General features: G+C 37.6%; 5 protein-coding genes, 4 long non-coding RNA genes, 1 other non-coding gene and 2 pseudogenes across 32 annotated transcripts; 7 read left to right on the top strand and 5 right to left on the bottom strand.

Moving 5' to 3' along the window:
• Nucleotides 1-22,825: 22,825 nt before the first annotated feature.
• On the bottom strand, nucleotides 22,826-50,751 carry CRYZ (crystallin zeta). Its single transcript, XM_054492140.2, has 9 exons — nucleotides 50,316-50,751; nucleotides 42,065-42,188; nucleotides 40,475-40,627; nucleotides 36,512-36,675; nucleotides 31,934-31,985; nucleotides 27,452-27,601; nucleotides 24,447-24,548; nucleotides 24,248-24,343; nucleotides 22,826-23,807 (listed from the first exon to the last, which is right to left on the bottom strand). Exons 2-9 carry the CDS (start codon nucleotides 42,173-42,175, stop codon nucleotides 23,646-23,648), a joined length of 990 nt encoding a protein of 329 aa, XP_054348115.1. The 5' UTR covers nucleotides 42,176-42,188; nucleotides 50,316-50,751; the 3' UTR covers nucleotides 22,826-23,645.
• On the top strand, nucleotides 50,498-84,160 carry TYW3 (tRNA-yW synthesizing protein 3 homolog). 9 transcript variants are annotated; one of them, XR_008503229.2, is made up of 8 exons: nucleotides 50,508-50,754; nucleotides 53,794-53,874; nucleotides 55,949-56,047; nucleotides 65,570-65,641; nucleotides 69,112-69,245; nucleotides 80,509-80,762; nucleotides 82,891-83,038; nucleotides 83,866-84,160. XR_008503229.2 is itself a non-coding variant. In XM_054492146.2 (8 exons), the coding sequence occupies exons 1-7, from the start codon at nucleotides 50,581-50,583 to the stop codon at nucleotides 76,583-76,585; spliced, it is 783 nt and encodes a 260-aa protein (XP_054348121.1). In that variant the 3' UTR covers nucleotides 76,586-76,606; nucleotides 80,509-80,634. The 9 variants fall into 9 exon arrangements, 7 of the variants coding, with proteins under 7 accessions (XP_063510187.1, XP_063510191.1, XP_054348121.1 ...); XM_054492146.2 differs by lacking the exons at nucleotides 82,891-83,038; nucleotides 83,866-84,160 and adding exons at nucleotides 72,831-72,930; nucleotides 76,463-76,606 and having other exon boundaries at nucleotides 50,581-50,754; nucleotides 80,509-80,634; XR_008503225.2 differs by having other exon boundaries at nucleotides 50,505-50,754; nucleotides 80,509-83,038.
• Nucleotides 84,161-390,292: 306,132 nt separating this feature from the next.
• On the bottom strand, nucleotides 390,293-391,234 carry LOC134738514 (uncharacterized). Its single transcript, XR_010124244.1, has 3 exons — nucleotides 391,055-391,234; nucleotides 390,728-390,867; nucleotides 390,293-390,597 (listed from the first exon to the last, which is right to left on the bottom strand). It is a non-coding gene; the product is annotated as an uncharacterized LOC134738514 (long non-coding RNA).
• Nucleotides 391,235-424,440: 33,206 nt separating this feature from the next.
• LOC134738513 (uncharacterized) lies at nucleotides 424,441-430,512 on the bottom strand. Of its 2 annotated transcripts, none has more exons than XR_010124242.1 (3): nucleotides 430,017-430,512; nucleotides 428,549-429,131; nucleotides 424,441-428,141 (listed from the first exon to the last, which is right to left on the bottom strand). It is a non-coding gene; the product is annotated as an uncharacterized LOC134738513 (long non-coding RNA). The 2 variants fall into 2 exon arrangements; XR_010124243.1 differs by lacking the exon at nucleotides 430,017-430,512 and having other exon boundaries at nucleotides 428,549-428,706; nucleotides 429,020-429,719.
• A 17-nt stretch (nucleotides 430,513-430,529) lies between these two features.
• On the top strand, nucleotides 430,530-457,354 carry LHX8 (LIM homeobox 8). 6 transcript variants are annotated; one of them, XM_063654085.1, is made up of 9 exons: nucleotides 430,533-430,857; nucleotides 432,759-432,845; nucleotides 433,255-433,416; nucleotides 437,116-437,237; nucleotides 439,254-439,474; nucleotides 439,981-440,084; nucleotides 444,746-444,841; nucleotides 452,702-452,885; nucleotides 456,640-457,354. In XM_063654085.1, exons 1-9 carry the CDS (start codon nucleotides 430,777-430,779, stop codon nucleotides 456,714-456,716), a joined length of 1,134 nt encoding a protein of 377 aa, XP_063510155.1. In that variant the 5' UTR covers nucleotides 430,533-430,776; the 3' UTR covers nucleotides 456,717-457,354. The 6 variants fall into 6 exon arrangements, with proteins under 6 accessions (XP_063510169.1, XP_063510155.1, XP_063510168.1 ...); XM_063654098.1 differs by having other exon boundaries at nucleotides 430,718-431,111; XM_063654090.1 differs by lacking the exon at nucleotides 430,533-430,857 and adding an exon at nucleotides 431,478-431,678.
• A 10,115-nt stretch (nucleotides 457,355-467,469) lies between these two features.
• Nucleotides 467,470-520,774, top strand: LOC134738511 (uncharacterized). Its single transcript, XR_010124239.1, has 4 exons — nucleotides 467,470-467,681; nucleotides 507,304-507,493; nucleotides 516,328-516,431; nucleotides 517,959-520,774. It is a non-coding gene; the product is annotated as an uncharacterized LOC134738511 (long non-coding RNA).
• Nucleotides 478,848-478,954, top strand: LOC129023092 (U6 spliceosomal RNA). The gene has a single exon (XR_008496665.1). It is a non-coding gene; the product is annotated as a U6 spliceosomal RNA (small nuclear RNA).
• On the bottom strand, nucleotides 498,034-935,507 carry SLC44A5 (solute carrier family 44 member 5). 4 transcript variants are annotated; one of them, XM_054438277.1, is made up of 24 exons: nucleotides 930,392-930,466; nucleotides 848,047-848,128; nucleotides 702,652-702,690; nucleotides 645,130-645,178; nucleotides 607,098-607,171; nucleotides 582,608-582,692; nucleotides 558,924-559,008; nucleotides 544,892-545,017; nucleotides 544,006-544,066; nucleotides 540,510-540,633; nucleotides 539,007-539,090; nucleotides 536,000-536,112; nucleotides 523,701-523,832; nucleotides 518,343-518,442; nucleotides 515,754-515,846; nucleotides 515,210-515,297; nucleotides 514,445-514,707; nucleotides 513,820-513,914; nucleotides 511,699-511,802; nucleotides 510,556-510,629; nucleotides 509,868-509,938; nucleotides 509,655-509,743; nucleotides 507,430-507,514; nucleotides 498,034-499,731 (listed from the first exon to the last, which is right to left on the bottom strand). In XM_054438277.1, exons 2-24 carry the CDS (start codon nucleotides 848,057-848,059, stop codon nucleotides 499,625-499,627), a joined length of 2,154 nt encoding a protein of 717 aa, XP_054294252.1. In that variant the 5' UTR covers nucleotides 848,060-848,128; nucleotides 930,392-930,466; the 3' UTR covers nucleotides 498,034-499,624. The 4 variants fall into 4 exon arrangements, with proteins under 4 accessions (XP_054294252.1, XP_063510143.1, XP_054294241.1 ...); XM_054438266.2 differs by lacking the exon at nucleotides 498,034-499,731 and adding an exon at nucleotides 502,409-502,614; XM_063654073.1 differs by lacking the exons at nucleotides 702,652-702,690; nucleotides 848,047-848,128; nucleotides 930,392-930,466 and adding an exon at nucleotides 935,196-935,486 and having other exon boundaries at nucleotides 498,047-499,731.
• LOC129007413 (large ribosomal subunit protein eL29-like) lies at nucleotides 895,320-895,787 on the top strand (annotated as a pseudogene).
• Nucleotides 935,508-971,469: 35,962 nt separating the features above from the next.
• On the top strand, nucleotides 971,470-988,055 carry LOC129040272 (uncharacterized). Its single transcript, XR_008503584.1, has 3 exons — nucleotides 971,470-971,553; nucleotides 986,802-986,955; nucleotides 987,569-988,055. It is a non-coding gene; the product is annotated as an uncharacterized LOC129040272 (long non-coding RNA).
• A 22,900-nt stretch (nucleotides 988,056-1,010,955) lies between these two features.
• ACADM (acyl-CoA dehydrogenase medium chain) lies at nucleotides 1,010,956-1,053,423 on the top strand. 6 transcript variants are annotated; one of them, XM_054494536.2, is made up of 12 exons: nucleotides 1,010,956-1,012,826; nucleotides 1,016,395-1,016,482; nucleotides 1,020,669-1,020,766; nucleotides 1,020,883-1,020,952; nucleotides 1,021,562-1,021,662; nucleotides 1,022,830-1,022,910; nucleotides 1,028,073-1,028,203; nucleotides 1,035,534-1,035,642; nucleotides 1,039,157-1,039,297; nucleotides 1,040,189-1,040,284; nucleotides 1,051,038-1,051,286; nucleotides 1,052,618-1,053,423. In XM_054494536.2, exons 1-12 carry the CDS (start codon nucleotides 1,012,797-1,012,799, stop codon nucleotides 1,052,687-1,052,689), a joined length of 1,266 nt encoding a protein of 421 aa, XP_054350511.1. In that variant the 5' UTR covers nucleotides 1,010,956-1,012,796; the 3' UTR covers nucleotides 1,052,690-1,053,423. The 6 variants fall into 6 exon arrangements, with proteins under 6 accessions (XP_054350511.1, XP_054350501.1, XP_054350531.1 ...); XM_054494526.2 differs by having other exon boundaries at nucleotides 1,039,157-1,039,306; XM_063654028.1 differs by having other exon boundaries at nucleotides 1,012,699-1,012,826; nucleotides 1,016,383-1,016,482; nucleotides 1,039,157-1,039,306.
• On the bottom strand, nucleotides 1,031,417-1,034,309 carry LOC129040267 (dihydrolipoyllysine-residue succinyltransferase component of 2-oxoglutarate dehydrogenase complex, mitochondrial-like; annotated as a pseudogene).
• Nucleotides 1,053,424-1,053,683: the final 260 nt, after the last annotated feature.

The following is a 1,053,683-nucleotide window of genomic DNA, read 5'->3' as shown; positions in this document are numbered from 1 at the left end:
AGATTTCTGGAGGACAGTTTTGGGCCCTGCCATCAAAGCAAATAAACCCCACTATAGTCATGGTTGCTGGGGGAGGGGTAATGACAATTTAAAAAGTACTGAACATATGATGTGTTCCAGGCTCTGTGCCCAAATGCTTCAAGTGCTATGTCTCATCTTATGCTTAAATGCTATTGTTTCCCCCTTTTTACAAACAAAGGTTCTGAGAAGCAGGGAATTGAAACTTGCCTGAAGTCACATGCTTGTAAGTAGTTCCTCCTCCTTAGCAACCGTTCTCAGTCCCTGTGTCACATTGTCCCATGGAGGGTGGTTGGAGATGAGCAAAATCACAAATTGTGGGTGTCATCAAAGAAGGCAGAAGGGAACTTGTACTTATCTAGTGCTTCCAATGTGCTAACAACCTACACAAATCATCTCATTTAACTTCCACAATTCCTTGGGGGAGGCATTATTCTCATGGTACAGATGAGGATATTGAGGCTCAGAGAGATCAATGATTGGCCAACAAAGTAAACAAGGTAAGATGCAAACCAAGGCATTGTAAATCCTCACATTCAGGGATGCTGCTTCTGTAGCAAGTTGCTTCAGATTTATTTTCAAAAAATTATTTGCCCATATAAAGTATCAGTATATGTGACCAAATTTCAGTTCATCTGGAAATACCTGTATGTTTTAGTTGCTTGGAAACTCAATATAAGGCAATTTTGTGACATGGTAACTAAAACCATCAATGTGATACTGGTTTATGCTCTCAGATATACAAGTTCCTTTGTGTTTTGCATCAGACCGATCATGTTTGGAATGCTGTGCTTATATGACAGACTTATATCTCAAAGTACATATTTTTCACTGCATTCTCCAAATTCAGAGGCAAGGACCATTTTCTCTGAGTTATGCTCTGAAAACCCTCTTCATTTGGTTTAAGGCGAGGGGGAAGCATTCCCTCCCATGCATGGCAGGTAGGTGTAGGAACAGGGAGAACTCAAAACATTTATAGCTCACCCCAGTGAAATCCATACCACCAACTTCTTCCTTCTTGCAATGAACTGCTTGCCTTCTTTCTTACACCCTGGAAATTGGTAATATGCTAATGTTTATTCTGCATATGTGTCTGGTACTTCTCTCTGGGATGTGTTAGGGACTTCCATGTAGGGTCGCTCAGGCTGCACACTGCATGCACAGCTACAGAGTATACTGTTTACATGGACCATGATGGGAATGCCCCATCATGCCCCCCATGGTTGATTGTGCAATTCAGCAGCCCTACTGGCACATATTACTTTCTCTGTCTGTGCAAGCTCTCCTGAAATTAAATAGAAAAAAGCATGTTTAGTTTACTGCTGGGTATGACATTCAACATTCCAAAACAAAAGAACTTCCTTTTAAAACACAATATAAAATATAAATTTATTAAAATGATGATCACTCTAGAAACTATTTCATAGAAGAAAGCATTGAAATAACTGGTTATGTCTAAAGTAAACATGATTGGGACCATAGAAAGTACCAATGTCATAAAATATTAGAAAGGATTTTATGCAGAGGAGGGAAGAGACTGAGAAGATCTATGGGAGATAATCAGGAGAAGGTATGAGATAAGTTTTGGCTCAGCAAAAGAAACAACTTTCCAGAACCAAACAACAAATAGAAATCTTGTCACAAAAACCCTATGAGAAAGGGCATAGTTTAATACTTTAGACCCATTTCATAGGGGACAAGTCCAAAAATGGATAATATTTATGTTAGAGAAACACTTTATCTCTAGAAGTGATCAAGAAGAGGAATCAAATACTCTATAGGATATCCTTGCATAGAGTTATATTGAACTTAATGAATTATAAGGCATCTTCTAGGAAACTAACTCTGTGTTTATATGATGGTATTAAAACCTACTAACCTTGACCACTCCTGGAAGAAGGAACTCCCATTACCTTCCTCCTGGAAGGAGGTTGAGGCTTTATAGAAAGTGCTTGATCCAGCCCTTATATGTGTGCATTTCAAAGTTTCTGTCAGGTCTCATGTAGCTAAGCAAGCACAGCCACAGAAATTCTATGTTTTATTAAAGGGCTGGTTTTATTTTTTATTCCTGGAAGACCTAAGAATCACAATTTGAGAGAGGAGTGACAGTAGAAATAAAGAACCTAATACTGCTCTGTATATTAATAAGTTCTGCCAAATCCACTGTGAGAGAGGTGTCTGATCTGAAAAGTTTTTCTTCTTCCTTATGGTCTTAAACCGGGAATTGAAAACCCAAAGGAAGAAGAAAAACATTAAGACACTGGGGAGTGGCAGGCAGTTCTAGAGCATGGTCCGTCTAAAAGTTGGCTGCTTCTGAGATCAGAAGCTATGTCGCCTCCTAGAAATGCCTTCTAGGGTTGCCACAGATTCCGATTTTTCCAAAGAAGCTGAAAAGCTAGATAGATTGAGTGAATTTAAAAAAAATTTTTAGAACATTATGGAAGTTAAATAAATAATATCTATGGTTAGAATTCTGCCCACTGGCTTCCAGTTTATGACAACAGAGTAGGAATATAGGCTTCCTACTCAGGAAAGGAAGGCCTGACCTTCAGAAAACAGAGAGTGGGAAGCCCATGCACACATATGTGTCTCCATATGAGCCAGCAGGTATCTATCAGGCAAATGAAGACAAAGAAAAGTAGGAACAACTACACTGGTGGGAAGATCTGAAGAAGGCTCAATTAGAGTGACTCCTCCCACATGAGATTGCTTTGCAGGACTTGAAGGGCCAGAGGCCCCTCTTCACTGTCCTGCTGAAGCTCCTGGGTATTTCTCTCTGGAAGAAATAGCTCAGACTTGGGAAGGCCACTGGATCCTCTGGCAACATCAGCCCCTGTAGGTGGGGAGTGGATTTTTCCCAAAGGGTAAATGACCCCCAAGGCCTAGTTTGAAGAGAAAGTTATTCTTAGGAAAGAGCAGGGACCTAAGGAAGTATAGCAAAATTAGAAAGTGGGGATGACCACCAGAAGACACCCGTGAAAGCTTTAACTCTTTGTGTGAATTTTTTTTTTACTCAGACTGGGGAAAAAGTCATGTTTACTACATCATTTCAAGTGTCTTTCCCTGACAAAGATAACCCTCAGTATATAGTGCATTTGCCATCAGCCCTGTTTTTAGATGTAATCTTCAACAGCTTGTTCATATGGATTTTAATTTTAATATGTTTGGTTACACAACCAAGCACTAGAAGCACCAAAAAAAGTGACAGGCACAGGATAATCCTCTTTCATTGTGTGGGGAATGTGTTTAAAAAGAACAAAGGGGAAAAGAATAGAGTTTGAGATATGTTTAGATTTTAAAGGTGATGGATATAATCTCTATATAACTTCCTTTCTCCTTGTTATCATGTGCATTTTTTAAATTATAGACAAGTCTCAGAGACGCAGTCTTTAGGATTTTCTAGAGTGAGAAAAAATTGTGGTAAGGAACATCAGGTTTATACATTGTGTTTTTATGGACTTAGTTAATGCTCGACTCACTCAGCTATTCAAAGAAATCCATCAACACAAAGAGACAGCTACATGACAATATGGCCAGCAAGTCAGGACAGATGGCATCTAGCCTGAGCTGCCTCTGCACACAAATGGGTGTCAAACAAGGTCATCAACAGGCCCTACACCATCCGGCTTCTCCTATGCAAGATGGTCAATAATGCGACAAATATTGTGAACGCCTGGGTGGGAATGTGCTGCTTCTCCTCCCCAGAGCTCTTTGGACTCAGCAGATCACTGGCCTCTACTAATGTCTTTGGGTCAGAGCGGCCCTGTAATGGAGTGCTAATGACTATGAACTGGAGGGCCATACATCGGAGGATATATATCTAGTTGGCAATCATTTCTCAAATTTGGCACCACTGCACAGGCTGACAATTAGTCTGAATAAAACTAAGGTGATGTTTTTAGTTGCCCCAGGCAAATCAGGCAAGCAACCAAAAATTACCATCAATGGCATGGAGTTACAAGCCATATCAATTCCTGCTGCCTATGTAGTCTGCTATCTAATGACAGGTCCTCTGCTTTGCTTTTCTGTGGTTCTTTGAGCAACCACCAGTAGTGGAGCTCATTATTGGAACAAAGAGTAACAACTCGTATTAATAAATCCAGCTTATTTGGGGGAGCTTGACAGACAGGATTTGTGGTGATAAGGCATCTGATTTCAGATAAAGACCAAAGTGCAAGACTGCCCTGCTGTCCAGGCTTCTTTGTAGATATGAAATTTAGTTCATTATCATTACCTCCCTGAATAACATTAATTCCACTCGGTGCAAAATATCAAATGGCAGCACTGGTAACATTGTCAAGAAATAGAACTACTAATCAGCAATTGACATAATATTCGACCTGCCTTTTTAGTAACTGGAAATAGTTCCAGTTCAACAGTCATGGAAATAATGAAGCTTTGCAGAACTGCACAAGAAAATCTATGGAAGTTATAATCTATTGCATAGATTGCTAATGTCCTAACAGTGTTTGTGTGATAATGATTCAAACCTCTGCAAATATTTTAGGATGAACAGTTTAATTTCTGGCACTAGTTGGCTTCTTTTAACAGCAAATATCTGAAGCATAATTTATCTAAATTCAAAGGTGAATAAAAGGAGAGAAAGTTAGCATGGAATTAAGCACATTCACTGCTGTAAGATTCACTTTCTGTACCTTAAACTGAACGAAATCTTAGAGTTTCCTTTCTCTCTTTCACTCTTTTTTTGCTTTTTTTTTTTTACCCAGCCCATGTGATGTTCATTAGAATAACACTATTGACTCTAACGCACCCAAAAGTATATATGTATAAGATGATATGCTTTGCCTCTCCAAGTCTGATTATTTCTGGAATGGAAATTACAAATCACTAAACAACTTACATTTGTGTGCATATAATGAAATTAATAACCTTAGAAATATAGACTGCTGTATTGCTTGGTATATGGCCTAATCTTAATTTATTAAGAAAAATTCATTGAGAGCTCATCTGGGGTAAGGCTATTCCTATTGTCTCCAAGTGTCATCTTCCAAAACTAGTTTTAACCTGCAATAGAAGAAATCTTCGAATTTTTTTTAAAAAGTCTCTTCTATCCACATAAAAAGGTCTAAAAAGGTATATGTGATCTTGGTCTGATGATAAATTCCTTTACATCTTCAAAAGAAAGTTTCCACTCAGAATTTGTTGGCAAATATATCCAGAGCTTCTTTAGAAGCACTAATTCTAACTCACCCCTACCACAAGGCCTCTGGAAGCTGAAAATTACTAGTTCTAGTAAAGCTCACCCCTCACTGAGTTCCTTCAGTGTTTAGGCTGGCAGTAATATCTATCATTTACATATTTCAGAGGTATTCGTTGGAATATGGTGACAGGGCCATGACAGAAAGGAGATGTGAGGAGGAGGGAGCAGTGATTGCAGCTTGTGGACTAGGAAACTTTGGAGAGAATCTTCTCTACTGGAAAATAATTGCATGTGATTTTATGTAAAGTATCCAGCACTCCACATCACAGATGTTCAATAAGTGTTGCCTTCATCCTTCTCTAATACTGCTTTATGCAAATATAGCATTTTAAAGAACATGAAGCATGTTTACATGACTTATCTTATTTGACTCTCACAATACCGTTTGTAAATGGGCTTTATTTTATGTTTGGAATTACAGATGATTTGAGATGCCAGGGTCTATATAGTCCTAGGTTACACGACTAGTAATTTTAGAATCCATCACCTGGATCGTCTGATTCCAAGACTTTCTTGTCCCTTTACTACCCTCAGCTGCAAGTATTCAGTAATGTGTGCCTGATCACTGCATATCTTATTTAAATAATTTTCTTCACTATATGTTTTCATACTTTTAGAGATGACTTATCATCTCCTGGTGTTTCTTTTTCTGTTTGTTTCTTCATTTTCCCTGGTTCTCAGCTTGTAAAAGTGTTACATTTCTAATGTTCATGGGTCCATGATTTAAAGTTTTTTGTCAGGATCTTGAGCTCTTCAAAGCTAAAGAACCCTAAAAACAAGGCACATTTCACTCTGGGCCATGTTTTTCCTTTGAGCTCTCCTGCTAAAATACCAAACACAATTTGCTTTTCGCTTGTGAGATGGAAAGAAACAGTTGTGTGGCTACATTACCATTCTGAGGTGTTGATTTTGTGCTTCACATTTTTCCTGTGTTTTTAACTTGATGCCCTAGCCTGAATTTTTATTTCACTCTAATCGTTTTTTAAATTTGAAGTCTTCCTTTTACTTTGGCAATTTCAGTTGGAACACTACGTTTGGAAAAAAAATGTTCACAGAGAAACTGAAGGTTAAATCAGCTTTATTCTGTAAACAGTGCCTAAATTATCATCTCCTTCCCATAACAGCCCAATTAATATGTTACAGCAAAGCTGAAAAGCCAAAAATCATGCTGAAAACATGGAGCTATTGCGACACCTGCTGGTAAGAAATAAAGTGCATTGTGTCAACAACAGCAAAAACAAATGGAAACAATGGATCGCTTGGATAGATTTTATTCCTACAAACCTATCTTTTGTGAATACCTGGTATGTTTCAGGTGCTGTGACAGGCCCTGGAACTGATAGGGGGAGGTCTGATCCTTACACTCAAGAATCTCACAGACTTCTGGGGAAGAAATATCTCTATCTACACACCTAAATATAGAGAGATTATTTTTTATAGTCAAGGTTGTCAGGTTGGGTTGGGTACACATAAGATAACACAGGGCCCACAGAGATGACCTTTCACGAATCAGGGACAGTGTCACAGAGAAGAGAATGCTGAAATATTGAAGGAGGAGGCTCCAGGGACCCACTGGAAAATGTAAGCATAACAGTGAAGGGATCGGATTTTCACCTTAGAAATATGAAAGAAGGGAGAGAGACTAGTTAGGGTCAGGAAGGTAAACAGGAAGCTGCTGAGAAAGCTCGGGAGAGTCCCCAGAGTGTGATGTTCCCCTTCCTGTGTCCATGTGTTCTCATTGTTCACTTCCCACTTATGAGTGAGAATATGCGGTGTTTGGTTTTTTGTTCTTGCGATAGTTTACTGAGAATGATGATTTCCAATTTCATCCATGTCCCTACAAAGGACATGAACTCATCATTTTTTATGGCTGCATAGTATTCCATGGTGTATATGTGCCACATTTTCTTTTTTTTTTTTTTTTTATCTTTTTATTATTATTATTATTATTATTATTATACTTTAGGTTTTATGGTACATGTGCGCAATGTGCAGGTAAGTTACATATGTATACATGTGCCATGCTAGTGCGCTGCACCCACCAACTCGTCATCTAGCATTAGGTATATCTCTCAATGCTATCCCTCCCCCCTCCCCCCACCCCACAACAGTCCCCGAAGTGTGATGTTCCCCTTCCTGTGTCCATGTGTTCTCATTGTTCAATTCCCACCTATGAGTGAGAATATGCGGTGTTTGGTTTTTTGTTCTTGCGATAGTTTACTGAGAATGATGATTTCCAATTTCATCCATGTCCCTACAAAGGACATGAACTCATCCTTTTTTATGGCTGCATAGTATTCCATGGTGTATATGTGCCACATTTTCTTAATCCAGTCTATCATTGTTGGACATTTGGGTTGGTTCCAAGTCTTTGCTATTGGAGGGATAGCATTGGGAGATATACCTAAAGTATAATAATAATAAATAAAAATAAAATAAAAAAAGAATAAAAATAATTTATTCTTAAAAAATATTTTAAGAATAAAAGTAATTTTATAATTATTATAAAAATAAATTAAATAATAATTTAAATAAAAATAATTTAAGAATAAAAATAAAAAAAAAAAAAAAGAAAGCTCGGGAGAGGTCAGAGCCTCAATTAGGGCGGGGAATGTGGAGATGTAGCAAGTAGAAAATTTTCTTAGGAAAGAACATCAGCCAATATTAAAGCATGTTTTGGGTGTGGACTCTGAGAAAGAAGAAGGATTTTGAAAAGATCCTTTATGTCTATATGGTTACAAACAAAAGGAGCATTTATTTTTCTTAAAAATAAAAAAAAAGAAAGTCTGGCCTTTTAGTGTAGATAGCTTTCTTTGTGTGTGGTCTTAGGAAAGAGTTAAAATGTTTCACATCTTATGAGAGCATAATTGCTCAGCAAATCCAAGCACATAATTACATAAAGTAAATTTGGAGACTTTCAAAAAATATTGATCTCACCTGAAGACAGTGCTTAATAAGTGCAATTTGGAGACAAGGATGCAGAGACACCAATTTGTGTCAACAGTGCTTAAGTGCTCCAATGAAAAACACACTCGAGGTCCTTGAGAAATTTGGATGACCGTAATAAATGTTTTTTCAAAGGAAGATTTAAAATATTTATTTATTTATTTACTTACTTACTTAGAGACAGAGTCTTGCTCTGTCGCCCAGACTAGAGTACAGGGGTGCTATCGTGGCTCTTGGCAGCCTTGAACACCTGAGCTCAAGTGATCCTTCTGCTTCAGCCTCCCAAAGTGCTATGATTACAGGCATGAGCCACTGTACCTATCCTACAATTCTTAAACCAATAGCTATAGTTATAAATTGAGAAATTAAATATAGTGAAAAATAGGCCATGATTTCCCTCTCTGTCAAAGTAACTCAAAAGAATACATTGTCCCATTGAGAATCAGACAAGGGCATGCACTTATATTCATTTATTTAACAAATATTTACTGAGTGTTTGTAATTTACTGAGTGTATGAACTAAGATAAAAGTATTAAAAATAATATAAATCCCTCAGCTTCCAGGAACAGATAGTCCCATTCATTAAAGTGTATATATTTAAAGTATATATATATCACATATATATACACAATATATACATACGCCTGTGTGTATGTATGTGTGTGCACATGTGTATGAGTGTGTGTATACATCTGTTTTAACCCATGAAGTTCGAGGAAGTATTCTAGAAATAAACAATGAAAATTTTCTTATGTATTAGACATATTTTACCTGTGACAGCTGAGTAGTGAGAACAGAGTATTTAATTATAATACCACTTATTTAGTCAAGTATGTTAAAATATAATTTACAGAAATTTAAAGAAAAAAATAAAAATAAAGAAAGAAGAAACTTGAATTAACCAAAGTTATAATAATTATAAATATTACATATATATTTACTTGTATGGGTACTATGTACAAAGACATATATTTTAAAATCATTTCACTCAATACATTACATGGTTCCACAGGAATAATTATTACAGTGTTCTTTTAAAAAACAAAGTATGTGTTGAATATATTAAAAAGAGGTACAAAGGAATAAAAATTCAAACATAGAGTGAATTAATGTTGCCAGCTAATGTAATTAAAACTATCACCTGGGAAAACATATCCTACAATAAGCAAGGAAGCTGAATTATTTTTACCTACAAAAATATTTGATCAGAAAATAAAAATTATGTTTATTATGAAGTCTATTTTTTAATCATCTGCTTAAAATCTGCAACATGTATTTCAGAGGCTAATTTAAATGCCGTCTGGTGGCATTTATTCATATTTTGGAATTTTATGTCAATCTGAATAAATTTTAAGAATTGAAAAAATAAAATGATAAAAATAAAATTTGTTATAAGAACCAGATTTGGCTACGTAATATTGATTTCTTCATTGGAATGATTACCACATCCTGATCTACAAAATAATGAGCTTCCATGAGGGTCATGTAAAAAGCAATATTGCCAAATATACAACTGTCCTATATCAAACCTGCAAGGGGTAATTGTCTATAATTCAGCCTCCTACAAGTTTGGACATGCTTTACATGTAGCCAAGTGGATGAAAATATGAGATAAACTAGTTTATCTTGTGATGTTAAAAAATGAAAGAAAACTATTTTAAGTGTATTTGAACTTTTCAATGTAGGTAATCATCATTGGAAAGACGGTTTAAAATTAAACTTTATTTCATATAGCCATACAAATTTCACTATTGGTTTTACAGAAATGTTTACTCCATTTTGAATAAGACCACGCAGGTATATCTCCTTCAGAATTACAGATACACTGTGTTGTATTACAAGATACATAAACTGTTGAATGAATGAATGAATGTCATCAGCTTAACGACTGAGTTGGGCTAGATTATAACATTTCTTTCAAACACAAGATTACACCAAAGCCCCATCGTCTTTCACTGGATTATTGCAGTGGCCTCTAAGTGGTCTTCCATCATCTGTTTCCTACACAGCAGCCGGAGTGGTCTTGTTAAAACCCAGCTTAGATTGTGTATTTCCTGAATACCCTCCTATGACTGCCAGTGATGAATAGTGAGTGGTTTGAGTGGATTGCCACTTATTGGGTCTCAGCATCTACTGGAGCATCTTAGCCTGCCACCCTGTATAGCGAATGCTAGAATGCCAAAGTTTCTTTAAATATTTTTAAAAATTGCTATATATTTAAGAGACACAAGTGCAGATTTCTTTTTTTTCTTTTTCTCTTTTTTTTTTTTTTTTGAGATGGAGTCTCACTCTGTCGCCTAGGCTTGAGTGCAGTAGCCAGATCTCGGCTCACTGCAAGCTCCGCCTCCTGGGTTCACGCCATTCTCCCGCCTCAGCCTCCCGAGTAGCTGGGACTACAGGTGCCTGCCACCACGCCTGGCTAATTTTTTGTATTTTTAGTAGAGACGGAGTTTCACCGTCTTAGCCAGGATGGTCTCGATCTCCTGACCTTGTGATCTGCCGGCCTCGGCCTCCCAAAGCAGATTTCTTATACTTGCTATTCCTTCTGCCTGGAAAGCTCTGTATCCGGATATCTCTCCACAGGACTGACTTCCTCATTTCCTTTAGGTCTCCTGTTCAAATATCATCTTTCCTGACTATGCTGCATAAAAATAGCAACTGCTCCTGATATTCTCTTGACCCCTTGCTCTATTTCATGTTTCTTTGTAGCTCTTCTCGTCGCTGGACAGTGTACTTGCCTGTCTATCTGCTTATTGTCAGTCTTTCTCCATTGAAATGCAAATTCCATGAAACCAGAGTCTTTGTCACTGAAGTATAATCTGCCTGCAGAACAATGTCTGGCTCAGAGTAAGGGTTTAACAAATACTTGTTAAATGAGTAATATTTACTTGAAATATTTATGGAAGATTTAGTCAGATGGAAAAGCAAAAGGTTTTTACAACTTGTTAACCACTTACTATGAGGAAAGTATTATTTTCTATCTTATGTGAGGCAAAAGATCACAGACCCATTCCTGAATAAATGAACAGAACAGTCGGAGTCAAATGTCAATAAATAATTGTAATCCATTCATTCATTCAACCTTTATTTATTGAACATTAAGTAGAAGAAGGCTAGATTTTTCAAAGCTTTTCTATGTGCCAGGCATCAGGCAAAAACATAATAAGGTTTGTTTAATATATCTTTCATAACAATCAAATAAGTAACTATTATCCCTGATTTACAACCAAAAAACCTGAGGCTTTCCAAGGATATACTGCTAGAGTCCAAGGTTGCCACACTACTGAAAAATAAAGACTATACCCTAGTCCTGTCTCATTCTATATTGTTACGGTACTGAAAGGAACACAGAGAAAAGCCACCTGATCATTAGTGAGGTCAGAAAAGCCTTCTAAGTAAAAGTAACACCTATGGTAAACCTTCAAAAGTAATATACTGAAATTAGGCAAAGAAAGGAGAGGGAGTAAGGCATCCTGGCCTGAACAAATAACATGTGTGAATTATTGTGATATTGTAATTTCCATGAAGAGAGAAACACAGGTCTTAGTGCCTTTATCTTTAATAATAAAGTAGATTGAAATTTAACTGTCTGAATTTGTTACTAAAATATAAATATACACCCCTCTAGAAACAATGACAGAATGAGTTAATATGTGATATAACTCAATCAGGCAATGCAAATAATCAGCGTGAAGGAATTACATATAAGTACAAGACTGAGGAACATCTAGTATTCCAGATTTTAACAAAAGAGATATGATTGCCTATAAACAACTTTTCCCATTTGTAGTATATAATTAAATAACTTATGTGGCAATTAAATTACATGCCAATTAAATAGAATTGCAAGCGCTAATATAACAAGTTAAAACAAGTGGAAGTTATTACTGAAGCACATCAATTGCTTTTTTCTACTAAGTTGAATTGACATTTAAAAAATTAATACTGACCTATGTTGTGCACTTTCAGTATTTAGAATGTGAGTTAGGCTGTTTAAAGTTTTAAAGGTAAAAAATTGAATAAGATTAAAAGAAGTAGATTCTTGTTTCACCTAAATAAAATAATAAACAAAAATAATTTTTAATAGATTGGTTTTACTTATTTTTTAATTCCTTTTTTTCTCTGAATAATCAAAAATAAGCTTTACTTTGAAGCAAGACGGCAGGTGCCCAGAGCTAAGCTTTGATTGCACATAAAGCCAGCTTTTTCATACTTGATCCAAATATCAAATGTCAAATTTCAACTTTACAGTTAATGTACAAACATGTATATATATACACCTCTGTGTGTTCTTCTGTGATACAATTTAAATTTCAAATTAAATGTGTATACATACATATGTATGTATATATGTACACACACATACACACACAAATATATTAACTTTTATTTTAAGTTCAGGGGTATATGTGCAGGTTTGTTACATAGGTAAACTTATGTCCTACAGGTTTGTTGTACAGATGATTTCATTGCCCAGGTATTAAGCCTAGTTCCCATTAATTATTTTCCTGATCCTCTCCCTCCTCCCACCCTCCATACTCTGATAGGCCCCAGTGTGTGTTGTTCCCCTCTATGTGTCCATGTGTTCTCATTATTTAGCTCCCACTTATCAGGGAGAACATGTGGTATTTGGTTTTCTGATCTTATGTTAGTTTGCTAAGGATAATGGCCTCCAGCTCCATCCATGTCCCTGCAGAGGACACCATCTCATTCTTTTTTATAGATGCACAGTATTCTGTGGTGTATATGTACCACATTTTCTTTATCCATTCTATCATTGATGAGCATTTAGGTTGATTCCATATCTTTGCTTATTGTGAATAGTGCTGCAGTGAACATATGTGTGCATGTGTCTATAATGGAATGATTTATATTCCTTTAGGTATATACCCAGTAATGGGATTGCTGGGTCAAATGATATTTCTATCTTTAGGTCTTTGAGGAATCACCATACTGTCTTCCACAAAGGTTGAACTGATCTACATACCCACCAACACTGTATAAGCATTCCCTTTCTCCACAACCTCACCAGCTCACCAGCATCTGTTATCTTTTGACTTTTTTTTTTTTTTTTTTTTTTTGCGTGGGAAGGAGTCTTGCTCTGTCGCCAGGCTAGAGTGCAGTGGCGTGATCTTGACTCACTGCAACATCCACCTCTCATGTTCATGCAATTCTCCTGCCTCAGCCTCCCGAGTAGCTGGGATTACAGGCACCCGCCACCATGCCCAGCTAATTTTTTGTATTTTTAGTAGAGACGGGGTTTCACCATGTTGACCAGGCTGGTCTTGAACTCCTGATCTCAGGTGATCCACCCGCGTCAGCCTCTGACTGGTGTGAGATGGTATCTTATTGTGGTTTTGCTTTGGATTTCTCTAATGATCAGTGACATATTAATCCTGAGAGAGAAAATTGTACAGGTAGGAAAACCTGGCCTGTTATAATCTTCACTCATCAAACATTTGAGTGCCTGGGGTATGCTAGGTCTTATCCATCATCTCAAGTTGCTTAAATTCTAGGGCAAAAAAAGTTAAAATTAAGATGAAAATATTCATTCCTCCTGATTAGCAACTGAATGAGTTTTACCCAGTCCATCTTTTTGTCTATTGTGAGGTTTACAGCAATTCCCTTTCCATCATGACTGGAGTGACATCTGATGAATAGCTGCTCCCACATTTCACTCACCTCCCAAGGGGAAAGATGCCTATCTCATCTTCTAAATACTGCACACAAAGACATACACAGATCATCCTAAAACTAATCAAATGATTAATTTTCAAATTTACTCAGAGAAAAGGTAGTAAATGGAAATAAACAGCATGAGCAGAACTAGAGGCAGGAGAGTGCTGGGTTTGAAGGGCAAACTGGAGGGGGAGGCAGAACAGCACCTGCTCCTTATGATTGGCTACATCTACAATATATGAAGTGGTGAAAAAGCTGGAAGTTGAAGGTAGATTACAAGTTCCATCCAGGGCTAGGTTTCAATGAGTGACTTTTGAAGAAGGATGGTGATTCAAGATAATTGAGGGTAATTTAGTGACCAACTTAAGCTTGGTGGGATGTGAGAGCTGCTTAGGGCCATTGGACTGAGATTGGCAATGAGAGATCAAATGAAGAGAGGGACTGAATGAGGTCAAAGAGCAGGGAAAATTGAAATAAGGGAAAATGATTGATATAGTCTGAATGCATGCCCCCCAAATTTACAGGTATAAGCACCTAGCGCCAAGGTGATGGTACTAGGAGGTGGGGTCTTTGGGAGGTGATTAGGTCATGAGTACCCAGAGAGCTAGCTCTGCCCTTCCACCATGTGACGACACAATGAGAAGGCACCATCCATGAACCAGAAAGCATGTCCTTGCCAGACACTGAATCTGTCAGACCCTTGATCTTGTATTTCCCAGCTTCCAGAACTGTTAGGAATAGATCTGTTGTTTAGAAGCCACCCAGTCTAAGGTACTTTGTTATAACAGCCCAAATGGACTAAGAACATGATTTTCATATCCACAACATGTACTTTTTTTTTTTTTTTTTTTGAGATGGAGTCTCGCTCTGTCACCCAGACTGGAGTGCAGTGGCGTGATCTCAGCTCACTGCAACCTCCTCCTCCCGGGTTCAAGTGATTCTCCTGCCTCAGCCTCCCGAGTAGCTGGGACTACAGGCACGTGCCACCATGCCTGGCTTTTTTTTTTTTTTTTTTTTTTTTGTATTTTTAGTAGAGATGGGGTTTCACCGTATTAGCCAGGATGGTCTCGATCTCATGACCCCATGATCCGCTCGCCTCAGCCTCCTAAAGTGCTGGGATTACAGGTGTGAGCCACTGAGCCTGGCCCACAACATGTATTTCAGAGGCTAATTTAAACACCATCTGGAAGCTCTGGAAGCTCTGTCCTAGAACCTGATTTCCTCCGTCTCTAATGAGTTTAGAAAGGTGTGCAACGTAATTTCTAGTCCTCACCACCTGGGGGTTAAAGGGTAGGGCAAATGCGGCCACAGAAATAGTCATAATGCAAATTCTATTATTCAGTGACCCCAGTGCCTGGTTCAGGGTATACAGTTCCCTGAAAAAATCTTCCCCAAGTATTTCTGGGGGTTCAGGGCTCTCTAGACCCAGTTTACTTTTCCTGGTCTTGCAGCTGGTAAGTCTTGCTCCTCTGCTTCTCCAAGTAGCAGCACCTAAGTGCTGCTACTTTTCCACTGTGCACTCAGTCTGGAAGGGGTTCTTGGCAGATGGATGAATTAAGAATGACTGCCAGGCTTGGCTAACTAGGTACACAGTGTCTTTATACACTGAGATACGAAATACAGGAAGTAGAACAGGTTTGTTATTGGGGATAATTTGATTGGAACATGTCGATTTTGAGAAGTTTTTAAAACATCTGAGTGATAACCAGTTGTCAGTCTAATATATGGACCTTAGGGCCTAGAACAGGCTAGAGATAAAGGCTTGAGGGTCACCAGTACCCAGTGATACTGAGGCCTGGTTCAGATGCCAGTCAGAGGGAATGCATAGAGGAAAAATAAAAAACAGAAAGTAAAGCACAGCAACATTTAAAAAGCGAGTGGAAGAAGTGATGCTTGCAAATAAAGCTGAGAAGGTCCAGAAGTACCAGGAGAATGATATTTTGGAAGTCAGGATGGGAAAGACATTGAGATGTTTATATTTTTAGGAAGAAGATGAAGATACAAGATTCAGGGGCTGATTAAGCAAAGTTCATGGAGAGGCCAGAGCAATGAGATTTAGAGAAATTGTGCTTAGTAAGAAGGAGGGCCATCACTTTCAGTGGAGCAGGAGAATGGGACAAAAGAATGCAAATAAATTTTTAAGTGTGAATAGGATTATTTCCTTCATTGTTAAAAAAAAAAAATCCAGATAAATTGCCTACCATTGGGTAGAACAAAACTCTAGAAAGTAGTGTTCCTCATTTGGTTAGCTAGTAGGCTGACAATAAAGAAGCAAAGAATTCTAGCAATTGAAGAGTTTTCATTTATGTGGAAACACAGTTTGATAAACATAAAAGGGAACATAATCTGAGAAGCAGTTAGAAGCTATAGTGATAGGCCTATAAACAAGACTAAGTGAAACCAGCTAATAAACTCAAAAGCTACTCTAGGATGAATGAAACTGCAAGACATGTAAAAACTCAAATTACATGGATAAACTGTGAAACAGAATTACAGTGTTAATTCCTAAGCAAAATAATATTTCACCAAATAAAACATGGGTACAATTTTGTTAAAATGCATTTGTCACACATACTAAAAGAGCTTTGATTAGAGGTGATGCTTACAATTAGATTTCAAATGTGATGCTACAATCAAAATAAACAACCAAAGCAAATCAATAAGCCCAAGTTCATTTTGGGTTTTGTATTAACTATGAGTTAGGTCTGAGAGTTCATTTCTAGAAATGCAAACACAAAGTTTTCCCCCAAGAATAGTTCTCATCACCTGAAGGATACTTTATCTTTTGAAAATAAAATGGAATATTTTCAAAGGACAATTTATTATTTCAAAAAAAATAAAAATAAGTAAATCATTATGATCCACTTAGTTCAAATTCAGTACAAACACACTATAATTTTTTACTAAGAAGTTTTAAGAATACATCATAAGTTATTAGCACAAGTAAGAAATACAGTTGACTACTGAACAACTGTGTGGGTCCACTTATATGCAGATTTTGTTCAACCAAAGGCAGGTGTATTTGCAGGATGTGAAACCCACAAATATGGAGAACTGGATTTTTATGTACGTAAGTTCCCCAGGGATGACTGGGGGACTTGAGTATGTGAGGATTTTGGTGTACTCAGAGGGTTCTGGATTCAATCCCTCATGTATACTGAGGGACAACTGTTAATCTGAATGCACAGACATACAATTACAGAAGATTCAAGATAATATAAATATATACATATTTGGAAATTCAAAGTAGGTTATTTTTATTTTTGATATTAAGTTTTTAGATTTTATTAATATTTATTATGTAATAAATTATCCTTCCTAAATAGACTTTAGCTACTGATTTGTCAGAAATAACTTTTTATTAAAAATAATAAATTTGAAAATGTTTGAAAAGTGTTGGGGAAAATATTTATAATCCCAGCACTAAGACAAATCATTTTGATAACTATCTACTAGGCATCTCTTGAAATGTATACACAAAAAGAATTACATAGAATTATACTACATACATCCCATATCTGCTATTTAAACTTATTAATAATCCTCTTAATACTATGCCTTAAACATTTTCACATGTCTAGAACTATGGGTCTACTTTGTCATTATAATAGTTACATTGTATTGCACTGTATGGATGTATTGGCATTTTAAGCATTCAATTGATGGAAATTTAAGTCGTTTCCAATATTGTACTACAATAAGCAATGCTGCAATGAAAACAATTTTGGCACATCTTTCCAGATATATCTATCTCTTTAGGATAAATTTCTGTAGTGAATTAATGGATCAAAGGAAATCCACATTTTAAAATTTAAAGACATTACCTACCTGCTCTCCAGAACAGAAACAATTTTATACTCCTACCAATAGTACATGAGTGCCATTTCCTCTATTACTAGTGAGGTTGAACAACTCCTTCCGTAAGTTCACTGGTTATATGTATTCAGTCTTGTATCCATTCATGCCATTTCTCTTGTGGAATGTTTTGCATTTACTAATTGGTTTGGAGAATTTTTTAAGGTTAATATTTTTATTTGTTATTGGAGATCTTTTTCTACTTTTCCTATTTTGCTTATTCTTTCATAGTTTGGGATTTTGAGTAATGGTGTAAGGCTTTTCATCCCTCATGATTATAAAAATATTCTACCATGTCTTGGGTCTGTCACCCAGACTGGAGTGCAGTGGCACAATCTTGGCTCACCGAAACCTCTGCCTCCGGGGGTCAAGCAATTCTTGTGCCTCAGCCTCCCGAGTAGCTGGGATCATAGGCGTGTACCACCAAGCCCAGCTAATTTTTTTGTATTTTTAGTAGAGATGGGGTTTCGCCATGTTGGTCAGGCTGGTCTCGAACTCCTGACCTCAGGTGATCCGCCCGCCTCAGCCTCACAAAGTGCTGCAATTACAGATGTGAGCCACTTGCACCCGGCTCAGCTGAAAGTTTTTGATGCTAGAAGTCAAGTCAAATATTAGCTTTTTTTTTCCAAATGGGGAGCCAGTTCTCTTATCGAATAACCTCTCACCCCACTGAAAAGCCATTTTTATCATCCGCAAAGGGAAGCAGCATACCTGGACTCCATTTTATTCCACTAATCTAGTTATCATTGAGCTAATATGAATCCACCTTAGTAACTCTAACTTGGGAAAAAATGTTCACATCTGCTGGGACTGGTTCCAGCTCATTTTCTTTTCTTAATTTTTCTGGCTGCCTTTTTCTCCCCCTCCCTCCCCGTCTCCCACCAAAAACAAACAAAAAAAACCTTTGGAAATATGTTGTCAAGTTTCTAAAAATTCCTATTGAGATTTTGACATAAATAACTTTGAATTTCTAGCCTATGATGAAGGGAGAATCTTTACATGAATCTGACCAAGAATCATTTCTTTGAGTAATCCTTTATGTCCTCCATGAGAGTTTTGTAGTTTTCTTTTTAAAGGTCCTGTGTGTTCTTGTAAATTTGGTAGCTTGTATTTTACTACTTAAAAATTGTTTTTTCTTAAATTTTTGTGGGCACATAGCAGATGTACATATTTATGGGGTACATGAGATGTCTCGATACAGGCATGCAATGTGAAATAAGCACATCATGGAGAATGGGGTATCCATCCCCTGAAGCATTTATCCTTTAAATTACAAAAAATCCAATTACACACATAAGTTATTTCTCACCGCTTTTAAAATTAGTGATAGTAGTGGCATTGCAATTGTGAAAGAGATCTTTTTTCATTATTTTCTAATTTTCTCATATGAATCATTACTGATTCATATTAATTTCTATATATTTATTATATAATTAACCAGTTTTCTTAACTCATCAATAGTTTTTCTATTTGTTCTCCGGCGTTTTCTAGGTTTTGAATAACATAATTGTAAATAATGATCCTTCAGCATGCTCCCTTCCAAATCTATGTGAAATTTAAACATTTAAAGGATATATCTTATTACCAGGTCTTCATTAATTTTACACAGACATAATTAATATTACCAGTGAATAAACTTAGCTCTTTGGTTTAGGCCAGGAATTTTCTTTAATTATTACTTCTTTCATTATTCTGTGAAATTTAGGGGGCATGCCTAAAATTTAAAGGTTGTTTTTGCTTTTTGTTTGTTCTATCATTTTATTCATCTTTTTCTCTATACTTTTGGAGAGTTATGAAGTTTGTTCATGTGACCAAGTTTTCTGTAATGTCAGTCATGCTCATTTGCACCTCCTCTGGGGATTTGCATTTGGGATTCCTTTTTGCATATTTCAGGATGCTCTCTCTTCATTCCTCCTCTGTCTCAATTTACTCTTTTTTGGCTAATGAAAATAAAAGATTATTAATTATTTAAACACGTGTTTGTGCAAGACAGAGTGCTAAGTACTACATGACCATTATCTCATTTAATTCTTACAACTCTGAGCTCCCTAAGCTCCAAGTAATTAATTTGCCTAGGATTCCATAGCTCGTCAATAATAGTGCTAGGCTTTAAATCCAGTTTCTTTGCCTTCAGAACCCATGTTCTTGACAACTATACCAGAGATGTACTTGTGGCCTTCCTCCCTGCCCATAAGAGAGCTCAGTTTCTTCCAGATCAATATCTGGAGTGAGATAGCCTCTTCAATATTTTGTGTCAATTCCAGTGCCTGCTGGACTAAGGCACAGGCATCTTCTGCTCCAATTTTTACATTATCTGGCTTTGCTAGAGTCAGACAAATGTTGTTTGCACAAGTCTTGTATTTCTCCAGCAATTCCACTCTCAATCCATGTGCAAGATTTTCTCTGTGGTGACATCTGAGGGTGCAAAGTCCCACTTCCTCCTTAATCTATAGCTGTACTGAAAACTGAAACCTGTAGTCTCTAAAATGCATGTGAAAGCAAGGAGCTGAAGGATACTGTGGGGTGGACCTAGACCTCAACTCTAGCTAGTGCAGATGATTTCTGGTTAAAAAAAAAAAAGAGTGTGGGTGGGTGGGGGGGCTTGGTTTTCCAGGCAGTGTACCTCCTGTGTCCCAAGTTAGAGGCAGTGATTGCGTTGTGGCTTTTTCCTGCCTACTCTGTAGATAATTTGGTTCAACGAATCAAATGATTGACACTGATGTTAGAAATTCCCAGTGGATTTTGTCACATGGTTTTCTCTTCACTGTCTTCTACTACTGGAGTTTTGTGGGTATTTTTACATGAAGTTGGGAATGAATAAATCAGGGGCTGCGATCTGTAGTTATATTTAGCACATTTAATGAACATCCATATCACATAATTTTGGGATCAGTATTAGACTCACTTTTAACGACACACATGGAGTGTCTCCATGTATGACTTAGGGGTCGACACAGACCAAAGTGAACTTATGTTTCTTTCTATAACATTTCCTAGGCCTTGTCCTTGGATGTAGGAAGTTCCCACAGTATAAGCCCTATGGATTAGCAAAATTGTCATATGACAATTTTTAAATGACTTTTTAAAGCACTGTACTAAAAAAATGAAAGCATTAGAAATGATTGAGCATTGAGCTGAGGTGTTTTTCTGTTTGCGAGATACGGTCAAGGAGGCGGAAAGAGGTAGGTCAAAGTGACCTGACAGGTTTTGCTGTTCTTGGAAATCATGCAGAAAAAGAAAGCTCTTTATACTACAAATCGGGGAAGCCCCTTGGCACACATACAATTTCTTGTCTCAACAGGCGAGTTAAAGACATTAAAAAAATGCTAGTTTTTTTCCCCCCTTTCAGAAGCATCCTATTTTTTACCTCTATGGTTAAAGCTACTATGGATGGAGACAGCTAACAAATGCATCAAATGTATTAAATGTGTGACTGCAAATCCCAAGCTACACTAAGTGCCCTTCCTCTGTGTCTGTCACCCTTGTGATGGTTAGTTTTGTGTCAACATAGTCATCATGTGCTACTTATATGTTTATACAAAATTATCAGTTGACTTTAAGGAGATGTCCCTCAATAATGCAGGCGGGCCTCATCCAATCAGTTGAAAGCCTTAAGAACAAAAACTAAGGTTTCCCAGAGAAAGAATTCTGCAAGACTGCAATAGACACTAGTTGTATTTCTAGCCTGCTGGCCTGCCCTACAGATTTTAACTTGCCAGTCCCCATAATTGCATGAGCAAATTCTTTCAAATGCATCTTTTCATATATTTTATTGATTGTTGTCTGGAGAACCCTGTATGACACTCCCTTATATTCTAAAATGTTTTATTTGGGTCTCATCCTTACTCGACTATAAGCTCAAGGACGTGGACTCTGTCTTACATATCTCTGTATTTTCAAAATCCAACAGGGTGCTTTCTCAGACTCTAGGTACTCAATAAATACTTGTTGAACTAATGGATGCATAGAATAATCTATTAGAGAAGCCAGAGGTACAGTGAGCAAGGAAAGCCAGAGGCCTGGAAATTTAAATTTATGGTTTTATATCGACAGCCCACAAAAAAGTCAGCTGAATTTGAATCTCCTAGTCATGTGACCTTTGGTATGTTGATTGACCTTTTTGGGCTCAGGGTGCTGACCAATTTGGTCTCTAATACATTATATGACTAGGTCACAGAAGTCAAAGCAACCAGGAACAGAAATCCAAAAGACTGAGTTAAACAATGTTTGTTTATTATACAGGTTATTCTCTACTTTTCATCAAGAACGGGCACTGATGACTATGTAGTAGCCCTAAGGCCACAGGCACCAACCAAGTAGTGAATGCAGTTGGCTGAAAGTTGGGACAATACTAAAACCATAGAGATTTATGCAGAGAACATACCCAGTGCTACATCATAAATATGGTAGTTAATGCACACAGTGGCTAGTTTTGGCTTCAAAATTAATTAAACTGTATCAATGTATTTTGAAGTGTTAAGTTATCTGTATGTTTTAGCTCTTTCTATAGATAAGGCAAATATACAAACAGATTAAACTGACTTTTACAGAATAATTATTCTTTTACCTTGTTACATGGAAAGGAATCCTCCATTTTAGGATGCACATAAAATGCTAGCCTATATTGATGACATTGCCTTAACACTTTTTTTTTTAAGTAATTTTACAGGGTAGTTAACCTGTAAAAGAAACAGCAGATAAACTTGGAAAATGCTAATAGCAAAAAACACTTCAGCCATGGCACATACAGCCAGAAGCCAATGATATCCTTCAACTATAGAAATTAGCAGTGTTTTCTGTTTATTACTGAAGCAGGATTCCATGTTCAAGCCAGAAATTGTGATTCAACAGAAAAAATCAGGTCAAAACAATCAACCACATAATGTAGCAAGACAAAAGTATGTGCTCATGTGAAGAAAAACAAAAACAATAAATAACCAAACTTTTATTTCCTTGAATATAATATTGATGGCAAGACTGTTAAGAGGTCATCCCTGTATTTAGTTTAGATAAAGGGTTCCAGCATAGAACACTGTTAAGAAGTAACTGTCAGGAGCTATGCAGAAGTGATGAGAGGCAAACACTATAAAAACTAGAAAAGCAGGTTTTAATTTTCTATAGACTTTATTACACATTATTATGTTATGAGACAAATGCAGATAATTCTTAATTTATCAAATTTGTGAGCTTAATTATTTCAACAAAAATATTTGACCCTCACCAGAAAAACAGATAACTCTAAATCTACTCTGAAAATCTAATCAATTGTGAAGTATTACCTATTTGGAGACTATGTATTATATCAAAGATAAAGCTCCTATTCTCACAGAACATATGGGGTCATTGGCAGCCAACCAATAATGAAGTAAATATTCTAATATTTGGGAAAATACTGAGAAAACTAATTAATTGTCCTGGACATTATTCTTGCCTTTACAAAAGACTTACACATCCAAATAAGATTAGTTTAGAATAGAGGTTAGAATAGAGGTTTTTAGTTGAGAAAATGTTCAAAGTCCAATACAGTCATGGCTAATCAGAGACTAGAGAACCTTTATAAAGGTAAGTAGGCTTGAAAACCCTTGGAAACTAAGCAGTCTTATTTTGAACTAGCATGTTTTAATCAAAGGTATGGAATTAATGAAATATCAATTAACAATTACTGGAATGCATCCTCATGCCAAATGATGACTAACATGCTATTTCCTACTATGATGACTCCTTGATTTGAGACAGATGGCATAAAAAAATATTGCTAGCTATACAATGAATTTTACTCTTCTGCCTCTGCTCTCTAAAGAAAAATCTTATTTTTTCACATAAGAAGCTCATGGAATTGAATGTTAATTAAAGAAAAGATAGGGTAAGTACAACTGGGGGAAAAACAGTACCTCTAATTACATAGGAAATCCATGAAAGAATTAATCATAAGAGAAGAATCATTTTTCCAGTAGCCCCACTGCCATGAATGATATTTTCATGAGCCTCGGCCACCTTCTCCAATGGATATTGAGAACCTATTACAGGTTTCAACCAGCCAATTTCCATTCCAGCTTGAAGGGCTGCTGCATATTGCTGAAATTCCTCCTAAGAAAAGGAAAAACAAATTTCTTTTTGTAGTGAACCATATGATTTAATTTTCAGAAGCATTAAAAACATTTCAGAATCTAAGTGTTATACCATGAAGAGTCTCTTACAAATGTGTGACTTTTGTCAACTTGTCCAGAACTATAGAAAAAGTAGTTATCTACAGCGTAACCATAAATCCTATCTGCCTGAGACAGTGTTAGTGTACAAAATACCTATTGTCCTGAAATTATTACTAGTATCACATTTCTATCTCAAAAGGTATGCTTACTTGGATATAAATTATATTGTCACCCTAGTTGTCCTTCTGGTGACTAATCCTTACAACTCCCACTAGTCATATAACTAAGTTTAACATCTATTCAAACTTTCAGTTTGCCTGAGTAGGCAAACTGTACCAATGTTTAAGTTACCAAAATCAGAAGTACTTCTTTTCCTACCTTGGTTGAGGAAAAGACAGTAACTCCAATTATACTCGACTCCTTTGCCATGGTGTCCCGTGGGTTTATTTCAATAGTACCTCTGCTGCCAACAACCTAATATGAAAAACAGCAATTCTACAGTTAAAGATTACTGTAAAATAGTGTTAAATTGTGGTAAAACATTAAAGTGGTAAAAAAAAAGAAAAGGAATACTTACTATCACTTGTCCTCCATGTGACAGAAGACTCAAGTCTTTATTAAGATTTACATTAGCTAACATTTCAATAATTACATCAATTCCTTTCTCACCAACATATTTCTATATAATAAAAGAGAAATGTAGAGTAAGATAGCAAATGAAAAACTGTAAAATAGCTACTATCTGTACAAGATATTATAGAAATATGTTTCAAATGATATATAAATGCTACATCTTTGAGACTAATAATGAAAAATTTTAAATAATCTAATTATATAATCATGATGTAATTCCAAGGTACCAGCCAGAACATCTAAACTGATAAAGATTTGTACTAAATACATTGCTGTAGTGAAATAAAATTTGTCTGGAATTTTCAGGTGCTAGACTCAACTTGAGTATAAAATACTTAGCTGAAAATTTTCTATCTGTAAAATAAACTTTCATAAAGAGACAACAAATCAAAAGCCCCAAACCCCCAGGGGACTCCCATTTTTATTAATAAACAAAAAGCAAAAGAAGATATCATTAGCTGTTTGGTTTTGCATGATTTTTGTTGTTTTAGTGCATTTGGTTTTGTTCTAAATGGTTTATAATCTGTTTGACGCACTAATTCTTTTGGGTTCTTGGATATTGGATGCTGCCTCTTACAAAAAAGCTACACACATCTACATTATATTCATTTTATTTTAACACACACACACAAATGAATCCCTGTGCTCGGGATTGCACTAGGTACCAGGAATACAAAGACAAACATAGGGAGCTCAAAACAAAACTAGTGAGAAAGACGGGAAATACTACAGTCATGGCTATAATGTAATGGGCTAAGTAACACATTAGCAGAAATAAATCATAGAATACAGAGAAAAAAGGTTAAGGTTTGATTGCCTGCCATGGTCAGATAAAGTTCCACAGAGATGATGAACTATTCATCCTGAGAGATGAATAGGAGTTTCCCAAGCCAAAAGAAAGGAAGATGAGTAAAGGGAAGCTAGACCTAAGGCTGAGTCAGTCCGGACCAAAGAAACAGAAAAGCAAAGATGGAGGGGACTGAGAACACAAGGACTGAAATACAAGCAGAACTGAAGTACATAATCAGGTAAGGGGGAGTGGCAGGGAGAGGAGAGGTAGGAGAGAGGAGACTGTAAGTTGGGACAGATAGTGAAAATACAGTGAATGCCATATTAAAGGATTTGGATTGTGTGGGGTTTTTTTTTTGTTGTTGTTGTTGTTGTTTTTTCTTATGGGGGTTTATTACTGCATGTGCAAGTGCAGTAGGGAACAGAGAGACAAAACTCCTCTCCTCATAAAGTTTCCATTTTAGTTATTTCTGGAGATCTTTTTTAAGAGGGAGATGACAGCATAGCTAAAAGGGGATATTAGCTCAGTTATGAACAACAGTCAAGGCTGGAGAAACCGAGGCCTAAACTAAGTTATGGTGGTGAGTGGAATAGAGATAAGGAAATACATTTGAAAGGCATGTCAGAGATGAAACTGATAAAATGAGGTAACCAACTTGCTGGGTGGGAGGGAGAACGATAATTAAAAGACAGGAAAAACAAACAAAATGAGGGTTTCTGTCTTGGGCGACCAGATGAGTAGCAATGTCTAGCGGGTTGATGGCATGAAGGAAGTGAACTCAGGCCAAAGACAGTTTTGGAAATCAACAGCATATGGGTAGTAAGGGAGCCACGAGAGGATATGAGACTGATCAGGATGAAAGTCTAGCACCAGGGAAGATGAGAGACCAAGTGAAAACAACCTAAGGAATATTAATATTAAATAATATGAAGAGGAGGGAGATTGAAAGTGAAAAGTCAGGAAAGTAAGAAGAGAACCTGTTTCAAAGAAATGCGGTCAGGGTCATATGCTCCTGAGAAATCAAACAAGATGAAGACTGAAAGAGGACCAGCAGACTGTTAATTAGGAGCTTCTCAGTGACCTCTGGGAAGCAGTATAAATACGTGGGCTATAAGCAAAACTGCAGTGAGAAGTGGTGGAAGGTAAGGAAGTAAAAGCAATAAATATTACTTTTTCAAGAATTTTTGTGGGAAAGAGGAGGAGAGAAAGGGGGATGAGATAAAGGTTAAGAGAATGTTTTTGAGAATGGGAGAGACTTAAGCAGAAGGAGTCAGTGGAAGCTCCCAAGACCTCATGGTCTTAAAATTAGATTATTGCTGAACAAAAACCATACTCTTAAAATAATGGGCCATTTTTCATCTTTGTGAATATTCTTGGATAATGGTATCAGCAGTGCTAGATCTTAGGTTCCCCAGACGTATAACCAAGGAGTGCTTTTGTTTGGCTTTTTGGCAAGATGATTGCAAAAAAGGTAATAAACTCTCACTCTTATTTTTTCCTTCATTTGTAATGATCTAGTTTACACAGTACTCAATATTTGGGAAATTCTAATCTCCCTAACATGAGGAAGTGGTTGAGGATTAGCAAAGTAATAAGTGTTTAGCAAATTGCTAATATAGTACAAGTGAAGAACTTCAGAATCTGCTTGAATTCTGTTAAATGCAGCAGCTAACTAAATGCCACCTCACCATTTTGGATGCAGTAGTGATTATTCCTCCAAAGCATCCAGCTAACAAATGAACTTTATTCCCTGGGCCACACAGATCCAGTTTGTAATTTACAGATATCTCACCTTCCATGGAGAATTCACATCAGTAGAAATTATATTAAGAATACCTCACAGCTGCAAATACAAAGCTGCAGCTTTACTTAAAATGTTATTTGCATTAAAAAATCAATTTTTATAGCTATAAGATTCTAGAGAAGCTATATTCTATTTAATACACATAAACAATACAAAAATGATAGTAAAGGTTTAAAACTTAGACATCTCTGTTTTTTTAAATAAATTAAAGTTTTAAAACACGCATAAAAATTCATCGCACTGAAAAAAGGAAGCAAACAGCTTTAAAGGAGTAGTTGGTTAAAAACGTATTAAAAAACCACGCAAGTCTCCAAGGAACAAAGTTTGACTTTTGTAAAACAGTGGAAAATTTTACCTTAATTTTATCAATATAATTCACTTCTCTGTGATTGAACACTTCATGGGCTCCATTTTGCAAAACAATCTTTTGTCCTTCCTCAGTACCAGCAGTGCCCAAAACCTTTAAGCCATAAGCTCTAGCAATTTGGCATGCTGCTAATCCAACCTGAAAAACAAATATAACCCAAGAGTTATATATTCTCTACATTTCTATAAACACTTAAATACATACAATGAACTTAAGATTCCTATAGGACCCACCCTAACTTTAAGGAACTTAAGAGTGTAAATGAAGAAATAAGAAAAACAGCTAACTTTAATTGAGCATTTAAAATATTCCAGGAACCATACTAAATAATTTCTACATATTGTTTTATTTTATCCTCACAATGAACCTATAAAGTAGATACTATTATTGTCCCTATTCTACAAATAAGAAAGTTGAAGCTTCAAATTATAAGCAATTTGGCCAAGTCATATGCAGAGATGGAAACAGGAGCTAGACCTGTCTGACTGCAGAACTTGAGTTTTTAACCACTGCATCAAGATGTTTGCAGGGTTTAAAGATGATCAGAACATGCTGACTTGTTTGTACATACAAAATTCTAAATAACAAATGTAAGGCCTCTACCATTTAAGCAGAAGAGACAGGTATATGGGCAAATTAACTAATTCATCCATATGGTGAATGTTTATAGAGTGTTTACGATGTGCTAGACATGGTACTTAATGTAAGAAAGAAACTTACATTCTAAGGGTGGAGGAAGATAATAGTCATATGAATGAATAAAATAAATTCAGGAAATAAAAGTGCTAAGAAAAAATAAGACTGGCTGTTGAGTTAAACAGATAGGAATAGGGGCTATTTAGGTCATCAGGAAGAGCCACTCTGAAAAAATGAGACCTGAAAAAAGTGAGGAACAAGCCACAAGAACATCCGGTCAGCCACGTGGAGGATGCTGTGGGCATAGTGAATGGCCATGGCTAACCTGGCGAGGTGGGAATGCAGTTGGGGTCAAAGAACAGAAAGAGGGGCAGTGTGGCTCAGGGAGGGGCATGTATGAAAGGGTCGAAGATGAGGCCAGAAAGGCCAAGTCACACAGGACCTGAGGGGTAAGGGTAGAGGCTTCTGAGTATATTAAAACCTATGCAGAACCACTGGAGAGCTTAAGCCAGGAAATGATCTGGTTGCCTCAGGCTTTAAAAAGGTCACTCCAATTACATGTGAGCCACAAAGAAGGAGGCGAGGAAAATGGGAGGAGGGAGATCAGTTTGTAGCTGTTAGAACAGTCTAGATAAGAGATGAAGCTGGCTTGAACAAAGGTGGTTGCACTGGAAAAAATAAACAAATTCAGATATAGTTTAGAGGTAAGCTAATGGGACTTCCTCACAGATTGAATGTGGGAGATGAGGAAAAGAGAAAAATATAGGATGTCTCCTATGTCTTTGGCCAGATTAACTGGGTAGAGTAACTGAGAAGAAGACTGGAGAACACTAAGTTTGTGAAAATCTCCAGATTTCAGTTTGCCAAGTGTGGTGGTGCACGCCTGTAATCCCAGCTATGTGGAAGGCTGAGGCGGGAGGATCGCTTGGGCCCAGGAATTTGAGGAGTTTGGGATTGCAGTGATCATGCCACCACACTCCAGTCTGGGCAACAGAGCAAGACCCTGCCTCTAAAAAATAAAAATAAAAGAATCACTTGGAACATGCTGAGCTGCACAGTGCTCATCTACTTACAGGCGAAGATGTTCAGCAATCGGTTGAATATGAGTATGAAAAGAGTTCAACTGGAGATATATATTAGAGATTCACTATCTTACAGATGGTATTTAAAGCCAAAGGATTAGGTGGAACGTGGTGGCTCATGCCTGTAATCCCAGCACTTTGGGAGGCTGAGGTGGGTGGATCACCTGGGGTCAGGAATTTGAGACCAGCCTGGGCAACCTGGCAAAATCCCAGCCTCCCAAATTGCTGGGATTGTAAGAAATCACTAAAATACCAGATAAATGTGCTTAGTATAAAAGAGAAATCAAAGTAATTTAAGAATATAGACAAAAGAGCAATTACTTACATAACAATACTAGGAAATATATCTGATTAGATGACAAATGATGGTACAAATAAGTGTCACACACATTTAGAGCAGTTTCCCAAACTTGGCACTATTGACATTTTGGGCCAGATAATTATTTGCTGTGGGAGACTATCCCATGTATTGAAGGATATCTACTCTCTAGATGCCAGAACCCCTTCCCCAAGTTGTGACAACCAAATATGTCTTCAGACATTGCCAAATGTCCCAGAGCGGAAGGAGAAATGATGCAAAATCACCCGCTACTCATAAGCAGTGATTTACAGGGAGGACCGGGTTCGGCAAGAAAAGAATTAAGATGAAAAATAATGATAGAAACAGATTAAAGTTGTAACAGACTTCCAGGCCTGAAATGGACCTTAAAGATTGTATGGCACATGGGAATAACGAGGCTGGACTCAGCCAGGTTATGGCAGGAATTTGTTTGATTTAACTGAAACAAACAAATACATGAAACTCACTGTCTGACGGAGGAGAGAGACATCCAATTAGATAAAACACAATCCACTATGGGGTGGGCATAATTGATTTTCTATTTTAATTTTCAAATTTAAATAAAAGACCTCTAATAAAACCACACTTTAAAAAGCTAACGTAACTACATCTCCTTGTGTTCTAACTGCTTTAAAAGGGCACTCAATAGCTCTTTTAAAAAGGCACTGTTTAGTCCATTCTTGTCAACAATTATACCAGCAATACTCCTTCAACAGATTATGCACCATTATGTGTCAACTATTTTTCTTCTACTTATTTTTCTAACACTAAAATAGGGCACTCCCCACCAACATATCTGGATAATAGCTGTGTTCATAAATTCCACACCATTTTAAACACACAACATAATCCCAAAGGAATTTGAATTAAATGAGGACAGAAAGTACAAACAGAAGCAAGGCAAAACCCAGTACTGTTTCCCTCTGATAGGACAGGGAGGATCAGAAGCACTTCACACACCAGGTCGCCAGCCTATCCCTGCCAGCTGAGGATTTAACAAATTCAGCCAGCTCAGATAACAGTGTGGATTTTACCTTAAAAAAAAAATCATGGTGAAGCAACTGGGCTTTTTACAAGAGGGTAAAGGGAATATAAAGAGATTTTCTTTAAACTCTTCTCTCCCCTTCCTACTGAAATCTTTCCCTTCTGCACAGAGCACTAAGTTAGCTCTCTGAAAGCCAGGGCAATTTAAATAAATGTATGAGTTTGACAGACCCTTTAGTTATTTAGGGTTAAATTTAATCTAACCCAAAAATAGCCACTTCAGTGAAGTTAAACAATGGGAGTTTTGGACAAGGTATATCTGTCATATTGTCTCAAGCCCCATAAAGACAATCCTGGTGTTTTTTAATAAATTGTTTGATCTGTGAAATCCTCTAGAATTGATCTATTTGAAGTGTAGGAAGCAAGGTGTGAAACCTCGTGATTCATCTACCTAAAGAAACAGAGAGACAAAAAGGACTGAAATTACCTGGGCACTTTTAAAGGTAAATTCACATTTTCTGGATACCACTCATTATTCAGGGGACAATGTGCCATTTAATAGGTTACTTCTTTCAATCCACTCTCCAGAATACACAGTGCTCTGAAAGGGTGAACAGCCTCCTCAAAGTAAGCATCTAGCCCCAGGCCTTTTATTTTTAAAATGCAAAATCTTATCTCCAAAATTTCCAAATCATCCACTGATAGAGTTCATGTGGATTTCTTGTTAAATTCTAACTGCAGAGCTCTAACTTTTCCCTCTAAGCTCCTGAGAGGCAGATTGGCAGCTAGTTTCTCGAAGAGGTTTCTGACAGCCCTGCGTTGGGTGATTTCACTGAAGGGCTTATTTTAAGTTCTGAGTCCTCCTCCTCCATTCCCCCACATTAGCATTTTCAGCCATGGGTTGTGGTGTTAAGGACAGGGCTGTATACGCGCACTCCATGGATGTCATCAAAGCGCAGCAGGCAAGCAGCGGAAGGGAGATAGAAAGGACTAAGAATTCACAGTGTGGCTTTACCGTGCTGTCTGGGGCAACATAGGTAAGCTTTAATGAGCCTTAGTTTCCTTACCTAAGGGAATATGGAATTAATATCAACCTTAAAGAACTGTTTAAAATTCTAAATAAATATTCTTATAACATATGCTACTTGAAGGCAAAAACAAGGCCAGTTTATCTTAGTCTACACCCAATACAGGTGGAAAATCTAATATATTTTTGAAGGGGTGCTGTTGAGTTTATTAACCAAGAAATGCTAAACTAATGACAAAACATCACCTTCAGAAGACCAAAATCAAAAGTTTTACTACATAAAGAAAAAAAGCACCTTTAACTATATTTATAAATCTGACTTTTAAAAATGACCAAAGGAACTATCATGTGAAACCCATAAACCCAAGCTTGTTTCAAAATACATTAAAAAAAATACTTACTCCTCCACTCGCCCCATGAACCAGAACACTTTCTCCAGCTTTCACATGGGCACTGCAAAGGAAAGCATAAGTTACATCACCTTATTTTTTGAAGCTAATTAATCTCGGGTGTTTTCGTCATCTTAAGGAATTTCTACCCCTAGTCTGGCTAACACTTACACAAAGAGCAAATGCAACCTGACATACAGCCCCAAATATTCCCAAAGCTCCACAGAATAAACAAAGCCTTCAATTCATTTAGTCCTTGAACAAATATTTATTGGGAGTCTTTATGTTCCAGGCACTATGCTGCTGGACACTGGGATCACTATGTGGTGCTACTTCTGAGTGGCTACAGTCCTTGTGGGTCGTGAAGTGAAATTGCTGAGCCTGGAGGATCTGGAATCTCTCATTCCCATATGTTCCCACAGAAAGGGCCTCAAAGCAGGTTTATTATATAGCTCAGTCTTATTCTGTGGTCTAGAGTAATGTCCAAATAAACCCAGTAGCTATTTTTTTTGCCCAAGGAAAGAAAGTAATTTTTCTTCTCCATGTCTCTGAACATCAGGTTGCACCAGCCTTGTACTCTCATTTCAGGGAGCAATGCTGAGTCAGCAAAGGTCAGAGAGTAGGAAATGCAATAAATTCTATCACAAAGATTCCCATGTCATCCCCCTAAAATGCCCAGATTCTCTGGTGAAATGGCATTTTCTTTTTACTTCCAGTTCACATGACTACTTTTCTAGTATGTACTGAAAAGAAGGGACATGCAGCAAGGCATGAGGGGATGCCTCACTATTCCAGATGGACAGTGCCAATGTCAAAAGCCAGCAGATGCTGTGAGATCCAGATCTGACTCTCAGGAAGGATCTCTTACTTCCTCGAACAATGTGGGGTGGCCACACTGCAGAGACATTATGGAACATTATGCTCCACCTGGGAAAGAGAACAGTAACCGGAGTCTTCCAACAGCTGAGAAGTGGAAACAATGAGCAATAAGTGAAGCTTTCTCCCACACTCTTGCTTGGAGCTAAAGGGACTGAGGACAATATGTTAAAGTAAAACATAAACATAAGGGGATAGGATGACTAGTGTTAAACTATGGGATATGAAACACCTCCCAAAGAAATTTTTCAAAAATTCTTATAAGATGCCCCTCAAACCCTAAAGACACATTCTCATAAATCCCTGGGGCCTGGGGTGAGGGGAGAAAAAGCAGGCAAATCCCCTCCTGAATCCTTGCACAGAGTCGCTGTGACAGTTAATTTTATGTGTCAACTTGACTGGGCCAAGGAACCCAATATTTGTTCCAACACTACTCTGTTACAGAAACAGTGTTTTTTTTTTTTTTGAATGAGATTAACAATAGAATAGCTGGATTTTGAGTAAAGCAGATGACCCTCTAGAATGTGGGTGGGCCTCATCCAATCAGTTGAAGGCTTTTGTTCTCAAAGACTGACCTCCGATGAGCAAGAGTGAATTCAGCCAGCAAACTTTCTATGGACTTAAACTGCACCTCTTCCTGTGTCTCCCATCTGCTGGCCCACCGCAACAGATTTTAGACTCACCAGTCCTCCACAATTTCATGTGTCAGCTCTTTAAAATCAATCAATCTGTGTGTGTGTGTGTGTGTGTGTGTATCTACACAGTGACTGATTCTTAAGGAATTTATATAGAGATAAATGATAGATTAGATCACATAGATAGATGATTGACTGATAGACAAACAGACACACATCCTGTTGTTCGTTTCTCTGGAGAACCCTGACTAATAGTCATCTTCCCTGGCGCTCATAGCACTCAGCCTGGCCTTCCATGCTGCTGTCTCTTACCATCTTCTAGTCACTTAAGACTAAGACCTGGCACATAGGCTTTCTCTCCCACCCCAAATCCAGCTCCAATCAAGGAGATTCTGCATTCCCCAGAAAGAAAATCAAGCATCACAGTTCCTGAATTTTCCTCCACTTATAGCCACTCTCTCCCAGGGCTTAACTACCAGCAACCATTCTCCCTGAGAAATATCAGATGCCAATAACCAATATTATGACAGTAATCTATCCTAATTCTGAAAACCCATATTCTCTCAAAATCTTTCTTCAACTATGCAGAGATTACTGACTCTCAATAGCTCCATTTCTGCCCACTTGCTACTCCAGGCCTTCCTTCCATCCCTACTCAGCCTGGACTCCACAGATTGCCCAGCCTCCTCTCCCCGCAGCCCCTGTGCTCTCATTTCTTTTGCACCATTCAATTTTGCCACCAACATTGCAGCCCTGGATTAATGTTCAAATCTAGCTTCCGTGATACTCTATCTAAATGGCTAAGAATTACAGAAAAAAATCACATGACCATGCATTTTGGTGCCACTTCAGCTCTGATTCTTAAAATATCACTTTTTGCCTCCTACTTAATTGTGAAAAGTGAGGCAATCACACATAAGTACCTTCAACACTCCACCTCCCTACCCATAAATGTTTCCATAATTATATCATCTTTATCCCTTCTAGGTTTTATGGATGAGCTGTCCTTTCCATATTGGAAGCCAATCTCTCTACCTATGTCCTAAGCCCTTTCCATCTTGCCTTATGCAGATCTTGTTCCATCTGTAAATATGTTCAAGTCTTGTCTATCCTTAAACAAAAAAAAATCCCTTTTTTCCACATACTCTCCTCAAGTAACCTTCTACTCTCTCTTTCTTGTCTCCCCCATTTTTAAAAGAATAGTTTCCATTCAAGGAATTGACTTCCTCTTCCTTCCTCAGTCCACTCAATCAAGCTCTTCCCACCATTCTATTGAAAAGGAACTGACTAATGTCACCAATGACCTCTTAATTGCTGGGCCCAACTGTCATTTTTTTCTGAACAGACCTCTGTTGCATTTGACAGCTGGCCTCCCTCCTTAGTAGCAATATCAATTGCCACTCCTAAGGCTGCCAGCAGTGATTGTGCACTTATCCTGTGCCAGCCCTGTACTAAGAACTTTATACACATTACCTCCAAGTAATTCTTACCACACCCTGGCAGGCAGGTGCTGTCATTATCTATGTTTCTCAAATCAGTAAACTGCCCTTGAGATGTTTAAGTAACTTAACCAAGGTCACACAACTAGTACTATGTGAAGACATTGACCCAGCCGTTCTGTCTTCAAAGCCCATGCATTCACTGGATGCTTAAGGAATACCATGACCTCTAGATTCTGCTGGTCATGGAATCCTTTCGGTCTCTTACGACTCTATCCTTTTTCTCTGACTACATTCTTAAATGGTGATGTTCATGAGGGCTCTATTCTCACTCCAGTGTTCTCACTCCCTGAGGAATTTCAAACACTTTTCACCTTCTCAATTCTTACCTACAGCTGGTATCCCCACATTTGTATCTCCAGTCTTCGAGCTTCTGACTTTTTTATCCAATAGGCTACTGAACTTCTCCATTAGGATGTGTCTCTCACAATTTCAAATCCAAAACTGAATACAGCTTCCCTTTGAAACTTTTTCCTTCTTTTCTTTGTCACAGTTAAACATGACCCAAGCTAGAAAGCTGGACTACTCTTAAGTTCTTCCTCATTCTCTACCTGAAAATACCCCTGATTTTACCCCCACTAAATAGTTATTCTTTCCTCTCTACTTACTTCTTCTACCAGAACCCTTGCTCTGGCCCATAAGGATTTTGTCTGGTGGAGACTCCTATAAGATGCTCTTATCTCTCTCTCCATTCCTATCTTCAAATCCATCCTACACACAGCAGATAAGTGATCTCAATAAAACATAAATATGACAATAGCAGTCTCCTGAATAAAGCATTTCATTACTTCCAATCCTTTACAGAGCAATGGATGAGCTCTATTATCTGTCTTTTACAACCTGAATTCTATCTATTTGATGACAGCTAACATTTATTGAGAGATTACTCTGTTCCAACTTTATTCTTCGCTACTCTTTCTCTTGAAATCTCCTAACAAAATCAAGTTTCTATAGCTATTCCCACACACCATACTGTTTTTCCCCATACTATTCCCATTGTCTAGAATGTCTTCTCTCCTTCTAGTTACCCTTCCTGAGGTGAATTCCCTCTGATGCTTTTCAAATACTTAGTAGATGGGATTAAACTATAGATTCTCAGGCACCAGCTATGGAAACTGACCAGAGGGTCTGGGGTAGGTCCCAATAGTGTACTATTAAATTGCTGCCTAGATGATTCTAATGGATAACAAGATTTTTGAACCATGGTTTTAAAATAATCTAAGTCTTACACCTTGCCAGGAAGCCATATCTCATCACCACAGTCACATGCCTTCTGAGTCTATATATCCCTATGCACATCTCTACCACTGTACTTTCCACATTATATATAAATATGATCACTCTTATGTCATTTCCCTTACTAGACTATGAGCATCTTGAAGACAGTGTTTGCTCTTCTTTGTATCCCCAGTGATTAGCACAATTCCCCAAATTCACAGTTTCCGTTATATAAATGTTTAATGGTAAGTAACTGGTAACCAAATATGATGAACAGATGAATGGACAGACAGCTAGAAGGCAGGCAGTTAACACTGTCCTCTTTTGGCATTGGCCATAAAATTGACAGAGTGTGTTATTACCTGTGGATCAGAGCTCGATAAGCAGTAAAATATGGGATACCGATGGCAGCTCCTTGTTTAAAATCCAGTTTTTCAGGTAGTTTGTAAACAGTGTGGTCTGCTGCAAGAGCGTACTCTGCATAGCCCCCAGAGATCGTGCTGCTAGTGAAAACTCTGTCACCTTTCTACGGGAAGAAACAAATGAATAAATATGGGAGGACTAAACATATTACGTCAAAATAGGTATAATCCTTTATAACAAGAAATAAGTGAGTACTTATATATTGTCCTCTATAGGGTCTCATATAAATTTTTTTTTTTTTTTTTTTTTTTTGAGACAGAGTCTTGCTGGGTCACCCAGGCTGGAATGCAATGTCATGACCTCGGCTCATTGCAACCTCCGCCTCCTGGGTTTAAGCAATTCTCCTGCCTCAGCCTCCTGAGTAGCTAGGATTACAGGCACGCACCACCATGCCCGGCTAATTTTTGTATTTTTAGTAGAGACGGGGTTTCACCATGTTGGTCAGGCTGGTCTTGAACTCCTGACCTTGTGATCTGCCCACCTTGGCCTCCCAAAGTGCTGGGATTACAGGTGTGAGCTACCGTGCCCAGCCATAAATCATTTTAAAATACTGAACATTTAAAAATATTAATGGGAACCAATGGGAAGAAAATCTAAGGAAAACAGAAAAAACATAAGACAAGGAAGGATAAACTTCCTTGAATGGCATCATGATGATGTTGATGGCTCAGTCCATGAAGAGCTTGCTATGCCAGGCACTGCATTAAGTGTCTCTGGAGTGTTATCTAATTTCATCTTCACAACAGCCAGTGAGGTGGGCATGTATTATCTCTACTTTAGAGCAATCCCCACTACACAGATGAGGAAACTGAGGAACAAAGAAGTTCAATAATTTCCTCAGAACAAGCAGCTAGTAAATAGCAGTCAATATAAACTGTTATTTTTGCCCAAAATGCTAGGGAGAAGAAACAAATAAAATATGAAGTTTCTTCTGCACACCAAACACCTACTCTAAATCCCGTCCATGAGTTTCCTCACTCCTGCATTGCCATTATTTCTCATGCAAACACCCAAAGGCAGAAAACCGTACTAGAAAACCATACATCTATGCTAAAGATGTAACATGTGATAATGGCAACAAAAAGAGTGTATCCTGACAGCAGGATGACCCAGGAAAGCCTTCTTCTTGTCACGGCACCAGAAACACAGTAAAGTCTCAACAAATGTCTGTTGGACCTCACTATTAAAAAGTAGATGCAGAACTCAGGGTGAAGTAATACCCTAGCCAGGCATTATTGGTCCAGTATGTACTTTTCACACTAGGGAAAATTAGACTGCCCACCGTAACCACCTACCTTAACTCCTCCTTCTTAGAAAAAAGTAAATATTCCTTAGAATAGGCAAATTATTAAGGTAATGATTGCTCAGTATACTTTAATTGAAATCTGAAAATGTAGAAATGCTATCTGATAGGATAAAAACAAAAAAGATTCAAAAGCCATCCAAGAGTCAAAGACAAGTACCACCACTTAATATGGTTGCCTAGAAATGTCAAATATGATGAAGATTAATCCTGTTTTTACAGCTAAAAGACCTGTTGAATTGATTTCAATATAATTCAAACATTTACTGTGAATATACTACGTAGAAAGCATTATTTCAAGTTATGTGAGGGACATCAATACCACTGTCCCTAACCTCAAGCATCCTAGACTCTAGGAGGAGAGAAAGGCAAAGGATAGAAATAATTATAAAAAGCAAGGCAAACATGATGAGCCACTGAAGATAGGTACAAGAAAAAGAAAGAAATTACTTCTAAGTAGAGGAAATTAGGAATAGCTTCATTGAGAAGCTAACAATTGAGGTAAGTCTTGAAGAACAGGAAAAGATTTTGAAAACAGAATGGGGAAGAGTCATTACAGGTGAAGGAAACAAACTTGGCCAAATGATAGGGACAGGAATAAATGCCAAGAAATTAGCAGCATTTATTACCAATGAGTAAGCAGATTAATGTGTGGTATGTAACTGTTTCAGGAGATAAAATGAAAAGAAATTGAAGCTAAAGTGTAAAATCCTTTGAATCCATGTTTATAAGTTTCAATTTAATTCTGTCAATTAGAAGAACCAATATGAACAAAAACACAGAGATGAGAGAGCATGGGATGTGCAGGAAGGACAAACAATTCATTACTGAAGAATAAACTACACTGTGAGGAGTGGGAAGTAAGACTGGAAAGATAGATGGGAGAGAGCATGAAACAGTCTTATTTCATAACAATAAGGAATTTTAAGAGTCTCCCTGAAGTCTACAAGACATGGATGCAAGAATGAAAACAGAGGTGTAAAACAATCAGAATTAAATTCTATAAGATGATTCATTCTAGAGTAAGGATGAATTCCAGGGAAAAGAGAAAGTTAAGTGTCTATTACAGAAATCCAAGTCAGGGGTATAGTTAAGCAGGTAAGATAGTCTGAACTAAACTACTGGCAGTGGAAATGGAAAGGAGAGAGAAAACAGTTCTAGTAAGGGAAAGCGAGGAGTAATCCTCAAATTCCAGAAGTCACCAAGACAGTCACACAAGAGAGGTGCTATCTGCAGTGAGAAAAGATAAGCTTGTTTTAGACACATTTTGTAAGAGATTTCTGGAGGCTGACCATGTGAGTCTAGTGTCTCCAACAGAACTCTCTGTAATGATGGAAATGTTCACATCTGCACTGTCCAGCAGGGTAGCTACTGGACATGGGAGGCTATTAAGCATTTGAAATGTTGCTAGAGTGACTCAGGAACTGAATTTTCAATATGAATTTAGGTTGAATTTTAAATTGCCACATGTGGCTAGTGGCTACTGTTTTGGATAGCACAGATCCAGAGCTTAGCAGAAAATTCTATGCTAAAGATGTAACATGTGATAATGGCAACAAAAAGAGTGTATAAGATTATGAAAAAGGTAAAGAATACAGAAAGCAGAGGTCTAAATAGAGATTGAGAGGCCCAGGCAACACCAAGATTTAAGGAATATCCAGAGAAAAAGAGAGGCCTGAAAACGGAGGCCCAGAAAGGAGGGGGAGAGGAGAACAGAAGAAAATGATGTCACAGAAGCTGCAGAAAAAGTTTTTTTTTAAGAAAAAGTTAAGTGGCTAAGAGTGTCAAATGTCACAGAGAAGTCAAGAAAGATAACGACATAAAAGGGCCCATTAACTCCAGCAATACAGAGGCCATTAGTGACATTAGCAAGAATCCTTTCAGTGGAGCGATGGGGGCAGAAGCAGGTTGCCACAGGCTGAGGAGTGGAAAGCTGTATGAATTTGCCAGTCTTCCTGTACAGGGGCACAGTAATCTTCTCTGTCTCAACCTAATTTTGGTAAGGTGCTGCCAAAGTTGAGCAGGTCAAGGAATTATGAGGAAAGATGCTAGGACATGAGCTTACTATGAATATGTCTTTTGGCATAGATATATATATGTGTGTGTGTATATATATATATCCTGAGCATAACATTTTCACTGAGTCAGAGCTCCAAAACTGTATAGTGACCTTGCATTTTTTCATGTTTTACTTATTTTTCAAAAGAATTAAATTTATCTTATAAAGCAAAATTTATAAAAGAAATTAAAAGTTATGTTAGCTTGTGTATCATCAAGAGTTAGGAAATAATCTAACTTCCCTTGTGTGTTTTCTTTCCTTACATATTTCTATCAAATCAAAAAAATCACAGTTCATTCTTTGGGGACATGAAGATACAGAAATTACCCAGCACCTATTCACTACAATGTAGTAAACAAATAAGGCCTCTGGATAAAATCTAATTTCTTAATTTCTTTTTTGACTAGAGGAGTCCCCCAAGTGGCAGAAATTGTGTAATGGGGCCTTTTAAAGCCTTAAATAAGATGCAGTTGAAAGCTATGTTCAAATATTTTCATGAAATACATTAAGCCAAAATAGAAATAATTAAAAACGCAATACCTTGAAAGCAGATGCATTACCTCCAACAGCTTCTATCACCCCAGCCACATCTGAGCCAGGAGTATAGGGTAAGAGGGGTTTTCTACTGTAAGTACCAGAGCGAATGTATGTCTCCACAGGGTTGACACCACATGCATGGACCTTGATTAGAACCTGTAATGACAATGTATTTTAGTTCACAGAAAGAATTTAGGCATTCATTTAACTTTATGATAGGACTGTGCTGATTATGGGAGCTACCAAAATGGGAGAAAAAAGCAAAACAAATAAGTGCTTGTCTTCAACAAGCTCACATTCCAGTTTTACAAGCTAACATAAATAAGTATGACAGAATGGCTTATGTACTGTATTAAAAACATTTTGGGGAAAACAGTGAAAGAAATATTTAAAGGGATATGTGGCAGAGACCTCTGTGTGTTCATCAAACCCGTTTTCTCCTTTTCCTGGGTACACAGAAAGAGTGGTGCTTCTTCGCCTCCCTCATGTTTATGAGTGGCCAAGTAACTGAGTTCTAGCCAATGGAATGTTAGCAAAAGTGACAGTAGACACTTGCAGACCTGACCCATTAAAACTAGCCAAGCCACATCGTGCTTTTCTTCTTCCACGGAGACCCTGGAAGACAGGGGTTGGGTGGCAGAGCCACATGAAAGAAGAAGCTGAGTCCCTAAGTCACTGTTGGAGAACAGCTACCCATCCACATTTGAGAACTTTTAAATTCAGTGTATAAGAAATAATTATCCGTGGCTGGACTATTGCAATTTTTAGGTTACAGCAATTGTAGGAGCTAATTTTACCTTAATTAACACAGAATGATTACCTCTGGTATAAAAGTAAGGGAAGGCTTTATAAAGGAAGTGGTATTTAGTTAGGGTTTAAAAGATAAGTAGAAATTCTTTAGGAATGAGAGAAAGGGTAGGTCGGGTAAAAAAAATAGCATGTGCAAAGACAGAGGAATGAAAGGAAGTCTTAAGGAAATTGGACAAAATCTGATGTTGTTACAGCACTGTATCTCTAAATGGAGAGGAAGTGATGAGAAATCAATTTGTAAAGATAGGTTATAGCCAAACTGTAAAAACTCTCATAGGCTTGCTAAGAAAATTAGACTTGGGAGCCATGGAGGGTGCAGTAATAAAAATACATAATTTAAAATCAAAAGTGTATTGTTAAAGTCATTGGAGATGATTAAGCTATACACTTAAATTCTCATGAATCACACATGAAAAAGCATGAATGTAAAAGAAAATTGTTTTCCCAGCATGCAAAAAATAAAAATCATGAATGTTTGTAATAGAATAACTTATTCAAAACTCCTTATGTGTCCATTCAGAAAAATCCAATTATTGCACTACATAGATCATTCCCTACATCAAAAATTTTCTTATAACCAGAGGTTATTCTTTTTCATACATCTACTTCACTAATTATCAGGTTTATATTAACTTTATCAATGTCCATATGTATACATAGGGTAAATTGCATCCTAATTCAATGTCTTTAAAAGTAATTGTGAATCTGCTTCTTTTGAATACTATGTGCAAGAGACTCACACTCAGTATAATTATAGCCTCAATAAAGTAATTTTATTTCTACCTGATGGTCTTTTGGAATCGGTACTGCAATATCTGATTGCAATTTCAGGACTTCTGGTCCACCAAATTCAAAAACTCTAACAGCTCTCATCAACTTCTGTCCGGTTGCCATGGTGATCTAGATACTAAGGAAGAAAAAAATTAATGTATTGTCACATTGTATCTAGGATATCACCATGTTTTTCCCCCCTGGAGGGAGCAGATCAAACAATTTTTTCAAATAACAATTTAAATCATGAGCTTACCACTGATCTCATTTCATGTTTAAGGACCTTTCATCTTACAAATCCCTCAGCTATAAAGCAGAATACTTCATGCTACTTCCTGTAGGGATTCAGTGCCTTCAACAAAGGAATCAAACATGCAAACAAAAACATCTGGATAGACATAGCATGATACCATATTTAGGTTTTCTTGCTTGAGTTGCAATACCTTAGAAATTTCACGAGTTGAGTTTTATTAACATTAGGTAAACTGACCTCCTTTTGTTAGATTATGAAACATTCCAAACATTTACCTGACACCCAGTGTATTGGTTCATTTTCATACTGCTATGAAGAAATACTGGTGACTGGATAATTTATAAAGGAAACAGGTTTAATGGACTTGCAGTTCTACACGGCTAGGGAGGTCTCACAATCATGGTGGAAGGCAAAGGAGAAGCAATGGCATGTCTTACATGGTGGCAAACAGGAGAGCTTTGCAGGGAAATTCTCTTTTATAAAACCATCAGATCTTGTGAGACTTATTCACTATCACTAGAACAGCACGGGAACTCCCTTCCCCCATGACTCAATTACCTCCCACCAGGTCCCTCCCATGACACATGGGAATTATGGGAGCTACAATTCAAGATGAGATTTGGGTGGGGACATAGCCAAATCATATCATTCCAACCCAGGACCCTCACAAATCTCATGTCCTCACATTTCAAAACCAATCATGCCTTCCCAACAGTCTCCCAAAATCTTAACTAATTTCAGCATAAACTCAAAAGTTCACAGTCATTGGAGACAAGGCAACTCTCTTCTGCCTATCAGCCTGTAAAATCAAAAGCAAGTTAGTTATTTCCTAGATACAATGGAGGTACAGGAAATGGGTAAATACAGCCATTCCAAATGGGAGAAATTGGCCAAAACAAAGGGGCTACAGGTCCCATGCAAGTCCGAAATCCAGTGGGGCAGTCAAATCTTAAAGCTCAAAATGAACTATTTTGACTCCATGTCTCACATCCAGGTCACTCTGATAAAAGAGGTGGGTTCCCATGGTCTTGGGCAGCTCTGCCCCTGTGGCTTTGCAGGGTAAGCCTCCCTGCTGGCTGCTTTTATGGGCTGGCATTGAGTGTCTGCAGCCTTTCCAGGCACACAGTGTAAGCTATCAGTGGATCTACCATTCTGGGGTCTGGAGGACAGTGGCCCTCTTCTCACAGCTCCACCAGGCAGTGCCCCAGTAGGGACTCTATGTGGGGGCTCCCAGCCCACATTTCCCTTCTGTACTGCCCTAGCAGAGGTAGGCTGTCCATGAGGGCTCCGTCCCTGCAGCATACCTCTGCCTGGACATTCAGGAATTTCCATACAACCTCTGAAATCTAGGTGGAAGTTCCTAAACCTCAATTCTTGACTCTTGCGCACTGGCAGGCCCAACACAACATGAATGCCTCAGAGGCTTGGGGCTTGCACCTCTGAAGAAATGGCCTGATCTGTATGTTGGCACCTTTAAGCCATGGCTGGGATGCAGAGCACCAAGTCCCTAGGCTGCACACAGCATGGAGGCCCTGGGTCCAGCCCAGGAAAGCATTTTTTAACTCCTAGGCCTCTGGGCCTGTGATGAGAGAGACTGCTGCAAAGGTCTCTGACCTGCCCTGGAGACATTTTCCCCATTCCATTATCTTGATGATTAACATTTGGCTCCTCCTTACTTAGGCAAGTTTCTGCAGCTGTCTTGAATTTCTCCTCAGAAAATGGGTTTTTCTTTTCTATTGCATCTTCAGGTGGCGAATTTTCTGAAATTTTATGCCCTGCTTTCTTTTTAAACATAAGTTCCAATTCCAAACCATATCTTTGTGAATACATAAAACTGAATGATTTTAATAATGCACAAGTCACCTCTTGAATGCTTTACTGCTTAGAAATTTCTTCTGCCAGATACCCTAAATCATCTTAGGTTCAATGCTCCACAGATGTCTAGTGCAGGGGCAAAATGCCACCAGTCTCTTTGCTAAAACACAACAAAAGTCACCTTTGCTCCAGTTCCCAACAGGTTCCTCATTTCCATCTGAGACCACCTCAGCCTGGACTTTATTGTCCATATCACTATCAGCATTTTGGTCAAAGCCAATCAACAAATCTCTAGGAAGTTCCAAACTTTTCCAAATCTTCTTGTCTTCTGAGCCCTCCAAACTGTTCCCCAGTTCCAAAGTTGCTTCCACATTTTCAGGTATCTTTACAGCAGTACCCCACTCTAATGGTACCTATTTACTGTATTAGTTCATTTTCATACCGCTATGAAGAAACACCTGAGACTAGGTACAATTTATAAAGGAAAGAGGTTTAATGGATCACAGTTTCATGTGGCTGGGGAGACCTCCCAATCATGGCAGAAGGCAAAGGAGAAGCAAAGGCACAACTTACATGGTGGCAGACAAGACAGCATGTGCAGAGGAACTCCCCTTTATAAAACCATCAGATCTCCGAGACCATCCTGGCTAACACAGTGAAACCCCATCTCTACTAAAAATACAAAAAAAAAAAAAAAAAAGAAAAAAAGCTGGGCGTGGTGGCAGGAGCCTGTAGTTCCAGCTACTAGGGAGGCTGAGGCAGGAGAACGGCATCAACCCAGGAGGCGGAGCTTGCAGTGAGCCCAGATCTCGCCACTACACTCCAGCCACTACACGCTAGCCTGGGCAACAGAGCGAGACTGTCTCCAAAAAAAAAAAAAAAAAAAACCCATCAGATCTCATGAGACTTACTCACTATCATGGGAACAGCATGCAAAAGCAAAGACCTGCCCCATGATTGAATTCCACCCCCAGGTCCCTCCCATGACACGTGGGAATTATGGGAGCTACAATTGAAGATGAGATTTGGGTGGGGACAGAGTCAAACGATATTACCCAGCTTTAACAAATCTTAACATATAAAAAACCTAAACCATTATAGATATAATTGAAGCCAAACCTGCTTCTGGCCCACCCTTTCAAGAGGTGACTATAACCATAAATTCAGCACTCATCATTCTCAAGCATTTAATACCACTTCTACGTGAGTATGTAATATTAAACAATATGTGTTATTGTTTTGCATGTTTTCAAACTTTATTTATACAGCTTAGGGAATATAAAAATCTCAAAAACTTAATTGCTGAAAGGAAAAAGCAAATTCTGATTTGAAAAAGAATTCTACAATTTGCTATTTCCTTTCAGCATTAAGTTTTTGAGATTCATCAATGTCAAAACACTTGGCTTTATGTAGTTCATTCATTTTAACAAAAGGGGAAAAACATCAAAAACTAAAAATGGTGCACCATCTTTTATAAATTACAAGGGCACAGCTAACCTTTCTGTCCTATCACTGTTAATATCAAATGAAATGAAAACTCAAGAGTTCAAATAACCTATAAAAAGGCAAAGAACATTTGTACAGAAAATTATATAATCTTAGAAAAATGTTTGTACCTGTAAAGATGTAATGAAAGGTTTTGACTATATCCCCATAATTTTATCTATGGGTTATGATAATTTCTTGAAATCAACCAAATAGTGTTAGATTCTGCCATCACCTAAAATATCTGCCTCAACCACAAGAAGTTTAAACATTAAGAAGAGCTGCAGAAACCATGACCTGATACGAAAGAATTCAGACTTTTACTGTATCAGAACTCCACACAGGACTACTCAGAACAGAGCCCATACTGGCTATAAAACGTCATTCCACATTTCCACATACAGCAGTTGGGGCAAGGGGTGAATCAGAAGTATTTTGGTAGTGTTATTGATGGAAAATTCTTGATATAATTAATCAAAAGTTTGTGCCATTTTAAAACCCCTAAAAGGATTTAACACAATGTCTAGCACAAAGGAGAAAGTGACATTTCCAAAGGTTGTTTAGCAATGACATATCCTGAAGGGTGGTCCTCGGGGAAAAAAAGAGGCAGAAGCAGGCAAACGGCATAAAGACTGCACTTTAGAACAGCTTGGCAGTCTCTGATGGGGAGATGATCTGTCAGAGGGCAGGGCTGGGAAAAAACAGCCCAGTCCTACTCAGCAATCTCACCACTCTACTTCCATTCAGGAATTCACTCTAGCTGAGAATTCCTTAGACAAGAAAGTGAAAGTATCAAGAAAATAAAAAAGAAAAAGGTAGCCCAGATAATAATTTTCCATGGTGGATATAAGAACATAGAGGTTGTTTTTGTTTTGTTTTTTCAACATGATGTTATGGAAAGAGCAGGTTTTGGAATATGCAGCTCAAGGTGTGAGTCCCAGCTCTATCATGTAGGAGCCACATGGCCTTGGGCAAGGCAGTCAACCTCTTGATGCTGTTTCCTCATTTGAAATCTGGGATCCCACTCAGAGTTACGTGCTACAGACATGGCAAGCACCAAGCACAGAACTTAGCAAACACATGATCTTGTATATAGTAGACATCATTATTGTTTTCCCCTCTGTTCTTCAGTTTCTGAATCGTAAGGATAAGGATTGCCTGAGCCCAGGAGATCAAGGCCAGCCTGGGCAACATGGTGAAATGCCATCTCTACAAAAAAAAATTAGCCAGGTGTGGTGGCAAGCACCGGTGGTCCCAGCTACTCAGGAGGCTGAGGTGGGAGGATCGCTTGAGCCCAGGAGATCAAGGCTGCAGTGAGCCATGATCGTGCCACTGCACCACTCCAGCCTGGGTGACAGAGTGAGACCCTGTCTTTAAAAAAAAAAAAAAAAAAAAAAAAAAAGACTAGAGAAGTCATTAAAATGTTATGAAAAAAATATACTCTATAGTTCTATAATCATCTTTAATTTAATATAACAATATTTACAGGACTCTGGTTATCAAAACAAGCCCTTATTCTCAAAGAATTCGGTCTAGAAGATGACTTAAACAAAACATTAATACCAAACATTGGTTGTTACGCAATGTGTATTTTCCTGAACCTTAACTGTACATGAAGTGGTGTGTTAAACTCAAGAGAACACAAAGAGCAAGAAGAAAATGCCCCACCCTTCCCCTAGCTTCTGTAAGCTGGGTGCTCTCTCTCTCACACTAGACACATAGCCTATGAGATGCTTGCTCTTTTTCCATTTTCGACATCTACCTACTTCCTACATATTTCTTTCACTCACATCTCACGATTACCATAAAAAAACTGTTGTAATAATAAAAGTAAAATTACTCTGAAATAGGATCTGTATCTTTCCCCCCACACATTTTGCCATTGGCTAAGTTGGGAGAAAGGAATAAAGGAAGATGACTCATCCTACTGGATTTGGAAGACTCATCTGCTTTGCCTAGTACTATCTGACCATATTATCCTATCGGGCTTGAAAGTGATGGGGCATGGCCTGACCACACTATCTCCTACTTTGCTTCTGCTGATCTTATTTCCCACTGAGCCTTTAGCATTCTGATTGATCAGGCTCCAACCTGCACTCATTGCCTTTGAACTCACCTATCCACAGATCATCATATGCTTCATAATGATGAAGCCTGTCAAAGGAGATTATACAAAGAATAAAATAACGTGGCATACTGATAGCAAATAGGATAATACTTAAAATCCTGTAATACTGGATTTCTTCTAAAAAGCATAAGTCTTTCACCTCCATCGACATAACTGTTTTCACAACAGGTAGAGAAGTTATTTAAACTATTATTTTATGCAGAAGTAAAAATAAAATCTCCATCCATTTTATGGATGAGAAAACATCACAAGAGGTTAAGAGACTTGGTCAGGGTCACACAGAAGCAAAGCTAGAACCCAAGTCCTATAATTAAATGGTGTTAGCTGATTCTTTTCTTTACCATCCTTTTCATCTCACCCTTTGAGATGCTGGCATATAAGACCCTTTACTTCGTAGAAATAAACTTTACAATAGTGATAGTGAGACAGATTGAGCTAGAAAATGTGAAATCAAAGTAACCTGCAGGAAGAATCACATATTTTATGACTAAGGCATCTGCTTAGAGTTTGAAATTTCTCAAATGCCCACTAAGTCAGGGAATGCAGCAGAAACACAAAGGACATGATTCTATTTTTAAAAATGTATAAAAAAAATTACTCCCTAGCATTGGATCCTTGTGGACAGGACAGGCCTTTCCATTGCTTGTGCTTTTTAATTAAACTACGCTTCAAACAGGCCTTCCTGTTTATCAAATGTAAACTTTAAAAAATTAGAGTCCCTTGGTTTAATTTTTGGTTTTATTTTACCTCTGAAAGGTTGCCAATATGCCTCACAAATGTAGGAAATAGGAAATCTAAAGTCTTCCAACAGTAATCTTTTTCCTGGCTATGCTTGTATCCATTTGATTTAAATGAAAATTAAATGAATTGGGAAAATGTTAGGAGTATATTTTAACATACGACAAACAGATCAATTCACAAAGCCAGAGCAAAGGAACATTATGAGACAAGAGCAAAAGTAAAATTAAATAAGAATTCTGGCAAGAATTTTAAAAACTGAAAACTTAGAAAAAAAATCAATCATTACAAAATGTTCTGCTGCTAATAAACAATCACTCATGTAAGCATATGGTTTATTATTAACCCAGAAATGTAAAAAAGGCAAGAATTACAAGTGGTCAGAGAAAGTCTCTTCCTGGCTGTGTGATCTTATCAGGTCACTTCTGTTCACTTGAGACAGGACGGGGTATGAAGAGGGGAGGAGTTTAATAATTCCAGACTCCTCCAGGTTCCATGATCATATGGAACAGGGCAGTCTGTTCCCTAATGCTGGGGGAGTAGAGCTTGGGGAGATTTGCTGCTGAACTCGCTGCGCTAACCAGACACGTAATCACAGTGGCTTCAGTGGGACTCGCACAGCAATTTCCATTAGCTACGGACAAGCATTCTAAACTTTAGCCTTTAGGTTTAATCATTGACACACCTTCCCTGGTCACTGAGTCTCCTCTGGAAACTCAGTATAAACATCCAACGATGTGTTAACAGGGTGTTTCGTAATTTTCTTTTGAAGATTATTCTAGGTGGTGGGCGTCACAGGGTCAATAAAACTATACATTTCTCTCAAAGTAAGACTGCAATCCTGATGGCAAAGCTGGAGGAAGCTCCGAGAAACCTGTAATTGTGGGAATCCAGGACAAAAAATCCCCCACAGCTGGGCTGTGGGAAGGGGCCCTACCTAGGAGAAGAAATCAAATCCCCTACAGCTGGGCCGTGCGAAGGGGCCCTACCTAGGAGAAGAAATCCCCTCCAGCTGGGCTGTGGGAAGGGGCCCTACCTAGGAGAAATCCCCTACAGCTGACAGCTGGGCTGTGGGAAGGGGCCCTACCTAGGAGAAGAAATCAAATCCCCTACAGCTGGGCCGTGCGAAGGGGCCCTACCTAGGAGACGAAATCCCCTACAGCTGGGCTGTGGGAAGGGGACCTACCTAGGAGAAATCCTCTACAGCTGACAGCTGGGCTGTGGGAAGGGGCCCTACCTAGGAGAAGAAATCAAATCCCCTACAGCTGGGCTGTGCGAAGGGGCCCTACCTAGGAGAAGAAATCCCCTACAGCTGGGCTGTGCGAAGGGGCCCTACCTAGGAGAAGAGATCTCCTACAGCTGGGCTGTGGGAAGGGGCCCTACCTAGGAGAAATCCCCTACAGTTGACAGCTGGACTGTGGGAAGGGGCCCTGGACAGACCGCTGCGCGCTGCTGCAGGAATCCCCAAACCCAGGCACTGGCTGCCGGGAAAAATCAAGCGGGTGACTGGCGGGGGGTGCAGCGTGGGGCTGGGGGACAGGGAGTGCGGGGAGCGGAGGCTGGGCAGGGGTAGTGCCAACGGACACCTCATGGTGTGGTAGCCTAAACGCAGGACCAGGGCTAGGAGCCCAGGACCAGAAGGCAAAACTCCCTACGTGATTTACGGATGGGAACTTGCAGCCCCTGGAGGGGAATGGCTTCGGTCTGCAGCTCTACGCGCTAGTTCTCTGGGAGGACAGAGGACAGGAAAGGGGTGCAGCCAAAATCAAACTCGGTTCCATTTGGACGAGCAGTGGGGAGATTCGCTGTCTGAACAACTCAGGAGAGTTTTTAAAACCACTTACCAGAATCTAGAGTGGGAATTAAAATCTGCGTGGGCTTCTTCAGATTCCACAGAATGAGGACTGCCACACCTTCTCCAACTTTTGCAGGCTCCACCCAGGCTGTGCGCCTCTCTCCACCCCTAGGCGAAGGCACTAGAATTTCCCAAATTAAGAACGAAGAGGAAGTTTGGACCTTTTCGGCCACCGCTCGCTTCAATATGGCTGCCCCCAGGGAGAGACGAGGCTACTGTGAAGGAGCCGAGCGCAGACCCTGAGTTCCTCACCCATGGATCGCAGCGCGGAGTTCAGGAAATGGAAGGCGCAATGTTTGAGCAAAGCGGACCTCAGCCGGAAAGGCAGTGTGGACGAGGACGTGGTAGAGCTTGTGCAGTTTCTGAACATGCGAGATCAGTTTTTCACCACCAGCTCCTGCGCTGGCCGCATCCTACTCCTTGACGGGGTGAGGCCCCTTTGCGCTTGTCCAGCGCCTGCCTTCTAGTGCGAAACTTTAGGATCCCTGTTCCCATCCGGTGACGACCCGATCCAGCATGTCTGTTGTGTTTGCTCCTCTGCGGGGTGGTCTCTGTTTCTTTATATGTGAAATTTAGGGGATTAGATGAGTGCTTCTAAAAGTTTAACGTGGCTATTAATCAGCTGAGGATCTTTTAAAATGCAGATCCCGATTCTTTAAGTTTAGGGTAGGGCCTGATACTGTGCATTTCTAACAAGTGCCCAAATGATGTTGAAATTGCTGACCTGGGAACTATCTTGTGTGGCAAAGTTTAGAACATTTGATTTTATTATATGAATACTAAGGGAATTTAAAGACTTTGTAGCTTGCTAAGGTATTGAATGCCGGAATCCGCTCATCAACAGCTCTGACAAATCATTGTTACTGCGTGCTTGAACATCACCAGTGTTAAGGAGTTCACTGCCTCCTAGTGAGCCCCTCCATTATTACAACTCTAGTAGTTTTACGCAGAGAAAAGTACGATCGTATATAATTTAGGATGGTTAGACTTTTTTTTTTAACTTTATGATGGGCTTACAGGGGTAGTAAATGCATTTGGACTTACATTTTCCACTTAGGACGGATTTATTGGGATGTAACCCCATCATAAATCAAGAAGCAGCTGTACAAGCCATACCTCCTTATTTGCAGGTTCAGTTACCCCAGTCAACAGCAGTCTGAAAATATTAAATGAAAATTCCAGAAATAAACAGTTAGTAAGTTTTAAATTGCATGTTGTTCTGAGTAGCGTGATAAAATCTTGAGCCAACCAGCTCCTTCCAGAATGGAAGGTGAATCATCCCTTTGTCCAGAATATTCCACTATATGCTCTTGCTGCCCTTTAGCTACTTGGTAGCCCTCTGGGTTATCAGATCGACTGTGGTGGTATCACAGTGCTTGTGTTCAAGTAACTCTTATTTTACTTAATAATGGCCCCAAAGTACGGGAGTAATGATGCTGGCGATTTGGATCTGCCAACAGTAAGTCATAAAGTGCTTCTTTGAAGTGAAAAGGTGAACGTTCTTAAGGAAAGACTTAAGGAAAGAAAAAACAGCATACGCTGAGGTTGCTGAGATCTACGGAAAGAATGAATCTTGTGTCAGTGAAATTGTGAAGAAGGAAAAAGAAACTCATTCATCTGAGGTTTCAGGCATCCACTGGGGGGTCTTGGGACATATCCCCTGAGGATAAGGCTGCTTGGGAGTGATACTGCTTAGATTAAAAACCACTGGCTATGTGACCTTAGGAAAGTTATCTCAACTGCCCCTTCCTGTTCGATGAACTGAGGATAATAAAAAGTATATGCTTTATAGGGGTTTTGTGTGGAGAAAATAGGATAATTTATTTGAAATATTTGGCATTGTGCCTGGCCCATGCACTGTAAAAGTTGGCTGTGTACTGATTTTATTCGTAGAATTGGGTTAAGAGCATGGAAGACAGCACATTGTTAGGCTCATTCGTTAGGTCCATTATTGACTGATCATTTATTTGCTGATCTCTCAAGTTAGCAGGGCCTGTTCATTTTTAAATCACTTCCATTACCTCCAGAGCAATGGCATTCTTGCCCACACACTCTCTCTTGCCCCATTTCCGTAATTGTATCTCGCCTTGATTTTTGCAATGGTTCTCTAACAAGCCACTTAACTACTCTTCTCCAAACCATGTTTGACAAATTGCAACTCTGCTTATCTCTCACCTATGCTATGTTTTATTACACATTTTTCTACATCAGCAAATCCAAATGCTTACTCTAGTATACCTTTCAACATTTTTTTTCATTGCTTTTCTTCATCTTTAGCTAGTTACTGAGACTGAACTGTTCTTTTCATCTTGTATTTACTTGCTTTTGCTCACGTTTTTTGGTGGTTTTTTCCTGAAATGTTTTCCTATCTGTGCATATCTGAGACATGATTCCCAAAACTCCCCTCTCCCACCTGAACACACGAAGTGTGAAATCTGCCTTATTTCAGTAAGGATTTGGGGCAACTTACAAACAGGCAACACAAGAAAAAATAAAAAGTGAGAAAATCTGGATAAAGAAAATATAGATAAGATGAAGCCAGTGATGGCATTAGTTTCCAATCCTACCATTAGATCCTGTAAAGTTGCTAGAAGTGGACCATACATTTGGCTCTAAGATTCAGAGTAGCCAGCACAACGTCAGATACGTAAGTCACCATCACTGAAGTGATACAGTGAAGTCAAAATATTTATTTAGGACATGCTTAGCAATTCCCGGTTCCAAGGCCAGACAGCAGAGTCTCTTGTGGATCTATTGTATAAATTATACTTACTTTGAGTATAGTGATTTCTGTTCATGTGGTTTCCTGCATCCTCTTTCCAGTGTCCTTTGAGGGATAGGTTCTGTGTATACCCAAAGTACCTAATAGAAGTTTGCAAATAAACATTTGTTCAATTTAAGTTAATATTTAAATGTTTGCCTTCATGAAACTTTGACCTTTCAGTCTTAGCTCCATCCTTCAGGACTACATCTAAAGTCTAATTCAGAGGTCACAAATTTATGCCTCTAGAGACCAAGAAAGTATTACAAATGTGTAAACAGCATAGGTGGCAATAAAGGGTAGTAGATCTTGTGTGGAATTGGGACAGTGCTGTCCTACAAAAGGAATTAAAATTCTTTTTTTTTTTCATTTTTTAAATACTGTGCTAGCCAAATAGCTAGAGTACAACTCAGGTGCTGCTAGTATTATCCCTTATACTACTCCCTTTTCTTCTTGCAAAATCATGACCATATTTCAGAAGATGTTTATCAAGTAGTTTTACCTTTCACATAATTTTCTACCTCAAGTTATTTGGGCTCATTCTTATTCTGGGTTAACATTACCCAAAAACATACCAAATTGTTTTTATTAATACTTAAAATCCTGACTTGGGATTATTAGTTTAAGAAAGCCTACAATATGCTATGCATTATGCTTATTATTTTTGTAAAATATTGTATGATTAACTTGTTATTTTTTATTTTAGGGTATAAATGGTTTTGAGGTTCAGAAACAAAACTGTTGCTGGCTACTGGTTACACACAAACTTTGTGTAAAAGATGATGTGGTAAGTTTTAAAAAATAAATTTGGAAATAAACTTTTAAATTCAGTTACTTTAAATACATATGACAAGAATAAAAAATTCAAGGTAATTTATATGTAGAATTATAATGGCTGAAGATTATAAAACCTAGAGAGCTTTCATTACAATGGCTCTTTTTGGGTTGTAGGAGATAAAAAGTATGGAAGCATTACTTACTGCTACTTAACAAAACATGTCCTCTTGGACACAGCAGAAAGTTCATGGATATTGGACACCTATTGGATCCAAATTTTGAATTTTAATTCTGCTATTTGAAAACCCTGTAACCTAGAACAAATTATAGAAAGAGAAGGGGAGTAGCACTATCTCTGTGTTACCAGCTTTACTGATATAAATAAATAATACATTACTTACCTGCATTGCTTTTTGAAAATCTTCATATCTCTGCTGGGTTATTTAGTTTCCTAAAGTAAAGAGTTTAGATGAATTCATAAGTTTTCATTGGTCAGGCACTTTTCATTCCCAGTGAATTTACAAATCCAATTCTGTTTTAAGCAAAAAAGATAATTTATTTAACTGGAAAGGGCAAATGGAGCTAGAATCAAGTATTGCTGGTTCAGATGTTCAAATCTTGTCTTCAGAGTACCCACTTCGTCTTCATCTTTAGGCACTGGTTCTCTTTGCAGTGTGCCTTTATTCTCTTCTGCTGCAGATAATCTTTGTTGCAGAAATGGTAGCTGTCAGCAACACCAGTAGAAAAAGAATTCCTTTTCCTGCAATTCATGTGTCCATCTTAGAGAAGGACTCGGAATTGTCCTACTTAGATTAGGTGTTCTCCCTCTTAGGTCAATTACTTTTGCTAGTGGAATGTGATGATATCCTTGATCAGACATAAGCAAGCACTTGGCACCTCTGATATTGATAAGGAGAGTAATGTGTGACAGGGTAATGATTGACAGCCCCACCAGAAATCAAATGGTGTGAAGGCAGGACGATGTTGCCCAGGGATGCTGGGCAGACAGAAATAATAACTGTCTTGTATAAATTCTAGCTCAGACACAATATTACATGTTTCACTAGGTGGTCAGACTATGCCGCAGGATACACTATAACATGGGTGCAGCCAAGGTTAAAAGGCAGGCAAGTGCTACCTAGGGAAGAGACTAGTACCTGACTCAAGGTCACTAACAACAAAAAACACGCATACTAGGCTCAAGTGTTGTAACATTTGCTTATAGCAGGAGGGAAGAGACTACACAAGATCTAGCCCTTTGCAAAGTATCAGTCCCCATGGCTAGCAGATTGGTTCCACAGCTGATGAGGACAGAGTGATGGCATGTACCCCACTTTGTGCTGCGGTAGCTCCCAGACCCTGAACACTGCCCCATAGGCTCTGAAATACAGAAAGCTAGGAACATGCTCAGGGGCCATTGGTTCTCATGTAGCTGAGCAGTTCCAAGGTTCCTCTCCCAAAGTTAGGAGATAGCAAAAACAAACAAACAAGTGAACAGGCAAAAAAACAAAAAAACAAAAAAACTGCAAGTTGCAATTGTTACAACAACTGTGCCTGTTACAGAGGGAACAGGAACTTACTGGCTGTGCTCTGAGCTCTTTGCATGCACTGCTATTTGTGAGCTTACTAGTGCTGCTGGTAAGCACTGGTGCTTGGTACAGGATGCTTCTTGGGAACATGGGTGGCAGTTAGGCTTTGTTTGGACCCTTCTCTCACATAACATTTGTCTCTATCTCAATCTAACAAAAAATTTAAACAATCCTAATACAGTTTTTGTATACTACATTCCCTAATGAAAAATCTGTTATGGAATTAAATAAAGTAGTAGTTTACTTCTTCAAAGTACACTAATAGGTAGAAAAAATGGTATAGAAGATTTATGGGAGAACTAGAAATTTTAAGAAAATAAGCAAATAAATTTTTGGTGAAAAAGGATCAAGAAAGCAGAGGGAAAAGTTATTGCAGAAAAAATATGCTGAGTTATTCTGAAAATTTCTAAGAGAAATTGAAGTTATGTATGGGGTAAAGGGTCACCAAAGGACAGGCCATATACTTGCGTCTGATACCACTGTTCATTTATTTAGATTGTAGCTCTGAAGAAAGCAAATGGTGATGCCACTTTGAAATTTGAACCATTTGTTCTTCATGTGCAGTGTCGACAATTGCAGGATGCACAGATTCTGGTAAAATTTTGTTGTAATTGTGCTTGAATTTATAGATATGTGGGTAGATGTAATTTTAAGCTTTTAACCTGCTATAAATATCAATGAGATATTACCTTATTCAACTAGTTATATATTTATTATTTATTGGTCTGCTCAATCTATTAATTTTTAAAATTAGAAAAAAAGAGTAGCTAATCATTACTAGGAATATATAAGTCCCAGGTTATGCTTCCTGTTTTCTTTCTTAACGTTTATATTTATAAATTTTACTTCAGCATTCTATAGTTTGTTTTTGTTTGCCAAGCTTTAAGAAAAAATACTGTGGAACTCCATGTAAAATTAAGAGTTTTAAAGAATATTTCATTTTTCCCATTTAAATGAGCATGAGGTAAACATCTGTTTAGTCTTGATTCTCCTTTTTATACCTTCTATATATTTATATATAAAACTAAATTGGATTTTAAGCAACAATAATGTATTGAGTCTCAGTGTGTCAAGTACTAGGGGCACAGTAATGAACAAGATTAGAGACTGTCTTGGTTCCTCTCCCAAAGTTAGGAGACAGCAAAAACAAACAAGTGAACAGGCAAAAAACAAACAAACAAAAAACAAACTGCAAGTTGCAAAGTGTTCTACCAAAGGAAAAAACAACCTGGTAATAGAGAACAGTGCAAAAAGCAGCTCACTTGAAGACAGGCTTCTCTGAAAAGCTTTCTTTAAGCAAAGACTTAAAGGAACAGAAAGAGCTAGGCATGTAGCTGGGAAATGAACATTCCATGAAGATGGAAAAGTATATACAAAGTTTCAGTGGGTCTAGAGAGTGGAAAGAAGGTGCGAGAAGGAGGCTGGGGCCAGGTCAGTTAAGGCTTTGTAGACCAGATTAAAGAGTTTGAATTGCTTTCTGAGTTCAGGGAAAAGTTATTGAAGGGACAGTTTTAAGCAAAGAGTAGCTTTCTAGGTTTTTGTTCTGAAAAACTCAGTTCTGCTGCAGCATAGAGAAAGGAGTGCAGTAAGTGGAAAGAGATGAGTTAGGAGTAGTTTGTGATGATTTAAGTGGGAAGTGGTGGTAGGTTGGCATAAGGTGATAGCACCAAAGCAGGTGAGAAAGGAATAGATTCAAAATATATTTCAGCATTTGAATCAACAGACTTGTAAGGTTGCCTGGGGAAGGACAGCCAGAGGGCGGAGGAGAAAGAGGAATCAAGGATAACTACTTAAGTCTGGCTGGAGCCCCTAGCTGTATGGTAGTAGCCTTTGTCCAGATGGGGTGTGCTGAAGTTGAAGTGTGTCCAGAATTGGTTCCTTCCTTCCAGAATTGGTTCCATTCTCGCTGACTTCAAGAATGAAGCCGCGGACCCTCGCAGTGAGTGTTACAGTTCTTAAAGATGGTGTGTCCGGAGTTTGTTCCTTCAGATGTTCAGATGTGTCCGCAGTTTCTTCCTTCCAGTGGGTTCATGGTCTTGCTGACTTCAGGAATGAAGCTGCAGACCTTTGCAGTGAGTGTTACAGCTCTTAAAGGTGGCATGTCCAGAGTTGTTTGTTCCTCACAGTGGGTTCATGGTCTTGTTGATTTCAGAAATGAAGCTGCAGACCTCCACAGTGAGTGTTACAGCTCATAATGGTAGTGCGGACCCAAAGACTGAGCAGCAGCAAGATTTATTGTGAAGAGCAAAAGAATAAAGCTTCCATAGCTTGGAAGGGGACTCAAGTGGATTGCTGCTGCTGGCTCGGGTGGACAGCTTTTAGTCCCTTATTTGGCCCCACCCACATCCTGCTGATTGGTCCATTTTACAGAGAGCTGATTGGTCCATTTTACAGAGTGCTGATTGGTGCATTTACAATCCTTTAGCTAGACAGAGTGCTGATTGGTGCGTTTTTTACAGAGTGCTGATTGGTGCATTTACAATCCTTTAGCTAGACACAGAGCACTGATTGGTGCATTTTTACAGAGTGCTGATTGGTGCATTTACAATCCTTTCGCTACACACAGAGCGCTAATTGGTGCGTTTTTACAGAGTGCTGATTGGTTTATTTGCAGTCCTCTAGCTAGACAGAAAAGTTCTCCAAGTCCCCACTCGACCCAGAAAGTCCAGCTGGCTTCACCTCTCAATCTCCCCTCTAAACAGGACACCTCAATTGCTGCTGGGAATTGGGTGATGACGGCTCTAGCTAATTCCTGCTGGATAGGGGTGAAGAAGGGTCCCTGCAGTTGTAGTGTCCTCCAGAGGGGAACTCTTTAGACCAGTGAAAGGGCCAGTGGGTTGGTCCAGGGGTCCTCGGTAGAAGTTGTTAGTTGAGCTCGTTTGGCTACAGTATATAGTCCTATCGCAAAGAGTATGGTTAGTATGCTGCTAAATAATATGATGAAATAGTAAAAGGATTCCATTAAAGGGGTAAGGAGAGGTGTTAAAGATTATGTAGGTTTTCACTTACCTTTCTTAAGGAGGAAGGGGTTTTTCCTCAGGATCAGAGGTAGGAGCCTTTTTAGTCTGGGATGTTTCCTTCCAAAATAGGAGATGCAAGTCCTCCAACGGTTCGCAGGTGTATCGAGGCTGGTCTGGCTGATCTTGGGACTCCTGAGCTGATGGTCCCCTAGGTTCCTCAGGGGGTGTCCAAAATTTAACTGGGGTGTGGTGAATCTAAGATTCCACTCCTGCCACCTTAACTGCAGTGGGGGTAGAGAGGATTACTGAGTGTGGTCCTTCCCACAAAGAATCTGTAGATGGGGAGGTAGAGGGGAGAGATTTGACCAAAGCTAGATCTCCTGGTTGAAACAACTCTGTTCCCTTTTCTCTGTGACATCCTTCAGGTAGGTTTTTAAGGTTTCATTGATATTTTGCCAAAGAAGTTATATTTTTGACCAAGTTGGCCGTTTCCTGATCAAGTAGGAGTTCATTTGTGAGAGAAGTTCTTCCATACAGCATTTCATATGGACTGAGCCCCATTTTGTGAGGACAATTTTGGATTCTCAACAAGGCCTTGGGCAAAAGAGTAGGCCATGGGAGATGAGTTTCTTGTATTAGTTTCCTTAAGTGCCTCTTGAGTGTTTCATTTGCCTTCTCGACCTTCCCTGAGGATTGTGGCCTCCAGGCGCAGTGAAGGTGATATTGTATCCCTAGCGCCCTGGAAATTCCCTGAGTTATCATGGCTTTAAAAGCCGGACCACTGTTGCTCTGTAAGCTTTGGGGAAGCCCAAATCTAGGAATTATTTCATGACTTAACACTTTAATCACTTCCTGAGCCTTCTCTGTCTTGCAGGGGAAAGCTTCTATCCAATTTGTAAAGGTATCAACACAGACCAACAAGTACTGAAATCCCTTTGACTTAGGCATATGAGTGAAGTCTAACTGCCAGTCCTCTCTGGGATAGTGACCTATTCTTTGTTCCCCAAAAGGGGCCTTAGGGTGAACCAAGGGATTATTCCTTTGGCACACCCCTCACAGGCTTTGACTGCCTGTTGGATGGTCTGGAGGAGATTTGGCCCTGTAAATAGGGATTTGGCCATTTGATGCGTGTTTTCAATACCCATATGAACAGTTTGGTGGAGGGGTTTAAGTATTTTCCACTGGCTGGCTTTGGGTATAAGTACCTTTCCTTCTTCTGTCATTAACCACCCTGAGGGGAGAAAACTATGCCCCTGTGAAAGTCCCCATTCTGTTTTGGTTGGGGAATACTGGAGCTAAACCTCTTGGAGGGGTTTGTTCCATACCAAGGGTCTTTCTGTAGGTATTTCTAATGGGATGTTCCGCCTGGCAGCAATTTTGGCCTCCGCATCTGCCCGACGGTTTCCTTCTGCCTTTTCTCCTTCACCTTTCTGATGGCTTTGGCAGTGTAAGACTGCCACCTCCTTGAGTTTTTACACTGTGTGCAGTAACTCCATAATTTCCTTGTGGTATTTAATGGGAGTTCCCCCAGAGGTTAGGAACTCCCTTTCTTTCCATATTGCAGCATGGGCATGTAGGATTAGATAAGCATACTTACTATCTGTAACAAAGTATCGCAATCACAACTGAGGAGGTGGGAGAAATACCTGGTTACAGGCTGTCCCACGATTCCTCGAATGGTAATGGACCTTGAGGACAGCTCCCTGAGACAGGAGATTAACACTGAGAAAGCCTCACCAGTGTCCAGGAGGAAGTCAATTTCCTGGCCCTCAATGGTTAAACATACCCGGGGCTCAGTGAGGGTGATGACATGAGCTGGCGCTTGCCCCAGGCACCCTCAGTCCTGTTTTTGGTTCAGCTGGTTGGGGGCTCCTGGCCCAGAGAACCTTTGTTCTCTGGGGCAGTGCACCTTCCAGTGATTGCCTCGGCATAGCAGACGTGGACGAGCAGGCAACTTGTTTCTTGTTGGACAATCTTTTTTAAGGTGTCCTTGCAAACCACACTGGTAACAAGCCCCACTGGTGATTGGCCTGCTCCATTTTATGTCCTCTCTGAACCATCAAGGTTTGTTTGTCTGAGGGCCGTGACTAAGGCTGCAGCCTTTCTCTGATCTCGCTTTTCCTTTTGGGTCTGTTCCTCTTGGTCCCTATTATAGAACACCAACGTTGCCAGGTTTAATAATGCCTCCAGATTTTGTTCAGAGCCCAGGGCTTGCTTTTGGAGCTTTCTTCTGATACCTGCGGCTGATTGGATAATAAACTCATCTTTAAGGATCAGTTGACTCTCGAGTGAGTCGGGTGACAGGGGAGTATATTTTCTTCAGGCCTCCCGTAGCCGCTCGAGGAAGGCAAAAGGATTTTCTTCCTTTCCCTGAGTTACGGTGGACATCGTTGAATAATTCGTGGGCTTTTTCCTAATTCTCCTTAGTCCTTCTAGAACACAGGTCAACAGATGTTTATGACTCCAGTCCCTATGATCTGAGTCGAGGTCCCAGTGGGGATCCATACTGGGGATGGCTTGCTGACTGGTAGGGAATTTGCCACTTTCTTTGGCTGTCATTCTGTCGCTTACTTGACTGAGATATCAGGTATCTCCAAACTCTCAAGGCTGCAGCTAAAGCCACATTCTTTTCATTAAAGACCAGGGTTTGATCTAACAATGCATGACATCTCTCTAAGAGAGATCAAAGGTTTGCCGTAGAGCCTGTAGGACATCTGTATACCTATCAGGATCATCTGAAAACTTCCCCAGATCTACCTTGATCTGCTTTAAATCAGAGAGGGAGAAGGAGACATGTACCCAAGTTGGGCCAAATTCCCCTCTCCCTACTGCTTGAAGGGGAGATAACTGATAGCCCAGGGGTTTTTGTAGTCCTTTGGAGATTTCTTTGCTTGTTTCCTTCTGGGCGGGGGAGATTAGAGGAGGCTTATCATTAATAGGAAGGGGAGCTATAGGGAGGCTAGGATATGGGGGTAAGCTGAGAGGTCCTCTTGTAGGATGTAAATTGCAAGTTTGCATAGTTGTGTATTCTCCTTCAATGAAAGGAAAGCTTGGACATAAGGTATTTCACTCCATTTACTTTCCCTGTTACAGAAAAGGTCAAGCTGCAGGATAGTATTGTAATTTGTACTTCCCTCAGGTGGCCATGTTTCCCCATCAGAGAGAGAATATTGGGGCCAAGCTGTAATGCATAAAAAAATATGAGCCGCCTCTTTTTAAGGGTTTGCGGGTCAAATTGGTCCCAATGGCTTAGGATGCATTTCAAGCGTGAGCCTATTGATGCCTGAGTGTTTGGCCGACAGGTGCCTGGTATTTAGCCCCCGAATTCTAAGGAAAAATAGAACAGAATAGCAAACAAAAGGGGTCCAGTGGTACTCACCACTTGGCAATAGGTGATTGTCCCATCTGGGTTGCCAAAATGTGTCCCATCTGGGTCGCCAAAATGTGTCTGGAATTGGTTCCTTCTGGTGAGTTCTTGGTCTCACTGACTTCAAGAATGAAGCCGCAGACACTCATGGTGAGTGTTACAGTTCTTAAAGATGGCATGTCCGGAGTTTTTTCCTTCAGATGTTCAGATGTGTCTGGAGTTTCCTCCTTCTGGTGGGTTTGTGGTCTTACTGACTTCAGGAGTGAAGCCACAGACCTTCACAGTGAGTGTTATAGCTCTTAAAAGTGGCATGTCCAGAGTTGTTTGTTCATCCCGGTGGGTTCATGGTCTCACTGACTTCAGGAGTGAAGCCGCAGACATTCGCAGTGAGTGTTACAGCTCTTAAAGGTGGTGTGTCCAAAGTTGTTTTTTCCTCCTCGTGGGTTCGTGGTCTCACTGACCTTAGGAGTGAAGCCACAGACCTTCGCAGTGTGTTACAGCTCTTAAAGGTGGCCCATCTGGAGTTGTTTGTTCCTCCCAGTGGGTGAGTGGTCTTGCTGACTACAGGAATGAAGCCGCAGACCTCCGCAGTGAGTGTTACAGCTCATAAAGGTAGTGTGGGCCCAAAGAGTGAGCAGCAGCAAGATTTACTGTGAAGAGCAAAAGAACAAAGCTTCCACAGCTTGGAAGGGGACCCAAGCGGGTTGCCACTGCTGGCTCGAGTGGCCAGCTTTTATTCCCTTATTTGGCCCCACTCACGTCTTGCTGATTGGTCCATTTTACAGACTGCTGATTCGTCCATTTTACAGAGTGCTGATTGGTGCGTTTACAATCCTTTAGCTAGACACAGAGCGCTGATTGGTGCTTTTTTACAGAGTGCTGATTGGGGCGTTTATAATCCTTTAGCTAGACACAGAGCACTGATTGGTGCATTTTTACAGAGTGCTGATTGGTGCATTTACAATCCTTTAGCTAGACACAGAGCGCTGATTGGTGCATTTTTACAGAATGCTGATTGGTGCATTTACAATCCTCTAACTAGGCAGAAAAGTTATCCAAATCCCCACTTGACTCAGGAAGTCCAGCTGGCCTCACCTCTCAGAAGGAATGGGAATCAAGAATGTGATTCATATGTTAAGTGTGAAATGTCTGTTAAGACGCCTGTTTTTGTCTGCTAGCATTGCCATAACAATATAACACAGACTGGGTAGTATAAACAACAGAAATTTATTTTTCTCACAGTTAGGAGGCTGAAAGTCCAGGATGAAGGTACTGGCAGGGGTAGTTCCTTCTGAGGCCCTTGTCCTTGGCTTGCAGGCAGCTGCCTTCTCCCTGTGTCCTCTCATGGCCCTTTCTCTATGTATGCATGTCACTTGTTTCTTCTACTTATTGTAAGGACACCAGTCCTGTTGGATCAGGGCTCCATCCTTATGATTTCATTAAACCTAATTACCACCTTAAAGGCCTCATCTCCAAATATAGTCACATTGGAGGTTAGGGCATCAACATAGGAATTTTGAAGCCCTGTAGACACAATTCAGTCCATAACAACACCACCTAAGTGAAAATTTCAAATAGACGTTTGGGTAGAAGTCTGGAACTCAGGGGAGCCATGTGGACTGAGGACAGACATTGAGAAGACGCCAATACACAATTATTTTAAGCCATGAGCCTAGATGAAATCCTCTGTGGAGAAAGTACAGAAGAAAAAGAAGAGGGCCTGAGGAACACGAGCATTTAGAGATAGTCTCCAAAACATAGTGTTTAATCATTTAGTGGCTCATGGCTTCAGTCTCTGCTCTAACCCTGAACTTTTATCTAACCTTATTTTAGTCTCATTATACCACATCACATCACTGATGTGTCTCCAGACTTTAACTCTCCTGTTTCTATATCCATGTTCTGTTCTCTGTGCTAATCCTGATTGAGCCCAGCCTTGCTCTTCTCTGGGCCTAAGCCTCATTGGAAGGCTAACATTTCAGGGAGCTAATTGAAGTGGACTTAGAGGAACTGAGAAATTCACTCATTCACAGCCTCTTTTTGAGGGGGATCCTTACCTAAGGAGCTTATGTTTGTATTCTAGGGGACAGAGGCAGGCAATAAGTATGTAAAGTATGTAATAAAACAATTTCTCACTGTGAAACGTGCTATGAAGGAGATAAGAAGGGCACTCCACTAGAGAGTCAGGGGAGAGCTGCATTTAAAGAGGTGGTTAACAAAGGCCTTTATTTGAAGGTTGCAGTGAGCTGAGATTGCACCATTGCACTCCAGCCTGGGTGACAAGAGTGGAATTCCTTCTCAAAAAAGAAGAGGACCTTTTTAGGTAGTAGCATTGAATGGAAACAGGATGAATGACAAGAAACCAGCCAGGAAAAGAGTAGTCCTGATAGAGGAACAGCAAAAATAAAGAAGTTGATGCAGGAAAGGGTTTGGAGTATTCAAACAACAGAAGGGAAGCCACTCAAGGTTAGAGAAAATAGCAAGGGCTGGAGCAAATAGAACATCATTAGTCATGGTTTAGAGTTTGGATTCTGTCACTAGCTAGTCTGTAAGAATGGTTTGAAGGGGGCAAGAGTGAAAGGAGATTAACTGGGAGACTCCTCCAGAAGTTAAGGAGAGAGGTGATGGAGACTTGAAAAAGAGTGGGCAGTGGATGTGGCAAGAACTAGATTAATTTGAGGTAATCGTAGAGGCAGAATCAATGGGAATTGGGTATAGGGGATGAAGAAGTAGAAAGCATCAGGGCTGACTAGGTTTGGAGCTTGAGCGGCTAGATAGATGATGGTGTCATTTATTTATCCAGTCTAGAAATTAGACTGGATGTGAGTATGTATACATATATGTGTATACACATATGTATATATGTGTGTATACACATATATGTATGCGTGTGTATATATACATATATGTGTATACATACACTATATATGTACATATATACACACACACACATTTACACACACACACATATATATATGGTATTTAAACCAGGGAATCTCAAAAGGAGAGCATGTACTTAGAGCAAGGTTTCTCAACCATGGCGCAGCTGGCATTTCTGGTCAAATAATTATTTGTGTGGGGGCTGTCCTGTACAATGGAGAATGTTTAAGCTGCATCCCTGGCCTCTACCCACTATTTGCTAGAGATCTCCCTTCCTCTTCCCTTGAGTTGTGGCAACTTAACAACCAAAAATGGCTTCAGACATTGCCAGATGGCCCCTGGGGTTCAAAATTATTCTTGCTTAAGAACTACTGAGCTGGAGAAAATAAGGGACCCATGTCTGCTCCCCAGGGCTCTCTGACATTTAGAGACTGACAAAATAACTTACAAAGCCACCCCAGTCAGACCAGAATTTGTATGCTTTCTATGCTTTCTTATATCATTTCAACAAAGTTTTTTAAGCAATAGAAGGGATATTGAGAAACATTGTACTCATTTTAAAAGATTTTGTTTTGTTTATTTTTACACAACACAATTAGAAGAATGATTGTTTTTTGGTTACATTCTGCTTTCTGGAAGCAATCACTAGCCAAATGTCACTGTTTGTGATTGAATTCTACTTTTACTCTTTCTCAATGACACATCCATAGTTCCTATTTCAATATTTTTCCTGATGTTAGGAGTTTGATCAAAGTCATTTTTAACCATAGTCCGTATTGGCTAGCCAAAAAAAAATTTTAAAAACCTTAATAGCTTTTAGGGTTATATATGTTTCTGTAGTTTGTGGAGCCAAACAGATGATCTGATTACCCACAATATCAAAATTTAACAAGTTTTATTTTCTTACAGCATTCCGTGGCAATAGATGCTGGTTTCAGGAACTCTGGCATAACGGTGGGAAAGAGAGGAAAAACTATGTTGGTAAGATATTTTGTCAAAGAGCAATTTTTTTAGTGTAAAGTGATCCAGAGATTGAATAACCTAATTAGACTCCTGCCTTTCATGTCTCCTTTCTCAAATCTTCTTGCCATTCTCTTACTCATAAACCCTCAGTGACTTTCTCCTTCCTACAGGGCAAAGTCCAGAGTTTGGATTTACAGTTGAGGTCTCATTTAATAATATTCTTCTCCACTTACTTTTAACCTGATTCTTAACTCTGCCCTCCTCATCCTAAGTAGGCAAGGCCCAAAAGCACTATGACATCATGGAAAGAGTCACAGAGAGAGTCCAAAGTCCCCTTTACTGATACCTGCTGGATCACAGCTGTGTGAATTTGGGCAAGCTCCTCAATCCCTCAGGGTTTGAATTTTCTCAGCAGTATCGGTGGTCCAGCAAACTACTGTCGTAGGGCCACATTCAGCCCACATGGGGCCGGATCCCACTATACTCATTTGATTACTTATTGTCTGAGGTTGCTTTTGTGAGACAATGGCAAACTTTAGTAGTTGTGACAGATACTATATGGCTTGCAAAATCAAAAAATGTTTACTATCTGTCCTTTTAGAGAAAAGATTTGCCGACCTTTTGACTAGATGATCTTTTAAGACTTGCATTCTTTTTGAGTCCTTCTCTAGCCAAGCTAGCCCTTAGATATTTTGCCCTATTCTGATCTCCTGTGATATTTACTGTTTGGCATGGCACGTTTTTGAACTATTTGAGATTACCCTCCTTCTACCTTCCTATACTCTCCTATTTTCTATCTATTTTTAACAATAACCTATTTCCCAAATAGGGGTGGACGACAAAGAGGATACCCTTAAAGCATGGCTAAATAGAAAATCAAAGCCTGGCCAGGTGTGGTGGCTCATGCCGGTAATCCCAGCACCTTGGGAGGCCAAGGCAGGCGAATCATGAGGTCAAGAGATTGAGACAATCCTGGTGAAACCCCATCTCTACTAAAAATACAAAAATTAGCTGGGCGTGGTGGTGCGTACCTGTGGTCCCAGCTACTCAGGAGGCTGAGGCAGGAGAATCACTTGAACTCAGGAGGCGGAAGTTGCAGTGAGCCGAGATCACACCACTGCGCTCCAGCTGGACAGAGCGAGACTCTGTCTCAAAAAAACAAAGAAAAGAATATTAAAGCCCGTGGTACTGGTTTGTGTCCCCATCTCTTTACTCCATCTGGTAGCCCAGGTGAAAACAGAGCCATTCTTTCACCTTCTTTGTTTCCATATTCAATTCCTTATAGGTCCTATCCATGCTGCCCCTCGTTTCTAATACTTGACCTCACCCTAGGTCTTCTGGCACTGCCCAGCCCTCAAGATCCCTAACCTCACTCAGTCTTTACCATTGTCTCCTGACTAGTCTTCTTACTTTAGGTCTTCTCCTTGAGTCCCTCCAACCAGCGCTCTCAGAATCCCCCTTTTAAAAACTCAGGGCCTTGGCTGGGCGCCGGTGGCTCATGCCTGTAATCCCAGCACTTTGGGAGGCCAAGGTGGGTGGATCACCTGAGGTCAGGAGTTCGAGACCAGCCTGACCAACATAGTGAAACCCCATCTCTACTAAAAATACCAAAATTAGCCAGGCATGGTGGCATGTGCCTGTAATTACAGCTACTTGAGAGGCTGAGGCAGGAGAATTGCTTGAACCTGGGAGGCGGAGGTTGCAGTGAGCCCAGATCATGCCACTGCACTCCAGCCTGGGCGACAGAGCAAGACTCTGTCTCAAAAAATAAAAAGCCTCAGGGCCTCCAAACATTTTCTTGGTATTCAAGGTCTTACCCAGACTATTTTGCATCTACCTGTTTATCTTCCAATTTCATACTTATGCTCCAGCCATATAGAACTATTGATTGTTTTCCAAGGGTATCATGTTCTTTCATGTCTCTATGCCCACAGATAAGTGGCCCCTCTGGCTGGAGTTCTTCCTCCCCCTCCCCGTCTCCTTTTTTTTTTTTTTTTTTTTTGAGATAGGGTTTCACTCTTATTGCCCAGACTATAGTGCAATGGCTCAATCTGCACTGCAGATTGCAGTGCTCACTGCAACCTTCGCCTCCCAGGTTCAAGTGATTTTCCTGCCTCAGCCTCCCAAGTAGCTGGAATTACAGGCCCCTGCCACCATGCCTGGTTAATTTTTGTATTTTTAGTAGAGACGGGGTTTCACCATGTTGGCCAGGCTGGTCTCGAACTCCTGACCTCAGGTGATCCGCCTTCCTTGGCCTCCCAAAGTGTTGGGATTACAGGTGTGAGCCACCATGCCCGGCCCCTTCTTAGTTTTTATGTCTGGTGAAATTGTACTCATCCTTTAAAATCCCAACTCAATTGCTGCCTTTCGCATAAAGCTGAGTTCTTAGACTCAGTTAGTTGCTTTTCTTCAACATTTTCTTGCCAGTGTGTGTGTGTGTGTGTGTGTGTATATACATGCACATGCATGCATGTGTGTTTCTTCTGTCATAACTCTTAAAGCCAGAGGTCATGTTATAGTCACCCTGTATCTTCATGCCTTATAGGGAGCCTAGAACATTGCAGATGCTCAGTAAAAGTTTGTGGAGTGGCCAGGCGTGGTGGCTCATGCCTGTAATCCCAGCACTTTGGGAGGCCGAGGTGGGTGGATCACCTGAGACTGGGAGTTCAAGACCAGCCTGACCAACATGGAGAAACCCCATCTCTACTAAAAATACAAAATTAGCCAGGTGTGGCACATGCCTGTAATCCCAGCTACTCGGAGGCTAAGGCAGGAGAATCGCTTGAATCTGGGAGGCAGAGGTTGCGGTGAGCTGAGATTGCACCATTGCACTCCAGCCGGGGCAACAAGAGCGAAACTCTGTCTGGAAAAAAAAAAAAAAAAGTTTATGGAGTGAATTTTTATTCTCATAATAATTTTTATAGAGCTTGTATGGTTGTTCTTAACCTCTGTCTAGTGTTTGCCTCTACTTGGAACATGTTGACTGTTTCATCAACAGGGCTATTAAGATTGTGAACCCTAAAGCATTGAGAAGCAGCTCCTGTGTATGATAGAGGAGGCATGGTTTACTCTTGTAACTGTGCTCTGCTCCAAGAGCATTGAGACCCTTTGGCATCCAGTTCTTTTTGATTTTCCCTTGAGATTTCTGTTGAGGTTTTATTTCTTTCTTTAAGTTGTGTATTATGGCTTTCTAAGCTATAGTGAGATTGAAATTGTTAAAAGTTATTTGATTCTTTGATACCATCTGTTTCTCTGAAAGATAATGTATAGAATGTCTTTCTTTAGAAATGACTGTAGATGATGGAAAAAATTTTATTTAATCTCCTTTGATTTAACTGTGCTCAGCTAAATTCTATCAAAGCACTAACTTAACTGTTGTAATGGAACTAAATTATGTTCAAACACAGCCCTGACTGGGACTTTTCTTGAGTTATTTTCAGTTTCTGTGGTATCTAAGTCTTCATATCTAAATTGTTTTTTCCTTGTAGGCTGTCCGGAGTACACATGGCTTAGAAGTTCCATTAAGCCATAAGGGAAAACTGATGGTGACAGAGGAATATATTGACTTCCTGTTAAATGTGGCAAATCAAAAAATGGAGGAAAACAAGAAAAGAATTGAGAGGTATATTAATTGGGTATTTCCATGTTATTCATATATGCCTAGGTCATCCTTGAAAACATTAATACTTACCATCTTCAGTTTATAATGCCAACTGTTTATCTATTTGTAGATAATTTAAAAATACTTTTATTATCAATAATAAAAAGATGATCAAAGTAATAGATGAGAGTAGGTCAGGCTGCCATGGGCACTAAATGGAGCATATTCAGGAGAGGCTTTCTGGGGGATGGTAGGGCACGTGACCACCAGAAGCCGGCATAAAGGGGAGAAACATAATCATTCCGGAAAGACAGCCCAGCAGCCACAGGAACCGTAACTGATCAATTTGAAGGCAGCCAGGGAAGAGGTGCACACTGCCCCTAGATGTGACCTCTCAGAGATTACCTAGTCTTTCCTGTTGAGGGGAACAGCCTGGTTGACTTTTTTTGTCTGATAAATATTTCACTTCTCTGGCTTAGGCTAGTTTAATACCAAACTCTTGTCATGGATTAGATCTAGAATTGCCATAACTTTCTCAATGGAAGGTATGGCTTTCATTTCACATCTCCATACTTCTTTTGTTCTTCATCGTTACCTCCTGGCAAAGGAAACTTTTATATTATTTTCTTTTACAACTTTTTCCCAAGAATAAAGTTTATACACAAAGTAGTAAATATTATGCTGTCTTTCATATATGAAAGTAATGCCACTGACCTACCATCAGCTAGATGCACAGTTTTGAGTTATCCAAGGAGTAATAGCCAATTTGATGTCATTTATAATTTTCTTTTTTCTTCTCCCCACTCTTTTGGCTACTTCCATTCAGTCAATCGCTGCTTGAATATCTCTTCAGTCATTCTGTCTCCATCCATACTGCTTCTTTCCTCATTCACGACCATCGCAATAGCCTCATTCAGGATGCTTCTAGTATGTCTCTCTGCTAAGCCATTCTTTATCAAATCATGTTTGTAAAGTGCAAAGGATTCCTATTGCTTAACTTGCCTGCTTAAGATCTTTAATACTTAGAACTTTTTTTGAAGCATTGAAGGCCAACAAGTGCTAGTGGTGGCAGTGTAAAAGGGTGAAATGAGGTAGAAGTACGCCACCAAGGCAGAACTGGGTTCAAATCCTGGTTCTGAGTTACTCAGTCTGGTTTCACCAAATTGCTCAACTTTCCGGACTTCAATTTTCTTATCTCTAACTTCTGAGAAATACCTATCTTAAAGAATAATTATTATATTCATTAGATAGTGTATTTATAACGACTGCCCTGACTCTGTTATGTTTTGGACTCTCAGGACAGGATAGCCCTTCTCCTTCATTGATTCATGGAGAATAAACCTACAATCATAAAAATATCACCATCCAGGCTTTCTCAACTAGGGTTCCTCATTTGAACCACACAATTCACAAAGTTATTTGAGTGACTATTTTCTGAATTCTCTCAAGGATTTTATGTAACATGTACTATTTTAGATACATTGGAGAGAAGTTAATTCATTACTTACAATGGATGTCTTAGGGTACTAGAGCTTAATTTTCCAGCCACACCCTGGTTGAGAAAAACTGACCACAAACACCTGGCCACAAAATGCTTTGAGCAAGTATTCTAACTAAAGTAATACTTTTAAATAAGCAACAACCCACTCCACCAGACTACAGACTACTATACGTAAGTATTTACTGGTACCATTCCATAAGTTTACCACTTATTAAATTGTAATCCAGTGAGACTGTTTGCTAAAACATAGGAGGTGGCAAATCAGTTTTCTCTATTTCCTTTCTTGAATTTTAACAAGCTTATAAATAGAGCCCAAGATCAACTAACTATACACCTGGTGAAGTTAATTGAGCCACGTTCACCAACTGTAAAATCAAATTATGCTTAAATCCATTGACTCAAAAATATGTTTTGAGATTATAATGTGCATGCTGCCATTAAGAGCCACACTTATCATATAAAATCAGGGAAAAATTAAAGAAGGGTAAAAATGTCTTAAGATACTGATTAGAAGATTACATGTGAATTTAGAAAGTGAGAACAAATTAAGGAGCTCCTTTGGGAACAGCTGTATGTTCAACCAAATGCAGAGACAGAGTTACTCCTCTGATGTTGAAAAGAGAAAAAAATCCTGGAGGTGATGAGTTATGCAATCAGACATTCATTAAGTACTAAGATTGGTTTGCCATAGGACCAAAGTTTCACAATTCAGAGGACTTCAAAAACTCAAAAAATCCTGAAAAACATTTCAGCAATAAGAAATATTCTATAAATGTGAAAATTAAAGAGGTAAAATATTTTTAATAAAAAAAAAGGCCTTGTTCATGAGAAACAATTCCTAAGCCCACTTCTTAGTGGGAAGAGACTTATCCATTGGGTTCCTGTTGTTTCTGGAGCTGGGCAAGACAAGACCTTCAAGCAGCAGCCTGCTTTATAAACAGCTAAGTTGGAGACTGGAAGGGACAGGGACTGACACCAGATGTAGGAAGACAGTCCATACATAACTATCTAGAGAAATTTGGATAGCTATTGACTAACTACAAGAGGAAGGCTGTCTTTGAATCTATTAATAAGCAGTCAGCACATGGGTCAGATGAAACCACCATCTGGCTATGAGTAGCATAAAATGAGCCATGTGCTTTTCACCAACTGTGTAACGAGAAAATATTACATAAAATGTACAATAAAGGGGCAGAATATATTGTCATCTAATATTGTTGATAAAGCAAATCTGGAAGAAAAGTAATTGAATCCACTTTCAATGGTTGATTTTTTTTTAACTGTATTTTGTGATAAAATGTATGTAATAGGAAATTTACCATTTTAACCAGTGGCATTAAGTGCATTCACATTGTTATGCAACTGTCACCACTGTCCATCTCCAGAACATTTTCATCATCACAAACTAAACCTCTATACCCATTAAACACTAACTCTTGATTCCTCATACTCCATTCCCCTGGTAATCACTATTCTATTTTCTCTATGAATTTCACTATTATAGGTAATTCATCTAAGTGGGATCATACAATAGGCATCCTCTAGTGTCTGGCCTATTTTACTTAGTTAATGCAGGATTCATCCATGCTGTAACGTGTATCAGAATTTCAGTTTTCCTTAAGACTGAATAATATTCCATTGTATTTATAGACTGCATTTTGTTTATTCATTGATGTGTCAATGGACATTTAAGGTGTCTTTCCCTTTTGGCTATTATAAATCATGCTGCTCTGAACATCATTGTACAAGTATCTGAGTCACTGCTTTCAGTTCTGTTGGATATATACCCAGAAGTGGTATAGTGTAATCAAAGAAAGCTTCATGGAAGAAGTCACTGAGCAGGGCCTAAAATGCAGACAGGGTTTTTATATGAAGAGTTCTGTGGAAAGGGGAAATAGCATGATAGACAAAAAAGAAGAGCATGAACAAAGGAAAAAGAGATAGTGATATGGTTTGGCTTTGTCCTCACCCAAATCTCATCTTGAATTCCCATGTGTTGTGAGAAGGAGCTGGAGGGAGGTAATTGAATCATGGGGGCAGGTCTTTCCTGGGCTGTTCTTGTGATGGTGCATAAGTCTCACAAGATCTGATGGTTTTAAAAACAGTAGTCACTCTGCACAAGCTCTCTTCACTTGCCTGCCGCCATGTGAGACGTGCCTTTCACCTTCCACCATGACTGTGAGGCCTTCCCAGCCACATGGAACTGTAAGTTCATTAAATATCTTTCTTTTGTAAATTGCCCAGTCTTGGGCATGTCTTTATGAGCAGCGTGAAAACGGACTAATACAGTAAATTGGTACCAGTATAGTGGGGCACTGCTGAAAAGATACCCAAAAATGTGGAAGCGACTTTGGAACTGGGTAACAGGTAGAGGTTGGAACAGTTTGGAGGGTTCAGAAGAAGACAGGAAATATGTGGGAAAGTTTGGAACTTCCTAGAGACTTGTCTAATGGCTTTGACCAAAATGCTGATAATGATATGGACAAGGAAATCCAGGCTGATGTAGTCTCAGATGGAGATGAGGAACTTGTTGGGAACTGGAGCAAAGGTGACTCTTGTTATGTTTTAGCAAAGAGACTGGCAGCATTTTATCCCTGCCCTCAAGATTTGTGGAACTTTGAAGTTGAGAGACATGATTTAGGGTATCTGGCAGAAGAAATTTCTAAGCAGCAAAGCATTCAAGAGGTGACTTGGGTGCTGTTAGATACATTCAGTTTTATAAGGGAAGCAGAGCATAAAAGTTTGGAAAACTTGCAGCCTGACAATGCAGTAGAAAAGAAAATCCCATTTTCTGAGGAGAAATTCAAGTTGACCATAGAAGTTTGCATAAGTAATGAGGAGCTGAATGTTAATCCCCAAGGCAATGGGGAAAATGTCTCTAGGGCATGTCAGAGGTCTTCATAGCAGTCCCTCCCATCACAGGCACAGCATTCCCTCCCATCACAGGCCCAGAGGCCTAGGAGGAAAAAGTGGTTTTGTGGGCCGGGCCCAAGGTCCCCGTGCTGTGTGCAGCCTAGGAGCTTGGTGCCCTGTGTCCCAGCCACTCAAGCCATGGCTGAAAGGGACCAACGTAGAGCTTGGGGCTGTGGCTTCAGAGGGTGCAAGCCCCAAACCTTGGTAGCTTCCATGTGATGTTGAGCCTATGAATGGATAAAAGTCAAGAACTGGCATCTGGGGACCTCCACCTAGATTTCAGAAGATGCATGGCAATACCTGGATGCCCAGATGGAAGTTTAGTGCAGAGGCAGGGCCCTCATGGAGAACCTCTGCTAGGGCAGTGCCAAAGTGAAATGTGGGGTCAGAGGCCCCACACAGAGTCTCTACTCGGGCACTGCCTAGTGGAGCTGTGAGAAGAGGGCTACCATCCTTCAGACCCCAGAATGATAGATCCACTGACAGCTTGTACTGTGTACCTGGAAAAGCCACAGACACTCAGTGCCAGCTTGTGAAGGCAGCCAGAAGGGAAGCTGTACCCTGCAAAGCCACAGAGGCAGAGCTGCCCAAGACTATGGGAACCCACCTCTTGCATCAGCATGATCTGGATGTGAGACATGGAGTCAAAGGAGATCATTTTGGAGCTTTAATATTTGACTGCCCTGCTGGATTTTAGACTTCCATGGGGCCTGTAGCCCCTTTGTTTTGGCCAATTTATCCTATTTGGAATGGCTGTATTTACCCAATGCCTGTACCACCATTGTATCTAGGAAATAACTAACTTGCTTTTGATTTTACAGGCTGATAGGCAGAAGAGACTTGCCTTGTCTCAGATGAGACTTTGGACTGTGGACTTTTGAGTTCATGCTGAAATGAGTTAAGACTTTGGGGGACTGTTGGAAAGGGATGATTAGTTTTGAAATGTGAGAACATGAGATTTGGGAGGGGCCAGTGGGGGAATGATATGCTTTGGCTCTGTCCCTATCCAAATCTAATCTTGAATTCCCACGTGTTGTGGGACGACCCAGTGGGAGGTAATTGAATCCTGGGGACAAGGTCTTTCCTGTGCTGTTCTCATGATCGTAAGTCTCATGAGATCTGATGGTTTTAGAAACGGGAGTCTTCCTGCACAAGCTCACATGTCTGCTGCCATGTGAGACCTTCCACCATAACTGTGAGGCCTCCCCAGCCACATGGAACCGTAAGTCCATTAACTCTCTTTCTTTTGTAAATGGCCCAGTCTCAGGTATGTCTTTATCAGCAGCGTGAAGATGGACTAATACAGATGGCAATATGTAAGCCCTAAATAGGGATCAGTGAATGGTTCGGTTTACCTGGAAGATGAGAGAGTAAGAATTTCTGTTGTATCACTTTGCTGCTTTTCTTCCTGCTTGTGATGTTTCTTCTTAGTTTCATTGTAGGTTTCTCTTCTTCCTCTTCATTAAATGCTGTTCTCCAAGCTTCTCTCCTTAGCCCATGACTTCAACTAGTTCTGCTACTTTTCCATGTACTGGCAGGTCTTCCAAATCTTTCTAGAGTCTTGGGCCAACATATCCAATAACCATTTGAACATATCTAATTAAAATATCTCACCAGCTTTTCCTTAATATGTTTCTTATCTTATTCTAAATCCCCCAGCCATTTTCTTGGTTCCAATTCTTATCATCATTTACCAGCCATTTTCTTGGTTCTGATTCTTACCATCATTTACCAGTGCAAAACAGGTATTTCTATTACATTGAATTACAATTACTTAATTGCACATCTTTTTTTTCCACTTCAACATGGTCACATTGAAGATAGGACTCCCCCCACCAGCCCCCAACCTTACACACATACACAAACACACTTGAGATATCTTATCCTACAATGTAACATATATCTGGCTCATAGTAGAAGCCCAAGAAATGTTTATTGAATTAATCATAAAAGATAAAGGAGCTTGAAAGTGAACACATTATATTGAGTTCTCCAAAGGCAAAAACAGTTTCTTGTTCATTATATTCTGAGTGTCTGAAATGAGAATAGTGGATAATAAATGTTCACAAATTTAGTTGACTAGACTTTTTCATAAATAGTGCTACTTTTTTTAAGGCTTCAAAGCATTAGGATGATTATTCTGGAAGACCTGTCAGATGGTTTAGAGATGGGGTGAGTACAAGTAGGCTCTTTCTATAGTCTAGGGAAGAAGTAATAGGTCCCTGAGTAACAAGATGAATGAGAATGAGACTGCAGAATATCCATCAGACATGGCAGCAGATTGGAAAAAGGGGTAACACAGAGAAGGAGGACTAAAGAATAACAGCTGTCTTAGATTTCTCATAGTTGCTAGTCTTATCATTTTTCTTTTTTTTTTTTTTTTTGGTAGAGATGAGGTCTTTCTATGTTGTCCAGGTTGGTCTCGAACTCCTGGCCTGGCCAGAAGTGATTGTCATGCCTTAGCCTCCCAAAGTTTTGGGATTATAAGCATGAACCACTGCACATGGTCAAGTCTTACCATTTCTAAAAATGGGTCTAAAACAGCTAAATAAATAACACACATTTCCCTGTATAGTTGACCCTTGAACAACATGGGGTTAGGGTCACCACCCCCCTATGTAGTTGAAAATCCACATGGCTTTCATTGTTGTTGTTTTTGAGACAGGGTCTCACTGTCACCCAGGCTGGAGTACAGAGGCGTGATCTTGGCTCACTGCAACCTTTGCCTTCCAGGCTCAAGTGATCCTCCACCTCAGCTTCCCGAGTAGCTGGTACTACAGGCATGTACCACCAAGCCCAGATAATTTTTTGTATTTTTTTGTAGAGATGGAGTTTCGCCATGTTGCCTAGGCTGGTCTCAAACTCCTGGACTCAGGTGATCACCCACCTTGGCCTCCCAAAGTGTTGGGATTACATGCATAAGCCACCGCACCTGGCTGACATATGACTTGACTCCCAAGAAACTTAGGTACTGATATCCTACGTTTGACTGGAAGCATTATTCATAACATAAGCAGTTGATTGGCACATGTATTGTATGTTATATATATTGTGTACTGTATTCTTACAATAAAGTAAGCTAGAGAAAAAAGTTATTAAGAAAATCATAAGGAAGAGAAAATATATTTATTATTCATTAAGTGGAAGTGGATCATCACAAAAGCCTTTGTCTTCATCGTCTTCACCTTGAATAGGCTGAGGAAGAGGAGTGGTTGGTCCTGCTATCTCAGGGGTGGCAGAGGCAGAAGAGGTAGAGAAGGTAGAAGGAGAAGCAGGAATATTTGGTGTAGCTTTTATTCAAAAAAAATCTGCATGTAAATGGACCTGCATAGTTCAAAACCATATTGTTCAAGGGTCAACTGTATACTTAAGACCAAATAAGTAAATAATATAAAGCGAAAACATATATTTTATTTTCTAATAGTTTTTCCTGGGACATCCCCCATGCCCCCATTTTTTTTCCTCCTAATTCCTCTCTTAGCACATTGTCAGCTTCCATTCATCCTCGCAGTTCAGCCCAGGCATTGGATCTTATGACCGAGAGCACTTTGTGATTGCAGTTGGAGCACTGTGTCCCATCTTTTTCATGGTGTGTTAAATGTGGCTTTACAGTTCTGTAGCTCCTGTTAAACCATGAGCTCCTTGAGGGCACAGACCACAGACCACTTCTCTGTGCTTCTAGTACTGGGCACTCGGCCTGTCACATACATGTTGTTTTTTAAAGAAAATGCTAGTTAAAATCTAAATACATATTAGAATAGCCTTCTTTGATATTTGTGAATGATGGAAGCCTAAAGGAAATAAAATTGTGCCTCAGTTTCCTCAATTCTGTGTTTTTGTTTGAGAAGTTAGAGAAATTCGAGCTTTCTGTTGCAATTGGTTTTCTAACTGACGTTGAAAAACAAGAATTAATTTTCTCAGGCTTGGCCTGAAAACTTATGAAGAGAACTAAGTACAAGTTGTCCTATGCTATGATAATCCTGACTGCAGAGGCAGAAAAACTGAAGACTATTTGCTTTTCTTTCAAGGAGAGAAAAAACACAGTTGCCTGAACATACTTTTTTTTTTTTTTCCTTAAATCTCAGAGCTCATTTTGTTGCCTGTGAGAGTTGAGAAAATTGCACTTTTAAGAATCAGACTTAAGTGTTACTGTATAAGGGGAGAACATAACTTTTGACTTATTGAGTACTATTTCTCAAAGGACTTTTAAAGTTCTCTTAGAAAAGGGAAAGGAAAACTAGTATTTGAAGTTTTTATACAGGAAAGGATCTTTGTTCCATTTTACCAGTTGTTTTGGTACCCTAAGGACATAGCTTTGAATTCTTAGGTTCTTTAATGGTTGATTAAAGTAAGGCATACATTCCTTTTTAATTACTTTTTTTTAATGTGATGGATGAGGCATTTTTCACAAGCTGTTAATTCTCGGTGATCATAAAGGAGCAATTTAATCTTATCTTTCATTTTCTAGGAAGAAAGTATAATCCAGAAAAAACCACTCAGTTACCTAAGCCTAAAGTGCAGGGCTGATAAAGAATGGTAGAAGATGAGGTTGTATAACATGGATGGTGTCTTATGATCAGGATGAGCCACACCATCTTGTAGCATGCTCAGATTTATGTTTTAGATAACGTTAATGTAAGTCATTCTGAACAGGCTGTGTGGAACATGAGAAGGACACCAGTCATTGACATCACCTAAGATGGTGACAAGACCTAGAAAGAAAGATCAAGCCAAGCATAGAAGTTTTCATCAATGTAAGGACCCAAACAGATTATTGGTAGATGACATGAGGGGCAGATGGAGGAATTTGGGAAAATGTTGATGAGCCGGTTTTATTCTGACCTCATCTCTCAGCTCTGTGGTAGCAGGATATGGAAAGGATAAGCAGTCTCCGCGTGGGAGGAACGATGGAAGATGGTGTCTACAGGGGAGCCAGGTTTCAGTAACGGAAGGATATAAAGGGTGCATTAAATGAAAGGATGTTACCATGGAACAAGGCCCAAAAAGTTATGTATGTCACATATCTCAGTCTTTTTAAATTTAACTCTGTGTCCGTTTTTGAGATTCATTCATTGATAAAATATTTATTGAGCATCTGTTGTTTGCCAAGCACAGCACTAGATATCAAGGTGTACAGTGATGAGTGCATAAGTTCTTGAAAATGGACAGGATATGTACTCATCATGTATATGTATTAGAGTTAGGTAACATATTTAGGAATAGGTGGATATTTGGAGTTTTCGAGTTTTATAGGCTTCGTAAGTAGACCTTAGCCTGTTTATTGAATCAAACAAAGATGAAAATTGGTCCAAATAGAGATCTATTCTATAGATATCAAAAATTTCCTGCCTTAGTCTCCCATTATAATAGGACATCAAAGTAAGATGAGATCTCTGCAGTGGCAGGGGGGTTTCCTAACTTTCAGATCATTCTGATTTGGGACCTAGGATAATACATTTATAGTTACATTTTTATTCTGGGGTTATTCATTCATTTATTCAATATAGTCTTACTGAGTATGCCAGCACTCTACTAAATGCTAAGAATATAACAGAAGACAGGTAGATAGGATCCTTGGCCTCATGAAGTCTATATTCTATAAAAGTAGTCATTTTTGATAACTAACTCTCTGGGTACTTAAACATATATCATCTGTAATCCTTTGACAACCCTGATAGCTACAGGATAATAATATCCAGCTTTATAAATGTGAAAAATCAAGACTGTGGGAAATTAATTGGAATTAGCTGACATCACCTTTCCCAAAAGAATGTTGGTGTCAAATGCATGCAACACACCATGCTGCCTGCTGCAGGCTACTGTGTCAAGCGGAGTTTTGTGTTAGGTGTTAACATGAGGGTAGAAAAGAAACGAGGCCTGGTTTTCAGGGAGCCTACAGTTTACTGTATCACAAAACTAACACTAAAACTCCAATAGAAAAATGAATAAAGGGAAAGAATAATTTACACTAAAAAATTCAAATAGCTAATATATGAGAAACATTCTATTTTACTTACAAAGAAATGAAAGTTAAAATAATGCGATATCATTTTCACCCATCCAGGTAGAATGTGTTTTTTGATGGGAATATTCAGTGTATGGGTGTAGTGATCTCTCTCAAGTGCAGCTATTGGAAGCATATTTCTTTGAACATCTATTGTGGAAAACAAGCAGTATTTATCAAGAGCATTGTAATGTTTATGCCCTTTAACCATGTAATCATATTTCTAGGTGTCTATAGTAAAGAAATGGCTAAAAACTCACATCACATCATTTTCAAAAATGCTTACCACATTTTTGTTTTTATCAGGGAAAATTTGAATATAAATAAAGGCCAATCTAGATGACATAATGTTATACTGCCATTCTCAATAAATGTTAAATTTGAAAAAACAATGTAAAAATTTATATGTAATATTCTAATTGTGAAAAAATAGGTATATGGATTAATTAATAAAGACTACATTAATAAACTGAAAAGAAAAATATTGAGAGAAGTTATTTCTAATTATGTAGAGGTGATCTGTATTTGTAACCTCATACATTATACAAATTACCTAAAATGAGCCATTATATTTATGTAATAATAATTGCATTCTTTCTTACCCTCATCTTTGACCCCTACATTTGGGTTGGAAAGTGAGGTAGAACAGAGATTGTCAAAAGGTGATTCCAATCCAGTTTTCAGGGCTGTTCTTAAAGAACTGAAATGCGTTTATTTCCCTAATAAAACATATTATTTATTTGATTTATATTTATAAAGCTAATATAGGACATAGTCAAATTTACGTAACTTACAAGCTCTTGGTGTATTTCAATCATTTCGTTTCAGTACACACAGATATAACAGTAGTACTTTTTTCTTTACAGGTTTTACAACTGCCTACAGCATGCTTTGGAAAGGGAAACCATGACTAACTTACATCCCAAGATCAAAGAGAAAAATAACTCATCATATACTCATAAGAAAAAAAACCCAGAAAAAGCATGTGCCCAGTGTATTACTAAAGAAAATGATAAAGAACTTGAAAATGATGATGATGATGATCTAGGAATCAATGTTACCATCTTCCCTGAAGATTACTAAGTTTTGGTTCTGATGTGTCTTGGCCGTAATGTTTCTAGTAGGTTTTATAAAGCTGCTCTTTATAAGAGTATTTTAGTTTGTTGAGTGTATCAGCCATTCATAAGCCAGTAATGACAAGTGCAGAGCTTCAAACTATAACTTTGTTGCCCAAAGGATGTGCAATCGTCATCTAAGCTCTCAGCAGTACCCGGCTTATCCTGTGACTTCACCTGAAATGCTATAGTTATCCCTACTTTTTTACCAGTTTCTCCCATTAATAAATCAAAGATGTTTGAATGCTGTCTTATTCTGAAAGAACCTGACCTAAGACAAGTATTTAGATTATTTTGGATACATTTTGAAAAGTGATAGCATAAATATTTTAAGTAAAAAAACCTTTATTTTAAATAATAGTGGATATTTTAATGCTGGAAATAAGCATTATAGTTGATATGCAAGAAATTATATCTTTGGTTGTGATTTAAACTTATGCTATAAACTAAATTAATGATGTAATTACATAGTTTTAAAAATCATTTTAGGGACATGTAACAATTTTTAAGTATCACTTCTATAATACGTATTGTTATAGGAACAAAGATTTAGGAATAATTGATTACAGGTGAGGAAGTACTGGAAGTCCAATTCAAGGAGATACCATTTCATTTAGATCTAAAAGAACAAGATACAAGTTCATATGATGGGAAAAATCAGAAAACCTCTCGCAGACAAAGGGTGTATAATGGATATGAGGCATCAAAAAGCATGGTATAGTCAGTGATGGGGAATAGTCCAGAAAGGCTGAAACACAGCATGTGATGCGAGTCAAGGTAGTTGATGCCCAACTGTGAAGGGCCGTTATAATCTAGCATGGAGGTAGACAGTGTTTCCTTAATATGGCTGCATATCAGAATTACCTAGGTCAGGATGAGGCATGGAGATGCTGCTTTAATAGGCCCTGCCGCAGATCTTCCAAACCAGAATCTTAATCCTGGAGTCTAGGAATCTTTATTTTTCACACAACTCATCCAAGTGGTTCTGATAAAATCAGCCCAGCACTTTTAGAACCCACTGATAACAGACTTATTCCTGGAGACAACATTTGAGGAGGAATTGAAGATTTTCTAATGAAAAGAAAAAGGGTCACGTGAACAGATGTTGCAGTGTACCTGTGCCATAGATTTCATGTGTACACTTTATAGGAGAATAAGCAAGAGCTTAGGTAAGTTATAGTCCTTACCATTGGGTCTAAGGCAGTTTCCAGGAAAGCATGGCTTGTTCAGCTATGTAAGTTGAACTCTGTACCACTTGGGAGGAAACATTCCCCTAGATGACAATGTCAATGGCACTCGTTGAAGTTGTGCAGTGCACATTCTTATCTACCAACATATACAGCAGCCCTTCTGGGAAGGGAATTTTGGCAGGAAAGGAAACTCACAGTTTCAGAATGCCTGGAGCATTTCTTCTAGTCTAGTGGACAGAATATGGAAGTATCTGCCTGGCAGTGCAGTAAATGAAAAGACAAGAGAAATGAATAAAAAAAAAAGTTATAAATAAGAACAGTAGGAAAGAGAGAGTGCAGGTGGAACAAGCCTATCCTGTGGTGAAATGACAACACATTCTGCACTTTTAAAATCTCTCTAAGAGGCTCATTGACTTTTCTTCATTCATTTAAATTGATCTCCAAGAGAACTATGTATTTTAAAGATTCCATAAACTGAATATATGAATGAGAATTAAGAGAGGGGCTGCTTCCTAATCTGTTTATATAAGGTATAGTATAGTATAATCTGTTTATATAAGGTTAGTAGAGAGGAGACACCAGGTGCTGGCCATAAACCTAAGAAGACATTGAATCCCATTTACTCCTTAACATTCCTTAATATACAGTCGTGAGCTACATAACATTTTAATCAATGATGGACCATATACCATATGCGATATGGTGGCCCCATAAGATTATAATAGACCTGAAAAATTCCTATTGCTAGTGATGTGGTCATTGTAAAGCTGTAGCACAACACATTACTCACGTTTGTGGTGACAGTCATATAAAAGTATGGTACATAGAATTATGTACAGTGCATAATACTTGATAATAAATATGTTACTGGTTTATGTCTTTGCTATGCTTTTTATCATTATTTTAGGGTATACTCCTACTTAAAATGTTAACTGTAAAACAGCTTCTGACAGGTCCTTCAGGAAGTACTCCAGAAGAAGGCATTGTTATCATAGAAGGTGATAGCTTCATGTGTGTTATTGCCCCTGAAGACCTTCCAGTGGTACAAGATGTGGAGGAGGAAGACAGTGATATGAGGATTCTGACCCTGTGTAGGTTTAGGCTAATGTGTGTGTTTATATCTTAGTTTTTCACAAAAATGTTTTTCCAATGTTAAAAAAATATAAAAAAGCTTATAGAATAAGGATATAAAGAAATATTTTGTACAGCTGTACAACGTGTTTGTTTTAAGCTAAGCATTATTATCAGAGTCAAAAAGTTTTAAGAAATTAAAGTTTATAAACCAAATGTTCATTGTGAGCTAAGGTTAATTTATTACTGAAGAAATAAAACATTTTTAATGAAATTTTGTGTAGCCTAAGTGTCCAGTGTTTATAAAGTTTATACAGTAATACGTTTATACAGAACATCCTAGGCCTTCACATTCACTCACCACTCAGAGACTCACCCAGAGCAACTTCCAGTACTGCAAGTTCCATTCATGGTATGTGCCCTGTACAGGTGTGCTATTTTCCACCTGTTATACCATATCTTAATTTTACCTTTTCTATGTTTAGATATGTTTAAATACATAAATACTTATCATTGTGTTACAATTGCCTACGGTAGTCAGCACACTAACATGCTGTACGGGTTTGTACCCTAGAAGCAATAGGCTCCACCATGTAGCCCAGTAGTGATGTTTGCATGACTAAATCACCTTACAACCCATTTCTCAGAACATGTTTCTATTGTTAAACAACACACAACTATTTTATTTATGTGTTTTATTTATGTCTGATCACCAATATCAGTAACTGAAACAGCAGTTTAGTAATAATTTAATACACACCATAACCTGCCTATTGAGAATGGCTTTATATTTGTTTTCATTGTAGTGGCTCCATCCAAAATAAAATGATTTTTTTCCTTCCTCCAGGATGAAGGCAAGCATTTATTCCTACGGTCTGGATTCTCCATATCACTTACAAGTTAACTGCTTTTGTGTTCTAAAAGAGAGGAAAAATGAAGGTGTCAACCTTATTGAAAAACAAGGATGGAAACTAAGGAACATGCTTTTGCTTTTGAGGTTCTAGGCCAGAAGTCATAAGCTGTAACTTCTCCAAGTTATGGCCAAGCAGATATGTTTTGTTTGGCCCACACGGAGTATATTTTTTCTAATTGAATCAACATTTTAAAATATGATGATTTAATATTTAAAAATATAAAGTGCATCTTGTTTTGTGTGTGTTTTTTTAATTGGAAGATCTGGCTACAGCCATCTCACATTCCCACAGGACAACACTTAGCCGTTCAAGTACTAGCTCCTCCTTTTGGATAAGACTTGTTTTCCTATTCACCCCAGACCCAGCACCCCCTACTGGTTCCCTGACAAAACTGCTTCAATCATTTACACATTGGTCCCTGTGGGCACCAGCATTGGCAAACTTTGGTTAGATCTTTGGGGAGAATTAAACTCTATTATTATGTTAGTATATTATATAATAAATAAGAGATGAGAGCGGGACCAGCTATATAATTTTCAAAGGACAGTGCAAAATGAAAATGTGGGACCCCTTAAAAAAGATTTAAGAATTACAAGGCAACAGCAGAGCACTAAATCACGTACAGGTACATCTAAGCACGGGGCCCTATGCAAGCTGCACAGGTTGCACATACGTGAGGCTTGGTGCTTCAAGCGGGATGGGTGCCTTCCCACTCAACTGGATGTTTAACCCTCCTACCCACATTGAGAAAGAGGCAGAGTGCTGCAGGTTCTGTGGTGTGCCAGGACTTGACACCTGCTCACATGTGGCGCCCTTGGGTTCCAGGACAATGGGTAGCTGTTTGGAAGCCTGCAAGGGTGGATGTTTTGGAAGCTAGGGCAAAGGTCTCAGTGGCTACCCTTAGATGGAGTAAACCATAGTCCTTTTCAGAGCCACTTGATTTCAAATGTGAGCAAAGGCAGTGATGAGCACCACGTTTTGAAAACAAGGGCTTTCTCCATTTTGAGAGGAGTTATATGATTTGCTGGGTTAAGTGTTGAAGAGCCATGAAAAATGATCACCATCATTATTCTTATAGATGGGCCCTTGAGCAGGCTTTAATTTGATTGGAGTTGCGGGGAGTAAATATTACACTCCCATATAAGGTGTATAATAGTGACTATTTTTTGGTTACAATTTTTGGCTTTTAAAAATGGGCTTTGACTTTCAAGCCTCTTCTTTCCGTACTCTACTGGGCTTCTGTCAACATTCACGCTTCTCTAATGCAATAGGATTTTAATATTGACAAATGCTAATGTTTTTAAACTTAACAGTCCTTTAATGTCCTGGGTTTTTATGCATTCTATTCTTGCTAAGCAAGAATTTATGAGCCCTTTTTGGTTTTGCCTTTAATGTGGTTGAATTTAAACTATAACTGTAACTCATTACACATTTTATTTATTTATTCATTTATTTTAATAACATTTTTTGGAACAGCTTTAGGTTTACAGAAAAATTGAGAGAAAAAATTCAGATTGTTCCCATGTACCCACTTCATCTGCCCACACACAATTTCCTTTATTATCTTATATATCCTACGTCTTACATTAGTGTGGGACTTTTGTTACAATTGATAAGCCAAGATTGATATTTCTTGACTAAAGTCCATATTTCATGCCTCTCTTCATCTCTCTTCAATTCTGTTCTCTCCTGTAACTATTAGTCTATTAGTCCTATATTATACCTACTTACGGGCCTATTCTCCATATTGTCTAATCTTTTCATCCCCCTTCACCAGCTTCTCTTCATCTCTATGTGTGTCATTCTGTGTCATTCATTCAGGTTATTGTTTAATTAACTCACACCCTCTTCAACTGTATCTAATCTACTGCCTAGACAGTCCATTGAGTTTTACATTTCAAAGATTATATTTTATTATTTCTAGTTCTTTTTGGTTCATTTTCAAATCAGAGGCAGATTATTTAAAGGTTCTAATAATTATTTCTTTCTATATACCCTTTCCCAGATATTCCAGTAAATTATATTTATACAAACCTTTCATACACTTGTATATTATAGAAATGATCTACATTCTTTAGCTATTCCAAGGATAATTGAAAAGAATGTCCTCACCACTACCAAATCTAAGCCATGCAAGAAGAAAGTGAACTATTTCTCAATAACCAGATTGTTTACATGCCATTTTTATTATTTATTCATTTACATAACAAATATTTTTTGAGCACCTACTATGTGTCAGTCACATGCAACAGGACAAGGACTCCGCCTTCATAGAGTTTTCCTTCCAGTAACATTATTAAAGACTTTGTTTGTATTGGCACTTGCCTAGGATCTTTAGTGCTCTTTAAATTTAACTCATCAATCAGGGCTCAGCTCAAATGTTGCCTCTTTTGAGAAGCTTTCCTAAAAGCTCATTTCATAATTAACTTCTTACATTCCTGTTTTTCCATAGCACTTTCCCAGTACTATATATACATAGCATTTTGTTTATACTTACATAACCACACAAACCAAGAAGTCTCTTGGTAGCTATTAATTGCATACATATATATATATATCCATCACCACCATCATATTAAACTTTGACTAACTGAGGGACAAAGCTGTTTTTCCAATATTTTTATATCCCCAGCGTCTTGAACATTGTTGTTTTTTTAACAACTACTTTCTATTCTGGTTTATAAATGCATTATAGATGGGAGAGTTCATGAGTATTATGTAATCTATTATTTTATAAGCAAATGACAAAATCCCTAACCAAATTATATTACTATTCACTTCTTGAAGGAATCTTGAAATTGATAAAGTTAAATGGCTGAAGTTAAAAAAAAGATGCTTAGAAGTCACTAAACATGTGCATAATACTATTCTTTATATCTCATAAAATATCCAAATTTCCAGATGTTAGTATTCCAAGATATACCTTGTGACTAAACATGATAGGTCTTGTCTTTTTTCACACCAAGCCTTTTGAAAGCCTTTTTATTTTGAAATAATTTCAGATCTACAAATAAGTTATAATAGCACTAAGAATTCCTGAATATACTTTACCCAGAGTGACCATTCTCTCTCTTTCTCTCTCATATATAGACATATAGTACATATGAATAATCTCATATAAATATACAAACTTTTGAGAGTAAGTTAAATACATTTTACTCTTCACTCTTAAATATTTCAATGTATATTTCTTTAGAACAAGGAAAGTCTCATATAATCTCAGCAAAATTATAAAATCAGGAAATTTAACAGTTATACAACATAATTATATAATCTACAAAACTTATCCAAATGTCATCATTTGTCCCAATGATATTCTTTGTAGGATAAACTGAATTGCATTTTGTTTCATATTTCTTTAATCTTGTTTAATAGTACATAATTGGTTATAAGTGTCTGTCTTTGATAACATTGATAGGCTTGAAGAATACAGGAAAATTTAATAGCCATTGATTTATATTTTTAATATCCATTTTTAACTAGATTCAAATTATGCATTTGGAGCAAGAATATTATATAAGTGATGTGTTCTTGTCAAAGCATGACTTCAGTAGGTACAGGATTTCAGTTTGTCCCATTATTGGTTATGTTAACTTTGATCTCTTGGCTAATGTGGTGTCTGCTGGGTTTAATGGTAATTTTCCCTTTTGTAATTAATAAGAAATTTGAAGGATGCTCTACCTTGAGAATATGTAGATAACCTATTTTTATCCAACTTTTACCCACTAATTTCAGCATCTGTTGATTATTCCTCTCCAAATAAGTTATTACTATGATTGCAAAATAATGATTTGTTACCTCCATTATTCCTTCTACATTTATTAATTGGCATTCAACTTTAAAAGACAGCTTTGCTTTCACACCCTCTCCCCACATATGAACTCATGGATTCTTATTTGATTCAAAAGGTTATAATCCATTGCTATCATTATTTGTTTCAATGTTCATATTATTCCAGATTTGACCAGTGGGAGTCCCTTCGAGTTGACCCCTGTCTACTTTTAACATATCTCTTTCAGTGTTTGGGCATTTCCTCATTATCTTGCACAAGGAAGCCTTCCAGGCTCATCTTGTACATTCATCGCCCCCAGTCGTAGAATCAGCCAAAGAACCCCAATTCGTTTCAGTGGGGACTGGCATTTAGAAACAAAGTTCCTAAGCAATAAGTGTGTTCATGACAGCATTTTCTCTTTTTAAATTACAGAATTATTCATCAGTCTATAATAATCAGTAAATAATCATTATTCAAAGGTTAGATCTTATAGTTTACATCATCCGTGAGATGTGTTGACAGAAATGACATATAAAACTGTCTACCAAGTTCATTTCTCTGTGATATAGCAGCGGGAATGTTCATATTAATATACTGAAATACTGTCTCATTATATTCATTTAATGAATTTTTTTATTCCTCAGCTTTTCATATCAACTCCTACCTATTTTCTGTGACATCATAAGACCTAAATAAACTGTCCTTAACTCTTTGGAGAAAATAACTTTGCAGAGATCAAGAAATATTGGCTAATTTCATTATACTTAACAATTGCCAATAAATTATTCAAACCTGTTTATCTTTGTGGCTAATTTTTAATGATGCTTTGAAATGAGGCAAAAGCAAATGTATAAGTCACGTAGACTAACCAGTCTCTCCTACAGCCACTGTCTCCCACAACAATAAGCATATTGTCAAATTGAAGTTTAATTCATAGGTTCTATGAAACGGCAGGTAAAGAAGGAAAAAGGAGAAACCAAATGCTCACATTGTCTGATTTTTCACAATTATCCACCAGGTGGCAGAGTACTACACGCAGTGGACACAGTAGTTTGAGCTTCATTTAAGACAGAGTAGGTTTTTTTTTATAAAATCAATTCTACAATATTTTGATAGTTTTGTTTTTAAGAAAGAATAACATTAGGACAACATAATTTCTGCTTATCCATCTAATAAATTAAATTATCTAATATCAAAGGATAATTTGGTCATACGGTATTTTAATAGCAAAAGCTATCCAGAAGTTTTCACCTTTGTTATTAAAGTATGCCATTAAAATTATGTTATTTCTAAAGAGTAAAATGAAAGAAATATTGGGAACAAGATTTACTTCAAATCTTTAGGCTGTTTCAGTCTAAAACCTGCATTTAGTTAAAATTGTGAAATCATTAAAAAAATCTTCGTATCTTTAATTATATTATTCACACATCATGTATATATGTAAGGAATTCATAATCAACAACATTTTGTACAAATTCAAGGGATAAATTCTATTTATCCTATTCTATCCAATTTCCTTAGAGGCCTATACACACTAGACAGGACTTATTTATCTGTGTATAGGTCTCTAAGGAAATTGTTCTCTCAGTGTATCTGTATGAAATCTACCCATGGTCTGAAAAAAGTAAACAATTACAGTTAAATTTATTAGGATTATAGATTTTTGTGTCAAACTGTTTGCATTTATTTTTAATATTTCCATTCCTCATGCAGTCCCGTTTATTCTTTATGATAACTGTAATGTTCAATACTTGAACAACAAATAGTTACAATATTTAACTACCTACATTTAGCCACCAAGTCTCTAAATAATCCATTGCTTCCAGTTTAAAACGATCATTCTAAGATTGATAGTAATTAATTCCTAATGACAACTTATTCTGGATTTTGTACAACTATTAATAAATTATTTTTGATCCCTTAATTTTAAAGGATTTTGTGACACTGATTTCTCTTTGTGATTGTGTAAGTAAAACGGAATATACACTTTCAGTTTAGAGGACACTGCTGAGGATTTTGAAATACAGCACAGCTGAGTTCTTAGGACTACAATTGTGGTTGGTGGCAGAAAAGTAGAAATAAATTAAGAGACTCTGGAAGTAAAGTCTGATAAGAAATATTGTCCTTCATGCAAAGATAAAAATAACCAAATGCTGAGAAACCTTTAGTGATTTGTTGCCTTGCTACTGCTAGTGTGTGTTAGATTTAGTCCCAGTAACATCTGGTTTATCCTTGTAATCTCTAGTTTGCACTTTTTATTTGAAAAACAAAGCAGAATTTTTCTTAAATATCACATTTGTATTTTCACTTACAAACTTTTAGAGGTATTTGGCATGTGTTCCTCCATGAACTTAGCGTTTTTGCTTTCTTGCCTGGATCTCCGTTTTGGATGCTAAACTTAACTGCTTCCCCAGACTTCTATATTGCACTCTTAGTAAATCAATCTCCTAAATGGGAAAATATTATTTGTGGGGACATTCTTTCACTCAAGGGATGAAGAATGGTTATTTAAAAGGTTACATTTCATCAGCCATTTCTATAGTCACTTTCTTTTTCTGACTTTCCATATTTTGTAAATGGAAAAGCTACATATGATCCCTTAACTTGGTTGGTTGGTCAGTGGGCTGCTGCCCTGTTGATGTTGAGCATCTAAATATAGAAATGAGCATATAGCTTGCATCAGTTCCAGTATCATGCCTTCTTTCTATGGAAAATACGCGATTCAATTTAATTACATAATCTGTCATTCTCTAAGACAGGGCTTCCAACAGGGCTAAACAATTCTGAAGCGGGTTTGTCTCTTTTTTTAAGAGGGCTAATCAGAAGGGATTTGTGATATTGAAATCACGAAGAGGTAATTATGAATGATTTTGTGCAATTCAGAAATGAAAAATTCTTCCCCAAAGCCCCAAATCTTTGAGTCTATTTTGTTTTAAAATAATGGAAATTTGTTTCTTCACTTATATATCATGCTAGCATTGTTAGGTGAATTTCTTAAATGCCAAAAATGAAAATATACTTCCACAAGAAAAGATGAATGACTTTTAAGTGACAATAAGAAATGACATGTAATATAATCCTGGAAGCAGAAATTTCCACAATGATAAAAAACAAGGGAATTTATTTCATGAAAATAATATTAATAATGGTTTTTGACACGGAGATTTTTCATTGTTTCTTTACAATCAGAGAAAAAAAGACATTTTTCAGAAAACTTTCTTTAATCTGTTGACACGAACACCAATTTTTGCTATTAAAGTAGAAACCAGTAATTACATTTTTAAAAAAATGACACTGGTAATTATATATTTAAAATATGAATCCTAATGTTTAATTAGGTCATATGACTGTAATATCAGCTTGCATTAGCAGGAGATTATAAAACCCCAGCAATTCATTCCATAGAGCAATACAAGTTAGAAAAGACAGCTATAATTGTGAGATTTAAATAGAATAAACCATAATGCAGTACGGTATTCTTTAAATATTTTAATGTTTACTAATGTTATTGAGTAATGAAGTTCATCATCATGGCATATTCTTCTTAGATAATTACTCTGGTAGCAATAAGCACATAAGAAGGTTGGTATTTTTTTTCTTCCAGGAAAGCTTTAAAATTAATCTCAGAGCAGAGTTCAAAACATGTATTTGAAAGTGGCTTTCTATATTTCTAATATGCATATGTATGTAGTATTATTTATTTTCTGAATGTAATTACATTGTGCTTGGATGTTAGGTAAATAATTTTTATTTTTTAACCTGTATCATAAATCTATAAATTATTAGTTCTTACTCTCATTTCTATTTTTCATTTATAAATAATGCAGTGCAAATAAAACCTCTTATTTTTAACATAAGTATCTATCTCATTTACGATTGATACTTTCTAAAAAGCTGAAGTACATGCCTGTATTTTGTATTTTAATGTTTCATTTTGCATTAATTATAATCAGTGAAGGTTTTTTGTTAATTTTTGTTTTAATCCCTCCTTTCTCCTATAAACCACACTAATTGGTATTTACTAGCTTTGGTTATTTGACACAAATACAAAAAGAATCATAGTAGAGCTTATTTATTAATTATTGAATTGTAATGCAATCCTCTTTCAGCAATATTTTTCTTAGTAAAGAGATCTGTATACAATGTATATGTACTTCTTTGATACCCTGTGGGAATTGTATTCCTTAATATTATATTTCTATCCCAAAGTTTGCTCTTTAAGGTATAAAAATTAAGTGGCTACCATAGAATTCATTTGTGTAGGTTTAATGAGACAGTACTTTTAAATACTTAAGTTTTAGAGTCTCCTTATAATGTATCTAATGATTTGCACAGCTAAAACAGCTTGAGTACTTTTCCATTTAACCATAAAAGCTAGGATTTCCCATATATAAGTAACTTTATTACTCAAGAAACTTGTTTTGAAATTCTTCCACACATTATCCTTGACTATGCTACTAGAATTTTTATTAAAAAATCTTTCCTTTTTCCTTCTTGTAGCTACATCTGCTATAACTCATGGCTATAAATATATATTGTATAATGAAGACAAAGTCCTTTCTGGATGACAAGAATCTCAAATTTCTTGAGTGGCTCTGAGGATTAGATATTCTTTTATTTAATGGGCAAAAGAACAGTGATTTCCTTTATCATACGCTTTGATTATGTCTTTTTGTATTGACTAAAGCAGCCTATTATATTACAGGCACAGACAAAATGTGTGCTAACATTATTGTATCTATCAATGATATTTGGTGCCTGTGATTCACTGTAAGGAATCTATTTCCTAACACTAGGGGTCATTTCAGCTTGTGGCAACAGTGTATGATATTTAGTTTTAATAAAAGAAGAGAGTGGGAATATGACATTTCCGAGAAAAATACTATCCTGGAGAAACATTTTCCTGGGCTAGGATTCCTAATTTTTCCCCTAGTTGAAGTGTGAACAGATTCTGTTACAGTGTCTACTTTTCAAAAGTAAAACCAAAAAGTGCTTTGGGTTTCTTTTCTCGAGCTCATTTTTGTTAATTCTACTAAAATGTTCAGATTCCACTCCTGAAGGCATCATGTTTCATCTCACATTTTGCCTCTGGTTGCTACTTACTATTTTGTCATCTTTTGGGGTTTGCTTGGCCCTTTTCTTCAAGCCTTTACATTCTGATCGTCTTGAGTTACAATGGAAGTCTTACTTATTTTTCTCTAATTTTCAAACTGCTGTGAAGTATAGCACACGCATCTGTTAGAGTAGAACTTTGTTCTTTCCATAACAAAATAAACACATTCTATTATAGCTCAGATTTTCTACCCTTAAACGTTTTTAAAATTTCAAGCAGTTTCTTAAAAGTTCTTTGATTTTCCTCTCTGGGACTTAATAATATAAATTACTTATACTTATTTCTTTTTAAAAAATCACTTTAAGGGCATGGTGCTAGACATGCAAGATGACATAAGAAACTATTTTTTTCAGAATAGCATATTATGTATTTTCAAATGAGCTCTAGATTATGTAATATGAATTATGATCCTGTTTATATTGAATGGAGTGGGTAATTGCAAGCTATAAATCATTTCTGCATATCTGAAAAATTTAGCCTTCTTATTCAAGTTACACACATAAATAAAGAGAGTTTTATTTGTTTCTTTAAATCTATTTTTTTAGATCTGCTTAAAATCGGCTGTGCTTCAGAAAGCGTGGTATATTATGTTTAACCTTTTCAATCTAAAATCACAATATTTCCTTTGATTCAAAAACTAGATATGTTTTCCATATCTAGCATATCCTAACATATGGAAAATACCAAAGAAAGTTATCTTTTCTACTAAAAATGAATAAGTGATAAAAATGTTTATTAAGCTTACATTGATGCAAATGATAGAGAATTGCCCTTTTTCTAACTTAGAATCAGAATTACAGCCTGATTTTGCAGATATGACAATTGGCCCATGTATAGCTACAGCTGCAGCAGAGGCCTGCATTCTGCTTACCAAATTCTGTCATTGGTTACCTACCTATAAAAGGGGAATGAAAGAACAATACTGTGTTTTGGTTCTGCTAATTGTCTATTCAGTTTTAATTAGCTTGTTTTAATTTTGGAAATAAAAGAGAATGAGGCATATTTTCAATAGGTGACATTTAACATTCTCAGATCTGAGGACAAAACGGTTCTAAATTACAGATAGGTTTTATTATAAAGATAATGGAAAGTGGCAAAACACGAGGAAACAATATTACTGCTCACACTTCAGGCTTAAAGTTGCATGTTGATGTCAAGCATATTCTATTACCAAAACTCACTGATGTCTTTACTACATGAGGCTAATGTGCCACATTCCTAAAAATGCATAATTTAAAGCCATTTGAAAGAATGATTTTGAAAAAGTAACATATAATACAAAAGGTATGGTAGTCAGATAAGGTCAACCAAGTTCTATTTTAATCTCTGTCATTGGCTAGCTGTGTGACCTTTAGGAAATTACTACCTTACTGTAGCCTCTGTTTTCTCATTTGTACAATAATAAAGAGGCTGAATCTCCAAAATAGTATCTATGTAAAAGGAGTCTCATTTTAAAATATTAATGAAATGCTTGGCTATATATATCTTTCAAATATATGTACATATGCACATACACATTCTAAATTAGAAGCTAAAAATGAGGTTGTAGATAATGACTGTATATTACAATATTTTCAGTAACAAAAACCTTATCTGAGCCAAATTCATCAGCACTGAAAGAAAAACAAACTCAGTGAAGCATTTAAAGGTATTATTTTTTGTGAAGTCAAGTTCTCTGAAAGGTCAAAATCCTTTCCAAACAGTGGTACTCAGAGAGAATCACCCAAACTTATTTGGGTGTATTATAGGTAAATTGTGCAAAAGAATTCACAGCTCCTCTTCCTCCTTTCTTCTTTGGAGACCCTTAATTTTGACCACATTGAAACATGTGACACGGCATACAATATCATCTTTCTCTCTTTCTTCTTTTTTTTTTAAAAGCATATTTTCAATATATATTAGTTGCTATTCTAGCATAGTGGCAATGGGATTTGATGTCATGAAAATGGTAGCCCACAAGAGAAACACATTACAAAAGCAACTCCTTTCCACCCTTCCCTCCCCCTGAAATAATAACAATTTGCTAAATTGTTGGGAAGTTGTTATAATTCCTTTTCCAAATTATTACTCGCCCTTTAGATTAGAAATGAGGCTCGGGTTAGCAATCAGCTCTAAATGGTAGGATTTTTCAAGTAAGAAGCACTTGTCTGATTGTGAAGTGGAGGCCATTACTGCCTTGATTGGGCCTTTTTTTTTTTCTTCAGCTTGCTTGATTTGTGGTTGAGAGCGCATATTCACTCCTGTACTGTGAGCAATCAGAGCCTCCCTCTCTCTTTTTTGCCCAGCGATTTAGGGTCCACTACTTTGGCACAGCTGCCACCTTTTAGCCTCCATCATGCAGAACATATCCCTTTAAAAAAAGGGGGTGGGGGATGGGAGCAGGTAACCAATGTACATTTGGCTCATTAGTGTGCCTATTTTATACTTGCAGAGAGAAGTTTTTCACTCTAAATAACAGTCATGTTGGAACTTGAACTTCTACACTCAATAAATAAGTTTGGAAAGTGACTTGAAGCTTGTTAGAGCATATTTCCCATTTCTCTAACCCTTCAAAAAAAAATAAACAGGTATAGTGGTACAAAGCTGGGGCTGAGACATCAGAGGGCACATTCAACTTTGACACTAGCATACTCTTTGTTCTCTAGAAAATAATACAGAAACAAGAGCTTTCTTGTTTGCTTTATTTTGGAGGGCATTTTATAAGTTTTCCACCATATTTAAAGCCTATAGAAAGAAGGCATTTAAAAACTCTTGAAAATAGAAACTTACGTTATCGGGTTCAAAAATTACTTAATACTTCCTCTAATTTAAAAAGATCTGTTCTTGTCAACAGTAAAGGATATTTTTATTAGGAGTTAAACTCAGCACACTTTACACCTTGAAACTTATTAGAAAATCACCAAAGAAACTGGAGTTTCAACGTTGGAATGAGCTGATCATCTTCAAATAACTATACACATGTAAGAATCTGTGCCCTACACCCCTCTTCTGCTCCTGCTCCCCCAAATTAAAATGCCCTAATAATTTCCATGAAATGAATTTTCTTAAAAACACCCTCGAGTCTGGGTCATAATAAACCTGTGTAATAAAAGGAAGTTCACAAAGATTAATACCATTCTTGTAGGTAGTAATTCCCTCAAAATCTGAGTCAAAACTCATAATGAATTTTTCCCCAGTTTTCTTGAGTTATAATTTGCCAACCATAAAATTCATTCATTTAATGTATGATTTAATAAACTTTTGTATAGTTCTAGAATTGCACAACTATCATCACAACCTAATTCTAGATTATTTCTATCATACTAAAAAGAAATCTTACACCCATTTACAATCACTCTCCATTCTCACCCCCAGCCCTGTGCAACCATGATTCTACTTTCTATTTCTATATGTTTGTCTTTCTTGGACATTTCATATAAATGGAATAATATGATATGTGTTCTTTTATGTCAGGCCCTTTCATTGAAATATTTTTAAGGTTTGGAGTTTCCTCCATACTGTAGCATGTACAGTCCTTTTTTTCCTTTTTAGTGATGAATAGTATTCCATTGTATGAATGCATCACATTTTATCTATTCATACAGTGACAGACATTTGGATGTGAATTGTTTCTGCTTTTGGGATGTTTGTATTATTACTGTTACAGACATTCCTGTACAGATCTGTGTGTAGACATACGTTTTCATGGGTAGATACATAGGAACAGAACTGCTGAGTCATAAGATAAACCTATGTTTAACTTTTTAAAAACTGCTAGCCTGTTTTGCAGATGTTTACATTATTATACATTCCCCCCACAATGTATAAAGTTCCTATTTTACCACAACCTTACCAACACTTGTTATTGTCTGTCTTATTAGTTATAGCCATTTTAGTGTGTGAAAATTTGATCTAGTGATTTTGATTTGTATTTCCCTAATGACTAATGATGACAACCTTTTCATGTGCTTATTAGCCATTTGTATATTTCTTTGGAAAAATGTCTATTCAAGTCCTCGGCCCATTTTTTAGTATTTTAAAATTATTATTAATGAGTTTTAAGGATTCTTTATATATTCTGGACATAAGTCCCTTATTGGATATATGATTTGCAAATATTTTGTCACAGTCTGTGGGTTGACTCTTCACTTTCTTGATGGTGTCTCTAAAGCACAAAAGTTTTTAACTTTGAGCAAATCTCTTTTGAACTCTTAATGCAGAACAATATCCCATCAGTTCCTAACATAATTGTTTAAAGGAAATCAGAGCAAGATAGAAAAGTAAAAGGTTAAAAACAAAATCAACAGTCATATTTGAGTCAGTTTGAGAAGAAAGAAATTGTTTTGCATTACATTTCCTTTAAAGTAACATGAAAATTTTCACTAAAACAAGTTTGTTGTTATTGTTTTTTAAAATCTTCACTTCTAATTTCATGTTCATCATTAAATCTTTTCCTTGCTAGGTCAGCAGAATCTCAAAATTGAGCCTTGCGCAGGTCCAAGTGGTTTTGAACAATGCATATGTAAATGAACCTGAAGCCACAAAACCCCACTCTCTGTGCTTCTCCCTCTGAGTAACAGTAAATGACAGGAAAAATCAGGATGTAAAAAAGCTTATTCTCAGTCAAGAGACCCTGAGCTTTGCCCTCCCAGACCTACTGCAGGATGTTATTTGTAAAATACTTTCTTCTCAGCCATACTCACAAAAGTGATTACCAGCAGCAGCACCTTTACAGCCATTGCTGAATATCAAGCTCACCAGGCAAAGCTGGTAGAAATGTGGACAAAACTATTGGTAATTAATGCATCTGTTTCTGAAGTTCGTTGGTGGGGGTCAGAGGGCAGATGGGGGGAGCCTACCTGTAAGGAAAACCCAGAACTTTTTTTGTAATCTCCACAGCTCAGCTCTAAAGTAGCAGAGGTACATGTACCTTGCTTTTAGCAATAAAATTGATAAGCATTTCATTATTTTCTAGAGACCACAATTTAAAACCCCTTGCAGTGAATCCTTTTAGAAATCAAATTATCAACTTTTAATGAATTTACTTTGCAGGTCCAGATTTCCATCTGGTATCTGTTGTATATCACAAGCAAGATATAACTATAACACAGTTTGATTGCTCTAGAGGCCTCTCATTTCTCTTCTACCCTTTTACCAACAAGAATTTAGCCACCAATACCCAATAAACACAACATACAATTACACAAAACATTAAGGACTCTTATTTGACTTAGTGAACTTAAAAGTTTCTTTTTTTTATAAAAACTGTGGATATAACTAAGAATTCAGTAATTATCATTATTATATTTTATCTTGTAGCTGCAAATGTTGTTGCAAATATAATGTTAAAAATGGCAAGTGCTGCATGGCCTGAATATTTCCATCAAATTTCATTGTACACAGTAGAAAGAAGTCATTATTTCTATTATTTTTATACTTGACTTGGTACTATGAGCCACCTGGATTACTTTTTTTAAAAGTGACTCTCAATGGAGACTCTGCTAAGAATATAATTCAATTTTAAGGACAGAGTTAATCCGTTTTTGACAGAGTTGCATAATTTGTTCAAATCCATACACTGAAACCTAAACTGAAGGATGCTGCAGTTAAAGCTCTTGATTGTAATCAACCTAGTGATGTTGAAAAGCAGTGCTAATATGCAAGGAATTAAAATAGAAAGGCCTATTAAGGATAGTCAAGTTTCACCAGAAATAAAACTAGGTTAGTTGAAAATAAGAAATTGTCTCAATAAATGTAAAGTAACTAAAGCAGTGCCTAGTAGTTTTTATAAATGAAAATGGAAAAGGCATAGCCCCCACACAATAAGCTATGCTCTGGAAAGAAAAGAATGCCAAATAGAAAGGGGAAAAGACTGTTGATGTCTTTCAAGAACAAATGAAACCATTAACAGAATAACACCTGTGGTTTGGATCAACAAGACTTATTCTAAAACAAGGTGAATATTCTTTGATTTTTTAAGTGACTGTTATGTCAACTGAGCAACTTTATACACAGGAAGGAAATAAGCCACTTTTCCCTCATCATGAAAGTTCTGAAACAAGGGAAATAGATCTAATTTATCAAAATCTGAGTAGAAGCAGGGCTTATCAGCCCATTTTATAGCCAGAATATTAACAGTATATTATTAACAGAATATTAACAGAATATTAATCCAGGTGTCATCTTTTTTTTGGCCCCCACATACCATGCAAGACATCAGGGCCCTGAAAAGTCCTCAATACATTTTCTGGGAGTCTCCAGAAGATACCATGTATAAACTAAGTAAACTGTTTTGAGATATATGCTTACTACTGTTTCCCCTGGGATGCTAACACATTTACTAACCTTCGCTTGTGCTTCTGTTAGATACTGAAGTGTATACCAGACACCACTGTTCCTGTCAGAAACTAACACTGCCTCCTTTCAGGAACCTGATGTTCCCTCCATGCCCTATCACTGCTCTGCCAGGTGCTGGCTACCTCCAATGTACTGAATTCCTCAACGCACCAAATAAGCATGGTAAAGGGACATACGTCTCCGACTGTTTGCATTGCATTCTATTTGATGCATCTGCAGATCTGCCCTTGCCCTAATGTGTTACAGAACTTTTAATAAAACAGTGCTTTCTTTCTTCACCTCCTCCATTCCCTCTCCCCCTCCGCTTCCCTATCTCCTTGTCCTTTCATTTATCCTTCCCCTTCTCCTCCCGCTTCTTCTTCTCCTCCTTCAATTTATAGCACTCTCTCCATGGCGATTATCTGGATGTTGATCTAAGTGTCAAGCACCATACAGTACTCAGACTTGCTCCTCTATCCCAGGTTAGCTCTATTTTATAGTTTCCACATCTTTGCTTAAATTTCTCATGTCTTCATAAATGTTTTCCACCTTTTCCATTACAAACTTCCGTGTCATGAGCTGCCTATGGAAAGGGTGATACGACAAAGAACTGCAGGTGCCCTCTCGGTCCTGAGAGTAGACACTAGCCAACAGCTAGCAAAAAGCAGATTCCTCAGTAATACAGTTGCAAGAAATATAATCTTTCCAGCAATCTGAAAGAGGTTGGAAGTAAATTCTTCCCCATTCAAGCCTCCAAACCAATACCTTTATTGCTACCTGCTTAAATCCTGAGGCAGAGAATCAGACACTTGATCCACAGAAACGGTGAGATAACAAATGAGTGTTGTTTGTAGTAACTAAGTTTGAGTAATTTGTTATACAATAGAAAACTAATGAAGCTTTCTAAAACTGCCTTAGAGGTTAAGATGCTGGAATCTGGGAACAACTGCCTGGGTTCACAATTCAGTTCCACCACTTACTTGAAAAGTTACTTAATCACCTTGTTCCTCAGCTTTGTCACATATAAAATGAGATAATAATGGCATTTCTATCAATAATCGTGAACATTAAATTAGTTAATATAGGTAAAGCATTAGAATAGTGCCTAGCACATAGTAAGAACAAAGTGTTTGCTATTATAATAATGATAAACTAGCAAGTAATATAACCTATCAATAAAACAATACTAAGCTTTTTATAAATGATAAAATAATAGTAAATAAACATAAAATACTTATGATAAATAATATAAATAACAATATATTATTATATCACCATTATTATACGTATCAGAGTAGATTAGGTGATACTGCAGTAACAAAAATTGCAAAATCTCAGTGACTTTTGGCATCAATATTTATTCTTGCTCATATTAAATGTCCACCGCTGACAGGAGCAGTCTCTGTTCATTGTATTCCCATAGACCCAGGCTGATACTGTCTTGAATGTTGCCAGCCACTGCACCAGAGTAAAAAAAAAGTACTGGAGAGTCTCACATTAGTAATTAAATGCTCCAGCCTGGGAGTGACACACCTCATACCCCATTTCTACCTACAACACATTGGCTCTACACAAATATAAGGGAACTAAAAACATACAATTCTACCATGTATTCAGAAGTAAAAAGAGAGGCAGAAATTTTGGCAAAAAGCGCTAAAAACTACCACACTTCCTACTATCAGTGTTAGTGTTCTACTCTTTAACCTATGAACAAATTTTGATAAAAATAAAAACTAAATTTGAGAAAGAAAACAAGGTGCCAGCCACACTCAAAAGGGTTAATCTTAGTTATTCTTGTCTTAAATTGTTTCAGGCTAAACTTGGACTATCCTAAACCTCATTTGGATGTAAATTATTACAAAACAAATCACTGGTGTTTCAATATATGTCAGTTACACCAAGACATGTTTGCCTCTTAATACTACAGATATTTTATTGAATAGTTGTATTATTTTTAGAATGTAACTTATTACAATTCTATTTGTTTTGATATACCATAAAAGCAGATTTTTATTTTATCAAGATAGAAACCACAAACAACATTAAAAACTACAAAGATGATCATGTGGAAAGCTCCATTGCATCAGATTGGGCTCCCCAAATTGTAGAGTCATACTCTGTTTCTGGAGGTGGACAATTGCTCCTCCTGCTCGAAGAAGCCAAGCCTATAAGCAAGGATTATTCTGGGACTGGAGAAAGTCTCAGAGTCCAGGAGCAGACCTAACTGAGCAGAGTATATGGTTTGTAGTGTGGTCTTTTGTGACTCACAATGGATCTTCACTTGCTACTTCTGGGAAAAACTTAAATCACTTTTAAAAAGTAATATACATAAATAAATATTTATCTGATCTTCAGGTGGTAATTGCTTTTCTAAACCTCACTCTAAAGAAAATAAATATATTTGGCAATACAAAAAAATTAAGACAATGACAATTGAGAAGTTTTTTGTTTCCTAAAAATAATGAAAATAGAAACAATGTCAATATAAGTGTAAAAGAAGATACCTACTATATATGTGTGCAGAAAAAAGGAGTTAAAGTCATTCTATATAAAGAGAATGTGTAAATGAATAAAAAGGGATATCGTTGCAGAAAATTAGCAAAAAAGAGAAAAGTAATTTACAGAGGAAGAAGCACAAATGGCCAATAATATATCTAAAAGATACAATCTATTTAATAATCAAAAATTAAAATTAAAATGACATTTTGTTTTGACACTTTGCTAAAAATAAAATGATTTATAATAGCCATTCTTGGTGAATTTTGAAAAATGAGGACTAATTTTTGATTACTTAATATTTAATACATTGAGAAAATACTATCTTCAATAAAAAAAGAAAACAATGAAATATTAAAAGTGGTATGATCAAATTTACTAAAATTAGAAATAATAAATAATATTTTAGAATACATACACAGAAACAAAAGCTGGAAAGCTATAAATCAAAGTTAATAAAAAATGGTTACCTATCTTTGGATAGAAAACTGACAAGTGACTTTTGTTCTCTTAATTTAAAAGAAATATTTTTTTTTATTTTGAAACAGTCTCAAATTAACAGAAATGTTGTAAGTATAATACAAATAAATTTAATTTGCAACTCTTAAATGGTCATAACACAAGCCATTTGAGAGTCAGTTGCCAACATATTACCTCCAATATCTCTGAATACTTTAGTGTGTATTTCCTAAAAACAAAGACATTCATATGGATACCCAACCACATGAAAAATATCAAAATCATGAAAATAACATTGATACATTACTACTATCTGTCTTCAATCCCATTTAATTTCCATTAAATGTCCCCCCAAATGTGCACTGTAGCAAAATAAAACCAGTTCCGGATTACATATTGTATTTAGTTCTCATGTCTCATGGTATATTAAAGGGACATGAGAACTAGGAATAGTTCCTAGAGTTCCTCAATCTTTCTTTGACTTTCACAACTTTGATATTTTTGAAGTTTACAAGCAAGTAATTTTAGAGTGTCTCTCAATTGGTGTTTGTCTGGAATTCCCTCATGATTAGATTCTGGTTATGCATCTGTGGCACGAATATCACAGGAAGCAATGATGTATTCTCATTGTATCCTATCATGTAGTTCACAATTTTGATTTATCAGCATTATAAATCATGTTCACTTTGATCATTTTATTAAAGTTGTGTCCTCTAGGCTTCTCCATGTAAAGTTACTCTTCTTACTTGTAATTAAGAAGTGTTTTTGTAGAGAGATGCTTTGGCATTATGCTAATATCCTTTCTCATCCAACTTCAATTTATTAACTGGTTTCTTATTTTGTTTTATTGTAATCTATTAATAACACTATTTTGATGCTTAGTTTTTCCTCTGAGCAGTGGAAGCTTACATGCCTCGTCATTTGTTGAGTACTTTTTTGCTTTCTGTCACAGCAAGGTATTCTGAGCTCATCTTGTATTTTCCTTGTTCCAGTCCTGGACCAAGTCATTTCTCTAAGGAGTCTTGATTTCTCTTAGTGCAGAATGGCATTTAAAAGATAACATTTTAGAGCCAAATGTACTAATTATTTGCTTGTCACTGTTCTTGGGCCCTCAGTATACAGAGCTGTAAAACATATGCATTTACACCCATGTTTACATCTATATTTATTTTTATATATTCCTATAGTTATTGAAATCTATAAATTAATACCAATGCCTTCAATTCCAAGCAAATCTCACAGTATCCTTTCCCATTTTCATCCTTTTCATATTCGCAAATCCCTTCCTTGACAATGAGAAACCTAGCTCTCGTGATTCTTAGTATTTCTTATTTGACTAATGCCTGTGTATGTAGCAATCTCCTATCCTACTCAGGATCTGACTCCCCACAGCGACCCCCTCCCTCCAATCCCTTCTTATCCCATTGGAGCTCTGTAAGACATGTTGGGTTGTCCACACACACAAATGCCCTCCTTACCTTGCTTGGGCTCTAACTCCCCACGCAGGGCAGTCTTCCTATGAATATGCCCTCCTATTTTCTCTTAATCACTAAGGGGAATGGGTAAGGTGTACCCTTGTTCTGGGCCATTGCAACTCCTAAACCGTTACCCCACTGCCAGGCTCAGCTCCACCTACGGGCTCTGAGATCTAATTGTTTAGGGAGGGAAAACGAAGGACAAATAGGATGAATATTGGAACTTTTTGATATTTTGCAAAGTTCTTATAATAAACATGTATTAGTTTTATAATTTTAAAGAGTTTTTTGTTAATTTTAAAGATCAGATTTTGATACATTAGACCAAGGGTTAGCAATCTTTCTGTAATGGGCCAAATAGTAAATATTTTTGGCTTTGCACTCTATACAATGATGGTCACAACTGCTCAACTCTGCCATTAGGAAAAGCAGATGGTCTTAGTTATATTTCAATAAAAGTTTATTTACAAAAATGGGCAGCAGATCATATTTGGCCCTCAAGTCATAGTTTGCCAATCCCTGTCCCTAGGGTTTGGGTGCAATAAGCCAAAGTTCAAGCCTAAGCATGCTCTTTCAACACCTGTGAGATGTTAGACAAGTAGTTTATTATCTCCAAGCTTCATCTAAGATTTTTGGGAGTCTCTCATGGACTATCATTTGTGTAGCTACATCGTAAATGGTAAAGTGTTACATAATATACTTACTAAAGATGCTAACCCAGAAATGAGTTATGAGAGGGTGAGATGATTAAAAAGAACACATAAATGATCAAAAAATTCCAAAGGAGTTTGGATTTTATATTAGCTAGTGGTTATTTACTAACATGAAAATGGAATATGAGGAAGATTAACTTAGCAGTGAGTGACGGGGTGAAAAAAATGGCCTTAAAGTGAAGAGCTAAGAAATGTTTGCTAGGGCCTAGATACGATACCTGTTGAAACAATTTGATCCAATATAGACTAAGAAGGTAGAGACAGTGAGTCTTTATAACCAATATATCAAGAAAAGCAAATGGTAGGGAGGGGAAAGGAGAAAGGAGAGGGAGACAAGGAAGGCGAAGAGAGAGAAATGGGTTAAAGAATTTTTTAAAGATTCATTTGCATAACAAATTACCAAAACACATTATTCTGATTCCGCCAACAGACTATAGCCATTCATACTGAAATTTTAAAAATACTTAGACTTAAAATGCACGTCACATTTTTTGTATCAAGGAAACGAAACAGAAGAAAATTGCCTGAGACTTAAGTACATTAATTCAAAAGCCTTAAAAGCCAAAGAAGGGAACATCTACAGACTTCATTAAGGAGTCTATTTAATATGGTATTAATACAAAAATAAGAAAGCTTGTCTCCATCTCCTGCTAAATTACTTGCTAGAGATCTGGGAGGACTGGTCAATCTTAAGAATGTCCTACTGATACCTTCCCCATTGTTTGTTCAACTTTACATATTTATGCTCTTGAACATCATTGACCTATGACAGTAGCTCATGGGTGACAGATTGCTCAGGATGAAAGGTTCACCATTAACATTTTTAGCCGTTTTGAAGATTACTACAAATTTCCCAATGAGTCTAAAATTGGTCTAGGAGATTTTATCCTATCAAAAAGAACTCTGTTCTGCCAATGATATGATTTGGTTTATCAGTAAAGACATTAGTTTGGGAACTTAGGAAAAAAGAAGTATCATAATGTGAGGGGTTAATAATTTGAGAAAATAAATTGCGTGCTCTTTCTTCTCCTCTATAGCCATTGCCTATCCTCCCTGGAGAAGTGTGGCCACCATTTGTTTCATGAGGTTAATTGTCAAATAAAACCAAATCACAACAGAAAATTATTTTTATGCTTAAAAACAATGGGTCCAGATGTCAGGGGAAAAAGTGGGAAATAGAAGCAGAAGCAGTTTGACCCTAAGTTTCTAGTATTGGCTCTGCTTCTTTCCTAGGACAGAAGATTGTTATTTTATTCCTGCTCTATGATAAACATAAAGTACGGTGCTCAGCAAACTAGATGTTCAATCAATGAATAAACAAATCTAAGACCTTGGGTAAGTCGTTTACCCTATCTGGAACCATTTTAAAATTTTGAAATAATAGTCTCATTTTAATTTGATATGAAGATTTAAAATGTGCTCTATCAATGGTAAGTGAAGAGTAGCTGTGATGATGATGGTGATAAATAAAAAATAGAGTTGCTATGGCCCCAGATTCCCCTGCACATTTTTTTTTCTTTTACTCAAGACATTTTGGATCCTTTCAATATCCAGTGGAAACATAACTGAAATGTATAAAAACATGGAAGCAAATGTTTTTCTCTAATTTAGAGAAAGAATGATATTCAGGTCTCATGATAATCCCAGAGTCAACATACTTCTAGATAGAGGAAAAATGAAGGGTACATAGACAGGAGGGTTGAAACCCATTCTTATGTGAAAGAAGAGGCCACTACATTTGTTCAGAAAAGGTAAGAACAAAATGCCAATGCACTGAACCAATGGACTGGCTGAGGTGCCTGCTTTGATGCTTGGACATAACAATGAAGACAGCCCCAGTTACCTGATTCCCAACCCAATGCTCCAGCCCTTTGTCACTTATTAGATACATTTCCTCTTTAATAAAGTTCTAATTCAAGGGTCCATGTCAGATGGGGGTGATTTGGAAACATTTTAGGGACTGAAGGTTTATCAAAGTACTGTAATGGCCATGGAATGATTAAAAGGAATGTGTGTGTTCAAATACAAATGAAGAATGATCTGAAGGTAGGGCACAAGGAATAGCAGATGGTAACTATTAATTATTAGCCTATTACCAAGGCTTCAGTCCAGTAAGAAAGAAGGTATTCTATGTCTGATCCATCATCATCTAACAATTTCAGTGCTTTGATTTCTCATAAGAACACAAAAAGAAGACATTTCCTCCTTCTGTTGGTATGTTTGAGAGAGAAAAATTGTGTGGCAATGTATGGACTAGTACCACATTAAATTCCTGAACATATATGTCAGGAGTACAACAGACAAAAAAAAAAAACCCACCAAAAGCATGAATAATGAACAGCTCTGGAGACATTATTCTGTATATATCTTGTTCTTAATTAATGCACTTCTATAAGACTGCACTGGCACAAGGAGATTGGGACACCCCTCTCAGCCTTATCTGTGTTGAGGTAGCATATAATAAGCGTGTAGTCAGTTTGTTCCCTAGTCAAATGGTTTTAATAAAACCCTACAAGCACTTCAAATGTGAAGCTGGGGGTGTGTGGGAGGTAATGCTAGGCATGAGCTGAGCCCAACTTTATGAATGAAGTGGCTACATGTCATTAATGTTTCAATAGGTCCCCTAACAAGGGTAATTGGATCTCCAGGGAACTTCACCAAGCTTCCAAGTTAAATTTGCCAGTGGTGAGGATGCTCAGGTCTTGAAGGTAAGCGGAACCATTCCTGTTTTACCTTGAACCCACGGGTCAAGCAGGCCTAAGGGAAATAGTTTGAAGCTGTCGTTTAACATTATTACGGACATGTACTGTATTTCCAAGCAGCCTGCAAAAGGAGCCAGAGACATGCATGCATGGCCCCAAGCTGCAGGGTGGTAGCGTGTCACATGTCTGGTAACAGAAGGGGATAACCATCCCAGTACAAACTTGACATATATAAATTGATTACATAAGTGGGCAGTGGTGGTCCTTTCAAGTATTCTCCTTTTGTTTGAGCTTTACAGTAAAATTACCAGCAGCAGTTTACAATTAAGGGGAATAATAATAACTGAATATGCTTTCATCTGCACATACAATTATAATGAACTGCATGCCTTAATAGGATTGTGAAAAATCTGCGTTTGACCCATAGAAAAAAGTAAACATTCTTGTTCTGGATACTATATCATTATCACAACAAAGAGAAACTCCTGAAATCTGATGATTTAAACATCTGGAGAATGTTAATCACTTCAAAATGACGGATGTTTTTTATTTCAGCTTTTGACAGACACACTCCTTTCATAGATAGATGATTATTTACATAAATTACATCATCAATGTGAAAAAAAATCAGAATAACTTCAAAGGATAAAATGCTTAATTAAAAAGAGACTTGTGTTTCTATTTTTTCTCTCTTTCTCTGTTTTTCCTCTAAAGGAGGAGTAAAAAGGCAAATCTACCAATTCCATTGTAGGTGAATATGTAATGAGGAAGTTGTGTTTTTAAATTTCTTCATGTAGAATACATTTAACTTTAAGAATAAATTACTCAATTTTTAGTATCCTGAAGCTTATTAATTGCCTTAAGTCCACTTCTAATTTCTAAAGTTTCCCTTTTTAAAATGGCAATTTGGGGTTCACTTAGTCATTCCAATAGATGAAACAGAACAGATTCAAGCTCAAGTTGAGTCTGAAATTCACCCTCTCTTTTCGTTCAACTTTCAAATTAGCCTTGGTAGATGGAGGGAAATAAACTTTTAAAGCAACTCGGCACTGAACGAAGAGTTTAATAGATCTTATTTCATTGTTAATGCAGAAGTCTTTTTGTTTTGGGTTTTTTGTTGTTTTTTGTTTTTGTTTGTTTGTTTGTTTGTTTTTGTTTTTTGGTGGAGCCTGAGAAAATAAAAATCAAGAGCAGCCCAAAAAGAAAGAATTGAAAACTCTGCTCTTTCAAGGAGCTCTGGCTGCAGTCCCTCAGGGTCTGCCTCTGACTGGCGGCATGCTGCCTAATGCTGGTTGGTAGAACTGGTGCAATTTTGTTGATCCACTACAATTTCCTCCTACACTCAGAACTGATCTGCAGACTGACCTTAGACAATTTGTCTTCTTTCAGGGAGAAATGTCACCCAAAAGGAAGCTATTAAGTCAAGAAGGTAATTCTCTTAGAACAGTCCACTGTATAAACACAACTTGACCTCAAGTAATTTATTGCTGGTCCCTAACAAAGAGACTTAAGATTTAGGTCTGATATAGTTGAGATCTGAATCTGTCAATACAAAGGGCAAGCCAGAACCTTGCTAGATTTCGAGTGGCCATGTTTAGAATACAAGCCAGATCAATATAGTGTTCACACAGGAAACTGGCATTTGGTCTTTTAGAACGAAAAGTTCATTTTATTAACAAATCAGAAATTTGTACTTGCACAGTTCAGCCACTTCTTTAATGACTCCTAGAAGATTTTTGATAGGCTAATACCTAAATATGATATAAAGACTATATTTCCTTGAAAACACTGGGTTAGTTTCAGTGCTCAAGATACAGGTATGTCCCACATTGCTAAGAGGTTTATTTTCTTTTTAACAGAGTGGAAAGTGAAAAGTTAAATTTCTTAATTGAGTGGAATGAATCATGTTACTTGGGGGCACAGAATCCAATCAGTGAGTATCTCGTGGTTCAGGATCTGAAAGGGTCAAACTGCTAAGCTGTCTCTTGACAATATCTCATGGACCACCTTTGACGGATGGATATTAGAGAGACTTCTAGAAAAAAAAAAAGAGGAGAAGAAAGCAAAGGAAGGGTAAGAAGTATATTAGGAAAACCCTTTAACTCACTTTAAACTCCTTGTTTATGGTTACTATGGTGAAATTTCCCATTTCCTATTTACAAATGAGAGTTTTTCTGCCTTTTCTATTACAACTCTAAATCCCAGCTCCCTTGATAAATGAATAGCTTGTTCAATGATTCCCTTGTAGGGTCCAGGTATTCTGCTGTGTCTGCTTTCATTGGTAAAAGCCTCCCCTACCTCCAGCTCACCATTTCTAGGCCCTCTCTTTTCCAAGTACCTCTCTCCTCCTCAAGTCCCATCCAATTCACCAACCAGCTCTACCAGGGCTGGTCCTGGAGACCACCCACATCCTACAAGTGGAAAAGTGCTGAAAACCTGTCAGCCACAGCTGACAGAGAGTCCGTCAGGGCAGATTTTAATGCTGTGAACATTTTGCTGATATTTTTCCGCAGAGCACTGCCTGGTGTTGACATTTTAGGTTTCAAAGTAGCAACTAATACTTTGCTTCTTGACTGGCACTACCTTTCAAAACAGTAGCTAGAAAGCCTTGAGACTTTTAGAAATCTCCGTTTGTTCAGTCTATAAAATGGGGCTAACACCACAACTGAATCCCCTGGAAAAACTGCAATGCCTCCCTCACGTGGATGAAGAGCTTTGAGATACTCACAGGAAAATTCTAAAGAAGGAAGTGGAGAGTATAGTGATGTTTTTCTAAATTAAAAGTGACAACCAGCATTTAGTAGGGGAATCAGAAGACAGAATTGAGAGCAGGAAGCCTTATATTCATTACAACAGATGGTTTAGTTTTCACTGAAGAGGAAGCAGCTGAGTGAATGAACAGGGGTATGTCCTTAAAAGATTCAGCAGCCATCAAAATACACAGGAACAATCTAGTGGAAACTAAGGACTTGGACTAGTCTGAATTATACAAAATAAAGCATCCCTACTGAGTTTGACTTCAGCTGGCTGAAGTCATAAGGCATAGTGTTCTACTGTTAAATAACACCAATATAATTACTACTGGCACAGCTTGAAAAAAACAGGACTTTGTTCAAATTCTTAACACAAAGTCACATAGCAAATCTGTAATCAATGCCTGTTGAAAAAAATATTGAATGATTTTCAGTTCAAGGAAAATGTTTTCACTGCTTGGCTTTCCTCTCATCTCTTGCCCATCTCTGCTTTTCTTTTTTTATTTAAAAAACAATAAAACATTTCATTTGAAATACAAAACATGCAGCAAAGCACAGGATGTAATATAACAGACCTCTGTTTTCCACCACCAAGATTAGTGTTTTTTAAATATATGCTTGATATCTCCCTCTTTTATAGACATAAGTGTCATATAGCTATAGCCTCACTCCATCATCCTTTTCCCCTCAGTTCTCCTCAAAGGTGAAAACTTATCTGCAGTTTTTTAAAATCATTTTTGTACATATGTTTGTACTTTTCACTACATTAGTATGTGTTCCATACACTATCATTTCATTTCACACTTTTCATACGTGGTATTATGCTTTATATATCCGTTTGCAACTTTCTAACACATAAGATTTATTCATATTTATGTATGTGATTTAACAGCAGGATAACATTTGTATATCCCTTTACGTGCATAACCTATTCCCTTCCTGAGGGGCCAGTCCAAGTTCTCAGTAACTGCTAGATTGATCCCAATTAATAGGATGGTGGGATTTTTTGTTTTGTTTTTTACTATTACAAACAAGGTTGAAAACAACATTTTTGTATATATATTCTCGAATGCATGTAAGACAGTTTTTCTAGGAGTCAAGTTGCTAGAAGCTATGGAATGATCATCTTCATTCTCATGCATTGCCAAATTCCTCTCTAAAATAGTAACAATTTATACTACCATCAGCAGTAAATAAGAATTGCTGTTTCCTCACATCACCACTAACACTTGATGTAAACCCACTGATTACTTTTTGTCAGTTTAATGGTTGTGAAGTTATATCTCATTGATATTTTAATTTTGTATGACTCCTAATACTATTGAGCATATATTTTTATATTTTCTTGACTATTTACACTCCTATGAATTGCTTGTTCAGATTCTTTGCTATTTTCCCTTCTGACTTTATGACTTTATGTCTTCTTATTCTTGTTGGTTTTTAAGACAAAGTTTGCAAAATATCTTTCTATGTCAGTCTTTTCATCTTACAATGTCTTTTTCATCAAACTGCTTTTATTTTAATGGGCTTAAATTTATTGATATTTTCCTTTATGATTTTTGCATTTTGTATTCTGTTAAAGAAATGCTTTTTCACATAATGCCATAAAAGTTTTCTCTAATATTTTCTTTTAAAAGATTTACAACTTTTATTTTTATATCATTATTATTATTACGTAGAGATGGAGTCTCACTCTGTCACTCAGGCTGGAGTGAAGTGGCACGATCTCGGCTCACTGCAACCTCAGCCTCCCAGGTTCAAGCAATTCTCCTCCCTCAGCCTACCGAGTAGCTGAGACTACAGGCACGTGCCTCCACACCCAGCTAATTTCTTTTGTATTTTAGTAGAGATGGGGTTTCATCGTGTTGCCCAGGCTGGTCTCAAACTCCTGAGCTCAGGCAATCTGCCCGCCTCGGCCTCCCAAAGTGCTAGGATTACAGGAGTGAGCCACTGTTTTTTAAATTTACTTTTGCATAAAATATAGGGGTCTGTTTTAATCTTGTCCCTGTGTCAAGAATTGAATAATTTATCCCTCATCCTATTATTCACAACTCTCTTTTTTCGTAGACTAAACTTCCCAATATATATGATTTTCCTAGGTCTCTATTTTTATAGTCTTATACCAATATCACACTTTGGCTCCCCAAAGATGTCCACGTCCTAATCTCTGGACTCTGTGAATATGTTACCATGCATGGCAGAAGGAACTTTGCATATTTGATTCAATTAAGGACCTTGAGATGGGGATAGCCTGGATTATTCAGGTGGGCCCAACCTCGTCAAGGAGTCCATAAAAGGATAGAACTTTTCCAAGCTGAGGTCAGAGTTAGAGGGATATATAACTACAGCAGAATGGTGAAAACCATGCAAGGTGGTTGGCTTTGAAAATGGAGGAAGGAAGCATGAGCCAGGACTGCTGGCTGCTTCTAGAAGCTGGAAAAGGAAAGGAAATAGCTCCCCAAGAGACTCTAGAAATGAATATAGCCCTTCTGACACCTTGATTTTAGCCCAGTAAGAATTATATTGAAATTATAATCTACAAAATGCTAACATAATGTATTTGCATTGTTGTAAGCCGTTAATTTTGTAGCAATTTGTTATAGCATCCATAGAAAATGAATACAAATAATAAGAAGAATTACCTCCTACTGTTTTTCTTTTCTAACCTTCCTGGTTATTTCTGGACCTTTATTCTTTTATTTGAACTTTAGAATGAATTTATCAAATCATATAAAAAATGGAATTTTGATTAGAATTGTGTTAAATTCCAATCAATTTGGTAGAAGTGGCTGTTTTTATTGTAGCAACTATTCCTTTCCATAAAGTTGGTGTGATGGTGAATTTTTTTAATAATTCATTCAAATTTATTTATTTATTTATATTTTAAGTTCTGGGATACATGTGCAGAATGTGCAGGTTTGTTACATAGGTAAACGTGTGCCATGGTGGTTTGCTGCACCTGTCAACCCATCACCTAGGTTTTAAGCCCTGCATGCATCACCTATTTGTCCTGATGCTCTCCCTTCCCTTCCCTCCACCTTCCACAGGCCCTGGTGTGTGTTGTTCCTCTCCCTGTGTCCATGTGTTCACATTGTTCAACTCCCACTTATGAGTGAGAACATGCAGTGTTTGGTTTTCTGTTCCTGTGTTAGTTTGCTGAGGATGGTGGCTTCCAGCTTGTGATGGCGAATTTTACATGTCAAGTTGACTTGGCCATAGAGTGCTTAGATATTTAGCTAAATATTATTCTGGATGTTTCTCTGAGAGTGTTTTTGGATGAGATTGACATTTAAGGTGGTAGACTGAGTAAAACAGATTGTCCTCCCTAACGTGGGTGGGCCTCAGCCAATCAGCTGAAGGCCTGAATAGAACAAAAAGGCTGACCCCTCCCTCCAATAAGACATAATTCTTTCCTTACTGACTGCCTTTGAACTGGGACATTGGCTTTTTTCCTGCCTTCAGACACTAACTTAAATACTGGCTCTTCCTGGGTCTCAAACCTTCTAGCCTTTAGTCTGGAACTAAACCATTGGCTCTCCTACATCCCCAGTCAGCTGATTCACCCTGCAGATCATACGACTTGCCCACCTTAATAATCACATGAACTGATTCCTTATGATAAATGTCTTTATATATTACATTTTCAGGTCATCTTTTCTAATTTTTCTCCATATAAGTTTTTCACATATTTTAATAGATTTATAGGTTTTATTGGTATTATAAACAGTACCTATTTTATAATTTTAATTTATAGTTTGATGCTTGAGTATAGATTCCACATAAATAAATTTTGAATATTTATTTTATTTTCAGAAATGTAACTGAACTCTGCTATTGTTTCTAATGCTTTATGTTCCCTTGGACAGTCTATCTAGATGAACATATTAGCCAATATTAACCATTTTGTTTCTACTTTCTAATCTTTATGTACTCCCTTCTCAATCTACTAAAGTGTTATAACATGTATATTGTGTTATAGCATGTGTATTTGTGAAAGTAAGCTAAATGCTATAAAAAATAGATGAAAGCTTTCAGTGGCTTAGTAAAACTGAATTATCAATTATGTAGTTCAACATATATTGGCAGGAGAACTCTGCTGCATGCAGTTAGTCCCTGTATTAGGCTGTTCTTACATTGCCATAAAGAAATGCCTGAGAGTGGGTAATTTATAAAGACAAGAGGTATAATTGGCTCATGGTTCTGCAGCTGTACAAGGATGGCACCAGCATCTACTCAAAAGCTCCCTGAAGTCTCTGGGGAGGCCTCAGGGAGCTTTTACTCATGGCAACAGCAAAATAGAAGCTTCATGTCGCATGGCAAAAGCTGGAGCAAGAGACAGGGGGAGGTGCCACACACTTTTTTAAATAATCAGATATCATATGAACTCAAAGCAAGAGCTCACTTATCACCAAGGAGATGGCACCAAGCCATTCATGAGGGCTCTGCCTCCATGATCTGAGTACCTCACACCAGGCCCCATCTCCAACACTGAAGACCACATTTCACCATGAGATGTGGAGGGGACACAAATTCACACCATATCATTCCACCCTTGGCTCCCAGAATCTCATGTTCTTCACACATTGCAAAACACAATCATCCCCTGCCAATGGTCCCTCAAAAGTCTCAAGTGATTTCAGCATCACTCAAAAGTCAAAAGTCTCATCTGAGACAAAGCAAGTCCCTTCTACCTATGAGCCTATAAAATCAAAAACAAGTTATTTACTTCCAAGATACAATGGAGGTACAGGAATTGGGTAAACTTTTCTGTTACCAAAGGGAGAAGTGAAACAAAAGAAAGAGGCTGCAGGCCGCATGCAAGTTCTAAGCATATCACGACAATCACTAAATCTTAAAGTTCCAAAATAATCTCCTTTGACTCCGTGTCCCACATCCAGGGGGCACAATGAAGGGGTGGGCTCCGAAGGCCTTGGGCAGCTGCATCTCCATGGCTTTGCAGGGTACAGCCCTTGGGGCTGCTCTCACAGGTTGTTGAGTTCCTGTGGCTTTTCCAGGTGCAGGGTGAAAGCTACCAGTGGTCTACCATTCTGGGGTTTGGAGGACAATGGCGCCCTTAGAGCTCTACTAGGGAGTGCACCAGTAGGGACTCTGTGTGGGGTCTCCAACCCCACATTTCCTCTTGGCACTGCCCTAGTAGAGGTTCTGTGTGAGGGCTCCACACTTGCAGTAGGCTTCTGCCTGGACACTCAGGCTTTTTCATACATCCTCTGAAATCAAGGCAGAGGCTGCCACATCTCTTTCACTCTTGCACTCTGTGCACTTGCAGGCTTAATACCACATGAAAGCCACCAAGGCTTATGGCTTGCACTTTCTGAAGTGGTGGCTTGAGCTGTATCTGGGCCTCTGAGCTGAGGCTGGAGCCAAAGTGGGCCTGTGTGTGTGGAGGGCTGTTCTGAAGCTATGCAGGGCAGCAGGGCCCTAGGCCAGGCCCAGGAAACCATTATTTCCTCCTAGGTCTAAGGTCCTGTGATGGGAGGGGCTGCCTTACAGATCTCTGAAACGCTTTGGAGGTCTTTTTCCTATTGTCTTGACTGTCTACACCTGGCTCTTTTTAGTTATGCAAATCTCTCTAGCAACTGGTTGTTTCACAGATTGCTTGAATTTCTCTCATCAAAAAGCTTTTCCTTTCTCTGCCACATGGCCAGGCTGCAAATTTTTCCAACTTTCACTCTCTGCTTCTCTTTTAAATGTAAGTTCCAACTTTAAGTCATTTCTTTGCTCCTGCATCTGAACACAGGCTGTTAGATGCAGCCAGGCAATTTCTTGAATGCTCTGCTGCTTAGAAATTTCTTCTCCCAGATACCCTAAATCATCACTCTGAAGTTAAAACTTCCACAGATCCCTAGGGCATGAATACAACGCAACCAAGCTCCTTGCTAAGGCATAACATGGGTGACTGTTGCTCTAGTTCTCAATAAGTTCCTCATTTCCATCTGAGACCTCAGCAGCCTGGACTTTACTGTCAATATCACTATCAGTATTTCGGTCACAAGTATTTAACGAGTATCTAAGATATTCCAAACTTTCCCTCATTGTCCTGTCTTCTTCTGAGCCCTCCAAACAATTCCAGCCTCTGCCTGTTACCTGGTTCCAAAGTTACTTCCACATTTTCAGGTATGTTTATAGCAGTACTCCACTCCTCAGTACCAATTTTCTGTATTAGGCAATTCTTGTATTGCTATAAAGAAATTCCTGAGACTGAGTAATTTGTAAAGAAAAGAGGTTTAATTGGCTCACGGTTCTGCGGGTTGTACAAGCATGGTGTCATCATCTGCTTGGCTTCTGGGGAGGCCTCTGTGAGCTTTTACTCTTGGCAGAAGGTGAAGCAGGAGATTTCATGTTGTGTAGCAAAAGCAGGAAGAAGAGAAGGGGGGAGTGTCATACACTTTTCGACAACTAGATCTCATGTGAACTCAAAGCAAGAGCTCATTTATCACCAAGAGGATGGTGCTAAGCCATTCATGAGGGATCTGCCCCTATGATTTAAGCACCTCCCACCAGGCCCCACCTCCAACACTGGAGACAACATTTCAGCATGAGATGTGGAGAGGACACATTCAAACCATATCAGTCCCAGACTTAAGCATCTTCCTTTATGTGACTTGGCCACCTTCTAGGACTTTCTCCTCCTCAGCATAAAGTCACATGGATAGAGAAAGAGAGAGCCTGGAGAGTTGTATGGAAGATTTCGTTATGGCCCAGGTGTTGAAGTGATGTAAATCACTTTTCCCTCATTTTATTAACTAGATCTCAGAGTCACCTGATTCTACCAAACTGCAAAGGAGACTGAGAGATATAGGCTAGGTACCCAGGAAGAAAGAGAAGTAGGATCGGTAAATACATAGCAGTCATTTGTGGTATCCCAGTTTTCTTAGACAGCTTTTTGGAATCAGAATTTCTGAGCCAAAGCGTATGCAATTTTAGAGATTCCATGTTATTTTTATACTTTATTTTTGCAAACAATGTCATATGGGAATATTGGTACAATTTCCAATTGTCATCAACAATAGTAACAATAAGCAATTAAGACTTATTTAAAAAATGAATCAAGCTCTGTCCAAGGCTGCTATCCTCTATGAAGTTATAGTAACAGTCTAGAATTTCTTCTATCTAAAAACTGATTCCCAACAGACTACATCATCCCAGGGCTGTTCAGCAGGTCATCTCTGGGGGGAAAAAAACAACTACAGATGCACCCCATTCCACAGGAAATATCTTTATCTTCATTAAATCAGGTTAACAAAAAGAATGACAGGAAGAAAATTCATGAAAGAACACCCAAAGCCATGAGGGAGGGAAGAGAGGAAGTGGGGGTGACTTGCTGATCATGAAGATGGTAAAAGTGAGAATGTGGTGAGGCTATGAAGTATGCAAAGGCCACAGGTCTGCTCTACCTCTTGCTGAAAGAAATTTCTCTTTCTCCTTCAACAGGTGCCTCTTCGAATCTTTGTAATGCCTCTCAACTTAATCAAAGGTCATTTTGTAAATACACAGTTTAATTTATACAAATTTTACTACCTGGAAGAAAATTTTCCCACATTGCCTTCATTTCTGCACTTCAAACCTTTGCTTAGGAATTTCCAGGAAATTTAGAGAGATTGGTTAGTTGATTGGTTACTTAGGTAACAAGTGATTTCCAAAAGGAAAAGTAATGACCTAATGGTGTGTATGTGACCAAAGGTCAGGTTTTCAACCATAACTGTCTGCAGCCTACATCTCAGATTTTCCAGTTTTCCCTGATGTTTGAGCCCTAGGGGTTAGTTATACTAGGAAGTCCCCAGAAGAATGAGCTCTGGGTGTAATTTTGTCATCCTGTGGCAAAAAGCGCCGTAGAAGAAATACTACATCTTCCTTCCCAGGACCGCTGTGGTTAGCCAAAACATTGCTGGCTGAAATTCCTAACCGTTAAAGAGAGTAGCAAATTAGCTAATCAGAATTGCAAATAAGGTGAAAACAATGTGATAATTTATTATGAAGCCTAAATTAAATAGCAGGCTATGCTAATACTAACCCCAAAATCTACTTAGCCCGTTTTCACGTTTTATTAAATCCCTTAATATCTTTCCCTGTGTAACTGTATCTCTTTTCCCTTTCTGCTTCTAATATTTTCCTTCATGTGCCTTCCTCCTTTCTCCAATATTTCCATCTTGTCCACTTTTTTTCTCCTCCCACTCCATCTTTAACTTCTTTATCTTCTTATCCCCCAACTGTTTTGTCCCCTTCCCAGAAGTCATTAACTGGCCTTTATCACGATACCAAACATATTTTTAGTATTGATCATTAGTGTTAAAGACAGTCTTTAAGAATTCCTCAGTCTTCATATAAAAGTTAAAATTAATTGAATGTTTCATATACAAATTTAAGTAACCTAACCTCATCTGAACACTTGGTGTGCTTCAGAATTCCTTCGATTCTTTTTTTTTTTTAATGTGAACATAAAAATCTCCTAAAGAAGACATTAAAATGCACTTCTCTGCCCTCTCCTTTCTGATTATGTAGGTTTAGAGTGGAACTGGGGACTTCTCATTTTTACCAAATATCCATAGGTGATTCAGATATGGGTGCTCTGCAAGATCACACTTAGTGAAACCTTGCATTTTCTTATCTTTAATTGTTCTCTACACTCTCTCCCATATTACCAATTTTAAAATCTCTTCTTCTTCTTTTTTTTTTTTTTTCTCTTTTTTGAGATGAAGTCTTGCTCTGTGGCTAGGCTGGAGTGCAGAATCCATTGTGCAGGATCTTGGCTCACTGCAGACTTCACCTCCCGGGTCCAAGCAATTCTCTTGTCTCAGCCTCCCAAGTAGCTGGGATTACAGGAATATACCACCACACACGTTTCACTATGTTGACCAGGCTGGTCTTGAACTCCTGCCTGCCTCAGCCTCCCAAAGTGCTAGGATTACAGACCTGAACCACCACGCCGGGTCTCTTCTTTTCCTTAACTAGTGTTCCATTATTGGAATGCTAAGCATGTGGGAGTTATTTATATCCTACTGCTCAAGGTCATCACCAACGTCTGATTGCAAAAATTCAAAAAATTGCAACCTCAGGCATAAATGGGTTAAACCCCAGTATTCACTATCTACAGATGACCTTACCTGTTACTTAACAGATAACAAGGTAAGTAAGGTTCATTTCTTCAGTTTCCATTCTTTGAGTGTCTCTCTCTTGTTTTCTGAATCCATCCTTGCAACTCTTCTCTTTATGACAGAGGGAAGAGAACTTCCTATTGAAGGATGACATTTTGCCCGGTATCTTAAGACTATCTGCAAACCCATTATTCAGAAGACAACTCTCTCTCCTCTAACTGCCATCATTCTTCCTCCTTCCTTCTCTCCTTCCCTCTCCCACCTTCCCCACCTTAATAATCCTTTACCTTTCTTGTTATTGTCATTCTTATTATTAATGACACAAAGATTTATTTCTCCTATGAACTGATAACCTTCTTGAGGACAGGGCCTACATATTCCTTTTTGTATACCTACCTACAAAGCATCTATTTCAAACCTGTATTCACAATGAGCCTTCAATAAATATTTGTTGAATAAATGATTAATATTCTTCTCCCTAAAACAAAACAAAACTGAATGGCTTGCTTTGTCCTTAGGTGTGTTTCTCAAAGGAATCTTTTTTTGAATCATGGAGATGATGATTCCTATGTTGGATTAAGGAATTACACTAGTAGCTGGAGAGCTGGTCAGAGGCAGGAACAATCAGTGAACTTTCCCATCCAGAATGGCAATTAAAACTAAAATATTTAGGAACAACTTTCTCAAGAAACATGCAATATTTATATGTAGGAAACCACACTGATTGGGATATGCAAGGAACCTTGAATAAATGGAAAGGCATATTTATCCTTCTGGAAGCCGAAAGCTAAAAACTATAAAAATGTCAATTCTTTGTAAAGAATTCTTCCAACATTACTTTATACTTTTTCAAGCCACTAAGAAACTCAAGGTGTGTATATTCAGGGCAACTTGAATCTATGCTCCAGAGAAAAAAAATAAAATAAAAATAAAAGAAACCCAACCCAGAATATGATAATACTTTTGATTTTCTATCATGACCAATGGAGAAGGCAGTTTCAGAGGCTTCTGTGTGGTGTTTGCCTCTGTGCTAGTCCTTATCCCACAGATCCAGGAACCCATGGGAGGGCTCTGCCAATTAGTAAGCGTGGACATTTCAGTTATACACTTGAGGCCTGGGAAAATGGCCACTGGGTTTGTGAACACAACTGCCTACTGAGGGAGATCAAGGTTAGGACTCCATTTACTACCTGGATCCCACTGACTGCTGCTCTAATAGAAGAATCCATTGTGACACTTCCTTCAATGTCAACTTGTACAATTGTTTTCAGTAGTCCTTGAAATGTCTGAGTATTCTTACTCCAATGTATGGTCACCTAAGTGAAAGGCCATATGTCCCTTTGGAGAAAGATACAGAGAATCATTATGACAAAACTTGCCATGCTATTCTAAGATTCTTCCTCATGGAGACATAGCCTCTCTTTTTAGGCACTGGGTTTAGGTCTGAAAATTGCCTGGTTCAGATCTGAATCATGACTTTGTAACTAGGGCAGGAACTCTCAGCTTTCTGATCATCCATGCTCAATTTCTTTTGGTTAAATAAGTTAAGCATATGCTTGTTGACTGCCCATCCATCTTGCCCATAGGAATGCTGAGTTCCATGGACAAACTCTATAGTTCTATGTAGGTCAGACCTTTTGGATGCCACTCTGAACTTGGTACTCATTAAAATAATTCTGCCTATTTTGCTTCTGGTGGTTACATGTTGTCACTTTGTCTCTATTATTTGAGAAATCTTTTTATCCCTTTGCTACTAGAAAGCCTAGTTCTGCCACAGTCTTGGATTACAGAGAACAGCCATTGATCTTAATGATGCTAATGCCGCCTTCTCCAGCACATTCTTTATTGTTTTGACAGTGTTCCCCAGCTGAACATAGCTGATTGGCAATCTAGTATGCTCACCACTTGGGTCTTTTAATCCCTTCTACTACCATCTCCCATGGCAAATCTGCATTTCTATTTCATTTAGTGTGGGCTATCAGTTTTTCCAAGCTTTCAACAGCCATTCTAGAACATACTAGTGTTGTCTCCTAGGGTCCTTGTCAGGGCATTAAATCCTGTGTCCTGGGAAAACACTCTCATATTGATAAACTCTCTTTTCTCCAATTTTATATTCTATCCCTTTGATTCAGCGCCATCAGAATCCAGTCCCACATAAACTCTCCTGGCTTGTGGATTGGTGCTATCACCTAGCAGAGGATAGCTTTGGGCAAGCCAGCTCCCTTCATGAAAGGACAATTTTCACATCCACTGATTATTCTTATCTCAAATAATTATTATTATTGTGGCTGCTCAATAGCAATTCTCTACTTCCTTTATTACTTTAGTTTATGTATCTCTAAGACCCCAAAATAACAAAACAGAGAAAATGTAGTGACAGGTAATATTTGAAAAAAAATATAAATTATCCTCAAATGAAAAACATTACCTCTCCAGGAATCAAATTGACACAAATTAAGACAATACATAGTTCATTGGAAAAAAATTACTATTTTTGAAAATAACATACTCAGTTTTGGCAAGGATGTAGTGAAAACGTGAATTTTTATTTCCTTGTGAAGACAGAGTAAGTTTGCATAAAAAAATTAACTCTTTGTTTTCCAAGAAACAAACAATTCCTCCTCTAGGAATCTTCAGTAATTCCTTTTTGTCTCATTTTACTTTCTCTTTTTCTCCTTAAAGATAGAATTAAATTATACTTTGAATTAAAAGTTTTCTTAGTATCATCTCATCTGCCTTAGCTTGCACTGCCATACCAAATACCATAGACTAGATGCTTAAACAAAAGAAATTTATTTTCTCACAGTTCTGGAGTCTGGCAAGTTCAATATTAAGGAGCCAGTGTGGATGAGTTCTGGTGAGGTCTCTTCCTTTCTGGCTTCCAGATGGCCACCATCTCTTTGTGTTCTCACATGACACAGAGAGAGAGAGAAAGAAAGCAAGATCTTCCTCTTCTTATAAGGCCACAATCCTATCTGATTAAGGCACCTGCTGAAGACCCTATGTCCAGATACATTAGGGATTGAACTTCAACATATGAATTTTGGGGAGATACAGTTCAGTCCATAGCCTCATCTTAAAATAATTGGCTTTAAATATTTATCCTACCATTTGTATACTTACAAAGGGATTTGTGAGAAATGATATTTGTAGAATGTTAACTTTGGTGATTTTTGAGTGGTGAGAATTTTTTGCTTTTCGCACTTTTCTACCTTGAATGTTTTTATAAAATTACTTTTAAAAATTATAAATGAAAAAGCAGTGTCTTTTCAAAAGCACCTTGTTTTCTACCATGTTGAGTTGAAAGTGAGGGAAGAGTTTTTCATCACCTTAAAGACTGATCAGTGCATCTCAAACGTCCCCACTAAACATTCCTATGAAGACTACAAGAGATAAGGGAAAAAGTATGCTATGGGAGGAATTTCTGGGGGTATAATCAGATGATTTCCTTGAAGTCTTATATAATAGCCTTTAAGTTGACTTGATTTTTCCATTTTATCCATAATATATCTGTTTCCATATAAAAAGAATATTTAAAATTACTTACTCTTGAGTAAAATTCATGTTGAAAGAAAATGTGTCATTATTTATCTCAGGGCTTTAAGTGCCCCTTGATTCAATCAGCTTACATCTGGGGGCACTCAAATCCCTATTTGAGAAGCATGGGCTTAATTTAATTATTAAAATTATCATTTGGCTGAACTTCTACAAATTGTAAAATACCTTCCACATAAATTATCTTACTGGGACTCTCAGCATCCTCTTTTACAAGCTCAACATACTTCACCCAGTCCTTCAGCACTGGAATCCCTCCAGACTCAGTCCTATGCTTCTTTATCATATAACTCTATATTCACTGCCTAGATGATTACTTTTCTTGACCATGATTCAATTACCTGATACATTCCAGTGATATTCAAATCTATATCTCCAGAGACACATATAAAACTGTCAGCTTGACAGCACATTATGGCTGTCTAAAAATCATTTTAAACTTTAAATATCCAGTATGAAATTCATGATCTTCCTCCAAATCTTGTCCATTTCCATTCAAAAGTGCCACCACCCATCTAGCTCTGCAAGCCAGAAGAAACTGGTGTAATCTCTGACACCTGAATATTTCTTACACTCCCATCTATCACAAGGTTTGAGAACATCTAAAAACACCTTCAGTTAGTTTATGTCTCACAAGTTCACTACTGCCATCACCACATCATCCCAGTCCAAGCAGAAGAAACTGGTGTAATCTCTTATACCTGAATATTTCTTACACTCCCATCTAATATATCACAAGGTTTGAGAACATCTAAAAACACCTCCAGTTAGTTTATGTCTCACAAGTTCACTACTGCCATCACCACACCATCCCAGTCCAAGCTACCATAATCTTCCTGACTACTGAAATATAAATATTTAAATTTCTACTTGGAAGTCTAGCAAGCATATTAAAAAGAGGCTGTCCACCTCAACCAATTCTTTTCCCCGTCTTCCTCATGGGAAAAAGTACCATCATAAACCTAGTTCGTTAGATGAAAAATGAAGACATACTTCTGGATTCCCCACTTTATCTCATACAATATAGGTCAACACGCAGTTATAGAACATGTTTATTATCACATAAAATTATCTTTAACAGTGCTGTAGCAAGTCTTGAGATTAGATAGAAATTTGTTCTATTTTTAAGAATTGCTTTGGTTATCCTAGGTTCTTTGTAGTTTTGTATGAATTTTGGAATAAGATAGCCAATGTCTTAATCCATTTGTTTGCTATAAAGGATCATCTGAGACTGAATGAGTTATACAGAAAAGAGGTTTATTTGGCTCATGTTTCTGCAGGCTGTACAAAAAGCATGGCACCAGCATCTGCATCCAGTGATGGCTTCAGGCTTCTTCCACTCATGGCAGAAGGGGAAGGGGAGCTGGTGATATGTACATAGAGATCACATGAAGAGAGAGGAGGCAAGAGAGAAAGGAGAGAGGAGGCAAGAGAGATAGGAGAGAGGTGCCAGGCTCTTTTTTAACAATCAGCTTGTGTAGGAACTAATAGAGTGAGAACTCACTGCCAGTCTCCACCACCAGGGAGGGCATTATTCTGTTCATCAAGGATCCATCTCCATGATCCAAACACCTCCAATTAAGCCCTATCTCCAACACTGAGCATCAAATTTCAACATGAGATTTGGAGGGGTCAAATAGCCAAACTATAGCAGCCAATTTTAACAACAAAGTTACTAGAATTTTGACTGGGATTGCACTGACTTATAGATCAATGTAGGGAGAAGTGACAATAATGTAGAATTCATATTCATAAAATACATGGCATATTTTAAAAATTCATAAAATACATGGCATATTTTTTCATTAGTTTAGGTTTTCATCAATTGCATCAGTATTTTAATTTCTGATTCTTTTCTGCTTATATTAATATATGGGACTACAACTGATTTCTGACTTTGAATCCCGTGACCTTGTAAATCTCACACGTTCTAGTAGCTTTCCTTTAGGTTTCTTGGGATTTTCAATGTACTCAATCACGGTGTCCACTAATAAAGACAGTTTCATTTCCTTCTTTTAAACTGCATGCTTATCTTTTCTTTTACTTGCCTATTGTACTGACTAAGAACTCTAGTACTATGTTAAATAGAATCTTGAGGAAAGCATTCAGTCTTTCAACCTTCAGTATAATATTACCTGTAGGTACTTTATCAAGTTGTGGAAGTTCCTTTCTGTTCCTAGTTTGATGAGAGCAATTTTTAAATCAGTCACAGAAATTAGATTTGTTCAAATGCTTTTTCTATATCTACTAGAATAATAATATGTTTTTTCTTTTTAAATTCAGTTACTATGATGAATTACATGGATAAAATTTCAAATGTTAAATTTTGCTAATTGAGGTATATCCCACTTGACCATGATATAGTATATTTTTATGTATTGCTATATTTAATTTGCTAATTTTCTTACAGACTTTTGAGTCTCTATTGATAAGGGATATTGCTTTATACAGTAGTACCCCCTTATCCACAAGGAATATATTCCAATACACCCAGTGTATGCCTGAAACTGCAGATGGTACTGAATCCTATATATACTATTTTTTTCTACACATACATACCTATTACAAAGTTTGTTATAAATTAGGCACAGTAGGAGATTATCAGCAATAATAAATAGCATAATTATAACAATATATTAAAAGTTACGTGTATGTGTGCACTCTCCCTCTGTCTCAAAATATGAAATATTTTATTGTACTACACTCACCTATTTTCAGACCACGGTTGACGATGTTTGATTATGAGTGACTGAAACCATGAAAGTAAAACTGTGGATAAGGGGGGGAACTACTGTACTTTTATTTTTATTCCTGCATTTGGAATAAGGGGAATGAGGACCTCAGATCAGTTCCCTCCTTTTTATTTTCTGAAAGCATTTGTGTGGGACTGGTATTATTTACTCCTGAAGTATTTGATAGTGTGGTATTGTTTTTACTAGATAAACACTAGTATAATGAAACATATCCTATATAAACATATGAATGGAAAATACTGTTCCAACCATAAAACACTGCATTTTTATATCTTCCAATATAGTAAAATAATTTATATTTTCATCAGTCATGTTCTTAGACCAGCATGCAACTTAATTGTTTCTTTAGATTTGAGTGGAGGCCAGTCAGCTAATAGACACCCTTGGAGAATTATTGAGAGAGGAAGACAAGTAACAGATTTTACATTTATTATTTCATGACCCTATATACATAAATGATCATTTTTATGTGCTATTTACACCACATTCAGATCTAAGGGGAAAGACACTTCAGTGAAATTTTCCTTAATCTACCTCCTCATCATGCCTCCCATTTTAAACGCATCAAAACTACATAAATGGAAAAATAATTTACTGTTAACATTAATAATGGAGTCAGAACCACAGATGCAAAAAATAATGAACATATGATCAATATTTCTTATATGTGATTCCTTAATATTATATACAGAAAATAAAAGAATATAAAGAATTTAAGAAGGTTATATATTTTGGGTCATTATTCAAAGACAGAAATATTTATAATTATACTGTAATACTTTCTATGCTATGAAATTATATAATAATTATATACTTATTTAATAATTTTATATTAAAGATAATTTAACATAATCATATATTGTTATACATAATAATTAGTAATTGTATGTTAAATATAATTATATATTGTTACATAATAATATATTTAATATAATCACATATAACAAATATATAGTTATATATTTTTATATAATACATTTTATATAATTATAAAATAGTATAATTATATAATAGTTGTATTTGTTTTACTTACATTAGTATTATATTATAAATTATATATTATTTCATATATAATTATTATAATATAATAATTATATGTAATTATATTAAATATAAAAATTATATTATTATATAAAATTATATTAAATATAATTTAGTATAATTATATTTATATAATTGTATTAACATTGTGTAATAATGATACATTGTTATATAGTTATATCTATTACATATCATATGTAATGATTATTATTATAAAATTGATAACTAATATGATACATTAATTATTGATATATAATAATTAATATATGAATAGTTAATATTATAATTAACATTGCATAAGATAATTAATTAATATTATATAATAGGTATCTATATTATATTATCTGTATAATATAATATAATTAATGTAATTGTGTTTATATTTAATTACATATTTAATAAATAGTATTAAATATAATTTATATTTACATTTTTATTCATTTTTAAGTTATCCATTGAATCCCTATTTATGTTCAAGAAATACAGGCTACCATTAATGAAGAATTATAATGTGTTCTCAAAGAATATTTTAAAATTTCAAACATAAAGAACTCTGGCTAATATTATCAGTTTTACATTCTTCCTTCTCAAATATTAAAGTAAATTGAAATTTCCTCAAAGTTTTCTTTTTTGTAAAAATGAGGCAGAAAGGTAACTTTTATTATAAAGGAGACGGGAACAATAAATCCAACTTCAAAGCCTCCTGTCAATATTGTTTTCTATTCTACTTCAGAAAGGTTGCTTGAAGGGAGCTGAAGTACTGGTTTTCAGAGCTTTAGAGTGAGCACTGCTCAGATGGCAAATTTCCTGTAGGAAACACATCCAATTTAAGCCTGGTATCCTACCCCTCATAACACACTGAAGCCATACTACATTAAAACCCAAATGTCATGCAAATAGTTGGGCCAATGGCTCTGGAAAGCAACTCCTGTATTATAGTACACCACATATGCTTTGATTGCCATTCATTAGCATGGTTTCCAGTAACAGTGACGTTTCCAAGTGATGCAGAACTGAAAGCAGATTCTGCATGAAATCCCCTTCCTGTACTGCACCTGGTTCCCACTCCCCCTTCCTTGCCCTCCACAGTGATGCTCCAGGCCTGGTTCCTGTCACTAGCCAGGCTATGGTTTCAAATCCCAACTCTGTGTTCTGGTTTTTTTCTGAGTCTTACTAGAGGTTTATCGACAAAATGCAGGCTCCCCATAATCTGTTTGAAAAGCCCACAGCGTTCAGCAGGAAGATACAATTATCCTTTAGTGGTGAACACTGTGCTGTGGGTTGTCATTGTGGCGAACATATCCTACAAGTATGTGTATGAAGGGAATCAGACTGGGAATTGGGGGGCGGGGGAGTGTGGTTTGTTTCCAGTCTACTGGTGAAACAACCTCTTCTCTGCCAAAAAACCTCAGATCCAGTGTCCCTTGGGAACTCTCTCCCTAGGTTTTACTTTGAAAACCATCTGCTCTTTCGGTGAGTATTGGCTCACCAGGGAAATCCTGACATCTCGGTCTCAGCCTCATGTCCGGGGAAACTCCATACCCAAGTCAGCCAAGACTTGGGTGTCCTTGGAGATAACATTTTATGGATCCAGAACTTCACACGTGTTTATCTTTTGGGCCAAAAATTATCCAGAGATGAAACTAAGCTTTCTAATTATGCAAATAAGTACCAAATATTCTCCTTTTTAAAGAAAGCCATTATCATATAGTGTAAACAGTCTCTGAATTTCAATTTCAGTTCTGCCAGTTAACCACCACACGACCTTGCACAAGTTGCAGATGAAACCTGGACACTGAATCATCTGAACTGAAACAAATACAAGCAGAAAAACCAAAACCAAAAACTATTCTTTTTCACTATGTCTCTTCAAATGTACCCTTGACCTATTTCTTCCTCACTGTTACAATGAAATCTTGGCAGGCTTCAAAATCTTTTTATTATGCTCAGGTAATAGAAGTGCTCCAGTCACTTTTACGTGTACCCATAGTCTCATTACAGGGCTAAGAATGTAATAATCCCTGATCCTTATTCTTACCACTGCCACCACCTCTCACCTTGATATTGCTTTAAGCCTGGAAATACAGAATGAGGGAAAAGCACATTTCACTTCTCTCTTTTCTCCGTCTGTTTTTCCTTATCCTCCTCTTCCTGTTTTTAGGACTTATCTGAGTTCTATCAGGCTTGGAGATGGAGAGTGAGGAAGAGAGGTATGCAACACTTGAGTGTTAGTTGAGTGGCATGGATATAATCTATGCTGGAAGCCCCTGAGTATGGCAGTGTTCCAAAGATGATTCTTCCTCTCGTGGGATGCTTTGGTGAGTTTCTTAATGATATCCCAACTGGATTCCTCTAATCACAACTCCCTTGATGCTTACTTGTTGCTTGCTAGCTGCTTTCAATTCTTCGCTCAGCCTCTGATCATGTGGCAGTTAACTCCCTAAATGGAGTCACACCTCATATTCAGGCTGTTTCTTGAAGTGGTGGTGGGGGGTAGAATTTAAAGTAGTTCCAATCACCTCTCTCTCACATGGCTCTTATCTAGCCTATGAAAAAAACTACTGCATCCTTGTCTCACCATGCTGTTGATGGATAAGGTTTTCATTCCTAAGTTAACCGTCTTTCTCTTGCTCTATTGTCTTGGGACAATCTGTCTCTAGTTTCTTTTGCCTTCCCTTGCTTCAGGGATCCAGGATTACAGGACAAGTCCTGCAAATAATTCCTTTGAAGCTTTCTTTCTTAGCTCAAGGGGGGAAAAACACCCCTTTTATCTCGCAGGAGTAGAAACGCCTTCCCCATAGTAATCCTCTCTCCCAGCTATTTCAGCTTCAGCATTTTATACCTTCAAGGTGGATGATGGCTCAAGATCTCAAAATCAAGTCTATATAACTCTAAATCCTGTGCTCTGAATCAGTAGGTGTCTTGGTCTGTTTTGTGTTGCTCTAAGGAAATACCTATGGCTGGGTAATTTATAAAGAAAATAAGTTTATTTGGCTTGCGGTTTTGCAGACTATGCAAGAAGCATAGCACCCACTCTTGTATCTGGTAGGGGCCTCAAGCTGCTTTCACTTACAATAAAAGGCAAAGAGGAGCTGATATGTGCAGAGATCGCATGGTGAGAGAGAAAGCAAGGGATGAGTGAGGTCCAGGTTCTTTTTTAAAATAATCAGCTCTTTTGGGAACTTAATAGAGTGAGCCCTCACTTACCCATGAGGGAGGGCATTAATCTATTCATGAAGGGTCTGCTCCCATGATCCAAACACCTCTCACTAAGCCCCACCTCCCAATACCACCACACTAGGAATTTAATTTCTTTTTTTGTTGTTGTTTTTATTATTATACTTTAAGTTCTAGGGTACATGTGCACAACGTGCAGGTTTGTTACATATGTATACATGTGCCATGCTGGTGTGCTGCACCCATAACTCGTCATTTACATTAGATATTTCTCCTAATGCTATCCCTCCCCCATGCCCCCAACCCACAACAGGCCCTGGTGTGTGATGTTCCCTTTCCTGTGTCCAAGTGTTCTCATTGTTCAATTCCCACCTATGAGTGAGAACATGCGGTGTTTGTTTTTCTGTCCTTGTGATAGTTTGCTCAGAATGATGGTTTCCAGCTTCATCCATGTCCCTGCAAAGGACGTGAACTCATCCTTTTTTTATGGCTACATAGTGTTCCATGATGTATATGTGCCACATTTTCTTAATCCAGTCTATCACTGATGGACATGTGGGTTGGTTCCAAGTCTTTGCTATTGTGAATCGTGCCACAATAAACATACATGTGCATGTGTCTTTATCGTAGCATGATTTATAATCCTTTGGGTATATACCCAGTAATGGGATTGCTGGGTCAAATGGTATTTCTAGTTCTAGATCCTTGAGGAATTGCCACACTGTCTTCCACAATGGTTGAACTAATTTACACTCCCACCAACCATGTAAAAGCTGTCGTATTTCTCCACATCTTCTCCAGCACCTGTTGTTTCCCAACTTTTTAATGATTCTAACTGGTTTAGAATCATTTAACCATTCTAACTGGTTTAGAATCATTTAACCATTCTAACTGTTGTGAGATGGTATCTCATTGTGGTTTTGATTTGCATTTCTCTGAATGCCAGTGACGATGAGCTTTTTTTCATGTGTCTGTTGGCTGCATAAATGTCTTCTTTTGAGAAGTGTCTGTTCATATAGGAATTTAATTTCAGTATGAGTCTTGGTGACGACAAACATCCAAACCATAGCAGTAGGTAATATATATTACATTATGATTGATTGATAGCACTTGGCCCTCAAAAGTGAAATAGCAATTGATAGTGAACAAAGCCTTAAATGAAAAGGAATAAATACCTTAGATTAGCATGTGCTATTCAATCTCTACAAAATTCTTCAAATAGTACCTCTCACCATTCTTTTTATTATGTCCTTCTGGAAGTTCTATAGGCATACATTGGCCTTTCTTATTCTCTCCTCCAAATCTCTTAACTGCTTACACATATTTTTTATCTCTTTATGTGTTAGCTTCAGTTCTGGAAATATGGAAAATTGTTACCTAAAAGTTATTCTGGAAATGCCAAGAACTGTTTGATTAAAATATAATAAATAAATGTATAGCTGAGTTCTCGAGAAAGTAAGCTAAATCCTCAAGCATCAGATGTGAGATGGTAACTAAAAGATAGAGTAGTAAGAACATAAACCCAATCTGTGATAACTCTCACTGGGATGAGGTTAGGAGGGAGGAGCCAGCATATTGACAATTTCAGAAAGTGTTTTTGACATTCACACACAAATTTGAGATATTAGGCCTACATGTGGGAGGGAGCGGGAAATGTAATACAAGTCAAAGAGCTACAGCATCAGTGAATGACAGGGTGAAAAAAAAAAGAAAGAAAGAAAATCTGCTCGCTGGCAAGAAGATAACAGAGAACTTGTCTATAGGTGGACAAAGTCCCCCTTAAGACTTTATAACCACAGAACTGAAAATCATGTGCACTTTGGTCTCAAATTTTTACCACCTTTGTATTGTGGGAAACCCTAAGCTGAAACAAATGACTCCAAATTTGTTCTCAGGCCAATATTAACCCTAGATTTCCTGGAAGAAACCAACACAAAATGCTGTCAATTCAGGTGTACTGAGTCTCATAGTTAAAACTCCACTAAAGATCAATTCACAGCTCCAAATGCTAAAATCAAAGAGTACACAATTCATTATGAGTGCTACAGACAGCTGATTAGATAATATAATATGATAGAACCTATAAAACTGATTATTTTTAATGTTTCAAAAATTTTTCACACTTACAGAAAAGTTGCAAAAATAATGAAAAGAAGTCCTATATACCTTTAATCTGGATTTTCCCAATGTTTAACATAAGCATTCTATTTTATATATACAGATATTTTTCTGAACCTTTTGAGAGTAAGTTACAGATGTAATGCCTATTAACTACTAAATACTTCAGTATGTATTTCATAAAATAAGGCTATTCTTATATAATCTCTGTATATAATTATGATATCAGAAAATAAACAATGATATAGTTCTATTATCCAATCCACAGATCTTATTTAAATTTTGTCAATTGTCCATTGAACATACTTTAAAGTAAAAGAAAAAAATGTTTGTCTAGTTTAAGGTCCAATTCAGGACCATACATTGCTTTTAGTTGCTATGTCTCTTTTGTCTCCTTCAATCTAAAATCCTTCTTCAGTCTTTGTCATTTATGACCTTGATATTTTTGAAGATTAGAGGCAAGTTATTTTGTACTATATCTCCTAATTCGGTTTTCCCAAATTTCCTCATGAGTAGATTCAAGTTAGGTATTTTTGGCAGGAAAAATATTGTGTTCTTCTTAGTGCATCATATCAAAGGCAAATGATGTCTATTTTCCCTTTTACTGTGGGAGATTAACTTTGAACACTTGGTTAAGAAATGCATGTCAGGTTTCTTCAGCACAAACTTACTATTTCTCCTTTGTAATTAATAGATTTCATGTGGAGAGATACTTTGAGAGTATGTAAATATTCTATTTCCTATGAAATTTCTAACCATTAGTTTTAGGACCTCTTGATTATTCTTACCTGAAACAATTATTACTATGTTAGTTGCCAAATTATGTTAAATTAGTATTTTAAATAAATTAAAATACAAAATAAAGAAATGACAACATAAAAAGAAAAAAACAACAACAAAACTAGGCAGATTTGTAAAAGAACTAAAGAGAACATCCAGAAATGATAGACAATGTCATTGAAATTCAGAAGTTAATGGATGAATTAAAAATACATTAAATGCAGCCGAACAGAGAATTAATATACTAGAAAATGTGTCTGGAAAATTATTCAGAATCTAACCTAGCAATATAAAGAAATGGAAATTTTTAAAGCAAAATTAAAAGTCATGAAAGATCTAATGAGAAGGTACAACATAGGTTTAACAGATGTTTCCAAAAAAAAGAAAAACAGAAAAGAAGTAATTTTCAAATAGATAGTGGCTGAGAATTTTGCAAAATTATTAAGACACAAATCCTTGGATTCAGGATGTATAACAAGCAGAATAAATAAAACTAAATCCACACTAGATATACCTTAGTGAAATTGCAGGACATGAAAAATAAAGAAAAATTAAAGAACAAAAACAAAGTAAAAAGAACAGATTTGCTACATATGAAGAATGAGAGTCCAACATACAGCAGATTTATGGACAAGAGAAGCCAGAAGACAATGGAGTATTTTAAAGCTGAGAGTTTACTGTAGCTCCCCCTTATCTGTGGTTTTGCTTTCCACATTTTTTACCTGCAGTCAACTGCAGTTCAAACACACTAAATGGAAAATTTTAGAAAAAAAATGTTAAATTTCAAATTGGGCACCTTTCTGAGTAGCCTTGCCCAGGTGAGATGTGAATCTTCCCTTTGTTCAGCATATCCACACTACATACACAATCCACCTGTTAGTCACTGATTAGCCATATTGGTTACGAGATTGACTGTTGCAGCATCTCAGTGCTTGTGTGCAAGTAACCCTTATTTCACTTATGGCTCCAAATCACAAGAGTAGTGATGCTGGCATATTGTTATAATTGTTCTATTTTATTATTGGTTATTGTTGTTAATCCCTTGGTGTGCCTAATTTATAAATGAAAGTTTACCACAGGTATGTACGTATAGGAAAAAACATGGAATATACAGGATTTGGTACTATCTATAGTTTCAAGCATCCACTAGAGGACCTGGAATGTTTCCCCCACAAATAAGGGGGGACTACTGTATTGTCAATATAAAATCCTCAGTCAAGCTTAACAACCATTTAAAAGAGTGTAGCCATACAACAATTTTAAGACAAGAAAATGCTGAGAGAGTTTACTCTCAGCATTAAATAGAGAAACTATAAGTTTCTCTATTTAAAAAAATTTTAACATTTTATGTGGTAGGCAGAATCCTAAAATGGCACCCATGATGCTCACCTGTAGCTATTGTAAACATACCTTCTACTAGTTATTCCATCAAACATTAATCGGGGTGCTGTTGTGAAGAGATTTGGCTGATGTATTGATGTCCCCAAATCAACAGGTCTTAAGGAGATTATCATATGAGACCTTTAGATCTGGGCTTAGGAATCAGAGACAGGGGAAGTCAGAGAGACTCAAAGTGTGAGGGTAGTTGAAGGAGGCTACATGGCAAGAAACTGGGCAGCTTCTAGGAGCTGAGAGTGTAGACCCAAGCCAACAGTCACCAACAGAATGGGATCCTAAATCCTATAACTACAAAGAATGGAAGTCACCAACATACTGAATAATCTTGGAAGCATATTATTTCCCAGAGCCTTCAGGAAGCAATGCAGGCTGGCTGACAACCTGATTTCAACCTTTTGAAAAGCTGAGCAGAGGTCCAAGTTTCCATCTGTGTCTGGACTCTTGATCCACAGAAACTGAGAGAGAACTGAAAGGATGTACAGGCATACCTTGGAGATATTGCAGCTTCCATTCTAGTGCACCAAAATAAAGCAAATATTGCAATAAAGCGAGTCACACAACTTTTTCTATTTTATAGTACGTATAAAAGTTATGTTTATACTACACTATAGTCTATTAAGTGTGCAATGTCATTATATATAAAAACAATGTACATATCTTAATTTAAAAATACTTTATTGATAAAAATGCAAATAATCATCTGAGTCATCAGTGAGTTACAATCCTTTTGCTGGCAGAGGGTCTTGTCTTAATGTTGATGGCTGCTAACTGATCAGGGTGATGGCTACTGAAGGTTAGTGTGGCTGTGCCGATTTCTTAAAATAACACAACATTGAAGTTTATTGCATTGGTTGACCCTTTCATGAAAGATTTCTCTGTAGCACGAGATATTGTTTGATGGCATTTTAGACACAATAGAACTTTCATAATTGGAGTCAAACTCTGCCACCACTTTATCAACCAATTTTATGTAAACATTCTAATTTTTTTGTTGTTGTCATTTCAGCAATGTTTACAGCATCATCGCCAGGAACAGACTGCCTGCATACACTACATCCATTCTGCAGCCCATAGATCAAGGAATAATTTTGAGCTTCAAATCTTATTACTTAAAAACTACGTTTCATAAAACCATAGCAGCCATAAATAGTGATTCCTATGATGGGTTTGGGCAAAGTAAATTGAAAATCTTCTGGAAAGATTCATCATTCTAGATGCCATTAAGAACATTCATGGTTCATGAAAGGAAGTCAAAATATAAACATTAACAGGAATTTGGAAGAATTTGATTCCAACCTTCATGGATGACTCAAAAAACCACTTTTTTTGCTCATCTATAAGAAGCAACTCATTTTCAGTTCAAGTTTTATGAGACTGCAGTAATTCAGTCACATCTTCAGGTTCCACTTGTAATTCTAGTTCTCTTGCTATTTCTACCACATCTGCAGTTACTTCCGCCACTGAAGTCTTGAATACCTCAAAGTCATCCTTTTCCAGAAGGTTTTCAAATTACTCCTTGATCCATAGGCTGCAGAATGGATGTTATATTAGCAGGTAGGAAAACAAGATTCATCTCCTTGTACATCTCCATCACAACTTTTGGGTGACTAGCTGAATGTCAATGTGCAATAATATTTTAAAACAAATCTTTTTCTCTGAGCAGTAGGTCTCAGCACTGAGCTCCGCATATTCAACAAACCAGGAAAAATGCACTGTCATCCAGACTTAATTGTTCTATTTATAGAGCAAAGGCAGAATAGCTTTTTTAAGGGCCCTAGAATTCTTAAGGGCCCTAGAATTTTTAGAATGGTAAATAAGCATTGGCATCAGCTTAAAGTCACCAGTTGCATTAGCCACTAACAAGAGAGTTGACCTATCCTTTGAAACTTTGGGTTCAGGCATCGAGGGCATCTTTTTCCAGTATAAGGCTGTTTCATATATGAAAATCTATTGCTTAGTGGAGCCACCTTCAACAGTTTTCTTAGCTAGATCTTCCAGATAACTTGCTGCAGCTTCTACATCAGCACTTGCTGCTTCACCTTGCACTTTTATAACTTCTCTGTTTTTTCTTTAAACCTCATGAGCAGCCTCTGCTAGCTTCAAACTTTTCTTTGGCAGCTTCCTCACCTCTCTCAGCCTTTATAAAATTGAAGAGAGTTAGGGCCTTGCTGTAGATTCAGTTTTGGTTTAGGTGAATGTAGTGGCTAATTTGATCTTCCATCCACTAAAATATTCTCCCTATCAGCAATAAGGCTGTTGCGCTTTCTTATCATTTGTGTGTTTGGTGGAGTAGGACTTTTACTTTCCTTCAAGAACTTTTCCTTTGCATTCACAACTTGGTTAACTGTTTGGCACAAGAGGCCATACAATTTGGCCTCTCTCAGCTTTTGACATGCTTTCTTCACTAAGCTTAATTAGCTTTTGATTTAAAGTGGGAGACTAGCAACTCTTTCTTTCACTTGAACACTTAGAGGCTATTGTGGGATTATTAAATGGCTTAATTTTAATATTGTTGTTTCTAAAGGAATAGGGAGACCTGAGGAGAGGGAGAGAGGCAGGGGAATTGCTGGTCGGTGGAGCAGTCAGAACACACACATTTATCAATTAAGTTCTTCATTTTATAGGCACAGTGTGTGGTATCCCCAAACAATTACAATAGTAACTAGTAACACCATAAATCACTCATCACTGATCACCATAGCAGATATAATAATAATAAAAAAGTTTGAAGTATTGTGAGAATTACCAAAATGTGATGCAGATACACAGTTAGCACGTGATAGTGGAAAAATGGTACCAATGGACTTGATCAACACAGGGATGCCACAACCTTTAATTTGTGAAAAACACAATTATCTGCAAAGCACGATAAAGTGAGGTACAATAAAAGAAGGTGGCCTGGATCAGTGGCTCATGCCTGTAATCCCAGCACTTTGGGAGGCCAAGGCAGGCAGATCACTTGAGGTCAGGAGTTCAAGACCAGCCTGGCCAACATGGTGAAACTCTGTCTCTACTAAAAAATATATAAAAATTAGCTGGGCGTGGTGGTACATGCCTGTAGTCCCAGCTACTCAGGAGGCTGAGGCAGGAGAATTGCTTAAACCCAGGAGGCAGAGGTTGCAGTGAGCTGAGATTGTGCCACTGCACTCCCACCTGGGCGACAGAGTGAGACTCCCTCTCAAAACAAAACAAAAAACAAAACAAAACAAAAAAACGCTTGCCTGTATGTTGTTGTAAACCCCCAAGTTTGTGATAATTTCTTACACTGCTATGGAATACTATTACACTGTATTTTTAAAAGATGGAAACTGGAGATATAAAAAGCAATGGATAGCTCTAAACAAACATTGACTATATAGGACAATGTAAATAATAATAAAGATGGGGGAACACACAGAAGTTAGAAATAAAATACTAGCAAAAATTATATTTCAAACAGATGTTCAGAGTTAAAAATTGGAATATCATTGTGTTGCTTGGGAAGAGCCTAAAGATACTGAGTAACTAGATTATGTAAAACCAGGTATGTATGTTTAAAATATGAGAGCAACCACTAGAAATTGAATGTATAAGATTTCTTTTCACTGTATTATAGGTAATTTCTCAGATCTATTTTTCATATCACACATTCTATCTTCAGCAGAATCCAAACTGCCTTTTATCCTCTTTATTGTGGCTGGTTTTGTTTTGCTTTTTTGTCTTTGCTTCATCCAATTATTCAGCAAAGGAATTCATAAGGTGTGATTATTTATTTTTATATTATTATGTTTTAAGTAAAGTGTTTTAGCTTCGGCTGCTGTAACAAAATATTATAAGGTGTGCGCTTAAGCAAACATTTGTTTCCCACAGTTCTAGGGGCTTGAAATCCAAGATCAAGTTGCCAGCATGGTTGTGTTCTTGGTGAAGGCTTTCTTCTGGTTTACAGATGGCTGTCTTCTCGTATCGTCACATAGAGGAGAGGGTAATTTCATAACCTTATAATGATACTAATTCCATTCATGAGGGTCCCATCTTCATGTTTTACTTATCTCCAAAATGTCTCACTTCCAAATACCATCATATTGGAGATTAGGTTTCAACATATGGATCTGGGCAGAGCGGGGACAAACATTCAGTCCATAGCATAAAAAATTCTGGATACAGAAAAGATTACAAGTAAATCAACTCTCATAATTCACCACTATTAACATTACTATATCTCTGTGTTTGCTTATATAGATATTTATATTGGTAACCTATAAAGATATATGTGTGTGTCTACCTTTATTATGGTTATGAGATTCATACTTTCATTAATAATTATAGTATAATAGTTAAAAGTACAAACTTTGGAGTCAGAGACATGGGTTCAAGTCCAGCTCCAGGATTTACAAGCTTTGTGAACTTGGGCAAATTATTTAATCTTCTGAACCTCAGTTTCTTTATCTGTTAAGTGGAGGGGATGATTACAGTACTTGCCATATAGGATGGTCATGGAACTAAATTTCAGTTACCATTTTTTATTTCTAAAATGTACTTTTTCAAATAACCATTACTCTTTTCTTATAAGGTCTTATTATTTCATTAAAAAAATTTTATTTCCTTATTTTATGTCTCTAATTACTTTAAATATATTTGCTTTATACGATCTTTTGGGTAGTTCTGTCTTTTCAGGTTTTTGAGGGAACACATTCTCTTTTTGATTGTGTTATTTCTCTAGTTTTTCATGGATTGTTTCTTGATGTGATTTACTTTTTTAAATTTTTTTTTCATTAGAAGATTTTAGGTCTTCTGTTTAGGTGCTATGTCCTCCTGATCCATGGTTTCAAGGATGAAAGGCTGGTTCAATATACGCAAATCAATAAATGTAATCCAGCATATAAACAGAACCAAAGACAAAAGCCACATGATTATCTCAATAGATGCAGAAAAGGCCTTTGACAAAATTCAACAACCCTTCAGGCTAAAAACTCTCAATAAATTAGGTATTGATGGGACGTATCTCAAAATAATAAGAGCTATCTATGACAAACCCACAGCCAATATCATACTGAATGGGCAAAAACTGGAAGCATTCCCTTTGAAAACTGGCACAAGACAGGGATGCCCTCTCTCACCACTCCTATTCAACATAGTGTTGGAAGTTCTAGCCAGGGCAATTAGGCAGGAGAAGGAAATAAAGGGTATTCAATTAGGAAAAAAGGAAGTCAAATTGTCTCTGTTTGCAGATGACATGATTGTATATCTAGAAAACCCCATCGTCTTAGCCCAAAATCTCCTTAAGCTGATAAGCAACTTCAGCAAAGTCTCAGGATACAAAATCAACGTACAAAAATCACAAGCATTCTTATACACCAATAACAGACAAACAGAGAGCCAAATCCTGAGTTAACTCCCATTCACAATTGCTTCAAAGAGAATAAAATACCTAGGAATCCAACTTACAAGGGATGTGAAGGACCTCTTCAAGGAGAACTACAAACCACTGCTCAGTGAAATAAAAGAGGATACAAACAAATGGAAGAACATTCCATGCTCATGGGTAGGAAGAATCAATATCATGAAAATGGCCATACTGCCCAAGGTAATTTATAGATTCAATGCCATCCCCACCAAGCTACCAATGACTTTCTTCACAGAATTGGAAAAAACTACTTTAAAGTTCATATGGAAACAAAAAAGAGCCCGCATCGCCAAGTCAATCATAAGCCAAAAGAACAAAGCTGGAGGCATCATGCTACCTGACTTTAAACTACACTACAAGGCTACAGCAACCAAAACAGCATGGTACTGGTACCAAAACAGAGATATAGATCAATGGAACAGAACAGAGCCCTCAGAAATAACGCCACATATCTACAACTATCTGATCTTTGACAAAGCTGAGAAAAACAAGCAATGGAGAAAGGATGCCCTATTTAAGAAATGGTGCTGGGAAAACTGGCTAGCCATATGGAGAAAGCTGAAACTGGATCCCTTCCTTACACCTTATACAAAAATTAATTCAAGATGGATTAAAGACTTAAATGTTAGGCCTAAAACCATAAAAACCCTAGAAGAAAACCTAGGCATTACGATTCAGGACATAGGCATGGGCAAGGACTTCATGTCTAAAACACCAAAAGCAATGGTAACAAAAGCCAAAATTGACAAATGGGATCTAATTAAACTAAAGAGCTTCTGCACAGCAAAAGAAACTACCATCAGAGTGAACAGGCAACCTACAAAATGGGAGAAAATTTTTGCAACCTACTTGTCTGACAAAGGGCTAATATCCAGAATCTACAATGGACTCAAACAAATTTACAAGAAAAAAACAACCCCATCAAAAAGTGGGCAAAGGATATGAACAGACACTTCTCAAAAGAAGACATTTATGCAGCCAAAAGACACATGAAAAAATGCTCATCATCACTGGCCATCAGAGAAATGCAAATCAAAACCACAATGAGATACCATCTCACACCAGTTAGAATGGCAATCATTAAAAAGTCAGGAAACAACAGGTGCTGGAGAGGATATGGAGAAACAGGAACACTTTTACACTGTTGGTGGGACTGTAAACTAGTTCAACCATTGTGGAAGTCAGTGTGGCGATTCCTCAGGGATCTAGAACTAGAAATACCATTTGACCCAGCCATCCCTTTGCTGGGTATATACCCAAAGGATTATAAATCATGCTGCTATAAAGACACATGCACACATATGTTTATTGCGGCACTATTCACAATAGCAAAGATTTGGAACCAACCCAAATGTCCAATAATGATAGACTGGATTAAGAAAATGTGGCACATATACACCATGGAATACTATGCAGCCATAAAAAATGATGAGTTCATGTCCTTTGTAGGGACATGGATGAAATTGGAAATCATCATTCTCAGTAAACTATTGCAAGGACAAAAATCCAAACACCGCATGTTCTCACTCATAGATGGGAATTGAACAATGAGAACACATGAACACAGGAAGGGGAACATCACACTCTGGGGACTGTTGTGGGGTGAGGGGAGGGGGGAGGGATAGCATTAAGAGATATACCTAATGCTAAATGACGAGTTAATGGGTGCAGCACACCAGCATGGCACATGTATACATATGTAACTAACCTGCACATTGTGCACATGTACCCTAAAACTTAAAGTATAATAATAAAAAAAAGAGCTCACATTACTATCATTATGGCTACTGTTCATTTTTAATTCCAGCACATCTATGTTCCTTTTCTTGTTTGCTTAACTGTGTATTTTATCCAGCATTTCTTTGGGTTTGTGTTATTATAACTGTAAGAAATCATCTCCATCGGTAAAATTCTAGACATATCAAAATTGGGAAAAATTTTAGAGTGGACACTTAGCTTCCCAGCATCCTCCAATAATATGTAAGCACAAACTGTTTCTAGTAAAGTGCAAGTCTGGTCTTGATTCATAAACATGCTAAACTGTCAGCCTCCCTCTCCTGAATTAAAAGCATATGCATCACTCTGTTAAGCAAGACATTCTCATTTGACTATGTAAGTTGCAGGGAATGAGAAGGAAGGGCTTGAAGAAGTTTATGGAGGACAGGAAAGAAAGTAGAGAACATTAGCTCTTCAGACTTTTTGTAACAGTCTGAGTTCTAAGGAAATGAAGACTGGCAGTTACAATGTGCCTTTGAGCTTTAACATCTGAGGTATTTCCCCAGACTCTTCCCCAGTGAGCAATCCTAAATGGGTTGCCAAGAGAAATGATCAGGGCTATTAGAATAGCTTTGTGACAACATGGAAATTTACAAGATACTTTCACACTAGAAAATTATAATAATGTAATAAGTGTATTACATTTTTAAAGAATAAGGGGATTATTGGCCAATGGCAAGGATTTCTATAATGTAAAAGCCCCAAGAATTTTTTTAATAAGTAATGTGATCCACATGTACAGATAGCTGTAACATTACAATAAAGACAATTTACTTCAAAACTCTTGAATCATGAATCTAAAAATTACAGTGCAATGCAAATAAACATTCATTTCAGGTTCACTCTGAGCCTGAAATCGTTCTTAATGGTGGTGTCTCATGCTTCAGTTTGCAAATACACTTCATAGCTTCATTTAGAGTATACGCATTTCAGGTTAGGAGCCCTTATCTGGAACATGAAAATTACACTGAAGACCCTAGACAATAAATCCCTGACATTCCAGTAAAACCTTCTCTTAAGCAACATTAATGTTACATACAATTACATAGAATTTGATTCACTTTCCAGAATGATTGGGTCATCATCTGGCTTGGTGGAAGATTTGGCTGTTATCAGGCATGTTACACTTGGTTTTATTCCCTATAGGGCCTGAAGGGGAGGTCAAACAGTAACAGAATATCTTTTTTTACCACTGTACTAAAGGACAATTTTTCTCCCCTCCTGGTCTGCCAAGATTCAAATCCCAACTAATACTGGCACATTACTTAACCATTCCTCCATGACTGTTTCCTCATCTAAAAAAAAGTGAAAAACATTAACTATTCCATGTGCTGTGAGGATCAAATAAGCTAAATCATAGTTGCTAGTATTATTATACTATAACATTAACACTTTTATCATTTTAGGCCCTCGGGAAACAAATAAAAATAATAACGATGGTATTAAAATGTTACTTTACAAGAGACTTTCTAAAGATACATCTGTTGAGGACTTATATTTTGCCAGGCAATTTAGAGTCCTTATGTCTTGTTTTCCTAACACGACTCCAAAGTTAGCACTTTTATCCATGTTTTACAGATGATAGAAATGTGGTTCAGAGGGTTTAAATAATTTAACTGTGACCAGCCAGCAAATTGATTTGAAAAGACCAATGCTCTTTCCACTCTTTCTACTGATGCAAGGACAATTTGACCCAAATATGAAAATGATCCTAGCCACTTCCACTTATTTTAATGAAAAGTGAGTGTCATCATAATGGAGCAGGGGACATACATATAGTTAATTACTGAAAAGAGGGTTGGAAAAAGGCTCAGCTTTTCCACTGACAGGCTTTATGGCTTTTGCAAGTCACCTTACCTCTCTGGTCCTCATTTTCCACACTGGTAAAAAGAGGAACTTGGACTAGTCTAGTGCACCTAGTTAATTTTTCTGTTTCAGTTTCCTTATTTGTGAAACAAGAATATAAGTTTGCCCTCTCAGGGAAATTTTGGGGATGAAATGATTTTCAAAGTGTCTTCTAGTTATCTATTTCATAACAACTTACCAAAATTAATGACTTAAAACAATAACTATTATTTCTGTTCACAGTGAATTGGGTTTTGATAAGACCCAGCTAGGCAGGTTTCGTTCAGGGTGTCCCACAGAGTTTAAGCTGGACAGTGGCTAGGGCTAGGGTCACCTTTAAAGCTTCCTTAGTTACCCGTCTGGTGTCTGAGCTGAAAAGGCTCAAACATCCAGGGGCTGGAGGAGCTGGGGCTGTTTGTCTTTCTCCACATGTCATCGCTCCATGTAGGATCTCTACAAGGCAATCTTGGGATAGCCAGATTGCACACATGGTGGTTTAAACACAAGCTGTTATTATCCCAAGAAAACTTGCGGACGATACATATCCTTTCCTAACTGAACTTCTGAAATCACACAGCATCACCTCTGTTTCATTGTATTCATTAAGGAAGTCAGTAAGTACTAAGTCCTACTCATGTTGAATAGGAGAAGGCATAGACTCCACCTCTAGACAAGAGGAGTATCCAAGAATTGCACACATCCTTTAAAAACATCCTTTAGACCACCAAAACTTGCTGAAAGTGTAGGTATTGTTATTAATTTTATGCAGATGCAGATTATTCTCTCTGGGAATTATTAACAGCAAATAGAAAACATTTCATACCAAGTGGATTCTAAGACTGCCTTCTCCAAATGTGAAATTGGTGTGTTCTTAGGAAATATCTATCAATTTTTACATTAGTCAGAGTAAAATATAACATGGAGAAAAAAATTCTTGTAAAAATATTACTAAACATGATGCTATCTCAAGCCAAATACATTTTTAAAGCTCATCTGCTTAAAAAAGATTGTTTTCCTTTTTTTTTTCTTTCCTGTCTGTTAAAATGGATAATAAAAAAGTGACTATACTAAGTATATTGGGGCATTTGGTCACTTTTGAAAATGCGACTGGGATTTTGAACCATGCTTTATAATCTCGGCCTGTTAACTATGAAGCCATTCTTAGGAACAAGGAAGGTGAGAGGTATGATTTCTTCTGTAAGGGCTACTAGGGTCTTACAAGTGCCTCGCTCTCATTACTAATTAAAGATGAAGTTCTGCTGAGAAAGCTTCAGTGATGAATTCAGGGATTTTCAGGGAGTTATCTGTTTAGCTAAAACTGGAAGCCAGGTCAGCTGACTCTTATTTCAGTGCTCATTTAATTATTGTACACAGTTTCTCAAGATCACTGCAAAACTTGCATGATTTTTTACTTGAGAATAAAATGCATTGAGAAGTTTAATATCTCTGTATAGTTTTGACATAATAAATGTCCTATTGTTTAAGCCCTATTAAATTCCTATTTAAATTTGCAATGGAACCAATGTATATTTTCCATAATGGCAAGTTATTTTATCTCAGAAGTAAATAAACCAATAAATATCCCCAATTTTCTTTATTCACTGCTATAGATCCATGATCCATAAGTTTATCTAAACCCTTCTTGATTCTATTTATTTTCTTAAGCTTGTAGAAATTCTGAGAACCATCACTAACTCTAGAACTCCATAGTGTTTAATTTAAAATGAACTCTTTAAAACTACAAAGGAACCTATAAAGTTTTTAATAGCTAATCAACTCACTCAGCTTTTGTCTCTCTATAACAAAAAGGTGTTAAATTTTAAATTAGAGATTCCATATCCAGTTTGAACAATTTAAGAGTGTGGTCCTATTTTTATAAGATAACATTTTTTATTCTATCTATATATTTTTCCATCCGTCCATTCAAACATCCCTCTTGTATCTCCATATATGTATCAGACAGTATTAACCAAATACATATCTATTTCCAGAGTTAACAGAGGTGTCATTTGGAATTATTGAGAGTGATGGGTAGGCTTTTACTTTTTATTTTGTGCTTTTCTATGCTGCTTGAATTTTCTATCCTTATGTAAGTATCACTTAAAATAACTCAGTTAGAATTGTGTATTACTTAACATTTTAAACATACACTGAGGCCTGTCAGGGGAGCAGGGGGAGGAAGAACTTCAGGATAAATAACTAATGCACGTGGGGCTTAATACCTAGGTGATGGGTTTATAGGTGCAGCAAACCACCATGGCACATGTTTACATATGTAACAAACCTTCACATCCTGCACATGTATTCCAGAACTTAAAACAAAATACATATTAAAAAAACAAAAATGCAATATCTGTGAAGCATAATAAAGTGAAACACACACACACACAAACACTTTGATATACATGCTTCATATAATTTAATGCTCACTGGGACCTTATAATTATTATTATCCTTATTGTATGAAAAATGAAACAGGCACTGAGAAGTAAGGTAATTTTTCCCAAATGACACACCAAGAGTGGTTCCTCTCTAACCATGGGGCTTGTATTCCAAGATCCCCAGCAGATGCCTGAAACTGCAGATAGTACAGAATTCTATATATACTGTGATTTTTGCCTATATGTACATATCCATTATAAAGTTCAATTTATAAGTTAAGCACAGTAAATGATTAACAATAAGTAATAATAACAAAATAATTATAACAAAAGTCATGTGAAGGCGGTCTTTCTCTGCCCCAAAAATATCTTATTGTACTATACTCACCCTTCTCCTTGTGATGATGTGAGATGATAAAATGCCTCCCTGGTTAGATGAAATGAGGTGAATGACACAGGTGTTGTGACATAGCATTAGGTTACTACTGGCCTTCTGATGATATGTCAAAAAGGAGGATCATCTGCTTTGGGTGATCCTGGATCATTGGGCCATGACAATGTTGATGGCTGGATGTCAGAAGCAGACAATGTCAATGACTAATGTATACATATAATAATCAGTGTCATGTATACAGCATGTATATGCTGGACAAAGTGATGATTCATGGTTATCTTCATTGCTACATATTAATAGGTGATTAATACCTTTTACAAAAAAATTATATTAAAGATTCATTCAGCACCTACATATGTCAAGCACTGTGCAAGGCATTACAGAAACATCTTATTTAATCTTCGTAACAATTTTCCAATGTAATTATTTGAATTCATGGCTTTTGTTTTGATTCTATGCAATACTAAGTATTAGCAGTTGAGTACAGCAAAATAATAATGTATGCTTGTACTTATTTCTTGTTCGCATTACTAATTGTTGGCTATTTTTTTCAGTATGTGCTGTGTTAATGATCCCTATTTTAGGAGAATTAAATTCTTAGATAAAGAAAATAAATGTCAAAGTTAGGACAATCCACTTTTTTATTGATTGTTGTTGGACATTAGAATACATTTGAACTTTAGCCAACACACCTGTAAGATTAAGCATATGGAAGACTTCAATGCTTAAACCTCTGGCCCTCGTACATAATGAGTTTTCCTTCTCATGGCAATACATAGTCTAATTAGATTATGGTCAATATTTTAAGAGCATATTGATGTCATGGCACACTTTTCCTAAATTTAAAATGCTTATTTACATAGAAGAAAGTAAGAGATACTTGAAGTTCCTTTCTCAAAGCCCTTCGCCTATAAATTTTGTTTGCTTGGCTTTTTCAGTTACATCTCATTTCAAGCTACTAAATCAGAATACCATAGACTGCATGGCTTAAATAAAAAAAAAAAAAAAAACATTTGTTTCTCATAGTTCTGGAGGCTGTAAGTCTGAGATCACGGTGACAGCATTGTCGGATTCTGGTGAGGACCCTCTTTTGGGTGGCAGGCAGTGATTTACCTTTGTATCTTCAGATGGTGCAAAGAAAGAGGAAGACAGCACTCTGGGATCCCTTTTATAAGGGCACTAATCCCATTCATGAGGGCTCCACCTTCATGAAATAATTACCTTCCAAAGACCCCACCTACTAAGACATCACCTTTCAGGTGATGAATTCAACATATGAATTTTGCAGGGACACAAACGTTTATTCAAACCATAACGTGTTCTTAAATATGAATAGAGGAGGAATAAATCTCTCGTTTGTCTAAATAAGGCAAAAGAGGTTATAATCAACTTTCTCCACAGACTCACATTTTTCTTTAGGAAACGTAATAGAGTGATCAGAACATCCCACTCCTTCTTGGACAGGTCACTTGACAATCTCTACAGGAGTATGGCTATCCTACAAGTGCAAATCCATTTTGTCCTCATCTTCAGCTTCAGTGAATGTGACCAGCTCTGGAGCTTCAGATCATTTTGATGATTGAGGATTTCCACATTTTTGCAGAGAACTAGGAGAAACATGGATTGCATCTGGATATTGCAGGGCATTAAATTTAATAACAAATTAAAGGCAATAAAATCCTTTGGCCAGTCTCTCTTTTGAGATCCTGTCCTGAAATTTCTATCCGATTATGATAAAGAAAAAAAGTCAAAATAGAATCTGTCCAGATAAGGTAGATCCCTACAACACACAAGGAAGTAGAAAAATGAAAAGTAAAAAAATATCCATAAAACCAAGCACAACCCACCAAACAGCTTTTATGGAGCAAAGGGGGTTTGTACTACATTGATCCAGAATATCTTGCCACGCTTATTAAACTACCCAGGTTATTTTTCATTTCTCAATTTTGCATATGTAATATATAGCAAATAATAAGTTAATCTGAGTAGCAAAAGCAGAATTGTAACTTTTCAAAACTCTGATACTTTTTGTGAAAAGAACTAAGCAAATCATGCTGTCTTCTGCTCAATGGGGCATAGGGAATAGTGGCCCTCATCTCTCTTCATGTGCTGAAGGCTGAAATTATTCAGTTTTTAGATCTACAAAGCTTGTCCAGCACTCAGACAGCCTGGCCCTGAAGATATATGCACTTAATAAATATTTTTGGATGGTGCTTAAAGCTGTTAAATTGCTAAATAGCAATAATCATAGACTTTGGCAGTGTGCCCTATTAGCACATCTTCAACTGTTATATAAGCAGCCCTAAGCGAAAATTAGCCCATGGGACTCCTCTAAACACTCTGCTAAAAATAAACTTCATCATCTCTCATTTCAATGTTCATGAGGTCATAAGCATTTCGTACATTGCATGCGCTTATCATGTCAGTACCTTTGAGCTCAGGAAGTTGGCACCTAGAAAAATCAAATATTTAGATCCTAATGGATTCCAGAAAATAGTTTTCCCTCTTCAGGCCTGAAAAACCCATAAAACTTGAAGACTACTGATTATGCAAAATCCAGGTATAAAGCAATATAGTATAAAGCATTTAGCAAAAATGTTCTCTTGCTATTTTTTAAATTACCTGCCTGACACATGCTCAAAGACAGGATGGAGACTTGTGTCCTGCAAAGGCTTCATATATATTTTTTATTATTACTATAAATGCAAGATAGAGTTCACAGCCAAAAATTAAAAAGAACCTAAGACATGCCTATCTCATAATATAGTCTTGAAATGTAAATGAAGTAAAAATAGTACAAAAGATGGTACATTATAAAGCTGAAAATGTTAGTTGCCAGTACTGTTGTTCCCTATCTGCCTGGATTATTTCTTAATGGTTCTTTTGTAATATTTTGATTTTTCAAAATATGTGGAGTTCTTTTTTTCTCAAAAGTGAGTTGTGCAACCTTCTCCAAGTAGAACATTTTAGCTTTTCTCTAATGTATAACTAACTATTCCTGAATTAAATTTCCTTTCCTTTTTACTTAGAACATGCCCCTAGTGTTGGAACAGCTTGCAACATTAGCCTTCTCCTCTGGTCCTTAGCAACCTCTGCCAAATGCTAACCTGATCCTTTACATGACAAATAGATATTATTGGCAAATCAGAATTCATATATTGCTCCAGGTCAGGATCAAATTCAGTGTCAATACCAAAGGCTTCCCCAATAAGGAGTGAAAGTACCTTACTCATTCCAAACATGTCATCTTCTTTTACTAAAATGTCCTAAGTATTAAGCACCCTCTTTTCCTTTATTAATAACCCATGATTCATCAGCTTCCAAGATTCCTTACTAAATTAATCTGAATTAAGTAAATTAGATGCCTTCATTTAACAGATCCCACAAGTCCAGAGCTAGTTGGAGAAAAAGTAAAATTTCAATTTCACATTCTTATAAATATTCAGGCTCACATATTTTTATCCACTGTTCATCTTGTTAATGTCAGCCTCCATAATTTATTGACCATGTAAAAATATTTTAGCATGGAAAGTGGAGAAAATGAGCGAGAATAAATCATTCAGTGCTCTTCCGCAATGTGGTCCAGAAGACCTTCATTTTAAATTCTGTATTCAAGCAACGGTTGAGACAAATTGGTTAGCAGTTCATTATGGGAACAATTTCAGAGCTCATTCATTTAGACTGTAAGGACTTTTCTGTGTTACTGAAGGCAGCCAACTCATATTTGGTGGTTTCAAGAACACAATACTTGGTGATTTCTAAAAACTACAGTATATGCTTCAGTTCTTAAAATTCATCATCTAATTTCCTCTATCTCCCTTCCACTGGGTAAGACACATCTGTCAACATATGTGCCATTGGCCTATTATTCTTCCTCCAGTGGTTATTGAGCTTGACTCTCTATGCTGTATCAGAGAAAAGTTATTCTGACACAAATGCAGGCACCATGGGGTAACGTAAACTATGCAAGGGTTAAAATTGGTCACCCCTCATCCTCACCCCTGTGAATCTACCTAGAGGGAAAACTAAACATTGTTTTAAACAACATGACTCCCATAATCCTATATATTAGGAATTTACATTGTAAAAGTTAACTTTATTCATTTATTTTCCTAACAGAACAACATATGTTATGCTTACATTTGAAAGCAATCTCAGAAAAAGGGCCTGCATGTGAATGCAATTGGCTGGGAGTAACATTTCCCTTAGACAAAATTGTGAGCAAAACACATGTTTTTCCATCTAAGTTAGAAGATGGAAAATCATGCATTATTTTTCAGGCTTTTGTGGCATGCGATTTAAAATCAATGCATATTTCTTCATGCACATTTTCACAAATGTCAATGTTGATACATCCATCAGATCTGTTGTGTTCAATCCCTTCAGTACCTGGAGAACTTGTACTCTTGAAAATATTTTCCCCCTAACTTTTCAATTTGCTCCTGAGAATTGTAATTCTTTTTGACTAGTGATAAGTGAAAAACAGAACTCTCTATCTTTGTTTCCTGCTGAAGGAATAGAAATGTTTCTATATGCTTGCTTTTAATTTCATGTAGGCCAAAGAATGGCTGTTCCACTAACTGCTATACTACAATAATCTCTCCAGCTCATCTCAAAACTCACAAAGAAAAGAGAAGCCAAGCAGCCACTAACATGTTACAGGTGACATAAGATAATCTAGTACAAGCAGAAAATTCTAAATATAGGAACTCCTGGAAGACAAATAAATTGCAAATAAAACAGAAGATATCATTATTTTGCCAGGAGAGTACTCATTTTTTTCTTACTGTTTAGGAAAAAGGTAAGCTTTTTCTAAATTCTAGTTTTTTTAAATAAAACTTGGCTAGAAGAAGGAAATTGTAGGTCTTCATTTTAGCTATACACATTCAGGAATAAGGTTACCGGGAAGCCAATCAGACATTGATTGGAAAGGAGAGAGAAAAGGACATGCCCCATGAGTAAAGTAATCTATTCAATATTAGAAAGGGCAGGATGCCAGCAGTAGATATGTATAGAGAGTGACTTCCTTCAATTTATGAAGAAGAGGTAAAGGTAAGCAGAAAATATACTGTTTGCTACAAGTACTTAGAGAGATGTATAGAGTTTATCTTTATTTCTTTCAAATACATGATTAATTTTGAAATGAGATGGGCAGAAAAACTATCCACTAAACAGAAAATAAAGTAAGTTGGAACATTTTATGTACTTAACTTGACATCTGAGTAATCTAAGAAGAAGTGGCTTTTAAAATCAAGAGCAAAATTTTGCTTTGTAAGATGCTGTCAGAATCAACGTGCCTTTATTCAGCTTCTACTGCCTATCGCTTCACCCACCTTTGGCCAAGACCAAATGTAGTATTTTTAAGTTGAATGACTTTACACATATAATATAGCAAATGACTTACTTTTTAGAGAGGTAAGTATAATCTCAAGGCTAGTATTGGGAGTAAAGTCTCTTGACGTGTGAAATATGTCAAAACTTATTTTTTTATATACTTCAGATTAGAAGATGAATGCATTTTCTTTTAACCACAAAATACTATGATGCATGTAAAATAGGTAAATAAGTGAAACTTTATTTTCAAATCTGTTACAACTAAAAGGAGCACCAAAAGAACTATATTTCCATAGTGAATAGAAATAAGTAGGTTGCATAAACATAAATACTTACTCCAATGAGCTACTCAGTCATCAGCATTTATTCCAGAGTTCTCAGAGCACAATTAAATAAAATTGGTGGTGAACTAGCATTTCAAATTATAAAATCAAATTAATCTTTCTTTGGGCATGAAGATGGGAACTACAATTTTCAAGAAGGAGCAAGTATCTCTTCATAACAATTCTGAAAATGGTTCTTTTAATTTGAAAATTGTGCAACAACAACAAAGAAATTAATTCAAATGACTTGAATCCTTCCTAAGGAATGTGTAATACATAGTTCAACAAGAGTTAACTTACATGTAAACAATCACAATGAATTATTAGTCATGCACAGGCACACATTCAATGTGTCTATCTATAGATATTCACTAGCATTGGCAAGGCTGTAAGCCTAGGGTGACCATATGTTCTAATTTATTGCCTGGGAAAGTTTCACTGTAATATTATCCTTTTTCATTCTCAAGAGTCTCCTGGTTTGGATGATAAATTTTACAGCAATATTATGTAAGTCCCAAGTGGCTGATATGATGTCTTAGTATGAATTCTCCTATTTTCTTGTTTTCTACATGTTGTATCTCTGGTTTGCCCATGCTAGCCTGGCTTTCTGGAGTAACAACATCAATATACTCAATAAACAGAATAAAGAGCTTTATAAGTTTTTCTGTATATAATTACTCAAAGTTCAATCCTTCATAAGTCTTTACTTCTTTTCTATAAAGAGATCAACAGTGCATGTCTAGTGTTACTATTTCTGTTACTAATCGCTATCACTTAAACGTGTGTAACTCAAATTCTTCCCGATATGAAACTACATGCAAAGCACTCTAAGCATCCATGATTTGGGGCTGCATTCACCTGCCTGGAGACTTTCCATCGTCCTTCAAGACAACTTTTAATCTATTTTTCCCTTCATTCATAATTGTCCCTCAACCCAGGGCATCAATAGTTTTATAAACAAATAAAATTGAAATCCAAGGGTAGAGTTCAAAGTTCCCCACTGAGGACAAGTTGCTGCATGGATGAGGACTTTGCTATTTACCTCTTCATGACCATGACAGATTAGTCATACCTGGGAGTCAAAGAAGATATTTAGAGACTGAATTGATCCCTGAACTGACACTAGGATAATGATGTTTTAGCAAAAGGAAGCTGAATTTGACATTCTCAGACCCAATTCTTGGATGCTGACTGGTTCAGGGACACTGTGTATGCTCATGGTACAATCCTGGGTGGTGTCTCTCATACAATATCAGTCAAACTTCTGTAAACCTGTGCGTTTCAAGTTCCTCAGCAGAGTCCAAAAACCTACAGGTTGGTTAGGCCTATAATCACCATAAGGAGAGAGGGCTCCTGAGAAGATTCCAGGGGTAGAAGTGCCAGGAATCATGGTGATAAAGACAGCAGCAGGAAGTGAGAGAGAGTGATAACAAATGCCATCAGCAAAGCTGAGAGCCACAGCAGTGGTTCTCAGCTGGTCATTTCTAACAGGCTCAGATGATCAGTGCTAGTCATTTCTGACAGGCTCTGAGAGCACCAACAGCTGCTATAGAACATGATAGCCAAAATTGAATAGATTGCAAAATATATCAGCAATAGCAGCCAGAAATTATCAACTTTCACTAATGATGGGAAGATGGTAGGTGATGGGAGTTAAGAAGGATGGAATTTGGAGTTAAAAATTTCTATGTAAAATCCGTATACTCTGTTGTCAACAAGGTTGGTGGGACCTATAGAAATAAAGATAACTTGGAAAATGATCAGTTGCCTATTTCACTTAATCATCCCCTAGACGGACACAAGCTTTCTGACACTTCTAGTCGCAAGTAAACCATGTTCAGGGTAGCCAAGAGAGTTGCATGTGTCTATTTCATAATAGTTGAGTAACAATTGAAGGGCAACAGAACATCTGTTGGATGCCTTTCAGTAATTATGTAATTTAATCCTCATGCCAACATTGCAAGTTTTGAATTCATAAAACCCATTTTATAGATCACTAAAATGGACCTCAGAAAGACTTCAGTAATTTCCTCAAGTACACATCAACAAGTGACATAGCTAGGATGTGAACGCAGATCTGACTAATTCCAAAGCCAGTGCTCTTCCCATCAGACTCTGCTGCCTCCCTGGGAGCCCAAGATAAACAATGGAAGCAGTCACCACAAACACCAAGACCTCTCCCTGTCTACCTCCTGCCCCCTGCAGAGGGAAGCAGATGTTCGGCAAAGTATCTATACTTCTGGGCTCTGAAACCATCCATTTCTGAAACTGAAATCCAACAACTGAGAAGTTGCTGACATGGCTGTTGAGTCCTGCCAAGTCCCCTGGGTTTGAGGGCATTTTGGTGTAAAAAATGTTGATAATCACTGTAAATGGAGGAGTATGACTCTCAGCCCAGAAAATGAGGCTAGTACTTAGGTAGTTCTGGCAGCAGCATCGATATTGTGGTACTGGGAGGTACATGCTTTTCGCATAGACAGTAAAAAATAAAAATAAACAGATTGTCTGGAACTCTTCCAACCACTGCCCCTCCTCTACCCCACTTTTGCCATCCCCCAGTGCTTATAACCCAGTTCTCTCAGTCCCAAGTGTGGTTTCCCTGTTAAATGCTTGCAGAAAGCAGGTGAAGTATGTGTTGCACGGGTAGATAATGATTGTATCTCCAGAGTACTAGTGTACCAGGCAGTGATGTTATTGTGGTTCCCACAGGTCCAAAATGAGGTTGTTTCTGAGGCAAACAGCATGAGCAGTTTCATACAGAAGATGGCTTGTCCCAAAGAAAGCTAGACTTCCTTAGAAAGGGAGATAAAGTGGAAGGTCTCTGTAAGCTCCTCATAGAAATTGAAGCATGAGGAGAATTTAGAAGAATCACAAGCATGGCAGGGTGTGCCAGTTTTATTAATTAGTTGGTAAATAATTCCTTAGATGTTTAAAATGACATCTGAGAGATTTTCTCTAATGTCAACATATATGAAGACTGAGTTGGTCTTAAAATGCCATTATAATAAAGCTACAAGGAATATTACTAAGTGGAATACATTTCTAATATTTAAATTTCATATGTTTTCATTCTAGTTGAGTCTGTGGAAAAAGAAAATATTTCCATGTTGACACCAGCATTTACTAAGCATTGTTACTGTTCTGCTCTCCATGTTGGGCTTTAAAATGTATTATTTTAATTACTCTTCACAAACTACTTGCAAAGTATTTTGCAGATAACAATTGACATTTGTTGAGCATCTGCTCTGCACCATTTTAGGTGGTTTACATATATTACTTAACTTAATCCTCTATAAAGTTGATACCATTTTTTTTCCATTTTATAGACAGCAATAGGAATTATAAGGAAATGGTGATTATTTAATATAATTATATCTAGCATATATTGAAAAATTATTCTGTAACAGGCACTGATCTAAATACATTTCATATATTACACAACTCTATAAAACAAGTACTGTGGTTACACCCATTCACACACAAAGCAGTTGGCTAAGAGAGTTTAAGTAATTTACCTAAAGCTACACAGTTAATGTGTATCAAAACCCAATTCGTTAGATTTCAATGTCTACTAATTTTAACCACTGCATATTTGCTCACAACTTAGTAAAGACAGAGAAGTTTAATAACGCTTCTAAGATCACACAGTTATAAAGAATAGACTTAATAAGACACTGAGTCCCAGAATTTTTTGTTTTGTTTTGTTTTTTATTTTGTTTTTTACTTCAAAGTCTATGTCTTTTCCACTTCATCAACAGGTTGCCTTTCTAAGAAGTATTTCTTTGGCAATGAGATTCTACCATAAAGCCTACAATACAAACCCTTAATTATTAACACCCATTGAGTTCTCCTTATGTATATAAACAAAAAACAGACTCGATGTGGACCAGAAGACTTTGGCTTTTAGGTACAGTGAAAAGTTGAAGATGGTGTTTCAAAGTTAAACAACAAAATTTGAAAGGCACTGTGGACAGTGAAAATGAAATTAACGCTTTTGGCTTAAGTAAAAATATAGCTTGAAATATTTCCATTTTAAATCTAAATTTTACTGATAAGACATGAAAACAAAATCCTGTCTTCTCTAAGAAATACCATTTCCTAAGTCAGCTAAACAATTGAGTGTCCATCAAATTTGACCCATCCTGCAGTGAATTTTCAAGTAATTTATTCTAGGTATGTAAGCATAAATTCATAAATGATAGCAAAACAAGTGGTATGTTCTTGCTCATTTAGTATACTCATATTTATCAGTTTCTAGACCTGAAATAGATCTAGAAAAATACATCCATTTGTATTTCTTTAAAGACATTCTTAAATGGAAATTTTAAACCTAAGTAGGCAACATACAACATGGCTTACACGTTTTGTTTTGCAATGAATCCATAAATCATCTTTCATTAGTGGAAGCTTATTCTGAAATTGTATTGATTATTTACATCCCTTAACATTGTGATGAATATGTGTTCAATGAATCGATGTCCTTTCAATCATTTCGTGTTCTTATCTATGATTAGTTATAAGGAGTAATTTCATATTGAATACATAAGCCATGCTCCCACCCAATCATGAAGTAGAAACAACACCACACCTTCAAATGCTAAATTAAGTTGATTTAAATGCATGCAGTCCTAATTCAATGTAGGCTACAGTTAAATGTGAAATATAATTCTATAGTTGTATGTTATCAGAATGCTATCTTCCTGTCATGATATCTGTAATTTATATTGACATGATCTAGGAGAAAAAATGTGTGTGTGTCTGTGTGTGTGTGTGTGTGTGTGTGTGTATGAGAGAGAATAAATCTCATAGGTAAGCAGTTCAAGTCTGGTGTATCGGCTCAACGATGTCTTGCTTCCTCTGTCTTTCTGTCGTGTCATATTCAGTGCATTGCCTCAAGGTCCTAAGTGGTTGCCTGAACTCTAGTCGTCATATTTCTATTTCAGGAAGCAGAAAGAAAGAAAGGAGAAAAAAATATATGATGGCTGCTCCTTTTAAGGAGGCTTTCAAAGAGGCCCACACCACACTTTTACTTAGATTTTACTGAACAGAACTTTGTCACACTGCCACACCTAACTATAAGAGAAGCTGATAAATGTAGTCTTACAGATACGTGTGTTGGCATTGCAAATAAAATTTAATTGATAAATTAATAAAAATACTAAAAGAAATATTAGGGAAGGCATATTGCAATCTGTCACAGTACCCATTAAAGATTAACAAAACTATTTCTAATAGGATATTGGGAATATATTTCAAATTTTAACATTAATTTTAGCTTCCAGTATTTTCAGTTTATTGTATTTCAGCACCAACTTATTAACCACATGCTGTATGTCAGGCACTATTATAATTATAAATTCCTTTGATGCGTTTATAAATTATATAAAATATAATTTTTGTATTATTTTATTATATTTATGATGTAAATTTATAATTATAAAATAATTTTCTATTTTAATATAAATATAAATTTATATTTAATTTAACATTAAATAAATGTAGATTATAATTTATAAATTCCTTTGAGGAATTTATAGTTATTCATTTGAGGTTAATATTGAGGTTAATTCCTTTGAGGAATTTGTTATTCATTTGAGGGATTTTATAATAATCAGGACGTTTTCCATTGACAGTGACAGAAATCCTATTCAAACTAATGTTTGATGTTTATGATAAATGTGCTTTAACTGACACAGAAATTGGTATCAGTTTCCCTTCTTTGCTTTAGGAATAGATAGATGATAGATAGATGGATACATAGACAGATAATAGATAGATGGATAGATTTTTTTTAAGTAGCATGATTATCATGTAGGCATGGTTCTAAGTGATTGATATGTATTGACTCATTTAAGTTCACAAAAACTCTATGAAATAGGTACTACTGTTGTCATTTTAAAACTGAGGAAATAGGCACAGAGAGATTAGTCAATGATGAATTTGGAATCAAATTCAGATAGTCTGGCTCTAGAATTCACCTTTATAGCCATTATACTATTGTGTTTTTTGGAATGAATGCTTTCTAAGCAGCATATAACTCTGTAAAGTTATGAGTCTTTGATTTTTACATACATAATAGCTATAAATATTAAAATAAAATTTAAACATTAATATTAAAGTCACTTTTATATTTACCTTTTACACAATTTTTATTTACTTGGTTCTTTTCAGTATTGTTATAAATGCTTACCTAATTTTAAATTCTACTTATTCTGATTAATAATAATTATCATTGTCTTTTTGATGTTCACGTTGACCAGTGGAAGCCCCCGACACTGACTCCGTCATATTTTTAATATGGCCTCTGATGTCATGGGATACATACTTGCTTTTTGACAACAAGAGGACATTCCAGACCCATCCTGAGTTTTCCAACCACAAGTATCTAGGAAATCCTATTTCATTTTGGTGTTGAAATAGTATAAGACATAAAAATACAGGTATTATGAGTACTTATGAGAGTTGGTGATAGGAAAAAGCATGGCTGCTGCTATTGGGACATTTTTAGTAGTGATGGAGTGGTAAAATACGTCCTTTTTAAAGACATGAGCTCATGCAGATTTTCCAATTGAATTGGCTGTATTTTTGTACTCTACTCTTCTTATAGTATGAGAGTTCATCAAGTCGAAAGACCTTCTATCATAATGGCAATAGGGAGAGAAATTCAAATATAAAATAAAACACCAACAAAATAGCATTGATACCCCATCATATCCCTAAAGATTAAAAAAACAAAACAAAACAAACAAAAAAAAAGATTGACAATGCACTATATGAGTAAGGATGAGAGGAAACAGTCACAAATGTTACTAGTCTAAATTAGTACAACACTTGGAAAAGGCAGTTGCCAATCTCTAATAAAAGCCTAAAATCATACACATCCTTTGAGCCAGCAATTTCACATCTAGGAATTTATTCTACAGATATTGTCATATATATGCAAATGATTTATGTACACAGTTATTCATGCCAGTGTTGTTTGTAAAAGCAAAAAATGTGGAATCAATCTAAATGGAGAAGTAAATTATATTAACACAATGGGATACTACTCAGATATTAAAATAAATAATGACAAAAGTTCTTAGCAATAACATAGAGTAATATTCATTATATATTGTCAAGTGAAAACAGCAAGTGCTATAGGGCATATTAAATGAATCATTTGTACTTTAAAAAAACACTTTAAGGCGTATATATCTATGTCCTGTATGTGTGAAGTACCCCTGTACCTACATGTGTGTATATATATAACATATACTTGTATATAAATGAAGCATTTGTAAAAGGATAAATAAAACACTGGTATTAGCGGTTACCTTCAGAGTAGGAGTTGGGAGAGTTGACTCTACATCTGTCCTTTTTTGTTCCATTTGAACACATTAACTATTCTGTGACTCCTCCAAATTAATTAAATAAAAAAAGGTGGAAAGGATATATTGCATTCCATTTACTACACAAAATGTAACCTTTAGAAAGTTCATACTATTGAACTTTCAGTTCATGGGATTAAGAATTTCATAAAACAGATCAAAATGAAGATAAATCAACAGACTGAAATAAAAAGGAAGCTGGCTGAAATACAGGCAGGATTATTTTTTTAAGGATTGCAAGAAATTAGGAAATATACATTTTAAAACTACAATTACAATCATTAAATTAAAATTAAAAGTAGATTCAATAAAAAGCACAACTGAAGACAAAGCAGAAAACCAAACCAGTAATGTAAAAGACAAACTGGGGAAGTGTTAAATGCACAGGAAAAGGACAGATTGATGAAAAAGATGAACAGTGATCTGATATATGGTGCATGGTATTACCTAGGAAGAAACAAACAACGGAATTGGAATCAATTGTTATGACACCATAAGAGAAAATTTTTTCAAGTTGACAAATCATCCAGGTCTGTGATGTAAGGTCCTAAAATGAATGAAGAGATATATATTCTTGGTCATCTCTTTGTACAACTTAAAACAGTCTGGCCCCAGGCTTCTCCTCCAAATTACTATACAACAAAGATAATAAAACAAATGAGCAAATTTGGAGTGGGTAATAACTTTTATTACCAAGAAATTTGTCACTCAAACATACAAGCATGAGCTTAAAACTCTGATATTTAAAAACTGGTGGTTTTTAGAAGTTAATAAAAGTAGCAGCAAATCAATAAAAACAACAGGAAAGAAAAACAAAATATTCAAGTAAATGAGAAATGTGCAGAATTCCAATAAAAAAAAATCCTAATCCAAACTGGTCAATATAGGGAGGCCACATCTCTACATTAAATTTAAAAATTAGCCAGGCCTGGCAGCACGTACCTATAGTCCCAGCTACTTGGGAGGCTGGGGTAGGTGGATTGTTTGAACTCAGGAGGTCAAAGCTGTAGTGAGCTGTGATTGTGCCACTGCACTCCAGCCTGGGCGACAGAGAGAGACCTTGCTGCAGGAAAAAAAAAAAAAGTCTAAGATTTTATATTCCAAGTTTTTACTGCTATCAACAAATAAGCAGTCACAAAACATCGATCAAGTGGAAAAAATCTAAATTAACCAATACATTTAATGAGCCCCCAAATAAAATTTTTGTGGCACTTTCTGAACTTTGTGAAGCTGATTCTAAAGGTAATAAACATGGATGAAGAACCAGAAGGGAAAAAAGACAATGAGAACCCTATCCTTGTCAGATATAAAAAAGTTAGAATATTTGAAATAGTATAAAATGACATCAGGATAGGCTGACTAATAAAACAGAATAAAAGTACAAGAATAGACCCAAGTACAGATGAGAATTTATTATAACATAAAGGTAACATTTCAAATCAGTGTGCAAATGATTGATTACTTAATAAGTAGAATAATTTCCTAAATATTTAGAAACTTAAATTCTTATAAGTTTTCCATGCATTAAAGACTTAGGGGCAGGAAATACATTTTTAAAAGTTCTAGAAGGGATATACCAGTAAATATATCTTACTAAGACGGACGTGACATTTCTCAGTACAAAGAAAAATATCGACTAATTTGATTTCTGTAAAGCTACGTCCTGTAAAAATTGCCATAAAGCTAAATGATGAACAACAAACTAAAGGAAATATTTCAGATATGGGTGAACTACATGCCACTGTTATCCTTATATATAAGAAACTATTATAAAACTAATAAGAAAAAAATGAAAATATGGCAAGAACATAAATCAACAGGCACATGAAAAAAGAAGTGCATATGGCTAATACAACAAAAAGATGTTCCATGTAACTTTTATTTAACAAATGAATAATTAAATAAGACTTTTTAGTCTTCATTAAGTGAACAGTTCAGTTTATAAAACGATGTACAAACTAACCGTGTGTGTGTGTGTGTGTGTGTGTGTGTGTGACAGAGAAAGAATATATACCAAATGTAGTCTGAGTCACTACTGAGGTAATTATTCTGATGTATACTGTTCTATATTTATTCATTATTTATAATAAACATGTATTAATTTTAAAATCATAATATAGCACATAAATATTTTCGAAGAAAATGTACTGGACATAGATATTTTTCAACTTTAAAAAATACTATTTTCATGCTCCATAGCATGTTACAAAACAGAAAAAGAGAGAAATTTTAGAATGCATTTTACCAACAGAACACAATCTCAACCTCCCACAAATGATATAAAGAAAACAGAGGTACATAAAAGAATATGGGAATAATTAAAAAGACATATCACATAGGTGGGTAGAAGAATGAATATTGTAACAATGTCAATTCTTTCAAAAATAATTTGTAGACCTAATGTAGTCTAATCAAAATCTCAATGAATTATTTGCAGGGTAAGATGAAAGGAGTTTAAATGTCCCTGGAAGAAGAATCAAACCACAGAAGCAAAAATGAAGAGGGCAGGAAAAGAAAAGTGCTGACGGTGGATTAATTGATCAGACAATTAAAACGTTATAATGCCTTGAGAGCTGAAACAGTGAAGAATTGGTATAAAAATAGAGCAATGCACCATTTAAACAGAATAGAAAGTTCTAATACAGATCATAATATGTGTTAGATTTTAATATATAAGAAGAGAAAAATATTTAACAAACGAAGTTGTAAAAATTAGTTAACTTTTCTGATAAAACAAAATAAAATCCTAAGTTTACACCAAAAAGGAGGTGTTCCTTTTCCTCTCTTCTCCTTTCTGCTAACTGAAATGTAAGCTTGGTGGCTACAGCTTAGGCAGCCATCTTAAATCATGAAGTAAAAGTCTATTTCAAGGATGGGGAAATAACAAACTTGAAGTCTTTGTCCTTGACAGCAGCTGCCCAGCGACTCCTAGTCTGCTTACCAAAAGACTTAATTTATGTGAGAGTGACATCAACCTTTTTATGCCACTGTTATTCAGCTTTTCAACAACTCACAGCTAAATTTAATTCTAATTGATACACCTGGGTCAGAACAGTTGCAACCAATAGTACAAACGTGGTTGCTAAGACTGGCCCTTCTGCAGGACTGATGGTTAGAGATAAGCAGCAAAGAAGGGGTTTTGAATTATTCAGTCACTTCTAAAGATCTACAATATAACATGATGTATTATGAAAAGGTTTCTGATCAAGTATCAATTAGGTTATTATCCAGGATTTAGTATGTATCAAAAGAGATACAGAGCAATATTTAGAAACTACTCTGATTGTTGCTCCCCATGTTCTTATTCCGGGTTAATTGTATATATGCCTTGCCATAGCCAATGAAACCAGAGTTGGCTAGCTTTTACTACTATTGATATTCATTTATCAATAGTGCACTTAGTCACTACCATGTACTAAGCATCATTCTGGCGATGCAGCAGTAACTGCCAAAAAAACAAAAAACAAAAAAAAAAACGCTGCCCTCATGATCTTGTATTACAGTGAAGGGAGGCAGAAAACACCCAATCAAATAGCTAAAATATATACTATGTAAGAAGTTGATTAAATGCAAAGAGAAAAATAATAAAGAATGGAAGGAGGATAGGGAGTGTCAGAGGGTAGCAATTTTAGATGGAGCTTGTAGAGAGAGCATTTGTAGGAAGGAGATGAAGTAGCAAGCCATCTGATATTTGTATTAAAACACTTTAGGTAGACAGAAGGGCAAGTGCTTGAGGTGTGCAATGCCTGGCAAATTTGAGGAATAGTAATGTGGACAGTGTGGCTGGAACAGAGTGAACAAAAGGGAGACTTGTAGGGGATGGGATAAGAAAGGTAGCGGGGAACCAGCTTGTGTTGAGCTTTGGAATCTCTAGCTTTTACTCTGAGTGAGATGAAAAGCCATTAACAAGTTTTGAGCAAAGGAGTGACTTCATCTGATTTAATTTTAAACTAATCCTTCTGGATGCTGTACTGTAAATAGACTAGGCATACATACAGAGACTGATTCATCCAGGAGAGATGATGGTGGCTTTGACCAGTGTGGCAACATTGGGGGTGCTGAAGAGGAGTCTGGATACCTTTTGGAGATAGTGATGACAGGTTTGCTCTGAGGAATTGGATGTGATGTATGAGAAAAAGAGAGAAATAAAGAATGGCTTCAAGGGTTTTGGCCTGAGTAACTGTTAAAAAGGTGATGTCATTTACTCAGATGGCAATTACTATACTAGAAAAGTCTGGACCTCTCTGTTGATATTCTAATTCTCTCTGAAGTCAACAGTCTAGTTGACTGCTTAGGACACCTGCACTTCACCCCATACTTTAAAGGGCCTGGACTTGGCCCTCCCAAGACCATGCCCTTCTTCACAGGGTGAGGCTTCCATGGAACCAAGAAGATGTGTCATTCAGCCTCCACTTCTAGATAATGCTCCAGGTGGGACCCTGGAAATCCCTGTCAAATTCACTAAACCCACTTCCAGGATCTATGTAGGTGCCTGTCAATCCAAGTGCAGGCCAGATCATCAATATATGTACCCCCAGTCCAAATGCATAGTAGGGGATGGCTGAATGTGAGATAGTAGGGGTTATGGATGAAGTTCAGAGTGAGGTGCCCACACACATCTGTGCTAGACCTTTTGTCAAGTGAGACAGAGCCAGGGGTAAGAAGAAAAAGGGGGCAAGCTATGGGTGAGGTCCTAACCTTCACTTTGCCACATTTTGGCATGGAACTCTGGGAAGCCTGAGAATTCTAAATTCAATTCCAACTTGAAAGTTTATTATAAAGTATATTTATCAAGCTAGGAATATAGTACATATTTTATTCAACAGGTTGAGAGCCTGACATAAATATTTAGGTGTGTGGTATGTGGGCTCTTGGCCCTGAAAATTATAGGTCTTGACCTGCATTGTAAACATATTGCCATTGATATCAGGCACATATTTACTTTTCTAGATGGGACCATGAGAAGTAAAGACTGGCCTATTACTGAACATATTATCGTAACATTCTTCTGTGGTAACAGACATGGATTTATTTTTCAGATGGGGCCCTAAAAGGAGTCCCCTCTTTATGTACTCTCACAGTTCTTAGCTCAGTATTGAGCACCTGTGCAAGTGTTGGAAAACTACTGATCCTTTCTATTCTTAATTTTCACACATTCAAAATGGTGCAACAGCTTAAAGATTCTTGTGAGAATAAATAAGTAACATATAAAGTAAATAAGCAAAATGCTAAGCATGCTGCCTCACACATAAAAAACACCCACATGATTGTTGTTCTATTCTCGGTAAACATTATCTTACATTTTATGCATTCTTAAATTTTAGAAAAACATAAATAACTACAGAATCAATGAAACAATTTATGTAAGTGTTTTTCTAATGCCCACTGAATTCTCTCTCACATCAAAACCTGGGAGAACATTTGCATGCCGATAAGTAATTCTTGTGTTCTGTTTTAGAAACTAGTACCATGTTTGCTTCTTGAGTTAAATACAGAATTCCCATTAGTGTTGATGGTGATTAGCCCTGCAGAACAAAGCATGATGAATGGATCCCCTGCTGAGGAATTACTTTAATGACTTTGAACTTTAAGAAATAAACTCAAGAAAGCTACACATGATGATGACCTCAGGGCCTGCACTCCTGCTGCCATCCTAACTACTATTTTCAGTAGGTAGTCATAAACAAGTCACTTCTCAGCCATATTGTTCTTTATGATCAAATATATGAATAGAATATTCTAGAGAATGTGCCTTAAATTGAGAACATTTGACAGTCCTTAGTGGTACAGACTCCCTGTTTACTGTAAAATGCCCCAGCTATCAACTCAAAGGCCAATCTATCTTATAGTAAAGTTGCAGTAGTAGGAATAGTAGTTGTAATTGTAATAACAGCATCCACCTTGATTGCTTTCATTTCTGATCACCCACCTAAACTGAAGGTTCAACTCTATCCAGCATTTTTAATATGTTCTTGTTACATTCCTGTATTAGTCAGTTCTCACATTGCCATAAAGAAATACCTGAGACTGGGTAATTTATAAAGAAAAGAGGTTTAATTGGCTCACAGTTCTGCAGACTACATAAGAAGCATGATGCTGGCATCTGTTTGGCTTCTGGGGAGGCCTCAGAAAACTTACAATCATGGCAAAGGCAAAGGGAGAGCTTTAACTCATGGCAGAAGGCCAAGCCAGAGAAGGCATCTTCACACGGCCAGAGTGGGAGGAAGAGAGAGAGTAGGAGAGGTGTCATACACTTTTTAAACAACCAGATTCATGAGAACTATTCACTATACAGTACCAAGGGCAGGATGGTGCTAAACCATTCATGAGAACTTTTTCCCTATGACCCAGTCACTTCCCAGGCCCTCCAACATTGGGGACTACAATTTGACATAAGATTTGGGCAGGGACACAGATCCAAACCATATCAGTTCCTACTGTGTTTTTCTTATTCACCATAAAACTTTATATCTTCTCTACTCTTTATAGCCTTCATTGAGCCATACTGGGAAAGAGACCATACAATCAGGGAAACAAATTCTCATTATATTAAGTTAAATTATACCAAATAAATGTTTTTGCTAAAATTAAGAATAAAACTGTCATATGATCCAGCAATTCCACTTGTGGATATATATCCAAAAGAATTGAGAGCAGGGATTTAGAGAGATTCTTTGTATGCCCATGTTCATAGTGGAGTGATTAGCTATAGCCAAAAGCTAGAAGCAACCCATGTATTCATGAAATATTGATTGAATAAACAAAATGTGGTACATACATGCAATGGAGTTTCATTCAGTGTTTACAAAGGAGAAAATTCTGATACATACTGCAAAATGGATGAACCACGAAGACATTATGCCAAATGAAATAAGCCAGTCACAAAAAGGCATATACTGTATGATTCCACTTATATGAGTTATCTAAAGTAATCAGATTCATATAAACAGAAAGAAGACTGGTGGTCACTATGGGCTGGGGGGAGGAGGAAAAGGGGAGTTGTCGTTTAGTGGGATACAGTTTCAGATCTGCAAAATTAAAAAGTTCTGGAGATCTGTTTCCTAACAATGTGAATACAATTAACACTACTATACACTTAAAAATGGTGAAGATTATAAAATTTCTGTAGTGTGTTTTTAACCACAATAAAACAAAAATAAAAAACAGAAAACTTTTTGTTTTGAGTTACAGTTTTTCAACAAACATGCTTACGTGCTTACCACATACCATATCCCGTGTAGGCTCAATATTTTGCTAATGATGACATTAGGGAGCTGAGAGTGTAGCAATATAATAAAAGTTTGAAAATAGAGATGATTGAATAAAATTTTGCAATATAATTCTGTGTGTTTATCCTCTTAAATAATTATGTCTATAAAGGAATGCTCTCTATTGCTGGGGAAATCTTGTGTTGATTTATTTCCTGTTCCTTTACACACACCCTTACGTTAAACACATTTCTTTACTCTACTGGGCCAAAGCATCTACAAGAAGCATGCACTATAGCAAGATGAATTGTAAATGGCCTGACAGGCATTACTCAGCCTGAGATCACCAGTTTGGTGTTTATCTATGTACAAGAGCCAAAGTATTCCTAAAAAACTGCTTTAACTGCAAATTTCTGAGTAGCAAAGCTATTTTCTCACTTATATTAAAAAATTAGAGAATTGTTTTCATGGAAAATACTTTGATCCAGAGACATAAGTGGTGTTCTAATTACACCTACACAGGCAGTTTTTCTTCTTTTTAAAAATTATTTTTAAATAATTTCACCTTTTATTTTACACTCAGGGGATACATGGGCAGGTTTGTTACATGGGTATATTGCTCAATGCTGAGGTTTGGAGTGTGATTGAACCTGTTACCCAGGAATTGAGCATCATATTCAACAGTTACTTTTTCAATCTTTAGCCCTTCTACTCTCACCCCTTTATTAGTTCCAGTGCCTATTGTTGCCATCTTTATGTCCATAAATACCCAATAGTTAGCTGCCACTTATAAGTGAGAATATGCAGCATTTGGTTTTCTGTTCCTGCACTGATTCACTTAGGATAATGGCCTCTAGCTGCTTCCACGTCACGTTGCTGCAAAGGATGTAATTTCATTCTTTTTTATGGCTGCAGAGTATTCCATAGTATATGTGTACCACATTTCTTTATTCCCTCTCTTAAAGACTTCCTGAAATAATATATTATGAAAAAAATTATTATAGATGATCACTTATTAAGAGTGATGCCCTTAAAACTGAACAATAAGATCTTTCAGTAAATATCTATTGTTTCATACCAGCCAATTTTTAGGCACTGCCCTAGAATCATAAATCATTGTTAAATAAATATACTCATGCTGCTACTCCCCCTGAAGTCCCTACATAGACTTTTCCATGTGACAAATAGGATGCAAATCAATGTTTACAGTTGCTGTGGTATCAATACAAAGACACTTTATTTCTGTCTCAGATTCCTGGCATAAAGGTCCTAAAAGTCTTGTAATTCCCTAAGTGATTAGGGATAGGAGCTTCTTCTGTTTAAATGAGGTAAATCTTTTTTAAAAATTTCATTTTTAGTGTTTGTGGGTACACAGTAGGTGTATATATTTATGGGGTACATGTGATATTTTGATATTGGCATGCAATGTGAAATAAGCACTTCATGAGGAATGGAGTATCTATCCCTCAGGCACTTATCCGTTGAGTTGCAAACAATCTAATTATACTCTTTATTATATATTGTACAGATAAGTCATTATTAACTATAGTCAACCTGTTGTGCTGTCAAATACTATGTCTTATTCATTTTTTCCAACTATTTTTTGTACTTATTAACCATCCCCACCTCCCCCCATCAGCCCTCCACTACCCTTCTCACCCTCTAGTAACCATCCTTCTACTCCCTATGTTCATGAGTTCAATAGTTTTAATTTTTAGATCCCACAAATAAGTGAGAACATGAAATGTTTGTCTTTCCGTGCCTGGCTTATTTCACCTACATAATGATCTCCAGTTCCATTCAGGTTGTTGCAAATGAGAGGATCTCATTTTTTTTATGGCTGAAAAGTCCTCCATATATGTATCACATTTTCTTTATCCATTCATCTGTTGATGGATACTTAGATTGCTTCCAAATATTGGCTATTGTGAGCAGTGCTGCAACAAACATGAGAGTGCAGGTATCTCTTTGATGTACTGATTTCTTTTATTTTGGGTATATACCCAGCAGTGGTATTGCTGGATCAATGATAGCTCAATTTTTAGTTTTTTGAGGAAACTTTAAACTTTTTCCCACAGTGGTTTTACTAGTTTCCATTCCCATCAAAGTGTACAAGGGTTCCCTTTTCTCCAAGTCCTCGCCAGCATTTGTTATTGCCTGTCTTTTGGGTAAAAGCCTTTTTAACTGGGGTTAGATGATATCTCATTGTAGTTTTGATTTGCATTTATCTGATGATCAATGATGTTGGGCACCTTTTCACATGCCTGTTTCCATTTGTATTTCTTCTTTTGAGAAATGTCTATTCAAATCTTTTGCCCATTTTTCGATCAGATTTTTAGAGCTTTTTTAGAGAGTTGTTTAACTTCTTATATATTCTGGTTATTAATCTCTTGTCAGAGGAGTAGTTTGCAAATATTTTCTAAAATTCTGTGGGTTGTTTCTTCACTTTGTTGATTGTATTGTTTGCTATGCAGAAGCTTTTTAACTTGATGTGATCCCAGTTGTCCAGTTTTGCTTTGGTTGCCTGTGCTTGTGGGGTATTGTACGATAAATTTTTGCCCAGACCAATGTCCTAGAGACTTTCCCCAATGTTTTCTTGCAGTAGTTTCATGGTTTGAGGTCTTGTATTTAATTCTTTAATCCATTTTGATTTTATTTTTGTATGTGATGAGAGATAGGGGTCTAGTTTTATTCTTCTGCATATGGATATTCAGTTTTCCCAGCATCATTTATTGAAGGGACTGTTTTACCCCAACGTATGTTCTTAGCACCTTTGTTGAAAATGAGTTCACTGTAGGTGTGTGGATTTGTTTCTGGGTTCTCTATTCTGTTCCATTGGTCTATGTGCCTGTTTTTATGCCAGTAGCATGCTGTTTTTTATCACTACAGCTTTGTAGTATAATTTGAAGTCAGGTAATGTGCTTCCAAATGAGGTAAATCTTGGTAGTCCTCTAGTTAGTTTCAGGATGGGGGCTGGGAACCAAAAAGACCAATGTTTGATTAGAAACGTGAAACTTTCTGCCCCAATTCCCAACCTCCAGGGAAGTGAGATGGGGTAGTGATTGAGTTAATCACCATGATCCAATAACTCAATTGATCATCTCTATCTAATGAAACCTCAATAAAAAAAAAAAAAAAAAAAAAAAACCCTAAATGATGGGTTTGGAGAGCCTCCAGGTTGATAAACACATTTACCTGCCTGGAAGATTGTGTGCCTCCACAATCTTCATAGTCTATAATCTCCCACACTTGGGACCCTTCCAGACCTAGACATGTGTGCTATTCATTTCTATCCTTTATAATAAACTGGTAAGTGTAAAATCAGTTGTCCTATCATGTATGTGTGGCTTTATTTTTGTACTTATTATTCTGTTTCATTGATCTACTTTTCTAATTTTATCCCAGTGAAATGCTGCCTTAGTTATTATAGCTTTGTAATATATCTTGAAATCAGATAACATTAGCCTCCACCTTTGTTCGTTTTCCAAATTTGCGTTGTCTATCCTAGGTCCTTTGTATTTCCAAATGAATTTTTAAATCAGCTTGTCAGATTCCAAAACAATCAAACAAACAAACAAACAAACTTGCTGGAATTTTAATTGGGATCTTTCTTAATAATTTCTAATTTCATTCCATTGTAGTAAAATAACATACTTTGTATGAATTAAATCCACTTAAGTTTAAAATTGGTTTTATGTCCCAGAATATGGTGTATCTTCGTAAATATTCTGGGTATGCTTGAAAAGAATGTGCATTCTGCTATTATTGAAGGATCTTTGATCAATCTATGTCAAGTCAGTTGATAGTTTTGTTCAAATCTATAATAACCTTGTAGATTTTCCTATGTAATTATCAACTATATTAACTATAATTAGGATTATAGTTATTAACTCAATTATTTACTATAATTGAGGATTTGCCTATTTATCCTTGCAGTTCTATCAGTTTGCCTCCCGTATTTTGAAAGTCTCTATTAGGTATATAACTTATTATGTCCCCTTGATTAATTGGCCTCTATACCATTTTATTAATCTGTATCCATGTTGATATTCTTTACTCTGAAGTCTACTTTGATATTAACATAGCCACTACTGCTTCCTTTTGACTAGTGTTTGGATGATATATCTTTGTCATCCTTTTACTCTTAGCCTATTTGTGTTTTTATATTTAAAGTGTGTTCTTTTAGACCACATGCTGCTCTATAGAACGAGCTGAAAAATGTTCCATTTTTTTCTATTTATTGGAGGAGTTTGTAAAAAATTGGTATTAATTCTTTCTTGATGTTCAATAAAATTTACCAGTGAAGCTATCTTAGCCTGAGATTTTCTTTGTGGGTTGTGTTTTTATTATGAATTCATTCTTTTTATTTGTTACAGGTCTGCTCAGGCTTTCTGTTTGTTCTTGAGTGCATTTCATTAATTTGTGTCTAGGAAGTTGTCCATGTCATGTAGGTTATCTAATTTGTTAGTATAAATTTGTTTATGGTATTCCCTTATAACCTATTTTATTTCTATAAATTCAGTGGTAATATCTTCTCACTTATTCCTTATTTTAGTAAAGTCAGTCTTCTATTCTTTTTTATTGATCAGCCTAAAGACTTATAATTTTGTTGACCTTTTCAAAGAACTACTTTTTGTTTCATAATTTTTTATTTTTCCTTTCTCTATTTTATTATATTTCTGTTTTAATCATATGATTTCCTTCCTTTTGTTTGTTTTATATTTAATTTGCTCTTATTTATCCTGTATCTTCAGTGGACCTTTGGGTTATTGATTTGAGATATTTCTTATTTTTTAACATAAGTATTTATAAGTATAAATCCTCCTCTAAACACTGCCTTAGTTGCATCCTATAAGTTTTGGTAAGTTGTGTCTTCATTTTCATTCATCTCAAAGTATTTTTATAATGTTCCTTATGATTTCTTCTTTTAATCCATTGGTTATTTAGGATGATTTAATTGCCACAGATTTGTGAATTTCCCAAGTTCTTTCTGCTATTGATTTCTACTTTTATTCCATTGTGCTTAAATAAACACTTTGTATGACTTCCATCCTTTTAAATTTATTGAGACTTGTTTTCAGGTTTAACATATGATTTATCCTAGAGAGTGTTTCATATACCCTTAAGAAAACTGTATATTCTACTACTGTACATGGAATATTTTATATACATCTTTTTTGTCTAGTGGGTTTCAGTGTTATTCAAGTCTTCTGTTTTATATTGACCTTCCGTCTAGTGGTTCTATCCATTTTTAAAAGTGTGATGTTGAAGTCTCAAATTATTATTGTTGAATTATGTATATCTCCTTCCAATTCTGTCAATATTTTGTTTTATCTATTTTGGGGCAAGCAACAGACCCTTACCTCCATCTCCTGAAATCAGGGAGCTTTCTGAGCTTTGCCTGTGGTATCTTTCATCTAGCATGGCCTCGAAATTCACTCAAGACAGTAATATGGAACAATCATAGGGCTCACCTAATTTGTTTCCTGTCTCAGCCATTGTTTCATATATTTTGTCCAGTTTTCTTTGGTTATTTCAGTTGGAAGAATAAATCTTGCCTCTGTCATTCTAAGAAACAGAAGCTAGTTATGTTTTAAGTCAAATTATTGCAAGATAATATCTTAAAACAAATTAACAAGCTTTTTTAAAAAGGTCCGGATAGCAGATACTATTCATATACTATTACTATAATGTTACTATTTTAGGCATTGCCAGCCATCTAGTCTCTGTCATATATACAGTACTTAACTCTGCCATTGTAGCGCAAGAGTAGCCATAGACAATACATAAGCAAGTGTGGCTAGTCCCAATAAAATTGTATTTACAAAAACAAGAGGTGGTGTCCTGGATGTAATTTGCCAACCTAACTTAAAATATTAATTTTTATTATGTGTCTTTTACAGACTTCCTTTTCTGTGACCTTTCCTTCTGTTAGTCAGATATTGCCTAAAAGAGAATTAAAATTGTTATAAATGGATGCAAAGGAAAAAGAAACTGACAAATTCTTAAACTGCCAAAATGGTCTCTTGAAGATTAAAACAGAAGTTTCAAGGCATGAAAAACAACCAATATATGCCATAACACCAGAAGTAGAATTTAAGAAGAGCCAGACAACTTCATACATACTCTTTTCATCCTCCCCTCCCCTCCCTACTCTCACCTTTAGTCTTTACAGAAATAGACAAAATCACTGGAGCTGATGAGATTAGGAAAAGAGAAATGTGGTGTTGCCTTGGTCAGGGAGCCTGATATGACAAAAGATGACAAAAATAAAACACAAGGAGAGGATAGGGTAAGTATTAGGAGGCTCTGACTACAGCCAAGGACCAGTGCCAAGGAGATTCACAACATCTGGGTCGGTATCTACAAACCCTGAGTCATTATTTATGTGAGCTCTATTACCCATTCTTTTCATTTCTGTAGGTTAAGGGACTTGCTTTGACAGTCTCTGATATATTACCTGTTATATTATTATTCAACAGGACATTTGCCCATTCCCAGCTGAGCCTCATTCAGTCTAGTAACTAGTGAAGATGGATACTACCATCTTTAAGAGACAAACACTTTTAAATTAAATTTTCACTTCCCTCCCCTGACCCTCCCCAAAACAGACAGTGGGATGCTTGTCACTTGGAAAGGGATGAGGGTATGGAAAGAAAAGTTCCAATAGGAGTTTTGGGAGAGAATTAAAACTGGTAAGCCTCATCTTTATTATGTCCAACTATCCTAAATATATCCTCCAAATTTAGTGAAAATATCTACCTTTTTTGAGTGAAGCATTAGCTGAGAATTATATCTCATAGATTGGACAGCATTTCAAGTTGGAATAAAAAAATACTCTCAACCAGTTTTGTGATCCATAGTTACTGATTTAGGGATTCCGTTCTTTTAATCCTTAAATGTATTTTATTTTCTGATTGTTTAAAAATCTTTTCTGTTTGTCCAACTCTAATTCTACTAGTTAGCATTTACAATCATACAATTGATTATTATTGTTTAGGCAGCCTACAAAAATGTAAAGGTCTATGTCAATCACCTGTAATGGCATCTAATAATTGTACTCTTAGAAGAATAACGAGATCATGAGAGCTTCAAAGGACATTGGAAATCATAATTTCATCTTCATCATCCTACAGATGAGGAGACTGAGGCCCTGATAAGTGAAGTTGCATATCCAACACCACAAACGTGGAACAAAGACTAAGATTAAAGGTTTTTTGACACTTGTCCATGCTCTTTTAATGATTCTGTGCCAACAGATACATCATTTAGTTCAAAAATTGCCTGTGGAGCTTGAAATACATCTAATAATTATTTGAGATTTCTTACACAAGAGAATCCCCATTTCAGCACAAAATAATTTTGCAAAATAAATGTAATCTATGAGAAAATGAAAATCTGACCAACTATGATATTTCACTAGCCCATTCATACGTCACCAAAGACAGTACAACTAACTAATGAGAACATTCATCAGTAGTGTTAAGTATCAATTCCAAAGCACTGTGTCCTAACTCTTGCAACAACAGCCCCTGATATCATTAATCTGTTTCTGGTTTCTATTCTTTTTCACCAACACACTTTCTCTTCACAGTCAGGTCCCTTGGAGTTGATTCGAAAATACTGAGCTTAACCTGGCCTTAGTAAAGAGAGATTTATTGTAAAGAATTGAAGATATTTCCCAGAACTTCACGGCAAATAATTCAGCAAATGCTTTATTAGGAACTCTTGGGAACCCATGGTTTCTCATCTCTTCCACTTATCACATCTGCCCCCACTCTTCTCATCTGCATTTTTTTAAGTAGGTGGATTAGGTCAGAGTCAACAATACACAAAAGTCTAAAAAGTGCTGCTGAGAAACAGCCCCAGTCTCCAAGTCCACATTGCCTTACAGGTAAATTACCTCTTCTAAAAACTGTGTGACAGCATAAAGGAAGTTACTGAAATTTCTAATGTAACTGAGTATAGAAATAAGGCTTACCACAGAAATTCTTCACATAGATATAAAGCTGTAGAATTTTCAAAATGCCTCCACATTCTCTTCTTTTCACCTCACCTTAATCCCATGGAGGAGGTGACCAGGTGTCATTCATCCCATTTTGCAGCTGCAGAAACAAACTCAGAGACTTTAAATGATTCATCCAAGCAATCAAATCAGATCTTGAATCCAGGTTTCCTGGCTTCTAGTTCATTTGCTCTTTCAATAACCATATCCATGGCCGCTGGCCTGTGAAAGACAGAAATCGTGGTGATGTGCAGGTGAAGACGGCCAAGATAGGTGAACTCAGTAGTAACCTATTTTAAAACTTGGTTCAGAATCCTACCAGTCTACAAACTGATTATTATTCTTGGATCTCAACTGTACCCATCTTCCATTTTTCCTGCTCTTTCTTGTGGACACACCAAATTGTTTTAATCTGTGTTTTCTAATTTTACTTAACTTTTAACTTCCTATAGTCTGATTCCTCTTCTGATTGTGAACCAGGAGTGACCTGAAAAACTGACAGAAAATAACATGAATGGTGATCACAATGATAATAACAACCTAAGGTCAGGCTTCTACAGCATTAGTTTCTTTTGGAACTGAGGAACAGCATAAAAAAATTTAAAGGCAAATGTTAAATATCTGCCACTAGATGAAAGAATTTCTTATTTAGTGATTGATATGAGCCTGAGGAACTAACTCCATGTGTTGAAGCAGAGCAGAAAACTTGAGTACAAAGGTATTATGCAAACAAAGAACAGTATTTCCATATGTATAAGTTTGGGTCTGGCTGAAGTGAGCTCTGGGGCACCTTCTCTAACACAGACATGCGAATCTGGGATTTGTATCTAAAACATTCTTCATGGTTAGATCATTGTTTATATAAATGTAAGGTGGTAGTTTCTGGTAGGATAGCCTGAGTGAGAATTTGCTAGTGAAGAAAACCTGAGGACAGATTTTACATGTTTCCAAGGAACATATAAACACAGTGTTAACACAGCATCAGCCTATGTCAAGTAAAGCAGATAACATCTTGACATAAGGTTTCTCCCACCAAGAAGTTTGCCTTCATGAATACCAGGAATCAAATCTCGAAGAAATGAATGTAACTTATAAACTTAAAACAGAAATCATATGGCTCATAGGCCTATCCTCAAAGAAAACTGACTGGAGAATTTTAATTCAAAATGATGCTAAAACTGAATCTGCTCACTAAAATGTTCATTTTACACATCTTTAATTGACTAATAGAAGGATATGTTTTGTGCTTTTAATAAAATGACTACTACCTTGAATATCAATTATTACACTAATAATTAACAAAAAAAATCCAAAGTAATGTCTCCTCCTATCCCAGGAATAAACATTATTACAGCAACTGCTTGCCTTCCTTTCATTCAAAACTTCCTCTTTAACTGAGTACACACAACTCTCTCCTTCCTGGTCACCATCACATTTCTGTTCTTCCATGTTCACCTCTCCCTAGGCTGACATTCTGGACTGGAAGAATGATAGGAAACAATGAAAGAAACCACCAAACCAAGACTGATGGATAACTTAAAAAGAGAATCAAGTAAAAATGCTCACCGACAGAAACCCAGTTGCAGAAAGTTGAAACCTCAAGGTTTAAATTTGGAACGAAACTACAAAAAGCAAGCAGTGAATCCTATGGAAGAAAGATGCAAATTTGGCAGATGAGTGGCAATGAAAATGCATGCCTCTTCCCCTCATTTCCCATAAGGATTTATTTCATTCCTCCTACATCTCTACATTCTCTCTTGGCTTACTACAGCCTCGATATCCTGGCCTCAAGCGATCCTCCCACCTCAGCCTCCCAAGTAGCTGGGACTACAGGCGCAGGCCACTACGCTTGGCTAATTTTTGTATTTTTTGTAGAGATGGGGCTTTTGCATGTTGCCCAGGCTGGTCTCAAACTCCTGAACTCAAGTAATCCACCTGAATCAGCCTCCCAAAGTTTTGGGATTACAGGTGTGAGCCATGGCACCAGGCTGGACTTTTCTGTTTTACTGCTTTTTTAATGGCTGCTTTTCTAATCCTCAACTCTTCCATTTTTTTCTAACTTCTCATCAACCCCTTTTCCTTTTTCTTTGGTCTGCATTTAAGTTTAAAATATGAGGGGCTTTTATTGTAATTGACATATAGTTGAAAATCCTTTCGACTGCCAGGCAGTACTTCAGCTCAGGGGAGCTGGGATTCTGTAGCAAGCCCAGTCAGTGTCAGATCTCTGCACCAGGGGCAGGCTAAGCCTGTCTTTCACTATGTCTGGCCTGTGTGGCCAGTTAAGGGTGGATGGAGGCTTAAAGCCTCTTTTCTTCTGGGTTTTGTTGATACTTGAAACCAACTAAAAATCCCCTGCTACTACATAAGGTACAGTTAAATCTGGAAAAAAATGGAAATAATTATGGTTTTGTGGAGTCACTTTAAAAATACAAGCATCTTTTCTATTATTTTTCTTTTCTTGCAAATGACACACAAGTAATATGACTTCCCAGAGATTAACTTGCTCATCTGACCAAATTTGGCTCAACATCTTGACAATGTCTGGTTAAAAGATGTGACTACCACAATCATAGCTTCTTATCCCCTACACCATGTTTTACTCATTACCTGGCAAAGGTACAAGCCAACATTCTCGTAAACCTTCTGATTTCCCGTTCATAATTTGAGGAAGTAAACCATGGCCGAGAAACCACATGAAACTCCATTAAATGAATCTAAATAAATGATAACTCTCCAAATGAATCAACGTTTACCCAAATTCCATGCACTGCAGAGAGACAGGAATGGTCAATAAATACCAGACTCTCAATAACCACAATGCACAGACTTGATCTCAGGGACAACTCCATCTCAGCTGAATGTAAAGAGAAAGGAATATGTACAATCCTGGTCACAGCTAGAAATGTGCTGGTTAAACAACAGACCTCATGTGTCTTTGTAACAACTGACACACAAGGCAGAATAAATTAGGAAAACTGAGTCAGGCCATTAAAATGGATGCTTAAACAGGAAAAGAAAAAGATTTTAAGGACTAAGGATTGCTTTGAAAGATTGCACAGAAGGTAACTTTTAAATTACTCAAGATTTTTTATGATCATAACGAGGTCATTTTCTTGGCAAGGCTGTGCCTGAATGGTTTTGTTTGTTTGTTTGTTTGTTTTGAGACAGAGTTTTGCTCTGTCACCCAGGCTGGAGTGCAGTGGCACGATCTCGACTCACCACAACCTTCGCTTCCTGGGTTCAAGCGATTCTCCTGCCTCAGCCTCCTGAGTAGCTGGGACTACAGGCACACGCAACCACGCCTGTCTAATTTTTGTATGTTTAGTAGAGACAGGGTTTCACCATATTGGCCAGGCTGGTCTCAAACTCCTGACCTCATAATCCAACCGCTTTGGCCTCCCAAAGTGTTGGGATTACAGGCATGAGCCACCGCACCCAGCCCCACCTGAATGTCTTTTATCCCTTAAACAAATGTTTGTGGAATTCTTATTTTGTTTCAGGGAATGTGCTAGGTGCTGGGGATATAGCAAACAAGAAGAATATACTTCTTATCCTTATAGGCCAAGTCCAGTTCATTGCTTGTTTTTTGTAAATAAAGTTTCATTGAAACACAATCATTTGGTTATGTATTTTATCTTCAGCCGCTTTCATACTATAATGACAGAGCTGAGTAGTTGTGACAGAGATTGTATGACCCGCAAAGCCTAAAATGTTTACTGTCTGGCCCATTAGAAAGAAGGTTCATTTCTAGAGGGGAAAATGAACACGTATATGGAAAATTATAAAACTGTTTAATAAGAGCTAAGATGTGGGAATTGTGCAGTGTTATGGGTTGACAGAGAAGAGTACCTAGTCCTAATTTGAAAGATCAAGGAAGATTTACATTTAAGCTGAGACCTAAACATTAACAAGTAGGTAACCAGTTGTTGGGTACAGAAAGTATCACATGCAAAGACCTAGGGGCATTCACTGAACTGGAAGTATAGGATGCCACTTGGCTAGAATAAGGCAAGTGAGGACAGTAGAGAAGAGAGATGATGGCAGAGGGAAAATCAGGACCTAGATCACAAATATTCCTCAATACTATCCTAATAAGCTTTGAAATTATTCTGAGGGTTTAAGGTGTAGGGTGAAATAATCAAGCTATATGAATCTATAATTTGGTGTTTATATAGGACTTATAAAAAGGCTCATTTCTGACAACAGTCACCGGGAAAACAAAAGCAATGAACTTTGAAATTGAGATTCATCAGGAAATGCTAATATTCAAATTAATCCATCCCCCCAAACCTTATCAACCCATGGCTATGGGAATTAAGTGGCTGGGACAGCATGATAAGACAATTTCCTAGAACTCTTAAGCCAAAGCATCAATTCCAGTTTGTGCTCCCAGCACAATCAAAGCACAACTGAAAAGATAGTCAGTGATGGATGCTATATTAGTCCATTCTCACATTGCTATAGGGAACTACCTGAGACTGGGTAATTTATGAAGAAAAGAGGTTTAATTGACTCACAATTCCACAGGCTGTGCAGTAAGCATGGCTGGGGGCCTCAGGAAACTTACAATCATGGCTGAAGGTGAAGGAGAAACAGGCACATCTTCACATGGGTGGGAGGACACTTTCAAACAACCAGATCTCATGAGAATGGTATCACAAGACAGCACTAGGGGCATGGTGCTAAACCATTAGAAGCCACACACATGATCCAATTACCTCCTATCAGGCCCCAGCACCAACACTGGGGATCACAATTCAACATGAGACCTGGATGGGGATACAAAGCCAAACAATATCATTCTGCTCCTGGCCCCTTCTAAATCTCATGTCCTTCTCACATTTCAAAACACAATAATGCCTTCCCAACAGTCTCCCAAAGTCTTCACTTATTCCAGCATTAACTCAAAAATCCAAAGCATAAAGTCAAGGGACAGGGTTGAAGTCATAGCAAAAGTGTGGATACAGGAAGGGATAAAAAATTGAGGTCAATAATTGAATTTACTACAGTAGATTAAGTAATAGACCATGCGATTTTCTGGGGAGGGGGGTCAGGGAGAAAGAATACCAGGAAGAGTAAATAGCTAGTGCAAAAATCCTAAGGCAGGAGGATCCCTGATATATTTAAGAAACAACAAGGAGCTCAGTAGGTCTAGAATGCAGTGAGTGAGGAGGAGTGTAGTAGGAGGTGAGATTGAAGAAGAAATGGCGGCCAGATGTGGGGAGAGAATAGCCATTTGAGTGAATGAAAAATCAACACAGGGTTTTGTGCAAAGGGCTAGCACAGTTTGACTTATACTTTAAATGACTCGCTCTAACCCATATGTTGAGAATAAACTTGATGAAACAAGGGTGGAATCAGGGAGAACAATTAGAAAGCTATCTCAGTAGTTCAGGTTGAAGATAGTGGTACTCAGTGGCCCAATGGAGATGATGAGAAAAGGTTAAATTTGTATATATTCTGATGTCAGAACCAAGAGGATTTCCTGACAAACTGGATGAGGTGTGTGAGAAAAAGAGAGCAGTCAACGATGACTTCAACGTGTTTGGCCTGAATAGCAGAAATGATGGAGTTGCCTTCAAATAAGATGAAAAAAACTGCATATGAAATAGTGTGAGATGCACTTTGGTGAGGAACGTATTGAGATTGTGATGTTTACTAGAAATCCAAGTGGAGATGTCAAATAGGCAAGAAGACACTAAAGTTAAGGAGAAAAGCCTGAGTTAAAGGTATATATTTGGGAATCATTGGTTTGTGAATGGAATTGAAAGCAAAAATACTGGTTATGTTCACGAAGGGAGTTAGTGTAGAGAGGGTAGGTTTAAAGACTGAGTGTTGCGGAGCTCCAACATTAAGAGATCTGGAAGAGGAGAAACAGAAAATAAGACTAAAATGGAACAGCCAATGAGTATAAAAAAAGGCATAAGCAAGTATATAGACATTGTACTACAATGGAAGAAGTCAAACCTAAACTGTCCCAGTTGCCTCAGTTTTCAGGCAGGGCAGGATGGCTTTTTCTTCAGCACCTGATATGGTTTTGGCTCTGTGGCTCTGCAAGGAACAGCCCCCCATAGCACAATGCCCCCTGTGGCTCTGTAGGGTAAAGTGCTCACAGCTGCTTTCATGAGCTGGTGTTGAATGCTTGCAGTTTTTCAGGTGCACAGTGCAAGCTCTCAGAGGATTTATTTTGCTGGCATTGGGAGGATGGTGGCCCTCTTCTCTCAGCTCCACTAGGTAGTGCCCCAGTGGGGACTTTGTGTGGCTTCTCCAACCCCACATTTCCCTTCTCACTGCCCTAGTAGAGGTTCTGCATAAGGGCTCCACCCCTGCAGCAGACTACTGCCAGAACATCCAAGCATTTCCATACATCCTTTGAAATCTGAACAAAGGCTCCCATGCCTAAACTCTTGCTGTCTGTGCACTCGCAAGCTTAACACCACGTGTAAGGCTTGGCAGCTTCTGGGTTGCATCCTCTGAGGCAGTGGCCTGAGCTGTATCCTGGCCCCTTTTAGCCATGGCTGGAGCTACAGTGGCTGGGATACAAAGTACTATGTGCCAAGGCTTCACAAAGCAGTGGGGCCCTGGGCCTGGCCCACAAAACCATTTTTCCCTGCCAGGCTTCCAGGCCTATGATGGGAGGGGCTGCCACAAAGGTCTCTGAAATGCCTTGGAGGCATTTTCCCCATTGACTGGGCTATTAACATTCAGCTCCTCTTTATTTATGCAAATTTCTGTATCCAACTTGAATTCCTCCCCAGAAAAATGGGTTTTCCTTTTCTACCACATGGTCAGGCTAAATATTTTCCAAACTTTTATGCTCTGCTTCCTTTTTAAATATAAGTTCCAACTTCAGATAATCTCTTTGCACACACATATGAATATACACTTTTGTTGTGATTACTTGTGGTGCCTTTGTCATGAAATCTTTGTCCATTCCTATAGCCAGGATGGTATTGCCTAGGTTGTCTTTCAGGATTTTTATAATTTGGGTTTTACGTTTAAGTCTTTAATCCATCTTCAGTTGATTTTTGTGTATGGTGTAAAGAAGAGGTCCAGCTTCAATCTTCTGCATGTGGCCAGCCAGTTATCCCAGCACCATTTATTGAACAGGGAGTCTTTTTCCCATTGCTTGTTGTTTTCAAAGGTCAGATGGTCATAGGTATGCAGCCTTATTTCTAGGCTTTCTATTCTGTTTCATTGGTCTATGTGCCTGTTTTTGTACCACTACCATGCTGTTTTGGTTTCTGTAGGCCTGTAGTATAGTTTTAAGTTGGGTAACATGATGCCTCCACCTTTGTCCTTTTTGCTTAGGATTGCCTTGGCTATTTGGGTTCTTTTTTGGTTCCATATGAACTTTAAAGTTCCATATAAATTTTAGTTCTGTGAAGAATGTCAATGGTATTTTGATAGAAATAGCATTGAATCTGTAAATTGCTTTGGGCAGCATGGCCATTTTAATGATATTGATTCTTCCAATCCATGAGCATGGGACTTTTTCCTTTTGTTTATGTCTTCCCTGATTTCTTTGAGCAGTGTTTTACAATTCTCCTTGCAGAGATCTTTCACCTCCCTGGTTAGCTGTATTCCTAGTTATTTTATTCTTTTTGTGGCAATTGTGAGTGGGATTGCCTTTCTGATTTGTCTCTCAGCTTCACTGTTGTTGGTTTATAGGAATGCTGGTGATTTTTGTGCATTGATTTTTATATCCTGAGACTTTGCTGAAGTTGTTTATCAACTGAAAGAGCATTTGGGCTGAAACTATGGGGTTTTTTAGATATAGGATCATGTTGTCTGCAAACAGGGATAGTCTGACTTCCTCTCTTTCTCTTTGGATGCCTTTATTTCTTGCTTTAGCTTGATTGCTCTGACAAGGACTTCTAATACTCTGTTGAATGGGAGGGGTGAGAGAGGACATCCTTGTCTTGTGCTGGTTTGTACGCAAAATGCTTCCATCTTTTGCCCTTTCAGTACGAGGTTGTTGGTGGGTTTGTCATTGATGGCTCTTATTATTTTGAGGTATGTTCCTTCAATTCCTAGTTTATTGAGAGTATTTTAAAGGAAGGAGTGTTGAATTTTATCAAAAGCCTTTTCTGCGTCTATTATGACAATCGTGGTTTTGTCTTGAATTCTGTTTATGCAATGAATCACATTTATTGATTTTTATACGTTGTAACAAGCTTTCATCCCGAGGACAAAGCCTACTTGATCATGGTGTCTTAGCTTTTTGATGTGCTGCTGGATTTGGTTTGGAATTATTTTGTTGAGGACTTTTGCATTAATATTCATTAAGGATAGTGGCCTAAAAGTTTCTTTTTTTGTTGTATTTCTTCCAGGTTTTCAGTTTTAGGTTGATGCTGACCTCACAGAATGAGTTGAGGAAGGGTCTTGCCTTCTCAATTTTTTGGAATAGTTTCAGTAGAAATGTTACCAGCTCTTCTTTGTACATCTGTTTGAATTTGGCTGTGAATCCATCAGGTCTGGGGTTTGGGGTGTTGGTATGCTATTTACGACTGATTCAATTTCAAAGCTCACTATAGTCTGTTCAGGGAATCAATTTCTTCCTAGTTCAGTCTTGGGAGGGTGTCTGTGTTCAATAATTTATCCATCTCTTCTAGGTTTTCTAGTTTTTGTGCATAGAGGTGTTCATAATAGTTTCTGATGATTATTTTTATTTCTGTGGGGTCAGTGGTAATATTCCCTTCATCATTTCTATTTGTGTTTACATGGATCTTCCTCTTTTCTTTCTTATTAGTCTAGCTAGTGGCCCAAATTATTAAATTTTTCAAAACACTAACTCATGAATTTGTTAATCTTTTGAATGGTTTTTCATGTCAAGATTTCATTCAGTTCAGCTCTGATTTTGGTTATTTCTTGTCTTTGCAAGCTTTGGGGTTGATTCATTCCTGCTTGTATCATTTTTTCTGTTGTAATGTTAGGTTCTTAATTTGAGATCTTTTTAACTTTCTGTTGTGGGCATTTAGTGCTATAAATTTCCCCTTTAACACTTCCTTAGCTTCTTCCCAGAGATTCTGGTATGTTGTATGTTATAGGCAGAAGGGATTTGCCTTGTCTCAGATGAGAATTTGGACTCTGGACTTTTAAGTTAGTGCTGGAGAAAGTTAAGACTTTTGGGGACTGTTGGGAAGACATGATTGTATTTTGCAATGTGAGAAGCACATGAGACTTGGGAGGGTCCAGGGGCAGAATAATACAGTTTGAATCTGTGTTCCTGTCCAAATCTCATGTTTAATTGTAATCCCCAATGTTGGAGGGGTGGGGGGCTGGTGGGGTGATTGGATGATAGGGGCAGATTTCCCCTTTGGTGTTATTCTTGTGATAGAGTTTTCATGAGATCTGGTTGTTTAAAAAGTGCATAGCAGCTCTCCCCTCTCTCCTCTTTCTCCTGCTTCTGCCATGTAAGATGTATCTGCTTCCCCTTCACCTTTCATCATGATTGAAAGCTTCCTGAGACCTCCCCAGAAGCTGTCATGCTTCCTGTACAGCCTGCAGAACTATGAGCCAGTTAAACCTCTTTTCTTTATAAATTACCCAGTCTCAGGTATTTTTAATATATATAGCAGTGTGAGAATGGACTTATACACTGTCCACTGTACCACTATACTATCATTTGATCCTATTAAGACCATGTTTCTGGGGAACCTCATATGTTGTGGAAAAAATCAAGGCATTAATAATCCATAAATATTGTTAACAAAATGCACATTTAGCCAGTTCAACTTTTATTTCATCATTTTTTTTTGCCTGACAATTAAATAAATACCACTAGGTAATTCAACTACTTGTTACTTTACATCTTGGTTTAGTATTGCTAATTTTGCAAAAATTTTCTCAAGGCTTTTCTGACCTGCTTTTCACACATGTTCCTACCTTAGTCTATGCTGGTCTTGAAGCTACTAGACCAAGCGTCCTACAGTTAACCCAACATCGTCTAAGTCTTAGTTGGTATTTGGATGGTCTTCGTCTGCCACTCCACTTTCCATTTGAATCACCACAATATCTATGAACTCATTAAGAGTACTCAAGAGCTCCATTTCTAACTAGACCCCGTTCTTTTCCTCTGTCCAGCCTCAGACTATGTATACAATGAGCCATCAACATTTTATGTGTGTTCACTTCCACAAGTTAGGATTAGTAACATTGCCAATATCCATACCCTTCCCCTTTTCAGTAAACTAGTAACTTTAATCTTCAACTTCCACAGGACATAATTCTGGAGTCACATTTCTTTCCTTGTTGGCATTCAGATTAATGCTATAGAGGCCTTATTTATGTAATTCATGACCAGAAACTATCAATGTCTTTCAATGAAAGCCCATAACTTGAAGTATGGGAATGGACACCTTTCTTTAGATGCTGGTTTCACTGCTAAATAGTTATGTACATTTGGACAAGTAACTTTATTTCCTCAGTTTCTTTATCTCTAAAATGTTTTAATGATACTCATTTCATAGGGTTTGTTTTCAAGATTAAATGACATAATTAATGGGTGCCTAGATAACATTTTTTAGAGACAAATTTATGCATGTAAATGTTTTTCTTCCTGAGTTTTCCACTTTAATTTACTTTCAGGAAAATTGATAACTACCTCTATTCCTATTATTATTATTATACTTTAAGTTCTAGGGTACATGTGCACAACGTGCATGTTTGTTACATATGTATACATGTGCCATGTTGGTGTGCTGCACCCATTAACTCATCATTTACATTAGGTATATCTCCTAATGCTATCCTTCCCCCCTCCCTCAACCCCATGACAGGCCCCGGTGGGTGATGTTCCCCTTCCTGTGTCCAAGTGTTCTCATTGTTCAATTCCCAGCTATGAGTGAGAACATGCGGTGTTTGGTTTTCTGTCCTTGTGATAGATTGCTGAGAATGATGGTTTCCAGCCTCATCCACGTCACTACAAAGGACATGAACTCATCATTTTTTATGGCTGCATAGTATTCCATGGTGTATATGTGCCACATTTTCTTAATCCATTCTATCATTGATGGACATTTAGGTTGGTTCCAAGTCTTTGCTATTGTGAATAGTGCCACAATAAACATATGTGTGCATGTGTCTTTATAGCAGCCTGATTTATAATCCTTTGGGTATATACCCAGTAATGGGATGGTTGGGTCAAATGGTAATTCTAGTTCTAGATCCTTGAGGAATCACCACACTGTCTTCCAAAATGATTGAACCAGTTTACAGTCCCACCAACAGTGTAAAAGTGTTCCTATTTCTCCACATCCTCTCTAGCACCTGTTGTTTCCTGACTTTTTAGTGATCACCATTCTAACAGGTGTGAGATAGTATCTCATTGTGGTTTTGATTTGCATTTCTCTGATGGCCAGTGATGATGAGCATTTTTTCATGTGTCTGTCGGCTGCATAAATGTCTTGTTTTGAGAAATGTCTGTTCATATCCTTCACCCACTTTTTGATGGGGTTGTTTGTTTTTTTCTTGCAAATTTGTTTGAGTTCTTTGTAGATTCTGGATATTAGCCCTTTGTCAGATGATTAGATTGCAAAAATGTTCTCCCATTCTGTAGGTTGCCTGTTCACTCTGATGATAGTTTCTTTTGCTGTGCAGAAGCTCTTTAGTTTAAGTAGATCCCATTTGTCAATTTTGGCTTTTGTGCCATTGCTTTTGGTGTTTTAGACAGGAAGTCCTTGCCCATGCTTATGTCCTGAATGGTATTGCCTAGGTTTTCTTCTAGAGTTTTTATGGTTTTAGGTCTAACATTTAAGTCTTTAATCCATCTTGAATTAATTTTTGTATAACGTGTAAGGAAGGGATCCAGTTTCAGGTTTCCATATATGGCTAGCCAGTTTTTCCAGCACCATTTATTAAATAGGGAATTCTTTCCCCATTTCTTGTTTTTGTCAGGTTTGTCAAAGATCAGATGGTTGTAGATGCATGGTATTATTTCTGAGGCCTCTGTTCTGTTCCATTGGTGGTCTATATCTCTGTTTTGGTACCATTACCATGCTGTTTGGGTTACTGTAGCCTTGTAGTATAGTTTGAAGCCAGGTAGCATGATGCCTCCAGCTTTGTTCTTTTGGCTTAGGATTGTCTTGGCAATGCAGGCTCTTTTTTGGTTCCATTTGAACTTCAAAGTCGTTTTTCCAATTCTATGAAGGTAGCTTGATAGGGACGGCATTAAACGTATAAATTACTTTGGGTAGTATGGCCATTTCACGATATTGATTCTTCCTATCCCTCTATTCCTATTATTATAGGGAAGGTATGTGTTTGGGGAGAAAATAGAAACATTTTTATAAGGATCACCTGCTTGTGCTTTAAAAATAAAAAGTTCAGAGGAAGCAATTCATGAGCATAACAGGATAGGTTAAAATATCTTGAGGATATATGAAATCAAAATGTTTTTCAGCATAAAATTAAAAGGATTCCCATGTGCTAGGGAAAGTGCTAAAGAAAAGTCTTTGAAACTCAAAACCAAAGTGGGGCTATCCCCTGTTTCTGGCAATGACACTGAGATTCGGCAAGATCCCCCAAAATTACATTTGGTTAGTATGTCAGGATCATGGAAGAATATAATGAGGGAAAAATCTAGGCAGGTAGCTTGGAGTGAGATTTTGCAACTTTATAGAGTTTTATTTTGTTAAACAGAAAGTAAAGAGTTTTAAAACAAGGTAAGATTTTACTCAAGAGCTATTTCAGGAAAATTAATCTGAAGGCAGTCAAAATTGGAGAGAAAAACTGCTGGAAGAGAGAGATTAGATGGAAAGATAGGGATTACAATTTATTGCAATAGCCAGAGACTGAAGTGATAAAAATCTTAAAATTGTATGATTTGAACCTCCCAGTTACTGAACTTGAAAAGCTAGGTGAAGGAAGCACTTTGGCCAGGATTTCAAGATGCTCTTGGCTTTGCCTGAGAGAATTACAGCCATCTGTGAACTAAACCAGAGTTTGAAACACAAAGGTGTTAGGAATCTCATTTAACCTGGCCTCAGCATGCCAGGCATATTATGGGATGTACCCTTTGTCTTCTCTTCAGCAATCCACTTTCAATAACCTCAGGACTAAGAGGTAGAAAATTGGATGCTATGGAAAAGGGAAGGCTGAGAGAGTCTTGAGTGGCTCACTGATTGTAATGGCTCCAAAATCAAGCTAGCTGCACTCTTGCAGGCAAGGGTGTGTGTGTGTGTGTGTGTTTTCTTTTACACAGTACTCCAAAATATTTTTACCTAGTTTAAAAATCATTATTGCTATTGAAATACAAACTAGACTTTCATTAAACAACACATACTGCAAAGGTTTGAGGGTTGCCATTTAAGCTTAGGGAAACTTTTTGACTGCTCTTAGAGCTGTTACTCTCACAATTGAGAAAGAAATCCCCCGGTTACCATAAAGCATTAGCAAGATACTGACTCTACCTAAAAACTTAGTAACTATTGAATCCAGAAATAAATACCACATAACAAGTTATCTGGATAATTCTAGCCAAAAGATTATTTACTAACCTCCATTTTTCCTTGGAATAAAATATAGAGAAATGATAATATTTCACTAATTTTATTTAAGGAATAAAGGAAAAGAGAATAATATATTTTGAGATTCTACTATGTTACAGGTACTTTGCTAGGATTTTGGTATACATTATTTCCTTCAAATTTTACAACAACCCTAGAGCTGAATATTTTCACAAAAGAAAAAATAGAACCTCAGAGTAGTAAGGTCACATGACCCAAATTAAAATATGTAAAAATTTATTTAAGCTGGATTCTAGTCCAGGTTTGTCTCTCAAATTTTAGAAGAGATAGTTTAGGGAAGTTTATGATTAATTTCTAAATGAATAGACAAGAACTACTGATTAAAAGGAAAGAGAAAAAAGATACTTCTAACATATGCCACCTGACTGATATTAGTCCCATTTTATAAACATGGAAATTAAAAAGCTGGAATTTCACCCATTCTGACTGCAAAACTCCTGCTGTCTTTTATTGCACAGATTCAAAGCATGCTAGAATTTTATGCAACATATTTATTTAGTAGACAGGTAAGTAGAGGGTAAATAAATTTTCCAGAGGTAAACAAGTTATCAATAATCAAGAGGTTTTTTTATCAGCTCATGGAACATTTTCCATGGTAGACCATGTGTTAGACTATAAAACAAGTCACAATACATTTTTAAAAACCAAAATCGTATCGAGTATTTTCGTGGCCTACAGTAGATTAAAACTAGAAATCAATTCCAAGAAACTGTTAAAACAATATAGGTATATGACAAATTTAAAACCTACTCCTGAATGATTTTTGGGTCAATGATGAAATTAAGATGAAAATTAAAAATTTTTTTGAAATGAATGAACATAGAGACACAATATACCAAAAAATCTGAGCTATATACAAAGCAGTGCTAAGAGAGAAGTTTATAGCACTGAATGACTACACCAAAAAGATAAAAATATCACAAATTAATAATGTAATATTGTACCTCAAGGGAGTAGAAAAACAAGAACAAACCAAAGCCAAAGCTAGCAGTAGAAAAGAAATAAAAAAATCATAGCAGAACTAAATTAAGATGAGACCAAAAAAAACAATCCAAAGAATCAGCAAAATTAAAAATTGTTTTTTTTTTAATCTTTGGATACTTATTTTTTTTTCTTTTATTTATTTATTGTTATTGTACTTTAGGTTTTAGGGTACATGTGTGCAATGTGCAGGTTAGTTACATATGTATACATGTGCCATGCTGGTGCACTGCACCCACTAACTCGTCATCTAGCACTAGGTATATCTCCCAATGCTATCCCTCCCCCCTCCCCCCACCCCACAACAGTCCCCAGAGTGTGATGATACCCTTCCTGTGTCCACGTGTTCTCATTGTTCAATTCCCACCTATGAGTGAGAATATGTGGCATTTGGTTTTTTGCTCTTGTGATAGTTTACTGAGAATGATGATTTCCAATTTCATCCATGTCCCTACAAAAGACATGAACTCATCATTTTTTATGGCTGCATAGTATTCCATGGTGCATATGTACCACATTTTCTTAATCCAGTCTATCATTGTTGGACATTTGGGTTGGTTCCAAGTCTTTGCTATTGCGAATAATGCTGCAATAAACATACGTGTGCATGTGTCTTTATAGCAGCATCATTTATAGTCCTTTGGGTATATACTTAGTAACAGGATGGCTGGGTCAAATGGAATTTCTAGTTCTAGATCCCTGAGGAATCACCACACTGACTTCCACAAGGGTTGAACTAGTTTACAGTCCCACCAACAGTGTAAAAGTGTTCCTGTTTCTCCACATCCTCTCCAGCACCTGTTGTTTCCTGACTTTTTAATGATTGCCATTCTAACTGGTGTGAGATGGTATCTCATTGTGGTTTTGATTTGCATTTCTCTGATGGCCAGTGATGGTGAGCATTTTTTCATGTGTTTTTTGGCTGCATAAATGTCTTCTTTTGAGAAGTGTCTGTTCATGTCCTTCGCCCACTTTTTGATGGGGTTGTTTGTTTTTTTCTTGTAAATTTGTTTGAGTTCATTGTAGATTCTGGATATTAGCCCTTTGTCAGATGAGTAGGTTGCAAAAATTTTCTCCCATTTTGTAGGTTGCCTGTTCACTCTGATGGTAGTTTCTTTTGCTGTGCAGAAGCTCTTTAGTTTAATTAGATCCCATTTGTCAATTTTGGCTTTTGTTGCCATTGCTTTTGGTGTTTTAGACATGAAGTCCTTGCTCATGCCAATGTCCTGAATGGTAATGCCCAGATTTTCTTCTAGGGTTTTTATGGTTTTAGGTCTAACGTTTAAGTCTTTAATCCATCTTGAATTGATTTTTGTATAAGGTGTAAGGAAGGGATCCAGTTTCAGCTTTCTACATATGGCTAGCCAGTTTTCCCAGCACCATTTCTTAAATAGGGCATCCTTTCCCCATTGCTTGTTTTTCTCAGGTTTGTCAAAGATCAGATAGTTGTAGATACACGGCGTTATTTTTGAGGGCTCTGTTCTGTTCCATTGATCTATATCTCTGTTTTGGTACCAGTACCATGCTGTTTTGGTTACTGTAGCCTTGTAGTATAGTTTGAAGTCAGGTAGCGTGATGTCTCCAGCTTTGTTCTTTTGGCTTAGGATTGACTTGGCGATGCGGGCTCTTTTTTGGTTCCATGTGAACTCTGAAGTAGTTTTTTCCAATTCTGTGAAGAAAGTCATTGGTAGCTTGATGGAGATGACATTGAATCTATAAATTACCTTGGGCAGTATGGCCATTTTCACGATATTGATTCTTCCTACCCATGAGCATGGAATGTTCTTCTATTTGTTTGTATCCTCTTTTATTTCCTTGAGCAGTGGTTTGTAGTTCTCCCTGAAGAGGTCCTTCACATCCCTTGTAAGTTGGATTCCTAGGTATTTTATTCTCTTTGAAGCAATTGTGAATGGGAGTTCACTCAGGATTTGGCTCTCTTTTTGTCTGTTATTGGTGTATAAGAATGCTTGTGATTTTTGCACATTGATTTTGTATCCAGAGACATTGCTGAAGTTGCTTATCAACTTGAGGAGATTTTGGGCTGAGACAATGGGGTTTTCTAGATATACAATCATGTCATCTGCAAACACGGACAATTTGACTTCTTATTTTCCTAATTGAATACCCTTTATGTCCTTCTCCTGCCTGATTGCCCTGGCCAGAACTTCCAACACTGTGTTGAATAGCAGTGGTGAGAGAAGGCATCCCTGTCTTGTGCCAGTTTTCAAAGGAAATGCTTCCAGTTTTTGCCCATTCAGTATGATATTGGCTGTGGGTTTGTCACAGATAGCTCTTATTATTTTGAGATACATCCCATCAATACCTAATTTTTTGAGAGTTTTTAGCATGAAGGGTTGTTGAATTTTGTCAAAGGCCTTTTCTGCATCTATTGAGATAATCATGTGGTTTTTGTCTTTGGTTCTGTTTATATGCTGGATTACATTTATTGATTTGTGTATATTGAACCAGGCTTGCATCCCAGGGATGAAGCCCAATTAATCATGGTGGATAAGCTTTTTGATGTGCTGCTGGATTTGGTTTGCAGTATTTTATTGAGGATTTTTGCATCAATGTTCATCAAGGATATTGGTCTAAAATTCTCTTTTTTGGTTGTGTCTCTGCCAGGCTTTTGTATCAAGATGATGCTGGCCTCATAAAATGATTTAGGGAGGATTCCCTCTTTCTCTATTGATTGGAATAGTTTCAGAAGGAATGGTACCAGCTCCTACTTGTACCTCTGCTACAATTCAGCTGTGAATCCATCTGGTCCTGGACTTTTTTTGGTTGGTAAGCTATCGATTATTGCCTCAATTTCAGATCCTGTTATTGGTCTATTCAGAGATTCAACTTCTTCCTGGTTTAGTCGTGGGAGGATGCATGTGTCGATGAATTTATCAATTTCTTCCAGATTTTCTAGTTTATTTGCATAGAGGTGTTTATAGTATTATCTGATGGTAGTTTGTATTTCTGTGGGATCGGTGGTGATATCCCCTTTATCATTTTTTATTGCATCTATTTGATTCTTCTCTCTTTTCTTCTTTATTAGTCTTGCTAGTGGTCTATCAACTTTGTTGATCTTTTCAAAAATCAGTTCCTGTATTCATTAATTTTTTGAAGGGTTTTTTGTGTCTCTATTTCCTTCAGTTCTGCTCTGATTTTAGTTATTTCTTGCCTTCTGCTAGCTTTTGAATGTCTTTGCTTTTGCTTTTCTAGTTCTTTTAATTGTGATGTTAGGGTGTCAATTTTGGATCTCTCCTGCTTTCTCTTGCGGGCATTTAGTGCTATAAATTTCCCTCTACACACTGCTTTGAATGTGTCCCAGAGATTCTGGTATGTTGTGTCTTTGTTCTTGTTGGTTTCAAAGAACATCTTTATTTCTGCCTTCATTTCATTATTTACCCAGTAGTCATTCAGGAGCACGTTGTTCAGTTTCCATGTAGTTGAGCGGTTTTGAGTGAGTTTCTTAATCCTGAGTTCCAGTTTGATTGCACTGTGGTCTGAGAGGCAGTTTGTTATAAAGACTTAAATGTTAGAACTAAAACCATAAAAACTCTAGAAGAAAACCTAGGTAATACCATTCAGCACAGTCATGGGCAAGGACTTCATATCTAAAACACCAAAAGCAATGGCAACAAAAGCCAAAATTGACAAATGGCATCTAATTAAACTAAAGAGCTTCTGCAAAGCAAAAGAAACTACCATCAGAGTGAACAGGCAACCTACAGAATGGGAGAAAATTTTTGCAACCTACTCATCTGACAAAGGGCTAATATCTGGAATCTACAATGAACTCAAACAAATTTACAAGAAAAAAGCAACCAATCCCATCAAAAAGTGGACAAAGGATATGAACAGACACTTCTCAAAAGAAGACATTTATGCAGCCAAAAGACACATGAAAAGATGCTCATCATCACTGGCCATCAGAGAAATGCAAATCAAAACCGCAATGAGATACCATCTCACACCAGTTAGAATGGCGATCATTAAAAAGTCAGGAAACAACAGGTGCTGGAGAGGATGTGGAGAAATAGGAACACTTTTACACTGTTGGTGGGACTGTAAACTAGTTCAACCATTGTGGAAGTCAGTGTGGCGATTCCTCAGGGATCTAGAACTAGAAATACCATTTGACCCAGCCATCCCATTACTGGGTATATACCCAAAGGACTATAAATGATGCTGCTATAAAGACACATGCACACATATGTTTATAGTGGCACTATTCACAATAGCAAAGACTTGGAACCAACCTAAATGTCCAACAACAATAGACTGAATTAAGAAAATATGGCACATATACACCATGGAATACTATGCAGCCACAAAAAATGATGAGTTCATGTCCTTTTAGGGACATGGATGAAGCTGGAAAGCATCATTCTCAGCAAACTATCGCAAGGACAAAAAAACCAAACACCGCATGTTCTCACTCATAGCTGGGAATTGAACAATGAGAACACATGGACACAGGAAGGGGAACATCACACTTCGGGGACTGTTGTGGGGTGGGGGAGGGGGGAGGGATAGCATTAGGAGATATACCTAATGTAAATGACGAGTTAATGGGTGAGGCACACCAACATGGCACATGTATACATATGTAACCAACCTGCACGTTGTGCACATGTACCCTAAAACTTAAAGTATAATAATAATAAAATTTAAAAAAAGAAAGAAAAAAAGACAGAAAATATTTGCAAATCACATACTTGATTAAGAACTTGTATTCAGAATATATAAAGAATTTTCAAAATTTAATTGTAAGAAACTAACACAATCTAATTTTTTTTAATGGACAAAGATTTGAAATATACTTCACCAAACAAGATACATGGATTACAAATAAGCACATTAAAAAAAATCAACATCATTAGTTATTAGGGAATTGCAAATCAAAATCACAATGTGATACCACTACATGGCCATTTGAATGGATAAAATAAAAAAGTCTGATTATACTAAGTGTTGATAAGAATGTGGAACAACTGGTACTCTCAAATGCTACTGATGGGAATGTAAAATTGTACAATGAATTTGACAGTCTGTGAGTACTATAGAGTTAAATACAACTACAATGTGGTCCAATCATTCCACTTTTAGGTATCTATTTCCCCAAAATGAAAGCATATGTCCATAAAAAAGCTTGTACATGAATGTTAATAGCAGCTTTATTTGTAGTTGGCAAAACTGGAAGCAATACAAATGCATTGATGTGTGAATTGATAAGCAAATTGTGGAACATTGCTGCAATGAGAAACTACTCAGTAATGAAAGAGACAAACTACTAATACATACAACAACATAATGATGCTTAATGAAAGAACACAAAACATCTTCCTCTCCAAAACAAAGAGTACATGTTGTATGATTCCATTTATATAAAACTCAGAAATGCAGACTAATATATAATGGCAGAAATTAGACCCATGGTTTTCTGGAAGAGGATACATGAAGAGATAGAAGGGAAAGTTACCAAGTGACAGGAGAAAATTTTGGATGTGATTTTCTTGATTGTGGTAATTTTTCACAGTTGGACAAACATGTCAGAACTTACCAAGTCATACAATTGAAATATTGATTGTTTTCTTTTTTCCAGTTTTAGTGAAATAGGTAGTTTTCTTTTATGTCAATTATACTTCCAAAAATCTAGCTGTAGGAAAGTAAAAACACATAAGTAAACACATACACATATACACACACATTAATGCATTATGAAATCTCTGATTTCTTACAAGCTACCAGAGAGAAAAGACAATTTTTCTAAAAAGAAAATTACAAGATTAACTGAAAATGTTTCATGAGCAACAGTAGGTGCAGGAAGACAGTAAAGTACTATCTCCAAACTAATTAGGAAAAATAACCATCAGCCTAGAATTCTATACCTGAACTATCATATAAGAGTGAGGGAAAAATACTGACTAGATATTAATAAGATATAAAGACAAAGAGTGTTTAATACCTACAAACTCTCACTGAAAATTACCAAAACATACACTTCACAAACGAAAAATGGAAACCTAAAAAAAGAAGTAGGATTGAAAAAGCACTGGTGACCAAATAAGACTAGTCCTTGTCTTGCTGAGGAGATGGTAAGAGAAATTGGTAAAATTAATCACTTAGGAAATATACGATATTAAAACTGTTAAAATATTAACCAATTATAGAAAAGAAATAGAATATGTAACCATCAAACTAGAAAAGAAAAAAGTGGTAATCAGAAGAAATGCTACTAATAAAACAGAAAGCAGGAAAAAAAAAGAAAAAGGGCTATAAGTAGAGAACATTAAAAAGATGGTGATACTAAAAAGATAAGTAGAAAACTTCAGTAATCACAATAGACGTAAATTAAATACACTGACTCAGTATAAGGCACATTCTCTTTTGCAAACAACATGCCTAAAACAAATGAGAAAATTCTTTAAAAATATGAAAATAAAGGAACAGAGAAGTATATATAGATTCAGAATAGAATTTTTAGAGTGTGCAATGCTAATAAAACAAAATACAGATCATGTTTTAAAAAATTTTGTCCTAAGTTAGAATGAACAAAATTGATAAGATTTAAATAAAAAATATAACTCTATGAATAAAGTGAGTAAAACAAGATATAGTCTAAAACAAATTAAGATCTATACTTCTAAATAATGCATTAGTAAAAAGATATTTATTAACATTTGAAAATAGTTTGAATCGAGCAGAAACAAAAGAACTGGATACCAACATCGGTGAACTACAGCTAAAATTACATGTGGAAGGAAATTTACAGCCTTAAATGCATATATTAAATTAAATTACTGAAAATTAATGAGTTAATAAATATATATTGCAAGAAGAAACGTTCATCTGAATTTGGGGGCTCTATTAGTAATTTATTTTGATGGCCATATGGTAGTACGCTATTTGAATATACTAAAATATATTTATTCTCTTTCAGAGAGCATTTGGGTTTTTTCAAATTTCTGTTATTGTAATGTTGCAATAGACTATTATATTAATACATAACTCCTGTACTAAAAGTTTGAGAGTTTCTCTTAGGCAGATATCTAAGAATAGAATTGTTGAAGTGTAGGGTTTGTGAACATTCAATATTACAAGATAATGCCAAACTACTTTCTAAAATGGTTATACTAATTTATGTTCCAGCAGTAATTTAGATACTCCAATTCTTCCTAATATTTGCCAATCAAAAGAATGTAAAATTAAAATGTGAAATGGCCTCTCAATGTGGTTTTGAGTTGTATTTCCCAACTTGAAGAGGTTTAACATCTCTTTAGGTCTTGATTAGTCACAATTTTTTCTAGTTCATGGGTTATTCTTATCTTTCTATTGAGTTGTTTACATTTTTTGTAGTTCTTTTTATAGTCTTGATTCTAATCCTTTGAAAATTTTATTTGCTATAAATACTATCTCCCAGTTTGTAATGTATATTGTTTTTAATTTTTTTATATTTTGGTAAAATATACATTACATAAAATTTATCATTTTAACCATTTTTAAGCATTCAATTCACTGGTATTAAGTATATTCACCTGTTGTGTAACCATCACCACTATCACCAGAACTTTTTCATTACTCCAAAGTGAAAGTTTATACCCACTAAACAATACCTTCCCATTCCCCTTCTTCCTAACCCCTGGTAACCACTGCTCTCCTTTCTGTCTTTATAATTTTGACTATTCTAGGTAACTCATATGAGTGGAAAAACATAATATTTGCCCTTTTGTCTCTGGTTTATTTCACTTAGCATAATGTTTTCAAGGTTCATCCACTTGCACAATAAAGTTCCATTATATGCATATGTTACATTTTATTTATCCATTTATCTGTCGATGAATATTTGGGTTATTTCCAGCTTTTGGCAATTGCTAATAATGCTGCTCTGAACATTGGTATATAAACATCTGAGTCTCCGCTTTCTGTAACATGTATTTTGTACTTTATTTAAAGTTTCTTTGATAGAGATATTAATTTTATAGAGCCTTGTTAGCAGATCATTCTCTACCCCAAGATCAAAATGGTATTTAGCTATATTTTCTTTATGCAGCTATATGTAGTAATACAATGATGGTTATAATGCTCAGATTAGTGGTATCTTTTTGATAAAGTTAAAAGCAATCAAAATGTTATTTTAAAGGAATACATACATATGAAAAAACAACATTTTTAAACATTAAAGAAGTGATGAAAGACAAGATTCAGGATAGTGGTAGTGGGGGATGGGTAATGGGACAGATGTGTTGGGGTAGGAGGAAACAAAGCAGAAAGATGAATGTTAAAAGAATTGGAAAAGAAGAAAAAAAATCATTATTCACAGATAGTATAATCTTGTATGTCTATAATCAAAACAATATTAAAAATTGTTAGAGTCTTTAAGGTTTGTGGATATAAAAATCTATAAACAGAACCATTTAGGTCTCCATATACTAGCAACAAAGTTAGAAAATGACATTTTTCAAAAATATGTCATTTAAAACAGTAAAAAAATATGGCCTACATAGGAAGATGTGCAAGACCCTTATAGAAAAATTATAAACTTTACTGAAAGACAACAAATGGAAAGATACATTGTGTGCATAGGTTGGAAAAAAAATCATTATTTTAAAGATGTCAATTTTCTCCTGATGGATCTATAGACTTAAAGCAATCCCAGACAAAATCTTAAACAGATGCTGTGAGTGTATGTATGTGCATGTGTGTGTGCATATGCAGGACTTCCACAGCATAATCAATAGTACTTGAAAATTCACAAGACCAAGAACAGCCAAGATCTCCCAGAGAAGAAAATGCATCCAGGGATGAAAATGTACTATAAAGCTACAGTAATTAAGACTGTGTGGGATTACTGCTTAAGGAGTTAATTATATATTAAGAAATGGCAGCAAAAAATACAAACTATTCAAATTCTGTCTTATTTCTATATGTTCCTTAATATTTGTTTATTTTTAATAGGGTATTGGGCCATGTTTCTGTTAATTAATAATGACTAAACAAAAATGTGTTGATGGATGTCAACTTGAAAGGGAGTTATGCTGTAAAACTCTGTTCTTATGCTTTTTATATTTAATATTCTTAAACAGCATGGAAGGATAAAATATTATTTTGACAAAATTATCTTGACAGTTATATTCTTCAGTTATGTTCTCTCACAATTTTGACAATTATTTTCTTTAACTTTGCATATACTATGCACTTTACAAAGCACAATTTTATAGACATTATCATATGTAATCTTTACAACAAACCTATGAAATAAGGAAAGGATGTAATTTTGGGTAGAATAAGTTTGAATCTATTATTGCCACGAAGCCAAGAGCATATAATGGCCTGAATTAGGTTTAAAAATGAATTATACAAATACAGAAGGAACAGATCTAGTTTAATGGCAATTTTTAGATGGAGTTGAAAAGGAGCCTTAACATGAGAAGAGATAATAATAAACAGAATTAATGAAAGTGTTTTAGACTGTTCAATAGCAGCAAAATATCCAATTTAAGGGAAGTTATGGCAAGCTGTACTCTGCATTGGTCAGATAATACTAGAATGCTACGTTCAGTTCTAGGCACCATGTTTCAAGGCACATTAATATACTAAAGAACATCTGCAGGAGGAAGATTAAAATGGTTAAAAAATTTAAACTATTATCAGAGGAATGGATGAAATTAACCTGGAACATGAAATCTCTCATCAAATATTTTAAAAAGGATCATGTTAATAGAGAAATAGAATTATTTAATGTTGGCTCAAATAACAGATATATGGACAACAGATGAAAATTATAGAAATACAGATTTTTGCCTCAGTAAAGAGAAACTTTTTTATTTTTTTATTTTATTTTATTTTATTTTATTTATTTTTTTTTTGGCTTTTGGGAATTATTTATTAGCAAAACCTTATATAGGCAATGTGAAGATGTTCAACTTTTTCTTTTTTTTTTTTTTTTTTTTTGCTATACCACCCCCCTCCCTCCACCCCACAACAGTCCCCGAAGTGTGATGTTCCCCTTCCTGTGTCCATGTGTTCTCATTGTTCAATTCCCACCTATGAGTGAGAATATGCGGTGTTTGGTTTTTTGTTCTTGCGATAGTTTACTGAGAATGATGATTTCCAATTTCAGCCATGTCCCTACAAAGGACATGAACTCATCATTTTTTATGGCTGCATAGTATTCCACGGTGTATATGTGCCACATTTTCTTAATCCAGTCTATCATTGTTGGACATTTGGGTTGGTTCCAAGTCTTTGCTATTGTGAATAATGCCGCAATAAACATACGTGTGCATGTGTCTTTATAGCAGCATGATTTATAGTCCTTTGGGTATATACCCAGTAATGGGATGGCTGGGTCAAATGGAATTTCTAGTTCTAGATCCCTGAGGAATCGCCACACTGACTTCCACAAGGGTTGAACTAGTTTACAGTCCCACCAACAGTGTAAAAGTGTTCCTATTTCTCCACATCCTCTCCAGCACCTGTTGTTTCCTGACTTATTAATGATTGCCATTCTAACTGGTGTGAGATGGTATCTCATTGTGGTTTTGATTTGCATTTCTCTGATGGCCAGTGATGGTGAGCATTTTTTCATGTGTTTTTTGGCTGCATAAATGTCTTCTTTTGAGAAGTGTCTGTTCATGTCCTTCGCCCACTTTTTGATGGGGTTGTTTGTTTTTTTCTTGTAAATTTGTTGGAGTTCATTGTAGATTCTGGATATTAGCCCTTTGTCAGATGAGTAGGTTGCGAAAATTTTCTCCCATTTTGTAGGTTGCCTGTTCACTCTGATGGTAGTTTCCTTTGCTGTGCAGAAGCTCTTGAGTTTAATGAGATCCCATTTGTCAATTTTGGCTTTTGTTGCCATTGCTTTTTGTGTTTTAGACATGAAGTCCTTGCCCATGCCTATGTCCTGAATGGTATTGCCTAGGTTTTCTTCTAGGGTTTTTATGGTTTTAGGTCTAACGTTTAAGGCTTTAATCCATCTTGAATTGATTTTTGTATAAGATGTAAGGAAGGGATCCAGTTTCAGCTTTCTACATATGGCTAGCCAGTTTTCCCAGCACCATTTATTAAATAGGGAATCCTTTCCCCATTTCTTGTTTTTGTCAGGTTTGTCAAAGATCAGATAGTTGTAGATATGTGGCATTATTTCTGACGGCTCTGTTCTGTTCCATTGATCTATATCTCTGTTTTGATACCAGTACCATGCTGTTTTGGTTACTGTAGCCTTGTAGTATAGTTTGAAGTCAGGTAGCGTGATGCCTCCAGCTTTGTTCTTTTGGCTTAGGATTGACTTGGCGATGCGGGCTCTTTTTTGGTTCCATATGAACTTGAAAGTAGTTTTTTCCAATTCTGTGAAGAAAGTCATTGGTAACTTGACGGGGATGGCATTGAATCTGTAAATTACCTTGGGAAGGATGGCCATTTTCACGATATTGATTCTTCCTACCCATGAGCATGGAATGTTCTTCCATTTGTTTGTATCCTCTTTTATTTCCTTGAGCAGTGGTTTGTAGTTCTCCTTGAAGAGGTCCTTCAAGTCCCTTGTAAGTTGGATTCCTAGGTATTTTATTCTCTTTGAAGCAATTGTGAATGGGAGTTCACTCATGATTTGGCTCTCTGTTTGTCTGTTATTGGTGTATAAGAATGCTTGTGATTTTTGTACATTGATTTTGTATCCTGAGACTTTGCTGAAGTTGCTTATCAGCTTAAGGAGATTTTGGGCTGAGACAATGGGGTTTTCTAGATATACTATCATGTCATCTGCAAACAGGGACAATTTGACTTCCTCTTTTCCTAATTGAATACCCTTGATTTCCTTCTCTTGCCTGATTGCCCTGGCCAGAACTTCCAACACTATGTTGAATAGAAGTGGTGACAGAGGGCATCCCTGTCTTGTGCCAGTTTTCAAAGGGAATGCTTCCAGTTTTTGCCCATTCAGTATGATATTGGCTGTGGGTTTGTCATAAATAGCTCTTATTATTTTGAGATACGACCCATCAATACCTAATTTATTGAGAGTTTCTAGCATGAAGGGTTGTTGAATTTTGTCAAAGGCCTTTTCTGCATCTATTGAGATAATCATGTGGTTTTTCACTTTGGTTCTGTTTATATGCTGGATTACATTTATTGATTTGTGTATATTGAACCAGCCTTGCATCCCAGGGATGAAGCCCACTTGATCATGGTGGATAAGCTTTTTGATATGCTGCTGGATTCGGTTTGCCAGTATTTTATTGAGGATTTTTGCATCAATGTTCATCAAGGATATTGGTCTAAAATTCTCTTTTTTTGTTTTGTCTCTGCTAGGCTTTGGTATCAGGATGATGCTGGCCTCATAAAATGAGTTAGGGAGGATTCCCTCTTTTTCTATTGGTTGGAATAGTTTCAGAAGTAATGGTACCAGCTCCTCCTTGTACCTCTGGTAGAATTCGGCTGTGAACCCATCTGGTCCTGGACTTTTTTTGGTTGGTAAGCTATTGATTATTGCCACAATTTCAGCTCCTGTTATTGGTCTATTCAGAGATTCAACTTCTTCCTGGTTTAGTCTTGGGAGGGTGTATATGTTGAGGAATTTATCCATTTCTTCTAGATTTTCTAGTTTATTTACGTAGAGGTGTTTGTAATATTCTCTGATGGTAGTTTGTATTTCTGTGGGATCGGTGGTGATATCCCCTTTATCATTTTTTATTGCATCTATTTGATTCTTCTCTCTTTTTTTCTTTATTAATCTTGCTAGCGGTCTATCAATTTTGTTGATCCTTTCAAAAAACCAGCTCCTGGATTCATTGATTTTTTGAAGGGTTTTTTGTGTCTCTATTTCCTTCAGTTCTGCTCTGATTTTAGTTATTTCTTGCCTTCTGCTAGCTTTTGAATGTGTTTGCTCTTGCTTTTCTAGTTCTTTTAATTGTGATGTTAGGGTGTCAATTTTGGATCTTTCCTGCTTTCTCTTTTGGGCATTTAGTGCTATAAATTTCCCTCTACACAGTGCTTTGAATGCATCCCAGAGATTCTGGTATGTTGTGTCTTGGTTCTCGTTGGTTTCAAAGAACATCTTTATTTCTGCCTTCATTTCGTTATGTACCCAGTAGTCATTCAGGAGCAGGTTGCTCAGTTTCCATGTAGTTGAGCGGTTTTGAGTGAGATTCTTAATCCTGAGTTCTAGCTTGATTGCACTGTGATCTGAGAGATAGTTTGTTATAATTTCTCTTCTTTTACATTTATTGAGGAGAGCTTTACTTCCAAGGATATGGTCAATTTTGGAATAGGTGTGGTGTGGTGCTGAAAAAAATGTATATTCTGTTGATTTGGGGTGGAGAGTTCTGTAGATGTCTATTAGGTCTGCTTGGTGCAGAGCTGAGTTCAATTCCTGCGTATCCTTGTTGATTTTCTGTTTCGTTGATCTGTCTAATGTTGACAGTGGGGTGTTAACGTCTCCCATTATTAATGTGTGGGAGTCTAAGTCTCTTTGTAGGTCACTCAGGACTTGCTTTATGAATCTGGGTGCTCCTATATTGGGTGCATATATATTTAGGATAGTTAGCTCTTCTTGTTGAATTAATCCCTTTACCATTATGTAATGGCTTTCTTTGTCTCTTTTGATCTTTGTTGGTTTAAAGTCTGTTTTATCAGAGACTAGGATTGCAACCCCTGCCTTTTTTTGTTTTCCATTTGCTTGATAGATCTTCCTCCATCCTTTTATTCTGAGCCTATGTGTGTCTCTGCACGTGAGATGGGTTTCCTGAATACAGCGCACTGATACGTCTTGAGTCTTTATCCAATTTGCCAGTCTGTGTCTTTTAATTGGAGCATTTAGTCCATTTACATTTAAAGTTAATATTGTTATGTGAGAAACTTTTTTAATTCAAAGTGTTCATTCAACTTAAACTTCAGTTTTGGTATTGTGCAGATTAAATATCCAGATGAGTGTCTGACTGTTTTTTCTTATTTATTGAGTCATGACGTGCGTAAAATAAAAGTGCACTTATCTTAGATTTACAGTTCAATGAATTTTTACATTTGTAAACTACCATACAAATCAGGATGGAGTACATTTTCTACCACCCCAGAGATAAGTACTGTACTGTCATGGGGTTCATAATCTAGAGAAGAAGATAAGCTATAGGGAGATTCTGAAGCTCTTTGAGAGCATCTAACAAGGAACTTAATTTCATCAACGAGTCAATTATCCCAAGGATGAGACATTTAAATAGAGACTTGAGAGATTAGATGTTAACCTGGCAAAGGATCATTTTGTTTGGGACTTTTTTGCAAGGTTGGTATAGCATGTGCAAGTCCCACCATTCAAAAGGTAAGAGAGAGCATGTAATGTTTAAGAAACAGAAACAACTATGAAGGAAAACATGGAATAAGAATTCAGGTAAGTAAGTACCATACAAGTTTAGTGTTCCCTTTAGCTGATCCTGAATAGCTTCTGACACCTCCACATAATATTGATGAGAAATTAACTACTTGATTAGAACAAACCAAAGAATATAGTAATTTTTCTCCTTATATCTGAGTTTTCCAGAACCTTCTCTCTAGGCCAAAGCCTCTCTTTCCTAACTCTGCTCTTACAACTCCTTCCCAGTATCTTCATATTTTATTTTCTACATCTCATGTTTCTTATTCTTTCCAGTTGCTTGTCATATAAATATTTCTCTTGGGATTCTCTATGTTTTAAAGCAAAAGATTTCTTCAAGAACAAAAAAAAAAGGTGAAAAAAAGAACGGATATTTTGTTAGGAAACATATTTATGGACTAAACTTTACTAAATTAGATCATTCATCACAGTCTAGAAAAGCAGTCTTATCAAACTTCTATTAATTATTAGCCACAAAAGTCCAATGTTCTTACTAAGAAAATAAGAGCCACTGTAAATTAGAACTTCAAAATCTTTTTCATATTCTCTTCCATTGTATTCCACTTTTTGAGGAATGTTCTAATTATACATTTCTAAAAATTGTAATAAGAGCTAAAATTCATCAAAAGCTTAGCCTGAATGAGGCCTTTTTCTAAGATCTTTTTTTTTATTATACTTTAAGTTTTAGGGTACATGTGCTCAATGTGCAGGTTAGTTACATATGTATACATGTGCCATGCTGGTGTGCTGCACCCATTAACTTGCCATTTAGCATTAGGTATATCTCCTAATGCTATCCCTCCCCCCCCACCCCACAACAGTCCCCAGAGTGTGATGTTCCCCTTCCTGTGTCCATGTGTTCTCATTGTTCAATTCCCATCTATGAGGGAGAACATGCAGTGTTTGGTTTTCTGTCCTTGCGATAGTTTACTGAGAATGATGATTTCCAGTCTCATCCATGTCCCTACAAAGGACATGAACTCATCATTTTTTATGGCTGCATAGTATTCCATGGTGTATATGTACCACATTTTCTTAATCCAGTCTATCATTGTTGGACATTTGGGTTGGTTCCAAGTCTTTGCTATTGTGAAGAGTGCCACTATAAACATACGCATGCATGTGTCTTTATAGCAGCATGATTTATAGTCCTTTGGGTATGTACCCAGTAATGGGATGGCTGGGTCAAATGGTATTTCTAGTTCTAGATCCCTGAAGAATCGCCACACTGACTTCCACAATGGTTGAACTAGTTTACAGTCCCACCAACAGTGTAAAAGTGTTCCTATTTCTCCACATCCTCTCCAGCACCTGTGGTTTCCTGGCTTTTTAATGATTGCCATTCTAACTGGTGTGAGATGGTATCTCATTGTGGTTTTGATTTGCATTTCTCTGATGGCCAGTGATGATGAGCATTTTTTCATGTGTCTTTTGGCTGCATAAATGTCTTCTTCTGAGAAGTGTCTGTTCATATCCTTTGCCCACTTTTTGATGGGGTTGTTTGTTTTTTTCTCTTGTAAATTTGTTTGAGTTCATTGTAGATTCTGGATATTAGCCCTTTGTCAGATGAGTAGGTTGTGAAAATTTTCTCCCATTCTGTAGGTTGCCTGTTCACTCTGATGGTAGTTCCTTTTGCTGTGCAGAAGCTCTTTAGTTTAATTAGATCCCATTTATCTATTCTGGCTTTTGTTGCCACTGCTTTTGGTGTTTTAGACATGAAGTCCTTGCCCATGCCTATGTCCTGAATGGTAATGCCTAGGTTTTCTTCTAGGATTTTTATGGTTTTAGTTCTAATGTTTAAGTCTTTAATCCATCTTGAATTAATTTTTGTATAAGGTGTAAGGAAGGGATCCAGTTTCAGCTTTCTACATATGGCTAGCCAGTTTTCCCAGCACCATTTCTTAAATAGGGCATCCTTTCTCCATTGCTTGTTTTTCTCAGGTTTGTCAAAGATCAGATAGTTGTAGATACACGGCGTTATTTCTGAGGGCTCTGTTCTGTTCCATTGATCTATATCTCTGTTTTGGTACCAGTACCATGCTGTTTTGGTTACTGTAGCCTTGTAGTATAGTTTGAAGTCAGGTAGAGTGATGCCTCCAGCTTTGTTCTTTTGGCTTAGGATTGACTTGGTGATGCGGGCTCTTTTTTGGTGCCATATGAACTTTGAAGTAGTTTTTTCCAATTCTGTGAAGAAAGTCATTGGTAGCTTGATGGGGATGGCATTGAATCTATAAATTACCTTGGGCAGTATGGCCATTTTCACGATATTGATTCTTCCTACCCATGAGCATGGAATGTTCTTCCATTTGTTTGTATCCTCTTTTATTTCATTGAGCAGTGGTTTCTAGTTCTCATTGAAGAGGTCCTTCACATCCCTTGTAAGTTGGATTCCTAGGTATTTTATTCTCTTTGAAGCAATTGTGAATGGGAGTTCACTCATGATTTGGCTCTCTGTTTGTCTGTTATTGGTGTATAAGAATGCTTGTGATTTTTGTACATTGACTTTGTATCCTGAGACTTTGCTGAAGTTGCTTATCAGCTTAAGGAGATTTTGGGCTGAGACAATGGGGTTTTCTAGATATACAATCATGTTTTCTGCAAACAGGGACATCACAATTAAAAGAACTAGAAAAGCAAGAGCAAACACATTCAAAAGCTAGCAGAAGGCAAGAAATAAGTAAAATCAGAGCAGAACTGAAGGAAATAGAGACACAAAAAACCCTTCAAAAAATTAATGAATACAGGAGCTGGTTTTTTGAAAGGATCAACAAAATTGATAGACCGCTAGCAAGATTAATAAAGAAAAAAAGAGAGAAGAATCAAATAGACGCAATAAAAAATGATAAAGGGGATATCACCACCGATCCCACAGAAATACAAACTACCATCAGAGAATACTACAAACACCTCTACACAAATAAACTAGAAAATCTAGAAGAAATGGATAAATTCATCGACACATACACTGTCCCAAGACTAAACCAGGAAGAAGTTGAATCTCTGAATAGACCAATAACAGGAGCTGAAATTGTGGCAATAATCAATAGCTTACCAACCAAAAAGAGTCCAGAACCAGATGGATTCACAGCCAAATTCTACCAGACGTACAAGGAGGAACTGGTACCATTCCATCTGAAACTATTCCAATCAATAGAAAAAGAGGGAATCCTCCCTAACTCATTTTATGAGGCCAGCATCATCCTGATACCAAAGCCTGGCAGAGACACAACCAAAAAAGAGAATTTTAGACCAATATCCTTGATGAACATTGATGCAAAAATCCTCAATAAAATACTGGCAAACTGAATCCAGCAGCATATCAAAAAGCTTATCCACCATGTTCAAGTGGGCTTAATCCCTGGGATGCAAGGCTGGTTCAATATGTGCAAATCAATAAATGTGATCCACCATATAAACAGAACCAAAGACAAAAACCACATGATTATCTCAATAGATGCAGAAAAGGCCTTTGACAAAATTCAACAACCCTTCATGCTAAAAACTTTCAATAAATTAGGTATTGATGGGACATATCTCAAAATAATAAGAGCTATCTGTGACAAACCCACAGCCAATATCATACTGAATGGGCAAAAACTGGAAGCATTCCCTTTGAAAACAGGCACAAGACAGGGATGCCTTCTCTCACCACTCCTATTCAACATAGTGTTGGAAGTTCTGGCCAGGGCAATTAGGCAGGAGAAGGAAATAAAGGGTATTCAATTAGGAAGAGAGGAAATCAAATTGTCCCTGTTTGCCTTTTTCTAAGATCTTTATGTGTATTTAATTATGTAATTCTTAAAACAATCCATGAGGTAGATAACTATTATTATGACTATTTAACAGATGACTATTTAACAGATGAGAATACCGAAGCACAAAAAGGATGAGTAATTTGTTCAGGATCATATAGCTGGTAAGAAACAGAGTCTAACCAAGGCAATTTGGCTTCAGATCCTCAAATACTAAAAGAGTATTTGTTAATTACTATGATGAAAAATTGCAACTGTAGAAATATCTGGTTTGCAGAGTTTCTTCTATATATCATTGAGGCCATTCATGGAGTTCCTGTGAATTGTCATATGTATTTTCTTGCCTAAATAATCCTCATAAAGAATTTCTGAAAAGGGCAAAAATCTAACTTCCCTTTTTCAGTAAACTCTATTTCCCAACATAGAAGAAGGGTGATTAGAAGATATCATGGAGTCTCTTAGGCTGTGGCTCTCAGGAACTGTGGCAAGAGGAGAAAGACTTACTGTTCTTATAGCCAAGAGCAATCTTAAAGAGGGAGTTGGTCATAGGATTTCTACCTCTGTCTTTGTCATCTTGATTCCTTTGGATCAGCCCTACCTCCCACCTTTAGCCCACTTCTCATACTCCACCCAACCCCAGGTTCCCAGTGTCCTAGACTGCTGCCTTTTTCACTGTGACCTAAAGCACATTTCCAATACCGTCCCAACTCTGACCCTCTTCTTCAAGAATATGCCAACTAATCTGCCAAACTACCCTGTGTATTAACTAATGATGCAATAGTCTCTTATATCCTTGCTGTAATATAATAATAAAAGCCTTAGAATTGGAGTCAGACGCTTCCATTTGACACTAACTATATGACCTGGGCAGGCTATATAACTTCTCTGAACCTCAGTTCCTCATTGCTAATAAAATAACAATGGCCTATAGAATTTTCATAAAGAATTTTGCACCTTATAAATTACTGGAAAAATACATGACTTTATTGACATGTCAGTCAAAAACTCTTTAAGAGAGTCTTGTATCTGGAGATAATGTCTTAACCCATAGGATAAATATTTATGATAGGAATGTTAGGTGATGTAGGTAGCTGACACAGGAGTTAATTAGGGGACTGAGATGATCTTTCTGCATTCTTCAAAACACATATCAAAACCAGATGTCTCTTATTCCCATATAACTCCATATGGTAATCAGGTGCACAATTGATATTATATGTATGTATCTACCATAGTGAACATTTATTCCCCAGTCTGTTAGCAAATACAGTCTGAATTGGGGTGGGAGGACTGGGGGCAAGGCGACTGCTTTGGTTTTGTACTGTCCTAATCAGCCCTCATAACAGTAAATTGTTCTACATACATATCCTAATAAACATTAAGCCTCAAAGAAGTTTCATAGACGTTTTGGCAAGATGTCTTCATGTAGTACAAACCTCAGATCACTACTGGAAGGCTGTTTTGTGTTTTTGAATAGCTGAAAATATACTGCCTATTTTTAAATTGGAATTAACTATTGTTTTCTTAGGCATGAGTCATTGAATTTGGTCATATGCCACCTCTGAATTTGTTGATATAAATTTGTATTTGCAAATATTAATAGCAGAATATAATCCACAACATTTATCCACACAAATTGCAGTAAATTACAGTTCACTAAATTGCTCTAAGAGGAAAATAGAAATGGTCATGGATTTCATAAAGTGAATACATTATTACTAAAATAATTACAGATTTGTCACCTCAAAAATATCCAGTAGCAACTTTTCCTCAAAACTAATTGGGATTAAGTAAAGATACTTTCATCCCATATTATATATCATCAACTTTATAGCTATCAAATCCCTTTTTTTGAGGGGGTATTTACTTTAGAAAAGTTGGTCCTTTTTCTTTCTTCTGAAGAAAAAATAACGTATAAAAAGGAATATTAAAACATGTTTATAAATGCATTAATTTCATTTGTAGAAAATTATATGCCACTAATGTTATATAACTATTATTTAATGTCATGTTATAGAATTGTGGTTTATCATTAACAAGAAATATAATCCATTTACTATAGAGAATTTGATGTATTTTAAAACTGTAGCAAAAAAAGTCAGTTTTTTGTTTATTTTGCTTTTGAAGTAGTACCCTCCTGAACAAGCTAAAGTTTCAGAAGAAAAACTTTTTGAGCAAGCTTCCACTATCCTGTGCTAACTTTCATGTTAAATAAATTATATATACACACAGCATATGTAAATGCTCACACAATATACAAGTTTGTTATATATTAAGTTTAAATCAGAAACAACCGAATACATTCCTATCTCAGCATAAGACTTAAAAAAGGACATTAAAATCTATGCTTAGTGTTGAGTAACTGAACAAATGGTGACCGATAAGATTTTTCCTGGAGGCCAAGAACAATAGACACTGGATGGAAACACAAGGATGGAAACTAAGAATTATTCCGTAAAACAAAATAGTAATCAAAATATTTGTCAACAAAAGTCTGTAGATCTCTGTTTTAATGACTTTCCGTGCCAGCTAGAAGTGATCCGAGTTTGCTTCCAGACCTTTTACTTTCTGCCGTTATACAGCCAAAAGTTCAACAAAAGCTGATGGGTCCTATAGTGCATTCTATTGTTTTATGTAAGCCCAGTTCATAGGGGGAAAGTCACAAGGTGTTGATTTTTCATGCTAATTTTGATTTCTAATGCTTACAATAAATTAAGTCAACCACTTTGTAAGTTCTGTACTGCCATACATCATCTAAACTGCTCAGTGAGGATAAAACATTTTAGAAGCTTATAATTCATACAGTATGTTTTGATTATTTTATACAAACTAAATTCAAACAGCAAAAGGGAAATTGTTGTGTGGTTTAAGGCCACATAATCCGGTTTCAACTCTTGTCTTTGCCTTGAGTTAAAGGCATACTCATTAACTTGAAACAATAAACTCAAATTTTATGTCTCTGGAGAAAATTTAATTCAGGACTTTCACAGTATCAATGGTAAATATTACATGCAGGCTCAATATGATTTTATACAGATATACAGGACATATAGGTAAAGTAGGCAGTGCCAAAATTTTAAATGAGCAACAGATATATTCATATCATTATCTTATATATGTGTACCAGCACCTTACATGCACACAAACTTTTCTAGCTTTTATAGTTTCCTAGCTTTCTCAGTGCTGAATTATAAGCTGTGGTTGTAACTTGAACATTTATTTAGACTAGAAATGTGGAGTAAGATTGAAATAATATTAATTAAATACCACATTTAGAAAAACTGCACCATGCAAAAGTCGCTAAAAAAACATAACTATCCGTCTGAGGTTTATAATAAAAAAGAAATGGCAAAGGCTAATAAACAACCTCCTAACACCTTAGCCAGATGTGATGGAATTAGATAAGGCATTAACACAGAGAAAAGATAAAAAGGTGGAATTTTTTGTGAGTATTTCTTTCTATTTACAAAACTAAAGTGAGTTAAATTTAATGAAAGAAATAGTAGGATGCAGCATATTGAAAAGAGAAGGATGCATTGTAGAAAAGAGTAGAAAATAAAAGAAAATATCCAGAAGCCAATGAGGCTGAGGGAGAAATAAATGATTTTCACATATAAGATCAGACCACAGTTCAGCATATATTGCACTCATATATTTGACTCTTAAACCTAGTCAAATTGTTTAACTCGTGAACACATAAAATAAGACTATAAACCGTCAAGAGAATAATGAAACTTAGTGATTTAAAGCAAAATTATACTTTTTCCATACTAGTTGCACTATTATTCTTTGGAATGGAAAGGTTGGAAATATGTAATTCATACTGGACAAGCCATTGCGTATTTTTTTGGAAAAAAATTCATATATTCAGTCTGTTTTTTTTTTTAACTTTTATATTAGGCTCAGGGGTACATGAGCAAGTTTGTTACACAGGTAAATTCATGTCATGGGGGTTTGGTGTACAGATTTTTGTCACCCAGGTACTAAGCCTGGTACCCAATGGTTATTTTTTTCCAATCCTCTCTTTCCTCCCACCCTCCACCCTCAAGTATGCACCAGTGTCTATTGTTCTTCTCTTTGTGTCCACATGTTCTCAATGTTTAGCTCCCACCTATAGGTGAGAATATGTGGTATTTAGTTTTCTGTTCCTCTGTTAGTTTCCTGAAGATGATGGCCTTCAGCTCCATCCATGTTCCTGCAAAGGACAGGGTCTCATTTTTATGGCTTGCATAGTATTCTATGGTGTATATGTACCATATTGTCTTTATTCAGTCTACTGTTGATGAGCATTTAGGTTAATTCTATGTCTTTGCTATTGTGAATAGTGCTACAATGAACATATGTGTGCATGTGTCTTTATGGTAGAATAATTTATATTCCTTTGGGTATATACCCAGTAATGAGTTGCTGGGTGTATTAGTCCATTTTCATTATCTGATAAAGACCTACCCAAGACTGAGAAGAAAAGGAGATTTAATGGACTTACACTTCCACATAGCTGGGGAGGCCTCACAATCATGGCAGAAGGCAAGGAGGAGGAAGTCACATCTTACATGGATGGTGGCAGGCAAAGAGTGAGCTTGTGCAGGGAAACTCCGGTTTTTAAAACCATCAAATCTCATGAGATTCATTAACTATCACAAGAACAGCCCAGGAAAGGCCTGCCCCCATAATTCAGTCATCTCCCACTGGGTTCCTCCAATGACATGTGGGAACTGTGGGACTTACAAGTCAAGATGAGATTTGGGTAGGGACACTGCCAAACCATATCATTCCACCCCTGCCTCCTCCCAAATCTCATGTCCTTATATTTCCAAACCAATTATGCCTTCCCAACAGTCCCCCAAAATCTTAACTCATTTCAGCATTAACTCAAATGTTCACAGTATAGTCTCATCCGAGACAAGCAAGTCCCTTCTGCCTATGAGCCTGTAAAATCAAAAGTAAGTTAGTTACTTCCTAGATACAATGAGGGTATAGGCATTGGGTAAATACAGCCATTTTGAATGGGAGAAATTGGCCGAAACAAAAGGGCTACAGGCCCCATGCAAGTTCAAAATCCAGCAGGGGAGTCAAATCTTAAAGCCCCAAAATGATCTCCTTTGACTCCATGTCTCATATCTGGGTTACACTGATGCAAGAGACAGGTTCCCACGGTCTTGGGCAGCACCGCACCTGTGGCTTTGCAGGGTATAGCCTCCCTCCTGGCTGCTTTCACAGGCTGGTGTTGAGTGTCTGTGGCTTTTCCAGGAACATGGTGCAAATTGTCAGTGGATGGATCTACCATTCTGGGGTCTGGAGGACAGTGGCCTTCTTCTCACAGCTCCACTGGGTGTTGCCCCAGTAGGGACTCTGTGTGGGGGCTCTGACCCCACATTTTCCTTTTACACTGCCCCAGCAGAAGTTCTCCATGAGAGCTCTGCTCCTGCATCAAAATTCTGCCTAGACATCCAGGTGTTTCCATACATCCTCTGAAATCTAGGCAGAGGTTCTCAAACTCAATCCTTGTCTTCTGTGCATCTGCAGGCTAAACACCACGTGGAAGCCTCCAAGGTTTGGTGCTTTCACCTTCTGAAGCCACAGCCCAAGCTGTACCTTGGCCTTTTTAGTCATAATTGGAGCAGCTGGGATGTGGGGCACCAAGGTCCTAGATTGCACCCAGCATGGGGACCTGGGCCCAGCCCATGAAACCACTTTTTCCTCCTAGACCTCCAGGCCTGTGATTGGAGGGGCTGCTGTGAAGACCTCTGGCATGTCCTGGAGACATTTTCTGCATTGTCTTGGGGATTAACATTTGGCTCCTCATTACTTATGCAAATTTCTGCAGCCAGCTTGAATTTTTCCTCAGAAATTTCCCCTCAGAATTCTTCAGAATTTTTCTTCAAAAATTTTTCTTTTCTATCACATTGTCAGGCTACAAATTTTCTGAACTTTTGTGCTCTGTATACCTTTTAAAACTGAATGCCTTTAACAGCATCCAAGTCATCTCTTGAATGCTTTGCTGCTTAGAAATTTCTTCCACCAGATACCCCAAATCATCTCTCTCAAGTTCAATGTTCCACAGATCCCTAGGGCAGGGGCAAAATGCCATCAGTATCTTTGCTAAAACATAACAAGAGTCACTTTTGCTACAGTTCCTAACAAGTTCCTCATCTCCATCTGAGACCGCCTTAGCCTGGATTTCATAGTCTGTATCATTATCAGCATTTTGGTCAATGCCATTCAACAAGTCTCTAGAAAGTTCCAAACTTTCCCACATTTTCCTGTCTGCTTCTGAGCCCTCCAAATTATTTGAACCTCTGTCTGTTACCCAGTTCCAAAGTTGCTTCCACATTTTCAGGTATCTTTTCAGCCATGCCCTACTCTACGGGTACCAATTTACTGTATTAGTCTGTTTTCACACTGCTGATAAAGACATACCTGAGACTGGGAAGAAAAAGAGGTTTAATGGACTTACAGTTCCACATGGCTGGGGAGGCCTCACAATCATGGCGGAAGGCAAGGAGGAGCAAGTCGTGTCTTACATGGATGGCAGCAGGCAAACAGAGAGCTTGTATGGAGAAACTCCCATGTTTAAAATCATCAGATCTTGTGAGACGCATTCACCATCATGAGAACAGCACAGGAAAGACCTACCTCCATGATTCAATCATCTCTGCCAGGTTAATCCCACAATGCATAGGAATTGTGGGAGTTACAATTCAAAATAAAGTCTGGGTGGGGACATAGCCAAACCATATCACTGGGTCAAATGCTAGTTCTGCTTTTTAGGTCTTGGAGGAATTGTCACACTGCTTTCCACAATGGTTCAACTAATTTCCACTCCACCCAACAGTGTACAAGTGTTCCCTTTTCTCTGCAACCTCGCCAGCATCTGTTATTTTTAGACTTTTTAACAACAGCCATTCTGACTGGTGTGAGATGGTATCTCATTTTGGTTTTGATTTGCACTTCTCTAATGATTGGTGATACTGGTTTTTTATTCATGTTTGTTGGCTGCATGTACGCCTTCTTTTGAGATATGTCTGTTGATGTTCTTTGCCCACTTTTTAATGGGGTTGTTGGCTTTTTTCTTGTAAATTTGTTTAAGTTTCTTATAGACGCTGGATATCAGTCCTTTGTCAGATGTATAGTTTGCAAATATTTTCTCCCATTCTGTAAGATGCTTCCTTATTCTCCTTTTATTATTATTTTTATTATAATTTAAGTTCTAGGGTATATGTGCACAACATGCAGGTTTGATACATAGGTATACATGTGCCATGTTGGTTTGCTGCACCCATCAATTCGTTATTTACATTCGGTATTTCTCCTAATGCTATCCCTCCCTCAGCCCTGCAAGCCCTGACAGGCCCCAGTGTGTGATGTTCCCCTTCCTGTGTCCAAGTGATCTCATTGTTCAATTCCCACCTATGAGTGAGAACATGCGGTCTTGGGTTTTCTGTCCTTCAGATAGTTTGCTGAGAATGATGGTTTCCAGCTTAATCCATGTCCCTGCAAAGGACACGAATTCATCCTTTTTTATGGCTTCATAGTATTCCATGGTGTATATGTGCCACATTTTTTTAATCCAGTCTATCATTGATGGACACTTGGGTTGGTTCCAAGTCTTTGCTATTGTGAATAGTGACACAATAAAGATACATGTGCATGTGTATTTATAGTAGCATGATTTATAATCTTTTGGGTATATACCCAGTAATGGAGTTGCTGAGTCAAATGGTAATTCTAGTTCTAGATCCTTGAGGAATCACCACACTGCTTTCCACAATGGTTGAACTAATTTACACTCCCACCAATGTAAAAGTGTTCCCACCAGTGTAAAAGTGTTCCTATTTCTCCACATCCTCTCCAGCACCTGTTGTTTCCTCACTTTTTAATGACTGCCATTCTAACTGACATGAGATGGTATGTCATTGTGGTTTTGATTTGCATTTCTCTGACGATCAGTGATGACGAGCATTTTTTCATGTGTCTGTTGGCTGCATAAATGTCTTTTCTGAGAAGTGTCTGTTCATATCCTATGTCCACTTTTTGATGGGGTTTTTTTTTCTTGTAAATTTGTGTAAGTTCTTTTTAGATTCTGGATAATAGCCCTTTGTCAGATGGGTAGATTGCAAAAATTTTCTCCCATTCTATAGGTTGCCTGTTCACTCTGATGGTAGTTTCTTTTGCTGTGCAGAAGCTCTTTAGTTTAATCAGAACCCATTTATCTATTTTGGCTTTTGTTGCCATTACCTTTGGGTGTTTTAGTCATAAAGTCTTTGCCCATGCCTATGTCCTGAATGGTATTGCCTAGGTTTTCTTCTAGGGTTTTTATGGTTTTAGATCTAACATTTAAATCTTTAATTGATCTTGAATTAATTTTTTAATAATGTGTAAGAAGGGATCCAGTTTCAGCTTTCTACATATGGCTAGCCAGTTTTCCCAGCACCATTTCTTAAATAGAGAATTCTTTCTCCATTTCTTGTTTTTGTCAGGTTTGTCAAAGATCCGATGGTTGTAGATGTGTGGTCTTATTTCTGAGGCCTCTGTTCTGTTCCATTGGTCTATATCTCTGTTTTGGTACCATTACCATGCTGTTTGGGTTACTGTAGCCTTGTAGTATAGTTTGAAGTCAGGTAGTGTGATGCATCCAGCTTTGTTCTTTTGGCTTAGGATTGTCTTGGCAATGTGGGATCTTTTTTGGTTCCATGTGAACTTTGAAGTAGTTTTTTTCAATTCTGTGAAGAAAGTCATTGGTAGCTTGATGGGGATGTCATTGAATCTATAAATTACTTTGGGCAGTATGGCCATTTTCAAGATATTGACTCTTCCTATCCATGAGCATGGAATACTCTTCCATTTGTGTCCTCTTTTATTTCGTTGAGCAGTGGTTTGTAGTTCTCCTTGAAGAGGTCCTTCACATCCCTTGTAAGTTGGATTCCTAGGTATTTTATTCTCTTTGAAGCAATTTTGAATGGGAGTTCACTCATGATTTGACTCCCTGTTTGTCTGTTAATGGTGTATAGGAATGCTTGTGATTTTTGCACATTGATTTTGTATCCTTAGACTTTGCTGAAGTTGTTTATCAGCTTAAGGAGATTTGGGGCTGAGATAGTGGGGTTTTCTAAATATATAATCATGTCATCTGCAAATGGGGACAATTTGACTTCTTTACCTAATTGAATATCCTTTATTTCCTTCTCCTGCCTGATTGCCCCAGCCAGAAATTCCAATACCGTGTTTAATAGGAGTGGTGAGAGAGGGCATCCCTGTCTTGTGCCGATTTTCAAAGGGAATGCTTCCATTTTTTGCCCATTCAGTATGACATGGGCTGTGGGTTTGTCATAAATAGATATTATTATTTTGAGATACATTCCATCAATACCTAGTTTATTTAGAGGTTTTAGCATGAAGGGCTGTTGAATTTTGTTGAAGGTCTTTTCTGCATCTATTGAGATAATCATGTAGTTTTTGTCATTGGTTCTGTTTATGTGATGGATTATGTTTATTGATTTGTGTATGTTGAACCAAACTTGCATCCCAGGGATGAAGCTGACTTGATTTTGGTGGATAAACTTTTTGATGTGCTGTTGGATTCGGTTTGCCAGTATTTTATTGAGGATTTTCTCATCAATGTTCATCAGGGATATTGATCTAAAATTCTCTTTTTTTCTTGTGTCTCTGCCAGGCTTTGGTATCAACATGATGTTGGCTTCATAAAATGAGTTAGGGAGGATTCCATCTTTTTCTATTGATTGGAATAGTTTCAGAAGGAATGGTACCAGCTCCTCTTTGTACCTCTGGTAGAGTTCGGCTGTGAATCCGTCTGGTCCTTGACCTTTTTTGGTTGGTAGGCTATTAATTATTGCCTTAATTTCAGAGCTTGTTATTGATCTATTCAGAGATTCAACTTCTTCCTGGTTTAGTCTTGGGAGAGTGTATGTGTCCAGGAATTTATCCATTTCTTCTAGATTTTCTAGTTTATTTGGGTAGAAGTATTTCTAGTATTCTCTGACGGTAGTTTGTATTTCTGTGTGATCGGTGGTGATATCCCCTTTATCATTTTTTACTGCGCCTATTTGATTCTTCTCTCTTTTGTCCTTTATTAGTTCTGCTAGCAGTCTATCAATTTTGTTGAGGTTTTCAAAAAACCGGCTCCTGGATTCATTGATTTTTTGAAGGGTTTTTTGTGTCTCTATCTCCTTCAGTTCTGCTCTAATCTTAGTTATTTCTTGCCTTCTGCTAGCTTTTGAATGTGTTTGCTCTTGCTTCTCTAGTTCATTTAATTGTGATGTTAGGATGTTGATTTTAGATCTTTCCTGCTTTCTCTTGGGGCATTTAGTGCTATAAATTTCTCCGTACACACTGCTTTAAATGTGTCCCAGAGATTCTGGTATGTTGTGTGTTTGTTCTCATTGGTTTCAAAGAACATCTTTATTTCTGCCTTCATTTTCTTATTTATGAGCAAGTTGTTCAGGAGCAGGTTGTTCAGTTTCCATGTAGTTGTGTGGTTTTGAGTGAGTTTCTTAATGCTGAGCTCCAGTTTCATTGCACTGTGGTCTGAGAAACAGTTTGTTGTGATTTCTATTCTTTTACATTTGCTAAGGAGTGCTTTACTTCCAATTCTGTGGTCAATTTTAGAATAAGTGTGATGTGGTGCTGAGAAGAATGTATATTCCATTGATTTGGGGTGGAAAGTTCTGTAGATGTCTATTAGGTTTGCTTGTTGCAGAGCTGAGTTCAGGTCCTGGATATCCTTGTTAACCTTCTGTCTCGTTGATCTGTCTAATATTGACAGTGGGGTGTTAAAGTCTCCCATTATTATTGTGTGGGAGTCTAAGCCTCTTTGTAGGTCTCTAAGGACTTGCTTTATGAATCTAGGTGCTCCTGTATTGGGTGCATATATATTTAGGATAGTTAGCTCTTCTTGTGAATTGATCCCTTTGCCATTATGTAATGGCCTTCTTTGTCTCTTTTGGTCTTTGTTGGTTTAAAGTCTGTTTTATCAGAGATTATAATTTCAACCCCTGCTTTTTTTGCTTTCCATTTTCTTGGTACATCTCCCTCTGTTCCTTTATTTTGAGCCCATGTGCATCTTTGCACGTGAGATGGGTCTCCTGAATACAGCACACTGACGGATCTTGACTCTATCCAATTTGCCAGTCTGTGTCTTTTAATTGGGGCATTTAGCCCATTTACATTTAAGGTTAATATTGTTATGTGTGAATTTGATCCTGTCATTATGATGTTCGCTGGTTATTTTGCCCATTAATTGATGCAGTTTCTTCATAGCATCAATGGTCTTTACAATTTGGCATGTTTTTGCAGAGGCTGGTACCAGTTGTTTCTTTCCATGTTTAGTGCTTCCTTCAGGAGCTCTTGTAAGGCAGGCCTGGTGGTGACAAAATCTCTCAACATTTGCTTGTCTGGAGAGGATTTTATTTCTCCTTCACTTATGAAGCTTAGTTTGGCTGGATATGAAAGTGTGGGTTGAAAATTCTTTTCTTTAAGAATGTTGAATATTGGCCCCTACTCTCCTCTGGCTTGTAGTGTTTCTGCTGAGAAATCCACTGTTAGTCTGATGGGTTTCTCTTTGTGGGTAACCCAACCTTTCCCTCTGGCTGCTCTTAACATTTTTTCCTTCATTTCAACTTTGGTGAATCTGACAATTATGTGTCTTGGGGTTGCTCTTCTCAAGGAGTATCTTTGTAGTGTTCTCCATATTTCCTGAATTTGAATGTTGGTCTGCCTTGCTATGTTGGGGGAGTTCTCCTGGATAATATCCTGAAGAGTGTTTTCCAACTTGGTTCCATTCTCCTCATCACTTTCAGGTACACCAATCAAATGTAGATTTGGTCTTTTCACATAGTCCCATATTTCTTGGAGGCTTTGTTCATTTCTTTTTACTCCTTTTTCTCTAACCTTGTTTTCTTGCTTTAGTTCATTAATTTGATCTTCAATCACTGATACCCTTTCTTCCACCTGACTGAATCAGCTATTGAAGCTTGTGCATGCATCATGTAGTTCTCGTGTCATGGTTTTCAGCTCCATTAGGTCATTTAAGGTCTTCTCTACACTGTTTATTCTAGTTAGCCATTTGTCTAATATTTTTTCAAGGTTTTTAGCTTCCTTGCAATGGGTTCGAACATCCTCCTTTAGCTCGGAGAAGTTGTTATTACTGACCTTCTGAAGCCTACTTCTGTCAACTCATCAAAGTCATTCTCCATCCAGCTTTGCTCAGTTGCTGGCGAGGAGCTGTGATCCTTTGGAGGAGAAGAGGCACTCTGAATTTTAGAATTTCCAGCTTTTCTGCTCTGGTTTCTCCCCATCTTTGTGGTTTTCTCTACCTTTGGTCTTTGATGACGGTGACCTACAGATGGGGTTTGGTGTAGATGATATTTTTGTTGAGTGATGTTGCTGCTATTCCTTTCTGTTTGTTAGTTTTCCTTCTAACAGTCAGGTCCCTCAGCTGTGGGTCTGTTGGAGTTTGCTGGAGTTCCACTCCAGACCCTGTTTGCCTGGGTATCACCAGCGGATGCTCAGTTGGAAATGCAGAAATCACCCGTCTTCTGGGTCAATCACGCTGGGAGTTGCCTCCGCTGTGAGACAAACCCTAGGCACATCTCCAGCACACAAGAACTTCAAAATGTCTGAACCGCAGCAGCCAGGCCTTCCTCCAGGACCTCTTCCCCCAGGATCTTGCTTCAAGTGCCAGAAATCTGGCCACTGGGCCAAGGAATGCCCACAGCCTGGGATTCCTTCTAAACTGTGTCCCATCTCTTGTTTATTCTCTTTATAGTTTCTTTTGCTGTGCAGAAGCTCTTAAGTTTAATTAGATCTCACTTATCAATGTTTGCTTTTGTTGCAATTGCTTTTGTCATCTTCATCATGAAGTCTTTGCCAGTTCTTATGCCTGAATGTTATTGCCTAGATTTTCTTCGAGGATTTTTACAGTTTTGGGTTTTACATTTAAGTATTAAAACCATATTGAGTTGATTTTGTATATGGTGTAAGGAAAGGGTTCAGTTTTAATTTTCTACATACGACTAGCCAGTCATCCCAGCATCATTTATTGAAAAGGATATCTATCTATAACAAGCTCACAGCCAGCATCACACTGAATGGGCAAAAGCTTGATGAATTCCCCTTGAAAACTGGCACAAGCCTGGTACTGGTACCAAAACAGAAATATAGACCAATGGAACAGAACAGAGGCCTCAGAAATAACACCACACATCTACAACCATCGGATCTTTGACAAACCTGACAAAAACAAGAAATGGGGAAAGGATTCCCTATTTAATAAATGGTGCTAGGAAAACTGGCTGGCCATATGTAGAAAGCTGAAACTGGATCCCTTCTTACATATTATTAAAAAATTAATTCAAGATCAATTAAAGATTTAAACGTTAGACCTAAAACCATAAAAACCCTAGAAGAAAACCTAGGCAATACCATTCAGGACATAGGCATGGGCAAAGACTTTATGACTAAAACAACAAAGGCAATGGCAACAAAAGCCAAAATAGATAAATGAGTTCTAATTAAATTAAAGAGTTTCTGCACGGCAAAAGAAACTACCATCAGAGTGAACAGGCAACCTACAGAATGGGAGAAAATTTTTGCAATCTACCCATCTGACAAAGGGCTAATATCCAGAATCTACAAAGAACTTACAGAAATTTACAAGAAAAAAACAAACAACCCCATCAAAAAGTGGACATAGGATATGAACAGACACTTCTCAAAAAAAGACATTTATGCAGCCAACAGACACATGAAAAAATGCTCATCATCATTGGTCATCAGAGAAATGCAAATCAAAAACACAATGATGTACCATCTCACACCAGTTAGAATGGTGATCATTAAAAAGTCAGGAAACAACAGGTACTGGAGAGGATGTGGAGAAATAGGAACGTTTTTACACTGTTGGTGGGAGTGTAAACTAGTTCAATCATTGTGGAAGACAGTATGGTGATTCCTCAAGGATCTAGAACTAGAATTACCATTTGACCCAGCAACCCCATTACTGGGTATATACCCAAAGGATTATAAATCATGCTACTACAAACACACATGCACACGTATCTTTATTGTGGCACTATTCACAATAGCAAAGACTTGGAACCAACCCAAATGTCCATCAATGATAGACTGGATTAAGAAAATGTGGCACATATACACCATGGAATACTATGCAGCCATAAAAAAGGATGAGTTCATGTCCTTTGCCGGGACATGGATTAAGCTGGAAACCATCATTCTCAGCAAACTATCTGAAGGACAGAAAACCAAACATTGCATGTTCTCACTCATAGGTGGGAGTTGAACAATGAGAACACTTGGATGCTCCGGTGCCTATTGGGGGATGGGGGGCTGAGGGAGGGATAGCATTAGGAGAAATACCTAATGTAAATGACGAGTTGATGGGTGCAGCAAACCGAAATGGCAAATGTATACCTATATAAGAAACCTGCATGTTGTGCACATATACCCTAGAACTTAAAGTATAATTAATTAATTATTTAATTTTAAAAAAGAAATATCTTGCATAATTGAGTTCAGGGATTTTCAAACTCTCTTCAAGAAATTCCCTCTGTATCTACATGTACATAATTTACTGGTTCATTGTGCAAAGTCCTAAAGGTATGATATTCTCAATTTTGTTTTTCTGTCTTCATCTTGTATCTCACCATGAAAAATATGGCATCAGGCTTGGTGCAGTGGCTCACAACTGTAATCCCAGCACTTTGAGAGGCCAAGGCAGGAAGAAAAAGAAAAGAAAAGAAAACTGGCACAAGACAAGGATGGCCTCACTCACCACTCCTTTTCTACATAGTATTAGATGTCCTGGCCACAGCAATCAGGCAAGAGAGATAAATAAAGGGCATCCAAATAGGAAGAGAGAAAGTCAAACTATCTGTTTACAGGTGACATGATTCTATATCTAGAAAACCCCATAATCTTGGCCCAAAATCTTCTTCAGATGGTAACTTCAGCAAATTTTCAGAATAAAAAAATCAACATACAAAAATACCTAGCATTCACTTTCTTAAGATGACCAACTAGAAGCAGCTGTGGTCCACGGTACTCACAGAGATGAATGAAAGAGGTGAGTGAGTACACACCTTTAACTGAAATATTCAGGTTCTTGCACTGGGAGTGATTAGGCATAGAAGTCAACCCATGTAGAATGAAGAAAAGCAGGGTGGGGCAACAGTTCACCTGAGAGTGGCACATAGCCAAGGGAAGCCCCACCCCAAGCCAAGGGAGGTGGTGAGTGATTGTGAGACCCTGCTTGGGAAACCATCCTTCTCCCATGGATCTTTGCAACATTTGCATCAGGAGATCCCCTCGTGAGCCATGCCAACAGGGCCTTGGCTCTGACACACAGAGCTGTGTGGATCTTGGCACAGCAGCTGCTCAGGCATACAAAGAATCCCAGGAGCTTTACATACTCTCAGCACAGGGATCCCCAGCAAGCCTAGAGGTTCATACATATCCTTAAGCAAGGGACTGAATCCAGGGAGCCAAGCAATATTATTCTGTGGGCCTCACTTACAGGGTACCTCACAAAATAAGATCCACTGGCTCGAAATTCCAGCCAGCCAGCAACAACAGAGTGGAAACTGCCTGAGACAGTGTTCCTGTTGGGAGGGGCCTCTGCCATCTCTGTGGTTTGGTCAGCTCAGCCATTCCAACCCACTGGTTTGGAGAGTCCAAAGAGCACAGACAAGAAAGGGTCCCCTCAGTGCAGCACAACCATTTTGCCAGATCATGGCCAGACGGCTTCTTTAAGCAGGACCCCAATTCACTCTTCCTCAAGGGGCAGGTCCTCCCAGCTGGGGCATTGAGCCACTCTCAGCCATGTTCTATGATGGACAAAGCCCTAATTTCCCCCTGGGGAGGAGTGCCTGGGGAGTGGGGCAAGTCGCCACCTTGGCTGTTTGTGCTTCTCAGTCCAGCCTGTGGGCCTTGAAGAGCCCATACCAATCAAGGGCTGAAGGAATCCCCAACAAAGCACACCCGCTCTACCAAAAAGCAGCCAGACTTCTTTAAGCGGGTCTCCGATCCCATTCCTCCTGATTGAGACCTCCCAACAGGGGTCTCCAGCCACCTCCTGCAGGTGCATTCAGGATGGCAACAGGTCAGTAACCCCCCCTGGAACGGAGGTTCCAGAGGAAAGAGCAGGCTGTCATCTTCACTGCTTCACAGGCTTCACTGATGATACCTCCAGATATGGGAAAAACCGAAGCAACTAGGGTCTGCAGTGGACCCCAGTAAACCACAGCAGCCCTAAGGAAGAGTAGCCTGAATGTTAAAAGAAAAAACAAGCAAACAAAAAACAACAACAATGACATCAACAAAAAGATCCCACAAAAAGCCCATTCAAAGGTAAGCAATCTCAAATCAAAGGTAGATAAGATGAGATGATGAGAAAGAATCAACACAAAAATGCTGAAAACTTAAAAAGCCAGAATGCTCCTTCTCTTCCAAAAGACTGCAACACCTCTTTAGCAAGGGCTCGAACTGGGCTGAGGCTGATTGCTGAAATGACAAAAGTAGGCTTCAGAAGGTGGGTAATAACAAATTTCACTGAGCTAAAGTAGTATGTTGTAACTAAATGCAAAGAAGCTAAGAATCATGATAAAGCAATACAGGAGTTGACAGCCAAAATAGTCAGTTTAGAGAGGAACATAACCAACCTATTACAGCTGAAAAACAAACTACAAGAACTTCACAATGCAATCACAATTTACTAAATAGACAAAGTGGAGGAAAGAATCTCAGAACTTGAAGACCATCTTTCTGAAATAAGACGGGCAGACAAGAATAGAGAAAAAAGAATGAAAAGGAAAGAACAAAATCTCTGAGAAATATGGGATTATGTAAAAAGACCAAACCTACAACTGATTGGGGTACCTGAAAGAGACGGGGAGAATGGAACCAAGTTGGAAAGCACACTTCAGGATGTCATCCAGGAGAACTTCCCCAACCTAGCAAGACAGGCCAACATTCAAATTCAGGGAATGCAGAGAACTCCAGTAAGATACTCCATGAGAAGATCAACCCAAAGACACATAATCAAAAAATTCTCCAAGGTCAAAATGAAAGGAAAAACGTTAAGTGCAGCCAGAAAGAAAGGCCAGGTCACCTACAAATGGAAGCTCATCGGACTAGCAATGGATCTCTCAGTGGAAACACTACAAGTCAGAAGAGACTGGAGACCAATATTCAAGATTCTTAAAGAAAATCATTTTCAAACTAGAATTTCATATCTGGCCAGACTAAGTTTCATAAGCAAAGGAGAAATAAGATCCTTTTCAGACAAGTCAATGCTGAGAGAATTTGTCACTACCAAACCTGCCTTGCAAGAGTTCCTGAAGGAAGCACTAAATATGGAAATAAAAAACTATTACTAACCACTACAGAACAAAACTGTTACTAGCCACTACAAAAACGCATTGAAGTAAAAATGGACCAGTAATATTATGAAGCAACCACATAAAGTCTGCAAAATAACCTGTTAGCATTATGATGACAGAATCAAATCCACACATAACAATACTAATAACAATACTAACCTCAAATGTAAATGGGCTAAATGTCCCAATTAAAAGATGCAGAATGGTTAAATGAATAAAGAGTCAAGACTCATTGGTATACTGTCTTGAAGAGATCCATCTTACATACAAGGCTCAAAATAAAGGGAAGAAGGGAAAGTTACCAAGCAAATGGAAAACAGAAAGAAGCATGGGTTGCAATCCCAGTTTCCTGACAAAACAGACTTTAAACAAACAAAGATCAAAAAAGACTGAGAAGATCATTATATAATGGGGAAGGGGTCAATTCAACAAAAAGATCTAACTATTCTAATGTATGTGCATCCAATACAGGAGCACCCATATTCATACAGTGAGTTCTTAGAGAACTTCACAGAGACTTACATTTCCACAAAATAATAATGGGAGACTTTAATACCCCATGGACAATATTAGACAAATCACCAAGACAGAAAATTAACAAAGATATTCAGGACCTGAACTCAGTACTGGATCAATTTGACCTGATAGATATCTACAGAACTCTCCACCCAAAACCAACAGAATATACATTCTTCTCGTTGCCACATAGTACTTACTTTAACATTGATCACATTATTGGAAGTAAAACACTCCTCAGCAAATGCAAAAAACTGAAATCATGACAAAAAAATCTCTCACACCACAGCACAATCATATTAGAACTCAAGATTAAGAAATTCACCCAAAACCAGAAAACCACATGAAAATGGAACAATCTGCTCCTGAATTACTCTTAAGTAAATAATGAAATTAAGACAGAAATCAAGAAGTTCTTTGAAACTAATGATAACAAAAATACAATGTACCAGAATCTCTGGAGCACAGTTAAAGCAGTTGTAAGAGGAAAACTTATAGCACAAAATGCCTATAACAAAAAGCTAGAAAGACCTCAAGTTGACAACCTAACATCACAGTTGGAAAAACTAGAGAACCAAGAGCAAACAAACCTCAAAGCTAGCAGAAGACAATAAATAACCAAGATAAGAGCTGAACTGAAGGAGATAGAGACATGAAAAACCCTTCAAAAATCAACAAACCCAGGAGCTGTTTTCTTGAAAAAATTAATAAAATAGATATACCACTAGCTAGACTAATAAAAAAAAAAGAGAGAATATTCAAATAAACACAATCGGAAATGATTTGGGGGATACCACCACTGACTCCATAGAAATACAAAAAACCATCAGAGAATACCATAAACACCTCTACATACGTAAACTAGAAAATCTGGAAGAAATAGATAAATTCTTGAAAACATACACCCTCCCAAGACTCAACCAGGAAGAAATTGAATCCCTGAATAGATCCAATAATGAGTTCTGAAATTTATGCAGTAATAAATGGCTTACCAATAAAAAAAGCCCAGGACCAGATGGAGTCACAGGTGAATTCTACCAGGGGTACAAAGAAAAACTGGTATTATTTCTACTGAAGCCAAAAGGAAGAACTTCTCCCTAACTCATTCTATGAAGCCAGCATCATCCTAACACCAAAACCTGGCAGAGACAACAAAAACTGAAAATTTCAGGCCAATATCCTTGAGGAACATTGATGCAAAAATTCTCAATAAAAAACTGGCAAACTGAATCTAGCAGCACATCAAAAAGCTTATCCACCATGATCAAGTAGGCTTGATCCCAAGATGCAAGTTTTGTTCAACATACACAAATCAATAAATGTGATTCATCACATAAACATAGCTAAAGATAAAACCACATGATTATCTCAATAGATGCAGAAAAGGCCTTTATAAAATTCCTCATCTCTTCATGTTAAAAAACACTCGATAAACTAGGTATTGATGGAACACACTCAAAATGTTAAGAGCCATATATGACAAACCCCTAGCCAATATCACACCAAATGGGCAAATGCTGGAAGCACTCCCCTTGAAAACCAGCACAAGACAAGGATGCTCTCTCTCATCACTTCTATTCAACATTGTATTGGAAGTTCTGGCCAGGGCAATCAGGCAAGAGAAATAAATAAAGGGTATTCAAATAGGAAGAGACAAAGTCAAACTGTCTCAGTTTGCAGATGACTTATAATCCTATATCTAAAGATCCCATCATCTCAGCCCAAAAGCTTCATAAACTGTGAAGCAACTTCAGCAAAGTCCCAGGCTACAAAATCAGTGTGCAAAAATCACTAGCATTCTTATACATCAACAACAGGCAAGCCAAGAGCCAAATCATGAAAGACCTCCCATTCATAATTGCCACAAAAAAGAATAAAATACCTAGGAATACAGCTAACAAGGCAAGTGAAGGACATCTTCAAGGGGAACTACAAACCACTGTTCAAAGAAATCAGAGATGAAAAGAACAAATGGAAAAACATTCCATGCTCATGGATAAGAAGAATCAATATCTTGAAAATGGCCATACTGCCCAAAGAAATTTATAGATTCAGTGCTATTTCCGTTAAACTACTATTGACACTCTTTAGAGAATTAGAAAAACTATTTTAAAATTTATATGGAACCAAAAAAGAGCTGAAGAGCAAAGACAACCCTAAGCAAAAAGAACAAAGCTGGAAGTATCATGCTACCTGACTTCAAACTATACCACAAAGATACAGTAACCAAAGCAGCACAGTACTGTTACAAGAACACACACATAGACCAATGGAACAGAATAGAGAACCCAGAAACAAGACTTCACACCTACAACCATCTGATCTTTGACAAACCTGACAAAAACAAGCAATATAGAAAGGATTCCTTATTTAATAAATGGTGCTGGGAGAACTGGCTGGCCATATGAAGAAAATTGAAACTGGACATCTTCCTTACACCATATTAAAAAAATCAACACAAGATGGCTTAAATACTTAAATGTAAAACCCCAAACCATAAAAACCCTAGAAGAAAGTCTGGGCAATACCACTCAGGACATAGGCATGGGCAAACATTTCATGACGAAAACACCAAAAGCAATTGCAACAAAAGCAAACATTGACAAATGAAATCTATTTAAACTAAAGAGCTTCTGGACAGCAAAAGAAATGATCAACAGAGACAACCTACAGAATGGGAGAAATATTTGCAGTCTATCCACCTGACAAAGGTCTAATATCCAGCATATATGACAAACTTAAACAAATTTATTTATTAAAAAAATTGAAAAGTCGGCAAAGGACATCAACAGAAACTTTTCAAAAGAAGACACACATATGGCTCAGAAACATGAAAAAAAACCTCAATATCAACAATAATTAGAGAAATGCAAATGAAAACCACAATGAGATAAGATCTCACACCAGTCAGAATGGCTATCATTAAAAAGTCTAAAAATAACAGATGCTGGTGAGGTTGCAGAGAAAGGGAACACTTATACACTGTTGGTAGGAGTGCAAATTAGTTGAATCATTGTGTAAAGCAGTGTGGTGACTCCTCAAAGAGCTAAAAACAGAACTAACATTTGACCCAGCAATCCCATTATAATCCCATTATATTCCCGAAGGAACATAAATTGTTCTACCATAAAGACACACATGCACACGTATGTTCACTGTAGCACTATTCAAAATAGCAAAGAATTGAAATCAATCTAAATGTCCATCAATGATAGACTGGATAAAGAAAATGTGGTACATATACATACCACGGAATATTATGAAGGAATGAGATCATGTCCTTTGCAGAAACATGGATGGAGTTGGAAGTCATTATCCTCAGCAAACTATCACAGGAATAGAAAAGCAAACACTGCATGTTCTCACTTATCAATCAATAGAAACAGAATGATGAGAACACATGGACACATTGCGGGAAACAACACACTCTGGGGCCTGTTGGAGTGTAAGGGATAGAAGGAGGAGGGAGAGCATCAGGAAGAATAGCTAATAGATGCTGAGCTTAATACCCATTATGCTGATGGGAATGATCTTGTGCAGCAAAACTTCATGGCACACATTTACCTATGTAACAAATCTGCACATCCTGCACATGTACCCCAGAAATTAAAATAAAAGTTTTTTAAAAACACACAAAAATAACCTATGTCTGTGTTCTTTTCACAAATGAGAAGGCTGAGTCTTAGAGAGGTTCTGTAATTTATTCAAGGTAATATAGCTGGTAAGTTGTAGAATCAGAGCTTGTATCGTGTTTTATTTGAATCTTAAACCTGATTATTGGCCACCACACTTTACTGACTTCTTCCCTTTTGCCCCTTCAAAGCCCAGATTAATCCCAACTCTACCATGTATTCTTTTTTGCAGGAGTCAGATAAGTGCCACAAGGCATAAGAATTAACACTTTTTCTCAACAAAAAGTAGAGTGAAAAAGTCAGCCTTATACTAGCATTGCCCAATTATCAAAACCAAAGATATTACAAGAAAAGAAAGCTACAGACACAGACCAGGCTAAAGAAGATAATTACATGATCATATTAATAGATGCAGAAAAAGAATATGACAAAATCTAACACCCATTCATAATAAAAAATATCTCAGCAAACTAGGAATAAAGAACTTTCTCAATTTGATAAACAACATCAACAAAAAAATCTATAGCAAACCTCTTACTCAATGGTGAGAAACTTGAAGCTTTACCACTAAGATCAGGTAATGTAAGGATGTCCTCTTTCACCACTGCCTTTCAACATCATACTATAAGTCCAGATAATGCAGTAAGAAAAGAAAAAATGAAAAGCATACAGATTGAGAAGGAAAAAATAAAACTGCTTTTGTTCACAAAGGACATGATTGTCTTTGTAGAAAATGACAAAGAATCAACAAAAACAGAAAGAAAAAGGAATTCAAATGAATAAGCAATTATAGCAAGGTGGCAGGATACAAGATTAATATACAAAAGTAACTCACTTTCCTATATACCAGAAATAAAAAACTTGAATTTGAAATTAAAAACACAATGCCATTTACATCAGCAATCCAAAATATCAAACACTTAAATATAAATCTAACAAAATGAGTACAAGCTCTATATAAGAAAAACTGCAAAACTCAGATGAAAGAAATCAAAGCACTAAATATATGAAGAGATAGTCCATGTTCATGGACAGAAATACTCAACACTATCAAGGCGTTCATTCTCCTTAAGTAGATTTATAAATTAAATCAAATTCCAATCAAAATCCTAGGAAGTTATTTTGTGAATATTGCCAAAGTTATTCTAAAGTTTAGATGGAGAGGCAAAAGACCCAGAAGAGCCAACCCAATATGGAAGAAGAACAAAGTCACAGGCAGATACTACCCAACTTCAAGGCTTACTGTAAAGCTTTCATAATCAAGATAGTGTGGTATTGGTGAAAGTATAGACAAATGGATCATGAAAACAGAATAGAGAGTCCAGATTAGACCCACATAAATATGCACAACTGATCTTTGATAAGGGAGCAAAGGCAATACAATGAAGCAAAGAGAGTTTTTTCAGCAAATGTTGCTGGAAGAACTGCACATCCCTATCCAAAAAAAAAAAAAAAAAAAAAAAATCTAGACACAGATAGACCTTACACCTTTCATAAAAACTAACTCACAGACCTAAATGTAAAATGCAAAACTATTAAACTACTAGAAGATAACCTAGGAGAGAACCTAGATGACCTTGGGTTTGGTAAAAACTTTTAAAACACAATACCAAAGGTATAATCCGTAAAAGAAATAGTTGATATACTAAACATCATCAAATTAAAAACTTCCCCTCTGTGAAGACACCCTGAATGAGAATACTAGCAACAGACAGGAAGAAAATATATGGAAAACACATATCTGATAAAGGACTGGTATCCAAACTACACAAATAATTCATTAAATTCAGCAATAAGAAAACAAACAACTCAGTTTAAAAATGACTAGAGATCTGAACAGACATTTCACCAAAGAAGATATAAAGATGGCAAATAAGTATATGAGAGATGCTGAACATCACATGTCATTACAGAATTGCAAATTAAAACAATGACAAACCACTATAAACCTATTAGAATGGCCTATCCGTCCTGGCGCGGTGGCTCTTGCCTGTAATCCCAGCACTTTGGGAGGCCAAGGCAGGAAGATCATAAGGTCAAGAGATCAAGACCATCCTGGCCAACATGGTGAAACCCCGTCTCTACTAAAAACACAAAAATTAGCTAGGTGTGATGGCAGGCACCTGTAGTCCCAGCTAATTGGGAGATCGAGGCAGGAGAATTGCTTGATCCCGGGAGGCAGAGGTTGCAGTCAGCTAAGATATTGCCACTGCACTCCAGCCTAGCAAGAAAGCAAGACTCCGTTTCAAAAAAAAAAAAAAAAATAGAATGGCCTACCCAAAACCTTAACAATAACAAATGCTGTCAAGGATACAGAGCAACAGAAATGCTCCTTCACTGCTGATAGGACTGTAAAATGGTACAACCAATTTGAAAGACAGTTTAACAGTTGTATTTTGTTTTCTGGGATTTAAACATTTTGTTTGTTTGTTTTGTTTTTTCACAAAGCTTAACATACTACTTTACCATACAATCCAATCATTGTACTTCTTGGTATTTACTCAAATGAGTTGAAAATTTATGTCCACCCGAAGCCTGCACACAGATGGTTATCGCAGTTTTATTCATAAATGCCAAAACTTGGAAGCAAACAAAATGTCCTTCAATAGGTGAATGTGTAACAAACTATGTAAACAAACATGCATACAATAGAATATTGTACAGTGATAAAAATAAATGAGTTACCAGGCCATGAAAAGATATGGATGACACTTAATGCATATTACTAAGTGAAAAAAAGCCAATCTGAAAAGGTCATACACACAGTATGATTCTAACTCTATGACATTCTGGAAAAGGCAAAACAATGAATATAATAAAAAGATCAGTGGTTTCCAGGAGCTATGAGGAGTGGGGGCAGGAAGGATGAATGAGGCAGAACACAGGGGATTTTTATGGCAATAAAAGTACTTTTTTTGATACTACAATGGTGGATACACATCATTATGCATTTGTCCAAGCTCATAGAATGTACAATGCCAAAAGTGCCCTGATGTAAACTACGGACTCTGTATAATAATGATTTATCAATTGTAACAAATACATTACTCTGGTATAGGATGTTGTTTGTTGGGGGGTCTGTGCTTGTGTGGAGGCAGAGGATCTATACGAACTTTGCGCTTTCTGCTCAATTATGCTGTGAATCTAAAACTGCTCTAAAAAATAAAGGCTGTATTTTAAAAGGTACAAACCCCCAGGGCAAATAGAACAGAAAAAGAGACAAAATTTTGAAAGATGGGGGGAAAAAAAGGTGAAATGAATGGAAACTGACTCATCAAGGCAGAGGTAGTTGAAACCCAACTGCTTAGAGAGAGAAACATCAATGAAAAACAACAAATTTGTTCTGCTATACTGTAGAAAGTTTCAGGAATTTAAGGTAGTTGAAACCCAACTGCCTAGAGAGAGAGAAACCAATGAAAAACAACAAATTTCTTCTGCTATACTCTAGGAAGGTTCAGGAATTTAAGGTACCAGGCATCTCTGAAGGCCGGGGGGAAGGGAAGGTGAGTACAAGACGAATGATTTTTTAGTCTAAAAAGGAAACATTTAGAGTTTGGATGCCCTCCCACAGCCTACACTGCCAGTAAATTACACTCTTCCCTGCCAAGAGAAAACATGACATTGCTGTAGATAGTGACTGACTCAGAGAGGTTCTAGTCTTGAGGACACAAGAAAGACATGCAATCCAGGATACAGAAAATCTAAAACAAAAGTGAAAGAGAACATCCAGGATAATGATAAAGAAAGATATCAAGACAACTACTATATATAGTAGATTTAGAAAGCAATCTGTCATGTTGGATCATAAAAAAGGAGAATTGATGAAGGAAGTTTCTAAGGGGGAAAAGTAGAACTTATCAATTACCTATGAGGATTGACAGTAATAAAAGGAGCTTTAGAATTTAAATAGAAAGCTTGGGGCTGAATAAAAAGAAAACAAGCACATAGAAAACTAAGCAAAAATCAACACACAAGATAGTTAATTCTAGAAAAAACAGTAAGTAGATTAAAAATAATGTAACAGATTGTTACAGGATCAATGAAAGTCAAACTGTGTGATCCTAATAATATGAATAATATGAACACTAAATTATTTAACCAAAACAAAACAAAAACATAGGAGAATGAAGGTAGAAAAAGTTTGAACAGAAAGAATAAGAAAGCTAAAGCCTTGTGTTCCATAGTAAAAATCAATACATAATTTCTAAAAATGAAAAATCAAGAATTCACAGTGTAGCATGTCATTTGGATAGTTTTTAATACCATTCCTGAAAAAGAAACTCCCCAAATATAAAATACAAAAGAAAAATCAGCAAAAAGAGTTTAAAATAGTTGCCTCTGAGGAGCAGGAAATTGGGGAGCAAAAGATGCTGTAGACAGAGGCTGCCATTTTTTCATCATAAGCCAGCTAGACTTATATCCCACTTTTCTCAGGAATGTTAGTTTTATGCTTGTTTTTCTACTGTCCTATCCAGTTAGCAACCACCTTTTATTCTCAGAAATGCATGACAAATTAAATGTTCAACCCAATTATAGGATTAGTATTTTACTTCTAAATTATGCAAATGTATTACTGTGTTAAAATATTTTTTAAATTAAAGTGGGGGTCTGAAGTCAAAATAAAGTATTTATTTATGCCTTTTAATACTTTACGATTTGGGGCTTTGTGCCTCCTTTTTTTTTAATCTACAAAATAAGGATTAAAACAGTTCTCATCCCACAGTTTTGTTATGATTAAATAGACCATTTTGCACAATGTTGTACACATAATAGGTACTTAATAAATATAAATTATTATTGTATTAAATGCACAAGGCTATGACTCAAACGTTTTCTCCAAAACTCATGTTGTAATTTAATTGCCAATGTAATGGTATTGGGAGGTGTGAGCTCTAAGAGATGATTAGGTCATGAGGACTCTGCCCTCATGAATGAATTAATGTCATTACTGTAGGAGATAACTCCTAATGAAAGGATACATTTTGGCCCCATTAGCTCTCCATCTATCACACTCATTTGCCCTTCTGCTTCTGCCATGGGATGATCCTAGCTAGATACCAGAACCATATTCCTGGACTTCACAGCCTCAAAACTGTGAGCCAAATAAATCTCTTTTTCCTTTGTAAATTACCCAACCTGTGGTTTTCTGTTACAGCAGGAGAAAATGGACTAAGACATCCACTAAATTTAAATTTATTCAGAATGAAACAATCTTCTCATATTCACAATAATCTCATAATCTTTAATATTATTGGAAATAAGTGACAAGCTTAAAGATACATTTCTTTTCTCTTAAATCTATAAAGCATATTGAATAGGCTGTCTGCATGATGGCTTGAAGAAGGAAAGGCCAAATTTGGAACTTTTGATTACAAGGCAAAGACCCAGTAAAACTAAAGTCATTTAGTCCGTTCAGATTTTTTCAGTCTTCGGATCCTAGAAAAATAAATGTCTCATGTTTTCATATCTGATTTTCCCTATGTATTTGTCTATTAATCTTTACTTTCTGGACAAATGACCATGTATAATCACAGATTGCTAGCTATCATGGAAGCCTGCCTCCTAGCTGTGATGGCAAGAGTTTCTTAGTCGCTACACTCTATGGGATTCTGGTAATACAGCATTGTAAGGGATCTATAGTCTATGGGTTAGTCAGATATGTGGGCAGCCTAAACAAGCTGAATCTAAATGTACTAGATCAACATTATTTCAAAAGACTCCTATCAAGAGTAAGCACTATTTTACAGGTCAAATACACAATAAGTAGGTAATTTTTGTAGCATCCAGTAGAGAACTTTTAAAACAATATAACATCCTTATGGTTGTTATTTCAATAAATTGATTAAACTAGATATGATAATTAATTAGTCAGCTCCTGTGTTTTAAACTTTATGTTCTAATTTTTTATGCTCCAGCTTTCCAAATTTTATTCATTTGAAGTCTCACTTTCTTCATGGTCTTTTGCAAGAACTCTAGTCTATACAATCTCCCTTCCTTGATCTTAACTACTATTTTGACAATTTTTAAAAATTTGGCCTTCAATTATTATTATTATTAACATTATTTTGAGACAGAATTTCACTCTGTCACCCAGGCTGGAATGCAGTGGCATGATCTCAGCTCACTGCAACCTCTGCCTCCGGGTTCAAGTGATTCTCCTGCCTCAGCCTCCTGAGTAGCTAGGATTACAGGCACGCGCCACTATGCCTAGCTAATTTTTGTATTTTCAGCAGAGACAGGGTTTCATCATGTTGGTCAGGCTGGTCTCGAACTCCAGACCTCATGATCCACCCCCTCCTTGGCCACCCAAAGGGCTGGGATTACAGGCATGAGCTGCCGTGCCCAGTACCTTCCATTATTTTTTAAAAGACTTATGTATATAGGTCTCACAAAATTATAATCTGTGGCAGGAACCTTGCATTCACAGCATAACCATAAAATCAACTTTATTTTTACTTTCAAATGAATGTTATTCTCTTCCAAGTAGTCACTTGGTATTCAGGCACCATTCAAAACTACTACCATTCTTTTAATACTATGATGCGTATAGTACATTCTCTTTTATAACCTGTTATAATGAATTTTCTTTCTTTGAAGATGAAATTTATTTTGCAAAACAATCAGTAATTATTTCTCACCAAATCTAGTACCAAGGTAAATGAGTAAGCAAGGGTAGTATTCGTGCTGTTTTGTAGTTTAAATAGTTCTGAATATAATTCCTGAAAGAGAAGCTCCCCAAATTTTTAAATGTAGTAACTTTCAGCCTCCTACTATTTTGTCATTGTTATAGATTGTACTTATTTTTATATATAATTTTAGAAATGTTTGTTTTTTAGTATCATATCTCCCTCCTACATTTCTCCTTTGTACTAAGTAAAATGAAGACACATGATGGGCACTTAACCAATGTCTATAATACTGAAACCTCTCTGCCTTTCTTTCTGTAGGAGGCAACCAGTAATCAGAAAGAAACGTAATAAAAACCACCTGGGCAATTCCAACCAACTCAGCATCTCTGGATTGAAATTAGTGGTTCGATTTCCATCAAAAATTGCTTTGTTTTGTTTGTTTGTTTCTCTTCTTCCATTTTTAGAACCAAAGACACCAATTCTGATACCTAGTTTTAAAAAAAATTCTAGACAGGCCTGGGTTTCAAGTTCTAGAAGAATAAGATAGAGCTGCTGGAATATTATGCCCAGATTCTCTTGGCCTTCCCTCTTACAATAAATACATCCACTGCTGTGCTTGGCAAAGTGACAAAAATAGCTGTCTCACTGACGGACTGCAGGGGAGGTAAAACCTATCCTGGCACAGGCTCTCAGGCTGACTCCTTCTGCCAAGGACTCTCATCATTTTGACATATTGGTCTTGCTAGACTGACAGGAAAAGGCAAGAAAGCGGGTGAAAGGAGAGGAGAGTTCAACTCACTGACCCTTGGGTGGAGCTTTGCTTCCAGCTGTCCCCAACTTTTGCAATTTTGTAACCTTTTTCACTCTTGCCCTGGAGATTCCTATGGGAATGGTGGAGTTCCAGAACCACAGCCCTACAAATGGGAGGGACATTACCAGTTCAAATAACCCAGGAGGGAGGAAGAGAAGAAAAACAAGTAGAAAAATACGAAACACATTTAAAAAGAAGAAAGATGAGGAAAGACAGAAAATGAGAATACATTAAATACAGAAAACAGAAAGAAAATTTTAAAAAAGGAACGCAAAAAGAAAAAAAAGCAGAAATAAAAAAGAAATTGAAAAGGAAAAACAGGAAGATGTAACAAGAACCTTTTCTGTGTGGTATATTGACAGAGGAAATGGAGAATCAGGGGTCCTAACGCCTGTAAAGTACATAATATTAGGAAAAATGCTTTAAAAAATGCCTACTTTTTTCTTAGCTGTAAAACATGCAAAATAAACTTGCTTATAATATTGAAAACTTTACCTGCTGAGTAAGCGTGCTACATTAAATCCATTAACAGATTGATTTGGCTGGAAATCTTGCCTGAGTAAACCCTATGTCATCAAGATATATAATTAACTTACATTATTCCCAAGTTTTGCTGATATGCTCTAACCCTATTTCCACCACTTTAAATTATGTTTAAATTCTCATTATATAGTATTCTTGCCACTTTATATCTGACCTCCCTGTCTGCTGTTTACTTGAACCCAATTCATTCCACTTAATGACAGATTGATCTTGCTGAAACATTCCCTAAACATACGAAGGCTTTCTTCAAAATCCCTAAGTGTGGCTCCAGATAAAGCTCAACATTTCATCCTGCCATTCAAGAAATTCCAGGATTGAATCTCAACATACTTAATAGTCACAGCCACCAACCCCTACTTTCACATCTGTCCTAAGCAGCCTTGCTGGTTGAGCCTCTACAAATCTTTTCTATCTCTGTCCAAATGTCAGGGCTATATAAATTTTTTACTTGTCAACTAAAAGTGTTACTTGCTCTCCAAATAATTAAATTCATTTTAAAAAGGACAGCTTTGAAAATGGAAGAGAGTAAAAATGTCCCTGTAAACATAATGATAAATGTGTAAATACTGATTTAAAAAAAAAAACAGTACATGCAGGACAGAAACAACAGCAGCCACCACCAAAGCTGCAGGAACAAGAGATTCAGAGAGGTACTGGTTCTGTGGGAAGAAAAGCTTTTATTCATGCATTCAGTCATTCAACAAATATGTATTGAGCACCAACCAGGTGTTAGACAGATGAGGCTAAAAAGATGAAAAGACAATCTTTGCTTACAAAAGTATACTAATCAATGTTTGGGTAAATTAAAGTGGTACATAATGGCTGGAATATGATATCCAAGGGAAGTAGTAGATAATAAACCCATACAAAAACACGTGCTGCAATTTGAAGGCCTTTAATATCATGCAAAGAAGTTTAGATTTTATTCTCTAGGTGTTAAGGAAAAACTAAAATTTTAAGCAGAAAAGTAATACGATTCAAGTAATTAGAAGTGGAAAATAAAAAAGTAAAACTTCCAAAGTTCAGAATTACTGGTGTGTGGGACCTTTCACCAAGGTATGAAATTTTGGAGAAAGACCAAGTTTCAGGAAAGACAATGAGTAAGTTTAATTTTCAACACACTATGTTTACATGCTTTTGTGACAACCAAATGGAAAGGGCTTATAATGAAGTCGATGGTGTAGGAATCTATAAATGCTTATGTGATATAGAAGAAGATGGGAGTTAAAGGGAATCAGAAAATTAAGATACTGAGGATTAAAACTAGGATAGAGGCTGGGCACTGTGGCTCACGCCTGTAATCCTATCACTTTGGGAGGCTGAGGTGGATCACTTGGAGTCAGGAGTTTGAGACCAGCCTGGCCAACATAGTGAAACCCTGTCTCTACCAAAAAAAATACAGAAATTAGCTGGGTGTGGTGGTGCCTGCCTGTAGTCCCAGCTACTCGGAAAGCCAAGGTGGGAGGATTGCTTGAACCTGGGAGGCAGAGGTTGCAGTGAGCCAAGTTTGCACTACTTCACTCCAGCCTGGGCGACAGAGTGAGACATTGTCTCAAACAAAACAAACAAACAAAAAAGGATAGAAACTTAGAAACTGACCTGTGCAGCAGAGTCACAGTTCTTATTAAAATGAAACCAAACAAGGACCAGAATTCAATAGAATACGTTGAATAGATAGAGCTGAATGGGAAAATTAATATAGGATATTAGGTGAAGAACTCTCAGTGATAAGGAACAAACACCCTCAATTTCCCCACCAAACTGTACTAACACCAGGAATTCTACTTGACAACAACCACTAATACCAACATTACCAGTGCTATCAGTGTCTCAGAAAAACAACCTTGCAAGTATAGGAAAATCATTGCCACTGCTGCCCTTCCCACCTGCATCAGCAAAAAATGGAAGCTCATTTATAGCACCCCACTCAAGATCCTAAGTTCAAAAGAAATTTGGAATTTGAGTTTTGACACATCCTTTGAAGAACAGAGACAAGAAGAAGACCAAAGTAAACAACAGAATAAATAGATCAAAGAGGAAAAGAGATTGGAACTCTGACTTATTCGTTAATGACTAGAGAGATTTTTAACTCTATGGAGAGAAATTGACAAGTATAATAATAATAAAAACATAATAAAATCTATTGTTAGTTTAGCGGTTCTTATATGCCAAGCACTGTATACACTACCTCTAAACTTCATAATAACCCTGTATGGCAGATATTACTATCATCATATTATGCATGATAAAACTGGAGTCAGAGATGTGAAATGAGCAATGTCACACAGCTAGCAAGTTGCTAAGCCATTAATTTGTGTTTAAATTTACATATAATAATTGTACATATTCATGGGTTATATAGTGATGTTTTGATACATGTAATTGTGGTGATCAGCTCATGTTAATTAGCATAACCATTATTTCTTTGTTTTAGAAATATTCAATACCTCACTCTAGCGATTTGAAACTATATATTATTTTTAACTACAATCATCCTACTGCAGAACACTAGAACTTATTCCTCTTATCTAGTTGTTGTTTTGTATCCTTTAACAAATCTCTCCCTATGCCACCCCTTCCTCCTCTCCCTCCTGGACTCTAGTAATCTTTTGTTCTACTTTTTACTCCTGATATCAGATTGTGATAGCTTCCACACATGAGTAAGAGTAAGTGGCATTTAACTTTCTGTTCCTGGTTTATTTCATTAACATAATGTCCTCCAGTTCCATGTTGCCACAAATGATGAGATTCCATTCCGTTTGATGGCTGAATAGTCATTTCATTGTGTAAATATGCCACATTTTCTTTATCCATTCATCTGTTGTAGACACCTAGGTTGGTTCCGTATCTTGGCTATCATGAATAGTGCTGTGATAAACATGGGGGTAAAGATTTCTCTTCAATCTCTTCAATATACTGATTTCCTTTCCTTTTGATAAATGCCAAGCAGTGAGATCATTTGGATCATATAGTAGCTGTATGTGTAGTTTTTTGAGGATCTTCCATACTGTTCTCCATAGTGGCTGTGCTAGTTTACATTCCCACCAACAGTGTATAAACCTTCCCTTTTCTCCACATCCCCACCAGCATTTGTTGTTGTTGTTGTTGCTGTTGTTGTTTTCCATTTGGATAACAGACATCCTAACTGGGGTGAGATAATACCTTATTGTGGTTTCAATTGTCATTTCCCTGATTAGTGATGTTGAGCAGTTTTCAAATATTTGTTGGCCATTTGTATGTCTTCTTTTGAGAAATGTCTATTTAGATCATTTTCCCATTTTTAATCAAATTGTTTGGTTTTTTGCTGTTGAGATGTTTGATTTCCTTGTATATTCTGGATATTAATTCCCTGTCAGATGAGTAGTTTGCAAATATTTTCTCCTATTCCATAGGTTATCTTTTCACGCTATTGATTGTTTCTTTTGCTGTGCAGAAGATTTTTAGTTTGATACAATCCCATTTGGTAATTTTACTTTTGTTGCCTGTGCTTTCAGGTTTTATTCATAAAATCTTTTGTCGGCCTGGCGTGGTGGCTCACGCCTGTAATCCCAGCACTTTGGGAGGCTGAGGTGGGTGGATCACCTGAGGTCAGAAGTTTGGAACCGGCCTGACCAACATGGAGAAACCTCGTCTCTACTATAAATTCAGAATTAGCCAGGCATGGTGGTGCATGCCTGTAATCCCAGCTATTCGGGAGGCTGAGGCAGGAGAATCATTTGAACCCAGGAGGCAGATGTTGTGGGGAGCCGAGATCGCACCACTGCACTCCAGCCTGGGTGACAGAGCGAGACTCAGTCTCAAAAAAAAATCTTTTTTCAGACCAAAGTCCTAAAGCATTTCTCCTTTGTTTTCTTGTAGTGGTTTTATACTTTCAGGTTTTATTTTAGGTGTTTAATCTATTTTGAGTTGACTTTGTGTAGGGTGAAAGGTACGGATCTTGTTTCATTCTTCTACATGTGGATAACCAGTTTTCTCAGCACTATTAAAGAGTCTGTCCTTTCCTCAGTGAGTGCTCTTGGGGCCTTTGTCAAAAATCAGTTGGCTGTAGATATGTGGATTGATTTCTAGGTTCTCTGTTCTGTTGCATTGATCTATGTGTCTGCTTTTATGCAAGTATCATGCTGTTTTGGTCACAACAGTTTTGTAGTGTATTTTGAAGTCAGTTAGTGTGATGCCTTCAGCTTTGTTTTATTTACTCAGGATTGCTCCAGCTTTTTAGGGTATTTTGTGGTTCCATACAAATTTAAAATTTTTTTTTCTATTTCTGTGAAGAATGTCATTGATATTTTTATAGAGATTGCATTGAATGCGTAGATTGCTTTGGGTACTATGGTCTAACTCTTTATTTTCTCCATGCTCTTCTGTCAAAATGCCACCAACATGGAATATATGTAATTAGGTAAACATTTCTATATGAATAATGTAGTAACATTTATTTATGCTTTAACTATATATTTTAAGTTTTTCTTGAATAATTGCTTTGATTCTAAAATTTTCATCAATGACATCTGTTCCAGGTTATAGAAATGTCCAACCTGAGATGAATGTTAATGAACAAGAGGTCAAGAAATGTTTCCACTTACAGCTGGCCACAGAGTAGGGAATGTTACACAGATCAAGAGATTCCATTTGGCCTCAGAAAGACCATGGAGGTTCATCCTTCTGAGAATGGGAAGATTAGATCAGGCCGATCCATGGTTATATTATTCTACAACAAAGGTGACTTTTTCCTGACCAAAGAAGGCCTTGCTGATGAAACATAATAAAAATGGTGCTGCCATTTTTAAAACTTCCAACAAGTTTATCATCAGGGCATATTCTTACCTCATGAATTTCCATTAGTTTTTCTGACAGAGTTAAAACATATACTTCTGTGTTCTGGCTGAAATATTCTTTCAAAAAGGTTATAAAAGCTCCTGATAGTAAACCCACATGTCAGAGAATATGCTGCAGGTGGTAAGTAAATAATTTCTTTGTTTTCACTGCACTTAAATTTCTCTTTCTAATCATCCTTGAAGATATCCATAATGTTAACTTATTTCTGTATAATGTGTGTGGTATAAATGATTCTGTTCTCATAAACAATGCTTTCTTTATTATCAAAATGAAAGTATACTAGAGTAATACTTTAAAATGTAAGTTGGATCATGTGACTCCCTCCCCTGATGAAATCCCTTCAAAGGCTTTCCATTGTTTTTATAGGAAACCCTAAAGTCCTTGCCATGTTGAAAAAGGCCCTGAATGATCTGGTTCCTGCTTACCTCCCTAACCTCTCTGGTATCACTCTCCTTCTGGAATGCTATGTTTCAGCTATCTAGGTCTCTCTCTCTCTCTCTCTTGCTCGCTCGCTCTCTCTCTGTCTCTCTCTCTCTTTTTGCTCTATCTTGCTCTATTACCCACGCTGGAGTTCTATGGTGGGATTATCATGCTCATTGCAGCCTTGAACTCCTGGGTTCAAGTGATCCTGCACCCTTTGTCTTTCACATATCTGGTATTATAGGTACATGCCACCATGTCTGGCTAATTTTTTAATGTTTCATGGAGACAGTGTCTGCCATGTAGCCCAGGCTTGTTTTGAATTTCTGGCCTCAAGCCATCCTCTTGCCTCAGCCTTCTGAAGGGCCAGGATTACAGGTGTGAGCCACTGCACCCAACCCTTAGGTCTCCTTTTGATTTCTCAAATGCAGCAGATCCTTACCCACTCAAAGCCTTTATACATATTGTACCTCTGCTTAGAGTGCTCTTTTCCAGTTCTCTGCAGAGCTGCCTGTTTCTTGGCCTTGGGTCTCATCTCAAATGTTCTTTTTTCAAAAAGGCCTTCCCTCATTACTATCCCTAAAGGCCTACTTCCTACCTTATCACAAAGGCATTTCTATAACAATACCTGGGATATTTCTCTTTCAGCACCTATCACAATAGATTTGTGTGTTTGCTTGTTTATCATCTGCCTCATTCACTATAATATTGATCCATGAGCAGTGGCTAATGCCTGTAATCCCAGAGCTTTTGGGGGTTGGGGTAGGAGGATCACTTTAGGCCACGAGTTCCAGACCAGCCTGGGCAACACAGAAAGATTCTGTCTCTACAAAATTTTTAAAAATTAGCTGGGTGTGGTTACACATGCCTGTAGTCTTAGCTGTTCGGGAAGCTGAAGTGGGACGATTACTTGAGCCCAGGAGACTGAGTCTACAGTGAGTTATGATGGTGTCACTGCACTCCAGCCTGGGCAACAGAGACAGACTCTGTCTCTAAAATATATTAAGAGAGAGATCCATGAAGGCAGTGATATTGTCTGTCTGTACTGTTGTGTACTGTTTCGTTTGGTTTGTTCATTGTTTTTGTTGAGACAGAGTCTCCTTATGTCGCCCAGGCTGCAGTGCAGTGGCGCAATCTTAGCTCACTGCAACCTCTGCCTCCCAGGTTTAAACGATTCTCCTGCCTCAGCCTACTGAGTAGCTGGGATTACAGGTGCACATCACTATGCCTGGCTAATTTTTGTATTTTTAGTAGAAACAGGGTTTCACCATTTAGGCCAGGCTGGTCTTGAACTCCTGACCTCAGGTGATCCACCCACCTCGACCTCTCAAAGTGCTAGGATTACAGGTATGAGCCACCGTGCCCAGCCTGCTGTGTACTTATTAATAGCACAATAGCTGGCAGATAGTAGTCACTCAATAAACCTTTACCAATAGAATGAATGGAGCAGTGGAAGAATGGAGTCAGCATGGCCTGTGCCCTCCACCCTACCTCAGTTTTCTAGGTTTTTATTCCATGTCACATCTTGTGTTCCTGGGTCACATATAATAAATATTCCTGTAGTTCTTGATTAGTTTTTCAGGCTCCGCTTCTCTAATAAACAAGAAAATCTTGTTTTACTAGTTTGATTCCTTTTTCCTTAAAGCTTTTACCTCAAGAGCTACTAACTCTGAAGAGCTACTGAATCACTTTGCCACCGTCCGTTGTCTAGAGAATGTGAAGTTTAATCTATGGTCTACCCTTTACACAAGCTAGCATCTAATACACTCTATGATGCAACTATTTGTTACTGCTATGTAGCTACTATTCGCCATTGGCAGGGCCATCAGATTTCCCCAACTCCCAGTTTCACTTGTAGCCCTGGTGCCAGAAAGATGTCTCAGGAGTGCTGTGAAATAATTTTAGAGGTCTGGGAAAGCAAAAGATTTAGAAGTACCTTGTTCATTTATTCTGAATAAATTTGTTCGTTAGTATAAGAAACTATCAAACAATGATGCAAAATGGGGTTTTATTCATATTGATGAGGATTTTTTCAAATAGCTGGGCAAGAAACACCTTTTCCATATGTCTCACTCCCTTAAAAATTAACTGCTGAGCACATAATACCAACTGTGAACATCCCCATCAAGTAATTATAGCTTTAAAAATAAAAATAGCTCAAATGTAATAAAGAACCCAAACTAAACCCTATGGAGCAGAGACATTGGCTAGTGTTTGAGCATTAATTCTTGTCCATATATTTAGAGATACATGGTGTCGTTGCTTTTGATGTAGTATAAACCTCATTTTCTAAATAATATATTTAATTTTACTTCAACTTGGAGGAATAAATTGCGTTTGGTAAATAACAGTTTTGTGCAAAAGCTCACACAGGACAGGTATTCAATATCTTTTACAATTCATTCTTTACAAGGTAGACTATGACAGAATTTGAAACACTTCCTCATAATGGCTAAGAATGATTTTTAAATGACTATTATACAACTAAAACTTCTATTTTTCAAACAAACTTACTGTTTTCTGCATTAATATATAAGATAAACACAAAAAATAGGAAAATAATAGGACACATGACACATGTTCTTTAAGTACATAAATCTTAAATCTTGAATTTTGTTTAAGTGTGTTTGTAATGGATTACAAGTGGTTTTTGTTGTTGTTGTTGTTTTTTTTTTTTTTTTTTTTTTTTGAGACGGAGTCTCGCCCTGTCACCCAGGCTGGAGTGCAATGGCGTGATCTCGGCTCACTGCAACCTCCGCCTCCTAGATTCAAGAGATTCTCCTACCTCAGCCTCCTGAGTAGCTGGGATTACAGTTGCGCACCACCACGCCTGGCTAGTTTTCTGTATCTTTAAGAGAGATGGAGTTTCACCATGTTGGCCAGGCTGATCTTGAACTCCTGACTTCGTGATCCACCTGCCTCAGCCTCCCAAAGTGCTGGGATTACAGGCGTGAGCCACTGCACCCGGCCACAAGTGTTTAATTTTATTCTGTTTCCCTTACGATGATTTCCAATTCTGTCACACCAAAACGTACTTGTCCTGGGTGTAGTTACTATAAAAACACATTAACACATATGTAGTATAAAAACGAAACATTCTTTAAGACTTTTTGTTCCTAATCTCCACACATACCTAATCATCTATTGATCCCTCAATCTTTCTTTCAAACGCAGTTACAATTCACAGCAATGTGTGAATGTGTGTGTTTGTGTGTGCATGTGTGAATGGGCATATGTGTGGTGTCTTGCTAGATAATGATGAGCTAAGCTTAATTACTTCATTAGGCAGCAGGCCGTAGATCTCCTGCTGTCATCAGGGGCTGATTAGAATTTTAAAATATTATTTTCACTTAGTGGAATCCCAATTAAATAAATAAATTCCATTTAAAAGCAGCTACAGTACATTTGCTGTTGGTTTTGCCTGTTTACAATTGTTCTTGACCCGGAGTTGCCCAAAGTGGTATATAGTTAAATTCTGGCAAATCTAATTTTACCATTTAAAATATGACAAGACTTTTCTGCTGTGCCAAAATATGCTTATTTTTGAAAGCATGTTCCCTTTTTTGCATCTCTAACATATTTCTCTAACAACATTCTGTCCCTCCTAAATTGTTGGTTAATATAAATTATTGTTGTATGATGAATAGGCTATATTTTTGTTTACTGTTTTTTTGAGACAGAGTCTTGCTCTGTCACCCAGGCTGGAGTGCAGTGGCATGATATCAGCTCACTGCAACCTCCACCACCTGGGTTCAAGTGATTTTCCTGTCTCAGCCTCCCAAGTAGCTGGGATTACAGGCGCCTGCCACAAAGCCCAGCTAATTTTTTGTATTTTTAGTAGAGACGGGGTTTCACCATGTTGGCCAGGCGGGTCTCGAATTCCTGACCTCAGGAGATCTGCCCACCTAGGCTTCCCAAAGTGCTGGGATTACAGGCGTGAGCCACTGCACCTGAATGTTTACATTTTTATATATTTATTTCAGGGTGACATTTGCAGCTCTACCCAGACAATCATCACAATCTAAGGAAGGCAGAGAGCTGACTTATTCTGCTTTTAGTTACCCCTAACAGAGCTCTGAGAAGAAAGAAAAGAGAGAACTTAGAAATCTGGTTTTGGGTCCTGAAAAGCCAAAGTCATTAGATAAGTACCCTTTGGTATTCCTGCACAGAGCCAGACAACTTCTGGTTTATGTAAGCAAAGTTATAAAATTGTCCCTATCCTTCCTAATTAAAGACCTGAGCATGAATTTTAGGTTTCTTAGAGAATCATTGTTGGGTTTGAGGCACCACAGGCCACCCAGGGAAAATCCAGCTGCATCACATTTGGAGCTGTCCTATCATAGTCTGGAAAAAATGTTCCAATCTTCAAAATATGTCTAGACCACTTTATTTCACTCCTATGTGATTCTTACGAGGGGAAGGGGTAAAGAGAGATGAGAAAGATAGTAGTAAATGAGCATTCTACATGAAAAGTCCTTTCAAAAAAGAACTTATCAATCTGTAAAGAAACTGACATACAGTTAACTGGCATAGATCAGGTATACTCCTGTCATCAGTTTGTAGCAGGGCATTTTATGCCCTGCCTACAAATAGAGAGCATGCAGAAAGTCCCCTTCCCTCCCAGGGACTCAGGGATGGCCCCAGGCGTGATTTTAACGTGGCAGAGTGGCTTTACAATGGCCTCACTTTCCTAAAATCATCTCCTCCCTTTTGATCCCTAGCATCTCCATGATCCCCAGGTGACCAAGTTCTAGTATGTAGCAGCTTGCCCGGCTCTGTTCTCCCTAGCAGGACTACCCACAATTTGGGATATGTCCATTCTCCATGATTACCATCTAGTACTTTTTCACACTGCTGATAAAGACATACCCAAGACTGGGTAATTTATAAAGAAAGAGAGGTTTAATGGACTCACAGTTCCATGGAGCTGGAGAGGCCTCACAATCATGGCAGAAGGTGAAAGACATGTCTTACATGGTGGCAGACAAGAGAGAATGAGAGCCAACCAAAAAGGGAAAACTCTTGTAAAACCATCAGATCAAATGAGACTTATTTACTACCACAAGAACAGTATGGGGGAAACTGCCCCCATGATTCAATTACTTCCCACTGGTTCCCTCTCATAACATGTGGAAATTATGGGAGCTACAATTCAAGATGAGATTTTGGTGGGGACAGAGCCAAACCATATCAGTTACTTACCAGACATAACCTATGTTTTCTTATGATCTTACAAGAAAAATTGTTAATCATTCTGTTTGGGAACAAAAATGGTCTTGACTAAAAATACCATAGGGTATTATAAACATAGAATCTTGGATTTTTGAGGGATAATACTTTAAAGATTATTTTACAAATGAGGAAGCTGATTTCCCAGTGAAATTGTCTAATTTCCTTAAGGTTACACAGGTACTTAATAATTTAGCCAGAACTGATGTCTGTTTCTCAGTTCCTAATCCATTGTTTTTATCCATGACATGTTGCTGCTTAATATTTCTGCCTTATAAAGAAATAACATTTAGGCATAGGCTCTCTAATCTGAACAACAAGATAGGGAGTTTAGGATCTGATACGCAATCTTAAAATGCAGTATAGCCACTTCTCTGGGACTTCTTCCTAAAAAACACGCTTAAATCTCACAATTTACTTAGTTGAATTGGATTACACGCCTGTTCATTTGTTCCTGGCAATATCATCCCTTAATCTCAGTAGAAGAGGGACTGCAGTAGTTTCTTCTAGAAATACTGGTAAGATCCATTCCCCTGAAAAGTGGTAAAGAAATATTGGTTCACTTAATGAGGGAAGTAGCGATAGCCCAAATATCACTTTATGTCATTGATATGGTTTGGCTGTATCCCCACCCAAATCTCATCTTGAATTGTAGCTCCCATAATTCCCATGTCATAGGAGGGACCCAGCGAGAGGTAATTGAATCATGGGGGTGAGTCTTTCCTGTGCTATTCTCATAATAGTGAATAAGTCTCACAAAATCTAATGGTTTTATAAAGGGAAGTTCCCCTGCAAAAGTTACCTTTTGCCTGCCACCATGTGAGACATGGCTTTGCTTCTCCTTGCCTTCTGCCATGATTGTGAGGCCACCCCAGCCATGTGGAACTGTGAATCCATTAAACTTCTTTTCTTTATAAGTTACCCAGTCTCAGGTATGTCTTTATTAGCAATGCAAGAACACACTAATACAGTAAATTGGTACCAGAAGGGGGTGCTGTTGTAAAGATACCCGAAAATGTGGAAGCAACTTTGGAACTGGGTAATAGTCAGAGGTTGGAACAGTCTGGAGGGCTCAGAAGAAGATAGGAAGATGTGGGAAACTTTCGAACTTCCTAGAGACTTGTCGAATGGCTTTGACCAAAATGCTGATAGTGATATGGACAATAAAGTCTAGGCTAAGATGGTTTCAAATGGAGAGAAGGAACTTGTTGGGAACTGGAGCAAAGGTGACTCTTGCTGTTTTAGCAGAGACTGGCAGCATTTTGCCCCTGCCCTAGAGATTTGTGGAACTTTGAACCTGAGAGAGATGATTTAGGACCTCTGACGGGAGAAATTTCTAAGCAGCAAAGCAATCAAGGTATGACATGAGCATTGTTAAAAGCATTCAGTTTTGTGTATTCACAAAGATATGGTTTGGAATTGGAACTTATGTTTAAAAGGGAAGTAGAGCATAAAAGTTTAGAAAATTTGCAACCAGATGATGTGATAGAAAAAAAAAAACATTTTCTTAGGAGTAACTTAAGAAGTAATTTAATGCAGAAATTTGCATAAGTAATGAGGAGCCAACTGTTAATCACCAAGACAATGGGGAAAATGTCTCTGGGCCATGTCAGAGGTCTTCATAGCAGCCCCTCCCATCACAAGCTGGGAGGTGTAGGAGGAAAAAATTGTTCACGGACTGGCCTAGGGCCTTGCTGCTTTGTGCAGTCAAGGGACTTGGTGCCCTACATCACAGCCATAGGTAAATGGTACAAACATAGCACTCAGGCCATTGCTTCAGAGGGTGCAAGCCCCAAGCCTTGGTGGCTTCCAGATGGTGTTGGTCCTATGGGTGCACAAAAGTCAAGAACTGAGGTTTGGGAACCTCTGCTTACATTTCAGAGGATGTATGAAAAAGCTTGGATGTCCAGGCAGAGATGTGCTTCAGGGGCAGTGACCTCATGGAGAACCTCTGCTAGGGCAGTGCAAAAGGGAAATGTTGGGTGGGAGCACCTACACAGTCCCCAGTGGGGCACTGCCTAGTGGAGCTGTGAGAAGAAGGTCACCATCCTCCAGATCCCAGAATGGTAGATCCAACAACAGCTTACACTGTGTGCTTGAAAAAGCCTCAGACACTCAATCCCAGCCCATGAAAGCAGCCAGGAAGGGGACTATACCCTGCAAATCCACAGGGGCAGAGCTTCCCAAAGCCATGGGAGCCTACCTTGTGCATCAGCATGACCTGGATGTGAGACATGGAGTCAAAGGCCCCATTTTCATTTCAGAGCTTTAAGATTTGACCACCCCATTGGATTTCAGACTTGCATGGTGCCTATAGTCCCTTTGTTTTGGCCAATTTCTCCCATTCAGAATGGCTGTGTTTAGCCAATACCTGTACCCCCATTGTATCTAGGAAGTAACCAACTTTCTTTTGATTTTACAGTCTCATAGGCAGAAGGGACTTGTCTTTTCTCGGATGAGACCGTGGACATTTGAGTTAATGCTGAAATGAGTTAAGACTTTGGGGGACTGTTAGGAAGGCATGATTGGTTTTAAAATATGAGGACATGAGATTTGGCACAGGCCAGGGGAGGGATGATATGGTTTGACCATGTCCTTACCCAAATCTCATCTAGAATTGTAGCTCCCATAATTCCCACATGTCATGGGAGGGACCCAGTGGGAGGTAATTGAATCATGGGGCCAGGTCTTTCACGTGCTGTTCAGTGATAATGAATAAGTTTCACAGGATCTGATGGCTTTATAAAGGGGAGTTCTCCTACGCAAGCTCCCTCTTGCCTGCCGCAATTTAAGACATGCCTTTGCTTTTCCGTTGCCTTCCACCGTGATTGTGAGGTCACCCCCAGCCAGGTGAAATTGTGAATGCATTAAACCTCTTTTCTTTATAAATTACTCAGTATCCAGTATGTCTTTATTAGCAGAGTGAGAACAGACTAATACAATCCTCCCGTTTAACACATGTGAACGCATGAGTGCAGGCAGATGTTATTAGAGTAACTGGACAGGGTTGGAGGATTAATGCTGTTAACACTGCTGCCTGCTGATAGTAAGAGAAGGTAATCTCATCCTGTTAAACGGCCCACCACCTAAGAAGCTTAACTTCCCACAGTCAGCAGAGCCTGGCATGATATCAAGGATGAGTTTCAAAACAATAATAATACTGAGTGCAAGGATATCATTTTAAAAACAGGATGAGGAGAAATTCGGAGAAAGAAAAGATGGGAAAACTAACCAAATTAACATGTCAAGCTACTTTTCAAGTCTTAGGAGTGCTATAGTATGATTCATTTGGTCCTGAGGAAAGTGTTGGGTATCAGTATAAAGCATTTTGGCTTTTCTAATATTCCTATTACATGATTTGCCAAGGTCACTTTGTTTGGGGTTTTAGAGTAGTTTTTTTTTCATTTTATTTATTATTTATTTATTTTATTATACTTTAAATTCTGGGATACATGTGCAGAACGTACAGGTTTGTTATATAGGTTATACACATACCATGGTGGTTTGCTGCACCCATTAACCTGTCATCTACATTAGGTATTTTTCCTAATGCTATCCCTCCCCTAGCTCCCCACCCCCGACAGGCCCCGGTATATAATGTTCCCCTCCCTGTGTCCATGTGTTCTCATTGTTCAACTCCCACTTATGAGTGAGAACATGTGGTATTTGGTTTTCTGTTCCTGTGTTAGTTTGCTGAGAATGATGGTTTTTAATGGGTAATTTTTTTCAAAATATCTCTGTACAACCACCCTTATAAATATATTTATAAAATTTACCTGTGGCTTCAAAACAAGATAGTATACCAGCACAGAATGTGGTTTCCCTTCCCCTAAATCAACCCTAGAGAAACCGCAGACTTCAGAGGGAAACGTCAGTCTGAACCAACCAATATAAAAGCAGTAACAAAACGCCTAGGGAGAAAGCTTATGAAAGCCATTGTATAGGAGAGCGGCAACCTGGGTCACAGCATTAAGCACTAGTTTAGAGAGAGCTTTAAAATTCTGTTCTTAACCTTTCTCACAGATCACTTTGGGATAATCATAGTCTGCCTCATCACCAATAAATCCACAGCAACCTTCCAGGTCACTGCCATGGGGTAATACAAAGGAGAATAAAAGTCCTGCTGGAGTGAAAATACATTTCCACCACCCAGTCTCATGCCATGTATCATTCCTTTACTTCTTCCCTATCTAAACCCCCTGAGCTGATGGGTTACAGCCCAAGGGGATTGCCTCTGTCCAGCAATACAAAGGAGATGGCTGATGCACTGCAGTTAAACAGAACATTGTATAAAAATATACCATAACAGTAATACACAACTTTAAAGACAGAGATCCCATGTTAGATATTAATTTTTTAAAAAAGATTAAATAACATGCTGTTTAAAAGGTGTATCATTCAAACAATAGGATACAGAAAAGAGAAAAAAGTAACCTGCCAATTATTCCAAATTCCAGTGAAAACTGGAATTGCACTGTTAACCTCTGACAAAATAAAAATCCATGGAAAAAATCATGAAGGACAAAGCGAAAGGACTAAGAGGAAAATCAAGAGTTCCCTTAATAAAGGAAACAATAGTGCAAGAATATTTAGGCACTGTGAACATAAATGCACCTATCAATATGGATAGGTAGCAGTGTGAACAAAAATAGACAAAAATTGTAGCTTAAGACTTTAAAACACACCCTCAGAAACTGTTAGATCAAGAAAACAAAATTAATTTCTAACTTGGTAATTATGTTGCAACAAAAGTAAAAGTTAATAAAATTTTAAATCCCGTATATCTGAAAGCCAAAATATATGTATTAAATAACCTTTGGAAATCATAACAGAAATAACTAAGTATTCATAACTGAACAATGAAATTCATACTATATGTCAAAATTGGTGAGTCACACCTGAACAATATTTATGGAGAAGTTTATAACTTTGAACACATTTATTAGGAAAGAGAAAGATTAAAGAAAAACATAGCTAAGCATTCAATTCAAGAAGGTGAAAAAGGTAAGAGAAAATATCTTTAAAAAACAAGGAAATAATAAATTGAGAGCGGAAATCAACTAAATAAAAAATTTAAATAGAAATAGAGAATCATAACACCAAAAACTCATTATTTGAAAAGGTCAATAGGTTAAATTAATCTCATGCAGGATCAAATGCAAAAATAAATAAATAAAATAAGGACACACAGATAAGAAAAATACAATATAAAAATAACTATAGTGCTGGGATTACAGGCCTGAGCCACTATAATGTGGGAGGCCGAGGCAGGCGGATCATCTGAGGTCAGGAATTCGAGACCAGCCTGGCCAAAATGGTGAAACCCCGTCTCTACTAAAAATACAAAAAAATTAGCTGGGCATGGTGGCACACACCTATAATCTCAGCGGCTTGGGAGGCTGAGGCAGGAGAATTGCTTGAACCTGGGAGGTGGAGGTTGCAGTGAGCTGAGATTGTGCCACTACACTCCAGCCTGTGCAACAGAGCAAGACTCCATATCAAAAAAAAAATTAAATAAATAAAAATAACTATAAGCACATGTATTTTTAATAATAATAAATAGTATTATGAAAAATTATATTGAAGTAAATTTGAAAACCCCAATGAAATGCATAAATATCTGGAAAAATATAAAATTCAAAAGTATATATAAGAAGAAATAGAAAAGTTGAATGAACAAATTGGCATTGAAGAAATTTAATTTCTAAAGATGTCTCAGGCCCATATGGTTTTACAGTTGAGTTCTACCAAATTTTCAAAGATTAGTTAATCCTGTAAAGAGAAAGGAAAAGAAGACTGACCAGTTCATTTTATGAGGCAAGTGTAATCTTTATTCAAAAACTGAGTAAAGATAATACTTTAAAAGGAAATTGTATAGTTCACCTATAAGCATAGATGCAAAAATTCAAAATAAAGTTTTAGCTACATGTTTCTAACTTTTTTTAAGTTTTAAGGATAGCATTATCATATATGGTTTATCCCAGGAATGCAATGACATTTCAACATGAGAAAAAACTATTGGTGATATGTACCACATTGACAGACTACAGAACAAAATCATATATTTTTTGAAAAATACAGAAAATGATAAAGTTCAACTAGTAACTTATAATAAAACCTTTTATAAAACTAGGAATTAACAGAAACACCTTTAACTAGATAAAGGTTATATATCCAAGCCGTTCAATTTTTAACACATTCCCTTCAATTTTGGAAACAAGAACAGAATACCCATTTTCTCTGCTATTAATATTGTAGAATGAAGTATTAAAAGAAAACATCTTCTACATAGGAAAAACAACAGAATCAACATATAAACTATATGAATTCTTAAAAGAGTTCAGCAAAGTTGACAGATTCAAGATCAACCTATACAAAATAAATAGCATTTCTCTATATTAGCAATAATCAACTAGAAAATATATAAAATTAAGATGATATTCTTAAAGGAAACAGAAACTATAAAATTTCTAGGAATTAAAGAGTACTCAAGGATTTATAGAGGAAAAACTCAAAATTTTATTAAAAGCCTATAAGAGAATAGAAAGATATTCTATCATCTTAGAAAAGATTATAATAGCTTAAAGATCTAGTTTTTCATATTAATATATAAATTCAATGCAATTCAGATCAAAATTCCAAGTAGATTTTTTAAGGTAAAACATATTCTAAAATTGTTTCAAGAAATTAAAATCTATGATTAGTTTAAGTCAACTTTGAAAAAGAGCAAATAATAACAAGAAATTAAGGAGCAAAAAATAATAAGTAAGAAGAAACATTATGGTACAGTATGAGACAAATAGATAAGCAGTATACAGTAGGGAGTTCCAAAAAGACTTTCAAGCATAAGAACATTATATATGATGAAGTTGGCACTAGAAATTGTGGTGGTCATGAAAATGTGCAGCTCAGAGTTCCTGCTGAAGACATGGAGTTGACAGCCCCAGATGCTGCCCCTCTGCATTCACTACCACATTCACGCCAAGCCCACCCTTCTTAGAGAATGCTCACAGCCAGGCCCTGAGCACAATGGAGGCACCAGTTCAGGCCCATTCCCATAAGACATGGTATTCCTCTGACAGACAGCTTTGGTGTATAATAACTCTACTGGCCTGTCCAAAACTTTCTTAAAACTGTACTATAATTTGAGACTTTTCCTACCCAATCCTCCTTCACAGGTGTTAGAAGCTCATATCAGCAGCCTTTTTGGCCCTCTCCCCTTTATCCTTCACTCGTGTTTCCTCCCATTAATCTTTTGCACATCTAAATCCATTTTGGCCTCTGCTTCTAGGAGAACTTGAAGTAACATTTTAAAAATGATGAATAGACAGATTACTGAATAGATGTAATTGGGGAAATTGCCTCCCATATAAAGAAAAATATAATTGTATCCCTAATATCATAATTGCAAGTGAATCCCAGATGCATTAATATTTAAATAAGAAAGGTATAAATGAAAACCTCAAAGAAGATAATGTCATCTAGGGCTAGTGAAAGACTTTTTAAATAAAACTATAAAAGCAGCTGGGTGTGGTGGCTCACACCTGTAATCCCAGCACTTTGAGAGGCCGAGGCGGGCTGATCATGAGGTCAAGAGATTGAGACCATCCTGGCTAACACGGTGAAATCCCGTCTATACTAAAAACACAAAAAATTAACTGGGCGTGGTGGTGGGCGCCTGTAATCCCAGCTACTCGGGAGGCTGAGGCAGGAGAATGGCGGGAACCCGGGAGGCGGAGCTTGCAGTGAGCTGAGATCACCCCACTGCACTCCAGCCTGGGCCACAAAGTGAGACTCTGTCTCAAACAACAACAACAACAACAACAAAAACTACAAAAGCACACATAAGGCAAAGGTATTAATTTGAGAACCTCAAAATTAAGGACTTCTGTTCAGTGAGGAACACTGTGGCATAGATTACCTCAAATATATTCTCTTCTGTCTCTTACCCTGACAGATTTTCTTAATTTTAGGTGGGAACACGGCCTCCTGAATAAATGACTATATTCATCAGCCTCCCTTGTAGCTAGAAATGACCCTACGACTATTTTCTAACCGATGAAATGTAAGCAGATTTCCAACAACGGTGTGTACCTTCTACCTTGTGCCCTTTAAATAAAGGAGCATGCTCTCTTCTCCCTCTTTTCCCCTTTCTCACGGCTGATGAGAGCCACCTTGCACCATGTTGAGAAACCAGTACTCTAGAAATGGTGGAATAACAACACAAAAGGATCACTTCCTTCTAAATTGTCACTTGGAGGAAAAACTTTCTTGTTGAGCCACTGTTAATATGGAGTTCTACTACAAATAACAGAGTTACCTCCTAAATAAGATAAACACCATGGATAATGTTAACGGACAGGTCACAGATTGGGAGTTTATTGGCAATGTCTAAAATCAAGAAGATAAAAATCTAAAAGATGCAAAAAGAATCTAGTGCAAGCAAATAAACAAGAAAAACAAAAAACAGGCAAAGGCTATTAACATGCAATTCACATAAGAGGAAATCCAAAAGACTAAAAAGCATATAAGGAGATGACAAATTTTATTAGTAATTAGAGAAATCAAAATTAAAATAATATATCACACTCATTAAATTGGCCAATATTGAGTAATGCTAGGAATTGATAGTGATGTAACGTTATAGGAATATTCTTATACTTTTGGTAGGAAGGTATACACAACCATTTTTGAAAGCAACTTGGCAGAGCCTAATTAAATTAGGTATACATATTTCCTTTGGCCTAGCAATCCTACTCCTGGATAGATATCCCAGAAAAATTCTTACAAAGATCCCAAAGCAGATACATAAAAGACTGAATTACAGGGATGTTTCTGGTAGTAGGGAAATGGAGATACTGTAGGTCTCTATCATTGATGGAACAGGTAAATAAAATACAACCATTAGAAGCAAAATATATCTAATGTATATGATATATAGATACTAAAAATAGTGCTGAGTAAAACAAGAAATACAACGAGTTTTAAAGCACTAGATAATTATGTAAATTAAAAATGCATGTCTATCAAAATAACATAAATCAAACATTTTATAAATAAAGAAATATTTATTCCACAAAAATAGACACAAAAGACCCTACATTAGAATGGTTGAAGAATAAGGATAAAATGAAAAATAAATAAATAAAATGACAAAGAGGCCAGGCATGGTGGCTTACCTGTAATCCCAGCATTTTGGGAGGCTGAGGCACTAGGATCATTGAGCCCAGGAAGTCGAGACCAGCCTGGGCAACACAGGGATACCTGTCTTCTACAAAAAACGAAATAAATTAGCTGGTTGTGGTGGCCCATGCCTGTGGTCCCACCTACTCAGGAAGTTGAGGTGGAAGGATCACTTGAGCTCAGGAAGTCTAGGCTACTGTGAGCCATCATTGCACCAGTGCACTCCAGCCTGGGCAACAAAGCAAGACCCTGTCTCAGAAAATAATAATGAAATAAAAAGTAATAATAAAATAAAACAAAAAGGGTCATTGCATACACTAGCGATGACAGTGTGCTATATACTAAGTATAACTAATTCAATCTTCTGCACTCCAAGTCTAAGAAAAATAATCATAAAACAAAATGAAATTTATACAAATAAATTGCTACAAAATTAACTCTGCCCTTCTTTAGTGTATGCATTATTGTTTTCTTTGTATACTCTTTGAGGTATTTTTCTTATATAACAATCAATCCTGTGAATCCTATAAGAATTAATTTCACATTAATTTTCAAATTAATTTTCACAGGTCTGTAATCTAGGGAGTTAACCGGAGAGTAGAGGTGGTAGGAATATGAAGGATGTGAAGGAAGAACTTTAAATGTTATTTTATCTTCTGGAAACTATATCTACATCTTCTCTGAATATGTGATTTATTTTAATACTAGATCCTAGGATTATCTTCCTTTTCCACTCTAGGCTCAGAAGTACTAATCTATGTTCCTAATGAACCTTTCTCTGTTTATAATTAGCAAGCCTAAAAAAGAAATGGAAAGGAGGTGGGGAAGTGATATGGTTTGGATCTGTGTCTCCACCCAAATCTCATGTTGAATTGTAATCCTCAATGTTGGAGGTAGTGGATGAGCTCTCACAAGATCTGGTTGTTTAAAAGGTATGGCACCTCCTCCCTCTTTCTTTTGCTTCTGCTCTGTCCAGGTGACATGCTTGCTTCTCCTTCACCTTCTGCCATGATGTAAGTTTCTTGAGGTCTCCCCAGAAGCCAACTAGATGCCATCATGCTTCCTGTACAGCCTGAAAAACTGTAAGCCAATAAAAACCTCTTTTCTTTATAAATTACCCAGTGAAATATTTCTTTATAGCAAGTAAGAACAGACTAATACAGGGGGATAACCAGAAAAAAAAAATGAAAAAGAAAGATAGGTAGTAAAATAAGTGCCTTGCTTTTTTATTCCATGAAGACTCTATGTCTTTAGGGTTAAGAGAATAAAAAGTACTGAGTGTGGAGCTCAGCTTTGAATCACTGAAACTCCAACCATTTACCAGAATCCTTTCATGATCTGTCTCTTTCTTGGTCAGCCAACTCTTCCGCTCTCTAAAAGGTTCTTAATGCTGTAAGCCAAAATTGCTTGACTTCTTCCAAGTCCAATAGCCCTATGAATGCCTGTACTTATTTCCTATTGGGAATTAATTATAAATTTAGTTTCAAAAGTGGATTTAGCCTTGTTATTTGCATCTCACTTTGGCAATTCCTTACTATAAAAAACTGTGCTTTGATTTGCTAACAGGACACCTTCTAGACCCTGTGGAATAGAGAAGCTCCACAGGATCTGTCTTCCCCGCAGTGAAAATGGCCAAGTGTTCATCACTTGTCTTGAAAAAAGGAAATCTAAAACTAATCCTCACTTCAGGCGAATAAGCACTAATGTATTCACTCTACTAGAGCAAATAGATAAAAAAAAGCAATCAACTATAGTAACAAAAAAAATGTCTAGGGCAAAGAGGATCATGGCCACAGCAGGGAAAAAAGGATCATGGCTACAGTGTGGCTATAAATGCCCAACGTCTTTTTTAATGAAATATATTCTATAACCACAACCAGCTTCATGGATGTGCAACCAGTAGAGTCTCACAGGGTTCCATATTCAGAAGGACCCCACCCGGGGTTTAATGCTCTGGGATGGACATCTTGAAACTCTCCCAGCTGTGACTTGCCACTGCTCCCACCCTCTTCCTGAGGTAGCTACCAGTTCAAATTGGCTGGAAGAAGTCATAGTTCCCTCCTCCAACCTTTCTCCCTGCCTCTGCACAGGGATCTGGGTACAGGAAAGGTCCAGGTTAGGTGTTCATCTCACCGTGCCTCTGGATGTCAAAGCAGCAGTGCATTCAGTGTGTGACTCCATGGGGTCTCTCACCCAATCCCACTCAAGTATCAAGTAAGGCCTGGCGCTGGACGCCTATCTGCAGTAAATTAGGCAACATGCCTATGGGTAGGGGAAACTAACTTCTCTGCCCCTGGCTGTGGCTCCAAAGTTTCATTTTGCCCTGGGCCTGCAAATTACATAGTCAACTTGACCTAAATCCTTCCAGGATCAGAATCTGTACTGAAAGGACATTTTTGAGGTGTTGGGGAGAAGCTTATCAAGTATTGTGACTCTACGATTGTTTCTCTATGTTTGATCTTCTTGAAGTTCTTACTCTGGGTCCCAGTGCCCACATCACACTGGCCCCTGGGGTGCACTCCTCCCTCCTACCATGTGGATTTAAGAAATCCTCTTTATCATCTTTCGTGCAATTGAACCAAGCCAGAAACTTCAGAAGTGTTTGTTATATGTTGAAGAGAACAAAATAATAATAAACACAGAATGCACAGGGTATAGAAATGTTCCATCTAACAAAGTAAAAGTTGTGGTCCTAGGATAGCAGCTTGTTCTTAGAAGGCCTATGACTCAACCATTCCATGTAATAGCCCATTCTACTCCCCTTAACTCTCCACAAACTTTCCCTTTACATATTTTTTAATTCTTTCCAGCAGTTCTAGTTTCCTCTCAGAGTAACCTATTACCAGGGTGACTTATATTAGGAATTAAGTTATATTTCAAAGGAAAACCTGCCTTCTAAAAAAAAAAAAAGTAGTTTTAGCTTTATAGACCTACCATATAGCATAGCCATATTATAATGAAGTATAAAACTATTTCATTCATATATAAGGAAATATGTGATACAGCAACAAGGATATATCATTCCCCAGTAGTGGAATGCTAGAATATTTTTGTTTGTTTTCATCTCAAATTCTCTACAGTTAAACAATAATGTAGTCACAGGATCCACTGAAAAAGTAACATAGATTTTAGTGGCCATGGAAAGAAAGTAACATGTTCAAGCTTCTCTTTAAATACCTGACATTGAACTGTGTTCCTAAAAGTTTTATTGTATTGCTTTAATACTTGATTGAGTTTTCTAATAAGTATGACCTAATCCTAACAGTATTTGATGGTTTTATTTTTCTTTTGGGTGTCATAGCTTGCTAATTTGTTTTCATATTTCTTCCTCATACAATTGGTTGGTGTTAGCTATGATAGACTTTTTGTGCCAGCTTATATAATAAAAGGCAAAGCCCTGCCAACTAATAAATAAATTATCTTAGGCTAGTACATCCATGACTTTTGGATTTCATGGGATAGTAATTTTTTTTTTTTTTCCGAGACAGAGTCTCGCTCTATCATCCAGGCTGGAGTGCAGTGGTGCTATCACAGTTCACTGCAGCCTCGACCTCCCAGGCTCAAGTGATCCTCTTACCTCAGCCTCCCAAGTACTTGGGAATACAAGTGCACATCACCATGTCTGGCTAATTTTTAAATGTTATGTAATGACAAGATCTCCCTATATTGTCCAGGCTGATCTTAAACTCCTGGGCTCAAGCGATCATTCTACCTCAGCCTCCCAAAGTACTGGGATTACAGATGTGAGCCACCATTCCCAGGCACTGGCAAATAATTTTAAAGTGAAGGTGAAACCGATAAGTGATTGTCAATGTGTTATTTTATCAAGTAAAAAACAGTGGAAAGTAAAACACGATAATATTATTTCATAAAAGAAAGGATATTTTAACACTACAGGAAGTCCTTTAACTGAAGAAATGAAGCTATGAACTCACTCCATTCTCGTTTCGTTGGGGAACACTGAAGATGAACATCAAAGATCATCACTGTTATTAAAAGAAAAAGGACTTTAGACAAACTACATTTAACAGAGTTTAATTCAGCAAAGAATAATTTGTGAATCAGGCAGCCCCCCTAAGCAGAATAGGTTCAGAGCAACTAGACAGAAAAAGAAAAGTGACATTAAAGAAAACTATGGTAAGTGAGGGACAGAAACAGCTGAACTGGTTACAGTTCATTTGAACAGTTGGCGGCCTGTGAGTGGTTGAAGTACAGCAGCTGTGATTGGCTGAGACTCGGCTACTTGTTACAAGAGCACTTCCAATCTCTGTACAGACCCAGGTAGGTTACAATTCACTATGTACAAAGAAACCTTTAGGCTGAACTTAAACTATGTAAGGAGGCAGCTTTTGGCTAAACTTAACACTGGGCAACCTCCTGAATTAGAGGTTGGCAAAACTGTTGAATTCTTAATAAATATTTCCATCCAAACTTTTCAACTACTTTAAATATTTCTGTAATTTTTATGAACTCTTAGATATGACAATACATGAGATTCAACAATATGGACTCTGTTGTTTTTCAAAGCCATTCTAAATTTAAAAACCTTTGAAGTAAACATTTCATTATACTTTTTTTGTTATTATTAAGAACAGTAAACAGAAAGCACTGTAAAGTGCCATTGTCTTCTCTTGAATTCACCCAGAAGTTTTTTTTCTGTCTTGTGCTTTGTATCCAAAACTTTTATTATAAAAAAATAGAATGCCATATATTACAAGTTTGAGACATACTATGCATTATTTTTAATACCTATGACATTACTTTCTAACTAATGGCCTAATTTGACAAAGTAAGCCTCTAGTCTCATCACTCGATATCAATATGAATGTCTTCTCTTTACAAGGCTATCTTACAGATAAAATTTATCTTGGAAAGTATTCTTTACATACATACATACATACACACACACACACACCACACACACAGACACACACACATATACACACAGATAAAAAGCATTGGGAATTTTAAAAATTCTGACGAGGCTCTTTGCTTAATATATGTGGTGTTCCTATATGTATTTTAAGCATATCTATCTAGAAATTTGTTGTTTCCTATGCAGAAAATAAAACACTATATAGAATTAATGAGAAACTCAAACTTGACCCTCACCCTTTGTTGCATAATAATCAACGTAAGATATTATAAGGAAGTATTTATTATATCAAAACAAAGGACATTATTCTGATAGCTGTTGGATCTAAAATATAACATTTGACTTTCAAAGCAAGTAAATCAGCAGAGTTCCATATAGGGACTCGACCAACAAAGGATCATGAAGTTAAAAAGTCTCTGTTAATCAATGACAAATTTAGTACTTGTTGCTACAATTACAAAGATAATAGTTCCTTTATGTCAGTGCCTTTGGTTTTGCAGCTGTAAAATAGCTTTGAAATTCAGCATTTCAAGGAATAGAAATTAATAGGAGGTCATTTCTACCAGAGAAATTTTAGGGGCCCATCCTCTCTAATCATCATTAAAAACTAAATCCGTAGGAGAAGAGGCACTTTACTGATTGTCAAGTGGAAGCTATTATTCATTTGATGAAGCTCTTGGCACCGTGCCATTGATTCTGCACTACAGCCTGCTGCTTGTTCTCCTTCATCTTGTGCAATCAGGGTTGTTTCTGCCTGCCAGGAGCTATTTATAGAGCAAGGGGGTAGAAAAGCTCATATGTTCTCTTTCTTGAAAAACAACTTTCAAACTTTGTAAGTACAAATCTGTTTTCCTTGTCACCAGACTGTGTCTGCTTTTTCTGTCAAGGTAGAAGATAAGGATGCTGACTTCAAGACTACTGCCCTTCCTAATAATGATGATGGGATTTGGTTGAGTCACAGGCTACACTCATAGTGCCTCTAACTCCCCCAGGATTTATATTCCTCGAAACTACATACACCATCATATGCTCATAGTGTAATTTTGTCATTTCTATACTTTGTGTCAGTTCCTGTTCTATATCTTAATAATTTCTGGAAGACACTCTCTACTTTCTTATTAAAAGCAAATATATTTGGCCCAAAAAAACCCTCAAAATATGAATGTAAGAAAATGGTTGGGGGCTTGATTTTTTTTTTTTTTTGAGAGCTGGTTTAAACTGAATTAACAGATTTTGGTGAAATTGTTCTTTCTACACGTATAAAAAATGAATTTTCATAAATTTACTCAAAATACTGGTAATCTTAAGGTGATATAAACCTTATTCCCAATTTACCCACATGATATGGACACAGTACTCTCAAAGTTATCTGCAAGCATTTTCACTGTCTTGCATTGCAGTTGTGAACATATTTCCTAATCTAAACTATTCAGAATCTTTATTTTTGAAAAAGTTTCAGACCTTAATCTCAGCACTTGCAAAAACCATGTAAAATTTTTTGCCCTCTAAAATAATATATACAGAAAATAAAAACAAATAGTAGTCTGCATTCAATATGCTCCTCATTAAGAATAGCAATAGCAACACTTCTGATTGCTAAAATTTAATGAAAAGGAATTGAATTTGTTTAGAATTTAAAAAAACTGAACTTTAAAAATACATGAAAATGTCAAAATTATATGGCCATGGATTGTTTTATGCAGATTCTTTTGAGAAATTTTGTTGGTGACTCTATCAAATGTTGTTTTAACAAGAGAATTTTTTTTAAGTAGCTATAGAGCGTCTCTAGTAAATGTTTGCTTACAAACAGAACATTGAAGACTCCCTTAGATTGTATTTAAAAAAATACAATAGAGGATTAGTCAGAGGAGTGACGTTATTCTTAGGAGAATAACTTGAACTAGCAGGGTGGGATACAGATCAAGGATTTTATTTGCTTTGTTTTACATTCTTAGAAGACCTACATTTCAACATCCCTTTTAGACTGTGGTATTTTCAGCATCCAGGCTTGCAGCAGTGACCAGAATAGTATGTTTATCTGTGAGGCTATAATACCTTTTCTTCTAAAACCTACATGCCTACCACTAAGACATTTACCTAGAAAAGGCCAACATTAAATTAAACAGCTTTTGAACAAAAGCTATAGAATAGAAAGTGAAATTATTTATCATGGATCCATGATAAATAGACAGTCAATTGAGATAAGAAGAAAATAAAAAGTTCATTTGACTCTGAATTTTTGAAAATAATTCTGCATGGCCTGAACTTCTAGATAATTTCTGCCCTCTTCCTCCTTAACTTTCAGTTCTCAAAACCTTTCTCTGTATTCTTACATTCCACACAATGAAGCAACTGAGGCACTTTTAGGATGGGATTATTAAATCTCTGCCACTAATTTGACTGCTTACTACTGGGGATCTGAAGGCTAGGCTACTGGAGCTAATCATCATCTTAAACATTTAATGATTCACTCAACAAGCATTTATTCAGACCTATTATATGCCTACCATCATTCTAGTTGTTGAGATACATCAGGGAAGAAAAAAACACAAAACATTTTGTATGCTCGTTAAATTTATATTCCAAAACAAAGATCATCAAAAAATTGTCCTTATAAATACAGTCCTATGTTTCTCACAAATGAACAACATTAACTGAAGGGAGACAAGTTCTTAACAGTTACAGTTCTTGAGCATTGCCCATATATGCCAAGTACTGTGTCAAATAGTTTTCTATGCATTATTTCATTTAATTAATCCCATTTAATCTTATTCTTCAAAAAATCTCCATTATACCGATAAAGAAATGGGTATTTCAAAATAATATTAAAATATTTGCTAAGGTTAGAGAGGTAAAGGGAAGATTTAACACAGGTCTCTCTCATTTATAAGAATAGTCATTGCAGGCCGGACGCGGTGGCTCACGCCTGTAATCCCAGCACTTTGGGAGGCCGAGGCGGGTGGATCACAAGGTCAGGAGATCGAGACCATCCTGGCTAACACGGTGAAACCCCGTCTCTACTAAAAATACAAAAAAATTAGCCAGGCGTGGTGGCGGGCACCTGTATTCCTGGCTACTCTGGAGGCTGAGGCAGGAGAATGGCGTGAACCCGGGAGGCGGAGCTTACAGTGAGCCGAGATGGTGCCACTGCACTCCAGCATGGGCAATAGAGCGAGACTCCATCTCAAAAAAAAAAAAAAAAAAGAAGAGTCATTCCAGGCAAATCTTCTACTGAGGAATTGGTACTGTTTATTCAGCAAATATTAAAAGTGGCTAATGTGTGTCAGGCACTGTTTTAAACACTATATTCATGAATCAAAGACGACAAGGTCCTGCCTTGTGCCTCATAAACCCTAGTTGTAGCAGACAAACAGTAAAAATAAACATAACAGGTAAGCAAATATGTATTATGTTAGAAGGATAACATTAATGCATTGGGAAAAATAAGTCCAACTTTTTTGGTAATAACTGGAGTTCTTAAGTTAGAGAGAAAGAAAACTTTACTTCAACTTTTATAATTAAAAAAAAAAAGAGCCCAGGGACCTGTGACTTAACAAAACACCCCAAAGGATAACTGTTGGAGAAGAACACACACTGTAAGGAAGAGGTGACTTCATACTAAGATAAACAGACACCTGTTTTCCACCACCGTGGAGAGCTGGACTTGTCATTTTGACCAAGAGAAGCTTGCGAATAAAGGACAAAGCAGGGCATCAGTAATTGCCCATCTGGACTACAACAAACATACGTAAATCACTGGAAAATCACGTGCGGTTTGATGACATTTATCTACTTAGGCTTCCACTGACTGGCATGCCAAACCTCAGACACCAAAATGACTAAAGTTGGGAAATAAATACCCATCATTAAATTTCCAGTAGTTTAATAATTATCCCTCTTCCTGAGGACATGATTAAACCTCATACAACAGCAAAACTCCAACAACCTAAGTGGCTTGGCATCAGAAGTGAAGGGAAAGTAAATGGGAAAAAGAAAAAAAGGATGAACGTAACAAAGAAAATGAAAGAAAAGAGAGGGAAGGAAAGGTATTGACAACATATAGAGGAAAATCTCTTTGGTAGTTATTCTCAACCACCTTTTGGCTTAAGACAATCACCCACAGGCACTAAACAAAGTGATTTAGCAGCAATTTGGATTGTACCTCATTCCCACCATTCCAGGAGGTGGAACAAGCTCACCCTAGTGGCACCAAAAAGTGCAGAAATAGAGAAAATATAATTCTACCCTCCTGCCAAGCCTTTTCCTAGGGACAAGGATAAGGTAGATCTTTTTAGCACACAAATGGTGAACTTTGTCTCTCCCTGTAGCACTAACTATATTTCATCAATATTGCTTCCTCAAGAGAGGAAAAAATGGAATCTATCTTTTAATATTATGTTAAGTGGTCCCAGAGTTAGAATTGGCTCAAACCTCAGTCACAGTTCCTTATGATGGTTGAAAACTCAAAATAGTTTTATATCACTGGAACTTCCGGGTACAGCTGAAGGGAAAAAAAATCTTATTACTGACTGGAACTAAGAGAAAAAAATTGACTACAAGATGATGATAAATCTCATTTGTGATATAATGTAGGAATTACATATTAACTGAGGTCAAAATCAATGCTCCTTAAGTGGGCTCCTTCTCCATCTTTCCTATTTATAAACTGAAAATATCCTAGCAGGTCAACTCCAGAAACTATGTCTATATTCCTCACTGCTATAACTCTACATCCTAGAATAGTGCCTAACAAATAATAGCACTTAATAAATATTTGACCAGAAAAGTTCAAATTAATAAATTTATTAATATTATTTTTCTACCTCACGAGTACAGTATCATTTAGATATAATTACACATTTCCTTGAGTTCATTAGGTACTCTACAAAAGCAAAATGACTCTTAAATTCATTGTATTGTATGCCTCATTATTGACTTTTATATAGAACTTTTTCTTTTTAAGCGAAAATATTGTGTTACTCTCTGGTCAACATATAAGTGAATGAAAGTAACTAATATTTATTGACTCACTAGGACTGGCATGTGCCACGTGCCTGCATATGCACTATCTCACTTATTTTTCAGGGCACTCTGATAAAGTAAGCATTATTAATCCCCTTTTTACAAAGAAAGAGACATAAGTTTACAGAGATTTAGTTTGCCTAAGGTTACGTAACCAGTAAGTGGCAGAGTTCAAATTTAAACCCAGACCCTTCTGATTGCAGTGTTCATACTCTTTACTTCTATTATATCAAATTGGCAGAGGAAAACATATTCAAGCTACAAAACCAAGCACTCATCTGTCAGATTGAAAAATTTCTTCTCAAGCTTGGGATACGTCTGAGCTCGCATGTTTGTGTTTTCATTATGATAATTCCAGCAAAGGAGAAAAATGTCAATTGAGTCCAAACACCAAAATATCTCTTATTTAAAGATTTTATTTTATAATCATATGCTAAGAAATTGCTCTTCTTTCGAAGGGGTCATTTTATTATAAATGTTTATTTCCTTGTGTTTTAGCTTGACTTACCTTTAGTCAGATCAATCAGAAGGAAAAACACAATTTAAAGAAAATCAGAGAAGGAATAAAAAAAATACAAAGAAGAGAATTGGAGAGATCCTGAGCAGCATCCTGGTAAATCCACTGATGTCCACCAAGGAAGACATAAAAAACAAACCTTTCTTGATGAATACCAGTTTCCTGGAAGTGGACAATTATGTTCTTTTCGTCCAGAAAGTTACTTAGAAAAGCCAGCATGACCTTCACTTAAATCTCCTGCGAATAAGCTCTGGAAGATGTCCATGAAAGTGTAATCCTATATGAAATTGAGCAATCCTGTAGTAATTAGATTGATTATGAATTTAAGTCTTAGGGGAAAAGGTCGTATGCTGGTAAGTGAAGCAAAGATTATCAGTATTTTCACCACTGGTATCACCTGCACATAGATATTGCACGCACCCCTGAATTAATTACCAGCATTGAAAACTAAAGACAGAAGCCTTTAGTGTGACACAGGAGTGCTAGTATGTCTGTGTGTTTCTTTCTTGGAAAGAAAAAAAAATCCGCCCCAAAAAAATGGCTCATTTTTAACTGGTCTATGTAAAACTCCCTATAATAAACACATGTTAAGTTAAAGAAGAAATTATTCAGTAAAATTTATAAAGAAAAATCATTTTGATAAACTTTCGGCAGCCTCAAACTACTTTAATGATCTGATCAAAGTTCAAGCATTGGTATTGGAAATCTCTGTAAGTAAAACTCTGCCAAAAGCAGATATTAGGCCATGAGCATAAATAATCAGAATTACAACCTACCAAAAAGTGGTCTATGTTACCAATCTGTACTGTGCCTCAGTCTTTCTCACCCTAAGATAGAGTTTGTAAGCAATTCCTTTCTAAAAGAAAATATTTTAAATCATATTTGTTCTATAAATAGGTAATTACCTATGTGGTTTCTTTTGAGGGAGTCTATGTGTCCCAAATATCACCCTTTCTTACACACATACTGCTCTAAAACTAAGAAACTCACCAGTAATAGTACTTCTTTGGTCTAAGAAGTAATGTATGTTAACTGTCCATATAAATATATATCCTTTCCTTTAAGAGAGTAATTTGAGGGAAATTGAGTCTATTTCAATATGGGAAAGAGAAAAATTTTTAATATCCATAGAAAAAATCAGATGGCTAAATACCAGTTAAATAAGTAAAGATTCCAGAGTGCATGACAATAGAAAGTTAGAGTAAAGGTAAATTTTTCTAAAATAATAACATAATTCATCTAGCTCACCTTACTTAAGAAGATTAATGTATGCAAAGCTCTCTGAAGTCCTTGGAAAAAAAGCCACAGAAATAGAGTTCGTAATTATAGCTACATCTCCTAGTGCCTAAACAAATCCTGGTTAAAAGTCGCATGAATTTTTACTAAAATTTACTAAAATGGTTCACCAGACAACCATTTTAGTAAACCAAAAGTAAAAACTCTCGCATGCTAGTCAAGGAGCCAAAGAGTTAAATGCAACCTGCAAGGGATCTCATTCCAACCAGGTTTCAACTTGGGTAGTATAAGAATCTGATTCACATATTTTTAATGGGCATCTTTCAGACATTTAAAGGAGAAAAAGATTAATGAATTATCTCCAATCCCTACTCCTAACATGCAAGGAATGAAAAGACTGCCACCTGTCTAGGATTTGAGTTTCATAGGCATGTTTACTACAACAAAGCATCAAGGGACAGGCTTTGAGAGAAGACAGACAAGATCAAGAGACTTGCACATTTTAAATAAGATGTGAAAATTACAACATAAAAAAGGATCAGAACCTCTCTTTATTCACTCACAATTTTGAGGGCCCTTAAGTGAGGGCCCTTAAGTTAGGCTTAAATTTACTGTATGTCTAGGAAAAGGTTTACTGTGTAAAAGGAAATTTAAGAGGTAACAAATATATTTCATAGAGCTTTATAAATTAATAAAAGTATTCTGCAAGGTGCTTTGAGATTCAAAGATTAAAGGCAACTGTGGAGCCACATAAAGCATTCACATTCCCTAATGCTGTGAGAATATGAGAAACTTTCTCAGCTGTTGTCAAACAATTTTTTCCATATTTCTTCTTTTCTGGTGCTATCTCTACCAACAAAAGCAATAACACCTTACATTTAATTTAAGCTTTAAAGATTACAAAAGGAGATACATGTTACCTTTTTTGATCCTTATATATATTCTGAAGGTAGTTATTTTTGTCTTAATGTAGATGAGGCAATTAAGATAAAAAGAAATTTAGTGATTTGCTCAAGGTTACATATAGGTAAGCAGCAGAATTAAGTGTCAAAGCCATGTCTTTGGACTCCACATCCATGACACTGTCCCCGACCAACCTAGATTTATCTACCAGATAATGATATGGACAACCTGCTGATTTCACAAGGAAGACATTCTAGTCAGAACTTTTAAAATACTTGATTTTTAGTATTAAGGCAAATTATAGTAATTTTCATCACTGATAGCACAGTGAAGGTGCAAACTACAACTCTTTTACATGATGCACACTAAGCAAATTGATTAGAGAGTTCAGGTTGTTTCTGGATCTGCCTAAGTGTGGCCATCTTGCTGATGCAAGTTTTTTGGTTTTTTTTTTTTTTAATTTCTGGACCTGAACTTGTGAAACTGAGTTTCAGCAAATTTCAGGACGTGTTGATGCAATCCACATGTAGTGTGCATGAAACTCCTAGGCCATAGCCCTGGGGCAGGTGGCTCCTTTGATCTTTATAGTTGTAAAGGAAACATTTGGTAATTAGACTTAAGAAGTACCCTGGAGGAAAATAGGAAGGCATTTGTACAATGAAGTGAAATTCTTCTTTTTCTGCCTGAATCTCATTCTTTCAGGAGTAAGAGAGTCTGAAGGAGAATTCTGAGGATAGAAGGAACTTCAGAGGTAATTGTTAGATTGGTTCTTGCAATAACAATAAAAATAGACGTAAAAAAATCAAAAATAGCTGTTTATATCAAAGCTTATAACAAAAAGCTTCTATAGTAGTATATTTCAGTCAGACTTCACTGGGTAACAAACCATCCCCAAACCTAATGGCTTTAAGAAAAAAACAAAACAAAACAAACAACAAAAAAACCACTTTATTGCTTTTCACTGTTCTGAGGGTTTGGCTGGGTGGCTCCTCTGCTGACATCACCTGCACTTTGCACTTACAAGCAGCGTTCACCTGGAGGGTCAGCTATGGGGTTTATATTCAAGGTGGGAAAATAGACTTCACCTGTTGATAGCAGACGTCACATTGCATAAGTTTGTGGACACAAGAAGCATAATTCTTGAGAGGCCATGTTTTAACAGTCTACCACACTAGGGTTTTTACCACCATCAGTACACAGAATCATCTATTTTGAAACAAAATACTAATAACGGTCTCACTCCTGGAGACTGATTTAAGTTGTCTGGGGTGAAGCTCAGTCATCAACACATTTTAAAAGCTCTCCAGGTGATGAAAATTAAGCCAGAATTAAGAACCCAGGTTTATATTTCAGTAACTGAATTTTTGCAGTTGCAGAATGAGTGAAAGTACTTCGCAGTAAGAATTTCATACAAATGTAAATTATAAAGGGTAAGATGAAATAGAAAACAGAAATAGAAGACAGAAAAGTACTGAAACAATGTGGATAAAAAAACAGGACAGAGACACTGTCTCCATCAAAACTAGCTATGAATTTCTACCAGTAATATCCTACTCAAGAGATATTGGTGATTGATGATTATACATTATATTTGCAGCTTGTTGTATTCATATGTATAAATATGCTTAAATATTTTATTATAAAATCCAGTAGACAGTTCACTCATTTTGCTGTTTTAGTGTTTCTCAATTGATCCTTTGTTTTTTCCTTCTAGTACATGGGTTCTCAACATGGGCTGAACCGAGGAAGTTTTTTAAAGAATGCTGACTGATGCATAAGCCCCAAACTCAAGAATTCTGATTTAAGTGTCCTGAAATGGGGCCCCAGCATCAATTCTTCAGGTGTTTCTATTGTGAAACCAAGCTTCAGAACTGTTGCTCTAAGATGTCATGTTAAACAAAACTTTTCAAGTATTCTTAAGGAGTGTTCAGCAATGACTCTGATAAATCAATACTATGTTCTCTCTTAGGGTTCTAAAATAGCTCTACGAGGGCAGAACCCATATCTTGTTCAACTCCGTATGTCCACATCCTGGCACAATGAGTGGCATAAGACATAAACCAGTAATTGATTTATTGAATTAGCACCCCAACCTATTGTTATGTGAATTTGAGTGGTAACTGAATATGCAACAGTTTCCAAAAATACCTTGAATTCATCAAAAACTTACCGAGAAATCTACTGTTGGCAAAGAACTGTTCCAGTTGCCTCATATATATATTTTTTCATTGTATAAATGCCAGGCCATTGGAAAAAAAATGCAATTGGCAGCTACATCCAGGGTAAACTAGTAACTGCAAAATCTTGTATTGCTTGATTACCCAAGTATTAACTGAAATAGTCATCCCCATCAGACACAGGCAGAGTTTATATAGTGAAACTACTTAAAACAGAGTTTATTAACAGCCAGTATTCCTACACTCCACAGCACAGGAGTGACCTACCTAAGGACATGAGTCTCAGGCACCCCAGCCCAATGCCAAACAACTGTCTTTTTTACTCTTAGTTACATTCATCTTCCACATTTGCCCTTACTTCTTTCTGTGTTCCAGCATCCGTTGAACTCCTAAATCTTGTCTTAAACTTCTGTTCCCAACAATGTTTAGCCTTTGGAATTTGACTTCTCTAGTTTTAACCCTCCATCCTCTCTAGAATACAGCTTAGACTGATTCCCTGACTTTTTTTACTCTCAGTCAATATCCAGAAAATGATGCCAGTGGATATCTAGACATGGGGCACTATCCATGATGTCCCACTAGACTGTAACCCGTATAAGCTTTTCCCTCATCCCCAACCCACACAGCTTCAGGTCAGGAAAAAAATAGACTAAGTACTCAAGCTCAAAATCTTCATCATTTTCATGATTTATTTCCAAGCCCTCTAGTCTGCCTACTCTAGAAGGACTGGAGAAGGAAATCGGGAACCCCTCACCTTGACTAAACAAGTTTATAGACCAGTGGTCCAAAAGTCCCAGTGTTAAGATCAAACTAGCAATATTTTGATGTACCCCTCAACAAGTAGAAGCCTAACATCCTGGTGTAGTTCAAGGATCAATATATTTTATATATCTAGTCTTCTATACCACACACTGGAGCTGCCCCTTCCTGTATCAAGAGAGTATATGGACTCATGAGATTTCATAAATCAAGTTTTCCAAACTAATATTTGGCATTCGCCTAAATAAGAGAATTAATAAATATGGGAAATGATGAATTTAGCAAAATCAAGCTGATTTATTTAGTGGAGGTCTTCATAGAGCTTTTATACACACTGTGACTTTCCAGCACCAGGTGGCTCCTAATCCTGCAAAATCAGTACTGATGATTTGAAGAATTCTGTGATTTCTCACTAACCATCCCAAATCTGAAGATGCGTAAAGTGAATTTATATCATTTTATCTCTTTTTATATCTCATGATTGGCTGGGAAGAGAGGGTAGGAGGAACAGGTGGAGAGGGATGGATTAGAGAGTGGGAAAAGTAGAGAAATGTTTAGGGCTACTAAATGGAAACAAAGGCTGTGGGGATTCTTACTAAATTGGGGGAGTTACCAAAACCCTAGGTTATCTCCTCACCATATGAATAGGATATATTTTTGATAAGGTAAAGTGAATTTTGATACAGTATATTTTACAAAATCTCAGGAGAGCAAAGCTTCATACAACATTGGCTGAACTCTAATCAATTCCAGAAATCTTCCGATGCACTCTAACCACAGAAAAGTGGATGGAATACAAACTACCCAGCTCAAAAATTGAGCTCAGAAGGGAAAATGAACTAAAATCAAGAAAAATTCATTAATAGCATATAAAAGCAAATAGAATGTCTAGAAAAAATGATAGCTTTGTTCAGCATAAGCAATATTTTATGCAGGTAAATGATATAACAATTATAGATATTGTACTATAGAAGTAAAACAGTAAAAACAATAAGGGTAAAGAAGTAATAATAACAAAATGGAGGTCAATAGCCTTTTCAGGAACAAATGTAACTCAGAGGGTAGGAAAAAATTCATTGAGTGCTATAGAAGAACATAATAAAATAAGAATAAAATAAGTTCTTCATCAACTTAAAAGATGAGATAAAATGGTAGATTGCAGAATAAGAAAAAAACAGCCTTTTTAGAGAACTATGAAATAAATTGGAGACTGCAAGAAAAAATAGAATTACTAAAACAGAGGGAAAGCTTGAGGTAATCAAGCAAATGCAAAGGACAAAGCCAAAACATTAAAACAATTAAAGAAAAGATTATAGATATGAAGGACAGGCGAAGACAACAATGAAGATATAATAAATCATTCTGAACTATATAATCTCCAAAATAAAAACCAAAATATATCCAAAGATATAATACAAGACAACATATGAGAAATAAAGGAAAACTTAAATCTGTGTATCTAAAAGACACTATTTCAGGTGAAAATACAATGATCAACAAAAAATATACTTTAGTTGTTGTTGAATTTCAAAAATAAGAAAAACTCTTCAGAAATTCCCAGCAGGAAAAAAAAAAGTCATATTAGCTTCAGACATCTCCATAGCATTGGTTGCCAAAAAATTTTAGAGCAATATGTACAAAGTTTTGAGAGACAGAAAGTATTACCTAAGAATACTATATCCAGGTAAGATATCTTTCAAGAATTAAAATAGATGCATATTTTTAAAAATAAAAAGCAGAGGCAATGTAGCAGCTATGAGCTACTGTAAAAGACCCAGTCAGTATCTAAATTATTAGTAGGCAATTCAATCAAGAATTCAGGAAAGAAGAAGCCACGGTAAAAGACAGAAGGCTCATTTAATGGCTATTAAACTTGACAATGAACAAACAGTAATATATCATGCAAAAATTGAGAGAGAAAGTATGAGCAGCTAATACAGAATATGAAAACATTTCATTTAAAACATTTTCCATAATCTTTATTTGTAATGCTGGAGGAATTTTTTGTGAAATAATGCTTCTCATCAAGCAGAAATATGTATTTGAAGTTGAAGGGACTGCAACACATGGTTGAAATTTGAAATATGCAACTTTTTCATGGCCCAACTCCAGAAGCACCATGCATATTATAATCTCAACAACTAAATGTGGTGGCCCTGTAGTTTCACTTCAGTTTTTCTTGTATTAAATTCAAATAAGACCATATTGAATGATTTATTTATAAAAGCATGACATTTACTATCAATATATTTATCAAACTATTTCTATATGCATATAATATCCCTTTATCAATAAATATGCAAAGAAGATATCTTAATGTTTTCCTCCTCTTAAATATTATTTAATTATGTTTGGATTTAACTGTTTAATAACTATTTAATTATATGGAGATATGTAGCAATTTATAAGTGATGTTGAGTAGTCAGGAGAAACTATGGTACTGTTCTTGTCCTTTACTTTGGTGAATCTGGTTATTTATCTGTCATTCATTTTATCCTTTTTAACATTCCACTCTGTCCATATATGTCTGAATCCTAAAAAAAAGTTCAGCCTAGATGTGCTGAACATAATTTGTCCCACATACCTAATTCCTTTTCCTGGATTTAATTTCTCTCTCAGAGAGCCTGAAGAAAGCATTCCTATGTGCCATATGACCCACATCATGGCCACAGCTTATTAAACAAGGATGGACACCAGGTCCAAGACCAATTCTTTGGTTAGCCATGAATGAATGAATGAATAATTTGAATCAAAAAGAAATAGAGAATGTAGTAATTGGTGATAGCACTTGAATTAGATCAGAGTGAGGACAGCCATGTTGCGCCATGTGAAAGATGAGTAAGAGAAAAACCTAGTTGCTAAAGAAAGGAAAGAATTAGGCACTGTTAGAGAAGAAAAAAAAATTGGCCAGGCATGGTGGCACTTGCCTGTAGTCCCAATTACCCTGGAGGCTGAAGTGGGAGGATTGCTTCAGGAGGTCGAGGCTGCAGTAAGCCATGATGGCGCCACTGTATTCCAGCCTGGGTGACAGAGCAAGACCCTGACTTATGGCCGGGCGCGGTGGCTCATGGCTGTAATCTCAGCACTTTGGGAGGCTGAGACGGGCGGATAACGAGGTCAGGAGATCGAGACCATCCCGGCTAACATGGTGAAATCCCGTCTCTACTAAAAATACAAAAAAAATTAGTCGGGTGTGGTGGCGGGCGCCTGTAGTCCCATCTACTCGGGAGGCTGAGGCAGGAGAATGCCGTGAACCCGGGAGGTAGAGCTTGCAGTGAGCGGAGATCGCGCCACTGCACTCCAGCCTGGACAACAGAGCGAGGCTCCGTCTCAAGGAAAAAAACAAAAAAACAAAAAAACCCTGACTTATTTACTTACATAAATAAATAAATATGAATTAGATAGTATTAGAGACCAAGGCAGTGAGAATTTGTGAGGCCAAAATTAAGAGGGAGATGCCAAGAAAAGGGATCCTAGAATTTGAAGCCACTTTTGCCTTGAGGTAAATACTAGTACCAAATGAGAATACAGCATCTGAGAGGCTAAGAGTTTGAGAAGCTAATCAAAGCTTTCAACAGTCATAATTCAGAGGCACAAAATATAAGAGTTCAAGGAGTTCCAAGGAAGTGGGGCCATTAAAAACTTCTAGCATTTAATCAGGAATCTGAAGGGTTACTTGCTAAAGTATAAGAAATAGAAGAACCCTCAAAAGAACTGAAGACCAGCTTTGAATCATCTCAGTCTTTACTGGAATAAGGTGATCTCCTAATTTGATTGCTTGCCAAAAGTAAAAGTAAATCCTTTCTCGAGGAAGAAAACATCATTTAAACTTAAAGCACAAATGCTCAGCACTTAAATAAAAATAACCAAGCATACAAAAAAATAAAACTAAAACAAACAAGATTTGACTACAATGAGAAGAACGAATTAACAAAAAATAGAAACACACTTATAGGGTGTCTAAATACTACAGTTTTAGACACAAGTTGTAAATTGTTGATTAATACAGTCAAGCAATTCACTAACAAGCATTATGTCTCTTCTAAGCATTACATAGTGCTGCGATTACAGGCATGAGCCACCTGGCCTGGGCAAGAAAAAATCTTAAAGGCAGACAGGAGAAAACTTCATTATTTTAAAACAGAGCAACAATAAGTCACACAATGTAACTTTTGATAGAAATAATGGAAGCTAGAAGGGTATGGAATAATATCTTCAAAGTGTTGAGGGGGAAACACCACTAAAAAAAAAAAGAAAGAAATATGATAACATATTATATAACAAAAGTGGAAAATGAAATAATAAAAATGAATCAATCCAATTAATCCAAAGAAGGCAAGAGAAGAGAGGAAAATGAACATAGGAGAGGTTAAATAATAAGATTATAGACACTTTTTAATCCAAATATATAATTAATTACATTAAATATAAATGAATACCCCTATCAGAAAAACAAAGATTATTGAACATGAAAAAAAATCTAACAACTATGTAATGCTTAAAAGAGATATAATGCTGCTTACAAAAAACATAATTTAAATATATGCATATGGAAAGATTGAAAGTAAAAATGGGAGAAATATACCATCAAACACTAATCAAAATAAAGCTGGTTTACCTATACTAAAACTAGAAAGATCAGATATTACAGCAAAACAAACTGAGAAAAAAATGATATTTCACAATGATAAAAGGGTTAGTCTACCCTTTAGAATGTTAAAATTCTAAATTTTTATGCACCCAATAACATAGCCTCAAAATATATATAGCAAGATGGACCAAAAAAACACACAGAAATAGAGAAATTCATACATGAGAGAGAACGTAGACATGCACAGAAGGTTTTATGGGCCAGGCCCGGAAGTAGTGTACATTACTTCTACCCACATTCAATTAATGTTAAGAGTTCTAAGCAGTAGTGGTTCTCATACCCAGTAGGTGATTAAGATTTAAATTTGGGTATTGAATAATTTAAGGAGAAATCAAACTCAGTTCTAGAGAAAGTGGCTAGCTGAGACCCAATGAGGAGATTAGGATCTCTAGCCTCCTGTCTAGGATTCAAGTTTAGACTTCATCTTCCACAGAAGCAGCAAGGGGAAAGTGGATAGACTATCCCAGTACTAGAGCCATAACAAGGGTCAATTCAGCAAACTGGCCACATCTGGTGGAGGTTAAGTAGGGAACTGAAGCAAAAAGAGTTGCCCCTAACACAGTAATCACTCTCCTGGCCTTTAGACAACTTTAGAAAGGCTGAAATAGTCTCTCTTCAAGTCTTACTCATAAGGAAGGAGAGAGAGAGAGACTCTAAATAGTACAAGAGTATGATGGACTCTGATGAGCCTGCAAATAATTATAGATCATGAATGCGAATAGGGAAGGCAGGTCGTGATAAAAGAAGCATTTCTTTTTAGCTAAGTTCAATGTGGAGGACTCTCTCCCACAACTCAAAATTATTTTCTTCTAAGGTGGCTTTATGTCCCTTGTTTTTGAAAGTTTTTTTAACCATATCATCCCCAACTTTTCCATTGGTAGCTGAAGTCTTTTCTCTTTCCACATTATTTAACCACACCATTCCCACTCCACATAGGTTACAGAATTTGTATTAAAGCTGAGAAAGGAAGAAAAAGTCCTGGCCAGATTCTAAGCAGAAGAATAGAGAGGCTAGAGTAAAACATAGGGATCAGCCATCAGAATAGGATAGAAAGGGAAATAGCAAGTGACCACAGCATGATTAGATCATGAAATCCTGTACTACAAAAAGGTGACAGACACCTGAGATATAAGCACACGTCATAAGCTCTAAGAATTTAGCAACTGATGGTTTATTTTGGAAGAATTAGCAGGAAGAGAAAATAATGTAAATGTGGCTGGACTTACTTCAGTAAGCCTAAGAATCAAGAACTTTCACATACTATTTAGAAATCCATGGTTATGTGGTCAGACAATCTCAAAATGCTACATGTCAGTCATGTGAAATCTTGGATAGACTTTTATTGTGGGTAGGAAATTTAAGTTCAAGATGAACTTTCAAGAGAAAAATATGGCTGGAATTCTTTACCCTGGAGCCAAGAAAGGAACTTCGGATTCACTAGTCACTGAGGTATTTGTCAAAAATATGAATCCATGGAATTTTAGCCCATTCTTCATATGCTAAAGGCATAGACAGAGCTTAGCTTAAGCAAAAAGGTAAGTTGAAGAGTTTGTACTTTATAACTTACCAAATTTCCTTGTATATCTATATCCTGGTTCCCTTTCTTCTCTATCCTGGAGACACTCATGCTTCACTCCAAAGCTGAAAGCTGTAAAGGCCTGTATTTCTTCAGAGTGTCCTATATACTTAACTTCTTATCTCTGCTTTACAGGTGAAAAAGGATGCTCAAGGTGTTTAAGTTTGGATTAGCTCAACATAATACAGAGTAAAAGTTGTAGAGCTCATTTGATTGCTTTTCTTCCTTTAAACATCCACTAATTCATTTATTCATTTTCTTAACATGCTTACAAAGAGCATGTTATGCATAAAACATCTAACTTTCACATGGAACCTCATGACTTTTTCAATTAGACTTTTCTTTTAATCCCCGTAATAACTCTCTAAGACAGATAGGTTTCTAACATCATTTCACAGACATAGACTTTAAGTTTCAAAGAGGTTAAGTAATTAGTCTTAAGTCACTAGGTTTATTAATTGTCAGGGCTAGGACTTGAATCTGGGTCCTCTCGTGATAAATTTGGAAGAACTGCCCATTAAATAGTGCTAAAGCTGCAAAAAAGATAACATATTGTTCCCACCTTCAAAAATATCATCTAAAAACCAAAGACAGATTAAATATTAATAACTATCTAAAGCAATATAGATACTATTAAAACACAGTGCCAATTGGTAGACAATAAGTGTCAAGGATTCAGAGTGGAAAAGGATCACTGGTAACTGAAGAATCATGGCAAGTTGCATGAAAGGATCAGACATTGAGATGGTCATTAGAAATTAAGAAGATTGTGGCTAGGTGTAGTGGCTCATGCCTGTAATCCCAGCACTTTGGGAGGCTGAGGTGGGTGGATCACCTGAGGTCAGGAGTTCAAGACCAACATGGTGAAACACTGTCTCTTCTAAAAATACAAAAAAAAAAAAAAAAAAAAAAAAAATAGCCAGGCATGGTGGTGCATGCCTGTAATCCTAGCTACTCAGGAGGCTGATGCAGGAGAATCACTTGAAGCCAAGAGGTGGAGGTTTCAGTGAGCCAAGATTGCATCATTGCATTCCTCCAGTCTGGGTGAGAGAGCAAGACTGTCTCAAAAAAAAAAAAAAAAAGAAAGAAAGAAAGAAAAGAAAGAAATTAAGAAGATTTAGGTAGAAAGGGAGGAAGGGGTCTTTAGTGCTTTGATGGCATAGTGGATGATATGAATAGTAACAGAGGTAGAAATAAACACACATGACATGTTAAGGGACAGTAAGTAGAGTAATAATAATAATAATAATAGTTGCTGTTTATTGAAAGGAAACAGCTTAGTGATTAAAAGCATTGCCTCTGAAAACAGACTCCTTGGGTTTAAAACATGTTTCTGGCCCTTACTAGCTTTTAAGATAGTAAACTAATTAACTTTCCTATTTCTCAGTTTTCTCATCTGTAAAGTTGGGATAATATTACCTATTTCAGGGGGTTGTTATAAGGATTAAATGAGCTTACAAAATATGTAGAACAGTGTGCAAACACTATGTAAATTGAGTTATGATATTATTTGGCTCTGTGTCCCCACTCAAATCTCATCTCAAGGGAGGAACCTGGTGGGAGGTGATTGGATCATGGGGTCAGTTTCCCCTGCTGTTCTCATGATAGTGAAGGAGTTCTCACAAGAGCTGATGGTTTTAAAGTGTGGCATTTCCTCGCTGTCTCTCTCCTGCAGCCATGTAAGACATGCCTTACTTCTACTTTTGCTATGATTGTAAGTTCCCTGAGGCCTCTCCAGCCATGCAGAACTGAGTGAATTAAATCTCCTTTCTTTATAAATTACCTGGTCTCAGGTAGCATCTTTATAGCAATGTGAAAATAAACTAATGCAAGTTAATTAAAAGTTCTGAAAATATTGTAAATATTCTCTACGCCAGGCATTGTACTAAGCACAATTTATTATTTCATTTAATCTTCATAATCCTATCCGGTATGTACTATTTCCCCTATGTTACTAATAAGAAAATTAGAACTATAAGAGATAAATTCCTTAAGATCACACAGCTGGTAATTTGGAAAGATGGGTTCAAATAAAAATGCAGACTGTGCTTCTAACCACTAACCTATACTTTCTGGGTATAGGAAGCATTGGCAAAACAAAGAAAAGTAGGTTGAGGCCGAATTATGGAGAGCCTTGAAATCATCAGGCTAAGATGTTTAGATCTTATACTACAGGCAATGGAAAGCCACTAAAGGTTTCTGGACGGTGATGTGTTTTAGAGAGATTTATCTAGTCACAGAATTCTGAATGAATTAGAAAGCTCTGGGCCATAGGACTATCAGGGACACACAAGCATATCCAAAATCAGGTTGAAGAATGTAGGACTTTGTTGTTGTTGCTATTGTTGTTCTTTGAACTTACTCTTAAAGAGTCATCCGTCTCTGTGACCCCATTTAGTCCCTAAGCCATAATGTATAATAGCCTCAATACCAAATAACCATAATTAATAATAGCTTCAACACCAAATAACCAAAGGAGATGTTAAAACATCTATTGGCTGATTCCTAAACCCACCCAAACCAAACCATCGTGTACTATTTAGCTGCATAAATACAGGTACAGAAATTTATGTATATCTTTATTTCCTTTGTGGTCTACAACTGAAAGGTATTTAGCAACCTGAACAAGAATATGAATCAATGTGTGTAATTTCTCTGCATTTAATAGCCCTACTCTTCTACCAGATGTCATCCCCAACTGTAAAGCATTGCTGGAGAAAGCCATTCAACCAGTTGCTACTTCTACAAGCTTATGATCTTCAGCCTCAGCTGGGATTCAAATGCTGCCAGGCAGTGTTTCTTGGTAGCTCTGATTAGATATCTCTCCTTCTCTTTCAGCAGCTATTTCAAATTTTCACCACTCTTAAGCCTTCTATATCTCTTCCTCATCCCACCATCACTGATACCTCCTACTCCACACACATGTGCTCAACAGATGATCTTTTCTGTGTTTTACTAGGAAAATAAATTTAAATGCAATGAAGTAGGAGTTTCTAAGCTCCTCACTTGCCACCATCATAAATTTATATGTAAACCCACTTATTTTTATGTCTTTTCCTCTTGGAGCAGTAAAAAGACGTCCTTCCCTATGTGCAAAGCTAATCTTTTCATCTATACTCTGGATTCCCTCCCAACTCCGTGATATCACTCAACCAACTAATTCCTCTCAATTTAAAATTTTCCATCTTCCCTCTCCACTACCTCTTTCCTTTTAGCAAATTTTCTTAGAGTTCTACTAGTTAAAAGCCTCTTTTAATCCATCTCCCTTGACGTCCTTCTCCATCTCCCTCGTTCTTTCCTTTCAAAGTCTAGTTGCTTGAAAGAAGATCCTTATATTCCTTGGGCTCCTTCATCTCTTCATCTAGTCTTTTGATTTTTCATGTTCACAGAATTGGATTGCTCATAACCCTTGGTTCATGGCACACTCATTGGTTCATCTATGGCCCACTTTTAAATATTTAGTTAGTTGGTCAGAGACTGCTTGCTCTCTTCCCCCACTCTCTCCTGCCTTACACTTTCCCTTATATGTTTTTCCTGAAGAACACTCTCTTAATGAATTTCATAACCTAAATTCCTATCTTGTAGTCTGCTTCTAGAAAAACTAACCAAAGATACTAAAGCTGACAGAGCAGAAAGATTAAAAAAAGAGCCTGAAACACTGGTGAAATCTTGAAACCACCATACAAATCCTGGACTGTCTAACTCTGGGCTTCTTGTTATGTAAGAAAAATACCTTCCTATTTGGTTAAGAACCTGTAGCTAGGTTTCCTGGACTTACATGAGAGCATATCCCCAAAATCCCAAGGCTATCTTCTCAAGCCCAGATCATTCTTCTAAATTCCAGATACACAAATCTAAGTACTTTAGTAACATCTCCATTTAGTACTTCAAACCCATCTTGCCCAAAACTGAACTTATTTTCTCTCTAAATATGCACTTTCTGTATCTCAAACAACAGGGAATGCCACCCCTAACTGTTCAATTGTCCCAAACAAAATTCCAAATTACAAACAAAACCCTATATCTCTTCTTAGCAATTCCTTCCACACTTCTCCATATCACATTCCTCTCTATCATTGCCCCAGTTGTATTTAGGCACTAGGTCCAGTCCCATGGATTGAATCTCATAAATATATACCTCAAATATATTCTTTCCTCACCATTCCTACTGCCACTGCCTCTGCCTTACTCCAAGCCCTCAGTATTTTGCTGTTTGATAACAGCCTTCTACCTGGTCTGCTTGCCTGTTATATTTATCTTCTCCAATTCATTCCTTACCCCACTTCCATCAGATGGATTTTAGTTTGGCAGGAGACAAAAAGTATTCTTTTCTCTTCCAACAAGTATTCTTCATGGTAAAATAGGATAAATTTGAAGTGGTTATTTCCTGAAAGAGAAAGAAAAGAACTAAATTCAACATCTTGTTTCACAGATACAGTTTAAGGATATGTACAAGAAAAGATGGGGTTCCATGAACTGCATTAATACAGTAGAAGCAGAAACTTTGAGCCAGAAAGACCTAGGAAATCCAACAACCCTTCTCTTCCCTACTTTTCTGCCAAATTCAGAAAAGATAGGAGAGATAGGAAAGGACACAGGACTACAATTACTGTGGTTTGAAACTCAAGCAAATTTCATTCAAATTTCAGATGTCCTCCTACCTCTCTGATTGCTGAACTACAACCCAAATCTGGTTTCATTTGTCTACTTAGAATTTTTCAATGATTTTCCATCACCATCAGGAAAGATGTCTTAGATTAACCCTATGACTCAGCTGCAGCAAACCACCCTGCAAACCTAGACCACTGCTATGATCTGAATGTTTGTGTCCCCCCAGAATTCATATGTTGAAACTTAATCCCAACGTCATGGTATTTGGAGGTAGGATCTTTGGGAGGTGATTAGGTCATGAGAACAGAGCATTCATGAATGAGATTTGTGCCCTCATAAAATAGATCCCAGAGAGCTAGTTGTCCCCTTCTACCATGAGAGGACACAGTGAGAAGTCACCATTCTCTGAACCAGGAAGTGGGCCCTCACTAGACACCAAATCTGCTGGTACTTTGGACTTGAACTTCCTAGCCTCCAGAACTGTGAGAAATAAAGTTCCATTATTTATAAGCCACCCGGTCTATGACATTTTGTTATAGCAGCCAGAAAAGACTAAAACAACTACACTACCCCAGTCACACTACCTCATGCTTCCATGCCTTTTTATGTGCTGCTGCCCCCTGGCTGGCATACCATTTTGTTCTACCTTTTCTTCCCTACTGATAAGTTCTATTTTTCCTAGGGATGCAGTTCAAAGCTTCTCTTGGTCTATAAAGTCTAAATGCCCTTCAACTGGATTGCAATATTACTCTAGGTAAACTTCTGTCAAAGCATTTCTAAAGCTATGCAATATTCCAATGGACTGGGCAGAGGGAAAAAAGCTATATAGTAATATCTGTGAAGCTGTGAACACCTTGGAGGAAGAAAGTACAATTCTGTTTTCCTCTGTGCCTCACATACAGTATGTATTCCTTCTCCAAAGCTTATTTAATGAATTTTTTTCACCATTTACTAAGGACTTACCATTATCCAGGTTCTGTACTAAGGGTTTTATATATTTTTTTCAATACTCACAAAAACTCTTTGAATTAGGTACTATTATTAATCTCTATTTTATAAATGATGAAAGTGATTGGAGGGAGCCAAGATGGTCGAATAGGAACAGCTCTGGTCTACAGCTCCCAGTGTGAGCGACACAGAAGATAGGTGATTTCTGCATTTCAATCTGAGGTACTGGTTCATCTCACTAGGGAGTGCCAGACAGTGGGTGCAGGACAGTGGGTGCAGCACACTGTGTGCGAGCCGAAGCAGGGTGAGGCATTGCCTCACTAAGGAAGTGCAAGCGGTCAGGGAGTTCCCTTTCCTAGTCAAAGAAAGGGGTGACAGACGGCACTTGGAAAATCGGGTCACTCCCACCCTAATACTGCGCTTTTCCAACGGGCTTAAAAAACGGCACACCAGGAGATTATATCCCGCAACTGGCTCAGAGGGTCCTAGGCCCACAGAGTCCACTGATTGCTAGCACAGCAGTCTGAGATCAAACTGCAAGGCGGCAGCGAGGCTGGGGAAGGGGCGCCTGCCATTGCCCAGGCTTGCTTACATAAACAAAGCAGCCAGGAAGCTCGAACTGGGTGGAGCCCACCACAGCTCAAGGAGGCCTGCCTGCTTTGTAGGCTCTACCTCTGGGGGCAGAGCACAGACAAACAAAAGACAGCAGTAACCTCTGCAGACTTAAATGTCCCTGTCTGACAGCTTTGAGGAGAGCAGTGGTTCTCCCTGCATGCAGCTGGAGATCTGAGAACGGGCAGACTGCCTCCTCAAGTGGGTCCCTGACCCCTGAGCAGCCTAACTGGAAGGCACCCCCCAGTAGGGGCAGACTGACACCTCACATGGCCGGGTACTCCTCTGAGACAAAACTTCCAGAGGACCGATCAGGCAGCAGCATTTGCGGTTCACAAAAATCCACTGTTCTACAGCCACCGCTGTTCTGCAGCCACCGCAGCTGATACCCAGGCAAACAGGGTCTTGAGGGGACCTTTAGCAAACTCCAACAGACCTGCAGCTGAGGGTCCTGTCTGTTAGAAGGAAAACTAACAAACAGAAAGGACATCCACACCAAAAACCCATCAGTACGTCACCATTATCAAAGACCAAAAGTAGATAAAACCACAAAGATGGTGAAAAAACAGAGCAGAAAAACTGGAAACTCTAAAAAGCAGAGCGCCTCTCCTCCTCCAAAGGAACACAGTTCCTCACCAGCAACGGAACAAAGCTGGACGGAGAATGACTTTGATGAGTTGAGAGAAGAAGGCTTCAGACAATCAAACTACTCCGAGCTACAGGAGGAAACTCAAACCAATTGCAAAGAAGTTAAAAACGTTGAAAAAAAATTAGACGAATGTATAACTAGAATATCCAGTGCAGAGAAGTGCTTAAAGGAGCTGATGGAGCTGAAAGCCAAGGCTCAAGAAATACATGAAGAATGCAGAAGCCTCAGGAGCCGATGCGATTAACTGGAAGAAAGGGAATCAGTGATGGAAGATGAAATGAATGAAATGAAGCGAGAAGGGAAGTTTAGAGAAAAAAGAATAAAAAGAAACAAACAAAGTCTCCAAGAAATATGGGACCATGTGAAAAGACCAAATCTACGTCTGATTGGTGTACCTGAAAGTGACGGGGAGAATGGAACCAAGTTGGAAAACACTCTGCAGGATATTATCCAGGAGAGCTTCCCCAATCTAGCAAGGCAGGCCAACATTCAGATTCAGGAAATACAGAGAACGCCACAAAGATACTCCTCAAGAAGAGCAACTCCAAGACACATAATTGTCAGATTCACCAAAGTTGAAATGCAGGAAAAAATGTTAAGGGCAGCCAGAGAGAAAGGTCGGGTTACCCACAAAGGGAAGCCCATCAGACTAACAGCAGATCTCTCGACAGAAACTCTACAAGCCAGAAGAGAGTGGGGGCCAATATTCAACATTCTTAAAGAAAAGAATTTTCAACCCAGAATTTCATATCCAGCCAAAAGGTTCGTAAGTGAAGGAGAAATAAAATACTTTACAGACAAGCAAATGTTGAGAGATTTTGTCACCACCAGGCCTGCCCTAAAAGAGCTCCTGAAGGAAGCACTAAACATAGAAAGGAACAACCGGTACCAGCCACTGCAAAAACATGCCAAATTGTAAAGACCATCAAAGCTAGGAAGAAACTGCATCAACTAACGAGCAAAATAACCAGCTAACATCATAATGACAGGATCAAATTCACACATAACAATATTAACTTTAAACGTAAATGGGCTAAATGCTCCAATTAAAAAACACAGACTGGCAAATTGGATAAAGAGTCAAGACCCATCAGTGTGCTGTATTCAGGAAATCCATCTCATGTGCAGAGACACACAGGCTCAAAATAAAGGGATGGAGGAAGATCTACCAAGCAAATGGAAAACAAAAAAAGGCAGGGGTTGCAATCCCTGTCTCTGATAAAACAGACTTTCAACCAACAAAGATCAAAAGAGACAAAGAAGGCCATTACATAATGGTAAAGGGATCAATTCAACAAGAAGAGCTAACTATCCTAAATATATATGCACCCAATACAGGAGCAACCAGATTCATAAAGCAAGTCCTGAGTGTCCTACAAAGAGACTTAGACTCCCACACAATAATAATGGGAGACTTTAACACCCCACTGTCAACATTAGACAGATCAATGAGACAGAAAGTTAACAAAGATACCCAGGAATTGAACTCAGCTCTGCACCAAGTGGACCTAATAGACATCTACAGAACTCTCCACCCCAAATCAACAGAATATACATTTTTTTCAGCACCACACCACACCTATTCCAAAATTGACCACATAGTTGGAAGTAAAGCACTCCTCAGCAAATGTAAAAGAACAAAAATTATAACAAACTGTCTCTCAGACCACAGTGCAAACTAGAACTCAGGATTAAGAAACCCACTCAAAACCGCTCAACTACATGGAAACTGAACAACCTGCTCCTGAATGACTACTGGGTACATAACAAAATGAAGGCAGAAATAAAGATGTTCTTTGAAACCACCGAGAACCAAGACACAACATACCAGAATCTCTGGGATGCATTCAAAGCACTGTGTAGAGGGAAATTTATAGCACTAAATGCCCACAAGAGAAAGCAGGAAAGATCTAAAATTGACACCGTAACATCACAATTAAAAGAACTAGAAAAGCAAGAGCAAACACATTCAAAAGCTAGCAGAAGGCAAGAAATAACTAAAATCAGAGCAGAACTGAAGGAATTAGAGACACAAAAATCCCTTCAAAAATGAATGAATCCAGGAGCTGGTTTTTTTTAAAAGATCAACAAAATTGATAGACCGCTAGGAAGACTAATAAAGAAGAAAAGACAGAAGAATCAAATAGACGCAATAAAAAATGATAAAGGGGATATCACCACCGATCCCACAGAAATACAAACTACCATCAGAGAATACTACAAACACCTCTATGCAAATAAACTAGAAAATCCAGAAGAAATGGATAAATTCCTCAACACACACACCCTCCCAAGACTAAACCAGAAAGAAGTTGAATCTCTGAATAGACCAATAACAGGCTCTGCAATTGTGGCAATAATCAATAGCTTACCAAACAAAAAGAGTCCGGGACCAGATGGATTCACAGCCGAATTCTACCAGAGGTACAAGGAGGAGCTGGTACCATTCCTTCTGAAATATTCCCATCAATAGAAAAAGAGGGAATCCTCCCTAACTCATTTTATGAGGCCAGCATCATCCTGATACCAAAGCCTAGCAGAGACCACCAAAAAAGAGAATTTTAGACCAATATCCTTGATAACAGTGATGCAAAAATCCTCAATAAAATATTGGCAAACCAAATCCAGCAGCACATCAAAAAGCTTATCCACCATGATCAAGTGGGCTTCATCCCTGGGATGCAAGGCTGGTTCAACATATGCAAATCAATAAATGTAATCCAGCATATAAACAGAACCAAAGACAAAAACCACATGATTATCTCAATAGATACAGAAAAGGCCTTTGAGAAAATTCAACAACCCTTCATGCTAAAAACTCTCAATAAATTAGGTATTGATGGGACGTATCTCAAAATAATAAGAGCTATCTATGAAAAACCCACAGCCAATATCATACTGAATGGGCAACAACTGGAAGCATTCCTTTTGAAAACTGGCACAAGACAGGGATGGCCTCTCTCACCACTCCTATTCAACATACTGTTGGAAGTTCTGGCCAGGGCAATTAGGCAGGAGAAGGAAATAAAGAGTATTCAATTAGGAAAAGAGGAAGTCAAATTGTCCCTGTTTGCAGATGACGTGATTGTATATCTAGAAAACTCCATTGTCTCAGCCCAAAATCTCCTTAAGCTGATAATCAACTTCAGCAAAGTCTCAGGATACAAAATCAATGTACAAAAATCACAAGCATTCTTATACACAATAACAGACAGAGAGCCAAATAATGAGTGAACTCCCATTCACAATTGCTTCAAAGAGAATAAAATACCTAGGAATCCAACTTACAAGGGACGTCAAGGACCTCTTCAAGGAGAACTATGAACCACTGCTCAATGAAATAAAAGAGGATACAAACAAATGGAAGAATATTCCATGCTCATGGGTTGGAAGAATCAATATTGTGAAAATGGCCATACTGCCCAAGGTAATTTATAGATTCAATGCCATCCCTGTCAAGCTACCAATGACTTTCTTCACAGAATTGGAAAAAACTACTTTAAAGTTCATATGGAACCAAAAAAGAGCCTGCATTGCCAAGTCAATCCTAAGCCGAAAGAACAAAGCCAGAGGCATCATGCTACCTGACTTCAAACTATACTACAAGGCTACAATAACCAAAACAGCATGGTACTGGTACCAAAACAGATATAGATCAATGGAACAGAACAGAGCCCTCAGAAATAATGCCGCATATCTACAACTATCTGATCTTTGATAAACCTGAGAAAAACAAGCAATGGGGTAAAGAATCCCTATTTAATAAATGGTGCTGGGAAAAATGGCTAGCCATATGTAGAAAGCTGAAACTGGATCCCTTCCTTACACTGTATACAAGAATTAATTCAAGATGGATTAAAGACTTACATGTTAGACCTAAAACCATAAAATCCCTAAAAGAAAACCTAGGCAATACCATTCAGGACATAGGCATGGGCAAGGACTTCATGTCTAAAACACCAAAAGCAATGGCAACAAAAGCCAAAATTGACAAATGAGATCTAACTAAACTAAAGAGCTTCTGCACAGCAAAAGAAACTACCATCAGAGTGAACAGGCAACCTACAAAATGAGAGAAAATTTTCGCAACCTACTCATCTGACAAAGAGCTAATATCCAGAATCTACAATGAACTCAAACAAATTTACAAGAAAAAACAAACAACCCCATCAAAAAGTGGGCGAAGGATATGAACAGACACTTCTCAAAAGAAGACATTTATGCAGCCAAAAAACCCATGAAAAAATGCTCGTCATCATTGGCCATCAGAGAAATGCAAATCAAAACAACAGTGAGATACCATCTCACACTAGTTAGAATGGCGATCATTAAAAAGTCAGTAAACAACAGGTGCTGGAGAGGATGTGGAGAAATAGGAACACTTTTACACTGTTGGTGGGACTGTAAACTAGTTCAACCATTGTGGAAGTCAGTGTGGTGATTCCTCAGGGATCTAGAACTAGAAATACCAGTTGGCCCAGACATCGCATTACTGGGTATACACCCAAAGTACTATAAATCATGCTGCTATAAAGACACATGCACACATATGTTTATTGCAGCACTATTCACAATAGCAAAGAGTTGGAACCAACCCAAATGTCCAACAATGATAGACTGGATTAAGAAAATGTGGCACATATACACCATGGAATACTATACAGCCATAAAAAAGGATGAGTTCATGTCCTTTGTAGGGACATGGATGAAATTGGAAATCATCATTCTCAGGAAACTATTGCAAGGACAAAAACCGAACACCGCATGTTCTCACTCATAGGTGGGAATTGAACAACGAGAACACATGGACACAGGAAGGGGAACATCACACTCTGGGGACTGTTGTGGGGTGGGGGGAAGGGGGAGGGATAGCATTAGGAGATATACCTAATACTAAATGACAAGTTAATGGGTGCAGTACACCAACATGGCACATGTATACATATGTAACAAACCTGCACATTGTGCACATGTACCCTAAAACTTAAAGTATAATAATAATAAAATAAAAATAAATAAATAAATAAATAAAATGATGAAAGTAAGGCACATAGAGGTATAGTGGTATATCCAAGTTCTCACAGCTAGTAAGTGACTAAGCATATGTCAATAATCAATATCAAGTTCAATAATAATAAACATTTATAAATGTTTTGAAGTAGAAATGGCCATATGAGAATATATACAAGTAAGCCAAAAACTATACTTATTCATTTATTCAAAAATATTTACTGAGGATATATTAAGTGTTAGATACTTTTCTAGGTGCTTAGAATACAACAATTAGCTAAAACAGTACCTGCTCTCATAAAGATTACATTCCAGTTTGTGGAGACAGACAATAAACAGGTATATAGAAATGACAGAGAGAGAGAGAGAGAGAGAGATTCACTAAGTGCTATGAAGAAAAATAAAGTAGGGTAAGGAATATAAAGAACTGGAGATGGATAAGTGAAGGAGGTCTGTTTCTTACAGGGCGGTAAGGGAAGGCCTTTCTGATAAAGTATCTTTTGAGCACAGAGATGAATGAAATGAAGAGTCTTGCAGATACCTGGAAGAAGAATATTACAGGCAGAAGACACAACATATTAAAGGCTCTGAGCAGGAAGCAAGCTGGATGTGTTTGGGGGAACAACATAGCTGCAATGGTGTAAGCAAAGAGGAGAAAGGCATCATTCAACTGTACTCTGAAGTTTCTCTAAGCAAATGTCTCTGCCCTTTAAAGCAAATCTCTAAGTAAAACTAATTAAACCCCTTTTTTTGCTGTAATTCTCAATTTTTTTAAGAAAACAAAACCTATTGCTTAATTTTCTTTAGGTCTACTATGATTTTGCTCATTCTCTGGGTATGTAGGAGAGAGCTAGTGTTCACATCTCAATTGAAGTGTTGCATAGTTTTACTGGAGATCTGTTACTTTTCATTTATTTAAAGAAAATATATGATCATTGATGGAGAAAAGAGAATACCCACAGAAAGTTCATTGTGGATGAAATATATGGAAAAATAAGTACAGTCACATTAGTCTATCAATTAGGAGAGTTGGTTAAATTAAAAATAAAAATAATTATACTAAAAGTTAAAACCAGGTAAATCTAAAACTTCAGGACCCCAAAGCTACCACTCAAAACAGCCCAATGTCAACTGAAATGGATGTCCAGTCCAAAGATACATCAAAAAGTAGATGCATTCAAATAGCATTTAAGTCTAAAACTGAGTGCTCATTTGCCAAGCAGACAGGCCATTAAAAACCTGTGGTTTTGGGTGTTTTCAACTGAACTTGAATTTTCAGATGTATAAATTAGTTTACCTCCTTGGAAAGACATGATTTCCTGTTTTGGAGAGAAATGTAGGCTTCTAAAAGCTTACTTAAAAGGTTCAAAAGGCTACTTGGGCATCAAATAACTATTAAAAACAATATTTTGACTATTTAAGTGTAAACGAATCAGAAACATATGGATTAAATTTCCCTTAAATTGCACATGCACCAAACTTAAGAGTAAAAGCATGGGTGAAACCTGTTTTGGATTTCAGTGAGCCCAAAACATTTGAAAAATCGTCTGAGATGATCAGTGAACTCAAAAGTACAGCAGGATTCATCCTTCCTTAATTCATCCCTGTCCTATGCTTCTGGTCTTAACATAAGGAAGAGTGTAAGTATACAAATAGCTTAAAGGTAAAATGACTAGACCTAAATTTAAATGAGATTTTAAAAGAAAGAGAGAAGAAGAAATTGTTAAAATCTTTTTGAAACCTGTATTTAAAGAGAAAGTCTTTATGGTAAAGAAAATCTGAAATATTATTTAGACTCCTTGTACAATTTATTTTTGAGTCTCTAATTAAAGATTGAATTCACATGATTCTAGGATGACTAATAAACCAACTTTTTAAACATATATTATGTTCTAGTCACTGTGCTTAGCACTGTCACATTCATTACGTCTTCATTTAATCTCACCAAAAAATAGCTTTAGGTCCCTGTTACACACAGAGGGGACAAGATATTTGTTCTTTACTCAATCTTACTCTTTTCACCTTGAGCTGTTTACAATTAACAACCTGAATCAACTAACAAAAATATTATAATTTCCTCATCAAAGTAAACTAACATTAAGAATTGAAGTCCTTAGCTACTACTAGTAGAACTACACAGTATTGGGAGACTGCATAGAAAGTAGTTAAGAGCACATGTTTTTGGGTAGCAAGTTGTTTAGTCTTTTTGTACCTAACTCCTTTGTGTAATTGGAAAATACTTGTCCCATAAAATCGCTGTGAATATAAAATGGTAAGTTGTATGTAATATGCTGAAAGTAACTGCTTAATGAAAGAAAACTATTGCTTAAGAAATATGTGTATATTCATGTGCTCAATAATTGTTTCTTCCAACAACGTCTCAGAGCCAGACTGTGTCACTTCCTGTAACTCTTCCTAGTATGGGCACCTCACTTCTCTCTCTAGACTCCCTAGGCCTAACTCTTCACCATGCACTGAGTAGATAATTAATGATTTCCACACCTGTTGAAAAGATTGCTTGGAACTACTTCCATCACAAGTTACAATCATCCACCTTATGGACTGTATCCTGCAGGATACCATGCTGGCTACTTGAAGATGGAGGCTACTTCAGCACGTGTCAGATGAGAAACTACCTGTGTCAACCAGTGGGGCTTGTCATGACCCATCTCCTACTAAGTGACATACAGAGGGAGCCTCCTTTTTCCCATTAAAATCTAGCTTGTTTCCTCTACCACCAGTTTAGGGAGTTTACTGCATTCTAAGAAGTGATCTTTTCCTGGATACCTCTTAGCTTCTTCATTCTGCTCATCCACTCTGCATAGCTGAGAACTGGGTAGCTCCAAAGTTCAGATTCATTATCTCTGAAAAAATACAATAAAACATTGACATCACCCTCCCTACCGACTACTCATGCTTTCTTATCTGGGGGCCATTCCTCTATCTCCCTGTGGCCTCCAACTATTGCTCAGCAGGGAGATGGAAATAGAGTGCCTGGGAATAGTTCCCAGAACCATACTGTTACCTACAGAAAAAATACCACAGGACATTTTTCCTTGACTACTCCCTTCTCTGGCAAACACTTCCCTGTATGTCCTTTTTCTTGGGAAAAGTCTGATTTCCCAGAATGACAGGCAGACCATGAGTCTCATAGTTCCTGTGAAGTTTTTAAACTTTTGAGTTATATCTAACCTTGTCAAACTTGCTGGTTAATCAACTTTCCATTGCCTGTTGGCAGTGAAAACCTGACCAGAAAAGATGTTCTAGCCAGCAGGGAACTGTGAGTTACTTATCTCCATGAGGTTTTAATGAGGCACATCAACTCAACCACTCTAATAAATCTGTACCTAAGGTAATTGGTTATAAATGCCTAGTGAGAGGCTGCATGTGGAGTGAAGGTGTTGAATGTTGTGTACTCACCACAGGTAAGAATTTTAAGAGGCAACTTAATGGTTTGAGAGCCATCTAATTATCATCAGGTTGTTCCTTGGTTGGTTTGCTCTTTGTTTTAAGTTTGCAGGACTAGAAACTAGCTTTAAATCAAAGCTTAAGAAGGTGAAAGTGACTGGTACTTAACAGAGAGCCCACCCTTCAACCACGTGCTCTCTTGGAGAGGGAGGAAGAGAAATAATGAGACATTATGCCCTTCCTGCAGCTCCGGTAATATTCAATTTTGGTTCATCCGTCAAAGGCAGGGTTAAAGCTGGCAAAGTGGAAGAATTCTGAGTGCTGCTTAAACTTTCATACCCCATTACCCACAGTCTTATTATTCAGGCCAGTCTGGAACAAGGCTGCAGGACTGTTGGGTCACCATAGAAGAGAAAAATCATTATTGGAGCTGCTGGGCTAATAATAGAAGGTGACTGAGTGAAGACATAGCTCAAAGTGGTGCCAAAAATCCGAGAGACCTCAAAGCATAATACAATTGTCAAAACCCAGGGTATGTTTGTCAGACTGAGCATTGCAGAGCAGGATCTAGGTAGGAATTTATACGCAATGTCCTAGTGTGTTATAACTGTGACCAAAGAATTATGTCCATATCTAAAATATCTCCAGCCAATGGAGGTGGTGACAGTGGATTTGTTTCTAGGGTAGAGTTCTAGCCCACAAAGAGACAGATGAGATATCAGAAACTTGCAGTAGGCTGACTTCAGGAGGTAAGTTATTCATCTGAGATACCTGACTAGGGTACTAGGAAGAGTAACTAGGCAGGCTACCAGGTGGGAAGTAAAGACTTCCCAAGACTCCTCTTTTTCAAACATTTCTCCCTCTTGTCTATAGCCACAACATCCCACTCAATTGCCAAAGTCAGAAACATAGGCACTATACATATTGTTTCCTTCTCCTATACCCTTCATACCCAAATCAAACACTAATCTTTTCTTCTGTACCCTTTAATGTCTTTGAAATTTCTCATTTCTTTGCATCCTCACTGTTATTACCTTAGTTCAAGCCACCATCATCTATCAGTTGGATTACTACAGTGGCCTACTAACTGTTCTTTCTTCTCCATTTTTTACCACTACACTCCTTACAATCTATGCTCTAGACCTACCTAATTCCTTGTAGTTCCCTAAACGTGCTATGCTCCCTCTTGCTTCTGGGGTTTGCATATCTTTAGTTGGCTAAGTCTCACTCCTCCACTTCCTCAAAGAGCACTTTCCAAATTTCCAAAACTAGGCCTGGGGCTCCACCCCTGTGCTACCAAGTACTCTATAATAAGGGCTATAAATATCATATTGTGCCTCTCTCTTCTCTTGCCTTGATCTTTTTTAATCAACATTTTACTTCCAGGTCTTAGCGTACTGCCTGGACCACAATAGGTTCAATGATATTTAATTAATATTTGTGACTTGGAAGATATACTCTTGAAATATCAGATTTTGAATCTAAATAATATTTTTTTTTTAAAAAAAAGAGTTAGGGAACATACTGGATCCCAGGAGTTGTGACCGTGCCTCCAGATTCTGAGTCTGAAGAATGTGACTATACTCAATGCTATGGTCTGAACATTTGTATCTACCCCAAATTTTTTTGTTAAAATTCTAATCCCCAATGTGATGGTATTAGAAGGTAGAGCCTTCATCAGTCACCAAACCTGCCAACAGCTTGATCTTGGATTTCCCAGCCTCTAGATGTGTGAGAAATAGATATCTGTTGTTTATAAGATATCCAGTTTATGGTATTTTGCTACAGCAGCCTGAAGATACCCAAAGAAGAAACTAAGCTTCTAGCAAGTTTGGCTTAAGCAGTGGTAGAGGACCAAGATTGGTATTTCAGTGATCAAGCAGTGAATAACTGAACAAGGCATAAGAAAAAAAAAACAAAATAAAACAATACAAAAATAAAACAAAACACCAGGCAGAATTAACAAAACATGTATACCTATGTTACAAACCTGCACATTGTGCGCATGTACCCTAGGACTTAAAGTATACAAATAAAAAGCAAAAAGACCCCCCCCAAAAAAAAACAAAAACAATACGTCCTCATCAAAATGGAGCTCTTTTAATGGTAGGGGTGGCAGAAGACATTAACAATATTTGAAACTCTTATTCTATGTTATAATCTATTCAGACACTTCCTTTGGAGATTCCCGTTTTCAGAAAAATCATCCAGTCACCCATTCCAACACTGAGTCTATACCAATATTTGTACCAAGCTGATCATAAATTCTCCTGCCTTCCCACCACTACACATAAACTCTACCCACTGTAAATCAAGGTTATCAGGCACAAGTAAAACCAAGACCTAACCTTGATAACCAGTAGTAAAATGTTACTTTGCTAGAATGTAAGTAAACCTTTTTTGCACACTCCTTTTAATATAGAGAGCTGAACAAGTTGAAATAAAACAAGTTAAAATCAGTGATTTTACATGATAATGTGAGAAAAAAATAAGGATCCTAGTACATAGTAATGTTGCATTTAGGATTAGTCAGACAGTAAAGCTTCTTAATTCTATTTGCATTAATTAGTCAAACAAACACTTTCTGTAGATGTATTTGACACTCTCATGTGTTGAGATTTGCCAAAATATGCTAATCATGGTCAATCCTCATGTACCATGTGAAGGCTGGGCTGCTATTCTGTATGATTGTTCAGGTGGCTCACTACATAAAGTTGCCTAGCCAGAATGATGACTGGAGGCTACAGCTATCCTGCAGTATGTTCAGTAAGCTTCAGGCCCTGTCATGGGGCTTGCATCACCCAGTGGACAGGGCATCTTTTTCTAATCTACACAAAGGTACCATATGAGTAGTATAGGTCCTGTTTGAAAGGGTTAAGACTCAGACACTGTCATAGCTCTCAAGTAACCCTAGAAGATCCAACTTCTGAATTATATATTTCAGAAATCCCACAGGCTCTCATCAATCTGAGAATATACCATTCTGCCCTCTAATCATCATGATTTTGAGTCTGAACTATTAAATGAATCTACTCAGCCACTGACAATGAGAATTTGCGCTTACAGTGGAGACTGACAGACCTCTACACTATACATGAAAAAACAAAAGCTACAGAAGTCTGTTACAGGATAGAGACTAAGCAAAATTCAGCTTTTTATTTATACCTCTGACCTGCTTGATTCCAAGTTCTTTGAGGATGCTTATGTCTTTGGTTGTTAGTACTAGATATCAACTCTTTGGGAACACATCTTTTCTGGGACTCAGTTGTCTTACTGACTTATGAGATCTAGTTTCAGTCTCAAGCCTGAGTCTTTCTACCCACACCCCTCCAAAGCTGACTAACCTTTCCACTAGTGGTAAATCTCATCCAAGGCCCAACATATAGGCCCGTATAGAAGAAGGTCTGATATGGGCCAAGTGATGAGGCTGAGGCTGACAATATGGTATATTTTATGGACTCCAAAATGCTAAACTTCACAAAAGTGTTTTTCTGTTTAAGTATTATTTCATTGATTCCCTTAAATGCCTGTCATAAATGCCTAGTGAGCTCAAGAGTCTGTCATATCATTATCTTTATTAATAAGAACAATAACAACAAATATCTAATCTGGTAAAGACCATCAAGCTAATTTCTAGAGATCAAACATTTATGAAACTCAGGTCCCACCCATGAAAGTTGCCCCCAAAATACTGTATTATTTCTCAAAACAGCTATCATTGAGGGAAGCCTTGGCCATAACCAGGATTCCAGAGGCACTTCAGGAAGGCAACAAGACAAAGCAGACCTAGGCTTCAAGATACTTGAGAGCAGGATAGTAAACTAATCCTTTAGCCCTCAGTTTTTCCTAAGGCTGGCCCTGTTGCAGAGTATTCTCCCTCCCTTAGATGACTCCTTAGAAAACCCAATCTCCTCTTTACTGTCTGCAGGTCTTACCTTACCCCCAGTATCTCTCCATATTCTCCCCTAAATGCCAAATTTGGTTTCTGTGCCTGCCTTTTTAACTGAGATCATGACATTCTTCCTTAAGACCCAGAATCATTTCTTACTTTGTCTAGGATCAGCCTCTATAATCTCTTCAAGTTTTTCCAGAACTTTTTAGTAAATTAACTAAGAATTTTTTTTAGAGATGATGACTGAATATTCATATTATCACTACAGTCTTGCACTCTTTGGTGAGGCCCAGGAAGGCCTAAGTTTTCCTTCCACTTCAGCCCTGCTATCCTGACAGGTGGTCCTAGGCTGATGGTAATGTGTTTCTGGAGATCAAAATCCACATTGATATCACTTACTTTTCTTAACATCACTACTTTGGGCTGCATGATTACTGTTATCTACCTGTTGATATTATTCATCTTGCCCTTCTATGGTTCTAGTGGTCTCATAACTCAGTTACAGTTTTTGTTATTGCCTGAAAGAGGAGAATGAGAAATGAACTAGCCTTAGGGTGGACAAAGTTGATGCAATAGATAGCAAAGAGAAAAGAAGGAAAGAACCTGAGTCCTTGATGATTTTTTTATTGTGGTAAAAAAATAATAACACAAAATTTGCCATTTTAATCATTTTTAAGTGTTCAGTTCAGTGGCATTAATTAAATTCACAATGTTATGCAATCATCACCACTATGTATTTCCAAAACTTTCATTGCTCCAAAGAGAAACTTTGTGTCCACTAAGTAACAGCTCCCATTCCTCCTTCTCCTCAGCTTCCAGTAACCTCGAATTTACTGTCTTTATAAATCTGCCCATTCTAAATATTTCATACACATGGAATCATACAATATTTGCTCTTTTGTGTCTGGCTATTTTACCTACATTTAGTATGTTTTCAAGGTTCATCCATGTTTAAGCACATATAAAAATTCCTTTCTTTTTAAGGCTGAAAAATATTCCACTGTACATATATACAGCATTTGTTTATCCATTCATCTGTTGATAAACATGTGAGTTATTTGTACCTTTTGGCTATTGTGAATAATACTGGAATGAACACTGGCATACAAATATCTGTTTGAGTCTTTGCTTTCCCTTTTTTTTTTTTTTTTTTTTGTTTATATACCTAGGAGTGAAATTACTGGCTTATCTATGTCTATCCTTTTAAAGAATGCCCAAACTGTTTTCCACAGCAGCTGTACCATTTACATTTCCATTAGCAATGAATGAGGATTCCAATTTCTCCACATCCTTGCCAACACTTATTTTCCTTTTATAAATATATATATATATATATATATATATAATATAAAACCATCCTAGCAAGTATGAAATTTGGTATCTCATGGTTTTAATAGGCCTTTTCTTAATGACTAATGATGTTCTCCATATTTTAATGTACTTATTGGCTATTAGCATATCCTGTTTGAAGAAATATTTATTCACATCCTCACCTCTATTTTAATTGGGTTGTTCATCTTTTTGTTGTTGAGTTGTAGGAATTCTTTATATAGTCTGGATAGAAACTTCTATTAGAGATGTGGTTTACAAATATTTCCTCTCATTCTGTAGGTTGTCTTTTCATTTTCTTGACAATGTTGTTTTATGCACAAAAGTTTTTTTTATTTTTTGATGAGGTCCAGTTTATCTATTTTTGTTGTTCTTGCTCTTGGTTTCAGTGTCATATGTAAGAACCCACTGCCAAGTTCAATGTCATAAAGAGGACTTCTATATTTTCTATATTTTCTTCTAAGAGTTTTATGGTTTTAGTTCATATTTAGGTCTGGGCCTGTTTGTCATGCCTATAATCCCAGCACTTTGGGAGGCCAACATGGGTGGTTTGCTTGAACTCAGGAGCTTGAGACCAGCCTGGACAATATGGTGAAATCCCATCTCTACAAAAAATACAAAAATTCCCTGGGCTTGGTAGCACATGCCGGTAGTCCCAGCTACTAGAGAGGTCAAGGTGGTAAGATCTCTGCTTGAACCCAGGAAGTGGAGGTTGCAGTGAGCCAAGATTGTGCCACTGTACTCCAGCCTAGGCAACAGAGTGAGACTCTGTCTCAAAAAAGCAAAAAACAAGCAAACAACAACACAAAAATTAATTGGCCATAGATCTATGGGTTTAATTTTGGAATCTCAATTTCATTCCTTTAGTCTACATGTCATTTTTTTTACACTCTTGATGACTTTTGAGTTGCTGAATTAACAAACCCTGAAGTCCACTATATTCATTTTCTATTGCTATGACTTCTGGGCCCTTTGGCTAAGATCAATTGCATTTTTTATGGCTGCTACCTATAAATTACAAATGGTGGCTTTAAACAAACAAAAACAATTACTATCTTACAGTTCTGGAGGTCAGAGTTTCAAAACCGGTTTCACTGAGTTAAAAATCAAGGTGTCAGCAGGGCTGCATTTCTTTCTGGAAAATCTAGGTTATCTCCCTATGTTAAGGTCAGCTGGTTAGCCACCCTAATTTCATCTGCAGCCTTAATTCCCCTTTGCCATGCAACATAACATGTTCATAGGTTTCTGGAAGTAGAACATGAACATCTCTGGAGAGCCATTATATTGCCTACCATGGTCACTCTAGCTCTGGACTCACAGTCATTCAATACAACAAATTTCTCTATGTTTAAAGCCTACATAATTTAAAGCTGGGCCTTACTTATCCACCATAGTGTCCTAACACCACTCAGCATAATGTCTGGAATATAATCTATGCTTGATAAATATTGTTGAAAGATTCATTTATTGATACCCTCAGTGCCTAGGTAGTTTAGGCAAGTATTTTTAAAACTAGATCCCACAGAGGCCTAAGCTTCTCTTGTTATGCCTTATGGACCACTTGAGGTGAGGAGGGGGAACTGCTGAGGAGGAGGTTAAGTTGGGACCCACTCCTAGCCTAGCTTCAAGCAAAGCAGTTTGCCTATACTAAGTTTTTCATATTTTGATATTCTATGTTAAATTTTATTCATAAAAAGGGACTCTGCTTCTAAAGAAAATTTGAAAACCACTGGGAATAGGTCATTGACAACACAACACAATTTCAAAATGTCTGCCTCATGAAGATGTTGATTTTATAAGATAAACTGAACCAGCTGTCAAGGTGAGTTACCCTTGTAATAGGAAGGACGTGCTTCACGTGGTGCCCAGCTGAAATTGGGTTGAGTAGACCCAGAGCATGAAATAGTCTCTTTACAATGCAGCATTCTAAATGTAGTTTCTCATTCAATTCCCAAATATTTCTTTCCAATTAAGCAATCCCTGTGGCCCTGTAAGTGTCACAAAGCTCATTGGAATTCAGTTGGAAATGAAGAACTGCCTTTTCTAAGCTACTGAGAAAAGAAAAACAACAATGACCACCGTTAAGTGCTTACTCTGTGGCAGGCACTGTACTCAGCAATTTACGCACATTATCTTTCATGTGTATGCCGTCCTTGCCAAAGTCCTGCAAAGTACACAGTGTCTCCGCTTTGCTAATAAGAAAACTGGACTAATACACATTAAATAGCCTGACTGAGGCCACAAACCTCTTTAAGAAATCTTTCAATATTTCCCACGATATAGTTTAAATATTTGTCTCCTCCAAATCTCATGTTGAAATTTGATCCCCAACGTTGAAGGTGGGGCTTACTGGGAGGTGTTTGGGTCATGGAGGTAGAACTCTCACAAATTTCTTGGTGCCATTCTCATGGGAGTAAGATCTCACTCTTAATTCCTATTATAACACACCTGGCTGTTAATAAGATCCTAGCACCTTCCTCTCTCACTCTCCTCCTTCCCCTCCCTCTTTTCCCCTCCCTCACTCACTCCCTCTTGCCATGTGAAACATCTGCTTCCCCTTTCCCTTCCACAGTGATTGGAAGCCTCCTGAGTTCCTTACCATAAGCCGATGCCAGTGCCATGCTTCGTGTACAGCCTGCAGAACTGTGAGCCAAATAAATTTCTTCCCTTTATAAATTACCCAGCCTCAGGTATTCCTTTATAGTAATGCAAAATGGACTAAGACACTCCCATACAGTGGTCTTGTCACTGGTAGGCTGAATTCTTACCCTGTTTTGTATTGGTTGCAAAAAAAGAACACCCAATTAGAACAAAAAGCAAGCAGACTTTATTTCTGGCCAGAAATGAAGAAGGAGTGAGCTTACACTCTAAAGGCCACTTACCCCTGAACAATAGAAGGCATGAAGTTTTTTTGGACTGCGTATGGGGAGGGAAAGGAATGTTAGCATGTGCAGGGTGGGACCCCAGACATGCAGGCTCAATTCATAAACATACATCTTCATGCAGCCAGTGTACATAGAATGGCAGAGATTTTCTTTTTGGAGAGGGAATTCTAGCATTATAATAAAATGTTAATAATCTAAAGACAACTAGGGGTCATCTGTTCCAGTTAGGGCCTGTTTAGGGGTCTTATCTCCCTCTTATATCTCATCAAGGGTCAGGAAGCTCTGGGGCCATCCTTGGCTATCTGGTTTCTTTAAACAGCTGTGTCTACAAATAAATGACTAAAAAATAATAGTAAGAAAAAGAATGTTCACAGCTATTTCATCAGGCTGCTCTGGTAACAGTCTCAAAGATACCCATAAGACTAGGTGAACCATCTGTCTTGCTATCCTAAAATGATCCTTTCATTTATATCATGTCCAGTGGCACTCACAGATATTCCAGATTTATAGTCATGTTTATGTGACAGTAAGTGATATGGAATGAGGCATCTGAGTAAAGACCACACCTTCACTAAGGCGTAAAATATTTGGTTGATTTTGGAATAACTGGGAAAATATTTGTTGAAATCCCCACAAAAAGTCTAATACTGTGCGTAACTGAAATATAGTGAGCAGTTTACTAGAGGCAACTTAGCAGACGTTAACAGTTTATGCTAAGGCAGCCAAACTTGGGTTTTGGTTTGAATCCTGGCTGTGTGACCTTGGCAATTCTTAATTCTGCTAAGTTTATATGGTCTCATATATAAAATTGGGGTGATAATAAACACTAAGAGAATAAAGCAATACTATGACAGTTGGAGGTGTTTGAAATAGTCCCAGTCACATAATAAATGCTCAATAAATATTGGCTATTAGTATAGTTGATTGATTTTAAGACTTTTGGATATGAATCTTAAATATCAATTCTCACTGCACATTAGCAATTACAATTAGTAGCAATAATAATAAATTAATAAAATAACAAAAGTTGCTCCTCTCTCTCCTGATCATCTTGTTCTCTCTACTGGAATGCTCTCTTCAGCATCAAGTCAGCTATAATATGCTTCATCTTAAAAAGCAACCCTCTTGTGCATGTTTTCCCCTAGCTATCATCCAATATTTATCCTTTGCATTAAAACAAAAATCTTCAAAATTCTGTTTATCTTGTTTATACTTACCATTTCCACTTCCTGTCCTCCATTCTTTCTTGAAACACACTGATGAGGTTTTCCTTCCAATACCTCTTTGAAAACTGCTTTTGCCAAGATCACCAATGACTCCCTCATTGCCAAATCCAGTCCTCATCTTACTTGTCCCATCAGCAACGTTTGATACAGTTGATCACCCCTTTCCTTTTTTCAGGCTGGCCTCTAACTCTTGTGCTCAAGCAATCTTCCTGTCTCAGCCTCCCAAGTGGCTGGGAGTATAGTCACACACCACCTCTCCCAGCCTTTTCCCTTTACTGTGCCATAATAAGAAATAAATGTTTGTTCTTTGTCCCTTGTTCCTGAGACAAAGTTCCTAAAACCCTTTTGATATCCTAGTGACAGGGTAATAGGAGTTTCTTTTATAATATTTGGTCTTTGTTCCAGTTCCTGACACAAAGCTCCTATATCCCTTGGAATTTTCTGAGTGATAGGAGCAACTTTTGTTGTAATCTGGTGACTCTTAATAGGCTCTTAGGTAGTTTTGGAATGAGTGCTAGCCACCAGAAAGACCAAGACATGATTAGAGGGTTGGACCTTTCTGCTTCCTCCCCTCCAACCTCAGGGGAGGAAAGAAGGGCTGAAGATTGAGTCAGTCACTTATAGTCAATGATTAAATCACTCATGGCTATGTAATGAAGCCTCCATAGAACTCTTAAATGCTGGGAGTCACAAAGCTTCTGGGTCCGTAAACACATGAAGGTGCTGGGAGGATGATGAGCCAGGAGAGAGTATGGAAGTCCCAGGCAACTTCCGCATTCATCCATCTCCCCTGCTTTGCTGTCCCTGAGCTGTACCTTTATAATACCAGTAAGCATACGTAAAGAGTGTTCTTGAGTTCCGTGAGCCATTCTAGCAAATTACTGAACTTGAGGAGAGGGTCTTTGACCTCCCAGTTTGTAGCTGGTTGGTCAGAAGTACAGGAAGCCTGGGATTTGTGACTAGCATCTGAAGTGGGGGAGGTTGTCTTGTGGCACTGAGTATTTAACCTCTGGGGTGGCAGAATTGAACTGAATCGTTGAACACCCTGCTGGCATTAGAGAGCTGGTTAGTGAGAGAAAACACCCACATATTTGGTGTCAGAAATGCTGTGAGTGAAAACAATTCCCTGTGAATATGACAGCAGTCTCTTAGTCCTTTTCAGTCTTCTCTATTGGTTCCTACTCATCTTCCGGAGCTCTTTTACTTGAATGCCCCAAGTCCAGATCCGTTTGTCCTTTAGCTGAACTCACTCTCTAGGTGATCTCATCCAGTTCCATACTTTACATACCATATACAGACTAACAGATCTTTATACATCTCTAATCCCAACTTTTCCCTTAAATCCCAGATTTGTTTATCCAACTAGATGTCTCCTTTTGGATGTCTACTAAGCATCGCAAATACAACATGGCTATAACAACCTGAACATCCGTTTTTCTGTTTCTACTTCCACCCCCACCCCCACCTCCACTGTTCCTTAACTCTATAAATGGCAACTCCATTTTCAGTTGCTCAGGTCAAAAATTTCTTTGACGCTCTTCCCCCACCAATTCCCACCACATCCAGTCCATAAGCAAGTCCTATTAATTCTACTTCAATCTGGCTTCAGTCTAGTAATTTATCCTACAATCTAGTAAGCAGCCAGAGTACCCTTTATTTTAAAATTTACATCAGATAGTGTCATGCCTCTGCTTAAAAATCCTATAATAGCTTCCCATCTGATTCAGAATAAAATCCTAGTACTTCCCACTAGGTCACTCCACTCTAACCAGACAGATATCCTTCATGTTCCTTGAATACTCCAGGGCTTTGCACTTATTTGCCCTCTCTGCTTGGAGCATTCTTTCTACTTATTTCTATGTAACTTTCTTCCTTACTTTATTCAGGTGTTTGTTCAAATGTCACTTTGTCAGGGAAACCTTGAAATAGTCATCTCATCTTCATCAATATCTATTCTCTATGCTGCCTCATTTTTCTTCAGTCATCGCTACCTAGAATATTGATTTTTTTAAGTTATTTGTGTTCCTCATTATACTATAAATGTCATGAGTATGTGGATTTTGTCATTTTTTTAAATTATCCATTGCTGTAGCCTAAATGCATAGAAGAGTACATGGCACACAGCATAAGCATCTAAAGTATTTATTGAATTAATAAATCATTTCTTAAGCTCCTACTATACACTCATTATCTTAGTCAATCCTTACAACCACCGGAGTTAACTGCTTGGACATTAGTGTCAGAATAACATGAGTCTGATGCTAACACTTTTTACTGGTTGTAAGTTAGGCAAGTCACTTACATTCTCTAAACCTGTTTCCTCACCTGTATAGCAGGAAATAATATATATTTTATGGCATTATTTTAAAGATTAAAAGGGCTAATGCATGAAAAGCTTTGAATAATACCTAAAAGTATCTGAGTATGAATATAGATAAGAACATTAAGAATCAGAAAGGTTAAACAACCCAAAGTCAGACAGGGGTTATAAAAACAGGAGATTAAGCTAGATAACAAATATAGAGTTCTAAAGCTGGAAAACTTGTGTTTGATTATTCTCAAAGCTACATCAAGACAAGCAGCTCTTTTCCATCATTTGTTTCTATACCTAAAAAGCAGAGTGCATCCTTTGTTTTCAAGTTTTATGAGTGCCTGTGTAGGTGTCCTATTTTCTGGAATGGGTACTATTACTTTTCTATTTTCATTTATGCACACAACAAATATATGACTAGGAACTTATAGTTTACTTAGGAACATAAGCCATGAGCTTTGGTGGCAAGAAAGAAGAAGAACTGAGAGAGTGCTAAAGAAATTCAGATAAGAGTGTCATATTTTTATTTCTGTGTAGGTGAGAACATTCTCCTATTCCTTTCCTCAATCCTACCTTATATGGCAGTTTCTTTGTAAAGCCCTTGCTATGGAAACACAAATACGTGAGAATGACCCACATACATTAACTTTTCTCCTATGTGTTAAGCATTCCTGCTTACATTTCTACCTTCAATTTTTCAAAACAAAAATGCATAGATAATCTATGGGGGAGTAAACCATAGTAGTTACTATTCATCTCATGTGGTTTGCACACTCTTAAGTGGTGCCTCTGGGTACACCATGAAAAGAGCTTTAATTAAAAGCAAACATACTTGGGTTTTACTTATCTTGGGTCCAATAATCAGACTAGAGTTCATGAAGCGGGGAAAAAGCATACACTTTTCCAAAGCTTTTGTCTACTTCTGCAGTTATAAAAAACAAAGCCACATACATTGTGTAAGACTATTTACAACCTCTGGAGAGAACTAATATGCAACATTAGTGTGCATGGATATTGTCATGTGTTAAAAGAAACACATTTGCGGTGGGCTTATAACTACAGAATTTTGGGGTTGAATTTCAGGATTTATTGGGAAAGGGAGTGATTTATAGGGATGTTGATATTTTAGCATTCTCTGTTCAACATGGGAATTTGGGGATTATCCTATCCCAGGAAAAATGAAGGCAAAAGCTATATATCCCAACTTTAATTTTTAATAAGGATAAATTTGCAGGGATGTCAAGAATTGGATGGTCCATTGCCAAATCTCTGTTTTACATATGTACTTTTTTTTTTTACCATATTATTCCTTTCAAAACGATGTGTTGCCAAGAGTCATTCCTGTCATGGTGTTTAGTGCCAGCACTGACCAAATAAGAAGCTGTTCATTGTTAGAAAGAACTAGTTTCAGAAGCACAGATGCTACATTAGTGTTGGAAACATTCCTGTTTGGAAGCCTTTGTGTTTCACACTGAATAAAATTGTATTATATTTACCACTACTTCACCCAGAAACCCCTCCTCTTTCTATTTATGGTAACTTCAATGTGTTTTTTTTAAAATACATCTGGACTGCAAATATAAAAAATACATTAGTTATAAGGAGAGTTGTGACAATGAGACAAAATCCTTGCCTTGACTGCTTTCACTCAAAGGCCTGGAACTCTTGTTTATGATTCTATCTCATAAAGTTAAGCCCCTGGGCAAACGTCTCTAAGCCTCAGCATCCACACTGGAAAATTAGGAATTATATCTACCACCAAAAAATGTTGTCAGGATTTAAAGCTATAACCCTCATATGCCATTTAGCACATACAGCAAAGGCAAAATAAACACCCTGTAAATGCTAGGTGGAATGGGAGTAGAGTGCTAGTTTCTATGCTAGTCTTCCCTTTATAAACTGTGCTACTTTGGCCACTTAATTTTTCAGTTTCCTTCTCTTTAAATTGAAATGATATATTACTGATATGGTTTGGAGCTGTGTCCCCACCCAAATTTCATGTTCAATTGTAATCCCCAATGTTGGAAGTGGGGCCTGGTGGGAAGTGATTAGATCATGGGAGCAGTTTCTCCTGAATGGTTTAGCCTCATCCACTCAGTGCTGTTCTCCTGATAGTGAGTGAATGGGTTATCGTGAGATCTGGGTGTTTAAAACTGTATAGCACCTCCTACTTCTCTCTCTTTCTCCCGTCCTGGCCATGTAAAGGCACTGTTTCCCCTTCAACTCCACCATGATAGTAAGTTTCCTGAGGCCTGGAGAACTGTGAGGCAATGAAACCTCCTTTCTTTATAAATTACCCAATCTCAGGTATTTCTTTATGGCAATTCAAGGATGGGCTAATACAATTACCAACATAGATGTGTGATAATCAAATGTGATAAGCATCTAAAGTGCTTACCATGGTGCCTGACACATTGTAAATGTTCTATACATTTGGCCATTATTTCTAATTTATTACTTCTTGAATGCTTTAAAAATAACATATTTCAGCATATTTCAGCAAATCATCTATGAAATAAATTTATTTTCCATAAAAATGTAGATTGGCATTGGACCTGCTATAAATAAGAATTTATTATAGGCAATTATAAGTCCTAAAGTAGATAAGGTGTATCCCTGAACTGATTAGATTATTTAAAAATCTTTCAGTCTGGATACCTCAATCCTAGCATGGATATACTCAGGCACTGCTGATTCAGATCCTGTTGAGAAACCTGTAGGTTCTCTGAGTTATATATGTCCCTGGAACAGGCTAGACATGCAAAGTATAAGGAGCTCTTGTCTTGCCCTCTTTGGGCTCTGCCCCATCTAGTCCAACCTCCCGAACCAGTTTCTCTGACTCCTTGATCAACACCTCTCTGGATCCCAGCTTTCATGTCTCCTTCTGTTAGAGCTAGGCTTTGGGCTTTTAGTTCCTCTGGAATCCAGTTATCCTATCTTGTAGTCATTGTTGGTGTTCCTATATCCAGTTAACTCTGAATAAAAAATTAAAGATATGCACATACAAAAACCATCATTAACGCAAGTATACAGAAGATACACCCACCCAAAAGATCTGATGCATGCAGTCAATGCAGTTAGAGAGAAGCCACTATGAAGATGAAGTCAGGATCACAAAACTTTCAGCACCAAAAGGGTTTCTGGTTGTTCACATGTTCACTAAAGAATATGGCATTCTGAAAGCCAAAAAAAATCTACTTTGTGATAGATTGGTGTATGAGAGCAATGCAGAAATATTTAAGTCCTAAAAATAAAGGCACATGATTCACTAATTCATTATTTCTGTAAACATGTGGAGAAGTAAGAAGAATGGCTGGCCGGGCATGGTGGCTCACATCTGTATTCCCAGCACTTTCGGAGGCCGAGGCAAGCAGATCACGAGGTCAGGAGATCGAGACCATCCTGGCTAATATGGTGAAACCCTGTCTCTACTAAAAAATACAAAAAATTAGCCAGGCGTGCTAATTTTTTAGCACCTGTAAAAAATGGTGCTAAAAATTAGTGGTGGGCACCTGTAGTCCCAGCTACTGGGGAGGCTGAGGCAGCAGAATGATGTGAACCTGGGAGGTGGAGCTTGCAGTGAGCTGAGATTGCGCCACTGCACTCCAGTCTGGGTGACAGAGCAAGACCCCATCAAAAAAAAAAAAAAAAAAAAAAAAAAGACTGGCTAATGTTTATTGAATATTTTCTATGTGTCAGACATAATTCTAAGCACTAAGAAATAACTATCATAGGAAAATAATGCTCTTAATGTCTCTAGTTCACTAAGTAAACTGAGATGCAGACAGGTTAAATAATTTACCCAAAATCACATGCCTAGTACATGAAAAAAACAGGTACTTTCCATGTACAAGGCACTTGGCCAGAGGGTGAGGATATAAAAATAACAAGATCTAGTCTTCGCCTTCAGGAAGATTAAACTCAAGTGAAAAGTCAGGCAAAAAGAGTAAACTAATAAAGTAATTTCAAATAAGTACTATAAAAGGCATATAAAATGAGATGAATTCTGAAGAAACTACTTTCAGTAAGGTGGTTGTTATGAGCTAAATTGTGTCCCCCAAAATCCTTACATTGGACCCCCAGTACCTCAGAATATGACTGTATTGCCAAAAGGGCCTTTAAAGAGTTATCTAAACTGAGGTCATATTAGTAGGGCCCTAATCTAATAACTGATGTCCTTATAAGAAGAGGAGAATAGAACACAGACATAGGAAGAACCATATTAAGTATCTGAAGAAGATGACTATCTACAGGCCAAGAAGAGAGGACTTCAAAAGAAACCAAGCCTACCAACACCTTGATCTCAGACTTCTAGGTTCTACAACTGTGAGAAAATAAATCACTGTTGTTTAAGCCACCCAGTTTGAGGTACTTTGTCATAGCAGCCCTAGCAAACTAACACAACAGTCAAGGGAGGCTTCTCTCTAAAGTGAGGACATTTAAAGGTAGGACTTGCAGAATAAAAAGAGTAGAAGAGAGATCCAGGCAGAGAGAAAAGCAAGAGCAGAGCCCTTGAGGTGAGAATTAAAGGATTTATGCATTCTTCTGGTTTCAGGAGTCATCATAGCCCCTTCACTGAGTGATTACTGACAAAGCACTCTACAATTCGGAAAGTATTTTACAGGTTTATTCTCAATTATCATAACAGCCACATGAAGGGGTATTAATAGCTTCATTTTACAGATGGGAATAAAGGCATCAGAGATATTAAGTGACTAGTCTAAGATCACACAGTAACACAAGAGCCAGAACTTGCATCTAGTTCCCCTGATATCAAAGCCAACATTCCTTTAATTATATCAAACTTTCCTCCTAACTAAGAACATTCCAATGTTTCATAAAGGGCTGTAGGAATCTTATGTTATCATAAGAATTTTATAAGGAAAATATTATGTCATTAGATTAAACCTTATATCATAAGGAATCTTATGGCCATATCTATGTAGGGAAAGTCAGATTAAGAGTTGAGAAATTATAATCAGGGTAGAGAGGTCTTCTGGACAGCTCAGCTTTTCATTTCTTCATATGCTTCATCTCCCTACTCCTATACTCTCCTCTTTTAGTCTGTTGTAATGATGGTGTTATGGATTATACTGGGTATTTTTAAAATTTGTTTTCATGAATAAGATATTTTAATTGCTTTAATTCCCCCTCCATTTTAACTGGATAGGCCCATCCATAACCTAGAAACCCAAGAATTCTCTTCAAAATGGCTTTGAGTTAACTATAGCCTTTGCAAAATGGAACCTCAACAACTACCTACAGTGCTTGCCAGCAGGGCATGAGGAAGTAATGCAGGCAAGGGAGATTTCCATATAACACATGTGTTCTAAGTACAAAATTACAATAATTAGAGATGGCAAAGACTGAGCAGTTTATCTCCAGGAAGGTCAATGAAAGATTATAAAATGTTTAGTCTAGGCCTGTTCCCATTCTTCTGAGGCCACATAAAGTGAACAAACCATATATGCCTTCTCTAGCAGACAATTATATTATCTAATCAAATGTAGTTTTAACATATTTGTACAATGTCATGACCCATAACCCTATCATATTTCACAATCAGTTTTTCCCTCTGAAGTATATGAAGATCTGAATGTATAAAAAGTCACTGATTATCTATTAAGTTATTCAACATATATTTTAAGAGTCTGTTATGGAGAAGCACATTATTAGCATTGTGACATTTATAAAAATAATTAAGAATAAGGCTAGCCCTCAAAAATGAATGTAAAGATCTAACAGACAGATGTCATCTATATCTATACCTGTAATTCAAGGCAGAATTTGGTAAATTGTGGAGAAAGCATTGAGAAGTGAAAGGGAGAATTCTCATCTAATTGTGACCTTTAGGGAGCCTTTTACAGAAGAGAAAGTGCTTAAACTGGGCTATGAAAGGTAGTTAGGATTTCAACTGGTAGGATTGCAACTGGTGGAAATGATAAAGGGCTGACTTTGAGATAAAGAGAAAAAGAAATGAGCAAAAGTAAGAAAAAGTGAAGCATTTCTAGGGGACAATTTGATGAAAACTAGCATGTCAGGCTGGGAAGCAACTAACTCTTATTTTATAAACAATACAGAGCCACTGGAAGTGCTTAAATAGGCAATAGTCTAATGAATGCCTACCATATACAAGGCACCAAGACTGTCGTGCTACATATGAGTTTATATTTTAATTCCCACAATCCAAATACCTACAACACTCAAAAATGAGGAAACTGAGGCTTAGGAAGATTAAATACAGAATCAGTAAGGGTATAACATCATTAGAATTATGGTCCAGGAGACATGTCTAGTAACCATGTAGCAAGAACTCTCATTTATTATCAGAAACAAGGAAAAGAAGAAAAGATGATTTAGGATCAGGATAATGACATGCTACATTTTAAGTGAGTAAAATGCAGCGAAGTGGAGTTTTTCAAATACTAATTTTAAAAGTAAGAATGGAATTGGTAAAAGAAGTCACAGCTAGATGTGAATTTGAAAGTCATAACTACAGAGGTGATATATTAAGTCATGGGAAATACAAGATTGCAGAAAGCAAATCAAGAGACGATATACACAAATTGAAGAGGAAGATGAAGAGAATGAAGGAAGATGAGAGTAGGACGAACACCTTGAGAAAAGCAAAAAACTATTTGGGGAATGCTGCTCCAAAGCAGTAATGAAGTCCAGCTAACATTAAAGCAAGGATTAGTGTTGAAGTGAGAGAGAGGAATAGTGAATTTCTACAGGAATACTGATAGCCTATGAACATAGAAAAACAGGAAGTGAAAACAACTAGTCAAGGGGAAAAGAAAATAGACAGTTGTTGAACCTGTCATGGATTCCAGACTGAGAAGAAGGGCAAGTGGATTCTGCTTTTCCCATTGTCTCTGGCAATCCTTAGTGTGGCTGAACTGATGGTTTTTAAAAAGCAAAGATATAGACATAGGATTATGTCATCGGCAAACAAAGATAGTTTGACTTTCTCTATTCCTATGTGAATACACTTTATTTCTTTCTCTTGCCTGATTTCCCTGGCCAGAACTTCCAATACTATGTTGAATAGAAGTGGGCAGAGAGGGCATTCTTGTCTTGCACCAGTTTTCAAGGGGAATGCCTTCAGATTTTGCCCACTCAGTATATTGGCTATGAGTCTGTCATATATGGCTTTTATTATTTTTAAATATGTTCCTTCAATAAGTAGTTTATTGAGAGTTTTTAACAGGAAGCAATGTTGAGTTTTATCAAAAGCCTTTTCTGCATCTGTAGAGATAATCATTTGGTTTTTATCTTTAGTTCTGTTTATTCTGATGAATCACATTTTGTCTTTAGTTCTGTTTATTCTGATGAAACATATTTGTTGCTTTTCATCTGTTGAACTAAACTTGCATCCCCAGGATGAAGCCTACTTGATCGTGGTAGATAAGCTTTTTGATGTGTTGCTGAATTCTGTTTGTCAGTAGTTTATTGAGGATTTTTGCATCAATGTTTATCAAGGATATTGGCTTGAAGTTTTCTTCTCTTCTTGTATCTCTGCTAGGTTTTGGTATGAGGATGATGCTGGTCTCATAGAATGAGTTAGGGAGGAGTCCCTCCTTTTCAATTTTCTGGAATAGTTTCAGAAGGAATGGTACCAGCTCCTCTTTGTACCTCTGGTAGAATTCAGCTGCAAATCTCTCTGGTCCTGGGCTTTCTTTGATAGGTAGGTAGGTTATTTATTACTGCCCCAATTTCAGAACTCATTATTGGTCTCTTCAGGAATTCAATTTCTTCCTGATTCAGTTTTGGGAGGGTGTACGTGTCCAGCAATTTATCCATCTCTTCTAGATTTTCTAGTTTCTATGCATAGAGGTGTTTACATAGTATTCTCTGATTTTTTTTTATTATTATTTCTGTCTGGTCAGTAGTGATATCACCCTTATCATTTCTGATTGTGTTTATTTGATTCTTCTCTTTCTTTATTAGTTTAGCTAGTGGTCTATTTTATTAATTTTTCCAGCCCTCCCCCCCAAAAAAAACTCCTGGATTCGTTGATTTTTTTAAGGGATTTTGTGTCTCTGTCTCCTTCAGTTCATCTCTGATGTTGGCTATTTCTTGTCTTCTGCTAGGTTTGAAGTTTGTTTGCATTTAGTTCTCTAGTTCTTTTAGTTGTGATGTTATGTTGTTAACATGAGGTCTTTCTAGCTTTTTAATATGGACATTTAGTGCTATAAATTTACCTCTTTTAGTGCAATAAATTTCCCTCTCAACACTGTGTTAACTGTGTCCCAGAGACTCTGTTACATTGCATCTTTATTCTCTTTAGTTTCAAAGAACTTCTTGGTCTCTGCCTTAATTTCCTTATTTACTCAAGAATAATTCAAGAGCAGGTTTTTCAATTTCCTTGTATTAATAGTTGTGTGATTCTGAGATTTCTTGTTCTTGAGTCCTAATTTGATTGTGCTGTGGTCTGAGAGGCCATGTGTTATGATTTCAGTTCTTTTGCATTGGCTGAGAAAGCTTCTGAAGCTAATAAGCAACTTCAGCAAAGTCTTAGGATACAAATCAATGTGCAAAAATCACAAACTTTCCTATACGCCAAAAACAGGCAAGCCAAGAGCCAAATCATGAATGAACTCCCATTTGTAATTGCCACAAAAAGAATAAACTACCTAGGAATACAGCTAACAAAGGGAGTGAAGGATCTCTTCAAGGAGAGCTACCAACCACTGATCAAAGAAATCAGAGATAACACAAACAAATAGAAAAACATTCCATGTTCATGGATATGAAGAATCAATATCATAAAAATGGCCATACTACTCAAATCAGTTTATAGAGTCAATGCTATTCTCATTAAGCTATCATTTACATTCTTCATAGAATTAGAAAAAAAGTATTTTTAAATTCATATGGAACCAAAAAAGACAATCCTAAGAAAAAAGAACAAAGCTGGAGGCATCATGCTACCTGACTTCAAACTATACTACAAGGATACAGTAAGCAAAACAGCATGGTACTGGCACAAAAACAGACACATAAAACAATGGAACAGAATAGAGAACAAGAAGTAAGACCACACATCTGCAACCATCTCATCTTTGACAAACCTGACAAAAACAAGCAATGAGGAATGGATTCCCTATTAAATAAATGATGTGGGGGGAAACGGGCTAGCCATATACAGAGAATTGAAACTGGACCCCTTCCTTACACCATATACAAAAATCAACTCAAGATGGATTAAAAACTTAAATGTAAAACCGAAAACTATTAAACCCTAGAAGAAAATCTAGGCAATACTATTCAGGACATAGGCACAGGAAAAGATTACATGACGAAGATGCTAAAAGCAATTGCAACAAAAGAAAAAATTGACAAATGGGATCTAATTAAACTAAAGAACTTCTGCACAGCAAAAGAAACTATCGTAAGAGTGAACAGACAACCTAGAGAATGGGAGAAAATATTTGCAATCTATCCATCTGACAAAAGTCTAACATCTAGCATCTACAAGGAACTTAAAAAACAAATTTACAAGAAGAAAAAATGGACAACTCCATTAAAAAGTGGGCAAAGGACATGAAAAGACACCTGTCGAAAGAAGACATTTATGTGGCCAACAAACATATGAAAAAAGCTCAGCATCACTGATCATTAGAGAAATGCAAATCAAAACCACAATGAGATACCATCTCATACCAGTCAGAATGGCTATTATTAAAAATCAAAAAACAACAGATGCTGGAGAGGCTGCAGAGAAAAAGGAACACTTTTACACTGTTAGTGAGAGTGTAAAGTAGTTCAACCATTGTGGAAGACAGTGTGGTGAATACTCAAAGACCTACAGGCAGAAATACCATTTGACCCAGCAATTTCATTACTGCATGTATACCCAAAGGGACATAAATCACTCTATTATAAAGATACATGCACACGCATGTTCACTGCAGTACTATTCACAATAGCAAAGATATGGGACCAAAGTAAATGTCCATCAATGATAGACTGGATAAAGAAAATGTGATACATATACACCATGGAATATTATGCAGCCATAAAAAGGAATGAGATAATGTTCTTTGCTGGGACATAGAAAGAGTTGGAAGCCATATCCTCAGGAAACTAACACAGGAACAGAAAACTAAACATCACATGTTCTCACTTATAAGTGGGAGCTGAATGATGAAAACACATGGACACGTGAGGGGGAACAACACACAATGGGGCCTGTCCTCCGACAGGTCTGGGGTGGGAGGAGGGAGAATATCAGGAAGACTAGCTAATGGATGCTGGGCTTAATACCTAGGTGATGAGATGATCTGTGCAGCAAACCACCATGGCACATGTTTACCCATGTAACAAATCTGCACATCCTGCACATATAACCCTAAAACTAAAATAAAAGTTGGGAAAAGAAACTAAAAGTTGAGAAAAGAAAGAGCAAATATCAATAGTAATCAAACATTAAAAATTCAAAATAAACATCCAAACCTCTTTGTTTTCCTAAGGAAAATAGGTCTATCAGCCATGACTACAGAAATAAAATATGTACATTGTTCAATATCATTCAATTTGGCCAAATTTTCCTCCATAATTACCAGCCAAGAACCAAATTCTGACTTTATATAAGTACTACTGACCTTCCCATAAATAACTATTTTAAGAGGTATGCAGGAGATAGGCGACAAGGGACAACTTATTGGAGAAAGTGACATTTAACGTAAGTGCTTAATAGATGTTCCTCCTCCTCCCACACATATGTATAGATAGGACCTTGAAAGCCTAAAGAACATTATTTCCAAAAGGTTATTCCAGGAACAGGTGGAGGGGTTGGGGGGATGTTGCTAAAAATTTGATTATGATCCTAAGTACTTTCCCACTGTTTATTCTCTTCTAGAATCCTAGAATTTTAAAGCTGGAAAGGGCCACAGAGATCTCAATCTAAATTTTACAAGTGAGAAAAATCAAATCCAGAGAGTGTCAGTAATATGTTTATCTATGATCACACAGCTGGAAAAGCTGGGCCAAAACTGAAACCTGTCTTATTCTTTTTCCATAAACCCAGAACCAAGCACCAAAAAAGATCTCTAGAACTGCTTTAGGTCCAGAATGATAATTATCTTTAGAGATAACACTACTCCTCTCTATCAAGGGTAGGCTAGGCCCTTCTTTGACTATAACAGTTCATTCACAGTGACATTATCATCTACTCTGAACTCTTTCCTTCCTCTGTCACTTGTCCCTAAGTTTCCTGGAAAATTAGGTTGGATAACAATGATAGGAAATAATAAATTATCAATCTTTATTAATACTGATGACTATGGTCTTCAAATTATTTTACATTTTTATATACCCTAAACGTGTTCCAGGCAGTTCAGCAAATGGCATAAGTAATGCCTTGCCCTGTAACTAACATACAGACAATGGACAATGAAAGTATTTTCCATGTAATGTTCACACATCTTTAAACTACAGAAAAGTGCAGGATCCACTTGGATTTTGAAGCCTGACACGTTATGAAAGGAGACATTTCTGTCAATCGTTTGATCTCCAGGATACCTATCTCATTAAAATCCAGGATTCTTTGATGATCATATTGGCTGAATGAAAACTTACCCATGGCACTGTTAGGGAATTATTATGAGCCAAGAATGTTATTTTTTATTTTGTCTTTAAACTTTCCTTTTTGAATACGCAAAATATGTTCCTTAAAATCTTACTACTTTCATCATCTTCCTTAAGCACACATTTTAATGAGACTAGGAAAATGCTTATTTTGTTTTTGCAAAGAGAACTGAACAAATCAGGTAAAAGAACTCCAGAATTTTAACTTAATTAAAGCTAAATTAAGTGTGTGCCTTTTTGCTTATTTAAATGGCTGAATGTTTTTGCTTGTGTTATTGTTCTTGGCCTACACTGATTTTCACTGCCTGTAAAGCCCAAATTTCCTAGATATTTACTAACTCTACAATTCATTCTAAGTCAGAAATACTTAGCTAAAAATATACACACAAGTCTTCTGATTTTGCATGATACATTTATTTATGGACAGTGTAGGTTCATGACTAGGAAAAAAAGAAAGAAAAAAACTTGTGTTCAAATTGGTTAATAGTTCTCCTTCCGTCTTTATATAAGGGAGGCCTGAAAACTTGTTCTACTTTTTACTTCTCTCAAGAGTTATTTTAGAATAACTATTTACGAATTCCCTAGAAGAAGGAAAATACAAATTTGTCTATATTCAAAGGGGATTTAAAAGATAAGAAAATATTTTTGTTCATCTCTTACATGTATGCAAAATGTTCTTTCACAATTGCATAGGCTAAATAGTATTCAATAGTTATGAAAAGGTGCTCTTCACCAACCACTCCACCAGTTCCCTATTTAATTATTTATAGAAGAAATTAATTGAGTAAAAAATAATCTGCTGTTCATTTGCCTAAAATAGAAGCTACATTATCAAGAATGATGAACTATAGCTAAGAGAAAGTAAGAAATGCAAATATCCTTTATTAGTACAAAGAAAAAAGAATGCATATTTCCTCAAAACAAAGTAGACTGTCAGCTACACCCGATACTGTGTAATTCAGGGCTGTTTGAACTTTTTGGTTCTTTTTCCTACTCTCATCCCACTTCTGGAAAGGGAACTATTCATAGTGGAGGATAAAGGTTACCTAATAAGACTATTATAGAAGGTATATAATTTACAGTCATTATATCCTACATCTATATAATTTCTATAACTGTTTAGTATAAATAGTAGAAAACACTTCAGTATGTTGGCTCTGTGTGTTTCCCCATTATACCATTTGTAAGTTACAATCATACGTTTTTAGCCTAAACTTTTCTTTGTATATGGTATTAAAATCCACAGTCAAGTCAGATCAAGTTGGGATATACTTTATGCAAAGGTCATCTAGAAGCTTAAATATACAAATCAACCAACCCTAAGAAGCTAACTCATATAATTATCTCTTTTGAAGCTTCCATAACTTGTTACTAGCATGCTATTTCTTATCTTAAAATTCTTGCTAAACATCACTTGTTTAGGGACAAAAAAAATCTAACACATGTTTTGTTCTGTCAGTGTATTTTTCACAGTCCCATATCTCAAAAACAAATCTACAGCAGATGAAGCTTACGTACACTATAAAAAGTCTAGCTGTGTGAAATGTGATTTGCCATCATTACATTACACATGGAAGACAAGTTGACTCCACTGTGAATTTTTCATCAGCCAAGCAAAAGACTAATTGAAAGAATAGTTCAAGTTTTAAAAGTTTACTACTAATGTATGTGTTTATTAGGCATATTCTGAATAGAACTTAACTAACAGAGCATGACCTAGCTATCAGACTTTACTGGATTGGATTATATAATGCAAAGAGAATTGCACCTGCAGTTAAAATAATTAGGTTTGAGTCCTTCTTCATTGATGTGCTGTGTGGCCTAAAGCAAGTCTCAACCTCTCTGTACCCCCATTTTCCATGTATTTTTTCATTATCAAATAAAACTAATTTGCAAATAAGTTAAGGAGGTGGAAGGCATTTGGAAAATTTGGAAGTTCCATATAAACACAGATAATTACTATTGTTGCTATCCAGGCATTCTAAGAAAAGGATTCTTAGCTTGTGTTGTAGCTATTGATTGTATACACATTTATAGGCAATTTATTAATATGCTTAAATTGGGGTTAGAGGATGGAATCATGTGAATAATTGAGGATTTTGCCTTTCCTGAGACCAGTCTACACAGCACAAAACAGGGTGGAGCATTTCTACATGGAAATCTCCACACAGCCAAACTCAAGCTAGGCTAGAAAATCTCACTATCAATTAAAAACTTCTTTAAAATCTTAAGTGTCTTTATCATTGCTTCAAGTTTCTCACTGGTTTAGGAAACCCAGCCATCATTGATCTAGTAGTTCTCATTCATTCATTCATTACTGAAAAGTTTGGCTATCATCTTCCAGCTAAACTGTAGTCATAAAACAATAACAAAAAAAGCCTAAAAATCAAAGTTTATAAAAATTGAGTAATTTCTCAGAACAAGAGAAACATCTAGAGACACCGTGTCCTCTTCTTCCTGCTCCTAACATTGTACACTTGCCAAATGTTTAAAAACTGCATCTGGTCATACTCCAATATCCAATCTATCCAGCAGAGAAAACACCTGTTGTGGCTTCAGAAATACAATAGGAAGGAAAATTAAGAGATTGCCACTAGCCAGAATGTTTTAGTAGAAACAGAAAATACATTGATATACCTCTCAGAAGATACTCTACTGCTTTTCACTCCAAAATAAACCACAGTGATATCCCCATAGAGTTAGGTAGGTAATTAGGTCAGTGCAAAAGTAATTGTGGTTCTTGCCATACATAAGATTATCAGTAGAAGTTCAGTGGGACCTCTATATATTATTAAAATCCCAGAGAAGTATGCTGCCTCAAGCTCAGTGTAATATCAAGTATTGTTCCAAATTCCAAGACCAAAAGAATGCCAGAAGTAAGCTAACTAGCTTTTCATACAAAACTAAAAAGATATTAATTAAACTGCTTTTAGGACAGAAGCAAAGCTTTCTGCTTCTTTTGTGTGCCAGCTAACATCTAATCTGAAGATACAGAAATTTAATACATGGCTGTTGTTTGACTAAAGGTACATAAGATTTCAAAAACTCTGACTTATAATTAGATTAATGTAGTCTGAAATAAACTATTCTGATTAATCAGTGACTCAGATAATAAGTGATGTGTATCCCATACAGTTAAGAGCATTTATCAAATCATTAGAACATATTAGAATTTTCTGGAAGTAAATTGAACTTTTTTTCAGTGTTTCAGTAAGCCCACCAAAATATCATGGGTCTTAGAAATAAAGAAAATTTTACTGTTTGCCAAATACTATGTTAAACCATTTATATGTATTAACTAGCTTTAACCATTTTACTACTTGTGAGGAAGGCAGTATTTTCCCCATTTCACAGATGAGAAAACTAGTCACACAGCTTGTAGATGTTGAAAACAAAACCCAATTCCAGATTGGCCTACCTCCAAAGCTGGTACACTAATCTTAACCATTACACTATACTACCACACTCTCCTCTTTGGAGGCTCACAGCTCTGCATAACAAATATTATGGCTTAAAATGCACAGCAGAAAAACCCCTGCAATTGACAGAATTCTTCCAAGGTCCATGCCACCAGAGTTCAAAGACTAGCAGAACACCAAAGGGAAAAAATCTCTGGTTAAATCTGGCTAAAGGAGACAAAGCCTGAAGAAGATTGCAGGGCTGCAAGTCAGAAAATGTTGATCCAATAACCTGCCTAACTGTCTATAGCTGCCAATCCTCCAGCAGGATTAGTTGACTGCAACTCTGATGGGAGGCAGTTGTTTAAGATTGCTTCTGGGTAGCCAGATTTCTATTATCGCCCTTTTATGGAGGGACACCATGAACTGCACCATGCTCTAAGGTCAGAAGCAGTTCTTATAGGCTTTTCTAGCTGCTTCCTCCAGGGCAACTGGCTGAGGACACATGACTAAGGGAGTAACCTAAGTAACTTGAGCACTGGTTTAAGAGCTGGAGTTTGTTGCTTGCAAGAGTGTGTGCCCAACAGACTTCCAAAACAGATGTGCCAGCACACAGCCAGACTACCCAAATTGCTTTTCTCTGCTGTGTGGTGGTCAGGCAGAAAAGGATGGTTGCCAGCAATATACCAGTGACCACAGGTGGAATGCCCAGCAACCCTAATCTGAAGAAATATTTCAGAACTTTTATTTCACAGTTTTGTCCCTTTCTACTAGTTATGTAGGAGCCTCTTAGCTAAACCCTAACAGATATCTCTTTAAAATGTTATTAATGCCAAACTGAAAGTGACTTTAATCTCTATAGAATTAATGTTATTTTTCCTGCAAGTGAAAGGAAAATAAAAAACATAGAAGAAATTCAATTCAGAATGCTACTGCTTAAAATATTAAATACCACTACATAACATCAATGCCCTCATTAATGAAGAAAATGTTTGTTTTTATGTTTAAACCATACGAATATATGCATATTACATAATTAGAAATAAAATGTGTGTGCATATCTTTTACTTTCTTGAGCTTGGCAAATAAGAAGAAGATGGCTTCTCTATATAAATGTTTTATTTCTTTGCGATTACTGAAAAGAATATATGTACACAAATATTTTATATGGCTACTAGACTGCAGCATTTTTACCCCAAAAAAATTAAATATGGTTGCATTTAACACTACAATTCCAAGTTAAGAAATCCATAATTATAATGTCACTAAGAAAATCATAATTTTTGGGGGGGAAGATAAACTACTTTTTTATATCCACTATATGACAAAATTAGGAAAAATATACTTATCTCACTTTTTAATTGCCTATAAATATTCCCTATAACTACCCTTCAAAACATTTTTCACTCATTTATCTAGCATATTAGCTATTATGTAAAAGGCATAAAATTGGCATTTTAATTCTATTTATCCAAAAATTATTATAATTAATTCTCCCTAGCAGAAATACAGTTGACCCTTGAACAACATGAGGGTTTGGGGTACTGACACTCCATGCATTCAGAAATCCACATCTAACTTTTGACCCCCCAAAACTTAACTACTAATAGCCTACTATTGACCAAAAGCCTTACCATAACATAAACAGTCAACCTATATTTTGTATGTTATATGTACTATATACAATATTCTTAAATTAAGCTAGAGAAAAGACAATGTTATTTTAAAAATTATAAGTTAGAAAAAATATATTTACTATTCATTAAAGGGAGTAGATAATCATAAAGGACTTCATCTTCATGGTCTTCACATTGAGTAGGCTGAAGAGGGTGACAAAAAATAGGGAATGGTCTTGCTGTCTTAAGGGTGGAAGAGGCCGAAAAAGTAGAGAAGGTGGAAGAGGAGGCAGGAGAGGCAGGCACAATTTGGTGTAACTTTTATTTTTTTAAAAATCTGCTTATAATTGGGCCCACACAGTTCAAACCTGTGTTGTACAAAGTTACAATATCCCTACTTCTATTTTCACATCTAGAATAATTTAGTTATTTTATTTTAGATATGATTCTGTAGTGTCTATGATTTCTCTAAATAAGAAAGTAGCCCCAAATATTTCTCACAGCAGCACTAAGGGAAATATCTGCAGAGGTAAAGAAGAACATATATTTCTCCTGCCAAGAATGTCTCTACCAGGAGAGCCCTTTGATCGTAATTTAGTCTGCATCCACATACTAGACCCCACTCTTTCTCCACATCTCTGTAAGGTAGAGATCAGCAGAATGCAATATTGCCCATGTTGTCTCTCCAGTGAGACTTCCTAGGTGTGAATATTAGCTTTGCTCTTTACTAGCCAGGTAACCCTGGACAAGTTACTTGACCTTTCAAACTTCAATTTCCTTTGCTGTAAAATTTGGCTAATAAAAGTACCTACCAAATGTCAAATAATGTATGCGAGGCACTTAGTAAAATTATTGACAAGTAGTGAATAGTCACTACATTCAGATTTTAGTATCATATCTATGAGATCATCCAGGAGAGTTGAGGAAGGTATATTTACATCAGTGAGCAGTAGAACAGATGGCAGAAACAAGTTCTGTCATCAAGTCTAATGCTGTTTCTACTGATATACATTCAATGTCCCTGAATAATGCTATACAAAAATGAATTTAAAAAAATTATCTTCTCACAAGAAGAGAATCTGAAGTTGAACACCAGACTTCAATAGCATTGCTAAAAAAAAAAAATTTGAAGAGGATAGGAATTGGGATCCTTAGGAGGAATATATTTTTTTCATTAGTGTCAGCCAAAGTAAACAGAGAATAATGCAAGAAAATACACTTTTGGGATGGCAAAATAAGAACTTCATATAATGATAAAGTAAAGACCTCAGAAAATCCACTCCTCCTAAAAAGCAACGTAAACACTAGAAAAAATTGCCAAAATCAACCATTTTCAGAACTTTGGAAATTAACTTAAGGCTCGCAACAATCCAAGAAGTGTTTATTTTAAAAAGAAAAAAGACTGACTCTCACTGACCACTAAGCCAACTAAACAGAGATTTAAATGGCCACATACAATCATAAAACAGACTTTACAGAATTAATACTGGAAAGTCACTTGACAAAAAGAAACAACAGCAAAAAACCCCTGAGAAGGAGGAATGTGATTTCAAAAATTGTCCCATTATATTGTCTTAAATGTCTAGTTTTGAGAAAAATATTATGAGACCTGCAAAGAAAAAAGAAAGTATGGCCCATACACAGCAGGGGAAAGCAATCAATAGAAACTATGACTGAAGATATCCAGATGTTGGACGTACTGGACAAAGACTTTGAACATAAATTTGTTCAAAGAACCAAAGGAATACTGTCTAAAGAAGTAAAAAGAAATATGAGAATAATGCTTCACCAAAAAAAAATACCAGTAAAAAGACAGAAATTATTTAAAAGTTGCTAATAGAAATTCTAGAGCTATAAAGTATAACTAAATTTTGCTAACCTGCCAGAAGGTTTCAACAGAAGAATGAGCAGATTAGCAAAAGAATTAATCAGCAAACTTGAAAACAGGCCACCATCAATTGCTATCATTTAGTCTGAATATCAGAACGAAAATAAAAGAAAAATGAACAGAGCCTCAGAGACCTAGAGGACAACATCAAGCATACCAAGATATGCATAATGAGAGGAGAGAGATAAAGGGATTAGAAGAATATTTGAAGGAAAATAGCCAAAACTTCCCAATTTGGTGAAAAACATTAATCTATACAATAAGAAGCTCACGAAACTCCATGCAAGATACACTCAAAAGAATTAACACTTAGACACATCATAGTCAATATGTTGAAAACCAAAGACAGAGAGAGACTATTCAAAGCAACAAGAGGCAACAATTTATCACATATAAGGGATCCTCAATAAAATTAGCAGCTAATTTCTCATCAGAAACCATGGAACCAAGTAGCTAATAGGAGAATATATTCAAGGTGCTGGAAAAAAAAATGTCAACCAAGAATTCCAAAATTATCAAAATATATCATCAACAAAATATCATTAAAACACTCATATTTTTAAAAAAAACAGAAAAATGAAAACAAAAAACATAATTTGTCACCAATAAACCTTCCGTATAAGAAATACTAAGTCATTTTAGCTAAAATAAATGGTCACTACACAATAATTCAGATCCACACCAAGAAATAAAGAGCACCAGCAAAGGTAACTGTATGCATAAAAAAATATAAAAGACCATAAAAATGTTTGTAACTCTTTTCTTCTTTTATCTGATTTAACAGACAACTGCATAAAACAATAATTATGTGTTGATGAGCTTAATTATATGAAATGTAATTTACATAACAGGAAATAATACAATATTACAGCAAAGTTTTTACATACTATTGAAATTAAATTGGCATTAATCCAAACTAGATTGTGTTAAGGTAAGATGGGAATTGTAATCCTTAGGGCAACAAGTAAGAAAATCACTCAAAAAAAATACAATAAAAGAAGCAATGAGAAAATTAGACTGGCATGCTATAAAATATCTATTTGACATAAAACAAGGCAAAAAAATAAAAAGGGCTGGGTGCGGTGGCTCACACCTGTAATCCCAGCACTTTGGGAGGCCGAGGCAGGTGGATCACAAGGTCAGGAGATCGAGACCATCCTGGCTAACATGGTGAAACCCTGTCTCTACTAAAAATACAAAAAATAGCCGGGTGTGGTGGCAGGCACCTGTAGTCCCAGCTACTCGGGAGGCTGAGGCAGGAGAATGGCATGAACCCGGGAGGCAGAGCTTGCAGTAAACTGAGATTGCACCACTGCACTCCAGCCTGGGCAACAGAGCAAGACTCCATCTCAAAAAAAAAAATAAATAAATAAAAAGAACATAAGATGCATAAAACACAAATAGTAAACTGTCAGGTATAAATCTTAATCATATATTACATTAAATATAAATTGATTAAACATCCTAATCAAAAGGCAGAAACAGGTGTAATGGTTATTTCAAAAGGATCCTAATAAATGCTGCCTAGAATTGACACACTTTAAATTCACAGACACAAATAAGTTGTATGTAAAAGAACTAAAATGTTATACCATGCAAACAATGAACACAAGAGAGCTGGAGTGACTAAACTAACAGCAGACAAAATACACTTTAAGATAAAAATGTGTGTTAGATACAAGGAAGAAAATTTTATAATAATAAAATTATCAATCCACCAGGAAGACATAACAATTATAAACACATATGTACCTAACAATAGAATCTCAAATACACAAAAGAAAAAGTCACAGAATTGATGGGAGAGATAGGTACATCAACAACAATAGTTGAGCTTCAATATACTACTTGCAAAGTAAGTATAGAACAACTAGACAAAAGGTCAGCAAGGAAATAAAAGACTTGAAGATTATTAGACCTGTAAGACATCTATAGAACATGTCACTAATCAACAACAGAATGCACATTACATTCTTGTCAAGTGCACATGGGACGACAGTCTCCAGAAGAAACCATATGTTAGGCAATGAAACAAGTTTTAATAAATTTCAAATAATTAAATTCATACAAAGTATGTTTTCTACCACAGTACAATGAAATTAGAAAGCAGTAACCAAAGGAAATTTGGGAAAATCACAAATACATGAAATTTAAACACACATCCTAAATATCTAATGGGTAAAAGAAGATATCAAAGGAGAAATTAGAAAATATTTTGAGATGAATAAAAACAAAAATCCAATATACCAAAACTAATGGGATGATGCAGCTAAAGCAGTGAATAAAGGGAGATTCAAAACCGCAAATACCTATAAACAAATGAAAAACTGCCCCAATGTGGTGGCTCGCACCTGTAATCCCAGCACTTTGGGAGGCCAAGGCGGATGGATCACTTGATGTCAGGAGTTCAAGACCAGCCTGGCCAAAATGGTGATACCCCATCTCTACCAAAAATACAAAAATTAGCCCAGGCGTGGTGGCACACACCTGGAATCTCAGCTACTTGGGAGGCTAAGGCAGAAGAATCACCTGAAGCCAGGAGGCGGAGGTTGCCATGAGCCAAGACCATGCCACTGCACTCCAGCCTGGGTGACAGAATGAGTGAGACTCTGCCTCAAAAAAAAAAAGCGAAAAACTATAAATACCTGAAAAAATGAAATAGTGACTAAAAAGGCCAGAAAATCAACAAAACCAAAAATGTATTCTTTGAAAAATCAAAAATATTGATAAGCTTTTAAAACTGATCAAGGAAAGAGAAAAATTATGAAAAATCAGGCATGAAAAAGGAGACATAACTACCAATCATACAAGAATAGAAAGGATTAAAAGGGAATACTAGAAACAACTGTATAACAACAAATTAGATAAGCTAGATAAATTGGAAAAAATCCTAGAAAGACAAACTAGTAAAACTGACTCAAAAAGAAAAAGAAAGTCTGAATAAACCTATACTAAGTAAAGAGGCTAAATTCATAATTTTAAAAGTTCCTATAAAATAAAGCTCAGGCCTAGATAGCTTCACTGGCAAATTCTACTAAAGTTTTCAAGACAATTTAATGCTACTTCTTTAAAAATTCTTTAAAGGCCAGGCGCAGTGGCTTATGCCTGTAATCCAGCACTTTGGGGGCCAAGGTGGGTGGGTCACCTGAGGTCAGGAGTTCAAGATCAGCCTGGCCGACATGCTGAAACCCCGTCTCTACTAAAAATACAGAAAGTAGCCAGGCGTGGTGGCAGGCACCTGTAATCCCAGCTACTCAGGTGGCTGAGGCAGGAGAATTGCTTGAACCCAGGAGGCAGAGGTTGCAGTGAACTGAGATCATGCCATTGCACTCCAGCCTGGGGAACAAGAGTGAGACTTCATCTCAAAAAAAAAAAAAATTATTTAAATAAGTAAGAGCAGAAACACTTTTCAAGTTATTTTATAAGGTTAGTATTAACCTAATACCAAAATCAAAGACATCATTAGAAAAAAAAAAAACTACAAGCCAATATACTTTATGAATAAAGAGGCAGACTATCTTAACAAAATACTAGCAAAGAAAATCCAGCAACATGTAGAAAGGATTACATACCACAATCAAGTGGGATTTGTTTCAGGAATGCATGTTGGTTTAACATCTGAAAATCAATCAAGGTAATGCACCATAATAATAGAATAAAGGAACAAAATTATAATCTCAATATGCACAGAAAAATGTACTTTTTGTAGGAAGAAAACACTCACAAACTAAGAATACATGGAAACGTTCACAATGTAATAAAGGCTATCTACTTTTTTAAAATCCACAGCTAACATAAGACTTAATCATGAAAGACAGAGTAGTTCCCACTTAAGATCAGAAATAAGTTATAGGCTTGTGTCTATAATCCTACCTATTCTGGAGACTGAGGTGGAAGGACTGCTTGAGCCCAGAGTTTGAGGCTACAGTGAGCTATGACTGTGCCGCTGCACTCTAGCCTCAGTGACAGAGTGAGACCTTGTCTCTTAAAAAGATAATAAAAAGGCTGGGCACAGTGGCTCACGCCTGTAATCCCAGCACTTTGGGAGGCCGAGGCAGGCAAATCACAAGGTCAGGAGATTGAGACCATCCTGGCTAACACAGTGAAACCCCATCTCTACTAAAAATACAAAAAATTAGCTGGGCATGGTGGTGGGCGCCTGTAGTCCCAGCTACTCGGGAGGCTGAGGCAGGAGAATGGCATGAACCTAGGAGGCGGAGCTTGCAGTGAGCCAAGATCTCGCCATTGCACTCCAGGCTGGGCGACAGAGCAAGACTCCGTCTCAAAAATAATAATAAATTAATAATAATCATAATAAAAACAAGACAAGGATGTCTGCTGTTGCTGCCTCTATTCAACATTGCACAGGAGGTTTAAGGCAAGGCAAATAGACAAGAAAAATAAGTAAAAGGCATGCAGGTACAAAAGGAAGAATCTATCTCTATGTGCAGATTTTTGTTACACAGAAAATTCTCAAGAATACACAACAATAACTTTTAGAATGAATAAAATATTTCATTAAGATAGTATGATACAAGATCGATATAGGAAAGCTATTGTATTTCTATACACTAGCAATGAAGAATTCAAAACTGAAATTAAGAAAATTAAGAAAGTAATTCTATAAATAATAGCATCAAAAAGAATAAAATAATAATAGATTTTACTAAAGTATTGCAAGATGAACACTGAAAACCACAAAACATAACTGAAAGAAAATCTAAATAAATGGACAGCTATTCTATGTTCCTGGATCTGTATAGTTAACATTTTTTGAGATGGTGGTGATGCTAACTACAATGATCTACAGATCTAAAACAATTCCTATCAAAATCTCAGCTGCTTTTTTGAAAAAATTAACAAACTTACCTTAAAGTTTATTCAAAAATGCAAGGGACCCAAAGTAAACAAAACAACTTGGAAAAAAAACCAAGTTGTAGAATTTATACATCTTAATTACAAAACATACCAAAAAGCTACAGAAATCAAGACAGAATGGCACTGGCATAAGAATCGACAATAGATTAATAGAATAGAATTTAGAGTCCAGAAATAAGTCCAAACTGTATTGTCAATTAATTTTCAACCAGAAATAGTCTTCAATAAATAGTGCTGAGGCAACTGGTTATCCACATGCTAAAGAATGAATTTGACATTCTACCACACATCATATACAAAAATTAACTCAAGATGGATGACAGAACTAAATGTAAGACCTAAATGTAAGAGCTAAAACTATAAAACTGTGAGGAGAAAACACAAAACTATATCCTCAGGACTTTGCATTAGGCATTAGTTTCCTAGACAAGAAATAATAGATAAATTAGATGAATTGAAATTTTTAAACTTTCTTCAAAGGACACTACCAAAAAAAATAAAAAGACAGTCCACAGACTGAGAGAAAATATTTGTGAATTGTAAATTAGGTAAGGGACTTGTATCAAGAATATACAAAGAACCCTTACAAATCAACAACATAAAGACAAACAACCCAAGTAAAAAATAGACAAAGAATTTAAGTAGACATTTCTCCAAAGAAGACAAAACAATAATCAAAAGTACATGAAAAAATGTACAACACCATTAGTCATTAGAAAAACAAAAGTCAAAATCACAATGAGATAGTACTTCACAGCAACTAGAATGGCTACAATAAAAAAGACATACAGTAACAAGTACTTAAAATAATTGTGGAAATATTAGAACCCTTGTGCATTGCTGATGGAATTGTAAAATTCTTCAGCTTCTTTGGAAAAGCTTGACAATTCTTTAAAACTTTAAACATAGAGTTACTATATGACCCAGGAATTCTATTCCTAGGTAATATATCCAAAGAAATGAAAATACATGTCCACACAAAACCCTGTACATAAATGTTCATAGCCAAAAAATGGAAACAACCTAAATGCCCATCAACTAATGAATGGATAGACAATGTGGTATAGCCAAACAATGGAATATTATTCAGCAACAAAAGGAGTACATGCTATAAAATACATGTTATAACATGATACAGCATGCAACACACATGCTACAACATGGATGAAATTTAGAAACATGTAAAGTGGAGCCAGTCACAAAATAAAAAAACTCTGTACACTTCCATTGATATCAAATAATCAGAATAGGTTAATCCATAGAAACAACTAGATTAGTACTTGCCAATGGTTGGGGGAGGAACATAGAAAGTGACTACTAATACCCATGTGTCTTCATTCCTCTGGGTTTCTTTTTGCAGTGATAAAAATTTTCCAAATTCAATAGGGGTAATGGTTGCACAATACCATTTTAGTGAATATACTAAAAGCTACTGAATTGTACATATTAAGAGAGTGAATGTTGTACTATGTAAATTATATCTTAACAAAGCTATTAAAAAAATAATAAAACAAAGAAAGCAGCTGTCATAGTGATTTATTTAAAAAATCCAATAGGCACAAATAAATGAAAAGATATTCCATGTTTATGAATTGTAAGAAATAATATTGTTAAAATGTCCATACCACCCAAAGTAATCTATAGATTCAGTGCAATTCCAATCAAAAATCCATTGGCCTTTTTCACATGAATAGAAAAAAAATCCTAAAATTTATTTTTGACCGCAATAAGCGAACAAAAGCTAGAGGGATCACTTTATCTGATTTCAAAATATACTACATAGCTATAGTAATCAAAACAGCATGGTACTGGCATAAAAACAGACATGAGCAAAATAGAATCCAGAAATAAATTCACACATTTATAATCAATTGATCTTTGGTAAAGTCAAAAACACACAATAAGAAAAGGACAATCTCTTCAATAAATGATGTTTAGAAAACAAGATATCCACATGCAGAAGAATAACATTGTACTCTTATCTCATACCATATATGAAAATAAATTCAAAATACATTAGAATTAAAGTAAGACCTGGGACTGTAAAACTACTGGAAGAAAACATAGGAGAAATGCTTCTTGACATTTGTCTGAGCAATGATTTTTTTGATGTCACCCCAAAAACACAGGCAACAAAAGCAAAAATAAACAAATGGTATTATATCAAACTAAAGAGGTTTTGCAAAGCAAAGAAGCAAGCAACAAAACAAAAAGGCAACCTATAGAATGGGAGAAATACTTGCAAAGCATACATGTGATAATATCCAAAAGATATAAAGAACTCAAACAATAAAATAGAAAGAAAACAAATAACCCAATCAAATCATAGGCAAAGGAATTAAGTAAACATTTCTCAAATGAATACATAGAAATGGCCAGAAGTTATATGAAAAGATGCTCAAGATCACTAATCATCAAACACATGCAAATCAAAACCACAATGAGATACCACACTTCACGCCTATCAGAATTATTACTATTAAAAATCAAACGAGGAGAGAGGGAGACCAAGATGGCAGAATAGAAAGTTCCACAGATCATCCCGCCTTCAAGGACACTAAGTTAACAACTATCTACATGGAAGAAGAAGAAGAAAAAACAACCACCATAAGAAGTAAAAATCAGGTGAGCACTCATAGTATCTGGTTTTAACTTCTTATCGCTGAAAGAGGCATTGAAGAGATAGAAAAAGCAGTACTGAATCACCAATGTGACCTTGCCCCCAGGCCTGGCCACAGCAGCAGGGTGCTGAGAGCATCTCTGAGCTATGTGCAGAGAGAGAGAACACAGCAATTGTGAGGCACTGAACTTAGTGCTGCTCTGTTAGAGCAGAAAGGAAAACCAAACTAAACTCAGCTGATGCTTTGTATTAGTCCATTTTCACACATTATAAAGAACTACCTGAGACTGGGTAATTTATAAAGGAAAGGAGTTTAATTGACTCACAGTTCCACATGGCTGGGAGGCTGCAAAAATCTTAAAATAATGGTGGAAGGTGAAGGGAAAGCAAGACACATCTAACATGGTGCCAGGAGAGAGAGAGAGAGCAAGGGGGAAAGTGCCACATTTTTAAATCATCAGATCTCATGAGAACTCAGTCACTTTCACAAGAACACCAAGGGGGAAATTCACATCCATGATCTAATCACCTCCCACCAGATCCCTCCCCTGACACATGGGGATTAAAATTCCACATGAGTTTTGGGTGGGGACACAAAGTCAAACCATATCACACCCACCCACAGAGAGAGTATTTATTTATTTATTTATTTATTTATTTTTTTTTTTTTTTTTTTTTAAAGTGGTTCTTTTTTTTTTTTTTTTTTTTTTTCTTTTTTTTTTCTTTTATTATTATTATTATTATTATTATTATTATTATACTTTAGGTTTTATGGTACATGTGCGCAATGTGCAGGTAAGTTACATATGTATATCTCCCAATGCTATCCCTCCCCCCTCCCCCCACCCCACAACAGTCCCCAGAGTGTGATGTTCCCCTTCCTGTGTCCATGTGTTCTCATTGTTCAATTCCCACCTATGAGTGAGAATATGCAGTGTTTGGTTTTTTGTTCTTGCGATAGTTTACTGAGAATGATGATTTCCAATTTCATCCATGTCCCTACAAAGGACGTGAACTCATCATTTTTTATGGCTGCATAGTATTCCATGGTGTATATGTGCCACATTTTCTTAATCCAGTCTATCATTGTTGGACATTTGGGTTGGTTCCAAGTCTTTGCTATTGTGAATAATGCCGCAATAAACATACGTGTGCATGTGTCTTTATAGCAGCATGATTTATAGTCCTTTGGGTATATACTCAGTAATGGGATGGCTGGGTCGAATGGAATCAATAACAGACAAACAGAGAGCCAAATCATGAGTGAACTCCCATTCACAATTGCTTCAAAGAGAATAAAATACCTAGGAATCCAACTTACAAGGGATGTGAAAGACCTCTTCAAGGAGAACTACAAACCACTGCTCAAGGAAATAAAAGAGGATACAAACAAATGGAAGAACATTCCATGCTCATGGGTAGGAAGAATCAATATCATGAAAATGGCCATCCTTCCCAAGGTAATTTACAGATTCAATGCCATCCCCATCAAGCTACCAATGACTTTCTTCACAGAATTGGAAAAAACTACTTTAAAGTTCATATGGAACCAAAAAAGAGCCCGCATCGCCAAGTCAATCCTAAGCCAAAAGAACAAAGCTGGAGGCATCACACTACCTGACTTCAAACTATACTACAAGGCTACAGTAACCAAAACAGCATGGTACTGGTACCAAAACAGAGATATAGATCAATGGAACAGAACAGAGCCGTCAGAAATAATGCCGCATATCTACAAGTATCTGATCTTTGACAAACCTGACAAAAACAAGCAATGGGGAAAGGATTCCCTATTTAATAAATGGTGCTGGGAAAACTGGCTAGCCATATGTAGAAAGCTGAAACTGGATCCCTTCCTTACACCTTATACAAAAATCAATTCAAGATGGATTAAAGATTTAAATGTTAGACCTAAAACCATAAAAACCCTAGAAGAAAACCTAGGCATTACCATTCAGGACATAGGCATGGGCAAGGACTTCATGTCTAAAACACCAAAAGCAATGGCAACAAAAGCCAAAATTGACAAATGGGATCTAATTAAACTCAAGAGCTTCTGCACAGCAAAAGAAACTACCATCAGAGTGAACAGGCAACCTACAAAATGGGAGAAAATTTTCGCAACCTACTCATCTGACAAAGGGCTAATATCCAGAATCTACAATGAACTCCAACAAATTTACAAGAAAAAAACAAACAACCCCATCAAAAAGTGGGCGAAGGACATGAACAGACACTTCTCAAAAGAAGACATTTATGCAGCCAAAAAACACATGAAAAAATGCTCACCATCACTGGCCATCAGAGAAATGCAAATCAAAACCACAATGAGATACCATCTCACACCAGTTAGAATGGCAATCATTAAAAAGTCAGGAAACAACAGGTGCTGGAGAGGATGTGGAGAAATAGGAACACTTTTACACTGTTGGTGGGACTGTAAACTAGTTCACCCCTTGTGGAAGTCAGTGTGGCGATTCCTCAGGGATCTAGAACTAGAGAGAGTATTTAAACCAGCCTGAGCAATGGAGGAGTCACCAATTCCAGTGGTTCGAACTTGAGTGCCTGCAACCCTTTTGATCTCTAGGTAAACTTGAAAGGCAGTATAAGCCATAAAGACTGCAACTCTTAGGTGAGTCATAAGGATGAACTAGGCCCAGGGAGAATGGACTGGGGCTGGTGGGGGTTGGGGGGAAAAGCATGTTACATACTGAGACACCAGCTGGGGCAGCCAAGGGAGTGCTGACATCATCCCTCTCCTAATACCAGGCTGCACAGCTTATGGCTCCAAAAGAAACACCTTCCTTCTGTTTGAACAGAGGAGAAGAGTGGGGAAGACTTGTCTTGCAACCTGGATACCAGTGCAGCCACAGCAGGATAGGGCACCAGTCAGAGTCATGAGGCCCCCGTTCCAGGCCCTAGCTCCCAAATGACATTTCTAGACATATGCTGGGCTAGAAGGAAACCTGCTGCCTTGAAGGAAAGAACCATTCCTGCCAGTATTCATCACCTGCTAACTGAAGAGTCCTTGGGCCCTGAATAAGCAGCAATCATACCCAGGTACTATATCAAGGGCCTTGGGCAAGCCTTTGAGACTTGCTGGCTTCAGGTGAGATTCAGAACATTACCAGCTGTGCTGGCTATGGGGCACTCCTGCTTGAGAAAAGCAGAGGGGAAAGTAAAGGGGACTTTGTCTTGCACCTTAGGTACCAGCATGGCTGCAGGGGTGTAGAGCATTAAGCAGGCTCTTGAGGTCCCTGATGCCAGGACTTGATGGTTGGATGACATTTCTGGACCTGCCCCGGGCCAGAAGGGAGCCCACTGTTTTGAAGGGTGTGACTCAGACCAGGCAGCATTTATCAGAAACTGACTTAAGAGACCATGAGCCCTAAGGGGACATTGGTGGGTCTGACAGTACTCCTCATGGCCAGGGGTAGTGGTGGCCACAGGGTGAAGCTCCTCTGCCTTTGGAAAAGGGAGAGAAGAGTGGGAGGGACTACGTCTTGTGGTTTGCGTGCCAGCTCAGCTGCAATACAATAGGATACCAGGTAGACTTCTAATATTTTTTACTCTAGTCCCTGACTCCCAGACAGACAGCACATCTGGACCCACCTTGGGCTTAGGGGGACTTGTCACCCTGAAGAGAATGACCCAGGCCTAGCTGGCTTTGCCACTTGCTGATTGTAGAGCCCCAGGACTTTGAAATAACATAGGTGGTAGCCAGGGAGTGGTTACAGCAGGCATTGGGTGAGACCCAGCACTGTGCTGGCTTCATGTGTGACCCACTGCAGTCATAGTGGTAGTGGCCACAGGCTGTGCCTGAGTCAGTCCACCCTCACTTTAGGTGACTCAGAACAGAGAGAGAGAGAGACAGTATGTTTTGGAGAAAGTAAGGGAAGATAACAAGAATCTATGCCTGGTAATCCAGAGAATTCTCCCACATCTTATCCAAGACAATCAAGGCGGTACCTCTATAAGTCTGCAAGAACTGCAGTGTTACTGGGCTTGCCGTGCCCCCTAAATCAGAAACAGCTTAGATCACAACACCCAAGTCCTTTCAAAATATTTGAAAATTCTTCCCAAGAAGGATGGCTACAAATAAGCCTAGACACTGGAGACAACAATAAATACCTAACTCTTCAATGCACACCACCAAAGAACATTTACTAGCATCAATACCATCAAGGGAAACATGCCCTCACCAAGTGAACTAAATAAGGCACCAGAGACCAATCCTGGAGAAACAGAGATATGTGACCTTTCAGACAGGGCATTCAAAATAGCCATGTTGAGGAAACTCAAAGAAATTCAAGATAACACAGAGAAGGAATTTCAAATTATATCAGATAAATTTAACAAAAAGAAATAAAGAAAATCAATCAGAAATTCAGGAGCTGAAAATTGCAATTGGTATACTAAAGAATGCATCAGGCTGGAAGATGGCCGAATAAGAACAGCTCCGGTCTGCAGCTCCCAGGGAGACCAACATAGAAGGAGGGTGATTTCTGCATTTCCAACTGAGGTACTCAGTTCATCTCACTGGGACTGGTTAGACAGTGGGTGCAGCCCACAGAGGGTGAGCAGAAGCAGGGTGGGGCATCGCCTCACCTGGGAAGAGCAAGGGGCCAAGGAACTCCCTCCCCTAGCCAAGGGAAGCCATGAGGAACTATGCCATGAGGGACTGTGCTATCCAGCCCAGATACTACGCTTTTCCCAAGGATTTTGCAACCTGCTGACCAGGAGATTCCCTCCTGTGCCTACACCACCAAGGCCCTGGGTTTCAAGCACAAAACTGGGCAACTGTTTGGGCAGCCATCAAGCTAGCTGCAGGAGTTTTTGTTTGTTTGTTTGTTTTTGTACCCCAGTGGTGCCTGGAGACAGACCCATTCATCCCTCTGTAAAGGGGGCTGAAGCCAGGGAGCCAAGTGGTCTCACTCAGCAGGTCCCATGCCCACAGAGCCCAGAAAGATAAGATTCACTGGCTTGAAATTCCCGCTGCCATCATAGCAGTCTGAAGTCCACCTGGGATGACTGAGTTGGTAGGGGGAGGTGTGTCCACCATTAGTGAGGCTTGAGTAGGCAGTTTTCCACTTATGGTGCTAAGGAGGCCTGGAAGTTCAGACTGGACTGAACTCAACACAGCGTGGCAAAGCAGCTGTGACCAAACTGCCTCTCTAGATTCCTCTTCACTGAGCAGGGCATCTCTGAAAGAAAAGCAGCAGCCCCAGTCAAGGGCTTATAGATAAAACTCCCATCTCCCTGGGACAGAGCACCTGGGGGAAGAGGTGACTGTGGGCACAGCTTCAGTGGACTTAAATGTTCCTGCCTGCTGGCTCTGAAAAGAGAAGCAAATCCTGACAAGGTGGATTCTCACAGCACAGCACTCAAGCTCTGCCAAGGGACAGACTGCCTCATCAAGTGGGTCACTGACATCCATGCCTCCTGACAGGGAGAGATCTCCCAACAGGTGTTGACAGACACTTCATACAGGAGAGCTCCAGCTGACATCAGGCTGGTGCCCTTCTGGGACGAAGCTTCCAGAGGAAGGAGCAGGCAGCAATCTTTCCTGTTCTGCAGCCTCAACTGGTAATACCCAGGCAAACAGGGTCTGGAGTGGACCTCCAGGAAACTGCAGCAGACCTGAAGAAGAGGGTCCTGACTGTAAGAAGAAAGACTAACAAACAGAAAGCAATAACATCAACATCAACAGAAAAGACCACCACACAAAAACCCTATCCAAAGTAAATCCACAAAGATGAGGAAAATCCAGCACAAAAAATGCTGAATATTTCAAAAACCAGAATGCGTCTCCTCCTCCAAATGATCGCAACTCCTCTTCAGCAAGGGCACAAAACTGGACGGAGAACGATTTTGATGAATTGACAGAAGTAGGCTTCAGAACGTCGGTAAAAAGAAACTCCTCTAAGCTAAAGGAGCATGTTCTAACCCAATGTAAGGAAGCTAAGAACCTTGACAAAAGGTTACAGGAACTGATAACTAGAATAATCAGTTTAGAGAAGAACATAAATGACCTGATGGAGCTGAAAAACACAGAATGAGAATTTCATGAAGCATGCACAAGTATCAATAGCTGAATTGATCAAGTGGAAGAAAAGATATCAGAGATTGAGGATCAGCTTACTGAAATAAGGTGTGAAGACAAGATTAGAGAAAAAAAAAATGAAAAGGAATGAACAAAGCCTCCAAGAAATATGAGACTATGTGAAAAGATCAAACCTATGTTTTATTGGTGTACCTGAAAGTAATGGGGAGAATGGAACCAAGTTGAAAAACACTCTGCAGGATATTATCCAGGAGAACTTCCCCAACCTAGCAAGACAGGTAAACATTAAAATTGAGGAAATAAGGAGAACACCACTAAGATACTCCTTGAGAAGATCAACCCCAAGACACATAATCATCAGATTCACCAAGGTTGAAATGAAGGAAAAAATGTTAAGGGCAGCCAGAGAGAAAGATCAGGTTACCTACAAAGGGAAGCCCATCAGGCTAACAGCAAATATCTCTGCAGAAATACTATAAGCCAGAAGAGAGTAGGGGCCAACATTCAACATTCTTAAATAATTTTCAACCCAGAATTTCATATCCAGCCAAACTAAGCTTCATAAGTGAAGGAGAAATAAAATCCTTTAAAGACAAGCAAATGCTGAGGGATTTTGTCACCACCAGGCCTGCCTTACAAGAGCTCCTGAAGGAAGCAGTAAATATGGAAAAGAAAAATCAGTACCAGCCACTGCAAAAACACACCGAAATATAAAAACCAATGACACTGTGAAGAAACTGCATTAACCAATGTGCAAAATAACCAGCTAGCATCATGATGACAGAATCAAATTTATACATAACAATATTAACCTTAAGTATAAATGGGCTAAATGCTCCAATTAAAAGACACAGACTGGCAAGTTGGATAAAGAGTCAAGACCCATCAGTGTGCTGTATTCAGGAGACCCATCTCAAATGCAAAGACACACATAGGCTCAAAACAAAGGGATGGAATAATATTTACCAAGCAAATGGAAAGGAAAAAAAAGGAGGCATTGCAATCCTAGTCTCCGATAAAACAGACTTTAAACCAACAAAGATCAAAAAAGACAAAGGAGGGCATTACCTAATGGTAAAAGGATCAATGCAACAAGAAGAGCTAACTATCCTAAATATATATGCACCCAATAGTAGCACCCACATTAATAAAACAAGTTCTTAGAGACATAAAAAGAGACTTAGACTCCCACACAATAATGGTGGGAAACTTTAACACCCCACTGTCAATATTACATCAAAAGACTGAAAATTAAGGATATTTGAACTCAGCTCTGGACTAAGCAGACCTAATAGACATCTATAGAACTCTCCACTCCAAATCAACAGACTATACATTCTTCTCACATACCACATAGCACTTATTCTAAAATCAACCACATAATTGAAAGTAAAACACTCATCAGCAAATGCAAAAGAATGGAAATGATAACAAACAGTCTCTCAGACCACAGTGCAATCAAATTAGAACTCTAAGAAACTCACTCAAAACTTCACAACTACATGGAAACTGAACAACCTGCTCCTGAATGACTACTGGGTAAATAACAAATTTGAGACAGAAATAAAGAAGTTCTTTGAAACCAATGAGAACAAAGACACAATATTTCAGAATCTCTGGGACACAGCTAAAGCAGGGTTAAGAGGGAAATTTATAACTCTAAATGTCCACATCAGAAAGCAGAAAAGATCTGAAACCGACACCATAACATCACAATTAAAAGAACTAGAGAAGCAAGAGCAAACAAATTCAAAAGCTAGCAGAAGACAAGTAATAACTGAGATCAGAGCAGAACTGAAGGAGATAGAGACACAAAAAAAACCCTTCAAAAAAATCAATGAATCCAGGATCTGGTATTTTTGATAAGATTAACAAAATAGATAGGGGCGGTTCCAAGATGGCTGAATAGGAACAGCTCCAGTCTACAGCTCCCAGCATGAGCGATGCAGAAGACGGGTGATTTCTGTATTTCCAACTGAGGTATCGGGTTCATCTCACTGGGGCTTGATGAACAATGGGTGCAGGACAGTGGGTGCAGCCCACCGAGCATGAGCCAAAGCAGGGTGAGGCATCAACTCACCCAGGAAGTGCAAGGGGTCAGGGAATTCCCTTTCCTAGCCAAGGGAAGCTGTGACATACAGCACCTGGAAAATCAGGTCACCCCCTCCCTAATACTGTGCTTTTCCAATGGTCTTAGCAAACGGCACACCAGGAGATTATATCCAGAGCCTGGCTCGGAGGGTCCCACGCCCACAGAGCCTCACTCATTGCTAGCACAGCAGTCTGAGATTGAGCTGCAAGGCTGCAGCGAGTCTGGGGGAGGGGAGCTCACCATTGTTGAGGCTTGAGTAGGTAAACAAAGTGGCCAGGAAGCTCAAACTGGGTGGAGCCCACCACAGCTCAAGGAGGCCTGCCTGCCTCTGTAGGCTCCACCTCTGGGGGCAGGGCATAGCCGAACAAAAGGCAGCAGAAACCTCTGGAGACTTAAATGTCCCTGTCTGACAGCTTTGAAGAGAGTAGTGGTTCTCCCAGCATGGAGTTTGAGATCTGAGAACGGACAGACTGCCTCCTCAAGTGGGTCTCTGACCCCTGAGTAGCCTAACTGGGAGGCACCTCCCCCGTAGGGGCAGACTGAAACCTCACACAGCCAGGCACCCCTCTGAGACGAAGCTTCCAGAGGAACAATCAGGCAGCAACATTTGCTGTTCAGCAATATTCCCTGTTCTGCAGCCTCTGCCACTGATACTCAGGCAAACAGGGTCCGGAGTGGACCTCCAGCAAACTCCAACAGACCTGCAGCTGAGGGTCCTGACTGTTAGAAGGAAAACTAACTAACAGAAAGGACATCCACACCAAAACCCCACCTGTACGTCACCATCATCAAAGACCAAAGGTACAGAAAACCACAAAGATGGAGAAAAAACAGAGCAGAAAAGCTGAAAATTCTAAAAATCAGAGCGCCCCTCCACCTCCAAAGGAACGCATCTCTTCACAAGCAAGGGAACAAAGCTGGATAGAGAATGACTTTGACAAGTTGAGAGAAGTAGGCTTCAGATGATCAAACTTCTCTGAGCTAAAGGAGGAAATTCAAACCCATTGCAAAGAAGATGAAAACCTTGAAAAAAGATAAGACGAATGGCTAACTAGAATAACTAGTGTAGAGAAGTCCTTAAACTTCCTGATGGAACTGAAAACCATGGCATGAGAACTACGTGATGAATGCACAAGCTTCAGTAGCTGATTTGATCAACTGGAAGAAAGGGTATCAGTGATTGAAGATCAGATGAATGAAATGAACTAAGAAGAGAAGTTTAGAGAAAAAAGAGTAAAAAGAAACTAACAAAGCCTGCAAGAAATATGGGACTATGTGAAAAGACCAAATCTACATCTGATTGGTGTACCTGAAAGTGACGAGGAGAATGGGACCAAGTTGGAAAACACTCTGCAGGTATTATCCAGGAGAACTTCCCCAAACTAGCAAGGCAGGCCAACATTCAAATTCAGGAAATACAGAGAATGCCACAAAGATACTCCTCGAGAAGAGCAACTCCAAGACACATAATTGTCAGATTCACCAAAGTTGAAATGAAGGAAAAAATGTTAAGGGCAGCCTGAGAGAAAGGTCAGGTTACCCACAAAGGGAAGCCCATCAGACTAACAGCGGATCTCTCGGCAGAAACTCTACAAGCCAGAAGACAGTGGGGGCCAATATTCAACATTCTTAAAGAAAAGAATTTTCAACCCAGAATTTCATATCCAGCCAAACTAAGCTTCATAAGCGAAGGAGAAATAAAATCTTTATGATAAGCAAATGCTGAGAGATTTTGTCACCACCAGGCCTGCCCTATAAGAGCTCCTGAAGGAAGCACTAAACATGGAAAGGAACAACCACTACCAGCCACTGCAAAAACAGGCCAAATTATAAAGACCATCGATGCTAGGAAGAAAATGCATCAACTAACGAGCAAAATAACCGACTAACATCATAATGACAGGATCAAATTCACATATAACAATGTTAACCTTAAATGTAAATGGGCTAAATGCTCCAGTTAAAAGACACAGACTGGCAAATTGGATAAAGAGTCAAGACCCATCAGTGTGCTGTATTCAGGAGACACATCTCATGTGCAGAGACACGCATAGGCTCAAAATAAAAGGATGGAGGAAGATCTACCAAGCAAATGGAAAACAAAGGCAGGGGTTGGAATCCTAGTCTCAGATAAAATAGACTTTAAGCCAACAAAGATCATAAGAGACAAAGAAGGCTATTACATAATGGTAAAGGGATCAATTCAACAAGAAGAGCTAACTATCCTAAATATATATGCCCCCAAAACAGGAGCACCCAGACTCATCAAGCAAGTCCTTAGACACCTACAAAGAGACTTAGACTCCCATGCAATAATAATGGGAGACTTTAATACCCCACTGTCAACATTAGACAGATCAACGAGACAGAAAGTTAACAAGGATATCCAGGAATTGAACTCAGCTCTGTACCAAGTGGACCTAATAGACATCTACAGAACTCTCCATCCCAAATCAACAGAATATACATTCTTCTCAGCCCCACTCACACTTATTCCAAAATTGACCACATAGTTGGAAGTAAAGCACTCCTTATACAAAAATTAACTCAAGATGAATTAAAGACTTAAACGTAAAACCTAAAACCATAAAAACTCTAGAAGAAAACCTAGGCAATACCATTCAGGACATAGGCAGGGGCAAAGACCTCATGACTAAAACACCAAAAACAATGGCAACAAAAGCCAAATTGACAAATGGAATCTAATTAAACTAATGAGCTTCTGCACAGTAAAAGAAATTATCATTAGAGTGAACTGGCAGGCTACAGAATGGGAGAAAAATTTTGCAATCTATCGATCTGACAAAGGTCTAATATCCAGAATCTACAAGGAACTTAAACAAAATTTACAAAAATAAAACTAACAACCCCATCAAAAATTGGATGAAGAATATGAACAGACACGTCTCAAAAGAAGACATTTATGTAGTCAACAAACATGAAAAAACCTCATCACCACTGATCATTAGAGAAATGCATATCAAAACCACAATGAGATACCATCTCACGCCAGTTAGAATGGCGATCATTAAGAAGTCAAGAAACAACAGATGCTGCAGGGGAAGTGGAGAAACAGGAACGTTTTTACACTGTTGGTGGGAATGTAAATTAGTTCAACCATTGTGGAAGACAGTGTTGTGATTCCTCCAGGATCTAGAACCAGAAATACCATTTGACCCAGTGATCCCATTACTGGGTATATACCCAAAGGATTATAAATCATTCTACTATAAAGACACAAGCACACATATGTTTATTGCAGCACTATTCACAATAGCAAAGACTTGGAACCAACCCAAATGTTCATCAATGATAGACTGCATAAAGAAAATGTGGCACATATACACCATGGAATACTATGCAGCCATAAAAAAGAATGAGTTTATGTCCTTTGCAGGGACACAGATGAATCTGGAAACCATCACTCTCAGCAAACTAACACAAGAACAGAAAACCAAACAATGCATGTTCTCACTCATAGGTGGGAGTTGAACAATGAGAACACATAGACATAGGGAGGGGAACATCACATACAGGGGCCTGTCAGGGGGTGGGGGACAAAGGAAGGGAGAGCATTAAGACAAATACCTAATGCATGTGGGGCTTAAAACCTAGATGATGGGTTGACAGGTGCAGCAAACCACCATGACACATGTAAACCTATGTAACAAACCTACATGTTCTGCACATGTATCCCAGAACTTAAAGTATAATAAAAAAAAATGCATCAGAGTGCTTTAATAGCAGAATAGATGAAGCAGAAGAAAGAATTTGTGAGCCTGATTTAAAAACACAGAGTAAGAGCAGACAAAAGAAAAAAAGAATAAAAAACAATGGAGCATGTCTACAGATCTAGAAAACATCCTCAAAAAGGTAAATCTAAGGGTTATTGGCCTTAAAAGGAGGTAGAGAAAGAGAAAGGATTAGAAAGTTTATTCAAAGGGATAATAACAGAGAACTTCCCAATCCTAAAGAAAGACATCAATATCCAAGTATGAGAAGGTTGTAGAACACCAAGCAGATTTAACCAAAGGAAAATTACCTCAAAGCATTTAATAATCAAACTCCCAAAGGTCAAGGATAAAGAAAGGATCCTAAAAGCAGCAAAATAAAATAAACCAATAACATACAATGGAGCTCCAATACATCCGGCAGCCAACTTTTCAGTGGAAACCTTACAGGCCAGGTGAGAGTGACATGACATACTTAAGTGCTGAAGGAAAAAACATTTACCCTGGAATAGTATATTAGGCAAGAATATCCTTCAAACATGAAGAAGAAATAAATACTTCCCCAGACAAACAAAAGCTGAGGAATTTAATCAATTTGATTTAATCATTTTTGTACCTGTCTTACAAGAAATTCTAAAGGAAGTATTTCAATCAGAAAGAAAAGAACATTAAGGAGCAATAAACAATCAACTGAAGGTACAAAATTCACTGGTAATAGTAAGTACATAGCAAAACACAGCATTTTATAGCACTGTAACTGCGGTGTATAAACTACTCTTATCCTAAGTAGAAAGATTAAATGAATAACCAATCAAAAATAATTACAATGAGATATAGTACAGTAAGATATAAATAAAAACAAAAAGTTAAAAAATGAAGGGACAAAGTTAAAGTAACTTCTTATTAGTTTTTTGTTTGTTTGTCTGTCTATGCAAATAGTGTTAAGTTGATAGAAGATTAAAATAATGGGTTATAAGGCAGTCTTGGTAAGCTCAAACCAAAAAACATGAAACGGATACATAAAAATAAAAAGCAAGAAACTAAATCATATCTCCAGAGAAAATTACGTTCACTAAAAGAAAAACAAGAAGGAAATAAACAAGGAAGAAAAAACAAAAACAACCAGAAAACAAATAACAAAATGGCAGGAGTAAGTCCTTACTTATCAATAATAATATGGAATGTAAATGGACTAAACTCTCCAGTCAAAGTACACAGACTGGCTGAATGGATGGGGGGAAAAAAAAGAAGCAATAATCTGTTGTCTTGAAGAAACACATTTCACCTCTAAAGACATACAGACTGAAAATAAAGGAATGGGATAAGATAATCCATGCCAATGGAACCAATAAAAGAGCAGGAGTCACTATACTTATATCAGACAAAATAGATTTCAAGAAAAAAAACTATAAGAAAAGACAAAGAAGGTCACTACATAATGATGAATAGGTCAATTCAGCAAGAGGATATAACAATTTTAAATATATATGTGCCCAACACTGGAGCACCCAGATACATAAAAGAAATATTAGAGCTAAAGACAGAGATAAGCCTGATACAACTGGAAACTTCAACACCCCACTTTCAGCATCGGAGAGATCTTCCAGGCCAAAAATCAACAAGGAAATATCAGAGTTAATCTGCCCTATAGACCAAATGGATCTAATAGATATTTACACAACATTTTATCCAAAATCTACAGAATACACATATTTTTTCCTCAGCACATGGATCATTCTCAAGGATACACCATATTTTAGGTCACAAAGTAAGTCTGAAAACAGTCAAAAATATGAAATAATGTCAAGAATCTTCTCTGACCAAAATGGAATAAAACTAGAAATTAATAAAAAGAGGAATTTTGAAACAATACAAATACATGGAAATGAAACAAAATGCTTCTAAATTACCAGTGTGTCAATGAAGAAATTAAGAAGAAAATTGAAAAATTTCTTGAAACAAATGATAATGAAAATACAATATACCAAAACTGTGGAATACAGCAAAAGCAGTACTAAGAGGGGAGTTTATAATTATAAGCACCTACATGAAGAAAAAGAAGAAAAACTCCAAATAAACAATCTATGATGCATCTTAAGGAACTATGAAAGCAAGAGCAAACCAAACCCAAAATTAGAAGAAGAAAAACAAATAATAAAGATCAGAACAGAGGCTGGGCGCAGTGGCACACACCTATAATCCAAACACTTTGGGAAGCCTAAGCGGTTAGATCGCTTGAACTCAGGAGTTCAAGATCAGTCTGGGAAACATGGTGAAACTCCATCTCTACTAAAAATATCAAAAATTACCAGGACATGGTGGCACATGCCTATAGTCTCAGCTGCTCAAAAGGCTAAGGTGGGAGGATCACCTAAGCCCAGGAGGTTGAGGCTACAATGAGTCATGATCACGCTACTGCACTCCAGCCTGGATGACAGAAGTGAGACTCCATCTTACAAAAAAAAAAAAAAAAAAAAAAAAAAAAAAAAAAAAAAAAAAACTCAGAGCAGAAAAATAAATGAATTTGAAATTCAAAAAATACAAAAGATAAATGAACAAAAAGTTGGTTTGTTGAAAGGCTAAACAAAACTGACAAACCTTTAGCCAGACTAAGAAAAAAAGAACATCCCTAGACGAAATTGACAAATTCCCAGATACATACAACTCACTAAGGAAGAAATCCAAACCAAGAAGAAATCCAAAACCTGAACAGACTAATAACGAGTAATGAGATCAAAGCCATAATAAAAATCTCCCAGTAAAGAAAAGCCCAGGACCTGATGGTTCTGCTGTTGATTCTACCAAACATTTAAAGAAGAACTAATACCAATCCTACTCAAACTATTCCAAAAAATAGAGGAGTAGGGAATACTTCTAAACTCATTCTAGGAGGCCAGTACCCTCATACGAAAACCAAAGACACATCAAAAAAAGAAAACTACAGGTCAAGATCTTTAATGAATATTGATGCAAAAAAATCCTCAACAAAATACTAGAAAACCAAATTCAACAATACATTAGAAAGATCATTCATCATGACAAAGTGGAATTTATCTCTGGGATGTAAGGATGGGTCAACATACACAAATCAGTCAAGATACATCATTTCAACAGAATGAGAGACAAAAACCATTTGATCACTTCAATTGATGATGAAAAAGCACTAAGCATCCCTTAACGAAAACAACCCTCAAAAAACTGGGGATAGAAGGGACATACCTCAAAATAATAAAAGCCATATACAACAGACAAACAGCTAGTATACTGAATGGTGAAAAACTAAAAGCCTTTCCTCTGAGATCTGGAACGACACAAGGATGCCCATTGTCATCACTGTTATTCAACATAGTACTGGAAGTCCTATTTAGAGCAATCAGACAAAAGAAAGATATAAAAAGCATCCAAATTGGAAAGGAAGAAGTCAAATTATCCTTGTTTGCAAATGATATGATCTTATATTTGGAAAAGCCTAAAGACTTCACAAGAAAATGATTAGAACTGATAAACAAATTCAGTAAAGTTGCAGGGTACAAAATCAACCTAGAAAAATCGGTAGCATTTTTTTTTTAATTTTTCTTTTAAGTTCTAGGGTATGTATACAGGATGTGCAGGTTTGTTACATAGGTAAACATGCGCCATGGTGGCTTGCCACACCTATCAACCCATCACCTAGGTATTAAGCCCAACATGCATTAGCAATTTTTCCTAATGCTCTCCCTCGCCTCACTCCATCCCCCCACAGGCCCCAGTGCATGTTCTCCTCCCCGTGTCCATGTGTTCTCATTGTTCAGCTACCATTTATAAGTGAGAACATGTGGTGTTTGGTTTTCTATTTCTGCATTAGTTTGCTGAGGATAATGGCTTCCAGCTCCATCCATGTTCCTGCAAAGGATATGATCTAGTTCCTTTTTATGGCTGCATAGTATTCCATGGTGTATAAGTACCAAATTTTCCTGATCCAGTCTATCATTTTTATATGTCAATAGTGAACAATGTGGAAAAGAAATTTTAAAAGTAAACCCATTTATAATAGTCACACACAAAAGTAAATCTCTAGGAATTAACCAAAGAAGTGAGATATCTCTATACTGAAAACTATAAAACACTGATAAAAGAAATTGATGAGGATATTTTTTCCAAAAAATGGAAAAATATTCCATATTCATAGATTGGAAGAACTGATACTGTTAAAATGTCCATACTACCCAAAGCAATCTACAGATTCAGTGCAATTCCTGTCAAAATACTAATGACATTCTTCACAGAAACTGAAAAACAATTCTAAAATTTATATGGAACCACCAAAAGATCCAGAATAGTCAAGTCATTCTGAGCAAAATGAAGAAAATTGAAAGAATCATATTACCTGATTTCAAATTATGCTATAGAGCTACAGTAACCAAAACGGCATGGTGCTGGCAAAAAAACTGACACATAGACTAATGGAACAGAGTAGAGAACCCAGAAACAATTCCATACACCTACAGTGAACTCATTTTCAGCAAAGGTGCCAAAAACATACAATAGAGAAAAGACAATCTCTTCAATAAGTGGTGCTGAAACATTGGATATCCATATGCAGAAGAATGAAACAAGACCCCTATCTATCACCATATACAAAAATCAAATCAAAATGGATTGAAGACTCAAATCTAAGACCTCAAACAGTGAAACTACTACAAGAAAACATTGGAGAAACTCTCCAGGACATTGGTGTGGGCAAAAATGTGTTGAGTAATACCCCACAAACAGAGGCAACCACAGTAAAAATTGAAAAATTGGATCACATTAAGTTAAAAAGCTTCTGCAAAGCAAAAGATACAATCAACAAAGTGAAGATAAAGCCCACAGAATGGGAGAAAATATTTGTTAACTACCCATCTGACAAGGGATTAATAACCAGAATATACAAGGAGCTCAAACAACTCTATAGGAAACAAATCTAACAATCCAATCAAAAGATGGGCAAAATATTTGAATAGATTTTTCTTAAAAAAAAACAGAAAATGGCAAACAGGTATATTAAAAAGTGCCCAAAATCATCGATTATCAGAGAAATGAGAATCAAAATTACAATGAGATATCATTTGACCCCAGTTAAAATGGCTTACATCCAAAAGACAGGCAATAACAAATACAGGCAAAGATGTGTAGAAAAAGGGAACCCTTGTACACTGTTGGTGGGAATGTAAATTAGTACAACCACTATAGAGGACAGTTTGGACTTTCCTCAAAAAACAAAAAATTGAGCTACTATGTGATTCCACAATCCCACTGCTGTATATATAACTAAAAGAAAGAAAATCAGTATATTAAGGAGATATCTACACTCCTGTTTGTTGCAGCACTGTTTACAATAGCTAAGATTTGGAAGCAACCTAAGTATCCATCAATAGATGAATGGATAAAAAAAGAAAGGTATTACATATACACAATGGTGTGCTAGTCAGCCATAAAAAAGAATGAGACCCAGTGATTTACAACAACGTGAATGGAACTGGAGATCATTATGTAAGTGAAACAAGTCAGGCTCAGAAAGACACACATAGCATGTTCTCACTTATTTGTGGGATTTAAAAATCAAAACAATGGAACTCATGGGCTTAGATAGTAGAAGGATATTACTAGAGGCCAGGAGGGGTAGTGGGGAGCTATGGAGGTAGGTATTGATGGCTAATGGATACCGAAAAAATAGAAAGAATGAGTAAGACCTACTATTTGATAGCACAACAGGGTGACTATAGTCAATAATAACTTTACATTTTTAAATAACTGAAAGAGTAATTGGATTATTTGCAAATCAATGGATAAATGCTTGAAAAGATGGGTACCCCATTCTTCATGATGTGCTTATTTCACATTGCAAGCCTACATGAGAAAATCTCATGTACCTCATAAATATATAACCTACCATGTACCCATAACAATCTTAAATTAAAAAATAAAATAATAAAAAAGCAGAAGATAAGTGTTAGCCAAGATGTGGAGAAAAGAGAACCCTTATATACTATTGGTGGGCATATAAATTAGTACGGCCATTATCGAAAACAGCATGGATGTTCCTAAACAAATTAAAAATAGAACTACTATATGGTCCACTAATCCTACTTCTGGATATATATCGAAATGAAATAAAATTAATATCTCTAAGAGATATGTGCCCTCTCATGTTCATTGCAGCATTATTCACAATAGCCAAGATATAGAATCAACCTAAGTGTCCAACAAATGAATGGATTAAAAAAATGCAGTGTATATATACAATGGTATATTATTCTGCCTTAAAAAAGAAGGAAATCCTGTCATCTGTAACAACATGGATGAATCTAGAGAATAATATACTAAGGGATGTAAGCCAGGCACAGAAAGACAAATACTGCATTATCTCACTTTTATGTGTAATCTTAAAAAGTCAAATTCATAGATACAGAGAATAGAATGGTGCTTGCCAGAGGCTGGGAGATGAAAGGGCTGGGGAGACGCTGAAATGATACAAAGTTTCAGTTAATCAAGATAAATAAGTTCTGGAGATCTAATATACAGTATGGTGACTCTAGTTAATAATACTGTTTTGTATACTTGAAATTTGCTAAAAGAGTGCATCTTAAATGTTTTCACCACATACACAAAAAAGGCAAGAACTATGTGAAGGGGTGAATATGTTAATTAGCTTCATTATGATAATCTATTCACAATACATACACATATCAAAACATCATGTTGTATACTATGAATATACACAATTTTTATTTGTCAATCATGCCTCAATAAAGCTGGGTGGGGAAAGGTAAAAGGTGGATAGGGTGTGGTTTGCCTCTAACAGTGTGAAGAAATGCCATGTTTTGTTTCCATTCTTGGCCCACTTTAACAAACAGTCATATCTATGTAAGCTAGTGTCCGACTTGTCACAAGCAGGCAGAGGAAAGGGAACAGAGGGTTTCACTTGAGTGAACTGTCAAAAGCACTTTCAGCCAAAATCTCAATCACTGGGTGCACTTGATGGATTCAGAAAACAATTACTGGATCTATCCAAAAACCTGGAACTGTTGTAAGAACAATTCATCCCCTTTATTTGTCCTAAGATAAGTTCTGAACACAAGTAAAGAAAACCAGATTGCTCTATATCAGAATAAGTAAACAGACTGCACTAAAAAGCAAGATTGAAGGTAGCTTAAAAATACATCCAAGTTGTCCTGAAAGCTTTCAGTGCTTCTGACACTACAACAATCACATTAGCATCTATTTGCCAGTTTATACCTATTGGAATCTCTTCTTTCAACTCTGTTGAATTTTCAACCTTTTTCTACTAGTGAGAGGCAGAAAAGCTGATGGGTTTAAAACCTGGATCTACCACATAAAGGAAATCATTCCTCTACCACTAGATGAAATCTTTCAACCTCTCTGGACTTTAATTTCTTCATTCCTAAAATAAGAATTAATACGGTCTGGTCTGTCTACCAAATGGGGTGGCATGCAAATCAATAAATGTATGTAAAATTACTCTAAATTGTAAAATTCTACATAAAACTCTTAGCATAATTAATATGAGCAGTATAATTAGGTCATAGCTAAGGTGCCTTGAAAATCCCTGCACTTAATAAACACAAGGAAGAAGAATAAGGAATTTTTGCTAATCTTGGAAGAAACAGTAGTGGAAGGGAGAGAAAAAAGCAAAGATAATCTCCTTTGGAGTTCTTTTTTACAACTGGGCCCTGGTGTGAAAATTTTCCCCACATTCAAAAATCATATTCTTCAATTCCAAGAGTTAGAATGTTCAATTTTACATCTCTGAACTCCTTTTCAGCATCAGGCAGGACTAAATCCAAATTATTAATACAGTACTTGTTTTATTTAGAATTTCTAAATGGATGTTTTCATTTACCTGTCCAGCTAAAGTAGACTATAGGCAGTCTTAAATATATCAGTCATGCAACTTTGATTGTCTTATGTCTCACTTCACAGTAAGACATTCTGTGAAGCAGAAAATACTACGGTTGAAGGAGCATTGCATGAGCTATCTAAAAGGAGACCTGGAGCTCTAATCATAACTTGCTGTCTTGACCTTGAGCAAATCACAACCTCTTTTTGTTTGAGCTTCATTATCTATAAAACAGTGGTAATTATATCTGTCTTATCTCCCTCACAGAGTAAGGGTGAAAGTCATGTGAGATTATCTGTGAAAGCAAGATATTTAAAAGATAAAAACTGTTAGGTAAATGCAAAGGAACTAGTAACGTAGGGTTTTAAATATATACATATATATACACACACATATAGATATAAAATATCATTTTATATGAATTCTACCAATGCATTTTATTTCTCCTTCCAGAGCAATACAAAATAAGACATCTTCCACATGCCAGCCTTTCATTTATTTACCATTCAGACATTTATTAAACATTATATACAAGACAGGTTCCTTTGTAGAAAATTGAAAAAATAAGCTCTGTATGAAGGTATCTGGATTGAAAGTGCAAATGTGCCACTACGTGACTTTGAGCAAATTGTGGACTCTCACAGTCAGTTACTTTGATAGCAAAATGGAAGTGATACTAGCCATTTTGCAAAGTTGTTGTGGCATTTCAAAGGAGATATTATATATAAAATTACCTAGCAGAGCACTAGCATATAGAACTGCTCAATAAATTAAGCTCCTGTTATTACTATTTCAGGTATATTTTCTCATGTCATTCAACCCAAGAACTCCTAATCTAGATTCCATAACCCCCTTGCAACTGCATACAAAATTTACATATATATGCACAAGTGCATCTTTCTGGGAGAAGGTACATAACTTTCATCAAATTCTAAAAACAGTAAAAACAGTCACTTCAATATAATCCATAAAGGTGATATCCAGCATAGAACACAATATTCCAGGAGTTGACTTAACCAGTGGACAAGGTTGAAGCCATTAGCCCCCATAAAGCAGCTCCCTTCCACACTCATAGGAGACATCACAAATCAATCACTAAACTATGTTCCACTGAGACCTGAAGGAAACTAATAATGCCCCTCAAAAGATAGTTCTAGACAGACACTACCATTTTGCTAGAGGAACCTCTGAAGGTTAAACTCACTTGACCTCTTGACCTAGAACCAGCTTTTTTTCCCTTTCTCTCACTTAGTTGATTTTAAGCTGATAGTCACCTGAAACCCTTCTGTCTTTTCAAAGAATTGATATGCCATATAAACCTCCTACATCCCTCCCTCCATCTTATTACTTATTCAAATGTCAAAAGTTGGCCTCAGTCTTTTGAGATCATGTTAAATAATAATATAGTTATCCATTCACTTAATCATTTATCTAGAAAATGTTTATTGTAATATCCTCTGTGTGCTTATCATCCACTGTGGGACTGTTAGCCAGCTCTCCAAGCTTTCAGTCATACATATATTTGATTGATATGTTTCTGGGTCATTAACAAAAATCATATTAAAATGATATTTATTGCAATTAATATGTAGATGTAAAACAAGATACCCACAAAATTTCTAACTTAGGCTACTTCCTGAATACAGAATTAGTAGAAATAAATATGTAATAGTTGATACTCCAATTATTAATTTATTGCCTCTAAGCTCCAAATCCATTCTTCATCACCTGCTCTGCAATAATGAAGCTGACACCTGTAAATATTTCTTTTGCCAGCTGGCATAGTGCTAAACTTTGTCAGCAGAGGTCACTGGAGGGATACTGAAGAAGGAAAGAGTTTATGAATCTAGTTCCGGTATACTCCTCTTGGAAGGATTCTGCACTATGAGCAACTTCTGTAGCATCCAAAGGCCAGTAGCATACATCACATCCTTGTGAATGGCTTCCCTCATTGCCTTCTAAGGTAACTTCTTCAGTGCCCAGCTCCTTAAGCAATTGAGGGTCAGCAGTGCCTGGTGGACAGCAATGTTTGGCTTTGCAATGAAGTATGGCACCTCCCATTGGAAGCCTTCCTATAGCATCCTTTGGGAAGCTTTGCAGCAGGTTCTGAGTCACACCACTGCTCCATGGACAGCTTTCTCAAGCACCCAGAAACTATATTATCAGCAAGTCCTGCTAGCACAACACCTCAGCAAATTCCTCCACCATTCGGTAAACTGCACCCTGTCCAACAAGATCTGGATCTCAGCCGAGAGGCATAGAGGGGCTTTTCCTTGGATGCTCTTTCTCAGCCATAGGGGTAGTGGCTGCTCTCTATGCCTGCTATTCCAGTACTGTTTAGAGATCTCTTTGTCCCATTTCCTCATTACTCCAATCCCCAGTTATAGCTAATAACTCTTTATATTAAAATTGTCCTGTTCAAATTATCATGTGATTTCAGTCTCCTGATTGGACTTTGCCTGATATAAAATTAAAATCACAACTGATCCAGGAGATAAACTGACAAAGTTGGGATTTTAGAATTGGTTTGGTCATGCGCTTGGGCTTCAGCATAGTGCTGAGCTCCTTGCCAAAAGGAAATAGGATGCTATTAATCCTGACATGCAGTGGCATCAAAATTAATCAAGCTATCACTTGTTGCTTATTGTAATGAAAAACCAACTGAAGCAAATGCTTTGAAATCCAAGTAGCTCCTGCACTTGAACATTATAGCAATAATGATAATATTAAGGACTGTGATGTGGGATAGAAGCTTTTAAGTATGACTTGAGTGCCTATTTTTTAATACTGGCAAGCTCAAATCCTTTAACTCTCAGCTCAAGTTACGGCCTGAGAGCCATAAAGCTTTCATGATAGCCCTAAAAGAATCTCTAATTTCTGTAGCCATGTGGCGGATATTGTAGAAAATAAAACACAAAATATAATTGTGTGAGTTTCTGAGTTATAATTGTTGAACTGACAGTCTTGCCAAGTTTCTTACATGACAGTACTGATTAAGAAAGAATGGAATTCAGAAACTTGGGATAAGATACCCAGTTGGACCCAGATGAAACTGACAGTCTTGAAAACTCCAACATTAATACACACAACTCTGATCCTCCCTTACCAGTAGAAGTAGCTTGCCCTCTAGTATCTAAAAATATAGCCTTCCTTTGCTTCAAAATCCTGTGATAATGTCACCTGGTGAACATATCTTGAAAGAGAACGTTTATTTTCCCTGAGACCCACCACAACCAGTTCCCATTGCCACTATATCCATAAATAGAGTTAAATGTCAGTATGCCCCAGGGATCAAGAACATACCAGGACCTAGGAAGAAATTATTAACATACACAAAACCTGCAACACTTTGCTAAAATATATGCAGAAACCAAAGGAACATGTGTGGGTCTCAACACATAGGCACCTGGGAGAAGCAAATACTAAACCAATCTGGAGGTACACCCAAAACAAAAACATTATGGGATACCCTAAAAAAATTTTTTAAAGCCACTAAAGACTAGCTCATGATTAAATAAATATAAAATCACAAGGAAACAGTCCATAATAGGCAAGAATCAAGAGATACCAAAAAGGTATAATTAAAGCCATAAGAATAGAACAAGATTCTGAAACAGATGACAAAACAAACATCTTTAAGTAACATGAAAGAAGGGACGAAAATCCTAAAACTAAAAAACTCTGAAAATAGATGTTAGAAAAAGAGGCAAACAAAACTTTAAGACATAAAAAATGTCAATTAAATTTTTCAAACTTAATTAGCTATAGCTAAAGAGAGAATTCATGAAATTGAAGATAGATCTGAGAAAATTATCTATAATACATCAGAGATTTTTAAAAATTGAAAAACATCAAAGAGTGTTTAAAAGATATGAAGGATGGAGTGAGAAGGTTCAAAGTAATCCTAATCAAAATTCCAGAAGAGGAAAATAGTAGGGAGAAGGTAACATTAAAAGATATGATAGTGGAGAATTTTCTGGTATTAATGAAATACATATATCCTCAGATTCATGAAATTCAAGATGTCTTGAGTATGATATAATTAAATAAAAAAGACACCTACACATACTGTAATAAATCAAAAGAACATCAAATAGAAACATAATATCTTAAAAAGTAGAAAAACATTATATACAGGGGAAATATTTACTGTTGATAGCCCTCTCAACAGCAGCAATATGTCAGGAGACAACGAAATAGTAACAGCAAAGTGCAGAATAAAGATAACTTTCAATCTAGAATTCATCACCTAGATTTTTTTTAATCACTTTAGTAGAATAAAATGAAGATATTTTAGAAAAAAATATTAAGAGATTTAACAGAGCCTCACTGAAAGAATCACTTGAGGATGTATGTTAGGAGAAAGACTATAAGCTTAGAGGGACTGAATTAACAAAAACCATAATGTTAAAGTACTAGTAAACATGTGGGCAAATCTAAAGAAGTTTTAACCATATAAAAACAAAGACAATAACCAAAAAAGGAAAAAAAAAGGAACATTCATTTTGGAGGTCAAAATTAAGAAGGAACTCAACTATTAGGCAACAACATGTAAGGAAAGTAAGAGGGATGCATGTTAAAAATAGCTAAGAAGAGGATAAAAATATTATCTTAAGACTTTTTAAGCAAGGGTGTTAAAAACATTTAAGTAATCACTGCAAGAATAGATATAAATGTATAATTTTCAAATTAACAGAAAAAATAAGGGGAAGAAGGAAAATGGAAAAATAAAACAAGCAAGGAAAAATTATGGTGAAGTGACAATTACAAAATAAGATAGCAGAAATTAAATGAAATGTATCAATAATCACAGCAAGTATAAACATATTCAACTTGTTAGTTGAATAAATGAAACTTTTTAAGGTTCTGTATGACATGTAGAAAATGCTGTGTTGGCGATTAGAAATCCAAATCAAATCTCTGCAATAAATATTTGTGGCCATTTACCCAATTCCAAGACACCAGTTCACAGACCTGGAATCCCTATTTTATGGGGTAGGACATTGAGAAAGAACCCTGCAACATGGCCATAGGTATTTACTATAAATCTCTTATGAGACTTCCCCAGAGAGATTTGTGACCATATACTAAAATGATTATGCATTAGGTAAAAAGAATTATTCTGGCTTTATGAGGGTTTTATAGTTGCTCTAAATTGATAACCTCTGAAGACTCAATGTCAAGGTGGTGTATTGTCAGAGCAGAGACTTAAATTAGATGGTAAATAGAGTCTTGCCCCAAGTATGTCCGGCAGTGAATTCAGTAGGCCCACAAATATGTCTTGTGACTATTTCCTTGGTTCACAAAACGTGTAATTATAATAGATACACCAAGCAACTCAAAGAATCTCTATTTTAGATCCCTGACCCTGGAGGAAAGATTAATGTGATAGGGCAAGCCTATTGGAAGCCCCTGGAACTGTTCCTATCCCACTTCCCAAAATAGCAAATTGAAAGCAACATTGTATCCCCATGGAGATGAATTGCAGAGATTAATGCCACCAGTGAAGTTTTGAAAGATGTAGAAGTGATGTTTTTATTATATGTCCATTTGACTCACCTTTCGCCTGGTGCCTTTGAATTACTGAAAACTTAAATAGGTGGTGAAACCCGTTGTAATCGCTATTCCAATAGCATTACATTAACTAGGTATAGCCCTCCACCCTTATTGTGCAGCTACCTATCTCACAAATGCATTTTCTCAATTCCAATTGCTAAAAACAACTGGAATCAGTTTACCTTCAATTGGAGGTCATAACACTACCCCTTAACTGTACACTTCTGGGATGCCAACTCACCTGCTACCTACTATAATATAGTCAAAAGAGAACCAAATCACCGATCTATAGACCATCCCAGTGGTCCATTACATTTAAGACATAATGTCATTTGGACCCAGTCAGCAAGAAGTAGAAAGTACTACAGACACCTTAAGAAGACACATGAGTGCCAGTGTAAAATAAACCCTATGAAAATTCAGAGACTTGCCACATTAGTGAAGTTTCTGTAGCATCTAGGAATATTCTTTCTAATGTGTAAGACAAGTTTTTGAACTTTACACTTTCACACTGAAACTCTTGGGCATGTCCTTGGATTTGGAGGTAATATGTATCACACTTGGTTGTGATTACCTTTACAGATCCAGGATGGGTACATGCTTCCCGGTCATGTGAAATTTATGATTCACCAGATCCATGGTATTTAATGTATCTGTGGAAGATAGGTATACATATATTTTATTATTCCTCATGATTCTGAGTGAAGAATTTGGATAGGGTACAACTGGAATGGCTAATTTCTGCTCTACTTTATGTCTGCTGGGGCTGGAATGTCCAAGATGTCTTTTTCACTCATATATCTGTTGCCTCAGCTGAAATGGTCCACACAGTTATGGTAGAATGATCCAAGTGGGATCATATGCCTGGCATCTTTGTTCTTAAAATAATCTATGTTCCTTAATTTTCTTCCATATAGTATTAAGGCCTCTCCCTCTTCATGTGACCTCTCCAACAGGGCAGCTAGAGTTCTTATGTAGCAGCTTGTTGCTCCAAAAGTACAAAAATGAAGACTCCCAAACTTTCTTATTGCTTGAACTCAGAAGCCCTACAACTTCAGCCCACATTCTAGTGGTCAAAGCAGACGCAGAGCTAGTTAATAGTCAAGGGAAAGAACTACACAAGAGTGTAAATATCAGATGGCATGGCCCATTAGGGATCAACAATACAGCAGGCTAATAATTCACCTTAAGTCCCCTAATTATTCATGTTCCTCCTACAAGTAAAATATTCTCATTCACTCCTAATACCTCCAAAATCTCATCTCATTTTAGAATTAGGCCTTGGTTTGAAGTCTAGGATCTCATCATCTAAATCAGGTCCAGGTGTGGATAAGGATCTTCTACACAATTCTTTGTATCTGAAAACAGAAGAACTAAAGAGACAAGTTATCTTCCCCCACACATCCACATACAATGTAGAGGGAGAGATAAGGTAACAGCAATAGATAGTGCTAACCAAAGAGGGAGATAAAAATGAGAGGTACAAAGCAATTACTGGTCCACAGCAATTGAGAAATCAAGTCAGAAACATGTTGCCAACTCTCCCTGCTCCACAGGCAGAGAATGTTCACTGATAAGAACCCAGATCAAATCCTTAGAAATAGTTCTCCTAAATTCTGGCACTTTGGGGTCTGGCATCCTGGTTGCATCCCTGATTCATGTCCTATTTTATGGGTCAGCAGCCATCTAAGCCTGCTTTCTGCTCACAGGAAGTTGAGGGGCAACAGACTTCTTTTCATTTTGATTGTCTCTGTCTCTTTAGTGCAAGTTGATGTAATTTTAAAAATTTTTGTGGACTTCTTGTGTATCAAATTATATATCCATACTATTTGACAAAAAGCATGCCCCAAGAATCATTAAGACAGTCCCTCTCCAATATGGGCTAAGCATCAGGATGCTGTGGGAGAGTATCTTTAAGCTCTAGAGCTCACAGATCTATAGTAAACAAAACAGCATGCTACTGGCATAAAAACAGACACATAGACCAATGGAACAGAATAGGGAATGGAGAAATTAATTCACATACCTCAGCCAGGCGCAATGGCTCACATCTTTAATCCCGGCACTTTGGGAGGCCAAGGTGGGCAAATCACTTCAGCCCAGGAGTTTGAGGTGAGCCTGGGTAACATGGTGAAACCCCATATCTACAAAAAAACACAAAAATTAGCCTGGCATGGTTGTGCACACCTGTAGTCCCAGCTACTTGGGAGGCTGAGGTGGGAAGATCTCTTGAGCCTGGGAGAGCAAGTTTTCAGTATGCTGTGATCATGCCTCTGTATTCCAGCCTGGGTGACAGAGTGAGATCCTGGCTTAAAAAAAAATCCACACACCAATTATGAACTCATTTTTGACAAAGGTGCCAAAAACATACACTGGGGAAAAGACAGTCTCTTCAATAAATGGTGCTGGGAAAACTGGATATCCATATGCAGAAGAATAAAACAAGACCCTGATCTCTAGCCATATACAAAAATCAAATCAAAACGGATTAAAGACTTAAACTGAAGACCTCAAACCATGAAACTACTACAAGAAAACATTGGGGAAACTCTCCAAGATATTGGTCTGGGCAAAAATTTCTTATGTAATATCCCACAAGCACAGGCAACCACAATAAAAATGGGCAAATGGGATGACATCAAGTCAATGTTCTGGACACCTAAGGAAACAATCAACACAGTGAATAGACAACCCAGAGAATCAGAGAAAATAGTTGTGAACTACCCATCTGAGAAGGAATTAATAACCAGAATATATAAGGAGCTCAAACTCTATAGAAAAAATATAATAATCTGATTAAAAAATGAGCAAAAGTTGAAACAGACATCTCTCAAAAGAAGACATAGGGCAAACATGTATATGAAAAGGTACTCAACATCACTGATCATCAGAGAAATGCAAATCAAAACTACGATGAGATATCATCTGACCTCAGTTAAAATGGCTTATATCCAAAAGTCAGGCAATAACAAATGGTGGTGAGGATATGGATAAAAGGGAACACTCATAAACTGTTGGTAGGGATGCAAACTATTACAATGACTATGGAGAACACTTTGGAACTTCCTCAGAAAACTAAAACTAGAGCTACTATATGATCTAGCAATGCCACCACTGGGTATATACCCAAAAGAAAGAAAATCAGTGTATAGAAGAGATATCTGCACTCCCATGTTTGTTGCAGCACTGCTCGCAATAGCAAGGATTTGGAAGCCACTTAAGTAATCATCAAGATGAATCGATAAGGAAAATGTAGTACATATAAGCAATGGAGTACTATTCAGCCATAAAGAAGAATGAGATCCTTTCATTTGCAACAACCTGAATGGAACTGGAGACTATTATGTTAAGTGAAATAAGCCAGGCACAGAAAGACAAACTTTGTATGTTCTCACTTATTTGTGAGATCTAAAAATCAAAACAATTGAACTCATGGACATAGAGAGTAGAAGGATGATTACCAGAGGCTGGTAAAAATAACAATTGGTACAATAATAAATTAATTGTGCATTTAAAAATAACTAAAAGAGTATAACTGGAATGTTTGTAACCCAAAAATGATAAATGCTTGAGATGATGGATACCCCATTCTCTATGATATCATTATTTCATATGGTATGCCTGTATCAAAACATGTCATGTATTTTTTTCAATTTTTCATTGTTATGGGTACATAGTAGGTCTAAATATTGATGGGACTCATGAGATATTTTGATATAGGCATGCAAGTGTAACAGTCACATAAGAGTAAATGAGGTTTCCATCATCTCAAGCATTTATCATTTTTTGTGTGTGTTACAAACATTCCAATTATACCCTTTTAGTTATTTTTAAATGTGCAATAGATTATTGTTAACTGTAATCTCCCTGTTGTGCTATCAAATAGTAGCTCTTATTTATTCTCTCTAATTGTATTTTTATACCCATTAAGCATCCTCACTTCCCTCCCACCCTCACACTACCCTTCCTAGTCTCGAGTAATTATCATTCTGCTAGCTCCATGAGTTCAATTATTTTAATTTTTAGCTCCCAGAAATCAGTGAGAACATGCGAAGTCTGTCTTTCTGCGCCTTGCTTACTTTAACATAATTTCCTCCAGTTCCATCCATGTTGTTGCAGATGACAGGATCTTATTATTTTATCTTATGGCTGAATAGTACTCCATTGTGTATATGTGACATATTTTCTTTATCCATTTGACTGTTGATGGACACTTAGGTTGCTTCCAAATCCTGGCTATTGTTTGTTTGTTTGTTTTTGGGATGGAGTCTCGCTCTGTCACCCTGGCTGGATTGCAGTGGTGCAATCTTGGCTCACTACAACATCCGCCTCCTGGATTCAAGCCATTATCCTGCCTCAGCCTCCCAAGGAGCTGGGATTACGGGCAGGCGCAACAACGCACAACTAATTTTTGCATTTTTAGTAGAGACAGGGTTTTGCATGTTGGCCAGGCTGCTCTTGAACTCCTGACCTCAAGTGATCCACCCGCCTTGGCCTCCCAAAGTACTGTGATTACAGGTATGAACCACACATCTAGCCTTGGCTATTGTTAATAGTGCTATGATAAACATAGGCATGCAGATATATCTTTAATATATTGATTTATTTTCTTTGTAGTATATACCTGGCAGTGAGATTGCTGGATCATAAGGTAGGTCTATATGTAGTTTTTCTGAGGAACATCCATACTGTTCTCCATAGTGTCTGTACTAATGTATATTCCCACCAACAGCATATGAGAATTTGCTTTTCTCCATGTCTTTGCCACAATTTGTTATTGTCTGCCTTTTGTATAAAAGCCATTTTATCTGAGGTGAGATGATAACTCATTTTAGTTTTGATCTGCATTTCTCCGATGATCAATGATGTTGAGTACCTTTTCATATACCTGTTTGCCATTTCTGCATCTTCTTTTAAGAAATGTTTATTCAGATCTTTTGCCCATTTTTTATTTGGATTATTAGATTTTTTCCTATAGAGCTTCTTACAAATTCTTGTTATTAATTCCTTGTCAGATGTGTAGTTTGCATATTTATTCTCCCATTCTGTGGTTTGTCTCTTCACTTTGTTTATTGTTTCCTTTGCTGTGTGCAAAAGCTTTTTAACTTGACATGATCTTATTTGTTCATTTTTACTGTGGTTGCCTGTGCTTGTGGTGTATTACTCAAGAATTCTTACCATAAACCAATGTCTGGATAGTTTCCCTGATGTTTTCTTGTAGGTGTGTCATAGTTTGAGGTTTTCAATTTAACCCTTTAATCCATTTTAATTTTATTTTTGTCTATGGTGAAATATAGGGGTCTTGTTTCATTCTTCTACATATGGATATCCAGTTTTCCCAGCACCATTTATTGAAGAGGCTGTCCTTTGCCCAATGTATGTTCTCGGTACCTTTTCAAAAATGAGTTCATTTTAGATGTCTGGCTTTATTTCTGGGTTGTCTGTTTTGTCCCATTGGTCTATATGTCTGTTTTTATGCCAGTACCATGCTGTTTAGCTGACTATAGCTCTGCAGCATAATTTCAAGTCAAGTAATGTGATTTCTCCAATTTTCTTCATTGTGATTCCTCCAATTTTCTTCATTTTGCTCAGAATGACTTTGCCTATTCGGAGTCTTCAGTGTTTCCATATAAATTTTAAGATTTGCTTTTTTCTCTTTCTTTTTTCTATTTCTGTGAAGAATGTCATTAGTATTTTGATAGGAATTACATTGAACCTGTAGAATGCTTTGCGTAGTATGGACATTTTAACAATATTGATCATTCTAATCCGTAAACATGAAATATCTTTCCTTTTTTTGGTCCTCTTCGATTTCTTACATCAATGTTTTATAGTTCTTATTATAGAGATCTTTCACTTCTTTGGTATGCCCTTGAAGTATGCTCCTAGGTATTTTATTTCTAGCTACTATAAATGGGATTATCTTTTTTTATTTCTTTACTTTTTAAATTATTGTGGGTACATAGTAGGCATATATATTTGTGGGGTACATCAGATGTTTTGATACAGGCATACAATTTTAAATAATCACATCATGGAGAATGGGGTATCCATCCCCTCGAGCATTTATATTTTGTGTTACACACAATCCAATTATACTCTTATGGTTATTTTTAAATGTACAATTAGGTTATTATTGACTGTAGTCACCCTGTTGTGCTATCAAACAGTATGTCTTATTCATTTTTTCTAACTATTACTTTCTGTACCCATTAACCATCCCTACATCTACTCCAGCCCCCTACTAGTCTTCCCAGCCTCTGGTAAACATCCTTCTACTCTCTATGCCCATGAATCCAATTGTTTTGATTTGTAGATCCCACAAATAAGTGAGAACGTTTGGTCTTTGTCTTTCTGTGCCTGGCTTATTTCACTTAATATAATGATCTCTAGTTCCATCCCTGTTGCAAATAACAGAATCTCTTTCATTTTTTGTGGCTGAACAGTACTCCATTGTGTATATGTACCCTTTTTCTTTATCCATTCATCTACTGATGGATACTTAGGTGGCTTCCAAATCTTGGCTACTGTGAACAGTGCGGCAACAAACATGGGAGTGCAGATATCTCTTCTGTACTCTGATTTTATTTCTTTTGGGTATATACCCAATGGTGGCATTGCTGGATCATATGGTAGTCCTATTTCTAGTTTTTGAGGAAGCTCCAACATGTTCTTCATAGTGGTTATACTAATGTACATTCCCACCAACAGTGTACGAGGGTTCCCTTTTTTCTCATCATCACAATCATTTGTTATTGCCTATCTTTCTATTACATTCTTGATTTCTTTTTCAGATTGTTTGCTGTTGGCATACAGAAATGCTACTGATTTTTGTATGTTGATTTTGTATCCTGCCACTTAACTGAATTTATCTGTTCTAATCGTCTTTTGGTGGAGTCTTCAGGTTTTTTCAAATATAAGATCATATTATCTGCAAACGAGGATAATTTGACTTCTTTCTTTCCAACTTAGATGTCTTTTATTTCTTTCTCTTGCCTGACTGCTCTAGCTAGGACTTCAAGTACTATGTTGAATAATTGTACTGAAAATGGGCATCCTTGTCTTGTTCCAGATCTTAGAAGAAAGATTTTCAGTTTTCCCCTATTCAGTATGATACTAGCTGTAGGTCTGTCATATAAAGTTTTTATTGTGTTGATATATGTTCCTTGTATACCAAGTTTGTTGAGGGTTTTACCATGAATGGATTTTATAAAACATTTTTTCAGCATCAGTTGAAATGATCTTGTGGTTTTTGTTCTTCATTCTGTTGATATTATGTATCATATTGATTTATTTGTGTATGTTGAACCATCCTTGCATCCTAGGAATAAATCCCAGTTGGTCATGATGAATAATCTTTTAAATGTGTTGTTGAATTTATTTTGTTAGTATTTTGTTGAGGATTTTTGCATCAATGTTCATGAGGGATATTGGCCTGTAGCATTCTTTTTTTAATGTGTCTTTTCCTGGTTTTAATAACAGGGTGATACTGGCCTTGTAGGATGAATACGGAAGTATTTACTTCTCTTGTACTTTTTAAAGCAATTTTAGTAGAATTGGTATTAGTTGTTTAATTGTTTGGTAAAATTCAGCAGTGAAGCCTTTGGATTCCAGGCGTTTCGCTGCTGAGAGACATTTTATTAGGCTTCGATCTCATTACTTGCTATTGGTCTATTCAGGTTTTGGATTTCTTCATGGCTCAATCTTAATAGGTTGTATGTGTCTAGGAATTTATCTGTTTATTCTAGATTTTTCAATTTATTGGCATATAGTTGCTCATAGTAGCCTGTAACGATCCTTCGAATTTCTGTGGTATCAGTTTTATGTCTCCCTTTCCATCTCTGATTTTATATGGACTTTTACTTTTTTCCTACTCTGAGTAAAGGTTTGTCAATTTTGTTTATCTGTTTTTTACAAAAATCCACTTTCAATTCATTGATCTTTTGTATTTTTTTGTTTCAATTTCATTTATTTCTGCTCTCATCTCTATTATTTATTTTCTTCCACTAATTTTGGGTTTGGTTTGCTTTTGCTTTTCTAATTATTTGAGATGCAACATTAGGTTGTTTATGTGATGTCTTTTTACTTTTTTGATGTAGGCACTTATAACTATTGACTTTCTTCTGAGTACTGCTTTTGCTGTATCCCATAGGTTTTTGTATGATGTGTTTCTATTTTCATTTGTTTCAAGAAACTTTTTAATTTCTTGATTAATTTAATCATGGACCCACTCATCATTCAGGAGCATATTGTTTGCTATGCCAATTGCCATTTATTTGTACAGTTTCCAATCTTCCTCTCTATTTTTTTGTGTCAGAGAACATACTGTATTTGACTTCAATGTTTTTTGTTTTTTTAATTCTAAGACTTGTTTTGTGGAGCCAGGCACAGTGGCTCACACCTGTTATCCCAGAACTTTGGGAGGCTGAAGTGGGTAGATCACCTGAGGTCAGGAGTTTGAGACCAGCCTGGCCAACATAGCAAAACCCCGAATCTACTAAAAATACAAAAATTAGCCAGGCGTGGTGGTACGTGCCTGTAATCCCAGCTACTCGGGAGGGTAAGGCATAAGAATTGCTTGAACCTGGGAAGCAGAGGCTGCAGTGAGCTGAGATCATACCACTGCACTCCTGCCTGGGAGACAGAGCGAGACTCTGTCTCAAACAAAAAAAAAATACTTCTTTTGTGGCCTAAAATATGGTCTATCCTTGAGAATAATCCATGTGCTGAGAATATATATTCTGCAGCCACTGGATGAAATGTTCTGTAAACCTCTATTAGGTCCGTTTTGTCTATAGTGGAGATAAAGTATGATGTTTCTTAGTTGATTTTCTGTCTAGATGATCTGGCCAATTCTGAAAGTGGGGTGACAATGTCTCCAGCTAGCATTGTATTGGGGTCAATCTCTCTCTTTAGCTCATAATAATTGCTTTATATACCTGGATTATCCAATGTTGGGTGCATATATACTTATAATTGTTAATTCTTCTCACGACCCCTCATCATTATATAATGACCTTCTTTGTCTCTTTCTACATTTTTGTCTCAAAATCTATCTTGTCTGATATAACTATAGCTACTGCTTTTTTTTTGGCTTCTGTTTGCATGAAATATATTTTTCCATCCCTTGATTTTCAGTTTATATGTTTCTTCATAGGTGAAGTGTATTTCTTGTAGGCAACGGATCACTGGGTCTTGGGTTTTTGTTGTTGTTGTTTAATACCCATTTAGCTTCCTCATATCTTTCAATTGGAGAGTTTAGTCCATTTATAGCCAATGCTATTACTGATAAGTAAGGACTTACTCCTACCATTTTGTTATTGTTTTCTGGTTGTTTTGTAGTCTTCTTTCTTTCCTTCCTTCCTTCCTTCCTTTCATCCATCCTTCCTTTCTTCTCATCTACCATTTTGAAAAGGTGATTTTCTCTGGTGATCTGTTTTAATTTCTTGATTTTTACTTTTGTGTATCTGTTGTAGGTTTTTAAATTTAAGGTTACAATGAGGCTTTCAAATAACATCTCTTACTCATTATTTTAAACTGATGACAACTTAACACTGATTACAAAAACAAACAAATGAACTAACAAACAAGCAGAGAGAAAATGAATAAAACCTCTACACTTTAACTTCATCCCCCCAGCTTTTTAACATTTTGTTGTTTCTAATTACATCTTATTATACTGTTTATGTCTTGAAAAGTTGTTTAGTTATTATTTTTGATCAGCTCATCATTTAGTCTTTCTACTCAAGATATGAGTAGTTTACATATCACAATTACAGTATTAGAATATTCTGTTAGTCTATGTACTTACTATTACCAGTGAATTGTGTACCTTCAGATGATTTCCTATTCCTTAACATCCTTTTCTTTCAGATTGAAGAATTCCATTTAATATTTCTTGTATGACAGGTTTGGTGCTGATGATATCCCTCAGGTTTTTTGTTTGTTTGTTTGTTCGTTTGTTTGTTGTTTTTTGCTTTGGTTTGGTTTTGGTGTTGTTTGTTTTTTTTTGTTTGTTTGTTTGTTTTTTTGGTCTGGGGAAGTCTTTATTTCTCCTTTGCGTTTGGAGGATATTTTTGCTGGATATACCATTCCAGGGTTAAAAGTTTTTTGCCTTCAGCACTTTAAAGATGCCATGGCACTCTCACCCAGCCTGTAATGTTTCCACTGAAAAGTCTGCTGCCAGACATATTAGATGGAGCTCCATTGTATGTTACTTGTTTCTTTTATCCTGTTGTTTTTTTAATCCTTTCTTTATCCTTGGCTGGTAGGTGACACTTACAGGTATGCACCAGCTATGGCAGAAGCTACTGGGTACGTGCTTTATGTTTGTTTACTGGAGAGTCTCTCTGTTGTCTCAGAAGTTGGGCTAGTCTGTGGAATGCCTGGTGTCCTGAGTTCCCTGCTCATCCCCAGAGGCTGGGGGACAAAGATGAGCAGAGATATACTGCCAAGCTCTCCCTCAGATACCTCAGTGATGAGCACCAGTACCAGCACTGATGGGGTGGCAAGGAGAGCTTATGGTGAAATTCAACAAGTTCTCCAGTGGGTGAGGGAGGAGAGGGTTGCACCAGCTCCACATTCTGGACAGGCAGGAATGCGATCTGCCTCCCTATCACCCCTCTGTCCCAAGTCTTGTGACTTTCAGTTCAGACAGACACTGTCATTTATTTCCATGCTATAGTGTAACTGAGGGCCATGAAAAACACCTGTCCCACGGATTTCTGCTAGAATGGCCTCAGGACGGAACCTTTTTCCTCAAGCCAAAACAGACAGCTTTGCAGCTCACCTGACTTCTACTGCAGGAACACTGCCCTTCAGTGTAGAAAGTGGGAGGGAACCACCCTTCATGAAAGCCCAGGCTTTGTGGGCATACCACTAGTAGGGATGCAACAGCCCCTAATAGCATTGGAAAGGCCATCCGCAAGTGTACCTAAGCAAACCCCCTGTGGGCAGGGGTGAGGAGGAGAGGGTCCCATCTTCATGTCTCTTCCTGAGCACCAGAGCTGCCTGTTAGTGGGCTAGAACCACACTCTTCCCCTACAGACCTCAGTGCTGTGTCCACATGTCTGCTGGAAGGAGCACAGTCGCCTTCAGCTCACAAGCAGGAAACTCTCAGGCACAGGAGTGTGTGCACTCTGGTTTCCTATGTTCCAAAGGACATAGGAACATTGTCCTTTGTCCCTTCCCCTAGGAGCAGTCTGCCCTGAGAGTTAGACCTATGGGAATCCTGCATTCTTCTGAATCCCACTGGCCCTCTGTGGTTGCCAGAGTCCAAGTGTGTGGTGGGGAAGGTTTGCAGGGGATCCGGTGATGCACAGACAAAAGTGCTGAGACTACATGGGCAGGATAGAATCCCAAAATGGGTGCTCACCCAGTATAATACCTGCTACTCCAGCTCGGGTCTCAGAGAAGGGCAAGTGACCCTATGCTAGCTGGAAGCCTGCTGCTCTGCCTTCAAAAAATTCCAAAATCGCTGCCCACACCAGTGCTTGGACTCACAAGGGTAAAGGGCAGGACTCTCCAACAGTTCAGAAACTAGCAGTCTGCTGCATGGCTGAGGGGAGCAAAAATACCGCCAGCTACCCTTTCTATGGGACTCCATGTTCCTCAGGGATCAATCTCTCCCAAACTCTTGTTTCCTTCTTTTTCTGTGCCCTAGCTTTTTCCCATGGGCTCTCTGATTGGCTCTAGACATCTCCCCTCAGTATTCCACTCTGGCCATAATTATTCACCTATAACTTTGGTTCTTCTGAGGAGAACTGGTGACTGATGTGTCTAGTTAGACATGTTGAAAAAAAACCCTAAAATTTTAAAGAATAAAAACAAAGAAAAGTCAAATCCTTTCTTAAATACCAGCAATGAACAATACAAATTTGAAATTAAAAACACAATACTATTTACATTAACACCAAACAATTAAATACTTAGGTATAAATCTAAGAAAAATTTACAAGATCTATAGGAGGAAAACTCCAAATTACTGATGAAAAAAATAAAAGATCTAAGTGAAGAGCCATTCCATGTACATGGATGGAAAGACTCAATACTGTCAAGATTTCAGTTCTTCTCAACTTGATATATAGATTCAACACAATCCCAATCAAAATCTTGGCAAGTTATTTTATGAATATTAACAAATGAATTCTAGAGTTTATATGGAAAGGCAAAAGATCCAAAATAGCCAACACAATATTGAAAGGGGTAGAACATGGTCAGAGGGCTAATACTACCCAACTTCAAGACTTACTGTTAAGCTACAATAATTAAGACAATGGTATACGGTGAAAGAACAGAAAAGTAGATCAATGAAACAGAATACAGAGTCCAGAAATAGACCCAAAGAAATACAGCCAATTACATACCTATGGGAATGGATAAAATCCAAAACACTGACAACACCAAGTGCTAAGAATGTAGAACAACATGAACTCTCATCCATTACTTGTAGGAATGCACAATGGTACAGTCACTTTGGAAGGCAGTTTGTCAATTCCTTACAAAACTGAACACATTTTTATCATATAATCCAGTAATTGTTCTCCTTAGTATTTACCCAATTGAGTTAAAAACTTATGTCTACACTAAAACCTAGATACCACCATAAAAGATAAATGGATTTTTCAAATTTAGTGTGCAAACACAACAGAATACTATTCAGCCATTTTTAAAAATTAAATCCTATCATGTGAGACAATATGCATGAACCTACAGGACATTATATTAAGTGAAATAAGCTAGGCGCATAAGGACAAGTACTGCATTATCTCAGTCATATGTAGAATCTATAAAAGTTGGTCTTACAGAAGTAGAAAGTAGAATAGGGATTACCAGAGGCTGTGTAAGATAAGGAGAGGGAAGGATAGGGAGAAGTTGGTCAATAGGTACTATTTTACAGTTACATAGAAGGAAAAAGTTCAGATGTGCTATTACACAGTAGGGCAATATAGTTAACAATAATGTATTACAGGTTTCAAAATAGCTAGAAAAGATGATTTTGAATGTTCTTACCACAAAGAATGGATAAATGTTTGAGATGATGCATATACCAGTTACTCTGATTTGAATGTATACATGTATCAAAACATCATGCTTTACATCATAAATATGTACAATATATTGTATATATAATTGTGTACCAATTAAAAATAAAATTCAAAACTCTATACACCCATGTTTATAGAAGCTTTATTCATAGTTGCCAAAACTTGTAAGCAATCAAGATGTTCTTTGATAGTGAATGGATAAACTGTGGTATATCCATGAAACAGAATATTATTCAGTGATAAAAATGAATAAGTCATAAAAAGACATGGAGGAAACTGAAATGTATATTGCTAAGTGAAAGATATCAATCTGAAAAGATTACATACTTCATGAGTTCAAATATATGACATTCTAGAAAAGGAAAAGCTATGGAGAAAGTAAAAGGATTACTAGTTGCAAGACTTCCTAGACAAGGGAGTGAGGGATGACTAGGTATAGCACAAGGGATCTTTAATGCAGTGAAACTATTTTGTATGATACTATACTGGTGAATACATGTCATTATACATTTGTGAAACTCCATAGAATACACAGTACAGAGCGAACCCTAATGTAAACCATGGCCTTTAGATAAAAATAATATGTTCATCTATCTGTGTAGACAGATAGATATCAATAAATTACTACAAATACAAATTTACCACAATAATGCAAGATGCTAATAATAGGTGAAATGAGGTGGGCAGGGTGGCACGAGGTATGAGAAGTACATGGGAACTCTTTGTACTTTCTGCTCAATTTTTCTATAAACCTAAAACTGCTCTAAAAAGTAAATTCTATTAATTAAAAAGGGGATTAGAAAGAGAGCAATATATCATGTCCTTCAGTGGGAGGTCTTAAACAGAGCAATTCTCCCTAATTTGATCTATACATTAAATTCATTACAATCAAAATTCAATTTTTTTCATGGAACTTGACAAGTTTACACTAAAATTCCTATAGAAGTGTAGAGAGCCAAAAACAACCAAAAAAACCGAAGATGGTTTTAAAGACACGGCATAAACTGATACTTATTGACCTTGTTTCACGACTTACTAAGACGACAATAATTCTGACAATGTAGGACTTACAGGTAAGCAGACTAATAAAATAGAATGAATTAAAGGATCCATGTGTATATTAATTTCATAAAAGATCAAAGTGACATTATAAATCAGTGGGAAAAGGGTGGACAAATAACTATCTCTATGCCACTGTCTTTCCATGTGATGGAGATATTCAAGTCTACAGGACTGAATGTTGGGAAGGAAAGATGAATGTGAAGTGGGGAACAGCAAAAACAGCCTGGATCTCATAAGCATGAGCTGAAGCCAGTGAGGACAGACTAAAATTCCTGACAGTTCTTGTTACCTCCAATCTTGATGTATAGGCATTCTATAGAAGCTGGGGCCCTTCTTCATGGAGCTAAAACACACATACCAGACCCAGGTGCTAGAGAAGCTAAAGGAGGATCCAGGGGAAAGTAAAACAGTCCCAGCCTTACTGCTGCTTCATGCCAATGAGGTGATCCAGCAAATATAGGATAAAAGTATATGGGCTACAAAATGCCTGTTGATTCACTTCAGCCCCCCAAATCTCACACAAGAATCTCTCTTATGGCCTACCCTAACTGGAAACATACACAAAAGTAAATCCTGGGAAATTTAGTTTAGCCTAACCAAACAGACATACTATAAAGCTACCACAATTAGGAAAAAATGTATTAATACCGTCCCCGAGAAAGTACACAGACCATAGAAGAAGAGATAGATAAACGTTAAAATTATAAACTCCTGTATGTCAAAAGAGACTATGAACAAAGTTAAAAGACAAGCCACATACGCCTTAAAGATAATTGCAATCTTTATAGAAATCACAAAAAGATTCATATCCAGAACATTTTAAAAGTTCTCACAAATCAGTAAGAAAATTTTATGCAAATCAATAGATAAATAGACAATTCAGGGAATAAAAATCTATAATGGACAATGAGCAGGTGATCAATCAGAAAATAAAAATTAAAATAATATCCCTGAGATTGGCAAAAATGTAGTAAATTTGAAAACACCAAGTATTACTGAGGACCCAGGAAAAGGATAGTTCTTATACATTGTTATTAAAGTATATACTGGTACAGCCATGTTGAAGAGATAATTTCATAAGTTGTGTGTGTGTACATGCACATAGTAGAGAACACAGAAATTTCACTTCTAGGTGTCTTAAAAAGAAATTTGCACATGTATATAAGAAGACATTAAAGAAATGTTTACTGGAATACTGTTGACCACAAAAAAGTGACATCAACCTAACTATTCTTCACTTGGGGATAAAAAACTGTGTTTATTTACACACTGAAATATATAGCAATTAAAATAAATTAACTGCTTTTAGTGTATCAGTATGGATAAATTTCAAAAAATGTTAATAAAAACCTATACATATGTAGTAAAAAATATGTGCATAGAAAAATGCCCCAAACTCAAAATTCTACTGTAGTTTCTCATGATGTGAGACAGAAAAGGAAGTGCCAGGAGAGTGGAACTTTAGCTACCTCCATAACATTCATTCATTCATTCATTTATAAGAGGGATCTGCTAAAATTTAAAAATCTATAATCTGTGATGGCTACCTGGATGTCTGCTTTATTTTCTGAATTCCATATACTTATAACATTCCATAACGTAAGACAAAACACTTTAAGAAAAAAATTAAAGGCACACATGAGAAATTTATTTCACGGTACACATGAGAAATTTATTTCACAGTCTCATGTGTAGGGACTCCATTTAACAGTTGAAGACCTAAAAACAACTATGAGATAGATCACTTTAATTACTTACAATTAAATTCACAGAAAAAATGATCAAGCAGACCATGTAGATGAGTTTAAATCTATGCAAAGACTGGATAGGACCAAACAAATAGTTTCTAGTAACATGCAATGGACTTTGTGTCCAATCTTTGGATGTAATATCTCTTGAAGGTTACATAAGAAACCAGTAATCAGTAGTCATAATTATTAAGAGAAACAGAGGAACCTAACCAGTAGTTACATCATTAAGAGAAACAGGAATGAGTAAGCAGCAGTGGGAGACTTAAGTTTTCACTGTGTACCATTTTGTAATGCTTAAAGTTTTTTGTCATTTGAACCTTTCCAGAGTATGCAATATCATATATGTAAATTTTTAAAAGGCAATCAAATATTTTCTTCCAATTGTCTTTCTCCTTTTTCAATGTAAATGGTCCTGGAAGCAGTAACACAATGATATCTTAGGGTAAGTTAGTTTACAGATGACGTTCTGTAAACCAACTTATATAGAGGACTATAATAACAGAGTGGCAAATATTTGCTACAAATGCCACTACTCACTACTCTATTGCCCATGACAGATATTGCAAATCTATGTGGCACTTTTTCTTGCCAAGCCAAAGGCTCCAGGCAGCCATTGTCAATTGATCAAAGATAGCACTCCAGATAATGCTTACTTGTCATACTTACTTCATAAGTATATACAGTAAGTATACTTGCTCTATGCCGTGAATAAACAGTACATAGGAAAAAATGAAAGAAAAAATGCAGAAGAAATTTTGATCTTCAATGGAAAACTATGCATTGTCTGGAAGACACTAGTCCGGGTTGTCCGATTTTAGTCTTTCATTGTCTTTGAGCCATTTTACAACTTTAAAATGCAGGTAATTGATAAAGATATAAATTATGTCCTTTCGGGTAGAGATTTAATAGACTTCCCTTCCCATCCTGTGGGAAAAAACTATTTCACCCTCATTTGCATGTTTATTTCAGTATTCCTGATCTATAAATCTGCCTGTTTTACAGATTCTCTTTTAGCCAGTTATGATATCTCTCTGGCCCCTCACTGAATGAGTTAAATAAAATCTTTAACACGTGTTCGTTTTTATATTCATATGAAAGTCATTTTACTTTTTAAAAAATTTTAGAATGTTGTAGGGTAAGACAACAAAAGGAGACACATCAAAAAAGTAGGAGCGGTATCTCCTTTAGGGCACACTTTGCTTACTGTAGTATTTTACTTTACAGAAAGATTTCCTGCACTAGTATCAAAGGAATATTCTAGCAGTGCAGAAAGCTCAGGTGAACAGATTCAGGGTTTTTCTTCTTAAAATACATCAACATCTGAGCAGCCATATGGAGAATAATCAAAATAATATTCAAAATCTTTATTTTACTTTGCTCTTTTCTACAAGGTCACTGGCCCAAGTTATCCAAATACTAGTCATATTATATTCACAGACACAACCTAAAAGTAATTTCCCCCAAAGAATTTGTATTCTTTTAAGATTTCTGAAAAGTTGACTTATTTCTAGCAGGTTCCTTCCAGCTCAGTTTTCACTATGCAGCTTTGTTAAATTCATTCACAGGATTCTGGAGGCAGACTGAGAACACAGGACTTTCCAACTGGGAAAGTTTATGTATGCCCTCAAATGTTGCACCCCACCCCCAGCTCCCCGCTCAAGTCACCCCACGTCCAATTCAAGAGCCTTGTTACTATACCAAGAGAATAACAAAAGCCTGGTTTTGTTTGGTTTTATACCAGTATGGCAGTATGACAAAGAACTCCAGTTTCTATAAACAACAGTAACTAAGCCACAGTTTTACTGAACACTGACCTAGCTACTTAAGGTAAGAGAGCAAAAGATAGCTCAGTTTTTAAATTAAAACCGCAAACAATGTGAGTTCCTTGTTTTCACAAAGTAGGTATCTAATTAAAGTTTTTCAAGACTATTCTACTCCCCCACCCCAAACCTGCTTCCTAGAGTTACTTTTAACTGCAGTTTTCACAGAAAATAGAAAAAAGAGGAAATGATGTTTAAATACACAAAGGACTGAGCTCATCCTCAGTGACTCCCGTGTGGGCGTACTCCTGGAGAAGGGCTGAGCAATTAAGGTGATTGTGGAGGTCATAATCACTGTAGCTTGCTGTGAAGTTCATGTGAATATTTGAATATCAATGCATGTAATATATGCAGAATTAATTTTCAGAAGCCAGGCTACATTGTTTACATGGAATTGAAAATCTCACTGCCTAGCTTGTGTGTATGCAGTTCTGAATAGAGTAACAAAAGAAATGGTTAAAACCATGCTTAATGGGGTCCTGAAAACACATTTCCAAAAAGGATCAGACATGATTTTTAAGAGGTAGCAATTTCATTTCTGGGAAAAATGACTTTTTTGCCCTCTAGATCTTCTTCTTATCTCCTTTTTCTGCTACCCGTTGATGATGATTTGGTAGTTGCTGAAATTGTTGACTGTTCTTTTAAAAAACTAAACAAAATTTACGTGGTAGCAGGTGCTTTCACATTTTATTAGCTTCCTTTTTTAGATGATAAAATCAACCCCAGAAAAGTAAAATGACTGGTTGGCCCAAGGTCATAAATGACGGGGTAAAGATTTGAACTCACATATCCTAACTTCATTTTGTCAGACAGAACCTTAAAGTAATTTTGTTGAAACATCTCTGATATTTTCCTTTTAAATATATTTGTATTTAAAGAATCTTATCCATTGAAATTTGGCATCACTCCAAATATGCAGGCAGCTGTGTACAATGCCAAAATTCATCTCAAGTTTACATACTAATCTTCATTTCCATTACTGTCACCCTCAAGACATTATCTCTCATCTAAACTACTGCAAAAGATTGCTAACTAGTCTCCCTTTTTCCACTCTTACCTTTCCTACTTCTTTCTTCTCTCCTTAACATAAGTCAGATCATGTAATGCTACTGCTAAATTCTTTCAATGATTTCCTATGGCACTGAAATAAAATTCAAATTCCTGACCATGACCTAGATTACCTGATTCTTGGCCCATTTCTCCAGTGTCATCCTACTTTGTACTACTCTCCCTACAACTAACTACACTGCAGCAACACTGGCCTTCTTTCTACTCAGCAAACACATCAAACCAATTCAGTGTCAGGGCCTTTGCACTTGCTATTTCAGTTTCTTGCCAATTTTTAGCTCAAACGTCACCTCTTCAGGGAGGCCTTCTTCTCTATCAGAGTCTTTTATTTTAGTTTTTTAATAATGCTTACTACTATGAAGTTTACTCATTTATTTGTTATTTATTTCTTGTCTTCCTCTTCTAGGAGTCTGTTTTCTCTCTTTCACCACTGTATCTCTTGTTTATGAAAAATTCCATAACTGGGTTGAACATATGAATGTGTGAATGAATAAGGTTGTCAAAGTCCAGTTCATGGCATTGCACAGATAGTTACATGTGTTGGTTGGGGACAAACATCAAGGAGGGGATTTTTGTTCTTAACAACGAGAGTGGCTTGTCATGACACTTTCAGAATTTGTTTATGCAAAAAATTTTCACAAGCAATTCCCTGAATCTCATTCATGACTCCGTACAAGGCCATGGAACACAAATTAGGAACCTCTGTTTTAGTTCTAGTATATGGTCCAAGTACATTATCTTGACTTACATGATGCTGAATAATTTAACTTTTGTTTAGTTTTCTTTACTCCTCCTGCTCCATTTCTGCAATCTAAGCTCAAGCCATACTGGATTACTTTCAATTCTAGACTCTTACTACAAATTCACCTGCCTCTAGACTTTTCTATTCCCCTACCCAGAATCTACTTTTAACTCCCACCCCTGACTTTCACCTAACTCTAATTTTTCAAATCACTACATAGACCTCATTTTCTCTAGGAAGTCCTTCCTAATTAAGTATGAGTTTAGAGTCCTAAAAAAGGATCTCACAGTCTATTCTGTACTTGTCATACTAAAACACTTACACAAAGTATTGTGACTGTCAGCTTACATTATTCACACGCACAGATTCAGGGACTATGTCTGTTTTATTCACCCTGGTATCAATAGTGCCTAGTATAATGCCTCACACAGAGAAGCGCCCTTATTAATATTGGGGAATTAAAACAAACTCATCTTCCTGGCCTCCCCTTTATTTTTATAAATGTTGGTATTTCATATCAGGAAATATATATGAATGTCAATCATATTATACAGGATCTTCAAATTAGAGTTTCCAAATTTAGTCACAAATTTTGTTTCTGATATTAAGGAGAAATTTTTCAAAGACTAATACAGGTTGTATCAAGGTTTAAATTGTGTCTTTCAAATGTTTTCAAATGGTAAACTAAAGGGTAGTAAAACAAGCAATATTTGTAGTTACAATAAAAACATAAATTTCTCCAATGTCATATTCATATTAATACTGAATTTGCCTGTCTGTGGAATGCTTATTGCTATTTAACAAAAACTTGAGAGGCCATGTAAATCACTCAATCTGCTTCTAAATTAAGCCAGTTTAAAGATCTTTCATGGGTAAGTTAAAATAAAACAATAATATAGCATGAATGTATACTGTGGGAAACTAATGAGCCTGATGAATTAACAGTGTGATCAGGAGGCAGAACTAGCAAGGAATCTGGGTAATAATAAATGTTGGTGCTAATCTCTTCAACTTTGCTTACTCGGTATTTTCATAGTAGAAAGAACACATAAACACAAAGACTTTTGATAGTCTACCAAGAAAAGTTCCTAATAATACTTTACTCTTCTAGCACCATTCATCTCCAAAGGGCCTTAAATATATTCCCCTTTTCTCATTTCAGATATACAGGGGGACCCCAACCAAGGAGTGACTCTGTATTCAGAATTCCCAATGAGACCATTCAAGTCCTATGCAAGAGAATCATCATTTTGGAAAAACATGTGTGCCTTCTAAGACAACTCATTTTTTAGTTTATATGAGAACCAGAGATGAAATATGAATATGAGCAAAATAAGCAGAATCACAATTCAGAGAGATATGACTTGGAAAAACAAAATAAAAGGATGTGTTTACATAAATTATAAGCATTCCAGGGCTAGGATATTATTCTTTCTCCAGCTCTGTCAACCATTTATGTAGTATTGTGTACACTTGTGGCAATACAGAATGAATAATAATAATTAATACAGTATGTTTGTTCTGAATGTCACAGACTTCTTCTCATTGGGTTCCTGCAGTGCACTTTTTTTTAGTTAATTTATAATTGACCATATGTATTTCCCAATCTTTGCCTGTTAGGCACGTTTCTCTACAAACCCACTAGTGATTATTTTGGACAAATATCTGCTATATCATTATTAGCAAGGCATGGACTTCAAAGAATTCAACTTGGATAGTGTTGAAATGATTGGAATGCTGGCCAGGAGCTTTAACCTCAAAAGGGTGTGATTTCGGTGATTTCTGGTTTCAGATGGCTCTGAAATGGAGAACAGAAACTGGGGAATCGGTAGGGGAGTAAGAATAAAGAAGGGATAGCAAAATCAAGCATGAAGCCATACCAGTACCATTTAAAATACCAAAACATCAAAATTCAAAGCCATCTTTTTTTTCATCATTCTAAGGTATTTATTTGTTGAAGGAATCAACAAATCAATGTGGAGAGTCGCTATTGAAACAGCTTTCTATCTGGCTTCCTCACAATTCTTCCTTCTCCAATCTATTTTACAGACTTCTGCCAGGACAATCTATAAGTATAGTTCCAGCAATAATTTTTCTTTAATTAAAAAAAAAATCAAACTAACCACTGCCGGTACAATAACTCTTTGGCATGGATCTTAGGGTCCCTTGCAATTCAGCTGTGCTGGACTTTCTTGCCCAATCTCCTTCCACTCACCTCCACACATTCTAAGTGTCCACAATATTAATCCTCCCTACATTCTCTCAAACATCCTCTGTTGAGTTCCCTGGAACACCCCTGACTCTTCTATACTGCAGTGCCTTTGTTTTTGTTACTTACTCTGTAACACTCATCCTCACTTTGTAAACCAAAAAAAAAAAACTTTCTCATCACTCAAGGCACAGATCAAATATCATCTCCTCCATGCTAACTTTCCTTACTCTCCTCTTATTAGATGAGCTAATTCCTCCTTATCACTTCTTAGTTTATGTGACAAGCCACTAACCAGTCTCCTTCAATAGACCAAATTCATGGGCAGAGACATCTCTTTCAGCCTTAGGTCGAGCATAGCAGGTGCTCAGTAAACATTTGCTTAATAAAGGTATGAATTACTACAGCTTTAAAACACTAAAATAAAATGAGAAAAGTACATTTTCTTAGCAGGCAATACAATGAAATCCCTAGCAATGCATATCACACCACTGTCCTTAGTATTTGCCTCCAAATAGAATAAAAACAATTATTGATAGAAACAGCTTATAAAGCAGATGCTGGCTCAATCCCTCAACACGTTCTATATAGAGGTTACATTCTGGGTTTCATTTAGTTTGTGAAGCCCAGAAAGGGCACCCCCACCCCACCCTAGCAGTAAGCATTAATCACACTGAAAGTGCTAAATCCAGCAACCTCTAAGTGCACTTAAGTCCCACTCAAAGTTAAGGGAAATTATGTATATACGAGAAGTAGAAGGGGAGGAGAAATAAGAAAGATGCCTTGCTATTTCATGAAAAAATCAGGAAAAAGACCACAAAGGTTCAATTCCTGAGAAAACTGTCACCCATTTGCTGTCACTTTTTCATCTTCATAGGAATTTATTGGATTAGGAAAGACCTTTGCTACTCCACATTATCCCAAGCTCCCAGTTGCCTTTGCATTAGTTAATGTCTGCACTTCCTGGTTAATTGTGGCAGACTAGCAGCAGGCTGCACAGATGTCAGATGTCATGCTCTATCAGATGAAGAGGTTCCTGCCTCAGGCTGTTTATATATTACCTACCAGGATTTCCTGCTGCATGATGAAATAATTAGGGGGCCCTGGTATGCAAGGAATAATGTTGCAAGTAAGTTGTAGCAGCGTTATATTTGAAAACAAAATTGAAACATTTGGCTTATCTGTATCAGAATCTTCCTTAGGTTTATTGTGAACATTCTATTCCTTATTTTTACAAAATTCACATTGGTATTAATTTTAATGTTCACTGGAGAATACAATGAGTTTAGCAAGGCTTTCTTTAATGCTTGTGCTGTGATTTGAGTCAAGAGTAAACAGGGTAGGGAGAGGTCATTTTTGTTTAATTTTCTAAATAAAGTTTGTCTTTTGCCTTTTATAATAAACCAATTCTACAGACTCAACAAAGTCTGTAGAAATACAGACTTTGTAATTGGTAAAAAAATTAGTAATATTTTCTAAATCAATTAATCCCTAAGTCTTACTGAACTCTAACTTCTTTCTCATGCAGAAAATAAGTATGCATCCTGTTTATAATAAATGTTTTTATCCATAAGGGTATATTCAAAGACTATAAGCTCTTAGCCACATATGATTCCCAAGGTACCAGGGAATCATCCTATATACAAATGTGATTCAATATTAATAATAAAAAATCCAATAATTTCATAAATTCTATCAATACAGCTAAATCAGCTGGACAATTCAGATCAAGTTATATTAGTAGGTTTTCCACTACCATGTTATGTATCCCTCTGCCTTAGTTCTTAATACCTGTTCACATTCTTTATTAAACCACTCACCTTCCATAATAAGACTGTAAACTTCCTGAAGGCTGTCATGCATTTTTTGTATCTCCTATTCCTAGTACAGTACTTAGCACATGTAACTACTCAATAAATTTTTGTTAAACTGAATTATATAATATGAAGTGAGGAAGGGAGAACAAGTGCTTAAGAAAAAAGTAATGATCAAGTTGAATTCCTTAATTCTCCTTATCTTTTTCTGTGTTTATATAATGCAATCTTTCCGTGTAGGTACAGTGTAATCTTTCTCCCCCTTAATCTTTCTACCCGCTAATTCCTCACTGCTGCAATTCTTCTAAAAAAAGCTAATGATTCTCAAACCCCTCACCTGAATCATGGGCTTAGTATTATTTGTTTATATATCATTCCTATCATAAATTATTAAAAAAAATTAAAATCCATCCATGTTTTGTTGCTTGAGAATCATACATACAAGAAAGAGACGAGGTACATTCCTGGAAAGCCAAGGAAACACAGTTTCAGAGCAGAAGGGAAGTTTCCTATTATAGTTGTAGGAAAGTTTTAAGAAAAGCAAGATACAAGATATTTAAGAACAGCAAATGTTTTTTTCCCAAGCATCAACCCTGATCCATTAATAATAGCTACCATGTAAAGAGACAGCTTCCAGGTTCTGTGAGAAAGTACAATAATTCATTGGTGGTGTCTGTCTTGGCCTTGGAAGAAGTAACCACGTAAGTACCAACTACCTGCATCCCAGTAGTTCTTGCTAATGACCCAGAAGGCTGCAGTTATTTTAGAGGAAAACTGGAGAACAAAGAGACACTCAAGCAAACAAGGATCTCTGAAACACAGAGAAAGTTCCTTTAGGCACTATAACCAGGTTTTGGCCTCCCACTACCTTAAGCTGCTTAATAAACATGTATTGATCACCTATAGGAGGAATACAAATAAATATAAAATTTTAATATTATGTGATTAATAACATTAAAGCCTACAAAGAATGTTAAAGGAATTCAAAGTGAAGTGACTAACCTTGGTGGTGATAAGAGTAAGGGATGCCAGGAAAGGTTTCCCAGAGAAAGAGATGGTCTGAACAAGGCTTTAAGTATAGTAGAAATTATCCGGACCAAAAAAATAAAAATAAAAATAAAATAAATAAATAAAAGAAAGGCATTTTGGGCAGCATATACAACAGCATTCAAGGAAATATCCTTAGTTCAGTTGTGCTGTTTAATTGAAGTGCATGTGTGGGATAGTTAAAGTTAGAGAAGTGGAGAACAGCTGGACCTCAAAAAACTGTGTGTCAACAGAGTTGAGAATTTTCAGCAGGTCAGTGGTTTTTATCTCTTTCTCACCCTGCATTGACTATACCTTCTCTATCCCTTTTCCCTCAGTGTATAAACACGTTGTGGTCTCTCCTTTATGACAAAAATTTTCCTTTGATCCTAAAATCTCACTGACTGTATCTTTCCTTCTCTCCCAACCAAATAGACAAGCTTCTGAAAATAATCATCTAATTTCAGTCTCTACTTCATATTTACCACTAAGCCTACTATAATATGTTTTCTGTCCCATTGCTCCATCCGACTCCATGAGAAAGCACCCTCAGCAAAGACTCCAATTAACTCTGTTGTCTGTTCTAACAGGGCTGGGTCTTAAGTGGACCGTTAGTGATATCTGATGTGACTGATAAGCACTTCTTTGATGCCTTCTTCCTTGGCTTCCAGGACATAGTCTGTTTTGCTTTTCCTCTTACCTCTCTAGCATCCCTAAGTCTTCACTACAAGCTCTGCTTCCTCTACAAAAATTTTAGATGCTAATATACCCTTCTTTATACATGCTACTTGTTAGTGAATTCCTTTCCATTCTTCAAGATCCAACCAAAATGCCACCGCCAAGGTAAAGCTTGCTCCTGAAGTACTTCATTTACAATTATCCCACCATATTGCACTTATGTGCATGTCAGCCTCTTCCTGTAAATGGTGAGCTCTTCAAAGGCAAAGGCCATGTATCATACAGTATCATTGTATCTACAGTCATGTGCTGACACTTGGTAAATATACTATCTTTCCTTATTGCAGAAAGGAAAGGAGGGTTAGTCAGTGGTACCCTTTGCATGAAATGTTCGGGTCTTAGAGCCCTAAAGGGTAGTAATCCCTCATGTTACAAAAAGAAACTGAGGCTCAGAATGGCAAGGTGATTGACCCAAAACCACAGAGCATACAAAGGGCAAGATTTTGAAATTCCAATTTCCTGCTATTTCATAGCTTGCCTGCTCCATTTTAAGTAAAAGATCCATACAAACTATCAAAATCAGGAAAGAATTTTAACTCAGCGGTTCTGAATTTACAAGTAACTGTATAATAGAGGAAACAAAAACAATTAGTTTGTGCAAATTTAGGTATCTTCTGTTTCTTAGGAGTGTGAAAGAGAAGAAGGATGCTAAAGATGAGAAATTTCTAGAAGAAACATTCCTGTGAGTTGCAGAAGCCTTGGTAAAATGTATTTAATCCAGTCGGGAGATCCTCAGAAATGCAAATTACCCACTTGAAATAAGAAGGCACCTATTGTTCAGCCTTGATTGCCTCTGCAGGCCTACAGGCAAGGAAAAAAATATATATTTGAAGGAGAAAGGAGTCTAAGTAAACTGCACACATAGAAGAAAAACTAAAAATGAAGCCAAACTCCAACAGGGCTTCCATTTACCATCGAAGTGAGAAGAGATTATAGAGCAAAAACCATTTGTGATTCTCAATCCTTTTAACTTTGTGTTGATTTTTGTTGTCTCCTATTTTCTTATAGATGTTGATAAATCTAAATATATATTACAGTAGTTCCCCTTATCCCAGGGAGATATGTTCCAAGACCCGTAGTGCATGTGTGGGGTGATTAGAGTGCATGTGTGGGGTAATTAGAGTGTATGTGTGGGGTAATTCAAGTAATTACCTCAGTGGACGCCTGAAACCACAGATAGTAAAAAACCCAATTGCTGTAAATCAGAACATGTTTCTGTTCATGTCTTCCACAAATTTAATGTTTTTTCCATCCTAAGCAGTTACCATGCGCTACAGCCATACATTTTGCAGTTTCATGTGCAACAGCAAAACTAGCATAAATTTATTTTTTCTTCTCCACAATTTCACAGATAAAAGATTCATTCTTATCACAGATCTTAGCAACCTCAGCACATAATTTTTGTCTTTACTTTTTTTTTCTTTTCGTACTAAGTCAAGAACTTTACATTTTCACCTAAAGGAATCAAGTTACTGTTTCTCTTTGACATAATTGAATTGCCACCCACCACTACTCTTGTGCTTTGGGACCATTATTAAGTAAAATAGGGGTTACTTGAACACAAGCACTGTGATACTACAGCAGTTGATCTGATAACCAAGGAGGTTACTAAGTGACTAATAGGTGGGTAATGTCAGACAGCATGGAGACACTGGGCAAAGGGATGGCACAGGGCCTGGGCCGGATGGAGCAATTTGGCAGAAGATTTTATCGTGCTACTCAGAATGTCACACAATTTAAAACTTGTGAATTATTTCTGGAATTTTCCATGTAATATTTTTAGACTGTGGTTGACCTTGGGAAACCAGATGTGGAAAGGGAATCTATGGATAAACGGAGACTACTGCATTATATTTGTCCTGTAGAGCCCTACCTCCCCATCCATAAATGTATACAGGGAGAAAAATTAGAGATGTCTCATTAATATAAAATACTTTATGCCAAGAGAATAGACTTATAACAATAGGAAAAATGACAGTTTTCACTCATTTAGACAGGTTCTTCATTCAGATTTTTGTTTCTATCTTACTTCTGCAAGTTCTATTATTTTGCCTTGGAAGAAAATATGCTGATTTTTTTTACTTTATTCCTAACTCAATTTATCTTTGCAAGAAAAGGCTTAGTGACAAAAACATAAGAAAACTTTCAAAGTCTGAGTTTAAAACATAATGAATCCTTCAGAAGAAAATAAACAAGGTGCCTTTTTTTTCCTAAAATAATTCTCATCTAACCTGTTTACCAGCTGAGAAATAAAGGCCTTATTTAAACTTGAAATTTTTTTCGTCTCTTTACCCTATCTCCTTTTCATCTTTATAAACAGAAGAAAATCTAGAATTACTATACTAACAAAGTATATAGCTGAACTCCACACAGGTTAAAACATTCTAAATAAAGTAGAGAATAATAAATAATAGAATAGTCAAGGGAGTTAGCATAATAAACACATGAAGAGTAACATGACATCCTACAATGTAAGATGCCTCCCATTTCTAAGTATTTTAAACTTCCTGAATGGAAAGACAGCTTTAAAGGCATAAGCTAACATTCTATTTGCATCAAAACTAGAGAAATCTTATAGTCCACTTCTTAACTAATTCTAAAATCCTCATTAAAAATAATAGTGATAGCAGTAGTAGTGGAGGCAGTCATGATAGTGGTAGTATCAACAATTACCATTCATCATTCACTGCACATATTTGCAATGTGTCAATCACTATGCTAACTGCCATACACGCATTATCTCATTTAAACCTAATAACAACCCGGTTGGTTAATTATCTCCACTCTACAGATGAATATGCAGGTATATTTCTGGCTACTGGTGAGCTAGCTTCTGTCAGAACATTTTTAATGTTAAAAAAATTTATTACCTCCTAAGGCAGTCCTTTCTATTTTAAAATGATTGTGTTCAAAAACTTTTATTCATATGGACCCCAAATTACCTTCATGAAACCCCCACTCATTCACCTGAGTTCTATTTTTTAGAAGCAAAACATGTCCAATATTTTTTCCAAGCGACAACCCTTCAGATCTTTGAAGATTGCTATCATGATATCATTTGCTATAACTAACCTTGCTCAGTAACACTGCAGCTAGATCTATCACCAAAGCCAGGCCAACCAATTTACTCCTCATCTGAAAACTCAGTTTTGAGCCAAATTCTGAGAAAAAATTAGCTTCTAGACAGGAGAACTATAGAGAATACTTTGTCTCACATCCTTTATCACAGCAAGTTACCCTAATGCTGGCCTTTTTCTAGTTTGTGGTTTTTCCCAGTTTATGGTTAACCAGTTATCTGTTTCCTATGACAAATCCCCTGCCTTAATTTTCTTCTACTCTGAATCCTTCAGTGATTTCTAATAGGAAAATAAGTCATTAGCAAACTCTACAGGGCAAATAATTTCAGGTTTCACTCTTACACTCTTTAAATAGTATCTTGTTGGTAATGCACATTGTATTTTAAAAGAATTAGAACTGAAAATGCAAATAACCCACACGTATTAGTGATTGCTACAAGCCAGGCACTATTCTAAGCACTTTACTTATATTAACTCTTTTAATCCTGACAATCCTATTAAGATTGGTACTGTTATTATCACCATTTTAATAATGAAGAAACTGAGGCATAGAAAGAAGCTGACTAACTTGTCCAAAGCAAGTCCTATGGAACCTGGAATAGAAATCCAGGAAATATGACTTAACTCTTCATCACAACATTATGCTTCCTTCCAGTAAATATTAAAGTCTTCTGGAATCTGAAAATTGTTTCCTATAGTTTGGCATGTTTCGGCAATTTCCAAAGAGCTTTCTAGATCAGCAATGTTTTTCTGGGTCATTCCACTCCTCTTTTGTGAATTAACACATCTTTCTTCTTATAAGAGTGGCCGCAATATGGGCTGGGAGCAAGGATACTTTGACTCAGGAATGAGGAATCAGAAATGTAGGTTAACCAACAAGACTCAGTAAGATCCAGATTTTTGTGGGAAGTGGAGGAAGAGGGATGCGACTACATTGAAGATACAGTTTCTAATATATACTAATGTGGCCACCACTGCCACATTCAGCTATGTTCTGAAATGAAGACTCATTGGTCAATTATGTCAATATTTGGTTCAACCTGTGTATCTTTTCAGGACTATGTACTCTCAGTTATAGTCAAAAGACTGGGTCTATTTTTCAAACTCATTGTCCTGAATATGAAAACAGAAAAAGCCAGAGTTTTGTTTGGAATGGAGCTCACATGAGTTCTATAGTCATCTTCCAAGCCAACAGTTAGAGACAGTACAGTTGTTTAACTAAAGACACTTAACCTTCTGGCCTTTTAAAATCTAAACTGCGAGGATACTAGATAAGAAAAAATCTGCCTTTCATAGTCAGCAGTTATGGAAATTAAAGAAAAGAAAAATGACTTTTTACAGGGACTTTTTGTTCATTGTAGGTTAAAAAAGGTAAAAAATAAGGCTCATTTTTAAGATATCTCACTTTCTGCTCAAGTGCTATTTTGTGTCAAACTCAATTGTCCACACAGTGTACATACATAATCTATCTGTTAGAACTCAAAAAAGAATTTTATCTGTTTTGACCAACCTAATTATGACTGAATGAATGGTTCCATCATTTCAGGAGAAAATTATAGCGAGCTATCCCACATATAGGCAGTTTTAACATAAACCATTCTCTCAACCTAACTAAGCAGTGGAGATACTTATTTTAGGATGGAATGAATCTTCCAGATCTTGGCTCTGTCTTTTTTTCTTGGCTGCCTTCTATTTGTAGCCTCTTGTTGGTTACTTTATCTCCCTTTACATCTTTTCCTACACTCCCACCCAATCCCAGCCTCTAAAATGCAAATCTTTTTTATATGTCACCCTCCATTTGGCAAGCTGGATTACTGATTCAGGCATTTTTCTGCTGATTAAAAAAAATCGCTTATCAGTTATTTTTCTGTCCCTAAATCCCTATGCTATAATAAGGTAATATGAGGAAATGTTCATCTTTTACTATCTTTTTTAAAGTAAAACATGCCTATTTATTGCACAAGTATATACACACAGCCCAAGTCCCACAATCTTCTCAACTTTACAATGAGTAATAATTTCTTTTTTCAAACAATACAAATATATCTTCACTTTGGGAAGACAGATGAAGAATTTATCCACATATATTTCTGATGCAGGTGAAAATACAACAAAATATACTATGAATTTAAGAACTGTCTCCATCCTTGTCATGTTGAGAGGTGACAGTGTGCTGGCAGTCCTCAGAGCCCTTGCTCGCTCTCGGCGCCTCCTCTGCCTGGGCTACCACTTTGGCGGCACTTGAGGAGCCTTTCAGCCCACGGCTGCACTGTGGGAGCCCCTTTCTGGGCTGGCCAAGGCCGGAGCCCACTCCCTCAGCTTGCAGAGAGGTGTGGAGGGAGAGGCGTGAGCGGGAACCTGGGTTGCGTGCAGAGCTTGCGGGCCAGCTGGAGTTCCGGGTGGGCGTGAGATTGGTGGGCCCCGCACTCGGAGCAGCCGGCCGGCCCTGCCAGCCCGGGCAATGAGGGACTTAGCACCTGGGCCAGCGGCTGCGGAGGGTGTACTGGGTCCCCCAGCAGTGCCAGCCCACCGGCGCTGAACTCAATTTCTCGCCGGGCCTTAGCTGCCTTCCCGCAGGGCAGGCCTCGGGATTGCAGCCTGCCATGCCTGAGCCTTCCCCCGCCTCCGTGGGTTCCTGTGCAGCCGGAGCCTCCCGGACGAGCGCTGCCCCCTGCTCCATGGCGCCCGGTCCCATCGACCACCCAAGGGCTGAGGAGTGTGAGCACACGGCACGGGACTGGCAAGCAGCTCCACCTGCAGCCCCGGTGCGGGATCCACTAGGTGAAGCCAGCTGGGCTCCGGAGTCTGGTGAGGACGTGGAGAGTCTTTATATCTAGCTCAGGGATTGTAAACACACGAATCGGCACTCTGTATCTAGCTCAAGGTTTGTGAACACACCAATCAGCACCCTGTGTCTAGCTCAGGGTTTGTGAATGCACCAATCGACACTGTATCTAGCTGCTCTGGTGGGGCCTTGGAGAACCTGTGTGGAAACTCTGTATCTAACTAATCTGATGGGGACATGGAGAACCTTAGTATCTAGCTCAGGGATTATAAACGCACCAATCAGCGCCCTGTCAAAACAGGCCACTGGGCTCTACCAATCAGCAGGATGTGGGTGGGGCCAGATAAGAGAATAAAAGCAGGCTGCCTGAGCCAGCATTGGCAACCCTCTGGGGTCCCCTTCCACACTGTGGAAGCTTTGTTCTTTCGCTCTTTGCAATAAATCTTGCTACTGCTCACTTTTTGGGTCCACACTGTTTTCATGAGCTGTAACACCCACCGCGAAGGTCTGCAGCTTCACTCCTGAAGCCAACGAGACCAGGAGACCACCAGGAGGAACTAACAACTCCAGATGCGCCGCCTTAAGAGCTGTAACACTCACTACGAAGGACTGCAGCTTCACTCCCGAGCCAGCGAGACTAAGAACCCACCAGAAGGAAGAAACTCTGAACACATCTGAACATCAGAAGGAACAAACTCCAGACGCGCCACCTTTTTTTTTTTTTCTTTTTACATCAAATATTTTTTTTCTTTTTATTATTATTATTATTATTATTGTACTTTAAGCTCTATGGTACATGTGTGCAACGTGCAGGTAAGTTACATATGTAAACATGTGCCATGCTGGTGTACTGCACCCACCAACTCGTCATCTAGCATTAGGTATATCTCCCAATGCTATCCCTCCCCCCTCCCCCCACCCCACAACAGTCCCCGAAGTGTGATGTTCCCCTTCCTGTGTCCATGTGTTCTCATTGTTCAATTCCCACCTATGAGTGAGAATATGCGGTGTTTGGTTTTTTGTTCTTGCGATAGTTTACTGAGAATGATGATTTCCAATTTCATCCATGTCCCTACAAAGGACGTGAACTCATCATGTTTTATGGCTGCATAGTATTCCATGGTGTATATGTGCCACATTTTCTTAATCCACTCTATCATTGTTGGACATTTGGGTTGGTTCCAAGTCTTTGCTATTGTGAATAATGCCGCAATAAACATACGTGTGCATGTGTCTTTATAGCAGCATGATTTATACTCCTTTGGGTATATACCCAATAATGGGATGGCTGGGTCAAATGGTATTTCTAGTTCTAGATCCCTGAGGAATCACCACACTGACTTCCACAAGGGTTGAACTAGTTTACAGTCCCACCAACAGTGTAAAAGTGTTCCTATTTCTCCACATCCTCTCCAGCACCTGTTGTTTCCTGACTTTTTAATGATTGCCATTCTAACTGGTGTGAGATGGTGTCTCATTGTGGTTTTGATTTGCATTTCTCTGATGGCCAGTGATGGTGAGCATTTTTTCATGTGTTTTTTGGCTGCATAAATGTCTTCTTTTGAGAAGTGTCTGTTCATGTCCTTTGCCCACTTTTTGATGGGGTTGTTTGTTTTTTTCTTGTAAATTTGTTGGAGTTCATTGTAGATTCTGGATATTAGCCCTTTGTCAGATGAGTAGGTTGCAAAAATTTTCTCCCATTTTGTAGGTTGCCTGTTCACTCTGATGGTAGTTTCCTTTGCTGTGCAGAAGCTCTTTAGTTTAATGAGATCCCATTTGTCAATTTTGGCTTTTGTTGCCATTGCTTTTGGTGTTTTAGACATGAAGTCCTTGCCCATGCCTATGTCCTGAATGGTATTGCCTAGGTTTTCTTCTAGGATTTTTATGGTTTTAGGTCTAACATTTAAGTCTTTAATCCATCTTGAATTGATTTTTGTATAAGGTGTAAGGAAGGGATCCAGTTTCAGCTTTCTACATATGGCTAGCCAGTTTTCCCAGCACCATTTATTAAATAGGGAATCCTTTCCCCATTTCTTGTTTTTGTCAGGTTTGTCAAAGATCAGATAGTTGTAGATATGTGGCATTATTTCTGATGGCTCTGTTCTCTTCCATTGATCTATATCTCTGTTTTGGTACCAGTACCATGCTGTTTTGGTTACTGTAGGCTTGTAGTATAGTTTGAAGTCAGGTAGCGTGATGCCTCCAGCTTTGTTCTTTTGGCTTAGGATTGACTTGGTGATGAGCTGGTTTTTTGAAAGGATCAACAAAATTGATAGACTGCTAGCAAGATTAATAAAGAAAAAAAGAGAGAAGAATCAAATAAATGCAATAAAAAATGATAAAGGGGATATCACCACCGATCCCACAGAAATACAAACTACCATCAGAGAATATTACAAACACCTCTACGCAAATAAACTAGAAAATCTAGAAGAAATGGATAAATTCCTCAACACATACACCCTCCCAAGACTAAACCAGGAAGAAGTTGAATCTCTGAATAGACCAATAACAGGAGCTGAAATTGTGGCAATAATCAATAACCAAAAAAAGTCCAGGACCAGATGGGTTCACAGCCGAATTCTACCAGAGGTACAAGGAGGAGCTGGTACCATTCCTTCTGAAACTATTCCAATCAATAGAAAAAGAGGGAATCCTCCCTAACTCATTTTATGAGGCCAGCATCATCCTGATACCAAAGCCTGGCAGAGACACAACAAAAAAAGAGAATTTTAGACCAATATCCTTGATGAACATTGATGCAAAAATCCTCAATAAAATACTGGCAAACAGAATCCAGCAGCACATCAAAAAGCTTATCCACCATGATCAAGTGGGCTTCATCCCTGGGATGCAAGGCTGGTTCAATATACGCAAATCAATAAATGTAATCCAGCATATAAACAGAACCAAAGTCAAAAACCACATGATTATCTCAATAGATGCACAAAAGGCCTTTGACAAAATTCAACAACCCTTCATGCTAAAAACTCTCAATAAATTAGGTATTGATGGGTCGTATCTCAAAATAATAAGAGCTATTTATGACAAACCCACAGCCAATATCATACTGAATGGGCAAAAACTGGAAGCATTCCCTTTGAAAACTGGCACAAGACAGGGATGCCCTCTCTCACCACTTCTGTTCAACATAGTGTTGGAAGTTCTGGCCAGGGCAATTAGGCAAGAGAAGGAAATCAAGGGTATTCAATTAGGAAAAGAGGAAGTCAAATTGTCCCTGTTTGCAGATGACATGATAGTATATCTAGAAAACCCCATTGTCTCAGCCCAAAATCTCCTTAAGCTGATAAGCAACTTCAGCAAAGTCTCAGGATACAAAATCAATGTACAAAAATCACAAGCATTCTTATACATCAATAACAGACAAACAGAGAGCCAAATCATGAGTGAACTCCCATTCACAATTGCTTCAAAGAGAATAAAATACCTAGGAATCCAACTTACAAGGGATGTGAAGGACCTCTTTAAGGAGAACTACAAACCACTGCTCAAGGAAATAAAAGAGAATACAAACAAATGGAAGAACATTCCATGCTCATGGGTAGGAAGAATCAATATCATGAAAATGGCCATCCTTCCCAAGGTAATTTACAGATTCAATGCCATCCCCATCAAGTTACCAATGACTTTCTTCACAGAATTGGAAAAAACTACTTTAAAGTTCATATGGAACGCGCCACCTTAAGAGCTGTGACACTCACCGTGAGGGTCCGCAGCTTCATTCTTGAAGTCAGTGAGACCAAGAACCCACCAATTCCGGACACAATGTGATCATTCTGAATAGTCCCAGAAAAAATGGTATTTTCACTAAACACATGTGTGTTTCAGCTCTGGATAAATGTATTCTTATAATATTTTTCATTTGCTATATTATCTTTCCAAATAGTTTCTCACAGTCCATTAGCACCTCTCTACAAATCTTAGCAGCCCACAGCCCACAAAATATTCCCTCCTATCACAGTAGTTGGTTTCATATCCAACGTATACAAGGCTTGTTCTTCAGCATGCCATCTCCTGAAAAACACAGAATAGTATAAATTCTCTGGCCTGTGGGGCAAGAATGAGGTTCACAAAAATTTGTCAAGATAAATTCACCAACTTCTATGGCAGAAAGCACACAACAGTGGAAAGTTTCAATATTCACCTTCTCAGCTTCTCTATTCCCTGGTGTACACAATCTTCTTCGGAAATGGAGCCTGGTCTATTCAGAAGAGAAGTTCTCTCTTATCTATCAATTAACTTTCTGTGGTTTCAGTTACCTGCAGTCAACTGCCATCCAAAAATCTTACAGTATTTTGAGAGAGAGAGAGATAGAAAAAAGGAGATCTCATTCACATAACTTTTGTTACAGCATATTATTATAATTGTTCTATTTTATTATTAGGTATTGTTGTTAATCTCTTACTGTGCCTAATTTCCAAATGAAAACTCATCAGCAGTATGTGCCAGAAAAAAATCATAGTATACATACAGTTCAGTGTTATTGATGGTTTCAGGCATCCACTGGGAGTCTTGGAACATATCCGGAGCAGATAAGGGGAGACTAATCTAACCCGGAAACAATTTTTGTCTCTTTTTCAAAGAAAAAGGTGCTAGAGATACTAACTGAAAAAGCATCTGCCTTGGCTGCATAATAAGCTTCTTGAGACAATGCAGGGCTTCTGCCTATAGCTGTGCAGGTTGCTTTCTGCACAAAAGTACTAAGCCAAGGGAGCAAGTGTGGCTAAAATCTGGGCTTTACATAGTTGGACAAAACCCATACCCTTAGGATGTAACTGCTGAATGGAGGTACCTTTACTAATTTGTGCAAAGGCACTAATGGGCTAGTGGTGACCCTGTAGATAAGGACCATATCAGCTTTATGATATGTTCCCAGCATTTTGAACAACTCATGACACATAAGAGCCACAAAGTAAGCATTTGAGAGGTGAGGGGAGAGAAAGGAAATAAATAATTCTCCACAAGTAGTATCAATAAATGCAAAACTCAAGCATAGAATCTGAGAGAAGTGCTCCTTTCTTTGGCTGTAGAATGTGCACTGTTAAACCTGCAAAGTCAGAGAAAAAAGAAAAATGAGGATTATATGTTATTACTGTTTTTATTCATTTATTTTTAAAAATCATGACAAACATAAATTAAACTACAACCTAACTTTTAATCATCCTGACCCCCTAACAATCTAGCCAAATATTTTTGATGCCAGGAGTATATCAGAATTTTACTAAAAATAAAGAACATTTTGATGGGCAAAATATTATGTAAACTTGCAATGCATTTCATCAAGGTACAACTGTGTACTTTCTACCTGTAACCCAATATTAAAAGAAGTAGCATGATTTTTAAGTTAGGAGGGTAACAAAACTTCTGTAAGCCTATATACTCAACTGTATTAGTTACCTGTGGCTGCTATAACAAATTATCACAAACTTGATGGCTTAAAACAACAGAAATTTATTCTTAGAGTTCTGGAGGTCAGAAGTCCAACATCAAGGTGTCAGAGGACCACACTGTCTCCAGAAGCTCTTGAAAGGATCCATTCCTTGCCTCCTCCAGCTTCTGGTGGCTGTTGGCCTTCCTCAACTTGTGGCCATATCTCTATCTGCTCTGCCTTTACATTGTCTTGTCTTCAGTGTATCTTCTCTTCCACATGTCTAATTTCCCTCTGTCTCACCCTTATAATAATATGTGATTACATTTAGGGCCCACCAAACAATTCTGGATAAATTCCTTCTCTCAAGATCTTGAATGTAATTGCATCTTTGGCTCTATTATGTAATATTCCCAGGCTCTTGGGATTAGGAAGTAAATATATCTTTTGAGGTGCCCTTTTTTCCTGCTACACCCACATATTGTATTTTACTGTTATTATATTATCTGAATAAATATTTATATTGTTCTCAGTTTTCATGGTTCTGTAAACAGATTACAGTACTTTTAGGAACTCTCTTGAAACAGGAAAGATTCCTTACTTAAGACACCAGAATTTTTTATTCTAAATCTGAGTCCAAATTCAATGACAACTCTTAAGGAACATGTTTCACCTTTATATGGTGAACTCCTATAAACATTCTGAACTATTTTGTGTAATTCTGAAATATTTTCTTTAGATACCATAAACTGCTTTGTTACATAGTTGTAGTTGAACCGAGAGTGCCAAATTACTAGACAAATAAAATATTTGACAAGTCGGCCCTTTCTCCTTTGTCAAATTCAGCTTGTATCTCAGAGAAATATAATAAGCTGAAGCAAATGGTACTTTGCAAATTGCCAAAATTATGTGCCTAAATTAGAATTTTATCAAATAATGGTGATGTTAACATCAGCTTACTATATTGACAACTATAGTGTAATGCTTTTAAATGTTTAGAATAAATTTCAATGAGAGATTATGGATAAAAAGAAGTGCTAGCTGTCCACACAGATTTAAAGAGGGCTAATAATATCATAGCTATATCTTTATGCCCAGGGAAGTTATTGTTTTTTGTTGTTTTCAGTGTACCCAGAATTGAATAAGCTCCTGAGGACTGATTTAGGCTAGCTAAACTCATCAGAGTTCTGACTCATGAAGCAACATGTTCATTTACAATGAGGAATATGGTTTTCTTCAGTGATCATGGGAATGGGTCTGTCTATTATTCAGGGAATCCCTTTCTTCAGATCAAAATGCTCAGAGGGCTAATTTATTTATCAGAAAGTAGCATTGTTAGCAAGGAATCTAAGCAAATTGAGTTTGAAATAGTAATTTATATGAGCCATGCACAACCTCACACACATTAAGTTTCCACACATGGTTAATATCAGCTAAAACCTGATGATTCTTACTTGCCTTACGTTTAGAAAGTAGTCTTACTTCTAAGTTTTAGGGACTCCTCACTTTGCTCCAATGTATGGTCTATAACATGGTTAATTGGATTGCAATCAAATAATTGAATTGGGGTTTTCTAATGCCAGTATTTTGGCAGCTTTAATAATGTATCTTGAGTGACTGGAGCAAGTGAGTAGATACTACTTAGAATTGACATGATAGCTAAGATCACCCCAGCTAATTACAATAAATAGCTTTAATGTAAAGTAAATCCTTTACCTTTGACAATGATTCTGTCAATTACTGCAAGCTTAACAATTTTTTTTAAAAAGGCTGAATCTATACTTCAAACAAACAGGTTTACAGGTTTAGTCAATCTCAGAAAGTATATCAATGATGCAGTAAGGAGTCCTCATCCTGAACCAGATCTAAATACAATGATTACCAAATGAAAAAAAAAAAAAAAAAAAGAAGGATTTTGGTTTCTTTACTCTGTTTATTAAAAAAACTTACAAAATCCTATTGTTGACTATTATAAGAATAAGCAGGCTATCCTTATCTTGTGGTCTTTTCTCAATTCACACAATTATTTTTGCTTCTTTTCCCAGGATGTAATATGCTTTTCCTTTACATGGTTTTAAAAATGCCTTTAGGGCATTAGGGTGGTGCTAGTTCAATAAAAGGCAGTCATTGTCTAATGATATAGGACTGGTTCACTAATTGTTTGCAAAATATTTTGAAATATTGGCATTAACTTTAAAAAATACAAAGTATTATTTTCCAGTAGTAATCATAACTTTGAAACGCTAAGAAAGGAACAAATCCAGTGTCTAGCAAAAAGACATGCATGCTGAGTTGAACCATACTCATTCACATTCACTCATTCATTCAACGAATATTTATAGGGTGCTGGGCATTTTGCCAGGTACTAAGAATACAATGCTGAGAAAAAAAAAAAAACATAGCCCCTGTCTTCATGGAGTTTACAGTCTAGTAGTAACTTCAAATTCCATCAGATCAATGTATATTTCCTAATCATGTTCTGAGAATGCTTTTGATTCAGGATTTTTGCTCTTTAGTTCAGCTAAGTCCAGGTTTTTTTCATACGACCAGGAAAAAATTAGGCACGCAGACACATGGAAGGATGAGGAGGGCAGAATTTATTAAGCAAAAGGAAAGCTCTCAGCAAACAGAGGGGTCCTGCATGCAGACTTCCACCTCACACATTGAATACCAGGTCCACCACACCTGAGCTGAAGAGGCCAGGCTCCTCCCTTGCATAAGGCAAGAAATCCTGCTGGCTCCACCCCATTCTCCCAGTGTGTAAGTGGGCATGCCCAGGCAAGCCATAGGTAGTATCAGAAAAGGCAACATTCTATTGGTTAAAAGGCATTATTCAGAAAGAATCAATCAGGAAAGGCTGGGCAAACAGGGGCAGAAGTTCTCCCTCTGGGTTTCAGGTTTCATCCTGGACCAGCAATCCGGTCTTTCAGCCTTCAGGCTGTTTTAGGCTTGAAGATGAGGTTTCACTGGGGGGCAGGGAAGGAGGGGGTGGGGGCATTCCCTCTCTGCCTAGGCCTTTGTCTGTCTCCTGCCTATATCATTTTTATGTTAGGACAATGAGGCAAATTGAAGTCGTAGACGGTAACAGTGACAGTACTGTCTACTTCTTGTAGACAGTAACAGTGAATACTGTGAATAGCCTAGATCTTGGTATACATGATATAAAGAAGACAAAATGAAGGTAGATATTTGAAGGACTGTTAGGTAGAAGCAGGAGTAGATTATTTGTTACTCTAAAGGCAGAAAGACATGGATTACAAAATGTTACATTTTGACTTAAAATTTTTTAAAACTGTAAAAAACTAGAATCACTCAGCATCAGAGATATCCAAGAACAAAATAAGTATCAATCACAAATACTACAGAACAAATTACTGTATTGCATGGAAGACTGTCTTGCTGATTGCCAATGTGTCTTCTGTTTATAATTTTAATATGCTAGGATCCCATGAATCTGTTTAGTTTATTTTTTTTTAAATAAATCAGCAAAAGAAAACAGTTACTAAGAAAAATAACCTTTTTGGTAATATCTGTGGTTTCCAGATATATTATTTAGGTTATAAACCTACTCTCATTTATCAGCAAGTATCTTAACTCTACTTCACTTTGTGTAGGTTCATACAACGTGCATTAACTTAGTCTTAACATTTTTAATAGTTTCAAATTGCTTTTGAGGTTGTGTTTTCTGCATAAATTAACCTTGAACACAAAATTTTCACTCAAGGGTAGATAACTTTTCTTAGCATACCATTACATGAACAAACTAAAGTCCAATTTAATCTATTTTCTTCATGTATAATTGACCTATTCTTCACCATCTATGATTTTTTAGTAACAAATATATTTCTGAAAATTCTGAAAAGAATGTATAAGCCTCATTTTCCACAGCTACATCATGCTTATGTCTCAAATCCTAAGGTTATATTTCAGCGACACTACTTTCATGCTATGGAATTTTTGGTTCAGTATCTTGTCAGATTCCATTATTTTCAATATATTTCTCATAGCCATTTCTGTTGTTCTATATTTTCAACAAAGGAGACATATCACTAAATAGGGCTGACCTAGGTGATCAACATGAAGTTTCAGTAGTGACAATATGTAACTTTTAAGTCTAGGTAATAAAAGGCATTGCAGTTTCTACCTTGAGTTATTGGATCACTTGCTCTGGGGAAAGCCAGACAAGCATGTCATAAGAACATTCATTCATCTCTTTGGAGAGCCCTAGGATGTGAGGAACAAGGCCTCCCACCAATAACATGACTAGCACAGACTAACTTGCCAGTCTCTTGTGAGAAGTGAATATGCCAGCTACAGTTAAGCCTTCAAATGACTACAGCCCAACCAACATCTTGACTACAAACTCATGATAGAGCCTGAGGCAGAACCACCAAATTAAGCCACTCCTGAATTCTTGTCTGAGAGAAACTCTGAAAGATAATAAATGTTTATTGTTATTTTAAGCAAATAAGTTTTGGTGGGATCTGTTTCACATCAAAAGATAACTAATATACAGCATATTCCTAACCTCACATATATTTATGCTATCATTACTTATAGAGGGAAACATATATTGCTCACTTTTTAAAGTCTATTGTCTAGTGTTTTTGTTTTGGTTGTTGATTTTATTTTTGTCTTTTTATTAATAAAATCTAAATATTTTTGAAGATCAATTACATGAGAAAATGTTCATGTTAGCATTTAATGAAAAAAGCAACTTACAAACTCTCTACAAAATATGAATCATTCCAAAAGGTTAATTTACATCCATGCATAATGAAACAGTTAATTACTCCCACATAATAAACTATGCCCAAATTCAGTGCTTAAAACAACACAACCATTTATTTGCTAACAGTTATGCAATATGGACTGCATCGAGTTGGGCAGCTTATCGCAAGCTGACTTCAAATTCACAAGTGAGCCCCATTAATACCACATGGTAAGCTGCCCATGTGGTATTAATGGGGCTCACTTGTGAATTTGAAGTCAGCTTGTGGCTTGACTGGAACTGAAGAATCCAAGATGGTTTCATCCTGTGTCAAGTTCCTAGGCTGGTACATCTGGAATGGATGGGATTTAGCAGTCTCTCTCTCTCTCCTTGTAGTCTTTCTGCAACAAGGCCTATCTTTCCACAAGATGTCATTCTCAAATAAATTACCACAGGCTTCTTTATATCATAACACAGGGCAAAGAAAAGGCTGCAGGCTGCCTAAAGACTAGATATAGAACTTGTACAATTCTACTTTCACCACATTTCATTAGAAAGCAAATCAGATTCACTGTGAGAGAGGCCTACTCAAGGACATGAATTCTGATAGGTATGGTTCATTGAGAACCATTCTATAACAAATTAACACGCACAATGTCTGTATTTTCCAAACATTCTAAAATAAAAATGCATTGCTTGTGATTTCAATAAAACAATAATTTTAAAAATTTGATGACCATAAAGTCAATATTTTGGAAGACAGTCATTGTCACTGCTGAGCCTAGTTTTGAGGAAAATAAATCTCTGATTGCTACGGCCTCATCTGGGAACAGAGGGTTCTTTGGGTCGATGCATACTGCTTAGTTAGAGCTCTTATACCAAATTCACGTTTAATAAGTGTGTGTGATGCCAATTTTAATAATTTCTAGGGATGGAAAGCTTCGGTCCAATCACTATTCTCTGTACCTTGTTTTGTATGCAATATTTCTGGATAGATAAAAGCACAGGGGTTAGGGTAGAAAAGCTTGGGGATAATTCATATTGCTATATTTCTCAAAAGAATCATGAATAGGTCATCAGAGACAATAAGAATGTTTAAATCAATTAACTTTTATTTTAAAATGTATTACATTCAAAACCTGATCTTGGGTACCATGTGGAATGCAAAGCAATGAAAGACAAATCTTTGACTCTATTGAACATTTAAAAAGTCAATAATCAGAAAGATCTAAAATGAATCTTAAAAGATTGTCCCAAAATAGCTTTGTAAAATATTTTGTTGTTATAAAAATTACAAATGTAACAACCAAACTTAGCAACTGCTTTTCTTTCTCAAGTGATGGAACTAATTGGACCTATGACAAAAGACCTTGCCAACAGGAAAGATGCTGGCCCCACAGTTTGTAGTGGTTACAATAATGGTACCAACTCTTGGAATAGTGGATGGAATCTTGAGCTGCCTCTGATGGTTAGTATTAAGTGTCAACTCGATTGGATTAAGAATGCAAAGTATTGTTTCTGGGTGTGTCTGTGAAGGTGTTGCAAGAGAAGATTAACATTTGAGTCAGTGGACTGGGAGAGGAAGATCCACCCTCAATGTGGGTGGGCAAAATGCAATCAGCTGCCAGTGCAGCTAGAAAAAGCAGTCAAAAGAAGGTGGAATAAGCAGGCTTGCTGAGTTTTCCGGCTTTCATCTTTCTTCTGTGCTGGTTGCTTCCTGCCCTTGAACTTCAGATTCTGGGTTCTTCAGTCTTTGGATTCTTGGACTTAACAATAGTGTTAGCCAGGGACTCTCACCTTCAGCCACAGACTGAAGGCTGCACTGTTGGCTTCCCTACTTTTGAGGCTTTGGGACTTGGACTGAGCCACTACTGGCGTCTTGCTCCTCAACTTGCAGAAGGCCTATTGTAGGACTTCACCTTGTGATCATGTGAGTCAATTCTCCTTAATAAACTCCCTTTCATATATGCATACATTCTATTAGTTCTGTCCCTTTGGAGAACCCTAACTAATACGCTGCCCTTTCTTCTTTTCCTTTTCTAGCAGATTTTGCCTGTCCTGCGGCCCAGAAACAGCAGTTCTGAGCTACAAATCTGGTTTCAGTAGGATAGTAGCCCAGAAAGCCAGTATGGTAAGCTTGAGTACACCAACCTCCAGCTTCAAGTCTGTTCGTTTACCCCAAGCCATGCACCAACCTATCTCAAGATGACTGAAGTCAACATAGCATGATCAAGAAACAAGCCTAGAACTACATGTGAGAAGTAAAGCATAAGGAGCTGATACTTTTTAATTATGAAATATCAAAAATTAAAATGCTTAATTATTAGAAATGATGTTATAAGACCATTAGAAATGACGTTATAGTAACAATAGTGGCCACCATTCATTGAATTCCTACATCTGTTTTTTATCATTCTAGCCACTATAACTACATTATCAATAATAATTCTATGAGGAAGATATTATTACAAACCCTCTCCCCTTTATACCTAAAGAAACTATTTAAGTAACTCACCCAAGGTCATAGAGTTTGGATTCCAGCCCAGGTCTCTCTAATGCCAAATCAGTATTCTTTTTACTTACAATCTATGGTACTCTCTTACTCAAATTTAAATAAATGATTCTCTCAGAAAGTAACAAATTTGATGCAAACTACCATTGATTTTAGACATATAAATAAATCTGATGTTCAAAACTATTTTATTGGTTTCTTGGGCATATATAAGTTGTTTCATCATCCTTAGAAGTTTTCTACATTTCAGAAACTAACAACATAAACAAGTTATTGAAGTGTGCTATTTCTTGGTCATCGTCAATATTGTATGTTTTATAATACCAGCTCCCATAAGACAAAAGCATTCAATAGAAATTTATGAAATGAATGCACAAATTCTATCTTTAGCTTTTTAGTAAGCAGTGTCAACTTAGAGTGCTCCACAAATATTAGTGATTATTATAATTACCTCAATTAAAAAGTACCAAAAGAACTAATGAGGTTTGGTGAACTCCTAATGGATTTTCTACATGTCTAAAATTTTTGAGCTTTAATTTCAAGTCTCTTATACATATTTTTGAGTTGATATTGCAGAGATTTATCTATAGACTTTTTATCTTTATTCAGAATCTATTAAAATTATAGAACTCAAATATATTTGACTTCCGAGGACACTTGAAATTCTTAGCCCACAATAGTTTTATTTTGGATTGAAATGATGTCTTTCAAAAATATATATTTATATTACAGATTTACATATTTTATTGACTAAGTGAGGAATACTGAATTCATGAGAGAAACCTGGTAGAAATTATATTTAAAACTACTAAAATTGCGATGAAGGAGTAACTACATGAGTGGATTTCCAGGTCATAGAATCAGTTCGACTAAAATGTTACAGGAAATCTATTTCTAGCTGTCCAATTAATTAAATAGATTTAAAGACTAATACTTGATATGCCAAGGGCAGAACAAAAGCCTAGCCTAGAGGGATTGGATCCTCTTCTTTTTCTAGCCCCCTTTATTTCTAGGAGTCCATTACACCCTAGATTTTGTTTGCATTTGTCTCAGTTTGCTTCATTCTGTACATTTCCAAGTCTTTTCTTGATAATAATTTTATTCCCCTGTCTGCCTTCTCTTGGCAACAGCTGACCTGGCTGCAAGCCCAAAACCTGGTAAATGACAAATCACTACCAGATGAAGCTGCAAGTTTTACGTAGAGTATTTCCTTCAGGCTCAGAAACTTTGAGGCCCAATAAAATTACTGGAGTGATTCAGAATCACGGGGAGATCTATTTTTTTGTGAAAATTTGTTAGGTTCTGCTAAATGATACAGCAGTAATAAAGAGTCTCATTAAAAATTTTCAAAATCAGAAAATAGAAAATAAGTTGCCAAGGGCCAGGAAAAATTATAATGGTGACTGAGAAAAAAGTTGTTAAGCAAATGATTTCACAACAAATTCTCTGCTTTTAAATTATTTTCCTAAGTTTTTTTAATTTAAAAATGTATTATAAAAAAGTATGCATAATTTTTTATTGAAACATTAGAAACCAGACTCTTCAAAGAATAAAATCACACACTCTCACCGTTAAAATATTTGACTATATCTTTTTTTAAAAAGTTTTGTTACTTTTTTATTTAAATATTAAATATAGTATATAACATTCTAACCAACAAATAATAAAACTTTACTTTTAAAAACTTTATTATTACTTGGGTTTACAGATGGGTTTTTAAGAGTATATGTACAATAATTTTTCTAGGATCTAATGCAAGCTTATCCAACCCACAGCCTGTGGGCCTCATGCAGCCCAGGACGACTTTGAATGCGGCCCAACACAAATTTGTAAATTTTCTTAAAACACTTTTTATGAAATATTTTTGAAATTTTTTCTTTTTAGCATATCAGCTATCATTAGTGTTAGTGTATTTTGTGCGGCCCAAGACAATTCCCTTTCCAATGTGGCCCAAGGAAGCCAAAAGACTGGACACCCCTGAATGAATAAAAAAACAGAAATAAAAAATTTAGTTCTATAACTAACAATAAAAACAAAACTACTTATGGGAATCACAGATAAAATTCTCTTAATAGGCCTTTCTAATATTTTTAGAAATATTATAAAGAGGTGGCATTTTTCACCTCTTAGAGTCTTAAGAATCTACCTTCCTTAGTCCTCAGCGATAAATATCAGATTTTAAAAAATCTTACTTTATCCCACATGCCATATAACTTGTTCTGAAAAACAGTTGGAAAACTACCTCCTAAATATATGTGGTATTATTTGAGGGCAATGCTGATGACATTTAGAATGGTTATATACACAAGTAGAAAATGTACAGGGTCTATGAAATTAAAACTGAACATCTGTAAAATGCTTTGTAAAAGAATGTAAAAAGGTTATAAATCAATTTGTGGGTGTTTAAAGCAATGCATATTTGCCCTGCACTTTGCAGATTTGATTTATTCTCAGCTTAATGATGTTTACATAGGTTAAGCCTTCAGCAAAGTTCAAGGAGCCAAATTTCTCCATAATTCCCTCCCACCAAGGTATCCTCATTAAATTTTGGTATAATGGCAAGATCTTGCAATCAGAAGACCTAGGTGTTTATTCTTTGCCCCTTACTGACCATACAAAGTTAAGAATCTTGCTAAACATAATCCTCCATTTCCATACCTTGAAGAATGAAAATTTGGTAATGGCTATTTGATGGTCACTCTTTAAGCATTACTTTTAGAATCAAAATCAAAGAGAGATTATATATAGGTAAAATTCCTTTTTAAACAGTAGTGCACTCCATAAGACAAGAAAATGTTATTCTTAAAACTGTCTTCTCTGGTCTGGCAATATTTATGCTGCACCTTCTCTTTCATCTTTACTCCCCCTTTGAAATGAACTAATACAAAAATTAGCCTCCTAAATCTTAGAGCTAATTCAATTATGTGATTATAAGAGACCTACAGCACTACCTAAGAAATATTACTGCATTTCTTGGGGCAAAGATCCCAGTTCCCACAATGTTAGCTAACTTATTAGTAAATTTCCCCATGGGAATTAAGACCTTGGCAGACAAACAGTAAACTTCTGCTTACAAAAGGTTTTTGCAAACTGACCACTTTCACATTTTTCCTGAAACATCAATTCAGACAAAGCAGATGTGAATTTGAAGTGAACAAACCTTTTTACTACAGCAAGAAGAATGGGAGTTATTGACATTCAAAGGGAGGCAGAGATACGTAAAATCAAACTCGAAAGTTTATCCTTTTATTCGTAAAAGAAAAAAATATAGAATTACTATAAAATAACTCCCACCCCCTACTCCTTCCCTTCCTCCCTAGAAGAGTACTCTTTGGCTGTGGGACTGACTTCTGGATGTTGTAGTGTTTTTTGTTTCTTTGTTTGTGTCGTACGTAAAAGTCTGAAGGAATTTCAGAGTCTATTAAAGTTATCACTTCTTTAACATTACACTTAAGACGAATAAGCCAAGGGCTATCTTAAAGACAGAAATATCAAACCCTTATCCCCAATCTATTCTATCCATTAGAAAAAATAGGGTACATTGAGGGGGATGAATATTTTTCTTAAAGGGACAAATACTCATTCTTTTGAAACTCTGCCCAACGTAGTGTCAAAAAAAAATTAACTACATTGCTTTATGATGGTAACGTAAAAAGAATAAAATTAAAACAATGCAAGCTTTTAAAATTAGTTAAGAAAATGGCTGGGACACCATTTTTTTCTGTCACTATTGATTATTACCCATTTTAAACTGCAAATTTGCAGTGTAATGTTCTGTTCCTCAGAAAAACAAACAAAAAATTTCTATCCTGACTGAGATAAACTCCCTTCATGTGGACTTTTCCGATTTGCAAAGTCTTCTTCCCAGCTTCCCTAGGTCTTTCTCCCTGGCCTGGAGCCACTGCCTGGGTAAGGGCCACGCAAGGCTGACACTGAATGAATTCCAGGCAAATTCCATAGCCAGTCGGACTTTTTTCCTCTTGTACAGAGTAGTACAGTAAATGGTTATAATAATTAAAGCAGCATCATTGAGCTCTGAGTGCTTAAGGTTGATGACCCCCAAAAATGAAATTTCAGTGAGCTGAAGATGGAAGTAAAAGAAACTTCAAAGGATCGTGTCTAGACGACACCTTCCTGTCTCAGAGAATTGCTTGCAACCTCCACTTAGATGCAGACAAGCGAGAAGGAAAGCCTGTCAAAGTTCATTGACCATAGGTAATGATACAGGGTAATTTCTTCTGATAATGTCACCCAAAAAGGAAATTCTACAGACTAAACCGATTAAGACCTCAAGGGAAATATATGAACAAAATTGTTTTTTGTTTTTTGCTTTTGTTGGGGGGTTGTGGGGAGGAGAGTATAGTTCTGGATGGGATTTTTAAATTGATTCGGACCTTTTTTTGTAGAGGGAGAGAAAATGAAACTAAATTTTTAAAAAATATTGTGATATGTAAAAGATATGTCTTTTACAAGTTTCCATTATATATTTATGAACTCTTATATCCTTGGTTCCTTACAATCAAAAACCATGTGCCTTATCGAGAGGAACATAGCCATTTCTTTGAAAAGAAAAAAGTTGATTTGGCAACTCTAATAGTTTATGTCTTACTATATGTTTCTGAGATGAGACAGAAATATATGGTTTGTGATTAGCTCAATTGATTTTATGTGAATATATATTTAGTATGAATACGTTTATAGCATACATTTATTCATGTATAAACAGTGTGACTAAAGAATAGAAATTTAATTTTAGTAATTTCAAGCTGTCTTATGTGAGATATCTAGTGTTTATTATCATATTATGTTTATATTTTTATCTAAAATGGATTTTTTAATGAAGACATTAACTTCATTTTGTGTTTTAAATTATTTTATTTTCTCCATTTGTCCAAATTGCCTTTAAATTGCCTCTTAAAAAGTGTGAGTGTTTTAACTCTTTATAATGACCACCGAGTCAGTGGGCTGATTTATCTTGAAGTACATGTGTATATTAACGAAGTGTACTTCACATTCCAAGATAATACCTCTGGTGATTTATAGCCATATGAATGTGCACAGGCTGTGAACAGGCTGTGAAAGGCTGATCTTGCCAGCCATCCTGGCAGGCTATATGGATGAAAATAACTCTTTGATCCTATAGCTAGCTACAAACTAGGGTAGCTAGTCAGATGGGTCTATCTCCCTGTTTATCAGGGTGGGTCCTATATTATCCTGCATTATTTGAAAATAGGCTTTGCTGTACCCCTTTCTCACTTAGTTTGACAGCTCAGTAGGCACCCTCACTGATACTTCCATATGTCACTCTGGGATAGTGAAACACTCACTCTCTACAACTTCTAAGAGATTGCAACCTTCTTCCAATGTAGTTTTCTGTAAAATAAGACTCATATGTGATAGTCATGACTATTTTTAAAAGTTGTCCATGATATTCTGGAACTTTGATTTGGTGAGAAGCATAAAGCCATATCAACAGCCACATTTACCAACCCTAATTTGGTTTCCTGTTTTTCTTTAAATATGCAATTGAACAGTGTGACTCAGGTATCAAAATTCTAATAACCATTAGTTATTTATTACTAATGAAATTACATGCTTCTACAGTAAAATTGCTGTATTTAGGCTAAGAGAAAAGAGTAATTACGGACTAGGAAAAGTCTCATTTGAAACTTAAAAGCTGTTATCATTGTTATTACTTTTCAGATTATTACTTAAATTACAAGTAATATATATTCTATACCTATTATTTAAGTCATACTTTTAGACTAATACATTTTGCCTGGGAGACATCTTTAGAAAACTTGCTTATTTAAAATTTCAACACTTATGTTTTTCTGATTATGAAAGTAATTAGAGATGCATTACAAAAAAATGTGAAATGCAAAAACATTTAAAGAAGAAAATAAAAATCACTGATCACCAACATTTTGACACATTTCATTCTATTCTTGTTTTCCATATATTATTTTGCATATAGTTGAGATCATACTTTACATGACATGTTTTTTTTTTAATTATACATTTTTAGGGTACATGTGCACAACATACAGGTTTGTTACATATGTATACATGTGCCATGTTGGTGTGCTGCACCCATTAACTCGTCATTTAACATTAGGCATATCTCCTAATGCTATCCCTCCCCACTCCCGACATGTTTTTAATTATATCATAATTATCTCACTCTTCAGAAAAATTATTTTAATAACTATATAATACTCTATCCTAGAAATATATCTTAATCATGTACCTAATATGAATATCTTGCTTGCTACAAATAACTTGCTATTAATGACAACAAAAAAAGTTGTACATACTCCTTTTGCACAAAATTAGAGGCAACCAGCACAAAGTTTTTTAAAGCTCCCTCCTTTCACATTTAAAAATAAACTAATGCTCTGCAGTTAGTAGTAGTGAACAAAAAGCAGCAGAGAAGAAAATACCCATGACTTTCTTCTTGCGCAACTATATTCTGTCGCATTTCCTTCCAGTCTTTTTTCTTTCATTTTAACACATTTGAAATTATTTTGCATATAGAATTTGGTATCCAGCTTTTCTTGCCTAACATATCTGAAGCACTTTCATGACTCATGACATTAAAATTATTTATAGTATTTATTGTTGTTTTAGTGACTTATTAATAACTACATTAGGTTTCATCACTTGAGTAAAGTATAATTTACCCAAGCACATCTCTAGGCATTTAGACAGTTTACAATTTTTTCTTATTATAAATAGGGCTGTGCCAAATCTCTTTGAGTGTAAATCTTTATGAGCATTTTATATTATTTTCTTTGCATGTATTTCTTAAAAAGGGAATACAGCATTATAAACCTCTTAAAGGTTTTTTTGCTATATTGTTTTAAGCTATATCAGTTTTTACTCCCAGCAAGAATGTAAATTACTTTCACCGACACCAGCATTATCTTTTAGGCTTTGCTAATCTGATTTGTGAAAAAGATAATTTAATTACTCTACTATTTGCATTTTGCCAGATACAATGAGGTTAATTTTTTAATATATATTTCGTAGCCATTTGTAATTCCTCTTTTATAGAATGGTCATACCTTTTGTCCATTTATCTATGGGACTTATTGCTTAATGACTTGTATGAACACTTTATACAACAAGGTTATCAATTCTTGGTCACATTTGTTGCAAATGTATTACACCTTAGAACATTTATTGTTTAAATAATACACAAGACCATATTTTGTAAAATATACAAGATACGTTATTTAACATAATCATAGTTTATACAGAAATGCTATCTCAAAAAAGTCCCTGAGTCTGGGCATGGTAACTCACATCTGTAATAATCCCAAAACTTTGGGAGGCTGGGGTGGGCAGATGACTTGAGCCTAGGTGTTTGAGATCAGCCTGCACTACATGGCAAAACACTGTCTCCACAGACAATACAAAAAAATTAGCCAGGCATGATGGCATGCACCTGTAGTCTGAGCTACTCGAAGGCTGAGGTGAGAGGATTGCTTGAGCCTGGGAGGTTGAGGCTGCAGTGAACCCTGATTGTGCCACTGCACTCCAGGCTGGGAAACAGAGTGAGATCCTGTCTTGAAAATAAATAAATAAATAAAAGATAAAAGATAAAAAGTCCCTGAAATATTCTGAATGTTAATAAAATAATATTGCATAAATTATTCATGAGTATTCTCTCTAAAGAAAGGAAGACTCCATTTATATGATCACCAACTCTAAATTAGCAGAGTTTGAATTAATAAAGATTCTCTGAAGGTAGATTAGACACATTACCTCTCTTTTGTCACTTTAAAGACTAGAGATGATTATAAAATGATAATGACAATTCTTTTTTTGTTTTGTTTTCACATAGGAAAGCATGTGCACATGCAGAGATCCTCCAGATTCAGACACTCCTGTAGGAATTTCTAGTTTTGCAGCCTATTGAGTACAAAAACACTTCCAGAAGATAAGAAACAATCAACTTCAGGTCCCCTACGACATCATTAATTATGAACAAGTACAATAAGCAAACTAGTGGTAATATAATGAACGTATTTTTTAAAGTGGAAAAAATTAAACCAATATGGCAAAAACTCTTCCTTTCATTACATTAATAATAGAAAATAGATTTCATAAAAAATACTATTTCATTTTAATTCACTCAAAATGATAAAAGGGGCCTGGTGCGTGGCTCACGCCTGTAATCCCAGCACTTTGGACGCCTGAGGCAGGCAGATAGCTTGAGCCCAGGAGTTGGAGACCAGCACGGGCAACAAAGTGAGACCCCCATCTCTTTTAAAAATTAGCCCAGCATAGCAGCATGCACCTGTAGTCGCAGCTACTGGAAGGATGGGGGCGTGGCTGAGGCTGAGTTGGTAGGATCATTTGAGCCCCAGAATCAGAAGTTGCAGTGAGCCGAGATTGCATCACCGCACTCCATCCTGGGCAACAGAGCGAGACTCTGTCTCGAGATATATATATGTATGTATATATGTATTTATCATGATTAAAGAAAACTCAAATGACATATTGTCTTTCTAACTCCACAAAATCTTTTAAATACTTAATTATATTATATAGCTTTAAATTATTTTGTAAGTTATAAAAAGCTAATACAATTATCATTCATGCCTTTATATTTTGATGCTTTGAGGGGTTAACAAATTCTGAGTAAAAACATTCATTTAAGGAATCCAGGCTGGTTATGGTGGCTCACGCCTGTAATCCTAGCACTTTGGGAGGCCAAGGCTGGAGGATCACTTGAGTCCAGGAGTTGGAGATGAGCCTGGGCAACAGAGTAAGACCTCATCTCCACAAAAAAATAAACAAAATTGGTTGTTTTCTTCATTTTAAAAATCTACGTTTTTTTTTCTACAGCATCCAACAAAGTGAAGAAACAATCTTTTATCATTTAAAAATGTAACCCATCCTGCATGTGAGATTTTGGGTGGTTTTTGTTTCTATGTTTAATATTTTAACTTTTAGTAAGTATATATACCATATTTATAGTTACAACAAATGACACAGAATGATTTTTAATTGGCCCCAAAACATTTTTCTAGTTTGTCTTCATGGTAAAAAAAAAAAAAAAAATGTTAGTAGTCCAAAAAATTAAGCCTTGAAGTCATCATATCTACTATTATAATTAATCAAATCAAACAGTTCACATATAACAACTGTTTCTGGCTCAAAATTATACTTTTTTAAACAATTGTAATAACTAACAATCCATGTATGGCTTTCTTTTCAAGCATTTCTGCACCATCTAAGTAGCTCATGATCACTTTTGGTTTTTTCTCCATTCAAAGTAAGTCAAACATAAAACAAATCTACCTTGATTCACATACAAGGGCTTTGTGCCTAATGATATGGACATCATGAAACAGCTGGCACCATGTCTTTGATGAACCAAATGGAATGCAGCTAAGAAAATAAAAGTCAAGCTTCCAACTCTAAATGCACTTTTACTTTGTATAAACATAGCTCATTATTTCACATTATAAAATGTGAAAATATATCTAGTGTTGGCATAGCTTATAAAGTGCAAAAAACAAACAAACCAACAAAAAACCTGAAATAGCCTATGCTCTTCATTGTAGTGTCTTTTTAGTTTCACTGAACACATCAACTATTTCAAAATGGCTTTCTCAAGATTTTTAGGTTTTTTTTTTTTTTTTGGGGGGGGCCTTGACATTGGCTTTAAACATTTTGGAACATGTTCATTTTCTTATTTGTGTTCACACAGAGGAATTCATATCAAATTAATGCCTAGACTCTAATTCTAAATTTTAATGCCCAGGTGTTTATAATAACATAATCTTAATAAATGCTCTATTTACTAATTATAATATTATAGTATTATATCCTATTAGACAGACATAAGTATGATTAGCAAACAATTATAAATGCTAACTACATTTATAATTATCTCGTGTTAAACGTTATAAAATATTATATACAATATTATATAATATGTTACCGCATAACATTATCAAACTTAATTATGATTATTTATACATATTTGGTTATGAGGAATAAAACTATAATCTAATGCCTTTTAAAACATAAACTAGCATTTCCATTTTTATTACTTTTTAAAAAGCCTAAATTTAAAGACATGATTTCCTTAATACAAGACTGTTTTATATGTAATTATCACAAAATAAATAAACTCATAATATTGACAAAGTCTCTATGTCTTTAATCATTTTTTAAATTTCATTTTCACAATAAAAATATCACCCCCAAAATCACAACTTTTAGAAAGTGGTTATTTTGTTGTCCCCAGAAAATATGTACTTTGTTATCTCAGTAACAGAGGTAAATCTTCACTACCTAAATACTGTATTTTCCTCTATCATAATAGTTTGACACGGAGAATTAAGATGTTGGCAAAAAACAAAACCACTGACTCCCCTTGCTATTTTACCCTGCATAAAGACTCACTTTAAAAATCTTTTGTCAAAAATAAAAAATTAAAATGTACTGGGAACAAACTATTAAAATATGTCTTCTTTATGGTCTAATCCTCATCAATTACTTTTATCAACTCATAAATTCAGGATACATTGCTAACCAATTTTCTCAAAACACTGTAATAACATTTTCCACAACAGTTTTTTTTCTTTTTTAAATCCATATGGAATGACTGTCAACCTTTCATTCATGTAATATAAATGAAATTTTGGTTATTTTCACTGTAATTTTAGACATTCATAAATCTCTACTTAGCATTTCTCTTTGGTAATTTAAGATATTTTATCAACAATATTATTTAAACATTTTTTTCCAAGGAAAAGAGGAGGGAAAAAAAGTCCTAAAATTAGAGATGTTTTACTTGTAATTTAAATCTTGCTGAGACTTTTGGCTTGGTGTCCTCAAAAGAAAAAAAAAAGCCCCTTTAACAACGGATACGATAGCAAAGCGGCCAAAAAAGTTAGACTTGAATATTAAGGGTGTGGTGTTTTACTTTATTTCCCCTTACCCTGAGATCTCTAGAAATAATTTCCAAAGATAAAATTCTGATGAAACTATAATATCTCAGGCAGATCTAACAGAAGATCTAATACAAATAATAATTGCACTTATTGCACTTCACCCATGACATTTTACTTAAACTTTAAAGATATGATAATCCCAGCATTTTGGGAGGCCGAGGCGGGCGGATCATGAGGTCAGGAGATCTAGACCACCCTGGCCAACATAGTGAAACCACATCTCTACTAAAATACAAAAAATTAGCCGGGCGTCGTGGCACATGCCTGTAGTCCCGGCTACTCGGGAGGCTGAGGCGGGGCAATCGCTTGAACCCGGCAGGCGGAGATTGCAGAGAGCCGGGAGTGCGCCATTGCACTCCAGCCTGGCGACAGAGCGAGACTCCGTCTCAAAAAATATATATATATATATATTTAATTAGCTACCTGTGCATATTTTAAATACATCAAATACAATATTTACTTGTAAATTGCTTGATTTAAAATAAGCATTTTCCCATGCTTAAATTTTAAACTTACTTAGAGGGAAAAAAAGATACTAGAGCTCTATCCTCAAAGGATCAGCAGTGAACATGTTTAAAACTGCATGTACTGGCCTGTAACAATTTACTTTAAAAACCACTAAAGCCAGTGCGGTAACACATGCACCTGTAGTCATAGCTACTCAGGAGGATCATTTGGGCCCAGGAGCTCAAGTCCAACCTGAGCAACACAGTGAGATTCCATTTCTAAAAGTCTGGAAAGTGTCTAGAATCACTAGTATGTATGCCTTTGGTCAATTATCTATTGCCACAACAACTGACCATCAGAGAGCCTAATTAGAAGAGGATACCAACTGGTAAGCTTTATATGAGCAAACTGTGAAAAGAAACTGAGCCCCAGATAAAAGGTACCATGTAAGTCCAGGAAAGATCTCTACCCTAACTGTGTGCCCTAGAGAGCTCATTCTTCATTTTAAGGGAAAATAGACTTTCCCACCTAACCTCTCCATTGAAGGCTTTTCAAAACCAGAGTCTAAGCCAAAGAGAAGCAAACACCTGAAGATATAAGACATTTATTGTATAGTTTCTTAAATGCACCTCCTACCAGCAATTAAAATAGTGAACAACATCTTGATGAATGGAATACATAAGACTTAGAAAGTCTCAATCAGCAAGGCTGAAACATGACTAGTTCTGAATTTCTGGCTGGCAAATAGCCGCAGTATATAGTTATCCCCTGAATTTCATGATTTTCAAAAGCTTTCCAGTTGGAGTTTTAAGTTTCCTGTTGGTTATCTTTAGGGTAGATGAACATTTAAGAAACTTCACAGAAATAAGAGATAACTATGCTTTACTTTAAAACCCAAATTTCTATAATTTTTTTTCTCTTTACAGTATCAAAATTTATCAATATGTCAACATTACTTTTAAGTACTTTATTTCTTAAGAGCCATGGGAAAGTAATCGATGAGGAGTATTTGTCCCATGTAAATCCACAAACTGGAAACTATTATAAGCAAAACAAGTGAATAGTAACTCAATATAGAGAAAAATAGGCAATAACCTTTTTGAGAAAGCAAATTCTCAAAAATATTTAGAAGACACTTTAAAGTTTAGCAAAAAAGAACACCTAAGCCCTTTATCAGACACTCTGAATTAAAGACTCAATTGCCCAAAAATATTTTGAAAGAATATGAAATGGTAGAACTAGTGATTTGATAGTTACTTAGTAATACAAAATACTTTCCTATATATGAAAGCTTCAAGTATATCATGACAAGCAAGTAAGTTTATTTATTTTTCTCTGATCTAAACTACCAGATTAGCTAGTAGCTGGAAATAATTGACAGATGTGAAAACTTCTCTGTAAAACAGTTTTCTAAATAACATATCTGTGCTGAAACTGAAATAGATAATAAATACTTAAGATTAAGCATTCTGAGATGCACAACGGACTCTGAAGCTAGCAACTTTTAAATAGTGTTTATTTGCCTTTGAGATGTTTTGGTTTTAAATTCTTTCTGTCCTGTAAACTATCAGGTTTTTTATTTTTTTATTTTTTTATTTTTTTTCAATTAAAACTACAGTCACCAGTTCCATCGGGTCATAGCCTATAGGAGGAAAGTATAATCTCTCTGTTCCATCACTATATTTTTACCTTCAGGATGTGACCATGAATTTATTTAATTATGAACAAATATTTATTGAGCACCTACAACAAATGAGATAAGAAAAACAAGAGATAAGTAAGAAGAAATATGTTTTAACAGGGTTTCACCTAATAAGAAATCACTAAAATGTATCTCAATTAAAAGATTTAAAAAGATATATGGTTAAAATATTTATCATATCTTTTGTTCTCGTTTCTTTTGCTTTTTAATTATTTTTTTACTTTGATCTCAAAGTAAATAAATATTCAAGAATTTACCTATCCCTATTTTCAGGGTTGAATTAAATTCTATAATACATTCTTAAATAATCAGCTGTAGCGGTAACCTTGAAAAATAGAAATAAAGAAGCATTTTAAAATTATTTTAAAGAGTACATAAAATTAAGTCGGAGAGAAAAGATGAAAAATGATATTATTCTACATCAGATAATTGGTTCATAAATATTTTTATATTGTCATCTGTTCCCATCTGTGGGAAAAACCAGTTGTAGAGTAAGTTGTTTAATGTCTGTCTCAGCCAGCCATCTGCCTGTAAGCATCAAGGGATGAGGAAGGACAGGACTGGTCTGTTCTGTTTATCAGAGTGTTTCCCAAGCGCTTGCCACAGTGCTTGGCCCATGGCAGGTGCTCAATAAATATGCATTGAATGAATATCCATAGGCCATCTTTTCCTTTCTCTTGCTATCAGAAGAAAGGGTCTACTGCTGCTCTGCTAATCACTCAGGTTGTCTGTCTCTTTCTGTGTAAAGAAACAAACAACAACAACAACAAAAACAAAAACAGTTCTGTCTATGTACTCTCCCTCCTTGGGGAAAAAGAGCTTTAGTGCCATAGCTCTAAAAATCTTTCCCCACAGAAGGGTTTTAAACTTCCTTTTCATAAAGACTTGGCTGTGAAGGGAAGACCAAGAATCAGCACAAATTCATTGGGAGATACATAGTTAACCTCTGCAGGTGCATAACCTTCTAGGTTAGGCAGTCTCTGACCCACTTGTTATTCTACCAGGAATTTCCAATGTGTTTTCTCTATGTAGGAAGTCTTTTGGGACCTTATAAAGTCTTTAGAAAGTCCTAAACAGTTCTAATCCCTGGGTTCCACACTATCTACCAAAATCAAATCCCCTGAATTTAGATAGGAATTACAATAGAAACCACTACCAGACTTCCTCATTATGGTCCCTAAGCGCCAATGAGCCCTTATCACTGTGACTTTCTGTTTATTTGCATTTAGAATGTCCTTCACAATTCATTCTCTAACTTATTGCTCTACATTTTTAAAAAATCTTGATACAGTATCTCTTTTGATCATCACAATGACCTCAGTACTTAGTCAAAAAAGATATTTTCCCAATTTTCCAAATAAAAAGTAGGCATAGAAAGGTCACAAGTCTAGTAAGTATCAGAGCTGAGTCTTTTATCTCTAAGTTAAGATGTTTTAAAAAAGATGACTTAATGTACGAATCACAAACTAGTAACCTTCTTAAGTGTCTCAACACAGTTCTTTTATAAACCAAAATTAATTTAAATGTGCGTAAGCAAGCTATGTCTTAGGCCCCCATGCTGTATGGTATTTTACTGAACCCTTCCCACGTTCATATTACTATCTGATCATTAAAATTGTTTGCACTGCGATCCCATCAAATGGAACAGTCATTCATTCATTCATCCATCCATTTGTTCACGAAACACTGTTGTAGTCACTATCTGAGGTACTAGGAATCAATCTTAAGTTCCATAAAACATACTCACTGACCTCAAAAAGTTTTTAGGCTAGTAAAGGAATCACATAAGCCCATCTGGACAAAAAGGGTAACAAATAGAGGAACACACAAAATGCCAGCCAAGCATAAAGGTCAAATATTTAAATCAGTATGTGAGGATCAGATCATGGAAGGTAATCTATGTGGCTAGTATGTCTCCATTACCTCTCTCACTTTGGTTTTCAAATGGCATTCCAGAGTGCAGCTTTCAAAATTTAAATTACATGTCCTTATTAACATTCCATCATATGGAATGATAAGTTTAGATTTCACTTCAGATTAATCTCAATTCATTACAGATTCATGTTAAACACTGGTAACTACGTTTTGGAGGAAAGCTTAAGGCTATAATTCTACCATAAATTTTAAATTTTTTAAACAGAATTCAATATACAACAAAAAAGGTAGATAAGAGAGATGCCTTATTTCTGATCAACAAAGAAAATTATATTCTATTTTATAGCTAGATTATAGCCACTTCAAATGTTTTAACACCGCATGGACCACTGTTTCTAAGTACATATAGTCTTATTGTATCAAACTCAGTGAATGTGAAAAGCCACATAACCAAAATGTACCCAAAGGGAACACATCAAGTTTTCTATATATTGCCTAATACTCACTAAGCCTCTGAATATAAAAAAACTGAATTATATTTTTTAACTATTTGTTGATTTGTGAAAGGGGCTCTGGCTCAACCACAACATAAAAAAAAGTTTGGATTTGACATCTTGGAGTTTCTACCAAAAACCCTAATCCAGTCCAAGACTGTCAAAACTGTCAAAAACAAAACTGTACTAGTTTTGTATTCGTCTTTAAACTCCTAGCCTCACGAATCAGCATGTATAGGAAAACAACACGTAATGAAGGTGCTAATTGTTCTGTTATACACCTTGAGCTGTTCTCAGTATATCAGTTAAGATACTTTTGGCTGAATCAAAAAAAAATCTAATTCAAGATAGTTTAAATCATAGAAGTAATGTTGAGATATAGTTTTAACACAGAGGCTCTGATTCTTATTCATTTTCTCAGCTTCGCCCTCTCCTTTCCCCCATGTGTCAGTTTTATCCTTGGGCCTATCCTTCCTGGACACAAGATGGCTACATTTGCTACATTCTCCCTAGTTTATGTCTAGGGAAAATAGGGACTATCCAACATCCTGAAGATCAAACAAAACTCCTAAGGATTATTTTGACTAGACAATCTTGCTTCATTCATTCTTTCAACAAGTATTATTGATCACCTACTCTGTGTCAAGTACATTTTTGGCGCTGGGAATACAGACATGAACAAAACAGAGTCTCTATCCTTATGGAGCTTGAGTTCTTTTAACCATTCGTTAATCAATCAGTGAGACAGGATTGATTTACCTCCATTGATTTACCTCCTGGGCCTAGGATTAGGGTCAATCCCAGTCAAACCACATGGCTACTACACAATACTGCGAAGAATAGAATGAATGTTGGTATGGCAACAGCAATGTTTACTACTCTTATCTACAAATATTTTGGTGATGGGTATTGATAATCAGTTAGATTAATTCATACACAGTTCTATATGAGTTGAGAAAAGATATGCATACAGAAGTGTTTTATATGGAGATAAACTATACTTTGGGGAGAGTGGAAGTAATGCCTTGCAATTGTAAAGTGGGCCACAGATCCCAGCCACATTCAGCATGATGAGACTTCTGTGCTACCCAGATGCTACTGAAATGCCAACCACCTAACAAAAATTAGCCATGCCAATGTTTTTGCCACCAAAATTAGTACCAGGAAATATGTTTTAAAAACTTTTTTATAACAATATGTTTTTGGAAAGTAAAATATCATCACACTCCATACCAAGACTACAGAATGTCCTAGTTCCCATTAGTCTCTTCCATGGACACTGCCTTCATCTGTGAATTTAGTCCTGCAGATATCCACTAAGGAGACCTGAATGGGGATGGCCATTTCAATCTAAGTCCATTAAAACAACCAGAAAAAAAAAAATGCATGTCATATTTACAGTGAGAAGTCTCTGAAATAAAAGATAGAGTATATTATGTTTACAAATGACCTATCACATTACTTGTTTTTAGCTCTGCCTCACCAGAATCAGTAGTGGGGTTTACTTAACACCAAACTGTAAGGCTAAATCACTAAAAATAAGATCCCAGAGATAGGGTATTAGAAGAATCACACTCAGTGTGTCTTGCAGTGGGCATGAACTAAATAACCAAGTAACTGCCCGATTCAGTACCTATGAGTTCTCAAGGAAATCACCTCCAGCTTAAGTGAAAATGCTCATGTGGAAGGCAGCACTGATAGGCTTTAAAGGTTGAAGGAAGATAAGTAGAAGAATTAAGGAGACAGGTTTGGGAATTTGCAAATATTTTTATTGGTTGGAGTAAGCAGATTATCAACAGTAGCAATTAGCCAACTGTTAACAAATGTTTGAAAAATTCAGAATTGGAAGATTTGAAATAGTAACACTTGATCTTTGTAATTTCAACAATTTTGTGGAGTAGTTTTCCTTTAGGAGATGAGTGTCATTGTTTTGCTCTTATTTTCCAAGCTTTGAAAAATAACATTAAATATATGTCTTATTTTGTTAGACTTAGATTCATACTCTGAGCTGGAGTCAGTTAACTTCTCATAAGACAATATTGATTAGCTTTGAAAAAGGAACTCCTGCTAGTCTAGAGACCAGATTTCAGCTACAGCTTCATTTTCACAAACAAACTATGACATGGTGGTACCCCAACAGGAATATAACCTGAAGAAAAACTTCTCTGGAAGACTGTCAGAACTAAGATTTCAAAGCTGGCTTGAGAAAAACTCTTGAAAATATGTCAACAGAGGTTTACTCCTAAAAGCCAGAAAGATTTTCAAAGGGTGATGATATCTTAATTTATGACCCTTATCTCCCCAAAAGATGGGGAAACTGAGGCTCAGAAAGTTATGTGATTTCCCCACGGTCACAGAGCCAAAAACCAAAGGGGCTGAAATGAAAACACAGGTCGGTAGATTCCAACTCTAAGACCTTTCACTTCAGCATTCTGCCTTTCTAAGAAACAAGAAGTTGAGAAAAATTGAGGAAATGAGAACTAAAATATGTGACAAATGCCAGTAGAAATCAATAGATCATATAAACAGGTCTGTGATTATGGTGAGGCAAAATGAGGAGCAATCTTCTCTACAAGAAAAGCACAACACAGACTTAGTCCAAAATCCAAGATTAAACAGAAAACAATTAAAACGGCAATGTTTCCTCAGGGGTAAAAAGCATTAAATTAATTCAATCAAATAATTTATCCTTTCTCTCCTGATATTTTCCAGCAATGCATAAAGGAAGAAAATTATACTTTTCTCCTTTAGAGATACTTTGATCTCTAAAATTATTAGAGATAGTAACTAAATTTAACTTTATGGTAATTCTTGTAAGTGCTAAAACATCTTAACATCTAAATTTTTTACTCTAAATTCCCAAAACTTTCCATAGACAAAAACTTCCAACTTTTTAACAAGAAAGTCTGCTAAACAGTTTATCCCCAATTTATCTGTATAAAAAACAAACTCAGCTTTGCAGTTTGGGGATAATTAATCCCCAAAGCTAGCAAATATATGGTGGAAAACAGCAAATGCTGACTTCAGTAATATATTGCCTTGAAAGATAGTATCTGTAGAATCCTCCTTCCTCCCCTAATCATCTAAAATTTTTCCATAATAAAAATATAAAATTATTATGTAGGAAAGTGAGAGGGAAAGGTTAGAGGAAAAGAGCTGTTCAGGTTTTAAAATCCAACAAACTAAAAAACTAGCCCCAATACTGTATCCAATCACCACTCTTTCAACAGATTCTACAACAGACCAAAGGAATAATTATGATGCAAGACTCAAAACAATCCAGCAGATGTTTTAGAAACACCAAGTTAAACCCATCCCCTCCTCATACCTGAAAAAGTACAGAAGGTATAGGTTATCTCAAAAGCCATAAATTAATTCCCAATAGCCTTGTGGGGATAATTTGCTTTCATTCCACACAAATGACTTTAAGATTTAACTTTAAGATTTTTATAACATACACAAGGTATTGTGATCATCTGATACTTTACTAATTCACATACAAAGTATTGTGGTCATCTGATACTTTACTATTTTAATGCCTTTAAGATTTTTAAAACATATACAAAGTATTGGGATCATCTGATGCTTTACTAATTCAAAGTCCAGGGGTTAGATAAAAATCATTAAAGAATTACAGGGAGGAGCTAGTTATATTTTTGTCAGTCTCCTTAAAAGATTGACAATTTTCTGAGAACAAGGACCACCCATGTCTTATTCTTTGTATCCCCAGTTCCTGGTACATAGTAGGTGCTCAATACATACTTGATTAATTAAATTCACAAAGATGTATATAGTTTTCTTTTGATAATCTTTGACACTCATTTGAAGATGCCTTTTTGTACTGATGTAACTGCAAAATTTTTTAAGAAAATGCATCAAATTAATTATTCTTCCAATCCCAGGTTTTATAAGAGTATAACTAAGAACTAAATATGTGTAGGAGAAGGCATTAGACCTTAAAGAGGCGCATAGAAAACTCGTATAGAAGTCCAGATTGACTAAATCAAGTTTATTATTTTATCCATTAGTCTAAGCAGATTAATTGGAACCAGACATGTGAAGATCCATAAGGTTTTTTTGTAACAATTATTTAAAAGGAAATTTATAGGCTACATTTCAACACATCCAAATTTAAAAATGTAGAACCTGATAAATATTTAAAAGTGTATATAGGCAAAAATATTATGATACTCATTCTCTTTTTATAACCATACTTACTACACAGTTAACAAGGTACTCAATTCCAAATGATTTGTATAAATAATGTCAATTATCCACATTACCATGAATATATTTTATTTAGAAATTACACCAAAACAAAAATTTGTTTTCTTAAATAAACAAACAGAATGATGATACATCCCTAAGTAGTTATTTAATAGGCACACCTTAACCACAGCATCTGATTAATGAGCAATAAAAGCAGTCTGTCCAGGTAACAACGAAAAGAATGTGACAGCCTGGTTTTGGTAGATCACAAAGAAAACTTATTTGTCAATTGAAAAATACTGGTCTAGGAATAAGTGGCAGAAGCTTATTAAACCGAATGTCAAGGTTGATATTTCTAGACTTATAACTAAAATATCACGAGAAATTGCCATTTTTAAAGCTTTATACTGGGGTACACATATTGGATGTAAACAAAATAGGTCAATCTATCAACCAAAGTGTTCCATTCTAGAAAAGATACTTGAAATACACAGCCAGTATTTGCTTTTTCAAGCCAATTCCTGCCTTTCAGTTATTCCACTGTTAGATATAAGCTTAGCCATCAAGCATAGATGCTTGAACATTTTTTGAATTGTCACAAATGACCTTATGTTTGTTAGCTTTTGATAACATAATGCAAAACCCTTATAAGTAGCCACAAAATTAAAAAAAATACCACTTTAGGTAGACTCAATGCTTATCTGTGTTACATTTAATGTATACTTAATATGATCCCATTACAATGTTATTCTATTTTATTATTTTAAAAGTCAATTATTACACCTTTGGAATAATGTCAAAAATGTAAATTCCAAGTTTAATATAATGAAGAAATACACAAATTATCAGAATTATATATTAACTCCCAATAGCCACATCCAAGTTCTGTGTGTGTGTGTGTGCGCGTGAGACAGAATTGTTTATTTGGGTTATTTTATTTTAAAGTTTTGTTTTGTTTCCAAATATTTTTCCTGTACTATTTTAATAGTTCCTCCCATCCAACACTTAGCTCAACTGCTTTTGACCTATGTGAATGGGTTTCTGATGTCTGTCAGTCAATACAGAAGTGTAATTTCATTAAAATATATATGCTCAGGACTGAGAGACCATTATAAAATGAAGTTTGGCTAAAGTTCAACAGGGCATCAAATAGCACTGGCAAGAATTTTCTTAAACAGATGGTGTAAAATCTTGCTAACACAATAGTGTGTGCTTAACACAGGAACAATATCAGAAACAGATGTGCTCCAAATGACCAAAGTACCAAACAGAAACAATAATCACGGAATATACATTTAAAAACAATACCCTTGCCAACTGGGAAAAAAAATTTTTAAATGCATGTCTTCGTCAAGTAAGAAATGCTACTGATATTTTTCCAGACTAAACTTGGCATACAAATACTTTCCCTTTTGCATTCTCTTATATATTGGCATTAAACTTCTATAAGGGTGGCCAAAATTAATGATATAATTATTAATACATGTTAAAAGAAACTAATCATAGGAAAAGGAAATAAGTCCTTGATTTAACCTAATAAATTCAGAGGATCTAAGGCCTTCTATCCATCATTTGGAAGGGAAAACATTCTCAGCCCAGAAGAATCTCACAAGCGCGCCTAGGTAGACACACACACACACATACACACACACACACACACACACACCCCTTTTACCTTTTAAAAGGGCTGTATACTCGTGCGTGGTCAGTTACATGTATTTGCCCAAGCATTACACCATAGTATTAAAAGTTCTAAGGACCAAGGGCTATGGCTGGCACAGGAACTAAAGCCAAGTAGAAGAAACTCGAATCCCCGAGGAAGCCCTCCCAGAGGCTGAAATCGCGGGCCTCTGGGGTGATGGTCAGGCCCAAGGCCCCTAGCGCCTGGCCCTCCAGGGCTACTGCCTGCCCGCCTAGACGCCGCGCCCGAGGAAGGCAAGCGGCGAAGCCACTCCGAAACCACAGCGGCCTCCTCCGGCCGTATCGCTCCCTCCAGCCTTTCTTCCCGACTCGGGCATCCGGAGCCTGTCCGCCTCACGGGACAGCTCAGGCACATGTCTGTTCTGGCCTAGTTAGGCCTTGCCCCGTGGCCTTGTTGTTTGTTGCTGGCTTCTGTTGTGGTTTTTCCTCTTATTTTCACAGCGTTCTGTGGGGTGCTCGAATGTGCGCAGCGGGGCTTTTGAAGTGTTGGGCAAGAATTACCTACCTATTTACCAGTAGATACGGCTGAGAGGAAGGTGGGCTTGGGCCTTGAGTCTCCTTCAGGCTCTCCTTCTCAGGAAAGAAAGGTCTTATCCTCTGGAAGACCGATCTGATTCCAGGAGAAGAATGTTACCCATGTGAAACCCAAGCCTCTGCCCTGGGGTTTCCCACGGAAAAGGATGCGAGGAGGGCGGCAGTCAAACCCACCAGGGCGACGCGAGGAGCCTGTCTCAGGGCCTGGCTTTGGGTAGGCGTCCAGGCTCTCGGAGCCGCGGCCACCTACACCGACTTTGGATTAGTGATGAGGAAGGGCGGGGGAGAGAATCACACAGGTCCTCCACCTGCTTTCTGAACAGAGCTTGTTTCCGGGGCACCCGCTGCGCCGGGGCCCAGCCCTGCGCCCAAATGCCTCAGCCCTGCGCCGGGGCCAAGCCCTGCGCCCAAATGCCTTAGTGCCTCCCGGAGTGCACCGCGCGGTGGGGATGCTCCCAACCTGCACTGGGGCTGGAGAACTGGGGCCTGAAAGCCGTGGGGACGTGCCTGACTCCAGGGCGTTTCTCTCGAGGTCGCTTTCGAAGGCAGGCGCCAGCCCAGGCCTCCGGGAGAGAGAAAGGGCCTCAACTCCCAATGGACGCGCCCTGCGGGCTTCCGCCTCGCCTCGGGCGTTGGGGTGTTACCAAGGAAAAGCAACAATATTTATGACCAGCAGGCGACGAGAAAGTGTTCGCCCATCACGCGATCCATCTCCCTCCCCTGGCTGATTGCCATCCTGGAGCCCATCCAACCACCCCCCGGCCCCCCCGCCCCCATCCCAGGCCCAGGCTCCACACGTGCCTAACTCCGTTTCCGCCTAACTCCATTTCCACCTAACTGACCGGGCGCAGCGCTCAGGTCCCTCAAGACTCGCCGCTCCTACCCCACCTGCAGTCCCGCCATCTCAAAGTCTTCTGAGAGAATTCTCACTTCTATTATAATACTTCAGGAGACTGGGAGGAGCCACACAGCCAACTTGTAAGGGCACAAAATATTCTTTACATGCTGCACAATGGTTAAGACCTTGTAATGAGTTTAGGTTCAGCCTCTGTCTCTAGTTTGTCCTGAGAATGTGGGACACCTCTCTGAGCTTCAGGTTCTCCACCTGTGTGAGTCAGGCATAATAATACCTACTTCACAGAAGATTGTGAGGAATACATATGACAACATATGTAAAAGCCGGGCAAAGCTAAACAATACATGTTACTTCTTACAAAAGGATGCAAATTCATCTCTAAAAATACAAAGTCTTTTTAGGAAAAAAGTTACCTCAGCCTGGGGGAAAGGGTGGTTTAAAGAAGCAGGAATTCTGGCTTAGTTTACTGCCTGCTTTTTTTCTGCATCCTGACCTTTAAAAGACAGATTTACATGGATTAATCCAGGTTATTTTTTTAAATGCAAGAGGTTCCTCCCCACACACAATACCCCGAAACTACCGAAGCAGGGCAAAAGTATTCTGAAGGAAAGGAGGGGAAAGAAACCTTAAAAAGTATTAAAAGCTTCAAAAGAAACTGCTGCCTATTTATTTCTTCCCAAAACTTTGAGATGCAAAAACAATAATGTGCAAACTGTAAAGAGCTTAGCCAGATCAGGGTGTTATTACTGAAAGCTGGAACAACCTAAAGACTCCATTTAAAATTAATAGTAATAATAATAAACACCTGTCGGAGGCCCTTCTGAGGAAGGGGGGTGGTATTTGAGGGAAATAAATGGGATTAACCATTTTTGAAACAATTTTTGCCGTATTTCTAAGCCTACAGCAGCTATAGCTGAGTTCGCAAATCTCCTTGGTGTGTCTGCTAAGAAGACACACCAAGTCTTAAGAAACCTAGTGGTTTCTCCCTTAGCGCTGAGTAATTTCAATATCGCAAGCGCTGGTAAAATCATTCCAGGTTGCATGGTCTCTTCCAGCCCTTTTTCAGGACTTTGGAATCCCAGCCAATTCCTAGACAAGGGCCTGTTTCTGCTTGGATGGACTGTGACTGGGGAGAGACTAGGCCCAGCCACCAAGGCACCCAGGGCACACTACTGTGATCCGCTGTAGAGTGGGACCTGTCGTACTCAAGAATGAAGACTCTATCTACTGCCCTCGCGTCTCCTCCGTGTTCTTCCTCCTCTTTGTGGACTGTAAACGAAGGTGTATCTCCTTTCCAGGCCAGAGAGGACGGCGTGCAGCAGCGCCTGGCTCCAAATGACCTCAGCTCCCATTCTGACTGTCCACCTTGGGTCCTCTTTTTACCCTGAAGCAAGCCAAAACCTACATCAATGTCTGGCCATCACACACAGCATTTCCAAGTGCGCGTCCAGAGTCTGTCTATGGGGGCTTGCCCCAGGCTTGGCTTCTCCTATCCAACACGTTCCTACTGGCCGCCCCCTCCCCGCCCCCAGAGCCTCCTGTGTAAACAGAGGCTCTGACTCAGTTGGTCTCTTAGGCACTCAGAGTAGGTTTCCCAATTTAATTGCAAACGCTGAGGTCTGAAGGACTCGCAGGAGGGAAGAACTCAAATGAACCATAATGCCTGAGGATCCCTTGGAGGTTATAAGCTGATAAGCCTCTGTTATAAGACAAAATGGCAAAGTAATTAAAAGTCAGGCCTCCGTGTCGGATGTCTGGGTTTGAATTCTGACCTGGCTTGGTAAAATATGACTTTGGGCAAATTAAAGAAGTGAGGTTGTATATGCCACAACATCAGTGGGGCGTTTGACAAATAACAAGCCACTTGCTAATTATTATGTCAGAATTTTCATGCCCTTTCTTACCTAGCTCTTCAAGGAATTGAAAGATGCAGGAACTGGGCAAGAAGGTACCTATGCAAAGAGGTAGGAAGCGCTAGAATTAAGAAGGCAGAGAAAGACATGAAACCCCCTGCGCCTGCCAGCATATACTTTCATTCAGAAAGCAATTTTTTATTGTCTAGTGCCAGGCACTGAACTAGGTTTCGGAGCGCCGTCGGAACAGCACATGGTTCCTGCATCCAGGAAGCTTGTAGAGCCTCAGGAAGAACCGCAGGGGTCGACTTTATTCACGTTTGTGTCGGGAAAAACTATTGCTAAAGACTTCTCCCGAGTGATCAGTGAATGAGAAACAATGAATAGCCTTTGCACAAACTGAATCAGGCAGCGCAGCCTCTGCTACTGCACATAATAACAGGAGTTTCGGTCAAGGCCCAAAAGGAAAGTTCCAGAAGTGAGCGCAGACCTTTGGACCTCAGTCTCTACGGAGATCGAGTCACCGTCTATTCAATCCAAGTTTTGATCCACTTGCTGATGATTAGACATCAAATTATGCAATCTGCAAGGAAAAGGAGAGAGAACGATTTTACCGCCGATTTAAGCGTTCTCCTTTTTCCCCTTCGTGGCCGTTTTATTCGGCACTGAAATGCTGTTTAACCTCAGCAAGAGTAGGCGTGAGAAGGTGGCGCTCCTCCCCACAGGACACCAGACGCCCCCCAGCTGCTCAGCGGAAGTGGGCAGAGGCAAGAGGCTAGCGGCTGGACCACTTGTGCTGGAGTGGTAAAAAACTATCATGAATCCATTTACCGAAAGTGTCCATTTCTGAACTCACCCTAAAGAGGACAAACACCGCAAAGTAGTTAAAAGTCAGGCATTCGCGTCGGACGTCTGGGTTTGAATTCTGCCCTGGCTTGGTAAAATATGGCTTTGGACAAATTAAAGTAGGGTTGTGTGCCATAACGTCAGTGGGGGCAAATAATAATCAACAGCTATGATTACTGCCATTTTCACAATATTCAGAAGGTTGTGCAAACTGACAGAAGGGTGCCAGGCATTTTTAAATGTGCTAGATTAACTCAAATAAACCAGCAACAAAGGAGATGAAAAAGGTGTTCATTGTGCATCCTTGGGCCTAGTTGCCACGACAGAGGTGGCTGCAGGCAGCTGCACTCATCTCGGGAGCCTCTGCAGCCCAGGGAGGTGCGTCTAACCACATGACCGTCTGAACCCCTAGAAATGGTCAACTCGCTGAAGAACATTGACCTACTCTTCACTGGGGAAATTGGGCCTTTGGTGGCTCCTCTACATCCAGACCTCTCTAGAGAGGTGAAGGAGGATGTGGTAGGAGAAACGTTATATTCACTGAGAACCTCCTGTGTGGATGAGCACTTAATTCAACATTGTGATTTTTTATGATAATTTTCAAGTGATGCCATCTTCATTTTACAAATGAGAAAGCTCAAGTGTTAAAAATGTAAATTGCTCAAAATTCCATTACATATTTGACTAACTTCAAACCTGTGCTCTTACTATAATAACACATTGCCTACCTCTTAAACCCTGAACTCCCATGAAGGAAGGAAGGCAAGCAGGGAAGGAGGAAGGGAGAGGAGGAGGATAGGAAGGAAAGGAAGAAAACCTTGCCACAGTTACAAGAACCAGTCTCTTGTAGCAGAAATGCATATAGAAGTTATTTAAGTTTTTAAAATTCATGGCTCAAGATTCTTGGGCCAACTTTTTTTTTTTTGTAAAAGCATAGCTTTATGAGTTACACCGGAGGTGGAAGTGTTGCTGGGGAGAACCTTAGACACCAAAGTTGTGGGCGGACGGCGCAGGCTTGTGTGGGGCTCATTCACCCTGGCTAACAACTTGAGCTGAGGGTTCCCTTATCAAAATCTCATCCAAGCCTGCGAATAGGAGGCTCACACAGTCCCACTTCTGCCTCTCACCCATCCCCAGAAACCGAGAAAAACGTCTGGTTTTTGCACTTAGATAAAGTTTAGCTTTCCTGCCACACTGGCCGAGTTGGACTTTCAGACATCCCTGGGCAAGTGGGAAAACGGGGATGTGGAAGGGGAGGAGAAGCCTAAAGGGTCTCGGTTCCATCCTCTTTCTTGATCAGCGAACTCCAGGCTATATCTGCCCTGTTTGCCTAGGACTTGTAGGGAAACGCGGTAAAGGGAGGCGGTTAGAGAGTTGGATCCTCTCTCTCTCTCCCTCTCTCTCTCTCTCTCTCTCTCTCTCTCTCTCTCTCTCTCTCGCCACCTTGGATTTCGGCTTTTACAGAATTATGCAGGCAGAGTTCTGTAGAAAGAGGTTAGAATCAGGTTTCCATTGGTCCTGATTTGTTTATCATTCTAAACAATAAAATGCATATAAAACCGGCACCTCCAAACCACAAGCGTGCTTAAGGCGCGATTGTCGGCTTGGAAATGTCACAATGAATAAATGGTGTAATGGACTTTAGCGTTTCGCGCCATAGCTTTTAGCCGGGAAGCTTCCAGGCTGCCCTGCTTAATTTCGGGCTCCGCGTGGTTCCTAATTTTCTTTCTCCCATCCTCTCTCTTAGACTGGAAATGCTTCCCCTGTTTCTTCCGTAGAGGACCGGGAGAGCTTACTGGCGCTCTGCGAACTGGCTGAAAAGAAACACCGAGTCACTGGTACAGACTCTTGGTCGCAGAACTTGGCTTTCCGCTATTGGTCCTCCAGAACGGCTTGAGACAACTGGCCCCAGCTGGCGCATCAGACCGCAGTGAGGAATGCCGCGGGACGGGTGGCGAAGGCCGGGTCTGCCCGCCAGTGGATTCCCGGGTGTCCCGCGTGGAGCAGGCTTGCCCAGCTGGGAAGCCCATCAAACCTCAGTCTTGGCCCACAGTGTGAGAGACACCAGTGGATCCCAGACGGAGGCCCTCGCCCGCTTTTGGCGACCTCCGCTGGCGTGAATAAAAGCACCCCTCTCTTACCCTCAGAAACTGTGGGTAGCAAGGTCTAAAACGGAGTCTGGGACCGGTAACTCCCAAGGTGAGCCCGTATACAGCTCTGCCATCTCTGAGGAGTTATGCAGATTCTGAGCAGGGCAAGTTTGTAGAAAGAACCTCTAGAAGCAATCTCCTAAAGTCTTTTTCCAGACTAATATTTATAATGGTTACACGGGATGGGCAAAAATCCAAAGACACGGTCTCCTAACCCTGAACCAAGTGTGACATCCACAGTTTCAGAGTGGTTTTAGCTGAGATTCCACCTTCAGGGATCGAAGGAGTCGCCACCAGAATTCTGCCAGAATCTGCACCTTCTTATGATCGCGAAAGTCTCTCCATTCTCCACCGCCTCCTACAGTCCTATGGCCCACTGTACCCTTGGCGCTGGTGCCCTGGAGGTGGGCAGTGAGGGCCGCGGGCCGGGGAAAGCTCGGGTCCGCAAGAGCAGGGCTCTGTTACTGCGCCTGCAGGCTGCCCGGGAGTCCTGGATGCGCCTCCTTTGACCGCGTTTTCTCCCAGGCTCCAGCTGTGCCTCGCCCCGGTCTCCACAGGTCTGACCCAGGCGAGTCCCTAGAAGGCGGGCGGGAGGAGCCGTAGCAGGCGCAGTTTCGGGAATCCGAGTTTCCGGAGATGGCCTGACACCACAGAACCTCCAGGTTAAGTTCTCTCAAATGTGTGGTTACTCACCCCGAGGAGCTCAGAGGCAAAGGGTTCAATAGTCAAGTTGGTGGGGACTTTCCCTACTTAAATTTATAATTTGCTAATTCGGATCTATTGCTTTTAAATATTGAGTTCCAGAGACCTCTGTCAATGCAGGCTTAATTTCATCCCACTGATGAAGGATGTTTATAAACGGCGCCTGCAGTGCGAGCTGAGTGTGAAAATATCAGTTTTATGCCTTTTGATAAGAATTACCGAGGCGGAAGCCTTATTAGACGATTACAAATTTCGCAGCTGCTCGCAGCCCAATTAGGCAGCTCTTCGGGTGAGTGGAAGCTGTGGGGGTCAGGGCGGGTTGGTGTTCCCTCTCTCCAGCCCCGGACCTCCAATCAAGGCCTGGCTCCACGGGATCTAGACCCCTTCCCTGCCCCCATCGGTTTTTAGGGAGATACACTCAAGTCTTCCCTTGAGCAGGAGAGGCACAGCCTGGGACAGGACGCACTCCGAAGTCTCTCAGGCTGTCTTTTCCATGGGCTTGCAAAAAGCCCTGTGGTCCGCGGACGTTGGTAGACACTTTGGGTGGGCCTGCGGTCTCTGATTTTCAAATTTTCAATTTAGTAGGTAGGAACTGTCACGACGCAAGCGATTGCTTTTCCACCTGTGGACACACAAGATGATTTTTTTTTTTTTATCAGAGTCTTCGTTCAAAATTGGAATCAACTGGAGGTTGGGCTAAAAACCCTCTTTACTAAGACCAAACAAACAAACAAAAAACTCTTTTGATTGTTAGCCCAAGCACCCCTGTAAAGTAGCAAGATAACTTTTCCATTGCCACAGCCGAGGACGAGCGTGGGTAAGAGGCGTGACGCGAGCTCCAGGGAACCGGGCCACCATGAAGAAGCTATACCTTCCTACGCCCACCCTTGACAAAAGGTCAGAAGGTCGTTGGACCCAGACCGACAGGACGATCAGCCCTGGGATTCATAGCAAACACATTCCCCTCTTCTTGCACACTCGACCCCCAGCCAAAGGCTTATACCGCCCAGGACATAGAAATTGACTCACCGCCCAGAGGCTTATAGCTCAAGGAGGGGTGCGCGCAGCTGCATCCTGGGACAGGTCAGCATCCCACAGGGCGCCTGGAGTAAAGCGAGGCCAGACCAATCTTTCAGGTCTTCTGCTCCTGTCTGACGACCATTCTTCTTCCCCAAGCCCAGAAACCTCTAACAATGAATCATTTTCTCCACTTATGCAGAGATAGACGCTCTTAGATCAAGGTTAGTATTTTGAAAACCTGATTGAGAGCCGCCTGATTAGGCGAGGGTGGGTGGAAAGACCGCATAAATGCCCGCACCCCCGCCCTGATTCCCTAACACAGCTCTAGCTCTCTCTGGATCTCCAAATGACCCGCGCGATAAATTCTCCTCGATAGTAGCCAGACAGTACTCCAGATTCACTTTAAACCCTAACACACACACACACACACACACACACACACACACACACACAAACTGTAATTAAATATCCAAACTGGACCTTTATGTTTAATTCCACTTTCAACGAAATGCTGCTCTATACATGACCTGATGGCGCCAATGTTCTGCACGACTCTGACTTTCCATCCGGAAGAGCGGTCTCCAGAACGATGCTATTTCATGGAAAATGCATTATGTGAATTTCTCCACCACCCCCAATACCGATTTCTGCATTTGATGAAAAACACAAGTCTTTCTGATTCCCACGCACAAGTTAGCTTTTTGAAAAGTCAGTCCACCCCAATCTTTCAATTTTCTAAGAGGGCACAGATCAATTATAGCGTCCTCCTCCCTTCGCTCAGTAAATTTAAACGAGATCTCCCAGAGAGGACCGGCAGGGGGATGGCTAATATTAACTTGTGTGCAGTTGCGCGAAAAGAAAAACAATGGCGATAGGAAAATGCTCTGAAGACTGTAGTGTTTATGGGAGAAAAATGCAATGGAGGAAAAACTAAACTTGTAGTGGTAACTCGGTCCCAGACTCTTACACAGGCTCACTTCATCACAGGAAAGGCTATCTATCTCCTCCGCTAGCCGGCTGGAGCCGGGGTCTGGGCAAGATCATTTCGATCTTTTTCTTCTATACAAATAAGGCAAGGAGATAAGATATGTGTGTGTGCGTGTGTGTGTTTTACATATATATTTCCATCTAATTAAAGCAAAATCCTATGATTCTGTTAAAGGCCTTTAAAAAATAGACTCCTAGATCTTCTTAGTTTCAGAAGTTTGTTTAGTTTTTTTAAATGGAAACAAAAATCATTAAAAAATAATCTTTTAACTAAATTTGTCTTTATACACTAAATAATGAAATAAAGTTTATACCACAAAGAGTCTGTTTAAACAAACACACCTTCCAATCTTAATCAAAATTACGGTACCCTGAGTACCTCCCTCCGCCGCTCCCCCGCCCCGCAGTCAGAACTTGAGGCAGCAGACAAGGCTGCTCCGGCTTATATTTTGTCTAGGAGATGAAAGAGCAATGCTCATTAGCAACATACTTTTGTCTTTCTTGTAGCCTTGATTTCAAATCTAGTCGCAAATCATAAGCTTTTGTGTTGCTCAGATGTTCCTTCTTTATCTTAATGAGAAAACTTTTCGGAAAGGGAACGCGAACTGCTAGATAAGTCAGCCCCCAGGCTGACAGGAGCGGTGGCGTTCCTCGGCTACACCGGAGAGCTGCGAGTTTCAAGAGAATGACTAAAACTTTCAAGTCACCCAGACCTCCGCTTCCCCTTCTGCTTGCTGCAGAAAGAGATGTAACCTGAATCTTTGTTTAGGTTTGGGTTGGGGAGCGAGAATTTAAAAGTTATGGCAAATGCAGACGTAGATTTTTTAAAGTCAAGTTAACAGGACATCCCCCATTTTTTTTTCTTTAGTACTAAACCTGAAGTCAGTTGGCGTGTTCTGATAAAGATTTTAACATGTAGAGAAGGCGGGTTTTCCTGAAAGAGGTGAAGCAATTTCTCCAGGAAAAGACGCCCCCTTCCTTTATATTAGGTTCCACCCTCTGGAAAACAAAACGTTTTTTCTTTTCCTGGAGGGACAGCTCAGTGAAGCTGGGAAAGGAATTTTAAGAACGGTTCATCAGAAAGTGGTCAGGCCACAGCGGCCTTTTTGGACGAAGACACACTTGTAGCATTATCCTTCTCGGCATCAGCTTTTATTAGTGGATCGGGGCGGGGGAGGGGGGAGATCGGCAGACACGGACAGCCTCTGACCCTCTGGAGTTGGTATGTGATAAGCAGCCCTAGCAGTGCCATGTATTGGAAGAACGATCAGATGTTTGTATGTAAACTAGTAGCAAAGGACGTGCCCAAGCTGGCAGTTCCCCCTGAGAAGGTGAGCGAGCCGACGCCTGGCGAGACCAGCTGAATCGCAGTGTCCTTGAAACTCGAGTTGTTTGGGCTCCTAAACAAGGTTCAGAAACTACCTGTAAAGGCCTCATCTTCAGACCTGGCAATTTTTTTTTTTAATTACGTAGTAGCGTTAGTCAGTAATCATTGCGCTCCCTCCCCAAAAGCTCACTTAACCTGAGACATGGAGACTGTAATTTGGGAGATGAAGCCTCGAGCCTAAGGCGCTCTCAGGTCCATGTGAGTCGTGCTTTTGTTCTATTTGCTGTGGTGATCGTGGCGGTCCGGGAGAGTGGGTCGGGAGGACTGGGCGGCTGTCGGGTGGAACCGGAGACCCAGCTCGTTTCGCTCGGCTGCCCGCGGACACTTGCCTGCCCTGAGGCACACCTCCCTCTGCGGGGCTCCAGAAAGGCCTCCGGGATCCCTGGGCTTGCCGGGAGAGCCATTTTACCTAAAATGCCAAAAGAAAACCGCAGGGCACAAAACGAGTCACGCGGTTTGTCTGAGTAGACTGGGGAAGCTGACAAGCTCTCACCTCACTCGGGAGGCAGGACCTGTGGGTATTCGGTGTTTTAAGTTTGAAATCATCTGCAGCCCGTCTGAGGGCCTCAGCAGGACGCGCGCAGGGCGCCCCTGACTATTTCTTTGCTCCGAAGCCGGTTGGGGACACCAGGCGAACGCGGAGCTGTTCTGCTTAAACGTCCTTTGTGTGTGAGGACGCGGCCTCAGTGCAGCTACGCTGGGTCCCGCGTAGGGAGAGCACCCCAGAAAGGGAGGGTCTTGGCCGAGGGTCCGGGAGGCCCCCAGGTTGGTATCTTGCCTGGTGCTTCCAGAGGGAGGGAGAAGGGGAGGCGGACAGTCAGAAATGCAGAAGTGCGAGCCGCTTGAGTTCGGGGGACCCACCCGACCCCGAGCTAGAGTTTTTGGAAACGAAAGCGGTCTAAGCCCAGAGACGCTGCGTTTTCGTTTAAGAACAAAACTCCAGCAAATACTTGGAAACACTTGAGTAACGCGCGTTGTTTCTTTAAAACATTTTGTCAGAGGTTGGGTGAGTTCTTTTAATGGCACAAATTAAATTCAGCTGGATATCTTCCATTATTCTTCCCGCTTTTTGCGCTGGTTAAAAATAATCCTTTAGTAGCTCAAATGTTGACTTACTGAGCAATAAGTGGCAATTTACACCTTAAAGAAACGAGTGTAAATCACTCGCGACTCTAATTGCTGTAAGTTTACGAAAGAGCTGCTGGCTCGGTTTAATCTGAAGCATTTTCATTCAAATTGTCATCAGAACAAACACCAGGCTTCTTAAATCCCGCTGTAATTAGCTTTCAAGTATCCTATTAAACCTCTTCACCTTTCGGCTATCCTATTCAAAAAGCCCCCTTTTAAAAATATATATGTGTCTTGCTCTTTTAATTGAGGTTATTAAAGAAATCAAGTTTCTTCTCCCACCCCCTCCTCAATCCTCTTTTCTTCTCTCGCACTCCGCCTCCCACTGCCCCGCACCCCCTTTAGCCCGGTGTTCCCCGCTCCGCTATGATTGACGTCTGGAAAGAAAGCGCTTTGTGAGGGGATGATTGTTATTAACTTGTTATCCCCGGCGGGGGGGCGGGGAACCGACGTGCCCGGGTGAGCGCCGGGGACCCGGAGCCCGGGGAGCGCGGGACGAGCTACCGGCGCTTGGGTGGCGGCCGCCAGCGGCCAGCGAAGGAGGCTGCGCGCCAGCCAGCCCGCGGCGCCCGGGCTCAGGCGCCGTTACGGCTGCACGCGCTGCCCCGCACTCTGAGGGCCTTCATTAGCTCGCTCCCCGCGCGGAGGCTGGGGCGCGCAGCACGCTCGGAACTTCTGATCTGTTTCTCCATACTTTCTCCCCCTCCTACTCCGCAGTGCCAGGGGCTCATGTCAGAGGAGTGCGGGCGGACTACAGCCCTGGCGGCCGGGAGGACTCGGAAAGGCGCCGGGGAAGAGGGACTGGTGAGTGCGGAGGGACTCGCGTGCTGGCAAGACTGGCCGTGGGGAGGCAGCGCAGGACGAAGGGCCGCTGTCCCCGCGCTCCTTCCAGGGCCCATCTGGCCCCTCCTGCAGCAGACAGAGGACGGGGCGGGGAGGGTCAGGGTGGGGTGGGAAGCTTAGCTGGCCCGCGAGGAGGGCAGGGCCGCAAGACTCCTGGGGTCCGAATAGGTCAGGGGTCGGCAGCCCCGGCGGGTGCGTGGCCAGAGCTTGGACTCGGGGAAGAGGGCAAGAATCGTGACCTCAAGAAGCTGGGGGTGGGGTGGGGTGGCAGGGGGAAGGGAGGGGAGGCGGTGGGGGCGCCCTTGTGGGTAGGTGGAATGCGAAGGGGAGGAGGGGTCTAGAACCGCCTGCGCCTCGCGGTTTCCTGCAGGTGAGCCCCGAGGGCGCGGGGGACGAGGACTCGTGCTCCTCCTCGGCCCCGCTGTCCCCGTCGTCCTCGCCCCGGTCCATGGCATCGGGCTCCGGCTGCCCTCCTGGCAAGTGTGTGTGCAACAGTTGCGGCCTGGAGATCGTGGACAAATACCTTCTCAAGGTAGGATAGGGCCTCGGGTGCGAGGCCCAAGGGGAGCGGGCGTAGCGTGGGAGCTCTGGGAAAAGAGTAATGCTCCTCCCACCAACCTTTCCGTTCAAGTTCTGGGTGGAGGTTATAGGCTTTCGCAGAAAATCAGCCCAGTTTAGGGAAACTCATGCGGTGGGATAAAGTGAGAAGAAATCCCAGACTCTTCTACGTGGTTGCAAAACAGCTAATGTGTGACACATCCTGATCTGGACGCGCCGGATGTGTGTGGATGCGCTGGAGTCAGCCACCGGCTTGTAGTGGAAGGGAAGTGGAAAAACCCTTATCCATTCTGAGACAGAAACCTGCTTAGTTATTTTTTACCCAGCCCCGGATTATTCCTTTCTTAAACATCTTTGTTCCCTCTAAATGGACTGTGGTCTCTCCACCCCAGTGACGCCCACGCCCATGACTGCTTAGAAGAATTTTAAGTTGGTATGTATTAACTGATTCCCTTTTGCAGTGTCTCTTTTGGTGAAAGCCACTGTAAAGTAGCTTAAAGGATCTTTTCTGGACAAATTTTAAAAATACAGTCCTATGTTTTTTACAGTTACCTGAGGCTTTTCCAAAGTGAAAGTTTATAGATGCATTTAAATGAAAACCATTTCAATATCTTCCTGCTTTTACTAAGGTTTAATACTTCTAGGCCACTCAATGCTGTTCTTACGTCATCTCGAGTGCTTGGGGAGAAAATGGAAATTGATATAAAGTTAGACACACACAGCCTGGGAAGAAGTGTTTCAAGTGTGGTTTGAGAGTTGATTGTCTTAATTTGTTTTACTTTTCTCTTAAAATATTGTGGGGGAATCTTGGAGTAGAAATTTTAGCAGGCCACAGTTATCCACCTCAGTGCAGATCATGGTCCCATGTGTCTTAATCAGAATATCATGGGGTTTCAACTTAAATAGCTTTTTAAAACCACTATTTAAAATAATGGTCTCTCCTACACTGAATTAGTAGCAAACCAGTTCACTTTCTATTCTCTTCCCCACCCTGCTTAGGTTTTCAAAAGGATTAATTATGGAGAGTATGTGTTCAAAATTCATGTTAGTGGGTTTCTTTAAGTTTCTACCTCAACATACAAAGCTTCTTCATCTGTAAAATGGGAATGCTACCCTATAGATAAAACCTAGAGAAAATACCAAAAGAAGTTTGGTAAAAAGATTTAAAAATGACTAATCTTACTTGGTGGTTGATTCTTAAAGCTGGCAATTTAACATTGGCTTTCTCTTTAAATCTGCATTCTTAAGATTCCACTTTCAATGTTTCTAAAACTGAACCTTTTGGATATTGCAAAATCATCTTTTGGGTTAAAACTAGCATCCTATTTTTAATGAGCCCTCTCAATAATTACCGTAATCTTTAAGAATGTTTCTGAGTAGACCTATGAAGGCTCTAACACTTCACAGCAGAGAAGATATAGAAGGGTTATGATGAAGTGACATTTAACACACCCTCTGAAATCTAGATAAGAGTTTCTAGTGTTAATCTTGTATGCATTTATATATTATATATCTTTATATTGTATAAAAATCTAAGTTGGGTTACATAAAGCTTTCCTTTGTAATAGGGCAGGAGTCCTCCCAATGAAGCCTTCCATGTACAGTATTATTGTACCACTTCTTGTATTCTTTAGTGTGTAAGTTCTAACTAAAGTTTGGTACTATATGATTGACAAAAACTGAATTATTAACCTTTATTTTCCATTTTGAGTACTTCCTGTGGATAAGTTTGAGTTTAACTTGAGTCACTGATTTTAAAAAAAAAGTTAGACCTAGTATAGAAATATTATTTTAGGGTGTAACTAATATAGAAAAACACTATCTTGTGAGGCAAATAAAATGGAGTCAGAACAGAAAACTGACAGTAGTTAGATGCATTGATTACCTTTTCCAATAACTTCAGTGCTCTGTCCTTTGCGTAGTTTTTCTGGCTTGGTCCAAGTTATACGTTTAGACATACACAGATTAGATCAATAGTAGGTTTATAGTCTCCAGAATCTCCTCTCTTCACCTTACTTTACTCCCTGGCAAAGAAATAGAAGATAAAGAGACATTTTAGGAGGGAAGTGAACTTTGAAAAAAGGTGACAACCAGGTCTGGCTTTAGGAGGGAGTAAGAGAGAGGCCATGGCTCTTCCCCTAAAGCCTGGCTTTAAAAACAAAACAAAAAATCCTGGGTAAGATTGAAATACAGAAGGCCCTAAACAGTGGAATTTTAAAGGAAGCCTGTTTTTCTAAACTTTATACTGGTTGGTCCCATTTTAGGAAAACAATATAAGGAAAATGCTTTTTTATTTCCAAGACAGTATTCAACATTGTTAATATTATTTATTCTGGTTTCCTCAGATTTCTTTCTGTTTTCATTGTTATTTTAAATATTGTCTATAGTGAGCATGTAAGTTCTAAGTTCTTGTAAAGACCAAAACTTTTTGAATGTCATCAAAATGAGACTCTTCATTAATGCTTTGGAAAGAGACACATAACTGTAATTAGAAGTCAGTAAAACTTTCAGCTTCGAAGTACCTTTTATATATCACAGAAAAACATGTTGGACAGTAGTTCTAATTTGGTAGACACATAGTCTTTATTATGTAATAGTTGAGCAAAAGCCATATCTCATAGTCATTTACTTTCCTATTTTAGTCACTGGATCCATTTTTAGGGTGTAATTGGTGTTTTTGTATGTTACTGTTCTTTTACATGAAATTCAGTTAAGCATAAATCAGGTTCTTGTGTCCACTTAACAAGAGCAAACTTTGGGAGCCTGCATTGCATGCAAGCCAGTTCTATCTAATACACATCTTCATACTCCAGGGCTAAAGTTGTAGCACTTATAATATAATGGCAACAGTTAAAGTGAGAGTAATTATGAGTTGTTCCCTGGATTGACAATATTTCATGTTCCTATTTAGAAAGTATAAAATACTGGCCTTATTAAACACCATCTTATGTTTTACTACTTGAAGTGTTAAGTGGAAAACAATGCTTGGGTGCTTTTTTAGAACCACTTATGATTAGATTTATTTTTTTCTCCTATAGCCAAATCAGTAAGCAGTTTTACCAATGTACTTTACTACTTACTTCTATTGTTTCTGTTCAGCTGTTTAATATTAGAAGAGAGCCCGGGCTTCTGCTACATCAGCATTTAAATTTATCTGAGCAATTTCTGTCCTGTATAGGTAACTATCTTACAAACCTGCGTTTTCACTTTCTTTATTGCTCTGTTTAGGGGGTATACAGTTTATAATTGTTTAGCCAAAAAATAGGTTGAAAGAGTATGGGTTTTGTCTTCTTTAACCACAAGGTTTCATGCTGGGAAGAACTTGGTAAAATATAACAAAAAAGCCTGTATGTAGGACTTTAAAGTAACCAAACTATTCCCTGTGTTCATAAAGGTTCCATTTAAGAAAGAAAGAAAAAGCAACCTGAATTCTTCAAAGGAATAGAAAATATTATAAACACAAAATATGGCATATATTAGTATAAATTTTTGGTTGAGGTCTAAAAGATAATATATCCAGATACATGTTTACAAAAATGACACCTTTTGGATGAAAATGTTCAGAGCATGTGTTAATATACTAAGGGGCCAGTTTTTTAAATTGCCCAATACACAAAACCAGTGAATGCTTTTCTTAAATATGGTATTACAATGGCTTCTCTTCCCTTCACAGGTGAATGACCTATGCTGGCATGTCCGGTGTCTCTCCTGCAGTGTTTGCAGAACCTCCTTAGGAAGGCACACCAGCTGTTATATTAAAGACAAAGACATTTTCTGCAAACTTGATTATTTCAGGTATGCTATGAAGCTTTTTCTTAGTAGATACTTGAAGAAATTATTATGCAAAGAGACTTTTTTAATAGGCTTTTTCTTGTTCAGTTTTATTTAATGAAGCCCAGTTTTTCTTATTTAAGAGATTTCAAAATGAGGGTGCTTTCCTGTTTGAGATATAATGTGTATAAATAAGCATGTTTATCCTTTTTGGGAATTCAGTAGACAAAAGTTAATTTTAAGTAATACTTTCACTTTGGGGAGTGAAAGTTTGAGGCATTACAAACAGGGAATCTGTTTTGCTGTACATAGGTATAAAGTATGAAAAACAAGATGACTTATGACAACGCCCCTGTTTGGTGGGAATGGTTAGATGAACTAAAATCATTATGGGGGAGAAAAATCAAGATTTTGTTATGCTTCTACCAGTTTACCACAGAATGATCCCTACTTATAAACCTATAAAATTCTAAGGGTTTGGACACCATGATAAACCATAGTATTCAGAAGAATTGACCATTCTGGTATAAATACACCAAATCTAATTCTGCCTCAAACTGTTTCTTTTGTCCGATCTTCAGTTTCTGAAATTAGATGAGATATCACATTTTCTGTGTGTGATCTCTGTGTAGTTTAAATTTAAGGTTTCTTCCAAGGTATAATTCTGTATGAACAGTTGTGTAGATATTAAAATAATTATCAAGAATGACTTTTAAAAATTACAACATATTTTATTTACTTTTCTAAAAGAAGAAAAATGTTCATTGTAAAATGGGGAAATTAATACTATATGATAAAGGCTGTAATACTAACTATGTTTATACTCCATTTCAAAAAATGATTTCAAAGTGTTTAGTGATTAATTTGAATAAAAACTGCTAGGTAATTTAAAGTAACTTATGAGACCCGGAGTCTTTTATAAAATCACAGAATTTTATAATTACCAAAAAGGCATATTTCTCAGCAGGTTTACTTTTTATTACTTCAATATTGGTAATAATTTGCTTCCTCATTCACTTGGGATAGGCTAATCTTAATTTTTTGTAGCAACTTAAAGCTCTTTGAAAGGTTTGATTTGAAAGATTCGACAAGTGAAAGTCTAGTTCTTTAGGATTTTTTAACTCCTTGCTCCATGTTATATTATATTCTGAAATTTATCTTTAGGATTCTATTTTTCAGAGTAACTAAAAAAACGAAGTGGTAATAGCTTTAAAGATCTATGTATCAATAAATAGACACTGACTAATCTAGTGTGATTTGGGCATACAGGGCCACGACTGTGATTGTGATAGGAGACATGACAAAGAGTTCCAGTCACTCAGGCTGTAAGAAGTAAAGAACTATTTACATATAGCTTTGATATTTTAAGATTGACCTGCATTTAATGTCCAGTTAGGACTCTGAAAATTTAGAAAATATTTCCTTCCTCCTATGGATAGCAATACAATAGCTTTTTCACCAAAAGAGAGATTCTGACTTTTCCTTTCTCACTCACCAGGGTGAAGAATTTCTGTTATATACATTTTTGGATAATTTCAACATTAAATATTTACATATTTTAACATCCTAAAATGACATTTAAATCATTTTCTAATTTTCTTAACTTGGTTTTAAGAGTCATTATTTATATCTTCAGTTTTTCAGTATAAGTATCTTCAGCATACTTTTGCACTTTTAGATTTTCAGTCTGGAGGGTGTGTGTGTTTATCTTGATTCTTCAAGTAAATTTATAAATGCACTGATATTTGATACAACCAAAGGGATTTTAAAACTCGTTTTAAAAGAAAACTTCAATCTTCTTTTAGAGGAACAGAGAAAAGGTCTTATTTTTATAAACAGGTTTGAGTTGTGACCCTGTCTCATCTTGATTGCTTATTATATTGACTTTTAGAAAAATAATTGATTCTTGTTTCATTCTCACAATATTTAAATACTTAGGTTATTTCAATGGGGTAACATAATGTGCTGGTTTAATATTCAACAGATGAATATCTCACCAGGCATTAAAATATTTACCTTCCACACCTCTATTTAATGTAGAAGGTATGGAACTCGCTGCTCTCGATGTGGGAGACACATCCATTCTACTGACTGGGTCCGGAGAGCCAAGGGGAATGTCTATCACTTGGCGTGCTTTGCCTGCTTTTCCTGCAAAAGGCAACTTTCCACAGGAGAGGAGTTTGCTTTGGTGGAAGAGAAAGTCCTCTGCAGAGTGCATTATGACTGCATGCTGGATAATTTAAAAAGAGAAGTAGAAAATGGTAAATATGTACTTAAATACTTTTGAGTCTTTTGAAACAGTGAATACAGGAATAAAAATAACTTTTCCTAAGGTCATCTTAATGCATTATTTTGTACAATGTATAAGTGTGGTAAAACTCATTAAGTACTCTACTGTTTGTGATGGTCTCTATTTGTTAATTTACAAGGAAAGCCATGATATACGTATTAGTTTTGTGCCATATTCTCAGGCAGCAGCTTTGAGTTAGGGTTTTGCTTTTCTTTTTGTAGATAGTTGTTTTCCTGTATTTGCTGGGCCTTAGATATGTACTTCTAACTTTTTGAACTTTTCACTAAATATACAAGTCTGTAAATGGAATATTTTTTGTACAGTATATCTGTAGTATGTTTTAAAATTTAAGGGGTTTTGCCGTCTAGAAAACATATGCAGTTACACAGAAAGCCAAGAGATATAAGAAACCTGTTATTGCAAGATGGGTGTACCTATTTGAATTACCAACATATATAGTATGTTTTTTAAATGCAGGTAATGGGATTAGTGTGGAAGGTGCCCTCCTCACAGAGCAAGATGTTAACCATCCAAAACCAGCAAAAAGAGCTCGGACCAGCTTTACAGCAGATCAGCTTCAGGTAAGCATAACAATGAATTTTTGATTTTTGAAGCCCCTCCCAACCAAAAAAACAAAAAGCAATCTCCATGCTGCCCAAAAACATTTTTATGTTTTCTAAAAAATTAGCCTATGTGTTTTATGAAAACTAATTTGGTGAATATATGAAAACATACTTATTGCCCTAAAGTGTTTGTATTTCTAGCATCATAATATGATATGAAATAGTCATTCAAGTTTTGTTTCCCTGGGGTCTATTGGTATCAACATCAAAGTGGAAACAAAATATTTTGTCCTGACTTCCTGATTACATCATTCTGAACCAGGCATTTATATTACTACACATAATTGCAATGGAAGACAAAATATTTTGAAACTCTGGAAAGAGACATACATGTCCCATGTGAGTCTATGGGACACTAATGTGTTAGTCTTTTTAACAAACTGCAATGAGTCATTTAACGAACACAATTGTATGGTTTTTGAGTAGGAAATAATTGAAAGTGCCTTAAAGTAAAGAGGAAACTACTGATTGACTACAATTGAGCAGATTCCTTTATGTTTTTAAAGGTGGTAAAAGTAATACTTCTATAATTTGATGTTAAAGGTTTATTATGTCCCCTGAAAAGGGAGGGATTTTTTTTTAGCTTAGTTGCCCTAAACATGATTGTTATAAATTTGATTTATACAAATTATCAAAATAATTAAATTACTGCTTGCTTTATACACCTATATAATGATTCCTTCTGGCATTTTTGCAGATAATGAAATCATATATTCTAAAAGATTAATGTGGCTATTTGTTTCATGTTAAGGAAAAGTATCATTTGTTGAACACCTACCACACTGCTGGGTGCCTTATACACAGTATCCATCTTAGCTCAGACTTTAAAGGACATTTATGCAGTGTTAACAAATGAATAAAAGTAACTTTTTCAAAAATCACATTTAGTATTCTAAGACCTGCCAGTATTTAAGATGGATACAAGTGTTTCAAGAGATAATTTGTATTTTGAGAATGATTTAGGAAAGAAACCTTGATGTGACACACATATTCCGAGGGAACGTGGCAGTGGGAAGTACTCTAGCATTAAAATCTAGATCCATTCAGAAGAATTTTCCAAATGGATGATTGTTTTAGATTTCTTAATTTAGGCATAAATTAGATTTCTTAACTTAGGCATAATGTACATAATAAAAATGAAAGATAAGGCAATTGAAAGAAATATCTCTGTTTGAGCCTTGCTTTCTGGGTTCTTCACTGGATTATAATGAAGATCACATAATGCCCTAAGTCAGAAGATGTGAGTACTTGTGAGAGACCTGGAAAAATAGTCACTAAAGGTGTCTAGTTAAAATAGAATCTCTAATATAAATCTGTTTTTACAATGGTCTGTTCCCATGAAGGACTGGCTATAATTTTAATAATTACAAGGTTGATAACTTCTATTTGATATAATAATTATTAAAATTATAATTGTGAAAATTTGAAACCACTGTAGGTAGACACTTGTCTATGGGAAAATAATTATAAATACTAATTAAATAAAACAGGAATAATATTTGTGGAGGTCTTTTTATGCCAAGTCCTATACCAGGCATCTATCTACATTATCTCCTTTAACTTTTACAACAAACCTCATTCAAGAGTGCAGGAACTCCTCAAAGCAAACCACCAAGGGAATGGCTGAGAAGAGATTTGGAACTTTCTCCTCAAACCTCTGGTCTCTTCATTTTGCTTGATCTTCCAGGAGACCATGAGTAGAAGTCTGTCTTTTCAAAACTCCACTTAATAGCCGAAGCAGCTAAAACAAAAGAGTGAGATTTTGAATCTTGTAGATAGCCTTATGGTTAAACATGCATAAAATATTTAAGCTATGCATTATGGTATGTAAATGTGATCTGAATCATAGGTTTTAAAAATTGTATATCAGAATTATAGGTTTTAAAAAATGAAAGCATATTACCATTTTCAGATTACTGATGAAAGCATAGGTAATATGCTTTCAAAGTATATTCTCATTCAATATTTATTAGCATTTATCTTATGGAAGGGGTGGCTGAAACAAATGAGATACAGTCTTTGTCCTAAAATGGTTCTTTATAATTTAGGAAACTGAAATAGATATTTTAAAAAAACTTGAATCATAGATATTTTAAATGAAGAGATGTTTTAAAAAACCTTGAATCATTTATTTTAGCCAGACCCTCTAATAAATCAGTATCCTTATTGTCAAACTGTCCTACCTTTAGGAATGCGGAATATTTTCAAGTAGAGCTTGAATTTGGCAAGATAATAAAATATTACATGTGACCAGTGAGTTAAGTCAAGACTATCTAGTCAGTACCTGCTTTGGACAGAGGAGAGTTAAAATGGAAGGGATAAATAAGAAAATTTTCCAAAATTATTCTATAGAAATTTATGGGGAGAAAAAATAGTTTGAGACTCAGAGGATGTATTGGCAAATGTATTTCAAATACTGTCCCATTTGTAGAAATGATATTTAAGAATTTCCTGCTAATATTATGGCTTGCTTATTCTAGGTAGAAGCACTCACTTAGTGATTATTAATATTAAACATGCCAAAGTTAGCTCCTGCTTTAGTCTGTTTTCAGATCGAGTTACTGCTATGAAACCTCCTGACTTTTCTGGTAGATCTCCTGGCCTAAAAATGATGAGTGTCTACAGAGGCTCACTCCTTGTCCACGTTAGAAGAACTTGGAAAAGGAGTGAAGTAGGCTTCAGCAGCATCAGTGCCTAGAGAATAGTGAAACTAAGTAGAAATTAAAAGTACCTCTTTTTTCTTTTTGTGTGTGTGAGACTAATCATTGATACTATTGAAAGGAAGAACAATCAAGTCATCTTACTTTTCCTTTAGAATATTTCAGTTCTAAATGATCAGAGTTGTTTTGCTTTACTCTTTAATGAGAAATTACTTAATTAAATATAATTTGGTTGCATTGTTAAATTTGTGAATTTAAAAATGCATTTATGAAAAGCATGAAGTTTCTGTTTTGTAAATTATTAATAATGACCTTACAAAAAAAATCCCCAAATCTGTTCAACATTTTTCTATTTGAAAAATTAAAAAAGACATAATTTGCTCGTTCTTTTTCTCTTTGGGGTTATTACATGTCCAACTGCATAGAAACACAATTCTATTTTCACAGGAAGATATCAAAGTAACACATTTGGAGTAGGAAAGAAAGAATAAGCGAACCGAGCAAGAATGAACTTTTAAGCCAATTCTGCCCTTTTTTAGAAGCAAAAATCCATGTTCTGTTTACAGTGAGTCTGTAGCTATAATATAGTTAGATGGGAAGCCAAGAACACTTAATTCTAGAAGGGTAAATTTGTAAACCTCAAAATTTGTAAACCTCAGAAGGTTTCCCAGAACAATATTGGCCTTTTTTTTCTACACTATCTTCAGATTTTCCTTACATTGCCAAGTTTTACTCTGTCACAAACTCTTAACATACTCTCTGACAGAAAGGGAGTTTAACTCCTAGGGATATGAAGAATAAGACATTCCCCTTGATCTCAAGGAACTCACTTTCCACTGTGGAGATAAACTTGAAAACAAATTATTTAGCTACCCTGTGACAAGTGCAGTGGCAGAAGATAGCATTATATGAGGAGCATAGTGGAGAATGCAATTTTGCCTGCTGGAAAGAGTAAAGGCCAGCAGTGCTTGAGGTCTTAATGGATTGGTTGCCCACATCCTATGCCTGTAGACAAGCACAAACACATTGGGTGCCGAACTCCTCTCTCTCATTCTTCATAATACATTTTTTACATTTTGTAATGCTTCCCTCAGGTGACTTTTAGTAATAAAATTCAAGTATCTCACTTAATTCTCATAATGATTCTCTTTTCTGAAAGAATTCAAAGTTTTTGGCTTGTGCTTATATTCTGGTACTCTCTCCCACACTACTCTTCTCCCTTTATCTTTTATTATAGGTAGTCATTGGCATGTCAGCATCTTTCTGCCAGGAAATTAAATCCAAAGAGTTTTGTTTCATGTTTCACTATCTCTTAGCACTTGGCATAGTGGTTTCAATCCAAAGGCTTACATCAGAATCACATGTAAGCTTTTAAAATATATACATGTTTAGACTCTGGTAAATTATTATTCATTGGACTGGTGAGTGTCTCTTTTTAGACACCTTTTTTTTTGCATAGAGCTAGTGCTCAAAACTATGACGGGGTTGTTACAATTAAGTGGAATCCTTCTGTTGATCTGTATACTATTAGGTATTAGGGGCTTTGAACATCTTTAGCTCAGGAAAGGTTGGAGACAAATGTGATATGATTTTTGTATTAAGTTTTCAAATGTTGGCAATTTTTAACAAAATGGAAAAAACAATAAATGAAACTCTTGCTATTTGATTTGTGGGTTACAAGATTGAAAGAAAAGGTGAGCTTATTTTTAATAGCATAGTTGAGAGAGTTATACGTTGAAATGGATTTTTTTTAGAGTTCTCAGCATAGCAACTTGTGTATAAATTTACAAAATATGCATTCATTTTCACTTACACATATTTCCGCATACCGATTTTCAAGTAACAAAATAAAAGTATCCCATGTTCTTGTGCATGTCTTATCTCTTATGATAAAAATGCAGGAAGAAGACTGAGCTGCTTGTTTTTAGCTATTTACTACATACGTGTTTTAAACAACAGGTTATGCAAGCACAGTTTGCTCAGGACAACAACCCAGATGCACAGACACTCCAGAAATTGGCAGAAAGGACAGGCTTGAGCAGACGTGTGATACAGGTGATTACTTTTTTTTTTTAAGGTTTTTAAAAATAGATATCGGGTCTCCCTATGTTGCCCAGACTGATCTTGAACTCTTGAGCTTGAGTGATTCTCCCACCTCAGCCTCCCAAAGTAATGGGATTACAGGATGAGCCACTGTACCTGGCCACAGGTGATTAACATAAAGGTCAATCAAGAGAAATCAAAAGTTCGAATTCTGGGTATTTATAATTATGCATTGGGTTTTTTTGTGTGTGTGAAGAAATGTGAAAACATTACTTTCTTATTTTAAGTCTCTTCACATTCTAAATCAAATTTTTAAAATGTAATGATTATCCTGCTTGGGCTAGGCTACCATTTGTCAAATGAGTCTTTGCTCATCTTACTTCATTCAGTGCTCACAGCAACCCTAAGATCCTCAGGCTAAAAAAGTTCCAAGATAAATCTTGCTCTAAAGTCAGTGTTTTTTCCTACTTTTTCTATGATTGTGTGTGTGATGGCTGCTGATGGCCTTTGCCAAAGATCCAGGGAGAGGAACTGGTGTGAACAAAGCTGAAAAGTGATGAATTAGTGCAAGTTTTTTCGAATGTAGAATTTATGTTTGGAAATAGTGGGAAATGAAATTGTTGGAGTTAAAGTTGGAGAGGCCTGTGAATGCAGAGTTCTCTTATGAGCAGGTAAAAGCCATGATATGAGATTTTAGGAAGAAAGGGCTAGTCACAGCACATGGGAAGAACTGGAGTTGGGAGAGACTAGATAGAGGTAGGCAGCTTAGTTGGAAGGCTGGAATGCCCAGCAAAGTAGTGTGGTTTTGTTGTTGTTGTTATTTGTTTTTTGTTTGTTTGTTTCTGAAGAGACACTTAACTGGGGTAGAATTCATTTGGGAAACTTTTTGAAACAGGGTCATGTGTGGCCTAGGCTGGAGTGCAGTGGCGCAATCACAGCTCACTGCAGCGACCTCCTGGGCTCAGGTGATCCTCCCACCTCAGCCTCCCAAATAACTGGGACCACAGTTGCACACCACCACGCCTGGTTAATTTTTAAATTTTTGTAGAAACATAGTCTCACCATGTTGCCCAGGCTGGTCTCAAATTCCTAGACTCAAGTACTCCTCCCTTGGCCTCCCAAAGTGCTGGAATTATTGGCAATGAGCCACCATGCCCAGCTGAGAAATATTTTATTGACTGAACACTGATGACAGTTGATGGATGCTAGAAAGACAGGAAAGATTTGGTAACTGCAATGGGGAAGCAGAGAGGAGTCAAAGAGTAAATGACTCTGCCAGGCTCGGTTGCCCACACCTGTAATCCCAGCATTTTGGGAGGTCAAGGCAAATATGTCACTTGAGTACAGGAGTTTGATACCAGTCTGGGCAAGATGGTGAAACCCCATCTCTACAGGAAAAAAAACAGCCAGGCATGCTAGTATGTACCTGCAGTCCCAGCTACATGGGAGGCTGAGGTGGGAGGGTCACCTACGTCCAGGAGGTTGAAGCTGCTGTCAGCCGTGGTGGTACCACTGCACTCCAGCCTGGGTGATGGAGTAAGATCTTCTCTCAAAAAAGTCAGTGATTTATAAATTTCGAGTCAAAGTAATCTTGGGAATGGTGCCATTGACAGGAATGTGAAAGTCAAAAGAAAGCTGGATTGGAAGTTGGACCCTTTTAGCTGTGCTAATTATGCAGTGATGGTGGCAGTTAACTATGTAAACAGGTATTTGAAAGAATGAACAGGACTCAAGCAAAGAGATCTAATGCCATGAAATTGGATAAGATCCTTTAGAAAGAGATCATGGGGTATAAAAGGTGAAGAATGGGTTTCAGAGAGAGAGCAGAGTAAGAGGTGCTATTTAAATGGGACGTAGTAACAGCCAGAGTTGAGGAAGGAGTCGGCTGGAGAAGCAGCATGGAGGCTGAAGAAGTGGGGTGAATTCAAGAATGAGATGGCCAGCTGTGTCGAGATTATCAGAGAGACGAGGGAAATGGAAAATAATTTTATTTCATTTTATTTTATTTTTTTCCAAGACAGAGTCTCTGTCACCCAGGCTGGAGTGCAGTGGTGCGATCTCAGCTCACTGCAACCTCCGCCTCCCGGGTTCAAGCAATTCTCCTGCCTCAGCCTTCTGAGTAGCTGGGATTACAGGTGCATGCCACCATGCCTGGCTAATTTTTGTATTTTTAGTAGAGACTGGGTTTCACCGTGTTGGTCAGGCTGTTCTCAAACTCCTGACCTTGTGATCCGCCCGCCTCAGCCTTCCAAAGTGACAGGATTACAGGGGTGAGCCACCGTGCCTAGCCGGAAAATAATTTTAAATAACACTGGAAGTTCAAAAAATTTAAGGAGTGGAAGCAAGTAACTATAAAAGGCAAGAGGAAACTCAGGGAGGGGAAAGGTGAATGTCTTCATTGCACATATTATATTTTGTTTCTTAATTTGGGTGGTTGATACATGGGTACTTATTCTTCCTTAAGCCTAAAATGTTTCATAATTAACAAATCACCTGTACGAAGAAGCAGATGGAAAAGACCTGATGAACTGCAGCTTCTCTAAAGACCTAGAGTTCCCAGTGTTTTAATTGACTTCAAGTAATGAAGCTGTCTTAGGAGACAAGTTCTACCACTTCAGCACTTTTCAGATATCCAGATTATTGTGCATATTTCAGAGTGCCAAATTTTAAGAAGGGACTAATAAGTAATCTGAAAAACATACTACCTTAAAGGCTACCAGGGTTGTGAAAGATTTAGATCATGCCATAACATTAAAGGCAGCAGGGATATTTATCTGGAGATAAGGCCAGGAGATGGTAAGGGAAAGAGTAATATCCAGAGTAGGTGTCTTTAAATATTTGTGAAAGGCTTCCCTGCAACGGAATGTAGAAAAAGGCACTGGTGTTCACTCATAATGAACTTTCTCATTATTGAAAGGCTACAAAAATGGCATGGACTACCAAGGAAGGTAGTGAGTTTCCTGTGCCTGGGAGAACAGTTTTCTTTGGCAGGTAGTTCAGACTCCATGGGCTAAACGTTCCTTCTAATTTAAGACTCTGTATATTCATAACAATGATAGCTTCAGGTAAGTCAGATGCATGACATATAATTTTGAAGTTGGAAGCAAAGAAGAAGGAGAGTTTTCTTAGAGCTTTTCATATTCGAAGGACTAAGGAACACAGGCAGACATCTGTCGTGTAATTTCCAGGTATTTAGGTTACTAGTACTATGAGCAAGTTAACTTTGTCCTAAGCCCTGCCATTTGGAGAATATATTTGGAATGTTGGCTTTCAATATGTTAAGGTTGAACATTAAATATTTTTGATATGATTCCAAAGGAAAGAGTACTAGCATGCTTATGTGTTTATTATTTGTATCTGTACATAGGCTCACTATATGTTGTAGCCCTTCAGAGTATTTTATAAGAATTACTGTGATCTCAAATAGTTAATCATACTTTCCCTCAGCCTCCTTCCTAGCACTGGGCACAATATTTTAGAAAGGTAAGAAAAAAGAGTTTTTATTACTAGATTTCTTCTAATATGCAAACTAGGTCACCCAAAGATTAGGGGGAAACTGGTCTGATACATGGAGAGTTTCACATTTCCTAGTTACAAATATGCTTAGTAAGACATTTGTAATAAAGCAGAGTGTCCTTATACTGAAGTCAAAGAATAAAGATGAGTGATTTTTTCCCCCACACACTGCATCCAGATACAATAACTGTTCACATACTCTTTCAGATAAGTGAATTATGACTTTTATGTTGTGCAGAGACAGAGTAAACTATTGCTATTTCTTCCAATCAGTGTACTAGGAATACCCTTCCATATTAAGATTAACATCATATTTATTGCCACATGTATTGAGCATAGCACAATTTATTTAGTTTCCAATTTTTCACTATTATAAAATGCTGCCATGAGCAACATTGTATATCTACCTTGTGTGCTTGTTCAATAGTTTCCTTAGGATAAATTTCTGGAAGTGAGATTGTTGAGTCCAAAGATAAAACATGCATAGGCCTTTATACAAACATGAAATTTCTTTGCCTTTGAGAATGTTCATACAACTTTATTCTGCCAGGAGCTACATACAAGAGTTCCTTTTCCCCAACTCAGAAGAATCCTGAATACTATTATTCTTTTACATCCTTTACAATTTAATAGAAAAGAAAATCTCATTGATTTTATTTCTGTTTCTTATATTATCAATGAGCTTGAACACATTAATTTATTTTTTCATTTTTAAGACCGTATGTTTTTAGCTCACTTTTCTGTTGGGTTATTTTCTCTGTATCTTACTGATAGTTATTAATCCTATCTGTCATGTTAACCTTTCACGGTTCATCGATTTCCTTTTTATTTTTTCCATACAGAACATTTATATTTCCATGTGTTTAAATCTCCCAGTCTTTTGATAGTTTTGGCCTTTCTTTTTTTTTTTTTTTTTTTTTGAGATGGAGTCTCACTCTGTCACCCAGGCTGGAGTGCAGTGGTGCGATCTCAGCTCACTGCAACCTCCGCCTTCCAGGCTCAAGCAATTCTTCTGCCTCAGCCTTCTGAGTGGCTGGGACTACAGGTGCGTGTTACCACACCCAGCTAATTTTTGTATTTTTTGGTAGAGACGGGATTTCACCATATTGGCCAGGCTGGTCTTGACTCCTGACCTCGTGGTCCACCCGCCTCAGCCTCCCAAAGTGCTGGGATTACAGGCGAGAGCCATCGCGCCTGGCCTTTTTGTTTTGTTTTGTTTTGTTTTTTGAGACGGAGTCTTGCTCTGTTGCCCAGGCTGGAGTGCAATGGTGCAGTCTCGGCTCACTGCAACCTCCGCCTCCTGGGCTCAAGCAATTCTCCTGCCTCAGCCTCTCAAGCATCTGGGACTACAGGCGCCTGACACCATGACTGGCTAATTTTTGTATTTTTAGTAGAGATGGGGTTTCACCATGTTAGCCAGGCTGGTCTTGAGCTCCTGAACTCGTGATCTACCACCTCGGCCTCCCAAAGTGCTGGGACTACAGGTGTGAGCCACCGCACCCAGTCTAGTTTTGGCCTTTCTTATGCTTCCCTATCTAGAGAGTATTTCAATGTTGCCTTTTGCTTTCTTAAACTTTTATTGTTTCAATTATTTATGCCTAAACTTTAATTTATCTGGCTTGGTTCATGGGAGATAGGGTTTTATCTGTTTTTTTTCTCTCTTTCAATTGATAAACTATCAGTTTTCCCTAAATCAGTGAAACATGATTTCCCAATAAAATAAAATCCCATCTTTGTCATATACAAAATTATTATATTTGGCTTTTTGTCTGGGCTTTCTAAAGGTTTCATTCTATGTATTAGTATTTTGCTTTTCCATTATATCTACATGGCCTGATTATAGCTTAGTTTATGATTTAGAACTCAAAAAATTTAAAGTAGTTACTCAGAAAATGTTAACTCTTGTTGGAGGTTTGCAGACAAGAAGGAGGAAATTTTGTCAGTGAGGAGAGTCAAAAGGACTTATATTTGATTCTGAAGCTGGGTAGCATTCATGCCAGAAGGAATTTTCTGATGTCTAGAATCTTAAACTATATTTTGCTCTACCAGTTACATGATACTTTGTGTTTGCAAACCTCCCTCTGCTTGATTACCTGTGGATGATCTTTCCAAGAAGCTGCTTAACAAGATAGTTATTCTGCTGTTTATATTATACCTTCTTCATGTTTATTTACAAAGTTTGAGGTTTTTTTTTTTTTCAATCAAAAGATGGTGTTTCTTTTGTTTTACAACTGCATAGGTTCCATTCAATATATAATTTATTGGAGACAAAAAGATACTTTGAAGAAACTCTGGGAATCATAATGCAACATGTTTTAGGTTATATGTAGTCCTCTGGTGTATGTGTCTTCTGGGTCCCATAAGGGAAAAAGGCCGGTGGCAGCGGTTCCCCCTTACACATTGGAGAATGTTTGAGTAATGTCATCCTATTTGGGTGAGACTAGTGTTAGTAGTGACATCTAATGTTCCGGAGCCTGTGGACAGAACTGTGGAGATTTGGGGTGTGGTCTATAGGTATCTCTGAGTCTCACTAACACTCCAGAGAACAGGGATGTGGAGGAGGCTGTGACTTCCCACTTGTCTTCCTGCCGGATGCCTAAGTCTTGTCCCAGAAACATTCCTTAGCTGCTACTTTTCAGCCTCCTACTCAAGGCTATATAACCCACTAGATTATTTATTTTTTACTCTTTTAGTTTTAATCACTCTTGAGAGTATACTTTGCCAACCTTCTATTTTTGAATGCCAGGGGCAGGGTGTAGTTCGGAAGTAAGGCCAGATTTTTCTTATAAATTCTTTGCAGCTTCCTTTTATTCCACATTAATCAGCCCTGATTGCCTTGTGCCATCAAGGCCCTACCACCAGCCTTGAACAGACTTATGCCCCTGATGTTTTCCTGGCCTCATATCCCTGATCCCAAAATGTTCTCATGCTAAGTTTTTATCCCTTCACCTCTCTTTCCTCTCATGACAGAATTGTTTGGAGTGATGGAAAAAAAAGTGATACAGTATTTTAATGAAGAAACACTCTCTATGGTCAAGTTTTATCACCTGTCAGGGAATTCAAACACAGGCATATTAGCTACTGGAAGCATTCTGGGCAGTCTAGACTTACTTGCCCTGACCTGGATGTAAAGCTTCACTTGCCCTGAATTTGCTGCTTTTATTTCTGCAGTAGAGTGGACAGCAGGGTGGTTAGCATACATTTTGTGAACTCTCATCAGTGGATGTGTTTGTATTTAATTCTACTTAAATATTATGAGTTTTTTCTTATTATAGACCTGACTTTAACATGCTTCTTAGGGAATAGCCTATGTATTCACCAAGAGAAATTGAACTCAGCAGGTTAAAATCTGACTGAAATAACTGAATCAAGAGGTTTGTAGAAAGCTTTAAGTTCTCAGTAGGGATTTTAGTCATTTGAACAAGGATTTGAAATAAGTCCAGCAGGTGCCTAAGAATACATTTAATAGTCTTTTTTTTTTTTAAGTTCTGATTAAAAGAGCTTTTTCTGCTTTTCTTTTTGTCCTAAATGCCAGTAGTAAAACCAAGGAGATTTCTCTGGAATTCTTGAGGGCCCTTCCCCACCTTTTCTGGGGAAGATGCTGTTTTAGTATAGAATTGGCTTTTATTTTTATTTTTTTAAAATAAACCTAATAGAGTTTTTGGGGGTATTTTTGTTTTGGCTTTTTTGTTGGTTGTTGTTGTTGTTGTTGTTGTTGTTTTGAGACAGAGTCTCGCTGTGTCGCCCAGGCTGGAGTGCAGTGGCACGATCTCAGCTCACTGCAACCTCTGCCTCCTGGGCTCAAGTAGATTCTCCTGCCTCAGCCTTCCGAGTAGCCAGAATTACAGGTACCAACCACCATGGCCAACTAGTTTTTGTATTTTTAGTAGAGACGGGGTTTTACCATGTTGGCCAGGCTGGTATTGAACCCCTCACCTCAGGTAATCTGCCTGCCTCAGCCTCCCAAAGTGCTGGAATTACAGACATGAGCCACAGCACCTAGTCAAATCCAATAGAGTTTAATAATTGCATTCAAGGGGTAACCTTAACGTTTGACCAACTCAAATTCAACAAACCAAAATCCCTTAAGCAATTGGTCCCCTTTCCTACTTAAATAGAACTGGCTTTTAGGTAAATCACCAGAGAGCTATCAACTGAGCAAGAAAAATGACTACTGTTATTTGGACTAAAATGTTTCTTTTCTGTTTATAGAACTTTTATAAAAGCTGAGTTACATTTATGCTGTGCTTGTGTGGTAGTGTGATTGAGGTTGCATTCATTTTTTAACTGAGTTGATAATGTGCTCAGAAGCTGGTGTGTAACCTACCTACTTCTGTTGCTTTTCTCCCTGGTCAGGTGTGGTTTCAGAATTGTAGAGCACGCCACAAGAAACACGTCAGTCCTAATCACTCGTCCTCCACCCCAGTCACAGCAGTCCCACCCTCCAGGCTGTCTCCACCCATGTTAGAAGAAATGGCTTATTCTGCCTACGTGCCCCAAGATGGAACGATGTTAACTGCGCTGCATAGTTATATGGATGGTAGGTATCCCAACATTTAACAGCTGTCTCCCAGGCAATCAGCAACTGGTAACTTCTAATATTAGATTATTGATACAATTCACATTTTGAAATATTACCTCAGTAGTAGCTGAAAAATATTGTGGGGGTTGCAGTAGAGAGCAAAATTATCCAAACATTTTTATTTCTGTGATTACATTTTAAGGAAGAAGTTTAATACTCACTTTGCAGCTAAGATGCAAATATTAATAATGACTCAATGCTTGATCTTTACTTAGAAATTTTTTTGTTTGTTTTTACCGGTAAATGTTTAAATACTTTATTTCCTGTGATCAGAGCAAGTGTTCACTCAGATCTTTAGATGGGAGTTTAATAAGTTTTGTTAAAGTATTGTTTTTTATAGAAGCAAATCATACATTTAGAAGAGTGCATACGTAATAACTATTCAGCTTGATGAATTAATAAAATGAATGTATCCATATAGATACTGCCCAAAGTAGCAGATATAATTAGCATTTCAGAAGCCTCTCTTATGTCTTCTTCCAATTATTATCCTTTTCTCCCAAAGTAACATGGCACTGATTTCTAAAACCACCCTTTAGTTTTGCCCTTTTTGAACAATACAGAATGTATTTTGTCTCTCACTTCTTTCAATTACATTGTGAGATTCACCTATATTATTGTGAGAATCAGTTATTTGTTTTCATTGTTATATAGAAATCCACTGTAGGAATATACCACAATTTATCCATTTCCTGGTTAATAGATATTTGTGTTTTTTCCAGTTTGTGCTTTTATGAATATGCTGCTATGGACTTTATTGTACATGCTTTTGTAAACATTGATTCACATTTCTACTAGATATGTACCTGGGAGTGGGACATAAGGTCATGGGCTACACATATGCTCAACTTCAGTCATTCTGACAAATAGTTTTTCACAGTGGTTGAACCAGTTTACACCTTGACCAGCAGCAAGGTTCAAGGTGCTTCACATCCTCACCAACACTTAGTATGGTGTAACTTCCTGATGTTAGCAAATTTGATGATTGTGTAGTGCAATCTTATTTTAATTTGCCTTTCCCTGATGACTGAGCATTTTTTCATCAGGCATTTGTATATTCTCTTTTGTGAAGAGCTGTACAAGTCTTTTTGTCTTTTGGCCTACTGGCTTGTCTTTATTATTTATTTAAATGGATTTGCTTAAGTTCTTGGTGTAATCTGCATATAAAGCTTTTTGATAATTATATGTGCTTAGAATATTTTCTCCTACTCAGTAGCTTGGCTTTTTCTACTCTCTTAATGGAATGTTTCATTGAACACAAGTTCCTAATTTTATTGTAGTTTATTTCATCATTTTTCCTTCATGAGCCTTGCTTTTTTTGGTGACGTGTGCAAGAAATTGTTTATACTCAAAGATAATGAAGATATATCTTCTATGATATCATCTAGAAACTTTCTGTTACCTTTGATGTGTAGATTTACAATTCATTTGGAACTGAATTTTGTGTGTGGTACAAGGTAGAAAGTGAAGCTTTTTTGTTATGTTGATCAAAATAGAAAATGTCCAGCTTCTCTGTAGAGACATATTTGCCATAAATCAAATGTCAATATGTTGTGTCAATTTCTGTACCTTCTGTTTTATTGGTCTATTTATTTTTGTGTTGCTACTTAATCATTCTAATCATGGTAGGTCTATAATTTTTAATATCTGATAATGCGTTTCTTTCTATTTTGTTGTTATTCAAGTTTGTATTGCCCATTCCTGGCCCTTTATGTTTTCATAAAATTTACCTACTTGTCTATTTCTACCCCAAAAGGGAAAACAATTAAGATTTTGATACAATCCATTACAGCAAATATATTGATCAATTTTAGGAAACTGCCATCTTAACAGTATTTTCTTCCATACCATGAACTTTAGTATGTCTTTCCATTTGTTTAGATCATCTTTAAATCATCTCTTATGATTTAGAGTTTTCTGTTTAGTAATCTTGCACATCTTCTGTTAAGTTTATCTCTAAGTATTTCTTTTGATTCAGTTGTAAGTGGTATTTTCTCTGTAAGTAGAAATCTGGGTTGGTAGTTATTTTCTCTCAGCACTTTGAAGATATGATTACCTTGTCTTCTGATTTTCATTGTTTGTTTTGCATATGGATAGCTAATTAACCTGGCCCCATTTATTGGTAAAGTCAGCTATTGACCTTCTTGCTCCTTTGAAAATAAATGTCTTTTTTCCTCAACTTTTTTCTTTGTGTTTGTCTTGAAAAAGTTTTATCATACTGTGCCTGGGTGTGCTTCTTGAATATGTAGTTTGATGTCTTTCATTATGGAAAATTCTCAGCTTTTGCCTCCTCAAATATTGTTTTTGCTCCTATGAAAAAATTTTCATGTTTTCTTCTGAACTATTTTTCTAGTTCACTAATGCTCTCTATATCTAATATCCTGTAAAAAAAAATCATCCACCGACTTCTTAATTTCATTTATTATGCTTTTCAGTTTTAAGATTTCCAGTTATATGCTGAAATCATCCATTTTGTCACTTTATCCTTATTTAAATTGTTATACTAAAGTTCATGTGTGATAACTCCAATATCTGGATCTTTGGTGGGTCTATTCTGTTTTCTTAATTTTCCTCTTTATTTTCTTTCAAGTCATGTCTTGTTATTTGTCTTCTTATTTGCTATTGCATTTCAGATGTTGGGTATGAGTAACTAAAAATAATTTGAGGCTTTGGATGATATCTTCCACTAGAGAAGATTAGTTTTACCACCCAGGTAGTCAGAATAGGGTGAAACCAACTTAATCCAATCAGGCACAAATCCTTATAAGGGCTGGTATATTTTTATTTTACTACTCCTTGGAGTTAGCCCTTTGGAATCACAAATGAATCCCTGTTTTGTTTTGTTTTGTTTTGTTTTCTGTTGTTTTTAACTAGGGCTTCTCCTCTTCAGCGGGCCCTGCTCTTTAATTTTTGTTTCTCACCACTCTGCCAAAGTCTAACTTCTGAATGCTCTGCTAAACTTCTCGGTCTATCAGACATTTGTTTTGTTTTAAATTGTCACTATCCTTGTGGGAGGAAAAGCATCTTCATTTTCTTTCCCTCCACTCTGGGACTTTGTAAGTCCTCACTATTTAAGTGTCTTTCAGATACCTTCAAACAGATTTTAAAAATTTTGTCCAGATTTCCTAGTTGGTCTCAGAGAAAGGTTTTGTTTGAAGCAACATAGCCCTTGCTGAAAGCAGAAACTTCATTTTAAGTTTTTGTTAGATAAAAAATCAGAGCCTGTACCATTGTTGCCATTTACTTATACTAGCATTAAAATTGTGTGTGTTCACATGAAAGACAGTAGTGTTGCCTGAGTCCAGTGTGTTTTGATGTATGCTTAGGGAGGAGGTAATTAAACATTAATGAAAGAAACTTGGGGAAGATCATCCTATACAAACACCTTCATGAGAAAGCTAGCAGCATCTCTGAAGAGGAACCCATGTCTTTCTAGCTTCAGGGTGAAGTGCAGTGAATGGGGTATGGATGGAGTACATTAAAATGGCAAAATCTTGTGGCCCCAAATAAAGATTTGGGGGTAAAACTGTTCCTGGACTCTCACTATGCCGAATAGGTTAATGCTTCTGCTGAGGTCAGTGGAATGAGTGTAGCTTGGTGCCCTCAGCTATAATGAGTGATGAAAACATTGCCTTGGATTGTTTTTGTTTGTTTATAAATCAGTTTTATGCACCCTACAAAACTGATCCACAAATTTCTTTCTATTTTGTAGCTCATTCACCAACAACTCTTGGACTCCAGCCTTTGTTACCCCATTCAATGACACAACTGCCAATAAGTCATACCTAATTCTTTTTTCAGGGATAGACTTGATTAAGGATATAAATTTGTCATTTATTATGTATAAAATACCATTGAAAAGATATTACTGTTAATTTTTTATTTAAGACCTAAAGCATTTCCAACATCACTTTGCTGCCCAGGTATGTATCTATAGTTGGCCTGCAAGACACTTTTATTGATTCTTCATTTTTTGTAAAACTTATGTTTATAAGAAGAAAACAAATCAAAACATTTTTTGTATTGTCTGGAAATAGTTTGCTCTAGTGTGTATCTGTTAATTTATTTGTCATCAAAAGAGCACTTTGCCTAAAAGAAAGGACTGACAAGTGTGCAAAATGTTTACAATCTTTTGTGAAATTGTAGTTTATCATTAGTTTGTATCTGTAAGTTATTGTTATAAATATTACCTGTATTTTTTGTTATATACAACTTTATACTTTGAAGCTTGTATCTGTGAATTTGCAACTGAAATTTATTTTGCCAATGTTTTCTGAATGAACTGAATAAAGCTTCTGTTGTAGCATGCAATGCAAACACGTTATTGTGTTTGTGGTTGATGAATTATGGCTGTAAATAACACCATAGTTAAATAAGCCCACCATTCTGAGTTTATTAAACATTTTCCATTCTTGTGAAAATTTCAACCAGTTTGTCCTTTTTGTGTGTTTTCAGCAGTAAGTTGACTTTAGTCTCTTTAAAATCTAACAACTAATAAGTTTAAAAAGTATTGTGTTTTGAGCTGCATTATATGAATACATTTGAGTAGGAAACATATTATTCAAAAAAAGAACACAGTAAAACATTTAATTTGGCAAAAATTGTCTTTTAGGCCAGCTAATAAAATCAATGTGAAAGAGAAGGCAGAACACTTTTCAGAATGGACTTCGGAGGTTATTACAAGCCAGAAATGAAATATGGGCCATAATATATTTCTTCAGGAGTGAAAAAAGAGAACTAAAATTTTCTAGAGCAAGAACTCTTTGCATTTTCTTCTTGCTGAATACCCTTTAGGGATGGTGATTCTGAGAGCTGAAATCTAAACCTCAGGACTTTATCTTATGTGGCAGTGGACTTACAAATTTTTGAATTTAAAGAATTTAGTACTCACTTTTTGTCTTTTTATATGCCAGTTGGGGAAGAAAAAAGGTAATGAGAAAAAATTTTTAGAACTTAGGTTTAAGTCTTTAACTGAGCAGATTTACATCAGGCTGAGGACTGGAAATAATAGTACAGTATTTGTAATTTTATTCTAGTAATCATAAATACAACCAGAAAGTAATCATATGGATATAAGTAACTTATCTGCCTGAAACCAGAAGCAACAAACCTGCTTCATTATGGGAGAAAGGAGAGGGATTTTTTTTTTTTTTAACCGGCTACTCTATTTTCAATCCCTTTGTAGCCAAAAGTCAATCCATCTGATCTTGAGATTGATACTAATCTCTGTGGGTTTTTGTCTACCTGTCCCAGGCATGAAGTGATTGAGGTCAGCTTTACCTTTACCTGATGTCAAAGAAAGCTTTTGTAGTATAGCCAAGCTCTGCACTGTTAGCAGTTTACAGCATTTCCCAGCTGACTATAATTGGCATCCCTTAGCTTGGGAGGTGGCTGATTGTGAGTATTCATTTTTATTTGCTGTCTTTTTCCTGTGCTCATCATCCTCTGACTCTGTACAGAAAGTTTTTACAAAATATATCACCACCCTTTTTAGTTCCAAAGATGAATGCCCAAAGTTGAAGTAAAACTTCATAACAAAGAGATTCAAAGCTATCAAAATAGATCAGATTTATATATCCTGCATATAAAACTGTTAATCATGAAAAGAGATAGATATGAAAGTACTAAAAATATGATATGTGATAGAAGCATTTGAGTTTGCTATCTCTAGCCAGAGATCTTATTTTTAAAACCTAAAATTAGGAAAGAATTGAAGTATTTCCATGCTAGTAATATTCAGTGTTTATGTGAGCACAATACTTACTTGAAATTGAGTATGGTCAGCTTTTGTGAAGATTAGAGAAAGAAAACTCTATATTGTTGGAGTAGCAAAGATGTGGGTAACAAGTAGTTATCTCTTAGGTGTGAAGACATTCATGAGCTGTGAGAAGGTAGGATACCTTTTTTTTTTTTTTTTTTGCAATTCAAATCAAGAATCTTATTCAAACATTGAAATGGAAGTCACACTAAGTCAATACTCTTTAAGTGATTCTTTTTAGTTGGACAAGGTAGTATTTAGTAGTAGTTTTACATTTGACAAATGTCATTTTTAAAATTCCACATCACTCATTGTAAATTATAAGTACATCTGTTTTGAATATCCCATAATAAACATTGTTAGATAGAATCACAGCTCATGCTTTTAAAATTTGTTACAGTCATCTGAAAGCTGATAGCTGTAGTATTTCTTGATGTGGTAAATTATGTGTATAATTACTCTAGTAGCATTATTAAACTAGGTGGCATCTTGGGACTTTTGTTATGGCATGGATGACTTTACCAGTTAGCAAAAGTAATGTTTCTATTTTATTATTTAGAACAGAAGTAATTTAGGTTGCAATACACTAAGTACCAAAAGTATATTAGTGTAGGAAAAATTCTCAATGGCTCCTACCGGAGGAGGTAAAGAAACTGATATTAGCATTATATGATTTTTACTCTTTTGAAATGCAACTAAATATTTAGATGGATCTGAGTCCAAAACAAGTTCAGGTACACTGGATGACATCTCATAAACATCTACTTGGATTCAATCAGATAGTAAGTACTATTTTGTAGCCTACATTTTCCCTTTAGTAAATATCTTTCCAAGTCAAATATTACCTATAGTATCATTTTAATTGATATATAGTACTATGTCCCCCCAAATTTCTTGTATTAAAACATAGTCTGCAATGTGGTGGTATTAAGAGGTAGGGCTTTTGAGAGATAACCAGGTCATGAGGGAAGAACCCTTGCAAATGGGATTAGTGCCCTTATAAAAGAGACCAAAGGGGCTTGTTTGCCCCTTTGCCCTTCAGCCATGTGAAGACACACAGGTGCCATCTATGAGGAACAGGTCCTCACCAGACAGAATCTGCTGGTGCCTTGATCTTGTTCACTGCCTCCAGAACTGTGACCAATACAGTTCTGTTGTTCATAAATTACCCAGTCTGATATTTTGTTATAGCAACCCAAATGGACTAAAACATATAGTATTACATTGCTTGAATAAAACAATTTTATTAGATAAATAGGTTGTATCTAACTTTTTATTATTATGAATAGAGCCTAACATTGTGAGCACTTTCAGGATGTCCTGTTTGAGTGCCTTGGGGGTATTTTGATATGTATTCACATCAACTTCATGAAATGGATTCTATTATCACCCTTATTTTACAAATGTAGAAATTAAAAAATTGATACGTCCACTATCTTGGTGGCAAGTAATAAAGCCAGTATTTGGATTTAGTAGCTCAGTGATTCCAGATGCCATAATCTTAACCACTATGCTATACTATTACCATTTTAAATGACACTGTGATGGCATCTTTGTGGCTACCTGCTACCTTTTAATGTATATTCTTATTTCCTCAGTGTGAATTCTTGGAAGTGGAATGGATGTGCATGCATAGGTTTAAAAGGCTCTTGAAATGCATTGATTGCCCACCAAATGTTGCACTAAATGACATCTCTACCAGCGGTGTTTGAAGTGTTTTTGGAACACTTGTCTGTCCTGCCTAAATTGGAGTTGATAAATATTTTTTAATCTTATACTCAAAAATACAATTTTAAAAAACTTTATTACTTGATATAAAATTGTAGTTTGCATTTCGGAGAACTAGTATCCTTTTTTTATTTTTTTATTTTTATTTTTTTTTTTCAGGCAGAGCCTCGCTGTGTTCTAACTACTGGGCTCAAGTGATCTTCCCAAGTAGCCAGAACTACAGGTGCATGCCACCACACACCACACAAATTTTTTTTTTATAGAGACTAGGTCTTGCTATATAATATGATGCACAGGCTGGTCTCGAATTCCTGGGTTCAAGCAATCCTCCACCTGTCCTCTCAAAGTGCTGAGATTATAGGCATGAGCCACCATGTCCAGCCAAAAACTAGTATCTTATACAGGGGCTAAATTTAAGCACAAGCTGCCACTTTTGTGACTTTTTTTTCCCTTTAGTTATTCTGCATATATGACTAAAGTGAGCATTCATTAGGATTTTTTCAGCTGAGGTTTCATTCACTTGATATCAAATGTTTTACTTTAGTACCTGGCACTTTATCATATTCTATTTTCTTTGTTGCTGATTATGGTGATAACTTTATTACATGGTCCTTCATACTTTTTAAATGCTTTTCTGTATATCATCATGTTTTCATTCAACAGATGAGGGAATTGAAATTTAGGAAGCTTCAATTAACATAATTAGGCCTTTGGTTTTAATATGCAGGAATTCTCCAGGGCACCAGATTATTTTTATAAATGTACAGAGATCTTAGGAGGATAAATTAACAAATTTCCCCCAGGTCCTTGAGTTTCATAAGAAATAGACTGCCATAGGCTTAGAGGATGTGAAAACCACTGCAAGGAACTGCTTCTTCTTTTCTAAATTGTCATCAGGTACAGCACTTACCACAAAGATCTGAACTTGCTAGGGGGCTGAGAGTGGAGTTTAGGGATGGACTGTGTATGGGCACTTGTATGGGGGTATCAATGGAAGAAAAAAAGATGTTAAGAAATAAAGAATAGAAGGGGTCCTTGGGAGGTAGAAACAACATCTGTCTTGCTTTCCATTACATTCCACAGTTCCTGCCACCAAGTAAGCACTCAGGGATTGAATGGGGGTGGTAGAAAAACAATCAGAATAAGACTCTATGTTTGAGCGTCCTAGGATAACTTCAAATTCCAAAACAGATCTTCTCAAATCCTTAAGGAAAATATTCTACCCTTCCTTTAGCAAATATCTTATATACCTGTGGCAATTTATATTCTTTTTACACCATTTAGCATGGAATGTGAGATAGCTGGATTTTGACATCTTTCTCTGACACCAATTAACTGTATCCCAAGGACACTTAGCCTCCCTGCATGCTGATTTCCTCAACAGTAAAAGGAAAGTTTTTATGAAGCAAAAGTGAGATGAATGGAAAAAAGACATGGTAAAAACATGATCCATTAATTTTGAAGGGCGGGGTTAGTGGCAGGAAATCAGGCACTCTGAGGCCGGGCAGTTGGAGCTGATGGAGCACCAGAAGTTTGGCAAGCACTGCCCTATCCCAGGCAACCCCAGGAACAAAGCACTTTGTGCATTTCTTTAAATAAAGTCAGAGGTGGAGCATCTATGCTGCTAATGAGTTACACATTCTCCAGCAAAGTGTTTTTACTCCAACCTCCCTACAAATGGAAAACATCTATTTCCTGTCTACATTAACTCCCTTCTTGATCTTAAAGAATTATTCAGTCAAGTAGAGGTGTGACCTTCTGTGATTTGGATGTAGAGAGTCGCTGTAAAATTTAGTTTGCAGAAATGATTTGAATGTTTTCCAAAAAAATTTTCTTAAACCCAAAGGAATTATGATGCCATATTTGAAAATGGAAACCATTGTTACAAATTCAATTTCAAAATATTTACTTCCCGGAACCAGGGTGATGTCTCTAGAGAACCACTACTAGTTATTAGCTCATTTCTTTCAGATGTATTGGAATGAGTCTGTTATTTTGCCAGCATGGTTCTGAACCACAAATTTCATCTTTGGTTGAAACTCCTCCAAGCGAGACCATATGCAATTTTCCTAGTTCATCATTTGTCTTTCAGAAGACAGCATGGTGCATTTATGACAACAGTAAAAACATGTCTCAGGAGTCCTGGTGAACAAAACTAGCTTGACGGGCTCCACAGTAGAGCCTAGCACTTGCAAAGGGTCAGCAATGGAACCAAGGAGGGAGAAGGATCAGGAAACTTCTAACAAAGACTTGGATCCAATCCTATAATGGGCTTCCTCTCCTGTTAGGATAGGATGAGGGAGATGAGACAGTCTACAGGGAATTCATGGGCTCAGAGGAGCACGCAGTGCTCATGTAGGGCAGGGGACGAGGTGTCGAAGTGGAGCTGAGCTGGCACAGGAGCAGGCAGGGCAAAGGCAGAGTTGCAGTCTCTATGTGTCACTTGCCTGCTTGGTTCTAATCTGAGAGCGGACTTCTGGCCCTTGTGAAGCATTAGTTTGTTCTGCTCTGTCATGGACATCTGCAGGAATGGCATGGCAGTAGGGCTGAAGCTACATTACAGACAACATGGAGAAGTATCACAAAAACTTTCACATCATGCTGTCTGGAGTCCTCGTTTTGCCACATCCCACCATGGTGACTGTGGGCAAGTTGTTAAACTTCACTGTGCCAGAGTTTTCTCATACGTAAAATGGACTAATAATAGCACTTTTCCCAAATGGTTATTGTGACCCTGTGATAAGACAGTACATATAAAGTGCTTAGAAAAGTATCTGGTGCACAATAAACCCTGAAAGTTATCTGTATTTATTCCTTGGTAAACTTAACTCCTAACACCAGAGGAAAAACAATGCCACCATCTTTCACTAGCTTTTCCTCTCCTTTCTCCATTTCTCTTTTCCTGGCTACACACAATTCCTCATCATCCGGGACCAAGCTCAAATATCATCCCCTCCAGGAAGCCTGCCCTGATTGTTCCCCACACCCCACCCCAATGTGGGTAAGTTCTTTGTGTTCCCATCATTTCCTCAAAGGATATCTCTACACTTTAATACGTTTTATTATAATTTTCCTTCCTCAATTTTGTCTCAAGACTAGACTAGAGACCCTAGACTATTCATCTTAGGGTTTCTAGGATCTAGCACAGGGCATTGACAGAGCAGTCTCTTGCCATGGTTAATTTACTCCATGCCAGGCTCCCAGGGACAGGCTTTCCCCAGCAGCTCCTCAGCCTGGGCTACACTATGGCCCATGGAAGTTCTCTGCCTCAGATGGACCTGTTTCTTGTTCTCTTCAACTAAGCAAAACAGACAGGTTGGGTCATTATCGAGTAATTCAGGCAAGAGAAGCAGCCAAACACATGTTTTTATCTGAGTTACCCAAATTGGCTGACTCCCCAGCCTGCAGTTACTGGGTAATTGCTCAATCTTCCATTTGGCTTTTACTGTGTAAATGTGGCTGCAGAGTCTTTTCATTTCTCTCGAATGGCTCCTCCCATTTTCTATCTAATATAGGTTAAAATGTAAAGTTTTCTTTTTCTTCTGCCCGCAGTAGCTGTCTAGGCCATCAGCACACCTTGCTTCATTAGCCTTCAAAGTGGGCCAGAATGGTCGGATAGGGGTCTAGTCATAGTTTTCTGTTCGTTTGTTTGTTTGTTTTAGACAGAGTTTCACTCTTGTTGCCCAGGCTGGAGTGCAATGGTGTGGTCTTGGCTCACTGCAACCTCTGCCTCCCGGGTTCAAACTATTCTCCTGCCTCAGCCTCCCAAGTAGCTGGAATTACAGGCACCCACCTCCACACTTGGCTAATTTTTACATTGTTTTTTAGTAGAGATGGGGTTTCACCATGTTTGCCAGGTTGGTCTTGAGCTCCTGATCGTAGATGATCCACCTGCCTCGGCCTCCCAAGGTGCTGGGATTACAGGCGTGAGCCACTGCACCTGGCCTGGTCATTGTTTTCTATTTGTCCTGGATAATCTGCTGTCAACCCCTCTATTTTTTAGAGAGAGAGGACACACAGGAAACACATAACTCAGTCATATGTTTCACACACTGGGAGCTTTTCCTGTTTTGGCCTCAGGTGCAGGAATTCTGAAATCCCTTTCTCAGAAGCTATGACCACAGCTCACTGTAGTTTGTGGAAAGCTCACAGGGTCTGCTTTCAAGTAGTTAGAGCCTGGTTCCAATTCCAGTCCAGCCTCTTACTACCTATGTAACCGTGGGCATATCACTTACTAATTCATCATATGCTGTTTGTTTTACCCTTGAAATGTCTCTAGAATTTACCCACTTTCCCACATCTTTGCCACTCCTACCTACTGCAAAACATCATCTCCTACCTGGACTATTAAAATAGCTACACAACTTTTTTCCTGGCTTCCACCCCTTTCCCCCTAAAATGTGCTCAAAAAGATGTGTTTAAAACCTAAATTAGAACTTTTCTGTTGAAACCCCCCCCCCCCGTGGCTTCCCTTCATATTAAGAAGAAAATGCAACATCCTTTGTGGCCTTGAAGGGCCCTTTTCATGGGGTGGCCACTTCACCCCCATGCACCCCATTACTCTCTGCCTTCATCTCCTACCCTCTGCCCTACTCATTCACTTGCTCTCTTGCTTCCAGTCACACTGGCCTCCCAAGCTATATGCAAGTGGGCAGGATAAAGTAGTGTTTATGAGATTTGGAATGAGACAGCTTGACTCTGCCATTTTTCTGGCTGCATGGCCTTGTTGCTTAATCTCACGGAACCTGTTTCTCTTCTGTAAATGAGTACACCACTACCCACTTTGCAGGGTTGCCCTGAGGATTAAATGAGATATTAAATATAATGCAGTGAGCACCGTATTTGGCATATTGTCAACCCTGCGTCAAGAAGTGGTGGCTACTGAAGTGAGGAATGAGTGAGGAGTGTGGGCGGTGGAGGTGGGTGGGTGCTCTGAAGTGGAAAAGGGGCTCTAGAGCTTTCCCTAGAACAGGATAACCCTTTCCCTCACAATCCGTACTCCAATTTCAAGCCCAATTTCTGCTGAAGTTCAGCTCAAGCCCTTTCCTTTGATGTTCCTAGTAGAAATATTTAAACTATCACTGAGCCATCTCAATGAACTGTTGATTTCCCCTGCATACTCACTCTGCCAGCCCACAGTTCCATTGCTCTGGTCTAGAGAAGGCCAAGTCCTTGAAGAATTTATTTCCTGGAAGCCTGATTGATCTTGATTGCCTTTCATGGCCCCGCTCCAAGTTCTCCATATCGCTACTCAGCTGTGGGTCCCATTTAATAAAGGTGCCACAAATGTGGAGGGGGAGCTCCTGGTCTTTGCCAGTGAAACTGGCTCACTTTTCAGGCTTCATGGTGCTACCCTGGTTCCACTGCTGGATGAACACTCTAGGAGCCCGCCAGCTATGCCAGCTCTGCCAGCTCTGTTTTTGCCTTTTCAGCAGATACCCCAGGTCTATGTTGCCAGAGAAACGGCCACTATGTGCTGTTTGGATTCTTACCTCTATGCTAACATGAATCCACACTGTCATGCCTGCTGAATCATTTTTCTCTGCTCAGCTGAAAACTCAAGACTTCAGTGCTTCTGGGCTACGAGTTCTTTTGGACTATCAAGTACAAGAACCTGTGGATTTTAGACCAGTCACCTTGTATGGTAATTGAAATTTTAACAAGCTAAATGAGTAAGTGATATAAAATTCTGTTTAATATTAACTTCTTTAACCCAGGGAGTTAGGTAAGTGCTACCCATTGGGCCTAAATCATAGCACAAAATCACTCAGTTGCTCAGTTGGCCAGCAAGTGAAGCAAAACAGACAAAAACAAAAGCAAAAACAAACACAAAGCCAGCTTCCCTATAAACTACTTTGATCAGCTTTTTAAGCTTTCCCAAACTGACCATATTATTTAATTGTTAAGAGAACCTGTGGACCTTGGGACACAGGAACTGCAGAGTGCTTAAAAATCACTGAAACACATGAGCTATCTATTTCTTTACAAACCAATGACTAAAAAGGGTAATAAGTTTTAAATCAGGCTGTAATTCAGTGGTTCTCAAATTTTAAGATACTCAAGAGTCATCTGGAGACTCGGGAGGTATTAGAAATGGTCAGTCTCAGAGATTCTGATTTGTCACATCTGGGGTAAGGATCTGAAGTCTCTGTCTTTCCTAAGCTTCCTGGAAGAATTCTGCAGCAGATGGTCAGAGCTCACACTTTGAGAAGCCCTGAGACTGTAGGAGGGAGTTGCTAATTCATACCATATTTGTCCTCATTAATCTACTGTTTATTTTTCTAGGGTCTGCTCTGAGCTGGGGGCTTAAAGTACACTATATTTACTCTTTACAACATTGCCAAATGGTATATTATTATCATTCCCACTTTACAGATGATATAATTGAGACTCAGCATGCCAAATAACTGACCTGGTGGGCTGGGATTTGAACTCAGGTCTTTAATTTGTTTCTTCACCACATATGATACAGTGAAAGTTGAGAATGAGGGAGGCAGGTGGCCTGGGAACAAGCCAACTTAAGGCACACTCAGAGCTTAACCAGCCCTGGCAGGTCAAAAAGTTAGAATAATTAGATCTATTTTGTTTACACCGAAATTCCTTTTGTTGACTTTTTTTTAATTCCATGAAATCTTTTACCAAAATGTTATTTGGCATTATGCAGTTGCCAAAATGTGAGTTAATCATTTGAGTGAGTACACTTGGTAGCCAACATCTACATATTTTTCAAATATGCAGACACTTTGGCTAGTCACAGAGATACTGACTTAAGCCTAGTTTTAAAGTAGGAAATCTGAGTCACTGAGTGACCAAGAGATGGGGCCAACTTTTTATTATTATTATTATTCAGTATATTTTATCTACCTGGTTGCTAACCTGCACGGATGCAAATGCTTCTTCCAAAATGGGAAGGGCCCAATATACTCGGTGTTGCAGGAGGTTTTTCTCACATGAGAATCACTTATCCAAAGAAGCTGACAACTGAGGATAAAGTGAATCAGTGCTAATAGGAATGTTCTCTGTGCCTCGAGAGAAGATTGCCTAAGCTGCAACCATAACAAGAATGCTACTGAATTGTTCCATGCTGTTAAGATGGTGAAGGCTGGGGTGAGCAGGAAGGTAGCACCAGAGGAGGGCTGCTGTTCCAGATTTCAGACGATGACTTATAAAGTTTCTCTTGCCTTCCCTTCTTTCCACCAAAGAAGGAATGATAAACAGGGTAACAGCGGCCATCTTAAAGACTGAATGGCAGAGGGAGAAGGAGCATGGTAAGTCTGTGGCTTTGCTAATGGACAGAATAGAGTGGCACAGCTCCTAGACTGAATGCTTAGCCAACATCTTGGCAGAATGATTCGTGTTTCTGTAGGGCGAGAAATACTGGCCTGGAAACTTCAGGGATGTGCTGGTAGAATAATAGCAAAGAGATTTGCACAGCAGCTGCTTGTCTCATCCCTGGTTCTTGCCAAAGCTTCCCCCATCTTTCATCTCTTGAAGCACAAAAATTCCTCTCTTGCAACAATACTTCAATTCCATTTTAATATTCTTATTCATCAAATAGCATTTTACAGCCTAATTTAATGACCTTATAACACACACACTCTACTCATATCACAACTATTTGGACTGCTTCTTAGAGATATATGAGACCACTATACTAGTCCTGAGATCTTTAAACAGTCACATTTAAATACAATTTAGGAATTATTTTGCCCTTGTAAGTCTAGGCCTAATAACTATTGCCCAAATAGGAGATTTCAAAAGAGAATAGGGAAGATTTGATTGTAGCCACTGTTGAATTTGTCCATCAAAAGTCTTTTGAAGCTTCCTTTTGGCACAACATAACCTCTAGCCATGGTGAAATGAGGAAAGACTGACTGAATAAGAAGCTTATATCTCTGCCAGTGTAAGATTTTTCCCCAACCTTATGTGTTTCATTTTATTTTCCATAACTCTGGGTATGAAATTCACATCATTTCCCTTACCAGGATATTCTGAGGTTCAGCAGGAATTTGGTTGGGACATATTTTCCTGAGCATCTGCCTGAATTCTCCTGCCTTGAATATTTTTAAATCTTCATTCTTTTAGTCATGCTCACAGACTCAGTGCCTTGCAGAATGCTGGAACAGTCTTTGGAGATCATCTTATCCAATCCCCTTATATTACTTTCTCAATCCAAATTCCTCTCCCTTCCAGCTTTTCCTTAGAAATGGAAACAAAAATAATCGCATTTGGGCCCCCTGCCTGAATCTCCTAGGAACACCCTGGGCTCTGCTAAATGATTTGCTTGCCAGTGGAGTCTCTCTGTGGGAATACTGAGCTGCTCCCAAGTCTTCATGACACTACCTGCTTGTACCTTAAAATAACTCTCAGCTGGAAACCCTAATGTCAAACTCTGAATTCTGGTATTCTGTTTCTTTTCAGCTCAGTCTCTTTCTTTTGAAGAAAGGGCTCTGTCATTAAGTGCTGATTGTGAGTATGCTCAACCTGTTCTGGGAGTCTTTTGGGAGATTCCATTTCCACTGGAGTAGGCAAGATATCTAGGAAAAAGAAACAAGAGAATATTAATATGAATACCTGACATTTAGTGAACACTTGGTATGTGCCAGGCACTGTGCCAAGAGCTTACACATGTAACTTTCTTTAATCCTCCCTATATCCCACAAGTTAGTTATTACCATCCCTATTTCATGTTTGAGGAGACTTGAGCACAGGTCACAAAGCTTGTAAATGGCAGAGCCAGGATTTAAATCCAGGCGGTTTAGCTTCAGGATATACACTCTTTTTTTTTTTTTTTTTTTTTTTTTTTTTGAGACGGAATCTCATTCTGTCGCCCAGGCTGGAGTGCAGTGGCACGATCTTGGCTCACTGTAAGCTCTACCTCCCGGGTTCACACCATTTTCCTGCCTCAGCCTCCCGAGTAGCTGGGACTTCAGGCGCCTGCCATCACGACCGGCTAATTTTTTGTATTTTTAGTAGACGCAGGGTTTCATCGTGTTAGCCAGGATGGTCTCGATCTCGTGACCTCGTGATCTGCCCACCTCGGCCTCCCAAAATGCTGGGATTACAGGTGTGAGCCACCGTGCCCAGCCCAGGATATATACTCTTAATCATTATGCTATCCTATCTCCAAATATCTAAGGTGTAAGCAAGAAACCATCTTAATTTACATGAGTTAGGGAATTAAAAAAGAAACCGATCTTTTTGATAGTCTGATGAAATAACTCGGAGACCTCATCCTAACTGCAAGTGTGTACTTCTTTCTACACATGGTAGCCTCTGGGATCCCAGCTATACAGTTTGAGTATCTCAAATCTGAAAATTCAAAATCCAAAATGCTCCAAAATCTGAAACTTTTTTAGCACCAAAGGAAACGCTCATTGGAGCATTTTGGATTTTGGATTTGGCAATGCAAATATTCCAAAATCCAAAAAAAAAAAAGTCAGAAATCTGAAACACTGCTGGTCCCAAGCATTTTGGATAAGGGATATTCAACCTGTACTTCCTTAGTCCAAGGAGTTGGTCTTTATTACTCTGGTGCTAAAGAGAAATTACTTTCAGTTCTGTTGGAGACACTCATGATTCATTTGGCTCTTGTGCCAAAAGAATGGTGTTACTGAAACATTGGCAGCCTAGCAATTTGGTCTTCTACCCCGCCCCCTATCCTGGCCATCCTGGAGTCTGGTACAACCCCTTTTTGCTGAAGAAGGGCTCTGGTGATATTAGGCCCCTGTTCCTGCCAGCTGGAAGCTCTTCAGATACAGAGAAGAGGATGCCTCTCTTCTGATACCCTCACCCTGGATATACTCAGCTATAGTCCCTCCCTACACCTGTAATTCCAGCTCTCAATAATTTTTTATGCTTGGGTCCATAGCTTCTCTATTTTACAAGTGACTACATGTGAGTGTGTGTGGACACACATGCATACACACACACACACACACACGCCACAGCCATTGCCCCAAGACAGGTGTGCAAGGCCTGGAGGCTAGAACGAACTCCTTCCCCTAATTCTGCCCTTTAGCCCTGAAATTTCAGCCTCAAAAGCCATCCTATTTCCTGTTTCAGAATAAATGACATTTCCTCTAGAGAAACGCTCCGCCAGCCACCCCGGCAACATATTATACAAGGTAGAACATAATAAAGTGCTACAGTGCATGGTAGCAGATAGAATATATCTTCACAATTCCTGGTTTTCTTTTTTTTTTTCATTTTATTTTTATTTTTTATTTCTTAAATTTTTATTTAGATAGTTTTGGGGAAACAGGTGGTGTTTGGTTGTATGAAAAAGTGGTGATTTCTGAGATTTTGGTGCATCCATGACTCGAGCAGTGTACACTGTACCCAATGTGTGGTTTTTTAATCCCTCACCCCCTCCCACCCTTCCCTGGAGTCCCCAAATTCTATTATATCATTCTTATGCTTTTGCGTCCTCATAGCTTAGCTCCTGCTTATAAGTGAGAATATAAGATGTTTGGTTTTGCATTCCTGAGTTACTGCACTTAGAATAATGGTCTCCAAGTCCATCCAGGTTGCAGCAAATGCCATTATTTTATTCCTTTTTAGTGCTAAGTTGTATTCCATGGTATAGATCACATTTTCTTTATCCACTCACTGTTCGATGGGCATTAAGGCTGGTTTCATATTCTTGCAATTCAAAATTGTGCTGCTATAAACATGTGTGTGCAAGTGTCTTTTTCATGTAATGAATTCTTTTCCACTGGGAAGATGCCCAGTAATGGAATTGCTGGATCAAATGGTAGGTATACTCTTAGTTCTTGAAGGAATCTCCATACTGTTTTCCATAGTGGTTGTACTAGTTTATGTTCCCACCATCCAGGTGAAAGTGTTCCCTTTTCACCATATCCATGACAACATGTGTTCATTTTTTTATTTTTTAATTATGACCATTTTTGCAGGAGTAAGGGGTTATTGCATTGTGGAATTTGATTTGCATTTCCCTGATAATTAGTGATATTGAACATTTTTTCCTAAGTTTGGCCATTTGTATTTCTGCTTTTGGGAATTGTATATTCATATCCTTAGCCCACTTTTTGATGGGATTATTTTATTTTATTTTGTTTATTTATTTTTTATTATACTTTAAGTTCTAGGGTACATGTACACAATGTGCAGGTTTGGTACATATGTATACATGTTCTGTGTTGGTTTGCTGCACCCAATAACTCTTCATTTACATTAGGTATTTCTCCTAATGCTATCCCTCCCCCATTTCATCATACCCCGACAGGCTTGGTGTGTGATGTTCCCCACCCTGTGTCCAAGTGTTCTCATTGTCCAATTCCCACCAATGAGTGAGAACATGCAGTGTTTGGCTTTCTGTCCTTGTGATAGTTTGCTGAGAATGATGGTTTCCAGCTTCATCCATGTCACTACAAAGGACATGAACTCATCCTTTTTTATGGCTGCATAGTATTCCATGGTGTATATGTGCCACATTTTCTTAATCCAGTCTAACATTGCTGGACATTTGGGTGGGTTCCAAGTCTTTGCTATTGTGAATAGTGCCACAATAAACATATATGTGCATGTGTCTTTATAGTAGCATGATTTCTAATCCTTTGGGTATATACCCAGTAATGGGATCACTGGGTCAAATGGTATTTCAAGTTCTAGACCCTTGAGGAATCGCCACACTGTCTTCCACAATGGTTTAACTAGTTTACACTCCCACCAACAGGGTAAACAGATTCCTATATCTCCACATCCTCTCCAGCACCTGTTGTTTCCTGACTTTTTAATGAACACTATTCTAACTGGTGTGAGATAGTATCTCATTGTGGTTTTCATTTGCATTTCTCTGATGACCAGTGACGATGAGCATTTTTTCATGTGTCTGTTGGCTGCATAAATGTCTTCTTTTGAGAAATGTCTGTTCACAACCTTTGCCCACTTTTTGATGGGGTTCTTTGATTTTTTCTTGTAAATTTGTTTAAGTTCTTTGTAGATTCTGGATATTAGCCCTTTGTCAGATGAGTAGATTGCAAAAATTTTCTCCCATTCTGTAGGCTGCCTGTTCACTCCAATGGTAGTTTCTTTTGCTGTGCAGAAGCTCTTTTGTTTAATTAGATCCCACTTGTCAACTTTGGCTTTTGTTGGCATTGCTTTTGGTGTTTTAGTCATGAAGTCCTTGCCCATGCCTATGTCCTGAATGGTATTGCCTAGGTTTTCTTCTAGGGTTTTTATGGTTTTTAGGTCTAAAATGTAAGTCTTTAATCCATCTTGAATTAATTTTTGTATAAGGTGGAAGGCAGGGATCCAGTTTCAGCTTTCTACATATGGCTAGCCAGTTTTCCCAGCACCACTTATTAAATAGGGAATCCTTTCCCCATTGCTTGTTTTTGTCAGGTTTGTCAAAGATCAGATGGTTGTAGATGTGTGGTGTTATTTCTGAGGGCTCTGTTCTGTTCCATTGATCTATATCTCTGTTTTGGTACTAGTACCATGCTGTTTTGGTTACTGTAGCCTTGTATAGTTTGAAGTCAGGTAGCGTGATGCCTCCGGCTTTGTTCTTTTGGCTTAGGATTGACTTGGCAATGCGGGCTCTTTTTTGGTTCCATATGAACTTTAAAGTAGTTTTTTCCAATTCTGTGAAGAAAGTCATTGGTAGCTTGATGGGGATGGCATTGAATCCATAAATTACCTTTGGCAGTATGGCCATTTTCACGATATTCATTCTTCCTATCCATGGGCATGGAATGTTCTTCCATTTGTTTGTGTCATCTTTTATTTTGTTGAGCAGTGGTTTGTAGTTCTCCTTGAAGAGGTCCTTCACATCCCTTGTAAGTTGGATTCCTAGGTATTTTGTTCTCTTTGCAGCAATTGTGAATGGGAGTTCACTCATGAATTGCCTCTCTGTTTGTCTGTTATTGATGTATAAGAATGCTTGTGATTTTTGCACATTGATTTTGTATCCTGAGACTTTGCTGAAGTTGCTTATCAGCTTAAGGAGATTTTGGGCTGAGACGATGGGGTTTTCTAAATATACAATCATGTCATCGGCAAACAGGGACAATTTGACTTCCTCTTTTCCTAATTGAATGCCCTTTATTGCTTTCTCTTGCCTGATTGCCTTGGCCAGAACTTCTAACACTATGTTGAATAGGAGTGGTGAGAGAGGGCATCCCTGTCTTGTGCCAGTTTTCAAAGGGAATGTTTCCAGTTTTTGCCCATTCAGTATGATACTGGCTGAGGGTTTGTCATAAATAGCTCTTATTATTTTGAGATACGTTCCATCAATATCTAGTTTATTGAGAGTTTTTAGGATGAAGGGCTGTTGAATTTTGTTGAAGGCCTTTTCTGCATCTATTGAGATAATCATGTGGTTTTTGTCTTTGGTCCTGTTTATGTGATGGATTACATTTATTGATTTGCATGTGTTGAACCAGCCTTGCATCCCAGGGATGAAGCCCACTTGATCATGGTGGATAAGCTTTTTGATGTGTTGCTGGATTCAGTCTGTCAGTATTTTATTGAGGATTTTCGCACTGATGTTCATCAGGGATATTGGTCTAAAATTCTCTTTTTTTGATGTGTCTCTGCCAGGCTTTGTTATCAGAATTATACCGGCTTCATAAAATGAGTTAGGGAGGATTCCCTCTTTTTCTATTGATTGGAGTAGTTTAGAAGGAATGGTACCAGCTCCTTTTTGTACCTCTGGTAGAATTTGGCTGTGAATCTGTCTGGTCGTGGACTTTTTTTTGGTTGGTAGGCTATTAATTATTGCTTCAATTTCAGAACCTGTTATTGGTCTATTCAACAATTCAGCTTCTTCCTGGTTTAGTCTTGGGAGGGTGTATGTGTCCAGGAATTTATCCATTTCTTGTAGATTTTCTAGTTTATTTGCTTAAAGGTGTTTATAGTATTCTCTGACGGTAGTTTGTATTTCTGTGTGATCAGTGGTGATATCCCCTTTATCATTTTTTATTGCATCTATTTGATTCTTCTCTCTTTTCTTCTTTATTAGTCTTGCTAGAGGTCTATCAATTTTGTTGATCTTTTCAAAAAATTCAGCTCCTGGATTCATTGATTTTTTGAAGGGTTTTCTGTGTCTCTATCTCCTTCAGTTCTGCTCTGATCTTAGTTATTTCTTGCCTTCTCCTAGCTTTTGAATGTGTTTGCTCTTGCTTCTCTAGTTCTTTTAATTGTGATGTTAAGGTGTCCATTTTAGATCTTTCCTGCTTTCTCTTGTGGGCAGTTAGTGCTATAAATTTCCCTGTACACACTGCTTTAAATTTGTCCCAGAGATTCTGGTACATTGTGTCTTTGTTCTCATTGGTTTCAAATAACATCTTTATTTCTGCCTTCATTTCATTATTTACCCAGTAGTCATTCAAGAGCAGGTTGTTCAGTTTCCATGTAGTTGTGTGGTTTTGAGTGAGTTTCTTAATCCTGAGTTCTAATTTGATGGCACTGTGGTCTGAGAGGCAGTTTGTTGTGATTTCTATTCTTTTACAGTTGCTGAGGAGTGCCTTACTTCCAACTATGTGGTCAATTTTGGAATAAGTGCTATGTAGTGCTAAGAAGAATGTATATTCTGTTGATTTGGGGTGGAGAGTTCTGTAGATGTCTGTTAGGTCTCCTTGGTTCAAAGCCAAGTTAAAGTCCTGGATATCCTTGTTAACCTTCTGTCTCTTTGATCTGTGTACTATTGACAGTGGGGTGTTAAAGTCTTCCATTTTTATTGTGTGGGAGTCTAAGTCTCTTTTTAGGTCTCTAAGGACTTGCTTTATGAATCTGGGTGCTCCTGTATTGGGTGCATATATATTTAGGATAGTTAGCTCCTCTTGTTGAATTGATCCCTTTACCATTATGGAATGGCCTTCCTTGTCTCTTTTGATCTTTTTTGGTTTAAAGTCTGTTTTAAAAGAGACTAGGATTGCAACCCCTGCTTTTTTTTTTTCTTTCCATTTTCTTGGTAGATCTTCCTCCATCCCTTTATTTTGAGCGTATGTGTGTCTCTGCACATGAGATGGGTCTCCTGAATACAGCACACTTGATGAGTCTTGACTCTTTATCCAATTTGCCAGTCTGTATCTTTTAATTGGGGTATTTAGCCCATTTACATTTAAGGTTAATATTGTTATGTGTGAATTTGATCCTGTCATTATGACGTTAGTTGGTTATTTTCCCCGTTAGTTGATGCAGTTTCTTCCTAGCATCGATGGTCTTTACAATTTGGCCTGTTTTTGCAGTGGCTGGTAGTGGTTGTTCCTTTCCATGTTTAGTGCTTCCTTCAGGAGCTCTTGTAAGGCAGGCCTGGTGGTGACAAAATCTCTCAGCATTTGCTTGTCTGTAAAGGATTTTATTTCTCCTTCACTTATGAAGCTTAGTTTGTTTGGATATGAAATTCTGGGTTGAAAATTCTTTTCTTTAAGAATGTTGAATATTGGCTCCCACTCTCTTCTGGCTTGTAGGGTTTCCGCCGAGAGATCCGCTGTTAGTCTGATGCGCTTTCCTTTGTGGGTAACCCGACCTTTTCCTCTGGCTGCCCTTAACATTTTTTCCTTCATTTCAACCTTGGTGAATATGACAATTATGTGTCTTGGGGTTGCTCTTCTCGAGGAGTATCTTTGTGGTGTTCCCTGTATTTCCTGAATTTGAATATTGGCCTGCATTGCTAGGTTGGGGACGTTCTCCTGGATAATATCCTGCAGAGTGTTTTCCAACTTGGTTCCATTCTCCCCGTCACTTTCAGGTACACCAATCAAACATAGATTTGGTGTTTTCACATAGTCCCATATTTCTTGGAGGCTTTGTTCATTTCTTTTTACTCTTTTTTCTCTAAACTTCTCTTCTGACTTCATTTCATTAATTTGATCTTCAATCACTGATACCCTTTCTTCCACTTGATTGAATCAGGTACTGATGCCTTTGCATGCGTCATGTAGTTCTCATGCCATGGTTTTCAGCTCCATTAGGTCATTTAGGGTCTTCTCTACACTGTCTATTTTAGTTAGCCGTTCATCTAATCTTTTTCAAGTTTTTAGCTTCCTTGCGATGGGTTCGAACATCCTCCTTTAGCTCAGAGAAGTTTGTTATTACTGACTTTCTGAAGTCTACTTCTGTCAACTCATCAAAGTCATTCTCCGTCATGCTTTGTTCTCTTGCTGGCAAGGAGCTGCGATCCTTTGGAGTAGAAGGGGCACTCTGGTTTTTAGAATTTTCAGCTTTTCTGCTCTGGTTTCTCCCCATCTTTGTGGTTTTATCTACCTTTGGTCTTTGATGATGGTGACCTACAGATGGGGTTTTGGTGTGGATGTCCTTTTTGTTGATGTTGATGCTATTCCTTTCTGTTTGCTAGTTTTCCTTCTATCAGTCAGGTCCCTCAACTGCAAGTTTGTTGAAGTTTGCTGGAGGTCCACTCCAGACCCTGTTTGCCTGGGTATCACCAGCAGAGGTGAAAAACAGCAAATATTGCTGCCGATCCTTCCTCTGGAAGCTTTGTCTCAGAGGGGCACCTGGCTGTATGAGGTGTCAGTCAGCCCCTACTGGGAGGTTTCTCCAAGTTAGGCTACACGGGTATCAGGGACCCACTTAAGGAAGTGGTCTGTCCATTCTCAGAGCTCAAACACCATGCTGGGAGAACCACTGCTCTCTTCAGAGCCATCAGACAGAGATATTTAAGTCTGTAGAAGTTTCTGCTGCTTTTTGTTCAGCTATGCCCTGCCCCCAGAGGTGGAGTCTACAGAGACAGATGGGACTCATTGAACTGCAGTGGGCTCCACCCAATTTGAGCTTCCTGGCTGCTTTGTTTACCTACTAAAGCCTCAGCAATGACCGACACCCCTCTCCCAGCCAGGGTTACCAGTTCCATCTCAGACTAGCAGTGAACAAGGCTCCATGGGCATGGGACCCTCTGAGCCAGGCACGGGATATAATCTCCTGGTGTGCCATTTGCTAAGACCATTGGAAAAGCGCAGTGTTTAGGTGGCAGTGTCCTGATTTTCCCAGTACAGTCTGTTATAACTTCCCTTGGCTAGGAAAGGGAAATCCCCAAACCCCTTGCACTTCTCAAGTGAGGCGATGCCTTGCCCTGCTTTGGCTCACTCTCCGTGGGCTGCACCCACTTTCTGACCAGTCCCAATGAGATGAACCAAGTACCTCAGTTGGAAATGCAGAAATCATCTGTCTTCTGCATCGATCATACTGAGAGCTGCAGACCGGAGCTGTTCCTGTTCGACCATCTTGGAAGGGACCCCCATTTTGTTTTTTTCTTGCTTTATTTTTTGAGTTTCTTGTAGATTCTGGATATTAGTCCTTCGTTGGGTGCATAGGTTACAAAAATTTTCTCCCATTCTGTGTGTTGTCTGTTTGCTGATTATTTCTTTTGCTGTGCAGAAGCTTTTTAGTTTAATTAGGTCCCATCCATTTATCTTTGTTTTTGTTGCATTTGTGTTTGGGTTCTTGGTCATGAATTCTTTGCCTAAGCTAACGTTGAGAAGAGTTTTTCAAATGTTATCTTCTTGAATTTTTATGGTGTCAGGTCTTAGATTTAAGTCTTTGGTCCATCTTCAGTTGATTTTTGTGTAATGTGAGAGATGAGGATCTAGCTTCATTCTTCTACCTGTGGCTTGCCAATTATCCCAGCACCATTTGTTGAATAGGATGTCCTTTCCCCACTTTATGTTTTTGTTTGCTTTGTCAAAGATCAGTTGGCTGTAAATATTTAGCTTTATTTCTAGGTTCTGTATTCTGTTTCATTAGTCTACATGCCTATTTCTTTTTTTTTTTTTTTTTTTTTTTTTTTTTTTTTTTTTTTTGAGACCGAGTTTCACTCTTGTTGCTCAAGCTGGAGTGCAATGGTGCGATCTCAGCTCACCACAGCCTCCACCTCCTGGGTTCAAGCAATTCTCCTGCCTCAGCCTCCAGAGTAGTTGGGATTACAGGCATGTGCCACCATGCCCAGTTAACTTTGTATTTTTAGTAGAGACAGGATTTCTCCATGTTTGTCAGGCTGGTCTCAAACTCCCAACCTCAGGTAATCTGCCCACCTCGGCCTCCCAAAGTGCTGGTATTACAGGCATGAGCCACTGCGCCCCGCCTTACATGCCTATTTTTATACCAGTACCATGCCGCTTTTGTAACTATAGCCTTGTAGTATAGTTTGAAGTCCAGTAATGTTATGCCTCTAGGTTTGTTCTTTTTGCTTAGTCTTGCCTTGGCTATGTGAGACCCTTTTTGGTTCTTTTTTGGTTCCATATGAATTTTAGGATTGTTTTCATAACAAGAAATTTCCTTTAAACACATTGGCTGATTGTCCCACTCTTTTTTCCTTCCTACAGAAATAGAAATATTAGATGAGTGAGGTTAGGAGTACTACTGAGAATGGTTAGCTGTTCACTCCTCTTTCTCAGGAGCCAGCTGCCCTTGGGGAACAGATATCTGCCTTGCTGTTATTAGAAAACTTGGTTTATGTGCTCACTTTAACAGCATCTGTACTAAAATTGGAATGATACAGAGAAGATTAGTGTGGTCCCTACACAAGGATGATATGCAAATGTGTGGAGTGTTCCATATTTTTAATCATTGGCATCCCTGAAAAGAGATGGGGAGGGCACAAACAACTTGAAAACTGTTCCAGGTTATCATTTATGAAAACTTCGCCAACCTCTCTAGAGAAGTCAATGGTCAAATTCAGGAAATACAGAGAACCTCTGCAAGATTCTACAGAAGAAGTTCACCCCCAAGACACATAATCATCAGATTTTCTAAGGTCAAAATAAAGGAAAGGAATGTTAAAGGCAGCTAGAGAGAAAGGGCAGGTCACCTACAAAGGGAACCTCATCAGGCTAACAGCAAGCTGCTCAGCAGAAACCTTACAAGCCAGAAGAGATTGAGAGCCTATATAATGTTCTTAAAGAAAAAAATCTTCAACCAAGAATTACATATCCAGCCAAACTAAGCTTTCTTAGCAAAAGAGAAATAAAATCCTTTCCCTAAAAGCAAATGTTGAGGGAGTTTGTTACCACTAGACCTGCCTGACAAGAGAACTTGAAAGGAGCACTAAATATGGAAAGGAAAGACCATTACCAGCCAATACAAAAGCACACTTAAGTGAACAGACCAGTGACACTATAAAGCAACCACACAAACAAGCCAGCATAATAACCACCTAACAACAGAATGACAGGATCAAATGTACACATATCCATATTAACTTTGAATATAAATGGGCTAAATGCCCCCACTTAAAAAGCATGGAGTGGTAAGGTAGATAGAAAACCAAGACCCAGCAGTATGCTGTTTTCAAAACACCCATCTCACATGCAATTACATCCATACGCTCAGAGTAAAGGCATGGAGGAAAATCTACCAAGCAAATGGAAATCAGATAAAAGCCAGAGTTGCAATCCTAATTTCAGACAAAACAGATTTTAAACCACAAAGATCAAAAAAGACAAAAGAGGGCATGACAATAATGGTAAAGAGTGCAATTCAACAAGAAGACCTAACTATCCTAAATATATATGCACCCAAAACAGAAGCACCCAGATTCATAAACCAAGTTCTTAGAGACTCACAAAGATACTTAGACTCCCACACAATAATGGTGGAGACATCAACAATCCACTGACAGTATTAGGCAGAGACAGAAAATTAGCAATGATACTCAGGAGCTGAACTCAACATTAGACAAAATGGATCTGATAGATCTCTACAGAATTCTCCATCCCAAAACAACAGAATATACATTCTTCTCATCACCACATGACACATACTGTAAAATAGAACAAACAATCAGACATAAAAGAATCCTTAGCAAATAGGAGAATACTGAAATCATACCAAACACACTTTCAAACCATAATGCAATAAAATTAGAAATCAAGACTAAAATAATTTATCAAAACCACACAATTACATGAAAATTAAACAACATGCTTCTGATTAACTTTGAGGTAAATAATGAAATTAAGGCAGAAATCAAGAAGTTCTTTGAAACTAAGGAGAACAAAGATACAACATACCAGAACCTCTGGGACACAGCTAAGGTAGTGGTAAGAGGGAAATTTATAGCATTAAATGTCCACACCAAAAAGTTAGAAAGATCTCAAATTCACAACTTAACATCGCAGCTAAAAGAAATAGAGATGCAAGAGCAAACCAACCCCAAAGCTAGCAGAAAAGAAATAACACAAATCAGAGCTGAACTGAAGGAGACCAAGACACAAAAGACCATTCAAAAAATCAATAAATCCAGCAGCTGTTTTATTTTTTTTGAAAAATTAATAAGATAAGCCACTAGCTAAACTAATAAGAAGAGAAAGAAGATGCAAATAAAAACAATTAGAAATGGCAAAGGGGATGTTACCACTGACCCCACAGAAATAAAAATAACCATCAGAAAGTACTATAAACACCTCTATGCACACAAACTAGAAAACCTAGAAGAGATGGTTAAATTCTTGGACACATACGCCCTCCCAAGACTGAACCAGGAAGAAATTGATTCCCTGAACAGACCAATAACAAGCTTTAAAATTGAATCAGTAATAAATAGCCTACCAACCAAAAAAAAAGCTCAGGACCAGACAGATTCAAAGCCAAATTCTACCATATGTACAAAGAAGAGCTGGTATTATTCCCACTGAAACTATTCCAAAAATTGAGGAGGAGGGACTCCTCCTCATCTCATATGAGGCCAACATCACCCTGATACCAAAATCTGGCAGAGACACAACAGAAAAAGAAGACTTCAGGTTAATATTCTTGATGAAAATTGATGCAAAAATCCTCAACAAAATACTGACAAATGGAATCTAGCAGCACAGAAAAAAGCTAATCCACCAAGATCAAGTAGGCTTTATTCCTGGGATGCAAAATTGGCCCAAGATATGCAAATCAGTAAATGTGATTCATCACATAAGCAGAACTGAAGGCAAAACACGTATGATTACCTCAATAAACTAGGTATTGAGGGAACATACCTCAAAATAATAAGCGCCATCTATGGCAAACCCACAGCCAACATCATACTGAATGGGTAAAAGCTGGAAGCATTCCTCTTGAAAACCAGTGCAAGACAAGGATGCCCTCTCTCACCACTCCTATTCAACATAGTATTGGAAGTCCTGACCAGGAAAATCAAGCAAGAGAAAAAAACAAAGGACATTCAAATAGGAAGAGAGTAAGTCAAATTTTTCCTGTTTGCAAATGACATAATCTTATATCTAGAAAACCCAAGAGTCTCAACCCAAAAACTCCGTTAGCCTGTAAACAACTCCAGCAAAGTTTCAGGATAGAAAATTAATGCACAAAAATTACTAGCATTCCTATACACCAATAATAGCCAAGCCAAGAGCCAAATGAAGACTGCAATCCTATTCACAATTGCCACAAAAAGAATAAAATACCTAGGAATTCAGCTAACCAGGGAGGTAAAAGATCTCTACATTAAGAATTACAAAACAATGCTCAAAGAAATCAGAGATGACACAAACACATGGAAAAACATTTAATGCTCATAGATTGGAAGAATCAATACCATTAAAATGGCTGTACTGCCCAAAGCAATTTATAGATCCAATGCTACTGCTATCAGACTACCAATGACATTCTTCATAGAACTAGAAAAAAACTATTTTAACATTCATATGGAACCCAAAAAGAGCCCAAATAACCAAAGCAATCCTAAGTAAGAAGAACAAAGCTGGAGGTATCACATTACCCAACTTTGAAATATATTGCAGGGCCACTGTAACCAAAATAGCATAGTACTGGTACAACAACAGACACATAGACCAATGGAACAATAGAGACACCAGAAATAAGGCTGCACACCTACAACCATCTGATCTTTGACAAAGCTGACAACAAGTAATGGGGAAAGGACTCCCTATTCAGTAAATGGTGCTTCTGATTTCTTGCTCCTGGTCTGCATTCCAGTTGGGGAGACATTTCCTTTATGCCCTGTATCCATGATAAAAGGCTGCAAGGAAACTCTGTTTTAATCTCTTACTTAGGGTATAGGAGAAGGAAATGGTTTGAGAGGACATGGTGTACCCTTGTCACAGGTGTCACCAGAGCAAGGTCCTTCAAATTAATGACACAGGAGAGGATGGTTTCTAAGAACTTTGCTTGTTGGCTTCCAAGGCAGCTTTGAAAGGCCATGTAGCTGTGATTTCCTGAGTGCCAACATACATGCACTCAGGAAATACCATGAAGGGCACTTGACACACACAATTCAAAACAATACTACCAGACAGGTATTTAACAGATGAGAAAACTGAAGCATAGAAAGTTTCAGTAACTCCTTTAAGCTTGTCCAGTGAAAAAGTGGCTGACCTATGCAGAGCTGTTTTAACTTATAATTGGAAGCCCTGCTGATTAGCTGCAGTAGCAGTTCTGAATTCCCAGGATCAGAGTGAAACTGCCTAGACTGGTATCTTGCTCAGAATAGACAGATGAGTGAATTAATCAATAGTTAAGATGAGTCCACCCGGTAAGCAGCCTCTTTTTGCCAGCATAACATTCTCCTAGTGAAATCTTAATGTTAAAACTCAACATACAAAAATCAAAAGCTGAGCAATTTCAGTTGACATGAAGGTGGCAGAACCAGAGCACCACTTGAGGCTTCCTTCTTATTCCCACCTAAAGTCCCCAAAGCACTGCCATAAAATTGCAAAACTTGGCCCCAGTAAAGTTTGAAAACTACCTAATGAGTCCAGCTCCCAACTCAGCATGATAGACAGTATGCTATTTATCAGAAAAAGTCCTGCATTGGGTTATAGGGTGTTAACATGGAACTCTTTCTATTTTGGTTGCTGTTGACAACAGATGCCACATTCCAAAATGACAGACCATCTTGGCTGAGAAATTATTACAAGACTCATCTGCAGCATAGAGGGTATAGAAGGTTCAAGTTGTTGGCTATTGGAAAGGGTCTTGTGAGGAAAGTATTGGGGGGTCCCCTTCCTTCTCATCATCTCAGTTCAAGGGAAAGAGGCTCCGGTGGGTTCATTTGGAGAATTTGAGTCTTGCTGCTTCTGGTTGGCAGGCATAGTGGAGCAAGGGAGGATGAGGAGAGAAAGACTTGGCCAGTTACTTTACCAGTGGAGTGGAGAAGAAATGCTGTTGTAATAGTAAGGGCCTGCACTTACAGATTGTCACTGTGTGAGAACAAGACAGCATGGGAGTTTTCTTAGATCTTGTTCAGTGGGGTCACCTGAAGGATACTAAAGCCCTAGCAGAAAAGAAGCTGAAGGAAGATTACAAGGGACAGAGGGGAAAGGAGAAACAGTCAGACTAGGCTGCATTCACCCAGGTCAAGGAAACTGCAGACAGGCGATAACCAGGAATAAGAAAGATCCCTGAGGAGCACAAAAAAGAGTCAGCTTAAACACCTGCCAGCCCCAGGGAAGGTGAGCCATTGTAGCAGCACAGTCACAGTGGCTTTCATGCCCCTTTATCTGTCCTTCCTTCTCTTCCTTCTACATGGAAGGGTCAGAAATCATGGTGAGCCAAGCTATGGGAGGAGAAAAAGCATGAGGCAAAGAAATAGAGAAATGTCATACTCCCATAACATCCCTTTCATTTTAAATTACTGTTTGTTTTTGTTGTTGTTGTTGTTTTGTTTTTGCTTCGTTTTGTTTTGCTTTTTTTTTTCATGTTAAGTGGCTGTAAAACTTTCGTTTACCTAAAGGGCTTTTTATCCAGGGCAGGGAAAGACCACACTCAATGAGAAGATTTAAAGAGAGAGTGGGAGTCAAATGTCAACTTTAGTTTGTATTTATACCCATACATGTTGCTCATCCAACAAATGAATTTTACTTATGTTCAGATGAAATATACACCTTGTAAATTATTTCTATAGAGTCTAGTCCAGCCTTCAGGAACTTACAGGCCAAGACTTTCTACAACAGCTCTGGGAACTTTTGAGCAAAGCTTGCTCTGTTTCTCCTGAACTACTTTTCTCCAGACTCTTTTCTCATGGGACACAGCTTCACAATTCTCTCTCTTGGGCTCCCTCCCTTGGAACTGCCTGTCCTCCATATGTCTTCTTTTGTCCTTATGGAGCCCATTCCTGGGCCCAGTGCTCCCTAGGTAGAGGCACTATTCCTCTTTGGTGACTGTGAGGAGAATTCCTTAATGTTCTCCATTGGAAAATTAACCTACATTGAAATGACAAAGCTCCGAACATGTGAGGTCTTCTGAGCTTTGTTTTCCCTTCCCTCCATCATCACATTCAGATCCTGAGAACTTCCATTATGAAAACATCTATGAAAAGATCTGGGCACCAATGACTGTGTTCACAGCTTTGAGCTTTCAGCCCCACTATCAGACTTTTTTTAATCAATTCCATCTTAACACCCTCTATGGACACTGCCTGTTCTGAACTGTCTTCTGAACGTTTCCTTCTTCTCTCAAATAGAATTTTATTTTCCTCTTTACATATTTTGCATTGACTTTGGCATGCATCAGCAGTAACCAAATAACCATTCTTGACATCTTGGCCTGCTGTTTAGAAAACCCTCCCACAAAATTTCAACAAGAACTACCCCCTAGAGATGGTATCAGATAGCCTTTGCCATTATAGACAGTCATATTGCTATTTCCCAAGATATCTTTATAGGAAACAGCTGGCTTCTGCCTGCACCATCTGACAGACAAACAGCATTATCAAAACATAAGCAGGCTGCTTCTTTCTTGGGATAAAGGAAAATAAGATAACAGTGAGTAAACAGAAAATTATGATCCTTACTTTCCCCTTGTTTTCTTGTATTTAATCAAGTCATTTTCTAAAGGGAAAGTTTGCCATCAAAATTTGGATGCAGGTTACTAGACCAGCCAAACAAACTATTAATTTATAAAAATATCATGATAAATATAATTCAAGCCTGTAAGTGAAGAGAAAGGAACTAGCAGCCCATTCTATTGATTTTAGCACACATAGCACATGCAGCTTGTGTGTACAATTTAATTTCTGGATAGGGTGTCTAAAGATGATTTTCAGCATCATCTATTAGTAACTGAAACAAAAAGTCAAGAAATAAAAACAGTTAAATATTTTCTAATTAGGTTGAAATTAGAAAATACCTAATAGCCCTTTGCTGAAACTAAAATCTCAACACAGTAATATCAAATGTTAGTGATGTCATAAAAACAATAATATAAAACATACTAACTGACTTGATTTAAAATGTAGTCTATCAATCAGGAAAAAGACATCCTTTCTAAGATTGATATCTATCATTGTGTTCTCCCTCATCATGTTGTAATCTCTGTGAAGGTAAAGACCAGGACAGCTTTGTTAATTCTAACACTAATACTGAATATCGCCTAACACTAATACTGAATGAATATCGGCCATTTGATCAACTGTTCAATGCTATTTACTCATTCATTTTTTATTCGTTAACAATTGGATTCTTTGCAAAGACCTCGTCAAAATAAGGATAAATAAGATATGGCTCCTGCCTCCAGTTGCTCACAGCCAAAGAAGAAAGACAGACTTACAAGTATATTATTGTGACACAAAATGTTCAATGCTCCAGGAAATATTTGAGCTGAACACAGATGAGATAATGGCTAACTCTGCCCTGGGGAAAAAGCAAATCTTTTCAGGGAAGGATTCCTTTTAGCTGGGTCTTAACGAATGAGAGGCCAAGGAAACAACAGAGTGTAGAAGGACTCTTTAATAAATAAATCTGAAAAAACTTTTTTCTTTATAACCTAAACGTCAAGATTATTTAAATAGACTTTTTTGGGGCTTTTTATTGCCATTCAGAATCATGCAGAGTATTCTTTAATAATCAAAATTTTTGCCCTATATTTTTGTTTTTGAAGAAAAAGCAACAGATAGACCATTCCACTTGGCTACATGTTCATATGTTGATTACTCCTCCCAAATTTGGAAATTGATTTGAAGTGATAGTCAAGCTTGACATTTGTGTCCCTCTGCTTATTTTGTTTTCACAAGATTGTTTTCTATGAGATGTAAATACCATTTCTCAACCAGATATCATTTATCTTGTCCCAAATAAATAACTGCTCAAAGTAATAAAATCAAGATTCTTCAAAACAAACCATGAAAACATCATTCATACCAGACCAAAAGAGAAAAAGAAATTTAAAGGTACGTGTAGTAGAATTAATTGTATTAAACCATGAAAATGTTGATCTTGTCTACATATATCTGTATATTCTGGAGCTGGAACTTTTTCTTAGAGATAAACAAAATGTTACAATGTTTAAAAATGTCTTAATAAATAAAATAATCCTCTTTGGGGAAGATAATAACCACATCTCGTGCTAATAATAATTCTATGTAATGTAAGATATTAGCGTATTTACTTAATATTTTGTTCAAAGAGTTTGAGTTTAAAAAAAGAAAAGATTATGGTGATAGTTACATGACTCTATGTTGGTTAAAATTCATGGAATATACACTTAAAAGGTTGATTTTATTGTATGTCAACCTAAAATATAAAATTTTCAAAAATTTAAAAGAAATGAAAAGAGATGAGAGAGAGGAGGGGAAGAAAAGAGAATTTTGGTTTTATCATTTGGAAAACATTAAACTTTGAGCCCTTCCCCTGACACTGCTCTGGACTCCTTTCCAAAAGGCAAACACTTGGTATATTTTAAGCAGAAAAATTAAAATCGATCACCCACACAGCCAGGCCAAGTATGAAGAGCAAAAAACTTGGAATTTGACAAGGAAAGGGATCCAAGACAGGAAATTGACTTGGTCAGACGTGTGGAAAATCAAGGCAACCCACAATGCCATTAATGAAGGTCCCCATAATATGGCCTTGCCTCTGCACCCCACCCGCAGCCCCCACTCTCTCCAGCTGAGCAGATTTATTTCAGAGGAGCAGTGCCAGCGCCTTCCAAGGGAAACACGGTTGGAGCACGTTTTACCATGCAATGCTACAAAGGAGGCACAGGTGGCATGCTGGACGCTCTTCCTCAGGATGGAGGGAGGGAGCCAACTGCAGCCAGTGTCCTTGATCCTGGTCTAAGGAAACTAAACCCCACTGAACAGAAATCTTAGCTCCAAAGCCAAAAAAGGGAAAACACAGTTAAGAGGTCTTTATTCTTCAAAACAGCAGAAGCTGTGTGTCTTTTCCTGTCTCCTGTTACTAAAACATGTTAGAGGCAAAGTTTACTAAGAAGATGGTCATTAGAAATGACCTAAAGATAATGCGACTAAAGAATATTAAAAAGGATATGAAATTGGATTGCCATCTTTGGCCAGAAGCCAGTGTTAGATCAAAATTGCACAAGGATTAGCCAAAGAGGATATAGACTAAAGCATAACCATAAACTGCCCAAAGCCAAGCATGTCTGTTAGCTCAACAGTCTGTGCACAGTTAGAATTGATTCTTGCAGAAAGTTTTATAGTTTTACATGAAAAGGAGGAAAAATATGTATAGCCAGTCTTCTAAGAAGAAAATAAAAAAATTGTTACATATTTGAATCCTATCTCCACCACTGATGAGCCCTGTGACATTTGGTTATTTATTTGTGCCTTAATTTCTCCATCTATAAAATGGAGACTATCAGTACCTATTTCATATAGTTGTTTTAAGTGATTAAATACAGGTAAGACATCTGGAACAGTGAGTGGCACATACTAAGTGGTATGTAAATATTAATTAATATAGTTGTCATATAATAAGCATTTCAGATTAGAGTTGGTTTTGGTATGCCGCTACCAAGTATATTCTGAAATAGCCCTGAAACCTGACCAACGTCCGTACACCATGCAAAGGCTTGTTATAAAATTCCTCAAGTTTTCCTACTGAGCCATTTGCTAAGACTTCCATTGATTCTTTCTGGATTTCTAGCCATATCTCCTTGAATCCAACTCCAGTATTCCTAATTCCCAAGGCCTATTTTATCAGAATAACAGTGAAGTGCAATAAACCCTGAGTTTGCATTCAGGTGACTTAATGTTGTTATTTCTCTACTGAGTCACCTGTCAAAATCAGTGCCCCTTCCTGGACCCGTGATTCCTCCCATCACAGAAAGGGATTGGACTGGATGATGTCTATGCTTCCTTTTAGTTGTGATATTTTGTTGTTCTTTTATAACATTTTAAGTAATTTTTTTTTATTTTTTACTTTTTTCATACATTGTATCCAGGCGCTATGCTTTTTTGTTTGTTTGTTTTTGAGACAGAGTCTTGCTCTGTTGCCCAGGCTGGAGTGCAGTGGTGTGATCTTGGCTCACTGCAGCCTCCACCTCCCTGGCTCAAGTGATTCTCCTGACTTAGCCTCCTGAGTAGCTGGGGTTACAGACTTGTGCCATCACATCAGGCTAATTTTTGTATTTTTAGTAGAGATGGGGGTTTTGCCATGTTGGCCAGGCTGGCCTTGAACTCCTGACCTCAGATGATCTGCCTGCCTTGACCTCCCAAAATGCTGGGATTACAGGCATGAGCCACCATGCCCAGCTAGGTGATTTATTACATTTTTCATTTGAATGTCTGTTGCAGAGATACAGTGCAAGAGGACTTTATTTATGAGCTAATATGCTTTTCCAGCTGCCTTTTGGACATCTATATCTGGATACTCCCTGCAGGCTCCTTCATCTCTCTATGTGAAGTCAAATTATCACCTTTCTATCATCCCATGAGCCCTACCTGTTTCCCTCTTGAGATTCCCAAGAATAACCCCACTGTACTTTTGGTCCCTAGCTTAAAGTGTCAGCTGCCTCAGATGACCCCAGCGCATTGCCTTTCCACATCTCTCTCCTGTCTCCTCTCTGCCATCTTTGAGCAGCCACTTAGGTTCAGGCTCTTCCCAGTTCTCCTTTGACCTTGCTTCTTAAATCTTAATGTGCACCAGAATCACCTGTGGATTCCATTCAAATGTAGATTCTGATTCTGTAGGTCTGGGACAGCCAGAGGTTCCACATTTCTAATATGCTCCCAGATAATGTAAAACTGCTGGTTCCCTATCACACTTTGAAGAGCAAGGCACATAGACTTCTAATGAGAGCCCCAGAATCCAGAAGGTTTCCTTTTTAATCTGATTTTTGGATTTGTATTCTAAACTATGCTTCTGTTCTTTCCTGCTAAAATATGGCTTGCATAATTCAGTAGTAAATAAAATCTCTTCACAGTATAATTCCAACCTGTGTTTTGCCTTAACTTCCAGAATCCCTAGCCTACATTTATCTAACTAGTTACTTTGAGGATGCATTTTTCGCTTTCTGCCTTCGTGCCTTGTTGGGCTCAATTCTTTGCTTGAAGTGCCATCTTCCCCCTTTTATTTGTGTTACTGAAAATTTAAAACTCCTGAAGACCTGACACAAATACCACTTAGTCCACAAAACATGTCTATTTCCCTGAAATTCATCCTTTCCTTTAAATACTCATGGTCCTTTGCTGACTTTCTGATGATTCACATTCTGCTTTAAATTTTATATTTATACATCTGCCCCCTCTCCCATCAGAACAAGGGCTGCTTAAGGGGTTGCTTCAAAGCAGGAAGAACTGTTTAGAACAATTGAACAGAAGCACTTCTTCGCTAATCATTCAAATTCATATAGGCTGAAAATATGAAACAAATAAAAAACAGTTTAGACAGCTTCACACAGCATGAAACTATTAGCCACTATTGAGGGTAACTCCAACTTTTGGGGGTAACCTCCTACTTTTTTATTCATTTAGCCTATATTTACTGAGTGCCACCTCTGTGTAAGACCCCATGATGAGGGCAGTGGCAGGACCCAAATAATAAGGCTGGCATCCTGGAGGTCCCTGCCATCTGGTTAGGGAGATAGTGAGGGGGCCACTGAGGGTGTCCACTGCAGTCTCCTGGGCTCCTGCTTGAGGCAGGGTCCTGGACCAGAGGAGCCATGAGCCTTGTCTGCAACATAATTGTTATGTTCTGAAAGCTTATGGCTCTGGGGATAACACACTTATTAGACAAACACAGTGAGGATTTATCTAGAAATATGCTTTCACTGTAATTCCCTGCATTTGATAGCCTCCCTTTCCAGCATTTATAGCCACCACCTGTGCTTTCATTATTCACTCTAATGTCTCTGTTTGAGGCTGATGTGCTTAATTTTCTAGCGTCTCAAAGGAAAACAGGAAGTTTCTTTCATGAACTTAAGCTTCCCATTTACTCATGAGTTACTCTCTTAAGAATTAAGGATCTTGGACACATTCGTTGCCTATGTGAGGAGGAAGATCCTCAGCCACTAGGATCAGAAAGTGTTGACATGGCATCCTTAATGCTTGTTGATGAGGTTAGATAAAGATTAGTTTATCTGCCTCTCCTAAGAAATTTCTCCTGAGAAATTACATTGTTAGAAAGTCTAAATATGTGATTCCCAAACATTCCTCTTTATAATCTGAGAATTAGGGAATCTTACAACTTGAAGGTAGTTGAGAGATTGCCTGGTTCATTCTCTCATGTTTTGCTCGGTGAGGAAACAGAGACCCATGATCATTTGCTTAGTGGAAGAGCAAGGCCTCAAACATAAGTCTTTAGAGTCTAAGGCTAAGAGGCTAAGTGGGAGAAAGAAAACTACATATCTCTATCTATATAATTTGTATCTCTCTACTTCTTTCCATATCTATCTGTCTCTCCTCTGCAATGTGTCAGGTACTGTGTTTTTGGTACTTTAGAAGTCTTGTCACATTAAATTTTCACATTACCCAAATTCCCAGAGGCAGGTGTTGTCCCAGTTTTATAGATGAGAAATCTGAGTCTGAAAGGTGAAGTAACTTGCCCGAGAGTAGGTAGCAAGTGTATAGATTATACAACATGCCCATGCACCCTTCCTCAAGGAAAGACTTCACCTGGTGGCCAACAGCAAAGGGTCTTGCTATTTGCTGGTATAAAAGGGAGAAAAGGAAACAGTCTTTATCCTTAGGTGAATGGATGAGGATATCTTTATTCTACCTTTTGTGTTACTGACTTTTTTTCTATTCCCACCTCTGAGTCTTATTTCTCAGTCATTGTGTACTCCACACCAAGAAGCTTCCCAGCCCTCAAGCCTCTTGGCTCACAACCTCTCTCTAGTATGGTATTCATTCCTGGGGCTCCCATTGTCCTCCTGCTTCAAACAGTTGTTATTCTATACTTTGAGACCTAATCTATCTCCCCAGCTTCAGTCACTCATCAACAATTGCATGCTGTGCCCATCCCAATGGTGCACAGACTCAAGGGTCAAAACATGAGACTCATCTCTCTCTCCTCTCTCTCTGGGTCCCTCTTTCCCTCCCTTTCTCTCTCCCTCCATCATTTTGGAAGTCTCATTTTCTTCCTGATGCCTTTAATATCTTTCTTTCTTCAATTCCCTATACCTACTTTCAATATTCTTCTAAAGACGACTCAAATCCTACACTCCCCATGAAGTATTCTCTCACCTCATTTACTTATTAAAGAAGCATTTAATAAGCACCTGTTGTATGATAGAGAGCAAGGCAGATACAGTCTGTGCCTTCATGGGACTTATAGTCTGGCGGAAGCTATAAATAACTGAGCAGTTGTAATGACTGCTCTGAAGAGAAAGCAACGGACAGTGACAATATACTTTTAAATCTTCCACACTGCCTTCCATTCAGAAGGATTTTAATAACGATCAAGTTGGATTTTTTTTTCCCTCAAATCTGAGGGACGATCCAGTGGTGGCATCTGTTAGCATGCATTTGCATCTGGTTCCTGTGAGCACTATTGTCAATATTCTGCGGTCTTTGCTGCCTGGGACACTTCAGAGGTGACTGATAATCAAGTGATCAGTTCCAGGTGAGAAAATTTCATGGAGCTGTGATGCATGGATATTAAGTATAGTCTGAATCAAGCATCAAGCAGCTGCTTCTTTGGGGGCCAACTGGGTGGTACTGGCAGGAATTCCAATTCCCTGGAGCTTGAAAGAAATACACATGACACTCTTTAATGTGAATCCAGCTAAAAGCTGGCTGGGGAACAAATGACAGCCAGATAGCTTGCCCTGCCATAGTTGTGAATCTTCCCTTTGAAGATTGCATTATTAGAGTTCTTTCCTCCCAAAACACTGTATTATAAACCTAATGCGTGGCTCAGTGGTTTAGGGATATATAAGAAAGCATAATAGGAAACATTCTAGATCAGCTCCTATTTCTGTTCTCAGTATTAAGATAATTTTGGTATCTGTATCTGCCTAAGCTTCACATTAAGAGATGGAAAGAGATTGTTTTTTGTATTTCTTGACAGCAGCAATAGATGAGAGTTACTCATGTGCTCTGCTGTATGCTGCTCACACACATCAAATTACCCTCCTAACACATATACTTGCATGTCTTGCACATGTACAGGCACACGCTGCAGCCATAGTCCTCTAAGGCAATCAAGGCACATCAACGGTCCTGCCTACGTGTGCTTTTAAGTTCCATTAAGGACTCTTCGAGAGTGACTATTTCATAATGGCTCACACTTGATAAAACCAGTTCAAGAGCAATTTATATGCCCAAGACTAACATATGAAAAAACAACAATGCAGAACAAAAAATTGTGTGAGCAACAAACCAAAATTATTTTTAAAAGTTTCTAATAGCAGGAAAAATTAAACAATTTTATAAAAAGGGTAAATTTAACAATTTATGAAATAATTTAATTTTAAGGTATTAATTAGGAAAACACATAAACAATTTTTGTTAAGATTTGGCATGTTTCATATCAGAAATTTTTTGCTCCATTAACTTAACATTTACTTTTTTATATGAACTGGGAAATATATTTGTTGCTTAGATATTCTCTACTTCTCTCTATCACTTAAAGTGCTAAAATTAGCATTCTAAATATATCCTGATGCTCCAAGAAACTATATTAAAAAACATAGTTGTATAGTTCCAAAAATCTCTACTTTGCTCTTTTGATTTGATTTGATTAAAATCAAAAATTTAAATTTGATTTCTCTTGACCTCACCTCCCTAAATCACAGTGATAGTTCAAGTTACACGTTATAGATGGCAAAATGATTTGCCTATCTATAGTTGTTTAAATAACATGATATAAAATGACTTCTAGCCACTTCTTTTTTCTCTCTATTGCGGTTCACCAAAAGCTAATTTAGGATCCACTAAAAGAAAAGGAATATTGCTTTTAAACATGGTTTTTTCTTTGCCGATTTTATTTAAGACTGGTAAGCCATCTTGTTCTGTCTCAGAAAAACAGGAGCCTCACCTATAAGGCTGGAAATAGTCCTCTAGACAGATTTGAAGCCTGCAGTTTTCAGGGGTTTCCTGTCTACAACCCAATGTAGAGAAGCAGAATGAAAAAAGTCTTTCCACTGACCTACACAAACTCATGGAACAGGGGCTGCAGAGATAAACCTCTATCAGATTAATCAAATGCAGATCTATGGCCCTAATTTTGAAGCCTATGATCATCCAGTTATGAAACATTACATTTAACTGTTATTCAGTTTCTAGAATTATTTAGAGAACAAGTAAAGATTAAGGGACTCTAGAAACGCCATTCAATTTGCCAACTTCACAAACCTGGCTTAATATCAGGATTTAAGAGAAAGGTAATGGTGAGGAAGCATGAGACAGGAGAGCTGAAATCTCAGTGAAGTTCCTCTTGGGTACTCCCAAAGAGTCTGTCATCAGTGACCCAAGAATTCAAGCTATGTTAGAAAAGTCTCATATGGGATTTGGAATGAAGCTCCAGAGAAGGAGGGAAAGTCACCTATATCTTCTCATTTACTCTGGCCTGGGTGCAGGGATGGTAGTGGGAAGAGTCTTCCAGTACTGTGATACCCTTCACTAGCTTCTCAGAGAGGCCCAAATAAACTGTCCACTTGGGTAGGAAGGGAGTGGTAAAGTCCAGGTGCTGAAAGTCCTCAGTCAAGAGAATATCACTGTTAATGACTAACAGGCATTGCCCAACTCTAGGTACCAGTCCTCAATAATGGGTATGATGCTCACTCTCATGTTATCTTTTCAGCAGCACTGTGAGGAGGGGGCTTGCTTCAGTTGTCAGTTGAGGAAGCCTTTGAGCAGTTTAACACCTTGCCTGTGGTCGCAGAGTAACAGGGTGACTTTGGAAATCTCCCCTGGCCTGTTTCTCAAGCCTGCATTAACAGCCTCCATGCTATATCACAGGGCTCTGTCATTTGCCTTTCCTTATGCCCTAGCATGGTTCAGAACTCATACTATTGATCTGCCAGTCCATAGCACAAACCAACCTGCTGGTTCAAGTCTTCATTTTCATAATTTTTTTCCTCTTCCACCTCCATTTCTTCCCAAATACCTTATTAGAAATTCAGACTTTTGTAAGCCAGGGAAAATGAGAAAAGAGATTGAGTTGGAGGAAAGGAAATGACAGGGAAGATCTGAAAAAGAATCCATCTTGGTATTGAGAGGAAAGAGAAAAACACAAGCTCATCATGACAGCAAAGCTTTGGCTAACATGCAAAAACACTGTGAAAAAGAGGCAGATGTTTTTGAATACCTTAGTCATAAATCATATTGGGACATGATTCTTTTTTTTTGTTTAGGCTAAATGCAAATAAGCATGTGATTAGTTTCATTGTAACACAGTTGGCTTCAACACTATTTATCAGAGGATAGAAAAATAATTTTAGTTGCTTAATTATTAGCTTATGATTTGCTATTGAGTTTCTTTTTCAATAGATTTATGAATTATGTTCAGAAGGCACCCCACTTCCTGTAACCTTGCCCTCTTGGATCCCACTAGAGATTTTTGTGTTTTAGGTTCTCCAGTCTCTCCTTGGATACCAATGCTTTTCACAACATCCTACCTTCATTTTCTCCTTTCTGTGCAGACACACATGCAGCAGTGCACATTCATCTGCCTGGAAGAATGTGGAGATTCCAAGGTTATTCTAACAATGGATCAAGTTCAGGCTCCACATTAATTTATACATAGAATGAAAACATCTTTCTCTTTTGATAAACTTTTCCCACCCTTGTTAACGTACTGTGCTCTTTAATTACAAAGGGACAGAAGATGAAGATGTATCATGTTTTTGAGCCAGTGGTAGAAGGGTGTTTTACTTGCATTCACAATTTCCCCACTTGCTTAAATTATTCTGATTCATAGAGTAAATACAAAAGAAAAAAAAAAAGCCAAGGAGTTAAATTTAAAGAAAATAAAGCTAGTGACTTCAAATAGTAAAATTGAATTGCTTGCTTTTAAATTTGTCACATAACAGCCCCCATTCCCCCAGTGCAGAAACCATGACAAAAGATGTCGCCAGATTCTACACATTTTGGCTGCCTTTCATTTCAAGCAATTGCGAAGTTGTAAATGGGGGAAAGGGAAGTTCAGTTCGACCTGATACATTTAATAGGGTCCATGATAGTAACATCATTCTGTTGTCTAAGCCTTGAATAAATGATACTCTATGTCCATGAATGAATGCACTTTTTTTTTTTTTTTTTTTGAGACAGAGTCTCGCTCTGTCACCCAGGCTGGAGTGTAGTGGCACCATCTCAGCTCACTGCAACCTCCACCTCCCGGGTTCAAGCAATTCTCCTGCTTCAGCCTCCCAAGAAGCTGGGACTACAGGCGCCCGCTACCATGCCTGGCTAATTTTTTGCATTTTTAGTAGAGACGGGATTTCACCATGTTAGCCAGGATGGTTTCGATCTCCTGACCTCATGATCTGCCCACCTCAGTCTCCCAAAATGTTGGAATTACAGGCGTGAGCCACCGTGCCTGGCCTCACATTTGTTTTAATGGGGGTTGTCTTTGTTTTCTTGATGATGATTGATTCACTAATAACCGGAAGTAACTCAGCTAGGTCCTGAGAGAAATGTCTTTAATGCCCATTTTAGCCCTAATATGGGAAGTAACTTCTAAGAAGTAATGCTTTTTCTGCGCTCTCTCTCTATCTCTCTCTCTCTGTGTATATATATATATATATATATATATATATATATATATATATATATTTGGTTTTTTACTTACTTTATTTATTAGACCTAGATAATGAGAATTAGATTATAAGACACAAAGTTGTTAATATCAATGGAATGTGCATCTGCTATATTGATTTTTTCATTAATGATTTGTTGAATTGTATTCTTATAATCATATATCTATATTTTATTATAAAACATTTACACACATCTAAGGTTAACATTTGCAAGAAACTGGAAAAAACGTTAAGATGCCATTTCATACACTATGGTCTGCAATAATGATTTTAGTTCAAATTTGTCCCCATATCTTTTGCCAACAAAAACTGATTTATAAAGCATGTTCCCCAATCCAGAACCAGATAATACGGGAGATAGTTACTATGCCTGGTTAGAGTTTAAGAACAATTTCCTGAGGCACCACTAGTAAAAGTGAAAGAACATACATTGGAATGAGTGCTAGTCAGCTGTATACTAAAAGAGAGAAATTGTTACACAGAGCCTGTTTTCCAATAGCAGTTTAAATAAGAACTACATTGTCCCTGACAATCCCATAGAACCTTTCATAGTGTGATTTTACTATACAGACACACTAACTCTTTTTGAGCTCTTTAGGCACATAGAAAAACCAAATTAATCATTGCACAATTGTATATCATTTATTTACCAACATAAGTGCTTTATCATTGAAAAGTAGGCGTTATTAAGATGTAAAGCAGAATTTGACTTTCTTGTGGAAACTACGTTACATTTTATTTCAAATAAAAAAGAACCATTAGCTATGTTAATACCATGTCTTATTTTATTATCTTGTTAATGTGTTCTTATTTTAAAAGAATACTGAAAACTGCAAGATCATTGTTTAATGTTTTCACTGAAAGAAACCCATTAAATTTTAGGGCTGGGCGCAATGGCTCACGCCTGTAATCCCAGCACTTTGGGAGGCCAAGTCGGGCGGATCACCTGAGGTCAGGAGTTCAAGACCAGCCTCGCCAATATGGTAAAACCCCATCTCTACTAAATACAAAAATTAGCCCAGCATGGTGGCAGGTGCCTGTAGTCCCAGATACATGGGAGGCTGAGGCAGGAGAATCGCTTGAACCCGGGAGGCGGAGGTTGCAGTGAGAGGAGATGGTGCCACTGCACTCCAGTCTGGGAGACAGAGCAAGACTCTATCTCAAAAAAAAAAAAAAAAAAAAAAAAAAGAAAGAAAGAAAGAAAAGAAACCCATTAAACTTTAAAGAATAATTAATTTTGAAGATTTAATATATAATTCAAACTAAGAAAAGACACCAATATATTTGTTTTAAAATTTAGCTTAAGATAAATCAGTGATAGGTATGTTTAATCTTGCTTTAGGAAACTGTTAATTGGTGTTCATATTTTTTAGGGCCTCTAAATTTATACCTGCCTTGAAAATAATAACGTTTTCCTCCTATAAATTTTGACAAAATGAAATGAAGGACTGAGCAAAACTTTGACAAATAAAAACAAAGAACAACTGACTAATTTAGGCTGTTTTATTTTTTTTTTAAGTATCTCATCCATTTAGCTTTGACTTATTTCCTTTGTATAAATTATCAGTTTCACTTATTTGATTTGTCAATGCACAGCTGGAGAAAAGTGGAAATTTTAAAAATATAAATCTAGATTAAAATTAAAAACCCACCTAGATATTTGGTATAGAGAAGATACTGTCATAGTATAGTGGGTTTTGAAAACAAAAGCTTTTCTCTTTTTCTAGCTTAAAGAAATCAAATGACAGGCAGTTATTTCTTATTTAAATCTTTATTAAAAGAAAAAAGATTTAAAACAAGTAACAACAAATTTCATTAAATATTAAACATTTTAATTGTCAAAGATATTTAGACAATACGTTTCTAACATTTCTGCACAGCAGAAGCACACTGATTATAGAGCTCAGACTGTCATGTGCTCATGTGAGTTTATTTTTGGCATAAAATTATCTAAAGTCACATTTAAACAAATGCGATAATATTTTATAAACTGATAGTAACTTACTGATGATTGATTCTCAAAGATTTCACAAATTATCATTATATGATTGACATTCTCTTAGGGTGAATACTTTTCTGGACTCTTTCTGTAACACTGAGTAACCAACTGAATTAATTTCCTTAAAAGTTAGTAGTACTGGTAAAATTATTTAAAACTGAATTGGAAATTATGTTCCCCTTTATAGTAGTACAATACAATTAACATATTGTAAGTAAACTGATTTTTTCATACCAAAAGTTAGAAAATGAAGTGGCATATATAGAACAGGCTTTGATGAAAATAAATGATCATTTAAAAGGGAGCTATTCAGTACATGACATCTGTGAGCACCCTTTCGAGGAGTAAAGTTTCCCTTTGTAATTCCTAGAAGTTTCTCTTTCTGATTTTTGTAAAACACTGAAAAATGCAGTATTATACCTATTGTATTTTCAAAGATCTACTATAGAAAACATTTCATTTTAAAACTTCTCTTTTAGTAAAAAAAAAAACAAAGAAATCCAACAAGTGTTCTTTCGGGGTTTGTTTCTTCTTGCGTGTAGTACACATTCATGAATGTCCACTAGGCGCAAGGGGAATTGCTTAGCTGCACAATGTATTCCATAATAGTGAGGATATCAAACAGAACAAAATGACAAATGTTTTCCAATCAGTGAGCTAAGAGTGAAACAAATGCAATAAGACTTGTTTTAATCACGAAACGTTGCAGGTTTTAATTTTTTAAAAAACAATGTTTGTAAACTTGCCCATAAAAGCTGGGTAATATTAAATAGCCAGTAAGGCACTTTGTCAGAGGGCGAAGTAGTAAAGGCTGGATGATTGGCAATTTGTTTAAGAGGAAACATTCTATACTTAAAGAGAGCACACTCTGAACTGGGGCAGTCCTTTCACTGATTTACTGTCCAACAAGAGTGGGAAAAACTTTAAAATTTTTAATTTCACTTTGCTGACCAATTTTCCCTGCAGAAGAAGTCTTTTAGTTGTAATTTTAAAAATATATTAGGAGCTATCAATTTAAGTAATGTATCATTTTTCAATCTAAGATTTAAAAGAATATTAACATATTCAGTAGTATTTTCAAAACATCCAAGCCACTCTTTAAAAATGAATTACAAAACAAATGATCTTAGTATAAAAATGTTTTATGTTATTAACAATTCCCTTGCGACTTCTGATGGCTTCACATATTACAGTATAAGCTTTGGTATAAAACATGCAAATTCAAGCCAACAAGGTCGTGAATACAGTGTTGCTAAACACAAAGCACTTATGAAACAAATGTTGCACAGACACAGCAGATGGAGAAAAGGTAACACACAGCTGTAGGACGACCAGTTTGCTCTTCTACTGCTTCCTAGTTTGTGGATTTTCCTCCTGGAAAATCTTCAGCAAAGGTTGACTCACGTAATAAGGTCTTGCAGCAGAACCATCATTTCTTTCTAAATCTTCCACTAGGAGGAAGAATGGTACACAGTAAATATCAAAGCAGAACTGTAAGAGAAGTAACACCGCCATCTGCTGTATACTCGCTTTACAGCAGTTCAAAATCCTTTTTTTGTTGTTTTTTGTTTTTTTGTTTTTTAAACAGCATAGTTTGGCATCAACATTATTGTAAACATAGTTACGAGAAAACAATCAGCCCTTGTGATTATGTCAGCAAGATATTATTTCATTCTGTGTAACAGGTCAGATTCTGCCAATATTGCGTGTCTCTCAGTTGCATGATTGAGAAAATAACTTTCACCTTCTTTTTTTCAATTTACTTTCTAAATTACTATATTTGTTTAAAATTGATTTTGTTTTGCCATCAATAATTTAGATAGTATAGCCTTGAAAAATAAAAATTGTGAAATTTTAGATTTCAAACACATCAACTGCAAATTTTGAGGAACATTGCCCTGGTTTTTCACAGTTTTTAGTTTAATTGCTTTGTAAGAAAATGGCTTCTAAATATCTTCTCAAAAACAATGCTCATTTTTATTCTACATATTTCAATTACACAAATAAGTAGTAAATGGAGAATATTTTTCTGACTAGACGTTAGCTCATAATAGAAATTGGCAACTAGTTTATGTGTTGATTTTTTTTTTTCAAGTGATTTTTCAACTTTTTTTTTTTAAACAGGGTTTTGCTCTGTCACCCAGGCTGGAGTGCAGTGGTATGATCATGGCTCACTGCAGCCTTGATCTCTTGGGCTCAAGTGACCCTCACATTTCAGCCTCCCAAGTAGCTGAGACTACAGGTGTGCACCACCACACTTGGCTAATTTTTATATTTTTTATAAAGATGGAGTTTCACCATGTTGCCTAGACTGGTCTGGAACTCCTAGGCTCAAGTGATCTGTCCATCTTGGACTCCCAAAGTGCTGGGATTACAGGCGTGAGACACCACACCTGGCCAATTTTTCAACTTTTATGTATATCAGAATCAACTAGAGAATTTTATAATAATTCACATCGTGGCTCACATCAAATCACAGTATATCAGAATCTCTTGGGCAGAGCACAAACATCTATAGTTTTATAACACATTCTCAGGTAGAGGTCACTATTCTACTAGTCATTTGTTGTGGCCCTTGTCTTGTTGAATAATAAAAGAATAATAATCTAGAAAGACAAGTTGTCATTATCTGCGTTATGCTTCAAGGAGAATAAGAATGCAGAAGGCTCTTTGCCAAAATGTGAAGCCAACCAACACTTTTGAATACAATAATCTCAAGAATGTAAGCCAAGAACAAGCTGGTAGTCATTATATATTAAAAATCTTCCCTATTCATTGGCTTATTGCTATTAATTAATCTGCCACAGAGTCATTTTAAATCTAGGTGTCTACACTTGAAGATAATTAATACGTATTTAGATCAATCTACAACACAACAATACATTTCTGACTCTTTTCTTGGATATATGAGTGATATTCAGATCAACATGTTCGTTTCTGTCAATACATAAATAATCCTTATACACAAGTTTCAGGTAAAAGCCAAGAAAATACAAATTGATTCAATGCTCCTTTTGGGGTGAATTTTTACATGGTTAACCACATCATACACATTTGCACACAGGGGATGGCTAGGCAAGATGTGTATCTAATTCATGCTTTGTTCTGCCATTCAAAACTTACACGACTATCAGAAACCTCAGGCAGCCAGGGGTGGCATGTGGCAACAACTTTCCTCCTAAGCTCTGCAGGGAGAGAGTTCCTAACCCGTAGTATGCCCCTCATAAAGGTATTAGATGATGGAGGGCCAACAGTATATTTCCTTAGGGTAGAATCTGAAGTGTCTTACTTTTCTCTTTCCTCACTGAAAGGTGAGACAAAACCAAAGCTTTTGTAGAACAAAGCCACACAATCTCTTTAATCTAGAAATACAGGTATGCTCATGAAAAGATATGATCACTCTTCTGAAACAAATTCATATTGATTTTCTATATAGTGGGAATAAGAAATTTGGGTTAAAGACAAAAGGCATGAGTTATGTAACAATTTCAGTTTTGTTCAGAATATTTTCACCATGGACAGAGGTTCATGTTGTTGGAAATGACACTCCAGAACTCAGATTTGACTTCAATATAAACATGATTTCACTAAAACAGAATGGGCTCTGAAGGTTCCACAGTATTTTTTACCCACTAATGCTCTCCGTAGAACCTATATAACATTAACATCTATGTTTGTTATGGACATGACTCACTGAAATATACTTCCTAGGGAACCATTAATACAAGTTTAATCACAGTTTAAAGAGTTGTCCACCAGCTTGAACAGTATAAATATAACCATAGCACCATATTTACAAATTTAGTACCATATGCTGGTTAACTATAAATCAATACTTTATGGCTAATTAATTACACACTTATAGTGTTTTCAAAAATTGCCTGAATATCCTTTACAAATATACACTTATAAAAAGAAAGGCTATTAAAGTGCTGCAATGGAAACAGCACGCTGAGTTATAAAAGTTATTAAAACACTCTTGGCTACAGATTTTAAAAAACGTTTGACATTAACATTTTGATCTTTAGCTGGGACCACCGTCTATAAAGTAGACAGCAGCTAACGTCATCAAATACCTGACACCTCAGGTGGTACCAGGTGCTGACTTCTTAGAATTAAGCACAGAAATTTCACATTACTCAAAAGCAACATTTCCAAATTACAATCAACCTAATTTACACAACTTCTACTTAAAAGTGAGTGACACTGTTTGGAGCTTTTCTACTCTTTCTGCTTCTGGGGAACTAGTTGCTTCTTGATCAGAATTCCGTGCAGGTTAGGGGTTATGAAGTAGGGTTTTTCTGTAGATCCATCATTTCTTTCCAGATCTTCACCTGTATATGCAGCAGCCAAAGCAGGCAAAAGCAGAAGCAGCAGAACAATTATACACATTTTTATAAATTGGAGGGTCGAACAGGGAAAAATCAGAAAAATCAGTGTTAGAAAGTCAAATATAAGACAAATTAGTGCAGTTTACTTGCTGATTCTGGGCAAGGTAAGAAACCTCAACTTCTGCCAGCAAACACTGAAACTTCCTAAATCCCTCCCACTCCCAGAGAGATGTATTTTGATACTTTAAAGTCTAAGAAGATATTCTATGTCCCTTCAAAAGTGTCATCTTTAAATTCTGTAACTGTTCATTTCAGAAAGATATAAATTGCTAAATCCTCCGGGATGGAGCTGAATAGGAAGTATATTAATTCTGTGATAAATGTAGAATAATAATGGAATTTCAGACTTTCAAGTCACTTCTAGTGGTAGTCCATACTCTAATGTTATAGACGAAGACCCTGAGGCCCAGGGATATAAAACAACTCGCTGAAGTCAAAAGCTCTGAGGTAAATAGGATGAGATAGGGACCTAGCCTCTTGACACCTAGTTTTGCTCTTGTTCTATTTAACTATAAGGCACCCTGTCCTAAATTCTTGCAGTCTTCCTCAGATTATATTTGAAAGCTAATATCAATGTATTCTGACTCTTGTAATACGTTAATTTACCTTTCAGCTTTGCTTAGGCTAATATTAAATTGATGGCATATTCACTGACCACCCACCTGCTGGCTAGTTGGGGGGAAGCACCAGAATTATGCTGAGAAACAAGGACACATTTGCATGAAATTAAGCCTCCCGCAGATATATACAATTCATAGCAGATAGTAGCTGTACTCTTGGGAATGGTTGGGTCATTGGTTTAGTAGATTTCTACTAGCCCTCACAGTGACCTTCCTCCCATACAAAATGAAAAGCAAAAGAGGGAACATGATAGACGCTGAACATTTTGTTTTTTTGTCCTTAATCCTATTTCTATACAATAGTCCCCTCTTACCCACAGTTTTGCTTTCTACAATTTCACTTTCTGTGGTTTTAGTTACCCAAGGTCCAGAAATATGAAATGCAAAATTCCAGAAATAAACAACCCATTAATTTTAAATTGTGTACTATTATGAGTAGCATAATGAGACCTCAAACCATCAAGCTCTAGCCCACCCTGGCAGGGAATCCTCCCTTTATCCAGCATCACCTCGCTGTCTAGGATGCCCTTCCCTTAGTCACTTAGTAGCTTTCTCAGTTATCTGTTGCAAGATCACAGTGCTTGTGTTCAGGTAATCCTTATTTTAGTTAATAATGGCCCCAAATTGCAAGATTAGTGTTGCTGGCAATTTGGATAAGCTGTAAAATGCTTCCTTTAAGTGAAAAGGTGAAAGTTCTCGAGTTAATAAGAAATAAACTTATACTGAGGTTGCTAAGATCTACGTAAGAACAAATCTTCTTCGGTTTTTTGTTTGTTTGTTTGAGGCAAAGTCTCGCTCTGTCACCTAGGCTGGAGTGCAGTGGCGTGATCTCGGCTCACTGCAGCCTCCGCCTCTCAGGTTCAAGTGGTTCTGTTGTCTCAGCCTCCAGAGTAGCTGGGATTATAGGTACCTGCCACCGTGCCTGGCTAATTTTTGTATTATTTGTAGCGACAGGGTTTCACTATGTTGGTCAGGCTGGTCTTGAACTCCTGACCTCAAGTCATCTGCATGCCTTGGCCTCCCAAAGTGTTGGGATTACAGGCGTGAACCACCATGCCCGGCAAAACAAATTATTTATATGTGAAATTGTGAAGAAGAAAAAATAATTTTAAGCTAGTTTTGTTGTTGTATCTCAAACTGCAAAACTTATGGCCACAGTGTATGATAAGTGCTTAGTTAGGATGGAAAAGGCATTACATTTGTGGATGGAAGACATAAACGGAAACATGTTCCAATTGACAGCAATTGGGTTTGGTACTATTAGAGAATTCTGGCATGTCCAGGGGTCTAGGAATGTAACCCCCATGGATAAGGAGAGATTACTGCTATATATAACATATCTATCTTGTTATTACTCTTAAGGTACTGCTAAGAAGTCTGGCCTGGATCACATTAATAAGCATCTACGACTATTATTTTTTTCCCACTCTGAGATGATGAATCTCAGTACCTTGTAATAATAAAAAGATTCCATGTTTCTAAAAATGACGTGTCTACAAATGGTTTGCATTGTAAAAATCACCAGTTTTCTGGCAGCCAAGACAATAGGAATAAATAAATAAATAAATAAATCTACACATTCAGAATTTGGCTCAGGGCATAATTTAAGAAGAATATTTTACAAAGTGTGATGTTGTCCATAGTAACAGCTAGGGGAGGAAGAGAAACACAATTTAAGTTTCCTTGTTCTTTGTTATCACAGACAAGAGTCTCTGAAAGGAAATGATTCACGTCAACATGCAATACACTGAATCAAGCTGATGTACCTGGCTTTCAAGGAGTTGGCAATTGATTAATAAAGATGGTGGAAAACATTTCTTACTGTCAAAATTCAAAATCAACTGCCAAACTTAAAATCCACATATTAGCCAAAACTTCCAAAGAGTGGAAGCTAGTAGGTTCTAGACATTTCCTGAGACAAATTTTGATAAGTATTTTCAGCTACAAGAATGGGGAAGGTCACATAGTGGTTTCCAGGTATTGCTCCCATGATTAATGTTGGAGATGAGAGGAGAGCTCTTTGAGCATTCTAGAGCCCTGTCTCCACTGTGTTTTAGTGCTTGACCTTACTCGTGCTCCTTCTTCCATCCCATACCTGAACTGTTTGTTCATGTGATATTTTTTTTTTTTCTTTGCAAAGAAAAAAAAAAAAAAAAACTATAAAACATTGTTCATGTGATATTTTGTAGATAGATGGCTTTTCTTAGACCCCTGAAGCACTAGGAAAACATTAAACATTTCATTTCCATTTACAACCAGAGGAAGAGCTAACTAGTACATAAAGTTCTCCTGAATTCTTTGTCCGGTTATTGAGAATTGATTTTAACAGGCTCAGAAACAAACAAACAAACAAAAAACAAGGCCAAACTTTTTTCTAGGAGGTTTTCTTTGAATATATCTCCCTATAGTTATCTTCCCTCAATCCCAGTGTTAAGTTGGTGCTGTGGGTTATTCTAAAATGCAAACTGTAAATTTTATACAAGTGAATTGCTCAGTAATGACCTGTCAGAGAGTAAATGTTCTCTGTTTCTCTTAAGGGCAATGTGCTACAGAAATAATCTCTCTGGATGTGTAGTTGTGCAGCTAACAAGTTCTGCTCTTTTACTTACTGACTCTACTTTCTGTTGGTTTGCCAAAGAAATGGCATGGAAGGTGAGGGCCAGATTAAGCTTCTGCTAGGTACTAGGTTCTCCAGGACTTTCAGGTGAGGTACTACTACTAAAAAAATCATTTTGTTTTCTCAGAGCCAGGATCTTGCTCTGTTACTCAGGCTGGAATACAGTGGCACTATCGTAGCTCACTGCAGCCTTGAACTCCTGGGCCCAAGTGATCCTCCCACCTCAGCCTCCTGGGTAGCTAGGACTACAGGTGTGTGCTACCGTGCCTGGCTAATTTATGTATTTATTTATTTTGTAGAGATAGGCTCTCACTATGTTGCCCAGGCTGGTCTCAAGCTGGGCTTCAAGCAGTTCTCCCCATCTTGGCCTCTGAAAGCACTAAGATTACAGGTATGAGCCACAGTGCCTAGCCAAAAAAAGAAAACCCTATTTTGTGTATGGGAGTTGCATATGCAACTATAGGAGCATCATGTATAAGTCAGTGATGAAAGCTCTAAAGAAGTATTTTAACTCTATGTATCAAAATTAATCCAACTGTTTCCTAGAGGCACTCCTCTCTGAATCCTATCCATTTGTCATTGTGATGCACAGTGCGAATTGGCCCTATACGTCCTTGAAACCACCTTGTCATCTTGGCTTTATCAGAATTTATAAATCCTCTCCTCAAAGAATTCCACATATCTAGTTTCCAGAGTCCAGTTATGTCTTCAGTTCTGTTAACAAAGCATGGCAGAAGCCAATCATTATTATTCACTTAAAAAATTAAGAAATGAACAAAATAATTTCATACTAACAGTATGCCATGAAGCCTGTGGTTCATTTCAGTAGTTGACTCTTCTGTGCTTTGCAAACTCCATTCTCTTAGCTGTTAAGATTTCTTTTTAAAGTTTGTATTTTTCTCTAAGCCTTGTTGAGGTATAATTTTTTTCTCCAACTTTATTGAGATATAATTAATAAATAACAATTGTAAATATTTAAGGTGTATAATGTTTTGATATATGCATATATTGTAAAATGATTGCCACAGTCAAACTAATGAACATGTCCATAACCTCCCATAGTTATCTTTGTGTGTGTGTGGTGAGAATACTTACGAGCTTAGCAAATTTCAAGTTAACAATAAGTATTATTAACTATAGCCACCATGCTGTACATGTGAGTGCCATAATCTTATTCATCCTGCATAACTGAAAGTTTGTACCCTTTGACCAACATCTCTCTATTTTACCGACCCCTCAATCTCTGGTCATCACCCCTCTACTCTGTTTCTATGAGTTTGACATTTTTAGATTCCACATGTAAGTGAGATCACGAAGTATTTGTCTTTCTGCATCTGACTTATTTCTCAGGTATTACGGTTTAAAGAACATCTACTAAGCAATATCTCTTTCCAGATAAACACGTTTTGTGGTTGCAGCCAGGTAACAGCAGATCCCCAAGCCAGCTAAGGACATGGGCCTTCACCATCTCACCTTTCAGTTATCCACCGAAGGGGGAAAACACACATACTGAATACTCACAGAAGCAGATGAAAATTGTTTCAACACACATTGCATAGACGCTGAAGAACCCATGTGCAATCAGGTAAGACCCAAAAATGACCGTCTGTAAATGGATGAAGAAGAGAACCAACATGTCATTTACTTTGACCAGAAGAAGAATAATGCAGCTATAAATGAAAGCCATGATGAGAAAGTTTTGAAGTACTCTGTATGGGAAAAGAGTTCAATATAGAGACCAAAAAGTTCAATGATAATGCTTCTGCATACTTTGTACTGAGACTTAAACAAGTTTTATTAAATTAACTGCCTTTTTTTTTCTTTTTTGGGTGGTACTATTTTCTTTCTTCCTTCCTTTCCTTTCCCTTTTCTTTTGTTTTCTTTTCTTTTTTTCTTTTCTCTCCCTCCCTCCCTCCCTCCCTTCCTTCCTTTCTCTCTCTCTCTCTCTTTCTTCCTTTCTTTCATCTTTCTTTCTTTTTCTTAATAAAACAGAAGTTTATTTCTCCCTAGGGTAACAGTTTATAAGAGGTGTTCCAGATAACAGAAGGACCCTTCTCAACACAGTGATCCAGGGATTCTGGCCACATGCCCAGCTCTTTAGAAGAAAGAGAGAACAAATTTTTGTATCAAGCAAAGAGATTTTGCCAATGATATTTTGCGTCTCTTCAATCAGTTGATGCCAGTGTTTTTATTTCTGAAATATTCTTTTGAATTCTTTTTAAACTTTTATTTTTTTAACTTTTATTTTTGGTTAAGGGGTATGTGTACAGGTTTGTCATATAAGTAAATTGTGTGTCATAGGGGTTTTGTGTACAGATTATTTCATCACCCAGGTAACAAGCATAGTATCCAATAGGTAGTTTTTCGATCTTCTCCCTCCTTCTACCCTCCACCCTCAAGTAGGCCCCAGTGTCTGTTGTTTCCCCCTTTGTGTCTATGTGTACTCAATATTTACCTACAACTTGTAAGTGAGAACATGCAGTATTTGGTTTTCTCTTCCTGTTTCAGTTTGCTTAGGATAACAGCCTCCAGCTCCATCCATGTTGCTGCAAAGGACATGATCTCATTCTTTCTTACGACTGTATAGTATTCCATGGTGTATATGTACCATATTTTCTTTATCCAGTCTATAATTGATGACCTGCCCATTTTCTTCCTGCCACCCCCAGTACCTAGCAAAAATACCTCAGTTTTAGTATCTTGTACCCAAGGCAATAACGCGTTAGGCATTAAGAGCACATACTGCCTGGGTTTGAATCACAGCTCAGGCACTCAACAAGTGAATTAACCTTTCTGTGTCTCCTATATAAAATTTGCAGTGGGGGAGGGGTGAATGTAAGTAATAACAGTATTTTTGACTTGTGGGTTAAATGAGTTAATATATTATGATAGATACTGCAGGGCTTCACACAGATCTACACTGCCTCATGCATCCTCAATTGTTGGAAATCTAGGTTGCTAATGACTCAGTTGCTTCCCTCACTAACAATTGCCCTTCCTGCAGGGAATTGCCTCACCCAAAGTTATACCCTCATGCAGGGGTCAGTTCATGACCAAAAACTGCCTGATGCAGCATACAAAGGTCCAGCCCCTTTTCCAGAATGTCCTGCAATTCTGAGGCCTCAGCTGTAACTTCGGCATGGGTCAGCTTCTCCTGCTACCTATCCTGCCCTCCTCACTTTCTTACCAATGTATCTCAGGAGACAGTTTCCTGACATACCTTCTGCATGCAATCCTCTGGCTCAGGTTATTTCCAAGGAACCCAGTCTCTAAAGTAGAATGTGGGTTGGTATAAAATAAGACCAATAATTTTAGCTATCATTATTATTTCCACTATTCCTTTTTAAAATTGTGCTCTCTCTGATAAATCACAGAATCAACAATACCCAGCTGCTACGGAGTAAATTGTGTACCCCCTAAATTCAATTGCCAAAGCCCTAAGCCCCAATGTGATTTGAAGGTGGGACCTTTGGGAGGTGATTAGGTCAGAAGGATCGGATTAGTGTCCTTATAAGAAGATAAATGAAAGAGATAATCTCTCTCTCTCCCCACCATGTGAGGATACAGGAGGGTGTCTCTCTGCTCACCAGGAAGAGGGCCCTCACCAGAAATCATGTTGGCTGGCACCTTGATCCTGGACTTCCCAGCCTTTAGAACTGTGAGGAATAAATTTCTGTTGTTTAAGTCATCCAGTCTATAGTATTTTTATTATAGCAGCCTGTACTGAATCAGACACCAGCTCTTACCAGCAAAGGTACCCAGTAGTAATTTAAAGATGCTGGTCCTTGTGCAATCACTGGCAGTCTTTGTGTGAAGAATAGGAAGGCCAGAACACCTACATTGAAAAGGTAGAACATGTATATTATACATTTGCAAAGGAATATAGTTTTTTGTAGTAAAGCAGTTCTTCCAAGCATCTTTTAAACTTTTTTTTAATTATTTTCATCATGATTACTTACCTATACTTCCAGCAACTAGAATTTTCCCCAGGAATAATACAAAGTATGTAACTTCATCAGTAACTGCAACTCTGAGTATCAGAAAAAAAGAAAGTATAATTCTGTGTTTAAAATATACTTGGTACTTGAAATTTATGGCAGTAAATATTCATGAGTTTATTTTGGTGTGTCTTTGCTGAAATTGTATTTGGAAATTGTTTTGCAAGACATGATGGTGGAACTCATGGATGATGTTCTGACTTATTTTTAATGTAAACAGAAGATGGCATTGTAGGGCTGTGAGGAGCCCTGCAGTGGTGGTGTCAGCCTCTCTCTGATTTGAAGCCTATAGACACCCTGAGCCCTGAGGATGCCGTATTTTTTTCTGATTTTGTTCACTCAGGCTCCACCAATTCTGGGAGGGGGAAAGACGATAATGTGGTTCATCTGGGGGAATTTCTTGAGCAGAGGGGATAATAAAAATGAAAAAATGCCAATGGACCTAAAGACACAGGTGGATGATGGGAGCAACAATTCTCAGATATGAAAATAAATTAATGGTATGAGAGATAATATTTAAATCTATCAAGTTAAAAGATAATATTCATATCCAATAATGCCACCAACACTTTACATAACAACATGTAAAGGATGTAGTGCTCAAGGTTCACCACATTGTTAAATTACAATGTTCAGCCTGATTACTTACTTTAAAACATTTCTCATCAGCAGATTGAAAGCATCTTTTGCTGACCTGCAGAAGTTTCTGCCATATATTGCAATCTGAGGAAGACAGTTGATATTATTCTGGAGCCAGTAACATACTCTAACAAGCTCAAAAGACAATCCAATGATAGGAAGGTAACCAAATTAATTCCTGTCATTTGCAGAGCTATCCCCACTCTTCTTTCTAACATGTGTATTTGTGGTACACACTGTGTGTCCTCAGCCCTACACAACTCTCAGGGTCATTGACAGTCAGGTGTGCTTCGTATGCTGTATGCCCTCAAACTCTGGGGGATTAGACAGCCTTAAACAGAGGCAGGTCTTTTTCTCAAATTCCAGATAATGGATTCTGTCTTTAAAATGTTTGGGCTAGAGTTTATTGCTGAAAAGGTTAAATATTGTAGTCTCTACACAAAAAATTACTCTTAAGGAAACCCAGTACCTTTCACTAAATTTGATTTATTGATGAATAGGCTTAACATAATACTCTCATTGGAGGTAAATTAATGACTGTTTGAATCTCCATAACTATTTCAATCACTTTTCCAGACCCTGTGCTACTGTGATAACAAGCAAATGTCATAAGGTTATACTGTAGCTTTCTAAATGTTAGAATAATTATATTTCTGGATCCCTTATGTTAAAAAACCAATTTAGGAGTTTCCATATTGCCATAGGAAACAAGTAAAACTCAGTCAAGCATTGTCAATGTCCACACATTTCAACACAAGATTCATAAAATGGATAAGACCCTTCTTTAAAATTATGTAAATTCCAGAATTAGAAAGTATTTTCTTCTCAGAGTGAAACATAGATTAAATACTCTTTCTTCCCACTAAACTATGCCAAGGACACACAAAACCATTTTTTTATCCAACACACTTATAAGTTTCCAAAGTGTGTAATATTTTTTTCTCTCAAAAGATATTGAAGGTAATAATATAGTTCAGATACTATGTCAACTAGGGAAGCATATCCCTGAATCATGCATTGGATTCACAGGCCTTATATCAGCATAGTGATAAATTCAACTGCATGATGTAAAAGTGCTTTAGAGAGGGCAATGTAGACACGAGGTTTGCGATTGCAAAGAAGCAGCTTAGTAAATAAAAAATAATCTACCTACCATAATATAGGCATTTCTGTTTAAAAACTTTATTGCATTTTCCAAACACCAGAAGCAGCATCTCAGGCAGCATTGCAGGAATTTAGACAATGTGTTCTGGGTACCTATGAGAAGGAGATATTTAAATATATTAATGATCTGTGGCTGAACCTTATCAGTCAAAATAAATAATAATACAACATTTAAAATGAGATTTAGAATTATTTATTGTTATAAAATATACATAATATAAAATTTGCCATTTTAACCATTTTTAAGTGTACAGTTCAGTGGCATTGAGTACATTTATAATGTTGTACAACCATCACTGCTATCCATTTCCAGAACTTTAAAATCTCAAATAGAAATTCTATGCCCTTCAACAGTAAATTCTCATTCTCCTCTTCCCTCAGCTCCTAGTAAACTCCATTATATTTTTTGTCTGTATAAATTTGCTTTTTCTAGGTGCTTCAAATAGGAGGAATCATACAATATTTACCCTTTTGTATCTTGCTATTTCACTTAGCATGATGTTGTCAAGGGTCATCATTTCATTCCTTTTTAAGGTTGAATAATATTTCATTGTATGTACATAACACATTTTGTTTATTCATTTGTTGATTGGAATTTGGGTTGGTTATACCTTCTGGCTATTCTGAATAATGCTGTTATGAACAGTGATGTGCAAGTATCTGTTTGAGTTCCTTCTTTCAATTCTTTTCATATATATCTAGATATGGGATTTCTGGGTCACATAAAATTATATTTAAAAAATTTTTAGACGCTGCCATACTGTTTTCTACAGTGACTACATCATTTGACATTCCCTCCAGCAATACATAAGCGTTCCAATTTCTCCACATTCTTACCGACACTTGTTATTTTCTGCTTTTTTCTTTGTTTTTATATATATATAATAGCCATTCTAATGTGTATGGAGTGCTATCTCATTGTGGTTTTGATTTGCATTTCCCTACTGACTAGTGATATTAAGCATCTTTTCATGTCCCCATTGGCCATTTGTATATCATTTTTGGAGAAATATCTATTCAAGTTCTTTGTCCATTTTTGAACTGGGTTGCTTATTATTTTGCTGTTGAGTTGTAGAAGTTCTTATATATTCTGGATATGAATTCCTTATCTGGCATATGATTTGGAAATATTTTCTTCCATCATGTAGGCTGTCTTTTCACTCTCTTGGTAGTGTTCTTTGTTGAATAAATGTTTTTAAATTTGATGAAGTTCAATTTATTTTTCTTTTGTTGCCTATGCTTTGGGTGTACTGTCTAAGAAATAAGCACCAAATCCAATGTCATGAAGCTTTCATCTTATGTTTTCCTCTAAGAGTTTTATAGTTTTCGTGCTTTTGTTTAGGTCTTTGATCCATTTTTAGTTAATTTTTGTATGTTAATGTAAGATAAGGTTGAACTTCATTCTTTTGCATGTGGATATACCATCTTCCCAGCACCATTAGTTGAAAAGACTGACCTTTTCCCATTGAATGGTCTTATATGTGAGAGTTAGTTTCTGGGATTTCTGTTTTATTTTACCTCTATATGTCTGTCCTTATGCTAGTACCACACTCTTTTGATTGCTGTAGATTTATGATAAGTTTTGAAATCAGGAAGTATGAGTCTTCCAGCTTTTTTGTTCCTTTTCAAGTCTGTTTCCAATATTAATAATAAAATATTTTAAGGTACATTCCAAGCAAAGTTTATGTGTTTGTAAACAATATATATGGGTATGAAGAGTTATGCCCGTGACACCCACATTTATATTTTAAGCCTAACCTGACCTGAACTATAGACTTGGAACTGCCAACCTGACATCTCCATCATGCTTCTCAACAATAGCATCTCAAAACAGAATTCTTAATCTCCTTTTGAAATTTGTTTCTTCTGGCTTCCACAGCTTAATAAATAGGATCACACACCTTTTCTCTCTTTTCTTCACCACTGTCCCTCCCCTTCCCTGACATCAACTCCTTCAGCAAGCTGTCTCTGGTTTTCCTTCAGAACAGAACAGGTCCCAAACGTGCCTTTTCATCCTTACTACCCTAATCCAAGTTATAATCATCAGGTATCCCCCCACCCCCGACCCAATTTATTATCTTCACAAAAGTCAGGACATCTGAAATCTTACGTTTAAGACGGTGGTCCAAGTATTCTAGGACAATTTTAAACATTTGAATTAATGCAATAATTAAAGATCCAAATGCTAGGGATCCTGTATGATATCTGCACAAAAATAAAATGAGAATAAGTTAAAACTTAATACTATTATTTAAAGGGATGCTAATTGAATAATTTTCACAAGTAAAAGGTATCTGCAGAAGGATTAACAGCAAAGAGCCTTTTGCACTCTCTTATTTAGACTGATAAAAGTCTCTATAGAGGATTTTAAACCATATACATCTGTCTTACCCTTCATCAGCATAAAATACACCAATAGTCTATCATCATAAAATAGGATGTTTTTACTGCTCAATGGAGACACAGAGCCAAGTTAATCCTTGATCTTTCATTTGGTATCCTCCTCTATCTTTTTCTCTCTCTAGTAACCTATAGCATTTAGAAGGAAATTGGCTTGGGTAGGGATTGTAAAACTGGCTATGAAACCAGACAAAAACCAATGGGCATCCATGAATTTTGATTCATACCTTTGATTTCATTTGTACCTTGCCACTTGAATTAATGAGCCAAGACTGAATTACAAGCACACTAAATGTAACTGACAAGTTAGGTGTAGGATTCAACTTGGAAGTTACCGTATGGCTCGTCCAAATGCAGTAAAAAGTGGATATCGTGGGATGTCATCAGGTTTTTTCATGGCCCAGTAATAAGTAGCGAATGCACCAGCAAGGGCACACTGACCCAATGCAATGACGAAGTTTATAAGCCAGAGAAAGACAAATAAGTTGTATACATGGAAGGTAGGGATGTATTGATGGTACAAGCTCTTTCCACCATAGAAAGCAAAGTTACACAGAGCCCCAGGGCAAGCTTTGGCAATTTCAGTTGTATGAAAAATCTGCATTGAGAAAAAAGAACACAAGGACATAATATTAAATATCACTCCAAGATAACAATTCCCTGTGTTTTCCTCTTCCCCTTAATTGCATGTCCTGTTGTTTCTCCATTAGCTCCTGCTCTTAATCCTCTATTTTCTGTTATATCACTTTATATAATTCTCTAATGAGCGCTGGAAAGTATCCCATTTTTCATCAAATGCTCATAATCTGCACCTACTCTAATTTCACATTTATCAGTGTTGTTGTTGACCATACCTACTTTCTATGGTCTTGGGTATATACTAGGGCAGGCAAGCTCAGGAAATACAGTGCTTTCTCTCCATTCTGCCCACTGTTTTCAATACTCTCCTGCTTACCTGACGCACACTCCCTTTCAGCACATAGTTGTCCCCATCAGTGTATAGGATCTCTGCTTCGGGACAATTCCTACAACAACTACAAAATGAATTGCAGCAGAAGTCTATATTGAAGTAAGTAAATGAAAGAGTTTCTTGTACTTACCTCTGGGTCACAGGTTTGATTTTCATGTATACAATGCCCCTCTGGAGCTATGACTTTGTATACAGGTACCCCTGATGTCGCCAAGAAACTGAATAAACTCCATTAAGGATAAACTATTTGCTGGTAGATTGAAAATAAATGGACAAGAAAACAATACAGACTGCTCAAAAGTGCATGAGAAATTAACTTTAAAAATGCCTAATATTTTAATAATATTCATCTATTTTTCAGGCCTAGATTAATGTAATGTGGGCCAGCTGCACTGAGTGGCCCCTTAAAAACAGTAAAATGTATAGGAGCTTTCTTGGCTTATTGCTAAGGAGCAGTATCATGTGGAGACAAAATAAAACAAATTTACAATATGAACTATTTGAGGGGAAATTCAATCAGTAGATTGAAACATTTTTAGAGCTTGGGAAAAAAAATAGTTATTTCTTAGTACATTCCTCATCTTCCCAGGGATAGAAAACACTGAACACAAACTCCCGGTTCACGAATAGTCATGTGAACCTGAGGTTTAAAGAGGCCAGTTACCAAAGGATACACTGCTGTCACAACCCAGTAGCAAATGCAGATTGAGAGCAAAATGAAAGTTAAAGCTGGATAGACTAATGTACTAGGAATGTATCCAATGGCTCTGAAATAAAACAAATAGTTGAAATTCAAAATGATTGTTAAAACTAGAAATAAGCTTTAGACTGAATTGATTCTAAGAAAACTAGTAATAACCATGGACTCTTTTTTGGTGATCATTCTGGCATATTCTCAGTTGGTTTTACATTTTTATTTATTTATTTACTTATTTTTAAAAGTAAGTTGAGGCATTTTTCCGAGGCACATGTTAGACTCCTGCCTAAAGTCCCTCAAATTTTCCTCCCTTTGGTTACTACTGTCTGATTTGATACATTGTAATCATGGCATCTCTTCCTTTCGTTTAGATTCTTAGACTTTTAAAATTGAAGAAGACCTTGAAGATCATGTGTCACACTGTGGGAATCCCCCACTAATTCAAGAATCCCCTATACTTCTTCAGAATGTGTTCACTAGCCTTCAGTGAACACATTGAGTGATGGCTACTTACTTTTACATGACATGGCTTATTCTATTTTCTTATCAAGGTATTAGAAATTTCTTCGTTATCTGCCGGTTTGCAACCTATATCCTCTAACTTCTGGGGAAGAAATGACCATTTTACCATTTTTTCCACATAGCAACCCTTCAGGTAATTCCTTATTCTTTTTTCTTTGGAAAACATAATGTCTATTTGCAGTTAAATGTATTTTTAAATTATAAATTTGAATTATATTTGAAAATATAATTTCTAAAATGCAATTTTGGAAAATATAATTATCAAGGATAATAATTTCTTTGATATTTTCTAATAGGACATGGCTTGTGAAATGTTCACTATCTGACTGCATTACTTCTAATGACTTCTGTTACATGATCTTTTCAGCATATGACACTGGATTAAACACAATACTGTTTCATATGGCCATTGAGAAATAACATGAAAATCTTATCACTCCTAACGCATTGATGCTTAGATTTTTTTTTGTATTTCCTACCTTCCTCACCTCACTATTTAAGCTATACTGTTTGCTCTTTTCTCCATACACTGCTGTTAAGTGAATTATTCTGTGTCCTTAGGTTTACCCTGTATTCTCACACCTATTTATTTCAGTCCTTATTACCCCCTGAGCAAACTACCAACCTGTTTCAGTTTTACTGGCCCTTTAACACAAACACATATGCTCACACAAATGCACATTTAGAAGTGAAACAAGTACAGCAAGTTACAGTGAACTGCGCAATATCATACTACTTAAGAAATAAACCCAGAAAATCAGTAGTTTTCAGTGGCTAATGATAGGTTATTGTGGGAAGGAGAGAGAGTTTAACTAACTGCTTGTTAACTATTTAAACCACTGACTTCAGGTGGCACTATTATAATAAAAATAATAATACAGTAATTTTGTTCAAATAATCCTTAAAGACTGTTAAAAATAATTTGGTTCTTGGTCATTAACAATGTAGTTTCCATCACACTAAATAGACAGCATGGGCTGTTGGCTTTATAATAATACTTTCCCGGTTACTTCCATGCATTATTAAAAAGCTCACAGTATTATTCTTGAACGACCTTTTGGAATAGTGTGGAAACTATAGGTGTTATTATCTCTTGGCATGAATTTTATGAAAGATTTAGTGTTTATTTTGTAACTTTTAAAAAATAAAAATGACTCTTGATATGAAGTGTTCCTAAATTATGGGCTTTAGATATGAAATGTATAGTCTGGTGCTCCTGGAATCAATTGTCCTGTCTATTAGAAAATTATGTCACTCAGACAGAAGTGGCAACAGCATATAATTGACTTTATAGAATTACGGTGATTTAAAGTTTTGCAAATGATCTCAACCATTAATATGAACATATGACCCAGTATGAAAATAATATAACATGTAATCTAGCTAACTTTTATATAGCACTTTATCACTTACTTTCACATGTGTCATTCTCCTAACACATATTTGGTGTTCAAAAACTGCTAATATGTAGACTAAATAGGTTTTACCCTTATTCTATCCTATGATTATTGAAGTTTGGGAATATTAAAGGACTTGTTAGTGGTGACCTTTCTAATAAGTGACAAAGTGTGAACTTGAACAAATTTTCCTGAATGGAAGATGCTTTCTTTTAAAAGTCTTCTTCTTTTTTTCTTTTCTTTTCTTCTTTTTTTTGAGACAGAGTTTTACTCTTGTTGCCCAGGCTGGAGTGCAATGTCATGATCTCAGCTCACCGCAACCTCTGCCTTCCGGTTCAAGTGATTCTCCTGCCTCAGCCTCCCAAGTAGCTGGGATTACAGGCATGCGCCACCACGCCCGGCTAATTTTGTATCTTTAGTAGAGACAGGGTTTCTCCATGTTAGTCAGGCTGGTCTCGAACTCCCGACCTCAGGTGACCAGCCTGCCTCGGCCTCCCAAATGCCTCGGCCGGGATTACAGGTGTGAACCACTGTGCCCAGCCAAAAGTGTTCTTAAAAGGAAAATAGGTGAGATATTTATGCAAGGGACAGTGACTGATTTTACTGACTGATACACTTTAGCTGAGTTTCTACATTAAGGGCCTTACTTGCTTCCTTCCTTCAGCAGGATAATGGCGACTCGGATTCGATTCCTGAGGAAGATCAGCATGAGGATGACAATCACTTCAATGATGCAGAGTATTATCACTTTGAACAGGAAAAAAAAATCAGTCTGTAATACAAGTAGATATGGAAACAAACCTTCCCTGCAAATGCTAGGATTGAACTTTATTTCTGCCAATTCTGACACCTCATAATCTAAGCAGTGTTATCTCTCCAAAAATGCCAGTCTTAGAGATTAACTTTCACAAAATCCTAAGAAATCTAGATTAAAGCCTTTAGCAAGAGCTTGAACATCTCTTTTGGAAAGGGTTCATCTCATCCATAAAAGCATTTCACACAACTTGTAGAACTTAGAAAATAGGAATGGCAAAAGGGAAGGGCTGCTTTAGGTAGTTCTATTTTAGATGTTTTCACCTTTAGTTCATTGAGTAAGACAATATACAGAAGACACGTTTTGAGCTGTTCACTTTCTTCATAATGCCTCTTAACTGTCCTTGCTGGCTGGCAGGGCAGGTTCTTGGCTGTCCCATTATTATTTTGTGACTCTTCGCACTATGGGCACCATTGATGGAATCAGGGTGTAAACTTAACCCAATTTGGCCAATATAAGTATTAGAATTTAAACTAAGGGAACCTAGTTTAGTCAACTTAATTTATTTAGTTTTGAATTGAAATTTATAAATCTTGAATTGCAGGTTATACAAACTGCGTCAAAACCATCTTTATGTGAAATAAGTGAATCTGCAGAGAAAGAATAAAGTATAGTTGTATAAAGAAAGACAGCAAGGAGAAGAAATCTTGGGTTCTTTTTGGCTTTCATTTCCTGACTCCAAGTAAACTTTGAAGTCCAGCTACCTTTCTGCTTTTTTGAGTTTGACGAGGCACTTCTATATCCTTACAGTAAATACCATCTGCTCTGCTCTCAGCCTGTTCCCATTTTCTTTTCTCTTCAGCTAGCTTGAATTAGTTTTTTTAAACTTGAAGCCAAATATCATCAATTATTATATTTCCTCATTTCTAAGACACATCCTTAATTAAGTAATAACTTTTTAGGAAAAGTGAAGAAACACTTCATTAAATGTTTATTTAATAATTTTAAGATGCAACCTGACTTCAGAAGTGTTAAAAAGTAAAAGTTATGGATCTTAAAATCAAGAAACAGAATCTAAAATTGTACAAGGAACTTAATGGAAACTTAAATTCCCACTTGTGAAAGAATCCAGTCTATAACCTCCTTGCTAGATGGTTATTTAGCTCACGCTTGAACAGTTCTGTTGATGGAGAGCTCATTATTTCATTCTATTATTATATCACTAAAATTCTGACACATCACACATCAGTTACTGTCTCCAAGTAAGCAGAAGTTCACCCAGAGGTATATGAAGATCTTAGTAATGTAACATCTTACTTCTACATCTTCCTTTAGTTATACTACGTATTTATGTTTTCATGTACATTTTATTCTCTTAAAACACTAATTCAAACCCAAAATTGTGGTGTGTAACCATATTATGCTAAAATTGTTATCTTCTTTGAATGAACCTATAAAGATAATACATATAAGAGTCACTTTATATTATGACATTGCACTGTTAAAAAACTCTTTATATCTAACTTCCGCCTTTATAAAATTGCACCCTCAAAATAATTACATTAGAGAAATATAACTGTCTTTTGAACTTACATACAGTCATGCACTGCATGACAATGTTTTGGTTAACAATGGACTTCATATACAATGCCAGTCCTGTAAGATTATAATGGAGCTAAAAAATTCCTATTGCCCAGTGGCATCGTAGTGCAATGCATTATTCATGTGTTTGGAGTGATGTTGGTGTAAACAAACCTATTGTGCTGACAGTCATATAAAAGTACAGCACATACAAGTAGGTATAGCATATAATGCTTGATGCTAATAATGAATGAGTTTGTTATTGTTTTATGTATTTACTACACAATATTTTTTGTTATTTCAGAGTGTACTCCCACTACTTACTATTAAAAAAGTTATCTGTAAAACAGCTTCAGGTGGGTCTTTCAGGAATATTCCAGAAAAAGGCATTATTATAATAGGAGATGACAGCTCCATGTTTTTTATTGTCCCCGAAGACCTTCCAGTGGGACAAGACGTGGAGGTGGAAGAAAGTGATATTGATGATCCTGACCCTGTGTAGGTCTAGGATAATGTATGTATTTGTGTCTTTAAATTTTAAATTTTTTGTTTCTAATTTTTTAGATAAAATAGAGATAGGGTCTCATTCTGTTGCCCAGGCTGGTCTTGAACTCCTGGGTTCAAATGATCCTCCCACCTTGGCCTCCCAAAGTGCTAGGATTATAGGCATGAGCCACCACACCTGGCCTGTGCCTCCATTTTTAACAAAACATATTGAAAGTAAAAAAAAAAAAAAAAAAAAAATACCTTAAAAATAGAAAAAGTTTTTAGAATTAGAATGTAAAGAAAGAAGATGTTTTTGTACAGCTGTTTGTATAAGTGTGATTATAAAAGAGTCAAAAATTAAAGCTAAATGTTATTATAAAAGAGTCAAAAAGTTAAAAAAATTGAAAATTTTAAAAGTTATAGTAAGCTTAGGTTAATTATTGAAGGAAGTTTTTAATAAATTTATTGTAGCCTACATGTACAGTGCTTATAAAGTCTACAGTAGTATACAGTAATGCTTTTCACATTCACTCACCACTCACTGACACCCAGAACAACTTCCAGTCCTGCAAGCTCCATTCATGGTAAACACTCTTCACACGGGTACCATTTAAAAAAATCTTTTATGCCATATCTTTACTGTATCTTTCCTATGTTTAGATATATAAACTCTTGCCATTGCATTACAATTTCCTACAGTATTCAGCAGAGTAACATGCTGTATGGGTTTGTAGACTAGGAGCAATAGGCTATTATGTGTAGCCTAAGAGTGTAGTAGGCTATATTGTCTAGGTTTGCATAAGGTTACTTTATGATGTTTACACAATGAAAAAATTGCCTAACAATGCATTTCTCAGAATGTATTTCTCTCATTAAGCAACACATGACTATCCTATATCCCCCCTTTTGTTTGAATAAGAGTAAATAGTATAAATATATTTGATGCCCTATAGAGTCATTAGTATAACTGTAACTTAACAAAGGATGAGACTGGCACCTGGGGGCTAAGAGATATACACGAATTCATAGTTAATAGCAGAGATGTGAATAGAACGATCTCTGAACACAAAATAGAACTCATAAAATTACAATTTTGGTATTTATAACTCTGCCTACTTTCAGTGTTTGTGTTAATGAGTGTAATTTCACATATATGCTTTTGTTTTTGGTGCCTAGAATTTTGTCCAAACACAGAGCAAGTAATCAATTAAAATCTGAAAAGTGAGTTATGAAAGCGGAGGCTTATTTGAGTTATCAGTATTCCTAGACTTGAAAATTCTAATAAGCTCTGTATTTTCCTAAAGGTACATCTCTTTACTTTTCCAATGGCAGATTCTGATCACCTCAATGGCGTTTGTGTGGAAGGGTCTTATGAGACAGCCGGGGGTGGGCACAGAACCTGTAACTAAGATCCATCCAAGAGTAAAACTAGAAGTTTCAATACATAATGGGTGACATTTGTCACCTTTAGAAATAATAGACAACAGTAAGCAGGTTGCTGAAGAGATGTGGAATCACTTAAATTCAGGAAAAATGATGAGGATGCAATTCCCTGATCCTGATGAGGATGGCTGATTTTTGCAGTTAAAAAGGAAAAGGTATAAATGAAACAATTCTATAACATATTTGGAAAAAAGATGTCAGTGAAGGATATTAGTCTGCATGAGAGCTAGAAATGAGAAGCCAAACAGTAAGAAGTTGGAGTTTGATACAGTATTTTTTTTTTAAGAGAAAAACTAAATGTGGTGGAGAAGGAATCTGGGAGGGACATCTGTGCTGCTCAGCTAGGTCATCAAGGTTGGCATTGTCTGAGGAAAGCATCTCCCACCGCTGTCTGAGCCCCTTTGCTAAAACAGCTTCTGATTGGTAATCTTGCTTTCCAGGTGCTCTGATCCCAGGAAGGTAGTGTCCTATATGGAAAATGTCTGCACTTTGGTCACTAGGAGACTATTCTAATGATGCAAACAAATATAGGGTGCTTTGGTGACTTAACATGAGCTTGTCCTTGAAAGCCTGAGTATCCTTGAATGAAGTGGCAAAGTCAAGTTTTCAAATTGATGGGAATGGGACCCATGCCTGGATTCATGATGCCCCACCAAGATATTGCTCCCTTCTGAGGTTCTTTCTGGGCTTCTTACCAGGCTTCCTTGAATGTGTCTTGTCTGGCTCTCTAACTTCAAGAATATAAAGATGATTTTTGTTTAAAGCAACATGTAGTTAGAGATTATTTTGAAAATCTTGATTAAAGAACACAAATCTTACAAGGAGTATTATAACACCACCATTCTAGGAATATAAGATTAAAACCATCACTAAAATCATTTTGCTTAAAAAATTTTGTTACGTTTAAATAAATATTTACATTTGTTAATATTAAAAAATATTATCCTTAAGAAATTAAAAACCTTGAAGAAACACTTCAAAAATGCAAATTTATTTTCAGATACTTATTACTCATAATTCCTATAAGTGGATTAAATGTTTTGTTATGAAAAATTGTTGTTTTTCCTTTTCCTTTTTCTTTTTTAAAAACAAGTTTGAGGCTGGGCACGGTGGCTCATGCCAGCATGTTAGAAGGCGGAGGTGGGAGGATCACTTGAGCCCAGAAATTCAAGACCAGCCTAGGCAACATAGGGAGACCCCATCTCTACAAAAAATTAAAAAATTAGCCAGGCATAGTGGCACACATCTGTGGTCCTAGCTACTTGGGAGGCTGAGGTGGTAGAATTGCTTGAGTTTGGGAGGTCAAGGGTGAAGTTAGCCGTGATTGTGCCACTGCACTCCAGCCTGGGTGACAGAGCGAGATCCTATCTCAGAAAATTAAATAAATAAATAAATAAATAAATAAATAAATAAATAAGTTTGAAAAATCAAGCATTTGTTTCTTTTTAAACATCTTTCTTAGACATCAGGTTAATGCCTATAAATGTCTACAACTAAACCATTTTAATTTGAAGGCAAATGGCTTGAGGTCCTTGTAAGGTAATATTTTCTTAGATTATACAATACATTTTCCTCAATGACTTTTCCACTTACTGTAGTTAGAGGATTATAGACACATTACCTTTTATGACACTAGTGATAAATACATTTAACAGGTTATACCAACCCAAGTTTTCCTTTAGACAAAAAGATATTTTCTCATTATTACAATTTTAATGAAACCAGTTTTTAAAATACTCACTAAATATGAACCATGTTTGTTGCAGTTCAAAGTACATGCTTATGTTAGTCTGAATCCCGATGTCATAGATAGTTAATACAGAACTTGGGCGTTCCTGAAGATTGGTGTACTGCTGGTAACTGTGCCATATTCCTTGAAAAAGAAAGAAAAACAGAGTAATATAAAATATGATTTTCTGAAATAGGAGCTGTATGTGCTCATCATACATATCTACATGAAACTGATCAGCATGGTAATTTCTGCAAAGGCAAGACACATATATACACAGCAAATATTTTATTTGGATCCAGTAGTCTAAATGTGGTACTATATTTGATATAAATATTTTCAGTATTTGTCTTGATGATTATGGCAACATCTGGCTTTAAATGTCCTTTTGACTAGAAATGACCTTAATATCCATCGGTAAGACATCATGATATATTTGTTCAGTAGAAAGATGCGTCAAAAACTCCTCCTAAGGTTTATACCCAATACTAATTTATGATTATCTGTTTATTTATCATTGCAATTCTATGATTTTTGAGGTTGTTTTAATAGATGCAACAAGTTTAGGGTTGGAATTTTTTTAAAAAAATTTTTTAAAAATGAACTAAATCATTTTTATCCATAACACCATCATTCTAAAATCTATTTTGTCTGATATTATTGTCTTCTTCCACTTTCTTTTGTTATTGATTGCTAGTATATTCTTTCCATCCCTTCACTTGCAAATGTTCTATTTCCTTACATGTTGTATAACTTTTATAAATAATATATAGCTCCAATTTGTATGTGTATATTTTAATCTGACCTGACAATCTCTGTATTCTAATTGGTGAGTTTAACATATTTATACTTTATATATTGATATATTTATATTTGTTTCTATGTTCTTAATTTTGCTTTCGTGTTCTACTTTGTGTCTATACTTCTTTTCTTCCAATTCTTGTCTTTTAAAAATTGATGATTTTTTGTTTGTTGACTTGTATTCCGTTTTTCTTCTCTACTGGTTTTGAGCAATCTACTCTATTTTTATAATAGGTTACCTTGAAAATCTGTTCTTTTTTTTTAATAAGCCTAGAGTCAATATGTTAACAAGGAAATACAAGACCTTAGTTACTCAATAATCACCCACTCTAATTATTGCTCAATAATTTTGTTATGTACATTTTAAATAAATTAGTTAGCATGTAGGTAAAGCTAAACAAATTTTGCCTGCATAAAATAATAATTTTAGTGTCCAATGTCTAAAGCAATTATTATTTTATACAGGCAAAGTTTGTTTAGCTTTACCTAAATGCTTACTAATTTATTTTCTTTGTTTACTATCTTTTCTTGCATCTCATATATTTCTGTGGAATTATTCACCTTCTTCTCTCTCTCATAGCTGCATTCAATCCATCAGAAAATATAGCTATTATACAAATAAAAGCATGTATGGCCACCCTCAAGAGTTTCCCTCATTTGGCATATAAATTTCTGCAATCATCTCCTTACTGGTCTTATTGCTTCCACTCTTGCCTCACCACAGTCTATTCTCAACACAGGGACTATAGCAATCATTATATCTCATCGCTCTGCTACCCAAAGCCCTACATTGCCTCCCTGTTTCATTCAGAGTAAAAGCCTAGGTTTTATATAATCTGTAAGGCTCTGCCCCCTTCATAAATTCTCTGACCTCATCTCCTACTATTTTTTCCTTTACTCAGCACACCCATCCACACCAGGCTCCCAGCCATTTCTTCAACACACTCTTATTTTATAGGGCCTTTGCTCTAGCTGTACCCACTGTCTGGAACTTTTCCTTCATCTTGACTGTCTAACTCCATTGCTTCCAAGTGTGTTCTTAGATATTTTCCCCAAAAGACCCCTCCAACTAATACCACCATTTTCACTCCTTGCCCTACCATGGCACTCTCAATCTCCCCTTACCTGCTCTACCTTTTCTTTTTTCCATAGCAATAACCACCTTCTAATACATATATTACTTAGGCTATGAGCATCATGAGAGTAAGAACCTTAGTCTGTTCCTTTACTGTTGTACATCAAGAGTCTAAAATAGTGTCTGTACACAGCAGCTGTTCAATTGATATTTGTTGAATAAACAGAATAATGTATGACTAGGTATGTATTTCTCTTCCTTTACTCTCCTTAGTATAATGAGAGCTTCCTATAGCTATGGATCCATGGTTTCATCAGTTCTGGAAAATTCTCAGCCAAGAGCTTTCAAATATGGTTGATATATGTTAGGCCCTTCTCAACCTATTTTCTATTTCTTTAAACCACACAATCATATTTTTGTCCCTGTGTCACATTCTGCTATATTTTTGATAATTACTTCAGATTCATATTTCAGTTCATTAATTCTCTATTTTGCTGTTTAGCTTATCAATTTGTTTTCAATCTAACATTTTTCTTTTGAAAAGTTCTATATGGCTCATCTTCATGTATGCCTGGACATTTTTGTTGATTTTTATTTTTGTTGTCCAAGCCTTGAATAAATGATACTCCATGTCCATGAATGAATGAATTCACTTTTCTTTTTTTTGAGACAGAGTCTTGCTCTGTCACCCAGGCTGGAGTGCAGTGGCACAATCTCAGCTCACTGCAACCTCTGCCTCCTGAGTACAAGCGATTCTCATGCCTCAGCCTCCCGAGTAGCTGGGACTACAGGTGTGTGCCACCATGCCAGCTAATTTTTGTATTTTTTTTAGTACAGACGGGGTTTCACCATGTTGGCCAGGATGATCTCGATCTCTTGACCTCGTGATCCACCTGCCTCAGCTTCCCAAAGTGCTGGGATTACAGGTGTGAGCCACTGCGCCTGGCCATGATTCTATCTTTAATTCTTTAAACCTTTCATGCCTGGTTATTTCATGTTCTATATCTTTCTTTCTTTATTTTTTTCTTTAGAGACAGAGTCTTATTCTGTTGCCCAGCCTGGAGTGCAGTGGCGTGATCTCGGTTCACTGCAACCTCCTCCTCCTGGGTTCAAGCAATTCTCCCCCCTCAGTCTCCCAAGTAGCTGGGACTACAGGTGTGCACCACCATGCCCAGCTAATTTTTGTATTTTTAGTAGAGACAGGGTTTCACCACATTAGCCAGGCTGGTCTCCCACTCCTCACCTCAAGTGATTGTCCGCCTCAGCCTCCCACAGTGCTGGGATTATAGGAGTGAGCCACTGCACCCGGCTACATGTTCTATGTCTATTAATTCCCATATCTGAATTCTTGGAGACTTCAATCTCATGTTTATAGTATCCACTGATTTTCACACAGAACTGTTTTCTTGCAGGTCAGATAGTCTCGGACTTTGTTGATCTGAATCTGTGAAAACCTGGTGATGTTAATTGAGGAAACTTTCATCTAGAGGAGATTTACATTTGTTTATTTTGGCAGTCAAAGGGTACTAACAAACTGGGGTCACTTTAGACATTTCTAGGATCCCAGACTTACTCCAGGAATTTCAGGTATGATCCCCTGTTCTGCTGCCAACTCAGGTCTAAGTCTCCTGATCCCAGCACTGCTATGGGTTACCCAGTGTTTCACCTGTGCTTCCTGCTTGGTTCCCCGCTTTGATTTTAGCTCATGAGTTATTTTTGTCCTTTGGAGGAGATTTCCTTTATTTCCTAAAGTTCATCAAAACAATGTATTATATAAAACAATACAGTGCAATACTCTTTTTAATGTCACGATTTCATAGCAAGAAGGCCCTTCAGACAATTTATTTTCCTCCTACTAGTGAATGTGAAAGTCTAGACAATATTTTCCAATTTCTCTTTCTTTGCTTTCTCTCTCTTGTCCTAGATTTTTAAAAATTGTGATCTCTGGGCTTCAAGTCCTCTTTCCTCAATAACATTCCTGAATAACAGTAATATCAGCAACAACAAAGATAAACATTATTTATTGAACATTTACTTTATGCTAGCAAAATCTAAGTACGTTATAAGCATTATTTTGTTTAGTAGTCACAGATTCCTGTTATATGATTGAGACTCCTATGAATTAAAGAAAACCGTATGCTTGCAGAGGATCATACAGTTAATATGTGATGAATCTTGGATTGCGCCTTTTTCTTTTTTTTTTCTTTTTATTATTATTATTATTATTATTATTATTATACTTTAGGCTCTATGGTACATGTGCGCAACGTGCAGGTAAGTTACATATGTATACATGTGCCATGCTGGTGCGCTGCACCCACTAACTCGTCATCTAGCATTAGGTATATCTCCCAATGCTATCCCTCCCCCTTCCCCCCACCCCACAAAAGTCCCCGAAGTGTGATGTTCCCCTTCCTGTGTCCATGTGTTCTCATTGTTCAATTCCCACCTATGAGTGAGAATATGCGGTGTTTGGTTTTTTGTTCTTGCGATAGTTTACTGAGAATGATGATTTCCAATTTCATCCATGTCCCTACAAAGGACATGAACTCATCATTTTTTATGGCTGCATAGTATTCCATGGTGTATATGTGCCACATTTTCTTAATCCAGTCTATCATTGTTGGACATTTGGGTTGGTTCCAAGTCTTTGCTATTGTGAATAATGCTGCAATAAACATACGTGTGCATGTGTCTTTATAGCAGCATGATTTATAGTCCTTTGGGTATATACCCAGTAATGGGATGGCTGGGTCAAATGGAATTTCTAGTTCTAGATCCCCGAGGAATCGCCACACTGACTTCCACAAGGGTTGAACTAGTTTACAGTCCCACCAACAGTGTAAAAGTGTTCCTATTTCTCCACATCCTCTCCAGCACCTGTTGTTTCCTGACTTTTTAATGATTGCCATTCTAACTGGTGTGAGATGGTATCTCATTGTGCTTTTGATTTGCATTTCTCTGATGGCCAGTGATGGTGAGCATTTTTTCATGTGTTTTTTGGCTGCATAAATGTCTTCTTTTGAGAAGTGTCTGTTCATCTCCTTTGCCCACTTTTTGATGGGGTTGTTTGTTTTTTTCTTGTTAATTTGTTGGAGTTCATTGTAGATTCTGGATATTAGCCCTTTGTCAGATGAGTAGGTTGCGAAAATTTTCTCCCATTTTGTAGGTTGCCTGTTCACTCTGATGGTAGTTTCCTTTGCTGTGCAGAAGCTCTTTAGTTTAATTAGATCCCATTTGTCAATTTTGGCTTTTGTTGCCATTGCTTTTGGTGTTTTAGACATGAAGTCCTTGCCCATGCCTATGTCCTGAATGGTAATGCCTAGGTTTTCTTCTAGGGTTTTTATGGTTTTAGGTCTAACATTTAAGTCTTTAATCCATCTTGAATTGATTTTTGTATAAGGTGTAAGGAAGGGATCCAGTTTCAGCTTTCTACATATGGCTAGCCAGTTTTCCCAGCACCATTTATTAAATAGGGAATCCTTTCCCCATTTCTTGTTTTTGTCAGGTTTGTCAAAGATCAGATAGTTGTAGATATGTGGCATTATTTCTGATGGCTCTGTTCTGTTCCATTGATCTATATCTCTGTTTTGGTACCAGTACCATGCTGTTTTGGTTACTGTAGCCTTGTAGTATAGTTTGAAGTCAGGTAGTGTGATGCCTCCAGCTTTGTTCTTTTGGCTTAGGATTGACTTGGCAATGTGGGCTCTTTTTTGGTTCCATATGAACTTTAAAGTAGTTTTTTCCAATTCTGTGAAGAAAGTCATTGGTAACTTGATGGGGATGGCATTGAATCTGTAAATTACCTTGGGAAGGACGGCCATTTTCATGATATTGATTCTTCCTACCCATGAGCACGGAATGTTCTTCCATTTGTTTGTATCCTCTTTTATTTCATTGAGCAGTGGTTTGTAGTTCTCCTTGAAGAGGTCCTTCACATCCCTTGTAAGTTGGATTCCTAGGTATTTTATTCTCTTTGAAGCAATTGTGAATGGGAGTTCACTCATGATTTGGCTCTCTGATTGTCTGTTATTGATGTATAAGAATGCTTGTGATTTTTGTACATTGATTTTGTATCCTGAGACTTTGCTGAAGTTGCTTATCAGCTTAAGGAGATTTGGGGCTGAGACAATGGTGTTTTCTAGATATACTATCATGTCATCTGCAAACAGGGACAATTTGACTTCCTCTTTTCCTAATTGAATACCCTTTATTTCCTTCTCTTGCCTAATTGCCCTGGCCAGAACTTCCAACACTATGTTGAATAGAAGTGGTGAGAGAGGGCATCCCTGTTTTGTGCCAGTTTTCAAAGGGAATGCTTCCAGTTTTTGCCCATTCAGTATGATATTGGCTGTGGGTTTGTCATAAATAGCTCTTATTATTTTGAGACACGTCCCATCAATACCTAATTTATTGAGAGTTTTTAGCATGAAGGGTTGTTGAATTTTGTCAAAGGCCTTTTGTGCATCTATTGAGATAATCATGTGGTTTTTGTCTTTGGTTCTGTTTAAATGCTGGATTACATTTATTGATTTGCATATATTGAACCAGCCTTGCATCCCAGGGATGAAGCCCACTTGATCATGGTGGATAAGCTTTTTGATGTGCTGCTGGATTCTGTTTGCCAGTATTTTATTGAGGATTTTTGCATCAATGTTCATCAAGGATATTGGTCTAAAATTCTCTTTTTTTGTTGTGTCTCTGCCAGGCTTTGGTATCAGGATGATGCCGGCCTCATAAAATGAGTTAGGGAGGATTCCTTCTTTTTCTATTGATTGGAATAGTTTCAGAAGGAATGGTACCAGCTCCTCCTTGTACCTCTGGTAGAATTCGGCTGTGAACCCATCTGGTCCTGGACTTTTTTTGGTTGGTAAGCTATTGATTATTGCCACAATTTCAGCTCCTGTTATTGGTCTATTCAGAGATTCAACTTCTTCCTGGTTTAGTCTTGGGAGGGTGTATGTGTTGAGGAATTTATCCATTTCTTCTAGATTTTCTAGTTTATTTGCGTAGAGGTGTTTGTAATATTCTCTGATGGTAGTTTGTATTTCTGTGGGATCGGTGGTGATATCCCCTTTATCATTTTTTATTGCGTCTATTTGATTCTTCTCTCTTTTTTTCTTTATTAATCTTGCTAGCAGTCTATCAATTTTGTTGATCCTTTCAAAAAACCAGCTCCTGGATTCATTAATTTTTTGAAGGGTTTTTTGTGTCTCTATTTCCTTCAGTTCTGCTCTGATTTTAGTTATTTCTTGCCTTCTGCTAGCTTTTGAATGTGTTTGCTCTTGCTTCTCTAGTTCTTTTAATTGTGATGTTAGGGTGTCAATTTTGGATCTTTCCTGCTTTCTCTTGTGGGCATTTAGTGCTATAAATTTCCCTCTACACACTGCTTTGAATGCATCCCAGAGATTCTGGTATGTTGTGTCTTGGTTCTCGTTGGTTTCAAAGAACATCTTTATTTCTGCCTTCATTTCGTTATGTACCCAGTAGTCATTCAGGAGCAGGTTGTTCAGTTTCCATGTAGTTGAGCGGTTTTGAGTGAGATTCTTAATCCTGAGTTCTAGCTTGATTGCACTGTGATCTGAGAGATAGTTTGTTATAATTTCTGTTCTTTTACATTTATTGAGGAGAGCTTTACTTCCAAGTATGTGGTCAATTTTGGAATAGGTGTGGTGTGGTGCTGAAAAAAATGTATATTCTGTTGATTTGGGGTGGAGAGTTCTGTAGATGTCTATTAGGTCCGCTTGGTGCAGAGCTGAGTTCAATTCCTGGGTATCCTTGTTGACTTTCTGTCTCGTTCATCTGTCTAATGTTGACAGTGGGGTGTTAAAGTCTCCCATTATTAATGTGTGGGAGTCTAAGTCTCTTTGTAGGTCACTCAGGACTTGCTTTATGAATCTGGGTGCTCCTGTACTGGGTGCATATATATTTAGGATAGTTAGCTCTTCTTGTTGAATTAATCCCTTTACCATTATGTAATGGCCTTCTTTGTCTCTTTTGATCTTTGTTGGTTTAAAGTCTGTTTTATCAGAGACTAGGATTGCAACCCCTGCCTTTTTTTGTTTTCCATTTGCTTGGTAGATCTTCCTCCATCCTTTTATTTTGAGCCTATGTGTGTCTCTGCATGTGAGATGGGTTTCCTGAATACAGCACACTGATGGGTCTTGAGTCTTTATCCAATTTGCCAGTCTGTGTCTTTTAATTGGAGCATTTAGTCCATTTACATTTAAAGTTAATATTGTTATGTGTGAATCTGATCCTGTCATTATGATGTTAGCTGGTTATTTTGCTCGTTAGTTGATGCAGTGTCTTCCTAGTCTCGATGGTCTTTACATTTCGGTATGATTTTTCAGTGGCTGGTACCAGTTGTGCCTTTCCATGTTTAGCGCTTCCTTCAGGAGCTCTTTTAGGGCAGGCCTGGTGGTGACAAAATCTCTCAGCATTTGCTTGTCTGTAAAGTATTTTGTTTCTCCTTCACTTATGAAGCTTAGTTTGGCAGGATATGAAATTCTGGGTTGAAAATTCTTTTCTTTAAGAATGTTGAATATTGGCCCCCACTCTCTTCTGGCTCGTAGGGTTTCTGCCGAGAGATCCGCTGTTAGTCTGATGGGCTTCCCTTTGATGGTAACCCGACCTTTCTCTCTGGCTGCCCTTAACATTTTTTCCTTCATTTCAACTTTGGTGAATCTGACAATTATGTGTCTTGGAGTTGCTCTTCTCGAGGAGTATCTTTGTGGCGTTCTCTGTATTTCCTGAATCTGAATGTTGGCCTGCCTTGCTAGATTGGGGAAGTTCTCCTGGATAATATCCTGCAGAGTGTTTTCCAACTTGTTTCCATTCTCCCCGTCACTTTCAGGTACACCAATCAGACGTAGATTTGGTCTTTTCACATAGTCCCACATTTCTTGGAAGCTTTGCTCGTTTCTTTTTATTCTTTTTTCTCTAAACTTTCCTTCTCGCTTCATTTCATTCATTTCATCTTCCAGGGCTGATACCCTATCTTCCATTTGATCGCATCGGCTCCTGAGGCTTCTGCATTCTTCACATAGTTCTCGAGCCTTGGTTTTCAGTTCCATCAGCTTCTTTAAGCACTTCTCTGTATTGGTTATTCTAGTTATACATTCTTCTAAATTTTTTTCAAAGTTTTCAACTTCTTTGCCTTTGGTTTGAATATCCTCCCGTAGCTCGGAGTAATTTGATCGTCTGAAGCCTTCTCTCAGCTCGTCAAAGTCATTCTCCGTCCAGCTTTGTTCCATTGCTGGTGAGGAACTGCGTTCCTTTGGAGGAGGAGAGGTACTCTGCTTTTTAGAGTTTCCAGTTTTTCTGCTCTGTTTTTTCCCCATCTTTGTGGTTTTATCTACTTTTGGTCTTTGATGATGGTGATGTACAGATGGGTTTTTGGTGTGGATGTCCTTTCTGTTAGTTTTCCTTCTAACAGACAGAACCCTCAGCTGCAGGTCTGTTGGAGTACCTGGCCAGCCGTGTGAGGTGTCAGTCTGCCCCTGCTGGGGGGTGCCTCCCAGTTAGGCTGCTCGGGGGTCAGGGGTCAGGGACCCACTTGAGGAGGCAGTCAGCCCGTTCTCAGATCTCCAGTTGCGTGCTGGGAGAACCACTGCTCTCCTCAAAGCTGTCAGACAGGGACATTTAAGTCTGCAGAGGTTACTGCTGTCTTTTTGTTTGTCTGTGCCCTGCCCCCAGAGGTGAAGCCTACAGAGGTAGGCAGGCCTCCTTGAGCTGTGGTGGGCTCCACCCAGTTCAAGCTTCCAGGCTGCTTTGTTTACCTAAGCGAGCCTGGGCAATGGCGGGCGCCCCTCCCCCAGCCTCGCTGCCAACTTGCTGTTTGATCTCAGACTGCTGTGCTAGCAATCAGGGAGACTCCGTGGGCGTAGGACCCTCTGAGCCAGGTGCGGGCTATGCTCTCCTGGGGCACCGTTTCCTAAGCCCGTCGGAAAAGCACAGTATTCGGGTGGGAGTGGCCCGATTTTCCAGGTGCCGTCTGTCACCCCTGGAAAGGGAACTCCCTGACCCCTTGCGCTTCCCGAGTGAGGCAATGCCTCGCCCCTGCTTCGGCTGGCGCACGGTGCACTCACCCACTGACCTGCGCCCACTGTCTGGCACTCCCTAGTGAGATGAACACGGTACCTCAGATGGAAATGCAGAAATCACCCGTCTTCTGCGTCGCTCGCGCTGGGAGCTGTAGACCGGAGCTGTTCCTATTCGGCCATCTTGGCTCCTCCCCCGGATTGTGCCTTTTTCATACCTTAAATACATGCTCATAACCAAAGTGTTATATGTCTTCTCCTGTATACCTCTTAACCTGTTCTGGCCAATGAGAATTGTTCCATTGCTGTTCATGAACACTTACCCACAAGCAGTCTGGCTTTTTCTCTGCTCAGTATGACACATCCACATTGTTATTTGCTCTAGTAAATGGGCTGCTGTCAGTAGGAAATTTCAGTAGAAAAAATTGGTTTCTCATGATATGTAGAAAATCAATTGTCCAGGATAGTAGCAGAGGTCAGTTACATGTAGTCTTATTTTCTGACACTCCTCAACCTAACTGGACCTTTCCTCCCTCAATAAATACCATCAGGCTTACTTCCTACACCATTAATTTTTGGGTGAATACTATCTAGGGAGTCAATAGGGAGTGAAAATTGGTTGTTTTACCTGCACTTTTTATATGTTGGCCATCTTTCTCCTTTTTGCCATTGTCAAAATTGCACTACAGCCAATCTCAGATTTTTCTTGCTACTTAAGACATCAGTTAAGTCAATAGCAGACTTTACTGCCCTTTCCTTCCTGATGACAATGCAAGAGTGATTGAATCACAAGCCCAGACTCTCCAGTGGCAAAGGGCAGAGATTATTTTAAGATCCAAGCAGAAACACAAAAACAAGGCGTTTAAACAACTTTTTTTTTTGCAGTTTCTGATTAGAGAATGGAAGTTCTTGTGTTCCTTGACCAGACTGATCCACCTCTTATTTGTTACCTGGCTGTGCTCAACAAGAAGCCCAGGTGGGATGCAAGAGGAGCTGTACAGCAGGAGCAGATAGGGAACACCTGAGAAGATCAAATGATTTACTAAAAACTCATTGGAGATAATGAGGAGGGTACTAACAATAACCCAATGCATACAGATTGTCTGCTGTATTCCAGGTACTGCTCTAAGAGCTTTATATTCATTGTCTCATTTAATCCTTAAGATCCTCTGAGATGAAGATACCGTTATTATGCTGATGTTATAGATGAGAATACCAGGTCTTTTAACCACCAACAAACTTCCAAAGTTACCCAGTTGTATGTTATGGAGCTGGGTTAGAACACAGGCTAACTACACAACCTGCAGATTCAACTGCATTCTTATATGTGCAAAGCTCTTCTTCATTGAATGACAGAAATAAGAGATTGTAATTTTTGATGTCTACTGCCATAAAACTGTTGTCAGTCCAAATGGTGCCATACGGGAAATCATTCTTTTAAATAGAAACATCTCAAACATTCATATAATATATTGGCTCATACCTTTTTTAGAAGACTGAAAGGAAGCTGCCACAGGTGGTATATACTGTTCCACGTGAGACACTTTAATTCATATGTAGAGCTCACATTATACCTGATATGTATTGTTTTTGGGGGGATCAAGTTTGTGATTAGATTTCAACCTTGATTTTAAAAATTGTATTTGTATAAATTTATGGGGTACACATATAATTGGGTTATATGTATATATTGCATAGGGGCTCTTAGTGTATCCATCACCTGAATGACATGCATTGTATCTATTAAATAATTTTTCATTATCCACCCCCTTCCAGTCGTCAACCCTTCCACGTTCCCATTGTCTATTACTCCACACTCTACGTCCACGTGTACTCATTATTTAGCTCCCGCACATTATTTAGCTCCCACAGACAGTACTGTAATTCTCCATACAAAAGTGTAATTCAGAATACTTGCCTCTAGAGGGCAATGCTTCATTGTGGAGTACCAATTATTAAACGGTGTGACAGTACCTGGATTAACTGTACTAAGTTGAAAGAGAAAAATAGATCACACTTCTGTAACTTTTCAGACCTGGCCTTTGATCGGATAGAAACGTTAAAGAAATAAAAGAAGTTGTCTGAAATGTTTTTCATTAATCTAAAAGGATTTCTTTTTACCTCCTTCTTAGTATCCATGAGGCAGGAGACGAAAGGCTGGTAGGGAAAAGAGTAAAATGTTCTGACAGCATTTTTTCCCCAAAGATACAGGAAGAAAAAGTTACACAGACAATATATGCAAAATGAAATATTTTTTCTAAGTTTAAAGCTTTTTTGAGGGTAAAGAATAATTAGATCCACTGGAAACAAATGCTTTCTGGTAACTGATAACAGCGATTGAAAATAAAAGGATTATTCTGATATTTGGCAATTTGAAGAGGAGTGATACCTACCATAACCTATAATTCCAATCACACCAATCATGAAGACCCAGAAGAGGCATCCAGCTATGAACCTCAGAAGTATCAAAAATATCCAACTAAGGACCATGGCGATAGTCAGGCCACTAGAAAAAACACACAACAAACACGGTGGTCAAGTGTGCTCAACATAACATATTACAAACATCAAGACAAAACTTTTTTTCTATTCAAAATTATTCTCAAATTCTTTTATTTTACCTGGCTATAGAAACATTAATAATGTTAAAAAGTATAAACAATGATTTCCATTAAGACTTTCATATGAAAGAATAGGACCATCAGGGACTTTATACAGAACTCATCTTTGTGTACCTGGGTAAACTGAAGTCTAGTATCAGTCATTGTTCAAAGAAAAATACAATTTCTCCAACCTACAATTTTGATCTATCAGAGACAGTTGCCATGTCTTATTTTTTCCCTTCCTACCTACCTACTAGGTCATAAATTGTAAAATGTATTCATGATGAATTTGTTCTGTTCCATTTACTTAGTGACTGGTGGAAATCTTCTGTAATATGGCTATCTAGAAGTAAGAGAATCATTTTGGGGCAGAAAGATAAGAAAAATAACTGGCCATCCCCGGAGTCCATAATGCTGTAGTCATTATCACTATGGTCTAATTATCTCTAGGAGTTTGTGATGCCTTACATCATCCAGACTTCTATTCCAGGTCCCCAGTGATCTGTGAGCCATTATTTGGAATCATGATAAGGCTTCTGTGTCTCCAGGGACATGTGACTTTATCAAGCAATTAACAGCATGACTATTTTCTGTCAGCTTTAATTAAGTTCTTCTTAGAGCTTGACTGAACTACTAGAGAAGCTTCTTTTCCTCCCATATATCCAGGTTAAGGTCACATTGGAGTCTTCTGATGTAATTTCCTCAAAGAGAACTCATTAAGATCGGAAAGTTGGCCGACTCTTCTATTAAGAACTGATATGTCTGGTGCTATCTGTAAGTTTCCAAACATAGCAACAGACAGAGCGTGGTACATTTATTAAGTTATTGTCTCAAGTGTTATATTTTTATTATAAAAAATCTCAATAATTACTCTCACTGGATAGATGACAACACAGTATTGAAGTATCATGGTCTTGCAAAGCCTGTGCTTTTAACTTGAGAAGTCATTCCCTCTTAAAATCACGGACATTTTAATGCTTAAATATTCAATATGGTTGGAAGATTATTCCATGGCCTAGCCAAAGGGAAGTATTCATAAATGTCACAGGAAAAAAAAAACAAAAAATAAAGCTGTTTCAAGCATATTAATACTTTAGATTTATATTTATAAAATAAACAAGAGCAGAAGAATTGAAAATAAAGGGAGATGTTCATGTTTTACTCTTATGAGTGGTGTCTGGGTGGAGAGAGTTTCATTCTGTGTTTTGGGGGTGAGGTAGGCAGGATAATCTCTCATAATGTACACTTGTTCAGGTAGGTGTGAAAAAGCCAAATGAAGAAGAAGCATGGAAATTATCTAGTGACATTTGGGTCTGACAATAGGGGAATCAATTTAAATACTGTCAAGAATAGACTACAATCTCTGCTGGAGATAAATCCTAACATACTAAAAGTAATTATTGTAATTGTTTAGGACAAAGCACCAAAATGAGTAAAATCTCATAAAGTGATCTAATTTTACAGTTCTAAACACCACACACTAGTATCTCACACAAAATACAACTTAGACTTTATTATGCATCATATAGTTACATGTATCTATCTTGCTCCACTACTGTTTTTCGTACTGTTCCCTGAACCACATTTTTTTTTGTGCTGCTACATTCAAGGACTCATATAGAAGTTAGGAAAACAAAGATGAGTTAGACATAGTTACTACTGTAAAAAGTTCATACTTTATCAGAGGGAAAGGGCCAGGTAAATAAAACACAGAATGATAGGTGCTATATGGAAGATAAGTATGTGTGTGTATTTATAGGTATGTAAACACACACGTACACACATGATGGGTATGAGGAACACATAGGAAGAAGTAAGTAATTACATCTGGGGAAGATAATAAAGGTTGTAAATGATACTAAAGCTGATTTTTAAAAAGGAGGTGCAGTTCTCCAGGACTCAATACCAGGAAAGGAAACAGAATGTGCAAATTTACAGGATGTGATAGTCTAGGGATGGGCGTGTTATTTGATATGTTTAGAATATAGTGTTAACCAAGAAACATGGGTGGAGATGAATCTGAGAAAATAAGTTGGGCTAGGTTTTAAAGGGCCTTAGAAGTAACTGAAAAAGTTTTAACTTTAGTCTTTTACCATTAGGGAACCATGGGAGCTTTTAAGCACTGGAGGGTGACAAAAGAGCCAGACAGTAATGACAGTCTTAAATGGGTCACACATTTACCCATTCCAATCCAGTGACTACATTTCCTTAACTTTCTAGGAATGCAACTCTTATGCCTGAAAATGTTACATCTCCTCCTCCTTGTTATCTATACATATATATTTATGTATCACATACGTAGCTATGTAGCTTTCATAACTACAATGACTTCTGGTTATGATGAATACCATTCATTATGCGGAAGGGATGTGTTGAAAAATAGGAACGATCCTTTTGAAGTCAAGGGAGGAGCAAATTAGAAAAAAGAATCTGAGAAACAATCCTGCATCCACTGTAGCATGTGATGAGAAGCACATGAGTATTACAGATACAGAAGTCCTGCAGATATTGCTCCGTGTGACTTGAAGTATATATTCATAAGTACTTTTATTAGTACTTAAGTGAATAAAATTAAAATTTACATTCTGCCAACAGTGGGCATATTTCCAAATATCTTTTCCCTGTCTGACCTCATCTGGAAAAGAAAATGGCAGGAACTGACATCTGAGTGAAATTTGTTATTCCACCAATACATTTCTTTTATTCATGAATAAAAATATAAAATTTGAAGAAAGAGTTCTACAAAGATAAAATCAGAATGGAGCTGGAGAAGAAACATCTATGTGTTTTCACTTACATGAGAATCCAATACCAAGTTGTTGCATAGTCTTCAAACACTTTCAATCCAAGTGACTTTGCATCAAGAAGTTTATTGATACCACTGCATTGAAAGAGAAAAAGTCAATTATTTTTTGATGACCACTTAACAGAAATGTTCTTTTTATGATAAAAGGGATTCTGCAAGGTGCTGTTGAAAGCATGTTTTCAGAAACCATCTATCAGTAGTGACTCTTTTCCTAGCCACAATAATACATAAAATGTCACTTCAGTAAAGCTGCAAAGGTAGCTATAGCTGCATGCAGAGAGAACATGGTTTTCAAGAATGGTGAACAAATCCTTTTCCACTGTATGCAACATTCCCTCAATATTGCAGAAACCTCACTGTAAGAAATGAATTTAAATGATAAGATTAGCTTTTAATTTGCAAAACTCGTAGTCAAGAATGAACATGATCTTTAATTCCCCTTCCTAATCCTGACAGTAAGGCATGATGGAACACATACTAGAAATTTCACAATCATCACTGTCCAATTTGAGGAATTATCAAAGTGAACACATTTATGTAACTACAACATCGTCAACCCCTTCTTCATGTGCCCCAATTGCAACACCTCTCCCTTCCTCAAAGTAACCACTATTCTGACTTTTGTGATAATTCCTAAGTTTTCTTTTTCATTTTACTAATTATATATGCATCACAGGGAAATAAATTTAACTCTGCTTGTTTTTAACTTTTATATCAATGAAATCATATTTGTATTATTATTTTGAGACTTCTTTTACACAGATTTATATTTCTGAAAATCGTGCAAGCTGCTATTGTATTCTAAATCTGCAGGAACTACACTATACTAATTATATTCCTAAAGTCTTTTAAGATAAATAAATTTTTAGAATATCTTTTTTTATCTATAATTCAACAACTGAGCAATGCAGTGATATGCTGTATACATTTATGTTTGTGCACATGTGTGTATGCATGCACACGGGGAAATATATTTTCCAGTAACATGGAGCACCATGTGTGTAGAGCCAAGGGACGTGGGGAATTTACTGCATTATACTTAGTACATAGAAATTTGATATGCCACCAATACATTTCTTTATGTCACACTTCTATACCTGTTGATAATGAAAGATTTAACCATTTTGAAAAGCATCATTATTCTTTCTTTCTTTTCTTTTTTTTTTTTTTAAATCCCAGCTAGTCAGGAGGCTGGGGAAGGAGAATTGCTTGAACCCAGAAGGTGGAGGTTGCAGTGAGCTGAGATATGGCCCCACTGCTCTCCAGCCTGGGTGACAGAAAAAAGCATGATTATTCTTTCTAAATGATTCTGGGTTCTCCCTTACATGCTCTTCTTAATGAATATGTATCAAGCTCTTCAATTCACAGTAACATGTATATTTCATATATATATATGTGATTATTTTCCTATAACCCTCAACCTAATAGGTGCTTTAGTCTTGAGTGCAATAACAAAATGCATCAAACTGAAAATTAGAATGTAAACACACATACTTTGCAGCATCCCTGAGTTCTATAACACTTCTTGTCCCTCCATTTCCATCTTGAAACACCATCTTACTTCCTATTGTTAAAGTGCCATTTTTGGTAGAGAAGTCAGGGAAACATCTCTGGAGAACTGTAAAAATAAATTGAAATTATTGTAATCACTTTTCTATTTCTTCTTTCATGATGTCCTCCCTTTCTTAAGCTTTCTGTCATATATAATCAAATTTTTGCTAGGCATGCAAATTGCTCAATATAGATAGCTCATTGCCTGTTACTTGATGATATGATTTTCTAATGGTCCTAAGACTAGAAAGCAAATATGATCACACTCTGAAACTACATTCGAAACTTGATTATTTTACACATGGTATATTCATCAAGTCATCATAAATAAAGTGCACACCATAGGTTTTAAAAGAGTAACAATGATACATATCATTCATGGCAAGCACATTTTAGTAGAAAGGCCACATTAACTTGTATGACTGGATGAGTTTAGTTTTACTATTAAAAATACATATTAGGAACTACTTGAGTAAAACTTTGAAAATTGGGGATCAGTGAATAATACCTTGGCAAATAAGAAACAGCTCAAATTTTAGGCTACTAAAACAACTAAATTTTTGTCTGTGAATTCTTAACAATTTGTCTCCCAGCTTTTTCATTTACAACAGTTTTTTAGTGGAGCTGAAAATGGAAATTCTGAAACTATCAAAAAAGGCCTACACTTTGTAGACTAGTATGATTTCTAAGAAAAGTGAAATCACTATTCAATCTTCTATGTTCTTATTTTGATTGGAGTCTTTGCCTCTTTACAAATTTATTTCTAAAAATATTTTAAAACCACAATTTTGAAGGAAGAAGTAAGGAAAATCAGAAATGGATTATTTTCATATTTTTTTTCTTATAAGAAGCATCACTGATTTGCATAGGTTCATATGTAGTTTAAACCTGAAAATATTAAAGCTGTTGAGCTGGGGAAAGAAGAAACAGGTCTCTTTAAAGCCTTTCCCGACTTTCCTGGCTTAAAAGGAATTTTCTTGTCTGCTCACCTCTAGCTTCTGCTGCACTTAGGACGTGGCTGATTCCTTTACCTGCCCCACCTTTCTACTGCTCTTCCCTTCCTTTCTGTGGCAAATTTGACACAGTAGCCTTTACCAGCTGCTTCTACACCCTCAGTTTAATCAGAGTTTTGGCCCCACCACTTCATGGAAATTATCCTCCCAGTGATCCCAATGACCTCTGAATTGTCAAAACCTCCAGATATGTTTTAGTCTTCATCCTGCTTAAACTCATTACCTAGCACAAGGCTTGGCACACAGTAGAAATCAGTCAATATTTGCTGATGAATGAGTTAACTTTTTTGAGCCTTTGACATGGTAGATACTCCTTGGCATATTGAAACTCTCTTTTCTTGGCTTCCATGGTCAGTTTCTCTCCTGTCCTCCCATATTTCTGTGCACTCTTTCCCTTTCTACTTCTTAAATACAAGTGTTCCTATCTAGAGGGTCCCTTGACCTTATTTCATATTTTTTTTTCTGGATAATCTCATGCAATCTGTTAGCTTTCATTACTAAATATGTTCATTACATATTTGGAAAGTGGATAAAATATTTTTAAAAAGTCCTTCCACCTACAGTGTACTATATTAACATTTTGGGGAATTAATTTCTTTCCGGTCTTTCTACAATAAATATTTTTTGAGAGTCAAAATCCCACAAGACATGCAGTGTTTTCCCTTGTTTACTTGTTTTAACCTTACTTATTTCCTTTTATGAACTCTTTAATGAACAAATTTTATTATCTGCATACTATTCCATTGAGTGCTATTTAATCTTATATTAGGAGGAACACAAGTTGATTACAACATATAGTGTCTTTCTCACTAGATTGTGAGGGACTATGCCTTATTTATTTTTGTACCCCCAATGTATACTTTATCCTGTGTGACTTAGCCAAACTGTACTTGTAAGGGCAGAGACTATGTCTTATACCTTTATACCTATTATATCTTTTGTTACTAATGATTTATATTTATCCTTTTGCATAAAAATTTATAACATTGATTTTGGCTATGGACATTTGTTGCTGAGGGCTTCCTGGTAAGTGCTGTTGCTGTGGGACCTACATCTTTGCTTCAAGGTCTTTTATGACTCAGGGAAGAGTGATGGAAGTATGTAAGACATGTTTGGTGGTAGCTACTTCAGTGGGTATTTGACTGTCTACTCAAACTAATGACTAATGCCTTTCCTCCATTTTAAGAGAAATATATACATTGTAGGATAGTGAATAAATAGAAAAAAGAAAGAAGAGAGAAATTTCCCACAGTTTTGCCACTCCCAAAATGACTACTTAATGTTTTGGTATATTTCGTTCCAATCTTTTTCTTTGAAGAGGTTTTTTTGTTGTTGTTTATTTGTTTGTTTTAATTTATACACGTTTATCATTATAAGGATGGTAACAGTTTGAATTTTATTTAACATTATAACATACACATGCATGTTATTCTAATAGTTATATTTAATAATTCTAAAATATTTCATTTAGTGAATACATTATAATTTAAGTATTTTCTTGGTCTTGGATAGTAGAGTATTTCTTTCTCTTTTCTTTTTGCCACTCTAAATGTGATGGACATTTTAATGTAAAGCTTTTTTTGTAATTAGGATTATATCCATAAGAAAGAAAACGCAGTGATTATTTCATTTTCTTCTTTTTCTTTTTATTTTTTTAGAGACAGCATTTCACTCTGTTGCCAAGGGTGTGTACAGTGGTACAATCATAGCTAACTACAGGCTTCAACTCCTGGGCTCAAGTGATCCTCCCGCCTTGACCTCCCAAGTAGCTGGGACTATAAGTGCACATTGCCATGTCTCACTAATTTCTTTTTAAAATTTTTGTAGAGACAGGGTTTCACTATGTTGCTGAGGTTGGTCTCAAACTCAAGCAATCCTCCCACCTTGGCCTCCCAAAGTGCTGGGATTACAGGCATGAGCCCCTATGCCTGGCCTCATTTTGTCCGGAGTATTACTTTAAATATAGTTTATAATTTTAAAGAAATAAAATATTGACTAATTCCAAATATATATAAATATTTCAAGTGATAAAGACAAGTATATGTCCTCCCCCTACTCCCCAGGCAATTTCTGAACAAAGTTTTCAGCTAAAATCAGGAGTGGGTGTATATGGGCGTATCTGTGTGTGTGTTTATGCATGCTTCCAAAGCACCAAATGATCAATCTAACTGAGCTTTCAACTTTCAGTCTTTTTCTTGTATGTTTATGAAGGAAAATTCAAAAAATCAGAGTTCCAGTGAAAATGTACTTGGTTGGAGCCAAGAGATGAGCTCTACTTTTGACTTTCCTGCTAATCAACTCTGGGACTTTAGGCCAGTCAGAGGACCATTCTTGGCCTCAGTTTCATCAATTGTGAAATATGGGAACTTAATTAAGTAGCATTTTGGTAGATTCTGTATGTCTAAGGTAAAATAATTGCCACTTACAAGGTTTGCTTGGAAAAATCGCTGTTGGACAATCATCATCCAGTAAAAGTTGTGTGATAGACTAAAATAGAAGGAAGAATGTTAACATTTCAAAGGCCATGTGATGATTACTTTATACTCAATCTAAATATGTCCTTTAAAAAATTTAACTCCATAATAATCTCCTTATTCCAAATTACTTCCACTAATAATATTAATTGTAAGATTATCACACACAAAATCTTGCTAGACATTCTTAACTGTCCTAACTGTAATTCAATCAAACCAACAATAATAAAACCAGATCATCTGAAAACAAGGCACACCTTTGGAGGTGTGTATCTTTGTCTTAGCCATATCCTGAGTCTCTGATTTCTTTATGTTTTTTTTTTTTTTTCTGGAAAAACATCTTCTCTAATTTAGAAACCAGTCATATTATTTAACATTGTGATGATTTAGAATTCTCTTACATATCTCAAACCTAGGTAAGGGTTGGGGTTTTTTAAATGAGTTGTTATCAAAATGGACTTGGAAATAAAATTCTACTTATTACTAAGTTGCTATGGGGCTTCATCACCACATTAACGAAATGGTGACTGCAAATGACATTAACTCCTAGTTCTAGAGTAAAAGTCTATCCAAGTAGAGAATTTATTAGTCTCGGGGAATAGTAGAAGCTAATTAACCACACATAACAGTCTTTCATGACACCCCAAATCTACAAAATGATGTGCTATAAATGGTGTGTGTGCACACCCAGTACACATGCATTTGTGTTTCAATGAAATTGTATCTAATCATTTCCTAGAAGATTTGGGAGCTTGTTCAGTAACAAATTCTCACGTTACACTTGAGATTGAAAAAAAAAGTTAAATTGTTCTCTTGCTTTAAGCCTAAACACACATACCTTCACAGGCTTAGCAGTGGTCTTACAGAACTGACGGTAGTCTTCCCAGTAGCTTTTGTCTTTTGTGTACAAAAGTTGCATTTCCACATAGGTTAAAAATTTTTCTGGGCACTTGGAGACACAGATCTGTGAACGAACAAAGTGATGAGAACTGAACTGAGTTGAACAAACCCAGGAACTACCTATAAAGCTAGATTTCTAAATTATCTACCATAACAAAAAGCAATGCACTGTTTTCCATCTAAGAAGCTTACATCAATTTCCTTGCTCTCTCTCTTTTTCTTTCTTTTTTATTTTTTAGAGACAGTGGCATGACCCTGGCTCACTGCAGCCTCAACCTTCATGGGCTCAAGTGTCCTCCCACTTCAGCCCTTTGAGTAGCTGGGACTACAGGCAAACACCACCATGCTCAGCTAATTTTTGTATTTTTTGTAGAGTCGGGGTTTTCCCATGTTCCCCAGGCTGGTCTCAAACTCCTGAGCTCAAGTGATCCACCCATCTCAGCCTCCCAAAGTGCTAGGATTACAGGTATAAGCCACTGCACCTGGTCTAAATCAATTTTCTAGTCTTATTGTAAAAAATGAAATTTCATGTACTAGTTACCAATCTCTATTCTTTGCTCTTTGATATTGATGTTATATTAACACAAGATACCATACAGTGATAGACTTATTTTTAACTTTTGATTTTAAGATAATTGTAAATCAACATGTAATTGTGAGGAATAATAGGGATTTCACATACCTTTCACTCTGTTTCCCTCAATGGTAAGAACTTGCATAACCATAACACAATATCATAAGCAGGAAATTAATATTGTTACTGGTATAGTTTGGATATTTGTCCCCACATACCTCATGTTGAAATTTGATCCCCAGTGTTGGAGATGGGGCCTAATGGGAAGTGTTTGGGTTCATAGATGCAGCAGCACCCTGTTCTTATAGTTCAGGGAGGCATCTGTCCTGTTAATGGGGGGTTCATGAGGGCAGATCCTCCTTGTTCTGGTGATGATGAGTAGCTTCTTAATCTATTAATTCCCTCAAGAGTTGGTTGTTAGAAAGAGCCTGGCACCTCCCTCATCCTCTCTCTTGCTTCCTCACTAGCCATGTAATTTCTGCACATGCCAGCTCCTCTTTGCCTTCTGGTACGACTGGAAAGCAGAAAGGTGAAGCCCTCAACAGAAGCAAATGCTGGCTCCATGTTTCTTGTACAGCCTGCAGAACCATAAGCAAACAAACCTCTTTTCTTTTTAAATTACCCAGCCTCCGGTATTCCTTTTGTAGCAACACTAAGCAGAGTAAGACAGTTAGAAGCCACTAAACTTACTCAGAGCTCACCAGTTTTATATTCACCTGTTTGTGTGTGCCTGTGTATGTGTGTAGTTCTACGCCATTTTATCAGACATGTGGCTGTGTGACCACTACCACAGGACAGAGATGGACTTTTAATAAAACACTTTATGATGAAGATGGCAGAATAGGAACAGCTCTGGTCTACAGCTCCCAGCGTGAGCGATGCGAAGACGGGTGATTTCTGCATTTCCATCTGAGGTACTGGGTTCATCTCACTAGGGAGTGTCAGACAGTGGGTGCAGGACAGTGGGTGCAGCACACCATGCGCCAGACGAAGCAGGGCGAGGCATTGCCTCACTTGGGAAGCTCAAGGGGTCAGGGAGTTCCCTTTCCTGGTCAAGGAAAGGGGTGACAGACGGCACCTGGAAAATCGGGCCACTCCCACCCAAATACTGCACTTTTCCGACGTGCTTAGAAAACGGCGAACCAGGAGATTATATCCCGCATCTGGCTCGGAGGGTCCTATGCCCAAGGAGTCTCGCTGATTGCTAGCACAGCAGTCTGAGATCAAACAGCAAGGCGGCAGCCAGGCTGGGGGAGGGGCGCCCACCATTGCCCAGGCTCCCTTAGGTAAACAAAGCAGCCAGGAAGCTCCAACTGGGTGGAGCCCACCACAGCTCAAGGAGGCCTGCCTGCCTCTGTAGGCTCCACCTCTGGGGGCAGGGCACAGCCAAACAAAAAGACAGCAGTAACCTCTGCAGACTTAAATGTCCCTGTCTGACAGCTTTGAGGAGAGCAGTGGTTCTCCCAGCACGCAGCTGGAGATCTGAGAACAGGCAGACTGCCTCCTCAAGTGGGTCCCTGACCCCTGACCCCGGAGCAGCCTAACTGGGAGGCACCACCCAGTAGGGGCAGGATGACACCCACAGGGCCGGGTACTCCTCTGAGACAAAACATCCAGAGGAACGATCAGACAGCAGCATTCGTGGATCAGGAAAATCCGTGGTTCTGCAGACACCGCTGCTCATGCCCAGGCAAACTGGGTCTGGAATGGACCTCTAGCAAACTCCAACAGACCTGCAGCTGAGGGTCCTGACTGTTAGAAGGAAAACTAACAAACATAAAGGACATCCACACCAAAACCCCACCTGTACATCACCATCATCAAAGGCCAAAGGTACAGAAAACCACAAAGATGGGGAAAAAACAAAGCAGAAAAGCTGAAAATTTTAAAAATCAGAGCGCCTCTCCACCTCCAAAGGAACGCATCTCCTCACCAGCAAGGGAAAAAAGCTGGATAGAGAATGACTTTGAGAAGTTGAGAGAAGTAGGCTTCAGATGATCAAACTTCTCTGAGCTAAAGGAGGAAGTTCAAACCCATCGCAAACAAGATAAAAACCTTGAAAAAAGATAAGACGAATGGCTAACTAGAATAACTAGTGTAGAGAAGACCTTAAATAACCTGATGGAATGAAAACCATGGCATGAGAACTACGTGATGCATGCACAAGCTTCAGTAGCTGATTTGATCAACTGGAAGAAAGGGTATCAGTGATTGAAGATCAAATGAATGAAATGAAGTGAGAAGAGAAGTTTAGAGAAAAAAGAGTAAAAAGAAACTAACAAAGCCTGCAAGAAATATGGGACTATGTGAAAAGACCAAATCTACATCTGATTGGTGTACCTGAAAGTGACGAGGAGAATGGAACCAAGTTGGAAAACACTCTGCAGATATTATCCAGGAGAACTTCCCCAACCTAGCAAGGCAGGCCAACATTCAAGTTCAGGAAACACAGAGAACACCACAAAGATACTCCTCGAGAAGAGCAACTCCAAGACACATAATTGTCAGATTCATCAAAGTTGAAATGAAGGAAAAAATGTTAAGGGCAGCCAGAGAGAAAGGTCGGGTTACCCACAAAGGGAAACGCATCAGACTAACAGCGGATCTCTCGGCGGAAACTCTGCAAGCCAGAAGAGAGTGGGGGCCAATATTCAACATTCTTAAAGAAAAGAATTTTCAAACCAGAATTTCATATCCAGCCAAACTAAGCTTCATAAGTGAAGGAGAAATAAAATACTTTATAGACAAGCAAATGCTGAGAGATTTTGTCACCACCAGGCCTGCCCTAAAAGAGCTCCTGAAGGAAGTACTAAACATGGAAAGAACGACCGGTACCAGCCACTGCAAAATCATGCCAAATTGTAAAGACCATCGAGGCTAGGAAGAAACTGCATCAACTAACGAGCAAAATAACCAGCTAACATCATAATGACAGGATCTAATTCACACATAACGATATTAACTTTAAATGTAAATGGACTAAATGCTCCAATTAAAAGACATAGATTGGCAAATTGGATAAAGAGTCAAGACCCATCAGTGTGCTGTATTCAGGAAACCCATCTCACCTGCAGAGACACACATAGGCTCAAAATAAAAGGATGGAGGAAGATCTACCAAGCAAATGGAAAACAAAAAAAAGGCAGGGGTTGCAATCCTAGCCTCTGATAAAACAGACTTTAAAACAACAAAGATCAAAAGAGACAAAGAAGGCCATTACATAATGGTAAAGGGATCAATTCAAAAAGAAGAGCTAACTATCCTAAATATATATACACCCAATACAGGAGCACCCAGATTCATAAAGCAAGTACTCAGTGACCTACAAGAGACTTAGACTCTCACACAATAATAATGGGAGACTTTCACACCCCACTGTCAATATTAGACACATCAACAAGACAGAAAGTTAACAAGAATACCCAGGAATTGAACTCAGCTCCGCACCAAGGGGACCTAATAGACATCTACAGAACTCTCCACCCCAAATCAACAGAATATACATTTTTTTCAGCACCACACCACATCTATTCCAAAATTGACCACATACTTGGAAGTAAAGCTCTCCTCAGCAAATGTAAAAGAACAGAAATGATAACAAACTGTCTCTCAGACCACAGTGCAATCAAACTAGAACTCAGGATTAAGAATCTCATTCAAAACCGCTCAACTACATGGAAACTGAACAACCTGCTCCTGAATGACTACTGGGTACATAACGAAATGAAGGCAGAAATAAAGATGTTCTTTGAAACCAACGAGAACAAAGACACAACATACCAGAATCTCTGGGACGCATTCAAAGCAGTGTGTAGAGGGAAATTTATAGCACTAAATGCCCATAAGAGAAAGCAGGAAAGATCCAAAATTGACACCCTAGCATCACAATTAAAAGAACTAGAAAAGCAAGAGCAAACACATTCAAAAGCTAGCAGAAGGCAAGAAATAACTAAAATCAGAGCAGAACTGAAGGAAATAGAGACACAAAAAACCCTTCAAAAAATTAATGAATCCAGGAGCTGGTTTTTTGAAAGGATCAAGAAAATTGATAGACCGCTAGCAAGACTAATAAAGAAGAAAAGAGAGAAGAATCAAATAGACGCAATAAAAAATGATAAAGGGGATATCACCACCGATCCCACAGAAATACAAACTACCATCAGAGAATACTACAAACACCTCTATGCAAATAAACTAGAAAATCTAGAAGAAATGGATAAATTCCTTGACACATACACTGTCCCAAGACTAAACCAGGAAGAAGTTGAGTCTCTGAATAGACTAATAACAGGAGCTGAAATTGTGGCAATAATCAATAGCTTACCAATCAAAAAGAGTCCAGGACTAGATGGATTCACAGCCGAATTCTACCAGAGGTACAAGGAGGAGCTGGTACCATTCCTTCTGAAACTATTCCAATCAATAGAAAAAGAGGGAATCCTCCCTAACTCATTTTATGAGGCCAGCATCATCCTGATACCAAAGCCGGGCAGAGACACAACAAAAAAAGAGAATTTTAGATCAATATCCTTGATGAATATTGATGCAAAAATCCTCAATAAAATACTGGGAAACCGAATCCAGCAGCACATCAAAAGCTTATCCACCATGATCAAGGGGGCTTCATCCCTGGGATGCAAGGCTGGTTCATTATACGAAAATCAATAAATGTAATCCAGCATATAAACAGAACCAAAGACAAAAACCACATGATTATCTCAATAGATGCACAAAAGGCCTTTGACAAAATTCAACAACCCTTCATGCTAAAAACTCTCAATAAATTAGGTATTGATGGGACATATCTCAAAATAATAAGAGCTATCTATGACAAACCCACAGCCAGTATCATACTGAATGGGCAAAAACTGGAAGCATTCCCTTTGAAAACTGGCACAAGACAGGGATGCCTTCTCTCATCACTCCTATTCAACATAGTGTTGGAAGTTCTGGCCAGGGCAATTAGGCAGGAGAAGGAAGTCAAGGGTATTCAATTAGGAAAAGAGGAAGTCAAATTGTCCCTGTTTGCAGACGACATGGTTGTATATCTAGAAAACCCCATTGTCTCAGCCCAAAATCTCCTTAAGCTGATAAGCAACTTCAGCAAAGTCTCAGGATACAAAATCAATGTACAAAAATCACAAGCATTCTTATACACCAATAACAGACAAACAGAGAGCCACATCATGAGTGAACTCCCATTCACAATTGTTTCAAAGAGAATAAAATACCTAGGAATCCAACTTACAAGGGACGTGAAGGACCTCTTCAAGGAGAACTACAAACCACTTCTCAATGAAATAAAAGAGGATACAAACAAATGGAAAAACATTCCATGCTCATGGGTAGGAAGAATCAATATCGTGAAAATGGCCATACTGCCCAAGGTAATTTATGGATTCAATGCCATCCCCATCAAGCTACCAATGACTTTCTTCACAGAATTGGAAAAAACTACTTTAAAGTTCATATGGAACCAAAAAAGAGCCCGTTTCACCAAATGAATCCTAAGCCAAAAGAACAAAGCTGGAGGCATCACGCTACCTGACTTCAAACTATACTACAAGGCTACAGTAACCAAAACAGCATGGTACTGGTACCAAAACAGTGATATAGATCAATGGAACAGAACAGAGCCCTCAGAAATAACACTGCATATCTACAACTATCTGATCTTTGACAAACCTGAGAAAAACAAGCAATGGGGAAAGGATTCCCTATTTAATAAATGGTGCTGGGAAAACTGGCTAGCCATATGGAGAAAGCTGAAACTGGATCCCTTCCTTACACCTTATACAAAAATCAATTCAAGATGGATTAAAGACTTAAACGTTAGACCTAAAACCATAAAAACCCTAGAAGAAAACCTAGGCATTACCATTCAGGACATAGGCATGGGCAAGGACTTCATGTCTAAAACACCAAAAGCAATGGCAACAAAAGCCAAAATTGACAAATGGGATCTAATTAAACTAAAGAGCTTCTGCACAGCAAAGGAAACTACCATCAGAGTGAACAGGCAACCTACAAAACGGGAGAAAATTTTCGCAACCTACTCATCTGACAAAGGGCTAATATCCAGAATCTACAATGAACTCCAACAAATTTACAAGAAAAAAACAAACAACCCCATCAAAAAGTGGGCGAAGGACATGAACAGACACTTCTCAAAAGAAGACATTTATGCAGCCAAAAAACACGTGAAAAAATGCTCACCATCACTGGCCATCAGAGAAATGCAAATCAAAAGCACAATGAGCTATCATCTCACACCAGTTAGAATGGCAATCATTAAAAAGTCAGGAAACAACAGGTGCTGGAGAGGATGTGGAGAAATAGGAACACTTTTACACTGTTGGTGGGACTGTAAACTAGTTCAACCCTTGTGGAAGTCAGTGTGGCGATTCCTCGGGGATCTAGAACTAGAAATTCCATTTGACCCAGCCATCCCATTACTGGGTGTATACCCAAAGGACTATAAATCATGCTGCTATAAAGACACATGCACATGTATGTTTATTGTGGCATTATTCACAATAGCAAAGACTTGGAACCAACCCAAATGTCCAACAATGATAGACCGGATTAAGAAAATGTGGCACATATACACTATGGAATACTATGCAGCCATAAAAAATGATGAGTTCATGTCCTTTGTAAGGACATGGATGAAATTGGAAATCATCATTCTCAGTAAACTATTGCAAGATCAAAAAACCAAACACCGCATATTCTCACTCATAGGTGGGAATTGAACAATGAGAACACATGGACACAGGAAGGGGAACATCACACTCTGGGGACTGTTGTGGGGTGGGGGGAGGGGGGAGGGATAGCACTGGGAGATATACCTAATGCTAGATGACGAGTTAGTGGGTGCAACGCACCAGCATGGCACATGTATACATATGTGACTAACCTGCACATTGCGCACATGTACCCTAAAACCTAAAGTATAATAATAATAATAAATAAAATAAAAATAAAAATAAAAATAAAAAATAAAAAACAAAAGTCAGATGAAGCCATGTGAACTGCAGCTAACCCTTTCAAGTCTCTCCATCACCTTTAGTTCCTCCTTCTGAAATATTTCTCAGCCCTGACTTGCTCCATCTCCCTACTCTGGTAATTATTCTCATTCGCCAACTTGTAGCTCAACCCATTGGCAGTTAGGTAAAAACACCACTGCTTAGCTGACATCTCCTTTTCATCTTTTGGGTTATGTACCTGCTGTACACAACGTCATTTGGTGTGGACCCTACAGCTAAGTTAGCAGGAGAATAACGAAATGTATATGACTCAAATCTCACAGTTAATATTTTCTTGAAGCAACAGCAGTTCAATTCCCTCTAGAAATTTTGGCAGGGCCAACAACTCATCTCCACATCCACACCTCCACATGTATTTCCTCTTTCTTAGTCTCTCATCCACACATGTGCATGCACACACACAATGACCTATGCATATTCGTGTACCTTTAGAGAAAATATTAGTGGCTTCATGGGTATCTTTCTAAGAAAGCTGAAGAACAATTTAGGGACATTCACAGCATGCAACACACCCACATCTTTTAGAAGGTTAAGATGATTATCAATGCAAATGTCAGAAGTTCATTCTGATTGGAGCCAAGCTGAATAAACCATTAACATATTAAGAGATACTTGACAGACATTTAGACTTCAACAATTGACTCATGTAACTTTGAAAGACAACTGAACTACTTCTACTGAATACACTTAAATGGATTTATAAAAGTGAGTACTGAAAGAACTAATGCTTTCACAGGCTTTAAATGATGGTAGGTACTTCTGAATCGAGACCATGATGATTTTGTATTTATAAAGCACACAAAAACAATGTATACTACACATAGAAAAGTGCTGTGTATGCAACACATAAAAGAAAGTAATTAAAATAGTAAAACGTGGTTTGTTAAGGAGAATCACATCAAATCTCATTCTAGACACAAATGAGCTGTTAAAAAACAATACAACTGCACTTTACTTTCTCCTTCTATCAGACCAATTTGTTCACTTCAAATAGGGTGCTGATTAGTAGTAATCAACACATAATTAGCCAAAATGAAGGTCACATTGAGGTTGGATGTTCTAATTGATCACAGTCTGTCCTTTAAGTGCTCGTGACACATCTCTGGACCATGCCAGCAGTTAACAAAAACATCGTGCATAGAAATATGGCTCAGATCAGTAGATGCACCACTGTCTGGAAGACTAAATGCAAGTCTTCATTATTAGCAGCCAATAATGACTCAGCTAATAATGAGCTAATTCTGACTCAGTTCTGATTCTCTGTGCACAACAGAGGGCACTTTGCATAAAGCTCTGTATTACCATTTCTATCTTTAATTCAGATAGGCTTAACACTCAGTTACAAATTGGAATTTGGTGGCTGGGAGAGTGAGCTACATTGAAGGTTAAAACACCACATTTGTTATGAAGAAAAGATGATCTAGTAACTCATTTATGAAACAAGAAAAAAGCATAATATGCAAGTATATTTTGTTTTATCATAGGAATGATAGATTTGTAGAGTATAGTGGAAAAATTCTTACCTAGAAGTAGGAAGATATTCATTCTCTCATTCACTCAGTCATTTGTTCATTCATTTAATAAATATTTACTGATCTCCTACTCCGAGCCTATTTCAGGCACTGAGGGCAGAAGTAGTAGTGAACAACACATAAAAATCCTTGCCCTCAAGCAATTTGTCTTCCAGTAGTGGGAGACATATAAGAAATAATAAATAAGTAAAATGTTTGTCATAAGATGTTAATAAATAGTAGTAAATAAGATGGTATAAGATGATAAATAAATAAGTCTGGAAAGGAGGGTACAGAGAGAGAAAGGAGTGGCTGGGTGGGATTCTAATTTTAAAGAGGTAGTCAAAGAAGCCTCACTAAGAAGGTAACATTTGCAGAAATTCTTAGACAGGACGAGCAATCAAGACATACAGTCATCTGAAGAAATAATTCTCTAGGTAGGGAGAACAGCAAAGTCTAAGTCTCTGAGGCAGAAGAGTTCCTGGATCCTTTCAAGTATTAATACAACAAATGGCCAGTATGACCCAAGTGTAGTGAGAATAGGATATGTGGTCAGAGAGTGGGTCAGACAGTGAAGGATCTTACAGGTCATTGTTAGGACCTTGGCTTTTCATATAAGTAACTTGGGAAGCTATTGGGGCATTTAAGCAAAGAAGAGAGGTAATCAGACTTAGATTTAACAGGACCACACTGGCTACTGGGTGGAAAAGAGACTGCAAAGGGTAAGGGGGCAAGGACAGAAACAGAAAGACCAGTCAGGAGATCCTTGAACTAATCTAAAAAAGAGACGATGGCTTCTTGAACTAGGGAAGAGGTGGTGAGAAATAGTTTGGCTCAAGGTACATTTTGGAGGGAGACCTAAGGAGAGCTCGAACATGGGTATGAGAGAGAGGGAAATCAAGGATAAGGTAGAAATCAAGGTATTTGGAGCTGGCATTAATTGAGACAGGGAATACGTTGGGGTGGGGAACAATTTTAGGGATAAAGTCAGAGATTAGGAATTCAGTTGTGGACATGTTAAATTGAGATGCCAACCAAATATTCATGTAGAAATATCACATGGGTGGTTGGATAGAAAGGTCTGGAGCTCAAGGAGCAGATTTATTTGGAGATGTAAATTTGAGAGGTTAGCAAGTAGATGGTGTTAAACCCAATGGACTAGGTGAGATCATCAAAAAAGTAAATACAGACTTAGAAAAGGACCAAGCTTCTTGTGGGAGGGAAATGCAGTGTTTAAAAGATGTTAGAAAGATTAAGGTAACTCATCAAAGGAGACTCACAGGGAGTAGCCAGAGAGTTGGGAGGAAATATAGAAGAACATTGTGCCCTGGAAGCCAGGTGAAAAAGGTATTTTAAGGAGGATGGATTGATTAAATACTGTTGTTAGATCAAGTAAATGTGGATTTAATACTAACCATTAGCTTAATAATGTTGAGGTCGATGGTATTGTTTAGGGAAATTGAAGTAGGGATAAAAGCTTGGATGAGAGTGAGAGGAAAGGATTTAGATAGATAAATGTGGACTATTCTTTTGAGGAGTTTTGAAAAAAAATAAAAGAGGCACAGAGATATGGACCAGTAGCTGGAGGGGGATGTGGGATCAAGGGAAAAATTTTTTAAGATGTAAGAAATAACAGTAGTGAACAAAACAGATAAAAATCCTTGTCCTTAAGCAATTTGTCTTCTAGTAAGGTGAGACAGGAACCAAATAACAGATAAGTAAAATGTTTGTTGTAAGATGGTAATAAGTGGTAATGAATAAGATGGTATAAGATGGTAAGTAAATAAGGATAGAAAGGATACTAGAGACAGAGAGGAATGGCTGGGTGGGATTATAGTTTTGAATAAGTAGTCAAGGAAGCCTCACTAAGAAGGCAACATTTGCAGAAATACTTGAAGAGGATGAATAATCAAGCCATAGCTTTGTATGTTGATGGAGATAATTTAGTAGAGAAGGAAAAAATGATAATAAAAAAACAACATTTCAAAGTGATGTGCTTAATTATGCAAGAGGATGAGATTTAATGCACAAATGGATGGGCTGGTCTTAGAAGCACAGGCAGTTCACCCATGGGGAATTAGAGGGAAGGCAGAATGAGTATATGACATAGACGAAGATAGGTAGGCAAATGGATGTCAGAGAGGGAGATTTTAAAAGTTGTCTTCTGAATGCTTGCACTTGCTCAGTGAGACACGAAGCAAAGTCAGAGGCTGGCATGGAGATTGGGAAAGAGATCTTGGAAGTTCCGGGTGAGAAGAAAAGCTGTGAAATTCTGTAGCAGTAGGCTATAGAATGGACAAGGGTCTGTAGTATGGTTGAGAGACAGCATGAACGTCCCACTTGAAGTTAGGTCCTGAATTTAAATGGCTGTTGTATGTTTTTCTCCAAGAACACACAGCTGCCTGGATTCAGGTGTGGAGTAGGCTGAAAGCTATCTTTATAGTCAGGTTTTGCCAGGGACTTACAACTAAGTGAAAGGGGACAATGGAATTGAGAATGTTTATACGGGAGTGATTTCACTGAGAGACTGTGGAATCTAAGTCAGGTAAGGAGGGAGATGCAAACCTGAGGGAGCTGAGCGATACTTTGGATGGGTTAGGATCAGTGGTTTGCAGGTCCCAGTAGGGTAAAAGAATTATTGGAGTTGCAATGTCAGAGGAATCAAGATGATCAGAGAAATTGGGATTACAAAGGGTAGCAATTATTAATACTGGAAAGGTCAAGGGTTTGCCCTTGGGGAAGTGGGTAGAAGTGGTCACAGAACTAAGACACAAACATCCCAAGTGGGCTTTAGTCTCAGCAGAAGTAAGATTTCAAAAGTCTTTGAGGGAGATAAGGAAGCAAAAAAATAAAGCAGATTTACAAACTAATCCTAGGGACTAGCTTTGGGTATAGTTACCGGCACATGGAACCAAGAAGAAGCAAAAAAGTCAGAAGTCTAATAAGTTTCTGAGGTAACTGCAATGCTAGAAAAAATCATGAGCTAGCCTTAAAAAAGCCTTTCACTGTTCAAATAATATTTGTGATATGAAACTTGCACAACTGGAAGTGAGCTTCAAAGCAATATGGGCCTCAAGAGAGCATAATTTCCAGTGCTCAGCAATGGTGTGGCCTGGAGGCTAAAGGACAGAAAATCACCTCCCAGGTGGCCAAGCAAATGGCTATAGGAAGCAATGGACAGGGAATTCTTCTCAGAGAATGCAATCCAGGTGAAATGAAAGACTGTTCTCCATTGCCACAATCCAGAAACTGCTGTGTATTTATCACTCCTTTTCTCAATGAGAGTTTGTAATTCTAATTTTTCTGTCCACGTTATCCATTGTACATGTAGTGCCAAGACTTGATAAAGAGAACTATACATCATCTATAGATTCTGGACTTTGAGTTAAAAACAGTACTACATGGGATTCTGGGTTCTCCTTTGGGAAGAAGAAGGGTGTTCTGGAGGCCAGAGAGGTAGTCTATAGAAGACACACTTAACTATTCATTGAGGTTTGTGTCTCTTGTTCCATTTGTTCCATGGTATAGAAAAGGCAGCTCAGCTCATAGCTACCTTGCTCAATTCCTTTCTCCTTGAATGTGGGTGTGACCTTTTCTTTTGTGGGATTAGAAACATTTAAATTTCTTTTTTAAAAACTTTTAAGTTCAGAGGTACATGTGCAGGTTTGTTACATAGGTAAACTTGTGTCATGGAGTTTTGTTGAACAGATTATTTCATTCCCCAGGTATTAAGCTTAGTATCCATTAGTTATTTTTCCTGATCTTCTTTCTTCTCCCACCCTTCACCTTCTGATAGGCCCCCATGTCTGTTGTTCCCCTCTTTGCGTCCATATGTTCTCATCATTTAGCTGTCACTTATAAGTGAGAACATGTGGCATTTGGTTTTCTGTTCCTGTTTTAGTTTTCTAAGGATAATGACCTCCAGATCCATCCATGTCTCTGCAAGGGACGTGACCTTGTTCTTTTTTTATGGCTGCATAGTATTCCATGGTGTATATGTACCACATTTTCTTTATCCAATCTATCATTGATGGGCATTTAGGTTGATTCCATGTCTTTGCCATTGTGAATAGTGCTGCAGTGAACATACATGTGCATGCATCTTTTTAGTAGAATGATTTATATTCCCTTGGGTATATACCCAATAATGGGATTGCTGGGTCAAATGGTATTTCTGTCTTTAGGTCTTTGAGGGATGTGACCACTTATAACCAGTTTGTGTCTGTGGCATATGAGTGGAAATGCAATGTGTGAAACTTCTTATCCAAGGCTTTTAAGAGCAGGAGTGTTTTATTCATCCTCACTGTGTCCTTTTCATTGCTGGATGCAGATGATGGGGAGGATTTAAGGAATAGCAGAGCCACCCTTAAGTGCTTAAGCCACCCTTAAGATGGAAGGAGCCTAGAGGAGAGTAACTACTGACCACAGACACCTGCCTTTTACTGTTATATGGTCAAAAAATAAATGTTATTGTGTGAAGTCACTGAAAAACTTGGATTTGTTAGTATAGTAGCTAGCTTTACTTTTCGTAATACAATGTTGATCTTGATAAAAACTCCATTTCTCTGGGCTGCACATATTTATTTATAAAAGTAAGTGGTTGGACAAGACAATCATTGAGCTTCCTAAGTGATTCTAAAATGATTAATTTCTGCTTAGTTTTGATTGTATATAAAGAAATATAAGCTCATAGTTATGTCTTCCCATCTTCTAGAAATTCATAACGAACCCCCTGCCCACGCACACACACAGAGAACTCAAATGGAATTTCTCAATTCTTTTATCCAAGAATGTTCAGAATGGCTGACACTACCAGTGAGGCACCTTTTGCCTTACCTGTGTGGTAGGGCACTGTAGGTTTAGCAACACGGAGGGACTGGTACAGCGTAACAGGTTAAAATAAAACAAAATGGTCTTGTTCCTGTTAAGAAAGAAAACATAATCTTTTTAGTGACCATGGAAATGTTTCATATCATTTCAGACCCTGAACACTTTTGATAAATAACCTTTAAAAATTGGCTTCATTATCTATAGACAGCTGAAATATATTCTCCCTCTCCCTTAGGTACCTAACCTTTAAAGTATCTTTTTTTTTTAATAGTAAAATGTTGAAATAATCAAACTATCCATCAACAGGAGATTGCTTAAATAGATTTGTATACCCATAAGGTAGACCATTACTTTGCTATTGAAAATAATGCTAAAGAACAACTTTAATGGATGGTGAAATTTATAATATGTCACTTTTAGGAAGCAGGTTACTAAAGAGTATTAACATATGATTTGATTTTAATTTTATAAAAAAAGTATAACATGAAGAAACAAATTATTACATCTGAATGTTGGGATTATGTTACTTAATTTATTTTTTGTGCTTTTATGGATTTCCTAAAATAAATATACATTACTTTGGTAATCTGAAAAAACATAAATGAATTAAGTGATACTTTCTCTCTGCTGAAAATTATAGCCAGTGGCAGAGTAATGAAGCAGGTTGATATGCATTATCATTAGCTTTGAGTGGTATATTACTCTGCCATTTAGCAAGCCACAGTTCTCTTTTGGATCTCAATTTTCTCATCAGTAAAATGAAGATAATACTATTCCTACCTACTTCACAGAGTGTTGGGAGGGCCTAAGATAATGCGTAGTGGACTTAAGACAAGTGGTTGCCCAACTTCAGCATGCACAAGTAAAACCTGAAGTGTTTGTTCAACATTTTGATTCCCGACTCTTTCCCAACCCTCAAGAGTCCAAATGTCTAGATATGGGGCCCACGAATTAGTATGTTTTCCCCTAAGCTCCCCAGTGGATTCAGAGAGAGTGTTCTGTAAACCATATCTTAAGAAACACAGCCCTAAATATTCAGGAAGAATGTTTCTTAACTCTTTGTCAACTCCCCAGTAAATTTATGTGACTACATTCATAGCACAAAATGTAATGGGCTGTTGAGCAATATTTTTCCTACCAACTCAAAATCAGTAAGTAGGGTCCAAATCTAAGGATAAAGAAAGTCTTCCACAAGAAATTAGGGCTAGATCCTTTAATCACTTCTACCTGCTTCCTAGTCCTGTCTACATAAGCCAATATTGTGGGGAGGGAGGTGGATCAGAGACAGTGGAGTTGGCAGGATACAACCAATGATTGCAGTTAATAGAACTTTCCCTACCATCCTCACTGAGGAGAGGACTAGTTGTTTCTTCCAAATTCCGAGTTATAGAGGGTTCTAAGAGAATCTCTCATAGAGACTGAAGGTGCAGTAAGAGGGGTAGACCAACATCTCATTTTTCAACTGAACATCTCTTATGTGGCAGACCTGCTGGTCAGCCTTCCATGCCCATTTGAGCAGGGAGAAATGAGACCCAAAGAGACCACAAGAGAACTGAAAAAAGTCAATGAGGCAGAGAGAGGGCAGCATTAAGACAGCCCATCATAGTAGGATATGGAGTCAATAAATGGGCTTGAGCCTCCCTGGTGGTACCTCACCTGACATTAAGAGACTGTGGAGGTGAATCACCAGTGATGGAACTGAAAGGGTTTGGAGGAGGGCACACCAAAGCTGATCACTTACATGAAAGAACTATTCAGTGAAGACTCCCCCAGAAAATGTCCACCTGCACCCCACGAGAGAGCCAGCCCTTGGATGCCTGCCCCAGTGAGTGTTGATGGCTGGTCAGTTACGTCCGAGCCACAGTGACAACAACAACAGCAAAATAAGTCCACAGAAATATTCCAGTTGTTTTTTTCTTTAGTAAGAAGGGGCAGTAGCTAGGAAAGTAACACACATCGTCCCTTTTCTTCTCTTTCCATCCCTCACAGCATAATGAATAAGCTAGAACCAGAAAGGAAGAGAGGAGACAAGTAATAGCAGGCCAGGCCCTCTCTCTCACTCCAAGTTCTTTGGCAGAGACAAACCTGAGCTTGGGGATTGGAAGAAATGAAACTGAAGTCTTAAATTGGACTACATTGAACTTTTAACAACAGAAAGTGTCTGAAAACTATGTAATCTGCCCGAAATGTCAAAATGAGAAGGGAAATCTGAAGAAGCATTTTAAAGGCAATGATATGAGAAAAATAAACCCATTCTATGTTTGTATTCCACTAAACTCAGATGGCTGAAGAAGCTGTTTATAAATTAATACACAATGTACAAGGCTACTACTTTGAGATCTACAAATGCTAACTTGGCTATTTCACCACCCAGTCAACTACATCATCCACACAGTCTCACAGTGCATGTGATTCAAATTTGTACTGAGCAAATGAATAAATTATACATATCTTGGATCACTGGAGTCCCTTGGGAGTATTTAAAACTGTGAATGGTAAATCAGTAAGTGCCAAGAGTTCACCATAGGTAAAATTGATTTATAAACTGCAAACTGCTATGTAAACTCAAGTTATTCACCAGATTATATTATCCTCAAGGGTAAGGTTTATACCTTATTCATCTTTACATCTTACCTTTCCAGAACTTAACCTCATACTTGGCCCACTCTAGACACTTATCAGATGTTTTGGAATGAATGAGACCAATTCCATAATAAGTTTTTGAAAATATTTATCTCAAAGTTTTTTCAAGTAAGTCTTAGAATCATCCTTAGTATTTCAGCACAAATCTATAGTCATTCTATCACAGTCACTGATATTCTCAAATTTCAGGGGACCACAATTTTTTTTTTTTTTTAGACGGTTTCTCACTCTTGTCGCCCGGGCTGGAGTGCAGTGGCGCGATCTCGGCTCACTGCAACCTCCGCCTCCAGGGTTCAAGCAATTCTCCTGCCCCAGCCTTCTGAGTAGATGGGATTACAGGCACCTACCACCACGCCCGGCTAATTTTTGTCCTTTTAGTAGAGACGTGGTTTTGGCATGTTGGCCAGGCTGGTCTCAAACTCCTGACCTCAGGTGATCTGCCTGCATCGGCCTCCCAAAGTGCTGGGATTACAGGCGTGTGCCACCGCACCTGGCCAGACCTCGGATTTTTTAGGTGCAAAGTAGATGGTGGTGGTTGCAGCTGAGCAATTCTGTGGGATTAATTGAGGAAGTAACTCATAATTTAACTTAAATTATATTTCCACCAAGAAACAAAATAGAAACAATAGCAAACTACTAGTTCAAGGTGATGTATCAGGCACTTAAGCCTATCTCTCTTCTTTCCTGAGACTCATCGGAATAAAACAATAAAAGTACCAATAAATGAATAAACCTCGCCACACAAGCTAAGAATGTGGAGGATGTGATTTGACCACAATTGTACAGGAGAGTTCAGCAATATTTGGAATATGGGATGCATACTGAAGTGTGCTGAACAATGAATGCACATACAGGGGTACAGGGAGGGTGGGACAGAATTTGCCTGTTAGAAATCAGGAAACATGCTGGACTGAGTTGAGAGTGAGAAACGTAGCCAAAGCAGAGAGATTAATTGAAAGTTTCTTTACAGATTTTCAGTGCAAATCAGAACCGCTGTGTTTCTCCCAGACCTCTATGCTTAGAATACCAGCATCCAGAAAATAGCTGATGAGCTAAAACTAAAATTGCAAAAAAAAATCTCATAATGTTTTAAGAAAGTTTATGATTTTGTGTTGGGCTGCACTGAATGCCATGCTGGGCCACATGGAGCCCATGAGCTGTGGGTTGCACATGCTTGTTTTATGGCATTTTGAAAGCCAGTGCCTGACATCCAGCTTTCCATCAATTCATGCTGTAATGGAATATGACAGTCAACACAGCCCTGTCACCCCACATGGTGCAGAGGTCTTCTTGGTAAGATGACCGACTAACACAGCAGAAAGGCAAATCCACCCAAACCACCCAGTCCTTTTTTCTTTAGTAATAGATAATTATGTAACATCAGGCATATATGAGGAATCAAAACATAAAGGAGAAAAACTAAACAAACAAACAAAAATCAAATTATTAAAATAATTAAGGGCATAGGAGGGAACTTTAAAACCTCTAATATATTCAGAGAAATTTAAGCAGATTATTCACAAAATAAAAATGTGATGTTATTGTAAAAGAATAATTGGAGAACAAGAAAGGCTTATAAAGATTAAAATATAACTGCCAAAATAAAAAACAATCAAAAGAAGAGCTGCAAAAAATTAAGAAATTCTAAAATACAGAACAAAAAGTCAGAGATGAAAAATAGAAGGAAAAAAGGAAGAGGCACTGAGACTAATTCAGGTATGACCAATAGTTCCAGAAAGACAACCGAAAAAATGGAAGGGATAAAAATCGCAAAGAAATAACAGAAGAAACTTGTCCAGAGCTCATATGAGTCATAGTTCTTCAGGTTTAAAGGACTTACTAAGGACTCAAAGAAAGAATTAAACAGGACTCTATCAAATTGTGAGATTTCAGAACACTAAAAATAAAGAAATGATTTTAAGTACTTTCTAAAAGGAAAAAACTTACCATGATGTATGTAAATTCTACTGGCATTAGACATTCTGGATAACAAAAATAATGGAGCAATGTCTTCACATTTCTGAAAAGAATTGTTTTTCAATCTACACTTCTATAGCTATACCATCAATCAAATATAAAAAGAGAAAAGAAAAGATGAAGAGACAAAAAAGACATTTATAGGAACTCAGCAAGTTTACTTTTTATGCTTTCTTTTTTTAGGAAGGTAATTGAGAATATTCTCCATGAAAATAGGTGGGTCAACAGAAAGAGAGGCAGCCTTGGGATATAGGAAACAATAAATTCACATACTTATACTAAAAATTATTATTTATATGAAATTAAAAAGTTAACTGGGCATTCTGTGCTTTTGTTTCATAAATCTGATAACTCTAGAAAAAGACAATTTAACAAGGTAGAGAAGCCCCAGAATTAAAGCTATGCAGTAGGCCTACAATTTACCAGGTCCTGAGTAAAGCAAAAGGACAGCAGCTCTGCAAGGAAGATCTTCAGGGAAAAGGGGCCTCTGAAAAATAGCATGATTGAGATGGCAGAAAAACACATTGTCCTGATGAAGGCTATCCAAGAAAAACCTTCTGGGTAAACAAAACATTATGCTAGAAAGTCACTATGTTGAAGCAAACTAAAATGTGAAATGATCCTACGCTGCTAATGAAGTGTGAGATTTGGCTTTGATATCAAGGACATGGTACAAATAAGAAAGTAATGGTCTGACAGTGAATACAGTTTGTACAGTTATGACAAAGCAAAAGTTTTTAAAATCATTTTCAAATTCTGGAACCAACCTACCAATAGATCGTGCAAGATTCTGTTGAAGTTCCAGAACTGAACATAAATGGTGACAAATCTGATCATGTAAAATGGTATTTATAGAAAGTATTTCCAGAAAGTAAAAGGTGAAAGGGAATGAAAAGGTGGACAGAAGGGTAGGGGTGATAATATCCTCTTACATAAAGATGAGTTGAGACACCGATAAAAGTTAGTAGAACTAGAAGTAGAGGTATTGCATACTATTTAAAGTCATAAAAGTAACCACAGGGAAATCTAAAAGTAGTAATTTAACTACCAAACATGGGTGAAGGGGATCAGTAAGACAGATAATGTATATGAGTTAGAAATCTTCATTTCCCATAGCAGACTGTCAGTGGATATTATCTATACTTAATAAGCACAAAATAAAATAAGCTTATTATTTAAAGTTCTGTAAAAACAAACTGCCAGAAGAACTAAAACCAGAGAGAGAAGAGATTGCCCCAGTGAAAGGAAAGTGTGGGTGAGGAGTCCTAGGATGAGAGACCATTGCTTTTATTATAAACTTTTCATTATTATTTTGTTTGTTTTCACATGCATATATTATTTTGATTCAAATTTTAAACATTAAACCAAATTGTGTGTGGATACTAGTAGTAAGTTCAATCAAAGAGATTTGTGAGATGCCTTTGCCATTTTGTCAGAGGTCAGTGAATTGAAAACTAAGTTGCTATTGCTTCACACAGATGCTGAATTGGATGCAAGGCTTAAACGGGAGGGACTTCAAAATGGCTGATGAGAGGCATATAGTACCCACCTGCACTACAAAGAAGAACCAAAATGACAAGTAGATAATCACACTTTGAATAGATCACCTAAGCAAGAATGCTAGAATTCAACAGCAAAGTGAACAGGAAACAGCTAAGGCATGGAAAAAGAGTGAAGAGAGGCAGCATGCTCTGCCAGGATCAGCTGGGAACCTAGAGAGGCTTTCCAGTGCAGGAAAAGTGTGAGAGACCCCCTAGTGGTGCACATTCCCAACACAAACTCCTGCAATTCTAGACATGGGCGAGCCCCTTGACCCACTCAGGCACTGAGACTAACATAGGAAATTGCCTGGAGACTGCATAACAGCATTGCTCCAAAGAGAAAGCTTCTACTGGGTCTCACACCCCTCCCTGAGGTCTAAGAAGAAATAGCAAGGTGGCTGGCAAGATGGCTGAATAGGAACAGCTCTGGTCTGCAGCTTCCAGCGAGATCTACTCAGAAAAAGAGTGATTTCTGCATTTCCAACTGAGGTAACCAGTACTTCTCAGTGGGACTGGTTGGACAGTGGGTGCAGCCCAAGGAGGGTGAGCCAAAGCAGGGTGGGTTGTCACCTCACCCGGGAAGCATAAGGGGTCAGGGAACTCCCTCTCCTAGCCTAAGGAAATAGCCATTAGGGACTGTACCGTGCACTCTGGCCCAGATATTGAGCTTTTCCCATAGTCTTCGCAACCTGCAGACCAGGAGATTCACTCCAGGGCCCACTCCACCAGGGCCCTGGGTTTCCAGCACAAAACTGGGTGGCCATTTGGGCAGACAGCAAGCTAGTCACAGTTTTGTTTTTTTTTTCATACCCCAGTGGCACCTGGAATGCCAGTGAGACAGAACTGTTCACTCCCCTAGAAAGGGGGCTGAAGCCAGGGAACCAAGTGGTCTGGCTTGGCGTGTCCCACAACCACGGAGACCAGCAAGCTAAGATCCACTGGCTTGAAATTCTCACTTCAAGCACAGCAGTCTGAGCTCGACCTGGGATGCTTGAGCTTTGTCAGGGGAGGGGTGTCCGCCATTGCTGTGGCTTGAGTAGGTGGTTTTACCCTCATGGTGTAAACAAAGTCGTTGGAAAGTTGGAACTGGGTGGAGCTCACCACAGCTCAGCAAGGCCACTGCTGCCAGACTGCCTCTCCAGATTCCCTCCTCTCTGGGCAGGGCATCTCTGAAAAAAAGGCAGCAGCCCCAGTCAGGGACTTACAGATAAAAACCCCAATTCCCTGGGACAGAGCACCTGGAGGAAGGGTCAGGGGTACAGCTTCAGCAGACTTAAATGTCCCTGCCTGGCAGCTCTGAAGAGAGCAGCAGATCTCCCAGCACAGCGTTTGAGCTCCAATAAGGGACAGACTGCCTTCTCAAGTGGGTCCCTGACCCCCGGGTATCTTGACTGGGAGACACCTCCCAGTAGGGGCCAATAGACACCTCATACAGGGGAGCTCTGGCTGGCATCTGGCAGGTGCCCCTCTGGGACGAAGCTTCCAGAGGAAGGAACAGGCAGCTATCTTGGCCGTTCTGCAGCTTCTGCCAGTGACACCCAGGCAAACAGGGTCTGGAGTGGACCTCCAGTAAACTCCAGCAGACCTGCAGCAAAGGGGCCTGTTAGAAGGAAAGCTAACAAACAGAAAGGAACAGTATCAACAGCAACAAAAAGGACATCTACTCAGAGACCCTAGCCAAAGGCCACTGACTTTAAAGACCAAAGGTAGATAAATCCATGAATATGGGGTGAAAACAGCACAAAAAGGCTGAAAATTCCAAAAACCAGAACGCATCTTCTCCTGCAAAGGATCACAACTCCTCGTCAGCAAGACAACAAAACTGGACAGAGAATGAGTTTGACAAATTGACAGAATTAGGCTTCAGAAGATGGGTAATGACAAACTCTTCTGAGCTAAAGGAGCATGTTCTAACCCAATGCAAGGAAGCTAAGAACCTTGAGAAAAGGTTAGATGAATTGCTAACTTTAATAACCAGTATAGAGAAGAACATAAATGACCCGATGGAGCTGAAAAACACAGCACAAGAACTTCGCAAAGCATACACAAGTATCAACAGCAGAATCGATCAAGTGGAAGAAAGAATGTGAGAGATTGAAGATCAACTCAATGAAATAAAGCGAGAAGACAAGATTAGAGAAAAAAGAGTAAAGAGAAATGAACAAAGCCTCCAAGAAATATGGGACTATGTGAAAAGACCAAATATATGTTTGATTGGTGTACCTGAAAGTGACAGGGAGAATGGAACCAAGTTGGAAAACACTCTTTGGGATATTAGCCAGGAGAACTTCCCCAGTCTGGCAAGGCAGGCCAATATTCAAATTCAGGAAATATAGAAAACACCACAAAGATACTCCTTGAGAAGAGCAACCACAAGACACATAATCATCGGATTCACCAAGGTTGAAATAAAGGAAAAAATATTAAGGGCAGCCAGAGAGAAAGGTCGGGTTGCCCACAACGGGAAGCCCATCACACAAACAGCAGATCTCTTAGCAGAAACCCTACAGGCCAGAAGAGAACGGGGGCCAATATTCAACATTGTTAAAGAAAAGAATTTTCAACCCAGAATTTCATATCCAGCCAAACTAAGCTTCATTAGCAAAGGAGAAATAAAATGCTTTACAGACAAGATTTTGTCACCATCAGGCCTGCCTTACAAGAGCTCCTGAAGGAAGCACTAAACATGGAAAGGATTAACTGGTACCATCCACTGCAAAAACATAAGAAACTGTAAAGACCATTGACGCTATGAAGAAACGACATCAACTAAAGGGCAAAATAACCAGCTGGCATCATAACGGCAGGATCAAATTCACATATAACAATATTAACCTGAAATGTAAATGGGCTAAGTGCCCCAATTAAAAGACAGACTGGCAAATTGGATGAAAAGTCAACACCCATTGGTGTGCTATATTCAGGAGACCCATTTCACATGCAAAGACACACATAGGCTCAAAATAAAGGGATGGAGAAATATTTACTAAGCAAATGGAAAGCAAAGAAGCAGGGGTTGCGATCCTAGTCTCTGATAAAACAGACTTTAAGTGAACAAAGATCAAAAGAAACAAAGAAGGGCATTACATACTGGTAAAGGGGTCAATGCAACAAGAAGCAGTAACCATCCTAAATATATATGCACCCAATACAGGAACACCCAGATTATAAAACAAGTTATTAGATACCTACAAAGAGACTTAGACTCCCACACAAAAATAGTGGGAGACTTTAACACCCCACTGTCAATAGTAGACAGATCAACAAGACAGAATGTTAACAAGGATATCCGGGACCTGAACTCAGCTCTGCAACAAGCAGACCTAATAGACATCTACAGAACTCTCCACCCCATATCAGCAGAATATACATTCTTCTCAGCACCACATTACACTTATTCTAAAATTAACCACATAACTGGAAGTAAAACACTCCTCAGCAAATGCAAAAGAACAGAAATCATAACAAACAGTCTCTCAGACCACAGTGCAATCAAATTAGAACTCAGGATTAAGAAACTCACTAAAAACTGCACAACTACATGGAAAGTAGACAACCTGCTCCTGAATGACTGCTGGGTAAATATTGAAATGGAGGCAGAAATAAAGATGTTCTTTGAAACCAATGAGAACAAAGACACACCGTACCAGAATCTCTGGGACACATTTAAAGCAGTCTGTAGAGGGACATTTATAGCACCAAATGCCCACAAGATAAAGCAGGAAAGATCTAAAGTCGACACTCTAACATCACATTTAAAAGAACTAGAGAAGCAAGAGCAAACAAATTCAAAAGCTAGCAGAAAGCAAGAAATTACTAAGATCGGAGCAGAACTGAAGGACACAGAGACACAAAAAAACTCTTCAAAAAATCAATGAATCCAGGATCCGGTTTTTTGAAAAGATGAACAAAATAGTCAGCTAGCGAGAGTAATAAAGAAGAAAAGAGAGAAGAATCAAATAGATGCAATAAAAAATGATAAAGGGGGTATCACCACCGATCCCACAGAAATGCAAACTACCACCAGAGAATACTGTAAACACCTCTACGCAAAGAAACTAGAAAATCTAGAAGAAATGGATAACTTCCTGGACACATACACCCTCCCAAGACTAAACCAGGGAGAAGTTGCATCCTGGAATAGACCAATAACAAGTTCTGAAATTGAGGCAGCAATTAATAGCCTACCAACTAAGAAAAGTCCAGGACCAGATGGATTCACAGCCAAATTCCACCAGAGGTACAAAGAAGAACTGGTACCATTCCTTCTGAAACTATTCCAAACAATAGAAAAAGAGGGAATCCTCCCTAAATCATTTTATGAGGCCAGCATCATCCTAATGCCAAAACCTGGCAGAGACACAACAGAAATTTCAGGCCAATATCCCTGATGAACATGGATGTGAAAATCCTCAATAAAATACCAGCAAACTGAGTCCTGCAGCACATCAAAAAGCTTATCCACCATGATCAAGTCAGCTTCATCCCAGGGATGCAAAACAATAAATGTAATCCATCACATAAACAACCAATGACCAAAAACCACATGATTATCTCAATAGATGAAGAAAAGGCCTTCGACAAAATTCAACAGCCCTTCATGCTCAAAATTCTCTTTAAACTAGGTATTGATGGAACGTATCTCAAAATAAGAGCTATTCATGACAAACCCACAGCCAGTATCATACTGAAAGGGCAAAAACTGGAAACAATCCCTTTGAAAACCGGCACAACACAAGGATGCCCTCTCTCACCACTCCTTCACAGTATTAGAAGTTCTGGCCAGGGCAATCAAGAAAGAGAAATAAACAAAGGGTATTCAAGTATGAAAAGAGGAAGTCAAATTCTCTCTGTTTGCAGATGACATGATTGTATATTTAGAAAACCCCATCATCTCAGCCCCAAATCTTCTTAAGCTGATAAACAACTTCAGCAAAGTCTCAGGATACAAAATCAACGTGCAAAAAGCACAAGCATTCCTATACACCGAGAACAAATAGGGAGCCGAACTATCAGTGAACTCCCATTCACAATTGCTACAAAGAGAATAAAATACCTAGGAATCCAACTTACAAGGGATGTGAAGGATCTCTTTGAGGAGAACTGCAAACCACTGTTCAAGGAAATAAGAGAGGACATAAACAAATGGAAAAATATTTCATGCTTATGGATAGGAAGAAACAATATTGTGAAAATGCCATATTTCCCAAAGTGATTTATAGATTCAATGCTATCTCCATCAAGCTACCACTGACTATCTTCATAGAATTGGAAAAAACTACTTTAAAGTTCATATGGAACCAAAAAACAGCCCGCATTGCCAAGACAATCCTAAGCCAAAAGAACAAAGCTGGAGGCATCACACTACCTCACTTCAAACTATACTACAAGGCTAAGTAATAAAAACAGCATGGTACTAGTACCAAAACAGATATACAGACCAATGGAACAGAAGAAAGGCCTCAGAAATAATGTCACATATCTACAACCACCTGATCTTTGACAAACCTGACAAAAACAAGCAATGTGGAAAGGATTCCCAATTTAATAAATGGTGTTGGGAAAACTGGCTAGCCATATGCAGAAAGCTGAAACTGGATCCCTTCTTTACCTTATACAAAAATTAACTCAATAAGGCTTAACGACTTAAACATAAGACCTTAAACCATAAAAACCCTAGACAAAAACTTAGGCAATACCATTTAGGACATAGGCATGGGCAAAGACTTCATGACTAAAACATGAAAGCAATGGCAACAAAAGCCAAAACTGACAAATGGGGTCTAATTAAACTAAAGAACTTTTGCACAGCAAAAGAAATGAACATCCGAGTGAACACGCAACCGACAGAATGGGAGAAAATTTTTGCAATCTACCCATCTGACAAATGGCTAATAACCAGAATCTACAAATAACTTAAACAAATTTACAAGAAAAAAACAAACAACACCATCAAAAAGTGGCTGAAGGATATGAACAGACACTTTTCAGAAGAAGACATTTATGCAGCCAACAAACATATGAAAAAAAGCTCATCATCACTGGTCATTAGAGAAATACAAATCAAAACCACAATGAGATACCACCTCATGCCAGTTAGAATGATGGTCATTAAAAAGTCAGGAAACAACAGATGCTGGAGAGGATGTAGAGAAATAGGAATGCTTTTACACTGTTGGTAGGAGTGTAAATTAGTTCAACCCTTGTGGAAGGCAGTGTGGCGATTCCTCAAGGATCTAGAACTAGAAATACCATTTGACCCAGCAATCCCATTACTGGGTATATACCCAAAGGATTATAAATCATTCTACTATAAAGACACATGCACACATATGTTTATTGCAGCACTGTTCACAGTAACAAAGACTTGGAACCCAAATGCCCATCAGTGATAGACTGGATAAACAAAATGTAGTACATATACACCATGGGATACTATGCAGCCATAAGAAAGGATGAGTTCATGTCCTTTGTGTGGACATGGATGAAGCTGGAAACCATCATTCTCAGCAAACTAAAACAAAAACAGAAAACCAAATAAGGCATGTTCTCACTCATAAGTGGGAGTTGAACAATGAGCACACATGGACACAAGGAGGGGAACATCACACACAGGGGCCTGTTGCGGGGTGGGGGCTTAGGGGAGGGATAGCATTAGGAGAAATACCTAGTGTAGATGACAGGTTGATAGGTGCAGCAAACCACCATGGCACGTGTATACCTATGTAACAAACCTGCATGTTCTGCACATGTATCCCATCACTTAAAGTATTAAAAAAAAAAAAAAAAAGGAATAGCAAGGCACCATTTTCAGAGCCTGGAACCTACTGTACTGCATCCTGTCCTAGGGCTCAACAACCCTTGTATCTCCACATCCCAGGAGCCCCATTGACATCCCCTACCTGCAGCCATGTGCTGCTGCTGGCTGCTCTCACCAAGGCCAAAGTGCAAGCCATTGGCATTGATCCCAATGTGCCCAGTGGCAGGGCCACCACACGTTGACAAGTTCCATGAGAAAGATTATTCTGTTTGCAGCTGCCACTCAAGGCCAACTTGTGTGATTATTAAAAATTAAAATCATATCAAGTTTCTTCTTAGACCACAATAGAATACAATTAGAAATCAATAATGAGAAGAGCTTGGGAAACTATAAATACATGGAAATTAAATAACATGCTTCTGAATGACCGTTAGGTCAAGAAAGAAATTAGGAGGAAATTTAAAAAATTTTTCAAAAAAATGAAAACCAAAACACAACGTATCAAAACCGACGGAACAGAGAAAAAGCAGTGCTAAGAGGAAAATTTATGGCAGTAATCACCTACATCATAAAAGTACGAAGACAATCTAACAATCTAACAATGCACCTCAAGGAACTAGAAAAGCAAGAACAAACCAACACAAAATTAGTAGAAGTAAATAAATAAAAATGAGAGGAGAACAAAATAGAGATTAAAAAACAATGGAAACAATTAACAAAACAAAGTTTTTATTGAAAAAAAAATAAAACTGATAAACTGCTAGCTAGGCTAACCAAGAAAAAAAGAGAGAAGACCCAAATAAATAAAATAAAAAATAAAAGAGGAGACATTACAACTGATACCACAGAAATGAAAAACGCTATCAGAGACTGTTATGAAAAACTGTACACCAACAAACTAGAAAAATGGATAAATTCATGGACACATACAACCTACCAAGGTTGAATCAAGAAATAGAAAAACCAAACAGACCAATAACAAATAATGAGATTGGATCAGTGATACAAAGTTTCCAAACAAAGAAAAGTTCAGGACCAGATGGTTTCACTGCTGAATTTGACCAAACTTACAGAGAAGAATTAAAATCAGTTCTCTTCAAACTATTCCAGAAAATTGGAGAGGAGATAATTCTTTATAAGTCATTCTGTGAGGCCAACATTACTCTGATACCAAAACCAGACAAGGACATAAAAACAAACAAACAAACAAACACTACGGGGCAATATCCCTGATAAACATAGATGCAAAAATTCTCAACAGAATACTAGCAAACTGAAAGCATATGCAACTGGGGCAGGGGCTGGGGAGTGAAGAGAGGCTGCTTAGTGGGTTAATGGTTAATGGGTACAAACATAGAATTAGGTAGAAGGAATACATTTTAATGTTCCATAGCATGGAAAGATGACTATAGGTAGCAACAATGTACTGTATATTTCAAAGCAGCTAGGAGATGGGACTTGAAATGTTCTTAACACATAGAAATGATAAATACTTGGGTGATGAATACACTAAATACCCTGACTAAATACACTAAATATTACACATTTTATCCGTGTAACAAAATATCACATGCACCCCATAGATAGGTACAAATATTACATATCAATTTTTAAAAATCTTAAATAGAAGAGCACTGTCCTCTTAATCTTTCTTGTTTCCTTATCTTAACCTCATGGGGCCAGGTATTTCAGTCTTGGTAATGGTGCTACATCAGACAATGTTCAAAGTAATTTCAGCACAACCTTTACAAGCTGAAGTTTTTGTAGTAGCCAGTAGGTGGCATCAAAAATCAATCACGTTCTCTTTTTTTGTGGAAATCTCAAAGAAAAGGTCTGTACCTAAGTGTCATGAGCAACTTTCCCAGAGCTGAAGAGGCAGAGAAAGTTACACACAACAACAAAGCACTCCGTTTTCCTTTGAAGTCGCTGTTTCATCTCTTTTGACACTTTAAAAACCCCTGGTGTTTCTCCTAGAGTCTTTTTGGTTAGATAAAGCACAAAAGGCCAAAAGCTACATCTCAAATATCACATCACCTCTAAACATGGACTTTAGGCTGGGTTATTAAGGAATGTCTTCCAGAGTTGGGAATCAAAGGACTGCTTAAATACATCATGACAATTGTTAAAGTCTAACAGGTAAGTTTCCCCATTTTAGAGCTGCCTAAATTTCTTACACATCCTAACATAGATGCATTTCATTTTGGCATAGAAATACACACACACACACACACACATTTATTTGTGATGTTTAAAACATGTAATGATATTTTTACAAGCTATGCTATGTTTAAGATTTTTAGGCCTGGGTTAAACAAGTAAAATGGAAAGCCAAGTTCACTGCAACTGTCTGTGTGTAGCCTAAACAGCATAAGACTTAGGGTTAGAATGTGCTACCTTTTCCATTTAATAGACAGTTGAACCTTAACAAGTATTTTAACCTTTCTGAATTTTAGTTTTCTAAATTTCCAGACGATAGTAATAATAGTCAGACTCACTTAGCAGTGTTGTTGAGGACCTGATCAGATATTTAAGCTGACCTCCACTTTGGGAGCAAATCATTCTTATCTGTGTTATCCCTTTTTTCTTATTCATTTAACAATGAATTTACTGAGCACATATTGTAATGCCAGACAATGCTGTAGGTTCTGAAGATATGACAGTGAAAAAGACAGAGAATAATGGCCCTGATCTCAAAGAACTTTGGGCCCAGCCTGGGAAGATAAACAAAGTTAACCAATTAACAACCAGGATAAATTCAGGCAGTGATAAGTATCTAAGACAGTAAATCAAGATCTTGTGCCAGAGACTAGGAAGAGGAATGGTGAAGGTGAGTGTGGCTGCTTCAGATGAGATTGTCAGCATTATATTTTAGACTTAAAATAGCACACTGCGCCGAACACAATAGATTGAATCCATAGCTTTCTTGACTTTATCTCTGAAGACCAAGAGACTCTTGAAGAAGAAATCTGTGTCTTATTTGCTCTAGTATATTCCATCATGACTGGCTCATTGGAGGACCTCAACAACATGACAGTGCTTTTAGAAGTCCAATGCATGCTTCTCCTACATGACTGTTCTCTCATTTAATTTTTGCTTAATTATCAGGAAATAAAGACTGAGGTAGGTTGTGTTCCATGCCCGTGGGTCAATGCTATAAGGAGGTAAAGTCAGAATTTGACTTCAGGGTACATATTCCTTTAAGAAAATGTTTATCTGTTTTTTTTTCTTTTAAAGGGGCTTTAATTATGAAGACAATCTATTATCTCAGCATGTTTACTTCTTTTTTAAATTCTTTAATTTTGGAAAATTTGGGGGGAATATAAAAGTGATACACATTTTTGGTAGAAACTTGCAATGCATATAAACATACAAGAAAAAAATACTCAATTTTCTGTCATGATTCTATAATGATATCTGCCATTATTTTTATTTTTATTTTTATTTTTCTAAACTCAGACAAGGTCTGGCTCTGTTGCCCAGGCTGGAGTGCAGTGGTGCAATCTCAGTTCACTGCAACCTCTACCTCCTGGGCTCAAGCTATCATCCCATATCAGCCTCCTGATACCTGGGACTACAGGCACTCCATCATGCTCAGCTAATTTTTTTTAAAATTTTTTTATTTTTATTTTTATTTTTTGGTAGAGACAGGCTTTCACCATGTTGCCCAGGCCAGTCTTGAACTTCTGGGCTCGAGTGATTGGCTCACCTCGGCTTCCCAAAGTGCTAGGATTACAGGCATGAGCCACCCTACTGGCCTAATTTTTAAATGAAAAAAAAACTCAATATTTTTTCTGCATACATGCTTATTGTGAACCATTGAAACAGCTCAAGAAGGTATAAGGAAGCAGCAAGAATGTTCTTTTAAAAATGTAAAATGGGTCACTCTTGCTGAACACATTTCTCTGTCCTTCTCTGCACTTATAAATAATCCAAATACTTTATCAGAGTCCATAGGACACAGAAAATATGACTTCTACCTGTTTCTCAGACATTTCCTTATTTCACCACCCTCTTTATTGGCTACATTTCGGCCTCTTGGCTTCTTTCTATGCTAGTCCTGGTGTATCATAGGGTCACTCATGCCTCAGGACCTTTGCACTTATTGCCTCTGGCTTGAGTGCTCTTCCCAGGGCATTTGAAAGGCTGGTGTCTTCCTGGTCTTCACATCTCAGTTCAGAAGTCACCTCCTCATGAGAGTGCTTCCCTAACCCCGTAACCACAAGGTAACTACCTCCCATTGCACATCAGTCATTCTCCATTAGGCCATCTGCTTTGTTTTTTTCCTTCATAGCATTGATCACTATTTGAAGCTATCTTGTTATTTACATTTTTATTGAGAATCTCCTTTTAACTTAAATGTAGGCTTCAGGAGGGCAGATAGCTTGTTCATTTGTTTTTACTATAACCTCAGCCTTTAGAAAACTGTCTGGGATATAATAGGGGCTCATAAATATGAGAATAAAAATAAAAATATAATCCCATAGTTGAAAATAATTACTGTAAGCATATGTATATCCATTCAGACTTTTTTCTTGCATATGTTTTCATATATGTGAATGTAAAGTATACAAGTGTACAAACATACCCACAAAATGAAATTATACTACACATGCCATTTTAATAACTTGATTTCTTGAATTAACAATATATCATGGGCACATTTCCTTGCCAATAAATATATCTCTACCCAATAATTAATGATTAAATGGTATTTTATAATTGACTATACCATAATTCATTTAATCAGTCTCCTATTGAGTGACATTTAGGTTGTTTCCATTTTATTATTACTATTACATAGTGCCTATAACATTGGGAAATCTATGCAAATTTCCACTAGATGAGTTTCTAGGACGAGAACTGCTGAATCAAAAAGAACCTATATGTTTGATAAATATTTTACAAAATCTGACAAATATCACATTACACTACTGCCAGTAGAAAATGAAGCGATTTTTTTCTCCTCACTCTGGCCAACACCGTAAATTTTAATCTTTTAAAATTTACTTGACAACCTATAAGACAAAAATAATATTTTAATTAATTTGCATTTCTTTTTTTAACTGTAGTTGAACTATATTTTTATCATTATTGGCCATTATATTATTTCCTGTTTATGACTTATACCTACTTTCATATTGGATGATCATTTTTTTTCTTTTTGATTTTGAAGAACAGCTCACATAAAAAAGGTGTTGATACATTTGGTCATATATATATGTTGAAAATATTTGTTTTTCATAGATTTCCATCTATCTTTTAACTTTGTTTCCAATGAGTTAAGGTGTATTTATGTGTTGAAATTCTTCAAAATTTCTATTTTCTGGTTTTGGTGTTATGTTTAGAAAAGTTTTCTTAACCCCATAATTCTATAAATATACCCTTTCATTTTCTTCTGTTACTTTTATGGTTTTATATTTTATATACAAAATCATCAATGCTTTAGTATTTATTTTGGTATAAGATATGAGATAAATATCCAATTTTATTTTTATGAATGGTATTTCAGTTAATTCAATACTATTTATTTAATAATTCATCTTTCTGCTACTGACTTGAAATTCATCTTTATCACATTCAAAATTTATATTTTTAATAGGATTTATTTCTTTCTGTCTGGCTTTATGACAGTTTCACATTGTTATAATAATGTTACTATTATGATATATTTACTCCAATATTTTCCCTTGATACCATTTGATATGGTTTGGCTGTATCCCCACCTAAATCTCATCTTGAATTATAGCTCCCATAATTCCCACATGTTGTGGGAGGGAACCCGTGGGAGATAATTGAATCATGGGGGCGGTTTCTCCCATGCAGTTCTCCTGTTAGTGAATAAGTCTCACGAGATCTGATGGTTTCATAAGGGGAAACCACTTTCACTTGGTTCTCATTCTCTCTTGTCTGCCACCGTGTAAGACGTGCCTTTTGCCTTCTGCTATGATTGTGAGGCCTCCCCAACCACGTGGAACTGTGAGTCCATTAAGCCCCTTTTTCTTTACATATTACCCAGTCTCAGGTATGTCTTTATCACCAGTGTGAAAATGGACTAATACACCATTTTATACAATAAAACTTATGCTTAAAAATTTTTTAATATTGACTAAAATCTTACATTTTTGTAAATATTTTACTGCTGAAAGTCCAAATATAGAGTAATATTATAATTTTAAATTAATATACATTTATCATAAGAATTAAAACAATCGTGAGACTTAAAAATGTACATTAGAGCAGGTTACAGGATTCAGAAACAAATACATAAATTTATTATGTAGTAATTTTTTTAGAAATCAGAGAGGAAATGGGTATATTATTCAACAAACTATTCTGAAATAATTAACTCAGCAATTCGGGAAAAAAGTTTGATTTCCACTTCAGACTACATACAAAAATAAATTTATAGGGGATTAGAAATTTAAATATAAGAAGGAAGCCATCAAAATACTAGAGAAATATTGGAGAATGTTATTTTCAGGGGGAGGAAGGCAATGATAACACAGACCCCAGAAACTGTAAGGGAAAATCAACAGAATCAACTGTTGAACATATATACATGATTTTCAGTGGCTCCATTATATTTCATTAAATTGATGGGCCATAATTTACTATCATTCACATATTGTTGAATATCTGTGTAGTTTCCAATATATTATTATTTTGAATAATACTTTAATGAACATGTGTGTGTTAAGCAAAGATTATCTTTGAAAGATCATTATGTACTGAAATTTGTGCTGTCACATTTTTGTTTGACATAAGTGGGTCATTGGCTTAGGTCTGGAAAACTTACTGTTATAAATGCCCTTTTAAAAATAAACTGTCTTAAAGAACTAGAGATTGAGAGATTTGTATGGTTTCTTTTACCACTTGGTGCTCTCTTTGTCCTTCATAGTGTGAAGGTTGCAAAGGTTTTGTGGGCAATGTCTAGAATTTTCTGAGTTACTGAAGTTAAAATAACAATTACCTCCCTGGATCAAAATTTAGCCCAGTCATCTCTAACAGGCAATGAGGAGTCAACTAGTCCCCTATAAATTTACCCTGACATGATTAGGAATTTGCCCCTCTCCTTAATTTCTGAGTTTTCTTGATTGTGATAATTCTACTTCATGAATTTTGTTAACCATTTTCTGAATCTGTTTTTTTTTCTTTTCTTATTTACATTCAAAAATTATTTTTAAAAACATCAATAGTTTTTTGGGTACAGATGGTTTTTGATTCCATGGATGAATTCTTTGGTGGTGAATTCTGAGATTTTAGTGCGCCCATCACTTCAGCAGTACATACTGTATGCAATATGTTTTCTTTTATCCCTCACCTCCTCATAGTCTCCCCACCCTCGAGTCCCCTAAGTCCATTATATCACTCTGCATGTTTTGTGTGTGTGTGTGTGTGTGTGTGTGTGTATGTGTGTATGTGTGTGTGTCCTCATAGCTTAGCTCTCACTTATAAGTAAGAACACACAGTATTTGGCTTTCTATTCCTGAGTTACTTCACTTAGAATAATGGCTTCCAGCTCCATTCAAGTTGCCACAAAAGGCATTATTTCATTCCTTTTTATGGCTGAGTAGTATTCCATGGTGTATATATACAACATTTTCTTTATCCACTTGTTGTGCACTTATGTTGGTCTCATATCCTTGCAATTGTGAATTGTGCTGCTGTAAACATGTGTGTTCCTGTGTCTTTTTTACATAATGACTTCGTTTCCTTTGGGTAGATACCCAGTAATGGGATTGCTGAATCAAATGGTAGATTTACCTTTAGTTCTTTAAGGAAACTCCATACTGTTTTCCATACTGGTTGTACTAATTTACATTCCCACCAGCTATGTAAAATTGTTCCCTTTTCACCACATCCATGCCAACATTTGTTGTTTTTTGACTTTTTAATTATGGCCATTCTTGCAGTAGTAAGGTGGAATCTCATTATGGTTTTAATTTGCATTTCCCTGATGATTAGTGTGTTGAGCATTTTTTCATATGTTTGTTGGCTATTTGTATATCTTGTGTTGAGAAATGTCTATTCATGTCCTTAGCCCACTTTTGATGGGATTGTTTGTATTTTTCTTGCTGATTTGTTTGAGTTCCTTGTAGATTATGGACACTAGTCCTTTGTCAGACGCATAGTTTGCAAATACTTTCTCCCACTCTTTTTGTTGTCTATTTACTCTGCTTATTTATTTTGCTGAGCAGAAGCTTTTTAGTTTAATTTGGTCCCATTTCTTTATTTTTGTTTTTGTTGCTTTGCTTTTGGATCTTAGTCATGAATTCTTTGCCTGAATCAATGTCCAGAAGAGTTTTTCCAATGTTTTCTTCTAGAAGTTTTATGGTTTCAGGTCCCAGATTTAAGTTGTTGATCCATCTTGAGTTGATTTTTGTATTAAGTGAGAGATGAGGATCCAGTTTCATTCTTCTACATGTGGCTTGTCAGTCTTCCCAGCACCATTTATTGAACAGGATGTCCTTTCCCCAATTTATGTTTTTGTATGCTTTGTCAAAGATCAGTTGGATGTTAAGTATTTGGCTTTACTTCTGGGTTCTCTATTCTTTTCCATTGGTCTATGTGCCTATTTTTATACCAGTACCATGCTGTTTTGGTGACTATGGCCTTAAAGTATAGTTTGAAGTCAGGTAATGAGATGTCTCCAGATTTGTTCTTGCTTAGCCTTGCTTTGGCTATGTGGGCTCTTTTTTTATTCCATATGAATTTTAGGATTGTTTTTTCTAGTTCCGTGAGGAATCCTGGTGGATGGGAATTGCGTTGAATTTGTAAATTGCTTTTGGCAGTATGGTCATTTTCACAATATTAATTCTACCCATCCATGAGCATAGGATGTGTTTCCATTTGTTTGTGTCATCTGTTATTTCTTTCAGCAGTGTTTTGTAGTTTTCCTTGTAGACATCTTTTACCTCGTTGGTTAAGTGTGTTCCTAGGTATTTTATTTTATTTTTTGCAGATGTTGTAAAAGGGATTGAGTTCTTGATTTGATTCTCAGCTTGGTCATTGATGATGGAGAGCAGTGCTACTAATTTGTGTACATTGATTTTGTAACCCGAGCCTTTAGTGAATTCATTTATTGGGTCTAGGAGCCTTTTGGATGAGTCTTTAGAGTTTTCTAGCTATGTGATCATATCATCAGCAAACAGTGACAGTTTGACTTCCTCTTTTCCAACTTGCCCTTTATTTCTTTTTTTGTCTGACTGCTCTGACTAGGACTTCCAGTGCTATGTTGGATAGAAGTGTTGCATGTGGACATCCTTGTCTTTTTCCAGTTCTCAGGGTGAATGCATTCAACTTTTCCCCATGTAGTATGATGTTGGCTGTGGATTTTTTACAGATGCCTTTTATTACTTTGAGGTAAGTCCCTTCTATTCCTTTTTGTTGAGGGCTCTCATCAGAAAGCAATGCTAGATTTTATCAAATGCTTTTTCTGCATCTATTGAGATTTATCACACAATTTTTGTTTTTAATTCTGTGTATGCGATGTATAACATTTATTAGCTTGCATATGTTAAACCATCCCTACATCCCTGGTATGAAACTCACTTGATCATGATGTATTAACCTATTGATGTCCTGTTGGATTCAGTTAGCTAATATTTTGTTAAGAATTTTTGCATCTATGTTCATTAAGGATATTGGCTGCAGCTTTCATTTTTGTTATGTTCTTTCTTGGTTTTAATATTAGGGTGATACTGGCTTCATAGAATGATATAGGAGGAGCCCCTCTTTCTCTATCTTTTGGAATAGTTTTAGTAGGATCGGTACCAATTCTTTGAATATCTGGTAAAATTCAGGTGTGAATTCATCTGATTTTGGACTTTTTGTTGTCAATTTTTAAAATTACTGAGCATCTATTTTTAAAATCTGTTTATCTCTTGTAATAATATTCTCCATAGTTACAAGTGGGCAGCATAGACAACATAACTGAAGTGTCCGCAGCTATGCTTTTTGTTGTTGTTCTTGGAAGTGAGGGGTGTGGTTGCTTTGGGTTTTTTTTTAACCCTGTAGAGCCAGCTTTTATAGAAACTGGATTGGTTTTGAAGAACCAGAAGATCCAGCAACCACCCCAGGTTTCCACAGAGAAATGGACCAGTGAGAGAAGAGGGAAGGTTTTCTAAAAATGTGAGATTTATGGGGGGCTGCTTGTGTGTGTGGTTTATTTTCTTAGGTTAGAAAAATAGACAATGTGCTTTCAGAAATGAAAACTTCTGTTATGATTACCATTAGAAATAAATTTGATGGAACATTCTTCCTCGTTTGTTTCAGCTACCCAGGGACATTGCCCACAGCAGCCAGGTTGCCTGGAAAAGGATACCAAGCACTGAAGACTTTCTGGGTGTGCCCCTTACTTCGAAAGGTGGAATGATTTATCAGTAGACACTGTGACAAAAATAATCCTAACAATTGGACTGTCTAGCTTTGTAGCAGCTACTCATACCTCAGTCTTCTAATAGCCCATTTATAAGGCATTTAAAAATATAGCTTCTGATAAAATCATTGGTCCAATCTATTCATTATATTTTTATAACTAGAGTCTTCATGCATTCTAATAAAATGCTGCATAACACTGACATCATGTCTTAAGATGTATAATATAAAACTTCCCAACTGCTTATAGCTATCTGTTAGAAAAAGGGGAGGGAAGGCTTCCTTTATGAATTTAAATCTTCTTAAGAAGTCTAGTAGGATTACTGTAAAAGTGATATCTAGGTTCCAGTTTAGACAGTAAAATCACACAAAGCAAAGGTGGCCATACTCACTCATTGGGGGTGCCCTTCTGGCCACAAAAGTGGCCCTGGCTGTCTGTAGGATAGGCTGCTCTTCTGGGGTCCCCATGTACCCAGGCTGCAGGAACAAGAAAGGACAAAAATGCTATCAGCAAAAGCCGGCTAAAGGCAGTTTGATTTGAGATATTAGAATGCACCACTGCAACACACTAACCTCTCCCCTCAGTCACAGAAGATTATTGATTTTCTTCAAAGAGTAATTTCTTAATGAAAAGTAAAATAAAATATGGATGAACCAGTCAGAAAGCACATTTCTCTTATTCTCTCGGGATTCAGCTGGGTTGTAGCCAAAACATGAGGTAATGCACTTAGAAAATGACATTTATTAAAATGTGAATTAGAGGGCACATTATAAAAGCTCAGTTGGCTAGAAGTCACTTTTTTCTAGGGTTCAAAACTGAATGACTTCATAGCAGACCTAATACATTTACAGTAAATAATATGATATAATACTTCTGGGTTATGCATAAGTGAAAACCATTAAAAAATTCAAAGGAATGAAACTATAACGCCCAATTCAAATTTACTAGTTCTTTATGATTTCATGTGACATTATAAAGGCAAACAATAGAAACTGCAGAGGCAATATGTAATAAAGACTTACCCTAAGTTCTGTCTGATAATCTCAGGGCTTAATAGAAGTATCAAGTGATCTCAAACTTCATGAAAACTAAGGACTTGATTTTCTATGAAGACAATGGGCTCAAACACATTACCCTTATTTTTTAAGAATTATAAACTTAATTTGATAGCTAGACCATAGGACCACAGAGAGTAATGTATATCAGGTCAATTAGGAAATGCTTTCTAATTTTAGCTGAATATTTCTAACTTCTCCGATTTGACTAATACAGTTCCTAAAAATCCGGGAAATGCGCTCGGGTCATCTAATGCTTGCCTCTGAATATGGAAACATATCTCTTTGTCCTTTGCTTCCTTTAACATTTGCCCAGCTATCTCCCTCCCCACATTTATTGGATTTGACATTTCATGTTATAATTCAATCACTCTTATGTATATGGCCTGTGTGACTTGGGAAGATAAAAAAATCAATTCTGTATGAGAATTTTAATATGGAAGAAAAATTTTTCTCAATAATTTTTCTCAATCTAAGCCTGTCTTTTTAGTATCTAGCACTCACAAAAGTCCCCTTTGTCTAATTCTTTCTCCAATGTCATAGAGACCAAACTGGTTTCATCTTCTAATACCTTCTTATTAAATCTGACTCATTTGGGTAGCTCTCAGCTGCCATATCTTCCCGTCTCTATTTCCCAGAATAAAGAAAGTGGACTACAAATAAGGCATTTAAATAACAAAGTGTTCAATGTGCGATGTCTCTAGACCCTATATTATTACATTCTGCTTCTATATCTTGGTTTGTCATGTTTTGGCTAAATCTAAGAAAGAGCTTTATTTTACCTATTTTTCTGTAATGTTTTTAAAGCTTTATTCTAAAATGCCTTATTCTTTTTTTTGTATACAATCATTAATTCAGAAATGAGCACCCAAAGCATTTGGATTGCTAGATTTTTCCTGAGTGAGTCACTTAATTATTTTGAGTCCTGACTTTCTAATTTGTTACTACAAAATGAGTATAATAATACCTAATCCCACAAGAATGTTGAGAATATAAAAGAAGATAATGAAAGTAGAGTGACTAACATGGTGCTTGGCATACAATATGGACTCAGTAATCTTAGTTCTTGTCTTATTTGGGTTTCCCCAAAAGCAAAATCTAAGACAAGAACTTTGATGCAGGTGGTTTATCTGGGAGGTGATTCCAGGAAGCTTAAATGGGTATGAGGGAGATGAGACGGAAGGAAGCAAAGCCAATCAAGTGCATGTTAATGAGTCGAATACTGTTGCAGGCAGCTGGGGCTCCATCCCACTGGGAAACTTCTGCAGAGCCGCGTGGAACATGTCTGTCAGTAGGAATCGTAAAACTGCCCACCACAGCTGCAAAAAAACTCAGGTGGGTCAAGGGGAAGCAGGGTCAGGTATCCGCAGCATCTGCTATTGTTTTCTTTCCCTTTTTCATCATCAATTAATTAAGTAAAGGATTTATTAAATGATCACTATGTGTCCCATACTAGAAGTCATACCAATGTGAGTTTATGTTAGAGTTCTCAAGAAATACAAGAAAAGGGGAGAATAAGGTTTGTAGAAGGTTTAGAGAACAGGTGAGACTTGAGAAAGACTTTAAAAAATAATTAGGATTTGGATATGTGGCTGGAAGTAGGGAAGGATTTATAGATTGAGGAAATAGTATAATAATAAGAGCTTTCATGTATTAATTGCTCACAATGTGACAGATGTTGTGCTAACTTGATTACACCCATTGTCTCAGCTGAGTCTCATAGCAAGCCTAAAAGCTAGGTATTGCTTTCACCTGAATGGTATAGATAGCTGCAGCTCAGAGTTTAATTTACTGCTCAAAATCACACAGCTTTAAGTGAGATAAACAAGGTATGAACTCAGGAGTGTTGCTTGCTTTCCTGTGGTTTTAACCATCAAACTAGAAAGGCGATAATGCTTTCTGCAAAAGGATAGAGCAGGAATGAGCTTAACAGGGGGAAAACAAGGACATCAGCTAAATAAGGATCAGCAAAATGCTCATAACGTAGGAAAAGAGATGACAGGCAATTTTGGAGCTTTTGCCACTTGGGGAGAAAAGCTTCATACTTGTGGCGGGGAGAAGGGGCGTATCTGATTGGGAGGGATCTGAGTGTCTGGTGATAAAGGAGAGAGAGATGAAGATGGAAGTGTCAAGAGAAGAATACTCCTTCTTGACTTTCTGGTTTTGAACTGTGGCAGGTTGTTGTGTTTACTGAGCTGCTGCTACACCTCTCCACACAGCCTCTGGCACAGAAGTTGTGCTGCAGATGGTCTGTGTTTGAGCTGGAACATAAAAGACTTTGAGCTGAAAGCTACAAAAAAGAGGAAAAAAAGGAGATGGGCAGCAGCCATCATTTTGTCCCTGTTAATAAATTAAGGAGCTTCTGACATTTTACTCCCTTTCTTGGAATTTTTCTATTCATGGAAAATCCAAAACTATGCTGTCCAATATGGTAGCCACTATCCATGTGTCTATTCAGCACTTGAAATGGCTTCTCCAAATTGGGACATACTGTAAGTGCAAAATACACATCATATTTTAAAGACATTATAAACAACAACAAAGAAGAATATCTTAATTTTTATATTGGTTACATTTGAAATATTTTGTTATATTTAAGTAAATAAAATATATTATTAAGTTATTATTAAAATTATTTTCACCTGTTTCCTTTTATGCTCTTAAATGTAGCTATCAGAAAATTTAAACTTACACATATAATTCACTTCATATTTCTCCTGGACAGATCTGTTCTAGTAGAAAGAACAGTGTCAAGGGCTTCTTATATAAGGCGATTACGAGTGCCACAACATCACCAGTTTGTATGACAGTCATTCTCAAGCACATCATACCCAACACATCCTTTTTATAATAGTTTACAATGCTCTTTGTACAATCTTGAAATAATAGTCACAGATAATATATCTCAGCCAAACCCATAATTTCCTTTAAAAAGTCAATAAAATATCCTGTGTAATATGAATGAGAAATAATAAGAAAGTAATTTATAATTAAATAGTATGCACATCAATATGCAAATGCTCAAATGTGACTAAACTGGAAGAGATGTGAGTAGTCAAGGGCTTACACCTACAGGTAGAATCACTGTGACTGTAGCACCTTTAAGTGCAGGAGGAAATATGTATATTGAATAGGAAAATCAAATACAACAAGTGGTGTTTTTAATTATATAATTTTCCTAAATGAACAAATTTTAGCAAATTCTAACAACAAAAAAGTAGAATCTTCTTTCAAATTCCCTTGGTACTTACTGCAATCATGCAAAATAACTTTTGTTACTTTATTTTATTTTATATTTTTATTGATATAGTTGCACATATTTTTCAGGTACACATGATGTTTTGATACATGTATACAAGGTTTAATGATCAAATCAGGGTAATTGGAATATCTATCACCTCAAACATTTTTCTTTGTGTTGGGAACACTACAATTCTTGTCTTCAAGCTATTTTGAAATATACAATAAATTATTGTTAACTACAGTTTCCCCACTGTACTGTCAGCTACTAAAATTTATTCCTTTGAATGGAATTTTTCCCTCATTAACCAACTTCTCTTCATCCCTCCCTCCCTTATTCCCTTTCCAGCCCCGCTAACCAACCATTCTACTCTGTACCTCCATGAGATCCCATTTTTTTAAGCTTTCATAATTTTAGAACAGAATTTCTAGATTCAAATCTGTGAAAACAAGTTTTCACCTACATCAGTGGGACATGGGAAGGTCAGGCAGAAAGTGAGGTGTAGGAGTAAGCCATCTTAAAGGCACATCGTCCACCTTACTCAAGCCTTCAGTTGACTGCAGCTTTGGCTTACATCATAACCACAACTTCATAAAGAACCTGGACCCAGAACCACCCAACCAAGCCGTTCCTACATTCCTGACCATGGAAATTGTGAAATAAGAAATATTTGTTTTTTAAGTTGCCAAGTTTGAGTGTAGTTTACAATGCAGCAATAGATAATGAATTATTATATAGTTTTTAAAAAATCTTTTGTTTTAGTTCTTCAGACTTTATCTTATAGCTAACTTTTTTACCCTTTGGCTTATATTTTTAATTAATGTATAGTATCCCCAAACAGTTTCCTTTTTTTAAGCTTATAAAATGTATGTTTGTATGTATGTATACATTTATTTATGTATTTTTATTTCAATAGGTTTTTGGGGAACAGGTGGTGTTTCATTACATGGATAAGTCCTTTAATGGTCATTTCTGAGATTTTGGTGCACCTGAGCAGTGTACATTCTATCCAATGTGTAGTATCTTATCTCTCAACCCCTCCTACTTTTTCCCTAGAGTCTTCAAAGTACATTGTATCACTTGTGTGCCTTTGCATCCTCATAGCTTAGCTTCCATCTATAAGCGAAAACATACGCTGTTTGGTTTTGCATTCCTGAGTTACTTCACTTTGAACGATGGTCTCCAGTGCCATCCAGGTTGCCGCAAATTACATTATTTCATTCCTTGTTGTGGCTGAGTAGTATTCCATTGTATATATATATATATTACAGCTTTTCTTTATTCACTCATTGATTGACGGGCATTTGGGCTAGTTCCATATGATATGGTCTGGCCTTGTGTCCCCACTAAAGTCTCATCTTGAATTGTAATCCAAATTATAATCCTCACGTGTTGGAGGAGGGATATCGTGGGAGGTGATTAGATCATGAGGGTGGTTCTACCATGCTGTTCTCATGATAGTGAGTGAGTTCTCATGAGATCTGATGGTTTTATAAGGGACATTTCCCCCCTTCACTATGCATGTCTCCTTCCTGCCTCCATGTGAAGAAAGATGTGTTTGCTTCTCCTTCTGCCATGATTGTAAATTTCCTGAGACCTCCCCAGTCATGCTGAACTGTGAATCAATTAAAACTCTTTCCTTTATAAATTACACAGTCTCGGGTGTGTCTTTATTAGCAGCATGATAACGGAATAATACAATAAATTGGTACCAGGAATGGGGTGCCGCTATAAAGACACCCAAAAATGTGGAAGTTACTTTGGAACTGTGTAATAGGCAGAGATTGGAGCAGTTTGGAGGGCTCAGAAGAAGACAGGAAAATGTGGGACAGTTTGGAACTTCCTAGAGACTTGGAGGGCTCAGAAGACAGGTAGAGGTAGGAAAGTTTGGAACAACTTAGAGACTTATTGAATAGCTTTGACCAAAATGCTGACAGTGATATGGACAATGAAGTCCAGGCTGAGATGATCTCAGACGGAGATGAGGAAATTATTGGGAACTAGAGCAAAAGTGACTCTTGCTATGCTTTAGCAAGGAGAATGGCAGCATTTTGCCCCTGTCCTAGAGATCTGTGGAATTTTGAACTTGAGAGAGATGATTTAGGGTATCTGGTGGAAGAAATTTCTAAGCAGCAAAATGTTCAAGAGGATGTGGACCATAAAAGTTTGGAAAATTTGCAGCCCAACAATCTGATAGAAAAGAAAAACCCATTTTCTGGGGAGAAATTCGAGCCTGCTGCAGAAATTTGTCTCAGTATCAAGCAGCCAGATGTTAACCACCAAGATAAAGGGGAAAATGTCTCCAGGGCATGTCAAAGACTTGAAAGGCAGCCCCTCTGATCACAGGCTCAGAACCTAAGAAGGGAAATGGTTTCCTGGGCTGGGGCCAGGCCCCCACTGCTGTGTTCAGCCTAGGGACTTGGTGCCCCACATCCCAGCCACTCCAGCTGTGGCTGAAAGGGGCCAGGGTATAGCTCAGCCCATTGCTTCATAGGGTGAAAGTCCTGAGCCTTGGCAACTTCCATATGGTGTTGGTCCTGTGGGTGCACAGAAGACAAGAATTGAGGTTTGGGAACCTTCACCTAGATTTCAGAGGATGTATGGAAATGCCTGTATGTCCAGGCAGAAGTTTGTTTCAGAGGTGGAACCCTCATGGAGAACCTCTGCTAGGGCAGTGCAGAAGGGAAATATAAAGTCAGAACCTCCACTGGAGCATTGCCTAGTGGAGCTGTTAGAAGAGGCCCACCATCCTCTAGATCCCAGAATGGTAGGTCCAACAGCTTGCATGATGGAACTGGAAAAGCCACAGACACTCAATGCCAGCCAGTGACAACAGCTGGAAAGGGGGCTGTACCCTGCCAAGTCACAGGGGTGGAGCTGCCCATGACCAACGGAGCCCACCTCTTGCATCAGCATGACCTGGATGTGAGACATAGAATCAAGGAAAATCATTTCAAAACTTTAAGGTTTAATGACTGCCCTATTGGATTACAGACTTGCATGGGGCCTATAGCCCCTTTGTTTTGGCCAATTTCTCCCATTTGGAATGGGTGTATTTACCCAATGCCTGTATCCCTATTTTATCTAGAAGTAATTAACTTGCTTTTGATTTTACAGGTTCACAGGCAGAAGGAACTTGCCTTGTCTCAGATGAGACTTTGGACTTGGACTTTTGGGTTAATGGTGAAATGAGTTAAGACTTTAAGGAACTGTTGGGAAGGCATAATTGTGTTTTGAAATGTGAGAAGCATGTGAGATTTGGAAGGGGCCAGGGGTGGAATAATATGGTCTGGTTCTGTGTTCCCACCAAAATTTCTTCTTGAATTATAATCTGAGTGTAATCCCCACATGTTGGGAGAGGAGCTTCATGGAAGGTCACTAGATCATGGGTGCAGTTTCCCCGTGCTGTTCTTGTGATAGTGAACAGCAAGTGAACCATTAAGATCATGAGATCTAATGGTTTTATAAGGGGCTTTTTCCCCCTTTGCTCTGCACTTCTTCTTCCTGCTGCCATGTGAAGAAGGATGTGTTTGCTTCCCCTTCCACCATGATTGTAAGTTTCCTGAGGTCTCCCCAGCCATGCTGAACTGTGACTTAATTAAACCTCTTCCCTTTATAAATTACCCAGTCTTGGGTATGTTTTTATTAGCAGTGTGAGAATGGGCTAATACACCATATTTTTGCATTTGTGAATCGGATGACTGTAAACATGTGTGTGCAAGTATCTTTTTCATATAATGATTTCTTTTTCTCTGGGTAGATACCCAGTAGAGGGACTGCTGGATCAAATGGCAGATCTACTTTTAGTTCTTTAAGGAATCTCCGCACTGTTTTCCATAGTGGTTGTATTAGTTTGCATTCCCACCAGCAGTGTAAAATATTCCCTTTTCATCACATCCACATCAGCATCTTTTTTTTTTATTATGGCCATTCTTGCAGGAATAAGGTGGTATTGTGTTGTGGTTTTGATTTGCATTTCCCTGGTAATTAGTGATCTTGAGCATTCTTTCATGTGTTTGTTGGCCATTTGTATATCTTCTTTTGAGAATTGTCTATTCATGTCCTTTGCCCACTTTTTGATCAGATTCTTTGGTGTTTTTCTTTCTGATTTGTTTGAGTTTTTTGTGGATTCTGGATATTAGTCCTTTGTCAGACACATATTTTGTGAAGAGTTTCTCCAACTCTGTGTGTTGTCTGTTTACTCTGCTGATTATTTCTTTTTCTGTGCAGAAGCTTTTTAGTTTACTTAAGTCCCATCAATTTATCTTTGTTTTTTTTGTCACATTTGCTTGTGGGTTCTTGGTCACGAACTTTTTGTCTAAGCCAATGTCCAGAAGAGTTTTTCTGATGTTATTTTCTAGAATTTTTATGGTTTCAGGTCTTAGATTTAAATCTTTGATTCATCTTCAGTTGATTTTTGTATAAGGTGAGAGATGAGGATCCAGTTTTGTTCTTCTACATATGGCTTACCAATTACCCCAGCACCATTTGTTGAACAGGATGTCCTTTCCCCACTTTTTTTTTTGTTTGCTTTGTCGAAGATCAGTTGGCTGTAAGTATTTGGCTTTATTTCTGGGTTTTCTATTCTGCCCCATTGGGCTATGTGCCTATTTTTTATACCAGTACAATGCTGTTTTGGTGACTATGGCCTTATAGTATAGTTTGAAGTTGGGTGATGTGATCTGTGATCCCTTCAGATTTGTTCTTTTTGCTTACTCTTGCTTTGGTTATGCAGGCTCCTTTTTGATTCCATATGAATTTTAAGATTGTTTTTTCAACTTCTGTGAAGAATAATGGTATTTTGATGCGAAATGGCCTAATCTGTACGTTGTTTTCAGCACTATGGTCATTTTCACAATATTGATTCTACCCATCCATGAGCATGGTATGTGTTTCCATTTGTTTCTGTCATCTATGATTTCTTTCAGCAGTGTTTTGTAGTTTTCTGTGTAGCGATGTGTCACCTCCTTGGTTTGGTATATTCCTAAGTATTTTGTTTTTGTTTTTCAGTTATTATAAAAGGGATTGGGTTCTTGATTTGATTCTCAGTTTGGTCACTTTGTGTATAGCAGTGCTACTAATTTGTGTACATTGATTTTGTATCCTGAAACTTTATTTATTTATACTGAATTTATTTATCAGTTCTAGCAGCTTTTTGGATGAGTCTTTAGGGTTTTCTAGGTAGACAATCATATCATTGGTGAACAATGACAGTTTGACTTCCTCTTTACTGATTTGAATGCCCTTTATTTATTAATATTGTCTGGTTACTCTGGCTAGGACTTCTAGTACTACATTCAATAGAAGTGTTGAAAGCAAGCATCCTTGTCTTGTTTCAGTTCTCAGGGGGAATGGTTTAAACTTTTCCCAGTTTAGTATAATGTTGGCTGTGGGTTTTTCATAAATAGCTTTTATTACCTTAAGGTGTGTGCCTTCTATGCCAATTTTGCTGAGGGCCTTAATACTAAAGGAATGCTGAATTTTATCAAATGCTTTTCCTGCGTCTATTGAGATGATCATACAATTTTTGTTTTTAAATCTGTTTATGTGATGTATCACATTTATTGACTTGCATATGTTAAATCATCCCTGAATCTCTGGTATGAAACCCACTTGATCATAATGTATTATCTTTTTGATGTGCTGTTGGATTCAGTAAGCCAGTGTTTTGTTGAGGATTTTTGCATCTATGTTCATCACGAATATTGGTCTATAGATTTTTTGTGTGTGTTATGTTCTTTCCCGGTTTTGGCATTAGGGTGATATTGGCTTCATAAAATGATTTAGAAGGTTCCCTCTTTATCTTTTGGAATAGTGTCTATAGGATTGGTACAACTTTTTCTTTGAATGTCTGATAGATTCATCTGTGAATCTGTCTGGTCCTGGACTTTTTTCTTGTTGGCAATTTTAAAATTATCATTTCAATCTTGTTGGTCTGTTCAGAGTTTCTATTTCTTCCTGGTTTAATCTAGGAGGGTTGTATATTTCCAGGAATTTATCCATCTCCTCTAGGTTTTCTAGTTTGTGCACATACAGGTGTTCATAGTAGCCTTAAATAATCTTTTGTATTTCTGTGATATTGGTTGTAATTCTCCCATTTTGTTTCTAATTGGATCTTCTCTCTTCTTGATTAATCTTACTAATGGTCTATCAATTTTGTTTATCTTTTCAAAGAACGAGCATTTTGTTTCATTTATCTTTTTTTGTGTGTTTCAATTTTATTTAGCTCTTCTCTGATGTTATTTCTTTTCTTCTACTGGGTTTGGGTTTGGTTTGTTCTTGTTTCTCTAGTTCCTTGAGGTGTGACTTTAGATTGTCTATTTGTGCTCTTTCAGACTTTTTGATGTCAGCATTTAATGCTACAAAGAGTCATCTTAGCACCACTTTTGCTGTATCCCAGAGGTTTTATTAGGTTGTGTCACTATTTTTGTATAGTTCAAATAATTTTTTAAATTTCCATCTTGATTTTATTGTTGACCCAATAATAATTCAGGAGCAGGTTATTTAATTTCCATGTATTTGCATGGTTTTGAGAGTTCCTTTATGAGTTCATTTCTGATTTTATTCTACTGTGGTTTGAGGGAGTACTTGATATAATTTTGATTTTCTTAAATTTATTGAGACTTGTTTTGTGGCCTATCATATGGTCTATCTTGGAGAATGTTTCATGTGCTGTTGAATAGAATGTATATTCTGCAGTTGTTGGGTAGAATTTTCTGTAAATATCTGTTAAGTCCATTTGTTCTAGGATATAGTTTAAGTCCATTGTTGTTTTTTGACTTTTTGTCTTGATGACCTGTTTAGCGCTGTCAGTGGAGTGTTGAAATCCCCCACTATTATTATGTTGCCATCTAACTCATTTCTCAGGTCTAGTAGTAATAGTTTTATAAATTAGGGAGCTCTAGAGTTAGGTGCATACATATTTAGAATTGTGATATTTTCCCGTTGGACTAGTTCTTTTATCATTATATAATGTCCCTGTTTGTCTTTTTAAACTGTGGTCGCTTTAATGTCTGTTTTGTTTGATGTAAGAATAGCTACTCTTGCTTGATTTTGGTGTTCATTTTCATGGAATATCTTTTTCCACCCCTTTACCTTAAGTTCATGTGAGTCCTTATCTGTCAGGTGAGTCTCTTGAAGATAGCAGATACTTGGTTGGTGAATTCTTGTCCATTCTGCCAATCCAAATCTTTTAAGTGGAGCATTTACATCATTTACATTCAATGTTAGTATTGAAAAGTGAGGTACTATTCTATTCATCATGATAGTTGTTGCCTAAATACCTTGATTTTTTCATTGTGTTATTGTTTTATAGGTCCGTTGAGATTTATGCTTTAAGGAGGTGCTATTTTGGTGTATTTTGAGGATTCGTTTCAAGATTTAGAGCTCCTTTTAGCAGTTCTTGTCATGCTGGCTTGGTAGTGACAAATTCTCTCAGCATTTATTTGTCTGAAAAAGCTTGTATCTTTTTTTTCATTTATGAAACTTGGTTTTGCTGGTTTTGTTTAAGGAGCCTAAAGATAGGACTCCAATCCTTTCTAGCTTGCGGGGTTTCTGCTGAGGAATCTCCTGTTAATATGATAGGTTTTCCTTTATAGGTTACCTGATGCTTTTGCCTCACTGCTCTTGAAATTCTTTCCTTTGTCTTGACTTTAGATAACCTGATGTATATGATAATCTTTTTGTGATGAATTTCACCATTGTTCTTTGAGCTTCCTGTATTTGGATGTCTATATCTCTAGCAAGGGCAGGGAAGTTTTCCTCGATTAGTCCCTCAAATATATTTTCCAAACTTTTAGATTTCTCTTCTTCCTTGCAAACACAAATTATTCTTAAATTTGGTTGTTTATCATAATCCCAAACTTTTTGGAGGCTTTGTTTTTTTTATTATTTTTCTGTCTTTGTTGGATTGGGTTAATATGAAAGCCTTGTCTTTGAGCTCTGAAGATCTTTCTTCTACTTTTTCAATTCTACTGTTGAGAATTTCCAGTGTATTTTGTATTTCTCTGTGTGTTCTTCATTTCCAGAAGTTGTGATTGTTTTTTATTTATGCCCTCTATTTCTCTGGAGATTTTTCTGTTCATATTCTGTAACTTTTTTTGATTTCTGTAAGTTGGTATTCATCTTTCTCTGGTGCCTTGTTGAGTAGCTTAATAATTGACCTTCTGAATTCTTTTTTTTTTTTTTTTTTTTTTTTTTTGGCAATGCAAAGACTTAGTTTGGATCCATTGCTGGTGAGTTAGTGTGATCTTTTGGGGGTACTAAAAAACCTTGTTTTGTCATATTACTAGAATCGTTTTTCTGGTTCCTTCTCATTTGGGTAGACTATGTCAGGAGGAAGATCTGGGGCTCAAGGGCTGCTGTTCAGATTCTTTTATCTCACAGGGTGCTTCCTTGATGTGGTGCTCTTCCTCTTCCCCAAGGGATGGGGCATCCTGAGAACCAAATTGCAGTAGGTGTTATTTCTCTTCTGAGTCTAGCCACCCAGTGGAACTAAAGGGCTGTGAGCTGCTACTGGGGAGTGTCTACGAAGAGTCCTGTGATGTGATCCATCTTTAGGTCTCTCAGCCGTGAGTACCAGCACCTACTCTGGCAGAGGTAGTAAGGGAGTGAAGTGTACTCTGTGAGGGTCCTTGGTTGTAGATTTATTTACTGCCCTTATTTTGTGTTGGCCTCCAGCCAGGAGGTGATGCTTTCAAGACAGCATCAGCTCTGGTAGTATAGGAAGGATACAAGCTTGCTCTAGGGTTGCATGGATAAGTATTCAGGTTTCTCAGGAGCTGGATGGGGCCATGGAGCTTCCAAGAGGTTATGTCCTTTGTCTTCAAAGGTTTTCGGCTGTCTCACAGAGCCTCAGCAGCAAGCCCTAAAAAAACTTTTATATTTGAAGGAAATAATTTCACCATCTTTCTTTTTTCAAATTAAATATTCTTAATAATTAGGAAACACATCTTTTCTATTTAATTTATTATGTGTTAAGCTTATAGCTACACTTTCTAGGATTTTAGTATTTTTCAGTCCTCACTGTATGATTTAACACATGGAATCCTAAACTTGATTTAAAATATTCCTTAAGACCTAAACTATTACACAGTATCTGACATCTATTTACCTTAGTTGTTAAAGTAAACATGAAAAGCTTTATTTTAAAATTCCAGTCTAGAATATGATCAAACTCCTTTTCATTCATTCATTAATACTGAATTGTCAATTGTCACATTTCTATTTATTTGGTCATTCATGAATGAATGATACAGGCACACATAAACTCTGAAGATATAGAGATGAATACATCTCATATTTAGTATAATACTATTTCTCAACACATTCTTTCTAGAGAAACTATATATGATACTGATTGGCAGTGCAGAGGGAAGACAGGTTCTGAAGATTGTTAGTGTATTCTCTTAAGCTCAACCAAGTCATTGCCTTAATTTCAGCTGCTCTTCAAGTTGTTGTCTCTATGCTAGAACAAATCAAAACAGCCTCTGTCACTTTGGATGCAGCACTAGATCAAAGAAATGCTTTCTCCTTTTTCCAATAAGTGGATAACCTTAGGGGCATTTGCTTTTACCTGGTAAAGATAGTACTGCATCTTCACTTTCTTCCCTCAAGGGTATATGACCTTCTTGCTCTTTGCCACAATTTAGGCTACAGGGTTTTGATAATATCCTTACTCCACAGGATGCCACACAGACTCCTTATATTCATAGCATCATGCTGATAAGATCTGGGGAATAGTGGTTAGCATATAATCTTGATGCCTTATAAAGACACACATGTGCTAATGGATAGGAGAAAAATATGACAATACAGGAGTTTTCCACTTCATTAAAGTTCCTGAGGGGTCCAGTAGTTATATCTTCTCCATAGTGAAAGATAAGTTACTGCGTCTTACATTTTCTGCTATTAAAAGGGGTACAATATTTATTAGTTGTCAGATTTGAGTAGAGCTCAGAGAAATAAAATACTTTTCAGATAATCCAGGCTGCTTTACAAACAGGTGTGCCACTGGGTCTAAAATACCTGTCAGAGAACAATATAGTTTATTGGGCCTGTGGCAAATGTCTATTAGAGAGTCACAGTAGAGGTCTCTAGGGTGTTGAAGAAAATCCATGTTTTTTTCAGAAAATAACTATTCTTCTTTTGAGAAATAGCCCCTTGGCCCTGAATGAACACCCAATGACATGAGCTTCCCATCATGATGTTTAAAGGATACTATTTGGTCCATCAACCCTACAGGGGGTTGTGCCCAGAAGCACTCCATTCCCAATGGAAAATGTTACATGTAACATGTAACATTAATGAGTATTACATGTAACACTCATTAACATCTACTAGTAAATAACACTTTTTTTGGGAGACCCATGAAATCCTTTGAGGTTTTTCTGGCCAAAGAATGAAATATTGCCTAAAATAATCTTATTTACTCCACAGTACAAGCATTAACTGAAGGAAAGAAAACCAACTATTTAGGTGTGGATTATGATAAAGAATACACTCCCCTTTTTAGTCTGTACATAATAGAGACTAATTTTTTTAATTACTGAAGATTGACAATGGCACTGCAGCAAAGTGACCCCTATCAGTCTCAGAAGGACAAGACTGAAGATAATAGATTGTTGATGATCTTTGATTGCAGAAGAATACTTGCCTTTCATTTATCCCCCAAACTGTTCTCGGATACTCGCTGTTTTAAGCCCAACTCAGTGTTGAATTAGAGGAGGCAGGAGGGGAGGAGGAAGAGAAAAGCATTAGTTGAGGATCATGGGGTTCTGGTCTACCCCTCTCTCTGTAACTTTCATTACTTATTCCTCATGTATTGTTTTTATTAAATAAAATACAGTATAGTGTAGTGTTCAAGAGCACAGGCTCTAGAATTAAACTACTTGGGTTACGCTGGTGAATAAAACCAATACAAATCTGGTTCAATCATCTTTTTTCTTCATTATCTCACTGTTTTAGAATAACTTTAAAACACCACTTTAAGTGAAGCTGACTCACGTTTGTGCAGGTGCACATGTGTGTCTTGTGTGCATAAAACAGAAAGAAAAGAGAGAAGAGAAATTATTTGTAAAAGAATTCTATTAGGGAAATTCATAGCAGATAACCAAAGATTGGTAAGAGATGGTGAAAAATTTATTCAGGCAAATTATCTTTTCACTCATATCGAGGAAATGCATGTTTCTGAAGTACCAGGAGCAAGTATTATGATCTAACATTATCTCTCATTTTCAAACATTTGCAAAGCATGTTCTTATTGTGCTCTAGGGTTGAGTCAGGAGTTGCAGCCATTTAAAAGCCCTCTGTCAAGGAGAAAATGTGATTAGACCAACTGCTTGCACTGACACTTAAAAATTAACTGCAAATCTGTTTGGGGCACGGAAGGCATTCCCTAAACACTTGCTGGTTGGGAATGTTGCTTTCAAATCATTACTTTGTATCCCTTAAAGGTACATTTTAACTGTTTTAATATGTGAGGAACAGGCCTGCCAAATTGTGCTTATGGCTTTTTAACACAAGCAATTTACAAATGCAATGAAGCAGATAACAGGACACATGATACCAAATTTGAAAATCTGTGTTGATGACACTGCTGCTATAGAAACATTTTTGGAAGCAGCTTTGTATCCTGTTGCTTAGATAAGAAAAATGCTGTTTATCATTTCACAGGTGGCCTCTTCCACCCAATGGTGAGTTTAGGGTCATGTCCTTGAGCACATATCAATCCCTCTCATGATAACAATACTCCACTTAAAATCATCTACCATGAATGCACTCAACAAAGTAAACAGTAAAAAACTCACTCAATACTAAAAAATCTGCTCAAGTAACAGTGAAAACTAAATGCTTTCATTTATTTATTTATTTATTTATTATTATACTTTAGGTTGTATGGTACATGTGCGCAATGTGCAGGTTAGTTACATATGTATACATGTGCCATGCTGGTGTGCTGCACCCACCAACTTGTCATCTAGCATTAGGTATATCTCCCAGTGCTATCCCTCCCCTCTCCCTCCACCCCACAACAGTCCCCAAAGTGTGATGTTCCCCTTCCTGTGTCCATGTGTTCTCATTGTTCAATTCCCACCTATGAGTGAGAATATGTGGTGTTTGGTTTTTTGTTCTTGCAATAGTTTACTGAGAATGATGATTTCCAATTTCATCCATGTCCCTACAAAGGACATGAACTCATCATTTTTTATGGCTGCATAGTATTCCATAGTGTATATGTGCCACATTTTCTTAATCCAGTCTATCATTGTTGGACATTTGGGTTGGTTCCAAGTCTTTGCTATTGTGAATAATGCCGCAATAAAAATACGTGTGCATGTGTCTTTATAGCAGCATAATTTATAGTCCTTTGGGTATATACCCAGTAATGGGATGGCTGGGTCAAATGGAATTTCTAGTTCTAGATCCCCGAGGAATCGCCACACTGACTTCCGCAATGGTTGAACTAGTTTACAGTCCCACCAACAGTGTAAAAGTGTTCCTATTTCTCCACATCCTCTCCAGCACCTGTTGTTTCCTGACTTTTTAATGATTGCCATTCTAACTGGTGTGAGATGGTATCTCATTGTGCTTTTGATTTGCATTTCTCTGATGGCCAGTGATGGTGAGCATTTTTTCATGTGTTTTTTGGCTGCATAAACGTCTTCTTTTGAGAAGTGTCTGTTCATGTCCTTTGCCCACTTTTTGATGGGGTTGTTTGTTTTTTTCTTGTAAATTTGTTGGAGTTCATTGTAGATTCTGGATATTAGCCCTTTGTCAGATGAGTAGGTTGCGAAAATTTTCTCCCATTTTGTAGGTTGCCTGTTCACTCTGATGGTAGTTTCTTTTGCTGTGCAGAAGCTCTTTAGTTTAATTAGATCTCATTTGTCAATTTTGGCTTTTGTTGCCATTGCTTTTGGTGTTTTAGACATGAAGTCCTTGCCCATGTCTATGTCCTGAATGGTAATGCCTAGGTTTTCTTCTAGGGTTTTTATGGCTTTAGGTCTAACGTTTAAGTCTTTCATCCACCTTGAATTGATTTTTGTATAAGGTGTAAGGAAGGGATCCAGTTTCAGCTTTCTACATATGGCTAGCCAGTTTTCCCAGCACCATTTATTAAATAGGGAATCCTTTCCCCATTGCTTGTTTTTGTCAGGTTTGTCAAAGATCAGATAGTTGTAGATATGCGGCGTTATTTCTGAGGGCTCTGTTCTGTTCCATTGATCTATATCTCTGTTTTGGTACCAGTACCATGCTGTTTTGGTTACTGTAGCCTTGTAGTATAGTTTGAAGTCAGGTAGTGTGATGCCTCCAGCTTTGTTCTTTTGGCTTAGGATTGACTTGGTGATGTGGGCTCTTTTTTGGTTCCATATGAACTTTAAAGTAGTTTTTTCCAATTCTGTGAAGAAAGTTATTGGTAGCTTGATGGGGATGGCATTGAATCTGTAAATTACCTTGGGCAGTATGGCCATTTTCACGATATTGATTCTTCCTACCCATGAGCATGGAATGTTTTCCATTTGTTTGTATCCTCTTTTATTTCGTTGAGCAGTGGTTTGTAGTTCTCCTTGAAGAGGTCCTTCACATCCCTTGTAAGTTGGATTCCTAGGTATGTTATTCTCTTTGAAGCAATTGTGAATGGGAGTTCACTCAGGATTTGGCTCTGTTTGTCTGTTATTGGTGTATAAGAATGCTTGTGATTTTTGTACATTGATTTTGTATCCTGAGACTTTGCTGAAGTTGCTTATCAGCTTAAGGAGATTTTGGGCTGAGACAATGGGGTTTTCTAGATATACAATCATGTCGTCTGCAAACAGGGACAATTTGACTTCCTCTTTTCCTAATTGAATACCCATTATTTCCTTCTCCTGCCTAATTGCCCTGGCCAGAACTTCCAACACTATGTTGAATAGGAGTGGTGAGAGAGGGCATCCCTGTCTTGTGCCGGTTTTCAAAGGGAATGCTTGCAGTTTTTGCCCATTCAGTATGATATTGGCTGTGGGTTTGTCATAGATAGCTCTTATTATTTTGAGATACGTCCCATCAATACCTAATTTATTGAGAGTTTTTAGCATGAAGGGTTGTTGAATTTTGTCAAAGGCCTTTTCTGCATCTATTGAGATAATCATGTGGTTTTTGTCTTTGGTTCTGTTTATATGCTGGATTACATTTATTGATTTGCGAATATTGAACCAGCCTTGCATCCCAGGGATGAAGCCCACTTGATCATGGTGGAGAAGCTTTTTGATGTGCTGCTGGATTCTGTTTGCCAGTATTTTATTGAGGATTTTTGCATCAATGTTCATCAAGGATATTGGTCTAAAATTCTCTTTTTTGGTTGTGTCTCTGCCAGGCTTTGGTATCAGGATGATGCTGGCCTCATAAAATGAGTTAGGGAGGATTCCCTCTTTTTCTATTGATTGGAATAGTTTCAGAAGGAATTGTACTAGTTCCTTCTTGTACCTCTGTTAGAATTCGGCTGTGAATCCACCTGGTCCTGGACTTTTTTTCATTGGTAAGCTATTGATTATTGCCACAATTTCAGCTCCTGTTATTGGTCTATTCAGAGATTCAACTTCTTCCTGGTTTAGTCTTGGGAGGGTGTATGTGTTGAGGAAATTATCCATTTCTTCTAGATTTTCTAGTTTATTTGCATAGAGGTGTTTGTAGTATTCTCTGATGATAGTTTGTATTTCTGTGGGATCGGTGGTGATATCCCCTTTATCATTTTTTATTGTATCTATTTGATTCTTCTCTCTTTTTTTCTTTATTAATCTTGCTAGCGGTCTATCAATTTTGTTGATCCTTTCAAAAAACCAGCTCCTGGATTCATTAATTTTTTGAAGGGTTTTTTGTGTCTCTATTTCCTTCAGTTCTGCTCTGATTTTAGTTATTTCTTGCCTTCTGCTAGCTTTTGAATGTGTTTGCTCTTGCTTTTCTAGTTCTTTTAATTGTGATGTTAGGGTGTCAATTTTGGATCTTTCCTGCTTTCTGTTGTGGGCATTTAGTGCTATAAATTTCCCTCTACACACTGCTTTGAATGCGTCCCAGAGATTCTGGTATGTTGTGTCTTCGTTCTCGTTGGTTTCAAAGAACATCTTTATTTCTGCCTTCATTTCTTTATGTACCCAGTAGTCATTCAGGAGCAGGTTGTTCACTTTCCATGTAGTTGAGCGGTTTTGAGTGAGATTCTTAATCCTGAGTTCTAGCTTGTTTGCACTGTGATCTGAGAGATAGTTTGTTATAATTTCTGTTCTTTTACATTTACTGAGGAGAGCTTTACTTCCAAGTATGTGGTGAATTTTGGAATAGGTGTGGTGTGGTGCTGAAAAAATGTATATTCTGTTGATTTGGGGTGGAGAGTTCTGTAGATGTCTATTAGGTCCGCTTGGTGCAGAGCTGAGTTCAATTCCTGGGTTTCCTTGTTGACTTTCTGTCTCGTTCATCTGTCTAATGTTGACAGTGGGGTGTTAAAGTCTCCCATTATTATTGTGTGGGAGTCTAAGTCTCTTTGTAGGTCACTCAGGACTTGCTTTATGAATCTGGTTGCTCCTGTATTGGGTGCATATATATTTAGGATAGTTAGCTCTTCTTGTTGAATTGATCCCTTTACCATCATGTAATGGCCTTCTTTGTCTCTTTTGATCTTTTGATCTTTAAAGTCCGTTTTATCAGAGACTAAGATTGCAACCCCTGCCTTTTTTTGTTTTCCATTTGCTTGGTAGATCTTCCTCCATCCTTTTATTTTGAGCCTATGTGTGTCTCTGCATGTAAGATGGGTTTCCTGAATACAGCACACTGATGGGTCTTGAGTCTTTATCCAATTTGCCAGTCTGTGTCTTTTAATTGGAGCACTTAGTCCATTTACATTTAAAGTTAATATTGTTATGTGTGAATTTGATCCTGTCATGATGATGTTAGCTGGTTATTTTGCTCGTTAGTTGATGCAGTCTCTGCCTAGTCTCGATGGTCTTTACATTTTGGCATGATTTTGCGGCGGCTGGTACCGGTTGGGCCTTTCCATGTTTAGCGCTTCCTTCAGGAGCTCTTTTAGGGCAGTCCTGGTGGTGACAAAATCTCTCAGCATTTGCTTGTCTGTAAAGTATTTTATTTCTCCTTCACTTATGAAGCTTAGTTTGGCTGGATATGCAATTCTGGGTTGAAAATTTTTTTCTTTAAGAATGTTGAATATTGGCCCCCACTCTCTTCTGGCTTGTAGGGTTTCTGCCGAGAGATCCACTGTTAGTCTGATGGGCTTCCCTTTGTGGGTAACCCGACCTTTCTCTCTGGCTGCCCTTAACATTTTTTCCTTCATTTCAACTTTGGTGAATCTGACAATTATGTGTCTTGGAGTTGCTCTTCTTGAGGAGTATCTTTGTGGCGTTCTCCGTATTTCCTGAATCTGAATGTTGGCCTGCCTTGCTAGATTGGGGAAGTTCTCCTGGATAATATCCTGCAGAGTGTTTTCCAACTTAGTTCCATTCTCCCCATCACTTTCAGGTACCCCAGACGTAGATTTGGTCTTTTCACATAGTCCCACATTTCTTGGAGGCTTTGCTCATTTCTTTTTATTCTTTTTTCTCTAAACTTCCCTTCTCACTTCATTTCATTCATTTCATCTTCCATTGCTGATACCATTTCTTCCATTTGATCGCATCGGCTCCTGAGGCTTCTGCATTCTTCACATAGTTCTCGAGCCTTGGTTTTCAGCTCCATCAGCTGTTTTAAGCACTTCTCTGTATTGGTTATTCTAGTTATACATTCTTCTAAATTTTTTTCAAAGTGTTCAACTTCTTTGCCTTTGGTTTGAATATCCTCCCGTAGCTCGGAGTAATTTGATCATCTGAAGCCTTCTTCTCTCAGCTCGTCAAATTCATTCTCCATCCAGCTTTGTTCCGTTGCTGGTGAGGAACCGCATTCCTTTGGAGGAGGAGAGGCACTCTGCTTTTTAGAGTTTCCAGTTTTTCTGCTCTGTTTTTTCCCCATCTTTATGGTTTTATCTACTTTTGGTCTTTGATGATGGTGATGTACAGATGGGTTTTTGGTGTGGATGTCCTTTCTGTTTGTTAGTTTTCCTTCTAACAGACAGGACCCTCAGCTGCAGGTCTGTTGGAGTACCCGGCCGGCCGTGTGAGGTGTCAGTCTGCCCCTGCTGGGGGGTGCCTCCCAGTTAGGCTGCTCGGGGGTCAGGGGTCAGGGACCCACTTGAGGAGGCAGTCTGCCCTTTCACAGATCTCCAGCTGCGTGCTGGGAGAACCACTGCTCTCCTCAAAGCTGTCAGACAGGGACATTTAAGTCTGCAGAGGTTACTGCTGTCTTTTGGTTTGTCTGTGCCCTGCCCCCAGAGGTGGAGCCTACAGAGGCAGGCAGGCCTCCTTGAGCTGTGGTGGGCTCCACCCAGTTGGAGCTTCCTGGCTGCCTTGTTTACCTAAGGGAGCCTGGGCAATGGTGGGCGCCCCTCCCCCAGCCTCGATGCCACCTTGCAGTTTGGTCTCAGACTGCTGTGCTAGCAATCAGCAAGACTCCGTGGGCATAGGACCCTCTGAGCCTGGTGCAGGCTATAATCTCCTGGTGCACCATTTCCTAAGCCCATCCGAAAAGCACAGTATTCGGGTAGGAGCGGCCCGATTTTCCAAGTGCCATCTGTCACCCCTGGAAAGGGAACTCCCTGACCCCTTGCACTTCCCGAGTGAGGCAATTCCTCGCCCCTGCTTCGGCTGGGGCATGGTGCGCTCACCCACTGACCTGCGCCCACTGTCTGGCACTCCCTAGTGAGATGAACATGGTACCTCAGATGGAAATGCAGAAATCACCCGTCTTCTGCGTCGCTCACGCTGGGAGCTGTAGACCTGAGCTGTTCCTATTCGGCCATCTTGGCTCCTACCCCCAATGCTTTCTTTTTAAAATGAAGACTTCCAAAATAAAAGGAAGTATAGGTTTGTAATTTAATTTGCAAATATGTATATATTTGTAAAGAATGCAAAAGGACATTTAATACTGATTCTGGTTATAAATACAATGATAACATTTTTCATTAAGAAAAGGTTCCTGGAACAATTTAAAAAACAATAGAACTGGAATTTCTAAAAATTCTTACTTTTTAATTGGGAGATACGATTTTACTTGGCTAAAACAATGTTTCCAAGCTGTGATCTGATAGGTTCACTTATTTCCAAAAGTAGATTAACAGCACAATGTAATTTCCAGTTATACTCATTGCCAATTGCCAGTTTCCTCTTGCAATGAATATTGTGGTCACACCACCAAGCTCCCAAATTAGAACAACAGGATGCCTAGTGAGGTACAGATGGTTATTATAAAAAAGACGAGATAAGTGTTGAGGAGGTGTGGAGAAAAAAGGAATTCTTGTACACTGTTAGTAGGAATGTAAATTAGTATAGCCATTATGAATGATAGCATGGAGGTCACTCAAAAAATTAAAAATAGAATTATCATATGATCCAGCAATCCCACATCTGGGTATTTACCCAAAAGATTTGAACTCAGTATGTTGAAGAGATATCTGTGCTCCCATGTTCATTGCAGCATTATTCACAATAGCCAAGATTTGGAATCAATTTAAGTATCGATCAATAGTTGAATGGATTAAGAAATTATAGTGTATGTGTGCTTGTGTGTGTGTGTGTGTGTATGTATACATACATACACATATACACACAAAATGGAATATTTTCAAGCCTTAAAAAAGAAGAAAATCCTGCCAAGTTGTGAGAGCATGAAAGAACCTAGAGGACATTATGCTAAGTGAAATAAACAAGACATAGAAGAAAAGTATTGCATGATCTCCTTTATATGTGAAATCTAAAATACTCCAACTCATAGAAGCAGAGAGCAGAATGGTAGGTGCCAGGATCTGGGGGTGTGGGAGAAATTAGGAGATAATGGATAAAGAGTAAGAACTTTCAGTTATAAGATGAATAATTTCTAGAGATCTGATTTACAGCATTAACTATAGTTAATAATGTATTTTATTCTTGAAATTTGCTAAGAGAATATATCTTAACTGTTCTTTCCAAACTAACACTCACTTACAAACAAAAGTAACTATGTCAGGTGATATATATGTTAGCCTGACTGTGGAGATCATTACACAAGATATACATATACTAAAATACCAGGTTGTACACCTTAAATATATACTTTTTAAAATGTGTCAATCATAGCTCACAATGCTAAAAAATTAAATTAAAAACGTATATTTATGTGTTTATTTATTAGTAAGAGAAACTGTTCACTGCTTCTTTGCATGGACAGAATGAAAAAGTCATCTTGGAATTATCTTTGTTCTTCAAAAGGTCACTCGAGTGACTTCTCTTAGTTATGAAAATATGCTTTCTTCCTTCCTCATGTTTATTAGGATAAAGGAAGACTAATTTGCTTTAAGTGAAGGAAGAGATAAGACCTCAAACTTTTCTCCCTGAGATTTTAATTTAGGATAGATCAGATTGACTCTGAACTAGGTTTGCTGGACAAAAAGGATAAAAATACCCTCAAAGGGAACTTACTATGGAGGAAGAGACTGGGCTGGGGTCCTAGGCTTAAAAGCAGGGCCTAAGAGTAAGGGCTGGTTCTGATCAAGCAAGAAGCTTGATCTTGAACTTTCACCCTAGTAATAACATATTAAAGTTTCCTAAGTCAGAATTTAAGAGACAGACCCTATGTCTCTGGGGAAAAAGAAGTTTGATCCATTCATATACAATTATGAAACCTTCTTACAGAAAATGTTCACACTAGTTCCTTTGGTAGTTGTTTAAAAAAAAATCCAAATAGGCCAGGCACAGTAGCTCATGCCTCTAATCCCAGCACTTTGGGAGGCCGAGGCGGGCAGATCATGAGGTCAGGAGATCAAGACCATCCTGGCCAACATGGTGAAACCCTGTCTCTACTAAAAAAAAAAAAATACAAAAATTAGCTGGGCATGGTAGTGCATGCCTGTAATCCCAGCTACTCAGGAGGCTGAGACAGGAGAATCACTTGAACCAGGGAGTTGGAGGTTGCAGTGAGCCGAGATCACGCCGCTGCACTCCAGCCTGGGAACACAGCGAGACTCTGTCTCAAAAAAAAAAAAAAAAAATTTCAAATAAAGAGTCTCCATACTTCTCTTATTTTCACTTTCATAGAAAAATCTTTAACCTAACAATAAATAACATAGTATCTCTTTGCTAGCTATCACTTGGACAAAGAGACTAGAACTTTTTGTATGTCAATGAATTATCTGGTGAAATTCTTAATAATTGTTCATTCTTTTTAATTTGCTTATAAAAAGAAAAGTTTATATATTTAGTATTACCTAAAATGATCTAGGCCCTAGTTCTTATTAGCAAACAGCAACATGAACAATTGTATTTACTTAAGTAATTTGGGCTTGCCTTTGACTAAACTGTTTTAGGTTCATTTTTTATTGTCTGCTACCCGATAAATCCTGGTGAGGCACATTTCCTCCAGGAAAGACAACAATCAATAATAGGAAGGCTTTTGGAAGACAATAATTAATTTTTTATATGTGACACTGACTTAGTTATTCCATTAGCAAGTGTTAAATATTTTCTATACCTGTATTTACTCACCCACAAGTCCTAAAACAATGTAGCCAATAATGCACAGTAGGAAGATCATACAGCACAGAACATCTGTACAACTCCTAAAGACAAAAAAAGAAATAAATAATTAAAAGAGGTCCCAAATGAGTTCCTGTTTACTCCACAAAATGAAAGAAGAGAGCAAAAGATAGTAATAGTGATATGCTATTTCATAATTGCATATTTTATTCAATAATTTTGAAAGGTAGATCAGATGTATTTCTGCAGACATTAGCAGCCATGGAGGGGTCATAGTTCCATGATTAATGAATATCCCTCAGAACTCTTAGTATTTGTTCTCTCTTATTTATCTGTAAAATATTTTTAAAGATTAGAGTATGCCAACATCAGATAGCCATTTTTTATTTGAAATTGTAATATAAGCAATTTGATTTTATGATTTTCTTCTTCATGCCTCCTTCACACATGGTATAAAATAGCCATTTCCCACCCTCCTCTTCTTCATTTTCTTCCTACATACACATTATAGGGGTACTATTATTAGATAATACATTAACTTTCTATGGGGAATTGAGTTATAACTATTCCAGTAACAAGGTATATAAAGCATTAGAAATAAAATGCCTCAAAAGTATAAGTTTTCTAGCTATTTCTGTAAGCTACACATTGTAAATGTAGGTTTAGAGGAAATCTGACTCACAGAGAGTCAGTGATTTGCTAAAGGTCAGAAGCCCAGCCAGGATCCAGCAGGGATACTCAAGGTTTTCAACTAAAGTGTTTTCTATTCCCAATATTACATCTTGTTCAGCTTATACATAGTTTGGAAGGTCAAAGGTATGGCTTGAAAGTGAGCAGCAATACTGTCATTCTTTATTTGAAACTTAATGAGGACTCCGTTAGTAAAGAAAAAGATCAGCTCATTTGACAGAATTAAAAGTTGCACATGAGAATTTTCATAGTAAAAGTTCTTGATCTTGAGGGCATACAGATATGCCCTAATCTTTTAGCACAGGCAGGTTGAAATTACGCACTTATTTTTTGAAGTAGTTAGTAATGAATAATAATTGCACAGTAACAAACACACATTGATAAAGCCTGTTATACTTGTATTACTTTCAGAAACATAACCTTGAGAGATTCCTAAGAATATCTTTAGGCTATTATGGGTAGTAAAGTGAGTTTGCTTACTTAAGGTACGTGAAAGAGGTTGTTAAAGAAGGGGGCAAATATCTAGATCTCCAACGCCAAACCTTTTTCACTTATGAGTTACGTTAATATGATTGTAATTTTCTGCAAGGTTTTAAAACAGCTACATCTAAAATCAATTACACACATTCCTATAATTCTTTACCTTGGAATAGGAAATGGATCTGTCATAGAGAAAGCTAATTGTGGGCAAACCAGAAACAAACTGTCATTTGTTTAAATCCAGTTTCAACCCAGGAATTTTTTATTTCATTTGAATTTAAGAATTATGAGAATAATAATAAGAGAAGAAAGCAGGTGCTCTAGTTTTTTTTTTTTTTTTTTTTTTGGTTAACAACCATTGTAAGCGAAAACACGCTTGGGTGTGAGCAGGGTACCTGTTTCACCTGCATTCTTACATATCCTACTTAATATTAGATTGTCAATCTGTCAGAGCAGTTGTTACATGCCTCAACACCGAATAGAAAATGCATGCAGGTAAGAAACTCAAAGAGAAAAAACTAGAACATAGATGTGTTTTAATTAGAAATCTTGCATTTGTCAAAGCCCTGGTGTGTAATCATAACTACCAGGAAGCTGGAGAGAGGGATATAATCAGAAGCACCAGCCAGGGTGGCCTGCCATCCCGTCCCTATATATCTATAATGTTATATGTTTGTATCATTTCTAATAATACGTACTATAACACACACAGTAGTCTCCCCTTATTCGCAAAGGAGACATTCTAAGACCCCTAGTGAATGCCTTAACTGCGGATGGCCCCAAACCCTATATTTTGTTTTTTCCTATACATACAGACCTATGATAAAGTTTACTTTATAAATTAAGCACAATGAAGAAATTAACAATAACTAATAATAAAATAGAATAATTATAACAATATGCTGCATCACTACTCCTGTGCTTTGGAGCCATTATAAAGTAAAATCAGGGTTACTTGAACACAAGCACTGCGATACTGGGACAGTTGATCTGACAAGCAAGATGGCTAGCAAGTGGCAAAAGGGCAGGCAGGGTAGGTGGCCTGGATAGCGTGGATACACTGGACAAAGAGATGATTCACATGCTGGGCTGGACAGAGTTTGATGGCATGAGATTTTATCCTGCTATTCAGAACAGTGGGCAATTTAAGACATAAATTATTTATTTCTATAATTTTCTATTTCATATTTTCTGTGCATCATGGATGGCCACAGATGACCTCGGATAACTGAAACCTCAGAAAGCAAAACTTCAAATAAGGGAGAACAATTGTATTCATAATGACTTTATGTTACATACTATTATAAGGTTATGTATTTATAATGCTACATAGTCAATACAAGTAGAGGTAAACATCTAGAAAGATCAATGAAAGAAACTTAACAGTTTCAAAGAACAGAGCACAAGGACAGAAGCAGAAGCAGATCCCAAATGGAAGGTTTTCGTTTGTTTGTTTTTTGAGCCAGAGTCTTGCTCTGCCACCCAGGCTGGAGTGCAGTGGTGCAATCTCAGCTCACTACAACCTCCGACTCCCTGGTTCAAGCAATGCTCCTGCCTCAGCCTCCCAAGCAACTGGAACTACAGGCATATGCCACCATGCCCGGCTAATTTTTGTATTTTTAGTAGAGACAGGGTTTCACCATATTGGCCAGGCTGGTTTCGAACTCCTGACCTCGCAATCCACCCACCTTGGCCTCCCAAACTGCTGGGATTACGGGCGTGAGCCACCGCACCCGGCGGAAGTTTTTTAAAAAGTAAAACCCACACTCTTTCACTACTTGCACTAATGAATGAGCATCAGTTGGTGTTTTGGTTATATATAGGGTTTTACACTATAATTTATTTTTTATTCTTTGGTGCCAAGGAAACACTAAAGCATCAGGAACTACCCTGTCCCCACCCAACTATTTCCCCAGCAGTCTCTCACCACAATGGGACAGCATTTCTCAATAATTCACACCTTAAGGTGTTTGGAGATTCTATTCTGGGGCCAGGGAAAATAATATATTAAAGTCTGCTGGGAGGGGGGAGGGATAGCATTAGGAGATATACCTAATGTAAATGACGAGTTAATGGGTGCAGCACACCAACGTGGCGCATGTATACATATGTAACAAACCTGCAGGTTGTGCACATGTACCCTAGAACTTAAAGTTTAATAATTAAAAAAATATATTCCAGTAGAAGATCTAATTACATAGTAATTGCTTTATTCCTTAAACAAAACAAATTTGTATGGAATGCTTACTATATGCATATAAATAAAGGATATAAATATCCAAAAAAAAAGTCTGCTTTGTTTTTGTGGTACACTGCTTTAGAGAAATGGCAGACCATATCCTATGGCCAGACTGGTTAATTTTGTCTTACTTAACCACAGAAGGTTGTTGAACAAAAACCAAGAATTCAAATCTCCCCAGTAGTAGACATTAGTATTTCTAAATTTGTTTCTGTAGCAACTTGATTCACTTTATTGTTTTAGAAAAATTTTTAAATAGGTGTGTGTGTGTGTGTGTGTGTGTGTGTGTACTTTCAGGTAATTATAATTACCTGCTATTTTTTCCATTAATTTATCTGCTTCTCTCCCTTTCCTCAGATATATTCTCTCTAAAAAAATAATTAGTGCTTAGAAAGTTATTGGAAAATTGAATGTGAACAAATCAAAATATAGCTTGGGCACCATTTTGTGAGTCAAGGAAAGTAGCAGAAACTCAATTCAAATGTTTAGAAGTTGTAGTGCCTTATCATTGTTTCTTTCTTTTGATTTCAGAGCATCTGTCACAATCCTAAATGTTCTGTAGGAAATGAGTTCTTTTTTTAAGAAAAAATAAGATTTTAATTGGGATAGTTCTCAAAATTCTTTAGACAGCTATTGAGATAACTGGGTGATCTAAGTTCATGGTTGAAAATTATTCTGAATCATATTCTAGCTAGAGGCTTGTCATAACTGGACCTTTTCCTTACGTGGATTCATTTTTACTTTCACAGCAAGCACTATGAACCATTGTACTAAGCTAAAAATGGGTTGCATCCCACTGGGTCCCAGAAAGAAGACAGAAAGAATAGTTATAGAGAAAGTTGCCCAACTCTGTCCCTCACCCTCCCTCCAAATCAAAGTCCCACTTTTTCAAAACAAGCTGCTCACACCCCCATTTATCAGAGAGCCACTCAAAACTTTACTCAGATTGTGTTTCTCTGGCATAAAAGTGTTTTCAAAAGTTAAACTACAGAACTACTATTGCTACCTTATATCTATTTTCCAAATTAAAAGAATAAGAATAGGATTCCAATTACATGTGCATGTGCAGACTTCCCTTTCCTCCTACCTCTAATCCACAAATATTGTATGCCTATAGTCACCCAGACTTAAAGTGTTGGGAGTTGCCTTTAACTTTTCCTTTTTGTTAGCTTATCTTTTATATTCAATTGACAAGTTCTCTTGACTCCTTTTCTCTGATGTGTCTTTCATCCACCTCTTTCTTTCTATTCATGTTGCCTGGACTCAGTCCAGGGTTTTTAATCCTCTCTTCAGACTATTGCTGTGATCTCTTAATTGGGATTTTGCAAGTAGTTTCTGCCTGATCCAATTCGGTCTGCACATCACTGATATTACTGATATGTGATGAGTCAGTTTACTGTTTAAAAAATTGCAGGACCTCTCCATTACCTATTTCATAATTTCCAAATATCTTCACTTCATGTTTAAGAACCTACAAGCTCAATCCTAATTCAAGCCCCAGGCTACCTTTCTAGCTGTATCTCCCATTATTCCTTCTTAATGTGTTTTAACCAATTTGGACTTTTTCACACAATGATACACAGCTCTTGGGCACACTCAGAGCTCTCTGCTCATAGCACCTCTAGACTCCCCCTCCTGGGACAACAATATGTCCCAATTTGCATGGGATGGCCAGAGTTTACACCTCTTTCCCTAGAATAACCGTTAACAATGTTTCCATTTACTCTCAAAAAAGCTCCAGTGTGGATCGCCACATTCTATACTAAAATCCTATCCCTCAAGTCAGCTGAAATGTCACCTCCTTCTTGAAGTTTTAAACTAGAAGAGCTCTCTCGAATCCCCGTAGACCTAGGGAACTTTTGTTTGTATCTTTAAGGCAACTATATTTCGTCTATTATAGCCTAGACCAAGGGCAGCAAACTACAGTGTATGGGCCAAATCTGGTTTGCTGTCTGTTTTTGTACAGCCTGCGAGCTAAGAATAGTTTTTACATTTCTAAACAATTTTTTAAAAATCAAAGGAATAATATTTTGTAACCTAGAAAAGTTATGTAAAATTCAAACTTGCATTCATAAGTAAAGATTTTTGGAAAACAGCAATACTAATATATGTATGTTGTCTAAGGCTACTTTCTTTTGCTACAATGGCTTAGTAGTTGCATTAGATACCAGCTGGCCTGCAAAACCTAAAATATTTACCACCTGGACATTTAGAGAAAAAGTTTACTGACCTCTGACCTAGACCATAAAGTCCTCTATTGCAGCATTTAGCAGAGTCTTGCATGCTACCACATCTATGTCCCGTGAATTATTAGTGAGATGCACCCTTCACTGACAGTCTAATGTATCATAAACAGGGCCTGGTAAAAATCAAAGGGCTGTGTTTCAAATTTCAGATCTTTTTTATTTTTTGTAGCGAATATGTTGCTTAGATATTCAAATTTTTGGTCAAGCTTAAACATGCCATCTGGACATTGCTGTCTCCAGTAAAATAAATCACTAAAAAACAAATGCAAAAAAAAAAAAAACCCAATTAGATTTAATTCAGAGGTAATGAGAGAGTTTTGTTTGATAAGTGCATATTTTGGTTCCACACTAGTTCTTATTCTCCAACAACTGTCATTTTGCTTCCTTTTCAGGGACAGCTTTCTACTCTCATCCAGAAACTGATTCATTTACTGGTTTCCTTTCTTTGTGGCAGATGAAATTCCAATGATATCAACCATCCTGAAAGGTCATTAATATCAAGCATTAGAGCAAGAACAGAAGTCCTAAAAGTCATTATTCTCTGACAGATCATCCATTTGTGCCTAATGAATCAGTTTAGGGACTGTCCACTGCCTGTGATTCCAGTCGGATGCTCACCTCTCATTTGAAAGTTGTTGGTGTCACCTGGGTACATCTGTCTACAACATGGCTGCATTTATAACCCAAAGTCTAGAAGCATTGCTCCTCTGTGGTTCTGTTGGCACCTGAATGATGCCATTCAGTCATCTGTTACTGCTCTGATTCTTACCACAAAAGTCTGTCCCAGGAAGCAGAATGAATGCTTCACTTCCCACAGGCTTTATTAGAGGATAATGCACTTTGGGGCCATCTTTCAAGCTTCACTGAGATACATTTGGCAAACTACAGACCGTGCTGTGAATTAGATCATCTGAGTTGCTACTAGTTAGTCAGTGTCAGCTGGACTCTATTTTGAACTATTTAGGAGTAGAGATCTATGTAAGTTAAAAATATTTTCCCTTTTTTCCCCTACTTCTCACGAATAATAGAGAATCTGGTGATTTTTGAGAGGGACATCCTCTAAGAGCTTGTGTTTGAAGGCATTAAGTGTATCCACCCCCTTGGTTCCAGTTTCTCTTCTTCCCACATACATTGTCTGACAGTTCTTTGTTGTTCTGTTCCCCAATCCACAGCTTTAGGTTATGCTGCACACCATTCTTTGTGTATGTGAGAGCTGAGGTTTTATTAGAAGGCAAGATACACTGGCTGTTTCTATAAGAGGTTAAAGATTATCTTGAAGAATTTCGCTCTGTTACTGAAATCAGAAACCTCATAGAAAGGCACAAATGAGCTTTTAATTACATGAAACTGTATTTTCAGGTGTTTGATATTAATACAAGTCTTTTAAGCCTCCTAAAAAATTTTAAAGATGACTTTAAATTTACGTTTACCTTTGAAGATAATCCTGGCATCCAACCATTGAGAAAGAAGTGTTGGTTTTGTAGGAGTATTATTTTTAACACATTTTAAACTATTGTTTAAAAACAAAATGTACCAAATGACTCAATACCCTATGAAAAAACAGTATAATATTGATAATATCTTTCAAATGTATTAGATTATATAAGATAACATTTAAGTATTGTAGCTGCTTTAGTTAGTTCTTCTGAGTAATTAGATCTTAAAAGCTTCTCTATCTTCTGATTAGTCTTCTAAACTGCTTGCATTTGGGTTTCCATTGCCTTGAGAGAATAGCTTTAACTGGTTGTGATTTATATTTTCATTTGTAAAGAGAAATGAAACCTGATATTTTTTTTTTTTTACAAAGAGGAGTTTAAGTGATGCCTGTATCAAAGTGTCTTTTGTTTGAAAGGAGACAAGATAAGACAAAGTTGGTTTTACGATGGTATTCATGTGTGTAAAACTTGTATCATATTCAGTAATCTGTCAGTAGGTGGAAATCACTCTGCAAATGCTAATAAAGTGAAAGCGAGATCATAGTTACTGCTTATATTACAGCTGGGGCATTGTAGACCAAAGGCACTACATAGCAGGTTGTAAAGAGACCTAGCTCTAGATAGCTTTGGGACATTAGTCCAAAGTCATCAACAAAGGTTGAAGGGAATTCATATCTGTTCGGAACACTTTTTAATCTTTTTGGAATAAGTTAGAAGCTATGTAGACACAGAGTAGTGCCCAAAAATGTTTGTTAAAACAATGAATGAACTTCTGGAAATTCTCATTCAGCTATTAAAATACAAAAATGCATGTCTCCTAATAATCACATGATAATCTTTTTTAGTAATTAAAAGCATACACGTTAAAGTGAGGAGATTACTATTTTTCACCTCAGATTTTAATAAGTAAATAAAAAATATTGCCTGATGATGATAGGGGACTTAGAAAATTGCAAGCCCTTTGACCCAGTAATTTTCTTTTTAGTAATTTATACCATGGGCATAATTATAGATGTAGTAAAAATTTATTTATAAAGATTTAGAACACTGCGCTGTTTATAACAAAGAAAAGTTGAAAACAACTTTTAGAACAATATTTAATTATATGAAAATATGTTTTAGGCTGGCACAGAGGCTCATGCCTGTAATTCCAACATTTTGGGAAGCTAAGTGGGGAGGATTACTTAAAGCTAGGAGTTTGAAAGCAGCCTGGGCAACATAGTGAGACCTGGTCTCCACAAAACATTTTAAAAATCAGCTGGGTGTGGTGGCATGTGCCTATAGTATCAGCTTCTTGGGAACTTGAGCTCACGAGTTCACTGTTGCAGTGAGCTATGAATGTGCCACTGCGCTCCAACCTAGGAAACACAGCGAGACCCTTGCCTCTAAAAAAATTTTTTTAAATAATTTTTAAAAATAATAAAAAAGAAAGCAAGATTTCTCTATTATAAGCATATTTTACTTATTGGTTTTGGCAATTATTTCAGTTCTCAGAGAAAAACAGTAAATACAACATGCCGTATTTGACATAAATAACAGCAAACATTATACAAGTATGCTATTGGTAAACTTCAGTATGAATGGGAGGTTTGCAGAGATTTTGGAAAGAAAATTAACAAATTTGTGAAATAGTATAAGAAGGAATAGTTATTGCCCTGGGTTGTCCATAGCAAAGAAGCATACGCATTCGGTACATACCTATTGAATGGATCAGTGAAAATATTATCTGAACATTAGACAATATTTTGTAGACATTTTAAAAAACACATAAAATGCTGTATCTTTCCTGTTCTCAAAGCGTTCAGCAAAATGGGAAACTCCAACCATTGTAATGGAAATTCGAATCATTTGGTTAGAGCCCAAAGTAGTACGAAAATTCTTTTTGGTGAATATTTGCCAACCTATTTTATCTACAGGCGGGTTATACTATAACATAGCATTACTAGTAACAATAGGATCATTATTATTAGCAAAAATAAAAGACAAACTTTGTAGAGGTTTTAAGATAAAACTAAATATTCCCTAAATATTTATTGATTTGAAATTATTAAATATAATCTCCATCTAATAAAGTTTAAATTTGTACCTAGGTGATGTATCTGTTAAGAATTTGCTTGGCTGAAAATACCAGGAAACTTAAAGCCAGAAATGTGGTTTAAATTTCAAGGAATTTATTTGTTAAATACAACAGGAAGTGCTGCAGTTGGCAGTCCGGAGCTGGAGTGGTGCATCATCCAGCGATGCCATTAGGGACTCGACTCATTTCATCCTTCCACCCCTCTCATTCTTAGCTTGTAGACATTTGTCTTCATGCTTATGCCTCATGTCACAAGTTGACTGCTGCACTCAAGACACCTGAATCTCTTCAAAGAGTCTGTTTTTTTATTTAGGGAAGAAAGTCCCTCCTGTCAGTCTTTCTCTTTAGCTCATTGGCTATTCCTGTGTCTCATGACCATCCCTACCTGGAAGGTGCTTTAAAAAAAGTGTTTGGCTTTTCAGCTTCTCTACTAGAGGACACAAGAGAAAAGATGATTTGGAATGCATGTTGAGTGAGACAAATTACAGAATACATCACAGCTACTAGTGAGATTTATTTTAAACAGTTATAAAAAATAAGATTTTCCCATTCTGATAATTTCAAGTCAACCCAAATGGATTGTGCAAATAATGGGCTTTTTGCAACTATTATTAAATACTAAATAGAAATATGAAACTGAATATTGTATATTTTCACAGAATTCAAGTAAGTTAAACTGAGATTCGTTTCCCAGCAAAAGCATGTTCTAGAGCTGATATCAGTAACAGCAAAATAGCAAGTTGTTAGATTTTAACTCTGAATAATTTTATATTTTATATTCAACTGTTTATATAATTCTTGACATTCATATTCAGTGAAATGGAATTTGAAATTTAAATTTAGCCATAGTAAATATATACATTTACAGTTGTCATTACATTGAGTATGAAAATATAAATTTTTAAAGTTAATGTATATGCATATATATTTAAATCATTAGACATAAAATGTATCCCAAACTGTACTAGTCTCTTTCATTTTAACATAAGATATTCAAAATAGCATCTTTTTTTTTTTGAGATGGAGTCTCGCTCTGTCACCCAAGCTGGAGTGCAGTGGCATGATCTTGGCTCACTGCAACCTCTGCTTCCCAGGTTCAAGCGATTCTTCTGCCTCAGCCTCCCAAGTAGCTGGGATTACAGGCACCCACCACCACGCCTGCCTAATTTTTGTATTTTTAGTAGAGATGGGGTTTCACCATGTTGGCCACGCTGGTCTCGAACTCCTGACTTCAGGTGATCTGCCGGCCTTGGCCTCCCAAAGCGCTGGGATCACAGGTGTGAGCCACCACACCCAGCCCTCAAAATAGCATCTTAATGTTGGGAATGAGTCATTAGGCAATCTATACTTAATTTTGTCCAGAGTGGTCTCAGTTCTCTTACAACAAAGCACTACAATTCAACTTACATAACAGGTACCAGCTCCTACTTAATATCCTCTTTTCTGCCATTCTGAAATACGGCCTTCAAAGACTCTAATTTCATGATTAATGAGGTACCTATTTTGTGCCGGATACTGTGGCAGACGCTATGAAACGTTGGTGAACTACACAGATAAGATGATTTCTCTCACGGAGTTCCCAGTTTAGTGTGGGGAACAGATAATAAATAAGTAACGATCAATCAATAAAATGATGACAGATTGTGTAACTGCTAGGGAAAAAAAACATGATTCTATGAGGGAAAATATTAAGGATGGGCTACGTATAGAGGGTTCATAAGGAAGGGCTCTCTGAAGTGGTTGTAGGACTTGTATTTCAGGCAGAAGAAACAGCAAGTGCAAAGGCCCTGAGGGCAGGTGAGACCAGGGTATGTCCTGGGAGCTGACAGATAGCCAGTGATATGGTTTGGCTGTGTCCCCAACCCAAACCTCATCTTGAATTGTAGCTCCCACAATTCCCACATGTTGTTGAGGGGGGCTGGTGGGAGACAGTTGAATCATGGGGGCAGTTTCCCCCATACCGTTCTCATGGTAATGAATAAGTCTCATGAGATCTGATGGTTTTATAAGGGGAAACCCCTTTCACTTGGCTCTCATTCTCTTTCTTCCCTGCCACCATGTAAGATGTGACTTGCTCCTCCTTGCCTTCCACCATGATTGTGAGGCCTCCCTAGCTGTGTGGAATGGAGTCAATTAAACCTCTTTCCTTCATAATTCCCCAGTCTCGGGTATGTCTTTATTAATAGCATGAGAACAGACTAATACAGCCAGTGTGGATACAACAGGGGAGAAAGGGAGAGAGCAGCGGCTATAGTTTGAATGTGTCCCCCAAGGTTCATGTGTTGGAAACTTAATCCCCAATGCAACAATTCTGAGAGGTGAGATCTTTGAGAGGTGATTAGTTTCTGCCCTCACGAATGGAGTCTCAGGAGTGAGTTCTATATCTGGGGCGGGGATGGGGGGTGTTATAAAAGCGAGTTTGGTTCTTTCCTGTCCTTCTTCTGTGGCACATGTGATGCCTTCTGTCATGTTTTGATGTAGCCCCTAGATCTTGGACTTCCCACACTCCAGAACTATGTGCCAAACAAATTTCTATTCTATTATATATTAATATATAATAATATATATAATCTATTCATTATTATATATATAGCAGCACAAAACATGTCAGGGCAGGAGCACAACAGGTGGTTGGTACAATTAAATGACTGAATAGCCCTCAGTGTGGAGGAGCGTGGACATTTCTGTCAGGGGAGTTCACTCACAACATTTCATATGTTAAAGGACCTGACAGTTTGTGACTCACCTTGAAATATACTATCTCACTTGGATGATTACAAGTTGTAAAGTTGATATGAGAGCTGTTATTAATACATCACTTTACAAATTAAGTCACTCCTGACTACAATTTCAGTTCATTTTCTATTGGAAGTTCTTGAATAGGGGTAGTAATATAACAAAAGTTCTATTTCAGTTAGATTTATCTTGCACCAGGATGCAGAATGAATTGGGATGAAGTGTGTGGTGAATGCAGTGTGGTAGCAACACAGAAGAGAATGAAACCAGGGCCAGTTCTGCTTCATCTTCATCATCAGCCTCCCACACATGTCTGTTTTCCTGGGTACCAGGAATACTGTGAAAATAAATGTCAGAGCATGGGAGAGTTTTCAGCTCCAAAAAGATGCCTCATGGGTTGAAATGGATATGAATGGATTTCTCTCTAACGGTTTTTAACACAGAGGGAAGAAACAATGGTTATGGATCATTTCAGCACCAGATCCTATATTTGTCTCTCTGACAGTTTTCAAAGTAAACTGTTTCACTTTTTTTTATTACATCAACTTGATAAAAGCATATTTTCTCTAAGCTCTTGGAGATCAAAGATCATATTTTTCAGTTTTCTGCTGTGAATGTAGATAGCTGGCATCTGTCTTTTCTGTAATGGACATAAGGGGTTGTTGCTATATTGTTGGCTTTAGTCCCTGAGGATCAAAAAAGAGCTGGCCTTGACTGCTCCTGGATGTGGACTGTCCATTATGAACAATATACATGACAACTTACTGAACTGTGTTGTTTCTAGATCTTGTCAACTGTATTTAAGGGAGCAAAGACAGAGTAAAAGCAAGGAGGGAAAGAGGAAAAAAGTGACATCTAGAAGCAAGACAAAACCAAGATAGAAATAAGCTGAAAAGGGATTTAAAGAAGAAAGAAAATGAGAGGAAGCAGTAGGGCTCCTGATGAAAATCCGAAGTTATTAAAGATTGAGAAAGAAAAAGGCAAAAGAGAATAAATCAGAAAAACAAGATCAAGAAAAATGCAGAAAACTATTTGTGGTTATATGGAAAGGAAAATAAAAGTTGTACAATGAAGGAAGCTTACCAACATCTGTTTGACTCTGGAGGAAATATAAAAGCAGATACACATCCTAGTGTAAAAGTAGTAGCTTATGTGCATGAGAAAGCAGATAATAAGGTGAATGATGATATTAATTTCCCTTAAATGTATTTAATTTCTCTATTTTTACTTTATAGTTTAAATAATCCTAACAGTCAGATACACTAGAGAAAATTTTAAAGACGTTGGTCTTTATTGTTCTCCTCCTTTAAACATTTACAGTTTATTCCTTTCTAATACAACAACTGTTTGTCAGCTACCAAAAAGCCACTTAACAGACTCATGCATCTCTTTGTCGCTCCCTTTACTAGACTTAGAGAATTTACCTCAACTCAATGTCTGTGCAGCCTGGTCCCAGTAAGGTAACAGAACGACCTGTAATCCAATGCTATTTTACATGGACAATAAAAAACACGCCAGCATCATCTTTCATATTTTGATGTAAAAAGCATATGAAATCTATGTTTTATTATTAAAAGCTCCAAGACTTGCAGACTTTCACATTTGCTTCATCTTTCAGTTACTGGATAAATGTGCCAAAGTGTGTGGAGAAGCAGTCTACCTTTAGACTTTCACTGATGCTAGGGTTGCAGTAGTGGCAATAACAATAGGTGAGATACAACTTAAAGACTTAAGAAGGCCATAGTGAAATATGCCCAGCACATAAAGAATTTCAATTTACCTTAAGTAATGCAAGTATTTAGAATGGTAACTGGGACTCCTAGGCTCTCTTCTCAGGAGATTAACATCAAATAACTCTGAACCATCCGTGATTCTTGATCATCACTTTTATTGAGCTCAATGGCTTTTCAGAATTTAGATCTATCAAATTTGATTTTAAATTTGGGCAGCAAATTAATATCATTGCTTTGTTTTAGTTGGTGTTCACTAAGAGTTTTCCTAGAAGAATAAAGTATTAATTTTAGGTAGTTGAACTGCAGATTTTAGTCATTCTGTCTCATCATGCTGCAAAGAGAAAGGAAGAATATACTAGAATACAGTCTCTTATCTGGGCTTGAGCCTTAAGGCAAAGATTTGCCTTGAGAATCACAATCTGGGAGTTTAGATTCTATCTACAATTAACACCTGGCAAGTCTCTTAACTCCCCACTTACCACCACAAAGCAATTGTTTCTATCCACAACAGAGTTGCAGGATTATTTATGCAGTATCTGTAAAGCACGTAGAACTCCTCATAGAAAAAGTTGAGTTAGGAGTGTATGTCCATGTATGTGTGTTTTAAAAAGCAGAAAGGGAAACAGAAAACTGAAGCTTTGACATGGATTGGATTATAAATTATTACCATCATTATTTATACATCTATATACAAAAGCTTAAAAATAAAAATCTTTAGGGCACAAATGAGTTTGCACCAGTCTATAAAGTCTTTGGTTTTCTAACATCTAAGGTCTAAATTATCCCAATAATATTTAATATTGGTTAATTTTACTAGGCAGAACACCACAATATATGGTATACTTTTAGTATGCCCCCAAACATGAATTTCCCAGGAAATCGTAATAATTAGCACTCCATCCTTGTAATCATCCCCTGTTTGGTCTTCTAGAAAAACCCTCTCACATGGACTGTCTTCCATTTCTTCTGCTCCTCCTCAGTCTTCCTCATGGACTGTTCTTTCTCTACCTGTGTCTTAATGTTTGCCTAAACCTCAGGGCTTTCTCATGATCTTCTAAGTCTATCTGTTAATCTAAAGTAATCTCATCTATACCATAGTTTCCAAGACTTCAGCCATGATAATAGCCCTAACCTTTCTCCTGAGTGCCAGCTTATTTTTAAATTCAAATGTCCCTAATTGAACTTACTACTTCTCTGTGAGGTCCCAAATTTTCTCTCTTCTCCTTAACTATTTCTGCCCACCACTCACTCTTTCATCCAAGCTAAAAATTCTGCCATTCTTGACTCTTCTCTCTTATCCTCCACATTTAGTTTTCTGACAAGCCCTGCTGATTCTCCATCCTACAATGTTCTGTTTCTTTCCCTCCAATCTCATTGCTACTTTCTAGGTTGGAGCCTCATCATCTCTTATATCTGGAGTGATAGCACAGCCTCCAAACAGCGTTTTGCCCTTTTTGACCCCTAATCCCCCTAATCCACATTTTATACAATACATAACTTGACATATAAATCCACTAGTCAAAACATTTTGAGACTTTCAATTGCTTACAAAATAAAATCCAAATTTCTTAGTCTGGCCCTTGCTAAGCTGCTCAAAATTACTTTCTATCTTCTGTCCACTCTCACATACAACCTTTGCAGTCCCAAAATCTTAGTGGCTTTTTTTCTTGATGAACCATATACATTTGATGTATTTTACCTGTTTTCGACATTTAAAAATGGCAATTTCATATGGCTCGACTAATAATGGCTATCTGCTTTGAAAGCTCTCTCACCCTTAAAACTTGTTAAAACATCATCAACACCCAGCTTAAATGTTACCACCTCTGTGAAGCAATCATTTGCCACACTAGGTTAAAGAGCAGTTCCCTCTTTGATGCTCCCTTACCTCTGGCATAACACTGTGTTCTAATTATTTGTACCTACTTGTCTCTATCATTTGAATACGGGAAACTTCAGTGTAGAACTTGGGACTTAATTATATCTTTACTTCCATAATCAGTAGTTAATAAATATTTGTTAGATAAATGAATAGACTTCTTTGGAATTTGTTATACAAAGGAGCTGGTAAAATCTTTGGTTAAAAGTAGGAGGGTTAGTATTCTGATTTAATATATTTTACAATGCTTCTTTTCTCTTTTTATATCACCTTCTCCCTTTGCTTCTTACTGGATAATGTATTCGTTCTTACCAGATGGATTTAATATGGCTATGAAAGAAATGCTTATTCACTACCAGGGAACATGGCCACAGTAAGTCTTGATGTGCATATATAACCCACATGAATGCAAATGTGTTAAGGTTGAGCCAGCAAAATCCCAGAAGGCAGCAAACAAGATTAGGCAGCAATCAAAGGGCAAATCATTTCTAGGCAATATCAGATTGTTTTTGATAACATTCAAACCAAAATTGTTTTCAAAAGGAAAATCCCAAGAATAGAAATAGAAGAGATGAAGTTTGTAGAAAAATAGGCCTTCCAAGTTAGCACTTAGGATATTGCATATTTTAAAAGTATGATTTTAAACCAAGGGACTACGTATGCTCCAATCTTTCAATCATCTCCGATACCAGGAAAATGCTATTTAACATGGACTGATCTAGGTGAAGACAAGAGGTGCAAGATCACAGCAGGTCAGTGAAAGATGCAGCATCAGGGCCACAGCAGGACTTAGACTTAAGAAGGAATTAAACCAGGACAGAGACTCTGCCTCAGCCAGTTTCCCCACACATGAGTGAGAAGGAAATAGGAATGTTTAATGCCAGAGACATAGTGTTCTGATTCCTACATATTACTGGTTGCTGGAATAGATAAAAATTAGTTAGAAAATTAAATGTAGCAAATTCCTTAGTTGGGTTCAGTCACTTATTCTCAATGTTTTTGTGGTTTCATGAAATCCCTTTCACACACAATTAAAGACAGGTTCTTAAGAAAGATACACTATTTAAAAGCACTATCCTGGTGGGTGGGCAGAGTGAACACCCTAGATGTCTTAATCAACTCAGGCTGCTATAACAAAATACCATAGGCTAGGTGGTTTAAATAACAGCCATTTATTTCTGACAACTCTGGGGGCAGTGAAGTCTGAGATCAGTGTGCCCGCATGGTCAGGTTCTGGTGAGGGGCCTCTTTTCTGATTTACAGCTGCTTCCTTCTTGCTCCATCCTCACATCACAGAGAAAGAGCACTAGCTCTCTGGTTTCTTCTTACAAGGGCACTAATCCCATCAGTAGGACCCACCATTATGACCTTCTCTAAACCTAAGTACCTCCAAAGGCCCCACCTCCAAATACCATCACATTGGGGATTAAGGCTCCAACATACAAACTCTGGGGGACACAAACCTTCAGTCCATAACACCAGGTAAGTAGCATTTCTCCTAGTGTAGTCAGAATAGAACCTACTCTCATTTGGGTGTGCCATCCCTCTTGCATACAGTAAAACCTCTTTTCAAAGATATAGTTGAAGTTGGTCATTTAAATCTGCTATATAGGGCTGAGCTCATTGGCTCATGCCTGTAATTCCAGCAACTTGGGAGGCCAAGGTGGGAGGATCACTTGAGGCCATGGTTTCAAAATCAGCCTGGGCAACACAGTGAGACCTTCGTCTCTACACAAATAAAAACATTAGTCACGCAGGGTCACGCACACCTGTAGTCCTAGCTACTTGGGAGGCTGAGGTGGGAGGATTGCTTGAGTTGAAGAGTTCGAGGCTACAGTGAGTGATGATTGTGCCATTGCACTCCAGCCTGGGCAAAATCCCATCTCTTAAAAGAAAGAAAGAAAGAAATCTGCTGTATAGATGTATAGATAAAAGTGAAATATTAAGTATTTTACTTTTGTTAGTATATTTTTCATTTTAAGCCAGATGATCTGCTTTATTTTATGCAAAAGCACAGATCAGTAAGTCATATAAAAATTCAGTTCTATGACATGTATATATGGGTTTCATATAGGAACTTGAGGATTCATGTCCTTGAATCTCGGGATAAACAAAATCTCAGAAGAGGCAAAAGAACGACACATAAGCCAGGTTAACTTACATTGTCCTCTGGCTTTCAATGTGGAAGCATTACCCTTGGATAGCTCTTGAATATTCTACTCTAAGCTTCATTTTTGGCCAGCACAACTCTTTGTGGCTGCCTTGTTCCATGGTCTCTTTGGTACTCTTGACAGCTGTCTTCTATGGAGAACTGAGCACCAGAATAAAATGAAGGGCAAAGCCCTGCTTCTTGTCCTTCAACACCAGTATTTAAAGTTAATCTAGCAGTCTTCATTTCAAATATACAGTTCAAATATCACTCCCAACCCTCCCTGCCAACGCACATCTCCCCAGCTCATATTTTCAAGGCCTTTCTGGATCTGCAAATATGTAAATCTTCAGAGATATGTGCTTAGTTCTCCAAAGCACATCAAGACTATTAAATAATAAGGCCCCATTAAAAATCTAGCTATGCTGACATTTAGATGACAAGCTGGTAAACAGTGCATTATGTTGATTTTTATTTCGCTCCATATGATTCTGTAAAGACTTTTGTGTGCTTTGCGATACATTAATATTTGTACAAAAGAAAAGTACAATCCTTCCTTCCTTTCCCTACCCCCAATCCCTGGGCAAAAACATTCTCTCTGAATATATGACTAGCTTACAGGAAATAGCATTTGTTGTAGATGCCATATCAACTCAGATGGTAGAAAAATTTATAAACATAATCCCAGGATAATAGGTTGAATTTTGTTATAAAACTTTTGCAGTTTGATTTTATTTGCAGCATGGACCTCAATAATAGATAGCTCTCAATCTGTTTATTCCCAGAAGTGATACTGAAAGGTAAACAATTCTTAACTTTATTAAAATGTTTTTATTATAGGTATAGTTATATCATTATCAGTTGTTCTAAAGACAGTGAAAGAAAAAGATCTTAAGTCCAAGACCCAAGTTCTGCCTTTTTTTCTCCTGAACTATATTCTGTAAACCCCACAAGAGGCAAGTCTATGACGGCATTTCTGCCTTTCTATTATCATCATTCTGGCAAGGAGAACAGACAAAAATATATATGTTTAACTATAATGAAGGGTTATAGTTTGGATTGTCTTAGCATGGATCACAGGGAATAGAATGTATAATGATTATATATCATGAGTAGCTCAGCAGAAGGCTTTCAAAATATAACAGATAAAATAAAAATGCATCCTAGAAGAGGAAAAAAATAGACTTAAGTAAAGGAAACAGAGGATAAAATACTTAAATGTTGAAAATGCTGTGAAATATTCTTATTTCATATTCCTAAGTTTGTTAAATGCTTGGCTTTTGTACCTGAATTGGAAAATCTGTTCTCTACTTCCCCAATCTCCTACTCTGCAGCATCTTCACTCTGATCCTTTTCAAATCTTACAGACCTTCCTAGCCTAAAGAAGAGATAATTACTCAAAAACATAAAAATGTGTTTATTATACATAATTCAAATATTCTGGGAAGTCAAGAATGTAGGACATCTAAGCCTAAAGTGTAATATGGTTTACACAGAAGCTTACATTTAAATTTAGTAAAAACTACCTACCAGCAGCCTCAAAGAAAACCAGATCTTTGAAAAAATGATAGAGAATGGTATCAAACTATATCTGACTAGGCAAAAAAGAAAATCCATAAAAGCAATCAAAGAAATTTATGAAAGGAAAAATGAACAACAAAAGATAAGGAAGTTGATCATAGAAATCCTAGAAATAAAAAATATTTTGAAAGGGGGATTTTATAATTAATTTGCCCTGTAGCAAATATTAGAACTATGTGATAGGTGTTTAAATACAACACACCATTTATTTGCAAAAAAACCAAATGCCCATGTATTGTACTCTAAAAGACTTAGCATAACCAAAGGAAAAAACCAAAGATATATACATATTGTGCCTTGTAAGTTAAGGGAGGTCAAGTTCATTCTATGTGCCTAAGGATATAAGTTTGTCATTAAGTTATAGTCCACAGGGTTGAATATTAATGGTTGCTACCTTTCCTTAACGGGAGCATTATTTTGAATGGCATATATTTGTCAAATAATAAGGATCATTTAATTATATGTATGTCCTCCTAACTGCTTAACATTAAAGAGGTACATGACCTAAATCATAGTTTTGGTTAGATAACCTTGTACCTGAGGGTCCCTTCCTGTCCAATTACCAAGCAAGCTTTTCAAATGCACTGAAAGATTTAATTCATAAAGCCCTTAAGAGCCTTCTGGTAAAAGGTTGAAGCAGCACAAATAAGCTACTGATACGTGACTGTGTTTCAGAAAATCATGCCAGGACTCTAAGCAAGTGTGCTTATTTACCATTGTTGAATTGCTACATTAAGGCAAAAAAATTCCCGAGCAATATGAATATATTTATTATAAATATGTAGGAGAAAATGCAAATTACAGTTTAGTATCATAATATTAAGATGTTTGTTGATAACTTTATGACATTAGAGAAGCATTTGTTGCTCAGAAATCTTTGTCTATATATAACTACAGGTCTCTAATTTTATGAGAGAAAGGTTACTTGCCTATATTTATTGGCATTTTGTCGGTTCCAAAGCTGCTTCCACATTTTTAGGTATTTATTATAGCAGCAATCCACTTCTCAGTACCAATTTATTTCTCTTAGCTCAGGCTGCTATAACAAACACCACAGACTGAATGGCTTAAACAACAGAAATTTATTTATCACAGTACTGGAGGCTGGGAAATCAAAGATCAAGGTGCCAGCCAATCTGATTCCTTATGAGGGCCCTCTTCCTGATTTCTAGATGAATGCCTTCCTGCTGTATTGTTATATGGCAGAGAGAGAGAGAGAGAGAGAGAGAGATCGTCCCTATTGTCTCTTCTTACAAGGACACTAATACCATTCCTGAGGTTGCCACCCTTGCGATTTAATCACATCCCAAAGGCCTTTACCTCCAAGCACCATCACACTGGGGATTGGGGTTTCAACACGTATATTTTGGGGGACACAAACATTCAGTTTATAGCAGAGATTCATCAAAATATAATGAAGCAGATAAAATATTCAACAATCCATTCACAGTGCCTGATTTATAAGTTTATTTCCACATGTATTTTAAAAATCGTGCTTTATATAAATGATAATTTAGTATTGGCAACTTTTTCCTTTTAAATTTCACCAAAAAAATATTTGATTCATCTTTAACACCCATGTCTTTGTCATTACTAGGTTTCTTAGTCCAATTGTTCAGAGCATGTCACTTTCAAGTCTAAATTGTCTGAGATGCAAACTTTTTTGAATCCATTGATGAACTTCCATGGGAAATTCAATTCCAAACTTCCCATTTGTTATCTCCACAATGTAACTACTTCTTGCATTGCTTTAAAAATTGATCTTTAAAAGGGTTGTTTACAGGCCAGGTGCGGTGGCTCACGTCTGGAATTCCAGCACTTTGGGAGGCTGAGGCAGGTTTACTTGAGGTCAGGAGTTTGAGACCAGCCTGGCCAAAATGGCAAAACTCCATCTCTACAAAAAAATATAAAAATTAGCCTGGTGTGGTGGCACATGCCTGTAGTCCCAGCTACTCTGGAGGCTGAGGCAGGAGAATGGCTTGAACCCAGAAGGTGGAGGTTGCAGTGAGCTGAGATTGTGCCCCTGTACTACAGTCTGGGCAACAGAGCGAGACTCCATCTCAAAAAAAAACATGGTTTACAATGACATCCAATATTGCTACAGCCAAAAGTAACAAATACATCTTTATTATTTGCTCCCTCTTTTTAAAAAAAATCCCATTTCATCATATGGTCTGTAATGATTTCAAATTAGCATGGTGATCATTACATGCTATTGTGTCTTCCCCCAAATATTAATTAACTCTTCTAGATAAAGGAATTGAGAGAAAACTCAGTAATTTAGGAGACATTCTTAGGACTCCAGAAGTACTCAGCAACCAGAGGACATTAGACATTTGAGATAATTTTGAGGCAAATCTTGGATTTAGAACCAGTCTCAACTTCCGTTATCCTTTTCCTCCACCCATGGGATAGATAAGGATTTCCTTTCACTCTCAGCTTGCTTCTTCACTCAGCAAAAACAAACAAACAAACAAACAAAACACTGCACGGACAGATTTACTTGAAAATGATTTTGGAGAAATACATGAGAAAGAACTCTATACTCATAACCTAGACCTGGATTCCAACCTTGTCTTTGCCACCAAGTCACCAGGTAATTGTGACTAAGCTTTTTCATGTTTTTAGGACTCTGTTTCTTATCCGAAAATAGGAGACTGAACCAAATAAACTCTAATGTTCTTTGCAAAGTAAATGAATCATTGTTATAATTCTATTTCAACAAAAGTATTAAATGATAGTAATTCTTTTAAATTCTATAGTTGAATGTAATGAGTAATTAAATATGTTTTGCTAATTCTTCCTATTTCTACTTCTGCTACCTTAGATTTTGGCTTTACAGCTCAGTTGCTTAACATGTTAACATCTATGTTTATCTCTAAAGTTTAGTCTTTTTAAAGAATCAACTAAGCTTATTTTGGGTTACAAAATGGCTATTGAGCTCATTCAGCATACTAGTATTTCAAAGCAACCAACAACTGCCATTTCCATGACCTATTTTTCATGTTAGGCTAAGAAGAGTAAAATTTACTGATGTTTTTCTAACCCCAGCTTCCCTACTGTGCACAATGAATAGTTAAGCAGAACATTAGCAGAACATTTTCATTTCTAACTCTAGCAGTGAAGATTTCCCACCACTGTGACACAGAAGGATGCACACTTAAAGACAATACATTTATTTAGTGGATATGAACGTCTTTTGACTAGAAAAAGAAATAACAATCATCTGCAGTACTTTAAATAGCAAACATCTGTTTTTCCCAACATACTTCAAACACTTTGAATTTCCTGATTAGTTGTTATATGAGAACTGTATTTCTGAAAGACATAATGAGGCAGTTTAGAGATGAGCTTAAATGATCTTCAAAGCAAAGTGAAGAAAAATGCTCATGCTCTGGGTAAGGATGGTTAAGCCAGATCCACCATAACAGGAACAAATAAGAAATAATTCTTTCAACTATTTGCATTTAAACTGAAAGTTCTATTAAGTATTGCAAGCAAAGGAGGATCATATAAATGAGCAAAGCATAGAGAAATGAAAATATAGCACTATGGTCTTATATCATAGCAACAAAATCCATGATGCTATTAAAGCAATCTGTGCTTGACTAAGCTAAACATAAAAATATTTGAAGTAATGACATGAAGCATTTTTGTGAGTATTACACAAGTGCATGCATACATCATGAGGTAGGTTCAAGAAGTGTATGTACAAACACATTTATGGGCAATTGCTCCAGTCTGAAGGTTGCAAATTTATTTTGGCCACATCAGCCCTTCCTCAGGAATTTGTAACATAAAATGAAGAGGATCATCTATTTTTTCTCATAAAATTTTCTAAAAAGTGCATTGTGTCAATATTTCCAGGTGACATTTGTTTTATTTTTAACCCATAATTTTTATCTGCTCCATGGTTTTAAAAATGTTTTTACTGAGAAGATAGATATCCCAAGTCAAGTACCAAAGAATAACAACAACAAGGAAAAGAAATATAGACCCAATGAACAACGAAAGTTACAGTGCTCTCACTATTTTTTAATCAAGCAAATATTTAGTGAGCATTTATTATATACCAGGTTCTGTACTAGGGGATGAGGATCTAGAGAGAAACAAAAGCTTTAAGGAACTCACAATCTACTCATGGATAAAAACACGCAAATAAGCAAACAAAAAATTCTCAATACGACCAGGGTAATAAATGGAGTGTATAATGCATAAAGCACTCAAAGAGCATAGACAAGAGGGGAACTGATTCTGCCATGGAGTAACTGAGGCTGAGTTGAAGAGGGAACATGTGGACTTGACCTTTGCATGTGAGTAAAAGACAGAAGAGGGCACTGAGGACACCATTTTTCAAATTGTATGGATAACAATAAAATTTTAAGAATCTGATACATTTATTTTTCTCAAGACCTTTCTTTAAACTCCTATTGTTGCCGTATAGGTACTGACGGATTAATTTCCCAGAAATATTGTTAGGTTAAAAAAACACAATTATAGCATGTTATTATTTATATGAAGAAAAAGAGAGATTTTTATATATACATATATACAGTATACTGTGGTCTTGCCTTATCCACAGTTTCGCTTTCCAAGGTTTCAGTTACTCTGGGTCAACTGTAGTTAGAAAATTGGCAAATACAGTATAATAAGGTATTTTGAGAGACAATGAGAGAGAGAGACCCCATTCCCAATAACATTTTTTACAGTACATTGTTATAATTGTTGTATTTTATTATTAGTTACTGTTGTTAACCTCTTCTTGTGCTTAATTTATAAATCAAACTTCATCATAGGTATGTATGTATAGGAAAATGCATAGCATATGTTTCAAGCATCCACTGAGGGTCGTGTGCATGCGTGTGTGTGTGTGTGTGTGTGTGTGTGTGTAGAGTATCCCTTATCCAAAATGCTTGAGACCACAAGTGTTTCAAATTTCAGATTTGGGAATATTTGAAATGTACATAATGAGATATTTTGGGGGTGCAACCGAAGTCCAAACATGAAATTCATTTATGTTTCTTATATACATAGCCTGAAGATAATTTTATATATATTTTAAATAATAAATGTAACCATCACATGAGGTCAGGAGTAAAATTTTCTACTTGTGATGTCATGTCAGTGCTCAAAAAGTTTCAGATTTTGGAGCATCTTTTATTTTAAATTTTCAGATAGTGATGTGCTCTCTCTCTCCGTGTGTGTGCGTGTGTGTATATATATATAATATTTTATATACATATAAAATATTATGTATTTCATATATATGTATACATATATAAAACCTGCTAGAGATGAAACACTGCTCAGGAAAGTATTCCATATTCTGAATTAAGACAACTTGCTTTTATTCTTACTGTTTTTTTTTTCTCATTTGGAATACTTTGTCCTTTTCCTGCAAAATACTCATCTTGCCCACCTTTCAAGGCTCAGTTCTAAACTTTCTCCTACATTAAATCTTATCTTTAAAATGCAACTGGGCTGTCTCTTCTATGACTGAAAGTCCTGTTTTGCTCTTCCAATAACTATCACAGTTTAGTAATTAACAGCTCTCCAAGATTGTATGAGCTAGTTTTAACCCCCCAATTGTATTGCAAATGATATAAGTGGTATATAAGGTTAAGGAAGTAGACATGGTCTACTAACCTGGAGTTACAATCAATAAACAGCACGCCAACATTATAATAATCTAGTTTAGGAAAACCAAGAGTATTTAACAAATTCATAAATTCAGCACTTATAATATGTACAAGCATTGTATTATGTACAAACATTTTGGGGAAGAAGTTGATGGCAGTGGGATAGGAAATCAAACCTCTTCCAGAAAGACAGAGAAGGAGTTTCATTTCCTCTTTTATTGAACAGTAGAAAATTAAATTACGGATAATCCATATGGAGAAGATAGCTTGTATGGTTGCAACTTTAGCTCCAGAATCTTAAAAAACAAGTGATATCAAATGCAAAACTGTAGAAGAACAGAATTTTCTCCACCTATTGTAGGGGTAAACTTGCCCATCTACAGAAAAGGAAACTATAAAATGCTAATACATATTATAATGGAGCATTTTCAGGAAGAAAACATTAAGAAATAAGATACATGTAAATCAACTATGGTATGAAATTTTACTTTAAACTTTGAGTTAATGTTATTTTCCTTCAGTTTTCGCCATTGTTTCTAAGCTTTATTATTTTTTTTTTTTACTGTCTGATAGTAAGCATCCTATGATGAATAAATAACAAATTACCAAAAACATGAGATTAGTAACGATTATGAGGAACCCAACTTTGCCAACATGAAGAAATTGTTTCCTGAAGACATTCAGTAAATAAATAGAAGGAGACTTCAATCAGAAATAAACTCACAGTGTGATCTGAATTCAAAAGTCCAGAGAATGTAAACTGATGCCTATGCTGGTAAATCATGAAACACAATATCCTGAATACAGTTCAACAAGCAACTGAAATCTAAATGACAATATGATATGTGTTGGGAAGTTTAAATCTAATTTTATCATGTTTAGACTTAAAAAATATGCAGCTGTGAGGTTTGTCCTCACTTTTACAATTTGGGTTTATAAGGCTACCAGTGAAAAGCTGTTCCTTTTCTTCTAGACACTATATAGGAAATTTGGGTAAGCTCATACCAAGTAAAGAATCATGCTTGAGTGATGGCTTCGATTACCAAAATAGAGAGGCATCTCAAGTAACGCTTAGCTGACAGGTGCATACTCTATTTATATCCTAATCCCTTATTTAACCAACCCAACAAAATAATCATTAAAAAAACCAATATGTGAGTAGAAAAAGATCTAAATTAAATACCAATACCCAGATAAAATTTAATATATTTCCCCATTAATTCTTCCTCACAGGTCTAAGTACAAAATGACCTTGGTATCGAAACCCTGCATAGTCATTACATTAAGAAAGGCATGTTAGTGCATGAAGAGGATTCTTCTAGTCTTTGCCTTTGTGCCTCCTGATAAGCTCTTTCTTTGCCCAGGTTCTCTGCACTACTGTTTAGATGTGGTAACCTGGCTCCACACTGCTAGTTTCTGAAGGACTGAGAAATCCCATAATGGGATGCTGCTACTAGCATCGCCCCTAAGGTCCTAATTCACCATCTCCAGCCCAGTTACATGGTAGGTGGTGCCACGCCCCAGGGTCCCAGTCCTCAGAAACTACCAGCTGCTTTCCATCCCTGCTGGCTTCCCAACCAAGCCTACCCACTGGTCTTCTGTCCATCTGAGCACAAACTGCCTTTAATTTTTTAATAGAAAAATAATCTCTTTTTCCATTCTCTTGCCAAAAGAATGTACACTTAAATATACAGATTGATTGAGAGCAAATAAAAACAAATCCATTTAGCAGCAAGACAGCCTGGGCAGAACAATATTTGAAAAATATAGGTAATATATTCTTCTGACACACGTATGTTGGTCTGACACAGGAATATGGTAAGACAGATAATACTAGTTTCTCTAAAAAGAGGAGATACGGGTCAGTTACAAACATTTTAGTTGTAACCACAGTAAAGGTGAAGGGTCAGGTGAATTTGGGTTGAATGAAATATCAAGATACTGTTATCTAAGAATAGGAGATAGAAAAAGAAACTGGACACCATGTATGGGCTACCTCCCCTATGCCCCCAGCTGCCGATTCATTAGGCAGCTGTGTTCTATGGCAACTATGACTTTTAAGAGATTCTGGTGCTGCAGGTTCACTATCTGGCATTATCTCCTGAAAGCAGGGTATTAGATGATCATATGGCCCTCCTTAATTCCCTAACAAAGCTCCCTGGGAAAAAATAGTCTCAAATCATCATCATGGCTTTCAAACCGCTCTATTATCCCGCATGATCTATTCAGCTTCGTTGCCAAAGTGTCTTCCATTCTTGTCTCTGTTCAGCCCCTCTGGGTTACAATGGGATATGCTATGCTCACGTGCTGTGATCCACACGAAAAAGCTCCACCCTGGTTTCCTTTTAAGGAAAGACTGGCCACCCAGCAGTGAGGAGTGTGGTATGCAGACAGCCTCTTGTCTCCAGACAATGTCTGACAGAGCCTCAGAGCCACTTGAAAATGGAGGGTGTGAGGAGAAAGAGGATCAAAAAACTACCTATTGGATACTATTCTTATTACCTGGGCAATGAAATAATATGTACACCAAACCCCTGTATCACAAAATTTATCTATATAACAACTTTCGCATGTACCCTTGAACCTAAAGGAAGAGTTAAAAATAAGTAAATAAAGATGTGGTCATTTCAGAGTTACTCCAGACTCCTCCCTGCTGGGTGGCTGAGGCTTTGTTGGACCTAGCAGTTTGAAATCTTCCTCCCTCTTGCTTCCTTTCCCTTCTTTTCACAGACACTAATCACTAGTAAAGAGCCTGCACCGCAGACTAAATCTCAGCATCTGCCCCCAAGAACCCAATCTGCAACACATACCTCCATGAATCCATTTCTCTTTTCCATTCTTGTATCTGTTAAATCATTCTCCTCCTCCAGGGTCTAACTCAATGATACCTCCAAGAAACATTTCTTGATTTTTTTTTGTCAATAATAATTATTCATTTTACTCTGTTCCCTGAGTTATGCCTGTACTTCTATTTAGCAAGTCATTCATTTTTAAATGTATTAACATTAATGGTTGAAATTTTAAGTTTATTGGGAGCATAGTCTGTGTCTTACTCAATTCTGTATGCTCCACTAGAATGAAGGAATAAACTAATGCACAATCTGGAATCCTCCTTAACCTCTTTTTTCCTTTTCCATAAAAACTGAAATGAAATTCTGCCAATATTTCATCTCTGATATTTTACAGATATGCCCAGCCCCCTTCACTTTTCAGCTATGTGTTTTATTTAGGCTCTCCTTTTTGGTCTATCCAAGCAAATCTACTTTGTATACATGCCTACTCCTATTTTTAAGCCATTGCAAGAGATACTATCTACCTCCTTTGACAATATGATCCTTCCTTCAAAATACTGCTGAAGATTCTCCTACTACGTGAAGCATTCCAGGGTACTGTCCCCCAGCTTCAGTCACCTCAAGATCTCCTGGTTCATGTAATTTAGGTATCTAATATATGCCCACAAATCATTGTTCTTCATCACTTTTAAGTACCAATTTTTATGTTCCCTTAAGTCTTTCCTACGCTAGAATAATATTCTATGTGGCAAATGAAATATATATATGTACACACACATGCATATATGTACATGCATATATATACATATATATGTATATATATGTATAATAACCTAGTTTGGGTTATTATATGTACCTATATATGTATATATACACATACCTATATGTATATATATACACATACATATGTGTATATATATATAGTATACATATGTATATATGCATGTACGTATATGCATATATATATATTCTAGATTAATAATATATGAGGCTTCACTTCCCCATTCCCAAAATGTGTGCTTCATACTTCTCTGTCCTCTCCAACACTCAACACTCCAGCTCTGGGCCCTCCACCACCACCACTGCCACCCCACATCACCACTGCCACTGCCCCCATTATGGCCTTACCTCATAATTTATTGAGAAAATAAAAGCAACCAGCAAGACTACCTCTTCTTTTCATTACCCAAACTATTGACACTCCAACATCTCTAACCTATTCCTTGCCTATTATCTTGCAACTATGGTTCAAAGTCCCTGCTTCCATTGTAGGCCAGACTCTCCAATTGTATTCTGGACTCCGTCTTTAGGACTTTGTCTCCATAATTTCTTCTTTATCTTGTTCATCAGTGGCCTTCTAGGTAATGTCTAGCACCACACACCACCATGTTCTAGTGTCTCCCATCTTCAGAAAGCTCTTCTTTGGCCCCAGATTCCTCTCATCCACCAGGAAAACTTACTGAAAGTGTTGTCTTTATTGCCTCTGGTAGCCATCTCTACTAGATTCACCTCACAATCTCTAATGAACTCTTCTTAGTCACACTTTAGTAGCCACTGCTGCTGAGATTGCTCTTGATGAGGTCACTAATGACTTTCATATTGCCAAATCCAATGATCATTTCTCAATTTTTATCTTGTTTGACCTCTCAAGGTAATCAACATACTTGGCCACTTTAAAAAACACAACAAAACAAAAACCCAAACTCTTCTTGTAAAACTTTCTCTCTTTTTTTTTTTTTGGCTTCTACAACATCTCATTCTCCTGCTTTTTCTCCAACTCACTGGGTGCTCTTCCATGTCCTGTACTGGTTCTTCCACCTCTGCTTGATCTCCAAATGCTTTTGAGTATAGAGTGTTGTTCTGGGGCCTCTCCTCCACCCTTCTAAGTGTTCTCATCCAGAGGCTCAGCTTTAAATCTTATCTGTAGGCAGACAACTCCCAATTCTTGATCACCAGCCCTCATTTTATTCTTTACTGAGCTCCAGACTCATGCATAGCATTCACAGGCTGATATCTATTTAGTATCTCAAACTTAACACAGCCAAAACAGAAGTCTTAACCTCTCTAATCTTTTCCTTCGTACTATAGGGGAGCATCATCCTCCTGGTAATTCAAGTCACAAATCTAACAGTTACTCTTGACTCATTTTTTCTCTTGCTTTTCATATCCAATCCCATCAGTAAGTGCTGCTCCCTCTACCACCAAAACATACCTTGAGTCTATACAAGTCTCTCTATTCCCACTACCACTACCCTCTTCCAAGTGACTGACTCCTTCACTTAGACAACTGCAAAAGCTTCCTGTGAATCTCCTTGCTCCTGATTTTGGAAACTTAAATTCTCCACAGAGCAGTCAGGATGAGTTTTAAAAACAGATTAGCTCACTCTGTTACTAAAACCCTCACATGGCTTTTCCACTGCACTCACTGTAAACATGCTTAGCTTGCAGAGCATCTCCTACCCACCCACTACCCAAGTCCCGCTCCCATCCACCATGCTGCACTCACACGGGCCTCTCTGCTCCCTGCACTAAGTATATTCTTGCCTTAGGGACTCTTCATTTTGCCTCCTCTATCTAACATGCTACATCCTCAGACTCTGCATGGCTTACTCCTCTTATCATTCAAGTCTCATTTCAATTGTCACCTCCATAAAGAGATCTTCCTTCATCACCAAATCTAAATTAACACTTCCCCTCCCCTACACAGGCACTGTTACATCACTCTGTTTTACTCTCTTCCTCATACTTATGTTCATTTCTCAGATGTTTTCTGCCCTATTTCTTCGCTCTTCCAAGAAGACAGCCACCTTATCTATATTGCCCATCACAGTATCTCTAGTGCCTAGAAGACATGGGGCATGTACTAGATGCCCATGAATGCACATAAAAGATGCTCTATGAAAAATGCCTCTTGTAATTTAAAACTAAGAAAAATCTTTATATACTGAATAATTGGTATATTTTCTTCCAATAAAAAGGACTGTATAATCCACTATGTTTTTCTTTTTATATTGACATGTAGGAAGCCCACTGATAAATTTAATTTCAATATCAGCTACTATATTAGTCTTGAGTCAAAAATTTCTTTTGGGACTTTGAATTTCTATTTTCATTTTAATAATTCTAATGCATCCAGATGTTTTAAGTCATTTCACTTAAGATCCTTTCTAGAAAGAGGCAGCATATAAGTATATAAGTAAATAGAAATGAAAGCTTGAATGTTCTATAGTTGTCCTTTTTTTCTTTATACACAGAAGAGTATACTAAACAAATTGGTAGGTGTTACAATACTGAAAATAACTGTTATTATAGAAGGTGGAAAATCTGTCTGAAATTTAGTAAAATCATTTATTTTTACCTGAAGCATTGGAGGGGTGGTAAGTTCACTATCATGAAAAGATTCAAGGAAAGAATGAAGAGCCATTTATTAGGGATGTTGAAGAAGGGGTTCATTCATATAAAGGAGTTGGATTAAGTGACCTCAAAGTCCTTTCCAACCCTGAGATTCACTGACTCTGTGATTCAACTCTTGATGCCAAATCACAAAAGAAAAAGTTCAGCTTTAGGCCTTAGGGATAGCACATAATGCACTATGTGGACACACACCACACATTCTTATAAATTCTAAAGTGTTGTTATCAAGTAGACATCTCAAATCATTGTGACAACATTATGCTGTCTTCTAAATGTATGCCATTCTCATATTTGCTTCTTGTTGAATTAATCGGTATGCTTTTTCTAATTGTAGAGGAGACAAATATATGAAGGTGGGGCTCATTATCATAGAAAATTATGATTGAAAATCTATAGAAAAAAAGAACACAAAATTAAAAAAAAAAAAAACGTAGGTCCTGTGTTGTAAAAATGCCTGAAAGAGGTTACAAACCATTTTGATTTGTAAAACAGTTTGGAATAAAAAACCTATGTCCATAGCACTTCCTTTGAAAACTTTTTTATAAAGTCTCAAATGTAGAAGGAAATGAAGAGAAATAAAAGTAAATAATTGCCCCAAATGGCTAATTCTTCAGAATGCAAATGTGAATTGAAGATGTGCTCTAAACCTGGCATTTATATTCTTCATTCGGAATGGAGCAAATGGCCTAATGTGATTAATTATTTATCAGCGTGACTCTTTTCCACAGAAAGATATAGGCTAACACTCATCTTTAATATTTGTGGCCTCTTTTATTCCTCAATATATGAGCTTGTTCTTTTTTCTATTTTTTTTTTTGCACTTTAAAATGTCACTGTCTACAAGTTATTCCTGATAATTATGCAAATAACCTAAAAACGCTGTAGCCACCTTTAAATCAAGAGATTTTTTAAAAAGTATTAATTAACTATGCTTTCTATGTGCCAGGCACTGTGCTATGTGCTAGAAATACAAAGATAAACTAAAGAAAGTTCCTCCCCAACAGAGTTTGAAGTTCAGTAGGAGAGGCAGATAATAAAGGGATTAATGTGATCAGTGAAATTAATAGTTATTAATGAGAGCTCTGGAGAATGGAGAGTGTGTCTAGTACTGACGGGAGTAAGAAGAATATAGAAACAATTCAAAGCAGAGGTGACCCTTGCACTCATACTTGAAGACATTCCAGGAAGAGCCAATAGTACACATCAAAGTATGAGAGCCTGAGAACACTTACCCTTTTATTGTAGTCACACGTCAGTTCTTTCCATTCCTCAAACATTCTAAATTTGTGTCCATCTCAGGGACTTTGCATTTGTTATCTTCTGCCTGAATGCTTTGACCCTAGATCTTTGCATGGCTGGCTTCCTCTTGTCATCAAACTCTTACCTGCCATCTGCCCAAGAGCCCTTAACAACAAACCAGTTCCCCATTCACTCTCAACCATATCATTTGATTGTATTTATGTTACAGTATTTATCACTATTGAAAGTAGCTTTATTCATTTCTTTGCTTATAAAATTGATGTCCTATCTAGAATCTCAGGCCTATGAGAAGCCAGAAGCTTGTCTGTTTTGTTCATCAGTGTGTCTTCTGGGCTGAGAAGAGTCTCTGGTATATAATGCATATTTGCTGAATGCGTAAATAAACTATCATCTTGGCCTCAAAATTAAGGATGGACTCAATCCTGGAAAAGACAGAATTCTGGCAGGACAGAGTTGGTTAGAAGGAAAGCAAGACAGCATTTAAAAGACGATTTCAGTAACTCAGCTAAGAGATTATTAAAGCCTCGACTCAGGCAGTTGTCCTGGGAAAGCAGAGTTCTAAGAGGTAAAAAGAAGACAAAAATCTGCAAGGTTTTAGGACTATTGTATATTCAGGGTAGAAGCAAGAATCTAGCACTATTGTGTTTAACAACTAGTTTGATTGTAGTTACATTCACCAAGGGAGGAAACACCATGGGAAGGAGCAGGAAGGGTATAAAGGGCAAAGGAGTTCATGAGTTTAGGCTTTAAAATGTTGAGTTTAGGATGCCCATGGCACATCCAGGTAGAACTATCAAGTAGAAAGTCAGAAATATAAATATACTTCTGAGGCTTTTTGAAATACTGATATATTTCTTTTAACTAAAACACCTATACAAAGGGGACATCTTGAAAGAACATTAAAGTCTAATGGAAAATTCTCTCTTCTGAAAAATATCCTCTGATCACCCCTGGAGTGAATTGCAGGCACTCTTCCTTGGTGCTCCAAGAGTAGTCTGTGGACTTATAATACCGTGTTGTAGTTAGTTGCTTGCTTGGCTGACTCTTCAGTTAAGCCATGAGCTCCACTACGTACGGCTGTACATTGCAGACCTGTGAGTAACAGTTTTGATCATGTCACACCACTCCCCCAATACTAATTTCTCCAATGAGTTCCCACTGCCTAAGAATCAGCTCCAAATGCTTTAGCATGGTATTCAAAGCCCTACATAATTTTGTCCTAACATATCTGCCTAAACAATCTCACTCTGTGTTCTCTAAACGCTTGAATAAAGTCTCTGCTGAGCCAAACCAGTTATGTACATTTCTGCAGGGTCTGAATATTGATTTTGTTATACCCTAGAATTACTCCAACTCAGGGATGATGACTGGCACTAACAAAGCTCACAAGAGACTGATGTCTAAAATCAGAATGCCAATGAAATAATTTACATTGAGAAATTTAATTGCTGAGCCGAACTGATGTTCATGTTGCCCTGACCAGTTCATTCCTCCCAGTAGGCAAACTACATGAAAAACCTAATTATCAAAAGGTTGCTTGATGAGTGTGGAGTCAGAACAAGGGGAATTACATGAATAGAATGTCTGATGGCATCCAGCTCTGCTAGCCTGTGGTCAAGAGAGCAGGATCCTTACATAGGATCCTCGCATCAATTTGACTTGGTGCCCTAATCTGGAGAGTTCTTGGATGGACAGAGTTGTTTGATCATCATTTGTACTTCTCTTTAGATATGTTAATAGATTGAATAAATCTATCATCAAGCCTTGCTGGACTAGAAGCCTTACAGGTCTCATTATGGTGACTATCTACATCTCTGCTTTAATTATGTGTTAATTTCTAGTTTAACCCTTAGAAAGCAGTGCTATTTTCCAAACTCCTAAGTTTGGAAAGTGCCTCCCATAAATTAGTAGTCTTCCTTGCTCTGTGGCCGTGCCCAGGAATCAGCGCCTCTGACCCCAGCCTCAGAGTGTCCTTCCTTCCCTGAAATCCTGCAGCAGCCTTTGCTGTGGACCACACATTTGGTGCACAGCCCATGCTACTTGTGCTTGCTCTTTAGCTTTTCATATGCTTGTGGGGTCTTGTCATCTGGTGTGTAATTTCCCTTGGAGGACAGAGGTGTGCATTCAATATTTGTGTGAGTAATTAATGATGAGGTCTAGATTTTCATTTTTTCTTAGTATACCACTGGTTATAGCACCTATTCCTTGGACGGAGTTCTGTTTGTAAAATGTATGGTTATTATTATTATTATTTTTGAGACAGAGTCTTTCTCTGTCGCCCAGGCTGGAGTGCAGTGGCATGATCTCAACTCACTGCAACCTCTGCCTCCTGGGTTCAAGTGATTCTCTTGCCTCAGCCTCCTGAATGTGAGATTAAAGGTACGCACCACCACACTTGGCTACTTTTGATATTTTTATTGGGTACGGGGTTTCACCATGTTAGACAGGCTGGTTTCAAACTCCTGGCCTCAACTGATCTGCCGGCCTCAGCCTCCCAAAGTTCTGGGATTACAGGCATGATCCACCATGCCCGGCCAGAATATGATTATTTCTTTCATAGCTATGCTTGAAAATGTCAGCATTATTTAAAATTGCATCCATTTTTCAGGATAGTTTTCCTATTTAAAACAAAAGGAAACAAACTCCATCTCTAAAACAAGAGATGATAATATGTGGCCTTTATTACAGGATGCCAACTGTAGCAATTTGGACTTTATTTTCCTAGACTTGGATCACAGGTCAAACAAATGGTCATAACATTTTAATGACTTTGCCCTAATATAAAAAGAGAGAGATAAACAGAATAGGCTGAACTTTTTGTATGAGGACCTGTAAATCTTTGACCTCCCTTGACACAGCAGACTTGGATCCACATCATATGCAGTGTCATGCCCCCTGTAGACACATTATAAAAACTAATTGACTTGAAAAATAGTATGAGGTGTATTCCATGAGACCTAGTAATGGAAATAGCACAGAGAACTCTGCTACTACTTTCGTGTTAGCAGAGTATCTTATTTAGGAATATGAACCCAATACCACACCATTGGCATCTGAAAATGGTAAAGGGTTCAGATAGCATCTTAGCAAGAACTTTAAATAAAGACTTAGAAGTCCTGAAGTTTAAACCCATAAGTGAAGCTTCACTTACATATGCTGACTGTTTTGTCTCAAGTGTAATAATGCTATGGCCGTTACTCAGCCTCCTTTGAAGTTCATCCTTGTATTTATCCCTGGATTCTATGTCACACTGCTTCCTTCCCATTCTTGTTTTCTTTCCTTCACTCCTTAAATAAATGTGTATAGTACCCTTTACTCTAGCAGAAGAATTATGCTAGTTGGTAATAATACAAAGATGAGATGTTCTTATCCACAAAAATAAGTGGGCTTATCAGTAGGCTTCCTACAAGGCACTACAGGAAGAGAAACAGCGGATTACCTGGTTCTTACCTAACAGAAGAAAGCATACGAATTCTCCATTAAATAAAATTTAGTTAGGTCTACATTATGAGATGAATTTCTCATGTAGCATCTTATCAGAGAGCTTTCATTTCTTAGTTTTCTATGTGTATTCATTTCCAATGTCTAATGCCAAGGATAATGCTGAATATCTTTTTCACTAATCAATCATTTTTTGATTCTGTTGACTATCAGGGAGAAATCTTGGGGCCTGAAGATCTATTTTGTGAAAAGGGCCTGGGGAAACACCTTAAACTATCAAAATCATCTTCTCTTGGTTATTGGACAATAGCTCTCATACACCCAGTTCTTGGTAGATGGGAACAAATGAGACACTGAGTTCACCTCTCCTATGCATGACCATCATCCCTTCATCTTTTCTCAAAACAAATACAGTTGGGTGGTGACTAGGCACAAAATGCTGCCCTTGTGAACTGAGAGAAGAAAGCAGAACATAGTGGACTGACAAGCAGAGAATGCTGTAAGAGTCTGTCTGAATATCCAATAACATTTGGAATTTTTCAGGAGAGCTGCATGATGTAAGCACAAGGTATTATTAAAGCCAGTCCTGCTGCTAAAGGCAATGTGGAGAATTGGGGGCTTCTTACTTGCTCCTTAAACACCCTGATTATTTTCCCAGTAAGGACAGTATAGAACCCTGCTGCCTGAAAAAGTTACAAATAGGCCAACTATGTCTTCCTGTATTTATGCCTCCCTGGTTTTACAATGCTTTCCTCTGTTCTTGGATTGAAGGTGGAGGAAGGTCTGCCCACAGAATGACCAGCTCACCTTGAAGGTCTTTGTGGTGCCGGATCACCTTTGAAGGTCTTTGTGGTGCCGGAGGCATCACAAAAGGCCCCAGGTAAAAATAAATTACTTTCCTCACAGTGATTATCACAGTCATTTAGACTTTACCTGAACTGCACGGTTCCATCATTAAATTCTACATAATGGAAGACAGGAGATCTCACCTCTTTTACTACACCTAAAACCAGCCAGGCATAATTCTGCTTTCTCATCTATGGCCTAGAAAGGCACACCTGTAATCTGTATTTCCTCTTTCTAAATGTGTCAGCCTATTTATTATAATTATTATTACTGTTGAATCTGATTTATACCTAAAGTTCCCTTGAAGCCAACAGGCTACATTCAATGCTTACAAATAAGTTATTGTAAAATGGATGTAATGATAGTAAAAGTAGCCACCACACTGAATGAGGCTGTTTGTATACTAGACAACAAAATGTATTCATGGTGTTACCATGGAGAGAATGGAGAGATTTTGGACTCGTTTTAAAGAAGGTGCCTTTATTCTAAGTATGCCTTTAAATGAGTAACCTGAAACAAATGACTTGTTTTTTTTACAAAATTAGAACAAACTGAATATACATCTCTTTAAAGCTGGGCTATTACAGGGACATAACAGCAAATGCTAAAGTACATACTGATGGTTGGCACGTGCAAATGAGCATGCTGATCGCTAGTTCACATTACGGTTCATTATGACATACAACTGCCAGAAATCAAAGTTAAGCAAAAAACAGCCACCAACTGCATAGTCTTCCCTCCATATGTAGACATTTTACCTCACAATCCCCTTTGTGATTAGCAAAAAGCTTGCAAATAGAGGCTAAAATAAATAATAAGAGGACTATGAATTACTGGCTAATTTTAAAATGGCACAGAACCTTGGAGAGGGCAGGAAGCACCAGCTGAGATGAGTACATATTTCCCTAGAGCATTTTAAACTATCTTAAAGTGCACACGATGCACTGGTGAATGACTGCCTCTGAGAAAGCACTCTGATCTTGAAAGCTGAGCGGCACAAATACTTGGCTTGGAAGAAGTTGGCATGGCAACTCTGCATTTGCATTGGTGAGTCCCAGAGTAAACAGGTGCATAAAACAACTACTTGAATGAGTTTGCTTCTCTACAAAGTGGTTAAATCAAATAAAGCATTTTTTTCGCTTCTCTTTTTGAAAAGTACAAACACTTAGTTTAATAATGTAAGGCAGTTCATTTGCTAATGGGAGAAGATATTCATGACTCATGGAAAGATTTATTCTCTGTACTTTCCCTGTGTAAATAAGGTGACATTTAGGCAGAAATAAATCATTTTCCCCTCACAGTAGACACAATTCTCCATTGACTGGAAAACAGTACCTCTCCCATCCCCCAAAGCTTTCTGTGTATGTTTGAAAAAGCATATTCCCCAAAAAATAATTGCTTACCTGTTGGCAACAGGCCCTTTGAAATCTGGGTCATATGTCCTTGGATCACCTGCATTTAAAACAAAGACATTTTAAGCATATAAGCCAGCAAATAAATTAATATAAAATATTAATGAAGAAATATCTACATATTGGTTAGTCCACTGCTCAGCGCAGTGATGAATTCATACTTTGGTTTGATGAAACATAAGTATGTCTTGGTTACAGTTGTCAATTCTTTCTCCTGTCTCCAGCTTCGAAGGAGGACTGGGAAGAGTGGTTAAGGAACATATTCCATATACCTGGTGAATGTATCCTCCCACCATACTGAGTACCAACATTAAAGATTGTATCCAGGGTAGCAAAACTTGAAGGCTTTATGGTCTGCAAAGCAATTTTACCATCTTCCACCACCAAGTGTTGCTGAGGACTTGTGAGGTGCACGGTTCAATATGAGATGCCTCTTTATCCCAGCTCTCCCATTCCTCTCAGTAGATTAGAGTTTCCTTCGAGAAGTTCAAATACTAGTTACTGTTGGTCTCTATCATGTTGGCTGCATGGTACATAAAAATTAATGTTCTATTATAAAAACATTTTTATTGCAGTTTTTTCAATCTACTGGCAGACTTCATGCCATCTGGGAAGGTGCCCTTGTCACTTTACTGCATTATGATTGTGATACATTACCCTTTTCTTTAAACAGTGAAAGTACACATGGAATGGCTTTTTTCTCCCTACATGTACTGTGTGGGCAGACCCAGTAACAAGTTATGTAAAGTCATTCCTGGCCAAGGGTGTGCATTTTGCAATCCCCGACTTCTTGACTCTTCCCCTACAACCTAAGCACTCCCACCTGTTCCTCTAGGGATTTGTCCCTATAAAAAGGTCTGGGCCTGAATAAAAGATAAAATTTTCCTGTTTGAGACAGTTGATATGTACTTCAGTGCCAAGTTCTCTAGCACACTGTCTGCTTCTCTTTTTTGGACAGCTTATCTGAATCTGCCTCACTGCAACAGATAATATTAAAAGTGTTTAAGTCTAGTTTATCTGAGAACTGACCATCCCTCTGTCCCCCAATCCACAGGAGTAGGTCTTTAGTAGTGATGTTTCTTCTTTGTGCCTGTTTTCTGGCCATGGCCAACTGGATCCGGTTCAGATATTGGATCCAAGCTGGCCAGTCAGATTCTCAATCCCAGGAATTTAGAATTAGAATGGACAATGAGTTATTCTCAGTAGAAGACTGGAACTGCGAAATATAAACCTCAAAAACAAGAGAAGCAGAGAAGCAGAGAAATCTGGCTTTCAGAAAGAAGTTATTGAAGTAAGTGTTCAAAGAGAAACAGAGATGATGGTCCTAATGGCATTTATCTTGTGGTCTAGTTCCTACCTGAAGCCCAGCGCTGAGTTTCATGAGATACCTGATAGTCTTAAACTGCGTTCTCCTTTCTCACTTTTAACTAGTTCAAATTGGTTATATGTAACAAAAGAGCCAAAGAGTCCTATTAATAATTCGCTCTCTCTTGGCTTACATTTTAACTATTCATTTTAACAACATTTTTTGGATCCTTGCCATGAACACTGGTGTGAGGATATGAAGAGGAATTTTTCAGACTAAGTCTGCTTCTGTGAATCTCATACTTGAATAAGAAATATAAGCTCGAGAGGGCCAGGCATGGGTGGCTCACACCTATAATCCTAGCACTTTGAAAAGCCAAGGCTGGTGGACTGCTTGAGGCCAGGAGTCCAGAGCAGCCTGGGTAACATGGCAAAACCTCAAATTAGCTGGGCGTGATGCTGCACACCTGTAGTCCTAGCTATTCCAAAGGCTGAGGCATGAGAATCCCTTGAACCCAGGAGGCGGACTTTGCAGTGAGCTGAGATTGTGCCACTGTACTCCAGATTGGGTGAGAGAGCAAGACAGATGACAGAAAGAAAGAAAGAGGGGGGGAGGAGCCAAGATGGCCTAATAGGAACAGCGCCGGTCTACAGCTCCCAGCGTGAGCGACGCAGAAGACAGGTGATTTCTGCATTTCCATCTGAGGTACCATGTTCATCTCACTAGGGAGTGCCAGACAGTGGGCGCAGGTCAGTGGGTGAGTGCACCCTGCGCCAGCCGAAGCAGGGGCGAGGCATTGCCTCACTCGGGAAGCGCAAGGGGTCAGGGAGTTCCCTTTCCAGGGGTGACAGACGGCACCTGGAAAATCGGGCCACTCCCACCCGAATACTGTGCTTTTCCGACGGGCTTAGGAAACGGTGCCCCAGGAGAGCATAGCCCGCACCTGGCTCAGAGGGTCCTACGCCCACGGAGTCTCGCTGATTGCTAGCACAGCAGTCTGAGATCAAACAGCAAGTCCGCAGCGAGGCTGGGGGAGGGGCGCCTGCCATTGCCCAGGCTCGCTTAGGTGAACAAAGCAGCCTGGAAGCTTGAACTGGGTGGAGCCCACCACAGCTCAAGGAGGCCTGCCTGCCTCTGTAGGCTCCACCTCTGGGGGCAGGGCACAGACAAACCAAAAGACAGCAGTAACCTCTGCAGACTTAAATGTCCCTGTCTGACAGCTTTGAGGAGAGCAGTGGTTCTCCCAGCACGCAGCTGGAGATCTGAGAAAGGGCTGACTGCCTCCTCAAGTGGGTCCCTGACCCCTGACCCCAGAGCAGCTTAACTGGGAGGCACCCCCCAGCAGGGGCAGACTGATACCTCACACAGCTGGCCAGGTACTCCAACAGACCTGCAGCTGAAGGTCCTGTCTGTTAGAAGGAAAACTAACAGAAAGGACATCCACACCAAAAACCCATCTGTACATCACCATCATCAAAGACCAAAAGTAGATAAAACCACAAAGATGGGGAAAAAACAGAGCAGAAAAACTGGAAACTCTAAAAAGCAGAGTACCTCTCCTCCTCCAAAGGAACGCAGTTCCTCACCAGCAACGGAACAAAGCTGGATGGAGAATGACTTTGACGAGCTGAGAGAAGAAGGCTTCAGACGATCAAATTACTCCGAGCTACGGGAGGATATTCAAACCAAAGGCAAAGAAGTTGAAAACTTTGAAAAAAATTTAGAAGAATGTATAACTAGAATAACCAATACAGAGAAGTGCTTAAAGGAGCTGATGGAGCTGAAAACCAAGGCTCGAGAACTACGTGAAGAATGCAGAAGCCTCAGGAGCCGATGCGATCAAATGGAAGAAAGGGTGTCAGCCCTGGAAGATGAAATGAATGAAATGAAGCAAGAAGGGAAGCTTAGAGAAAAAAGAATAAAAAGAAACGAGCAAAGCCTCCAGGAAATGTGGGACTATGGGAAAAGACCAAATCTACGTCTGATTGGTGTACCTGAAAGTGACGGGGATAATGGAAACAAGTGGGAAAACACTATGCAGGATATTATCCAGGAGAACTTCCCCAATCTAGCAAGGCAGGCCAACATTCAGGTTCAGGAAATACAGAGAACGCCACAAAGACACTCCTCGAGAAGAGCAACTCCAAGACACATAATTGTCAGATTCACCAAAGTTGAAATGAAGGAAAAAATGTTAAGGGCAGCCAGAGAGAAAGGTCGGGTTACCCTCAAAGGGAAGCCCATCAGACTAACAGCGGATCTCTCGGCAGAAACCCTACAAGCCAGAAGAGAGTGGGGGCCAATATTCAACATTCTAAAGAAAAGAATTTTCAACCCAGAATTTCATATCCAGCCAAACTAAGCTTCATAAGTGAAGGAGAAATAAAATACTTTACAGACAAGCAAATGCTGAGAGATTTTGTCACCACCAGGCCTGCCCTAAAAGAGCTCCTGAAGGAAGCGCTAAACATGGAAAGGCACAACCGGTACCAGCCACTGCAAAATCATACCAAAATGTAAAGACCATCGAGACTAGGAAGAGACTGCATCAACTAACGAGCAAAATAACCAGCTAACATCATAATGACAGGATCAAATTCACATATAACAGTATTAACTTTAAATGTAAATGGACTAAATGCTCCAATTAAAAGACACAGACTGGCAAATTGGATAAAGAGTCATGACCCATCACTGTGCTGTATTCAGGAAACCCATCTCACCTGCAGAGACACACATAGGCTCAAAATAAAAGGATGGAGGAAGATCTACCAAGCAAATGGAAAACAAAAAAAGGCAGGGGTTGCAATCCTAGTCTCTGATAAAACAGACTTTAAACCAACAAAGATCAAAAGAGACAAAGAAGGCCATTACATAATGGTAAAGGGATTAATTCAACAAGAAGAGCTAACTATCCTAAATATATATGCACCCAATACAGGAGCACCCAGATTCATAAAGCAAGTCCTTAGTGACCTACACAGAGACTTAGACTCCCACACATTAATAATGGGAGACTTTAACACCCCACTGTCAACATTAGACAGATCAACAAGACAGAAAGTCAACAAGGATACCCAGGAATTGAACTCAGCTCTGCACCAAGCAGACCTAATAGACATCTACAGAACTCTCCATCCCAAATCAACAGAATATACATTTTTTTCAGCACCACACCACACCTATTCCAAAATTGACCACATACTTGGAAGTAAAGCTCTCCTCAATAAATGTAAAAGAACAGAAATTATAACAAACTATCTCTCAGATCACAGTGCATTGAAGCTAGAACTCAGGATTAAGAATCTCACTCAAAACCGCTCAACTACATGGAAACTGAACAACCTGCTCCTGAATGACTACTGCGTACGTAACGAAATGAAGGCTGAAATAAAGATGTTCTTTGAAACCAGCAAGAACCAAGACACAACATACTAGAATCTCTGGGATGCATTCAAAGCAGTGTGTAGAGGGAAATTTATAGCACTAAATGCCCACAAGAGAAAGCAGGAAAGATCCAAAATTGACACCCTAACATCACAATTAAAAGAACTAGAAAAGCAAGAGAAAACACATTCAAAAGCTAGCAGAAGGCAAGAAATAACTAAAATCAGAGCAAAACTGAAGGAAATAGAGACACAAAAAACCCTTCAAAAAATTAATGAATCCAGGAGCTGGTTTTTTGAAAGGATCAACAAAATTGATAGACTGCTAGCAAGACTAATAAAGAAAAAAAGAAGAATCAAATAGATGCAATAAAAAATGATAAAGGGGATATCACCATCAATCCCACAGAAATACAAACTACCATCAGAGAATATTACAAACACCTCTATGCAAATAAACTAGAAAATCTAGAAGAAATGGATAAATTCCTCAACACATACACCCCCCCAAGACTAAACCAGGAAGAAGTTGAATCTCTGAATAGACCAATAACAGGAGCTGAAATTGTGGCAATAATCAATAGCTTACCAACCTAAAAGAGTCCAGGACCAGATGGGTTCACAGCCGAATTCTACCAGAGGTACAAGGAGGAGCTGGTACCATTCCTTCTGAAACTATTCCAATCAATAGCAAATGAGGGAATCCTCCCTAACTCATTTTATGAGGCCAGCATCATCCTGATACCAAAGCCTGGCAGAGACACAACCAAAAAAGAGAATTTTAGACCAGTATCCTTGATGAACATTGATGCAAAAATCCTCAATAAAATACTGGCAAACAGAATCCAGCAGCACATCAAAAAGCTTATCCACCATGATCAAGTGGGCTTCATCCCTGGGATGCAAGGCTGGTTCAATATACGCAAATCAATAAATGTAATCCAGTTTATAAACAGAACCAAAGACAAAAGCCACATGATTATCTCAATAGATGCAGAAAAGGCCTTTGACAAAATTCAACAACACTTCATGCTAAAAACTCTCAATAAATTAGGTATTGATGGGATGTATCTCAAAATAATAAAAGCTATCTATGACAGACCCACAGCCAATATCATACTGAATGGGCAAAAACTGGAAGCATTCCCTTTGAAAACTGGCACAAGACAGGGATGCCCTCTCTCACCACTCCTATTCAACATAGTGTTGGAAGTTCTGGCCAGGGCAATTAGGCAGGAGAAGGAAATCAAGGGTATTCAATTAGGAAAAGAGGAAGTCAAATTGTCCCTGTTTGCAGATGACATGATTGTATATCTAGAAAAGCCCACTGTCTCAGCCCAAAATCTCCTTAAGCTGATAAGCAACTTCAGCAAAGTCTCAGGATACAAAATCAATGTACAAAAATCACAAGCATTCTTATACACCAATAACACACAAACAGAGAGCCAAATCATGAGTGAACTCCCATTCACAATTGCTTCAAAGAGAATAAAATACTTAGGAATCCAACTTACAAGGGATGTGAAGGACCTCTTCAAGGAGAACTACAAACCACTGCTCAAGGAAATAAAAGAGGATACAAACAAATGGAAGAACATTCCATGCTCATGGGTAGGAAGAATCAATATCGTGAAAATGGCTATCCTTCCCAAGGTAATTTACAGATTCAATGCCATCCCCATCAAGCTACCAATGACTTTCTTCACAGAATTGGAAAAAACTACTTTAAAGTTCATATGGAAACAAAAAAGAGCCCGCATCGCCAAGTCAATCCTAAGCCAAAAGAACAAAGCTGGAGGCATCACACTACCTGACTTCAAACTATACTACAAGGCTACAGTAACCAAAACAGCATGGTACTGGTACCAAAACAGAGATATAGATCAATGGAACAGAACAGAGCCCTCAGAAATAACGCCGCATATCTACAACTATCTGATCTTTGACAAACCTGACAAAAACAAGAAATGGGGAAAGGATTCCCTATTTAATAAATGGTGCTGGGAAAACTGGCTAGCCATATGGAGAAAGCTGAAACTGGATCCCTTCCTTACACCTTATACAAAAATCAATTCAAGATGGATTAAAGACTTAAATGTTAGACCTAAAACCATAAAAACCCTAGAAGAAAACCTAGGCATTACCATTCAGGACATAGGCATCGGCAAGGACTTCATGTCTAAAACACCAAAAGCAATGGCAACAAAAGCCAAAATTGACAAATGGGATCTAATTAAACTAAAGAGCTTCTGCACAGCAAAGGAAACTACCATCAGAGTGAACAGGCAACCTACAAAATGGGAGAAAATTTTTGCAACCTACTCATCTGACAAAGGGCTAATATCCAGAATCTACAATGAACTCCAACAAATTTACAAGAAAAAAACAAACAACCCCATCAAAAAGTGGGCGAAGGACATGCACAGACACTTCTCAAAAGAAGACATTTATGCAGCCAAAAAACACATGAAAAAATGCTCATCATCACTGGCCATCAGAGAAATGCAAATCAAAAGCACAATGAGATACCATCTCACACCAGTTAGAATGGCAATCATTAAAAAGTCAGGAAACAACAGGTGCTGGAGAAGATGTGGAGAAATAGGAACACTTTTACACTGTTGGTGGGACTGTAAACTAGTTCAACCCTTGTGGAAGTCAGTGTGGCGATTCCTCAGGGATCTAGAACTAGAAATTCCATTTGACCCAGCCATCCCATTACTGGGTATATACCCAAAGGACTATAAATCATGCTGCTATAAAGACACCTGCACACGTATGTTTATTGCGGTATTATTCACAATAGCAAAGACTTGGAACCAACCCAAATGTCCAACAGTGATAGACTGGATTAAGAAAATGTGGCACATGTACACCATGGAATACTATGCAGCCATAAAAAATGATGAGTTCATGTCCTTTGTAGGGACATGGATGAAATTGGAAATCATCATTCTCAGTAAACTATCGCAAGAAGAAAAAACCAAACAGCGCATATTCTCACTCATAGGTGGGAATTGAACAATGAGAACACATGGACACAGGAAGGGGAACATCACACTTCGGAGATTGTTGTGGGGTGGGGAGAGGGGGGAGGGATAGCATTGGGAGATATACCTAATGCTAGATGACGAGTTAGTGGGTGCAGTGCACCAGCATGGCACATGTATACATATGTAACTTACCTGCACATTGCGCACATGTACCATAAAACCTAAAGTATAATAATAATAATAATAATAAATATATATATATTAAAAAAAGAAAGAGAGAAAGAAAAGAAAGAGAAAGGAAAGAAAGGAAGAGAAAAGAAAGAAAAAGAAGGAAGGAATGAGAGAGAAAGAGGAAGGAAGGAAGGAAGGAAGAAGGAAGGAAGGAAGGAAAAAAGGAAGAAAGAAAAGAAACATAAGCTGGAAACATCATTTCAACACTGTGCGGTAAGAGCTGTGACAGAGAATGCTGTGGGGCACAGGGCGGGTTATGAATGAATAGGCTTCACAAGCTCCTAACACTCAGCTCTGGCTTCATTTTCTGCTCATGCTCTGACCCTGTGCTCTTTGACTTGAATCTTTCACTCTGATTTTGAACAGTAATATTTGCATCATTCCTGGTTCTAGATTTCAGTTCCCAAATCTGTCTGAATAGCTGAAATAGCTCAAAAACTTTTAGGGGTACAAGATTCCAACAATCCCCCATATCAAATGTTCTAATTCCATAGATCTGAGGAATGGGCCTGAGAATCTGTATTTTTAAATGACCCACTAACTAACTCTGATGCACAGGCAGATTTGGGAACCATTAAGCTCTTTGATTTTAGTCTCAATTTAATAACTACATCCTAGTTTACACACTGTCATTATGTCTAGTTCTACTTAACAGACCAACCTAATGGAGAAAATGAGGAGAAAAGCAGGTCATCATGATGTGTATGAGTTTTGGGAGACACTACCATTAGATGTGAGGAGCCAGTGAAAGAGTTTTAGGAAGAGACACAGACATTCAAGAAAGCCAAATAATTTCAAGAAAAAGGAAAGATCATAAATTCTATAAAATTTATTCTTATTTGTACCAGGGACTACCTTAAGTTCTTTACATGTAGGTCTGCCATCTTGCACAATTCCACATACAATGCAATGTGAATTGTACTTCTCTGAGCAGTGCAATGCAATAGCCCTAGTGTATTTATTGTGTCATTTAATGTTTCTAAAAATTCATGCCATTTCAATGTAATAAAATATGCCATTATTATTATTCTATTTTACAAATGAGGAAGTTGGGATACAGCAAGGTGAGATAATTTTCCCTAGCTCACTCAGCTAACAAGAGGCGGAGGTGGCATTGGAAGGCAGACTGTCCAACTCCAAAGCCTGTGTTGAACCATTTAGCAGTAAGTTGCTCATTGGTCATTTTAAAGTAATTCCACAGATGATTAAGAAGACAGGTTTAAAGGGGTTAACAACTTCTATTGATTTTGTAATTATTTGCTGTTTACATTAAAGGTAGGCAAAACCAGCTTTAAAGTATTTAGGCTGGCTTCCAATCTTCCTGTGATTTGTACCTCACCAAGTGAGAAAGTGGATTGCAGTGTAAATGAAATGCCATTGTCGAATCTGCCTGAAAAGCTGACACTTTCTGATTGTAAATCCTGGCTGCTTTATATTTCAGTTGAAAATACACCAAAACCACAGTCAGATGATAAGATTGAGCTGATTCTCTATAGTAATGACAGCTGGAAAGTGATTACTTCACCCTGCCCCCATGTGCTGGCAGAATTTGTATTGTCATGCAAATTTTTTATATCCTGCAAATCAACAGAGGGCAGTGCTTTTATAGGGGCCCTCACGTACTGTAATTGCATCTCTGGAATAAATAGACTGAGGGGCCAGCTAAATGAAAAGAGCCACAGTGGTTCGCTGTCATGTGGCTTAGCTCCTTGAATGCAATTCATATTTCTCATTTAAAGACAAAAACCCTAAAATTATATAATATTTTATAAGCTTCTTAAGTCATTTGACTTTCTGATCACCAAATTTATTGTCTTACAACAGTAAATTTAGAATCATTGAAAAACATTTATAAAAGACAGCTACACATTTGTTGTTGTGGTTAACAGTTGGTATTGCAGCCATACAATGCAATTTCCAAACCAGAAATAATTCATGAAGATTAAGGAAAATAGTTCAGGTAATTAATTCAATTCATAGGTGCAGATTTCACATGGCTCCATTGAAAGCAAATGGCAAGATAAAGCAGCCAGTCATGCTTAGAAAGACTCTTTTCTTTAAAAGTAATCTGTTTCTCAAAGAAAATGACAATATAACTACCATTGATAAGCTATAAAAAGTAAAAATCCAAAACATTTGATTTTATTCCTGCAGGAATATTCTCCTTCTGAGAACCTAATATTAATTCAGAGAGCAAAAAAGGAACTCAGGTGGGATGAATACATGTTCTAGAACTTAAAAGAGACCTACTGTGAGTAAGCAGGTCAGATAACTTTCCAGTGAACATGGAAAAATGGAGCAGTACAAAATTAAGACTTTAATATGCAACAATAGCCAGCAGAGAATTGTGAATAATTAAGTACATGTTTTATTTTATTTTTAAAACATGCTTTATAGTATGTCTGTAAAAGAGGGCCTGTCATTTTATTCAAAGAAAGCGTTCTGTTTTCCTCTAAGTCTCACCAAATAATAAGGAATCATGTTCTTAGCCATTTCTTACAGGATGATGTTCCCACTTCTTAGCCCAACACACATGGCTTTTTACGATATGGCTCATCTCACCAGTCTTATTTCTTATAATGTCCCTCTTTTAACTTGGTCTTATGCAATTCTGTACTATGTATGGTTCCCCCCTTTTCATATTCTGTTCCCTCTGAGTAATGTGACTTTCTCCTCCTTATTCCCTTGGTGATGGCTAAAGGAGGCCTACACTTCCCCTCACAAACTTCCTACTGATTCTCAAGAAGGACAAGAACAAAGACATTCTACTGGCCACTGTGCCAAAGTGGGCCAAAGTGAATTCCACCCACTTTGACAGGAGAAGAATCCTGAGAACTTTCAAAGAATTCCATTCCAAAGCAGCTAATTCCATTAATCTCTGAGAAACAGTACTTCCATTTGCATTGTTGAGCTTACCACACTATAATACAGGTTATCTGTTTACATGTTGTGGTAGACAGAATAATGGTCTCCCAAAGATGTTCACATCCTAATCCCTGGACCCTGTAAATATGTTACCTAATATAAGGAAAGGGATTTTGCAGATGCTAATAAATTAAGGACCATGAAATGGTGAGATTAGCCTGGATTATCTGGGTGAGCCCAATGTGGTCACAAGGGTACTTCTATAGGGAAGAGGGAGGCAGATGAGTCAAAGAAGGAAATGTGACAACAGAAACAAGGTTGGAATGATGTGATGTTAGAAAAACTCAACTGGCTATTTCTGGCTTTAAAGATGTAAGAGAGTCATTAGCCAAGGAATACAGAAGCTTCTAGAACCTGGATAAAGTAAGAAAATGGATCTCCCCTGGACATCCTGCTAATGCCTTGATTTTAGCTCATTGAGATGTATTTTGGACTTCTAACATCTAGAAATATAAGACAATAAATTTGTGTTTTTCTAAGCCACACTTAGAATTGTGTGGTAATTCATTACCACAGCAATAGGAAGCTAATACATATGACTATTTATCCTACTGGATTACTACATAGTTTCTCTAGGGTAGAAATGAGATCTTGGTTATTTCTCTGTTCCTGTTACCTACATTAGTGCCTGTTGTACACATAGGAGGCATTCAATAAATATTTACAAGATAAATTTTAAAAGAATGTCAATGTAATTTTGATATCTTGTATATTTAATTCAGATTAAGAAAATACAACTAAAGGATCAATCTTGGCAGTCACCAGCAAATCACTTTAGATAAATTTCAACTTAGATTAAAGGAAGTTAATAGACTCCTAGAAGTGCACTGATGTGAAAAATTACTCCCTTTATCACCAACACTAATTCAGTAACTGATTGTAATGTCAAGGCAAGTAGAAGCTGACAAAGGAAGTAAGGGAGAAAGTATTCCATATTGGTGAATAAAAACTGGGTCTCAAATTAACTGGTATAAAATGTTATTTCTACCATCTATAAGCAGTATGATCTTGGGAGAATTACTTTTTGCCCCTCTAACCTTCCATTTTTTCATCCATAAAATGATACATAATGGAGGGAAAAAAAGTTGGGAAACAATTTCTACCTTCAGAGGAGACCAACTAACGTGGGAAACAGTAAAATGTAAATTACCCACATAACTAAAGTGATCAGTGTAGAATCAGTACAAACCAACTTGTTGAATTGACACATTGGCTACAAATAATACCAATAATTCTAGAAGGATTTCAGTGACTAAGCTGGGTGTGATGGTTATGGAATAACTTTTAGAAGGAGAGAAATTTTAACCATACTTAGAGGAAATAATATGTCATGTGTGAAAGCTAGACAACAGCACATACTTAGCTGTAACAAAGAGCTATGCCTAGGGGACAAAACATGACAGCAGTTAGAGGAATTAAGCACATTACCAGGAGTTGGAGGAGGACTTACACCACCCCCAAAGTCTTCTAAATAAGCAACATAATTGTTATGCGTTTATATATTTGATGCAGAGGAAATAAGAAAGTTAAGGCAGATGAATCAATGAGGAAATGGCTGTTGTATTTCAGACATAAGATGGTAGATGCCCGGCTGAGACTGTAGCTGTGAGAGAGGATGAGGTAATTCAAGAAGCATTACAGAGGAATACATTTGTTGGGGGTGAAAGAAAGGGCATGGTACCCTGCTTCATCACCTAATGATGACAACGCCTCATGCAGAAAATGATGAGCATTCCAGAAACTCATCTCAGGCAGAAACATGACCCCACATTGGACATGGCACAATTAATGGAAATGCAAATGAGATTCCTTCAGCACTGATTTCAAACCAAACAATACAGTGGTATCATGACCTATGATGGTTGTTCTTCTCCCAGTCTGAGTAACTTCCTAAACATGAGATGATGAATCACCTTATATTCTACCAAGAATGTCAAATCTCCTGTTTTAATAAACATTTTTCAAATCACTAGGATGTTTTTTAAGTAGTTTGTATCATCATTTGAAATAATTTGCTCTATATGAACACAAATCATAAACAATTCAGTTATAACCTTAGAAGTAATAACTAAAAGAAGCACCTCAAAAGAAAAAAATATATAAAGCACTCAGGCTGCCTAACAGACTGATTTTATAGGCAGTGCTGAATGATGGACGTTTAGGGGGCATTTGAAATGCACTTTTGAAAAAATGATTTTTCTTGATTAGTGTGACAAAGCAGTGAATTTGTGCTATAGAACAGCCATGAATTATTGGATAATCATACATCATCTCAGAATAAATAAATTCTGAATCAATATTGATTTAAAAAGAAAGTCTGGAAGCAAACAAGAACATGAATTGAGCTTGAAGGTTATCAGCTTGGGTTTTCTAACATTTCTTTCTAGCTATATTTGTATTTTATTGCTCAACATGAATCACTCAAAAAAAAAAAAAGACCTATGAAATACTCTAATTACATTGAAACGACTCCTTATTTTCCTCTAGTTTCAAAGGTTATGCAATTCATTATCATGCCAGGCCCTTTTCCCCTACCTTCTAAAAAAAATAACAACTTCACAATTAAAGATGGAAAACGAACAGCATACGCATTTGCCCCAAATATAAAATAAGTGACTTCATCTTGCTTTTCTGAGTGTGGAGTTCAGGCAGCAGCACAGTAAATGAATAAAGATTGGGGAAAATGATAATTTTCATCATTAAATAAACATAAAAATTAAGTTCTTCTGTAAGAAGAGGAAAATTGTCTTTAAAGTTATAGCCAAGTAAAAGACTTTCTATTAAACTTAAGAATAAATACTACTAAAGAAAAACAGCAAGAGTTTGTCAGTTTATCACAAGTGCATAAAGCAGTTTGGTAGCTAGTGATAACATCTCTCCTGCTTCCTCATATCACCCACAGGTTATTGATGAGAATAAAATTAAACTGCTTATCAACTCTGACTTTTGCCACAACTCAAGAAGATAGACATTAATAATCACTGGGAAAACATCTCTATTCCTGGGCCTAAAGTGTAGGAAAGAAAACATGTTTTAGTGCACAATTTCTACCCACAATGCATCATGATCTAACAAATAAAAACTACAGGTGGAGTATTCTATTAGAATCTGTATCACATGGATGCTTCTATTTACAGGGTAATTGAGCAAAAATGGTGGTAAACTATGATCTCTCACCAATGGGTCAGGCCAGTCACTTAGAACTATAAACAGAAGAAACAGCAGACAACAGAGATACATACAAACTATTGTATTATCCATTATAAGCTGTTATTGAGAGAGAGAGAAAGAGACAGAGAGAGAGAGAGAAATATCTTCTTTTCCAGGGCTAAGGGAGTGGTGGTGAGTATGTATGTGTGTGTGTGTGTGTTACAGATTAAGACAATCATAAGAAATAGATGCCTAGGGCTGATCTCACCCTCTTTTGGAGTTGTATCTCCCTGGCTAACGTCAAAGATACAATAGCCTGGATTTTACATACTTGTAAATTCTGTGGACCATATGTGAGGCAGAAATGTCCATGAAATTTTTTTCTTACAAAATGGATTTTTCATAAAGAGGCTGAACATATTGTGAACTAATTGTCAAAAGAAAACCTTGGGATTATTTCTCTTATATTCTGCATAGATTTGGAAGAGAGAGTGAAAGACTAGAGAAGGAAAACCTGGCATTTAAGAAAAGGGATTTGCCTCATATTCTTCCATGATGCCAGTAGTACAAAACTGTGAGGATAAATCTGCAAGGAAAAACTATACCTGCTAGCTTCAATACCAAAAGTATTGTAGGCTCCCTTCTCTCTCTCTCTCTCCTCTCTCTCTCTCTCTCTTTCTCTCTCTCTCTGTCAAAGCAACTAAAAATTTGAGACATAAAGCTTAAAGAATATCTTAAAAGCACTATAAAATTGACAAAATAGTGGAAAAATATCAGGCCAAAATACAGGAAAAGGGAGAATCCAGAGAAAGAAAGACACTACTAAAGCCATTATAGCCTCAAAGATATTTATCAACTTAGCAAATTCCATGAGCAAGGGGGCCAGAACACATAACCTAGAGGCTGTTCAAGATGAGGGCTCAAATAGACTGTCCCTCCATACAGTTGGAACTTCAGAGAGCTATCCCTCAGATTAAATCCACCATATCCTTAAGAATGGTGGCACTAAGCAAAAAGATGAGGAAAAGCACCTCATTTGAATTTGCAGTGTATGTGAAGTAATCAAACTCTATTCGATCTGTAGGTGCTCCTAGAAAACTGACAGATTAATAACAACAAAAGACCTCTGTTGGAATGTACTTTTATTCTATGTGTTCTCGTAATAGTTTCCCAAAGAAAATATGCAGCTCACGCAAAAAAAAGCTACACCAGGAAACAAGACACCAAGAAAGAACTAGATCATTAGCAAACAGAAATAGATATATGAAGTCTTCAGATATTTAAATTATTAGTCCTAGGTTATAAAACAACGTTTACTGTTTTTTAGAAATAAAAGACAAACTTGTAGATAAATGTGAAGAACTATAAAAAGTTACCTAGTAGATTTGAAAATGAAGCAAATCGAATTGAGAAAAGAAAGTCACAACAAATGAAATGTAAAACTCACTAGATAAATTTGACATCAGATTAGACACAGCTGAAGAGACAATTAGCAAACTAGAAAGTAAGTCAACATAAGTTATTTAGAATGTAGCATAGAGAAATAAAGAGATGAAAAATATTAAAAAATAATTGCTGGGCCAGGTGTGGTGGCTCACACCTGTAATCCTAGCACTTTGGGAGGCCAAGGTGTGTGGATCACCAGAGGTCAGGAATTCTAGACATGGTGAAACCTCATCTCTACTTAAAATATACAAAAAATTAGCCAGTGTGGTGGTGCACACCTATAGTCCCAGCTGCTTGGGAGGCCGAGGCGTGAGGATTGCTTGAGCCCAGGAGGCAGAGGTTGCAGTAAGCTGAGATCGTGCCACTGCACTCCAGCCTGGGAAAGAGAGTGAGACTCCATCTCAAAAACAAACAAAAAAAATAGTAGTTGTTATACTGAGGATGGAATGTGAGGATGGAATGCGAAGTTCTAACAGATATCAAATCAGATTTCCAGAAATAGGGAATAGAGATATAGAGATGATGGAGAAAGGCAATGAAACAAAATAGCCATCAACATAGAATTCTATATCTGGTGACAATATGTTCAAAAGAAAGGGTGAAATAAAGACACTTTCAGGCAAAACAAATGAGAGTTTGCCCCAGCAAGCCCTCACTAAAATACATTGTGTAATGAGAGAAGAAAAAGTAAGCCAGATCGAAGACTTATGATGAAAGAAGAAATGTAGAGTGAAGAACTATGGAGAAAGGAGAATGATCACTTATTATTTAAAGCAATAATTAATAAAGTCTTGTGGGGTTAAATAAAACAAGAAAAAATTACGGCAACAATATAATCCAAAAATTGAAATATTATGGACTTTGGTATTATGTAAAAAAAGGGTAAAATATGAATGCATTTTAAACTTTTATAAGTATGCAGGCTGTAATTTTAAAAGAGTAGAATCAGCGTACGTTACTTCCAGACTAGCAGAGGAAGGAAAATAGAATAAGAAATTTAGTCCATCTATAATCAGGTAAGAAAGAAAAGGAAAATAAACATAGACCAGTCTGGGAAATAAGAAAGCACAACATAAGATGATATATACTGTTATGGACTGAATGTTTATGCCCTCCCAAAGTTTATATGTTGAAGTCCTACCTCGCCCCACCAACCCCAACCCAACTATGATGTTATTTGGAAGTAAGGGCCTTTGAGGGTGGTAGGTTTAGATAAAATCATGAGAGAGGGGTTCCCATGATTAGATTAGAGCTCTTATAAGAAAAGGAAAGGAGACCGGTGGTCTCCCTTTGCCATGTGAGGACACAGCAAGGGGATGGCTGTCTACCAGCCATCTACAAATCAGGAAAAGGGCACTCAACCAGAATCAAATCAGCCCACACCCTGATCTTCAACTTTTCATCTCCAGAACTGTGAGAAATAAATGTGTACTGTTTGAGCCACCCAGTCTATATAGTATTATGTTACAGCAGCCTGAGTAGGCTAAGAAATATACAAGCTCAAGTTTATTTACAATTACATTCAACACAAAGGGACAAAATATGCCTGTAAAAGATAAAATTGTCATACTAGATAAAAAACAAAATCCAACTATATGCTATATGTATATACAAAACACAAGGATAGAAAAAGGTTGAAACAGGCCGGGCCTGGTGGCTCACGCCTGTAATCCCAGCACTTTGGGAGGCCAAGGCGGGAGGATCACGAGGTCAGGAGTTCAAGACCAGCCTGGCCAACATGGTGAAACCCTGTCTTTACTAAAGATACAAAAAATTAGCCAGGCGTGGTAGCGTGCACCTGTAATCCCAGCTACTTGGAAGGCTGAGAAAGGAGAATCGCTTTAACCCAGGAGGTGAATGTTGCAGTGAGCCAGGATTGTGCCATTGCACTTCAGCCTGCGTGACAGGGTGAGACTCCATCTCAAAAAAAAAAAAAAAAAAAAAGAAAGAAAGAAAAAGGTTGAAACAAAAGGATGGAAGAAGATAAAGCATGTGAATTTTAACCAAAAGGAATGAGTTGAAGTTGATCTCTAGAAATCGAAATTATAGTAAAATACATTACTATCAGGTTGGTGCAAAAGTAATTGTGGTTTTGCCATTGAAATATGGCAAAACTCGCAATTACTTTTGCACCAACCTATAGCAATAAAGAGAGTCATTTCATAATAATAAAGGTTCAGTTAACTAGGAAGATGTAATAATTTTAATTACATGCACTTAATAACAAAATTCAAAATGTGAATGTGTAGAACCACAAGGAGAAAGAGACATAATCATGGTAGAGATTGTAACACACTTTCTCAGTAATTTATCCAATATTTTGATCAAAGAGACAAAAATCATCAGTAAATGTACACTCTATTCAATAAATGGTGGTAGGACAATGGATATCTATAAAGAAAAAAATAATAAACTTGGACATTACCTTACATCAGGCACAAAAATCAATCTCAGATAGAAAAGCCTGAAGTGAAAGGTAAAGTTATAAAGTCATTATGACCTCAGAGAGAGGATTTATTAAGCAGTGCACAAAAAGAACTAGCTATAAAGTGAGTCTATTTGTAGAGAGACAGATATAAGGTATTTTTACTTTATTGGAAGCATCAGGCTTTCTTCCTTCTATTACACTGGTATCAGTAAATGAGTTCTAATGTAAGGGAAAGCATTGCTACACTTGGCAAGATAATGCGCTTTGATGTACCCAACTCTACAAGGATGTTCTTGAGGATGGAAGTAGAGTGGCTGTACTGAGAGTGGTTTAGAAAGCCTGGCCACTTTAAGAGTCTTCCATTCCAGTCTTTGAGATTCTAACTGTCACCCCACCCCGCCAAACCATTCCCCAAAAGTACTCATCATAATGAATAATACACTTTACCAAAAAAAAAAAAAAAGAAAAAAAAGAGAGAAAAAGGAAAAGAAAAAGAAAAGAAATTTTATTCATGGAAAGGCTCAATAAAGAGAGGGATAACACTGAATTACTAATATCTAGAATACGTAAAAAACCTCTTTTTTTTAAAGCGCTTTAAATCAAAAAAACCTTGAAGCAAAACTGGAATCTGTTCTATTATTTTTGAAAAACAGGATTTCTTTGGAGTACTGATAAAAAACTAAGAAGGTTCTTATACCCCATAAGTTATCTACCTAAGGAAAAAAAAAAAGATAAATTCTGTGTTTTAAAATACTTTTTGTGCTTTATGTTGTCTTCTTTTTCTCTTTTTTCCTTCAACTTTTATCTTAAGTTTCAAGGTACATGTGCAGGATGTGCAGGTTTGTTACATAGGTCAAAGTGTAGCCGTGGTGGTTTGCTGCACAGATCAACCCATCACCCGGGTATTAAGTCCAGCATCCCTTAGCTATTTTTCCTGATGTTCTCCCCCACCGCCAGTCCCCCTAACAGGCCCCAGTGTGTGTTGTTCCCTCCGATGTGTCCATGTGTTCTCATCGGAGAACTTCAGTTTTTTTTTTTTTTTTTAAGACAAAACTTTATAAAAACATGAGCAAAAGACTTGGATAGGAACTTCAGAGAAGAAAATCCAAATGGTCAATAAATAATGAAATCATATTCAATCTCATTAGTAATTAGGAAGATATACATTAAAACCACAGAGAAATTATTATATACCCCCCAAAGATGCATAAAAATTGAAAAGCTTGATAACATGATGTCTTGACAAAGATGTGGAGTCTTATACACTGCTAGTAAGAATAAAAATTGGTAGAAGTGTTTTCAAAAAGTTTGGCATGATCTGACCCTATAAAAGAACAATTTCAGTCCTAAATATATACCCTATACTACGTGTATGTGCATTAAGATACACGGATAATAAGGTTCATGGCAGCATCATTTGTAATAGCCAAAAATTTAAAACAATCTAACATTTTTGAAAAGTAGAGAAGAGTGAGAACATGCGGCGTTTGGTTTTTCCAATTTCATCCATGTAGATGGGAACTGAACAATGAGAACACATGGACACAGGAAGGGGAACATCACACTATGGGGATTGTTGTGGGGTGGGGGGATGGGGGAGGGATAGCATTAGGAGATATACCTAATGCTAAATGACGAGTCAGTGGGTGCAGCACACCAGCATGTCACATGTATACATATGTAACTAACATGCACATTGTGCACATGTACCCTAAAACTTAAAGTATAATAATAAAAATAAATAAATAAATAAAATTAAATTAAAAAAAAGAAAAGTAGAGAAGATAATGACATAGTCGTACAATAGGATACTAAACAGTTACTTCTTTGCTAAAGTAATCACTGTCTTGAATTTCATGATCATCATTTATTTGCTTTTCTTGTAGTTTACTATTTCTTATACATTCCTAAATAATATAATTTGTCTATTTTTGGCTTTACATAGATGGAATCAGATGATATGTGTTTTTTCCTCTTATCCTTATGTTTGTTAGATTCATATGGCCGTACGTATGTTCTCTCTCACTCTTTCTAAGACATACCCACACACTCACTCACAAAACAGAAGAAAATGAAAGGTTACATTTTTCCAAACAAGAAATCCAAAACATGTTAGCAATATTACTTCAAAGACTCAAATAATCCAAGTTCAGAGACTGAGACAGTCCATTCAGTGAGCCAACTGAGCATCTGCTATCATTTTGATTACAGCTGGAAATCTGTGTAACTTTAGCAAGTCACTTCTCTAACTCAAGATATAATAATTTTTTGACTATCTATTAGTCCTCATACAGGTTTTGTTTATTGTCAGTCATCCCTACTAGAATTTAAGAAAGTCAACTTTAAGAAGCAGGAACTTTGTCTGTTTTGTTCATTACTGTATGCCCCACTACTCAGAACAGTGGTTCTGGATCATAGCAGATGCTGATTAAATGTTTGCTATGAACAAATAATGAAATTTCTCTTAGAGCTGTCTTTTTAAAAAATAAGTTGTTTTGCTACTTTTTACTCACTCTCCACACAGGCTGATGCCAGTTAGGCCTTTCATAATGCTGCTCATGCAACCATTGGCTAGAATGCATCATAAAACTGACTTAAGAAGTGTTCTGCTTTCAGATTTTAAAAGTCTAAACAGCCAGCCAGATTTCCAACTTACTTTCTGCAGAGAGATAATGATGACAAAGTCACAAGGCAGGATTAATATGTACACTTCCAAGCAATTTCTAGTCACTTGGTGGCTTCAGTTATATTTCTGCCAATAGTAATTCCCTCCTGTTGAGGCAGCTAAGGAGGGGTGGCACCTCCAGCTTTCGGTTCAAAAACAGTAATATGGGGTAAGGTGGAACCTATTCTCAACACTTTTCCAAGGATTCTTCTTCCACATTGTATTCACTTGAAGGCCTGCAAATTAACACATGACCTTTCACTCAATACTGATTTTTAAAATGAATGAAATGTTTTAGAATCCAAATATAAGTTAGCAGAGGGATTTTAGAATAAAGTTTCTATTTCTAAAGAACATATACAGGTTATATGTGTGGAATCACTATAGATGTCTGTTTCTCTAACCATAAATTCCCTTAATCATCCTAGTGCCATAGGAAAGTCTCTTAGAGGACTGAGGCTGAACCCTTTAAAGCTGTGTGCAGGTGGATGTTCTAGGCATTCTGAAGATAATTCTGGTTATTTCATTTCCAATCATTCCCCAAAATTCTTGATTGGTGGAATACTTGAATTAAAATATCTGGAAATACTGGGAGAAAAGCTGAGTGTTAAAAAATAAATAAATAAATAAAAAGAAAAGCTGAGTGTTGGGAGAGAAGCTGAGGCAGGGCTTACATGTCTCATAGACTTGCTGTCTCCCAGCTTCTAGCACTCCCATGATCTCAAGCAGCCATATGTTTCTCATTCACTTGATACACTGTTTCCTTTCAACCCCCACATTCTCACTACCTGTTTCTTTGTTTGAGCACCAATAAATAGTGTGGGCTCCCAGAGCTTGGGGCCTTCGCAGCCTCCATGCTCGCGATGGCCCCCGGTTCCAATTTCTCTCTCAAACTGTCTTTTTCTCATTCCTTTGACTCCGCCGGACTTCGTCACCCCCACGACCTGGTGTTGGGTCTGATCACTCCAACACAGAAACGCTTACAAAATTTAAAGGATCATCCAGTGGCCCAATCAACTCTTGAGCTCTTAAGTAAAACCTCCTAGGTCTTCTTTTTCTCCCAGGAATTTTCCGGAATTTCTGAGGTATCTATTTTTGACTCAGATCTTTTAGGTAGCCCTATGTTCTCAAAGAGAAAGGAGGTCCGGGCTTCTTTTCTGTTCCACAGTGACACCAATCCAAGGAGGGTCCACTACCTTCTTCTACTTAGGTCAACATTAAAATTGAGAAATATTACTTCATTATGTCATAATGTATATCTGTTTCTCGATGTCCACTTTCCCACCACTGTGTTATCAGTTACTGTCATAAATGAGAGGTTGGTAAGATGTGCTTATTTATTTAGTAATATACATTTAGTCAAAACTTTTAAAGTATGGAATTCTCTATGTTTAACCAACAAAAATTTCCCATACACATTCTTATTAATGAAAATTTTACAAAGAAATAAAACCAAGGTTGATGCACATGAAGACAAAAGAGCTCTTAACTAATTTTAAAAATACTGTACAAAAATTATAAACTGTATTTTGTGCTAGGAACAAAAGATGTAGTAGAAAGAGCTAATCAAGATACAAAAAGTTTATATTCTAACACTATGTTTTTGACCCAATATGTAACCTTGAAAAAATCATTTTGCTTTCTTATGTCTCAGTTTCTGTTAAAGGAAGAATATAATCCATACACTACCTATATCACCACTGGAAAAGTCAAATGAGATCATGATGTGAAATTATTTATGATATTTCCATTAATGTGAGAAAGTATTGTGATTATTACTGTTACATATTAAATGACATGTGAAACGTCTGACAGACAAGAGGTCCTCAATAAAAATTACAGTTATACATCACATAATGATGCTTCAGTCAATGATGAATCACATACATGAAGGTAGTCCTCCAAGAAAATAATGGAGCTGAAAATTTCCTATTGCCTAGTGACTTAATAGCCATTGTAACTTCATAGCACAAAGCATTACCCATGATTGCGATGTTGGTGTAAACAATACTATGCTGTCAGTTGTATAAAAGTATCACACATACAATTATTTACAGCCACGATACTTGATGATAATAAATGACTATGTTACTTGTTTATTTATTTACTATACTGTATTTATTTAAAAAAAACAGTAAATTGTAAAACAGCCTCAGGCAGGTCCTTCAAGAGGTATTCTAGGCCTCTTGAAGTTGGTGGCTCATGTCTGTAATCCCAGCACTTTGGGAAGCCGAGGTGGGCAGATCATCTGAGGTCAGGAGTTCGAGACCAGCCTCATCAACATGGTGAAACCCCATCTCTACTAAAAATACAGAAATTAGCTGGACATGGTGGCAGGCACCTGTAACCCCAGCTACTCAGGAGGCTGACGCACGAGAATTGCTTGAACTCAGGAGGCGCAGGTTGCAGTGAGCTGAGATACTGCCACTGCACTCCAGCCTGGGTGACAAAGCAAGACTGCCTCAAAAAAAAAAAAAAGAGATATTCTAGAAGAAGGCCTTGTTATCATAGGAGATGACAGCTCCATGCATGTTATTGCTTCTGAAGACCTCCCAGTGGGACAAGATGTGGAGGTGGAAGACAGTGATATTGGTAATCCTGACCCTGTGTAGGCCTAGGCTAACATGTAAGTTTGTGTCTCTGTTTTTAAGAAAAAGTTTAAAAATTAAAAAATATAACAATAGGAAAAAGTTTATAGAATAAGGATATAAAGAAAGAAAATTTTTTGTACAGCTGTTTATGTTTTAACCTATTAATACAAGAGTCAAAAAGCTTAAACAATTTAAATTTTAAAGTAAAAAAGTTACAGAAAGTTAAGGTTAATTTATTATATATTATACATTTTTAATAAATTTAGTGTAAACTAAATACATAGTAACATACAGTAATATCCTAATATACAGTAATGTCCTAGGCTTTCACCTCACTTACCATTCACTCACTGACTCACTCAAAGCAACTTCCAGGAAGTCTTGAAAATTAATTGTAAGTGCCATATTTACAGGTGTGCCGTTTTTAATCTTTTATACTGCAGTTTTACTGTACCTTTTCTATATTTATATATGTTTAGGTACAGAAATACTTGCCATTGTGTTACAACTGCCTACAGTATTCAGTACAATAACATGCAGTACAGATTTGTAGCCTACGAGCAATAGGTTATACCATATGGCCTAGGTGTGTAGTAGGCTATACCATCTAGATTTGTCTACGTACATGCTATGATGTTTGCACAACAACAAAATTGCCTAACAATGCATTTCTCAGAACATATTCCCATCCTTAAGTGGCATATCGCTGCATTTCCTATCTTTTTTCCCAACTCTTCTCCTAAGAACTCAAATCAATCTTAATTCCCACATCCATGCCATCCAATCCATCTTCTGTTACCTTACTTGCAGGAATTTAGAGAAAGAAAAGAATTAACTTTATGCCTTTTCTTGGCCTTAGCTGCTGGTGTCTTTCCAACCTCTAAAAGAACCAAGAGCACTTCCTGTATCTCATCACTAAAAGCTCTTGAACTTGGAGGCTCAGGCAGCCTGCGATACTATTCATTGATAGAGAGCCCTTAAAATGTGAACGTGTCCTGACCAAAAAATTCCATCTAAGTTCATTTCAACCTCTGAAAAGGTTTCTCTGAGCACTGAGTAGAATTGATATTTCACTGAGTGCTTTCTCTGTAAGGCCCTATCAGAGACACAAAGATGGATAAGAAACAACTCCTCTTGTGAAGCAGAAATACACAAATGTACAAAGACTGTAATACAAGAACTCAAAGAGTGCTTAAAGAGGAAACACAAAGGCCCTGGAAAATGTGAGGGAAAGACAGCTCATATTTAGCTGTGAAACCAGGAAAAGCCTCACATAAGGAGGTGGTCTGCAAGCTAGATTTTGAAAGAGGGGTAAGAAAATGGGCCCAGTGGGTGGAGGAAGGAAAACTTGGGATAGAAAATCCAGTGTGTCAAGGAAATAGTGAACCATGAGGAGAGAAATGGATATTTATGGTCATAGTTTAAGTTAAAGACTTACTCAAATTAGCTAGTTTTCTTTCTTACTAATTTAATTTTAACCTTGCTCTCAAATCTCATTACAAAAAAAACAAGCATGAGTCAATAAGTTATATATCACACATCACTTCCAGAAAACCTGTCCCAGAACTTTAGAAATGTTAGAAAATAACTTGCCTTTAAAATTTAACATGGTTTTCGTACTAGTCTGTTTCTAGTTCTGTGCTTTTTCAATGTCACTTACACACACACACACACACACACACACAATACACACAACATAGCCCTGCATACTATTGCTTAGGAAAGATTTTTTACTACATTAGCTACTTTATTTCCTACCAGAAACTGTATCTGATTCATTGTTTAAGTACTAAATAAAAATATAAAGAGAAGAACAGAACAGAAAATTGGTAAGTTTGAGCAGCCAGGTTTTTCCAGTAGATACCTCAGGAAAAAATACTTGAAATAATGTAAATCAAGATACAGTGAATACATGAGGCACAGGGGAAAACTGTTATGAATTAAAGATGTTTGATAAGTGTGCATGCCATATTTGGTATATTTAACCTTTAGCTATTGTTGTGCTAGTGCCATACTTTATATATTTAAGACTCAATTTGGTATGTTAGTCAAAGTTTTGCATTGCATTATTTTTTAAAACTTTTTTCTAGCTTTATCAATGTATAACTGGAAAATAAAAATTACATATATTTAAGGTATATAATGTGATGATTTGATATACATTGTGAAATAACTCCTACAATCATACTAATTAACACTAGCATCTCACATAGTTACCATTTTTGTGTGTGTGGTGAGAACACTTAAGATATATTCCTTTAGTAAATTTCAAATATATAGTATAGTACTATTAACTGTAGTCACCATGCAGTACTTTATACCCCCAAAATTTATTTTTTGTAATTGAATAATTTTTTATTAACATTATTTTTAACCAGCAAATCATAATTGTGTACATCCGTGAATGGGATATGATGTGATGGTTCAATACATGTATACAATGTAGAATGATTCAATCAAGCTGATAAACATATCCCTTATGCTTGTTATCACACTTTGTGGCGAGACATTTGAAATTTAAACTATTTTGAGATATACAATGTATTATTGACTTAGTCACCCTGCTGTGCAATAGATCTCAAAAACCTATTCTTCCTAAGTGAAACTTTATAATCTCTGACCAACAATTTCCCATTCCCTCCCTTCCCTACCCTCCCCCTGCAACCTCTGGTAACTACCATTCCACTCTCTCTTTTATGAGTTTGACGTTTTGAGATTGCAATTGAGATTGAATATTGCAAGTGAGATCTTGCAGTATTTGTCTTTTTGTGCCTGGGCATATTTCACTTATAATGCCCTCCAGGTGGCTCCATGTTTTTGCAAATGACAGAATTTTCTTTTCTTTTTTTTTAAGGTGGAATAGTATGCTATTATGTATATATGCCATTTTCTTTTCTTTTCTTTTCTTTTCTTTTCTTTTCTTTTCTTTTTCTTGAGACAGGGTCTCACTCTGTCACTCAGGCTGGAGTACAGTGGCGTGATGTCAGCTCACTGCAACCTACACCTCCTGATCTCAAGCCATCCTCCCTCCTCAGTCTCCCGAGTAGCTGGAACTACAGGGGCATGCCACCACGCTGGCTAATTTTTGTATTTTTTTTTTTTTTTTTTTTAGAGACAGAGTTTCACCATATTGCCCAGGCTGTTCTGGAACTCCTGGGCTCAAGCAATCCACCCACATTGGTCTCCCAAAATGCTGGGATTACAGGCCTGAGCCACCGTGCCCAGCTATACCACATTTTCTTTATCCATTAATCTGTTGATGGACACTTAGGCTGATTCCTTATCATGGCTGTTATGAATACTACTGCAGTGAATATGGGACTGTTGATAACTCTTTAACATACTGATTTCAATTCCTTTGGATATATACTCAGAAACAGGATTGCTGGATCATGTGGTAATTCTATTTTTGTTTTTTTGGGGAACTTCCATACCATTTTGCCATAATGACTGCACCAATTTACATTCTCACCAACGGTGCACAGGGTTTGCTTTTCTCTACATCCTCACCAACACTTGTTATCTTTCATATTTTCGATAATAGCCAACAGGTATAAAGTGATACCTCACTGTGATTTTAATTTTGCATTTCCCTAGTGATTAGTAATATTGAGCATTTATTCACATCCTGTCAGTCATTTATATATCTTTTTTTGAGAAATGTCTGTTCAAGTCCTTTCCCTATGTTTTAATTGAGTTATTTGTTTCCTTGCTACTGAGTTGTTTGAGCCTCTTATGTATTTTGGATATAAATTTCTTATCAGATGTATGGTTTGAAAATAAGTTTTCCCACTCTGCAAATTGTCTGTCTTTTCACTTTATTAATTACTTCCTTTACTGTGCAAAAGCTTTCTAGTTTGATGCAATCCCATTTGTCCATTTTTGCTTTTGTTGGCTATATTTTTGGGTTCATATCAAAAAAATCAATGCCCAGACCAGTGTCATGGAAATTTTCTTCTGTTTTGTTCTAGTAGTTTTATAGTTTCAGGTACTATATTTAATTCTTTTGTCCATTTTAAGCTGATTATTTATTTTATTTCATAGACAGGGGGTCTCACTTTGTTGTCCAGGCTGGTTTTGAACTCCTGGCTTCAAGTGATCCTCCCACCTTGGCCTCCCAAAGTACTGGGATTAGAGGTGTGAGCCACTGCACTTGGCCAGTTGTTTTTTGTATATGATGTGAGATAATTCGATTTAATTCTTTTACATTTGGATATCCAGTTTTCCCAACACTACTTATCGAAGAGACTATCTTTATTTCTCATTGAGTGTTCTTAGCACCTTTGTTGAAAATCACTTGAATATAAATGTGTGAGTTTATTTGTAGGTTCTCTGTCCTGTGCCATTTTTAAGTGTGTCTGTTTTTAATGCCAGTGTCACGCTATTTTGATTACAACTGCCTTATAATATATTATGAAATCAGGGGGTGCAATGTCTTTGGCTTTGTTCCTTTTGCTCAAGGTTGTTTTGGCTCTTCAGGGTTTATGTGGTTCCATAAAATTTAACAATTGTTTATCTCTATTTGTGAAAAATGCCATTGAAATTTTGATAGGGATTGCATTGAACCTGTAGAGCACTTTGCATAGTATGAACATTTTAACAATATTAATTCTTCCATTCCATGAACACAAGATATCTTTCCATTTATTTGTGTTTTCTTTAATTTTTGGCATCAGTGTTTACAGTTTTTGGTACACAAATATTTCCCCTACATGATTAAATTTACACCTAAGTATCTTATTTTTTGTTGCTAGTATAAATGAGATTTTTTTCTTCATTTCTGTTTGAAATAGTTTGTTATTACTGTATAGAAGTGCTAATGATTTTTTATGTTGAGTTTATATCCTACAGCTTTTCTGAATTCATTTATCAGTTTAACAGTTTTTTGGTGGAATCTTTACAGATTCCTATTATATATATAAGATCATGTCGTTAGCCAGCAGACAATTTCACTTCTTTTCCTATTAGGATGCCTTTTATTTATTTCTGTTGTTTAATTGCTTGGTCTAGGACTTCTAGTGTTATGTTGAAAAGAAGTCATAAGAGTGAGAATTCTTATTTTATCGCTGATCTTAGAGGAAAAGCTTTCAAGTTTTCACTATGGAGTATGTTAGCTGTGGGCTTATGGTATACGGCCTTTATTGTGTTGAGGCACATTTCCTCTATACCTAATCTGTTGAGAGTTTTTATCATAATAAGGTGTTGAATGTTGTCAAATGCTTTTGTGCATCTATTGAGATAATCATTTAGTTTTTGTGCTTCATTCTGTTAATGTAGGGTATCACAATTTTTGATTTGCATATGCTGAATCATCCTTGTATCCCAAAGATAAATCCCACTTGATCATGGTGAATAATTGTTTTAATGTATTGTTGAATTCAACTTGCTAGTATTTTGTTGAGAATTTTTGCATTTATGTTTATCAGAGATATTGGCCTGTAATTTTCTTTTTCTGAGGTGTCTTTGTCTGGCTTTTTATCAGGTTAATGCTGGCCTTGTAAAATGAGTTTGGAGGTATTCCATTCACTTCAATTTTTTGAAACAGTTTGTGAAGAATCAGTATTAGTTTTTCTTATTTTATCCCTGATCTTAGAGGAAGACATTTTGTTACTGATTAAATCTCCTTACTTATTATCTATCTGTTCAGATTTTTTATTTATTCTTGATTCAGTCTTGGTAGATTGCATATGTCTAGGAATGTATTTCTTTTAGGTTATCCAATTTGTTGACATATAATTGTTCATAGCAGTTTCTTATGATCCTTTGTATTTCTGTGGTTATCAGTTATAATGTTCTCTTTTCATGTTTAATTTTATTTATTTGAGGCTTCTCTCTTTTTTAGTCTAGCTTAGGTTTTGTTGACTTGTTGTCTTTTTAAAAAAATGTTAGTTTCATTGATTTTTTTTCAATTGTTTTTCTAGTCTCACATTTATTTATGCTCTGATCTTTGTTATTTTCTTCCTTCTACTAACTTTAGGCTTATTTTGTTCTTCTTTTCCTACTTTCATGAAGTCAGATGTTAGATTGTTTATTTGAACTCTCTTCTTTTTTGATATAGGCATTCATTGCTATGAATTTCCCTTTTAGAACTGTTTTTGGGGCATCCCATAAGTTTCTATACATTGTTTTCATTTTTATTTGTATCAAGGCATTTCTTGACTTCCTTTTTTATTTCTTCTTGACTATTGATAATCAATTACCCATTGGTTATTCATGAGCATGTTGTTTAATTTCCACATATTTTATATTTTCTGAAATTCATTCTTTTATGATTTCTAGTTTTGTACCATTGTGAACAGAAAAGATACTTGTTATGATTTCACTCCTCTTAAATGTAAGACCTGTTTTGTGACCTAAAATATGATCTATCTTGGAGAATGTTTAATGTGCCCTTGAGAAGAGTATGTATCCTAATCCTGCTGGACTGCATGTTCTTTAGATGTCTGTTAGGTCCATTTGATCTATAGTGTAAGGGGGGTGAGTATAAGTCCAAGTGAGTATAAGTACCAGTCCAGTGTTTTCTTTTTGATGTTCTATCTAGATGATTTGTCCATTGTTGAAAGTGGCATATTCAAGTCCCATAATATTATTGTATTGCAGTCTATATTTCCCTCACTTCATTTAATTGCTTTATATATTTAGGCACTCTGATGTTGGGTGCATATATATTTACAATTTGCATATCCTCTTGATAAATTGGCCTTTTTATTGTATCTTTGTCTCTTTTTAAAGTTTGTAACTTTAAGCCTATTTTGCCTGATATAAACATAGCTACCCCTGCTCTCATTTGGTTTCCATTTGCATGGATATCTTTTTCTATCTTTTCACTTTTCAATCTATGTATGTCTTTACTAGTAAGTCTCTTGTAGGCAGTATATAGTTGGGTCTTATTTTTTTAACCCAACCAGTCATTCTGTCTTTTGATTGGATAATTTAATCTATTTACATTCAAGGAATTATTAATAGGTAAGGATTTATTATTGCCATTTTAAAGTTTGTTTTTTGGTTGTTTTGTAGATTCTTTGTTTCTTTCTTGTCTGTTTTGTGGTTTGGTGGTTTTCTGTGGTGGTATGCTTTGTATCTTTTCTTTCTGTTTTGTGAAACTACTTTAGGTTTTTGATTTGTGGTTACCATGAAACTTATATAAAATATTTTATACTTAGGCTGTTTTAATCTGACATCTTAATTCTAATTGCATACACAAATTCTATATTTATACTCACCTCCCTATATTTTATGATATTGATGTCAAAATGTACACCTTTTTGTGTTTGTATTTCTCAACAATTTATTGTACCTGTAGTTGTTGTCAATAGTTTTGTGTTTTACCTCTCATATTAGGGATAAAATTGCTTTCCACACCACCCTTACAATATCAGAGTATTTGGAATATAATTATGTATTACTTATTTGATTGACTTTTGTACTTTCATGTGTTTTATGTTGCTAATTAGCAGTCTTTCATGTTAGCTTCAAGAACTTTCCCTAGAAATTCCTATTAAGAAGGGTTAGTGGTGATTAATTTTCTTAGCTTTTGTTTGCCTGGGGAAGTTTTTTGTGTTCCTCATTCCTGAAGGACAGCTTTACCAGATAAAGTATTCTTACTTGGCCGTTATTTCCCCCCAGTACTTTGAATATTCATCCTACTCTCTCCTTGTCTGCAGGGCTTTTGCTAAGAAATCTGCTGACAGATGTATTGGGACTTACTTGTATGTGGTATATCTTTTGTCTTTTGCTGCTTTCAGAATTCTTGTCTTTGATTTTTGAAGATTTTATTATGATGTGTCTTGGTGTGTTCCTCTTTGGTTTGAATTTGATTGCAGAGATCTCAGCTTTTGTATTAGACCATTCTTGCATTGCTATAAAGAAATACCTGAGACCGGGTAATTTATAAAGAAAAGAATTTACCATTATTGCAGGCTGTACAGGAATCATGCTGCTGGCATCTGCTCAGCTTCTGGGGAGGCCTCAGGAAACTTAAAACCATGGTGGAAGGTGAAGGTGCAGCAGGAACATCACGTGGCCAGAGCAAGAGCAAGAGAGAGTAAGGGGTTGTTGCTACACACTTTTAAATGAAAAGATCTCATGAGAACTCACTCACTATCATAAGGACAGTAACAAGAGGGATGATGGTAAACCATTCATGAGATATGCCCATGATCCAATCATCTCCCACCAGGCCCCACCTCCAACATTGGAGATTACAATGAAAACAGGAGATTTTGATGGGAACACAGATTCTAACCACATCAGCTTCCTATACCTGGATGGTGGTGTTTTCCCTAGATTTGAGAAATTTTCACTCAATAGTTCCTTAAAAATGCTTTGTTGGCCTTTTCTCTCTTCTCCTTCTAAACACCTACTATGCAAAGTTTAGTTCTCTTGATGGTTTCCCGTAACTCCCATAGGCCTTCTACATTCTTTTTTATTCTTTTCTCTTTTTGTTCCTTTGACTGGATAATTTCCAATGTCCTGTCATAGAGCTCACTGATTCTCTATTATGCTTTATGAAGCCTGCTACTGAAGTTTTCTACTAAATTTTTTTAGTTCACTTATTGTATTTTTATCTCTAGGATTTTTCTTTTTTATAATTATTTCTATTTTTGTCAAACTTATTTTGTTCATGAATTTTGGCTTTTGGTTGGATAATTTAATCTATTTACATTTAAAGTTGACAAGTTAGGACTTTCTGTTGCCATTTTGTTCATTGTTTTGAGAAGGTTATGTGGTTCCTTTGTCCTTTGTTTCCCTCTTCTCTTGCTATCTTTTTTTTTTTTACATTTGAATAACACAGGGTTTCTTTTATTTTTATTTTTTAACTTGTATTTTAAGTTCAGGGGTACATGAGCAGGATATGCAGGTTTGTTACATAGATAAATGTGTGTCAAGGGGGTTTGCTGTGTAGATTATTTCATCGGCCAGATGTTAAGCCTAGTATCCGTTAGTTATTTTTCCTGATATTCTCCTTCTGCCAACCCTCTGCCCTCTGGTAGGCCCCAGTGTATATTGTTCTCCTCTATGTGTCTAAGTGTTCTTATCATTTAGCTCCAACCTATAAATAAGAACACATGATATTTGGTTTTCTGTTCCTGCATTAGTTTGCTAAGGATGATGGCCTCCAGCTCCATCCATGTTTCCTCAAAGATCTAGAGACAGAAATGCCACTCAACCCAGCAATCCCATTACTGAGTATATACCCAAAGGAATATAAATCATTCTATTATAAAGACACATGTATATGTATGTTCATTGCAGCACTATTCACAATAACAAAGACACGGAATCAACCTAAATGCCCATCAATGAGAGACTGGATAAAGAAAATATGGTACATATACACCATGGAATACTATTCAGCCATAAAAAATGAGTTCTTGTTCTCTTTATTTGTAGTTTGTTAACATTTTCTAGCAGTATACTTTGTTCTTTTCTCATTCTATTTTATTTATCTGCTAGAGGTTTTTTCCTCTGTGGTTACCAAGGGGGTTAAATGTATATCTTATAGTTATAACAGTCTATTTTAAGCTGATAGCAACTTCAATCACATATAAATCTCCATACTTCTTCTTCACTACTCTCACCTGTATGCTATTGATATCACACTTTATATTTTTTGTGAATGGATATACAATATAAAAGATATAACTATGCATTCACAAATATTGTAGCTATAGTTATTTCTAATACCTTAGTCTTTTATCTTTTATACTAGAGTCAAAAGTGATTTACACACCACCATTAAAGTATTAGAATATTCCGAATTTGCCTTTACCAGTTAGTTTTATACTTTCAAGTGTTTTCATATTTTTACTTAATATCATTTCATTTTAACTTGAAGAATTCCTTTTATCATTTCTTGTAAGGCAGACCTAGTGGTGATGAAGTCCCTCAGCTTTTGTTTGTTTGAGAATGTCTCCATCTCTCCCTTTCTGAAGGAAAACTTCTCCAGGTGTAGTATTCTTGGAGCTTTTTTTTCAGCCTTTTGAATATATAATCCCATACTCTCTTAGCCTGCAAGATTTCTGTTAAGAAACCCATCGGCAGCCTCATTAAAGTTCTCTTATGTGTGATGAGTCACTATTCTCTTGCTGCTTTCACAGTACTCCTTTTGTCTGACTTTTGACAATTTGATTAGAATATTCAAGAATATTCAGGAAATTATTTTAGTTGACCATTCTTGGGGACCTTTAAGCTTTATGAATTTGTAGTCCCATATTGCTGTCAAGATTTGGGAAGTTTTCAGCCATTATTTATTTAAACAAGCTTCCTTCCCTTTTCTCTCATTTCTTGTTATGAAATTCTTATAATGCATTTATTTGTTTGTTTTATGACATACCATAGGCTCTGTATGCTTTTTTCACTCTTTTTCATTCTTTTTTCTTTTTGTTCCTCTAACCAGCTAATTTCAAATGAGCTATATTTGAGTTTGCTGATTCTTCTGCATGACTGAGTCTGCTGTTTATGCTCTCTATCACATTTTTCAGCTCTGTCATTGTATTTTTCAGCTCCTAGATTTCTGTTTGGTTATTTTTATGGTTTCTGTTTCTTATTAAACTTCTCATTGTATTAATGCTCTGTTTTTATGATTTTTAAAAAATTATCTATGTTATCTTACATCCCATTAAGCCACTTTAAAATCATTATTTTGAATTCTTTGTCAGATAATTTGTAGATCATCATTTCTTTGGTGTCAGTTACTAGAGCTTTGTTAGTTTCCTTAGGCAGTATCATGTTTGATTGTTTGTAATCCAGGTAGCCTTGCATTGGTAGCTGAGCACTGGAAGAGATAAAGACCTCTTCCAGTCTTTACAACTACTTTCAGCAAATAAATACCTTCTCCTTTAGGTCCCCAGGATAATGGGATTGCCTCTGGAATTTCAGTTGAGTGAGGTTGAAGCTGGGTCACATAGTTCTTGCTGGGTCCACAGTGGGATCTGTGATTGGTAGGTCTATTGTCAGGGGGCTCAGGTAGGCATATCTCCCATGGGGTCCCTAAGCAGATGGGACTGTCTCCAATACCTTGGTCAGTAAAGTTGGCATTGAGACAAGGATCATATGCTTCAGGATCCACAGTTGGATCTGCAGAAGGTGGGCCTATTAACAGGTTTGTGGACAGGTGTGGCTCTTGCTGGGTCATTCCTGTTGCATTATTCATCAGACAGGACTGCTTCTGGACCATGGCTCAGAGGACCTGGAGTTGGGTCATGTACTGCTTCAGAGTCCACAGTCAGGACCAATGTTAGCAGGCCTGTTACCTGAAAGCAGGGACAGATGTGATTCCTTGTGGGTCCTTTGGTGGATGATGGTGGTGGCAGGAGTAAGGCCAAATGGGGCTGTAGCAGAGTCCATAGGGGGATGAAGCTGTTTCCAGGTCTGTAGCCAAGGTCACTATCAGTGAGCCTGCCATCTGGGCACAGGCCTGCCTTCTCAAAACAGCTGTCATCAGTCTTGGGGTCTACCAGAACTTACAATCACTTACTTGGATCCCGTAGCTCCCACAAAGGTATTTTTTCCCATAAATGGCTGACAAATTATTGTTGGAGTTGGGAGAATATGAAAAGGAGACCTCCCATTCCACCAAATTGCTGACGTCACCCCTGTGTTGCATTTTTATGCCACATATTAAGGAATACATTGATTGTTTTTGGAAAAGAGCACTTAACAGTTTCTAAACATTTAACAAATAGCTAATGATTTTTTGTTAATATTTATTGAGGCTGGCCTCACATCACTAGGCCAGGTATTAAAAGAAAATATCAATATTACTGAGAAATTTGCTTTAATCAGAATTATCTGACAAAGCAACCAATAAAAAAAACTCATCAATATCACATTTTACGAGATCGTCTGACCAATCAGTACAAAATTCTTATCATAATCAGAGAATTCAGTAATTACAGTTGTCCCTTGATGTCCACAGGGGATTGTTTCTAGAACCTTTCCCTTATAACAAAATCCACAGATGCTTAAGTCCTGCAGTTGACTCTGCAAAACGCATGAATACAAAAAGTCTGCCCTCTATATCTGTGGGTTCTGCATCCCACAAATACTGTATTTTTGATCCACAGTTGGCTAAATCTAAGGTGCAGAACCCGTAAACACCAAGGGTTGACTGTATTTGTTAAGTAAATACTTACCTAATACACTTTGGCTTTGACTTAGCTGGCATTGATTCAATATTTCTAGAAGATATGTTTATAAAGTCTACTTTAATAGGTACCTTCAGATCATAACAATAAAATTGATTTTGCTGTCTCTGTCTCTTTAAAATGTGCATGCACACACACACACACCCCACACTCAAATTGGTATTCTGAATGCTCAAAATCAAATCTTGGTGGTCTGAAACACATCCTAAGAAATGTCTATTATTGTCAAGGAGAAATCTTTAGTGAGGCATACACAACTATGAGAATGTTCTGCATGTTTACTGTTTTCACTTCTGTCATGATCTATTCAAGAAGGAAGTTTATGTATAAAACATTAAGTGTACTAACCAATTAAATACATATTAAAATGTATCAACATCATTAAAGTCCAACAGAAATTTTCCTAGCAGGCATACATCTCTCTTATTTTTCTGGTTTTATGGAAGACATCCAAAGAAACAAAAAGTGATTCGTTCTCTCTTTCTTACATTTTTTTTTTAAAGACAGGTTCTCACTCTGTCACCCAGGCTGAAATATAGTGCCACAATACATAACTCACTGCAGCCTCAATTCCTGGGCTCATGGAATCTTCCTGCCTCAGCCTCCTGAGTAGCTATGACTACTGGTGCACACCACTACACTTGGCTATTTTTTTGTTTAATTTTTTAAGAGACAGGGTTTTGTTTTGCCACCCAGACTGGACTCGAAATTGTGGCCTCAAGCTATCCTCCTTCCTCAGCCTCCCAAAGTGCTGAGATTACAGGTGTGAGCAACTGCTCCTGGCTTCTTCTTACTACTTACATACTTCATACAAAATAAAGAATGTACTCCATATAATATCAGAGAAATTTAAAAATAATGCTATCTATGGTATTTTTATTTTTAAGGATGATTAATACTTTTAGGAGTTCCTGAGGTGAGGAGAAGAAAGAACGCATGTTCTTTTCAATACAATGACAAAATTGAGATGATAGCTATGATTCATGAGAGATACATACATTCCATAAAAATGTCATGACAGAAATTTCATTTTGATAGAATATTATTATTTCATTTGGGGAAAAAATGTAAATGTCTCCAAATAGAGGTTCATTCTTATTTTCATAGCAATACTTTTGGCACAGTTAAATGTTTATTTAAAATAAAAATCAGAATTTATTGGGTGGAGCGAAGATGGCCAATTAGGAACAGCTCCAGTCTACAGCTCCCAGCATGAGCAACGCAGAAGATGGGTGATTTCTGCATTTCCATCTGAGGTACCGGGTTCATCTCACTAGGGAGTGCCAGACAGTGGGCGCAGGACAGTGGGTGCAGAGCACCTTGCATGAGCAAAAGCAGGGTGAGGCATTGTCCCACTAGGGAAGTGCAAGGGGTCAGGCAGTTCCCTTTCCTAGTCAAAGAAAGGGGTGACAGATGGCACCTGGAAAATCGGGTCACTCCCACCCTAATGCTGCACTTTTCCAATGGGCTTAAAAAATGGCACACCAGGAGATTATATCCTGCACCTGGCTTGGGGGGTCCAATGCCTACGGAGTCTCGCTGATTTCTAGCACAGCAGTCTGAGATCAAACTGCAAGGTTGCAGCGAGGCTGGGGGAAGGGCGCCTGCCATTGCCCAGGCTTGATTAGGTAAACAAAGCAGCTGGGAAGCTCGAACTGGGTGGAGCCCACCACAGCTCAAGGAGGCCTTCCTGCCTCTGTAGGCTCCACCTCTGGAGGCAGGGCACAGACAAATGAAAAGACAGCAGTAACTTCTGCAGACTTAAATGTCCCTGTCTGACAGCTTTGAAGAGAGTAGTGGTTCTCCCAGCACGCAGCTGGAGATCTGAGAACAGGCAGACTGCCTCCTCAGGTGGGTCCCTGACCCCCGAGCAGCCTAATTGGGAGGCACTCCCAAGTAGGGGCAGACTGACACCTCACAAAGTCGGGTACTCCTCTGAGACAAAACTTCCAGAGGAATGATCAGGCAGCAGCATTTGTGGTTCACCAATATCCGCTGTTCTACAGTCACCGCTGTTCTGCAGCCACCGCTGCTGATACCCAGGCAAACAGGGTCTGAAGTGAACCCCTAGCAAACTCCAACAGACCTGCAGCTGAGGGTCCTGTCTGTTAGAATGAAAACTAACAAACAGAAAGGACATCCACACCAAAAACCCATCTGTACGTCACCATCATCAAAGACCAAAAGTAGAAAAAACCACAAAGATGGGAAAAAACAGAGCAGAAAAACTGGAAACTCTAAAAAGCAGAGCTCCTCTCCTCCTCCAAAGGAACGCAGCTCCTCACCAGCAATGGAACAAAGCTGGATGGAGGATGACTTTGATGAGTTGAGAGAAGAAGGCTTCAGATGATCAAACTACTCTGAGCTACAGGAGGAAATTGAAACCAATGGCAAAGAAGTTAAAAACTTTGAAAAAAAATTAGACAAATGGATACCTAGAATAACCAATGCAGAGAAGGCCTTAAAGGAGCTGATGGAGCTGAAAGCCAAGGCCCAAGAACTACGTGATGAATGCAGAAGCCTCAGGAGCTGATGCAATCAAATGGAAGAAAGGGTATCAGTGATGGAAGACAAAATGAATGAAATGAAGTGAGAAGGGAAGTTTAGAGAAAAAAGAATAAAAAGAAATGAACAAAGCCTCCAAGAAATATGGGACTATGTGAAAAGACCAAATCTCCATCTGATTGGTGTACCTGAAGTGATGGGGAGAATGGAATCAAGTTGGAAAACACTCTGCAGGATATTATCCAGGAGAACTTCCCCAATCTAGAAAGGCAGGCCAACATTCAGATTCAGGAAATACAGAGAACGCCACAAAGATACTCCTCGAGAAGAGCAACTCCAAGACACATAACTGTCAGATTCACCAAAGTTGAAATGAGGGAAAAAATGTTAAGGGCAGCCAGAGAGAAAGGTCGGGTTACCATCAAAGGGAAGCCCATCAGACAAACAGCAGATCTCTTGGTAGAAACTCTACAAGCCAGAAGAGAGTAGGGGCCAATATTCAACATTCTTAAAGAAAAGAATTTTCAACCCAGAATTTCATATCCAGCCAAATTAAGCTTCATAAGTGAAGGAGAAAAAAACTACTTTACAGACAAGCAAATGCTGAGAGATTTTGTCACCACCAGGCCTGCCCTAAAAGAGCTCCTGAAGGAAGCACTACACATGGAAGGAACAACCAGTACCAGCCACTGCAAAAACATGCCAAAACATAAAGACCATCAAGGCTAGGAAGAAACTGCATCAACTAACGAGCAAAATAACCAGCTAACATCATAATGACAGGAACAAATTCACACATAACAATACTAACTTTAAATGAAAATGGAATAAATGCTCCAATTAAAAGACACAGACTGGCAAATTGGATAAAGACTCAAGACCCATCAGTGGGCTGTATTCAGGAAACCCATCTCACGTGCAGAGACACACATAGGCTCAAAACAAAGGGATGGAGGAAGATCTACCAAGCAAATGGAAAACAAAAAAAGGCAGGGGTTGCAATCCTAGTCTCTGATAAAACAGACTTTAAAACAACAAAGATCAAAAGAGACAAAGAAGGCCATTACATAACGGTCAAGGGACCAATTCAACAAGAAGAGCTAACTATCCTAAATATATATGCACCCAATACAGGAGCACCCAGATTCATAAAGCAAGTCCTGAGTGACCTACAAAGAGACGTAGACACCCACACAATAATAATGTGAGACTTTAACACCCCACTGTCAACATTAGACAGATCAACAAGACAGAAAGTCAACAAGGATATCCAGGAATTGAACTCAACTCTGCAACAAGCAGACCTAATATACATCTACAGAACTCTCCACCCCAAATCAACAGAATATACATTTTTTTCAGCACCACACCACACCTATTCCAAAATTGACCACATAGTTGGAAGTAAAGCTCTCCTCAGCAAATGTAAAAGAACAGAAATTATAACAAACTGTCTCTCAGACCACAGTGCAATCAAACTAGAACTCAGGTTTAAGAAACTCACTCAAAACTGCTCAGCTACATGGAAACTGAACAACCTGCTCCTGAATGACTACTGAGTACATAACGAAATGAAGGCAGAAATAAAGATGTTCTTTGAAACCAACGAGAACAAAGACACGACATACCAGAATCTCTGGGACACATTCAAAGCAGTGTGTAGAGGGAAATTTATAGCACTAAATGCCCACAAGAGAAAGCAGGAAAGATCCAAAATTGACACCCTAACATCACAATTAAAAGAACTAGAAAAGCAAGAGCAAACCATTCAAAAGCTAGCAGAAGGCAAGAAATAACTAAAATCAGAGCAGAACTGAAGGAGATAGAGACACAAAAAATCCTTCAAAAAATTAATGAATCCAGGAGCTGGTTTTTTGAAAAGATCAACAAAATTGACAGACCGCTAGCAAGACTAACAAAGAAGAAAAGAGAGAAGAATCAAATAGATGCAATAAAAAATGATAAAGGGGATATCACCACTGATCTCACAGAAATACAAACTACCATCAGAGAATCCTACAAACACCTCTATGCAAATAAACTAGAAAATCTAGAAGAAATGGATAAATTCCTCGACATATACACCCTCTCAAGACTAAACCAGGAAGAAGTTGAATCTCTGAATAGACCAATAACAGGAGCTGAAATTGTGGCAATAATTAATAGCTTACCAAACAAAAAAAGTCCAGGACCAGATGGATTCACAGCCGAATTCTACCAGAGGTACAGGGAGGAGCTGGTACCATTCCTTCTGAAACTATTCCAATCAATAGAAAAAGAGGGAATCCTCCCTAACTCATTTTATGAGGCCAGCATCATCCTGATACCAAAGCCTGGCAGAGACACAACCAAAAAAGAGAATTTTAGACCAATATCCTTGATGAACATTGATGGAAAAATCCTCAATAAAATACTGGCAAACAGAATCCAGCAGCACATCAAAAAGCTTATCCACCATGATCAAGTGGGCTTCATCCTTGGGATGCAAGCCTGGTTCAATATACGAAAACCAATAAATGTTATCCAGCATATAAACAGAACCAAGGACCAAAAGCACATGATTATCTCGATTATCTCAATAGATGCAGAAAAGGCCTTTGACAAAATTCAACAACGCTTGTGCTAAAAACTCTCAATAAATTAGGTATTGATGGGACATATCTCAAAATAATAAGAGCTATCTATGACAGACCCACAGCCAATATCATACTGAATGGGCAAAACCTGGAAGGATTCCCTGTGAAAACCGGCACAAGACAGGGATGCCCTCTCTCACCACTCCTATTCAACATAGTGTTGGAAGTTCTGGCCAGGGCAATTAGGCAGGAGAAGAAAATAAAGAGCATTCAATTAGGAAAAGAGGAAGTCAAATTGTCCCTGTTTGCAGATGACATGATTGTATATCTGGAAAACCCCATTGTCTCAGCCCAAAATCTCCATAAGCTGATAAGCAACTTCAGCAAAGTCTCAGGATACAAAATCAATGTACAAAAATCACAAGCATTCTTATACAGCAATAACAGACAAACAGAGAGCCAAATCATGAGTGAACTCCCATTCACAATTGCTTCAAAGAGAATAAAATACCTAGGAATCCAACTTAAAAGGATGTGAAGGACCTCTTCAAGGAGAACTACAAACCACTGCTCAGTGAAATGAAAGAGGATACAAACAAATGGAAGAACATTCCATGCTCATGGGTAGGAAGAATCAATATCCTGAAAATGGCCATACTGCCCAAGGTAATTTATAGATTCAATGCCATCCCCATCAAGCTACCAATGACTTTCTTCACAGAATTGGAAAAAACTACTTTAAAGTTCATATGGAACCAAAAAAGAGCCCGCATCACCAAGTCAATCCTAAGCCAAAAGAACAAAGCTGGAGGCATCACACTACCTGACTTCAAACTATACTACAAGGCTACAGTAACCAAAACAGCATGGTACTGGTACCAAAACAGAGATACAGACCAATGGAACAGAACAGAGCCCTCAGAAATAATGCCGCATATCTACAACTATCTGATCTTTGACAAACCTGACAAAAACAATTAATGGGGAAAGGATTCCCTATTTAATAAATGGTGCTGGGAAAACTGGCTAGCCATATGGAGAAAGCTGAAACTGGATCCCTTCCTTACACCTTATACAAAAATCAATTCAAGATGGATTAAAGACTTAAATGTTAGACCTAAAACCATAAAAACCCTAGAAGAAAACCTAGGCAATACCATTCAGGACATAGGCATGGGCAAGGACTTCATGTCTAAAACACCAAAAGCAATGGCAACAAAAGCCAAAATTGACAAATGGGATCTAATTAAACTCAAGAGCTTCTGCACAGCAAAGGAAACTACCATCAGAGTGAACAGGCAACCTACAAAATGGGAGAAAATTTTCGCAACCTACTCATCTGACAAAGGGCTAATATCCAGAATCTACAATGAACTCCAACAAATTTACAAGAAAAAAACAAACAACCCCATCAAAAAGTGGGCGAAGGACATGAACAGACACTTCTCAAAAGAAGACATTTATGCAGCCAAGAAACACATGAAAAAATGCTCACCATCACTGGCCATCAGAGAAATGCAAATCAAAACCACAATGAGATACCATCTCACACCAGTTAGAGTGGCAATCATTAAAAAGTCAGGAAACAACAGGTGCTGGAGAGGATGTGGAGAAATAGGAACACTTTTACACTGTTGGTGGGACTGTAAACTAGTTCAACCCTTGTGGAAGTCAGTGTGGCGATTCCTCAGGGATCTAGAACTAGAAATTCCATTTGACCCAGCCATCCCATTACTGGGTATATACCCAAAGGACTATAAATCATGCTGCTATAAAGACACATGCACACGTATGTTTATTGCGGCATTATTCACAATAGCAAAGACTTGGAACCAACCCAAATGTCCAACAATGATAGACTGGATTAAGAAAATGTGGCACATATACACCATGGAATACTATGCAGCCATAAAAAATGATGAGTTCACGTCCTTTGTAGGGACATGGATGAAATTGGAAATCATCATTCTCAGTAAACTATCGCAAGAACAAAAAACCAAACACCGCATATTCTCACTCATACGTGGGAATTGAACAATGAGAACACATGGACACAGGAAGGGGAACATCACACTTCGGAGACTGTTGTGGGGTGGGGGGACGGGGGAGGGATAGCATTGGGAGATATACCTAATGCTAGATGACGAGTTGGTGGGTGCAGTGCACCAGCATGGCACATGTATACATATGTAACTTACCTGCACGTTGTGCACATGTACCATAGAGCCTAAAGTATGATAATAATAATAATAATAATAATAATAATAAAAAGAAAAAAAAAGAAATGTGGCACATATATACTATGGAATACTATGAAGCCATAAAAAATGATGAGTTCGTGTCCTTTGTAGGGACATGGATGAAACCGGAAACCATCATTCTCAGCAAACTATTGCAAGGACAGAAAACCAAATACCACATGTTCTCACTCATAGGTGGGAATTGAACAATGAGAACACATGGGCACAGGAATGGGAACATCACACTCTGGGGACTGTTGTGGGGTTGGGGGAGGGGGGAGGGATAGCATTTGGAGACATACCTAATGCTAAATAATGAGTTAATGGGTGCAGCACACCAACATGGCACATGTATACATATGTAACAAACCTGCATATTGTGCACATGTACCCTAAAACTTAAAGTATAACAATAATAAAATAAAATAAAATAAAATAAATAAATTTTTTAAAAAGTCAGAATTCATTAAATCTATTTTTACATTTTCTATTAAATGTGGTTCTTTCATTTCTTCAACATAAAAATGAAAACTTTTTTTAATAACTGAAGATGTTAGTTAAGTTTATAAGGAAAGAAAAAGTAAAACTTTACCAAAAGAATAAAAAACAAAGACGGAACAGTTTAACCAATTGCCAAGTTTCCAGTTGGAAGTTTTCCCATTGCTTGGCCTTGTAACTTACTGCTTACAGCTCATCTTCTCTAGCCCCAGTCACGAATTACCATGTATGCAATCCAGTTTTGTCAGAAGGTTCTACGCCATCAAGATACTATTCATTTATGCTTGAAAATAAAATTATTTGAATAAGTTAGGCTTTTCCACTAAGAGTAGTTCTGACTGAACTAAGAACTTTATTCAATGAATGGGAAAATTATGTTCCTCATCCTCCATCCTCTGGCTTTAAGCCAGGCCTGGAACCTGGCAAAGAATGTCAAGCTTCTAAAGCTAATATTCTAAGCTATCCTTTAGTTCTAGGAGGAAATAAACAATTTCTGGGATTTTTGTTCCTATATGCTGTAATATAAACTTATACCTATCTACATATAAAAATAACTATTTTAGAAAGAAGAATATCAATTTAATAATTTGTTTATTGGAATTTTTCCAGTTAAAATAATTTCTTCCACTTCAAACTGCTTTATAACTTCTTTCATCTCCTTAACTACTGAGACAGACTCAGGCTTGGGTAGCATAGTGATCAGAATATTTCCAACCACAGTTTCCTATTGCAAAGATGCCCAGTAGTGTGTGTATAGAAATACCTAGATGTGACCTCTTCCAGGCAATTTATGTAGAACAAGTATTTTGGACCCGTCAGTGAACTACAAAGTCAATCTCAAAGGCTGTAGAGAGAAGATGGAAGTAACAAAATACCTGGAGCATAAACCAGAGCATTCCTAGAAGATATTGTTTTATACAGGTTGTACTGAAAACATTCAACAAAAACTCACAAGTGTATGATGTCCTGTAGGATCAAACAGGAAACTGAGTATCACCAAAGAGAGTAACTTTGATACGGGATCAGAGTGGGTGTATGGTAGGCTAATGAGAAGAATCAGGGGTGTCAGAGAGAAGGAGAAAATCAGGAACAGGAGAAAAATGTAATTTCCTGGTTTAAGTAGTTGTAAAACTGAGCATTTAGTAAATTTCTACTTATTGTAGTTTGTCCCTACAAACTCTTTAATAATATGATCAGTTTTATTGGTTGCATGAAACAACGTGCATGTGCTACAGGGAAGATCTAAACTAAGAAGCGTATTAAGAAAGAGGAGTGAGAAGAAGGATTGGGACAATACTCTTATCTCACACAGGGAAAAGGCCTCAGTTTTCCTGTTGGGTTTGGTAGCTACAAAGCAAATAAAGGGGCTGGACTCCAGTTTTATCAGATACTTCAAACTTCATGCTCCATCTCTCCATCTCTTTATGTGCAGCAAGGATGTGTCAATGGGAAATTATATGTTCATCCCATTTGCTAAGGCAGGGAATCAAAAGTTTATTTTTAATTAAAAACAAGATATAAAGTATTTTTAAAATAGAAAACTGCATGCAGTTTGTGTTCAATTGTTACTGTGCTTATCTGCACAAGTTACTTAACTTCTCTATGCCTCAGTTTCCTCATCTATAAAACAGGAGAAATAGAACCATCCTCAAAGGGGTTTTAGATATATTGAGTTAGCATATGTAAAGCAGTAAGAATAGTGTCCAATTCACAGTAAGTGCTGTAAACTATTTTTAGTTATTTTTGTAGTCACCTCAACATATCCAAAGACCCAAGTAGCTTTCTACAGAGCATAATATTCAGCCTTTCTTGATCAATAAAATTAAGAAAATGAAAAATTAAAAAAATCAAAAAATGAAAAACAGTGGAGAAATAAAATCAGATCCACCCCAGAGTAGCCACTTTATCTGTTTTTAATAATTTGAAAGAGATAAACAGAGAGTCTAAATTATTTCCAGCTAATCAATAAAAGATATATTCATTTCTATTACTTTAGACTAACCTACCAAAAGCTAAAATGAAGGCCCACCTATTTAAAAGTGTGAGGAGATTATATATATTTTTTTATTTAGTTCAACCTTCTAAAGGCTGTTTTTCACACAGGTGAGGAACAGTTGATTGCAATACTTTGTGCTAAGAGGTAGTTCATCCTGCCAGAAAGAAAAAGCCAGATTGGATTGACAAGGTATATAAAAGCTCCAAGGTAGCTGGGCGCAGTGGCTCACGCCCGTAATCGCAGCACTTTGGGAGGCTGAGGCGAGCAGATCACTTAAGGCCAGGAATTCGAGACCAACCCGGTCAATTTGGTAAAACCCCGTCCCTGCTAAAGATACAAACATTAGCTGGGCATGTTGGCATGCGCCTGTAATTCCAGCTACTTGGGAAGCTGACACAGGAGAATCGCTTGAACCTGGGAGGCAGAAGCTGCAGTGAGCCAAGATCATGCCACGGCACTCTAACCTGGGTGACAGAGTGAGACTCCATCTCAAAAAAAAAAAAGGTTTCAAGGTAAGGAAAGAGCTTTTTCCCAGTGAGTCAGAGATCAAATGCGTATAAAATGTTTTATCTAAATAAAAAATTTACCATTTTTCCTTAAATTTACACTTACTTTTCCCCAGATGCCTTTAGGCTTTCTGGAATTTCTATATTGAGTCAAACCTGTTTTAGCAATAGTTTTTAATTGTTACAACTCTGGCTAACACTTATATGCAGATTGAGAGGAAAAAATAAAGAGTAATTAAGATTATAGGAGACTATTTTAATCCTGGAATTCTGACACTGAGGATATTCAACATAAAATACAACTTTACCCAAGCAAAATGAGATTAGGAGGAAATCATCATGACAAAATAAAACTAGCAATTCTAAAGACATGTACATATAGTGAAGTGAATTTTTTCTTTGTAAAAGTTAGTTGAACAATGGTCAAAATGGTCAAAATGGTCAAAATTAAAGAATCACATATTGTTAGTAAACCGGAAAACTGCAAAAATTGACCTTGGAAGAAATGAAACCTTTAGAGAAGTTATTAACAGAAAATAGAATTGACATTAGCCAAACTTTTCATGGTAATGTTTACTGACCAAAAATTGATAAAAGAATTATATCTTCCTTTAAAATTTGACATTGGAAAATTGTAATAGGGAGAAATGATGACCACAAAAATATTTAATGAAACAGCTTTGGTTGTTCAAACAATGTAGATAAAACATAATCACTAAGTCAAACCTTTATTTTAAAATTGACATTCAGTTCAGTGAAGTTTAGTAGAATAAAAAAGAATAAAACCGTAGTTTCACACTGCTATACAAAAAATTGAGGAATCAAACTCATAGATTTTACTTCAAAAAATGTAATAACTCTTTATTGACCTGAATTCATTGATGATGGTATAAATCTGAATATTGGTATTTAGAAGCAGAGTCAAAATATCCTCAGGTCAACATTTAAAGTAGGTCAGAGTGTCAGAATCAAGAAAAAGATCTAGAAGATAGCTGACTAGATGCAGCTGGGAATGGCCTCCCCCACTAACAGAAACCAAAATATAGAGTAAACAATTATACTTCGAAAAAATATTTTGAGAGAAAACACCAAAAATCGATAGGGAGGTGACAGACTTTGTGGCTGAAGAAGGAGGAAGCTGGGAAGCCTGCATGGAGTCACCGAGCACCAAGACCAGCTCCCGGCCCTCAACAGGTCCTAAGGAAGGGGTGAGTAAAGGAACTCCAAGGCAGCACACCCCAAATACAAACCTCTGGGATCCTAGAGACAAGAGATCCCATGACCCCCACAGACATTTGAATTGGCAGGAGGAACTTCTCAGAGACCAGACAGAGGCAGAGATTGAACCTGCATAGAGCCCTGAAGGTTTCAAGGTGGCACGTGGTGCAGCTGCAACAAAACGTAACTTCAGGCATTTATCCCACAAGGCTCTCCATCTTGCTCTGAGTGACTGTGGCTCCTGCTGACTCTTGGGCCAGGAGAGAGCAAGGCTCCCTTTCCTGCAGAAGCAGAGCACATCTGATCCACATGCTGCCTTGTCCACCACTCCCTCCTAAGACAACCTGCCTGGCTACTCCTGCAGGAGGTTGCCCACAGCACAGCCTCCACCGCCCCACCTGAGTGTTTTGCCAGCTGCCTGTGAGGAGTTAAACTCCCCCAGCACAGCCGGCACTCAACCCTGAGGGTTCAGAGGACAAAACTACTGGCCCAGTCCCTACCCCCCAGGATTCAAGCATGCTATCCAGGGGCATCAAGCTGAGATCTGTGGCCTGAGCTCAGGTGGGGGAGGAGCCCCCACTCTCAGAACCCTGAGGGAGTGTGGCGTGTGCTCATGTGGTGGCATAGGAGCTGGTCATCCCTCCCTGCACCAGACCAGTCCAGAAAGGGTGAAACCTGTTATCTGCAGCTTCTGCCCCAAGGAGCCCTGCAGCCTAGAACATTTTGGAACAGCAAGTGACCTGAGTGCAGAAGGCTTGGGACAAATCTCGCTGGTTGGGCCTGTTCTTAGGCAGGCATCAGAGGGAGACCCAGTAGAAGGAGTGCAAGCTGAGCAGTCCCACAATCATCCTCTGGGCTAAAATCCCTGGCTACAGTCAACACACAAGCTGAACACCTGTGGTACCACCACTCTGCCTCAGGATCCTCCACTCTTGACCCACTGAATCACCAGACTACCTGCAGACATACCTCACAACCTCCTTGGACTCTGCCAGGCTTAGAGGACCAGTAGGTCTCCAGGGAATTGTGGGTCTCCTGGTGACCTAACACTTGGCACAGACCACACCTAAGAAAGTGTGGAGAAGGTAGCCCATCAAAGCCCCACTTGGTGCTAAGGAAATGCAGGTGTGATGCCAGTAATTGCAGGGGACTCCACTAAGGCCTGTGGACAAACTTGGTGAGGAAGTCATCTTTTTCCCCCCATTCCCCTCCCCAGAGCACTGCTGCACATGTACTGAAACATGCAAGAGGCATGTGGCTAAGAGCCTATTTGCCAGCCCTGACTCTTAAGCACTATCTACTGGATTGCAGCCTGAATCACACCAGCAAGCAAAAATACATCCCTTCAGCACTCAATGCCTGGAAACCCATGCAGGAAAGGATCCACAACCAAGGAACTCTACAGAGCCTTGGCCCTCTAAAAGCACATAGCAATGAAGCCAATACTATACACAACATACACCACAGTCAAACACAAAAATTATTATAAAAACAAAAAGTCCCATCCAAATGACAGCAATTTCAAAAAGAAATACTGGCCCTCTCATATGAGAAGGAATCAGTGCAAGAACTCTAGCAATTTCAAAAGTCAGAGTGTTTCCTTACCTCTAAAGGATTGCATTACCTCTCCAGCAATGGATCCTAACCAGATTCAAATGTCTGAAACAACTGACATAGAATTCAGAATATGGATGGCCAAGAAAGCTCAATGAGATTCAGGAGAAAATTAAAACCCGATCCAAGAAAGCTCAAAAAATGATCCAAGTATCGAAAGACAACAGAGCCATTTTAAGAAAGAACCAAACTCAACTTCTGGAATTGAAAATTTCACTATAGAAATTTCAAAATACAGCTGAAAGTCTTAATAACAGATTAGACCAAGCTGAGGAAAGAATTTCCGAGCTTGAAGATCAGTCTTCCAAATCAACTCAGTCAGACAAAAACAAATAAAAAAGAATGATTTAAAAATGGACAAAGCCTCTAGAGACTATACGTGTGACTCACTGGCATGTCTGAGAGAGAAGAGAGAGTAAGCAACTTGGAAAACATATCTGAGGATACAATCCACAACAATTTTCTCAATTTTGCTAAAGAAGTTGACATGTAAGTTCAAGAAATTCAGAGAATCTTTGTGTGATATTATACAAGGTGACCTTCCTCAAGACACATAATTATCAGAATTTTCAAAGTCAACATGAAAAGAAATCTTAAAGGCAACTGTATTAAAGGGTCATATCAATTACAAAGGGAACCTCATCAGGTGAACAGTGGACTTCTCAGCAGAAACCTTACAAGCCAGAATAGACCTGGAGGCCTATTTTTAGCATTCTTGAAGAAAAGAAATTCCAACCAAGTATTTTGTATCTCACCAAACTAATTTTCATAACAGAAGGAGAAAGACAATTTTTTCCAAACAAGCAATCACTAAAAAAATTCATTACCACTAGACCAGTTTTACAAGAGACACTTAAAGGAGTTCTAAACATGGAAATAAAAGAATAATACTTGCTACCACAAAAACACATGAGTACATAGTCCACAGAACCTATAAAAAACAACTACACAATTGAGACTACAAAGTATCCAGCTAACAACATCACAACAGGATCAAAACCTCACATATCGGCCAGGTGCAGTGGCTCACGCCTGTAATCCCAGCACTTTGGGAGGCCGAGGCAGGTGGATCACAAGGTCAGGAGATCGAGACCATCCTGGCTAACACAGTGAAACCCCACCTCTACTAAAAATACAAAAATTAGCCAGGCGTGGTGGCGGGCACCTGTGGTCCCAGCTACTCGGGAGGCTGAGGCAGGAGAATGGCATGAACCCGGGAGGCGGAGCTTGCAGTGAGCCCAGATCGCTCCACTGCACTCCAGCCTGGGCGACAGAGCGAGACTCCATCTAAAAAAAGAAAAACCTCACATATCAATATTAACCTTGAATGTAAGTGGCCTAAACACCCCACTAAAAGGCATAGAGTGGCAAATTGGATTTTTTTTTAAAAAAAGACCCAACCTTTCTCTGTCTTCAAGAGACACGTATCATGTGTAACAACACCTACAGGCTCATTGCTTCTGAATGACTTTCGGGATAGAAAAAGGTCTATCAAATAAGCAGGAAATGAAAAAGAGCAGGAGTGGCTATTCTTGTATGAGATAAAACAGGATTTAAACTCACAACAGAAAAAAAGACAAAAAAGGGTATTACATAATGATAAAGAATTCATTTCAACAAAAAAGACATATTTGTCCTAAATATATATGCACTCAACACTGGAGCACTCAGATTCATAAAACAGGTACTTCTACACCTACCGAAAGACTTAAACATCCAATAATAATGGGGAACCTCAATACCCTACTAAGAGCGTTAGATCATCGAGGCAGAAAACTAACAAAGAAATTCTGGACTAAATTCAATTCTTGACCAACTGGACCTAAAAGACATCTACAAGATACTACCCAACAACCACAGAATATACATTCTTCTCATGTGCATATGGAATATAGTCTAAGATCAACCACATTCTTGGCCATAAAGCAAGTCTCAATAAATTTAAAAAAACTGAAATCATACCACACATATTCTCAGACCACAGTGGAATAAAAATAGATATCAATGCCAAGAGGATTTCTCAAAACCACACAACTACATGAAAACTAAGCAACTTGCAAATGACTTTTGGGTAACCAACAAAATTAATGAAATAAACAAATTCTTTGAAATAAATGAAAAGAGAGACACAACATAGCAAAAGCTCTGGGATGCAGCAAAAGCAGTGTTAAGAGGAAAGTTTATAGCACTAAATACCTATATTGAGAAGTTAGAAAAATCTCAAATTAACAATCTAATATCACACTTAGAGGAACTAGAAAAACAAGAACAAACTCATCCCAAAGCTGGCAGAAGAAAATAAATTACTAAAATCAGAAGAGAACTAATTGACACTGAGATGCCAAAATTCATAAAAAAGGATCAACAAAACAAAAAATTGGTTCTTTGAAAGGAGAAACAAATAATGCCAAGAGACTGCTAGCTAGATTAACAAAGAAAAAAAGAGAGGCAATCCAAATGAGTACAATACCAACGACAATGGTGACATTACAACCAATCCCATAGAAATACAAAAGATCCTCAGAGACAACTATGAATACATCTATCTACAAAAATTAAAAACCTAGAGGAAATAGGTAAATTCATAGTCTCCCAAGATTTAATCAGGAAGAAATTGAAACGCTGAACAAGCCAATAATAAATTCTGAAATAGAGCCAGTAACAAAAAAAGTACCAACCAAAAAAAGCCCTGTAGCAGACAAATTCACAGGCAAAATCTACCAGATGTATAAAGAAGAGCTGGTACCAATCTTACTGAAACTATTCCAAAAAATCAAGGAGAGGCGACTCCTCCCTAATTCATTCTACAAAACCAACATCATTCTGATACCAAAATCTGGCAAAGACACAACAAACAAAGAAAACTCCAGGCCAATATCCTTGATGAACTTAGACACAAAAATCCTTAACAAAAAAAAAAAAAATGAGCAAATCAAATCCAGCAGCACATCAATAAGCTAATTCATCCTATCAACTAGGATTTATTCCTGGGATGCAAGGTTGGTTCAACATACATTAATCAATAAATGTGACTCACCACTTCAACAGAATTAAAAACAAAGACCATATGATCATCTCAATAGGTGCAAAAAAAGCTTTTGATAAAATCCAATATCTCTTCATAATAAAAACTCTCAGTTTTTTAAAAATCTTCAAATGTCTAGCAAAAGTAAGCATTAAAGGAACATACCTCAAAATAATGGGCAATTTGTGAAAAACCTGTAGCCAACATCATACTAAAAGAGCAAAAACTGGAAGCATTTCCCTTGAGGAACTGGAACAAGACAAGGATCCTCACTCTCACCACTCCTATTCAGTATAGTACTGGAAGTCCTAGCTAGTGCAATCAGGTGAGAGAACAAAACAAAATGGATCTAAATAGGAAAAGAATATGTAAAATTGTCTATCTCCACTGAAGATAGAACTTGATACAAAGAAAACTCTAAAGACTCTCTTGAAAGACTCCTAAATATAATAAATGACTTCAGTAAAGTTTTAGGATACAAAATCAATGTACAAAATCTAGTAGCATTTCTGTACTGCAGTAACATTCAAGCTGATAGCCAAATCAAAAATACAATCCCATTTACAATAGCCAAAAATAAAATAAAATACCTAGGAATACATTTAGCCAATGGTGTAAAATAGAGAACTACAAGGAGAACTACCAAACACTGCTGAAAGAAATAATAGATGACACAATCAAATGAAAAAATATTCCTTGCACATAGATTGGAAGAATCAATATTGTTTAAATGGCCATACTGCCCAAAGCAATATACAGATTCAACATTATGCCTATCAAACCACCAACACCACTTTTTACAGAATTAGAAAAAACTAATCTAAAATTTATATAAAACCAAAAAAAAGAGCCCAAATAGCCAAAGCATCCTAACCAAAAAGAACAAAGTTGGCATCACATTACCCAACTTCAGACATATCACATTACCCAATTTCAAACTATACTATAAGGCTACAGTAATCAAAACAGCATGGTACTGGTATAAAAACAGGCATGTAGACCAATGAAACAGGATAGGGAACTCAGAAATAAAGCTGCACTCCTACAACCAACTGACTTTCAACAAAGCCAACAATAATAAGCAATAAGGAAAGGACTCCCTATTTAATAAATGGTGCTGGGGTAGCTGGCTATCTATATGCAAAAGAAAGAAACTAGACCTCCTACCTATCACCATATAGAAAACTTAACTTGTGATGGATTGAATATTTAAATGTAAGACCTCAAACTATAAAAATACTAGAACACCACCTAGGAAATAACCTTCTAGACATTGGTCTTGGCAGAGAATTTAGAACTAAGTCCACAAAAGCAGTTGTAACAAAAACAACAACAAAATTAAGCCAGGCACAGTGGCTCACACCTGTAATCCCAGCACTTTGGGAGGCCAAGATGGGTGGATTGCTTGAGTCTGGAAGTTTGAGACCAGCCTGGGCAACATAGTGAGACCCCCATCTCTACAAAAAACATACAAATTAGCCAGGCATCATGGCACATAGTCCCAACTACTCAGAAGGCTGAGATGGAAGGATTACTTGAGCCTAGGAAGGTCTAAGCTGCAGTGAGCCATGATCACACCACTGCACTTCAGCCTGAGTGACAGAATGGGACCCTGTCTCAAAAAAAAAAAATTGACAAGTGGGACCTAATTAAACTAAAGAGCTTCTGCACAGCAAGAGAAACTATCAACAGGGTAAACAGACAACTGACAGAATGGGATAAAATATTAGTAGCAAACTATGCACCCAACAAAGGTCTAATATCCAGAATCTATAAGGAACTTAACCAAACAAGTAAAAAACAACTCCATTAAAATGTGGGCAAGATACTTCAAAAAGAAGATATACAAGTGGCCAAGAAACAAGTGAAAAAAATGCTTCACATCATGCATCATCAGACAAATGCAAATCAAAACCACAAAGCAATACCATCTCACACCAGTGAGAGTGGTAATTATTAAAAAGTTAAAAAATAACAGATGTTGGTGAGTACACAGAGAAAAAGGAACTCTTTATGCTGTTGGTAGGAATGTAAATCAGTTCAGTCACTGTGGAAAGCAGTTTGGAGATTTCTCAAAGAAGCAAAAATAGAACTACCACTCAACCTAGCAATCCCATTGCTTGGTATATATCCAAAGGAAAAGAAATTGTTCTACCATAAAGACACCTGCACTTGTATGTTTGTTGCACCAGGATTCACAATAGCAAAGATATGGAATCAACCTAGGTGCCCATCAACAGTGGAATGGATAAAGAAACCATGGTACATGTACACCAGGGAATACTATGCAGCCACAAAGAGAGAGAAATTATGTCCTTTGAAGCAACATGGATGTAGGTGGAGGCCATCATCCTAAGTTAATTGATGCAGAAATAGAAAGCCAAACATTGCATATTTTCCCTTATAAGTGGGAGCTAAACATTGGGTACATACAGACATAAACATGGGAACAATAGACACTGGGGACTATAAGATGGGAGTGAGGATGGGGACAAAGGCTGAAAATCAACCTATTGAGTACTCTGCTCACTATTTGGGTGACAGATTCTACCTCAATGGCTCTATCCCAAACCCTCACATCATGCAATATACTCTTGTAACAAGCCTGCACATGTGCCCTCTGAATCTAAAATAAAATTTGAAATTTAAAGAATAAGATAGAAAAATATCTAAACACTGTTTTCATTGTCTCGCATGTCATGCAGATCTTTGCCTAAAAAAAGCTGGAGAGCCATCTCAACTTTCTTTGATTTGGCTAAGGAAGTGTTATTTGAAGGATTATTATGAAACAAGTATTAATACCTCATTTAAAAAGACTCTCTGTATACATACACATATGCCCATACATATATATACGTATGACAATGTAATCATGTTTTATGTTATTACAAAGGGTTAAAAATTCTTCTTTATCTTGTATACTTTAAAGTAATATATGTTTATGTTTGGTTATAAATAAAGATTTTGATATGTCAGAATCAAATTGATAGGGTCAAAGTAGCCAATATCCAAAATGGCATACTGTACATTAGGCTAATATATTTGCTTTTGTGGTTTGATATTTATGTACTATAAATTAGATAAAATGTGATAAATGAAAAAAGTAATATTGAGTCATTAGAATTGTGCTTTGAGCATTTTAAATAGCAGTTGGTTATTTATTTGCTCACTTCACGACTTGATTTTGACAATAGGAACTGTAATTACAAACAGATTTGTCTGATTATTTTGTGGAGAACAGACCAGAGTAGAGTAATAGCTGCAGATAAAAATGAGTTAGGAGGTAATGGTAGGTATCTAACAGAGAAATAACAGTGGTTTGAATGAAGCCATTTAGTGGAGATGGTGAGTGGTGATGCCCTTATTAGAGAAAGGAAGGTAGACACAAGAGCAGATTTGGTGAGGTATAAAGTCAAATAAATAAGTCCAGGGCAAGAAAGAGCAATCAGGGCTAGAGATGTAAATCTAGGACTTAACGGCACATTCATGGTATTTAAAACTATGGGATCAGATACAATTACCTAGAAAAGTCAGAGAAAATGCATCCTGGGGGCTCTCCAACACCCAGACTTTAAGTGTGAGTGACTGGGCAGAGAAGGAGAGATCAGAGAGTCAGGAGGAAACCCAGGAGAGTGTGGTATCATGGAAGCAGAAGAAGAAAGTGTTTAAAAAAGTAGAGTGGCTGAGCATGCTAAATGCTGCTGAGACAGAGTAAGGTGAGGAAAAGAATTCTGTAATGGAAGAGCAAGATATAGGTCTGTGGAAATGATAAAAAACTGTTTCATGAAGTAATGCAGATACAATTCCGGTTGGAGTGGGTTAATGAGAGAATAGGAGAAAAGTGGAGTCAACGCCTATAAACAATTCTTTTGAGTTTTAGCGTGATGAAAGGGTTAATTGATCATTGTTTTTAAATAAATTTCAGGCGGCTGTATTAAGGCATATTTACATGTAGGTAAGAAAGAGAGAGGGGATAATTGCAAGAGCAAAGTCTTTGAAGAGGCAATACTGATAGAGGTAATATGAGCCTTGGAAAGGATGAGGACAACCCTTCCCTGTAACAGAAGAGGAAGTGGAACGAGCCACTGGCTTTGGTGGGCCTCAGCTTCTTTGGAACACAAGGCTGTTGAAGAATGTGTACTATGGGTTAACACCAATAATACTCCAATTCTCCCAAGCTTACCCACATTGTTAGCACAGTTAAGCTTTCTTTAATATCAGGCTCTTAAAAAGAAGTATACATGTGGAGTGAATGAACCAAAAAGAAAAGACAAAAATGCCATCATCCACCCAATCGAAATGCAAGGCCTGTTTATTCACTTACCCCTGACTACTGAGTGCACCCCAGATCTTAGGATCTGGGAGTGTTTCCCTCTGCTGAGATGCACTTTTAGTGGATGCAAAACCAACAGTTCCTCCTGGGCCATGACTCAGCAGAGTTATCCCAGTAGTACCTTGTCTGGGAGAATGGAAGTGGCATAGTGCAATATCTTATATTGAACTTTTCCTCTTTCTTTTACTTCTGTCCATTCAAGCAGAAGCAGCACTCAGTGGTACTTCTCTCTCCTTAGGCTACTTTATATCAGAAGTGGAATGTTTTTTCCTCATTGGTTTATTTATCTCATAAACCTTGTCAGAAAGACGAGGGCTTTATTTTAGGCCTAATTACTTTATTCTAAGTGAGAAGACAAGGTATATGAATAAAAACATAACTCAGATCACACTGAGCAAAAAAAACATTATTTTGACCCATGATACATTTTGAGGCAGAATAATTCAGACTTCTGATGGCACAAAAAAGACTTGACCTCTACTTTGTTTTAAGGTAGGAAAAAAAAAATCTGCTGATACATTTTTTACCTTTTTATTTCAACCCCAAGATTAAAAAATTACAAATGGAAATTTACAAAATAGCCTTTACAAAAGTTTCTATTACCTACCTTTCTACCTTATATGATCATATATGATAAAGTAACAAAATCTATATGAAGGAATTTTGAAACTGTAAAATGCTATCTAAGTGTGAGAACAAACAGCAGCATCTAAGTAGGTAAAATTAAAGTACATGAGAGTCAATAAATGGGTTTTGAGAACAGAGGCAGGAAACTACATGTATGATCATATTTTCTTATACATTTATTTATTTAATCGACAAACAATAATTGTGTATATTTATGGATTGCAATGTGATGTTTTGCTCTATGTATACATTGTAGAAAGATTAAGTTAAGCTAATTAACATATCCATCACCTTGCTATGGTGATCACAGTTAATAATAATGTATTGCATATTTTAAAATTGCTAATAGAATGGACTTATAACATTCTCACCACATATATAATAATCTTTTATTTGAAGATTGGGGATCCAAGTAATGTTGGAAGTCACAGCATAAAAGTACTTATTTGTGTACCTCAGGGGCAATGAGATTGCACAAAGGAAGAGAAATTCTTGAAGCCAGTGCTGCTGAAATTTTTGTTTGCACATGAATCACCTGAGAATCTTCTGAAGGTGCAGATTCTGATTCAATAAGTCTGGGATGGGACTTGAGATGCTGAATTTCCAACTCCCAGGTCCTACTCATGCTGCTGGTCTACAGACCACACTTTGAGTAGCAAGGCTCAACTCTATGGGGCTGACTAAGGAGAGAGCCGGCTGTCAGAAAAAGAAGACTGAATAATATACACATAGTGTCATGAAAGCTGGAGAGTGAAGGTGTTTATTGGAAAGAGAGATTTGAATAAGACTCACGTGTCAAAGTCACAAACTGAGCTGAAAGGAAGGAAAGAAAACAAGATGTGTCAGGTGAGCTGGGGTGATAAAGCATCAGTGGCTGCGAGATGTTTTTCCTGGGAAATTCATTTACAACTCCAAAAAGAGGGAACCCTTTCAGGAAGGAGAAACCAGACAGTTGAAAGAATAATCCAAAAAAAGCTTCAGTCAGCAATTATTCTTTACCAACCAAATATTTCGCTATTCCTAGATTTTAAAAGAATCACATATTTCTCAATGGATAGACTGTCATGAAAGATTCTTAGCACTGAATACTCAGACTATGACTTACCAAAGTCCTCTTCCTGAGAGGGAGTATCTGCTGGTTTTTCTAGGAAAAAGCACAAAAGGCAAAAAAAAATTTGTAGGGGCTGATGACTCTGAGGCTCTATACACATCTCTCCCTATCCTAAAAATTCTTAGTCTTTAGACTAACACACAAAATAACATAAGGCAGTTGGACTTGTTGAACTAATTCTTTATATACAAAGCTGCCGATAATGAGCATTTATTCTTAAGAAGTTACCAAAAAAAAAAATTCATGAAGGTGCTGGAGGTAAGAGGTTTGGGGATGATGAAATAAAGCTGTTAATTCTTCCATTTGCATCTATGACTTGTATAATGTAGGTGATATGTAGAGACTTGAAAAATTCATTACTAAGAAATGAGGCATTTTGTTTACTTTCATTTTCTGTTCCTGCTTTAAACTTCAGAAGACACATTAGTCATGAAAAACAATATGCATTAAATACCTTTTATTACATGCAGAATAGCCAGTGTAGACTAGGGAAAAGAGATATATTTTGAATTCAGCAGTCCCACCTTAATCACACTATGTGTGGCCTTTAACTTTAACGGAAACTCCCATGTGATAACTATGAATGACTCTATTCAATTTGGAAGGTACAAATTATGGTAATTTTGGGGAATGGGGAGGTGGCACGTGCCATAATGAACAATAACAGCATCCTAATGCTTCAAGTGTCACATATGTTAAACAAAAACACTAATGCTTTCTATGAACACCCCATTCTCTGGTGCTTTATCAGACTTGCCAACTCATTAATTAGAGCTATTGAAAAGAATTCCCTCTATAGACCTCATGGGCAGAAATTACAATGCTTGGTCTCCCCATTGATTTTTCACCAATCAGACTAACAGTAGCAAATCATTGAGAGTCAGAGTTGGGGTAAAGATTCCAGGGCAAGCGAACATTTGTAAATTGTGTTCCCTTGGGAAAAATAATAATAACGATAATTAAAATAGCAACCAACTTTTGAACACTTACTATGCACCAGGTGCCATGTTTCATTTATGTTATCTCATTTAATATTCACAACAAGCCTGCAGTAGTTACAATAATCAGTGCACTTCTAAAAATGAGAATCCAAGGTTCCCAGAGGCAACGTGAACTTTTGGGTCTAATCTTTGTTTAAAGTTACACTGCTAGTAAGTGGGGAACCTGGAATTCAAACTTAGGTCTGTGTGCTCCAGAGTTCATTTGTAATCAATACAACTACTAGCCTCCAGTAATATCAAATGTATGAGAAAAATAAAGATTACTCATAACGTTTTCAGGATATTCCCCACCACCACACACACACCTTTAAAACAAGCAACACTGACCCACCTTCATTAGGATGGTAAGCATTATTAGGGACATACAGGTTTCACACTCACCATTTAAAAAGCTAAGTGAAGTGCCCAAAATATCATAAAATGGCCATCTCTTGCTGATTTTCTTAAAATAGTATGTACGTGCAAGGATTGGCACCTGAGAGGTAGAATAAAATGAATAAAATGTCAAGATCCAATATGGACTACCTTTTTCCTGTTGCTGGGCCCTAAATGACCGAGTTTGCCTTTAATGTCCCAAATACATTTTTAAAAAACAACAAACTTCAAGGTTCATGGTTATCTTAAAAGGTTACATATCATAGCTCTTCTTATCATACACTTCTAATCATATTTTAGCTTATATAATAACAGTGGTCAGCCTCTGCCTCCAGCCCTCTACTCCAATTTTCTCCAGCTCCCTCAGCTATATAAACTAGTAAATTCCATCTGCAGACCCAGTCCCATTTGGAATCAGTGCTAGGTATAGCAGGAAGCATGTCAGTAATCTCAGACCCTGCCGATGAGAGGAGAAGGGAACTGGTAGTTACTATAATGTAGGTGTTTCACAGATGAAGTTAAATCCTCTTAACAACTATACACTGTGTCATATACCCCATTTTACACGAGAATACTGAAACTAGGATGGTGAAAATATTTGACCAACATTGTACCTTGTCATTGGTTAAGGAACAAACAAAGCAAACAAAGAAAACAGGATCTAGGTGGTCTCCACCTCCCAGGCTAAATTCCATACAGTATAGCTTTGACTCCTCTTTCTCAATTTTGCATAATGAATCAAGAAAAGCAAAGTTCATATCTTGGCATGATCAGTTTACAAGATGGTTGAGCCTGCTTTCTGTATCATCTTTTTCAAAAGTTGTTTAGGAGAACATTCGTATCTCATGTAGGCTGCCTTCTGGTATCTGCGTAAGATACCAAAACCATGCTATTTTGACCTTGACAACAGCTGGGAAGACTGGAATCTAGTGTGAGAGAAGTTCTTGGACATTCACCCTGCCTGCTTATATCTAGTTTAGTAAATTTAGAATGAAGTTTCAGACTAGGAGCCAAAAGAGTCATACTTTCCAGTTTTATTGCTGGGCCTTTTACCACACTTTATTCCCTTTTGTCTTTCTTGCTTGGAAGGTCTGTTCAGGGGGATGAGAACTGGTAGGAGATGGAGGTGGAGGAGCGGGTAGCAATGAGTGGAACTCATTGATGTGAGTCCTGCTCCTATTGTGTCATCCTGAGACCTTATTAAAAAGAGGCAAGACTCTAGACCCATAATCAAGCACAGCATCACTAATGATGGGTCAACCACATGTTGTTTCTCCTGATGTAAGGCAATAGAGTTTATACGGCATACCTAGCTAGGATGTATTCTGGCTCAAAATACCCAACAGGAGCCACCACCAATGATTTAGATTAAGTGTAACCTACACATAGGAAATGAAGATAAACAAACTAAATGAAATCACTGGAAAGGAACTAAACACATCCAGAAAGTGGAGATATTCTCCAGGGCAATAGGTCAGTGTCAGAGGAAAAGGGGAGTGTGCTAATCAGAAGAGACTTCAGGGACATAGCCACCAGATGCAAGGTCTGGCCCTGGATTAGACCCTGATTTGGACAGAATGTGGTAAATACAGTGTTGGGGGACAATTGGGGCAATCAGAATATAGAATGAATATTAGCTAAATTTAACATTTGTTGTAATGGAAAGATGGAAACTCTTAACAGAAAAAAAGCAGGTAGCAAAAAGCATGTAAAAGCAAAATCTCATTATTGTAAAAATATTGTATATCTGGAAGGAAATATAATAACGGTTATATCAGTGGTGATTAAAATATGTTGCTTTATTTAGTTATATTTTACTTTGATGTTTTCTTTGACTTTCTGTAATGCATGTAAAACTGCTTTTATAAGCAATCTACAGATTATTTTACAAAAAAAACCCTGCACTCATATGTTTATTGAAGAACTGTTCATAATACCAAAGTTATTGAATCAACCTAAGTGTTCATCAACAGTAGGTTGGATAAAGAAAATGTGGTACATATACAACCATGGAATATTATGCTGCTGTTCAAAAGAATGAAATCACGTCCACAGCAGCAACATGAGTGAAGCCGGAGGCCATTATCCAAAGTGAATCAGCACAGAAACAGAAAATCAAGGACCACATTTTCTCACTTACAAGTGGGAGCTAAACAAAGGGAACAGGTAGACATAAAGATGAAAACAATAGACATTGAAGACTCTAAGAAAGGAGAGGAAAGGATGGGGATACAAGGGTTGAAAAACAACATATTAGGTACTCTGTTCACTGTATTTGGGTGATGGGTTCCATAAAAGTCCAAACCCCAGCGTTATGCAATATACTCACATAACAAACCTGCACATGTACCCCTGAATCTGTAATTTTATAAAACCTGCTCTTACTAGTAGGTAGAATCTTCAGGAATTAAACCCAAAGGTTATGCATTTTTAAGTACGACCTTTACTTCTATTCACTCTTTGGGCTTCAGGTGCCAGGGATGAGTCTCTGCACTCATTTAACATTTGAGTTGCTCTAGCATTCTTGTCACTGTCAGCAGGTTTCCCTCACCCCCTGTGTTGGGCTCATCAATGTGAAAGTCTGGGCTTCTGCCTTAGTTGCTTTGCCCAGGGCTCCATTCCCCTTTCCTGAGCCCACCTGCTTGGCTTTGGCCTGAGGTCCTACCTCACTTCTGCCAACCCCAAAGACTGAATCCCACTCTTAGAACTCCAACTCTCTGACTTGACTATGTCTGTGAGTAGAGAGAAGGCTCAGAGCCATGATGCTGCCATTTATTTGAATTTCCAGCATCTTCTCATGGCAAGGACTGCCACTGCTGTGCCCTGCCTGTCAAATTGGATTCTTTTTGATTGCTGTTGTCTCTCCAAACTATGCCTGAACTTGGCATGCCTATTATACTGCAATAGACAAGGCAACTGCTCTCGTAAGGTGAGCCTCTGAAGCTGGCTTCATTTCCTACTCTGTCCTGGCTTCCACCCTCCTTCTAATCACTGGCTGTTGCTATAGAGCCCTGAAGCCTGGAAGCCCAAGACAGAGCTGATGCCAAGTCTGCATCATTTGAGAAAGAGGCTGGTTATAAACTCACTACTTAGGGCAAGAAATGGAACCAGGGTAAGAAGACAACCATGTCCAGAGGCTTATTATTTCCTTCCTTTAATTTATTCACTCATTTAGCAAACATTTACTGACCTCTAACTGGATATCAAATACTATGCTGGGCACTGGAACTACATAGGTGAACAAGAGGATCTCTGTCCTCGTGGAGTTTTTTATAATGCATCAGGATGATAGATCTTAAGCAAATCAGCATACCAATCATTATTTCCTTGCAAATGTGACATGATAGGTGCTGTGAAGAATAAACACAAGGTGTGAAGACAGAATTTAATCTGAAATTTAAAGGATGAGTAAGAGTTTGCATGATGGTTGGCAGCCTCAGCAAAGGACAAGCATGGGCAGAGATCCTATGATGGGAAGGAGCTTGGCATCTAGGAGGAACTGAAACAAGGCCTACATGTGGCTGGAAGACACTGGGCGAGGGGCTGAGTGGTGTGAGCTGGGGCTAGAAAAGTAGGATGGGAAGGAGAACGAACGCATTCGACTGTCATATAGAAGGCCCCAGCTGCTCCCCACCTAGATGCCCTTGTAAACATATATACTGCAGCATGGAGGTTTGAGATGGACCTGAGGTTGCTGAATATCACCTGTAACCTTCTGTGTTCTCAAAAAAAATTTGCTGCTGTGTCCAAAAAGTAACAGCATTCTGGGCATCATGGTTGGGCACTAGAAACAAAACAAAACTCATTATCCTGTGCATCAGTAACCTGTTTTGCAATTCTAGCAGACAAAATTGCAAGAAAAATGTAGTGGAGTTAGAGATGGCCCAGAGAAAGGCAACAGAGAAAGGGCTAAAAAATGTGATCCACACATGAAGCACCTCACCAAGAGAGAAGAAAGTTGACAGTTAAGATGACCAAAGTCTACAAAATCATAAAGCTATAGAATGGTTACAGGGGAAAGGAAGTTGAACACAACATTTTGATAGTTAGAAATAGTGTATGTGTGTTTTGAAATGTATAAGGTTTGAAAACTCATAGCCTGAAAAAAATACATTTTGGACAGATGAGATAATGTTCTGTTTTCTGTATAGTCACAGGGGAGTCCAAGAGGCCTGGCCTAGTACTGCCTCTCACTCATTATGGCTTTGGGGCAAAGAAGGATCCTGAGTTTGTTTCCTCTTCTGTAAAATGGGATGGAGCTTTTTCACGGGGTTGTTTTAAGAAACAGATGATATTTGAAATATTCACTACAAGAGGTGGCTGGCAAGATGGCCAAATAGAAACAGCTCTGGTCTGCGGCTCCCAGCGAGATCAACACAGAAGGCAGGTGATTTCTGCATTTTGAACTGAGGTACCCTGCTCATCTCATTGGGACTGGTTAGACAGTGGGTGTAGCCCACAGAGGATGAGCTGAAGTAGGGTGGGGCGTCACCTCACCAGGGAAGCGCAAGGGGTTAGGGAACTCCCTCCCCTAGCCGAGAGAAGCCATGAGAGACTGTCCCAAGAGGAATGGTGCATTCTGGCCCAGATACTACACTTTTCCCATGGTCTTCACAACCCACAGATTAGGAGATTCCCTCAGGTGCCTACACCACCACACCACCAGGGCCCTGGATTCCAAGCAGAAAACTAGGCAGCTGTTTGGGCAGACATTCAGCTTAGCTGCAGGAGTTTTTGTTCATACCCCAGTGGTGCCTGGAATGCCAGTGAGACAGAACCATTTACTCCCCTGGAAAGGTTGCAGAATCCAGGGAGCCAAGTGGTCTAGCTCAGTGGATCCCACACACATAGAGCCTAGCAAGCTAAGATCCACTAGCTTGAAATTCTTGTTGACAGCATAGCAGTCTGAAGTCAACCTGGGACACTTGAACTTGGTGGGGGGAGGGATGTCCACCATTACTGAGGGTTCAGAAGGCGGTTTTCCCCTCACAGTGTAAACAAAGCTTCAAAGAATTTCAAACTGGGCGGAGCCCACCACAGCACTACAAAGACACTGTAGCCAGACTGCCTCTCTAGATTCCAATTCTCTGGGAAGGGCATCTCTGAAAGAAAGGCAGCAGCCCCAGTCTTATCTATAAGATAAGCCCCAGGCTTATCTATAAGCCTATAGATAAAATGCCCATCTCCCTGGGACAGAGCACCTGGGAGAAGAGGCAGCTGTGGGCACAGCTTCAGCAGACTTAAATGTTCCTGCTTGCTGGCTCTGAAGAGAGCAGCAAATCTCCCAGCACAGTGCTCGATCTCTGCTAAGGGACAGACTGCCTCCTCAAGTGGGCCCCGACCCCTGTGTCTCCTGACTGGGAGATACGTCCCAGCAGGGGTCGACAGACACCTAATAGAGGAGAGCTCTGGCTGGCATCTGGCAGGTGCCCCTCTGGGACGAAGCTTCCAGAGGAAGAAACAAGCAGCAATCTTTGGCTGTTCTGCAGCCTCTGCTGGTGATACCCAGGTAAACAGGGTCTGGAGTGGACCTCCAGCAAACTCCAGCAGACCTGCAGCAAAGAGGCTTCACTGTTAAAAGGAAAACTAACAAACAGAAAAGAATAGCATTAACATCAACAAAAAGGATGCCCACACAAAAACCCATCCCAAGGTTGCCAACATCAAAGACCAAAGATACATAAATCCACAAAGATGAGGAAAAACTACAAATACCACAACACCTCTTCTCCTCCACAGGATCACAACTCCTCACCAGCAAGAGAACAAAACTGGACAGAGAATGAGTTTGACAAATTGACAGAAGTATGCTTCAGAAGGTGGGTAAAGCAGCATGTCCTAACCCAATGCAAGGGAACTAAGAACGTTGCAAAAAAGTTAGAGGAATTGCTAACTAGAATAACCACTTTAGAGAAGAATATAAATGGCACGATGGAGCTGAAAAACACAGCACGAGAACTTCGTGAACCAAGCACAAGTATCAATAGCTGAATTGATCAAGCAGAAGAAAGGATATCAGAGACTGAAGATCAACTTAATGTAATAAAGCATGAAGACAAGATTAGAGAAAAAAGAATGAAAAGGAATGAACAAAGCCTCCAAGAAATATGGGACTACGTGAAAAGACCAAACCTACATTTGATTGGTGTATCTGAAGGTGACCAGGAGAATGGAACCAAGTTGGAAAACACTTTTCAGGCTATTATCCAGGAGAACGTCCCCAACCTAGCAAGAAAGGCCAACATGCAAATTCAGGAAATACAGAGAACACCACAAAGATACTCCTGGAGGAGAGCAACCCAGAGACACATAATCGTCAGATTCACCAAGGTTAAAATGAAGGAAAAAGTGTTAGGGGCAGCCAGAGCAAAAGGTCGGGTTACCCACAAAGGGAAGCCCAGTGGTCTAACAGTGGATCTCTCTGCAGAAACCCTACAGCCAGAAGAGAGTGGGAGGGAATATTCAACATTCTTAAAGAAAAGAATTTTCAACCCAGAATTTAATATCCAGCCAAACTCAGCTTCACAAGAAAAGGAGAAATAAAATCCTTTATAGACAAGCAAATGCTGAGAAATTTTGTCACCACCAGGACTGCCTTACAAGAGCTCCTGAAGGAAGCACTAAATATGGAAAGGAAAAACCAGTACCAGCCACTGCAAAAACATACCAGATTGTAAAGACCATTGACATTATGAAGACACTACATCAACTAATGGGCAAAATAACCAGCTAGCATCAAAATGACAGGATCAAATTCACACATAACAATATTAACCTTGAATGTAAATGGGTTAAATGCCCCAATTTAAAGACACAGACTGGCAAATTGGATAAAGAGTCAAGACCCATTAGTGTGCTATATTCAAGAGACCCATCTCACGTGCAAAGGCACACACAGGCTCAAAATAAAGGGATGGAGGAAGATTTATGAAGCAAATGGAAAGCAAAAAGAAGCAAGGGTTGCAATCCTACTCTCTGATAAAACAGACTTTCAACAAACAAAGAAGAGAAGAGACAAAGAAGGGCATTACATACTGGTAAAGGGATCAATGCAACAAGAAGAGCTCACTATCCTAAATATATATGCACCCAATACAGGAGCACCCAGATTCATAAGATTCATAAAGCAAATTATTAGAGACCTACAGAGACTTAGACCCCCACACAATAACCGTGGGAGACTTTAACACCCCACTGTCAATATTAAACAGATCAATGAGACAGAAAATTAACAATGATATTCAGGACTTGAACTCAGCTCTGGACCAAGTGGACCTAAAAGACATCTGCAGAACTCTCCACCCCAAATCAACAGAATATACATTCTTCACAGCACTACTTTGCACTTATTCTAAAATTGACGACATAATTGGAAGTAAATCACTCCTCAGCAAATGCAAAAGAATGGAAATCATAACAAACAGCCTCTCAGACCACAGTGCAATCAAAATAGAACTCAGGATTAAGAAACTCACTCAAAACCATACAACTACACGAAAACTGAACAACCTGCTTCTGAATGACTACTGGGTAAACAGGGAAATTAAGGCAGAAATAATGAAGTTCTTTGAAACCAATGAGAACAAAGACGCAATGTACCAAAATCTGTGGAACACAGCTAAAGCAGTGTTTAGAGGGAAATTCATAGCACCAAATGCCCACAGGAGAAAGAAGGAAAGATCTAAAATCAATATCCTAACATCACAATTAAAGGAATTAGAGAAGCAAGAGCAAACAAATTCAAAAGCTAGCAGAAGACAAGAAATAACTAAGATCAGAGCAGAACTGAAGGTGATAGAGACAAAAAAAAAACAAAAACAAAAACAAAAAAAACCCTTTAAAAAATCAATGAATCCAGGAGCTGGTTTTTGAAAAGATCAACAAAATAGATAGACCACTAGCCATACTAATAAAGAAAAAAAGAAAGAAGAATTAAATAGATGCAATAAAAAATGATAGAGGGGATATCACCACTGATTCCACAGAAATACAAACTATCATTAGAGAATACTGTAAACACCTCTACACAAAAAAATTAGAAAATCTAGAAGAAATGGATAAATTCCTGGACACATACACCCTCCCAAGACTAAACCAGGAAGAAGTTAAGTCCCTTAATACACCAATAAAAAGTTCTGAAGTTGAGGCAATAATTAATAGCCTATGAACCAAAAAAAGCCCAAGATCAGATAGATTCACAGCCAAATTCTACCAGAGGTACAAAGAAGAGCTGCTACCATTCCTTCTGAAATTCTTCCAAACTATGGAAATAGAGGGAATCCTCTGTAACTCATTTTATGAGACCAGCATCATCCTAATACCAAAACCTGGCAGTGACACAACAGAAAAAGAAAATTTCAGGCCCGTATCCTGATGAACATCGATGTGAAAATCCTCAATAAAATCAAGCAAAATAACCAGCTAACATCATAATGACAGGATCTAATTCACACATAACAATATTAACTTTAAATGTAACTGGACTAAATGCTCCAATTAAAGGCACAGACTGGCAAATTGGATAAAGAGTCAAGATCCATCAGTGTGCTGTATTCACAAAACCCATCTCATGTGCAGAAACACACATAGGCTCAAAACAAAGGGATGGAGGAAGATCTACCAAGCAAATGGAAAACAAAAAAAGGCAGGGGTTGCAATCCTAGTCTCTGATTAAACAGACTTTAAAACAACAAAGATCAAAAGAGACAAAGAAGGCCATTACATAATGGTAAAGTCATCAATTCAACAAGAAGAGCTAACTATCCTAAATATATATGCACCCAATACAGGAGCACCCAGATTCATAAAGCAAGCCCTGAGTGACCTACAAAGAGACTTAGACTCCCACACAATACTAATGGGAGACTTTAACACCCCACTGTCAATATTAGACAGATCAACGAGACAGAAAGTTAACAAGGATACCCAGGAATTGAACTCAGCTCTGCACCAAGGGGACCTAATAGACATCTACAGAACTCTCCATCCCAAATCAACAGAATATACATTTTTTTAGCACCACACCACACCTATTCCAAAATTGACCACATAGTTGGAAGTAAAGCTCTCCTCAGCAAATGTAAAAGAACAGAAATTATAAGAAACTGTCTCTCAGACAACAGTGCAATCAAACTAGAACTCAGGATTAAGAAACTCACTCAAAACTGCTCAACTACATGGAAACTGAACAACCTGCTCCTGAATGACTACTGGGTACATAACGAAATGAAGGCAGAAATAAAGATGTTCTTTGAAGCCAACGAGAACAAACACACAACATACCAGAGTCTCTGGGACACATTCAAAGCAGTGTATAGAGGGAAATTTATAGCACTAAAGGCCCACAAGAGAAAGCAGGAAAGATCCAAAATTGACACCTTAACATCACAATTAAAAGAACTAGAAAAGCAAGAGCAAACACATTCAAAAGCTAGCAGAAGGCAAGAAATAACTAAAATCAGAGCAGAACTGAAGGAAATAGAGACACAAAAAACCCTTCAAAAAATTAATGAATCCAGGAGCTGGTTTTTTGAAAAGATCAACAAAATTGATAGACCGCTAGCAAGACTAATAAAGAAGAAAAGAGAGAAGAATCAAATAGACGCAATAACAAATAATAAAGGGGATATCACCACTGTTCCCACAGAAATACAAACTACCATCAGAGAATCCTACAAACACCTCTATGCAAATAAACTAGAAAATCTAGAAGAAATGGATAAATTCCTCAACACATACACCCTCCCAAGACTAAACCAGGAAAAAGTTGAATCTCTGAATAGACCAATAACAGGCTCTGAAATTGTGGCAAGAATCAATAGCTTACCAAACAAAAAAAGTCCAGGACCAGATGGATTCACAGCTGAGTTCTACCAGAGGTACAAGGAGGAACTGGTACCATTCCTTCTGAAACTATTCCAATCAATAGAAAAAGAGGGAATCCTCCCTAACTCATTTTATGAGGCCAGCATCATCCTGATACCAAAGCCTGGCAGAGACACAACCAAAAAAGAGAATTTTAGATCAATATCCTTGATGAACATTGATGGAAAAATCCTCAATAAAATACTGGCCAGCTGAATCCAGCAGCACATCAAAAAGCTTATCCACCATGATCAAGTGGGCTTCATCTCTGGGATGCAAGGCTGGTTCAATATACACAAATCAATAAATGTAATCCAGCATATAAACAGAACCAAAGACAAAAACCACATGATTATCTCAATAGATGCACAAAAGGCCTTTGACAAAATTCAACAGCCCTTCATGCTAAAAACTCCCAATAAATTAGGTATTGATGGGACGTATCTCAAAATAATAAGAGCTATCTATGACAAACCCACAGCCAATATCATACTGAATGGGCAAAAACTGGAAGCATTCCCTTTGAAAACTGGCACAAGACAGGGATGCCCTCTCTCACCACTCCTATTCAACATAGTGTTGGAAGTTCTGGCCAGGGCAATTAGGCAGGAGAAGGACATAAAGAGTATTCAATTAGGAAAAGAGGAAGTCAAATTGTCCCTGTTTGCAGATGACATGATTGTATATCTAGAAAACACCATTGTCTCAGCCCAAAATCTCCTTAAGCTGATAAGCAACTTCAGTAAAGTCTCAGGATACAAAATCAATGTGCAAAAATCACAAGCATTCTTATACACCAATAACAGACAAACAGAGAGCGAAATCATGAGTTAACTCCCATTCACAATTGCTTCAAAGAGAATAAAATACTTAGGAATCCAACTTACAAGGGACATGAAGGCCCCCTTCAAGGAGAACTACAAACCACTGCTCAAGGAAATAAAAGAGGATACAAACAAATGGAAGAACATTCCATGCTCATGGGTAGGAAGAATCAATATCCTGAAAATGGCCATACTGCCCAAGGTAATTTATAGATTCAATGCCATCCCCATCAAGCTACCAATGACTTTCTTCACAGAATTGGAAACAACTACTTTAAAGTTCATATGGAATCAAAAAACAGCCCACATCACCAAGTCAATCCTAAGCCAAAAGAACAAAGCTGAAGGAATCACGCTACCTGACTTCAAACTATACTACAAGGCTACAGTAACCAAAACAGCATGGTACTGATACCAAAACAGAGATATAGATCAATGGAACAGAACAGAGCCCTCAGAAATAACGCCGCATATCTACAACTACCTGATCTTTGACAAACCTGACAAAAACAAGCAATGGGGAAAGGATTCCCTATTTAATGAATGGTGCTGGGAAAACTGGCTAGCCATATGCAGAAAAGTGAAACTGGATCCCTTCCTTACACCTTATACAAAAATTAATTCAAGATGGATTAAAGACTTAAACGTTAGACCTCAAGCCATAAAAACCCTAGAAGAAAACCTAGGCATTACCATTCAAGACATAGGCATGGGCAAGGACTTCATGTCTAAAACATCAAAAGCAATGGCAACAAAAGCCAAAATTGACAAATGGGATCTAATTAAACTAAAGAGCTTCTGCACAGCAAAAGAAACTACCATCAGAGTGAACAGGCAACCTACAAAATGGGAGAACATTTTCGCAACATACTCATCTGACAAAGGGCTAATATCCAGAAACTACAGTGAACTCAAACAAATTTACAAGAAAAAAACAAACAAACCCATCAAAAAGTGTGTGAAGGATATGAACAGACACTTCTCAAAAGAAGACATTTATGCAGCCAACAGACACATGAAAATATGCTCACCATCACTGGCCATCAGAGAAATGCAAATCAAAAGCACAATGAGATACCATCTCACACCAGTTAGAATGGCAATCATTAAAAAGTCAGGAAACAACAGGTGCTGGAGAGGATGTGGAGAAATAGGAACACTTTTACACTGTTGGTGGGACTGTAAAATGGTTCAACCATTGTGGAAGACAGTGTGGAGATCCCTCAAGGATCTAGAACTAGAAATACCATTTGACCCAGCCATCCCATTACTGGGTATATACCCAAAGGATTATAAATCACACTGCTATAAAGGCACATGCACACGTATGTTTACTGTGGCACTATTCACAATAACAAAGTCTTGGAACCAACCCAAATGTCCAACAATGATAGACTGGATTAAGAAAATGTGGCACATGTACACCATGGAATGCTATGTAGCCATAAGAAATGATGAGTTCATGTCCTTTGTTGGGACATGGATGAAACTGGAAGTCATCATTCTCAGTAAACTATCACAAGGACAAAAAACCAAACACCGCATGTTCTCACTCATAGATGGGAATTGAACAATGAGAACACATGGACACAGGAAGGGGAACATCACACTCTGGAGACTGTTGTGGGGTGGGGGGATGGGGGCAGGATAGCATTAGGAGATATAACTAATGCTAAATGATGAGTTAATGGGTGCAGCACACCAGCATGGCACATGCATACATATGTAACTAACCTGAACATTGTGCACATGTACCCTAAAACTTAAAGTATAATAATAACAAAATAATAATAATAAAATAAAATACTGGCAAACCAAATACGGCAGCACATCAAAAAGCTTATCCACAACGATCAAGTCAGCTTTACCCCTGGGATGTAAGGCTGGTTCAACATATGCAAATCAATAAACATAAACCATCACATAAATGGAACCAATGACAAAAAGCACACGATTATCTCAATAGATGCAGAAAAGGCCTTCAACAAAATTCAACAGCCCTTCCTGCTAAAAACTCTCAATAAACTAGGTATTGATGGAACGTATCTCAAAATAAGAGCTACTTATGACAAACCCACAGGTAATATCATACTGAATGCACAAAAGCTGGAAGCATTCCCTTTGAATACTGGCACAAGACAAGGATGCCCTCTCTTACCACTCCTATTCAACATAGTATTAGAAGTTCTGGCCAGGGCAATCAGGCAAGAGAAAGAAATAAAGAGTATTCAAATAGGAAGAGAAGAAGTCAAATTGTCTCTGTTTGTAGATGACATGATTGTATATTTAGAAAACCCTATAGCCTCAGCCCAAAATCTCCTTAAGCTGATAAGCAACTTCAGCAAAGTCTCAGGATACAAAATCAATGTGCAAAAATCACAAGCATTCCGATACACCGATAACAGATAAACAGAGAGCCCAATCATGAGTGAACTCCAATTCACAATTGCTACTAAGAGAATAAAATACCTAGGAATCCAACTTACAAAGGATGTGAAGGACCTCTTCAAAGAGAACTACAAACCACTGCTCAAGGAGACAAGAGAGGACACAAACAAATGGAAGAACATTCCATGCTCATGGATAGGAAGAATCAATATCATGAAAATGGCCATACTGCCCAAAGTAATTTATAGATTCAATGCCATCCCCATCAAGCTACCATTGACTTTCTTCACAGAATTAGAAAAAAACTAACTTAAATTTCATATGGAACCAAAAAAGAGTCCATATAGCCAAGAAAATCCTAAACAAAAAGAACAAAGCTGGAGGCATCATGCTACCTGACTTCAAACTATACTACAAGGCTACAGTAACCAAAACAGCATGGTACTGGTACCAGAACAGATATATAGACCAATGGAACAGAACAGAGGTCTCAGAAATAATGCCACACATCTACAACCATCTGATCTTTGACAAACCTGACAAAAACAAGCAATGGGGAAAGGATTCCCTATTTAATAAATGGTGTTGAGAAAACTGGCTAGCCATATGCAGAAAAGTGAAATTTGACTCCTTCTTTATACTTTATATGAAAATTAACTCAAGATGGATTAAAGTCTTAAATGGAATACCTAAGACCATAAAAATCCTAGAAGAAAACCTAGGCAATACCACTCAGGACATAGGCATGGGCAAAGGCTTCATGACTAAAACACCAAAAGCAATGCCAACAAAAGCCAAAATTGACAAATGAGATCTAATTAAACTAAGGAGCTTCTGCACAGCAAAAGAAACTATCATCAGCATGAACACACAACCTACAGAATGGGAGAAAATTTTTGCAATCTATCCATCTCACAAAGGGCTAATATCCAGAATCTACAAGAAACTTAAACAAATTTAGAAGAAAAACAACAAATAACCCCATCAAAAAGTGGGTGAAGGATATGAACAGACACTTCTTAGAAGAAGACATTTATGTGGCCTACAAACATATGAAAAAAGCTCATCATCACTGGTCATTAGAGAAATGCAAATTAAAACCACAATGAGATACCATTTCACACCGGATAGAATGGTGATCATTAAAAAGTCAGGAAACAACAGATGCTAGAGAGGATGTGGAGAAATAAGAATGTTTTTACACTGTTGGTGGGAGTGCAAATTAGTTCAACCATTGTGGAAGACAGTGTGGTGATTCCTCAAGAATCTAGAATCAGAAATACCAATTTGACCCAGCAATCCTATTACTGGGTATATAACAAAGGATTACAACTCATTCTACTATAAAGACACATGCACACGTATGTTTATTGCAGCACTATTCCCAACAGCAAAGACTTGGAACCAACCCAAATGCCCATCAATGATAGACTAGATAAAGAAAATGTGGCACATATATACCATGGAATGCAGCCATAAAAAAGAATAAGTTCACGTCTTTTGCAGGGACATGGATGAAGTTGGAAACCATCATTCTCAGCAAACTAACACAGGAACAGAAAACCAAACACCGCATGTTCTCACTCATAAGTGGGAGTTGAACAGTGAGAACACATGGACACAGGGAGGGGAACATCACACACTGGGGCCTGTTGGGGGCTGGGGGGCTAGGGGAGGGATAGCATTAGGAGAAATACCTAATGTAGCTGACGGGTTGATGGGTGCAGCAAACCACCATGGCACATGTATACCTATGTAACAAACCTGCATGTTTTGCACATGTATCCCAGAACTTAAAGTATAATAATAATAATAATAATAATAATAATAATAATAATAATGTTCACTACATAGGTACTGTCACTTAATAGGTACTTGGTGAATGTTAATGCCTTTCCTTACAGACCAGAGAAGTTCTGAAAGATGGTGCTATATGAAAATAAAATAGGTGGATGAAAATAAAAGGTGATTGATTCAACTATGCATCCATAAGAAAGAATGAAATCACATCCTTTGCAGCAACATGGATGCAGCTGGAAGCCATTATCCTAAGTGAATAAACGCACAAAATACCACACGCCTTCGCTTATAAATGGACGCTTAACAATGAGTCCACATGGACATAAAGATGGGAACAATAGACACTGGAGACTCTAAAAGATGGGAGCAAGTTTTGATAAATAACCTGTTGGGTCCTATGTTCACTATAGGAAGTCCATGAGTCCTTCTCACATAGCCCATTGTTTAGTACCCAGAATATATAACTGGGTATGTGTTTTCTGGGTGAGTACACCCACAGAATGTATTGGGTAATGAGTTCAATAGAGGCCCGAACCCCAGAATTAGTCAATATATCCATGTAACAAACCTGCACATGTACTCCTTGAATCTATTTTTTTTAAAAAAAGAAAAGTGATTGATTCAGAAGAGACAGGGTCTTGTTTCTAGTGCTACCCTATCAGAACAGAGTGAGTGTTCAAAAAGAGAAAAAGGCAACAGAGAAAGGGCCAGAAAATGGCCCTACAACACTTCAGTCCAGATAGTAAAGAGAAATTTAGAGAGTTTTGGTTGAATAAATGAAAATAATACAAATATATTTTAATTGTTTATTATTTAAAATAATTTAGAATAATTATTTTTAAAATTATTGATATTTCAGGAAATAGCCTGAACTATGAAGCAAACATTTGCACCTCAAAATATATCCAATGGTATCACTTCCCAAAACACAATGCTACTATAGATGGTCATTGATAATTATGTAGGGCAGGAGTCTCCCAATGCTTCTTTAAGAATCATGCCCAAGGCAGCTTCGGCCCAAGGTTGTTTCAGAACTCATTCTCTTGATTGTCTAGTAGCTTTTGCCACTTCAATTAACATCCTACATGACATACATACATACATATATACTTGCAATACACACAAGCATACATTTTCCAGGATCCCTTAGCTCACATTTTTCACCTGTTCCTACCTCTCAATGCTCTCAAAATTGACCTATTCTTATTCCAATAATTCAGATATAATGTGTCTTATTTTTAAATCCTCTTACCAGATGTCTTTAATACTATAGTGTGAATTGTAGAAAGAGTATATGTTATATATGTTACACATTTCAGAGTGAAATTGCCCATATTTGTATTAACTACATTTTAAAAGATGTCCCAAAGCAGAGAAACATAACGCACAAATTTCTTGCAGAAATTGTGGCATCAGATGATGGATGGCAGGCAAAGGAGGTAAAGAAAAGGATAGACTTGGCCATAATTATGCCATCTCTGAATTATTCATGCAATTAATTACCTGCCATGCCTATTTATAAGGCAAGTCATGGGTTCCAACATATACTATCACATCTTTTCATTTGTGATAAAAAAAAATAGAAGCCAATCTCTATGCCCAACAAAAGACTAAGGGTTCATTGAATGAAGAAGACCCATGTGGTATCAACCCAAGTGAAGTCATCTTAAATAAACCCGTGTTTCTAGGAGATCATATCTTTTGTCTAGAATTAGAACTGCCTTTTGAATAAAGAAAGGTCCAGCCTCTTTCCTTATCAGCCTTTATAATATGCCATAATGGTGTGTGGCAGGGGAGCTGAGAAAAGGAAAGGTAGAAATTGGGTGGAAGATAGAATCTAATGGCCACATATAAAGTCACAAGCTTCAAAACGGTTCTCAACAGTTGGTGACAAACTGGTATAACTGATTTTTTGCTTTGTTTTGGGGGAGGGAGTTTGTAGAAATCGTGCTTATTACATTTATTTACATTTTAAATGAAAATAGATTTGTATAGTTTTCATTCATTCACCCAAAATTTCTTGAGCAGCTGCTCTGTGCTAACAGTGTGACACTAGGGCCACAAAGAAATAGTGAGACCCTGTCTCTGCCCTTCAATAGTTTGCAGTCCAGTGAGAATGAGAATTTTGTCATATCTCTTGAGGTAGTGATAGTGCATGGGGTGTAATCATTGTCAGACATGGGGAAAAATAAAAACGTGATAATCAAAGTATAGTGTGGAAGTTACCAGCTTTGGGGATTCAAACTGGACTACTGGCATAATGATGTAGCTTATTTTTCAATGCTAGAAGCATAGTCGATGTCAGAGTTTTATCTAGGTCCATGGGACTAGAGAGCAGATTAGATAAAAAACAGTATTCAGCATTCCCTACTCATTTCAATGTATCAATTTAAGCATATTTAGAGAGTTGAGAAGGAGGAAAGGGGTCTCAAGTCCAATGAGGCAGGAAAAGCTAAATATGCCCCATGAAGTAGGCTATGCAAATTTGTCTAGTGTCAATGTACTAGTCAATTCTCCAACCTTCAAGAGACATCTGAAGATTATGTAATCTTCACATATTTTCACCTGCCTTTGGAGAATGCATAATTATGTTTCCCCCTCTAAAGGTCAGAAGCAAAACAATATCAATACTTCAGTCCAGATAGTATATAAGGAGAAAAAATAGAGTGCAAGTTGAAAGAGCATGAAGTACCAACTATCTGATATATTGGAGATAGGGAAAGGAATAAACAGCCACAAAAGGGGAAATTAAGGGATTCTTTATTTCACAATCATCGACCCATAACACAGCCAAATCACCATGTACAGAGAGAACAAAACCATGACCCTCAATGAAAAATAAACTCTAGTATGCCTGGATCAGGGGTTGGGGATAATGGTAATAGAGAGAAGGAGAGGAAAATATATATAGGGACAGATTGTTCTATATGCACAGATACACTTTTAATGGGACTTCTGTTTTCTGGAATCATTTTTCCATCTTTATTCTTAACAGCTGTCAGAGCACAATGATATTTTGTTGTTGTTTTGCCATGGAGGTTTAGAATATGTGCCAAAATACAACTGTTAATTCAGTGTAGCCCATATCCATAGATAGCAATGTCCTCTGTTGAATGACAATTCGCTATGATTTATAAATTTTGTAAGACCTTTCATCTTGAACTCCAAATGAGTTGAGAATGACAGTTTTCAGCCTACCTTTAGTATCTAATTAAACCAAGCAGATTTTATTCAGTAGAATTTGATGAGGAAGAAAATATAGCACTTCACAATACTGTTCATGCAGAGACATAGTATTATTTTCTTAAATATAACATTGTTATTTCTAATCATCTTTAAATGCAAGGACTATATCTTTTTTAATCTTTGTATCTCCAGTGTATAGCACAGTGCCAGGCACATCTAAGTATTCAAAAATTTTGTTGTTGAATAAATAAAAGAATAGATTTCAGTGATTTGGTGGGGGGAGATAAGTTCCATCACAACATAGAACAAGGAGGAACAATTTGTGAACAATTGCTTCTATAACTACATCCTGGGCCCATTTCAAACATTTCAATCATATCACTCTATGCATTGAGCCTAGATCCAACCTCAGAATCCTTGTCAATACAGCAGACCAGGAAGTTACACTTTATTAAATAAAATTTGCATTTGGAGTAAAATTTCTTTCCTATAACTACAATAGAGGTCTCCATCAGCCAGACCATGAACAGGAGTTGTCTTTCCAAAATTTCTTCTCTGGTATCAACACGCATATAGCAGTCCTCTCTCATTCACAGTTTTGCTATCTGTAACTTCAGTTACCTGTCGTCAGCTGAGTTTAAAAAATATTAAATAGAAAGTTTCAGAAATAAACAAGTCATCTGTTTTAAATTGTATACTGTTCTGAGTAGTGTGATAAAACCTCATGCTGCCCTACTCCTTCTTGCCCAGAACGTGAATCATCCCTTTGTCCAGTGTCTCCATGCTATCTACGCAACCCACTCATTAGTCATCATCATCATCTGCTCCTGACATCCAGCCATTGATACTGCCATGGCTCAATGATCCAGGATCACCCAAAGCAGATGATCTTCCCTCTGACACACCATCAGAAGGTCAATCGTAGCCTAATGCTACATCACAATACCAACATCCTTTGCCTCATTTTATGTAATCATGTAGCCATTTTATTATCTCACATCATCACAAGAAGAAGGGTGAGTATAGTACAATATGATATTTTGAGGAAGAGAGGCCATATTCACATAAATTTTATTATGCTATGTTATTATAATTGTCCTATTTAATTATTAGTTATTGTTAATCTCTTACTGTGCCTAATTTATGAATTAAACTTTATCATAGGTGTATATAGAAAAAATAGAGTATATATAGGTTTTGGTACTTGCTATGATTTCAGACATCCACTTGGGGTCTTGGACTATATCCCTCAAAGATAAATGACCCTTCTATATTCATAATTCAAATACTTAACATATCCATAAACAAGCATATTTTAGAGTTTGCTATTCTGTCTTCTTCTTCCTCTTTTACAAGTCACCATTTACATCTATAATTCTTGAGCCAACCACAGGACCAGCATAAGAAAGTTTTGCTAGTATCCTTGTTATAAATAAAATTAATTTGTGAATTTGCAGTATTATATTATTTATAAGATTTGATACCAGTTTTTCTATTATCTGGGATCTCATATATTTATTTATGACTGTATAGAATTTTACTGAATCACTAGTACTTCACACATGTGAGGTGCTCAATAAATATTTGCTAACAGGATTATAAAATTTTTGGGTCATACAACTTCCTTTCTCTCTACTATAGACACTTTCTGCATGTCCTGACCTCCACAGAATAGCCCACAATAGATCTGTTATCCACAAATTTCACTCTAGCCAAGTCCTTGGGCTAATGTTACCTAGGTCCAATGGCACAGTTTTAAGAAATCACTGATAATTCTGAGAATACTCTGTTTCTCTATGCCAAAAAGCCATATGGCTAGGGATAAATACAGTCCCAGGCAGTCCACATGAAGTGAAAGCTATATTCTCTCTAGCTTTCCACCATATGTGGCCAGTCTTGCTTTTCTTCCCATGGCTGTTGTCTTACTGTATTCCTTATGTTCAATCCCTAATACTGCCCATTTTGCATACAGACAATGGAGCCCAGCAATCAAAAGGGAACCCTAATTTTTTCACCATTTTTCTATCAGTTTCTTTTCTTCCAGAGCTAGATCTTGAGTCATTACTCTCCCACCCTGCTTGCATTTAACCTAAACTCATAGAGTTGCCAAAAACACCCTGTGCTCAAAATGTCCGTGTTTACCTAATTGTCCTTGATCTCCACTACTTCTTCCTAAATCATAGTCTTCCCGACCACTGACTTGGTCAAGATCAAATCTGAATTGTTATAACACCTTGGGCTTTATATATACACATATATACATACATATATACATACATATCCACACACACACACACACACAGACACACACATATATCTTTTCCTCTTGTGAAGACAGAGATGCACCAGCAAACCTTTCAAAGATTCTTTTAATCCAAAAATATTTACAGAGTATCTACATTCTTAAAAACACTATGCTAGGCACCAGAGTTAGTAAGAAATAAGAGAGACACAGGCTCTGATCTCATGGAGCTTAAGAGAAGGACATAACCAACTATTTATACAGTAAATTGTTGGATTAAAGTTGTGTTTAGGTGTCATTAAAAAAGAGGCTTTAAGTGCTATAAATGTGTAAAGCAAGTAAATGACTTTGTGAGTCAAGGAAGGCTTGCAGTAAGTGTGGAAAGACAGGCAGGAGTTAAATAAGCAAAAGGTTAGAAGGATGAGTGTTCAAGGCAGAGGGAACAGCACATGTGAAGCCTATGAGGAAGGAGAAATCATGCATATTAAAGGATCTAATAAAAGTCTAGCATAATTGAAAAGAAGAAAAAGAACCAAAATGAGAGTAGAAGAGAAAAGGCAGGAACAATAGTAAGAAGACTTTATGTGGGGCCTTGTAGGCTAGAATTTTTATCTTTACTGTGACATCAGTGGGAAGCCATTGAAGAGTTCTAAGCATGAAAAAAATTGTATTTTTTTCAAAGACTATTCTGGCTGCAGTGTGGAGAATGATGAGAAGGAAATAAGGATGATGCAAAGAGACCAGTCAGGGGAGTGGAACAGTATTCTAGGTGAGAGATGATTATATCTTGGATAAGGAAATGCCAATGGAGATGGGGAGAAATACATAAACACAAATGATATTTGATGGGTAAAAGTGACATAATTTGATATAGTTTGGCTGTGTGTCCCCACCCAAATCTCACCTTGCAGCTCCCATAATTCCCACGTGTTGTGGGAGGGACCTGGTGGGAGATGACTGAATCATGGGGACAGGTCTTTCCCATGCTGTTCTCATGATAGTGAGTGGGACTGATGAGATCTGATGGGTTTAAAAATGGGAGTTTCTCTGTACAAGTTCTCTTTGCCTGCTGCCATCCATGTAGGATGTGACTTGCTCTTCCTTATCTTCTGCTATGATTGTGAGCCTTCCTCAGCCATGTGGAACTAAGTCCAATCAAACCTCTGTCTTTTGTAAATTGCCCAGTCTCAGGTATGTCTTTATCAGAAGTGTGAAAACAGACTAATACAGTAAATTGATATCAGTAGAGTGGGTGCTGCTGAAAAGATACCCAAAAATGTGAAAGCAACTTTGGAATTGGGTAACAGGCAGAGGTTGAAACAGTTTAGAGGGCTCAGAGGAAGCAGGAAAATGTGGGACAGTTTGGAACTTCCTAGAGATTTGTTGAATGGCTCTGACAAAAATGCTGATAGTGACATGAACAATAATGTCCAGGCTGAAGTGGTCTCAGATGGAAATGAGGAACTTGTTGGGAACTAGAGTAAAGGTGACCCTTGCTATGTTTTAGCAAAGAGACTGGTGGCATTTTGTCCCTGGCCTAGAGATTTATGGAACTTTGAACTCGAGAGTGATGATTTAGGGTACCTGGCAGAAGAAATTTATAAGCAGGAAAGTATTCAAGAGGTGACTTGGGTGCTGTTAAAGGCATTCAGTTTCATAAGGGAAGCAGAGCATAAAAGTTCAGAAAATGTGCAGCCTGACAATGCAATAGAAAAGAACATTCCATTTTCTGAGTAGAATCCAAGCCAGCTGCAGAAATTAGCATAAGTAATGAGGAGCTGAATGTTAATCCGCAAGACAATGGGAAAAATGTCACTAGGGCACGTCAGAAGTCTTCACGGCAGCCCCTCTTACCACAGGCCCAGAGGCCTAGGACGAAAAAGTTGTTTCATGGGCCAGACCCAGGGTCTCTCTGCTGTGTGCAGCCTAGGGACTTGTTGCTCTGTGTCTTAGCTGCTTTCACCATGGCTGAAAGGGGCCAATGCAGAGTTCAGACTGTGGCTTCAGAGGGTGCAAGCCCCAAACCTCTGAGGCATACAAATGGTGTTGAGCCTGCCAGTGCACAGAAGTCAAGAACTGGGGCTTGGAAATCTCTGCCTAGATTTCAAAGATGTATGGAAATGCCTGGATGCCCAGGCAGAAGTTTGCTGCACAGGTGGGGCCCTCATGGAGAACCTCTGCTACAGCAGTGTGAAAGGGAAATGTAGGATTGGAGTCCCCACACAGAGTCCCTACTGTGGCACCACCTAGTGGAGCTGCGAGAAGAGGGCCACCATCCTCCAGACCCCAGAATGATAGGTCCACCAACAGCTTGCACTGTGTGCCTGAAAAAGCTGCGGACACTCGACACCAGCCCATAAAAGCAGCCGGGAAGAAGGCTGTACCCTGAAAAACCACAGGGCGGAGCTGCCTAAGACCATGGGAACCCACCTCTTGCATCAGCATGACCTGAATGTGAGACATGGAGTCAAAGGAGATGGCTTTGGAGCTTTAAAATTTGACTACCCTGTTGGATTTTGGACTTGCATGGGACCTGTAGCCCCTTTGTCTTGGCCAATTTCTCCTATTTGGAATGACTGTATTTATCCAATGCCTGTACCCCCATTGTATCTAGGAAGTAACTTACTTGCTTTTGATTTTACAGGCTCATAGGCAGAAGGGATTTGCCTTGTCTCAGATGAGTCTTTGGACTGTGGAACTTTTGAGTTAATGCTGAAACGAGTTGAGATCTTGGGGAACTGTTGGGAGGGCATGATTGGTCTTGAAATGTGAAGCTATGAGATTTGGGAAGGGCCAAAATGATATGATTTGGCTCTGTGTCCCCACTCTAATCTCATCTTGTAGCTCCTATAATTCCCATGTGTTATGGGAGGAACCTGGTGGGAGACAACAGAATCATGGGGGCAGGGTTTTCCCATGCTGTTTTCATAATAGTAAATGAGACTCACAAGATCTGATGGTTTTAAAAATGGGAGTCTCTCTGCACAAACTCTCTTTGCCTGCCACCATCCATGTAAGATGTGACTTGCTCCTCCTTGCCTTCTGCCACGATCGTGAGGCTTCTGCAGCCACATGGAACTGTAAGTCCAAATAAACTCCTTTCTTTTGTAAATTACCCAGTCTTGGATATGTCTTTATCAGCAGTGTGAGAACAGACTAATACAGAATTTAACCACAGTTACGGGGAGGGGAAAGAGAAGTTCATGATGATGTTTATATTTATGGACTAAATAACTATGTCTAATCAAATGGTTGTGCCAGCCACTGGCATAAGAAATAGAAGTCATGGAATGAGTTTGGAAGACTGATGATTAATTTATTTCTGGACATAGGTGAGATCTCCAGATGAAAGGGTCATGTGTCATGTTGACGTTGGATACATGGGTCTGGAATCCAGAGGAAACATCAGGATTAAAAACATACGTTTGAAAGACAATCTATGGGCAAGGGTAAGAATGGCTAAAGAAAGAGTTCTAACAAGAAGGGCAGAGAGCCAAAGAGCCAAGGCTAAAATCTTAAATCCATACTGAAAAGGATGGGAGAAAGGTTATGAACCAACAAAGGAAACTAAGAGGCATGTGGAAAACTGTTGTGCATTTTTCAAAATCTGCAATCAGAATGTTTTGTAATAACTAAAAAGCAATAGGAAAATGAAGGATCTTCTGTGCTATGTGTTTTAAAAGATTGTAGCAACTAATAGTCACGAGCACAAAAACACTCAGGAAATGACATTGCCTTTTGCTTTTACCCCTCACACCAAACTTAGTGTGGCACTAAAAATACAGAAATAAAGAAGCTGTGACATTTAGATATCTTCCTATAATTGTAGGTTTTCTTATAATGATGCTTGTTGCTTGCATTCTGTGCCCTGCACTGTGTAATGATGCAGAGCATGGAATCCAAGCAACAATGCAGTGCTCCATTACCTAGTTTACACAACAATTAGTCAACAGACATTTGTTGAGTGTCTACTATCTGCCAGAGCCTAGGAATACAAGAATGTACAAAATAGACACAATTTTGGAGCTTATCATCTACCAGGCAGATGAACAATTAAAAATAAGCTTACAAAGAAAACGTAACTAGTAATTAGGTTCAGTATTTGTAAATGAAATCTACAGGATGCTATGGCAGAATATAACAGGGAAACCTATTTTTTTTACATGGGAAGGGTTCAGGGGGAAAAAAATCACTCTGAGTAAGTGGCATTCAAGCCTATGTCTAAAAGATGAGTAATAGGTCCCTAAGAGAAAATGGGGGAAGCATTCCAGGCAGAGGCAAGAGCATGCATGGTAGGTCTGAGGAATAAAAGGATTTAGCCAGTATCATTGGAGGGTTTGAATGGAGGAAAGAGTAGTAAAAGATGCACTTACAAAGGAAAGGCAGGACCAGATCATGCAGGGCCTCTGTGCCTGGAAAAGGATTTGGGATGTTATCCTAAATGCAATACATTTGCTCACAAGATCATCTGTTCCTATTTGTATTTTGAAAAGATCAGTTATTTTTTAAATCTTTGAATTGATTAAAAGTAAAGCAGGAGAAACTTCTGCTTCTAACTGTGAAGAATTAATTGCTGTCCTGCTATAAATAACTGGAAAACCAGAAAAAAAATAAAATACAACAGTTTTCAAGGAAAAGGACTGTAATGCCTAAGGGAAGGGGAGCAAGCTAGGTTCACCTTCCAGTAGTCCCAGATTATTGCCTGGAAGTAGTGTCCAGGCCAAGGCTCAGAGAAGGGAACCAAAATAGAGCGCAATGATTTCAGCAGGTTGAGGAGACAGAGATCAGAGTTTGAACAGGTAGAAGCCTAAAATTTGTGGGCAAAATATCAAGACTCTCATGCTATTAAGTGATCAAATACATACAATAAGAATCCCAAAAGCAGGAAAAGGGCAGAAAAATATTTGAAAAAATAATGGATAATTTTTTAAAAAATTTGAATAAAACTATAAGCACACAAAGCCAAGAATTTCATCAAACCCCAGGCAGGATAAACATGAAGTCAACCACACCAAGGAACAATATAATCAAATTGATGAAAAACAGCAAAACAGAAAGTAAAATCTTAAAAGTAACCAGAGAAAGACATATATACAGAGAAAGAAAGATAAGAATGAATGACGGTAGACCGCTCATCAGAAAACTAAGATAATGAATGACATCTTTAAAGTGCTAAAGAGAGAGAGAGAGAAAAAGCACTGTTCATGTGAAATTCTGTACCAGGAAAAAAAAATCTATCAAAAATGAAGATGAAATAAAGACTTATTTCAGAACAGCAAAAGGTGAGAGAATTCATTATCAGATCTATATGGTAATGTTAAAATAAGTTCTCTGTCAGAAAGAGAATCATACCAGATAGAAAGTTGAATCTACACAAAGGAATTAAGAGCATCAGAAATGATAAATACATAGGTAAATATAAATACAATTTTCTAAGTTTTAATCTCTTTAAATCCTAATAGGCTATTTAAAGCAAAAACAATATCAATGTATTGTGAAGTTTATGACACGTTTAATTTAAATGTGCAACAATAATTAGACCCAGGACAGGAGATTCTTATACTATACATGGAGTGGTATAATATTACTTGAATGTAAACTGATAAGTTAAAGACGTGTCTGCTGTGAACCCTCGAGCAACCATTGCTATGGTGTGAATTTTGTGTTCTGCTAAAATTCATACATTAAAATCTTAACTCCCAAGATGATGGAATTAGGAGATAAGGCCTTTGGGAGGTGATAGTTCATGGGGGCAGAGCCTTCATGAATGAGATTAGTGTCCTTCTAAGAGAGGCCCAGGAGAAATGGCTCATCCCTTCTACCCTATGAAAACACAGTGAGAAGACCTATGTATAAACGAGGAAGCAGGCCCTCACCAGACACCAAATCTGCTGGTGCCTCAATCTTAGACTTCTCAGCCTCCAGAACTGTTAGAACTAAATTTCTGTTGTTTATAAGCCACCCAGTCTACAGTAGTTTGTTAACAGCAGCCCAAGTGGATTAAGACAATCAGTAAAAAATAAAACAAAGTATAGCTATTAAATTATTGGTATAGATAAGGTACAACAATAAAAAATGCTCATTCAAAAAGAAGGAAAGAAAAGAGGAACAAAGGAACGCAGAACAGATAGGACAAATTAACGAATGAACAGCAAGATGCTGGGTTTGAAACCCAACTCCACTGATAATTAGATTAAAAGTAAATTGTCTAAATACTAATTAAAAGGCAGAGCTTGTAAATTTAGATAAATTTTGAAAAAGCAAGAAACAACTATCTGCTGTTCATAGAAACACAAATTCTGGGACTGACTATTCAATATAAATTCCTCAATTTCTTAGGTTTTGAGTGCTTTGAGTAGAGCCTATATGTTTTCAGATTATTGTGGAATGTAAAGTTTTCTTCACTCTGTAAGAGAAATACTTTTTTGTTGATACATTGACCACATTATTTTCTTAATAATTACTGTAACTCAATAATTGTAGAGACGGGTTTATAAAAAAAATTTTCATACCAAAGGCCAAAATTACTATTCTTATACTTTACTTTCATCTATTACTCTCTGTCAAGTGAAAACGTTTATGTCCCACAGTTAAGAGTATCTCTCAAAATACCAAAGCCTTAGAAGTTTCTTTCCTGATACTTCCATACTTGATAATGGCTGTAGAATAAATAGCCATTAGAACATAGATGTCACAAAAATGAAAATAGCAAGCATTTAGACACCTAGGAAATAATCTCTTTGGAATATAATATAACTACTGTTTCAGAGAGGGAAATAGTTGTGTTTTTCTCACAGGACTGTTTTCAAATACATTATAATATGGTCCACTTCAAATTTTGCCCTTTCAAAGCACAACAATTATTTACCATAAAATAGCTTGAAAAATGGGAACAATTTTATACATACTGACAGTATGTATAAAAATATACCTAAAATCATGTTATATTATTTTAATTAACATAGATAGAATGTGACTTCTACAGCCAATCTAGGACTAGTAACCCTGCAGGTGCTAAAAAGCCACCATTATTTTAAAGACACTCTATTTGGCCTGAAGACTGCAAACCGGAGGAGGAATAAAAGGAGTTGTTGCTTTTTCTATATAGAGAAAGATACGGACTAGTTGGAGATTTTTATGCAGGCCATAAGCCATATGTGCAAAAAAATGAATAAATGGCAGCCCAGTTAATCTTCTTATTTTAATTTTTCTTTCAACATGAAGGGATTGTCAATGACCCACTGCACTGTGGTGTGCTATGGCTCATTTTGCTGAATGCATAGAGACACTGTTTCAGAATTGTCCTCAATGGTGCCCTAATAGTCTGAGAAATTTGCTAAGGCTTTCCTCTTCTTTCATTAAGATCATCATTTTGCATACAGCTCTCAAAGAGCTAATTGCTGGCTATTTGTTTTATATATGTCGCTAGCTCATTGCTGCACTGCTAAGGGGAAAAACACATAATAGAGGAAGGAGAAACATGTAGGTGGAAAAAAGCTTTTGTTATATAATACAAACTTACAATTCCTAAAAGCTTATGGAATAAGGTGGAAATTTTATTCACCAGAAATCTTTAGAAGAAATCTGTTACTTTTTTGAAAAAAAAAAAAAAAGTACTTTGGTGAAGTGTTTGAAGTGTGGTCCATATATCAAGAATTGTCCTGAGACTGCTATTCATGTGACAAGGAGAGGAATTTGAGGAGTGGGCTGTGGTTGTGTAATGTGGTCATACTTGTGACTCCTCTCAGATATTCAATAAAATTACTGAACTCAAGATATACTTGTTAAAATCATTGGGGTGTGTGTGTGTGTGCATGTGTGCTTAAAGAGGCTGTGCTTTTTTACCCAGACTGATGTGATGTAAAATTTGGACATGAAGTGCCCTTTGAAAAAGGCACACATGGAAAAGCAAATGCCCTTTCTGGAATGAATACTAATGAGCATTGAAGCCTCCAGGTTAGAGTGATCTAATAGTTCTTCTAAGAGATATGATTTCTATCAGGCGAGTTCTGGACACATCTGGACCTTTCAGTAGGCTGCAAGATCATAGGAGGCCAGAAGAGACTCTTATTCATAGCCTTATCGAGTTTCCCAGAAGGCACAGCACAGTGTTTTGGACTTACAAGTCCTCAGTGAATAATTGTGCAACAAATAAATGAAAACATAATTGCCTTATGACAAGCTAGTTTTGTTTCACCTCAAAATATTTGTGTAGATAAAAACTTAGAAAGTAAACTTTAGTTTATTTAGTTTAGGTAAATAATCGGTATCCTGCACCAACTGATACCATACACAACAGTAGTGATTACAGATGTTTTGACTGGGGGACATATTTATATTACTGACAGAAATGGGAATGTCAAAAATAGGGATTTGGAATGTGGAGCAAGTTCTACATGTTAAGAAGCTCCTAGAATACTTGGCAGTTGCAAAAACCCTTGATTGCATGAAGGAACCCTTATCTGTTCCGTCTGCTGTCAAGAAAACTGGCCCAGAGGGGTTATGTGAATCTTTCCAGGAAGAGCAATGGTTAAATGGCCAAACTGGAACTTGGGCCTAGATTTTGACTCTAGGTCTATTGCATTTTCCACTACCCATAGCTGCTTTCTATTAGGTTGGCACTAATAGTAGAGATTCAGACTTAACAGAAGCCAGCCCTCTTCTCTTCCTGTTATCTTTATGTGCTAATTTGAAACAAACAAACAAAAAATGAAATAGTAAAGTCTTCCATTTTCTCTGCTCTCAAAATTCTCAAGGCTTAAGCTAGTTCCATTTATTGACATTAAATCCTGATTCATCTCTCAAATGCCTCTGTTGCGAGGATTGGAAGAAAAGCATTCTCTGGGGTGGGCAGTGTTATTTTGGCTGCCTGAAAAAGAACAGAAAGCTATAGTACTCTCTACAGAATGAATACCTATAGCAATTTCTCACGCATATGGCAATTTCATACATACACCGTGAAACAACGCTTAGCAACCTGCTTAGTAAGGTCAAGCTTCCTCAGCAAACAATGAAATATAAACATATCATACTGCAGTTTCCTATGGCTGGTGAAATTAGATTAGATGGTTGTCTGCTTGTTATATGAATCTTCTATCAACTCAGCTGTAGCCAACAGAAATATTGATCTAACACAGAACAAGAAAGCTGATATCTTTAAACTATTGCTTGGCCCTTGGTTATTTCCCCTAAAGTATATGTTTTTATGAATGTATTTTTATTTTGACCTTAAATTCCTAACTAGGGTCTATGATTTAAGGATTTTAAGAAATGAAGCTTTCGCATCATATTTTGCTATTTTACTATCGTTCTATTAAAGATTGGAGAAGCAGAAAAGTTAAATGTTTGCTACGTTAATATGTGCCTGGCTTTATTTGCCTTGCCTCTTTTGGAAATTGTGAGCAGTTCCATACTCCCTGCTCCCAGGACGCACTTATCTGTTTACTAGCTGTCAAAGTAAATTTATAGTACTGAGTGACACCATTAGATAGCCTGGGACAGGCCTTGCTGAGCACACACAGATACACTTGCATACCCATTAAGTTGAAATTTTGCCAAGAACCTATTAACCCATCCTAATCAACTGCTGTTTTCCATTTAAAACACCATTAGTTTCCTATGGTTTGTTGCTCAGGGTATAAGCAGAAAAGACACCATCAAGTGGTTAGAAAAGGTGTTGCTTTGCTGGATGCCCCATGCCTCCGGAGAATTTGAATTTGGCATTAGTATGTATCACTTTCTTTCCACCGCTGGAATTAATCATGCATTCCAAATATTTAGGACTACCTCACAGAACACAGGATTTTAATACAGCTCATTGCTTAAAGATTGTGGATAATTAATTTGCGCTCAGCCTGCAGAGGCTTTTGTTTCTAAAGAGGACTGTATAATATAATTGTAACCATATAGAACCGATGACTCTCAGTCTAAAGCTATACGTTAATAGACTAACAAAGATCTGCCTACACACCCCACCCCCTTGAGCTTCCTCTCCAAGTTTTTAAAGTTTTCTCTAAGGTAGTTTTGTTTGTTTGTTTGTTTTTTGTTTTGTGAGATGGAGTCTCGCTCTGTCGCCCAGGCTGGAATGCAGTGGCATGATCTCAGCTCACTGCAACCTCCACTTCCCAGGTTCAAGCAATTCTCCAGCCTCAGCTTCCCAAGTAGTTGGGACTACAGGCACGTGCCACTGCGCCTGGCTAATTTTTGTATTTTTAGTAGAGCCAGGTTTCACCATGTTGACCAGGCTGGTCTTGAATTCCTGACCTCAAGTGATCTGCCCGCCTCGGCCTCTCTAAGGTAGTTTTAAATACCTGATACATTATCATAACTTCTAATAATAAAGTCCCTTGTAAGAGCAAGAGTTCTAATAATAGTGAAATGACAAGTCAGCCAAAAAATGATGTCTGATTTTGTGAGGTTTGCTTTGGGATTGGACACCTAAGAAGATGAAAGATGAAATATCAAAATGTCAAGAGTTTGTTTTTTTTTTTTTTCAAACAATGCATTCTCTGCAATCAAATTGCAAGGAACAGGATTTACGTTACAGTATCTCAATATAATTTCTTCTTATAAAGAACATGAAAAGTGAAGAATTTAGTGAGCCAAGTGTATTCCCCAACTCAGCAAATAACAAAAACATATACAAACAATTCATTTGAAAAGTTCAAGCAATTCAGAAAAAATACTAAATACATTTCCCAACAATAGGAACACTTTGGTGGTAAGAAGCATTTAAAATAATAGCACTGCTCCATTAGGTTCATTTAAAAAATAAATATTTCACCTTCTTTTTCCAGGTTGTTAAAATGTTACCTTCATTTATTGTAGCTCTTTAAGCACAAGTTGTTCAAAAGTTAACACTAAACAGGAAATTTAATGTACTAACCAGGTAGAAGGTGAAAGAAGAGGTACAGCAAAAGGAGCCAAGTATTGTGCAAGTGCAGCCCAATGTGGGGAATAACAAAGCCATGGTCTTTGCATGTTCCCTACAGCTACTCAGCACTATGTTAGGCACATGTTAGGAACTTAATTAAGCATTGGGTGGTTGATTAACTGAGTGATAAAAGACTTATGAATAGTAAAGAGCTTTGTAAAATGGAACAATTAAAATCAGAGAGAAAGGGCAAAACTAATTGTGTGAAAGTGGCAGATGGTCGATAAAGCTGTGAAGTCCTGAAGTCTGTAAACTTGCAGAAGCATTGCATTTTAGAGGAACACTGTCAGCAATCAAGGGACCACAGCCAAGTGGAAAAGAAAGAGGCTGCATAGACTATTATCTTCTCGATAACCCAAAGGCTGTCAAATAGACAGGCCAACTTAATTAAGAAACTTATTTTAGATGTACCAAGTGTGTCCTAGTCAATCTACTAGAGAGTAAAGACCATGGGTAGTGGCAGCCCCTACATAGATTCCTCCAGTAATAACAATGCTGCATTCTGAATTATTTGGAGAGGTCAAGTTAGGTCCCCCTTGAACATGCCATGCTATGGGCCCTTCTTAGCCGCAGAACTCACGGTTCTACCAACACTGCAGAACATCAGAAGCACCTTGCACAGAAAATACCAGAGGGAGGCTACTCCAGGACAGGTCTCGCCATCAGCACTCTCAAACAAGCCAGCCCTCCCTTCCTCCCTTTCAGTGCCCTTTTTCTCAGGTGAGAAAGGTAACATTTTAAAACGCTTTTTCTTCAGGTGAGTTTTCTCATGCTTTCACCTCCATCTGGTTTTATTTGTCTCTAGAGAATGATGCCTGAATGTGTCAGAGGTGTTACAGGTTTTACCCAAGGATGTCCAATACACTAAAACCTACTGACTACATTTCTGCCAAAAAAAGAAACGCTGAAAAATGAACAATGAAAGATTGTGAGAAATAGTTGATTAAGATAGGGTTACACAGGGAAGGAGAGGAACTAGGTAGGTTCTTATAAAATTTAGAAGCCAAGCCAAACCGTAGCAGGACTTAGTTAATTTACGGTGGGAAAATATGATTCTGAAAGTCATTCCTGATCTCTCCTAACACAGAAACATTCCAGGTGTTCTTTCAGGAAGTAGTTAGTTGTTTAAATATTAGAAATGGTTATTGCTGAAATGGGCAGTGAGTCCAACTGTTGCCAAGCACCAGTTCCATAATCAGAATCCCTAAGGATGGAGCTCAGGCACATGTCCTCTTTAAAAGCTACAGTTAATATGAAAGAAAGCAACACAATAGACAAGGAAACAAGGATACGGTTTCCCGACTAATCACACAAAATGACACTGCAGAAAGACATATCTAACCAGTTACAGTGAACATTTGTCTTCTTAAAAAATTTATTTTGGCTGTTCAGAATCTGAATGCCCTTTCTACATTTGGATAATTCTCCATATGTGAAGAAGGAAGAGTCTACCTCCCACTATAAAACTTAAAAAGGAGGCTGACTCACTTTCCTAAGCTCTCTGGTAACTAGAGCATGGGCACCTGCCCTAGGGCTGGCCAAACAGCTGAAGCCACTCACGACTTTGAATGTGGATCCAGGGCACAAAGAAGCAGGGAGAGAAGAGAATCTATTCTGGCGGCACTGATAGCAGCAGCGGTATGAAGCCTCCAGGTGCAGTGGCAGCATCCATGCCAGCGGGACAAGCTGCAGCGTCCATCCTTCAGCGCTGGTGCAGCGGCGCTTCGCCAGATGGGTGCTCATTATATTGGCTGTGTTTCTAGGATCCCAGCACCACTTGGTTCTGCCTCTTTTCTGGGGCTCATTTTCCAGCATCCCCAGCAGCCCTGCCGGCTACTCAAGTTCCATTTAATAAATCCATTTGCTGCCTAAGACAACCAGGGTCAGATCCTGCTGTTTGTCCCCCATCACCTTGACTTGATGCATGAGGCTTGCAGAATTGTTCAGGGGACCCCTCTACACCACAGCGAGATTCTCTCAGCTTGGTTTTGCATCCTCATTATTTCTCATCATTAAAAGTTAACAGCCCTACATGCTACCTTCATTAATTTTTGGGCAAACATGTTTTAAAGTCAGATTGCATTTTGATTTCTATAAATAAGCTATCATTTATTTCTCCTAAACAAATCAGTCTAAATTAGAGCTTGCCATAGGGATACCAGTCATGCACTGAAATTCCAAAGCATACCAAAATAGAAAAATGCCTGCTGTAATAAATGCCCTCAGGATTGGACCACTTCTATTTTTGTAGGCTTACAAAATACTGGCAACAATTATATTTCACACCTCTGATATGCCTGCACACTCAGAATTTTCCTAGAAAATGTGCCATTAATTAATCATGTCTCAAGGAAATCACATTATTTATGACTGATACAGATATAACAATACAGTTTAGTGGTTAAGAGCATGGACTCTGCAGCCAGACTGCCTGGGATTAAATCCCAGGCTGTGATGGGATATTGGATGAGTTAGTTAATCTTTTGTGCCTCTATTTCTTATCTTTAAAATGAGAACAATAAAAATGCCAATATGAGGATAAGATATTTTACACGTAAAATGATTAAGACAGTACCTAACCCTTATTAAAAAGCCATTGAAATGTTTGTTTTTATTATATTCTCGAATTGTGCCTACTCAGGGAAACTATTAGAATGCATGACAGTCATGTGTACGATCAGTCAAATAAAATTCTCTTTCCCTATAGCACATGTTGCTTCTTATCTTCCTTGTGGTTGGATGGAGCCATGTTTCTATGTCTGGCCAATGAACCAGTCACATACATTAGAGTATTTAACAGGCAGTGTGAGATTCTCCAGAGTGCTCACTTCCCTCTAGTATGGCAAGGAGGAATGTTTGATATGGTGGAGACTGGAGGGCTGGAGTGATTAAAACTAGCAGAGTTCCTTTGCTGCCCTGAGATGGGTATGTTACATGAGCAAGAAATAAACCTCTGTTGTTTTAAGCAACTGACATTTTGGGGGAGTGTTGTTACTAAAGCATAATGTAGTGTATCCTGACTAATGCAGAAAGCATGGCAATTATCTGGATATTTCAATTAAATAATATTTCCTATTCAAGTGACTAGCATCCTCAGAAATACCTAGAGTGGGATAATACCAGTAAAGAATAAAATTATTTTTCCATTATAGGCAATCATCCTCCTTACCCCCTCTCTATTTGTCCATCAATTATCCTTGTTAGCAACTCAAGGACAGGGAGTATGTCCTATTAATCTTTGAATCTCAGAATTTAGCACAGTGCTTGATATACCAGTTGGAACTCATGAAATGTCTGCTAACTCAAATGAAGCTTTAGAGTGCAAATGTGATCCAATCAGATGTTCTTATTGTGGAAGTTGCTAATCCATGACTTTGGAAGCTAAATTAGCTTCACCAAGAGGGCATTATTTAGCATAATAAATTAAACCTGACAGGCATCCCCAGTACAAGCACCAATTTAGAAAGATTTGTTTAGGAAAAAATACACATACAGGATACACATACCACCTGTGTAATTCTGCCATTCCAGTGTCTGATTTTACTTTGGCTTATACTCATAAGATTATGGCAGAGTGGAGTTGTCAAGAATCTGAGAGATTGTCTACGCAATACCCCATGTTAAATATAACAAAATTGAGGCCCAGAAGCAATAAATATAATAACTGGTGTCAGGCACAAAGCTAGTTAGTGCCAGAAGTAAGAGTCTTAGTTTTTTTGTCTTTCCACAATACCAAATAGTTTAAAGAGCATACACCACATAGATGGTCACTAAATACATTATTTTGCATGCAGTTATAAGCAGTGTTTTAACACTGTTGAACATCAGCATCCTCCCTGTAGGTTTTCAAGAGGACATGTGACTGAGTTCCATCCTTAGGGATTCTGATTATGGAACTGGTGCTTGGCAACAGTTGGACTCACTGCCAATTTCAGCAATAACCATTTCTAATATTTAAACAACTAACTACTTCCTGAAAGAACACCTGGAATGTTTCTGTGTTAGGAGAGATCAGGAAAATAGGAATCATCATCAGCCTTTAGCTACGTTAATGTGCCCCTTTAGGTAGCAGTACTGAATGAATGTGTGCCACATTCTAAGTTATTCAACTTATGCTACAAGTTCTTGTTGGAGGAATATATTCTAACAAACTAAGAAACAGGCTCCAGGGTCAGTATATCTGGATCCTGACTGTCATGAACTAGCTTCGTGTTGAGACAATGTACAAAAGTAAGAGTAGAAAGCCATCTTTCTTGGGCAAGTGAGGGCTATGATGTCTAAGCACTGATCCATTCAAAGAATATTTGTGGGCATAAGTGTTGGTCTGTTTACGTTGCTATAAAGGAATACCCGAGACTGAGTAATTTATAAAGAAAATGAGGTTTATTTTGGCTCACAGCTCTGCAGGCTGTATAAGAAGCATGGTGCCAGCATCTGTTTCTGGTGAGAGCCCCAGGAAATTTCCAGTCATGGTGGAAGATGAAGGGGAACATGTGTCACATGGCAAGAGAGAGTGACAGATCGAGCAAGGGGTGGGTGTATGCCACACATGCCAGATCTCATGTGAACTCAGAGTGAGAACTCACTCATCACTGCAAGGATGGCACCATGCTATTCATGGGGGAGCTCCAAATGCCTCCCATCCGGCCCCACCACTAACACTGGGGATTACATTTCAACATGAGATTTGAAGGGACAAACATCCAAACCATATCAACATCTATTGTGCTGGGAGCTAAGGATACAACTTCCAAAACAGACAAAGTCATGGCCCTCATGGATCTTGCTGTCTCACAGAGCCCTCTAATATAAATGGACCCATAGGAATAGTCAGGTGAGCAGTTTGGAGCAAAGTCATTGCTGTGGTCTGAATGTGTCCCCCAACATTTATGTGTTGGAAACTTAATCCTCAGTGCAGCAGTGTTGGGAGATGGGGCCTTCTGGGAAGTTTTTAGGCTCTGCCTTTACGAATGGATTATTACCATTATAAAAGGGCTTGATGAAGTGAGCTTGGTCCTTTTTCTTCCCTTTCCATCCCTTTTACCACATGAGGACACAGCATTCCTCCCCTCTGGAAGATGTAGCAACAAGGTGCCATCTTGGAAGCAGAGACCAGTCACTCACTAGATACACAACCTGCTCATTCCTTGATCTTGAACTCCCAGCCTACAGAACTATGAAAAATAAATTTCTATTGTTTAAAAACTGCCCAGTCTGTGGTATTTTGTTACAGAAGCGCAAATGGACTAAGACAATCATGTACGATAGCATTTGCTGATCCTGAAACAGTATGATGTGGAGAAAAATGCATTTGTTTCCTCACTGATCACTGTTAGTGGGAATGGTGAGAGATGAGAGATAACACCTCTGGAAGGGCTGTCATTGATGTGCCAAGAAACTTAGACTTTATCATATAGGTCAGGTCCTCAGACTTTAATATGAAGTCCTGAATCTTGTTTAAAATGCAAGTATGTGGACACCATCTCCAGAGAATCTGACTCAGTAGGTTGGAATGGAGCTCCTTAGGTCTGCCTTTCTAACCAGCACATCAGGAAATCTCACCCAGGTGGTTAGAAACTCTGCTGTAGATAAGCAAGATAGTCTCAAGGGCAGCAATACATTTTAGAAAGATCACTGGCCTTGAGCTCAGGCCTCTGGGCTCCAGCCAGATTCAGCTCACTCTGTACTATTCCCCACCACCTCTCTTGTAACTTTGCCCAAGCATACAATTTCATTTAAACATCCAGCATTTAAACATACCAACAACAGAATAAACAGCAGCAGCAATGGACACTACAATAAAGAGATGAATCTTTACCAGTGATTAAGAACTGGTTTTATCATATACCTGTACAGTTATGTGAGGGGAGGATTGAGCCATAATTGGAGAATTCCATGGGAAAAAAAAATCCAAACCTTTTTATTGAACTGGAAAAATCTCTCCAGTCAAAAGAGTCAATCCAATACTTGAAGTAAACACTGGCTTTAAAAAACATTGCAGTTGAATATATTAGCTTCTGGGCCTCAATATATTATCAAGGAAGAAACAAAGCAAATACTTAGGGAGTCAATAAAGTCATTAAAGATTCTGGTCACTTCTATAAACCCTCAGTGGTTCCCCTCCCCCCAAGCTATCATGATTACTATTCAGACCAATGAACTGTGTTTCTAACCATTAAAAAATCAGCAGCTTATTGTGGCATACTGTGTGTGGAATTGATTGGGTTACACTACTTTAAATGAATGTGAGATATGAAATCATTATTTCAATATTGTTTAAAAATTAATTAGAACTTTTCAGAATTGTTTTAGAATGTCAAGGTTTAATTAACTTATTTATTTAGTAGACCCATATGTGACCTTCTTTGCAGAGAGCCTGTGGATTTCTTCAGCATTTAATAGTCTAGTGGGGAGGAAGAGTGGGTTTTTGTTTTTTATTGGAAAGCTGAAATACACTCATTGTCTTTTTATCACTTTAATAGTTCTTTGTGTTGCAGGTAAAGCATTATTAATTCATGTCCAATGAGAAACATACAGGGTTTTTGACGACATAGCAAAAACTAAGCAATAAAAACAATCATCCGAAGAGAAGGGGAGGAATAGGTCAGTCCTTTAGATGAAAACAGGTAATTCAAGTACAGTTTGCATATTTCCTAATACGCAAAAGTATAGTTTGCGTATTTCCTAATAGTCAGAAAGTAATGTCTTTGTATCAAAGTTCATTCCTTTGCCAAGGGAGGGGAGGGGTATTATTTCACAGTGTCGAATTTTAGCGCATTCTTCAGTTCATTTTATTCTTGCCTATGTGTAGACAGTCTCCACTTAGAATATGTGAATGTCAAGCCAGTTCATGTCAATAATGAAAATAGGATTCCCTTGTGACTCCTCCCCCTTCATTTTTGTAGCAATTTGCATTAAATCAAAGTTAAGTTATCTTGTCAACTTTGATCTCTCCTCAATTGCTCTAAATCCTCTAAGAAATCCATTTCCCAGGCTGCCTTGTGAACCTTCCTAAAATGAATCTTTATTAAACAATACCTTTGCAGCCAAAGGAGTTTCTACACAAATTGAACTGAAGTATGAATATTCTTCACCATAAACCAAGCTTCTTTTATCCCACTATGAGGCTGTTTCAACCAGCCCCTGCAAACATTTTCTGCAACTCACACAGGGGGAAACAGTCATCTTTACATCACAAAGTAAACAAAGGGTCTCTTCTGCAAGACTAGTACATGCTCTAAACACTGTCATATTTTTTAATGAATAAAAGCATAATAGTTTCTTCAGCTCTCAAAAATGTTTAAATATTATGTGTATCATTATACATTCAGAAGCTGACAGAGCTATTATTTTACATGATCACCAATTGATGCCAATAGGAATCATTTCCAGAGAATGGTTATAATGGTCTACGTGGCAAGTAAGTTATTGCTTGAGAGACCATTTTTGCTGTGTGACTACACTACTGAAAATTATACCCAGCTTCATTTTGTAATATTGTCTTAAATGGCTAGGCGGAGTCTTAGTACCGTAGCTCAAAATACATTTCAAATGATGTTTAGAGATCTCTGTTCACCTGAAAAAAAAATGCGAGGGTCTATTCCAAAGAAAAATTCTATTATTATGCTGTGTCATAAACAATTATCACAGACAATAACAAGCCACAAAGAAAGCCACTTGTTAGTGTGGATTTAAACTGAGAGTTCTGAATATACAGCCCCAAATCAACCACACTCTTTTCCCCACCCACCCTAACATCTTCTAGATCAAAGCAAATCTCTCTACCTGTGCTTGGAGTTTATCCCTTCCTACCTGTTGGGAACTTGGTTCTATTATTTATTTTTCATTTTTGTAGCCTCAGTCTCTCCCTCTGCACTGCCTCTTTTTCTTCTGCTATAGTTTTATCTTACCCATCAAAAATAATGTTTCTTTGACCCTGATTTCTCCTTTATGTAACTATCTCATGTCTCCCCCTTCTCCTCACTTCACAAATGAGAAGCAAATGCTCAATAAATATTTATGGATTAAATGGGTAAAGAGAAATCTATTTCCCTGTTGCTTCATCTCACACTTACTCCTCATTCCACTGCAATAGGTAAAAACTACTGAGCCCATTCCTCTACCACAGCTGGTCTCCAGAGGTGGCCAATAACTTTCTAATTAAAAAGTTCCATGAGCTCTTTACCCTTCATTCTAGCTGACCTCTACACAGCATTTGATATTGCTAACCAGCCCTCATTATGAATACTCTCTCTTTCTTAAATTTTCTTATAATATCCTAAGTCAATTATATCACCAGTTCTTTGAAAACTCACTGATGGCACATGTTTTTCTAACCCTCTCCTCCTTTTTGCTCTACACTATTCCAACGGGAGATCTCACCCACAGACAAAATTTCAACTACTTTCTCTGGCAGCCTCTTCCAAATTTATAATCTTAGTTCTCTTTTTCTTTTTTCATCTCTTAGATCTGTCTTTCTAAATTCCTTTTGTACCTCTCCTGATAGAAAATCATGTTGGCACCTCAAACTAAACAGATCTGAAACAGAACTCAATCTGCTCTTCCTCTGTATTAGTTCGTTTTCACACTGCTGATAAAGATGGACCCGAGACTGGGTCATTTATAAAGGAAAGAGGTTTAATTGATTCACAGTTCCACATGGCTGAGGAGGCCTCACAGTCATGGCAGAAGAGTAAGGGAAGTCTTACATGGCAGCAGGCAAGACAGAATGAGAACCAAGTGAAAGGGGAAGCACCTTATAAAACCATCAGCTCTCATGAGACTTATTCACTACCACAAGAGTAGTATGGGAAAAACCACGCCCATGATCAAATTATCTCCAACTGGGCCCCTCTCACAACACACGGGAATTATGGCAGCTACAATTCAAGATGAAATTTGGATGGAGACACAGCCAAGCCACATCACCCTCTCATCTCTAAGCCCTCCTTTCCTCTGTGTTCTCACCTTAGCCCAATAACAGCATCATCCTCCTGGTTACATAGTTAGAAACTTGTGTGATTTTTAAGGAGGCTCCCATTTCCCTTACCTGCAGCTTCCACTCAGTGTCAACGACTCTTGATACTTTTTTGAAATGTCTCTTGAGTTTGCCTCATACTTTTCCATTTTCCTTGCTATTGTCCTAGCTTACATTTTTAGAATTTCTCAATAGGACAATTACAGAAGCTATTAACTGATCTCTCTGCCTCCAATCTCATCTGTTCCCAACCCATTTTTTCATATTAATAGACTAAGTTCTCTGAGAGTAGAAATGTCTGAGTCACCTTCATATTCCTCTGCACAACTGCTCAATACATATTTGTGGAAATGAACTCCCACTGCCAGCAATTATCTTCCTAAAATACAAATCTGTTCCTATAAATTCACTGCCTCCAAATCTTCAATGACTCTTGCTGCAGAATAAAGGGAAAACTCCTTCATGTGACAGTCAAGTCTGCTGTGGCCGGGTCCTAACCTATTGTTTTGCCTGATCTGCCTCCCACCTCATGCCTCCCACCTATCTGCCACTCCAGCCACTATTTCGTCTTTCCACTTATTTCTAGAATCCACTCTGTATTACTCCATCCATGGTTTGGTGTGCTTGTTTTGTATCCTTGCCTATTGAAATCCTACTCAACTTTTAAGGTCAAACTACAATTTCACCTTCTCCATAAATTTTTCTCCAAGTCTTCCGGTAAGGAGTAATTGCTTCCCTCTCATGTACCCTGGCACTTTGTACTTCCATATGGCACACACTGTGCTACGCCCCATATTACAGTTAAGTATGGATACGTGTTTCCTTAACCAGCCTCACATACACTCTGTAAGGACATCTTAAATCACCCACTATGCTTAGGCCAGTGCCTCACAATAGAAAGATTCAATAAAGGATTACTAAAGTCACTTAATAACTCTTCTTTCATCCCATTTTAAAAGAGCCCAGTTTAGTAATTTTAGTACTTTCCTCTCTGTTACTGCCACATTTGGTCCAAAATACTTAGATGTATTCTGTTCACCCAGGCTACCTCCATCCCCAAAAGCACTCTTTGTACAAGGTACTAGAGTTTCAGTTAACTGAAATATATATGTCAATTAACTGAAATATGTTAATACCTATTAACTAAAATCTACATGTAAGATAAATGTTATCTGTGTGGTTTTAACATGGAAATTAAGAATCCTGTCAATAAATCTTACGTTTTAAATCATGAATCTTTTACATCAGCATCACTCTTGGCCCTTGGGGGGGAAAAAGGGGCCTTCTTTTCTAAGGTCGTTCATTCCAAGGATGCTTCCATGATCTCTGATTCCAGATTTTTATACACCAAAAGGATACTCCAAGAGTGACTATTCTCCACACCTCATATAATGACTTCACTTCTTCCCACACAACTGTGGAAAGAAAGACTCCACTGTGGAGCTGTGGAGACAAAGACCTACTTCACTCCTCTAGGTCAGGTAAAGCTGGCTCATTCCTATAGGAGCAAACTTACACATAATGTCTTTTTATTGGTTTATGAGAAACCAAGACTCAAACTTAAGATTGTAACAACTGAATTCTATACTGCTTACCTCATAAAAAATAAAAAGATCATCAGTAATATTATCAGCATTCTTTCAAAGACATCTTTAAAACCCATGTCTTTATATTTTGCTCTCCACCTTTTGCACCATCACCACCACCACACACATATACACACACATATACACACACATACACATGCTCACAAAACTACCACAACCTGATCTAAAAAACATTTCACCTGTTAACTTCAGGGAGATTACATTAGAAGTTATAATCGCAAATAAGAGTAGCCATTAAAAATAAATTTAAAAACATAAATGAAGACACACTAGTTTACAAAATTATATTTGTACATGGCACTGAGTTTTAACAAATTTATATTTTATTTCCTGACTATAAAGTATCTACTTATCATGATAAAAGAGTAAATTGGTTTTCAAGATGTAAACATCTTTATCTTTACCATAAAGAATCATCTAAATTATGTGTGTGTGTAAAACCCTCAGTTTGGTTAGTTCACAGGGAGTAGCAGCTAATGTTCAAAATTATCACAATGAATTTAAGTAATAGGGTAAATGTGGCTTCCTTCTGTATTATACATTTTTTTAGGTTTCACAACTTCTATACATGTCACTATTATAATACTCTTTTTCTATCACTGATTATTTAAAGTTCTATTTCTTTCTAAGAAACTTCCAATTGGTAACACAATAGTAAATATTCATGTATGTAAAAATATCTAAACAGAAAAGGTACAGTAAAAATACACTATAAAAGATTTAAAATGGTATACCTGTATAGAGCACTTACCACGAATGGAGTGTGCAGGTATGGGAGATGCTTTGGGTGAGTCAGTGAGTGAGTGCTGAGTAAATGTGAAGGCCTAGGACATTACTGTACACTACTGTAGACTATATAACCACTCAACATTTGGGCTACACAAAATTTATACACAAATATTTTTCTTTCTTCAATGATAAATTAACCTTAGCTTACTAATTTCTTTACCTTAGAAACTTTTTTAATATTTTAAACTTTTTGACTATTTTGTAGTAACATTTAGCTTAAAACAAAAGCACGATGTACAGTTGTAAAAAAAGTCTCATTTCTTTTTGTCCTTAGTCTTTAGCTTTCTTCTATTTTTAAATTTTTTATTGCTTTTTTTAAACTTTTTAAACTTTTTTGTTAAAAGCTAAGACATAAACACACATATTAGCCTAGGCTAACACGAGGTTAGGATCATCAGTATCACTGTCTTGTACCATGGTCTTGACCCACTGGAAGGTCTTCAGGGGCAGTAACACACATGGAGCTGTCATCTCCTATGATAACAAGGCCGTCTTCTGGAATACCTCCTAAAGGACCTGCCTGGGGCTGTTTTACAGTTTACTTTTTAAAAAATAAGTAGAATAAGTACACTCTAAAATAATAATGAAAAGTATAGTATAGGAAATATATAAATACATAAATCAGTTATACAGTCATTTATTACCATTATCAAGTATTCTGTACTGTCAATAGTTGTATGTGCTATATTTTTATACAGCTGACAGGGCAATCATTTTGTTTACAATAGCATCAACTCAACTACAATATTGCAATGGCTATGATATCACTAGGTGATGGGAATTTTTCAGTTCTTTTGTAATATTATGGGACTATCGCTGTATATGCAGTCTTTCATTAACTGAAACATCATTATGCAGCACATGACTGTACATGCAGCTCCTCACTTTTCATATAAAGAATGAGCCAGTGACATCATTTGCCTCTATCCTGACTTAAAGGACTTATAAGACAAACGAAATTGTATCCTGAATTCTGATGTCTGTATTTAGTCTTTAACAGTATTTACTGGAAGAACTTGTCTTTGTGGGAATTGTAGAATTTCATCAAGGGTGGCTTCAGTTATTGTTAATGAAATAACAGAGTTGTCCAAAGTGAAGAAGGACCTATGGGGCATCACAGCAATGATAAAGCAGGATGGTACAAAAACACCAGAATGATTAGCATCATCTCCAACACTCTCACTGGTATTGATAGGTGGGCAATAGTTTTGTAAGCTTCTGAAAATTTACCAGAGCCAGCAAGAAAGCAATAATTTTTCTCTGACCCCTTTACTTCTGAGGAGAGATTGTTAAAAGAGGGAGAGATAAATTGTGTGTGAGTATAGTGGGTTTCCAATAATGCACATTCCTTTTGATCTATTGTTAGTACTGTGTTTGTCCTTTTGGATTCCTGAACTGTGTGATGCAGTGATTTTGAGTAGGATTAGCCCCCAGAGTGAGCCACTGTTAAGAACTAATTAGCCATCTTCTTATTCACTCTAACAAAAAAGAAACATCTCAGAAAATCAAGCAATTCAAAGCCCAGTTACTCAACAGGTTATTTGAAAGAATGTTAAAGTTTTCATTCAAGAGATGGGGAGAAATCATGCTAAGATATTAAGAGAAATGCAGGCTAGTCATTGGATTCAGCAATCGCAATCTGGAAGTTATTGATGACCTTGACAAGTGTAGTTTTACGACATGAAATCATGGGGAAGAAAGCCTGATTGGAGTGGTTTTCAGACAGAATGACGGTTTCCAGAAATGGCAAACTAGAGTTTCTGAAAGAGACCCTTCTGCAATAAACCAAGTAGATCATGAATAAAACATACTGCTTTAAAGAACTGCTGGGTTTGCAGAAACTAAGAACAATATCCAAGTATCTCTATAACCACCACCAAAACACAGCACAACATAGAACAAATCCAGGAGCTGAAACCTAAGTAGGGAACACTGTGCAAATGAGAAGAGGAAGTGGGGTATGTGCAAGGCAAACAACTGCTGACCTCATCACAACTAACTAAGACTAAGCTTTAGGCAGCTGCAAGACAGGGAAGCTGAACCTCAGATTCTCAAATTAGTCCAGATACCTCAAAGAGGCTACAGTGGTCCAGGTTGATAGGATCCCAGGTTCTGAGCAAAAAAGCCTGGGATTCTTTCTGAATAAAGGCATCCCAATTTAGGCCCATAGCACTCTCAATAATTAAGGCATAACAAATATAAACTTTCAATTAAAAAAATCACCTAACACACCATGAGCAAAAACAAACTGAAACAAATGATAGATTTAGATCTCTTCAAAGACTTCAGATATTGAAATTAACAGCAAAAAAATAAAGTCAAAGTCTTCCAGGATAAAGACTATCTATGAAAATACCAAAGAAATAATACATGAAAGCACAAAATAAGCAAGCAATATGCTATGATTTGAATGTTCCCCCAAAGTTCATGTATTGACAACTTGATGATCCCCAATGCTTCAGCATTGGAAGGTGGGGCCTAATGGGAGGTGTTTGGATCCTGGAGTCACAGCCTTCATTAATGAATTAATGCCATGATCTTGGGGGCAGATTTGTTATTGTGGGAGTGGATTCCATGTAAAAGAATGAGTTCAGACCCCTTTATTCTCTCTTGCCTTTTCTTTGCTCATCTGCCATGGGATGACACAGCAAGTAGGCACTTGCCAGATGCCAGCCCCTCAATCTTAGGTTTCTCCATCTTCGGAGCCATGAGTCAATAAATTTCTGTTTATATAAGTTGACTAGTCTGTGGTAATATGTGGTAAAAAAAATGACCAAGGAGATTTGAAAAGTAACTAACAAAACTTTTATAAATTAAAAACATTATTGTTGATATTAAAAACTCAATGGATCTAGGCAAAATGGTGCATGCCTGTAATCCAAGCTACCCAGGAGGCTGAGGCAGGAGGATCACTTGAGCCCAGGAGTTCAAGACCAACTGGGGCAACATAGCGAGACCCTGTCTCTAAGGGGAAAAAAATCTCAATGGTTGAAATAACAACACTTTAGCAAAGCTGAAGATAGAATCAGTGACTAGAAGACAGAAATAAATAGATAATCCACAATGCAGCTCAGAAAAACACAATATGTAATATTAAAGAGATATAAAAGAAATGAAGAGTAGATTTAAAAGATCTAACAATCCTCTATCCAAAGTCCAGAAAGAGAAAATGGAGAAAAAGCAATACTGGAAAAGGTAATGGCAGAGAATCTCAAATTGATAAAAGACATGAATCCAAAGACACAAGAGACACAACATCTACAAACAGGACAAAGAAAAAATATCCATTCTAAGACACACTATAATAAAAACTGAAGAAGTATACATAATGAGAAATCTTAAGCCAGTCAGAAAGCAAGCTAATATTATCTAAAGATTGACAGCACACTTTTGAACAGAAAAAAAAATGGAAGCCAAGAAGACAGGGGGAAATAACATTAAGAAGTACTGAAAAAAAGTGACATAAAATTGTACATCTCTTTATTCATTCACATTTATTTAGATGCCACTATGTGTCAGAAACAGAAAAAAATGCCTTCATGTAACTTATATTGTAGTGGTGGGAACAGATAATGAACATGTAATTAAATATGTCAGATGCAATGGTGCAAATAGAATAGAAAAGGGAATAGTAGTACCAAGAAAAAGGAGAATTTGCAATTTTTAAAATTATTGTGGTTTGAGACGTTCTCACTTATCAAGTGACATTTGGACAAAGACCTGAGGGAAGTTGGAAAGAAAGTTAAAAGCATAGTTATGAAGAAGGTATTAAGGAAAAGATGGCAAATTCAAAGGCCATGTGGTAGCTCCAGGGCATGGCTGAGGAAGAGCAAGAATGCCAGTGTGGCCATAGCAGTGGGAGTGACAGTGAGAGCAGCAGGAAACAAGGTTGGAGAGATAACAAAGCTAGGGTAAAGGATACCACTGAGACCTTCCAGGTGACTACAAAGATTTTTCCATTTTACTCTGAGTGAAATGGAAAGCTATTAGAGGGTTTTGATCAGAGCCATCTTGTGATCTGTTTTACATTTGTAAAGAATGACTTGAAAGAGATTATAAGATGGAAAGAGAAGCAAGGAAACCAGCTGGGAAACTATTGCAATAATCTAGATTATGGTAAACATGGTGCTATGTACAAGGGTGGTAGTGTGCTTTAAGGAAAACTCTTTCAAGAATGAGGGCAAGAAAAAAACATTTTCACATAAGTGATAACTCAGTTTACCAGCAATAGTACTTCACTGAAGGAATTTCAGAAAGCAAAGAAATCATCTCTGAAGAAAACTCGAAATTTAAGAAAGTATGGCAGGCAATGATATTGGGAGGTTATAATACAAAAATTAATATTAAATAATATTATATAATATTACTAATATAATAAATTAAATAATGATAATGACAATAATGCATAATTTCTGGGGTTCCAAATAAAAAATGGTAGAATTAAAATTCTGCACAATAGCATACATAACACAAGAAGGTTAATTACAGCACAAATGTTCTAGAATCCTTGAATCGTTAAAGAGGAGGATTAAGATTCTAAATTATTTCAAATTAAGCATCTGTGGTAAGCTTACAAGGATAACTAGAACAATAAAACTAGTGTATGACTTTCAAACCAGTAGAGCAATGTTTCTCAAGGGGAGTGTAAGTGACAATTTGTGCAGGACAATTATTCATTAGACAAAACTATTCTGCCATTTATGCAAGATATTCAGCATTCCTGAATTCTGCTCTCCAAATGCAAGTAGCACCCACTTCAGTCATTGTGACAATCTAAAAACACCACAGATTTCCAAATGTTTGCAGGGAGAATACTGTATCACCTTTACATGAGAACCACTGAAGTTCATGGAGAAAACAAATTAATTTAAAAGTTTAGCCACACTCAAAATAAAAAGCAAGATTTAAAAAAAGTCAAGGAAAAAAAAAAACAAATAGAGAGGCCAAAGGTGAAAAAACAGTATATAACTAATCATAATAATAAACATAATTGAACTAAATTTGCTGGAGTATTAGTTGAATTAAAAAAAATACTACCCAATTACATAATTACATTGTGTACAAGTAACACTTCTAAAACTTAAGAACACAGAAAGGTTTTTTAAAGCATTAAAATACAGCATGGTCTTCTCCACTGCTGAATTTTAACATTTTTTAAATGTTAAAAAATTCAAGTGTTTTTAAATATTAGCCAAAAGAAAGTTAGATTATATTATTAGATATATTACAAGATGTATATATTATTAGATAGTATATATTAGGAGATTTTGACATGCTTTAATTATTGCCAGGTCAAGGACTCAAAACCACAAGTAAGGTATAAGTGATTTGAACAACTCAATTAGCAAATTTGAAGATATGTGTGTCCATATATTCCTATATATATTTCTATACCTAAAATGGGTGAACACATATTCTTTTACAAGAATGATCATTTAACTAATTTCTTGATTGAGTGATTATGTGCCAAAGAATATTACAGACACTTGACAGGCATTAACTAATTCATTTAATTCTCATAAAACTGCCAAGAGATAGGTCTGTAAGGACAAAGTTTAAATCTGACCCTTTGTAATTTGGCTCTAGTGCCCATGTGTTTAACCAATATAAAACATTTTCTGAAGGAATATTTTCACAACATAATACTTAGAAATTTTCACAAATTTAACAAATTTATAGCTGCTAAAGGAAAAAAAAATCATGAACTTTGTTAAAGATGGTAAAGGAAGACTATTCAAGAGACTACTGCAATTGGGCTTTGCGGTAGGGAAAAGAGATTGAACTCAACTCCCTGACACAAAATGTCTTCTTAACCTTGAGTCAGGTTCCTCTGAGACCTCCTCTTGACTAGGCCCTGATCTTAGGTTCTTCCCTTTGTCTGCTTATTCCAATTTTAGCAACTATCCTGTTGTGTTACTTTAGTAAGAATTCCCCTCCCTCAATATCTAATCAGATGCCTCATTCTCCACCCTTGATATCTTCTTCAGGAAGAATACTTTCAAGTCAGCCATTACAAAATCTCCCTTGCCCTGATGTTTTCCTCTTAGTAATTTTCTTTCCACTGACTCCCACCATGATCCTTGGCTATCAAATCCTATTTGTCCTTCTTGTATTCAGAGTTCAGCCAAGACTTTTTCACTTACTGCAAAACCCCTCTGCAGCCATCGCTTCCCCCTACTGAAAAACCCTATTGCAATAATCCCCTTCTTGAATAAAGTCTTCTTGACCATCTTTAACAAGTGCCTAAATAATTTTCAACACAGTCCACATGCTCTTGATGCAATACTGTTCATTTAGAAGTCAATAACAAGAATAACAGAAAAGGATAAATTTAAAATCCATAAGTTAGATATTTAAAGCAAACATGCATACTTCCACATACTTCTAAATAACTCATGGGCCAAAGAAGAAATCATAACAAAACCTTTTCAAAAATCTTGGAATTGATTAATAAAATATTGCATACTGAAATTTGTGGGAAGCTGTGAAAGCAATACTTTGAGGGAAACATTAAGTTAATCATAAAAAATTACCATTTTTGGTAATTCAATAGCAGCCGGATACCAGCAATTTCCTATGGTTTAAGCTAAACTTGTAGCCTTACATGCTTATACTGGAAAATAAGAAATGCTGAAAATTAATGAGTACAGCTTTGAACTTAAGAAGTCAGAAAACAATAGAATAAACTCAAAGAAAATAGAAAAAAGTAAATAAATTTAAAATTAAAAATAAGCAAAGCAGAAAAAATCCTGCCTCAGAAAGACTAACAGCTTTCAGAAAACTCATTGATTGATACATAAAAAAAGAAAACACAAATAAATGGATATTGAATATGAAAGGCATGTATAACTACAGATATAGGAATGTTTAAAGATAAAAACATGAACAACTTTATGCCAATATTTATCAACTTATAAAAATGTATAAATTCATAGAAAAATATAACTGACCAAAACTTACTCAATAGGAAGCCTGAATTGTAACTATTGAAGCATTTAAATGACAATGCAAAATCCATATATTTTTTTAAAAGACCTATATTATTTTATAGGCAAGGTCTACCAAAGTTGTGAGGAACATATCTCAATATTCAAAATGTTCCAAAGAACAAAATATAAGAAAATATTCCCAAACTCCCATTTTATTATCTAGTATAATCTTAATCCCAAAAGCAAACAAAATTATTGCTTATTAAAGGAAAACTTCAGCCTTTCCCAATCATAAACATAGACACAAAAATTCCGAATTAATTTTTTAAGAAAATCTAACAATACAAGAAAAACGTGGTAAGAAATGAAAAGACCATTTAAAAATAGAAAAATTTATAAATGTTATTTTCACAGTAAATGATTTTTTAAAACCATATGATCATCTGAATGGGTATTGTCAAAGAACAATTATACATATGGCATCATTTTACCCAGAGTTTTACTGTAAAGAGGAGAAAATAAATAGTGCTGATGGCCAGGCGTGGTGGCTCATGCCTGTAATCCCAGCTCTTTGGGAGGCTGAGGCAGGCGGATCACCTGAGTTGAGGAGTTTAAGACCAGCCTGGCCAACATGGTGAAACCCTACCTCTACTAAAAATACAAAAAGTAGCTGGGCATGGTGATGCATAGCTGTAATCCCAGGTGCTTGGGAGGCTGAGGCAGGAGAATCACTTGAACCTGGAAGGTGGAGGTTGCAGTGAGCTGAGATCACTCCACTGCACTCCAGCATGAGTGACAAAACAAAACTCTGTCAAAAAAAAAAAAAAAGAAAGAAAGAAAGGAGGCAAGGAAGGAAGGAAGGAAGGAAGGAAAGAAGGAAGGGAGGGAGGGAGGGAGGAAGGAAGGAAAGAAGGAAGGAAGGAGAGAAAGAGAAAGAGAGAAAGAGAAAGAAAGAGAAAGAAAGAAAGAAAGAGAAAAAGAAAGAAGAAAGAAAGAAAAGAAAGAAAGAAAGTGCTGAAGATGGAAGGAGACATAGGAATGAGGAAAAATTTTATTGTTATTTTTGCTTTGTTTTTTTTTTAGATGGGAGATAATACCGCATATTTGTATGCTAATAGAGATGATACAAGCAACATGGGAGTGATAGATGCAGCAAGAGATATCAGGATGATTATAAGAACAGAGTCCTTGTACCAGAAAGAGGAAATCAGATCTCATGCATAAAGGGAGGGTTCCATCCTATAGTGGAGCAGAGGTAGTCCACTTGTTCTAGCAGATGGGAAGGCAGATTAGACACAGATGATATACTTGTGATGGGAAGATCATGAAGTTCTCTTCTGAGCCACTCTGTTTTCTCTGTGAAGTACAAAGCAGGGTCAAAAGCTAATGGTGAGATTGGGTTAGGTAGAGGAGAGAATGATGGAGATTAAGGAGGAAGAAGAAGATGGGAAATAATTAACCATGAGAGTAGGAGAGTATATTGAACAAGAAAACGTAATGAGACATCCTCTCTCGATGTAAATTCTCTTAATATTTCCCCACCTCACTGATATGGTTTGGCTATTTGTCCACTCCAAATCTCATGCTGAAATGTGATCCTCAATATTGGAGGTGGGCCTAGTGGGTGATGTATGGGTCATGGGAGTGGATCCCTCATGAATGGGTTGCTGCCCTCTCCATGGTAATGAGTGAGTTCTCACTCTATTAGTTCATGTGAGAGCTGGTTGTTTAACATGCCTGGTATCTCTCTTGCTCCTTCTCTTGCCATGTGACATGCCTGCTCCCCCTATGTCTTCTGCCATGAGTAAAGGCATCCTTAGGCCTCACCAGAAGCCAAGCAGATGCTGGTGCCATCTTTGTACAGCTGTAGAACCATGAGCTAAATAAATCTCCTTTTAAATTACTCAGCCTCAGGTATTTTTTATGGTAACACAAATGGACTAATATGCTCACTGTCCAGTCCTTATTATATAAAATATATCATATATATTATATATACAATATAATATATATGTATATATTATGTAATATATACATATATGTATAAATTATACATATAAACCTTTCCTGGATATTTCTCCTCTTCCCGACCCCTAAATATTGGAGTGCCTGAACTCAGTCCTCAGATATCTTCTTTTCATTATGTTTGTGTGTGTGTCACCTACTCCCAGGGCTTTAAATACCGTCAACATGGTAAGGACTCATAAATTGGTATTTACATCTTCTTCCTCTGCCAGGAGCTCCAGACTTTTCTACCCAACTGCCCATGTGGAATCTATGCTTGGATATCTAAAAAGCACCTCAAGTTCAACATGTCCAAAACAAACTTTTTATTTTTCTCTCCAACCTGTTTCCATTCAGTCTTCGACAGTTCAGTAAATGACACCACCATTCATCAAGCTGCTCGGGGAAGAAACTTAGCTTTCCCCTTGATTTCTGTTTCTCTTGTACCTCACATCCAAACCATCGGCAACTCATATGAGCTCTACCTTCAAAACAAACCCCAAATTGAATTTCTCTCACCACCTCCACCACTACTACTCTAAGCTACCAGCATCTCTTCTCAACATCACTGCAGTAGTTTCTCTGATCCCCCATTTGTTCTACTCCCAGTGCTGGTTCATTCTCTACATGCAGTGGAGTGATCTTTTAAAAACAGATCAAGTCACATAGTCTCTTGCTCAAAACTTTCCATTTTTTTATACCATTTTGTACAAAGTCCAGTCTTCACTGTGATCTACCTGGCCCTACATGATCTGGCCTTGGCTGCCTCTCTAATCATATCTCCCCCTCACTCAATCTGCTTCAGCCATATCAGTATTTTTACTGTTTCTAGCAGATGTCAAGCTTATCCTACTTCAGGGTCTTTGTATCTGTTTTGAATGGTACCCCAGAAATGTTGAGATTACTCACTCTTTTGAGTCTCTGCCTAAATATCACCTCTTCAAGCTTACATTTTTATCCAAAAAAAACCCTGTCTTCTTTATCTCTCCCTCTTTATTATGCTTTATTTTTCTTGATTGCATGGATGATATTTTGTTTTAGATATTTTGTAAATCTCCCCCATTAGAAAGAAGGTCCTATAAAGGCAGAGATTGTCTTGTCACCACTGTGAACTGTGAATAGTGCCTGACTATACACACACACACACACACACACACGCACACACAATGGTTGAATGTATTCAAGCCCATTTCAAATGGCTTTGGAAATCATGACTAAATTCTCTCTTTCTATTTGGTAAATCTGTCTTTTGACTAATTTTGTTTGCATTATGTTTATTAATGTATGGATCCTGTACCCTCTAAAATCTGCTTGCTTCCTAGTAGAAGAATAGTTATTTCTTAAACTGACTTTCCCATCTTTAAAATAACACTGAAAATTTTGGGAATTAAGTACCTACAGAGATCACTATTTAGATGCAATTATTCATTCATCATTATCATTTCAAATACATTGTATTATTCTTTAATTTGATCATGAACTTCCATTTGCCATAAGAAAGCATAGGCCTGTGGAAGGTACCCTGGACTGATGTCAGAACACTCAGAGTGGATGCCTTACTTAGTCTCTGATTAGTATAGAAACCTACGAAAGCTCCTGTTAATCAATGATTCCACCACTTCATGTGTTAAACAGGAACAGCTTCCCTAATATGCTTTCAAAGAATTATCTATGAATAAGTATAAAGGAGCTGAAGTGTTGGGAGAGAAGGTATAAAATATTTTCTATTAAGATCATTGCAGGAGTTATTGAGGTCCTTCACTGATTTCTATCTCTTTAAACTTATAGGAAAAGCTCATAAAATTTCAAGTGAGGTTAATATGGATTTTGTAAAGTAAGGATAATTTTTATTAAAATAATCACTTATTTTACCTACTTCTAGCTTCTAATACTTTGGTAATAATTAAGTCTCTGGATAAATAATATAAAAAGTGTTTTTATAGAAATATTTTAAAATAATCTTTGAGAGACCATGGAAAACAAGAGATGCTAAAAATCTGCATTTGATGGCTGTTTTGATTTTTGAAAGGAAAGAGGGTTTATTCTGAATACTGAGTCTGGATTCTATTTCAAATAAAATCAACTGTATTAAGTGTAGAGCATGTAAACCCTTCTTAAAATTGAAAGTGATGATTTCCAGAGACTCTCATAGGTGAACTAAAAACTAAACTCAAACAAAAATACCCTAATTTTTTCTTTTCTTTTTTCTCTCCTCCTCTTTATTAATTTTTTGCCTTATTTGCACCTCGTTTGTTGAATTAGATTGATAGGCTAGTTCATAGTTATAGAAATAAATATATCTAGGTTTCAGTAAGTCAGTTTTGTTTTTCATTATACCTTAATGGTTTAGTAAATATAAGCAAATGATAGCACAGTTAGATAAAATTATAATTCCCAAAGCTTAATTTTGTAAAAAAGAATGAGTCTGTGACAACCCAAGGAATGAAAAAGTTTTAAAACATTTTTATTAACTACTCAAATTAAATATAAAATAATATTCAATTAAATATATAAAAGACCAAAAGCTGAAAAAGATTATGAATGTTTTCCATCTCAGTGAATGGCATCACCATTTATCCAGTTCAGTCCTCTCCACCATCTGAAACAATTTGGCTAAGTTGCTATAACAAAGGAATCCAAAAAATGCTCTATCACAAATAAAAAATGCAAAATGAGTAGAACAAAGGCAGTGGGGAGGCTCTGCTCCACAAGACTATTCAAGAATCTAGGCTTCGTCTGTCTTGTCCTAATGTTCAAGTCTGCATAGATGGAAACATGATCATCAGCAAGGTGTCCATGTCCCAGCCCATGGGAAGGCGCTTAGAGTCCAGGGCAAGCAACTTTGTAATTTAGGAGGGGGCCCGAATGTTGGCCCAAATTTAGTCCATGATCATATCTAACTGAAAGACAGCTTGACAAAAGTAGACGTTAGCTAGGTGGTCACCTGTGCAGCTCAAACTCAGAGTGACGTAGGTGACACTATCTCTAAATGGAAGAAAGGAATAATAGATACTGGGGTATTTAATGGTTTCTGCTACACACATCCCAAATCTAATCCATCACTGAGGTAAATCTATTTGCCTCCTAGACATTTTACAAAAGCACACATTTCCCTCCATTTCCACTGCCACAGCCCTTGTCTGAGATATGATCACCTCTCACCTGTTTTGCTACAATAGCCTCCTGACTAGTCTCCCTACCTTTACACTAGCCTTTGCTCCCAAAACAATTGTCTTCATTACAGCCAAAAGGCTCATTTTGAAATATAAATCTAACCATGTCATAACTCTGAATAAAAATTTTCAATTGCTTATCATTATTCTTAGGAATCCTTGACAAGAACTCTAAAGTCCTACAGATTTGACTCTCCTTTCCTCTAGTCTCACTTCTCACTATTCTCCTCTCTCCACTCCACTCCTACTCAGTACTGCAGTCACATTTGCCTTCTGTTTCTCAACCACAGCATGCTCTCTCCCACCACTAAGATTCTGAATGTGTTCATCCCTCTGACAAGAATATTCTCTTCCATCTGCCTCACTGACTTATACATCAGTTCTCCACTCAAACTGCTTTCTCAGAGAAAGCATCCCCGAGCCAGACATTGTCAAATCCCCTGTAATACATTGTCATAGCTCCCTGCAATTTTGTCACTGTTGGTAATGATACATTTATTTTTGCGATTATTTGAGCTGGGGAAGTCTGCAGCTTTAATTTTGGCTTGTTGCTTTCAATAATGTCTTGCCACATCGGTTGTGTTCTCTTCTCTGGGTGCTTGTCTCCTTCCAGCTTTAGACATTCATGAGACTGGTCTGGCTTACAGTGAAGAACCTCAAATTACAAATCCTGATAATATTAGCTTCCCTTTTTGTTCCTTTACCCATTCTCCCCTCTAGCAATCTCCCTCAGGTAAGAATCTAGGTTACAGTTACCAAGATAGCCTATGTGGCTCCCCTTTTTGCCCCACTCTCTTGGGGTTTTAAGAGTGGAACTTGGACTTTGTAGGAATCTTCCTCACTTCTCCTACAGCTCTCCCATGCCCCTATAACTATTTTCTTCAATTGAAAGTTCATTAAATGGGTCTTTCAGAACTGTGACATATATGTTTATAGAAATCTATTTAACCCAAGATCTAAGAAGAGTGGTTTTTTTCCCCAAGATAGAGGATTAGAGGCTTTTAGTGTGCCTCAGCCACTTGAAAATATCATGGTGGCTCACTCCTGTAATCCTAGCACTTTGGGAGGCTGAGGAGGGTGGATCACAAGGTCAAGAGACCGAGACCATCCTGGCCAACATGGTGAAACTTCGTCTCTACTAAAAATACAAAAATTATCTGGGCATGGTGGCGCATGCCTGTAGTACCAGCTACTCAGGAGGCTGAGGCAGGAGAATCTCTTGAATCAGGGAGGCAGAGGTTGCAGTAAGCCAAGATCATGCCACTGCACTCCAGCCTGGTGACAGAGTGAGACTCTATCTCAAAAAAAAAAAAATTAATAGGATAATGCATAATGATCAACTTTGTGAGCTTTATTTAATTCAAGAAGAAAAATGAAAATCCACTTGAATCATGTAGGACACCCCAGATCCCAGGGAGGTGAACACGAGCAAACTTCCCCCATGACACCAATTTGCTGATAAAAGCAAGTGAAGCTCCAGTACTTGAGAGAGGCAGAGAGCCTCCCTCTGTGACTCACCTTTCCACTGAGGATCTGATCAACCAAGGTCAAGGGGGAGCACTGTGTTTCTCCCAAGCCCTGGAGTTAAATTGGGGAGAGGCTTCCTGAAACTGTGAGGGAAAGGTGCCAGGAAAAGCTGTAGACATTTTCCCAGACCCAGGGTTGAGAGCTAGATGTCATTTTTAATCTGTCACATACAAAATCAGCCATTCTTTGGCAACCTGGCAGCATTGCCATGTAGGCACTTCAGTCTCAGGCCAGAAATTGGAGAACCTGCTCTGGAGCAGGGTAAGGGCTTACATAGCAAGAACTGTGGAACACACCTCAGTAGTAAGTGCTGGAATTTTGCTCCCTACCCCCCAACTGCAATCCTGGGACAGAAGAAAAGCTGCTATTGCTGCAGTTTCCTCTGGCTCACAAGACTTGTAGCCACAGCCAGCTTGAAGACATGAAATGGGTCTATGTGTGCTATTGCTGGGTACCCCAGTCTGCTACCCTGAGGTTGTGATGAAGTGGGGCCCTCTCCACCCCATGCCCAGGCAGATTTCCAGGGACTTGGAGCACCTGCTCACCTGGATCAGCAGCCTGAGCTACACGACTCTTCCTGTGCAAAGATCCTAGTACAGGAAGGCCCTCCCTCCAGGTAGGGCAGAACTCCAGGTATTTGGAGCACCCAATCATCTGGTCCAGCCTCCTGAGCCACCCCACCTTTCCTGACTTAGAGTGTGTTACAGCAAGGCCTTCTCTGTTCCACACCCAAGCAGATCTTTAGGCATCTGGAGCATCCACTGTCTTGGATTAGGAGTTCAGCTCACCCCACAACCCCAGGCAAGGAAGTTGGAGCCAAGGAGGTTTCCCAGCTGCATGCTTAGGCATACCTCTAAGCACTTGGTAGCTACCCACTGGATTCTCCCTTGGGATTGGTGCTTGTGCCTGCCAGCAGGTGACTTCTAGGTGGGCCATCTTGGTCTTGCCCATCATGGCCTCCACTGCCCACCAGAGCTGAGCAGGGAGCTCAGACTACTATGCATTCCATGAATTGGCCCATTATCTGAGGCAACAAAGAGCTTTTGCTAGTAAATAAGGATCAAGTATGTACCCAGACGTGTTAGTCACAGCCAATTCTTACCTATAAGCACAATTTATGGGCTTATAGGTTGAACTGCACAGCCCAATATAAAACCTGCCAAAAAAATGTGCATAAGGCTATAGAAGCAAAACCAAAGAACCCTACCCAGCATTCTCTACCATCGTACTCCCTAGGAAAGGAAGGGATAGGAAAATGAACAAAAAAATAATAATATTATACAAAAAGAAAAAAATAAAAAATCCTACCAGCATGAAAACAATGACAAAAATTAAAACTAACAGCATCTCCAGATGAGAAGGAACCAGCTCAAGAATTCTGGCACCATGAAAAATCTGAAGGTAGTGTCACCATTAAAAGATTGCATTCTGTCTTCTGAAATTGAAAAACTCACTTAAGGAATTTCAAAATACAAGTGAGAACTATATTGAGAGACTAGACCAAGAAAAAGAAATAATTATTTCAGAACTTGAAGAATGATCTTTCTAACTAAATCAGTCAGACAAAATTTAAAAAAAAAAATTTAAAAAGTTAACAAAGTCTTCAAAAACTATGGGATTATTTAAAGCCACCAAACCTATGAATTATTGGAATTCCAGAGAGAAGGAGAAAAAGTAAACAACCTGGAAAACACTTGATCTTAGCCAAAAGGCTGAGAAGTGATACAACCTGGAAAACATATTTGAGGAAATAATTTATAAATATTTCCCTACTCTGCTAGAGAGGTAGGCATCCAGATACAAGAAATCAAGAGAACGCCAGTAAGATACTATACAAAACAAACCCCACAAAGGTGTATAGTCACCAGACTGTCAAAAGTCAATGCTAAAGAAAAAAATCTTAAAGGCAGCTAGAGAAAAAGGTCAGATTACATACAAAGGTAACTCCATCAGTCTAACGGTGGACTTTTCAGCAGAAACCTTACAAGCCAGGAGAGATTGAGGGCCTGTTTTCAGTGTTCTTAAAGATAAGAAATTCTGACCGAGTTTCATATCCTGCCAAACTACGCTTAATAAACAAAGGAGAAATAAAATCTTTTCCAGACAAGCAAGCACTAAGGGAATTTGCTATCACTAGATCAGTCTTACAAGAGATCCTTAAGGGAGCTCTAAACATGGAAATGAAAGAATGATACTTGCTACCGCAAACACACGCTTAAGTACAGAGCCCACAGACCCTGTAAAGCCCCCACACAATAGAAAGTAAAAAGCAACCAGCTAACAACTTCATAATAGGATCAAAACCTCACATATCAATATTAATCTTAAATGTAAATAGTCTAAATGCCTCAGTTAAAAGGCAAAGAGTGGCAAGTTGAATAAGTAAACCAGACACATCTGTCTATTACCTTCAAGAGAGCTATCTCACTTGTAATGACACCCATAGGCTCTAAGTAAAGGAGAAAGTTTTATCATCCAAATGAAAAAAAAGCCGAGGTCACTATACTTACATCAGATAAAACAGACTTTAAACTAGCAACAAACAAGGGCAAAGGGGGGCATTACACAATTATTAGGGATTCAACTCAACAAGAAGATGTAACTATCCTAAATCTATATGCACCCAAGATTGGAGCACACAGAATCATAAAACAAGTACTTCTAGACCTATGAAAAGACTTAAACAGCCACATAATAGTGAGGGACTTCAGCTTCCCACCAAAAACACTATTCAGACCATCAAGGCAGAAAACTAACAAAGAAATTCTAGACTAAAACTTCAACACTTCACCAATTAGACCTAATAGACATCTACAGAATACTCCACCTATCAACCACAGAATATACATTCTTCTCATTTGCACACAGAAAATAATCCAAGACGGACCACATTCTTGATCATAAAGCAGTCTCAATAAATTTTCAAAAACTGAAATCATACTTTATCTCAGACCACAGTGGAATAAAAATATAAATCAATACCAAGAAGATCTCTCAAAACCACACAATTACATAGAAATTAAACAACTTGCTGTTCAATAACTTCTAGGTAAGCAATTAAAGTAATGGAGAAATCAATAAATTCTTTGAAACAAAATGAAAACAGAGACACAACATAACCAAATGTCTGGGATGCAACAAAAGTAGTGTTAAGAGGAAAGTTTACAGTACTAAACACCTACATCAAAAAGTTAGAAAGATCTCAAATTAATAATCTAACATCACATCTAGAGGAACTAGAAAAACAAGAATAAATTAACCCCAAACCTAACAGAAGAAAAGAAATAACTAAAATCAGAGAATAACTAACTGAAATTGAGACCCAATTGAGACCCTTTGAAATTGATACAAAGGATCAATGAAACCAAAAGTTGCTTATTTGAAAGGATACCCAAGATCAATAGACCACTAGCTAGATGAACAAGGAAAAATAGAGTGAGGATACAAACGAGCACAATCACCAGCGACAATGATGACATTACAGCCAATCCCATAGAAATACAAAAGACCCTCAGAGACTATTCTGAATACCTTTATGCACATGAACTAGAAAATCTAGAGGAAATGTATAAATGCCTTGAAACACACATTCTCCCAAGATTGAATCAGGAAAAAATTGAAACCCTGAACAGATCAATATCAAGTGCTGAAATTGAATCAGTAATGAAATAGCTACCAACGAAGAGAAGCCCTAGGCAAGATGAACTCACAGCCAAATTCTATCAGACATACAAAGAGGAGCTACTACCAATTCTACTGAAACTATCCCAGAAAATTGAGGGAGAGGGACTTTTCCCTAACTCATTCAATGAAGCCATCCTCACCTTGATCCCAATGTGTGTGAGGACACAACAAAAAAAGAAAACTATAGGCCAATATTCCTGATTAACACAGATATAAAAATCCTCAACAAAACACTAGCAACGTGAATCCAGCATCACATTAAAAAAGGTAATTCTCCACAATCAAGTGGGCTTCATTTTTGGTATACAAGTTGGTTCAACATGCACAAATCAATAAATGTGATTCACCTTATAAACAGAATTAAAAATAAAAATAACATATGGTCATCTCAATATATGCAGAAAAAGCTTTGATGAAATCCAACCTCACTTTATGATTAAAACCCTTAAGAAACAATGCATTCAAGGAACATATCTCAAAATAATAAGAGCCATCTATGAAAACCCACAGCCAACATCATACTGAGTAGGCAAAAGCTGGAAACATTCCCCTTGAGAACTGAAAGAGACAAATATGCCCACTTTTACCACTCCTAGTCAAAATAGAACTAGAAGTGCTAGCCAGAGCAATCAGATAAGAGAAATAAATAAAAAGTATCCAAATAGGAGAAGTCAAACTATCTCTCCCCACAGATAATATAATTCTATATCTAGAAAACCCTAAAGAATCCCCCAAAAGGCTCCTAGACCTGATAAACAACTTCAGTAAAATTTCAGGATACAAAATAAATGTACAAAAATCAGTACCATTTCTATACACCAAAAACATTCAAGCTGAGAGCCAAATCAGGAACACAATTTCAATTACAATAATAGCACAAAAATATTTAGAAATACATCCAACCATGGTGGTTAAAGATCTCTACAAGGAGAGCTACAAAACGCTGCTAAAAGAAATCATAGATGACACAAACAAATGCAAAAACATTCCATGCTCATGGATTGAAAGAATAAATATCATTAAAATGAACATACTGCCCAAAGCAACCTACAGATTCAATGCTATTCCTATCACACTACCATTTTCACAGAAATAGAAAAAAACTATTCTAAACTTCATATGGAACACAAAAAGAGCCAAAATAGCCCAGACAATTCTAAGCAAAAAGAACAAAGTCAGAAGCATCACATTACCAAACTTCAAACTATATTATAAGGCTGTAGTAACCAAAACAGCATGGTACAAAAACAGACACATGGATCAATAGAACAGAATAGAGAACCCAGAAATAAAACCACATACCTAAAGCCATATGATCTTCAGCAAGTCAACAAAAATAAACAATGCGGAAAGGACTCTCTATTCAATATATGGTGCTGGGATAGCTGGCTAGCCATATACAGAAGAATGAAACTGGACTCCTACATATCACCATAGACAAAATTTAACTCAAAATGGATTAAACATTTAAATATAATACCTCAAACCAGAAGAATCCTAGAAGAAAATTCAGACAAAACCATTCTGGACATTGGCCTTGAGATAAAATTTATGACTAAATCCTCAAAAGCAATTGCAACAAAAGCAAAAATTAACAAGTGAGAACTAATTAAACTAAAGCGTTTCTTCACACCAAAAGATACTAACAACAAGGTAAACAGGACAGCCTACAGAATCAGAGAAAATATTTGCCAATTACACATCCAAAAAAATTCTAATATTCAGAATCAATAACTAACTTAACAAGCAAAAATCAAATAACCCCATTGAAAAGTAGGCAAAAGACATGAACAAACACTTCTCAAAATAAGACATACAAGAGGCCAACAAACATATGAAAAGATTATCAACATCACTAAACATCAGAGAAATCCAAATCAAAACCATAATGAGATACTATCTCATACCAGTCAGAATGGCTACTATTACAAAGTCAAAAAAACAGTGGATGTTGGTGAGACTACAGAGAAAGGGAATGTTTAAACACTCTTGGTAGGAATGTAAATTAGTCCAGCCACTGTGGAAAAGAGTTTGGAGATTTCTCTAATAACTTAAAACAGAACTACCCTTTGATGCAGCAATCCCATTATCTGAGTACTCATCCAAAAGAAAATAAATCATTCTACCCAAAAGACACATGTACTTGCTTGTTCACTGCGGCATTTTTATAACAACAAAGACATGAAATGAACCCAGATACCCATCAACAATGGATTGGACAAGGAAAATGGGTACATATATACCGTGGAATACTACACAGTCATAAAAAGAATGAAATCATGTCCTTTGCAGCAACATAGAAGCAGCTGGAGGCCATTATCCTAAATGAATTAACACAGGAACAGAAAACCAAACACTGCATGTTCTCACAAGTGGGAGCTAAACATTAGGTACTCATGGACATAAAGACTGCAACAGTCAACATTGGGGACTACTAAAGTGGGGAGAAAAAAGGGAAGTAAGAGTTGAAAAACCATTGGGCATTATGCTTAGTACCTGGGTGACAGGATCACATTTGTACTCCAAACCTTAGCATCACACAAAATACCCAGGTAACAAGCCTACACTTGTAGCCCCTGAATCAAAAATAAAAGCTGAAAAAATAAGTTATTTTGGCTCCCAATTAGTCTTACATATTTGATCCAAATTTCACTACATTTGGCTGATAGTCTTAATAACTGTGTTTCTGTTCTGTTTTCACTTGGAGTTTTCTTCCTTAATTTTTTATTCTTTTGGGATTTGTGAGAGAATGAGGGTTTTTTGTTTGTGTTATTGTTTTTAAGAATTTCTAAAAGGAAAGTAGCGTTAAAATGCCTTTATTCCACCATCTTTAACTAGAACTATCTGTAGCTATGAGTAAATGTTAACATACTAGAAAGTTGTGTCTGCTTATTCTGTGGCTTCACACTCCCAAGAGAATGCTTGCCACAGTTATAAGAAGCACCTTATAGTCTATTTAAATAACATTTTCTCCAAATAAAGCAGAGAATATTACCAAAAAAAAACTATCTACAGACATCCCCAATAGGTCCACACATTTTCTGATGGGAGAAACAGCCTGTTATAGCACACAGGGGGAAAATAATATCAATTCCCCAAGCCCATGAGGAAGCACAGATCTAAGATTATAGAACTGCAAAGGCTTTCTGTTTGCTAAGTCTCTTGCCCGTGACTACTTTTATTCAAATACTATGTAGGTAAGCATATAGCACATAGTGATAGGAGCATACAAGGTTCTCAAAATTTTCTTTCTTTCGCCTGTTAATGCAGAAATAAAAATGTTTCTTTTAAAGAAAAAGAAAGCTTTATCAAGTGCCAACCGTATGCCTGGGACAGTGATAGACACCAGAAGTCCCAAGTGGAGGAGAAAGACAAGTAAACCCAAAAAGACAATTAGCATAAATAGTACTGCAATCACAGAAGATGCTTTAAAAAAACAGAAATGAACCTTCTGTTCTATCCTAACATGATGGGGAAGAAAAACAGAGCCTTCCAAAAGGAAGACATGCTTAAGTCAAGCTGCAGTCTTAAAGAATAATAATAACTAGCCCCACAGAGAAACAGGGGAAAAAGTATTCCAGGCTGTGGAAGAACATCATCCTATAAGCTCTCTAGAAGCTAGGTTGTGCAATATTCAAGGAACTATAAAAAGTTCACAGAGGCCAGGCGCAGTGGCTCACTCTTGTAATCTCAGCACTTTGGGAGGCCGAGGTGGGTGGATCACTTGAGGTCAAGCATTTGAGAACAGCCTGGCCAACATGATGAAACCCCATGTCTACTCAAAATACAAAAACTAGCCGGGCATGGAGGCGCATGCCTGTAATCCAGCTACCAGGGAAGCTGAGGCAGGAAAATAGCTTGAACCCGCGAGGCGGAGGTTGCAGTGAGCTGAGATTGTGCCACTGCACTCCAGCCTGGGCGACAGAGTGAGACTCCATCTCAAAAAAAAAAAAAAAAAGTTCACTGAGTTGGAACAACGGAGGGAGAAACAAGTGGAAGTAAATGTGGTTGGAGAAAAACCAGGACCGCATTCCTTGTAGCATGTGTCAAACACCGAGGATACAAAGACTAAGACACAGTCCTTACCCTCAATAAGTTTACAATCTTGTAAATGAGCCCAGCACATAAATAGAGAATTTCAATATTGTATGATAAGCTAAGTCATAGTGAATGACACTAACTTACCCCAGAAGTCAGGAAAGATGAATCTTAGCCAAGCCTTAAAGAATGAGAACAAGATAACCAGAGGATGGTGAAACAGAAGTTAGGAAAAGTATTTCCAGTAAATATTTTTACAAGTGCAGGCTTGGAGGTGATAAATGGCATGTTGTGTGAGATCTCACCCAAACATAAGTAGTTCAGTGTTTCTGGGGGCATAAAGCATGAAGAAATGGTTTGGTCATGAGACTAAAGTGAAAGGAATGAGCTGACTATTGAAGTGGAATTAATGTCCTGCTAAGAATCTTGAGCTGTATCCTACAGATAATATAGAATTACTGAAGAGTTTCAATTAGGGAAAAACATACAGTTTAGGCTGATCACTCATGATAGGTTTGAGGGAAACAGTCCTGGAGGATTGAAGGACAATCAGAAATGCTATTACAATAGCCCAATAAAGAGACTCTGATAATTTGATCTAAGGTTGTTACATTACAGAAGGATAGAGTGATGGAAATAAACTTGAGAAAAAAATTAGAGAGACAAAATCCGAAGAATTTATTCATTGGGAATATGTAAAAAATGAAGGGAAAAGGAATCAAGGATACTATCTACCTTTCACAAAAACTAAGGAAGGGAATATCTCTTATACATTGCTTAATTTATAATATATTTATTAATATTAGTCTATAATCTTAATGAAGGAAGGAACTATGTTATTTGCTTTTCCAGTGCCTAACCCAATGGCTTCACAAAGTGTGCACTTAATAAATATATGAAGAATTAATGAGAAAAAGCAAGGAACTGGTGGAAAAAATGAGTTTGTTTTTTAATATAATGAGTTTGAAGATGCCTGTGGAATTTCCATACAAAAATAATACAGATCTAGAGTTCAAGAAAGAGGTTCAAGTAAGAGAAAGAGAATTGAACGCCATCAGAATAATTAAAGCCAGAAGAATGGATGAGCTCAGAGAGTGAAAAAAGATATTGGTGAGGGATAGTGCCCCGGAGAAATCACGTTAATAAAAGTTTCATTCTTTTTTTGGCCCAAGGATAGAGAAAGATAATTTATCCAGATGAAGATTCAAGAGTCACAAGGACGTCTGCTCTAATCCAAGCACAAGGAAGAACCATCTCTCCTCTAATAGTCACTATAAAGCTATTGCCTGTCTTATGAAATTGACATCCCATGGAAAGAAAAAATAATAGCCTTTATTTATTTAGTATTTAGCATTTACAAAGTTCCTTTTTTAAGTATAATTTACATACAGTAAAAATTTATCCATTTTTTGGACATTCAGTTCTGAGCCTTGACAAATGTACATAGCTATATGTAGCCACCAACATCATCAACATATAAAACATTTTCATCCTCCAAAACTTTTTATATGATCCTTTGTAGAGGATCCCCTTCTATTCCCAGCACCTGACAACCACTCGCAGATGTTTGTTCATTTGGTGAGGTGCAAGAAAGGTATGGTAATTATTATCACCCTCCCTTTTCCGAGAAGGAAATACAGTACCTTTCAGAGTTATGTGACTTGCCCAAGTAACATAGTCAGCACCTGAGCTCTGGGGTTCTAATTCTAAATGGAATATCTTTCCTTTGAAACCCAGAATGTCATCTTATCAGCACACAGTTATTAGAATTCACGGCATGTAATGCAGGCCAATAGTCATAGTCTGTAAAGCATCTAGAATCTTTCAAATGTTCAACCAATATAATGGTAATTATAACTTAAAAACATATTATTATTATTATCATTATTTAGATAGGGTCTCACTATGTTGCCCAGGCTGGCTTTAAACTCCTGGGCTCAAGAAATCCTCCTGCCGCAGTTGGAACTACAGGAGGCACGTGAATCTTATACAAAGCAGTGCTTAAGCAATGCCGTGAAAACCAGGAAGTAGAAGCAGGAAATAATTCTTGGAGAGTTGGTTTTAAAACTGGATTGTTCAGGTAGCAGGTGCTCCTGAGAGTAAGGGCAACTATATTAAAATTAATGGCTATATACACATCGAACATTAACCATACAAATCTGCCTCACTATATATACATTCTCTGCACTGTTCTCTCCATATGAATGAGCTCTGCTGTAGGAGCTCTTGAACTCTGGAACTCTGAGGACAAATGGAGTTTATAATGTTATGATAATGAGAAGCCCTATTTTAAAAGGAATCATTATTAAAGTACTCTGCTTTAATTTGGCATTGCCTTCCTACTTCCGCCCAACTTTATTTGGAATGAATTGAAATTTCTAACCTACTACTAGTACAGAAACTATGTGATTAAGACAATAAATATTTCACAAAATGTAAACTCAACTTTTGGGGCTTTAAATATCTGCTCTAAAAATAAAACATTTACAAATGCACAGTCATGGACAAAGTGAAACCTTTCTCCCAAAAATGTTTTATGAAACCAGAAGGTATAAGCCCATTTACAAACAAAGTTGGTGTATTGCTAAACCTACTGTGTAGATTTAAACAAATTCACATGTAATGTTGGTCATTTATACGGGTCTTTATGCAGCTGTGGGACAATCTCAGTCTTTTTGACTACTTTAGATAAAATTATTCAATGAGACTAAAACCCTACATTCAAGATTCCAATAAAAGGGATCTAGATATTGGAATTGAAATATCCCCCAAATCTCTACTGATATTATTGCTATTTTTATTGCCATTATTCTCAATAGGAATAATCTCATGTCAACATTTAACCAGTCTTTTCTCCATTTATCTTTTCTACCCTAGAAATGTGAGACAGGTAAGAAAATCACGTACATCCAACTACCTTCTAGTTGGATAATTGTTCAGTTTTAGTCAGGAATTTGAATGGTTTTCCATTCTTACATAATTCATCTCCATTAAAATCAGTCTGACATCCTTGCAAATTTATCTACAATGTGGGGAGAGTTTTACAGATGTATATCACCATAATATTAATGATAGTGAAAAAAAAATGGAAAGAACCCAATGTCCGAGAAAAAGAAAATGGTTAAATAAAGGCTGGTATATTGATTAAACAAAATGTCATGCACCATTTACAAGAATGTTTACAAAGATTATATAGTGACACAAAAAATGCTTTTGGCATACAAAGTCTTCACATAAACCAAAAGAGATCTCTTCTCTGATGATCGAATTAATTCCGCAGATAATCGAGCACATTACTACTATACATCAGGTATGAAAATAGTTTTAAAATTGTTCCTTAACCATTTTCATCTCTGACAATTTTCACCTGCACCTTTCTCCCTGTAAGATAATATCATTTAGGTCACAATCTTCACACACATATTATCTTATTGAATCCTTATAAAATCCAAAGAGGTAAATAATATTATTAGTTCACTGGAGTAACTTAATATTATTATGAGTGGTGTGTCTCAGGACATTAGATATATTTAATTGTGTTTTGAGGATCCCATTTGTCCAACTCAACCAAGTCACCAAATTTTGCTAGCCAGGGTGACTAAATAGCTCTTTCCTAGCAAAAGAAAACATAAAATTCTCATTATTGAGTTACTGTCTAGGGCAGCACTGTCCAATAAAAATACAAAGCAAACCCTTGGATAGCATTTCTGAACTTGCTCTCGGCCAGAGGAGTGCCTGCTACCCTAAAGAGTGAGTCCAAGGGCAGGCAGCATTCACAATAAGCTGACTAAAAAGCCCTTGGGCCTTAAGGGGAACATTGGTAGTAATCTGCCAGTACTCCTCATGGCCTGGAGTGGTGGTGGGTATGGGATAAGACTCCTCTGCCTTTGGAAAGGGGAGGGAAAAATGTAAAGTACAATAGAACATCAGATGGCCTTTTAAGGTTTTTGACTCTAGTCCCTGGCTCCCAAACAACACCTATGGACCCTCCTGGGGCCTGGGGAAAATCACAACCCTGCAGGGAAGGACACAGGCCTGGCTGACTTTGCCACCTGCTGACTGTAGAGCCCTACGGCACTGAGCAAACATAGGCCATAGCCAGGGAGTAGTTAAGCAGGCCTTAGGCAAGACCCAGTGCTGTGCTGGCTTCAGGTCTGAACCAGGATATTCCTAGTGGTAGTAGCCAAAGGGTGCTTATGTCACTCCACCCCCATCTCCAGTTGACTCATAACAAAGATACAAACTCTGTTTGGGAGAAAGTAAGGGAAGAGAACAAGAGTCTCTGCCTGGTAATCCAAAGAATTCTCCCAGTGCTTGTCCAAGACCATCAAGGTGGCACCTCTACGAGTCTGCAAGAACCACAGTGTTACTGGACTTTGGGTGCCCCCTAAAACAAATACATCTTAGATCACAACACTCACGTCTTTTAGAATATCTGGAAAGCCCTCCCAAGAAAGACGGGTACAAGACAGCCCACAGTGAGAAGACTACAATAAATACTTAACTCTTCAATGCCCAGACACAGATGAACATCTGCAAGAATCAATACAATCCATGAAAACACAACATCACCAAATGAACTAAATAAGACATCAGGGACCAGTCCTGGAGAAACAGATATGCGACCTTTCAGACAAAGAATTCAAAAGCTGTTTTCTCAGGAAATGCGATGAAATTCAGGATAACGCAGAGAAGGAATTCAAAATGCTATCAGAAAAAATTTAACAAAGAGATTGAAATAATTAAAAAGAATCAAGCAGAAATTCTGGAGCTGAAAAGTGCAATTGACATACTGAAGGATGCATCACAGTCTTTTAATAACAGAACTCATCAAGCAGAAGAATGAACTAGTGAGCTTGAAGACAGGCTATTTGAAAATACACAGAAGAGACAAAAGAAAACAGAATTTTTTTTAAAAAATGAAGCACACCTACGATATCTAGAAAATAGCTTCAGGAGGGCAAATCTAATAGTTATTGGCTTTAAAGAGAAGGGAGAGAAAGGAATAGGAGTAGAAAGTTTATTCAAAGGGAAAATGACAGAGAACTTCCCAAACCTGGAGAAAGATATCAATATTCAAGGATAACAAGGTTATAGAACATCAAGCAGATTTAACCAAAAGAAGTCTGTCTCAAGGCATTTAACAATCAAATTCCCAAAGATCAAGGATTAATAAAAAAAGATCCTAAAAGCAACAACAGAAAAGAAACAAATAACATACAATGGAGCTCCAATATGTCAGGCAGCAGATTTTTCAGTGGAAATCTTACAGGCCAGGAAAGAGTGGCATGATATATTTAAAGCAATAAAGGAAAAAACTTTTACCCTAGAATAGTATATATCTGGTGAAAATATCCTTCAAACGTAAAGGAGAAATAAAGACTTCCCCAGACAAACAAAAGCTGAGGGATTACATCAATACTTGACTCATCCTGCAAGAAATGTTAAAGGAAGTACTTCAATTAGAAAGAAAAGAATGTTAATTAGTAATAAGAAATCATCTGAAGTTACAAAACTCAATGGTAATAGTAAGTACACAGAAAAACACAAAATATTATAACACTGTAACTGTGGTGTGTAAACTACTGTTATCCTAAGTAGAAAGCCTAAACAATGAACCAAACAAAAACAATAACTATAACAACTTTCTGAGACATTGCACAGTAAGATATAAATAGAAACAAGAGGCCGGGTGCAGTGGCTCATGCCTGTAATCCCAGCACTTTGGGAGGCCAAGGCAGGAGGTTTACGAGGTCAGGAAATCAAGATCATCCTGGCTAACATGGTGAAATCCCATCTCTACTAAAAACACAAAAAATTAGCCGGGCATGGTGGCATGCACCTGTAGTCCCAGCTACTCGGGAGGCTGAGGCAGGAGAATCACTTGAACCTGGAAGGTGGAGGTTGCAGTGAACCGAGATTGCACCACTGCACTCCAGCCTGGGTGACAGAGTAAGACTCTGTCTCAAAAAAAAAAAAAAAAAAAAAGCAAGAAAGAAGAAGAAAAATGTAAAAAGCAGGGGGACAAAGCTAAGGCATAGAGTTTTTATTTGTTTTCTTTTTGCTTGTTTGTTTATGAAACAGTGTTGGTATCAGCTTAAAATAATGAGTTATAAGATAGTATTTGCAAGCCTCATGGTAACCTCAAACCAGAAAACATACAATGGATACACAAAAAATAAGAAGCAAGAAATTAAATCACATCACCAGAGAAAATCACCTTCATTAAAAGGAAGGAAAGGGAAGAAAAGACCACAAAACAAGCAGAAAACATATAACAAAATGACAGATGTCCTTATTTATTAGTAATAACGTTGAATGTAAATGGACTAAACTCTTCAGTGAAAATATACTGACTGAATGGATGGGAAAAAAAAGAAGCAATAACCTGTTGCCTACAAAAAATAAACACATAAACTGAAAATAAAGGAATGGGAAAAGATATCCCATGCTATTGGTAACCAAAAGACAGCAGCAGTCACTATGCTTGTATCAGACAAAATAGATTTCAAGACAAAAACTATAAGAAGAGACAAAGGTCTCTGTAAAATGATAAAGGAGTCAATTCAGCTAGAGAATATAACAATTTTAAATATATATGCACCCAGCACTGGAGCACCCAGATACATAAAGCAAATATTATTAGAGCTAAAGAAAGAGAGAGGCCCCAGTACAATATACAATAATAGCTGGAGACTTTAACACCTCACTTTCAGCCTTGGACAGATATTCTAGACAGAAAATCAACAAATAAACATCATACTTAATCTGCACTATAGACCAAATGGATCTAATAGATATTTACAGAACATTTTATCCAAGAGCTACAGAATACACATTTTTTGTTCATCAGCACACGGATCATTCTCAATGACAGACCTTATGTTAGGTCACAAAACTAGTCTTAAAATATTTTTAAATGAAATAATATCAGTCATCTTCTCTATACACAATGGAATAAAACTAGAAATCAACAACAAGAGGAATCTTGGAAACTATACAAATGCATGGAAATTAAACAATATGCTCCTGGATATGGGTCAATGAAGACATTATGAAGGAAATTGGGCCAATGAAGAAATTAAGAACACTGAAAATTTCTTGAAACGAATGATAATGGAAACAGCATGCCAAAACCTATAGGATATAGCAAAAGCAGTACTCATACATGCCTACCCAAAAAAAAGAAGAAAAACTTCAAACAACCTAACAATGCATCTTAAAGAACTAGAAAGGCAAGAGCAAACCAAAACCAAAACTAGTAGATGAAAAGAAATAGTAAAAATCAGAGCAGAAATAAAGGAAATTGAAATGAAGAAAACAATACAAAAGATCAATAAAACAAAAAGTTGGTTTTAAAAAACATAAACAAAATAGACAAACCTTTAGCCAGACTAAGAAAAAAAGAGAGAAGACCCAAATAAATAAAATCAGAAATGAAAAAGGAGATATTACAACTGACACTGAAGAAATTCAAAAGATCCTTAGTGGCAACTATGAGCAACTATATGCCAATAAATTAAAAAATCTAGAAGAAATGGACAAACTCCTAGACACATGCAAACTACCAAGATTGAACTAGGAAAAAATCCAAAACCTGAATAGACCAATAACAAGTAACGAGATTGAAGCTGTTATAAAGTCTTCCAGTAAAGAAAAGATCAGCACCCAATGGCTTCACTGCTGAATTCTACAAACATTCAAAGAAAAGCTAATATCGATTTTCCTCAAACTATTCCAAAATTAGAGGATGGGAGCATAATTCCAAACTCATTCTACGAGGCCAGTATTACTCATACCCAAATCAGAAAAAGACACATCAAAAAAAGGAAACTACATGCCAATATCTCTGATGAATATTGACACAAATATCTTCAACAAAATACTAGCAAACCAAATTCAACAATACGTTTAAAAGGCCATTTATCATGACCAAATGGGATTTATCCCTGGGATGATGCAAGGATGGTTCAACATACGTAAGTCAATCCATGAGATATATCATATTAACAGAATGAAGGACAAAACCCATATGATCATTTCAATTGATGCTGAAAAAGCATTTGATAAATTTCAACATCCTTCATAATAAAAATCCTCAAACAACTAGAAATAGAAAGAACACACTGGTCAGGTGTGGTGGCTCATGCCTGTAATCCCAGCACTTTGGCAGGCTGAGTTGGGCGGATCATGAGGTCAGGAGTTCGAGACCAGCCTGGCCAACATCGTGAAACCCTGTCTCTACTAAAAATACAAAAAGTTAGCTGAGCATGGTGGCAGGTGCCTGTAATCCCAGCTACTTGGGAGGCCGAAGCAGGAGAATTGCTTGAACCTGGAAGGTGGAAGTTGCCGAGATTGTGCCACTGCACTCCAGCCCAGGCGACAGTACAAGACGCCATCTTAAAAAAAAAAAAAAAAAGAAGGAACATACCTCAATAGAATAAAAGCCATATTAACAGATTCATAGCTATTATCATACTGAATGGGGAAAAACTGAAAGCCTTTCCTCTAAGATCTGGGACATGCCAAGGATACCCACTTTCACCACTGTTATTCAACATAGCACTGAAATTCCTTGTTAGAGCAATTAGACAAAGAAAGAGCATCCAAATTGGAAAGGAAGAAGTCAGATTGTCCTATTTGCAGATGATATGATTTTGTATTTGGAAAAACCTACACTCCACAAAAAACTATTAGAATTGATCAACAAATTCAGTAAAGTTGCAAGATACAAAATCAACATACGAAAATCGGTAACATTTCTGTATGCCAATAATAAACAATCTGAAAAAAGAAATTTAAAAAGTAATCCCATGTACAATAGCCACAAATTAAACTATACCTAGGAATGAATTAAAGAACTAAAAGACCTCTATAATGAAAACTATGAAACACTGATGAAAGAAATTAAAGAGGACACCAAGAAATAGACAAATATTCCATGTTCATATACTGAAAGAATCAATGTTGTTAAAATGTCCATACTACCCAAAGCAATCTACAGATTCAATTCAATCACTATCAAAATACCAATGATATTCTCCACAGAAATAGAAAAAACAATCCTAAAATTTATAGGGAACCACAGAGGACCCAGAATAACCAAAGCTATCCCAAGCAAAAAGAACAAAATTGAAGAAATCAAATAACCTAATTGCAAATTATACTATGGAGCTATAGAAACCAAAAACAGCTTGATGGTGACATAAAAACAGACACATAGACCAATGGAACAGAATAAAGAACACAGAAATAAATCCACACACCTACAGTGAACTCATTTTCAATAAAGGTGCCAAGAACATACACTGAGGAAAAGAAAGTCTCTTCAATAAATGATGCTGGGAAAACAGGTTATCTATATGCAGAAGAATGAAAGCAGATGCCTATCTCTCGCCATATACAAAAACTAAATCAAAATGGATTAAAGGTGTAAATCTAAGACTTCAATCTATGAAATTACTAAAAGAAAACTTCAGGGAAACTCTCCAGGACATTGTTCTGGGCAAGAATTTCTTGAGTAATACCCCACAAGTGCAGGCAATCAAAGCAAAAATGGACAAATGAGATAACATTAAGTTAAAAAGTTCTGCACAACAAAGAAACAATCAACAAAGTGAAGAGACAACTCACAAAATGGGAGAAAATATTTGCAAACAACCCATACAAGAGATTCGTAACCAGAATACATAAGGAACTCAACTCTACAGGAAAAAAATCTAATAATCCAATCAAAAGATGAACAAAAGATTTGAATAGAAGTTTCTCAAAAAAAGGCATACAAAAGGCATATAATAAGGTTTTCAACACCATTGATCATCAGAGGAATGCAAGTCAAACTACAATAAGATATCATCTCATCCCGGTTAAAATGGCTTATGTCCAAAAGACAGGCAAAAACAAATGCTGGAAAGGAGAGGAGAAAAGGGAACTTTCATACACTGTTGGTGGGAATGTAAATCAGTGCAACTACTATGGAGAACAGTTTTGAGATTCCTCAAAAAATTAAAACTAGAGATACTATATGATCCAGGAATCCTACCGCTGGGTATGCACCCAAAAGAAAGAAGATCAGTGTATAAAAAGATATCTGCATTCCCATGTTTGTTGTAGCACTCTTCACGATAGCCAAAATTTGGAAGCAAGCTAAGTGTTCATCAAGAAATGAGTAGATAAGGAAAACATCATACTTATACATAATGTAGTACTATTCAGCCATAGAAAATAAATAGAGCCTGTCATATGCAACAACATGGATGAAACTGGAGGTCATTATGCTAAGTGAAATAAGCCAGGCACAGAAAGACAAATATTCCATGTTCTCACTTATTTGTGGAAACTAAAAATCAAAATAATTGAACTCATGTAGATAGAGAGGAGAAGGATGGTTACCACAGGCTGGGAAAGGTAGCAATGGGGTTTGGGTGATGTGGGGATGGTTAATGGGTACAAAAAAAATAGAAAGAATGAATTAGACCTAGTATTTGACAGCACAACAGGGTGACTATAGTCAATGATAATTTAATTGTACATGTAAAAATAACAAGAAGAGCATAATTTGATTATTTGTGACCCAAGAGATAAATGTTTGAGGGGATGGATACACCCATTTTACATGATGTGATTATTATACATTGCATACCTGCATCAAAACATCTCATGTACCTCATAAATATATACACCTGCTATGTACCCACAAAAATTAAAATGAAAAATTTAAAATGTATATATATAGCATGCCATGTATGCAAGTTTTAATTTTTTAGTAGCTGCATTACAAAGGTAAAAAGAAACAGATGAAATTAATTTTAATAATGCCTTTTACTTAACCCAATATATTCAGATTATCATTTCAACACGTAATCAAATAAATTCATTTATTTGAGATAAATTATTTCAACATGTAATCAAATAAATTCATTTATTTGCGATAAAAATGAGATATTTTGAATCCTTTTTGTTTTAACCAAGTCTTTGAAGTCTGGTCTGTATTTTACATTCACAGCTCATCTCAATTCAGACTAGCCACATTTCAGGTGCTCAATAGCTTCATGTGAAGAGGCTGCCATCTTGGACAGCACAGTTGAAGACTAACTGATTGATAAAAGAATGTTGAAAATACTTATGAAAGGTAAATGATGACATAATAAGCGTGAGCTGTAACACCATGTGCCACTTAAGAAGACAATAATACCATTTATATAATTTAGATGCAGATTTTACTAGCATTCCCAGAAAAAAAAAAGTGTAGTGAATTTCTTTTTCTTTCCTTTTGGCAATATCATTCTGAAACCAGTGTGTGTAGAACTTAGAGGAAAAAATCACTAAAATGGTACGGAGTATAATGGAATAAAAATATTATGCCATTGGGATAAGGTGTCCTGGCTTTGAGACAAAAAGTAGAGTCAGGCTGAGCACAGTGGCTTATGCCTGTAATTCCAGCCTCCTGGGAGGTGAGGCAGAAGGATTGCTTGAGACCAACCTGGGAGACACAGCAAGACGCTGTCTGAACGGTAAGTAAATATTATCTGGGCATGGTGGTGTATGCCTGTAGTCCTAGCTACTCAGGAAGCTGAGGTGGGAGGATCATTTAAGCCCAAGAATTCGAGGTTACAGTGAGCTATAATCACACCACTGCACTCCAGCCTGGGCGACAGAGAGAGACCTTGTGAAGAAAAAAAAAAAAAAAAAAGTGGAGTCAATGTATCCTGACTCTCATAATAAAAAATTGCAGTTCAAAGGGAGGAGGGCTTCACGGATGACTTGCATATTTCCTAAGCTCCTAAAACATTCTTTAGAGGCAAGTATTTATCACCAACCTTTCTATTTGACAGCATATTAAAGATATTCCTACAGTTTAGGTGTTTCTGTAAGAGCAACTAAGGAATAACCCTGGAAAGATAAGAGCTTTTAATAACAACCAAGCTTTCAAACAAATCAATCCTCAAGACAATACTTTTAAAAAAATTGAATGAAATCTACATGTGAAGGTAAAAGCTTTGGTTTTCAAGAACCCTAGGGCTATACTTTAAAACAGGAGTAAAAAACATACTCAAAGATGGAAGAGAATGAGCACTCAAGAGAAACCAAGTGAATGTATGGTTGTGCCCCACCTTATAAATGTTCCTCACGTACTTCCACAGCTAAAATTAGGCCCCCAAGTTTGAAATAATCCTTCCACAAAAGGTAGTTTATGTTATATGAGCTCTTCTGTAACATAACGGTAGAATTTATAGTCTAGTGAGGACTACTACAGCCAAGTAAATAGGCATCTAAATTATTATATCGTGTGAAGACTACCGAGATAGGGAAGGTATAATGGAAGCACGCAGGAGGGGCCATAACCCAGACGTGAGGGGGCGGGAATGTTACCGGCGTCAGCTTCCTGAAGGAAGTGAAGTCTAAGCCAAACCTACACCATGAGTAGGTGTTAGCCTAGTGAAAGAAATTTGAAGCAGAGGAAATGGAATGTCCAAGGCCAGAGAGAAGCGTGGCCTGGCATGGCATGTCAAAAAACTGAGATAAGTATGGTGGGAGGGTTGGGTGGGGCTGTCCAGGTGGAGAGATGTGGGTAAGGAGTTAAATAAGAGTACCATCCTGCCATCCCTTTTAAGCTACCTTAACGAGTATGGACTTGATCTCTAGAACAATGGATAGCTACCAGAGGCATCTGAGTAACTGTTTCTGCTTTGACTCCCTACCTTTGGTGGGTTTCTAGCTCCTCAATACATGAAAATCCTAAAACTAAGGCATTTTGCAAGTGTTTTGGGGGTAAATGAAAAAGCTAACAAAACACAACTATCTTCAAATATAATGCAGAGAGGGAAAAATAGAGGGCTCAGACAAATTTATTCCCTGGACTTGGAAAGTTAGTATTTTCTCAGTGATTCGTAGAAGATCTATTTTTTAACCTTTTTTTTATGGCCTGGCTGTGTTTCTTTGGAGTTTCATAAAATTAATGGCTTGTAACATCTCATTACTGGGCAAGTCTAAAGGCACCTTTCTCATCATTGCTTGAATTTCTGCCTTGAAGGGAATCCCCAGGATGGGAATTTTCCTGCGAGATGGATTGCTGTTTCATTTGAAGCCTTCCTTTCAACAAGGAAAAATTTCAAATCCCTCTCCATCTAATACATAAGCTTGTGTGCATGAACACACACACACACCCATTAACTAAATCAGAACCAGGACAAAAGAAAAGGAGGGAGGAATGACATAGGCAGCTTCCAAAGCACTGCCTCTACCTGATCATAGCCTTTTATCTCAATCATGGCAGGGGAAAGCCCATGCCCTCAATCAAGCAAAAGATCTCAAGAGAGTGCGGGCAGAGCTCATGTCTCTTCTCCAAATATTATATTTTTTCTATTTTTCCTTTGCTAATGTGTTCAAAGTATTTCCTCTCTCTGGCATTCCACTGCCCTCTATTTCTTAATTTTCTTCTACTGACTCTAGACTGGCGGCTTTTTCTTAGCTCAGTCTCTAAACCCTTTGTGTAATTGCTTATGGGCATTTACTCTTATTCTACCTATCCCTAGAGAAGATCAAATAAGCTAGTTGGTATCCTCTGTCCAAAACTTCTGCACATTCTTAAGGACCATTAACAGGGAACCACTAAGCCTTTTTTTCTCTGATCTATATTTATAATGCCACTTCCTGGTTATTTTTATTTTCCAGACCCATAATCTGTTTTGTGGCAAGCCCTGGAAGGACCTCTCAGGTTTTTCATGTCTCTCTAAGCAGGATTTGGCAATACTAGATACTGTATTTTAGTAGGATTTTGGCTAGTGTTCAGGACAATAGGCAGAGCATATCCCCCTGGGTTTAAAAAAAAAAAAAAACTACTGGGGCCTGAGTGTTTATTCTTATTCTCTCAAGCCACTGGGAATAGAGCTTTCAAACAAGACCAAAGAAAAATATGAGAATAAAAAGGCTTCATGGAAAAAATAAGGTAACTTTAGGGTGAGTCATGCAAGGGAAAGTGTGCCGAGCACCTGTCAGTAGTACCTTTCTGATTCAGTCATGAGTATCAACTTAATTCTTTCTTTTGAGAAGAAAGCCAAGGTATTTTGAAATGCAGAGCTGTTTAGATGTGGTACCCATTCTGCAAAGTTAATAACATTTTTGAGGGTTCATTAATCTCAACAAGCCTGAAAAAAATAAATTTTCATGTTCTTGCTCTCCTACTATCATTCTTGCAGTATTTTTTACATAAATAATTGGTTGTGGTTCAAATTAAAATAACTTTGACAATTATTAAGCAAGCTAGGAGTGTTTTGAGCTTGCACTGTGATGTGAGATATCAGCGCCCCAGGGTGCCTCAAGACCATGTGTTATCTTATGATAACATTCAACTCACTTTTTTCTAGGCTTATAAAATACAAGTTTTTCATTTAGCAGCTGAAATGACTGTGTTCTGTTTAGATAATATTCCCTCACTGAAAGGTTAGTCTCAATAGAATTTTTATGATTAAAGTATAAATGTGGTATTTATGAGGACTAGGATTTGTGTTCCTGGCAACCCGAGTGTCCTCAAAAGCATTGCAACCCTGTCCTCATTTCACAAGTCCTATAATGTTTTGCAGACCACTGTGTCCTCTATACTCAAATCCTTCTCATAGACTAACAAGTGGCAAGCCTTCACTCTTACATATATTATAATCTTTGTGGGATGCACTAAAGACCTCTGTGTGATGAATTGTCATCTCCCTCAACCTCAAAGGTAACTGGCTATAAAATTGTTTTATGTTCCTAGTATTCCTAGTCCTCGTGTAAAAATACTAGCTGTAATTCAGTGTTGGCAATGTGGTATTATTCATAAAGCATTCAGACTGCACAATTTTGGAATGTCATCAGAACTTCCTGATTGAATTACAATCTAGCATTCAGCTGAGTGTCCTTTTTTATGCATGAAAATTACTCACAAGCATTTCCCAACATCTCCAGGGCCTACATGGGAGTTCCAGAGGGAGCAACACTTTGCATAATCCTTCAAAAATATCTTCAGGGACATTCAAGAACCAAGAATTGGATAAAGCTTTTAAAATCAATGCTGGTTAAAAAAAAAAACAAAAACATAGCTTACAAAATGAAAATGCATTGATGATTTTCCAAAGAGGAAGAGGAAGCCTCTGAAAATATGACTCAACTTCACTTGCTGGTTTCCAAAGCAAAATTTCTAAGTTGATGACATGGACCTAGCCCATCTGTGTCAGACAATTTTTGGTGAGGTAGGTGATGGGGTTTTGTTTGTTTATTGCAGAATTTGGGGGTACTTGATTTGTGCTGTTCTTTGCTAAAAACACTTATCTGCCCCACTCAAAATCCATTCACACATAGATGTTTTCTTATTCACATTTCTATGTTTAATTTCAAGAGATGATACTTTTACAGATGACTTTCCCTATTGTATCAGCTTCTCTAATTCTAGCACTATAATCAGCATCTTATTTTACAAGTGCTTTTTCTTGACTCTAGCCTTATTTTTTCTTATATTCCTTCCATAATTTTATAAATTCCCTTTCTTTATAAATAAGAAAAAAAAATTTTCCTCTGTTGTGGCCTTTTCCGACTTTGTCCAATAGCAAATTTGTCCAGCCTAGCTGGTGGCAGTATATTTAGTACTAAGTAATATAATGAATTCTCTAAATATGAGCTCTGTGGCTCTGTAGTGTGGTGGTGTCATAGAATATCAGGGAGGCCAAATATTTTAGTCCTGAATCAATACCTGTACATACATGACATATAGACATAACATTGTTTTATGCCTGTAGACCTGCTTTGTTTCTTCAAAAATATATGTTAATAAAAATGTGAGCAGATTTGCTGCTTCATTGAATATTTAACACTCCTTCATTAAATTAGTTCACTGTCAATAACAGATTTCATTCTAAGATTCAAGGCAGGAGATAGGGAATGGCAACAATCTGAAAAATAAAAAAAGAAGGAACTTCTAAGAATATTTAGATTCATTGTCATACAGTCTGCACCTTCTACCAATTCCTAGGCACTTACTGTTGATAGTAAATTTGTCCAGTCTAAACTTACTAGATTCATTCTGTTTTATTATTAAATAAAGTCATTTAACACTGCATACTAAAGCTAAATTAAACATGTTCCCAGGATAATTATCTCTATATATACTTACATTCATTCACTAGAACACTACTTTCAATCTTATAATACTAATGCTTTCAAATTCACACCTCAATGCCAATATTCTCCTCTGACTTTAACATTTTCTGGATTGATAATCAATATAGTGGAGTTATTGTCATTCATAAAATTAAGATATAGGTCATTAGCTAATCTTGATAGTAAGACATTTATGTGTAATGTTACACAAGGATGTTTTGTTCTGTTATTGCCAATTAGTAGTCCAAGTTAATTGAAAGTTTGCTTTGTGGGGCATAGAATTATGTGGCTCAAACACATTTTCAAAATGACAATACAAGAGAGAGTCATAATTAGTAAAATTTTATACCCCAAATTTCTCTTATTTCAATACATATTTAATTATGATGTGAGTGGGCTTCCTTTAAAAACAATCCAGAAAATTCTACTTAGACTAACTTTATAATAAACAATATAACTGCTCTTTTCATATAATTTGTTTCATAAAGCATACCTTAGTAACTGGAATTTTCAAATAATTCTGAATTCTTTCAAAGCACAGGTCTACTAAAATGGCCCTACTAAGACCTCTGGTAAGAGAGCACCAACAATTCAACTGCCTGAGTGAAATGCCAAATGGCTTAAAATAAAATCGTTGTGTGTCACCCCTGAGTTATTCACACATCAGCAGGAAGTGAAATGAGGAGCCTGAATTCCATATCCTTTACCACTTGCCCTCTGTGCCATTTATGAAAGAACCCCTCATAAGGAAAAATAACATCAATAATGATGATCTTACGCCTCATCTCTTAAATAGTCACAGCTCAGCAAAAGCCAAATAAGAAGAGTGGCCTTCATGTCCTCTGTCTAGATGTCTTTCCAATATCATTTGAGGAAACCTTGTAAAAGACAAATAACAATCATGATAGAAAATTTATTTCGAAAGAAGGAAAGGCATGATGAGGAAGGTATTTAATAGAAATTTCAGTAGATGAGCTTTGATATTATCTCTTGTTTTGCTACTCCTCTTGGGAAGAACCAACCCTCAAATAGCGATTGAGTTTAAACTCCTCTGAACAAATATTATTTCTCTGATTACTCAGAAAGATCTATTTTCTTCCGATATTTTATTATTACTTGTCCAGCCAGAATTCCAAACCAACATTCCTTCTAAAATATCTCCTTGCTCCTCCTCTTTTCATTCTGCCAGTTTCACCAGCTTACATTCCCATTTCCCACTATTTTCACTGCCACTCTAATATATATGTCTCACTTATAACCCTCAGCCATCTCCAAACCTTTCAGAGAACACCCATAATGGAAACATTACAGGATTAGGAATTAGGGCTCAGAATATCTCAGCTCTAATCAGAGAAGCAATTGAGTATATGTGTTTAAGAGTGAGGCCTAAAGAGATTAAATAAACAGATCCTACTCCCAGCTTTACCACTTACTAATTATGCGATGGTGGTGAACTTATTTAACCTCCCTGGGCCAATTTTTTCATCTGTAAAATGGAACTAAAAACAACATATATCTCAGTGGCCAGGCGCGGTGGTTCACGCCTGTAATCCCAGCACTTTGGAAGGCCAAGGTGGGCAGATCATGAGGTCAGGAGTTAAAGACCAGCCTGACCAATATGGTGAAACCCTGTCTCTACTAAAAATACAAAAATTAGCTGGGCATGGTGGCGCACACCTGTAATCCCAGCTACTCAGGAGGCTGAGGCATGAGAATCGCTTGAACTCGGGAGGCGGAGGTTGCAGTGAACTGAGATCATGCCACTGCACTCCAGCCTGGGAGACAGAATGAGATTCTGTCTCAAAAAAAAAAAAAAATATATATATATATATATATACATATATATATATATAAAATAAAGAAAGTTATCAAGATTAACAAGGTAAAGCATTTAGAATTCTACCTATTAACCAAAATATTGAATACACATTGGCTATTTGTATTAGTGTGTGTGTGTGTTTGTGCATGTGTATACAGCACACACTATACTAGCTGCAACAGTCTCTGATGTTTCAGTTTCCTTCTCTGAAAAATAGAAGATTAGATTGGACCATCACTAAAATTCCTTCTTGCCCCAAAATATCAGGAACATGAGTCTAATACAAATCTTCTATTTTTTGAATTCTAAGACTTTAATAGCAATCTGTTATTTAACTTGTATAGCAGATGAAATGGAAGATCATAAAACAAATAAATAGCAAAGCCTCTGTCCTTAAGAGTCTTAAAATATTTTGTTTTAAAAAGTAAAGATAAGTTTAAATTTTTTCCCTCAGATATATATCATTTTCTTCCTGTATTACTTGATAAGGTTTTCAGGAAAATATAAAACACTAAGGAAATTTACTTATAGGATAAATGTTATGAAAAATTATGAAATAAAATAAAGTCACATGATACATTAAGTTTACCAACCAAATAAATTTGAAAATTGAATAAATAACATTTATGGTAAAAATACAATAAATTACACTTTTATTCACATTCAATTAATATTTACTGAGCTTCTTCTGTTTGCTGAGCATAACAATAAATTAGAAAAGGCTTTAGTGTAAACATTTAGAAAGGAAAGGAGACAGGAAATGGCTTGCCACCTCAGGACAAAGGGAAAACTGCATTGGCCAAAACTGGCCTGAGGGAAACAGAAGTGCTACCTCAGAGGGAGATTAATCAATCTGAAATTAAGAGAAAAAGATCCTTAGATGTGGTAAAGAGGTGAGCAAAGCCTTGTTTTAAAAATCCAGATATCATTTTTATTACTGGTGTTATTAAAATCAAAATTCTAAACCTCAAAAAAAGCTTAAAAACATTTGGTTCCCTAAAGTCACAAATAGTCTCATAGAACATAGGAAAATTTAGGTATTAAAAAGTCCTCATTATTTGAAACAAGATAAAACAGAGATGTGCTCTAGCTAGGATTTAGAAAATGTGTTAAGGAAAATCCAAATGGGGGCAAAAATGAGACCCTGGAATAAAAGAGTTGCTGAAACATTTAGAGAAGTAGATTTCCCCTTCTTTTTGATGAGATAAGAAAATAAGAAATTATTCTTTATTTAAAGAGTTGTTTACAATTTGTTAATTTCAACTACATTTCAAAAAAATGTGTTATGTAAATACAAGTTAATTATGTTACTTTAAAAAATAAATTTTAAATGAGGGTATTGGACTAGATGATCTCTAAGAAATTTTCTCTGTTAGCCCATTTTCATACTGGTATAAAGAGCTACCTAAGACTGGGTAATTTATAAGGAAAAGAGGTTTAATTGAATCACAGTTCCATATGGCTGGGGAGGCCTCAGGAAAATTACAATCATGGCAGAAGGCAAAGGGGAAGCAAGGCACATCTTACAGGGTGGCAGGGGAGACAGAGAGAGAGTGAGGTGGGAAGTGCCACACTTTAAAATCATCAGCTCTCATGAGAACTCACTCACTATCATGAGAACAGCAAGGGAGAAATCCACCCCCATGATCCAATTATCTCCCACCAGGCCCCTCCTCCAACATGTGGGAATTACAATTCAAAATGAGATTTGGGTGGGGACACAGAGCTAAACCATATCATTCTGTCCCTGGCCCCTCCAAAATCTCATGTCCTTTTCACATTTCAAAATCAATCATGCCTTCCCAACAGTCCCCCAAAGTCTTAACTCATTCCAGCATTAACTCAAAAGTCCAAGTTCTGAGACAAGGCAAGTCCCTTCCACCTATAAGCCTGTAAATTCAAAAACAAGTTAGTTACTTCCAAGATACAATGGGGATACAGGCATTGGGTAAATGTTTCCATTCCAAATGGGAGAAATTGGCCAAAACAAAGAGGCCACAGGCCCCATACCAGTCTGAAACCCAGTGGGGCAGTCATTAAATCTTAAAGCTCTAAAATGATCTTCTTTGACTCCATGCCTCATATCCAGCACACACTGATGCAAGAGGTGGGCTCCTACAGCCTCAGACAGCTCCACTTCTGTGACTCTGCAGCGTACAGCCCCTGTGGCTGCTTTCACTAGCTGGCATTGAGTGCCTGTGGCTTTCCCAGGTGCACAGTGCAAGCTGTTGGTGGATCTACCATTCTAGGGTCTGGAGGATGGTGGCCCTCTTCTCACAGCTCCCCTAGGCAACATTGCCCTCTGCATTGCCCTCCCCTCTGCATTGCCCTAATGAAGGTTCTCCACAAGGGTTCCACCCCAGCAGTAGACTTCTGTCTGGACATCTAGGTGTTTCCATACATCCTTTGAAAGCTAGGTGGAGGCTCCCAAAGCTCAACTCTTGCCTTCTGCACAACTGTAAGCCCAACACCACGTGAAAGCTGCACAGGTTTGGGGCTTGCACCTTCTGAAGCAACAGCCCAAGCTGTACCTTGGCCCCTTTTAGCCACAACTGGAGCTGGACCAGCCAGGACACAGGGCACCATGTCCAGAGGTTTCACAGAGCAGCAAGGCCCTGGGCCTGGCCCACAAAACCACTTTTTCCTCCCAGGCCTCCAGGCCTGTGATAGAAGGCTATGCCATGTAGATCTCTGAAACGACCTGGAGACATTTTCCCCATTGTCTTGGCTATTAATATTTGGCTTTTCTTTACTTATGCAAATTCCAACAGCAAGCAGCTTAAATTTCTTCCCATAAAATGGGTTTTTCTTTTTTCTCATCACACAATCAAGCTGCACATTTTCCAAACTTTTACGCTCTACTTCCCTTTTAAACATAAGCTCTAATTTCAGACAATCTCTTTGTGAACGCACATGATTGTATGCTTTCAGAAAAAGCTTGAATGCTTTGCTGCTTAGAAATTTCTTCTGTCAGATACCCTAAATCATCTCTTTGAATTCAAAGTTCCATGTCTAGGATCTCTAGGGCAGGGGCAAAATGCTGCTAATCTCTTTGCTAAAGCATAGGAAGAGTGACATTTGCTCCAGTTCCTGGTAAGTTTCTCATCTTCATCTGAGACCACCCCAGCCTGGGCTTCATTGTTCATATCACTATCAGCATTTTCATCACAATCATTCAACTAGTCTCTAGGAAGTTCCAAACTTCCCCACATCTTCCTGTCTTCTTCTGAGCCCTCCAAACTGTTCCAACCTCTGCCTGCTTCCCAGTTCCAAAGTCACTTACACATTTTCAGGTATCTTTATAGCAGTGCACCAAAATCCCAGTACCAATTTTTCTGTATTAGTCCTTTTTCACATTGTGACAAAGAACTACCTGAGAGTGGGTAATTTATAAAGAAAATAGGTTTAATTGCCTCACAGTTCCACATGGCTGGGGAGGCCTCAGGAAACTTACAATCATGGCAGAAGGTGAAGGGGAAGCAAGGCACATCTTACATAGTGGCAGGAGAGAGGGTCAGGGGGCAGGAAGTGCCACACTTTAAAACCATCAGTTCTCATGAGAACTCACTTACTATCATAAGAATAGCAAGGGAGAAATCTACTCCATGATCCAATCATCTCCCACCAGGCCTCTCCTCCAACATGCGGAGATTACAATTCAACCTGAGATTTGGGTGGGAACACAGAGCCAAACCATACCACTTTCTGTTTCTAAAGTTACATAAATTTATTTAGTAATAAAATAATAATATGAAAATACTAACACAACAATATGACAACATTTTCAAATATGGTATTTCTCCTACAAAGGAAACTTTACAAGGCTGTATTCAAGACAGCAAATCAAATGCCCGTTGCTAAGAGAATCTGAGAATATTTGTCATTCTGTCCTTGATATAGACAAGAAAATTATTTCACACCTAAGTTAATCAAGTATGTCTGCAAGATAACTTCTGCTTGAAAAAAATGCAGGATGGGTATATGTGTGTGTGTGTAGAGGGAGTGATATTGAATAATTAATTTTTGTTTTGTTCTGTTTTTAAATGAAAATAAATAGATCTTAAGCTGAATTGAATAGATATCAAATGTTTTACTCTTTTTCTATTAAGTTTCCAAAATTCAGAGAAAAGAAGCACAAACAAAAGAAATGATTTATCTTTAAAGAAGGTAACCATTGACTGAAAGTCAAAAGTTTTGATTGGTTTAGTCGATCAGTCTTTTTGAAAAGCAGAAGCTTTTTAACTGTTGAAAAAAACTTTATTTTGGGGTAAATGTTTCCCTTCCAAATGGGAGAAATTGGCCAAAACAAAGAGGTCACAGGCATGCCAGTCTGAAACCCAGTGGGGCAGTCATTAAATCTTAAAGCTCTAGAATGATCTTCTTCAACTCCATGCCTCACATCCAGCACATCCAGCACACACAGATGCAAGAGGTGGGTTCCTACAAAAAAAAACTTTCATTTTCTTTATGTTCTGAATCCTACTATTCTTGATATTGTATTATTTCAATAACATTCATGGAGAGGCCTTAATTACTTGGTTCTGTTATGCTTCCCAAATATATCATGGAAATTAGACAGTGGTTGAATTTAGGTCATGTGAAGGCTTATTTTCTACATGGGTAGAAGATAGGAAATAATTTAATTGATATTTTATTGTAAGTGCGCAGTGGCTAATGTACAATAATAGGGATTCTGGAGACCTAGGATTAGGTTCTGGCCTTGACACCAGGATCATTCATTCAGTCATCAAATATTTAATAAATGTCTTTTAATAGTACCTATTATGTGTCCTTGCTCCTATGGAGTTTTCAGTCTCTGAGAGATAGGAATGAAGGGACAACAGACAATAAATAGATACATAATTATAAATTGCAACAAGTAAAGGGAAGTAAATAACAATGCATAAAGAGAGAGAATAACAGGAAGAGGAACTCTTATGGAGTAGTGAAAAAGTGGCAACTCAGAAGTGATGATACTTGGCTGAAACCTGATATATAAAATGAATCTAGCCTTGCAAATAGGGCAAAAATAGCTCCATGTAGAGGAATCCACATCTATAGTAGCTCCGAGACAAGATAGAGTTTGGCACTTTCAAACAATTACAGAAAAGTGTGCATCACACATACTGCATAGAAAATGTCTTATCTAAGACCAGTAAATTGTTCAGGGTCTAAAGAAATAATCTGCATGAGCTACTACAGAGTTGATTCAGAGCTCAATGGACTGTGATCATTTCTATGAACCCTCTGAGGGCAAGGTACTCTATGTTGAGATGATTTTTGGCCAAGTCTAAAATATGGTCATCTGTCACTTAACATCATGAATCACTTCTGAGAAATGTGTCATTAGGGGATTCCATTGTTGTGTAAATGTCATAGAGTATACTTACAAAAACCTATATGAGATTGCCTACTACCCACCTAGGCTACACTGTATAGCCCGGGGGTCCCCAACCCCCAGGTCACAGATGGTACCAGTCCATGGCCTGTTAGGAACTGAGCTGCACAGCGAGGGGTGAGCAGCAGGTGAGCCAGTGAAGCTTCATCTGTATTTATAGCTGTTCTCCATTTCTCACATTACCACCTGAACTCTGCCTCCTGTCAGATTGGCAGTTGCATTAGATTCTCATAGGAGTGCAAACCCTATTGTGAACTGCACATGCAGGGGATCGAGGTTGTATGCTTCTTATGAGAATCTAATGCCTGATGATCTGTCGCTGTCTCCCATCACCCCCAGATGGGACTGTCTGGTTGCAGGAAAATAAGCTCAGGCCTCCCACTGATTCTACATGATGATGAGTTGTATAATTATTTCATTATATGTTACAATGTAAAAATAGAAATGAAATGCAAAATGAATATAATGTGCTTGAATCATCCCAAAACCATTCCCCTCCCAAAGTCCGTGGAAAAATTGTCTCCCAAGAAACCAGTCCCTGGTACCCAAAAGGTTGGGGACCACTGGTATAGCCCATTGCTTCTAGGTAAACCAGTACAACATATTGCTGTACTGAACACTGTAGGTAATTGGAACACAATGCTAAGTATTTGTGTATCTAAACATAGAAAAGGTAAAGTAAAAACAACGTAGTATAATATTAGGGGATCACCATTGTATACGTGGTCCACATTTGACCAAAATGTCATCATGCAGTACACGATTGTAAAATTAACAAAGTACTGAGTTAATTTGTGTCTGAATTTTAAAATGACTGTCCAAATAATCTGGATTTTCAAAAAATAAACTGCCATCACTCATATTAAGTCTTCCGGAGTCATTCAATTGTGCATTAATGTGTTGGCAGTAACTAGAAATACTTGAACTTCAATTATTTTTTTAAAAAATCATTTATTTCCCTAAGATGAAATCTGTCATGTGATAATGAGATGTATGTGACATTTTTCTGTAGTTATAGCAATAATTTATATGTTCTGTGGTGAAATAACCTGATGACATATATACAACTTGCTAAAAATGTGTACAAGTCAAATGTCTAAGATAGCTGATAGAAATAATTTAATTTTTTGAGACTGAGTTTCGCTCTTGTTGCCCAGGCTGGAGTGCAATGGCGTGATCTTGGCTCACCGCAACCTCCGCCTCCCAAGTTCAAGCAATTCTCCTGCCTCAGTCTCCCAAGTAGCTGGGATTACAGGCATGCACCACCATGCCTGGCTAATTTTGTATTTTTAATAGAGATAGGGTTTCTCCATGTTGGTCAGGCTGGTCTCAAACTCCCAACCTCAGGTGATCTGCCTGCCTCAGCCTCCCAAAGTGTTGGGATTACAGGCCTGAAGTCAATTTTAATACTATGATAGCTGTTCTCCAAACCAAAATAAAAGTAGCCTTTCCTTACTAAAAATAAGCCCAGAATTTATACATGAATTTAGAGAGTAATTATTAAAAAAAAAAAACATAAATTGATGTGTGTGAGGAGAGGAGGAGTCAGAAAGCTTTAATGAACTGAAAATAAAAATATTCAGAATTTTTGCTCCATAACTCTTGCTTCACTAACAAAAGTGTGTCTAGAACCAAAATAGTTAGATGGAAAAGAAAAACATAGAGCCAGCTCTCATATATTCTGTCATCATTTATGCTCACCCTGTAACCATGGAATACAGGATGCAAGGTCAATAACTAGGTTTTTCATTTGTTTGTTCGGTTGGTTGGTTGTTTTTAAGACAGGAAATTTTCAGACTTAAGCCCTTAAAAAATCAGAAGCAGCATTAAACAGTTATCTATGTTTTAGCAGGTAGAAGCTTTAGATGGAATGGCCTGCCTTTGTTAGCACAGTGAGTCTCCATCATATCTTAGGTGGTGGCATGAATGAAATAACAAATGGAGTACATTGGCAAGTCAAGAAAACAAAAGACGACTTAAAAAAATTTGCCAAAGATACTGACAAAAAATAAGTAGATTTTAATATTCAAGGAAGGATATTTACAACCAATAACAACTTAGGTCTCCAACTATTTTAACAGTAGATTTGCTCACTTTTAATAGTAAGCAAAATAAATAATTTGTACCTACTAAATTAGGAATATTAATCCTTTACTCAGCTTCATTACACACTAACCCATATAAAGAGTTAACAAAAAACAAGAGGTGATGTTATTATATGTTCAATACGCTTAGGTATTTGATCTCCAATAAGGACACTAAAATTCACACTAATTAGAATTTCAGCTCCACATGAAGATGTTAAATTGTAAAATTAAAAAAATAATAGTAATAAAGTTAATAAAACATCAGAAAAATAGTGAGTCAACAATGTCTCTTTAATATTTGTCTATTATTTTAATAAATAATCTATTCTTCCTATAAATCACTACATAAAACCTATAATAGCTCTGATGTTCTCATATCTCAGCCTAAGGAGGAATGAATAATGCATTGGATATCTAGCAATATGAAGAATCATTATCATTTATAGCAATTACTGACTTAAATAAACAGAATGCTACATTTAACCACTGGTAGATATTAATGGATTAGTTCATTTAAAATTGCTTATGTCTTTAACAAAGGCATTTAGGATATCTTTGTGAATTAAGTGATTTTCTTTGTGCTCACCTACAAATGGCTTCTTTTTTCTGGGCTTTCCATAAAAAACACATTGGGATAATAGCTTTTTTAATTAATAAGGTTGGTCTCTCTATAGAAGAAATATTTATAATTTATGAAAAGAGCATCTTTCTTTACACTGTTTTATGACACATTATAGATCAATATCTGAAGAATAATTATTGAGACAGTTACTCAAAACCTTCTACACTCTCATTGTCTTTATCCATGTAATCTTGCCACTATTGTTCATTGAAGAGAGAAAAGTTTGTAAAAGATGCTTTGAAATATTGTTAGAGTTTTGTTCTCTCCAAAAACTAAAATATGTGTCTCCACATGCTCATTCAAGTTTGTATGTATGGAGAGCACAGAATAGAAAGATTAATTCCATCTCCAGTGGTCAGGGAGAGACACATTCAAGAACAGTGTAACTCTTTACATGGGTTAGTGCATACAGAAGCTGAGTAAAGAATTGATATTCCTAATTTAGTAGGTACAACTTACTTATTCTGCTTATTATTAAAGGCAAGTAAATCTACTTTTTTTAAAAAAAGGTGATCTAAGTTATTTGTTCTTAACACTTGCCTCATATCAAATTTCCTCTTGTTCCTTGCTGGAAGAGCCTAGATTTTGTCCAGTATATACCCTCCTCTTTTACCACTCCAAAGTAAATACTTTTAATTCAAAGCCATCATAGTAACCCCATTCCCCTCTCCAGGGATTGGCTTAGTCAGGGTTTGTGACCTAACCCTGGCAAATGAGCTATGAGGGGAAGTCTCCTGGGGCTTCTGGGTATAGTTTCTCTACTCTGAAAAAGACACATGGAAAAGATAGATCCTTTTCAGCAGGAAATTGTGACTGGTTGTGATACCATCTTGCCACCATCAGATAAACAGCCTGAGGTCAAAGTTGATATGCTGAGGATCAAAGAATTTTGAGACAGCAAGAATCTAGGATCTCAGTAATGTCACTAAGATGTGAATTAATCAATCCAGGAAACTCTAGGTTTCATGATACATTTCCTTATTGTTTAAGTTATGTGAGTTGAAGATTTCCTGTTACTTATAGTTGGAAGATTAAAATTAATTGAATACACATTAGAAGGGGAGCAGTATAGGTGTAAGAAACAGGATGTATAAAATCACAAAGGTGAGATAAAATATTGGATAAAAATAAATGAATGAGTGCACTTTTGATTTTCTAAGGAGCTTCCTGGCTCATGATGCTTTATTTTTCCCAAAACCATATACAGCTGTCCTGAGAAAATGTGTAGGTAAGTGTCACAGAGTTTAATAAACTCATACACTTGTGCATACATACACACACAAGTGCGCGCACACACACACACAGTATTATGCAGGTTTTTGGTAACATCACAGGATCTGCAGGAAAATATCAAGCTGTGTGGGAACATCAGTTGCTTGTTTCTAAAGAAAGGTTATTTTGTCTTAGAAAGAGGGACTTGATTTTAATACATTTTTTATGATCGCAACAAGTGGACAGAATATGGGGTTTTCATTTCTTCCATTTTTTATTCTACCTTTTGTTCTATTTGGTGATACCCTGAGAAGCAGTGGAATTTATTTTAGTGACTTCAAGGTGTTAAAAAGTATCCTGAAATAGCCTGTGGCTGACTGAACACAATGGGTATGTTACCTGTTTTAATGAAAACAGGGATGTGCCGGGCCCTGCAGTTCATCTCTCTGTGGAGAGGATTTTGGCCTGCTTTGCTCTTTTGCCTTATCCCTGAAGTATCACATTTCGAAACATGATGAGGAGGTTGGTATGCCAATCCAAATTTTTTCTCTTGAAATGCACATCATGTGTAACATTTCAAAGGTCATTCTCTAGACTTTGTGCTTTTAAATTACAATAACAGGAAAATGAAATGAAAGCAACTAGCCTGTCAAAACTTTAGTAGCATAACAGAAACATTTTCTGAGAATATCCAGGAAGTTTTATTCAAAAAGACATTTATTTATTGAATGTCCACTATTTGCCCAGTGGCTATGACAATATCTGGCAAAAAGGAAGCACTCAATAAATATTAGTAGAATGAATGTATGATTGAATTAATGAATAAATAAAGATAAAAAAATGAAAAGGACACAGTTCTTTACCACACAGATTATAGTCTAATAAGGAAGATATATACTGCTATAACTGTGAGGCAAGGTAATAAATTCTATAAAATACAACATGCTAAGAAAGCACATAAAACTTTATTAAATACACATAGATAAGACTAAGGAAGCTCCATAAAGGCAAAGATAAAGATATATTGCTAGAACAAGCTTAGAATTAAAGAAGGGCCATGTTCTTAATCTCTGGGAAAACGGGAAAAAGGTATTATTATTATTGCTTTTATTTACTTAGCACGTCTTCTCCCTTCCTTTGGTAACAAATTCTACCCCTTGGCTTCCTGACCACAGTGCTACCATATTAAACAAACTAGGTCAATGATGGTACTCATCTATTTGGGCACAGGAAATTGGGCAAGGAATGGGCAAATGTCCAAAGTTGGAACAAAAACTTTTCCTTGGAATTTTCTACCTGAAGGTGAGAAGGTAGTATCCTTTCTTTAGCTGGTTACAAAGCCCTTCATATAAAATCCTAGAAGTGACAAAGACCATGACCTCATCATGTGAAGAGTCCTGAATGCATTAGAAGAAAAGTCAAAATGCAGAGAAGTGAAAAAAGTATTATGGAATCATCTAGTTCCCTGATTCCAGACACATTCAACGTCATGTTTGCCCTTTACAATTAGTTGAGTTAATAAAGTCCCTTATTTGTTTAAGCTACTTTGCAGATTTCTGACCCCTGAAACTAAAAGAACAATGACATACATAAAGAATGCCAGAGAATTTGAAGTCTTTGGTTGTGTCTGATGATTTTTTTCTCCATAATTAAAAGTAGATGGTGTTTAACCTTTACATGTCCAAGCCAGATATCAAACAATACAAATGTACAATTATATACCAGTGAATACATGTGTATCATCAATATATGTGTAATCTAACAATATAGCCTGAAAATACAATATGCAAGAACCAACAGAATTGCAAGAAGAAATAGATGAATCAGCAACAAGCAGAAAATCTATTAGAGAAGAAACAGAGATTAGCCATGGGAGAACACTAATTAGATTTTACAATGGAATTATCAGCCACAATAGAGACTGAAAACACAATGTAATAATATCTTCAAAATCCTGAGGGAAAAAATAGCTTTTAATAAAAAAACTATACCTAGCTAAACTGTCATCATGAATAAAGATATATTTTCAGATATATAATGACTTACAGAATATGAAACAAACCATCTCAGTAAGGATGTCAGCAAGATGACAGAATAGGAGGCACAGGATTCTCCCTCCACCCACAGACACACCAAATAAACAGCTACACATGGATCAATTTCATCTGAGAAAAATCCAGAAGCTTGTTTATAGACTCCTGTACGCAAAGTGATGGAGAAAATTCTCACTTCAAAGCAGCATCTGCCTGAGGGTCTGGCTTTTAACTAGCTTGTACTGGAAGCTGATGAGGTAAGCAATCTCTAGTCGTCTGGAAGCATAAAGGGGAATGTGGGCAACTCCTATGGTTTCTCTCACTGCTATGGTTTGAATGTTTGTCCTCTCCAAAACTCACATTGAAATTAACAAGTGGAATCTTTGAGAGGTGATTAGGTCATCGGGGCAATGCCATTATCAAAGGGTGAGTGTGGCCCCATTTTGTCTCTTTGCCTTTCTGTTTTCTGCCATGTGGTGACACAGCAGGAATGCCCTTGCCAGATGCTAGTGCCTTTATCTGGAACTTCCCAGCCTCCAGAACTGTGAGAAAATAAATTTCTGATCATTATAAATTACCCAGTCTCAGCTATTCTGTTATAGCAACATACAATTGACTGAGACATTACCCCCAGCCTCCTCCAATGATAAAATCAAACCTCCAACTTCTCCCTGGAAGAACCTGGACCACACGTGTAGCACCCAACTCTTATAGCTAGTACCCAAGGAATTAACTCCAAACTTGCATATCTCTGGAAGTTGAGAATCTAGCATCCAAGTCACTGGCTCTTGGAGCTGATGAGGCAGGCAATCACTAATGCCCTGGGAATTTAAACAGGCATGTGGCATTCCCAGAGCTCCTTCTCTGGGAATAAAACCAAGCCTCCAACTTCTCCCTAGGAGTTGGCCTACCCATCTAGTATCCCAACTTTTCTGGTTGTTACCTGAGAAGCCGGTCTCTAGCCACCTTTATCTGACAGCTGATGGGGTCTGGCATTCACTAGACCCCTGAGAGTGACAGAGAGCAAAGAAGCAATTTGAAAGAGCATTCAGTCGGAATGAGCACACAGAAATTTTCCACAGCTCTCCTCTCTGGCTCAGTGAAGACTGAGAGGGGAATAAACCCCAGCTTCCAGCTTCTCCATGAAGAGAAAAGGAATTGGATCATACATCTAGCACTCCAATTTTTCTAGCTGCTATTCTAGGGAATGGATCCTATCTCACTGTCTCAGAGCACTGATGAAACTGGGTAAACTTCAGTCTTCTGAGACCACTGAGGAAAAAGATGGCTCTTTGCAGCACAAAATTTGAGAGGCACCCAGAATCTCTGAAGACTGGGAGAGATGGCTGTCTTACCTAACGCACAGAAACCAACTAGGAAAATGAGGAAATGGAAATATGTGCCCAACAGAAGAACAAGATATTTGCCCTAATGAAATTGAGATATGTAATTTACCTGACGGAGTTAAAAATAACAGTCATAGGCCAGGTGCAGTGGCTCACGCCTATAATCCCAGCACTTTGGGAGGCCGAGGCAGGTGGATCATGAGGTCAGGAGATCGAGACCATCCTGGCTAACATGGTGAAACCCCGTCTCTACTGAAAATACAAAAAATTAGCTGGGCGTGGTGGCGGGTGCCTGTAGTCCTAGCTACTTGGGAGGCTGAGGCAGGAGAATGGCATGAACCCAGGAGGCAGAGTTTGCAGTGAGCCGAGATCGCGCCACTGCACTCCAGCCTAGGTGACAGAGACAGACTCCGTCTCAAAAAAAACAAAAAAAACAAAAAAAACAGTCATAAAGATGCTCACTGAGATAAGGAGAATAATGTATGAACAAAGTGAGAATTCCAACAAAGAAACAGAAAACATAGAAAAGTACCAGGTATCATAGAGCTGAATAATACAATAACTGAAAAATTTTAATACAAGGGCTCAACAGCAGACTAGATAAGGAGAAGAAAGGATCAACAAACTCAAAGACAGGTATCGGAAATCCTTCAGTCAAAAAAGCAAAAAGAAAAAAAATGAAAAAGCGTGAAGACAGCTTAAGGTAATTGCAAAACACCATCAAATGCAATCTCTGTAAAAATGCAATCTCCACAAAAAAATTAATTTTTTAAATTTTTAGTTTTTGTGGGTATATAGTATGTATATATACTTAAGGGGTACATAAGATATTTTGATACAGGTATGCAGTGTGAAATAATCACATCATGGAGAATGGGGTTTCCATCCCCTCAAGCATTTATCTTTTGTGCTACAAACAATCAAATTACACTCTTTTAGTTATTTTTAAATATACTAAATTATTTTAAATTATTCATTATTATTATTCATTATTATTATTAAATTATTCATTATTAACTAATTCATTAAGTTAAATTATTCATTATTAACTATAGTCACCCTGTTGTGTGGTCAAATACTAGATCTCATTCATCCTTTTTTTGGTAATCCCTATCAAATTTTTAAAAGCAATTTTCACAGAAATGAAATCCTAAAATTTGTACAGAACCACAAACAACCCCAAATAGCCCAAACAATCTTGAGAAAGAAGAACGAAGTTGACAACATCACACGTTCTGATTTCAAATTATACTACAAAGCTATCTTAATCAAAATAAGATGATACTAGTATAAAATCAGACACACAGACCAGTGGAACAGAATAGAGAGCCCAGAAAGAAACCCACAAATAAATTGTCAAATAATAATTGACAAGGGTACCAAGAATAGACAATGGGGAAAAGACAGTCTCTTCAATAAATGGTGTTGGAAAAACTGGATATCCACATACAAAAAAAAGAAAAATGGAATTGGACCCTTATCTTACAATATACACAAAAATCAACTCAAAATGGATTAAAGACTTAAACATGAGACTTGAAACTGTAAAACTTCTAAGAGAAAACATAGGGAACAAGCTCTATGACGTTGGTCTTGATGAAGATTTTTTTTTGCATATGACTTCACAAGCGCACAAGGAAACAGACAACAACAACAACAACAAACAATAATAAAAGTGGGACTACATCATGCTAAAAACAAACTTCTGCAAAGCAAAGGAAACAATAAGATGAAAAGGCAACCTACAAAATGAAAGAAAATATTCCAAACCATATATCTAATAAGGAGTTAATATCCAAAATATATAAGAAACTCATAGAACTTAATAGCAAAAATACAAATAGCCCAATTAAAAATATGGGTGAAGGACTTAAATAAAAATTTTTCCAAGGAAGACATAGAGATTGCCACTAAGTATGTAAAAAGATGGTTAATATCACTAATCATCAGAGAAATGCACATCAAAACCACAATGAGATGTCACTTCACACCTATTAGAATGGTTATTATCAAAAAGACAAAAAATAAGTGTTTATGATAATGTGAGGAAAAGGGAACTCTTACACATTCTCAATGAGAATGTAATTTGGTATAGTCATTATGGAAAACAGTATGGAAGCTCCTCAAAAAATTAAAGGAAGTACTGCTATATATATGATCCAGCAATCCCACTTCTGAGTACATATCCAAAGGCAATGATATCAATATGTCAACAACATATCTGTGCTCCCATATTCATTGCAGCATTATTCACAATATCCAAAATGTGGAAACAACCTAAGTGTCTATAGACTGATGAATGGGAAAAAAAATTGCTGTGTGTGTGTGGGTGGGTATTTTATTCAGACTTTTATAAAGAAGGAAATCCTGCCATTTGTTACAATGTAAATGAAGTTGGAGGACATCACATTAAGTGAAATAAATCAGACACACGAAGAAAGTTACTGCACAATCTCACTTATTTGTGGAATCTAAAAAAGTCAAATTCATAGAAGAAGAGGGTACAATGGTGATTTCCTGGAGTGTGGGGGGAGTGGTAGGTGGAGATGCTGGGCAAATGGAACAACATTTCATTATGTAGAATAAATAAGTTGTAGAGATCTGATGTACAGCATGAAGACTATAATTAGTAGTACCGTAAGACATATGTGAAATTTCCTAAGAGATTAGATCTTAGGTGTTCTTACCACACACACACAAAATGGTAACTCTGTGAAGAGATGGATATAGTAATTCTATATTCAGTTTGTAGTAATCAGTTTCTTTTGTATATGTATATCAAAACAATACATTGTGTACCTTAAATATATACATTTCAATTTTAAAAATGTTTAATTCCATACGAAAAATAATTACTTAAGAATATACTTCATCTGGAAAGAAAATAAACTCAGAGGTCAGGTGTGGCTCACAAGAAACAATACCACAGAAGTTGATTTTTTGAGTACTGCTAGATTTAATTGCTAATAACTATAATATTAGTAACATATTTCATGTGTTTAAAAATGCAAAACCAAATTTCTACACAACAAGATAAGGAGGATGCTAATCAGTGGATATTTAAAGCATGCCAAGGTTTTCATCATGTTGAGGAGGAGGAGAAGAATACAACTTGAAAATTGCTAGAAAAAGATCATCATTATGTATACATTAAGACTTTTTCAAAATTAAGATTATGTATACAGTAAGACTTCTATTTCTGACAGTATGTTGCACTAAATAACCTGAAATTTGCCATTCATTCATTCATTCATTCATTCAATATTTCTTAAAACCTTGTTTTAGGCCCATGTTTCCCAGTAGGTCAGATATAATGGTGCATGTACACTGCACCTGCTCAGTGCAAACTTTCCCTTTTCCACACATCTAATCTTAAATATATCCAAGCCAAGGAACCAACAATAAACCTTCATAACAAAACTACTGAAGTAGCAGCACAACCTTCCTAAAATTTGATGTTATTTCAGTCCATTTAATCATAATTTCCTTTTTACAAATTCTAACCTTATGTTGCATTCTTTAAAATACATAGGAAAATATGGTACTCATTCAACTGTCTTAATTTATTTTCCTTAACATAATAGCAATTTTTAGATTTGATTATAACATCTGTATGCTAATCCAGTTTTTTTTTTATTTTAGTCTTCAAAAATATTTTCTATTTAATAATACAATGAAAGCTAGGCAATCAGTCTTTTTCTCACTAAAGTCAGACATACTTAGTGAAAGAAAAGTACACATTATCATCAAAATCATGTTTTTTAAATCAGCAGGCATGTAAATTTTTCATGAAATGAATTTAATCCAGTTGCAAATATGGATTATTTTCAAGATGAGAGAACTCACTCATAGATCATAAGTACACTTCCTCTCTCAAATGATAGAATTGTATGCAGTACATTGAAAGTCAAGTTTTTACTATCAGGAAATATACTCAAAACAGGTTTACCTAGTGTTTTGTCTATAGTCATATGCCATGTAACGATGTTTTGGCCAACAACAAACCACATATATGAAAGCGGTCCCATGAGATTCTAATACCATATTTTTACTGTACCTTTTCTAAGTTTAGCTAAATGAATACTTACTTACCACAGTGTCCTAGTTAGCTGCAGTATTCAAAACAGTAGCATGCTGTGTAGGTTGGTAGCATAGGAGCAATAAGCTATACCATATAGCTTAGGTGTGAAGTAGGTTATAACATCTAGGTTTGTGTAAAAATACTCTAAGGCAGTGGTCCCCAACCTTTTTGGCACCAGGGACCTGATTTTGTGGAAGACAATTTTTTCATGGATGCGGGCCGGAAGGGAGTGGTTTGGTAGTTTCAGGATGAAACTGTGCCACCTCAGATCATCAGGCATTAGATTCTCATAAGGTGCACACAACATAGATCCCTCGCATGTGCAGTTCACAACAGGGTTTGTGCTCCTATGAGAATCTAATGCCACCCCTGATCTTGACAGGAGGCAGAACTCAGGCATAATGCCTGCTTGCCTGCCACTCACCTCCTGCTGTGTGGCCCACTTTCTAACAGGCTACATACCAGTACTGGTCCATGGTTCAGGGATTGGGGAACCCTGCTCTAAGGTGTTCGTACAATTATGAAGTTACCTAGCAAACAATGCATTTCTCAGAACATATCTCCATTATTAAGCAATGCATAACTATTTATAAATATATTTTGTATACTCAAATAAGACGCAGGAACTTTTAGCTGGAGCTAGTTACCTCTTTGACTACCCTATCTCTTTCTCTTCTTATATCAGGGCAGGAATATTTTTCAATATTCTGTGGGTTCATGTGAACACACTCAGTTCTTTGTCAAATGTACAGATGCAGCTAGTGTAAATATGCTCATTACCCACTATGGCAGAGAATAGCTATCCACCAACTCACTACCCCTTCTCCTGGGCACACAGCTCTATTGCACTTTCTAGCCTCCTTTGTAGTTAGGTGTGGGTATGCTAACTTAGTTCTAGGTAATGAAATGTGGACAGACGTGATAGGCATTATTCCTAGACCCTGCCCATAAACCCCTCCAATCCACTATCTGGCTGTCAATGCCCATGTGATGTTGAAAGCCACCTGCTAAAGATGGCATACCAATGAAGGCCAAGATGTCCAAATGACCATGTATAGCACAGTCCTCCTAAACCTGATTTCTACCATCCCTAACACACAAGTATACCATTATGAACCCAATATTGCTATTATGTGAGCTGGAAATAAACTACTATGTTAAACCATGGCAATTCTAAGGTTTATTTAATAAGAACAACTATTCTATCATAATCAATACTGAAAGTCATGCATCAAAATGGACTATTGCTATGAGAAAAATCTAAAATTTATGTCACTTGTGGCCAGGCAGTAAATAATAAGAAATTAATGTCTGAGGATCGAAAGATGGAGATTCTTGGAATGCAGTGGCAAAGCATTTGGTAAAACTATTGCCTGCAAAAACTGGAAGATAAACAAAAGTAATATTTACCATCACTTTATCTACCTTCTGCCAGTACACCCTTGGAAGCCATATGTTTAAAATGGAGGCTCCACAAAATTGAAGGAACATAGATGCTTGAGTCACTGCTTGGAGGAGAGGCCAACCCTGTCAATTATATACAAGATATTTTTTAACTTTATATGAAAGGGAAATAAACTTTACAATATTAGAACCATTATACATTTTAGGTTTTTTTGTTACAGTGGATATTTTGACTGATACAAACACTCTGAGGTTCCTTTGTAAAATTGAAGCAAATCACTTCTGCTCTTCAGTACAATTATTGGTAACATCAGAGAAAATTACTTTGGTGAAAGAACTTTGAAAACTTCAAATCAATGAGCATTTCACTTCAAAGTCAGTATTGTGGGTAAGGATTAAAAGCATGAGTAAAGGGTTCCAAGGAGTCTAGTCTTGAATGCCAACTCTCTCATTTTCTAGTTGTATGGCCTTGAATAAATCGATGTATCATCTTGAAACCTCTTTGTTCTCATGTATAAATTGAGGATAACTTGCCCTAATTTGTAGGGTTGCCATAACAATATTACAATATACACAATATGCTTAAGGCAAAGTCACGCATTTAATAAAGTGCTCAGTTGATTCTTTACTCATCCTATCGTATTTTCAGAGTACTAAATGAACCTTAGAAAACTAGTAGTTTGTATTGATATATAAGATAACTTTAGAAGAGAAGATTTAATTTAGTAAAAGACTCCATCAAATCCAATGAACATTAAAAAAAAAAACATAATACAAGGACAGATTAATAGGGTCAGGGAGAGACAAAGAGCCAGTCTCCCCAGCACATTTCAGTAAAAGTCTCTCCAGGAATTGTTTCCCTCCTATATCTTGATTCCTCTATACCTCCTCAATCTCATTCTCCTTTGCCAAGTGCTGAAAGCCTAAAAGACAGTGACAAAATAGATAATAAATCAGATACTTCTTTGTCAACAGATTATTTGTTACTACATTCCCATAACTTGCACAAAACTAAAGATAGCAGATCTTGCTACTTTTTCAAGGTAATCTCACATTATTAAGGGGAGTATTCCAGTAAGCATAACTGATAATGATAGCAATACTTTTATGTTTGCTAAGCATTCTATAAAGTTCAAAGCACTTTCAAATCCACTTTCTCATTATATTGAAAGAAACATGATCAAGTAAACCTTGCAGTCATGAATTTCATGGGCCAAGGAGAGTTTATGTTGGTTTTGTCAGTCTCTGGTAAACTGCCATATCACCCCAAAGGACATCTGAAATAGTTTACACTCCTGGTTCTTACACAGAGGCTTCTTGCTGAATAATTATGCTTATCTGATGAATTGTTATCTGAATCAAAGGTCTCAGGCATAGAGAAATGACAGATGCCAATGAATAATGCCAAAGCCAAATGCTTAATAAAACAGCATTATACAGCAAAATAATTAACTTCCGTAGTTCTTTTTAAAAACCTGCTTTCTCTCTAGGCACACATGTGCTAAAAATGAATCTAACAAGTTCAAGTCACACATACAAAGTTGATAATTCAAATACAATGAGAATAAAATTACTGAAGTTCTTTGTGATGAAACAATGCATAAGATAGATTCAAGCCCTAAAAGCAAGTGTAAAAATCAGCACATGGTACCCAGTGACGTGCCAACAATAGTTTTGTTAACAAAAGCAACAGAAGAAAGGCAGCAATTTTGATGCACCAAGTAAATGGTCAAATTCTGTACTACACACACATGCACACTCACAAGCACTCACAACATGCACATACACACACGAAGCTTCTCTGAGTACAGAGCTACTTGTTTCAAAATCAGTGACAGTTCTGTGTCTGATAGACCTTGTTTTCCTGCAGAGGAGGGCACAAATTTGGCTGAATAAGACTAAACAACACTGATCAAAGGACAGAAAAACATTTTTGCCTGTATATCTGACAGCATGTTTTTAGCCAGCAGCATTTTACCTTAACATGGCCTCATGGGAAGTCTGAACTCACAAGAAATTAGTCATTTACAGTGCCAACTACACTATGGACCCTCAATTAATATTCATGCATGAAGAAAATAAAGATATATTTCAAGATCTCTACTTTCTTATTTATTTATTTATTTTTTATTATTATACTTTAAGTTTTAGGGTACATGTGCACAACGTGCAGGTTTGTTACATATGTATACATGTGCCATGTTGGTGTGCTGCACCCATTAACTGATCATTTAGCATTAGGTGTATCTCCTAATGCTATCCCTCCTGCCTCCCCCTACCCCACAAGAGTACCCACTTTCTTAAAATAAAAATTTATATTCTTTTCACCTATAAATGGACTTAGAAAAATTAATATTACAGAAATGGCTCAAATAGGGTTTTAGCATATTTTTTGAATAAGTCCCAGTATTGTAATGTAACAGGCCTCACACTGGGAACTCAAGAGTGGGGGCTCTGGCCTTGCTGAGCTAGCAATTTGCTCTGCTATGCCTCAAACCACTCAACCTCTCATGAGCCTTAATTTCCTTATCTGACTCATATTTTCCTTGCTTACGTCACAGAGTTATTCTGAGAATTAAATAAGATAAACATACTCTGTGACAATTAGAGTGTTACATGAACAAAAGGTATTATTGTCATTATGTTTTATTCGAAGTAATACAGCCACAGGAATCTTTACAAAAATACATGGATATTCCTATATAGTTTCACTTTACCTCAACTCTTTCTCAAATCTTCTCTCAAGTCAGGCGAATTAACGCTTCTCCTGGATAGTGTTAATACATATTAATAATTTACAGTTGTGGAGTCACTATCTCAGTACTTGAATCACATTCTCTCCAAAAAATGCACTAACTCTGGTTTGGCTCTGTGTCCCCAACCATATGTTACAGTGGGAGGTGACTGGATCATGGGGTCAGATTTCCCCCTTCCTTTTCTTGTGATAGCCAGTGAGTTCTCATGAGATCTGGTTATTTAAAAGTGTGTAACACTTCCCCCTTTGCTCTCTCTCTCCTGCAGCCATGTGAAGACATGCTTGCTTCCTCTTCACCCTTCTGCCATGATTTTAAGTTTCCTGAGGCCTCCCCAGTCATGCCTCCTATACAGCCTGTGGAACTATGTGTCAATTAAACCTCTTTTCTTTATAAATTACCCAGTCTCAGGTAGTTCTTTATAGCAGTGTGAGAAAGGACTAACACACTCTTATAAACCTCTCAAGTAATATGTGCTGTATTCAAATTGTCCATTGGTAAATCAACTTCACACACATGCTGAAAGAATTATTGGCCTGTCATAATACTTAGGTTGCAATGAGAGAAAAAGATTGTGTCTACATAAACGGCCATGGAACTGCTCTGACAATAATACTCGGTCAGGCTAATCCAACATGGAATATGCTCTGAGTCACCAAAAGTGAAAGCTAGAAAACCAGGTCTGTAGTGTACCCTGCCACTATATGTGTAGGGTGAAGATGCAAAGACCTGAGGAAATGTAGGATATTTTTAAAGAGAGATTGTTTTTGTCTACATTTTGCTGTTCAGTTATGTTTTGTATTTTGCCCCTAAACAGTGATGGGATTTTTTTTTTACTAATCTTTATCATTTTTTCCACTTTTAAATATTCATTTTTGTAACTCTTATGAGATAATCAAACTACACAAGTATTTTCATAACTCTAAATTGGCAAAGTAACTTGATACATGGTTGTGTGTCATAAAGTTATCTTAAAATAATTAATATACAGTATTTCCATTTCCCCCAAGGTTTTCCTTATTCCGCAAATGAGAAATTCTCACATTTGTAATTTTACTTTTGGTCATTAAAAAACAGGGAAAAGCCAGCACTGCTGTTAAAATAATAGTTACCTTTAGGGGAAGTGGTAGTAATTGGGAAGGGGCATTAAAGGGATTCTGGGGGACCAATAATATGTATTTCTTAATGTTTGTGGTAGTTACATGGATCTGTTTATTTTGCAATAATTCATCAAGCTGCTATCATATAATGATGTGTATATTTTTCATTGTATGTATGTCAATAAAAAACATTAAAAATTGCATAGAACATAGGAATATTGAAAATTTATACCTCAATCACTATGCTAACCCCATATTTATGAAATTTTCAGTTTTACAGATAAAATGGAGACACAACCACAGATATATACCTTTTCTTTTCTTTTTGTTTTTACTAAAAAATATAAATCTTTTATATAAAGGACCAAGTAAAGGATGTCAATACTGGAAACTAATTTGAAATCTGTACATGTAAAATCATTGTGGAAGCCTGTCATTAAAGTTCTAAACGAGGGCAAAATCATTATCTTCTTTGCCTCAGTATACAAAAGTTTTCTGTAACTAGGGAAACACCGCTCTATCCCCCAGTTTGTAAGAGTAAATAATTATTTCCTTTTTTTATAATTTCAACTTTTATTTTAGATTCAAGGGATACATACATAGGTTTGTTACGTGGGTATATTGCATGATACTGATGTTTGCGGTATGAATGATCCCATCATCCAAATAGTGAGCACAGTACCCAATAGAGTGGTTTTTCAGCTTTTTTCTCTTCCCCCTCTCCCCTCTCTAGTAGTCTTCAGTGTCTATTTTTCCCATATTCCCATAATATTTCCCTATTATGTCCATAGGTACCCAATGTTTAGCTGTCAGTGAGAATACGCAATATTTTGGTTTTTGTTCCTTCGCCATTTCATTTAGGATGATGACCTCCAGCTGCACCCGTGTTGCTGCAAAGGACATGATTTTGTTCTTTTTATGGCTGCATAGTATTCCATGGTATTTCACAGTATATGGAAAATATTTTCTTTATCCACATTTTCTGTATTCAATCCACTGATAATGGGCACCTAGTTTGATTCCATGTCTTTGCTACTGTGAATAGTGCTGTGATGAACAAATGAGTGCATGTGTCCTTTTGGTAGAATGATTTGTTTTTCTTTGGGATACTAATGGGATAGCTGGAATAAATTGTAGTTCTGTTTTAAGTTCTTCGAGAAGTCTCCAAACTGCTTTCCACAGTGGCTGAACTAATTTACTTTCCACCAAAACTATATAAGTCTTCCCTTTTCTCTGCAGCCTCACCATCATCTGTTATTTTTGGTCTTTTCAATAATAGTCATTCTGACTAGTGTAAGATGGTATTTCATTATGGTTTTGATTTTCATGCCTCTGATGATTAACAGTATGGAGCATTTATTCATACTTTTTTGGCTGTTTGAATGTCTTCTTTTCAGTAGTGTCTGCTCATGTCCTTTGCCCACTTTTTAATGGGGTTATCTGGGTTTTGCTTGTTGAGTTCTGTAAGATACTTTTGGATTTCAGATATTGGACCTTTGTTGGATGCATAGTTGCAAATATCTTCTCCTATTCTGTGTGTTGTTGTTTAATTTGTTGATAGTTTCTTTTGTTGTGCAAAATCTATTTAGTTTAGTTAGGTCTCACTTGTTTTTTGTTTTATTGAAATTACTTTCGAGGAAAGACTTAGTCATAAATTATTTGCCAAGACTAGTTTCCAAAATGGCATTTCCTAGAATTTTTTCTAGGATTTTTATAGTTTGAGGTTTACATCTAAATATTTAATCCATCTCACATTAATTTTTGTATATGGTTCAAGGTAGGGGTATAGTTTCATTCTTCTGCATATGGCCAGCAAACTATCCCAGTACCATTTATTGAATAGGAAGTCCTTTCCCCATTGCTTATTTTTGTTGACTTTGTTGAAGACCAGACAGTTGTAGGTGTGTGGGTTTATTTCTGGGTTCTCTCTTCTGTTCCATTGGTCTGTATGTCTGTTTTTGTACCGGTACAATGTGGTTTTGATTACTGTAGATTTATAATATCATTTGAAGTTGGATCATGTGATGCCTCAAGCTTTGTTCTTTTTGCTTAGGATTACTTTGGCTATTCAGGTTCCTTTTTGGTTCTATGTGAACTTTAGAATAGTTTGTTTCTAATTCTATGAAAAATGATGTTGATTGATAAGAACAGGCTTGAATCTATAGATTGCTTTAGGCAGTATTTCTATTTTAATGATATTAATTTTTCCAATTCACGAGCATGGAATGTTTTTTCCATTTGTGTCATCTATTATTTCATTCAGCAGTGTTTTGTAGTTTTTATAGAGCTCTGTCACCTCCATGATTGGATGTATTCTTTGGTATTTTATATATTTTTGTGGCTTTTGTAAATGGGATTATATTCTTGGTTTGACTCTCAGCTTGAATGTTATTGGTGTAGAAATCCTATGGATTTTTGTACATTGATTTTTGTATGCTGACACTTTACTGAAGTTGTTTATCAGGTCTAGGAGCCTTTTGGTGGAGTCTTTTGGGTTTTCTAGGTATATAATCATATTGTCAGTAAAGAGAGATAATTTGACTTATTTTCCTATTTGGATCCCTTTAATTTATTTCTCTTATCTGATTGCTCTGTCTAGGACTTTCTGTGCTATGTTGAAGAGGAGTAGGAATCCTTGTCTAGTTCCTATTCCCATTCTTTTTTTTTTTTTTTTTTTTTTTTTTTTGAGACTGTGTCTCACTGCCCAGGCTGGAATGCAGTGGCTTGATCTTGGCTCACTGTAATCTCTGCCTCCCAGGCCAAGCGATCTTCCCACCTCAACCTCCCAAGTAGCATGGAACCACAGGCACAATGCCCAGCTAATTTTTGCATTTTTTGTAGAGATGGGGTTTTACCATGTCACTAAGTCTGATAGTTCCTATTCTTAAAGAGGATGCTTCCAACTTTTGCCCATTCAGTATGATGTTGGCAATGGGTTTATCACAGATGGTGCTAATTATTTTGAGATACATTCTTTCAGTGCCTAGTTTGTTGAGAGTTTTTATCATGACAGGATGTTAGATTTTATTTAAAGCTTTCTCTGCATCTATTGAGATGACTGTATGGTTGTTGCTTTTATTTCCATTTGTGTGGTTAATCACATTCATTGATTTGCGTATGTTGAACTGACCTTGCATCCCAGGAATGAAGCCTACTTGATCGTGACAAATTAACTTTTTGATGTGCTACTGGATTTGGTTTGCTAGCATTTTGTTGAGAATTTTTTTTGTGTCTATGTTTATTAGGGGTACTGACCTGTAGTTTTATTTTTTCATTTTGTCTTTGGTGACAGGTTTTGCCAGGTTTTGGTACTATGGTGAGGCTGGCTTTATAGAATCAGTTAGGGAGAAGTCCCTCCTCCTTGATTTTTTAAATGGTTTCAGTAGAAATGGTACCAGCTCTTCTCTGTACATATGGTAGAATTCAGCTGTGAATCTGTCTGGTCCAGGACTTTGGGGAGTTGGTAGGTTTTTTATGACTGATTCCATTTCAGAACTCAATATTGGTTTGTTCAAGGTATCATATTTGTCCTGATTCAATCTCGAGAAGTTGTGTGTTTCTAAGAATTTAACCATTTTCTATATACTTTTTAGTTTGTGTTACTAGAGTACCCACTCAACATTGGAACACCCAGATTCACAAAACAAGTACTTCTAGGCCTACAAAAAGACTTAGATAGTCATACAATAATAGTGGGAAACTTCAACATCCCGCTGACAGTGTTAGATAGACCATCAAGACAGATAGCTAACAAGAAAATTCTGGACTTAAATTTAACACTTGATCTATTGGATATCTACAGAATATTCCATCCATCACCCATGGAATAAACATTCTTCTCATCTACACATGAAACATACCCTAAAATTGACCACATGCTCAGCCATAAAGTAAATCTCAATAAATTAAAAAAAAATCATACCAATCATACTCTTGGACCATAGTAGAATAAAAATAGAAATCAATACCAAAATACTACACCATTATATGGAAATTAAACAACTTGCTCCTGAATACTTTTGGGGAAACAATGAAATTAAGGCAGAAATAACAAAAATTCTTTGGAATAAATGAAAACAGAGACATGTCATCCCAAAATTTCTAGGATGTAGCAAAAGCAATGTTAAGACGGAAGCTTATCACACTAAACACCTACATCAAAATTTAGAAAAATCTCAAATTAACATTCTAACATCATACCTAGAGGAACCAGAACAAGGACAAACTAACTCCAATGCTAGCAGAAGAAAATAAGTAACTAAAATCAAAGTACAACTGAACAGTATTGAGACACAAAAATCCATACAATTAATAAAATCAAAAGTTGGTTCTTTAAAAGGATAAACATGTTTGATAGACTGGTAACTAGATGAAGAAGGAAAAAAAAGAGAGGATCCAAATAAGCACAATCAGAAATGAAAAAGATGACATTACAACCAATCCCACAGAAATACAAAAGATTCTCAGAGACTATTATGAACATCTCTATGCAAACAAACTAAAAAATCTAGATGAAATGGAGACTTCCTTCTTTATGTAAAGAAAAGGTTGCAAATAGAATGGGAAGAAATGAAATATTCTTAGTATATTAATATGAGAGAATAACTTAGGGAATCTAGGGAAGAGAGTGAAAAAATGCTAAATGATTTGACCTATGCCACACCTTTGAGATGTTGACCCACAGTGGGTTTTTCTAGACCTTCTGAAGAAGCCTATGTAAATTATTTCTGTAGAATTAAAAGGAAATACATGTCATGATGACAATGACAAAGCTGGGAACCAGTGAAACTACATGGAATTGGATTTGGGTTGGGGGAATGGAAATGACTTAGACAGACTGGCATGGGCCTTCAGAAGTAGTTGATTTTTCTCAGGCATATCCACAGACCATGCCCCACACCTCAGGCTTTACACTGAGATAAAAACTACTATGAAGGAATATCTATAAGTATCTTTGCTAACAGAAAATTCAAGACTTGGGAAACTAAGGTTTCATTTTTTAATTCAAACTGAAAGCTTGAGTTTGGGATGAGAAAAGAGTAAGAGAAATGAATGGTTATGAGATTATGCAGTGTGATTTGTATTTCTAAAATTGTTTGATATCAAAAACATAAATTTTTTAGTTGGGACAAACACTCATCTTTTGAGAACTAGAAGACTCAATATGTTTGCCCACAAATTCACAACTTTGATCGGAAAGGCTTTAAATGGGAAATGAAAGTGGTAAAATAAAAATGTTTGGCTAAAACAATGAAAATAGAATGGTTACTTTGGAGGACATGAGATACTGGAAGAAGACTCACAATGGAAAAGATACCCAGTAATTTACAGGAGAAACCTATTTGTAAAGAGGAGGCAGATATAAGAGTTATGATGTAAGTTATCTATCCTCCAAAGCACCATGGTTCATAAATTTAAGAACTAACACAAGGAAGTAAATGGAATTTTATTTATTGAACGCTATGTGCTAAGCCCTGTGTTACAGAGATAAAATACAGTGCCTGAGAACCTCAGTCCCTAAGACCCACAGTCTAGTGAATGAGGCAGATTTATAGGGCTTACAATTATAGTATTTTAAATACTGGTAAAGATTCATATGGATTTCATGTGTATTAGTCTGTTTTCATGATGCTAATAAAAACATACCTGAGACTGGGTAATTTATAAAGGACAGAGTTTAATTGACTCACAGTTCCACACGACTGGGGAGGTCTCACAATCATGATGGAGGACAAAGGAGAAGCAAGACACATCTTACATGGCAGCAAGAAAGAGCATGTGCAGGGAAACTCCCCTTTATAAAACCATCAGATTTCATGAGACTTATTCACTATCATGGGAACAGCATGGGAAAGACCCACCTCCATGATTCAATTACCTCCCAACTGGGTCCCTCCCATGAGACATGAGAATTATGGGAGCTACAATTCAAGGTGAGATTTGGGTGGGGACACAGCCAAACAATATCACTATAAAATCAGAGATGAGGGACATCTAATGCACACCAGACAGTCATGAAAAAAACTAAAAGTAAGTATACCTTGAACAGAGTCCTAAAATGCAGCAGAAAGTCCAAGGATGTTCTAGGAAAATAAGAAAAATACTGTATTTCTCAAATTTGATAAGATAAATTTGCAACTAGATTTAAGAGATAAAAATTTATATCCCAGTGAAAATAAATCAAGATTGAAGACAGAGCAGTGATATGGTAAGAAAATTGAAAAAGACAAAAGGAGAGAGAAAGAGACATGAGACTTATTCAGATCATGTACTATAGGCTATTTGACCAGTTGGGGAATATGAATATCGCATTCCTGATACATTTTAAAGGCAAACAGGAAATGAAAACTCAAATTTACTGAACATCCACTATGGAGCTACAAGACTATGCTAAACAAATTCACATATACTGCCTCAAGATACAAAAATTATGGGAAACCTTAAATAGCCAGGCATTCTGTAGAAGTCTATTTGCTAAATTCAGTGCATCTCATAAATTCTTAATGTGCCTTGATAAAAGTCCCTGTTTGAGAAGTTAGAAGAAAAAAATAAAGATATCTAATCTCTGAACCCAATTCTGATCAACAACAACAAAAATAGTTAAAGAAAAATGGTAGGCCGGGCATGGTGGCTCACGCCTGTAATCCCAGCACTTTGGGAGGCCGAGGCAGGTGGATGACGAGGTTAGGAGATCGAGACCATCCTGGCTAACACAGTGAAACCCAGTCTCTACTAAAAGTACAGAAAAATTAGCTGGGCGTGTTGGCAGGTGCCTGTAGTCCCAGCTACTCGGGAGGCTGAGGCAGGAAAATGATGTGAACCTGGGAGGCAGAGCTTGCAGTGAGCTGAGATCGCGCAACTGCACTCCAGCCTGGGCGACAGAGCGAGACTCCGTCTCAAAGAAAAAGAAAAGAAAAAAATGGCACAAACCTTGGGAAAAATTCAAAATGTTGCCTTAGATCTTGCTATAGTCAGGAACAGAAATGCTAAATGTAGTCAGACTTGTATTCTAAATATAGTTAGATTTGTTATGGGACATTACTTTCTAAACTTTTTAAGTATAGGGACTTCTTTTAAATGTCAAACATGTTCCATAGACTTTTACACGGTAATTATATCAGTTAATTAAAAATATACATAAAGGCTATGGATGGGCAGGGGGATTGAATAAACACTGCTACAATAAAAGCACATGTGATTTTTAGAATCTGCTTGAAATTTTTATCCAAAAAAACTACAAATGCAGAATAATATAAAATCAGCCTAGCAGAGTATTTCTTATTTTAAAAAGATTATCTATTAAATTTATTTTAATATATTCCCAGTACAACTTCACCAGCATTATTTTTACAAGGGATTAACAAAGTGATATATCTAATGCACATTTATGAAAGTCACTATTAAAAGATGGGATGCCTGTTTTTGCCAGTAAGAAGTGGACAATTTCTCAGTTTGGGGATGTGCATTACATCTTTAAGGCTAGCCTGGGGTCATTTAATAAATTATCTTTCCAAGCACTAAATAGCTACTAGCTTCAAAGAGTTAGTGAACCCCTTAAAAAGCAAATGATTTATTTCTTTCTAGCCATTAGGGTCAAGCCAGACTATTCATTAATCCTCTTCCCATTCAAGTGAGGCATTAAAGAAACTCATATTATAATCCCAACTACATAGCTGGGACATTAAGTCCAGAAGGGCTTACTGACTGCAAAAGGCCACGAGAAGTTATGTGCAGGGCTGTGACAGGAACTCACAAGCTTCTGGGTCCTGTGCTAAGTCCATAGAGCAATCAAGTTGATGTGCTACAGCTTGGCCTCAATAAATGAAAATGTGCTCATGTAAATAAGCACAGCCCAAGTAAAAAATAAAAGCGTTGAGATACGGATTTCTCCCTGAATATATAATCTAAGGAATTATTTTATACATGAAAAATAAAAATTGACTCAAAATTTATTTACAAGCAGATTTTCAACATCTAAGATGACTGACTGCAGGTTCAATAAAGAGTACTAAAACCAGAAATCCCTTTCATGTAATATTAAAAGAATCAAGTTTACTCTGAGCCGAGGGCCCAAAAGATGGCAGTCTGCATCTGGGTTTAGACTAAGCATAATTAATCCCGTTTTAACTAGAATGACTGACTATGCCTTCACCTCTGTAGATTACTTTCTTGAGTTTTTTTAGCATTTTCTGAATCCAATTTTTAGTTAGTGTCTGAAGTTGATTTAGATAAGCATATTAACACCTGAAACTTTTATCCAACAACCATTCAACAATGATTTGGTGTCAGACACAGTGTATTGATGTTAAAGTATGTGAGCAAAACAAACAAGTTCCTACTCTCATGAAGCTAATGAGAGAGACAACATAATATGCACACAAGTAGATATTGGATGTAGTACTATGAAGCGTAGTGATCATAAGAGTATATTGGAGGTAATACACGTAGTACCCATTGTAATGGGGTAGGAATAGAGAAGGCAGTTGGTAAGATTCTCCTGAGGAAGGCTGATGCAGAGCTAACTAGCCAAAGAGGGACGGGAAAGAAATAGCTATGGAATCATATCCCATATTTACATTTCCCACAGATATTTTATGCCATCAGTTTCACTTTGTTGTGTGTTTGCTAACCATGCCTACTTCATTATTATTACTAATTTACTTGGGGTGATCATAGTATTCGGGACTTTCTCATCCATTATCTTAATTCTATTTGATTCTCACCATGACTCTATCAATTAAGTAGGATGATACTGTTAGGTTCATTTCACATATGAGAACCTTGAGCCTGAGATAAAATACTTGCTCAATGTCATATGGTTAGTAAATAGCAAATCTAGAATTGGAAGTCAAATCTTCTGTCCAGTGCAACTGAAGAGAGACTTGAATCTCAACTACACAGACAAGATTAAACAGAAGGGATAAGTCCAATAGTGCTTATACAGACAGCCAACATTTATAATTGAGGCAAAGCTCATTTGGAGTCTGAATTAAACGAACTGGCATAACACATTCCACAAATCCACTTGCTGGTATATACTATTTTAATGGAGGAATCATGTTTATTACAATGCAGTCACTTGGCTTCTCAAATTCATAGTTAGATATTTTATTCATAGAGTTTAAAATCTAAGCATTTGTAAAGTGCAGCTTTGTCCATAGCTTTATCAATTGGTACTAGATAATTGGATGAAATAAACTGCCCTATAACATAAAAGCTTAAGAAAAAAACCAGCTTGATTTGTAGAACATATCAGAGGGCTAATACTAAATTTGAAGCTTATCTCAAATGGAAGATACAAACAAAAATATGTTTTTCTTTTTTACATCTAAAACAACTCTAGTTAGATTTAAATTCCTAGTTAAAGCTTGCCAACCACTCGCTTGGAAATGAATGCTATGCACCAATCTTGATTGGTACACAGCTAGAGGTAGACAAGGAGTTCCAATCCAACATACAAAAGGGAGCCTTCGAAGAGAAAATTATACTTTTCTTATTGGCTCTTCTCTTTATTGTATGATGAGTATATTGAATCTTATTCTAATTTTAAATCAATGCTATATAAAGGACTGCCATATTATCATTGTCTATTCGAATTACAGATCTGTTGCACAGCCTGGAGTGCAGTGGCACAATCATAGTTCACTGCAGCCTTGAACTACTGGGCTCAAGCAATCCTCCTGCCTCAGCCTCCCAAGTAGCTAGTAGTACAGGCATCACACCTGGCTACCACAACTGGCTAATTAAAAAAATTTTTTTTTTGTAGAGCTGGAGTCTCTCTATAGTGCCCAGGCTTGTCTTGAACTCTTGGCCTCAAGCAATTCGTCCTCTTCATCCTCCGAAAGCACTGGCGTTACTGGAGTGGGCCATGAGCACCCAGTCCCCTTGTCACTATTAATATAAAAAAGAACTCTGTACTGGTTGGCTCTTGTTTAATGTCTCTTCTTCACATTTGTTTGAACCAAAAATTACGAGCTAAGACTTGATAGCTGTATACTTTAAATCCGCCCTCTGAGCCTCTCAAAGCTGATCTATATTCTTATATACTTATCTTTCAGCCAACATTTGTCTGTCACACCAAAATTCTGAGAGTGACAACAATTTGTAAAAATGTGTTACATTTCCAGATGAGTCAGTGCAGTCATCATGTGAAGTACTCAGATACTCTACAGGCCCCAAAGGAAATGCTAACATGGCGTCCAAGTGAAAAACAGAGACATAACAGACACTGAATGGGCATGATTCATTTCTTTTTGGACTCCTTCCCTCTAATCTGAGAATCTCTCTTTTACCAAAATAAATTTTATTTGGAACACATTATTTGGTACTTCATTAAGTAATTAGTGTCTTTAAACACACATCATAGGAAAACACATGGGTTGTACCAGCTAAGCAGTTCATTTTAGACTATGCAAAGGCAACAACAGACTTTTGATTTAAATATTAAATTATGAATAAAAGTGAATTGTTAGAGTCAAAAGAACTACACTGATCTAAACATACAAACCCAGACCATATTTCCAGTACAATTTTGGGATACCTGTTAAGACTGAAAAGAAAATATGACGTTTTGCTACAGAAACTGTAATTTTATCTTCTCTGAGTATCTGTCTTTCAGGTACATGGACCCTATGGATGGAGATCAACTGATAAAATAGACATAAATAAAATCAGAAAAGTTTTTTAATCCAAGTAATTTTATTGAACTATATTAGGATCTCATAGCTGGACTGTATGCACAATACATCTCGGCAATATTAATTGCAGCATAACTTGAATGCCACAATATTAATGCAGTTCAGCTTATTCTCTTACTCTTCACTTTTTGTGTGTTGTTTCACTTTTTTCTCTGTTTTTGGTTACTGTAAAGGTTTATTTTATTGTAAATTGACAACTTATAATCGTATAAATTTATGGGGTACAAATGATGTTATTATTTATGAATGTCATGTGGAATAATTAAATCAAGCTAGCTAACATATTCATCATGTCAAATACTTAATGTTTTTGTGGTAAGAACATTTGAACTTTACTCTTAGCAATTTTGAAATATTCAATATTCTATTATCAACTATATTCACAATGCTGCATGATAGATGTCAAAAAAAAAACAAGCATATTTCTCTTGTCTGAAATTTTGTACCTTTAACCATTATCTTCCCATTCCCCACACACCTCAGCCTCTGTAACCACCATTCTACCTTCTGCTTCTGTTAGTTCAACTGTTTTAGCTTCCACATGTAGGTAAGAATATGAGATATTTTTCTTTCTGTGCCTGACTTATTTCACTCAGCATGATGTTCTCCAATTCCATCCATGTTGTTGCAGATGACAGAATTTCTATCTTCTTTAAGGCTGAACACTTATTTCATTTTTTTAATCCATTCATCTGTTGATGGACATTTAGTCTGATTCCATAACTGGTCATTGTCAGTAATTCTGCAATGAACATGGGAGTGCAGACATCTCTTCAACAAACAAATATTGGGGGTTCATACCCAGAGATAGGATTGCTGGATCATATGGTAGTTCTATTTTTAGCTTGCTGAAGAACCTCTATAGAGTTTTATATAATGGCTTTACATTCCCATCACAGTGTACAAGGGTTTTTTTTCCCCATCCTTGCCAACACTATCTTTTGTGTTTTTGATAACAGCCATTCTGACAGGTGTGAGATAATATATCATTGTGGTTTTAATTTGCTTTTCTCTAATTATTAGCAATGTCGAGTATTAAAAAAACTTTTTAAATAATTGAAAGGGACTTAAGAAATTATTCAGTTCAGTTTTCCAATTATAATAGTTAGAGCCACTATAAAAAATTCTTGGTTATTTCAAAAATCGTGTATCAATCTGAAATCATCTATCTTTGCAAAAACACCATTCTTTCTAGATTTAAGATGTGAGTTTCCAAATTCCTTATCTAAAGCCTGAGTTCCCATAGATAATAAGCAACACAGGCCGGGCGCGGTGGCTCACGCCTGTAATCCCAGCACTTTGGGAGGCCGAGGCGAGTGGATCACGAGGTCAGGAGATAGAGACCATCCTGGCTAACAAGGTGAAACCCCGTTTCTACTAAAAATACAAAAAATTAGCCAGGCATGGTGGTGGCGGGCGCCTGTAGTGCCAGCTACTCAGGAGGCTGAGGCAGGAGAATGGCGTGAACCCGGGAGGCGGAGCTTGCAGTGCCACTGCCCTCCAGCCTGGGCGACAGAGCAAGATTCCGTCTTACTAAAAAAAATTAAAAATAAAAAAAAAAACTACACTCAGACTGTGGATTACATGAGGTCAAGGTTTAAGACTTTGTTCATTTATGTTAAGGGAATAAATAAATGAACTGATGGGAGAATGAATCTAAGTTCTATGTTAGATTATGACCAGGGGTAGGCACCGCACATGCTGATTCACCTACAGGTTCCCAGCATCCAGCACAATGCATGGCACACAGTCGCCCCACAAGTTTTGTCAAATAAGCTCTTTGACCATCTCTTCTTGCAAGCTGGGGTAAGAACTTTTAAATAACGATTTTTTGTCATATGGTGTATGTAAATTTTAAAATCTATCATTTAAAATCTATTTCAAAGTGGCTCTTAGCTGCTGCATCCTAGAGTATCTCCCCCACTATAAGTCTGTAAAATTATCAGTTCTGTTCGTGGGAAGAATTGCATGTGGCTCTCTAAATAATCATACTTGTAGAATTAGCCTATTTTTAGAGGTCTTCCTTCAAAACAATGATGAATCTCTGGACTTAAGGTAGGGAACTTCTTAATAGGAGCAATATGTTGAGAAATTTCCTCTTCAGTTTGTCCTTCTTTAAAGTGAATCTACATTTGGAGCTGTTGTTTCATCAAGGATCAATAGCTGCTCTGTTCATTTCAATGTTTTCTTTCAGTCTCAATCCTTTTCTTTTAATTTCTCTGCCCTTTCTGAGACTATATAGAATGTGTGAGACGCTCCTGCACAAATTCAGGATCACAAATGAGGAGAGCTAAGGTGAAACACATATTAAATAAACACACAGAGAGAGGGAGGGAGAGAGAGAGAAAGAGAGGCAGCAGAGAATACCAAGGCACAATAGCTTGAAAAGGGGGACAGCTATACCACTGAATTTAAAAAAAGACCTTGTGACCCAAAAAAAGTCAGTGAGAAAAAAAAACTTTATGACCTAAAAAAAAGGAGTGGAGGTGGATCAAACAGCCCCAAAAAAACAAAAGCAGGAAAGCAAAAGGCGGGAAGAAAATGGCAAAACACAAAGGGTAGGACAAAAGCAAGAGGCCGACAAGAGAGGATTTATGTTTGGATGACTTTGACCCCAGGGGAGACAGCTGACAATAAGATCTGACTGCATGCAACAGGAAGGATTTCACATAAATAGAAGACATGTCATGCAAAAAGCAGAAGAAGCAAAAGGTTTGAAAAAGAAAAGTAGAAAGCAAATAAACTCATAAACATCAAAGAAAAAATATTTCTTGAACATCAACGATTGTATCGTCAGCATCTCTAAGAGTTTTCAACAGTAACTTTCCTGTCCCTGTCTTACTGACAATCTCTCCAGGCTCTTCTGTGAGAAGTTAGAAAGTGCTCTGGAGGCCAGAGAGGGCCAAGAAATCCCCTCAGCTCTTGTTGGCCATCCTTCCTACTGGATTTCTCTGAGATTTCCCAAATGTCTTAAGTCAATGGCAGTGAGAGTAGTTATTAAACAAGGAATGCTGTGAACACCTTTATCTTCAGAAGCCATAAATCTTAGGTCCTGATTCTAGAGGGATCTTAAAGCTACATATATATTCGAAGGAATTAATTGGCAAATATTGGCCATAAGTTCATTTGCACATGTAAGCTTTTTTCTACTTTAAATCTCAGGACGAATGTCATTTATGAGCAGTTTAAATTCGAGGAAATACTCAAATTTCCAATAAACTTGGTATATCCATCCAGCAGAAAATTATGAAGTCATTAAAAATAGCATTCTCAAAGAACTAAGAAATGAGAGAATATTCATGATATAGTTTTAAGAATACAGTTCCAATTATTTATAATACATATAAATAAGCATATATTGAATAATTTCTTTAGAGAAAATTAAATTAAGTCCCCATTGTATACTACGAGCAGTCTGTATTTATCATTTGTAGCACTCACTGATGGTTATTACTTATTTCCTCAATAACCCGTAAGCTGTTTGTCTTGTGTATCTAGCATGCCCAGTGCCCAGCACTGTAGTTGATCCATACTGAGTACTCAATAGATGTTGCTAAGCAAATTAATGAGGGGAATAAACAAATAAATAGAAAAAAACTGAAAAGCAACATACGATATAATTAAATTTGTTTTCTTTGGAGTAATGTCATTAGAAGTCGTTTTAATTTTCTTCTTTAAACATTCTATATGTTAAAACTTCTAAAATTAGAATAACTTCCATAATCATAAAAAGTTATTAGTAAAAGAATCCAGTCCCAAAGAGCACATATTGTATGATTCCATATATGTGAGATGTCCAGACTAGGAAAATCAATAGAGAGAGTCAGATTTTCTGACTAGTTGCCTAGGGCTGGGGGCTGGGTGTGACAGGGACAGGGAGTGAATGCTAACGAGATTTCTTGTTGGCATGACAAAAATGTTCTAAAATTAAATGCCGGCGATGGTTTCACAACTCTGTATATACACTCAAAAGCACTGAACTGCATACTTTAAATGGGAGAATTTTGTGAAATGTAAATTATATCTCAATAAAGCTGTTTAGAATATTTTAAAGTTATTAGTAAAAATAAATCATTACTAGCTCTTCTTTTTTCATTTGAACCCACAAACAGGGCTTTGGGGTTATAACTCTGAATATCTCTCTAAAAATTAACTTTTTTATCCTAATTTCTCAACAAAGGGCAATAGACAAGTTTAGCACAAAGTGTGAGCACTTTCAGGAGAGATATTTCTTAGTTGATAAGCTAGTTTACCTTAAGAGAAATTTTTCTGGGCTTAAAACATTATTGGCGAGATGTGGTGGCTCACACCTGTAATCCCAACACTTTGAGAGGCTGAGGAGTTCAAGACCACCCTGGCCAACATGGCAAAACCTCATCTCTGCTAAAAATGCAAAAATTAGCCTGGCATGGTGGCACATGCCTGTAATCCCAGCTACTTGGGAGGCTGAGGCAGGAGAATTGCTTGAACCCGGGAAGCAGAGGTTAAAGTGAGCCAAGATCACACCCCTGCACTCCAACCTGGGTGACAGAGCTAGACTCCGTCTCAAAAAAAAAAATTATTATTTGCATCATGCACACACATATACACACAATTCTCAATAACAAAACACAGGAAACCTATTATGTTTGAAAAATATGCAATATTCCACAAATAATAGCTCAGCAGACTAAAGTCATTACTACCTTTCTTCCTTTAGTGAACATCTCTATCATCTCCTAAAGAATATATCTTATCATTTAACAACAACTCTCTAACAACTTTGCTCTGAGCCAACTAAATTCCTCATAATGTCTTCCATAAGAGGGAGGTAGGGTTGTCTCTTAGAAAGGTAAGGTTGTCTCTTAGAAAGTAAGACATCTCTTTGGATTGCTGAAAGCAAGCTCCTTGGCCAATGGCCATTTCCCTTTAGAGTCTACAGTGTGGAATAATCTTGAGACAGCTGATGTAGGACCAGCTCAATCCTGGAGAAAAGTGGTCGGGACTGAAATGGCATAGTCACTGAAATCATAAAGGTCATTTTTTTAAAACATACCACGATGGAGACAGAAACCCATTTTTATCACACTCTGAACTGACTTTAAGTTTCAGTCTCTTAAGCAAAGGCTCTCTTTGTTTTTGTCATCACACAATGTCCCATAAATTGTAAGCACTAGGTTAAATGATTATACTTAAGGGATAATAATACAATATTGTTATGATGAAACATTCTTGAGATTGGAGTGGCATGCCCAGAGTGACTGTGCAATCCAGCTACCTGAGAGACTGAGGTGGGAGGATTGCTTGAGCCCAGGAGTTCAAGACCAGCCTGGGCAACATAGTTAGACCATGTCTCTAAAAATTGTTTTTAAATTGGGATGAGCAGGCCAATCACAAACTCACTTAAACATACTCAATTTAAGAAGACTTTTAAACTTCAAATTTTGAAATTGTTCTTTGATAATGCATGCTAATAATGGGCTTCCCTATTACCTAAAGCCAAATAAATGGATGAATGGGGGGAATGAACAGAAGGATGGACAGACAGTAGATATAGATGAAAGAATAGACAGGGATAATTGAAAGAAAGAATGAGAAAGAGGAGGGAAAAGGTGAGTAAGAAGGGAGGAAAGGAGGGAGACAATAAGAATTTCAACTGGGAATGATAAACTATAAGAAGTCAGTTTAGAAGAAATAATAATTTTGGTCTAAAAGACTCACAAAATGAAGTAGAATTAAGAGGCATAAGTTAAAATAGCATCATGATAGCTAAAGAAAATCATCTCCACCACTTTATAGTATGCTTGTAAGAAAATAGAGTACAGTGGGGCAGCGGGCAGGGGGAGATTGTACTGTTTTTAACAATACCCTATTTTTCAATTATCCATAATTTACTGAAAAATAAATTCCAACTCTGTCCTATTTTAGACAACACTGTCATATGTTCAAGTTTGCTTTGACAGGGAGAAAGGTCGAGGGTTTTTTTTAAATATGACTCAGCAATATATTCCTGAGGTGAGTTGTCCTGACACAGGGTAGCAGGGGTTGAAACACAGTAACTTTTAACTCATTAACAGAAAAGCTCTCATAAGCTCGAAATGGGATGTACATACAGCAATAAACTCTGTTCAACCTTACACAAGGACACAAAAGTGAAAAACAAAAATAGGGGTAGCATTCAAATTTCAAACAGCATAGTGGGCCTACTGAAATATCACATTGAAGTTGAGGGAAGTCAACCACATGATCATACTTTTAAATACTATTCACAGATGGACTAGTTTAAAATGCAGTCAAAACAAGAAAAAGTCTAAAAGCAGGGAAATAGTGTAACGTCTGGGACGACATAAGCATTGGGATGAAGTGCAGACAGCACAAAGGTAGGCGTCAAGGATCTTCTGTCATTCTTAATTCTATTAAAAAAATCACAACTTCTCCAGGTTTCATTTTCTCTTCTGAAATGTGAATATCTGTCTGACTTGCCTCTTGAGATCATTTTATAGTGATTAAACAGCTAATATTTGTGAAAACAGTTTAAAAACCATAGAGTACTACAAAACATAAAGGAGAATTTGAATTTAAAAACAGGTTAAGATAATGGAGGCTCCCAGTGCCATCTGGTCCCAGGCTGATGCTTGACAGGTAAAACTGAAATTTGCTGCCCCAAACTATAGTAATTCTCTGGAATTTTTTGCTTTGCTTGGTCAGAGAAGAGGAATATACCAAAAAGGTAGAAGCTCAAATATAGGAGGTGCTGCCGTACTGCTGTGGTCTGAGTGAACAGGTGCCCCTTTAAGTTACAAATGTCACTCCCCTACATCCTGGACTCTCCACATTCTAATGAGAGTATTGGGACAGACATCACATGAGGCTTAATCTGGAAGAACTAGAAAAAAAGCAATGCATGCAGTGTACAAGTCATCAGGGACCCTCGTTTAGCCAGCAGCATCCTTTTCTGGTCTTTGGGTTTTACAAAATAATAGAGGAAAAAGACATACTCTGAAGAAATCCCAAAACAGGAAGAGAAGGAGCAGGAGGAGAGGAAGCACAACACTCACAGTGCCCAGGAAAGTGGTGATGGTGAAGAAGTTGATTAAAAGAGCTCAGATATCTCCCCTGCAAAAGCAACTGCCTGAGGAGTCTACAGCAGGTGAATAGTTTTCAAGGTGTTTTAATTTGGATAAAATGACCAAAGAGGAGGAGGATGCTTGTGACTTTAGTACAAAGGACATGTAACAGAACCTGGTTTCTTAACGTTTTGAGCAAACTGCTGGAGTGTTCTATGTGTATAATGCACCAGTGTGTTATGGTATGACATAAACTGTGTAAATTTTGTAAATATGTATCATAAGATATTCATGAAAACAATCAGGACTTTTTTTAAAAAAAAAAAGAATAAGTTAAGAATACTTAAGAAATCCCTGTATTTGGGATCCAGGTCACTTTTTTCTTTCCTGGTGTAATGTTTTCAAGGGGAAAAGTGATTCAGACATCCTATCTCTCTGCTTTTCCTTTCAAGAGCCTGCCCTGACAGATTCTTTTTCCCACCCCCTCATCTCTCAGGCATCAACTGGCAGTGCTGGTGGATTAACTCCAGCACAAGAATGTGTGAAAGTTGCTCTTCCCAGTCTGGTCCTCTCCCGACTCTTTAGTCATATGCATAATGGCTTAGAACCTGTCCTCAAACAACCTGAAACTAAACTAGATATGCAGCGTTCTACTTCTGGAGCTTGAAGGACTTTCTTATTATGAACGAACAGCTTTTGAAACAGAAGGAAATGAGAGGGACCAACATTTCTTTCTGTGACTTAAATTGTACTTGCTTCATTTTGGGATGCCTTGGAGTCTGTTCACATCCTGTTCTTTTCTTCTAAGTGTGAGTTCTCAACATAAGGGAAAGCAGAGAGGGCAGCTCTTGAAGGTAGAAAGAAGGAAAGATACTCTGTCTCACTTCATTTGATTCCCCTTAGAGGTCAGCAAAGACTCATTAGAAGATGGCTAATATAACCCTAGTACAAGTGCAACTAGAAATGAATACATATTTAGCACCTACTATGTGCCAGGACCTAAGCTCCATGTTTCTATTCATTGATTCTACAAAACCATACCCCATTTACAAATGATAAAACATAAGAACTACCATGGTAGTTCCCAAATGATTGCCAAGAACTCACTGAAGAGAAAATGCTTCTTTTCCTACTGCTTGCCTGTTTAGCAATGACTAGTGCATGAGAGTAGTACTTACCTGTGCCCTTCAGATAGCATGTGGATACGACTCTGGGGACAGACAAGCCTAGGTTTAAATTCCTATTGGGTCACTTTTGTTCATATAATCTTGAGCAAGGAATATCTACCATTTCTATTATGTTAGATCCCCCAGGCTGGAGTGCAGTGGTGTGATATCAGCCCACTGCAACCTTCACCTCCCATGTTCAAGCCATTCTCCTGCCTCAGCCTCCTCAGTAGCTGGGATTACAGGTACCTAACACCATGACCAGCTAATTTTTTTTTTTTTGTATTTTTAATAGAGACAGAGTTTTGCCATGTTGGCCAGGCCAGTCTTGAACTCCTGACCTCAGGTGATCCACCCGCCTCGGCCTCCCAAAGTGTGGGGATTACAGGCATGAGCCACCATCCCCAGCCTAAACAATTCTTACAACAAAAACATAACAACTTAAGACAAATAAGCTAGATGTGAAGGATGTTGTTGCAATTATTCCTGCACATTTTTCTAAACCAGTGGTTCATGCTTGAGGCAACTTTGCCCCACAGGGGACATTTGACAATATCTGGAGACGTTGTTGATTGCTACAACGGAGAGTGGCAATGCTACTGGCATCTAAGAAACAGAGGCCAAGGTTGCTGCTAAGTCATACTACAATGCAGACAGCCCTCTTAAAACAAAGAATTTTCTGGGCCAAAATATTAATAGTGGCAGTGTTGAGAAACCCTTCTCCAAGGGAATAAAGTAGGCAAAGTTGAAATCAGATAAATCTGTTAAGACCAATTGATGACATTCTACTTATTTAACAGAAATACAAGTGATATGGTTTGGCTCTATGTTTCCACCCACATCTCAGGTTGAATTATAATCTGCAGTGTTTGAGAAAGGACCCAGTGGGAGGTGATTGGATCCTGGGAACAGATCTCTTCTTTGCTGTTCTCATGATAGTGAGTGAGTTCTCACAAGATCTGGTTGTTTAAAAGTGTGTGGCACTTCCCCCTTAGCTCTTTCTCTTCTGCTGCCATGTGAAGATGTGCTTGCTTCCCCTTCACCCTTACACCATGATTGTAAGTTCCCTGAGGCCTCCCCAGACATGTCTCCTGTACAGCCTATGGAACTATAAGACAATTAAACCTCTTTTCTTTATAAATTACCCAGTCGCAGGTAGTTCTTTTTAGCAGTGTGAGAATGAACTAATACAACAAGCAAGAGAATATGTAGACAGAGCCTAAAAATATTCGTGTACTGTGATCTAGTCACTTCACTTTTAGGAATTCACCCTCGTGAATGCACCCAAAAATTTTCATAAGAGCGAATAGATTGGAAAATTCAAAATAGCTACTTGTCAATTGTAGATTAAGTGATTACAGGAAAGGTAACCATAAAATTTGTTTCCCAAACTTGTATGATACGAGGAGTAAAGGAGGGTATTTTATTAATTTTTCAGGATAATGGTCATATATCAGGATTTCTCTGGGCAAACAAGGTTATATGGTTCCCTGGTTACAAGGGAATGCGAAAATAAAGTATGTCACATTGTTGTTATGGAATGATATGTAGTCAGCAAAAATATTTTAAAGGATATTTAACAACATTGTGAAGTGATAATAATGTATTTTATTTATCCAGCCCTTTACAAGGCTAAATATACTTATGAATCAAATTTTATAATATATATCCTTATCTGTGTTGAAAAGAGAATAGAAAGAGATAGTACATAGCATTTTTAACATTAGTTCACTGGCTGTTGAAATTACAACTGATGATTATGGTTTTTCTCTATATTCAAAATTGCCTATAATTTTTTTAAATTATAAATACATCCTGCTTCTTTAAGAAGAAATGTAATTCAGTCCCAGTTGATGAGGGAAAGTTATTCTTCGCAGAACAATGCCAACTAATAAATATAGAAAAAATGATATCAATTAGAAAAATCACACTTTTTACACCTCCCAATGAAATAATTATTTCAGGCAAAGATCATCAATGCATTTTAAAATACTTAGGTGAAAGATTGTTGGGATATTCACAAGGTGCTAAGGCATTAAACAACAAGTTAGTTGGTAATTGTAAAGTGAAAAATAAACCTTCACAATGAAGAGATTTGGTGATGACGATATCAACAAAGTGATCAAATTTAACATCATTTTAGTGAAAAACCTGGCATTATATGCCTTCTATTGTGATGTAACATGAAATAAGAATATCACTTATGGAATATCCTGGCCAAAAATGTTTAATTCAAATCTAATTAAGCCATTAGACCCATTTTAGTTTATAAGAAATCCAAATAGTATAAGAACTAGGAGAACCACAGCATGCAGAAGAAATCAGACAAATTCAGAATGTGGGACAATACAACTGTCCTGCAATGTCTTCAAAAAATAAATGCTATAAAAAAGAAATAAAGGGATTTTGAGATTAAAAGACACTAGAGAAATGTAACATGAATACAATCTGTGAACTTTGAAAAAAAGAGAGAGGATGAGAGAGATAAATGTCATCTTTAGATAATTGGGGAAATTTGAATATAAATTGAATATAAATTGGTTATATTATCGTGTGTGTGGGTATAATATGAATATAAAATTATCTTAGATATGATGATGGCATTGCAGTTATATGAAATATTATGGTACATATTATGTCTGCAACATATTTTCAAGGTGTTCAGAAAAAAGTTCACATACTTACAAATAGCTATACAAAGTAAATATGGCAAAACATGAATAACCGCTGAACGAAGGTAATGAGTATACAAGCATTCATATTGTACTATTCTTTCAATCTTCCTGTATATTTAGAAAATGTTTAAAGTTAATGGAAAAATATCCAAAAAGGTACGTTTAATGTAATATATTTGAAGCAGTGTGATTACATTTAAAGCAGCATAATTAGTAGTCCCAGAGTTAACCTTTGTCTTTGTAGGTTACATGGAAATGGTGAACCTACAGCCATTCCCTTATTCTGCACACCACTTCAGGCTAGCTTTTCCAGTTTCACTTCTATGAGTCTTGTCACTTCCTGTGATATATTTCAGTTTCCATCCTCTCCACCACAGACAGTACCACCTTCTTCTACCTCCTCTATCTTTGGGGTCCTTATCTCCCCAAGAACAATGGAAATAGAGCACAGATCAATCAGTAACTAACTTCCTTCTAGTGGCAAAAACAGTTAGTGTCAAATCAGTTACTCCCAGGTACTCCCCTACTTTTCCCAGGCTACCTCACAGTTAGGTTGGGGTCATGTAACTGGCTCAGAGGGAAAAGGCTGGTTCTAGGCCAAGATAGCTATGAGCTATGCAGCCACTTCCATCCTTGTCTACCCTTATTGCAGAGGCCCTTAGTGTGGTTGCAAAATGAAGGAAGATCTCTCATTCACATTAGACTGTGATATGAACAAGAAATACATGTCTGTTGTGCTAAAGCCACTGAGATTTCAGGGTTTCTCTGTTACAACAGCTCGTCAGAATTTCTTAGTTTCTAAATCTTTCTGAGAGGCTAACAGGAAACCCCTCTACTATTGCATCCAGTTTACTCTTTCTTTGAATATTGCCTTTAATATGCAATTAAGAAAAAACTATTGGTGTTCCCTGAGGAAATTTGTATCTCTCACAATTTTCACAGTAAACAATGCGCATTCTTCCAAATCTCTACTTAACATAGCAACAAGCACATTTGACCATTTCCTCAAAAAGAAAAGAAAAAAGGCTGGGTGCAGTGGCTCACGCCTGTAATCCCAGCATTTGGAAGGCCGAGGTGGGTGGATCACCTGAGGTCAGGAGTTTGAGACCAGCCTGGGCAACATGGTGAAACTCTGCCTCTATTAAAAATGCAAAAAATTAGCCAGGCATGGTGGCATGCATCTGTAATCCCAGCTACTCAGGTAGCTGAGGCAGGAGAATAGCTTGAACCTGGGAGGCAGAGGCTGCAGTGAGCCAAGATCGTACCACTGCACTCCAGCCTCGGTGGCAGAGAAAGACGCTGTCTCAAAAAAAAAGAAAAGAAAAGAAAAAGAAAAGGAAAGAAAAAAAGAGAAGGAAGGAAGGGAGTGAAGGAGGGAGGAAGACAGGGAGAGAGAGAGAAAAAGAAGAGAGAGAGAAGGAAAGAGAGGGAAAGAAAGAGAGAAAGGGAGAAAGAGAGAAAGAGAGAGAAAGGAAGGGAGGGAGGGAGGGAGGCAGGAGAGATTGCTTAATAGGTTGGGAAGTTCTTTTGCCAGGACTTCTACATACCCTCCTGTATGGGTCAGATGTGTCACACCCAGACACACAGAAAGCCAAAAAAGCATTAAAATGGGCTACAATTTGGTAACTTGGGAACAAAAACATAAAAACATAATATTTTCTTAGAAAGGATTTCTAAGCCTAAAAATGAATTATTGCCTTGGACAATGACAGCATTAATCCTGGAAGAAAACATATCTGGCTGGCTCTATATGAGAATTCAAATTTCTTGATTTCTTTACCACCTATTGATTGGCAACATTTCCAATGAACAATTTTACTTATTTCATTTTAAATTGATTTCTCTTTTTAGCAAAACTTTGCTTTTTGAGAGCACTGAGGCAAAAAAAAAATCATTTAATTTTACTTTTTAAAATCAATGTCTACAAGACCCTTTCAGTCAATGGATTACTCTTGCTATCCATTAGACACCTTTCTAGGCTGTTCACTGACCTTTTGTATCTCATCTATGATTGCAGCACTTTTAGTCTTACATGAAATGTTTTTGTCATTTTCCCCCTTTGCTCTTTCTGTCACTTTTAAGTTCTGAACTTCACTCTGTAATTGCTCAGCTTCTCTTTTAAACTTGACATGCACTATGTGTCTTTTGTGCCCTTAATACATTTTGTACTTTGGGGTTCAACTGTGTTGGTCTTTTCTAATCCTACTATATTGATTGCTATACAGCAAGCCTCCTTCCCTCTGCGAACACTATTTATCTTTAAGCTATTTTTTTCCAATGCTGAGAACCACTAAATTTCTTTCTACTGCTCTTTCCAGGAAATCTCAGACTATCCTGTTGTGATGCCAAGATCTATTCACTGGAAACATAATTACTTCTCTTTCAACATGAGCTCTCTATATGCATATTTGAAAAAGAAACCAAAGTGACAAAATGTAGGAAAGATACATGTGTCAAGAACAGACAAGACATTTCAGAATATTCAGGAAGCAAAAAATATATATTTTATAAAAGTATGAGAAGGAGAAAAAAAGGATGGTTTCTTAAAGAAATATAATATGGGAAACGTTGAGTTAAAGCACAGTATAAACACATGGACTTTACAAAATTAAGAGTAAACAACTTTAACGTCTAGAGCACCAAACACAAAAGCACTAGCTGTGAAGAATGGTATCATTTGTCAAATGCAGGCAAACATCTTGTTCTATGGAAACATGTGCAACAGTCTCCTCATTTGTCCCACTCTACCCAGTATTATCTCCCTCCAACCCTTCTCCAGAATGCAGCCAGAGTCCTTACCATAAAATGCATCCTTAATCATTTCTCTGCTGGAAAAGCTTTTAATGACTCTCCATTCTAGAATAAAGCCCAAATGCCTACAAAACCCTAACTATCTGGACCCTATTTACTTTTCTTTCTTCATTTCTCGCCACTTCCCTTTCTTCCCAAAAGCTGTATGTTCCAAACAAAATGTTCTTATGGTTTTCCTCTGGACCTTTGTATACATTAGTTTCTCAGAATGCTCTTTCCTGCCCCAACTCCTCTTGGTCTGTCTGTTGCTTATTCATCTTTCATGTAAATGTGTCTTCTTACCTGACTCAAGTAAAAATTAAGCAACCGGCTTCTGTATATTATTATAGTTCATTGTATTTCTCCTATCATAACACATAACTCACTGTCACATTATCTTGTTTACTTACCTGCAATCCACTTTATTCAGCAAGCAATAGGATGGTAATGACAAATATTTATCATTTTTGCCAATATCCTAGCACCCGGCACTGTACCTAGCACCTGATGAAAACTGATAAATGCTTTGTTGGATGGATGTCGTACAAATATTTAGTAACCCAAGGTCTAATTTTAACCTCTGGTTGCAATTCTTGTTGAAAATCTCTCCAAAATAAGAACTGGCAACCCTTAGCATGTGCATTTAAAATGGCTCATTAGCAGGATACCTTTGGGATATGGGACAGTTGATGCCTCTATTATCTCTTTCCTACTAACCATAAGGGCTTGTAGTGATAAAAGATACCCATCATGTTCAAAATTCAGCAGTTGGGGTTCTCTTAGCACCCACGTAGTCCATCTTCACCTGTTTAGAGGTACTCATTTAGCCACCAAAACCTTCCAGGTTCTACTCTACAGAAGAATCGGGGTGGCGCAGTAAATGCTATCTCCCACTTTTTAGCCTGATAATAGGATGGATTAAGCATTTTAGAAGGAAAAGCACTCCTTCCAAAGGCTGTCAGCCACTTTCTATTGTGTAATGAATCAGTCTACTTTTCTGTCTTAGTAAATCTAGTACAATAAGAAAAATTGCATCTCTTTGGAATGACTAAGCAGCTTATAGGATCTCAGAGTCCTCATCTTAGAAGTAGTATCCTGGGAACTTTAGATTTAGAGATAGAGAAAAGTGGCTCAAAGCTGTACTAATCCCCTCTAGAAGTCTCTGAAATCAAAAACTACTGAATTCAATATATTCTGCTTGATTTTCAAAACTTCATTCCCTCCTTTTCAAAATTTCTCCTGCAAGGGCAGGAAATTCAACCAATGGCGGGTACAGTAAAGGGAAACTGTATTGAATCAGATTTGGAATATTTACATATTGAAGTTTATGCTCTAAAGTATCAAATTTAGTGTCTCAGGAGAAAACTTCCTTTAAAAATTATGTGAATGTCATTAAGTACTGCCTTGATTTTGCAAGAAATAACATTTTTTTTTTGAGACAGAGTCTTGCTCTGTCGCCCAGGCTGGAGTGCAAAAAGTAATAAGAAATAAAGAAAGCCTTTGAGCATTTGGAGGAACAAATTCAAATCAAAAATACTTTTCATTGTTTTTTATTATTATTAACAGAAAAGGGAAAAACATGAAAATTATCTGGCTTACTGCCCAAACTAAGGGCATCACTAAGAAAGTATTTTCACTCCTCTTAATATCAAGAGTATAAGAATTCTGCTACCAAAAATAAAAAAAAGTGAAGCTTCATGTCCAGGAGAGTGGAGGTAAAGCAAAATGCTACCCAAACTATTGGTAATTTATTAGTAAGTGTAATTTAAAATCAAATGCTTTTTGAGTTATAGAATGTGGAATAATCAACCTTTCAGGTTCAAATGGGCCACAGATTTTCAAAAAGGACATCAATAGAAATAAACTGTAGAAAAGCTATTTGGACTGTCCTAAATCTAAAATAGCCCTAGTTCCCAAATATATCTCTGCTTCTTTTTATGCCTGACTACAAATTTGCTGACAGATGTTGTGTCTCTTAATAGTCAAATTTTGATATTTCTTCGTTTCCCCAGTAATTGCTCTCAGTAGTACCTCCCGACTTTACTCTTACCAAAAACTAAACTTGGGTACTTTACGAGTGACCCTGACATTTTCTAGTAGCTCCTTATTTCCTCAGATGCCAAAACCAGCAACTAATTCTTGAATATTTTTTCCACACCTGAAAGAGCCTACAATCCCATCCTATGACTGTCCAAGTAAATACAGTTCAGCCATCAAAGTGAGTCAGAAGTAAGGTCACATACCTGGACCAGTGATGGAAAGGTTGGGCATTTGAACAGAAAATTAATGAATATTAAAGTGAGGAAGTTTAATGGATATTAAAGTTAGAAAGTGTAAGGTGCTTTCCTGCCCAGAGATTAGAAAACCTGACAAGTCTAGAACTCTAATAACCACAAATGGCCTATTACAGCTTTATCAAGATGCGCTCCACAGAACAATAACATGGGAAGATGCCCCCCAGATTGCCTTTCATGAGCAATAAATGTAGAAGCAGCTACACAACACAGCTTTTCTCTTAGAGATTCAGAAAGTGCATTAGCATATTAAAAGATTTTTTAAAGCCTGTCCATAAATAGACCTATTTATCTCTGTTTAATCTGATATTTAACCTTTTTGCCAAACATTTTTAAAAAATATTTTTAATTTGTATATATTTATCTTGTAAAATATGTTGCCAAACTTTTTTGACCACTGAATACCTATTAAGATCTCAGAGAACTGGTATCCCAAGAAATATGCTTGAGAAAAAGCTGACCTGCTCAGTCATTCATGTATGCTGCTGCTTCTTGATCACCTAGGGCTACCCTATAAGGTCAGGCATTGACCACTTGATGTCCTAAAGCTGTGTTTCTTTAACTTCTACATGCATGAGTCACTGGGGATCTTGTAAAAACATAGATTCTGATTCAGTAGGTCTAAGGTGGACTCTGAGAGTTGGGGTTTCTAACAAGCCTCCAGGTGATGCCAATGCTGCTGGTCCATGTCACACTTTGACAAATCTCTACAGGGACCTGGCAATGGAAAAATATTCATATCTCCAATCTCTTTATCTTACCATTCTTAATAACAAATCTTCCTAAAATACTGCTTTCATTATGTCACTTTGCTGGTCAAAACTTTCAGTGCTTCCCTCTTCTCTTCCACATTAGTCATTCAATGATAGACATTTATTAAACCTTTATTGTGTGGTAAATAGATTAAGAAAGCCTCTGTCCCTATATACTCAAGAAAGAGGTGGGTAAGAAACAAGGCGCAGAATGCTGGGAGCCAAAACAATAGAGAATAGCTAATTTCAGTAATTTGAATGTGCTACATGACTAGACCAATGATTCCCAAAGTGTGTCACCCAAACCATCAACGGAAACCATCAGCATCACCTGGAAACTTGTTAGAATGCAAATTCTCAGGGCTCATCCTAGACCTACTTAATCAAAAACTTCAGAAGTGGGGTCTAGAAATCTGAGTTTTAACAAGCTCTCCAGGTGGTTGAAAACCACTGGATTAGACAATCAGTAAGTTTCTCTCCAGCTCTAAAATTCTATCATTTTGACTGCTGATAGCTCTTTCAATGATTTTTGTTATCCAGACTTTTATAAACTAAAAGCATAGTCTCTGGAATTAACTTCCAGGATTTAAAATCCACCTCTTACACTTAATTGCTGTTTACACTTGCACGTTACTTCAGTTGTCTACGCTTCAGATTATCATCTATAAAATGAGGGCAATAATAGTACCTATTTTCATATGGTTGTTCTGAAAATTAAATAAACTATAATAATATAAGTAGCTAACCAGGCAAGATGCCGGCATGCGGTGCTTCAGATCATAACACAGTCATTACCTTCTTAATAAGGCCTTCCTTGGCCACTCTATCCAAAATTGCCACCCACCCCTACCATTTCCTTGTCCCCTTCCCTGCTTTATTTTTCTCCTTTGCAGTTATTATTCTCTAACATACTACATATTTAAATTGTTGCTTTCTTTACTATCATTTTCCACTAGAATGTAAGAGCTATAAAGCTGCCAAAGATTTTTGTCCATTTTGCTAAGAGCTTTATCCCCAGTGTTCAGTATAGAGTTTGGCAAATTATAAGCACTCAAAAAATGTTGGTTGGGGCTGGGTGTGGTGGCTCATGCCTGTAATCCCAGCACTTTGGGAGGCCGAGGCGGGCAGATAGCCTGAGCTCAAGAGTTCGAGACCAGCCTGGGCAACATAGTGAAAACCCATCTCTACCAAAAATACAAATTAATATATATAGGTTGGATGAATAAGTGAATAAATGTTAACTATTATTGATGTTTATCTTATTACTAATAATTAACAATCTAAACTTTCCTTATTGAAACAGTTTCTACTTCTTGTTCATTGACACAAATTGCACTTATGTCCCATTCCATGCTCTACTCAAATTATGTCCCATTTCTAAGATGCCCTTCTGCCTAAATTCAGCCCATTGTAGACCCTGCTCAAGTTCTGCCTTTTCCTTTAATGTTCTCTGATGACTGAATGACTCTGATGATTCTGGCTCTATAGCTCTCTGAATGTCTACATTGTTTACTGTCTGTGCCATACAATTTAGCACTGAATTATCTTAATCTAGTGTCAGTAGAATGAGTAACTTTTAAGGAATTTACTGAAAGAGTCTGTGTCATTCATGCAATAAATATTCCATGAAAAATTGGAGGAACGAGGCCCCAAAGGAAACAATAGAAAACCTTATTATTAATTATCCATGTTGTCCTCAAATAATAAAAATAGCAATTTACATTTTACAAATAACCCATTAAGGCTGTTGGAATCAAAATGGAGTCCCTTATGTTTAAAAAAATATCTGACAAATAGAGCCAGGGAAGGCAACGAAAAGAAGGCTCTCACACTTGTATACCTGATTACAAAACTTATCACAAAAGACTGCAAATACCAAAGCATTGCAGGAAGGCCACTGCACCTTTGTGTGCAACCTCAGACTGACATTATCCATGTTATTATATGTCTTTGTACCCAAGGATAATCATTTCAATAAAATTACGTAATACTCCTCATTTTTTCTGTAAAAACTCTTTGTCTTCCTTTACCTCTCTGAATACACACATAGTTTACTATGTACATTTCCCCATTGCAATGCCCTATTCTTGAATATTTTCTTTTAGAGAGCTTCTCTGTTACTTAAGTTGACACACTTTTTAACATATCATCCTAATTTTGACTAGATGATCTCAAAGACTATGCATCCTTGGTCTCAAATTTTCAAAATGTCTTTAGGTAAATTATGAAGAGACCATTTCCTGAACTGTAAAACATAAGAATAAATTGCGAAAGTCATAAAAGAAGCAGATAATTACCCAAGAAGTTGTCAAGTTCAGGGATGGAAAATAATTGGCTCTTTTGCCCTGAGTCCTCCTGCCAACTGGATCTGCAAAAGGCTTCACCATTATCCCCATGCAGCACTCGAGACAGGCATTATCAATTGATCAGAGCTGGCAGAAAAGGGGACATCTATTTGCCATGCTATCTTACTCTAACCATTCTGCTTTTAAAGGTAAAGGAAACAGATATTTAAAATTTTAAAGTGATTTACCTTTTACAAAGCACTTGTTAAAGTCGTTGGAATCAAAATGGAGTCACTTATGTAAAAAAGAAAAAAAAATAGAGCCGGGCTCTATTTGTCCAGGTTCATACATGGTGATACATGGTGACAAAACCAAGACCTAAGCCAGCCTCCTGATTCTGTCCAGGGCTCTCTGCCCCTCCTACTCCATTTCTGAAATTCAGTACCTACATTTTCATTCTAAAGCAATCAAAACATAAGAAGCAAACCTTTGACAGAGAGTTTTCATACTAATGCTCATTAATATAATGCTGAAATGAAAAATGACAGCTTCAAGTCAAGGACATACAGGGTTGGTTAGCCTGTTATTTTTTAGTTCAGTTTATTTACCTAAACCTAGAATGTGTCATGACTGGAAATAGACAAAACAGATTATTCTAATTCCACTGTCCTAGAAAAAGAAAAGGAAAATAGTCCTCATTAATATGAACTGGGCTCAAATCTAGTCCTGAAATAACTTCCATTACTGAATCAAGTTTTTAAAGGTGACTTTTCCTTTATTAATGGCAAAGCATTTTAAGCATAGCTTTAATTACTCAGTTTAAATTATAGGCAGACATACAGAGTTGGAAAAATATGAAAAAGAGGTGAGAGAGAGATAAACATCTACTTTAATATAATGACCATTCCCTCACTATGGAAATTATGCCCACATTATAATTTTTCCAGAGCCTCTCTCTGAATCACAGTTTCTAAATATTAAAATCACCTCTATAATGCAGTTGGAATAAAAACTGACTTGTCAAATTGTACCTAGTCAACTGATAATTCTATCTTGATTAACTCTCATTTTTTAGGCATACTATAATTGAAGCTGCTTTTTTTTTCAAGAAAAATCATCATCTAACACAGTTAGAAATTGCTTCTGGCACTATCTGCTTACCTAAGGAAACCAGGATAACTGGCAGTTCTGTTACTTCGCAGAGTTAATCCATTTTAGCAACTATGTTACTTAGTTACAAGGTACCAGCAGTTGGTCCTATAGTTTGTCCTTTTGCCCTGAGAAGGTGAGCTTGATACATATTTGAAGGAAGAAGGAGGAAAGCAGCAAGTACACAGAATCACTTCTCCTCAGCACGCACCCTGCCACCACCCTGGGAGAAATGCTGAATCCGCAGCTGAAGTTCAGGGTGTGTGCTGCCCCTCCTCCATGCAAAAGGGCAGTCAGTTCTAGGGTTCTTCCATTGTGTGGAAACAATGCCAAAGGCCCTCAGAAAAATCCAGCCACAAAGCTGGAGTGATTCTCACCTTAGCCCCCTAAGTTAGCCCAAAGATCACTGGTGTACCATGAATTGGGGTCAAAGCAAGAATGTCACCAAGAGTTCTGGCCATATCCCACCATGCTAGCCTGGGCATGGTACCTTTAGACAAACAGGGTAGCCAGGACAAATTTTGACTTCTAGAAAGTAGACTAGTATTTCCTAAAGAATGGTGCAGGAAACATTGGAGAACTCTACTTTCTAGCCTAGTCGTTACAAAAAAATCAGAGATGGCTTCCCCTGTATCACATTACTGAATGAGTTTTTCAGGCAATAGATTTAATCATCTGGAAAAGAGTACAAGTACCCCAACTCACTCAGCAGAAACATTTTTAGTAGTTGGCATCTAAGACACCATTCACAATTACTGGAAACCCTTTAAAACGCTACCACTTTCATAATAAAAACTCAAGGCCTGGAGCGGTGGTCCACGCCTGTAATCTCAACACTTTGGGAGGCGGAGGCAGGAGGATTGCTTGAGCCCAGGAATTTGTGAGCAGCCTGGGCAACATATCAAGACCTCATCTCTTGAAAAAAAAAATTCTTTGAGAAATGGCTATATGCTTGCTAAATCCGATACAGTAGGTAGAAAATAAGTTTAAGAGTAGAAAGGACTTGATTGGGAATTACGGGAATTACAGTTTGGTCACTGCTTAGCTCTGTAACCTTGAGTGAAATTACTTCGTATCTCTCAGTCTAGCTTTTCTCTTTTTAAAAATAATCATAATAAAACTAATTTCACCGTGGAGTCCTGAGGATTACATAAAAAACATAGACAAAGTGTCTTCATAAAAATGCCTGGCCCGGCCAGGCGCGGTGGCTCACGCCTGTAATCCCAGCACTTTGGAAAGCCGAGGCGGGCAGATCACGAGGTCAGGAGATCGAGACCATCCTGGCTAGTGCGGTGAAACCCCGTCCCTACTAAAAATACAAAAAAAATTGGCTGGGCGTGGTGGCGGGCGCCTGTAGTCCCAGCTACTCCGGAGGCTGAGGTAGGAAAATGGCATGAACCCGGGAAGCGGAGCTTGCAGTGAGCCGAGATCGCTGCCACTGCACTCCAGCCTGGGCAACAGAGAGCAAGACCCCATCTCAAAAAAAAAAAAAAAGAAAGAAAGAAAAAAGAAGAAAAAAAAGCCTGGCCCATGATAAAAAAAAAAAAAACAAACTAAATAAATAATAATTATTTTCTTTTCACTAGTAAAGAAAATATCGACGCCAAATGATTTTGAATATTGTATATAGCTTAAAAACTTAAGTAACATGCCAGTGTCTTATCTATGCAACTGTTGTTTGTATTGCTAATTTGAAGCAACTACTATTTATGTATGTAATTATATGTGAAATTTGAATGAATTATAACTCTAGGCAATCATCTAGTTGAACAATTCAAATTGGTACCATAATCTGGATCTCCTTTTCCAGAAACACATTGCAACTTTATTTCTCTTCTAATCAATCTCATTATGATGGAAGAGAAAGAGGGAAAATCTATCCCTCATCAGTTGAATAATAGCAATGTGTTATGGCCTCTTTTCCACTGAGTCCATTTCTTTTGTGTTAGATAACATGTATCTCTCAAAGTATTTTTGCTTATCTGTCTTCTAGAGCCTGCTTATACATCTTATATTGCAAATATATCATTCTATTCAGTTTTAGAAGCAAGTATGTACAATTCTGAAAAAGGAGGAGAGAAAGAAATGCATGCTTGATGCATCTAAGAGAACAGGCAGAAACAGTCTATGGCCAAGGACAACAGCAGGCTTGTCCATCTGCCCATCATCAAACTGAACTATGTCCACTAGTGATCAGCAGGGGGTGGCCAGTGGGCATCACACTAAAATAGAATTTCTGCCATTGGGAATACAAGGTGAGGAGGGAAGAAATTGTTTCAGAATCCATTTCTGCTTTGGCATGATGTATATAAAGAATTGTTGCTTGTTTCTTACACATAAATATAAAACTTCTTTCATTCTTTTTTTTCATTTATTAAACATTCTCTGGATGCCTTTTAGAATCTAGGCACTGTGCTGGCCACTATGAATATAAAGAATAATTTCTTTCTTTAGTGATTCTGTTTTATGAGGGGGACAGAGAAGTAAACAAATAATTATAATACAGTAAGATGACAGCTAATATACATGCAATGTGCTATTGGAACCCAAAGAAAGAAGTAATTAACTATGCAAAAATATAGCTAGTTTACAAATTTGTGAGGCATCTTTGCAAGAGGCTATGCTAATCTTCTCTGTAATAGTCCAGTGTTGATACCAACAGGAATGAGACCACTACAGGAGTGAGACCAACCACAGAAGTAGAATAGAAAATCCCAGAATAAACACATGGATCTTGATGAGTTACGTTTGTCTTAGGGTAGGAGAAAAAAGTGTTCATTGTCTTTATCTTCATTTATTACAGTCTTTTTTATGTGTGTGTATGTTTATGATATAATTTTTAACCTTAGTAATAGCATCTAAATGTCTCAACCTCTGTATTCTATATCAGTATGCTTGGGGGTATGACCACTGGAAAACATAGATATAGATATGATATAAATGTAGATATAGACATAGATGCAGATTGTGAAATAGATTTAGATAGCTTCTTGTCTCTGGAAATACTACTTACGATATACTTTTTAAATTTTACAATAAAGCATTGTCTTTTAGGTAATTTCCTAACAGAAAATGAAGATAAGGCATAGCATTTATTGGCACTTAGCAAAATTAAGATGTTAATACAAATAGATCCTTAGTGTGCTTTTAGACATACTATAAAGGCTTCTTTTCGATTACAGAAATGAAGAAGGAACGAATTGAGGCACTCCAATTTAAGCTAAAGTAGAAAGTCTGGGTAAACTGTCGGCTTACTGTTTAAATGTCTGTTGGCTTTGTTACTAGCACACAAATTTGGAAACAAAATTCACGTCGGTTTCCGATAAAATTTATTGTTCCTCTTTGAGGCAATTTTTGGTGCTAATTTACCCAAGTCTCATCTTGGGTATCCCAGGCATTCCTCTGTGCTGTTCCTGAAACCATACATTGGCCTGGAGCTATTTGCGTAATAATATTGGTGTTCCTCCTCCATGCCCCAGTCGCAGGAGCCAGTGGCACATTCTGAAAGGTACTCCAAGACATTTGCTTGCCCCAGGAGCACCACGGTTTTAAGCATCAGGCTTAGCCAGGGTCTAAGTCTGCTTTGAAGAACCCACTCCAAAGAGTAACAGCTGTCACTTTTCCTGTCTCTGTCCTGGTGGACACCAAAACTTAAATGGTCTATCCCCTGACGAATTCAAGAGAATATAGTCACATTGCTATTATTATCCATCAATTTTACAAGGCATAAAAAGTCCTAAACTTACCTCTAATCTCTACTTTAGTCAGATAATTGACTTTTTTCACATATCAAAGTTTCATTTGTACCTTACCTACATGTAATGAAAACCACAATGCCTGTGGATATAGCCTAATGTTTTTATTCTTTCCACCTGTCAACTCTGTATAAGTAATTTGAGGTCACTGTTCTCAATGTGTTTCTCTTTTAATAATATCTAGCACAGCTTCACAGGCAACTTTATTTTTAATGAATGTTTTCTGTTGATAGTAGCGGTGCTGGTGGTGTTGCCAGCTTTTCTGTTCCACTCCAACAAGTATCCAAGTGTTGTCCTATAAGTGAATAAAGTTTTGCCAAGATCTATGTTATTTTCTATGACTTTTATTACAAATTTCTAGCCAACATAGTTTTTCATTCCCTGCATTTGTAAAAACTGCAAAAAAATGGAAATGCAAAAAATGCAAAAAAAAGTAAATGCCCTTACACAGTAATGGCTCAAGCCTTGAGTAATGGCTCAAGCCTTGAGTAATGGCTCAAGCCCAAGGAATCTGACTCATAAATGCTACAGAGAAAGTCATTCATTAACTTAAGGTCAAAGTCATGCAAGCTACTTGACAAATAAATGGAGGCCAACAGAAACATTAATTAGTGGAAATGTTTAAAAAGTAGACGTCACTGTGAAAGCAATGGCTTATTTCTGATGATGAAAGGTGTGATATCTCTTCCAGGTTATTTATTAACAATAGCCAATATTCAGAAAAAAAGAGATAAATGAGCAACATGGAAAAGGGCTAGGTAACGTCCAACTTATGAGCAGCTTCAAAACTCCAAGAGCATGCCAGTTGTATAGTTTTAAGAAAGTATTTTCCCTTACAGTATTGTTAGACATGGTAGCAACACTTTGCTTTCAGCTCACATAAGCCAATCTAAACTATAATGTAGTTGAAATATAATATTGCCCTGGTAATTCTATATTAAATTCACTTAAACCTTTGTAACACACTTCTGAATTTCCATCTGTGAATAATAATGAAAAAACACCATTTATTGAGCATTTATGTACTACTTCTCAGGCACTGTGCCAATTTAATCCTTACCTCAGTCAGTAAGATAATTATTATTATTCTCTTTTACAGATGCGCAAACAAATCTAAAATTCTAAAACAATCTGCTATAGGCGTGAGTATGTTAATAATGCTGTATGTGTGTATAAGAGAAAATGTTCTCTAAGTCTGTTGTTCTCCAGTTTTCATACTTAAGAAACAAGAAGCAATCCACAGTCAAAGGGCAGAGGCTCTGGACACAGAATTCCCTGTAACATATTCACAAGATCAGATAAATGCCTCTGTCAGTGACTGTCCATATAGTGCAATGTATTTGCAGCCTTGAGGAACATGTGTAGATTCAAACATATTCTTGGTTCCTCTTTTAAGAATCTTGTTAGACAGACCGTTAGATCTTATTTTTAATAACTCCTAATCCTTTTTATATACTCAGCCAAAGATCAAAGCTGCTGCTTAACTTTAAGCTGTACATTCTGTATTTTCCACCTTAATTTGTACTTATGCCACATTTTTTTTTTCATAGCAAGAGATAGATTTACCTTCACGAAGGAATACAATTTGCCCTTAAGGAAATGGTATTCATTTTCAATAAACATTTGGTAAGTAACTACTTTTTTAAAAGTCAAAGACTAAGTCTGAAGAAGGTAAAAAGATGGATAAGACCTAACCTATGCCTGTAAGGGGCTTAAAATCTAACTATGGGGACAGAAACTGAATCAGGGCTAAGTTTGAAGTAAAGCCTCACACTCCCTCTCTGAAGAACAATTTCTGACACAGTATTGTTTCTCTAAGGAGCAAGCTCTAACTTTGTCTCAATACGAGAAAGGGGGCTAAACAATAATCGTCTAGGATAAACTGTTAAAACTGAAAGATTCCGGTTCTACCAATAACTCTTTTTTTTATTATACTTTAAGTTTTAGGGTACATGTGCACAATGTGCAGGTTAGTTACATATGTATACCTGTGCCATGCTGGTGTGCTGCACCCATTAACTCGTCATTTAGCATTAGGTATATTTCCTAAAGCTATCCCTCCCCACTCTCCCTACCAAACAACAGTCCCCAGAGTGTGATGTTCCCCTTCCTGTGTCCATGTGTTCTCATTTTTCAATTCCCACCTATGAGTGAGAATATGCGGTGTTTGCTTTTTTGTTCTTGCGATACTTTACTGAGAATGATGACTTCCAGTTTCATCCATGTCCCTACAAAGGACATGAACTCATCATTTTTTATGGCTGCGTAGTATTCCATGGTGTATATGTGCCACATTTTCTTAATCCAGTCTATCATTGTTGGACATTTGGGTTGGCTCCAAGTCTTTGCTATTGTGAATAGTGCCACAATAAACATACGTGTGCATGTGTCTTTATAGCACCATGATTTACAGTCCTTTGGATATATACCCAGTAATGGGATGGCTGGGTCAAATGGTATTTCTAGTTCTAGATCCCCGAGGAATCGCCACACTGACTTCCACAATGGTTGAACTAGTTTACAGTCCCACCAACAGTGTAAAAGTGTTCCTATTTCTCTACATCCTCTCCAGCACCTGTTGTTTCCTGATTTTTTAATGATTGCCATTCTAACTGGTGTGAGATGGTATCTCATTGTGGTTTTGATTTGCATTTCTCTGATGGCCAGTGATGGTGAGCATTTTTTCGTGTGTTTTTTGGCTGCATAAATGTCTTCTTTTGAGAAGTGTCTGTGCATATCCTTTGCCCACTTTTCGATGGGGTTGTTTGTTTTCTTCTTGTAAATTTGTTGGAGTTCATTGTAGATTCTGGATATTAGCCCTTTGTCAGATGAGTAGGTTGTGAAAATTTTCTCCCATTTTGTAGGTTGCCTGTTCACTCTGATGGTAGTTTCTTTTGCTGTGCAGAAGCTCTTTAGTTTAATTAGATCTCATTTGTCAATTTTGGCTTTTGTTGCCATTGCTTTTGGTGTTTTAGACATGAAGTCCTTGCCCATGCCTATGTCCTGAATGGTAATGCCTAGGTTTTCTTCTAGGGTTTTTATGGTTTGAGGTCTAACGTTTAAGTCTTTAATCCATCTTGAATTAATTTTTGTATAAGGTGTAAGGAAGGGATCCAGTTTCAGCTTTCTCCATATGGCTAGCCAGTTTTCCCAGCACCATTTATTAAATAGGGAATCCTTTCCCCATTGCTTGTTTTTCTCAGGTTTGTCAAAGATCAGATAGTTGTAGATATGCGGTGTTATTTCTGAGGGCTCTGTTCTGTTCCATTGATCTATATCTCTGTTTTGGTACCAGTACCATGCTGTTTTGGTTACTGTAGCCTTGTAGTATAGTTTGAAGTCAGGTAGCATGATGCCTGCAGCTTTGTTCTTTTGGCTTAGGATTGACTTGGCGATGCGGGCTCTTTTTTGGTGCCATATGAACTTTAAAGTAGTTTTTTCCAATTCTGTGAACAAAGTCATTGGTAGCTTGATGGGGATGACATTGAATCTATAAATTACCTTGGGCAGTATGGCCATTTTCACGATATTGATTCTTCCTGCCCATGAGCATGGAATGTTCTTCCATTTGTTTGTATGCTCTTTTATTTCATTGAGCAGTGGTTTGTAGTTCTCCTTGAAGAGGTCTTCACGTCCCTTGTAAGTTGGATTCCTAGGTATTTTATTCTCTTTGAAGCAATTGTGAATGGGAGTTCACTCATGATTTGGCTCTCTGTTTGTCTTTTATTGGTGTATAAGAATGCTTGTGATTTTTGTACATTGATTTTATATCCTGAGACTTTGCTGAAGTTGCTTATCAGCTTAAGGAGATTTTGGGCTGAGACAATGGGGTTTTCTAGATATACAATCATGTCATCTGCAAACAGGGACAATTTGACTTCCTCTTTTCCTAATTGAATACCCATTATTTCCTTCTCCTGCCTAATTGCCCTGGCTAGAACTTCCAACACTATGTTGAATAGGAGTGGTGAGAGAGGGCATCCCTGTCTTGTGCCAGTTTTCAAAGGGAATGCTTCCAGTTTTTGCCCATTCAGTATGATATTGGCTGTGGGTTTGTCATAGATAGCTCTTATTATTTTGAGATACGTCCCATCAATACCTAATTTATTGAGAGTTTTTAGCATGAAGGGCTGTTGAATTTTGTCAAAGGCTTTTTCTGCATCCATTGAGATAATCATATGGTTTTTGTCTTTGGTTCTGTTTATATGCTGCATTACATTTATTGATTTGCATATATTGAACCAGCCTTGCATCCCAGGGATGAAGTCCACTTGATCATGGCGGATAAGTTTTTTGATGTGCTGCTGGATTTGGTTTGCCAGTATTTTATTGAGGATATTTGCATCAATGTTCATCAAGGATACTGGTCTAAAATGCTCTTTTTTGGTTGTGTCTCTGCCCGGCTTTGGTATCAGGATGATGCTGGCCTCATAAAGTGAGTTAGGGAGGATTCCCTCTTTTTCTATTGATTGGAATAGTTTTAGAAGGAATGGTACCAGTTCCTCCTTGTACCTCTGGTAGAATTCGGCTGTGAATCCATCTGGTCCTGGACTCGTTTTGGTTGGTAAGCTATTGATTATTGCCACAAATTTCAGAGCCTGTTATTGGTTTATTCAGAGAGTCAACTTCTTCCTGGTTTAGTCTTGGGAGGGTGTATGTGTCGAGGAATCTATCCATTTCTTCTAGATTTTCTAGTTTATTTGCATAGAGGTGTTTGTAGTATTCTCTAATGGTAGTCTATATTTCTGTGGGATCGATGGTGATATCCCCTTTATCATTTTTTATTGCGTCTATTTGATTCTTCTCTCTTTTCTTCTTTATTAGTCTTGCTAGCGGTCTATCAATTTTGTTGATCCTTTCAAAAAACCAGCTCCTGCCTTCATTAATTTTTTGAAGGGTTTTTTGTGTCTCTATTTCCTTCAATTCTGCTCTGATTTTAGTTATTTCTTGCCTTCTGCTAGCTTTTGAATGTGTTTGCTCTTGCTTTTCTAGTTCTTTTAATTGTGATGTTAGGGTGTCAATTTTGGATCTTTCCTGCTTTCTCTTGTGGGCATTTAGTGCTATAAATTTCCGTATACACACTGCTTTGGACTACCAATAACTCTTAGGGAGAGGGGGCAACGCTGGAGAAAGGGAACAGTTTCAGAATTGACGTAAGTGTACCTGCGGATGTTCCTTTACAAACCACATACCCCCAGCTTGCCATGTTCCCAAGAATCACTGCTATTGGGCATCCAGGTATAGAAAGAAAGATGTCATGCGTCTCAGAATCTTGAGATAGGCAAAGACTGAGAACCACAAGGTCTAACATGCTGTAGTTTTCCAGGTGCAGCTTCCAGTGACAACATAGTATATACTCATTTTTCTATTTGTCCTTATTTAATATTAAATAAAAAAGCATATTTGGCACAAAAGTCCACATCAAGAGGAACTTAATTCAACTAGGTGATTACCTGTGTCATTCATTGAGATAAAAGGCTGTCTCTTCAGAAGTAGGCCTGAATCACTGCAAACTTGAGTTGCTTAGAAAAGAGTCTGTGATAAAAACAAGTATGAAGATAGTTATCTAAAGTAAATTATTTTTATTCATTAACAACTAACCTTTTGGGAATGCTCTCATAACTTACTGTAATTTACTCTCTTCAAAAACTCAGAGAATTAGCCTAATTCTCTTCTACACATAAAATACTGCAGATATTTTCTGTCTTTGGAGAAGCAGCCTTTCTCCTCTTTTTACTGAAATGAAATTCTTAGTGCCACAGCTTCCTAAATCTATTTCAGTCCTTATATTTATCTTTTATCTACTTTCACACTTCACATTCCACCTGTAAAATGCATCCCTAACCAGTTGATATTCTATCTTATCTTCCATCCACATGTACCATTTAGCATTTACATTTATGTTTTATGTTTTGCTGCCACACTGATTACCAAATGGTGGTGGATGACATTTTTGTTTTGAGTTTAGCATTTTGTTTCTGTTTTAGTTTTAGGGGGAGGGGTTTTTTAAATGGCATTATATGGCATTTAAAATTATATGGCATATCACTCTATAAAAATTTAAGTTAAAGAAAAGCCTTTTTCCAAACGAAGGGGAAAAGCTATTCAATTTTACCACATAGAAACCACTGCTAAAATTTTGGTATTTTTCCTTGCAGCATTATTTTCTATGTATGTTTTTTATCTTTTCATTTTGAAATAATTTCAGACTTACAGAAAAGCTGCAGAAATAGTACAGAGATTTACCATGTACCCTTCACCCAGCTTCTACCATTAATATGTTAATGACTTCCATAACCATAGTATAGTTGCCTAGATCTTCTACATATATTTTGACAAGGTTGAATTTATATTTTTTGTTCATTGCTTTTTTTGCATTTAATATGATAGCATAAGCATTTATATTAAGTTCTTCAAAAATATTTTAATGTCCAAGTAATGTCATACTATATAAATGAATATTTTAATTAATTATTGCCATACTGTTGGATATTGAGATTGTTTGTGATTTTTTCTATTATTAAAAACTCCCATCAACATGTTATCATTTTTTAAATATCTACTAATTTTATGGGTCAAAAAGGTAGTCTCTCATTTTAAATTGCTTTTTTGTAGTTATTATTGAAGGTGGACATTTTAAATGCTTACAGGTTTTATTTCATCTTTTGTAAACTGTTCATTCAGGCCCTTTTCCATGTACTGATTGGTGTCTGAATGTATTACTTACAAAGTTATGTAAGCTTACATATTTAAGATTAAGCTTTTGACTCAAAGATTACAAAGTGTTTTATTGTTTTGTATTCACCTTTTGATTATTTTGTTTTTATTTCAATAATCCAGAATAATTTTGCTGACTGAAAACAACATATCTCTTTTATAGTTGTAATTTGGAATTAAATAATTTTTTTATAAACTAAAACTTCCTTCCATTCTTCAACTCAGTATTTCTCAAACTAAGATCTGTCAACCACTAGTTATCTGAACATGTGACTCTTGGGAATTATAGGAATTTCTTTCCTTAAAAGGGTCTATATATGGGGGAGGAGCCAAGATGGCTGAATAGGAACAGCTCCAGTCTACAGCTCCCAGCGTGAGCGACGCAGAAGACGGGTGATTTCTGCATTTCCATCTGAGGTACCAGGTTCATCTCACTAGGGAGTGCCAGACAGTGGGCGCAGGTCAGTGGGTGCGCACACCGTGCGCGAGCTGAAGAAGGGCGAGGCATTGCCTCACTCGGGAAGTGCAAGGGGTCAGGGAGTTCCCTTTCCTGGTCAAAGAAAGGGGTGACAGACGGCACCTGGAAAATCGGGTCACTCCCACCTGAATACTGCGCTTTTCCGACGGGCTTAAAAAACGGCGCACCAGGAGATTATATCCCGCACCTGGCTCAGAGAGTCCTGTGCCCATGGAGTCTCACTGATTGCTAGCACAGCAGTCTGAGATCAAACTGCAAGGCGGCAGCGAGGCTCGGGGAGGGGCGCCCATCATTACCCAGGCTTGCTTAGGTAAACAAAGCAGCCAGGAAGCTCCAACTGGGTGGAGCCCACCACAGCTCAAGGAGGCCTGCCTGCCTCTGTAGGCTCCACCTCTGGGGGCAGGGCACAGACAAACAAAAAGACAGCAGTAACCTCTGCAGACTTAAATGTCCCTGTCTGACAGCTTCGAAGACAGCAGTGGTTCTCCCAGCACACAGCTGGAGATCTGAGAACGGGCAGACTGCCTCCTTAAGTGGGTCCCTGACCCCTGACCCCTGAGCAGCCTAACTGGGAGGCACCCCCAAGCAGGAGCAGACTCACACCTCACACGGCCGGGTACTCCAACAGACCTGCAGCTGAGGGTCCTGTCTGTTAGAAGGAAAACTAACAAACAGAAAGGACATCCACACCAAAAACCCATCTGTACATCACCATCATCAAAGACCAAAAGTAGATAAAACCACAAAGATGGGGAAAAAACAGAGCAGAAAAACTGGAAACTCTAAAAAGCAGAGCGCCTCTCCTCCTCCAAATGAACGCAGTTCCTCAGCAACGGAACAAAGCTGGACGGAGAATGACTTTGACAAGCTGAGAGAAGAAGGCTTCAGACGATCAAATTACTCCGAGCTACGGGAGGATATTCGAACCAAAGGCAAAGAGAAGTTGAAAACTTTGAAAAAAATTTAGAAGAATGTATAACTAGAATAACCAATACAGAGAAGTGCTTAAAGGAGCTGATGGAGCTGAAAACCAAGGCTCGAGAACTACATGAAGAATGCAGAAGCCTCAGAAGCCGATGCGATCAAATGGAAGAAAGGGTATCAGCAATGGAAGATGAAATGAATGAAATGAAGTGAGAAGGGAAGTTTAGAGAAAAAAGAATAAAAAGAAAAGAGCAAAGCCTCCAAGAAATATGGGACTATGTGAAAAGACCAAATCTATGTCTGATTGGTGTACCTGAAAGTGATGGGGAGAATGGAACCAAGTTGGAAAACACTCTGCAGGATATTATCCAGGAGAACTTCCCCAATCTAGCAAGGCAGGCCAACATTCAGATTCAGGAAATACAGAGAACGCCACAAAGATACTCCTTGAGAAGAGCAACTCCAAGACACATAATTGTCAGATTCACCAAAGTTGAAATGAAGGAAAAAATGTTAAGGGCAGCCAGAGAGAAAAGTCAGGTTACCCTCAAAGGGAAGCCCATCAGACTAACAGCAGATCTGTCGGCAGAAACTCTGCAAGCCAGAAGAGAGAGGGGGCCAATATTCAACATTCTTAAAGAAAAGAATTTTCAACCCAGAATTGCATATCCAACCAAACTAAGCTTCATAAGTGAAGGAGAAATAAAATACTTCACAGACAAGCAAATGTTGAGAGATTTTGTCACCACCAGGCCTGCCCTAAAAGAGCTCCTGAAGGAAGCACTAAACATGGAAAAGCACAACCGCTACCAGCCGCTGCAAAATCATGCCAAAATGTAAAGACCATCGAGACTAGGAAGAGACTGCATCAACTAACGAGCAAAATAACCAGCTAACATCATAATGACAGGATCTAATTCACACATAACAGTATTAACTTTAAATGTAAATGGACTAAATGCTCCAATTAAAAGACACAGACTGGCAAATTGGATAAAGAGTCATGACCCATCACTGTGCTATATTCAGGAAACCCATCTCACGTGCAGAGACACACATAGGCTCAAAATAAAAGGATGGAGGAAGATCTACCAAGCAAATGGAAAGCAAAAAAAGGCAGAGGTTGCAATCCTAGTCTCTGATAAAATAAACTTTAAACCAACAAAGATCAAAAGAGACAAAGAAGGCCATTACATAACAGTCAAGGGATCAATTCAACAAGAAGAGCTAACTATCCTAAATACATATGCACCCAATACAGGAGCACCCAGATTCATAAAGCAAGTCCTGAGTGACCTACAGAGAGACTTAGACTCCCACACATTAATAATGGGAGAATTTAACACCCCACTGTCAACATTAGACAGATCAACGAGACAGAAGGTCAACAAGGATACCCAGGAATTGAACTCAGCTCTGCACCAAGCAGACCTAATAGACATCTACAGAACTCTCCACCCCAAATCAACAGAATATACATTTTTTTCAACACCACACCACACCTATTCCAAAATTGACCACATACTTGGAAGTAAAGCTCTCCTCAGCAAATGTAAAAGAACAGAAATTATAACAAACTATCTCTCAGATCACAGTGCAATCAAGCTAGAACTCAGGATTAAGAATCTCACTCAAAACCGCTCAACTACATGGAAACTGAACAACCTGCTCCTGAATGACTACTGGGTACATAATGAAATGAAGGCAGAAATAAAGATGTTCTTTGAAACCAACGAGAACCAAGACACAACATACCAGAATCTCTGGGATGCATTCAAAGCAGTGTGTAGAGGGAAATTTATAGCACTAAATGCCCACAAGAGAAAGCAGGAAAGATCCAAAATTGACACCCTAACATCACAATTAAAAGAACTAGAGAAGCAAGAGCAAACACATTCAAAAGCTAGCAGAAGGCAAGAAATAACTAAAATCAGAGCAGAAGTGAAGGAAATAGAGACACAAAAAACCCTTCAAAAAATTAATGAAGCCAGGAGCTGGTTTTTTGAAAGGATCAACAAAATTGATAGACCGCTAGCAACACTAATAAAGAAAAAAAGAGAGAAGAATCAAATAGACGCAATAAAAAATGATAAATGGGATATCACCACCGATCCCACAGAAATACAAACTACCATCAGAGAATATTACAAACACCTCTATGCAAATAAACTAGAAAATCTAGAAGAAATGGATAAATTCCTCGACACATACACTCTCCCAAGACTAAACCAGGAAGAAGTTGAATCTCTGAATAGATCAATAACAGGAGCTGAAATTGTGGCAATAATCAATAGCTTACCAACCAAAAAGAGTCCAGGACCAGATGGATTCACAACCGAATTCTACCAGAGGTACAAGGAGGAACTGGTACCATTCCTTCTGAAACTATTCCAATCAATAGAAAAAGAGGGAATCCTCCCTAACTCATTTTATGAGGCCAGCATCCTCCTGATACCAAAGCCAGGCAGAGACACAACCAAAAAAGACCATTTTAGACCAATATCCTTGATGAACATTGATGCAAATATCCTCCATAAAATACTGGCAAACCAAATCCAGCAGCACATCAAAAAGCTTATCCGCCATGGTCAAGTGGGCTTCATCCCTGGGATGCAAGGCTGGTTCAATATATGCAAATCAATAAATATAATGCAGCATATACACAGAACCAAAGACAAAAACCATATGATTATCTCAATGGATGCAGAAAAAGCCTTTGACAAAATTCAACAGCCCTTCATGCTAAAAACTCTCAATAAATTAGGTATTGATGGGACGTATCTCAAAATAATAAGAGCTATCTATGACAAACCCACAGCCAATATCATACTGAATGGGCAAAAACTGGAAGCATTCCCTTTGAAAACTGGCACAAGACAGGGATGCCCTCTCTCACCACTCCTATTCAACATAGTGTTGGAAGTTCTAGCCAGGGCAATTAGGCAGGAGAAGGAAATAATGGGTATTCAATTAGGAAAAGAGGAAGTCAAATTGTCCCTGTTTGCAGATGACATGATTGTATATCTAGAAAACCCCATTGTCTCAGCCCAAAATCTCCTTAAGCTGATAAGCAACTTCAGCAAAGTCTCAGGATATAAAATCAATGTACAAAAATCACAAGCATTCTTATACACCAATAAAAGACAAACAGAGAGCCAAATCATGAGTGAACTCCCATTCACAATTGCTTCAAAGAGAATAAAATACCTAGGAATCCAACTTACAAGGGACGTGAAGACCTCTTCAAGGAGAAATACAAACCACTGTTCAATGAAATAAAAAAGCATACAAACAAATGGAAGAACATTCCATGCTCATGGGTAGGAAGAATCAATATCGTGAAAATAGCCATACTGCCCAAGGTAATTTATAGATTCAATGCCATCCCCATCAAGCTACCAATGACTTTCTTCACAGAATTGGAAAAAACTACTTTAAAGTTCATATGGCACCAAAAAAGAGCTTGCATCGCCAAGTCAATCCTAAGCCAAAAGAACAAAGCTGGAGGCAGCACACTACCTGACTTCAAACTATACTACAAGGCTACAGTAACCAAAACAGCATGGTACTGGTACCAAAACAGAGATATAGATCAATGGAACAGAACAGAGCCCTCAGAAATAACGCCGCGTATCTACAACCATCTGATCTTTGACAAACCTGAGAAAAACAAGCAATGGGGAAAGGATTCCCTATTTAATAAATGGTGCTGGGAAAACTGGCTAGCTATATGTAGAAAGCTGAAACTGGATCCCTTCCTTACACCTTATACAAAAATCAATTCAAGATGGATTAAAGACTTAAACGTTAGACCTCAAACCATAAAAACCCTAGAAGAAAACCTAGGCATTACCATTCAGGACATAGGCATGGGCAAGGACTTCATGTCTAAAACACCAAAAGCAATGGCAACAAAAGCCAAAATTGACAAATGAGATCTAATTAAACTAAAGAGCTTCTGCACAGCAAAAGAAACTACCATCAGAGTGAACAGGCAACCTACAAAATGGGAGAAAATTTTTGCAACCTACTCATCTGACAAAGGGCTAATATCCAGAATCTACAATGAACTCAAACAAATTTACAAGAAAAAAACAAATAACCCCATCAAAAAGTAGGCGAAGGACATGAACAGACACTTCTCAAAAGAAGACATTTATGCAGCCAAAAAACACATGAAAAAATGCTCACCATCACTGGCCATTAGAGAAATGCAAATCAAAACCACAATGAGATACCATCTCACACCAGTTAGAATGGCAATCATTAAAAAATCAGGAAACAACAGGTGCTGGAGAGGATGTGGAGAAATAGGAACACTTTTACACTGTTGGTGGGACTGTAAACTAGTTCAACCATTGTGGAAGTCAGTATGGCGATTCATTGGGGATCTAGAACTAGAAATACCATTTGACCCAGCAATCCCATTACTGGGTATATACCCAAAGGACTGTAAATCATGCTGCTATAAAGACACATGCACACGTATGTTTATTGCGGCATTATTCACAATAGCAAAGACTTGGAACCAACCCAAATGTCCAACAATGATAGGCTGGATTAAGAAAATGTGGCACATATACACCATGGAATACTATGCAGCCATAAAAAATGATGAGTTCATGTCCTTTGTAGGGACATGGATGAAACTGGAAATCATCATTCTCAGTAAACTATTGCAAGAACAAAAAACAAACACCGCATATTATCACTCATAGGTGGGAATTGAACAATGAGACCACATGGACACAGGAAGGGGAACATCACACTCTGGGGACTGTTGTGGGGTGGGGGGAGGGAGGAGGGATAGCATTGGGAGATATACCTAAAGTATAATAATAATAAATAAAAATAAATAAAATTAAAAAAAGAGTCTATATATTATTCAAGTTTGACAATTACTGCAAAAGGTACAAAGGTCAAAGGAGGAATTCCATGTTTAATAAGATGCCATGCATACACAATAAAAACACTTTATCAAGGGATCAGTTAGTATTGTATGTTTTCTAGTGTTAATTATTTTATACTATTTTAATGTCTTATAAATACTCATAACTTAACTGACAACTAATTTCTTTTGTGTTGTTACAAACTGAACATCAAAAAGCCGTATTTCCCTTCTACAATACTAAATTGCTTAAAAGTCCCAAGGCACCCCTAGCTCTTATGTCAACTGCCTCTGCTCCCTTTGCCTGGAGTACTCTCTCACTCCATTCCTCCACCTCAATCAAGTGGAAAACTTGTGTGCCTCATTGTCATTCCTCGCCACCAAACCATCCCGCAAAAATATCTGAATTGTTGTATTCTCTGCTAAGTTTTTCTCCATGTTTTCTTTCACTGCTGCATTATCCTGGCATTTTGTTATGTAGCTGTTGCCCCTCACAACTGTCAGAGACTGTTCTCTGTATCAGATTCTCATCACTGTAATTCCAGTGAGGTCAGAAATGTTCCTCTCTCTCTCTCTCTCTATATATATACACATATATACACACATATATATACACATATATATATATATAATTGGAACTTCTTTAATGTTTATAAAATGAATTATCCATATAAGGTAGCAATCATCTGGGAGAGTTCTAAGAAGCCCAACCTTGTTTGCTAAATTATACTGACAAATAATACTGCAAGTTCATCTTCCAGCTCTGCAATCAGTTGTCTCATGGGATCCACGCTTCATTTTGGCAATGTCAAATGCTTTCTATTCTGTGATGAGTGACTCTAGCCAAAGATAACATCTTTGCTCAGGCAGGTGATTAATAATCACCCTTTATAAAGACTTTTTATATTGAAATAATTTCAAACTTACAGAAGAGTTGGAAAATGCTATGGTTTGAAAGTTTTCCCCTCTCAAACTTATGGTGAAATTTAATTGCCATTGTAACAATATTAAGAAGTGGGATCTTTAAGAGGTGATTAGGCCATGAGGGCTCTGCCATTATGAATGAATTAATGCTGTTATCAAGGGAGTCGGTTGCTTATAAAAGGATGAGTTTGGCCCGATTTGTTGCTTATTTTCTCCCCCTCTCTCTGCCCTTCCACCATGTGATGCCTTCTGCCATTATGATGCAGCAAGAAAGTCCTCACCAAATGCAGCCTCTCGATCCTAGACTTCCCAGCCTTTAGAACTATAAGGCACTATGTTTCTGTTTATTATAAATTACCCAATCTGTGGTATTCTGTTACAACAGCACAAAACAGACTAAGACAGAAGAATGAAACAAAGAACTGTTGTATATTCTTTAACCATATTCCTCAATTGTTATCATTTTGCCACTTTTGATTTCTCTTTCTGTGTGCATGTGCACACACACACACACACACACAAATGCTTTTGCTGAACCATTTAAGAGTTACTTGCAGAATTACATCCCTTTATCCCTAAATACTTAGTGTTCATTTCCCAATAAAGAATGTTCTCATAAATAACCACGGTACATTTATCAAATCCAGGAATTTAACATTTACGCAATACTCTTATCTAATATACAGCCTATATTCATTTTCCTCTAATTGTCCCAATAATGTCCTTTAGAGAATTTTTTTCTCCGATCCAGATTCAAGATCACACATTACATGTAGTTGGCATGTCTGTTAATCTCCTTCATCTGGGACACTTCACATTTTGTTTTTCGTGACATCGAAATTATTCAGAAGTACCAAGGGATTTTTTTTATATACTTTAAGTTCTGGGGTACGTGTGCAGTTTTGTTACATAGGTATACACGTGCCACGGTGGTTTGTGGCACCCATCAACCTGTCATCTACATTAGGTATTTCTCCTAATGCTATCCCTCCCCTAGCCCGCCACCCTCCAACAGGTCCCGGTGTGTGATGTCCCCCTCCTTGTGTCCATGTGTCTTCATTGTTCAACTCCCACTTATGAGTGAGAACATGCAGTGTTTGGTTTTCTGTTCTTGTGATAGTTTGCTGAGAATGATGGTTTCCAGTTTCATCCATGTCCCTGCAAAGGACATGATATTCTTCTTTTACGGCTGCATAGTATTCCATGGTGTATATGTGCCACATTTCCTTTATCCAGTCTATCATTGTTGGACATTTGGGTTGGTTACAAGTCTTTGCTATTGTGAATAGTGCCACAATAAACATATGTGTTCATGTGTCTTTATAGAAGAATGACTTATAATCCTTTGGGTATATACCCAGTAATGGGATTGCTGGGTCAAATGGTATTTCTAGTTCTAGATCACCAAGGGATTATTTTAAAGAATGTCCCTTTGGTTCCGTCTGATGTTTCCACTTGGTTAGATTCAGATTATGCTTTTTCAGCAGGCATACTGCATAAACAATGTTGTACATTTCTCAGTATAACATGTCAGGAATCATATCTCAATTTATCTCATCATTGGTGATGTTAACTTTGACTATTCAGTAAGGTGGCATTGGTCAGGCTTCTCCACTTTTCATTCTGTAATTAATAAGTAACCTGCAGGGAGATACTTTGATGATATATAAATATCCTGTTCCTCTTCAAACCTTTAGCTTATTGATTATTCTGAATAAATCATGTTATAATGATTGCAAAATGGTGATTTTCTACCTTTACTATTTCTTCTACATTTATTAGTTAATTAACCATTCTTTTTCCTTTTTTTTTATTTTTTCTTTGAGACAGGGTCTTGTTCTGTCACCCAGGCTGCTGGATTGCAGCAGTGCAAGCATGGCTCACTGAAACCTCAACCTCCTGGGCTCAAGTGACTCCTCCCAACTCAACCTCCCAAGTAGGTGGGACGATGGGTATATGCCACCACACCAAGCTAATTTTTTTGCCCAGATGGGGTCTCCCTATGTTACCCAAGATGGTCTTGAACTCCTGGGTTCAAGTGATCCTCCCACCTCAGCTTCCCAAAGTGCTGGGGTTACAACTCCGAGCCAAGGTGCCCAGCCCATTCTTTTTTTGAAAGTTCTTCTCCTTAGTTTGTATTTTTATTCTTCATAAGACTGTTCAAATTCAAAATTTTTAAAAGTGGTATCTTTAAACCTATTTTTAAATTTTAATTTCATTTTTCTTTAATTTTTACATTTCCAATGTAACATGTTAAGGACACCTAGAGCCGACATTCTATGTTACTCAACCATTTTCTACTTTGTAAAACTTTGAAACTTCTAAGTCTTGCCACAAACTTCTAATTAAAATCAAAGACTAGCTCTGTCTTGTTCCAATGCTCCTTAATCAGTCCTCGAAAATGTCTAACTCCTACCTAGGAATCTGGTTATTATATGAAGGGTCTTCAGAAGGTTCATGGAAAGTGTGTATTACGAAAAAAAGAACCATGCATGGATTTTTAAAAACTTTGCACCAAAATAAACTCATACTAACTTGTTATAAAAATGTCTGAAGAGGATCTAGTTTGAGAAACTAAGACATCACTTTGAAAATACCCCCTATCAGAGCAACATGAATTCTACTAAAATTGAAGCAAGAACAAACATTAAATTTATGGTAAAGTTTGGATGAAAGAATAATGAAATCATTCATGTTTTTTGAAAAGTTTATAGAAATAATGGCCCAAAGAAATCAGCAGTTTACAAATGGATAACTCATTTTAAGAGTTAACTCATTTTAAAAAGGGATAAGACCATACTGAAGATGAAACCTGTTGCAGGAGACCATCCACATCAATTTGCAAGGAAAAAAATTCAACTTTATTATGTCCTAATTGAAGAAAACCAACGATTAACAGCACGAACAATAGCCAACACCATAGCCATCTGCATTGGTTCAGCTTACACAATTCTGTCTGAAAAATTATAGATGAGCAAACTTTCCACTCAATGGGTGCCAAAACTATTGCAGCCAGATCAGCCACAGAAAAGAGCAGAGCTCTCAATGGAAATTTTAAATAAGTGGAACTGAGATCCTGAAGCATTTCTTCAAAGAATTGTAACAGGAGATGAAACTTAGCTATGATTCTAAAGACAAAGCACAATTACAGTAATGGCTACCAACAGGTGTAAGTGGTTCAGTCAAAGCAAAACTGTACTGGTCAAGAGGAAACGTCATGGCAACAGTTTTGGGGGATGCTCAAGACATTTTGCTTGTTGAGTCTTTGTTGGACCAAAGAACAATAACATCTACTTATCATAAGAATCTTTTTGAGAAAGCAAGCCAAAGCTTTAGCAAAAACAAACAAACAAACAAACAAAACACCCAGGTAAGCTTCACCATAGTCTTTCGCCACTATAAAAATGCACCTTCTCATTCCTCTTAAGAAACAAGGGCAATTTTGCAAGAGTTTCAATCGGAAGTCATTAGACATCCACCTTACAGTCCTGATTTGGTGCCTTCTAACTTCTTTTTGTTTCTTAGTCTTAAAAAATCTGTAAAAGAAACCCATTTTTCTTCAGTTAATAGTCTAAAGACTGCATTGACTGAATTAAATTCCCGGAACCCTCAGTTTTTTAGGGATGGGCTAAATGGCTGGTATCATCACAAGTGTCTTGAATTTGATGGCGCTTATGTTTAAAAATTAACCTTATACTTTTTATTTTAATATTTTATTTCCATTTTCCAAATAAAAATTTATTTTCAAAAAATCCAGATTCTGCACAATATTTTTCCATGAACTTTTTGAAGTCTCCTCACATCTCTAGTTTTAGACAGACCAAGTCTCATTTTTATTATGTTTCATTACACAGCAGAGATTAAGGAGAACTTAGTCTAATCTTTTAATTTAGAGACCAGTTTCCTTCTCTTCAACTAGTTCAATTCTGTGCTCAGACAAGAATCAAAATAAAATCCTCAGAAAATGGATCGATCTAATAGTTTCAGTGAAAAAATACTTTAGATGTTAACTTTATGAAATTTAATGATCTTTTAACTTTGTGAAATTTAATGATCTTTAAAAATGTGTTTACCATTAAGCAACCACTAGACTAAATAATAATTTAGGCAATTTTGCTACTAAATATTATTAATTTTTCTTTTATTTCTGAAGCTCTCTCTCTAGACTGCAGATTAAGAGCTATTGGTCCCAAATATGCGGTTTTCCCGAGTCAAGTAACCATGTCAAGAAATGCCATTCTGTCTAAAAGGGGCTAAAAAGGACTCAAAGAATACACATAACACATGTCACATCTGTGAAGACTGTTTACTAATGAGAGCATCAAGAAACAGCCAACATCAATTGTTTAGAGTGAAAATTTGAAACTTGGAAACTGTGGCATAGAGGCTCATAGATTTTCATAGCTGGAAAGGACCTTGGTGGTGATATTCAGCCCAAAGCTCCCACTTTGTAGATGAAGAAATTGATACAAAGAGACATGACATAATTTGACCACAGCCAATTCATGTCAAAGTAAATAAGGATAAAATGTTAATTAAGAGACAAACAGGAGGCTGATAATTTGAAGAGTCTAAGTTCTTTAGTGTTTCTATAACACAATTTAGGGTTTGTCAAGTCCAGTCTAGTTTCCCATGTCTTCCATCCTTCCCATCCCAAAAGCTATGGTTATAATCTCAGCCAGGTTTCTGGAAACAATCCTCATTGAAGACAGATGAGATTTAAGGAAATCTAGTCAACATCTCCAGAACTGATATCAAATTAAACATGTTCTTTTTTTCCCTAAGCTCTGATTTTATTTCCAGAGGTTTTGCTTTGACTCCTTGACCAAATTCCCTTCTTCAATACAGTTTGGGTAACTAGACACTGAGATTGGCATTGTTCTCTGTTCTTGAGTTCCAGTCTTGGATAGCTGCCTAGTAAAATACTAAGACTAGGACTGTATGTTGTTCTTGCCAAGCTCTGCTTCTTCCTACAGAAAGAAAAGTTAACCACAAATCTCAGACCAATTGGCCTGCTCTATCATTTAATGATGCAGCTGCCTAGATCTTTAAATATTCATGAAACTAAAAATTCTCCACCGCCCCACTCTTCTTTCTTCTTAGTACACCTCTATCACTATGTATTGGATTACTCTATCTCATTTTCAAAATACCTGTGACCTTTCTCATTTTATTCATTTATTCAACAAACATTTATGGAGTGTCTCTTGTATGTCAAGTATTGTGCTAAGCATAGGTGCAGATGGTAGGGATGAAAAATAGTTATAGTTTAATTCCTGACCTTAAGGGATTTACAGTCTTGTGACGGCAACAGATTGTAAATGGTTCACACAGACAAAACCATGTACTTACAAGGTGAGAAAAGCATCAGGAAGGAAACACAGAATTACCCAGTTTAGTCAGGGAAAAGTTTTCTGGAAAAGTAACATATCTGGGGATTTGAAGGATAAAAATGAACTAGCTTGCAAAGCACTGGAAAAAGTATTTCAGACAAGGAACCAGCAGATGTGAACATCCTGTAAAGGCTTGGGAAATTGGGGAAACTAAACAGAGACCAGTATGGCTGGAATATACTGAGGGAAGAGGAAAGCTGATTAAATGAGAAAAGAGAGGCAGATTGTACAAACCCTTGTGCGCCATGGGAAAGCATTTTAATTACAATATAATTGTAATGAGAGGTCATGTTTTTAAGTGAAAAAAAACATAGTTTTCATTTTTAAAAGATTCTTCTGCTGAGTTGAAAACAGGCATTCAAACAAAGACATGTATACAAATGTTCATAGCAACATTTTTCATAAGAACCAAAAAGTGGAAACAACCCAAATGTCTATCAACTGATGCATGGATAAACAAAATGCTAAATAACCATGTAATGAAATATTATTTGGCCATAAAAAGGAATCAACATCATGGGTTAACCTTGAAAACATGCTAAGTGAAAGAAGCCAGACACAAAAAGCCAGAAATACATGATTCCATTTAAATGAAATGTCCAGAATAGGTGAATTCATAGAGACAGAAATAGATTAGTGGCTTCCAGGGGCTGGGGGATGGGCATGGGTGTGACTGCTTAATGGATGAGGGTTTCTTTTGGGGGTGATAAAGATATCCTGCAATTAGACACCAGTGATGCTTGCAAAACATTGTGAATGTACTGAAAGCCACTTCATTGTACACTTCTAAAATGGTAAACATGATAAATTTTACATTATGAAAATTTTACCTTAACAAAAAAAAGATTATTATTTGAACAATAGACTACTTTGCAAGAGAGAGGGGCTAGCTGCTGAGGGAGTAATCTCCATACATGGACAAGGGCAGTAACAGCAGAGACCAAGAAATGGGGAAGATCCACTGTAAATTTCACAGGATTTGATGATGTCAGTAACTGAGTCAGGGAGAAGGAAGCAGAGAGGAAGGAAGACATCCAGAATTACTCAGAAGCTTCTGACTGAAAGAAGAACATGTTTCAAGAGGAAATGAAGGGCTTAGCTTTGGACTCATTAACCTTGAGATGCCCATGACCCAGCCTAGGATATCCTATGCTAAGACACTTCCACATTTTAGAATATTACTTTAACTTTTCTAAACTTCACTTTTCTCATCTACAAAATAGAAATATTAATAGTGTCTAAGATAATTGTTGTTAGAAAGAAGTTAGGTAACTGATGTAAAGTTTTTAGCACAGTTCTTAACACACAGTAGACCCTCAATCACTATTAGAGATTACTATTGTTGTTATAATCTTTGTTTTAATTACTATACTTATTCCATATGCTGATTCTCTGTTCCTCCTTCCAGCTTCTGCAGATGCTTAGCCCACCCAAAAGGGTTGGTTTTGAATGAAGTTTCAAGCCCTCCCAATTTGCTCCATTTGACTGCAGCTAATGAGTCCATAACCAGTCATAATCTCAGATATATTGACAGGGAGGGACTTGTCTGGCTGAAAATGATATTCAGATTCCTTAGCCAGGCAAGTATATTCCTATGGTGGAGAAGGCACACTGAGCTCCAATAACCGCATGACAATTTTACTTTTAAAAACATCCAACTCACTTTCTTCTAATTCTATACTTTCTTGGGATCCTCCTATCCTTAATTTTATTTCCCCAAGCTTTCTCTCCCACAGGGAATAAAATGTGCTGACAAGCTGAGGAGTATTCCAGTCTACTTGGCAGTTAATTTCCTGATAGAGACGTCTAAATTGATGTTCTGGTTTATAATCAGACTCTTCTAAGTTTGGTCAGAAGGGATCAATTTGCCTGGGTCTGTTAACCTCTAGGTGTCCACATAATAACCCAGTTTCTGAACCTGAAAGCTGCATATCAGAACCTGGGCAATGAAAAGCCACTAAGAAATGACACATACACTGTATCACCAGGCTAGAAACAGCCACTCAGACTTCACAATACAATATTGTACAGAATTGTGAGTATTAAGGAGTTAATGTATATTAAAGTGCCTGGCACATGTTAGACTCTCAGTCAACATTAGTTTATTTCTTATTTTTTAAATCATATGCAACTCACAAGGGAAAAGAATCCAAGTCTGAAAAATTTCAGATGAACTGAAATGATCCTACATTTTTTTGTGCTCCATCTCAGTCAATCCCTAATTTTCCTTTCTCTGACGAATTTCTTTTTTAGTGTTTTCTCATTTGCGCAGCTGCCTTTTGCAATTGGCTGTCTCCATAGTTCATCACTCAATAATGCTTAAAGAAAGTATTAGTGCAAATGAAAGTGCTATCTGAGAATAATCGTATATATTCTGAGGAATAATTAGCTCACAAACTTTGTGATCTTGGGCAAGCCACTTAACCTTTCTACATGTCTGTGTCTCTATAGTCAGCAAACATGCCTCACCAGCCCATCCTATAATGTCTCTTAGTGTCCTTTCCATCTCTAGTATCTATAAACTATATTCACTACTAAATCCTCAGCACTTAGCACCCGTAGGTGCTATTGACATATATGTTGAATGATTGAATGTATGTATTTTAGGCCTATATTTGGTTCACAAATCTCATAAATAAGCCCAATTTTTACAATAAAGGAAATGGAAATCAGTCACTAGCTTGCTTTACACAAAAGTTTAAAAGTTCTAAGCCTTAAAAAATATAACTGGCAAAAAAAATATATAGGCTAAAAGTTGAAAACAGACTCTCATATACGCATTCTATATGCCAACCTCAACATCATTATAAAGGGTGAATGAATGAATGTATCTATCGATTGATCAAAACTTGTTGAATTTTCTAAAGGATAAATTGCATGGCTGTTTTTTTTTTTTTCATTTGGGCCTTTTTTCCCACCTCCGAATGCCCAGAGAGCATTGTTCACAATAACTAAGTTAACAAATCTATCCTTTGGAATGTCTGTTGCTTTAAAGAAATGATGACACTCTTCAACACTGATTAGAATCACAGTACCTAAGAGAAGCTCTTTTACTTTTTGGTGGCATACTTTCTAGAAATTATCTTTGGCTTTTTAGCTCAACTAATTCACATTTGTGGCTACAAAACAATTATAAATGATAACTTTTCCATGCTTTTCACCTTTGTTAATAGACGGTTTAAAGAATGAGGGAGGTTTTTTTGAATTCCATTTTAATCTATCGTTCCTGGCATTTAACAGAAATCAGGACACCAGTTCAAAAATTACATACGAAGTCAAGAATGAAAAACTTGAGCTTGCAGAAAAAGTTGTGTTGTCTTTTCTAACAAACTTCACGTTTTCCAAAAAAGAAGTAGACTATATTTCTGATTTCTTATTTTGTTCTTCATTTACTCACCGTGACTATGGCATAAACAAAATTATGTGTATTTTCTATACTACAGTTTCCCTCAGTTCAATTAGTTCAGTTTCACAAGTATTACTGACTACCCATTGGGAGCCAGCCACTATGCTAGTTTCTAAGGAGTACAAGAGTAATAAGACATATTTTCTAACTCTCATGAAGTTCACATATTACTAAATTTTTTCATTGTTTTTTAATATCTCAGCTGCCACAACCATTTTAATCAAATAATTTTACTTTTGCCAGTTTTATATTTTGAGGTTTAATATATTACTGCTTTAATATTTTTGAAAAATTCCTGGTCTGAGGGAAGCTAGAAAAATTTAAGTAATTACAATACATCATCATTCAGGTAATAATAAAAGCGTTGTCTTACCCTGGGTTCCCCAGAATACAAAGCCTAAGACACAAAAAATGTAACTTAAGGTCCAGAGTTAGGGAATGCGGGAGAAGGGAGGAAAGAAAGGTATGTCAATAAAAGATTCTATGTTGAGTTGACTGGTCACCCATACAGATGGCTGGATATACACTTACAAGACACCCTAATAACCTCTTAGAGAAAGAAAGTATGAAGTATTTATTAATTACTGTTGCCTCCTATTGATCAAGGGTGGTCCCCCAGTAAATCAACTCCCCATCATTTCTAGGTTGCACATGCATGGAATACTGAGCAAAATCTCAGGGATGTTTTATTCCTTACTGCTTCACTACCAGTAAAAAATCCTTGTGGAGTGGGAGGAGGAGGAGGAGCTAGGGGTAAATTGCACCAGCCTGAAGCAGGGCACTGTCAGGTTGCTCCCCCATGAAACTGGGCGGCACTTTCATAGAAATTGTCACCACAGCCACAGCTGGGATAAGAGTTGAGGCCAACAAACTTTGAAGCCGTGTGTAAGAAGCATTTGATAAAAGTGTATGTAAGGCACAAAAGTAGACCTGAATAGAGAATGATTAATTCTGTCTGCAGATAAAGGGATCAGAAACTTCACAAACAATTCCTCAGAAAAATTATTCAAAGTAATTGAAGTATCAGGCCGGGTACAGTGGCTCATGCCTGTAATCCCAGTGCTTTGAGAGGCCAAGGCAGGCGAATCATTTGAGGTCGGGAGTTTGAGACCAGTCTGGCTAACATGGTAAAACTTCATCTCTACAAAAATTAGCCAGGCATGGTGATGTGCGCCTGTAGTCCCAGCTACTCAGGAGGCTGAACCATGAGAATTGCTTGAACCCAGGAAACAGAGGTTACAGTGAGCTGAGATCACATCATTCGTTGCATTCCAGCCTGAGCAACAGAGTGTGACTCTGTCAAAAAAAAAAATGTAATTGAAGTGTCAGATGGCAAAAGGGGATTAGTAGTCCAGACAGAAGGAACAACACATATGACACAGATGTTTGAAACAACAAGATACATTTGAAGAAATGAAAGAAAATTAGTACCTGTATTCCTGGAATTGAAGAAACAGTAGATGTGGTTAGAGATGCAAACAGAGCCCAAAACATAATGGATTTGATAAGCCATGTTAGGAGTTTAAATTTAGTACCAGAAAAAAATGGACAGTCATTTGAGTGGTTTTAAACAAAAATATAAATTTAGGGTAGGGTGTAAATAGAATTATGCTAATAAATATTATTATGGAAGTAGGAAACACAAAAAAATAAGATACTGCCTTTCAATAGATTCAGCTATGTTAAGGATACATATTATTAGCTCTAGAGTAAACACCAAAACACAATAATAAAAGGTATATCTAAGAAGCTAATAGAGAAAATAAAATGGAACACACACATACAAATTCAACCAGCTCATAAGGAGGCAGAAAAAAGAAAGAGAAAAAAAATAGAAAGACAGAATGAAATCAAATAAAGACAGTACACTTAACGCCAACATTTCAACAATTACACTAAATGTAAATGGACTAGACACTCCAATTAAAAGTCAAATAAATGCAACATTGTTGAACCTCACAGATATTGTGCCACATGAAAGAAATTGGACATAAACAAGTACAAACTAAATAATGTTAATTTATATAAAAGTTTAAATCAGACAAAACCACTTTATATTGATAAAAATCAGATCAGTGGTTGCCTGAAAAACTCGTTAGTGCAAGATATTGACTTCAAAGATGTAAGAATGAACTTTTTAGGGAGATGAAAATGTTCTGTATCTTAATTGGTTTGGTGGCTCTACAAATGTATATGTTTCTCAAAGTCATTGACCTATACACTTAGAATATGTGGGTTTTACTGTATATAATTTATACCTAAACAAAATTGAGTAAAAAAAAGAGCAAACAAACATCTCTCAAGTTCCTGACTTGAATGAATAAGTGGTGATGATGGTGAGAATAGAGGAGAAACAGAATGTTTTGGCCTCACATTATAGGTTTGTTTACATGGAGTGCCAGTTCAAAGCCAAGCCATTATGCTAGGGGCTGGAAGAGCAAGGATAAATAAGACACAGTTCACCAATTTGAAGGGTAGTCACAAAGTCTAATGCAGAATATATGAAAACAACTTTGTTTACTACACTATGGGAAATGTTCCACTAGAGTTATGGACAAAGTGCTGTGGAAGACAGATACTTCATGTAATAAAATATTAAAAATTCTCCATCGTTAGAGGAAAAACAAATATTTGTATATCCACACAGTAGAATCTTATTCAGCAATTAAAAGAAGCAAAATATTAAACCTACAACAACATAGATGAATCTCAAAATAATTATGTTGAGTGAAAGAAGCCAGACTTATCTTCCCCCAAAAAAGTACACATTATATAATTCCATTTGTAGAAAACTCTAGAAAATAAAAACTAACCTATAGTAATAGAAAAGCATATGAGTGATGGTGTAGAAGGAGGAGGGGATGGAGAGCGAAGGAAAGGAAGGATTACAAAGGAGAATGAAGAAGTCATCAGGGGTGATGATATAGTCATTATTTTTATTGTGATCATGATGTGAAACTTTTTCTGACCCCTCTTCCTCCAAGGAAAATTAGTCACATTCTATTTTGTTCTACTGTGCCCTATGTTTGTTTCATGGGCAATACATACGTCAAAACTTACTAATCTAAATATCTGCAGTTTACTGTAGCCAATTATACCTCAATAAAACTATCTTAAAAACACTGAAAACAATCTTGGAAGATGAAAGAGGTATATCATGTTATAGCTGCACTGAGTAGCATATGATCTACATTAAAACCTAAATTTCTAACATTAAATATAATAAAGAAAATATTCAAGTTGGAATAATGATGTTGGCAAGCTCTCTCTGAGTGTTTACTCTGAGCCAGGCACTTTGTTAAGTCACTCACTTGCATCTTTTCATTTCATCCCTGCAACAACCCTATGAAGTAGGTACTATTAACATTTTCAAATAATAAAAGAGGAAACTGAGGACATAGAGTTAGAAGTGTGTTCACCTGTGAGTAACAGAAAAACCAACTTCAGGGGCATAAACAAATAATGGCTGTTATTCTTCAAAAAGTAAAAAAGGGGATTGGAGATAGGCAATTCAGGTCTGTTTTACCTACTAAGTAATTTGGACAAGGACGGGTAGGCTGTTTCTTTTGCTGTCCCCACCCCCATGCACAGTGTACTACTTTCCTCATAGTTACATGATAGCTGCTGTATCTTCTGGAATCACAGGACTCCAGGTAAAATAAATAAAGAAAGACGGGTGATGAGTACACTAATAACCAAGACTTCACCACTACACAATATATATGAAAAAGTGAAGAGAAAGAAGACATAAGGGTCATACTGGCTGAATCCCCTAGCTTCCTCAGGGGTTTCACCCAGCAGGCTTTTGCCTATTTGTCATTGGCCAGAACTGTGTCACGTGGTCACCCCTAACTGGAAGATGGCTAGGAAGAAGGTGATTGTAGATAGAAGCCAGGGCAGCAAATTAGTAATTTCTGCCATTGCTACTAAGAGATGGAGTCAGAATTTGGTCTAGACTTATTCTCCAGGCCTGTGCTATTAACCATAATGTTATACGAATAAAGTTCTCCATAAATTCTCCCCAAAGCCATCTTAATATGCCAAGCAAAAAGAAAAAATTTCATCCAGAGAAACATGGATTTGACACAGTGTAAGTGCATAGGGAGCATGGAGATGACTTTTCAGAGTAGCATTATTGTCTTTTTATTATTATTATTATTATTATTATACTTTAAGTTTTAGGGTACATGTGCACAATGTGCAGGTTAGTTACATATGTATACATGTGACATGCTGGTGTGCTGCACCCATTAACTCGTCATTTAGCATTAGGTATATCTCCTAATGCTATCCCTCCCCCCTCCCTCCACCCCACAACAGTCTCCAGAGTGTGATGTTCCCCTTCCTGTGTCCATGTGTTCTCATTGTTCAATTCCCATCTATGAGTGAGAACATGCGGTGTTTGGTTTTTTGTCCTTGCGATAGTTTACTGAGAATGATGATTTCCAATTTCATCCATATCCCTACAAAGGACATGAACTCATCATTTTTTATGTCTGCGTAGTATTCCATGGTGTATATGTGCCACATTTTCTTAATCCAGTCTATCATTGTTGGATTCCATGCTCATGGGTAGGAAGAATCAATATCATGAAAATGGCCATACTGCCCAAGGTAATTTATAGATTCAATGCCATCCCCATCAAGCTACCAATGACTTTCTTCACAGAATTGGAAAAAAACTAAAGTTCATACGGCACCAAGAAAGAGCCCGCATCGCCAAGTCAATCCTAAGCCAAAAGAACAAAGCTGGAGGCAGCACGCTACCTGACTTCAAACTATACTACAAGGCTACAGTAACCAAAACAGCATGGTACTGGTACCAAAACAGAGATAAAGATCAATGGAACAGAACAGAGCCCTCAGAAATAACGCCGCATATCTACAACTATCTGATCTTTGACAAACCTGAGAAAAACAAGCAATGGGGAAAGGATTCCCTATTTAATGAATGGTGCTGGGAAAACTGGCTAGCCATATGTAGAAAGCTGAAACTGGATCCCTTCCTTACACCTTATACAAAAATTAATTCAAGATGGATTAAAGACTTCAATGTTAGACCTCAAACCATAAAAACCCTAGAAGAAAACCTAGGCATTACCATTCAGGACATAGGCATGGGCAAGGACTTCATGTCTAAAACACCAAAAGCAATGGCAACAAAAGCCAAAATTGACAAATGGGATCTAATTAAACTAAAGAGCAGTACTTTCTTATTTAATGCAGGCAACATTGAAAATGTGGGAGAGAAAGGAAGGAGTGAATACACAGAAGAAAGGTGGGCAATGGTGACCTATAACTTAATTTCACAGATTTTCTATCTAATAGCTCTGTCTCTTCTGTGGCCTTGTGATACAGCACCAGTTCCTGAATGTCTCATCTAGAAAGTTCTCTGGTGCTTTGTCAGGGTAATTTTCCACATTCTACAAGTGTTATCTGGGTATAAACAGGAGGCAAGGTAGTTTTTAAAACAGAAAAAAAAATTATATGGTTCATATTTAGAAGACATAAATATTTTCAAAGCACTTGCTATTCAAGTCATTTCCACTATGAGATTAAGCCTATACACATTTACACTGTAGTATACTTAGCATCTGTCCAGTATTTTGGTCAATTAGAATTTATGTAATTTATTTGCTCAATGATCCAATAGATAGGAAAAGCATTTTGTCAAGTATAAAATATTATGTGAGTGTTAATGGCTATTTATGACTCTATTAGAATATAATTTTTGGTCAGTGAGTTGAATATTGGTTAAGAATCCACTTTTTCAATCTAAATTATTAAAGATTCATTATATATTAGCACATTCCAAAAACATATGGAGAAATCCACAGCCATTTATTGAGCATATACTATGAGTCACACATTATACTGGGTTCAGAAATAAAGCATAGTAACTATACTATAAAAGATCACAATCTAATGATGACAATTTGATAACTGCTATAGTAAATTTATGTAATTGGCACAACAAATGTCCTTCTGATTTCTCTTCCCTCTGCATTTTTAACTTTTATTTTATCTTTGGATGTAACTGCAAGGTAGTTGATCAAGATGATAAAGTAATAGCAAGAACACTGTAGAGTTTACACCTGAGAGATTTAGAAACATACTCTCTAAATTTTTTATTATTTGATAAAATGTAAAACAAATTTTCAAGTTACTTGCTAGGAGAAAACATTGCCAAAGATCAAGTGTGTTGGTTATGGAGACGTGTCAATAATTTTCTGCTGGAGATTCAAACTGCAGCCTAGAAACTAGCACAGCCATCACGCTGTACTAAAGCTGACAGAAGTGAGTATTCAAGCACAGTTCACTGCTTTTTGTCATCTACATGCATAGCAAGTACACACCGTTGATTTGCCATTCCACTCAGAGAAGAGGAAAAACTCCACACTACCTTAATATGGCTGTAGGTTGGTTAGCTGCTTTTTAAAAAGAAAAAGTTTGAAGATCATATTCAAGAGAATCCCCAAACTTTTATACAGAACTACAGGATATGAACGATGCATCATTTTCTTTATCAACAACAACTTCGCGATATTTTGATGTAGGCCCTGAGACTTCAATATTGAGTCATTATTATAAAAACAACACTTTCCGATCTGAGAAAAACATATTTATGTAGAATTAAACTCATTCAAAGAGAAGGAAATCTCTTTGATTTGGCAGAGTGATCTTGGTCACACATTCTTTTCCTCAGAATCAAAACAGGTAAAATAACTTATTATAATCATTAAATAAAAGTCATAAGCTTACTGGTGAGACTCAAACAAGATTCCAAAAGGTCTCAGACAGTAGCCAACACTAAATGCTTATTGACCATCTGCCACACTTCAGGCACTGTGGTAGAAGTGCAGCTGTTGACTTGCTCACAAGAAGCCTGTTATCTACTAAGAAAAGTCTTATTAACATGAAACTATGAAACAATAAGAGTATATATTCTTAAAGTGTTAAATGGAAATGTACGAACTATTAGAAACTACAGTTTGTATATCTATATATACACATATGGAAACTATATATATGTAATTGTTTATAAGTACTTTATATATATGTACTTTATATATATAAACAATTCCTAATAGGTACTCAGTGTCTGGCTCAGTCAAGCGTAATAGGAAATCATGATGAGCAGTAAAGGAAAAAGAAGCAGAACTGGAATAGGGTGTTAAATGATTTACAGAATACAAACAAGAGGAGAGCAGAACAGCCTAAATGCTAGGAACTGCACAAGCAAAAGCACAGATCTGGAAATGCACAATGACTGAGAGAATTGGCTGGGACATGAAAAGGAAAGCTCTGGCTATCATGGTCAGTTAGCACCAAACATTGGATCTGATAATACAGAATAGTTCACTTGGAAGCACTGAGTAGTATATTGAGAACTTTGCATTTCACCTAGTGGGCAATAGGCAAAGGCAGTATCTGAACTGGGATGACATTTCATTCAAGATTTTTATATGCATTGTTCATAGTACAAAGTATATGCTTCTTGCATACACATTCAAATGTTTATCACATGACATCAAAAGCATAAGCAACAAAAGAAAAACTATATAACTTGGACTTCACTAAAAATTTTTAAATTTTGTGCTCCAAATGATACAATAAGAAAAGTGAAAAGACACCCATAGAATGTGAGAAAATATTTGCAAGTCATATATCTAAAAAGAGACTTGTATCCAGAACATATAAAGAAGTTTATAACTTGACAATAAAAAAGACAAATAGCCAAATAAAACATGGGCAAAGGATTTGAAGAGACATTTATCCAAAGAATATATACACATGGCCAATTGCACATGCATAGATGTTTATCATTAGTCATTGGAGAAATGCAAGTCAAAAACCACACTGAGATATCACTTTATAGCCACTGGAATGGCTATAATCAAAAAGATTTAGGCAGTAACAACTGTTGGTGAGGATGTGAAGAAATTGGAACCCTCATACATTGCTGATGGGGATGTAAAGTGATTCAGACATTTTGGAAAGCAGTTTCACAGTTTCTCAAAAAGGTAGAGCTACCATATGATACAACAATTCCACTCCTAAGTATATACCCAAGAGAAATGAAAATATATATCCATAGAAAAACTTGTACAAATATGTTTATAGCTACATTAACAATAGATGTACTGTGGAAATAACCCAATGTCCATCAAGAAATGAATGAAAAACAAAATGTGGTATATTTTCATACAAAGGAATAATATTTAGCCACTAAAAGTCTGAATAAAGTATCCAAAATAGGCAAACCTATAGAGACAGAAAGTAGATAAGTGGTTGTCTAGGATTGGCAGGAGGTTGGAGGAATGGAGAGTGACTGCTAATGAGTTTTGGGTTTCTTTTAGGGGAGACAAAATCTTCTAAAATTATATTCTGGTGATAGTTGCACAACTCTGTGAATATCATAAAAGAAAAATGAAATTGGGCACTTTAAATAGTTGACTTGTATAGCATGGGAATTATATAAAGTAGTTTTTACAAAAGTACACTTTAAAAATTGCCTGGGTTCTAATTGTCCCAGTAAAGTTTTTTCTGTGGCAGATTTGGTCCTTTGCCTCCCTGTGCCCCAAGACTCAGCCAGTGCCTCCAGAGATGGAAGAAGCTCAGTTTCTACTCACTGAAACAGGCTTGCCCCTGAAAAAGATGTTTATTAATCACCTATTATGAATCACCTACTATATCTGCAAATCGGTTGACATTTTACTCAGGTTTCTAATTTAGTTACCTTTTAAAGGTATGTTCTCAGTATATACCAATAAATACCAATAAATACATTAACTGTGTTGATAACAAATTATGTACCTCATCCTATTTAGCTACATCTGATGTAAAAGTCCTAACAATAAGGTTAAAAACTACCTCTGATTAAAACTACTTCTCTCCAAGACTTCCATTCATATGTCCACAGGGTAATTCAACACTTTGCCAGCTATTTAGTTGTGGCTTCTTAAAGGAAACAAGATGTCAGTCTCTATTTTCATGGATCATTTTTATCTGAAATCTTTTCTCTGCATGATCCAAAGTTACTAGAATCGTAATCTGTCCTTTGTAATATGTGAAAAAGTGGAGAAATCAATTATGTGTAATTATACATAGATTCTCCCAGTATACTTTCAGAGCTTATTATTAGTAAATTTCTTGACAAAAGAAGGACAAGAATAGAAGTATTTCATTACAAAGAAACGAGGATAAGGTAGTTGTTTTTTCAAATTACTCTTACCCTGACTTTTTTTCATAGTATTTAATTCCCACTGGCATACTTTACATGCATTTGTCATTTTACTTTTATTATTGTCTATCTCTTCCCAGAGGAGTATAAGTACTATGAAGGAAAGGAACTTTGGTATTTTTCACTCCTATGTCACTAACACCTATAACATTCAATACTGTAGGTGCTCAATATTTCAGTATCATAGGTATTCAATAAATATTGAATGCATTTAACATTTAGGAAGCATAGAAAGAGTCCTACAATTGCTGGCTGAATAAAATTAAAAGGAAAATAAAATGCTTTTACATTTTAACTATTTTTATCTCACAAAATCTCTCCAATATCCTGATAACCCTATCTCTACTGTTTGCAGAATAAGAGTTGGCATTTTCAACTTGGTCAGCAAACATGTTTGAGGTTATCATTCACTGTTAAACTATGGTTATTTTAAATTCATTGTGTATTATTATTGTAATTTACCATAGAGTGATAGTTACAATCTGATTTGCATTGGAATAAGCAAAATTAGAAAATTTTATTTGAAGATGCAGTTGTACTTTTTATCAAGCCATCATTAATGTAATATTTTTTGTTATAAGAACACAATTTTGGGAGGGAGGGAGGAGATAGAGGAGAAGAAAAGATAACTATTGGGTTCTGGGCTTAATACTTTGGTGATAAAATAATATGTACAAAAAAAATCCTGTGACACATGTATACTTATGTAACAAACCTTCGCATGTATCTCCAAACCTGAAATAAAAGTTAAAAAATAAATTTAAAAAATTAAAAGAAACACAATTTTAGGATATTTTGATAAAATTTTGATGAACTCCTCCTTGGAGGTAGTCATATAAGAAACACCAGTATTTCCCACCTTTTTTATTATTCGCATTTTTTTCTACCCCAGATCCATCAGCACTCCTCTATGGAAAATGTTTTTAATTCTTAGACTTCTTTCATTTTGTTTTTAGAAATACACCCAAAAATTATATCACCATGTTTTCTACAATTTTCTTATTATTTTTATAAGTGAGAATTTTAAAGAAATGGCTAAGATAATACAATTTTTAGGCCAGGTGCAGTGGTTTACACCTGTAATCATACCACTTTGGGAGGCTGAGGCAGGCAGATCGTTTGAGCCCAGGAGTTCAAGGCCAGCCTGGGCAACATGGAGAACCCCTATCTCTATAAGAGTTACAAAAATTAGCCGAGTATGGTGGCCTGCACATGTACTCCAAGCTACTCGGGGGGCTGAGGTGGGAGGATTGCTTAAGCCCGGAGATGGAGGCTGCAGCGAGACATGATGGCTCCACCGCACTTCAGCCCAGGTAACAGAGTGAGACGACTCTGTCGCAAAAAAATATATACAATTTTTGTCTCTTAAGTCTTGAGTAACTTTTCCTTAATCTTTACCTTATGCCAATTCAGGATCTGTATCCTCTCACAGTCTCTCTTTCAAATGGGTGACCACTTATCTTTCTTAGTGGTCTATTATTTTTTGCTCCTATACTTTGTTCTAGCTGTCATGATACCACAGTAATCCTCAATATGTGAAACAACTCAAGAAACAGTTCAAGGAAAAACACTGACATTTTTACAAAAACACTTGTATATTACACTTCAAAAGTTTTTGTCTGCTTGAGGTTAGTTTGTGTTTCTTTCAGCTACTGAAACGTTTCTTACTTTTTCTCTTTGATACGCAATCATTACATTCTGTGGATTTTAAATATAGATTACATATATCTTAATATCATCATAGTGTAGTTTTATACAAGAACACTTTATAAAAGTATGGATATAAAAGAATCCTTCCTTTGGTAGGAAAATAAAAGAATTTGGGATGTAAATTGAGTTTCACGTAAAATCTTAAGAATAGTTTTGTTTTTGTGGGAAATGTAAAACTAAGTTAAGCAGTTACAGAGATTAACAGCTCAGGACCCATTTCCTTACCAGCATATTAACACTGAAGAAAAGTATCAGAAGATGATGAAAAGATAAGGATAGATATGTTTTTTTTCAAATGAGTAAATGTGTCACACCTAAACAAGAAAGGGTCTTATTCAGAAACCATTCTGTAAAACATGTACTTTGTCTGCTCTACCTACTCTGCATACTAAAATCTTGACTGAAATTTTCTACTGTATCATCCCAGTTGAGATATTATATTTAATGCCATTTAGAAAAATTATTTTTACATATTATTTTTAAATAATAGTAAAAAAATTCAGAATGACTAAATGAATATCTTAAAATAAATTATATAGATAGCTAAACAAATAATTTAGAACATGGTTTTCTATACTGTTCTAGAGGAACTTACAAGTCTCCTATAAAAGACAAGCCGGGACCATGGTCTTGGTATCAAATGTATATGAAATTGTTATATTTATAAGAGCGCATTATCCTAAACCACGTAATAAGTGCAAATAACATAGTTGTTCTATTGCATTATATATTGAGGCATTTGACTCCATCAGTTTTCAAACAGGTGTCTGAAAATCACACAAAAAGCTTATGATTTCCAGCTCTGTCTTAAACCAAATCCTTAGAACTGTCTTCAAAAAGTTTTATTGGAAAAGATTCATATTAGCAATAGAGAATATAGGGTAAAAACTGAATTACACTGTTGAAATTTAAAATCTGTAACCTCTAGCATGTGGGAAAAAAAGAAAAAAGAAAACTGGTGTATTACCCATCTCTACATATTTACATGGTGACAATTCTTGCCATCAATGACATCAAAACACATTTCCACCAAATACATCAGAACACTGTACAAATACACACTGGCTCCTTGTCACAAGTTGCAGTATGCTGATCAATATCAAATGGGCTAGACTGACCTATGAAAACAAAAACTACTGTAATCTACTATGCTAAACCCAAAGAAGCAGTTTATGGGAAAATTAGAATTGTTTCTTCATTGGGAGAATTAATTTCAAATTAAGCATTCTTAATTTATGTTGAAGTGATCCACTGGGGTAAAGAAATAGCAAATTTGATTTTCAAGCATTAACAACACTATCAAAAGCTTATCAATTTGGGTATCACGATTTTGAGAATGAATCATCTTCCTCTCATAAGTCCCCCAAAAGGATTTTTTGCAATAGTTTTTATTTATTTTTCTACTCAGAGAAAAGCTTTGTAATTAATTTTACATAATCACCAAATAGAATGAATAATCTGGCTCTTTACCTGAGAAGTTAGGACCCATGATCTTTAACTCCACGGCTTCCGCAATCCTGATTTATTTACTTTTTTAAAAATTTTTATTTATTTATTTATTTATTTATTTAATTTATTTTTCGAGACGGAGTCTCGCTCTGTCACCCAGGCTGGAGTGCAGTGGTACCATCTCGGCTCACTGCAAGCTCAGCATCCTGGGCTCACACCATTCTCCTGTCTAAGCCTCCCAAGTAGCTGGGACTACAGGTGCCCGCCACCACCAGGCCTGGCTAATTTTTTGTATTTTTAGTAGAGATGGGGTTTCACTGTGTTAGCCAGGATGGTCTCGATCTCCTGACCTCGTGATCCACCCACCTCGGCCTCCCAAAGTTCTGGGATTACAGGCGTTTGCCACTGCACCCGGCCTATTTTTATTTTTATTTTTATTTATTTTATTTTTTTTATCTTTATTTAAAGTCCTGGGGTCCATGTGCAGGATGTGCAGGTTTGTTACACAGGTAAACATGTGCCATGGTAGAATTTTAATATCTGCAAATGACCTAGAACCATTAATGTTGAGAATCAGAAAAGAAATGATTAGAAATAATCTGTAAGTTGTTGACCATTACAAACATTTATCTGAAGTCTCTTCCCCAGGTTAAACTTTAATGAGATTGCCTGCCCCAAAACCATCACTATGCCAGCCTACTTTTCCCGACCATAACTGGAGAAAGAGTCTTCAATCTATTTTCATCGGAATATTCTCACATTAAATTATGCTGAAAACAAAAGCATTCGCCTTATTGGAAGGATGCAAAACACTGATTAGTTCATCCTTAAAATGTTTAACAAGATCTCAGCAGGAGACAAAGAGAAGTCTAGAGAGAACAATCAAGCTCTTGGTAAAAAGGAAAATTCAGCTAGCCTCACAAAACTGCCACTAATCTACAAAGTTATAACAGCAGCAGTAATTATGGCCAGTGCTGTATCCTCATGTATGAAAACAAAATTTATAACTAAAATGTATCTATATCAGAGTCTTTTGTAGAAGTGGGATAATTCTGTAAAGGGGTCCTTGGCAGAACTATTCTTCCAAATGGCCAGAGCCATTTCCATTTTTGCCACACACATTTCTTTCTCCTTCACTCCAGGCAGTAATGTGGAACAGGTGAGCAGTCTTTGGTATCAGAGCCAGGTTCAAGTCCTAGTTTTTCACTTACTTGTTTTGCAAATCATTTTACCTCTGATCCTCAATCCCTTCTCTCTAAAATGACGGTAATAATTCCTGCCTCCAGGAGCCATTATGAGAATTAAATAGTACAATTTATGCAAAATATCTGACACTGAAAAGCTACCAAATAAATATAAAATGCTTTTTCTACCTGGTATGGATAGACCTTTATAGGTAATGAAGTAGCATCTGAAATACAAATTTTTTAAATCCTATTTGGCATCCAAAACTTATTAATATTGAAGGTGTTATTTTTCACACTGATGTATTATTCAAATGTTAAAAAAGAAAAAGGAAAACACTACTGTCTTTAAATAGCATACATTTCACTTCAGGCTATCTGTTTATAACAACGAACCAGGAACATTATGCAGTAATAAGGCAGTTCTGAAATCAGTGTTGGAGGCTGTGAGAACCAGGAGGAAATGGAATGCCATAGCACGAGAGGTTATTGAGACTCAGTGCCCAATGATTAAAGCACAACTCATATAAAATTAAAAAGAATACAAATTATTCTAGTACTAGCTATTTATGATAAAAATACACATGTGGCACCACCTCAAGCCAGTTTATAACAACTAAAATTCTATGAGATTTAGAAATCATTTTGATAGAATGAAATTATCAATACTAATAAAAATATCTATTTTTCAAAAGAATGATTCTGTGAAATAAAAGGCCAGTTCCAGCTGCAGTTAAAGCAGAATATGTGTTATTTTTGTTACAGCAATTTTAAGCAGTCCTTCAAAAATACCACAGGACCAAAGCTTCAGTACCAGTATGAAAATAAATCATGCTGCTAAAAGGTAAATATTTTTATTATCTCTAACAACTTTGTATTAAAACCATTGTGAAAATGCAGTAGATTCTTTAAAAATCACCTCAAACATGTATATGCATTTGAATGATGTGTAAATTATGTTACTAAGTTGGTTTTATACAATGCAGAGCACAGCAGAAAAGAAAAAGATTTCACTCAAAAAGTTGAACTGACAATGCATTTATCTGGCTACAGCCAATGAAAGATTTCAGCACAAACTTAAAGAAATGTTCTTTACATGCTCTAAAAGTAATAAAAATAACACCTTATGTTTATTTAATATTGAAAACATTTGAAGCCCCTCACTTAATCTTAACAATTCTGTAGCATAGATATTATCAGTATCTGTTTTAGTGTTAAGACAACTAAGGCAAAAAGAGGTTAATTAACCTGTCCAAGATCACAATTGTAAGTGGAAAATCTGGATTTCATTGTCTGACTATGGATCCCCCACTTTTATCTGTTACATTATGTTACTCCATCTCTGCTTCATATTTTCCCAATCCAGTAGTGGGTAGCAATGTTGACTAGAGGCAAGGGTGGGTGCTCAATCTATATGATCTCTTTCAGCCTCCATAGCCTAATGATCATGTGATCTTAGAAGTGGATTATTTCAGACAGAGCCATACTGCTTCTGCAGGTGTTTGGGTATCCCTGGTTTCCTCAGGGATAACTTTTTGCACTTCTTCCAAAACTAAATCTGAAACAGAAAAGACAGCTACTTTCCTATGTACAGCTCCCCCACATAGATGACAACCTCAGAATTCACCCAGAAGACAGATGTCCTGTCCTGGCATTAGAACCTTTTGCATAATTTGCTAAGCAGAACTGTCTGACAGTAGCCAAACAGTAATATGCAAATTATATTACTATAGATTATGAGCAATGACATCGTTGTTAAAAGAACAGTGAGAAAGAAGAAAGATGAGATTAGAGTATATGAAAGCTTCGGCGTAATTGCTAATTCCAAAGCCATAAAAAGCAAAATTCATATAGGATGGCCTGGTTCAATATTGTTGGATAACAAAAGAAAGGAAATGGACCTCAGGGTAAATTACTAATAGGCAAAAATGTAGATAACTAGAAGTGTGTGATACCACTTCTACCAGTCACTAACAGAGGAGACAGTGAGAGTTGGCCTTTAATGGATGTATAAAATAAACCAAATGCTTAAGATTTGGGGTCTGAAAAAGCAACTAATATGCTAGAATTATTCTAAATATGATTTAATAAGGCTGGGAAGGGGAACAAAGGCCAGTTACGAGATTATTTAAGCTTTTCTATTCCTGAGATTGTTGTTTTCTGGATTAACTTTATTCCACACCGATATTCAAGGAAGGAGAAAAATAGAACATAGGCTACTTATTATTGGAAGAGCAATTTCTCTGAAATAGTAGCTCATAACTTATTAATGTGTAGCTATTGCTACCCATGGCTGCAATAATGAGCACAGACTTCTCAGCATACAGTAAAATACATTATTAGTGACTTTCCCCATTAATAATGCTAACTTATGTATTGGTGCCTAAGAAATTGGCAATGTAGGAAAGCAGTAGATTTTGTTTTGTACTTTTTTTCCATGCAAGAAGTCTTCACATGGAAATCAGCAAAACAACTGTTGTGACTATAGCAGTAAATTAGTTTAAATAGAAACTGTAACGTATAATTTGTGGACACTAAAAGTCTTTCAGTTACACTCAAGGATTTATTATCAATAAAGGATGATTACTTTCTATTTTTTTAAATCTTTCCCATTAAAAATCCATTAGGAAACTGGTACCAAAAAAAATTCAGGATAAACCCAACACATAACCTCCAACAGATTTATACAATTCTTCACCAACTCTTTGGAAGGACATAGATGGTTAGAAATAGTGAGAGGATAAATAGAAGATGAAGCAGAGCTCTGACCAATAAGCTATCTAGCTAACTTCAATTCTAACTGGCCCAGATACAGGAAACAGGCCTTTTTTTTCTTTCTTATTCCCTCTATTATCCTCCCCACTTTGAGAGATTTCTCAGAGAATGACCTTGTCCTTTGAATTTTTCCTTGCTTTTCTATTTTCCATACCTCTATCTGTTTTTTCTGCCTTTGGCAATTCAGATTCTTCTTTCATATTTCTCAAAGTGGCCCTCTGATTCTTAATCCTATGATCCACCACAGTGATGCAGACTGAAGAATTACCACATCCCTGCAATAGCGTCTTCCTTACCTACATCATTCTATTCCTCACAAGAATAGAACATCCTAAAGCACAATGTTCGCTCATAAAGATGCTTTCAATTTCCCTTCACAGAGGAATCTAATGGCTCCCATTTGCTTCCACATCAAATCCAAATTCCTGATTATATGAATCATTTATCACAAATCTCCATCAATATTTATATGAGCATCTCCTTACAATTTTAATTAATCCTGTGTACATGTCTGGGTTTTTGTATGTACTTACACTTGCTTCACATAATGTTGCCTTCCCTCACTTAGGGAGGTAAGGCTTCTCCTGAGTGAACCATTCCTCTTCACATGCCACCTGAAAAGGGACTGTGCTTATTCTGTTTCTTCCCTAGGAACGTCCAGCCCCATCACTTTATCTTCAAATTGACTTCCCTTTTACCCAACTCAAATGTCACCTCCTCTTGAATTCATCCCTAACCACCCATCTTCAAATAACCTTTCATGACTTTAAGCCCAATGACACATTCATCTCTACTTTTTTTTTCTTTTGAGACAGGGTCTCTGTCTGTCGCCCAGGCTGGAGTGCAGCAGCATAATCATGGCTCACTGCAGCCTCTACCTCCCAGGCTCAGGTGATCCTCCCACCTCAGCTTCCCAAGTAGCTTGGGACTACAGGTGCATGCCAACACGTCCAGCTAATTTTTGTATTTTTTGTAGAGACAGGATTTCACCTTGTTGCCCAGGCTGGTCTTGAACTCATGGGTTCCAGTGATCTGCCCTCATAGGCCTCACAAAGTGCTAGGATTATAGGTGTGAGCCACGAAGGCTGCCCTCAACTTTTCTTAACAACACTTAAAACATTCTATTGAATGAATTATCTGTTCAGTAGAACACAAGTTCCTCACAAGTAGAATTCATATATAACTCATTATTCTACTCTCCATGAATAATACCTGGCTCACGGTAAATGCTCAAAATAATATTAGTTAATAGGATTCAGATTCATTATAATGAAAGAAGTACTTAGTTATCTGCTCTTCCATCTAATATTTCACTGAAATTATAATAAAGAACAAATTTAACCCACAGTATCTCCATTTGAGTTGCTCAGAAGCAGACCTTGAGATAAGGATTCTATACCACAAGCAATTTATATGAGAGGTAATGCCAGGAAACACTAATACAGGAGAGGAAAAGTGAGATATGAAATGGAAGAGATTCAATAAATGGCCCACTATCAACAGATCATTTGGCACCTGGTGCTTAATTCAGCTAAGCAACTCAGAAGCCAGAGTAGAACATACAATTCAAAGTTATCCCAACAGAAGGAAAAAGAAGCTGAGGTGTTTGCTCACCAATTCCTACTAGTCATTTGTTGAAGGCTGATGGGAGGAGACATTCTCTGTCTCCACCAGCCTGCTCATGGACAGGTAGAGCAAGCTCTACATCCAGACAGAACCTTCAGGCTAAGAGCTACAGGTGCTGGCATTGAAAAATGGGATGGGTGCTGAAAAAAGGGGAGCAATGAGAGGATGTAAGTAACTAACAGCATCTGCTATGAACAATAACAGAAAGAAGGAAGGGGCCCACAAGTGGATGTGAATTTTAAAGACAAAATACTGATGGAAGATTTATGACTGAAAAGTGAACGAAACACAGAAATACACAGAAGAAGTCAAAATACACAAAGAGAAAGGCTAAACCTCAGGAATGGTGGTAGGTGAAAGAGGAGGGTTCAATCTATTTTATGGAATCCCCATCTAGATAGGATTGAGACTCAGAAGTTGACAGTGAAACATGAGGCTGAAGAGGGAGCTACTGATGCAAGTCTGCTTTGCAGAGACTGGTATACTATATCCCACCACCTGTTTTTGTAGTTTTTGCGGTTTTAAAGCATTGTTTATAAAATGAGAATTTGTGCCAGAAACTATACATAGTTCGCAATGCCTAAATTTTTACTATCTGGCTTTCACAGAAAAAAATGTGCTGACCCCTGGTTTATAGAATAGAAAACACACATACTAGCCCTTTCCCACCCCTGGAAGTAAGACTGCCTGAAGCCAGGCACTTAACACTGAACAAAAAAAATGTGAGCTATCTTCTCTGATCATACTAGAAAAAAATAAGACAGTATGTTAATATGCTAATTAAAGCCCTCCTCATCCTAGTAATTAGGAATTCCCTAATTACTAGGGAATTAATGGTCAGTGCCCTAGTCATGAAGCAAAAGGCAAAGGATGCTGGTCAAGAAACATCTCCCGTACCCAGAGCCCCCAGTCAGTTTCATTCTTCCAGATGGGCAGCCCACCAAAATCACTAAATGTTTGACTAAAGCCAGCAATATGAAAGAGAAAGATATAAACTAGTGGAAAAATGGCTCCACCACAAGCGATAGTAAGCCAGAGGATTTAAGAGTGCTTTTGAAACCCTCAAAATAATATTCTCAGAGATATTCCCAAAAATGTTGACTCTGCAAACAGGAAAAATATATTATGAAAAAACATAGGTGAATATGAAGATGATCTTAGATTAAAAAATATAATTTAAGAGAAGTCTTACAAGACAAAACCAGGAAAGTCTCCCAAGACATAGAACAGTAAGGACAAAGAAACAGAAAATATAGACTAAAGAAACACAGAGGATATAACCAGAATGATCAATATTGACTAATAAATGTTGAGAAAGTACATAGAGGGGAGATGATTAGCAAAAAATAAATACAGACGTCCCCTGACTTTCAATAGGTCGACTTAATTTTTTTACTTTGCCATGCTGTGAAAGTGATATACATTCAGTAGAAATCATCCCTCAAGTACCCATACAACCATTCTGGTTTTCACTTTTAGCACAGTATTCAAAAAAAATAACATGAGATATTCAAGACTTTATTATAAAATAAGCTTTGTATTACATGGTGTTGCCCAGCTGTAGGCTAATGTAAGTGTTCTGAGCACCTTTAAGACAGGCTAAGCCAAGCTATGATGTTTGGTAGGTTAGGTGTATTAAATGCCTTTTTGACTTATGACATTTTCAACTTACAATGGGTTTATTAGGACACAACTCCACATAAGTATAAGAGAAAATAGTAAATAAGTAAATAAAGTTGTTCAGCTGAAACACAAAGATAAAGAAAAGATCTTAAAAACTCCCAGAGATTAAAAAAAGCAAAGTAATCAACAAATGAATTAGAATTAGTCTGATATCAGATTTTTTATCAGCAAAACTAAGTGCTAGAAGACAGTGAATTTATGCTTTCAAAGTTCTGAAAAAAATAATCTTCAACCAAGAAATATATGTCCAGCCAAATGACTTGATCAATTAAATGTGAAAGTAGAATAAAGATCTTTGTGGTTTGCAAGATATCACTCATTTTATCTCCTGTGTACCCTTCCTTAGGAAGTTAACTTAAGGATGTAAGCCATAAAGAAAACATAAGATCCAAGAAACAGGGTGATGTCCAGGGAACAGTGAAAGTAAGTCTGACAATGACAGCTTTGGAATGACCCTAGAGAGTAACCAGGGCAGACTAGACGCAGTGGATATAGCATTCCAGGAAGCAGGTCTTCAGAGGAAAAAAGGAACGGAATGGATTGAGAACTATGAAAAGGGTAAGGAGATGATAAAGTCTATTAGTGAAGTGTTTAAGCAGATAATTCATTGGGATTTGAAGCTAGAATATTCTCCCCTGAGTGGCAGAGAAGTCCTATATAAAACCTATTGAGAAAAAAGTATAATTTCCATAGACCCATAGAGAAGGAAATATATTGCTAACGCACTGTGCCTAGCTCTGCAGACATATTATATCTATCTTGTCATTTTAGAGGGAACATTGTTTATTGGCTTAGAAGACTGAGAAGTACCAAGGTAAAAAGAAGTGGAAGAAAGACTGGGAGTTATAATATGTTTGTCTTCCAAAGTGGAGAGTTCAGAGGTACTGTCCATTGTCAATGAAATAAGAAATACAGATTTGATTGTATTTTTGAAGTACCAAAGTTAACCTGTAGGGAAACAGACTATTGATATGATCATATGTAGAAAAAGAGGAATGGGGAAGTAAAGAGTAATATAAATAAATTCAGTCTTAAGCATATCAAGAAGAAAATATGGCCAGGCACAGTGGCTCACCCATGTAATCCCAGCACTTGGGGAGGTTAAGGCAGGCAGATCGCTTGAGATCAGGAGTTTGAGACCAGCCTGGCCAACTTGGCAAAACCCCGTCTCTACTAATAATACAAAAATTAGCTGGGCATGGTGGCATGCACCTGTAGTCCCAACTACTAGGGAGGCTGAGGCAGGGGAATTGCTTAAACCCAGGATGCGGAGGTTGCAGTGAGCTGAGATTGTACCACCGCACTCCAGCCTGAGCGACAGAGCAAGACTCCATCTCAAAAAAAAAAAGGAAATAGTATATAAAGGTACTAAAGCAAGAAATAATGATACATATTAATTAAAAATATAGATATAACAATCCCAGCTACTCAGGAGGCTGGGGCAGGAGAATCGCTTGAACCCGGGAGGCAGAGGTTGCAGTGAGCAGACATTGCGCCACTGAACTCCAGACTGGGTGACAGAGGGAGACTCCATCTCAAAAAAAAAAAAAAAAAGAAAAGAAAAAAGAAAGAAAGAAAGAAATATAGATATAACTGCCAGAAGAATCAAAACAAAAACAGTTAAACGTTGGCCACCTCTGGGGGTAGGGAAGGGTGTGGCTAAGGATTGTGGTTTTTTATTATAAATTCTTCTGTATTGTTTGATATTTTTAACCACATAAATTTGCTATTTAAATAAAATTGCATGTTTATCAATGCACAGATAAATGAAAATATTCCTTAGAGTGTCTCCCTCACAAGTAATACAAAATGAATATGTTTAACCGTTGCTGGGTATCGTCCTGACTACTAAAAGTGACAATGATTATACACAGGAAGCGTAACCCAACCCCATATAAGCTCTATTGCCACAAACTATGCCAATTTATTGCATGAAACAAATAGAAGCTACTCCAGTAAGTATCAGGTAAATTGTCACAATAATAATTTATTTAATATGGTATACAACTCAAATAAGAGAGCCAGAAAAAAAAAAGATATTTTTTCCTCCTCCTATGGGAGTTTTTGTTGTTTTGAGAAACATGTACAACGTTTTGGCCACACTGAGGTTCAGAAATAGCACTTGCATCTTCTACCTGAATATATTTATGGCAAAGATAATTATGCACCCCATGCACTGATGCACTCAATGCATCAGCAAATATGGCAAATCTGAAGACTGTCAGCGAAAGTCTCAACTTCTTGTAGTCTCAGCTGAATAACCTTCATGAGGTAGCATTTGGAAAAATATTTTTTTAAAAAGTGAAGAAAGCAAAACGCATCAAAGTCAACACCTTGAATTGCACCTGGAAGCAAATTGTGGAACTAGAGGACAAAAATATAATGTTCCGCCTGTGGCTTATCCTATTAAGAAATAAGCCTTCACTCATTTTCTGAGTTGCATTTTCAAAAGCTGTTCCAAGCAGACTGCATTGCAGTAATATAGTTTTAAGAAAGCAATGTGGACAGAAAGTCCACATTGATATTATTTAGTAAATGATCTAAACCGTGCCATTTGGCTTTGGTGTACCTGGCTTAAGCAAGAATGACCTAATAGCAAATCATTATCTGTCACTAAATTTGGGATGTTATCTTCTGTGTCACCTAAAATTCATCCAGTTTTAAACAGATACATCTTGATAAAACATTGACAATAATAAATATTTCTGATACTTAACTATAAGCCAGCAGTGCTGATAAAGCAAACTGCCTAATGATATAAAAGCAGAAGCAGGTCTGGCTCTTAAACAAAACTGTGGAGCAAGTAGCCCTCAGCGACCCACCTCATTTGGAGCTCCACTCCTACCAGTACCCTATAGACCAAGCCCTGCCCTCTACAATATCACCCAGGTACTATTTCTACTTTACCAAATACATCTCTTCTATATGTGATTCTGTCCTCTCCTTGGTCCAGTCATTAGAAGTATTAAGACCATATTGTGGGAATCTAAGTAATATAAGAAAATTATTTCAACAATAAAAGGTACATAAGGGAGAAGACTGAGTATCCATTTATGGACATTTGTATGCAACATGCTTAAGAACTAACAGGAGTAAAACACAAAAGAGCTGGCCAGGTCAGCTGGGTTTGTAAGGGAATAACAGCAGTACACATTCTGCTGGGAAAATAAACAAGGACAATGAAGAATGAGAGAAGCCTTAGGGCGACTCTGGAAATCAAGGTCCAGTGAAGAGAGGTACTATCACTCCTATTCTCTAGAGGAAATGTATAGGATATCAAAATGCTTACTAAAGTTGAGTCAAGCAGAAAACTCAAAAATCATTTTCTTTCCCTAAAATGACTTAATTTCTACATGCTCCACATTTTTAATAGATAATCCAGCTTCTTAACTCTGTCACACATACTTTTGATGCAGCCCAATATTAAATTCCCTCAACTCATTATATTGTTTCACCAAATGCTTCCCCCACATGTATCATTATTTGTAAGTATGAAATAAAATGATTTCAGACTTTAACACTTTAGTTTAATTATGGGGTAATACAGTGTACAATGTAGAAAGGAAAAAATTTAGCATTTTATAATGTACTTATTCTGATGGGACCAACCACCAAGTGACAAATGAATCATATTATTGACTATGCACTACATTTGTATTGATTTGGTGAATGTATTGCTGAATACTTAATGGTATGTCAGCCATTCATTTACAAATACATATTTCTAAGGCTGTCATGCCAAGATATAAAATATTTCCTAGGATCTGGTAGGAAATTTAGCGCAGACCATGCATAATTCTTTAAAAACTGTAATTTTTTTAATTCCACAATTGTTTGGACAAGTTATTTAGAGTAGTCCACACTTACACTATCCTACTTAATACAGAGGGTATATATTTCTATTGTAATAGCTTGTTTTGCTGAGTTATATAGTACACAATGCAACCCCAAAAATCTGAGCTGACCTTGTGTGGCTGGATTAATTGACAAAAGAATACCTGAACAGCTGCTGCGTGGTGAGTTAACCATAAGCACATTGGACAAAATGGAAATGTAGGATACACTAAGCCTGAACAATGTCATTAACTATGGACTCCTAGAAAAGTAGAATGTTGGGTCAACCAACATTCAGAAAGTAACCAGGAATGGCAAGAACTTTTTGAAAGCTAAAATGTTGGAGAGCTTGTGACTAAGAGGCATAAATACAAACAGCACCAGAAATGTAGTAGCCAAAATGAGAACGGTTGTCACAAGCTATTAAGAGCTATGTAGCGCAGAAAACTGCCACCCTAGCTAGACAGATGTGAAAAACAGCTCTCTAGAGTAAAGGTGGGGCGGGGGGAGTGGGAGAAAGAGAGAAATACAGATGAATGGGATGTCTATTATAGTAAAATAAAAATATTTTTATAAAAGAAATAGAGATGAGATAGAGATAGAGTTAGATGGAGAAATGAAGATGGAGATGGAGTTGGAGATGGAGATAGAGATAGAGACAGAGAGAAACCAAAATACTTAAGGTTTTATAAATGTTCCTTTTTTTCTTTTTTTTTTTTTTTTTTTTTTTTGCTTTTTGAGAGGGAGTCTTGCTCTGTTGCCCAGGCTGGAGTGCAGTGGTGTGATCTCCACTCATTGCAAGCTCCAGCTCCCGGGTTCGCGCCATTCTCCTGCCTCAGCCTCCAAATAGCTGGGACTACAGGCGCCCGCCACCATGCCCGGCTAATTTTTTTGTATTTTTTTTTTAGTAGAGACGGGGGTTTCACCGTGTTAGACAGGATGGTCTCGATCTCCTGACCTCGTGATCTGCCCTCTGCGGCCTCCCAAAGTGCTGGGATGACAGGCGTTGAGCCACCGCACCCGGCCTAAATGTTACTTTAAAAAGAGCCATTTTAATCTAAGCTATCACAAGTCCTAGATCTGATGGGTGGTATCGAGTTTTCCATATTAAAAGTCTATATGATTCAACACGACTATACTCATTTCTGAAATCCTTAGACGCAGATCTCATGGTGCTTAGAAGCAGGGGCTGTGATGTCAGACTGCCCAGGCTTGAATGCTGCCTCTGTTACTTGCTGGTGAATAAAGAGAAGTTAACCTTTCTAAACTATTACTTTGTTTGCACAATCAGGACAATACTGGGAACTACCTCACAGAGGTGTAGTGAAGATTTACCTCTTCTTGGATGTCTAATGGGCATCTCAAATCCAAAATGTCCAAAACTGAATTCTTGATCTTCCTTTCCTGAACCTGTTTCTTCCACTGTCTTCCCAATGCTTTTCCCATGATTCAGAGCAAAGCCTTGCATCTCATTGACTCTTCTCTTTCAGACGCCATATCCTGTTGGCTCTATCTTCAAAATATATCCAGAACTCAAAACTTCTCGCCACACTCCACCCCTACCCTGATCCAAGTACCATAATCCTTGCTTGGGCTATTTCAATAGCATCCTACTTGACCTCCTCTTCTAACTCTTGCCCCCACAGTCTATTCTCAACATAGTAGTTAGAGGAATCCTGTTAAAATGTCTTTTCTCAAACCATTCATTAACTTTGCATATTTCTCAGAATAAAAGCCCAAGTCTACAAAATCAGGCCCTTTATTAACTTTCTGACCTCATCTCCGGTTGCTCTCCTCCTGGCCATGAGCATCTCTGCTTCTGAAACAAACATGCAAAGCATGCTCCCACCTCAGAGCCTTCGCACTTATTCCCTCTTTCTGAGCCTTTCTTCTTCCAGACATCCAGATGTCTTTTACCAGCAATTTCAGGTCTTTGCTCAAATGTCGCAGTCTCAGTGAGCCCTTCCCTAAATACCTTCTTAAAATGAAAGACCACCACATTCATACATCATACTCCCTTTCTTCTGTTTATGCCTTTATTTCCCCCCATAAAATTCACCATCATATAACACACTATATGTTTTATTTATTGATTTTAATTATTTTGTGTCTTCTCCCCCTAAATTATAAATTCTCTGAGAGCAGAGCTACTTCTCTGTTTGATTCTTCATTGTATATCCCCAGATCCTATTGTGTACCTACTCTGGGACATTACTGAGTTCAATAAGTTAATAAGTACAAAACACCTAAAAATGTGTGACACATACTAAGTGTACAATAAATGTTAGCTGTTGTTTACTCAGGATATTCATTTATGTAATTTCTCCTAGTTTTTAAGTCTTTCCAATATATAGTGTGATTATAAATTATATTAGTTTCAAAACAGTTTGTTTCTTAATGTTTCACTTTTGTCTTTAATATGAAATTAATCTAACATTAAAAACTCATGACTATAAAGCTCCAAAGACATTCTCTAAAGATGATATTCTAAAAATTAGTTTTTAATAGCTTTTAAATAAATATTTTATACTCCTTAAACAATCCATAAATACAGTTTCTATATTTTTCCCAAGTAAATTTTGAGTAAGAAGAATTATAAAAATTAGGGATATATAATTTATATATGGTTCTGTATTCATTTTTTATGATTTCTTAAAAGTTTCAAGCTAATTGAGTTTAAATAAATAGTTAAAATAATTTCACTCAAGCTCTGTGATTAATAACTGAAATAGCACAGAAAAACATCTAACACACCAATATTTTTCTCTTGTCATTCTCTTTACCTTCTTAAATTCCAAAGATAGAGACAGAAGATTGATAGAGATAGATAGATGATTGATAGATAGATAGATAGACATAAAATAGAATACTACTCAGTCTTATAAAAAGAAGGAAATCCTAATAAAACTGAAGTACAGTGTGCTAAGTAAAATATGCCCAGCATAGAAAAACAAATATTGTGACCTCATTTATATGTGGAATCTAAAACAGTCAAATTTGCAGAAACAGAGCATAGAATGTTTGTTGCCAGGGGCTGTGGGGGCAGGTGCAGGGATAGGGAGATGTTGGTCAAAGGGTGCAAAGTTTCAGTTAGGATAAACAAGTTCCAGAGCTTTATTGTACAACACAGTAAAACATAGTTATAATAATGTATTGATACTAGAAAATTGCTGATATAGTAGATCTTAAATACTTTCACCACAAACAATATGTGAGGTGACAGATATGTTATCAGGCTTGATTTAGTCATTTTTCAGTGGATATATATATATAAAATATGCTGCACACTGAAAATACATACAATTTTCATTTGTCACAAAATCATCTGTATTGCTAAATTCAGCATTTAAAGTATGAAAATATTAGCATACATAATCTACCATATGTACTAAAATGGAACATATAAATATTCAAATCAATAATAGTAATATGGATTAAAAGCCGGTATCTTTGAGTTCTAAATGTTCATTATTAACCTAATAATTAAAATCCACAGTTTAAATTGCTGAAAGTAGAGGTTTCAGTCAGGAAATGAACTCTGAACTATGACCATTAATTAAACAGGAAAAAGAGTTAGTTATAATCTGGAAAAATGTGCCATTTGGATGACTACTGAAGGCATTGCAGAATTAAAGGAAATGCCTTTGACTAATCAGCTGAACTTGACCAGAATAGTAAAATTAAGTCAGTTATCTGGGCATGGAGGCAAACATCTATAGTCCTAGCTACTTGGGAGACTGATGAAGGAGGATCGCTTGAGCTGAGGAATTCAAGGCTGCAGTGAGCTGTGATCACACGACTGCACTCCAGCCTATGTGACAGAGCAAGACTGTCTCAATAAATAAATAAGTAAATAAATAAATAAAATGTAAGTCAGGAGCTTAGAATAAGTTCTAGGTCCCTAAGCAAAATACTTCAAGAGGACTGTCATTCACTTCCCTACACTAATATATTCCTTTTCAGTATGAATTCTAAATGGATAGCCTTTTTACTTGAACCCAATGCATTTAAAAGATGCCTTTCCTACTAATTACACCTCTTGTAGGAGTCATATATTAAGATCCAGGAATGTTTTTGAATTGATAATGAAAAAAGTTTTCTCAATAGACAAGGTTTAGAGAAGACAGAATATATAGAAGAACAAATCTGAAATGATTCTATAGATTTTCCTTTAACAAAGAGAGAGGATTTGGAGAAGACAAAATTCAACTATCTACACACACACACACACACACACACACACAAAGTAGTCAGCCTATCTGAACCTGCCAACCAGGAGATTTTTTTAAAAAATAATTCAGGAAGATAACACAAATGGTCAGCATTTAAGATCTCAGATCAAATTTTTGGATGTTTTTAATAATTCAGCATGTAAGGAGCAAGCATAGTATTTTGCATGCATATTTTTACTAGTTAAAAATTGTTAACTATCCAGTGAGCATTTCTCTGTGGAAGGACTCACACTGCATAAGCATCTATTGATAAAATATTAACAGCAGAGAGTCTTTTATTTAAGCACTTCTCAAAATAAAAAAAGACTACCTACAGCATACAATAAAAATATTATATTTTTAGCATCAAAAGATACAAATCTAGTTCCAGATATAATATTAGTTACAAATAAACAAAAAATAAAAATAAAAAAGCAAAACTTTAAGTTGTAGGATTTACGAACTTAGCCAAGCAGTAAAACATGCAGCATTCTGAAAAATGAATTACCACAGGGTGGGTGTCTCATATGACTAGCTCTAAAATGTGTGGTTTGAGAGTCAGGTGCAAATATTTGTGTTGTCTTATGTTGTCTCAACCACAAGGTCCATAGCTGCTTGTTCATGGTAGGAAGATCACCTAAGTACCATATATAAACAAGTTTGTTAGCAGAGAGGGCCATAACACTCCATAGTTGGTTCTTCTGAAGAATTCATAGGAACAAAACAGAATAATAAGTTAGGGCCCAGTGCAGTGGCTCACACCTGTAATCCCAGCACTTTAGGGGCTGAGGAGGGTGGATCACTTGAGACCAGGAGTTCGAGACCAGCCTGGCCAACATGGCAAAACCCTGTCTCTGCTAAAAATACAAAAATTAGCTGGATGTGGTGGCCACACCTGTAGTCCCAGCTACTCAGAAGGCTGAGGCAGGAGAATCAGTAGAACCTGGGAGGCAGAGGTTGCAGTGAGCTGAGATCGAGCCACTGCACTCCAGCCTGAGCAACAGAGTAAGACTCTGTCTCAAAAAAAAAAAAAAAAAAAAAGAGAAAGAAAGAAAAGGAAAGAGGGCCCATATGTTTAGCATAATGCACAGAGAAGATTTTTTTAAAAAAATCAAAACCTACAAGATGGAATTAGTGCCTGTGGGGAGGAAAGATACTTTCTTTCTCAGATACCTACTATCCATAAAGCCTAGCTATAAACACATGTCAGAAAGTCAGAAATATCTTAAGGCAATCAAATTTTTAAAAACAAATTATGTTACTCCATTTTGTCCATTTAAAAGGCAGACAAGCCAGATACTGAAGGCTGATGAAAATAGCCAAATTCAACACATAATGACATCAATGATTTAATCCTTTCATTACCAAGAGTATCAAAGACCATTCACATTAGTAGACAAAATCTTAAAAAAGAAACTGGAGGTGGACCTAGCATTTATATTATACTATATGATCAAGCTGTTTCCAAAAACCAAAGCTCCTTGTCTAAAAATTGAACATGGAGTCTGTTAAAATTGTTCCTTGTGAATCTTGGTTGAAAGAAATGGTGGAGGTAACTAAATGAACTGGCTTATACTTAACAGGCTTAAGCCATTATGGTCCACTGGGTAAAATATATAAAAATGCCAAATAGTTAATGTCACTATTAGGACCAATAATTGTTGGTTAAAGCTGCATTGTCAACAATGGAGAATGTCATTTTAGAAACATAATGAAAACTCTTCTATGATAATTCATAAAAATAATGTATACGGAATGAGATGATGTGGGAAAGGGGTACAGTATTCCAAAATAACACTTGATCCCAGGTAGTACTGTTTGATATTTGTTCCCACAAATCCTCAGTGTTGGAGGTGGGGCCTAATGGGAAGTGTCTGGGTCATGGCTGTAGATCCTTCATGAATGACTTGGTGCTGTCATCACAGAAATGAGTGAATCCTCACTCTTAGTTCCCTTGAGAACTGTTTTTTAAAAGAGCCTAGCACCTGCCTCTCCCCTCTCTCTTGCTTCCTATTTCACCATGTGATTTCTGAACACAGCAGCTGCTCTTTGCTTTCCACTGTGACTGGAGGCAGTCCGAGTCCTCGCCAGAAACAGAGGCTGATGCCATGCTTCTTGTACAGCCTGCTGTGAACCAGGTAAACCTCTTTCTTTAAAAATTACCCAGCCTCGGGTGTTCCTTTACAGTAATGCAAACAGACCAAGATATCCAGTTATATGCAAAAGGATACTGAGCTTTCACTTCCAGGCACTTCAGGAGCCACGGGTTACAGTGCAGACATGGCCAAGTCCAAGAACCACCCCACACACAACTGGTCCCGAGTATGGCACAGAAATTGCCTCAAGAAACCCCAATCACAAAGATACGAATCTTTTAAGGGGTGGACCCCAAGTTCCTGAGGAACATGCGCTTTGCCAAGAAGCACAACAAGAAGGGCCTAAAGAAGATGCAGGCCAACAATGCCAAGGCCATGAGTGCACGTGCCGAGGCTATCAAGGCCCTGGTAAAGCCCAAGGAGGTTAAGCCCAAGATCCCAAAGGGTGTCAGCCACAAGCTCCATCGACTTGCCTACATTGCCCACTCCAAGCTTGGGAAGCATGCTCATGCCCACATTGGCAAAGGGCTCAGGCTGTGCGGGCCAAAGGCCAAGACCAAGGATCAAACCAAGGCCCAGGCTGCAGCTCCAGCTTCAGTTCCAGCTCAGGCTCCCAAAGGTGCCCAGGCCACTACAAAGGGTTCAAAGTAGAGATCTCCATCTGCCAATATGAGGACAGAAGGACTGGTGTGACCTGCCCTGCACTGTCGTCTGCATAGGGCTGGTGTCCTCCTGTGCTATTTGCACAAATAAACCTGAGGGTAACACTCCTCCCCTACTCCCACAAAAAAGTATAGATTTTTAAAGTCTGAAGGTATCAAGGAAACTTTCTAATTTAGCCTCTTATTTACATGAAGCCTTTCACTACAGTGATTTTCTAAGTTTATAATTCAGAAAACAGAATCCTCTCCCATCATTTCCTTTTCTCTACAATTTATCTGCTAAGGAATCTGGGCCCTTCATTATTAATTATTGCATGAGCTGGACTCTGTAGCAATCAGGAAACAGCTTCATTTTTCTCCCATCACTGCATTCAGACATTCTGTCAGGTCTCCCCTCCTCTAGCCTTGACAGTGTCTCTTTCAGATTTCTTTTCATGATAACAACTTTGTCATCCAGTATTAAAAAGTTCAGTCTTGTCTAACTCAAAGCATTAATCTAATACTTGATTTGGAGCGTCCCCTCCTGTCAGCTCCGGAATGACTCAGTGTGAAGGGAACAGAAGCTGTGAGAAGACATAGGGGAGGACTCTGTTCTGGTTTTTTATACTCCTTTCTTCTCTCCCTATCCCACCCCCAACCTTGCCCCTTCCATTTCTGAATCCTGGGAGATGGCAGGGATCAAAAAAGGAGCTAATTTATAACTCTCATTTGACTATCAGATGCCCTCTGTCATAGCAGCCTTCCAAATATTGGATCTCATTAAGTACATTTGCAGATTCTTGGGAGACTCTCAACAAGTTCCTATGCCCTACACGTTTCCTGCTATAGACAATGAGCTCTTTAGCTGACCGCTCAGAATCAGCCGCACCCCTCAGCTTTGCCCCAGTAGGCAGCCCTCTTAGGGTCCACTTGACTCACAAGAAGTACAATGAACGTGCAGCTTGACAAACTGCTGACTCTTTCCTCCTTGCCCCGCAGTCAAAGGCAGCTCTACTTTGTTTTCTATCCTTTGTCTTTTCCAGAAGAGAAGCAGAGACCTATTATTATCACACTTTGCTTCAAATTATGGAGAGTCACATGTCAGTTTCTCTCAAGAAAAAAACTCACTTTCTGCTCAGCTAGATGCAAAGGGAAACCCCACTAGTTTTTGCAATTTGGCAAACATCCAGCCAGGCACTGAGATGACACTCTACCATTTTGTAGATGACTTTAACCTCTATATGCAGTACTCTTGGGGCTTCCCAACACGTGATTTGGTGGTGAGGGAAGCATCTGCCTCCCTTCCCTCTAAAAGAGATCTGAATAGGCCAAAGGCAGATTACAGACCAGTTGGTGGTCCAGCCAATTTTCAGTAATTCCTAAGCGGCTGGGTCCAGCACCAATCTCTGAAGTATGGAGGAGATTGTCACTCAATGTCCCAAGCTTTGAGGTCTCAAATTCTAAGACAAGAGGACATCTCCCATTCCACATGTTCTTATAGATTTCAAAGTGGCTTTTTAATAAAGTGTCTTAAATGAAAATTTATCTTTCTGAATTGCCACCCAACTAACTGGGGAGGAGAGAGCCAAAATAAAGGGCTTAAGGGCCTCACTCCAAATGGCTCTGTCCCTTTACAATGAAACTGTCCTTTTGAGCTTCTGTGGTCTAGTCTATGTGGAAAGGGTGTAAAGCAAAGGTAATTAAAAGGTTCATGAGAGTAAGAGCAGTACAGCACTATCCTAACTGCATTCTTCCTGGTGTGAATAAATTAATCTGTTTCAGTCACTGCACTGGCAAACTAGTCCAGGTACCGTATCACACTAGAATATAAAAACCCTTATACAGTAAAAGTGGTAAATGTATTCTGAATTAACAATGAATTAGGACACTGTCAGTATTTCTACTAGCTAATTAGAAAACCTAGAGTCCTCATATTTGGAAGATGGATTTACTGACACTTTCTTTAAGATTTAGGAACATAAAATCAAGCCATAAATACTGTGTTTGCTTTTGGGGATTTTGTGGGGGTTGTTTTGGGATTTTTGTTTGTTTGTTGGTTTAGTATTTTTGAGACTGAGTTTCGCTCTGTCGCCTAGGCTGGAGTGCAGTGGTGAGATCTCAGCTCACTGCAAGTTCAAGCGATTCTCATGCCTCAGCCTTCCAGTTCGAGCAATTCTCATGCCTCAGCCTCCCAAGTAGCATGTGCCACAATGCCTGGCTAATTTTTGTGTTTTTAGTAGAGAAGGGGTTTCACCACGTTGTCCAGGCTGGTCTTGGATTCCTGGGCTCAAGCAATCCACCTACCTCAGCCTCCCAAAGTGCTGGGATTATAGGTGTGAGCCACCATGCCCAGTGGGGTTTTTACAATTTCTAAGTAAATTTAATGATCAGTAAGATAATTAATCCTGCAAATAACATATAACTTATCTTTCTTATTCTAATTTTATATAGAAATATGTGATTAAGTAGTGGTTCAAAAAAGCTAAACTCCATAGCTAGAAAGTCAGAAAGTCAGAAAGCCTGGTTCCACACTCAATCCTGGGACTTCCTGGTTGTATAATTTTGGACAAATCACTTCATCTCACTCAGCCTTGGTTTTCTAATTTGTAAAACAGCAATGATTTAAGAAAATTTGAAAGGTTGTTATGTTTTGTAAAGGGACTGCAAATCACTTTGTAAATATTAGTTTTCTCTCTCTTTAAAAACACACTTTTTTCTGGTAGATCACATAAACTGAATTTATCTGAATAATTAGAAGCATAGTCTTTAAAGTCAGACAGACTCATTAATCATCCAATGCCAGTAAGTATTTGCTGAATAAATAAATGAAATACCTTTTCAGTTTTATACTATATCAAAAACCATAGTCAAATTATGCATCCTCTCGAAGCCTCAATATTCATGTATGTAAAATATACAAAAAGAATACCCACCCACTTCAGTGATTCTCAATCACAGTTCATATTAAAAACCAAACAGTTTCTGATTCAGTAGGTCTGAGGCAAGACCTGGACAATTGCATTTAAACTTCATGAGTATTTGGAAACTGACCCACAGCTGATAACCACTATGCTCCCTCTGAGGGCTGTTGTGAGGATTAAATGAGATAACGTCTGAAGGCATTTCATGTATTAGCACATGTTTAATACATATAAATATATAGATTACACCCTTCTTTTTTAACACCATTTTATACAGATTTATTCAGTAAATTATATAATACATTTAAGAATTAATAAGTGAATTATTAAAGCAGTGGTTCTCAAACTTCAGCATGATTCTAATGGGGGACTCATAAAATACAAATTGACAGACCCGACCCTGAGAGTTTCTTCTGACTCAGTAGCTCTGAGAGGAAGTTCAAGAATTGCCTTTCCAACAAGTTCCCAAGTGATGCTGCTCCAGGGATGACACTTTGAGAACCACTACCTAACAAAAACTTTAATCATATTTGTGATGGCTCATTTTATGGGTCAACTTGACTGGTCCACAGAGTGCCCAGATACTTGGTTAAACATTATTTTGGATGTATCTATGAGGGTGTTTCTGGATGAGATTAACATTCAAATCTGTAGGCAAAGTTAAGCAGATTGTCCTGCCTAATATGGGTGGGCATCATCCAATCCTTTAGAGGCCTAAATAGAACAAAAAGGAGAAGTAAGGAAGAATCTGCTTTCTCTGCTTGTTTTTGAGCTGGGATGTCAGTCTTCTGCATTCAGACTGGAACTATACCACCAGCTGCTCTTCTGGGTCTCCAGTTTGCAGACAGTAGATGGGGGATTTCTCAGTCTCCAAAATCAGAAAAGTCAATGCCTTATAAATCTCTTTCTGTGTGTATATATATATATGTGTGTGTGTGTTTGCGTGTATCTGCCTGTGTGTGTCCTACTAATTCTGTTTCTCTGGCAAACCCTAATACAATATCTAAGAAATTATGTACATATAAAATTTAAAACGACAGGCAGAAAATACAATATCAAAATGCTATATTTTAGATGTCTGGAGTTTGATTTTTTTTTTGTTTGGTGACTTGAAATATAGTCTCATATGATTACTCCCTTCTCAACAAGGCCTTAACTGACACCTTTCCTCTAGGGTGAATGGGAAGACTACACCTTTGCAATTCCACAATACCATATATTGACTTAAGATATATGATTGCACTTAACAGCCTCGAATTGAAATGGACTAATAAGGCATTACTTCCTATCTTTAATAGAAAGCCAAGTCCTTGAAGGCAGAAATCAGATCATAGTTATCTATGTACCCCAAGGGCCTGGCACAGTGCCTGCAGACAGTCAATGAAATGCTTAGTGAATGAATGAAATAGGGTAAATTACTCTACTCAATTTGGAATAGAGTAAGTTTTGTGATTTTTTTTAAGTCTTATGGTAACCCCATGGGAAACTCTAGACGTAGATAGAGTTATCTCTCAGTTCTTTTATTAAAGCAGCAGTTCTCAAAATGCAGAGCTGGGGCAGGCTGGTGTCCCCTAGAAGACATTTGGCTATGTCAGGAGACATTTTTGTATGTCACAACTGAAGAGGGTCCTAAAAACATCTAGCGAATGAAAGTCAGGGATGCTGCTAAACATCCTACAATGCCCAGGACAGCCACCAACAACAAAATGTTCAGCCTAAAATGTCAAAGGTGTCTAGGTTGAGAAACTCAGCATTAGAGGAATGCAGCTGAGCTAATTAAGCAAGGGTCGTAACCCTTCTCCCATCACCCTCATAAACAAAAGTTTGGCCTTAAGTAAAAGAATATCAATAGCAGCAACTTACACGTGTATAACAATTTGTTTTACAGACAACATTTTGCAACCTGAGGCTCAAGGTCACAAGGGCTCAAGTTAGTGGTAGATTAGGAGTAAAATGTATTCTTACCCTGAGCCAAACACTCTTAAACACTTTCTTCTTAACTCCTGGCCAGTTCATTCATCATTTAATCTGAACCTCATCAGTAGCTACGTAATCACTGCTTTCTCATGTTACCTCAATTTCTGAGCCTAGACAAGATCACCTGTGTCAAGAGATCCCTTTCCTCCAGTTGTTGTTCTGGTAATAAATTTTTATGATTTTCTTTAATTCAGTTATGTGGCTTAGCTCTTTTCACATTAGGCCTCTTTTAAAATATATATTAAGTCTAATATTGGTTTAAAACATTTTGCAATAAAGCCTGATTGAAAGATAATGAAATGGCAACTTTCACAGTCAAGAGCAGGACAAATAACCAGTTGTGACCTTCCCTTTTTCCTTTTCAGTTGAGCCCTAAATTGCATTCCAAAGACCCTGCTCCTGGAACAGCCTTCTGCAATCAACACAACCTCTTAGAGGTTTTACTGTCTCTGGCACTCGCAGGTTCCCCTGTTCTCACTCTCTCTCTCTGTTTCCTTGCTGTGAAAAACGTATTGACCATCAGGCATATGGCAGAATAATTGGATTTCAGGCAAGCCAATGTGGGAAACCAGAAGGCAAATCTGGTCATTTGTGGGTATACACAGGACAAAGAAAAAGGAGTGTAGAAAAACAGAGGCTGTCCTGGAGGTAAGCTGAGGCTGAAGGTAGTTTACTCGATAGAGCACTGTTGCTGTAAGACAAAGCAAACTTTGAGTATGTTGCAGCACTCTCGTATCCAAAAAAGTGGAGTTAGGAGAAGGAAAGAAAGACGGGATGAAAGAAGGAAGGAGGGAGGGAGGGAGGGAAGGAAGGAGGGAAGGAGGAAGGGAGGGAGGGAGGGATGGGTGGAGGAAGGGAGGTGGGGAGGAAGGCAAAAGGGAGAAAGAAAGGGATGGAGTAAAGGAGAAGGGGAAATGGAATGAGCATTTATTGAATACCCACTATATATAACTTTGCTATTTGTTATGTCATTTAATCCTCACCATACTCCTGTAAGGTAGGTAATATTGTCTCCATTTTTTTCAGATAAGGAGAGTGAAGTTGAAAGAGGTTAAGTAATGTGCCCAAAATCACAGAGCTGGGATTGGAACACATATCTGCCCGATCCGAAAGTCCGAAAAAAAAAAGAAAATGGTTAGGTTCTGGAAAGATGTGGGGTTTTTTTCTCCCCACCCCCAGAGATAGATGTTTTTTAAAATTGTTTAAAACATATTAAGAAAAATCATTTGGGGAACATTGTACCCGGCATGATAGAACACTGAATTGAGATATGGGATTGTTCTTCCTGAAATAAGATATCTGGTTCCCATACTTACTTCATACTGGTTTTTTAAAAAAACAGATAATATTTTTTACATTTATTTCTTCCACAAATAATTGGAAACACTAAGTGAAAGGCACTGTGCTAGTCACCACTGAAGGTATAACTGTGAACAAGGCATGAAATTTACAGTCTAGTAGAGAAGAAAAGTAAACATGCAATTATGATAGAGTTTGATAAATATTGTAACAAGTGAAATCTCAGGAAGTTATGGGAACAAGTTAATATTGACAAAGAGAAATGCCAGAGTTTCAGGTTGAGGCTTAAGGCATGAGTAAGCAAAGTGAAAACCCCTTTCTTCCACAAAAGAAGTTAGACGTCAACATTAAGTTTGGAGGAACTGCATTCACGCGCACACTCTCTCTTTCTCTCTCTCTCTCTCTCAAACAATACTCTAATTCCAGACAATAAAAGAAAGACCTCTGCCACTTAATCTGCCATGTCATTCATTAAAACAGAGCTAATTCCATAGCATGTGGTAAAAAGCAGCATTGGACTAAAAGCCAGATCTGAATTTTCATCTAGGCTTGCCAGAGTGCTGGCTATGTGACTGTGGGAAAGTAAGTTTAACTCCCCTGAGCCTAAGTTTCCTTATCTGCTAAGGGAGTTAAGCTAAACCATTTTTAAGTCTCTCCCACTTTTAATACTCTCTGTAGTTCTAACTCTAATGACCACTCAACGACATAGTGTAGCTTGCTAATCAGAAATTTGTTTGATAAACTGTCTTAGAATTTTAGACTTTTGAATACTTATGGAGAGAGAGAGCAAGATGGTATAATGGAAAGCTCTACCCATCGTCCTGCCAGCAAGAATATCCAATTAACAACTATCTACACAGAAAAAACACCCTCATAAGAACCAAGAACCAAAGTCAGGTGAGCACACATAGTATCTGGTTTTACCTTCATATCACTGAAAGCAGCACTAAAGAGATAGAAAAAACAGTCCTGAATCACCAATGCCACCCTGCCCCCACCTCCAGCAGCAGCTGTGTGGTGGTGAGAGTATCTCTGTGTGCTAGGGGAGAGAGAACACAGCAATTGGGAGGCATTGAACTCAGTGATGTTCTGTGAGAGCAGAAAGGAAAACCCAGATCAAACTCAGCTGATGCCCCCTGCAAAGACAGCATTTAAACTAGCCCTAGCCAGAGGAGAATTGTCCATCTCAGCAGTCTGAACTTGAGTGCCTGGAAACCTCACCACCTAGCGCCAAAGTGCTCTTGGTCTCTAAGTAAATGTGAAAGGCAGTCTAGGCCATAAGGACTACAACTCCACAACTTGCAGGCAAGTCCTACGGATGAAATAGGCCCAGAGACAGTGGATTAGGGGGGGCACACGACGTACTGAGACACCAGCTGGAGTAGCCAAGGGAGTGCTGGCATCACCCTTCCCCTAACCCCTGACTGCTCAGCTCCGGGCTCAAAAAGAGACCCCTTCCTTCTGCTTGAGGACAGAAGAGAGAAGAGTGAGGAGGATTTTGTCTTGCATCTTGGATACCAGCTTAGCCACAGCAGGATAGGTCAGCATCATGAAGCTCTGTTCTAGGCCCTAGCTGACAGATGACAATTCTAGACACACCCTGGGCCAGAAGGGAATCTGCTGCCTTAATGGAAAAAATCCAGTCTTGCCAGCATTCATCATCTGCTCACTACCTAAATAACCAGCAGCGATACCCAGGTACTACATCAAGGGCCTTGGTAAGCCTCTGAGACTTGCTGCCTTCAAGTACCAACACTGCCACAGAGGCATACAGCACCAGTGGGCTCTTGGGGTCCCCAATTCCAGGACTTGACTCTTGGACAGCATTTCTGAATCTGCCCTGGGGCAGAGAGGAGCCCACTGCCCTGAGGGGAGTCTAGTCTCAGGCTAAACAGCATTCACACAAGCTGACTTAAGAGTCCTTGGGCCTTAAGGGAACATGGCTGATAGTCTGGCAGTACTCCTCATGGCCAGGGGTGGTGGTGGCTATGGGGTAAGGTTCCTCTGCCTTTGGAAAAGGGGAAGGAAGAGTGGGAAGGACTACATCTTGCAGTTTGAGTGCCAGCTCAGCAACAATAAATAGAAAATCAGATAGACTCCTAAGGTTTTTGATTCTAGTGCCTGACTCCCAGATAGCACTTCTGAACCCACCTGGAGCTTAGGGGACCCCCCTACCCTGAAGGGAAGGAGACAGGCTTTGCCACCTGCTGGTTTTAGAGCCCCAGGGCCTTGAGTGAAGATAGATAGGCAGTAGCCAGGGAGTAGTTACAGCAGGACTTTGGTGAGACCCAGCGCTGGGCTGGCATCAGGACTGACTCAGAGCAGTCATACTGGTGGTGGCCACAGGAGCTTTAGGTGGCTCAGAACAGAGAGAGACTGTATGTTTGGGAGAAAGTAAGGGAAATAAACAAGAGTCTCTGCCTGGTAATCCAGAGAATTCTCCTGAATCTTATCCAAAACTAACAATGTTGTACCTCTATGAGTCTGCAAGAACCACAGCATTACTGGGCTTCGGGTGCCCCCTAAGGTGGGAGAAAGTGAGAGAAATCACCTTCACTAAAAGGAAGACAAGAAGGAAGAAAACACCACAAAACAATTGGAAAACAAATAACAAATGGCACGAGTAAGTTCTTACTTAACAATAACATTAAATGTAAATAGACTAAACTCTCCAATCAAAAAACATAGAGTGGTTAAACCCACTTGATCATGGTGGAGTATCTTTTTGATATGCTGTTGGATTTGATTACCTAGTATTTTGTTAATAATTTTTGCATCTATGTTCATCAGGGATATTGTTCTGTAGTTTTCTTTTTTTGTTATGTCTTTTTTTGGTTTTGGTATCATGGTGATAACAAAGAAAAGTCAAAAATAGAAAACTACAGGCCAATATCTCTGATGAATATTGATGCAAAATACTCAACAAAATACTAGCAAACCAAACTCAACAACACACTAGAAAGATCATTTATAATGACCAAGTGGGATTTACCCCTGGGATGCAAGAATGGTTCAACATATGCAAATCAAGCAACATGATACATCATATCAACAGAATGAAGGATAAAAATCATATGGTAATTTCAATTGATGCTGAAAAAAGCATTTTATAAAAGTCAACATTGTTTCATGATAAAAAAAAAAACCCTCCAAAAACTGGGGATAGAAGGAACACAACTCAACAGAATAAAAGCCACACATGACAGATCCACAGCTAGTGTCTACTGAATAGGGAAAAATCAAAAGCCTTTCCTCTAAGATATGGGACATGACAAGGATGCCCACTGTCAACGCTGTTATTCAACGTAGTACTGGAAGTCCTAGCTAGAACAATCAGACAAGAGAAAAATATAAAGGGCATCCAAACTGGAAAGGAAGAAGTCAAATTATCCTTGCTTGCAGATGATATGATCTTATATTTGGATAAACCTAAAGACTCTATTAGAATTTATTAGCTTATAAATTCAGTAAAGTTGCAGGATACAAAATTAACATAAAAAATCAGTAACATTTCTATATGCTAACAGTGAACAAAGCAAAAAAGAAATTTAAAAAGTAATCCCATTATAATAGCCACACATAAAATTAAATACTTAGGATTTAACCAAAGAAATGTAAGATCTCTAAAATGAAAACTATAAAATACTGATAAAGGAAATTGAAGAGGACACCAAAAAATTGAAAAATATGAATATTGTTAAAATGTCCATACTATGCAAAGCAATCTACAGATTCAATGCAATCTCTATCAAAATAACAATGACATTCTTCACATAAACAGAAAAAAAAATCCTAAAATTTATATGAAACCACAGAAGACCCAGAATAGCCAAAGCTATCCCAAGCAAAAAGAACAAAACTGGAGGAATCACATTACCTGATTTCAAATTATATGACAGAGCTACAGTGAGTAAAACAGCATGGTACTGGCATAAAAGCAGACACATAGAGTAATGGAACAGAATAGAGAACCCAGAAAGAAATTTACACACCCACAGTGAACCCATTTTCAACAAAGGTACAAATAATATATACTGGGGGAAAGAGATTCTCCTCAACAAATGGTGCTGGGAAAACTGGATATCTATATACAGAAGAATGAAATTAGACCCCTGTCTCATCATATACACAAATCAAATCAAAATGGATTAAAGAAATCTAAGACCTCAAACTATGAAACTACTACAAGAAAACATTAGGAAAATTCTCCAGGACATTGGTCTGGGCAAAAATTTCTTGAGCAATATCCCACAAGCACAAGCAACCAAAGTAAACATGTACAAATGGGATCATATTGAGTTTAAAAGTTTCTGCACAGCAAAGGATACAATCAACAAAGTAAAGAGACATCCCACAGAATGGGAGAAAATATTTGCAAGCTACCTCTCTGACAAGGGATTAATAACCAGAATACACAAGGAACTCAACACTAAAGGAAAATGTCTATTAATCCAATCAAAACATGGTCAAAAGATTTGAATTGACATTTCTCAAAAGACACAGAAATGGCAAACAGGCATATAAAAAGTTACTCAAAACCATTGCTTATCAGAGAAATACAAATCAAAACTAAAATGAGATATCATCTCACCCCAGTTAAAATGACTTACATCCAAAAGACAGGCAATAACAAATGTTGTCATGGATGTGGAGAAAAGGGAACACTTGTACACTTTTGGTGGGAATGTAAATTAGTACAACCACAAAGAAGAACAGTTTGGAGGTTCCTCAAAAAACTAAAAGTTGAGCTACTATATGATCCAGCAATCCCACTGCTAGATACATACCCAAAAGAAAGGAAATCAGTATATCAAAGAGATATATGCACTCTTATGTTTGTTGCAGCATTGTTTACAATAGCTAAGATTTGGAAGCAACCTAAGTATCCATCAACACATGAATGGATAAAGAAAATGTGGGACATATACACAATGGAGTACTATTCAGCCATAAAAAAGGATGAGATCCTGTCATTTGCAACAACACAGATGGAACTGGGGATTATTATCTTAAGTGAAATAAGCAGGCACAGAAAGACGAGTGTCACATGTTCTCACTTATTCATGGGATCCAAAAATCAAAACAATTGAACTCATGGAGATAGACAGTAGGAGTTACCAGAGGCTGAGAAGGGTAGTCAGGGGATGGAGGGAAGTGGGGATAGTTAATGGGTACAAAAAATAGAAAGAATTAATAAGATATAGTATTTGATAGCACAACACGGTGACCATACATTTTAAAATAAGACAAAATGTAATTGGATTGTTTGCAACTCAATGGATAAATGCTTGAGAAGACGAATACCCTATTCTTCACGATGTGCTTATTTCACATTGCATGCCTATAATAAGACATCTCACATACCCCATAAATATATACACCTACTGTGTACCCACAGGAATTAAAAATAAATAAAACACTTTAGATCTTTACATTGAGACTATTTCAAGTTGCATCATTTAAAAATTATACTGAGCCCAAGTCACATGAATTTTACAACCAATATTAAACAAGGTAAGAAAAACTGACATTATAAATGGAGATATATCAGCTTTTGAAAAATCCCAAAATGAAGTTCTGAAGGGAAAAAAAAGAACATGTTTAAATATAGCATGACAGTATTCTAAGCCGGGTCCAAATGTCATTAGTGTCTCCAAATGAAATGTTAAAAGATAGAATTACCCCATTTTGTATTATATTATCCGACTGCTTATACAGTAGAAAAACAGTAAGACTAAAAAAATTAGCAAAGCTGAATTTTGGTCTTAATATTATTTTATTCATAGGTCAGCATTTTTTAAACTATCAGTATGTCAACTGTAAAATGGCATTCAAAATTATAATGAAATCATCAAGTGATATGTAAATTGATAGTAAGCAACAGAAATTCTATGCTTTCTTATCTTTAGAAATAAGAAAATTAACATTTTCAAATTTTCTCTGCCTTTTGAAAATTAATTACCTAACATTTATGAAGTTTGTATACCTTGGAAGAAAACTAATGATGTAACAGAAAAAGGCAGATGGAAGATGGTACCTTTGTTTTTTATCATGTTAGTAAAAAAGAAAGATTATTAAACTAACAATGTTAACCAGTAACAACCTGAAAATAAAGTCAATATTTATTTTTTTCATAAACAATTAGTGAGGGTAGATAAAGTCAATATTTCAGTGTATATTTTGCCCCTGATTTCAGTAAAACATATAAGGCTGAAAACAAATTATAAATTCATTTTAAAACCCTTAAAATTATATTTGGTATTACAACTCTGAAGTTTTTAGTGTGACCATTTTCAATAAATTACTTTTTGTTAAACAAGACTAACCCAAAATAAGAAAATAATTATATCAAAAGAAGAAAGAAAGGGAGGTAGGGAGGTAGAAAGGGAAGAAAATATACCTCTTCAAGTGTTTCAGAAATAATTCTAGAGTAACGAGTTTTAAAGATTCCAAATGTGGAAGAGTCATCTATTAAGTATTAACTAAAGACTAACTCCAGGTTGACAGTGATGTATTCTCTGGAAAAGACTTTGCCTAAGGGCAGCTTTCACACTTTATTCACACACACATCCCATCCCATTGTCTATATTTTTAAATCAGAAATTTTCCTGCCCAAAGCATACCAGATTTCAATATTTCAAAAACATCTCAAAGGCCCTGACCCATAAATTATTTATTCCCTGTGGATCATTGAACCAACTTTTTCACTACAATTAAAAAAAAACTTTTGATGAGTTAGATAGTTCCCTATTTGAAACCTGAAAGAAATGAAAACCATAATAGTTAACTGATTATCCAGAAATAGATTCATGGTATTGATTATTCAGGCATGATCTGAAAATTCTTACTACTACAGAAAGAAGCAATATCCACTCTGAACTATGTGTGTAAATTTCAGCTCACTGGCTGGCACCAGTACTCTTCCATTCACTTGCATAATTTTTAAAAATCTGCATCTTAAAACTCATTCATATGTTCATTTAACAAATAATTATTAAACACTTTCTAAGTGCTAGGCACCAATAGAAAGATTTAATAGTCTCTACTTTCAAGAAGTTTATGGCTTAATTTTATATTCATGTATAAATGTACCATGAATAAAGGAAGAACAGGACAGAAAGAAAAATGAATGATATTTGAAATATAAGCCTTAAAAGTTCCTGTTAAAAAGAGATAATTTAGCATCACATTCATTTGTACCTTTTCCCTTAGAACTCAAGCTAATATTACATATCTGACCTATTGACTAGCTTTCTGAGAATTTCTAACATCATTCAAAAAGAACACTATTAAGATTTACAGCTAATATCAAATCTTCTAATAACCAATTGGTACAAGTCCCTGAATATATTAATAGCAAATTCACTTTTTCTTTTTCTTTCATGGGCCCGCACTTAACCTTTAGGCTCAGATGATACTGAGTTTCTTCAAACTAAAGTGATAGTTCAACACAGTAGACACACACACACACACACACACACACAATGTAATGTTCACAAGAGAAAATTGAATCCCTGAACAGACCAATAATGAGCTCTGAAATTGAGGCAGTAATAAATAGCCTACCAACCAAAAAAAAGTTGAAGTTGCACCAGACAGATTCACAGCTGAATTCTACCAGATGTAGAAAGAAGAGCTGGTACCATTCCCACTGAAACTATTCCACAAAATTAAGGGAGGGAGAGTGACTCCTCTCTAACTCATTTTATGAGGCCAACATCATCCTGATACCAAAACCCGGCAGAAATAAACCAGAAAAAGAAAACTTCAGGCCAATATCCTTGATGAACATCCATGCAAAAATCCTCAGCAAAATACGGTCAAACCAGATCCAGTAGCACATCAAAAAGCTTATCCACCATGATCAAGTAGGTTTTATCCCTGGGATGCAAGGTTGCTTCAACATATGCAAATCAATAGTGATTCATCACATAAACAGAACTAAAAACAAAAACCACATGATTATCTCAATAGATGCAGAAAGGGCTTTTGATAAAATTCAACATCCATTCATGTTAAAAACTCTCAATAAACTAGGTAGTAAAGGACCCTACCTCAAAATAATAAGAGCCATATACAACAAACCCACAGTCAGCATTATACTGAATGGAGAAAAGCTGGAAGCATTCTCTTTGAAAACCAGCACAGGACAAGGATGCCCTCTCTCACCACTCCTATTTAACATAGTATTAGAAGTCCTGGCCAGGGAAATCAGGCAAGAGAAAGAAACAAAGGCATTCAAGACCAGCCTGGGCAACATGGCAAAACCCCGTCTCTACAAAAAAAATACAAAAATTAGCTGGACATGGTGGTGCTTGCCTGTAGTCCCAGCTACTTGGGAGGCTGAAGTGGGAGGATGGCTTGAGCCTGGGAGGTGGAGGTTGCACTGAGCCAAGATCATGTCACTGCACTCCAGCCTGGGCAATAGAGCCAGACTTTGTCTCAAAAAAAAAAAAAAAAAAGCCACAAAAAGAACAAAATACCAAGGAATAAACCTAATGGGGGGTGAAAGAGCTCTACAAGTAGAACTACAAAACACTGCTCAAAGAAATCACAGATAATGCAAAAAAATGGAAAAATATTCCATGCCCATGGACAGAAAGAATCAATATTGTTAAAATGGTCATGCTGCCCAAAGCAACTTATATATTCAATGCTAATCCTATTAAACTAACATTGATATTCTTCACTGAACTAGAAAAAAATATTTCGAAATTCATATAGAACCAAAAAAGAGCCCGAATAGCCAAGGCAATCCTACACAAAAAGCGTAAAGCTGGAGGCATCATGCTACCCAACTTCAAACTATACTATAGGGCTGCAGTAACTAAAACACCATGGTACTGTTACAAAAACAGACACATAGACCTTTGGAACAGAATAGAGAACCTAGAAATAAGACTTCACACCTACAACTATCTGATCTTCAGCAAAACTGACAAAAACAAGCAATGGGGAAAGTATTCCCTAAATGGTGCTGGGATAACTGGCTAGCCATATGCAGAAGATTGAAAATGGACCTCTTTCTTACACCATATACAAAAATTAACTCAAGATGGATTAAAGACTTAAATATAAAACCTAAAAGTATAAAGTCCAGAAAGACAATGTAGGCATTACCATTCAGAACATAGGCATGGGCAAAGATTTCATGATGAAGTTGCCAAAAGCAATTGCAACAAAAGAAAAAATTGACAAAAGGGATCTAATTAAGCTAAAGAGCTTCTGCACAGCAAAAGAAACTATCAACGGAGTAAAAAGAAAACCTAGAGAATGGGAGAAAATTTTTGCAACTATGCATCCAACAAAGGTCTAATATCCAGCATCTATAAGGAACTTAAACAAATTTACAAGAAAAAAAAAACCCATAAAAAAGTAGGCAAATGATATGAACAGACACTTTTCAAAAGAAGACATACATGCACCCAACAATCATATGAAAAAAAGCTCAATATCACTGATCATTAGAGAAATGCAAATCAAAACTACAATCTCACACCAGTCAGAATGGCTATTATTAAGAAGCCAAAAAATAACAGATGCTGGCAAGGTTGTGGAGAAAAAGGAACACTTACACACCATTGGCAGGAGTGTAAATTAGTTCAACCATTGTGGAAGACAGTGTGGCAATGCCTCAAAGAACTAAACAGAGAAATAACATTTGACCCAGCAATCCCATTACTGGGTATATACCAAAAGGAATATAAATTGTTCTATTATAAAGACACACGTACACGTATGTTCACTGCAGCACTATTCACAATAGCAAAGACATGGAATCAACCTAAATTCCCATCAATGATAAACTGAATAAAGAAAATGTGGTACATATACACCATGGAATACTATGCAGCTATGAAAATGAAAAAGATCATGTCCTTTTCAGGGACATGAATGGAGCTGGAGGCCATCATCCTTAACAAACTAACACAGGAACAGAAAACCAAATACTGAGTGTTCTCACTTACAAGTGGGAGCTAAATGATGAGAACACATGGACACATAGAGGGAAACAACACATACTGGGGCCTATTGAAGAGTGGAAGGTGGGAAGAGGGAGAGGATCAGGAAAAGTAACTAATGGGTACTAGGCTTAACACCCAGGTGATGAAATAACCTGTACAACAAACCCCCATGACACAAGTTCACCTATGTAACAAACCTGCACATGTACCCCAAGTTTAAAATAAAAGTTAAAAAAGACTATTCATAAACAAATATATATATAATGTTCTTTAGACTATTATATTTCCACAGAAAACTCAGTTAATTATGCCAGTTATGCTAACTCAATGTGATTGAATATTACCAAACCATTTAAAATAAAATTATGAAAATATATAAAAATATAGAGAAATATATGTTTGATTCATTCAATAAATGTTCATTTAGTATCTGTGATATGTCCAAAATTACACTTGAAATTTTGGATTAAAGGATAAATTGCACACAATCAAAATGCTCGCATTGCTCACAGCCTAGTAATGGGTATCTAGGAAGGGACAGAAAGATTGGGAGCAACCCTAGGAAAGAGATGACAGTTTCTAGACAACTGGCTTGGAAATAGAGCACTGTTTTTTCAAGCATCAATGTACAGGCTGGCTGGCCTAAAACTAACTGACAGCACATCAACAGAACAACTGGAGACAGAAGTGGACCAGAGCGACACTCTAACCTGGGATGTTAAGCCACTGACTGATTTGCAGTCAGGTTTTTGGTTCCTTTTGCTTCAGTGCAGAAGTAGGGCTGAAGACCCACATGAAGATTGAGAAAGGAGATGGATGTGTAAACTCTACATTTAAATTGATATAAGAGCACTAACAGAGGTATATGAAAGATGTTATGGGAACAATGAGAAGGAAGTGCTTAATTTGAAGGTGGTAGTCAGAGAAGATGGGAAATTTTACAGAGAAGTTGACATTTGTGCTTAATCTTGGAAAAAAATAGAAATTTTCAGAATTATACATGTGCACACACACACACACACACAAACCATCCAAAACAATAACATCATGAAGGCAGAGAAGCATAAAAGAATGTGTGTGGCCCCCAGTATTTAGTGTGGTCGGATCATTAAGAATGTGATGTGGGTGAATGTGGCAAGTGGTGGGAAATTAACCTGGAAGGGTAATCACAGGTCAGATTCTAGACTTGGATGCTTTGCTACAGAATTTTGATTTTGTCTTGTGTAGCCAATGAAAAGCCATTATTGGATTTTAGGGATGTGAAATGACCAGATTTGTCTTTCAGGAGTGTCATAAGTGCAGGAGTTTCTTAATTGCAGTAGAGTAAAAAATAAATTGGAGGAAATCTAGGTCAAAAGCAAGGAGACCCCTTAGTGCAGAGGTGGTCTAATCCATACTAGAAATGATGAACACTGACTCAGATCTGTGGCAGCAGAGATAGAGAAAAGTAGATACTTAGGATCAAGAGTAGTGACTGACTTTATCAGTTTGAGCAGAGCCTGGAAAGAGGATGTGAGAGGGAATACGGAGTCAAGGATTCTTAGCTTGTGCAAGCAGACAGATAAAGATGTCATTATATAAAAGTACAACCATGAAAATTATACATGGACCAAGACTAGATGGTAAACTACAAAAATAAAGGAAAAAAAAGTTGAGTTAGAACAGTAGGACCACTTGTTTTCCAAAACTTTTTCAATGTCATACTGTATGTCTGAAATTGTTTGGGGTTACATCTAGTTTTAAATATTAACTCTGTAAATTATTAGTTTTATAATTTTGAGCAGGTTGTTTAACCTCTGTGAATTGTCTCACCCAAATATTTACTTATTTATTAATCTTGTTTCAAAAAATATTTTAAGTAGTTTATAAAAATAAATACAATTCATCAAAACAAAGTACAGTTATGTGCCACATAATGACATTTTAGTCAATGACAGACCACATAGAGAATAGTGGTCCCATAAGATTATGATATTGTATTTTTACTATACCATTTTTATGTTAAGATATACAAATATTTACCATTGTGTTATGATTGTCTAGAGTATTTAATACAGTAGCATTCTGTGCAGATATATAGCCTAGGAGTGGAGCAATAGGCTATACCATGTAGCCTATTTATGTAGATAACTAGATATGGCTACACCATCTAGGTTTCTATAAGTACATTCTATGATGTTTGCATGACAAAATTACCTAATGACACATTTATTAGAATGTAGCCCCATACTTAAGCAATGCATGACTGTGTATAAAGAGAGACAATGAGAAGAAAGAGTAAGAATATGAGAAACAAAATGAATCAAGTGCATGACTTATGATGACATAACCTTGAGCAAGAAGTGAGCTCAACATTAGTTCTGAGACTTCCTGTCTACCCGTAGTGGAAAATACAATGAGTTCCATGAGTGACATTGTTCATTTTGGCTAGCGACATTTCAGAGAAATTTATCCATGAGATCCTCGTAATACAGATTCTAAAAACAGTGATCAGCACAAGAAATAACATCCCTTGAGTTCATGTCATTTGCAGGGACATGGATGACGCTGGAAACCATCATTCTCAGCAAACTAACACAAGAACAAAAAAACAAATACCGCATGTTCTCACTCATAAGTGGGAGTTGATCAATGAGAACACATGGACACAGGGAGGGGAACATCACACACTGGGGCTTGTCGGGGGCTGGGGGGCTGGGGGGCTAGAGGAGGGATAGCATTAGGAGAAATACCTAATGTAGATGAGGGGTTGATGGGTGCAGTAAACCACCATGGCATGTGTATACCCATGCAACAAACCTGCACATTCTGCACATGTATCCCAGAACTTAAAGTATAATAAAAAAGAGAGAGAAATAACATCCTTGAACTTAGTACAATGTCAAGTTTCTCAATGCAAGCCAATATTATAACAGGTAAGCACAAATCAGCAAAAGCACTTCTACAGGGACCAAAATAACACAAGCTGGGTAAAAAGCTATCTCAAGGTCTGACTGATTCCAGGAAAAAGTTTTAGCATATCTAAAGCAATGAAAAGCTTGCATCTTTGTTTAGAAAATCTCTCACAAGGGTAGTGGGGAGGAGCCAAGATGGCCGAATAGGAACAGCTCGGGTGGTCTACAGCTCCCAGCGCGAGCGACGCAGAAGACGGGTGATTTCTGCATTTCCATCTGAGGTACCGTGTTCATCTCACTAGGGAGTGCCAGACAGTGGGCGCAGGTCAGTGGGTGAGTGCACTGTGTGCCAGCCGAAGCAGGGGCGAGGCATTGCCTCACTCGGGAAGCACAAGGGGTCAGGGAGTTCCCTTTCCAGGGGTGACAGACGGCACGTGGAAAATCGGGTCACTCCCACCCGAATACTGTGCTTTTCCGACGGGCTTAGGAAACGGTGCCCCAGGACAGTATAGCCGGCACCTGGCTCAGAGGGTCCTACGCCCACGGAGTCTCGCTGATTGCTAGCACAGCAGTCTGAGATCAAACAGCAAGTCGGCAGCGAGGCTGGGGGAGGGGCGCCCGCCATTGCCCAGGCTCGCTTAGGTAAACAAAGCAGCCTGGAAGCTTGAACTGGGTGGAGCCCACCACAGCTCAAGGAGGCCTGCCTGCCTCTGTAGGTTCCACCTCTGGGGGCAGGGCACAGACAAACAAAAAGACAGCAGTAACCTCTGCAGACTTAAATGTCCCTGTCTGACAGCTTTGAGGAGAGCAGTGGTTCTCCCAGCACGCAGCTGGAGATCTGAGAAAGGGCTGACTGCCTCCTCAAGTGGGTCCCTGACCCCTGACCCCCGAGCAGCCTAACTGGGAGGCACCCCCCAGCAGGGGCAGACTGACACCTCACATGGCCGGCCAGGTACTCCAACAGACCTGCAGCTGAGGGTCCTGTCTGTTAGAAGGAAAACTAACAGAAAGGACATCCACACCAAAAACCCATCTGTACATCACCATCATCAAAGACCAAAAGTAGATAAAACCACAAAGATGGGGAAAAAACAGAGCAGAAAAACTGGAAACTCTAAAAAGCAGAGTATCTCTCCTCCTCCAAAGGAACGCAGTTCCTCACCAGCAACGGAACAAAGCTGGACGGAGAATGACTTTGACGAGCTGAGAGAAGAAGGCTTCAGACGATCAAATTACTCCGAGCTACGGGAGGATATTCAAACCAAAGGCAAAGAAGTTGAAAACTTTGAAAAAAATTTAGAAGAATGTATAACTAGAATAACCAATACAGAGAAGTGCTTAAAGGAGCTGATGGAGCTGAAAACCAAGGCTCGAGAACTATGTGAAGAATCCAGAAGCCTCAGGAGTCGATGCGATCAAATGGAAGAAAGGGTATCAGCCCTGGAAGATGAAATGAATGAAATGAAGCGAGAAGGAAAGTTTAGAGAAAAAAGAATAAAAAGAAACGAGCAAAGCCTCCAAGAAATGTGGGACTATGTGAAAAGACCAAATCTACGTCTCATTGGTGTACCTGAAAGTGACGGGGAGAATGGAAACAAGTTGGAAAACACTCTGCAGGATATAATCCAGGAGAACTTCCCCAATCTAGCAAGGCAGGCCAACATTCAGATTCAGGAAATACAGAAAACGCCACAAAGATACTCCTCGAGAAGAGCAACTCCAAGACACATAATTGTCAGATTCACCAAAGTTGAAATAAAGGAAAAAATGTTAAGGACAGCCAGAGAGAAAGGTTGGGTTACCATCAAAGGGAAGCCCATCAGACTAACAGCGGATCTCTCGGCAGAAACCCTACAAGCCAGAAGAGAGTGGGGGCCAATATTCAACATTCTTAAGAAAAGAATTTTCAACCCAGAATTTCATATCCTGCCAAACTAAGCTTCATAAGTGAAGGAGAAATAAAATACTTTACAGACAAGCAAATGCTGAGAGATTTTGTCACCACCAGGCCTGCCCTAAAAGAGCTCCTGAAGGAAGCGCTAAACATGGAAAGGCACAACCGGTACCAGCCACTGCAAAATCATACCGAAATGTAAAGACCATCGAGACTAGGAAGAGACTGCATCAACTAACGAGCAAAATAACCAGCTAATATCATAATGACAGGATCAGATTCACACATAACAATATTAACTTTAAATGTAAATGGACTAAATGCTCCAATTAAAAGACACAGACTGGCAAATTGGGTAAAGACTCAAGACCCATCAGTGTGCTGTATTCAGGAAACCCATCTCACGTGCAGAGACACACATAGGCTCAGAATAAAAGGATGGAGGAAGATCTACCAAGCAAATGGAAAACAAAAAAAGGCAGGGGTTGCAATCCTAGTCTGTGATAAAACAGACTTTAAACCAACAAAGATCAAAAGAGACAAAGAAGGCCATTACATAATGGTAAAGGGATTAATTCAACAAGAAGAGCTAACTATCCTAAATATATATGCACCCAATACAGGAGCTCCCAGATTCATAAAGCAAGTCCTGAGTGACCTACAAAGAGACTTAGACTCCCACACATTAATAATGGGAGACTTTAACACCCCACTGTCAACATTAGACAGATCAACGAGACAGAAAGTCAACAAGGATACCCAGGAATTGAACTCAGCTCTGCACCAAGCAGACCTAATAGACATCTACAGAACTCTCCACCCCAAATCAACAGAATATACATTTTTTTCAGCACCACACCACACCTATTCCAAAATTGACCATATCCTTGGAAGTAAAGCTCTCCTCAATAAATGTAAAAGAACAGAAATTATAACAAACTATCTCTCAGATCACAGTGCAATCAAGCTAGAATTCAGGATTAAGAATCTCACTCAAAACCGCTCAACTACGTGGAAACTGAACAACCTGCTCCTGAATGACTACTGGGTACATAACGAAATGAAGGCAGAAATAAAGATGTTCTTTGAAACCAACGAGAACCAAGACACAACATACCAGAATCTCTGGGATGCATTCAAAGCAGTGTGTAGAGGGAAATTTATAGCACTAAATGCCCACAAGAGAAAGCAGGAAAGATCCAAAATTAACACCCTAACATCACAATTAAAAGAACTAGAAAAGCAAGAGCAAACACATTCAAAAGCTAGCAGAAGGCAAGAAATAACTAAAATCAGAGCAGAACTGAAGGAAATAGAGACACAAAAAACCCTTCAAAAAATCAATGAATCCAGGAGCTGGTTTTTTGAAAGGATCAACAAAATTGATAGACCGCTAGCAAGATTAATAAAGAAAAAAAGAGAGAAGAATCAAATAGATGCAATAAAAAATGATAAAGGGGATATCACCACCGATCCCACAGAAATAAAAACTACCATCAGAGAATATTACAAACACCTCTACGCAAATAAACTAGAAAATCTAGAAGAAATGGATAAATTCCTCAACACATACACCCTCCCAAGACTAAACCAGGAAGAAGTTGAATCTCTGAATAGACCAATAACAGGAGCTGAAATTGTGGCAATAATCAATAGCTTACCAACCAAAAAGAGTCCAGGACCAGATGGGTTCACAGCCGAATTCTACCAGAGGTACAAGGAGGAGCTGGTACCATTCCTTCTGAAACTATTCCAATCAATAGAAAAAGAGGGAATCCTCCCTAACTCATTTTATGAGGCCACCATCATCCTGATACCAAAGCCTGGCAGAGACACAACAACAAAAGAGAATTTTAGACCAATATCCTTGATGAACATTGATGCAAAAATCCTCAATAAAATACTGGCAAACAGAATCCAGCAGCACATCAAATAGCTTATCCACCATGATCAAGTGGGCTTCATCCCTGGGATGCAAGGCTGGTTCAATATACGCAAATCAATAAATGTAATCCAGCATATAAACAGAACCAAAGACAAAAACCACATGATTATCTCAATAGATGCAGAAAAGGCCTTTGACAAAATTCAACAACCCTTCATGCTAAAAACTCTCAATAAATTAGGTATTGATGGGACGTATCTCAAAATAATAAGAGCTATTTATGGCAAACCCACAGCCAATATCATACTGAATGGGCAAAAACTGGAAGCATTCCCTTTGAAAACTGGCACAAGACAGGGATGCCCTCTCTCACCACTTCTATTCAACATAGTGTTGGAAGTTCTGGCCAGGGCAATTAGGCAAGAGAAGGAAATCAAGGGTATTCAATTAGGAAAAGAGGAAGTCAAATTGTCCCTGTTTGCAGATGACATGATAGTATATCTAGAAAACCCCATTGTCTCAGCCCAAAATCTCCTTAAGCTGATAAGCAACTTCAGCAAAGTCTCAGGATACAAAATCAATGTACAAAAATCACAAGCATTCTTATACAATAACAGACAAACAGAGAGCCAAATCATGAGTGAACTCCCATTCACAATTGCTTCAAAGAGAATAAAATACCTAGGAATCCAACTTACTAGGGATGTGAAGGACCTCTTCAAGGAGAACTACAAACCACTGCTCAAGGAAATAAAAGAGGATACAAACAAATGGAAGAACATTCCATGCTCATGGGTAGGAAGAATCAATATCATGAAAATGGCCATCCTTCCCAAGGTAATTTACAGATTCAATGCCATCCCCATCAAGTTACCAATGACTTTCTTCACAGAATTGGAAAAAACTACTTTAAAGTTCATATGGAACCAAAAAAGAGCCCGCATCGCCAAGTCAATCCTAAGCCAAAAGAACAAAGCTGGAGGCATCACACTACCTGACTTCAAACTATACTACAAGGCTACAGTAACCAAAACAGCATGGTACTGGTACCAAAACAGAGATATAGATCAATGGAACAGAACAGAGCCGTCAGAAATAATGCCACATATCTACAACTATCTGATCTTTGACAAACCTGACAAAAACAAGCAATGGGGAAAGGATTCCCTATTTAATAAATGGTGCTGGGAAAACTGGCTAGCCATATGTAGAAAGCTGAAACTGGATCCCTTCCTTACATCTTATACAAAAATCAATTCAAGATGGATTAAAGACTTAAATGTTAGACCTGAAACCATAAAAACCCTAGAAGAAAACCTAGGCATTACCATTCAGGACATAGGCATGGGCAAGGACTTCATGTCTAAAACACCAAAAGCCATGGCAACAAAAGCCAAAATTGACAAATGGGATCTAATTAAACTCAAGAGCTTCTGCACAGCAAAGGAAACTACCATCAGAGTGAACAGGCAACCTACAAAATGGGAGAAAATTTTCGCAACCTACTCATCTGACAAAGGGCTAATATCCAGAATCTACAATGAACTCCAACAAATTTACAAGAAAAAAACAAACAACCCCATCAAAAAGTGGGCGAAGGACATGAACAGACACTTCTCAAAAGAAGACGTTTATGCAGCCAAAAAACACATGAAAAAATGCTCACCATCACTGGCCATCAGAGAAATGCAAATCAAAACCACAATGAGATACCATCTCACACCAGTTAGAATGGCAATCATTCAAAAGTCAGGAAACAACAGGTGCTGGAGAGGATGTGGAGAAATAGGAACACTTTCACACTGTTGGTGGGACTGTAAACTAGTTCAACCCTTGTGGAAGTCAGTGTGGCGATTCCTCAGGGATCTAGAACTAGAAATTCCATTTGACCCAGCAATCCCATTACTGGGTATATACCCAAAGGACTGTAAATCATGCTGCTATAAAGACACATGCACATGTATGTTTATTGCAGCATTATTCACAATAGCAAAGACTTGGAACCAACCCAAATGTCCAACAATGATAGACTGGATTAAGAAAATGTGGCACATATACACCATGGAATACTATGCAGCCATAAAAAATGATGAGTTCACGTCCTTTGTAGGGACATGGATGAAATTGGAAATCATCATTCTCAGTAAACTATCGCAAGAACAAAAAACCAAACACCGCATATTCTCACTCATAGGTGAGAATTGAACAATGAGAACACATGGACACAGGAAGGGGAACATCACACTTCGGGGACTGTTGTGGGGTGGGGGGAGGGGGGAGGGATAGCATTGGGAGATATACCTAATGCTAGATGACGAGTTGGTGGGTACAGCGCACCAGCATGGCACATGTATACATATGTAACTTACCTGCACGTTGCGCACATGTACCATAGAGCCTAAAGTATAATAATAATAAAAATAATAATAATAATAATAATAAAAAAGAAAAAGAAAAAAAAAAAAAAGAAAATCTCTCACAAATTTCCCTTCCATAAAGATCACTCGAGGACATCATCTAACCACCTTCGCACCCCAAGTGGTTTTCCTAATGATTCCTGAGATGTTGGTCTGACAATGACAGTTCTCAAAATTCTCAGCCTCAATACAAACAAAAACTCAATTTTCAGAAATACAAGATGAAGCATAAAAACTCATTCAATAGGGCCAACTGAAGGAAGTCTGAACTTGTGAAAATTCTGAATATTCAAAAGTTATTCCAGTCCTTTAATACAAGCAATTGGCTAAAGAAACTACTCATTAGATTTCCTCAAAGATTTGCTTTAGTAAATGATTATTTCTAATTAGTATACTTTTCCACCATTTACTGCGGTTAAAAATTTGAAAATGGGTTGTTTTCCCAAATAGGTTAAATAGGTTAAATGCCTCTCTTGACCTCTGTCAACTTATTTATAGTCTATTATTTGCCTACGCTTCATTATACCTAAGGTATTTATTCAGGCAGTGAGAGTTTACAGAAGTTAAAACATAGGGAGCCTTGGTCTTAGAATTAGTCAAGTGAAGGCTATGTCCTTCTTTTGTCTTAGTAATGTTTCCATAAATTATTAAATACAAGTTGGTGTGTGGGAAGTGTGATAATTATTCAATGCAGTTTTCATAAAGTTCAAAAAATAATACGTATTAACTTAAGAGTTTCTGAGTGGTTAAGGATTGTGGAGGGGTGTATTCCAAAGCTGTTCTTTATAATTTCAAGCCTATCATACCTCATACAGTTAAGATGTCCCTGGACACATCTATTTACGATTAAACATTTTTTAAAGAGCATCATGGTCCTCCTTTAGTCACCAATACTCTTTCACTAAAGCAAAGGTGTTAAATCAGCAGAATCAATGTCAATGCCATGGGTAAAGAATGTGATGACATTCTTGTGCAGCCAAACAAAAGTGTGAATAAGAGGCTGAGATAAATAAGAAAAATGTGTTTTTCACTTTGAAAAAAAGTATTTCAAAGTAAAAGGTGCTGTTAATACCAGTTTGTGAAGCATAAATGCCCAGTAAGTAGCTTTTACCTTTTTTGTTAAATTTTATGATTTTTGATATTTTTAAACTTGTACATACAAGTATATATAATCATAGGCTAAGCTTAAAATAAGTTTTGACTTTCCTATAAGGCAAATCTAGAGTAGTAATACATTTTTAATAAAATGTAAATTTATTTATGTATATTTAATTTGGGTTTGAGAGTTTTTCAACATTTATTTTAGATTCAGGGGGTACATATACACATTGTTACCTGGTTATATTGTGTAATGATAAGGTCTGGAGTACAGTTGATCCTGTCACCTAGGTACTAAGCATAGTACCCCACAGTTCATTTTTCAACCCTTTCGCCCCACCTCCCTCCCAACTCTAGCAGTCCCAGTATCAATTGTTGCCATCTTTATGTCTATAAGTACCTATTGTTTAGCTCCCACTTGTGAGAACATGTGGTATCTGATTTTCTGATACTGCATTAATTCATTTAGGATAATGGCTTCTAACTGCATCCATGTTGCTGCAAAGGAAATGATTTTGTTCTTTTTTTGGCTATATAGTATTCCATAGTGTATTTGTATCTTTTTTTTTTTTTTATCCAATTCACTGTTGATGGGCACCTAGGTTGATTCCATGTCTTTGCTATTATGAATAGTGCTCCAATTAACATGGGGGTGCATGTGTCTTTCTGGTAGAATTATTTGTTTTTTGAGGATATATGCCCAGTAGTGGGATTGCTGGGTCAAGTGGTAGTTCTGTTTTAAGCTCTCTGAGAGACCTCCAAACTGCTTTCCACAGCGGCTGAACTAATTTACATTCCCAACAGTGTATATATGCTTATAAGCACTCCCATTTCTCTGCAGCCTCACCCAAATATTTTTAAATTTTAATAATAGCTATTCTGACTTATATGAAATGGTATCTCATTGTGATTTTTGATTTGCCTTTCTCCAGTAATTAGTGACGTGGAGCATTTTTTCATGGTTTTTTTTTTTTTTTTTTGCCGCTTGTATGTCTTCTTTTTTTTTAATTGTATGTCTTCTTTTGAGAAATGTCCATTCATGTCTTTCTTTTGCCTATTTTTAATGGGGTTATTGGTGTTTTACTTGTTCAATTGTTTAAGTTCCTTATAGATTCTAGATATTAGACCTCTGTCAGATGCATAGTTTGTGAATATTTTCTCCCATTCTGTAGGTTGTCTGTTTACTCTGTTGATAGTTTCTTTTGTTGTGCAAAAGCTACTCAGTTTAATTAGGTCTCACTTGCAATTTTTGTTTTTGTTACCATTGCTTTTGAGGATTTAGCCTAAATTTTTCCCAAAGTCAATGTCCAGAATGGTGTTTCCTATGTTTTCTTCTAAGATTCTTATAGTTTGAAGTCTTACATTTAATTCTTTAATCCATCTTGAGTTAATTTTTCCATATCATACAAGGTAGGGGTCCAGTTTCATTCTTCTGCATATGGATAGCCAGTTATCCCAGCACCATTTATTGAGTAGAGAGTCCTTTCCCCATTGCTGATTTTGGTTTACTTTGTTGAAAGTCAGCTGGCTATAGGAGTGCAGCTTTATTTCTGGGTTCTTTCTTCTGTTCCATTGGTCTATGTGTCTGTTTTTGTACCAGTACCATGCTGTTTTGCTTACTGTAGCCTTACACTATAGTTTGAAGTCAGGTAATGTGATGCTTCTGGCTTTGTTCTTTTTTCTTGGGATTACTTTGCCTATTTGGGCTCTTTATTACTTTATTACTTCCATATGAATTTTAGAATAGTTTTTTCCAATTCTGTGAAAAATGCCATTGGTAGCTTCACAGAAATAGCATTGAATCTATAGATTGCTTTGGGGAGTTTGGCCATTTTATTATTCTTCCAATCCATGATTATGGAATGTTTTCCCATTTGTTTCTGTCATCTATGATTTATTTCAGCAGCGTTTTGTAGTTTTCTTTGTAGAGACCTTTCACTTCCTTGGTTAGAGGTGAAACCAAGGCGTGTGTGTGTGTGTGTGTGTGTACTGTAAATTAGGCTGTGTTCTTCATTTGGCTCTCAGCTTGAACATTATTGGTGTAAAGAAATGGTACTGATTTTTGTACATTGATTTTGTATCCTGACACTTTACTGAAGTCATTTTTCAGTTCCAAAAGTCTTTGGCAGTCTTTAGGGATTTCTAGGAGTGATAGTTTGACTTATTCTTTTCCTATTTGGATGCCTTTTCTTTCTTTCTCTTGCCTGATTGCTCTGGCTTGCACTTCCGGTACTGTGTTCACCAGGAGTGGGAAGAGTGGGCATCCTTGTCTTGTTCCAGTTCTCAAGGGGAATGCTTCCTAAAATGTCAATTTGAAAGCCTGATTTTTGTCTTTGACTTTGAACACTGAAAGACAATCCAAAGAACTAGAAAATGTACATTAAAAAACCTGCCTTTTAAGTTTTTAAAAAGTATGAATTTAAAATTGCTTCTTTTAAAACTGGATTTTAAATTTTTGATTCTACAAGAAAATTTTCTTTCAACAAGCACTTAGGACCAGTTCTGAGTTTCTTCAGAGCCTTTCTTAAAAGATAAAGCACATCTTGAAGGTAGAGTTATTACGAATGAGAAGGTGGAGAAAAAATAAAGTAAAAAAATATAAACAATGCAGCTATCATCCAAAATCCTAATGGCCCAAAAAAGCTACAAAAAAAGATGCCTGAGAGGCCACCCCTCCTTTCACATTAAAAAGCTATAGTGATTTGTAGAGTCAGAGCTTAACAAATCACCCTATTCTTCATCCTTTCCTTCAGTTGTCAGACAGATGCAGAATAGAAATCAGCAATGTGAAATTGTGGTTTCTCAACTGAATGAGGAATTTTTCACCATGACTTTAATGTTCCTCTGTCGTGGGCCCTAATGGGAAACTACCAAAAGTTATAAAATTTGATTTTACTATGGGAATCCACAGAAGGGGGTAAAGAGAAAGCAAAGGCAAAAAAAGAAATGTCTTTATTTTGAACCCTAATCATTTATTTAAAAGCTGTGTCTCATCTAAACACAGAACAATGGGATAAGGAAAGCTCCTGCTTCTGGATCCCTTTTTCAGAAGCAGCTTCCTAGCTTCTCTCTGGAAGAAAGGAAAGACGATAGGGCTAGCCCATAGCTTCCCAGCCTTGGCAACATTGACGATTTGCACTAGGTAATCTTTTGTTGTGAGGGGGTACATTATAGAATGTTAGTAGCATCCCTGGTCTCTACCCACTGGATGCCACTAGCACCACTCCAGTCATGACAATCAAAATATCTCCAGACATTGTAAAATTGCCCCTGGTTGAGAAGCATTAGGCTAGTCCCTGCACAAACATTTTTTTTTAAATTTTTCTTTAGTTCTTTAAGATCCTTTCAGGTGAGGGAATGGACTGCCACAGTCAGCAACAAGATGACTGGCAAACCCTTGTCTTCTGGAAACTTTTTCCTACTATGGCATATTTTATTATTTTGTCAGAAAATCCATTTCTATACCTCTCTTAATACTCCATTTAATATTTCTTAAAGATAATACATTTAAAGACATAAAAGAAGATAAAAGAGAAACATCCTTAGAACTAGGCAACATAAGACCATTCTACATTAATTCATCTTACCTCCATAGGAAACTCATAAAAAGCACCCAAAATTTAAAATAGTAAAAGAGAGGTTAAAACCCACCTCAATACACAGATAGTAACAAACAACAAGGAATAAAACCCACTATTATTCTTCCATCTTAAAAAAGCAAATATTTTTTCAACTCCACAACTCCCATCCCCAGCCATATCATCATTTCTTTGCTCCCTTTAAAGCAAAACCCTTCAAAACAGTTGACTGTGCTGTCTTTAATTTTCCTCCTCTTCATTCTCTCTTAACCCACTTCATTCAAAGCATCATTGCCACCACTTTACCTGGACTGTCTTTGTCAAGGTCCTCAATGACTTTCATATTAATAAATACAATGGCCATTTCTCAACCCTGATCTTACCTGACCTATGGGCAGCATTTGGCACTGTTGATTATTATTCTCCTCCTTGATAAACTTTCTTCCTTGGTTCCAGGACCCCACACCCACTTCTTAGTCACCAGTTGCTCTTTCTCAATCTCCTTTACTGACTCCTCCCCTTCTCACTTATCTCTTAATAATGGAGCAGCCCTGGGCTCCGATCATTTCTCTCAATCTATACTCAATTCCCAGTGAGTCACCCAGTCTGTGATCTTAAATACCACCAATGTTCTGATGAATTCCAAATTCATATGATCAGCCCAAGCCTCTCTCCGAGACTCCAGACTCACATATCCAGCTTCCTGTCATCTTCACTTGTATATCAAATAAATATTTCAAACCCAAATGTGTCCAAAACTAAACTTCTGATCCTTCCCCATAAACTTGCCCCTTCTACAATCTTCCAATATTAGTTGATGCCAATTCCACCCTCTCTTAGTTGTTTAGGTCAAAAACTGTGCATTAATCCATCACTCCTTTCTTTCTGTCACATGAAGCATCCTGTTAGTTTTTTAAATTATATAAGTTCTACCTTAAAAATATATTCAGTATCCTTCCATTTCTCACGTTCACCACTGCTTCTACCCTGATAGATGCCACTATCATCTCTCAACTGAATTATTTTTTATAAGCAACTTTTTATTTTAAAATATTAATTGACAAATAAAGACTGTATGTATTCAAAGTGTACAACATGATGATTTGGTATATGTACACGTTGTATAATAAATAATTATTACAACCAAATTAAATAACACATCTGACATAGTTTGGGCTGTGTCCCCACCCAAATCTCATCTTGAATTGTAACTCCCATAATTCCCACATGTCATGGGAGGGACCCAGTGGGAGGTAATTGAATCATGGGGGTGGGTCTTTCCCATGCTGTTCTCATGATAGTGAGTAAGTCTCATGAGATCTGATGGTTTTATAAAGGGGAGTTCCCCTGTACATGCTATCTTGCATGCTGCCATGTAAGATGTGACTTTGTTCCTCATTCACCTTCTGCCATGATGGTGAGGCCTCATCAGCCATGTGGAACTGTGAGTCAATTAAACCTCTTTCCTTTATAAGTTACCCAATCTTGGGTATGTCTTCATTAGCAGCATGAAAACAAACTAATACAATATCCATCACTATCTATGCTGTATATTATGTCCCCAGAACTTGTCTTATAACTCTAAGTTTGTACCGTTTGACTAGTAATCTCCTCACTTCTCCCACTCCCCCAGCCTTTGGCAACCACCATTCTACTCACTGCTTCTATGAGTTCAATATTTTTAGATTCCACATATAAGTGAGATCATACAGTATTTTTCTTTTTGTGCCTGGTTGATTTCACTTAGTATAAAGTCCTCCAGGTTTATCCACGTTGTTGTAAGTCAATAGCAAAAAAAAAAAACAAACAAACAAATAACCCAACTTAAAAATAGGCAAAGGAACTGAAAAGATATTTTTCCAGAGAAAAAGATATGGAATCAACCTAAGTGTCTATCCACAGATGAACGGATAAACAAAATGTGAGGGGTGTGTGTGTGTGTGTGTTGTGTGTGTACACAATGGAGTATGATTCAGCCACCAAAAGAAGAAAATTTTTACTGAGTTATTGCAAAAGATTCCTTACTAGTCTTCTAGTTTCTCATTACCCCTACATATTGGCTCGATATTCTCAACACAGTCGCTATAGCAATTATTTTAAAATGTAAGTCAGATCATATTTTTCCTCTGTTCAAAATCTGAACTGGTGCCACATTTCCCCAGAGTAAAAACCAAAGTCCTTAAAATTTTCTAAAAAGTTTAATATAATTTAGTCTTCCCTCATCTTTCTGACTTCCTTTTCTATTTCTATACTCCTTATAACTCCACCTGGTCTTCTTTCTGTTAGTCAAACATACCAGCTATATTTTCACTGCAGGGTCTTTGCCCTGGCTTTTCCTTCCTTCTGGAAGTCTCCTCCCCTTCCACTGCTTCACCTCCTTCAATATTACCTCCTCAATTGGTCCTACCCTAACCACCCTATTAACACTTGCAGCTGGCCCACCATCATCCCATGATTAGCAATCCAAATCCCCCTTACTATGCTCATTTTTTTTTCTTTCTGTCATGGCACTTTTCAATTTTTAATATCAACAATGTATTTATGCTTATTATTCATTGTTTGTCTTCCCTATGTATAGTGTAAACCTCATGAAGAATTCATTTTGTTCCCTGATTTATCCCAAGCATGCTTAGAAGAGTGCCCAGTACATAGTAAGCGATTGATTAACACTTATTGAATGAATAGAGAACTACATGAATGAATAAAATAGATTAATATCCTACTCTCAAGTAGAAGAGATGGCAACCTTCCTTTTTTAAATCCTCTTTCTCAGTCTCCTATTTATACATCAAAGGACTAACTGGGCTGGGAGGAGGAAGGGATTCTTTGGTAGGGAGGAATAGATAAATACAGCTGGAAAGGTTTTTATTTGAATATTTTAGGGTTTCATTTCTTTGGGTTTTTTCTTTTTTAATTGACAAGTAAAAATTTATATATTTATGGTGTGAAACCTGATGTTTTGATATATATACATATTGTGGAATGGCTAAATCAAGCTATTTAACATATTCATTACCTCACATTCTTATTTTTGATGGTGAGAATAAAAGATTGTAGATTTTAAGAAACTTTCTGTCTTCTTAGTTTGGAGGGCTGTGAAATCTTGTGCTGTTGGGAGATTTTAGGGCTTTTGTATTCTCTTTATCACTCTGATTTTTGGTTTGGTAGTGCTTCAATTTGGAAAGTATCTTCTAAACTAAATGAACTAGAGGAGCCAGGAATGAGTACTCAAAAAAGCAGAGGAGAAAGCAAGCTGCTACAAGAAACTCAAAGGAAACAAGAAAAGAGAACTTCAGGGTTTCAGCCCAATTCACTAAATTAGGAAAGAGGGCTAAGATTCAAGATCAGTGTTGGAACTAGTAACAAATATTACATTTCATGATAGAGGTGCAAAAATAATGAACCACAGGTATATTCATTATCTAATGTTATGTAACCTATTACCCCCAAATTTTAGTGGTTTAAGGGTAAGCATTTATTATCTCTTATGGTTTCTGTGATTCAGGAATCCAGAAGCAGCTTGATTGGATAGCTCTGGGTCAGAGCTAATCATGAAATTCAGTCAGATGTTGGCTGAAGCTACAGTCATCTGAAGGCTTGACTTGGTTGCAGGGTCTGTTCCCAAGATAGATCACTCACATAACTAGCAAGTTGTTGCTGTTAGCAGGAGGCCTCAGTTCTTCCCACACAGAGCTAAGACTCAAGACTTCTATGCAAGTCAAGAAATACACACACACACACACACACACACACACACACACACACAGTGAAGTCTGAATATAAATTAGGAACTGAGCTCTTCTTCTCTCTCGATAGGTATATACATATACGTACATATACCTATATACACATAGATATCCTGGAGAATTATTTAGAGAGAGCAATATTTCTACATCAGCTCCCTAGACCAAGTAAGACGACCCAATGGACTTCACTTTTCTAAAAAGTCCAGTTATACTTATGTATCTTCTCTTACTATTCATCAAAATACCGACAATATTTTGGGCTGAAATGTTAATAATATCTGTATGAATCTCTGCTTCAAAAAACAATCCAAGGGATTCTTGAGTATTTTTACAACATGGCATCTGGTTTCCCCAAAATGAGAAACATAAGAAAGCAAAGAATATAAAAGAACAAGGCAGAAGCCATAGTGTATGTCTTTATGATGTAGTTTTCTGCTGTACAGTACTGATCACATGGTCAGCTGTGATTCATTTTGGAAGGGGAGTGTGAACAGGTGTGAATACCAGTAGGTAAGGATTCCTCGAGATGTTATCAACATCTCAGCCCAAAATATTGTTGATATTTTGGTGAATAGCAAGAGAAGATACATAAGTGTAACTGGACTTTTTAGAAAAGTGAAGTCCATTGGGTCACCTTACTTGGCCTAGGGAGCTGATGTAGAAATACTACTCTCTTTAAATAATTCCCCAGGATATCTATGAGTATATATGTATACGTGTATATGTGTATATATATACACACACACACAAACACACACACACACACGGAGAGAGAGAAAGAGCTCAGTTCCTAATTTATATTCAGACTTCACTATATATATATGTACGTGTGTGTGTGTGTGTGTGTATTCTTTAGTTGTATAGAATATGTACTTATGAATAACAAACTTGACCAATTTTCCTACCGACATAGACTTCTTGCATTTAGCAGTATCACTCACCTCTTACTCTATCATTTCTTCAATAACTCCATCAACACTGAACCTTCTAACTCTAACATGCTATGATTCACTACTGTGAAAAAAAAAGCTGATGTCATAAACACATTGTGTTCCAGTATCACTAAGGGCCATACCCGATTCTTAGGTAATCCCTGAGGTCCTACCAGCCTTGCTAGCCTCAAAGGAGTCACTTGGAGTATAAAGAGGGGGAGGAGACTGAACAAAGTCCTGGAGCTATAGTATATTTTTTCATTGTTAATCCTTGGCAAAGAAGTAGGAAGTTTGGAGGTGGAAGTAGGCCATGGTTATCTTTAAAATAATCTATTATTATTTGTGTCTTTCCTGAATATCATAGCACCTTCTTGTCACAAATGTTTAGGGGAAAGAAAATCATCCAATATACCCCATATCCCTCTTACCAACATCTCTACAGTAAAATGAGACCCAAGAGCATAATTTCCTTAACTAGCTATCAAGCAACTACCTCCAACAAACAGCAGTTATCATTAATATGTTCATGCTCTTTTCATTTGTGAGTTCTGTAATCCATCAGAACAACCTGATAATGGTTAAGTAAAATCAAAGAGACTTTGTAAACATCTGTATGCTTTTATTGTTACAAACGCTTCATTATAAAAAGATCAGTCAAAAGCATAAAGGTACCCTGGTTTAAACTTTTTCTGTGTTTGAATGAGAATGTTTCTCTTGGAACATGTTCACATCAGGCTTCCGCTTGGCAAAATCATGAATTGGCTGATGTTGTTTTAGAGGCTTTCTCATGTCCCCTTCCAAACATCACTCTTCTCCTTCTGTGGACCCCTTTCTGTTACCTAGGAGCCCCTCATGGTGCCTTCCACATTCTGCCTACTGCACAGTCATGTTCTGGACCCCTCAGAATCCCCCTCTATCATTACAATATGTTTTTCCTAAGACTTACTTGCATTGAAAGGCTTGCCAGGGAAGTGACTAATCTTATCATCTTGTACTAAATGTTAAATTAATCCTCATTCTCTCTAGAATTGTTTTCTAAGCAGGGATTCCTAGAGATGCTATCAATATCTCAGCCTGAAATTGCATAGGTATTCTGGTGAATAGCAAGAGAAAATAACGTGAGTATAACTGGACCTTTTAGAAAAGTGAAGTCTATTAGGTCACCTTAGTTGGCCTAGGGAGTTGATGTAGGAACGCTCCTCTCCCTGAAATAATCTTCCAGGAGAGGAACGTATCCCCAAATAGCAAGTGAATATCCAATGGCTTCTCATTGCACTTAAACTCTATACTCCTTTTTATGACCAAAAAGGCCTGGCTTCTCCCTACCCGTCTCTTCCTTACACATTACACCTCTTCCTTTTGTATGTGAATGTGCCAAGCTACCACCTCATTTCTACCTTAAGGCCTGAAGTGTTATGTTCCAGTTCTTGGCATGCAAATTACTCTTCATCACTTGTTTCCCGACACAAATGCCACCTTTCCAGACAATCTAAAGTAACCTCAAAATCATTTGCTCGCACATCACTTTGTTTTATTTCTCCTGGTATTAATCACTATGTGAAATTTTCTGGTTCATATATTTGTCACCTGCCTCTTCCATGCCTCCTTTTACTTCATTGTCTATCATGTTCATTACTGTATCCCTAGTGTTTTGCACAGAATCTGGTACATATTCAGTGCTCAATAAATATGTGCTAAATGAATAAATGGATTAACCTAAACATAAGTTTTACACTTAAATAATTGAGTAAGAAGTCTTTGTTGTACTAATATTGGAAAAGGCAGGGGTGGGGGTGGTAATATGATTATAACCAATGTAACCAGCTTGCATTTATAAGATTTTTATTGATTATGAACTATAGCATTTTTTCATTAAAAACATTATCAATATTGGATTGTAAAAGATTCCATTTGCCTTTCTGAAAGACTGTCCTTTTGATGAGATGTCACAAAGGAATGCTAATGTCCCTTGAGAAATCCTGCCAACAGATGTTATTCTTCTATCAATGTTAAGAAACTGCATTTCTCTTTGGCCAATTTCTAGGCTTATGGATAGTCTCTCTTGCTAGGACTTCAGAAGCCAATGAGCAACTTGCCTGTCACAAGATCCGACGAATGATCTCTCCCTGCATGCAGTGTAGCTAAGCAGAGAAGCAGCTCTTGTAAGAGAATAACCAACACAGCATGGAATATTGCTAAACCTACAGTGTTTCATCCAGCAAAGTTCACCCCAGTAGCCTGCCCCTGCCAATAAAACCTAGAAATTTTTCCTACCAGGCAGTCCCAGTTTAGTTGGTTGTAGCTTAGAAGCAGACATCTGAAAGCAGTTCAGCAAGCCTGCAGTCAGATGCTTTTGTAGAGCTCTCCTCTTAAAAGGCAAAATTGAGGCAAGTCAATAGATTACAACTTTCTGGGTTTGCTTCTGTCATCTATCAAATATCACAATTCATCCTGCTTCGCTAAAGTGAAACTCCAAGGATTTGTTTTTAAAGGTGTCCTTCTTTCTGTGAAATACTAAATGAACTTGTTTGAAAAACAAGAACAACTCAACACAAGTCGATAGGAGCTAAATAACATAACTTTTCCTTTAAGAAAAACATGTAGCATGAGAAAACCTTATTTTTAAAGTACTACATAAAACGTATTGAGACCACATGTCCTAGGAAAGCTTGATTATTAATCCTTCCAGAGAAACTGTTAACACTTAACATTAACTGCTATTCTTCAATTATTTCACTATCAAATTAAACTTATTCAAGAAAATACAAACAATTCCATACTGACCTACAAAACAAAAACTTTTTGGTGTTTTGAGGGGAGGGAAGAATAAAGGGGAGGTGTCTTTTTCATCAAATCTCTTATATCAGCCCATTTCATCAACCTAATCTCCTCTATCTTTTTGTGCTTCCGCCAAGATTATTAATTTCAAGGGTAAGATTTCCTCTGGCTACCATGTACTGTAAAACTGTAAAATTTTTTCCACTCTTCATGGACCATTTACAATCTGCAAGGTTTGGGGTGGGAATGAAATGTATTTCTGCCAATGGATAGCCACATCAGCAGTGCTGAAAACCAATCCTTCTGTTTCACTCATCGTGCCATATGGCTCCATAAAAAAGGAGCGAACCAAAAGTGTAGCTCATACGCCTTGTCAATCTGGGGTTAGACTAATTCTTTGATATTATGATAAAGAGAGGAAACTGTTTGTAGGTGAATATATTCTCTCTTCTTTCTTTACTCGTGTATCTCTATACCCATGCGCTAATTTATTGGGGGGGGGGGAATCAGAGGTTTAAAGCCCCTCTAATTTTACAGGAGCTATAATGTTTTAAGAAAAGGCATTGCAATAAAATTGTCATACATAGGTTATAATTTTTAACAACAAAAAATCCCAGGTGTTTTCATAGTAATGTCTTCTTAATAATTAAAGATCATGATTTTAAACGCTTTCCAATAAGTGCTTTGAGTACTCCGGAGCAATTAAAAAGCAAGCTGACGCGCCAAGATAAAGTTGTGTCCCCCTAGTGACCTCTAGAGCGGAGCTAAGCTCCCACAAGCCAGACTTGGGAGGAAAAGCAAAAAGCACGCCAAAGCCTAGAGCGCTGCTGTAGTCCAAGCCAATGTATTCAGTAATACCCTTCACCCCTCAGTTCTCATCTGAGTTCCTGTCCTTTTTTATATAACCCCAAAGGCTCAGTAAGTCGCTGCCTCCCAGGTCATTGGGACCATTGTGTTGAAATCCAACTTCGAACGACGCCCCTTCCTCGCCACCATCCTCAGGTCCAGTTCCCCCGCGCACAGCCTTCCTCACCGTGCATGGTGTCGAGCCCACTTCCACCTCTCTGCAGTGCTGCAGACAACCTCTCGGGCTCTGCGTGTCCCCCAGCGAGAGCTAGGGAGCCGGCAAGCTGCGACCTCTGCGAGTCCGCGCTGCGGGCGCGGGCGGCTTGCACCTGCTCCCCGCGCGCCGGCTCTGCGACCCCTGGGCAAGACGCAGCCCAGGAGGCTCCCTCCCGAGTCGCGCCCCGGACCACGCCGCAATGCCTCGTCACCCCAGCAACAAGCTCTTCCTTGTCCTCCCCGCCATCGCTTCTCCCCGCGAACTTTCCAACTTTGGAAGCCCCGGTTCCAAAGGAGCAACAGGGAGACTGCTTAGCCGGAGCCACTGCCCTCCTCGACAGGTTGGGGAGCAGGAAGTAGCCTGCAGGGACTCTGCCGGTAGCAAGTCCCCTTGACTGCGGGGAAAAGGAGAGGCAGCCAGCTCCAATCTCCTCCTGAGGATGGAGGTTGGGGAAATGGATGCAGAACTTGTCACCCTAGGGACGAAGGGGCGGAGGGAGGGAGGACTGGAAGAAAAGAATAGAAGAGACCATGAAAAACTCTCTCTCTCTCTCTCTCTCTCACACACACACACACACACACACAGGGGAGAGACAGAGAGAGAGAGAGAGAGAGATTCCAGAAAGGACAAGACGCTAGGAGCCCAGTCGCTTCTCTCCCCACTGCCCAGAGGCGAGGAGGTGCAACAGATAGATACCCAAGCTCGCGGAGTAGCAAAGGGGTGGGGTGAGAGAGGAGTCTCCAGGTTTCCCCAGGTTGCAAAAGGGGCACAAACTCCTGTCAGAGTGTCCCCGGAGGCCAGGGTAGGTGCAGCGGCGCCGCGGATCCCCCCTCCCCCTCCCCCGGACACGGCAAACTCTTCCCCGGCAGGAGCCTTCCACTTGGCCGCGCCTGGATGTAAACAGGCCGGCCCAAGGGGCAGGGGGCGGGTGAGGGAGGGGAGGCGGCGAGGGGAGGAGGGAGCGGGACTCACCCTTGATGCTGGGGGGCTTTCTCTTCTTGGCCATCTTCTGCCCCCTTCCCTCCCCCGGACCCCCCACGCGCTTCCTCCGGCTGCCGCGCAGCTCCCAGGCGAGCCCTCGCCGCGGCTCTCAGCTCAGCGAGCTCTTTGTTGCTGTGATGGCATCTGCGAGGCAGCAGCGGCGGCCGGGCTGCGCGCTCAGCTCCGCTCGGCACGGCTGGGGCGGGCGCCGCCGCCCCTCTGCTCTCGGCCGCACCGCTGGCCCCCCGCTCGCGCTGCTGTGGACGCTGTGGCTGCTGCGTCGGCGGCGGCTGCTGTGCAGCTCCTGCTGCTGGAGGGGGCAGCGCTGGGTCCCCTGAGCGCCCGCCCAGCGCTGACCTCCCCCTTCCCCACACCCTCCCTCCCCCACGCGCCCACCCCCGGTGTCCCGTCTGAGCCGCCAGCCCCCATCCAACCGGCTACGGCGCCGTCATCCAGCAGCCTCTACTGGAAAGACGACGGTGGCGGCGGCGGGGAGCTGCTGGGGGGCGCGGAGAGACCGCGGCCATCTGGGGCCAGGAAGGGGAAAGCCAGGCAGAGTCTGATGGAGTCTGCGTCCGGCCTGCCTTCCTCTGGGCCTTCGAAGCCCCCTCTCAAAAGGCCAGGACGCGCTGGGCCCGAGAAAGACATCCGTCTTCACAGGCCAACCAGAACTCCGGCCACCTGCGGGAGGACGGCACTGTCCCTCGCTACCCGGCCGCTGAGCCGTCCTCCTCCACATCCTCCTCGAGGATAGTGAGCCCGAATTCCACGCGGGCGATGAGCCCCGAAGCGCGCGGTTGCCTCTGCCCCTCGCGAACCGAGAAGGAAAGAGGGGAGAGGGAAACAGGAGGCTGATGGAGGGGAGAGAAATGGAATTCCAGAGGCAGCCCACGGGCAGACACCTGCAAGAATGGCTTTGTTCTGGCCCTGAAGCTCTTAATAGTGAGGGCCCAGGATAGTTCCCTTGGGGCTGTGGGAAAGAAAGAAAGTTCACGCTCTCAGGTGTTGGAGGAATTGGAAGCCGGAGGTGTGATTTATTGGCCTCCAGCAGAAACTTGGTTCCAGTGGCCACGTTCTTTCTCGCTCTGATTGGGGGTTTGCTTTGGAAAGTTCTCACTTTCCTGGAGGAGCTGTCCTCCCCTCGCGTGCTGATAAGGGATGAAAAGAAGTCCTGCCGGCGTCCCAGAACTGCAAGGGCAGGCGAAAGTTTAAGAATGTAAAGGAGTAGCGGACCTTAAAAAGAAAGGCTTAAAGGGTAGGGTAGGGAGAGGTTACCAGGGTGTGCCACTGTGGGAAGAGGCTACAATATCGAATTTTTTTTATATGCTGCAGCTGAGATTGCCACCGAAACGCACTTCCTAATTCGCAGTAACCTTCTTAACACTTCTCCTTTCCTCCTCCTAGGTTAGTACAGTTCCCAGCCCAATCTGATTGTCTAAACATTCAGTCAGTTAATTCAATATCTCCATCCAGAAGTTGCCCCAGTACTAGTGTGGTGCGGCAGAAAGAACAGTGAAGTCAAAAACTCCAATTGTGAATTCTGGCCCTGTAACTTCGTAGCTCTGAGAATTTGGACAAGTCACTCAATCTCTCTGCTCTTCTGTTTTCTGATATGTACAATATCATCTCAAAAATTTCTTCCAGCTCCTGAGATATTAGTGACGAAATCATCACAAGTTATTTCTTCAGCCTTTCTAAATATAGCTTCATACAATGTAATATATTGAATAATCTAGAAACATGTGAAATGACCAATTCCTCTCGCAATGAAGATGTGCACCAGAAATAAAAAAAGAGAACATGTTTATTTTAATAAGCAAAATAGACCCATTCTCAGAGGTATGATCAGAAATAAGACTGACTCAAAGTTTTTCTCTTCCAAACAGCTGCCTCTTATTTAATTAAAAACTACTCTTCTAGGTCTTCAAATGTTTACTGTGTATAAATATTAGACTTTGTAAATATTTCAGTCCATTTTATGTGCTCATATTTTATCACCAACTACTAATTATTGCCTATATTAGGATAATGTTTTTCTGTTTATTCATTACTTTCACATACTTTATTTCATTTAATCATGACCGCACCCATGAGTTGAAAAGCAGGTCTTGTCTTCTAGGTTTTACAGACGGTGAAATGGGATTCGTGGAGGTATGATAACTGGCCCACAGCTTCGGTGTAACTCTTTTAACTCAATACCCAGCTCTCTCCATGACACTAGCTGCCTGTGTGAAATAGAATATTTTTGCTTCAGACCAGGAATGGTTTCCTTTGTCTAATTTATTCCTTCCACAATGTCAGTACTATTCTCAACAGAGGAGACTCAAATTTAGTTGACTAGTTAGGACTATTTTTGGTACACGGATATGATTAATATGCTTTTACACTGTTAGCACTTCAAAGTGTCCCTACATGCATTATCTCAATTAAGGTTACAACAATCACATAAGATCATCAAAAGAGGTTTATTCAGCCCTGCTGAATAGATGAGGAAACTGAGACCAAAAGACATTAAGGCCACAACTACCTAGGCCCTGGATTTCCAGGTCAAGTGTTTCCCCTATAGCCCACACTGTGTGTTTTTGTTCAAGGGTTGCAATTAGAATGACTGCAGGGAACAGTAAGACAGAATACATGACACCATCAGTATTAATATACAGTCATGCATTGCTTAACAACAGAAATACATTCTGAGAAATGTGTCTTTAGGTGATTTCATCCTTGTGCAAACACCATAAAGTATACTTAAACAAACATACATGGTATAGCCTACTACACACTTAGGCTATGTGGTATAATCCATTGCTCCTCGGCTACAAACCTGTACAAGATGTTACTATACTGAATACTATAGGCAATTGCAAAACAATGCTAAGTATTTGTGTATCCAAACATATCCAAACATAGAAAGGGTGCCATAAAAGGCCGGGCATGGTCGCTCAGCCTGTAATCGCAGCACTTTGGGAGGCTGAGATGGGTGGATCACCCGTGGTCAGGAGTTCACAACCAGCCTGGCCAACATGGTGAAACCACGTCTCTACAAAAAGTACAAAAATTAGCTGGGTGTGGTGGCAAGTACCTGTAATCCCAGTTACTTGGGAGGCTGAGACAGGAGAATCGCTTGAACCCAGGATGTGGAGGTTGCAGTGAGCCGAGACTGCAGCATTGCACTCCAGTCTGGGCAACAAGAGCAAACTCTGTCTCAAAAAAAAAAAAGAAAGAAAGGAAAGAAGGAAGGAAGGAAGAGAAGGGAAGGAAGGGAAGGAAAGAAGGAGGGGAGGGAGGAAGGGAGAGTGGGAGGGAGGGAGGAAGGGAGAGTGGGAGGGAGGGAGGAAGGGAGAGTGGGAGGGAGGGAGGAAGGAAGGAAGGAAGGGAAGGAGGAAGGGAGAGAGGGAGGGAGGAAGGAAGAAAGGAAGGAAGAAAGAAAAAGGTGCTGTAAAAATGCAGTATTATGAATTTATGGGACCACTGTCATATATTCAGTCCATCATTGACTGAAATATCATTATGCAGTGTGTTACTGTATAGTTGTACTTGAGCAAGGGAAGGGGACTATAGAGAACTGAGAGGGCGTGTACCACTAGTCAGCTGCAGGATGCCTTGTGGGAATGAAAACCTCGGGGCTGTAAGAATTCTGATTTTTCAGGAGTCAGAAATCCAAATTTTCTGGTGAAATATTCTTTGTGATGTTGATTAATACATTAAAAAAACAAAAACACAAACACAAAAAAGGGCAGGCCTAACAGAACACATCTGCCAATAATATGTAGACTATGAGCTGTGTGTCTGTATGTCTATTTTTAAATTTCATCAATTGCTTTTAACCCCCAAACAGCAAGGACTGAACCAAATCCTTGAGTATGGTTCTAATTCTGATGGCATCTAATGTCCCTGGAATTAGAGATTACCAAGGCCTTGGGTGCAATTAATTATGATTTATAAAAATGATTTGTGGGATAGGTGTTTCTAAATTTCTGGCTATTCTTTTTTATTTTTATTATGCTTTAAGTTCTGGGATACATGTGCAGAATGTGCAGGTTTGTTACATAGGTATTCACGTGCCATGGTGGTTTGCTGCATTCATCAACCCGTCATCTACATTAGGTATTTATCGTAATCCTATCCCTCCCCTAGTCCCCTACCCACTGACAGGCCCCAGTGTGTGATGTTCCCCTCCCTGTGTCCATGTGTTCTTATTGTTCAACTCCCACTTATGATTGACAACATGTGGTGTTTGGTTTTCTGTTCCTGTGTTAGTTTGCTGAGAATGATGGTTTCCAGCTTCATTCATGTCCCTCCAAAGGACATGAACTCACCCTTTTTTATGGCTGCACAGTATTCCATCGTGTATATGTGCCACATTTTCTTTATCCAGTCTATCATTGTGGGGCCTTTGGGTTGGTTCCAAGTCTTTGCTGTCATGAACAGTGCTGCAATAAACATACGTGTGCATGTGTCTTTATAGTAGAATGATTTGTAATCCTTTGGGTATATACCCAGTAATAGGATTGCTGGGTCAAATTGGTATTTCTGATTCTAGATCCTTGAAGAATCACCACACTGTCTTCCACAACAGTGTAAAAGTGTTCCTATTTCTCCACATCCTCTCCAGCATCTGTTGTTTCCTTTTTAATGATCACCATTCTAACTGGCGTGAGATGGTATCTAGTTGTGGTTTTGATTTGCATTTCTCTAATGACCAGTGATGATGAGCATTTTTTCATATGTTTGCTGGCCACACAAATGTCTTCTTTCGAGAAGTGTCTGTTCATATCCTTTGCCCACTTGTTTATAGGTTGTTTGTTTTTTTCTTGTAGATTTGTTTAAATTCTTTGTAGATTCTGGATATTAGCCCTTTGTCAGATGGATAGGTAGCAAAAATTTTCTCCCATTCTGTAGGTTGCCTTTTCACTCTGATGATAGTTTCTTTTGCTGTGCAGAAGCTCTTTGGTTTACTTAGATCCCATTTGTCAGTTTTGGCTTTTGTTGCCACCATTGCTTTTGATGTTTTAGTCATGAAGTCTTTGCCCATGCCTATATCCTGAATGGTACTGCCTATGTTTTCTTCTAGGGTTTTTATGGTTTTAGGTCTTACATTTAAGTCTTTAATCCATCTTGAGTTAATTTTTGTATAAGGTGTAAGGAAGGGGTCCAGTTTCAGTTTTCTGTATATGGATAGAATTTCTGGCTATTCTTGAAGCCATCAATGAGAATGATCGCAGTGACTGAAATAATTTTTAAGTCACATGTGGTTCTTCTGGGCACAGAGACACACATTTTTCCTGATAGTGATAACAAGGTTCGGACAATGAAGATGATGACAAGGACAAAACTGGCCTCATCTCTATTTCCCTTAAAGGATAGTTCTGAATGAACGTTTTTGAAAAATAGACACAGAACTTACATGGTAACATTAGTTACATGTAGTATAATCATTATTCTTAGATTTTTCTAGCCATGCCAAGACTACACATATAGTAAGAAATAGTCAGAGTGAGGAAAGGAATACATGTTCCTACATGGAAGTATTAAGTAAGCGCAACAGGAATAATGAACTTATACAAATTATACTAAAGACCAAAATGAAAATATAATTCATAGTACACAAAGCATGATTGCCATGAATGTATGTTAGTGCAATTGCAGTGAAAAGTTTGAAAAATATGACCCACAGAAGAGTATTTTTGACTGAAATATTTTACATTGAATAACTGTGCATAAATTAACTACTGTGGTTTAGAGAAAAATAAAAAGAAATAACAAATGTCCCACTGATTTTAATAATGTTGTAACATCAAAGGATGTCAAATGATCCAAACTTGCTCCACTGTTGAAAAACCACATTGTATTTTAAATTTTTACACACAAAAAAATCATAATATTCACCTCAGCTGAGGTTTTTAGGGACTGTACAATTCTGTGACTGAAAGGTTAAAATAGAAATAATAGTTGAAAGAGAATGAGATCAGCCAGCAATCCATTTTTTAAAAAATTTGTTTCTGGCACCTACAGACTCAATCAACATATGAAGGGGCGGAGAAACTGAGGTTGGCTTCCTATCCCATGCCACACACCACTATGTACGCATGAGACTTAAATAACACTTCTTCCCTTTCTTGTGACTGACACAGATACTCACTGTAATAAAATTTCACCTGAATTAAACAGAAGGTCTTAGGGTGAGACCCTGTAGAATTTTTAATCTCTTTACCCCATTCTGATTATCACATTGACGATCCTTAACTCAGAAAACATGCAATTTCATTTATGTGTGTTTGAATTGGGCAGAAAGATATGAAATTCAGAAACATCATTGAAGGGCTTAAATGCAAATTCTGAGTTTCTTAGATAAAACCTTCACAAAGAGAGTCCTCCTCACCCCACCCCAACACTTTACTGCTTTCAAAGTACCCATAACACTACTATTACTACTAGCAATTGAAAATATTGTGCTGAATCTGTGCAGAGGAAAATTTCGTTTAATTTTGCTAAGTTCAATTTTCCAACTGTCATCCAACCTCTAGAACTGCATTCCTCTAGAAAGAGTTAATTAATAGGGCACTTTTTTGTACTGACAATGAAGTGTCTGCTTATTGCAGTTCAACTCCACAGTAACCACCCCAAAAAAATAAAGAAAAAAAGAAAGCATTTGGGATGGCCAAGAAATCTTAAAGCTAGTTATCTAGTCATATAACCCAGAAATTTCACCGAGAGAAACAGCACAGACCTGGCTTGAGTGAGACAGAGTATGAATGGAAGGACACTGTCAGACATTACATAGAGATAGTTGTGTATAATCCACCATTAAACTCTCAAGGTTTTCTGAAAAATACATAAACAACTAAAATTGATTTTTTTAGTACTCCAGTTGGCCTGCTCAAGGACAGAATTTTCTATATTACTCCTGCCAGCTTCCAATTAATCAATTTACCTCCAAAGTGTTCTCAAGTTGTCCCATTATAATTTGTTTATAACTTTGGTCCTTGGCTCAGTTTACCAACTCATTCCCTCATATATGAGTGAATCATTTGCATAAAAAATGAATGGCATACCAATTAACTAAATGCTTCTGAGATATTTTTGACAATGAACCAAATTGTATTTTTCCTTGTCTTCTCTTTTCTACTTCTCTTTATGCAGTAACTATCCAACATTTATTCAACAAATATGCATTGAGTAAAACTATATGCCACTCGTTCTTTTAAGTGATTGGTTAATTAATGGAGAAATAAAACAGCATAGTTCATACATTCATAGTATTTACAGTTTTACAAGGGAGATACAATTAACCAAATAAATAGATAATTACAAATTGTTACAAGTTCTATGAGGAAAAAAACATAGTGCTATAGGAGAGGGCAACATATAGCATAATTTAGATTGAGAATGTCAAGGAAGATTCCTCTAAGAATGTGATGTTTAAAAAGAGAAATGAATGACAGAAATGAGCTAGGCAAAAAGTAGGGAAAAGACTGCTCCAGGCAGGGAAAACAGCATGCTGAAAGGCCCAGGTAGGGAATTCAAGATCAGAGCAGTAGTTTCTAAATTCCAAACTGACCAATTATCCCACCAATTTTTTTAAAATTTCTCACACTTCTTCAACTACATTTATTTGGTTACTTTTATATTGTGTATACTATTGTACTAATATATTATATATATTATAAAACATACACAAAAATTTGAAAGTCTCAAAGGATAAGGTTTTTTTAAAATGGACCATCTTGGACACTTTCAACTTCAGAACCTTCTGAATGAGAAGAACTGAAGGACCAATGTGGCTGAAGCTTAGGACATGATAATATTAAGCAGAGAAATGATATGATATAATTTACATTTAAAAGTACCAGCCTGGTTCTTGTATAGGTAATTGGAATAAGCCCTATAAAGTAATGATATAGTTATAGAATTTGTTGAGAGTTAAATTTGCACACCACACCTCAGTTGTGCTCTGGAGCCCCTCATTGAGTTGGGGACTGATACTGAAAATTTCCATTTAGAAGTAATTCAAGAACCTACAAGCAATGTACTCCATAGCCATGAGCACAGATGACACCCACATCTTGGTTTCTAAATACCGTCATTCACTAAAAGAAACAGGGATCCTTGGAAAAATGACTGCAGGTCTGCAGCAGGAAAAGTACCAGGTAAACCTGGAACATATTGATGTGTCAGAAAACACAAAAGAGCTCAGACGAATTAGATCATGTTAAAAGGACAAAGGAGCCAGCTTGAAGTGGTTGTCCACTGATCAAAACATATGAAGAGCTGAGCCCCAAAAAGATTAACTATGATAATGTATTCTAATACATTGAATAAAATAAAATGTATGAGTCCATAGTGATAGTCAAAAGAGAAAATATTAACTAAATGTTAACTATTTTTAGAAGAATATGAGCTAATAAATGTAGAAGAAATGATAGAATTACAAAGTCATCATTTTGCAATGCCCGATATAATAACTGTGAAATCAACGGATGCCAAAATCATTGGATAAAAGGTTGTTGGGAACATGATATGCATACAGTTTCAAAATATTACCTCATATGTTAGTCATTAATTTTTTTTTCAGAGTGCTAAGGCTTTATTACAAATGGAGCTTACGCTAGAGGGGCCCGTCTCCAATCTTTCTTCTGTACCCTCTTCTCTCCCATAGCTATCTCTCTAGGGGAGGTCAGTAGGCCATTAGAGAAGAGGAAATCTGGAGAATGAAAAGGAGCACTGCTTTTGCCAAAGTCCTCTGAAACAACCACTGAGTCCTTCTGGCTCCAGTTGAGAATCTGGACCTTGAAAATGAGAGCTAAACTTCTTCCACTAGAAGAGGATGATCACTGATGCTGTGGATCCTCTGAGACTTAGCAATATCTTCTCTCTGAACTTCAATTTTGAGTTGCCCACTCACAGCCATCACTATGATGTTCCTTTGAACCCAGATCTCTACTGAAACCAGCTCTGCTGTGACTTATGGCAAGTATATGAATGCTTATTTCTAAATTACCCTTTATATCTCCTCAGTGTCACTAAGGAACCCTAGATCTCTTCCAAAACATGCACCAGTCACTGTTCAGCCACCATTTTTATTCTACTGTTGTCACCTCACATTGACACAGGGCTTCTCTCAGAGACTTCCAACCTCTCAGCTACTGATGTTCCAAAGTTCCCGCAAAAACTATGAACCCACTGAGTTGCACTGTGAGTAATGGGCACTGCATCATCTCTCACTTACTCGTCTCCCACACACACCCCTTAACTCCTCCCCTAGCACTTTCTACTTTTCATATGGTGGGACTTCCTTTGTATCATCTCCTCCATGCCTTCTACATTATGGCTTGTGGTAATATTCTATTTCCAAAGAGCTAAATTTTCCTTTTGGTTTATAAAGGGCTACTTTTGGAACTTAGAAACCAGAAACATTTTCCCCCTTTCAAAAATCCTGGATTTCATGACAATTGTCTCACAAAGGGCTCAAGAAAATTGGCCTTGCGGCACACTCCGGGGACAGTTGTGGGGTGGGGGGAGGGGGGACGGATAGCATTAGGAGATATACCTAATGCTAAATGACGAGTTACTGGGTGCAGCACACCAACGTGGCACATGTATACATATGTAACAAACCTGCACATTGTACACATGTACCCTAAAACTTAAAGTATAATAATAATAAAATAAAATGAAATAAAATAAAATAAAAATAAAAAAACTGAAGAAAGATCCCTTTTCTCTAGGTGTATTATGCCTTTCCAGAAGTAACAAATGCCACTAATTCAAGGCGTAATTAGCCACAGGGCAAAGGGTTTATTAGGAATTAAATATTCATTGGTTTCACAGGCCAAAAATACTATCTTCACTAGGGTTACCAAAGTATATTGAATCAGAAAATCTGAATTCTGGTTGCAACTTGTCAAATGATACACTTTGTGACTTTTGACAACTCCCATAATAAAAAATAATAGGATCAGCAATTTTTGAGCCCCTATTTGGGCCGGTGAAGCTGGACTATCAGTGATGCTGGGTCTCTTATTTATTTATTTTCTGGTACTCCTGTCTATTTATTTCTGGTACTCTAGTCCCCCAGTTACCATCCTAAATCTTCACCATTCCCCTGTAGTTTCTGACTCCAACCTTCCAATGTGAGAAAATGTAAGCTTCTGTAGTTTAAATTGCTGTTGTGTTTACTGATATTTGCAGTCACTTTCCTAACTTGTGCACCAGGTGGATCTGGGTGCAGTTTGTAGATATGGTGGCAAGAAGTTAAGAAAGTTTCTGTGGGCTTCTAGTTTCTCTTTGAAGTAGGGCATACAGTTATCTGCTGAGTTTGAGGAAGTAGGCTGTGGGGAAGAACATCTGAGAAAACCAGAAATGATTTTAGATGCCTACTGTGGAGAAGAGGGGAAAGGAATAATTAAGAAAACATTGAAAGAATCCTAGTCACTCTTAGGGTCAAGATGCTGTTAAAGGCAATGGATTTATTTAGAGTAGAATCAAGCCTGAAATCATTTTATTTTGCTCCATCAATGTAAAGGACCAGAGAAGGTCAGTGATCAGATTCATCTAGATGTGTGTTTTGTAACAAGGATTTGAGAGAAGGAGAACAGGGCACAGAGTTTAAGAGATTGACAAGAAACAAGAAGTAGTGTGTTATGGAATCCAGCCAGAATTAACAAAGATGTGAGGAAGGGAGGAGGCTGACCATCTCTCTCTCTCCTGCCAATATACCTGCAATGGTGTTCCATTGCTCATAGAAAAACAGTTCAAGGACCCAAGATGGCCGAATAGGAACAGCTCCGGTCTACAGCTCCCAGCGCGAGCGACGCAGAAGACAGGTGATTTCTGCATTTCCATCTGAGGTACCGTGTTCATCTCACTAGGGAGTGCCAGACAGTGGGCGCAGGTCAGTGGGTGAGCGCACCGTGCGCCAGCCGAAGCAGGGGCGAGGCATTGCCTCACTCGGGAAGCACAAGGGGTCAGGGAGTTCCCCTTCCAGGGGTGACAGACGGCACCTGGAAAATCGGGCCACTCCCACCCGAATACTGTGCTTTTCCGACGGGCTTAGGAAACGGTGCCCCAGGAGAGTATAGCCCGCACCTGGCTCAGAGGGTCCTACGCCCACGGAGTCTCGCTGATTGCTAGCACAGCAGTCTGAGATCAAACAGCAAGTCCACAGCGAGGCTGGGGGAGGGGCGCCCGCCATTGCCCAGGCTCGCTTAGGTAAACAAAGCAGCCGGGAAGCTTGAACTGGGTGGATCCCACCACAGCTCAAGGAGGCCTGCCTGCCTCTGTAGGCTCCACCTCTGGGGGCAGGGCACAGACAAACAAAAAGACAGCAGTAACCTCTGCAGACTTAAATGTCCCTGTCTGACAGCTTTGAGGAGAGCAGTGGTTCTCCCAGCATGCAGCTGGAGATCTGAGAAAGGGCTGACTGCCTCCTCAAGTGGGTCCCTGACCCCTGACCCCCGAGCAGCCTAACTGGGAGGCACCCCCCAGCAGGGGCAGACTGACACCTCACACGGCCAGCCAGGTACTCCAACAGACCTGCAGCTGAGGGTTCTGTCTGTTAGAAGGAAAACTAACAGAAAGGACATCCACACCAAAAACCCATCTGTACATCACCATCATCAAAGACCAAAAGTAGATAAAACCACAAAGATGGGGAAAAAACAGAGCAGAAAAACTGGAAACTCTAAAAACCAGAGTACCTCTCCTCCTCCAAAGGAACGCAGTTCCTCACCAGCAACGGAACAAAGCTGGACAGAGAATGACTTTGACGAGCTGAGAGAAGAAGGCTTCAGACGATCAAATTACTCCGAGCTACGGGAGGATATTCAAACCAAAGGCAAAGAAGTTGAAAACTTTGAAAAAAATTTAGAAGAATGTATAACTAGAATAACCAATACAGAGAAGTGCTTAAAGGAGCTGATGGAGCTGAAAACCAAGGCTCGAGAACTACGTGAAGAATGCAGAAGCCTCAGGAGCCGATGCGATCAAATGGAAGAAAGGGTATCAGCCCTGGAAGATGAAATGAATGAGATGAAGCGAGAAGGGAAGTTTAGAGAAAAAAGAATAAAAAGAAATGAGCAAAGCCTCCAAGAAATGTGGGACTATGTGAAAAGACCAAATCTACATCTGATTGGTGTACCTGAAAGTGACGGGGAGAATGGAAACAAGTTGGAAAACACTCTGCAGGATATTATCCAGGAGAACTTCCCCAATCTAGCAAGGCAGGCCAACATTCAGATTCAGGAAATACAGAGAACGCCACAAAGATACTCCTCGAGAAGAGCAACTCCAAGACACATAATTGTCAGATTCACCAAAGTTGAAATGAAGGAAAAAATGTTAAGGGCAGCCAGAGAGAAAGGTCGGGTTACCATCAAAGGGAAGCCCATCAGACTAACAGCGGATCTCTCGGCAGAAACCCTACAAGCCAGAAGAGAGTGGGGACCAATATTCAACATTCTTAAAGAAAAGAATTTTCAACCCAGAATTTCATATCCTGCCAAACTAAGCTTCATAAGTGAAGGAGAAATAAAATACTTTACAGACAAGTAAATGCTGAGAGATTTTGTCACCACCAGGCCTGCCCTAAAAGAGCTCCTGAAAGAAGCGCTAAACATGGAAAGGCACAACCGGTACCAGCCACTGCAAAATCATACCGAAATGTAAAGAACATCGAGACTAGGAAGAGACTGCATCAACTAACGAGCAAAATATCCAGCTAACATCATAATGACAGGATCAAATTCACACATAACAATATTAACTTTAAATGTAAATGGACTAAATGCTCCAATTAAAAGACACAGACTGGCAAACTGGATAAAGACTCAAGACCCATCAGTGTGCTGTATTCAGGAAACCCATCTCATGTGCAGAGACACACATAGGCTCACAATAAAAGGATGGAGGAAGATCTACCAAGCAAATGGAAAACAAAAAAAGGCAGGGGTTGCAATCCTAGTCTCTGATAAAACAGACTTTAAACCAACAAAGATCAAAAGAGACAAAGAAGGCCATTACATAATGGTAAAGGGATTAATTCAACAAGAAGAGCTAACTATCCTAAATATATATGCACCCAATACAGGAGCACCCAGATTCATAAAGCAAGTCCTGAGTGACCTACAAAGAGACTTAGACTCCCACACATTAATAATGGGAGACTTTAACACCCCACTGTCAACATTAGACAGATCAACGAGACAGAAAGTCAACAAGGATACCCAGGAATTGAACTCAGCTCTGCACCAAGCGGACCTAATAGACATCTACAGAACTCTCCACCCCAAATCAACAGAATATACATTTTTTTCAGCACCACACCACACCTATTCCAAAATTGACCATATACTTGGAAGTAAAGCTCTCCTCAATAAATGTAAAAGAACAGAAATTGTAACAAACTGTCTCTCAGATCACAGTGCAATCAAGCTAGAACTCAGGATTAAGAATCTCACTCAAAACCGCTCAACTACGTGGAAACTGAACAACCTGCTCCTGAATGGCTACTGGGTACATAACGAAATGAAGGCAGAAATAAAGATGTTCTTTGAAACCAACGAGAACCAAGACACAACATACCAGAATCTCTGGGACACATTCAAAGCAGTGTGTAGAGGGAAATTTATAGCACTAAATGCCCACAAGAGAAAGCAGGAAAGATCCAAAATTGACACCCTAACATCACAATTAAAAGAGCTAGAAAAGCAAGAGCAAACACATTCAAAAGCTAGCAGAAGGCAAGAAATAACTAAAATCAGAGCAGAACTGAAGGAAATAGAGACACAAAAAACCCTTCAAAAAATTAATGAATCCAGGAGCTGGTTTTTTGAAAGGATCAACAAAATTGATAGACCGCTAGCAAGATTAATAAAGAAAAAAAGAGAGAAGAATCAAATAGATGCAATAAAAAATGATAAAGGGGATATCACCACTGATCCCACAGAAATACAAACTACCATCAGAGAATATTACAAACACCTCTATGCAATTAAACTAGAAAATCTAGAAAAAATGGATAAATTCCTCAACACATACACCCTCCCAAGACTAAACCAGGAAGAAGTTGAATCTCTGAATAGACCAATAACAGGAGCTGAAATTGTGGCAATAATCAAGAGCTTACCAACCAAAAAAAGTCCAGGTCCAGATGGATTCACAGCCGAATTCTACCAGAGGTACAAGGAGGAGCTGGTACCATTCCTTCTGAAACTATTCCAATCAATAGAAAAAGAGGGAATCCTCCCTAACTCATTTTATGAGGCCAGCATCATCCTGATACCAAAGCCTGGCAGAGACACAACAAAAAAAGAGAATTTTAGACCAATATCCTTGGTGAACATTGATGCAAAAATCCTCAATAAAATACTGGCAAACAGAATCCAGCAGCCCATCAAAAAGCTTATCCACCATGATCAAGTGGGCTTCATCCCTGGGATGCAAGGCTGGTTCAATATATGCAAATCAATAAATGTAATCCAGCATATAAACAGAACCAAAGACAAAAACCACATGATTATCTCAATAGATGCAGAAAAGGCCTTTGACAAAATTCAACAACCCTTCATGCTAAAAACTCTCAATAAATTAGGAATTGATGGGACGTATCTCAAAATAATAAGAGCTATTTATGACAAACCCACAGCCAATATCATACTGAATGGGCAAAAACTGGAAGCATTCCCTTTGAAAACTGGCACAAGACAGGGATGCCCTCTCTCACCACTTCTATTCAACATAGTGTTGGAAGTTCTGGCCAGGGCAATTAGGCAGGAGAAGGAAATCAAGGGTATTCAATTAGGAAAAGAGGAAGTCAAATTGTCCCTGTTTGCAGATGACATGATAGTATATCTAGAAAACCCCATTGTCTCAGCCCAAAATCTCCTTAAGCTGATAAGCAACTTCAGCAAAGTCTCAGGATACAAAATCAATGTGCAAAAATCACAAGCATTCTTATACATCAATAACAGACAAACAGAGAGCCAAATCATGAGTGAACTCCCATTCACAATTGCTTCAAAGAGAATAAAATACCTAGGAATCCAACTTACAAGGGATGTGAAAGACCTCTTCAAGGAGAACTACAAACCACTGCTCAAGGAAATAAAAGAGGATACAAACAAATGGAAGAACATTCCATGCTCATGGGTAGGAAGAATCAATATCATGAAAATGGCCATCCTTCCCAAGGTAATTTACAGATTCAATGCCATCCCCATCAAGCTACCAATGACTTTCTTCACAGAATTGGAAAAAACTACTTTAAAGTTCATATGGAACCAAAAAAGAGCCCGCATCGCCAAGTCAATCCTAAGCCAAAAGAACAAAGCTGGAGGCATCACACTACCTGACTTCAAACTATACTACAAGGCTACAGTAACCAAAACAGCATGGTACTGGTACCAAAACAGAGATATAGATCAATGGAACAGAACAGAGCCGTCAGAAATAATGCCACATATCTACAACTATCTGATCTTTGACAAACCTGACAAAAACAAGCAATGGGGAAAGGATTCCCTATTTAATAAATGGTGCTGGGAAAACTGGCTAGCCATATGTAGAAAGCTGAAACTGGATCCCTTCCTTACACCTTATACAAAAATCAATTCAAGATGGATTAAAGACTTAAATGTTAGACCTAAAACCATAAAAACCTTAGAAGAAAACCTAGGCATTACCATTCAGGACATAGGCATGGGCAAGGACTTCATGTCTAAAACACCAAAAGCAATGGCAACAAAAGCCAAAATTGACAAATGGGATCTAATTAAACTCAAGAGCTTCTGCACAGCAAAAGAAACTACCATCAGAGTGAACAGGCAACCTACAAAATGGGAGAAAATTTTCGCAACCTACTCATCTGACAAAGGGCTAATATCCAGAATCTACAATGAACTCCAACAAATTTACAAGAAAAAAACAAACAACCCCATCAAAAAGTGGGCAAAGGACATGAACAGACCCTTCTCAAAAGAAGACATTTATGCAGCCAAAAAACACATGAAAAAATGCTCACCATCACTGGCCATCAGAGAAATGCAAATCAAAACCACAATGAGATACCATCTCACACCAGTTAGAATGGCAATCATTCAAAAGTCAGGAAACAACAGGTGCTGGAGAGGATGTGGAGAAATAGGAACACTTTTACACTGTTGGTGGGACTGTAAACTAGTTCAACCCTTGTGGAAGTCAGTGTGGTGATTCCTCAGGGATCTAGAACTAGAAATTCCATTTGACCCAGCCATCCCATTACTGGGTATATACCCAAAGGACTATAAATCATGCTGCTATAAAGACACATGCACACGTATGTTTATTGCGGCATTATTCACAATAGCAAAGACTTGGAACCAACCCAAATGTCCAACAATGATAGACTGGATTAAGAAAATGTGGCACATATACACCATGGAATACTATGCAGCCATAAAAAATGATGAGTTCACGTCCTTTGTAGGGACATGGATGAAATTGGAAATCATCATTCTCAGTAAACTATCGCAAGAACAAAAAACCAAACACCGCATATTCTCACTCATAGGTGGGAATTGAACAATGAGAACACATGGACACAGGAAGGGGAACATCACACTCTGGGGACTGTTTTGGGGTGGGGGGAGGGGGGAGGGATAGCATTGGGAGATATACCTAATGCTAGATGACGAGTTGGTGGGTGCAGCGCACCAGCATGGCACATGTATACATATGTAATTTACCTGCACATTGCGCACAGGTGCCATAAAACCTAAAGTATAATAATAATAATAATAATAACAATAATAAATAAATAAATAAAAGAAAAACAGTTCAAACACTCAAGATGCCTACACAGGAATGATCTGACTCATGACTCTTTCCAGCCTACTCTTGTGTTGCTCTTCCCATTGTTCTCTATACTCAAGCCATGCACACAGGGGGCTGCAAGAAAATAAGCCAAATATGTAATTTTTGATGAATTCTATTTGCTTTCTTTTCCATGTACATCCTCTCAGCCTGCCTTTTCTAGCCAAATCTGTTTTGCTTCCCTGGGCTTATTTTTCATTAGCCCAGTCCCTTCTCTCTGTTCCAGCAATGCCACTTTTAACTTTAATTCTTTTAATTTCTTCTCCTTGAAACTTAATTGATCTCCCTGACTCCATTCTTTCACCTCTCTAATCCATCTTCACATTGATGCCTTGGTTATCTTCATATTACTCTGAGCAAAGCATATTATGCTTCTGTTCTCAAAGCTTTTATAGTACAGCACGAGCTTCCTATGTCATGTAAAGTTCTCTACTACCTGGCAGCAGTTCACCTTCCCAGCCTCCTCTCTTCTACTCTCTGCCCTCAACATTCTATGTTCTAGGCACACTGAATTCTTTATAATTCCTTAAATATGCCACATATGTTCATATGGGTTTGCTTTCATTCACATTGTTTTTTCACTTCCCATCTCCATCTTTTAAAGTCCTAGTCATCCCTTGAGTCATAAATGGTACTCATTTTCTGAGACGTAATGGTTCCCTTTGTGTATTACCGTAACATGTTGGTTATACCTTTATCATTAAGATTTATTTCATTTACGTTATCTTGATTATCTGTGTGGATATCTGTCTCCGTATCAAACTAGAAGGTCTGTTTGGGTTGAGATTTTGTCTTAGTCATTATAGTAGGAACTTAGTTCCTAGTTCAGTGGTAAGTAATCCTTGAAAAGAGCAGTAGGGGATAGGGTTGCAATAGTATTTTGGGATCAGATTAGGGAGCCCCTGAATGTCAAGTTACAATGAAGAAAGGGACTAAGAGTGGTGGCTCACACCTGTAATTCCAGCACTTTAGGAGGCCAAGGTGGGAGGATCATTTGAGGCCAGGAGTTCAACACCCAGCCTAGGCAATATAGTGAGACCTTGTCTGTACAAAATAATTTTTTTTTTAAATACCCAGGCATGGTGGCACACACCTGTAGTCCCAGCTACTTAGAAGGCTGTGGCAGGAGGATTGCTTGAAACCAGGAGCACGAAGCTAGAGTGAATTATGATCACGCCACCCACTCTAGCCTGGCCAACAGAGCAAGACCACATCTCTATTTAAAAAAAAAAAAAAGAAGAATGGAAATTCGTATATAATAGATATTTAATAAATACTTTTTAATTGAAGAGCTGTTAATAACCCAAATTTCTTTTTTTCTTCATTTGACAGATTCTAAGTTTTCCCATTTGCACAGGAAAGGAAACTCTTCCTTTATTCTTTGGAATATTATTCATTGATTCATTCATTCATTCAGCTTTTCTTGAGCATCTAGTGTGAGTTGAAAGAGAATTTATAGTCCATGTAATTCAGTTTTCTCAGTTTAAACCTAAGGAAACTGAGGCCCAGCAAGTTGAAATGATTTAACATAGGTCTTACAGCTAGTACGTGGCGAAAGAAATGACTAGAAGTTAGTCTGTGCCTTGCCTTCTAACTCACAGCTTCCTAATTTTACAAAATTCTTACATGTTTGAGTAGGTGATAGGCAGATTGATGGCACCCTAGAAACCTGTGCAGAAAAAGGTTCTAATTACCAAATTCAAAACTTTAGGATATGAAAGAAGTTTCCCCCTGCCTCAGGCTCTCGTTGCTTTATATCTGATTTTATAAAACCTTCCAAATTTGTTTCACTGCTTTCATAGTTCCCTCTCTGCAAATTCATTTCACATATCTGTATCAGACCACATGCTAGTTCCCAAACCTAAAATGAATGTTTCATTTCATCAGTCACCTATTTAAAAATCCTGTCTACTCTTCATTGATTACAGAATAGAATATTGATTACAGGATAAAAGACAGGTCTAGATTCAAATCATGCCTCTCCCTTGCCTCTTTCTTCCATAAGCTGTGTTTCAAGCAAATCACTTAAACATTATGACCTTTAATTTCTACAACTGACAAATGGCAATAAGAGAGTTTAAGGTTTTGATATTGGATTTCAGCCAAATATTTAAAAATATCCTTCCCACATAACTTAATTATACGAATAGCAAATGGGAAAAACTAAAGCAGCAAAAAAAAAGTAAATAGCATTGAAACAAGAGAAAGGGTCATGTCATAACATTCAAAAAATTGTAGCCATCAAAGAAAGACACAAAGAAGTTTTCAAGAATTTACAGAATAAAGCTTAGAACAGTATGGCAAACCTCTTAATATCATCCTCCAAACAAGCACTTTGTAGGGAAGATGAGCAAACAAAACTCTGAAAAGTATAACCACCCACTCCTACACTATAACATAGGAAAGGTAGCTTTAGATGAAATATGAGTAACCCTTAGAGGAGACAAAGAATTTTGCAAGGGGGGAAAAGTCCCATCTCAACTAGTTGCATGTTCTACCAGGAAAGGGGACTATTGGAAATCTCCCTTTTGGCATCTTCCAGCTGGGTGAAAAAGGAGAGGATGGCAGAACAATCATAAACACCCATAGTTAATTATCTCCAACAATAAATAGTGATATAGCAGAAAGGAAGAAAAAAATAGAAAATAATTAGGACAAGAGTCTCTGAGGGAGGGAAAGTGGAGAAGAAACATGTGTAGTGCCTGAAGGGAAGTAACCTACATGTACTTCCTATGTTGTTTATTTTTTCCCAGAAGATGAGAGAGAGGAGCTTTGGAGGAAGAGAAATTGCTACTGGGGAGAAATGGGCAAATATGGAAAGGGAAATATAAAACAAGCTAATGACATTGAAATAGAGAACTCAACAAACAAAACCAAATTCCAGATTACTTTCTTTAAAGCAAACAAAGAATCTGGGCTCCATGTTGATGAGGAGAAATAATCCAAAGCCCAAGAATACTTCTCAGTGTAATGAATATAAACTCCAATAGATTAAGATTTTTGCACAGAAAACATTTACTAAAATTCCAGAAGACAGTAGAGTGTGGATCCTCTTCCAACTGTACACAGCCACAGTTGAGCTCTTTCTTCCTCCTTGAATCTAAGGTAATAAAAAAGCAAGTGGAATTCACTCACATTATAGCACAGCAAAGAGAAGGCCTAAACAAAACTGCTGTATTTTAAAAGATAAAAAGAAGGGACACAATAACTTTGCAAACACATTATCAGCAAAAATAAATACATATGAGAAAGAAGAATATAAATACAGATGAAAAACCATGCTGGAAGTAAGCAGAACTTTACAAAGAAACAATTTCCAGCAAGTGCTTCATGATATAAAAGTTAATGAGAACATAAAATCAATTTTTAAAGAAATAAGGTGTAAAGCAGTATTGAAGATGAAAGGGAACAATGCAAAGCTGAGGAAACAAACTGAGAACCACACAATACCATTAAAAGCAAGTTAGAAAGCACAAGATACATCTCTATTGAATATAATTTCAAACTCCAAACTCAAATTTAAATTTCTTCTATCCCCAGCCTATGTAAGTAGGAGGTAAAATTAGCTTTTCTTTTTCTAGCTCCATTCCCTCAATTTGCTGGTCATTGTTTCTGATATCTGTGGGTAGGAGAGTAAGAGTTGGAAAAATGTAGCACAGCTTTTGTGACAGCTACAGTTGTAATCTACCTGCAGGGCCCTCTTGGTGGCAGAAATACAATTGCTGACTCTGTGGGGTGCCTTTGTGGGTTTCTTATCAATCCCAGGCAATTAGCTTGTCTGCCTCTTTTCTGTCTGCCTGCTGGATTTCTGAGGTCCACCCCTGTGTTCCTGTCCTTCAGGCAAGTACTCTTGGTTAGAATCATTTCCATAGGGTCCTTATCAAGTCTCAGAAACATTCACCATTAGCCTGCCACATGAGGAAGTACAGCCCAGTCACAAAGCAGCCACCTGTGTGTTCAGCCACCAGACCGGGCAGTTCCAGCCACAGCATGTCAGCTTTAGAATATTCACTGGTAAGATGCTTAAGTTCCTGGAGACATGCAAAAGCTCTCCAAGTGGTCCTCTAGAAAAGCCTCTCCTTAACTTGAGGAGAGAGGATTGCATCTACCATATTCTGCCTTTTTTCACTATTATTATTATTACTATTACTATTACTATTACTATTACCTGTTAACTCCCAAAGAGTAAATGAACCGTCATTGATAAAAATAAAATAAGAAGAGATCAGTGGGTGCAACTCCCCATGCTTTAAGTGTATTTCACAGAAGCTCACCTGAAGTTCAGAGGAATTGGCAACCGCCCAATTTTCCAAGTCAGAGAAAGACATGGACTCACTGTTTTTCAGGTCCCCAGCTATGTTAATACTCAGAAACAACTTAGAACACCAACAGAAGGCATTAAGTCACCTATGCAGGGAGCCATATTCTTCAGGGTCTGAAATTCTTGCTGTGCCAGCACTGAGGCAATTTCCACTTCTCAGAGCATGCTCTGCAGTGTCTATTTAGGGGATCTGTACTATCAAAAAATACATCCTCTTCTCCATCAGAGGCTGGTACTTAAGGTGGGTGAAATGTAAAACACTGTCAATTTCTCACCAAATAAATATCTTTCTCTTCAACCTCAGCTTCTTATATAGACTAGAGAGGAGTGAATCACTGCAGCTGGCAGAACTAGTTTAGAACCTTGACCTTTGAAAGTGTGTCTGGAATTGATGGGTTCTTGGTCTCACTGACTTCAAGAATGAAGCTGTGGACCCTTGCGGTGAGTGTTACAGGTCTTAAAGGCAGCGTGTCTGGAGGAGTTTGTTCCTTCTGATGTTCGGATGTGTTCGGAGTTTCTTCCTCCTGGTGGGGTTTGTGGTCTCGCCGGCTCAAGAATGAAGCTGCAGACCTTCGTGGTGAGTGTTACAGCTCTTAAGGTGGTGCCTCTGGAGTTGTTCGTTCCTCCTAGTGGGTTCGTGGTCTCGGTGGCTTTAGGAGTGAAGCTGCAGACCTTCGCAGTGAGTGTTACAGCTCATAAAGGCAGTGTGGACCCAAAGAGTGAGCAGCAGCAAGATTTATTGCAAAGAGCGAAGGAACAAAGCTTCCACAGTGTGGAAGGGGACCCGAGCAGGTTGCCACTGCTGGCTCAGGCAGCCTGCTTTTATTCTCTTATCTGGCCCCACCCACACTGTGGAAGCTTTGTTCCTCTAATCTCCCCTGCCCAGAAGGAAATAAGCAAAGAAATCTCTGAAGGACCACAAAAACCCCTGGGCTATAGGTTATGTCCCCTTCAAGCTGTATGGGGAGGGGAATTTGGCCCAACCCAGGTAATGTCCCCTTCTCCCTCTCTGATTTAAAGCAGATCAAGGCAGACCTGGGGAAGTTTTCAGATGATCCTGATATGTACACAGATGTCCTACAGAGTCTAGGGCAAATCTTTGACCTCGCTTGGAGGAATGTCATGCTACTGTTAGATCAAACCCTGGCCTTTAATGAAAAGAATGTGGCTTTAGCTGCAGCCCGAGAATTTGGAGATACCTGGTATCTTAGTCAAGTAAACAATAGAATGACAGCCGAAGAAAGGGACAAATTCCCTACCAGTCAGCAAGCCATCCCCAGTATGGATCCCCACTGGGACCTTGACTCAGATCATGGGGACTGGAGTCGTAAACATCTGTTGACCTGTGTTCTAGAAGGACTAAGGAGAATTAGAAAAAAAGCCCATGAACTATTCAATGATGTCCACCATAACTCAGGGAAAGGAAGAAAATCCTTCTGCCTTCCTCAAGCAGCTACAAGAGGCCTTAAGAAAATATACTCCCCTGTCACCTGAATCACTCGAGGGTCAATTGATTCTAAAAGATAAGTTTATTACCCAATCAGCCACAGATATCAGGAGAAAGCTCCAAAAGCAAGCCTTGGCCCTGAACAAAATCTAGAGGCATTATTAAACCTTGCAAGCTCGGTGTTCTATAATAGGGACCAAGAGGAGCAGGCCCAAAAGGAAAAGCGAGATCAGAGAAAGGCCGCAGCCTTAGTCATGGCCCTCAGACAATCAAACCTTGGTGGTTCAGAAAGAACAGAAAATGGAGCAGGCCAATCACCTGGTAGGGCTTGTTATCAGTGTGGTTTACTAGGACACTTTAAAAAAGATTGTCCAATGAGAAACAAGCTGCCCCCTCGTCCATGTCCACCATGCCGAGGCAATCACTGGAAGGTGCACTGCCCCAGAGGATGAAGGTTCCCTGGGTCAGAAGCCCCCAACCAGATGATCCAACAACAGAACCGAGGGTGCCCGGGGCAAGCACTAGCTTATGTAATCACCCTCACTGAGTCCCGGGTGTGTTTAACTATGGAGGGCCAGGAAATTGACTTCCTCCTGGACACTGGCGCGGCCTTCTGTCCTGGATGACTGTCCTCAAGGTCTGTTACCATTCGAGGAATCCTGGGACAGCCTGTAACCAGGTATTTCTCCCACCTCCTCAGTTGTAATTGGGAGACTTTGCTCTTTCACATGCCTTTCTTGTTATGCCTGAAAGTCCCACACCCTTATTAGGGAGGGATATATTAGCCAAGGCTGGAGCTATTGTCTACACGAATATGGGGAACAAGTTACCCATTTGTTGTCCCCTACTTGAGGAGGGAATCAACCCTGAAGTCTGGGCATTGGAAGGACAATTTGGAAGGGCAAAAAATGCCTGCCCAGTCCAAATCAGGTTAAAAGATCCCACCACTTTTCCTTATCAAAGGCAATATCCCTTAAGGCCTGAAGTTCATAAAGGATTACAGAATATTGTTAAACATTTGAAAGCTCAAGGCTTAGTAAGGAAATGCAGCAGTCCCTGCAGCACCCCAATTCTGGGAGTACAAAAACCGAACGGTCAGTGGAGACTAGTGCAAGATCTTAGACTCATCAATGAGGCAGTAATTCCACTATATCCAGTTGTACCCAACCCCTATAACCTGCTCTCTCAAATACCAGAGGAAGCAGAATGGTTCACGGTTCTGGACCTCAAGGATGCCTTCTTCTGTATTCCCCTGCACTCTGACTCCCAGTTCCTCTTTGCCTTTGAGGATCCCAAAGACCACATGTCCCAACTTATGAGGACGGTCTTGCCCCAAGGGTTTAGGGATAGCCCTCATCTGTTTGGTCAGGCACTGGCCCAAGATCTAGGCCACTTCTCAAGTCCAGGCACTCTGGTCCTTCAATATGTGCATGATTTACTTTTGGCTACCAGTTCAGAAGCCTCGTGCCAGCAGGCTACTCTAGATCTCTTAAACTTTCTAGCTAATCAAGGGTACAAGGTGTCTAGGTTGAAGACCCAGCTTTGCCTACAGCAGGTCAAATATCTAGGCCTAATCTTAGCCAGAGGGACCAGGGCTCTCAGGAAGGAATGAATACAGCCTATACTGGCTTATCCTCACCCCAAGACATTAAAACATTTGAGGGGGTTCCTTGGAATTACCGGCTTTTGCCAACTATGGATCCCCAGATACAGCGAGATAGCCAGGCCCCTCTATACTCTAATTAAGGAAACCCAGAGGGCAAATACTCATCTAGTAGAATGGGAATCAGAGGCAGAAACAGCCTTCAAAACCTTAAAGCAGGCCCTAGTACAAGCTCCAGCTTTAAGCCTTCCCACAGGACAAAATTTATCTTTATACATCACAAAGAGAGTAGGGATAGTTCTTGGAGTCCTTACTCAGACTCTTGGGACAACCCCACAACCAGTGGCATACCTAAGTAAGGAAATTGATGTAGTAGCAAAATGCTGGCCTCACTGTTTAAGGGTAGTTGCAGCAGTGACCATCTTAGTGTCAGAGGCTATCAAAATAATACAAGGAAAGGATCTCACTGTCTGGACTACTCATGATGTAAATGGCATACTAGGTGCCAAAGGAAGTTTATGGCTATCAGACAACCACCTACTTAGATACCAGGCACTACTCCTTGAGGGACCGGTGCTTCAAATATGCACATGCATGGCCCTCAACCCTGCCACTTTTCTCCCAGAGGATGGGGAACCAATTGAGCACGACTGCCAACAAATTATAGTCCAGACTTATGCCACCCGAGATGATCTCTTAGAAGTCCCCTTAACTAATCCTGACCTTAACCTATATACCAATGGAAGTTCATTTGTGGAGAATGGGGTATGAAGGGCAGGTTACACCATAGTTAGTGATGTAACCATTCTTGAAAGTAAGCCTCTTCCCCCAGGGACCAGTGCCCAGTTAGCAGAACTAGTGGCACTTACCCGAGCTGTAGAACTGGGAAAGGGAAAAAGAATAAATGTGTATACAAATAGCAAGTATGCTTATCTAATCCTACATGCCTTTGCTGCAATATGGAAAGAATGGGAGTTCCTAACCTCTGGGAACCCCCACTGGATGCCACAGAAAAGTTATGGAGTTATTGCAATGGTGCAGGAACCCAAAGAGGTGGCAGTCTTACACTGCCAAAGCCATCAAAAATGGGAAGGAAAGGAGAGAACAGCAACATAAGTGGCTGGCAGAGGCAGGAAAAGACCAGCAAAAAGAAAAGAGAAAGAGAAAGAGAAAGTCAGAAAGAGAGAAAGAGAGAGGAAGAAAAAGAGACAAAGAGAAGAAGACAAAAAGACAAAGAGACAGAAAAGGAGACAGAGAGAGGAAGAAACAGAGAGTCAAAGAGTAAGAGACAAAGAGAAGGAGTCAGAGAGAAAGAGGGACAGACACAGAAAGTCAAAGAAAGAGTTAAAAAGAGAGGAAGAGACAAAGAATAAGTTGAAGAGAAAAAGAGAGATAGAAATAGTAAAGAAAAAACAGTGTACCCTATTCCTTTAAAAGCCAGGGTAAACTTCTGTCTACCCAGCCAAGGCATATTCTACTTATGTGGATCTTCAACCCATATCTGCCTCTCAGACAGTTTGCAAGAAATAACCAAATCTATTCTTACTTTACAATCCCAAATAGACTCTTTGGCAGCAGTGACTCTCCAAAACCGCCGAGGCCTAGACCTCCTCACTGCTGAGAAAGGAGGACTCTACACCTTCTTAGGGGAAGAGTGTTGTTTTTACACTAACTAGTCGGGGATAGTACGAGATGCCACCCGGCGTTTACAGGAAAAGGCTTCTGAAATCAGACAATGCCTTTCAAATTCTTATACCAACCTCTGGAGTTGGGCAACATGGCTTTTCCCCTTTCTAGGTCCGGTGGCAGCCATCTTGCTGTTACTTGCCTTTGGACCCTGTATTTTTAACCTTCTTGTCAAATTTGTTGCCTCTAGAATTGAGGCCATCAAGCTACAGATGGTCTTACAAATGGAACCCCAAATGAGTTCAACTAACATCTTCTACCAAGGACCCCTGGACCGACCGACTGGCACTTCCCCTGGCCTAGAGAGTTCCCCTCTGGAGGACACTACAGCTGCAGGGCCCCTTCTTCACCCCTATCCAGCAGGAAGTAGCTAGAGTGGTCATCGGCCAAATTCCCAACAGCAGTTGTGGTGTCCTGTTTACAGAGGGGATTGAGAGGTGACAGCGTGCTGGCAGCCCTCAAGGCCCTCACTCGCTCTCGGCACCTCCTCTGCCTGGGCTCCCACTTCGGTGGCGAAAGTACAACATGAATGGTCTGATTCCTCTCTTTAGAATGGGAAACATATTGTTTTGTTGTTAACTTTTCCAATAGCGCATCTTGTTGTTTGCCTACCATATCCTTTCTTGTATTATTACTGCTAGGGTATCTGTGACTTCCTCAAGGCAGAGATAGTATCACTCTTTTTTTTTTTTTTTTTTTTGAGACATGGTCTAGCTCTGTCACTTAGGCTGGAGTGCAGCAGCCTAATCTCATCTCACTGCAACCTCCACCTCCTGGGCTCAAGCCATCCTCCCACTTCTGTCTCCCAAGTAGCTGGGACTATAGTCATGCACTACCATGCCTACTTTTTTTCTTTTTTTTTCCTTTGAGACAGAGTTTTGCTCTGTCACCCAGGCTGGAGTGCAATGGCGCAATCTCAGCTCACTGCAACCTCTGCCTCCCGATTCTCCTGCCTCAGCCTCCCAAGTAGCTGGGATCACAGTCACACTCCACCATGCCCAGCTAATTTTTATATTTTTAGTAAAGATGGGGTTTCACCATGTTGGCCAGGCTGATCTTGAACTCCTGACCTCAGGTGATCCACCCACCTCGGCCTCCCAAAGCGTAGGGATTACAGGCATGAGCCACTGCACCCAGCCAATTTTTATATTTTTTGTAGAGATACGTTTTTGCCATGTTGCCCAGGCTGGTCTCAAGCTCCTGAGCTCAATCTGCCCGCCTTGGCCTCCCAAAGTGCTGGATTACAAAGATGAGCCACCCTGCCTGGACAGTATCACTCATCCTTATTTTCTCTGCAGTGCCTGGACTCACTGACGACAAATCGTAAGCACTTGAGAAATTTAATTTTAAGGAGAAGCCAACTTTTCCCTTCCTGTACACATATTACCCACCCTTCAGTCCTGGAAAAGGCTACATTTTCCATAAAGAATTCCCTTCTATTTCGGCCCCATTATTTTCTCCGTGTCTCTGAACTCTGAAACTTTGTTCATATGATGTTTATATCATCATGTAAATTTTTCTTTACCTTGCCTCTTCAGTACAGACTTGAGCTCTTTACGGATCATCTTACACTTACTTCTTTAGAGACATTCTTACAAAATATTCAATAAATATTGAAATAAATGCTATGCTAAATCAGATAAAAAATCATCTCAGCTATATGTATTTCAGAAGGAGCTACTTCTTTTTTTTGCTTGTGTTGTGTAACATTGAACTAAAAATAATTCAAACAAGGATCATCCTGGAATGTCAGAGCAAGAGAGAACTTTAGAGATGATCAGTTTCATGAAGTTTACTCCATTGTAATGAAGTGGCACCTTACAAATGCTGCCTCCCTTCACCCTCTGCTGACCATTCTAGAAACTGCATCTTTTAAAATCTCATTGCAGAATGACTATCATTCCTGTTTTCTCCATGCTCCTGAAATTGTTTTTTAAGAGTCAGTTTTAAATGTGTTCTATATAATGGCACTTGTTCACACTCAGAAAAACTAAGACTCTATTACCCATAGGGAATATTTGAGCACTTGAGTTCTAGAGCCAAATTGCGTATGTTCATAAGTTATTTCTTCCACTTCTGGCTCAGACAAGTTACCTAATATCTCTGCTGATCAGTTTCTGACCTAAAAAATAAAAACAACAATAACCATGGTGATCTTTAAAAGTTGCTGTGAGGTTAAATGAATTAATGTCTGCAAAACACTTAAAACAGTTCCTGAAAACAGCAAGCCCTCATTATTCTTATTTGGTTGTGGTGGTAGTAGTTGTGATTAATAACTTTTATACCAATGACAAATATTTCTTGTTTGTTCATTTTAGTAGGCTAAACTCCTAGAAAAGCTATACACACACTATGGTCTATTCATCTTTAAATCCTAGTATTGGGCATGGTGTCTGGGACATACTAATTACTCAACAAATATTTGTTGAATAAAGTTTATAAATAATATGATTATTTAAAATGCAAGCTCTTATTTACTCTCAGTCCAAATCTTGACTCTGCTATTTAGTAGGTATAAAACTTAACTTTGGGAAGGCATTATTTATGTATTTATTTTTAACTTGTATAAATTTATGGGGTACAAGTGCCAATTTGTTACATTCATAGATTGTGTGATTGTAAAGTCAAGGCTTCAGGGTATCCATCACCTGAATAACATATGTTTTACCCATTAAGTAATTCCTCATCATGCACCCCCTGCCACACCCATCCTTTCACCCCTCAGAGTCTCCTTTGCCTATCATTTCACTCTCTACATCCATGTGTACACATTTTTTAGCTTCCACTTATGAGTGAGAACATGCGATGTTAGGCTTTTTGTGTCTGGCTTGTGAAACTTAACTTTTCTGAGCTGTTATCATATACATAAAATGATGGTGATTACAGCTCACACTTCCTAAGACTGTTATAAGAATTAAGTTATTATATACAAGAAAAGCACTTACAATAAGATCTGGCACAGAGTAAACAATAAATAAATGTTAGATAATATTATTTATAAAGATTTCCCAAAGTAATATTTATAAAGTATAAGCAGACTTGTAAGAGCATCTGACATACCTGAGTTTGAATTCTGACTCTACCATTTGCTAGATATAGGGATTTAAACATGATACTTAGCCTGTAAACCCCAAATCTTGATTTAGAATTCAGATAATACTACTTCCTTTCTAAGTCTGTTTTAAGGATTAAATGAAATGGAGTGTATAAAACCACACTGTGCCTGAGGAACTGCAATCATTTAATAAATGACTAGTTTTGTTTTGCTGATGTAGTTCTTGTTTTTATTATTAGCTTTGCCCATAAGGAATTTTAATCCGGATAAGAAACAAATAAATAAATAACTACAGTATAATGCAAGTAAATGTTATGGAAATAATAAAGTTAACAAGTGCTTTGACAGTTTATGAGTAGTAATGATCAGTGTGACCTGCAGTAATAAAGAGTACGTTCTGAAACAGATAACATTTATATAAAAGAAAATAGAGAATAGGTAGGTATCCCAGGCAAAAAGAAGTATGACCTCAGGAAAGGTAAACCAAAGCACAAAAGCAGGAAGAACAAGGCTTATTTGAGCAGTAGAGAAAATGGGCACAATCAGTAGATTTATTATAAAGATATTCATCAAATTATTAATCCAGACCTGCACTGACCAATATGGTAATCATTAGCTGTATGTGACTAAAGAGTTCTCAAAATATGGCTAGCATAACTAAGGGACTGAATTTTTAATTTAACATAATTTTAACTAATTTAGATTTAGAAACTGAAACAGTTCATAGGATCCAGCAACTCCATTCCTCAGTATATATTCAAAATAATTAAAAACAAAAACTCACACCAATACTTGCACAAAAATGTTCATTGCAGCATTATTCACAGTAGCCAAAAGGTGGAAACAACCCAAGCATCCATCAATATATGAGTGGATAAACAAAATGTGGTCTATACATACTATGGGATATAATTCAGCCATAAAAAGAAATGATTCTGATACATGCCACAACATTGATGAACCTCAAAAACATTATGCTAAGTGAAATAAGCCAGACCCAAAAGGACAAAAATTGCACTTATATTAAGTATCTAGAATAGTCAAAGTCATAGGGACAAGAAGTAGAGTAGAAGTTACCAGGGGCTGGTAGAAGTGAGGAATGGAGAGTTATTGCTTAATGGGTACAGAGTTTCTGTCTGGGTGATGAAGAGTTTTTGGAAATAATGGTATGGTTGTACAACACTGTGAATTTAGTTAATGACACTGAATTGCAACTGAAAAATGTTTAAAATGACAATATTTTTGGTTATATGTATTTTATTACATTAAGAAATTAAGCAGAGTAAAATATTTTTCTGATAAACATATCTTCATTGTATTTAAAGTTTATCAATACCGGGTCAAACTGGGGGAGTAGAGAAGACAGATTAAAAAATATTTTATTGGGAAAATTTATAAGAATTGAAACATGGGAATACACACTACACACAGACATGCCTTTAAAAGGACTAGCCATGAGATCCCCTTGAATTCGCCTTTCCCAAAAATATATTAAAATAGTGCTCAGAATTTTTATTCAAATGGATAGTGAATTTCTTTCCCTCTATTACCTAGTACCTCACTGATATAAATCCGCCTATGCAGTTGACATAGTTTTGCCAAATTATTGTATATTCTCTTGACCTTCCTTCTTAAAATATTTATTATAATTGTGTAATAATAGCTAACATTTATATAGCAATTATTGTATCAACTCTTTTAATCCTCACAACATCCCTATGCAGTAAATATGATACAAAATAAAAAGACTTAAATAATATGACATCATTTATTGTCTTATTATAATATTAGAAGCTAATAGTACGATTAAAGCAAGTTCCATGTTTCAAGTATAGTGACTCCGATGGCCATCACTGCTCCGAAATCACACAAGTGAAACATAGAAGCATTTCTATGATTTAACATAGTAAGTAGAATCTAGTTTTACTAGCTATGTTATAACCTGAAATGTATTTATTCTTATAATAACAAACACAGTTGTTAATGTGTATTAAGGTTGTAGGATCTTAATATCAAAACAAAATGAAACAAAACCTGCAAGGAATCAGGAAAACTTCAACACTGTCCCATGAGGATTTATAGTGAGGAAAGTGGTGCAGTCTAGGTTTAACTAAGGTAGGAAAGCCAAGGAAAGAGCCCAGGCTCTGTTACACAGAGATAGCAATCAAATATACTCCACAGCTGAAATCATAAAGTTTCTCAAGCAACCCATTAATAATTAAATTTGCTTTCTCAATAAATCTTGTCAGCCTGCTCCAAGGAAAACTGTCCTTCTTTCTTGTTAGTTTTCAGCCAATCAACTTGCCCCTGGACAAAAAACAAAATTCATTATTTTTATGACTATACATAGCTTTCCACTATGTATATTGACCACATTATCCATTCATTCGTTTTCGACACTTAGATTCATTCCAATATCTTGTCTGTTGTGAACAGTGCTGCAATAAACATCAGACTGTAGATATCTTCTGCCAATTGCAACAATATGAATGAACCTGGAGGACATCGTGTTAAGTGAAATAAGCCAGGCACAGGAGCACAATTATCACATAATCTCACACGTATGTGGAATCTAAACAAGTTGATTCATATAACTGGAGAGTAGATGAGTGATTTCCATGGGCTGAGGTGGATGGGGGGAAAAGAGTTGGAAAGATGTTGGTGAAAGGATACGCAATTTCAGTTAGATGAGAGGAATAACTTCAAGAGATCTATCATACAACATGGTTATAGTTAATAACAATATACTGTATTCTTGAAAAATGCTAAGATAGTGGATGTTAAGTGTTCTCACCACAAAATGATAACTATGTGAGGCAATGCATACATTAATCAGCTAGATTATGTGAATCCACAATGTATGTATACATCAAAACATCATACTGTATGTGATAAACACATATAATTTTATCTGTCAATTTAAAACAAAACAAAACAAAATTATTGTTCTACCAGTCTATAGTTCTTGTTTTAATAAAGCCTTCTTTACTTTTGTTCCATGATAATCAACCTATGCTTGATACAGGGAAAATACTACCTCTCTCAAATCTAAGTAAACTCAGCTCAGTTTCTAGCCAAATTAAATACCTCTAAATTATTCTTTGACTGTTATTCCAATAAGCCTCTGAGCCCTTAGAAGCATGCAGCCCAAGAAAGCTTTTCATCCAGACCCACCATGTTCTGTCTTGCCTTTGCTCACTTCCCCAGTGCATGCCATTATACAGGGATCAAACTCATGGGCTCTTACATGCTGAACCTGGCTCTTAGCAATGTGTGTTTTTGTTCACAGTTGCAGTTGAATTAATGTTGGGAAATTGTTTTCTATGGTCTCTGACAAGTTACAGGTAACTGGGAATCTGCTTGGCCCTTTATCTTTGTTTAGTTGTCTGACTGTCATAGAAATTCTGATATCTCCTGATATCTCTTAACCAGATGATGAGATAAGTGTGTAGTCAGATTTGGCTGGTCTCAGCCTAGGGGTTGAGGAATTGCCCTTGTGATATCTGCTTGATTTGTTAACTTTTCCAACCATTGAAAGAAACTTCATGTTGTTTGTCTTACGATCTATAATTTCTTTGGTCAGTTATTTTTAGGTCTTTGTACTGAAAAGGAGAAAAGGCCTTTTACTTTCCTTAGAAAATAAAGATATGTAAGTTATTTGTTACTGTGTGGCAAACCACCCCAAAACACAGTGTCTTGAAACAACAACAGTTTCGCCAAATTTTTGTTGAGTTTCTTCTGCTGATCTTGCCAAGCCCAACTCATGCATTTGTAGTCATCCGTGTATTCAGCTGGGGCTGGATGATATTATTCATACAACTTCTCTTACATGTCTACGGTCTCAGCTTGGATGGTTGGACCAGCTAAGCCAGCTGGGTCTCTCTCTATGAGGTCTTTCATCCTGGCTTCTTCACATGGTGGCAGAAATGCTCCAAGAGAGCAAGCACCAATGCACACATGCTTATCAAGCCTTTGCTTTTTGTATATCTGCTGATATCTTCTTGGCTGGAGCAAGTCGATGGTCAAGCCCAGAGTAAATGTGACAGGGACTACACAAGCATGTGGAGACAGAGAAGTATGATTCATTGGGAAACCATCACAGAAGGAAGCTTGTCTTTATAATAGTCTGTTTATAATGGTAGTTCTTTCTGTACCTGTAAGTGATTCTATCTCTCATTCTCTCTCTCTCTCTGGGGGAACTTTTGAATATTAATTGATCATAACAATCTATCATTTGTGCATGCTATAGAAACATCCAGTTCAAACAGACCTTCATAGAAAGAAAATGCATGCAAATATTAAAACCAGTTTTTCATGGATCATGAAGTAGAGTTGTGCCTTCTGAAAGAGCTTTGCTTGGTTTGTATTACAATTGTATGCAGGCTCAAATGTCCTTAAAATGGAAATAACTGCTCTGGCTTGTCTGGGGTTTCATGGCCTTCTGAGGAAACTAAAGGATTCAGAGTACATGAATTTTTTATTCTTTCCTCTTGGAAAATATTAATAAATAAAAAAGTCCCATGGAAATAGTCACAAATGAGCCAAATGAAGACGTGAGGAAGAACTTCATGTGAACTATGACAAAATATTATAAAATCTTACAGTAGAACCCATAAGTTGATCATGTCTGAACAAGTCTTCCCAAAAAAAGACATAATAAAATACAAAGAAAGGCAACTTTAGACTCTCCCAGAGTTCTTTCCTTGCCCAGAGATATGACAAGATACTTCTGCTGAGTATGAAACATTTTCTAAACAAATGGCATATTTGTGTCTATTTCTTTTTTATTTTTAAATATTTTATTATATTTGAATAAAATTTTTCTCCATCATAATCTTACATGTTTTAAGCATTTAAGAACACTACTCTTAAAAAAGAGTCCATAGGCTTCAGACTGCCAAAGATGTTGGTGGTACAAAACATGAGGAATCTCTTAACATTAGTACCGTCTCCAGGCATAAAATCCTCAAGTGTATATGAGCCTGTTTTTTGTACATTGCTTTGTGGAGAATAAACACTACTTCTACTGCCAATCTTTCTAAAGAGTCTTTGACTTCCACTGCCAGCAGAAGTTGGGTAATAAATGTAAACATTGTGATCTTCTGCACTGACTGGCTTTTCTACAAATGGCTTTTGAAAAACTTCCCCATTTACTTCTACATGATCTTCCCCTTCAATCAGATTACATTCTTTGGGATTATTTGGGTCATGGTTCAAAATTGCATAACGAGGAAGTAAAATAGCTTCAGCTTGAAGAATACTATATACCTCTCTCCAATCTTGTATGAGATACTGCATATTCAAGTCATTGATTACAAGTGGATTCCTGAGTTTTGCATAGGCAACCACTTTGTCCAGTGGAAATCCTTTAGAATGGAAAGAAAAAAGACAATCACATAAAGGCCAGTTTTCCACTGGTTCCCTCAAAATAACCTCCTCTTCAAATACCACTACTGTGATATATTTAAATAAGGAGATCCATTCAAGAATTTGCTTCATTGGTTTGGATTTGGATTTCTTTGCCATGGAACATATTCCAACCACAATCTGCCTTTCTGGTGGAGAATCATCTTCCTCCTCATGGTCTTTATCTGCATGGTGGAAGAAATGTCGATAATTTCCAGGATTTATTTCTGTGTCTTCTGGTCCAATGAAGAATCTGGGGGCTTCATTCATTTTTATTTTATTTGATGTAGATATAATTGAAATGATTTATATTAAAACTGCCCCTAAATAAATAGCATCAGAAGAAAGCATTCTCCATATGTTAGCTGACACACAGGTCTGTGACAGCTTGTTTCTGCTTATACAATCACTTCATTTTATGATGACTTTTGGCAAATGCTATTTTGTTCTTAGATATCATTGCTTCATTGTTGATATCAAAGTTGTTGATATCAATTCAAAATACAAAGACAGTGAGGCTATTGCTTTCTTGAGTTGATTCAGCAATCTTTTTACCTGCCACAAATGCGGTCGTCACGTGAGCAGTTGTGAGATGGTCAAGCCCATGCAGGTCTAGGTTTCCCCCTTTCATTCTGGAGGCAGGGGTGAAGTGTTCATCAAGATTTGTGTCTATGTCTGAAAAAAATTAATTTAATTATAAAGTCTCTTATGGTTAAAAGAACTCCTATTCTGATTGACTTATAGAGATGAATAAGAAATTCAATAATCTTCAGGAAGAAGAGAGAAAAATTTATATCATAATGTTTTAAGTGTGCTTACCATTTATGAAAGCTTGAGAGGCTTGCTGAAGCCATAACTCAATAAAAGAAGAAGGAGAAGTATGAGGAGGAGGAGGAGGAGCTTACTATAAAATTAATGGCCTTGGTTGCAAAGTCTCAAGATAAGAGGCAGAAAAATATAAGTAGTTACCAGTTTGGAAAACAGTGGGGGTAGGGGAGAATTCTAAGAGAACAGTACTTTTAAACAAAAATTGGAAAGTTTTAATATTTGGTAAATACAGAAAAAATTGTAAACAAATAAGTTTAGGTTATATTCCCTATCAAGGTGAATCACTGGACAAATTAAATTGGTTTTGTAATTTGACTTTAAAAATAGCTATATGTTTTCCCCTGATTTTATCACAGTGTGAAAAATGTTAGCATATTATTTTCTCATGAGAAACCTAATTAATTCTGATTTGCTAGATTTCCTATACTGATTTTTACTTCCATTAACTGTTAAAAAGTATAAAATTATCGTTCAACCATCTTTTGAAAGATTTGCTCTTGTGAGCTTCAGATAATACCATAAATCATATAGACCTAGTAACTTTACTTATACTACCTATATCGAATTTTAAATATCATATTTGTCTGATGAACTATTTTAAGATCAATAAGGATTGTGTCTCTTTCATGTCAACCTCAAACAATTTCCAAAATCTCTGGCTGACTTCAAGACCCCAGACTATTGTTAAACTAATTAATTTCATTAAAATAGTCTTTGGTTGTCTGGATATTTTCTAAGTAGAACTAAATTCATAAATATAGAATATAAAAACAAGCAAATATCATTTAATTATATATATGTATATATCTTATTCATTTACATTCTAGATTGTCCATTAGTTAACATGATAGAAAAAAGATGTGTAAATACCTTAAGGTCGTTGGTTTGGCTGTGTCCCCACTGAAATCTCATCTTGAATTATAGCTCCCATAATCACCATGTGTCATAGGAAGGGCCCAGTGAGAGGTAATTGAATAATGGGGGCAGGTTTTTCCCATGCTGTTCTCAGGATAGTAAATAAGTCTCACAAGATCCGATAATTTTATAAAAAGGCAGTTCCCCTGCACATGCTCCCTGGCCTGCGGCCATGTAAGACATGGTTTTGCTTTTCCTTTGCCTTCCACCATGATTGTGAGGCCTCCCCAGCCATGTGGAACTGTGAGTTCATTAAACCTCTTTTCTTTATAAATTACCCAGTCTTAGATATGTCTTTATTAGCAGCATAAGAACAGACTAAAACAGTCATGTTAGTATACATGGTCATTTTTCCTACTTTATAAAATATAGAAAAGATATAGAAGCATGTTCACAGACCATTAGCAACCTTCACTGGAGTTCATTCAGGGCTAAAACACTTGTCTGTGATAGACAGTTCTCAGTTATCTACATCCTAATTGTTCTGTGACTGTGCGCATTCACTAGTTAGTTGCTTTTGTTAAAAGATGTAAATAAAATAATGATATATTCATTACAAAGCGAGAAATATGCAAAATAATGGGCATGTTTTATCCATTTGTCTATCAAGGGAACTGGTAAAATTTTACTAAGATAGTAAAAGAAATTTAGCATATGCATTGTTTTATGTATTAATAAGGCAAGCGTATTTTGAAGCTACAGTCAAGAGTTTTAAATTTGTCATTTAACCATATGTGCATTTATGTATATTAAAAAATATACATACAGAGGTGTAATAAATTAATAAACAAAAGATATAAATAATAAACAAGGGATCATTCAGAGAAACAATTCACCTATAAGTATAGTTTCAGTGCCTTTGTCATACTATTGAATGACTTGTTTAACAAAAGTTCACCTCTGAAAAAGATAATCATGTGGTTTCTGTCTTTGGTTCTGTTTATATGCTGGATTACGTTTATTGATTTTCATATGTTGAACCAGCCTTGCATCCCAGGGATGAAGCCCACTTGATCATGGTGGATAAGCTTTTTGATGTGTTGCTGGATTTGGTTTGCCAGTATTTTATTGAGGATTTTTGCATCAATGTTCATCAAGGGTATTAGTCTAAAATTCTCTTTTTTGGTTGTGTCTCTGCCAGGCTTTGGTATCAGGATGATGCTGGCCTCATAAAATGAGTTAGGGAGGATTCCCTCTTTTTCTATTGATTGGAATAGTTTCAGAAAGAATGGTACCAGCTCCTTGTACCTCTGGTAGAATTCGGCTGTGAATCCATCTGTTCCTGGACTGTTTTTGGTTGGTAAGCTATTAATTATTGCCTCAATTTCAGAGCCTGTTACTGGTCTATTCAGAGATTCAAATTCTTCCTGGTTTAGTCTTGGGAGAGTGTATGTGTCGAGGAATTTATCCATTTCTTCTAGATTTTCTAGTTTATTTGTGTAGAGGTGTTTATAGTATTCTCTGATGGTAATTTGTATTTCTGTGGGATCGGTGGTGATATCCACTTCATCTTTTTTTATTGCATCTATTTGATTCTTCCCTCTTTTCTTCATTAGTCTTGCTAGCGGTCTATCAATTTTGTTGATGTTTTCTAAAAACCAGCTCCTGGATTCATTGATTTATTTGAAGGGTTTTTTGGGTCTCTATCTCCTTCAGTTCCGCTGTGATCTTAGTTATTTCTTGCCTTCTGCTAGCTTTTGACTGCGTTTGCTCTTGCTTCTCTAGTTCTTTTAATTGTGATGTTAGGGTGTCAATGTTAGATCTTTTCTGCTTTCTCCTGTGGGCATTTAGTGCTATAAATTTCCCTCTACACACTGCTTTGAATGTGTCCCAGAGATTCTGGTATGTTGTGTCTTTGTTCTCATTAGTTTCAAAGAACATCTTTATTTCTGCCTAGAAGACAATTTTGTGATGAGTGATGTTTATCTGATTTCTGTCATATTATCCCATGTGTCCTGTTTACCAATTCATTTTTCTTTTTTTCCTTTTGGATTGATACATTTTCCTGTTTCTTTTGCTTACCAACTGCTACTGTAGCATCCACAGCAGCTAACACATGTGAAGTATTTCTCATGATTGGTAATTCTATAAGCCTGTCACTCTCTCTCAATTGCAGCTTTACTGAAGGATGACTGATTGTATCTTTAAGATACCTTCTAAGACCCATTAAAGAAACTTCATGCTTGCTACCTAGTCTGTATGTTGAGGAAGACCATTCCAGATATACTTTCAAATTTTGATGAAAATCTGTTTAGTCTTTTTCACATGATATGGTAACAGAAAATTGACCATATTTTAATATGTATATGTAAAGAATAATATGTATATAATAATGGAACTATTTAAAATCTAGTTAACAACAAATTAATAAATGCCAGGTCTGTCCCACAGACCCTGGCTGACAGATGAAATAAGTACTCAGACACAGGTATGCAGTTTAAGAGCAGCTAGGTGACCTCCTGGCTCTAGTGGTCAGAGGGCAGCCTCAAGAAGCTGGTGCTGCTTGCTTTTATTCAGTGCAGGCACAATGCCAAAAACCTGGAGTCAACACAACCTGTAGGTAATTAAGGTTTATTTTTCCCCTTTCTGAGAACTTCATGTGCTGATGATCAAAGGTCAGTTCCTGGTCAACATAAGTACACAGCCTGTTTAAGATAAATTCCCCCACACTTCCTTGTACCTACTCCTTGCCCTCTGCCTCCAGGTTATAGAACAGCTGCCTTCAGCTATTCTCCCCCAAGGGCTCTGCAGAAACTTCTGACCTTTCAGAAGGTTTGTGTCCTTTCCCTATAGTATTTCCCACTACTCCGATGAATCCCCCACAAATAAAAGGTATTCTGCTTTACTTGATAATCTTATTTTCTATAATTTCTATGAAAACCCTAACCTCTTGCCATTGTTTTGAAACCTCAAAAGTATTCCTTGTAAAGGGTTTCCAAATATATGACCTGGAGAACAAAACAGAAAAATCAAAAGAAAGATAGTATTCCAGGGAAAAATATCAAATTTGGATAAATTGATTAATACAGTAAAAGTCCAACATGACTATTAATCAAAACATGCAAATTAAAATAAGTTACAAATTTTCATCTATTAACTTGTCAAAGATGAAAAAAATAAGGAAAGTTGAGAAGAAGTTGCTATTGATTAAATTAGGTAACTTGTATGGTATTTGACATGTAGTTGGCACATAGTAATTATTTAATAAATATTACTAAATGTATTATTGCTCTCAATATTATAATTTTATTTGACAAGGCTAGTGGGAATGTTAACTGGTAAAATATTTCTAGAGATTACATCAAAATCCTTAAAAATGTTTATTCTCGGCTGGGTGCAGTGGCTCACACCTGTAATCTCAGCACTTTGGGAGGCCAAGGTGGGCAGATACCTGAGGTCTGAAGTTTGAGACCAGCCTGGCCAACATGGGGAAACCCCATCTCTACTGAAGATACAAAAAAAAAAAATAGCCAGCCATGGTGGCATGCGCCTGTTATCCCAGCTAATCAGGAGGCTGAGACAGAAGAATCGCTTGAACCCATGAGGCGGAGGTTGCAGTGAGCCAAGATGGCGCCACTGCACTCCAGCCTGTGTGACAGAGCAAGACTCCGTCTCAAAAAAAAAAAAGTTTATTGTCTTTGACCCAGGAAGTATGTGAATTTCAGGATTATTTGCCAAAGAAATAACTGGATAAGTACACAGTGAATCAAGTTCAATGATGGTTATTTCACCACTGCTTAAAAAAGTAAAAATATTAGTCTATATATTCAACAATAGGAAATTGGAAAACTAAATTCTGATATTTAGTATATAGTTTGTGAAAACATTAAAAACGATGGCAATTATATCTTTATGGAGGAAATGTTCATGATTATTATATTTTCAAAAGACAAATATAAAATTACACATATAATAAAACTCAACCTTTCCTCCAGAAAAAAACTTCAACCTTGTAAAAATAAGATTATAAATAAATGTCTGTATTCTATGCAATAAATTATACAAGCTATATACCAAATATTAACATCATTTATTTTTGTATTTATCTTAATTTGTGGGGTTTTAAAATAATTAGCCCATACTTATAATCTTATGAATCAACCTTATTTTAAAAATAAGTCAGTTTAAACCTGTTGAGGCAATTTTGCCATTGTTCCTGTCCCACTCTCCTCCTTGTTGTTAGCTATTTTGGCTATGTTAATCTTGCCTTTGTTAATCCCGGATACTGATGAGTTGTTGCTGTGCCATGATTTTGACCTCCCAATAACTCAACCACTTATGATCTTAATCTCAGAGTTTTGACGTGATTCTCCTGGTTGAAACTTTCCTGGTTCCACTCCATGACTCTTTAACCTATAACCAAATACACGGCTGCCTTTAGCCTATAACCAAATGTACACAAGTCCCTCAGTATAAACTGATTCTTCCAGTTCAACATCAGATTAAGAGTAAATGCTGAGATTTCAAATACTTAGGAATCTATTTTAATTTTTTGAAAAGCATATATGTAGAAAAACACAACAACTAGACCTATAGGAAGGAGGTATTATTACATATTGATACTTATTATTATGAAATATTATTAAATCATTATTATGAAATCTTATTACAGACTGATCCTGGTTCAAAATACTCACATCGCCAAGAATTTTTAATTATCTGAAGCTCAAGTCTTTGAAGTATGATAGCGGCTTATTATTATTATAAGTAATGTCTTATTCAGGTTTTTTCTTTCTTCTTGATGTAATTATAGTAATTTCTACAGTTACGGAAAAGTATGTTTTGTTTGTTTCTAAATTTATTAACAAAACTTTTCATAGCACCCTTGTGATTTTTAAAAATCTCTCCTAAATCTGTAGCTATTCCTCCTATAAATTCTAAAACTGTTTAAACATTGTATCTTTTCTTTACCAGTCTTGCTAGAGGCACACCTATTTTTAGTTTTTTTTCCAAAAATCAGTTTTTAATTTTGTTGACTCTGTTGTTTGTTTTCTACCACACTAATTCCTGTTCTTGTACACAAATGTGTATAGAAGCTTTATTTTTAATACTCATAAACTAGAAACAACCTAAATATCCATCAATGAATTCTGGTATATCCAACAAAATGCTACTCAGCAGAAAAGGAACAATTAGTGATACTCTAAACATGAATGAATCTTAAAATTATGGTAAATAAGTAAGCCAAAAAAGATACATACTGTATGATTCCATTTATATAAAATTCTAGAAAATGCAAATTCATCTACAGTGACAGAAGCAGATCAGTGGATGCCTGGGAACAGGAATGAAGGAAGGATAACAAAGAGGCATGAGGACATTCTGGGGTGATGGAAATACTTGTCATCTCAATTGTGGTGATGGTTTGGTATATGGTATACATATATCAAAACTCATTCAAGTTGTACAATTTAAATATGTAGAGTTAATTGTACATCAGTTATACCTTAAGAGAGCTGTTGGCCAGGTACTGTAGCTCATGCCTGTAATCCCAGCACTTTGGGAGTCTGAGGCAGGAGGACTGCTTGAACCCAGGAGTTTGAGATGAGCCTGGGCAACATGGTGAGACCTCATCTCTACAAAAACTTTAAAAATTAAAAAATTAGCCAGAAGTGGTGGCATGCGCCCATAGTCCCAGCTACTTGGGAGGCTGAGGTGAGAGAATCACTTGAGCCCAGGAGGTCAAGGTTGCAGTGAGCTGTGATCCCACTTCTGCACTCCAACCTGGGTAACAGAGAGAGACCCTACCTAAAAAAAAAAAAAAAAAAAAAAAGAAAAAAAAAGGAAAAAATAAGCAGTTAAATAAAAGCTAAAAAGCATAGAGACAGATGAGTAACAAAGCACAGAATCTTTGTAACTAGGCACAATTTAGCTTGATTAGCATAGCTTCCTAGAAAAAGGGAAATGGTTCCTTGGTTCTTACAGTTGCAAGGAACAAAGATCTGCTCAGCTATTTTAAGAGGTTTTACTATGAAGTTACGGCTAGACTTTTATGCTACTCGAAGAACAAAGTGCCAAAGTATAATACGGTCTAGTGACAACTGAAACCAGACAACAGGTCTTAGAAACAATTAATATAATCATCTCTATTTGAAGATGTGAAGTTTTTATTTTCCTGTCTCTCCTGGTAATTTTATTTTTCTTTACTCATTTTCTCTCTACCCATTGGCTTCCAGTGCTCATAGTTTCTGTTTCTCTATAACTTTATGACAATCATGAGCTCTCTATTGGTGAACTTTCAGTTGCCCACAACCAATACCTCTGCTTCTATGACTTAAATTCCCAAGACAGCCAATCTGATTGGCTAAATTCATCATTTTGTGCCAGGCTATTGGTAAAATCCTGACTGGGTCATGAATTGACTTCTGTTAGGTCAGATTGCCTATCCCTTGGCCCAAACAGCCATAGGCCAGAGGCAGCAAGGTCACTCATAGTTCAGAACACAGCTGCTTGGGGAGCACAAGAGCTACACAGGGCAAATTCCCATAGAAGCAGACAGATATAAAGACAATAGCCACTGCTTGACATCTCTAGTAGACTCACTTTATGCTGAAATTATGTCATCAACCAAGTGACCTACACATAGCCTGTGGGCCTCTTGTTGGTCATATCAACTGAAGAAAAAGATAAATCAAACTTTTAAAAAATAGTTTTATTCAGAAGTCTTACTGAGGACTGTAGACCATAGACCACAGCATGGGAGCTGTTCTGTCAGACTGCTTCAGCACAATATTTCAGCTCACGGCTAATAAACAGGTAGCAGAAGTTTAGTATGTGAAAAATCATACCAAAGTTTGGGTACAGTAGTACATCTGATTTTAGATTACAGAAGCATAATCATTCATTCCATCAGATGTTATCTTATGTGCAGGAAAAGTCAAGGACAAGGGTCATTTATCTTTCAAGGAATATAGTGACTCAGGCAAGAGATGTGAGGGTATGGTGATGTGCTCTATCTTGTTTGTCCTCGAAGCACCCCTCTTTCTCAGAATCAGAGACTTTGTGAAATCATGTTGGCAAGCATAAATGAGCAAGTATGACTTCTTATCTTTGCTACTTTGTCTCTCAAGCATTTCCTTATATGACCATGTTACTCTGACTCTGGCCAACACAAGAGTTCTATTAAAATTGCTGTTTGGTCTCAGATATTTCCAGTTTCTTTTCAAATCCTCCAGGTGTAGTCCTCTCACTCTAGTTCTGGATTATGCTCTATTCTTTGGCTCTCAAAGGATTTTGGCATGTGAAGGTGGCATTTACTGAGCACAGTGTGTCTGATCTGACCATATAAGCATTCTCTTTGTCCTTCTATTGGTTCCCAAGACCCAGGAAATCCTACTCTTGCTCCTAACTTGTTTCTCTCTGTTTTCTGGCTGGAAGAATGTACACTACATGGTAAAGACTGGTTTTACCCTTTGGGAAATCTCAGCTCCTTCACCTATTATGGTCCAAATTAGAATCTGAGTTTACTATCTGATCTTATTTGGGAAAACTGATAATTTCATATTTCTGAGTCTACAAAGTTAAGAAGGTCTATCTGTGGTTCCAAGGTGACATACCTCCTAAGGGCCACCTAAAAATGAATATACAGATTAATCTTTCAAATGTAAAAGAAAGAAGTCTTTAAGAAAGAAAACCTCACTAAGGATTAGTTCCTGGGATCTAAGCCAAATAGCTACATCTAGTGCCTGAAGTAGGATCAACAATTTTTAAGCATGACTTTTGCTCTATAAATAGAAGTGTCAATGAATGTGAAACTGGCTTTTCACTGGCAGAGCTGACAAAGGCTTAAGTAACACCAGAGGCTTGGCAGTGGTATAATCATAAATTACTTTCCTATGAAATAACTTTTTATAAAATCATAATGTAATGTGCCCAGTTCTATTACTACTGCTACAGAAGACAGAAAAAGCATTTGAGGAAAAAAAAAAAAAACATGGAAAAGAAAAAAAATCAGGTACCAAAAAATGCTGTTGTTTAAAAAAAAATTAGCTTTATAATTACAATTCAATCATCTTTTTTTTCTATGTGTCTGAGGGAGAAAAAATATGAATGCTACCAAGAGTTTTGCACTTGGTTCAAAATCACCTTCTCTCAAACTCTGTCATAATTCTTAATAATTTCAATATTCACAAAGATGATCCCTCCAACAACATGGCCTCTGTGTTCTCTGGCTTCCCTTCCTACAATAATCCTGTTATATACTTCAAAAGCTCACTCTACAATGATAACCTAGACCTTGTCTTTACTATAACTGCTCCTGTTCCACCTAACCACTACCCTCTATCATTTCAGCTCATTCTCTCCAATCTTCCAGTTCCATTAACTTTTCAAACTCACTAGGCATGCCAATGTATTGAACCTATTACCTCTGTATTTTTATTCACCCCTCACATCCTTACTTCTCAAGTGTAAAGAAATAGGAGACAGTCTATATTGACATAATAATTTTACACTCTTCACTCAAACTTCCAACATTTCCTCATTCTCTGCTAATGACCTTATTTCCTATTTCATTGAGAAATAGGAACAATCAGAAGAAAGTCTCCAACTATTTCCTCCATCATGTCTACCAATCTATGGGCATCTAAACTGATATACTCTTACTTTCCTTTCTGCATGCAGGTCTTCTCTTCAGGAATATATGACTACATATAAGATTTTGTATTTAACTCCAAAGGGTTCTCAGATCCATTTTAAGTTCATTCAGGAACTGCAGGTTAAGAACCACTAACCTGGAGAACTAAAGATGGCCTATCAATTGTATCATATGACCATGGGTTAGGGAGAGAAGCAGTGGAGGCCAAAGCAACTTTATCTTGGGTGCTACTCTGCAATGATGACTTCTGATTCACCCTATTTCTGAGAACACCTCTAAGATTTATATTGTATCTATTGTCCCTTGTGTAAGGACACATAATTAAAGTAAGTCCTGCCCTTAGGTCAAAATGACCTTGATGTTATTATATTTAAATTGTCCTGTATGTCTCTCTGAGTCACACTTTCCTTATGGTATATAAGCCCTAGGTCTGGGGAAAATGTCACTGAGATCCGACATTTTGTTGCCCAAGCTGAAGTGTGGTGGCACAAACACAGCTCAATGCAACCTTTTTTTTTTTCTTTTTTTTTAATTAATTAATTTATTTATTATTATTATACTTTAGGTTTTAGGGTACACGTGCGCAATGTGCAAGTTAGCTACATATGTATACATGTGCCATGCTGGTGCGCTGCACCCACTAACTCATCATCTAGCATTAGGTATATCTCCCAGTGCTATCCCTCCCCCCTCCCGCCACCCCACAACAGTCCCCAGAGTGTGATGTTCCCCTTCTTGTGTCCATGTGTTCTCATTGTTGAATTCCCACCTATGAGTGAGAATATGTGGTTTTTGGTTTTTTGTTCTTGCGATAGTTTACTGAGAATGATGATTTCCAATTTCATCCATGTCCCTACAAAGGACATGAACTCATCATTTTTTATGGCTGCATAGTATTCCATGGTGTATATGTGCCACATTTTCTTAATCCAGTCTATCATTGTTGGACATTTGGCTTGGTTCCAAGTCTTTGCTATTGTGAATAATGCCGCAATAAACATATGTGTGCATGTGTCTTTATAGCAGCATGATTTATAGTCCTTTGGGTATATACCCAGTAATGGGATGACTGGGTCAAATGGTATTTCTAGTTCTAGATCCCTGAGGAATCACCACACTGACTTCCACAAGGGTTGAACTAGTTTACAGTCCCACCAACAGTGTAAAAGTGTTCCTATTTCTCCACATCCTCTCCAGCACCTGTTGTTTCCTGCCTTTTTAATGATTGCCATTCTAACTGGTGTGAGATGGTATCTCATTGTGGTTTTGATGTGCGTTTCTCTGATGGTCATGATGCTGAGCATTTTTTCATGTGTTTTTTGGCTGCATAAATGCCTTCTTTTGAGAAGTGTCTGTTCATGTCCTTCGCCCACTTTTGATGGGGCTGTTTGTTTTTTTCTTGTAAATTTGTTTGAGTTCATTGTAGATTCCGGATATTAGCCCTTTGTCAGATGAGTAGGTTGCGAAAATTTTCTCTCATTTTGTAGGTTGCCTGTTCACTCTGATGGTAGTTTCTTTTGCTGTGCAGAAACTCTTGAGTTTAATTAGATCCCATTTGTCAATTTTGGCTTTTGTTGCCATTGCTTTTGGTGTTTTAGACATGAAGTCCTTGCCCATGCCTATGTCCTGAATGGTAATGCCTAGGTTTTCTTCTAGGGTTTTTATGGTTTTAGGTCTAAAGTTTAAGTCTTTAATCCATCTTGAATTGATTTTTGTATAAAGTGTAAGGAAGGGATCCAGTTTTAGCTTTCTCCATATGGCTAGCCAGTTTTCCCAGCACCATTTATTAAATAGGGAATGCAACCTTAACCTCCCGGGCTCAAGCAATCTTCCTGCCTTAGCTTCTCAGGTAGCTGCATGTACAGGTGTGTGCCACCATACCAAGGAAATTTTTTACTTTTTGTAGAGATGGGATCTCATTATGTTATCCAGGTTGGTCTCAAACTCCTGGGCTCGAGCCTCCTGCCTTGGCCTCCCAAAGTGCTGAGATTATAGGTGTGAGACAGTGTTCTCAACCTTGATGAACATATATGCAAAAATCCTCAACAAAATATTAGTAAACCAAATCCAGTAGCACATCAAAAAGCTAATCCGACAGGATCAAGTAGGCTTTATCCCTGGGATAAAAGGTTGGTTCAACATATGCAAATCAGTAAATGTGATTCATCACATAAATGGAACTAAAGATAAAAACCACATGATCATCTCAGTAGATGCAGAAAAGTCTTGATAAAAGTCAACATTCCATCATGTTAAAAACCCTCAACTAACTAGGTACTGAAGTGATGGCTCAAAACAGTAAGATTCACTTATGACAAACCCACAGCCAACATCATACTGAAGAGACAAGGATGCCCAGTCTTACCACTCCTATTCAACACAGTACTGAAATTCCTAGCCAGAGCAATCAGGCAAGGGAAAGAAATAAAAGACACCCAAGTAGAAAGAGAGGAAGTCAAGATGTTGCAAGTCAGCAACATCTCTGCTTGCAGACAATGTAATTCTATACCTATAAAACCCCAGTCTCTGCCCAAAAGCTCCTAAGTCTGATAAACCACTTCAGCAAAATTTCAATGTACAAAAATCAGTAGCATTTTTTTTTTAAGATGGAGTCTCACTCTGTCACCCAGGCTGGAATGCAGTGGTGCAATCTCAGCTCACTGCAACCTCTGCCTCCTGGGTTCAAGCAATTCTCCTGCCTCAGCCTCCTGAGTAGCTGGGATTACAGGCATGTGCCACCACACCCAGCTAATTTTTGTATTTTTAGTAGAGATGAGGTTTCACCCTGTTGGCCAGGCTGGTCTCAAACTCCTGACCTCAGGTGATTCACTCACCTCAGCATCCCAAAGCGCTGGGATTACAGGCATGAGCCACTGCATCCAGAAAAAATCAGTAGCATTTCTATACACCAACAATGTTCAAGCTGAGAGCCAAATCAAGAATGCAGTCCCATTCACAACAGGCACAAAAAGAACAAAATACCTAGAAATACAGCTAACCAGGGAGGTGGAAGATCTCTACGAGAATTACAAAACACTGCTCAAAGAAATCAGACACAACACAGAAAAACAGAAAAACATTCCATGCTCATGGATAGGAAGAATCAATATTGTTAGAATGACTATACTTCCCAAAGCAATTTACAGATTCAATGCTATTCCTGTCAAACTACCAATGACATTATTCACAGAGTTTAAAAAAAACACTATTTTAAAATGTATGTGAACCAAAAAGGAGCCCAAATAGCCAGGGCAACCCTAAGCAAAAAGAACAAAGCTACAGACATCACGCTACCCAAATTCAAACTATACTACAAGGCTACAGTAACCAAAACGGCATAGTACCGGTACAAAAACAGACATAAAGACCAATGGAACAGAATAGAGAGCCCAGAACTAAAGCTGCATACCTACAACCATCTGATCTTCAACAAAGTCAACAAAAACAAGCAATGGGGATAAGACTCCCTATTCAATAAATGGTGTTGAGGTAACTGGCTACCCACATGCAGAAAATTAAAACTGGATGCCTTCCTTATATCATATACAAAAATTAACTCAGGATGGAATAAAGCCATAAATGTAAAAGCTAAAACTATAAAAACTCTGGAAGATAACCTAGGAAATACCATTCTGGACACAAGCCCTGGAAAAGATTTCATGACAAAGATGACAAAAACAATTGCAACAAAAATGAAAATTGACAAATGGGACCTAATTAAAGTAATGAGCTTCTGCATAGCAAAATAAACTATCAACAAAGTAAGCAGACAACCTACAGAATGGTAGAAAATATTTGCAAACACAGGTCTAATATAAATATAAAATATTTGCAACAAAGGTCAATATCTAGAATCTATAAGGAACTTAAATAAATTAACAAGCAAAAAGCAAACAATTCCATTAAAAAGTAAGCAAAAGACATGAACAGATACTTTTGAAAAGAAGAGATACACGTGGCCAACAAGCATATGAAAAAATACTCATGCTCATCATCCGTAATCAATAGAGAAATGCAAATCAAAACCACAATGAGATACCATCTCACACCAGTCAGAATCTCTACCATTAAAAAGCCGAAAAATAACAGATGCTGGTGAGGTTGTGGAGAAAAGGGAACACTGGCCTGGCACATTGGTTCACACCTGTAATCACACTACTTTGGGAGACCAAGGTGGAGGATGGCTTGAGCCCCAGAGTTAGAGACCAGCCTGGGCAACATAAAGAGATCCCACTTCTACAAAAAATTAGCCAGGCACGGTGCCCTGTGCCTGTAGTCCCAGCCACTTGGGATGCTGAGGAAGGAAGATGGTTTGGGCTGGGGAGGTTGAGGCTGAAGTGAGCCATGATCAAGCCGCTGCACTCCAGCCTGAGTGACAGAGTGACACTCTATCTCAAAAAAAAGGAAAAACAAAAAGAAAAGGGAATGCTTATACACTGCTGATGGCAATGTAAATTAGTTCAGCCACTGTGGAAAGCAATGTGGCAATTTCTCAAAGAACTCAACACAGAATTACCAGAAATCCCATTACTGGGTACGTACCCAGAGGAATATACATCATTCTACCATAAAGACACATGCACGTGTATGTTCATCACAGCATTATTCACAACAGAAAAGACATGGAATCAACCTAAATACCCATCAACGGTAGACTGGATAAAGAAAATATGGTGGCCGGGCATGCTGGCTCACGCCTGTAATCCTAGCACTTTGGGAGGCCAAGGTGGGCAGATTGCCTGAGCTCAAGAGTTCAAGACCAGCCTGGGCAACATGGTGAAACCCCATTTCTACTAAAATACAAAAAAAATTAGCTGGGTGTGGCGGCATGTGCCTGCAGTCCCAGCTACTCGGGAGGCTGAGGCAGGAGAATTGCTTGAACCCGGGAGGCAGAAGTTGCAGTGAGCCAAGATCGTGCCACTGAACTCCAGCCTGGGCAACAGAGGGAGACTCCATCTCTAAAGAAAAATAAAATATGGTACATATATACCATGGAATACTCTACAGCCATGAAAAGAAATAAGATCACGTCATTTGCAGCAACATAGATGGCACTCGAGGTCATTATTCTAAGTGCATTTACACAGGAACAGAAAAAAAATATTGGCCCAGTGCTGTGGCTCATGCCTATAATCCCAGCTACTCCATAGGCTAAGGCATGAGAATCGCTTGAATTTGGGAGACGGAGGTTGCAGTGAGCCAGGATCGGGCCACTGCACTCCAGTCTGGGAGAGAGAGTGAGACCCTGTCTCAAAAAAAAAAAAAGAAAAGAAAAGAAAAAAAATATCAGAAGTTCTCACTCATAAGTAGGATCTGAACATTGAGAGTACACATGGACACAAAGAAGGAAACAACAGACACTGGGGCTACTTGAGGGTGGAGGGTAGGAAGAGAGAGATCAAAAAACTACCTATTGGGTACTACACTTATTATCTGGGCGACAAAATAATCTGTGCACCAAACCCGAGACATGCAGTTTACCTATATAATAAACCTGCACGTGTACCTCTGAACCTAAAATAGTTTTTTTTAAAAAAATAAGGTGAATTTAAAAATATATATATTGATGGGGGTGAAACTTAGAGAAAAATTAAAGTCATAGGACTCATCCCAGCAAGGTGGGAATCTTCAAATGGTTATTAAGAAATGGAATGAATAAAATGGAAATTGATGGGGTTAAAACAAAGGTCTTAATACAATGCTACCAAAAGTTGGGTGAACCAAAGGGAGCCCCTGCTGGTCCCTCAACATTAAAGGGCCAATTTTCTGTATTTGCCCGATTGGAGAAATAGTAAAAGAGAAAGCTGACCAACAATTGCCTGAGGTAATGTTGAGGTGGTTAATGAAGATATACAAAGTTCCTTGGCTCAATTCCCTACTGGGAACCCAAAGTGTTTTTCACCAGAGGCTTTTTCACGAAATGATCTTGGGTGGAGAAGAAAAGTTTTTGGGGTTAGAACACAAAAATGTAAAGATTGATAGGATTATGAAAGTTGAAAAGTTTATAAATAAACTTTACATAAAGTTGTGACACCTTTACTTAAATGTTTCATGAAAACAGACATTGTATCCTACTGGAGCATGTTTCTCCTACTTAGTACTGCAAACTAGAAGGCACGTAAATCTGCCCTTTAAGCAATATTAGCTGGACATGCTAAATGGGAGCCAGTAAATTGCTCAAGCCCTCAGAGAGTAGAGTAGAAATGGACTGCTGGTAGGGATGAAACCTCCACTTGATAGCCCTTTGTGGAGTGTTTACTAGGGGTCATGGCAAAGGCCTGTAAGCACCTCCCAACAACCACTACTGGGACTGTGGACTACAGAATTTCTACTTGAGGGGCATTTACTGCCTTGGAATGGGACATTAACAGAACCTACCCCTATGACTGGAGGACATAAAAAGATCTTGACACCTAAAATACACATGCTGTCTGGAATGATGTCAGAGAAACACTCTAACAGGGATAGCAGTGCCCAGAAGAGTTACACAATAAAATGGGAATGGATCTTGCTACCTGAGGAGTGCAAAGAGGATATACTCATGAGCAGCGAGACTCTTTCTCCCCTAGGACTGATCCTGGAACTGGTGAGGAGTTGCTGGATACCATAGTACCTGACAAACAGCTCTAACCTAAGAGTTGCTTGGCTTGTGGATGGCAGTTCCAAGGTCATCAGGCAACATCCTGTTTGGAAGGCATTACTCTGATTGAAGAAGAGTCAAGAAAACTTTTTTCTTTTGAGCTCTTTATAACTTATAATAATTAAGTGTATTTTTGTAAGCAAAATTTGTCCTTCTCTGTATATGAGTTCTCCCAAATTTGAAAACTATTTGTGTTATTTTATGGCAATATAGTTATGTACATATGTTCAATATGAATGTTTTCTTTTGTAATAGGACACAATTGGAGACACATTATTTTACCAAGTCTTTGACTGGAATGGCCTATTTTCAGACATGATCAATCTGCTTGGGGAATTGAAGTTGTCTGTATAGAGACAATAAAAAGCCTATGGAAAGACTGGTTCCCTAAAAAGTTTCCTGACCCATGGTAAGTAATGAATGTCACTTTCTAACAGGATCAGAAATCTCAAGATATTTTGAGACCTCAAGAAGAGAGAAATTTGTACAGGTATTATAAATGCAGTCTAATGGTGAATCCTTGGCTTGGCTTCTGGTGTTCAGGCTTTAAAACACTGGAATGAAAACTTCTGATAGTTCTAGCAAAGCCAACTTAAAAGAACCCTGTATGGCTGATCACTATTCCTGCTACAATTTATTCAAATAACCAGGCCAATATAATGAGACCAAGTTATTTTGCAAATAAATTGGTCCTAGTATAATTTATCCTCGGTAGAAATAAGAAAACTGGAGAAAAAAAAAAATCTTAGATTCTAGCCCTGACCATTGTTTTTGAGTTTTTATAATTTGCCTACAATTTGGACTAAATCCTGAATTATTTCCTGGCTACAAGAAGTCTCTAAAAAGGAACTTGGTTTTAATTTTCTTCATGATGCTTTTAGTTGGCTCCTTACTTGAATAGGCTCCTTTTGTTTTTGTTCTGGAATACAAATTCTCTTCTGATTGTAATCCTTGTGTGGATTGTATTTCTACTATTCAAATTATTGATGCTCTGTATCTTTTGTTGTTTTACTTCTTCCAAGAAAACCAAAGTCATAGTATTCTGAAGACTAGAGAAATTCAACAAAGCCTGTGAATCTCCCTTGTTTGAAATACCAAGGAGTATGTTGGCAATGAGAAACCAATAAGGCACAGTGGGATTTCAAAGGCTCTGAGACCATTGCAAAAGGGAAGGGTGCGTGAGATTCTACACATGAATTAGCGGAATGTGGAGGACAAAGCAACTCCATCTAGGATGCTAATCCACCATGTGGACTTCCCCTGTTCTGGGAAGGCTTCTAAGATTTCCCCTCTCTCTATTGTTTCTTGTGTAAGAGCATGTACTTACTGTAAATCCTCCCCTTAGGTAAAGACAACTTTGATGTTATTGTATTTCAATTGCCCTACATGTCCCTTCTGAGTCACCCTTTCCCTATGGTATATAAGCCCTGGGTCTGAGGGGTAATGGCACCGGGATCCACCATCTTGTCTCACTGCCACATGAAATGCAAACAGGGCTTCTGTTTTTAAGTCTCCATTAAATGTTTCTTTTTGAGAAACATTAATGTGTCAGCCTCTTTCTTCAGCCTCTCAGCTTCCTTAGACTTTGGAGCGTAGGTCTGTATAGTCCTGCTTACCTTGAAATAGATGGGTTAGGGAGAAGGAACACCAGGGAAATGTTCGAATTATTTCACCTAAAAATGTAGAAAAGTTTTGTGAAACAGTGCTTAATTAATAAAAAAAATGTATTTATTGAGAGATGGTTCCATTCCTACTACTGGCAAAAATGTAGATGAAAGATTGTTTGGCATGATGCCAAATATTACCCTATAAATTACTTCCTAATTGCAAAGGGAAAACTGTAACTTTACCATAGAAAGAACTGTCTGTCAATAATCAAATGATCAAATAGCATTGTCACTGAAGAGTCAAACTTTGTAAAATATTTGAAGAGATTTATTCTGAGCCAAATATGAGTGATCATGGCCCACGACACAGTCCTTAGGAGATCCTGAGAACATGTGCTCAGGGTGGTCGGGGTACAGGTTGGTTTTATATATTTTAGGGAAATATGAGACTTCAATCAAATACATTTAAGAAATACATTGGTTCAGTTCAGAAAGGACAACTTGAAGCAGGGGCGGAGCCAGGGGTGTAGGCGGGGGGAGGTTCCAGGTTATAGGCAAATTTAAAAATTTTCTGGTTGACACTTGGTTGAGCTTATCTAAAGACCTGGAACCAATAGAAAAGAAATGTCTGGGTTAAGTTAAAGAATTGTGGAGACCAAAGTTCTTATTGCTCAGAGGAAGCCTTCAGGTGAGAACAGAAAAGCATTCTGTTCTCTCTCCTTCAGAGAGAAGAGAATGTAAATGTTTCTTATCAGACTTAAGGTCTGTGTTGATGTTAACATCACAGAGGTATAAAGAGGCATGTCCAACCCCCACTTCCCATCATGGCCTGAAGTAGTCTTTCAGGTTAAATTTAAATTTTAGAGTGCCCTAGCCTACGAGAAAGTCCATTCAGATAGTTGGGGGGAATTTAGAATTTTATTTTTGGTTTACAGCAAGGTTGTCCAACCTGCTGCCCACAGACCACATGCAGCTCACAGGCCACATGCAGCTCAGGACAGCTTTGCATGCAGCCCAACACAAATTTGTAAGCTTTCTTAAAACATTATGAGATTTTCTTGAGTTTTTGTTTTGTTTTGTAGCTTATCAGTTACCAATAGTGTTAGTGTATTTTATGTATAGCCAAAGACAATTCTTTTTCTTCCAGTGTGGCCCAGGGAAGCCAAAAGATTGGACACTGCTGGCTTACAGCATCACCAATAGTGGGACAAATCTGATATTAAATGCCTCCTAATGTGATACAATATTAACTACACAGTATGACCTTTGAAGTATCCTTATCCAATGTTTAACCTGAACTCCTCAAGCCTCTGGTAACTTGCAGCTGATAGGAAATACAAAATCTAGAGGTACAAAATAAATAAAATCAGACAATCCAGCATTAGGGCATTCTTCATGACAACTGCTTGGTATCTTAAATTTGTTTAAAAAGACAGTTATTATTGGGAAAAATGAATTAGATTAAAAGCTTTAGATTAAAAGAAGCCAAAGAAAGTTAAAGCACAACTGCAATGGGCAATCTTTCATAGGATACTTGTTCAAAAACAAACTATTTACAAAAGGTATTTTGGACAAAACTGGACAACTGGAGAAATGTAAATATTGTCTGGACATTAAATAATAGTAGTGAATAATTGTTAATTTTCATTGATGTGATAAAGGTTTTATAGGAAATGGTTATATAGGAAAATGTCCTTGTAGGAGACATATAGCTAAAGTATTCAGAACTGAAGTGTCTCATCTACAACCTACAGATCTGAGAAAAATAAAACCAACAACCAAAACACGCACACAGGTACACATATATAAATAAATACGGAAAAATATTTGAATCTAGGTGATAATGATATTAAGAAGAAATTACTTAGGCAGATAGTACAAGTATGGGAGTCCTCAGTGTAAAAAGTGAAGTAGAGGTTCCTCTTCAAAGGGACTTTCCTCTCCGTCTAATTAGGAATAAACAGTAACTTCTCTTAGAAGCAAAATTTATTCAAAGACCTGTGCTAACATATTGGAGGCCGAAAGAATGAGGGTGGTGATCAACTCAGTATATCACTGGAGGGTATATGAGTAAGCAGCAAACTGTTTCCTCAAATGCAGAATGTTGGCGAACTGACAAACTGCATATGCCACCCAGAAGGACTGCTGAGGGCAGTTATGATCCAGGCACAAATGTTTCTTATGATTTGGCATAATTGAAGCCTGTCAGTAACAATATGAACCTGTGATAAATTAAGCAGCTGACCAATTGTTACCACCTCCTCCCTGCTCCTGTTACCCAAAAAATAGGAAGGGCTGTGGAAGATCAGGGGCTGCCTTTGCTCACTAGAAGCAGGGAGCTCTCTTCTTCCCCTGGCTCTTTCCTTAAAACAGTTCCTTTTGTCTTATCATTTCTATGTTCATCTCTTCATTTGGTCTCATAGTGATGGTCTCAAGCAGTAACAGTAGTAACTGCAGTAATGATGGTCTCAAGTAGTAACTGTGGCAGTGGGCCACACTAACATTCTTTGATATGCTAGCTGTAATCAAGAAATCAATGTACTTTGTGCTCTTAGCTACGACATTTTAGCCTAGATATTTGCCCTGGCATGCTTACACTGGTCCAAGCAAGCATTAGGCCATAGCCTGTTCTCTTCTTTATTTGGAGGTGTTTTTACCTTTCTCAGCATTCCACAAGTTGCTTCCACAAGTTGCTTCCTCCTTCCTTTGTTCTCCTCTGTCTTTGCCTCTTTTGGAAAGTTCTAAGTTGCTAGCCAATCAGGACAAGTACAGAACATGAGGTCCGGTTCCAGCCAATGGAAACCGGACACAGTAGTAGGGTGCACATGTCAGGTTATAAATGACCCTGTCTCCTTTATGCATGTGTGCTCTCGTGGCAAGACTACTAGCGAGCAGCAACCTTTCTGCAAAAAGCAAACTAGCCTTGCTAAGAAATCCCTTGTCTCAATGTTGATTTTTGCAACACTGAGCACCTGTTCCCAACATCAGTAAGGCTTTTCTTTTTAATGAAAAGCAGACCCAAATCACTTTCTAAATAAGAGCAGCCCATAAAGTCGAGCTGCAGGCATAGACAAGCAAGCTGGGAGCTTGCACAAGTGAATGGTGGCAGGAATTAGAGACTAGACATGTTCAAGATGAGGGCTCCATCTTCCCTTCTCTGCCAGCCACATGTACAGTAAGAAGCAGGTGAACCTATTGGGCAGTTACAATAGGCATATGGGTGATTTTGTGCTTTTCGTTCATCTTTTCTGTGTTTAAAATGTTCAGAATAAGAAATTGGAACAAAGAGGAGGAGGAGCCAAGACGGTCGAATGGGAAGAGCTCCGGTCTACAGCTTCCAGTGTGAGTGATGCAGAAAAGGGGTGATTTCTGCATGTCCATCTGAGGTACTAGGTTCATCTCACTAGTGAGTGCCACACAGTGGGTGCAGGATAATGGGTGCAGCGCACCGTGAACCAGCCAAAGGAGGGTGAGGCATTGCCTCACTCGGGAAGTGCAAGGGGTCAGGGAGTTCCCTTTCCTGGTCAAGGAAAGGGATGACAGCTGGCACGGGGAAAATCGGGCCACTCCCACCAGAATACTGTGCTTTTCCGATAGGCTTAGGAAACGGCACACCAGGAGATTATATCCCGCACCTGGCTCAGAGGGTCCTATGCCCACGGAGTCTCGCTGATTGCTAGCACAGCAGTCTGAGGTCAAACTGCAAGGCGGCAGCGAGGCTGGGGGAGGGGCGCCCGCCATTGCCCAGGCTCGCTTAGGTAAACAAAGTAGCCAGGAAGCTCTAACTGGGTGGAGCCCACCATAGCTCAAGGAGGCCTGCCTGCCTCTGTAGACTCCACCTCTGGGGGCAGGGCACAGACAAACAAAAACACAGCAGTAACCTCTGCAGACTTAAATGTCCCTGTCTGACAGATTTGAGGAGAGCAGTGGTTCTCCCAGTATGCAGCTGGAGATCGGAGAACGGGCAGACTGCCTCCTCAAGTGGGTCCCTGACCCCTGACCACTGAGGAGCCTAACTGGGAGGCACCACCCAGTAGGGGCAGACTGACACCTCACAGAGCTGGGTACTCCTCTGAGACAAAACTTCCAGAGGATCGATCAGACAGCAGCATTCGCGGATCACAAAAATCCATGGTTCTACAGACACCGCTGCTGATACCCAGGCAAACAGGGTCTGGAGTAGACCTCTAGCAAACTCCAACAGACCTGCAGCTGAGGGTCCTGTCTGTTAGAAGGAAAACTAACAAACAGAAAGGACATCCACACCAAAAACCCATCTGTACAACACCATCATCAAAGACCAAAGGTAGATAAAACCACAAAGATGCAGAAAAAAACACAGCAGAAAAACAGGAAACTCTAAAAAGCAAAGTGCCTCTCCTCCTCCAACGCAACGCAGCTCCTTACCAGCAACGGAACAAAGCTGGACGGAGAATGACTTTGATGAGTTGAGAGAAGAAGGCTTCAGACGATCAAACTACTCAGAGCTACAGGAGGAAATTCAAACCAATGGCAAAGAAGTTAAAAACTTTGAAAAAAATTTAGACAAATGTATAACTACAATAACCAATACGGAGAAGTGCTTAAAGGAGCTGATGGAGCTGAAAGCCAAGGCTCGAGAAATACATGAAGAATGCAGAAGCCTCAGGAGCCGATGCGATCAAATGGAAGAAAGGGTATCAGTGATGGAAGATGAAATGAATGAAATGAAGTGAGAAGGGAAGTATAGAGAAAAAAGAATAAAAACAAATGAGCAAAGCCTCCAAGAAATATGGGACTATGTGAAAAGACCAAATCTGCATCTGATTGGTGTACCTGAAAGTGACGGGGAGAATGGAACCAAGTTGGAAAACACTCTGCAGGATATTATCCAGGAGAACTTCCCCAATCTAGCAAGGCAGGACAACATTCAGATTCAGGAAATACAGAGAACGCCACAAAGATACTCCTTGAGAAGAGCAACTCCAAGACAAATAATTGTCAGATTCACCAAAGTTGAAATGAAGGAAAAAATGTTAAGGGCAGCCAGAGAGAAAGGTTGGGTTACCCACAAAGGAAAGCCCATCAGACTAACAGCAGATCTCTCGGCAGAAACTCTACAAGCCAGAAGAGAGTGGGGACCAATATTCAACATTCTTAAAGAAAAGAATTTTCAACCCAGAATTTCATATCCACCAAACTAAGCTTCATAAGTAAAGGAGAAATAAAATACTTTACAGACAAGCAAATGCTGAGAGATTTTGTCACCACCAGGCCTGCCCTAAAAGAGCTCCTGAAGGAAGCACTAAACATGGAAAGGCATAACTGGTACCAGCCACTGCAAAATCATGCCAAAACGTAAAGACTATCGAGACTAGGAAGAAACTGCATCAACTAATGAGCAAAATAACCAGCTAAAATCATAATGACAGGATCAAATTCACACATAACAATATTAACTTTAAATGTAAATGGACTAAATGCTCCAATTAAAAGACACAGACTGGCGAATTGGATAAAGAGTTAAGACCCATCAGTGTGCTGTATTCAGGAAACCCATCTCACATGCAGAGACACACATAGGCTCAAAATAAAAGGATGGAGGAAGATCTACCAAGCAAATGGAAAACAAAAAAAGGAAGGGGTTGCAATCCTAGTCTCTGATAAAACAGACTTTAAACCAACAAAGATCAAAAGAGACAAAGAAGGCCATTACATAATGGTAAAGGGATCAATTCAACAAGAAGAGCTAACAATCCTAAATATGTATGCACCCAATACAGGAGCACCCAGATTCATAAAGCAAGTCCTGAGTGACCTACAAAGAGACTTAGACTCCCACACAATAATAATGGGAGATTTTAACACCCCACTGTCAACAATAGACAGATCAATGAGACAGAAAGTTAAAAAGGATACCCAGGAATTGACCTCAGCTCTGCACCAAGAGGACCTAATAGACATTTACAAAACTCTCCACCCCAAATCAACAGAATATACAGTTTTTTCAGCACCACACCACACCTATTCCAAAACTGACCAGATAGTTGGAAGTAAAGCACCCCGCAGCAAATGTAAAAGAACAGAAATTATAACAAACTGTCTTTCAGACCACAGTGCAATCAAACTAGAACTCAGGTTTAAGAAACTCACTCAAAACTGCTCAACTACATGGAAACTGAACAACCTGCTCCTGAATGAATACTGAGTACATAAGGAAATGAAGGCAGAAAAAAAGATGTTCTTTGAAACCAGCGAGAACAGACACAACATACCAGTATCTCTGGGACACATTCACAGCAGTGTGTAGAGGGAAATTTATAGCACTAAATACCCGCAAGAGAAAGCAGGAAAAATCCAAAATTGACACCCTAACATCACAATTAAAAGATCTAGAAAAGCAGGAGCAAACACATTCAAAAGCTAGCAGAAGGCATGAAATAACTAAAATCAGAGCAGAACTGAAGGAAATAGAGACATAAAAAACACTTCAAAAAATCAATGAATCCAGGAGCTGGTTTTTTGAAAAGATCAACAAAATTGATAGACCACTAGCAAGACTAATAAAGAAGAAAAGAGAGAAGATTCAAATAGATGTAATAAAAAATGATAAAGGGGTTATCACCACCGATCTCACAGAAATACAAACTACCATCAGAGAATACTACAAACACCTCTATGCAAATAAACTAGAAAATCTAGAAGAAATGGATAAATTCCACAACACATACACCCTCTCAAGACTAAACGAGGAAGAATTTGAATCTCTGAATAGACCAATAACAGGCTCTGAAATTGTGGCAATAATCAATAGCTTACCAACCAAAAAGAGTCCAGGACCAGATGGATTCACAGCTGAATTCTCCCAGAGGTACAACGAGGAACTGGTACCATTCCTTCTGAAACTATTCCAATCAATAAAAAACAGGGAATCCTTCCTAACTCATTTTATGAGGCCAGCATCATCCTGATACCAAAGCCTGGCAGAGACACAACCAAAAAAGAGAATTTTAGACCGATATCCTTGATGAACATTGATGCAAATATCCTCAATAAAATACTGGCAAACCGAATCCAGCAGCACGTCAAAAAGTTTATCCACCATGATCAAGTGGGCTTCATCCTTGGGATGCAAGGCTGGTTCAATATACGCAAATCAATAAACGTAATCCAGCATATAAACAGAACCAAAGACAAAAACCACACGATTATCTCAATAGATGCAGAAAAGGCCTTTGACAAAATTCAACATCCTTCATGCTAAAAACTCTAAATAAATTAGGTATTGATGGGACATATCTCAATAAGAGCTATCTATGACAAACCCACAGCCAATATCATACTGAATGGGCAAAAACTGAAAGCACTCCCTTCGAAAACTGGCACAAGACAGGGATGCCCTCTCTCACCACTCCTATTCAACATAGTGTTGGAAGTTCTGGCCAGGGCAATTAGGCAGGAGAAGGAAATAAAGGGTATACAATAAGGAAAAGAGGAAGTCAAATTGTCCCTGTTTGCAGATGACATGATTGTATATCTAGAAAACCCCATCGTCTCAGCCCAAAATCTCCTTAAGCTGATAAGCAACTTCAGCAAAGTCTCAGGATACAAAATCAATGTGCAAAAATCACAAGCATTCTTATACACCAATAACAGACAGAAAGAGAGCCAAATCATGAGTGAACTACCATTCACAATTGCTTCAAAGAGAATAAAGTACCTAGGAATCCAACTTACAAGGGATGTGAAAGACCTCTTCAAGGAGAACTACAAACCACTGCTCAAGGAAATAAAAGAGGATACAAACAAATGGAAGAACATTCCATGATCATGGGTAGGAAGAATCAATATTGTGAAAATGGCCATACTGCCCAAGGTAATTTATAGATTCAATGCCATCCCCATCAAGCTACCAATGACTTTCTTCACAGAATTGGAAAAAACTACTTTAAAGTTCATATGGAACCAAAAAAGAGCTCACATCACCAAGTCAATCCTAAGCCAAAAGAACAAAGCTGGAGGCATCACGCTACCTGACTTCAAACTATACTACAAGGCTACAGTAACCAAAACAGCATGGTACTGGTACCAAAACAGAGATATAGATCAATGGAACAGAACAGAGCCCTCAGAAATAACGCCGTGTATCTACAACTATCTGATCTTTGTCAAACCTGAGAAAAACAAGCAATGGGGAAAGGATTCCCTATTTAATAAATAGTGCTGGGAAAATTGGCTAGCCATATGGAGAAAGCTGAAACTGGATCCCTTCCTTACACCTTATACGAAAATTAATTCAAGATGGATTAAAGACTTAAACGTTAGACCTGAAACCATAAAAACCCTAGAAGAAAACCTAGGCAATACCATTCAGGACATAGGCATGGGCAAGGACTTTATGTCTAAAACACCAAAAGCAACGGCAACAAAAGCCAAAATTGACAAATGGGATCTAATTAAACTAAAGAGCTCCTGCAGAGCAAAAGAAACTACCATCAGAGTGAACAGGCAACCTACAAAATGGGAGAAAATTTTCGCAACCTACTACTCTGACAAAGGGCTAATATCCGGAATCTACAATGAACTCAAACAAATTTACAAGAAAAAAACAAACAACCCCATCAAAAAGTGGGCAAAGGACATGAACAGACACTTCTCAAAAGAAGACATTTATGCAGTCAAAAGACACATGAAAAAATGCTCATCATCACTGGCCATCAGAGAAACGCACATCAAAACCACAATGAGATACCATCTCACACCAGTTAGAATGGCGATCATTAAAAAGTCAGGAAACAACAGGTGCTGGAGAGGATGCGGAGAAATAGGAACACTTTTACACTGTTGGTGGGACTGTAAACTAGTTCAACCTTTGTGGAAGTCAGTGTGGCGATTCTTCAGGGATCTAGAACTAGAAATACCATTTGACCCAGCCATCCCATTACTGGGTATATATGCAAAGAACTATAAATCATGCTGCTATAAAGACACATGCACACGTATGTTTATTGCGGTACTATTCACAATAGCAAAGACTTGGAACCAACCCAAATGTCCAACAATGATAGATTGGATTAAGAAAATGTGGCACATATACACCATGGAATACTATGCAGCCATAAAAAATGATGAGTTCATGTCCTTTGTAGGGACATGGATGAAATTGGAAATCATCATTCTCAGTAAACTACCGCAGGACAAAAAACCAAACACCGCATGTTCTCACTCATAGATGGGAATTGAACTATGAGAACACATGGACACAGGAAGGGGAACATCACACTCTGGGGTCTGTTGTGGGGTAGGGGGAGGAGGGAGGGATAGCATTAGGAGATATACCTAATGCTAAATGACAAGTTAATGGGTGCAGCACACCAGCATGGCAAATGTATACATATGTAACTAACCTGCACATTTTGCACATGTACCCTAAAACTTGAAGTATAATAATAATTAAAAAAAAGAAGTTCTTATGGGAACTGTCCATATTTTTAATAAGCATTTTATTTCTTAACAAAAAAAAGAAATTGGAACAAAGAAGACATGAATAGACAATTCCTAATCATTTTTAAGTGTCCACTTTGTGTTTTATTACCACTTTGAAGGCTTTCTTGCCTATACCAGGACAAACTCAGTTCTTTATCCCTTTTCCGAATTTTCCTGGTACTTTTACTTTGAATATAGTGCTTAATTAACATTCTGCTTTATACCTAGGACTAACACACTATAAATTCCCAGAAGACAAAGTAGGGGAATACAATAACAGGATACAGAATTTTAACAGCCAAATTAGAATGAATTTATGGGTGATCTTTATTGTGCAAAAGACAATGTTAAGTTAAATCTTTTGCTATTACAAAGACTGCTCCTGTGGTTATTCTTGCACATAAGTCACTTCATAACCAAGGGGGTATATTCATAGGATAAATACCTAGGAATAGAATTTTCAAATGTAGTTCAAGCATTGGGCTGGGGGCGGTGGCTCACATTTGTAATTCCAGCACTTTGGGAGGCTGAGGCAGGAGGATGAAGGATTGCTTGGGCCCAGGAGTTTAAGACCAGCCTGGGCAACACAGGGACACCCTGCTTCTTAAAAAAAAAAAAATAGCTGGGCACGTTGATGCACACCTTTGGTCCCAGCTACTCTGAAGACTGAGGTGGGAGGATGATCTCTTGAGCCCAGGAGGATGAGTCTGCAGTGAGTCCTGATCCCACCACTGCATTCCAGCCTGGAGAACAGTGAGACCCTGTCTCAAAAATAATAATAATAAAAATTAAAAATGAATTGTTAGAATATATGCTTCCTACATATATTCTATTTTGCTTACCACTGTACCCCCAGAACTTAGAATAATATTGGCATATTCTAGGCATTCAATACATATTAGTTGAATGAATTTATACAGTAGGAAGTTAGGTTTGTTTTTCATTCCTTCAGCAGTTATTAACAATCTGAATAATGTTACTTTTTGGGTCTGATGCTTATATGATTCTTATTTCAAGCATTGCCTTTCCCGGGATATCTGATCAATCCCTGTCTCCCTCTGTTTTCCCCTCTACCACAACTCTCTCCCATCTGATTTACGGGCACCTTTTCCATGGCATACTAAGCTTGCCTTTGTCACAGAATTTGTCACAGATTATTTACCAACTATCTTTCCCACTAGGCTCCTTCAGGGTAGAAGCATTTCTTAGAGGGCCAGCTACATAGCACATGTTTAATACTTAATGCTTATGTTGACATAATGTAAATTTAGACGATTATCACTTTCTGGCTCTTGTCAGAGCAAATGCAAATGTTCTCCAGAGAAAAACACCTTCCAATTAGGCCCTAATATGAGCTGACAACGAAAAATCTTCAAAGTAAATACAGAACCAATCAGCATGAAAAAAAGTCAACTGAAAATTAAAAATAACACATTTGGGACCTTGACATGGTTTGGATCTGTGTCCCCACCCAAATCTCATGTTCAACTGTAATCCTAATGTTGGAGGTGTGGCCTGGTGGGAGGTGATTGGATCTTGGGAATGGTTTCTAATGGTTTAACACCATCCCCCTGAACACTGTCCTTGTGATAATGAGTGAGTTTTCGCATCAGATCTGGTTGTTTAAAATTGTGTGGTGCCTCCACCCCACACCTTTTCTTCCTGCTCTGGCCATGTAAGACTTGCCTGCTTTCCCTTCACCTTCTGCCATGATTGAAAGTTTTCTGAGGCCTCTCTAGCTGTGCTGCCTGTATAGCTTGCCAAACCATGAGCCAATTAAACCTATTTTCTTTATCAATTATCCAGTCTAAGGTATTTCTTTATATCAATGACAGAACAGACTAACACAGACTTCAAGACTCCAGATATTAGAATGATCACATAAACAGTACAGTTGGCCATACTCTGTTTCCGTGGGTTCAGCATCTGTAGATTCAACCAACCTCAGATAAGAAATACTCAGGGGAAAAAAAAATTCCACAAAGTTCCAAAAAGCAAAACTTAAATTTGCTACATGCAAGTACTACCTTGAATCCACACAAATAGAGTGATATGTAGGCATCTTATTAGATATTATAAGTAATCTAGAAATGATTTAAAGCATATGGGAGGATGTGCGCAGGTTATATGCAAATACTATGCTGTTTTATACAAAGGACTTGAGCATCCTTGGAGTTTGGTACCTGCAGGGGTTCCTGGAACCAGTACCCCTGCAGACACCAAGAGAAAACTGTATAAAATAACTCAACGTGGAAGATGTAAAGAAATTCAAAAAATCACACAATGGAAAACAATAGGGATCTATAAAAACAAACAGGTAGATCTGAAAAATAATCAAATGGAATCTGAAATAGTACTTCTCAAGTTTTCACATGCATAGGAATCCTTGGGGAGCTTACCAAAATGCAGAATGCGATTTGGTAGGTCTAGGATATGACTCACACTCTGCCTTTATAATAGCTCTCAGAGTGATTTTGATGCTGCTAGCCCATGGACTTTAAGTAGGAAAAGAATACTAGCTTATAGATAGGAATAAATTACACAGGATGCATCACAGAAAGACAAAAAGGTGAAAAATACAAGAGGTTAAGAAATGAGAAGGATGCAACAAGAAAGTGTAACATGTCAGTCAGGTTCAGTGGCTCACTCCTGTAATCCCATCACTTTGGGAGGCTGAGCCAGGTGGATGACTTGAGGTCAGGAGTTTGAGACCAGCCTGGCCAACATGGTGAAACCCTGTCTCTACTGAAAATACCAAAAAATTAGCCAGGCGTGGTGGTGCACGCCTGTAATCCCAGCTATTCAGGAGGCTGAGGCAGGAGAATCACTTGAACATATGAGGTGGAAGTTGCAGTGAACCGAGATCGCACCACTGCACTCCAGCCTGGGCGACAGAGAGACTCCATCTGAAAAAAAAAAAAAAGGAAGTCTAACATGTCAACTAAAGTCCCAAAAAGGGAGAAGGCCCACTCTTTACATTTGCAGGGCCTGGAGCAAACTCACAAGTGCACACCCACATACCATATAACATACATTTAATAGTTAAAAGTTAATATCCAAGCTAATCCACAGTTAAATAAAATATGCTCTGGGCGGGGCATGGTGGCTCACATCTGTAATCCCAACACTTTGGGAGGCCAAGGTGGGTGGATTGCTTGAGGCCAGGAATTTGAAAACAGCTTGGGCAACATACTGAGACCCCCTGTCTCTACAAAACAAACACACACGCAAATTAGCCAGGCATGGTGGCACAGACCTGTAGTCCTAGCTACTTGGGAGGCTGAGGTGGGAGGCTCACTTGAGCCTGTGAGGTAGAGGCTGCAGTGAGCTGTGATCGCACCACTGCACTCCAGCTTGGGCAACAGAACAAGACCCTGTTTAAAAAAAAAAAAAAGGGCTGGGTGCGCGGTGGCTCATGCCTGTAATCCCAGCAGGCTGGAAGGCCAAGGTGGGCATATCACAAGGTCAGGAGTTCGAGTCCAACCTGGCCAACATGGTGAAACCCTGTCTGTACTAAAAATACAAAAATTAGCCAGGTGTGGTGGCAGGCACCTGTAATCCCAGCTACTCAGGAGGCTGAGGCAGGAGAATCACTTGAATCCGGGAGGGAGAAGTTGCAGCGAGCCGAGATAGTGCCATTGCACTCCAGCCTGGGCGACAACAGCAAGACTCTGTCTCAAAAAAAAAAAAAAAAAAAAAAAAAAGGAAGAAGAAAAAAAAATATTCCGGCAAGGCAAAGTGACTCAGGTCTGTAATCCCAGCACTTTGGGAGGCCAAGAAGAGAGGATTCCTTGCATCCAGGAGTTCAAGATCAGCCTGGGCAACATAGTAAAACCCCATGTCTACAAAAAATAAAAAATTAGCTGGGCGTGCTGGCACGCACCTGTATTCTCAGCTACTTAGGAGGCTGAGGTGGGAGGATCACTTGAGCCCAAAAGGTCCAGGCTGCATTGAGTGGTGATTGTGCCATGGTACTCAGCCTGGGGACAGAGTGAGACCCTGTCTCAAGTCAGTCTATCATCTATCTATCTATCTATCTATCTATCTCTATCTCTATATTCTGTCCTCCAGTTTTCATAATTATACCTTGATGACAACCCAGAATGCCAGGTTCAAATTTAGCCAGCTTGAACTTCTTAGAATCATGTGCTAGAAAATTACAGATTAGGAAAAGATGTCTCTTGGCCTGTTCCTTTCCTTGTACCGCTTCAGGGTCTTGCATCACAGTGCGTTTTGTACCTATGCATGTGGACATCCTAACCTAGACATCCAAGCTCCTTTCATACCCTGCTTACATCAATGCCTTGGCAACTCCTTAGGACATGTGGTGCACACACCAGCAAATGATCTGCCCTTTAAGGGAAGGGCCCAGGGAAGATACCCAAGTCAAATTTGCAAGTGGTCTATGGGGCTGTTTGGGTAGAAAAATGCAGGGAGGGTGACCTGAAATACCATGTAGTGGTGGGGAGGCTGATTCTGGGTGGGCATGTCCACTGGATTCCAGGGACTCCTAGCTGCATGTAAAGGTATGTGGCTGTAGGAGGACCAGAGCAGGACCTGCCCTCTAAACATGGGCCACCAATCCACCTTACCTGTGTCTAAGAATGGTATTGTAACAGATCATGCTAGAAAATTTTTAGGAGTGCTACATTCTCAAATATAGGAAGTTCATCAAATACCAGGTAAAAGAAATAAAAGTAAATCCACAATTAGAGGCATCTTCATGCAACTGCACAAAACAGAAGACCCAGAAAAGATCTTAAAAGCAGCAAAAGAGAATTACCCACAACGTAACAATTAGATTGACAAATTGACAGATATCTTCTCTTTTTCCTTTTTATGTGTGTCTTAAAAAACTATATATATATGTGTATATATATATATTTAACAGTCCCGTGTGTGGAGGGTTGACTTTCAGTAGATCACAGTGAGGGAGCTGCTCTGCTCCAGAAGCAGTTCCTCCAAGAATGGTTTAGCACCAGGGACCACACAAATGAGCATTGCCTTATGGGCAAGGGGGCTGTGATATGGTTGGCTTTCTGTCCCCACCCCAAATCTCATCATGAATTATAATATCCAGGTGTTCAGGGAGAGACCTGGTAGGAACTGATTGGATTAAAGGGGTGGTTTTCCTCATGTTGTTCTCCTGATAGTGAGTTCTCACGATATTTGATGATTTTATAAGTGTTTGACATTTCCTTCTACATAACACTCTTCTCTCTCCTGCTGCCTTGTGAAGAAGATGCCTACTTCCTCTTCATGTTCTGCCATGATTGTAAGTTTCCGGAGGCCTCCTAGGCATGCAGAACTGTGAGTCAACTGAACTTATTTCCTTTATAAATTGCCCAGTCTCAGGTACTTTTTTTGTTTTTGTTTTTGTTTTGAGACAGAGTCTTACTCTGTCACCCAGGTTGGAGTGCAGTGTTGTGAGCTCAGATCACTGCAAACTCCACTTCCTGGGTTCAAGTGATTTGCCTGCCTCAGCCTCCCTGGTAGCTGGGATTACAGGTGCCCGCCACCATGCCTGGCTAATTTTTGTATTTTTAGTAGAGACAGGGTTTCACCATGTTGGCCAGGCTGGTCTTGAACTCCTAACCTCAAGTGATCCACCCTCCTTCCCAAAGTGGTGGGATTACAGCTGTGAGCCACTGTACCCAGTCTAGAATCTTTAACCCACAAAATTCGTTGAAGAATCATCTGTGTGAAATAAAGCCATTTTCAGATAAAAAAACTAATAGTTATCTACCAACAGAAAATCTAGTGAAGTAAAATCATTAAGGAAGAGAAGATCATTCCAGAAGGACAGTGTGCTATGCAAAAGGAAATAGTTAAATGAATTGTAACTATTGGGTAAAAAATTTGCCTATATTAGGCTGGGCGCAATAGCTCACGCCTGTAATCCCAGCACTTTGGGAGGCCCAGGCGGGCGGATCACGAGGTCAGGAGATCGAGACCATCCTGGCTAACACAGTGAAACCGCGTCTCTACTAAACATAGAAAAAATTAGCTGGGTGTGGTGGCAGGCACCTGTAGTCCCAGCTACTCTGGAGGCTGAGACAGGAGAATGGCATGAACCCAGGAGGTGGAGCTTGCAGTGAGCTGAGATTGCACCACTGCACTCCAGGCTGGGCAAAAGAGCAAGACTCTGTCTCAAAACAAACAAACAAAAATTGCCTATATTAGATGATAATAAGATAGTATTTATGAAGTTAACAAAAAAACATAACTAAAATACGAGAACAAGTCCAAGGAGATTGAAACATTTGAAATGTCCTAAGGTTCTTTTACTGTTGGGAGAGAGGGTTAGGATATTAACTATACACATTTTTAATTATGCAAGGTAAATTTAAAAACAGCCACTAAATTATTGGAATTCGTAACTTTTAAACCAGAAGAAAAGAAAAAATAAAATAAGAAAAAATTAAGACACTTTTTTTTTAAAGGCAAGAAAGGCCAAAATAATATTAAAAAATAGGAAAAGTGGAACATATAGGAAGAAAAAATTTGGATGACAGAAACAAGCCCAAAATAAACAAATAATTACATGTAAATGAACTGAGGTTACTGGTTAATGATAGACCAAAAAGTCAGCTATATTTCATTTACAAGACACACTAAAACATAAGGGCACAGAAAGGTTAAAGATAAAAAGTTGAAAAAAACTCTTAGAGGTAACTATTAACTAAAATAAATCTGTGGAAATTAACATGTAACAAAGACTTTTCAAGATAAAATGCCTTATTAGGGCTAGATATGGTCATCATTTAATGATAAAAGGGTACGCCTTGTACAATAGCTGTCTGTTGCCTGTAGTCCCAGCACTTTGGGAGGCTGAGGTTGGAGGATCACTTGAATCCAGGAGTTCAAGAGCAGCCTGGGCAATATAGCGAGACCTTGTGCTTACAAATAATTAAAAAATTAGCTGGGGGTGGTGGTGCACTCCTGTGGTCACAGCCACTTGGAGGCTGAGGTGGGAGAATCTCTTGAGCCCAGGCAGTTGAGACTGCAGCTCGTGGAGATCCAGCCTGTGTGACAGAGAAAGACCGAATTAAAAAAAAAAAAAAAATTGGCCAGGCATGGTGGTGCATCATGCTGTAGTCCCAGCTACTAAGGAGGCTAACATGGGAGGATCACTCGAGCCCAGGAGTTCCAGGTTACAATGAGCTATCATCTGGCCACTGCTTGCTATCTGGAGTGACAGAGCAAACCCTGTCTCCTTTCCCTTTTTTTTTTTAATTCCCTACAAATGAACAATAACAAAAGAAAAGGCTCAACTGAACAAAACTAGATAATTTTAAATTTACATGCAGGCCAGTGTGGTAATGGCCTGTAATCCCAACACTTTGGGAGGCCGAGGCAGGAGGATTGCTTGAGTCCAGGTGTTGGAGACCACCCTGGCCAACACAGCAAGACCCCATCTCTAAAAAAGAAAAAAGTAAAAACAAACAAAAAAAACTTACACACATTAAATAAAGTATCCCAAACTATAAATGGGAAAAATTAACAGAATTACAGGAAGAAATGAAATCCATCATCATAGTACATTCAATACTGTTCCTCCCTCTCAATTACTGATAGCCAACACATGCCAGTATATCAGGAATACTTCTCCAAATCCTTACTTAAAGCAATCAATTTTAAGAGCACAAGGTGCCAGTGTTTTCTGAGTGTTCAAAAATGCTTGTTCAGTGTGAAAGACAAGAATGCACAAACCAAAATAGCTGTAATACACACAGCATATCCTAATTCTGTGGAAAGCTAGTAAAAGGCACACAGGTGTTTCTTTTTTGAAAGTAACTTCCAGCCGTTCCAAGACAGCCGAATAGGAATAGCTCTGGTCTGCAGCTCCCAGCGTGATTGATGCAGAAGACGGGTGATTTCTGCATTTCCAACTGAGGAACCTGGTTCATCTCACTGGGACTGCTTGGACAGTGGGTGCAGCCCACGGAGAGTGAGCTGAAGCAGGATGGGGCATCGCCTCACCAAGGAAGTGCAAGGGGTTGGGGGATTTCCCTTTCCTAGCAAAGGGAAGCTGTGACAGACTGTACCTGGAAAAATGGGACACTCCCACCCAAATACCAGGCTTTTCCAATGGTCTTAGCAAACAGCACACCAGGAGATTATATCCCGTGCCTGGCTCGGCAGGTCCCATGCCCATGGAGCCTTGCTCACTGCTAGTGCAGCAGCCTGAGATCAACCTGAGAGGCAGCCGCCTGGCAGGGGAAGGGGCGTCCGCCATTGCTGAGGCTTGAGTAGGTAAACAAAGCAGCCTGAAAAGCTCAAACTGGGCGGAGCCCACCACAGATCAGCAAGGCCTGCTGCCTTTGTAGACTCCACCTCTGAGGGCAGGGCATAGCTGAACAAAAGGCAGCAGAAACTTCTGCAGACTTAAACGTCCCTGTCTGACAGCTCTGAAGAGAGCAGTGGTTCTCCCAGCACGGAGTCTGAGCTCTGAGAATGGACAGACTGCCTCCTCAAGTGGGTCCCTGACCCCCGTGTAGCCTAACTGGGAGAGACCTCCCAGTAGGGGCCGACTGACACCTCATACAGGTGGGTACCCCTCTGGGATGAAGCTTCCACAGGAAGGATCAGGCAGTTGTATTTGCTGTTCTGCAATATTTGCGATTCTGCAGCCTCCGCTGGTGATACCCAGGAAAACAGGGTCTGGAGCGGACCTCCAGCAAACTCCAACAGACCTGCAGCTGAGGGACCTGACTGTTAGAAGGAAAACTAACAAACAGAAAGGAATAGCATCAACATCAACAAAAAGGACATACACACCAAAACCCCATCTGTAGGTCACCAACATCAAAGACCAAAGGTAGATAAAACCACAAAGATGGGGAGAAACCAAAGCAGAAAAGCTGAAAATTCTAAAAACTGGAGCGTCTCTTCTCTGAAGGATCACAGCTCCTTGCCAGCAACAGAACAAAGTTGGATGGAGAATGACTTTGACAAGCTGACAGAAGTAGGCTTCAGAAGGTTGGGAATAACAAACTTCTCTGAACTAAAGGAGGATGTTTGAACCCATCGAAAGGAAGCTAAAAACCTTGAAAAAAGATTAGATGAATGGCTAACTAAAATAAACAGTGTAGAGAAGACCTTAAAGGACCTGATGGAGCGGAAAACCATGGCACGAGAACTACGCGATGCGTGCACAAGCTCAAATAGCCGATTCGATCAAGTGGAAGAAAGCATATTCGTGATTGAAGATCAAATTAATGAAATAAAGCAAGAAGAGAAGTTTAGAGAAAAAAGAGTAAAAAGAAATGAGCAAAGCCTCCAAGAAATATGGGACTATGTGAAAAGACCAACTCTACGTTTGATTGGTATACATGAAAGTCATGGGGAGAATGGAACCAAGTTGGAAAACACTCTTCAGGATATTATCCAGGAGAACGTCCCCAACCTAGCAAGGCAGGCCAAAATTCAAATTCAGGAAATACAGAGAACACCACAAAGATACTCCTCAAGAAGAGCAACCCCAAGACACATAATTGTCAGATTCACCAAGGTTGAAATGAAGGAAAAAATGTTAAGGGCAACCAGAGAGAAAGGTCAGGTTACCCACAAAGGGAAGCCCATCAGACTAACAGCGGATCTCCCAGCAGAAACTCTATAAGCCAGAACAGAGTGGGGGCCAATATTCAACATTCTTAAAGAAAAGAATTTTCAACCCAGAATTTCATATCCAGCCAAACTAAGCTTCATAAGTGAAGGAGAAATAAAATCCTTTACAGACAAACAAATGCTCAGAGATTCTGTCACCACCAGGCCTGCCTTACAAGAGCTCCTGAAGAAAGCATTAAACATGGAAAGGAACAACCAGTACCAACCACTGCAAAAACATGCCAAATTGTAAAGACCATCAATGCTAGGAAGAAATGGCCTTAACTAACGGGCAAAATGAACAGCTAACATCATAATGACAGGATACAATTGACACATAACAATATTAGCCTTAAACGTAAATAGGCTAAATGCCCCAATTAAAAGACACAGACTGGTAAATCGGATAAAGAGTCAAAACCCATCAGTGTGCTGTATTCAGGAGACCCATCTCACACATAGGCTCAAAATAAAGGGACGGAGGAAGATCTACCAAGCAAATGAAAAGCAAAAAAAAAGCATGGGTTGCAATCCTAGTCACCGATAAAACAGACTTTAAACCAACAGAGATCAAGAGAGACAAAGAAGGCCATTACATAATGGTAAAGGGATCAATTCAACAAGTAGAGCTAACTATCCTGAATATATGTATGCACCCAACACAGGAGCACCCAGATTCATAAAGCAAGTCCTTAGAGACCTACAAAGAGACTTAGACTCCCACACAATAATAATGGGAGAATTTAACACCCCATTGTAAACATTTAGACAGATCAATGAGACAAAAGCTTAACAAGGATATCTAGGACTTGAACTCAGCTCTGCACCAAGCGGACCTAATATACATCTACAGAACTCTCCACCCCAAATCAACAGAATATACATTCTTCTCAGCACCACATCACACTTATTCCAAAACTGACCACATAGTTGGAAGTAAAGCACTCCTCAGCAAATGTAAACGAACAGAAATCACAACAAACTGTCTCTCAGACCACAGTGCAATCAAATTAGAACTCAGGATTAAGAAACTCACTTAAAACCACACAACTACATGGAAACTGAACATCCTGCTCCTGAATGACTACTAGGTAAATAAGGAAATGAAGGCAGAAATAAAGATGTTCTTTGAAACTAATGAGAACAAAGACACAATGTACCAGATTCTCTGGGAAACATTTAAAGCAGTGTGTAGAGGGAAATTTATAGCACTAAATGCCCACAGGAGAAAGCAGGAAAGATCTAAAATTGACACCCTAACATCACAATTAAAAGAACTAGAGAAGCAAGAGCAAACGCAGTCAAAAGCTAGCAGAAAGCAAGAAATAACTAAGATCACAGCGGAACTGAAGGAGATAGAGACCCAAAAAACCCTCCAAAAAAATCAATGAATCCAGGAGCTGGTTTTTAGAAAACATCAACAAAATTGATAGACCGCTAGCAAGACTAATAAAGAAGAAAAGAGAGAAGAATCAAATAGATGCAATAAAAAAAGATGAAGTGGATATCACCACCGATCCCACAGAAATACAAACTACCATCAGAGAATACTATAAACACCTCTATGCAAATAAATTAGAAAATCTAGAAGAAATGGATAAATTCCTGGACATATACAGCCTCCCAAGACTAAACCAGGAAGAAGTTGAATCTCTGAATAGAACAATAACAGGCTCTGAAATTAAGGCAATAATTAACAGCCTACCAACCAAAAAAAGTCCAGGACCAGACAGATTCACAGTTGAATTCTACCAGAGGTACAAAGAGGAGCTGGTGCCATTCCTTCTGAAACTATTCCAAACAATAGAAAAAGAGGGACTCCTCCTTAACTCATTTTATGAGGCCAGCATCATCCTGATACCAAAGCCTGGCAGAGACACAACAAAAAAAGAGAATTTTAGACCAATTTTCTTGATAAACATGGATGCAAAAATCCTCAATAAAATACTGGCAAACCAAATTGAGCAGCACATCAAAAAGCTTATCCACCACGATCTAACAGGCTTTATCCCTGGGATGCAAGTCTTGAATCAATAAATGTAATCCATCACATAAACAGAACCAAGGACATAAACTCATGATTATCTGAATAGGTGCAGAAAACGTCTTCAGCAAAATTCAACAGCCCTTCATGCTAAAAACTCTCAATAAATTAGGTATTGATGGAATGTGTCTCAAAATAATAAGAGCTATTTATGACAAACCCACAGCCAATATCATACTGAATGGGCAAAAACTGGAAGTATTCCCTTTGAAAACTGGCACAAGACAGGGATGCCCTCTCTCTCCACTCCTATTCAACATAATGTTGGAAGTTCTGGCCAGGGCAATTAGGCAGGAGAAGAAAATAAAGGGTATTCAATTAGGAAAAGAGGAAGTCAAATTGTCCCTGTTTGCAGATGACATGATTGTATATTTAGAAAACCCCATCATCTCACCCCAAAATCTCCTTAAGCTGATAAGCAACTTCAGCAAAGTCTCAGGATACAAAATCAAAATGCAAAAATCACAAGCATTCCTATACATCAATAACAGACATACAGAGAGCCAAATCACGAGTGAACTCCCATTTACAATTGCTTCAAAGAGAATAAAATACCTAGGAATCCAACTTACAAGGGATGTGAAGGACCTCTTCAAGGAGAACTACAAACCACTGCTCAACGAAATAAAAGAGGACACAAACAAATGGAAGAACATTCCATGCTCATGGGTAGGAAGAATCAATATCGTGAAAATGACCATACTGCCCAAGGTAATTTATGGATTCAATGCCATCCCCATCAAGCTACCAATGACTTTCTTCACAGAATTGGAAAAAACTACTTTAAAGTTCATATGGCACCAAAAAAGAGCCCGCATTGCCAAGTCAATCCTAAGCCAAAAGAACAAAGCTGGAGGCATCACGCTACCTGACTTCAAACTATACTACAACGCTACAGTAACCAAAACAGCATGGTACTGGTACCAAAACAGAGATATAGATCAATGGAACAGAACAGAGCCCTCAGAAATAATGCTGCATATCTACAACTATCTGATCTTTGACAAACCTGACAAAAACAAGCAATGAGGAAAGGATTCCCTATTTAATAAATAGTGCTGGGAAAACTGGCTAGCCATATGGAGAAAGCTGAAACTGGATCCCTTCCTTACACCTTATACAAAAATTAATTCAAGATGGATTAAAGACTTAAATGTTAGACCTAAAAGCATAAAAACCCTAGAAGAAAACCTAGGCATTACCATTCAGGACATAGGCATGGGCAAGGACTTCATGTCTAAAACACCAAAAGCAATGGCAACAAAAGCCAAAATTGACAAATGGGATCTAATTAAACTAAAGAGCTTCTGCACAGCAAAAGAAACTACCATCAGAGTGAACAGGCAACCTACAGAATGGGAGACAATTTTTGCAGTCTACCCATCCGACAAACGGCTAATATCCAGAATCTACAAAGAACTTAAACAAATTTACAAGAAAAAAAAAATCCCATCAAAAATTGGGCAAAGTATATGTACAGACACTTCTCACAAGAAGACGTTTCTGCAGCCAACAGACACGTGAAAAAATGCTCATCATCACTGGTCATTAGAGAAATGCACATCAAAACCACAACGAGATACCATCTTACACCAGTTAGAATGGCGATCATTAAAAAGTCAGGAAACAACAGATGCTGGATAGGATGTGGAGAAATAGGAACACTTTTATATTGTTGGTGGGAGTGTAAAGTAGTTCAACTACTGTGGAAGACAGTGTGGTGATTCCTCAAGGATCTAGAACTAGAATAGCATTTGACCCAGTGATCCCATTACAGGGTATATACCCAAAGATTATAAATCATGCTACTATAAAGACACATGCACACCTAAGTTTATTGCGGCACTATTCACAATAGCAAAGATTTGGAACCAACCCAAATGTCCAACAATGATAGACTGGATTAAGAAAATGTGGCACATATACACCATGGAATACTATGTAGCCATAAAAAATGATGGGTTCATGTCCTTAGTTGGGACATGGATGAAATCGGAAATCATCATTCTCAGTAAACTATCGCAAGGACAAAAAACCAAACACTGCATGTTCTCACTCATAGATGAGAATTCAACGAGAACACATGGACGCAGGAAGGGGAACATCACACTTTGGGGTCTGTTGTGGGGTCGGGGGAAGAGGGAGGGATAGCATTAGGAGATATACCTAATGCTAAATGACGAGTTAATGGGTGCAGCACAGCAGCATGGCACATGTATACATAAGTAACTAAGCTGCACATTGTGCACATGTACCCTAAAACTTAAAGTATAATAATAACTGAATAAAAAGAAGTTCTTACGGGAAGTGTCCATATTTTTAATAAGCATTTTATTTCTTCACAAAAAAAAAAAGAAATTGGAACAAAGAAGACATGAACAGACAATTCCTAATCATTTTTAAGTGTCCACTTTGTGTTTTACTTACCACTTTGAAGGCTTTCTTGCCTATACCAGGACAAACTCAGTTCTTTATCCCTTTTCCGAATTTTCCTGGTACTTTTACTTTGAATATAGCGCTTAATTAACATTGTACCTTATACCTAGGACTAACACACCATAAATTCCCAGAAGACAAAGTAGGGGAATACAATAACAGGATATAGAATTTTAACAGCCAAATTAGAATGAATTTATGGGTGACCTTTATTGGGCAAAAGAAAATGTTAAGTTAGTATAAGGTTTAGTATAAGCTACCATCCCAAAACTCAGGGTCTCACTGGAGGAGAAAGTGACTCCAGGTAGAATCCCTCAGGAAGACATTCACTTCCATCATTCGCTGAACCAGGACCTTTGGACAGCCTCGGATTGCACCCGCATATCCAAGGACACCACATCCACATCAGCGGACAAGTCATAAATAGCCTTGGGAATACGCGGAAAGGTCAAACTTACCTAAACAATTAAATTATCTTTTAAATTTTAAGGAAACACAAATATGCTTTCGCTATAGGTAGGGCATTTGAGAGCAAAATGTATTAATACTTTGAATCCGCCAAACAGACACAATCTGGGTTTGACCGTTCTCTCCGGGTAAAGGTGAAGGCTGACCACGGGAGCCGCTCTCCCTCCAGGCCCCAGCCACGTCCTCACCCAGGTTCCCGTCCTGCACCGCGCCGCAAGTCCCCCAGCGTTCAGCGCCACCCGGCCCTCCTAGCCCCGCCGCCGTCCCCCTCCCCCGCCCTGGCTCTCTTTACGCGCTGCTGTCAGCCTCGGCGTCCCACAGAGAGGGCCACAGGCTTAGCAGAGATTGCCCGCAGAGGATATGCGACCCCTCCCCAGCTCGCAGCGACGGCGCACGCAAGGGTCACGGAGCATGCGTCGGATACCCGGCGCCGGCGACCGCTCCCACCCCGCCTAGCGCAGTGCCCCCTCCTTCCGCAGCCCAACCGCCCCTTCCCGCCCCGCCCCGCCCCATCCCGCCCACGGGCCCCAGTGGGCGGGACCAGAGGAGTTCCGCGTTCGGGGAGTATGTCAAGGCCGTGACCCCTGTATTATTGTCCGAGTGGCCGGAACGGGAGCCAACATGGCAGCGGGGTTCGGGCGATGCTGCAGGGTGAGAGGGAGCCCAGCGGTGCGGTGGGGCTGGGACATGAGTATTGTGGTGTGGGAGCGGGGGGCCGTGGGCCAAAAACAGGTGCGGCCGGGAGGAGTGGGAAGTCGGGCTGAGGAAGGAGCCAGCTTAGCGGCCCCCACCTTGCTTTCACGCCTCCTGCCACCGGACGGAACGTAGCCTAGCGTTTCATTTTCCGTATCCTCCCGTCAGCCGACCCCGTTATAGCCGGCATCCTCTCTTTAGAATATCGTTTTTCTTTCTCTGGTAAATCCTCCAAATATTTACGCCGGGAATCCCACCTTTTTCCGAAGTGACCCTGTCTCTGTGTCAGAACCACCGGAAAAAGGAAAATGGAGCAGCTACTCCTTGAAATACTTAATGTTTAATAAGCTTTTCGTTGTAACGTTTCCACGTTGCTTACGGGAAAAAAAAGTAAAAGAAAAAAACCTACTGCAGAATTTTATGTGAACTTGTGTGTGTATTCTAGTATTGGGTCTTAATAGATTCTAAATAAGTTTGTCACTAGATGAATTTTGGTATCTTAAATATTCTTGATAGGTTCACACGACTGCCATTTAGATGTCACTTAAAATTAAGTTCAAGTTATGTCTTGGACCAAAAAAGCTGCGGTTTTAGAATAATTCTAAAGAATTGCTGCCCATGTTTTGCTGGTGTTACACAAGTTAATGTGAAGTGAAGGCAGAAATTGGGAGATTTCAGCTGTTTTTAACTCCAACACCAGAAAAGCGGATTTCTCAACCTCCAAGGAAGGATCTAAAAAAAACCTGATATAGAAAACTTACACCCTTTTTCTCTGCTTTAACCCATAAAACTAACACTCTTATATTCCCAAGAAATGCACAAAAGTGTTCAATTCTAGTGGTGCTGTTTCGGTATTTGGAATTTCATTGTTCTAGACAGCCCGAAGTAATAAAACCAATATTTATATAGCATTAGGCTTTCAAAATATAATCTTACTTTAATCGTCCGAAAATACGCAGTGAGATTAGCCCCATTTTTTGGTTTTGAACGGAAGCTATAAGCAGTTTGTAACCTGTCTACAGCCACAAATATAGTTGTGGAACCTAGATTCAAATTCAGCAATTGTAACTCCAGATCTTGTGCTATTTCTGTTTTCTATTTGCAAACCACCTCTCTAATTAACTGGCTAACTTTGTTATATAATTAACAGGTTGATGGGCATTGTATTCTGGTAATAGCAACCTTTGCACTTTGTTCTATGTAACATATTTTCCTGAATAGTCACATGTGAAGTGATTTTTTCCGTGTTTAAAGTCCTTCGGTTGGCCAGGCGCGGCCGCTCATGCCTGTAATCCTAGCACCTTGGGAGGCCTAGGCGGGTTGATCACTTAAGGCCGGGAGTGCGAGACCAGCCTGGCCAACGCAGGGAAACCCTGTCTTTACTAAAAATAGGAAAAATCAGCTGGGCATGGTAGCATATGCCTGTAATCCCAGGAGGCTGAGTTTGCAGTGAGCGGAGATCTCCCCACTGCACTCCAGCCTGGGTGACAGAGGGAGACTCTGTCAAAAAAAAAAAAAGTCTCTCAGTAGACCATTTAGCCTGGTTTGAGTTCTGACTTTTGTGCATGGTATTTAAAAACGCATTTATAATAGAGTCAGGTTTTTTGTTCTGATTTTTGTGGAATGTTTTCCTTTGTTATGGAACCTAGTGACCGATTAGGATACTAACAGAAAGATCAGTATAGCAAGGTGGTTAATAGCATGCGCTCTTGATAGTAAATGTTAGAATCCTGGTTGCCCTAATAGTAGAGTGACTTTGCCTAATTTAGTTGACTTTCTGAGCCTTCGTTTCTTCACTTGCGAAAGTGGAATAAAGGAATGGCTTAATCCTAGACTTGACCTGGAATTCAGTGAACTAACCTGTGTAACGTGACTGTAAATCAGAGTAGATTTGGTCTGTGACTGCTGGACAATAAGCACCAGAGAAACTGTTTAACTTTTTTTTTTTTTTTGAGATGGAGTCTTGCTCTGTCACCCAGGCTGGAATGCAGTGGTGCAGTCTAGGCTCACTGCAACCTCCGCCTCCCAGGTTCAAGCGATTCGCCTTCCTCAGCGTCCCGAGTAGCTGGGACTACAGGTGCGTGCCACCACACCTGGCTAATTTTTGTATTTTTAGTAGAAATGGGGTTTCACCATGTTGGTCAGGCTGGTCTCAAACCCCTGACCTCGTGATCCGCCCACCTCAGCCTCCCAAAGTGCTGGGATTACACGCCTGAGCCACCCCACCTGGCACTGTTTCACTTTCAAAATAAAATTAATGAAGTTGCAAAGAAAATGCAAGTTTTCATACTCTATATGTTTTTATTATTGTAGTATGAGGTGTGTTATTTGGAAAGCACTGTTTCAATTACAAATATTTGACACTCTTAATTATATTGTCACCTTACATGTAGGAATTCCTCTTTTATAAGTTGAAATTGTCATCTACAAAGACAGTTTCTTTTTACGGATTTTGAAAAATATAAGAATTTAAATGCAGAAACTTTAGTATATTCTTCAGCTTCTCTTTTCTCTTAGTATCTAAGCTTGTTAAAATTGCCGGATAGTTCAGTTAAAGTCTTTTACAGTGAAAATTGTGTAATTTTGACTGTCCTGAAACCTTTACTCAAGAACACCATTGTGGTTCCCAGTTTGGCAGCTTTAATAAATGCAAATTTTTACTTTTGTATCCATTAAGCTGTCATGAATATAAAAATGGGTTGCAAAGCAATAATATATGTATATTTGTCTGTTTCTTTATATGTTCCTTTGAAGAAATATAAGTATATTTCAGATCCTAAGACAAGTAGTGTATTAGTAGTTTAGAAGTGGGATAGCAAACGTGTTTGTAAAGGAACGGATAGTACATGTTTTTGGCTTTGTGAACCAGATGGTCTCTGTAGTAACTAGTTAGATCTGCTGTGAAAGCAGCAATAGACAGCATGATGTGGCTGCCCTAGTTTGGTGACTCCTTGCTCAGAACATTGTAAGAATCCCTGTAGACAGCAGAAAATACAGAACATGGTTTTATGCTAATTTGTTTTGTTAGAGTGGGGTATCCTAAAAAATGACATCCTCTGAGGGGAAGGTTCCCAGAGGCATGCATGGGAGGCTCACAGGGACAGGGTATCAAAGTTGATGGACTAGGCAACTCTTGAACAAAGTATGTTCACTTCCAGCCTATCGTTCTCCCCAACCCAACTCTCCAACCATCAATGTCCTAGGAGCTTGTAAGATACCCAGAAGAGTGGTCCTACGTCTACTACTACCCTTGACTGTTGTTTGTCCTAAACCCTCCACTTCAGTAGTATAAATACCACTGACTTTATTTTCATTACTTTTTAAAAACATCTCCTCTGTAATAGGAATTTATATAACTGATAATTGGCTTATTTAAATTATGATTGAAGGCATTTAGATAGTGATGACTTTAAAAACTATGAGTACGGTCAAACCAGTTGCTGTAGTCACTTGTAATTATCAGTAGTCTCTTATCTGATTAATGTTTAACTTATCAAATTTATTTTAATAAAAGTGTTCTTTACAGGTCCTGAGAAGTATTTCTCATTTTCATTGGAGATCACAGCATACAAAAGCCAATCGACAACGTGAACCAGGATTAGGATTTAGTTTTGGTATATGTTCTGTTCTATCTTTTGACTTTAAACTTATACATATGAAGCTCTATGTGTTTGTTTGGAATATGTTTGTAAATAAACTTAATAATGTCTTTCATTGAGTAGAACCAGTCCACCATCCACAGATAGTTCACAATAACTCACCCCATTCTTCCTGATCTCATTTTCTTCCTCAGTATACTACACTATACATTAGATCTGTGTTAGCAGCATACATACACTTATATTCCTTCCTTTTTTCCTGAATGTTTAGCCCAAAATAAATGAGATTTACTGATACATATGAATAGTCTTCAACTTACATATCTGAATGCCACAAATACATTTTAAAAACACTTGTTAGATTACAATTCTAGGTGCCTGGCAAAAATAAGCTAAAGCTTGTTTTTGCTATAATATATCCAAATTGCAATTTTGGTACTATTAGATGAAGTTCTCACTCCTGGGACCAGGGAGCCATGTGGTTGTTGTAGGGAAAAGGAATATGATTTTTTTTCCTCTGCCCTCTATAAAATGAAAACTACACGCAAAAAATTTGAAATAATATCTATCTTTGGCATTCTTGGCCTTCTGAAGTGCTTCTTCAAAATTTTTATTTTTTCTCTAGTTAAAAACCATTTACTCAATTTATTTGGTCTCAGAAAATAGTTAAAGGCAGCTGCGATAACTCACAGCTAGGTACAAATGACAATCTCAAAGCTCTCCAGTTATTTTTTTTTTATTATTTGTTGTGTTTTTTAAAGATTTTTCCTTTTTCTTTATAAAGGTTTTTTTTTTTTTTTTTTTTTTACCAGAATTTAATGAAATTTTTCATTTCTTTTTCTTTCTTTCTTTTTTTTTTTAAAGATGAGCTTTCATTGTCTCATTATGTTGCCCAGGCCGATCTTGAACTCCTGGGCTCAAGCAGTCCTCTTATTTCAGCCTCCCAAAGTGCTGGGATTATAGGCATGAGCCACTGCACCCAGACCAAATGAAAATTTTCTGGGTTTTTTTTTTTTTTTTTTTCTGTGACCTGTAGCCAAAGACTGAATGAAAATTATCTTTTCTTTTCTTTCTTTTTTTTTTGAGACAGTCTCACTCTGTCACCCAGGCCGGTGTGCGGTGGCTTACTGCAACCTCTACCTCCCAGGTTCAAGCGATTCTCCTGCCTCAGCCTCCTGAGTAGCTGGGACTACAGGTGTGGGTCATCATGCCTGGCTAATTTCTATATTTTTAGTAGGGATGGGGTTTTGCCATGTTGGCCAGTCTGGTCTCGAACTCCTGATGACAAGTGATCCACCCGCCTCTGCCTCCCAAAGTGCTGGGATTACAGGCATGAACCACTGTGCCCAGCCTAAATGAAAATTTTCTTTTTTTCTTTTCTTTTTCTTTTTTCTCTTTCTGTAGCCGAAGCCTAAATGAAAGTTTTCAAGCAGTGTGAGGATAGCCATTTGGGATGGTGGATTTTTTTTTTATTTTGAGACTGAGTCTTGCTCTTGCTCAGGCTGGATTGCAGTGGCTCCATCTGGGCTCATTGCAACCTCTGCTTCCTGGGTTCAAGCTATTCTCCTGCCTCAGCCACCCAAGTAGCTGAGATTACAGGTGTGGGCCACCACACCTGGCTAATTTTTATATTATTAGTAGAGATGAGGTTTTGCCATGTTGGAAACGCTGGTCTCTAACTCCTGGCCTCAAGTGATCCACCCGTCTTGGCCTCCCAAAGTGGGATTATGGGCATGAGCCACCATGCCCAGCCAGGGCAGTGGATCATACTGACATAATTAGCATTAATTTGGTATGATTGCTTGTCACTTAAAATTTCATTCTCAGTAGTAAGAGACTTGCAGGAGAAATCTGTGATGGTTCACTGAGTGACAGAGGATGAGATAGATATGTTTGGGAGGGAGATTGTGAGGTTCAATACGGGTCTTTTCCTTGAACCAGTTGCATCCGGTTCTTTATCTGTAAAATGGAAATAATATCTATAACACAGAATTTCTATGAAGATTAAATTATATGGTGTATTTAAAGCCCCTAGCACATAGTGACTAGATCAAAGTAGTTTCTCAATAAATATCCATAATACATCCTTGTCATTTCTCCTTTTTTTTTTTTTTTTTTTTTTTTAAGAGACAGGGTTTCACTCTGTCACCCAAGCTAGGTGCAACCTTGACCTCTGGGGCTCCATGGATTCTCTGGCCTCAGCTTCCTGAGCAGTTAGGACAATAGGTCCATGTCAACCACACACAGCTGATTTTTGAAATTTTTAAATGTTTTGTTGAGACAGGATCTTGCTATATTGCCCAGGCTGGCCCCAAACTCCTGGCCTCAAATGGTTCACCTACCTCAGCCTCCCAAAATTCTAGGATTATAGGCATGAGCTACTGTGCCCAGACTTTCTCTACCCTCTATCTACCTGCAAGATTGATATCAACTGGCACCAATCTTAGAAGTAAAGCTGTGATAGAACACTGGACTGAAACTCTAAGTATACTTCTGCTAATTCATTGTGAGACTGTGATACTAGAATTTCCTTACTCTGCATTAGTTTATCTATAAAAAGAGAGATTTGACTGGGCGCAGTGGCTCACGCCTGTAATCTCAGCACTTTGGGAGGCCGAGGCGGGTGGATCAAGAGGTCAGAAGATCGAGATCCCGGTGAAACCCCGTCTCTACTAAAAGTACAAAAAAAAATTAGCCGGGAGCAGTGGCGGGCACCTGTAGTCCCAGCTGCTCGGGAGGCTGAGGCAGGAGAATGGCGTGAACCTGGGAGGCGGAGCTTGCAGTGAGCCTAGATCGTGCCACTGCACTCCAGCCTGGGCGACAGAGCAAGACTCCGTCTCAAAAAAAAAAAAAAAAAGAGATCTGATCTTATGCTGTTCAATTCAGCACCAGAATTCTACTTTTATGTATTGTTTTTCACATCCCCATACAAATGATTACTATAGTCTTAAACATTCCTCTGTGCATTTGCTCTCATTTTTCTTGCTTGAAATACCCTATTATCTCTTTTAAATTTTACCTAATCTTTGACGTTAGATGCAACCACATTAAAACACAAGGATACCATGGATTTGAAAAGATGCAGTTAGCAATTGACTCCTCTCCTCAATCAAGCCACCATACTAATTTCATTAATTTTAAAACAATAATCCCTTATTTTATGTAAACAAATTGTTGGATACCATTTATTAGCATTGCATAGCAGGATTTTATGTTACTATCTTTTGAAAAACCTTTCTACCACTTTTACCATTTGCTTTGTGCTAATTTATAAGCTTGTCTGAGTTTAAAGGAGCAGTAAGCCTAGCCTTGGTGTCTCATGCTTGTAATCCCAGCACTTCAGGAGACCACGGCAGGAGGATTGCTTGAGGCCAGGAGTTCAAGACCAGCCTGGCATCATAGTGAGACCCTGTCTCTATGAAAACAGAAAAAAATGAAATAGGGTGAGGTGGGTCCCAGCACTTTGGGAGGCCGAGATGGGAGAATCACTTGAGCCCAGGAGTTCCAGACCTGTTTGGGCAACATGGCAAAACCCTGTCTCTACAAAAATTACAAAAATTAGCCAGATATGGTGGCATGTGCCTGTGATCCCAGCTAGTTGAGAAGCTGTGGTGGGAAGATCATTTGAGGCCAGGAGGTCAAGACTACAGTGAGTCATAATTGCACCACTGCACTCCAGCCTGAGTGACAAAATGAGACTGTCTCAAAAAAAAAAAGGGAAAATTATGATATTGATATTCTTATATGACACTTTGAAATAAGTTTTATTGCTTTATGTCACTGAGTGTGTTTCATCTATCTCGTTAGATTGATTCTTGTCATCAGGGAGATGTCTTGTATATTAGTATCACTTCAGTGTTAGCAAACGTTTGATAAATTGGCTTAGGAACTAATAATAAGTTAAACGTTTTTTATATCACCAATTGGAAAAGAAAAACTCACTTGAGCTCTACAAGTTAATATCTATTACTCATTTGTAAAAGTTAGAAATCTTACCTATTTCCTTTAGCATTTGTATTGACATAGGTTTATTTATATTGTGTAGTGAACTCTTGATTAGTCAAAAAATGCACTGTAGTCTGACTTTCTGATAATCAAGGATTTAAGTCCCCACAATAAATACACATTTCTACATACTGACTTCATAGGACATTTTTCCTTGTTATCCAGTTTTAACTTTTTCTAAATAATTTTCCGTTAGAGTTCACCGAACAGCAGAAAGAATTTCAAGCTACTGCTCGTAAATTTGCCAGAGAGGAAATCATCCCAGTTGCTGCAGAATATGATAAAACTGGTGAAGTAGGTATATACATTTTAAAGAGGGAAAAATCTTTTACATTTTTTACAAGATTATGTAATCAAACTATCTGGATTTCAAAATATATTTTAACTCAGTTCTTTTCTTTTTCTTCTAGTATCCGGTCCCCATAATTAGAAGAGCCTGGGAACTTGGTTTAATGAATACACACATTCCAGAGAACTGTGGTAAGCTTTCTTTATATTTTTAATACTGGAATGCATATGAGTAAGAAAAATTGTGGAACTCTACTCAGTCACTTTTTTCAAATATTTCTTGCCATTAAATGACTTTCTGCCTTTGTCTTCCTGCTCACACTACAGTGTTTGCCCACTTTTGGAAGCTTGTTCTCTATACTTAGATGCATTTTTCCTTCTTCTAACTGGTTCCAACCTTAACTTGCACCCAAACCTTGGTAACTTCTGTTTCTAGAGTTGGTCAATTTGTTGCATTTTATTCCTATCTTCTGTATTACATTTTATTGAGTCTTTTTTGTGAACCATCATTCTTTTCCTCAGACCTAGTTTTAGAGTTGAATTGAGTTTTAACAAAATCAAGTTAGAACAGGAATATAGGTTCAAATTACAAATAGTAAAATAATTTTTTGAAAATTTTAGAGCTTACTTTAAGAAAGTATAATTTCTTATTGTGCCAGCCAGAACACATGTAGGTATTATATTGCAAATTTCCTTTTAAAACAAATTTTGGTCATATTGAAAGAAATTAAAATAGGTTACCTTTATTTCTATTGTGATGTACTACATATTATAATGTGTTGAAACATTTTGATACTGTAGGAGGTCTTGGACTTGGAACTTTTGATGCTTGTTTAATTACTGAAGAATTGGCTTATGGATGTACAGGGGTTCAAACTGCTATTGAAGGAAATTCTTTGGGGGTAAGTGACTTGGAAAATTAACTACCTAACTGAGCTCTTGTTAATGAGATAGTTACTCCTGAAGAAGTTGGATTTTTAGAAGAAAAAAAAAGGAGAGTCAGTTACTACTAGGTAAGGTTAGTGGGTACACAGAGTTTTCTTTAAAGAGGAACACAAGATTCAGCAGTGAAGCCTGGAGTTCTGATTTCAAGGCTTGATCACTCTGACCTTGTTGTCTCTAGTACTCGGAGTTCTGACTGTCCTTTGGAGGAAACTGTATACTTTGGCTGCAGCTTCAGTGGCAATTCTTAGGTAAAGCCAAGGGCTAAATCCAGCATTCAGGAGCAGGATTGGGATGGCTTGCTGCCACTATGGCAGTACTGAAATTTAGCAAGCAATTCTTTTTTTTCTCACTCTGTCACCCAGGCTGGAGTGCAGTGGTGTGATCTTGGCTCACTGCAACCTGCACCTCCTGGGTTCAAGCAATTCTCCTGCCTCAGCCTCCCAAGTAGCTGGGATTACAAGTACGTGCCACCACGCCCAGCTTATTTTTGTTTTTTTTTTTTTGAGATGGAGTCTCACTCTGTCGCCCAGGCTGGAGTGCAGTGGCACGATCTCAGCTCACTGCAAGCTCCGCCTCCCAGGTTCACTCCATTCTCCTATCTCAGCCTCCCAAGTAACTGGGACTACAGGACTACAGGCACCCGCCACCATGCCTGGCTAATTTTTTTTTTTTTTTTTTTTTTGTATTTTTAGTAGAGACAGGGTGTCACCATGTTGGCCAGGATGGTCTCCATCTCTTGACCTCGTAATCCGCCCACCTCGGCCTCCCAAAGTGCTGGGATTACAGGCGTGAGCCACTGCGCCCGGCCTAACAAGCAATTCTTAGGCCTGATCATACATACCGTGTCACATATTCTAAACATAATTTTTTATTAGTGCATTTTACTATAGTAGATTTTCACAGATTATAATGCCACAGGTCCTCCATATAACCTAATTTTATGAAAATATTTAGATTAGCAGATTTATTTCCTCATTCTAACTTAGAGGCAAGGTATAGGCCAGTTCTTTGGACTTACTTCTTAGGTGAAAAATAGTTATTTTTTCATTTTGAATTATAGCATCTCTGAATTTACATATCCAATAAAAATGACTTGATTTTTTAATGTCAATTTTCTTCGGTAGCAAATGCCTATTATTATTGCTGGAAATGATCAACAAAAGAAGAAGTATTTGGGGAGAATGACTGAGGAGCCATTGATGTGTGTGAGTATGTGTAGCTGCCGCTTTATTTCACACTTAAGAAGGGAACAAAGGTGCTATTTCTCCTTTTCAGTCTGTATGTATATATTGGGATATTTAGCATTGAAACAAAAATTAGCAACATATTATTGCAATGATGTGTCAAGGATGCCAAGAAAGTATCATAATAGGCCGAGGGCAATGGCTCACACCTGTAATCCCAGCACTTTGGGAGGCCGAGGCAGGCAGATTACTTGAAGCTAGAAGTTCACAGCCTGGCTAACATGGTGAAACCCCATCTCTACTGAAAATACAAAAATTAACCAGGCGTGATGGTGCCTGCCCATAATCCCAGCTGCTCAGGAGGCTGAGGCACAAGAATCGCTTGAACCAGAAAAGTGGAGGTTGCAGTGAGCAGAGATTACACCACTGCACTGCTACCTGGGTGACAGAGTGAGTGAGACCCTGTCTCAAAAAAAAAAACCAAAAAAAACAACAACAACAAAAAAAGATGTCATCATAATTTCCTTGCTTATTTCCAGGAGAAGAGAGATCTACTTGTGATGTTTTTGGGATGTCAAAAAGTGTCATAATAATCCTCTTACTTCAGGAGAGAGAGATCTATTTAATGGAGCATTCTACACTTTAAGAACTGAGTCATTGTGTCAGGAAGTTCAGATAGAATGTAGGGCAATGTATGTTTGAACTAGTAGTGTTTTGAATTAGTAAAAAATTAATGTTGGCTGTTCGTGGTGGCTCACGCCTGTAATTCCAGCACTTTGAAAGTCTGAGGCAAGTGGATCACCTGAGGTCAGGAGTTCGAGACCAGCCTAGCCAAAATGGAGAAACCCCATCTCTACTAAAAATACAAAAATTAGCTGGATGTGGTGGCGCTTGCCAGCTACTTGGGAGGCTGAGGCATGAGAATCTCTTGAACCTGGGAGGCAGAGGTTGCTGAGTAAAGATGGCGGCACTGCACTCTAGCCTGGGCAGCAGAGTGAGACTCTGTCTCAAAAAAAAAAAACAGCAATTAATGTGGGCTGGGCATAGTGGCTCACACCTGTAATGTCAGCACTTTGAGAGGCTAAGGCAGGAGAACTGCTTGAGCCCGGGAGTTCAAGACCAGCCTGGGCAACACAGTGAGACCCTGTCTCTAAATAAATAAATAAATAAATAAATAAATATTAATGTGAACCTGTAACTGAAGAAATAGCAACTTATTTGTTGAATGACTGAATGACTTGGGAAGAATAGTTGTAGAGTTTATTTAAACCTCTGAAAGCAACCCAACAAATTTTTAAATTAGATTTTTTTAAAAAGATGAATACACAGACATACACACACACACACACACAGAGGCTCTATTCTGAAACTGTTGTTTACCTAAGGATTTTTACTTCTTGTTTATTCAAACATATTTCAATCTAAGGTGTGGTTGTTATACTGAAATACAGTAGATTTATTAGTTTTGAGCTAATGATGAGAATTCATCTTAACAGAAAATAATATTTGAAAATAAATGTTTTTTATTTCAGATACCTAAATTTCAAGCAAACTGTTTAATAAAGGAATTTGTACATATTTGCTAGGAAATTTGCAATTTTTTTAACAGTTGAGAGGTTAGCTAAACATTCTCACTATTGTCTTTAAGAACTGTGTGAAACATCTCGATTGTTCTCCTGTAGCACAGACAGTCAGCTCTCCATATCCATGAGGGAATAGTTTAGGACCTGTTGCCCTCCATATCAAAATTTTTGGTTGCCAAGTCCGTTATACAAAATGTACAGTTAGCCCTTCATATCTGTGGGTTTTGATCCACAGTTGGTTAAATTCCAAAACTCGTGGATGCCAAAGGCAAACTTCCAAAAAATTAAAATTTTATAACTTTACTAATTATAAAATACTGAGTATAGAAAATTTAGAAATATTTAAAGTAGAACAAAAATATCTGTAATCCCTCAGATATGGAGTTAATTAGTATTACTTCCTATTGTAGTGCCTACCAGAGTTTTAAATATGTAATTGTGTTTTTAACAGTTAGCCCCCTATTATATACATGTAGTTTTATGTACTTCTTTATTTAACAACATGAACATTTTCTTATGCCTTCTTTTTACATGCTGTAACAGTACTGCATAATTTGCTATCTAATGGATATGCCATAAATTGTTTCACTTTTCTGTACTGTTGAATGTTTAAACTCCTTGGGTTTTTACTTTAGAAAATAATGTTATGGTAAGAAATAATACAGAAAAAAATAAATAAAAATGATCAAATAAGAAGCCAAGAACAGGCCAGGCATGGTGGCTTATGCCTGTAATCCTAACACTTTGGGAAGCCAAGGCAGGAGGATTGCTTGAGGCCAGCAGTTCAAGACCAGCCTGGACAACGTTGAGAGACTGCCACCACACACACACACAAATATATGTGTGTATATATACATATATATATGTATATATATATACACATATATATATATACATATATATATATACACACATATATATATATATATAAAACCAAAAAGAAAAAAAGAAGACAAAAACAACTCTGAAGAACCAGTAGTGACAAGCCATTTTGTATAGAGAAAAACAGACCCATTTACTTCACAAGCTCTAAAAGCTTCACTGTATTATGAAACAGACAGATGTCTAATAGCATATTTCAGGGAAAAAATCACCTGAAAGGTGGTTAAAACAAAATTTTGGTACTTGAAAGGGGCATCTTTTATGGACGACTCCTTAATTTGTCATGATGCTGAATACATCAAATCTCCAGGTAGCAGAGTAATCTAGTTCAGTTAACTTGAGTGATGCCTGAATCCCCTCTACAAAATCCCTGTCAAAAGACCATCTGGCTGACATGTTTTTATACCTCAGGTGCCTGGGAATCAACACCTTCTGAAGCAGCATCATTTGCGAGCATGTGTTATCATTAGAAAAATATTTTAGATTACATAATGCTTAAGCACAGAACCTGTCATTTTTTTTTTTTTATAATTTTACCAGTTCATACTGTAATAGGTGTTCAATAAATGTTAGAGTGATTTCACTGTAGTTTTCTTTGGCTATATTGCCCTTCAGATGTTTGAGTATAGTTATTTTTATTTATTTATTTATTTATTTATTTTTTGGGACGGAGTCTCGCTCTGTTGCCCAGGTCGGAGTGCAGTGGTGTGATCTTGGCTCACTGCAACCTCTGCTTCCTGGGCGATTCTCCTGCCTCAGCCTCCCAAGTAGCTGGGATTACAGGTGCGTGCCACTACGCCTGGCTAATTTTTTGTATTTTTAGTAGAGACAAGATTTCACCGTGTTAGCCAGGATGGTCTCTATCTCCCGACCTCATGATCTGCCCACCTTGGCCTCCCAAAGTGCTAGGATTACAGGTGTGAGCCACCATGCCCAGCCAAGTATAGTTATTATTATTATTATTATTATTTTTTCTGAAATGGAGTCTCACTCTGTTGCCTAGGCTGGAGTGCAGTGGCGCCATCTCGGCTCACTGCAACTTCCACCTCCCATGTTCAAGCAATTCTCCTTCCTCAGCCTCCCAAGTAGCTGGGTTTACAGGCGCCCATCACCAAGCCTGGCTAAGTTTTTGTATTTTTAGTAGAGACAGGATTTCACCATGTTGGCCAGGCTGGTCTTGAACTCCTAACCTCAGGTGACCCACCTGCCTCAGCCTCCCAAAGTGCTGGAATTACAAGCCTGAAGCCTGAGTCACCACGCCCGGCCCTAAGTAATCATTTCTAGTGCCGCTATATACCCTTACTACTTTGAATTAAAATGTATATAGTTTCTTTCTTTTTTGTTGTATATTTAAAAAAAAATAAATTGACATGGGTTCTCGCCATGTTGACCAGGCTGGTCTTGAACTCCTGGTCTCAAGCGATCCTCCCATCTCAGCCTCACAAAATGCTAGGATTACAGGCGGGGGCCACCATGCTCGGCCCATTTTCTTTCTTCTTTGGACTGTAAGTACCTTAAGGGCAAGTAACTTGTTTCTTTAGTATCCATAGTACCTGCCACTCTTGAATTAACTTGCACTAACACTTGCCTTCTACCACCCCCTTTTATCCATTACTGCTTGTGTCTTGTCACTCCTCTGTTTAAGAGCTCTAAGAGGCTCCCCTGTTTCTACCAGATAAAATTTTAAATTTGTAATGTGATATAAAAGATTCTCGTCGACCATTTCCTTCCTTTCTTTCCAGATTCATGTCTTACCATTCCCTTACATGCACAGAATTTATGTACTGTGGAACTCTGGTACTTTCAGCATTAGAAACACTGGGTAACTCTGTTTCTTATCTTAGCATCATAGCATATGCCATTACTTGTACCTGGAATGCATATTCTTCCTCTTTTTCCCTCCTCCCAAAGAAGCCATTTTCCTTTTTGAGACTTAATTTAAACATCCTGTCCCCTGGGAAACTAGTTTCTCAAGCCCCTTATCTGTGATTTTCACACACAGAGTTGCAGTATAGTTATTTATCTTCACTGTTACATTGTGAAAATCTCTAGGACTGAATGTCTTTTACCTCTGGTTTCCCCATATCCTAGTTTATATTGTGGTACATAGTAGATATTCAATAAATGTTTGCATGAATGAATACATGTGAAATTGAATTTAATGAACTTGTTTGAAGCTATCTAACATTTTCAATTTTTTTTAATACATGATTTGTTGATATACCTATGCCTAATTTGAATTATATATTAAATGTTTTTAGGCCAGGCACTGTGGCTCATACCTGTAGTCCCAGCACTTTGGGAGGCTGAGGCAGAGGATTGCCTGAGCCCAGGAGGTTGAGACCAGCCTAGGCAACACAGTGAGACTCCATGTCTACAAAAAATTTAAAATTAGCTGGGCATGGTGATGTGTGCTTGCAGTCCCAGCTGTTATACACGGGAGGCTGAGGCAGGAGGATTTCCTGAGTCCAGGAAGCCGAGACTGCATTGAGCCTCTGCACTCCAGCCTGGGCAAGAGAGTGAGACCCTGTCTCTTACAAACAAAACAGAAAAGTTTTTACATTTGAGTGGTTTCTTTGATTTTGTGAGAACATTTTAATTTTAGATATTTAAAAATATTTAAAATACAGCTTAAAAAATAATATAGTCCTGTTTCCAAACAGTCAAAATTTAATCACTAACATTTAATTTCATTTCTCTTGTTTTTATATATTCAAGGCTTATTGTGTAACAGAACCTGGAGCAGGCTCTGATGTAGCTGGTATAAAGACCAAAGCAGAAAAGAAAGGAGATGAGTATATTATTAATGGTCAGAAGATGTGGATAACCAACGGAGGAAAAGCTAATTGGTATGTTGTTCAAAACATCTTTGTATATTTTTTCTTAATTGTTTTATCTTCAAATCTCTCTTTCTTCTTTCTGTATATTTTTAAACCACTACAGTTAAGGTATGTTTGTGGAACTGGAAGGCCTATAGGAGATTATAAACAGTTCAGTGATTTTCAAAAACTATTTTTAAGCCCCTGCACTATTTTTTCAAATTAACTCTCAGAAGTTTAATGTGTAAAATAAAATACAAATGCGTGCTCTGTTTGAATCTGATTAGGAAGGTTAGCACTCTATCTACTTGGCTTATTATCTCCACTCCTCATCTCCTATACCAGCCGCTCCTTGGAATCCCTAAAACTCTAAGGAAAAAGGAAAACCTTTGGTATAGTGCCTGTCTCCAGTTGTCAGAAATAAACAGAGTCAGTCTTAAAACAGGTTATGTATTAGAGAAGACAGAATTTGACTTTAATAAAATCTGAAAATTTCTAATACATGGTCAAAAAATAATGAAGTTCAACAAAGGACCAAAAATAATTTGTATAAATATAAAATACTAAAGAAAAACACTTGATTATTTGTTGATAAAAGATGAGGAAAGTTCAATAAGTAACTCTTAAGTTCAATAAGAATCAATAGTATGAGCCTTTAAAAAGCCAATGTAATTTTAAGCCAAAGTAGTAGAAGTACAGCATCAAATAGAGAAAAAATGGTGACACTTCTGGGCAACACATTTTAAAACATGTATTGAAAAACTTGACTAAATCTAGAAGCAGGTAAGTGTCTTGCATTAGGAGGAGCCTACAAAATATGTTCTGCAAAGCAAAGCCTTGGTTATTTTGGAAGAATCTTGAAGTTTTTCAAATATTATTACACAGAAAGATGATCAGGCTTATATATTTACTTCAGGATGCCAGCTTAGAATTAATGAGTGAAAGTTAGAAAAACGTAGAATTTAGCTTAACATAAAGACAAGCTTTCCATCAGCAGTGCTGTTAAGTTGTCATGGGAAATACTGTATTTACCCATCACTACAAGTATATAGAGAGTTTCTAGAATAACTTTTTATTGATTGGAATAATGTACTAAATGACCTGTCTGTCTCTCTTTGTAAAAAATTCAGATTCAATATATTTGTGTGCCATATACTACAGTTTTCTAGCAAATAAAATATCATTTTTTTTCGGAGTGAGCCTACTAAAAAGTTATTTAGATTAAACATATCAGTCAATTCCTTATGAGCATCCTAAATATATTCAGTATTATGGAGTGCTATATCTTTACCTTTAAGCAATTCCTGGTAATATCAGCAACTAATAAAAAGGGAAGAAACTATTAAAATTTAACAAGTTGAGAGAAATCTAACAACGCAGTTTGAAGTTTTTGTAATTTTAAAAACGGATTAGCCAGGTGCAATCACTCACATCTGCAATCCCAGCACTTTTGGAGGCTGAGGCAGGAGGATTGCTTGAGCCCAGGGGTTCAAGACCAGCTTGGGCAACATAACGAGACCCCATCTTTACAAAATTAAAATAAAAAGAAAAACTGATTACAACTGTTCACTGTTCATATAGTAAGGCAAATTAGGTAATATATGAAACCAGATAACAATTTTTATGATTTTGTTACTATTATTAAATAAAACTATAGAATGAGTGGTAATGTATTGGTTTTAACCAAAGAAAATAAGTTTGTGTTGTTTAGGGAAGAATATACGTTTTTAAAAGAATTTTTCGTGTACCAGGATATACAGAACATGAATTAGACAGATGCTTGGATATTTGCATTTTTTTCTTATGTTACACTTCAAAATCTTTCTGAGAAATTCTTCTGTAGGAAAAAATCAGCAAATATTCATAATAACTCAGCTATAACAAAAACACTGACTTGCTGCATAAAGAAACAGTAGTTGGAACATATGGGTCTCCGTTTTATTTATTTTTTTTGAGAACATCTGCCCTTTAATTTGCATTTAAAATCAGTTTCTTTAAATACTTTAGTTACAAGTTCTGAATAGTGAAGACAGAGTAGTAGATGCTGCAGGCACTCAGTATTGGCTCCCACCCCTTCCCCCCTTCCCCACCCCCAGGCCTCACTTCTTGGCTCAAGATATAAAAGGGCACTCTCTACTGGCCCTGGTGTCAAATGTCAGCAGCCTCAGGCCCGGATGCAGTTGGATACAAAGCCATGAATCACAGTAGCTCCAAGGAATTCCAATGATTGTGCCCAGATCCACGGGCAACACACCTTAGAAGTGACCTCATCCATTACACCACTATCTACTAATACCCTCAGGGTGGTTTCCTACCCCAGTCCACGTCCTCCAGATCTGTGTCCTGCAGAGGAAGAGACAAGGCCCCGCTATAACGCAGGAAGGAACAAGAACTGCCTCCTCAGCCCACGTGCTTACAGCAACTTAATTGGAAAGCTCAAGGCAATCTGAGTTAGTCTAGAGTAGACCTCCCTTCCCTAGTCTCTACCAGGCTCTGACCCTTCTTTGGGACCACACTCGGTTCCACTGCCATGATGTACTAGAATCTGCTCTAAGTAAGAACAAGGTGCTAGAATGAGGCCCAGCAACCAGGAGAGGGTTGCTACAGCCCCAGCTGTGTGAGACTGTGCCAAGATGAGTCTTCTTGGTGTGAGCCTATGATGGAGAGCGTGAGGGCAGGCCTGGGCTCTCCTTCTATCATGATTACAACATGTGACCTCAGGGGACCTCTGCCCTCTCCTCCCACTCACACACCCAGATCCCCTGGCCTGTGCTTCCTGGAAGAGGTAGAAGAGGCATCTTGAAGTCAATGACAATGGAGAATGAAGGTGCCACTGAAGAAGCAAAGCAGCACCTCTTTGCCTGTGTTCAATCCCTCCACACAAGTGGAATCAAGGGAGAATGTGCACAGCCAGGACAGAGGCTGCTCTGAGCTTGGGAGGCACAGCATCCTCCTAGATCTCTCTGCAGAACAAACTTTCGAAAGATAGGAACTTAATCACATGGTCCCCGGGGGTTTCTCTATAGTATACCAGCACTAAGGAGAAGCAAAATCATCTTTGCAGAGAGCTGATGGAAGAAAGGCAGGAATATGAATGAGCATCCATTAAGGCTCTCTCTCAAGCTTAAGGAATTAAGATATTCGAGGGTATGAGACAGGTGCAGAGAGGGAGACAGCCTGGCAGGAACACCAAGAAAAGACCTGTGAGTGCTGGTTACATAGTGCTCTGCTTCCTTACTTGAGGCCAACAGCATGTGCATGCCTGTCACCAGGCTAACCTGGGACCCGTGAGGGGACAGGGAGAAGACTGGTTTTCAGTTCCTGCGTGATCAATTTGTAGGGTGTGTGGGTTCCTCCTAAAGATCCAGGAGGAGGACTCTGGGATCCTCTACCACTGCCTTGATTTTGCGGAGGAAAGTCACAGCCTCTCTGCCATCAGTCAGCTGGTGATCATAGGTCAGTGCCACGTACATCATGGGCCGCACCTCTACCTTGCCTCCTATAGCCACTGGCCTGTCAGAGCTGCCATGCATCCCCAGGATGGCAGACTAAGGGGGGTTGATAATGGGTGTTCCAAAGAGCAAGCCAAAAACGCCTCCATTGCTAATGGTGAAGGTACTGCCATCCATATCTTCAATGGCAAGTTCATTCTTTCGGGCCTTTTCTCCCAGTTCAATGATGGTCTGTTCAATATCTGCATAATTAATAGCTTCCACATTCCTGATGACTGGAACCACTAGACCCTGTGGGGTGGCCACTGCAACACTGATGTCAATATAATCCCTATATACCACCTCTTTGGTTGTATCGTCAATCACTGCATTTACAACAGGCTGTTCCTGCAAGGCAAAGGCTGAGGCTTTCACAAATGCCAACATGAAGCCTAGTTTGAGGTTGTGTTTCTTCAAAAAAGCCCCTTTGTGCCGAGCCCTCATCTCCTGGATGTTACTCATGTCAATCTCATTGAAAGTTGTCAGCATTGCACATATATTCTGGGCCTCCTTCAGACGCTGAGCAATGCACTGCCGCATCCTGTTCATTTTCTCCCGATGTTCTGAATGCAGACCTTTGCCAGCTCCTGGCTCAGCTAGTGGTGGGACAGCAGTGGGTTTTACTGCAGACACAGGTTTGCTAGAAGGAGGTTGTGAGGGCAAGGGTACCGGTGGCATCTGAGTGGGTATGGGTGCTGCAGGGGGAGGAACTGCCACTGCTATAGGTTCTGCTTTTGGGGCTGCAGCAGCAGGAGCTTCAGCCGGCTTGGCCTTAGCAGGAGCAGCACCAGTTTTCCTGAGTGTGAAAAGCAGAGTGCCTCCTTTGACTTTTCCCCCATCAGGTACCAAAAGAGCTTCAATCATGCCATTTGCTGGTGATGGAACCTGCACCGATGTCTTGTCAGTTTCAATCTCACAAACTGAGAGGTGAGGGCGTGCTGGCAGTCCTCACAGCCCTCGTTCACTCTGGCAGTCCTCACAGCCCTCGTTCGCTCTCGGCGCCTCCTCTGCCTGGGCTCCCACTTTGGTGGCAGTTGAGGAGCCCTTCAGCCCACCGCTGCACTGTGGGAGCCCCTTTCTGTGCTGGCCAAGGCCGGAACCGGCTCCCTCAGCTTGCAGGGAGGTGTGGAGGGAGAGGCGTGAGTGGGAACCGGGGCTGCGTGTGGTGCTTGCGGGCCAGCTGGAGTTCCGGGTGGGCGTGGGCTTGGCGGCCCCCGCACTCGGAGCAGCCAGCCAGCCCTGCTGGCTGCGGGCAATGAGGGACTTAGCACCCGGGCCAGCGGCTGCGGAGGGTGTACTGGGTCCCCCAGCAGTGCCAGCCCACCGGCACTGTGTTCGATTTCTCACCGGGCCTTAGCTGCCTCCCCGCAGGGCAGGGCTTGGGACCTGCAGCCCGCCAGGCCTGAGTCTCCCACCCCCTCCATGGGCTCCTGTGCAGCCCAAGCCTCCCCGACGAGCGCCGCCCCCTGCTCCATGGCGCCCAGTCCCATCGACCGCCCGAGGGCTGAGGAGTGCGAGTGCGTGGCGCAGGACTGGCAGGCAGCTCTACCTGCAGCCCCGTGCGGGATCCACTGGGTGAAGCCAGCTGGGCTCCTGAGTCTGGTGGGGATGTGGAGAGTCTTTATGTCTAGCTCAGGGATTGTAAACACACCAATTGGCACTCTGTATCTAGCTCAAGGTTTGTAAACACACCAATCAGCACCCTGTGTCTAGCTCAGGGTTTGTGAGTGCACCAATGGACACTCTGTATCTGGCTGCTCTGGTGGGGCCTTGGAGCACCCTGTGTCTAGCTCAGGGATTGTAAATACACCAATCGGCACTCTGTATCTAGTTCAAGGTTTGTAAACACACCAATCAGCACCCTGTGTTTAGCTCAAGGTTTGTGAATGCACCAATCAACACTCTGTATCTAGCTGTTCTGGTGGGGCCTTGGAAAACCTTTGTGTCTACACCCTGTATCTAACTAATCTGATGGGAATGTGGAGAACCTTTGTGTCTAGCTCAGGGAATGTAAGCGCACCAATCAGTGCCCTGTCAAAACAGGCCACTCGGCTCTACCAATCAGCAGGATGTGGGTGGGGCCAGATAAGAGAATAAAAGCAGGCTGCCCGAGCCAGCACTGGCAACCTGCTCGCGTCCCCTTCCACACTGTGGAAGCTTTGTTCTTTCACTCTTTGCAACAAATATTGCTACTGCTCACTCTTTGGGTCCATGCTGCTTTTATGAGCTGTAACACTCACTGCAAAGATCTGCAGCTTCACTCCTGAAGCCAGCAAGCCCACGAGCCCACAGGGAGGAAGGAACAACTCCAGACCTGCCGCCTTAAGAGCTGTAACACTCACCGTGAAGGTCTGCAGCTTCACTCCTGAGCCAGCGAGACCACAAACCCACGAGAAGGAAGAAACTCTGAACATATCCGAACATCAGAAGGAACAAACTCTAGACGTGCCACCTTAAGAGCTGTAACACTCACTGCAAGGGTCCGCGGCTTCATTCTTGAAGTCAGTGAGACCAAGAACCCACCAATTCCGGACACAAAACCACTTCATCTTCTGCAACTGTGTCTCCAACAGCTTTCTCCCACCTGACATCTCCCTCTGTGACAGATTCTGCAGACGCTGGGGTTTTGACTGTAACCAAGTCATCCTTGCATACAGCTGTAGTTCTGAAGAAGCAAACACTGAAGACACTTGTTAACTTCCTGCTGTTAGGGTAACCTGGTCCCTGGCATAAGGAGACCCCAGGCAGGGAACGTCTCCCTAGAGGGCAGTTCCCCTTCTGGAAGGCGGAGAGCGAGCGGCTGAATGCCTGGGACACACAGCGGGACCGGGACAGCATCATGGCGGCCGGGTCTCCGTTTTATATTATTCCTTTTCACAGGCAGCTCTATTTGCCCTCCTTTTCAAGATAGCATGCCCCTTAAAGAATAAAATTAGTTTTGGGAAAGAAAAAGTGCCAGTTTCAAAAGGCACAGACTGTCTTGTTGTAATAATAATACTATACCAGGAATTTTTACTTACAACTCACATTACTAAAAGAAAGTTAAATAGCATACTATAGTCCCTCCTTATCCTTGCAGGATACATTCCAGGACCCCCAGTGGATGCCTGAAACCTCAGAAGTACCAAACCCTGTGTATACTATGTTTTTTTCCTATACATATATACTTATTACAAAGTTTAATTTATAAAGTGGGCCCAGCAAGAGATTAACAACAACTACTAATAAAATAGAACTATAACAATGTATTGTAATAAGTTATGTAAATGTAGGCCAGGCATGGTGGCTCACACCTGTAATCCCAGCACTTTAGAAGGCCCACGTGGGAAGATCCCTTGAGTCCAGGAGTTTGAGACCAGCCTGGGAAAGGTAGTGAGACTTCATCCCTACAAAAAATAAAAAATTAGCTAGGCATGGTGGCACATGCCCATAGTACCAGTGACTCAGAAGAGGTGGAAGGATCGCTTGAGCTGGGGAAGTCGAGACTGCAGTGAGCCAAGATCATGCCACTGTACTCCAGCCTGGGCAACAAAGTGAGATCTTGTCTTAAAAAAAAAAAAAATTATGTAAATGTCCTCTTTGTCTTTCAAAATATCTTATATATACTTTACTGCAGGTAGCTGAAACCACAGAAAGTGAAACCCCATGGAATGGGGGAGGGCGTACTGTGTTATTAAGACATAGACCTCAAATACTAGCTCTTCCATATACTAGGTAGGTGACTAGGCAAGTTTTTAAACCTGATTATTTCCTCATTTGTAAAATGTAGGTAATAACAATTGGGATTGTTAAGAGAATTAACTGAGAGAGCAATCACCATGTGTTATTTGCTGATATTATCACCATTATCGGGTATGTGTATCTCTTAGGTATTTTTTATTGGCACGTTCCGATCCAGATCCTAAAGCTCCTGCTAATAAAGCCTTTACTGGATTCATTGTGGAAGCAGATACCCCAGGAATTCAGATTGGGAGAAAGGTAAAGTATTTATCAATGATTAGGGCCCCAAACATTATTTTAATTATAAATTGCAAAATTACTTAACTTTCCTTTAATGAAAACATTTGTATGTATTAAGTTGGAGTAAAAATGAAGCTGTGTTTTGATGATATTAGATCAAATAGTCTATATACTACTGGAGATTTTGTGAACAGTCTTTTCAAGTCATTTTGAAAGAGTAGTACCAACCTGTGGAGAAGGCTAATAACAGCTGTGAGGAATAATGAAGTAAAATCAAGCTATCATTTATATTACCTGACCAATAATAAGAATTTTGGATATTTCAAAGGACTTTCCCACTCTTTTCCCCATTGGATTCTCACAGCGACCTTTTGGTAGGGTAAGTGGCATTATGCCCATTTTACAGATAAAAACAATGTGACATAATTGAGATTTTACTAGGTCATACAACACTAAGAAAAAAGTCTATGCCTGAAAAGAGTGTAGAAAGTAGCAAATAGCCTTGAATGTGGAAAGGCAATAAAGTCTTACTTAAATAAGAAAAGGTAATTTAACATATTTGAAAAGGTTTGTATTCTGAATATGTGGAGATAAATTTGGCATTTAAAGTAGACTAAAGAGAAAAGAGTGTAAAATTTTATAAATCAGAATTTAAAATTATAAATTTTATAAAAGAGGAAAGAAATGAAGTCAATAAAGTTTTTTGTTTTGTTTTTTTTTTTTTTTTTTTGAGACAGTGTTATGCTCTGTTGCCCAGGCTGGAGTGCAGTGGCAGGATCTCAGCTCACTGCAACCTCTGCCTCCTGGGCTCAAACAATCATCCCACCTCAGCCTCCTGAGTGGCTAGGATTATTGGCATGCACCACCACACCTGGCTAATTTTTGTATTTTTTGTAGAGACAGGGTTGTGCTGTGTTGCCCAGGCTGGTCTCAGACTCCTGGGCTCAAGCAATCCTCCCACCTTGGCCCCCTAAAGTGCTGGGATTACAGGCATGAGCCACTGCACCCAACCAAGGTCCCAAAGTTACAGGCAGAGTTGAAATCAATATGAAGGTGTCCTAGGTCCTTACCCAGTGTAGTTTCTGATACTGTATTGTGCTATATTTTCATCAGATATTAAAGGTGGACTGCACTTGACAAAACAGATGATACTGTTGTATATAACAAAATATAAGAACTAAAAATTGTTGTGCTTTTCCCAAGAAATTGTTTTTTATTTGTGTAACAGATCATGTTTCTGTCTTAGGAATAGTTGCTAGCAAACTTGGCCAAATGTATGGCCCATCTTTAGAAAGTATAAAGGACCTAACAGCTTATACTTTTTTTAGTAGTAAACTCACTCCTGATTTTATCTTGCTATTTCTAGTTTTTTTTCTTTTTGCCTAATTTTCTCACTTGAAAAAAAAATCTACTTCAATAAATATTTATGTAGTGCATACTATATACGGTATTCTAGCTATTAGGGATACAGTATGGATCAAAATGGACAAAAATCCCTGGCCTTAGGTAAATTACTTTCTGGTGAGGGATACAGATAATTATATTGTGTATATTTAAGCCTTCTTAAATCTTTATTGAAACAAATAGATATTTACAAATTTGTGAAATTTGATGTTTTCAGGCCAGGTCTGGTGGTTCATGACTGTAATCCTAGCACTTTGGGAGATTGAGGTGGGAGAACTACTTGAACCCAGGAGTTCAGGACCAGCCTGGGCAACATATTGAGACTTCACCTCTACAAAAAAATTTTAAAATTAGCCAGTTGCAGTGACGCACACCTGTAGTCCCAGCTACTTGGAAGGCTGAAGTGGGAGGATCACCTAAGTCCAGGAAGTCAAGGCTGCAGTGAACCACGCTCGTGTTGCTGTACTGCAGCCTGGATGACAGAGTGAGACCTAATGTTTTCAAATGTTTTGTGTTTTAGAAATTATATGGTTTGAGATGAGCCCAGGAAGCATTTTGGTTTTAAATGTTGTGGGGTTTGGGATGAATCTGGTAAGGTGTTTTCTCATTATATCTGCATGGTGGTCCAAGATTCTAGTTTATTAACTTTTAAAGACAAAATAAAGGGATGTTGGCTTCTTTCTAGGTCAAACTATTGTTATCATTTCTCAAACTCAGAAGCAGACTATTAAAACCAGCAAATTAAAGGATTAGTTTATAGCTCTTTGTTTACATTGCTCCTGTTTTCTCATTCTGCTTATTAAAAATGAGATCTTTTTTTCCTTATTAAGAGTTATGTCTGCAACTTCCTCTCATGATTCAGCATAACACTAATAGTTATATGCAAAGAGAAAGAGAAATAAAAAATAAAGCAAATGTATCAAAATGTTAACAATTGGTGAATCTATTATAGATGAAGGGTATATAAGTACTTATATGCCTATTACAACTCCTCCATTGGTTTGAAAATTTTTAAAACAAAAAGTTGAGGGAATGTAGCTAGTTTAGTAGTTTCTTATAAAGTCAAACATACACTTACCACATAACCAGTGCTCTTAGATAAACACCCAAGAGAAATGAAAATAAAGACCTATATACAAATGTTTATTGCAATTTTATTAATGACTGCTAAAAAGGAGGGGAGTATCTGTCAACTAGTGAAAAGATAATGAATATATGGTACATCCATAGAGTGGGATACTACTTAGCAGTAAAATAAATGAATTATTGATCATTCAGCACCATGGATGAATCTCAGAAGCACTATACTAAGTGAAAAATCAGACACAGAAAGCAGACTTTATTATTTCACTTAAATGACGTTCTGGAAAAGGAAAAACTACGCGGAGAGAAATCACAGAGTGGTTGCCAGGGGATAGGTGTAGAATAAGGAAATTGACTATAAAGGGAGAACAAGGTAACTTTTTGGGGTTCTAAAATACTCTATATCTTGAGCATGGTGGTAGTTACACACATATACATTTGTCAGAGCTATTAGAAATGTATACATAAAAATGGTGACTTTTCTACATGTAAATTATATCTCAGTAAACCTAATCTTAACAAAGAGTCAAAGGAAAACAAAATCAATTTTTATTCAGTAGATTATTTTACTAGTTCTATTAAGATTAAAGGTCTAAATCAGATTGTGTTTACTAAATGTTTTTTCTGACATGGTAAAATAGATAGCTTTCAAACATATAATGAGATTTGTCTTTGTTGATAAGATGTACTTGTAGACCTTTAGACTAGTGTCGGTTTCAAAATTTGTGAAACATTGTTTTGGATTATGGTTGGCAAATTTTTTGGTCAAGGTCCAAATTATAAATATTTCAGGCTTTGCAGGCCATCTCTCTGTCACAACTACTTAGTTCTGCCATTGTAGCAAGAAAGTAACTGTAGATGATATATGAACAAATAGGCGTGACTGTATTCTAATCAGGCTTTCTTTGCAAAACAGGCATTGCAGACTACAGTTTGTTGATCCCTGTTTTAGGTAATTGCAGAAAGTCAGGAAACAGTGATTAAAGCAAAAATTGACGCTGGCTCAAAAAAAAAATTCCTTAAAATATATCAATTTTCTTATTAGGAATTAAACATGGGCCAGCGATGTTCAGATACTAGAGGAATTGTCTTCGAAGATGTGAAAGTGCCTAAAGAAAATGTTTTAATTGGTGACGGAGCTGGTTTCAAAATTGCAATGGGAGCTTTTGATAAAACCAGACCTACAGTAAGTAATGTGGGTTGATAATCTTTATAGGATCTTTTATTTATTACATTAAATAAGTAGTTTTACTTTAAAATTGTATGTTTAGTGTGTTTCTCTTTTTAATATCTGCTTATTTTATTAAGGATATAGGAGAAATACTGTTATCTTCTGTTCTTTTTTTTTTTTTTTTTTTGAGACAGAGTCTCGCTGTGTCAGCAGGCTGGAGTGCAGTGGTGCAATCTCAGCTCATTGCAACCTTCGCGTCCTGGGTTCAAGAGATTCTCCTGCCTTAGCCTCATGAGTAGCTGGGCCTACAGGCGCACACCACTCTGCCCAGCTAATTTTTGTATTTTTAGTAGAGATGGGGTTTCATCATGTTGGCCAGGATGGTCTCGATCTCTTGACCTCGTGATCTGCCTACCTCGGCCTCCCAAAGTGCTGGGATTACAGGCGTGAGCCACCGCGCCTGACCATATTGTTACTTTTCTTAATTTTTTAGATAATTCTTCAACTTTTCTTACCATCCATTATAGAAATTATTTTAGCAACTGCAAAATTACTGTAGTTGGTGCTAGATTTAGAGAGGCAGTCCACCCTAAATATGGTCATCCTGTTAATATGTACTCATTTTTTGTTTTTACTCATTAAGAATATTTCCCCTAGTAAGGTTTCTCTTGTTAAACAAAAGCAATGACTTTTTTCTAGAGTATGATATTATGCCTAACAAATGCCTCTTACTACCTTTAATTAACAAATAATATAAACTTACGTGCCTATTCCCAGCTCCCCACCAGTTTCTTGTTGCTGTACATCACCTTCTCTTTGTACACTCCCTAACATAGACACTTAGGCAGATATTGTGTGTTTTAAAGATAACATGAACTTTTGCTTTATAATATGTTAAAATACTAGGTAGCTGCTGGTGCTGTTGGATTAGCACAAAGAGCTTTGGATGAAGCTACCAAGTATGCCCTGGAAAGGAAAACTTTTGGAAAGCTACTTGTAGAGGTAATTTTAATACTGCTTGCTTTGTTCAAATGTAAAGACACTCATTTTCATTTAATATTTAGAAATGATTTTTAAACCACAAACTAATCAATTTCTACTTTGATAGCAAGAAGATAATGTGGTTTTATCAAGATGAGTTTCAAAGACATTTCTTTTTAGAGTGTGCCACTAACTATTGGTTACTTCTGAACCTGACACTGTGTTATGCGTTTTTTTTTTTTTTTTTTTTTTTTTGAGATGGAGTCTTGCTCTGTTGCTCAGGCTGGAGTGCAGTGGCACAATCTCAGTTCACCACAGCCTCCGCCTCCCGAGTTCAAGCAATTCTCCTGCCTCAGCCTCCCAAGTAGTGGGAACTATAGGTGCGCACCACTATGCCTGGCTAATTTTTGTATTTTTAGTAGAGATGGGGTTTCACTATGTTGGCCAGGCTGGTCTCGATCTGCCCGCCTCAGCCTCCCAAAGTGCTGGGATTACAGGCGTGAGCCGCTGGGCCCGGCCTTGTGCTATGTATTTTAAATATATTTTCTAGCCGGGCGCAGCGGCTCACGCCTGTAATCCCAGCACTTTGGGAGGCTGAGGCGGGTGGATCACGAGGTCAGGAGATCGAGACCGTCCTGGCTAACACGGTGAAACCCCGTTTCTACTAAACATACAAAAATTAGCCGGGCATGGTGGTGGGCGCCTGTAGTCCCAACTACTCGGGAGGCTGAGGCAGGAGAATGCCATGAATCCAGGAGGCAGAGCTTGCAGTGAGCCGAGATCAGGCCACTGCACTCCAGCCTGGGCGACAGAGTGAGACTCCGTCTCAAAAAAGAAATATATATATATATATATATATATATATAAAATTTTTTTTTTTCTAATTCTCTCAGTAACCCTTTCTTGGGTAGTGTTATCTCTTTTAAGGATCAAGAAACTGAAGCTCAGAGGTATTAAATGATTTGTCCAAGGCCACACAATTTATAAGTCACAGATCCAGGATCCTATTTTATGCTTTTTTTTTTTTGGGTGGGAGACAAAGTCTTGCTCTGTTGTCCAGGCTGAAGTACAGTGGCATGATCTGGGCTCACTGAAACCCGCACCTCCTGTGTTCAAGTGATTCTCCTGCCTCAGCCTCCTGAGTTGCTGGAACTACAGGCACACACCACCACACCCAGCAAATTTTGGTATTTTTAGTATAGATGAGGTTCCTTTATGTTGGCTGGGCTAGTGTTGAACTCCTGGCCTCAAGTGATCTGCTTGCCTCCGCCTCCCAAAGTGCTAGGATTATAGGCCTGAACCACTGCGCCTGGCCTATGTTATACTCTTAATTCTTGTTACTTCCCATGTCCTCTCGAGTATCAGATAATTTTAGTACTATAAAGAGTCGTGTCTTCCATGAATTTCCAGGGTAATTCTTAACTCTTACCCCTTCAAATATTGATGCTCCCCCATTATCTGTATTCTCTCCTGCAACTCACTATGAGTTGTATAGTGAACCTCCTATTTCTTTCTTTTTTTTTTTATTTTTTGAGACAGGGTCTTGGTTGCCAAAATGTGAGTGCAATGTTGCAGTCATGGCTCATTGCAGCCTCTCGGTATCAAGCAATCCTCCCACCTCAGCCTCCTAAATAACTGGAACTATAGGGGCACACCACCATGCCTGCCTAATTTTTTTATTTTTGTAGTGATGGGGTATCACTGTGTTGCCCAGGCTGGTCTCAAACACCTGAGCTCAAGCAATCTTTCCACCTCAGGCCCCCATGAGCCTCCTATTCCTATCTCCATTTGTCAGTGGTTCTCAAACTATCTGTGGTGAAAGACCAGTTTGTTTTAATTTCCAGTTAATGTGGACCATTATTTTTGTAAAATATAAGAATGTCACAACAATGTTAAATTGCTGTAAAAGTTTCTAAATGCTTATTCTCATCTTCTGTACCATCAACCAGTAACAGTTTGTGAATCAGCACTGTGGACAAACTTGGATCAGCACTGCTCTGTGTCCCTTAACCTTAGTTTCATAATTTATCTTTCTGCACTGTATTCTAGATAATTTTTTCAGATCTGCTTTCTAGTTCTCTTATCTTGTGCCTAATCTATTTAATCTATCTGTTGATTTTTTATTAATGACTACTTTTCATTTCCAGAAGTTATATTTGGTTTTTTCCATTATACCTTCTTTTCAACATCGTACCGCCTTTTCCTTTTTTGTCATTAATCGTGTAAACATTCTTCATTTATAATCAATTTCAGATTTTTTTGTTATCTTCAATTCTTAGGGTGCTAATCTTTCAAGGTGTATTGTGTCTCCTAACTCTCTTATGGTCAATTATTTTGCTTTTATTTTTTATTTGTAAACAACTTACCTGCAGGAGGTACTATATTTCTCAGAGCATTATGGAAGCATTTTAGAAATTGGCTTTTGTACTTTTTTGGCACTTTTGTTAGGTACTCCAGAGATTTCACCATTCTAAGAGCTGTTATTTTACATTAATTTCTTGACTTGGGGAATCCTGTATCACAGAGCTCGTACATTGATCTCACACATTAAGAAACTCCCTACATTCCAGTCTGGGCAACAGTGTGAGACCCTGTCTCAAAACAACAACAATAACAAAAGTCCTTTTTTTTCTTGTTCTTTTTTTAACCCTCCTGGGCAAGAGATCAGCTTCTTTGTGGCCCTCCTATACTGATGAGCCCAGACTTTTAATTGCACCTTTGGAAAGCAAAGCTTTTACATGCAGGGAGTCTCAGTTTTACCCCTTAGATTGTTCATGCTCACATCGAAATCTCCTGTTCTTATGTGTTTCTTAAAACTCTGGTTCCTATCCTGCTGAGCCCAAATCTGAGTCTGATTTTTTTTTTCCTCCATGTTATCTCTTCTCCTCAGGATTTAAATTCCTTTTTAGAGGCACTTAGAGATTTCTGTTTCTTTCCTATGAGTTTTTTTTTTTTTCTTAACCAAGTATTTCTTTGTTAACTCCTTCATGTTGCCAGGGCTGTACATTTTACTAAATGTTAGTTTATCTTTTTCATAAACAAATTTCAACCTAATGCTTTTCAGTGAAGATCTGTCATCGTCTTCCAGGTCCTCCTTACCCAAGTATCTGATGATAACTGTATTTTTGGCTTTCAACTCAATATAGAATCTTCTCCTTTTATGTTCTTTTTCTTATAAATTCTAAAGATTTTTTTTCTTATTAAATATTGAAAAATCTTAGTTTTTCCTTACTGCTTAGCTCAAAATACAGTCTTTTATCATTTGATTTCTGCTGAAGATTTGCTTCTCTTTTAAGCACTCTGCAAAATGCTGATAGCTTCTTTTTTTTTTTTTTTTTTTTTTTTTTTTGAGACAGGGTCTCACTCTATTGCCCAGGCTGGAGTGCAATGGTGTGATCTCAGCTCATTGCAAACTCTGCTTCCTGGCTTAAGTGATCCTCCTACCTTAGCCTCCTGAGTAGCTGGGACTATAGGCGTAAGCCACCATGCTCAGCTTTTTTTTTTTTTTTTTTTTTTTTTTGTAGAATGGATTTTTGCCATGTTACCTAGGCTGGTCTCGAACTCCTGAGCTTGAGTAATCCACCCATCTTGGTCTCCCAAAGTGCTGGGATTACAGGCATGAGTGACTGCGCCTGGCCTAGTTTTGCATTTTTAATTAATAGGTACAGTGATATGACACCATAATTCCTTGTCACTCCTTTGCTAGTTGTCTCCCAACCCATTTGTGTGCCCTTTGAAACTTCAGTTTTTTGTTTTTGTTTTTTTTTTTTGAGACGGAGTCTTACTCTGTTGCCCAGGCTGGAGTGCAGTGGTGCGATCTCTGCTCCCTGCAACCTCTGCCCCCGGGGTTCAAGTGATTTTCCTGCCTCAGCCTCCTGAGTAGCTGGGATTACAGGCACCTGCCACCACACCCGGCTAATTTTCTTTTGTACTTTTAGTAGAGATGGGGTTTCACCATCTTGGCCAGGCTGGTCTTAAACTGCTGACCTTGTGATCCACCCACCTCGGCCTCCCAGTGTTGGGATTAGAGGCGTGAGCCACCATGTCCAGCCACTTCAGTCTTTCAGTCTGTGTACTCTTATATATAGCATTATGAATAAAAAGGGTCAGGTTATTCTTGGAATCCACAGTTAAATAATTGTTTAGCCATTTCATGTGTGGTATTAGAAAATATACAATGATCTGCCCGAGGGTTCCAAGATGGCTGAATAGGAACAACTTCAGTCTATAGGTCCCAGCGTGAGTGACGCAGAAGACGGGTGATTTCTGCATTTCCAGCTGAGGTACCGGGTTCATCTCACTGGGGTTTGTCGTACAGTGGGTGCAGCCCACAGAGCATGAGCCGAAGCAGGGCGGGTCATCACCTCACCCAGAAAGCGCAAGGGGTCGGGGAATTCCCTTTCCTAGCTAAGGGAAACCGTGACAGACGGTACCTGGAAAACTGTGACACTCCCACCCTAATACTGCGCTTTTCCAACAGTCTTAGCAAACGACACACCAGGAGATTATATCCCTCGCCTGGCTTGGAGGGTCCCACAGCCACAGAACCTCGCTCACTGCTAGCACAGCAGTCTGAGATCAAACTACAAGGCGGCAGCAAGGCTGAGGGAGGGTCATTGCCATTGCTGAGGCTTGAGTAGGTAAACAAAGTGGCCGGGAAGCTCGAACTAGGTGGAGCCCACCGCAGCTCAAGGAGGCCTGCCTGTTGCTGTAGACTCCCCTCTGGGGGCAGGGCATAGCTGAACAAAAGGCAGCAGAAACTTCTGCAGACTTAAACCTCCCTGTCTGACAGCTTTGAAGAGAGTAGTGGTCCTCCCAGCATGGAGTTTGAGATCTGAGAACAGACAGACTGCCTCCTCAAGTGGGTCCCTGACCCCTGAGTAGCCTAACTGGGAGAGACCTCCTAGTAGGGGCTGATTGACACCTCATACGGCCAGGTGCCCCTCTGAGACGAAGCTTCCGGAGGAACGATCAGGCAGCAACATTTGCCATTCTGCAATATTTGCAGTTATGCAGCCTCCGCTGGTGATACCCAGGCAAACAGGGTCGGGAGTGGACCTCCAGCAAACTCCAACAGACCTGCAGCTGAGGGTCCTGACTGATAGAAGGAAAACTAACAAACAGAAAGGACATCCACACCAAAACCCCATCTGTACGTCACCATCATCAAAGACCAAAGGTAGATAAAACCCACAAAGATGGGGAGAAACCAGAGCAGAAAAGCTGAAAATTCTAAAAATCAGAGCGCCTCTTCTCCTCCAAAGGAATGCAGCTCCTCACCAGCAACGGAAGAAAGTTGGATGGAGAATGATTTTGACGAGTTGGGAGAAGAAGGCTTCAGACAATTGGTAATAACAAACTTCTCCGAGCTAAAGGAGGATACTGGCAAACCGAATCCAGCAGCTCATCAGAAAGCTTATCCACCACGATCAAGTTGGCTTTCTCCTTGGGATGCAAGGCTGGTTCAACATACCTTGAATCAATAAATGTAATCCATCACATACAGAACCAATGACAAAAACTCATGATTATCTCAATAGATGCAGAAAAGGCCTTCAGCAAAATTCAACAGCTCTTCATGCTAAAAACTCTCAATAAACTAGTATTGATGGAATGTATCTCAAAATAATAGCTATTTATGACAAACCCACAGCCAATATCATACTGAATGGCAAAAACTGGAAGCATTCCCTTTGAAAACTGGCACAAGACAGGGATACCTTCTCTCACCACTCCTATTCAACATAGTGTTGGAAGTTCTGGCCAGGGTAATCAGGCAAGGGAAGGAAATAAAGGGTATTCAATTAGGAAAAGAGGAAGTCAAATTGTCCCTGTTTACAGATGTCATGATTGTTTATTTAGAAAACCCCATCATCTCATCCCAAAATCTCCTTAAGCAGATAAGCAACTTCAGCAAAGTCTCTGGATACAAAATCAGTGTGCAAAAATCACAAGCATTCCTATACACCAACAACAGACATACAGAGAGCCAAATCATGAGTGAACTCCCATTCACAATCGCTTCAAAGAGAATAAAATACCTAGGAATCCAACTTACAAGGGATGTGAAGGACCTCTTCAAGGAGAACCACAAACCACTGCTCAACAAAATAAAAGAGGACACAAACAAATGGAAGAACATTCCATGCTCATGGATAGGAAGAATCAATATTGTGAAAACTGCCATACTGCCCAAGGTAATTTATAGATTCAGTGCCATCCCCTTCGTGCTACCAATGACTTTCTTCACAGAACTGGAAAAAACTACTTTAAAGTCCATATGGAACCAAAAAAGAGCTCACATTGCCCAGACAATCCTATGCCAAAGAACAAAGCTGGAGGCATCATGCTACCTGACTTCAAACTATACTACAAGGCTACAGTAACAAAAACAGCATGGTACTGGTACCAAAACAGATATGTAGACCAATGGAACAGAATAGAGCCCTCGGAAATAATACCACACGTCTACAACCATCTGATCTTTGACAAACCTGACAAACACAAGAAATGGGGAAAGGATTCCCTATTTAATAAATGGTGCTGGGAAAACTGGCTAGCCATATGTAGAAAGCTGAAACTGGATCCCTTCCTTACACCTTATACAAAAATTAGTTCAAGGTGGATTAAAGACTTAAATGTTAGACCTAAAACCATAAGAACCCTAGAAGAAAACCTAGGCAGTACCATTCAGGCCAAAGGCATGGGCAAGGACTTCATGACTAAAACACCAAAAGCAATGGCAACAAAAGCCAAAATAGACAATTGGGATCTAATTAAACTAAAGAGCTTGTGCACAGCAAAAGAAACTACCATCAGAGTGAACAGGCAACCTACAGAATGGGAGAAAATTTTTACAGTCTACCCATCTGACAAAGGGCTAATATCTAGAATCTACAAAGAACTCAAACAAATGTACAAGAAAAAATCAACCCTATCAAAAAGTGGGTGAAGGATATGAACAGACACTTCTCAAAAGAAGATATTTATGCATCCAACAGACACATGAAAAAATGCTCATCATCACTGGCCATCAGAGAAATGCAAATGAAAACCACAATGAGATACCATCTCATATCATTTAGAATGGCAGTCATTAAAAAGTCAGGAAACAACAGGTGCTGGAGAGGATGTGGAGAAATAGGAATACTTTTACACTGTTGGTGGGACTGTAAACTAGTTCAACCATTGTGGAAGACAGTGTGGCGATTCCTCAGGGATCTAGAACTAGAAATACCATTTGACCCAGCCATCCCATTACTGGGTATGTACCCAAAGGATTATAAATCAAGCTGCTATAAAGACTTCTATGAGCAAAGATGTAGGAGGATTTCCCACACACACCAAGCAACTGACACTAGCTGGGTATCCTCCAACTTAGTTCTGACACTACCTACCCAGAGATAGCATCAGATCCCACTGGCTTAGTCTCACAAGACTGCCCCTTCTTTTCCCCTAGTTGCAAGTCCTGGCCTCCAGAACTTCTGGCTGACTGGCTTCAAGTTGGGGTTCCCATGACCTCATCTGTGAATTCCAGTAATTTGCTAAAGCAGCTCACAGAACTCAGGGAAACACATTTACCAGTTTATTAGGAAGGATATCTAATTTTTTTACTTGTTTTTTTAATTATTATTTTTTTCATACAGAGTCTCACTCTTGTTGCCCAGGCTGGAGTGCAATGGCATAATCTCAGCTCACTGCAACCTCTGCCTCCTGGATTCAATTGATTCTCCTGCCTCAGCCTCCCAAGTAGCTGGGATTATAGGTACCTGCCACCATGCCTGGCTTTTTTTTTTTTTTTTAAGTAGAGACAGGGTTTCACCATGTTGGCCAAGCTGGTCTCAAACTCCTGACCTCAGGTGATCCACCCACCTTGGCCTCCCAAAGTGCTGGGATTACAGGTGTAAGCCACCACGCCCAGCCAGGAAGGATATTTTAAAGGATACAGAGGAAGAGATGTGCAGGGTAAGGTATGAGAGAAGATGCATATGCCTTCCATGCCCTCCCTGGGAATCTCACCCTGTAGGAACCTCTGGAAGCTCTCCAAACCCTGTCCTCTTGAGAGGTGAAGCCAGCTTGACTTCCGGAGTCGAGTGGGGACTTGGTAGACTTGTCTGTCTAGCTAGAGGATTGTAAACACACCAATCAGCACTCTCTGTCTAGCTAAAGGATTGTAAACACACCAATCAGCGCTCTGTGTCTAGCTAGAGTATTGTAAACACACCAATCAGCACTCTAAAAATGCACCAATCAGCTCTCTGTGTCTAGCTAAAGGATTGTAAATGCACCAATCAGCAGTCTGTAAAACAGACCAACCAGCACTCTGTAAAATGGACCAATCAGCACTCTGTAAAATGGACCAATCAGCAGGATGTGGGTGGGGACAAATAAGGGAATAAAAGCTGGCCACCCCAGCCTGCAGTGGCAACCCTCTTCGGTCCCTTTCCACGCTGTGGAAGCTTTGTTCTTTTGCTCTTCACAATAAATCTTGCTGCTGCTTACTCTTTGGATCCACACCACCTTTAAGAGCTGTAACACTCGCCACGAAGGTCCGCAGCTTCATTCTTGAAGTCAGCAAGGCCACGAACCCACTGGAAGGAAGAAACTCCGGACACATCTAAAGGAACAAACTCCAGACACACCATATTTAAGAGCTGTAACACTCACTGCGAAGGTCTGCGGCTTCATTCTTGAAGTCAGCAAGACCAAGAACCCACTGGAAGGAACCAACTCTGGACACACTCTTGGGTGTTCATGGAGGCTTCATTACGTAGGCATGATCAATTAAACCATTGGTCATTGATGATTTAACTTGACTTTTAGCTCCTCTCCCCTCCCTGGATGTTGTAGGGGTGGGGCTGAAAGTCCCAACCCTCTAATCCTGCCATCGTCTTTCCAGTGACCAGCACCACGCTGAACCTATCAGACAAAAGACAGCACTTTGGAGATCCCAAGGAATTTAGGAGTTGTATGCCAGGAAACAGGAACATATTTCCATCCTATAACATATCTTGGCCATATAACTACTCATAGAGCACTTACTATCCCTTATTGAAAGTATTTGTTTTATGTTTTCTATTTAATTCTGAGTCTCTAAGTCTAAGAAGCATCTTTTAGTTGTTGTTTCCTTTGTCTTGGTATCTGATACAGTGCCACATGATTTTTCTTTTTCTATGGCAACTGTCTTTTTTTTTTTTTTTTTTTTTGAGACAGAGCTTTGCTTTTGTTCCCCAGGCTGGAGTGCCGTGGTGTGATCTTGGCTCACCATAACCTCCACCTCCCAGGTTTAAGTGATTCTTCTGCCTCAGCCTCCTGAGTAGCTCGTATTACAAGCATGCGCCACCATGCCTGGCTAATTTTGTATGTTTAGTAGAGACGGGGTTTCTCCATGTTGGTCAGGCTGGTCTCAAACTCCCAAACTCAGGTGATCCGCCCGCCTTGGCCTCTCAAAGTGCTGGGATTACAGGTGTAAGCCACTGCGCCCAGCCAGCAAATTTCTTTTAGAAAGTCCTAGCAGAGGCTGGGCATGGTGAATCACACCTGTAATTCTAGCATTTTGGGAGGCCGAGGCGGGTGGATCACTTGAGTCCATGAGTTTGAGAACAGCCTGGGCAACATAGGGAGACACCTCATCTCTATTCAAAAAAAAAAAGAAAAGAAAAAAAAGAGGCCGGGTGTGGTGGCTCACGCCTGTAATCCTAGCACTTTGGGAGGCTGAGGCGGGTGGATCACCTGCGATCAGGAGTTTGAGACCAGCCTGGCCAACATGGTGAAACCCTGTCTCTACTAAAAATACATAAAAAAAAAAAAAAAAAAAAAAAAAAAAAAAAAAAACCTGGCGTGGTGGCACACGCCCAGCTACTCAGGAAGCTGAGGCAGGAAAATCACTTGAACATGGGGGGCGGAAGTTGCAGTGAGTCGATATCGTACCACTTCACTCTAGCCTGGGCAAAAGAGTGAAACTCCGTCTCAGAAAAAAAAAAAAAAGAAAGTCCCAGCTACTTTGGGGGCTGAGGCGGGAGGGTCATTGAGGCTGCAGTGATCTGAGATCATGCCATTGCATTCCAGCCTGGAAAACAAAGTGAGACCCTGTCTCAAAAACAAAAACAAAAAAATTAGGCAAACTGAAATTGAAGGACATTTTACATAAAATAACCAATCAACGTTCTTCAGAAGTGCAAAGACATGAAAGATAAGGAAGGATTGAAGAATTATAATAGCCTGGGGAAGAATAAGAAGAAATAACTAAATTCAATGTATAATGATGGAAAAAGAACATTAGTAGAAAACTTGACCAGATTTGAGTAAGGCTTATAGTTTAGTTAATACTATACCAGTATTTAAGAAGAAATAACTAAATTAAATGTGTAATGGTGAAACAGAAAAAGAACATTAGAAAACTTGACCAGATTTGAGTAAGACTTATAGTTTAGTTGTTAATACTATACCAGTGTTAATGTCCTGTTCTCGATCATGGCACTATGGTTTGGTAATATGTTAACATTAGAGGAAGCTGGGTGTAACTTCTATAAACCTAAAATTAGTTAATGAAAAGTTTAAAAGATAAAAAATAAAAAGGTCAGGCACAGTGGCTCATGCCTGTAATCTCAGCACTTTGAGAGGCCTAAGTAGGAGGACTGCTTGAGGCCAGGAGTTGCAGACCAGCCTGGGCAACATAGCAAGACCCCGTCACTATAAAAATAAAAAAGCCCTAGGAAAAAACTTTTAAGTTTTCTCAATAAATATCCTTTAACTCTTTTCTTTTTAATTCTAGCACCAAGCGATATCATTTATGCTGGCTGAAATGGCAATGAAAGTTGAACTAGCTAGAATGGGTTACCAGAGAGCAGCTTGGGAGGTTGATTCTGGTCGTCGAAATACCTATTATGCTTCTATTGCAAAGGCATTTGCTGGAGATATTGCAAATCAGTTAGCTACTGATGCTGTGCAGATACTTGGAGGCAATGGATTTAATACAGAATATCCTGTAGAAAAACTAATGAGGGATGCCAAGATCTATCAGGTAAGGTTAAAGATGATTTTTTTGGTTTGCAAGGAGAGAGAATATTCATAAATGACAACGTGGATTTCTGATTATTTAGAAATTTTATGTTCCTAGTAGCAATAAATGACTGTCATATATGGCTGTGAGCCAGTTTTTGGAATTAATTAATAGAAAGAAGAATGTTATTTGTGATTAAGTATAAGTCTGAAGAGAGAATAGGCTGAAAAAAATGGTACAGACGTGTATTATGTTTGGATTAGATTTCTTTGAGTTTTAACAGATTAGCTAATTGTAACCCAAACTTTTCTCTCCAAAAAGCATGCATGTCATTTAAAATTAATTATTTTGATTTGAATCTTGCCTGACAACTATTTAATTTATTGTAACTATACTTGGAGTCAAAAACCAACATCAGGAGACAGTGATGTAGATTAATTCCAAATTAAATTGGTAGTAAAAAAAACTTAGGAGGAATTCAGTAAAGGGAAATATAAATGTGCATGTTCTGTACATGTGGCTTAAGTAATTAATAATTACCACATTCTTGCTCCTCAGTATCTCTTCCCTTGCTCCCCCTATACCTAGCAAATTATTTGACTCATCCAGTCATTGGAAATATTGAGTTCAAATCAAAATGCTAGAGTGAGAAGGAATGTTAGACATAGTGCAGCCTCTCCATGTAGACGTGAAAAAACTGAGGTCTAGAATTTGTGCCTTATCCAAAATCACAGGTTTATGTGGTGATACTCTTCCTCTCCTAGAGCCTTTAATTATAATTATTGCTATTATTATCATCAACCGCTTAGCTTTTCTCTGCCATCTGAGAAGATGAACTAACGAATGGCTAAAGTTAGAAGTTTAGAATGTAAATAAGGTCTGACTCTTGAAATGAAATCCTTGTAGCATCTGTTTCTTTAGCAACTCTGTTCCATAGGCAGTGGGAGAAAAAAAAAAAATTAAGAGTAAGAATAAAAGACTGAAGGAGACAGCTAGCTAAGAACAGTTCAGAAAATTTGGACAAATATTTTGGCCACATTAAACTTTAGTTTTCCCAAACTTTCTGAAATGTAAATATCTTTTCTTTTTTTATGTTTTGAAAAACATAAAAACTCTTCTCCAAAATTTTGATAAATGGCTTTTTATAATAACTTAAACCAATCTTTAGAGAACTCCATATTTTCAGACTTTCACAAAATCAGGTTTTGGAATCTGTAGAGGCTAGAGACCCTATATATGGTTTGATTTGGTTTTATATTACAACACAGCTTTTACTACTGTCTAAAATGTTGAATAAATCGAAGTATTTATGTACTGAAGATATTTAACCTACACTTATATTTTTCTTGCAGATTTATGAAGGTACTTCACAAATTCAAAGACTTATTGTAGCCCGTGAACACATTGGCAAGTATAAAAATTAAAAAAATTACTGTAGAAACTTGAATAACTAGAACACAAGCCACTGTTTCAGCTCCAGAAAAGAGAAAGGGCTTTAACGTTTTTTCCAGTGAAAATAAAAATAAATCCTCTTATATTAAATGTAAGCAAGTGCTTATTATAGTAGTTTATACTTTTGCTTAATTCTGTTATGTCTCTTAAGCAGGTTTGGTTTTTATTAAAATGATGTGTTTTCTTTAGTACCACTTTACTTGAATTACATTAACCTAGAAAAGTACACATGTTATTTTGATCTCTTAAGATTAATGTAGCAGAAATTTCTTGGAATTTTATTTTTGTAATGACAGAAAAGTGGGCTTAGAAAGTATTCAAGATGTTACAAAATTTACATTTAGAAAATATTGTAGTATTTGAATACTATCAACTTGACAGTGACTTTGTAGACTTAATGGTATTATTAAAGTTCTTTTTACTGCAGTTTGGAAAGCATTTGTGAAACTTTCTGTTTGGCACAGAAACAGTCAAAATTTTGACATTCATATTCTCCTATTTTACAGCTACAAGAACTTTCTTGAAAATCTTGTTTAATTCTGAGCCCATATTTCACTTACCTTATTTAAAATAATAAAGCTTGCCTTAAATTATTTTTATATGACTGTTGGTCTCTAGGTAGCCTTTGGTCTATTGTACACAATCTCATTTCATATGTTTGCATTTTGGCAAAGAACTTAATAAAATTGTTCAGTGCTTATTATCATATCTTTCTGTATTTTTTCCAGGAAATTTCATTACTTCGTGTAATGTATATTTCTTGTATTTACTATGATGAAAAAAGTCGTCTTTTGAATTGAATAAAGTTACCTGTTCATTTTTTATTAGATTATATTTTTAAAGACCTCAGAAAATATAAATATGAAATAATATAAGAACCCAAATCTCTGAATTTAATATTTCTTTGTAATTCTAAATATCAAATACTGCTAAACTGTTATACTAAATGGAGTGCTTTCTGACATC

Source organism: Pongo pygmaeus, chromosome 1, assembly GCF_028885625.2.
Source record: "Pongo pygmaeus isolate AG05252 chromosome 1, NHGRI_mPonPyg2-v2.0_pri, whole genome shotgun sequence".
Taxonomy (NCBI): Eukaryota; Metazoa; Chordata; class Mammalia; order Primates; family Hominidae; genus Pongo; species Pongo pygmaeus.
This window is presented reverse-complemented; position numbering and strand designations above follow the sequence as displayed.

What these genes read in the sequence shown, in the direction of transcription:
- TYW3 (XM_054492146.2), top strand. Translation starts at nt 50,581, where the DNA reads ATGGATCGCAGCGCGGAGTTCAGGAAATGGAAGGCGCAATGTTTGAGC. An exon ending in TTTGTGTAAAAGATGATGTG is followed by an intron (nt 53,875 to 55,948) that starts GTAAGTTTTAAA and finishes TCATTTATTTAG; the next exon opens with ATTGTAGCTCTGAAGAAAGC. An exon ending in AGAGAGGAAAAACTATGTTG is followed by an intron (nt 65,642 to 69,111) that starts GTAAGATATTTT and finishes TTTTCCTTGTAG; the next exon opens with GCTGTCCGGAGTACACATGG.
- SLC44A5 (XM_054438266.2), bottom strand. An exon ending in CCACTGCTAAGCCTGTGAAG is followed by an intron (nt 544,067 to 544,891) that starts GTATGTGTGTTT and finishes CTTCTATTTTAG; the next exon opens with TCTATCACACAACTTTTACT. An exon ending in TACTGGGTTGTGACAGCAGT is followed by an intron (nt 515,298 to 515,753) that starts GTATCCTTTGGT and finishes GAGTTTATTCAG; the next exon opens with TTTCTTGGCGACATCAGGGG.
- ACADM (XM_063654028.1), top strand. Translation starts at nt 1,012,797, where the DNA reads ATGGCAGCGGGGTTCGGGCGATGCTGCAGG. An exon ending in GGTTCGGGCGATGCTGCAGG is followed by an intron (nt 1,012,827 to 1,016,382) that starts GTGAGAGGGAGC and finishes TTTTAATAAAAG; the next exon opens with TGTTCTTTACAGGTCCTGAG. An exon ending in ACACATTCCAGAGAACTGTG is followed by an intron (nt 1,020,953 to 1,021,561) that starts GTAAGCTTTCTT and finishes TTGATACTGTAG; the next exon opens with GAGGTCTTGGACTTGGAACT.
- CRYZ (XM_054492140.2), bottom strand. Translation starts at nt 42,175, where the DNA reads ATGGCAACCGGACAGAAGTTGATGAGAGCTGTTAGAGTTTTTGAATTT. An exon ending in TATCGAGCTCTGATCCACAG is followed by an intron (nt 31,986 to 36,511) that starts GTAATAACACAC and finishes TTTCCTTTGCAG; the next exon opens with TGCCCATGTGAAAGCTGGAG. An exon ending in ATTATATTGATAAAATTAAG is followed by an intron (nt 24,549 to 27,451) that starts GTAAAATTTTCC and finishes TTTATTATATAG; the next exon opens with AAATATGTTGGTGAGAAAGG.
- LHX8 (XM_063654085.1), top strand. Translation starts at nt 430,777, where the DNA reads ATGTATTGGAAGAACGATCAGATGTTTGTATGTAAACTAGTAGCAAAG. An exon ending in TGAGCAGACGTGTGATACAG is followed by an intron (nt 444,842 to 452,701) that starts GTGATTACTTTT and finishes CTCCCTGGTCAG; the next exon opens with GTGTGGTTTCAGAATTGTAG. An exon ending in GCTGCATAGTTATATGGATG is followed by an intron (nt 452,886 to 456,639) that starts GTAGGTATCCCA and finishes TCTATTTTGTAG; the next exon opens with CTCATTCACCAACAACTCTT.